At 52.6% G+C, this 882,167-nt stretch overlaps 331 protein-coding genes and 4 non-coding genes across 335 annotated transcripts; 154 read left to right on the top strand and 181 right to left on the bottom strand.

Moving 5' to 3' along the window:
* Positions 1-7,357: 7,357 nt before the first annotated feature.
* Positions 7,358-15,756, bottom strand: PFLUO_LOCUS4993 (uncharacterized protein; the record flags this gene model as incomplete). Its single annotated transcript, XM_073782398.1, has 9 exons — positions 7,358-7,418; positions 7,491-7,851; positions 7,914-8,339; positions 8,392-9,472; positions 9,529-10,230; positions 10,586-10,854; positions 10,913-11,068; positions 11,133-15,479; positions 15,573-15,756. 9 exons carry the CDS (start codon positions 15,754-15,756, stop codon positions 7,358-7,360), a joined length of 7,587 nt encoding a protein of 2,528 aa, XP_073639058.1.
* Positions 15,757-16,006: 250 nt separating this feature from the next.
* PFLUO_LOCUS4992 (Serine/threonine-protein kinase tel1) lies at positions 16,007-25,175 on the top strand (the record flags this gene model as incomplete). Its single annotated transcript, XM_073782397.1, has 9 exons — positions 16,007-16,085; positions 16,137-16,179; positions 16,255-17,610; positions 17,669-18,009; positions 18,067-22,519; positions 22,576-22,966; positions 23,024-24,085; positions 24,139-25,096; positions 25,156-25,175. 9 exons carry the CDS (start codon positions 16,007-16,009, stop codon positions 25,173-25,175), a joined length of 8,703 nt encoding a protein of 2,900 aa, XP_073639057.1.
* Positions 25,176-25,318: 143 nt separating this feature from the next.
* PFLUO_LOCUS4991 (uncharacterized protein) lies at positions 25,319-26,428 on the bottom strand (the record flags this gene model as incomplete). The annotated part of the gene is made up of 1 exon (XM_073782396.1): positions 25,319-26,428. The coding sequence occupies one exon, from the start codon at positions 26,426-26,428 to the stop codon at positions 25,319-25,321; it is 1,110 nt and encodes a 369-aa protein (XP_073639056.1).
* Positions 26,429-27,180: 752 nt separating this feature from the next.
* On the top strand, positions 27,181-28,412 carry PFLUO_LOCUS4990 (uncharacterized protein; the record flags this gene model as incomplete). Its single annotated transcript, XM_073782395.1, has 4 exons — positions 27,181-27,228; positions 27,276-27,487; positions 27,540-27,622; positions 27,694-28,412. The coding sequence occupies 4 exons, from the start codon at positions 27,181-27,183 to the stop codon at positions 28,410-28,412; spliced, it is 1,062 nt and encodes a 353-aa protein (XP_073639055.1).
* A 473-nt stretch (positions 28,413-28,885) lies between these two features.
* Positions 28,886-30,486, top strand: PFLUO_LOCUS4989 (uncharacterized protein; the record flags this gene model as incomplete). Its single annotated transcript, XM_073782394.1, has 2 exons — positions 28,886-29,081; positions 29,141-30,486. The coding sequence occupies 2 exons, from the start codon at positions 28,886-28,888 to the stop codon at positions 30,484-30,486; spliced, it is 1,542 nt and encodes a 513-aa protein (XP_073639054.1).
* A 232-nt stretch (positions 30,487-30,718) lies between these two features.
* PFLUO_LOCUS4988 (uncharacterized protein) lies at positions 30,719-31,439 on the bottom strand (the record flags this gene model as incomplete). Its single annotated transcript, XM_073782393.1, has 2 exons — positions 30,719-30,933; positions 30,995-31,439. 2 exons carry the CDS (start codon positions 31,437-31,439, stop codon positions 30,719-30,721), a joined length of 660 nt encoding a protein of 219 aa, XP_073639053.1.
* A 333-nt stretch (positions 31,440-31,772) lies between these two features.
* Positions 31,773-35,183, top strand: PFLUO_LOCUS4987 (DNA-directed DNA polymerase gamma mip1; the record flags this gene model as incomplete). Its single annotated transcript, XM_073782392.1, has 1 exon — positions 31,773-35,183. The coding sequence occupies one exon, from the start codon at positions 31,773-31,775 to the stop codon at positions 35,181-35,183; it is 3,411 nt and encodes a 1,136-aa protein (XP_073639052.1).
* A 584-nt stretch (positions 35,184-35,767) lies between these two features.
* Positions 35,768-37,876, top strand: PFLUO_LOCUS4986 (uncharacterized protein; the record flags this gene model as incomplete). Its single annotated transcript, XM_073782391.1, has 4 exons — positions 35,768-37,513; positions 37,573-37,625; positions 37,676-37,729; positions 37,783-37,876. 4 exons carry the CDS (start codon positions 35,768-35,770, stop codon positions 37,874-37,876), a joined length of 1,947 nt encoding a protein of 648 aa, XP_073639051.1.
* Positions 37,877-37,984: 108 nt separating this feature from the next.
* Positions 37,985-39,226, bottom strand: PFLUO_LOCUS4985 (uncharacterized protein; the record flags this gene model as incomplete). The annotated part of the gene is made up of 2 exons (XM_073782390.1): positions 37,985-38,981; positions 39,042-39,226. 2 exons carry the CDS (start codon positions 39,224-39,226, stop codon positions 37,985-37,987), a joined length of 1,182 nt encoding a protein of 393 aa, XP_073639050.1.
* A 353-nt stretch (positions 39,227-39,579) lies between these two features.
* On the top strand, positions 39,580-43,272 carry PFLUO_LOCUS4984 (DNA helicase rad5; the record flags this gene model as incomplete). The annotated part of the gene is made up of 1 exon (XM_073782389.1): positions 39,580-43,272. One exon carries the CDS (start codon positions 39,580-39,582, stop codon positions 43,270-43,272), a length of 3,693 nt encoding a protein of 1,230 aa, XP_073639049.1.
* A 455-nt stretch (positions 43,273-43,727) lies between these two features.
* PFLUO_LOCUS4983 (uncharacterized protein) lies at positions 43,728-44,741 on the bottom strand (the record flags this gene model as incomplete). Its single annotated transcript, XM_073782387.1, has 3 exons — positions 43,728-43,837; positions 43,898-44,311; positions 44,576-44,741. 3 exons carry the CDS (start codon positions 44,739-44,741, stop codon positions 43,728-43,730), a joined length of 690 nt encoding a protein of 229 aa, XP_073639048.1.
* A 752-nt stretch (positions 44,742-45,493) lies between these two features.
* On the bottom strand, positions 45,494-48,453 carry PFLUO_LOCUS4982 (uncharacterized protein; the record flags this gene model as incomplete). Its single annotated transcript, XM_073782386.1, has 5 exons — positions 45,494-45,810; positions 45,863-47,371; positions 48,071-48,107; positions 48,171-48,263; positions 48,328-48,453. 5 exons carry the CDS (start codon positions 48,451-48,453, stop codon positions 45,494-45,496), a joined length of 2,082 nt encoding a protein of 693 aa, XP_073639047.1.
* Positions 48,454-48,838: 385 nt separating this feature from the next.
* On the top strand, positions 48,839-51,064 carry PFLUO_LOCUS4981 (uncharacterized protein; the record flags this gene model as incomplete). Its single annotated transcript, XM_073782385.1, has 1 exon — positions 48,839-51,064. One exon carries the CDS (start codon positions 48,839-48,841, stop codon positions 51,062-51,064), a length of 2,226 nt encoding a protein of 741 aa, XP_073639046.1.
* Positions 51,065-51,230: 166 nt separating this feature from the next.
* On the bottom strand, positions 51,231-52,286 carry PFLUO_LOCUS4980 (N-acetylglucosaminyl-phosphatidylinositol de-N-acetylase; the record flags this gene model as incomplete). Its single annotated transcript, XM_073782384.1, has 1 exon — positions 51,231-52,286. One exon carries the CDS (start codon positions 52,284-52,286, stop codon positions 51,231-51,233), a length of 1,056 nt encoding a protein of 351 aa, XP_073639045.1.
* Positions 52,287-54,874: 2,588 nt separating this feature from the next.
* PFLUO_LOCUS4979 (Endocytosis regulator) lies at positions 54,875-56,501 on the top strand (the record flags this gene model as incomplete). The annotated part of the gene is made up of 2 exons (XM_073782383.1): positions 54,875-55,852; positions 55,911-56,501. 2 exons carry the CDS (start codon positions 54,875-54,877, stop codon positions 56,499-56,501), a joined length of 1,569 nt encoding a protein of 522 aa, XP_073639044.1.
* Positions 56,502-57,055: 554 nt separating this feature from the next.
* On the bottom strand, positions 57,056-58,255 carry PFLUO_LOCUS4978 (uncharacterized protein; the record flags this gene model as incomplete). Its single annotated transcript, XM_073782382.1, has 1 exon — positions 57,056-58,255. One exon carries the CDS (start codon positions 58,253-58,255, stop codon positions 57,056-57,058), a length of 1,200 nt encoding a protein of 399 aa, XP_073639043.1.
* Positions 58,256-59,057: 802 nt separating this feature from the next.
* PFLUO_LOCUS4977 (uncharacterized protein) lies at positions 59,058-60,560 on the bottom strand (the record flags this gene model as incomplete). The annotated part of the gene is made up of 1 exon (XM_073782381.1): positions 59,058-60,560. One exon carries the CDS (start codon positions 60,558-60,560, stop codon positions 59,058-59,060), a length of 1,503 nt encoding a protein of 500 aa, XP_073639042.1.
* Positions 60,561-62,433: 1,873 nt separating this feature from the next.
* Positions 62,434-64,333, top strand: PFLUO_LOCUS4976 (uncharacterized protein; the record flags this gene model as incomplete). The annotated part of the gene is made up of 3 exons (XM_073782380.1): positions 62,434-62,688; positions 62,744-63,867; positions 63,928-64,333. The coding sequence occupies 3 exons, from the start codon at positions 62,434-62,436 to the stop codon at positions 64,331-64,333; spliced, it is 1,785 nt and encodes a 594-aa protein (XP_073639041.1).
* A 602-nt stretch (positions 64,334-64,935) lies between these two features.
* PFLUO_LOCUS4975 (uncharacterized protein) lies at positions 64,936-65,509 on the bottom strand (the record flags this gene model as incomplete). Its single annotated transcript, XM_073782379.1, has 2 exons — positions 64,936-65,346; positions 65,411-65,509. 2 exons carry the CDS (start codon positions 65,507-65,509, stop codon positions 64,936-64,938), a joined length of 510 nt encoding a protein of 169 aa, XP_073639040.1.
* A 1,210-nt stretch (positions 65,510-66,719) lies between these two features.
* On the bottom strand, positions 66,720-68,054 carry PFLUO_LOCUS4974 (uncharacterized protein; the record flags this gene model as incomplete). The annotated part of the gene is made up of 1 exon (XM_073782378.1): positions 66,720-68,054. The coding sequence occupies one exon, from the start codon at positions 68,052-68,054 to the stop codon at positions 66,720-66,722; it is 1,335 nt and encodes a 444-aa protein (XP_073639039.1).
* A 3,432-nt stretch (positions 68,055-71,486) lies between these two features.
* On the top strand, positions 71,487-72,479 carry PFLUO_LOCUS4973 (uncharacterized protein; the record flags this gene model as incomplete). Its single annotated transcript, XM_073782376.1, has 1 exon — positions 71,487-72,479. The coding sequence occupies one exon, from the start codon at positions 71,487-71,489 to the stop codon at positions 72,477-72,479; it is 993 nt and encodes a 330-aa protein (XP_073639038.1).
* A 329-nt stretch (positions 72,480-72,808) lies between these two features.
* Positions 72,809-73,786, top strand: PFLUO_LOCUS4972 (uncharacterized protein; the record flags this gene model as incomplete). The annotated part of the gene is made up of 1 exon (XM_073782375.1): positions 72,809-73,786. One exon carries the CDS (start codon positions 72,809-72,811, stop codon positions 73,784-73,786), a length of 978 nt encoding a protein of 325 aa, XP_073639037.1.
* Positions 73,787-74,261: 475 nt separating this feature from the next.
* Positions 74,262-75,179, top strand: PFLUO_LOCUS4971 (uncharacterized protein; the record flags this gene model as incomplete). The annotated part of the gene is made up of 1 exon (XM_073782374.1): positions 74,262-75,179. The coding sequence occupies one exon, from the start codon at positions 74,262-74,264 to the stop codon at positions 75,177-75,179; it is 918 nt and encodes a 305-aa protein (XP_073639036.1).
* A 212-nt stretch (positions 75,180-75,391) lies between these two features.
* Positions 75,392-76,222, bottom strand: PFLUO_LOCUS4970 (uncharacterized protein; the record flags this gene model as incomplete). The annotated part of the gene is made up of 1 exon (XM_073782373.1): positions 75,392-76,222. One exon carries the CDS (start codon positions 76,220-76,222, stop codon positions 75,392-75,394), a length of 831 nt encoding a protein of 276 aa, XP_073639035.1.
* Positions 76,223-76,426: 204 nt separating this feature from the next.
* PFLUO_LOCUS4969 (uncharacterized protein) lies at positions 76,427-77,880 on the bottom strand (the record flags this gene model as incomplete). The annotated part of the gene is made up of 3 exons (XM_073782372.1): positions 76,427-77,008; positions 77,059-77,466; positions 77,518-77,880. 3 exons carry the CDS (start codon positions 77,878-77,880, stop codon positions 76,427-76,429), a joined length of 1,353 nt encoding a protein of 450 aa, XP_073639034.1.
* Positions 77,881-78,926: 1,046 nt separating this feature from the next.
* On the top strand, positions 78,927-79,896 carry PFLUO_LOCUS4968 (uncharacterized protein; the record flags this gene model as incomplete). The annotated part of the gene is made up of 2 exons (XM_073782371.1): positions 78,927-78,999; positions 79,052-79,896. 2 exons carry the CDS (start codon positions 78,927-78,929, stop codon positions 79,894-79,896), a joined length of 918 nt encoding a protein of 305 aa, XP_073639033.1.
* Positions 79,897-79,994: 98 nt separating this feature from the next.
* PFLUO_LOCUS4967 (uncharacterized protein) lies at positions 79,995-81,058 on the bottom strand (the record flags this gene model as incomplete). The annotated part of the gene is made up of 2 exons (XM_073782370.1): positions 79,995-80,942; positions 80,999-81,058. 2 exons carry the CDS (start codon positions 81,056-81,058, stop codon positions 79,995-79,997), a joined length of 1,008 nt encoding a protein of 335 aa, XP_073639032.1.
* A 772-nt stretch (positions 81,059-81,830) lies between these two features.
* Positions 81,831-83,259, bottom strand: PFLUO_LOCUS4966 (uncharacterized protein; the record flags this gene model as incomplete). Its single annotated transcript, XM_073782369.1, has 2 exons — positions 81,831-82,810; positions 82,860-83,259. The coding sequence occupies 2 exons, from the start codon at positions 83,257-83,259 to the stop codon at positions 81,831-81,833; spliced, it is 1,380 nt and encodes a 459-aa protein (XP_073639031.1).
* Positions 83,260-83,696: 437 nt separating this feature from the next.
* Positions 83,697-84,974, top strand: PFLUO_LOCUS4965 (uncharacterized protein; the record flags this gene model as incomplete). The annotated part of the gene is made up of 1 exon (XM_073782368.1): positions 83,697-84,974. The coding sequence occupies one exon, from the start codon at positions 83,697-83,699 to the stop codon at positions 84,972-84,974; it is 1,278 nt and encodes a 425-aa protein (XP_073639030.1).
* A 174-nt stretch (positions 84,975-85,148) lies between these two features.
* PFLUO_LOCUS4964 (ccr4 associated factor) lies at positions 85,149-86,444 on the bottom strand (the record flags this gene model as incomplete). Its single annotated transcript, XM_073782367.1, has 1 exon — positions 85,149-86,444. One exon carries the CDS (start codon positions 86,442-86,444, stop codon positions 85,149-85,151), a length of 1,296 nt encoding a protein of 431 aa, XP_073639029.1.
* A 261-nt stretch (positions 86,445-86,705) lies between these two features.
* On the bottom strand, positions 86,706-89,300 carry PFLUO_LOCUS4963 (mRNA-decapping enzyme subunit 2; the record flags this gene model as incomplete). Its single annotated transcript, XM_073782365.1, has 2 exons — positions 86,706-89,224; positions 89,285-89,300. The coding sequence occupies 2 exons, from the start codon at positions 89,298-89,300 to the stop codon at positions 86,706-86,708; spliced, it is 2,535 nt and encodes an 844-aa protein (XP_073639028.1).
* Positions 89,301-89,885: 585 nt separating this feature from the next.
* PFLUO_LOCUS4962 (uncharacterized protein) lies at positions 89,886-90,802 on the top strand (the record flags this gene model as incomplete). Its single annotated transcript, XM_073782364.1, has 3 exons — positions 89,886-89,960; positions 90,015-90,229; positions 90,286-90,802. The coding sequence occupies 3 exons, from the start codon at positions 89,886-89,888 to the stop codon at positions 90,800-90,802; spliced, it is 807 nt and encodes a 268-aa protein (XP_073639027.1).
* Positions 90,803-90,895: 93 nt separating this feature from the next.
* On the bottom strand, positions 90,896-92,051 carry PFLUO_LOCUS4961 (Cytoplasmic tRNA 2-thiolation protein 2; the record flags this gene model as incomplete). The annotated part of the gene is made up of 2 exons (XM_073782363.1): positions 90,896-91,910; positions 91,966-92,051. The coding sequence occupies 2 exons, from the start codon at positions 92,049-92,051 to the stop codon at positions 90,896-90,898; spliced, it is 1,101 nt and encodes a 366-aa protein (XP_073639026.1).
* A 249-nt stretch (positions 92,052-92,300) lies between these two features.
* PFLUO_LOCUS4960 (Membrane protein ptm1) lies at positions 92,301-94,176 on the top strand (the record flags this gene model as incomplete). Its single annotated transcript, XM_073782362.1, has 6 exons — positions 92,301-92,375; positions 92,433-92,621; positions 92,679-93,004; positions 93,057-93,097; positions 93,150-93,835; positions 93,889-94,176. The coding sequence occupies 6 exons, from the start codon at positions 92,301-92,303 to the stop codon at positions 94,174-94,176; spliced, it is 1,605 nt and encodes a 534-aa protein (XP_073639025.1).
* A 489-nt stretch (positions 94,177-94,665) lies between these two features.
* PFLUO_LOCUS4959 (uncharacterized protein) lies at positions 94,666-96,303 on the top strand (the record flags this gene model as incomplete). The annotated part of the gene is made up of 1 exon (XM_073782361.1): positions 94,666-96,303. The coding sequence occupies one exon, from the start codon at positions 94,666-94,668 to the stop codon at positions 96,301-96,303; it is 1,638 nt and encodes a 545-aa protein (XP_073639024.1).
* An 88-nt stretch (positions 96,304-96,391) lies between these two features.
* On the bottom strand, positions 96,392-97,609 carry PFLUO_LOCUS4958 (uncharacterized protein; the record flags this gene model as incomplete). Its single annotated transcript, XM_073782360.1, has 3 exons — positions 96,392-97,170; positions 97,223-97,448; positions 97,508-97,609. The coding sequence occupies 3 exons, from the start codon at positions 97,607-97,609 to the stop codon at positions 96,392-96,394; spliced, it is 1,107 nt and encodes a 368-aa protein (XP_073639023.1).
* A 316-nt stretch (positions 97,610-97,925) lies between these two features.
* On the top strand, positions 97,926-99,026 carry PFLUO_LOCUS4957 (Mitochondrial oxaloacetate carrier protein; the record flags this gene model as incomplete). The annotated part of the gene is made up of 4 exons (XM_073782359.1): positions 97,926-97,942; positions 98,000-98,074; positions 98,130-98,259; positions 98,316-99,026. The coding sequence occupies 4 exons, from the start codon at positions 97,926-97,928 to the stop codon at positions 99,024-99,026; spliced, it is 933 nt and encodes a 310-aa protein (XP_073639022.1).
* Positions 99,027-100,121: 1,095 nt separating this feature from the next.
* PFLUO_LOCUS4956 (small subunit) lies at positions 100,122-101,567 on the top strand (the record flags this gene model as incomplete). Its single annotated transcript, XM_073782358.1, has 4 exons — positions 100,122-100,151; positions 100,231-100,467; positions 100,569-100,902; positions 100,951-101,567. 4 exons carry the CDS (start codon positions 100,122-100,124, stop codon positions 101,565-101,567), a joined length of 1,218 nt encoding a protein of 405 aa, XP_073639021.1.
* Positions 101,568-101,956: 389 nt separating this feature from the next.
* Positions 101,957-102,628, bottom strand: PFLUO_LOCUS4955 (uncharacterized protein; the record flags this gene model as incomplete). Its single annotated transcript, XM_073782357.1, has 2 exons — positions 101,957-102,418; positions 102,557-102,628. The coding sequence occupies 2 exons, from the start codon at positions 102,626-102,628 to the stop codon at positions 101,957-101,959; spliced, it is 534 nt and encodes a 177-aa protein (XP_073639020.1).
* Positions 102,629-103,798: 1,170 nt separating this feature from the next.
* PFLUO_LOCUS4954 (uncharacterized protein) lies at positions 103,799-104,539 on the top strand (the record flags this gene model as incomplete). The annotated part of the gene is made up of 1 exon (XM_073782356.1): positions 103,799-104,539. The coding sequence occupies one exon, from the start codon at positions 103,799-103,801 to the stop codon at positions 104,537-104,539; it is 741 nt and encodes a 246-aa protein (XP_073639019.1).
* A 673-nt stretch (positions 104,540-105,212) lies between these two features.
* PFLUO_LOCUS4953 (uncharacterized protein) lies at positions 105,213-108,097 on the bottom strand (the record flags this gene model as incomplete). Its single annotated transcript, XM_073782354.1, has 4 exons — positions 105,213-107,535; positions 107,601-107,758; positions 107,820-107,986; positions 108,037-108,097. 4 exons carry the CDS (start codon positions 108,095-108,097, stop codon positions 105,213-105,215), a joined length of 2,709 nt encoding a protein of 902 aa, XP_073639018.1.
* Positions 108,098-108,280: 183 nt separating this feature from the next.
* PFLUO_LOCUS4952 (uncharacterized protein) lies at positions 108,281-108,881 on the bottom strand (the record flags this gene model as incomplete). The annotated part of the gene is made up of 2 exons (XM_073782353.1): positions 108,281-108,434; positions 108,484-108,881. 2 exons carry the CDS (start codon positions 108,879-108,881, stop codon positions 108,281-108,283), a joined length of 552 nt encoding a protein of 183 aa, XP_073639017.1.
* Positions 108,882-109,406: 525 nt separating this feature from the next.
* PFLUO_LOCUS4951 (uncharacterized protein) lies at positions 109,407-110,028 on the bottom strand (the record flags this gene model as incomplete). The annotated part of the gene is made up of 2 exons (XM_073782352.1): positions 109,407-109,662; positions 109,715-110,028. The coding sequence occupies 2 exons, from the start codon at positions 110,026-110,028 to the stop codon at positions 109,407-109,409; spliced, it is 570 nt and encodes a 189-aa protein (XP_073639016.1).
* Positions 110,029-112,664: 2,636 nt separating this feature from the next.
* Positions 112,665-114,422, top strand: PFLUO_LOCUS4950 (uncharacterized protein; the record flags this gene model as incomplete). Its single annotated transcript, XM_073782351.1, has 3 exons — positions 112,665-112,804; positions 112,866-114,133; positions 114,205-114,422. 3 exons carry the CDS (start codon positions 112,665-112,667, stop codon positions 114,420-114,422), a joined length of 1,626 nt encoding a protein of 541 aa, XP_073639015.1.
* An 813-nt stretch (positions 114,423-115,235) lies between these two features.
* PFLUO_LOCUS4949 (uncharacterized protein) lies at positions 115,236-118,999 on the top strand (the record flags this gene model as incomplete). The annotated part of the gene is made up of 4 exons (XM_073782350.1): positions 115,236-115,309; positions 115,371-115,558; positions 115,608-118,901; positions 118,965-118,999. 4 exons carry the CDS (start codon positions 115,236-115,238, stop codon positions 118,997-118,999), a joined length of 3,591 nt encoding a protein of 1,196 aa, XP_073639014.1.
* Positions 119,000-120,116: 1,117 nt separating this feature from the next.
* Positions 120,117-122,092, bottom strand: PFLUO_LOCUS4948 (uncharacterized protein; the record flags this gene model as incomplete). The annotated part of the gene is made up of 4 exons (XM_073782349.1): positions 120,117-121,301; positions 121,363-121,521; positions 121,559-121,830; positions 121,888-122,092. The coding sequence occupies 4 exons, from the start codon at positions 122,090-122,092 to the stop codon at positions 120,117-120,119; spliced, it is 1,821 nt and encodes a 606-aa protein (XP_073639013.1).
* A 216-nt stretch (positions 122,093-122,308) lies between these two features.
* Positions 122,309-123,499, top strand: PFLUO_LOCUS4947 (pseudouridine synthase pus4; the record flags this gene model as incomplete). Its single annotated transcript, XM_073782348.1, has 2 exons — positions 122,309-122,342; positions 122,397-123,499. 2 exons carry the CDS (start codon positions 122,309-122,311, stop codon positions 123,497-123,499), a joined length of 1,137 nt encoding a protein of 378 aa, XP_073639012.1.
* Positions 123,500-123,791: 292 nt separating this feature from the next.
* On the bottom strand, positions 123,792-124,898 carry PFLUO_LOCUS4946 (rRNA-processing protein EBP2; the record flags this gene model as incomplete). Its single annotated transcript, XM_073782347.1, has 2 exons — positions 123,792-124,093; positions 124,151-124,898. The coding sequence occupies 2 exons, from the start codon at positions 124,896-124,898 to the stop codon at positions 123,792-123,794; spliced, it is 1,050 nt and encodes a 349-aa protein (XP_073639011.1).
* A 238-nt stretch (positions 124,899-125,136) lies between these two features.
* PFLUO_LOCUS4945 (uncharacterized protein) lies at positions 125,137-125,534 on the top strand (the record flags this gene model as incomplete). Its single annotated transcript, XM_073782346.1, has 3 exons — positions 125,137-125,220; positions 125,280-125,379; positions 125,446-125,534. 3 exons carry the CDS (start codon positions 125,137-125,139, stop codon positions 125,532-125,534), a joined length of 273 nt encoding a protein of 90 aa, XP_073639010.1.
* A 362-nt stretch (positions 125,535-125,896) lies between these two features.
* Positions 125,897-127,096, bottom strand: PFLUO_LOCUS4944 (uncharacterized protein; the record flags this gene model as incomplete). Its single annotated transcript, XM_073782345.1, has 2 exons — positions 125,897-126,486; positions 126,574-127,096. 2 exons carry the CDS (start codon positions 127,094-127,096, stop codon positions 125,897-125,899), a joined length of 1,113 nt encoding a protein of 370 aa, XP_073639009.1.
* A 358-nt stretch (positions 127,097-127,454) lies between these two features.
* PFLUO_LOCUS4943 (uncharacterized protein) lies at positions 127,455-130,040 on the bottom strand (the record flags this gene model as incomplete). The annotated part of the gene is made up of 6 exons (XM_073782343.1): positions 127,455-127,544; positions 127,598-127,790; positions 127,844-128,075; positions 128,125-129,301; positions 129,356-129,975; positions 130,034-130,040. 6 exons carry the CDS (start codon positions 130,038-130,040, stop codon positions 127,455-127,457), a joined length of 2,319 nt encoding a protein of 772 aa, XP_073639008.1.
* Positions 130,041-130,681: 641 nt separating this feature from the next.
* Positions 130,682-132,052, top strand: PFLUO_LOCUS4942 (uncharacterized protein; the record flags this gene model as incomplete). Its single annotated transcript, XM_073782342.1, has 6 exons — positions 130,682-130,852; positions 130,919-130,978; positions 131,031-131,084; positions 131,146-131,162; positions 131,216-131,366; positions 131,426-132,052. 6 exons carry the CDS (start codon positions 130,682-130,684, stop codon positions 132,050-132,052), a joined length of 1,080 nt encoding a protein of 359 aa, XP_073639007.1.
* Positions 132,053-132,754: 702 nt separating this feature from the next.
* PFLUO_LOCUS4941 (uncharacterized protein) lies at positions 132,755-134,602 on the bottom strand (the record flags this gene model as incomplete). The annotated part of the gene is made up of 1 exon (XM_073782341.1): positions 132,755-134,602. The coding sequence occupies one exon, from the start codon at positions 134,600-134,602 to the stop codon at positions 132,755-132,757; it is 1,848 nt and encodes a 615-aa protein (XP_073639006.1).
* A 3,950-nt stretch (positions 134,603-138,552) lies between these two features.
* Positions 138,553-139,878, top strand: PFLUO_LOCUS4940 (G protein subunit beta; the record flags this gene model as incomplete). The annotated part of the gene is made up of 5 exons (XM_073782340.1): positions 138,553-138,670; positions 138,748-139,460; positions 139,521-139,610; positions 139,669-139,788; positions 139,858-139,878. 5 exons carry the CDS (start codon positions 138,553-138,555, stop codon positions 139,876-139,878), a joined length of 1,062 nt encoding a protein of 353 aa, XP_073639005.1.
* A 1,463-nt stretch (positions 139,879-141,341) lies between these two features.
* PFLUO_LOCUS4939 (uncharacterized protein) lies at positions 141,342-142,347 on the top strand (the record flags this gene model as incomplete). The annotated part of the gene is made up of 3 exons (XM_073782339.1): positions 141,342-141,983; positions 142,044-142,273; positions 142,332-142,347. The coding sequence occupies 3 exons, from the start codon at positions 141,342-141,344 to the stop codon at positions 142,345-142,347; spliced, it is 888 nt and encodes a 295-aa protein (XP_073639004.1).
* A 1,339-nt stretch (positions 142,348-143,686) lies between these two features.
* Positions 143,687-144,692, bottom strand: PFLUO_LOCUS4938 (transcription factor TFIIF complex subunit Tfg3; the record flags this gene model as incomplete). The annotated part of the gene is made up of 6 exons (XM_073782338.1): positions 143,687-143,775; positions 143,837-143,957; positions 144,019-144,156; positions 144,218-144,360; positions 144,420-144,564; positions 144,687-144,692. 6 exons carry the CDS (start codon positions 144,690-144,692, stop codon positions 143,687-143,689), a joined length of 642 nt encoding a protein of 213 aa, XP_073639003.1.
* A 1,137-nt stretch (positions 144,693-145,829) lies between these two features.
* Positions 145,830-146,845, bottom strand: PFLUO_LOCUS4937 (Ran GTPase binding protein Sbp1; the record flags this gene model as incomplete). The annotated part of the gene is made up of 4 exons (XM_073782337.1): positions 145,830-145,903; positions 145,950-146,078; positions 146,130-146,391; positions 146,552-146,845. The coding sequence occupies 4 exons, from the start codon at positions 146,843-146,845 to the stop codon at positions 145,830-145,832; spliced, it is 759 nt and encodes a 252-aa protein (XP_073639002.1).
* A 404-nt stretch (positions 146,846-147,249) lies between these two features.
* On the bottom strand, positions 147,250-149,757 carry PFLUO_LOCUS4936 (uncharacterized protein; the record flags this gene model as incomplete). Its single annotated transcript, XM_073782336.1, has 1 exon — positions 147,250-149,757. The coding sequence occupies one exon, from the start codon at positions 149,755-149,757 to the stop codon at positions 147,250-147,252; it is 2,508 nt and encodes an 835-aa protein (XP_073639001.1).
* A 1,872-nt stretch (positions 149,758-151,629) lies between these two features.
* On the top strand, positions 151,630-152,995 carry PFLUO_LOCUS4935 (uncharacterized protein; the record flags this gene model as incomplete). Its single annotated transcript, XM_073782335.1, has 3 exons — positions 151,630-151,697; positions 151,749-152,506; positions 152,568-152,995. The coding sequence occupies 3 exons, from the start codon at positions 151,630-151,632 to the stop codon at positions 152,993-152,995; spliced, it is 1,254 nt and encodes a 417-aa protein (XP_073639000.1).
* A 135-nt stretch (positions 152,996-153,130) lies between these two features.
* PFLUO_LOCUS4934 (uncharacterized protein) lies at positions 153,131-154,183 on the bottom strand (the record flags this gene model as incomplete). Its single annotated transcript, XM_073782334.1, has 1 exon — positions 153,131-154,183. One exon carries the CDS (start codon positions 154,181-154,183, stop codon positions 153,131-153,133), a length of 1,053 nt encoding a protein of 350 aa, XP_073638999.1.
* A 690-nt stretch (positions 154,184-154,873) lies between these two features.
* PFLUO_LOCUS4933 (adenyl-nucleotide exchange factor sse1) lies at positions 154,874-157,376 on the bottom strand (the record flags this gene model as incomplete). Its single annotated transcript, XM_073782331.1, has 5 exons — positions 154,874-155,194; positions 155,257-155,568; positions 155,629-157,075; positions 157,152-157,183; positions 157,302-157,376. The coding sequence occupies 5 exons, from the start codon at positions 157,374-157,376 to the stop codon at positions 154,874-154,876; spliced, it is 2,187 nt and encodes a 728-aa protein (XP_073638998.1).
* A 674-nt stretch (positions 157,377-158,050) lies between these two features.
* Positions 158,051-160,171, bottom strand: PFLUO_LOCUS4932 (uncharacterized protein; the record flags this gene model as incomplete). Its single annotated transcript, XM_073782330.1, has 1 exon — positions 158,051-160,171. One exon carries the CDS (start codon positions 160,169-160,171, stop codon positions 158,051-158,053), a length of 2,121 nt encoding a protein of 706 aa, XP_073638997.1.
* Positions 160,172-161,268: 1,097 nt separating this feature from the next.
* PFLUO_LOCUS4931 (uncharacterized protein) lies at positions 161,269-162,531 on the top strand (the record flags this gene model as incomplete). Its single annotated transcript, XM_073782329.1, has 3 exons — positions 161,269-161,571; positions 161,631-162,361; positions 162,426-162,531. The coding sequence occupies 3 exons, from the start codon at positions 161,269-161,271 to the stop codon at positions 162,529-162,531; spliced, it is 1,140 nt and encodes a 379-aa protein (XP_073638996.1).
* An 83-nt stretch (positions 162,532-162,614) lies between these two features.
* On the bottom strand, positions 162,615-164,935 carry PFLUO_LOCUS4930 (uncharacterized protein; the record flags this gene model as incomplete). The annotated part of the gene is made up of 4 exons (XM_073782328.1): positions 162,615-162,683; positions 162,954-163,978; positions 164,027-164,837; positions 164,915-164,935. The coding sequence occupies 4 exons, from the start codon at positions 164,933-164,935 to the stop codon at positions 162,615-162,617; spliced, it is 1,926 nt and encodes a 641-aa protein (XP_073638995.1).
* Positions 164,936-165,266: 331 nt separating this feature from the next.
* On the bottom strand, positions 165,267-165,700 carry PFLUO_LOCUS4929 (uncharacterized protein; the record flags this gene model as incomplete). Its single annotated transcript, XM_073782327.1, has 2 exons — positions 165,267-165,572; positions 165,623-165,700. 2 exons carry the CDS (start codon positions 165,698-165,700, stop codon positions 165,267-165,269), a joined length of 384 nt encoding a protein of 127 aa, XP_073638994.1.
* Positions 165,701-167,309: 1,609 nt separating this feature from the next.
* PFLUO_LOCUS4928 (uncharacterized protein) lies at positions 167,310-168,634 on the top strand (the record flags this gene model as incomplete). The annotated part of the gene is made up of 3 exons (XM_073782326.1): positions 167,310-167,372; positions 167,436-168,210; positions 168,267-168,634. The coding sequence occupies 3 exons, from the start codon at positions 167,310-167,312 to the stop codon at positions 168,632-168,634; spliced, it is 1,206 nt and encodes a 401-aa protein (XP_073638993.1).
* Positions 168,635-168,835: 201 nt separating this feature from the next.
* Positions 168,836-169,309, top strand: PFLUO_LOCUS4927 (uncharacterized protein; the record flags this gene model as incomplete). The annotated part of the gene is made up of 4 exons (XM_073782325.1): positions 168,836-168,854; positions 168,905-168,991; positions 169,061-169,196; positions 169,249-169,309. 4 exons carry the CDS (start codon positions 168,836-168,838, stop codon positions 169,307-169,309), a joined length of 303 nt encoding a protein of 100 aa, XP_073638992.1.
* Positions 169,310-169,535: 226 nt separating this feature from the next.
* Positions 169,536-171,038, bottom strand: PFLUO_LOCUS4926 (uncharacterized protein; the record flags this gene model as incomplete). The annotated part of the gene is made up of 1 exon (XM_073782324.1): positions 169,536-171,038. One exon carries the CDS (start codon positions 171,036-171,038, stop codon positions 169,536-169,538), a length of 1,503 nt encoding a protein of 500 aa, XP_073638991.1.
* Positions 171,039-172,354: 1,316 nt separating this feature from the next.
* On the top strand, positions 172,355-176,629 carry PFLUO_LOCUS4925 (SPT3 Dosage dependent suppressor of Ty-induced promoter mutations-like protein; the record flags this gene model as incomplete). Its single annotated transcript, XM_073782323.1, has 3 exons — positions 172,355-173,029; positions 173,087-176,437; positions 176,498-176,629. The coding sequence occupies 3 exons, from the start codon at positions 172,355-172,357 to the stop codon at positions 176,627-176,629; spliced, it is 4,158 nt and encodes a 1,385-aa protein (XP_073638990.1).
* A 258-nt stretch (positions 176,630-176,887) lies between these two features.
* Positions 176,888-181,539, top strand: PFLUO_LOCUS4924 (uncharacterized protein; the record flags this gene model as incomplete). Its single annotated transcript, XM_073782322.1, has 5 exons — positions 176,888-176,892; positions 176,944-177,083; positions 177,169-179,738; positions 179,788-180,867; positions 180,922-181,539. The coding sequence occupies 5 exons, from the start codon at positions 176,888-176,890 to the stop codon at positions 181,537-181,539; spliced, it is 4,413 nt and encodes a 1,470-aa protein (XP_073638989.1).
* Positions 181,540-187,169: 5,630 nt separating this feature from the next.
* Positions 187,170-188,579, top strand: PFLUO_LOCUS4923 (Oleate hydroxylase fah12; the record flags this gene model as incomplete). The annotated part of the gene is made up of 1 exon (XM_073782320.1): positions 187,170-188,579. One exon carries the CDS (start codon positions 187,170-187,172, stop codon positions 188,577-188,579), a length of 1,410 nt encoding a protein of 469 aa, XP_073638988.1.
* A 1,082-nt stretch (positions 188,580-189,661) lies between these two features.
* PFLUO_LOCUS4922 (DNA repair protein rhp57) lies at positions 189,662-191,269 on the bottom strand (the record flags this gene model as incomplete). Its single annotated transcript, XM_073782319.1, has 1 exon — positions 189,662-191,269. One exon carries the CDS (start codon positions 191,267-191,269, stop codon positions 189,662-189,664), a length of 1,608 nt encoding a protein of 535 aa, XP_073638987.1.
* A 3,014-nt stretch (positions 191,270-194,283) lies between these two features.
* PFLUO_LOCUS4921 (uncharacterized protein) lies at positions 194,284-196,056 on the top strand (the record flags this gene model as incomplete). The annotated part of the gene is made up of 2 exons (XM_073782318.1): positions 194,284-194,431; positions 194,492-196,056. 2 exons carry the CDS (start codon positions 194,284-194,286, stop codon positions 196,054-196,056), a joined length of 1,713 nt encoding a protein of 570 aa, XP_073638986.1.
* A 1,375-nt stretch (positions 196,057-197,431) lies between these two features.
* PFLUO_LOCUS4920 (uncharacterized protein) lies at positions 197,432-199,810 on the top strand (the record flags this gene model as incomplete). Its single annotated transcript, XM_073782317.1, has 1 exon — positions 197,432-199,810. One exon carries the CDS (start codon positions 197,432-197,434, stop codon positions 199,808-199,810), a length of 2,379 nt encoding a protein of 792 aa, XP_073638985.1.
* Positions 199,811-200,355: 545 nt separating this feature from the next.
* On the bottom strand, positions 200,356-201,853 carry PFLUO_LOCUS4919 (uncharacterized protein; the record flags this gene model as incomplete). Its single annotated transcript, XM_073782316.1, has 5 exons — positions 200,356-200,368; positions 200,531-201,099; positions 201,285-201,429; positions 201,500-201,582; positions 201,650-201,853. The coding sequence occupies 5 exons, from the start codon at positions 201,851-201,853 to the stop codon at positions 200,356-200,358; spliced, it is 1,014 nt and encodes a 337-aa protein (XP_073638984.1).
* Positions 201,854-202,524: 671 nt separating this feature from the next.
* Positions 202,525-204,440, bottom strand: PFLUO_LOCUS4918 (uncharacterized protein; the record flags this gene model as incomplete). Its single annotated transcript, XM_073782315.1, has 4 exons — positions 202,525-203,775; positions 204,020-204,266; positions 204,317-204,352; positions 204,418-204,440. The coding sequence occupies 4 exons, from the start codon at positions 204,438-204,440 to the stop codon at positions 202,525-202,527; spliced, it is 1,557 nt and encodes a 518-aa protein (XP_073638983.1).
* Positions 204,441-204,712: 272 nt separating this feature from the next.
* PFLUO_LOCUS4917 (uncharacterized protein) lies at positions 204,713-205,965 on the top strand (the record flags this gene model as incomplete). The annotated part of the gene is made up of 4 exons (XM_073782314.1): positions 204,713-204,753; positions 204,802-204,967; positions 205,021-205,668; positions 205,717-205,965. The coding sequence occupies 4 exons, from the start codon at positions 204,713-204,715 to the stop codon at positions 205,963-205,965; spliced, it is 1,104 nt and encodes a 367-aa protein (XP_073638982.1).
* A 295-nt stretch (positions 205,966-206,260) lies between these two features.
* Positions 206,261-208,789, top strand: PFLUO_LOCUS4916 (uncharacterized protein; the record flags this gene model as incomplete). Its single annotated transcript, XM_073782313.1, has 4 exons — positions 206,261-206,359; positions 206,417-206,534; positions 206,590-208,095; positions 208,152-208,789. The coding sequence occupies 4 exons, from the start codon at positions 206,261-206,263 to the stop codon at positions 208,787-208,789; spliced, it is 2,361 nt and encodes a 786-aa protein (XP_073638981.1).
* Positions 208,790-210,339: 1,550 nt separating this feature from the next.
* Positions 210,340-211,399, top strand: PFLUO_LOCUS4915 (uncharacterized protein; the record flags this gene model as incomplete). Its single annotated transcript, XM_073782312.1, has 2 exons — positions 210,340-210,986; positions 211,042-211,399. 2 exons carry the CDS (start codon positions 210,340-210,342, stop codon positions 211,397-211,399), a joined length of 1,005 nt encoding a protein of 334 aa, XP_073638980.1.
* Positions 211,400-212,815: 1,416 nt separating this feature from the next.
* PFLUO_LOCUS4914 (carnitine O-acetyltransferase yat1) lies at positions 212,816-215,490 on the top strand (the record flags this gene model as incomplete). Its single annotated transcript, XM_073782311.1, has 4 exons — positions 212,816-213,218; positions 213,271-213,300; positions 213,361-215,298; positions 215,363-215,490. 4 exons carry the CDS (start codon positions 212,816-212,818, stop codon positions 215,488-215,490), a joined length of 2,499 nt encoding a protein of 832 aa, XP_073638979.1.
* Positions 215,491-215,766: 276 nt separating this feature from the next.
* On the bottom strand, positions 215,767-217,687 carry PFLUO_LOCUS4913 (uncharacterized protein; the record flags this gene model as incomplete). Its single annotated transcript, XM_073782309.1, has 6 exons — positions 215,767-215,911; positions 215,986-216,286; positions 216,343-216,664; positions 216,721-216,864; positions 216,924-217,224; positions 217,284-217,687. 6 exons carry the CDS (start codon positions 217,685-217,687, stop codon positions 215,767-215,769), a joined length of 1,617 nt encoding a protein of 538 aa, XP_073638978.1.
* Positions 217,688-218,835: 1,148 nt separating this feature from the next.
* Positions 218,836-222,140, top strand: PFLUO_LOCUS4912 (uncharacterized protein; the record flags this gene model as incomplete). Its single annotated transcript, XM_073782308.1, has 11 exons — positions 218,836-219,080; positions 219,136-219,359; positions 219,416-220,106; positions 220,159-220,183; positions 220,234-220,333; positions 220,385-220,458; positions 220,517-220,707; positions 220,761-220,861; positions 220,913-221,213; positions 221,264-221,392; positions 221,441-222,140. The coding sequence occupies 11 exons, from the start codon at positions 218,836-218,838 to the stop codon at positions 222,138-222,140; spliced, it is 2,781 nt and encodes a 926-aa protein (XP_073638977.1).
* Positions 222,141-222,841: 701 nt separating this feature from the next.
* Positions 222,842-224,005, top strand: PFLUO_LOCUS4911 (uncharacterized protein; the record flags this gene model as incomplete). The annotated part of the gene is made up of 1 exon (XM_073782307.1): positions 222,842-224,005. One exon carries the CDS (start codon positions 222,842-222,844, stop codon positions 224,003-224,005), a length of 1,164 nt encoding a protein of 387 aa, XP_073638976.1.
* Positions 224,006-225,656: 1,651 nt separating this feature from the next.
* PFLUO_LOCUS4910 (uncharacterized protein) lies at positions 225,657-226,279 on the bottom strand (the record flags this gene model as incomplete). Its single annotated transcript, XM_073782306.1, has 3 exons — positions 225,657-225,883; positions 225,975-226,057; positions 226,173-226,279. The coding sequence occupies 3 exons, from the start codon at positions 226,277-226,279 to the stop codon at positions 225,657-225,659; spliced, it is 417 nt and encodes a 138-aa protein (XP_073638975.1).
* A 577-nt stretch (positions 226,280-226,856) lies between these two features.
* Positions 226,857-227,582, bottom strand: PFLUO_LOCUS4909 (uncharacterized protein; the record flags this gene model as incomplete). Its single annotated transcript, XM_073782305.1, has 1 exon — positions 226,857-227,582. One exon carries the CDS (start codon positions 227,580-227,582, stop codon positions 226,857-226,859), a length of 726 nt encoding a protein of 241 aa, XP_073638974.1.
* Positions 227,583-228,072: 490 nt separating this feature from the next.
* PFLUO_LOCUS4908 (uncharacterized protein) lies at positions 228,073-230,505 on the top strand (the record flags this gene model as incomplete). Its single annotated transcript, XM_073782304.1, has 8 exons — positions 228,073-228,354; positions 228,420-228,563; positions 228,614-228,996; positions 229,051-229,258; positions 229,311-229,915; positions 229,964-229,995; positions 230,055-230,347; positions 230,419-230,505. The coding sequence occupies 8 exons, from the start codon at positions 228,073-228,075 to the stop codon at positions 230,503-230,505; spliced, it is 2,034 nt and encodes a 677-aa protein (XP_073638973.1).
* A 259-nt stretch (positions 230,506-230,764) lies between these two features.
* Positions 230,765-231,367, top strand: PFLUO_LOCUS4907 (uncharacterized protein; the record flags this gene model as incomplete). Its single annotated transcript, XM_073782303.1, has 1 exon — positions 230,765-231,367. One exon carries the CDS (start codon positions 230,765-230,767, stop codon positions 231,365-231,367), a length of 603 nt encoding a protein of 200 aa, XP_073638972.1.
* Positions 231,368-231,949: 582 nt separating this feature from the next.
* On the bottom strand, positions 231,950-232,304 carry PFLUO_LOCUS4906 (SUMO protein smt3; the record flags this gene model as incomplete). The annotated part of the gene is made up of 2 exons (XM_073782302.1): positions 231,950-232,006; positions 232,086-232,304. 2 exons carry the CDS (start codon positions 232,302-232,304, stop codon positions 231,950-231,952), a joined length of 276 nt encoding a protein of 91 aa, XP_073638971.1.
* A 411-nt stretch (positions 232,305-232,715) lies between these two features.
* On the top strand, positions 232,716-233,138 carry PFLUO_LOCUS4905 (mitochondrial; the record flags this gene model as incomplete). The annotated part of the gene is made up of 4 exons (XM_073782301.1): positions 232,716-232,718; positions 232,775-232,825; positions 232,889-232,901; positions 232,951-233,138. 4 exons carry the CDS (start codon positions 232,716-232,718, stop codon positions 233,136-233,138), a joined length of 255 nt encoding a protein of 84 aa, XP_073638970.1.
* Positions 233,139-233,477: 339 nt separating this feature from the next.
* Positions 233,478-236,849, top strand: PFLUO_LOCUS4904 (Nucleoporin nup84; the record flags this gene model as incomplete). Its single annotated transcript, XM_073782300.1, has 6 exons — positions 233,478-233,525; positions 233,578-233,812; positions 233,865-235,889; positions 235,950-236,268; positions 236,326-236,453; positions 236,509-236,849. 6 exons carry the CDS (start codon positions 233,478-233,480, stop codon positions 236,847-236,849), a joined length of 3,096 nt encoding a protein of 1,031 aa, XP_073638969.1.
* A 222-nt stretch (positions 236,850-237,071) lies between these two features.
* PFLUO_LOCUS4903 (uncharacterized protein) lies at positions 237,072-238,011 on the bottom strand (the record flags this gene model as incomplete). Its single annotated transcript, XM_073782298.1, has 2 exons — positions 237,072-237,280; positions 237,441-238,011. The coding sequence occupies 2 exons, from the start codon at positions 238,009-238,011 to the stop codon at positions 237,072-237,074; spliced, it is 780 nt and encodes a 259-aa protein (XP_073638968.1).
* Positions 238,012-238,726: 715 nt separating this feature from the next.
* PFLUO_LOCUS4902 (plasma membrane calcium) lies at positions 238,727-243,013 on the top strand (the record flags this gene model as incomplete). Its single annotated transcript, XM_073782297.1, has 1 exon — positions 238,727-243,013. One exon carries the CDS (start codon positions 238,727-238,729, stop codon positions 243,011-243,013), a length of 4,287 nt encoding a protein of 1,428 aa, XP_073638967.1.
* Positions 243,014-243,783: 770 nt separating this feature from the next.
* PFLUO_LOCUS4901 (uncharacterized protein) lies at positions 243,784-244,857 on the bottom strand (the record flags this gene model as incomplete). Its single annotated transcript, XM_073782296.1, has 2 exons — positions 243,784-243,791; positions 243,858-244,857. 2 exons carry the CDS (start codon positions 244,855-244,857, stop codon positions 243,784-243,786), a joined length of 1,008 nt encoding a protein of 335 aa, XP_073638966.1.
* A 428-nt stretch (positions 244,858-245,285) lies between these two features.
* PFLUO_LOCUS4900 (uncharacterized protein) lies at positions 245,286-245,702 on the bottom strand (the record flags this gene model as incomplete). The annotated part of the gene is made up of 1 exon (XM_073782295.1): positions 245,286-245,702. One exon carries the CDS (start codon positions 245,700-245,702, stop codon positions 245,286-245,288), a length of 417 nt encoding a protein of 138 aa, XP_073638965.1.
* A 2,721-nt stretch (positions 245,703-248,423) lies between these two features.
* Positions 248,424-250,133, top strand: PFLUO_LOCUS4899 (Vitamin B6 transporter; the record flags this gene model as incomplete). The annotated part of the gene is made up of 4 exons (XM_073782294.1): positions 248,424-248,843; positions 248,901-249,124; positions 249,176-249,938; positions 249,999-250,133. The coding sequence occupies 4 exons, from the start codon at positions 248,424-248,426 to the stop codon at positions 250,131-250,133; spliced, it is 1,542 nt and encodes a 513-aa protein (XP_073638964.1).
* Positions 250,134-250,329: 196 nt separating this feature from the next.
* On the top strand, positions 250,330-251,742 carry PFLUO_LOCUS4898 (uncharacterized protein; the record flags this gene model as incomplete). The annotated part of the gene is made up of 3 exons (XM_073782293.1): positions 250,330-250,563; positions 250,643-251,229; positions 251,343-251,742. The coding sequence occupies 3 exons, from the start codon at positions 250,330-250,332 to the stop codon at positions 251,740-251,742; spliced, it is 1,221 nt and encodes a 406-aa protein (XP_073638963.1).
* A 460-nt stretch (positions 251,743-252,202) lies between these two features.
* PFLUO_LOCUS4897 (Tubulin beta chain (Beta tubulin)) lies at positions 252,203-253,961 on the bottom strand (the record flags this gene model as incomplete). Its single annotated transcript, XM_073782292.1, has 7 exons — positions 252,203-252,898; positions 252,951-253,406; positions 253,463-253,517; positions 253,569-253,610; positions 253,681-253,706; positions 253,786-253,809; positions 253,950-253,961. 7 exons carry the CDS (start codon positions 253,959-253,961, stop codon positions 252,203-252,205), a joined length of 1,311 nt encoding a protein of 436 aa, XP_073638962.1.
* A 255-nt stretch (positions 253,962-254,216) lies between these two features.
* PFLUO_LOCUS4896 (uncharacterized protein) lies at positions 254,217-255,731 on the bottom strand (the record flags this gene model as incomplete). Its single annotated transcript, XM_073782291.1, has 6 exons — positions 254,217-254,429; positions 254,484-254,639; positions 254,695-254,803; positions 254,860-255,251; positions 255,321-255,440; positions 255,549-255,731. The coding sequence occupies 6 exons, from the start codon at positions 255,729-255,731 to the stop codon at positions 254,217-254,219; spliced, it is 1,173 nt and encodes a 390-aa protein (XP_073638961.1).
* A 297-nt stretch (positions 255,732-256,028) lies between these two features.
* On the bottom strand, positions 256,029-257,731 carry PFLUO_LOCUS4895 (ammonium transporter Amt1; the record flags this gene model as incomplete). The annotated part of the gene is made up of 6 exons (XM_073782290.1): positions 256,029-256,145; positions 256,196-256,427; positions 256,481-257,155; positions 257,216-257,470; positions 257,528-257,592; positions 257,645-257,731. 6 exons carry the CDS (start codon positions 257,729-257,731, stop codon positions 256,029-256,031), a joined length of 1,431 nt encoding a protein of 476 aa, XP_073638960.1.
* Positions 257,732-259,250: 1,519 nt separating this feature from the next.
* PFLUO_LOCUS4894 (Suppressor of Sensor Kinase (SLN1)) lies at positions 259,251-263,379 on the top strand (the record flags this gene model as incomplete). The annotated part of the gene is made up of 2 exons (XM_073782289.1): positions 259,251-261,031; positions 261,081-263,379. 2 exons carry the CDS (start codon positions 259,251-259,253, stop codon positions 263,377-263,379), a joined length of 4,080 nt encoding a protein of 1,359 aa, XP_073638959.1.
* A 1,209-nt stretch (positions 263,380-264,588) lies between these two features.
* Positions 264,589-265,834, bottom strand: PFLUO_LOCUS4893 (uncharacterized protein; the record flags this gene model as incomplete). Its single annotated transcript, XM_073782287.1, has 4 exons — positions 264,589-264,655; positions 264,720-265,077; positions 265,131-265,281; positions 265,340-265,834. The coding sequence occupies 4 exons, from the start codon at positions 265,832-265,834 to the stop codon at positions 264,589-264,591; spliced, it is 1,071 nt and encodes a 356-aa protein (XP_073638958.1).
* Positions 265,835-266,032: 198 nt separating this feature from the next.
* On the bottom strand, positions 266,033-266,828 carry PFLUO_LOCUS4892 (Protein mago nashi; the record flags this gene model as incomplete). Its single annotated transcript, XM_073782286.1, has 7 exons — positions 266,033-266,047; positions 266,100-266,225; positions 266,287-266,374; positions 266,437-266,500; positions 266,553-266,648; positions 266,707-266,744; positions 266,794-266,828. 7 exons carry the CDS (start codon positions 266,826-266,828, stop codon positions 266,033-266,035), a joined length of 462 nt encoding a protein of 153 aa, XP_073638957.1.
* A 332-nt stretch (positions 266,829-267,160) lies between these two features.
* On the top strand, positions 267,161-270,247 carry PFLUO_LOCUS4891 (coatomer subunit beta; the record flags this gene model as incomplete). The annotated part of the gene is made up of 5 exons (XM_073782285.1): positions 267,161-267,465; positions 267,523-267,943; positions 267,996-268,385; positions 268,437-270,051; positions 270,105-270,247. The coding sequence occupies 5 exons, from the start codon at positions 267,161-267,163 to the stop codon at positions 270,245-270,247; spliced, it is 2,874 nt and encodes a 957-aa protein (XP_073638956.1).
* A 360-nt stretch (positions 270,248-270,607) lies between these two features.
* PFLUO_LOCUS4890 (sphinganine kinase lcb4) lies at positions 270,608-272,236 on the top strand (the record flags this gene model as incomplete). The annotated part of the gene is made up of 3 exons (XM_073782284.1): positions 270,608-270,716; positions 270,769-270,822; positions 270,906-272,236. The coding sequence occupies 3 exons, from the start codon at positions 270,608-270,610 to the stop codon at positions 272,234-272,236; spliced, it is 1,494 nt and encodes a 497-aa protein (XP_073638955.1).
* Positions 272,237-273,683: 1,447 nt separating this feature from the next.
* On the bottom strand, positions 273,684-274,749 carry PFLUO_LOCUS4889 (uncharacterized protein; the record flags this gene model as incomplete). The annotated part of the gene is made up of 3 exons (XM_073782283.1): positions 273,684-274,486; positions 274,539-274,646; positions 274,701-274,749. The coding sequence occupies 3 exons, from the start codon at positions 274,747-274,749 to the stop codon at positions 273,684-273,686; spliced, it is 960 nt and encodes a 319-aa protein (XP_073638954.1).
* A 524-nt stretch (positions 274,750-275,273) lies between these two features.
* On the top strand, positions 275,274-280,391 carry PFLUO_LOCUS4888 (uncharacterized protein; the record flags this gene model as incomplete). The annotated part of the gene is made up of 12 exons (XM_073782282.1): positions 275,274-276,150; positions 276,205-276,256; positions 276,307-276,323; positions 276,378-276,948; positions 277,000-277,083; positions 277,132-277,191; positions 277,241-277,430; positions 277,484-278,785; positions 278,853-278,984; positions 279,034-279,434; positions 279,484-280,109; positions 280,168-280,391. 12 exons carry the CDS (start codon positions 275,274-275,276, stop codon positions 280,389-280,391), a joined length of 4,536 nt encoding a protein of 1,511 aa, XP_073638953.1.
* Positions 280,392-280,814: 423 nt separating this feature from the next.
* Positions 280,815-282,440, bottom strand: PFLUO_LOCUS4887 (uncharacterized protein; the record flags this gene model as incomplete). Its single annotated transcript, XM_073782281.1, has 11 exons — positions 280,815-280,896; positions 280,951-281,379; positions 281,450-281,636; positions 281,691-281,716; positions 281,767-281,807; positions 281,863-281,938; positions 282,014-282,055; positions 282,105-282,134; positions 282,187-282,243; positions 282,302-282,360; positions 282,411-282,440. 11 exons carry the CDS (start codon positions 282,438-282,440, stop codon positions 280,815-280,817), a joined length of 1,059 nt encoding a protein of 352 aa, XP_073638952.1.
* A 754-nt stretch (positions 282,441-283,194) lies between these two features.
* On the top strand, positions 283,195-284,901 carry PFLUO_LOCUS4886 (uncharacterized protein; the record flags this gene model as incomplete). The annotated part of the gene is made up of 3 exons (XM_073782280.1): positions 283,195-283,399; positions 283,488-283,684; positions 283,771-284,901. The coding sequence occupies 3 exons, from the start codon at positions 283,195-283,197 to the stop codon at positions 284,899-284,901; spliced, it is 1,533 nt and encodes a 510-aa protein (XP_073638951.1).
* A 493-nt stretch (positions 284,902-285,394) lies between these two features.
* On the top strand, positions 285,395-285,465 carry PFLUO_LOCUS4885. The gene has a single exon. It is a non-coding gene; the product is annotated as a tRNA-Gly (tRNA).
* A 555-nt stretch (positions 285,466-286,020) lies between these two features.
* PFLUO_LOCUS4884 (uncharacterized protein) lies at positions 286,021-287,095 on the bottom strand (the record flags this gene model as incomplete). Its single annotated transcript, XM_073782279.1, has 3 exons — positions 286,021-286,155; positions 286,216-286,980; positions 287,093-287,095. The coding sequence occupies 3 exons, from the start codon at positions 287,093-287,095 to the stop codon at positions 286,021-286,023; spliced, it is 903 nt and encodes a 300-aa protein (XP_073638950.1).
* Positions 287,096-287,332: 237 nt separating this feature from the next.
* On the bottom strand, positions 287,333-289,580 carry PFLUO_LOCUS4883 (uncharacterized protein; the record flags this gene model as incomplete). Its single annotated transcript, XM_073782278.1, has 2 exons — positions 287,333-289,298; positions 289,375-289,580. 2 exons carry the CDS (start codon positions 289,578-289,580, stop codon positions 287,333-287,335), a joined length of 2,172 nt encoding a protein of 723 aa, XP_073638949.1.
* A 185-nt stretch (positions 289,581-289,765) lies between these two features.
* PFLUO_LOCUS4882 (uncharacterized protein) lies at positions 289,766-290,873 on the bottom strand (the record flags this gene model as incomplete). The annotated part of the gene is made up of 6 exons (XM_073782276.1): positions 289,766-290,065; positions 290,114-290,353; positions 290,400-290,459; positions 290,513-290,606; positions 290,659-290,746; positions 290,867-290,873. The coding sequence occupies 6 exons, from the start codon at positions 290,871-290,873 to the stop codon at positions 289,766-289,768; spliced, it is 789 nt and encodes a 262-aa protein (XP_073638948.1).
* Positions 290,874-292,453: 1,580 nt separating this feature from the next.
* Positions 292,454-297,054, bottom strand: PFLUO_LOCUS4881 (uncharacterized protein; the record flags this gene model as incomplete). The annotated part of the gene is made up of 9 exons (XM_073782275.1): positions 292,454-292,611; positions 292,687-292,763; positions 292,841-293,451; positions 293,519-293,901; positions 295,049-295,875; positions 295,906-296,137; positions 296,212-296,471; positions 296,530-296,692; positions 296,757-297,054. 9 exons carry the CDS (start codon positions 297,052-297,054, stop codon positions 292,454-292,456), a joined length of 3,009 nt encoding a protein of 1,002 aa, XP_073638947.1.
* A 374-nt stretch (positions 297,055-297,428) lies between these two features.
* PFLUO_LOCUS4880 (uncharacterized protein) lies at positions 297,429-297,974 on the bottom strand (the record flags this gene model as incomplete). The annotated part of the gene is made up of 1 exon (XM_073782274.1): positions 297,429-297,974. One exon carries the CDS (start codon positions 297,972-297,974, stop codon positions 297,429-297,431), a length of 546 nt encoding a protein of 181 aa, XP_073638946.1.
* Positions 297,975-298,692: 718 nt separating this feature from the next.
* Positions 298,693-300,067, top strand: PFLUO_LOCUS4879 (uncharacterized protein; the record flags this gene model as incomplete). Its single annotated transcript, XM_073782273.1, has 3 exons — positions 298,693-298,770; positions 298,850-299,374; positions 299,453-300,067. The coding sequence occupies 3 exons, from the start codon at positions 298,693-298,695 to the stop codon at positions 300,065-300,067; spliced, it is 1,218 nt and encodes a 405-aa protein (XP_073638945.1).
* A 1,197-nt stretch (positions 300,068-301,264) lies between these two features.
* PFLUO_LOCUS4878 (uncharacterized protein) lies at positions 301,265-301,750 on the bottom strand (the record flags this gene model as incomplete). Its single annotated transcript, XM_073782272.1, has 1 exon — positions 301,265-301,750. The coding sequence occupies one exon, from the start codon at positions 301,748-301,750 to the stop codon at positions 301,265-301,267; it is 486 nt and encodes a 161-aa protein (XP_073638944.1).
* Positions 301,751-306,919: 5,169 nt separating this feature from the next.
* PFLUO_LOCUS4877 (uncharacterized protein) lies at positions 306,920-307,788 on the top strand (the record flags this gene model as incomplete). Its single annotated transcript, XM_073782271.1, has 2 exons — positions 306,920-307,031; positions 307,085-307,788. 2 exons carry the CDS (start codon positions 306,920-306,922, stop codon positions 307,786-307,788), a joined length of 816 nt encoding a protein of 271 aa, XP_073638943.1.
* A 338-nt stretch (positions 307,789-308,126) lies between these two features.
* Positions 308,127-308,633, bottom strand: PFLUO_LOCUS4876 (uncharacterized protein; the record flags this gene model as incomplete). Its single annotated transcript, XM_073782270.1, has 1 exon — positions 308,127-308,633. The coding sequence occupies one exon, from the start codon at positions 308,631-308,633 to the stop codon at positions 308,127-308,129; it is 507 nt and encodes a 168-aa protein (XP_073638942.1).
* An 842-nt stretch (positions 308,634-309,475) lies between these two features.
* PFLUO_LOCUS4875 (uncharacterized protein) lies at positions 309,476-310,981 on the bottom strand (the record flags this gene model as incomplete). The annotated part of the gene is made up of 1 exon (XM_073782269.1): positions 309,476-310,981. One exon carries the CDS (start codon positions 310,979-310,981, stop codon positions 309,476-309,478), a length of 1,506 nt encoding a protein of 501 aa, XP_073638941.1.
* Positions 310,982-312,780: 1,799 nt separating this feature from the next.
* On the top strand, positions 312,781-316,051 carry PFLUO_LOCUS4874 (Serine/threonine-protein kinase; the record flags this gene model as incomplete). The annotated part of the gene is made up of 3 exons (XM_073782268.1): positions 312,781-313,389; positions 313,450-314,077; positions 314,139-316,051. The coding sequence occupies 3 exons, from the start codon at positions 312,781-312,783 to the stop codon at positions 316,049-316,051; spliced, it is 3,150 nt and encodes a 1,049-aa protein (XP_073638940.1).
* A 1,514-nt stretch (positions 316,052-317,565) lies between these two features.
* On the top strand, positions 317,566-319,276 carry PFLUO_LOCUS4873 (uncharacterized protein; the record flags this gene model as incomplete). Its single annotated transcript, XM_073782267.1, has 3 exons — positions 317,566-317,655; positions 317,863-318,754; positions 318,804-319,276. 3 exons carry the CDS (start codon positions 317,566-317,568, stop codon positions 319,274-319,276), a joined length of 1,455 nt encoding a protein of 484 aa, XP_073638939.1.
* A 566-nt stretch (positions 319,277-319,842) lies between these two features.
* Positions 319,843-320,157, bottom strand: PFLUO_LOCUS4872 (uncharacterized protein; the record flags this gene model as incomplete). The annotated part of the gene is made up of 1 exon (XM_073782265.1): positions 319,843-320,157. The coding sequence occupies one exon, from the start codon at positions 320,155-320,157 to the stop codon at positions 319,843-319,845; it is 315 nt and encodes a 104-aa protein (XP_073638938.1).
* Positions 320,158-326,650: 6,493 nt separating this feature from the next.
* Positions 326,651-328,208, bottom strand: PFLUO_LOCUS4871 (uncharacterized protein; the record flags this gene model as incomplete). The annotated part of the gene is made up of 5 exons (XM_073782264.1): positions 326,651-326,708; positions 326,848-327,039; positions 327,088-327,324; positions 327,381-328,002; positions 328,064-328,208. The coding sequence occupies 5 exons, from the start codon at positions 328,206-328,208 to the stop codon at positions 326,651-326,653; spliced, it is 1,254 nt and encodes a 417-aa protein (XP_073638937.1).
* Positions 328,209-328,938: 730 nt separating this feature from the next.
* PFLUO_LOCUS4870 (calcium channel protein) lies at positions 328,939-335,357 on the bottom strand (the record flags this gene model as incomplete). Its single annotated transcript, XM_073782263.1, has 2 exons — positions 328,939-329,895; positions 329,955-335,357. 2 exons carry the CDS (start codon positions 335,355-335,357, stop codon positions 328,939-328,941), a joined length of 6,360 nt encoding a protein of 2,119 aa, XP_073638936.1.
* A 561-nt stretch (positions 335,358-335,918) lies between these two features.
* Positions 335,919-337,223, bottom strand: PFLUO_LOCUS4869 (uncharacterized protein; the record flags this gene model as incomplete). The annotated part of the gene is made up of 3 exons (XM_073782262.1): positions 335,919-336,465; positions 336,543-337,108; positions 337,173-337,223. The coding sequence occupies 3 exons, from the start codon at positions 337,221-337,223 to the stop codon at positions 335,919-335,921; spliced, it is 1,164 nt and encodes a 387-aa protein (XP_073638935.1).
* Positions 337,224-337,581: 358 nt separating this feature from the next.
* PFLUO_LOCUS4868 (60S ribosomal protein L6) lies at positions 337,582-338,506 on the top strand (the record flags this gene model as incomplete). Its single annotated transcript, XM_073782261.1, has 3 exons — positions 337,582-337,698; positions 337,957-338,292; positions 338,354-338,506. 3 exons carry the CDS (start codon positions 337,582-337,584, stop codon positions 338,504-338,506), a joined length of 606 nt encoding a protein of 201 aa, XP_073638934.1.
* Positions 338,507-339,216: 710 nt separating this feature from the next.
* On the bottom strand, positions 339,217-340,304 carry PFLUO_LOCUS4867 (uncharacterized protein; the record flags this gene model as incomplete). The annotated part of the gene is made up of 2 exons (XM_073782260.1): positions 339,217-339,768; positions 339,822-340,304. 2 exons carry the CDS (start codon positions 340,302-340,304, stop codon positions 339,217-339,219), a joined length of 1,035 nt encoding a protein of 344 aa, XP_073638933.1.
* Positions 340,305-344,931: 4,627 nt separating this feature from the next.
* On the bottom strand, positions 344,932-346,039 carry PFLUO_LOCUS4866 (3-dehydrosphinganine reductase; the record flags this gene model as incomplete). Its single annotated transcript, XM_073782259.1, has 3 exons — positions 344,932-345,753; positions 345,807-345,938; positions 345,995-346,039. 3 exons carry the CDS (start codon positions 346,037-346,039, stop codon positions 344,932-344,934), a joined length of 999 nt encoding a protein of 332 aa, XP_073638932.1.
* Positions 346,040-346,419: 380 nt separating this feature from the next.
* On the top strand, positions 346,420-348,391 carry PFLUO_LOCUS4865 (something about silencing protein 10; the record flags this gene model as incomplete). Its single annotated transcript, XM_073782258.1, has 2 exons — positions 346,420-346,603; positions 346,656-348,391. 2 exons carry the CDS (start codon positions 346,420-346,422, stop codon positions 348,389-348,391), a joined length of 1,920 nt encoding a protein of 639 aa, XP_073638931.1.
* A 685-nt stretch (positions 348,392-349,076) lies between these two features.
* Positions 349,077-350,733, bottom strand: PFLUO_LOCUS4864 (uncharacterized protein; the record flags this gene model as incomplete). Its single annotated transcript, XM_073782257.1, has 4 exons — positions 349,077-349,108; positions 349,186-350,089; positions 350,148-350,357; positions 350,416-350,733. 4 exons carry the CDS (start codon positions 350,731-350,733, stop codon positions 349,077-349,079), a joined length of 1,464 nt encoding a protein of 487 aa, XP_073638930.1.
* A 425-nt stretch (positions 350,734-351,158) lies between these two features.
* PFLUO_LOCUS4863 (uncharacterized protein) lies at positions 351,159-354,633 on the bottom strand (the record flags this gene model as incomplete). The annotated part of the gene is made up of 17 exons (XM_073782256.1): positions 351,159-351,269; positions 351,328-351,466; positions 351,541-351,579; positions 351,629-351,830; positions 351,879-351,990; positions 352,042-352,123; positions 352,180-352,214; positions 352,265-352,436; positions 352,486-352,575; positions 352,633-352,729; positions 352,780-353,134; positions 353,179-353,238; positions 353,290-353,367; positions 353,423-353,822; positions 353,878-354,253; positions 354,305-354,400; positions 354,456-354,633. 17 exons carry the CDS (start codon positions 354,631-354,633, stop codon positions 351,159-351,161), a joined length of 2,622 nt encoding a protein of 873 aa, XP_073638929.1.
* A 467-nt stretch (positions 354,634-355,100) lies between these two features.
* On the top strand, positions 355,101-355,504 carry PFLUO_LOCUS4862 (uncharacterized protein; the record flags this gene model as incomplete). Its single annotated transcript, XM_073782254.1, has 2 exons — positions 355,101-355,191; positions 355,260-355,504. The coding sequence occupies 2 exons, from the start codon at positions 355,101-355,103 to the stop codon at positions 355,502-355,504; spliced, it is 336 nt and encodes a 111-aa protein (XP_073638928.1).
* Positions 355,505-355,788: 284 nt separating this feature from the next.
* PFLUO_LOCUS4861 (chaperone ATPase hsp78) lies at positions 355,789-358,161 on the bottom strand (the record flags this gene model as incomplete). Its single annotated transcript, XM_073782253.1, has 1 exon — positions 355,789-358,161. The coding sequence occupies one exon, from the start codon at positions 358,159-358,161 to the stop codon at positions 355,789-355,791; it is 2,373 nt and encodes a 790-aa protein (XP_073638927.1).
* Positions 358,162-358,432: 271 nt separating this feature from the next.
* Positions 358,433-359,428, top strand: PFLUO_LOCUS4860 (uncharacterized protein; the record flags this gene model as incomplete). The annotated part of the gene is made up of 4 exons (XM_073782252.1): positions 358,433-358,472; positions 358,528-358,567; positions 358,767-359,146; positions 359,199-359,428. The coding sequence occupies 4 exons, from the start codon at positions 358,433-358,435 to the stop codon at positions 359,426-359,428; spliced, it is 690 nt and encodes a 229-aa protein (XP_073638926.1).
* A 458-nt stretch (positions 359,429-359,886) lies between these two features.
* On the top strand, positions 359,887-360,409 carry PFLUO_LOCUS4859 (uncharacterized protein; the record flags this gene model as incomplete). Its single annotated transcript, XM_073782251.1, has 3 exons — positions 359,887-359,942; positions 360,032-360,284; positions 360,350-360,409. The coding sequence occupies 3 exons, from the start codon at positions 359,887-359,889 to the stop codon at positions 360,407-360,409; spliced, it is 369 nt and encodes a 122-aa protein (XP_073638925.1).
* Positions 360,410-363,801: 3,392 nt separating this feature from the next.
* Positions 363,802-364,423, top strand: PFLUO_LOCUS4858 (uncharacterized protein; the record flags this gene model as incomplete). Its single annotated transcript, XM_073782250.1, has 2 exons — positions 363,802-363,882; positions 363,941-364,423. The coding sequence occupies 2 exons, from the start codon at positions 363,802-363,804 to the stop codon at positions 364,421-364,423; spliced, it is 564 nt and encodes a 187-aa protein (XP_073638924.1).
* Positions 364,424-364,723: 300 nt separating this feature from the next.
* On the top strand, positions 364,724-366,127 carry PFLUO_LOCUS4857 (uncharacterized protein; the record flags this gene model as incomplete). Its single annotated transcript, XM_073782249.1, has 3 exons — positions 364,724-364,726; positions 364,782-365,111; positions 365,174-366,127. 3 exons carry the CDS (start codon positions 364,724-364,726, stop codon positions 366,125-366,127), a joined length of 1,287 nt encoding a protein of 428 aa, XP_073638923.1.
* A 2,144-nt stretch (positions 366,128-368,271) lies between these two features.
* Positions 368,272-369,092, top strand: PFLUO_LOCUS4856 (uncharacterized protein; the record flags this gene model as incomplete). The annotated part of the gene is made up of 2 exons (XM_073782248.1): positions 368,272-368,806; positions 368,878-369,092. 2 exons carry the CDS (start codon positions 368,272-368,274, stop codon positions 369,090-369,092), a joined length of 750 nt encoding a protein of 249 aa, XP_073638922.1.
* Positions 369,093-369,608: 516 nt separating this feature from the next.
* PFLUO_LOCUS4855 (tRNA-splicing endonuclease subunit) lies at positions 369,609-370,523 on the bottom strand (the record flags this gene model as incomplete). Its single annotated transcript, XM_073782247.1, has 1 exon — positions 369,609-370,523. The coding sequence occupies one exon, from the start codon at positions 370,521-370,523 to the stop codon at positions 369,609-369,611; it is 915 nt and encodes a 304-aa protein (XP_073638921.1).
* A 717-nt stretch (positions 370,524-371,240) lies between these two features.
* PFLUO_LOCUS4854 (Elongator subunit elp4) lies at positions 371,241-372,448 on the bottom strand (the record flags this gene model as incomplete). Its single annotated transcript, XM_073782246.1, has 2 exons — positions 371,241-371,938; positions 371,989-372,448. 2 exons carry the CDS (start codon positions 372,446-372,448, stop codon positions 371,241-371,243), a joined length of 1,158 nt encoding a protein of 385 aa, XP_073638920.1.
* A 239-nt stretch (positions 372,449-372,687) lies between these two features.
* On the top strand, positions 372,688-373,194 carry PFLUO_LOCUS4853 (II; the record flags this gene model as incomplete). Its single annotated transcript, XM_073782245.1, has 2 exons — positions 372,688-373,013; positions 373,089-373,194. The coding sequence occupies 2 exons, from the start codon at positions 372,688-372,690 to the stop codon at positions 373,192-373,194; spliced, it is 432 nt and encodes a 143-aa protein (XP_073638919.1).
* A 246-nt stretch (positions 373,195-373,440) lies between these two features.
* On the bottom strand, positions 373,441-374,453 carry PFLUO_LOCUS4852 (uncharacterized protein; the record flags this gene model as incomplete). The annotated part of the gene is made up of 2 exons (XM_073782243.1): positions 373,441-374,365; positions 374,413-374,453. The coding sequence occupies 2 exons, from the start codon at positions 374,451-374,453 to the stop codon at positions 373,441-373,443; spliced, it is 966 nt and encodes a 321-aa protein (XP_073638918.1).
* Positions 374,454-374,611: 158 nt separating this feature from the next.
* PFLUO_LOCUS4851 (uncharacterized protein) lies at positions 374,612-375,352 on the top strand (the record flags this gene model as incomplete). The annotated part of the gene is made up of 1 exon (XM_073782242.1): positions 374,612-375,352. One exon carries the CDS (start codon positions 374,612-374,614, stop codon positions 375,350-375,352), a length of 741 nt encoding a protein of 246 aa, XP_073638917.1.
* Positions 375,353-375,803: 451 nt separating this feature from the next.
* Positions 375,804-378,114, bottom strand: PFLUO_LOCUS4850 (uncharacterized protein; the record flags this gene model as incomplete). Its single annotated transcript, XM_073782241.1, has 3 exons — positions 375,804-377,285; positions 377,339-377,440; positions 377,578-378,114. 3 exons carry the CDS (start codon positions 378,112-378,114, stop codon positions 375,804-375,806), a joined length of 2,121 nt encoding a protein of 706 aa, XP_073638916.1.
* A 1,992-nt stretch (positions 378,115-380,106) lies between these two features.
* Positions 380,107-380,506, bottom strand: PFLUO_LOCUS4849 (thioredoxin trx1; the record flags this gene model as incomplete). Its single annotated transcript, XM_073782240.1, has 2 exons — positions 380,107-380,407; positions 380,478-380,506. 2 exons carry the CDS (start codon positions 380,504-380,506, stop codon positions 380,107-380,109), a joined length of 330 nt encoding a protein of 109 aa, XP_073638915.1.
* A 963-nt stretch (positions 380,507-381,469) lies between these two features.
* PFLUO_LOCUS4848 (uncharacterized protein) lies at positions 381,470-383,758 on the bottom strand (the record flags this gene model as incomplete). The annotated part of the gene is made up of 1 exon (XM_073782239.1): positions 381,470-383,758. The coding sequence occupies one exon, from the start codon at positions 383,756-383,758 to the stop codon at positions 381,470-381,472; it is 2,289 nt and encodes a 762-aa protein (XP_073638914.1).
* Positions 383,759-385,152: 1,394 nt separating this feature from the next.
* On the bottom strand, positions 385,153-385,362 carry PFLUO_LOCUS4847 (uncharacterized protein; the record flags this gene model as incomplete). Its single annotated transcript, XM_073782238.1, has 1 exon — positions 385,153-385,362. One exon carries the CDS (start codon positions 385,360-385,362, stop codon positions 385,153-385,155), a length of 210 nt encoding a protein of 69 aa, XP_073638913.1.
* A 1,569-nt stretch (positions 385,363-386,931) lies between these two features.
* PFLUO_LOCUS4846 (uncharacterized protein) lies at positions 386,932-387,973 on the bottom strand (the record flags this gene model as incomplete). Its single annotated transcript, XM_073782237.1, has 2 exons — positions 386,932-387,434; positions 387,505-387,973. 2 exons carry the CDS (start codon positions 387,971-387,973, stop codon positions 386,932-386,934), a joined length of 972 nt encoding a protein of 323 aa, XP_073638912.1.
* Positions 387,974-389,044: 1,071 nt separating this feature from the next.
* Positions 389,045-390,151, bottom strand: PFLUO_LOCUS4845 (translation initiation factor eIF-2B subunit alpha; the record flags this gene model as incomplete). Its single annotated transcript, XM_073782236.1, has 2 exons — positions 389,045-390,059; positions 390,111-390,151. The coding sequence occupies 2 exons, from the start codon at positions 390,149-390,151 to the stop codon at positions 389,045-389,047; spliced, it is 1,056 nt and encodes a 351-aa protein (XP_073638911.1).
* Positions 390,152-390,339: 188 nt separating this feature from the next.
* PFLUO_LOCUS4844 (kinetochore-associated Ndc80 complex subunit nuf2) lies at positions 390,340-391,860 on the top strand (the record flags this gene model as incomplete). Its single annotated transcript, XM_073782235.1, has 4 exons — positions 390,340-390,423; positions 390,473-390,733; positions 390,782-391,696; positions 391,747-391,860. The coding sequence occupies 4 exons, from the start codon at positions 390,340-390,342 to the stop codon at positions 391,858-391,860; spliced, it is 1,374 nt and encodes a 457-aa protein (XP_073638910.1).
* Positions 391,861-391,994: 134 nt separating this feature from the next.
* PFLUO_LOCUS4843 (uncharacterized protein) lies at positions 391,995-392,591 on the bottom strand (the record flags this gene model as incomplete). Its single annotated transcript, XM_073782234.1, has 1 exon — positions 391,995-392,591. The coding sequence occupies one exon, from the start codon at positions 392,589-392,591 to the stop codon at positions 391,995-391,997; it is 597 nt and encodes a 198-aa protein (XP_073638909.1).
* Positions 392,592-392,758: 167 nt separating this feature from the next.
* Positions 392,759-395,449, top strand: PFLUO_LOCUS4842 (AP-3 complex subunit beta; the record flags this gene model as incomplete). Its single annotated transcript, XM_073782232.1, has 3 exons — positions 392,759-392,798; positions 392,868-393,025; positions 393,089-395,449. 3 exons carry the CDS (start codon positions 392,759-392,761, stop codon positions 395,447-395,449), a joined length of 2,559 nt encoding a protein of 852 aa, XP_073638908.1.
* Positions 395,450-395,998: 549 nt separating this feature from the next.
* On the top strand, positions 395,999-397,070 carry PFLUO_LOCUS4841 (Putative serine/threonine protein phosphatase; the record flags this gene model as incomplete). The annotated part of the gene is made up of 3 exons (XM_073782231.1): positions 395,999-396,014; positions 396,065-396,298; positions 396,355-397,070. 3 exons carry the CDS (start codon positions 395,999-396,001, stop codon positions 397,068-397,070), a joined length of 966 nt encoding a protein of 321 aa, XP_073638907.1.
* Positions 397,071-397,421: 351 nt separating this feature from the next.
* Positions 397,422-398,154, bottom strand: PFLUO_LOCUS4840 (rho GDP dissociation inhibitor; the record flags this gene model as incomplete). Its single annotated transcript, XM_073782230.1, has 3 exons — positions 397,422-397,552; positions 397,604-397,975; positions 398,064-398,154. 3 exons carry the CDS (start codon positions 398,152-398,154, stop codon positions 397,422-397,424), a joined length of 594 nt encoding a protein of 197 aa, XP_073638906.1.
* Positions 398,155-399,152: 998 nt separating this feature from the next.
* Positions 399,153-400,727, top strand: PFLUO_LOCUS4839 (uncharacterized protein; the record flags this gene model as incomplete). Its single annotated transcript, XM_073782229.1, has 5 exons — positions 399,153-399,213; positions 399,346-399,554; positions 399,612-399,774; positions 399,830-400,643; positions 400,703-400,727. The coding sequence occupies 5 exons, from the start codon at positions 399,153-399,155 to the stop codon at positions 400,725-400,727; spliced, it is 1,272 nt and encodes a 423-aa protein (XP_073638905.1).
* Positions 400,728-401,508: 781 nt separating this feature from the next.
* Positions 401,509-403,319, top strand: PFLUO_LOCUS4838 (Cleavage polyadenylation factor subunit clp1; the record flags this gene model as incomplete). The annotated part of the gene is made up of 2 exons (XM_073782228.1): positions 401,509-401,646; positions 401,772-403,319. The coding sequence occupies 2 exons, from the start codon at positions 401,509-401,511 to the stop codon at positions 403,317-403,319; spliced, it is 1,686 nt and encodes a 561-aa protein (XP_073638904.1).
* A 474-nt stretch (positions 403,320-403,793) lies between these two features.
* Positions 403,794-404,929, top strand: PFLUO_LOCUS4837 (uncharacterized protein; the record flags this gene model as incomplete). Its single annotated transcript, XM_073782227.1, has 2 exons — positions 403,794-404,165; positions 404,222-404,929. 2 exons carry the CDS (start codon positions 403,794-403,796, stop codon positions 404,927-404,929), a joined length of 1,080 nt encoding a protein of 359 aa, XP_073638903.1.
* Positions 404,930-408,658: 3,729 nt separating this feature from the next.
* On the bottom strand, positions 408,659-409,727 carry PFLUO_LOCUS4836 (uncharacterized protein; the record flags this gene model as incomplete). The annotated part of the gene is made up of 2 exons (XM_073782226.1): positions 408,659-409,517; positions 409,582-409,727. The coding sequence occupies 2 exons, from the start codon at positions 409,725-409,727 to the stop codon at positions 408,659-408,661; spliced, it is 1,005 nt and encodes a 334-aa protein (XP_073638902.1).
* Positions 409,728-412,979: 3,252 nt separating this feature from the next.
* On the bottom strand, positions 412,980-413,594 carry PFLUO_LOCUS4835 (uncharacterized protein; the record flags this gene model as incomplete). The annotated part of the gene is made up of 4 exons (XM_073782225.1): positions 412,980-413,171; positions 413,253-413,383; positions 413,436-413,535; positions 413,592-413,594. The coding sequence occupies 4 exons, from the start codon at positions 413,592-413,594 to the stop codon at positions 412,980-412,982; spliced, it is 426 nt and encodes a 141-aa protein (XP_073638901.1).
* A 289-nt stretch (positions 413,595-413,883) lies between these two features.
* On the top strand, positions 413,884-414,899 carry PFLUO_LOCUS4834 (uncharacterized protein; the record flags this gene model as incomplete). The annotated part of the gene is made up of 3 exons (XM_073782224.1): positions 413,884-413,952; positions 414,017-414,183; positions 414,266-414,899. The coding sequence occupies 3 exons, from the start codon at positions 413,884-413,886 to the stop codon at positions 414,897-414,899; spliced, it is 870 nt and encodes a 289-aa protein (XP_073638900.1).
* Positions 414,900-415,599: 700 nt separating this feature from the next.
* Positions 415,600-416,511, bottom strand: PFLUO_LOCUS4833 (RAS1 protein; the record flags this gene model as incomplete). Its single annotated transcript, XM_073782223.1, has 4 exons — positions 415,600-415,838; positions 415,902-416,177; positions 416,239-416,353; positions 416,500-416,511. The coding sequence occupies 4 exons, from the start codon at positions 416,509-416,511 to the stop codon at positions 415,600-415,602; spliced, it is 642 nt and encodes a 213-aa protein (XP_073638899.1).
* Positions 416,512-417,810: 1,299 nt separating this feature from the next.
* On the bottom strand, positions 417,811-418,845 carry PFLUO_LOCUS4832 (uncharacterized protein; the record flags this gene model as incomplete). Its single annotated transcript, XM_073782220.1, has 5 exons — positions 417,811-417,843; positions 417,906-418,014; positions 418,070-418,125; positions 418,179-418,488; positions 418,541-418,845. 5 exons carry the CDS (start codon positions 418,843-418,845, stop codon positions 417,811-417,813), a joined length of 813 nt encoding a protein of 270 aa, XP_073638898.1.
* An 866-nt stretch (positions 418,846-419,711) lies between these two features.
* On the top strand, positions 419,712-421,083 carry PFLUO_LOCUS4831 (uncharacterized protein; the record flags this gene model as incomplete). The annotated part of the gene is made up of 2 exons (XM_073782219.1): positions 419,712-419,723; positions 419,788-421,083. 2 exons carry the CDS (start codon positions 419,712-419,714, stop codon positions 421,081-421,083), a joined length of 1,308 nt encoding a protein of 435 aa, XP_073638897.1.
* A 1,479-nt stretch (positions 421,084-422,562) lies between these two features.
* Positions 422,563-423,984, top strand: PFLUO_LOCUS4830 (uncharacterized protein; the record flags this gene model as incomplete). The annotated part of the gene is made up of 4 exons (XM_073782218.1): positions 422,563-422,730; positions 422,998-423,371; positions 423,428-423,495; positions 423,575-423,984. 4 exons carry the CDS (start codon positions 422,563-422,565, stop codon positions 423,982-423,984), a joined length of 1,020 nt encoding a protein of 339 aa, XP_073638896.1.
* Positions 423,985-424,249: 265 nt separating this feature from the next.
* PFLUO_LOCUS4829 (uncharacterized protein) lies at positions 424,250-425,569 on the bottom strand (the record flags this gene model as incomplete). The annotated part of the gene is made up of 1 exon (XM_073782217.1): positions 424,250-425,569. The coding sequence occupies one exon, from the start codon at positions 425,567-425,569 to the stop codon at positions 424,250-424,252; it is 1,320 nt and encodes a 439-aa protein (XP_073638895.1).
* A 311-nt stretch (positions 425,570-425,880) lies between these two features.
* Positions 425,881-427,450, bottom strand: PFLUO_LOCUS4828 (GATA type transcriptional activator of nitrogen-regulated proteins; the record flags this gene model as incomplete). Its single annotated transcript, XM_073782216.1, has 2 exons — positions 425,881-427,150; positions 427,212-427,450. 2 exons carry the CDS (start codon positions 427,448-427,450, stop codon positions 425,881-425,883), a joined length of 1,509 nt encoding a protein of 502 aa, XP_073638894.1.
* Positions 427,451-428,828: 1,378 nt separating this feature from the next.
* On the bottom strand, positions 428,829-429,394 carry PFLUO_LOCUS4827 (uncharacterized protein; the record flags this gene model as incomplete). Its single annotated transcript, XM_073782215.1, has 4 exons — positions 428,829-429,001; positions 429,058-429,147; positions 429,210-429,325; positions 429,375-429,394. 4 exons carry the CDS (start codon positions 429,392-429,394, stop codon positions 428,829-428,831), a joined length of 399 nt encoding a protein of 132 aa, XP_073638893.1.
* Positions 429,395-429,948: 554 nt separating this feature from the next.
* Positions 429,949-431,348, bottom strand: PFLUO_LOCUS4826 (D-amino acid oxidase; the record flags this gene model as incomplete). Its single annotated transcript, XM_073782214.1, has 6 exons — positions 429,949-430,292; positions 430,345-430,720; positions 430,793-430,896; positions 430,954-431,057; positions 431,120-431,257; positions 431,320-431,348. The coding sequence occupies 6 exons, from the start codon at positions 431,346-431,348 to the stop codon at positions 429,949-429,951; spliced, it is 1,095 nt and encodes a 364-aa protein (XP_073638892.1).
* An 858-nt stretch (positions 431,349-432,206) lies between these two features.
* On the top strand, positions 432,207-433,637 carry PFLUO_LOCUS4825 (uncharacterized protein; the record flags this gene model as incomplete). The annotated part of the gene is made up of 3 exons (XM_073782213.1): positions 432,207-432,414; positions 432,498-432,910; positions 432,960-433,637. 3 exons carry the CDS (start codon positions 432,207-432,209, stop codon positions 433,635-433,637), a joined length of 1,299 nt encoding a protein of 432 aa, XP_073638891.1.
* An 858-nt stretch (positions 433,638-434,495) lies between these two features.
* Positions 434,496-435,403, bottom strand: PFLUO_LOCUS4824 (uncharacterized protein; the record flags this gene model as incomplete). The annotated part of the gene is made up of 3 exons (XM_073782212.1): positions 434,496-434,786; positions 434,860-435,086; positions 435,163-435,403. The coding sequence occupies 3 exons, from the start codon at positions 435,401-435,403 to the stop codon at positions 434,496-434,498; spliced, it is 759 nt and encodes a 252-aa protein (XP_073638890.1).
* A 339-nt stretch (positions 435,404-435,742) lies between these two features.
* Positions 435,743-437,588, top strand: PFLUO_LOCUS4823 (uncharacterized protein; the record flags this gene model as incomplete). Its single annotated transcript, XM_073782211.1, has 3 exons — positions 435,743-436,065; positions 436,108-437,417; positions 437,470-437,588. The coding sequence occupies 3 exons, from the start codon at positions 435,743-435,745 to the stop codon at positions 437,586-437,588; spliced, it is 1,752 nt and encodes a 583-aa protein (XP_073638889.1).
* A 181-nt stretch (positions 437,589-437,769) lies between these two features.
* Positions 437,770-438,333, bottom strand: PFLUO_LOCUS4822 (uncharacterized protein; the record flags this gene model as incomplete). The annotated part of the gene is made up of 1 exon (XM_073782209.1): positions 437,770-438,333. The coding sequence occupies one exon, from the start codon at positions 438,331-438,333 to the stop codon at positions 437,770-437,772; it is 564 nt and encodes a 187-aa protein (XP_073638888.1).
* A 1,084-nt stretch (positions 438,334-439,417) lies between these two features.
* Positions 439,418-439,954, bottom strand: PFLUO_LOCUS4821 (uncharacterized protein; the record flags this gene model as incomplete). The annotated part of the gene is made up of 4 exons (XM_073782208.1): positions 439,418-439,425; positions 439,460-439,743; positions 439,799-439,873; positions 439,938-439,954. The coding sequence occupies 4 exons, from the start codon at positions 439,952-439,954 to the stop codon at positions 439,418-439,420; spliced, it is 384 nt and encodes a 127-aa protein (XP_073638887.1).
* A 710-nt stretch (positions 439,955-440,664) lies between these two features.
* PFLUO_LOCUS4820 (uncharacterized protein) lies at positions 440,665-442,293 on the bottom strand (the record flags this gene model as incomplete). Its single annotated transcript, XM_073782207.1, has 1 exon — positions 440,665-442,293. One exon carries the CDS (start codon positions 442,291-442,293, stop codon positions 440,665-440,667), a length of 1,629 nt encoding a protein of 542 aa, XP_073638886.1.
* Positions 442,294-445,062: 2,769 nt separating this feature from the next.
* Positions 445,063-446,295, bottom strand: PFLUO_LOCUS4819 (uncharacterized protein; the record flags this gene model as incomplete). The annotated part of the gene is made up of 2 exons (XM_073782206.1): positions 445,063-446,219; positions 446,265-446,295. The coding sequence occupies 2 exons, from the start codon at positions 446,293-446,295 to the stop codon at positions 445,063-445,065; spliced, it is 1,188 nt and encodes a 395-aa protein (XP_073638885.1).
* A 1,038-nt stretch (positions 446,296-447,333) lies between these two features.
* On the top strand, positions 447,334-449,490 carry PFLUO_LOCUS4818 (uncharacterized protein; the record flags this gene model as incomplete). Its single annotated transcript, XM_073782205.1, has 4 exons — positions 447,334-448,089; positions 448,143-448,831; positions 448,889-449,053; positions 449,103-449,490. The coding sequence occupies 4 exons, from the start codon at positions 447,334-447,336 to the stop codon at positions 449,488-449,490; spliced, it is 1,998 nt and encodes a 665-aa protein (XP_073638884.1).
* Positions 449,491-459,481: 9,991 nt separating this feature from the next.
* Positions 459,482-460,868, top strand: PFLUO_LOCUS4817 (Astra associated protein 1 Asa1; the record flags this gene model as incomplete). The annotated part of the gene is made up of 2 exons (XM_073782204.1): positions 459,482-459,735; positions 459,797-460,868. The coding sequence occupies 2 exons, from the start codon at positions 459,482-459,484 to the stop codon at positions 460,866-460,868; spliced, it is 1,326 nt and encodes a 441-aa protein (XP_073638883.1).
* An 87-nt stretch (positions 460,869-460,955) lies between these two features.
* On the bottom strand, positions 460,956-463,223 carry PFLUO_LOCUS4816 (ATP-dependent RNA helicase dbp7; the record flags this gene model as incomplete). Its single annotated transcript, XM_073782203.1, has 1 exon — positions 460,956-463,223. The coding sequence occupies one exon, from the start codon at positions 463,221-463,223 to the stop codon at positions 460,956-460,958; it is 2,268 nt and encodes a 755-aa protein (XP_073638882.1).
* Positions 463,224-463,406: 183 nt separating this feature from the next.
* PFLUO_LOCUS4815 (pantoate-beta-alanine ligase) lies at positions 463,407-464,557 on the bottom strand (the record flags this gene model as incomplete). Its single annotated transcript, XM_073782202.1, has 2 exons — positions 463,407-464,473; positions 464,530-464,557. The coding sequence occupies 2 exons, from the start codon at positions 464,555-464,557 to the stop codon at positions 463,407-463,409; spliced, it is 1,095 nt and encodes a 364-aa protein (XP_073638881.1).
* Positions 464,558-464,829: 272 nt separating this feature from the next.
* On the top strand, positions 464,830-467,428 carry PFLUO_LOCUS4814 (uncharacterized protein; the record flags this gene model as incomplete). The annotated part of the gene is made up of 4 exons (XM_073782201.1): positions 464,830-465,863; positions 465,918-466,593; positions 466,645-466,956; positions 467,012-467,428. The coding sequence occupies 4 exons, from the start codon at positions 464,830-464,832 to the stop codon at positions 467,426-467,428; spliced, it is 2,439 nt and encodes an 812-aa protein (XP_073638880.1).
* A 275-nt stretch (positions 467,429-467,703) lies between these two features.
* PFLUO_LOCUS4813 (uncharacterized protein) lies at positions 467,704-469,298 on the bottom strand (the record flags this gene model as incomplete). The annotated part of the gene is made up of 2 exons (XM_073782200.1): positions 467,704-468,384; positions 468,453-469,298. The coding sequence occupies 2 exons, from the start codon at positions 469,296-469,298 to the stop codon at positions 467,704-467,706; spliced, it is 1,527 nt and encodes a 508-aa protein (XP_073638879.1).
* A 1,649-nt stretch (positions 469,299-470,947) lies between these two features.
* On the bottom strand, positions 470,948-472,045 carry PFLUO_LOCUS4812 (uncharacterized protein; the record flags this gene model as incomplete). Its single annotated transcript, XM_073782198.1, has 1 exon — positions 470,948-472,045. One exon carries the CDS (start codon positions 472,043-472,045, stop codon positions 470,948-470,950), a length of 1,098 nt encoding a protein of 365 aa, XP_073638878.1.
* A 1,804-nt stretch (positions 472,046-473,849) lies between these two features.
* Positions 473,850-476,184, top strand: PFLUO_LOCUS4811 (Golgi apyrase; the record flags this gene model as incomplete). Its single annotated transcript, XM_073782197.1, has 4 exons — positions 473,850-473,859; positions 473,926-473,960; positions 474,032-474,158; positions 474,221-476,184. 4 exons carry the CDS (start codon positions 473,850-473,852, stop codon positions 476,182-476,184), a joined length of 2,136 nt encoding a protein of 711 aa, XP_073638877.1.
* An 864-nt stretch (positions 476,185-477,048) lies between these two features.
* PFLUO_LOCUS4810 (U2 snRNP complex subunit) lies at positions 477,049-478,049 on the top strand (the record flags this gene model as incomplete). Its single annotated transcript, XM_073782196.1, has 4 exons — positions 477,049-477,127; positions 477,227-477,267; positions 477,344-477,604; positions 477,666-478,049. The coding sequence occupies 4 exons, from the start codon at positions 477,049-477,051 to the stop codon at positions 478,047-478,049; spliced, it is 765 nt and encodes a 254-aa protein (XP_073638876.1).
* A 286-nt stretch (positions 478,050-478,335) lies between these two features.
* Positions 478,336-478,839, bottom strand: PFLUO_LOCUS4809 (uncharacterized protein; the record flags this gene model as incomplete). Its single annotated transcript, XM_073782195.1, has 1 exon — positions 478,336-478,839. The coding sequence occupies one exon, from the start codon at positions 478,837-478,839 to the stop codon at positions 478,336-478,338; it is 504 nt and encodes a 167-aa protein (XP_073638875.1).
* Positions 478,840-481,153: 2,314 nt separating this feature from the next.
* PFLUO_LOCUS4808 (uncharacterized protein) lies at positions 481,154-482,494 on the bottom strand (the record flags this gene model as incomplete). Its single annotated transcript, XM_073782194.1, has 1 exon — positions 481,154-482,494. The coding sequence occupies one exon, from the start codon at positions 482,492-482,494 to the stop codon at positions 481,154-481,156; it is 1,341 nt and encodes a 446-aa protein (XP_073638874.1).
* Positions 482,495-485,994: 3,500 nt separating this feature from the next.
* On the bottom strand, positions 485,995-489,032 carry PFLUO_LOCUS4807 (MCM DNA helicase complex subunit mcm6; the record flags this gene model as incomplete). The annotated part of the gene is made up of 4 exons (XM_073782193.1): positions 485,995-486,111; positions 486,167-487,159; positions 487,218-487,353; positions 487,408-489,032. 4 exons carry the CDS (start codon positions 489,030-489,032, stop codon positions 485,995-485,997), a joined length of 2,871 nt encoding a protein of 956 aa, XP_073638873.1.
* A 1,963-nt stretch (positions 489,033-490,995) lies between these two features.
* Positions 490,996-492,671, top strand: PFLUO_LOCUS4806 (uncharacterized protein; the record flags this gene model as incomplete). The annotated part of the gene is made up of 3 exons (XM_073782192.1): positions 490,996-491,068; positions 491,143-491,444; positions 491,508-492,671. The coding sequence occupies 3 exons, from the start codon at positions 490,996-490,998 to the stop codon at positions 492,669-492,671; spliced, it is 1,539 nt and encodes a 512-aa protein (XP_073638872.1).
* A 1,483-nt stretch (positions 492,672-494,154) lies between these two features.
* On the top strand, positions 494,155-497,021 carry PFLUO_LOCUS4805 (phosphate metabolism protein 7; the record flags this gene model as incomplete). The annotated part of the gene is made up of 4 exons (XM_073782191.1): positions 494,155-494,196; positions 494,251-494,713; positions 494,768-495,703; positions 495,760-497,021. The coding sequence occupies 4 exons, from the start codon at positions 494,155-494,157 to the stop codon at positions 497,019-497,021; spliced, it is 2,703 nt and encodes a 900-aa protein (XP_073638871.1).
* Positions 497,022-499,616: 2,595 nt separating this feature from the next.
* PFLUO_LOCUS4804 (uncharacterized protein) lies at positions 499,617-500,675 on the bottom strand (the record flags this gene model as incomplete). The annotated part of the gene is made up of 1 exon (XM_073782190.1): positions 499,617-500,675. The coding sequence occupies one exon, from the start codon at positions 500,673-500,675 to the stop codon at positions 499,617-499,619; it is 1,059 nt and encodes a 352-aa protein (XP_073638870.1).
* Positions 500,676-502,399: 1,724 nt separating this feature from the next.
* On the bottom strand, positions 502,400-503,125 carry PFLUO_LOCUS4803 (uncharacterized protein; the record flags this gene model as incomplete). The annotated part of the gene is made up of 1 exon (XM_073782189.1): positions 502,400-503,125. The coding sequence occupies one exon, from the start codon at positions 503,123-503,125 to the stop codon at positions 502,400-502,402; it is 726 nt and encodes a 241-aa protein (XP_073638869.1).
* Positions 503,126-503,819: 694 nt separating this feature from the next.
* Positions 503,820-504,743, bottom strand: PFLUO_LOCUS4802 (uncharacterized protein; the record flags this gene model as incomplete). The annotated part of the gene is made up of 2 exons (XM_073782187.1): positions 503,820-504,079; positions 504,185-504,743. 2 exons carry the CDS (start codon positions 504,741-504,743, stop codon positions 503,820-503,822), a joined length of 819 nt encoding a protein of 272 aa, XP_073638868.1.
* Positions 504,744-505,334: 591 nt separating this feature from the next.
* Positions 505,335-507,173, bottom strand: PFLUO_LOCUS4801 (ferroxidase fet3; the record flags this gene model as incomplete). The annotated part of the gene is made up of 1 exon (XM_073782186.1): positions 505,335-507,173. The coding sequence occupies one exon, from the start codon at positions 507,171-507,173 to the stop codon at positions 505,335-505,337; it is 1,839 nt and encodes a 612-aa protein (XP_073638867.1).
* An 807-nt stretch (positions 507,174-507,980) lies between these two features.
* Positions 507,981-509,309, bottom strand: PFLUO_LOCUS4800 (high-affinity iron permease; the record flags this gene model as incomplete). Its single annotated transcript, XM_073782185.1, has 4 exons — positions 507,981-508,530; positions 508,587-509,032; positions 509,086-509,213; positions 509,279-509,309. The coding sequence occupies 4 exons, from the start codon at positions 509,307-509,309 to the stop codon at positions 507,981-507,983; spliced, it is 1,155 nt and encodes a 384-aa protein (XP_073638866.1).
* Positions 509,310-510,037: 728 nt separating this feature from the next.
* PFLUO_LOCUS4799 (multidrug-resistance type transporter aminotriazole resistance) lies at positions 510,038-511,555 on the bottom strand (the record flags this gene model as incomplete). Its single annotated transcript, XM_073782184.1, has 1 exon — positions 510,038-511,555. The coding sequence occupies one exon, from the start codon at positions 511,553-511,555 to the stop codon at positions 510,038-510,040; it is 1,518 nt and encodes a 505-aa protein (XP_073638865.1).
* A 543-nt stretch (positions 511,556-512,098) lies between these two features.
* PFLUO_LOCUS4798 (uncharacterized protein) lies at positions 512,099-513,937 on the bottom strand (the record flags this gene model as incomplete). Its single annotated transcript, XM_073782183.1, has 4 exons — positions 512,099-512,850; positions 512,901-513,678; positions 513,732-513,877; positions 513,925-513,937. 4 exons carry the CDS (start codon positions 513,935-513,937, stop codon positions 512,099-512,101), a joined length of 1,689 nt encoding a protein of 562 aa, XP_073638864.1.
* Positions 513,938-519,728: 5,791 nt separating this feature from the next.
* Positions 519,729-520,334, top strand: PFLUO_LOCUS4797 (Phosphatidylinositol N-acetylglucosaminyltransferase GPI3 subunit; the record flags this gene model as incomplete). The annotated part of the gene is made up of 1 exon (XM_073782182.1): positions 519,729-520,334. One exon carries the CDS (start codon positions 519,729-519,731, stop codon positions 520,332-520,334), a length of 606 nt encoding a protein of 201 aa, XP_073638863.1.
* Positions 520,335-520,862: 528 nt separating this feature from the next.
* PFLUO_LOCUS4796 (uncharacterized protein) lies at positions 520,863-521,666 on the bottom strand (the record flags this gene model as incomplete). The annotated part of the gene is made up of 2 exons (XM_073782181.1): positions 520,863-521,569; positions 521,648-521,666. The coding sequence occupies 2 exons, from the start codon at positions 521,664-521,666 to the stop codon at positions 520,863-520,865; spliced, it is 726 nt and encodes a 241-aa protein (XP_073638862.1).
* A 1,252-nt stretch (positions 521,667-522,918) lies between these two features.
* On the bottom strand, positions 522,919-525,443 carry PFLUO_LOCUS4795 (uncharacterized protein; the record flags this gene model as incomplete). The annotated part of the gene is made up of 3 exons (XM_073782180.1): positions 522,919-525,080; positions 525,154-525,281; positions 525,349-525,443. 3 exons carry the CDS (start codon positions 525,441-525,443, stop codon positions 522,919-522,921), a joined length of 2,385 nt encoding a protein of 794 aa, XP_073638861.1.
* Positions 525,444-525,987: 544 nt separating this feature from the next.
* On the bottom strand, positions 525,988-529,490 carry PFLUO_LOCUS4794 (uncharacterized protein; the record flags this gene model as incomplete). Its single annotated transcript, XM_073782179.1, has 3 exons — positions 525,988-526,638; positions 526,697-529,281; positions 529,343-529,490. The coding sequence occupies 3 exons, from the start codon at positions 529,488-529,490 to the stop codon at positions 525,988-525,990; spliced, it is 3,384 nt and encodes a 1,127-aa protein (XP_073638860.1).
* A 314-nt stretch (positions 529,491-529,804) lies between these two features.
* On the bottom strand, positions 529,805-533,443 carry PFLUO_LOCUS4793 (DEAH-box ATP-dependent RNA helicase prp22; the record flags this gene model as incomplete). The annotated part of the gene is made up of 1 exon (XM_073782178.1): positions 529,805-533,443. The coding sequence occupies one exon, from the start codon at positions 533,441-533,443 to the stop codon at positions 529,805-529,807; it is 3,639 nt and encodes a 1,212-aa protein (XP_073638859.1).
* Positions 533,444-533,669: 226 nt separating this feature from the next.
* PFLUO_LOCUS4792 (RNA helicase) lies at positions 533,670-536,011 on the bottom strand (the record flags this gene model as incomplete). Its single annotated transcript, XM_073782176.1, has 2 exons — positions 533,670-535,790; positions 535,847-536,011. 2 exons carry the CDS (start codon positions 536,009-536,011, stop codon positions 533,670-533,672), a joined length of 2,286 nt encoding a protein of 761 aa, XP_073638858.1.
* Positions 536,012-536,261: 250 nt separating this feature from the next.
* Positions 536,262-538,705, top strand: PFLUO_LOCUS4791 (syntaxin binding protein 1; the record flags this gene model as incomplete). The annotated part of the gene is made up of 6 exons (XM_073782175.1): positions 536,262-536,295; positions 536,360-536,397; positions 536,455-536,542; positions 536,605-536,711; positions 537,063-537,529; positions 537,586-538,705. The coding sequence occupies 6 exons, from the start codon at positions 536,262-536,264 to the stop codon at positions 538,703-538,705; spliced, it is 1,854 nt and encodes a 617-aa protein (XP_073638857.1).
* A 455-nt stretch (positions 538,706-539,160) lies between these two features.
* PFLUO_LOCUS4790 (uncharacterized protein) lies at positions 539,161-540,036 on the bottom strand (the record flags this gene model as incomplete). The annotated part of the gene is made up of 1 exon (XM_073782174.1): positions 539,161-540,036. The coding sequence occupies one exon, from the start codon at positions 540,034-540,036 to the stop codon at positions 539,161-539,163; it is 876 nt and encodes a 291-aa protein (XP_073638856.1).
* Positions 540,037-540,189: 153 nt separating this feature from the next.
* PFLUO_LOCUS4789 (uncharacterized protein) lies at positions 540,190-541,526 on the top strand (the record flags this gene model as incomplete). Its single annotated transcript, XM_073782173.1, has 2 exons — positions 540,190-540,366; positions 540,429-541,526. The coding sequence occupies 2 exons, from the start codon at positions 540,190-540,192 to the stop codon at positions 541,524-541,526; spliced, it is 1,275 nt and encodes a 424-aa protein (XP_073638855.1).
* A 209-nt stretch (positions 541,527-541,735) lies between these two features.
* PFLUO_LOCUS4788 (UDP-glucose-4-epimerase) lies at positions 541,736-542,978 on the bottom strand (the record flags this gene model as incomplete). The annotated part of the gene is made up of 3 exons (XM_073782172.1): positions 541,736-542,130; positions 542,206-542,897; positions 542,950-542,978. 3 exons carry the CDS (start codon positions 542,976-542,978, stop codon positions 541,736-541,738), a joined length of 1,116 nt encoding a protein of 371 aa, XP_073638854.1.
* Positions 542,979-543,850: 872 nt separating this feature from the next.
* Positions 543,851-546,428, bottom strand: PFLUO_LOCUS4787 (DNA topoisomerase 2-associated protein pat1; the record flags this gene model as incomplete). The annotated part of the gene is made up of 3 exons (XM_073782171.1): positions 543,851-543,974; positions 544,029-546,230; positions 546,289-546,428. 3 exons carry the CDS (start codon positions 546,426-546,428, stop codon positions 543,851-543,853), a joined length of 2,466 nt encoding a protein of 821 aa, XP_073638853.1.
* Positions 546,429-547,269: 841 nt separating this feature from the next.
* PFLUO_LOCUS4786 (2-mannosyltransferase 2.4.1) lies at positions 547,270-548,634 on the top strand (the record flags this gene model as incomplete). Its single annotated transcript, XM_073782170.1, has 4 exons — positions 547,270-547,317; positions 547,388-548,173; positions 548,226-548,514; positions 548,570-548,634. 4 exons carry the CDS (start codon positions 547,270-547,272, stop codon positions 548,632-548,634), a joined length of 1,188 nt encoding a protein of 395 aa, XP_073638852.1.
* A 771-nt stretch (positions 548,635-549,405) lies between these two features.
* Positions 549,406-550,198, bottom strand: PFLUO_LOCUS4785 (uncharacterized protein; the record flags this gene model as incomplete). Its single annotated transcript, XM_073782169.1, has 3 exons — positions 549,406-549,471; positions 549,539-549,639; positions 549,745-550,198. The coding sequence occupies 3 exons, from the start codon at positions 550,196-550,198 to the stop codon at positions 549,406-549,408; spliced, it is 621 nt and encodes a 206-aa protein (XP_073638851.1).
* A 313-nt stretch (positions 550,199-550,511) lies between these two features.
* PFLUO_LOCUS4784 (uncharacterized protein) lies at positions 550,512-551,183 on the top strand (the record flags this gene model as incomplete). The annotated part of the gene is made up of 2 exons (XM_073782168.1): positions 550,512-550,514; positions 550,668-551,183. The coding sequence occupies 2 exons, from the start codon at positions 550,512-550,514 to the stop codon at positions 551,181-551,183; spliced, it is 519 nt and encodes a 172-aa protein (XP_073638850.1).
* A 1,149-nt stretch (positions 551,184-552,332) lies between these two features.
* On the bottom strand, positions 552,333-553,282 carry PFLUO_LOCUS4783 (uncharacterized protein; the record flags this gene model as incomplete). Its single annotated transcript, XM_073782167.1, has 3 exons — positions 552,333-552,490; positions 552,541-552,624; positions 552,685-553,282. 3 exons carry the CDS (start codon positions 553,280-553,282, stop codon positions 552,333-552,335), a joined length of 840 nt encoding a protein of 279 aa, XP_073638849.1.
* Positions 553,283-554,173: 891 nt separating this feature from the next.
* Positions 554,174-555,660, bottom strand: PFLUO_LOCUS4782 (phosphomevalonate kinase; the record flags this gene model as incomplete). Its single annotated transcript, XM_073782165.1, has 2 exons — positions 554,174-555,278; positions 555,341-555,660. The coding sequence occupies 2 exons, from the start codon at positions 555,658-555,660 to the stop codon at positions 554,174-554,176; spliced, it is 1,425 nt and encodes a 474-aa protein (XP_073638848.1).
* An 881-nt stretch (positions 555,661-556,541) lies between these two features.
* Positions 556,542-557,780, bottom strand: PFLUO_LOCUS4781 (uncharacterized protein; the record flags this gene model as incomplete). Its single annotated transcript, XM_073782164.1, has 2 exons — positions 556,542-557,333; positions 557,385-557,780. 2 exons carry the CDS (start codon positions 557,778-557,780, stop codon positions 556,542-556,544), a joined length of 1,188 nt encoding a protein of 395 aa, XP_073638847.1.
* A 2,516-nt stretch (positions 557,781-560,296) lies between these two features.
* PFLUO_LOCUS4780 (uncharacterized protein) lies at positions 560,297-560,755 on the bottom strand (the record flags this gene model as incomplete). Its single annotated transcript, XM_073782163.1, has 3 exons — positions 560,297-560,401; positions 560,461-560,576; positions 560,638-560,755. The coding sequence occupies 3 exons, from the start codon at positions 560,753-560,755 to the stop codon at positions 560,297-560,299; spliced, it is 339 nt and encodes a 112-aa protein (XP_073638846.1).
* Positions 560,756-562,080: 1,325 nt separating this feature from the next.
* Positions 562,081-565,875, top strand: PFLUO_LOCUS4779 (uncharacterized protein; the record flags this gene model as incomplete). The annotated part of the gene is made up of 1 exon (XM_073782162.1): positions 562,081-565,875. One exon carries the CDS (start codon positions 562,081-562,083, stop codon positions 565,873-565,875), a length of 3,795 nt encoding a protein of 1,264 aa, XP_073638845.1.
* Positions 565,876-566,493: 618 nt separating this feature from the next.
* On the top strand, positions 566,494-567,864 carry PFLUO_LOCUS4778 (pyridoxamine-phosphate oxidase; the record flags this gene model as incomplete). Its single annotated transcript, XM_073782161.1, has 2 exons — positions 566,494-566,689; positions 566,771-567,864. 2 exons carry the CDS (start codon positions 566,494-566,496, stop codon positions 567,862-567,864), a joined length of 1,290 nt encoding a protein of 429 aa, XP_073638844.1.
* A 2,238-nt stretch (positions 567,865-570,102) lies between these two features.
* On the bottom strand, positions 570,103-573,015 carry PFLUO_LOCUS4777 (ferric requiring protein; the record flags this gene model as incomplete). The annotated part of the gene is made up of 7 exons (XM_073782160.1): positions 570,103-571,026; positions 571,080-571,434; positions 571,491-571,816; positions 571,867-571,944; positions 571,997-572,356; positions 572,411-572,478; positions 572,532-573,015. 7 exons carry the CDS (start codon positions 573,013-573,015, stop codon positions 570,103-570,105), a joined length of 2,595 nt encoding a protein of 864 aa, XP_073638843.1.
* Positions 573,016-573,392: 377 nt separating this feature from the next.
* PFLUO_LOCUS4776 (uncharacterized protein) lies at positions 573,393-574,181 on the top strand (the record flags this gene model as incomplete). The annotated part of the gene is made up of 4 exons (XM_073782159.1): positions 573,393-573,450; positions 573,509-573,594; positions 573,644-573,734; positions 573,787-574,181. 4 exons carry the CDS (start codon positions 573,393-573,395, stop codon positions 574,179-574,181), a joined length of 630 nt encoding a protein of 209 aa, XP_073638842.1.
* A 376-nt stretch (positions 574,182-574,557) lies between these two features.
* On the top strand, positions 574,558-575,529 carry PFLUO_LOCUS4775 (ubiquinol--cytochrome-c reductase catalytic subunit rip1; the record flags this gene model as incomplete). The annotated part of the gene is made up of 4 exons (XM_073782158.1): positions 574,558-574,843; positions 574,978-575,066; positions 575,131-575,281; positions 575,348-575,529. The coding sequence occupies 4 exons, from the start codon at positions 574,558-574,560 to the stop codon at positions 575,527-575,529; spliced, it is 708 nt and encodes a 235-aa protein (XP_073638841.1).
* A 704-nt stretch (positions 575,530-576,233) lies between these two features.
* Positions 576,234-577,674, bottom strand: PFLUO_LOCUS4774 (sensitivity to high expression protein she9; the record flags this gene model as incomplete). Its single annotated transcript, XM_073782157.1, has 2 exons — positions 576,234-577,039; positions 577,092-577,674. The coding sequence occupies 2 exons, from the start codon at positions 577,672-577,674 to the stop codon at positions 576,234-576,236; spliced, it is 1,389 nt and encodes a 462-aa protein (XP_073638840.1).
* A 522-nt stretch (positions 577,675-578,196) lies between these two features.
* PFLUO_LOCUS4773 (uncharacterized protein) lies at positions 578,197-578,708 on the bottom strand (the record flags this gene model as incomplete). Its single annotated transcript, XM_073782156.1, has 2 exons — positions 578,197-578,588; positions 578,651-578,708. The coding sequence occupies 2 exons, from the start codon at positions 578,706-578,708 to the stop codon at positions 578,197-578,199; spliced, it is 450 nt and encodes a 149-aa protein (XP_073638839.1).
* Positions 578,709-579,760: 1,052 nt separating this feature from the next.
* On the top strand, positions 579,761-581,482 carry PFLUO_LOCUS4772 (uncharacterized protein; the record flags this gene model as incomplete). Its single annotated transcript, XM_073782154.1, has 3 exons — positions 579,761-579,852; positions 579,903-579,986; positions 580,045-581,482. 3 exons carry the CDS (start codon positions 579,761-579,763, stop codon positions 581,480-581,482), a joined length of 1,614 nt encoding a protein of 537 aa, XP_073638838.1.
* Positions 581,483-582,223: 741 nt separating this feature from the next.
* PFLUO_LOCUS4771 (uncharacterized protein) lies at positions 582,224-583,142 on the top strand (the record flags this gene model as incomplete). Its single annotated transcript, XM_073782153.1, has 3 exons — positions 582,224-582,376; positions 582,452-582,799; positions 582,921-583,142. The coding sequence occupies 3 exons, from the start codon at positions 582,224-582,226 to the stop codon at positions 583,140-583,142; spliced, it is 723 nt and encodes a 240-aa protein (XP_073638837.1).
* Positions 583,143-583,730: 588 nt separating this feature from the next.
* On the top strand, positions 583,731-584,511 carry PFLUO_LOCUS4770 (uncharacterized protein; the record flags this gene model as incomplete). The annotated part of the gene is made up of 5 exons (XM_073782152.1): positions 583,731-583,736; positions 583,800-583,810; positions 583,945-584,193; positions 584,264-584,312; positions 584,371-584,511. 5 exons carry the CDS (start codon positions 583,731-583,733, stop codon positions 584,509-584,511), a joined length of 456 nt encoding a protein of 151 aa, XP_073638836.1.
* A 564-nt stretch (positions 584,512-585,075) lies between these two features.
* Positions 585,076-585,840, top strand: PFLUO_LOCUS4769 (mitochondrial; the record flags this gene model as incomplete). Its single annotated transcript, XM_073782151.1, has 3 exons — positions 585,076-585,346; positions 585,486-585,679; positions 585,751-585,840. 3 exons carry the CDS (start codon positions 585,076-585,078, stop codon positions 585,838-585,840), a joined length of 555 nt encoding a protein of 184 aa, XP_073638835.1.
* Positions 585,841-586,826: 986 nt separating this feature from the next.
* On the top strand, positions 586,827-588,717 carry PFLUO_LOCUS4768 (beta subunit of the F1 sector of mitochondrial F1F0 ATP synthase; the record flags this gene model as incomplete). Its single annotated transcript, XM_073782150.1, has 5 exons — positions 586,827-586,837; positions 586,906-587,075; positions 587,203-587,288; positions 587,360-587,719; positions 587,782-588,717. The coding sequence occupies 5 exons, from the start codon at positions 586,827-586,829 to the stop codon at positions 588,715-588,717; spliced, it is 1,563 nt and encodes a 520-aa protein (XP_073638834.1).
* A 1,015-nt stretch (positions 588,718-589,732) lies between these two features.
* On the bottom strand, positions 589,733-592,131 carry PFLUO_LOCUS4767 (4-glucan branching enzyme; the record flags this gene model as incomplete). Its single annotated transcript, XM_073782149.1, has 7 exons — positions 589,733-589,759; positions 589,835-590,801; positions 590,852-591,543; positions 591,591-591,703; positions 591,763-591,862; positions 591,918-592,042; positions 592,095-592,131. 7 exons carry the CDS (start codon positions 592,129-592,131, stop codon positions 589,733-589,735), a joined length of 2,061 nt encoding a protein of 686 aa, XP_073638833.1.
* Positions 592,132-592,337: 206 nt separating this feature from the next.
* Positions 592,338-594,702, bottom strand: PFLUO_LOCUS4766 (uncharacterized protein; the record flags this gene model as incomplete). Its single annotated transcript, XM_073782148.1, has 4 exons — positions 592,338-592,797; positions 592,852-593,618; positions 593,675-594,108; positions 594,162-594,702. 4 exons carry the CDS (start codon positions 594,700-594,702, stop codon positions 592,338-592,340), a joined length of 2,202 nt encoding a protein of 733 aa, XP_073638832.1.
* Positions 594,703-597,957: 3,255 nt separating this feature from the next.
* Positions 597,958-599,698, top strand: PFLUO_LOCUS4765 (uncharacterized protein; the record flags this gene model as incomplete). The annotated part of the gene is made up of 5 exons (XM_073782147.1): positions 597,958-598,030; positions 598,089-598,918; positions 598,979-599,287; positions 599,339-599,455; positions 599,507-599,698. The coding sequence occupies 5 exons, from the start codon at positions 597,958-597,960 to the stop codon at positions 599,696-599,698; spliced, it is 1,521 nt and encodes a 506-aa protein (XP_073638831.1).
* Positions 599,699-599,972: 274 nt separating this feature from the next.
* Positions 599,973-601,551, top strand: PFLUO_LOCUS4764 (Urmylation protein; the record flags this gene model as incomplete). The annotated part of the gene is made up of 3 exons (XM_073782146.1): positions 599,973-600,219; positions 600,280-600,493; positions 600,549-601,551. The coding sequence occupies 3 exons, from the start codon at positions 599,973-599,975 to the stop codon at positions 601,549-601,551; spliced, it is 1,464 nt and encodes a 487-aa protein (XP_073638830.1).
* A 29-nt stretch (positions 601,552-601,580) lies between these two features.
* On the bottom strand, positions 601,581-602,367 carry PFLUO_LOCUS4763 (uncharacterized protein; the record flags this gene model as incomplete). Its single annotated transcript, XM_073782145.1, has 2 exons — positions 601,581-601,956; positions 602,015-602,367. 2 exons carry the CDS (start codon positions 602,365-602,367, stop codon positions 601,581-601,583), a joined length of 729 nt encoding a protein of 242 aa, XP_073638829.1.
* Positions 602,368-604,367: 2,000 nt separating this feature from the next.
* PFLUO_LOCUS4762 lies at positions 604,368-604,450 on the bottom strand. Its single transcript has one exon. It is a non-coding gene; the product is annotated as a tRNA-Gln (tRNA).
* Positions 604,451-608,080: 3,630 nt separating this feature from the next.
* PFLUO_LOCUS4761 lies at positions 608,081-608,151 on the bottom strand. The gene has a single exon. It is a non-coding gene; the product is annotated as a tRNA-Glu (tRNA).
* Positions 608,152-609,919: 1,768 nt separating this feature from the next.
* Positions 609,920-613,438, top strand: PFLUO_LOCUS4760 (uncharacterized protein; the record flags this gene model as incomplete). The annotated part of the gene is made up of 6 exons (XM_073782143.1): positions 609,920-610,086; positions 610,149-610,181; positions 610,240-611,620; positions 611,682-612,808; positions 612,866-613,222; positions 613,282-613,438. The coding sequence occupies 6 exons, from the start codon at positions 609,920-609,922 to the stop codon at positions 613,436-613,438; spliced, it is 3,222 nt and encodes a 1,073-aa protein (XP_073638828.1).
* A 614-nt stretch (positions 613,439-614,052) lies between these two features.
* Positions 614,053-615,798, bottom strand: PFLUO_LOCUS4759 (uncharacterized protein; the record flags this gene model as incomplete). The annotated part of the gene is made up of 1 exon (XM_073782142.1): positions 614,053-615,798. The coding sequence occupies one exon, from the start codon at positions 615,796-615,798 to the stop codon at positions 614,053-614,055; it is 1,746 nt and encodes a 581-aa protein (XP_073638827.1).
* A 2,526-nt stretch (positions 615,799-618,324) lies between these two features.
* PFLUO_LOCUS4758 (catalase A) lies at positions 618,325-618,795 on the top strand (the record flags this gene model as incomplete). The annotated part of the gene is made up of 2 exons (XM_073782141.1): positions 618,325-618,351; positions 618,472-618,795. The coding sequence occupies 2 exons, from the start codon at positions 618,325-618,327 to the stop codon at positions 618,793-618,795; spliced, it is 351 nt and encodes a 116-aa protein (XP_073638826.1).
* Positions 618,796-619,417: 622 nt separating this feature from the next.
* On the top strand, positions 619,418-620,378 carry PFLUO_LOCUS4757 (uncharacterized protein; the record flags this gene model as incomplete). The annotated part of the gene is made up of 3 exons (XM_073782140.1): positions 619,418-619,832; positions 619,891-620,195; positions 620,253-620,378. The coding sequence occupies 3 exons, from the start codon at positions 619,418-619,420 to the stop codon at positions 620,376-620,378; spliced, it is 846 nt and encodes a 281-aa protein (XP_073638825.1).
* Positions 620,379-621,282: 904 nt separating this feature from the next.
* PFLUO_LOCUS4756 (uncharacterized protein) lies at positions 621,283-621,572 on the bottom strand (the record flags this gene model as incomplete). The annotated part of the gene is made up of 2 exons (XM_073782139.1): positions 621,283-621,500; positions 621,563-621,572. 2 exons carry the CDS (start codon positions 621,570-621,572, stop codon positions 621,283-621,285), a joined length of 228 nt encoding a protein of 75 aa, XP_073638824.1.
* Positions 621,573-621,894: 322 nt separating this feature from the next.
* PFLUO_LOCUS4755 (uncharacterized protein) lies at positions 621,895-623,055 on the top strand (the record flags this gene model as incomplete). The annotated part of the gene is made up of 1 exon (XM_073782138.1): positions 621,895-623,055. The coding sequence occupies one exon, from the start codon at positions 621,895-621,897 to the stop codon at positions 623,053-623,055; it is 1,161 nt and encodes a 386-aa protein (XP_073638823.1).
* Positions 623,056-623,918: 863 nt separating this feature from the next.
* On the top strand, positions 623,919-625,718 carry PFLUO_LOCUS4754 (uncharacterized protein; the record flags this gene model as incomplete). Its single annotated transcript, XM_073782137.1, has 3 exons — positions 623,919-624,185; positions 624,256-624,937; positions 625,045-625,718. The coding sequence occupies 3 exons, from the start codon at positions 623,919-623,921 to the stop codon at positions 625,716-625,718; spliced, it is 1,623 nt and encodes a 540-aa protein (XP_073638822.1).
* Positions 625,719-626,660: 942 nt separating this feature from the next.
* Positions 626,661-627,840, top strand: PFLUO_LOCUS4753 (inducible alternative oxidase 2; the record flags this gene model as incomplete). The annotated part of the gene is made up of 3 exons (XM_073782136.1): positions 626,661-626,920; positions 626,974-627,264; positions 627,330-627,840. 3 exons carry the CDS (start codon positions 626,661-626,663, stop codon positions 627,838-627,840), a joined length of 1,062 nt encoding a protein of 353 aa, XP_073638821.1.
* Positions 627,841-628,404: 564 nt separating this feature from the next.
* PFLUO_LOCUS4752 (uncharacterized protein) lies at positions 628,405-629,943 on the top strand (the record flags this gene model as incomplete). The annotated part of the gene is made up of 1 exon (XM_073782135.1): positions 628,405-629,943. The coding sequence occupies one exon, from the start codon at positions 628,405-628,407 to the stop codon at positions 629,941-629,943; it is 1,539 nt and encodes a 512-aa protein (XP_073638820.1).
* A 617-nt stretch (positions 629,944-630,560) lies between these two features.
* PFLUO_LOCUS4751 (uncharacterized protein) lies at positions 630,561-633,632 on the top strand (the record flags this gene model as incomplete). Its single annotated transcript, XM_073782134.1, has 1 exon — positions 630,561-633,632. One exon carries the CDS (start codon positions 630,561-630,563, stop codon positions 633,630-633,632), a length of 3,072 nt encoding a protein of 1,023 aa, XP_073638819.1.
* Positions 633,633-634,051: 419 nt separating this feature from the next.
* On the bottom strand, positions 634,052-634,884 carry PFLUO_LOCUS4750 (uncharacterized protein; the record flags this gene model as incomplete). The annotated part of the gene is made up of 3 exons (XM_073782132.1): positions 634,052-634,222; positions 634,328-634,437; positions 634,497-634,884. The coding sequence occupies 3 exons, from the start codon at positions 634,882-634,884 to the stop codon at positions 634,052-634,054; spliced, it is 669 nt and encodes a 222-aa protein (XP_073638818.1).
* Positions 634,885-635,618: 734 nt separating this feature from the next.
* Positions 635,619-636,132, bottom strand: PFLUO_LOCUS4749 (uncharacterized protein; the record flags this gene model as incomplete). Its single annotated transcript, XM_073782131.1, has 3 exons — positions 635,619-635,686; positions 635,749-635,848; positions 635,941-636,132. 3 exons carry the CDS (start codon positions 636,130-636,132, stop codon positions 635,619-635,621), a joined length of 360 nt encoding a protein of 119 aa, XP_073638817.1.
* Positions 636,133-636,460: 328 nt separating this feature from the next.
* Positions 636,461-637,297, top strand: PFLUO_LOCUS4748 (S-adenosylmethionine-dependent methyltransferase; the record flags this gene model as incomplete). Its single annotated transcript, XM_073782130.1, has 1 exon — positions 636,461-637,297. One exon carries the CDS (start codon positions 636,461-636,463, stop codon positions 637,295-637,297), a length of 837 nt encoding a protein of 278 aa, XP_073638816.1.
* A 511-nt stretch (positions 637,298-637,808) lies between these two features.
* Positions 637,809-638,345, bottom strand: PFLUO_LOCUS4747 (Sm snRNP core protein Smd1; the record flags this gene model as incomplete). Its single annotated transcript, XM_073782129.1, has 3 exons — positions 637,809-638,113; positions 638,182-638,231; positions 638,332-638,345. The coding sequence occupies 3 exons, from the start codon at positions 638,343-638,345 to the stop codon at positions 637,809-637,811; spliced, it is 369 nt and encodes a 122-aa protein (XP_073638815.1).
* Positions 638,346-643,582: 5,237 nt separating this feature from the next.
* On the top strand, positions 643,583-644,127 carry PFLUO_LOCUS4746 (uncharacterized protein; the record flags this gene model as incomplete). Its single annotated transcript, XM_073782128.1, has 3 exons — positions 643,583-643,593; positions 643,655-643,714; positions 643,785-644,127. 3 exons carry the CDS (start codon positions 643,583-643,585, stop codon positions 644,125-644,127), a joined length of 414 nt encoding a protein of 137 aa, XP_073638814.1.
* Positions 644,128-644,591: 464 nt separating this feature from the next.
* PFLUO_LOCUS4745 (uncharacterized protein) lies at positions 644,592-647,531 on the top strand (the record flags this gene model as incomplete). The annotated part of the gene is made up of 1 exon (XM_073782127.1): positions 644,592-647,531. One exon carries the CDS (start codon positions 644,592-644,594, stop codon positions 647,529-647,531), a length of 2,940 nt encoding a protein of 979 aa, XP_073638813.1.
* Positions 647,532-648,288: 757 nt separating this feature from the next.
* On the bottom strand, positions 648,289-649,230 carry PFLUO_LOCUS4744 (uncharacterized protein; the record flags this gene model as incomplete). Its single annotated transcript, XM_073782126.1, has 3 exons — positions 648,289-648,432; positions 648,505-649,015; positions 649,100-649,230. The coding sequence occupies 3 exons, from the start codon at positions 649,228-649,230 to the stop codon at positions 648,289-648,291; spliced, it is 786 nt and encodes a 261-aa protein (XP_073638812.1).
* A 539-nt stretch (positions 649,231-649,769) lies between these two features.
* On the bottom strand, positions 649,770-651,773 carry PFLUO_LOCUS4743 (phosphogluconate dehydrogenase (decarboxylating) gnd1; the record flags this gene model as incomplete). The annotated part of the gene is made up of 5 exons (XM_073782125.1): positions 649,770-650,210; positions 650,270-650,698; positions 650,751-651,202; positions 651,265-651,452; positions 651,757-651,773. The coding sequence occupies 5 exons, from the start codon at positions 651,771-651,773 to the stop codon at positions 649,770-649,772; spliced, it is 1,527 nt and encodes a 508-aa protein (XP_073638811.1).
* Positions 651,774-652,623: 850 nt separating this feature from the next.
* On the top strand, positions 652,624-653,643 carry PFLUO_LOCUS4742 (uncharacterized protein; the record flags this gene model as incomplete). Its single annotated transcript, XM_073782124.1, has 1 exon — positions 652,624-653,643. The coding sequence occupies one exon, from the start codon at positions 652,624-652,626 to the stop codon at positions 653,641-653,643; it is 1,020 nt and encodes a 339-aa protein (XP_073638810.1).
* Positions 653,644-655,289: 1,646 nt separating this feature from the next.
* PFLUO_LOCUS4741 (uncharacterized protein) lies at positions 655,290-659,880 on the bottom strand (the record flags this gene model as incomplete). The annotated part of the gene is made up of 5 exons (XM_073782123.1): positions 655,290-655,918; positions 655,971-656,621; positions 656,675-659,446; positions 659,498-659,783; positions 659,839-659,880. The coding sequence occupies 5 exons, from the start codon at positions 659,878-659,880 to the stop codon at positions 655,290-655,292; spliced, it is 4,380 nt and encodes a 1,459-aa protein (XP_073638809.1).
* Positions 659,881-660,363: 483 nt separating this feature from the next.
* On the top strand, positions 660,364-662,582 carry PFLUO_LOCUS4740 (Small ribosomal subunit bioproteinsis; the record flags this gene model as incomplete). Its single annotated transcript, XM_073782121.1, has 2 exons — positions 660,364-660,580; positions 660,646-662,582. 2 exons carry the CDS (start codon positions 660,364-660,366, stop codon positions 662,580-662,582), a joined length of 2,154 nt encoding a protein of 717 aa, XP_073638808.1.
* A 1,175-nt stretch (positions 662,583-663,757) lies between these two features.
* PFLUO_LOCUS4739 (uncharacterized protein) lies at positions 663,758-666,454 on the top strand (the record flags this gene model as incomplete). Its single annotated transcript, XM_073782120.1, has 5 exons — positions 663,758-664,058; positions 664,128-664,642; positions 664,699-664,810; positions 664,872-666,294; positions 666,379-666,454. The coding sequence occupies 5 exons, from the start codon at positions 663,758-663,760 to the stop codon at positions 666,452-666,454; spliced, it is 2,427 nt and encodes an 808-aa protein (XP_073638807.1).
* Positions 666,455-667,427: 973 nt separating this feature from the next.
* PFLUO_LOCUS4738 (autophagy protein 13) lies at positions 667,428-670,348 on the bottom strand (the record flags this gene model as incomplete). Its single annotated transcript, XM_073782119.1, has 2 exons — positions 667,428-670,128; positions 670,341-670,348. The coding sequence occupies 2 exons, from the start codon at positions 670,346-670,348 to the stop codon at positions 667,428-667,430; spliced, it is 2,709 nt and encodes a 902-aa protein (XP_073638806.1).
* Positions 670,349-672,118: 1,770 nt separating this feature from the next.
* PFLUO_LOCUS4737 (uncharacterized protein) lies at positions 672,119-677,135 on the top strand (the record flags this gene model as incomplete). The annotated part of the gene is made up of 3 exons (XM_073782118.1): positions 672,119-675,197; positions 675,246-675,363; positions 675,422-677,135. The coding sequence occupies 3 exons, from the start codon at positions 672,119-672,121 to the stop codon at positions 677,133-677,135; spliced, it is 4,911 nt and encodes a 1,636-aa protein (XP_073638805.1).
* Positions 677,136-678,983: 1,848 nt separating this feature from the next.
* On the bottom strand, positions 678,984-680,894 carry PFLUO_LOCUS4736 (uncharacterized protein; the record flags this gene model as incomplete). The annotated part of the gene is made up of 1 exon (XM_073782117.1): positions 678,984-680,894. The coding sequence occupies one exon, from the start codon at positions 680,892-680,894 to the stop codon at positions 678,984-678,986; it is 1,911 nt and encodes a 636-aa protein (XP_073638804.1).
* A 53-nt stretch (positions 680,895-680,947) lies between these two features.
* Positions 680,948-681,388, bottom strand: PFLUO_LOCUS4735 (uncharacterized protein; the record flags this gene model as incomplete). Its single annotated transcript, XM_073782116.1, has 2 exons — positions 680,948-681,105; positions 681,313-681,388. 2 exons carry the CDS (start codon positions 681,386-681,388, stop codon positions 680,948-680,950), a joined length of 234 nt encoding a protein of 77 aa, XP_073638803.1.
* A 52-nt stretch (positions 681,389-681,440) lies between these two features.
* PFLUO_LOCUS4734 (Vacuolar protein-sorting-associated protein 27) lies at positions 681,441-683,825 on the bottom strand (the record flags this gene model as incomplete). The annotated part of the gene is made up of 5 exons (XM_073782115.1): positions 681,441-682,309; positions 682,371-683,136; positions 683,190-683,471; positions 683,543-683,675; positions 683,758-683,825. 5 exons carry the CDS (start codon positions 683,823-683,825, stop codon positions 681,441-681,443), a joined length of 2,118 nt encoding a protein of 705 aa, XP_073638802.1.
* Positions 683,826-684,380: 555 nt separating this feature from the next.
* PFLUO_LOCUS4733 (ubiquitin-specific protease doa4) lies at positions 684,381-687,746 on the top strand (the record flags this gene model as incomplete). The annotated part of the gene is made up of 3 exons (XM_073782114.1): positions 684,381-684,611; positions 684,671-684,871; positions 684,933-687,746. The coding sequence occupies 3 exons, from the start codon at positions 684,381-684,383 to the stop codon at positions 687,744-687,746; spliced, it is 3,246 nt and encodes a 1,081-aa protein (XP_073638801.1).
* A 984-nt stretch (positions 687,747-688,730) lies between these two features.
* On the top strand, positions 688,731-689,437 carry PFLUO_LOCUS4732 (uncharacterized protein; the record flags this gene model as incomplete). The annotated part of the gene is made up of 3 exons (XM_073782113.1): positions 688,731-688,849; positions 689,066-689,192; positions 689,276-689,437. 3 exons carry the CDS (start codon positions 688,731-688,733, stop codon positions 689,435-689,437), a joined length of 408 nt encoding a protein of 135 aa, XP_073638800.1.
* An 833-nt stretch (positions 689,438-690,270) lies between these two features.
* Positions 690,271-694,341, bottom strand: PFLUO_LOCUS4731 (uncharacterized protein; the record flags this gene model as incomplete). Its single annotated transcript, XM_073782112.1, has 4 exons — positions 690,271-691,253; positions 691,310-693,584; positions 693,640-693,887; positions 693,939-694,341. The coding sequence occupies 4 exons, from the start codon at positions 694,339-694,341 to the stop codon at positions 690,271-690,273; spliced, it is 3,909 nt and encodes a 1,302-aa protein (XP_073638799.1).
* Positions 694,342-695,439: 1,098 nt separating this feature from the next.
* Positions 695,440-695,913, bottom strand: PFLUO_LOCUS4730 (uncharacterized protein; the record flags this gene model as incomplete). The annotated part of the gene is made up of 2 exons (XM_073782109.1): positions 695,440-695,694; positions 695,761-695,913. 2 exons carry the CDS (start codon positions 695,911-695,913, stop codon positions 695,440-695,442), a joined length of 408 nt encoding a protein of 135 aa, XP_073638798.1.
* A 559-nt stretch (positions 695,914-696,472) lies between these two features.
* PFLUO_LOCUS4729 (uncharacterized protein) lies at positions 696,473-698,098 on the top strand (the record flags this gene model as incomplete). The annotated part of the gene is made up of 3 exons (XM_073782108.1): positions 696,473-696,793; positions 696,861-697,545; positions 697,605-698,098. 3 exons carry the CDS (start codon positions 696,473-696,475, stop codon positions 698,096-698,098), a joined length of 1,500 nt encoding a protein of 499 aa, XP_073638797.1.
* A 422-nt stretch (positions 698,099-698,520) lies between these two features.
* PFLUO_LOCUS4728 (uncharacterized protein) lies at positions 698,521-699,656 on the bottom strand (the record flags this gene model as incomplete). The annotated part of the gene is made up of 4 exons (XM_073782107.1): positions 698,521-698,668; positions 698,724-698,809; positions 698,864-699,334; positions 699,396-699,656. The coding sequence occupies 4 exons, from the start codon at positions 699,654-699,656 to the stop codon at positions 698,521-698,523; spliced, it is 966 nt and encodes a 321-aa protein (XP_073638796.1).
* A 4,490-nt stretch (positions 699,657-704,146) lies between these two features.
* PFLUO_LOCUS4727 (uncharacterized protein) lies at positions 704,147-705,394 on the bottom strand (the record flags this gene model as incomplete). The annotated part of the gene is made up of 2 exons (XM_073782106.1): positions 704,147-705,274; positions 705,386-705,394. The coding sequence occupies 2 exons, from the start codon at positions 705,392-705,394 to the stop codon at positions 704,147-704,149; spliced, it is 1,137 nt and encodes a 378-aa protein (XP_073638795.1).
* Positions 705,395-706,512: 1,118 nt separating this feature from the next.
* Positions 706,513-709,215, top strand: PFLUO_LOCUS4726 (signal transducing kinase of the PAK; the record flags this gene model as incomplete). Its single annotated transcript, XM_073782105.1, has 4 exons — positions 706,513-708,513; positions 708,573-708,672; positions 708,724-709,058; positions 709,111-709,215. 4 exons carry the CDS (start codon positions 706,513-706,515, stop codon positions 709,213-709,215), a joined length of 2,541 nt encoding a protein of 846 aa, XP_073638794.1.
* A 1,019-nt stretch (positions 709,216-710,234) lies between these two features.
* PFLUO_LOCUS4725 (ESCRT-0 subunit protein hse1) lies at positions 710,235-712,743 on the top strand (the record flags this gene model as incomplete). Its single annotated transcript, XM_073782104.1, has 9 exons — positions 710,235-710,274; positions 710,425-710,474; positions 710,547-710,581; positions 710,653-710,728; positions 710,805-710,903; positions 710,950-711,070; positions 711,121-711,747; positions 711,797-712,015; positions 712,067-712,743. The coding sequence occupies 9 exons, from the start codon at positions 710,235-710,237 to the stop codon at positions 712,741-712,743; spliced, it is 1,944 nt and encodes a 647-aa protein (XP_073638793.1).
* Positions 712,744-713,318: 575 nt separating this feature from the next.
* Positions 713,319-716,995, top strand: PFLUO_LOCUS4724 (poly(A)-specific ribonuclease; the record flags this gene model as incomplete). Its single annotated transcript, XM_073782103.1, has 3 exons — positions 713,319-713,447; positions 713,524-714,821; positions 714,883-716,995. 3 exons carry the CDS (start codon positions 713,319-713,321, stop codon positions 716,993-716,995), a joined length of 3,540 nt encoding a protein of 1,179 aa, XP_073638792.1.
* Positions 716,996-717,482: 487 nt separating this feature from the next.
* PFLUO_LOCUS4723 (uncharacterized protein) lies at positions 717,483-720,339 on the top strand (the record flags this gene model as incomplete). Its single annotated transcript, XM_073782102.1, has 5 exons — positions 717,483-717,717; positions 717,836-717,883; positions 718,117-718,851; positions 718,900-719,082; positions 719,132-720,339. The coding sequence occupies 5 exons, from the start codon at positions 717,483-717,485 to the stop codon at positions 720,337-720,339; spliced, it is 2,409 nt and encodes an 802-aa protein (XP_073638791.1).
* Positions 720,340-720,971: 632 nt separating this feature from the next.
* On the top strand, positions 720,972-723,112 carry PFLUO_LOCUS4722 (ATPase with role in protein import into the ER; the record flags this gene model as incomplete). The annotated part of the gene is made up of 3 exons (XM_073782101.1): positions 720,972-721,150; positions 721,205-721,369; positions 721,429-723,112. The coding sequence occupies 3 exons, from the start codon at positions 720,972-720,974 to the stop codon at positions 723,110-723,112; spliced, it is 2,028 nt and encodes a 675-aa protein (XP_073638790.1).
* Positions 723,113-723,326: 214 nt separating this feature from the next.
* Positions 723,327-723,973, bottom strand: PFLUO_LOCUS4721 (uncharacterized protein; the record flags this gene model as incomplete). Its single annotated transcript, XM_073782100.1, has 2 exons — positions 723,327-723,881; positions 723,938-723,973. The coding sequence occupies 2 exons, from the start codon at positions 723,971-723,973 to the stop codon at positions 723,327-723,329; spliced, it is 591 nt and encodes a 196-aa protein (XP_073638789.1).
* A 1,653-nt stretch (positions 723,974-725,626) lies between these two features.
* On the top strand, positions 725,627-726,652 carry PFLUO_LOCUS4720 (uncharacterized protein; the record flags this gene model as incomplete). The annotated part of the gene is made up of 1 exon (XM_073782098.1): positions 725,627-726,652. The coding sequence occupies one exon, from the start codon at positions 725,627-725,629 to the stop codon at positions 726,650-726,652; it is 1,026 nt and encodes a 341-aa protein (XP_073638788.1).
* Positions 726,653-729,221: 2,569 nt separating this feature from the next.
* On the bottom strand, positions 729,222-730,538 carry PFLUO_LOCUS4719 (uncharacterized protein; the record flags this gene model as incomplete). Its single annotated transcript, XM_073782097.1, has 4 exons — positions 729,222-729,706; positions 729,771-729,849; positions 729,903-730,276; positions 730,388-730,538. 4 exons carry the CDS (start codon positions 730,536-730,538, stop codon positions 729,222-729,224), a joined length of 1,089 nt encoding a protein of 362 aa, XP_073638787.1.
* Positions 730,539-735,875: 5,337 nt separating this feature from the next.
* PFLUO_LOCUS4718 (uncharacterized protein) lies at positions 735,876-736,679 on the top strand (the record flags this gene model as incomplete). The annotated part of the gene is made up of 1 exon (XM_073782096.1): positions 735,876-736,679. The coding sequence occupies one exon, from the start codon at positions 735,876-735,878 to the stop codon at positions 736,677-736,679; it is 804 nt and encodes a 267-aa protein (XP_073638786.1).
* A 2,903-nt stretch (positions 736,680-739,582) lies between these two features.
* Positions 739,583-740,338, top strand: PFLUO_LOCUS4717 (uncharacterized protein; the record flags this gene model as incomplete). The annotated part of the gene is made up of 1 exon (XM_073782095.1): positions 739,583-740,338. One exon carries the CDS (start codon positions 739,583-739,585, stop codon positions 740,336-740,338), a length of 756 nt encoding a protein of 251 aa, XP_073638785.1.
* A 122-nt stretch (positions 740,339-740,460) lies between these two features.
* On the bottom strand, positions 740,461-740,865 carry PFLUO_LOCUS4716 (uncharacterized protein; the record flags this gene model as incomplete). Its single annotated transcript, XM_073782094.1, has 1 exon — positions 740,461-740,865. The coding sequence occupies one exon, from the start codon at positions 740,863-740,865 to the stop codon at positions 740,461-740,463; it is 405 nt and encodes a 134-aa protein (XP_073638784.1).
* A 1,057-nt stretch (positions 740,866-741,922) lies between these two features.
* PFLUO_LOCUS4715 (uncharacterized protein) lies at positions 741,923-743,017 on the bottom strand (the record flags this gene model as incomplete). The annotated part of the gene is made up of 2 exons (XM_073782093.1): positions 741,923-742,872; positions 743,011-743,017. The coding sequence occupies 2 exons, from the start codon at positions 743,015-743,017 to the stop codon at positions 741,923-741,925; spliced, it is 957 nt and encodes a 318-aa protein (XP_073638783.1).
* A 521-nt stretch (positions 743,018-743,538) lies between these two features.
* Positions 743,539-745,411, bottom strand: PFLUO_LOCUS4714 (uncharacterized protein; the record flags this gene model as incomplete). The annotated part of the gene is made up of 4 exons (XM_073782092.1): positions 743,539-744,319; positions 744,389-744,650; positions 744,701-744,814; positions 744,868-745,411. The coding sequence occupies 4 exons, from the start codon at positions 745,409-745,411 to the stop codon at positions 743,539-743,541; spliced, it is 1,701 nt and encodes a 566-aa protein (XP_073638782.1).
* A 1,428-nt stretch (positions 745,412-746,839) lies between these two features.
* Positions 746,840-748,132, bottom strand: PFLUO_LOCUS4713 (uncharacterized protein; the record flags this gene model as incomplete). The annotated part of the gene is made up of 3 exons (XM_073782091.1): positions 746,840-747,220; positions 747,334-747,547; positions 747,621-748,132. 3 exons carry the CDS (start codon positions 748,130-748,132, stop codon positions 746,840-746,842), a joined length of 1,107 nt encoding a protein of 368 aa, XP_073638781.1.
* A 543-nt stretch (positions 748,133-748,675) lies between these two features.
* PFLUO_LOCUS4712 (uncharacterized protein) lies at positions 748,676-750,310 on the bottom strand (the record flags this gene model as incomplete). The annotated part of the gene is made up of 3 exons (XM_073782090.1): positions 748,676-748,822; positions 748,879-750,164; positions 750,217-750,310. The coding sequence occupies 3 exons, from the start codon at positions 750,308-750,310 to the stop codon at positions 748,676-748,678; spliced, it is 1,527 nt and encodes a 508-aa protein (XP_073638780.1).
* A 2,298-nt stretch (positions 750,311-752,608) lies between these two features.
* On the top strand, positions 752,609-754,099 carry PFLUO_LOCUS4711 (uncharacterized protein; the record flags this gene model as incomplete). Its single annotated transcript, XM_073782089.1, has 1 exon — positions 752,609-754,099. One exon carries the CDS (start codon positions 752,609-752,611, stop codon positions 754,097-754,099), a length of 1,491 nt encoding a protein of 496 aa, XP_073638779.1.
* A 949-nt stretch (positions 754,100-755,048) lies between these two features.
* Positions 755,049-755,615, top strand: PFLUO_LOCUS4710 (uncharacterized protein; the record flags this gene model as incomplete). Its single annotated transcript, XM_073782087.1, has 1 exon — positions 755,049-755,615. The coding sequence occupies one exon, from the start codon at positions 755,049-755,051 to the stop codon at positions 755,613-755,615; it is 567 nt and encodes a 188-aa protein (XP_073638778.1).
* A 359-nt stretch (positions 755,616-755,974) lies between these two features.
* On the top strand, positions 755,975-757,564 carry PFLUO_LOCUS4709 (uncharacterized protein; the record flags this gene model as incomplete). Its single annotated transcript, XM_073782086.1, has 3 exons — positions 755,975-756,396; positions 756,451-756,509; positions 756,558-757,564. The coding sequence occupies 3 exons, from the start codon at positions 755,975-755,977 to the stop codon at positions 757,562-757,564; spliced, it is 1,488 nt and encodes a 495-aa protein (XP_073638777.1).
* Positions 757,565-757,879: 315 nt separating this feature from the next.
* On the bottom strand, positions 757,880-759,617 carry PFLUO_LOCUS4708 (uncharacterized protein; the record flags this gene model as incomplete). The annotated part of the gene is made up of 2 exons (XM_073782085.1): positions 757,880-759,514; positions 759,561-759,617. The coding sequence occupies 2 exons, from the start codon at positions 759,615-759,617 to the stop codon at positions 757,880-757,882; spliced, it is 1,692 nt and encodes a 563-aa protein (XP_073638776.1).
* A 678-nt stretch (positions 759,618-760,295) lies between these two features.
* Positions 760,296-762,215, top strand: PFLUO_LOCUS4707 (uncharacterized protein; the record flags this gene model as incomplete). Its single annotated transcript, XM_073782084.1, has 3 exons — positions 760,296-760,551; positions 760,610-760,825; positions 760,894-762,215. 3 exons carry the CDS (start codon positions 760,296-760,298, stop codon positions 762,213-762,215), a joined length of 1,794 nt encoding a protein of 597 aa, XP_073638775.1.
* A 340-nt stretch (positions 762,216-762,555) lies between these two features.
* Positions 762,556-764,026, bottom strand: PFLUO_LOCUS4706 (uncharacterized protein; the record flags this gene model as incomplete). Its single annotated transcript, XM_073782083.1, has 6 exons — positions 762,556-762,799; positions 762,903-763,330; positions 763,405-763,528; positions 763,575-763,743; positions 763,807-763,908; positions 763,972-764,026. The coding sequence occupies 6 exons, from the start codon at positions 764,024-764,026 to the stop codon at positions 762,556-762,558; spliced, it is 1,122 nt and encodes a 373-aa protein (XP_073638774.1).
* A 1,019-nt stretch (positions 764,027-765,045) lies between these two features.
* Positions 765,046-766,124, bottom strand: PFLUO_LOCUS4705 (uncharacterized protein; the record flags this gene model as incomplete). Its single annotated transcript, XM_073782082.1, has 2 exons — positions 765,046-765,769; positions 765,841-766,124. 2 exons carry the CDS (start codon positions 766,122-766,124, stop codon positions 765,046-765,048), a joined length of 1,008 nt encoding a protein of 335 aa, XP_073638773.1.
* An 879-nt stretch (positions 766,125-767,003) lies between these two features.
* Positions 767,004-775,533, bottom strand: PFLUO_LOCUS4704 (uncharacterized protein; the record flags this gene model as incomplete). The annotated part of the gene is made up of 8 exons (XM_073782081.1): positions 767,004-768,472; positions 769,875-770,135; positions 770,204-770,363; positions 770,434-770,778; positions 771,106-771,124; positions 771,418-771,536; positions 771,592-775,264; positions 775,328-775,533. 8 exons carry the CDS (start codon positions 775,531-775,533, stop codon positions 767,004-767,006), a joined length of 6,252 nt encoding a protein of 2,083 aa, XP_073638772.1.
* A 498-nt stretch (positions 775,534-776,031) lies between these two features.
* On the top strand, positions 776,032-777,387 carry PFLUO_LOCUS4703 (pre-60S factor rei1; the record flags this gene model as incomplete). Its single annotated transcript, XM_073782080.1, has 1 exon — positions 776,032-777,387. The coding sequence occupies one exon, from the start codon at positions 776,032-776,034 to the stop codon at positions 777,385-777,387; it is 1,356 nt and encodes a 451-aa protein (XP_073638771.1).
* A 1,265-nt stretch (positions 777,388-778,652) lies between these two features.
* Positions 778,653-780,752, bottom strand: PFLUO_LOCUS4702 (cell agglutination protein Mam3; the record flags this gene model as incomplete). The annotated part of the gene is made up of 1 exon (XM_073782079.1): positions 778,653-780,752. The coding sequence occupies one exon, from the start codon at positions 780,750-780,752 to the stop codon at positions 778,653-778,655; it is 2,100 nt and encodes a 699-aa protein (XP_073638770.1).
* Positions 780,753-781,404: 652 nt separating this feature from the next.
* PFLUO_LOCUS4701 (uncharacterized protein) lies at positions 781,405-782,017 on the bottom strand (the record flags this gene model as incomplete). The annotated part of the gene is made up of 3 exons (XM_073782078.1): positions 781,405-781,642; positions 781,734-781,888; positions 781,946-782,017. The coding sequence occupies 3 exons, from the start codon at positions 782,015-782,017 to the stop codon at positions 781,405-781,407; spliced, it is 465 nt and encodes a 154-aa protein (XP_073638769.1).
* A 1,490-nt stretch (positions 782,018-783,507) lies between these two features.
* On the bottom strand, positions 783,508-784,782 carry PFLUO_LOCUS4700 (uncharacterized protein; the record flags this gene model as incomplete). Its single annotated transcript, XM_073782076.1, has 3 exons — positions 783,508-783,545; positions 783,601-784,166; positions 784,223-784,782. 3 exons carry the CDS (start codon positions 784,780-784,782, stop codon positions 783,508-783,510), a joined length of 1,164 nt encoding a protein of 387 aa, XP_073638768.1.
* A 343-nt stretch (positions 784,783-785,125) lies between these two features.
* On the bottom strand, positions 785,126-786,078 carry PFLUO_LOCUS4699 (uncharacterized protein; the record flags this gene model as incomplete). Its single annotated transcript, XM_073782075.1, has 2 exons — positions 785,126-785,152; positions 785,182-786,078. 2 exons carry the CDS (start codon positions 786,076-786,078, stop codon positions 785,126-785,128), a joined length of 924 nt encoding a protein of 307 aa, XP_073638767.1.
* Positions 786,079-786,284: 206 nt separating this feature from the next.
* Positions 786,285-787,923, top strand: PFLUO_LOCUS4698 (argininosuccinate synthetase; the record flags this gene model as incomplete). Its single annotated transcript, XM_073782074.1, has 7 exons — positions 786,285-786,299; positions 786,424-786,466; positions 786,520-786,561; positions 786,612-786,632; positions 786,695-787,460; positions 787,509-787,584; positions 787,636-787,923. 7 exons carry the CDS (start codon positions 786,285-786,287, stop codon positions 787,921-787,923), a joined length of 1,251 nt encoding a protein of 416 aa, XP_073638766.1.
* Positions 787,924-788,187: 264 nt separating this feature from the next.
* On the bottom strand, positions 788,188-789,716 carry PFLUO_LOCUS4697 (uncharacterized protein; the record flags this gene model as incomplete). The annotated part of the gene is made up of 6 exons (XM_073782073.1): positions 788,188-788,225; positions 788,282-788,610; positions 788,666-789,404; positions 789,461-789,518; positions 789,568-789,644; positions 789,701-789,716. The coding sequence occupies 6 exons, from the start codon at positions 789,714-789,716 to the stop codon at positions 788,188-788,190; spliced, it is 1,257 nt and encodes a 418-aa protein (XP_073638765.1).
* A 1,271-nt stretch (positions 789,717-790,987) lies between these two features.
* PFLUO_LOCUS4696 (uncharacterized protein) lies at positions 790,988-792,475 on the bottom strand (the record flags this gene model as incomplete). The annotated part of the gene is made up of 4 exons (XM_073782072.1): positions 790,988-791,159; positions 791,223-791,530; positions 791,592-792,049; positions 792,112-792,475. The coding sequence occupies 4 exons, from the start codon at positions 792,473-792,475 to the stop codon at positions 790,988-790,990; spliced, it is 1,302 nt and encodes a 433-aa protein (XP_073638764.1).
* A 1,746-nt stretch (positions 792,476-794,221) lies between these two features.
* On the top strand, positions 794,222-795,528 carry PFLUO_LOCUS4695 (uncharacterized protein; the record flags this gene model as incomplete). Its single annotated transcript, XM_073782071.1, has 3 exons — positions 794,222-794,657; positions 794,720-795,225; positions 795,289-795,528. 3 exons carry the CDS (start codon positions 794,222-794,224, stop codon positions 795,526-795,528), a joined length of 1,182 nt encoding a protein of 393 aa, XP_073638763.1.
* A 502-nt stretch (positions 795,529-796,030) lies between these two features.
* On the top strand, positions 796,031-796,999 carry PFLUO_LOCUS4694 (uncharacterized protein; the record flags this gene model as incomplete). Its single annotated transcript, XM_073782070.1, has 1 exon — positions 796,031-796,999. One exon carries the CDS (start codon positions 796,031-796,033, stop codon positions 796,997-796,999), a length of 969 nt encoding a protein of 322 aa, XP_073638762.1.
* Positions 797,000-798,096: 1,097 nt separating this feature from the next.
* On the bottom strand, positions 798,097-798,714 carry PFLUO_LOCUS4693 (uncharacterized protein; the record flags this gene model as incomplete). The annotated part of the gene is made up of 1 exon (XM_073782069.1): positions 798,097-798,714. The coding sequence occupies one exon, from the start codon at positions 798,712-798,714 to the stop codon at positions 798,097-798,099; it is 618 nt and encodes a 205-aa protein (XP_073638761.1).
* A 3,893-nt stretch (positions 798,715-802,607) lies between these two features.
* PFLUO_LOCUS4692 (uncharacterized protein) lies at positions 802,608-804,345 on the top strand (the record flags this gene model as incomplete). Its single annotated transcript, XM_073782068.1, has 2 exons — positions 802,608-802,801; positions 802,863-804,345. The coding sequence occupies 2 exons, from the start codon at positions 802,608-802,610 to the stop codon at positions 804,343-804,345; spliced, it is 1,677 nt and encodes a 558-aa protein (XP_073638760.1).
* An 857-nt stretch (positions 804,346-805,202) lies between these two features.
* On the bottom strand, positions 805,203-806,640 carry PFLUO_LOCUS4691 (uncharacterized protein; the record flags this gene model as incomplete). Its single annotated transcript, XM_073782067.1, has 2 exons — positions 805,203-806,528; positions 806,581-806,640. The coding sequence occupies 2 exons, from the start codon at positions 806,638-806,640 to the stop codon at positions 805,203-805,205; spliced, it is 1,386 nt and encodes a 461-aa protein (XP_073638759.1).
* Positions 806,641-807,989: 1,349 nt separating this feature from the next.
* Positions 807,990-811,213, top strand: PFLUO_LOCUS4690 (uncharacterized protein; the record flags this gene model as incomplete). The annotated part of the gene is made up of 6 exons (XM_073782065.1): positions 807,990-808,214; positions 808,302-808,427; positions 808,475-808,606; positions 808,656-809,204; positions 809,251-809,437; positions 809,487-811,213. The coding sequence occupies 6 exons, from the start codon at positions 807,990-807,992 to the stop codon at positions 811,211-811,213; spliced, it is 2,946 nt and encodes a 981-aa protein (XP_073638758.1).
* A 120-nt stretch (positions 811,214-811,333) lies between these two features.
* Positions 811,334-812,424, bottom strand: PFLUO_LOCUS4689 (uncharacterized protein; the record flags this gene model as incomplete). The annotated part of the gene is made up of 3 exons (XM_073782064.1): positions 811,334-811,752; positions 811,815-812,373; positions 812,416-812,424. 3 exons carry the CDS (start codon positions 812,422-812,424, stop codon positions 811,334-811,336), a joined length of 987 nt encoding a protein of 328 aa, XP_073638757.1.
* A 257-nt stretch (positions 812,425-812,681) lies between these two features.
* Positions 812,682-813,188, bottom strand: PFLUO_LOCUS4688 (uncharacterized protein; the record flags this gene model as incomplete). Its single annotated transcript, XM_073782063.1, has 2 exons — positions 812,682-813,032; positions 813,093-813,188. 2 exons carry the CDS (start codon positions 813,186-813,188, stop codon positions 812,682-812,684), a joined length of 447 nt encoding a protein of 148 aa, XP_073638756.1.
* A 2,934-nt stretch (positions 813,189-816,122) lies between these two features.
* PFLUO_LOCUS4687 (peroxiredoxin 1) lies at positions 816,123-817,020 on the top strand (the record flags this gene model as incomplete). The annotated part of the gene is made up of 3 exons (XM_073782062.1): positions 816,123-816,291; positions 816,342-816,523; positions 816,583-817,020. 3 exons carry the CDS (start codon positions 816,123-816,125, stop codon positions 817,018-817,020), a joined length of 789 nt encoding a protein of 262 aa, XP_073638755.1.
* Positions 817,021-817,432: 412 nt separating this feature from the next.
* Positions 817,433-820,142, top strand: PFLUO_LOCUS4686 (uncharacterized protein; the record flags this gene model as incomplete). Its single annotated transcript, XM_073782061.1, has 3 exons — positions 817,433-818,209; positions 818,262-818,513; positions 818,562-820,142. The coding sequence occupies 3 exons, from the start codon at positions 817,433-817,435 to the stop codon at positions 820,140-820,142; spliced, it is 2,610 nt and encodes an 869-aa protein (XP_073638754.1).
* A 214-nt stretch (positions 820,143-820,356) lies between these two features.
* Positions 820,357-821,405, bottom strand: PFLUO_LOCUS4685 (uncharacterized protein; the record flags this gene model as incomplete). The annotated part of the gene is made up of 4 exons (XM_073782060.1): positions 820,357-820,621; positions 820,680-820,981; positions 821,073-821,268; positions 821,329-821,405. The coding sequence occupies 4 exons, from the start codon at positions 821,403-821,405 to the stop codon at positions 820,357-820,359; spliced, it is 840 nt and encodes a 279-aa protein (XP_073638753.1).
* Positions 821,406-822,725: 1,320 nt separating this feature from the next.
* On the bottom strand, positions 822,726-823,811 carry PFLUO_LOCUS4684 (uncharacterized protein; the record flags this gene model as incomplete). The annotated part of the gene is made up of 1 exon (XM_073782059.1): positions 822,726-823,811. The coding sequence occupies one exon, from the start codon at positions 823,809-823,811 to the stop codon at positions 822,726-822,728; it is 1,086 nt and encodes a 361-aa protein (XP_073638752.1).
* Positions 823,812-824,570: 759 nt separating this feature from the next.
* On the top strand, positions 824,571-825,368 carry PFLUO_LOCUS4683 (uncharacterized protein; the record flags this gene model as incomplete). The annotated part of the gene is made up of 1 exon (XM_073782058.1): positions 824,571-825,368. One exon carries the CDS (start codon positions 824,571-824,573, stop codon positions 825,366-825,368), a length of 798 nt encoding a protein of 265 aa, XP_073638751.1.
* A 182-nt stretch (positions 825,369-825,550) lies between these two features.
* On the top strand, positions 825,551-826,786 carry PFLUO_LOCUS4682 (Protein saf4; the record flags this gene model as incomplete). Its single annotated transcript, XM_073782057.1, has 3 exons — positions 825,551-825,563; positions 825,617-825,626; positions 825,679-826,786. The coding sequence occupies 3 exons, from the start codon at positions 825,551-825,553 to the stop codon at positions 826,784-826,786; spliced, it is 1,131 nt and encodes a 376-aa protein (XP_073638750.1).
* A 411-nt stretch (positions 826,787-827,197) lies between these two features.
* Positions 827,198-828,723, bottom strand: PFLUO_LOCUS4681 (Serine/threonine-protein phosphatase 2A activator 1; the record flags this gene model as incomplete). Its single annotated transcript, XM_073782056.1, has 4 exons — positions 827,198-827,477; positions 827,573-827,640; positions 827,690-828,041; positions 828,092-828,723. 4 exons carry the CDS (start codon positions 828,721-828,723, stop codon positions 827,198-827,200), a joined length of 1,332 nt encoding a protein of 443 aa, XP_073638749.1.
* Positions 828,724-828,871: 148 nt separating this feature from the next.
* Positions 828,872-830,659, top strand: PFLUO_LOCUS4680 (uncharacterized protein; the record flags this gene model as incomplete). The annotated part of the gene is made up of 2 exons (XM_073782054.1): positions 828,872-830,450; positions 830,514-830,659. 2 exons carry the CDS (start codon positions 828,872-828,874, stop codon positions 830,657-830,659), a joined length of 1,725 nt encoding a protein of 574 aa, XP_073638748.1.
* A 1,177-nt stretch (positions 830,660-831,836) lies between these two features.
* On the top strand, positions 831,837-835,682 carry PFLUO_LOCUS4679 (uncharacterized protein; the record flags this gene model as incomplete). Its single annotated transcript, XM_073782053.1, has 3 exons — positions 831,837-835,295; positions 835,411-835,481; positions 835,541-835,682. 3 exons carry the CDS (start codon positions 831,837-831,839, stop codon positions 835,680-835,682), a joined length of 3,672 nt encoding a protein of 1,223 aa, XP_073638747.1.
* A 633-nt stretch (positions 835,683-836,315) lies between these two features.
* PFLUO_LOCUS4678 (Mitochondrial intermediate peptidase) lies at positions 836,316-838,700 on the bottom strand (the record flags this gene model as incomplete). Its single annotated transcript, XM_073782052.1, has 1 exon — positions 836,316-838,700. One exon carries the CDS (start codon positions 838,698-838,700, stop codon positions 836,316-836,318), a length of 2,385 nt encoding a protein of 794 aa, XP_073638746.1.
* A 213-nt stretch (positions 838,701-838,913) lies between these two features.
* Positions 838,914-839,785, top strand: PFLUO_LOCUS4677 (uncharacterized protein; the record flags this gene model as incomplete). The annotated part of the gene is made up of 3 exons (XM_073782051.1): positions 838,914-838,940; positions 839,007-839,099; positions 839,153-839,785. 3 exons carry the CDS (start codon positions 838,914-838,916, stop codon positions 839,783-839,785), a joined length of 753 nt encoding a protein of 250 aa, XP_073638745.1.
* A 204-nt stretch (positions 839,786-839,989) lies between these two features.
* PFLUO_LOCUS4676 (uncharacterized protein) lies at positions 839,990-841,547 on the bottom strand (the record flags this gene model as incomplete). The annotated part of the gene is made up of 4 exons (XM_073782050.1): positions 839,990-840,452; positions 840,508-840,554; positions 840,609-840,689; positions 840,741-841,547. 4 exons carry the CDS (start codon positions 841,545-841,547, stop codon positions 839,990-839,992), a joined length of 1,398 nt encoding a protein of 465 aa, XP_073638744.1.
* A 651-nt stretch (positions 841,548-842,198) lies between these two features.
* On the bottom strand, positions 842,199-843,416 carry PFLUO_LOCUS4675 (uncharacterized protein; the record flags this gene model as incomplete). The annotated part of the gene is made up of 3 exons (XM_073782049.1): positions 842,199-843,041; positions 843,098-843,181; positions 843,243-843,416. 3 exons carry the CDS (start codon positions 843,414-843,416, stop codon positions 842,199-842,201), a joined length of 1,101 nt encoding a protein of 366 aa, XP_073638743.1.
* A 178-nt stretch (positions 843,417-843,594) lies between these two features.
* PFLUO_LOCUS4674 (Probable diacyglycerol O-acyltransferase tgs1) lies at positions 843,595-844,459 on the top strand (the record flags this gene model as incomplete). The annotated part of the gene is made up of 4 exons (XM_073782048.1): positions 843,595-843,671; positions 843,719-843,817; positions 843,870-844,162; positions 844,215-844,459. 4 exons carry the CDS (start codon positions 843,595-843,597, stop codon positions 844,457-844,459), a joined length of 714 nt encoding a protein of 237 aa, XP_073638742.1.
* A 466-nt stretch (positions 844,460-844,925) lies between these two features.
* Positions 844,926-848,285, top strand: PFLUO_LOCUS4673 (uncharacterized protein; the record flags this gene model as incomplete). Its single annotated transcript, XM_073782047.1, has 1 exon — positions 844,926-848,285. One exon carries the CDS (start codon positions 844,926-844,928, stop codon positions 848,283-848,285), a length of 3,360 nt encoding a protein of 1,119 aa, XP_073638741.1.
* A 1,191-nt stretch (positions 848,286-849,476) lies between these two features.
* PFLUO_LOCUS4672 (uncharacterized protein) lies at positions 849,477-851,044 on the top strand (the record flags this gene model as incomplete). Its single annotated transcript, XM_073782046.1, has 2 exons — positions 849,477-849,529; positions 849,586-851,044. The coding sequence occupies 2 exons, from the start codon at positions 849,477-849,479 to the stop codon at positions 851,042-851,044; spliced, it is 1,512 nt and encodes a 503-aa protein (XP_073638740.1).
* Positions 851,045-851,395: 351 nt separating this feature from the next.
* PFLUO_LOCUS4671 (uncharacterized protein) lies at positions 851,396-854,455 on the bottom strand (the record flags this gene model as incomplete). Its single annotated transcript, XM_073782045.1, has 4 exons — positions 851,396-852,148; positions 852,201-852,263; positions 852,317-854,166; positions 854,215-854,455. The coding sequence occupies 4 exons, from the start codon at positions 854,453-854,455 to the stop codon at positions 851,396-851,398; spliced, it is 2,907 nt and encodes a 968-aa protein (XP_073638739.1).
* Positions 854,456-854,947: 492 nt separating this feature from the next.
* On the bottom strand, positions 854,948-856,522 carry PFLUO_LOCUS4670 (peptidylprolyl isomerase fpr3; the record flags this gene model as incomplete). The annotated part of the gene is made up of 3 exons (XM_073782043.1): positions 854,948-855,853; positions 855,913-856,380; positions 856,436-856,522. 3 exons carry the CDS (start codon positions 856,520-856,522, stop codon positions 854,948-854,950), a joined length of 1,461 nt encoding a protein of 486 aa, XP_073638738.1.
* A 301-nt stretch (positions 856,523-856,823) lies between these two features.
* On the top strand, positions 856,824-860,331 carry PFLUO_LOCUS4669 (deoxycytidyl transferase; the record flags this gene model as incomplete). The annotated part of the gene is made up of 2 exons (XM_073782042.1): positions 856,824-856,878; positions 856,931-860,331. The coding sequence occupies 2 exons, from the start codon at positions 856,824-856,826 to the stop codon at positions 860,329-860,331; spliced, it is 3,456 nt and encodes a 1,151-aa protein (XP_073638737.1).
* A 320-nt stretch (positions 860,332-860,651) lies between these two features.
* Positions 860,652-860,723, top strand: PFLUO_LOCUS4668. Its single transcript has one exon. It is a non-coding gene; the product is annotated as a tRNA-Ala (tRNA).
* A 575-nt stretch (positions 860,724-861,298) lies between these two features.
* Positions 861,299-862,887, bottom strand: PFLUO_LOCUS4667 (uncharacterized protein; the record flags this gene model as incomplete). The annotated part of the gene is made up of 2 exons (XM_073782041.1): positions 861,299-862,718; positions 862,757-862,887. 2 exons carry the CDS (start codon positions 862,885-862,887, stop codon positions 861,299-861,301), a joined length of 1,551 nt encoding a protein of 516 aa, XP_073638736.1.
* A 987-nt stretch (positions 862,888-863,874) lies between these two features.
* Positions 863,875-864,369, bottom strand: PFLUO_LOCUS4666 (uncharacterized protein; the record flags this gene model as incomplete). Its single annotated transcript, XM_073782040.1, has 2 exons — positions 863,875-864,022; positions 864,095-864,369. The coding sequence occupies 2 exons, from the start codon at positions 864,367-864,369 to the stop codon at positions 863,875-863,877; spliced, it is 423 nt and encodes a 140-aa protein (XP_073638735.1).
* A 1,326-nt stretch (positions 864,370-865,695) lies between these two features.
* On the bottom strand, positions 865,696-866,604 carry PFLUO_LOCUS4665 (uncharacterized protein; the record flags this gene model as incomplete). The annotated part of the gene is made up of 1 exon (XM_073782039.1): positions 865,696-866,604. The coding sequence occupies one exon, from the start codon at positions 866,602-866,604 to the stop codon at positions 865,696-865,698; it is 909 nt and encodes a 302-aa protein (XP_073638734.1).
* A 783-nt stretch (positions 866,605-867,387) lies between these two features.
* Positions 867,388-869,085, top strand: PFLUO_LOCUS4664 (uncharacterized protein; the record flags this gene model as incomplete). Its single annotated transcript, XM_073782038.1, has 4 exons — positions 867,388-867,760; positions 867,819-867,965; positions 868,033-868,769; positions 868,852-869,085. 4 exons carry the CDS (start codon positions 867,388-867,390, stop codon positions 869,083-869,085), a joined length of 1,491 nt encoding a protein of 496 aa, XP_073638733.1.
* Positions 869,086-869,854: 769 nt separating this feature from the next.
* PFLUO_LOCUS4663 (uncharacterized protein) lies at positions 869,855-871,079 on the bottom strand (the record flags this gene model as incomplete). The annotated part of the gene is made up of 4 exons (XM_073782037.1): positions 869,855-870,487; positions 870,557-870,643; positions 870,711-870,766; positions 870,842-871,079. 4 exons carry the CDS (start codon positions 871,077-871,079, stop codon positions 869,855-869,857), a joined length of 1,014 nt encoding a protein of 337 aa, XP_073638732.1.
* An 883-nt stretch (positions 871,080-871,962) lies between these two features.
* Positions 871,963-872,889, top strand: PFLUO_LOCUS4662 (uncharacterized protein; the record flags this gene model as incomplete). Its single annotated transcript, XM_073782036.1, has 1 exon — positions 871,963-872,889. One exon carries the CDS (start codon positions 871,963-871,965, stop codon positions 872,887-872,889), a length of 927 nt encoding a protein of 308 aa, XP_073638731.1.
* Positions 872,890-873,145: 256 nt separating this feature from the next.
* PFLUO_LOCUS4661 (uncharacterized protein) lies at positions 873,146-875,501 on the bottom strand (the record flags this gene model as incomplete). Its single annotated transcript, XM_073782035.1, has 2 exons — positions 873,146-873,348; positions 873,437-875,501. The coding sequence occupies 2 exons, from the start codon at positions 875,499-875,501 to the stop codon at positions 873,146-873,148; spliced, it is 2,268 nt and encodes a 755-aa protein (XP_073638730.1).
* Positions 875,502-877,684: 2,183 nt separating this feature from the next.
* Positions 877,685-879,186, bottom strand: PFLUO_LOCUS4660 (phosphatidate cytidylyltransferase; the record flags this gene model as incomplete). Its single annotated transcript, XM_073782034.1, has 4 exons — positions 877,685-877,720; positions 877,783-878,561; positions 878,610-878,973; positions 879,034-879,186. 4 exons carry the CDS (start codon positions 879,184-879,186, stop codon positions 877,685-877,687), a joined length of 1,332 nt encoding a protein of 443 aa, XP_073638729.1.
* Positions 879,187-879,451: 265 nt separating this feature from the next.
* PFLUO_LOCUS4659 (uncharacterized protein) lies at positions 879,452-881,670 on the top strand (the record flags this gene model as incomplete). The annotated part of the gene is made up of 2 exons (XM_073782032.1): positions 879,452-879,829; positions 879,883-881,670. 2 exons carry the CDS (start codon positions 879,452-879,454, stop codon positions 881,668-881,670), a joined length of 2,166 nt encoding a protein of 721 aa, XP_073638728.1.
* Between the last annotated feature and the right edge of the window lie 497 nt (positions 881,671-882,167).

Genomic DNA, 882,167 nt, shown 5'->3' with positions numbered 1-882,167 from the left:
CCCAAATGAATATATACCTCCACCCCAGTAGTCCACCGACTCCACTCATCTGCATGAAGCCGTAGGCGAGAACACCAGAAAGTGAAGAACCTGTAATGCTGATAGAGTAGAATGCAGCATATCGCTTGTGCACGTCATCTAAATTCCGTTAGCAACTAAAATCCGACAAGAGAGTGTATGGCGTACAGCGACAATACCAGACTTGCAGCAGGAAAAGGCACCCGGGAAGCAATCCAGCCTCTAAAACCCCAACAATAACACGAAGACCAACGAGCTGGACCCAAGATTTCACGAAACCGAAGCATATCATAACAATTCCCCAAGCAACAGCGCTCACAGGCAGAAAAACCCGAGCGCCCATCTTCCGCACAAGGACCGCACTCGGCCACTGGCAGAACGCATATGGGACAAAAAACATAATGATACTCAATGACTTTGTTTTGTCAGTTTACTATCAGCGTATCAATTGGTATGTGTCCACATACGTAGCGAGATCCTTTTTCTAATTCCAACTCCTTGGACATCCCGGCAATGTTAGCAGAGCCAAGATTGGTGCGATCGATTAAAGACACTGCAAACATGAGCCCAAGGGCAGTGATTAAACGCCTGTCAATCTTGTGAATGATTCTTTTTCTCTCAGACGGCAACAGGTCGTCGTCGGTTGGCTCATGCTGAGGTTGATTTGCTGCCTCCAGGTGTTCCATCGTAATCTTCTCGCAGCTTTCAAGGTTTGACATCATTTCTGACATCTTAAAGTAGTTTCAGATCTCTCGATGTTTTATTTGTTTTAACTGATAATGAGAAGGGGATCATGGCGTTTTCAAAGATTGGTTGGAATCTCGGCAAATTCGGTGATCAGTTTCTCATCTGCGTTCTGTGTGCAGAGTCAGCGAGACGTACGGCGCGACTACCGAGAGTATAATTTGCGTTTCGGTATCCCAAAATCAGCAATGAGCATAAATACTGGCGGTGCCACACCCCGCGTCGGTACCTACAACTAAAGATGATCTGACGAACCGCGTACATCTAGCAGCATCCAACAACGAAGACACCCGACACCATGGCTAACAACCACCGCCTTAGCAACGTATCACCCTCTTTTGCTGATACCGCAGACTTTGAAAATGCAGACCGCGGCTTTTTAACATCACTGAAGCCATGCCAGATTAAAAACGCTACTGGAAAGATAGTCTGGGACAACGACGAGTACAATTTCGTCAACGAACAGCCGTGCCCAGCAACTGTCAACCCCAAGCTCTGGCGCCAGGCTCAACTGCTATCAAAGCAAGGGCTATATCGAATTAGCCCATCCATCTACCAAGTTCGGGGCTTTGACATTTCCCACATCACCTTTGTCGAGGGTAAAACAGGCATTATTGTCATCGACCCTCTAGTCTCGTGTGAATGTGCCAAGGCAGCATTGGAGCTTTATCAGTCCGAGCGAGGTGTTCGCCCAGTCAAAGCAATTATATTTTCACACTCGCATATTGATCACTATGGCGGAGCGGCAGGAGTATTGCCCGATTCAAAAATGGGTTCGGCGATGGACGATATTCACATCATTGCTCCTGAGGGATTCATGAAGGAAGCAACCTCAGAAAATGTTATTGCGGGACCTATCATGCGCCACCGCGCAGTATACATGTATGGCTCCACACTCCCCAGATCTCCTATCGGGCAGATTGGTGTTGGACTAGGGATGGGAACTTCACAAGGCAAAACCAGTCTTATCCCGCCTACCATCGATATTGGACACACTGGACAGACTTTAACTATCGACAACGTTCGGATTGTTTTTCAAATGGTGCCAGATACCGAGGCACCAGCTGAAGTGAACATGTACTTCCCCGATGAGCGGGCCCTTCTGATCCCAGAGTGTGCAGTCCACTGTATGCACAACATTACTACTCTTCGTGGTGCTTTGGTCAGAGATGCGAGAGCATGGAGTAGGTATCTGGACGAAACTTTGATGCTGTATTGTGGGAACAACGGAACGGATGTTTTGTTCGGGAGTCACAGTTGGCCAACATGGGGAAAAGAGGAGGTACAGGGACTGTTAGAAGAGCAAAGGGACCTGTATGCCTATCTGCATGATCAAACAGTGAGGCGAATGAATGACGGCTGGAATGGCACCGAGATTGCAGAGGCAATGATTTTACCTGCCGGGCTGAGGCGGGCATGGCATGCACAAGGATTCTACGGGAGTGTGAGCCACAACGTGAAAGGAATATATCAACGTTATATGACATGGTTTGATGGATATGCCGAGAACCTCTGGAAGTGGCCAGCACATGAAGAGGGTTGCAGGTACATCAAATGCATGGGCGGCGTGAATGAGGTTTTGGCCAAGGCCAAGCTCTTCATCGAGGAAAAGGATTTGCGATTCGCCGCTACTTTACTAGGTCACCTTGTCGCAGCAGGAGACCAAGCTGGGGCTACTCCGGCCTCACGAGCTGAAGGAATGTCCTTGCTAGCAGACGTTTTTGAGCGCCTTGGATTCGGGAGTGAAAATGCAACATGGAGAAACTTTTACTTGGGCCAAGCATTGGATCTGAGGAGAGGGGACCGACCTCGAAACAGATATCCGTCCGGGCTGGCGAGGTTTCCAGTGACTTTGTCAGTGGAACAGTGGCTGGGTGGGCTGGCCTTAAGAATTGATGGAGAAGAAGCCGGAAAAGACGAAAAGCGCATATGCATTGATCTTCGCGTTATGGACATACAAGAAACGTGGAGATTAATCCTTAGCAACGGCGCCTTGACTTACAGACAACAAGATGACAGTACAACGGGCGTGGAATCCCAGCTGGATCTATCTCTGTCTATAAACAAGCCTGAGCTGCAGCAGATCCTGGCTGGCAGGGATGCACAAGAAGCCCGAGTGCTCGGCGGCGATGTTCAGGCCCTCAATAAATTGCTTTCATTTGCGGGGATTGCTGGGGTGAGGATGAAGTCAAATAGCCATCTCTGAATCCCACAAAATGTTACTACTAGATAGTCATTTCTAAACGCCGCAAAATTTTATCACTTGCTATAAATGATCATAATGGTAATATAGTACTACTCGGTAGCCCATGCTATGTGTGGATCAAGCTACGTAGTTCTTTGTGAACAAATTCGCATAGAGTGGACTAACTGACTCTCCTCTCTCCGCCCTCGCCTCTGAGACGAATTCAATGTTTCGAGGCGCTTAGACCGAGCAATCTTAGCCCTCGGTAAGTGTTGCTCGGTTATATCCTGTAGGCCCGAGATACTTCGGCAGCGGGGTAGACAGCTCGGCAGTTTTCACAATGAAAATACTGAAGGTACTTTGTGTATATTCCCGTCAACAATATAAATGTATGATTTTCTAGCTATCGCACTGATACCAATTATTTTACTGATAAGGCAAAGAAAGATGGCTTCTGTACCATCTGACAGTCCGAACAGGAGGCAGCATGCGCTTAATTTTGCATACATGGTGAAACGAAGATCGATGATTCCTGTGATCAAGACTGACATGTTGCTATATAGTACGGCTATCCTCTCCTGGAGTACGGCAAATATGTGGCACAATTTCCCAATGCCTGCACCAACACTCTCTACCATGACCGACGACTTTCGACTTCAGATGACCTGAAAATAATTCGGCCCAACTCGGACACGTTGTATTCCACTATCTTTGTGGATCTGTCCTCAAATGACCTGCAAATTACTATTCCAGAACTTCCAGACCGTTACTGGGTTTATCCCTTCTATGATTTGTACGCGGCTTTTCACTTCCCGTTAGGATCTAATCAGCTTACTCCTGGATTTTCACTAGTTATGGAAACAACATAGGCAACATCGGCAGTCTTCAAGGTCACCAGGCCGGAAAGTATCTCATCCGATATACCAGTGAAAATTTCGGTTTCTTTCTCTGTCCCACGCCAGAATACAAAGGCGATCGCGATGTTTTGGGTTACATCAATTTGCCAACGCCCTACGGTTTATGCCTAGCGCGATTTGCCACGACACAAGCTATCCAGGATCAAGACGCTGTTTGTAAATATCAGGATCAGATTAAACTGTCTTCTATTCCACGGCTTGCTGGGCGTTCAGCTCCTCAGTTGCAGCTCTTCACTTTTACAGCCCCTGAGCATCAAGCATCAAAGAACGTTTCTGCTGAACAAGCCGTCTTGAACTTGACTGCATCACTGGCTCATTTCAACCCTTCCCCTGTCTTGGAGGACAGAAAGTGGATTTCTGTCATTCTTGCGCAAAGCGGAATGAAAGATGGTGTTTTTACTTGCCATGAGGGAGTTGATATTTCACAAGTCTCCAAGTTTGCAGACACTCAAGCTCGAGCTGGCCGGCAGGCTCGTGGTGGCACTATGGACTTTGGTAATAGATGGATCTCTGCATACCCCGAATGTATGGGAAATTTTGGATCCAATTATGCTGCAAGATATTACATAGCCAAGTTCGGTTACCTGGGCGTCACGAGCGATCAGGCAATCTACCCATCTCGACTAAAGGCTCTCAGGTTTAAACATAACGAAGCTGTTCTACTACGCTTCTCTCGGCGACCTGTTCTCCTCAAGACCGGGTTCTGGAGTCTGACCGCATATGATGCAGACCAGTATCTCGTCAAGAATGACATGAATAGGTACGTTCTCGGAGATCGAGACAACGTGATCTTCCCCGATGGCACTCCACTCAACGACAACACCAAGGATGGAGAGTTTTTCATTCTATTGCAGCCTGCAGACATTCCACCACCAGCCAAATGGAGAAATAACTGGCTGCCGTCTCCAGCAGGGGGTGGGAAAATGTCAATCACATTGAGATTTTATGGTGCCACGGAGGAGATGATGCCCAAATCTTACGAGTATCCGAGGCTCGAGTATATCAAAGCAATTACGGAATCGCAAAAGTCATTGCTATGAGGAGATTATTACCTGTGCTTTCCCTTGAATTGAATGCCATTTTATATTTCAACCCAAATGCACGGCTTGAAATTTGGGTGTAAGCGAGCTTAGCGCTGTACTCTTCGAGGAAGTAGAGGTTGAGCAGAGATTTAGAGGCGTGAGGCAAATCCATATTAATTAATATATGATACATTGACTTTGTCTCAATTCATTAATGCATTCATGCGTGTTATGCCCTATCAGACAAATGAGTTCAAGCTATCTAGATTCAAAAGATTCTCTATTGACCAGTCCGTGAAACTTCCAAAAAGCCCGTTTGCGAAGTCTTCCGTTTCCATCGTGGACAGCAGCTCCATCCTCGGACTCAATTCCTTATTGAAGGGAAACAAATCGTATACTCTCGACACAGTAGCACATGTTCTCCAAGTTGGGTCCCACGAAGCTCTGCTTGTGTCTTCAAGCCCCGGCAATGAATTTAATGAGCCGCCATGTGATAATGCCTCGGTTTTGCAGCGCAAAATTCTTTCGACTATAGCCTTTGCACCAGGGAACTTCAATATTCTTTGAGCGATGATATCCAGAAGGATATCTAGTTCCTCCAATGATAGTGGGTCGGGACACCCATCTTTCTCTCCGGGAGTAATGCCGAGACCGTCGTTGCGGAGGCTGCTGAGCTGTGGAAGTGAAGCTACCATCATGGACCAATTATTAATTGACATGAGGTAGTTAATATCGTCTCGGTAGTCCATCTCTTGATAGAGGCGGATGACGCACGAAGACGCCACCAAGGTTATTGTGGACGTGGCTGAAGGATGGAAAAGTCGGCCGTGAACATGGAAAAATGTGATAATGCAAGTAAAGTACCAAGCAAGGATCTCGTAGAAACCACGTTCGTAGACCCTGTTGCCTTGGTCATCAAACAGTCGAATATCCGGTGGGATACTTGCAACCCAATTCTTTAAGTCTGAGAGAACAGATAGAGCCTCATCTGAACCGGTCGAGACGCCCCGATGCTGAAGGGGCAACATTTTCTCCAAAATGGTAGTCAACTTTGCATAGAGAACGAACAAACGAGCTTGGCCATTCTCAGGGTCTTCGAAATCTGTGACACGCGGTGGGTGTAGGTCAAAGTCTTGCGACCTGATCATTAGGGGTCGACCAAAGCACGCCGAATGCAATTTGTCTTGCGCATAGAGAAACCACGCTATTCTGCGAGCACAGCCAGGGGCCGACCTTTGCGAGTACGTTGATTCCCGATGAAGTCCAATTTGAACGGCGAAACGGATGGCAAGACCCAGCCAATTCCAGCCGTTGTCAATCGTTACCACGGCAGGAGGAGTGACATTCCACAACGTAAGTAGACATAACGACTTGAGTATGGCGATCGGGTCGTGTTCATGGTTTGTGTAGAAAAGTGCTTTTGCTCTCGAGTAGAATTGTTCGCTCTCCACAAGGCTCTTTGTTGACTTTGGATGACGGAGAATGGATCCCGCCAGGCACAGAGATTGCAGAAGAAGGGTGGACGGACATGTAGGGACGACGTCCTGATGATTCACAACTGGAATCCTGTGGTAAAGATATTTGAAATAGGTCCCAGTGAGGGCGACGATCTTTGATTGAGCTGGTAACTGGTCTGCTCTTGTGGCAACCAGCGTCTGTTCCTCGATTGACCTGGCAAAAGACCCGACAACGATCGAGGCCTCGGAAGGCAGCGGTCCATGATTTGACAAAACCGAGAATTCTCCAACATATCCCAGGTTGTCTGATGCAGCAGATGTTAGATCTGCCGACAGATCGGTGTGCAGACTGCGCCTAGCGGCCCCAGGCCTGGCTGTCTCACCAATGAACGAAAGGCCTGGCGATGTCGTACCGAGACTACACTGTGGCGATAGATCGGATTGTATAGGGGATCGGGATGGAGGGATGTATTCGCTCTGTGTCTTTTTATGTTCCCTCCGTTGACAGGACTCGGCGCGTTTTTCACAATTCGTGCAAGTGCCCCCCGTCTGGAGTCGCAAGATCAAGTCGCACTTGACTTTGCGAGCGTGACAACGATGACATACGAGCCTTGAGCGGTTGCGCGGCACTCGCCCATTTCGGGGTGCTCGATCCGCGACCATTATGCAGCTGGAGACGGTAAATTCGGTGAATGGGCCGGGAATACCGAACAATTGTTGCTTGGAGCCGAGGTTGTAGCCCACCCCTGCTAGTTCGTAACTACCCCACACGGGACCCCGGCAATATTTCTGGGAAAGTTGGGATGCCAAGCCATGGATTTCCCATAGTTCTGACAAGGCGACGTTTGGATTAGTTACTTGCGGAGATCTTTTAGACGATAACTATAGGGGTATCGTGACCAACAGCACAACTCGAATTGCTAGAAAAAGCTTCTCTACTTCACAATGTTCAAGAGAATGCGGAGGCGAACCCCAACATTGTATCCACCCCGTTCATGCATCTCGCGCGCCATTCTAAGCCAAATAATTGTACTGGTTGTTTTCCGTGCGCTCCATGTAGTCCTTCTCAATCAACCTGTCAGGAGGTTAGCGGGACGCCCCATGCAGTAGAGCTTAGAGAGAAAGAAGAGAAAGAAGAGTCACATACCTCTCAATGTTGGCCTTAATCTCGGCGGGCTGCAAAGTCCCGCGACTGCGGGTCGCCTCAATCACCTCCGCAATCAGCTCGGAGTGCTTGATGGTCTTGCGGCTCTTCATGATGCGCACGACTGCCGCCTGAGTCTCATAGTGTCGATCGGCTGCCACACGCTCGTGTGTTGTCTTGTTCTCTTCTTTGGTCTCTTTAAGCTGGATCTGATTGATCTTGATGCGATACTTTACATCGGTGAAGCCGGCGTTGTAGGAAAATCCGTCTGTTGACGCGACCTCTCTACCTTTAGGATGTTTGGTGAGAACCCGGTACTTGGCGCACGCGAGAGACTGCAGAGTTCGCGTCAATTCCGCATCGGCTGCAAATTAGGTCAGTTTTCGGGTCCAGGTCACACACCCCATTCGTTCAGAAGGGACTTACAAAGTCCAGTCGCTTGCTGGATCTGTGGGTATCGCAGGGTCTCGCCATCGGGGATATCATTGAATAAAAGCAACACGATGGCCTGGAACGAGCTGACAACCAGCTCCCTGGGGCCCTTGGGGAATCGTGCGATGATTTGACAGTGCGCCAGCTGGTGTTTCCAGTGCAATTTTCGGCCGGTGTGTTTACTCTGATAGAAATTCTCAAAGCTGCCAATGGCATCAGAGATGATCGGCGGTATGTGCACTGGAACATCAGGATAGCTCGGCCACGACGAAGCTGAGATCACGTTGACATGCAGATCTATCGGGGGACGGGCGCCTCGTTTCTCTCGGTACATCGAATTGTAGGCTTTCATTTCGTCGTGTGCCACCCCCATATCCTTGAACATCGACTCGAGGTTTTGAGTGAAGTTCGATCCACATTCTAGTAAAGAGATTAGAAAGCACCGAACAACAAGGAAAGGAGATAGACGAACCTGTTCTCAGTCGAGTCAACATGCTTCTCTCCGCATCATCGCTGGCACTGCGGCCCATCAGTAAGCGCCGAGCGAGGTCATTTTTGTAGAATGCTTCAAAGACAGCCTTTCCCTGCACGAAACGGAAAAGATCGAGCACCTGATCGAGCTGTCGATTGATTTCAGCATCCTCGTCGGCCAGCGCCACGTCGTCCGGTTTTCGTCCCGGCGGCACTTTCCAACCTCCCTTTAACAATCTGTCCACGTATTTGGCGATCATCTCGCCTGTCTTGGCGTTATCGGTGCCGGCAGTGGATGCTGTCTTCTTGCTCAAATTCATGAAGTTGCCAAATGCTTCACGTAAAACGTGACCTAGATTCTCGTTCCTGTTGAATGCATCCTTCCAAATATTGTCAAGCTGCTCTTTGAATTGAAGTAGACGGACCACCATATCAGCTTCTTTCTCTTCGTCAAACACAATGTTAGAGCCTTCGTCGACAATGTAGCGGCTGAAAGCAGGCTTCAATTTGGTACCCTGACCCCGCCGGTCGAGAAGCCCGTAGAGCTGTTTCAACGCGGTCTTGTTTCCTGCTCGCATTAACCCGACGATATCATCCTGGCGAAGGAGAACCGCCTCTTGCTCGGTGATCAGCGTCTCGTCTAATATATTGAACAGCTCCTGCTTCGTGCTTCGATTGAGAGAGAATAACCCGCATCGTTCCACCTCCTGTGCAATCAGGCGGTGGCTGTTCTCGACATAAGAGGGCAGAGACTCTGATGCTTCCCTCTGGGCCCATGTGGAAACAAAGGCCCGTGATTGGGCGATAAAGAGCGGCTCAAAGCCACTTGTGTAAACATCCAGATCGTGGAACAATTCAATTGCATTTCGAAGCAAAGTCGAATCAGCCACAGTGCTTGTCTCCACACCCCGATCGGCAGCGATCAGGTCGCACGCGCCTTGTAGGATCTTGGGTTTGAGACTGCGATCGGCGAAGATGTAGGAACGGAACTGAACCAAGCCCATGTCACGTATCACCGGATGCTCCTTGGAATGTAGAAGGAAGGATTGATCGAGGTAGTAGAAGATCCAGCGAACAGTAATCTGTGTTGGGAAGGGTCAGCTAAGAGACAATTCTCGTAAAAGTGCCCGGCACATACCAGCCTCGATTGCCATGCTGACCACGCCTCGAAGACTGCCCGCAACGTATCGACATCATTGCCACCCCCGGCTCGTGTGACAAGATTCTCGCGCAGCTTTCCCGTCACATGCTCTTTGCATCTGTTCTGAAGCTTCTTGGCGAGAACAGGTGCCCGGCCTTGACGGCACATGTTCTCAGCCCCTTTATATAGCTCCTCCAACGAGATCTCCGGCTTCTTGCCCTCAAAGATAGCCGACAAGGCCGCATCAAGCTGCGACCAGACCTTGTCAAAGTAAGACGCCTGGTTCAGCCGGGATCCGGTCCGCATGTTCTTGACCACGAGTTTCTTCGTGCTGGTCTGGGGAGTGACGTTGTTCTGGCTTGTGGCAGCGCTGAATGCCTGGGATTTGGTGGACGAATCCGATGCAGGCACACCCCGAGCAAACGCGGTGCCGTTATTGGGCGGAGACCCGGAAAAGTTATACATCTTGGAGGGTGGGACAAGGGAGTCCGCGTGTGATGACGAGGAGGAGGAGGGGCGCGACAGGCGGGACCGCTTGGAGGTGGGAGTGGACTGCTGCTGGGGAGAGGGCGAGGAGTGCTGAGACAGAAGCTGGGAGATGGTCCTCTGCTCCCCTTGATCGGAGAGCTTCCTCTTGCCGATCGAGTTGCGCTTACTGCTCCGCTGCTCTTCGCCTCTCTTGATCGAGTTGTGCTGCATCTACCCGGTGCACGACCCTATCTTGAACAAATCCAGCATCTGAGGGCGCGATGAACCGGATTCGGACGGAAGGAGGAGGAAGTGAGAAAGTGAGGGGAATTGGGCCGAGCGAGAGAGACTACGGTTGTGCTGGCGGTGCCGATAAGATAAGAGCTCCCTACAAAACATCTATAGTGTATTCATTCCGACAAGTAGAAAAAAGCACATCCGCCAACACTCCAGCTACTATGGTACACGTCAAATCACCGGAATCTCATGAGAACAACATCGGCCGGGCAAACTGTGGGACCTCTTGATCCTCAAACTGCAATTCGTCAGTCAAGGAGAAAGGTCGAAATCGGGGAGACAAACTCACATCCAGGAAATCAGTGGCGGTAACAAGAACCATAAAAGCCTTGACCAATTCACAGAGAGTTTCTTGGTGATCGGCTTTGGTGTCTCCGATTCGAGCGAAGCGCTTGAAGATGCCCACCATGCACGGTCGATTCGCAGCCATGAATGTACGGGTCTGCTCCTTGATCTGCTCGTTGTGGATCCCCCGGGAAAACACGGCAGAGACGATCACGCGAATGACGGAGAGCAGGAGATCATAATACTTTCGAAGGGCATCCGGGTTGTCGATGTCTGGAGGTTTCAGTAAAGGGCACGGCCTCGGAAAGAGAAGATAACAGGGAATACTAACCGATACCAATGTCCGGGTCGGCCGCAAATAATTGGGAATCCCGCACCGCTTCAAAAAGACCAGATTTCAGGACATGGATGGCACCACTCTTGGTGCGTGAGAGCTGCTGAAGTAGAGACAACAATGACTCGTAGTAAGCCAACAGAACAGATGTGTCTAAAAAAAACGTAGCCATTAGTACCTTGAATCTGCGAAAATACCAAGAGCGCAAAACACTTACCGCTTCCCTGCGCATCACGCAGCTCCAGTGGAAGAGACCGGATCGCATCAAGAAAGAGGCTAAGATAGTTGGACTGTGCGACCAATTCCGCCAAGGCACAATCAGTCCGGCTGTCTAGGACCGCCAGACAATTCAGCAGCAGCAGAGCGGATGCGCGGCATGCCTCCTGCCCAGTATATGCGTCATCGCATATAGTCTCGATAAGCCCAGGCCCGGCTGTCTTGATGACCTGCTGACTGTGCCGCCGTAGGTTCTCGTGGGCCGAGTCTGAAGAGACGATGCGTGTGACGTACTGCGCGCAGATAGTGTAGAGGACTTCTCTCAGGGACACATTTCCGGTTGCCAGTAGGATACCCCGGGCACAGATTTGGAAGAGTTGATGGAGCTTCTCATCGATAACATCTCCGCTCCGAGAGCCGTGCGGTGCGGAAACGTCGGATGCAAGATGGCTGATCAGTGTTTCCGCCAACCGTGCCAATTCGATAGCTTCTGGCAGATCTGCCTCCACAGCAGTCTCAAGCTTGGGCAGGATCAACTGGATGGAATGTAGGATGAAGGTAGGCCGGCCTCCGTCATCGATCGCGGAACAGCTGATGATGGTAGTGATGAGCTCTGTCCAAGACCGGAGAGCCAGAAACCGGTTGTGTTGGATTCGACGGCTTTGGTTTGTAGCAAGAACGAACATCTTCAAGCTGTCTGACTCGGCCAAAAATTGCTCCTCATCCTGGGGTCGCGCTGGCCCATTAGCAAACAAGTCTGCTTTCCGGATTTGAATCAACTCCTCCATCTCAGCGACGTTGTAGAGCACCAGAGACTCTTCCTCTTGCTTTGCACAGACATCAAAAGCGATTTGGTCAAGGAAGGAGAGTGGAGGCAAGTTGAACTCGCGTCCGACGTCCAGGTCGGCGAAGTCAAAGAGATCGAAAACAGAGGGATTAGAAATGGAGTCGCCGTTGTCCAGCACCGAGGTTCCAAGCAGAGTGGACAAAATGTTTCCTTGAAGAGTTGGCGATCCAAGTTTCGCCGCTGAACGGATTTCGGTTGCGGCATATGCAAATAAATGGCTGCGATAAAGTAGGAATTCGGCCAAGGCGGAAGTGGCATCGGTGAGCCAAAATTCCTCGCTCAAAACGGGAAACCCGTTCCATGGAGTGTTTGATCCGATGATGGGCTGACCAGAAAACATGTTCAACAGGAAACCCTGGGCACGCATTTCACTGAGTGTGAAATAGGATGCAAGCTTCGACGACCACAGGTGCTTAAGAACCTCGAAGGCCATGCGCTTGAGGTGCACCATCCACGATGTAATGCTCCCGTCTACATCGGTGGGATAAGTCTGCAAGAACCCAATGATTGCATGCAGTAGCGACATTTGGTGCGCGAATAAACCATCCGCCGACACATCAAGAATGTTCCCGACGCAGTCGAACCCGAGAAGAAGGTGAGCCACCGTCGGCCGATCAGTTATCATCCCGAGGCAGCTGTTCAAGAGAGCAAGTAGGCTTTCTCGAATGACATAACCCGCCGATTGAGAGCCAAAGTCTAACTCTCTCGAGTCGGGGTCCATCTGCGATACAAGTGGACGTGACACGCTATCGACATCAACTTCAGTAGCCAGGACTTCAACGATCTTATTTGACGACTGCCATTTGGTGATTTCGGGTGATGACATCTTGTTGAGTTTTCGGGAGCTCGTCAACTTCTCCAGCAGTGCCATAGAAGTGACAGTGAGCTGTTCGTGTCCGGTTCCACAGTAGAGACACAGCGCTGGTATCAAAGCCAGGTTGTTGAGCACGCTGTCTTCGAATGAAGCGAGAGAAGAGTTTGCCACGGTTGTTCTTGAACCTCCGGCTTGGGTCTTGATCAACGACCTCACAATGTTGAAGTATGTTGACTGAAGATCCATGATCAAGTTCATTACCTCAATACTGCGGAGCAGGGTAAGAACCAAAACCGAGTCGGAGGATGCGTGTGCGACTTCGGTAATATCCTGCTTTGCAGTCGCAAATAAGGCCTTGAGGGCATCTTCATTAAAAAGCCATTCTATTACCCGAGCAAATGGGTGTAGCCGGACGTAAGTAACGAGTGACGATGTTTTTGTGGTGGAATCAGAAGAAACAGACGGTTGACTCAAGACAGTGACAAGGTCTTCGTTGAAAGTCCTCAGGCTCGACACCACGAAATCCAGACAATGATAAGTCAACATGCGTGATTGATAATCGTTGAGATCCTGAATTTTCCGAGAAAATGCGTGCCCCAATATGAAATCAACGTAGGGTTCAATGCCAGGCATACGATAAGTCCCACCGAGGGACTCCGGGAAGGGCAGAAACAAAGGGTTGCCCGTCACATCAGAAGTGGGTGCTACCAGGGAATTAATAAGAACAACAAACGCATTCGTTTGATCAAAGCTCTCGCCAATTTTCTGGAGCGACTGCTGCTCATGCCATACAGGCGGATTGGAGACCAATGGCACCTTGCCCATACCCGAAGCGCCCATAGTCCCGCCGGACAACCACTGATCGATCTGGAGCCACATTTCGTTGCCATTCCCAGATGTTCTCTCAGTCATGAGGGCCGAAAGAGTGGCGAAGGTGGTTGCCCGCAGATGGGTCGGGATTGGCCCGCTGCACAATGTCAGCAACGTGTTAACCACGTTGAATGTTTGATTCAACAGCATCCAGTCTCGGATAGTGGCGCTTTGCCTGCACAAGTGTCCCATTAGGCGGAGGTAGCATGTCAGCATGACTGGGCTCTCCGGTTCACTCATCTCCACAGGCTCCGGCTTCCTGGAGCGTAATACTCCTTGCGAGGTGGTCGTACTCGATGGCTTCTCCGTGACCCGAGTTGCATAAAGACGGAGTTCTGCAAACATTTGCGTCCAATTCATTGACGTGGATCGCTTGAATTTCGAGGACATAAATTTGTCTTCTTCTGATAAGAATCGATGCACCGCAGTGGCATTTTCTTCGCCACCGGAGATGGCGCACAGCATTTCGCAAAATGCACTTACTCGAGGAACTGTTTGTCGTTTCGAAGCCCACTGGAGGAAGCCGTAGAGGTTGCCATCAGGATCCGCCCAAAACTCCTGGGCAGCATCCTCCCGACCCTCAAAGGCGAAAGACATGATCATCAAGAGGGACTCAAGATGGGTACGTGCCTCTACCAATCCGCGATGAAGACTGGATGTCAGGCCATCTCGAAGAGCAGTAATCTGGTCCAATCGCTGAGTGTCCTCCTCTGACTTTAGCAACCTAACGGCATCAGGCATGTTCGCAATGCACGACTCCACGAAGACCTCAAAGTTCTCCATCAGAAGCAGTTTCATATACTGAGAGCAAGCTTCGGACTCGGGGAACGGCACGACGCTCTCTCGCAACAGGAGAGTCACCAGTTCGCTCCGTGCTGGATCAGCCCACTCTTCGTTGTTGACTCCGGAACAAATCGCGAGCATAAAGTCCAGGGCGCCATCGTCGAGAGAAGACATGAACATTCTCGTTCGCTCTTCAGCTTCCTTCTCGGGGTCGACGCCTTGATGGGGGGAAGTTGGCCCCATGTCAAAATACCACCCGCTGTAAACAGACAGCCACAGTGCGATAATTGCAGCATGAAAATGTGGGATTTTCCATCCTTGTCCATCCGTGGAAGAGGTGACGACTTGGTGAAGACTCCGGGCATCATTTGCGCCAGATCCCTCTGGAGAACCATGTTGGACAAAAGATGCGATCGTGACAGGAAGGTAGTGGATCAGTAAACTGTCAAAGCGTTCCAGCTTCTTCAACTGAGAGATCAAGAGGCGGAAATCTTCTGGACTTGTATATGTACCCTTGAAAAGATAGTAAAGAATGGCTCCAAGCGACTCGTGCTGTTGCTGCAGGCTGTGACGCTGATATTCGATAGCTTCCATGATATCGCGATCCTCCTCCTGGCCGACAACAGAGGCTTTTTGGACCTGATCGCCCAGAAGGGACAGCCATTTCTCAATGTCCCCCATGGAGTCCATGCCCTTCCGTGTAAACAGCGACGCATTTCGCAACGGACTGTTTTTGATCTCCAAGATATGCGCCAGTGTCTCCTGCATAATAACTTGTGTCATTTCTCGCTCCATCTCAAACGACTCTCTGAAGATTAGGCGTAGACATTCCAGCAGAAAGTGTCGGCGTTCGTGGAATCGCATGATGGCGGTAATGAGAGGGGGCCTGTCCAGCACTTGCGAATCTTCCTGGGCGGCCAAAAACATTATGGCTGCTTCCAATTCATCGATATTCAAGGCATCGGCCAGCTGCAACGATCCCTGCTGGAAGTCCTGGTTGATCGAGTACTCCACGTCCGCAATAGTGACCTTCCCTAGATTTGTCGCATTCGATGTCAGCCACTCATTTCACGTCAAAAGCGGACAAGCAAGAGCCGGGACTGGTCTCAAAATACGACCATACCCACCGGAGAGGACGGTTTGCCGGCTGGCATTGTTTTTCCCGGGCTTTTCAAGGAGCTTCCTGAAATCCTCGATATGCGTTTCCAGTTCGACGCAGAGGCGTTCGATGTTGAGAAAAGAGGAGCTCGAGAGAGCAGAGAGATCCTGGTAGAGGCCACGAAGGCCCGCCAGGTTATCTTGAAGCTCCATGGCAGAGCTCTCTGCAGTCGAGGGGGTGTTGGAGGAAGGGAAGGGAAGAAGCCGGTGTGTTTGGATCTTTCGCGTTTCTGCCAGAGATACGATGAGGCGGGTGGCTGCCTGAGGCATACACACCCACCGCCCCGATCGATCGGCTTTCCCTTTTTGGAGCTCACTTTGTCAAATAAACAACAACTCCCAAAAGGATAATGCCCAAGCGAGTGCGCCATGGGTGAGGTGAAGCCCAACGCGATAGCACACCATGGGCGAGGTCTTTTTGGACAAAGCCATTGCAGCAATCACTTCGGAAAAGCAGAAGGAGCGCGCTGATGGATTGGCAGGTCTGTCCGAGCTCGAATCCATGATATGATTACTGCTGACACCCATGCTAGACTTGAAGCATATTCTGCAGCAAAACAAACAAAGTTCCAAGTTGTAGGCATCATCGATTCCAACGCGCCCCAAGATTGTTGTGCCCAAGTACTGACCAGCGATGCTATCATTTTATAGACAAACATTGAACGACAAGGCCTGCCACAAGATCTTCGAGTCCCTTTTCCGGTTTATCGCGCTCGAGAGATCAGCCTATAAGCGTGCCCAACGGTCGGCCACTTCAAAGAGCTCGTCTGCAACTCGGCTGTCAACATGTGCGTCGGTAGTTCGGACAGCGGTCGATGTGTTTCTGCCGAACCTGCGGACCAAATCCGTCCGAGCGATCATTGATCACATCACGGAGACCATTCCACTCCCAGGGGAAAGTCTGTGGGAGCCTCTCAGCGTGGACTATACCAAATGCTTATCCGCACTCCTGGGCTACCGCCCGCACACGGAGCATCTTGGCGATGCAGAATGGGAAAAACTCATAGGATTCTGTCTGGCGGGCATTAGCACTCCAGAAACGGAGGAGAGCCAACTCAGTATTCGAAGTGGACATCGACCTGCCGCCGAGGACCCTCTGGATGCCAGCGACAGCCTTTCAACCGCATCAAGGGCGACACCCGCTCCGACCCCCAGAGAAAAGTATGTGGGCGATAGAAATGCCATCGGAGAAGTTGTAGTCTGTATTCAACTTCTGACCGCGAGCTCCAATGCTCCGATCCATGCATCAGCCGAGAACATCCTTCGCGGGCTGGTGGACTTCGTCAAGTCTGCCTCGGTCATGGCGGGAAACGCGCAGCAACTTGCCTTCAATAGCATTAATACAGTCATTTCCAAGGTGCTGTTCGATCAGTGCGAACTTGCCCGGTCATCTCTGTTCGGCCTGGTCCCAGTAATCCGACAGTTGTGGGCCACCACTAAGCACCGTGGCCTGAAGGACGAGCTACTTGTCAACTTGATGCTTTGCATAGTAGCTCTGGGGGACATGGCCCAGAAGGAACCATCTGACCAGTTAGCACGCTCAATCGAAGGGTTGGCCGAGACGCTGTACTCTGAATATGTCAGGCGATCTGAAAAAGATGTCCTTCAGCTGGATGAGTCAATATTCTATCCCAGAGAAACGGTGCAAGTACAACAGATCTACGGGCCGTGCATTGGAAATAGCAGATCCGAACATAATTGGACGGTCATCTGGGCTATCGCCAAATTGCTGAAGCTGTCAAAAGCTGTCACCACTCACCTTCGTGTCGGAGACTCGGCCAGCGAGGCCCCCATCAAGAGACAGCGTATGAATTCTGGGATAGAAGATGTGTTCAGAGACTCGGTTTCTGCAACCGGCTCAAGAAGAATCTGTGCTCTACAGCTAATTCCTTTCCTCGAGGCCGAGATCGATCTCGAGACAAAAGAGACTTTCCTTCAACGGCTTGTTCTCAACATCCTAGATGGCAACGGTGCGATCTCGTCATGGACAATGGTAGCGCTGGAAAGGTATGTATGCCCGTTTCTAATGATATATATTCTCAACTAATTCGATGTCCGCCACCAGCATTGCGAGCAGTCAAGATGCGAAATTGCCCGCTTTCAAAGTCTACTGGCCAAGGGTTTTGAGTCTCACGGTCCGCGCATTCTCTTCTTTCATTACTTCCAGGGCTGCGTGCCACCTCATGAGCTCAATTCTTCAATGTGACCTATTGGAGCATTCTGTTGTGACAGAAACAGTGCGCTCAATGCTATCTTCTGCCAATTTGAATGGTCCCTCTGCAATATCCGATGCCTCCTTGAGTCTGTGGACATTAGTAGCCCGGATGAGAAACCAACTAAATCCAGGAGCGACGCAGGATGCATCGAAGCAGATCTGTAGTTGGTTGAGGGAAGTTTGGACAATCGGTATAGTACTCATATCCATCCATTGCCTCATTGCTGGTGCTGACAACACTATTTCAGGTACGATGACAGATCGAGTCCAAACAGCTCAAATTGCCTCGTTCGCTCGGCCTTTGGAACTGCTGAGTCTGTTGTTGGCTTGTACAAATCGGCCCTTTACAGTCCCACATTCTCAAGTTAAAGGATTGACTGGTCTCGTGGCTAAAAAATGGTATTTCTTCCATGAGAACCGACAATTACTGGGCTATCTGTTCGATATCAGAGGCATTATGGATCATGTTGATCCGTGGGAGCTGAAGGCAATAACATCCTGGCAGCCATCTGCTCGACAAGATCCCGATGACACAGTGGTTTTAGATCTCTTGAGAGTCAAATCCGAGACGTTCACGCAAGCGTGGCAGGCCATGACTGAAGACAGATCACATCATATTACTGCAGACGTTTTGCAGGTACTGTGTTCTTTTTGCATAGTGACTGCGATGTATGTATCCTGTCTTCCAGATCAAATTGACTCGAGAGCACAAGATTTGCAACAGAATTCGCAACGGCTCTGGAGCTCTATATGCACGGTTTTGGCAGCGCGCGACGAAAATTTCATCCAGTCATGCCTAGAGCTTCTACCACCGATTCTTGGCCCTGTCGGCCTCTCCAGTTCCCATCCTGTCCTCCGAGCGAATCTTTTCGCACTTTTCACTCCGCTTAGTGGGATACTAGAAGACATTCGGCAGAGCCAGAAAGATGATCCTTTATCAAAGGACTTGATGGATTTGGATGATCGATTAATAGTCACAAGGGGCCAAGTATCCCCAGATGAGTCCGTCATGACCTTGAACCGAGAATCACTGCCATTGCTCTTTGATGCCGCTTCGTTTCAACGTCGTGTGACCGTTCACTTGTCTATACTCCTGAGATCCTCTGTCGAAAATAATCCCTCTGAGCCTCTGGCCATTTCATCTCTCCTTGATTATCTGGTCAGCCTTGATGAATCCGATCTCCTATCTACCCACGAGATATTGCCCGAAGTCTATCGAGCTTGTTCAAACATGAACCGATATGACCTACTCAATATCCTCGAAGACCTGGGTGAGAAGTGTTTACAATCCTACAATATGGAGCGATGTGAAACTTCTCTGTGTCTTTGCATCCAGATGATGGCTAGTTTTGTTGATTCCTGGACAAGCGAGCAAAACGACAACTTGAACGAATCAGCCATGGATTTGTACTATTGGTTTATGGACGTGCTCGTGAGCCGCAGGAAATTATCGCCTAAAATTTCCATTGCGTTGACTGGCCTCATCCGAATGATCCTTGTTTCACGTCCATCTTATGGCAGTGACCAAGGTCTCCCTTCGCCGCGCACCTCCCTTTTTACCATTCTCCAAGAAGGGGATATCCAAGTCAAGTTCAACACCGCAAACTTTATTCCCAGCCTATTCCAGCGCTACATTCTTAAAGATCATGACGCCATTTTCAATGATGTGCTGGAGAGCCTGCCTAGAGACCCGGACTGGATTGAAGGGATTGCACTTCGCCTATTTGTGCTCTCTCGTCTTGCTTCTGAATGGCATACATTACTCCGCAGAAGCATCTACCATATGTTCGAGACTCCCGCTCAAGTGCCATCATCTCTGCGGTATGCTGGAAAATGCATGGAGTTTGTCTCACAAAATCTTGGCTTGCAAGACGCAAGAGAACTTTTCCGGCTTTTCTCTTCTCAAATCCTCTACACTTGGACTGAAACACAGGCGGTTATGTCTATGCCTTTCAGTATCTTTGGGTACCCCAGCCTGAAAGATATGCTAAATGATGCAACGGATGAGATTGTAGGCCAGATGATTATGCGTGGCAAAGATCAAGAAACATCTGAGCTTGGCGAATACCTTGGAAAACCCCATCTTGACCTTTTGAGAGCATCATTCTACCGAGCTGAAGCATACAGCATCGCACGAGATATCAGCACTCCTCCAGGCCAGGGCAGCCAGCCCAAAGGCGTGGAGATTCGACTGAGAAAATTGTTTGGCGCCGACGGTTTTATGGCAGAGATCGAGAACCATTTCCCTCGGATCATTGCAATTCTCTTCAAATCACTCGACCACTACGATCAAATCGAGAGAGCATTTTCAAAGCGAGAAAGTTTCCGATATGCGTTTGACATTCAAACTCTCATAGCCAGCAAAAGTTCGTCGCACAGTGTCCTCCCAGCAAATCAGCAGCCGTCATTCAGAGCACGATATCTACTGGATGAACTCGAATTTCTATGTAAGCGCACCGGATTTGAGCTTGAGCAAATTTGGACTCCCACGCTGGCTTTGTTTGTCTGTCGTTCGCTTTTGGAATCAATTCACCCTGCTCTTGGCTCTCTTCACGCATGCTCAGTCATTCGGAAAATCAGAATTCTAGTCTGTGTGGCTGGTCCCGTCATGCTCCAGGACTACCCGTTTGAGATGGCCCTTCATGCTCTTCGGCCCTTCCTCGCCGATGTTCATTGCTCGGAGGATGCCCTTGGAATCATTTGGTATCTCCTTGAGTCTGGGAAAGCTTACATGATGACAAGGCCTGGGTTTACAGTTGGGATCGCTGTCTCCATTTTAGTCACTCTGCGCAAACTGTTCTTGTCATCACCCGAAAGTACCACCCAGGACAGCCAGTTCAGAACAGTGCTATCAAACTCCCGAGGGTTTCACCAATGGCTGTCTGAGTTTCTAGGGAACTGTTGTTCATCATCTTGGAATTCCGAGATTCAAGAATCATTTACTCGGCTGGTGAGCCTAGCTCAACAATACGCAACGGCAGAGGAAACATCGAACTCCCAGAGCGAGAAGGGGCTAGTTCTCGAGGTGCTCAACGACCAAGACTCTAAACGTGCCTTGCTAAGCAAACCAATAGCAGATGTAGTTCTATCATTGCTTTGCCCAGAGTTCAACTGCGTGCCAGATAGCAGCATTGAGGTTTCAAATGAGCTGGTAGATCCTTCCTCTCACATTGTTTCTGTCTGGCATACCCTTCACAATTTCAACGGGGGTGTTGGGTACCGATTGTGGGCAGCCCGAGCCTTTGGGAGATCTTTCGCCACCACAGGCAAAGTAAACCAGTTGTTACTTCGTGAGCAGGACCTTTCATTGTTCGAAGTGCCTGAAAGCTGTTTATTGCCCGATGTTTTCCTCCAGTCCAACGGAAGCATCCTTCAAGTGCTGTGCGATATGCTGCAGGGACAAACCCACCCGGAAGCTGGCTTGATTGAGCATACGTTGCAGCTTATCATCAATGGCGTTACGGAGCAAAATGAGTTTCAACAATATGAAGATGTCATCGGAGAGACATTGATGAGGACTCTTATTTGGAGCCCTTACCACTGTCCTGCCATATCGCTCTCGCTTTCAGAGCTGGAAAGATGTACCAATACACCCCCTGACGCATCAGAGCTCTCTGTGACTGATTGGGCGCGCAATATTGCCTTGTTTCTGTGCAACGCCGCGTTAACCCACCCGGTTATTGGATCCCTGCGCAAGATTCTCAACGTGATCCCCAGCTTAGCCGTGCGTTTAATGCCACACATTGTCCACGGTGTGCTTCTGGCAGAGGATGACGAGAGAGGGATCATCCGACAGACTATTTCGGAATCATTCAAACGAGTCTTGTGCCAGGTGGATGAAAACACAGTACCCCATGCGCAGCTTGTGACCAGTTGTATCCTATATCTGCGCAATCAGCCCAAACCCGATGAATCTACCATAGTCGAACGAGACAAATGGCTGGACATCAACTTCGGAGAATCGTCCTCGGCCGCATATCGATGCGGTCTGCACAAGACATCTCTGCTGTTTCTTGAGATTCAAGCATCCCGAGTTATCTCGGGTTCCCGACGTTCATCTGTTGCAAAGTATGAGCCTCCATACGAGCTTCTGCATGATGTTTTCAAAAACATAGATGATCCGGACTTATTCTATGGCATTCAACAAAGCTCCTCCCTATCTACCGTGATGGAAAGATTGGAGTACGAAAGCTCTGGTCTGAAAAACCTTCTGTTTCAGAGCGCACAGTACGACAGTGAGATTCAAATGTCGGACACAGCAGACTCATTTGGGTTACTGAAAGCTTTGAATGCAACCAATCTTCAAGGAATTGCGAACACCATGCTCTCTGCTTCCGGTGGTGCGAAACATACATCTGTTTCCTCGGACAGCATGCTACAGGCAGCTACAAGCCTTCAGAAATGGGACATTCCTGTCTCGCCTCTGGACTCTTCGTCTTCGGCAACCGTCTTCCGGGCTTTCCAAAGCTTGAACATGTCGGGATCTTTAGCAGAGGTCGTTGGCACCATTGACGAGTGTCTGTTGACAACCCTTGATTCTCTTGTCAATAAAAGCCGGTCCGCAATTCAAATGCGATCTGCAATGAGAGCGCTGGGTATAATGACCGAGATGAGTGATGTTCTACAATCGTCATCATCCGAGGCAGTGGAAGAAGAATGGAAGAGGATTATGGCCAGAAATACTTGGTTAAAAACTGAAAGGTTGGTTTTGGCCCTGTTAACTTGATAAAACTTTGGTTGTGTTCTAATAAAATCAGCTACCATGAGGTGGGAGAGATTCTGAGTTGGCATGAGGCGCTGTTCTCATCAATAAGGAAGCATGACTATCTGCAGTCATCCTTGAGATTAGCTTCTCGAGACTCCCAACTCCTGGAAGTGAAAGTTATTCGACAGTCACTGGAGATTACCCGGAGCCATGGCGTTTCTCAAGCATCATTGAAGTCTGCAATCAGTCTGTCAAAACTCGCTGATCGTTGTGTGGAACTGGGCATGAACATTGAAGGTGTTGCGAAATTCGACCTAGCCAACGTTCTTTGGGATCAGGGTGAGATGACTGCGTCCATCCGGATGCTTCAACATCTGAATGGCAACGGAGACCATCACAAGCAAGAAATTGCTCTCAGTCGTTCCGAATTGCTTGTAACACTGGTGAGAATTTTGTGCTGTCGTGGTCCGCTTTACTCCTGTGTCTAACATTCTTACCAGGGCCACCATGTCGCAGAAGCACGGTTGGAGAAACCAGATTCGATCCTCCAAGCGTACCTATACCCTGCAGTCAAAGAGCTCAAGGGGAGATCAGAGGGTGAAGAGGCTGGTCGGGTCTATCATGGTTTTGCCACCTTCTGTGATCAACAGCTTCTCAACCCAGACGGATTGGAGGACTTCAAGCGTGTCGAGGAACTACGTAACCGCAAAGAAAAGGAAGTTCTTGGCCTTGAAGAAATGCTGAAGTCTGCTGAGGGTAAAGAGAAAGATTCGTTGAAGATATACCGGGCCAAAGCGAAGCAATGGTTTGATCTTGACGACCGTGAGTATCAAAGATTACACCGGAGCCGTGAGGCATTCCTCCAGCAGTGCCTTGAAAACTACCTTCTTTGTTTGAGGGAAAGCGACACCTACAACAATGACGTTCTCCGATTCTGCGCCCTTTGGCTCGACAAGTCCGACAGTGAAACCGCCAACGCCGCTGTCGCCAGGCATCTCCAAAATGTGCCTAGTCGGAAGTTTGCACCTTTGATGAATCAGTTGTCATCTCGCCTACTTGATGTCTCTGACGATTTCCAGTCGTTACTCACTGATCTGGTGTTCAGAATCTGTGCGGAGCATCCTTTCCATGGCATGTATCAGATATTTGCCAGCAGCAAGTCCAAGGGAGGCAAAGACCAGTCGTCTCATTCTCGTTACCGTGCTGCCAATCAGTTGGTGGAACGTTTAAAGAACGATAAAGACATAGGACCAATATGGGTCGCTGTTCATAATGTGAACATCAGCTATGTCCGTTTTGCCGTCGACAAACCAAACTCCAAGTTCAAAAGCGGTGCCAAAGTCTCACTCCAGTCCCTTTCCACCGGCCAACGTCTTGGACAAGATGTTGTTACCTACAAGTTGCCACCGCCGACTATGAAAATCGACCTTCGCGCCGACTGTGACTACAGTCATGTTCCCATTATTGTCAAGTTTCATTCTCATTTCACCATTGCGTCGGGAGTCAGCGCACCGAAGATTGTGACTGCCGTTACCAGTGACGGCGTACAGTACAAGCAACTGGTAAGACTGAACCTAACAATTATGCTTCGAAAGTCACGCTAAGAATTATGTAGTACAAAGGAGGGAATGACGACCTGCGCCAAGACGCCATCATGGAACAGGTGTTTGAGCAAGTTAGCAGCCTCTTGAAGGACCACCAGCCTACTCGACAGCGGAACTTGGGCATAAGAACTTACAAGGTCCTTCCGCTAACGTCCAATTCTGGGATCATCGAGTTCGTTCCAAACACCATGCCCTTGCACGACTTCCTGATGCCCGCGCACCAGCGATATTTCCCAAAAGACATGAAACCCAGTAGCTGTCGCAAAAAGATCTCCGACGTCCAGACCGGGTCCTTTGAGCAACGCATCAGGACCTACCGGTCGGTCACGGATCATTTCAACCCAGTGATGAAATACTTTTTCATGGAGAAGTTTAACAATCCAGATGACTGGTTCAGCAAGCGGCTGGCGTACACACGAAGCACAGCTGCTATCTCCATATTGGGCCATGTACTCGGACTGGGTGACCGACACGGGCATAACATCCTCTTGGATGAGAAAACCGGAGAGGTGGTGCACATCGACCTGGGAGTAGCGTTTGAACAAGGACGTATTCTGCCCGTCCCCGAAGTGGTGCCGTTCCGATTGACCCGGGACCTGGTCGATGGTTTCGGCATCACCAAGACTGAAGGTGTCTTCCGGCGCTGTTGTGAATTCACACTGGAGGCACTGCGGCAAGAGTCGTACAGCATCATGACCATTCTCGACGTGCTTCGCTATGATCCGCTGTACAGCTGGACTGTATCTCCTTTGCGGATGAGGAAGATCCAGGACAACCAGGAGGCTGGTGACGGGCCCCCTGTTCTACCCGGCACAGAGGACAAATCCTCAGCGAATGAACCAGGCGAGGCTGATCGTGCCTTGACGGTAGTTGCGAAGAAATTGAGTAAAACGTTGAGCGTCACAGCCACTGTCAATGAATTGATTCAACAGGCAACAGACGAGAAGAATCTTGCCCTGCTCTATTGTGGTATGTATCTCGATCCCGTTGCAACAGTTTAACATCACTAATCAGAGTTATCTCTATAGGTTGGGCTTCGTACGCATGATGCCTATACGGGCTGTCGATACATCGAAAATGTCTTTTGGACGTGTGTAAAGGGTCAAATGTACTAGTATTTTGTTAAAAATGGCAAATCTTCTTGTACTGGTTCAATTTGTAGCACATGTAGGCTTAATTTGATCAATTGACTTATGCTAAAAGCGCAGACAGTTCTCTCCGAATGGACGCTCCCTCTTCCAAGAGCTTGGCTACCATATCTGCAGTTTTTCGGGCACTTGTCTCGCCAACAAAGAAGAAATGATTGCCATCAATATACACCGTCAATCGCGCAGGTGCCGAGTGTACAAGATCCAACACCTGGGGCCACTTAGGCGTTCCTTTTATCTTCGCGAGTCCTTGTTTCCCGATCATGCTTTCCAGCTTGTATGTCAGGAGAAAGCCCCAAGTTGCCTTATCTCCAAGAGCATGGCTAGCGTCCTCGATATCAAGGTGGGAAATGGCCGAGGTGAACGGAGCATTAGCCATGTCAAACACGTGAGAGTCCTCTTCATGGGTCTTTTCGTCTTGGACAAAGGCTCCACTCCCGTCATGCTTAAGTCGCAGGCCAATCAAGTTTATCGGCGTGCCTCCAAGGTACTCTCGGAAATATATGTCACGAGGTATCGTTTCTTGATTGTTGTTCAAGGGCTTCATAGCGTTTAATTGATCGTAGAAGTTTTCAAGGCGTGGTGGAACGTTAAAGTAGCCCGCGGGGGTGCAAATGATGCCAGGTGAAACAGGTCGAATACTCGAAATTCCCGGCGACGCCGCAAGAGCGATCATCTGCTTCACGTCCAGACCTAACTCCTTGGCTGCGATGTTGAAAGGAACAACCATCCTGCCGGCCATACTCCACGAGAGCAGAACCACGGACCGAGTGGCCAAAGACTTTTGCTCAATGACTTTTTTGGTGGTCGCCGCAGCCTGCCGGCCCCAATCCTGGAGCCTGAACGCCGCGGCCGTCAGCGGCATTGTCGAGGAAGTCGTCTCGACGGGGTACGACAAGGACAGTACCCCAAACCCAAGTTTGCTGAGCCAGTGGGCCAAAAAGTCATTTGCGCGGTGTCCCTGATGTCCGCCATAGAAAATGCGAGCTAAGTGCAATGCTCCTGGAATGCAGACGACAAGTGGTTTTGATGCTTCCGCCGCCTCCGGGTTGTCGGCTGGTTGATAATGATAAATCGTCGGAAAGCCGGCAATGGTGTCTAAAACCTCCCCTGGGTATAGGGAGAGGGTCTCAGGTTGCCTGGCAACTGCCATGTTGCACAAGATACGCTGGCAATTGTTCTTTGGTGTATTATTGGCCGCGACACAGTGTAGACAATTTCTGTGGGAGGTGATGTGGAGCGATTAAATCCCGGGGAAAGGGTCTGCTCAATAAACGGTAAAAGCCGAAATTGATCGAATTGTCCGCCAAGTCCTATCCGATGTGTACATCTTTCACGCGCCAGTTCTATCATTTATTTTATTTTTGCCCAAGATCGTAGCCACATCTTAGTATCTCTATCCATCTACTTACTGAATGAGCCTCATTTTAGCGTATTATTGAAAGTGAACAATGATAGGTCTTCTGGCGGAATGCGCGACGGGGTTTGATCTCAAATTCAAAAAAAAAAAAAAAATTGATAATAATAATTAATTAAGTCTACTTCAGTTAAGACACAACTCTCTTATGCTTGAGTGAAGATACTCTCTCGTCTCGTCCAATCTAGTGGTCTATGGTCGGGTATTCAGCCGAATCGGAGTACGTTGTTCTCGGAGAAAACCCGAAGTCGGTGGACTGGCCGACGGCAGCTCCATTTGGGGGCGGGGTAGTTGGCTTCTCCTTACTAGGTGAATCTGAACATTGTAAAGTCTTGATGGCAGTGGATTGGCCTGCTTGACCTTAGGAACCAGGTGCAGTGCGACATCATCCACAGTCAAGTTGTGAGGTAAAGCTTTCAGGGCTTCATCCTCTTTTTAGAATCGTGATCACAACCCACGTCATATCTCTGACGTGACAACCGATTAAAATGGCTGAAACAACGTATACAATCATCCAGGCGGATGGGCTCTACCCTGTAGGTCACTCGCACCAGTCCACTGTATGTCACTGACATCTTCCTAGGATGATACTGTCGAGCAAGAGATCTTGCGCCCAAATCTCCCGGTGCCTTGCACGATCAATTACCTCCAATTGGACCTTTTTCCCACAGGCGCCCCTATACCTAAGCCATGGTCTGCAGTCCCCGAAGACCTAAGGCACAAGGTCGATGGAATTCTGACGCTCAAGATGCGTTTCACGGCGGAAGACCTTGCTCTATTTCCGCGGCTCAAGGTGTAAGAGTGATCATTGGCAAAGGTCCCATTGAAAAATACTAATCCCTCGCAGCATTGTCAGGATGGGAGTTGGGTATGACCGTTTGGATCGAGTTGCTCTGGCCAAGCGAGGAGTAACGGTGTGCAACGTTCCTGGTTCGGCTTCCTCCTATAGTCCCTTTTCCAGCCGCAGGGTTGAATATTGATTTGTGCCGACATCATTCTAGATTATGGTACATCCGAGATTGCAGACCATGCACTGGGCTTGGCCCTATCACTTCGCCGTGGTATTTTGCTCCACCATGACCTCCAGCGTGAGCCCCATGTCAAGCCCTGGATGGTAGTCGACACCCCACTAGTGACCCGGTTACAAGGTGCCACTTTCGGTGTCCTCGGACTGGGTCGTATAGGTACAGCTGCAGCTCTTCGTGCAAAGGCATTTGGTTGGCGAGTCATTTTCTACGATCCCTATATCCCCAATGGATTCGACAAAACCTTCAATATCGAGCGTGTCAAGGACATCAAAGAGCTCTTTCGCCGCAGCACCACCCTGAGTATTCACTGCTCTTGCACACATGAGACCCGCGATATGATCGGGTGGGACCTGTTGAGTCTGATGCCGAAGGGCTCAATCTTGGTCAACACAAGCCGCGGAGAGGTTTTGAAGCTTGATGCCGTTGAAAGATCCCTGAGGGAGGGGATCCTATCAGGCGCTGGCTTGGATGTCTTGCCCGAGGAGCCCATCCCTGAAGATAGGGTGCACCCGCTTATCCGCGCTTACAGGAAGAATGAGGATTGGTTGACTGGACGGTTGGCGTTGACCTGTCATACTGCCTTTTACTGCCCCGAAGGTTTTGACGAAATCAGAGTCAAGAGTATGGAGACCATGAGGGACGTTTTGATCGATGGAGGCAAAAGCAATGTAATCACATCGGACATGGCCTAAGAGTTCGCTGGTTTGGTTAGCAGTTGTGTTTTAAGAAGTGAGGGTAGAGTAGTTTCGAAATGGAAAGATCACGCGATAGAAGCTGAGATATATATATCGGCCGGTCATTACGATATGGAGCTCCGGTATAAGGGGGAAAAAAAAAAAAAAAAAAAGAAGGGCGAGATCTTTCAAGACGGTCCAAACAACCCAAGTTTCTTGATTTCAGCAGCTTCTGTGTATCAATATTCCCATCACCCAAGGTTGTGGGTGAGACTCGACCGCCGTTGTGGCATTCGTGGCGTTTCCAGGAAATGTGTCATTGTTGCGCGCCCATGTCTCAGACCGAGCATACCAACACTCTTCAAACGGCAATACTCTTTTTCCCCTGGGGTATCTCTGAGTCGGCATCTCAGTTTTAAATTAATGCTTTTGATTGATCAATAACATCAGTATTCTCGAGAAAACAGTCTAGATCGGGCCCACCTTCCGCGATGGCGGCCACGCCTAACAGAGGGATCGTCGTCTTCTCGGGAGGAAGCGCGGCGAATAATTTGGTGGATGTCTTCAACGCCGTCCGAGAGAGCAAACACTGTCCACTTAGCTACATCATCCCCATCAGCGACAATGGCGGCTCGTCATCGGAGTTGATCCGCATATTTGGCGGCCCTGGAATCGGCGATGTTCGAAGTGCGTCCACCATCGTCCCCCTCTCCGGATCAGATCAGATTGGCTGACATTCTCCACAGGTAGACTGGTGCGCTTGATTCCAGATTCGCCTGCTAACCCGGAAAGGTCGGCTATCAAGGCGCTGTTCAACCACCGGCTGCCTGCTGAAGGTGCCGCCGCGTCGCTTGAATGGCAGACCATTGTCGACGGCACATCTGACCTGTGGAAGACCATTGCACCGGCAAAGAAAGAGCTGATCCGGTCATTTTTCAACTTGTTGAATTTGGAGATCTTGAAGCGAGCAAGGCCGCCGTCTTCTACATTCGACTTCACCTCCGCCAGCGTAGGGAATCTTTTCCTGACAGGCGCGCGACTCTTCAGCGGCAGCTTCGAGAGCGCCATCTATCTCCTGGGAAGCATCTGTGGCGTGCCGTCAGATGTCGTGCGCGTCATCCCGGCAATCAATTCCAATTTTTCTCATCATATCTCGGCATCACTGGCCAACGGGACTACCATCGTCGGCCAGAACAGCATCTCCCACCCAAGTGAGGCAACAGCTCTCCAGAACTCCGCAAGAGCTAGACGCCCCAGTCTTCTTCTTGCCGATGGAGATGACGACGAGGATACAGACCGGTCAGACAAAGAAGAAGCCATCTCATACGAGGACGACCATCTACCAGGATCACTCGCCACTCTCCGGAACAAGAACATCTCATTCAACAAGTCCGAAAACGAAGACCTGCCTTGCCGGATCACTCGGATCTGGTACATCAATCCCTACGGCCAGGAGATACGCCCGCCCGCCAACCCGCGAGTCCTAGAAGCATTACATGATGCGCAGGCTATCATCTACAGCATTGGATCGTTGTACACATCCATCATACCCGCGATCATCCTCCGCGGGGTGGGAAAAAGCATCGTGTCCAGCCCTGCTCGTCACAAGATCCTGATATTAAACGGGTCGTTGGACCGCGAGACCGGTCCTCCACTTGAGCCATTCGCAGCGTCGGATTTTGTCGAGGCAATCGTGCGAGCAGGAGAAGGGAGCCGCGGACGCGGGCCGTATGAGTTCCCCGAGCATCGGGGCTCATCAGAGGGTGTCGCTAGAACAGAATCTCCTGATCCTCTTCCTTATAATTCCTATGTCACTCATATCTTACACCTCGACGGGCCCGGGACGCCCCAGGTGGACCGGGAGCGACTCGCGCAAATGGGGATTGAGACTCTTCGTCTGTATGGACGGAAAATCACACACATGGATGGCGATACCGAAACAGTGGTCGGGATGCAGTATGACGCGAATGCGCTCATACAGGCTCTCGAGGTTGTGCTGGGGAAGAAAGGTGATGCGATGGTTCGTGGAGGTGTGGGCTGGGGATTAGGGAGACGGAATACCCTTGACCCTGCTCCAAGAGAAAAAAGATGATGATCGAATATCTGTATAAGTATCTGATGAGAAGATTAGGAATGCATAAACTTCATTAACAACTCCGTGGGCTATGTCTAGAAACCATGAACCGTGGGACTTATGGCTGTCATAGTGCGCTAAAAGAGTTCTTCTTGTCCGAAAGCCCAGGAGAAAAAAAAAAAAAAAACGCCAGCCTGACAATGCTCCAACCCGCAATGCGAAATAAAAGAAAAGAGGCAAGATGGCAACCCTATGCCTCTGCAGGGGTGGCGGCGCTTCTTTTCTTCGTCATCAACTTGAGCTGCAGGGGAATAAGGCTCCTCCTTGGTCCGGCCGCTTCGTTTCTGGTGAGAGGTTTCCGGCACACGGGACAAGTGCCTCGCTGCGCTTTGCCTGATGAGTCTGCGCGTTGCTCTTCGCTGTTCTTCAAACAGTCGATGATACACTTGTGGCAGAAGAGATGACCTATGGATTGAGAATCAGTGCCATGTCCCGCGTCGAAGAAGGTTCGGACCGGATGACTTACCACAGGCTGTGCTTGTCGCATCCTCGGGTGTGTCCATGCACACGGGGCAGTTGTACGAGGCTAGCACCGAACGCCCCTTCTCGTGTTCGAACGATTGCTGAGCTTTAACTGCATCCTCTCGCTGCTTTGCCAGTGCTTTTGCCAACGAAACAGACCCATCCACTCCTGTCAAGTCGATTGCTTCCACAAAGTCTTCATCATCTTCCGGCTGAGCTAGCGCCGAGGGTGCCGATGCCCGGGAGCCACTGTCACTACTCAGACGACGGCGCTTTACACCACGAAGAAGTTCTCGGCCCCTATGAGGGGTCGAGGAAGAGGATGGAGAGGAGGCATAGTGTCCAGTGGCTTGTTGCGGTGATGACGAGAGGCGGATGGGGAAGGGCCGGGTTGGTCTAGTGGACCGAGCGGAGGAGGTGAGATCGACGATAGGGGAGTGGCTATTCATGGCGAGGTGTCGGATTCTGCCTCAGTTCGCATGGTCCAGGGAAGAGGCCGAGGAGGATTGAGCTTTCCCTGATCGATGGGAAAGAACGAGAGCAGACAAACGAGCTCGGATAAGATGTGGCGGCCATAATAGATAAGCCCGGCCATCCGGCGAAATACTTGTTCCGGATAGCAATCCCATCCATGATGATCACCAACGGACCTGCATCACCAGTGACTGCGTTCGCCCATACCCAATTTCACCATCTGTCGTGGTCTACTACACTCGGTTTGCAGCCTGTCTGGCTGCACTCTCTCACCTCTGTTTACCATGACATAAACGCGTCTTCTTATCATGCTCTCTTTCTGCGCTCCCCACTCCAGGGGCGCGGCGCGATGGCGCCTCCGGCCACCAAGACATCTGCCAGCGGCTCGCGCTTTCCTACTCCGCTGCGATATCCCGTCCACGCGGACTCGGCATCAGCGATACTCACTGTCCGTTCGCGCGTCCCCCCGGTTCAATGATATCGGCGTGCAGCAGCTCAGCGATCATGTCCACCCTCAAATCTTTCCGACCAAGGCCCGGACTCCCGACCCAGAGCTTGTGGCTCTGTCAAAAGACCACCTCGCAAGGCATGACCTCCTTGGAAAATCTCAGACCGGCGCGGAGCCCGTTGCATTCAATTTCCCCGCTCTGCAGGGGCAAAGTTTGGACGAACATTTCTTTAAACTCGGCATGGATGCATCGGAGCCCTACCTGACCTACGCCAAATCGTATGCGACTGTGAATTGCTCGAACAAACCGCGCAAGTGGGTCAAGCGCAGCGGATGGACAAAATATCATGCGGATGGCTCCTCCGAGCCTGTCGATGCGCCGAACGAGTCTATGCTCACTTTCGATACGGAGGTCATGTATAAGGAACACTCTTACGCAGTCATGGCTTGCGCAGTCAGTCCAACTGCGTGGTACGCATGGATCTCACCCTGGCTGTTGGGAGAGTCGACGGAGCAAGTTCAGCTGATACCCCTGGGAGACCCCACGCAATCCCGGATCGTCATTGGTCACAATATTGGATACGACCGAGCACGGGTGCTGGAGGAGTACGACATGCAGCAGACTCGGAATTTCTTCCTCGATACAATGTCCCTTCATGTGGCTGTCAATGGCATGTGCTCACAGCAACGACCGACCTGGATGCGCCATAAAAAGAATAAGGATTTGAGAGACAAGATTGCAAGCGAGCACGACTCAGTGGAGTTGGCCGCGTTGCTGGAGAACAACATGTTGAGGGAAGAAGAGGAGGAATTGTGGGTGGGTCGGAGCTCAGTAAACTCCTTGCGAGACGTCGCCAAGTTTCATTGCGATGTCACCATCGACAAGTCTCAAAGAGACTACTTTGGTGAGCTTGATCGGCCAGCCATTCTGGAACGATTGGAAGAACTTCTCGACTATTGCGCTGCCGATGTTGCCATCACCCACCGTGTGTACCGCAAGGTCTTTCCAAATTTTCTCGAAACGTGCCCACATCCCGTCAGCTTCGGCGCTCTACGACACCTCTCTTCAGTTATCCTTCCTGTCGATCAATCCTGGCAGGAGTACTTGACCAACGCAGAAGAAACCTACCATAAGCGGCTCGATGTCGTTCAACGGAAATTAGTCGAGCTATGTGAGGAGGCTTTGAAGGTCAAAGATCAACCGGATGTTTATACCAATGACCCCTGGCTGCGGCAGCTGGACTGGACTGGCCAGGAGGTCAAAATGGCCAAGGGAAAGAAAAAGGGAGATCCACCTCGTCCGGCCGCACGGCAGAAGAAACCTGGAATGCCCAAATGGTACAAGGATTTGTTCGCGACAAACGCCGCAGATATCAACCTCACGGTACGAACTCGCATTGCGCCCATTTTGCTCAAACTGTCATGGGACGGGTTCCCTCTTGTCTGGTCCGACAAGTACGGCTGGACCTTCCGAGTTCCTCGTGATCAGACGAAGATTTTCGAAAACCAGCCCGTCATTACATGCGACATGGCCGAAGAAAAGAACCAGCAGCTTCGAGAAGACAGGAAAAGCATCTACTTCAAAATCCCGCACAAGGATGGTCCTCAAGCCCGATGCACGAATCCCCTGGGTAAAGGCTACATGCAATATTTCGAGCGAGGGACTTTGTCTTCCGAGTTTGAACTTGCCAAGGAGGCTCTAGATATGAATGCCTCTTGCTCTTATTGGATCAGTGCACGAGACCGGATCAGGAATCAAATGGTGGTCTATGAGGACCAGGTGCAGAACAAGGGACTGCAAAAGAGCGCCGGCGACAACCGACTGGGATTCATCCTGCCGCAGGTTATCCCTATGGGTACCATCACCCGACGGGCTGTGGAAAACACCTGGCTTACCGCAAGTAATGCTAAGGAAAATCGGGTTGGATCCGAGCTCAAGGCCATGATCAAGGCACCTCCAGGCTACGCGTTTGTCGGTGCCGATGTTGACTCCCAAGAGCTGTGGATTGCAAGTTTGGTTGGTGATGCCTCTTTTCAAATCCATGGAGGCAATGCAATTGGCTTCATGACTCTGGAAGGCTCCAAGGCCGAAGGCACGGATCTGCACTCGCGAAGTGCTCAGATTCTGGGGATTTCGCGCAACGACGCAAAGGTGTTCAACTATGGCCGGATTTACGGAGCTGGCCTCAAGTTTGCTGCTACCCTTCTCCGCCAGTTCAATCCGTCGCTGTCAGAGAAGCAGACGCAGGAAACCGCGGCGAAGCTTTATAAAGAGACCAAGGGAACGCGTACTTCACGTCGCCTTTTGAATGACAGCCCCTTTTGGAGGGGTGGCACCGAGTCCTTTGTATTCAATAAGCTTGAGGAGTTTGCGGACCAAGAACGACCGAGAACGCCTGCGTTGGGCGCCGGCATCACCGAAGCACTCATGCGACGCTTCATCAACAAAGGCAGTTTCATGACGTCTCGCATCAACTGGGCCATTCAATCGTCGGGTGTCGATTATCTCCATCTGCTCATCGTCGCAATGGATTATCTCATCCGGCTGTTCAACATCCAAGCCCGCCTCGCCATCACCGTTCATGATGAGATCCGGTATCTTGCGAAGGATGAGGACAAATACCGCGCGGCTTTGGCGCTGCAGATTGCCAATGTCTGGACCCGCGCCATCTTCTCGGAACAAGTGGGCATCGACGATCTTCCCCAGTCGTGCGCCTACTTTTCGGCGGTTGATATTGATCATGTGTTGCGAAAGGAAGTCAACATGGACTGCGTGACTCCCTCGCATCCCCACAAGATCCCGCATGGCGAAACCTTGGATATCTCCCAGCTTCTGGATAAGGGCTCCGAGGCTTTCTTGGATCCTTCCGTCCAGCCCAAATCTCCCCCATGCCCCGAACAGTACGCCTACACACCGCGAGAGTCGGTCATGTCCGCTCTGCAGGCATCTCAGGACATCGCTTTCATCAAAGCTCAAATCACCAAGGACGACAAGGAACTTCGTGAGATCATCAAGGAGAAGTCTCGCACGGGCGCCACTTCCAACACTTCAAAAACTCGCTCCTCTACTGCGACCAAGACTCGAGGCAAGTCGGCCGCGCGGGCCTATGCGAAACCCCAGCGTGCAGTGCTCATGGACATGGAGTCCGGTCTGTACTCGGACTTCCGCAATAATGTGCCTCGACACACTGCTTCCTCCAGCAGCAAACAGGGTCAAATGGGACTTCATCGTTCTTCCCCTTGGAAGCCGTGGCCATCGGCTCGGGCATAGTGTGAATGCTGGTGCCGTCTCTCCCTTGCCAGTATATTTCCTTTGTTTTGTGATATCATGTATTTCTCTTCATTGTACCATTTTTTGCTCTATTGGATCTAAAGGCCCTGGCTGGATGCGGTTGTTCTTTGGAGTGTTTTGGGAGGCCAGCATTGGGACGGCGTTGTGAAAGGAGGACTATGAGAGGCCTGGAGTGTTTATAGCCCGGGTGTGTATGATATGATCATAAATAATAATGACTTTCATCAAAACAACCGCTTTTCGTGGTATTGTCCAGAAATCCAACAATGAAGAAAGCGGTCAACCCCGAAGATGGAAAGACCCGTGCGCTGGAATGCTTCCCCGCCGATCATCACCTCCTCCTTTTCTTGCCCATCGGCATCCTTTACTCCTTCATTGCGTGTTCGATGGTCTTGTTCTGATCCCTGTTTTGAACGCGTGTGGCGCATCGAGCAAGTCTCCCTGGCCGATCTTCCGCTCCTAGTCAACGTCATTTCCCGGCGATGCTGCGACAACCACGCCCGGCTTCTCCTTGAGAAGCGCTTTGGTCTACCTGCCTAACATTCGTCTCATTACCGGTCACGATGAGCGTCCACGCAGTTGATTATGCGCACAGTGGCGCGATGCGCTCGGGCGACGTACAGCACATCGACATCGAGCTGGGTCGCCGGTCGTCCCACTCGCAGAGATCGCCGACGAGGAAGGACGAGGCTGACACTTTTACCACCTCTGCCGCCCGAGTCAATTCCACTGATACAACTAAACAACGGCGGGTGCGCCGCTCCAACACCGCGCGCTCCTATCGTCCAGAAAACATACTTCATGACTCCAATTGGCAACCCGGCACAGAGCCCGGCATTGACCCGACCCAGCCATTTCCTCCTCACGGTTCAGACTGGGCTTCGAATGTGCCAACGGACCTACACCGGCAATGCGAAATCACAGTGGTAGACTTTTCACAACATGAGATGCGGCAATACGAGTTGGACAATAGTACACTCGAGCAATTTTTAGAGCGCGAGCGAGAACCATGGGTTCAATGCCGCTGGATCAATGTCAATGGCTTAAGCTGGGACGTGATCAAGACTCTGGGAAACCACAAGGGAATCCACCGGCTGGCGATTGAGGACCTGGTCCACACCACCAATCGCACCAAGGCCGACTGGTATTCGGATCATGCATACGTTGTACTGACGCTGCAGAAGCTGGTGAAGCTCCAGCAGGAGCTCAGTGACTCCGATGACTCCGAAGACGACAAGCCGAATGGGGACCGCAAGTTCAAGGAACGGCAGAGTTCGGTTTCAAGCGACAAATCCTCGATCTCTATGAAGCGGCAGGGTAAAAAAAACATTGTTCTCGCAGCGCTGAAGGATATCTTCCAGCCCAAGCAACCGAGAAAGCATAACATCCAAAGGGCGACGACGGTCGGATCCAGTGTTCGTCCTGGAATAGGACGGCCATCCTCGCGACAAGCCTCTCGACAAGTCTCTCAGTTTGGAAACGTGGCTGCCTCTACGGGAACCACGGGGCGAACTCTACAGCGCTATCGTGGCGGCCCTAACGAGGACCGGATTGGGTTCATGGAGCGCCATGCCGTGCTAGCAGCGAAGGGACTATGTGTCACGCTGGAGCAAGTTTCCATCTTTCTTCACGCGGATAATACCGTTACATCCTTTTTCGAGACAAGTGCCGATGACATCGAGGCACCCATCGTCAGGCGTCTCAGTTCCCCAGAAACAATCCTCCGACAGTCGTGTGATGCCAGTATGCTTATGCAGGCCATCCTCGATGCAATTATCGATCTTGCCATCCCCGTCACAATGGCCTACCAAGACTCAATCGGTGACCTGGAACTGGAGGTCCTGACCGATCCGGATATCGACCAGTCCAAGTTTCTCTACATTTTGACATCTGAGATTGCCATTCTGCGCAATTCCATGCAGCCCATTGTGGCTGTCATCAACGCTCTTCGTGACCACCGGTCTGAGCCTATCAGCACCCCCGGCTTGGGCATCCTACGAGGGAACACTCCATTAAGCTCGTCTGATACCCCGGGAGACATGTCCGACCATCGTTCACACATCGGCGTCACGACACCGAACCTGAAGAGCATGAGCGGCACGAGCGTCAGTATTAGCTCCATGTGCCATACCTACCTCGGTGATGCTTTGGATCATTGCATTACTATTGTGGAAGGATACGATCAGATGCGGCGTGCTGCGGACAACATGATTGACCTTATTTTCAATACCATTGGCGCCTACCAAAACGAGAGCATGAAGCAGCTGACGATCGTCACCTGTCTTTATCTGCCGCTGACTTTCTTGACTGTGAGTTTCTCTTCGTCTGAATAGTTTTTCAGAGGCTGACCTTGGCATCATTGTGTTAGGGTTACTTTGGAATGAACTTCAAAGATTTTGCTGGAATCCACAACAGCGACTCGTGAGTTTTCAGAGAGCGGTTCTGGTACGATGAGTCTCTAACGGGCGCAGGTATTTTTGGAAGATTGCAGTGCCGTTTGTGGTCGTCACGACTCTGTTGCTGATGTAGGTGCCTTCATCACTTTTTCCCAGATATTTGAATGCTGACTTTCCCACAGGCGCGACAAAATCCAACGATATGCCGTGATGCTCGCTCAGAGACGCTTGATCGTCAGTTCCAGAAAACAGCGGAGAGAGCAGAAGGAAAGATAGATGGGAAGATAGGCGGAATTGGCCATGTTTATATCTTGCTTTCCTCAGTCTATGAGGTCTTGTATTCTTATCATCTATTGTACATGTTCTATACAGCATTGCTTCTGATCAAATACTCTTCCGCTGGAATGCCATATACGCCTTCCACGGAAGTCTCCAATCTGACCGAAGCAGCTCCGGTTTGAAGACGTCAAAATCATGCTGCTGCAGGCGATCCAGCCACAGCCGCGTGCTGACCGCAGGCATAAAGACACCGAATGCGCGATTGATCTCATCGAGAGGCGACTCCCCGCGAGTGGCCGAAGACGTATCATATTCATGACCCTCCTCGCCCTCGTGCTCAAAGTCATGACCGACATCTTCGCCCGCGCGCAGATTGCTCAGCATCTGCTGCGCCGTGATCAGATGGTCACTCGCACGCGTCGCAACAGTAAAGACTGCATCACGGAGTCCCTCCGCATTCGCTCCCTGCCGCAACACATCCTCCTCCTTAACCCCCGCCTGCGCCATCACATCCAACGGCAACATGACAGCGCCCTGTTTCGAGCCTCCCCCGGCAATATTCGCTGCATTCCCACTCGGGGACATTGCAGCCGGCGGCGGAAACGCAACGAGCGGCAACCCACGCAGCACGGCCGAAATGCCCGCCGCCTTCCCAATATGAGACGCGACATGATCCGCCGTCACAGATGCCATCGGCAGTGCGGAGAGCGTCAGATACATCAGCGTCGAATAGGTATTCTCGGCGTAGGACTCCAGCGCCGCGATATCGGGGTACGGATCATTGGTGAGGGACTGTTCGCGCGCACTGATCATGCGGGTCAGCCAGCCTTTGCTAATCCGCGCGCGACCCTGAGTACGCTCGTGGATGTCTGAGATGGCAGAAGCGAGCAGAATGGCGACGGGTTCTTTGGGCGGCTGGCCCGCGAGGATCTTGGTTACTGCGTCGCGCCAGAACTGGAGGCGCATCAAGCCGATTGTGTAGGAGGAGGTAGAGTCTGGGATCAGGGAGAGGGAGACGTTGAGCGCGCGCAGGGCGACGTAGAAGGGTTGCGCGTGTCGGGGGATGAAAGTGCTCAGGGTGTAGGAGGGTCGGTCATATTTTCTTATAGATGAGAGGTGTTGTTAGTAGAGTGCTGGATAGTCAAATCTGGATGGTGCGTACGAGAGCAGGGACACGCAGTATTGGTGTGCGCCGTGGACTTCCTCCTCGGCGCTGGTCTGCGATGCGGCGATGCGAGTGCGACTGAAATGTCTTGCCTGTGATTGGCGAAGACCGCCAGCAGCAGAGAACCGGCATGTCCGGCTTCCTGCTCGACAGGAACGAGCAGGATCTCGGAAGAGGGACATCGATAGCGGCAATCGACGGTCCTTAGGGGCTGTTGCTCGGGTGGACGGTGGTCAAGATCTTTGGTTGCCAGACAAGGGGTTTCCCCTGCTCATGGAACTAACGGATTGTCTAGGTCAGTTTGTCAGCTGAATATAAAGATAACGTGAGGGATGTCTGCGAAAGAGAAGCAATCACACAGTCTTCATACCTGTACAATAATCTGGTGGCAGATGAGAAAGTGGTCAAGTGGAACTTTTTTCTTTTCGCGAGCCAGTGACGTCGGCCCGGTCTCGCGTCGGCGCGTCTTCCTTTTCTCTTCTCTCTCTCTTTCTCTTTTCCCTCTTCTTCCTTTCAACCACGTCGGCCCGGGACCATGAATGGAGATCTGGATTTGCGCCCAGCAAAACGCCCGCGCTACTTCGATGACCCTGGCACCCGAGACTCAGATCCAGACAGCCTCGACGCGTCCCTCCCTCGTCATTGTCCTGGTCTGAAGATAGGCGATCCGGAGACTGCTCAGACTGGCGATGATGGCCAACCCCCGGAACCAGCGCAGCCCGCTGCTGCTTCCAGCCAAACAGCAGATACAGCGACCCCGAAAGCCAGCACAACCGATTTCCCTACGCCAGAATCCTCTTCCCTTCAGCATGGACCAACTCAGCCCGAGCCGGGGAGCAACACGCCTGCCGAACCCGCGTGTGCCACACAAGGTGCAGATGGATTCGACGTCCAGCTCTTCACTAGCATCATTGGACAAGAACTGCCTCCCCCTGCGGTCAAGAAGATTCAGTCTGTCGCATCCAACGACATGGAGCGAGCAGTCAACATGTACTTCGATGGGACATGGGTGACGGCAAAAGTACCAAATGGCACCAAATCTGCCCGCCAATCCACCCTGCCGAAGCAACCCGATCCTAATAAAGGAATCTCGACGTCTTCTGAACCACAAATTCACGACAGTACTCCAGTTGAAGGCCCCTCCCTTTGGCGGAAACAACCGGCATCAAGATATATCGGAGCATTAGGCGTCGGCGGCTGGGCGACTCGAAGTGGGAAGGCTCTCATAAAGCACGGAGACATAGTCAACATTGAACGAGCCAGGTCGCAACCACTAACGAAACGTGGACGCGGCGGCAAGCTCCTCGCCAACCACAAGCCCGACGTCTTGACGCGATTTACAACCACATCCGGTCAGGAACTGGGACGGTTGCCCCACGAAACAGCCGAGTGGGTTTCCACCCTGATTGATCAGAAGATCTGTCGCTTTGAGGCTGTGTGCGTGTATGTGCCTGATTGGGTCCGGGTCAACGATACGATATACTTGCAACTACGGTGCTTCTTGCGCAAAGAAGTGTTTCAGCGCGGAGTGTTCACGGGAATGCCCGAAGATGACAACAGATCAACGGCTCTGTTCGAAGAGAAAGAGAGTACGGAGGAGAAGAAACTGCGGATCCGACAAGTGGCTCTAGTAAGGCTCTTCCATGAAGTCGGTCTCCAACCCACGTCAATCAACCCGACTACGGAGAAGCACAAGAGAGAGGGCTTGCTTCGGGCGGCTGAGATGGCTGAGCAATATGACAAGAAGGACAAATCGAAGGGCGCCAAAGATGCCAATGACTCCTCCGAGGAGGACGAAACACAGGAGCTTGAAGAGGATCAGCTCGACACTCTATATAAGAAGGCACAATCGTTTGACTTTAATATGCCCGAAGCGGAGCCTGCATCGACCTTTACTATGAATCTTCGCAAGTATCAGAAACAGGCTCTCCATTGGATGTTGGCCAAAGAAAAAGACACGCAGAAAGTTCGAGAACGATCTTTGCATCCCCTGTGGGAAGAGTATACCTGGCCAACTAAAGATGTTGATGAAAAAGATCTCCCAACCGTTGAGGGTATCGATCAGTTCTATGTCAATCCTTACTCGGGAGACCTCAGCATAGATTTCCCAGCTCAGGAGCAACACTGTCGAGGTGGAGTTCTGGCAGATGAGATGGGACTGGGCAAAACCATCGAGATGATGAGCCTCATCCATTCCCACAAAGCCGAGCCGAAACCACGGGAATTGGCCGATGCGAAGCCTCTCACCAGCCTCAACTCGAACTTCAACAACGCTTCTTCGGAGATAGTCCCTGCTCCCTACACGACCCTGGTTGTTGCTCCCACGTCACTTCTCTCTCAGTGGGAAAGCGAGGCGCTGAAAGCATCAGAAGCGGGCTCGATGCGAGTGATGGTATACCATGGGCCCGACAGAGGCATGTCCATCAGAGATATCTGCTCCGAATCAAAGCCCAACACTGCACCTCACTTGATAATCACCAGCTATGGCATCGTGTTGTCCCAATTGCGTGATCTTCCGCAGCAGCACATGCCCGGTTCGCCTGGAGGATTGTTCTCGGTTGAGTTTTTCCGCGTCATTCTTGACGAAGCCCACTCCATCAAGAACCGGCGCTCAAAGTCTGCCAGGGCCTGTTATGAACTCAAGGCTGTTCATCGATGGGCCCTTACCGGCACGCCTATCGTCAATCGACTAGAAGACCTCTTTAGTCTGGTGCGCTTCCTGAAGGTGGAGCCATGGAGCAATTTCTCTTTCTGGAAGACTTTCATCACCGTGCCATTCGAATCCAAGGAGTTTGTACGGGCCCTCAATGTCGTACAGAGCGTGCTGGAGCCGCTTGTACTTCGACGAACCAAGACGATGAAAACTCCCGAAGGCGAGCCATTGGTTCCTCTGCCAAAACGGACAATCACGATCGAGGAAGTGGAGTTGTCGCAGCAAGAGCGAGAAATCTACGACTGTATCTACATGCGAGCCAAACGGACCTTCAACGAAGGTGTCGAGACCGGCACTCTATTGCAGTCTTATTCAACGATCTTTGCTCAAATTCTGCGTCTTCGCCAGACTTGCTGTCATCCCATTCTCACCCGCAAAAAAGAAATCGTGGCCGATGAAGAAACTGCAGCGGCAGCGGCCGATGAGCTCAATGGACTGAAAGATGACATGGATCTTCAGGAACTGATCAACCAGTTCACCACCAGCACCGAGAGTGCTAGCAACGAGGACCGTCCGGGCGCCACGGCAACGTTCACAGCGCATGCTCTTCGCCAGATCCAGACCGAGTCGAGCGGCGAATGTCCTATCTGCTGCGAGGAGCCCATGATCGACCCGGCTGTCACAGCATGTTGGCATAGTGCCTGCAAGAAGTGTCTTGCGGATTTCCTGCGGCACCAAATGAACAAGGGCGAACAGGCACGTTGCTTCAACTGCCGGGCACCTGTCAACGCAAAGGACATCTTTGAGGTCGTGCGGCACCCTTCATCGCACTCCACCACACCTCTCGATGACGGCCTCCCTAGCGGCACCCCGCCAGCAGACTCTCAACCAGCTCCACGAATCTCTCTCCGACGTATATATCCTCTGTCGCCGTCCGCTCACACGTCGGCCAAGATCCATGCTCTCCTCACCCACCTGTCGCGTGTGGCACCCAACACCAAATCGGTGGTCTTCTCGCAGTTCACCTCGTTCTTGGATCTGATCGGCCCGCAGCTGACACGCATGGGAATCTCTCACGTCCGTCTCGATGGAAGCATGCCACATAAAGCGCGTGCCGCCGTCCTTGCTCAATTCAGCAAAGCCGAGACTTACGACGACGAAATCATCGACGCCGAGGATGAACCTCCCTCCATCTCACGCGCCTTCCCTGGTGCAACAACAACAGCATCCTCATCTTCCAGTTCATCCTCCCCGCCCACAGTCCTCCTCATCTCCTTGCGCGCCGGCGGCGTCGGTCTCAACCTCACAACGGCCAGCAATGTCTTCATCATGGATCCGTGGTGGAGCTTCGCCATTGAAGCACAAGCGATCGACCGCGTCCACCGCATGGGTCAGACGCGCGATGTTTTTGTTACAAGGTTCGTGGTCAAGGACTCGATTGAGGGCCGCATGCTGCGCGTGCAAGATCGTAAGATGAACATCGCTGGTTCGCTTGGCTTGAGGGTTGGTGGTGATGAGCCTGAGGAGGATAAGCGGAAGGAACGGATTGCTGAGCTGAAATTGCTATTTGAATAGAAGCCAGGTTCTTGCTATCTGTGTGTTTTTTTTTTTTTTTGTTTTTTTTTTGTTTTTTTTTTCCTTTTCTGCTGAAAATAGTCTATGATACCCGGTGGGGACTTTTGCAGGGATCTTTTAGGGTTTGTCATAGCATGGCTGCCTTTCGGGGGAGTTTTATTTATTGACTAGATTCTCTTCAATTTGATGGATATGTCTATCATGTATAGCGTATTACCGTAGATGTCTCCACCTGCATAGAGGTAAAGAGTCCAGTGCACCATGATCATGAAACACGGAATGTAATTGGATACTAATACACCAAAAAAGCAGTATCACAAGGCGAAGCGGAATAAATATCAACCAAGGAATCGATCAACGTGTTCAAGTCGACCAGAAATCTCCAAGTAGGCTCGACGCCGTAGGGGAGCCCGAAAATCATCTCCATTTAGCATCAATCCTTAGTGATTATTTATTCACTTGCTGGAGTGATGCAGATGGGTGACCTTATTCAGACGCTCCTTCATCCGGGACATGGTACCGTGCTTCTGAGGACTATCCCTGCCTTCAGACGAGCCGCCCGCTTCTGTCAGGGATCATCAATCAGCATTGTTTACATATTCAATCGTGAACCGTGAATACTCACTCGGCGCATCACCCGACGCATCCGCCTTCCCAGAAGGAGCTTTATTTACGTCCTTCTCAAACTCCGATGCCGAATGCGGCGCCGGACCCTGCGGGCCTTTCAAGGCCTCCTCGCTGACCTTTAGATTGGGATCAGCCATTGCCGATGGCGGGTGGCTGCTCTCGGCATCAGCTTTCTGGGCATCGGGTTTCTCGGCGCTGCGTTGCTCGGCGCCGCCGGTGGGTGGTTTCTCGGTGGCGCTGCTGCTTCCGCCGCCGTTGCCGCCGCTTGCTTCTGTTGAGCTAGACATGGGTTGTCCGGTCGTGGTGGAGACGAGATTGTCCGCTGGGCTGGGCTCGGTGGTGGTCTTCTTGGCGGCTGAGCTGTCTACCGTGGGGGTGGGTTCGTCGATTGAGTTTGCGTTGTCGGATTGATCTGCCGAGGTGGTTGAAAGATGAGTTAGTTGATCGGGTCAGGTCCGGTCATAGATGATATAGTGAAAGGGGTATGACAGCGTTTGTGAGGGGATTGCGGGAATTAGATCAGCCGTTATACACTCGGTCTCTCTCCCTCCAGTCATGGAAGAGAGAGAACACCATGTGGCCTGACCCTGCAACGCAAGCGTTTCGTCATAAACGGGCAGAAACCTCCGGCGGACCTTGATGTCAAGATGGCGCGAACGTGGCTCACTCAACTCACCTTCGCGGTTTCCGGCGTCGAACGGATCGTTGACGGCGCCTTTGCCCTGGACGCCCGACATGGGTTCGTCCCCGTGTGTCTCCACGGACTGTAGCTGATGAGAGGTGTCATCCTCGCCCCAGATGGCGGTCGTGGCCTTTTGCACCACGTTGTTGATGGTCTCCATTGTTTTGCGTTTCTGCTTCTCTCTGCTGGGGTTGGGTTTCGCGGGTATCTAATCAGGGTGGTCACAGTGTATCGGCTCTGGAATGAGGTGAAGTTTGAGGTGGATGTCGATGAATCCGTGGGTAGTCGTGAGTCAAGACGTCAGTCCAGGTACTAGGGGGCAGCCGCGCCTCTTAATGCCCGCTCAGCCCCTAAAATAGCAAAGCCAGACAATCCTACGTCAGTGGGGGTTGAAGCCAGAGCTTCGTGGTGGTGGTGACGTCATCACGTGGTAGATGAATCGGGCCCCGCTGGGATCCTGGCGTTCAATAGGAGAACGGATTCATCTGGAGACCACAATTCGGCCTGGATGGATAGATAACAACATCCTAGTGCTCTTTTAGACATGCCTAGATGGCCCATGTCGAAAAGAATATCAGACTTGCTGCCTAGAGATGAATGTACAGTTGTAGCCCTCGATTGCTTCGATTTAGCCTATTACGGCCTTCTCAGGCTCCTTATCCTTTGTATTCTCTGTTGTACCCGATTGCTGCCGACACAGACTCCACTTGGTAGATCCGCCAATGAGAATACCACAGGAACTGTAATTGTGCACATCAAATACCTCTGCTGCTTCTCTTTCTTAACATTCGGGGACATAACATGATGTAAAAACAGAACCAGCCGAGCCACTCTTCTAGACATGCATATAATCCAAGTCCCAAGTCCGAAAGAATAGCAAACTCCCGCTCTTGAATAAAATGAAACTCTCCATCACATTAGGCCCACGACGGCCTCTTCGGTCTCCCCGTTCTTCGTAGTCTTCGTGGGGTTCAACGGGTGTTTAGGGTCATAGCCGATGCTCTTGACAATACCGAGGCCCTTGGTCTTGCCTTCCCGGAACAGCACTCGGTCGCCCGGCGCCAGGAACTCCGGGCGTTGGATGAAGCGGAATGCGACGGTGGCACGGTCACCGGTGCGGATGAATGGGCGGTCAATGTCAATGACCGAGCAGGTCTGACTGACGGCGCCGACGTGCAGCATGGCCTGGTACTTGGGTTTGATGGTGGTGGCGTGAGAGAGAATCAAGACTGCGGCGATGGTTAGTAGTGATCCAATTCTGCGGCAGACGCAAAGGCATACCTTCTGCAACAAATTCGCGGTGCACCTTCGGGGGCTGGTCCATCTTCTTCAACACCACCATGCCCTTGCGCACTTCCTTGCGACGGACACGCTTCAAGGCAAACGAGCAGGACTGGCCCGCAAAGCACGCGCTGACCGCTATTCGCTTGCGCTCAATCGACTTGATCGTCGTGGTTGTGAACTGGCCTAGAGAGTCGGGTCCGACCTGGACGGTGTCGCCGGCGTGAATCACCCCGGACTTGGCCACGCCCGAGACCACCGTGCCGACGTGCGGGACGGAGAAAGTGTCGTTAATGATGAACTCGAACGGGCCCTCTGTGTCGTAGTGGCCGCGGTGAGGGAGGATGTTCAGGAACGTTCGCACCAGGTCCAGATTCTCACCGGTGACGTTGGATACTTGGAAGATGGGGCATATCCGCTGGCTCACAAACTGTGTGGCGGTGTTGATGGTCTCCTCCATATCCTTGACGAAGATGGGGATCTTGCGCGCACCGGGAGACTTGAGGATCTTCGCTAACTGGGTCAGGGTCTCCTGCAGAATCTGGGGCGGACAGATGTCAATCTTGGTCACAATGACCATGACGGGCACGTTCAAGGCCAAGGCAATGCCCAAGTGTTCTCGGCTCATGCCGATCAAACCATTGTTGGCGGCCACCATCAGCAGGCAGTAGTTTGGGCTGCTACTCAGCATCCCGAAGACAGTGGTGCGAAGGTAGCGCTCATGGCCCGCCAGATCAGAGAAGGAGATGACCTTGGCGGACCGCTTCCCGATATCTTCCCAGGACAGCTTGCGTCCCTGGGCGCTGCTCACGATCTCGCCGCGACTGTCGAATCCCATGATCTCCAGGCCGACGGAACTGGTCCGCCCGCTTTCCATCTCATGTTTGTGACGAAAGAGATTGACGCGCGCCTTGCCACGGCCATCGTCGAGGTTTCCTTTCACCAGAACCCCGAGCATGGTACTCTTGCCGGCATCCACGTTGCCTACCACCGCAATCCGGATCTCGCCCATCTCCTCGACATTTTCCGCATGCTGCCGGATCAGCACCTTGCCCCAGGCGCCCTTGATGCGCTCATGGGGCACCCGCGACTCCTCCGAGCCGCCCACATTGTAAGTGAGAAGGACCCGGCAGTAGGCAGGGATGGTCTCGGCGGCCTCGCGCAGACGACGCAGCGCCGTCTCCCATTGAGCCAGGTGCAAGCTCATCGAGTCCCCGCCATCCTCTAGTCCGAGGTCGAAGATGGTCTCTCCTTGTCCCTCGTCGATGCGATTGTGTAGGATGCCCGCTAATACCTGCAGGCTTTCTTCCGCGTTCTCATTTGTACCGAGCAACTGCTCCTTTAGCTTGACGGTTCGAGGCGCGTCTGACAGTTCAAGCTGGTCCAGGATATCCAGCTCGGCATGGTCCTCCGCCGTGGCAGTCGAGTAACCACTATCGCGGGGTACCTGCCCCACGCGCTGGGCCTGCTGCTTCTCGGCGTACTCGGCGAACTCGCTGAGAGCCTGCGCTGGTGTGAGCTGGAGCAGTATGCCCGGACATGATTAAGGAATCGCATACTAGTTCTCCTTTCCGTCGCTCTTCCGGGCTTTGTTTCAAACCTGCAGTGGGCATACTCTCAAGTGTGGGTGTCGGTCTGCTGAGACGCGTCGAATGGTAGTGGGATACGGTCGGGTAATGTTGCTGCGTCTTACTTTTGGGCGCATTCAGTCCGATAATATTCGAGGGATCATACTTTGGTTGGTGGAGGGGAATAGGTGAGAGTGTGAAAGACAAAGAGAGATGGGAGGGGAGCGCAGCTTTATCGATAAGTTTATTTGAGTCATCCGCCGCATCACTCTCCAACTGACACGACTCATATGATCTACGGGAACAGAAATAGTGGCCAAGAACACAGCCTCATGGTTATAGTGAGTCATTCATCGCGATGTGGATTGGTCTCTCCGTGGTGTTGGACTAGTCATGGACTAGTCCCGGTGGACTAGTTATGGAGACTAGTTATGGTAGACTCGTTATGGTGGACTCGTTCTGGATCCATGAATTCCTTCAGCGCAGTGATGCGCACTCGCCGAACAAACGCCATTCCCTCTATGTCCATCACCTCGTCATGCCTGGGGGGAGATTAAAACAACCGAATCACCTAGAGTGGGTTAGTTGATGAAGACGAGGTAGGTCCAGATGCCACCACAAGCACTCATGGCAGACTCACCTCGCACAAATAGCATCTCCTCCTGCTTCTTGATCGTCTGTATCCACAACATCCACGCTTAGCACGATATTAGAGACAGTGTCTGCACAGGGTGACCTACCCGGGTGGTCTCTTCCTCGTTCTCGTCCTCCTCCACCACGTAGATGGTCTCCTCGACGTCGCCTAGGACTAGATTGCAGTGGGAATCGTATGCCTGGCCATAGTCATCACTGTCAGCCGTCTGTCTAGCTCGCAATGGCACGTCCGACCGAACTCACATGAAGACGACCCTTGAGCTCGCGGTCACCGCGCAGCTTCACAAAAACGGTCTCATCAAGGGACAGGCGCACGAGGTCCAGAGGCTCCGAGACAGATGCGGTACCTGCATCCTCGGTGTCGGCCATGGTGAGAGTGTAGGATGGTGGAACAATTCGGGTCAAATGAAGATTCGGTGGGAGCTTTGGGTGGTGGCCCAATGGGGATTAGCGTGTTGCGGCGTGACCCAGGCTGAGTCATCAATTTGTTCCCCGGGTTTTTTTGGGTTGTTGACTGGGTTGACCGGGGTTGCTCCACTAAGTGCGCTGGATGAGTGGATAACAGGATCTAGAAGTGAGGGGTCTGTGAGATTGTAGGAGACTAACTAATATTAATGCAGTTAGTGACTTAGGCAGTGAGCGTGGCCTGTCACAATAATCCTCCCCTCATCCTCTTCATTCTTTCTCCTTCCCTCTTCTCAACCCCCCCTTTCATTTATTCTCCCTCTTCTTCGATTCCTCCCGTTTTCCTCTCATGCGAAGGATTCCCATCGCAGAGGGTCTCGCCTCTTCCTGGCGATGTCCCCCAGCGCGCGTTTCAGCCAGAGATCTCCGTTGCAAACACCGGGTCGCGCATCATCCCAGCGGGCGCACAAGAGACATCTCCTCTTCCACATTCCCAATTAGCAATGGCCCACATCTCAAAACCAAGCGCCGGGCGCCGTATGGACAGGTATCCTGGCAGACGCTGCATACGAGCCAGGACCTCAACGACGACATCGTCGCGCAATCAATGAGCCCACCCGAGTCAAAATGGGCGGCCTCGGAGGCCGAATACGCCGCCAACTTTCACCGTATCCTCACAATTGGCCAACCCGATCAGGTCATGCAGGCCATGACGGCTCAGCGGTCGGCACGCCTGGTCGCAGCGCTGCCCCAGCCCGTCTATGTCGCAGTCCTCCACCTCTTATCTCCCTCCTACTTCATCCTGCCTTTCCGATATCTGCATCATGGAACGCATGAGTGGGCGGCCGAGCTCAAATCAGTCCCACAAATGCAAAGCATCTGCGACAATTTCATTAAAAGGATAACCACGATCATGCAGTACAGAACCCTCGCAGGGGGTAGGAAAAATCTGGCCGAATACACGCACCTGCTCGACTGTGCAAGGGCAACGGGCGACGGGGACTTTGCTCAAAGGCTGTGGGCGGCGATGAAAGCGAAGGGAATCGTCCCGGATGGTGTGGCCTACAGTTTCTACATGGAAGCAAACGTCTGGAATCATTGCTACACCGGTGCAGAACGGGTCCGTCTGCATCCAACTGAAAGGACCTTTCGGATGCGACAGTATAATCAACCGTCGGCGCGGGGCTACCAAGGCTATCGAACCGCAGGGTACTCCATTCAAAGACATATGCTGCATGTGTTCGAGGAGATGAAAAAAGCTGGACACCCAGTCGATGAACGCACGGCGATCAATCTCCTCATTGCCTCAGCACGGGTCGGTCGCTTGGACACTGTGAGGAACGTCCTGAACACTTTCTGGAACATCGACCTAAACGCGTTGAACGCCCCTTTTGTCAATGAAAATGCCGAGGATAACCCGCCCATTCCTCCCGTCCTGAACTACAGCTCATCATCCGCTCTGCATCCCTCGGAGAACCTCTTGTTTGCCGTTGCTCATGCCCTGGGCACGCTGCGGAGGATTGACTTGATGATGATGGTGATCGAGTTCATATCTTCTTCCTACAACATTGCGATTTCCCAGCGAGTCTGGCGCGAGGTGTTCGAGCGGGCATATGTCATGGCCAGCGACGCCGCCAAATGGGGGCGGATCGAGAGAGACTCGATGCGGAGTGCGTTCCAGACCATGACCTCGGACCCTTACAATGTCCAGCCGACGCTCTCTATGTACCGGTGCATGGTCAATCTCAACATAAGAGATGCGAAGGTCGAACCGTGCTTTCCCCTGCTCCAGGGAGCGTATGCCAAATACAAGGACAGCGTGCGGAAGCGTGCGCAGGCGTTGGACACTCTGCTGCGTCATTTGAATCAGGCCCTGGATCTCATGGCCGCAGGTCAGCCTGGTCCATCACCCTTGGAGTCTCCTCAACTCTCCGAGGCCCTACACATGTACGATATCGCACGACTGGAAGAGTGGGCAGATGAAGGTCTCCTGCAGCGCTGTGTTTTCAAGGTGACGGGCTGTGGCGCACCTGAAATGGATATCCCCATGGATGTCTGGATCCGACAAACGGTGCCAAAGTTGATGGAGGAATGGCGCGATTTTCTGCCGTCGCAGTTCTATATTACTGGAGAAGACTGGCGGATCGACTTCTGCGGCAACAGCACCAACCAGTCCGCCTTCAAAACGGCGCACCACTTCGTCCCGCAACGACGGCACACCGACCGGAAAAGGATCTTTGCGCGTGAGACGCCACCGAAGTTGGATGACCGGTACGTCTGGAGACGGTTCTTCAACAAACACCAGCACCTGGACACCTCGATTCCACTTTTTCAACGCATCCTCTCATTCGAGCGGATCCATGAATCCAACGAGCAACGCGAGGACCGCCGTGCGAAACAGAAGGCGGCGGAGCAGCGTCCAGAGGTCTACTACCCACGCGGTCATCCTCTGCATAAGAGGAATGCCTGGAAACGGGGGTCGTATGGTCGACTCGTTGGCCTGGGACGCATCCCAATGCCTACTGACGAGATTGCAACCTGGGATCGGGTTCCAGTGACCCCTGGTGAAGGCTAGGCCGAGAGAGTGCGTTTCATGGATGAAATATATGTAACACTACTTAGAGCTTGATTGTGTGAATATGCGTCCTATCAATACATACATCCATCCACCAGGGAATGGGCTGGGTTCCAATTATATATGTCCATTATGTCCGAACCACCTCCCCAAGAAAGACAGAAAACTAGACCTTCTCGCGCTTCAAATCATTGACAGTCATATATCGCCCGAGAGTAATCCACCCCCATCGGAACCAGACCATCTGGCTAGCATGGCCTTTGACCATAGCCGACTGGGCGGTCATCCACTCCCCGATCGAGCTGACAAACAGCAGCCGGACGGGCCCCGCATCCGAGGCGGCCTTGGACTTGGACTTGGTGGATGTGAACCGCGAAGCGAGATTGCTCCATGCGCCTAGAGCCATGGTCACGGGGGCGTCGAGTACGCCGGCGTATTTGCGGAAGATTGAGGTCGAGGTGAGCGTGTACAGCGTCACGGGACAGGTGTAGCCGGCTTTGTCTTTCATGAGCTCGCGCAGGAAGTGGACTGCACCGTGGTAGAGGGATCGATGGTTGGGGTGGTTGCTTATGCCGTGTTGATCGAAGGTGAGGAGTACGTCGATGGTAGCTGCTGCGGGACCGTCATGGGGCTGGGAGTGTTGCGGTTGTTTCGGTTGCGGAACCGCCTGTTGGTGTTTCTGCTTCCTCTGTTTGGAGGAGGAAGATGTGGTGGTGGTGGTGGTGGTGGTGGTGGCGGCAGTAGCAGTCGTAACAGACGAGCCATTAGACTTCTGCCCACCCGACAAGTCTGGCGCAAACGCCGACGCCAACAAGGACGCAATCTCAGCCTCCGACCAATGCGCCTGCATGCTATCCGGAAAGCGGTCGGGGTCATCAACAATGAAAACATCCGACTCCTCACGCAGACCAAGCTTCATCGCGCTCTTCTGGAGCTCCTTTTTGCGCGTCTCGCCGAGCCCGGCTGCGTTGCCAGTGCTGAAGCACAGGATCTTGAGGTGATTGCCCAGCTCCGGCTTGGTGAGAGCTAGCACGGTGGGCGCGAAGAACATGGCCTCGTCGTCGGGGTGCGCGATCAGGAGGCAGATGCGCTTGTTGCGCAGGCGGGGCAGGGCGCGGGTGAAGGGGGAGAAGGAGGTGGTTGCGGATATAGTCCAGAAGAGAAGGACGGCGAGCATTGCCACCCCGAGGGCGGTCCAATTGCCCGAGGTGGAGGACCACATCGTGTGTATGGAGTCGTGGATGGAGATGGGGGTTGTCGACACGTGGTAGTGGCCGGGTGGTTGTGCCCTCTTTCTTTCTTTCTTTCTTTCTTCTTTCTCCGACAAGCAGCACTATCGCGAGGAGCGAAGGAATCGAAAGAATGTCGTCAACGTGGAAAGCGAAATGTCGGGTGGATCAATCAGGGCAAGCTCCAGCTCAAGACCTGTCGTGGTGGGGAATGCGCATCGGACATCCCTCCCGGCGGCGTGGTGGACGGGGGAGGCAAAGGAGTGGTGGTGGTGGCGGCTGGGTAGTTGGTCACCAGAATTAGTGAACCAATTCCAGGCGGATGGATTTGGGGGGGGAAAAGAACACGGTGGCAGGAAGCTCAAGAAAAAGGGGGACGACTGGTTTCTTTTCCTCTTCCGGCGCTGGCGATCCCCCGGAGTGCGTCACGTGCATGGATTCCTTTGGATGGGTTCAAATCCGGTAAACCAGTACGTGTGGAAGAGGAAGAGTCCATTGGTTCATGGATGGATCAAAATTCGATAGATATTCGCGAGGGTCATGGCTGGTATACTTCTGACCCTGTCGGATCATCTACTCGTGATCCCCAGATCTGGCCAGATTGACGCGTGGTGCATGCAGGGCACACTAACGCTGAGCTTATCCCTGCGATCGCCATCTCATTGGCCTGGCTGGATTGAACAGGATTCCACGATTGAAGGATGCATACTTGGGCGTCAACCGATATTAATAGGTACGTCAAGGGGCCAATTGAATTGATTTGCATTGTATGATCGTCTAGCTGGTCGATGTGAATCCCCTAAGATGACTACAGTCCATGACAAAGTTTGAAGATTCCATCACAACAATCAATCATGAGTACCGGCGTCCACCGAAAGCCAATGGCCGGACCGACTCCGTTCACACACACACACACACACACACACACACACACACACACACATCCCCCTCGTGAACGAACCAGGGACTGCCGTCTGGGCCTGGACCCGCCGACGGGAAAGGACCGTGTGCGGGAAAGAACCGTCCACGGACCGAGTCCTCCTAGGTACCGCCGGAGTGGGCTGAACTAAACAGAAAATTCCCTGAGGACCCGTCGCGCACGATCAATTAAGGCCAGGACCCTGCGATCGCCGTGCCCCGGGGGTCCTCCCACCGCGATTGGCTCGCATGCCCGATCAGTAGAAGGTTCCTGCGGTGTGCTCGCCATTATTTGCTGACCACCCAGAGCAAAGTCGCAACCCGTGGCGTGCTCGGGTAACACGGCCGGGAAATGGGAGTTGGCACATGGAAAACGTGTCTTCGGAGCTCCAGCTCCGTTCCTGAATGATAGCTGCAGCACATGTGGGCGTGTCAATGGTGGACGATGAAAGTGTTAGGTAATGGGTGGAGAGGATCAAAACTGGTGATTCGCCCGATGCAGACCATAGCCCGGGTAGGGACACCGATCACGGCTGACAGCTACAGTAGTAGGCACAGTGGTAGCAACCAAAATCTGCAATGTACAGTACTTCGGCAAAATACCAACAAGAAAAAAAAAGGGTTGTTCGTGTCTAGCCCCGCAAACACATGTCGTGAGCTGTTCATTGCGGGGTATTGTTAGTCTCTATCGGCACCAGATGCCGCAATAATATAATCATCTACCCTTCTAGCCAGCGCAGAAAATTCTGCTGGGTCAGGTGGATCGAGAGTTTCGCGTTTGGTTGACCCGAAGCGGAAATGCGGCGAGAGCGGGATCTTCCTTTAGCGCCTGTTTCGTGTTGTATGCTGTATGGTCACGATCGGTAACGGCGCTGTGACGGCGCCAAATGATGGCAGCATGACGAGGCAGGATCGAGATTATCCCGTCGAATACTTGTTCAAGGAGATTATAGTTCTAGATAATTGATCTCGTGCACCTAGCCGCGATTAGTGATGTCCTCGCGAGCGGAGGTCTCCGTTATCGGCCGTATAGCTTCTGTCCTCGGGATCTTGTTCGGTCGCCGAGTTTACGATTGCCGACCGGAGACTTCGTGAGTCACTGGCGCACGGTCAGCAGGCCCTGGCGTATGTGGGGTAGGGCGAGGGTCAGGCGATGATCTGGTATTAGTTCACTAGTGGTGGTAGTTAGTTAGTGAGTGAGTTCGCTACTGGAGTGAGAATCCACCACCACTATGTTAGTGGCAAGAATTGATCGGTCAGTATGGGAGCTATAGCTACCTATAGGGGAAAAAAGAGCAAACCGATGGTAGCTCCTGGCCCTGCTTGTAGTCCTGCTGTAATCCCTGTTGTCCCGTATGGTCACGGCCAATACTTCTCCACCATGACGCTGGAGGCTGCCCCACCATAATGCGACCGTTCTATTTTTTTCCACTGGCCAGACCGTGTGGCGGTTCCTGGAAACTTCCTTCGATGGCTAAGAGTTTTCTTGCCATTTCCACGGATTCGGCCATTTAGGCTCATCGCACATGACTCCCACCCACCCATTAAAAGCAGTGCGAGGCCCGCTTGTCTCGTCTGCCAAATATGTTTGGTTCCTCTCCTGTCACCCACCTATCCCACATCTGCCACCACCGAACGGCTTCCTAACATTCCCATACTTGACATGCCCGGCCGTCTCATCCCCAACTTCGTTCGGGGTTCGGTCTCCCTCCACTCGACGCCCATCCACTCCAATTCCTCCTCGACGGCCTCGGTCAACGAGATCCCCGGCCACCATGCCGGTCCCAAAAAGTCCTCTGAGCGCGCCAGGTCCCCGGAGCGTCGCCTGTCCTTCAACATGGACTCGCTGATCCACCCGCACCGCAACCTCAGCAAGGACAAGGAGAAGCGCCGCAGCATGGGCCGCGCGGCACGCTCCAAGGAACGTTCCAGCAAGGAAAACCTGGTCCTCCCATCCGCCAAGCTGGAAGCCCTCGTGGAATCACCGCCTCTCACCTGCTACGGATCGCCAGCCAATTCCACCGGCGCGTTGTTCTCCGGCCGTCTGCGGGTGAATGTCACCGAGGTGGCCAAGGAGATCAAGCTCGCCCAGTTTGATATGCGCCTCGTCTGCAAGACCAGCACCAAGAAACCCGTCTCCAACAACTGCCCCAACTGCCTCACCCGCGTCGACGAGCTGTCCCGCTGGAACTTCCTGACCGAGGCTCTGCTGCTCAAGACCGGCACCCACGACTTCCCCTTCAGCTACCTGTTCCCGGGCCACCTCCCGGCCTCCTGCAGTGGATCGCTGGGCCAGATCGAGTACTTCCTCGAGGCGTCGGCCAAGAGCATCGCCGGCGAGGAATTCTCACTCCGACTCCCGGTGAACGTCCGCCGGGCGCTCATCCCCGGCAACGACAAGTCGTCGATCCGCATCTTCCCACCCACCAACCTCACCGGCCGCGTTGTGCTCCCCTCCGTCGTCCACCCCATCGGCAAATTCCCCGTTGAGATGACCCTGAGCGGCGTGGTGGACAAGAACGATGAAACCCAAACCCGCTGGCGCCTGCGCAAGATGATGTGGCGCATCGAAGAGCACCAGAAGATCGTGTCGACCGCCTGCCAGAAGCACGCCCACAAGATCGGCGGCGAGGGCAAGGGGGTGCTGCACCAGGAGACTCGCATCATCGGCCACAACGAAGAGAAGACCGGGGTGGAAGACCGACTTTGACACCGCCGGCGGCGAGATCGGCCTGCAGTTCGACGCCAGCATCAACCCGACTACCAACCCCGTGTGTGACATGGACGCCCCCGGCGGACTCGAGGTGAAGCACAACCTCGTCATCGAGCTCATTGTCGCCGAGGAGTTCTGCCCGAACCGCAACACCCGTCTCATCACCCCCACCGGCGCGGCTCGTGTGCTGCGCATGCAGTTCAGCTTGCACGTCACCGAGCGCAGCGGCCTCGGCATCAGCTGGGACGAGGAGATGCCCCCGGTCTATGAGGATGTTCCCGCCAGCCCGCCGGGCTACTTTAAGCTTGGCGGCGACGGCGCCAGCACTATGGAGGACTACCACGGCTCCCCACTGCCTCTCCCCGACTACGTCGAGCTGGAGCGTATGGAGTCGATGCGTCTCGACAGCGACTCCACCCATTCCTCCAACTCATCCGGTACTGGCAGCGGGCCTGTCCGCCGTTTCCCTGGTTTCACTGCCGAAGATTTCATCACTGGCAACTCTCCCGACCCATCTCCTATACCCTCTGCCGTACCCTCTCGCGCACCATCCATCAACGCGGGTACCACGGCATAATCTCTTTTCCTTTCCATGACGTTACGACTCCATGATCTCTTTCGAAAACATATTTTTTTCTCTTCTACTTTTCCCCATTCAACATTACGACAGTTTCTCTTTTGTTCCCCTTTTGTGTCTCATGATACCTACGACAGAAAGAACGTCGGTTCTCATCTGACAGATGACTTGGCTTGGATCTCATTTAGTTCCGCTTTCTCGCAACCTTCGCATTATACCCATGCCTTTTCTGTTCTTTTTGTCTGGGGATATTTTGTTTCTGTTTGGAATCGTTTTCTTTTCTTCGGGCTGGGGGTTTCCTTTCTTGCTACTTGATATTATTGATACTTAATTAATCGATCACTCCCCCACCATTTCTATCAATCTACGTAGATGTATATCTGACCTGTAGAGATAAGGTCATACTCATCCCATTGGTACTTTGCCATTGTATATCAATGCTTGTGCCAATGATTCACTTCTATACAGAGTAAAATGGTATGTTCAAGAGACGAGATCTATATATTGTACACGCTTTGAGACGAGAAAACAACGCCATAACCCACCCCCATCCATCACAGCACCTCCTCATCAATATCATAAGCCATATGCTTCTGCCCCATCCCCCTCCGATCCAGCCCAACAGCCCAAGACACCAACATAAACATCCAAAGCGCCATCTCCTTACACCACAGCCCCCAAGGACTCGCCTTCTTCCTCTCCTCCGCATTGCGCGCCGCCAACGCATAGATCTTATCCACGCGCGGGCGCCGAATCTGCTCAAAGCGCGCATACGCCTCGTCCACGGGTCTCCCCGAATCCTCCAGCAGTCTCGCCAGCAGAAACACATCCTCCAGCGCCATCGACGTCCCCTGCCCGGCATGCGGCTGCATCGCATGCGCCGAGTCGCCAATCAACTGCACCCGTCCCCTGGCCCACGACTTGCCCAGCGGAAGCCGGTAGATGGGCAGGAACTTCACCACGGACGTCGAGCGCACGATCTCCCGGATTCGATCGCCCCAGTCGCCCCGCGCGTCTTTCAACACCTGCAGCATCGACTCCTTGAATCCTTCCACCTCGACCTTGCCGTGCACTTCCCACCCATTCCGCTCGTCGCCAACAGCAGTGGACTTGGGCAGCGCAACCTCCTTGACAAAGACCCAGAACAGCTCGTTCCGATCCGGCCGGCACGGCATCGCGGCGAACATCCCCTCCTGCGTGAGCGTGGCGTTCATCCCGGCGACATCGCTCTTGTTCGGCACGACGGAGAACAGGCCCGCAAAGCCCGAGTACTCGGGCACCTGCTCGGGATCGACGTACAGACTCCGCACCGCGGAATGGATGCCATCACACCCGAACAAGAAATCCGCGGTGTCCACCGTCCCGTCGTCAAAGGTCGCCGTCACACTCTCATCCTTCTCCGTGATCGAGGCAAGGCTCTTCCCCCAGTGAATCGGAATCCCGGCCTTGCGCACCGCGGCGACAAGCACCTCCACCAGATCGGTGCGCTTGATCCGCATAAAGCCAAACCCGGTCTGTTCGCGCGCCCACCCGAATGGATTGGGCGTGCCGAGGATAGAGCCCTGCATGGAGCGAATGATGATTTCGTCACTGTCATACCCGCGCGCGGCGAGGTCGTCGTACACGCCAAGCCGGTGTAGTAGGCGCAGGCCGTTGGATTGGATGCCGATTGCGCCGCCGAGGGTGGTGGGTTCTGAGCGCAGCTCATAGATCACGCTGGTTATGTTGTTCTTTTGGCGTAGGCGTAGTGCCATTGCGAGGCCCGCTGGGCCTCCGCCGATTATGATGGCCTGGTCCGGGCGGGTTAGCGGTGGTTGTTTTTGTCATGGGTGGGAAGGGAGAGGCTTGCCTTGGGCTTTTCGGACATTGCTTTCGTGTTTTTGAGTAATGTGGAATTGAATTGAATTGAATTGAATTGAATTGGAATTGGGATGAGGTCGAGGAGTCAGGGTCTTTAGCGGTCTTATAGTCCTGGTGGCGCGCAGGATTGATATTTCTGCAGAGAGAGTCCGCGGATCTTGTTGCTCGTTCGGGTTAGTACTCCGCGGAGCGGGAATGCTGCCTGAATGCCTGACTCCCAGAAGGCAGCCAACTGTCAGACCCACCCGTTTGACAATCCCCGAAGCTCTCGCCCCAAAAGCGGACTGGCGCCGTGGTCAGATCATGTCATCCAAGCCCTAACACGCCGAGTCGACGGGGAGATCCCCACAATTTGGAATTATAGATCGTCCATTTCTCGTTTGCAGGGCTCGCCGACTTGACACTGAGTTTGCACCGACATGACTCGGAATGCACACCGCGGGCAAGGCCACTTATTCGGTGGAGTTGATTTCCCCTGCAGCAGTCATGATTCCAAATCACCCGGGGTCTTATGTAGCGGACCACATCCCCCGCCCCCTACTTTGCACTAAACTACTTTGCTCTCTTTCAAACCATCTCATCGAATTGGTGCTATAATAAGAGATTTGAGTTTCCTTTGACTTCCTTCGTCTCGCCCCCCCTAAAAAAAAACACACCTGTCAGACAAGACAGGGTCCGAACGCCGCGCAGACAAAATCAAGAATCGAAAATCGGACCAAAGGCGGGAGTTCCTCTCGCCTCCAGGCCGTAGACCAGCCGGCGCGTCAGCACGGGGTTACTGATCACGCACACCGCTTCGGCGTCAAACTCGCGGACCAGCCGCTGCACCATGGGGAGCATATCGACTCGCCCGGTCTTGTCGGTGTCCACTATAATGGGGTCCGAATCCATCCGGCGCACGAGATCCAACACCCTCGGGCCATAGGTGTTGAGCGGTGCCCGGGTTTGCCACACCACGCGCAGCGCGGGCCGGTGCTCGTCGCCGAGGAACGATAGGCATGGTCCAATGCCGGATCCCGTAGTGACGACGACGACGCGCCGGAAGACACGCATGGCGTACGCAACACCATAGATCAGCACGCCGCGCTTCCACAGGTGCTGCGGCGGCTGTTGGATGCAGTCGTGAGTCCAGTCGCCGGCCTTGGAGACCAGCGCGGAAAAGCTGGGTTGCTCACTGTCTGCGTCCGGAAAGGTCGCGAACCCGTGCCAGTCGCGCAGCGGGTGCTTGGCGAGCTGGATGCCCTTCCCGAAGGACGTGGTGGTGTGGTCCAAGTGCAAGCGCACGGCATGCGTGGAGAGAACCTCTGCGCGAACGGGGACCTTGCGGAGCAGCAGCCATGGGTGGATGATGGCGGCCACGACGATGACCAGGAACCAAAAGGCCGGAAGCTCGATCAAGAACCGGCCCAGTGGCTGGCCCTGGGCTCGGCTGGTCTCGCGTGCAAAGACCAGCAGCAGCGCAACGAACATGGCGACCACAAGCCACCCGCAGAAACGGTGGGTGAGTTCGAAATAGTCGTGCCGTTTCATTCGAAACGTGGGATGCGCCACCACGATGATCACCAACAGCAGGGCCAGGATCATGTACGCGAGCACCACCGGTGCGGCTGACATACCGCTGCTGCTGCTGACCGTCTCGGCCTGCCAGTACTCGTGCGACATCACGCCGATGAAGCCCATGTACCAGACGAGGGCGGCGATGCCGCAGCCGCTGTGCACGCCGCCATAGTGGTAGACCTTGGCTGCCATGCGGCGGAGGAACATCGGCGATGATCTCGGCATGGAGCAGACGACCCAGAAGATGGTGTTGACTACCAGCGGCTGCCGAGCGAGGCCACAGGCAAGCAGGTTACCGGCGGTGGCATTGACCAAGGCCAGAAGCTTGCGGTCTGCCGTCATGACGGCCACGAAGACGGCAATATTGGCAAGGACGACCAGCGTGAAAAGCCGTCGATAGAGGTTGAGGGCCGTGTATCTGAATGCCGCCAACCGTTTTGGTTTGACGGTCTGAGCTTCGAGGTCCAGCCGTTTCTCGTCCGAGGGAGACTCGAGATCAACCGATCCCAGCTCTTCGGAGCGATACTTCTCGAGCTTGGTGATATCGCTGCCATCGGTGAGCGTCACCTCACTCGGGCTGGGCGAGTTGAACTTCGCCTCTGGAGGCATGGCGATGTCAATCGTCTTGACCGAGACCGACATGATGGAGGAAGCAGACTATTTGGAAGGCGACTGCGAGAGAGAAAAAAAAAGAGAGGGAAGCACTGGTCGGAGAAGAGGCAGGGACATGGATGGATGGATGGGCGTTGATATCTCGACCAGGAAACAGGTCTTGGGGGGCCCTCCTTCTCCCATCCTCCTCCTTCCTCCTCTTTCTCGCCTCAGCATCAGCATCGTCACCATCACATCTGAACTCACCACTCGAACTCACTCCTCCCCGATATTGCAACCTCTCCACGCAACCCGATCTTCCAAATTATTGTCACCATTATCACCACTATCACGTCCTTTTTTTTTTTTTTTTTTTTTTTTTTCCCTCCCTTCATATGGGACCTATGACACTATCACATCGAGTCCAGGCCCACGACGACAACGACTGAGGTTACGACAAAGCCAATAATCCCACAGTGCCTGGACCAGCGCCCGCTCTCCAACGGACGGGATCACCAGCCGATGGAGCCCGCTACAAAGTCAGATCACAGTGGACACAATTCAACCGCAGACGGGATCGGCCGGAAAGGAGCTGTGGAGTGGTTCGTGGGTATAGAGACGGGCTGGCATGTAACCTCGCGATCAACAAACTCAACCTTCACGATCCCGACCCGGGCTACGATCCACCACGGGCGCAGTCTCGAGACAGGCTTGGGCGGTCCCCGGTGACGAGCACGAGCCCGTCGAGGTTCCCACCGAGGAATGATGATGAATCTCATCACACCAGCGGGGGAAGAAAACGAGAGCGGGGGATCGATCGATAGCGTTGTCGATGAAGAACGATTGAGGCTCCAATAATGCGGCGATCGCAACGTTTCTTCACCGCCGCACCCAATCGGCCGCGAGATGTGGCTGGACGACGCCACGAGATCGAAGCAATAAACCCTGATTTATTGACTCGAATGACTTGCAGTGTCATCACCGTGGAGCCCGAAGACAGGAGTTCACATTCACCGATGTACATTTTTGTGATCTAGAATTCTGGCAGGATCCACGGCAATCCGAGCTCCCCGAGATCTGGTTCCATCGCACGAAAGGGGCGGATCGGGAGGAACGCGGGCCCACTCCCCACTTGTCAGGCTCGATCGGATCTGCTTGCGCACCAGCCGGACCATGGATGCTGGGACGGTTGGCCCGTCTGGTTGTATTTCGGTCGGATCTGAGGAGCGGGTAGAATTGGCCCTAGCGCCCAGCGCTAGGGCCAATTCTTTGGTGGATGATTCACCTGCGGATCGGCGAACATGTTCGTGAGACACACGATGAACACGTTCATGAGACACACGAGCTGGACGATCTCCAATCTCATCATGGACGTGGACCATTATCACCGTGATGGGCTACGCACTATTGAGTCTACCATCTGATCGTCTGGGCCCGTCGCGGCCGGTGAGGGCCCACGGACCAAGGGATTGTATGTTGGAGCCAGGTTGCATGTACCTTAGCCCGGAGGACTGTGGTTCCGGTGATGGTTCATAGTGATATCACCAATCTCGCTCCGTAGGACGCAGCTATACTCGAAGCTATACTCTGCCGACTCGGGTATAGTTGGTCATCCCTGCCGCCTGCACGTCGTCGATCCTGTTATTTGTAAATGCAAGTGGGTCCGGGTCCGGCCTGTCGGGACCACTCACTTACCTAAGCTGTGTGGGATTCCAAATCAGCGCAACAGCACCAGGTTGGCTGAAACGTCGTTATAGTTATCTCAAATCATTTGGTCCTCTCAATATATAAGTATCCGGCAGGGGTCGTGTCCGTCCATCCGATCCCTGCCGTGAGACACTCGACTCTCTGCCCTACCCAACCCTACCCTACCTTCCCTACCCACAATACTCGACCTACTCCCTTCTCTCTCGACTCCTTCACCATGGTCCACTGGGACTCAATGGGTGGCAGTTCGGACCCTCTGCTCCGTCCGGATGTCTACACGGACCTTTTAACCTTTGCCTTCTCTGGCCCCAAGCCCTACAACCAGAGTCAGCCATTGTTCATTGATGCCGAGGATCCCTCTCGGTCTTTTACAGCCCTCCAGTTCCGCCAACTGGTCCGGACGCTGATTGCGGGCTTCAAGGCCCACAATGTGCAGCCGGGGGATTGTGTGCTGCTGCATCTGGGGAACAGCGTCAGTATTGCAGACCAATCAAAAACCCGCTCGGAATATTAACCGAGATCTATAGATCTTGTACCCCGCGCTATTCTTCGGCATTATCGGCGCCGGTGGTATCTATATGGGCTCCAACCCACGTAGCCAGCCTCAGGAACTGGACCACATCGTCGGCCTCGCCGACCCCAAGCTGATCCTCACCACGCGCGATGCGCTGCCCATGGTGAACGAGGTGGCTACCGCTCGCGGCATCCATCCCGGCCAGGTGTGCCTGGTGGACGAACGCGCGGTCGACTATTGCGCGCAGCTCTTCCTGTCGTACGAGCTGGGATACCCAGCCGGGAACCACATCGGCATGACCGGCGAGGACGCACGGCACTTCAACTTCGCCCACCTGATCTGCTACGGGGAGGGCGACTGGCCCGTCTTCAATGATCCCGGCACGGTCCAGTCCACGCCGGCAGCCATGTTTTCGACCAGCGGCACGGGTGGTCTCCCCAAGGCCGCCGTCCTCTCGCACCATGCGATCGTGTCCCACCACCGCTCCATCCAGTACGACGTGCCCTACCCGGTCAGTCGTCTCATGTCCCTGCCCATGTTCCATCTCTTCGGCGCCCTGTGGACCCACCTGTTCCCCGTGCGATACGGCCACCCGCTCTTCGTCCTGCCGCGTTTCGAGATGAACCAGTTCCTCGCGACTGTGCGCCAGTACCGTATCTCCGAGACCTACCTGGTGCCCGCCATCATCCACTCTGTCAACCAGTCCTCCATGCCCGTGGCCGACTATCTCGGCTCGTTGCGCTATGTGGGCATCGCTGGCGCCCCCATCGACGCCCAGTCCGTCCAGCACTTCCGCAGCCACCTGCATGCCCACGCGTCGGCCTGTCAGCTCTGGGGCATGACGGAGGTGGGCGTCACCTTCCAGCATCGCTATGGTCAGCGCAGCAATGCGGGCAGCATCGGCACTCGGCTGCCTGGATATCAGGTCCGTCTGGTCGATCACGAGGGTAATGTCGTGCGTGAGGATGAACGCGCCGGCGAGTTGTGGGTCCGCGGTGCGGGCCTGCTCCTGGGCTACAAGGGCCGTCGAGACGCAAAGGACCAGAAAGGGTGGTTTCGCACGGGCGACGTGGCATACGTCAAGAACGGCCAGTATTTCATTGTGGGACGGACCAAGGAACTCATCAAAGTGCGCGGGTAAGTCCAACAATCCCCCTCCCCAATCCTCTACCTTCAATTACTGACCGTGGCGCACAGATGGCAAGTTGCCCCAGCCGAGGTGGAAGCCGTGCTACTGCAGCACCCGGGCATCAGCGACGCCGCCGTAACAGGTGTCAACCTCAAAGACGGCAGCGGCGAAGTGCCGCGCGCGTTTGTTGTGCGCTCGCGCGATCCCAAGGTAGCGCGCCTGACAGCCGATGAAGTGTACACGTTTGCGCGCAAGCGACTGGCGAGCTACAAGGCCCTGGACGGCGGGGTGCTCTTCGTGGAGGAAATCCCGCGCACGGCCAGCGGCAAGACCCAGCGTTTCAAGCTGTCGCAGATGAACTCGTACCGGGAGATGATGGCCTCGATGCTCTCCCGTTTCGACGGCCACGGCTCCTCTCGCCCGGATATGTCCAGTGTGGGCGTGCACGCGCAGGAAGGCCGCGTCGCAGTCTGATGAGGACCGCGTCAGTCTTTATAATGACGGTCATCGGGTCTGGAGTACTCTGTATCTCGGAAAGGATTGATTGATTGCATGAACGGGATATGGCTATGGCGTTGACTGGAAATATGGGATGGGTGGATGGATCATGGCGTTTGTCTTTTTTTTTTTTTTTTTTCCTCTGGGTGTCTGGTATATGGGACGGACTTCATGACCTGGGATGATGCTTTTATTTTTAATGCGTTTCATGCTTTGTTGACTGCTACTGCACTGCTGCACTACTGCTCGGAGGGTTTCCGTCTATATGGTTATGGTTATGGTTATGATTTTATGTCTCCTCTCTTCAATGATGATGATACTTTGATTAAACTCTTCGTAATATCGGTGACAGTAAACCTGCTGCCGGCCTACAATGTACATGTCGCTTGTCTATCTACCCATTGCTTCGTTCCGCGATACGTGCAATTGTAATCCATAAACTCAGCAGGGCTCCTGATAAATAGACCAATTGGCAAAAGCATGATAGAATCAGGACTCGCAAACACATGCATAGTAACTGCTTTTCCCCGTCTTAATTGGCCATCGAACTGTCTGTATCTGTAATCTTGCCTCCGGTCTCACTGCTCAGCAACAAGATCCTCAAGCTCTCCAACCCCATACAAAAGCGAAGGCTTCAACCCCGCAATTTTCCAATATCCATCGATCTTAGTATATCTCTGTTCCATATAAGACTTTCCATCACAGGTCCTATCCACTTGCTTTTTCGAAGGGGGAGAGCCGTCGATCCATCTCCCATGACCGGCAATCTGCTGCCACTCGACCACAATCTCGCTTGCCGAGACAGACTTGAAATAACCTTGACCCAGCAGGTGCTGCGTGAGCAGTTTTTCATTGCCCAGTCGCTCGGGTGACAGAAATCCGGCGATGAATTCCTCCCGGGTATAAGTCTTGTTCGGGATCGCGTCTGAGACAACTCGGTAGTCGACGTCGATTTGGGGGCCCAGTACGGCGCGTAGACGCACTGCATCCTACGATTTGTTAGAACTTGCAGCCCTACCATGCGTCGGAACGCCTCGGTTGACACCGTCATACCTTCCTATCGTAGCCATCGGCGAAAGTGCGCGCTGTCTGGACAATGGCGATATAGTCGCGGAACTCAAGGTTCTCGGGAATGTAAAGCTGAAAGGTCATTGCGGCTGAGAATATTGGTCAAGTGGATGGTTTTCTTCCGCCTCTCAACATTTGGAAGTAGGAGTAAAAGTATGCCTCTTAAGAGGCCCAGTCATAAGCCTTCTAGAACGTGGAGCCGATCTCCGTTCGGGTTTGGCAAAGTGGGCAGGCCAACAAGTGGAACGGCAGATGAGCGTCAAGGCGCTAGGCCTCTGTACGGGGCTTAAAAGACCAATACCGCGCCAGACCGCTGGGCTGTCCTACCTTTTTGGGGACCGCACCACTGCGGTTGGGTGCGGCTCCGCGGCCCTGCAATAAAGCAAAAAATCTAAAACCCAGAGGCATGCATAATTATGTAGGTGCTACGAGTGGAAAGGCGGCCGTTTCTGGTCTTAGAACCGGCCAATTTCGGCATCAGGTTCACAGGTCCCCATATTCTAGTTGTTAGCCTAGATTCGACAAAATGACTCGTCTCGCAAAGATCACTCAGTTTACGAACAGCGTTAGTACGCTGCGAGATTGGGTATCTCGAGCTATCTGGCTTGTAGACGTTTCATTCCTCATAATAAACATCGAAGGACGCGGAAATCGTGACGGTCTCGGAATCAAAGACCCTAGGCAACAAGGAGCCCTAAGTGGTTGGGAGGGGCGGCATGTGTCCGTTCCGACGGGGGTTGGCGCCAGGGGCGGGGCGGCCCGGCGGGGCCGCGGCCAATCCGGGCGTGAGAAAAAAGCGTGGACGCGTATAGTAAATACATCGGATGTGGGATATGTGCCAATACTAATGACGGGAAAGTTGTGTGCTGTGATCTGAACAAGAGTAGGGGCGCGTATCCTTGGTCGATCACATCCATTTGTTTACTTCTTGACACCAACCCTCTCACGCTCTGTGTAGCTTTTTGTTGAAATGCGGAATTTGTGTCTAACTGGTTATTCTAACAGGTAATCAGCTCTGACAACGATGAAAACGATGGTATTCTGGCTAACTTTCATGTCTGGATTTATAGGGGCAGAATAGCGGAAAAATACGCTTAATGTGATCTATCCAACTCCGGGCGTAGTGGCCATATTGGAAAGATTTAGGTGAGTAAGCGTCAGGATGCGGCAGCTATTTAGATGATTAATAAATTACCTAGTGAATAAGTTGATTATTTTAACACTTTCTTTGACTTTTGAGGTCTTAAAGCATTCAACGACGCTGAATCATAATACGATGTAACGTCCAACAATCTCAGACTATGCCTACAGCCACGAAGTCTCTCCTCTCGACTTCACTATCCATGATGCCATGGACATATGCCGCCCCAACAAGGGACCAATCGCTTGATGAATAATCATTATGGTCAGAGTTCTCTGCACCACCTCTCGCAACTCGTCTCAAGATAAGAGAAAGGGTGCTTCCCTTCACGATACAGACCTGGTCCCCAGGCTCCATTTCGCAGGGAGCTATCCCAATGTAACCGCGCGATGTTGTCAGAAGACGACGGAAGTAGCAGACTTCCACAAACGAGGTTTCCGCCTCGATTTGCTCAGTAACTGTAAATGGCGGAGAGGGTAGGTATTTTCTTGCCCAAGACATCCACTCATCAACGGTCTTGCTGGCTACTTTGAAGTTTTTGACGTTCTCGTAGTAGTTCTTGAAGCGATGACCGCTTCTAGCTTGCGAAATCTCGTTGCTTTCTGTGATAGCTGCAAGAATGCTGCCCGTTATCAGTGCAACCTCCCGTACTCCAAACCCTTTGTTTGCCACTAAGGTGCGCCAGAGGGCATCGAAAGTAGCACTTTCATCTCCGTATGCAGCGTGAGACGACCCAGACTGTGCCATCGGACGCACTGCTTCAACCCCTTCCCAACCTACTTCTCCTGCAGCGCCCACGCTGTCGACAGGGTCAAAAAAACAACAGCTAACAATCAATCGGCTCGAATTGTTGCTCTGAATATCGAAGTTGGCAACACTGTCTTGGGGCGTATCCTCGAGCAGCTTTCGGCGCAGTTGCGATACTCCGGCCGATATTGAAACTGTAGTAGTCTCTTGGATCAGATGATTTGCGCCATACGATGCATTCCAGTCTGGAACCCAGCTTGGCAGCATTGGCGTCTGCCTAGGACGCGCATCAAAGTAAATTATGTCCAGAGAATGAGTTGCCTCGATATGTCCCATAACGAAGTCTCTGTAGGTTTCTTGGACCTCTTTTGTATAGTCTGGTTGCACGAAATGGCCGTCTGATGCCAAGCCAAGCTTTGCGTAAACATAATCTCGAGGATCCGTTGCTAGAGCACTGATGGAACGGATATGACATGTTTGCATGCTGTACACGGTCCCTTTCAATCGAGCCTCTCTCATGCGTCTCATGCTATCAATCACGTTACCGCTGTGGACATCCAGATCGATATTGTGGTTGTCCGAAAGGATGCTGTATAGTTTGTCCCGGAAAGTTTCGGTAGCGCCGAAGCCGCCCAAGATATCCTCGCCCTGGGCACACTTCTTACCACAGGCAAATTCCAACCGCCGGCCCAAGACACTTTCTTGGAGAACCCAAGCACGTGTCCACCACCGCCGATCCATAAACAATGACAAAGCTTCCCATTTGATTTGGTTTTGAAGATCGGAGGCCCTCGCTAGGATAGCGTTTCGCGGGTCCGGAGATTGTAGTTAAGAAATGTGATAATTTAAGCCCTGCACCAAATGAAGACGTTTTTCACCCGCTAGTTGTGTACCAACAGTTGATCATGCCATTTAATTGCCTAAAGCAGAGTGCTTTTCAACAATAGTGGCGACACCTTGCTGACTTTCACAGAAAAGGTATACAGCCACGCAATCTATTCTTCCCGGATGCGTTTCCCGATAATCACGGTTTGTAAAATGGCTGCAATTTGCATGCTAAGTCATCTTTCGTCCGGAATACTGAGCAATCAATGGCCAAAGCGTGAAAGTAACTGTAACCGAAAGAAAAAGAAACAAGTAAATTTTCGAGATAGTTCTTCGCTACCAAATTCCTCACTTCTCCGTGCTTTCTCTTGACGCCTTTCAGATCTGGTTTCTGTAGACAGAGAATCATGTTTGTCACCTTGGCGTTTTGATGTTGTTGTTCTTGATATTGTCGTCGTCCCATACTTCGATCTCTGGTGGCAAGGTAAAAGTTTCCGACAGTGGGAAAAACTTCTCACTTATTTTCTTGCGAATTATCTTCCCGATTTCAGTTCTATGAATAGTTTCTCCCTTTTGAAGAGTCCTCATGAGGGTTGGAAGCTTGTAAGAGGCTAATTTATCTGAAAGATGGGCCCTTATGTAGCCGAGATTGAACTCATTCTTGGCGCTGTGGGTATTTGGATCAAATCGAACCAGTACAGCGACTCGTGCACAGGTGTATGGGTCCGGAACAGACAGTACGTAGGCTTCTGCCACAGAGGGTATATCTGCAAGGTAGGATTCAAGTTCGAGAACTGGAATCCTGTGGCCATAATAACGAATAACTGAAAGCACGGTTTAGCAAAATGTTTAAAGAGCGAACCAATTCACAAGGCTTGCTCAGAGAGTGACGTACAATCTGTGGAGGCTCGACCTAGTATAACATAGTCAGCTCCGACTCGGCGGACTAGGTCACCGGTTTTATAAAATCCGTCTTCGGTGAATGCAGCCTCAGTGGCAGCGTCATCTCCCAGGAAACTGACTTTTTGTTAAACACCGCTGAAGAAACAGTGCGTTGGGGATGATGGAATCTGACTTACTGAGTGAACATAGCGGGAGCTTTGATCAGCAACTCTCCCTCGTCACCCTCAGTAAGCCTCACCATAACGCCTGATATTGGTCTTCCAATGCAATCCTGATATAGATAGGGACGGTAATTAGCTCAAGTGTCAAATGCAAAAGATTGTCAATGCTCCAAGGAGGAAATAGGGGGCTCGCTCGCTCATATACCTTTAGGTGAGGATTAGTCTCATTGGTGGACATCAACACCAACCCCCCTGCCTCGGTACTTCCATAAATTGATGTCAGCGTTTGACCAAGATCACGCCAGAATTTCAGTAATGAAGGCGAGGCTACGGCGCCATATATCCCGGCCGAGCGAAGGTTTCGTAACCCACGAATGTATTGATCTCGCTCGCCAGTGGGCAGGTATGCAATACGTTCCTGGAAAACATCCATCATTTGCTGCCAGAGCGGCGGCGTGGACTTCAGGGCTGTGGAGTCCCATTTGCAAAGTCGCTCCCAAAGGACTGCGGCATCGCGGGGAACGATATCCAGAGTTCCACCCGTGAAGATCGTACTGAGCATAGTCCCACAAGCACCAAGATGATTAGGTGGGCGGCAGCATAGGGTCACAAAGTCTTTGCTAGGCTTGGTATTCTTGTCCAGCAGGCTTCGAGGAATCACCACGCCTTTGGGGGGTCCGGTAGTCCCGGAGGTGAAAACCACTAGACACGGACGATCGGCTCCAATGACTGCATCGTCATCTACAACAAGGGTAGGAGAGATCACAGACGAAATCCCGGTTTGAATGGGCAAAACTGCCAATTTTCGACCTAGTGACAGTTGATGCCGCTGGATATCCACCGCGCGCTTCAGTAACGCTGAGCTAGCAAGAAGACAGGTCGAATTAGATAACTGCAGCGGATGCGTCGCTTCTTCGGGGGAGATGGATGGGACTTGGTGAAGTCAATAGATCTGGTCCAACTGATTTTCTAGCTGGAATCGTGCGTTGAAGCTACGACTCACCGAAAGGTACCAATGCCCCCCCTGTTGCTAACACCGACAATGCTGCCACGATGAATTCATAGTTGCCCGGTGCCAAAATACAGACAAACAGTGTCTGTTTCTCAGAGATAATGAACCGGTTGCTACCAAAAATAGACCGCGGCAGACTGTTCACCAAGGACCGCCGCGTGGCTTGTATGTCTTGAAACATCTGCTCATAGCTCGCCTCGATCTTCAAGCCTTCGTCGTACACTGCCACTTGCTTTGGTGATTCAATGCAATGCCGAACCAGCCTCTTGAACTGCGGCTCATTGGGAAGAGTCACGGGTTGATAGTCTATCGTCATGGTGAGCTTTCTCAATTCGGCGACCGATGAAAAGGCCCTCTGCAAGATATGCGGAGATATTCATCTATGGAAAGGGGTTCCTTGGTTAATTTGAACATTAGTTAAGAATACTTGCAAGAACAACCACATACCAGCCCTGCTACCACCCCCTTGACTCCTTGCGTCTTCACTGGTGGTACATAGTAGGACGAATCGCAACAAAGCTGAAATCAGACTCGAAGATAGAATAAATCCGTATTCTGCGCTTTAGTTTCCATCATTCTACGAAGTTGTTTCTGTCCAACTGCTAGAGCTCCGTTATTCCGGCTCAAAATTTTCCTTCGGCCTGATTATTTTATCAATGGGAACACACGTCGAAGAAGCCACCAAATCACCACCCGCGCAGAAGAGCCATGCCGTCAGTCCGCCTCAAGAACAGCCCAGCTACTGCATCCTACCCGAAAAAGAAAAGATTTTCTCCATTGTGATTTCTTCACTGTTTAATTTCCTCGGTCCTGTCACCGCAAACATATACTATCCCGCCCTGGGCGCTTTGTCCAGGGACTTGAATACTTCCCCGACGAAGATCAACCTCACAATCACCGCATACATGGTAATCCAATGCTTTCCTTTCTGCTCCCCTTCACTCTCCATGGACCAGCCTCAAAAGCCAACACCGATGCTCACGCGAGAATCTAGATCATGCAGGGACTCGTCCCGCTTTTGACCGCCAGTCTTTCGGACCATAAAGGACGGCGACCGGTCCTTGTTGTTGGGCTACTCCTGTACATTGCTGTCAACACGGGACTGGCCTTGCAGACCAGCTACCGAGCTTTGTTTATCCTGCGATGCTTTCAGAGTTTTGGAAGCAGCGGCTGTGCCGTAATTGCCATGGGGATAATGGCTGATCTAGTTCCTCGACACGAACGAGGTGCATATATGTAAGAGTTGCATTTCTCAAAAAAGCAAAAACCATTATGAAGGACCCTAAACCCCGAGTCATCTATCTCCTCACGTATCCGCGTACGGCATCGAACCTGCTCACCCACACTCTATCACTCGATCGGCAACCCAATACTATATCTCCCTGGAGCGGAGGTTACTTTTTTCGCCCAGTGGTCGTCAATAACACGCTCCCCTACCCGGGCAAACATGTTCAAAGCTGGACGAAGGCGGAGCGGGCCCACGCCGCCAAGGTCTACCAGTCCTGTTACGATGACCTATGCGCGTGGATCGACAAGGCACGAGCCGAGAACAAAACTCTCTTCCTCAAAGAGCATGTCCGGTTCATGGTGGACCCGACAGCGTTGAGCGCATTCGTGCATGGAGACGATACTGTGTGTGAGGCGCCATGGACGGTGCAGAGTCCCAAAGATGGGTTTCAAGAGACGCATTCCCGAATGAATAAAACAATACTTCCCGATCGAGTTCTGGCAGAAGGGCGTCATATCTTTCTCATTCGGCATCCGGCCCTCACGGTTCCGTCGTATTACCGGGCCTTTGTTGACCTCCACGGCCCGGAAGCTGTTATAAAAGAGGAAGTTAGGTTGACGGCCAACATCACTCTACACTGGACACGGTGTGTCTATGACTGGCTAAAGTCCATAAAAACAGGCTCCGATGCGGTCCAGCCCATGATTCTAGACGGGGATGATATCATCACAAATCCGCAGTTGTTGACGGAGTTGTGTGAATCCACAAAGCTGCAGTTTGAGTGGGCCCCGGCGACCAAATCGGAACTTGATCAGCTTCCAGATTCAACGATGAGGAGAATGCGAGGAACGCTCTTCGCTTCTTCCGGCGTTATGAAAGAGAAGGCTTGGAACGGCAACCGCTGTATTGAGGAAGAAGCGCACAAGTGGAGGGACGAATTTGGAGACTACGGAGCAGAGTGGATCGAAAAATGGGTTCGAAAGTCAATGCCAGATTATGAGTTTCTGAAAGCAAGGAGGTTTTTGGGCAAAGATTAGAAAATCTCAGGTAGTACACATATAGCGGTGAGCGTCGATTCGACCCCCACGGGAATAGATCTGAGACAGGCAAAGTGAGTAGCTCACATCTTTCGTGCACATTAGATCGGTATGCAAGTATACGTGGCAAGAGAATGAATCCAACGCGCTGATCAACCCTTCCCCTTTCGGAGCTTCATATTGCCAGACTGCCGCAGTATGTTCCTGCTGGATCAATGTTGTGACCGTCAAAGTTCCGCCACATTGAGAACCACATACTAGAGATATTCCGCTGTCCGCTGTTATAATTGTTCCCTGCTATAAAAACCTCGTTATTAGTTCCCACTAAAATGGGAACCGCCGTCCTATCCAGCCTCTTCACTGTCGATGAAAAAAGCCTCTGCCGTGAAGACGGCGAGCAGACGCAATCCAAGCTCCAGGTCTTTGAGTACAACGACGAGCGGCACGCCGAATGTTTGGAGGACTTGAAGATTGGCGAGCACGGGTACAAATACCGGTTGCTGGAGGGTCGAGTCATGCCTCCGTACGTCACACCTAATCGATACTTGCTTTCGCGACGGATCGAGACCAAGACCTCGGATATCTGCTTCATCTCCTTCCCCAAATCCGGCTCAACTTGGCTTTCATACATCCTGGTCCTCATGACCGAGAATCAAAGCACCTCTCTGCGCGACTCGCTCCATTGGGTGGAAAGCAGCTGGACGTATCCGCGAAGCGAAGAAGATCTCCGAAAAGCGAGCGACCCTCGCATTTTCAAGTCCCATATGCCCTACGACATGGCATTGGGCGGAGTGCCGGCAAACAATCCTTGTCGATATATTTATATCGCGCGGAACCCTAAGGACGTGATCACTTCGTACTTCCACTTCGAGAAGGGGAAAAGTTGGGCGGGATACTACGAGGGTGATTGGGACCACTGGTTTGAGCAGTTTGTCAAGGGGCGGGTCCAGCGAGGGGATTGGTTCCATCATGTGTTGAGCTGGTGGGAGCACCGGGACAGTGACAACATTCTGTTTCTGAAGTATGAGGATCTCAAGAAGGACACAGCCGCGGCTCTGAAACGCATTGCTGCTTTTTTGAACATCGAGCTAAGTGCGGCCAAAATCAATGACATTCTAGAGAGGGTCCAGTTCCAGACTATGAAGTCGGATGATGTATTGGGAGATGTTAAAGAATTTGACAAGTTCTTTCGCAAGGGCACGGTTGGGTCATGGAAAGAGCAGTTCACCGTTTCTCAGAATGAGTTTTTCGATGAGCTTTGCCGGGAGAAATTTGCCGGCACTGGGTTGACATTTGATGGAATGTAATTAGTGAATTTGCCATTGTCGCCATGAACATTCCTCGACTGATGAGCATAATATCCTATGCTTGTCTGATTCGGGTCCTCGTAAATGCAAGGAACTTAAACTGAGATGATAGAAGATGTAAGTACGGGGTACATAGTTGTGCATGAACATGAATCGGGTGTTAGATGGCTTTATATATTTTCTGTATATCATTTGGATTGAGCGCATTGAGAAACAGGGCCAGGAAAAAGAACAGTATTCTTTTCAAGTCTTAACCCAAATCTGAGTTCAGGCAAAAATGTCCCTCGGGGCTGTTGACTAATCTCTACTAAGTTATCCCCGACCAAGAACGACAACAAGTGTGTCAACCGCGGTTGAGCTGTGTGATGACATGACGGAAAAGAGACATACATAAGGAGTCTGATCAGAGACTAATATTATTGCATTTCCTGCCATCTTCCACAGACATACTCAAGTAACCAACACCACCACGACCATGCCAGATCCAACACCCGTGCTCGTCACCGGCGCCGCCGGTGCAGTCGGGGGAGTAGGCCGGCACGTAGTCACCCTCCTCCGAGCCTCCAACGTCCCCGTCCGAGCAGTGGTTCGCCGAGATGACGACCGCGCCGCCCAGCTCCGCGACCTAGGTGCAGAGGTCGTGATCGCCGACCTCACCAAATCCGAACAAGTCTTCCCTCTCCTTGCGGGATGCAAGCGCATTTTCTTCAGCACAAGCGTCTCATCCCAGTACCTCGAGTCGACGATGGTCATGGCGGCGTCGGCGCGGGCTCAGGGCGATATCGAGCTGCTTGTCAATATGTCCCAGATGTCAGTCTCCGAGATAGATCTGACGCATGTCACCGAGTCGCCGCAGCATAGACTGCAATTTCTAAGCGAGCAGGCTCTGAACTGGTCCGGCGTGCCGGTGACGCATTTACGGGCGACAGCGTTTCAGGAGAATCCACTGTTTTGGGGTTATGCGGCCAAGAGCATTGAGACAACGGGGACGGTGAGCATGCCGTTTGGGAAGAGCCGAGTGAATCCCATTGCTGCGAAGGACGTGAGTGAAGTCGCTGCGACGGTCCTGATGAACCCCTCGAAATATGCGGGCCAAGTTTTGGAGTTGACCGGTCCGAAATCGGTCAATATGTACGACCAGGTCGCGGAGTACTCCACCGCACTGGGCCGGGACATCTCCTACGTGCCAGTGTCGTTGGACGAGTGGAAGGAGATGGTCCAGAAAAGCACCGGCTCGGACCACACGGATCATCATATCACGACCATGGCCAAGTTACATGCTGAGGGGCGGTATGACAGGTATACGGTTTCCGTCAAGGAGATCCTGGGCCGGCCGGCGATGAGTCTTTCCGAGACCATCAAGAACGACCGAAGTCACTTTCCAGTCAGCTGAAATGATGTTTGGAACCTGGAATCGGGACCTGGACAAGGTTCCTGTCGTCATTGTCGCCGTCGACCTTTAATCCTCAACGGAAGCAAAGTCAAGTCGTTCGTGGATTTTGCGGCGATTGTTGCAATAATCAAGTATATCAAAAACCATTGGACTGTGTCAAGAGCTATATTCTCTTGCCAGCTCATATCTCACTCAATGCCATCCAATGTTGATCACACAATCCCATACCCCATCCACCAAACCCCCCAAACCAAAGGCCCCAAAGCACCCAACACCGCCCCACCCACGGACATCTCGAGAATGCACCAGATCCACAGAGTTCCAACCGCAGGTGCCTTCTTCATAACAGCGTAGTACGGATCCCCATTCGTAATGGCTATAAGGTGTGCACCTAGCACCGTTGCGACAGGTAGGAAGGCAATTGTGCGCAGGGAGGGTGGGAAAATGAATCGTCGTACTAGCCCGACAGAGACATTGGGTGTTGCGTCCCGGCGTCGGAGACCTAGTGGAATCGGGATGGTGAAAATGTGCCCGTGGACGAGATGAATTAGGAAGGTGAGGAGTGGGAAGGTGACGGTCAGCGATTCTTGCAAGAGGGCGCGGAAGTCGGTTTTTTCGGCATATTGGTGTGCTGCTAGGAAGGCGAGGGTGAAGTGGAGGGTTGTTAATGGGAGAGTGAGGAGGATAGTGTCGAGTAGAGGCGGGAGTGATTTGTTGTTGCTATTGTTGATTTCGGGTTCGAACTCATCGTCGTCTTCTGAGGACGAGCTGTCTGCGTCTGTGTCGACAACCTCCCCTGCTGCATTGGTCGTTACTACTCGCATTCCCGGCGGTAGATTCATAGGTGGAGAGAGGTTTTTCTTCGGGTCATCCTGGTCGAGGAGCTGGTTCTGGCGCTCCGCGATGATGTCGTAGAGTGTTTTGGTGCGCGTGTTCTGCAATGGACTGTCGCGTGGAGGATGGGAAAGAGGGATTGAGGGCTCGGAGTTGGCGGAGGTGGATGCAGCAGCAGCACGGCGCTGCTTGCGGTTCTGGGGTGCCATGGGAAGAAAGAGGGCGTGTGAAGGGAAGAAGGCAAGAAGGGAAGAGAAGGGTGTTCCAGGTGAAGTGGATCTGGCGATAAGGCAGATAGATCATCGTCAATTTAGCTAGTGAACTATCCATCCATCTACCATCCTCCTCCTCGCTGCCACGCGCTCTCACTAACTAAATTACACAGCATTGATTCTTCCACTTTACGAACAGAATTAGCCAGCTTGGTACAGTGCCGGCCCTGCAACGACGTGCGGGTTAATCAGACTGAAATTAAACGGCGTCAGGAACGGGTCATCGTCCGTGATGGCGATGAACATGGTCCCGTTGATGGCCGGATCACCCTGGTACGTTTGAAGGTCCGGCTGGGATGTGTATCCGAGCGTGCTATTACTGGACAGGACCCGCAGCGGCGTGTAGGTGATGTTGAGCTGCGACACCCACACAACGTACTTGGGGCTGCTGGCCTGAGTCGAAGTGACATAGCTGTTGTTCGGACCGACGGCCTTGCCCGGAGTCTCCCATTTCAAGGCCACCTGGCGGCCTGGGAACGACAGAGACGCCAATTGGCTGCTACTGGCGAGGACACCGCAGCTGGAGTTGGAAATTCCCTGTGCCTTTTTGGGGATCCGCAGGGAGTTGACGCCCGGCCCGGTGGTCTGATTACGGCCCGAAGTGCCATTCATACTAATGTTGCCGCTGGTCCCGTTACTGCCAGTGAACGGATTGGGCTGGTTGAGGATCGACAACGCTGGAAAGTTCTGCCAATCAGCCGCGTCTGGTTTGCAGGACATGAGCTGATGAAGGGGGCCAGCAACGTCCACGCCCAGGACTGGGGCACGCCGACCTCGAACCACACCGGCATGGGGAAGAGACCCTCGAACTGGCGAAAGATCATCTGCTGGCGCGCCTCGGTGGTGATGGACTGCGTCAGCAGTGTGGCGGCCTCGCGCGAGTCGAGGTGCGCTATAAAGCCATACACGCCAGACTCGCCGAACCGGGTGAGTTTCTGACAGAAATCGACAAACTCCCGTACGTTGTTGTACGGGTATATGTACGAGCACTGCTGCGGTGCTTCGGCACCCAAGATGTTGCTGAGCATTGTTGCATGTCCGGCTTCCTGCTGGGCCATGAATGCAATCAAGTCCCGATCGTCCGAGGTGAGACCCGCAGCTGCAAAGTCCGAGTCGGAGAAACGGTTGAGCCCGTCTTGGAATAGATCGAGCTCGATCCACTCCTGATAAAGTGCGAGAGCCTGGATGCTTGTTAGTCTCTGATCTTTGTTTCTGTCTTTTTCGTTGCATACTAGTGATTCATAGTCAAAGTCACTCTTCGCATTGTACACCGGCTCCGACCCGTTCGTGCCCACTCCTCCCGCAGGCACATACGCAGCAGGCTGGGCGTTATGAAGCTGACCATCACTGGGGTAATTGGTGGCTCCTGCAGCCGGTCCGCTGCTAGAAATCCCCGAGCCAATGGAGGACGCAGTCAGGACACCGGTGGTCGATGGGGTCCCAGTGAACGGCGTGTGCGCCTGAGAAGTCGGGTGGCTTCGAGTTGGCTCGACCATAGTGTCATTCGGCTGGCGAGGAACGAGGTCGGCGGCAACGGCAGAGCTGAAGGGCAGCGAGCCCAACACGCTCACCACGAGGAGACAGTTCCAGATCATATCTACAGACAGACAATGCTCAATTCTTTTCTCTTTTCGTGCTCGGTGATGATGAAAGTATAGCACGAGGCTTGCAAGAAGAAGCAAATTTGAATAGCCGTCGGGGTGCGTACATATAGGATCCACGCAAGGCCATACTGACGTAAGTTCTCTTTAATCAAGCCAGTCTGACCACATCCACTGGGGCAACACCGAGTACAAAAGGCAGGCCGCAGGGCATGACGCGCAAATGTCATCAACGCAAACATGGCCAAGATGAATACAGAGCACCATCGATGGAGTACTGTGGTCCAAAGTGGATGCGTCGTACGCGTCCAAAAGGAGAAGCCGGAGATTGATGATTCTTGAGGTCAGTATCCGGTCATGAATCGAGAGACGAGAGACGCCGCGGGATGTATTCCGGGCCGGTCAACAATTGCGTCGGCTGCCCGTTAGGGCCCGTATGTTGACCGTTGGGGACAGTAAATCTGAGATCACTGGCCATTGGCCTACATATCCTCTGCTGTCATACATCTTTCAGTTTGAAACTCCCGAGATGGAAAAGAATGCCGCTTGAAGATGCTGCCGTCGTGAATATCCCATCTTCCACGATGATTAGGGCACGGTTCAGATGAACCGCTCACTCAAGATTTGGCCTCAATTATACTCGAGTTTCTCTGTAATAAAGATTCCCGAGTCATAGAATTGGTTCTCTTGCAAATACCTTGATATGCAAGTAAATGTGGGAAACTGTTGCGAAATGTTGCACAACATGGTCGGTGATAGAGAAACCCTACCATGGTCCTCCGCAAGCCAAATGCCATGGGAATTCAAATCCGAGCTTCAAGCCATCCGGAGCTTCCGGAATGTTTATTTACATGGCTGTAAAGATGTTACACATCACAGACCAAGTCGTGCATAATGTTTGACCAGGATCTCGATCGGTGCAACGAAACCCTTATCTTTGATCTTTGCCGGATGTGGGGAAGGGATCAACACGAATGACGAAGTTAGGCGGGGAAGAAGTTGGTCTCTTCACTGTATCTCTCTCAACCCCCTACCAAGCCATGGCTCACCTGCAAGCATCGCAACTCTTCTCCGTCCAGGACCGTGTGGTGGTCATCACCGGCGGTGGCAGTGGTAAGTGACGTCCTGCCATTCCGACCCTTGGATAGAATTGACTCCGACCCAGGACTGGGCCGCACCATGGCCCGCACGCTCTCAACGAACGGCGCATCCAAGATCTTCGTGCTGGGTCGACGAGAGGACGCCCTCCATGAAACAGTCTCCCAATCCGAGAGTAGCGGCGTCGTCATTCCCGTGCCCTGCGATGTCACCTCCAAAGAGTCCCTGGAGGCCGCTTATCAGACCATCGCAGCGCAGACGAGCCATGTCGACCTCCTCGTCGCGAATAGCGGGACAATGGGCACGCAGATGCGTCCCCCCGGTCCCAAGGCAGACGGATCGAATCCCACACTCTCCGAAGTGCGCGACACACTGTTCTCCATCCCAATGGAGGACTTCTCCTCTGTGCTGAACGTCAACGTCGTGGGCGCCTACTACACCGTCCTCGCTTTCCTGCCGTTGCTCGAAGCAGCCAACAAGCGCCGCCCCGCGCCAGAGAGGGACGTCCTGACACCCCCGAGTGCGCAGGTGGTCATCACCAGCTCGATCGCGGGGTTCATTCGTCTGGTCCCATTTAGCTATGCGTATAATTTGTCCAAGGCGGCCACGACGCATCTCGTCAAGATGCTATCGACGACGCTAGCGCCGTACCAGATTCGGGTGAATGGGATCACGCCGGGAATGTATCACTCCGAGATGGCGGATCCGCTGTATGCGAACGGGGGCGTTCAGGGACTGGGCATTTCGGAGGGATCGTTTGCCAAGGAGTCTATCCCTGCGACGAGGGGCGGTGGAGAGCAGGATATTGCGGGATTGATTGTTTGGATGGCGAGTGCGTCGGGGGGATATCTGAATGGGAGTATCATGGTTACGGATGGGGGCAGGCTGGGAGTTGTGCCGTCTGTCTATTAGAATTTCCCAAATAGATGTATTTAGATAGACTCTAGAAATAGATGAATGGGGTATCAAAGCAGAAGAACAGGACTGAAGAACGCCGTGCCAATAGTGAGTTAGATGGTCGCAGCTAATTTCTGAACTAGATACTCTCCAGCTGTGACGTCCTCGTACTTCTTGTCCCTGTGAACATGCTCATCAAACGTGCCCGGCAGGGCTTCAATTCGTGCATTTCGGTTGGGGTTGCAAAAATAGGCAATACTGTGTCTCGAGGGATATGTATCGGAAGCATCGGTGGAGGGATCTTCCCCCACAGGCTTTGGGGGCTCAATAACTCGGTGGTGAGTGCTACGGATGGTGTCGTTGGACCAGCGAGCCAGCAGGTCTCCCGCATTCACAACAATAGAATCCGCAATCGGGATCACATCGACAAATGTGCCCGTCGGGCTGCGCACCTGCAGTCCACCGTGGCGATCCTGGAAGAGCAGCGTGATCGATCCGTAGTCGCTATGTTCATCGGTGGGCACGCTCTGGTGAAAGAGATCCTTGCGAACAGGCGGGTAGTGGAGTAGGCGCAAGTTGTTGTCACCATGATCAATGAACTGGTCAAAGAAACTGGTAGGCAAATTCATCCCTAGAGCAATGGCGCTCAAGATCTGCACGTGAAGGTTCTTGCACCTGTCGAAGAAAGAGAGCATGAGCTCTTTGAAGACTTTCCCTTCGTCGTCAAAATGGTCAGGCCAGTGGTTGGGATGTTCTACGACACCCTCCCGACCGATCTCCATAGTTTCCTTTAGATCCATCTGGCTCGCGAGGTGCTCACGGCCCACTGCGACGTAACCTCGGTTCGACTGTGGAGTAGTCCAGCCCAGCTCGAGCTTCTGGGTCTGGGGTCGAGCAAAGAAGTGGGCTGACGCATCGAACACTCGTGAGACCTCACTAGGTGGAATGCCATGGGATTTGAGGTAGAAGAAGCCCGAAGCCTTGAGGGCGTCAATCATGGATAGGGCCAGAGAATGTTTATCGGACGGAGTGCCCGACCAGAACGGACTGAAGTCGATCAGCTAGAAAAGACCAGGGTGAGCATGGATTGGGACAATAGACAATGGTGGCCATTTACCGGAATGTAGAGATCATTCTTCTCAACGGCCTGCTGGGGGGGCGAGTAGGGAGGCACCATGTCGGAGGAAGACCGGGGAGGAAGTGGTGAGCAGTGGGAGGAGAGAAAGTGGCAAGAGGAGAAAGATAAGAGCAAAGTATATAGTTTCTTCTTATCATGCCAGTGTGTTATGACCTTCCCGCCACGGCGGCAAAACATCTGCTGCACAGCCGATCACATGGGAGGGCCTTTGAATCGTTGGTGTTCTCGTCCACTTCCATCCCGACCGTTACCGCTAGACGATCCTCAAGCGCAAGGCAGTACCCTGAATCTATGAGCCCTCTAGTGACCCTCAGAATGCACTGATGATTGTCGTCAAATCGGACGACGATCCTCCCATTTCGATCGAGCAGCGGGGATGACCGTACAATGCCTCCTCCTTCAGTTGGTGGGAGAAGCATGTCTTTAGGGCTTTCTTTTCTATGCTATAATCTATGGCACTGTCGGTCTCAAAGCTGGGGGATGTAATCAATCGTATTTTGCTTGGTAGGATGGACTATGGAAGAGATGTTGACTATTGCTAATAATGCTCACAGAGACTGTCCACCCATTTTCTCTACTTTTGAAGAGTGGTTTTCAATATTAATGGCTGACGACCATGGAAAATAATCAAACCATAAAGGACTCTTTGGTTGATAAGGTGCCACCATGGGACGAAACACTGCCCGCATTTTCAGGCTGGAAGAGTATTGAAGAAGATGATCATCCAGTTCTCAACGGGAATGGAGTTGTTGTGTAGGTGCTGGTAATTAAAGCGGAGTCGTGATTAAGATCGAAATGGCATCTAGATCGTCTAGTCTGGTGCCAGGATAACTGCCAGCATATCAGCACCGGCCAAGCGCCACAATTCTTGCTGAAACCAGTCCGAGAATGTTTGCTCGTTGAATGATTTGCAATCAACCTTCTGGGGTGGAGGAGTTGCCGGACGTATCAAGGTGCTCTGGGCTTGAGAACTCTCGCGGCCCCGGTCAGGCTGTCGTAGAATTCTCTGAAGACGATCCTTGACCTTTGTGATAAGGTCTGCTGTGGCAGAGCATGGCGATTGAGATTTGGCCAAGAGGGCAAGCATCTTTTCTAACAGCCAGACCAGGTACAACCCTTCAGCCTGCACATTTTGAGCAGATACATTCTCATGTCCCGCCCGGCCACACGCTGCAGGTAGCGGTGCTCCCTGACTGGTACCGACAGACAGAGCCAGTATATCACCCATACGTTCGAGAAGAACATAAAAGAGCCCCTCCATAACCTCCCGGTCTGGAGAGCAAGCTAAATCGAGTGACTGGGCCATGGCGTAGAGTAATCCCGTCAGATGCCGAGGTGTTTCATCTGTAGGAGTTGGAGCAACCGGGGTCTGTTTACTGGCTTGAGCTTTCATCCTGGTGCTGGTCCGGAGCCTCTGTTTTCGGCTGCTGAGTTGAATGGGATTGCAGTGTTGGGCGAGGGCCGTCATGGTCGACTCGAATAGACACACCAGGTAATAGGTGACTTGACCACGGCACTTCTTACCATCCTCTGTGCTGGGCAATCTAGCCAGGGCACGCTTCACAGGTTGAAATGACAGCTTGACTGCGTTGATCGTAGCGGGGAGCTCTGACTGCTTTGTTTCTTGAGGCTTGGAGTTTCTGGATTGACTGCCCTCGCCTTGCTCTGCTGTGAGTAGTTCCCGTTCAGCTACCTTGCAAAGCATGACTGCTGCTGTGGCCAGGTGATTGGGATCTGTCTTCTTCTGAATCGTTTTTTGAAGATTGTAGAGCTGTCTCAGGATAGACAGAGCTGAGGTAAGGTCAGCGACTACCGCATCCAAAGCAAATGAAAAACTGACTTCCTGTTTCAAGCTTCGGGAGTTCATCATCTTCAAGAGCAGGAGGCAACTCTCTTCGAGTGCTTTTCCGCATTCGAGCTCGTTTCCTAGGCGGCTCTCCAATTGTCGTATTTCTACCGGCCACAATTGGAAGTCCATTGTCCGTGCTATCAGTGACTGTGCCCATACGCAGTTTGGCCGCAAGGCCCTCAATCCGTTGTTCTAGTTCGAAGATTCGATCGCGGAGCTTGCTCTGCTCTGCTTCAGACTCTTCAAACGCTTGCTGCCAGAAACCAACACTATCGAAGAATTTGGTGGGAGCCGTTAATTGCAAATCTTTGTCTTTTTTGATGGATTGTCGAATCTGGACGAAGTAGCCTGTGATCGTTATTAGTGCTGGTGTAGAACTCCAGATGCTCATGCTTGCCTTTGATGTCCTGGCCTGGGGGCTTGTATTTGACTATCGCCAGAGCCAGAGCCAGATGAAGCTGGATGGGATAAGAAGGATCCGGCATGACTGCTGAAGAGGGAAGAAGAGTATGGTGAGTTGTATACTGCAGCTCTATCGGTTGTTATCTGTTATCGATAGGGATGACCAGATCCCGCCACCGCCCACGCCTTCTTTTTCCTCGTCGACCTGCAACTCTCCCCTAAACCAACTCGCTTCACTCTTTGAACATACATGACTTGAGCTGGAGAGAGAACTCCTGCCAGCTTTTATTCTCAGCTCTAGTCCCCGGTGGCCCTGCAACTCCATTCCGCAGACGCTGCGAAGAGGGACTGCAACCAACCTTCTGCATATCCCCGACACTTGAACAATCAACCCGGTGCAGCCGCCTCTGTCCTTAAGCTGCCAAAATGTCAGACGACCTTAAGGCGCACGCCGCCTCCAATGAAGACTTCTACACCCTCCTCGACCTCTCCCCTGCTGCGAACGACACCGAGATTCGACGCGCCTACCGGCGCACGGCACTAAAGTACCACCCCGATAAGATCGCGAACCCAACACCAGCAGACATCGACAAGTTCCACCTCCTTCAAATCGCCAATGATGTCCTGTCTGACCCATCCGTCCGGCAACTCTACGATAATGCGCGGGAGGCGCGACAGCGCAAGCAGCGCGAGCGCGACCTGATGGATTCGGCGAAGCGGCAAATGCGCGAGGATCTCGAGGCAAGGGAACGAGCTGGCGCGGCTGCGGCGATGGGTGCTGGTGCTGGGCGGGGTGTGAAGAGGACCTGGATGGGCGCTGGTGATGACGATGCAGAGGAAAAGTTGCAGCGCGAGATTGAACGGATTGCTGAGAATAATCGACGGATGCGTCGCGAGGCGCAGGAGAAATTGGAGAAGGAAGCCAGTGAGGAGCAGAAGAAGACACGGGAGGAAGAGGAGGAGGCTCGCCGGGCTGCGGATAGGAGTAGCCAGCGGGTTGACCGTTCGCAGGATGGTGGGATGAATGTCCCGGAGATGGAGCGTTCGGTCAAGGTGCGCTGGATCAGAGAAGGGCCTGGGGTGGATTTGGATAAGGATCGATTGGCGGCGCTCTTTGCGTCGTTCGGCAAAGTCGAACATACCATCCTGCTCAAGGATAAACGACAACGCGTGGGGGAGAAGCGCGAGAAGAAGACTGTTGCTACGGGCATGCTGGTGTTTGCATCCATTGTCAGCGCGCACTCGGCGGTGCTGGACAGCAAGAAGAAGATTGGTCCGCATGCTGCTACTGGGGAATGGGCTGTCATCGACTCCGTTTTCTGGGCATCCGGCACGCAGCCCGATCTGGGGACCGGCACAGAGCACAGGTCTTCTCCCTCGCCATCCAAGCAGGACACCACAGCCGCACCGCCCCCCTCGACGACTACGTCGTCATTCAACTTTCCAGGAACGAAGGTACCGACAAATGGTAGCAAAGCGCCATCTTTTGCTTCGTTCAATTCCGTGCCGGCGAATCCTCCCAAGGCGTCCTCATTCAATCCTGCGACGAAAACACCAGGTGCGCCTAGCTTTCAAGAACAGATAATGATGCGCATGAAGGCCGCACAGCGCGAGAAAGAGGAGCGCGAGGCTCTTCTCGAGAAAATGGCCAAAGAGGACGCAGCAGCGGATGCTGCGGAGTCTGCTGCTGCGAAAGCCACTTAATGTTTGACGTTGACCTCTATTCCGGATATGCATTATCCCGGGCTCATTGTTTTTTTTTAAGAGAGAGATTCGAGATACCCCCTAGCTTATATGAGTGGCGATTATAGAATGCACGTGTTATATACAAGAATATCGTTTTGGAATATACCGTGTTGTACATAGATGCAATGAGATTTACTCTGTCCGTCGCTGCGCCTCCTCTTCTTCCAACTGTTCCACCATACCCTTCGCCCGTTCACCATCAACTTCGGTATTCCGTGATGGGGGCTTGTGTGTGCCGGAGAAAATGAAGTCTCTCGTCCAGGATGGAACGAAAGCCTGCAGCTTGACCTCAACCGGCTGCTCGGAATCGGTGGTCCAGGAGACCTTGAACTCCTGCCCGGGAGTATACTGGGTGCCTTCACCAGTCAAAGCAATGTCGGTCATCATCTCCAGTCGGCACAGGGCCAGACCAATGTTTCCCACGCCATTGAGAAATTTCCCCGCGCTCCGACCTCGACGACCACCACTCTTGGAGATATTCGACCCTCCCGGCGGCAACGCCAGTTGCACCGACGGATCATATGAAATCTCTGCGCTCTCCGACTGTCCCTGACCATAAAGCTGAACAGGCAGAATGCGCTTCCGCACCACACCGGTATGGTGCGTACGGATCGTCAATTCCTGGCCGACGTAGCAACCCTTCCGGAAATCGATCCCGCGCGCCATATCCATATTGCATTCCATCGGCAGCGCCGACTCACGAATAATCTCCGTCTGCCCCTCCGCAACACCATTCAACATCCGGCGCACAGTGTACGATGCCAGCTCGACCTCAGACCCGGCAATCTGTGTCTCATCGGGGAGATATGCGCGCAGGTCCTCCGAGCCGGGCGTCACCAATCTCGATCCAAACCCGGGAGCGCGCGAATCAATGCATCCCAGCACATTTGACGTGGAGAAAGGCGACGGCGACGCCTCGGTCTCGAGGTTATAGGCTGCCCAGCGGGGCTCCGGGTGATCCTTCCACGAGGACCAGACGGAGCGCTCGCCGTCCTCGAGGGCGCGGAGTTTCAGCTTCGCGCGCAGCTTGTGTTTCTTGAGATGCTTCAGCAGAGTCGAGACTTCGTTCTTGTCCACCTCAACCAGCCACCCGGACTCTTCTTCTGTCCCGGAAAACGGGTAGATGAATGCGTCGTTCAGGACGCGGCCTTGCGAATTGAGAAATGCCGTGTATGAGCCTGTGCGCCGGATTCTGAGGCTTGGGTCGTTGGTTACCAGCATATTCTGGGTGATCAGGCCTTGGAGGAAGGTCGAGCTGTCGACACCTGTGATTGAGATGAGTCCGCGGTTTGTGAGTCGGGCGTATCCGGTTGCCGGGGGAGAAGGTGGCGGGGCATTTTGGGCGTGTTGCTCGACTGGTGCGGTTGTTGTGAAGTGTCTGCTACGGGCTAGACAGCGGCGGCATGCGGAGAAGCGAGGGCGCATCATTGTTGAAGTTGACGAGCAGCTTGTCCAGCTTGGAAATGACAAATGCAGATGACGTGGGGCGGCGGGCGGTGGCAGAATAGCGAACTATGTATAGGTACTCACAGTAGTAAGTGAGAGAGAGGCGAGATTCTACGAGCTTGAATACAATAAAGAATGACCTGTACTGATGAATATATCTGAATGCAACTAATCTGTTCATGCACTACCCAAATTGCACCTGATACAATGATAAAAAAGACGTAGGAACAAGGGTTTCCAAACTCATTTATTGCCCTTCGCAACACCTTCCAGGAACCCAAGCAGGAACGCCTTGTCAGTAGGCGAGGCAATGCGATTGGCAGTGGGCGTGTTGCTCATCCCTCCCTCTGAAGGAGGACCGTATTGAGAAATAGAATCCACACTGCTAGGCTGAGCGACGAACGAAATAGGGCTGACAACCCCAGGGGTTGCTGCCGGCTGTCGGTTCGCGGTGGACTGTGCTGCCGATGTGGAAGGCGGAGATGTGGGCGGCTTGCTGAACAGGGACAGCAAGGTGTCCTTCTGCGCGGAAGTCTGGCTAGGCCGACGGTTGGAATCGTTCATTGGCGGTGCCAGTGGTTGCTGCGCGGTGGGCAAACTCGGCTTCTGGTCGGGGCCTCCAAGCTTTGACATTAGCGTCTGCTCATAAGCCGGCTTCTCGGCTGTCTTCTCAGACCGACGCAAGATCTGAGGCTGGAAGGGCTTCTGTTGTTCGACAGCTTCGGGTTTGCTGGCAGGGGATTGAGACGGTGCCTGTGCGGCATGCCTGGGTGACTCCGAGGGCTCTCGCTTTGCTGAACGAGGCCGAGGCAAGATAGTGATGGGAGATGATAGTTGTTGATACGCCGGCCCTTGCACCTGTCGACTCGTGTTATTCTTCCGGCTTGATCCATTGACTGGTTTCTTGACTGTCGATTTCGGGATGGCCTCAAATTGCGGCATATTCATGGGCCCAGAAACAGTAGCCGCTGGTTGGCTGATGCCTGTATTGACATTCACAGGTTTCCTGGTGTGGTCTTGAGGGCGCTGAAGGATCTGCTTGTCTGAGTGCCCAGCGGGTGGGACGAATTGATGAGCTGACAATTCGATAGGCTCAGGAGCGGGCACTGTGCGAGGTCCCTTGAAGAGATTCAACAGGTCGCTGTGGTGCTGAGACTTGGCCGGGGCAGGTATCGGTGCTGCTTGTGCAGGAGGTGCCACTTGTGTAGGAGGTGCCGCCATAGCTGCAGCTGGGCTCTTTGGGGTTTTGGATGATTGGAAGACGTTCAGAAGCGCGAGGGAGTGACTTGTGAGCTTGGGTGGAGGCAGCTTGCTCGCTGGAGGAACTCTGGCGCCCTGATCCTGAGACGGTTGAGCCATTTGTGAAAATTGAGGATCGCCTGTCTGCTGGAACGGCGCTGGTACAGGCTTCGGGGGTGCAACATTGTAAGATGGAGACTGCTGAAACTGAAACTGATTGTGGTAGTTCGGTGCAGGTGGTTGAGGAAACGCTGGCATCGCAGATTGTCTAGCAGGAGGTCCCTGTTGTGCCATGGGCGGGAATGCCTGGCGTGGAGGTTGGTAAGGAGGGCCTGACATTGTCTGGTACGGAGGAGCAGACGTCTGGTGCACAATGGCAGATGGCCCCATGTGCTGGTGCTGCTGAGGAAAGCCCGGGAAGAAATTTGGCGCCAAGTGAGCCGGTTGCTCGGGTCTGGGAAGAGCAGCACTTGGTGGTGGCACATTATTCTGAGGGATCCGGGGGACAGCTTCTTGCGAACCACTCCTCAACAAAGCCAGCAGTGCATTCGACTTGGATGGGTCAACAGCAGATGTTTGAACGGGTGCTGGAGCTCGCGCTTGCATTTGCGCTTGCATTTGCGCTTGCAGAGGCGCAACTCCGCTGATATTCAAAAGACGCTTGAGAGAGGATACATCTTGCGGAGAGGTAACTTCGGGAAGATCGCTGGGAATGGCCAATCCTGCGGACGGTGGGATACCAGTCTCGTCCATGGAAGTGTAGTCCTCGGCGAGGAACTGTTTCGGTCCGGCCTTCGCATCTACCTTCTTCTGCTGGGCGATCCACTTCTTGAGCGGATTCAAGAATGGCGCAACCATGTAGAATTTGTTCGCATTGGCGACAGCAAACCCTTCATCGTTCTGCTTGCTCTTCCTCAGCGTTGGCAGCTCCGACAGCTTGTACCATTCGATCCTGCTGATTTCCTTTCGCGTGCGTGGTTCGAAATGCGTCTCGCGGGGCACATCACGGAACACATAGAGCCGCATGTGCTGTTCGCGCATGGTGATCTCGATGAACTTGACATTGTCCTCATCCTTGACCAAGTTGGCCTCCCGCACGTCAAACCCGGTCTCTTCGTAGACCTCACGAATAGCACAGTCCAGGTCCTTTTCACCTTTGTTGATCTTGCCTCTGGGAAAGCTCCAGTTGGCGCCTTTCTTCCACCCCTTGACCAGGACGACTTCGTCCATGTCATGGTTTAACAATATCGCACCGCGCACGGGCACTCGCGTCTTGTAGGCGAGGAACTCGGAGAAGGCCGTAATGTGGTGGTAATGAGACCATTGTGACATGAGCGGGCAGTGCTGGAAAATGCGCAGCGCAAATGCCTTCAGAGTCAGCGAGGGGAGCGCGGGATCGAGCGGTCGAATGAAATCCTCGTAGAACCATTGTGCCTCCTCAACTTGGAAACAGATCCGCTCCACCGACTCAAGTTCTTCACGCGGGAGGTTTATAATGAAACGGACACACAAGTCATCCAGCCCTGTTGATTCGTTGGCCTTCCGTTAGCGTCACCCCGTCATTCACCAGACTGAAGCCTTACAGTCTTCTAAATGCATCTTTGACTCGATCATGGCAGCTGGAAATCTCTAGCATTTCAGCCTGTTGGGAACCAAACAAAGTGATCTCGAGACGCAAGCTCTCCAGCAAGCAGCGGGAACGAAGCAGCTCTTCGGAAGGGTAGTTAGGCCGACCCGTGGGTGGGTGTATGGGCGAGGCGATTTGATGGACGAGGAAAAGATTGGTGGGGGGGGTTGTCGCATGAAGCATCCAAAAAGCACACGGAGACGACGATCAGCCAGTTGTCGCAAGTCAGAGCGAAGAAGCAACTGCGCTGCTGGCCGAAAGGAGCATGATGATCCGGTGAGTCAGCAAGTGTGGCGGTGCTATGTGGCACGTGAAGTGGCTGAAGATCTGCAGGATCGCGCGTCCCGCCAAGCAAGATTTATTATATGACGTCTCTCCTTTCATCTCCTTATCATATTTCTACCCAACTCTCCCTGCCGTCTTGGTCTCCCTTGTCCCTTACAGGTAGCAGTACTCTCCCTGCTTTGTCTGGGAAGTTTTGAAGGAAGCCGCCGTCTACACCCGTCTATTTATCCGCCCTGTCGCACCTCTGAACACCGCTCCTGACGAAAACGAAGATGTCGGGCGCAATGATGTCGTTGGTTGGGAAGAGGGTGTTGGCTGAGTCTGCTCGGAACCACTTCGGAACAGAGGTGAGTACACTTTTCATTTAAATTACACAGCAGTGAGATAACCGAACCCGGTAGGATCCCTACTTCGAAGAAGTCCCCGCCTCCCGTCTCGGTCGAGCATTCGGCAAGAAGACGCGCAAGCGGCGCAAGGCCCATCCGCCGGGCTTGTCGGAGAAGGATGCGAAAATCCTGACCCAAGTCAAACGCAGAGCATACCGGCTGGACTATTCCTTGTTCAATCTGTGCGGAGTTCAGTTCGGCTGGGGCAGCGTGATTGGCATCGTTCCATTGTAAGTTTGTGCACTACGCTCGCCAATGCCCAAAGCTAACCACACCACCGCTGTAGTATCGGCGATGCAGGTGACGCAGCCCTCGCCATGATGGTTGTGCGGAACTGTCAAGAGATCGACGGCGGACTTCCCTCGCACCTGCGGATGATGATGTTGATGAACGTGGTCATCGACTTCTTCATTGGGCTGATCCCTTTCGTGGGTGACATTGCAGATGCCGTGTACAAGTGCAACACAAGGAACGCCGTCATCCTCGAGAAACACCTGCGCGAAAAAGGTGCGAAGCTGCTGAAAAAACAGGCGAAGGAAACTCGACCGCAGGAGCAGCCACAGGCAATCGATTACAGTCTCCCAGACGAATGGGACAAACAAGAAAGCGGTGTTGTGGGAGACCGTCCACCAGCATATGAAGAGCCAGGGCCTTCAGGCGATCCACGGACGGACAACATTGCCAGCGCCCAGCCTCTTCAGGGGCCGCAGCCGGCACAGAAGCCTCGAACGCACCGAGGAATCGGCAAGTGGTTTGGCGGGGCCAGTCGACCCGAGGAGGATTTGGAGAGGGGTGGAGCGTGATTGAAGGCCCTTTGGATATGGACATCATTTTGAACGATCACGGCGATTTTTGTCATGTTTCGTCCCAGTTTACCGCAAGCCATAGCTGTTTAATTAGGAAATAGAATCCGGACGGGACCGCATGCACCCGTAGCAGAACTGAGTATCCTGTCTTTCGCCCGATTGGCTCGAGGCCGTCAGGCCGCTGTTGCCCTTGACATTTCCGATGATGTTCCCACAGAGACCGCACGAGGGAGTATCATCAGATGAAGATGCTTGCAATTTATTGGCGGTTCTGGACACATTGGCCATGACACCAGGGTACTTTTCGCCCTGCGTCAGGACATACCGCATCATCAGCTCGTCAATGGACAGGTTCTTCGTCAATACATTGTCCGATGGCGGGTTGTCAGGAACGACAATGTCTGCGAGCTCCGGGCAAGCTTGTTTGTATTGCTGCAGCTCGACCTTGGACCAGTCGCGTAGCGGGTACTCGAATCGCAACCCCCAAGGCGACATCCCATCCGAGGCGCGCCAGGTCAACGCGGCTCCACGTCCTTTCGCAACCTCGGCAAGCGTCTTTGCAGCAAGACGACTGTCCGAGTCGCCCCAAAGGACAGCCTCGCAGCCGGCTTTCTGCGCAAAGCCAACGACAAGCCTAGTCAACAGCACGGAGTCGACGTCGGCCTGAGACGTGGCCGTGGTGATAGCCGCACGAAAAGCAGCCAGACGATCTTGGTCTGGCCGTGACGGATCGTCTGCGAATTGTGGTCCCGCGTATTCCCACATCAAGTCTTGCATTTCTGGGACATAATCGAAAACGCTGTGAAAAGGCACCCGGCTGTAAGTGTGCATTGGGAAGGCCTTCTGAACCGCCTCATAGCTCTGATCGTAGGCAGCGGACAATGGGTCGACAACCAGGATGTGCAGATCGTAGGATTTTCGCGGTCTCGGCTTGTTCAATTGACGTTGGATATCTGCGTCCAGCTGTCGCAACAGTGAGGAAGAAGAGACACCAAAGGACAGCGGGAGGAGCAGCTGGGGGCAGGGATCCTCTAGGTTCTGAGGCCTGGGGTACTTCGACATGTGCCGATTGACTTTACTTCCGACGAAGTGAATAAAGCAGTCTCTGCCACGAGCCTGTTAGTCACTGCCAGTGGGGTGTGGAATGGGGACATATATACCTGCAAAGTTGCCGCTTGCGCACCGTGAACAGGGACTCGGCATCCTTGCAGTCCACACAGGGATGCATGAGGTCTTTGCCCGGCATGATTCTGAGAAATCCTTTTCAGCCAGGGTGTGTGCTGTGACGGTGGTGAGGAAGTTCAACCAGTTCAACTCGAGTAGAAAAAAAAAGGCTTAGCTAAGCAAGATGGGGCTAAGTCGCTCATGCTGGATCCGGACACCTTCGCTGTTGCTCACTTCTCTCTGTTCTTCATTCGTATTCTTTCGTCTTGAGAGGTCCTTGTTTCTTCCCGAACCTTGAAGCCGAATTCTTGGCTTCTGCTTCACGGTCGCGATGAAAGGCTGGCTCCGCACGTTGGGTCTGACGGCCTTGCTGGCTAGCTCGGTGCTTGCCAATGAACTCGAGCTAGTACGTTCTCACGCCCTGGTCCTTCCCCCCCGGTCTTGAATACTCACGGTCTTGCAGAAATCAGATGAATCGCACCGCCAACGATGCTCGGGAATGTACAGCCGCAAGGCTTGGGGAGGAAACGTCGACCCCTTTATACTGGTGAAGTTCTCCAGCTCAGACAGGGAGAATGCCAAGGCTAGCTTGGTCATGTTCGAATGGAACGATGAACAACTGATTGGAGCGTACCGCACCGACGAGCCTGATGTATGTCCTGCTCCCATGGTTCCCGGCCCGGATGGCGACTGACTGATGGACATCAAGGTGCGCGAGACCCTTTGCGATGCGTCGAACGTCGATGCAGGACTGTGCACCACAGAGGAAATCGGCTCTTTTCTTCTCTCCAACAACGCGACCGAAGTCTCGCAAAATTCAATCATCTCCCAGGCCATCAACCTGAATAATCCCGACGCCGTCAAATACCCCGTGCGGCAGACCGGATTTTACTGCGTGAGCACTTTCGCATTCTCCGGGGATGAGTATACCGCGGTGGTCACCTTCCGAAACTCATATGGAGAGCTCCCGGCGGCACAAATCGCTAAGCTCCCATTCTATGGAGCCTTGACAATTGTCTATACCGTTATTGGGCTGTCAGTGTTTCCCTCGAGCTTGTTATGGACTCATACTCACACCGGAATTTAGGTTCTGGGCATTCCTTTACGTTCAAAACCGCCATGACATCTGTAAGCTTGGTTCTTCCCGTTGTTGATTTGCAAACATACTGATGGTGGACAGTGCCGGTGCAAAACTACATCACTGCCATCCTGGTGTTCTTGATTGTCGAGCAACTCATGACATGGGGATTTTACAATTACCAGAACATTCATGGGATAAATGTCGTCGCAAAGGTACTCATGATTATTGTCGCGGTGCTTAATGCAGGTCGTAATGCTTTCTCGTTCTTCCTCCTTCTCATCGTCTGCATGGGCTATGGCGTGGTCAAGCCTTCCCTGGGTCGAACGATGGTCTACGTCCGGATTTTAGCCATCGCTCACTTCGTCTTCGCCGTCGTCTACTCCATCACCAGTCTTTCTATCACCCCGGATAGCGCTGGCCCTCTTGTGCTCCTAATTGTTCTTCCGCTTGCCGGAACCTTGACAGCTTTCTACGTGTGGACATTGAACTCCCTGAACGCCACCATGAAGGACCTCATCGACCGAAGACAAAAGACCAAGGCATTGATGTACAAGAAGCTGTGGTGGTGCATTCTCGGCAGCATAATTGTCATCTTCGGCTTCTTTTTCTTGAACTCGTTCGCCTTCGCCGGCCGCAACGATGAGAACTTTGTGCCGGATCACTGGAAGTCGCGATGGTTCGTGCTCGACGGGTGGCTCAACATCGTTTACTTGTTCGACATCACCTTTGTCGCTTATCTGTGGCGGCCCACGGCCAACAACCGTCGCTTTGCCATGAGTGAAGAGGTTTGTCCCATTTCCCCTTCTGTGAATCCAACCATACTGACCAAGATCCGCAGCTCGCCCAAGATGACGACGGGTTCGAGATTCGCTCGTTCGGCAGCGGCTTGGATGAGGAAGATCCTCTTGAAGGTGAGGCGCCTCCGGAGTATCCGGGTAGTTCGGAAGCTGCTGGCCGCCGGCGCGGACTATCGCCCGTGCCCCCTAAGCCTGTCTCCTCGGCCACGCGGCCGCTCGATGAGGAAACGATCTTTGCCGTGGGTGACGAAGATGCAGACCGATGGTCCGAGGACGACGAATCCCCTCGCAGCTCTGGCGAGCGAGAACGACTCACGGGCAAGGACTAGATATAATCGGTTGTCTCAAACAGCACTGGTCTTTATTCCCAGTATCTATCAAATTCGAGGATTATCAGCATGTCATGGCGTTTGTTTGTTTTGTTTTTTTTTTTGCTCTCGTGTTGAATGGACACTACTGTTTTGTGTCTGTTCCTTGCTTGGACAATCTTCCTCTGCGAATAACCACGGGTTTCTTGCGCGGCAATGGCATGTTTTTCGTATGACAAAAAGTAAATCCAACTTTGATATCCACCCAGAAGAAGGAACTAGAACCGATCGAGGCTGGACTTTGGCCCTGAGTTATAGTCCTTCCGCCTCCCCGCAGAGCCTCCACAAAACAACCTACCACCACTTTTTCCTTTTCCTTCCCAGCGATCTCCTCCTTCTCTGCCCTGGACTCTCCCACATGAATTATATATACGCATTGCATCAATCCAGTCCTGATCCTCGGACATTCCCACTCTCCTTCAATCCCACCCCCGCACTCCCGACGCAAGCATGACAAGCGCGCACTCGCGCTCAAGCTCAAGCACTCAGACAACACCAGATGACCACGCGACCCAACCAGAAACTAGCCCCGTCCTAGCAGCAAACCTTGTCCAGCAATGCCGCACCATAATCGCGGAGATCGACACGCTCCAGACGCTGCTCGCACGAACGCTCCGCAATCCCCAGCTCGTGGAGGTGCGGCAGCTGCGCTCGAATGTCATCTCCGAGCTGAAAATGCTCACGAAGCTCGAGGCGCAGGTTTTAGATTCTCAACGGTCTGGCGGCGACCAGACGCAAGATGGGGCGGGTGACGGACAGCTTGATCCCGAGGTGGAGATGAGACTGTTCCACGCTCTGCGCTCGTCGAATCTACCTTTTCACCAGGCTGTGTGGAGTATAGCCAAAAGCTCGTGTACGGGTCTGCTTGCGCTCGGGAAACGGTTTTACTGGGAGGTGCAGAAGCCTGGGGATCTCAAAGGCGAGAAGCAGCCGAACAAGGATAAGCGCAAGAGTGTCTTTGTGGATATTGTTGCAGATGATGGCGAGGAGTGGGTGAAGGTGTCGACTATTTCGGAGAGCCGGTTGCTGTTTGAGATGGCCAAAAAGGGGTGGGAGAGGGATTCAGATGACGAGGATGTCTGGTCGGGGTCGGAGGATGATGGGTCTAGGTCTAGGCCGCCGCGGAGGACGGTGTTACAGAATTTTGACGGTGACAAACAGCCGGATGGCAGTGATGACGACGAAGACGACCTGGAGCTGATCAAGCTGGCGAGGGATCTACGCAAGGCAGCTGATGCTACGCGGGTGAGGTATAGACATCCTCGGATACGGCTGGTACTACCGAAAGTTGAAGAAGGAAATGTTCCTGAAATTGACGATCTGCTCGACGAGATCCGCAAATATGATATCCGGGTTGAGTGCCAGGGGAGGATATCCGATGCCGCCGCTGCGCAGCAGGATCTGGCGTATCTCCTCCCGCAACCATTCAAGAAGTTCACGGACACGTTGAATGTCGACTGCACGCTGCTTCTTGCCATGGTGTCGGACCTCTCCCACGTCAAGAATATGGAACCACAGCCTGGAATGCACAAAGCCATCGTCCGACAACTCGAGGTCGAGAAGGAGCAGCCTCTGCTTCCCGCTGAACTCTGGCCGGCAATGGGTGCACTGAAATTGATGTGCACCGAGGAAGCTGCAGCACGGATGCGGGAGATCGTAGACACCATTGGCACGGACACGGAGAAGATACGCGCTCAGATCGTGCTGGGCGATCCTCCCTATGACCATTCAGTCCGCGAAACCCTTATCCACCAGTTCCAGGAGTTGTCCGACTACCGCGTCCCTGTCTTGTGGAAACTCCCTATCAAGGTTGCCGAAGCGCAATCGGTAATCGCCTCCGGGAAAGGGCAATTGCCTCCAGTGGCAGATGAGGTTGCCAAGGGCTTGTCCGATATCAATTATAGCGTGTTTATGTATGGATGGGTCACCGGCTTGACGACAATTTCCAGCAATCGTACGATCGACAAACAGATCGAGGCCACGATTGAGAAGAACCGAGGGGGTAACGACGGTCTTGAAGGCCCATCCGTCTGGATATGCGAGACGGCAAGGAGCTTGGTTGGTAAAGATAAACATCGGCAACCATAAAACATCCTGCTCGGGAAAGTAAATAAACTCGATCTTATGAAGACCGAGACCAGTACCTCCGCGGGTGGTCACATAAGATATAAAGAAATTACTTATCCGATGATTTCGGTGTTTCGTCCGGAAGCCAGAACACAATGTCTTTGTCGGCACTGGCGATCATGTTATAGCGAGGGTTGTATTCAACCATGGCCGTCCGACTTCGGTGTGATAGCCGGGCCATGGGCTGCAAGGTGAGGTTCGCCTCCTTGTCCTGCTGCAAATCCCACACCAGCATGTCGGGCTGGTCGCCAGCACCACCGAAGACATACCGTCCGTCCGGGCTGAAACACACGTCGCCTTGTCCAAGAGGTTTCCCGGTGGTAGAGACTGGGGCCGCTCGTCCAGATGATCCATTCTTTCCTACTAGGAACGCCTTGATGGTACCTTCGAATGCGTCCAATACAAAATGTCCGTGGTAGTCGGTGCCGATCATCAGATGCTTCCCATCATTGGAAAACTCCAGGCGCGTCCAAGCGCGTCCACGGGTTGACGGTGTGTATGTCTCCTCGTAAGGCGCAAGATCAAAAGTGGAGAAGGGAGGTTTGTCGTAATTGCGAAAGTCATAAAGGAGAACGGATGAGGTCGACTGCGATGCGATGGCGATAACAGTGGCCGAGGGGTCGAATGCAACCAAGTAGGGCGTGGCAAGCTTCAGCCGGCCCTGGGGGTTCCTAGAGCCTAGGTCCCACAGCGCGACGGTATCATCCTTGGAGCAGGAAATGAACGAGTCGCTGCCCGGAGACAGCGCAAGACAGGTTACCTTGTCCGTGTGGCCCGAGAAGTAACGCACGTAGCCTTCGTTGTGCAGGTCGAGCAACCGGAGGGAATCTGTGAAGGGAGTCAGCTTGGGGACTCTTGCGCTCGGGCTTCATAGACCTACGGTCCACTTTGGTGCTCGCGTGAAGGACTTGGCGAGAGTGGTGTGTGAATCTCGCCAGATGAACCCCGTACTTTTTGCTGGGAACCGACTTGGTGGATTTGCCCTCCTTGACATCGAAGATCTGGATGGTTTCGTCGTCGCCGGCCGCAACCACGTAGTCGCCTTGGTCGTCGAAATCCAAAGAGGTCACGAAGTGGGAGGAGTCTTGCTTGGCGGTTTTGTAGGACTGGCACGCCGGGAGAGTCAGAAACGGAGCCATTGAAGCAGCAGCAACAGCAAACTTACCTTGGCCGGACGAAATCCGCGGATGATGTCGCACACTTTCTGAGGCTGTTGAGGAGTCGAGGCCGGCTGTGGCTGCTGGGGGGGTTGCTGGCCTTCTGCCATGACGGGGAGGTGCAAGAGAGAGAAAAAGAACAACAAACAATGGCAGCTTCCCAAATAATGCAGCTCAGCCGATCCAGTCGCGCCTTCCTTTTCTGCTTGCCTCGGCATTATGTAAATCCGGGCAACCGCCCAGTCACAGTCAGCCCTCGGTGCAGCTCCGGTCTGGTTCCGACTTTTTGCGCCACGGCAATTGTTCCTCCCCCATCAATTCCACCCGTTTGTACATTATATTAGACAGACACGTTCCTGTCTCTTTTCCCCCTCCTTCTCCCTCCCTCTATCCCGCTCATCCCACCGACCGGCCGTCTGGCGCACGATGGCGACCACGTTAGGGTATGGTGCAATCCCAGAATTGAAGCGGCGGAGTCTGTGCTGACCGTTGTCTGACAGAGCATTCATTGCTGGTGGCATCGCAGCTTGCGGCGCAGTCACCGTCACCCACAGTTTCGAGACCGTCAAGATTCGGTATGTTCTCCCGAGCCTCGGTTCATTGGTTCTGGCACTCACAATGGGGGGGAAGGTTACAATTGCAGGGCGAATTACAAGCCAAGAAGGATGCGCCAAAGCAGTACCGGGGCGTCTTGCATGCCGTCAAGGTGATTCTGCAGAATGAAGGACCGCGCGGTCTCTTTCGGGGAATTGGATCGGCCGTATGTATCTTTGCGCTTAGGAAGCTGACGTTGGTGCTGACACTTCGGGGGACTAGTATGTCTATCAGGTCCTGCTGAACGGCTGCCGTCTCGGTTTTTACGAGCCCATTCGCGCGAACGTCACAAACACCATCTATAATGACCCCAAAGTGCAATCCCTCGGTGCCAATGTCTTTGCCGGGGCTGCGTCGGGTGTCATCGGTGCCGCTGCCGGATCGCCGTTCTTCCTAGTCAAGACCCGCCTCCAATCCTACTCGCCTTTCCTGCCGGTGGGCACCCAGCACAACTACAAGAACTCGTACGATGGGCTCAGCAAGATCTACCGGTCCGAAGGCGTCAAGGGCGTGTACCGTGGCGTCGGCGCTGCCATGATCCGCACGAGTTTCGGCAGTGCCGTCCAGCTTCCCACATACTTCTTCGCTAAGCGCCGCTTGACGCGGCACCTGGGCATGGAAGAGGGTCCCGCGCTGCACCTGGCCAGTAGCACGGCATCGGGCTTTGTCGTGTGCTGCTTCATGCATCCTCCCGACACCATCATGGCGCGCATGTATAACCAGACTGGAAACCTGTACCAGGGCGTGTTCGACTGCCTGTTCAAGACCATCCGGACCGAGGGAGTGCTGGCCATCTACAAGGGCTTCTTCGCCCACTTGGCGCGTATCCTGCCCCACACGATCTTGACCCTCAGCTTGGCGGAGCAAACGAACAAGCTGATGCGCCGCGTCGAGGATCGCGTGCTGCCGGACTCCTTCCGTGAGAAGATTTGATTTGATTTCCTGCATGGACTAGATATGGGGGATCCCTGGGTGTCGGTCCCTTCATCTTTGTGGGGGGTGGGGTATAGAATCCGGCGTTTTGTGATAATTAGAGTCTTGTAAATACCAAACTCATACATATTTGCGGTTTCTTTGATCCTTCAATTCCATCCCTCCATCGCCTGGGAGGAGATCGGAAACACGCCAGGAACGCGAAAGCACGTGGCTCGGACGCAAGGACACAACAAATTATGTGGGGGCGATCGAGCTGCGGGTGGATTCTGGACGCGCTATGGAATGGAAAGCAGTTAGGGCCAGGCTCCGGTCCAGCTGAACCGATCCACCGACGCGTGTGCCCTGCCTACCGGGTACCTAGGGACATTCCTACCGGAGCTTAAATACGGGGTGGTACAAATTATGTTACAGGCAATGGGGTTGCGGGAACAGACAGGACAGTAGAAGGGCCTGGGATCAAAATACCAGGGCAGTCCCAATGGACGGGAAGCTGGGACTATTTAATTCGGGCACGCCAGGAGCTGTATCCATAGTCTGGCGGAGCACGGACAGACGCGGTCTCAACGCCAATCACATCCGTATATCCGGCTTGTTTTGGTCGTCGCGTCGCAGAACAGGCTTATCTGATCGTATTCGTCCCGACTGGTGGATCATCTTACGTCGACAGCTGAATCCGCAGTTCGCGTGTTTGGCAAAGGTGTCGTTCTGAACGATGTCTGGTGGCATGGACGATTGATGTAGAGACAGCCCGCCAGCAGATACTCCCCCCAGGTACATGTACCGTACGATCAGATAAGATGCATTCTCTGGCAGATTCCAGGAGTTCCGCAACGACTGGCGCCAGACATGGATCAACACGGATCGGATGTTGCTGGCGGGCAGTGGCATGAATGGATGACTCAGCGGCGCGCGGTCACGTGGAGCGCGACTCGGCTCCGGCGCGACTGGCCCTATTAAAATCGATTCTTCCTCCTCCCAGGTCTCCCTTTCCTCTTCCCATCCCATCCCCATACCCTTGATACCTGGTCTTGTGCTCGTGTCTGTGTTCTCACTCTTCATTCCGTGCATATCCAATTCCACAACACACTCCCAATGGCCACCCAAGTCACTCCCTCGAAGCAGGTTCGTTGATGTCATGGCATTGCCTCTCACGCCAGACGCGTCGCCATCCGTACTGATGCTAACTCGCTTCGCTGGACAGGCTGCTTCCTCCCTCGAGAACCTCAAGATGAGTGACTCACCCGTCAAGAAGCTCGACTTCACGGGCAAGGAGAACGCGCCCGCGTCTCTCAATGTCGACGCGTCGCTCGTCAAGCCCGTCGAGAAGGCCGTCGAGGCCCCCAAGGTGGCTCCGGGTATCAAGAACACCGAGGCCGACGAGCCTCTGCTCCAGGAGAACGCCCACCGCTTCGTCCTCTTCCCCATCAAGTACCACGAGGTATGTGTCGTCGTCGACGCGTCCACGGCGCGTAAAGTGCAGTGGACGTGATGCGACCCCATCCATATGCAAACAAATTGACTAACCGTCACACTACACAGATCTGGCAGATGTACAAGAAGGCCGAGGCTTCCTTCTGGACCGCCGAGGAGATCGATCTGTCCAAGGATCTGCATGATTGGCACAACCGCCTGAACGATGACGAGCGGTACTTCATCTCGCACGTTCTCGCGTTCTTCGCCGCCTCCGACGGTATTGTCAACGAGAACCTGGTCGAGCGCTTCAGCGGAGAGGTTCAGGTCCCGGAGGCTCGCTGCTTCTACGGTTTCCAGATCATGATGGAGAACATCCACTCCGAGACCTATTCGCTCCTGATTGACACCTACATCAAGGAGCCCAAGCAGCGCACCTACCTGTTTGACGCCATTGATACCAGTGCGTTCATTCTCTTCTAATTCCAAGATAGCAGCTAACGTGTCCCAGTTCCCTGCATTGCCAAGAAGGCCCAGTGGGCCATGCACTGGATCCAGGACCGAGAGTCGACCTTCGCTCAGCGCCTGGTCGCCTTCGCTGCCGTCGAGGGTATCTTCTTCTCCGGTTCCTTTGCCTCTATCTTCTGGCTGAAGAAGCGTGGCCTGATGCCCGGTCTGACCTTCTCCAACGAGCTGATCTCTCGTGACGAGGGTCTGCACACTGACTTTGCCTGCCTGCTGTTCTCTCACTTGAACAACCGCCCCAGCAAGAAGATGGTCGAGGACATCATCGTGGAGGCCGTGGGCATTGAGCAGGAGTTCCTGACGGATGCCCTGCCCTGCGGCCTGCTCGGCATGAACTCCGCGCTGATGTGCCAGTACATCGAGTTCGTCGCGGATCGCCTCCTGGTGGCCCTCGGCAACAAGAAGTACTACAACTCGGCCAACCCCTTTGACTTCATGGAGTCCATCTCCCTGGCTGGCAAGACCAACTTCTTCGAGAAGCGCGTCGGTGACTACCAGAAGGCCGGTGTCATGGCCAGCACCCAGAAGAAGGAGGCTGCCAACGCCGACGGCGAGCAGTCCGACAGTGGCAACGACGGCCTTAACTTCAACGAGGACTTTTAAGTGCAGTCTCACCACCACTCCACTCCCCCTCCCTGTTTTATACCCTTTCGGTGGTCTCTTGTCTCGCCGCATCTTTCATATGATATCATGCTTTTGTGTCTTTCTTTTGTCTGCGTTATTGATTGATTGACGGGAAATCTGGTTCGAAGGCTTACTTTACGCATGGGCATGGCGTTTTTTTCTTTCTTTTCCTTCTCTCGAGGGTGTATCGTCCTTGGCGGTCTGTCGGAGACAATCATCCTCGATGTTTGATATGGGATGCACGGATCTGTATACCTAACTTACAATGTTGAAAATCACTTGGTTCTTGTATACTGGTTGCCTTCGAAGCGTGTTCATTCATGGTGCAAGTCGTACACTGTACTGGTTGTGTAGATGCTCTAGATCGATTACCGCTTCCCTTTCCCACCCTTCTTCTTCCCCTTCCCTCCCCCAGCCGCCTTTCCAGTAGTCTGAGTTTGCGACCCCGCCGCTTGCAGCGCAGGAGAAGAAGCAACTACACCCTCATCAACCGCCGGAGCCTCGCCCATCTCGATATCCCCCGCCCCACCAGTAGGTCCAGCACCTGATACCCCTAGACTAGCAACATCCGCGCCGGCAGCCAGCTTCCCCAACCCCGTCATCAACCGACTCACCTCCGCGCCTTTGTTCGTGCGGTACTTGAGCGTGATCCCCGTGCCTGGGTTGAAGGTTTTGAGGGTAAGGCATGCCAGTGGTATTTTCTCTGCGGGTGTTTGTGTGGTTGAAGAGGGTGTGCTGGTGGTGTCTTTGGGTTTTCTTTCCGATTTGCGCCGCTTGTGCAGTTGGCCTGGTGTTTCGGTGGGGAAGCTGTATTTTGTGGTGATGCGGGTCTAGATCAAGGCAGGAAGTGTTAGATTATTTGGGTTGGTTTCAATGGTGTGTTTCTGATTTAGTTGTTCAGGGTGGACAGTAATATTGTTGTTGTGGAAGTGGGAGTGTGGTGATGGTGGGTTTGGAGTTGAGCGTACCGTCTCGGGATACGCTTCCAGCAACAGCGCAGATTGCTCCAGGAAAGCCTGGGAGGTGAGGAGATATGGCATTGTGTCGTTTTCCTCTAGTGTTTTGGAGGGTGTATGTCGGTCCTGCGCTCGCGTCTTGATTTTCTGGTCGGTTCGGCGAACTCGGCGGGTGGATTGTGCGCCGCAAGTGGGGGCGGACAATTGGCAGGTGACGATCTGGAAGGGTGCGATGGAGTCAAGGAGGGGTATCGGCTTCTTGTTCTTTATTTTCCAGCCTGCGTTTCGAGAAGAAGAATCGGGAAGGACAGAGTGGGTGGAGTGGGAAGGCGAGAGAGGTTGAAGTCTGGGGTGGAGCGGTGCTTTTTGGTCTTGGCATTCGCGACGATCCAACTATCAGGTGTATCTATCTTTCTTCCGACACGCATGAACACCATCGATGAACATATGCGGTATATGATGTACTTGTAGGCACAGTTGGTTTACTGTTCATTTTTCACCTGCATGTGAATACCAATATGGCTGGACTCCTGCAATGCCCTGCTGTAATTGAGCTTCCTCTGGTCTTCCAGTCATAAATGGAGCATGGCCCCGCGTAGAGCAGCACGCGGTTGTTGACTAGTTTCTCCATTCTTCAAATCTCACGATATCTTGGTTCACACATTTCTTCTTACATCGTCTGCTCTTTAATTTGCTTCTTTCGACTACTACCTCTGCCGTGGATGTTCTCGAGCCCCGACGACGACTACCTTCGAGTCTAAAAGGAAACCTGTATGACTGGGTCCTAAATAAGATTGGCATTGAACGAGATGGTTACGACTATGTGTATGTTCCTAGGCGATGATCCATTATAGGTCCCTTGTAGACCGTGTCTACAAATCGAGGTCAAAGTCGGCGGTTATGGGTCAGACTGGGGGACAAGCATTGACTCGAAGACAAAACGTGAGCGTTAGTGGCCTGAGGCTCTCTACAGAAAGCTTCATCCCAATGATCACCGTTGTAGGAAAACCACGAAGTAGACAACTAAAAATAGAACTCTAACCCAATGAAAGGGGGGGTGTGCTTATCGTGCGCCAAAATTGTTCGGGGGCTGAAATCATTATTAAACCGACCACTCCGGAATTTACTTTAAGTAGAGGTTCCCCCCAGGATTTACCGGGATCTACAGCGGCTCAGACGTTCTAGCACATATCTTTACCGGCAATTTGCTTCCCCGCTTAGGACGGATATCTGTTTCGGTAGTTCTGCAGCGTCATGGCCGAAACCGACCAGAGAGAAGGCACCGTGCCGTTCAAAATCCCGCACATCGACACTACATGCCACACTTACTACAAGATCATTGGTGATTTATCGAGCAAGTCGCCTCGGCTAGTTGTCCTTCACGGAGGTCCAGGCACTGGCCATGAGTATCTTCTTCCCTTTAGCCGCCTGTGGCAACAGTTCGGTATCCCCGTGGTGTTCTATGACCAAATCGGCTGTGCCGCATCTACCCGTCTACCCCAGACTGCTGGAGATGAGACCTTCTGGCAGGAAAGCCTTTTTCTAGCCGAGTTGGACAACCTGCTCGATTCCCTTCGGCTTCGAGATGGGCCCGGCTACCACATTCTGGGCCATAGCTGGGGGGGTAGAATGGCAGCTGCTTTCGCAACCACTCAGCCCCCGGGGTTGCAGCGACTGGTCCTCGCTAGCGGCATAGCCAGCTCTCAAACCTTTGTAGAGGGTATGCACATCATTCGCAGGCAGTTGCCGTCTGATGTGCAATTAGCGATTGATGAAGAGGAGCAGAAGGGTACTTTTGATAGTGTCCGCTTCAGAGGCGCAATGGACGTGTTTTTCCGAAAGTACTTCTGTCGGGCAGAGCCTTTTCCACCCAAGGAGCTTCTGCCAGCCTTCAAGCATATGAGTGAGGACAAAACTGTTCGGGAGACAATGTCAGTACATTCCTTTATCATTCCTGAATCTTCTACGCTATCTCAAATATCTCTCCTTTCATAATGCAGCTCTTTAAAATTTTGATATTACTCATGATTTTTCGCTGACTCTTCGTCAGAGCAGGACCATCACCTTTCAACTGCACGGGGTCCTTTCGGGACTGGACCTGCATTCCGCGCCTATATCAAATTGCCGCGCCGACGCTTGTGTATAACGGCGAGTTTGATACCTCGCAGGATATAACTACAGTGCCATTTTTTAACCACATACCCCGCGTACGATGGATCACATTTCCAGATGCTGGACATATGTGCCATCTGGAACGACCGGCGCTTGCAGATAAAATCTTTAGAACCGTTGGAGAATTCCTGACGCAGGAAAAATAAGTAGTCACCAAGAGCAGAAGTCGGGATCGGTCTGTGTCGCGAGTCAAGAGATTCATTGATGTTTTCCATCTCTCCATAGCATAGCATCCAAGCACTCAATATCCAGCACCTCCGAAACGGAGCCCCCGAGTATACATCCAGTCGCAAAAATTACCCAATAGATTCCCTCGCTTGCCAATGTGCAGATGCCTAGGCTCTATATTCCACTATATCTTTGGCCTTCCTGTAAACAAAAAATCAGAATCCAATTGACTCCCTCCCACATCCCAATATACACGATGTCCTGATACGCCTAGGTAATCGCCCCATCATACACCCAAAAAAAGGAGGTATCAAAAACATGTACAAAGTCAAGTAACCGGCCGATGGCACAGTGCACAAATTAACCTCTGCTTCCCATGTCTCCCCTTCACAGACCGGAAATTCGTGCCACGACAGTTTTCGCATTTGAGCACGTCTCGCCCATCATCTTCTCCCTCGGCATTCGCCGAAGAGCCATAGTCACTACTCAACACGCTCCCAGCGGAGCTAGTTTTGCGCTCCCGCGACGGAACACGGTTCGGACTGAGAAAGTCGGTGGACTGCCGTGAGCGCGCGGCGAGAGCGTCGTGTGTGATTTTGTTCCAGTATGCATAGCTTTGATCGCCCTGTAGCCAGAGCGGGTTATCTTTTTCTTTGCCACTAGCCACCAAATCAGCCGACGAGGCAGGGAGCTCGCGTGGATCGGTTGGAGTGGGCGGCTTGATATTGGATTTGCTGTTCGATGCTTCCGCGTCCTCGCTTGATCGGACACTGTCGATGAGTTGACGGCGTGGAGATGGCGGTGGGGTGTTTGTGAAGCCGGCGAGAGATTCGTTCGGACCTAGACTCGACGGTCGTGAGGTGGAGAACCGCAGCGTGGGGAGCCGTTGTCGCTGCTGTTGCTGCGGAGATGTGCTGCGCGTGCGGACTCCAGAGCGAGAACCCTCGGTGCTGGTGCGGCCATGGCGGTGGACGGAATTGCGCCAGGATATGATCCTTTCGGAGGGTGTCTTGTGTGTCGAGTCTTTGCCGGTGGACGATGCTACGCTGCGTCGCGCAGAATTCGAGCGTCCTATCAGCCGTCTTGAGGTCGAATTGCTGTCCCAGTTTTCATACCGGCGCTTCTGAAATGCGCAGTCCTGCCGCAGGACCTTGATCTTTCCAGAGTAGTCCGCAATAACGATGATGTTGCCATCGGGGTGTTTTGACCGCATCCGATACGACGGCGACTCGTGCGCCATCTTACTGATGATGGATAAGCGTGGCGCTGACGCTGTGCGACTATGACCGTTCCCATTGTCCTTCGCCGGACTTTCCTGTTTCGAATATTCCGCCGGGTTCATCAGTGCTACTGGGGGCGGATTGCAGATATCATAGATCGGGTCTTCGGACAGCCCTAGCACCTGTTTCGTCCTGTCTGGTGCAGTGATGGCGGCCGTTACAATGGCCGACTGCGTCTCAAACACCTCTACGGCGCGCTTGTCTGCATCCCGTTCCACCGGCCCAATTGGCCAGACATAGGCTCGCCGATCTTCGCTGCCACAGATGATGTGTTTGCCGTCGTTCATGAATGTTGCGCGAATCTGACTGCAGGCGTTTTCGTTGCCGCGGAACTTGGCCTCAAGAGACCGCTCTCGGAAATCATACATACGGATCCGAGAGTCGTTGCTGGTGACCAACAATTTGATATCCCCGCTGGGATCCTCGGCTGGGAGCTGCATCGCGTCGATTCCGGTGATCTTGCTTCCTTTTGCGTTTCGTCCCCGTGCGGATCGAACGTGGATCTGTGCAATAAACTTCAGGCCCTCAGTCTCGTAGATGTTGAGCAGGCCATTCAAACACCCCGCAATAGCGTGTTTCCCATCTGGAGTAAATGCCACCGCGGTGATCATGTCGGGTACAGAAGTCACAAATGCCACGCTCTTGTCTGGGATACTCCACAGGCGCAGTTTGGTGTCGAGGGATCCCGCAAGGAAGAAACGGTCGTCCTTGGGGTGGAATTGGATCGAGGTGACGAAGTCACTGTGCTGAAAGCAACAAAGACACTCCGGTCGACTTGTATGCCACAGCCGAACTGTTTTGTCCATGGATGAGGAAAGAACGAAACTGTTCTTGCTCCAGCTCACGTCCAGGATACTCCCCGTGTGGCCCTCATACACCTGAGCCGGCTTGGGCTGAAACACCCGTGCTTTCAGTCGAGGCGGGTCTTGTTCGTCAGTGCTCATTTTGGTCCCTTCTCGATCTGCGTCCTCGCGCTCCTCTGGAGTGGCAATGACAGCCCACACCCGTACCTTTCGGTCCTGGCCCGCCGCCGCAAGGTACCTGCCATCCGGGGAAAACTCCAGCGCCCAGACGGCTCTCTCGGTCTGTTCACCATCACGAGCTGAGGAAGTTTGCCCTTCGGTGACCAGTGTATCTGTGCCCTCCAGCTCTTGTGCCAGGAAAACCCGGTTAAAGAACTTGTCTTTCTTGTAGTACGCGCGGACTTTCAGATAGCGAGAGGGTGCCGGATGTCGCGGGATGAAACCAATGGGCTGCGAAGTGTCGACGGATATCCGGCTGGCCTCGAATTCTGAGCTCTCATCTTCCACTTCGGACAAGGTATCCTTCTTCTTCGACCCGATGATGCGGCTCAGGAACGAGACGCCTTTTCTGGCGGGCGTGGGGTTAGTTAACTGCTGGATGGGAAGACAATATCGGTCAATACAGATCCTTACTTCTTTTCTCTGGGTGTTTTAGATGCCGGCGCATCCCCCCGCGCTGGTCCCTGCTCGAACAGGCTCTGCTCCGAGCCTCCCGCTTCCGCCTCATAGGACGCCTTTCCCAGCAACTTCAAAGGGATTGACTTTTGTGTGTTGGTGCGCCGGATGATGTGCTACGGCGCTTTGTGTTAGTTATGCCAATAAACCCGTTCGTTAATTAGGGTGCGGACACACCTGCGACAGCGGATCGATGGCGCTCGACTCCGTTCGGTTCTCCTGTAGCGTCTGCGCGGTCGAGTTGCGGACCAGCGGCCCTCCAATGGCCGGCAGGCGACGAGAATTCCTCTGGCTATCATGCTGGCTGTTGCTTGAGCCCGATGCCCCGTCGGAAGCGATTGCGCCTGCGATGTTCAGTGAGGGATTGGGAAACCCGACTACCCGACAAACATACCGGGGAATGTGGCGGCCCTGGCGGGCTTGGCCTCGGCATTGTCCACGCGGGGGCTCTCCATGGCCTGCCTCTCATGGAGGATGCGGATATGTTTTATTTACTAGAGGAAGAACGAGAATGGGAAAATGAATGAGTTTCTGGGTGGCGCCGACCCTTCTAATCTTACACGGCACTGGCCGGAATCAATCATGACATCAAAGCGATGGATAAGCCCGGATCCTTCCCATGGCTCTTTTTACCGACCCTACATCCTCGCCTGCAGCTTTCCCGCGCGGTCTTTGGCGATATTGCACATTGCCTGGATGGTTTCGGCGATTTCGCGCTCGCCGTCGCCCCGGTCGATGCGCTGGCGCATCTCGGCCATGATCACCTCGCGGCTGCGGCCGTTGACAAAGGACCTGCCGTCATCAGTATCGGCCCGGGAATAACACAAACGCGTCGACCTACACAAATCGCAGCCCCGGGAATTTCTCCTCGTATTCCGCATTTAATGCGCGTAGCTTTTCTGCCTGTTCCTCGGCCCCGGTGTTCAATTGCGCCTGTTCCTTCTTGCTCAACTCGCTCAGGTGTTCCGGGTTGGCCGGCGCCCGGCCGAGTCGCGGATGTGAGCCCAGAATGCCGACGAGCACGTTGCGATCGGTGGGTGAGTTATCAGCGGACAGCGCAGACATGCGCCCGCCCACGGCGTCGATAAGCGCGGCGTAGGAGGTGAAGGACTGGCCAGCCAGCACGGGCTGCATCAGCTGGTGCAGCTCGGGAGACGGCTCGAAGAGGGTGTCCAGCACCCGCAGCTGCGCATCGTGGGGGAGGGTCGACAGGCTGGAGGGGGGAGGGAGGTCGGCCATGGTTGGGGGGAGAAGAACATGGTGGGTGAGGGTCTTGTTCTTATACCGCGCGCGCCGTCGGGGAATTCCGAGCGGAGGAGAGCGTGGGAACCGGAGTAACCTAGTGGAGAAGCGGACAACCACAATCAGATCGAGACTAAGTTTTTGATTCGTATCTTCACCATACCTAAATATCTTTTACATACAGAGATGGTGCCATGATACTCTAAATGAGATTAAGCCGGTCATTGCCGGTGTCTCGGCTTATAGTTATAGTTTCGCGACCCCAATTGACCAATCATTGATTTATAGTTACCATCATTGATTCAAATACCCTTCAGTCACTTGCCGCTATGTGCAAGGGTATACTTTGGAGAACCATTATTCTAGGAATCCTATCGTGGATATAGTCTATAAAGACTCGGCCTACTATTCGAACAACTTCTAACTCCAAATGAAGAATCTCTTCAACAGTAGTCAACTTAACCGTAGTCATCATATAAGACGGATTCTGCTCTGCGACAAACAACTATATCAATGATAGTTCTAGTCAATGAATAGTCCGCCCGAGGCGACAAGATGCTCGCCATTGATCCAGCGCGCCCTTTCCTCGCATAGAAATGCAACCGCGAACGCGATCTCCTCAGGTTCAGCCATTCTTGCTCCCACAGGGGTTTGATCAATAATAGGTTGGAGAATTTTCATCTGTTCGTCACCAGCTGTTGCAAAGCCCTCGGTCTTGGTCGGTCCAGGGCTGACCGCATTAACGGTACATCCATATCTCGGAGGCAACTCTTTCGCCCTGGCTTTCATGTCAGGATTTTCATTGTCCAAATTCCGATCGGGTAGCTCACCAGCACTTTGTAAATGAGTCTACCATGCCTTTGGTTCCCGCGTAGATGGTCTGGTTCGGCGGAGGACCGCGGCTGGAGATGCTGGCAATATTCACAATCCGGCCGCTACCTTTGGTCAGATGCGGCAGACTCTTCTGGGTCAGCAGGAACGTGCCCCGGCCGTTGATATTCACGAGTTGATCCCAGTCTTCAAGCGTTTGTTCTTCTAATGGTTTGTTAACTGCCACTCCCACACAATTGACGACGATGTCTATTCGGTTCCATTGTGCTACTGCGGCGTCCACGAGTTTTTGTTGAGCAGTAGTGGTCGACATGTCGGCTTCCACAGCGATGGATGGGCATGGGAGAGATTTGACCAGTACATTGGCTTCGAGTTGAAATTTTGAGAATGGATAATTAACAACCGTGTTGGCTCCCCGTGAAGATAGCTCTCTAATGATGGCCGCCCCTATGCCCGACGAGGAGCCGCTGACAATGGCTACTTTACCAAGGAGAGATTGAGATTCCATCTGAAATAGTTTAATGGCGGTGGTTTTTTGACGGGCTGTTGTTAGGAGGGCAAGTTTGCTCTGGATATCAGCAAAGCCTTGTACCAATTCCCCAGAAGTGAAGAGTTACCCCTCATGCTATTCCAGTAGTTTCGGACCACAGCCATGACATGGCGCATGAATGCCAACTAACGACCTCTCCCCACATCCCGAGAACGGGAGCGGAATGGTTTTCCACGTGCATATTTGAACAAGCCTAAGTAGTGACTAGTGAGAGAAACCGCATGCATATATTATTCAGTAACATATGGACATATTCTTCGTTTCTATGCTTTATTCGCTGGACTCAACCTGTAGGAGACTTGGTCATAGTAAAGCTCTGTCCAAAATATATATACTGAAAGTAATAAGGTTCTGATAAACATCTACGAAACAACTATTGAAGGTTAGACAGTAGAACAAGTCTAATCCTATTTGGATGTAAAACAGAAGTCAATTCATACAAATAAACAGAGGGAATCTGTACGAGTTCAGCCAAAGTTGCATCATATTTCCCACTGTTCAGCGTTATCAAGTCCCTCGGTGCCGGATAGATCTCCCTTGTCCAAATACCCGCAGATCCTTCCCTCCGGATCCCACCTTTTCCGAATTTCCATCAGGCGGCGAGCATTTTCGTCAGACCAGTATTTGCTTTTCCGGACCTGAAAATCCGAGTCGCCCAAATATGCTCCCACTGAATGTCGTTCGACATTTTTCATGACACCTCGAACCCACTCAAGACACCGAGTATCGTCAATCTCGTCTTCCCAAACTGTGTACAGGGCAAAGTAATGGTCGGATTGCATACTGAGGGCCATATCCGGCAATTCCCGCCGACTGCAGGGATTCATCGCGTACCACAACGAGAACGCTTTCTTGTGAGGAAGAGTTGTAAAAGCCTCCTCTAAAACAGCTGGGACATCAGTGTCGTTGAACAGATATGCATTGTCTGCGCAGTATCGATGCTTCTCGGGGTTAGCATTTGCCTGCTGGTGGTATTGATTCTGTAGACTATCTTCCTCGCAAAACCATTCTGTGAGAGTTCCAGCGGGACGTGTCTGATGAGCCGGGCGAAGTGCTCTCTCCGCTTCATCAGGGTCGTGCTTCATTGTTACGAAAAGAATGAAGAGACAAATTTCCTCACTGTTCTCGGGATAGTGGGCTACAGCTGCTATTTCGGTATCCTGGTCGAACGTAGGCGTGATGGACAGAACCCACTGGAACGCTTCTCGATAAAGGCGAATAGGATAAATATAGCCAGATGAGCGAAACCCCTTCTCAGGGTATGGAAGGAGATTGAGATGAAATTTTGTGACCACTGCGGGAAATCCTGATTCCCATATTGTAAGCTGAGAGTAGACAGTAAATCGTCATAGGGCTCACCTGGTCCAGCACCTCGCGCAGCCCAATAAAGCTCTTGGTTCTGTTGCGAATTACAATGGAGCAATTCGCCCTTCGCTGTTACTACATCAACAGCTTCTACGCGCTCACAGGCCCACCCCCAGGTCTGCAAAATGGTCAGAAAGCAAAAATTGGAGCGAGTGTCTCAGCACATACACGGCAGTTCCACCCCATGCCTCCTTGAAGTAAAAACCCGCCTAGACCCACGTCGGGGCAATGGCCTCCAGGAAACATCAATCCATATAGTTGAGTCAAAACAGAGTTGAGCTCTCTCCCAGTTGTGCTTGGTGAAGCGATTGCCCGCTGATTATGCTCGTCCACCTCCAGGACCTTGTAGTTTCCCAGGTCAATCAAGATTGAATTATCTCGGACACTCCAGGCTGCCCATGAGTGTCCACCAGATCGAACAGCGACCCGACAATCTTTCTCGGCTGCCAGTTTGACCGCAGCAACAATGTCATCTTGACATGTGGCTTTAACAACGGCTAATGGAAACCGCTGTGGCCGGCGATAGTTAAAGATGCGCCCAACACGAGCGTCTTCATAGGCACCATCGTCGGTAGAGTCTCGCCAAATGATTTGCATGCTGGGTGGGTTTAAAGTCGGTCTTCGGATTAAGCCAAAACCGATTCAGTGACAGAGGGCAACAGATGTTGACAACAAGGTCATTATTATCACCAACACCAGATTTTCGCACCTTCGCCGACCTAAAAGTGCCTGGATACGTCGAAACTTGGCTCGGAACAGCCCGAGTCGGACCGAGCTGTAGTTGGAGAAAATAATAATGGAAGTGGGCCTTTTTTCCCCGTGGGGTAACTATATTTCAATCAAATCGTGGCCCACATCCCGAACTGATCCGTGCTGAACAACCGTTGACAGGGGGGCCAGGATAGCCATTCAGAGAGGTGCTAGTCTGGGCCGAATGAGTCCATCGAGCTCCTTCTCCTTAAGAGTGGAGGATTGCCGCTTGGTGGGTCTTTTCTTGGTCCACCTTTGAATCCTCTCTGGAAGCTGACGCTCCAATGCCATCCAAGACCACCACTCTTCGGCCAGATGGCATCCAGACCAACACCCTGGGTAGCGTACGGCTACGACACCAGGAAACAAATGAAATCGTCCTGGTGCCGACCCCATCGAAGGACCCCAATGATCCCTTGAACTGGTGAGTTTCAGTTATCTACTAGCCTCATAGGAGGTGATCTGTAACAGTATGGCCGACTTAGGTCGCGGGCCTTCCGATATTATATTGCGGTTGTTGTATGTCTGGCTGTTTTTTTCTGCAACTTCCTTGCGGCAGGGCCCACGGTGGCGATCGTCGAGACGACCATTGACTTCACGGGTCCAGCGGGACCGGATTTCAATGCCCACATCTCAAAGGTGGCATTCTTCTATAGTACCACCGCTCTTTGTCAGGGAGTCGGAATGCTATTTTGGATGCCATTGATAGTCAAGTACGGCCGTCGACCAATCTATGTCATCTCCTTCATCATCTACTTCGCCACGGGTCTGTGGTCTGGGTTTGCCAAGACATATGGAGTTGAACTTGCCGGACGTATTATTATGGGATTTGCAGCGGGTGCTGGAGAGTGCCTTGGACCCTTGACTATTGCTGATATATTCTTCCTCCACGAACGGGGTGCTGTCATGGCAACGTACACCGCGGCGCTGTCAATGGGAGTCGCTGGGGGAATCATCATCGATGGCCTCATTACAATCACTCACAGTTGGCGGTACATCTACTGGGTTGCCTCTGCACTCATTGGCGCCCTGACCGTCTTGGTGACTCTCACATTCCCTGAGACAACATTTGATCGCCCGATTGAGCAGCAGGAGGAGACGGCACTCAACAAAGAAGTACAAGTCAAAGAGGGCTCCCGAAAATCACCTGCTTTGGAACACCATGAGTCCGCTGCGCTCGACGAAATTCCTACGAAGGAAAGCTATATTAGTTCCTTACGCTTGTTCACTGGAATGTACACTTCCGAGTCGCTGTTTCGAATTTTTCTGCGCCCGATTGTTCTTATCATCTTGCCCCCTGTCCTGTGGACATCACTGGTCTTTTCAGTGACCATCGGATTCCTTGTGGCGATTACATCCAACTTTGCGACAGCCTTTTCAGAGGTGTATAATTTCACGTCATGGCAATCTGGCCTGTGCTTTGTGTCCAGCTTGGTGGGCTCACTCATCGGGATCGTATTTGGTGGGCATATCTCCGACTGGACCGCTGACTGGTTTACACAAAGAAATGGGGGCATTCGAGAACCAGAAATGCGTCTACCGTCTCTGGCCATCGGAGGAATATGTGCGCCGTTGTCTTTGATCCTGTATGGGGTTGGCGTGAATAACCACCTTCACTGGATGGTTCCAACCCTAGGCCTTGGATTGCTGAATTTTGCCATTGTCCAGGCTACTAATGTGGCGATGGTTTATGTGATTGACTGCTACAGACCCGCTGTCGGTGAGGTCACAGTATCTATCTTAGCCTTCAAAGGTATGACTCTAAAGTCTTGCGGGGTTAAGCTTGTCTGCCGTTCGCAAACTGACGATATCTACTCGTATCAGCTGCCTTTGGGTTTCTGTTGTCTTTCTACACCAACCCATGGATTGACCTCGAAGGATACACTAAAGCATTTGGGGAAATGGCCTGCATCTCGGGGGTATTCATGGTTCTGGTGGTGATTTTTTATGCCTGGGGCAAGCCCATTCGTCACCGCACGTGGAAGTGGCGAGTTATGGAGAAGTATGGACATTGGGACGCTGATCGTGAGGTCGGTGAATAGTGCCAGCAGAACTCTGTCAATTTGGGTAGTGTGCGAGAGATACCAAATAATTGGGGTGATACCTTCTTCTCTAGCTTCCCTATATCGATTATGAGCCATCTGCGTCCACGTCCTTATCACAGGTGTATGCGCCCATGTGTATATTCGATGGGTTAGCCCACCTAGGTTCGAATCCTCGTGCTGACGATCCTTTGTTTTGCAGTTTCTTTTCTATTATGATACCCTAATAATATCGAAGTTATATTATATTATGTGTAGATCCATCACGCTCGATAAAATGACCCCTGCACATCAGAACGCCTATAATTCTGATCAGGAAGTTATTCGGCGTTTGTATGTGTGGATTCAAATCAAGCCTGGTAAACTGAGTTAACTCTACCAAGAAGTGCCAGGCTCAAAGGAAACCGTGCGGGACCGGTTAATACAAGACTAGTTCTCCCCGAGTCCGTTCGGCTAGGACCCGCTTAGTAGGCGGTTCCCCCCGAAGTGGGAATGTCACTAGATCTATGGCCTAGGGATGATTTCGATCAGAGCTATTGATTTAGTTCGATTCATGAATAATAACAAATCCATCAATTAATGTATAGTTCACGGCATCTCGAGATAATAGACTATACTTTACCGCGGCTCGCTAGCGTTTCAGAATCTCACTAACACGAACTCAACAAGCCCGGTGGAGTCCATCAAATCCCCTGAACCAACCTTTCTTTCACCAGATCCGATCGATCGGCTGGCTTTCTTTCGCAAGCTTCGTCCTTTTGTTCCCTTTTCCACCCTCTTTTTGCCTCTCTCCTATACCATGCGCGTCGCGCCATGTCTCTCAATGGGCTAGACAATCCCGCCGTCTTGGATGCCTACCAAGGGGCCCTCGCAGACGCCGGCGGATGGTGCGTCTCCCGCACTTCCCCTTTTTGCATTCTTCCCCCCGATAATCTAACTCGCCTCCAGGTTCTTGTTGCACTATGTCTCCCGTGACGAAGTAACCCTGCTCGATCGAGGCACCGGCGGTGTCTCCGAGATCCGCAATGCCATCGCCAATTACTCCCAAGTCTCACCGCTGTATGGCTTCCTGCAATACCGCCGCAGGAAGGTCGTGATCCGATACATGCCCGAGGGCTTGTCGCGCCTCATCCAAGGTATGCTCGTCCGGCTTGTCTGTTCTTCTAATACTAATCCCCGTGGCAGCTCGGAGCAATGTGCAATTCGGATCCTTCCTCGACAAGTTCACCCCCAATGACACCGTCCTGCCCCTCGCCCGGGCTGCCGAGCTCACCGAGAGCGCGCTGTCCTCCGCCTGTCTGCTCCATACCGCGTCCACCTCCATTACATCCTCGTCGAGCTCTCTCCGTCGTCGTCGGTTGATGGAGATCACGGAAGATGCTGAGGAAAACGGCGCTAAAGATGAAGCGCAACCTCCCAAACCTGAACTCCAACCTCGGCAAAGATCAGGAAGCCAGAAATCAGAAGCTACCGTCGTGCCGCCATCCACTGCTCCGTCGCCGTCGACAGAGACAACATCGCCGGACCTCAGGCCACCGCCGTCGCGCGACAGTGCGAGAACGGCGCCACCTCTCCAGACGAACCCCCATGAACTGCAATCGAGCGCCTTGTCCCCTATGTCGCCGTCCATGTCCCCGAGCACCTTCTCAGACCTCCAAAAACCAAGGAGTATCTTGGATGAGTTCCCGCGCCCATCTGAGGAGATCCGAATGTCTACTCAGTCTTCACGACCATCACTACGAGATCTAGAACGAACGGGATCATACACCCAGAAAGTAAAACTAGGGCCTCGACCTTCCGTGGACAGCAGCGGCCGCCCACGCACTTCAGGGTCCTCCCGAAATACAGAACAGCGGCCCGTCGCCTCACTCCCCGCGGGTATCCGCTCCTCGTCATTACGGAAACCACCAGCCATGGACATGGAGACGCCGCGACCTCGGTCCCAAGGCAGCCAGTTCGCGTCTAGACCCAGCAAGTTCAAGATGCCGCCTGTTCCTCCACTTCTGGTGCCTCCACCGTCAATACCTATATCACGGCCGCAGCTGTCTCCCGGTGCGAAATCGCTCGGCGCGCTTTCGACTTCTTCGGGAATGACGCCGGAGAAAGAGCGGTTGATGAAGGCGTTGCAGCAGAGGAAGAAGGCGCAGGCAAAGCGTGCGGAACAGGCGAACCGAAAGCAGAGTATTGCGGAGGAGGGGGAACCGACCGCGCGCACAGGTTCTTCCGAGAATAAGGAGAATAAGGCTCCCCTGTCGGAGAAAGCTGTGCCGAAGAAGTCTGAGCCAAGTAAGGTTGAAAACGCCAAGGTCGAGCCCGAGAACGTTGAATCACAGCCTGTGCCGGAGAAGGTCGAGCTAGTAATGCTTCAACCGGTGAAGTTCAGGCCGGTGAAGTACGAGCCTGAGCAGTTCGAGCCTAAGCAGCTCGAGCCAGAGCAGCCTAAGCCCGAGAAGGCTGAACCGCAGCCTGAACCAGAGAACGTTCAACCAGAGAAGGAGCCGAAGCAGCTTGAGGCAGAGAAGGTGGAGCCGGTGATGCTCCAGCCGGTGAATATCGAGCCTCAGAGGGTGGAACCAGAGCAGCCCGAGTCGGAGAGCTCTGAGCCGCAGCCGTCACGGCGCGAAGGGTTCGAAGAACCTCCACAACCGTTGCCTCCAGCGCCCGAACCAGTTTCTGACCCCCATCTTGCCATTGAACCCATAAAAGAGGACGCTCCTGCAGCTATCGAGATTACGAAACTCACGCCGACGGCGGATTCAACGGTGTCTGACTCAGAGGGCGGACCACCAAGTGCTGACACTGCCACTTCTATGGAACCTGTTGATACGGCGTCTGAAAATGTTCAACCCGAGACGCCGCGGACGCTCCCCGACAATGAAACGAGTGCCGAGCACGGGCACTCCGCAATCCTTGGTCTGAGCGAGACTAAGGATGACGCCGTCCCGCCTAGCGCCAACGCCCAGGGCCCACTCAAAAAAGGGTCACCCGCAGCCTCAGAGTCTGAAGATATCTCTTCACATCAGCCGCGGATATCAGTTGCCACTGATGAGCCTATAGAAACCAGCCCAGCTGAGGCCTCTAAATCTGCTGCTTTCCCCGCATCGCCGTCGACAATCTCTCCAGTCCCTGTTGTGGTTCCAGTTGGTCTCGGTTTGTTGGACGAGCCTGCGCCTGCATCCGTTGATAAACACCTGTCAAACCCCAACCGTGCCTCTTTGGACCAGAGGCGCAAGGTCAATCTAGAGCCAATCTACGTTCCCACTGCGGAGTATTCAGATGATGACAACCTCCTTTCAGACGACTCGTTTATGGAGGAATTGAAGTCGGCGACCGTCCAAGAGGCTAGACCCGTGGCGGTGTCATCGCCCAACGTTAGCTCGCGCTCCGTGTCGAGCCCCGACACCCCGGGATCACCATCAAACATGCAGACGCTGGCAGTGGGCAGGTCGGCTTCCAACAATTACCCTGATAACGGGCCACCTACTCCGGTCCTTATGGCCAAGAAGATCAACGTGTCTTCCGGCATTTCGAGTCGCATCAAGGCCCTGGAAAAGTTGTCCAGTCGGGAAGGAACGCCTTCCAACTCAAGCCAGACCGTCGCTGGACCCTCGGCCTCGTCCTCCTTTGAGAACCTGCGCAAGCGGGCGTCGGTCTCGCTGCCTAGCGGGATTCAGCTCCCCGATTTCTCTCGAGCCCCAAGCTTGAACCATCATACTCACCCCGCTGCTGGCCATGACACACGCCGCACAAACTCGATCTCCGTTACGGCTCGCATTGTCCGAGATTCGGACATGCCGCCCGAGCCCTTGGAGTCTGATACGCTCAATCTACATGCGAGTCCGTTGACAGTCGAGCATGAGACAGCCGAGTCTTCTCTTTCTGAATCCACAACCAATCAGTCCGAGGACCGAAGGCCATCCGTCTCATCTGCCGGCTCTAGGGCAACATCCCGACCCGGCAGCCGCCTTTCCTTTGCCTCGCGCACCAAAAGCGACGAGACGATCCAATCGACCTCTCCCACATCCGAAGAAAAGAAGGGGTCGCGCGCCTCGCGTCTTATGCGCCGCATGTCATCCATTACTTCCACTTCTCGCCGCAGCATCATCGGTGCCTTGGCCTCGCCCGTAAAGGAAGAAGATACTACTTTTGCAACTATGGATAATCATTCCACCGCCCACAAGCCAGCCTTCAGCCCTATCGAAATCGGCGAAGTCAACGTCCAGTTCCCCGACACGCTTCTCTGGAAGCGCCGCTCCATGCGCGTCGACGAGAATGGATTCCTGGTTCTTGCGCCAGGAACCACAGACTCCACTGCTCGTAACATGGTTAAGCGGTACCACTTGTCTGAATTCCGCACTCCCTGTCTTCCCGATGAGGATTGTCAGGAACTGCCGAATAGTATCCTCCTGGATTTCTTGGATGGGAACACCCTCCAATGTGCTTGTGAATCGCGTCAGAGCCAGGCGTCTACTCTGCAGAGTAAGCTTTCCCTCTCTCCTTACTTTCATTAACCTCGCTCGATAACTAACTGGTATCTTTTAGCCCTCGTCGATGCCTACCACGCCCACCAGCAATAGACCCTCCTTTCTCTCGGCCTGGCCTGGGGCTAGATCTTTCTTTTCTCGATCCTTGGACATACCTTCATTCTTCTACCTTGTCATTGCACACTTGCATGCTCTTTCTTTGCCTTTACATACCCTGCGCACCTTCTAGTTACAAACAGTGATCTTTCACCTACTCTCCCTGTCTCTTCATTGCCATGTCTCCTATCATCCTCAAGAAAATCTTTCTACCTCCTTGCTCCTTTTTTCCCCACTTGAATCTTCGCGAGTCCAGCGCAACTAGACGAACGTTTTCCTTTTTCGATCACGTTGGCTCTCATCCTCTTCCTTCATCTCCGTTTCAACTTCCGAGCAAAAACGGTGTACAGTCTACTGCGGCCAGGTGCATGGATGGAAAGCAAGTAAAAAGCACGGCGAGCGTTGGAAATGGGGGTTTCGACTGTTGCTGGAGTTCAGTCACAAATATCAAGATACCTTGTACCTATTCCCACATACATACAGCGTCTTACAAAATCCACTTGTCTTGGGTTACTATTCCGGTTGTATTTGCGCTTGAATATGTGCGATATTTTCTACTCTAGACAGATTGGGTGGGATCTCAGCCAAAGAAGAGAGCAAAAAGAAGCAATCACATAGAAGGTAGATAGATCCAGGAAAAAATCTCTCGGCCTCTGTGTCCAGTCGCACATCTACAAATGCAAAGTAATTCCGCGGGTAAGCTCGAAAATGACGCCAACGTCAGGGCAACACTGCTGCCCTCTTCACGTTTGATAGGCAGCGAAGGTGTCGAGAAGGCCGAGACAAACTGACCCCGAAAGGAAGAGGATTATGGTGAGCAGAAGCAGACGTGGACGTTGTTTTGTTTAGTTGTTTTTTTTTCCGTTACAACTCCAAGGGAGGAATATTCATCGGGATGAGTGTGGATGACAGTTAGAGTAAGAGTTTATCATGTGGGTGCGAGGATGAGGTGTATCTGTCTACAGAATCCAGTTAGACTATGGATTAAAATCAGGAAGACGGACATCGGAACTTACCTGAGGGGAAAAGCCAAGCAAATGTGGTCTCCATTTTCTTCACTTGTTGCAAAAGTCCATAGATCATGATCATCAATGTGTGTGCCTGAAGTGACGACTCAGGTATCGCCATTTACATCAGCGGGCGTCAGTTTCTGTTTCTTTGCCGAGGAGCGCTGGCTTTTAGGTGTTGTCACCGAATCGCCATTATTGGTAGGGCTCTGTGGATGCTCGGTGGTTATATTTCCGTTCCTTTGGTCATCCCCCTCATACAGCTCAGGAAACGCAGTGCGCATCTGCTGGTAGTGCTGGTTGACAAGGTACTGCATGAGATTGGTAACGGGGAAAGCCGAGTGCAAGCGTCTCTCAGACTCCACAAGCTCGACCCTCATCTGAGTCTTCCAGTCGTGTTCGGTGGCATGTGCTTCGATCAGCTTCTTACGTTCGTCCCCGGATTTCATGGCAATGATCATGGTGCATTCGGGCATATGGCATGTCCAGATGTCGTCAGACTCGAGCTCGGTGTCGCCAGTGGTAGGTAGAGGGCTGAAATCCGATGTGCCGTTATTTGTATCTGAGAGGATCGGGGTTGCGGGTGTCTGGACGGTGTCCTGGAGCAGTTGCTTCATCAGAGAAGCGGCAGGTCCCGAGTCGGACAGGATGGAGCGGGTCCGCGTCTTTGCAGAAGAGAATGGGTCGCGGATGAGCTCATGGCCTCGGGTCTTGCTGGGAGTGTCCATCTCGTCCGGTACGTCGTCATCGTCGTCATCGGCGTCGGATTCTTTCGTTTCCTGATTGGCAACGGCATCTTTGTTTCGCTTGCCCTTCAATGTCTTCGAGCTGGCCTTGGGCCGGAGCACGGATTTGCGGACTCGTCCGCTATCCTCGTCACTGGAGGGTTCCAAGGCGAGCAAGGGAGTGAGAAGGGCTGGTGGCAGGGAGGTTTCTTTCGAGGCAGCTTGCTTGAGCTCCCGGTGGATCACGTAGCGATTCCATCGAAAACCTTCCTCAGCATCCATCAACTCCAGTACGGCGGTTGCTCGGGCAGCGATGATCTTCTGCGCGCCATCCTGGCCGGCCAAAGAATATCGACTGGCTAGACGCTCCTGCAAGAGATCAATGTGAAGTCGGCGTTTGGCCAGCTGGCCCTCGTCTCGTAATTCTTGGAGGAGCTGGTAGATGGCATCAGTCTGTGATTTCGCAATCGCAGCGGGATCACGTCGAGGAGTCGCAGCTTCGGGCTCATCTTGAGCCTCGTCGGCGGAGCTGGATGAGACTTCCTCCATGATCTGGTCGTAGGCCTCCTGAATAGCCAATCATGTAAGCATGGGTACGGTTTGGTTGAGGAAGAAAAACAAAACGTACGCGACACTGGCGACGCAGGTGGTTGAAGATATTGGTTTTCTTCCACTCCACTTCTTCTTCATCCCGGATCATGCAGCGAAGTAAGAAAGCACCGTGTTCTTTGAAGACTTCGGCAGACTGTGCTCTGTCCTCGCACACGCCGTGGGTGTGGTAAATATACTGGGAGGGTGTCAGTGGAGGGTGCCAGGAAACAAACAAACACGCGACTAGCCTGTTCACACAACTCCCGGACAGTGGGTTTCAGCTGCCTGCGACCCTGCTGGTGTCGGTCCACCAGGAAATATAGCAGGTCAATCGACTGAACCATGCGGTTGAAGGTAGGCAAGTATCCCTTGGCCGGCGAGATGTCGTACCAACCAGCCTTGCCAGCAACCCAGATCTCGATCGTCTTATCCTCTGTTTGTCCATACGCGTAATGTGTTACGTCGTCGATAATCATGCGTTTGGAAAGGTAGTCGGGGTTGAGCACTGGAGATATAGGTTTAGTCCATCAATACATCAAATGGAAAGAGCCAACCGACATACCCAAATGCTCCTCGTCCTCCCGGACCTGCTCCAAGCAGCCGATAACTTGTAGGGGATTGTCGTCGGAGGCATCGAGTAGGTTCGCGTACAGCATCTTGCCGGGCCGCAGCACCTTGACCTCGGTCAAGCTGAACTCCCACCAATCGTTCTCATCGGTGACGGAGGGATCGGTGGGAGCCAGGACGGTATCTTCGCGGGCAGTCATGGTGTGCGCTACATGGCTGCTGAGCGAGGAGGGTCATTCGAAGTGAGGGAGGAAGGGAGGGAGTGGTAATGGTGTTGACGGCGGGAAGTGGTGGACGCGGTCAAGTCATGGATGAGCTGGGCAAATCGGACGAATCCCGTGGTCCTGCCGGAATTTGTTCCTTCCTCTTTTTCGCATCAGTCAGGCATGCCACTCTATCGACTCTTTCGCACCACCATGTCTGGCGAAAAGATCTTCGAGGGCATCTTTGGTGAGTGATTCTTCTGTATTTCTTTACGATTTTCATTGACATTCGCCCATCCAGCCACCCACAAGCCGCAAGGCGTCACCTCCGCCGACGTCGTCCGCAAGGTGCAGCACCACTTCCAGCCCTCGAAGACTTTCAAGCCATGGCTCGACTCCGAGAAAGCCCGACGAGACCGCGAGTCCAATTTCCAGCAAAAACGGCGCCGCAACAAGCGCCTCGACATCAAGGTCGGGCATGGCGGCACACTCGACCCGCTCGCGACAGGTGTGCTCGTCATTGGCGTGGGCAAGGGGACCAAGTCGCTGGGCGATTTCCTCGGCTGCACCAAGGCCTATGAGGCGACGATTCTCTTCGGCGCGGAGACAGATACCTACGACCGGTTGGGCAAGATCACCCGCCGTGCGCCGTATGAGCACGTCACCCGCGAAGCGGTGGAGAAGGCCCTCGATCAATTCCGCGGGAAGATTATGCAGAAGCCGCCGATTTTCTCTGCTCTGAGGATAGATGGCAAGAAGCTCTACGAGTATGCGCGCGAGGGCAAGGTGCCGGATGTGGAGATCAAAGCACGCCCGGTGGAGACGCTGGATATTAAGATCATGGAGTGGTATGAGCCTGGGACGCATGAATACAAGTGGCCTGAGCAGGAGATGGTTGGGGAGGAGAGGGCAGCGGCAGAGCAGCTCATTGACAGGGTCGATGCGTTGCCCGCGACTGCAGACGGCGAGACGACTGCCGACGCATCGGCCCCGAAGCGAAAGTCGTCGCCTCCCAATGAGGAGTCTACCGACGCCAAAAAGGTGAAAGTGTCAGAGACCGAAGCAGCAGACGCGCCCAAGGCCCCCGAGCCTACACCTGGTGAGACCACTTCCGTGCAGACCGATCAGTCCCGGCCGCAACCTGCAGCGGTGAAGATCTCCATGACCGTCACCTCGGGCTTCTATGTCCGCTCCCTAGCTCACGACCTGGGCAAAGCGTTGGGAAGCTGTGCCCTGATGAGTGAGCTTGTGCGGACGCGCCAAGGCGACTACGAGCTGACACCCGAGAAGACGCTGGAATACAAGGATCTGGAGGCCGGCGAGGAGGTCTGGGGCCCAAAGGTGCAGGAGTTCCTGGAGAATTGGAACCGGAATCGGTTGGACAAGTTAGAGGCCGAGAAATAAGCCGACTTATCTACGGATGTGTACGATATCGATTACAATATACATATGACCTCTCAGAATATTTATTTTCTTTCCACGAGTCTAGCTGATAAGCCAAGTTACGCAGCGCACGGAGGAGCCTTGAATAAGCAGAGAAAGGTATAACAAGCTTTCTATAGAGTATAGTTCGCGTGCCCTAGAAAACAAGAACGAGAACAAGAAACCATTTTGAGTAACCCAGACAGACCCCAGACAATAATTACAGATGCACAGTGAAAATGCAGGTTCCAGCAAAAGACATCAAACAAAGCGATCAAGAACGGCCCTTGGCCGCCGCTCTCCGGGCCTTACCCGGCCGCTTCGACGCACCGGCCTTCATCTTCTTCTGAGAGTACCCGCGCAGATCACCACTGGACTGCGCATCACCGCTCTTAGCATGGCGCTTCTTGCCTCCGAACCCGAACTTCGAGTCTTTCTTGTGGCGCTTGAAATTGGGTCCGCTGTCGCCGCCAGCGCGGCCGCGCTTGCGGCTCTCGGTCTCCTTGGCTTCGTCGATGGCGACGTCGAAGAGATCACCGGTGTCGTCGGTGGGCGCAGAGGAGTCGGCCTTGCGTTCTGTAGGAGGATTGGTTAGCAATATTCACCAGAAAGATGGGTCAAAGACAGGCGTACTCTTCTTCAAGGAATTGATCTTCTCCAAGGTATCCCGCTTCTCCTTCGCGCGCTGCTGCAACTTGGAAACCTGGACCTGCTTTCCAAACTTCTTCAGGTCGCGCTGGCGCCGGGCCTCGGCGGCAGCCTTCTTCCCAGCCGCCTCATCGTAGAGCTTCTTCTTAATCTTGCCCATGTGCTCGTCGTCCTTGACCATCTCGGCGAAGTAGTCGCCCGGCCGGGTGAAGGCGACGCCTTCCTTCTTGAGCAGGCCGCGGGCACTGACCACGGCGGCCTGGCAGACCTTGTAGAATGCCAGTTCACGGTTGAGGTCGTCATTGGGGTCGGGGACTTCAATGGGCTCTTGCGAGACGAGAGAGTTGTGCTCGGAGAACGGGGTCTGGGACGAGATGAAGGAGATGCGCTTGAGGGAGGAGGTGATGGCGGCGGAGTTGTTGATGGTCAGGCGTTGGTGGGGGACGACATCCTCGCGCTCGTCTTCTTCCAGGTCGGACAGTGGGATATCTTCTTCCTCTTCCTCTTCCTCCTCGTCCTCTTCGTCCTCATTGTCGTCTGCGATCTCTTCCTCCTCTTCCTCGTCCACCATATCCACCTCCTCAACCTCGTCGTCGTCCTCTTCACCAGCTGCAGCCTTCTTCGCCGACTTCTTCTTCTCGGCAGCCTTCACCATCTTCTTCTGCTTCTCGGCGTCATAGTCACGACCCTTGTGGGCGTCAAGTGCCTGGATCAGCTTGCTTCGCTTGACCATTGTGACAGTCTGGAGCCGAAGAGAAATAGGAATCGGGGAGAAGTGCAAGCAAGCAGAACCAGCATTCAGACAGCACGGGATTTTTTTGCCTGGCGCCAGTCCTAATACGGTCTAGCGTGATCGATAAGAACCCACTAACCGGTTGAGGACTAGTGGGTGCTTAGTCACGGTCTCTTATCAAGGCCTGTCTCTCTTGTCCCCGTTGACCACTTTACTTTACCCTGGTTGAACCAACACAATGGCGGAGGAAGCCAAGGAAGCCAAGTCTCCCTCCGAGAAATACGACACCCCCACAGAGGGCGAGTCTCTCCTGTCGAATCCAGTACGTGCTCCCTCGCCAACCCTGTGAACCACACGTCTGATCTGACTGTCCATCCCAAGAACTCCGATGCACAGGGCCAACTGGCCGCCGCAGTCGACGATCTCCTTAACCAGCTCCAATCCAAGTTCGACAATGTCTCCAAGGAAATGTTTGGGAAGCGTGTGTCTCTCTCTCCCTGCCTCACCGCAAGACAAAAACACATCCCGCTGACTGTCCTCAATCCAGTGGACGATATGACCCGTCGCCTCGACGAACTAGAGGCCTCCTTGACCGCGAATTCCAATGACTCGGCCTCAGCGACCCCGACGAAATGAGTCCCTCTTCTGCATGTCTGTCGTGCTGGTTTACATACTTTCGTCCGGTGTCTGTGTCGGACTCAGCGCTTGTTTATCGAATACTGCCATAATAAAGATACCCCAACAATCCAAATAATTCATACAGTCAGATCTTTACCCAAAAGTAACGGTGCCCAATTACAATTACTGGTTCACGCTCTTCATGCGGATGAACTTTGTACAGAATACCCTGCGATTTTTCATTGTTCATTTCGTACAGGTTCAAGATCGAGTATTTCCAATCCGCCCAAGACATCACACAAGGAGAACTGCATCTCCTCATACATAGGTTTACAGAACTGGAAAAACATAAGATAACCCAGAAGTAAAGAGCAACCCGCTTACAGCTCATCACCGTGGGGGCTAGCCTCCTGGTCCTGACCGGCAAAGCGGCGCAGGATGTTGCTGCGGGAGACCAGGTCGTCGAGCTTCTCAGGCGCGGAACCACCCTTGGACAGGATCTTCTGCAGACGCTCCAGCTCCTTGGACGCGTAGTCCTCATTCTTGGCCAGCTTATCCGCAACCTTGACATAGTACGCCGCGTACTGGTCCTTCAGGTCCTTGGCACCGCTCTTCAGCTCGGCCGCAAGCTTCTCGAACTTGTGCGTAGGCACGTACTCGTCAATCAGCTTGTCCAGGTTGACGACGGTGCCAGCCTTGTTGTCCAGGCCGCCGCCGACGGCGCGGTGCGTGCCGGCCTTGTTGTTCAGGAACTCGACAAACGCCTCCTCCTTGCGCGCGCCCGAGTACGCCTCCGGCACGGTCGAGCCCGCGGGGAAGAACTTGATGGTCGGGTAGCCCGTCACGCCCTGCTCCTTGGTCACGGCCTTGGAGTTCTCGGCTTCGGCGTTGACCTTGGCGATCACGACGGAGGATTCGGAGGCGAAGTCGGTGGCGAGGGTTTCCCAGATGGGGGCGAGGGTCTTGCAGTCTATTCATTTGGGGCAATTTAGTCAGTAAAAAGCAACAGCAACAACAACAACAAGAAGTATCAGTAGGGGATGGAAATGGTACTCACGTCCACACCACGGGGCAGTAAAGGCCACCAGGACATTCTTATCGGAGCCAACGGTGGTCTTGAAAGAAGCATCATCCAGCATCTCCACGCTGCTGGGCTCCTTCTTCGCACTGCGCGGCTTGAGGCCAGTCTTATCCGTAATCCACGCGGAAAGAGACTCCAGATCACGGGAGCCACTGTAGTCCACGGGGGTGTCACTCTTGCCATCAAACCACTTCAGGGTGGGGAATCCCTGGACGCCAAAGCGCTTGCCCAGATCGCGGTGATCATCGGCGTCGACCTTGGCGATGGTGACCTTGTCATCGGCGAAGGCGAAGGCGGCGCCCAGCTCCTCGTACACGGGGGCCAGGGTCTTGCAGTGGCCACACCAGGGAGCGAAAAATTCGACCAGGGCGGGCTTGCCGGATTGCAGGACGATCTTGTCGAAGTTGTCGGGGAGCAGGTCCTTGACGGCGGAGCCGGCGCTGGCGAAGCCGCCCAGGAGGGTGAGAGTGCTCACGAGCAGGGTGCTCAGACGAGCCATGGTGGATGTATTATGTGGGGGGGATGATTCTTAAATTCCAATAATAATAATCGATGAAGATTGGAATAATGTCAAGGTCAATCGGGAAGAAAGACAGGGAGTTGGAGCTGATGATGACAAAATAAGGGAAGAGGCCACTTGGTGCCTCGGGTGGATCATCCTCCATGGCTAAAATCTTACTACTAAAGGTACTACAGGTACTACAGGTACTATTTATTCCACCAGGATCATCTTGGATTTCTTACTAAATAGTAATACATTGTGTGGGAAAACAACCCTCCCGCATCCAATTCGCTTGCAGTCCCGGCACATTTGGTGAATAGCCCGAAATCCCCTCGATGATGTGGCGATAGGTCTCTCACCGGCGCTCCGACAGCCACTTGTTCGCGCTACTCCAGAGCTTGGCATCCTTAAACTCCTCGCCGGCATTCTGGGTGCCTTGGTAGACCTAGAGTAGATATTAGCCGGTGGGCCCTGGATGTTTCTTCGGAGCAGACTTACCGCATCCCAAAGCTGAAACGCCCGGTCCAAGTTGCCGGTGAAGCTTTCGCTATGCTGGAACCATTCCTTGCCCTTTGCCTTGACCTCCGCCCGAGCATCGGGCGAGGTAGGGTCCGCTTGTAGAGGGAGGTCATCCAGATAGGTGCGAACAGCAATTCCAAGACCGCAGTCATTATCATCGATGAAAGGAAGTCTGGAAGATGAGGGTCAGAGCAAGTCTCTAGGACAGAGTAGATGTGCACATACTTCATGCTCATCTCGGTCCAGTCATTCCGATCCCGGTCGGCCTCTCCGCTCAAGAACAGGCCAGCCATCACCACCTCAATCAGGTTCCTCAACGTCGAGCGCACCTCGGCGATCAGCGAGCGGTAGCAGAGGAGCTGTCGGCTCAGAGGGCCGGAGTATCCAATGCTCTTGTGCTGGAGCTTCGCGATACATGCCACTCGCGATACAAGCATGTTGAAATTCTTATCCTCCTCTGTAACAGCGTCAGTTGATGTACACACAACGTGCCAGAAAGTACCTACCTGATCCTCGCATCGGGCCACCAGACACATGTGAGAACCAGTGCTCGGTGTTCAAGAGTTCCAACCGAAGCATCTCAATGGCCAGGAACACTGCTTCCTCGAGATTGTCTGCAGAGTCCATCGCCGATAGCGCTTGCCCCAGACACTTGCCCCACACAGTAAGCTCGTGTTTCTCATTAACATATCCGCGCAGTTGTAGGAATCGCCACATCACATTTGACAAGATATCCTCTTGTGACGACAGAATGGGGGTGTCCTTCGCAGCGAAGGATTTGGACACAAAGTCCGACTCCTTCAAGCTCTGAATGGCAAACTTGAAGGACCCGCGAGCTGCTTGCAGCTTCTTAACGCTGTCTGGGAACTGGTCTCCATGGGCTTTCCAGGGCTGGATGGTCTCCTTGACCGACGGGATTCCCTTGAGGTTGATAGAACTCTCTGAGTTTTCATCAAACCACGGGCGCACATGAATCACTTTAGTCTGGTAGAAACGGTGAAGCGAGTTTGCCAACAAGCAAATAGACTGCGTGCGGATCGGGGTGAGCTTGTCTCCCACAAGTTGACGGTAAACCTCGGTATCCTCCGCACCAAGTGGTAGCTTGATGCGCACTTCGCCCGATGTCAAAAAGTTCGGAATGTCGGCACCCATAACACCCTTGGAGAGGTAGAAATATAGCTCCTCGGGGAGACGCTGGCCGATGAGCTCATGCGTGTCGGACGAGGTGTTCTCCGCATTCATGGGACCGACTCGGCCATCCACATCCATGTACACATGGTGCTTCACGACCATGTACGCCCGCTTGTAGCGGTCCGTGTACTGGAGTTCCTGCATGCGACGGTCTTCTTCGAACTGGCCGCAGAGTGTCAGGGCGCTTCGCCCAGCTGCGTTGAACATGGGTAGAGCATCCCGAACATTAGGGCCTTTTCCAGTGAAGGCGGGGTTCTCGAACACTGGGAAAGAGCGCAAGAAAGGAGAGCCAAGAAGCAGCAAGAAATCGAGGAATTGTTCATTCGACAGTCGTCCGAGTTCTTCCTGGCAAGTCTGCTTCGTAACCCAGAAGAACTGTGCGGGCTCGGTCTCAATTTTGGTGACCAGCTTGTCAATGTCGAACAGAAGGATGTCGGACGGTCCGTAGACTGCATCCACCACAGGATTGGGGCCGCGAGTGAGGTAGGAGAGCTGCGCAGAAGGTTTATGTTAGGTATTGCCTTTTGTTTTTCTGAGCATACTCACCTGAGCGGCCGCACTGTAGGGGGCCACGAGGAAGGGCACGCCGTTCTGGTGGAGGATCCGTTGCAGGAATTTGTAAAGTGTTTCCGGGGGCGGGGTGCCTGCGGGTTCATTCCGGTCAGCCAGGATTGGGGATCTTTGGGAGCTTTGGGAGCTTTGGGGGACCCAGGAGTACGGAACAAAAACCGGGGGGTCTATGGCCATGATGGGTGTGGAGGGGCTGATGGTGGTAGACGGGCTATAGGTGATCATACCAGCGTTGCTGAAGGCATCCACCACTTGGTCTGCCTGCTGTTGGTCGTAGAGTTCCCAGGCCTGTTCGAATGGGCGCGTCGAAGTGGGTTGGGCGGCAGGGCGCTGATCCTTTTTGCCGAATTCGAGGCCATTGAAGACAAAGACGCTGCCGATACCGAGGTTTTTGAAGGTCTGGAGCTCTTTCTCGATGTTGCTCCTCAGGGCGAAGGGGAATCCACCGAGCGCGCTCAGCAGCGCTTCCCGGGTGGACTGGTTGATGAGGTGCTGGGAGAGGTAGTGCGACGCATCGATTCCGACAACGGCGCCTTTGAGGGCGGAAAGAGGGAGGGATTGGGTGCGACCCACGGCCCATTCATCAAAGGGACGGACTATGGGAAGAAGGATACGGTTAGAGGGGTCAAGCGTCTGGGGCAGGGTCTCTCGTACTCGGCATGGTGAAGGGTCACGGGCTGGATAGCACGGCCAGTGCCGGGCATGAAAGCCCAAAAAGGAGGGAGCTGATGGTAGGGAATTGATGGTCGGGGAGCCGGACGTTGATAGTGGTTGTGGTTGTGGTCGTTGTTGGGGGAAGGAAGAGAGGAAGGATGGGTGTGAAGGAGCTGGAGTTGGAGTTGTGAGGGTTGTCGCGGTTGAGCTGAGGAAGGAGGGCGGGAGCCTTGGTGCTTTTGCTTTTGAGCACGACTCCCCGGGCAACATGATTAGTTGTTAATGAACTATCCCTGTTCTACACAATAATTAATCTACTTCCGCGACTCGATTTGTTCTAGTGCGCTGAAAGTACGGGCGCAACCATGACATGATTCTGACTGACTCGGTGGGAAGCCCACCGTGCAGAAATATATTGCATTTACATATACGGCTTAGTGTCTTGGTGTCATATTGGATTGGACATATTGCTATCCCAATATCCCAGGTTTACAATATCAATTATTGTGAGGTTGTGTTCTTGGGTATCGCCTACTCTCGGAACCGCAAATGGATGCTGCCCACAGGACGGAGAGTCGGACTATATATTGTAGTCTCCCTCCGACACATCCCACTCTGCCTATCCACAACCTCCAACCCCCCTCAAAAATGGCAGACACCGCATCCCCAATCGAACTGCCCGTCATCGACATCTCCAACCCTCACGATCCGTCCGTGGGGAAGCAGATGTTGGATGCCGCCGCCAAGTACGGCTTCCTGTATGTGAATAGCAAGGGCACCGACTTCACGACGGAGGACGTGGACCATGCATTTGGACTGGTAGGACATCTCCTGGATGAAATTGCATAGTGTTTTTTTTTTTCACTGACAGAATGGGGTGGATAGTCCAAGAAATTCTTTGCATCGCCTGCGGAGGAGAAAGAGACCTGTCGGATTACGCCGAATGTTCGTGATGGCTCGATGAACAGAAGATTCAATTGACTAACTTGCCCGCCAGAATCGCGGATGGTCGGGTATGCATACGGAGACGCTGGATCCGGAGCATCAGCGGGTATGTAGCCACTTGACCATCTCGATCTGGATGTATGGCTGACAAGCAGTAATGCTACCAGACCGGCGACTTCAAAGAGTGAGTAGTGTGCCTGCTGATATCATCGAACCGCACTCACCACCGCCGGACAGAGCTATGAACTTCGGCGACTTCAAAGATGGCAAAGCCCAACAACCTCTACCCCCGAGTCTGGTGCCGCACGAAGCCGAAATCAACGGCTTCGCCGCGCTGTGCAACAAGACCTGTAACCGAATCCTGAACCTGCTGGCTCTGGGCCTGGAGGTTCGTTAAAACCACGGCATATCAGATCGCACATTCCACTGACAAACCCGACAATTCAGATGCAAGAAGACTTCTTCACGTCGCGCCACGACCCCAGCGATGGCCCAACAGGCAGCATCCTGCGCTATCTGTACTACCCGTCAATCTTCTCCGCGGCAACAGCAGCGTACAAGCACGACAAAGACGTGCGAGCCGGCGCACACTCCGACTACGGCAGCATCACTCTGCTCTTTCAGCGACCCGGCCAGCCGGGGCTGGAGATCCTGACGCCCGAAAGCACCTGGGCGCCTGTTCCTATCGTGCCGGGCGAACAGGCCGATGCGTACCCGTTTCCCCCGGTTCTGGTGAATATCGGGGACCTGCTCAGCTATTGGACGGACGGGTTGCTCAAGTCCACCGTTCACCGGGTGGTGTTTCCGCTGGCTGAGCAGCAGAGTCCGAACCCGCAGGATCGATATACGCTTGTGTATTTCTGCCATCCGGTTGATACGACAGAGCTCGTTCCTGTTCCCAGTGAGGTGGTCAAGGCTCATCGGGAGCAGACCGGGGGAATTGAGGCGCGGGATGATGGGAAGGTTGGGTTTGGTGGTGGTGCGGGTAACTTGGAGCCTGGGAAGAGGCCGCTGACGGCGCAGGAGCATCTCGAGTCGCGGTTGGCCGCTACATATGGTTTCAAGAAGGACTAGTGCCTAGTATGAATGTTAATAGGGGACAATTCCCAAAGGAAAATATCTACAGTTCTATTCGTGCTACTGGGAGACTGAAGGAAAGAGTACTTCGATGAAAAATATAGATTCGTATGAACCCTATGAAAGAGATATGAGGAACGCCGGTGTCATTTGACCCAGTGCGGGTACGTAGGAGAGAGCCTCCAGAGATCAACCACCAGGCATAGATGGATGGCAAAACGAAAGTGCAAAGCGACTGCGAAGCAGTCGATGTGGGTCATGCTCTCCATCTACTGACATAGGAAACTCGTGATAGCACAATTAAAAGAGGAAAAAATGGAAGGGAAAGATGATTCAGAAGACAACAAAGGAATAACGAAATGAGACAAGATAACAAGATGTACAATCATGACGACTGGTAATTCAAAATATAAGCAGTGAAGAATGGGAGGGGCGCAAGAGAAGGGCCCGGAACTGTAGTGGGAACCCTGTTCGAGGTATTGAAAAAAAGGGATAAAAACCAGACGACATGTAAAGAGGTATCTTCGGGAGTCGAATTGAAACGCCGCCAGATTTTCAGAATGCCATGCGTGAGTAGAAGTGAGTCCTTGCAATAGAAGATGGGTAAGACGCGTGACGGGATATGACGCTATGCGAGCCGGTATGCATGGTAGAAATCAGAAATGAAAGTCCTGTCGAGGGGATAGTCGTCGGGTCGTATCAAGGGGTCGTGTGGCACCAGTGGCGGTGGTAAACCCACGCAGCCTTCTGGCATTCTTTGCTGCAGTATTTGGTGCGCCGGCAGCGACGACACTTGGCAAATTGGCGCTGAAACTCTTCCCACTTGCCGCATTTCCAGAAAGCGCATTGGCGGATCCCGCCGCGCGACTCGTCCTTGCGGCAGAGGTTTCGCATGACCACACACGCCCAGTACTGCATGTCTTTGGAGTGGTGCCGGACAGTGAACTTCTCAACCAGTGGGAAGATGTTGACATCGTCCGGTAGCAGGTACTCATTCTCCTCCTCCTCAGGAATCTCGATAGGTGTAGAAGGATCCGCATTTTCATCCAAAAGGTGAAGTTCACGATCAATCTGGAGCTTGGGGACGAGATGAGAGTACTGGAAGTAGGACCGAAGGTTGCAGTATTTGGAAACGTAGGCCAAGAGTTGCAGAGACATCAAGACGTCCTCATCGCGAGGCATGGTAGTCAAGACATTCTGAGCCGCCGGGGCGTTGCGATCACGGAGATACAAAGCATAGGGACTGGGAGCGAGAGTGGGAGAGTTAGGGTTGTTGGGGACTTGCGTAGGAGAGAGGCCCAGTCCACCATTGGGTTGGGCGGTGCCGTTGTTATTAATGATGCTGCCATCGACGGTAGAGCGATGGGTGATGTTGAAAGTTTCCGCCTCCTGACCCTCTTCAGACGGATCGGTCACCGTCAGGTCGTGATTGGTGGAGACCTCATCCAGCATTGCTGTCTGGTGTTCATGAACCTCCTCAATGTCCATGCGATCCGGCAGGTTGACAAGGGGTTCGGTCGTCTGCCCCAGCACACTGTCCTCTCCCATAGCCGAATCCTCGCCATTGGCATCGTCCGACTCGCCCGACGCCGACTGCTGCTGCTGTAGTGCAGGGCGTTGCCTGGAGGCGGTACCTTGTGGGATGCTCCTTGACTGGGGCTGAAGAGGGCCACTTGGGGTAGTTGGAGAATCGGGCTGAGAGATGATCCCGGTCTGCAAGCCAGGAAGCATACTGGGGAGTCGTTCGGTGTCACGCACAGGCCGCAGCCCAAATCCATCGGCAGTATCCATAGAAGGCACTGCAGTAGCCAGAGGCTGCATTGCCCGAAGGCGATGGCCGGGACGCGGATAGCGTCCTTCGTGAGATCGATGGTTGATGGCTTCGTCACCAAAGGTACTTCGTTCGGGCGGAGATGTCATCGGCATCCGGGGAGGAGAGGTGACGTCCATCGCATCGGAGTCGGTGGGTTGAGTATCCTGATAGAGAGGCTGCGGAATTTCGATACTCGGAGGGGCCTGTCGACGAGAGTGGCGGGATTCGTGGGAACTCGACTCTGAGTTTGCGGGTGGGCCCGAAGCATCTCGGGTGACCGTACTGTGCTTGGCATGTCGGGAGGAACAGGACGGATGTTTCGAGGATTCGGCATCGGATTGTGACCGGACCTTCTCCACCACTTTAAGGTAATTGCGGAGGATGGTGGCGATGACGGGGACCATGTCGGCTTCCACGACTCTGGTCCTTACGCCTTCGGAGCCACGCACGCCGATATTGACCACACATTGGAATGCAAGGCTCCATTTCCACATTTCCATCAAGTCCTTACTCCGGCCCTCCTTGAGGATGCACACGAGTCGTTCGATGCCGCCATCGACGGTGAGGATTTCCCGAATCCGAGCCGATGAGGTGGTGAGGTATGCAAGATGGTTCAGGGAGTTGATGAGCGGTAGAGTCGATGTACAATCCAGGGCACGACGGTCGTATAGCGTGGTGGTGATGTGGACCGAGGCCTTGTTCACATTAGGGATACTGAAGTTGACTTCCCTCATGATGAACAACAAAGGTGGAGGGAAATTGGGGAGAAGAGTAAAACAAATCAAGTCATCAAATGCAACAGCACATCCAGAAGCGAAATGTTCAAAAAAGCAAGATCGGGGCCGTGGATGGCGCCCAAGACGGTGGGGATGGACTTCTTCAGTCGCCCCTAACCAGATGGGATCAGTCCCACTAGGATGAGACCAGAGAGAAAACCCTCGCGACCGCAGAGAAATTATTCCCAATACATGAGGACACCCAGATGCGGTTGTAGAAAAGACCCTCGGAATTCCTGACGATGGTCTCCGATGGGGGAGGGGGATTCCAAGTGGAAGGGCTTGGTTTCGTCAGAGCCTGGGTGGCGGATGGGGGTCACGAAAGAAGGATCGGTCGGGAAAGGGGAATGAGAGAAAAGGGAAAAAAAAAGATCGACGACGAAGGCAAGTCTTCTCGAAGGAAAATATTCAAGACGAAGATGGGCGATCGGAAGAGTGAAGTGGGTGGAAGACAGGGAGGGATGGAAGGGAAGAAGGAAGAGGTTTCATGGCGAAAGCGGAGAGGAGGCGGCAAGAGTCAGGTGCCTCCTTAATATTACTGTAACCCCCGAGGGAGTGACCGCTTTGTCACTCTTGACCTCGTAGCCAGCAGAGGACGACCAACACTATCTTTGCTAACGAACCAACTGCTGAAGAGTCTTCTACAAGATGGATATCAATCCAATACCGAATATCCGTCCGGCAGTCTTGCTTGTCGATGCCGACCCATGATTACGCCCGGATACGGCCTTGCCACCCTCGAGCCACCGGTCAAACCACATCCCTCCAACATGCCAGATGGCGTCGGATGCCATCTTGCCTCCCAGCCCAACCATTCTTTCGTAAAATGTGGTGATGTGATGAATTATTATTATCCTGACAAGCCCCCATGTATGATTTGGGCACGAGGAGAGGAGCGGAGATGTAGATCCGAAGCTGTGACCATAACACCGAACCCACCAATGACCCAAAGGCTTGGACCGATTATTGAAAAACTTCGATTTTTGGTTTGAGCACCGGGGGAGTCTGTGAACGAGGCAGGCTAGGGGGCGCCTAGGGATCGACGGCCACAAGCCTGGCCTAGACAACTCCCTCGGTGGGACAATAATAATCACAATACATACCCGAAAGGCCCCTGAACCGAGTCGAATGACTCTCCGAGTGGATCCCCATCAACCATCATTATTCTCTCGTGAGAATCCATCTAGAGCAGTCCTAATTGCTGTTTATTTTCGTCTTACACATTTATTGGCGGAGGATGCAAGAATAGAAAAGCCCCGATCCATCACATACAGGGTTCATACAGATCACAGGCGCTTGACGCACAGACGCAAGACTATGATTAGAACAGAAACTCCGTGCGAACTGTTGAGAGGCTCCCTATCCCTGGAGTTTCATCGCTATTAATATTTCAGCCAAAAGACAGGAAGAGAGTCTTTCTCCGATTGGACTGCTGCTACTGTACTGCGCTGCCTTCATCCTTTGCTGTTGGATACCGGATTTATCTGTACCCTGAAGCCCAACGGTCAACAAAGGCCCACTCTGGGTCCTGCTAGACCGTTATTTTCTGCTAGGGACCCCGTAGACCACCGTACGCACTGTTCAGTAAAGCACGGCTATGTACATACTAACTTCAAGGTCCGCACAAACCGTATGCATATCATCAAGCCGCAACTCTGTTCTTCCTTCAAATAGTGCTGACTGCTTGATCTACAACCTTAACCATGATGGCTGTAGGGTCCGGGCCCTCGAAGGCTACGCTTTCAGGGAGCCCGACTCGATCTCATATTTAACTATCGAGGGTAGTAGCTGCGGTAAGGCACGATGCAGGTGAGATCTACAGAAAAGACGTAGATGAAACCAACATGACCGCCTCAGCCTCTTCTTTCCTTCTTCCCGTCCATCTCTTTCTTGCCTTTCCCTGCTGCGTCATGCTGCCAGAGAAATCAGTAATGATGACCCAGCTGAATTACGGTTAGGCGGCCATTTGTAGGGATCTTGAGCCAAGCTAAAGGGTACTTTCTGATGATAGCTGAGCGTAAGTCGTTCAGATGAAGACCATAACACCCATGCCGGGCTGACTCCTCGCGTTTCAACGCCACTGGTCATCCAAGTCAGCTAGCAATAGTAGATCAGGTTCTCCATCCGACACCAGCCTCTGATGTAGATCAGGCAAGGCCTTCAGCTCCGCAGGGTGGCAATCTTGTCGTGCAGAGCAAATGGCGTAAAAACCGTTGAAAAACAAACAATAATGATCGGCCGGCGTACTGTAATTAAGTCCAGCAAATCCGTGGGACTGGAAAGGGGCGGGACGGCTTAGCAATAATCTGTCGTAGTTGGTGGAGCCTGAGTGTTCTCAGTTACCGAGTGTACTATCGTCATTTAATAATTCTCGGCCAATTTATCCCACGCAGCGCCGAGTCGCAGTTCTGACCGCGGCCGTCGTTATTCCAAACAAGACAAGCGCACGCAGTGAGGTGACCGGCCCGTCTTCGCCCAAACTATCTCCCCGTAGAATGGTTACAACGGGCTGGACCAATGATTACTCCGTTAGTCGGATAGACTGCGCCGCCGACTCCCCTTATCCAAAAGAGCAAGTGGTCAACGGTACAGTCGAGGCGGGCTTGGACCTACGAGTCGGGTCGTACAGCAGGTCTGTACTGTCGTCCAGGCCGAGATACCAAGGGTGATGATGAATGAAATAATCACGGGAAGCTCTCTGCAAAAATCCACAATTGAATTGGCAGGATCGTGGCCGAGCTCTGGACTGGCACGGACTCTTGGAAATGGAGACACTAGCTAACGAAGAACTGGGACGTGCGACGCGCCCCAGTCCAATCCAATCTCCCGGAGTTTGCGGGAAAAATACAGATGATAATAATGATGATGATGTAAAAGCGCAGGCTGTCATCGGGGCCAACTGCCAGGCTTGACGTAGCAAGCCCGATTCCTCCGTAAGCTAGCCACCATGCAGAGTGCTTGACCTGTCGGCGTGGGCGTAAGTCCTCCGTCTTGATCGGGGGCGTCCGAGCCGTCAGTGGCGGATGAGTGAGTGGAGAGAAGTAGTATAGACCCAGTGTGCATCAATAATCATATCGATACCCGGCGCCCTGGGCGAGGGAGGAAGTCAAAGATCTCAAACTTCTGTATCGGCGATTAAAGGCCCAGGTATGGCCTGTCAATCTTGCTCAGGTACCCGGGGATGAAAATCCATGAAAAGGCCCCTGTCCCAGTGGGTGTCATTGTATTTCTGCCCCCTCTTCACGACGCCCCGGTGCCCGGGCTCCACTGGCGAGCGTGAATCGGCCCATTGATCCCGGCAGAATTGACGAGGGGCCCTTTTCCAGCCTGCATTCTTCATTCTCTGAAGAGTTACAGTCGTAGTGGCCACGGGAGTTGTGAGTTCGTAGCCGCTGGAGTCCAAGATGGAGATGTGTCTATTAAGCCAGTTAGGGTCCGGCTTCTCCCCGTGATTACCACTAAGCTGTAATACGCTGACCAACTGGACCGGCCACCCCCTGTTCTCTCCCCTCCTCCCTTTCTCTCTCGCTGCTCTCTTCCCTTTTCCCTTTTGCCCCCCCCTTGCTAGCCCCCAATTCTTCCTCCGTATCGTACTGCCGTGACCGGAGCGGCTTGATACACTGAACTTACCTTCCTGCACTACGACTCGGTCGCTTCCGTGCTCCCTGGCTCTTCGCTCCACATCCCATATTCAGCCCCCCTCTCTCTTCATCCTCTCTCGACCTTTCCATCCTCTCCTAACTTGTCAACACCACAACCCGCTCAGCCACCCTCCACCCCCCTCCAATTCCTCCCTCTCTCCCTCCACATCAACGTCCCCCTCCCCTCCCGGAGTTCGTTGATTTCGTGCTATCGCCTCTACTACCCCCTTCTCGACAGTTGACAACTTCCCCTGGGGCTTTGGCACGATGGCAGCCGACATGAGCGGAGAGCAGATGCAGGCGAAAATCACCGCCGCCAGGCGCGAAGCGGAAGGCTTGAAGGACAAGATCAAGCGTCGGAAGGATGAACTGGCCGACACTTCACGTACGGCTTCTCCTTTCTCTCTGCGCCCTCTCGATCTGCGTCAGGAGCTGTCTGCTAACAATGGAATTCCAATGCAGTCCGTCAGGTTGCGCAGAACCAAACCGATGCGCTACCACGAATTGGCATGAAGCCCCGACGAACACTCAAGGGTCATCTCGCGAAGATCTATGCCATGCACTGGTCGACCGACCGGCGCCATCTTGTGTCGGCCTCGCAGGACGGAAAGCTCATCATTTGGGATGCCTACACCACCAACAAAGTTCACGCGATTCCCCTGCGCTCGTCCTGGGTGATGACCTGCGCCTACGCCCCGAGCGGGAATTACGTTGCGTGCGGTGGTCTGGACAACATCTGCTCGATCTACAACCTGTCGTCACGTGAAGGGCCGACCCGGGTCGCGCGCGAGCTTTCCGGACACTCGGGCTACCTGTCATGCTGTCGCTTCATCAACGACCGCCGGATCATCACCTCGTCAGGTGACATGACCTGTATGCTGTGGGATATCGAGTCTGGATCGAAGGTGACCGAGTTCGCCGACCACCTGGGTGATGTCATGTCCATTAGCATCAATCCGACCAACCAAAACATCTTCGTTTCGGGTGCTTGCGACGCTTTTGCCAAGCTTTGGGATATCCGTACCGGCAAGGCCGTGCAGACATTTGCCGGCCACGAATCCGACATCAACGCCATCCAGTTCTTCCCCGATGGCAATGCTTTCGGTACTGGATCGGACGACACCTCGTGCCGTCTGTTCGATATCCGTGCCGATCGCGAGCTCAACATCTACCAGGTAATTTTTTGATTATGATCGCAATTAAGGAGAACGAAGAGCTAATTGTGTGTCTTGCAGAGCGATCAAGTTTTGTGCGGTATCACTTCGGTTGCGTTCTCCGTGTCGGGCCGGCTGCTCTTTGCGGGCTACGACGATTTCGAGTGCAAGGTTCGTCAGGTCTCGCTTCTTACCGTGTGGATTTGCGCTAATGCAGATAATCAAATAGGTGTGGGATGTCCTGCGCGGCGACAAAGTGGGCTCGCTGAGCGGCCACGAGAACCGTGTCAGCTGTCTGGGTGTCAGCAACGATGGCATCAGCTTGTGTACTGGGTCTTGGGACTCCCTTGTAAGTGATCTGATCGTCTCACTCTTGGCCTCTGTCATCCGCTGACTGTTTCTCTTTTCTGTCATCTAGCTCAAGGTCTGGGCCTGGTAAAAACCAAAAACCAAAAAACGCGAGATACCCCGTGTCGATCATTTGCAATACTCTTCTTCGACCTTTTTTTCTTCTTTTTCTTCTCTTTCTATTCCGATGGTTCGAATACCCGCCACTGTACCATATTAATCAGTTACCGGGGGGACCCGTTGTTCCCGCGATAATTAGCTACTCTCGGCGCAGACCTCGATCCATGCGATACGGCAGGTGTTGGTAGCGGTTGACGGAGCGAGTCGTCCTGAGAGAGGGCGAACGAACGCGACGATACATCATATTTGAATGGGGCATGACGGAGCGCGCTGCCGGTTCTTGGGGCGATGGTTGTACAGTGGACGTGAATTGGCAGCAGTCCATCTAATGCTTCTACAGCGACGGCTCTTGAGCTCACTTTTTCCGTCCTGGATGATTTCTTCTTTTTTTTTTGTCTCTCCCCTTCCTTTTTCATCCTTTCTTCCTATCCCCCCTTCAGTTTCCTACCCTCTGTTTATTGGTCTCGGCATGTATTTCTCTGGTGGAAAGGGAGGACAGGATTCCCGTTGTGCCTGGGCCCGCCGCTTCATTTCTCTTTACCTCGAAAGAAAGAGTGTATCTATGTGTGTGTGTGTCTTGCGTTTTGAAATTTCTTTTCCTTTTCTTTTACTCTACCCGGTGTCGGACTTGGATTTACTTTTCCACAATTTCCATTTGTGCTTGATCTACCAACCTAACAACATCCATCTCCATAATGCTGAGCGGGTTCCCCACGGAGTGCTCTGGGTGGAGTAGAGGCACCTCGGCTAGTAGTAGTGTAGCCTGTTCCCTAAATAGCAACGGGGCTGTTGGACAGACCGGCCAAGGCAACGAACTGCCCCGGAACAACATCCTCTCATGCTTTAACGACCGTGGACTCGAGACCCCCTGATCTGCGTGATTCTCAGCTGACCTGAAACTCGTCGCCCATGCCGATGAAACCAGGCCGGTGCCCTGGCCAGATCGATTTCTTGCCCCTTTGATAGCTCTTTGACTACCGGTGTTAGTTCACCCGTGCATCAAAGGGAAAAAAAGAAAAGAAAAGGACAAAAAAAAAAGAAAAAGGAAACCAACAACAACAACAACAGCAGTAATCATAATGGCCCCCTTTAGGGAGCAAGCGAAACAAATCGATGAGGGTAGAAGCTTCTTCGCGGCTTCTTCGGTGGAGCCCTACACCAAGGCGTGGTGATCGGCAGGCCTGAAACACGAACGGAAAAGGGGGACACTGGGCGTTGAAGACGATCTTCCTCCCAACACAGCCTGTCAGCAGGCCCCCACGAATCGAACGAACCAAATAACCCCTGCTCCCTCCTTCGGCCACGCGAGCTCAGCCCCTGCCGAGTGCGCTAACCAACACGAATCCCAGCCTTTCAATCTCTTTTTCCCCCCAGATCTTCCGCCTATATTACTTCGCTCCGGCCCGCCCGCTCTCGCGTGCTTCTCCTTCCACCATGTCTGCTGCCCAAGACGAGTTCAACCAGCTAGTCGCTAATAACCGAGCCGCATCCAAATCCCACCCCGAGGACGCCCTCGCTTCTTCTTCTGAGCCCGATCACTCGGACGACGAGCCCACCACCTCGCGACGCCGGCTGCAGCGCAGCAGAGCCGCCGACTCAGACTCAGACGCCGACGAACGCCCTGCCGACAACATGGTCTCTTCACGCACAGCCAACTACCACGTCCCCACCACCGTCTTCGACGCCAACACGGGGCCCAAGGGCGTCATCGCCGACGCCCAGGCCTTCGAGAAGGCCCGCAAGAAGTCCTTCCGCCGTACTCTGCTCTCCGTCGCCGGCCTCGACTCCCACGGGCCCATCCTCGGTGGCAGCTCCCACAAATCTACCCGTGACGAGTCCTCCGGCCGCCGCACCCCGGCTGATGGCTCGTCCGGCAGCGACGACGACGAGGAGCGCTTCATGCGGAAGTGGCGCGCTTCCCGCATGCAGGAGCTGCAGAACCGCTCCATCCGCCGCTCGAGCCCACGCGGCCGCGTCTTTGGCAACGTGGAGACCGTCGATGCTGTCGGGTATCTCGACGCCATTGAGAAGGTCACTAGCGATACGGTTGTCGTGGTCATGATATTCGATCCAAGGGTATGTACCTCTCTTTTTTTTCCCTTCGATACAATAACGCTAATGAACTCACCCGTATAGAACGATGAAAGCAACATCATTGAAGAATGTCTCTCCAACATCGCCCGCCGCCAGCCTCTCGTGCGCTTCGTCAAGCTGCACCACGAGATCGCTGAGATGGACCACATCCAGGCGCCCGCCATCCTGGCCTACCGCGGCGGCGACGTCTTCACTACTATTGTGGATATAATGCGCAACATCCCCCGGGGCCGCAGCCCGAGTGCTGATAGTCTGGAGGATCTGCTGAAGCTGTACGTTCCTTGCCCGTCCCTCTTTGATAAATATTTATACTGACTTGACTGTTCCTAGCAACCGTGTGCTATGAACCTCATCCTGATATCCCACCCTTCCTTCGAAGGGTGTCCCACCTTGCATGTTGATCAGTTCATTCACACTACAACATCGGCGTCCTGGCTTTCTTTCCTATCATCGGTCTTCTCCCTACTCTCTCCCTACTATCTCCCTACTCTCTCTCCCTCTTTCCCTCTCTCCATCTTATCAGGGCATCTTTTTTCCTTGAGTGTCGAACATGGAATGAACCAGCAGGACAACAAAAGTCCTTTCCCCCTCCTGCTGGAAAACGGCGTTGCAATCTACCTAATCGATAGAATCGCGTGAACTTTCTTCAGAGGCTCAGCCGGTCTGATCTGCCTTCTGTTACCTGGTTTTACATTGTGTCTATCCTGGTTCATAATCCTTTCTTGCTTGTCTGTTTTACTCTACCTTGCTCCTCCAAGTTCTTATGGTCTTTCCATTGTCTTGTCTGTTTTTATGCGCTCTCCTCTCCTCTCCCTGGCTGGGCTGGACTCTAGTACCGGGGAGTTGTTGCATGTCTCGGTCTTTGTCTTTTCGTTTGGCTCTAGCCTTCATGTTGATGCTCGTGTTGATATTGTTTGTGACATCCCAGGTTGTACTTTACTTAATAAACGTATTGTCGAGCGACTTTTGTCTTTTCTTCTCCATCTTGTAGATGACTGCGTAGAAAAGTTACGGCCGGGCAATACTGTTGTATAGTAGCTAGGTCGGTAGCTGCTTGGCTGGCTCTCGCCTGACTACATCTTTACGCGTCTATGCAGATACTCGGTCTCGATCTATCCAGTTCCGTTTCATTCCATTCATGCAGTCCACATCCCAGTGAAAGTTAAAAAAAAAGAAAAGAGGGGGTTGATTTGTAGCAGGAAACGAGATAAATGCAGATTTTTGGACTTGGTATCAGGTTCGTAGATGGGGTTGGTTATAGTGCGGTAGCCACGTTGAAAAAGAGAGGAGATAAAGAGAAGCAGGACAAGCCATACAAAGGCAAGAGGAAAAGGGAGATGTAATCGCCCTATGCCTTCTCACGTATCTCTCCCTCCTCTCCTCCTCATCTGTAGCACTAAGCTTTTCCTCTGGAGGCAAATACCCAGCAGAGACACAAGAAGATTCGAAAAAAAGAGAATGAACAAGAAAAAGAGCAAGCCATCCGATTCAATCCACTTCTTTCCTATCTTTTCATTTCATTTCCTTCCTATCCACAAACTCCCCAGAAGATCAAAATAAAAGAGAAATTTGGCATGCAGTCCCGAGAAAAGGCCAGACGAGCGAACAGAGACAGAAGGGGAGACAAAGAAAGTACCACGGGATAGAAGAAGCCGAGGGAAAACAAAGAAAGGGTCTCTGAAGATCTAGATTGCACCTCGCTCTGCCGTGAAGTCCCACAACATTTTGATCAGGCTGTCCGGGAGGGTATACAGATCGACGTGGAACTCGCCAACTATGTTCCCATAAGCATTAGTGGTGGGTATGATAGGTACCAGACAGAGAGTTGAACTTACGCTCGACATCGTTCTTGGTATATGAGTCCGCAGCCTTGTTGTCATGCACCATCTGCACGACCTGGAGCAGGTCATCCTCGTTGAGTTTTTGGAGACCATCAGCCAGTTTGTCCATGTCAACCTGGCAGAAACAAATCAGCATATAAGCACTGGCGGAACAGAAAAGAAAGAGCCCTGCATACGTTCTTCTCGGTCCGCTTCTTCTTCTTTGTACTCTCATCACCACCAGCAGGCCGCTTCTTCAACCCGTTTTCATCGCCGGGGACGGGGCCAGTTTCGCGGAGAAGGGCCAAGAGGGCCGGCTTGGGGTTCTTGAACACCTACAGTCCCGCACATGTCAGCGACAGCCTGAATATTGGGAAGAATGTTGCCTCCACTTACGATAACGTGTTTGCTCTCGTACCGCTCGGTGGAAAAGTTCAGATCATGCTGGATAGGGTGCGTCTTGTCCGCGGTTAGGTCGATGGTCATGTCGAACTCACCCCATCCCTCTTCCTGGATGCGGAACGGGGGGCTCTTGACCACTGGATTCAATGCTGTCAGTCCCGGGCTTTTACACATGGTAACCGAAAACACGACGTACCCTGCGTAGCGCGATCCCCGAAACTCGGGTGCAAGCGGTATGTCACCCTTTCGAAGACGGTGGCGGGCACTTGTTCTCCTCGCTCATTGACGAGCCAGACTTCGATAGACCACGATCGCTGGGGGAAGCCTTCCACCTCCGACGGCTTGTCTCTGTATCAGAAAAAACAGAATCAGTCTCAAACTCTCATGTTTTTTGGTCCTGTGTGCTGTTGGTTGTTCTCCAATTGTAGAGAATGGGAGGCTATGTGTGCGCGCGCGGTCACACCGTCATTGCGCGCCTCCTGATATTCCCCGTAATCTGTCTGACTCAAAAGACAAGACAGAGGGCACCATCTCCGTGTTGGCATGAACGCATGTCGGATCACCGGCGCCGGAAGAATTGAAGGGAGGGAGCGAGCGAGGGAAGGGGAAAAGGTGTCGAGCACATACATGATATGCTGCTCCGTAACCAAGCGGACTGTTCTCTTGACCTGCATCAGAAAAAAGACATCGTTAGCCTCAGATTCATCTCATCGCATGGCGTTGGGGCAGCGACAGGCAAAACGACGGTCCGGTCAAAGCTCGTGGCCCTGTGCGGGCGTGACACGCGCAGTTGCGTGAAGACTGCTGCCTCTATCGCTTTGCCGCGAGAGTAGGAAATCAAGATGAGAAACAGAGGCACTCACGTCAGGCATCTTGAAGGATTGGTAGGGCTTTGGAGCCGAGGGTCCGGCTCAGCTGGGCAAGCTTGCTTCAGCCTCAGATGGAGTGGCGCGTCTGGCAGTGAGGCAGTCCGAGATAGTGGGACAGAGTGCGCGGAATGAGCGAAGTGCAGAGGAAAAGGAAAGGGAATGTTGGTGGCTGGGGGGTATATAGAGGGGAAGGGAGAGAAGGAAGAGTTAGTTGGGTATAAGAGAAGGGCGAAGAGGCAAGGCGGGAGTGGGGAGGAATTCCCGCAAACGAAGTTGACTTGACCACCGCAGAGAGAGTATTGACTGATTTCGACGTCGGACAGAGTAATTGAAATCCAGGATAATTTTGGGCGTTGCTTTTTTTACTACTACTAACAAGGGAAAGATCGGAATGCGTGCAGGGTGTATATTCGATGGGAAAATGTCTATCTACTGCCGACCTGCAAGTCCACCGACATTCGGGGAACTGCCCTCCATTTCGTAAATCGCGTGGCTCACGATGGCTGTGCGAGCAGCATCTTCGTCATTGCTGCCTCGCGTGTCGCGTCGTCGGGGGTTGGGAATTGGATGGGGGATAGCGAAGGGGGTGTGGGGGTAAAGGGGGAGGCGATTGGAAATCGACATGAGGTGGAAAGGGGGTGGGAGCAAGATCCTGGACGGTCCACGCAGCAAAGGGCCGGCGATATGGTCGTGATGATCGTGACTCCATTTTCTCGGGGAAGGATGGGACGAGACGTTTACTCCTCGGCGCTGAACAGCTTCTCATTTTCCTGCTGAGCCTTCTCGAAGGCGTCCTTGAAAAGGTTGGCGTCTACAATGCATTAGCAACGCCCACGAAACCAGTCAAAACAACTTACTCTCGCTGTTGGCAAAGCGGATGGCCAGAGTCTGCGCCTCGGGCTCGCCCTCGCTGACATCGGCGGTCGCGTTCCAGACCCAGCTGCGGTCACTGCCGACGTTGGGGCTCAACTTCATGTCGGGGACGACTGGACAGCGTTAGAAATTGAATCTTACGGCATTCTTCAAGGCAAACTCACTGTAGTGGTTGGCGCAGACCTTGAGGGTCTTGTCCCGGCGCATCACCAGGCGGGTCTTCTGGTTCTCCTTGTGCTTGAGCAACCGGACGTCACCGGTGCCGCGCTCCTTCCACTCCTTGCTCTCACGGTCGAACTTGAACAGCTTCGCGCGCATCTTGAAGGCCTGCTCCTCGAGCTCCTCGTTGGTCTTGGTCTCCACCGTCTCGGTCAGGCGGATCACGGGCTCGAAGTGGACTTCGGGAGATTCGGGAGCATCGTCCTCCTGTACACGTGTGGATTAGAACATGTTTCTGTGAACCGCACAATTCGACGTAGAAAAAAGATGCCCCGCCGTATAAGACGCGGGTGGACTGCAGTGGCCCACACCTCGCAGGTACACGGCACACGACACTCCGTTCCATCACGAATTGTCTAAAACTCACCTCCTCAGTGGCCTTCTGGGCCTTGGAAGAGCCAGAGGGCTCATCGGCACCCTCCTCCGGCTCCTCCTTCTTCTCCTTCTTCGGGCCACCGCCGAACATGGAGAAGACGCTGTCAGAGGTCTTCGCAGCAGCGTCCTTGGCAGTATCAGCAGCCTGCTTGGCAGTGTCGACAACAGTCTCAGTCGCAGTCTTCTCACCCTCACCCGTGGCGGCGGTGGTCTCCTCGGGCTTTTGGGCCGCCGCCTCAGGAGCAGCGGTGGTGGGGTCGGGCTTGGTCTCCGCAACGTCAGACATGGTGAGAGAGGATGAGGGGGGTTGGAGAGAAAAAGGGTGATGTAGAGCAGACAAGAGTGATTGAATAGAACAGCAGGTGAGCTCAACGGAAAGATTTGTTTGTTAAAGGGAGGTCGATGAGGGGGGCAAAATTCACTGGTTGGGTTTGGGTGTGGCCGCGGGCAAAATCCGCCACCGCCTGGCTCGACTAAGGTACGGGAAGTACGGAATCTACAGCACAACAACAATAACCAAAACAAACAAAAGAGTGAGGAGGGATGGATTGGTTGATTCAATTGCGTATTATTCATGTCGCCCATTTGCAGTGAAGCAGGAAAAAGAAAGAAAGAAAGAGGCCTCCATCAGCCACAAACTAATATCAATAAGCAAGGAAGAAAATAGAGCGAGAAAAATGAGAGACCCATTCACCCTCTCCCTCCCCGTCCCACAAAGTAACGAGCCCTCGCCTGGGCTCGACCCAGCGCAGCACATTTCCTGACATTGCGGAAACGATCCATCATGCCATGGAGGTCAACTTTGGCCGCTGATTCCCCCAGACGATTCCACACGTCGCTGGCCAGCATCTTGGCCTCGCGGTTCACTCGAACAGACCGGCGTTGCAATTCGGAAGAGACGCTGCGGAACTGCTGGACGGCAGTCTGGGAGAAGACCTCGGAGAGCTGCTTGGATCGTGACAGGACAGTGTCTCGGACCTGCATGCCTTCGCGACGGAGCCGTTCTGCATCCTGGCGGAGGAAATGCGACCTCTTGACCACGTCCCCAACGAGCACCTGTAGATCAGTAGAAAGCCGGCCATATACCTCCGCTAGGCCGGTCTGTGCCGTGTGCCAGTCCTGTACGAGGTGCGAAGAGGCGTCCTGCGCCGCCCGCCTCCAGCTTTCAATCTTCAGCCAGGGAGTCCCAAAGTCGACCGCCGTGGTTTGGTTCAACGGCGCCTTGGACTTGGCCAAAATGGTCACGTTGACCACGCCATAGGCATCCTCGCGAGCCAGCTTCAGCGAGTACACACCGTCAAAGATCTGCGATAGTTCATATGGGAGCACCTGGTTGTGCCGGTGGACGCTCACGTTGAAGCGTGAGTGCTTCTTGGAGGATGTAAAGCTGTGTGGAGATTTGATGACTACATGACAGTCTCCGACAACCTGAATCTCAAAGGCATTGGTTGTCGCCGGCGAATTTGAGACCGGGATCGTGAGTCCCGTAGCTTCATTTGATGAATGGATGCGCAAACTCGGGACATCGCCCGGTGGCCGTACCGCGAGCGAGGTCTGCTTCATCCGGTCCATAGTCACGACAGCCGTGGGAGTGTTGTAGTTTATCGCGAGGGAGAATGAATTGGTTGCAGTCGATCCAGCCAACCACTGGGCGAGGAAGAGTACTATCATCTTTACAGCTGCATATCCGATTGAGAGCGCAATGGCCGAGATCAGGGTGAGAGTGACAAGACGCAACATCGGGGCCATTTCGCGAGCCCGAGTGGTGTAGGAATGGGGGATCCAATTACCTGGGTACTTTTCGAGATCAAAGATTGAGTAATGATCAAGAGCCTTCCGGGTGTCGGAGGTGGCTTTGTGTATCTTCTTTGGGTACAGGCTCACAAGCGAAGCGAGATTTCGGTTGAGTTGACCAGGTGTAATGCTCTCAAATGTCTTCAAGTCAATGGGGTATCGTCTAAGAACTGCTGTCTCTCCCGTGAGAGGATGCCGGGACTCCAGGCACATGTGAAGGCTGTTGTGATTCAGAGGGATGATTTCACTGGGAATTTTCCAGAGTGGCTCCTCTGAGATCACCATCGCGGGGATTCCATGACGCTCGAGGAAGCTGTAGGCCAGACGCCGGGTTTTCACGGTAGTCGCATCATCACAAGAAGACACAAACAAGATGGCCACATCGGGCAGAGTCCATTCCGTCGAGGATGAGACAGAGTATTCCGAGCCGGTCCAGGAGGAGGTGCAAGGCGGACGATTCTTAAACCTCAGGTTCACTGTATGGGATTGATCTTTCTGAAGGCCGACAGTAGCTTCCAGACACTCATCGACCACAAGTTGGACATGGATGGGGAGGAGCTCTGCAAAGTTGGGCACGGCTCCGGGCCCGAACGACGTTGGCACAACATGGTACCGGGAGGACTCTGCTGAGCTTGTCTCTGAAGCGGGGCATGAACTGGATACCAGGACATCACCGATTTTGTCAAGAATGATGTTTCGGAATCCCGAGTGCCCAATGTACAGCACTCGGAATGGTTTATCCAGGTCGAGACTTTGCTTGATCATAGTCTGCTGGACGGTGGCCATCAGGATTGAATCGGTCGAGCCGTACGGAAGTCGGCTCTTCAATTCTGAGGCTGCTGCTCCCTCAAAGACGCGAATAGTATGCTTGAGCTCCACTCGTTCTTGTATCTCGGGCCATGTCTCGGGCTCCACGAACTCAATAGAGTCCACGGAGTGGGGAAGCGCAGGCTTCGTAGTCAAGTTGCTATCGTCGATAGGACTTTCTCCTCGGGCGTAGAGTGTAGGAAGCTCTTGAGAGCCAGAGATAGAGCTCTGGATATCGTCGCCTGCGTCGGTCAAGTCGGCCCCACCATAGTCCTGAGGATCGGCATCGCTGCTACTGTACCGGCCGTCGAGGCTTGTAACGTCGTCGGGGCTGGCCTGATCGACCAGAGACCCTAAGTCAGTCTGCTCCGAACGACTGCCATCCTCTGAGTGTAGATCGGACACGCTCAGAGTAGCCCAGCTCTCGCTCAGAGTCTTGAGCGGATGGTCGGGCAGTCGATCTGACGTCATGCTGGTTGGTCGTGAACGAGATAACCACTCCTCGACGGGAGCTGAGAGCGGCGGAAGGGTCGGATACTGGAGGTGGGATGTGGCGCTGGTCGGGCGCCTGCGGGATGACTCTGAAGTGTCAGTCATGGTTGTCTGTCAGAAGCAGTCATAGAGGTAGGTGGAGAAGCGGATAGAGAAAACAAAAGGCAGCGAAAGAGCGAGACGAGACGGTCGGAAGTGATGGTTAGATGAGGCGTAGATGGAAGTAGGGAGGGGGAGGAAGACGCAGGAAGTCAAAAAGCTAAGGAAGGAGGAAGATACAATCAGAGTCTCATGTGCCCAAATAGAGTGAGTGACCTGGTTAAGGCAGGTGGGCTGGTGGGTCTGCGGGGGGTCCCCGTTGGTCAAGTAGAAAACAGTAAACAGTGATACTATGTAGTGGGATTCTTTGTTGTATTTGATGGATGGCGGAATGTGAACCGGAAGAAAGATAAAAAGAGCGAGCGACCGTAAGAGGGGGAGAACAGATGATGATGATAAGAGTGGATGACCCGGTGCCCAGTCATGGCGGGGGAAGTCCTGAGTACTGGATGCGATTATGGGAAGGCTATAGTGACACAAGTACCGAGTACCTGCAGAAAGTATATCTATGTTGTAGATAGTCGCCCCTCTTGTCGATCTACCGGGTTTGAGCAGTAGGCCTTACTAGAACGAAGCTATAGACCGATAATATTCTTCTCTAATGGTAAACCGGTGAGTTGGATATACGAAGTCACGGTTGCCTAGTTCCAGTGTGCCCGAGAGAACTATGACTGAAACCTGGGCCCGGGTGTTTCGGATCGCCAAGCACAACTAAATAATGGCTACGTAGAAGTGCCAGATCACTATATTGAAAGATTTTACTCCATACCTGAGGGAAAGCTAATTTGATCATTAGTTTGCCGCGGTGTCTCATGAGAGTACTGGTGCTTTCTGACGTGCATCTGTGAATAACTATAATGAATGTATATACCCCATTAGTCTTGAATGATATATACCATGACCACGATATCATCCAACCCCTGTTCGGTGAGGAGGAAAGCCATAAATCCCTGGACCCTTCAAAGGACCACTCTTCAGCTCAGCTACGCATGGCACATTTCTATACTTCCACTCAACTCGCCTCAGATCAAGATGATGACGGACCCTCAACCGCCATCCTTGTCTGTAACAGGAAACTGACGGTGACATGGACTCAAGACGTGGTCGCATTTAGGTACCCCAAAACTGACAGCGGGGAAGAACAAATGCAGATCACCGGCGCCAACTCTTATACCAAGGGAGTCGCCAAGGAGGTTGGAGCCACCGAGCCTTTTCTGATATGGTGATTTCAGTGTACTACAATAAACACAACCTGTCGGGGTTTTTCTCAGTTCAACAGGTCCCGCACGCAGGGACCGCGGGAGTCAGGTTTCACCAGTACATGCTTAAAGAGCGTGATTTGTAGCTAAATAGTCATATGGTATCCTTTTTGTAATTGAAATTAGAATGAAAGCATTTCCACTTTGAGACTAAACTGTGCTGCATGCTATTATTGTGTTGTATTCTTTTTGCGACAGTCGACGTTCCAGCCGACAGCCCATAGTATCGCCGAACCCGATAAGATGAGATAAAGTACTTGATACTTGTAAATGGGTGTAGGGGCCCAGCATAGCGCAGGTACCCGGTACTTCCCCGGATAACGAGCCAGCCCTTGAGCCTCGGCAGTTTCGGGGGCAAAGCGGAGACGCCAACTACTTCTCTAAGACTTCGTCTTCTTCCTCCTCCACCTTCGTCTCTTCCCTCTTGTTCCTCCCATCCCTCCATACAGTCGGTAAGTGATACTAGCAGTGTTCCATTATTATTCGTTCCCTCGCAAGCCCGCGCCGCAACAGTCTAACTTCCCCCGCCGTCACTCCCAACCCAGCCGTGTGACGTTTGGCCGAGAGCCAAAATGCATACTGACACTTCCCCAACCAGTCTCTCCGTTCCCAATACACCATGGCCGCAGATCGTCTGAACTCTCTCCTGAGCCACCTCAAGCCCGGCTCCAGCGGCGTCAACACCATGTAGGTACCTCGGACCCAACGACATGGTCAAGTCTAATAAAAGTCATGCAGCACCCAAAAGAACCCGGATGACGTGGTGATCACCCTCGCCCTGCGGACGCCTCTGACCAAGGCCCGCAAGGGTGGCTTCAAGGACACAGAGCTGGACTACATCGTGTACGCCCTGCTGAAGGAAACGCTATCCAAGTCGAAGATCGACCCCGCGTTGATCGAGGACGTTTGCCTGGGCAATGTCAACGATGGCAAGGCCGCTTACATGGTCCGTGCTGCCGCTCTGGCAGCCGGCATCCCGCACACCTCGGGTGCCTCGTCCGTCAACCGCTTCTGCTCGTCCGGCCTGAAGGCCGTCCAGGACATTGCGAACCAGATCTCGCTGGGCGCCATCGACGTCGGTGTTGCCCTCGGCGCAGAGCTGATGTCCGCCGCAGGTGATCGCCTGGAGCGCCCGTTCAATGAGGAAGTGTTGCGCAACCCGGAGTCGGCCGACTGCATGCAGCCCATGGGCCAGACCTCGGAGAATGTCGGTGCCGACTTTGGCATCTCGCGCGACATGCAGGACCGCTACGCGGCGGAATCGTTCCGTCGTGCGGAGGCTGCGCAGAAGTCGGGCTGGTTCGATGATGAGATCGTCCCGATCACCACCAAGGTCAAGGACCCCAAGACCGGCGAGTTGACCCAGGTTACTATCGCTCGCGATGACGGCGTTCGCTACGGCACGACCGCCGAGTCTTTGGGCAAGATCCGGCCTGCGTTCCCGCAGTTCGGTGACCGGACGACTGGTGGCAATGCCAGCCAGGTGACTGACGGCGGTTAGTTTTCTCTCTTCTTTTTTTTTAAACCACATTAATTTTATACTAACATCCATAATAGCCGCCTCTGTCCTCCTCATGCGCCGCTCCAAGGCCATCGAGCTCAACCAGCCCATCCTGGCCAAGTTCTGCGGCGCCACCGTGGCCGGCGTCCCCCCGCGCGTGATGGGCATCGGCCCAACGGCCGCCATCCCCAAGCTGCTGAACAAGTTCAACCTGACCAAGGAGGACATTGAAATCTACGAGATCAACGAGGCCTTTGCCTCCATGGCCGTCTACTGCATTAGCAACCTCGGCCTCGACCACGCCAAGGTCAACCCGCGCGGTGGCGCCATTGCTCTCGGCCACCCGCTGGGAGCTACCGGTGCGCGCCAGATTGCTACGATTCTCAGCGAGGCACGCCGCACGAAGAAGAAGGTTCTTGTTACGAGTATGTGTATTGGAACCGGCCAGGGTATGGCTGGTCTGTTCGTTAACGAGCAGGTGTAAATACTGCATTACTGAGAATTTCATGAGAATGTCATTATTGTTCATGGGAATCACTATCATCAGCCGTAAAAAGAGTAGTCGTAGTCGTAAATCTGTACAAGCAGTGGATATCGTACATGCGCCATATACTCTATATCATGGAACTTCATGCTCCTGATCCCCCTGCTCGGTCTGTTTCCTCCTCTCCTTCCGCATTCTCTCCTCGGCTGCACGCGCGAGAATCTCCCTGCGACTCTCACTGCTGCTCTCCGCCAACCCAACCCTTCTCCCAGCATCATCCTCCCTCAACCCACCCAGCACAAACTCACCCCCCGTCCACCCTTCCTCGTCCACATGCTCCAGCCCACCCTGCGCACTGTCCCAATCCGCCGGATTATAGAATTCATTCTCCGTAAGCCGATGCCCCTCCACCGCGCGCTCCACCTCGCGTTCAATCTGCGTCGTCAGATCCCAGAAATTACGATCATGTTCCCCAAACACACAGTGCGCCAGCTCATGACACAGTGTTTTGCGGATCGTGCGGTAATCCCGGTATCCGTCGTAGGCATCTGTGCGCAGGCGCAGCTCGATCACCTCGCCTTTGTTCCTGTTGAGCCCGAGGGTGCGCGACTCCATGGTTGTGTGTTCGATGGGGTTCATTTCGGTGAGTAGCGGCACGCTGAATTTGTGTTTTGCCATTGCGGCGCGGATGCCGCGGTCATCGCGCAGGCGGGTGAGGAAGGCGAGGGAGCGTTCGGGTTGCGGGAGGTACGAGAGTGGGAGGAGGCGGTGGAAGGTGTAGTTATTGTTTGCGCTTGAGCTGGCGAGCGTGTGCACACCAGCCCGGGATGATGGGGTGGGTTTGGCTGGGTTCCGTCGGGCTGCGGCTAGTGCGGAGGCGCGAGCTTCGTCGCGACGCCGTATGCTGGCGGATTCCTCGTGCAGGTCGGCGATGGCCTTGGCGGGGGTGCCGAGGAGGGTGATTTTGAGCTTGGGCGAGCTGAGGGGGATGAGCGCGTCGAGGAGGGTGGGTGGGAATGGGGCCTTTTGCATCCCCGGCTTGGGCGCGATCAGTAGTTTCTGGTTTGCGACTGGGATGTTGAGGGTTGTCTCGATTAGAGAGGTGAGGTCATGGAGAGTTGCTGAGGCGGCAAGCTGAAGGGTGTGGGGGGTGCCATGGTGGTGGACGGTCAGCTCGAGGGAGTCCATGATTATTAGGTGGTTAGAGGTAACTAGAGAGAATGAAGAGAGAAAGCTAGAGACGCTGATATAGTTGCACTGCGGAGGCGAAATTCGATGCGCTTCCACTCGGTTTGTAAGCACCGAAACGGGCAATTTGTATACTTCGGAGTTTACACCGTCACTTCCATCTACGAGCCGTTCTTCAACAAGACTCGGGAGAGGCTTAGCTGGATATATGCGTGAACCATGCCTTGGAAGATTCCGTCCGGGATCGAGGTGAAGATGGACTGGTTCTGAAAGACCAGATGGAGAAAGGGACTTCTCAAGGCGTTCCCGTGGCGAACTCATCCGGACCACCATATCGGAGCAAAGAGGACTACTTATATTGGCCATCACTATGTACGTCCAGTCAACGACTGCTATTCTCGATATTTCCTATCAAAAGATTACAGATTATCAATCTCTTAGAACATGGCTCACAATTGCATTCATCTATTCATTGGGGAAGGGCATAACAAAAGAAAACCAACGATCTACATAATAACGGGTGTACCATTAGAAGAAGAAAAAGATGATGAAATCAACGATCAAACAACAAACGCTGATCGGTCTAAATTCGTTCGTGCAAAAACATCCCTCCTATTGCATCTCGAAGGGGGGAAGAGGAGACGGAAGGTCATCATATTCTCCAAGTCATTTCATTCCCTTTTTTTTGATTCACTGCTTCTCCCCAGTCTCGCCCTGTGCGGCGTCAGCATCCGCGGGGGCATCCTTCATCTCAGCGTCCGCCTCAGCGGCAGCAGGCTTGTTCTTCTCCTCCTCGGCCTTCTTGGCGTCTTCCGCGGCCTTCTTCTGGGCGGCGATGTCGGCGCGCTTCTTGGCGGCGGCTTCCTCCTCGGCCTTGCGGACGGCCTCGCGCTCGGCCTCGACCTTCTCGCGATAGCGTTGGATGATGGGGCCGGAGATGAAGCGGATCTCGTCCATCTTGGAGACGTACACGGACTTGGTGGTGTCCTCGCCCTCCTCGTAGAGCCAGTCCTGTGGGAGCAGGTGGTCAGCTTGATTATAATTACTGTAACAGACAATAGATTAGAACTTACCTCAACATCAGTCAGCTTGGCCCGCAGCTTGTCCTTCTCGTCATCGCTGGCAAATTCGGAGTAGACGCCATCGATCTTATCCCGCAGCTCGTAGATGGAGGACTCGAGCTCGTTCTTCTTCTCGTCGGTCTCGGCGACGAGCTTGTCTTCCATGTACATGGCGTTCTCGCGTTCGGTCAGAGCCTCCTTGGCAGCCTGGTCGATGCCAGCAGTGCCCGAGACAATGGGCAGGTCACCCTTGCGGACCTGCTTCTTGACCTTGCGAGTCTTCTTGGGCTGCTCCTCGCCGTTGGCGGCGTCGGTGTCCATGGCCTATTGCAGATAACCGTCAGTTAAAAATGTTCCAGAGATATCATCGGAAAAACAACTTACATCGCCTTCCTTCTTCTCGCCCTCCTCGGGCACAGGCTCCTCAACCTCCATGTCCTCAACGTAGTATCCGGACTCAACGTTGAGAATACCGTGCAGGTTCAGACGAGCCTTGAGCTTGCAGATCATGAAGTCGTTGTTGGCATCAGCCTTGACACCCTTGACCGAGAAGCGGCCAATCCACGGGTTGAGCTTGCCCGGCAGCTGCTCGGGCTTAGCATAGCGAGCCTCGAGATCGAAGGCCTGCTTGCGGTAGAAAGTGAGGATCTTGGTCGAGGGCATGACGTTGCCGCGGCTGAACACAGTGAGGCTGGTGTCCTCATCCGGGATATCGGGCGACTGCTCCCAGGTGAAGTCGATGGGGTAGTTGACAATGTCGTGGACGGAGAAGTCACGCACGCGGAAGACGGGCGAGAGGGTGGCACAGCTGAAGGCGCAGCCACGAGCAATGGCCTCGTCCTGGTTCAGGGTGAACGAGAGGTTCTTGCCGAAGAACTTGGAGATGGCTTCCTTGACAGCGGGCACACGCGTGCAGCCGCCAACCATCTCAATGTGGTCAATGTCCTCCGCCTTCAGCTTGGCCTCAGCGAGGGCCTGCTCCACGGGGACGGTGATCCGGTCCAGAAGCGGGCGAACCATATCCTCGAGCTCGTCACGCTTCACCATGGCGCGAACATCGACATCCTCCATCAGGGACTCAATGCTCAAGGGTGCCTGCGGGTTGGCCGACAGCACCTTCTTGAGCTTCTCAGCAGCAGCCAGGGTACGAGCCCAGGCCTTGGGGTGGGTACGGATGTCGACCTTGAACTTCTCCTTGAACTCATCGGCGAAGTGCTCGGTGAGAGCCTTGTCGAAGTTGCGGCCACCGAAGTGGCGGTCGTAGGCAGTGGACTTGACGTTCAGCTCACCCTTGCGGAACTCGACAATGGACGCGGTGTAGTCGCTGTAGCCGATGTCGACAAACATCACGCGGCGGGGCTTCTCCTCGGGGCCGGGGAGGTCCAGCTTGGTGATACCGTAGCCGAGGGCAGTGGCGGTGGTGTCGTTGATGAGGCGGAGCACATTGAGACCAGCGATATCACCGGCATCGATCATCGCCCGGCGCTGCACATCGGTGAACCAAGCGGGAACGCTCAGGGTGACATCGGAAACGGGCAGCCTCAGCTCTTTGGAGGTGATATCCTTGATCTTCTGAAGGTACATGGCCACCAGCTGGATAGCGGTGAACTTCTCCTTCTTGCCCAAGTAGTTGACCTCGACGCCGGCCTGGCCATTGACGTCACAGATGGGTGCGGTGCTGTACTCCTGCTCGACCTGGAGGTCCGGGTCGCCGAAGCTGCGGCCGATGAGGCGTTTGAGGCCGCCCACGGTGTTCTTCAGGTTGGAGGTCTCTTGTGTCTTGGCAGATTCACCAATGGCTCTGCTGCGGGCGTTGAATCCGACCAGAGACCTATAGGGCACCAAAAAAAAATCGAGTCAGCCTTTCAAAATCCGAATTTGAGGTTAATTCTCCCAATGTCACTTACGGAGTCTGACGGTTGGAAACTTCATTGGTAATCTGTAGTAATTATAAAAAATCCATGGTCAGTATCAATTCCTGGCAAGCCTTGTGACGTTGGGATGAGGTGAAGATCCCAAAAAAAAATCCGCAAGACTGGGGCGGGGCAGGCACGCACAATGTCTATACCCTTGTTGCGAGCAACACCGATCTTGGTGCTCTGCGCACCAAAATCTATACCGACAACGCTCATTGTAGGGAGGAAATGGGGGGTGAATGCGGGATTGGGGGGAGTAGTTGGGAGGTGGGAAGGGAGGATGGCAGAAGGCGGGAGGAGTGGGAGAATTTGCAGCGCCACTCGTTTATTGGATGGGCAGATAACAGGGCCGATCAGCGGTCAGATATAGTCGGGTATGTGGTGGTCAAACAAATGGAGGGAAGGGAGAGGAAGATAGAAGAGAATGCGAGAGGCAACTTTTTGCAGCGGTAATCGTCTCTACCTGGCCAGACTGTGGTGGTGCCATCGAACCTTCTGGCGGCTGCTGGATACATCTACGGCATTCACCGCCTGGGATTCTGGGACGCAGAAAAAACACTTGACCGCCCGGAGGAGGGGCATTACATAATCCCCCCCGGTGATTGTGGCTGGGTCTACATCTATCGATAAGGCAAGTTAGTGCACGGAGAGAGGACTACAGAAACACACAGTATAGTTGGAGCTATAAGATGCAGCAAGAAACACATCCCCCATCTTTAGTCAACCCGAAGCAGAGCAAGACAGCAAGGGACCACAGATCATAAGAATACAGGTGGCAATCCACCGGGTGGAAACGCGGCGCCGAGCGAGAAAGAAAAAAAGAAAAAAGAAAAGAAAAAGAAAAGTGGGACAGATTGACGTCAAAGAACATGCTCGGCCAACCTTCTCTGTTAGACCATGTCGCTTGCGTCGGATTTTTGAAACCCTCTGCGCAACTTCTTTAACAGCGACGCTCGCCGCCCTTCTGGGTCTGGAGGACGACTGTCTCGACTCTCAAGAGGACTCGCAAGAGTGGAATCGCTGGCCACAGGCCGGGCTTCTTCCGTTTGCTGCTCGCCATCAGGGTCGCCCATATTACTCCTTGGGTGGATCGTCATGACTTCTGCAATATCAATAGAGGAGCGGCGGGGTGGCGGTTCCAGCGCAGCAGCTAATACAGCCGGGTCGGGCCCCGGAGGAATACTACCAGTAGTACTCTCATCCACACTGGTGGTGTTGGCCGACGATCGGGCAGGGCGAGCATAGAGCAACTTCTTCTGGTCCTCTTCGCTCATGAGAGTTTCCGCATTCCAGGGCAATGAGACCGAGTTGTCCGAGATGGTGGGCACGGAATCGGTCGATTCATGCGTGGGAAGGTGAATCCGAGGCACATTGGGCAGAGGAGCCAAACGGTTTGCCATAATGGATGGCCCGCTGTCGTTCTTGTTGACAAAGTAGCCATCGGACAGTTGCGCTGCAGGCGCAAATCGGCCTTCGATCTTGTCTGGGGGTCGTACAGGAACGGACCGCCGGCGCACCAGACTGGTGCGGAAGGTATCCACGTTGACGTTGAGCTCATCACCCTGCGCCCTGGCCTGCTTGATTGCTTCCTCGGGTGTTGTATAAGCATCAGCCGCGGCGGCATCAGCCCGGGGTCCTCCCCAGGTGCGCTGGCCTGCCGTGCAAATTCCATACACCATGTAGATCCAGTTGAAGAAGGGATTGAAGATGAACATCAACGGATACAACCAGGCTTTGAACCGTTTGAGCCGGGCTCCAAAGTAAAACATCAGCAGATAGTTCAGCCCCAGCGCTACCGCAATGAAGCCGATAGGAACCTCCTTGACCGATTTGGCGGTGGTCATCAGAGCAATGACCATGATGAAGAAAAGGAGTGCGGTAGTTCGAATGGTGTTTTGTAGGAAACGGACCAAGCAGAGCATGGGATAACGTCTCCACAACCGGGCATCCGTGAGCATGCAGACTTCGTTCGTGACGAACCCCAGGAACCATCGGCGCCGTTGTTTCAACAGACTGCCGAATGTCCGGACGGCTTCGGTCTTGCAGAAAGCGGACGTGCACATCTGAATCTGATACCGCTCCTTGGCTCCGATCATAAAGAGATGAGTGAGCCACCGATCCTCGCCCAGATGACACTTCCCGTAATCGAAAAGGTCATCACACTGCTCGGCTTTGTCGGCAAAGTAATATTTGGCCATCTTCCGGAACGCAGAGAACCGTAGGATTGTTAAAGCGCCAGGGAGACAAGTCACGGCTCCGCATCCAGACTCGACCGAGCGCTCAAAAAGCTGCCCATGGACATACTCCATGTCCTGAAGGATTGTGAGCACGTTCCACTTTTCTGTGGTTGAGGTGATGATGCCAGTCATGGCCAACATGGAGCGCTTGCTTCCCGGCTTGAGCTCCATGTCGTACATGAAATTTTGTAGACAGAGTTTGTCGATGAGGCAGTCCGAATCTATGAACAGCAGGAAGAGATCATCATGGCGTTTCAGGTATTCGGCGTAGACCTTGTCGATCAGCTTGAAAGTCTGCTTTTGACAATGTCGTTTCCCGCCGTGTATGAACCGAGAAATTGTGATCCGAGCTCCCTTATACACGACGTCGATGCTCTGGGGGTAGCTATGAAACAGGAGCGGAACTCCCAGATGGGTGATCACCTGCAAGTAGGACTCATCCACCGCGTTCCCATCGTATGAGAGAAACACATGGATGCAATTGGTCGGATACTCGGATTCGACCACCGAGTCAACCGCCTTGATCAGCACCTCTGGCTTCTCTTTGTACACCGGCATCACAACGACTGTCTTCGGGGCCGTCCGGTCATCCAGTACTTCCTTGATTCGTTTCGTGCGACCCAGCGAGCTGGTGGAGAGTCGGTAAACACAAAAGAGCCACGGGCCAACCAGGAGAACCGAGAACGACCAGAAGGCAAACCACTGGAGTCCCATCACCATCCCGTGAGGGAGGTGCTCGGTGAGAGGGGCGGGCAGCGGGAGTGTGACAAGCATGGCGGGAAGAAAAGCCAGTCTACCATTCCGCCTCTCTTGTTAGCCGACTCTTGAAGATATCTAATCAAAAGGCAACGTACCGTAGGACTATGAATAGGACGGTCATCAGCGCCGCAAGACACTGTACACTCCAGTGGTCGGCCTTTTGGAAGACCTTGACGAAACAATAGAGAAACGCGGCCAGCCATAGGAGCCACTCAATGATTGCCGCCAGCATAAACGGTCCAATGACTGACAAATAAATGATCTCGTCGAGGTTAGCATGTCAACCCGGGGCCCAGCATGGGTTCACTTACATCCTTGACCGGCCAGTGATATTCTGTTGGAGTTCCTCCGCTGTCGCCCTCCATCTTGCACGATATCGCCCACCGGCGATCCTGGATATCTCGATTATTGTGTGTTTTGTGATTTCGACCGATGTCCTGGATTCTTTGAACAGAGCCAATGCAGTTCACATATAATAGAGGTCGCGAAGTGATGAAGTCTTGCCGCATGCAACTTGAGAAAGCAGCGAGATAACGGGGGCCACAGTCGAACGGCAAGATCGAGTCCGAAGAGGGAATGGATTGCAGTACTAGTGTCAGGATGAGGCAAAGAAGGAGGACAGGGCAGATTAAACCCGTTTTGGTCTGCGGTCCTCAGGCAGGTGCAACCGGTTCAAATGAACTGTCCGATGCTACGGCCGCAGACAGTCAATGTGGATTCAAGGTTATACAGATCTAGAATATTTTCGGCCTCTATATTCTCCATTGCAACTACCCTGTTCTCTGCACCATCTCTAGGTACTGTGCCTGGTCTCCATGTATCGCCATGTCTACTATAGATCCAGACTCGGTGCCTATCTAGGCCTAGTGTGGTAGCCTCAGGCACCCAAAATAGAGCTGTACCGCAAAAAATTATTTCGGTGATCCATGATTCAGCCATTATTCACATTCATGCGACTATTCCGCAGCTTCGTGCAGAATTTCTCCCGCGCACCCCGTGACTCAACTCACCCTTTGTCGAGTCACTCTTCCAGTGTCTCTGAGTCACATTCTTCCCTTGACCCTTCAGCACGACCGCTTCAGCGATCCCCGCCCGATCACACATCCGCAACCATGGCTGAGGTAGAGAAGACCGCGAACGCGGAGGCCGAGAAGGACGTCCAGAACGTGCTCGCAGAGCTGCAGGAGGAGGCGGGCGACAAGGCGCCCAAGGAGGACGCCGACGAGGCCCGCATCGTCGCCGAAGCGGCCAAGCTGGGCGAAAAATCAGAGCAGACCGAGGAGAAGTCCGAATCCGCGAGACCACAGCGCCAGTATACCGGTGCGCGCGGTGGCCGCGGCGGCAAGCGCAACAATGCCAAGTTTGACCCCTCGTCGCTGAAGGAGACGGATGATCCGGTGGAGATCCGCAAGCAGGTATGCGCAGAATGGGTTTTGTCTTTCTTGTCTCTCTTTTCTAACCCTTCCCGTGTTAGGTCGAGTTCTATTTCTCCGACTCCAACCTCCCCATGGATAAGTTCCTCCTGTCCAAGGTGGGCGGAACCGCCAACAACGCCGTGCCCTTGGACCTGCTTCACTCGTTCAAGCGCATGCACCGCTTCCAGCCGTTCAGCGCCATCGTCGAGGCCCTCAAGTCGTCCGAGACTCTGGAGCTCGTCGAAGACAACACCGCCGTGAAGCGCAAGCAGCCCCTGCCCGAGTCCGTGACCAACATGCCCGACCCCAGCGTCGTCAAGGTCTTCGAGGACGAGGCCATGGCCCGCAGCGTCTACGCCAAGGGCTTCGGATCGGAGGATGCCGACACCCAGCTCGAGATCGAGGCGTTCTTCGCCAAGTATGGACCCGTCAACGCTATCCGTCTGCGCCGGACCGCGGACAAGTCGTTCAAGGGCAGCGTCTTCGTTGAATTTGCCTCGGAGGACAAGCAGAAGGAGTTCCTGGCCCTTGAACCCAAGCCCCAGTGGAAGGGTCAGGACCTGCTCATCAAGAGCAAGAAGAATTACTGTGACGAGAAGGTGGAAGAGATCAAGGCCGGCAAGCTCAGGTCCAACTATAACCGCGGCGGCCGCGGCCGGGGTGGACAACGTGGTGGTCGCGGTGGTCGTGGTGGCGACCGTGACCGCAACAAGGAGCGTGACTGGCGGGAGCGCCGCGATGAGGACAAGAAGAATGGCTTCCAGGACCGCAAGGCTGAGAAGGATTCTCGGTGAGTTTGTTCAACAATCCCCGAATCACTTATTGAGATGCATTGTACTGACAGATGTTCGCAGTGGTGTCCCCGTGGTGCAGGCCACTGAGTCGGCAGGCCAGAAGCGAGGCCGCGAGGAGGATGCAAATGGCGACCACCCGGCCAAGAAGGTGGATGCCAAGGAGTAAACGAGGATGTCTTCGGTTATTAGGTCTTTCATGGCAGGGTATTGAAGTGTTACGAACCCATTTCTGGCGTTTATGTCGCTTGTTTAATCATGGATGAGCTGGGCCATGCCTATCGCAATGGCCTTGGCGGAAATGCTTAGGATATTGTTGATCTGTCTCGGAATTGTATAAACCAAAAGTTTCATTGATCACCTGCAGAGTACTAACTGTCCACGGGGGGAGACCATTGATACAAATGTAAGCCTGCAGTGTCCAATATGGGCAACATACGTAGGTCCGGAAGAAAGATTGTATTCAATGCCAGTACCTCGTGGATATTCCAAGAGGCTATCTACATATCACCAACGTTTCCACGATGTCCTATTTCTTTTTTTCGTCTTATCAACCACGTCAACCCACTGCGATCGCAATCCCCTTCTCACCAGCGCCGTATCAACAGCTTTCCGCTGGTCTCCCTGTACCAGGACCTCCATGACCCCCTTCACGCCACCCGTCGCCTGGGTGACACTCGTGCTACTGGCGCACTTTTTCTGCAGCTCCTCCGCAAGCAGACTAGGCGTGATACCAAAGATCTCCAGGTTCGTGACCTTGGTCACGGTCTTGGTGCCTGTGCGCTTCTCGATCGTGACGAGCGCTTTGGGTGTTGCGCCGGCTTTGGCCTTCACGTCCGCAAGTGTCTGGCCTGGTTTCAGGATGGCGTAGTGCGGTTGCAGGAAGGAGGAGTCTTCGACGATGCGTTTCAGGAGACCGTCACGGGTGGTCTTCCCCCGCGCGAGTGTGCCCTTGTCTTCGGTGGATGACGAGGTAAATATAGTGGTGGCGAGAAATGGGTTGAGGGTGATGATGCGCCGGTTTTCTTGCGAGATAAGAGGCGGATCTTGTGACTGGATGTACTGATCCAGGTGGTTTGAGACATCGGAATACTTGTAGTAGTTTCTTGGGTTCCCCGCCCCGAGAGATGGGAAAATGGCCGGGGTCAGCTTGCTTGTTGGTCTGTATAGACTCAGAACGGTAAGCGATTGTCCTACCGACAAATCGTTACCATTTGCGTCAGCTGGTTTCTTGTCCTCGGAGGGCTTGGCCTTCCCGGCATTATCAACTGCATTCCGCGACGGTAGCTTGTATGGCACAAACCGCTCCACCCGGTGGTCGTCGAAGTCAACATCCAGAATGACGGTTTCCTGTCCGCTGCGGTCTTTCGCCTTCACCAACTGCATCTTGTCCAGGTGTTTGATGAACTTCTTGACGTTTTTCCAGCTGGTCTTCTTAATGTTATAAAACTGAGCTTGCTGTGCCGAGTAAATGGGGAGGAAAGGGGTGATGAAGTTTGATATCAACGCCGAGGGTGTTATCGGGAGTGACAAGCCATGGTTTGGTGCCGATGGATTGTCGCCCTTGAGCTTGAAGAGGGCATAGATGAAAGACTTTATAAATGCGTCATCAATTTCTGGAGGCTATTAGCGGCGTGTATGACTCCATGCGATCTTCAATATACCTTTCGTTGACGGCTCCTTTTCCTCGACCACGGGCTCTTCCGCAGGGGCCGGCTGTTCATTTGCAGCGGGAACCTCCTCTTGGTCCTCGAGCGTAAGTCCTTCAACACCCTCTTCCACTCCACCGGCTTCTTCGTCCCAGCCCTGTAGGTACTCCGGAGCGGGACGACCGGGGCGAGGCGAAGAGCTCCAGGCCCACAGCTCGTCCCCTTCCCAATGTAGCCCACGAACCGCATGGCCCTTGGTGCCCTGCACCTCTCCCAATGCCGAGACATCGATCTCACAAATTCCCACGAATGACGGCACAGTGTGTCGATCTACGCTTGCCACAGCGACCACCGCGCCCTTGACTGCGCGTGGCGGGAACGGCGGCTCATTGGCTAGACCGGGCGTCATCAAGTCCGCACCGCCATGCAGCTTTCGCATCACGATCTCCGGAGTATAGAGCAGCGGGATAATGTTGGGGTTATTCCATAATGTGTAGACTGTGGGATACAGGCGTCTGTCCGCCCCCGGGCCGTGTTCTAGCTTGAACCAGAGTACCCGGTCTTCGCCGTCCGGGTGGGCGCCAACATAGACAATACCCTGGACCTCTTTGAGGTCGGGCCCCGCAGTTGTTGTGAATCGTGCAGTCTGCGAGTTATCGGGGAGGAGGGCATTGCGGATTGTGGAGAGGTTCGATGAGGGGCCCGAGGCAGCTGGATCACTTGCGTCGCCGGCCGGGGTTGTGGGCACGGAGATGTTGTAGTCGCTGATGATCTGTTCGGCAATCTTCCTCCTGTCTGACGATCGCAAGGGTGCTAAGTTTTTGATCTGGTTGTTGTTGGTGTTGTCAGTCTTCCTCGAATCATGGAGGGGCAGGTGCGGGGATGGCAAAGAGCTCTGCGCACCGTCGGCTTCTTCTTGAACATGGTCGCGGACGAGGTAGATCAGTCCTGGATTCGTCCTGTTCCGAGAAGAAGGAAGAGGAAGCTGGGAGAGAAAGGTGGGAGGAATAATAATCGTGGTGGGATGTTGCAGGTGGAAATATAGAAAAGAGCGGTGGTTGCGTCTCCACATGGAACAAATCCGTACATACAAAGTGGGAAGAATGTTGATGGCAGCCATGAATCCAGCAGTCACAGAGAACTAGTCAAATCGATCGTCATAGTAGTCGATTCCATAGCCATCGTAGTGATAGTCATCGTGCCCAGACGCGTCTTAATCAGGCTCAGCGTCGTCGTAGTAAAGTCGTTGTCGGAGCTACAGCCGTTCGGATCGTAGTATGTATGACTCCTCGCAGCCTTCGCTGTCATATTGTTCCTCGGTGTCATCGCCACGGCCATGCTGGTGCTCATCTTGCTGTGAATCATGGGCTTGTTGATCTCCCACTGTCTCTCGCGCCGCAGACGATCGAGATAGTTCTTGTTCAGCATAATCCTGCACATAATTTTCTCGAAGAGCATCCCGGATGGCCTTGGGTTCTTCGTAGTTGTCGTGATTCTCGTGCTTCAGCCCGTAAGCGAGCATGAAGTCCTTCTTGTTGGCACCCGACCGGTCGTCTGGGTGCTTGGGGGATCATCGTCTGAAGAAGCTGAATGTGGAAAAGGCATGCGGACAGAGGTGGTCGATTTCCAAGTGGCGGTCTTCGTGGATGTTGGGATGCAGAATGGGTTACCAGCGGGCGGAAGAGCCATTCTAAACACACAAAACTTTACTATATGACGGTTCAACCATTTCCGCATGTAAATTTGGTGGTCGATGAAAGAGGAGAGAAAAGAAAGAGAGAAGCTCGTTATATACATCAAAGCAGCGGCTGAGGCAGTGCGAACCAGGGCGCCACGCAGCCTCAGGTAGTAGTATATCAAAAATTCGATAGAAGAGAGACAAAAGAAGCGAGAGAAGTAAACGAGGCTTTTAGAAATTGGGGAAGGTCTGAGGGCAAATTAGATGTGAGTTCTTCTTAGACTATGATCAGGTATATGAGAATGGACTTACACCCCGGCTCCCGTAGTGACCCTGAATGAGACCACTTCATTCTTATTCAAGTATCTCACTACGGTTTCAACGTTTTTACACTCCTGTCTGTGCTTCCGTATTATGAGAATTGTGAGCTTATCCAGTGCTCCATGAAAGAAAGCATGTCAAGGTCCCTCTTGCATACACGTCGTTTCCCTATGATACTCGACCTAGAAATCAACGCTTTGCTCATGAAACTGGAAATCCTACAACGATATTTTGTTATCGCTCAAAAACAGACGGATGAACCTTGTTTTGTACAGCGAGAGTGTTCCTAGACCTTTTTGATCCATGTGAATGAGCAGAGTAGTACTTGCTGTCTGTTTTACAAGGTAACAAGCCATTTTCGATGCCCAATTTACCTTGCGCCTGAGAACAGATGCTACAAATGGTAGTGAAATGTCTGAAGTGCCCACCAGCCACGTGATGTTGACAATAGGAGCTATGAAGGACACTCGTACGGAGTAATGGGCACTCCTTTCCGGTCTCCATCTTCCCCTATTTTATTATTATTATTGTCTGTTATTTTTTGGACTGTTAAGTTTGGCCCACAATAATGGTCCTTCCGGCTAGCTTCCCCATATCGCCATTCACTTGCCTTTTCCGATGGGTTGCCTTCTCAAACTTTTCCTAAGCCACCTCCTGAAATACTAGAGCCCAACTTCGATTACTGGTCTTCCATATCTCTAGTCCACTCGAGAAGTAGTCCCTTGTCTATGCATGGCTATTTATCGGGTAATTTAGTTCGCCTGGTCTCTATGTGGAAAACAAAGGTAATACTAATGTGGAAAAGACGAGTGTTTTTTTTAATCACGTGAAAATAAATGCGCGCTACTGTCAGGGGGATCCGAGCTAGCGATCAATTAGGCTTAAACTTGCTATCCGAGCCTATAATATTGGGTGGCTAGGGGGATTTAAAATTAACTAAACGCTAAGATTCGAAAATAAAAAAAAACCTCCACGTGGATCCCGCGCATGTCAACGTCTGGCCAACGGTTCTGTTGGTCAGCTAAGCGAGTCCAGGGACTCGGGCACTGTAGGAACTACCCGAGCCTGCTACAATTGGTCCGCCGCCGAGCTCGTCCACGGATAGGGGCGGCCAACGTCTAGAAGCAGTCTAGAAAGGCTCCGCCTAGGGCTCCATGATTAGGGTACCCCCGGAACCAATCAATCGATCATGCGATTCATGTAAATAAAAATTTCTACCAGGGGGCGGGAGAGCTCTCTTATCATTGCTCTTCACTCGGATTTGCTTTTTGTTTCCTGGAAGCAACACTGCATACAGATATGTCTACTTCAACAATCCAGACGGTAGAGCCGGTGGTCTGCCACTTGAAGGCCGAAGCCGAGGTATTTCTTTCTCATGTCCCTTCGAGGCGGCGATTTTTTCAATCATGCTGACACCCCGCGAAGCCGAAAGATATCACGTATGGCTTTTTGAGATCGAAAATCCCGGCGCATTGCTTTGAGCGTTCCGCGCTCAAGGCATTTGCATACCTGTTCCGCGACATTGTCTATGCATCTGCGCTTGTGTGGCTCGCCCTGAAGATCGATCTTCTGCCGTCGCCAACGCTCCGTGCCGGAGCTTGGATCCTTTATACCTTCGTCCAGGGCTGCGTTGGAACCGGAATGTGGATTATCGGTCACGAATGTGGACACGGCGCCTTCTCCCAATTCCCTTTGCTCAATGATGTTGTTGGATGGGCTATTCATTCGGCTCTCATGGTGCCCTACTTTTCGTGGAAGATCACCCATGCTCGTCACCATCGGTACCATGCCCACATTGACAAAGATGTGGTCTTTGTTCCTCCGACTGAAGCCGAGATCGAGAACCAGCAGCCCACCCTCTACACCAAATTTATTGAGCTGGTTGAAGAAACGCCTCTCTATCATGCCGTCACGTTACTCGGCCATCAGCTGTTTGGGTGGCAACTATATATGCTGTTTAACGTCAGCGCCGGTAATAAGAGCCTGCCGCCCAAAAGCACCGGCGTCAGGATGTTTCGGAACAGTCATGTTGATCCCTTTGGCTCCTTGTTCAAGGATTCGCAAGCCCATCTAGTGGCGATTACTGACCTGGGTCTTCTGCTCGTGGGAGGTGCGCTTTACTATCTGGCTACACAGATTGGTGCATGGAAGGTTGCGCTGCTCTACGTTGTGCCCTATCTCTGGGTCCACCAATGGCTAGGTAAAATTATCTCGTTCAAACTTTACAGTCTTAAAATTCTAACCTTTCTCAAACAGTCGCCATCACCTACCTGCATCACACTCACCCCACCGTCCCACACTATGATGAGAAGGCCTGGACCTTTGTCAAAGGCGCACTTTGCACGGTCGATCGACGATTCGGCTTTATCGGACGCCACTTCTTCCACGAAATCATTGACTATCACGTTGTCCACCACCTGTTCCCCCGGATTCCTTTCTACCATGCGGAGGAGGCAACGGATGTAATTGTGCCTTTCCTTGGAGACCAGTATCACCTCGATCAGGGATTCTATCTGAAGTCTCTGGTCGACACGTTCGGTACCTGTAAGGTCAAGCATAATGCTGACTCGGAGGGGGCCTTGCATTGGAAACTGGAGCAAGGTGCAAGCAAAAAGCAAAGCTAGGCTACTGTTGCATTTGCCTGGTTCTCTTTTCTTTTTCGTGGTTTTCTCTTTGTGGGTACATAATTAGAGATATAAAGACTACATAGACAGATAGACGAGAATTAATACCCGATCTCGGAAATACTTCCGAACCCCCACGGTGATCCCCCGCCTCACCTCTTCATCTCCACTTCACCCTCTCTCATAACCACGACACTCAGAATGCCTGTCTACCACATTGGTAAAAACAACTCCGTTGTCCTATAAATTGCGGTAGATTGACTAGACTAGTCCTCTTCCGCCTCAAACCGGGCGTGACCCCGGCCCAGCTATCGGCCTGGTCGCAGACTACCCAAGCGATGGTGGGGAAGATTCCTGGTGAGTGTAACTATGGTTATACCCCAGTAGTCAAAAATCAGCCAGTCACTAATAGAGAATGTATAACAGGGCTCACTTCCATCAAGGCCGGACAGCCGTTGCCCATCTCCGTTCCCCGCGCCAAGGGATTTGATATGGGCCTCGTGGCTGTATTGGAGACGCCGGAACATGTTGCTACCTATGCCACGCACCCGGCTCATCTCGAGTCAGTTTTCATCCGCCTGTAGACGTGTACCATTACTGATGATTTTCTGTAGAGTTCATAAGATGCGGGAGGAGCTGTGCGACGATACATTGGCGTATGATCTGGAGTTCTAGTGTATACATACTCCTAAGCAATTGTCTTCTAGACACAGAAAGAAACTTTAACAGTCCAACGATTCCATTCATGAAAAAAAAAATGAAGAGTAGACCGTGCGTAGGGCCGCTATATATCCCCCATCTAGGGGCAGGAGAAAGGTAAAAAGGGGGCAGGATACCTGATCCAACCAAAGAAGAAAAATCAAATCAGTCAGTCATTGCTTCCAAGGCTTTAGTTCCGCGCTCAAAATTTCCCCAGATTATAAGCAGACAGATCGCGTGAGTGCTTCTTATCAGTGATGAGCCATTTCGCTGTCTCGCGCATCATAGTTAAGAACTGTTCGGCGCTCAGCGAGTTGAGGAACGACATCCATTCGTGGTCGATTTTGGCGTTGTCAGTTCCATTGCCACTGCCAGCGCTGGACTCAGAGCTGGACCCAGAGTCCGAGCTTGAGTCCGAGCCGGAGCCATTGGATTCAGAGTCGGAACTCGAGTCGGAACTCGAACTCGAGCTCGAGTCAGAGGAGCTTGAGCTCGAGCTGGAACTGGAACTGGAGCTAGAGCTCGAACCTGAACTAGAGCCAGTTCCTGATTCAGAGCCGGCGCTGGATTCGGACCCAGAGCCAGACTCAGATCCAGATCCTCCAGAAGTAGGGCCAGCACCTGTGGGACCATCGCCACCAGCAGGAGGAGTGGGCTGGTGAGTGGGAGCTCCGCTCGTGGAGTGCTCAGGACCGCCAGGGTTAGGGCTAGCTAGTGATGTGGATGCAACAGGGGTCCCTGGGGTACGGCTGAAGGAGGGACGTGAAGACGAAATCAGCGGCGTGCTTCGGATAGGAGTAGGACGAATCAAAGGAGTGCTGGTTGACGGTGAAGGAGTGATCGATCCCACGGCCGGGGAGGAAGTTCCTGGTGTCGGGACGGTGCCAGAGGCAGCAGGAGTTGAAGCTGCCGTTGCCGTTGCAGGGACGGAGGCTGCCGTGGTAACAGTCGCACTTCCAGCAGATGTAGTATACAGCGCCGGGCCGGGGATAACGTATGTGCTCAAAGCCTGCCAGATGTCGACTAGGATGCCCGGATCGGTGTCCTTGTAGAGGGCAGTGCCCAATGTACCGCTGGGCGAGTCACTGCCGCCGCCGGTGACCTTGAGGTTGAGACACTGAGGATAGTTCTGGGCGCCGTTCTTGCTCTCTGCCGAGTGCAAAGCAATAATCTCATGGCGCAGAACGTAGTTGCCGGACTTGATACTGCTGGGGATCGTGACGGTGCGGCTGTTGTTATTGGCAATAAGGTTGTCCGTGGCCCATGTTCCCGGCACGGGGTCGTCGGTGATCAATCCGCCCTGGTCGATCTTGAAGAACTCGAGCTTCGTCTTATCCACTGAAGCGCAGTCGCCGTTGCAATTGGCCATGTAGGTAATGACCGGGCCGTGGTGGGAGGATGGCCAGTCGGTCCACTGCAGCTCAACCGTACCTCCGGCGGTAACCGGGGCTTCCAAAGCACCAGGCTTTGCATTCTTGTGGCAGATGATGTTGGGGTTAGAATACTCGGTGCCGTCGATGTAGCCGTCATCCAGCTCATCCTCGGACCACGCAATGACCTTGGGTGGATCGTTCTCGTAAGGGTACAGGTCGATGAGATATCCGCCATAGTACGTGCCGTCTACCACAGCCCCAGTCACGTAGCCATGGCCGGCTACAAGGGCGGCTGAGCCAAGGAGGATCCCAGCAAGTTTGGAAACAGACATTTTCAACGCACAGCGTTATTTCGAAAAAGAATGACAAGAGGGAATCTTCAGTCAATGAAGTTCACCCTAAGAAGAGAAGGGAAGAAGGTACTGGACCTTGAAGAGAAAAGGAATGGAATGCAAGAGACTGCTGATGATGAGATGCTGTGGCCATTCGACTCGACCTTTATATACATCTTCTCATCGGCTATCCTCCCTCGGCGCGTGGGGCGACAATCCATGGGGACTCCGATGTATCACCTCGATGGGTGTTTGATATCTGCCGCGATAGGTGGGGGAAGTATACGGAGGTGTGAGATAGATGAAACCAGCCGTATCCCAAACCGCCCGGTACTTGACTAGAGTTAATTAGGCTCACTCGAATAGAGGGCCTGTCAATCTTGGGCGGTTGGCTGTGACATTCAGGGTTTCAGCTCCTTGGGTGCCTCCATGCCAAGCTGCTGTAGCTCCTGTTCCTCCGGATAAATTCGTCGCCCTGTAATTATTAGTGTAGGAGGGGATCCAAACAGATCATGTTCTGGCAAATAGTCGAGAACATGATGTCGGACTATCAGCAGTCCTCAGTGCCGCCACTAATCATCAATCGGATTCTTTGTCCAACGGTCTTCCCATTCGGACTGCACTGTCCCGAGAAGTACGTCGTACCATCGGACCGCTGCCCATGATCTAGTCCTCCCTAATCGATCCGAAGTAGGCCATGATAGGACCACTGCTGCGCTGTGACCACATCGAAGATAGACCAGACCGTCTTTTCCCGTGTGCTGCCTCAGGTGTCGACTAAGGATTTCTTCACCGGGAATCAACTCACCGTTGATTGGGTTATGAACGACTGGATTGGCTTCGATGATTTGTTTCTCTCACTAACTAACTCACGTAGCGGACGATCTGGCCGGGCCTAACGAACGACCATTCACTACCGGAATCGTCGCCCACACAGCGTTAACGCCCCAGGTCCACTTCTGCCAGGCAGGGCCTTTCCGTTCCGTTTCTGCCGCTCACCTCAACACTTCCTTCCTCTACTGTCAGCATCTCTCTCAATCCCCTTCTGCCTGCCATCACGATCGCATTGCCTTCCCCCAATCACCGGTCATGGTCGCTGGAGGCCGGCTTTACTCCTGACTGCGTGAGACTCGACCATTCTCCTGTGCCCTGCCGACCTCCTGAGCCTGTCCCCCGTCTTCAGCCACACGCGACCGGTCCACTGTCTGTCGTCTTTCGTCCCTCTTCCCTCTCCCCCAAACAACAGAATACTGTGAGGGTGGTGAGTCGCGTCCCACGCCACCTCGTGGTTCTTACAACACAAGGCGACACGAAGAATGGGATTGACGGAGGCTCCCTCTTCGCCCGCTTTCCCCTCCCTCGACCCGATTATCGTCGACGACGAGATGGAGTCCACCTTCCGCGACACCGACATGGACTTCCTCGACCCGGCCACGTTGGAGATGTCCGCTGGGAACGCTGGGGGAGACTTTGACGACCTCTTCGCCGGAACCCCTAATTCTCGCACAAATGGCACCGCGGAGTCATCCAAGGCCTACCAAGATCAAAACCCCCTGAGGAAGCCACCGCTTCTCTCTGCCGATTCACCCGCCGAATCCCCAGAGAATTCCAGCCGGAGCTCGTCGTCAGAATCGCCACGGAACCATCTTCGACATGCCTCGATCGCTTCGACCAACTCCGTCGCTCATAGTGACAACCCGCTCACCTCGAATGGGTTTCCACCGGAGGACTGGATGCACCCGGAACTATCGTCCGTCAAGGAGGAGCCGTTATTCGGCGTGGACTCGTCTTTTCCCGGTGGTTTCTCGTCCGATCTGGAATTCAGCAACAAGGCGATGGACGCGGCCTTTGATTTTGAGAGCGCGGCGAGCAGCCCTAGTCCGTTGAAGACAGAGAATGCGCCACAGCCAAAGGGTCAGAAAAGGCCCAAATCACAGATCTGGAGTCCGAATTCTTCAGCAGCACAGCCATCCGCGGAAGCAGCATCCTCGGTAAGTTACCTCGTTTCTTTGAATTTCAGCTGGGCTAATTACAATCCTTTCCCTCAGATCCCCACGGCGATGTCTCCTTATTACCCCTTTGGATACAAGGAACTGTCTCCCTTTTCAAACGGAATCCCCAACGATGCCCCACAATGGGATGGGCAGTCCCCTTCTTCGCTTCTGGAGGAAAGTTTTGGGGGGATCACCATGAACGGCCAAACCTCTCTCAATCCCTCCGTATCTCCCAACATGAATTTTGGGTCGCCCCCGTCCTTTTCGTTGCCGGCTACCTTCGCCCCCTCGCCGGCCCAGGTCCCGATGAACGCCTCCAACTCGGTGCAACCCGTCCTCACAGTGCATCCGACATCCCTCAAGTCGCGTGTCGAGACCCAGATTCCGATTCGCCTCACTCTTTCCCCGTTGCCAGCGGGTGTGAAGAAACTACGCCTTCCCTCGCACACCATATCCAAACTCAAATTCCTTGCTCCTCCCACCGAAAGTAGCTCCGACACTCTTCACTTAACTACCAGCCTTGTGTGTACCAGCGCCATGCAAGACCACGACAAGTTGAAACGGGCATTTGCACGGACAAGAGGCGAACACCGGCAACCTTCGGGAGAGGAAGATCGAACGGTGGACGGTGGTGACGTGAAGATCTGTCCCGGATGCATACAGCGGGAGCGGAAACGCGCCTCTCGGAAGAAGCAACGGAAACCCGAGGAAGACGAGCTGTTCCAAAAAGACGAAGATAAGAGAGTCATTGTGTTCAACACCAACGAGATCAAGGAGTGGATTGAGCCTTCCAAGAATGCGACTGCTGGGTATGGAGAGATGGCGCCGCCAGGCTCGATGCAGGTGGAGCTACCAATGCGAATTGCGTGCTATTGCCGGCATCAAAATGAGAAGCTTGGATTCCAAGTTATTTTCACCCTGGCAGATCACATGGGAAACGTGGTCGCTCAGGCAATTACCAACTCCATCATGATCACGGACGACCACAAGACACAGGCTCCCGCTGCTCCCCAACCAACGGGCCCTTCACCTTCTTTGCCGGATGGAACACAGTTACCCGGTGTCGGGGTCTTCCCATCGGGGCCTCAGTCACCGACTGATCTGCAGGGGCTTCAGCAACGATTCAATTCGCAGTACCAGCTCACGCCCAGCTCGTTTTCTCCAGGCCCGATCTCAGCAAATGGCGGATCCTCGAACTCACAGACTCCACGAAACCTTTCTCGACAGGCATCCCCAATCGAATCCACCGGTCCCCAAAGCAAACGACGCAAGCATAGTAGCTCTGGGAGACTACCATCGGAATTGACTATGACACGGCTTGAGACAACTCAGTCGTCGTCATCGGCGATAAACAACGCTGCACAGCTTGCTGCTAGTCGTGGATATGCTTCGCCTACCGAGCGACCCTTCGTGACACCTTCCTCCATGTCCGGTCAATACGGGAACGGCCCCCCGACTCCGAACCAAAGTAATGACAACAACCCATTTTTTAACCCCACGCCTGCCCAGCGACAGAGCCTGGATAGCCTGGCTCAGCAACCAATGGTGTCAGCGCCAAGCTCGGCTCACCCCAGCCGTCCTGGAACGCCTGGCGGTTCAGCTCGGAACAGTTTCCAAGAACAGAATCTTGCTCTTGCGCTTGGTGCCAATTCCTCGAACCAGGCCTGGCCGCCTCTCAACAATGCTGCCAATCGGTTGCCTTCGGTGATCCACAAACTGGTGCCTGCCGAAGGCTCAATTACCGGTGGCACGGAGGTCACGTTGCTGGGGAGTGGGTTCTATCCGGGCATGGAGGTTGTCTTCGGTGACACTCTCGCCACAACCACAACGTTCTGGGGTGACAAGTGCCTGAACTGCTTGACCCCTCCCGCGCTTCAGCCAGGGTGTGTGTCTGTTGTTTTCAAGCACGAGCATCCGACTTTTGGACAGGTCCAGCAATCTCAACCTCTCATGCCAAAGCAGCAGTTATTCTTCCGATATGTGGACGATCGTGAGCTTCAAATGTATCGTCTCGCACTCAATATCCTCGGTCAGAAGTTGGGCAGCCAAGCAGATGCGTTCCAAACGGCTCAACAGATCATGGGAAGCGATCCCAACGCCTTCTTCAATATGCAGAAAGATATGCAAAACGGCGGCTCTGGTGGAAGCAACCAGCGGCAGGTCCCGGGATTGGAGTCTCAGGGCAAGCTGAGCGACCTGGACTCCAAGATGCTCACCTATCTCGAGTTTATCGATCTGGATGACAGCCCACGTCCGCCGCGGTACAATTCTCGCAGCGCAACTGGTCAGGGTCTCCTTCACTTCGCAGCTTCGCTAGGACTCACCCGGTTCGTTGCCGGGCTCTTGGCCCGAGGTGCCAACCCCGATGTGCAAGACAATACGGGCAACTCGCCAATGCACCTGGCAGCTCTTAACGGCCATGCCCACATTGTTCACCGCTTGCGTCTCGCGGGTGCCAATGCCAATTCCCGCAGTATTCGGGGCTTCACCCCTGCGGACCTGGCGACTTCTCTGCCAACTCACCAGGCGGCCTTGCTTCCATCTCGCCACTACCGATCCCGCAGTGTTGGATCTCTCACCTCGCGCCGACGACACAGCAGCTCGGCATCCCTGAACTCTCTCTGGGAATCCACCTCGGCGTCCGGCTCTCTTGGCCATGCCGCGGATGATTCGGAGGAGCTGGATGACGATACCGACGAGGTCAGCGACGACTCCGAGCCCAACGGTCTTTATTTCAGCGCATCACGGCGCTCGAGCATGCATCCTCAGGAGGCTAGGCCACCTATTGTGGGTGCCAATGAACAGCCTGCAGTTCCGGGAGACGCTCGTGGTTTCTCTCCACCAGCAGCTCTTATCGCGTGGCGTAACCAGCTAGCTGCGCAGATCAATCACTTCCAGCAAAGCGTGTCCAACGCTTTCCCTAACCTGCCTGCACTGCCACCCATGCCAGCCATGCCGGCCATACCCGCCATACCGGATTATCAGGCAAACCAGATGATGCGCCGTATCACCAATCTTGTTCCTCACCGGCCTGCCGCCCGGGATGGCTGGTGGGATTATCTGAAGGGCAACACCTCGGCGAGCGGTACCCTGCCGCCATCTTACGATGAGCTGTATCCTCACCAGGAGGACAAGGAGGATGAGGGAGTCGAGATGAAGAAGTCTGCTCTTCTACGCGCAGCCACTGAGGCAGCATATGATCAGCACTTTGAAGCTGAAAGCAGTGCCGCGGGAGCTTCTGCATCGGCATCCATCGCCACACAGGTCCGAGCTGAGATGGATGATCTCAAGGACATCACCATCGGACGGAAGGTCATCTCTCGCGAGCAGCAGAAGCATCTCCGCGCACAACAGGCTCGCCGAATGAAGGGCCTGGCCAGCGACCGGAATCTGTACTTCATTTGGGTATGTGACCATTCTCTTTAACCAGAATGTCTTCTCCATTAACTGACCAATTCACATTAGATTCCACTACTGCTTCTGGTTGTTTGTGCTTGGGGTCGGAACTATCTACCTGGGATCTGGCAAGGCGTCTCGGACGGTTTCGAGTTCGTGATGACTCGATACACACAGCGGGCTGTGGGCGTCGGCATTTAGGTTATCTTTCTATTGTTTCCTTGTTTCGCTTCTTCCTGGTCATCTGGCCACGGCGTTCTGGCTGAGCGACTTGCGTTCCACTGACCAAACTTGATTGTTTGTTGTTTCTTTTCCTGTTATGTGGCACGACTGTACATGGAGGACTATTTTATTGCGATTATCTTGTACGGATTTAGGACGAATGAAGACATCCCAGTAGTAATCCTCCTCGTAGGGATTTGACTATAGACGCTGTGTATAGCCCGAGTCTGTGCCAAGATGCGGTCTGTGCGGCCATCAACACTCTCCGACTCCAACACCGCAGCCCCCCACAGACCTGAACACACCAAACACTCTTTTCCCTCCCGCCAGTCCGTGGAGCGGCATGCCCTGAAGACATTTGATTGTCCCTCTCCCGAATTGCTCCCGGGAGAAATCATGGACCCTTCCAAGGCCGCGTCCAGCAATGTAACCGGTACGCCCCCCCATGCCGCAAACCCCAGTCCGTGTAGCACATCGGACTAGAAAAGCTGACTGCTATGACATTCACAATCCTACAGTCGAGTACACGGACCCAAACGGACTATTCCCACTCGTCCAGTCTGTCATCGAAGCAAAGCTCCCCCTGAAGAACCTCCACTGGAAATCACCCACCCGCCCGGTCCGTTCGATCGAGTCCCTACGGATTGGATTCGTGCCCGCGCAGTCCGAAGCCAGCGAGCGCAAATCCTCCAGCGATGCCGCCCACGCGCGTGCCAGTACCAGTGCCCCTCCCCATCGGCGGCATCAAATCCCCGGCCTAAGGCAGACACCCTACCTGAAAGTTTACTTGCTGCGATGCGACGACAACGAATCATACAAGACAACTGCGCGGCGGGTGCTTCGTGAATGGATCAAGACACACGCTTCTTCGTCGAGCAGCTCGCAGTCAACTACGACCAGCCAGGAAAAACATGATGCTTGCGAATGGTTAATCTTGCACGTCGTGCCGGACAGTGAGCCCGTGGACAAGACGCCCGCCCAGACAAGCAAATGGGGACGTGGCACCACCACCGTTCTAGAGAAGATCAAGGCCGACTTCAATGGCTCGTCCAAGTCGGCTGTCGACCGGGTCGCGCAGCTAAAGCTTCCCAAGGAGGGAACCGCCAAGCCGCATGAATTGGCGGACCAGCTGGAGGACTTGATTGACAAGATGAAGAATGGCATTCTTGCTTCCTTTGACCTGCGAGTTGCGCAGTACGAGGAGGATATCAAGGAGAAGGACTCCCAGCGCAGTCTGCCCGGTTGGAATTTCTGTATGTTCTTCATACTCAAGGAAGGCCTTGCCAGGGGGTTTGAGAACGTGGGTCTCTTTGAAGATGCGTTAGTTGGATACGACGAGCTGGCTGTCGGTCTCGATTCGGCCGTCCGAGACCAGCTGCAGGGAAGTGGCGATCAGCATGGAGGTGCACTATTAACGTCGAGCAAGAGCTGGGCTGAGAATGCCAAAAAAGCATTGGATGCAGATGTGCCCCCGGAAAACGGTGACACAGACGAGAAATCTTCGTTCCCTGAGCTCCAGCCTGAAGACTTCCCGCTCGATGCGAGCAAAATGCAATACCGGGAAATGATCCTGGCGAGCGACATCTCCATATTCGACTTCCGCACGTATATTTTTTCTCGGCAGCTCACTCTCCTACTCCGAGCGGCACGAGCTCCTTCTCTGGGAAGTGGTGCTGGAGACAAAAATCTAACCAAACCCGACAAACCCGAAGACCTCAGAGTGCTCGCCGAGATCTGTGGGAGGTCTACAGAGTTTATCAGTCTCGCTGCGCGAACGCTCCGGAGTGACCTCGAGTGCGGGCTTGCAGACATTACGAACGATGCGAAAACGGACATCATCAACAATATGGTGTCTGGCTGGGCGTATTCGGCAGCCTTCCAGATCCTGAACCAAACCTTCTCCTCGACATTGACGCTTCCCGACTCCTCGACTGCTCTTGCACAGACTAGTGATGGGCCAATCTCTCCCGCTGCCATGGCAGATAGCCGTCCTGGTGTCCCGCGTCGAACTAGTTCATTAATCTCTTCGACCGGTTCGCACCCCAGCCGTCCGGTGACCCAGGATATGTCTTCTGAAAGTATTGGCCTGCTGCAACGGCGCCAGACCATGGATCATTTGAAGACAGCGTCTACCCAGAAAACCGGGTCTGAAGATCTAGCCTCTGGAAGAGGAGACTTGCTCTTGCTGGCGCGCCGATCTCTAGAGGAAATGGCTCGACGAAGAGGCTGGGGTGAGAAATGGGACGATCTCGGCCTTCTCTTCGATGATCGTCATCGTACGGGAGCAGATGACCTCGCTGATGTCTCGCTGGATGACAATAACGCCCCACAGCAGCAAGAAAAGCCCGAGGTAAGGCAGGCCTCGCTCATTGGGGTTGAACTACCTGCTCTGCAGCTCGGTCTGAAGTCGAAGACGGCATACCTGGCACTCTACGAAGATTTGACTGATCGCATGATGCGCCATCATCTGGCAGCGAATCGCGCCTATTCTGCTGAGATGACACTTTCCGAAATTGCGCTTCTGCGGTTCCGACAGCAAGACTATGAAACTGCCGCTTCGTATTTCCAGCAGATGGCGCCGTTTTACGGTAGCAAACACTGGGTTGTTATCGAGGGCAGCATGCTGGAGCTGCACACACGCTGTCTCAAGGAGCTCAAGCGGAGTGAGGAGTATGTGCGGACGATGCTGCGGCTGCTAGCCAATTTTGCCGCCTACCTACAGGCACAATTAACAGTGAAGCAAAAGACTTTGGCTGCGTCGACATCGTTTATGGAGCAAGAATTACTGGCTGGGTATGTTTCCGGTCTGTTTGATGCATCGCAATCTCTTCAGAAGGAAGTCTCGGCGTCCTTAACGGACTTCTTTGCCGACCTTCATGTCAACCCAGCGATCCAGCTCTTCGATGATAAGGATGGGTTCCAGCTTCAGCTCTCATTACGGTTTCTGCTGGGCCAACAAGTCGATATCGACTCCATCAAGGTTCGCCTAGTCAGTGCCGGCACCGCCCAACATGCGGAACATTGGATTGAGAGTTCGAGAAAGTCTGTCGTCAAGTCGACGACGACGAAGATTTTGATTGACTCTCTAGTAAGCGGTCCTTTCTCCCTTGCAGATCAGTCTTTTAATGTGTTCCCAGACATCCCTTCATGGAAAATACTTTGTTGATCGAATGGAGATGAGGGCTGGTAACATCGTCTTCACCTTCAACTGCGGACAAAATTCCACACTTCCTATTGGCTTCAGAGAAGTAAGTGAAGTGGAAGAGGAAGACCATCGACCGTACATCTATTGTTACTCGCCCTCGGATGGCCTGCAGGCCAAGGTTGTGTCTCCACACTTGATTAATCTGGAAACGATGCGGACGCTGGAGCTGGAACTCAATAGTGGCCGGAACGATATCAAGGCAGGTACTATCCGTGTACGGCCAGCAACCGCCGGCCTACGACTGCGGATTGCAGAGGCTGAGGTCGTCGATGGCAATCTCGACGTGGTGGCCAACCACGAGTCTGGAGTGATCGAGTTTGCGCGGTTAGCGCAGCGCTCGTTTGTGCGTGTTCGCATCCCCTACACCGTGGAAGAAGCCTTCTCCACCCTATCTGCACGAGCAGAGATCGGGTACGAAACGGATAAGGGCCGCTTTGCATTCTCGTCCTTGCACAGTGTGGTGGCCACCTTGCCCATATCGGTCAACGTGCAGGATATCTTCAAGGATGAACTGCTGTTCTCACGATTCACCGTCAGCCCCGCGATGCTGATCCCGCTTCGCATCACGAACTGCAGTCTACCCGGCTCGCACGCCTATGACGTGCAGTCTGGCGTCGCCGGTCCCGTCGCCCTGGATGTCTTCCCCAAGCAGCCCGCCTCGTTGCTCTACAAGATCCAGCCCAAGCAGTCTTCAAACACGTCGGCTGCTGTCCCGCGCTCGTTGAAACTGAGCGTGGACTTTACCTGCATCGATGACGAATGCCTCGATGCAGTCGAGAAGCAGTTCGCAGCCGCCCTTGGCGATAGCCCCTTCCGCCAATACACGACCCTGTTCACGTCACACATTGTCAGTAGTTTCCGCGCGCAGCTCTCCACCGCAGACATGGAGGCCATTGCCCTTGTGCGGGAGGTAGAGATGATCCCGTATCAGCGCGTACGGTGGGATGAGCTATTGAGTGCGCTCAAGGAGCGTGCCGACGACATTCGACAGTGGCTCCAGGCGTGGCACCAGGTATGTTTTTTTTTTTTGTGACCCTTCGCCTCCAGCAGCTAATCGGTGAGTCAGAATCCGGACAACTCGATCATTCACCTACCCCCCAACCCCAACATCCCCACCCGCCGCATCATTATCCCAGTCGAAGTACCCGAGATCCAGGTCGTGCACACAGCCGAGCTCCGCCTACCTGAAGCCGACGTCTCGGGCCCAGGCGCCCACGCCGCCGTCGGCCAGATGATCTCCGCTGAACTATGTCTACGATACACAAGGCGGTGGTGCTCCCCCGCCACACAAGAACACGCCGGCCAGCCGCTGGAGTGTTCGTACGAGCTACACGCCAACCCAGATCTCTGGCTCCTCGGTGGTCGCCGGCGTGCCAACTTCCTCGCTCGCGACGGCGAGACCACCCGGTTCCCTGTTCTGCTACTGCCCCAGAAGCCGGGCCATTTGCTGCTGCCTGGTCTGGAGATCCGCACTTTTGTCCCGTCATCGACGCAGCCCCCCGCGACCTCCGATCCGGGTGCGCCACAGCAGCGCCATCCGATTCCCAGTGAGGTCGACTACCGCAACCACGGCGAGACCGTGCTCGTGCTCCCTGATCTGCGGAAGACGACTGTCAGTCTGAGTGCGCATGGTGGCGGGGCGTCGTGGTTAGTTGATTCAGAGCGGCGGGCTGAGGTGCATTGATAGCTACAGTGCTGCCACAATAATTTTAATGAAGGATAATATATAGATTATCAACATTCACAGTAGATTCTTCTCCACGGACATATCTCTAAGTATTAACATAGAGCTAGGTATCCTTTCGTGTATTATCGCCGTTTTGTTAGTATCGGAAATAGAAAGAATGATGAAGTATAACTTATATCATTAATATTTTAGCGGCTTTTTACCAGGCTCTTAGTTGTTCACAAATCATGTTATATGATTGAACTATGTGCTTATAAGCCATCCTACTTCAATGATACATTGGTTCCCCTGGTACTGGGTACATCTCGCTTCTCGTCTTTGGGTAAGAGAGCTGCTACTTTGACCCCTAGTTGGTCATAACCCCGCCATTGACTGCTTCTGTTGCTGGAACCTCAATAGCCCTTTCAAATGTCTCATCCAAAACCAGTACAGGCTCATAGCCATCAATAGCCTTAACATGTCTCCCATACACTTCCATCCCCCTTTCTCTCGGTCCGGAATAGGAATACCATTGCTCTGTTTCTCCACTTGACCCTCTCGCTGGATCAATCCCACCCGCATACTCATAATAAGTATTATTCCAAAAATATGTACTGCTCCCGTTCTGTCTAGTGGCCAGAACCTCGGGTACAGAGAAACTAGATGGCAATGTCAAGTAAGGTAGGATTGGAGTGGATGACGAAAGTAGCGATCGATCGAGAAAGGCGATGAGCGTCGAATTTGTAGTTAAGAAATCTGTTGGAATAACATTTGCTTGATAGAAACTGATTGGGTACGAGAACGAGGCTGTGACTGGCGCATGATATGGCGACGAAGGGGAGAAGACAGAGGTTCCTTCGGTGCATTGGTATAGCGTTTCATTGTAGCCGGATGCGGTGAAATTCTGGATATTGGTGTAGTAAAGGGATTGTGTCCAACTAAGCGTGCGATCTCCAGATGATGTAGTGATTATTGCGCTGTGAGATAGGGTGCGGCGCGCTCGCAGATCAATCCAGAGAGAAGTGTTGGAGCTTGCATTAGCTGTGATCAACGGGGTAAATTCGAAGGTTGGATCAGAAGGAATAGAGCGAACCAGCTGAATGTGTTAGTCAACAGGGGCCCAAATGATCTAAAAAAAAAAAGCTCACTCACCGTTCCGGTAGTCTGGTTTCCCTTCTCATCAACCCACAAAAATACAGCGCCACTAACTAACCAGTCACTACCCACTGTCCCTAACATGGTCTCCGAATCATATCCCACAACCTTCAACTGGAACTCATGTTGATTTCCATCACACAGTACACCCAACCACGGACTAACATCAATCTCAAAACTAGGCAAGTCGTACGTGTCAATGCCCACAATCGGTACCCATAGTCCAGGACTAATCCCCCCGGTAAACACAACCGGAAATGGCCAGCTCACACCTGCAAGCTCGCCATCGATTAGAAGTTGGACTTCTCGGAATGGCGAGTACCCGTATATGGCGGTATTATTGAAAGTATCTGCATATTCAGTCGGCACATTCGTGTACCAAAACTCCTCGTCACCGTTCCCGGATGCGAGGATACTAACCACCGCTCTCTCAGCATTGCGAGGGAAGGAAAGAAAGACCGTCCCATTCCCGTCAGGAAGCGATATAACTGAAGAAGTATTCTGACTAGACGATCGAGTGGAGATAGGCAGGATTACGTCGGCAGGTGTCAGAGTTTTGTGATCGTTGTAGTAGAGGGCTGTGATTGTCACATTGTAAGGCGCCGTGAAAACAGAGTCGACGATGTTGTCCATCGACATGATGACCTTTTGCTCCGATCGGAGGAGAGTGTCGAAAATCGTCATATCCTTCTGGAAATTCCAGAATATTCCCGTTCGGGTAGGCATTGCTGTTGTCATACGCCATATCTCGATGTCTCCGAAGAAAAGTACGCCAAGTCGATCGTAATTGATGCCTTGAGAAACAACGGAAACATTGAAAATCGTTGTTGTGAACGTGCAGTCTTCAGGAGGGGTGTAATAACCTAATCGAAGTCAATTCTGAGGGGTGTAACTTGAGATTGAAGTTCAATACCAACAAAAGGGCTTCCGTAACTTGCAAATTCGTGCTGAAGAATGACTTGCTGGCAGGAGGCCCCATTATAGCTCTTCCTCGGTGGTGCTTGAACTTGGAAAACTTCTTGCAGCCCGTTCAACGCATCTTTGGGCGTTCGCTCACTGTCAATTCCGCCTACTTCAGATAAGGCGGAGATTCCATTGGAGAAGCTCAAATAAATGAGAAGAATTGAAAGGAACATGGTGATCAATTCGACGAAGAAGGCTGAACTTATCTTGATGTTCTGGAGACACTACTTATAGTTGACAGCCCGGACTATAACCCGCTAGTGAGCTTGTCAAAAGGCAGCGTCGTACTTTTATCAGATGGCCATGATTGCGACGTTGTAGTTTCCTTATCAAGTGCCCGCACCTGCCTCGTTAAGATGGCATACTCAAGTGGAGAATAGTGGAGACAGCGAGGATGTCATATAGGAAGTTAAGAAAGCAATAATGTGGGCGATATTATTCTAGGTACCCTAAAGAGGTGGCTTGAACCAATGAGCGTGACAATGTCGTGCTTGTCCAAGTCTTAACTTCATTTGTAAAAGTGCCTATCTCGCAATTCCAACCCTGCTAAGTATCTGGTTTTCAACTCCGAAGGCCCTCATCAGAAGTTAGCGCTAGAAGTCATGTCGGAAATTAGACTTTCTTTCCCTCCAATACGGATCAAGCTTTTCTGGAGCTAGTTTAACGGGGAAAGGAGCACGGACCTCGATTCAAAAGCCGAATGTCATTCCCTAACACTAGTCTTGAGAGCGAGTCGAATTAGCTTGAGCCCAAGATAGTCTGGGTGTCTGTTGATTTCACAGGATGAGGCGACGATAAGCGATGTGGAACCCCTGAGTGTCAACACTCAGGAAAAGAAACAAGCATCAGCAGGTTGTCAGAATAGTCTCACGATACCCTAGCAAAAAGGTTACGCTAGTTGGTTTATAGATCTAGGCAAAAGAGACTCCTGCAATAACCTTTGGGTGCGATTCAGTATGTCTTAAAACTAATAGCTAGCCCCTAAAACTCAGGTGTCAGCGAAGTATTTATGTAGGCACTCTACCCCGCTCATCCACGTGTTCGTATGTGCGATTAGTGCGTAGTTGTTAGACTTCCGCATGGCCTTGTCTAGCCCAGACCCAATCTGTGCTGGGTTGGGTTTTGGGTCAGAGTTCTCACAAGAACAATAATTCTTAGTACATACTTAATAGAGGAATTTCAAACAATTGATCATTTTAGGTCTTCTTTTGCCTATCACTTTCTCTCACAATCCAAAAATCTCAACCTGAGGCCTTAGAGTTAGATTCAAGAAACCAAATTTGTCACTAGGAGGTTCGACAGGGAGTTACTAACAACATAGGAAAACGTCACCTTGGCCTAGATTCCTAGGAACATCAATAGGCAGTAGAGCGTTTAGCATCGGAGCAGGCGAAGTACTAGAGGCACTATGGGAACTAAAAGGGGTGGGCGACGGGGTGAGTACTCTAGTTCCTCCGTGAGCAGCTCAGAGATCGCTTGGGGCCAGCTCTAAGTGATCAGAGAGCGCCTCACCCCGTGATCTCGGAGCCAATCACTACTCGAGGCGGCGGGTTTACTGTCACCATTATAACGCGTAAAGGCTACGCCTAATAGACATACGACAAAGCTAGTACTACAACCTCTAATTTTCGTACAAGCTACTACATTTTTTGATGTCAGAGTTATCTAATAGCCATAGGAAGCAATTGACTACAGAAACTAAGAAGAAAAGAAGAACGGAGATCAAAAAACCAGGATCAGACGGGATAGAACACAAGAATAACAGTCACTCAGAAAAACTCTAGGGTAGTAATTCGAAATGGCCGTTGTAGGCGAGTTATTCTGCGCAAAATGTACAGAGAGCGAGAGACGCTTTTTAAGTACTAGAGAAATGGCTTTGGAAGGGCCTACACTCCAAAAGAAAAAGACGTTTCTATTTCCGCCTTGAGCGGCTACAAGCAGATCAGAGGTAGAATAAAGACACGTCACCTCTGATCATCTGCTGAGAGCACCCTGAGTGAAGGCTGAGCGTGTAGTGAGAGCGTGTAGTGAGCACATGGTTCAATCGAGTCACATGACGTGCGGATGACTAAGATTCCGGTGAAAAGGGCGCCGAAAATAGGCCGAGTGACCGGCACCTAGCGTTGTGGTTTAATTGTACATCGTGTGTCTAGAGCTACGAATAATAATGATCGGGGGGCATGGGATAGGCCTCGCTCAGTCGAAGATTGTCAAAAGATATATATTTTTCGATCATCCAGTGCCTACTCTCTGATTAGAGAATATCGCTTGCTCACACCAAATCGTGGTAGACCCCTACGACCTAAGCCCCGATCGATGAATCCCGCTACTGCTGTGCTGCCAAGAAAAATACCAATTTGCAAATTCTCGGGTGGGGCGTGATTGGCGAGGGGCGTCTCAACAAAATCAGCTCGGCCCAACAGTTAAATTCCGTTTAGTTACAGCCAGTGTGACCGAAAACAGCGAGGAATTTTGCTGTGGCAATTGGATTCCTCTTACTTCCATAGTAGTCAATCAATACAATCGCCACCTGTTATTATTCTCGATCGACAGTGATAGCAGCAGTGAGCTCTCTCCGCCACCGATCGTCTGGGTTCCTCACGAACTAACTCCTGTACTATGCCCGGGCTCCATTTTTCCACCACGACCCAATCCCCGCGAGCAGAACCGACAGCAGACACGAAAATGGACCGCCGAAGATAAGGCGATCAGGCCAGACGGGCACTGACCCACTCCGGCAGCATGTGAAAGGGAGCTAGCTTCCCCATATTGCATCTGGGCTCCATATGAAACCTCGGACAAGTGTTGAGCGCGATAGTAGGCGGTCAGCAGGATGCCAGGTGCACTCCCTGGGTGTGCGGTTGATTCGGACCTATGGAATGGGTTCGGTCGTAATGTGTTCAGCTATCCTATCCCCATTGGCACCTCGGTTGGTCAGATCATGGCGCAGGTGTAGCAGTAGTGGCGGCGCTGAGAGAGAGGCGACCAGTTCATGCAGCGATACGTTGTTGTAATTTGCAGCGCGGTATCCCCGAGTGGCGCCATACTTAGCGAGGGTCTGTGTATGCAAAATACGTACCCGGTAATCATTTTTTGGCTCTCGCCGTCCCTGACTATTTTTTTTGGGTTTGGGTTCCCTTTTCGCCGTCAATCTCTTTTCTTTTTCTTCTTCCTTTCCTCCTGTGATCGTCCTTGCTATTCGATTCTGTTCGCAATTCTTCCGTCGCCTGGGTCTCGGGGTCGTCAACGGACTGGACTGGGTTTATCAACACCTTTATTATCTCCCCACCCACCCACACTCTGCCTCTCACCCACCGCTTCTTGACTCGTTCGAGGGATCCCTGGCTTTGTGTAACCTCCCGAGGAAACTCAAAGACTGCTCAGCTTTCACTGGTGAGTCGAGTCTGCATGGCAGCGTGGCGCTGCTGTGAATGAACACTGGACTGACGATCCGTAGAACCCTACCTTCATTAAAAGCAGAGAACGGAAAGCTCCTGGATCCGCCATCCATACCTCTCCCCCTATATAACATGTCGTCCACCGCTGTTCCCAAGCGCATGGCGCTCCGTCGCAGTCAGCCCACGGACACCTCCGTGCCCAGCTCGGTGTCGCCATCGCCCTTTGACAGCCCCCGCCAGTCGCCCTCGTCCACCTCGCTGTCCTCGATGGCCTCGATGGCCTCGGACAAGCAGGCCAGCAAGATGCTCGACACGTACGGCAACGAGTTCAAGCTGCCCGACTTCACCATCAAGCAGATCCGCGACGCCATTCCCGCACACTGCTTCCACCGCTCCGCGGTCACCAGTCTCTACTATGTCTTCCGCGACATGACCATCCTGGCCTCGGTGTTTTACCTCTTCCACAACTATGTCACCCCGGAGACGGTTCCCTTCATGCCCGCTCGCGTGGCCCTGTGGACTCTGTACACCATTGTGCAGGGTCTGGTCGGCACCGGTGTATGGGTGCTGGCCCACGAGTGCGGCCACCAGGCCTTCTCGCCGTCCAAGGTGCTCAACGACACCGTCGGGTGGATCTGCCACTCGCTCCTGCTGGTGCCGTACTTCTCGTGGAAGATCTCTCACGGCAAGCACCACAAGGCCACCGGTAATCTGGCCCGCGACATGGTGTTCGTGCCCAGGACTCGTTCCGAGTATGCTTCTCGCGTCGGCCGCACCCTCCACGAGGTCGGCGAGCTGATGGAGGACACCCCGATCCTGACCGCGACGAACCTGCTGCTCCAGCAGCTGTTCGGTTGGCCCCTGTACCTGATCACCAACGTCACCGGACACAACAACCACGAGCGCCAGCTCGAGGGCCGTGGCAAGGGCAAGACCAACGGATGGGGCCATGGTGTCAACCACTTCAGCCCGTCCAGCCCGCTGTACGAGGCCAAGGACGCCAAGCTCATCGCCCTGAGCGACTTGGGTCTCCTGATCACGGGCTCGGCCCTGTACTATATCGGCTCGACCTATGGCTGGCTCAACCTGGCCGTGTGGTACGGCATCCCGTACCTGTGGGTGAATCACTGGCTGGTGGCCATCACCTACCTGCAGCACACCGATCCCACGCTGCCGCACTACCAGCCCGAGGTGTGGAACTTTGCCCGCGGCGCCGCTGCCACGATCGACCGCGACTTTGGCTTCGTCGGCCGCCACATCTTCCACGGTATCATCGAGACCCACGTGCTGCACCACTATGTCAGCAACATCCCCTTCTACAACGCCGATGAGGCCAGCGACGCCATCAAGGGCGTGATGGGCAGCCACTACCGCACTGAGGCCCAGAGCGGCTGGACAGGTTTCTTCAAGGCCCTCTGGACATCTGCCCGCACTTGCCAGTTCGTCGAGCCCACTGCGGGCGCCACCGGCGAGAGCGAGGGCGTGCTCTTCTTCCGCAACCAGAACGGCATCGGTATTCCGCCCAACAAGATGACTCAATAGACGAAGAGATGTGCATTTGTTTTTGATGATGTTTGTTGTTGTTGTGTCTCATGATATGCGAGCTCTGAGAATCTTTGGCACGACATAGAAAGAAAAGACGGCTGGTGCTTCTTCCCTCTCATGGTGTGCTCTCGCTGGTTCGATATGACCACCCCCCCTTTCACTCCACGTCACGCGTTAGACCGTGTTTATTTCGTTTTTCATCTTGCGTTATCTCATGTGGAGATGATGAGTCGGTGTCGATGTTGGTGTTGATGTCGATCTCGAGTGAGGTGTTTAGGGTCCAGGAGGAAACGAGGAAGACCCTGTCAGTACTGGGGTTAGTTTTGTCGATATATAGAGGTCGTCACTGTCTCTGGTTACATTATTGTGTTTAATATGATCACTGTCGATTTTTTCTGTGTCAACCTTTTCCAGGTTTCTCGTCTTAAGTAACAGCGGTGACGTGCCTCTCGCTCTGCGTCGAGTAGTAGTGTATCCAGACTGGTAATGCTTTCGCCGTCGAAACCGTGAGCTGAGAGTTAACGCATGCTTGTTTTCTTCACTTTCGTCCTCTGCTGTGGTAGTCGGAGAAGGAGTAGGTAGAGGCAGCAGTATTCTTCTCGATAGGCAAGGCTCTCTGTCATGTCACGGTTAGTGCTGTCTGTTAGTCGATATCATATCTGCCTCCAGAGCCGACCCGACTAAGAAGACCAAGCAGGACGAGGAGGCATTTTCTAAAAAGTACACCGATCAATAATGAATTATGAGGATAATGATGATGACACGAGTGACGAAGACAACGGATGTTCGGGGCGAGAAACAGACCCAAGAAAAAGGCCGTTGGACTGATCCCTGTCGTTGCGGGGTTGGTTGGAAAGGAAACAAGGTAACAGTTCCGCCACTAGCCGGTGGCCTGCCCGTTATTATCATCGGGGTTGTGATTTGTTATTTATTTACAAGGACAAGGAATAGTTATGTGGAGCGGGTTGTGTCTTGTTTTGTGTTATGTTAGGGCAGGATCTGTTGTTTATTGGTTCGTTCGTCTAGAACCTCGCGTTCATCCATATAGAGGATTCTCTCCAGCTGGTGAGGGAGCTGTACTAGATACTTCGTAGCCCACCCTTCCAGATCTCAAAATCGACTTCGCCGCTCCTCCTCCCGTTCATGCCCGTACTCCCCGCCGTCCACGGCGCGAAGACGAGTTTCATGCTTCGTCTAGTGATCCGCGGTGGCGTATCCGGGCGCTGGAACTCCGGCGCCGGTCTTGAGGTCAAGTCTTGGACTGGCTTCGTACCCTCTGGACCCGTCCCTTGTTCTTGCTCTCCCACTACGGACTTTTGGTCTGGAGGCTTCAGCTTCGTCTTCTGTTCCTGACTCTGGACTGCTGGAACACTCGTGACCACCGCCCTAGCCTCTTCTTCTTTCTTTAGCGCAATGCGACACGCAATCTGCGTGGACCAGGAGAACCCCAATGCTGGAGTCTTAAGGGACCCCGTCTCTGGAGGTACACCGTCTCCCCAGCCCGTGAAGAAGCGTTCCTGGTGCAGCAGACTCAGGAGCGCGTTGCGGGCCGGGTTGCCGATTAGATAGGAGCCGTCGAAGTGGTCGTCTTCTTGGGCGGGGAATGGTGATGATGGGATCGCGGCGGGTGATGATGAGGGAAGGAACGCCTGCTGGTCTGTCTCGGTCCGAGACCGAGGGTGAGGAGAATTGGCGCCTGACTCGCGTCCCCCTCCTCCTGCTGCTGCTCCTGCGACTGCGGTATTCTGGCTAAGGGCAAACGGAATCCCAGCCTGGGCCATCCCATTATGTCCGTCCACGGGATCAAAGCGATCCGAGACCTGATTCGCCAATACAACCGCGATATCATGCTTAACCGCCAGATTGCGCAGCAGCTGGCCCAGCTTCGCGAGCTCGCTTGATCTTGCCGAGAGAGCCAGCATGCTATTGGAGGAGTGCTCGGCGCGGTAGTTGGAAGTAATCGAGTCAATCACAACGAGACCGACATTATACCGCGCAATGGCGACGGGGAGTTGGAAGTTGAGGATATGGTCCTGCGTCTCGAGGTCCATAGCATTGATAGCCAGGACATTTTGCAGTGATGGTTTCTCGTCATCGGGCAGGGATGAGAGGCAGGGATGGCACTCTAGGAGCTGGGAGAGCCGCGGCGTGGAGAGCGGGTGTTCGGTTGAGATGTACACGGCTCGCCGGTCGAGGCCACCCTTCGATTTGGGCAGCTGCACAGAGAGCAGGATGCTGAGCAGGAATTGGGTCTTGCCGCTCCCACTCTCGCCGGTTATCTCGGTCACGTATCCGGCTGGAATGCCTCCTCCGAGCAGCGCGTCCAGCGCCGGGTCGAGTGTGCTGATGGTGGTCCATCGCGTCACGTCAAGGGTTGTTGTCCCCGTGCCGATAGTGCGGTTCGGGGTGGGGGGAGTTGTGGTGGTGGGGTTGGTGTTGTTGCTGGAGATGGCTTCGGTGTCTGCTACTGTATTATTGTTCTCAAAGCCTAGGTCCCCGTGGAGGGCGTCGACGATGCGCGCGGCCAGCCGCCGCACGTCGGCCGGGGGCACATGGGCGCGCTTGGCGATCTCGAGGGTGTCGAGAGTGATGAGGTCGACGGTGGTGATCTTGCCGCGCTCGAGAGGGGGGAGGATGTGCGCGTAGGGTTTGGTCGCGAAGTCTGGTAGGACAGACAGAAGATCCATAAGAAGGGACGGTCAGTAGGCGGGTCGCGACGAATATCGAGGTTAATGGGCTGAACGGCCAATCAGAGGGTCGGGAATAGGATAATCATGTTGTCATACTCTGTGGGTATGAGTGTGTAATTGTACTTTTGGAGTTAGTGGGGTAGGGTTTCTTCTTTTCATTTCTGCTATTCCAAGTGAAATGGATAGATGCTGGTGGTGTGAATAATGTTGTTGACGCGATCTATATATTTTGACCGAGGAGATTGACTCGACATGGCCAACAACGGCGACAAAAATTAATATTTGTTTCGGGGGATGCATTCATCGAGGAAAATTTGGCTCCCGGAAAACGGACAAAACACTCGAATTAATCACTAGGCATAGCAAATAGAAAATAACCATAATAATCATCGTCCCTATCAAGCTCCGATGGATTCTTGGAGAGGTGGGTGCCTAAGACGTTCAGTCCTTCCCTTTGGGGATACCACTTCGTGCATCCAACACACTTTGCGTGTTTCCTCTCCTGCGTCTCGGTCTCTTCTAGTCTACCGCGCTCTCCAATGCCCCTCGAGGCCCTCGCACCGATGCAATTACTCTAGACAACGTTCTAGGAGCCCCCGGGGAAGATCATCGTTGACCGATCACTCGTTGGTTGAGACTTTCACACATGCATACCCTCGTCCCGCCTCACGGTGCAGCTGAAAATTCCCGAACCTCGCCTAGCTCGGAGAATCAAGGAACACGACCAACCATGCAACCAACAATAGGACATGTACCTCGGACACACCACCATGATACCAACGAAGGATCATCAAGAGGGACGGTCCCTGATTTTCTCTCCCCGCACAGGCCGTGCGAAATGATGTACAGCAGATCTCGTTCAACATGGCGAAGCCAATTCGCTTGGTCATCACAGGGCCTGGACCAGCATGAGTTGTCCGGACCGGGGACTCCGTGAGACACGGATCGGACTATTCCCCTCCTACGCCCCGTACACACAAATAGATCCGGGCAAGCCTGTTCCTTCATTTAACATTTCATGAGTTTGATCGACTGGAAGTCTTCACCATTGATCCCCGGATGGATACGTAGTAGGATTTCCCGTTGCTTACTGGCAAGAGCGTTACCGGATTCTGCAAGAGGGGCGATGATGAATCGGGCTACGTTTCTTACCAACAGGAGTCTGTACATCTTACACTCGTCGCTAGTACTACTGCGGGTGGGGACGATCGGAGCCATAACGGTTTTCCAAATCCGGTAATTCAGTAGTTACCCTCATCGTGTGGCGCCCGCGATCTGAGCGCCAACCATGGCCCCGGATGCCTGGTCGCCGCGCCGGTCCTCTTCATTTCTTCCTGGTGGATGCATGCATAACATCACGATAAGCATACCGTTAGTTGGTTCGGCGATGTCACCATCGTGTCGACCGTGGGTTTCAGCTTCCTGGCGAGTCGTTATCAACTCCCACGTGGTGGGTGCAAAAAGCCCGAGGAGTCCCCGGCTCGCTTGCATCATGACAATTCATGATGGGGGCGGTATGCAGAACCGGACTAGTTTTTCCTCTGGTGGTACATTTCGCGTTTGAGCGCAGGGGAATCGATTCACCTGACTGATGAACGGGGAGTTAAGCTGGGGGGAGGAAGCTCGCTATCTCCGGCGCTCGGACTGGTCCGGACAGGGGGGAGAGCCATGGGTGCGTGGACGGGGCTGGCGGGCCACCCACTCGGTGCGGACCGCCAGCCGTGGGGGAGCAAGAGGAAGAATGGTTCCATGTACGGAGTAAAAGGAGTAGACCTGCGTGAATCATGGTCGATCAGTATTTCAGTCTGGATCCGCTGCTGCGCCCTTGACCGATCGTGATGTCGGGCTCGACCGACTGGGTTTTTCAATAGTCAAGGCAACTAGTAGCCGCGGCTCGATATGACGGCATGGCGGGTAGGTTATAGTTTGAGCACGGTGTGTGTGTGAATAAGGCTATCGTACTTGTCTGTTGGGACGAAAAGGGAGATCGAGAACGGATTGAATGCAAGAGAGGGCCGGTAAATCTGCCACACCGATACACAACCCGACAGGTCGATTCCACGGCCTACTGAACGACTGACTGGCCACGACTGAAAAAACCCGGCCCTTGTCTACGCCGCACGAAAAGGACCAAATCGTGGAGCCTGGTGGATCATCAAGATCGACGAGTCCAATGTCCCAAGACCAGAGGACAGGAACTGGGTGAAGAGATGAGGCCCCCGTTTGGAGCGAGAGGCTAGTCGAAGGAGCCCTAGCGGACGGGGTTAAACCGAACGCAGCGGGACCGGGGAGCTTGACGATCGCTGCTGTTCAGTCGGATTGGCGGTACGGGTGGGTATGGGTATGGGTTTGGTAGGCCTGGGGAGAGAGTATTCGGAGAATCGATGGGAGTACTTTGGAACTGGAGGAGTTGGATATGAAGCTTGTCGACGATGGTCGACACTGTAGAAATAGGGAGGAAGAGAACAAAAATACCGCTGTACCTCCCGGATACCTCGCTCCCGCCGCATCGGCCCATAACAGACCCCCGTACTCACTCGGTCACGGCTGAGTCCTGCCTTAAGGCCGTTAGTGTCACCCCCCCTCCCATCGGCGTGTTCTCTCTCACACATCCTTCCCTCTTCTTTCTCTTCCTTTTTCATCCTTCTCCCCTTCATCCACCATCTCGGGTCCTTGTATTTCTCCATTCCCATCTTCGGTCGTCGTCGGAATTGGCGCCATTGTTCGACCGGTTCACCGCTCCTTTCTCTCGGGTCCCGCCTTTCCATGTTCCCGTCTCCCGGGCTTTCCTTCGATTGAGACCCCGTCTGCGATCGTGCTCACGGTCCAGCTGCAGAGGACGACGGTGCACGATACATTGGGTACACAAAAGGGAGGATACGAAATATCGTCGATTCCACAAAAATCACTCGGTCGGACGTGATTGGGGACGTACGTGGTCGCCAAACAACCAACATCCAACGACCGACCAATCCCATACTAACCCCGAATAAAGCGTCCAGTCGCCCAAGATGTCGACCAGACCTTCCATGCTGCCGCCCCATAATGAGACAGAACACTCTGTCAGCCGCATTACGCGGGAGGGCAAACAGATCACTTATAAGTTGAGTGTGATGCAACAGCCTGAACGGGCGCGAGCATGTGGTGCCGGTGCCAAATGTAAGCGTTTTCCATCATCCATCGTTCCTCGGCCTGAGTCACTGACAATAAAAAATATAGCATCTGCTGATCGCCGACCGGTCGACCCGCCACCGGTGGTTGAATTGCGGATTTTTGAGTCGGAACCAGGCAATGACGCGCAAAAGACCGACATTACGTTCGCCTATAATGCCAACTTCTTTCTGTATGCAACGTTGGACTCTGCACGCCCTATCGCTCACGGTCGGCTGGCTGGACCGCCCTCGTGCCCGGTATTGACAGGTGTGCCGGTCGCCGGGGTTGCGTATTTGGACCGTCCGACGCAGGCGGGCTACTTTATCTTCCCGGATCTGTCGGTGCGACACGAGGGTCGCTACCGCCTGAACTTCCATCTCTACGAGGAGATCAAAGATGCCAAGGATGCCGACAAGGACTCGACCATGCCCATCCCCAACCAGGTTCCCCGTGCGACTACGAACAGACCGGGATCGCCGCAAGCGTTCCTGCATTTCCGCCTGGAGGTCAAGTCGGTGCCATTCACCGTCTACAGCGCCAAGAAGTTCCCTGGCCTGGCGACCAGCACTTCGCTCAGTCGTATCATCGCCGAGCAGGGCTGCCGTGTCCGTATTCGTCGCGACGTTCGCATGAGGCGCCGCGGCGACAAGCGCGAGGAAGAATACGACTTCGACGGAGATCGCTCCTCGGCGTATCGCCAATCCGACCGGTACACCACCCCAGACCGCTATATCGCTGCTTCAATAGAGCGCCCGCGGTCAAACAGCAACCACAGCGCGATGCATTCCCCCTACGGATTCCAGCCAGACCCCAACCGACGAACATCGGTATCGGACTATGGATTCCCGGTTCCTCAGCCGTACGAACGGCCGATGCCCCCTGCCCCTGTGCCTATGGCGCCTTCGCAAACACCGAGCTACCAGTCCCACCTATCGTTTGGCTCAACGCCCATGTCCTACCCGGCTCCTCAAATGCCTCCCACGCCGCCACCATTAGCTGCATCATCAGCCAGCATGTACTCACCGCAATCCAGCTTCTCACACCTGCGACAACCATCCACCACTTCAGACTATGAATCAACGCCGGCTGGATATCCACTTGCGAATCCCATGGCGCAACAACAAATGTCATACCCCAAGAACATGCAGATGGGCATGCAGGCAGCCATGCAACCCTACCAAATGGAAGCACCCAAACCCCAACCACCATACATGGATATGCGTTCTATGGACCCGATGCAATATCAGCCCATGGCCCAAAATATGATTCCCCAGGCCCACACCCCGCACCTGGCTCACTCTCTGCCACCACTGAAAGCACTGTCTAGCGAATACGTGAACCAGCCAATGTCAGCGGTGGAGTCACCGAGCTCAGGATACGATGCCATGTCTGGCAGTCGCATGTACTACCAGTCGGGACCGACCTCGATTAAGCGGACCCACGAGGATTCGTTTGGTCTGGATGAGCGCCCGATGACCAACGGCATGCGTCCAGACACGGACACCTACTCCACCACCTACCGCAGGATCGAAGCCCAACGAGCGGCTCTGATCGCGGAACTTGGAGACGAGATGGCCTACAAGCGTGCCAATGGAAGGACGGTGATGAAAGTCCCGCCTTCCGTCGTATAAAAAAACACGAGATGCCTATAAACAGTTGCTTGGAGGTTGGGTCTCACGAGATCACGATTCTTTTCTTTCCGAGAATTGATCTAACGCGTTGGACTCGGAGAGGGCAGATCCCACCAACCCCGTTGGACAAAGCGTCTGGATGACTCTTGTTTGCTGTACATGACCTTTTTCTTTTCTTTTTGCACTACGCCGTCTTCGGTCTCTCTTTTATCGCCCACCGCGCTTAGACCTCTCGATTCATTGTGCAGTCACGTCCATCCAGGAGCCCTTTTCTTGCCTCTCTCTTTCTCCTTTCTCTTTTTCTCTGTGTTTGATTACTCGTTCTATCTGGGTTCCATCTTGAAGTTCTTTGCGTGTTTGTCTCTCTCTCTCTCTCTCCCCGTCTCTCCATCTATATTCCCCCGGGCCTGATGATCCTGTCGTTTACGCATTTGTTCCGGGGCCCCTGCACCATACTTTTCTCTTCCTCTGCCTCCTCCGCTGCGAAGTCGGCGTGGGTTGGATTTTCCTAATGGATGCTCAAAAAAGGACACGGCAAGAAATCATTTTCTTTTTTCGGTTTTTTTCCCCAGCAAACGGTGCGCTGTCTCCCTTTGGCTTGTCCATTCCGCCGAGTGGAGAGCCAAAAGCCAGGACAGTATGCCATTGGGAGGGAGACGTTCAAATTGCGATGCTGGAGGATTTCCCTTGCTTGTTCCGTTCAATGGGTGCGCTCCCCTGGGTCTGCCCCGTTGCTTAATCTATCCTGTTTTTATCCTGGCGTTGTGGCATCTCCTTGATACCTGAGTTCTAGCGTATTATTTCTGGAATTGATCATTTGAAATCCATTTATTGCAGTAAATGTAGGGCTTTCGCCATGAATGTAGGAGCCTGTCAATGCCATAGTCATTCCGTCCAGCTGAAACAAGTGCCTACATTCTGGAAATCGGAAGGCCTGTAGGATCGCCCCGTGGTGGTGGTGCAGCCCCGAGGACTCGGACCAACCAAAACACGGGCCGAGTATGTAAACAAACCCTTTGTTGTCGCATCCGCAACTGTTGCCAACATCCACCTACGCACTCTCTTATTTTCGTGATCTATGAATTCCCTCTGATTGTTTCCATCGCTCGTGGTGTCTTCCCCACCACGTACGTACCTCCCAATCGATCATCCGAGACAAGGGCGTGTGGGGAGACCGGGATAAGACAGGCAGGGATAGCAGCCGACATGACGGCGGGTACCAAGGTAAATTCTCTCCTTGACCCCGAACCATCCAGGGGAGCTGTATGCGCCTCCCTGGCACGGGCATGAATGAAACAATAAGGATTAAAATCAGAGGAGCGCCGCTAACTCTCTTTCGCAATGTGCTTCACAGAGATCCCACGACCCCGTCGCAATGGAGGTCGACCAACACCCGGCAACCAAGCAGCTCCAGCAGCAGCAACAGCGCACATCGCGCAAGCACCAGCGCTCCAGCGATGACGAAGATGTCCACCCAGACTGGAGCTCGGATGTCTCGGGCCAGTTTGACGACGCCGAAGAAGCAGGTCCAGATGACTACAGGTCTCCCTCTGCCAAGTCGGTCAAACGCCGCCGCTCGAATGACTGGCCGCTGCCCGAGGAAAGCGCGGACTACGGATCCTTGGAGCGTCGCGGTGCCCGGGCAGGCTATGCGAGTCTTGTTGGCAATACTGTCGGCATGATGAAAGCCTCGCCGCGGGCTTCGCCTCGCGCGTCACCCCGCGGGTCGTTGGCGTCTCTCCGCAATAGACACCAGAATGGGGGTAATGGAGGAGAAGGAGGGACATCGTCCAGCCCGCGGCGCTGGAATGGCCGGCGCTCGCGGTTCATCGAAGCTAGCATGGGTGACAGCATCAGTGAGAAACCACCTAGCGTCTTTACGCGCGAGGAGAAGTCATCTGGCTCGCAGCGGCAGTCTGGAATCTTTAAGTTTGGCAAGGCCATTGCAGCGGCCTTCAACCCCTTCGGCGGCTGGGGCAAAGCGACTTCCCCGGAATCGAACAAGGCGCAGCCGCAGACAGATGTGCTGAACCAGGCCGAGCAGGCATATGCGGAGCTCAAGAAGTCTGGCTACAAGGGTACCAACAAGGGCGCTTACACCCAAAGCCAGCAAGTTGATTCAAACATGGCAGACCAGACCTGGGAGTCTATCAAAGAAAAGACCGACTATGGGGGTGATGCGGCTGTTGTTGAGGGCTCGGGTCGCCAATCGACAGACCTTGGAGGAGACCGCAGCAATGCAATAATGCCGCGGCGTGACTCCGGGGCCTCTTCAAAACGGTCTTCTTTCCAGGAGCTACGCAAGGCCAAGAATCCATTCACAAAGGCTCCCGAGGCACCATCGACTGCCGTGGTATCGGAGTTCAATCCGGATCGAATGTCTGAGGATTCGGAGGGCCCCGGGATTCGGAGACAGAGATCGAAAAAGGAGCTTTCACGGCAGGCGAAGCTGCTCAAGAAAGTTAGCAACCTCGAAGACAAGTTGGATCGCGCGAAACGCGAGCTTCGCGAGCTGACTGGTAATGAGGATCGGACGCCTGCTCCTGCGTTACCGTCCCAGACACAGGCTCAGACACAGATACAGTCGCTGCCACAGCCGCAGCCGCAGCAAAAGACACTGTGCATGGAAATGGATCCCGAAAGCTATCCGCGCAAATTCGTCCCCGGCGCTCTCCCAACCCTACCGTCCGAAAGACTCCTGGATCAACAAGCCGCCGAATCCGAATCTTCTCCCGCCAAACCTTCTCTTGGTGAAAATGCGTCCCAGGAAGAAGAATCACGACTGGCACAACAAAGTGCCGCTCCAGCGGCGGCGCTTAAGTCCCCGAAACGGCGGTCCAAGGAGCCCTCCCGGCCGTCGTCTATCGGTAAGGACAGCTCTTCCTCTTTCTCCCGCAAAAGGAAATCACCAATTCCTGAATCTATCGGTAGTGGGAAGTCTGCTCAGCCCTGTGCGACGGAGAGCATCGACGACGATGACGACGCGCTCGAAGAACAAAAACAACTCTTAGCCGACTACGGGTTCATGCTGAGTCCGCCACCTCGTCAAGCGAAGTGGCAAAAACTCGAGGCTGGCGATAGTCCCGGATCGGTGGAGCGCAAACACACCGCGAACGAAGATGATTCTGATGCTGCTGCAGCTGCGGCGCGCAAACTGTCGCCATATCAAACCCGAAGAAGATCAGCTACCCCCCACTCCGCCGCCCTCACGAACCGATCACCAAACTCCAAATCCAAGTCCTCCAGAAGATCTCCCCCACCAAGCAGATATCCAACCCGAGCCACTCTCCGTGCGGTACCTTCCTCCCCCAGCAAGAACACCACCAACGCCAATAACAACGGCCCAATAATCCCCGACTCGGACGCCCCTTCAGATCCCTGGCTCTCCCCATCCCCAGCATCACCGTCCCAACAGCGCGCATTCTACCTCCAGCCACACAACCAACTAAATCCGGACCGCAGTCCGCGGCGCTCATCCCCCTCACCATCCTCCTCGCCTTCAAAGCGGAGCCCGAATCGAAGCAGTCGCACATACATGCATGAAGACATCCCGCCCGTCCCGCCTCTTCCGAAGGAACTTCTTCCCAATGCTGCGAAAGTGAATAGCTCGCCAAGCAAGTCTCCGAAACGAGGGTCGAGATCAGGGTTGACGATGGCGGCGGCTCTCGAGCAGCAGACTGAATCTGCAAGGAATAGGAACGCCCCTGCGCCTTGGCTGACGGACGATTATCCATGGCCGGAGGATATCTTTTGATTTTACTGATGTTGTTGGAAGAAGGTTTGCCATGTTTGAGATAGATGGATGCGGAGACAGGATGGAGATGCAGGTGGAATTGAATTGAATCGGAGGGAAGGGAATGACTGGCCTACTTTGGGGGTTGCGATTACGATGTGATGAATTTTTCATTATACCCTGTCCTGTGTATTGTTAATGATGCCTATTATCTGGGTAGCCCTGACTTGATTACGATGTTGCATTTTTAATGGGAGTTGACAGTTGGTCCTGGGTTTGGTTTGAACAGTCCGTAGGAGATGGAAGTTAGGGCTGCCACGCATATCATGGTTTAGACGTCCTATTTTTCTTTCTTGCAGTTGTCTTATCACAGTCATAAAATGACAATAACCCCAAGCTTCTTACTGTTGAAAGTGTTGGTCGGATGTGATATAACACTGTTTCAAACTGAATCAGGCTGGTAATAGAGAGGCGGTCGTGAATCATAGCCCTAACTGCAACCCAAATTGCCTACATCCTCCCCAACAAACACTCACTCAACCAACTGCCAACCCCACACCACACATCTACAGCACACCGCTATAGGATAGCAGTAGCATTAGCATGCGACCCCACACCACCTAATAGCGAAAGCCGGTAATTAGCACACCAATCAATCCCCAGAGCCAAGACACCCGCACGGAGAGAGAGGGAGACATACCAGGCATATTAGCAGGCGCACTCGTCAAAAAGAAAGTCCACTTGCCCCTCTTCCTACACATCTCAGCAAGCCTCTCAAGATCCCACATCTCCCCCAGCGGACACCCCCACAGCGCCAGCAGATTCTGATGCAAATAATCATCCCCCGGAGTCACAGGCCACACCTCGAACGTGGGCGAGTCCCCAGCAACAGCAGCGAAGTACGAATCATGCAAGAAATCCTTCGTGTCCTCTCCGCGCGCCACGCCCGCAAAGCACATATCGCCGTGCGTGCGCGTCGCAGCCGCGTACCGCTCGACCGGGCTGAGCTGGCCATACCGCGCCACGAACCCAGACCGCACGAGCAAGATGTCGCCTACGCGGATGGACCCGCCTTCGCTGGCGGGCCGGAGGTCGAGGCCTTGCCAGCTTGCGCAGGCGCGTAGCTCGGACACGGTTATTGCGTGCGAGCTGTACGGGTCGTAGACCTTGTTGTGTGCGTTTGCGTAGCCCCAGTAGTCGAGGAGGATGCCGCGGCCGGCGATCCCGTGGAGAGCCCAGTGGTGGATGCCGCAGCGGTCGTTTTTCGTGGGACCGACTATGTCGCTGCCTTTTGCCTGTTTATTTGGCCCCTTTATTCAGTCTTGTTTTTTTTTTTTGGTTTGGGATGGGTTGATTGGAACTACTAACCCCGTTGTAGAATGTCTTTGTAGCGATGTGTGCGAACTGATAGTCACCGTTGATATCCGGGTTAGTATGGCCCTCCGCAAATGATAGATACCTTATATGATATCTTAGGTACCTAGGTCAGACTTACATGCCTGAAACCATCCCACTGCGTGCCGCTCTGCGTGTTCATAGTGTAGGTATCGTCGTATATAACGTCCGGCACATTCGACTTGATAATATGGTGGAAGGTCTCGCGGTTGAACGCGGGCTTCTCAGGGACTGTGAGCGGGAGACTGTGTCGTGTGTTAGTACCTATCTCGCTCATTTTCTTCCCTGTAGAAAGAGTAAGAGGGCAGCACGGACTCAAGTCTCACCATCTCCCCCGTCAAGATCTCCGCCACAGACGCCTTGACACGCTGCGGCGTGAGGAGATTCAGCCGCCCAATCTACAGAAACATGGCATTAATATCTCATCTCATTTCATATCTATTCGCCAGGGAAATCTATGAATACCTGATCATTTTCCCCCCACACCCACGCCGCACCCTCCGGCGCACCGGGGAGGCGAGGAAGGTCCTTCCTCAATGGGAAGTGCGCGCAGTTGGGGTCCCAGGGGAGCTGGGTCGGGTTCTGGGTATTGGCGGAGGATAATTCCGGTGAATTTTGGACTTGCTTTGTGAGCGCGGAGAGCCTGGTCGATGCTGATGTAGCAGACATTGCGGATATCCTGTGTTATTATATGGACTTTGCTTTGAACAGAATGGATCAATTGGAGCAGGGAGTGTTGTAAATCTACTGGCGGGACCGTGCTACGCGGAGTGTACGGTTCTTATAAATGATGTGGAGAGAGACGACGGATTGCCGAGGGGTTATATTCGTAGTAAAGCCCGAGGTCCGTGGATGTGGGGAGTTGCTTCTCCGCACTGTTGTGTCCACTTGGCGCAGTTACGGAAGATAAAGGTGGTGTAGAGAGACCGATTGTGGCCTGTTTTTTTGTTGGTTTATTAAGGGCAAGTCCCTCCTATGCTACATACAAAACACCAGCCGTGATGGCTCGCCCTTGTCAATCAATCAAGCCTGCTGTGTCTGTCCTTCACTGACTCGATTGTCCTCAAGAGTAGGTAAAGACATGACCGACAGGCGGGTATGGCAGAAAACATGGGGAAAAAAAGAGATCGCATAAATCAAATCACCGTAATTGCCTGCCGCAATGTCACCGTATTGCCCTCCCAGAATGCCCGGTTCCCCCGGTTCCGATTGCGCCAAAAAAGACACGAGAAAAGAAAGATGTCAACCATGAGTTATTCGTTTCGGTCATGGGTCTGGCCACCCAGAAAGCAGAGTAACAATCGCTAAACGCGCAACGCGGGAACAAATAAAGAAACAGTTCAGTTCTGCGACGGAACACCCGTCGACTGCGCCGACGGAGCACGGCCTCCGCGCATTCCACCCCGGCCTCGTCCATAGCCTTGACTGTATCCACGACCGTAGCCGCCGCGGCCGCGGCCATAACCTCGTCCACGTCCACGACCACGACCACGATTACCGTCGACACTGCCTTGGCCGAAGGTATCCATGTTTCGTTTCTCCTCTTCAGCGCGCCACTCGCGGCCGCCAAACCGGTTGGTCACATTCGCTTCGCGGTCCCGAGCCTCACTCGAGATGTTATCGAAGAAAGAGGTGGTCCGGTTGTAGGCACCGTGGGTGCCGTTGGTATCATCAACTTGGTCCTCGCTAGTGGGAGGGGCATGAGATTCCGCCTCGGCCGCCGGAGATCCAGTGGCAATAGCTTCCTTGACCAAATCCTGCTTGTTGAATTTGGCATTTGCCGTCTCAAAGTCGTAATCCGACTGAGGGAGTTCGATCTTCTTGTGCTGCTGCTGCTGCTGTTGCTGCGGGCGAGCAGCCCCACGCCCGCCGCGTCCGCCTCGAGGCGCACGGTTGTTGTCGTATGGCCGCATCTCGTTCATCTTCCGTGTAACGGTATCAACGTCGGCCTTCTGTGCACCGGGCTGCGGCAACTTGGCCATCGCTGCGGCAACGGCGGCCGTAGCAGCAGCTGTAGCGTCCGCAGCAGGAGGGCCAGCAACGGGAACGACAGGCTTAGCAGGAGCAGCAATCGGGATAGCCGGCACAGCGCGACCACCTCTCTGAGCGGCAGCCGCAACAGAAGGAGGCACTGAACCTTGCATAGCCTCCGCTACCGTCGGCTTGGATTCAACAGGAGGAGTGGGAGCATTTGGTGCGGCCGGTGTAGCATTTCGGCTTGAGGGCTTATCCCCAACGGGGAGTTCAGAGGTAGGGTTGGGCGGAGGCGCACCTCCAGGAGGCCCGATTGGCATTTGAGGAGGGAACTGGCCCGGGCCCTGAGGGAATGGGTGGCCTGGAGGAGGATACCAGCCTGGCGGAGCGCCATAGGGCATGTTGGGGAAGCCAGGTCCAGGAGGAAAGGGTGGAGGTGGCCCAAACCGTTGGCCGTATGGTGGATAGTAGCCTGGAGGGAATTGCGGCTGTTGAGGGAAGCCCTGAGGAGGCTGGCGAGCACCCTGGGCCTGTTGCGGAGGAGGTTGATTCTGAGGAATAGCCTGGGGAGCAGATCCCGGCTCAGGGCCTGGTCCCGGTCCGGGTCGCGGCATGCTCTGTTCGACTCCAGTCAGTAAGGAAGCCGACAAGATGAAAACGAAATGGAAGCAAAGTGGAAGGCGATTGATCAGATCAGAAGGAAGGCAACGGAAAATATCAACACGGATTTTGCGCATTCAGAACAGGTCTGTGAGTTTACATCCGAAAATATTTCATCATTTGATCAATTGGCCGACCGCGACGAAATGTCCACGGCGGAGACGGGGAAGACTTGAAGCAAAACATGCAAGGTTCACTTACTCCTAGGATGGCGGGGTCATTTGGGACCTGAGGTTGCTCTGGCTTCGCGGCCTCTGGCTTTTCCTCCCCCGCGACGCTGATGTCCTTCACGTCGCTACCCCGAAAGACGATGTACTCGTAGACACTGCTGGACGGGGCAACCTCATCGGTGGGATTCCCCCGCCGGCCTTCGGTGCCAAAGGACATGACATTCTCAAGGGCTATCGTGGAGGCTTCCGGGTTGATTTCATGGAGGGTGCCGACATATCTGACCGGCAATGAGCGAGGGAACTGACCATAACAGTCTGCAGAACTTACCGAATGTCGCTCTTGGAGATCAGGTTGAAACGCTGACTGCCAGGTGTTAACTCCTGCCGAGCCGCACAAACCCTACCGACCAGCAGGTGCAGATGACTGACCCTATTAAATGGTTCATATCCATCCTGACGGGGTTGCGCGAGACGCGCGAGACGTGAGGGAGAGAAACTAGAGGAGAGATGGAGAGAAGAGAAGAAATTAAATGGGAGAAGAAGGAGAAGTCAGGATGGAGGAGGAGGTTGGGGTAAGAAGTAGAAGAAGAGAAGGGGGAAGAAAGAAAGAAGTGAAAATCTGCGTGGCTTTTGGTGGATTCGGACTACGGCGGACTGCAGGAGCTTCGAGAGCAGTTCCCTTTTTGTTGCGACTGGCGGTGCGTGTGCGATGGTGACTAACGACATGACGACCTCAACCCACCGCGATCACTTCTTCCAGACTTCGTGAGAGTGCTATTTCTAGCTTCTAGGGACCCAGACTGACTATGACAGTGCTTCCTTGGATGAGCAGGAGCGAAAACAGGCCAAGTCCCAGAACAGCAATGGAAACCCCATCAAACTCAAGAGCAAGATCCTGGCCGTATGTGCCGATCCGGTGAACCAGAGCTCCGTATATGTGGCGCTGAGCAGCGGCGCGGTAAGAAGAGTCAATATCGAGGTGAGCGCAATTTCGTGAGCGAGAAATAGCCCACTATCTCATCGTCTCTACAGACAGGAGAGCCGACTGCTCTATTTGCAGGCCCCGTGGCCCCCCTCACCAGTGTCTGTCTGAGCCCGGACCACAAGCAATTATTTGCCGGGTGCTGGGACAAGTCCGTTTGGAGCTGGGACATCGCCTCTGGGAAACCTGGGCGCAAATACGAAGGGCATACGGATTTCGTCAAATCTGTTACCGCCGCCCGACTGCGCGGAGAAGACCTTCTCATCACGGGGGCAGCAGATGCGCAAGTCCTCGTGTTTAACATTGCAAATGGCGAACGGCTGGAAACCTTCAAGGGTCACGCCCGTGGCATTCAGGACTTGATCCTCGACCCGGAAGCCGAGGACTCAAAAGCGACGGTGTTCAGCGCTGGCAGTGATCGAGAGATCCGGCAATTCAGCATCTTTGGCGGCGACCATTCTACGGAACCATTGCTGCCCCACGATACCAGCATCTACAAGCTCTTCTTTGATAACGACGGAGACCTCTGGACAGCGTCGGCGGATAAAACCGCCAAATGCCTGGTCCGGGAGAACGGGTGGAAAGCCAACATGACCCTGGAACACCCAGACTTTGTGCGCGACGTTGTTGTCTACGAACAAGGCGGCTGGGTGGTGACCGCATGCCGGGACGAAGAGGTTCGCGTGTGGAACCGATCTGTATGTTCTACTTTTTCCCTCTTCAAGGGTGTATGCTGACCATTCTAGACGGGAGAGCTTCACCATACGTTCTCCGGGCACTTTGAGGAAGTCACCGGGCTGGTTCTGGTGGGGTCGACGGTCGTCAGTGTCGGAATCGATGCGACCATCCGTCGGTGGTCACTTCGGGCGGATGAGCTGCAACGGGCCGTGGAGCTGGTCAAGAACGGCCCGAGCGAAACAACAGAGGAGACCAATGACGGGACGATGCTGACCGAAGAGGAGGAGCGAGAGCTAGCCGAGCTGATGGACGAGTAAATAGATATTGTACAGGTATAGTCTACAATTAGTCATGGTAGCATCCCCAGATCGATCCCGATTCCCCCACCAACACGTGATCCTGGCGTGTCAATGACGCACAGGGCCGATCGGCCTGAACTTGCCTCTTGAATGATCCATCGCGCCCTGTCCGGCTTCTCAGTGGTTCCTTTAATTAATTAGTTCCGCGTGGGCTAGCCAATTCTTATCATACCATTTATCCCGGCATTTCCCGTGTCTCTTCAGCGTCGCCAGTCCTCGTCTACATACTAGCAACATCCCCCCGCCTGTCAAGATGGCAGCGTCGGCGGACGTGCATGTGCAGTCGCACGACAGTCTGGCTCACCGGGGCCCGAAACTCATTAACCGTCTTCAGCAGTCTAGATCGCCCTATGTGAGATGGCCCTCCCCTACCATAGATACTTATCGAGCGACATTAACCCGACGTCAGGTCCGGGCGCACATGAATAATCCGGTAGCGTGGCAGCTCTGGGATGCAGAATCCATCTCCCTGGCAAAGAAGAACAACCAGTTGGTATTTCTGAGCATCGGCTATTCAGCATGTCATTGTGCGTCCCCCCACGGCCCTCTCCGACCTCTATCTTAGTGTCTAATGCGATATAGGGTGCCATGTCATGGAGAAGGAGTCTTTCATGTCGCCTGAGGTGGCTGCAATTCTCAATGAGTCGTTCGTCCCGATCAAGGTCGATCGGGAAGAGCGACCAGATATCGACGATGTCTACATGAACTATGTCCAGGCCACCACCGGATCCGGCGGCTGGCCTCTGAACGTCTTCCTCACTCCAGATCTGGAGCCGGTCTTTGGCGGCACCTACTGGCCCGGTCCTAATTCGTCGACCCACACGGGACCGGATACCATTGGGTTCGTCGAGATCTTGGAGAAGCTGCGCGATGTTTGGCAAACACAACAGGAGCGCTGTCTGGAGAGTGCCAAAGACATCACGAAGCAGTTGCGGGAGTTTGCCGAGGAAGGAACACACTCGCAACATGCTGACCGGGATGGCGATGAGGACCTGGACATTGAGCTGTTGGAAGAGGGTTATCAACATTTCGTGTCTCGATACGACTCCATCAACGGTGGATTTGGCAGGGCACCAAAGTTCCCTACACCGGCCAACCTGAGCTTTCTTCTGCGGCTCGGTGCCTACCCCAGCCAGGTGACCGATATTGTGGGACAGGACGAGTGCGAAAAGGCCACTGCAATGGCGGTCACAACCTTAATCAACATGGCTCGAGGCGGAATTCGGGATCATATCGGCCATGGGTTTGCTCGCTATAGTGTGACCCCCGACTGGAGCGTACCTCATTTTGAGAAGATGTTGTATGACCAAGCACAGTTGCTGGATGTCTACGTTGATGCCTTCCGGTTAACCCATGACCCGGAACTATTGGGTGCCGTCTATGACTTGGCTACCTACTTGACGACTGCTCCCATGCAGTCGCCCACGGGAGGATTCCACTCGTCGGAAGATGCAGACAGTTTCCCTAGCCCCAACGATACGGAAAAGCGAGAGGGTGCGTTCTACGTCTGGACCCGGAAGGAGCTCATCCAAGTCCTGGGCCAGCGAGACGCCGGGGTTTGCGCTCGGCACTGGGGTGTCTTGGCAGATGGGAATGTGGCACCAGAGTACGACCCCCATGACGAATTCATGAACCAGAATGTGTTGTCCATTCGTGCTACACCTAGCAGGCTTGCCAAAGAATTTGGACTCAGTGAAGATGAGGTGGTGAAGGTCATCAAGACCGGAAAGCAGAAACTGCGCGACTATCGCGAAAAGACGCGAATGCGGCCAGACCTGGACGACAAGATCATCGTGGCCTGGAATGGCCTGACAATCGGTGCGCTGGCTAAGTGCAGTGTACTGTTCGAAGAGATCGAGAGCTCCAAGGCGGTGCAGTGCAGAGAAGCCGCCGCGAAAGCGATCAGCTTCATTAAAGACAACCTGTTCGAGAAGACCACTGGACAACTGTGGCGTATCTATCGGGATGGTAGCCGTGGCGACACCCCTGCTTTCGCGGATGATTATGCGTACCTCGCTAGCGGACTGCTGGACATGTACGAAGCCACCTTTGATGACAGCTACCTCCAGTTCGCTGAACGACTGCAAAGTAAGGACTTGACTATTCGCAGCTATGAGCATTTGCTGACAATCCTGGTCTTGCAGAGTATCTGAACGAGCACTTCCTTGCCCAGACGGGGTCTAAGACTGCTGGGTACTACACCACCTCGTCGACGTTGACCCCCGGCATGCCTGGTCCGCTACTCCGTCTGAAGACCGGCACCGAGTCAGCCACGCCGTCCGTCAATGGGGTTATCGCGCGCAATTTGCTGCGTCTGGCAGCGCTCGTCGAGGATGACGGCTACCGTACCCTAGCACGAGAGACTTGCAATTCATTCTCCGTGGAGATCATGCAGCACCCGTTCTTGTTTGTGGGCATGCTGGATGTCATCGTGGGACTCCAGATCGGCACTCGCACCGTAACAGGTGTGTACTGCACCGCAGATGTCTCCTCGTTGCCCGGGCGCGGGGAAGGTCTGCTCAGTCGCGCCGACAAGCCCACGTCGGCACGCGATCTGATCATTCAGCGTGTGCGTGCCGAAGCCGGGCACTCGTTGTCGCCATCCCGGACGACGACTTCGCTCGTGGATGTGCGGCCGTCGCACCTGAAGGACTTTGTGGGGAACCAGAGCTTCTGGTTGAAATCGCGCAACCCGCTGTTCAAGGAGCTCAAGGCGGCCGAGCCGCCTAAGAACTACATGCTGGTGTGTGAGGGTGGGAAGTGCAAAAGTGTTGATCTTTAGATGACGATTTCTGCTGTGTTCTGATTGTCTATTACTGTGTAGTTAACTCCAACTTGGTTGCGATATAATAATGAGGAACACAAAAATGACTATACTGCAAGAGGAAGGGGGGATCCGTGGTTTACCCGAACTAGATCACCGTGTACCTCGATGTGCTGATTGGTGTATTGTACGCTGCCCCAGCACATCTGTAAATTACGCGCGTTGAACTGGCCAGAATCATGATCGGCGGCCATGGATAGTCCCTGGGCCGGTCGAACTCTATTCCCGAGTCTGGATTTTCTTCCCGGAGCCCTCAAGTGCACACTCACAGTGGAAGAGAGAGCCAAGTGAGCTCAATGTGGCAGGTCATACTTGTTTCATTAGCACGCCCTTAATTAGCAGAAATTAATGCCCAGTGCCCGAAGGCTGAAACAGCCATGATCGGATTAACCATCCCAGATCATCCGGGCAAGCCACGGTGCCAAATAATGGGCCTAGCACGAAGCCAAGTTTCTTAGCGCCCACGCCGTTGCAGTGGGAAATTTCCTTGATTCCTCAGGGGGGGCCAATTGATTGGAACGCTAGGACCACTCCTGAAACCAGGGGAACGACATGAGGCGTGGGAAGGGATTTTCTCCTCGGATAGAATGCCTTCGGGTATCGTGTTTATTTGTTTATCATCGAACCCACTCCGAGATCTCGATCTGCTCCTGACCATTCAACTCCGAAACAATACAAACTCTCTCTCTGTCTCTCTCATATCCCAGAACGCGCGGCAGAGCAAGGCGCCCCCGGAGCGGGCCAGCACACTAGTGGATTAAAGCTCCACCCAGGGGGCGGCCCAGGCGCATCGTCATCGTGTTCCTTTGGCAGGTGCAGACTCGGACCGGGGCCAGTCCATATTTGAGCATAGTCCACAGCCAAAGAGTCTTCAATATGTACCAGCCTCTTCCGGGGGGTCCAGTGGGTGGTAGTCGTGCCAGACGCGTTGGAATGTAGAATGTATCGTACCACTCCAGGCCGTGGCGGGCAGCGGCATGTTGTGTTGGCGAGGTTGGAGGAACACAGTATAGATAATAAGGCATATTCTTTTCTCTAGTACCTTCAATAGCATCCCAAATCAATAGCTAATCATCTTGAAACCACTCGTGTCAGTCCGCTCCACTCGCAATCAATCACTCCCCGTCAACCCTGCCCAAAACAGCCTGGCCGTCGCACGGCCCCACTGGGCCTTTTCCCCTTTCTACCTCCAACAACTCATCTTCCTCTTCTTCTCTCTCTCTCCCCCATACGCTTGACCTTCATTTCCCGCCCACGGCGCTTTCCTTTCTTCCCTCGTTTGAAAGAAAGAAGGTGTTTTCGGGCCTGTCATTCCTTTGTCCATACAAAAGCGTCCCACCCCCTTCAAAAGTACATACACAACAAACACTCGTTCCAACAGCAGTCGATCTGCTTTGTTGATCACCACAACCACTCCGTCGAATCCACACTTTGCTTCGACTTGCACTTCCTGGGGAAGTTAGCACCGCTGCCACAATCCCGATTCCAGTTGATCTGCGATTCCAACCATGCGCTCCGCTATTCTCCTGACTGCCGCCCTGGCTGCGGGCGCTTGTGCGGCCGAGCTCGACAAGCGGGTTTACGTGACCGATTGGACGACCGTGATCGTCACCGAGACTGTCACCGCGGCTCTGCCTCCGGCTCAGACTGAGCCTCCGGTCCCGGCCGACCAGGAGTCGACCCTGACCAAGAAGACCACCGCTGTTCCCGAGGTGACGACCGACACCCCCAAGGCGAACAACGCCGAGCCCGACTCCGGCTCCGGTGGCCTGCTGGGTAATCTGCTCGGTGGAGGTGACTCGGAGACCACCAAGGATGAGAAGCCGCACCACAAGCACCACCACAAGCACAAGCCTGCCCCGGCGCCGACCACCACCGAGCAGGCGCCTGCCCCCGCGCCCACTACTACCACCGTGGAGGCGCCTCCCCCAGAGCCTACTACTATCACCGAAACCGCCGTTCCGACGACCATGTCGACCACCACCACTACGACGACGGATACTCCTGCTCCGACAACTAACTCGTACCAATCTGATGTGCTGTACAACCACAACATCCACCGCAGCAACCACTCTGCTCCCTCCGTTTCTTGGGACGATAGACTCGAGCAAACCGCTCACACTCTGGCCGCTCGCTGCGTGTACCAGCACGACACGTAAGGATCTTTTTATCTAAAAAAAAAGAGACACTACTAACTTTCTTGTCTTTAGTTCCATTGGCGGTTTTGCTTATGGTCAGAACATTGGATACGGTGTCACGGCGGATCAGGTCGGCCAGATGATCACCAACCTGATGTACAACGACGAGATGGAATACTTTTCCGAGCTCTACGGCGAAGCCAACCCCTCCATGGCCAACTTCGACAGCTGGGGCCACTTCAGCCAGATCGTGTGGAAGGGCACCAAGCAGGTCGGATGCTCTACCGTTATGTGCCAAAACCTGGGCAACGTCGACTCCGGCGATGCCCTTCCCTTCACCGTCTGCAACTACTCCCCGCCTGGCAACTACGCGGGTGAATACAACACGAACGTCCTCAGGCCCGTCGGCGACAAGACCTACGTCGCCTAAGTAGACGAGGGTTTCTTCCCCCCCGGCCGTTCGTCTTGGAAGAAGACGAGGCGATGTGTCCGTGGCCATGACCCCTCTGGGCTTGGGGGGCAAATGCTCACTTCGGTCTCGGAGACCTCTCAGCTTGTTTCAAGTGACGAGCCACCATTCGTTTTCTCTTCTTTTTTGACCTTGTTTTACTTCTGTCTTTCATGTCTTCTTCTCAAATCCCCGGCCTGTACTCCCTCGCGGTTGTTTCGGCAGGGAGTCGGATGGGCATTGGATTTCTTTGCATCTCACGCGCGCCCGGCCTCGCAGCCCTCCGTGTATGTATGCTACCCGTGGTTCTCCAACCGCGTCGGGGCATGCGGATGCGATTTGTTTCAATTGTGAATACTTTTGCCTTCTTGTCTCACCGGCAGCCGATGTTGACGATCTTTCTGTGGATACAATCTGCGGCGTCTTTTATATTTCCGAGCGATATGTACTACGTATGACATGAAGTTGTTCTCTACACCACTTCGATAACTTAATATACATACAGCGGCTGTAGCTCTCCCCACATCACGTGCCCCTCCCTTCGCCCGAAAACGTCATTGCGAACAACAGAACAGTCAAAAGACGAACTTTCTCTTTTTCGACCACGTCTACTGGAATTACTATCCGATTTCTTCCTTCTCACTAATTTTGTTGGTTACGCTCGCTTGGAAATTTCTGCTGCTGCTGCGACCAACCTGAGCAACTTCTTGCGCGAACCCTCCCGGCCCAGCTAACCCTGCCCCTCCATCCCACCCTACCCACGCCGGACACGGGTTCGTGCAGGGTTTAACCACTTAGGCTCGCGTAAGTCCTTTCTGTCTCTGCGTCATTTTAGATAGTCGCTCGCCATCTGCAGAAGGAGATCTCATCGGCTGCAGTAGCCGAAGATGCCCTGCTGAGTTCCCGAAATCGCACCCGCTGACAAGCAACCTTCCAGCCGCGCCAAGCTCATCCGTTTCTCCGGCGCTACCAATCGCTTCGGACACCAGATCGCCGCACAACAGTTCTACTACTAGGCCATTCTTATCTCGGCTGGTCCCGCTGTAAGTCCTTTGCTCCGGAGTCTCTTTTTCCCTTCGTCCTGAAGTCTCATTTCGCGGTTCCATTCCCACGTTGCCTCGCTGGGAGGTTTCATTGCACCTTCTTCTGGTCATTTTGCTTATATACATGCAACTTCTCCCTATCCCATCTCTCTTACCATGTCAACATGATTCTTTCCCCTTGTCTTTGAACATCAAATCATCCCACCTGTGAGGTAGCCTCAATGCCACCATACTGCTTACAAGACTGCCACTACTTCTACCGCACTGCCCTGCGTCTCCTGTCTCTCCCAACCTTCCTCGCCAGTCGTTACACTTGAACCAGGAAAAAGAACAGAAAAGAAAGAAAACTAACAGCATGTCCTATTCCTCCATGGCAGTGCGTTTCTTCACGACCCCAAGCCCCCTCGGGAAGGCCATGGATGCCCAAACCTCACAACCGGGGCCGGGAGCGCACAGCCACACGGTTGTGAGACCCAATCTGTCTACTGACATTCCCTCGTCCGAAGTGGCGGAGGAGTACACGCCCAAGAAGCAGGGCATGACTTTTGCTAATCAGGACTCACTGCCAAAACTGCCTATCCCGGACCTGGAGGATACCTGCCGCAAGCATCTGCAGGCTCTGGAGGCTCTGCAGACGCCTCGTGAACATGAGGAGAGTAAGGCTGCTATCCGGGAATTTCTGAAGACGGATGGACCCGGTTTGCAAGAGAAGCTGAAGACCTATGCCTCCTCGAAGACGAGTTACATTGAGCAGTTTTGTGAGTTGGGATGAGCGCCAATCTGGAAAAAAAATTGCTAATATCGGGCTAGGGTATGATTCTTTTTTGAATTTTGATAACCGTAAGTCCCTGTTTTGTTTTATAGCTGAAAGAAAAGAGAGAGAGGCTGACAGTGGAACAGCCGTGGTCTTGAATCTCAACCCTTTCTTCCTGTTGGAAGACGACCCTACTCCCGCCCGGAGCCATCAAGTGAACAGAGCTGCTTCCTTGGTGATTTCGGCCCTGTCATTTGTCCGGGCCGTTCGACGAGAAGAATTGCCCCCGGACACCGTCCGTGGAACGCCTCTATGCATGTACCAATATTCGCGGCTCTTTGGCACAGCACGGGTCCCCACTGATAATGGCTGCGTTATCAGCCAGGACCCTTTCGCCAAGCATGTTGTGGTTCTCTGCCGGGGCCAATTCTACTGGTTCGACGTCTTAGATGACAATAGCGATCACATTATGAGCGAAAAGGACATCGCGCTCAATCTGCAAGTAATTATCGATGATGCCAATCAGACTTCACTTCAGGATGCAGCCAAGGGTGCTCTGGGTGTGCTCAGTACGGAAAATCGAAAAGTGTGGTCTGGACTGCGGGATATCATGACCAAGGACCCGGAATCGAACAACGCCGAGTGCTTGAACATTGTCGACACGGCCCTCTTTGCTTTGTGTCTGGACGACACGGAACCAACCACCACATCCCAGCTTTGCGCTAATATGCTCTGCGGCAGTAGCGAAGTGATCAAGGGAGTGCAGGTCGGCACTTGCACCAACCGCTGGTACGATAAGCTACAGATCATCGTGTGCAAGAACGGCAGCGCTGGAATCAACTTTGAGCATACGGGCGTGGACGGACATACCGTACTGCGCTTTGCTAGCGATGTTTACACTGATACCATTCTCCGGTTCGCCAAAACTATCAACGGCCAGGCCCCAAGTCTCTGGGCGACGACCAGCCCTGACCCGAGCAAGCGTGATCCACGGAGTTTTGGAAATGTCAGCACCACGCCGCGCAAACTCGAGTGGGACATGACGCCCGAGCTGAAGATTGCCCTGCGTTTCGCCGAGTCACACCTGTCTGATCTGCTGTACCAGCATGAATTCCAGGTGTTGGATTTTGAAGGCTACGGGAAGAACTTCATCACCTCCATGGGCTTCTCGCCGGACGCATTTGTGCAGATGGCCTTCCAGGCCGCCTACTACGGTCTGTACGGCCGGGTAGAGAACACATACGAGCCGGCCATGACCAAGGTCTTCTTACATGGCCGCACGGAGGCCATCCGCACGGTGACACCTGAGTGTGCGGATTTCGTCAAGACGTTCTGGGGCGAGAATCCAGCCGAGCAAAAGGTGGAAGCACTCCGCACCGCCACGAAAAGACACACTGCCATGACTAAGGAATGCTCCAAGGCCCAAGGCCAGGATCGCCACTTGTACGCACTGTACTGCCTGTGGCAGCGGTCCTTTGAGGAAGGTTTGTACCAAGAGACCAACTCGATGGGCGGGTACTCCAGCCCCGACGAAGGGGCCGAGTCACCCAAGCTCTCCGAGGGATCAGGCGATGATCTATCCCGTTCTCCAGGGAGCGGCAGTGGCAGCGCCAGCGGCAGCGTCCGGGGTCTCCGGGCCGGCACAGTACCAACACCAGCCCTTTTCGCAGATGCGGGATGGGACAAGATCAACAACACGATACTCTCGACCTCCAACTGCGGGAATCCCTGCCTGCGCCATTTCGGATTCGGTCCCACGTCCGGCGACGGGTTCGGGATCGGCTATATTATCAAAGACGAGTCGATCTCGTTCTGCGCTTCGTCAAAGCACCGCCAAACTGCGCGTCTCATGCAGGCTCTCGAGTCGTACCTCTTTGAGATCAGGAAGTTGTTGCGCGCCACGAACCGCACGGCCGCGAGCGCGCGCACCAACCGTGTGAGGGAGACCGAGGCCCAGGCTGAGCGTTTGCAGCACGATATGCGTCGCCGCGGCCGGGTTGTACTCGGTGATAGGCGTGTGTCTGAGACTCCGACTGCTACTACTGATAGTGGGGAGATGGAGGATGATGATGGCATGGGAGGATGTAAGTGTTTGCTTTGCTCTCCTGGACAACGGGACATAGATTCGGAGCTGACTTTATTGATTAGATGGCTTCTTTGATGCCGGCATGCTCCTTCATGCTCTCAAGGGCCTCGATGCCGAGCGCGAACAGCGCGGTCAGAAACCGTCCAAGAGGCGGTTTGTGGGGAAGAAGCTGTATCTGAATGACTACTGATTTGGGTGGCAGGGGAAAGGAGAGCGAGACGTTGCCTTTTGACATATACTTCCTACTTTCGTTTTGCTTTTTAAGCTGTCATTTCAGATCTGCATATATAAATTTATGACTACGATGAGAAAGTTGTAGCAACGCAATACTTGCACATGTGAAACAGTGTCTAGCGAAATGCTGAACGAGAGTACACCATAGCTAGGACAAGCTAGAGCTATACACAACATCTCCACACAGCACAGCCTCTGTGCACCCCTCTGTACATGTCACCCTGCTGGGCACTTAGTGACCAGCGTGCTTTTGGGCACACTTGCTCTGGATCCTCATGGGGTGGCATTCAGTGTTGAACACCCACTCGTCCAGGCTGACGACATCCGGCTCGGCGAAGGTCAGGTAGAGGTACTTGAGGACCTCGGCGAAGTAGAAGCTAGAAGAGAAAAAAAAAAAGGTCAGCCCTTATCCCCTAATTAAGCTAGTCATTCATGACGCTTGATTTCTTACCTCGAAACGTAGTTGGACAGCGGCAGACCATACGGCGCGGTCACGTTGGTGATCTCTGCGTACGGCACGGCCGCAGAGCGAGTCGTGTTCAGCGCCAAGAAAGTCTCCCAGTTGTAGTCCTGGAAGCGAGTCTCGCCCGTCGTGCGGTAGGCGTAGAAGACGCTCTCGAGCGGCTCCGGGTACGAGCCGTACCCGACGTTCGTGAACCAGAAGCCGTCCTTGGAGGCGGCGGCACGATCTTGCGCGTTGTTATCGGCGGAGGAGTCGTAGGCCTGGTTGCTAGAGTTGTACCAGGAGATAGCTACAAAACTCGTAATTAGCCCGAGGAGCATCGAATCGACAAAGGCATAAACTTACCGCCTCCTCCCAGGCCGGTGACGGTCGAGTTGTACCACACGTGGCAGCTGTCGGTGACCCTCACGCCCAGGTCCGAGATATCAGGCCGGTCCAGGTACTTGCCTCCGAGGAGGAGGTTGCCGCCCGCGAAGCAGGCGTAGTCATCCATCGACCACATGAGGTTACCATTCGAGTCCGATTGGGACAGGAAGGTGAGCTCCGGGTGATCGTACGGGTGCAGCGCGATGTTATCGACGGTGGACTCGACGGCCGTCAGCCAGAAATCTTTCATCTGCGGGGTGAGCTTGTCCTCCGGTTGGTATTGGTAGGTTTTGATCAGGTACTGTAGAGTCCTCGGTCAGGTCTGACATATTACGCGTTGGCACTTTAGGCACTTACCTCGATGAAACTGTCAACACCGGCCTGCCAGCCCGCGTCGAAGGTGATGAAGTTGCCCGAGTCCGTGTCGAGCTCTGTGCCGATGAGACCGGGATACGTTGGTGCCGGCTGAGGGTTGATCAGGAACTCCTCAGCTCTTCGGGCCTGAATTGAGGATTAACATTTTTCTCAGAAAAGAATGCCCGCTAGAGAGAGGGACATACATGCTTGCGGAACGACTCGTCGCCCGTCAGATCCGAAAGACGGTAGTACTCCAGGATCATGGTACCCGCCTGCGCGGTATTGGTGCTGTTGTACGTCTTTCCATTGACGGTCGTCGTGCTCTGGATGACCTCGCCGGACGTCAAATTGCGTTCAGATGCTGGCAGACCAGTGACGGTGTCGAACACCGGGCTGATGGCCGTCGCCAGAGACTTGGCTTGGGACAGCAGGCCGTCGACCAGCTTGGGGTCGTACTTGTTGTGGAACATGCCGCTCTTGAGCAGGTCGTAAGCGCTCAGCAGTCTACAGTCAGAGAGATTTAGTATATGCAGCCCGTAAAGATCCCAGAAGATGAAACTTACCCGCCCAGGTAGCGGATGTTCACATCGAAGAAGTCGACGATATAAGCCGACTTGGTGAAGTCAACTGAAGCAATGTGCTTCAGCTGCTTCTCGACGATATCCGTCAGGCCCATGACAATGGCCGTGTCAATGCCGTCGACCACGGACGCGCCCCAGCCGAACAGGTCGTTGGTGCCATTGTGGGTGATGGGCAGAAGGTCGTCCTCGGGGAAGGCGTATTTGTAGTATTGACGCCACTCGCGCGCATACGCCTCCTTGACAGCGTTGGCGCGGGGATTGTTCCTGTTCGTGCCCGCAGGGAAGTCATACTGGACTTTGTTGCATGTGGAACGCGGCGAAGCAGCAGCAGCACTGACCTGGCGTAGAGCAGCCAGGGCCAGCAGAGCGTGGGAAACACCAACCATTGTCGATCGTCAGTCTTAGCCTAACTACTGCGAAGTCAATTGAGGACCGAATGACCAAAAAAACCAAGATCTATCGGCGACGGAGGTAGGGGGCAATCCTTTTGTTATTTATGGATATTTCCCCTGTAGATCGACAGAAAGCCCATCGTTACATTGTCGAGGGGTTACATCTCTCCCCTGGATCGATTACAGCCCTGGAGCACAAGCTTTTTCGGTTACACAGCTTTATTTAGATCCATTAATTTAGCCCCGGGCTTTTCGGGCTGTTGTCATTGCGAGTTTGTTCCCCATTTCCCACTTGCTATGGCTCGCGCCTTCACCGCGGTTGTTAGAGAATCTATGCCGGGGAATTAGAGCATTGTGATTGTTACCTGTAATTTCGTGGCTGAAGCGGGGGAATGGAGCTAAAGGCGCCCTATCTTTTTTTTGGCTGCTGGTGCGCCTTGCGCCCGTGCACTGGCTCGTTGCTTAGCCGGGTACCCGCTCCTTGGCCACTCAACTCGTTACGGGTCCTTTCCGGTACCGTAGACTCGGACAACAATAAGCCGATCTACGCGGGGAGCCTTCCCAGATTGAATGGGACCGCCCCGACTTCCCAGGTAGGAAGTCTACTTTATGGAGGCGGATTAAGGCCACCTTGTGGACCCAGCCACGGTAATTGGATGACGTAGGGTCATTATTTATAGGGTCTTAGAAGCCCAATGCACCAATTAATTACAATACGTGTAGACCGAAATCAATTAACTAGCGAGATAGTGGGACTGGTGCAGGCAAGCACAGAATCATACCTGATTTTGTAGAAAGACCCCTGTATGTAGATGCAGATATACACAAAGCAAGACTATCGTAAGAGGATGAGCTGCCCGCTAAGCTATGTGCTAGCTGCTTGGCTTCCCCGCTCTGTTCCAGCGATCGGACTTGGCATCTAAAACTCCGGACCGGGGTAGGTTAGGCGGGACGGAATGTTCCAAGTTTGGGAGGAGGTCATATAACGGTCAAGGCCAACTGCAACCCCTTGACGGCCAGAGCCGCCGAGCAACACGAGATAGAAACGAGGAATGTACCAGTAAATAAGTCTGTTATTTCCCCGACGTTGTTAGAAAGCTCAACCACTTCTTGGTAAACCAGACTTGAGAAACGGCCAAAGGATGCAGCGTCTCATTTCTGTATTGTTTGCTGGTGTGGCGCTATGCCAGCACACCATCGACCTTAGCTCCCAACAATGGACCCTGAAAGGTCCAAACGTTACAGTGCCTGGTTCAGTACCCTCGCAAGCCCATCTAGACCTCTATGCAGCCGGTGCCATCGGTGATCCTTTATACGGAGAAAATGATACTGCGCTACTCTGGGTGCAGCGCTCCAACTGGACATACTCGTCCACTATCCCAAACTTGTAAGAAATATATGGAGAGTACTAAGATAGAACGTTGATCCTAATCGGGTGACAGACGCCGAGAAAATGGACATTCCACATGGCTTGTGTTTGATGGCATTGACACCTTTGCCTCAATCGAGCTATGTGGGCAATTCGTTGCAAACGTTGACAACCAGTTTCGCCAATGGTATTTTGACGTGACAGACGTTGTCAAATCTTGCAAACATGACCCCGAACTAAGTCTCAACTTCGGTTCTGCGTCTAAGATCGTAAAGGAGATAGCCCGCCATGGAGATCGTACGTCTTGTCATCTATTCAAACTATTATCGGAGTTACTAAATCGTGCGTTGTAGCTTTAGTGAATAGCGTCGATGGTGGAGACACGGAAGAGTTCTGCTGCAAGGAATTCATGAGAAAAGAACAATCTGACTTTGGCTGGGACTGGGCTCCCAAGCTTGCTCCAGCGGGTATTTGGCAACCAGGGCGCGTCGTGCAGCTAAATACTGAATCGCCGGCCTATGTGCGCAATGCATTGATTGATATCTATCGCAAGGATCAAATGAACAACATTCCTCCAGACCAGTCTCAGCCATGGGTGTTCAATGCAAGTCTCGATTATCTAGGCTCATTGCCTCGGGGCGTCTCTTTGGAACTGACCTTAAACGACGCAAACGGCCACGAGATTTTGAAGAAAAACTTGGATGATGTTCACCATTCCGAAGATACTATCACCGGCAGCGTGATTATCGACCCGAGACTGGTGGAGCTTTGGTGGCCCATCAATCTGGGCTCCCAACCACTTTATGATGCGTCTATCAAGATTGTTCATGGCCGCAGCATGATTGCAGAAGTTGAAAGAAGAGTCGGCTTCCGGACTATTGTGATGAATCTTCTTCCAATCACCAAGGAGCAGCTCGCTGCCGGGATCGCCCCGGGCTCCAACTTTCATTTCGAAGTCAACGGACACGAGTTCTATGCCAAGGGCTCCAACCTGGTTCCTCCGGATGTATTTTGGCCCAGAGTCAATGAAACAAAAATGAGGAAGTATGTACGAAGGGCAACTGTTTGAGAAATAGTGCGTTAACAGTTTATTTAGCTTGTTCGAAGCTGTCGCTGTTGGGGTAAGCTCTCATATTCGGGGAAGTTGTCTTCAATTGGCTCACATTCACAGAACCAAAACATGCTGCGGGTCTGGTCATCGGGAGCGTACCTTCCGGACTGGATTTATGAGATCGCTGATGAGATGGGAATATTCCTGTGGTCTGAATTCGGTAAGAATTACTGTACAGAGGATGATTGGCCCGGTACTGACTCGGTGACAGAGTTCTCTGATGCAGAATATCCTGCTAATGCAAGTTATCTGAGCCAATACAAAGCAGAAGCTTCTTATCAAGTGGTAGGATATCAACACATCCCCGTGGTTGGGAGCTGATACTAACAAGTCAATTCTGCAGCGTCGCGTCAACCATCACCCAAGTCTTGCAGTTTGGGTAGGAGGAAATGAGCTAGAGCAGATTATGCTTGCCTACTTTTTTAGTGCCACCGACCCTGGCACTTTATTGCTCGAGTATCAGCACATCTTCATGGAGCTCCTCATTGGTGAAGTTTACGCAAATTCTAGGTCGATCAGCTATATGCCATCCTCGTGAGTGCTTAGCCTTTTTATCACACATGATTAATTTATTTAACCATCGATAGGACATACCACGGGTTTTTGAAACTGAACTTCAGTTCCGTCATGCCTCAGGTTCCACGATATCTGAACACATCGGGCCCCAATTATATCTATGCCGACACTGGTGAGTTTCATAGAATTATAGACAACAGACATCTGCTGATTAAATGCGAAGATGACTATAACTACGACGCAAGCCAAGCGTTCGAGCTCAGCTCATACCCCATAGGCCGTTTTGCCACTGAGTTCGGCTTCCATTCGATGCCATCAGTATACTCGTGGGAGCAAGCAGTGCCAGCAGATCAGCTCTCCTTTTTCTCTGATATGGTCATTCATCGTAATCGGCATTATCCGTTTGGCGGACCAGCAAATGCTACAAATCGTGAACTTTCCATTTTGGGACTTGAGGAGATGACCACCGCTGTGCAGGAGTGGTATCCGATTCCGAATATGAAAGACAGTGTGGCAAACTTCACGTTCGTTTATAAATATATCATCGTGAAGATGTACGCTAATAAGACTGCAGTGCATGGTGTTGGACAACCCAAGTCTTCCAGGCAGACTATTATACTTCCGAACTGGCCTTCTACCGCCGAGGATCTGGGATGCCGCAACGCAACTTGGGGTCATTGTACTGGCAACTGGAAGATCTATGGTAAATACCCCCCTATTAATCTATACTACAAACTCTAACAACACCTAGGACTTCTCCCACTTGGGCCAGCATCGAGGCCGATGGCAGATGGAAAGTCCTGTTTTATCGTGCAAAGGACATCTTCGAGCCGGTGATCGGATACCCATACTACAACACCTCAACAGGTGACTTGGAGGTTTGGGCAACATCTGACCTCTGGTCCCCTGTGCACGGAACGGTCAAGCTGTCATGGATGGATTGGACTGGAAAACCACTTTCGGGGTCTAACAGTCCCGTTAGCAAGACCGTTCCTTTCACAGTTGGTGGCGTCAATTCAACTCGTGTCATGCAGACCAACATGTTCCAGGACTACAAAGGCCTCGACCTCAACAACACCATTCTTCGAGTTGAAGTCAATGGCAAGGGTGTGGCGCCTAATGACCGTCACGAAAAAGAACAGACTTACAAGCACACATCATTCTTTCACCCACAGTCGCTCCAGAATGCAAAGCTTCAAGACCCTGGACTGAAGGTATCGCACGTTCACGGTACCAATGAATTCGACGTTACTGCCACGAAGGGGGTCGCGGCATGGGTTTGGCTCGATTACCCGCTGGGCGTCCAGGGATACTTTTCCGACAATGGATTTTGGTTGACTCCGGGCGAGACCAGGAATATCCATTTTACGGTGAAGCAGGACTGGACAGATGGCAAGTGGGTTTCGGCCGTCACTTACCGAAGTATCTGGAACAACACTTTGACAGAGTGAGAGTATTTGCCTTTTTCCATGTGGTCTAATTAGGCTCTATAATCTAGCTTGGACATAAACAAGTTATAGTTTAGCATAGCTTTTGCTCTTTGACTACCATTGCATTTCCGCGTCTCGAGATAATTGTGCAGTTAGTTGTGCAGTTCCAACCCGCCGTTCAATTGAGCGACATCTGAAGTGATAGCCCTCACTGCTCGACAAGTTAAAATACCAACTGCTTGCATGAACATTGTTTACAACCCACTATATTTTTTTAGCAAACATATGGCAGCGGTAATTAGACTTGCTCCGTTTATACCCCACGCGCAGGGTTACATCATGTTTGAACTGCCTTATCCAAGTCCGTGCACATTCCGGAGTATTGCAGAACGGGACTAAGGTGGACTTTATTCCCAGTCGGCTCTTTCCGATGAGGTAATCCTGTTTGGGCATCTCTCCGCAATTACTCCGCGTAAGTTTTACTCGCTTAGTGATGGTCTATGCGTTAACTAACTTAATAGCTCAAATAAATTGGTCATTAGCTCCTTGAGATAACCTACGGAAGCTCGTATTGCTGTGGTTACAATTAATATAAGTCCCTTGTAATAGTGACTGCCTACAACTAGAACTATTTCCTGGAAGCAACGAAACTGAACTGTGGAACAGTTGCTATTTTATACTCGTTGCTAAAATTCAAGTGCGCGATAATATCAAAAGCAAGAATGAAGCTAGTACATCTAGCAGCAGGCCTATTGATCCCTGTGCTTGCTCATGCTGCGCCAACCTCTTCAAAACCAGTCCATCCCAAGGTCAAGGGCACACCAAAAGTACTCGGACTTGTGACAGATCCGTCGCTGGATCGAGACTCATGCGGCTCTGCCAAATTCAATGACCGTGTCCTCTGGGTGTGTCGAGATACACAGAATTGGGGACCAGACGGTCTGCCGACATTCCCACTCATCACCAGCTCCGCCTCATGGACGGAGTACAACTCGCACGGCGGACCGCGTCTCGTCACGCCCGCTGGCGCAGACACCGCTGAGTACCTGATGTATGGCGACAATCACAACCAGTCATTCTACCCCCTTCTTTACGACGAGTGCAACGAGACGCAATCGGGTCAATGCGGCGATCTTTCACGCTACGCTCTTTGGCCAGACAGTCCTCCCATGGTTACTATGACCAATCCGGATGCATCGGTGCTAGCATACACGTGGGTGAAAAAGAGCCACATCATGCCTGATCTATCTACCCTAATCTCTGACCCGGCTACGTCCCTCTATCGTGTCAATTATGTCCCCTACCGCGATGGTCCCACCGGTCTTCCGCAGGTGGAAATCGTGAACGAGACCTTTTGGGGAGAAAATGAGATCCCCTACGGAGACTATGGTAATGTCGTCCAAGACGGAACAGCCTATCTATATGGCCAAAACTCCAACGGGACCATTGCGCTTGCCAAGGTGGACCCGCTGAACGTTGAGAAGAAATGGATGTATGAGTATTGGGCTAGTGGCTCCTGGACGTCGCAGCAACCTGCGAGCGATGATCCAAGCATCAATATCCCCAGCGTCACGGCCGGTGGTCAGGGCACCTTCTACTGGTCCGATACATGGCAGTCATTTGTGTGGATCGGCCAGCATAGTCAGTCTGTCTCGGCAGATTTTTACATCACCACTGCCCCTCAACCGCAGGGGCCGTGGACGGAGCCTGTCAATTTTTATTCGGGTGTCAATGGGAACTATACCCTGGGTGGTTACACACTGCAGGCACATCCTTCTCTTACAACGCCGTGGGGCAATGATATTTACATGACATATACCAAGACGGATGTTGTGGATGGACAGGCTATTTATTCTCATCCGTTAATTCATGTGCAATGGGAATGATAGGAGCACGGAAATATCATTGTTGCTAAATGACTGGTTCTATATATTGGAACACTAGAAAACTTGTGAAAAATAAACAGAGTGCTATACAAAAATCCCTTTCTACCCCCATACGTTGAATAGGTTTTTGCTTTCGTCGAAAAAAAAAAGATCAAAAAAAGGAACAGAAGGACACTAGCACGCCCATTTAGAGTCGTCGCCTCTGAACGTCTTCTTAGCGATGCCGCCGCTAAGGCTAGCGAACGCTTTCGGGTCTCTTATCGGTCTCTATAGCGTCAGTTGGAGAACGAATCCAGGCGGGGGGCACTAACAACCCTTCATCCTAGAGGGAACGGCACTAGCTAAATGTCATTGCTAGAAAAGAGATAGCTAGGTTCCTTAGCCTTGTTAGGATCTTCAGCCTCAAGGAGAACTAGAAGGTAGCTAGCTACAATATTATCTAATGTTGTTAGTATGACTACTAGGACATTAGGAAAGGGTGAAGCTCTTAAGGGTTATTATTCTACCTTTGCCTTCCTCCTTCCTCCTTAGCTAGTCGTAGGTAAGCGTAAACTAGGGAGATACGGTAATAGTAGTAGCGTAGTACTAGCTATATCATAAGATTTTTAGCTAAGATCTAAGAGAAGGGTGGCTAAGGACACAATGATGTTCGAAACTATTCCAAAGAACATCCAAAGCTATAGCGGTATATAATAGAACTTACAGATGGAGGCAGAGCTTTAAGAGGAGTTAGGCTAGGGTGGCAAAGATAATGCTAGAAATCACTAACATAAAGATCTAGAAACCAAGCGGCATATCGGCGGCGGCCATGGCGGCGGCGGCGGTAGTGATGATATTGATGATGGTGATGATAGTGAGTAGGTGACTTTCCCTTTTCCTATCATTGGCAACGTGATAGATAAACCACACTATCCGTGAGACCTAGCCTGAGGTAATTAGTCTACGTTGAATAGGGAGATATATGTCCCATAGGAATTTAGGACGGTCCAAGTCACCAATAATACATATTCATTAAGGCATGGACACCTCCTCAGAGGAACGGTCACCCCGCCTCCCTCAAACAACTAAAAAAAAAAACAATAACAAAACAATAACAAAACACGAGCCCCTTCCTATAATGATTGCCAAGTTTTTACTTTCGTCTCGCCTCACTGAGGTCCTCGGAGAGAAAGAAAAACGTCGAAAAAGAAACAGAGGAGCGCCGGTTTTTGCTTTTGTCTCGCCTCACTGAGGTTCTCGGAGAGAAAAGAAAAACGTCGAAAAAGAAACAGAGGAGCGCCGGTTTTTGCTTTTGTCTCGCCTCACTGAGGTTCTCGGAGAGAAAAGAAAAACGTCGAAAAAGAAACAGAGGAGCGCCGGTTTTTGCTTTTGTCTCGCCTCACTGAGGTTCTCGGAGAGAAAAGAAAAACGTCGAAAAAGAAACAGAGGAGCGCCGGTTTTTACTTTCGTCTCGCCTCACTGAGGTACTCGGAGAGAAAGAAAAACGTCGAAAAAGAAACAGAGGAACGCCCATATAAAAAAAACCCCCCCACCCTTCTACCCCACCCCTAATGTTGAATACGTTTTTGCTTTCCTCTCACCTCACTGAGGTTCTCGGAGAGAAAGAAAAACGGGCAAAAAAGAAACAGAGGAGCGCCGGCACACCCCCTCACTAGGAGTCGTCGCCCACAGCCTTCTTCGCGATGGCGCCACCAAGGCCAGCCAATGCTTTGACGGCCTCCCGTCGACCCTCTGCAGCGGCGGCCGGAGGACGAATCCAGGCTGGGGGAGGCTTAGGGACCCTCCATCCCGGAGGGAGCGGCACTAGCTGAATGTCGTCATGGGGAGCGAGATTGTCGGGTTCCTTGGCCTTATCGGGGTCCTCAGCCTCAACGAGGACTAGGAGGGGGACTTTGGCTTCATCATATAATGTTATTAGCGGGGACAGTCGTATATTAGCAAAAGGTGATGCTTTCAAGGGTTATCTTACCATTGCCGTTCTCCCTCTTCTTCAACCAGTCGTGCGTAAGCGCCGTCTGGGGAGTGGCGGCAGCGACGGCGGCGTAGTACAGGCTATATCATGGGATTTTCAGCCAAGATCCAAAATTAGGGTGGCTGAGGAGCACAATGATATTCAAAACCATTTAAAAAGGCATCCAAAGCCACAGCGGTATACAACAGAACTTACGGACGGAGACAGACTTTCAGGAGGAGACAGGCCAGGGCGAGAAAGAGGATGCCGGCAATCACCGACATCAAGACCCAGAAGCCGACGGGCATATCGCTGGCGGCCATAGCGACAGCGGCGGCGGTGGTAGTGATGGTGGTGATGGTGACGATGATGATGATGATGATGCTGGTGGTGATGATGGTGGTGATGATGGTGGTGATGATGGTGGTGATGATGGTGGTGATGCTGGTGATGATGGTGGTGATGGTAGGTATTAGTAAATACAGAGAGGCCCATTCCTAATAAATCACTAGAACACGTCCGTCGTTTCCCATTTTACGACAAGTAACGCCTATTCCGTTGCACTTACCCATCCTATGGGCTCCTCGCGTTGTTCCTTCCTTCCTCTCCGATGGCCATTCACAGCTTCGAAGAACGAATTGATCATGCCCTCAGACTCAAGTAAAGGAATAGTCTCGGGATATTCAGAGATGAACTCGATACTACAGCGATATACGAACTCACTATCTCTTGTTCTAATTTTCGAACCCCCAGTAGCCAGCAGTCCGGTTACCATGTTAGCAAAAATGAAAAAGCTAGTCTATTGTAAACAGCAGAGCGAGCGGCCAGGGTACTCAAGGTCGCTTAAGGAGAAATTAGGGGCGACAATATTGTGCACTTGTTGCACCAGCGAACGCAAATCTACCGGATCCAGGATATATTCCAACGACCAGGCTTCGTGAAAAACCCATCTGTCATCTTCAAAAGATAAGCCGGGTTCCAGGATCGAAGGTTTTCGCCGAGCTCCTTCTCGGCCTTCTCCTTCTCCTCTGCCGAAAGGTCAAATCCCCGGTACTGAAGGCAGCACCAACAATCCCAGGTACAGTGTCCAATCCCATTCATCTTTTCGGAAGTCAAATAACGTTGAGCACAGCACCCACAGCCTCTGCTACAGCAACCACCACGGTCTTTGCAGTCCTGGATCAGCTCGTGTCGCATATACCAATCAGGATTCCGCCTCAAGGAATCATAGTTCTGTTTCAATGGACGCTCGGGGATCATTGACTCGGAAATATAAAGCTGGTGCTTCTGAAGACTGTGTTTCTTTTGAACCTCCTCTAGCCCCGTATTTAACTGAGCGAACTGAATCTGGTCGACTTCAATGTTGGTCAACTTTTCCAATGCTTTGATCTCTTTCTGTAGCATTTCTATTCGTTGGGCGGACACTCGGAGAGCATACTCATTGCAAATGATAGAAATGAACAGCTCACGGTCGTACTTGAGCGAGCCATATTGAAGGCGTGTATCGAGGGCATGTCGCCTATGTTTGAAGTTGTCTTCTGGAGACCAGTACCAATCTACTGCCTCAAATCTCCGGCCTCTGAATAAATTAAAACTAGAGCGTTTGAACATGTCCTGAGACGCCATACTTGAGTGACTCTTGTCGTGCAGCAATGTAATTTCCGATACGAGAGCAGGGTGATTTTTAAAAGGCCAGAAAGTTTTATGACGAGCGAGTGATTCTTCCATGAGTTCCATTATGTAGCACCCGCCGCCTAATTATGATACCAAAGCCGTGGTACCATCTCCGTTACGAAGCTAATTTAGGCAAGGTAGAAACTCTGTGGTTAGGCCTCGTCCCATCAGTCAAGACACATTTGTAAATAATATGGACATTATGAAAAACTACATCACAGTTTGTACTTGGGCTCAGCTACGATTAGAATCATGCACACGGCTATTAAAGGACGCTTAGCCTTTAGGATAACCGGCTTGGCGCCCGAACTGTGGAGAGCCGACTTCGGACAGTAGCCGACTCGACTCGGGAACTTGCTGTTTGACCGACTGATGTATTTATTCCTTTGTTCAACGACAACCAGCGGACAATTGACTGACTACGTGTTAAGTCAAGCTTAACATGGTCCTGCTCCACAATCTACCAAGACGGGCGCCCGCATGGCCGCTGCCCAGGTTGGCGAGACGCTTCTCAACTTCTCCTTGTCACGCTAACTATGCGGACACCCTGCCCAATCTCAAGATTGGCGCCCACACGAGGGTGCTTTTCCAGGGATTTACAGGGCGACAGGCTACGGCTAATGTGAAGGAGTCGCTGGAATGGGGCACGAAGATCGTCGGCGGTGTCAAGCCGGGCGTGGAGGGCGAGCATTTGGGCCTGCCGGTGTTTCCGTCTGTCAGCGCTGTATGTGTTTGGTATCGGGGCTAAAGGATGCAATCATGACAGATTGGACTGATTATTATTTTTAGGCCCAGCAGAGAGCGAAGCCCGATGCCTCGGCCATCTATGTGCCCGGCAACCAAACAGCAAAGGCCATTGAGGAAGCCATCGAAGCGGAAATCCCGCTGGTTGTGGCTGTGGCCGAGCACGTTCCAATCCATGATATTCTCCGAGTATGATTTACAGAGTTCTCAATCATACTCTCCTAGCTAACGCATGTCAGATCCATTCCATGTTGCAAACGCAATCTAAGACGCGTCTGGTCGGAGCCAACTGCCCGGGCATCATCTCTGCCATTGGCAAGTGCCGAATTGGGTTCCAGCCGCTGCCATGCTTTGCGCCCGGGAACATTGGCATTATCGCCAAATCAGGTACTCTCAGCTACGAGACCGTGGCATCGACGACGCGGGCCGGGCTTGGACAGAGTCTCTGTATTAGTATGGGCGGCGATGTGTTGGCCGGTACCAATTTTGTCGATGCTCTTCGCATTTTCGAACATGATCCTGATACCCAGGGCATTATTCTCGTTGGGGAGATCGGTGGTGTTGCAGAGATGGATGCTGCGGAGTGGATTCGGGATTATCGGAGGAGGACTCCCAACCCAAAGTAAGTATTCTCTTCATTCTGGGCGTCAAAAATGTTTATACTGATCCTGTTTAGGCCTATCATGGCTCTCATTGGCGGATTGGAAGCTCCTCCTGGGCGCATCATGGGCCATGCTGGTGCTTGGGCTGCGCCTGGAGAACCGGACGCACAGACGAAATACCAGGCCCTGGAACGTGCCGGAGCGGTCATGGTCAATCACCCGGAGAAGTTTGGCGAGGGCATGAAGACCCTGCTGAGTAACGGTGCTCGGCCGGGCACAAGTGTACGTTTTGGTCTCCTTGCTGTCACCATCAATATGCTGACATGACTGGCAGTCTATCTCGGGAACAGGCTCGCAAAGACGAGGCCTGCACACCCTGAGGCGAGCTATCTCGTCCCCCAAATCAACCACCCAGCAGAAACGCAGCCTGTACATCAAACAATTCCAGGCTCTGGAAATCCTCAAACAGAAAGCCGTTCCTGTGAAAGATGCACCGGCAGCACCTTCTGATAAATCCATTTCGATTACGGTCGACCGAACTGCCTTGTCTCCATGCGTCATTGCATCTCCAACTGCAGATTTCGACCCAGCTCAGTCCCGCAAATTCCCATTCAGTTACACCCAAACCAGCTTTGGCGATAGTCCCGTCATTGACGCAGTGGCCTCGCACTTGGTTCTCCCCGACTCGGCACACGGCAAGCTGGCAGAATTAGTTCAAACACTGTGGGCGATCTTCACGGAGAAAGAGGCTTTCGTGCTGGAGACTCGGGTGGGCATATCGGCAGCCGGTGATTTGGAAGTTCACGGCGCACGGTTTGGCTTTGATGATGCTGCATTCCGCAGCTCCGGTCGCCAGGAAGAGATCCATCGTCTGCGGAACACGGCCGAGGAAGTTCCAGAGGAGGTTGAGGCTGAGAAGGACGGGATCGTATACGTTAAGTACGGATGCTCTACTAGTCAATATTCCCCCGGTACTAACTATAGCAGGTTGGAAGGCGAAGGCAGCGTCGGCACACTGGGTAAGTATTTCTTCGCCTGATGCTCCAGTAACTATAGCGACTAATAGAGAGGGATCTAGTCAACGGAGCCGGCCTAGCCATGAACACAGTCGACGCCCTAACAATCCACGGCGGGCACTGCGCCAACTTCCTCGACACGGGCGGCAAGGCCACCTCAGAGACAGTCAAGTCGTCGTTCCGGATCATCTGCTCGGACCCGCGCGTGAAGGCGGTTTTCGTCAACATTTTCGGCGGGTTGACGCGCTGCGACATGATCGCCGAGGGCATCATCCTGGCATTCCGGGATCTGGATATGAAAGTGCCGGTAGTGGTGCGGTTGCGTGGCACGAATGAAGAGAGTGGTCAGAAGATGGTAAGTTTGTCTTCTTTCTTTTTCTTGTGCATGCCTTTCCTTGCTCGACTCGTCTGATCCTGTTTGTATAGATTGCCGAGAGTGGACTGCCGCTGCATGCATTTGATGGGTTTGGAGCCGCGGCGAAGAAGGTGATTGCATTGGCCAAGAGTACATAGTTAGTTCGTTAGACATAGAAAGGGTCCCATGTTACATATAGATTGCAATCAAAGCCCTCATCAGGTCCCCCCCGAGAGTGTTGCCTCAGGTGTCTACCCCCGGGCCCCGCCTTCTCCACGATCGCCAGAGTCTGACGCCATTACTCTCCAGTCTTCCCTTCTAGACCCTGATCTCTACCCCGGTCCTGCATTCCCTTCACACCACTCTTTTAAACCCATCCCCCTTCTTGACCTATGCTCATCCCCGCCCTCCCGCGCCATGTCTGACCCCCGAGCCGAGCTGCAGTCCACTCTCCACAGCCTGTCCATCGGCTCCAAGGGACCCGTGCGGGATATTCCACGACCGACCCCCCCGCGATCCTCCGTCACCGGATCTGCAACATCAACCCCAAAGCCCAAAAAGTCTCGCAGCGCAATTGCCGACTCCTGGGAAGACGAGGCGGAGAGCTCTGCCGACGACAATGACCTCCAATCACCAGCCGACGGGGACTCGTCTCTGCTCTCGCCGACGATCAGCGGCGAGGGCCCGCTCGATCCCCCACCGACTCCGATCTCGCCCCAGACATCTTATCCCGGAGTCGCAGGAGGTTATACCTCGTCGCCGCCGACCTCGGATGGGGGGTATGGTGCTGCGCCACAGTCGGGTGGCGCCTCGAAGCGGCCGGAGAAACAGACTGCCGTTGCGGGACGATTGATTGCCGGTGCGTTGGGGATCAGGGCACCGAAGCGCACGGAGGAGCAGCGGTCGTATGACCGTGCCGTGAAGGAGCAGGAGATACGGAGGCGGAATCGCGAGCGCGAGGAGCTGGCCAAGGCGAAGGAGGAGGACGAGAAGCTCAAGGCGTCGGTGTGGACTGATTGATTTTGATTCTGATTTTGATTCTAATTTTGCTTTTGACTTGCCATTGGGGAGGCTTGTTTCTCTCACACATACCTCTTGTTGTTCTTGTATAGGCGCTGCTACTGCATGGGGTGATTGGCTTTCGGAAGGGGTCGCTATTGGGAACGATCCGGTGCGCTGGTGGTTGGTCTACTGCTTTTTCTGGCGCCTTCGGGCCCTTGTCAGATGTATTTATAGACCCGGGGGCATTTGAGCCCGGTGCTTTCTGTATTGCCGAGTGAATGAAGTGTCTCGTTTCGGTTACTAGAACAGGAGAGTTGACAGTATGTACGAGGTAATCATTCGACCAGAATGAAAAGCAAGACAGTCTACAAATTCTACGCCGGATATCCAGTGTATGTGGCTGACTGTCCGAGAGACCAGAGAGACCTTCTTTAAATTCGTTGACTCGTTAAAAACGCAGCATCAACCCCCCGCGAGAGACAGCGCCGACAAAAGAGCCCAGCGACTCCGTTCGCACTTGATGCATGTCGGGTCGTCCGGTGCGCGCACGACGGTCCGCCTCGCAAATGCTACACTCCCCATGTGGTGAGGCGCAGCGCTTTAACCTCCGATCTGCTCCTGGTGGACTTCCAACGTGTCGCCATCAGCCATGTCGAGCTATACAAATGGCAAAATTAGTTTCTTCTCGAGACATTGAAATAGACCGGAGAGGAGAGAAAGAGAGAAAAGGACATACCGTGTCAGGCGTATCCTCTGGTCGAACGCGGGTGCCGTCAAAGAGGAAGCGAACGGTGGCAATCTGCTTGCCCTGGCGCTCGCAGAAGGCATCCATCAGCTTCTTCAGCTGCGTGGACCGCTTGATCTTGAAGAAGACTTCGTTGTGGTTGTCGGTCACCTTGATGTTGAGGTGCTGAGTCTCCCCGGGCGCTCCTCCCTTGTCTCCTTCTTCGGTCATTTTGGCTGAGTCTGTGGCGGATCAGAGATGGTTCAGGATCACGGAGCGCGTGCGACGGGATGCTTACGTGGAAAAAAAGACGGTGATCAGAGATGCGCGGGGCAGAGTCAAGTGGCGTTTGCGACGCTTAATAGAAGAGTCAGTTTGAAGGTCTTTGGGGGGATTATTTTGGGTGTTGTAGTACGCACTTGGGGCGATTGGAAGAGCAGTGATGGGGGGAAAGACAGAAGTCCAAGAGGCGAGTAGGATTGATGGAGAGAGAAGGACGGAAGGAAAGAGACGAGGTTGCGCGCGAAAGAGGGAAGATATCAGGCCCGGAGAATCTACTTTTTCCGTGCCTGTTTAGCCGGATGATGCAACTAACTCCCTTTCTCCGTGCTCTCTTTGTTGCCTTTGGTACATTTCTTCGTGATGGTAGGATCGATCATTCTGATTGTCTGACCCATTCGCTCACTGACCGGTCGCTACAGGGGAATCTCAAGCAGGATTTGGCCCATGATCCTCCCTGCCACCCGCGCGCCGTAAGTGGTCTTCTCTCTGCTCTTCTCTATCGGTCTGTGGCTGACTGACGGACTCTCTGCCAGTGCGCCATCCAAGGTAATTACACTTCTCGATCGGCCTACAGGACCATCTCTGACGGAGACAGACTGCCTGACCAAGAACGGCTACAAGGAGGAAAAGTGCCAGGCCCAGGTCGACGCCCTGTACGAATGCTGCAACGCCTTCTACCAGGCCCGAGGGGACACTGCGTCGACTGTGAGCTGTCCCAAGGCCAGCCTGCTGCGGCTAAAGATGAAGCAACGCGCGAACGATAACAATAGTAGTAGTAGTTGAATGAATGTACCAGAGCCTTCAAGCTGAGCCCCCATGAAATGAGAGAACTAGGCTAGTTGAAAGAACTGACGAAGCTGTTCTAAGACAATCTTGAGCACGCTGAGAGGCCCCTATGGACCTGAGCAAACATGGAGTAAATTTTCGCTCCGAGACTCTAATGAAAGCCTAATGACATTTGTGGAAGAAAGAAAGAGAGCGAGAAGCGGAAACCGAGAAAAATATGTGCCCGAGTCCGCACTAGACCCGATCGCGTTAGTTCGTTCGCCGGCCAACCAACGCGCCCAACAACGCAAAAGAGACAAACACCACGACGGACTTTCTCCATCAACAACCACCACCATGGCGCCGCTGACTCGCTCTGCGGCTTCGGGTCCTAGTTTACGCCAGGTGAGTATGCTGCGGTCGCTGACCCTGCTTCCTGCTAATGGCCTCCTCACAGGCTGCCCGTGCTCCGCCCAAGGCACACGATGTTATCGACATCGACGACGAGGAGGAGTCTGTCGAGGAAGACGAGGACGAGATCCTCGACGACGAAGAGGAGCAATACGGGGACGAGGATGAGGAAATGGACGAGACGATGGACGACGTGACCGGCGACGAGGACACGGAATCCGGCGTCCCTCTCCTTGAGCCCCGTCTCAAGTCGGTTTCCGGGCTGCTGAGCAAGACTCAAAGTAGGTTTGCAGGAAAATTCGTGGTCGCACTGTCAATACTGACCACCACCAGATTCCCCCGAGCTGTTTACGGCCACGAGCGCCCAGGAAGCATTGCAACCCCTTCGCCGGACCGCCGACCGCGTCACTCGCCAGATCGAAGCCTTCGCGGACAAACTCGATCAATTCAAGCGGAAGAACACGACAGATGAGTTCCAAAATGTCCAGGCCGCGTACAAGCTCGTGGAGGGCTATCGCGACCTGGCGCAGAACGCCATGCAGGACATCCAAAAACAACAAACCCTGAAACGAGCCAAGATGGGGTATCGGTCGAGCGGGTCGCATGACACCAAGACCGAAGAGGAGCTGCAACGGCTGCAGTTGGAGGTCGACACCTGGCGCCTCTTGCTCAACCTCATCAGTATTGACGACCCCGCCAGCCGGGCTGCTTTCAAGGAAGGCCGGCAGGCGGCCTTCCAGAATCTCCACCGGTACTCGTCCGACCGCGAGGTCTGGGAGGAGTTCTTGGCCGCGGACCAGTACGGTCTCGAGTGCGTGGTCGCCATGCGATGGCTGGAGGAGACGTCGAAGACCGGAAACCAAGATCTTGATCTGCTGATCACCGACATGGAAGCTCAAGCGGAAAGAGGCCAGGGTTTATGGGCGCATGGATGGCTCTTCACCAAGGAAGCGATCAAGGGACACAAACGCCTGCGCGCGTGGCCGCAACCTCTGGATCCGAACGAGCCGGGGGTCTCGCGTGCTCTGCTGAGCAACGACAAGCAGAAGCCCTTGATCACCCAGCTGGACCCCGACGCGCTCACTCGGCAAAAGCAGGGTCTTCAGAAGCAGGATGAGTTCTATGAGCGCGCCACCTGGATGACGTGCTGGAAGATGTTGAGACAGGGCGAGAACTGGACCAAAATCCGCGACTGGGCTCGGGGCCGCATGGAGAATTGGAGAGCAGTCAGCCTGTGTGGTTCCAGCGTGGACGACTCTCATGGTGTCAACACTCGAACGCCTGCCGATGATGGCATGACTCGCATGATGAACAGCCGCTCGAACGAGTCGTGGCGTGCCGCCTGCTCGGCTCTGACGCGCAGTCCCAACACGGATGACTTCCAGCGTGCCGTGTATGCGCTGCTCTGCGGTGAGACCGAGGCTGCCGCCAAGGTCTGTCGGAGCTGGGATGACTACCTCTACGTTTACTTCAATCGCGTCGTGCTGTCACGCTACCAGGGATTCTGCCAGCAATTCCAACGGAAGCTGAGCCATTCTCCCAACACACCTGTCGCCTATAAGCCGGAGCCAGCTGGACACACAGACCTGCAAAAGTTCCTCCAGTACCTGAGGGGCAATGATCAGGTCGGCGGCGAAGCGCTCAACCCCTTCCGCAACCTCCAGGCCGCCATCTTAAGCAAAGGATACGATTCATATTTCTCGACTCTCGCTCAGGCGGTTTCCCAAGTCAGTACCAACAAGTTCGGAGCAGCCTCCATCGTTCCGGAGCTGGCCCGTTCGCCAGTGGACGAGGCCTTCCTCATTGCTTCCGAGGACGAAGAGGCGTTGAAGATCGCTACTCACATCTACGTGGTGGTCAACTCCATTGGATACGCTTCCGCAGACTCTCAATTCTTGGAGATGGCGTCGGTGATCGTGGCCGGATACATTGCGAATCTGGAAGAGATGGGTCTCTATGACCGCATCCCGCTGTACGCCTCTCTCCTGCCGACGGAGATGGCTCATAGCGTCTTCTCGAAGATTTTGATCGATATCGTTGATCCCGCTCAGCGGAAGCAGCAGCTCCGGCTCATGCAGAAGCATGGCATCGATGTCGAGGCTGTCCTCGACGTTCAATGGGCATGGCTAAGTGCAAAGGTGCCTACCATCGAGCGCGCCAGTGCCGTGACTGGGTATTCGCGGGTGAGACGGCAGAAAGATGGTCTCGTGCTGAACCCTGTCAAGAAGGATCTGATTGGGACGGACATCACCGACGAGGACGAAAAGATGATCCGCAGTCTCGAGTGGGTTCGCTCGTCGAACAATCAATTCCTCAAGATCGCCGAGCGCTGTGCTTGGCTGTACCGGAAGTTCTTTGGTATGTTCCCAGACACAACGCGTTTGGTTGTCCGATGATGCTAACCTGTTTCTTACGCAGTTGCTGGCAAACTTGCCGCTGCTCGTGAATTGGCTCGGCGTATGCCCATAGGCGATATCTCACAGGAGACCTTCGGGTCCGATATCTTCCAGTTCCCGCCCCAGGAAGACGACTCCGGGGAAGGATCCGGTCCGAGTAAGTCGCGGAAGAACAGTATTCACCGACGGAGCTTATCGGGCTCCAACGGCGTTGCACAACCGAAGCCGACTGGCCTGTATACGACATATCTGCGATCTGCCAAGACTTCCGATCTGGAGACTTTGATCGCTGGATTCGACACGCTGGAACAGTTTGCCGTTTTGCATGAGCAGATCTCCAAGTGAGTGTCCTCTTCCTAATATGGCCGACGCCAACCAAAGCTCATCAGTGAATGCAGGACCAAACGCCGTCGAGACTCCGGCACTCTTCAGGCCCTTTTTGGCGACATGTCTGATGTGATGCGAGATATCGAAGTCAACATCGGATGTGTGGTTGATGACGAGTGGCTGGTTGAGAGCCCCGACAGTAAGTGCATTTCTTTCCGCGTCACGATCCCCTCTAACCCTGACCGTGTGCATAGTGGACGAAGAGAAAGACTTCGCGTACATCCGCCGGACCTACCTCCCCGAATTGCTGCTCGACTACCACAACGCGTTGTACTACGCCAGCAGCACCCTAGGAGAAGGGAATCTCCTCACGCAGTGCATGACCGTTTCGATCTGGATCGCCGGCAAACCTCACCTCACCCGCAGCTTCACCGAATCGAAGCGCATGGCCGAGCTGGTCGAGGTGCTTGCTTGTTCCAGCAAGGCGATGGTGCTCGACAAGACGATGAAGGACCGCTATTTGGAGTCCGGGCAGTACCCGTTCATCTGGAAGGTCAAGGCGGAGGACGAGGGTGGCAGTGTGGAGCCAGAGTAGCCATCTATCTCTCGTGTATGTTATGTTCGGTTGTACATTAGGATGGGTTGATCAGGGCTAGGAGGAACGTCGGATTCGATACTAGTACGAGCGGGCGAGAACATCCAGGATTGGAGAGCAAGGCAAAGGGCATAATTCTCAATCGACTACAAATGCATCATCTCTCTCATCGCTCGCTTTGCATCGTCGCGTGTCTGCTAGTTCGTTCACTCGCCATGCCCACTACTCATACGGCTCCATCAGCGTATTCCCCAACACCTTGGCCGGAAAAGCCTCCTCGCCCAACGCCGTGGTATGCGCCCACGGCTTCAGGCCATTCTCCCGCCGAATGGTCGCCGCGAAGCAGCCGCTCCAGTGGTGACGCGGAAACTGGGCGCAGACGTCCTTGATGGTGTCCTCGTGGACCAGATCAGCATAGGTGCCCGTGTTGTCTACCACGTTAGTGGTTAATGATCAGCATCAGCCCCAGTATTGGTTTTAGAGTTTTAGCTTTCCGCCTTTCGGCATTTGCTCGTCTCCCGCTACGAACATACATCCTACTCCAGGGCTACACTGCTGATGATCGGAGATGAGGGAAGACAAAGTCCTTACCAAAGATGGTCGCCAACTGTAGTAGCTGGCCCAGTGCGGTGATCTTCCCGACCTCGCATAAATCCTGGTGTCGGATAATCGCCTCGACCACGCTCTCAGCCTGGTCGCGCGACGCCACACCAGCCGGAGCTCCGCCCGGGCCATCTCCGCCGGGATTGTGGATAGAAGTATTCCGAAGAACATCCATAGCCAGCATCCCGCCGAAGAACTCGAAGCTCAAATGCGTGGCGGTGATGTTCTCCTCCGTGGTCCCGATATCATGCAGCACGCATGCAAGGAAGTACGTCTCATCGGAAAATTGCCAGTCTGCGTGTGCGGCGAACCGGTACTGCTTGATCGCGAGCCCGTAGTGGTACACGCGCAGTGAGTAGTGGTATGTCGGCTCGGGGAGACGCGTTTTGGCGTAGCTGTTGATGCGCTGTGCCAGTGGTGTGTTGGGGATTGGCGTCGAGGTGACCGGGATTGGGCTTGGTGGGCTGGTTGGTGCTGGGTAGGCGGGTGTTGACGTGAGGAGTGTTGTCGCGGAAGCGGGAACGGCAGTGAAGCCGTGGGTGGATATGGGATTGGGCATGGTGAGGGTGGTCGTTGGGCAGAAGAGGGTAGGTGTAGAAGGGTATACGCAGCGACTATACAGACATATATACGAGACGGTGGCACGAGGATGATGATTGTGTGAGTCAGGAGTATAGCTTAATAATAGACGAGCCCAGACTCTCTGTTCTTCTATCCCACCGGTAACTACCATAGCTACCGTATAACTACCGTAGAAGAGTGAATCATGAATGACTCTCTCAGAGTCCCTTTCGATTCGCTGGTGGAGCCAAGCCGGATGGGTCGGGCAGGTCTTGGCAGTGAGGCAGTGCAAAACGCTATGAGCTTGTCTGGTATGCCGTATTCGGGGTGAAGAGACGGAAGCCATGGACTATTCCTCAAGCCGAAGAGAGGAAAAGAGGAAAAGAGAAAGATAATACAGTAGTCCTGTCCTGAGGGTCGTGGACCATCCCTGGGGCTTTCGGTGCTCCTGCATACTGCCGTGGCTGAAAGCAAAACATCGCCCGATCTGCACAAAGGGGTTGACCTCATCGTTTCCGGCGTGCAATCCTTCTCTTCCGCCCTGTTCACCCTTCGTTCCTCCTCGCTCTCCCTCTCATCCCTCCCATGGGCACTCTCTCTACCTCTCTCCCTCCGTTTCCTTTTGAGCCATCTCACGACCGGGCCACTGCCATCTCCATGAGCACGGGGTCCGCGGTAGATGAGTCGGCGTGATCCGCGATCCTTCTTTCACCATGTCCGACTCGCGAGCAGAGGACGACGAGTCAACCCCGTCTCCCTCCACGCCGCTCCGCCGGGAACGAGCTCCGACCATCACCATTGACACGTCCGCCGTGAGCACCCCGGATAACGCCCACCCCCCGATCCAGATCCTCCCGGGTCCGCCACAGGCCTCGCTCCAGCTCTCCACCGAAACGGTCGATGCCACCGACACGAGCGCCCTGCTCCACAACGGCAATGTCTCTCCCACCGACCTGCGGTCCTCAGGATCCATCCACTCCAGTGCCTCGTTCGAGAACCCACGGCGCGAGTCGAAGGATCGAGATAGTCGACCAACCTCGCCACATAATGTCTCCTCGCCCAAGTCCAAGACCCCCGAGACCCATTCCAATTTCCTCGCCGTGCCCGGGACGCGCTCGCGCGGCAATTCGTTAGAGTCCGAGGACACCAGCCAAACTTCCAGCACGTACGGCGGAGACACCTACGTGCAGACCACCTCCCGATCTGATATCACCAATTATACCAATGTCGATGACGAGGACGCGCTCAAGCCCGATCCGGACCGCGAGTCCGAGTTCGTCGTGGAGGATAACAAGTTCGCTTTCTCGCCGGGCCAACTGAACAAACTGCTGAATCCCAAGAGTCTGGGCGCATTATACGCTCTCGGGGGACTGCGCGGGTTGGAAAAGGGGTTACGGACGAATGTGCAAAGTGGACTGAGTGCGGATGAAACGGTATTGGATGGCACAATCGACTTCAATGATGCGGTTTCGACCGATTCCAGGCCCAAGTCGGCGTCGCCATCACCAACCTCGCCAACTGGGGAGAACCGGCCCGGGACGTCAGGAACAAATAAGGAGAAGGCGCCAGAACGGTTTTCCGATCGGAGGCGCATATATGGCGATAACCGATTGCCAGAGAGAAAACTGAAATCAATTTGGGAGCTGGCCTGGATTGCGTATAACGACAAGGTGCTGATCCTGCTGACCATCGCTGCGGTCGTTTCCCTTGCTGTGGGAATCCCGCAGTCAATCCATCCGCAGAACGGCGAGCCCGGTGTGGAGTGGGTGGAAGGCCTGGCGATTATCATTGCCATTGTGGTTGTGGTTGTGGTCGGTGCTGCCAACGACTGGCAAAAGGAACGACAGTTTGCCAAGCTCAACAAGAAGAAAGAGAACCGACTGGTCAAGGTCATGCGGTCCGGGAAGACGGAGGAAATTTCCGTCTATGACATTCTGGTCGGCGATGTGGTATACCTGGAACCGGGCGACATGGTGCCCGTGGACGGAATCTTGATCAACGGTCACGATGTCAAGTTTGATGAGTCTTCGGCAACGGGCGAGTCAGATCTGCTCCGGAAAACTGGTGGTGATGATGTCTATAAGGCGATCGAACACCACGAAGACCTGAGAAAGATGGATCCCTTTATTGTGTCGGGCGGCAAAGTGTCCGAAGGCATGGGAATGTTTCTGGTCACTGCTACCGGTGTTCACTCGACCCACGGCCGGACGATGATGTCTCTCCAGGAAGAAGGCGAGACCACCCCTTTGCAGACAAAGCTGAATGTGCTGGCCGAATACATTGCGAAGCTTGGTCTCGCCGCGGGCCTGCTGTTGTTCGTGGTGCTTTTCATCAAATTCCTCGTCCGACTCAAGGACATGGACGGCGGCGCCGACGTCAAAGGCCAGGCCTTCCTTCAGATCTTCATTGTGGCCGTCACCATTGTCGTCGTGGCCGTACCGGAAGGCCTCCCACTCGCGGTCACGCTTGCTCTCGCCTTTGCCACGACGAGAATGATCAAAGATAACAACCTGGTGCGCTTCCTCAAGGCGTGCGAGACCATGGGCAATGCCACAACCATCTGCTCCGACAAGACCGGAACACTCACAGAAAACAAAATGAGCGTTGTCTCTGCGACTCTCGGCACTGCCTCGAGGTTTGGGGACAAGCGTGATGGTTCATCCGATCAGTCGGACGGGGTTTCTGCTTCTGAGTTCGTGTCCACGCTTTCGTCGCCTGTGAAGGATCTCCTACTCAAGTCAATCGCGCTCAACTCGACTGCCTTCGAAGGCGAGCAAGAAGGGGTGAAGACGTTTATCGGATCTAAAACTGAGACTGCGCTTCTTTCCTTTGCCCGAGAATTCCTAGGTATGGGTCCACCGAGCGAGGAGCGCGCAAACGCCAAGTTTGTGCAGATGTTCCCGTTCGACTCTGGCCGCAAATGCATGGCCGTGGTCATCCGGATGGAAAATGGAAAACATCGCATGCTGGTGAAGGGTGCCGCAGAAATCTTGACTTCCAATTCCACTCGCATCTTGCGTGATCCTACCAAGGACCTGTCCGAGGTGTCGGTGGATGACGAAACCCGGACCACGCTGGAGAACATTACGGAAAATTATGCGTCGCGATCTCTGAGATGCATTGGCCTGGTGTACCGTGACTACGAGCAATGGCCTCCTCGTGGGTTCCCGACTCAGGAAAACGACCGTAATTTGGCGGTTTTCGAACCTCTCTTCAAGGACATGACGTTGCTCGGCATCTTTGGCATTCAGGACCCCGTCCGACAAGGAGTTGCCGAAGCCGTCAATGTGTGTCAGCGGGCTGGAGTGTTTGTGCGGATGGTGACAGGTGACAATCTCACGACGGCCAAAGCCATTGCCCAAGAGTGTGGCATCTACACCCCCGGTGGTGTTGCCATTGAAGGCCCCCGGTTTCGTCGGTTGAGTCCACGTCAAATGAACCAACTCATTCCACGGCTGCAGGTCATTGCGCGGTCAAGTCCAGAAGACAAGAAGATTCTGGTCACTCAACTCAAGAAGTTGGGAGAGACGGTCGCTGTGACGGGAGATGGAACCAACGACGCGCAGGCCCTCAAAACCGCCGATGTTGGCTTTGCCATGGGTATTACCGGGACTGAGGTCGCCAAGGAAGCGTCCGATATCATTCTGATGGATGACAACTTTGCCTCGATCGTCAAGGCCATGTCATGGGGTCGCACTGTGAGCGACGCTGTCAAGAAGTTTCTCCAATTCCAAATCACTGTCAACATCACGGCTGTCGTCCTGACTTTCGTGTCGGCCGTGGCCAGCAGCAGCGAGGATTCGGTTCTCAGTGCGGTTCAGCTGTTGTGGGTCAACCTCATCATGGACACTTTCGCGGCTTTGGCTTTGGCGACGGATCCTCCGTTGCCATATGTTCTCAACCGCAGACCCGAGTCCAAGTCGATGCCCCTGATCACTCTGACAATGTGGAAGATGATCATCGGACAGGCCATCTATCAGTTGGTTGTGACGTTCGTGCTCAACTTTGCTGGCATGTCTATCTTCCCTTGGGATGAAGGTCATATGCAGACGGTTGTGTTCAACACCTTTGTCTTCATGCAGATCTTCAACCAGTACAACAGCCGCCGCATTGACAACAACCTCAACATCTTGGAGGGTGTTCTCAAGAACAAGTGGTTCATCGGTATCCAATTCATCATCATTGGCGGTCAAGTGCTGATCGCGTTTGTTGGTGGCGCGGCGTTTTCCGTATCGCGCCTCGACAAGGGCTCCTACTGGGCTGTCAGCTTGGTTCTGGGTGCCATTTCGGTGCCAATTGGGATAATTATCCGCCTTATCCCCGACGAATTCATCCGAAAACTCATCCCACACCTCTGGCACCGCAAACAGCGCCCCGAAGTTGTTGTTTCGGACGAAGACCGTCGCTATGAATGGAACCCAGCCCTCGAAGAGATCCGCGACCAACTGACCTTCATCAAGAGGGTTCGCGGAGGACGACTGCGACATATCAAGCACAAGCTCCAGAATCCGCAAGAATTGCTGCCTCGCTCACGCAGCAACTCCCGCTCTCGTGATTCTCCCCCACCCACCCCGGGCAACGAAGACAACGGCAGCCCGACTCCTCAGCCAGCCACACCGGAGTCTCGATCCCGCCGCAACACACGCTCCCGATCCAACTCGACATTCGGCCCTGCTGCCGCCATGGCCGGTGTCATCGCCGGCAGTATCGCCGGCTGGTCACCCATCGAGCGCCCCCAAGACACGGCCTTCCCAGCCAGCAGTCCTCACGCAGGCTTGGCCCGGCAAGAAGGCATCGAAATCCACCCCGAAACTGCTGCGGACGACCGCATCGTCAACGAGTACCCTACTCAGTCGAATATGCCGCCCAGCCAGAACCCGGATCTCGTGCCTTTCTTCGAACATGCGCCCCCGGCCTCGTCGGATCGGGCGCCCTCCAGCCGTGGCCGGCGGTCTCTATCTCAGCGCTCGAGGTCGAGCCAGAGCCAGTCGCACGTCTAAACTCTCGTTTTTCTCTATATTTTGTTCTCTGTTTGAATAGCGATTGCATTCATGGGGGTTGAATAGGTATCCAAAAGCATTGTGTCTTTGTGGACGGTGTTCGGCGTGCTTTTCCTTCTTTTCCACTCTTTTTCCTACCTACTCTTCCTCTCTCTGTGTGTGTTCCCACGAACATCCCTGAGGCACCCTCCTCCACCACTACATCTCCCCTTCCATCCTGATTGGTGTACGGAATGGGGAAATGGCAGTGACCCACAACCCAAGCATAGACTTTTGCTTTTTTTTTATTTTTATCTTTCGCTTCGCTTTCGCCTTCGCATTGTTGGAGATGGTTCGGTTCTCTGATTTATATCCGTCTGTTTTTGGGCTTCTTTGGCGCACACAACAAGGCTGGGGCGGCAGTCAACCTTCGCTTTTCTGTTTCTTTTCTGTTTCCTCGTCAACAATTGTCCGGCTGTATTGTTGATCTCTTTCCTACTATATATTCCAATCAGGACACTTCTTCTTTGAATTATCGTTTCGCTTGAAATAAGTAGGGGTTTGGTTGTTGTTAGGGCTAGCATATTGCCACTGCCACGTTCATGCATAAATCTGTCTCAAGACATTGAGGCAGCTTGTTTAGAATATCAAAAAGGATAAAATTGCCAGGTCCTTGTCATAAGAAAAGAAGAAAAAGTCGAATCCCCTCGGAGAAAAAAAAGCCTGCCCTAACGCATTCCGATACCCGCCGCGCGCTTCGTCTCCATGCATCAATTAATCGGTCGAATTAACTAGTTCGCTGGAAAAAGAACAATATCAGCGCTGACTATAATAAAGCAAACAACGAAAACAGAGAAAAACATACCAGCCTGGGCAGCGGCAGCGGCGGCAGCAGCCCGAACCGCTTTCTCAGTCGCTTTCCGCTCCGCTCTGGCCCTAGCCTGTGCCATCCTCCTCACAATCCCCGGAATCTTCTCCGTAATGCAGAAAGTCTTCTCCACGCGCGCGCGGACCATATTCACCCGCTCCGACAGCACAGCGGCGCCCTGCATGCGCGCCAGCGCCATCATCCAGGATTGGTATCCATCGACGACCATCCACATCTGAGGCGTGTTGGGCGGACTAGGGCTAGCATTGAGCGGGTCGGCAACCGCCATGGGCAGGTAGACGCGGATTTCCTCGAGGTCCGGGTCGAAGCCGAACTTGGCCCGCAGGCACTGTCTGAAGGCGTCCCAGCTCATCTGGCCGTGGTCCAGGGTGCCGTCGGCGTAGACGTCGCGCTTGTCACGGAGGAACTCGGATAGCTGGACGGTGCTCAGGCTGCGGGCCTCGCGGGCGATGGTGACTCTGTCGTTGTGCAGAGCGTGCGGCGCGAGGACCGCGGCCTGGACGTGCGGGTGCAGCTTCTGCTCCAGCTGCTCGACCGTGTACACGTGGTGCCTGATCTGGTCGTGCAGCTTGCTGTTCACGTCCTGCTGGATCGCGATCTTGTTGCGCAGCTTGTCGATCTCGGCCTGCAGCTGGCTCTGGCGCGCCTGGCCGGTGCGGACCAGGCCCACGAGATTGGCCGTGTCCGGCATGGTGGTGTGGCGGTTGGAGGCGTGCATCTGCTCGATGGCGATCTCGACGAGACGGTTCAGGGCGGACTCGGGGTCGTCGTGGTAGGCGCGGCGGACGGCTTGGCCGAAGCGGTGCATTGCGGCCCTGATGGGCTCCCGCAGCCCGACGCGGGCCTCGGGGGTGGTGATGGGGGTTTCGAGGGCTCCGAACTCGCGGACGATATCGCGCAGACGGGCAGTGACGATGTTCTGCAGGGGGATGTCTGCGCCGATGCCCAGCGAGTTCCAGTAGCGGCGCTTGGTCATTTTGGGAGGTTTCTGAAAGGGGACGAACATGGATGGGGAGACAGAGGGGGAGTGTGGGTAGGAGAAGGGAAACAAGTCAGTGTGAGGTCTGGGTGGGTTCATGGTTGGGAAGGTTATGCGGTGTTATGCGCATAGACCTGCGCGCGTAGAGCTAGATGAAGTATAAGATGGGAAGATAAGTCATGATATTTGTCTGTCTTGCTAGGAACAATCTTCATGCCTTGTTGCTCGCACGCTGCAACCCCTGCTTTACCAGAGAAACCAATGTAGAGTCCTTCATCAGAGAAAACCGCATGTTCAGCTATCCTGAAGCCTTCGAGGCCCCAGCAGAGGTGGTGTTGGTGTTGGCTGCGCAGTTGGAGACCTGCCCAGTATTGCTGGCTTATAATATATGAACCGTTAGCCTTGATAGAAATAGAAAGAACAAACTAGTTACCCATCTGATTCTTGTGCACGATCATGAAAGTGCAGACCGAAGGCGCGTCATTCTCACTGGGCACATGCGGGTGAGAGTTCTGCATGGTGATCATAGCAGTAACCCAGGCATTATGGGTCCTGACCACAAAGGAAGCGGGCTTGGCAGCCGACAGAGTAGTGGGCAGAGTAGTAGAGAGGCTCTTGGCCTCGGTCTCCCAGCGGATGTCATGGAGAGTGGGATCGTAACCCAGGTTGGCAGTGAGCTCGTCGGTGAAAGTGTCGAACCTGAGCTCCTGGTCGTCGATCGAGGCGTCCTCCCAAAATCCGGTCTCCTGATCGTCGAGGAAGAGACGGACCATCCAGGCACCGCGTCGGTTCTCTTCTGCGCGAGTCACGATAATCAGACCATCTTGAAGAATGAAATCCATAACGGGAGAAAGCTAAGAAGTGAGATGCTGATCAGCGATAGGAACTGACTTGGTGGCAGGTAGAGATTGGTGAAGGTGGAGAAGAAGAGAAGAAAAGAAGCAAGCACAATATAAACCAGAGGTCTTACTTTTGTTGGCAGAGGCAGCCGCACCGTCTCGTTCTTCCAATATGGATACGATATGAGCACATCTCTGATGAAGGGTGTGCAGCAAACATATTTTCATCTTTCTCTTACATTTTGGATGGACAGAGACATACTCTTATAAGTCTCTATAGATACTATATCAGTGGTATGGCTATATAGTTTTCCTGACGAACGTGATCAGAGCAAGAGTATGAAGTCGAAGAGATTCTGTTCACTTGCTGTTCCTTGAAGATCCAATCAAGACAAAATTAGGGCTTGATAGGGGTACTCTGCTTTGCGTTTTTTCTTCTAGTTATAAATTTTTATAACTCTATTCATTTACATATTTCTCTTTCAAGCTTTTTTGTTTTATCAATGATCAATGTAGTTGTTCTGGAATTTATGACATATATTTGTGGTAGGTATCAAACATCCAGAAGAATCTGATTTCAAAACCCTATATTAGAAACCTTCTTTCTTTCAGTCCCTTTTAATTGTTCAAAGAGTATAGTACCATGCATTTATGAGACAGAAGACTATAATAGCAATCCAGTCAAACATGTACATTATACTATTGTACAGACCCGAAAGCATCATAATTTCCCAATAAGGAAGGCCATCGAACAGACGAACCAAGAACTAGATACCGTTGTATTATTCTCTACAAGCACAAATTAAACCACAACGAACTATGTATGCAGCTAGCCCCACCTGTTCATCGGAATCTCTAGAATTGTACATCTGTACCTCACAGCACGAGCGCAAGGGCGGGCTGGACCCTGCATACAAACCAAGCAGCTGACATCATACAAGTCTGCCGCACCGGGACAGAAAAGAACACCTAGATCTTTGGCAGCAGAGGACAGATCAGAGCGAAGATCCCGAAAGGACATGCATAACAGATAAGCATACTCGAACTCAGCTCAGATGCCGTAATCCCGCACCGAGTATAAAAATCAAGGCGGGGCTAATAAGGATGAACAGCCGATCCAGCACCCCCCATCGTACCCACACGGTGACGGCATTGCCTGTCTCTCCTTTCGGATCTAGCATCCAAAGTGTAATATGCAGATTCAGGGGTAAGACAGCACGGCTCAGTTCATTCTGCGGTGGAGAATAACAGAAGGATATGCATAACAGATAAGCATACTCGGGGGATAAGCTAGCAAAAAAAGCTTGCTGCCGATCACCGATCACCGATAATCCTTTCTTTCTCCGGGAGATCAATCGAATCTCGGCAGGCTGGTGAGTGGACCGAGGGGTTTCCGATGGCGGCTGCGCAGCTCGGGACTCGGGTTCGTCGATGCTTCACCGGGGATGCACATAACATTGGCACCCGCCGGCTTGTGGGTCGTTAGCGCTGAAGCGGAGAAAGCTTGGCCCTCAACCGTTCTGCGAGGGAGGGCTTGGCTGGGGCCTCAGGTACGTAAGTGCATAATTCGGGATCGTGCCCGACTAACTCACTCTTCACCGAGTGAGTACCATAGAATCTTACCCGTATAGGTACGATACGCTACTTTTGAGAGATACCTAGAAATGATCCAAAGAAGGGGGTAATGGTCAAAAGCACCGGTCTGCAATGTTGACAACAACCGCACTGAGGAAGCTCGAAAGTTAGGTGAAGCCAAAGTATGACGGCTTCTGGATAAATGTCAAGTCAAACGACCACCGACACCCCCTTTCTTCGCATCAGCTGCTGCCACATGCTGGGGACGAATCACCGGCTGCCGAAAAAATCACGAACCTGGGGAGCGGCTGAAAGAAATCGCGCGAAGATGAGCAAGCATAGTTTAGCGGATCTCCGTTGGCTCGTGTTGAGCTTGAAACGGAGCCGAAACTGTCTGTTATTCCTGCCCTTTCGTCCTTCTCAAATCTGACTGTCGTATAGGAAGCACCGTGGGGGAGTCCGGCGCTCCTTGCAGGGCTTACATTCCGGCCGATGCATTTTCGGAGGTTTAGGGTATGCTGGACCCGGCTCTATTCGGCAGGACACTGCCGATCAAGAATACGGACAGGAGGCTGCGCTGGGCTATCGGTGCTGTCATGGGTGACATCCCTCGTTCAGATGGCATCATGGGTGCAGAGTCCGGTCAATAATGCAGATGAAGACTCAGTTTCTCCACCGGGTTCTTGGATTCGAGGTTGATACCTGGCGGCCATCTCCACATGATGGGCCCACGGTTTCAGTTCCCGGCTGCTGAGGCGCGTCCCAATCATTGGCTCACGGCTCGCGACAGCTGGTCGTGTCCTTGATTGCTAAGGAATGCCTGGTATCGTGTGCTGCAGGTGTTACACACTAGGGACGGGGTCCGCAGGGCATGGTGATGTCAGCTTAGTTCCACTGCGTAACGAAGGCACAAGTGAATAGTCCCCAGCTATAACTATCATGCCGGAGCTCCCCCTGCCCCTCTCTACATCTTGCACGGCAATTTTTTTTTTCTTGAACCTCAAGTGGCCGCTTCGACGGGAGGAATACACCGGCGGCCGTTCGACTATCCAACTTGTCTGTGGGCTTTGGCCTGTCGTGCCTGTCAACCGTTGACAGAACAAACACTCGTTGTTGTCGACACCAGCTATACACTGGAATTGGCCAATAATGAAATCCGACGACATCGAAAAGAATAGCGGCTCCCTGTCCCTGCACAGCGTGAGCCAGCCCGAGATCGACGATGACTCCACGAAGGAGATCAACGTGAACGCGGAGGATTCCAAAAAACCGCAAAGCAGATATAAGAAATGGGCCACGAGTATCAAGAACATGGAGGACTGCGGCATTGGGCCGGTACCTTTGGAGGAGCGTCAGCCATTAACGCCGTCCACATCGCTGCACATGCTGCTGATGTGGTTCAGCATGACGCTGGCAACGAACAATATCATCGTGGGGTCGATGGGCACGCTCGTTTTGGGTCTTCGATTCAAGGACGCTGCTCTCTGCGCGGTTTTTGGCAATCTGGTGGGAGCTGCCACCGTGGGGTACATGAGTACTTGGGGTCCTATTAGTGGGAACCGCACACTGGTGAGTTGATACCCTCCGACAGAGCATGAATATATGAGTGTTGATGAGGTGTGATAGATCGTCGCCCGCTACTTCATGGGCTACTATCCCAGCATGGTCTGCACCACCCTGAACCTTTTGACCAACGTGGGATACAGCATGGTCAACAGCGTTGTCGGAGGCCAGATCCTCTCCAAGGTCTGCGGCGGCCAGATCTCCGTCTTGGTGGGTATTGTCATCGTCGCTGGGGCTAGCTTGGTCATGGCCCTGTTCGGCATGCGCATCTTCCAAGTCTATGAACGGTAAATTCTCCCACAGGCTTCTTCACAATCATATATCTGATGTATGAGCAGGTTCGCATGGCTGCCACAGTTGATGGTCCTCTGCGTCATGCTGGGATCTGCCGGTCCGCACTTCGACTTCAACATCCAAGCCGAGGCCACGCCGTCGCGACTAATGGCCAAGCGCATCACCTTCTTCTCCCTGTGTCTGTCAATTGCCCTCGCCTGGGCCCCGCTGGCAGCCGACTACTACGTGTACTACCCGCCACACGTCAAGCGCTGGCGGACATTCACCGTCACCATGCTGGGAGCGTGGCAGGCGATGATCGTCACGCTCCTCCTCGGAATCGGACTCGGCACCGTGGTGGCCAGCTCGCCGCAGTATGCCAGCAAGTACGGCACCACGCCGGGCGGGCTGCTCATGACGGCGTACGACTCGCTCGGCGGATTTGGCAAATTTTGCGCGGTAATCAACGTCCTCGCTGTGGTGGCCAACAACGCGCCCGGGGCGTACTCGATGGGCATGAACTTCCAGATGCTCGGTCCGTGTTGGCAGAAGATCCCGCGCCCGGTCTACACCACGCTCAGCACGGTGATCTATACCGGCTGCGCGATGGGCGGTCGCAATGCGCTGTACGAGGTCTTCAAGAGTTTCCTGCCCCTGATCGGGTACTGGGTGATTATCTGGTTCACCATCGTCGTCGAGGAAGACCTGCTCTTCCGCCGCAAGAGGGGATATGACTGGTCGGCCTGGGACCAACGCCAGAAGCTGCCCCTGGGCATTGCAGCGGGGATTTCATTCCTTATTGGCTGGGTGGGAGCGATTGTCGGCATGGTAAGTTCTTTCTTTGTTGTAATTGTGTCGAATAGAACCGTTGCTGAGGTCGACAAACAGAGTCAATCGTACTGTACCGGGCCCATCGCGCAGCTCTCGAGCGGCGCCGATCTGGGCCTGTGGCTGGGAGCTGGTTTCACAGCCGTGACATTCCCCGCACTGCGGGCACTGGAGATGTGGTGGATTGGCCGTTGACCGTGGACTGTTCTTATTGGTTATCGTGAAAGAACCCGATCGGAACGCGGTAACTGTTGCTTAGAGTTTGGTTGGTTGTAGGTAGTTCGGAGTACATAAGTCGGTCAACTAGTTACATAGGCTGGACTACATCCACTCACCCCGTCTTCATCCCTTCCATACTCTCATCTACCAACACTGTTTCGTAAACACCACCATGGATTACGCCACTCCGCTGGGTTGCACCGTGGGCTTGCTGCTCGCCTACCCGATCGTGACGACCTCTCTTCGCTTCCGGCGGCTGCGCAAGCTGCACAAGCGGTATCCTTACCGGACGCGCGAGTCACTGGCCCAAATGACCGATGAAGAGGCCTTCCAGATCCAAAAGGCCGTAGCGCAACTGGAGTTCCCGTTTATGTTCATCAAGGCGCTCCAATTTGCCTTGTTCAGGGTAATCCCCGCTCTCCCTCGCTCCTTTTCAAGAACCATCTTTTGGAACATAGAAGATCAAAAACTAACCTCAATGATAGACCTACGGCATCCCAACAATCTCCCACCTGCTCACCAAAACCAGCCAGTTCTCCCACCCAGAGACCTCACTGAAGCGCTACACCGACACGAGCGCCCTAGTGCAAGAGATGGTCGGCAACCCGCCGACCTCGCAGCGCGCCTACATCTCCCTCGCACGCACGCGGTTCCTGCACAGCGGGTACCGCGCCTCGGGCAAGATCCTCGACTCGGACATGCTGTACACGCTGGCCCTGTTCGCGCTGCAGCCCATCCGGTTCATAGCCATGTTCGAGTGGCGTGAGCTGAGCGACCTCGAGCGCTGCGCGATTGGCACGTTTTGGAAATCCGTCGGCGATGGCTTGGGGATCAGCTATGATGCCTTGCCGTCGGGCAAGACGGGGTTCCGGGATGGGATCCAGTGGCTGGAGGAGCTGGGGGTGTGGAGTGACGCTTATGAAGTGAAAGCTATGGTTCCTGATCCGAAGAATCGGGAGACGGCTGATCAGACCACCGCGGTGCTGCTGTATATGCTGCCCAAGCCGTTGCATCCTGTTGGACTGCAGTTTGTCTCGTTTATGATGGATGATCGGCTGCGCAAGGCTATGCTGTAAGTCTTCGATCCACGGGAACAGAAGAGATTCAATCGATTCCCGAAAGAAAGAAAGAAAGAAAGAAAGAAAGAAAGAAAGAAAGAAAGAGAGTACTAACTAATGATATCAGATACGACCCCCCCTCCCCCATCTCCACCCTCGTCTTCTCCAGTCTCCTCACCATCCGCAAAGTGTTCCTCCGCTATCTCTCTCCCCCACGACCAGATTTCCTGCGCTACTCCTCCTTCACCGAGAAAGCCGACGAGAACGACCGCTTCTTCCTCACGCAATGGGAGGCCGCGCCGTACTACGTCAAGCCGACGTTCTGGAACCGCTGGGGTCCTGTCGCGTGGCTGACGTGGATGCTGGGCCGTCCGCTTCCTGGGGACGAAGGGGACAAGTATTATCCGCAGGGTTATCATATCCGGGATATTGGGCCGAAGTATTTTGAGGGGAAGGGGGGGAAGGCGTTGGAGGAGATGATGGAGGAGTTTAAGGGGTATCGGACGGGCAAGTGTCCGTTTCATTGAGTAGTTTGGGGGTTTGACGCAGTATACTTTACTTTTTTGATGGTGCACTTGATCGGTAGATACACATTAAAGAATGAATACTCGTTCTAACCTTTTTCTTTTTTGCTGCTACACACACGAAGGAATACGAAGTCATTTTCGTGAATTGCTTTTCCACTAGGTGCTATTCTGGGCGCGGCAGTCGAGGACCACCGAGGACCAACAGGCAGGAAAATAGATACAGAAAAAAAAAGGGGGTAAATTAGGAGCGCTCAAACAAAATATTGGGGTTTCGGAGCACAGGCCCGCAAAGCCGCCCCGAGCGGAAGAGAATGTAGTAGCAAGGGTATTACGGTGAGCAGAGATCGGTGCCAGAGGGCAGCCCGTTTACATGGGCACCTCCTCATCCTCGAGAACACCCTCTTCACCGAGGCTAGAGAATGGTTAGTATAGGTCATCAATGGGAAAAGGGGGATGCTTACTATTCCTCCTCACCCTCGGAGATGGAGGCCTCCTGGTACTGCTGGTACTCAGAGACCAGATCGTTCATGTTGCTCTCAGCCTCAGTGAACTCCATCTCGTCCATACCCTCGCCAGTGTACCAATGCAAGAAAGCCTTGCGACGGAACATGGCCGTGAACTGGTCACCGACACGCTTGAACAGCTCCTGGATGGAGGTCGAGTTACCGACGAAGGTGGACGACATGCGCAGGCCACGCGGGGGAACGGAGCAGAGAGCGGTCTGGACGTTGTTGGGAATCCACTCAACGAAGTAGCTCTGGTTCTTGCTCTGGATGTTGCGCATCTGGTCTTCAACCTCCTTCATGGAGACCTTACCGCGGAAGAGAGCCGAGCAAGTGAGGTAGCGGCCGTTGCGGAAGTCAGTGGCAGCCATCATGTTCTTGGGGTCGAACATCTGCTGGGTCAGCTCGGCAACGCTGATCTGGCGGTACTGGTGGGAGCCACGGCTGGTCAGGGGAGCGAAGCCGACCATGAAGAAGTGCAGACGCGGGAACGGAACCATGTTGACAGCCAGCTTGCGCAGATCCGAGTTGAGCTGACCGGGGAAACGGAGCGAAGTGGTGACACCGGACATGACAGCCGAGACCAGGTGGTTCAGGTCACCGTACGAGGGCTGGGGGAGCTTGAGAGTACGCATGCAGATGTCGTACAGAGCCTGGATTCGTTAGTAAAGACCGCCTTCCCCGCAAAAAAATTGCAAGACACACCTCGTTATCGATACAGAAGGTCTCGTCAGAGTGCTCAACCAGCTGGTGAACGGAGAGAGTAGCGTTGTAAGGCTCAACAACGGTGTCCGACACCTTGGGCGAGGGGACGACCGAGAAGGTGGCCATCATGCGGTCGGGGAATTCCTCACGGATCTTGGAGATCAGGAGGGTACCCATACCGGCACCGGTACCACCACCCAGGGAGTGGGTGATCTGGAAACCCTGCAGGCAGTCGCAAGCCTCGGCCTCACGGCGGACGACGTCGATGACCTGGTCAACCAGCTCGGCACCCTCGGTGTAGTGACCCTTGGCCCAGTTGTTACCAGCACCGGACTGGCCGAAGATGAAGTTATCGGGGCGGAAAAGCTTGCCGAAGGGGCCAGCACGGACGGCATCCATGGTACCCGGCTCCAGATCGACCAGGACGGCACGGGGAACATAGCGGTCACTGGAGGCCTGGGATGATATTAGATTGTATCAAGTGAAACCGGGGGAGGGAAAAGGCCACTCACCTCGTTGAAGTAGACGTTCATGCGCTCCCGCTGCAGATCGGAGGCGCCCTGGTAGCTGTCAAAATATCAGATGTGTCCCGCACCCAATCCATCATGTTGTACTCACTGGCCATCACCATCGAGGCCGTGCTCGCCAGAAATGTTCTGCCTGTAGTCCTGTCAGTCCGTTGTCGATCGAACAAGAATGCAATGGCCACGAGGCCGGATCCTGCACGTACCAGAAAGCGGCACCAATTTGGTTACCCTACCACCACATTCAATTTAGTCACCCAGACACATTGTTTATTTCACCAGACAAGTCTTCTCGTCGGAATTGTACTTACACATTGGCCGGTTTGAAGGTGCACCTAAAAAAAAGTTGTCAGTTTGAAATGTTGAGGTTGAACAGGTGGGGTCTGCATTCAGGGGCCGGGGGGGGGTGGGAGGAAAAACAAGGGACGCGTTTCTCGCCAGGGAGGCAGTCGGGGCAATTGGAGGGGAGACATACGATCTCACGCATTGTGAAGGTAGTGTTTCCTGTAGCGGTAGACGGGTTCGAAAGGAAAGAGGATGATGGGAGGAGGAAAGATGGGAAAGGAAAGAAGTTGAGCGGTGTGTGGTGTGTGTGCGTGGGGATCAACAACACGCTCAGGGGGGAAGTGCCCAATCCGGTAAGACCGGGTCACGGGACCGGGAGCGAACCGCCGGTTGGGATTCAGTGGACCGCGTTGTAGTGTACGGAGTGAACTATTGATAGGCATCATACAATTATCGATCAGGTCGCCCTATTTTCAACCACCCGCGAGCTCTCCAGCCATGTCCCAAACTCATCCAGCCGCTGGTTCTCATCCTCATCATCCGCGTTAATGCCCCGCTCCGCCATATCCTCCAGAGCCTCCCGCCGTTCATTGGTCTTCTTAAATTTCTCACGCCCCTCGGAGATATAGGCCACGACCTGGGTTCCTCCAAAGAAGCGGCCACCCATGACCTGGGGCAGGATATCAGTAGGGTCTCCGGGCATTCTGTAGAAGAGACGACTCACCTGCACGCACTGTCGGGCAGCGTCGGGGTCCGTGAAGCGCACGCTCACCACTCCCTCGGGTTCCTTGTCGTAGAGAACCACGTTGGTCACCTCGCCAATCTTCGAGCACTCGTCGCGGATATCCTGTTTGATGTCGAGGATGGCGCTGACATCCTCCTGCGTCCGGGTATCAGCCATTGACACGAAGGAAAAAGTAACCCACCAAGCATACCTCTAGTTCTTTCAAAGTAAACATATGTTTCAGGATCACCACTTTTTCCATTCGTGACGTCGTATCGGGGAGCGCAGACGGCTCATCATCATCCCAATCAGCGAGTTTACTGCAGGCACCAATTAGTATCAACAGCCCAACAACCCCCAGACGCAATTGACATACTTGTTCAACTTCTGTGTCCGTGCAATAATCTTCCGCTTATCTTTCATGTTGGACTTGGGCGGCGCCTCCTTCTGGCTCTTAAACGAAAAATCGGCCGCCTGAACCCTCATCGGGCCAAGGGGTCCAGTCACTCCAAGCCGGAAATCCGAATCGTCCAGCATCTGAATCGCCAAATTGACTGACTCCGGTCGAAAGTAGACGACCAGCGCCTCACCCTTGAATTTCCCGTCATCATCCGTGTACATTTTGATGCGTGGTCGCCCGCTGTCGATCTCCTCGGCGATGACGCCGCATTTAGAAAACGTGTGCTCGAGCTCCTCGAGCGTGGCATCCAATGGAATCGAGGTGACGAAGACAGCTGTGTTCACGCGCTGCTTCTTGGCTTTTTGTGCCTGCCCCCGAGTCACACAGATTAGCAGGGGTTTATTTCCAGGGGAAGAGCGACAAATGCGTTCACTTACATCCTCACCATCCTCGGGCTGTTTCCGCTTCTTCCTGTCCCGCGCAGTAGTCTCTTCATCCTCATCCACGCCTGCAACCCGGTACGCCTCCTGCTGCTGGCGGAGTAGATCTTCATCGACCTGCACTTCGTATTAGCGTTCGCGCTCCCATTCATAAAATGCGCGCGCATGCTTCCCGACGCCCACGCATTCAAGACATGCAGACGTCGCAGTGAGAAGGGTCCATACCGTCTGAACCCAGCGCTTGATCACCGAGTCGTATACAAATTCCTGCCCATCGTCTGTCTCCAGAATGAACTTATCGTCCAATTTCGAGAATGAAATGCGTGGGTCGCTGTCGAACTCCGAGGGCTCCAGGGGGAAGGTGCGCGACGGCGCATCTGCGCCGTTTTCGGGGTTTGGTGAGACCATCGAGGGACCTGGAGGCGTGCTGGTGGGAAGGTTGGACGATGACTGACAGCAATGCTCGGAGGAAGCTCGAGCTCTCGATGGCGGGCCGGAAGACCCACTGCAAACAGTGCAAACACACCGTACACTACACTAGTGTACAGACAGGCAAATTCTTACTATCTACGCTCGATAAAAAGAGCCAACGGATTTTAATTAAAGTTTTGACATTGAAGATAGGGTATCTGAAAAAAAGAAAGCTGATTAAACATGGTGAGGTTGCCAATGACTACGTATTAAGTATGATGATGTCGCGATCAATTAGACCTTTTCAATGGACATGGGGACCTCGCCGGTAGGCGTCATAGTACGCTTAGAACTGTCATCGCTGGCCTCAATGCCGTTGACGATATCGCGGGTGATCTCGACATAGTCATACTGCGAAGAGTTAGATGTGTTGTGTGCAGATGAAGGAAGCAAAAACTTACAGCGAACTCGCCAATCTCGGCGTCATCAATACCCATAATCTCATCCTCCTCCGGAGCACGCAGACTCAGACCAGGGATGAGGTTGATGATGAACAGGATGATACATGTTCCGAAGAAAGAGTAAGCAAAACCGGAAACCGAGTCGGCAAGCTGGTAGCCCAGCTGAATGTAGTTGTGGTTGATCCAGCCGCCGGGGATGGTGGATGAGCCGTCCAAATGCGCAATGTAGTCACTGGGAGTGGAGGGTTAGATTAATTGTAGAATAACAGACAAGAGAATACTCACGCAGCAAAGAGACCAGTCAGGAGATTGCCAACGAGACCGCCGATGGTGTGGACCGCAAAGATATCGAGGGCATCATCAATACGCAGCAGGAACTTGAGCTTGGTGGCGTAGTTGCATGCAATAGCGCCAACAACGCCATAGACAAAGGCTGCCCACGGAGTCACATAGCCCGATCCAGGGGTAATAGCAACCAGGCCGGCAATGACACCGGAACAGAAGCCGACAGTCGACCACTTCCTCTCCAGCCGGTAGTCAAGGAGACACCAGGTGACGCCGCCGACGGAGGCAGCCAGGTTGGTCACGACAGCAGCCATAACGGCACGGAGGTTGGCAGCGAGGGCCGAGCCGGCGTTGAATCCAAACCAGCCGACCCACAGGAAGACGGTGCCGATCACAACGTGAGTGACGTTGTGAGGACGGTAGTTGAGCTCGTGGGTACCATGGCCGCGACGCTTGCCCAGCATCAATGAGTAGGCCAGCGCAGCAGATCCAGAGGCAATGTGCACCGGGGTGCCGCCGGCAAAGTCGAGTCCTCCCATTTTATACACCCATCCGGAGGGATTCCATGTCCAGCAGGCAATGGGGTCGTAGATGATAGTCGACCAGATGAACATGAAGATAATGCAGGGGAGCATACGGCCTCGCTCGGCGACTGCGCCAACTGCCAAGGCAACACTAAAAACACACATCCGTCAGCGACTGGCTTTCCTGGGTCGAGTCAAGAGGGATCCTCACGTAATTGCAGCAAACATGCCCTGGAAAATGGCGAACAGAAGATCCGGGACATGGGTCCCGCCGACGGAAGGGGCAGCCAGGACATTTCTAAAGCCAAAGTTCTCGAGATCGCCGATGAACTTGCCAGCCGTGTGGGAGAAGGCCAGTGAGTAGCCCCAGAAAAACCACTGGAACGAAACGACGCCGACCGACATGATGGAGAGCCAGATCAGGGAGAGGGCCGACTTGCGACGGGCCAGACCAGAGTAGAAGAAACTAGCCGAATGCGTGTCAGTATTTTCTGTCAGTCCGTCATCAAAGGAGTATCCATACCCAACTCCGGGGATCATGAGCAAGACCAGGGCGGACGAGGTCACCACCCACGCGATATCACCCGCCTAGACTCGGTGTTAGCCAACATGATCGACCCTCATCGCGGTCCATGCCTACATTGTAGTAGATGTTCAGGTCCTCGGTGAGCGAGTCACCACCCGTCCCGCTTGCAGACCCGTTATAGGTCACCGGGTAGGCCGACATGGTGAAACCCGAATGAACGGTTCGTGAGAGGTGTCACAGATCTTGAGGAGAGGGTAGATGCAGAAGTGGAGAGATGGAGGAAGGATGAAAGATCAGCGCAAGATCTGGGAGAAGAATGATTCACCCGGGAACCGGGCGAGGCTGGTCAATAAATACAGACGGCCGTGCTCCACCGAAAGGATGCCCCCGGACCAGGGATCGAGAGATAGTCCCGGGGATGGTCATTACCATTGATGATATGAATCAGCTCGTCGGGCATTATCAGCGAGCCAAGACCGCCAAGTTTGCAGACGGAGGATTACGGGGGTCCCACCAGGCAAGCCCGATATAGAACACGGTCGATCTATGAGAATGGTCCCTGGATGTCCGTCGCTGCGTCCCTGCGGTGTCCTGATTCCGGCCTCCTGCCTCGTCCCTGCATGGAATCTTCGAAGCACTAACTCAGGAACCTGCTCTCTTCCCTGATCCTCCCCGTGCAGACCTGAGCCTCGTCTGAGTCGATTCGGGCAGAGATAAGGAGGAGGCTCGAGTATCACTGGCTATAGATATGCTCTCACACGGGCCAATCAGCATCCACTCCGCTTATCATCCCTCCCCCGGCGTCGATGTTCGACACGATGGGCATCCACCCTCGGGATGGAGAGTGCATTCGGACCGGAATAGAATCAGAGGACCGACGATGTAGTCCAGATGCAATTGTCATGTCCTCCCTCATTGATCGCAGTCAAATACACAGCATATGCAAATGTCAGGGTGTGGTGTCCCTTATCTCGGGTCATCTCGCACCCCATTCGCCAATCAGCCACGCGGCACCCCGGGCCTTATCTCGCGCAGGGGGCCTGGCTGGCTCCCATTGCTTTTTGGGCGTTGGAAGTCTTCTGGTCATCGCCTTTATTCGATTGCCGCCGCTGACGGCATGACTAATGATCACGAGTTCCCGACAGATCCCTGCCGATTCCGAGACACTGGTGAACCATGCGCCGGAAGCTGATCCACGGTTTCGATGAGCTATTATTCTCTGACATTTGCATCGTGCCCGTCGATCGATCCCTCTCCATCCGCCGGCTAGACTAACGCGGAGCATCAGTGACCACCCCGTCCACCTGCCATTTCCCACCGGGCCCACTGATCGACGGGCCCTGATCTCTGAAGGCCCCCGATTCCACGAATGAGAGATGGCGGAAGTGGCTGCTCATGGGGGATGACTGTGACGGACTCGGGGACTGTGAACATTCCCTGCGGGTGCCCAATCCCTGCGCGACTCGACCAACTCGGGAGTGATTCTAATCCTGTCGGCTGATCCTAACCAGAACGCAACTAGAGCCCACACACGAGCCGCCACGTAGGTCGGTTGCGAATCGTAATTAATCTATGGCAATATCCGCGGCCGCCCATGCGAGCTCCTCATAGGCCCCCCGACCCGCCCCAAAAACAAGATCGGGGTGCGCCACACTCACCGCCACACCGGAACGCACGCCCCTATCGAAACTCGCCAGTCACACTTCATCCTCCTCCCCAGATGATCCAACGATCATCCCCATCCCCCATTAACATGGAGCATCCCGACATGAACCAGGACTCCGACGGCTCCGGATCCTCGGACGAGTTCCCTCCGCAGTATCCCTTAAGGGCCAATTCCAACTACGAGCCCTTCGAAGTCTCCGTCCAAACCCCGTCCACTCTCACCTCCTCCCCTCCGTCTCATTCCCCCAGCCTGGCCTCATGGTCCGCCACTCCTCCGACGCGTCCCCGCGGTGCTAGTCTCGGCGCTGCCTCCGCTCTCGAGAAACCCGATGGCCATGCGATGGGAGGCGACTCACGACCTCAACGCCCGTCTGGCCCGGCACGGACACCCTCCAACACCTACGCTCCGCAACGGCGGCCACCACCATACATCAGCCTCCAGAGCGACCGTCAGCGATCGTCGTCCACCAAACGGAGCTCCCGGCGCGACCCGAACGCGCAGTATCGCGCCCAGGAGAAGGCCTACGTCCAACGCATTCGCGCCAATCCGGGAGCTTGGTACCACCACGTCAACGAAGCGCAGTCCCCCAACATGACGGTGGCAGATGCAGACCTGGAGGATCCCTCCCCGTCCTCGGAGGCGCCGTTCGATGAAGAAGTCTACGACCCGGATACCCAGCTGTTCCTCCCGGACGACAACCAGCCGACGACGGAAGAACTCAAGAACCCAAAGAACCAAGAACGATTGGAGTGGCACTCGATGTTGGCCTCGGTGCTCAAAGGCGACGTCGTGAAACAAGAAAAGCAACGGATGATTGGAGCTACGGAATCCAGTCGGTCGGCGGCACAGAGCCAAGCGCTTTGGATCGGTGTCAAAGCGAGGACATGTGGTCGGAGTATTGCATTGCAATGGAAAGTCATCGAAGACGCCCGGACTCAGATTGCTCCTCTAATTGAGGATATCATCAACTTCCAGATCAAGGGTGAGACAGAGATTGGCAAACCGCCGCGACAGCAAGTCGAAGATATCGTGGAGAAGATTGAGCGATGCGAGATTCTCTATTCGTCACACAAGGAGATGGCCACCGCTTACCCGCGTGTTGCCTCGGAAGAATTCTGTTCGAGCTGGGATTCGATCTTCGCATGGCACAATATCACGGCGTTGATCAATACCGAGCTTGCCGTGCTGCAAAGCTGGGTGGGCAATGACTCCCTGGATTTCACCAAGCCAAGGGAGCAATCCGCCCAGAATGACCTTGCCGATGGGTCGTTCTTGGATCGCATCATGAAAGAGGACGGTCTGAAGACGCTACAGGGCGAGAAAAGCATGCTGAATGCCGTCAGCGACGTTATCCAAAAAGCCAAGAGCACTCTGATTGAAAATGCCGAGGCGTTTTCGAAACGGCATTTGCCCCCGTATATCGAGGAACTGCTCATTTTGATCAACTTCCCGTCGCGGTTGATCCAGGAGATCATTCGGATGCGTCTCTCTTACGCGAAGAACATGAAGGACCCGGCCCAGCAGTCCCCTATCCTGGTGGATCAAATGATCTCCCAGTTCCAGATCTTGATGAAGGTGGCGGTCGAGATCAAGCAAAATTATCTCACCATCTCAAGTCCAGAGCCGGGCTGGGATCTGCCCCCGTGTGTCGACGAGAACTTTGACTCGGTGGTCCTGGACGCCATGAAACTTTATTTCAAGTTGCTGAACTGGAAACTGAATGCCAACAAGAACACTTTCAAAGAGGCAGAGATCCTGGAACAGATGTGGGGATTCTCCTACGGCATCGGTAGACAGTTCGAAAGCGGAGATATTGAAGTGGCCGAGCAATTCAGGTGCGGTTCCCCTTCTTCTTTTTTACGTCTCATACTAATCAGATCACAGTGCCTTGACGGCTAAATCACTCCAACGTCTTATGATCCACTTCGAGCGCGAGTTGGTCCCTCGGCCGAAAGAAACGGTCTTAGACATGGATAAGCGGTACAAGAGCATTTTGGATTCCACGCGGATTCGCCAACGGAAGCTGTACCGGTTCTCGAGGTTCCTTTGTCAACTTTTTGAAAACGCCACGGAGTATAACCTCAGTACCGATATTGCGTATGAGTTTTTCGAGGAACTGCTAGTGTCCGATCATTTCCTTGTCACCTCGCCAGACTCGGTTGGTCAGAAGGGCGTTTACTTGATTGCGCATCCTGCGCTGTGGGATCGCCCGGGTGACATTCAGGCCATTCTCGCCACTTCATTCCGAGAAGATGAAACAGCCGAAGAGGCACTCCATATTCCCTACGTCCTCGTCATCCGCCCAGAGAAACCAGTAGGCTGGGCGGGCAAGGAGATGCAGGTAGGATTCTTGGAGCAGCCGACAGACGTGCGTCTGGGCAAGCTTCGCCTGGTAGTGGAAGGCATGCAAGAACGATTGCAAAAAGCTCGGATCGAGCTGAACCAGCTTACCGGCATCCAGCTCGACATGGCCGTCGAGCAACGAGCGAACCTTGGCCGCGTGAACGTCGAACTCAACAAGATGAAGAAAATCGCCTTCAAGCTATCCATGGCCATCATGGACAGCGTTGCTGTCATCAAGGACCAGCTGCGGGAGAAGGTTTGGGAGAACAATGATTTGATTCAGGCTTGCTATGCATTTGCAACCGAATTCGGCAAGCGTTCGTCCAGCTATGTAGACCCCAATCGACGAGCCATGAACAGTGCTCGACTGGTTGAGTTGTCTCTCGACTGGGTCTCGTTCGTCTGTGATGAGTGCGACGCGGCCGACAGGAAGACCTTCAAATGGGCCGTGGCTGCTCTCGAGTTCGCCATGGCGATCACCTCCGGTCGGCATCTCCTGTCGATGGATGACGGGCAATTTGGCCGTCTCCGGTCCAAAGTGGCGGGTTGCATGTCACTTCTCATCTCCCATTTCGATATCATGGGTGCTCGGTCATCTCTAGCCGCCCAGGCAGAGAAGCAGCGGATGGAGGAACGCGCCGGGGCCCGAAAAGTAGGTTCCGGCCGGATTCTCAGCGACGAAGAAGCCTCCAAACGGGTTCGCGAGCAGTGGCTGGCGTGTGTGATGGAGATTGAGGACCGCAGGGTGGAGGAAGATGCAAAGCGCCAGGCGCTCGGACGCGTGTTGGAGGGCTCTAATGAGGCCGATCGGTCGCTCACCGTCCTCTCATCCTCGGCCACCAACGTTTCTCTGCGGTGGCAGCAAGGCCAGTTCATTGGAGGCGGCACTTTCGGCTCTGTCTATGCGGCCATCAATCTGGACAGCAATTACTTGATGGCGGTGAAGGAGATTCGCCTGCAGGACCCCCAGCTTATCCCGAAGATTGCTCAGCAGATTCGCGACGAGATGGGTGTGCTCGAAGTCCTGGATCATCCGAACATCGTCTCGTACCATGGCATTGAGGTGCATCGTGACAAGGTATACATCTTCATGGAGTACTGCTCAGGTGGTTCACTGGCTAGTTTGCTGGAGCATGGCCGCATCGAAGATGAGACAGTCATCATGGTCTACGCGCTCCAGCTCTTGGAGGGCCTGGCCTACCTCCACCAAGCAGGTATCGTGCACCGCGACATCAAGCCCGAGAACATCCTACTCGACCACAACGGAGTCATCAAGTACGTGGACTTTGGCGCCGCCAAGATCATCGCGCGCCAAGGTCGCACCGTGGCCCCGATGGACGGCCCGACCGGCGGTGGCCTCAAGGAGCAGCCCATGCTCCAAAAGGACGGCCAGCATGCGAACCAGCGCAAGAACCAAAAGACCGCCACGGGTACTCCCATGTACATGTCCCCCGAGGTAATCCGCGGCGACTCCTCCGCGCTGGTCCACCACCAAGGCGCCATCGACATCTGGTCGCTGGGCTGCGTCGTCTTGGAAATGTCCACCGGCCGACGGCCCTGGTCCTCGCTCGACAACGAGTGGGCCATCATGTACAACATCGCCCAGGGCAACCAGCCCGCGCTGCCCTCGCGTGACCAACTCAGCGACCTGGGCGTCGACTTCGTGCGCCGCTGCTTCGATTGTGATCCCCTGAAGCGCCCGACTGCTGCCGAGCTTCTCCAGCACGAGTGGATCGTCTCCATCCGTCAACAGGTCGTCGTGGAGCCGCAAACCCCGAACAGCGAAACGGGCTATAGCAGCTCCGGCTCGAGTACCCGCCAGAACTCGGCGTATATGTGATTCTTTTCTTTCTTTCTCTCAATGCATCTGCATTCTGCTGTCAAAGCAACCCTTTACTGATCTTACTCAACCACGCTCGTTCGATCTCGGCTTGAACTATCCATTTTCAAAACGACTTCGCATGTGATACCCCGCCTACTTTTTTTGTGCCTTTTCTCCGGCTTGCTCTTGCACGGGCTCTTTCAGTGTTTCAACAATGTTCCACCTTTTTTCTTTACTGCCTTGGTGTCCCTTCGCATATATGGCCTTGGCTGAGTTCTGTGTTTTTTTGCATTTTTTTTCTCTTGTGGATTGTTGGGGTTAATGAATGCTTGTATACGAAAGTGGCTTGTACGGTTACTCTGTTGGATTTGCATAGCAGTGTTTTTGTACGTCAATAATGGTACCTGATTTGATTTTACCGTCTCTCCTACTTTTCATATCTCCTAGCATGGTATAGGTTCTCGTTTACTGAATAGCCTGTGAACAATATTTGAGAGTAATTGCTTGTGTATACATCTCTCTATGGATATACTGGGTAGGTGGACGGGAAGAGATGAGGAGAGAGAGAGAGAGAGAGAGAGAGAGAGCAGTAAGCAGTGCTGCCGAAGACTAACATTTTCCCACAAGAAGCCCTAGCGGCCCCAGAATATAACGTTCATCTTGAAACCCGAGGCAAATTGACAAGAGGCAATCACACAAGAACAAAAGGTCGTTCAATAAAAAAAGAGTAGTTGGTAAGAGGTAAGAAGATCCAAGCTCGAAACACAGGTGGGTGGTAGACCAGTTCGCCAGAAAGGGAAGGGGTAAAGAGAACAGTTAAACGCCAGTTTCCCGTAGATCATCAGGCATGAGATAAAATTCCGAATAGCAAATCCGAACAAAAGAGAATAGTATATGAACAGCTGCATGGCATGTGGGCAGCTTGGTTGGGAGGGAGGGAGGAGATATGTTACTGGTTCAGACTCGAGGAATGGGGAGAACAAGATCAAGACCAGCAAGATAGCACGGAGGTGAATGGAAACCACGGAGAGAGGTACAGCCAGGTATCAGTCCGAGAATCAAAAAGCAAGAATCTTGTCCGGTAAGAGTAGACCAGGAAGCACAGCTTAGCCGTGGCAGTCCAAAGACGCAGAGAGAGAAGAGAAGAACAGTAGAGGGTATCGAGAGGAAGAGACAGAAACAAAGGACCGGCTTGCATATTAGCGCCAGCAGTCAAGTTCGGGAACCTTAGCGGAACTCGACTGCTGGCGCGCATCCACGATCCTCGACATGCTTGAGCTCAAGCTGTTGGAATCTGTCAAGGAAACGAATCGCAGTCAGTATAACGTGGTCACTAACTGTTGAGATATTATACGTACCGCTCGCTCTTTGCATGGAAGTAGACACCGCTCACGGTTCCCGCCACCTGGTTGAAACAGATGTAGTAGAACCCTTCAAAGCTGGCGCCAGAGATGGTGCGCACGCGATGGTCGGGCACAAGGAAGTACTCTTTCCATCTCATAAAGACGTGCTCACGTTGGGCGAAGTTGCGGTATGTAAAGTCTGTCCGTTTCGCCTGCTTGGCCAGGGGTCGCCACGCCGCGAACCGGGACCAGTGGTGCATATCGGTTTTCTCTGTGGCGCCCCATGCCTCGTTACGAGTTTGGAAAGTATGCTTGGTGCCGATGATCTCCCCTTCAAAAAATGTAGTCAAGGTAGGGTGATCCTCCGTAAGACCTGAAGAATATACGATCAGAGCGAATCCGAGACGGAATGTGAACGGTACAAACCTTGGATGCGAAGGTAGCCGCACAGGTAGGACTCGGCCATGTCCACATGTTTGATTTCCACATCAACATTATAGACCTGGCGATCCGACTGCTGCGTGCCGACAAACTTGCTTCCCGAGCGCAGAAAGGAAGAGGTATGATTTGGCAGAAGCTGGGGGATGGTCAATTGAGAGTAGTGGCGGGGGTGGTCGCGTGGGTTGGGCACATACCCTCACATTGGAGAATTCATAACGAAGCAGCGACGAGTTTGCCGGCGTAACCGACGACTGACCGCGCGCACACGATGAATCGGTGGGAGAACTGGATCTGCCGGGCTCAGTCTCCTCATCGGCAGACATCTTCCTCTCCACCTTCAGCGGATCGGTCGCCAGCAGCGAACTGCCATCGTCGGATCGGCTCAGGACGGATGGGGCGGTGATGCTTTCGGGGGTGAGAACATTGTCGATCGTGTCGCTGGAAATCGTGGAGTCCGGCGAGTCTCTGCGGGCCGAAATTCTGTCGAGTTCGGGAGGACAGGTTCGGGCGGAGATCACCTGGGCGATGGACGGAGGAGCAGGCGGTTGGTTGTTGCTCGGAGTGGGCATTGAGGGCGAGTCAAGGCAAGAAGCGAAGGGCACATCGGACCGAGACGAGCGAAAGAGAACAAGTGAGAAGTGTTCGTAGATGGAAAGAGCACCGGGACGGGCTGGGCTGGACTTGGTCATGCGAGCGCGGGGGTGGGAAATGGGTGCCTGAGGCTGCAGTCCTACTTTCTACTACGTCCAAGCCTACAGAAGGATGACTGTCAGATCCATTTTTGCTGCTCGCCACTACATAGTCCTGATCCTGATGAAACGCCCGGTGTATAGTTATCGTAAGCAATGAGAAAAGAAACCCCCCCCGTTTTGTCGCCAGGCCAGCGCTTAAATAGGCTTGATCTATAGGCTTCGTCAGGATAGGTCAGTCACATCAAAAGACGTGGAAGCATACCTTGAAGTGCAGGGAAATCAGAGAGAAAACTAGCGCCTTGAGATCCTGCACGAGGTAGTAAAACACCCGTAGGCCCTCCGGGTCCGCCGATTCGGTCACATCGACTAGAGAGCCGATTTTCGCCGTCTACACAACCCAAAGTCAGATATATATCTCTCGCCCACTCCTGCGTGACACACAAACATACCTCGAAGGAAATGTGCTCATTCCCAATGCGAATTTCCAGCTCCTGACGTCCGTCCTTGTTCTTCTGCGGCCACTTGGAGTCGTCCTCTCTGGATGCCTCGGTCAGCGCAAAGGTTCCTCGGACCTTGCAGGGGACAATTGGACCACGTACTTCATGATCTCGCTATCCTTGATAATGCGCTTCACCTCCTGGATCATCGCAGCGCTCACGCACACTAATTCCCTCGTCAACTCGGGTCTGCACCTGGGTGTGGTTCCATCACTCACTCTCTTTGCGGATCAGGGAGTCATTGCGGTAGTTGGAGTTGTTCGCATATCGAACAGCGGCGCTGCTGCCATCGGCGATGGTCCGGAGGTCGAATTCTGTTCCACAAGTCAGCGACAAAGCATCCAGCGAGGCGATTGCGGGGGGAGAACACACCGAGGAACTCATGGCCGAACCGCCCAGAGTGACCGGAGCTGCGGGACTGTCAGCAACTGCGTATACCTGGGCATCACCATCACCTACTAGTATCGAATGTAGAAAGGGTCGTTCTGCGACATTTTGGCGGTTGACAAAGGGCAGCAGTGGTGTCCACGAGAAGAAGGAAAAGAGGTGGGCTTAGTCATCCACACAGACGGGCCACGCATGGACAAGTCGACTTGTTTCCCCCCCACAAGTCAAGTCAACCAAAGCCAACTCACTCTCCGCCGATGATTCCACGGGCGAGCGCTGTTGGTCTGCTCTAATTGCTCGTTCGTGACATTGGTTTTGCCTCCTGTCCCTGGAGGACTCACTCTGGTGTGTTCGGCCCACCTCACCTTCGAAAACAAACACGTTGAACTAACCACTTGCAGCTCCCTTTCCCTCCCATCGCTTCCTCCCCCCATCCACCATGGCGTCGTTTCTCGAAAACACGTATAGTCTGGTCCATATGGACAACACGGCGGACCAGCCGACTATACAGGAACTGAAGCTGCAGCTGGAGAAGGGCACCGACGAGACCAAGATGGAGACAATGAGGACAATTGTTACGATCATGCTCAATGGGGATCCCATGGCGCAACTGTTGATGCACATCATTCGCTTTGTCATGCCCTCCAAGAGAAAGTCGCTGAAGAAATTGCTCTACTTCTACTACGAGATCTGCCCCAAACACGATTCGACTGGCAAGCTGAAGCAGGAGATGATCCTGGTGTGGTAAGGATGCATTGCGCTCCCCCTTCGCTGTGAATGGCGGACTCACAAGTCTTCTAGTAACGGAATTCGAAACGATCTGCAACATGCCAATGAATACATCCGAGGCAACACCCTTCGTTTCCTGGCCAAACTCCGCGAACCCGAACTGATCGAGCCCCTCCTTTCGTCGGCCCGCTCGTGTCTCGACCACCGTCACGCCTACGTCCGCAAGAACGCCGTTTGGGCCGTGGCGTCCATCTTCCAACACTCCGAGTCTCTCATTCCCGACGCCCCGGAACTCATCCAGACCTTCCTCGAGTCGGAGAATGACCCCACGTGCAAGCGCAATGCCTTTGCGGCTCTCATGTCCATCAGCCACCAAAAGGCGCTGGAGTACCTGGCAACCACGTTCGACAGCGTTCCTAACACGGACGAGTTGCTTCAATTGGCCGAATTGGAGTTCATTCGCAAGGACGCAGTGCAGAATACCCAGAACAAGGTTAGTTTGACCATTTCAATGACAATCGCATAGCGTCACTAAAAAGCAACAGGCGCGGTATCTGAAATTGATCTTCGATCTCCTCGATGCCCCTACCAGCACCGTGATCTACGAGGCCGCGACCTCCCTCACTGCTCTCACCAGCAACCCCGTCGCCGTCAAAGCCGCCGCGGGCAAATTGATCGAACTCGCCATTCGAGAGGCCGATAACAATGTCAAGCTTATCGTGTTGGACCGTGTGGACCAGCTGCGGATCCGCAATGAAGGTGTTCTGGATGATTTGACCATGGAGATTCTGCGTGTTCTCACCAGCCCGGACATCGACGTCCGGAGAAAGGCTCTCGGCATTGCTCTGGAAATGGTCTCGAGCAAGAACGTTGAAGAAATTGTGATGCTACTCAAGAAAGAGCTTTCCAAGACCGTAGATGAGCAATATGAACAGGTAGGTCACCAGCTCTTGTGGATATGCCGGTGGTGCTAACAGCTTCTACAGAACAGCGAATACCGTCAGCTCTTGATTCAGTCAATACATAACTGCGCCATCAAGTTCTCGGAAATTGCCGCCAGCGTCGTCGATCTCCTTATGGACTTCATTGCCGACTTCAACAACAACTCCGCCGTTGACGTGATCTCATTCGTCAAGGAGGTTGTTGAGAAATTCCCCAAGCTGCGTGCGGCGATTGTCGAGCGCCTTGTCTCGACTCTGAGTGAGGTGCGGGCTGGAAAGGTCTACCGCGGTGTCCTTTGGGTTGTCGGAGAATACTCCTTGGAGGAGAATGACATTCGGGAGGCTTGGAAGAAGATCCGGGCCAGTCTTGGAGAAATTCCCATCTTGGCTTCGGAACAACGGCTGCTCGATGAGGTCCCCGAAGATAATGCTCTTCTAACGCAGGAACAAGCGAACGGCCATGCTAAGGCTGCGGCCCCGTCTGGATCGCGGAAGGTGTTGGCGGATGGAACATACGCGACAGAGAGCGCTCTCACCAGCCAGTCTGCTGCAGCCGCCCGGCTGGAAGCCGTCAAGGCAGCCCAAAAGCCGCCCCTGCGTCAGCTCATTCTGGATGGTGACTACTATCTCGCCACTGTTCTCTCTTCAACCTTGACCAAATTGGTGATGCGGCATTCGGAAGTTTCGCAGGATGCCGCCCGCACCAATGCCCTTCGCGCCGAGGCGATGCTTATCATGATCTCGATCATGCGTGTTGGCCAGTCACACTTCGTCAAGGCTCCCATCGACGAGGACTCGGTGGACCGCATCATGTGCTGTGTACGCTCTCTGGCCGAGTTCTCTGAGAAGAAGGATCTCGAGACCACCTTCCTTGAGGACACCCGCAAGGCCTTCCGTGCCATGGTTCAAGTTGAGGACAAGAAGAGAGCCGCCAAGGAGGCGTCGGAGAAGGCCAAGAGTGCCGTACAGGTTGACGATGCCATTCCCATTCGACAGTTCACCAAGAAGAATGCCACGGAGGGAGCTGAAGAAATTGAGCTGGATCTCGCCAAGGCCACGGGCGGCGAAACCATCGTGGAGAACGTCTCCTCGAAGCTGAGCCGGGTGGTGCAACTAACCGGTTTCTCTGACTCGGTCTACGCGGAAGCCTATGTTACGGTTCACCAATTCGATATTGTCCTGGATGTGCTACTGGTCAACCAAACCGCAGAGACCCTGCAGAACCTGTCCGTGGAGTTTGCGACTCTCGGAGACCTCAAGGTGGTTGAGCGGCCGTCGACACACAACCTGGGCCCGCGCGACTTCCTGAACGTGCAGGCAACGGTCAAGGTGTCGTCGACCGACACCGGTGTTATCTTCGGCAACATCGTGTACGATGGCGCCAGCTCCACCGAGACCCACGTGGTCATTCTTAACGACATCCATGCGGACATCATGGACTACATCCAGCCGGCGCAGTGCACGGAGACCCAGTTCCGGACCATGTGGACCGAGTTCGAGTGGGAGAACAAGGTCAACATCAACTCCAAGGCCAAGACCCTGCGCGACTTCCTCAAGCACCTGATGGAGAGCACGAACATGGCGTGCTTGACGCCCGAAGCGTCCCTCAAGGGCGACTGTCGGTTCCTGAGCGCCAACCTGTATGCGCGGAGTGTATTCGGTATGTCTCTTGTCTCAACTTTCAAACCGGTTACTAACTAACTATGTGTGTAGGCGAGGATGCCCTGGCCAACCTGAGCATCGAGAAGGAGGGTGATGACGGGCCGATCACCGGATTCGTGCGGATAAGAAGTCGGTCGCAGGGCCTGGCACTGAGCCTGGGCTCGCTGAAGGGGTTGAAGGCAGCAGCCGCGTAGTAGAATTGCAACCCTAACTATATCTTTACTTAGTCCCCTGTTCCCTTCCTCGAGACGAATTTGTTTATTTCCCTTTTTTCTGTTCTTTCTTTGCTTCTCTGGAGTCCGTCCGTAACTAGGTCGTGGATAGAAAAACAATTTGATCTAGGTCCTTCCTTATCCCGCTTCTTCTCCAGCCACTATTTACGCTTGGGGTCTCAGTCATCACCAGCCGCGGGTTCCCGGTGGAGACACAGGCAAGCGAGGCAACTCCTGTCTTTCTCCTTCTTCCTCTTCTTCCTCTTGATCATTATTATTCTTAGCTGTATACACTTATCTCTTCTGATTGTTGCCATGCTTTGACCGGAGATCTCCTCCAGAATGTCCGCTACCTCCCCCGCGCCCGACCAGCCCCTGCTGCGCGACGCGGCCGTGATCGTCGACACCTCGGTCTCCCTCACGCTCGGCACCGACTCGCTCTTGGTCGTCGGTAAGGACTGCGCCTGGCCCGGTCCCTTCCGCATCACTGACCACGCGCACAGATGAGCGCTTCGCTCGCAAACCGGACCGTGGCTGCTGTGGATTATGCAAGTCCAGTACGTCAGATCGTTCTTATGGTGGCCGATCGCTCCGCCCCGACGAGCTTATGATTACCGTGCCCGCTGACAATTCCACTCAGAAGAACCAGAGACCAAACATGCCATTGCCCTGCTCAATGTCCTCGACGCCGAACTGAGATCCTCCACCCTCGTCATCACCTATGCGCGCCCCGCGGGCAAGAACGAGGTCTCCGTCGCTACTTTGGCGTACCCCGTTAGTCAGAAGGAGAGCTCGACGATTGAGCCGTGGGTCCGCAAGCTGGTCGAACGGGCGTATGGAAGTGCGCAACGCAGGAAGAGGCTGAAGGTCTTGGTGAATCCATTTGGTGGGACAGGAACTGCTTCCTATCTGTACGAGACTTATGCGGCGCCGATCTTCGCTGCGGCCAAGTGCGAGATGGACGTGCAGGCCACCACCCATCGTGGACATGCGATTGAGATTGCTGAACAGCTGGATTTAGATGCGTATGATGCTGTCATCTGTTGCTCGGGCGACGGGCTGCCGTACGAGGTTTTCAATGGATTGGGGAAACGGGCGAATGGTCGAGAGGCTCTGGCCAGAATGGCTGTTGCTATGCTGCCCTGCGGCTCTGGGAATGGGATGACTTGGAACTGTTTTGGAACAGATAGCGTGTCTATCACGGCGGTGGAAATTGTCAAGGGACTCCGGACGCCGCTGGATTTGGTCTCCATCACGCAGAAAGACTCGCGCACGCTGTCTTTCCTCTCGCAATCGTTCGGCATCGTGGCGGACTCGGATCTGGGTACGGATAATATCCGATGGATGGGCGCGCAGCGCTTCACGTTCGGATTCCTCATTCGTCTCTTGCAGCGCACTATATACCCGTGTGACCTGGCGATCAAGGTCGATATGAAAGACAAAATGGCCATCAAGGAACACTACATCTCATTCAAAAATCGATCAGATGATCCAGCCTCTGCCGACAGTGACCGCACAGAGGCTGCAAAGCAATCACCAGGTCTCCCAGAGCTCAAGTACGGCACGGTGATGGACAAACTCCCCGAGGACTGGGAAATCATCCCCGGCGAAACCATGGGCAACTTCTACGCGGGTAACATGGCAATCATGAGCAAGGACACGAACTTCTTCCCGGCCGCGCTGCCGAACGACGGGTACCTGGACGTGGTCACCATCGACGGCATGGTCAGCCGCGCCTCGTCGCTAAAGATGATGAACGAGCTCGCCACCGGCGGGTTCTTCTGCATGCCCGATGTCAACGTGCGCAAGGCCACCGCGTTCCGCTTGGTCCCGCACGAAAAGGAAGGCTACATCAGCATCGATGGCGAACAGGTGCCCTTTGAAGCGTTCCAGGCCGAGGTCCACCATGGCCTGGGCACGATGCTGTCCAAGTCGGGCCGGGTCTACGAGGCGGAGGGTCCGAGAGTATAAATTCTTTTTTTTTTTGTGTTGTTTCTTTCCGGGTCTTTGCCATTGCTCCATGATACCCTCGCGCAATAGACTCGGTGTCTTGTTTTGTTCATTTTGTTTTTGGTTGGCTTGCCGCTTCATAGCCAGAGGTGTCCAGAAGAGGTTGTTCAAGTGTACAGTAGCCAGAAACCACCTTGTATAGTTTAAACCATGTTTCATTTGGTTGCGGAATAAGGGCCTATAGATCCCTGTTCCCTGGTAGCTTTGATCTTTAAAAAATTAGCACAGTCTAAAATCTGTGAAACATATTGGCTCCCAACAACAAGAGTTATTGCTGAAGAGCTGTTGGACCTCATGGTGCAACAGGTTTGAATCCGGGTGCGAATCACGAGTCATGCGTGTATCAAGACGGTGCAAGGCAACCTGATAATGCCTTTTGCCAAGTATGCGCCCGACAAGTCGTATTTGTCAGATCCAACCTGATTCTTCCCAGGCCAGCAAACTTATGTTCTGTGTTGGGCCGTCTTTGATAGGATTAGGAAGTACGCTGTCGCCACGCTCCACTTCACCATCTTGGGCCAAGATGGGGCCACACCGAATCGTTCCTGGAGCTAGGTCATTGAGTGCCTTGATGACTGTAACTGGACCCTGACACTCCGTCGAATGGATGTCTTGGCTACAGCTAAATGGGGCTGCATTGGCGGAGGTTCTTGGCAGATAGGAAACGAGCGGTCTTTATATTTCGGGCAAAAGAGGCTGCCTTGGCAAAACGGGCGGTCTTTTCGAGAGGATCTGTACTGCATATCAGGGGCCACAGTTTACCTGATTTCACATTGAGGGAAGGAATTGACCCTGTTCGTGGCTTTTTATAGATCGCCATAGATCCCACATGAAACAATTGAAAAGTAAACGCAGGTCTACAGTTGATTCTGCGTCCCGATCTTTTCTTTTCTTACGGAGCTTCCTGGATCTTAGGAGCGACGGAGGCTGCGATCGTTGCCTTGTCATGGTGGAACCCTGGACTGGCAGCGGAAGCTTAACTCCAAGAATCGAAGTTCATCGCCATGTGTGAGATCGGTGAGCAGCTAATAGACCACATAAAAAGTGGATCTTTGGACCCGGGGGGGGTATCTACCTCTACTAGAGAATTTGGCAAACTGGGCCTAGACCGGAGATTTATTGATTCGTGGAGTTTGAAGAATGTATAGAGTATCGTGTGGATTTGGCAACTCGTAATGGGTATAGGAATTGTTCAAACACACCTCTGACAGATACCCAACCTTTTCCTTTGTTTATGTTCTTTCGACGGCCCATAGCTTGCTCTCTCTGGCTTCCTACGCCGTTCTATTAAATTTTAATGCACCTATACTTCCTGTCAACTCCATATCTAGGTGTAGATCTCGTAACAATGCTATTGCTATCAAATGATGCAGGTCTAATAAGAACATATTCTACACTCCCAAATTAATCAATCGTCACCAAACCCACCCCATTCTTGCTCGCTATCTTCTTCCTCTTCCTCCTCAACCTTCCTCTCCCGCACCCCCCACTCAACCAAGCGATCATCACCCAATGCCTCGGCCGCCCTCGTTCGCACAGGCTTGTAGGGACTCTCCGTGCGCAGCTTCTCCAGTGGCCGCAGAAGCAACTCCATGGGGACATCGCCCTTGATCTTGCGGTTACCCTCGGATTCCTCCTCCTCAAACTCGAGCACTTTCTCCAACTCGTCAACCCAGATATCAACAACATGGTAGCGGAGTCCATCCGGGCCATGCGGCATAGGCACGAAATTGGGATCCCCTCCCTCCTCTGACACAGGTTTGGAAGGCTGGTCAGGGTCGAAGTTGCGCGGACACAGCGGGCCCTCCTCGATGATGGAGATGTAAGCCTCGAGATCTGCCCATTTGCCCTCCGATGTCTCCTCATCTTCTACAATAGAGGCGGCTTTGGTCTCCTCCTGTTTCTTCTGCCTTTTCCCACCCTGTTTCGATTGCTTGGTATCCTCTCGCTTGCGCTTCTTTCCATCTTCTTGGTTTTGCTCAGTCTTCCGCTTCACAAAGGCCTCAAATGCAACACCGACATAGCATCGAATTAGGAACAGGTACTTGTCCAACCGTAACCGGTCGAGCGAGTGGAAGTCGCGGCCAATGGTGATCCAGAAAGCGCGCAGGAAACGGTGCACGGTTTGGTGGGGGAGGGAGGGGACGAGGGAGTAGGAGAGAGCGCGCGCGAGGGCTTGCTGGGTGAGAGGTCTGTCGGAGTGGTAGAAGCCTGTTCATGTTGTTAATTTTGGTTCGGAGGGCTCTTAAGCGGGTTGACTTACAGAAGAACAGGCCCTTCCACAGCTTGAGGAGGTCCACGAGGGTGAGGTCGGTGCGTGAGCGGAGGAAGAGCGTTAGGGACTCGAGGGCCTTGTCGCGGGTCTTGCGGTCTGTGGTGTTCAATTAGCATGTATCATTCGGAGCAAGAGAGCATTGGCGCATACCGCTCGAAGCAAGCTCCCTGACAAAAGGAGTCTTTTCCATCTCGGCCATTGTGTCTGTTGGTCAAGGAACTTTTGGTTATCGTTGCGATAAATTATTTTTTCAATAGATAGCGGGTTTGCACTGTTTGCCTGATGTTATCGCCTCAGGCATCAACAGTAGATGGTGATCAGCTTAGGGTTAGATGGAACTTCAATTATTCCGTCATTGCTGTGCGACATGGATCTCCTATGTCTCAATTCTACTACAGCTTATTGCATGGCTTGATTGACTCAGGTACATTATGGCCTCTTGTGTTGCTGTTGCCAGCTGAGCGCTGCATCCGGCGATGCCAATGCGATCCCGCTGGGTAGTTGACATCACGACTTCCATGTCCGCCGAATGGGAGCTCGCGAGCCCTGAGACCCCAGTAATGTAGGCTTTGGATCAGGGCTGCATGTTGCATGTTTACCCACCCGTGCTAGTCATCAGACCGAGCCCGTTCTTGTAGATGTCATTGTCTCACCAGGGACATTTCCTATCTGCCTCTTTCTGTTTGTTACCTCCTTCTTACCCATAGCATTCTCATCCTCAACATGGCTCAACAGGATGAAGACAACGATGGGATCTTCCAGACAAGCTCCTCCCATGACCATCGGGGATCGCAGTCGAGCTCTGTTGCCACTTCCGAGAACGATGATGATGAGCAAGTGTTTGAGCACTTCGGCCCTGAGGACCGCGCCGAGCTCACTCGCCTAGCGTCTAATTTCCCCAAGCACACTGCCACCGACTCTGGCGTTGCTGGCATAGACATCGAGCGCAAGGATACGCTGGAGGGTCTCGAGCTGGGCGATCCAGTGCTCGATCCCACGAGCGACCAGTTCGACCATTACAAGTGGGCCCGCATGATGCTCAAGCTTATGGATAGGGAGGGCGTTCCTATGCGCAAGTCCACCGGTGTCGTATTCCAGAACCTCAACATCTCCGGCACCGGCTCGGCACTTCAATACCAGAACAATGTGGCTTCGCTGTTTATGGCACCCTTCCGGCCTCAGGAGTATCTAGCCTGCGGAAGTCGAGTGCCTCAGAAGCAGATTCTGCGGGAATTTGACGGCGTCCTCAAAAGCGGCGAGTTGCTTATTGTGCTCGGGCGCCCTGGTAGCGGTTGCTCAACTCTGTTGAAGTCTATATGCGGCGAGCTCCATGGCCTGAAAGTGGGCAAGGGCTCAGATATCCAGTACAACGGCATTTCCATGGAGAAGATGCACAAGGAGTTCAAGGGTGAGGTTGTCTACAACCAGGAAGTCGACAAGCATTTCCCTCACCTCACTGTGGGCCAGACGCTAGAGTTTGCAGCTGCAGCCAGGACTCCAGAGAACCGGCTGCACGGGATCAATCGGTTGTCTTTCGCGAAGCATATAACTCAGGTGGCCATGACTGTTTTCGGTTTGAGCCATACATACAACACCAAAGGTGCACCTGTTCTATTTTGAACCAAGAAAAAGAAGAAACTAATATATCATTTAGTGGGGGATGACTACATCAGAGGCGTTTCAGGTGGTGAGCGCAAGCGAGTTAGGTGCGTAAACATCCATTACATTTCTACTTCGTTCCTGACATTTGACTTAGCATTGCCGAGATGGCCCGTGAGTTACATGGCCCCATATGAAGTATTTGAAGTTAAAGTAACCCTGAATCAGTCTCGGGAGCCCCCGTTGGTGGATGGGACAACAGCACTCGAGGTCTGGATTCTGCCAGCGCACTGGAATTTGTCAAAGCACTGCGAGTTTCGTCGAATCTGACGGGGAGCTGCCATGCGGTTGCAATCTATCAAGCCTCTCAAGCAATTTACGATGTGTTCAACAAGGTCATCGTGTTGTACGAAGGACACGAGATCTTCTTCGGTCCCTGCAGTCAAGCTAAAGAGTACTTTGTCAACATGGGCTGGAACTGTCCGGCACGCCAGACCACCGGTGACTTCCTGACTTCTGTCACAAACCCCCAGGAACGAACGGCTCGCGAGGGTATGGAGAACAGAGTCCCGCGCACGCCCGGCGAATTTGAGAAGCACTGGAAGAAGAGCCGTGAGTATGCTGCTCTGCAGAAAGAGATCACCCAGTACCGCGAAGAATATCCTCTGGGTGGGACTGCCGAGAAGGAGTTTGACGAGACGAAAAGGCTGCGACAGGCAAAGCATGTCCGGCCTAAGAGTCCTTACGTCATTTCTATCCCTATGCAAGTCCGACTGTGTACCAAAAGAGCTTATCAAAGGTTGGTTTTCCGGTCATTCTAACTCTGGTACATCACGCTGATGTTCTTCAGAATCTGGAACGACAAACCCTCCACTTTGACAACGGTTATTGGGCGGATTGTTATGTCTCTGGTTATTGGATCGATCTACTTTGGGTAAGCTCATGCTTCGCACTGTCAATGAACAGCTACTCATCTGCTTAGGACGCCAAATGCAACCGTGGGTTTTCAAAGCAAAGGTGCTGCGCTTTTCTTCTCCGTCTTGTAAGTCTCTATAAAACTACAACCGGATCTCGGCTCTGATACCCTCTAGATTGAATGCTCTTATCAGCATCACCGAGATCAATTCTCTCTACGACCAACGGCCTATCATCGAGAAGCAAGCTTCCTATGCTTTTGTACATCCATTCACCGAGTCACTGGGCGGCATTGTCTCTGATATACCGGTCAAATTCGTGGCTGCTGTGGTGTTCAACCTCATTTTCTACTTCCTGGCGAGCCTTGTACGTTAAATCCCGCAATCGTGATACCGAACAAACTAACAAAGTAAATGAAGCGATATGAGCCTTCGCAATTTTTCATATTTTTCCTTTTCAGCTTCATCAGCACTCTGACAATGTCATGCGTCTTTCGAACACTGGCTGCTTGCACCAAAACTCTCGCGCAAGCTATGTCCATGGCCGGAGTGATGGTGTTGGCGATTGTTATCTACACTGGATTCGTGATCCCGGTCCCAGAAATGAGCTCCATCCCCTGGTTCAGCTGGATCCGGTGGATAAACCCTATCTTCTACACGTATGAAGCGCTGATTGCCAACGAGTTCCACGGCCGTCGCTTTGAGTGCTCTCAGTTCATCCCAGCCTACCCAAGTCTGAGCGGGGACTCCTTTATCTGCTCTGTGCGCGGTGCTGTGGCAGGCGAACGAACCGTTTCGGGCGACGCCTACATCCAAACCCAGTACACGTACACGTACGCGCACGAATGGAGAAACTTGGGCATCATGATCGGTTTTTGGATTTTCTTTATGGTGCTCTATCTGCTTGCCTCAGAACTCAACTCAGCCACTTCTTCGAAAGCCGAGTTCCTGGTGTTTCGGCGAGGCCATGTGCCAGCCCATCTTGGTCAGCTTGACAAGGGCCATAAAGGTACCACCGACGTGGCAGAAGTGAATAAGGAACAGGAGAATGAAAACACAGGAAGTGATGCATCGGCCATTCCAGCGCAGCACGATATCTTCACATGGCGTAATGTCTGCTACGATATTCCTATCAAAGGTGGCGAGCGACGTCTGCTAGACAATGTCTCCGGCTGGGTCAAACCCGGTACACTAACCGCTTTGATGGGAGTGTCTGGTGCTGGCAAGACGACCTTGCTCGATGTTCTGGCCAAGCGTGTGTCTATTGGCATTGTTACAGGTGACATGTTTGTCAATGGCAAACCGCTGGATACCAGTTTCCAGAGAAAGACCGGTTATGTTCAGCAACAGGATCTTCATCTCCCCACCACGACGGTGAGAGAGGCTCTCCGGTTCAGTGCGATGCTGCGCCAACCCAAGACTGTCTCCAAGAAAGAAAAGTACAAGTACGTTGAGGAGGTGGTCGAGATGCTTGGCATGAAAGAATTTGCCGATGCAATTGTTGGAACCCCGGGAGAGGGCCTGAATGTTGAACAGAGAAAGCTGTTGACTATTGGCGTTGAGCTGGCTGCGAAGCCTGCGCTTCTGATCTTCCTCGATGAGCCTACTAGTGGACTGGATTCGCAAAGCTCATGGGCTATCTGTTCTTTCCTGCGCAAACTGGCCGAGCATGGCCAAGCTGTTCTCTCAACTATTCATCAGCCAAGTGCTCTCTTATTCCAGGTAGGAATTCTCATCACAAATGTGTATGCCCTTGCATGTCTTAGAATTCCAGCTAACTGAGAAACAGCAATTTGACCGTCTTTTGTTTCTTGCGAAGGGAGGAAAGACTGTATACTTTGGGGAAATTGGAGAGCAATCCCGCGCTCTTCTGGATTATTTTGAGAGCAACGGGGCCCGGGTCTGTGGCTCTTCGGAAAATGTAAGAGTTCAAAACATAGGATGGATGGTTTCATTGCTAATAGACATAGCCTGCCGAATACATGTTGGAGATCATTGGCGCCGGTGCTTCTGGCAAAGCCGACAAAGACTGGTCTTTGGTGTGGAACAACAGCTCGCAAGCAAAAGACGTGCAGACGGAAATTGGTCGCATTCACGAGGAACGGTCGTCGATAGCCAATACTGAAGAACCGGCTCAGCAGGACGAATATGCAATGCCCTTCCGGTCTCAGCTTTGGCATGTCACCCATCGTGTGTTCCAGCAGTACTGGCGAGAGCCGTCTTATGTTTGGGCCAAGATTCTCTTGGGAGCGCTGTCCTCGCTATTTATTGGATTTACGTTTTTCAGGCCCAATAGCTCGCTACAGGGAATCCAGGATATTCTGTTCAGTGCCTTTATGCTGATGTCTATCTTTTCGACACTGGTGCAGCAGTAAGTATACCGCCACAAAGACCTCTTGCCGAAACTAACATACCATCAGGATCATGCCCAAATTTGTTGTCCAACGCTCCCTATATGAAGTCCGCGAACGGCCCTCCAAGGCGTACTCATGGGCCGCGTTTCTGATTGCAAACGTCATCGTCGAGGTCCCATGGCAGATTCTAGTCGCAGTTATTTCCTGGGCCGGTTACTATTTCCCGGTGTACGGTGCCGCTCAAGCGCCTCACCGGCAGGGCTTGATGCTGCTTTTGGTCGTCCAGTTCTACCTCTTCACGTCCACCTTCGCATCGCTGGTGATCGCGGCGCTGCCAGACGCCGAGACCGGTGGCACCATCGCGACATTGCTCTTCATCATGTGTCTTACTTTCAACGGAGTCATGCAGCCGCCAAATGCTCTGCCAGGATTCTGGATCTTTATGTACCGTGTCTCTCCTCTGACATACCTGATTGCCGGTCTCACAGCTACTGGTTTGCATGGCCACCGGATCCACTGTGCAGATGCCGAGCTGAGCGTGTTCAATCCGCCTTCCGGATTAACCTGTGGGGCATATCTTGAACCTTACGTCAAGGCTTCTGGCGGACAGCTGTATAATGCGGACGCCACGAGCGGATGTCAATTTTGCCAGTTGACCATCGCCGACCAGTACCTGGCACCCAGCAATATCTGTATGTTGCTTCATACCCCTTTTGCTCTCGTACAAAACTAATTCACATCATCGTTTAGTCTACAGCCAGCGTTGGCGCAACTTCGGACTGGGCTGGGCTTACATTGGCTTCAATGTCTGTGGCACTGTCCTGCTGTACTACATGTTCCGCGTCAAGCACTATAACCCCACGTCTCTGGTACGTGGCATCGGCCGCGGTGCATCATTCCTGTGCCGCGTGTTCAAGCGGCGGTCTGGACAGACGCCGAAGGGGAAAGAGGCGAAAAATGGACGGCTGGTTTAGTAGTTGTGATGTAATCATTCTGAGTCTATTATTTCCTTGTTCCTTAAAAGTCTCATTCAATATACAGCTGTAGTATCCCTTAAAGCTGAGGCTTGCTAGTCACATACCTTGGGATCTGCAGCATACTCTCCAGCTCCTCCATTGGGGCCCTGCCTATGTCACACTCAACTGCAACCCCAAAATCTTTCACAACAGTCTGAGCCACTTGAATTCTCTGCCGATTCCCTTATCGTCGTTGGCATGCACTAACCCAAGATAGAGATTAGGGCTCTCGCCTACATAGTTTGCGTACTCTTGTTTATGATCTTGTGCGATGTGCTGTCTGCTCGTGTCCGCTAAAGTCTGATTAGTGCTAGGAGGACCTGAACAAAAAAAGACATTACAAACTTAGGGCTTCAACTGCCAAGAAGATACAAAGCAGCTTTACGGCGATGTATCGATTTCGAAACTTGCCTCCTTCGCTTTCAATTCCTCCTTGGTAGGCTTTCTGGCCCACACGCGCTTCCTAAACGTTATTAGAATCAAAAAGCTCAGCAGTGCGATTCGAAATAAAACCTACGCAGGGTTATAGCCGTGAATGTGCGGATCCTTCAGCTCTGCGCGCACTTTCGCCAGGTACACCTGCACCTCCTCCTTCTTCCACGGCACGGGCTCCCCAAAGTGGGTGAGAAGCCACATCGCCCAACCTTCTAGAGCGGCGTTCCAGTGGGCACACTCGAGGTGTCCGACCTCCTTCAGTAACTTGTCCCTAGGCCAAGGTCCTAAGGGTATCTTGTACTTTTGCTCGTGCACGTCCACGAACCCGGCTTTCTCAATTGCGCTGCGCATTGTTTCCTGGATTGCGAGTGACCGTCCGGCTCGCTCGGCGCATCTGATAAACATGTCGCCCCATCCCCATAACTGGTGTTCTTCCTTCAGGGTACCGTCATCGCTGGAGACTCGCACGTCAAATTCCATCTGCTCGATCCAGCCACCAGGTTCGAGGGCGCTATAGCGAAAGTAAAAAGATATGAGGCTTTGATCACCCACAAGATCGAGTAATAAGGATTGAAACTCACTCGTAAGCCTGTTTGTATACTTGGTCCCATCCCTCAGCAGGGAAGGCACCATACATTAGGCGTATATGGATAAAGTCAAATGGCTCTCTCCATGTCCACTCGCGAAGCACATCATCCACTTCGAAAACGCAGTTCGGGGGCATCCATGACACGGGTGGGGGGAAGATATCCACGCCGCGGACGGTAGCTAGCCGGTGTCAGTCTAAGAATAGAAGGAATCGGATCAAAAACAATACAATACCTGACGGATAAGCATCGGCAACATCACTATGGACTTGTCAAAAGGTTCACTTGAGACGAGTTACTCATTGACTTACATTGCCCAACTCCCTTGACCAGTTCCGATATCCAGAATATGCTAATCATGATGTTAGCGGGACGTTGGAGCGAGAAGCGCCGTGGTATAAATTCACCTTAGGCGAATCACCGATAGGAGCGCGGAAAAGAGGGTTCGGCTGGTTGTAGTCTAGCACGAGAAACACCATGTGGCTATATTTGTTAACATCACAGACCATCTAGCTACATAGTGAGACGCAAAAGATAGAGGGGTGGGGTGCGGTTTACCCAATCTCAAACGCCTCGAATTGCTGCTCGTCAGAAGGGCCCCTGGACATGGTTACTCTATGTAAAGCCAGCTCGATGCATCGCAACGAACCAGTAGTCATCTTCTTTAGTGGCCTGGTATCTACATCTCGGGTTAGTCTCAAGAAGCGATCTTGGACTGGAATTGGACTGACCTTCGGCCGTTTTCTAACCGTCCCCTAGCGATCGTGGACGCAATAGATGTGGTCTCTCTGAAGACGTACTGGAGTGAGAATGCAACGATAGGTATGAGTCGCAGTGGGCACTCACGACTGAAAGTCCTGCAGATTTGCGTCGTGGCCAGGGGACATGGAGTAGAAATCAGGGTCCTAAGCGAGAGGTGAGAATGACCACATCAGAACACGAAAGCACCACTTACCACCGCGATTGGCTCCGTATTTTCAGCCATGGTTGTGACACTTTTCCAAAGACTGGGCAAAAGCTATCGCCGGAGGGGGAATTCCAGGAAACGGCTAGGAAAAAAGGGAGGTCGGGAGGGTGGGGGTGTTTACGGGACTTCCCTAGTGTCCGATCGAACCGTTTCAGTAGCAACTTCAGTCCAGCCGGAGTATGGTTGGGTACATATTAAAAAAGAACCAAAGTACGAGGGGGCGGCCGCGGGCTACTAGTGATTGGTCCAGCATTGACTAAGTCCACAGCAGGCGTCTACCATGGTATGATAGATGTCATTGCTACAGACATGCTGTGGGGCATCCCGGGATCGCAGGGAAGGAGCTAGCAAGAGCATATTTTAGCATTTAGCCAGTGAAAGATACCCGCAGCCATTCAGGGATCAGAACTCCGCACAGATAACGCATCCATCCTTTGCATTACCATTGGTTCTCGCTCAAACGGCCCGAATGTAGGGTTGGTAATAGGTGATCCCTTTGCACGCTAGTCGGCGCTAGAAAGTGGATCTACTTGCGCGCGGGAGAAGCTATTCCAGCCGGTTTGGGGCGACGGGTGGACATAGCCCATACAGCACGCCGCTATCAACCACCACTAACCCCGCTAACTCCCGTTCCCGCGCTTTTCCACGTCCAATGGTGCAATAGTATATAGCAGGCCCCACGACCCCTATCCACTAAGCAAGCGTGAAGGCCTGGATGGGATTTTCAACCTTCATCCACTTTGGCCAACTCTCTCCTGTTGTTTCTTCCGCCATGGGGGTTCCCACCTTATCTGGGCAGGCTGTGACGCTCCTCTGCGGTCTCTTGACCCTCTATGTCTTCTGGACAATCACGACGTATGCTAAGTTGAGGCAGTTCCGGGGACCTTTGTGGACCGGCATCTCGAACTGGCCTCATAGCTTGGCGATGCTTCGGAGCAATTGCCACGAGTGGTACGCAGAAGTCAGCAAGAAACATGGTGCGAATCATCTTCCAGGCATCTTTTGTGCTTTGCATCTCTTCCTACAGCTTCTCTTCCTGCAACTAACACTCTCGACTCGAGTCAGGGCCGATTGCCCGTGTCGCGCCTCGAGTGCTGATCACTTCTTCCCCCGAAGTTTGGATGCACGTGAACAACAAGCCGGGCTACAAGCGCTCCGATTGGTACTACAGAGCTGTGCGGATCGAGTACCGGAAGGACAATGTCTTCAGTCAGACGGATAACGCGGAACACGAGCGACGGAGGAAGCAGATGGCTCCAGGGGTATGATGGCTGGCTCTTTTTCTTCTCCGACTCTCTCCTCACCCGTTCATAGCGGCGTAGACTGCTGACCGGTAATTGTTATAAAGTATTCGGGAAGGGAGAATACCCACCTCGAGGGCTCTGTGGATGAGCGACTTCAAGATTTCCTGAACCTCATTCGATCCAAATATGTCTCGTCCGACCGCCAAGTTGTGCCCATGGACCTAGCGAAGAAGGTTCAGTATTTTACACTCGATGTCATTAGTAGTGTCGGCCTCGGCACGGCGTTTGGTATGCTGCAGAGCGACCAGGACGTGGACAACTACCTCCAATCGAGCGAGGAGGGACTTGCTATCGGCAATACCGCCCTCGCCATGGGCTTTACCTGGATCACCCAGGCGCCTTTCATCGGCAGGTTCGTTGCACCCTCACCCAAGGACAACAACGGCTTCGGTAAGATGATGGCAGCATGCTTCCGCCTCGTCGACGAGCGCGCTGCGAGCTCCACCGACGAACGATCTGATATGCTGGCCTCCTTCATGCGCCACGGTTTAAAAGGCGACGAACTGCGCACCGAGGCGTTAGAGCAGATCATTGCGGGCTCCGACACCACTGCTGGCGCCATCCGCGGCACCCTTTTGCACATCATGACGAATCCCCGTGTCTACTTCAAGCTGCAGCGCGAGGTCGACGATGCCGTCCGCGACGGCCGTGCTCCAAGCACAGGCGAAGGCCTCATTACGGCCGCCCAGGCTAAACAGCTTCCGTACCTCCAGGCCGTGATTCGCGAGGCTCTGCGACTCTGGCCGCCTGTTGCGAACATCTTCTCGCGCGATGTCCCGGCAGAGGGCGACACTCTTGTCCTCGACGGCGAGAGCATATTCCTGCCGGGCGGCACTTGCATCGGGTACTCGGCGTACGCTATGCACCGGAGCGAGGAGATCTATGGCAAGGACGCAAAGGCTTTCCGGCCCGAGCGGTGGCTCGAGTCGGACCCTGCCACATTGGCTGTTATGGTTCGGACCAACGACCTCATATTCGGTCACGGCAAGTTCCAGTGTTTGGGGAAGGCAGTAGCCCAAATCGAGATCGGAAAGACGGTATTCGAGCTCTTACGCAACTTCGACCTGGCGCTTATCAGTCCTACGCGTCCCTGGGAAGCGCGGAATTACCTTGGGCTTTTCGCGATTTCAAACATGTGGGTGCAGGTGATGGAGCGAACGCCTGGTTCTCCGTGATCGAGTAGAAAAAAGTTCCAGTGTAATATTCGGATGTACCCTGTCATGGTACTGTTTTCCAGACGTCCTCAGTGGTAAAATGAGGCTGATTCTTCAACATGTTATACCATCCACTCAATCGAGTTTTACATATGATTCGTTGCATCCTCATAAATACTTCTTAAGATTATAATGAGTTGAGCGGGTATCTCAATGGCGGTTTTTCTTATATGTGGCTAAGAGATAGTAAATTCTAGAATCAGTATGTTGCACAGATATATATATTTTCAGTCAGGTTTACCACAACCCTTGCAGTATGAGTTCTGAGATTTTTCAGGGATTTAAGTAAAAAGTAGCTAAATAAGAGAGATCTGACTATGGATTTGTTCATATTACCACAAGGAAAGATAGAAAAAGAGAAGAGAAGGATATTCTCCGGGACCTACATACTCAAAGTCTTTAGTACAAGATTTATACTCATAGTACAAACCACGTAGATCAACTGCCAAGAAAAGCATTATTGGTCTAGTGGTAGAATTCGTCGTTGCCATCGACGAGGCCCGTGTTCGATTCACGGATGATGCACTTTCTTTTTGCATTTTGTCATATCGCCGACTAGATTTTATTTTTTCCCCAAAATTAGTCACCTTCTGCTGGTGTCAATAGATGGAGATTGGGTCACAATTCATCTAGCTCGACAATAGAGTACAATTAAGCGTCAACCGCGCCACGGCAATCGTCAGGGCAGACACGCATCAAGTTATGGAGAGAATGGCTGATCAAACCTACAGACGCTAGAATGAGCTTGTTAAAATCTCGAATCTCATATGGCGTGAGTGGCCATAATGACCGGCGATCAACCTTGAATATGCCCTTAGAGAGAACAGTCTGAAGAATAAGACTACAAAATAGATTTGTCGAGATGAGAGAGCCAATCACCAGAGAGAAAAAAGAGACAAGAAAAGCTCGCAGGGGTATTATGCAGAAACATCAGATCGAAGAGACAAGTAACGCCGGAACGCTGAAGTTGAGAAAGAGAGAGGAGAGACGCCGAGATGAGAGTGTGAGAGAATGTGTGTAAGAAGAAAGAAGGGAAGGAACCAGTGTTTGAACCAGAATGCTAGAATCCATGTGCTCGGGCTAGGAGACCGGAAAGCGAGACGCAATCAGAGCATTGATAACATGATCGCTCTGCCACCCTTGGTCGGGCAGTGACTCGTTCTCTTTCAGAAGATGGCCAAGGTAGGCGATGCGCACGCGCTGATGACCAGCAAGCTGTGAAGATGCCAGTCAGAAACCCAGCAGCAGATCTAAACCGGGGTTCAGAAGACTTACCCCTGCCTCATGATGAATCTTGCGAGTTAGAAACCCCACGCTCTGATCCTTATTCACCAGCAACATCAAATCTGGACCGCCACGATCACTTAGCCGCGTCTGCACGCGGATCAGGTCCTGCTCCCGAGTCTTGCCCTTTTCATCACGGCGCCGCTCCAGATCCTCGGCGATCGACTCGTCGCCCGAGGCATAGTCGTCCGTCGCTAGCTTACCATCCGACAGGGCCTCGGTGTTCTCGTCCTGTGCGTCATCGTCGGATCCAGGGAGTGAGGATGTATTCTGGACCATATTGTCGGGATCGCTGACAATGCACTGCGGCAGACGGTAGAGTATGCCTTGTTCGTCGTAGACACCTTCGCACAAATCACCGGTTGGGATGGTTATACCGGCTGCATCGACGATGCTCTGCGCCGTGGCCAGGTCGCCGGCGCGTATCAGCGAGATAGTAGACGAGAGCGCCGCCCACACCTCAGCGCGGCCGGCCACGCGAGTCTCAAAGAACTCGCGGCGCTCACGGTCGAGCTGGACGCGCGTCCAGGTGCGGCGTTTGCTGCTCCAGACGTGGAGGCGCACGGGCTCATTGTAGTGTTCGCCAAGTGGGATGTTGGGAGCGGGCCGTCGCGTGCGTCGGCGGCCGGAAGTTGTGGAGACGGAGGGATCAGCGGCGCTGTTATTGCGAGAAGATGTCTGTTGGGAGTGTTGGTCCTCGTCGGTTTCGGAGGGGGGATGGTCATCGTCACGCGATGGCCGTGATGCGCAGCAACCCTAGACGAAAACAGTTGTCAGCCCTCTTTGTTTATTGAAAATCGGGCTGGCGGTTAGAGCCAGCGACAGATAGGCTGGGCCTATCGTGCTGGCTGGAAGTGCGAAAGCATACCATGGCGAGCACGACGCTCCATACGGCAGAAGAGGGGGAGGTCGAGAAAAGAGAGACGAGGGAGGGGGGAGGGGCGGTTGAAGTAGTAATGAAAGAAGCTCCAAACTCATAATCAAGCCTCGACTGATTCTCCACATAAGTTTGGTCCGAGCACCACCACGATTTCTGTCAGGTTGCACCGCAGCGTTTCTAGATGCCGATCGATGCTAATGTACATGAATATATTTATATATGCTAGTTCTACTCCTCATCCTCCGAGTCTCCAAAAATCGCCTTGAAAACGGCATCGCCCGGTCGCTCCGCCTCCAGGGCTTCGTTGCGTTCCGGCACCACCGCAGGGCGTCGGATCTCTGGTGCAGATCCGCGTTCGTTAGCTCCAGGTGGAGGCGGGGGCGGATGTCCCGCCGACAGAAGAAGTTCGTTCATGGCTTCCTGTGACACCAATGTCTTGGGCCCAGTGCCTGTCTGGTACCCTCCTGACTGGAATCTCTTGCCCGGGCCTCCGCCCTCGTCGCCTCCAGGCTGTTCTCCCGGATCCAGCTGCACATGGGATGGTGGTTTGACATTAAACCGCTTGCAAAGCAGACGAGCCGGATAGAAGGAGACAGTGCTCCGGGTCATCTGGCCAAACATGCCGATCTTGGCTGCTGCAACGGCCGGGTCGTCCGGCTTATCGGTGGGCCGGCTGAGACCCGAGTCGGTGTCGGGTGCATCGGAGCCAACTTTCGGGGTTGAGGACGCCGATGTGAAACGTGAAGCCATCAGTCCCGACATGGGTTTGAATACCTCGGCGGCCCGGGCAAATTCTTGCATTTCCGTAACCCAGTCATCTGTGCTAGAACCCGGCAATCGATCCGGCAGAGAATCTCGAAGACCTGCGCGGATCTCAAGAAAGGTTCGATAGCGTGTGCGCTTGTCCTCGTCTTCCGAATAAGGCATCCAGCCGCTGACTGCTCGTGTCAAAGCTTGCACTGCGAGTTGCTTATCCAGCTTTGGTACAAGATCCCAGAGATCCTTGCGCTGTTCTGACTCGGACAGCTCATAGCCCTTCGGTGCCTTCTCGCCTAGCGCGGGGGGAAGATCGGTTTTCCCAGTAACCTTGGCAATTCTGGCTCGAGCCTCTGGAGTCATCCAGTCGAAGATGGACTTTCCAGGTAGTTGGGCCTCACCCAAAACTGCAGCTCTGGAGGTCGGGTCGAGAGATGAAGCTTTGGCGGCATCGGCAGTAGATACATAATCTGACGGGTTCTGCTCCGTGGACAATGACACTTTGGATGATTTCCAACCATCTGGAATTTGAGGAGGCTCATATTTCTTGTCTGAAGAAAGAGACAGACCGGAGAATCCTTCTGCGAGAACAAATCCATCAAGTGGCAATCGGCCATCACGGCATTTCCTGAACCCCCCGGCACTCCGTGCAGCTGCGACCTTCTTCGATATGAAGACGGGCTTCGAATTCAACAGAGGATTGGATGAGGCAATAGCCGGCTTTCCCTCTTTCTTCTTTTTCTTCTTGTCTCCGCCGATGGTCTTGCTGTATGAGATCTGTGGGCCCAGAGAGTAAGGATCCTCGTCATCTGAGCCGGTGTCATTGAGGATGCCAACACCAAACCCTCCGCGACGTGTTTCCTTTGCTTTGGATGTCTTTGATTTCCCCTGGAGAGCTAGACGCCCTTCAAAAAACGAATCCAACCCCTCTTCATCGGGTTTACCGCGAGGTGTCTCCAGACGTTCCTCAAGGCGCGCTTCTCCTTCAAACCCCAGACCTTTCAGGTCGGTCTTACGGATAAAGGCAACCATGGGAGGGTTTTCTGGCGCAAAGAGATATGTTTGCTCGGCTCCTTCTCCGCCCGTGGCAGCCCTATCGCCGAGATTGGCTTTGCGCCGTACCTTCGGACCAATTCCCTGACCCTCGCGCCACCCCATTTTCTTCAATAGCTTCACTCCCATGGTCTCCCCACCAGTCTTCAATAAGTCAACGAGACCTGCCCGTCGCGTGGCATCCGTTTCTGTAGAACCAAAGCCTGCGTATCCCTCCGCAGTCTGTAGCATCTTCGACTCCTCTGCTTCGCGCAAATCCTCCTCGTCCATGAAATCCTCCGCTCGTTGCTGCACCGGCTGTTTCGCATCCCGGGCGCGATTCTGACGGGATGAGATAAAGGTAGCAGGAGACCATCCTTCTTTCGAACCGACGCTGTTGAAATACCTAGAGGTGCGAGGCCATTGTTAGCGCTTCCTGAATTCCGCGGGTGAGATCGCGTGTGCAGCTTGAAATGACTTACCCAGCACTAAATCCACCGGTGAATGCACCATGAAGTCGTTTCCTACCCCGTTCATCGGTCACCTCCTGCTTCCAAACGGGCATGTACGACCCATCGTCCCGGACGCCGGCATCGAGGGGCGGGAGCGGGGTTCCGTAGACTGCGTAGGGAGACTGTTGGGATTGAAGGTCGGCCTCAAAAGCTGTGCGAGTGCGTTTTGAAGTCATCGTGATCAATCAGGGGAGAGCATGACGACGGCGGTTGCGAGTTGAAGAGTGAAGAAGAGGAAGAAGAAGAAGTTGGAGCTTCAGGTGTTATCGCCGGCAGCCTAATCAGGTTTAGCGCCACCAAGGCTCCGATCTATACGATCATGACATTTTTTACAACTTTATACAACTGTACACCTAAGTGCCTAATATTCTTGCTGATCATTCCAGTACAGCGTGCCATGCTGCACCTCTCCTGTTGGCTCGAGGTTCCACCGTAAGATGAGCTTCGTCCACTGAAGCAAATGGCTCGCCAACTTGACATGGCCCACATCCGTCGGATGGTCCTTGGGGTTGAGATCGTTGTGCTGCAGGATGCCCTCTGTGGGAAAGTAATAGACAAATCCCTTATCCTTGAAATGGTCATGCACGCGTTTGGTTTCCTGCTCGTAGACGGTGCGTGGCACATACTGAGTGCCTTCTTTCTTCCATGGACCCCATTGCGACTATTTCCATCAGCCCAATACGCCGTTACTCCAAAAGGGAGAACATACCATGATAAGAATAATTGCATGAGGCCAAGTTCTGTGTATATCTTCGATCAGCTCCACGTACGCGTGGTAAAAGTCGGGACCGGGAATCTCGTTCGGGTGTCGGTGGTCATTTCCTCCCAATTGCATGATGACAAGGTCCGCTGGCTGTTCGGCTTCAACGTCCCACTTCTCGAAATCCTCGCGGTTGTACATAGAGTGGGAACGGGAACCTGGATCGGGCGCTCGATGCCAGTACCATGTCTGATTCTGTGAGATTAAGTCCTTGAATGTGTGAGAGCTGACATACCATGCCACGAGAATAACCTCCGTAACATTGTTGATCGACCAGGCATATTCCAGGATAGGCCTAAATGAAAAATGTATTAGCATATGCGACTGAGCTTCCTGAGTAAGACTAACGGTAATCCCGAATTCAACATTTCCTAGGCCGGCTCCAAACAGGAAGGCCCATGAGGAGATGGTCTCGTAGGTACCATATTGGCCCGACGCCAAACTATAGAGTGTGAGAATATTCAAAAATTTCAAGAAAGTAGGCCGATACTTACGATCCTCCTATAATTTCCACTTTTTTCTCAAAGGTGGGAGGTTTTGTGAGTTGGGTGTTTTCGTCAACCGAAATCCCAGCAATTTGAACTGTGTGGAACGTGAGCAAAGAACGTAGAGGATGAGTGGGTAAACTTATCCAATGCCCCAATTGGTAACTATATAATAACAATCAGTGGTTGCACATGATTTCCGGACTACGAGTTTTACCTCTCATTTCAAACACCTTCTTCGCTTCCACCACATCCTCATCCAGTCCTGACCAAGGCCCGACAAATTGGTAGGTTGAATCTTTGGTCACATTGGAGAATTGCCAATCCAAAGATCCAATTCTATGTGGTTTTAGATTAGTGGAATCAATATCAACCATGGGGTGAGCCACCTATAAGCTACTAGGACACCGTCATTTGTTTCTGGGCCGAAGCTTATTGCAAGCTAGGATTGTCATTTGGGTGTTAACATAGCAGCAGAAGGGCAATAACATACTTTGTTCCCTGAGAACTGGATCTTGAGGCCCGGTGCTCTGGATGCGTTAGACTCCACAGAATTGAGTTAGGAAGAATTGGAGAAACCAACGACCACCCTATGATATTCGCAATTAGAATCGAAAAAGACGGGCGGAGGATGATAGCGTCATACATGAGATATATCTGCTGTCCCAGCGGCCTTTCCACGATATTTCGGAGCTGTTAGGTCCGTAGCTTCGCCAGGAATCATCTAGGGTAACCTGGTCGACTTGTCCGGGATAGGCATCTTCCCTTACTTGACCATTTTGCAATATCGTGGCTGACGCAGACCAGAACCACAACAATAAGACGGTTAGATTTCGGTATGCGATCTGCATTATGAGCATTCGTGCAAAAGGGATGATCGTTGAACCACGCGGAAACCCTTATTTTCCCCCAGAGGAAAGAAAGTCGCGTCGGTTACCTTGTTAATAATCGTCCACTTGTAATCTCCACGCGTGGAATTTGATGAGCCCCTTTTCACACCCCTCCCGATGGCGTGATCTTGGCACATGTGTTCTCAAAATGCCCCTGGCGGAGAGTCGCATGCACATGATGCCACTCAGGTTGACCAATTCGACCAGGCTCAATCCAAGGAAGAAGTGGGAGGTACCCGAATAGTTGTCATTTCGTCCTGGTTGTGTTGATGTGACAGAGTTCTGTACTATTTAGGTATTTCTCGACCGCGGAACAGGTTTAACAAGCAGGATACAAAGAAGGAAGAACGCCAAGATTGTGTGCCTAGTGGAATGGGGAATGGGAAGAGCTTGACGCAAACTACTGTCATGGTCGCGCAATTGTTCGAGCTGAAGTGATGATCATTGCCTGTTTCGCACCGGACCCTGAAGGAAGTGGAGGAGACTGTGTAGATAATTGCAATCGTAGTAATGTGACGGTAAAGCTGCCGCCTCGGGAAGTGACCGGCTCCCGGAGCACAGGGTGAGTTACTCACCCCGCCGCCCTGAGCTAACTAACTTAACGTAACCCGTAAGCGGGTGGTGTCCCTATCAATTTCCGTCCGTAGTCCGGGCACTATCATTGCTGACTGCAGAAGGGCGGACATGTGCAATCCAAGTTTACTGTGATCGAACCAAAGCCCCCTAGCTGTAACTAGATTCGTGTACCCGTCATGAAGAGGTTTAATTTTCAACACCTCGCTTATACAGCCGGTATGAACTACACTAGTTACATTTATGACCTCATTTGTGTGGTTCTCTTCCATGATACATGGAAGTGGATTATTACATTGTGTACTCTTGGGTTAATATTGGCATGTGTTAGGCCACCTGTCTTAAGTGGCGGCGATCAGGCATCTGTGACCTTGAGGAGCCATCAGAAAGAACGTAGCCGGCGTCATCTCATCGTCCGACATGCCCTCCTTGGTTGAGACTCTGACGTCCGAAAACCTGCGAAAAAAGTGCGCCGTAGCGAGCCGCAACTCCTTCTTTGCTAGATGGATACCAAGGCAAGCTAAATAACTACCGTGAGTACTTGTCCAATTTATCATTCAGGGCTTACACATACTGCGCGATCCGCCACCAAAGGGCATAAATGTGTCTTTCATCGCCTTGGTGGGCTCCACCCAGCGATCCGGATCAAATCTGTTTTGTTGAGATAGTCAGTATCAAAGCTGACTGCAGAAAACAATTCTTTCTCAATGAGCACTGGGAAGTCTGACTTTTCTGGATTAGGAAAGACGTTTGCCATGCGATGAAGGCTGTATGCCTGAGTCGACACAACCGTTCCTCCAGGAACAAAGGCACCCGCCAGTGAAGCACCACTCGGCGGTGCTATTCTTGGCAGTGCCGATGGTGCTGCAGAGTAGAGACGCAGCGCCTCGTTGATGACATTGTTGAGGTAAGGAAGAGCTCGAAGATCGTGGTCGGAAAAGGCTTCGGATAGGTTGCCGACCTCTTCGACGAGCTGCTGTCGTATCTTATCGTGCTTGCAAAGCGCGTAGACGAGATAAGTCAGGGACACAGCCGTCGTGTCACTGCCTGCGACGATGTATCCCTGCGCTTCGTAAGTGATCTCAGCCGGGGTCAGTGTCTGGTCAGCAAACAGCTTTGAAAACAGTGTCTGCCTGGGCTTGTCGGGGTCCTCCGACACGAGCTTCTGGTAACGACCAATGGACTCTTGCGCGTACATTCCCATCCGTCGTCCAGAAGCCGCAATAGTCTTGAACACGGGAAGTGGGACGTATTTTGATAGTTTCACAAGAAGTGGAAAGGTGGTTCGGAAAGGCTGAAAGCCAGAGATCTGCTCTAGGTCGCGAGCGTATTGGTTTTTCTGCGACATGCATCCGAGTTAGCGCCATTGTCCAATGCTCCCTGGGCGTTCAACAAGGCCAACACACCTCTCCACTCTCCAGCATGCGAAATGAATCCCCGAACGTTAGTTCACCAATTACGTCCGTGGCCATGAAGAGCCACCACTTGAAGATATCCGTGCAGCCTCGAGTTTCCATCTCGTCGGACATTCCGCTGACTGCCATTCGAACTTTTCGGACAATGGCCGAGTCAAAATGCATTAGAGACGAATCTGATATAGGAGAGGCTAGCAACCGGCGCCTTTCAGCGTGGGCCTTTTGGTCGGTACTTGCGAAAACATTCACCCCGAGAGGTACCAAATCACGATAGAAGGGTGCTTTAGGATAGGAAGATCCAACTTTGTGAATGGTTTTAGCTGCTTCAGTCTCGCAGATGCTTACTTCCGAGGGCGAAACCCGCACAACAGGGCCTAAACGCCAAAGTCAGCTTAGTAGTCAAGGGACCGCGGTGACTATGAGAACTGTACTCACCATGTATACGGTGAAGAGAATGAACATAGTCAACTCTTCTGCCAGCCAACCAGTGATACGCTAGAATCCACCCCGTCCATTTCGACACTTCTGGCCCTGGGAGGTGAGAAAGAGGGCCATTTCGGGCTGAGTAGAGGAGGCGCTGCGCGTACGGTCAACAAGTCTGAATCCAGCCAGAGCCGTTGTATATGAGACAGTGATGTGTACTTACTAAGGATATTAAGATCAAAGCAGCAGAAATTAATTTTGCAACGTAAAGTTCCTTGGTGTCCCCCAAGGCCTCTAGAAGTTGCAAAGTAGCAGTCATAGTGACGAGAAGTAACTATGACGAGAAGTAAATGTTTGTTCAAACCCCGAGGTTGTTTCTGGAGACGGTTTCTTTTTCGTTTTGTTCAATACTGCGGCAAGGTTTCCTGGACAGTACTCGTTTATAAACATGATCAATCCGTTCTAAGGATAATGTGGTATTGCAGCTGGAAGTCCTCGGCTACGGCCAGCCTCCCCAGCCGAAAGGTGTGTTGCAAGAGGCAGATGATTTCCCGCGAATACCGGGCCGAAATATACCCGGCCCTTATTAGAGAACGTAGGGAAATGCTGTTGCGGGACATCATTAGATTAGGTTTCGGGATTTCGGGATCTTTAGCGTCCGACAGTGAGTCCTGTCCTCTGCCGCAAAATCAGGCCCAGGACAAGCAAGTGCGCTCTGCTCTTCCTTGCAAAAGCGGTTTGTTGGGTGCTAACCTTGCGGAGACAATGCCTCACCGGGAACAAGATATTATTGATAACGAGGGGGGCGGGGTAAACAAGTTATGAATCGTTTAGTACAACTGGCATTAACTACTGCGATCAATTTTTCTTGGAAGTATCGAGGTTTTGGCCGGCAGAATAAAAAGTCGATCTTAGGGGGTGGCGAAGTAGCAGGGTGTAAATATTTGTAGAACATGAGCATACATAGATCAATCTGTAATCATCCTGTCCCTGCGGTAACTTCCCACACTACTTCTTCGACCAGAAGCAATCCGTGTAGTGTGTGACGTAGTTAAGCGTCAAGAAAAGGTACCACAATATAACTTCCTTGAGACCCACCGAAATGAATCTTGTGTAAACCCTTATTCCGTGCTTTAAACTCCCCACGCAACGTCGGAAACTCGGCAAGGTACATGGGATGGCCACTGATTTTCAACACGAGGTACTCATCCTTCTCAAAGACGATACCTCCCGGCCACACACTTGTTTCGACTTGAACCACCTCTCCAGGCTCTATACGTTCCTCAGAAATGTGCTCATGAAGTAGGTAATGGGATTTGGACAGTTTCCGATCAACAGAGCGATGGCTGGCTCGAATTTGCCCATGAGGCCCAAGATACACGAACGGATTCGTCATGGGGGTTTGATCCTTGGAAACTCCTTCTCGGTCCATTTCTTGGACGGGTACATTGTAGCTCACAAGAAGATCGCCCTGGGTGTTTGCTTTTCGGACCTGCAGAAAAATGTCCATGTCGTCCAGCTCGTCGCATGACACCCTCAGCGACGCTTTGAGGCTGCCGACGAGACAAACTCTTTCGGGGATCCGGAACTTGAAGCACAGCTCCCCAGGATCATTGTCCAGCTGCTGAGAATCCACATCAGATTGATAAGTGGCGATTCCGGCCTCGGGAGACGGTGTGTTCATGAGTTGATTATCAGATGCTAGGTGAAGCATCTGGTATCTTGTCTCACGAATCGGCCAAGAGGTAAAAGGGCGGTTCTTGATATTGGGTTGGTTAAATCCGAGGATGGATACACGCACTCGAGGAGTTGTCTCCCACTTGTTGTTCGCGTCCTTCAAGTATCGATCAAAGAATAGCTGCAGCTCATCATTTGTACTCTTCTGGTACAGATCATGCCACTCCTGGCTCTCATGGACCCGGAGCCTAGGTGCGAGTTAGCTCGTCATATCTCACGTTTTGGCGTTGTGAGTGTCCTGGTCAGGACCAGAGACTGACCACTTGTCATCGTGCGGGATCTCCTCAAAGCCCCTCAAGCTTCCTGGCAAATGCAGAAATGTGGAATAACTGGCGAGAATATAAGCTGGGATTTGAATACGTGATATGTCAGCACGCTTATCCCTCCAGTACTGGTTAATCAGAGGATATTTTTTCAGCATGGCGACAGGGTCCTCCGACATGCCTCGTCCTAGAGGTACCATTAGCTCTCTCATAGTAACCAGGAGAAACACCGTACCAGGGTATCTAGAAGGTAATACTAACCCCGGAGATTTCCCATCATCCACTCAAGAAATGGGGTACAGGCAATGCCGCCACGGACGTGGATTTCTCTATACAGATCTCCTGAGCCTTCGAGGGGAGCGATGCATTTCAGCGAAGGAGGGCGTTGCGCGGCAATATACCACTGCGAACGTCCGAGCCAGGAGTTTCCAGCCGTTGCTACCTTTCCGTTGCACCAAGGCAGCTTTGCCACATACTCTATGGCGTCGTACCCATCACGGCCCTCTTGGGTTCCTGCCCAGCTGTTCATGTAGGATTAGTTTGCATCAGCGTCAGCCAGAAACCGCTCTTGAGACGCACCACAAGTAACCTTCCGAATCCCATGACCCTCTGGAGTCAATGTTGACAATTGCATATCCGCGAGCCGTCCACTCGGCAGGATCTGGCGCTTCAAACTTCTCGTAACCTGAGAGGGAATTGCGGGGAATACCCATCCGTCCAGGCATGTTGGTCAACTGAACACCTGCAACGCCACTGCTTAGCTTGATAATCAAGACAACGTCTCGGGATGCGTAAGGCTTGCTGACCTCTCCCAGTCTTTCCGTAAGGGCTCCATGGGATAATTGCGGGCACGCGATCAGACTGATCTGGTCGGAAGACATCCCCTTTGAGGATGGTACCATCCCGAAGTGGGATCTCGATGTCTTTCTCCCATACAGTATCAACCTCAAACTGCTTCGAGGAAGCTGTTCTGCGATGTCCCGCTGGCAAGTTCTTCACAAATGATTCTGATCCATCGTAACCGTCTTTTCCTACTTCGGGCTTTTTCAGTTGGCGCATAAGCACTTCGATATTGCCAATTTTCACAGCAGGAGTAAGCGCCATGGTGAATACGGAAAAACGTCACGTGTGGAATTTCAACAAAGTGCGAAGATGAATCGGAGGTTTCGTTCAAGGGAAGCGTGATGATCAACTTGTCGAAAACTGGTTCCGCTGCTCCGGTTTGGGAGGCCAACCAGACTATTTATGCGTTAGAGCTATGAAAGCATGCGGTTTGATCTAGCCGAGCCATACCCGGCTGAGTTATGCAGGGGAAATTACAATTTCGGATCTTCTTGTTGGGTACGGTATCAATTGCAACGACTTCATTCTGAGTACCACCGTAGAAACATAGCCCGATGGACGCACAGATGCGTTAGCGATGGTGTTTATTGATGTCTTCTATTCCAAACACAAGACTTGCGTATCACTGTATCAATCTAATTGCTCAAAGGATTCTCTTTGGAGTCCATCAGAATAAAAATCATCCGCGCCCACTCCGTACTACTCGCATTTTTCCAGCTATGATTCGTCCCTCGCTGAATGACAACGTCTCCTCGGTGTAAAAGCCTCTCCTCTCCAGAGTCAAGCTTAGCAAGAACTGCTCCCTCGATCAAAATGCCATAGTCGAGACTTTTGGTCCTATGGGTAGGCGACAGAGAGCTCGGCGGAATATCAAGATATCGAAGAATTGTTCCGTTGGGATTATAGACGCCTGGCCGATTGATCAAGGAATCTTCGTAGACACCAATATCGGCACCCTTCTCTAGCGTGGTTGGGAACTCGTTTGTTGCGTAGCCAAGGGACGACTTAGCGTACGCGCCGTTGGCCCCTTCAAATGGAAGATCTTGCAGGTCTTTGAACATAAGATCATCCGCGATACGCTTAGTGAAGATGGCTTTACCATGCCCATCGTGATCCGTGACGTAACGTTTGATGACCGGAAGGCCATGGGGCAAAGTACTTGGTTGTTTTGTCGCCGACATTGGGAGATGATTGGGAAAGATAGTTCTGACTTAGTTAAGAGATAAATGACAATACCGTTGCAAGCCAGTAGTAGATGAATTGCTAGTCTGATACCGGGTCTTGTACTTAAGCAATCTGAGCTATTGCCGTAGATTCTGACCTATTCAACTTATAGTGTCGGAGTGCCTCAAATTTTTGGGAACTTAGAAGCCCCAAGTGCTAGGACGGTCCCGCTGTGGTCCCGCCGCAGTCCTACTGTGGTCCTACCGTGGTCCCGCCGCGGGACGTCTGCATTTTGTTTCCTAGCGCCTCATCGCATTAACCTAGTCAAGCGAGTTTATGACGTAAGTCTTTCCCACCATCATAGGGCCGAGCTAAAGTTAATCCTGCTACTTTAGCTTTTCTATTAACGCTCCGGGTATATCGGATCCCGCAAGTCCGAAATACGCGCCTCCCCCGGGGCCCGGCCTACGGCTCACTCGGTCCCGTCTGACGACAAAGAAATGTCCCGCCTGTTGCCCCCAGTCCCCATGGGGTTGGAAATCAAAGATTGCGGGGGATCCGATGACCCCAGAATGGCTAAGACCGGGTTCCCTTGCTCTGGACGTACAATCAGTTGTACGCCCGATCTTACAAAAGGCCGGATTACCTCGCTTAACGCTGAGCGTCTGTCCGGACTGGGATACTGCCTCCTCCTGCCAACAAACCAGAGCACCCCGTAAACACACGGCCGTCACTATGTCATTCGTTGTTTTGATCACCTCCGCCACCGCTACTCGACTCCTTGCCACGGCTGTCATCATCGGTCTTATTTACGTGAGTAAAGCTCAAGATGTGCATGTTGCGCCTGCCCGGGGTCTAGATAAGGATTATATGATGCTGATATGACGTGAAGGTTCTGTACATCGCCATTCTTGGTCCACTGCATGATATTCCTGGGCCATGGCACACAAAATTCACCATATTTGGGCTCAAATACAAGACTCTCACTGGGAAACGCTGTTTCTGGGTCCATGAGCTTCACCTGAAGTACGGCCCTGTTGTTCGAATCTCGCCAAACGAGGTTGACGTGTCCGACTATGACGCATTCCGGGAAATCCACCGCATCGGCAATGGCTTTCTCAAGTCAAACTGGTACACGCTGTTTACTCCCGGAATCGAGGACAATATATTCGCCATGACAGACACTCACAAGCATGCCGCCCCCAGACGGCTGCTTGCGAGGCCATTTAGCAAGTCTTCGCTTCTCGAGCACTTCCAGCCCCTGGTTAAAGATCGAGCACAGTTGGCTGTATCCAAAATCAAAGAAGACGCCTTGACAGGGAACTGCGATATGTTCAAGTGGTGGACGCTCATGACCACGGATGTCATAGCAGAAGTCGCTTTTGGAGAGAGAACTAGCCTTCTGGAGGCTGGCACGGTAAGATAGAAGCCTCGCCTGGGACAATTTCGGTTTCACTGTTGAGTTTTTCGCTCCATGGGCTGACCACTGCTACAGAAAACCCAGTACATCGATGATCTTGATAAAATGATACAGGCTTCAGGCATTCGGGCCGAAGGCCCTGTGATATATTATCTCCTGCGTCTGGCTGGGTCGAGACTGATGGCGGAGTCCGACGCCATCATATCACGCGTTCGGACCTATGGTCTCACAGCAGCAAGGAGGGCTAAAAAAGCAGGGTTGCATCCGCACAATGCCATCAATGGCATGATCCAAGCCAGTGACGCCAAAGACAGCCACCTCACCGACTCAACTCTCGGGTCTCAAGCCTCAGCTCTCATCATAGCCGGCTCGGGCACGACCGCGGTAACTCTTACGTATGCGGTGTGGGCTATCCTCTCCAGACCCTCAATGCGAAGCAGGCTGGAGGCAGAATTGGGCCATCTTGATGACGATTACGATGATCTGGCGCTCGAGAAATTGCCATACCTCAACGCTGTCGTCGACGAAACGCTGAGATTGTACGGAGCAGCTCCCGGAGCACTCCCACGGATAGTTCCTTCGAAAGGACTTAGGGTTCAAGACTTTTTTATTCAGCCTCAGACTACAGTCACAACCCAGGCCTACAGCATGCACAGAGACCCCCAGTATTTTCGGGACCCAGAGACGTAATAATGCCCCATTCACTACGCCATGTTTTTCACGTCTCCCATAATCTCCCATAAACATCCAAGGCTAACCCGGACTGATCCATAGGTACAATCCAGATCGCTTCTTACCTGATGGGCTTTCTACGATGCAAAAACATGTTTTCACGCCATTTGGTAGCGGCTCACGCACATGTCTTGGTATGCATCTTGCATATATAGAGCTTCGACATGGCATCGCCGAATTCTTTCGTCGTTGCCAGGACCTGGTGCTTTCTGGGTTGACCACACCGGAGTCTATGGAGATGGAAAACTTTTTCCTGATTGGGCCCAAGAGCAAATGCTGTATTCTCACCAGCAGAGCTCCGTCGAACCCAAAAGAGCAAGCTCTATAAACGGAAAACCCCACAACAAACATGGATGCAAGATTAAGAAATGCCTTAAACGCCAAGCCTGCTGGGCTTGAGGGTTGTACAAGAAAATGTTTTCGCCTTGGAGGAGTACGTGTGCTCTAATTGCCCAGACTAACTTGGATCATGGCTTTCCTTTCATGAGGCCATTGCGCTTCTAGGCAACCTGTACATCTCATATCTCTGGTACGAGATTCCCAGGTCCAAGCAAAGCATGTGCAAAAGTGATTATTGGAAATGCCAATGCTTTTGGACACTCTTGAAATTTCACAGCTTAGAGAGCTACTCTCATTTAAGATTGTTTGACTTGACTCGACTCTAGTAAAAGTCCTTTCATCAAGTTGTTGTACGACACCAAAGATCAGACCCGGAACCCTAATCTCAAGTAAATCAAGAGCAGCTTCCGCATCATTGACGCATCTGATCGCCTCGAACAGCGACGTATAGTGGTTTTTGATGTCAGCAGCACTATCGCCTGAGGATGTCGCCATGTTTTAATCTGGGCCAGGGAAATAAAGAAAAACCTGTTGTGTCCTAAACAATTCCCTAGAATACCACTGTCTCTATCCGCCCCGCACCCTATTCTGCGAACGGCTCAAGGTAATGGGCGGAGTGAGCTGGAGTGTGATAGTGGCCGGCGTCCCCGGTGACGCACCCATGTTAAAGCAATTACAGTTTGGATTCGACCTCAGGTTAGAGGCGTATATAAACCTTTAAGAGAGTACAGAAGTTCAATGTTATGATGGAGAACGGTTCTTTTCTGTTCAGCCTTAATCTTATTTTCCCGAGTCAGGAGCTTTTGTAACAGACAATCAAATACCTAACATGGCGGTCAAGCCATCATCCAGTTCCCCAAGATCCGCCAAAAATTCAAGATCAGAGTTTGTCCAATGCTGCTGATTCGAAGCATACTGGCCCTCAGGGAGTAGATTTGACTGTGGAGCCGTATCTGTATCGGCGTTTCCCATGTCGTCTCCGCCGAACCACTGTCGCCTACGGGGCTGCTGAATCGAGCCATCAGCTGAGCGAATATAGTTGATGTTACTAGCATTCTCGCCGACTACTTGGGATAGGGCCACAGAACCTGCAGAGGCTGTAAAAGTTAGGGGGATCTGTGACTGGATGGTGTCGCGCAGCGACAAAAACGGACTGTACTGACTTAGGGTAGTGCAGACTTTTTGGAGTCTTTCCAGGGTCTTGTGAAGCCTGCTTGCAGTTTTCATCCCTTGACCAAGACACTGGATAGCGTCGGCGGCTGTGTGCAACTTTGCCATCATCTCGCTCACGGAGCATGGCATCGCGAAATGAGCAAAGAATGGCCGGCCGCTTATCTTGATCATAAAGCAACCAAACACGACGAGTGCGGCATTGAAGGCTTTACGTTATCGTACAATCAACTCGGTGCTTCCGTGAACAGGAGATCTGTAGGAGCTTACTATAGTAGGCAGAGAACCACCATGCACCTAATAGAGATGGGACAGTTTTTGCGATCGCAACGGAATTAATGACTCGGATCGCGGACCGGAGGCAGATTCGAAGACTCCCCGCGCTGAAATCGCAAAGAAGCTCGTTCTTTTCGTCATCGTCGAGCTCATTGCAAGGCCCGCCGGAGCTATTGGGTGTAAGAAGAAGTCCGAGAAGCCGATTTAGCACCGGTCGATGGATTAGGACTCGCGTATAGTGATGACGCACAGTTGTCACTAAGCTGAGACGATCGAATGTTTGATCCGTGGTTTCAGAGTTGGAACTAGATATGTCGTCAATAGCCACAGGCGTCCGCTTCAAGCAGTCAGGGAGCTGCTCTGCCCAAGTATCCAGCTGTCGTTCCAAAGTTACAATATTTTGCAACGTGGCATGCAGCGGCATTGTATACTCGGCTGCCAGATTCTGGCCATATAAGCATGACACGATATCGCCATGTATACGTGCCATTCCACTGGTTCAATGTCCGGGATCAGCCGAGACGAATAATAAACGAAAGGGGAATATTCGTCTTACATGGCTGCAACAAAGAACGACGCAGTAGAGGGAACCTTTTCCTCATCCCCTCCACGCCCAGTTTGGTCAGAACGCAAACTATCCAGGTCCCTCTCAACTGGGGATGGCAATTTGATGAACTCGTTTGGAATGGCCGGCGGTCGTCCAAACGTTATGCTCAAGTGCCTTTGTTATTGTCAGGACGATAAGATCGGCCACGTTCGGGCTCAAACGAACCTGTCTAGAATAACACAGCCAAACCATATCCGCTTTCGAACCTCCTCCTCTAATGGGGGCAAACTGCCAGTCCTTGGGCTGCAGTGAAGTCCCAGGTGGATAGCATGCGCCACGGCAGATCCGTGTAAATGCCATGTTAGATCAGAACGCTGGGTGCCCTGGCAATATTGGCTCATCAAAAGAAGAGTTTGAACTAACACGCGTCATTAGCCACAGATTAAATTGGTTGGCGTAGAGTATTGTCAAGCTGCTGGGTTTTTGGATCGCACGCACCAGTCTGGATATTAGTACACTTCAAATTGGGATCACCACAAAGAGCCTGAGCTCTCTCGAAAAATATTTGTGACTTAGTGGCATTTGTCTCTGGAGACAGGTCTGGTCTAGCATTCAGGTAGACGGCGAAGGCAAAGATCATGTTGATAAGTGACAACCAGTCCCGATTGACACCCGTAAATCCCCTCCTCTTCACCGCATAATAGGTCCGCAGGATCTCCTGTTCATCAATCCACGGACACATCATACCTGTATCAAGGAAGAATAGCCGAATGAGATCAACAACGCATTCCTCGGGTGGCAGAGCGTAGATGTGAGCAGGCGGCAGATTTGAAGGAGACTTTGCGAAGCCCTTCATCAGCGGCGATGTGGCGCGCGATACTAGGGGCTGGCTATGAGCATGACTCGTGTTGAATAGCTGCAGGTTGTCCCTAATAACGGACGTGGTAGCTCGCGATATGTGGCGAAGGAAAGAGACGTTGGAAGAAGGACCTGGAACATGTTCTGCGAGTCAACCAAAGGCAACAAATAGAATCGAAACGAAGGAAATGTAGGAAATTTTACCGAAGAAGCGCAATTTCTGCTCCTCTGGGCTGGTGATGGCTGCCATGCCATCAACAAAGTCCTCGGCAGTATCCTGGACTACTTCTTCGTCTTCGGCGATCACGGCCACTTCTTGGTCAGTAGCAGACAAAAGAGAGGGGCCGCCGATGGTAGCAGCTGAGCCATTTTTTGGTTGGGAAAGTGAGCCGATCAGTCTTTCGAGTGATTCGAGGCGATCCCCATAGTTTGCCTGGAGTCTAGTGGTAGGTTCCGACGCATCAGCCTTCCGTTACGTCCACGAAGCAAGCCCGTACGAGCGGCCAGCTAACGGTGCAAGGACTTACGGCCTTCGCCGATGTCCTCCGGCTGGGTGCTGGTAGACACAATCAAAGCCTAGGTCGTGGCACACACCACACGAGGGCTTCTGCCCATCACACTGAACGGGTTTCGTGCTGTCAGTGGCTTTTAACTACATGGAAGAATGGCGACCGTATCAATTACCCTAGACTTGCGACTCCTGCATGAGGTGCAGGCGAGAGCCACCCGCTTACGCTTGTGCGCAGAAGCCGAGGGCGAAGCAGAATTGTCGTTCAGTGAGCTAGTTTCGGCCGCACGCTCCTGGTCTGGTCCCGCCGGCCTGCGCTTTGTGCCGGCCGCGGAAGTGGTAGCCGTTGTAGCCGTAGTGTTGTATGATCTCGTCACGGGCTCGGCTGAACCTGCGTACTCACCTAAATAAATGCTAGCGAGTGTAGTGCGCTGCATATTGGAACATAGGTATTGCTTGGTGTCGGGAGATCGGAAGGCAGAGACCGGAGACGGGTATAGGGGACGGGGATACGGCACTGGAGCCGGAAGGATAGGTGGATAGATGCGTCGGGTGTTACGCCCTATATCTATCCATACTATGATTTCTACGGGCTCTGTATTACTGTACTAGTGGGCGTCCTTTCGGACTTGCGGGACCCGATATACCCGGAGCGTTAATAGAAAAGCTAACTTAGCAGGATTAGTTTTGGCTCGGCCCTATGGTGGCGGGAATGACCGTATCATAGACTCGCGTGACTAGGTTAATGCAATGAGGCGCTAGGAAGCTAAAGGCTAATATCCCACAGTATCCCACAGTAGGACTATGGCGGGAAAGGGCTTCTAAGCCCAAAAATTTTGAGGCAGTCCGATACCATAAGGTGAATAGGTTAGAATGAATACCGTAGTGAATCTACGATAATAGCTCAGATTGCTTAACTACAAGACCTAGTATTAGACTGGCAATTTATCTATACGCTTGCAATAGTCTTATTGTTTCGCCTTACTAGACCTATGTGTCGAGTATTGTCATAGAACCTTCGTGCGAAGTCCTGATATTGTTATTCAGCTGAAGCTTTGACTACTGACCGCCTTTCGTTCTGCCATGTTTTCCTACCTATGTTTTCCCCACTGAGCACTTAGTGAGTCTACTGTAAAAGTGGGTGGAAACAAGTCACGTGATGTTTAATGACTAATATTCTGGTAAATAACTTAGGACGCTTAAAACAGCGTCAAAAGCAGCCCTTTTTCGGCGCCCAATTTACCGTCACGTAGCGTTGGGGTGTAAACTTGGTAATCTCCAAACCCAGAAAATCAACCGAATATACCTTGCATTGTTGTATGACTCAGTAGATATAAATTGAATTGCGCGTCTGATTGAAATTATTTGAGTATTTCAGGGGGGTATGTGATATCACCATTTTTGCAGAGGCTCGCGCCATCGGCCGTCGACCGCGGCAGTGTTGCTCTCCTCGCTTCAACATCTGCACTTAGGGTTTCCGCTCACATAACTCCTGTAGTTATCTGCTGGTCTCAATTTTGAAGAGTAGTGGTTTTCTGATATTCCCAAGCCAATATGAGGTCCAGGATCCCGAACTTCTCCGCGATCCTTGAATGTTGGAAAATGACACCACGAACAGAACCCTTCCATCCCTTGCCAAGAGTTGACGCGATTGAGGCGGAATTTTAGCCATGGCCAATTTTCAATGCAGCCGAGCTATTGGCCCGGCGGTAAACCGGACGACGCTGTGGGCGGGCCCTTAGACACTGTCTTGCTCACCAGATTAGGTCATGTCTCATATGATCACTCTTGAATGATTCGTCTCTCGTGGCGCAATTGTCCATATCGGCCAAAAATGGAAAGCTTCTGATGATGAAATCGCCTGGGAATGTTGCAAACCCACACAGAGAAAGGACTCTCCGGTGTGTTGAGAGAGAGCAGTAAGTTCAAAATCTTGCTAAAGTGAATATAAAAAAGTTTGAGAACCAGTAGATTCTAGTGTAATGTGATGTATACAAGACCTAAACGTGTGAATGTTTGGATGCTCACTTAGATGGGTTGGATCTAGCGGAGTCTTCGGAGATGAGGCTCCACGAACACGTCGCCCTCCGCTCAGCAGGGCCGACTGGAGATAAATTCAGCGCGGCAAGGGAGTTCCCCCGTACTGTCCATTCCTCTTGGCCTTGGGGTCTTTTTATGCACTCTGGCTCGTGTGCGTTCGCCGATCCACTGGCGGCCTACTTATTTCTACTATTTGACGGACCCAATGATTCTCCCTTCTTGACTCTCTCATGTTTCTCCTTCCTTTTATTTATTTTTTCTTTCCTGTTTGGTGTCCGCAAGCTGCCTGATGATATTGATGAGCCTTGAGGCTCTGTATAATTCTGCCACAGATTGTGGACCCAAAGTCACTCACTTAACCTTTCCTATTTCTTATTCACTTCATCATGGACTATATGAAGCCTAAACACCTTTATGAACGTCTTTTGGACAATATTCCTTGGAAATCAGGAAATCCGTCAGTAAAAGGGGATCCCAGAAAGAGCGTTAAATGGATTGACGTATGTGAGGACTCTTGCCTCCGCAGCAAATTTGAGTACTGACGAAATCATCCCAGGGTTTGCGAGGAATTGCATCTTTTCTAGTCATTCTCACCCATCTTGCCCGAGCTTGGGACTACGATCTTTTTTCTCCCCGCGATAACGAACGTGCTACGCCTCGTATCCTCCAATTACCTGTTTTGCGAATTCCCTGGCAAGGCCGTATTGGTGTCACTATATTCGCATTTTTGACTGGCTATGTGTGCGCGCTTAAGCCCATTAAGCAGTCTCGAAATGGAGATCAGTTGGGCTCCTTTATTTCCATCGCAAAGAGTGCATTCCGCCGACCACCACGTCTTATCCTTCCCGCCACAATTGCATTGATCATTTCCTGGGTAATGGCGCAGTTCGGTGCATTCGTTGTTGCCAACCGATCAGATTGCTGGTGGTGTCGCTATGCAGCCCCAGATCTGGCTCCTAGATTTTGGGAAGAGATTCTCCGGCTATTCAAGAATTTCCTCAGTACCTGGACGACGGGGTATATGGCCTATGACGACCATCAATGGGCGTTACTGCCACTGCTCCTTACATCAATGTTGGTTTATATACTACTGTGCGCGACCATGTTCGTCAAGTTCCGCTGGCGTCTGTTGATCTACGTGGCAATGTTTCTATATTTCCACCAAGATGCATCCAAGGATATTGGTTTGTTCTCTATCACTGAATTTTTGTGAGCCTTTAGACTAACTCCATAACAGAGACGTTCCAGATGCAGGGCGTCTATGGCATGTTTCTCAGCGACCTGTCATACGAGAAAACCTTCCAACAGTTTGTTGCAGATCACAAATGGTGCCGTCTAATTGTAGCCGCAATCCTAGCCTTCTCTGGTCTGTTCATCTGCAGCTATCCAGGCGAACACCCGGAGTGGATGGGCTGGTCAGATATCATGTTCAGAGCGGCACAGTATATATTCCCACCAGAGGTCAACATCGGCAAGCGGTATACAGCGGCGGGCATTGACCTGATCATTTTTGCCATCTATATTTCCCCCTCGACAAAGGAATTCCTTTCGAGCAGTCTCCTCCTCTGGTTTGGAAAACAGAGTTTCGCCGTTTACCTGGTCCACGGAACCCTTCTGCGCACGGTACTGTGCTGGATGTTGTATGGAATCACTGGCCAGCCCTGGGACGGAAATATTGTTGACGAGCATGGGAAGCCAATCTACGGCGAGGATGGCGAGCCTTTACACCCGCACTGGATTCCACTTCGGAAGCCGTGGGTTGTAGCACTCTGTATGCCACTATGGATTGGGCTGGTGTATATATGTGCGTCTCTGTGGACAACATATGTGGACCCGTTCTGTGCAAGGTTGACACAGAAGTTGGAGAAGTTAATGTTTGAGGAGATTGACGAGCCACCTCCATCATTGCCTTTGACCAACATCCCGATGACCACTACCTAGGCTCCATTGTTGATAACTGTGATGATACTACTATAATATTGTGTAACATGGTCTGATTCATACCGTCATTTGGGTTGTATGTTTTTGCATTTACTGTTACCCTCCTTTTTTGCATATTGAGTGATTTGTTTAGCCTCGCATTGCCCAATGATACCTTTTTTTCCCTCCGAAATTTTCATTATAAGATCCAATTATTGCGATAAGATTGGATTTCGCTTTTTCAAGGACTGATAGAGGTAAAAATTCTAGAATGAGTACTCTTTTGTTTTTTCTATTGTTTTAAAAGATGTTAGAGGATTCGTCCTCATGGGGAAAATATGTGAATCATCAAATGCTTCTCAAAGTACTTCATCTCCAATGTTCCACAGGATTTCCTTGTATAGTCCAATCAACCAGTCCCGGTTAATGGCGATGTCTGAGCCTGGTGAAAGAGATGTCTCCACAGGGGTTGTTGTCTTTCGGTCTGAGCGAAGAGAAATTTCGCTTTCACAATTTCTGAGTCGTGGTTTTTCAGTAATCATTGAGTACAGCTGTCGAACCATGCCATCTTTCCCGAATAAGGTGCTGATAGATCGTGGACGCACCACCGCTTGAGGTTCCGAAGTGGTATCGTACAGGGTGCGGATTAGCTCCGAGAAAGCAACACCGAGATACACGGAGCAAGCAACAACAAGACCAAGCCAGAACGCATTGTGGGACCGCAGGACATGTCTGGACAATTCCACATACATTTTCCTGACGCCAGACCAGGTTGAATCAATCCTGGCCCAGCGGTGCATGGGTGCAGACGAGAGCGATTTCCACCGCTTGGAAGTTTGAGGTTGATCTTTGAATCGTTTGTTCATCTCGTGTGATAGTAATCTCAAAGCAGGACTGTAAGTTGTAGAGTTGATCCGTGACGCCGTGCTGGTAAATTCGTGGATCGCCGCCACGATTGCAGTATCACAGCAGCAAAGCTCGAGGACACACCATGGCCGCTGGAGAATCATGAGGAGAGTTTGCATAGCATTGTCGTGTCCGATAACACAGTGTTTGGTAGATCTTGCGGCATTGATCAGGAACCATGGTAGACCGTCCCGCGGATGTGGGCGACCTTGGCGTTGTGGACATGATAACGACCTCAGGCCCACGGAAGAATTCTGATCTAGTGTAATCCTCACAGGAAGCACATTAGACACGGCAAGCGCGGATGCTTTAAGATCTGCATAGAGCTTGGCATCCTCTTCGATGCTTCTCCAGTCCGGAGGCCATGCGACAACGGAATATATTGCGAACGAGTCCCCAAAAGCGACACCGCCTCCTACATCGTACGAAGCGCATATCTGAGCAGCATTTTTGCTGATTTCAAGGTGGGTTCCGCTCATGGGTTCTCTTGGTCATGGAAATCAACATGGCTGTTGGTCATCGCCCGCTTACCGGCGTTGGGGGGAACGAGATCCCGCGCAGTCACGTGGACCAAGAGAGACAATCCGACAAAAAGCACTTTTGCCTCTCTTTCTTTCTTTAAAGAAACATAATAGAATAGACATCGGGTTTGTTGTTAGTTATACTAAGCTTTGGCGTATTTTCTTATCGGGAATTGACGTACGGAACGGATACTGACGCTGAAGTGTTGACAATCTGGAGCAATAATTTGATAATTTAACTTATTTTGTATATGAAAAGTGCACTTAATTGAGTATTCATGCTAATCATCCAAATCCGAAGGCAATAGTGGCATGTCCAAGGCCTCCTTCATCTCCCTGACTATACGTCTTGCCAAGCGTCGTGGGAAACCAACCGCGTTGTTTTCGAACTCGGCGAACATTTTTTCGAAGGCCGAGTTCCTCCAGCTGCTTGATGGAAATTCTTGTTCGTCGTCCATGGGCACATTGCCCAAAACCCTCTCCAAGATCTGGATTTGTGCATCTTTCGACTCCGTCTTCTTCTCAGCTTCAGCCTGCTCAGCTTTCTGTATCTCACTGATTTGAAATAGAAGGGTCTGCATTCGCTGAAATACTGGCATGTCGGGGAGTAGACCGAGTTGGATCCAATTTAGTCCCGTCAGCCGACAGCTGGGGTCGATTTTGAGGGTCAATCTGATGATTGCTTGACTCCGAGACTCGTTCCCCACGACTTTGACTACGTTTATTGGGCCGTGGGCAATCTTTTGGAGACTCCTCGCAATTCTGGTGGCCACCACTTCAGCAACTGACGAGTAGGCCAAAACTCCCAAGAATGCCAGCTGCATGAAGCTGCGCATGTTCACCATACACGCCACAGATGCGATGCCAGACAATGTCCCCGACAAAACGAAAAGCAAATGGAGGCAGTCTTTAGACCACTTTTGGTCATACTCCCAGGTTGACCGTGCCCATTCCTCCAGTTTGTCCTGTGGTCCCTTGAAGACGACGGTCCCACCCTCTTCCCGTTCGTAGACGGCATATCGGATGGTAGAGTCCTCTCTGATCTTTGGCTTGTGGATCTTGACCATGCTGGTGAGAGAGATAAACACCGATGACATCCAGTGGAATCCATACAAGAAGAACAGCGTGAAGGCCCAAATGTCCGCGAGCAGGAGGCCGCACACCATGCCGGCCATGAGCATGGCACCGTTCACCAGACCGATCAGATCCAGCAGCAGATTATAGGCCCACCACCACATGGTGCCGAGGGATTTTCGAATTTGGTCTTTCCTCTTTCTAATATCTTCGTGCATGGCATCCACGTAGACCACGGCGAAATCATTACCGGGAAAACTCGAAGTAGGAAACGAGATCGCGTCACCGAGCCAGACATTACTCAGATTCACAGGCAGTTGGCGAAACACATTGCCCGAGATATCTGACCGGACGGAAATCATAGTCGTGTCTTTGGCACACATTTTTATCGCAGGATGGATCCCGCTCAGCGTCGCGGTGAGGCTCTCCATTAGCATCTGCATCGGAGGCAACGTGCCCCCGATCATTGTCATATGGGGCCAGGTAAACAGGCCCCGGTCATACTGAGTGTATAACCGAGCAGCACTCTTATCGGCTCGGGGGTTGTAGAGCACTGCCGCAACACCAAGAGGATCAAAGGCGACCTGGTCATCTTTCTTGTTCAGGGTCGCACTCGGGGCGGAGGACGACCAGGGAAGGGCCGCCTGGGTCCGAGTGACCCCAGCGAGGAGAAAGAAGCATATTCTCTGAAAGGACAAGCTGAATGATTGCATGGAGGAAGGTTAGAGAACCATCAACTATGAGAACGGGGAGTAGGGAAATCACAGCACCATTTTGTGGTTGTGCTGACGGGCCGAGGCGCTAGTTTTAGCGTGGATCCACGGTTTGCTCATTCCCGTCATTGATTTGTTTGACCCAGTATTTGCTTTTTTTTGCAAGATGTACATATTTCGGAATTCTTATAAAAAAAGTACAATTATAGTAGAGTAGTAGCTCATTATTCACCGACATTTTTGCCGATGGGATCGGGCCCCCATCCCTTTCGTTCCCCGCACCACATACAGCTGCAGGTGTACTCAACCCTATATTTGGGCTCGATATATTTCCTCGCTTACTCCCAATTCTACTCGTCAATATGGGCATAGCTAAAGCGGGTCCAACTATGATTATTGGACAGTGATCCTTGAACTTCCATCTCTACTTCACTTGGTTCAAAATGACAACACGAGGATTTCTGTCTTTGAAAAAAGACGACCGCATTCTATCGCATCAGTCGGCTGCTAAAAATCCGAACAATATTGTGCAAGCGGAATACGAAGATCTATTCTCTATATGGTTTTACTTGGTATATTTGAAAGAGTACATCACTAGAAGTTTGGTAGGTATTCTGTTGATACCATGCAGCGACTCAAGGCTTCTGATCACAGTCGCCGGGCAAATAAGCCACATGTGTGTTTCCCTCAAAAAAAAAAAAAAAAAAAAAAAAGAATGGCATTTGTAAGCCTTGCTGGTATTGAATAGCCAATTGCTTGGATAGACTAGGTACTCGAACCGATTCGACGGGTACGTACACTCCGCCATTGCTCTAGTGGTAATATATCGGACAGCTCAAGTGGCAGTTGTATAATTCTCTCTAGATCAACAAGGCGTTGTTGAGAATGGGAAGTGCAAGAAATCAGATGAGAAAAGGAGTATGTAATTGTAGCTGGAGGCTTAGCGCGATCGAAAGAAATGGCTGAAATAATAGCCCAGTCACATTCCAAGCTGTAATAGTCAGAACTAATCAGTAGTGGTGTGGCTGGCTGCAATTGGCCACTAGAAATAATCTAGCCATGTTGATTCCCGCCTGGAATGATCGATCAACATTGTATAGTTCGGCTGGATATTTTTAGCACCTTCCACGTGATTGTGACCTTTCCTTTCTGGGCCAATACGGGGTGATGACACTTCTGACAGATAAAGAGCCGTGTAGTTAGTTCATGGGGGCGGGATGGGAGAGCAGCCTAGTGTCATCCGTATTATCTTTCACTAGCTAGTGCCTAGTATATGTTCACTCCAGAATGCCTGTTCGTGGATGACGTCGGTGGTCTTGACTCGACACCTTGGCGCCGCGTGTAGTAGGCAGAACATTTGAAGTAGATGGTCTGAATCAGGAAATCATGATGGTTGGTACAGTTCACTTTTTCATTGACTATGAACTAACTAACATTAATATAATCCAGCAGGTGGCCATCTAATGCAGCCAGTCCAGAACCCAATCGACTTGGGTACCAAGTTCCGCCCCCGTTCTGTGGTACCTCTGGCACTCCACATCTTAACTTACTCCCCTACCTTCCTCTTTCTCTCCCTCCCTCTCTTCACCTTCACCCCAAACACTCTCACACCCGCTTGCTTCCTTCCTCTCGCCCTCTTCACATTCCTTTCATCGGACTACACATTCCGATTCTCTCCTTGAGTGAGCCCCGGCGACTGGCCCGTGCATGGGGCGGATCCCTGTTTCCTTGTCAGCGCCTGCCTGCCTCCCCGCTCCCTTTACCTTTGACCGACTCTTGTCCTCCTCCCACCGATCGTGATGTCGGCCCCGGCGCCTGCTTCGTCGTCGCCAGTCGTTCGCAGCCAATCTACTTCGACTCGTCCCTCTCATCGTCCACCTACCTCAGACGCGCCTCAACGCACTCGCAGCGTGGCAGTCCGACCGACCTCATCCTCCCAGCCCCCTCCACAGCAACCCCATTACTCCCACACCAAAGCTCCCTCTTATGACCGTCGCCCTCCTTCAAATTACGCTGCCGTCGATAGTATAGCTCGACGGGACTTCGAGGTGTCCAATGTCGGCCGGATGCCCTCTCGTCGTGAAGCGTCGGCGGAGCGGTCTCAAGAGCGCCCATCCACTGCTTCTCGGAGTGACTCCACTAGAAGACATCACCAAAGGAACGCTTCTGCCCAGGGTCATCAACGAGAGAGTGTCGACATGGCACCTGCCACGGCCACCACTGCGCCCGACCGTGCGGCGGACCCCTCACAGTCTGCGACCGGGGCACTCCCGCCCACCGCCTCCACGCAGCCTAGGCGTCGTACCACCATCACCACGCCTACGGGCCAGTGGGCCTTGGGGAAAACGATAGGTGCAGGAAGTATGGGCAAGGTCAAGTTGGCTAAAAATATGGAGACTGGGGAACAGGTAATCAGATAATGGTCCGATTCCGCTGATTAAGAAATAAGTAACTGATTTCAATTGCAGGTTGCGATCAAGATCGTCCCCCGACTCTCGACCGAAGAGCACCGCAGTAGCCGTGACACAGAGCGAGCAGATCGCTCAAAGGAGATCCGAACAGCTCGAGAAGCTGCCATTGTTAGCCTTGTGAATCACCCATACATCTGTGGGATGCGCGACGTGGTGCGGACCACTTACCACTGGTACATGCTGTTTGAATATGTCAACGGCGGGCAGATGCTGGACTACATCATCTCCCATGGTAAACTGAAGGAAAAGCAGGCACGCAAGTTCGCGCGCCAGATTGCCAGTGCATTGGATTATTCCCACCGCAACAGCATTGTTCACCGGGATTTGAAGATTGAGAACATCCTGATCAGCAAGACGGGGGATATCAAAATCATTGATTTCGGACTGAGCAACCTCTTCTCCCCCAAAGGCCTCCTGAAGACATTTTGTGGCAGTCTTTATTTTGCTGCTCCAGAGCTCCTCCAGGCAAAACAATACACGGGTCCTGAAGTAGATGTTTGGAGCTTTGGGATTGTTCTCTACGTTCTAGTCTGCGGGAAGGTGCCCTTTGATGATCAAAGCATGCCCCAGCTTCATGCCAAGATCAAGAAAGGCGTTGTGGAATACCCTCCAGGGCTCACAACAGGTATGTCCTTTACCGTATATCCTTTTTGGTTGTTGACACAGTTGCTAATTCTTCTCTGCAGAGTGTCGCCACATAATTTCTCGCATGCTAGTCACTGATCCCAAGCAGCGTGCTAGCTTGTCAGAGATCCTGAATCATCCGTGGATGAACAAGGGTTTCAACACTCTCCCAGAGAATTATCTCCCCCATCGCGAACCGTTGCAGCTTCCCTTGGACCCAGAGATCATCGAGAGAATGACAGGCTTTGATTTTGGCCCTCCAGAGTACATCACAAGCCAACTGACCAAGGTCCTGGAGTCGGAGGACTATCAACATGCTGTGAGGGTGAGCGCGCGCGAAGCACCAGCGTCCAACACCACCGAGAAAAAACGTGGAGTGTTCGATTTCTACAAGCGACGGAATTCTGCTGCCAGCCGTGACACACTTTCTGCACCTTCTGCCGAGGCTGTCCAGTTGGGCAATGACCCACTGAACGCCTACAGCCCTTTGGTTTCTATCTATCACCTTGTGAAAGAGAAGCTTGATCGTGAACGATCCGAGGCCCGCCCTGGTGCCTTCGCCCTTGACCAGCCCCCGAGCGATCTTCCACTGCCAGACGTCCCAGCGGCCGCCCACACCAACCAGTACCAACTGCCAGGAGAGAAGGACACTAGCCAACGATCTCGCCCTCGAGCCAGAACCCACGGCGAGGAGGATGTCACGGAGGGCATAAAAAATCTGCACACTTCTTCGCCATCTGGCCAGGCAGTACAACAAGACACTCCGGCCAAAAGAGCGGGTACTGCTGCTGGAATTTTGAGACGATTCAGCACACGCAGGACCAAAGATCGCAGTCGCGACGCCGAGCGGGAACGCATCAGCACTCCAAACACTCCCACCCTCAATGTTCAGCCACCCGCCGACTCTGCATCCCCGATGCATCGTGGGTTCAGTATGCGGAAATCCCGGCGTCCTGACACCAGCTCTATTCCCTCTGGGGGAAGCCAGCCCCAACATCAAGATCTTCTCACAGCCCCAGGATCAGCCGAGCGGTCCTCGCGGTCAGCCAAGTTCCTTGAACGATCTACCAGCGTCAATTCGGCGGACTATCGATCCCGGAGAGCCGCGCGTCGGAGTGACGCTGACGCCTTGGACGTGGCGGCAGATCACCAACCACCTTCAACTAGTGGCTCTGACCAAAACAACCAGAAAGACCAGTCTGGCGCAAGACCTGGTGGACGTACTCACACGACACGGACAATGTCACTGGGCCATGCTCGCCGAGAGAGCATTCAGGCCCGGCGAGCACGGCGGGAAGCCGCCCGAGAGGCCAATGTCCCGGAGGAGACCGATGCTGATATTTCTGGCGCGGGCACAGCCCTCCAAAGCGCCAATGACGGGGAAGATCTGTCGAAGCCGGTGTACCTCAAGGGTCTCTTTAGTGTTTCAACCACCAGCAGCAAGCCCTTACCCGTCATTCGAGCCGACATCATTCGTGTTCTGAACCAGCTATCCGTGGATTATCATGAGGTCAAGGGAGGGTTCAGCTGTCGCCACGCCCCCAGTATCGATCTTGAAAAGGTGGTGGATAACAGTCCACCCAGTCCCGACCGACAGGGTCAGGTCCCGCATCGCCGTCGGATTAGTTTCGGTGGTTTGCTTGGCCACGATGAGCGAGAGGAACCTCGCAGTGGATATTCGAAGCCACAGCGCCGAAGCCAGGGTCCGCCGGACCAAAGTTTTACGACGAATTCTGATCAATCCGATGAATTCTTGGCCCGGAACCAATCGCAGTCAACTGGCGAGCGAGTGGTTGGCGAGACCACCACTCGAGTGCAGAGCGACACCGGCGAAAACATGATTCTGCGTTTCGACATCCTTATTGTGAAGGTCCCTCTCTTTTCGCTGCACGGCATTCAGTTCAAGAAGGTCGCAGGTGGCATGTGGCAGTACCGAGAGATGGCCAAGAAGATTCTGGATGCCCTACGATTGTAGTCCGGCTTCCTTGGATTGATTTGAGAAGAGCATAGATTTCTCTATTGAATGATTATGTGGTTACCTTTTTTTTCTTTCTGTTTTTCGCTTTTGCCCTGTTTTTTCCACCCATCAACGACGCATCCGCATGAGCATCTTCCATCATTGTCTTGTTATTATTACATGCGCATCGTGGTGGCCCTCAAAGATCAAAGAGCCATCAATTCCCCTCCATCCCATTCCCATTGTCTTTCTGTTTTTGAAACCGCATCCTCCCCTTCCTTCCCCTTCCACGGTCTGGCTCATCCATCCCCAACACCCATCGTTCGTTTAGACAAGTGCTTCAATCTTCCATGGTGTATGATAGAACTCAGCGAAGACGCACTCGTGGATGCGCCCAGATTTTGATTGTTTTCGGTATCTATCTGCCTTCCCCTGCGAGTGATTGTTATGCGGGCAGAGAAAGGCGTTGTATATGTTTCTGTGGGACAAATCGATATGATTCTTATGGAATTAAAAACACATCCGTAGATCAAGTCATGTTTGCGTATAGAATAATCTAGGAAGCGGACCTTAACGCAAGTGTGCTTATGATCTCAAACTGCGCGATGTCGTTAGCATGGCTGAACATACGCTTTTTGCAATCATGTTAGGCGGTGCGGTTGGCCAGTTCGTTGGCGAACTTTGTGCAACCCGCCCACAACCCGCCCAACACATTGATAAATCGCCACGACCTATAGCCATTTTTCTATTCCCACTGAACTAGAAGTCAACTGGTCAAGCAAACATATAGACATATAGCCCCTGATTGGTCCCAAAGCGATTCCGAATGTCATAATAAATGCACCTAATCTGTTATAGAGCCTTTAGTACCCCTAATAATGCTGATCGGCCCTTTAGACATTTGGGTAATGTGGGAACCCGATGGGCGCAGGAATCCGCGTTTTAGGGGCGTTAGTTGCAAACACTATTAACCGCCAACCAGCCCCTTAAAACCAGAATTGACCGCAACACGCCACAGGTCGCCCAATAGTCGTCGCACTACCTTCGATGCTTCACTTCTTTTATTGTTAGGTCAGACATAGACTAAATAACTCTAAAGCTTCTAAAACAATACAAAACACCAAAAGTAAGACCTACGTGTCTCTAGAGACACTTATAATCCTGATAGGTGTGGCTATGATAAGTCAGCTAGAATGCCGTTAAAGCGGCAGATTCTTCCCTGCCCACCAATTCTTTGACCGACCTGCTCTTTGACCAACCTACTGTAGGCGTGCGTTCCTCTCCTTCCTCCGCCACCCTCCACCGCCCACTCCCCTATCTGTCTTCCTTCTCCCAACTAAGACAACGCGAGGCTATTCAACTTTGTCTCCTTTCCAACCTCACCGTCGCCTCCTATTTCAGCCCTGCTTCTCTCCCTTTATTCTCATCTCTTGGTCAGTCTTTGATTAGGTCACTAGCCACTCGGTCCTTTGTTCCTATCGCCCGCTCTTTTCTTATCGCACCCGTCGTGGCTCTACTATCTTCCCGTCGCTATGGCGCCGCCAGGCAGGGGCCGGCGCCCAAGCCGCCAATATGAGGCTATCATCGACTTGACGGCAGAGGACGATCAGGAGAACAGGATGGTAAGTAAACCAACTAGACCCGCTTCTTACTTTTCCCCCGGCAGCCCTCTTCCGTCCGCAAACTTGCATAGACGTATGATCGTCTTCGGCTCCTTCAGGTACAACCTTTTAAAGTTGTCGCTGTGTGGCCTGATCTGCGTTTAACTTTGAATATCTGTCCCACACACTGCCTTCTTTGTCGTCAACACTACTAACTGACTACACTAGTTTCCAGCCAAGATTGCTCATTTCATCACTACGATTCCGCAGAAACGGAAGACAACAGAAACCTACAGATCGCGTAATCCACGCGCGCGATCGTCTTCTCAGGATCCTCTCAACGCAGGCAGCGGCAAGCAGAGCACTGACCAAAGCGCCAACCAATTCTCTCGACAGCCCTCTCGGCAGCCTGACCCGTCTACGAATTCTTTCAGCGTGGTGATTCCACGACCTTCTCCTAATCTTCAAAGACAGATCGAGGCAAGCGAACAGGCTTTCTCTTTGCCCCTTGGGGTTACCACAAACTTCGTCGAGGTCTTCACTCCTAATCACTTTGAGACAATGGCTAGCCATCGCAAGTACTCGCTCCCTCGGCGTTCAATATCTCGCTTTGAGACCCCTCTAGCGATCGGTAATTCCCTTATGGCAAGTGGCATACAAACTCTGCTGGATACTACTGTCAATTCCGCAAATGAAACTCGCAAGACGTTGCAGTTCAAACTAAACTGCATTAAGGGACCGCCTGTCTCCTACGACGTCGATGACCCTAAGATCATTCGAAGCCTTGCATCCGACTTTGAGTTCATTAACGAGTACAAGCTGCACAAAGAAGTTGAACCTACCCCGCAAGAGTTTCTCTGTGGCTGCAGCTGTGATCCAATTTGCTCTAACAAGTGCGCCTGTCTGTATAAGGACGAAGTTACTAGCGAGACGATCATTCCCTATACCGATGAGGGCCTTCTGACTTCCGATTTCCTCGAACGCAAGGTCATGATCTCCGAATGTAGCTCGCAGTGTGAATGCAGTTCTTCTCCTTCGGAAGAAAAGTGTTGGAACCATGTCGTTCAGGAGGGCCGTACCATCAGCCTAGTGATTTTCCATACTGGCATCCGTGGTTTCGGTAAGTCTACCTACTCAACGCCCATCTACCTACGTACTGAATCCTATAGGCCTTCGCTCTCCTAACCCTATTCGCAAGGGACAGTTCATCGATCGATACCTAGGCGAAGTCATTACCAAAGAGAAGGCAGGCATTCGCGAGGATGGGTCGGAGAAGGACCAGTCCTACTTGTTCAGCCTTGATTGGTCCGGCGAGTGCAAGTACGTGGTGGATGCCCAGAAGTTCGGCACTATCACCCGCTTCATGAACCATTCTTGCAACCCTAATTGCAAACTGATTCCTGTGTCGACGGTGCAAGGCGACAATCACTTCCTGTACGACCTGGCGTTCTTCGCGCTTCGCGATATCCCGGCCGACACCGAGCTTACCTTTGACTACAACCCGGAGGCTGAAATGCTCGAAATGATCGATCCTGATGCTGTCAAGTGTCTCTGTGGGGAGGAGAACTGCCGCAAACAGCTTTGGCCCAACAAGCGGAAGGGCACACAAGTAATCGATCGGCATCGTCGACATCATTATTGAAGATCCCTCGGCTTCATTCATCGATCATCTCCTACATCCTATTCGACAAATACCTTGCATTGCGTCCCACATTTCCATCCCATCCACTTTTGTGTGTTTAATTAGCGAGCGACACTTGGAGAGTTTCCCCTCCCTGTTGTGATTCCCCATTAATGTTTTTCCATAATTTTATCCCACAACTTCCCCATCATGTACGAATAACAAGGCGGCATTTACTGGTGTTTTCAGAAGGAAGGACTTTCAGGGTTTCCCTCCCTTGAGCTGGTGTTGGTGATGTCTGATTATTCCAATTGCACCTAGCCAGCAATAAATGTGTTCATAGTTCAGCAGATTTATGTAAATTAGTAGTAGATCCAAGGGACAGAGGCCTAATTTGATGAGTTTTGACTCTACTACACTAACAGCCCGACTTAAGGCTTCTGAAGATTAAGATATTATTTATGCCCTAGACTAAAAGGATATACAGCCATCCCGAGTTCCTAAAATACACTACCCAAACTCCACAACTCCATACAAATGCAACACAACACAACAACATAACACCTCCAATCTTACCCCAACCCAAATCAAGCCCTTCCCTCCATAACCTCAAAAATCCCCCCCATCACAAACCGCGGCTGCTGCACAACCAGGCCCCTGGACAACGAAGCGCGCTCGTCGGCCGACGATGCCGACCCAGCGCTCGACCAGCTGCGGCCAGACCCAGCAAATCCCAGCTCAAAAGGCGCGCTACCCGCCGAAGCAGGCCGCATATCCATATCCACAGGCCTTGGCTCCATCATATGCAGACCCTGCCGCTCAATAGCATCGTCATCGCAGCGGCATCGCTCCTCGCTGAGCGCCATGTCCACGGCCGACGGCCGGCGGCGGAGGATCATCATTGAGGTGCGTCCGCGGAGGACTGCGCAGGGGAGGATGCTTTTCGGTTTGTGGGTATCATTGCTCTTATTCTTATTCTTCTCGGGGGCTGTGGTGCATGTTGTCGTCGGAGACAGAGAGACGCCGTGCTCGGGGCGGTGTGGATATGGTTTATTGTTTTGGCCGGCTCGACGGACACCTGAGGTGGGGGAGACGGGCGGGCTGGTGGTTAAGCTGGTGGTTGAGGAGGATGGGGAGAAGGAGTTGTCGCGTGTTGAGCGGGTGGTGAGCGAAAGGAAGGCCGGGCGGTGCATCATCGCTGTGGAATGTGTGTGTGTATGTGGATATGGTCTATGCACAGGCAGTCCAGGCCGAATGGTCCATATCACAGCGGACCGAAAATTATTTTTGAGGGTTCTCTGCTGAGAGGAAGTCGGAGAGGGGGAAATAGAAGGGGAAAAAAAGGAGTCGGCAATTAGGGGAAGAGAGTTGGCTGCAAGGACCTGCAGGCACTTATGAGACATGGCATATTGGCATTGTCCGGATGCGGTGGTGGACGGAAGCGGAAGAATCAATCGCATTGTCGTTCTGCATTCGGAGAGAGCGAAGAACATAGACATAAAGACAGCAATCCTATTATCAACATGGAATTTTAAGAATGGAAAAAGAAAAAAAAAGAAAGCAACGGCCGTAGTTGTAGGTAGTTGTCTCATGCCAATTCCCGATCTCCAGATCTACTATTGCTCTAGTCCCGCCGCGATCCACCAAGTGGAGCGCGATCGGCGGATTAAGTATACCTGCCTACAAATGTCAGGTACTCACCGCTCTCGTTGGTGAAGGCCTTCTACAGTCTATAGTCCACGTGATGAAGTAGTAAACGAAAGGGAGTTTTCCAAAGTTATCGAGGTTGTCGCACTTGCATCTTTAGCCTCTACCCCGGTAAGCCTGTCCAGAAAATTCAACACTCGTCCTACACAATATTCTCCTTTAGGTTTTTCCTTTTCTCGCTCGTCCGTCTTCTTTCGAGTATGCCGAAGACTGAGGTTGTATACTTGCCATGGTTTCTCCATTTCTCTGATATGGCTCGCTGTCGGCGAATGCCCAACTCGTGCTCGTAGGATAATCTTTGATGAAATCTAACCCTCCCACGAGTTTCTTTGTCTCAGACAGCAGTTGAGACGCATCATCTGCTAGGAGCGCCATGGTTATTTCCATCGCAGCAAAGGCAGAGTAGGTAGGTTCGCAGACACGCTGCACATTAAAAAGTCTCCCGTCGAGATCGGGGATAAGCTCGGTAAGGGGACATGCTTTTGTTGCTTTGATATAAAAAGGAATCGGTTTTTCGTCTAGTATAGCACCCGAGATAGTGTTGAGGAGTGATGCTACTCCGCGTGATCGTGAATCCAAGATAGTGATTAATTGCTTGAAACATCCTAACCAAGTTTCCGAGAACTCGGGATCGCCAATAGTGAGATTTTTTTGTAACGAATTAGCGATCGACACCACTATTTCCGAACAGCAAAGCATACTATCCCTGGTTAGTCATTTCAAGGCCAAGGCACGGAGAATCGAGATGTGCTTACTTTAGTGAATGCTGAACCAACTTGACATACGCATCTTTCGGGAACTTCCCTCCAAGTGTAGGTTCCCAGGCAAGGAATGTAATATGGTCCTTCATTCCTTGGAGGAGGACAATTTCCTTCGCAAGTATCATAGCGTGATCTTTCTCAAGGGCCTTCTCTGGAATCTCTTTGTCCTGACGATGCCCCGACATATTCCTGATTCGCAAACATGCTCTTGTGTGCGCAGAGCTATAGCACCATGACAGAAGGTACAGAAATGAACCGAGGTCTCTTCGAAGGCGCCTTTTAACACTGACCCTCCGAGGAAAATTCGTAAACAGAAAAGCAACTCCGACGCCAGCAACGACGGTAGCTAGTCGGTAAGGTGAAAGGACGAACAGCGGATGATATTGCTGGAAGTTGGTTTCAGAGATTGCAATACCGACTTTCTTGGTCTGGAGCGCATAGCCCACAATCAATGACACGGTGGACATTGTTATAGTTGGCACCACTGGATCTGATGGCAACTTCAAATACAGGGAGTTGGCTAAGACCATAGTGATGCCAAAAAAGACAATGACGCCAGCTGGATGTCCGTCAACTATATACCAGTCAATGTATGCCAATACCATTCCAGCTGCTGTCCCGAGCAGTCTCTGAAACTGCCCGTAAATACCAGATCCAGATGTTTCTGTCATGCTAATGGCAACCATGATCGATCCCCAGATGAGACGTTGTTCGATGTAGAATATCTGTGAGTTTCTGAGGAAGGCAACAATGGAGATAGTCATGGTGGCTACGGCCACTCTGAATCCGAAGAAGGATTCAGGAGAGCCAAATAAACGAAGAACCATCTGACATTTATCAGTGACCTTCTCCCATACGGTTTCCGGGGGAAGGTGTTCCGCATCCGCCCCAGTCTGCAGAACATCGTCAAGGTATACCCTGACAGTTCCGCATCGTTTAGCGTATTTCTGGTAATCCAACTCTCGATCTTCCCTAGCTAGCGAAGCCCAGAACCATTTTCTCATTTGCTTCCAGGTTGGTATGATGAGTCTTTTCTTCTTCATGGTACCATCGAGGATCCTTGAATCAGCATATCTGACCAGATCCAGAATGCTTCTCGCGGTTTCAACAAATGAATATTGCAACTCCAAGAGAGTTAGTGAGCGGCATCTCTGGGCTAAGAATACTCACATCGAGGAGAAAGTATAACTGAAGTTGATGTCGCTCTCGTATTTGAGAGTCTGCTGGCTTCCGACCCCTCTTCAGTGCTTCCACTTGTGAAGGGTCATCCATGTCTTTCCAAAGAAGCCAGGTTTTCAGTGAGCCTTCTTGCTGTTTAAGGTAATCTCCAATCAATTGCTCCAACTGCTTGGCTGCGACATTTCCATTTGCTTCATGGTCTGATCTAGACGCGGCAGGCGGCTTTCGAAAGCGGAGAGAGCACGCGATATGGTCGATTCCATCATCCATAGCTTGCGAAAGTTGCTCCGTAGGACCGAGAATCTGTTCGAATATCCAATTCCACTGCTGCTTCTCCACCTCACCAGCCGCTGGATGAGAAACTCCAGACTCTCTGAAACAATCCCAACCTCCTCGCTTCTCAATGCGGGTTGCGGCCTCAATGAGAGATTTCATCCATAGTATCGACGCTAGTATGCTTTTCAGTGAGCGTGTAAGCTCTACCAGTTCCCTCGGCCCCAAATAGTCCCAACCAGCTTCACGTTTTGCATAACGCAGCTCTGCTTTGATCTCTGCGTAACCCTGGGCAGCTTCCATGATTGCATCTTTCAGCGACTCTGCTTCCGGCCATAATATTGCATCTTGCTGAGACTTGCATTGGACCTCGCCTAGCCTCTGCACAGAAAACCACTCGCGGGAGGACAGAGACTGCATGAAATGACGTTGGGCTTTGAGTGCTTTCTGTATCGTGTAGAAATTATTCCCTATGCGCGCAGTGGTCAACTTTCGCGATGTGAATGGAAGGATTAACACATTGACCGCAGCGGATAGTCCAAAGCCTGCAAAAAACGTCTGAGCCAAGCGTTTGACTAGAGATACCCGCAATTAGCCAACAAATATCAGAATACCAGATGTATGATTTACTTAAAGACGAGACTTCATCCATAGTAGCAAGCCGGGTCCCATAGGTAGCCGTCACTTGGATGAATATGGAAAATACTATGGACGAGACGAAGTACTGAGGTCGAAATGCGCGGAACCTGGCCCATCTATCAATTAGAGAGCAATGCAGTTGGGGCATCTGCTAACTAACATGTTGGCCAACCACACCTCAAAGAAAAACCAGATAGCCATATTAGCACTAGCAGCCGCATTAAACGGACTGATGGAAGCGCCAGTGACCGGACCGCCGCCTTTCGCCTCCTGAATATGGGTCGTATTGGCTCGAGCCCGGACAGAACACCACATTGATAAGTAGGAGATTCCAATAGCGAAACCAGTTGAGATCTTCTCAAAAGCCCAGATTAGCCCTTATTTGGTCGTTCCTCTGCCTGGGAGCAAATCAATACCACAGTCACTAAAAGGTTTTGGAAGAATCGAGCTCGTGGAGCGATCGGAACAGTGAGAATCGACATTATAGGGATCAGATAGCCGATGGTAGAAAAGTGCTTCGCAACATTCTCACTCTGATATCTGCAGGTTTTGAGAATAATTTCGGGCTCTTACTGGGGCAGTGAACCTACATCGCGAGTCCAACAGTTGGCGCAATGCCGCCCCTTCAGTTCAAAGGTCAGTTCTGTGATTTGATTATAGGCCATTGAAAGAGCTAGAAAAGCCTCCGCGCCTGTTTATCAGAAGCAAACGATACTACAGTAAATTTTACTGCATTCTTTTGCCACGGAAGACCGCTTCTCGTGAAAAGATTTCTTGAAAACCTACTTGAGTGCCAACAACAAGGTGGGAATATCCATTTTCAGTTTAGCTTGGACTGTCTTCCATTTTGACGAGGTTCTAAAGAACCCCATGGCGAGGGAAGAATGTGGGTCTTTTCTTTCAATATTAGCGCCTGTGTTTGTATAAATTCCTCCGAAGCTGCAGAGTGGAAGGATAGCTAATTATTAACAATTCACATACATTTCTGAGTGCAATAAGGGGATTTGTGAGCTTTTGATGGCTATTAGCAGCTTAGTCAAAAGTGGTTGTCTAGGCATCATTGTGGCGCGCGGCAAAAGAGTCTAGAGTGAATAGATGGGCACCACATGACCTCACGAGTAAACTTCATCTCAACAGACCCATAGAGTGGAGAAGAAACCTGGGGAACTCGAAAATCTGGAGTGTATCTTAATAGGTGGAGCTCCCATGTACATTAGGTCTAGTGTGTGGGTGGGCCAATGTTTGTATACAGCTAGTTCTTATTTTCCAAGCTATACACGGGACCCTTTGAGATTGCGCCTGCTGTGGGTACTGTTCTGTAGCTCATCCCATGCATGGATTACCATATTCTGTTCTTCGGCCGATGCAGCAACCATTTCCTCGACTCCTTGTGTGATGCGCGATTGGATGATATCTTTTGACTTTGCCAACCCAACCGATCTGCGAACGTGCTTATGCAGCCCATCTAAGGGATATCCTGCCAATCCCCATAAACCTAAAGCCAAGTGACGACTCAGTATGTGCTTCAAGTGCTGCAACAATCACCTTACCCGCAATAGGTTTTAAGACAGCTCCGAGTAACCCTTTTCCGACCCCTGTTGCCAATCCTTTACTTTTTGACTGCTGATAACCCTGAGCAGGCTGCAGGGCTAATCCAGTCACGCCATGATAGACCCCCTGGCATAATTCCTATGGCACATTAGAAAGGTTCGCTGTTCAGTGCGTTCTGCACACCCACCGTGCCGGCAGCCCGAACTCCAGTCCTGATCCCTGTGACAGTGGGAATCGGTTCAACAGTAGCGTCATCATACAGTTTGGGCACGTTGTGAAAACCTTTTGATAAGCTGAGAGTCATATCTGTCGGGAGTATAAGGGCGAAGATGATTGCGTGTTTCGCAAACTTAGTAGTTTCAAACCAAGTATCAGAGAGAACCTGCTTTGCAGTACCGTGCTTTTCATCAGCGTTTTCTGTCTGATCCTCTGATATATGAGACCGTTCGTCAATATCCGCTGCGTTTCTAGCAGGCCGGGTCGCAGAACTTTCTGTCATATGTTCACTTGCTAAATCATCATTGCTCACAGGAGCTGCTCCATGTGAGCTCTCATGAAGATCCTCGTCATTATTGTTTTCAGAATTATTATGAGAAAGGTCAGTATCAGCAGAAGCTTGACTCTCTCTTCTCCTTTCCATGTCATCGACGAGCGTTGAAAAGTGTTGCATTGCCCATTCTCTTCCCCTGTAATCGCGGTGCAATCTTTGGGGTGGAGATTCCGTAAAAATATCAGATACTTTTCCCGGAACACTTGCAATGCCTACTATAAGATCAGTCATTAAACCGTAGAGGACTTCTGCACTAGCAGACAAAGGACCTCGGGGGTCGCGAGTTGTGTCATACTCGTGGCCTCGATACCTAAGATCATCAGAATGGCCGCCGAAAAAAACGCAGAGGTACATACAGTGTCAACTCCTTTGGATTAATGTGCCCTGTATTTAACAAGACTGAAACTGCAAAGGTACTCAGTTTGACACGTGAGTATCGAAGCCACCATACCGCCGGCCGATTAGGGCAAATTGTGCATCGTAACGAGTCAACATTCAGATGCCGATGGAAACTATGGGCAGCAGCAATTGTGCCCTTTTCCTTGCGCATCTTTTCGCCGATTTCATTTGCACGATCTTTTGTATGCACTTCGAGAGCTTCTTTGATCGCAGCAGCTAATTTCTCAGCTGTTAGCTCTTTGTAGGGAATGGGCTGTGGGCCCGCGCCTGCCCGAGCAACGATCGAGCCCCAGAAAGGTTGGTCGCCGAAAAAAGGAACAATCACTGTTGGAAGGCCTAGAAGTAGTCCTGCAGCTGTGGTTCCGGCACCACCATGGTGAACGACGCATGAAACCTGTGGGAAAAGCCAGTCGTGAGGGCACTTTCCCAAAAGAAAGACATTGTCAGGAATCTCAGGCTCCCCAAAGCCGAGGTTGCTCCATCCTTTGGAGATGATTGTTCGCTTCCCAGTCTGGCGAGCAACCTCCAATAACAATTTTGTCAAATTTTCGGGGTTCTCGACAACGATAGAGCCGAAGCCAATGTAGATCGGTGGCTCGCCTGCCTTCAGGAAGGCATCAAGATCTTCGGGTGGGTGATAGTCTGACGTTGCAGGAAGAAACTGGAACCCGCATATATCGATATTATCGGACCAGTCATGAGGCTTCGGAAGAAGAGAGGGCGACCTATTAGTGTAAGACGAGTTGACAGTAGCTTATAACAGGCTTGCGTACCAAAGGTAGGTAAAGGGGAGTCGCAAACGATGGACCATAGTTGGTGCCTGAGTGGCATCCAATGGATCTAGGCCCAAATCCTTTTTGCGACAGCGATTGATGAGGTCTCCGAGCCCTTCCCACATCATGACTTCGACAATTCCATAGGAAGCGAAATTGGCGGCAGATGGCTTAGTACTCTTTGATCGAATGTTTGCCAAGGGGTGTGGAAAGGATTGTGTCGGAGACCATGGCATCCTACAGTGGTTTAGATTGAATCGCAGCATTTGGGGACTGAATCAATTGCCACTCACGTAAACATCATATTCAGAGAAATCGCCAGCTTTTCAGCACAGCTCACGTGCACAAAGCCCGGAGGGTTCGCGATGATAGCATCGGCGACAAAAGGCCGCGTGCAATAATCCACCGCATGGCTGTGTGGATCGTGAGTGATATGATGCAGGCCTGTTCCGTCCCCGGTTTCGACACAGGAGCGCCAACAGCCCGAGAAAATGTCTCTCATTTGCCGCCGGCGTTTCTGGATTGCACCGCTACGGATTGCTCGCATACCTGGCAACAACCCAGGATTCTGAACCATGAAAGACATCAACTCTTCCGGATTACCTCCAATGTTGAAAAACTCAAGCCCTTCATCATTGATATCGTTGCGGAAAGCCAGATGTGTGGCTAGTCGGACTCGATGTCCATGTTGCTGAAGTTCCTTGCCAAGTGCGACGAATGGCTGGATATCGCCGCGCGATCCAATGACCTGAATCACAATATTCAAGTGCAGTGGAAATTTCTTCTCTCCTTCTGAAACAGCAGTCAACGGTCCGCGTTCCTCGGTTGCAGGCTCTGGAAATCGTTCGGCGTGTTTCATCAATGTTGTGAGCCAGGGTCGGTGTTTTTGAAAATTAACATCCAGCCGTCCATCCTCTGTTCATTATTAACTGGTAAGTCATACACGACAATATTTCCTTGTGAAATGAATACGTACTCCTTATACGAACTGCGGTGCTGTGTCCTTCGTCCCGAACGTTTGAATAATCATTATTAGAGGAAAGGCTGCGGCTAGGTTGCACTCCTTGCCAGTCGTCTGCTGCGATTTGAGTTCGCTTTCGCGATTCTGGTGCTTCGGTCATTATGCTGACCCATAGGTGTTGAAAGGTGGACCTGTGTTTTAGGGAAATTGCCTTACAAAAAGGGGGGGGGATTTGACTACGGAACGGCGTCTTTTTAAATCGTCACTAAGAGCATGGTACTAAATTGGCGAGAGCAAAAACCTAGGAAAACCATTATTCTCGGTACACCCGTTGGAAGGTTGTTAGCAAAGCTCCAGTGAGTTGCTTAGTCGTATGAGCCACGGGTGTCCTTGGAACCATCAAATCCACACCGTGCAACCTATCTTCGGAACCGCCGGAATATTCAATCTAGGCGCGCCTTAGCTGAAATCTAGACAGCTTAAGCAGTAGCTCATAGAGTATTGATGATGTCAATAATGCTCTGTGACTACTTCCTTCACCTTCCGAGCAGTTCAGTAGGTCACGATGTTTTGATGCCAAAGGAGGGAAGCAAAATGTTCATTAGACTGAAAGATCATTAAACTAGGAGGCGGGTACTAATGGGAGGTGAATAATAAGGTCTATGGAGAGATGACAGAAAGAGAATCCCCACGCCGCTGCTATGCAAATAGTAATGCGCCACGCTGCCCAGGGCAGATGTCCGGGGTATGTAGTTGTACAGGCCCAACAAAACAGAACGAAACCCAAAAAAGAATGTCCAAGAAAACCCTTCTTCCAACATATTACCTTCGTTCGTGTACTTCCACACCATCAAAACATCAAAAAATTTCCAGTCAGCCATCAATCATGGCTAAGGTTCGGCGGATCGATCGCCCGACCGCCGCTGCGTGAAGCTGCGTCGGATACTTGCACCCCAGGCGGAGTTCTCGAGCGAGTTCATGACTTCCTGAACGCTCATAGCGCTGTTCTGGCGCGCGTGGTCGCCGCCCGTTCCGGTTCTCGACTCAGATGCTCGGGTATCGTCGGGTTCGAACGACGAGCGCTCGCCGTACATGTGGCGCGGAGTGCGCGTCGGACTGTACCCGGTCCAGTCCCCGGTGGGAGAGCTGGCGCCAGAAGACAGCCCAGACGACAGGTTGGAGGTGTCAAGGCGAGGCAGGTTGTGGTGGCGGGAAGACGGACTGGACTCTGCGCGTGGACGCGACGAGGGCGAAAGCATTGGCACACCATCGTCGGATGTGGACAACACGCGGGGTGTCATTGGGCCTGGAGCAGGTTCATCCTCGTCGGCATCACCGGGATCTTCGACAAAGATCTCTGGCACGGTGAAGGTAGGGATCATGCTTAGACGACCAGATTTCTTGTGGTTGATCTTGCGTCGGAACTCCCGCGCCCAGTAGAGGGTATCAAAGAAACCAATCACCGTGTTGCGACGAACGGCTTCATCCACACGCTGCAGGCGTGCTCGGCGCCGCAGGAATTCTTCTAGACGCAAGCTTTTGCTGTCGGTGATGACGTTGTGGTGGGCCAGGATCATCAAGACAGAGTGAAAGGAGATGCCGCGCTCTGGATCCGCAGAGACAAGCACTTCCTCGTAAAACTTGTTGAGTCGCTGCCGTCGAAACCGGATCGTATCAACAGGAATGGAATTAATGATCTCAGTGAGCTCGTCCAGGTTCACTCCTTCAGTAGCTCGGGGACGAATGGGCCTCATCGACTCTCGGGGGTCGATCCTACACCGTTCGAGAATGCTTCCAACCGTAAAATCACCGTCGTAGACTCGCATCTCAAAGATGCCGGAGAGTTCCTATACACTTGAATGAGCGAAATGTTCGCGTGACGGCAGAAATAAGAAAAAACACTTACCCCAAGTAATCGAGGGAACTGCTCCTTGGTGATAAATCCCGTTCCATCCGGGTCGAAGGTAGCCCACGCCTGCTTGAAGCGGCGGATTTCCTCACGACTGATTGCGTACAGCCCACTGCTTCGCTGATAGACGTACGAGAAGCTCTCGAAGATGAGCGAGACGAACAGAGAAACGAAAAGATACATGCTGATGATGTTCCAGGAAATGAAAAGAGAGCGAGCCCACGACGCGCTGCCGCAATCATCGTCAAGGAAATTGGCGTCGTATGTGCATCTTTCACCCGTCATGGTGGCAAAGTCCTCCATGATTTGATTCCATCCTTCTCCACAACTCATCCGAAAGAGGAGAATCAGAGACTTGGGCAAGTCCCGGAAATTGAGGTTGTGGGTCTCGTTCTCGCCGAACTTGGTCAGGCCGAATGCCTGGTTCATGGCGATACCGTAAACCAAGAACAGAACGAACCATGTCGCAAGAAGATTGCTAATTGCCGTGAGAGAGGCTGCGGCCGTCTTGAACAGCTGGTCGAGCTGATTGTTCCGCGGGATAAGCAGCAAGGCGATGGCCACAAGAAACAGCTTGTTCAACTCCATCACAACCTCCATACCCGACGAAAAATCTATGATGGTGGTGATGAGAGCTCCGGGTACGGCCACCATGGAGAAGAGATCCCACGAACTGCGACTGAATCGATGCCATCCCAGGCCAACCAACCGAATGAGGACGTTGGCTGCGTAGACGAACATGAACACGAAGAACAGCAACGAGCGAATAAGCTCCCATATGTAAGGCTCGGGATAGAATTCCAAGACCAGCAGGAGCAGGTGGATCACCAGGACGCAAGTCACAAACCGTGCCCACCGACCGTGTTTCTTGACCGCGATTCGATAGCACCACAACCGCCACTTCTGGCTCTTATCGTCGAAGGAGCGCTTGGAGGGAGAAATCTGGCGGAGAAGTTTGCGCAGTTCGAGCCACGATCGTTGCTCGGCTGTCAGGAAGGCGACGCCAGTCTGTTCCGTGTAGTTACGCATAAACACAGACACGAACAGCGTCAAGACGAACACGGCTCCGAGCAAGTTGAACACGACGAAGAAAAGGCCATTCGCGGGTGAAGCGTTGTTTTGGGGCTGTACACCCTGTCCAGTAATACTCATGGCACTCCCCTGGACATCGATCCAGCCCTCTTGGGACACAATCTGGAAAAGGATGAAGAGTGCGTTACCGAAATTGTCAAAGTCATAATAGGGGTTGGTGGCTACTCTGGGAGCCCACACGTCCCAGTTGTAAGGAGAGCTAGCCCACTCATTGACGCAAGCAGTCAAGTTGCCCGCAAAGTTGCTGTCGTTGCATTGGACCATTTGGCCATTGTACAGATTCACGGCGTAGATGGCGAATGGGATGAGGAAGCTCATTGAGACGGCGATGGCAGCGATGACTTTCCATCCTCCAAGAATGATGACCGAGTGGAAGGTATCTTTGGCGCTGTCGCTGACATTCAGCAGCCGCAATGCTCTCAGGGCTTTGAAGGCACCAATAGCCCGGGAAACATTCCAATCCTTTTTCAACGAACTGCCAACATTGATCCAGAGTGTCACCAAGACTATGCCGTCAATAAATCCCCAGGAGCTTCGGAAGTATGCATTCGGAGTCCAAAAGAAACCGTCGGCAACGACCTTGATGATAGCTTCAATGGTGAACACGACAGCGAAGCCAAAATCAGTGTACACGAACCAGTTGCGATTGGTCCGGAAATATTGCCGTTGATACAGTGGTGTCGTAATGCACGCGAGGATAACCATTGCCACGATGGCCGCATAAATCAAGGCAGAGAAGGTGTACCATAATGGTTTGTATGGGTCCACGCCTTGAGCGCGCTGATGACCACGCCCAGGGCCGACGATCCGCTGGCAGAATCGGCGGATCGAGGAGTCATGTGGAAATATGAAGAGGGACTTGTTGTAGTTCGGATGCTTGATGAGATACTCTCGCTGAGCTCGCTTCCTTTGTTCTGCCGCGGACACCACTTCCTTGGCCATCGTTGTGGGATCCAACTCTTCATAAGCACGAGAGAACTTCAGCTTCGAGTAGAACGGATTGGTTTCTCTGCGCATGATAAAACTGGTGGTCTTATTCCAAAGGTGCGAGAAATAATTAGGTTGGCCAGTTCCCTCGCTGAACCCAAAGGGCTGCGTGCTCACTCGCCGCCGGTTTGGGTTGGGTTCTTGGTCTGCTTCTTCTTCATCAAGAAACTCTCGTACGACGGCATCTTTCAGGAGCATTTCCAACGCTGCAGGACCATGGTCCAGCGGATCTTTGTATCGGTCTTCGCGCCCCAGCCGGAGGATTTTCGACAACGACAGATTTCCTTGGGCCTGCATGTTGTGGACTTGCTTCTGCTCTAGAAACGCCCTGACTTGGTGCACTCGCTTCTCATCCTCTGAAACATCAAAACTCTCTTGGATGACAGCAATGAACATGTTCAGGATAATAAAGTTGGCCAAGATAAACCAAAGAATGAGAAACGCGGCTGAAATCCACGCGGTATTGAAACTATCCGTGTATGCCGTTGCATTGTACAGAATAGCCGTCCAGTTCTCACTTGAGAAGATTTGGTACATTCCGAGGAACGAGTTGTAAATGTCTGCAAAAGTGATGAAGATCGAGTTGCCGGACGGGTCATTTTCAGGGATCTGGCTTCGAAAAAGCTGGGTTGCAAAGATAGCGACGAGGAAGGTCATCAAGAACACGAAGATGATAAGATTGATCAGACCGACCGCATTTCGGAAAACCACCTGGATGAGGTTTCTGGTCACTGAAAAGGCCAGCACAACTCGGTACACCCGGAGAATCTGGAAGACAGTGAGGACGGTGTACGGCCGGCCGCAGTTTCTGATAGGTGGTATCTGGATGACACAAGTGACGACCACGAGAAACAAATCAAACCAATTACGGCGCTTCTTGTGGAATGAACGCCAATCCGACGCGAATCGTAGAATGATCTCGACCAGTAAAACAAGAGTAATGACGGTTTCCGTGTCACTGATGAAGCGAATCCGATCCGGTCCCATCGTAGAGCTTCTTAGCGCCTGTATAACAAGATCGAAGAAGATGACGCAAACCCAAAGCCATTCGGTCTTATCATAGAGCTGTTTGAATGAGGTTGTCTTCCGCGAAGAAGTCTTTTCCTCCTCCGTAGCATCGATCGTATTAACGGCGAACGCACTGCGCTTGCTCTCCTCTCGGATAACTTGGAAAGAATGTGTGATGACGGCAACCAGCAAGTTGACAAGCCACAAACTCAAAATCACGAGCCCACAAGCAAAGAACAGTGCAGCTGCGAGATAGTCGCTGTCGGTAGTGTAGTACAACAAATCGGTAAAGGTGTTGGAGCTCATGATCACAAAGACCAATTCCAGTGATTGCACAATATTATCGAAGCTGACAGTCCCGTTGTAGGGATTCTGACCTTCGATGCACACAGAGCCACGCGGGCAAATGTATCCTTTTGGTTTATAGTTTTGTAATAAGCCTTGAGCGTCCATCCAAGGCTTTGCTTCGCCAGTGGTGTTGTCGAGGAATCCACCACAGAATTGCAATACGTTATATGGGTCGTTCAAGGTAAAATTGCTCTGGCCCTCGGGGCCGATCCATTTGCAAGTCCTTCGTAAGCTAGACTTGAAGCTTTGGATGCCAACAACGGCAAAAAGGAGCCAGAAGAAGCCGATGAGAAATGCAACGTGGACAAGTAGGGGAGCAGCTCTCTTGAGACTGCGAAGAATCACCGAGGTACCGTTGGTAAGAAGCAGAAGACGAAGGATCCGGAGACAACTCAGCATGCGAAAGATGTACAGCTGGTGAGTCTTCTCGACACCATCCACGGTGAGCAAGAAAGATACCCAGTAAGCGACGACTGCCACAAAGTCCAGGCGATTGAAGGAGTGACGAAGAAACGCACGATGGGCGAGTCGAACACGGCGTTTCTGAAGAGGATCATACACCTCCGCCTCGGGGTCATTTATCCCGGTGAAGGTGCGTAGAATCGAGGCCTGCGGTTCCGCTTGAAGTACCGACGCTTTCTTGCCCGGTGTGGACTGGGGCTGTCGGTGTGGCGTGATCAGATTCCGGCCCTTCTCCGCCATTGCGTTGCGGAAGCCGAGAGATCGATTGAGGGTACTATACTCGACCGGGTTCCAGACGAGTCCCGACACCAGGATCTTGACGATCATCTCCAGTGTATAGATGACGAAGATGCCGAAGAAAACGTAGTCCAGAAGATTGCCTCCCCAGTTGTTCTCCTTCTTCTGATTCCATACTGACTGCGAGGATTCAATGGCCAACAGCACGGTTTGGATGAGAATGAGACCCAGAATAATGGGTTCCGTAAACGAGTGAACCAGGATATCACATAGCCACAAGCGAAGAGGATTCTGCGGTCCCAGAATGCCGAGGGACCTGCCCCTGAACGGATTGTTTCGGTCCCTCCACAGCTTCGCCGAGATCCGCCTCCTCTTACGCGACCGGGGTCCTGTATAGGGTTCGTCTTCGAAGTCCACCATCTCAGGCAATTCCGGAGGGCCTTCCAGCCGTGAATGTTTGTATGACTCTTCTCTCTCAATCGAATGCTCAATCACTTCCGGCTCATTACTCAGGTTGACAACTCGTGATGATATGGATTTCACCATACTACTCGCTCGATGCAAAGCGCCACTAGGAGCCGAGGGGGACAAGGAACGAGATCGATCCCCGCTTCGATGGTGTCGTCCCCTCCCGGCCTCCAGGTGCGGGAGGTCATCGCCCAGGCGCGTCTCATCGGCAAAATGAACGGATTGCCCGCGAATGGCATTCCTTTGGTTTTGGGGTTCAGGGGCGCCGGAGATAGGCTGCACGAACTGCGGATCCGTCAGTCGCGCCGTCGGTTGTTGAGTCTCGGTGGGCGTGGTGTAAGGTTCGTGAAAATCGTGAGAGTGTAAAGGAACGATATCGAGATCGGATTCGGAGTCGTCTAGAGGGCGTGATGCCGCTGGAGGGGCTGATGGGGACGGAAATCTTGGCTGGGGGCCATCGAAGCTGAGCCCCACGGACGACATGGCCATCGCAAAGCCTCCGACATCCTCGAGGGGGGACGAAACCTCCCCCTCATGCGGATATGGATGCGCACCCCCGTAGTGTCTGCTGGCGGCCGCCGAGTCAACCGGCGACCCCTCGGCGACGCTCTCATAATTCCTGTGCGATCCGCGGCGGAGCAGCGAGCGGCGGGAGAAGAGCCTGCTCCCCACGCTCCCTGCACGACCCCTGCCCCGGTCATCGGCAGCGACGACCCCTGCCGGTCTGGAAAGATCTTGGAGGGGGATCTGGCCGGCGGGAGGGCGGTTCTCATGGCCGTTGTGGCGGTTGGACGCCATCGTCAGGCAAGTTTCAGGGATTTATCGTAACGTCGACATGGCCTTTGCAAAAGGGGGTAGAGAAAGATCAGAAAGGCGTCACGTCGTCAGGGACATAGTCAGGCAGTAACGAGCGAACGAACGAACGAACAGGGGGGGGGGGAGGATGTTCAGCTGCAGGATGGTGAACAATCAACATGAACTAATCTCCCCGATGTCCACTAACCAAAGCCGCGTGCCAGTGGGCCTTGGCGCTTCGTATTATTATGCCGGCTGGCATGTCAGCGGCATGTACTGGGTACGGTACTGTGGTATTTGGACTATGACTAGCATTACCACCATCCTACCAACTCATCGAGTCACTACACTGGATGTTCCTGGTGACAACCTTCCACACTGGAAGAAGAGCGTCGCGTCACCTCAGTTAACCGCCCGAGTTGGTCGCGGCTGACGAAGCAAGGAGTCGACGATCCACTTTCCAAAAATAGACAACGCCCGTACATACAGCGCATGCAGCGCATACAGAAGTTATGTAAATAGTGAATCGGGGCTTAGTGAATTAGCTACTGCTCTAGGCTACCATCAATCGGTCTCCATCTGACCGGGCTCGGAGTCCTTTTGCTTGACATGCTGTCGAACGCCATCCAGAAACGCCTCCACAGCCTCCCCGCCGCCCACGGGCACTCCGCCTCGGCGCATGAACCCGCCATTGGCCACAGGAATCTCAAGAGCCTCACTGATACTAGGCAGCCCTCCGTCACGCAGCGCTACCGTCAGGCTCGCCAGACTCTGGATGAACTGCGGCGAACGAAGCACGCGGCGCAGGATGTCTTTCTTTTGGGGGAGGTCGAGGGACAGGAGAGCCGCTTGGGCCAATTCGGGGTCGGTGTCAGCGTCCAAGGCCTCGGCATTGCCCTGGGCTAATAGTAGCAGCGCCGGCGGTAAGAAATTCAAGAGATGATCAGCAGTGGCGGCGTCGGCCGATTCGAGGAATGGCAGTGTGGTCGACGGAGGAAGCAGGTCCTGGAGGGTTGTAGAAGGTTGTTCGGGGTCCTGGGCCGGCGCACGGCCACCCAAGGACTTCAAAAAGTCATTGACTACCGACGACGGATCGGAGCCCGTAGTCGCGCTGCAGTTGAACACACACACGCATCAGCTTCTCCGTGATTCTTACTTAGCTAAGGCTGTTCCGAGAGATGTACCTACGCTCGACCACCGTCGGCACCGCCCTCTCTTGATCCTTGGCCTTCTTCCCGAACGTCACCCCCCGTCGCGTCCGGGCCAGCGCCGCCGCCGCCGCTGCTCTCGCCGTGGTTGTGGGCTGGGTCATGGTCCACGCCCTCCACGTCCTCCATGGTCTCGTCGTCATCGCCGCCCGATGGCCGACGGGGCAGATTTGCAATCTCGTGCTCCACGTCCACCTCGTCACCCTGCAGAAGCACATCGACAATCTCGCCGAGCTTCAGATCCCGCGGGCTAAACCAGCTTGGGTCGCCTGATTCATGCTGCGACCGCGATTGCATCCAGAACAAGTATCGCTGAGAGCTGGACGAAAACTTGAGAACAAAAATCCGGCCGTTTGTAGCATCCTTGCCGCCGGGTTTGTAGGGCGTGAAGCTTCCATCCGAGGGCACCATCACCAGGTCGAGCTCGGGCTCGTCCAGGGGGGCGCTACGAGGGCGCCAGCAGAAATGTACCAGCTCATCTTCCGAGTAGAGGTAAATATATCCCGGGGTCGGCTTCGGGACCACCGCGGCTGGGGTGGCAGAGGCCTAATGGATGGATGTCAGTAGTGGAACCCACAGCTTCGCCGTCAATGAGCACAATCAAACGTACATCCAGATCGCAGATACCTGCTTTGAAGGTGATGATGGGGTCTATCGACATGATGAAAGGGGGAGAGGAGGAAGGAGGAAGAATTGGGGGTTTGTGAAGACGTTGAGCAAGGTAAGGTACACGGTACGTCAGGTGTGTTTGGGTTGGGTGATCAGGTGACTAACTGCACTAGTGGCACGATTTGGTCACCGTGCTGGTGTCCGGCCTGAGGCCACATATCAGTCACCCAAACAGGCTAGCGTGGTTCGGCTACTCTTAGGGCTCACTCCCACAAACCCTGATTCCGCTGATTCTGGGCAGATTCAACTTGCTGCCGCCAGACTTGCTCCCCCCGAGTCCACACACTTCCACCCAACAACCACCCACCCAACCCACCGACACTCCTCCCCCCTTCGTCCCAGCAGCCATCATGTCGGACGCCGTTGGCCAGACGAAGCAGTTTGGAAAGGGCAAGCGGACTGTGCCGCACCCGGCTCAGAAGGCTCAGAAGTGGTACCCCGTGGACGATGAGTCGCAGCCCAAGAAAGTCAGTACAGCCCTGCAGAAAATGGCATGGGCGTGGTTTGATCGTCTGGATGAATGCGACCCATGGCGTTGCTGGCGCTGAGTTGGAGTGTCCCTCCATCTTTTGTGTGTGTGTGGCGAACGTTGAAATTCAAAATTGAATCCAATGAGCCGTGTGCCTCGATGAGTCGCATCATCTGCAGCGAGAAAGACCATGCCAGACCATTCTGCAATGTGATTTCCAATTGCCTTGAGTTTCTAACATGTGTGTGCGTTACAGGTTCGCAAGACGCTGCGTCCCACCAAGGTTCGCGAGAGCCTCCAGCCCGGCACCATCCTGATCCTCCTGGCCGGCCGTTTCCGTGGCCGCCGGGTCATCCTCCTCAAGCACCTCGACCAGGGTGTCCTCCTGGTCACCGGCCCCTTCAAGATCAACGGCGTCCCTCTCCGACGGGTGAACTCCCGCTACGTGATCGCCACCTCCAAGCGCGTGGACGTCAGCGGCGTTGACTCCAAGGCCATCGAGAAGATCTCCGCCCCCGAGTACTTCACCAAGGAGAAGAGCAAGGAGAAGAAGACCGAGGAGGCTTTCTTCAAGCAGGGAGAGAAGCCCGAGGTATGTCGATTCATATTCAGTCGCCAACCAACCCCAATGCTAATCTGTGTCCGTCCTGCAGAAGAAGAAGGTCGCCAGCGCCCGTGCTTCGGACCAGAAGGCCGTCGATCAGGGCATCCTCGCCACCATCAAGAAGGAGGAGTTCCTCAGCAGCTACCTCGCCACCTCGTTCAGCCTCCGGAACGGCGACAAGCCCCACGAGATGAAGTGGTAAGCGGTGTTGCGATGAGGCGGCCGCGGGCTCGGTAGATTCTTTCCAAACGATGGGCGGCTCGATTTGACAACAAAAATCGGAGGAATGGGCATTACTCGCCGCACCACCAAAAAAGAGAAGGAGCGGTTTCATTGAACTATGTGTGTAACTCTATACGGGATCCATTATTATTCTTGTGCTTGTTCTCTCGGACTTGCGGTTTGATTCGGATAACCGCGCTTTGTTCCCTGGTTTTCATGATTCCTCTCTTTCCTTTATGTGTGTGTGTGTGGCTGGTTTGCACATCCCCAGCCGTGATGTGAAGAAAGACTTGAAGCACAAAAACAAAAAAGATTCAAAAATACCTCTTTCCAGCAGGCGGGCTGGAGTTTCTATGTTATGTTCAGTACGACCTCTCCGATTTTCCAGGTTCAGGTGGCAATCCAAAATATTGGGATCTATAGATCTGTATTCTCTCTATCTGTAAACGCAGTAAACCTCATGTGTTGAAATAGATACAATTGCGGGGTCTAGAATGTGGAATGTGGATTTCCTTACTTATTGTGCGATACGCCATCCTCGGCTCAGATATATATTCCGGGGTAAATGTTGAACTATATACATCTGAGAGCATCACCACATATTCTCAAAATACCACCCAAAAAGTATGCCTAGTACATTTAAAGCAACAAATCTCAGAATAAATTCCCAACTCCATTCAAACTTCTTTATTAATCCCGTCTCCGCCGTCGTGAAGACTGCCCATTCACCTTTGACGAAACACTGCCCGCCGCACCTTCCTTCACCTTGCGCTTCGAAGACGCGAGCATTTTCCTAATCCGATCCTCAATCTCATGCTCCTCCATCTCATCCATGAAATCATCTTCAACGGTAGAGTCCCCAACCGTAGTCCCGCACAACCAATCCACCACGCCCCACGGACCGAAGTTACCCTGTGCGTCTTCGAGAAGATGCATATCCGTGCGGCGCGCAACGCCGCCGAGCAAGAAACTCGTCGGCATCACCGTGTATCCGGAGAAAGCAAATGTCTCCTCGAGGGAGATTACCGAGATGTACATCAAGTAGGTGAGCATGTGGAACCGGAATAGCATGGCGGGAGCGTAGGTGGGGATGAATCTGCCTACCAAATAGGCGAGTGGGTGGTCGTAGTGTGCTGTTAGAGGAAATGGAGCTGGAAGCGCGTGGTACCAGGTCTGGTGGTACCGGGCGAGGAAGTTGTTGCGCGAGTGAAGGATGAAGCGGTGGAGGACATAGCTCAGGATCTGGGAGAAGTGCCATTAGTAAAGAAGAAGAATGCCCGGCGAAGATCTCTCACCTCGCGACCCAAAAATCCCATAGACAAGTCCTTAATCACCTGCCAGGGCATAGGTAGCCTCACCGACGCCTTCAGCGCACTGCGCAGGCCCAATCCCTTTACAAGAAGCGTCTCGATTGCCGCCTGGGCCGCAACACTCAAGGTAACATTCAGCAGCGCCCACCCGGCGACCTTGAGCTCCTTCGTTCGGATTGTGCCTCGTTTCTTTCCGCCGGGGAGTCCGGTCTCGCCTTGCGCCTTAATAGCCACCGCCGCGGAAGGGGTCAGAATGTCAAATAGGAAGAAGACGAGTGACGGCAGCACGTAGAATAAGAGGCGCACTGCAGCGGTGCCGAACAATTCCACGCGGAGCGGGGGATGCGACAGTACCAGCGTCGACCATGTCATGTAAAAGAAGACGATGTTGAGGCTGGTAGTGTACGAGGATAGCGCGGGGACGAGGAAGAGCGAGAGCACCGGGATGGAGACTAGCGCGTCCAGCATGATGATGGTGTCTTCTGAGGGTGGTGTTGGTACTTGGGTAGTTGTTGCGACTGCGAGTCTGCAGATTTGAGCAGATAGTGAAGCCCTCAATGTCGAGGGAAGAAGGGTCGGAATCTGCGCATGGTGCTGGTGGCTGGGCTCGGAAGCTGATTTTCTGGATGGTTTCGGTCAGCACTACGTCACCAAGTTACCGCCTGCCACATCCAGGACTATATATGAAACAGCGAATATCTTGGGGTCAAAGATAGGCGTTTCCACATGTAAATCTACCAGGTAGTTAGATTTAGGACAATGATGAATCGATGGTGTTTGGACTATCTACTTCTCTATATTAGGAAACTCTGCATTGTGGGAATTGCATCGGGCCATAGCTCTATAATGGGACATTAGGTGATCGGGATGTGGCAGATGCACCAGTACGTTGCGAATTTTCTCTAGCAGGCGACTAATAGTAAGAACTATTCACGGTTGCGCTAAGTGGTTCTTTAGTGAATTTGAAGAGGCCACTAAAATTTGGATCAGTCTAGATGACCGAAAGGAAATAAAAAAATGTAAGTTGGCTCATCATTTCTCTATGAAGGTTTCAAATCGCTTCTGAGCGTGATGTAGTAGTTAAAAAAATATAGAAATCACCACAAACCCCCCACCTGCGGGTTTCAGATCATCAATCAATCAATTGTTTTCTAGAAAAGAATGGCGGGGTTTATAAGCATATGAAGAATGGTCAAGCACAGGGTGAGAGCATTATAGGGATGATATTTTACCTTTTAAAGATCGAAGTCTTACACCCTTGCTGTGAGGATGCACCTCGCCGACAGCGCAATCTCGCACAATAGTAACATCCTGCTGCTTTATACCCTCTTCAAGAACAAAATCTCTTTGAATGATACAGGCCATAGCAATGTATAGCTCCGCCCAAGCCAGACTGTCAAAACAGTATTCAATGATTAGCCTCTGCACTTGAAACCATTCGCATATGTACACAGGGGAGTGACAAATGCGGCAATATTTTCATAGGACATAGACTCACTGCAATCCAAGGCACATTCGGCTTCCTCGTCCAAATGGTACGAAATGCCGATTCATCTGCTGAAGTTTCGTCTCGTCGGTCGTAAGCCAACGATCCGGTCGGAACTCCTCGGGGCTCTCATAAACTCGTGGGTCATAGAGAAGATCACGGAAAGACATGCTAACGGGTGTCTACGGTATCAAAAGATTCTCCATTAGTATGGTTCGGAAAAGCTTATCTTGTGGGGTTGGATCGAATGATGGGAGTAGGCACGCACTCCTGGAGGAATAGTCCAATCTTTGTAGACTAAGGGATCCTTGGGTGAGATCAATGGTGACCGAGAAGTGAGAACACCAACAAACCGTAGCGACTCTTTGAGAGTTGCGGTCTAGGTTAACCTGCATGTCAGTGGAAAATCTCGACAAGAGTAATTGATGGCGGCGTCCATGTTCTTACCAACAGAGGCAAGCCTTCGAGCTTCTTGAACGACGGTCTGGCATGTCGATTGGGAATAATAGTTCTTATCTCATCTTGAAGGCTCTGTAGTAGCGTTTCGCGATTTGAGAAGACAAAAAAGGTCGCCGTTGTCAGAATCCGCGATGTAGTTTCCCCACCGGCCCCAATTACTACAGCTCCCTCCTGAGAGATTCGGTTGTAGACTTTCTCCTCGGGAATCATTTCGGGGCTTTTCAGAATAGTACTGAATAGAAGGTGTTCATCATCTTCCAGAGGACCATTTGTTTTCTCGTTTCGCTGTACATGGTTTTGAATTGCCGCTTTTGCTTGTCTCTCCATTTCCTTTTAGAGCTCAGTCAGTGAATTCTAGATACCACCAAAAAGACAGCATATAGAGTACTCACTAGGTGCATAGCTACAATTCTTGCAACTTCGGGACTGCATATTCTAATCAGCGAATAAGGCAGACTCATAGCAAAAGGTGTTATCCAGCTCCACTGCCTTGCGATAGGTGCCATATTGGTTAGAGAGCTAATCGTATCGTGCCAGTCTAAAGCTTTCTCTTCGTTATCTTCATCGAGTAGTCTCATTGATGATTTGAGACAGTAGTCGTCGACTATAGCAGTTGTGAGAGCGAGGAGATTCGGGCGCATATTCGCAGACCCATCTCTCTGAATCTGTTTATCGACACGCGCGAGAAACTTTTCAACATTTTCATATATCATGTCCTCTGCTTTCTCGATCGAGGCTCTGGAGAAAAGCTTGTTTATAGCTGCGCGACGCATATGGTGAAGATCATGTGGAATAGTGCCAAACGCTATAGAAGGTAGTTTTAGTTCCGTGAAAATTGTCGCAAACTATAATTACAAGGCTCTGCTTACTTCCTTTTGGCATTCCAAGTAAATGTGCGGCTGGAGGATATTTATCACGAACCTATTGGATTCTCACTTTAGTAACCACATCTCATTTGAGTACGGGAATAATGTCACAAACTTGAACGGAGCCGGTATAGAGTGTCCCTAGCCATTCTGGATCCTCAATGTGCAGTTCGTGGGGGTTAATGCGTACGATGGGGCCTACGTTTTCTTGTTAGCAACTGGTAGAACTAGAAGTCCAAGAGATGTACCATATATCTGATGTAGTCGCTTCAACTCCCACATGAATTGACCACCAGGTTTTACAAAAAGGTCAAAATAAGCCTCATACCATCCCGTTGCTGCGGCAAGCTTCGGCCCTGGAAATTTCGACAGCGGATGAAAAAAGACGCGGTAAATGATCTGGGTTAAACTGCGAAGGAAGAAGAGCGAAAGAAGGATCGCCACAGTATTTAAAACCATGATGAAGTGAGGCTCTATTGACTTGAAAATTCTTTATTTTGGGGTAAGGGGATGGGATTGCAAGATCCGGACTTCAAAGGGTGATAAATAGGCTATAAGCACTCTATCAACCGATCCCCAAAGACAGGGTAGAAGCTCTGCTCTTTCCTTGAGAAGGAAACCCGGGCGTGATATTTAAATATAGGCGGCCCATAAAACCCAGAAAATGCTATTAGCGCAGCGCTAGCTATTGGGGAATATGCATGATTTTTGATCGGCACGAGCGCTATTCTAATAATATGATGGGTAATTTTGAGAAAAGGATCGGCCTTGAAAAATTTATTGAGAAACAATGTTCGGGGCTCACCCTACGAGGCGTTTTAGATTTATTCGCTTTCTCTAACGAATAACCTAAAAAGAGTGAGTATCTCTAGCAGACCTTTCGTGGCCCTCTCTAAACTTCCGAATATATTTTTCTAGCCGCTAGTAGGATAGGACTGTGTTTGCGCGGGCCCCTCTGACGTGTTTCCTCTTAGCAATAGTTGGCCTTCCCCCGCTATAGGCGAGCTAGCCCTTAGGTTCGTCGCCCATAGAGATCGCTGTGCCCACAGCCTCAAGACCGACGCCTCAACACCAATAGCATGGATTTGACTAGATCTTTCCACGCTAGCCTTGGTTTTCTTGATCTGCCGATGAGCTCATTTAGACACTTTAAAGTTTGAAACCATCCAATCCCACTACATTTCCTGTGCTATTCATTGACCCAGAATAATGAACTGGTAGATTATCATGTGCTTTGACCTACAAGAGCTACTAAATCTTTTTAGCCTGCGCTCGGGTTGCCTGAGAAGCTTGGCCAAGTCATCGGTTCGCGTATAGAGTTAGGCGCATGCATGACTACGTGGACAAGAGGGGTAAAGAGTCCGTACATGGATACCTCGCCGGCACCTGGGTTTTAGGGGCCAGCGATCAGTTTTGGAATTATACTGTGTCGCACCCGAAGCCTTCCCTGCGAGTCTCTGTTGCCCGAATCCGTAAAACCTCCCAATCAGGCGTACCGTGAGACTACCCTGACAGGAGCATAACATGGCCCTAGAAGATCGGTCATCGCAAATTAGTGGAGGGAGCATTGGCTGTTGCTGGACCAGAATGTATACAATGAATTGAACCGGAATACTTCAACATTAAAGACAATCGATGTCTGTCAATTGTAGGCAGTCGTGTAAAAAGCCTAAGGTTGTTTATTCACGTCGCTAGCGGACGGATAATGATCATAGATTCGAAAAACTAGTGTAAACAGCTGTAGTATAGCAGGATGTTGAGGGATTAACAGGCCCGTTGAATACGACCCAACGTGCATTTCGCCACTGAGGTAAGAGGTGGGCCACAGGTCCAACAAGAGTCACATTGTTGAGGCCATTTTTTCGTTCATGGAAAAATACGAGCGATGCAAAGGGGAAAATGTTGGACAGGGAAGAAATTAGCGGGGTGCACTTTATTGGGGGGTATGCTTACTTAGGGTGATCAAGACTGTGCTCAGTTAGCGCCGTGTTCAGTTCTACGCAGGGAGCAAGCAGTGAGCACTAAAACGGAAAGAGCAAGTCACGGAGCGGTAGACATTATCCCGGATGGTCTATATGCACCAGCTAGTAATAGTACTGGTGGAGAATTTATCTTGACAGAATGCAATTATTATTCATTGTTTTTCGTTCGTAATGATATTGGAGTAGGAGTACACGAAGGACAAGACAGAGGATGAAAGACGACTCCTAGGTCGGGGTATAATAGGGACACTCGCCGAACAGAACCAGACAAACAACACGCCCTCATCGCTCAACCAATCCGTCTAGTTGCCATTAGGGAGTCCGTTGGTTTTCCCCCATTTGAATGCCTTGCCTCGAAGGTCTGGAATAACCTGCAGGAACACCAGACTGCTCAGCCAGCTCAACAGTGTGTCGCCGATCAGGCTGTTTCGGGGGCTGGGACCAAGGGCAGTGCCCTTCATGACATGACCAACGAACATGGTGGTGATAAGATACTCGCCGCGTTCTAGAGCATCGATGGCAACCGTAGCGACCTCGCGGGGAGTCTGCGGCTTGTCCGCCTCCTCGAGCTTTTTCGTCAAGGCCGGCTTCAGTTTCTGTTCGTTGTCGAATCCAGGGCTAAGGATGCCCATGGGGAAAACGGTGTGAATCTTGACATCTGCCGCAGGGGCTGCATTCTGATGCCTCTGGGCGCGAGCTCCATTGTACATCTCGATCTCCTGACTCAGGGTATCGGAAAGAGAGCGAATTGCGGCCTTGGCCGGAGAGTAAGGTCCGTAGCCGGCGATGGAAACGAATGCCAGGGTGGAGCAGGTAAAAATGAGATGCCGTTTGGGAAGACTCATCTGCGCACTTGGGTGGATGGGGGCAAGCCACTTCTTGAGCGTTGCATGGGCTGTATTAGCCGCAGTCCAGTATACGGTGTCCATCTGCTGACGTTGAGTTTGGATGGGCACGTCGACAAAGAAGCCCGGGTTGCAGAATCCGGCGCAGCACCAGACAACGTCGGGGGGCATGCCCTCGTTCCACGCTGTGACCTCTTCAAGGACTCGCTCGCATTCTGCGGCGTCAGTGAGGTCGGCGCTGATGAAGTGGAAGCGTTGCTTCGGGTTCGTTGCCGCAGCCTGAAAACATGTGTGAGCAACGGGAACTATGCCAGTTCGAAGCAACCGCTTACAGTGATGCCTTCGAGTGCAGCCTGAAGCTTCGAGACGGTACGAGCCACAATGACGACGTTGGCGCCTTTCTCGGCCAGCTGCATCGCGACAGCTCGACCCATGCCATCCGAGCCGCCCGTGATGACCACAGTCTGCAAGAAGGTGTCAGCCCCGTGGATCTTACAAACTGAAAAGGAAGGGCACCAACCCGATTCTCGACAACGAACTCGTTCTTCGCTCCGTAGCCGAACATCCTGGCAAGTGTATAGACAGTCATGATACAAACGAGTGCTGAAACTCCGAGTTGTGAAGCGGATAGCGAAGAGAGTGACGTGACGAAGGGGAGTTGAGACATGAAGAAGGAGAGACAGTAGGAAAAGGAAACCCAAAACACTCTCGATCGCGACTGCCGTGTCAGACGTTCCTGAGCTTTATTTGGCAGGAACAGCTCAAACCGTTTAGGACACGATACCGATGATCTTATGACCAGAAGGCGGTATATTACGGTAATATTAATTCAAGCAATGCAAACTTGACAAACGCCCCACTAGCGCTGTGAAGGCGGTGAAGCCAAAAATTTATTCTATCGGGCTCAGTTATCACCAAAGTCGAGTAGTACAACCACTATCAACAATGGCCAGGAAGAGAAAAGCCGGCGGTCGCCCTGCGGCACCGAAGGCTCCAGCCTCAGAACAGTCCAAGTTCCACATCGAAGAGCGATTCGACGACTCCGAAGATGACTTTCAAGCCGGCCGGGATCACATCCTGCTGGAGGAAGGCCCCGAGGCGAAAAGACGGCGGAGAATCGCAGAGGAAGGTATGTGATTTGATAAAGGAAACCGATTATGGACTCTAACCAATCATAACAGAGGAGTTGCTCCAGCCCTCAGACGAGGAAATCTTAGGCTACGACGAGGACGAGGACGAGGACGATCTCGAGAACGGCGAGGAATATGAGGATGCCTTCGATGAGGAAGATGAGATGGGCAAGCCCCGACGGGATGCTGAATCAGACGAGGACGAGGACGGGATTGCGGCTTGGGGCTCCTCGAAAAAGGACCTCTACAACGCAGACCAGATCGAGACTGAGATCGATGCGCTGGAGGAAGAGCAGGAGGCCAAGCGGTTACAGCAAAAACACTTGGAGGCCATGACCGAGGCCGACTTTGGCTTGGACGAATCCGAATGGATGGACACTGGCAAAGTAGACGAGGAGGCCGAGGAAGCCGAAGCAGTCACCGAGGTGCTGCCCCAGCTGCAAATCACCGATGACATGGGAAAGAAAGAGAAGTTGAAAATTCTGAATGCGCGGTACCCCGAATTGGAGCCATTGGCGAAGGATTTTACCCAACTTCAATCTGTCTACCGGTCTCTGCAAAAGGCTGCTTCCAAGGTCGCAGCAGCGGAAGCCGAGTCTGCTGAGGAGCCCCAGCCAACCCCGGTGGCCGTGGTGAAACTACGTGCTTTGTCTGCATATCTGGGCACAATTAGCATGTACTTCATGCTCCTTGCCTCTGCATCCCCGGACACGACCAGCGAACATATTCCGATGTCGCCCGCTGAGCTACGGGAGCATCCCGTGATGGGCTCTCTTGTTCAATTCCGGAAGCTCTGGGAGTCTGTCAAGGACTTCGAAATCCCCGAGGGTTCCATGATGCAAACCACGAAGGTCTCGAAGGAGGTCCAGCCAGCCGTCAAACCTGAACAGAAGAAGATCAAGGAAACGAAGGAACCCAAACAGCAGAAGAAGCTGAGCAAGGCGCAGCGGGCTGCCGAGGTTGCACAGGCGGAGGCCGAAGCGCGTCGCGCCGAGCGCCTGCGTGAAACCGAAGCCGGCTTGGCCGATCTCTCGAACCTGGTCACCGAGCCTACACGGAAACGCAAGACCCAGAAGACGAAGACAACAGCCAAGGACGAGGATGATTCCGACTTTGGCGACGAAGATGCCCTGACGACTCGCGAGGCAGAGGAGAAGGCGAAACAAAAGCGCTCGCTCCGCTTCTACACCTCCCAGCTAGCCCAGAAGGCCAACAAGCGGCATGCCGCCGGCCTGGTTGCAGGCGGTGATGCAGATATCCCGCACCGCGAGCGCCTGAAGGATCGACAGGCACGACTGATCGCCGACGCCGTGAAGCGCGGCCGCCAACAGCCTGACGTCGGCGAAGAGCTGGGCGGCGACAGCGACGAGGAAGACCACCGCATGGCCAAGGAACTCCGCCACGGCGACAACCAATCCGGCGCCCACGATGACGAATACTACGATATGGTTTCCTCGAGGACCAATCAGCGCAAGGACGACAAGAAAGCCCGCGCAGACGCCTATGCTGCTGCTGCTCGTGAGGGCGGACGTGTCGAGGTGCAAGAGTCGGTTGGGCCGGATGGCAAGCGCGCCATCACGTACCAGATCGAGAAGAACAAGGGTCTCGCGCCGAGGCGAAAGAAGGACGTGCGTAACCCGCGTGTCAAGAAGCGCAAGAAGTACGATGAGAAGAAGAAGAAGTTGGGCAGCATTCGCCAGATCTACAAGGGTGGCGAGGGCCGTGGTGGCTATGGTGGTGAACTGACGGGTATCAAGAAGAACCTGGTCAAGAGTGTCAAGCTGTGAGAGTCACTGGGCATGTGTTTCTTCAGGCGTATATTTGGTTCCCCCCGTGCCGATTCAGGCGTTTCTGTCTGTACATAAAATCAATTCTACATTTTAGAGCATAACCAGATGGGGCTTCTATTGTATTCTCCATCTCAACTCCGCGAACCATTTAAGACACGGTATGAATAATTCATTATAGGAACATGTATACATGGTATCACAAAACGCAAACCCAATGAACAACAACCGGAAAATGCAGCATTTCAGTTTATTCTGGGTATCTCTTAGCACGCGACCAACTCGCAAGGGCCTATAAACAAACCTTTCTGGACTTTCTCTCGAACAGGGCACATGGGCAATCCCTCCGCAAACTGCGAGCCATGCATCTTCACCGCCTGGGTCTTAGTCTTGAGCTTCGAACCCATGCTGCAATTGTCCTCCGTCAGAACACAATGGAATACATGGTCCATCTATATGATGAGCAACTCACCTCGACAAAGACGAAGGAATCGAAATCTCCGAAAAATTCCTCCCATGTTTATTCCAACGCGGAACAAAGTGTATATTCTGCGATACTCTCCGGAATTTATCCCATCGATCCCCGCCTCCGCTGTTCCTGCTGCTTGTTATACTAGGCGGACTGCCTGGTTTTGTGGTGGTGGTGACATTGAATTCCAAGTCCGATATGGGGATGGGCGCTGCATCAGACCTGCGCCGTGTAAAAGAGGGCAATGTCTCTGAGACACTAGCAATGTCCGACGAGGATAATTGCGAAGATAACCTTGTGCCGAATGAAGGACGAGATGGCATACTTTCTCCCGGCGAGATGTCGGATGCAGACAGTTGGCGGAAGTACCGGGGCAATGTCGTTAGACGCTCGCTGTCTTCGGACCGAGCGACTGACCGGCGGAAGTACCGAGTTAACGTAACCGGACGCTCGCTGTCTTCGGAGGGAGCTATTGACTCGGTGTCTGTGGTGAAGGAAGGGTGGCGCTCGACGAAGGATCTGTTGGCTGCTGATAGCGGCGGACTTGCGAGGTTCAGGTCGTTGATTCCGGAATTAGATGTGTGGTCGACGACGAACAGTTCTTGTGCCTTTTCCGTTGACAGGTTCGACAATCTTAGAGTTGGTACTTCGTCATCCGGGATCGGTTTCTGGGCAGCTTCGTTGGTAGAAGTGATGGCTTCCCGCCGACTCAGCGCGCGGGGCAAGAGCTTGGGCGATTTTGTAAAACTCCACTCGGTGCCTGTTGGGGATGGTGGAGGTGGATCTTGCTGTGCAGCTTCTACCCAGACATGGTTTAAAGCGTCCGCGGCGGTTGAGCGATCAGTGGGGTTTGCGGCCATTACAGACTCCAAGAATGATGTGGCATCTGGGCTGGAACCGACTAGAGTCAATGAAATCAAAGGAAGGATCGCTTCGCCATTGTAGTAGTCGAGAAGTTGATTGCTCAGAGAGAATGGCAGCTTCGCAGTCAGCATATAATAGACAATCACACCCAGAGCCCAGATATCGGCTTCTGCGGTGGAATCCAAGACCGGCGCATCGTTTTCTTGCTGCTGCTTCCACACCTGCTCATAGACCTCCGGAGCAGTGAAGGCTGGGGTGCCGTTGAAAGTTTGCTGGCCGGTAAATCCCTCCATCACGCGCTTGCTGAGACCGAAGTCACCGATTTTGACCCACCAATCCGGACCCTGAGACAGGACGAAGATATTCTGATTGCAGATGTCAGTCAGAATCATACCGGCCTGCCAGAAGGCAGATATAACTCACTTCAGGCTTGAGATCATGGTGGGTAAACCCACTGCTGTGCATAAAGTCCAGACCCTCCAGAAGCTGGAAAGTAATCTGCTGTGCTTCGTTCTCCGAGAAGGGCCGGGTCATGTACTTCTGCAAATCACCGTTCGGAAGATACTCCATGGTAACACACACAGCATCTGGGCTTTCAAACCATCCGGAGGATTTCACGAAGCATCCATCAAACTAGTCCGAATGTCAGCAACAACTCCAAACCCCAGTAGATCACCTGGAATATTCATACTTTCTGCGCCGAGAACTTGGCAATAGCCTCCAGCTCGCGATTATAATCCATAGCATTTGCGCCGGGCTCCATCTTCCGCACCTCCTTCACAGCGCGGACTTTATTCTCCTGATTTTCGGACACGCATTCCTCCAGCCATACCGTGCCGAAGATGCCGATCCCTAGATGTCTCTTCTTCTTCCATACTTCCTCGCGCACCCTGCGCCTTGTTCTCCGACCAGCCACCGAAGCCGATTCTAGAAATGTGTGTGTTGTGTGCTCAGCATCGATTTTGGTGGACAGCTTCGAGTCCCTGACAAGCTCTGGGATCCGAGACATGTGGGGCTCTGTGAAGCCCCGGGTTGCGACGAGCTCTCAGGGGATTTTGGGTTTGTGGGACCGGGAGTACGCGTGGGCAACGATGTAAACAACCATTGACTGTTATGTATGGACGGGGAGAGACAAGTGAAGAAAGACACTTATCCACGCAGACACATGGAAGAGTTCTCAGGCTGGGAGCCGCATGGGCATGGCATGGCGCGGGCGCGTGGGTTGCACGTCCGTTTTGGCCCCAATGTGCAATTTCCAGAACAGACTTAGTACAGCAATGGCGACTCAGCGCTAAGATTAGCGTCCTAAGGCTATCTACCGCTATCCAAGGAGAGCAAGATAAGTGATGATCATAAGAATATTCGGAAAACACTCAGCCCGTGCATGGATAGCACAACAGAAATAGTAACCACCGCCTTAAGCATACGACTCCCTTATTGCCCGAACTTCGAGAATAATTCCTGCAAGGCCTCCCTCTTGCCGCCGCCTAAGCCATCATCGTGGCCTGAGAGATCCATCCCAAGGAATCGTCTGGCTAGTGCATCCTGCCAAGAAGACTAAAGTCAGCCTTAGCTGGCCTTAAACGCATCCAGTAAAACCTACGGCTTCCTTAAGAGCCTGCGTCTCTTCGGGAGATAGAACTGCACACGCGGCAACAAGGTTCTCGCCACGAGCTGACAGGGATGCGATCTCGGTGGCGCGGGAGATGATCGCAGGATCGATACCGTTGATGGCGGCGCACCTGGAGAACAACGCATCTAATTTTAGCCACAAACGGCCTCAGCCTTGAGGTCAAGGGAGGAAAGTAGGTCATACATGGTTCCGAAACTCTTGTTGCTGCGACCAGGTCGGAAGCTGGGCAATTCGTTAGTAATCTCTTTGCTCGGGTTGGATTCAGACGTACTTGTAAAGATAGGTGATCTGGTCTTCCACTACCTTCGAGTCTTCGCAGACCTGAACCTCCATGTGCCCGAGCTGCAGTCGGGGGTGCGATACCAGGAAGTTGTTCTCAAAGATCTCATGAAAATGGGTCGCGGCGATCACCTTTGGAGGATCGTTCCGGCTCAAGAGGTGTTCGAGGATCCCGCACGCCAGACCGATGCCATCTATTGTCACGATCAACTCGATTCAACATGGTCAAGAATACCACGAACCACACTCATTTGTGCCCTTGCCAAATTCATCGATGATCACCAAACTTTGGCTAGTAACCTGCTTCAGAGTGAGTGAGATCTGCTGCAAGTCGTTCATGAACGTGCTCTGGATCTGAGAGGGGATCAGCTTAGGCAGCCCATCGGAGAGATGAATTTGTCGTACCTTGGAGACGCTGTCTTGGGTGTTGATTTTGGTCAAGATTTTATCGGTGATACCCAGCTCTGCGCTGTCCGCAGGAACGAAGCTGCTGCCCATTAGTTCTCTTTTCACGGGCCGCAGATTGAGACGGAATCGACGGACCTGCCAATCTGCGCGAGGTAAACAATCAAAGCAACCTAACTGAGTTCAGCCTATAATTGTGCATCGTAGACGAGGCAATCTTGACCTGTTTCATGTAAACGCTCTTCCCGGAGTAGTTTGGCCCAGTCAACAGCAGCATGCTCTGAGTCTGATCGGCAAACAAAGAGGCGTCAGGCTCTGCACTCCCTATACTTCCACCCATCAGATACGTATTGTTTGGAACGTAAGAAGAAACGGTCAGTTCTTGGAGAATATGACTGGAGAACATTAGATGTTGCAAAAAAGCCATCGAAGAGACAAGCTTACCGGCCACCCTTGATTTTGATGATGTTGTGTTGGACCATCCGGGGCCGCACCAGCTTGTAAAAGCTGGCCGCATGTGTGAGAGCCAGAAGGCTGCAAGGGAAATGTGAGCACAAGGGATTTTCTGAAGGTCAATCTAGAAAATATTACCAGTCAATCTCTCCACAGATATCTGACGCATCCACGAGTACATTTTCATACTGCAGAACGCCCTGAGCCAGGTCGTACACGATCTCAATCTCCTTTTCTAGAACAGGAATTAGATGCTGTCTGCAAAAATGTTTTGCCCATTCTTACCACAGATGAGACCGTAAATATCACCCAGCTTCTCATCCATCTCTCTCATACGGAAATCCTTGAAATATGCCCTATTCTCCGTGATGAACATGAGCTCCCAGTCCTCGTCGGAGCCAGTGTATGTCGCTTCTCCGCGTTCATTCAGTGGGATTGCGATATTGAACCCCAGCTGGGGAAAGTAGATCACATTGATATCGATATCAAGATTTTCGGGGATCGTGTCGGCGACGTCCATAGCAACGTGCTTCAACAGACTGCTCAGACCGTCGTATCTGTCCTTCATCAGATCGAGATTTCTGTCAAGGCCCTGCTTGACCACTGTTCTGCTCTGCTCTTCTGAACTGTCAATGTCCACCTACACCTATCAGCAGTCGTCTTCTGATATGATACTCTACTCACAATCTCCTGGATCATGCGTCCAACTCTATATAGCTGAGCTGCTTCAAAGACCCGAAGAGCCTGGAGGATATGAGAACATGAATCATATCGGGCTAACCGCAAAGCGCTCACCTTCATCCGCAGAGGCAACATCTCAGCCCTGGAGGTCTCCCGCAGAGCATCATGGATGTCAATCGAAAAGAAAGCGAACTGAATCTCCACATTATCATATATCCCACCTCGTCTCCACCAGAACTTTACGTACCGCTAGTAGACTCGCCCAGACCGTAGTTTTGAACCCGGTAATCTTTGCACTTCCTGTACTAACCCCTTTGCGAAGGTTGATCAGCACGGGCCTGAGATTCTTGATATGCTTCAAAGCCTTGGTCATCTTCTCCAGCGGTGCCAGGTTATCCGGCCGTGAAAGAACTGCAATGAAATCATGCCGTTCGCAAATTGTATTCAGATCCACGCTTGGGCGAAAGAACATCCGTCTCAGCCTGCCTCTACCCTGAGGCGTGCCTGCAAAGCGGTGAAAAAGCCCATAGACAGAGAGACCTTCTTTTCCCGAGGATGACTTCTTTCCCGGGCCTTGGTTGAACATGTTTGGATGGGACTCGGATTGCACGATTTGGAGTGACAGGAATGAGTTTCCATTGATACACCTATTGATTGTTTTCTGATTAGCTCGAGCTGTTGACATGGGGTTTTACTGCTCACATAGTGTCGTGGAGGCTGAACATCTCCAAGGATCGCACTTGGAAGCCAATACCACCTTTGTCCGCTAGACTTGGCTGTGAAGCCCTCCGTCGTAGCAAGTACGTCAGAATTGCACCGGCACAACCAATGGTCACCGGATTCTCCATGTCAACTGAGCTGGAGATATGCAGAAGCCTTCCCTCTTGAAGGGTAAACCCCATGTCTTCCGCATTCACTTCGTCGGGTGCTGCAATACCGTCATGAGGCACAAAGAAGCGAAGGCGCTCCTCGTGGGTCGATGACAGCTCAAGTGATACTAGTTTGCTCTGCGCACTGGCATGGTTGAACTCTGAGGTTGGGCGAACATCTACCTGGTATGGAAGATATGCAGACGACTCTAAGACGCAAAAGAGTCAGTTTCGAACTTCCAACCTTGAGGTAGAGATACCATTCTCCTGCGCAAGATTTTGTCTCTGGTCCTGTGCATCCAGAAGATCGACTCGAGGCGGCGTCAAGATGACCGTTGGTCGAATTTGGAGTAGCACTGATCGATGATATCAGCTATTGCGGTCAATTCAAGGATGAAAAAAAGAACAGACAAGCCTCAATGGTTTCCATCCCACCCAGACGAGTGTCACCCAGCAGGTATATCTTCTCTTCGTCGGTGGAGTAGTACGAGCACCCCACAGTGCCGTAGTCCTTCATGTCAATTGCAGCGATGACATGACCCAATCCATCCTCAGAGGGTCTCTCCGTTGCATCAAGATCGGATACCATTTCAGTGGGAAACGGGGTACGCAATCGAGCCGCAGTAGGGTTGGAATTGTATGTGTTGTCGAGTCCACGGCTGGATGAAAGGCTTCCAAGGGCTTGCTGTGAACTGAAAGTACAAGGTGTGATGGGAGGATGAGCAGCTGCAGGCCTTTTCGTTTTGGAAGATGAAGCCATGGTGTCTGCAATTGGGGAATGTGGGTGTCTGTGTGGATGGATGAGGGAGAAAGTGATAGAGTGGCGGACGGCCGGCTGATGCGTGCTTGCTTGCCTGCCCGATATGGTGCGCAGGCATCGAGTCCACCTTGTTTACTCTTGTTCCCCTTTCCTTCTTCCTCTTTCTTCTCTCTTTCCTCTTCTCTTTTTCCACAAACAAGCATCCACGCTCTCTCTTTGATTCACACATCCACATCCCACCCTCGAGGCTACTCTATCTTACTCTTCTCGTGTCTACACCTGCCAACTCCAACACCATGACTGACACAGTCGAAAAAGCCAAGAAACCTCTTGTCTCCAACGGCGCTCAGCCGCTGAAGAAGACCACCAAGTCCTCCAAGGACAAGCGTAAGCACACCTTCCATACATTCTCCCAGCCCTACATGTTATCTAAACATGTCTCAAATCTACTATAGAGGTGGATGACCTCAAGCGCAAGGCCGCCAAGAAGGAACGGCACCAGACCAAGAAAGCGAAGAAGGAGGTCCGCGCCAGAATCACCGCTGACCTGAAGAGCTGCATCAAGGAACTGAAGGCAGCCTGCGACGAGCTGAACTTCCGCAAGGATCTGCTGATCGAGTCTGTTTCCAAGACCCTCGATATGGCCGTGGCGACCATGCGCGAGATCGAGGTGTTTGAGGAGAAGTATGGCGAGAAGTAAACAGATTTCTTGTTATCTCGTGTCGTGAATTCGGATGGCTACTTGTTTTTCATTGTTTTCATGGAGTTATTTCGGACATGCAGTTGAGTGCATGGAAGGGGTTTTGTTTTAGGGCCATACCAAGAATACCAGGATATTAAACGTGATCTCATTATTTTACCAACATGGGGAGGCAGTACTATACAAGTTCGTAGGAGATGAGAGTGAAGATCCAAATATCGTACAGAAAAGGAAACACCGTCGTACATGCCACAAAAAACGCCATTCTTGTAAAAATTCTCATATTACTCCTCGCGGGAGACGTCCAGGCCAGACTTGTCGGCATTCAGAGAGACCCGGACAGTTTGACCAGACGTGACTTCGCCACGGATGATCTTGTCTGCCAGGCTATTGCCAATCCCCTTGGCAATCAGACGGTTCAGCGGACGAGCGCCGAACTTGGGGTCATAGCCTCTCTCGCTCAGCCAGTCCTTGGTCTCGTCGTCCACTTGCAAGATCATCCGGCGATCATCCAGCCTCGACTGCAGCTCCTTGATTCTGATATCGACAATATCTCGGAGAGCCTCACGCGACAGTCGCTTGAAAATGATAAACTCGTCGATACGGTTCAGGAATTCAGGCGGATATGAGGTTTCCACAACATCCATGACGGCCTTCTTGATGTCTGGCGAGAGTTCCGAGTCGCCGTAATCCTTAAACGAGTGCAGGGGATCAGCTCCAACCAGAATATCGGCACCAAGGTTGGAGGTCAGCACGATAAGTGTGTTTCTGAAATCAACTTTGTGGCCCTGGGAATCTGTGAGGAAACCCTCGTCGAGGACCTGGAGCAGCAAGGCCGAGATGTCACGGTGGGCTTTCTCGAACTCGTCAAAGAGCAGAACCGCGTATGGCTTCCGCCGGACAGCCTCGGTCAGTTGGCCGGCGTCGTCATACCCGACATACCCGGCTGGAGAGCCGATCAGACGGCTGATGGTGTGTTTCTCTTGGAACTCGCTCATGTCGAACCGCACCACAGCGGATTCGGTGGAGAAGAGGAACTCGGCCATCTTCTTGCAAAGTTCCGTCTTGCCGACACCGGTTGGGCCAAGGAACATGAATGAGGCGAGTGGACGGTTTTCACCACTGAGGCCTGCGCGCTGCATCCGTACTGCATTGGCGACGGCGGAGAGAGCTTCGTCCTGTCCGCGAACCGATTTACGGAGTGTATCTTCCATCCGGATCAATTTCTCTACCTCTCCAGACATGAGCTTGGTGACCGGAATGCCGGTTGTTCGCGACACGACTCGGCCAATGTCCTCGGCAGTGACGCTGTCGTGAATCAAAGTTTGTTTTTCTGCTTCATTCTCGGCAGTGTCTTTCGGTAATTTACCCTCGAGCTCAGGGATTTTCGAGTATCTCAGTTCTCCAGCTTTGGCAAAGTTTCCTTCGCGCTGGGCTTGGTCAAGCTCAAATCGGGCACGTTCCAGCTCCTCTTTGGTTTGTTTGATGGTGTCGATCTCCGCCTTTTCCTTTTCCCAAATTTCACTCAGCTTTCCCGCCTCGTCCTGTTTGGCTTTCAAGTCTTCTTGGAGTTTCTCGCGGCGTTCGCGACTGCTGACATCCGTTTCCTTGCGAAGCGATTCTAGCTCGATTTGGATGGTGGTGATGTCGCGCTCGAGTTCTCGGATGGCATCCGGTTTCGATTCTTGCTGCAAGCGGAGTGCCGATGCGGCCTCGTCGACGAGATCGATGGCTTTGTCGGGAAGAAATCGGTCGGTGATGTAGCGGTTGCTGTAGGTGGCTGCAGCCACCAGCGCACCATCCGTAATCCGGACACCATGGTGCACTTCGTACTTATTCTTGATACCACGCAATATGGAGATTGTCGAGGCGACTGACGGCTCGGCCACCTGGATAGGCTGGAACCGTCGGGCTAGGGCGGCGTCTTTTTCGATCAAGCGGTATTCGGTAAGCGTGGTGGCACCGCAGCACTGAAGTTCTCCTCGAGACAGCGCAGGCTTGAGCAAGTTGCTCGCATCGATGCTGCCCTCGGCCTTCCCCAATCCAAGCAAGGTGTGCAGCTCATCCACGAAGAGGATCACGCCACCCTGGGCGTCCTCCACTTCCTTGAGCACCTTTTTTAAACGCTCTTCAAAATCACCCCGAAACTTGGCTCCTGCAATCAGAGATCCCAAGTCCAGAGAGATCACGCGCTTATTCTTGATGCTCTCCGGTACGTCCCCTTGGACAATCCGTTGGGCCAACCCATCCATCACAGCCGTCTTACCCGTACCGGCGGCACCGATCAGGACCGGGTTGTTCTTTGTTCGTCGCGATAGCACTTGGATCGTGCGGTGGATTTCAGCGTCTCGCCCGATCACCGGGTCCAACTTGCCCGCTTTCGCCTTCTCCGTCAGGTCCTTGCCATACTGTTCTAGCGCGGGCTTCTCGGGCTCTCCGCTCATGTCCATCCGATGGGTCCCACCGGGAGGATGTGGGCGCCCATTCGCATAATGGCGCACCGACGGAACGGAAGTGAGCCTGGTTGCGGATAGGTAAAGTGACGGAGAGCGAGTGACGAGAGAAGAGCGCGCAGCTGGGGCAAGCTGGCGGGACGGAGCTAGGTTGGGGGGTCGCAAGAGCCGGCTACGAGTGGGGAGAGACAGTCTGGCCGCCATGATGTGATGCTGGTCAATGCGACACTGCCATCCCGGATATATATATTCGGGCACACGCAGGAAGTAGTAGAATCGTGACGCTTCTCGAAAGCTCCACCCATAGCTCCACGCCGCCCAAGCTCTCTCCCGGCAGCCGCATCAACCATTGTTCCGGGCCCCCATCGTGGGGCACTGGCCACACGGGAAAAATCTCTTTTCTCTGTTTTCCTTTTCCCTTCCCCTCCAACCCCTTCAATTCCACCTACTCGTCCACCACACCCCTCCCGTCACAATGGGTTTCACTGACTTCGTTTCCGATACCGGCCTGGCTCGTATGTTCCACCTCGTGCTTGGTTTTGAGAACAGCTGACTGACTGTGTCCCTTAGTGGCCAACAACTACCTGTCCACTCGGAGCTACGTCGTTGGGTAAGAAGATCCCCTGCGCCCAACCCCTCCCTTTCCCCTTTGATGATGAGAACAAATTGGTCCGTGTTTAAGAGGCGGATTAAGACCCCGCTGCATGACTACATCCAATTGCGAGCAATCGCGTCTCTGATTGATGCTTTTCTGTCGATTTATTTCAAATGACAGCAAACGTGAAAGACCATGACTGACTGGTCTCTAGTCACGCTCCGTCGCAGGCCGATGTTGTGACCTTCAAGGCCTTCAGCGCCACCCCCGACGCGGCCAAGTACCCCCACCTTGCCCGCTGGCACAAGCACATCGCCTCGTACGAGAGCGAATTCGCCACCCTCCCCGGTGACCCATCCCAGGCCTTCACTGCCTACGGCCCCGAGTCGACCGAGCTGCCCGTCAACCCCAAGGACAAGCCCTCGGCCGATGACGAGGACGAGGACGAGGACCTCTTCGGCAGCGACTCCGAGGAGGAGGACGAGGCTCACAAGGCCGAGCGTGAGAAGAACCTGGCTGAGTACCGCAAGAAGAAGGAGGGCAAGACCAAGCCCGCCGCCAAGTCGATCGTCACTCTCGAGGTGAAGCCCTGGGGTATGTTTTCTTCTTGAAAGATCATATGAAACGTAATACTAACCGATTGCAGATGACGAGACCAACATGCAGGAGCTGGAGGCCAACGTCCGTGCCGTCGAGATCGACGGTCTCGTTTGGGGTGCCTCCAAGTTGGTTGCCGTCGGCTTCGGTATCAAGAAGCTGCAGATCAACCTGGTGATCGAGGACGATAAGGTGTCTCTGGACGACCTGCAGCAGCAGATTGAGGAGGATGAGGATCACGTCCAGTCCACCGATGTTGCTGCCATGCAGAAGCTGTGATTGGAGATGTGGAATGAAGGAGATGGATTTTATGTTGATGTGTTAAAGGAAACCCACAGTTACGAACCTGCTAGAAACGGACCGATCCCGGCCGCTTTGATGAAAAATCAATCACGAACAAACCCAAAATTACATTCCGTTGTAGTAGTAGTAACCATATCTAGAGATGGACTTGGTAAACAATGATCTGTCTAACTGTATAAACATGTGTACTTTGTTGGAGCAGAGAGTCACGGGATCTACGATGCTTAGGTCAGCGCCAACTTTCCTCATTTTGTAACTGACGATCAACCCCGGCCAGCTTTCTGGAGTCCAGCGGTACCTTATCTTCTTTTCCCCTTCTTTCCCGAAGCTCGCCAAATCATCAATTGCGTCCTTCTCAGACCAAGCAACCCATCCCACTCACCAGGGACCGCACTTCCGTGTCCACCACCCCCCCCCCTCCAAACACCACGAACATGAGCTTCCTCTCCCGACTAGTCTCATTCTTCGGCCTAGTGCTGCTCGCTCACGCGTATGTATCCCGTTATCCGCCGAGAATGGCCGCAGTTGCTCTACAAATCCCCCAAAAAGATTCACTACTGACAGCTTCTCCCAACGCAGCGGCTACTCCGCCCACGAACACACCGTCCTCTCCAGCAACGCCCGCGCCTCCACTTCCGCTTCCACCCTGCCACAGGATATCATCGTCGAAACGATACTCGCGGTGATTGTTGTCTCCGCGGGGCTTGTTCTGGGCGCTGAGAAGTTGAAGCCGATTAGTTGGCGCGACTGGGCGGGGGAGATTGAGCGGGAGGGTGGTACGCGGAATCCGTATATGGGGCTGGAGGAGCGGTATGGGTTTTGGGATATTCGCGTGAGTCTTTTCCTCTCCTTTTACTACAAAATGCTACGGTTGTGCTGATGAAATCGGGGTGGCAGGCTAAGCGCAAGGAGTTTGCGGATTGGATGCGGGGACAGGACGTCTTGACCAAGCAGTGATTTCTTTCTATTGTGTAGTATTGTGTACTTCCGTTCATTATGTTTGGAAGAGCTGATCCACGTTTTAACTACCTACGTCTTCAACAAAATGGCCAGATTTAAGACAATATCAAATCACACAATCCCTTTCAAACTCGAAGCCTTCGTTGATTATAAACAGAGTCTGTAGAAATACTAAATTGAGAAGGCACAAGACTGTCGACTCGGTGTGCTTGGAAAACTTGACGGTGGTACCTGTGTTTCCTCATCGACATCTCGATCGACATTAAGGCTAGCGCAGAATCCACCTGGCTCTTGTTTCTCTCTGTTTCTCTGCTTCCACCTTTCACAGTATTGACAGAAGAGTCTGTTGATCGATGGAATGCAAGTGCAGATAAGCCCCAATCCACCTTCCCCGTTGCTGCATCAATGTATTAGAAATGACTACCTCCTTTCGAGACTGAAAAGAAACTTACTCGGATAGTAAAACTCTCAAGAACATATCAACATCATCTGAATCATTCCTTCCGCAGATGGCCAGCACCAATCGGTAGATACTGAAAGCGATGGCAATGCTTCCCGCTCCCAGGATGGCGATAACATGTAGCTTCTTGGAAATAGACATGTGTAAAGTCGTGGCCAAGGCGACGGGGAAAATTAGAATGGCCAAGTCGGTGATGACGCTAATGGACGAGTCGGTGATTATGATGGCGGATCGATCCAAGCATGACCCGCCGGGAAGATTAATGTCCCAGAATAAACGAATTGGGTTGCAAGTGAAGATCTTGACGAATAAGATAACCGTGTAGTACGTCAAAATGAAAGAGAAGAAAATGTACAAGGATATCACCTTCCCACGGTATGGTCGCCACACCCGAATCATGATGTAGATGAGGGAGGTTTTGACGAAAAGCACCATAGGGACGTAGAACATCGTAGCTATAAAAAATATCTTATTGGTCAGTACGAACTGCATAGGAAACTTGTGCCAGTGAGTTTACTTTATATTTGACTTCACGATCCCATGTTTTGGAGGAGTTGGGAGAAACAGTTCCTCCAGTGTAAGTGACTGAATTGAAAGTTATGTTAGCAATATGAGTGAACAAGCTAAATTGAGATAGGTATCTCACAAAATAGTGTGCAAATCGAATGACCCACAAACAGGATCTAATGTGTGTTAGGTTTATGCGAGAATAGGTGTATGTCAAGCTAGTGGATTCATACCAACGCCGCATAGCATGATGCTGCTTCAATTAGTTGAGACAGGAACAGCTTTGATTGGGCACATACCATCCTCCAGTCCGAAAGGGAGCCGTAATTTGAACTTGGCAAAGAACCTTAAAGCCACCAAAGGTATTATGATACTAAAGCAGAGAATCTGGGTGGCTAGACTGATCGAATCCAAGTTCTCGCGTTTCTGAAGCGAGTGATTCATAGTCGGGACGCTCAACACGCGCGATGAGCATCTTCTCAAAGGAATGCGATAGGATGCAGGGCAGCTATTAGTTGTAATGTTACTACTTCATCTCACATTGAAATCGCAGAGTTCCCGAGTGATGATGTCAGCTTATTCCACAGCATTGGAAACGGATGCGGACCATGGTTGAGGGTCAAGAAATTATTCCGATCACATGACAGGCTTCTTCCCCTAAGTCAAGGGGGCACGCTCGTCTCAATGTAGGTGGTGCAGCGAAAATGCATTCACGAAGCACTTGCCTTTGGATCTAGGTTCCTCAGATATCGTCATGAAAAGGGAGCTAAGTCGCTCAGAAACTTCTACGATATTTGAAATACAGCTGAGCTGTTTGGGAAGACGTATAGTATTAGCTTGTAAGTATCACTTTGTTCGCCTTCAGACAATAACCATAGATTCGAAAAATAAAGTGAATAGAGGCACGGCTGTAGGAGTAGTAGCTGTATAGTAAGGCGTTTAATGGACCTGTCAATCCCACAACCTACTAAGGTACGACGCAAGACCACTAAAACTAACATCGGTCATAGATGACGCTAGTCCTTTATTGATGAGAAAATGGAACCGATGTAGAAAAGAGAGAGATATTAAGCGTGATGAAGCTAGCGTGAGGTCGCTCACTTACCCCTATAGTCAGGTCGAGTCCAGTGAGGGCACTCAGGTGGGCAAATCGCCGTGACGGGGTGGTAAATGCTCAGCGATCACCCCGGGTCACGCTTAATTTTACCAGGGAGCAAAAGCGGGCCAGGGGTGAGCTCTAAAACAGCTAGGGTGCCAGCCATTACCCGGTTCACCTTACCGAAGCTGCTCGGCTCTTTGAATCCAGATAAAGGCGCTGGATGACGCTAGCAATAACCGAGATCGGGGTCTCAACCTATATTGTCCTACACTTTTAGTTGATAACACCACCCAGCCACTCTGCCTGTCCCCGCATCATTGAGTGGTACGTGGCAGGCGTTGCACAATCCGGATGGCAAGTCACTCACGATGACCCTGAAGGGGCTGCGGCCGGCCAGCTGATTGTTCCGCATGCATCGAGTCTCACATGAAGGTGGCAGTGGCACCAGGCACCGAAGGCAAGATCCGCACAGCTGATTTTACAGTGGTCTGGGGAGGCAACGGGGGTCCACTACTCGATATTGGACGCGGACGCCCTAGCGAAACGCAGAAATAACAAAAGGAAAAAAAAGCCATTAAGGACGGAGATTGATGTGCTGGGTATACTTCCTTGTAATAATTAATGTAGGTACCCTCATAATTAGCAGACTCGTATCATGTAGGGACTCGCACCCTTGCATCGATCAATGAGGAAAAGTGATGTCTCACTCGGTGGGCGGGAGGCGCTGGCTCGACTCTTGGCGGTCTCATCCTCCGACCAGCCAAAAAGTTTTGCGTTATTAGTAAATGCATCATGATCAACGGCGGCAGACACCGTGAGTGGTTGAGTAGTGAGAGAGGATTCGTAGACATACACGCGGTCTGCCAAGAGTCAGTCAGACAGGCAAGCTTTGGGGTGGCGATCACTGCAGGGTTTGATGATTGTTAAAATAGTAACAGAATCGGAGTAGCTCACGTAGTATGATTATGGTCATGATTATTTCTACCAGACATTCTCCTGGACATTCTTCCAGAGGAAGACCGGACCGTACAAAATAATCTAAATCACTGGGGACACTAGTAGTAAGTGAGACAGAACCAAGGAAGTATACATCCAAAGCGGCTTACGCACCAGTGCGACCAAGCAAAAATAGAACCAGCCTTGCAGCGGTAGGCCCGCTAGTGCCTTTTCCCACATCCTGCCTGGGGTATAAGACACGGCATCTCTGTCCTCTTTTCTTTCCCTCTTATTCTTCCACTCTCCCACTACATACATCTCCCCACACTTTTTCTCTCTTGATCGTCAGATCTACATTCCGTCAATCCCACCCACCACAACTCCACCATGCGTACCTCCATCTTCTTCGCTACTCTCTCGGCCTTCGCGCTGGCCCAGGGCGCCGTCGCTGCCGACAGTGCCGACAATGTAAGTCTTTTTGAGCCTCTGTACGACCCGGACAGCAATCTAACCACCCACCTGGTAGAGCAACCCAGCCACCCAGTACCTCACCGAGACCAACTCCAACGGTGTTGTCACCGGCCAGCCTGAGGTCGTCACTTCGCAACCCACTGTCGTGACCAGCGAGCCCGCCGTTGTGACTTCGCAGCAGCCCGCTGCCTCCATCCCCGCTGGCATGTCCACTCCTGCTGCCGGCCAGCCTGGCCACACGACCATGACCTCGGTCACGTCCAACACGCAGACGACTTCCATGGTCACGGTCACCAGTACTACCCAAACTGGCACTCACACCGGCTCAGGCTCAGGCTCTGGCTCGGGCTCAGGTTCCGGCTCCGGCTCCGGCTCTGGCTCAGGTTCTGGCTCCGGCTCCAACTCCAACTCCAACTCCAACTCCAACTCCCAGTCGGCTTCTGCCTCGGCGAGTGCAACCCACACCAACGCCGCGCCCCTCGCCACCGCTGGCTCTCTGGGCCTGGTTGGTATGGCCGCCCTGGCTGCTTTCCTGTAAAATGTGAAATGGCAAAATCTGGAACGAGGGCTATGAATTGTTTTTTTCTTTCTTTCTTGCACTTAATCACAAGCAATAGTTAATGGAACATGGACATGGATGTAATCAACCGATCAATGAACTGCATTCCCAATCGGGATAAATTGAAACGCGAAAAACCACGCGAACCCCCCATCACCTGACCAGACGCGTGACCAAACCGGACTAGCGTAAACCCGACCAAAACAAAGCCAAGTAACCAACGCAACGCCGGATCTTCACAACAACAAAAACGTTCCCAACTCTTATCTCATCCTTAGAATGGTGAGTTCTACCCAGCAACTCTCGGATAATGTATGCTAATCCTCTCCCTCATCAGCCGTCTAACCTTCGCCGGCTGGCCGCGGACCATGCCGCCCTGCACAGCGCCGGTCTTCCACCCTACTATCTCCTCCCGCCCAGCAACGAATCCACCGACGACCTCTCCCAGCTGACGGTCTTGCTCACTGGACCGCCAGGTACCCCTTACTCACAGGGTCTGTGGCGCCTCCACCTGCGCATGCCAGAAGACTACCCACATAGCCCGCCCAAGGCCGCCTTCAAGACGCGCATATGGCACCCCAACATGGAGGAGCTCACGGGCGCAGTGTGTGTAGACACGCTGAAGAGGGACTGGCAACCCAACTTGACATTGAAGGATGTGTTAGTGGTCAGTATTTGCGCCAAACGATCCAAAAGTCGAAGCTAACAATGACCGTGTTCCTGATGCAGACCATTTCATGTCTTCTGATCCATCCCAACCCCGACTCGGCTCTCAATTCCACAGCGGGTGCGATGCTGCAAGAAGATTACCATGCCTTTGCTCACCAGGCTCGATTGATGACATCTATCCATGCACCTATTTCTGCCGACCTCAAGGATGCTGTCACAGAGGCCAAGCTTCGAGGGGAGGATGCCGGCGCAGTGTTTGAGGAGAAGGACAATACAAGTTTCCAACGTCCGCGGCACGAGCAGCGCATACAGACGGTGACCATGAAGAAGACCGTTCGCACGACTGGTCCGACCCAAGAACCTGCTACGGATAGCTCCGCTATGCTAGAAGACGACGACAGCGAGAACGAAGACCCGGCCAGCGCGAGCAAAGAAAATGACCCATCTCTCTCTCCGACTCCGGTGAGACTCGCACCGCCAAGTCCTCGGAAGAATGCTCTGGGGAAGCGGCCACTTTCCTCGCTCCCGCTACCGTATGCCGAATATCCGGATAGCGATATGATGCTCGTGGACGAAGACGAGGACATGGATTTGCCCTGCATGTCTTCGTCGGAACAAAACATCCAAGCCAACACCAGTCGGTCGGGCTCGCCGCAACGAAAACAGATCAAATTGTCCCTTCTCAACCGAGGTCTTAACGCATCCAGTCGTGTTCGGGATGACCTCCAGATCTACGAGGATGTTCCTGAATTCTCAACCCAAGACGTGTCTCGCCGGTTAAGCGGTGACGGCAAGGAGAACCCGCTGGCTGTCCTCGGGTTGAAAGAGAAGTGCGAGATGCAGACAGCGAAGACAGCTACACCGCTGTCAGCAGGAAGTGCTCAAACACGACTCGCCTCATCTCTTGCATCCTCAGCTGCTCCTTCAAAGGTATCGAAAGTGGCTGCTGGAGTGCGCAAGGTCTCTTCCGGCGCAGGCAAGCCCAAGCCCCGAATTGGAGTCCGCCGGCTGTGATTCGCACTCTGTCTTTTTGGTACTTTCCATGGTCCTTCTTTTGGCATACTTTTCTTTGGCGACTCTTTGGCTTTTATTTTTAGCGCTGATACCCTTTTTCCTGGATTGGACTGGGTTGGGTTGGGTTGGGTTGGGTTGGGTTGGGTCGGATTGGGTGATCTTGGAGCATCGAAGAGGATGGCTATGGGGGTTGCATCATTAGAATGGGGGTTGTTTAGGCGCTGCATTGGTCAATGACATACATCTTGGGGCGTTCTGATGCCAGATAAAAACACAATTCCTAAGAAATATGCGATTCATTGGGGTAATGTGTCCATTAGGACTATGACTCGATGCCGGAGACTATCCTTATACATTCGTTATGCCCTGTCAGGCCCATGGATCACACTGGGACTGATTCTTCACGAAAGTACCTGTGGGCTAGTCATGTGCAATTTGAAGAAACCAAAGCAGTGCCATCATAATGCTGCTAATGCAAATATGGCAATGTACTCCTGGCCAGACCAGAGAAGTCTGCGGTCGTGTTTGCTTCACTCGTTGCCTCTCTCATTGCTAGATTGTTCGCGATACGGGAGCCTCCACCCGTTTTGCGCCAGCCACCGATGCATCCCTTTGCTTATGATGGACTCCAGAAAGCACATCTGAAAATCGATATCTTTCGAAGATAGGACGAGAGTCATCCATGACGCCGATTGTGATGTTTGGGACCGAAGTGATGCGATGTATGTTTCGCGATCTTTCTGAAGAACGGAACTGGGCGGTAGATGCTGGAGGTGTAGGAACCGTGGGAAACTGGCCGCTAATTGGAAAGGCATCTTTTGACAGAACCCCCAGTCGATGATGCTTGACTTGTTAGAATTTTTGGCCGCACGTTATCGAATGTTCTACTCACCCGGTCACATTGTGTTCTTCATCTATAATAATATTTTGTGCTGCCAGATCCCCATGGTCCATGGTGAAAGGAGCATCATCAAGCTCGGGGAGAAGAACACTGGAAAGGATGTGCCTTTGATCGAGACAGTCCTTTTCTGTGGTTTCTGGGAGGAAACCGTTCCGAACTCGATCGATCTTCTGATTTATTATTCTCGTGAAATGTTCCGTAGCGGTGGTCCCTTTGATAATGAGCAGGCGTATCGTGGATGAATAGGGCGTTCGACATACTGGTTTCTTTGGTACACTCGAGAAGTGAAGCGTGTATCAATGCGACTTGATGCAGCACTTTGTCCCGAAGAGGTCGCGCTGGGAAGCTATGAGACCATGCAAGTTGGCTGCCTGGAATCCACGTTAATGCGATAAAGGGGCATGCAACCGCATTATCAAATGAAAGACTGTAGCCTCGGAGCCTCGCAGCCCAGCGAAACCCTCTCCTTTCAAGCTCTTGAATAATATGAATCTCGCATTGAACATGGTCAATTACAGATTCAGGTGAAGCATTTCGAGAGAAGATCGGCACTCGCACTGCCCAACTCTCCTCGTGCGCGAAATCCAGTTTGAACACTCGGCATTGGCCACCGTCAAAGTGCTGGCCAAGTTGAGGAACTTGACGATCGGTTCGGAGCTGAGAGATGGCGGTAGGAATATTCTCTTCTTGAATGGCTTGCTGCTGCATGCTTTCGATCTTTCGATCCCACCTATCCCAGTGATACTCTTGGCATGAGGATACGGGGGGATGTGGAATGGAAACGATCAAAGTGATGGAAGAATCAGTGTATGGTGGAGGTCTGAAGAGAAAACCAAGAGGTGGCCAGAGCCAACATTCTAGAAAAACAAGGGGTTCACAGAGCTGAATAGACGTCGGGTGAAAGACCTCATCTCTAGCTGTACTAGCAGACGGATTGGAAATCAGGCGGAAAATAATCAGGACGACGGCCAAAGGGCAATATCCCTGGTCTCAACAGATACTGGCGTGGAGTCGTTGATTAGTTTGATGGAGTGAAGATGAAACAGCTAAAGCAGCAGAAAGCAGCAGTAAGCAGAGGTAAACAGAGCTTGGCAGCTCTCTTCTACTCTACTATGTAGAGAGTGGTCGGGTACCCGACTCGGTGGGTCGCAAAGAGCCGCTTCCGCAAAAGTTCTAGGTAACCTCAACCTCAACCTCAACCTCAACATCCACCACCACCACCACGACAACCACCGCAAATAAAATGGCCTCCCCGTCCCCATCCCCAAAGCCGCCAACGCACATCGCCCAAACCCTCCTCTCCCGCGCACACTCCCCCGACACAACAAACCAACAATTCACCGAGCGCATAAAACAAAAACCGCTCTTCCTGCGCGCAACCTCCCCCTCGGCCGCGGACAACCGCTCCCGGCGGCGACAGCACCGCCTCCGCAAGAAAGAACACTTCCTACGACACCAGCGACCACGCCCGCTCTCAGCGCGGGAGAAGCGCTCCTCGGGGATTTACGACCTCCCGCGCGAGGAGTGCAAATACGCCATTTTTCGCGAGCTGCATGCGCTGTGGACGGGGTATATGCAGGATCTTCTTGATCTCAGATCTTCAGCAACTGCTGTGAATGCCATGGCGCATGGTAGTAAGCTTGTCAGTGCGGATTTCCATGGCGCCGAGGTGGAGGTTGTGAGGAGTGCGGCTGGTGGGAGGGTTGGGATTAAGGGCATTGTGGTGAGGGATACGAAGTTTACTTTTGTGGTTGTTACTGAGAAGGATGAAGTGAAGAGTGAGTTCATTTTATTTCTACTTTCGTCGGAGGGAGACAGACAGACAGAGAGGCTAATGGGGTTTTTGCAGCTGTGCCCAAAGAACAATCGATCTTCCGCTTCACTGTGCCTTTGCCCACACCGTCCGTCGAGTCGGGGCAGGGTGAGGCGCGTGCAGAGATTGCTCTGAATGACCAAAATACTCCGAAGCCGCTGGTCTTTGAGCTCCATGGCAGTCAGTTCCAGAATCGGCCCGTTGATCGGGCGAATAAGAAGTTTAAGTGGAAGAATGTCGAGTACCTTTGATGCGACCATCGTTTATGGGTGGTATGTCCGGGCTATGACGCTGCTACGGAAATGAATGTCATGAGTTATGTATGATTGTTGGTTGACTGTCCTTACCAGTGGACAGGCACAGTGTATGATTATGACCGTTATGGAGCGATAGGTTGATCTTATTGGTTGGAGATCGTGAATTCGCTCTCGTAGGCTGGGTAGAAATGTCCCTTGCGTGAGCAATGCTTCGCTCGAAGCTGTGTTCTCGTGTTTCTCACGAGTCATCTTGAATGGCGCTTTGCCGAGCGTGCTCATTTCGGAGCTGTAGGATTGCAACCCGGAGAAGAGAACGAAGTCATCTCCCAGTTTGCTCCGCTTCCTTGGAATCGGGACAAAAATCGCCGGTGATGCATACGCACCGAAGCCTGGCGGTCGTACCCACGGATGTAACGCGAGTCTGGTTGACACTCGATTAAGCTTCGAATGCTCGCAGCAAGAAGTGGGTAGGAGTGGGAGTTTTGTTGGCAATGCCGGCAAGCCAGCAGTTCACATCCCGGCCCATTCAATGCTAAAAGCTCTCACACTGTCCACACGATCCGCCTCGTTCTCAACCTCCTGTTTGGACTTCTCAGCTCCACCAAGAAGGAACCCTTTCTTGACACCGGTTCCCAATCTGCCGCCGGCAACAACATCCATGAGGTCAATCTCCTCATCCCAGTCGTAGGACACGACGAGGAAATGTGCATGGAAGCGCAGCGAGTCACCCGGATAAGCCATGTAATTACATCCGAAGCGTAGGCCTGGCGAAAGGAAGTAGCCACGTGCATGCAAGTGCGCGAAGAGAGGGTATGAGGCTGGGACGGAGGGTGGTGGGAGGTGAAGAGTTGAAGAGGGAGGAGGGAGCGGCGGGTAGGATGTTGCGGGTGTGATGCCCATTCTGGAGGAAGCGGTTGAAGTTGAAGTATCTCGGGAGGTATTGCCGTTGCTCCGTTCCGAGTTGAAGATATCCACAATGGCCGCCGATGACTCGGTCTGTGCCGATGCCGAGGGAGAATTGCGCGCCCTGGCCGCTTTCTTCTCGTCTAACTTCTTCAACGCCTCCTCGCGCTTCTGCTCCTTCCGGTCGGACTGCAGGCGCATCGCATGCTGGCCCTGTGATTCTAGGTCGCGCAGATAGCGCGCGCGGTCCCCCTCTAAGAGAGACCGCATACCGGCGTGGGCCTTGGCTTCGTCTACGATGCACGCTACACCTTTGTCCACCAGCAACCGCGCTTCTTCGGGCATCAGCTCGAGCGGCAGACCCAGAAACACATTCTGTTGGGGGATCTGCGGGAGCGTCCCGATCAGCACGCCGCAGATGTGATGCTCGCGTCTGAGATAGGTCACGGCGTCAATGGAGAAGAGAAGGTATCTATTAGATATGTAGGAGATCGGGATGGGGAGAGGTGGATCGGAGTCCATATTTCTCTGTTTTTCTGTTCATAAAGTCTTTGTATCCGAGTTAGCCAGATTCCTCGAGAGACAAGTGTGTGCACAGAAATAAGTGGTGGTTTGCAGTCATTCTCGATACGTTTCTCAGTCACCGGCGCTCAATTTTTAATGATAATTTGACGAGCTTTCAGGGGATTGACAGATTGTAGATATATAATCATGCAAAGCAGGGGGTGGAATGGAAATGTAGAAACTTACCATGAGGGAAAAAGGTGCGTGAGTAAAAGAAAAGAAGAAGAAAGGAAGGAAGAGAAAAGAGAAAAAGTGGAAAAATAAGAAGTGGGACGGCAGACCCGATGAGTCAGCACCGAGCTGTCCTGGAGCTGCGGGCTTGTTGCTTGTCGCTGACAACCACCATCGCCATGGGTTTCCTGCTGCTGCTGTTCCTGGTCTTTTTTGCACCGCTACTACTCTTCATAGGTTCGAATGCCTCATTCCATGCGTGAAGATGAGGTCGCTGACACTCAACAGCATGGCTAGCCGTCTCCTCGTGTCTAGGGAACCGTTTCCGCTCTCGCCTGGGAAGCTTCCCCGTACGCCCCGATCTTGATGCGTACGGGCCGAGCTACCTACGGACAATGGCCAGCTCGGGTCCTGCAATGTCGGAGCAGATCGAGCTGGAGGACATGTTTTCGAGCTCCGAGCCTGGCGTGAGACGTCACGTTGAGGAAGAGGAAGATTGATTTCTCAGAACTCGAGATCGGACTTTTTTGGCATTCCACTAGGTGCAGATGCATCCTGCGCCTCCGTGTCCCCCTCCGCCGGTGGGAGACTGAAAGGCTTGATTTCGAATCGCCGTCGACTGAGAATAAACGCCCAGTCCTGCCCGAGATTCTGATCACTTCCGCCACCGCGCTCATGCAATACCGGCAATCGATGTACTTTCAACATCCCCTGCGGAGGCTCTTCCTGCGATGTTGCCGCACCGGATGTCGTGAGTGCGTCTGCAGAGTGTGGAAAGGGACAGAGCTCGATGACGCCGTCGCTGAGGAGCTCCATCCACCGAACCAGACCCGATGAACGAGGGAAGAGGGCTAGCGGAAGTGTGATCATTGTGGTGACGCGGGTGGTGTATGCGTTCATCAGCGCTTTCAAGGAATGGAGGAATTGGAGAAGATGCTCGGGTTGGCAAGTGTCCGGCGGGTACATGGTGGGATTGAGGAGGGAGGGGATCACGATGCGGTGGATGGTATGCGAAGCGCTGGATGCGATTTCAGTCTGTAGCCGATTGAGGACAGAAATGAACGGTGATTCTTTGGAGGGCGCGAGTGGGACGAAAGACATGTTGGTGATGGACGGATGGGCCAGGCGCTTGGTGAGATCGAAGGCATGGCAGAAGGCGGGTGCCTGCGGTGCAGCTGGATCTTGGTTTCCAGCAGCCGGAACTATACACTATCAGTATCCAGAACATTTTCGAGAAGTTATCCATGCTCACCATTCCGGGAACCGGCAACACCAGCCCCAAACTCGCCCAGGCGCTCATACCGCCAGGCAATCTTCATGCGCTCGTCTTTGCGCTTGTCAGATCGTTTCCCTTCCACCGATTCTGCCGTCCCAATTAGGCCTGGGAGACTGCGACCCCATTGCTCCGGCACTCCAACCACATGGACCTTGTGCTCTTGCACCACGCCCTCTGCCGCGTAGTAACGTAGCAATGCCCCTGCAAAATCCGTAGTTCCGTTCTCCTCCACCAGTAAAGTTTTACCCATTGGTAGACCCGCATGACCTGCGAGGAGACCGTCTAGCGATGGGGTGCCCGTCGAAGTCGTCGGCCGTCCATCATCGGGGGAGGGTCGAATGCCAGGAGACTCGGGCGCAGGTTTTTCGGAGGCAGTAGGAATAGCAGCACGATCGACGCCGAGCGATAGACCGATATTGCGCTTGCGGAATGACATGGTGAGCACTGCAGTAATGCAGCAGTAGTGTTCCAGGTCGTGGTTATCGGCGGGACCAAAAAACGCGGCAGAAAAAAGGCTTCAGCGTCAAACTCCGCCTTCCACTTTCTTTCCCTCTTCCTCAACCCAACCACCCCAGCAATTGCGTCCGAGTTACCACAGAGTGCCCACCAAATTTGCGCATCGCTTCAATCGCACACTCCCTATCAATCCAACTCAACCCACCAACTCCCACCACCATGTCGGACCCGCTCCTGTTCGAAGACACATTCACGATCACCACGATCAACGCCCAAAAGTACGACCGCGTGTCCCGACTGACATGCAGCTCGACCGATGCCACTCTCTCCTTCACTCTGGATGTGAACTCGGAGCTCTATCCCTGCGCCGTGGGCGAGTCGCTCTCCCTGGCGCTGGCATCGACGCTCTCCCTCGACGGCAAGGAGGACACCCGTGCGAGCTGGAGGGAAGTCAGTATGGGCGAGCAGACGCTGGCGAATGACTATGACTATGTCTGCCATGGCAAGGTTTATCGCTTTGAGGAGGGTGCGACCAAGGATACGATGTGAGTATCCGAGAGTTTCTCCATGCTGCTTCTGAGAAGTCTAGTCCATCCTGCTAACGTTGCTACGTTCTTCAGGGCCGTCTTTGTCTCCTTTGGAGGATTGCTGCTCTATCTCGAGGGACCCTACAAGAAGCTAGCCCCGCTGAGGATTGACCATTTATACCTGCTTCTCAAGAAATAGGCCATTAAGGCTGGGTTTGGAATTAACAGAAAACAAAAAGTTGCGGGGATCTTGGGGGTTTGGGACAGTGTTAATAGCTTTGTGGGTGCAGCGCGGCGTTTTATTTTTGCATTATTTGGGTATACCAATAGATTCTCGTCAGTCAGATAAGAATTGTCATGAACTACTACTATCTGCCGATCTCAGCACGCATTCTCTTATATGATTACCCAATTGTCTATGTATATCAAGTTTCACCAACCCCTGCTATTTGCAATGCGATGCAGTTGGGTGATCCATGCGGCGGTGCAAGCGCGCAACAATCTCGAGATAGTCCGGCTCGTTCTCGGGGGTGAGAATACCATGGCGAACAAAGAAATCAATCATGATATTGGCGCAATTGGGCTTGAACTCGCCCCGGCTGAGCGCCTCCTTGACCTCGGATACAGACAACAGTTTGAACTCTTCGACCTCATCGTCACAGGGCTGAGGGACAACGCTCGGGTCGAGCTTCAAGTCATAGACATACTCAACCTCGGGCTGTATCAGGCCGGTTTCGCCGCCAGCGCGCGCATCCCGGACATGTGTATAAGTCACACAGCCACGAGGGACGACATTGGCGCGCACGACCGACTCTGGCAGCGAGGCCTCCTCCATGGCCTCGCGCACGATGCACTCAGAGGGGATCTCGCCCGTGCACATTCCGCCCGCGACGGTATTATCCAGCATACCGGGGTATGTCTGCTTGTTTTTTGCACGACGCGGCACCCAGATCTTCGGGCCGGACGGGTCATCCACGTATCCAGTCATATGGGCGCCGTAGGTGACGATGCCGAACAGCGGCGATGCACTGCGCTCCATCTCCAACAAGAATTCGCCGCCCGGTCCGTAAACGGGATACATCTCATTGCGCCATCCTTTCAGCAGCTCGAAATTGCCCTGTTTGACTGCATCGGCAATGCTCTGCGCCACCAGCTTGCTGCGCTGGGCAGCATTGGCACCCGGCAATGACACCAATGTGACTGTGCGGGCGGCGGGGTCAATGCTCCAGCAGTTCTTCGGCCAGGGGAACGTGTCCACCACTGTATTTAAAATGTAGCCGAGTGTCGCATCGTACCCCGTTACCCGGAAGGAGTAGTAGTTCTGCAGGTTCTCTGTGTATGCAGCCCGGTTGTCCTCGTAGTAGGGGAAACTAACACGGGGTAAGACAATGGACTCGACAATGGCACGGAGACATACTTATCGCATTCGCGGACAAGTTCCAGATTGGACTTGGCCATGGCGAGAGTTGACTGGAGGAGGAGGGGAAAAGATGCAGCCGGCGGGACCAAGCAGCCCTTATCGATAAGGGCAAAGGTTATGTCACTGCCAGCAACAGCTCTCTCGGTTCTCTCTCTTTCTCGCCCTCTTTAATCCCACCCCAACCTCGATCTCAGCGATGTTCTCCGTCATAATCCCAGGCCGCCCATGTCTGACAGACATCCGCGCCGTCGACGCCTCGCCAACCGGTCAAGCGACCAAATTCGCCTTCACCTTCCCCGTCAACCCAACCTTCACAGACATCGTGGTTTTCTTCCTACCGGGCACGGTGCTCCCGGAAAACACAGGCGCCGCAATTTATGTCCAGCTCCCAGATGCAACGACCGGCGCTCCCCAGGAATTCAAGTTCGTCGGGGCGCTAGCCAACGCAAAACCATCAGGCATCTTTAGCGTGCGACCACCTGAAGGCGACAATGGCCCACGGCACACGGAAGCGGAAGATGAAGACGAGATGCTGGATGAGGGCAGCAGCAATATCTCCGGCGGGGCAGCAGCGGGAGCAACCAATGGCGCCGTCGTGACGCTGGGCATCTCGATTGAGTCCGCTGATAACATTGCACCGCAGTTGGCCGCATTGGAGATGGAACGTCCGCGCACAGAACCCTCGCAACCTTCTACTACATTAGTACTGCAGTCTCCCGAGCAGCGCCAGCAGAAGCAGATCTCGACCAAGGTGCTGGCCCAGCGTATCATTGGTAGCGCTTTCAATTTCCTCGCAAGCTTTGCTGAGTCCGACCCTTCTAATAAAGGCCACGAGGTCGTCTCTCTCAAGAGCTTTCGGGACTGGTGGACCAAGTTTGAGCGTCGTGTCGAGGTGGATCCGGCGTTTTTGGAGCGTGAGGATCCCAATGCGACGTGATGGTTCCTCCGGGGTGCTGTTTATTCCTGGGCCTGTTATTCTAAGCTGAACGAGATGGAGCTTGCTTTATCTCTAGAATGATGCTGTTGTGTGTGCTACTATTATGGATTGGTGTACGAGGTTACGCTTGGTTGTCTTGCATTGGATATTTAGCGTTCATCTCTTTTTTATGCTCTCGTTATGTGTGACGATAATCTGTTTTTCTTGCAAACCATACTTGTCTCAAGTATACTTCTGTATGCACTGATCACAATCAAATGTAAAAGTATATTTCGACACACCAGGTCAACGTGTACAAGTGTATCCAGGATGATAACGAGATTTCTATATTCACAGCACGAATAGATAGTGAAAACGCAAGGCATGTTTTAAGGACATCATCATGGATGCAAGGTCGTCAATTCTTTTACTCACCTCCCAACGCCAGCCAAAAACCCAAAAGAACCATGATTCATACCCCCGCCTTCCGCGAGACCTGACGCTGAAACGTCAAATCCGGACGCAGCCGGATGCCCCGCGAATAACAAAGCCCATATAGCTCATCCACATATGAAGACACCGACGCAGCAGAAGCAATAATAGTGCGGGAATCTTGGGTACTGATTGTGGTTGGGGTGGAAGGTTCATGGAGCTGTGTGATATCCACACGAACTTCTTTCTGGACTGTGATATCGCGCAGAGGCGATGTCATAGGTTCAACGAGGGACTCCTGTGAGGAAGGGGTTCCAGACATGGAGACTGCCTGTTTACTGCGCGACGGCCAAAAGCGGCGGATTCCTGGGCGGGTCGAGGGTGGAATGATGTCGGACTCGCTGGCTGTGGAGTTGGAACGGATGGTAGTGAAGAAGAGATCTTGGCTCAGCTCGCGGATGAATGCTTCGCGGTCTGTAGCGTCGTCGTTGGCTTGTTGCTGGACTCTGAAGAGGCGCAGTGGAGTGAATGTGAAGTCTGGGTTGGAGATTTGGGTAGAGAGGGATCCGACGACGCAGAAGGTGAGGAGCGTGCATTGATGCTGAACTTGGTCGTCGGTTGGGAATGTCAGCTTATTGCAGGGCGCGGTGAGAGGTCGAGAGGAGAATCGCGCTGCAGAGGCTATGTCCTCTGGTAGACATTTTGATAGCGAAGTGATTGCGCGGACTAGGTGATCACGGAAGTTGGCCATGGAGATATCCAAATTTTCGGTCTCTAGGTATTTGAGACAGTGATTCATGGACCATCCTTCCATGTGCGAGAGGAGTTCCAGGTGCTGTGCTTGCAGCTGTTTTACCGACAGAGTTGCAGACGGCAGAGGATTGCCCGTGCCCTTGGCAGTGAGAACCTCAAAATGGTCATGGACAGTTGGGCGCATGATGAATGAGGTGAGATGAACGCCCTCGCCGAATCCACGCTTCGACGACGCATAGTCTCGCATATCGCGCAGGTGATGAAGAAGACTCGCTTCTGGGACATGAATACGGCGCGAGAGCGTCGAAGTAACATGCTCGATAGTAGCGAATCGAAACCCCATTGACGCCAGACGTGCCGCTTCGTGTTTCTGCAATTGCCGAACACTGAACATCAACTGGCCTTTTCCAGTGCGCAGCGAAGAACGGCCCATTGCCCGGGAGACACGCGAGACGGGAATGGCGGTGGCTAGAACATCGTCGTACAGCATCCCCAGCTCCTGCAGGGGAAGACGAAGTTCAGTCGAGAGGTCCTGTGCTGTGACGCAGAATAGCTGCTTGAAGAGAGTATCGAAATCCGTCTGCAATTCTGTTTCCTTGTCCATCACCACCCCTCGCGAGAGTACATGTTTCTGGATCGCGCTTCCCTCGGATCCCAGGCGGGCTTGCATCAATGGGATCAGCTCTTTGATTGCTGTCCAATTGCGACTTGCTCGGAAAGCCCAGAGGAAGGCCGGGTGCGTGCGGGTCAGGTCGTCGTCTTTGAAGGTCTGGAGAGGTATTAGGGTCAATCACACTGAAGAAGATTCCGGGGAAAACATACTCGGCCAATGTAGTGCTCTACGATCTTTCGGCTTGGGAGAAGCGCCTGCGGCGTAACCATGACTCGACCGGCAGGGTCGAAATAGGCGCATGCGAGCACAAGCTGATGTGCACGAGTAGTCGATCTTCTTCGATTGCCGCCGGCGACTATGGCGCACGCGGATAATATCACACAGGAAACACAAGCCTAGGAAATCAGTCAGTCACATACATACTTCCAGCGAGGATAATCCATCTTACCAAGACGGCGCAGATGATAACAACCTGACCCCTTGACAGCTGCGTCCCATGCTTCAGCGACTCATCCCGCTCACGATAAGACGTCCCCACAGCCGCAGTCCAATGCATACCGGACACCGAGCCTGCGAGTAGAAAAGCACACATCCCACGTCTCCACCAGCTATCCGTCCAAGAAGCCCTCCACCGAAAGAAGATGCCGAGGGCGGCAGTACTGGAGAAAATAGCAATAACCGCCGAGCCAACTACATTAGCAACGCGGTAGGAACACTTGTAGTTGGCAATGCCGAGCTGGCCCACGTAGTGCATACCGCAGACCGAACTACCCGTGAGTAAACCTCCTGCCAGGATACGAAGGTAGCCCGCTCTTTCCTCAACGCCGATTGCGTAAAAGGCAATAGGCAGCACGACCACGGGGAGCACGAATGAGGTGCCGGTGAAGGCGACGTTGTATAGGATTTGGAACTCCGGGCTTCCGTCTCCCAGGACAATGGCGCGGTTTCCGATAAAGTGCATGCACCAGATGCCGATCCCGCCCATGGTGATGGAGGAGGTGAGGAGGAGGTACCTAGTATTGAACAGTGTTATAGGATGATCAAGTTGAGCGAGAGTCAGAGCGTACCAGTTGTAAAAGCCTGCTCTTGAGGTCCGCCGATGAAGAAGCTCTAATGTCGTCGCACATCCCATCGAGCTGATCACATAGGATAAAATGATGTAGCCCGCTAGATAGGAAACGGAAATACGAGACTCATCGTGAGCAGTACTGCCTGCTCCTGCCGATGACATTTTGCAGGGGAATGAGAGAAGATAATGGTCGAGCGTTGATGTGCGGCAGGGTTTGTCTGACCAACAGAGAACAGAGCCGAAGACGAGTGGTGTTTATACCAAAGCCATACGGAGAGAGTGATGAAGTGAAAAGCGTGTAAAGAAAAGAATGACAATAAAGTATCCGTCCGGCATTAATATCTTATACTCTCAGATGCACCGACCACGCGCGGGACATGTACACCATTATTTGCCATGCTCTCGCCGTCCTGCCAATGCGGTCTCGCCCCAAGTGGACGGGTCAGCAGCCTCAAAAAAGCCCCCCAAAAGCACGTACAGTAGTCCGACTGAGAGCTCCACCAGCGAGCCACATGTTATCTACTCTACTACTAGTCGGTAAACTCGCGTGGCATCTCTCTTTCCAGCAGCAGGACGAGTTTCGGATTAATCAATTCGAATCCCTCCAGGCAACCCAACATGGGTCCCTGGCTAGAGCAGGCTTTCGGAGCGAGGATTGTCTTAAGCCAGCGCTTCTTATTCGCCAGATGAGATCTAGATCGGATCGCAGCAGATCGGGAACGATGGGGCCGTGGAGTCCGACAGAATGCTCGGCCTAGTAGCCCCGATTTTTAAGTTGTACCGTATTGCGCCGGCCGCCACAGTAAGATTCGTGGATAGCAAATGATAATGCAATTGTTAATTAATCGCTCGGTCCCACCGGCTCATTGATTGCAAAAGTGGGTTCTGGAAACTTGGCAAGTGCACTAAGAGATGAATTCAGCTGCGCCGTGTCAAAATCCTTAAGGAATGCGAGAAGGCAGCCACATGGAATATGCAGGTGTTGGTGTTTCAAGAAGATCGATCAGTCATATCAACTTCTTAAGGATTCTTTATCCTTCGTATGTAGAGACTAATGGCATCGGATTGAGTTAATTGCCGAGTGCACTCACCTAAGCAGAAGACAGGAAAAATGAAAAGATCTGGGTTTCATCATAACGACCGATAGTGCTGACGGTGGCTGGACCGCTCCATGAACAGTGGGTCAAGTCGAGCACCACTGAACGGTTGAGCACGTACATGAAAGTAAGGTGATTAGTGCAACTGTGCGATGGTTCGTAGCGGGGTTGTCTCTAAGCAGCCATGGCTTGTAGAAACGAAGACCGAAAGACTCGGTATCCTTTCCTTGTGTTTGATAGCTAATTTAGTAAACCGCCATCGCGATCATGGGAAATTCTAACCGTATTGAGAAGTATGTGGCTACTACCTGTCTCCTATATCAGTATGGCTGTATGCATATTGTGGGATTAGGAACTGTTGTTACACGTAGTTTTGTCGAGGTGGAGGGTAATTGATAGGTCGGATGGTGGCTATTTAGGTTGAACACCTGTCAACCACATGGCCATGACGTGGGTTACCAGTGTCTCGCTGGATGAAAGTCTAGAACTGTCTGTGGTCGGAAATGATAATGCATAGCTCCGAGAAAGAGTACTTTGTCATTTTGTCTCCAGTTGTGTCGAGATCGAAGAGCCTCGTGGTGGGGTGGTCCCGCATGAGGTGCATTGCATACGCAGTCAACCCTGCAACATTATTGTGGATAAACTACGTATATCTACACCACACTACTACAGTTCATCACTATAACAAATAGTCACGACAAAAAAGTATGATCTAGTGCCCAAGACACGTAGTCCTATAGCATTGCATTGCATTTATCTCAGATACACTCAAAATAAACCCCCGGCCTCAAACATTCCGCTCCCAGCTAGCCTATGCGGCAAGCAGCTTCTGCAGACCAGCCTGGATAGCAGGCGGGTTAGCGCCGCGAACAGTCTCAATCTTCTCGCCACCCTTGAGGAAGAGGAAGGTAGGCATAGCAGAGATGCCGTTCTCGGCCGCGACTTCGCTGACCTCGTCAACGTCGACCTTAAAGAACTTGACGTTGGTGTGCTCGGTGCTCAGTTTCTCAATGGCGGGCGCGATGGCCTTGCAAGGGCCGCACCATTGGGCATGGAAGTCGACGATGACGAGGTCCTCCGTGTTGGCGACCTTCTCCTGCCAGTCCTGCGCGCTGTACGAAACAAGAAAAATTAGTATACGGTTGAATGGAGTAGGAGAGTTGAGTTTTTTATTTCACGTACGACTTGATATCGACAATGTTGCCTCCCATGGTAATTGGAGTTGAGTGGAAAGTTCGTTTAGGAGAAGAAGTGGGGTGGGTGTGGAAAGGTGGGCGGCTGGTGGGTGTGGTGGTGCGCAGAAGCGAAGATGCGACAAGTGATGCTCTCTGTGCTGTGGTGAAAGTGATCTTTCGAGCTGAAGAAGCCAGACGGATGGAGGGGGTGATCTGGGGAAGAGGAAGTGAGCTTTTTTCCGACGGAGGGGCAGAACGCCGGGGCTTATATAGCAGGGCCGATGACGTGCCGGGGCCGGGTCAAAGGTGCTTAGGTAAGGAGGCGCTGAATAATCCGGGCATAAAATGGAAGCATCTAGGGAGAGCGCGATGGCAAAGTGGCACTTACAGGGAACATGAGGTATGCAGGGGGTGTTGGACAACAGGAATTGGGCACCGGATTGGTATTCTTCGGGGTGAGATCGGTCTGTGTAGTCCAATGGAGAGGGAGGAAAGGACGCGGTCCGAGGAAGATGTTTGACTGACGGGCCAGAGGCCCGGAAAAGGGCAGGCGGTGTGCCGGGGAAGATGGCGTGCTCGCTGGCTGACAAAGGAGAGCAGTCTGGATTTCTGAAGAGAGGTATGGATCAGGTGAATATTTACTAGTTCATTTGATGTACATTTATATGAGTGGAAGAAACCACAGAGACGATGGTAGAGAAAAAGGTGTATTAATATCACGGGGAGAAGAAGGTAGAGGCCAAGGACCAGAGGATTGGTCCGGAAGATGGTGTATCAAAAAGGGGTCTTTAGCTGGTAGGACAGTGGATTGCAAACATCTAGCAGGGCTTAAACAGAGGGCAAAATGGGGGTATCAACAAGCTAAGAGAAAAAGGAAATGGTGAGGGAGGATGTGGATGTGGAGGTGCCACATAGTACACGAGGTGAAGAAGTCTCAGATACAAAGGGAAATGCAACAAAGGAAAGATGAAGGAGTGGTGGGCTATAGAAACGGGGTGACTAGTCATCCACATAGCCGGTTTCGGGCTCGACACTCGCCACCCGGTGAAGGTCGGTGCCAGGGGCGTCGTTGGAGATGTAAGCCTCCTCGGCAGAGACGGGGTCCAGCGACGGAATGCTCTTGAGCATGCCCTGGGTGGACCGAGGGCGGGAGATGGGGTTGACAACCACGGGGCGCTTGGCAACCTCGTTATGGTAGAGAGTCTCGGTAGGCTTGTTGGATTCGACTCCCCCGGTCATTTCAGTGTCAAGTTCGGGTTCGCCCAAAACATTGCTATCGGACACCCCATCGCCCGAGGGGGGATCGAACGATCCCGGCATCGGCCGTACAGGGCTGCCCGGCTTGTTCATTCGACGGAAGAATTGACCCGACATCCACGAGCCTTCCGAGTCAATGGAGGCTAAGGATTGTGAGAGTGGCACGTTGTCCGGATCCGCGTCGAAGCTGTTCTTAGAATTGTTGATGTCCACACCAGGAGTAGTACTTGGTGCTGCATCATGCAGGAAATATGTGTCTTCATGCTCCATAGAGGATTCCCGTACTTCTTCGGGAATGCCTGGGGACTGGAGACGCGATTCCGAGGGGGAGAGAGGCTCGTCATCAAAGTGTTCGGTGAATTTAGATTGGGAGCGTTGGATGTTCCCAGTGGGGATAAACGATCTCAGAGGCACCACAACGGGTGCAGGAGGGGGAGATGCTTGGGTTTGGACCCTGTAGAAGGACTCGTGCGAGGCGTTGTGCGATGCGTGATGAGAGGCGGCGTTGGAAACGTCCGGGCTGGATTCATGAAACCGGTCCCGGTAACGCTTGAGACGGTTGGAGCCGCGACGGAAGAGCGAGGTAATCGTGCCGACACGGCGACCGCTAGTATCGGATGTCCGTCGGTCTGAGTCCATCGTTCGGGAAAGATCAGAGTTGGAACCGGACCCAAAAGCCTGTGAGCCGCTGGGGCTGCTAATACCTTGGCGGAGCGAGGAGTGAGATGGGGACAGAGTAGTTCGAGACATGGCCATGTCCTGCGATGGCGCAAAGCTGCGGCGCGGGACGATTTTCTGGCCGCGCACAGAGCTGTCGTCAATATTCCCAATGACACGCGCGCTATCCACGGATTCGCGGCCAGTCGCCTTGCTGTCCTTGGAAGCGTCCCGCAACCACGACCCAGCTTTGACTGGAGCTGCAAGAGGAGTCGCTTCATCGGGAGGATAGGCGTCGTCGTCCTCTGCGTGGGCAGGTTCATCTTGGGTTTCGACCACTGTGAGCTGCTCCACCGCTTGTTGTTCCTCGGCTTTTTGTTCCTCGACTTTTTGCTCCTCGACCTTTTGTTCCTCGACTTTTCGTTCCTCGACTTTTTGTTCCTCAAATTTCCGTTCCGCCACTTGCTGTGCATCCGCTTTCTCTTGCAGCTTGCGCCGGAGCTTCTCCTGACTTTCAATCTGCTTCTTCTCTCGGCGGCGACGGTCCCTATCCAACAACTCTCGCAGTGACCCTGCGTCCAGTGTATCGGCAATATCTTTTACACGTCGCTTCGAATAATAGAGTTCCTCCTGGGACATTGTCAAGGCCTGGAGTCGGTCTTTGTCCAGTCGGTGAGAGGCCGCTGAGTCGCGGCCTCTTGCAGCAGGGAGCGCACGGGGCGATTCCACATAGCGGACGGCAGGGCGTGGAGTCAAAGCAGCAAAGGCGTTGACCTTGTAAGTGTACGGGTCGGAGGTGTCCGACAAGGAAGATCCGGTAGAATCACGTATAGAAAGGCTGATATCGGACATATACCGTTCGGAACGTCGACCGTTTGCTTTGCGCCGCCGCTGTTCCAAATCGTAGTCGCCACTCATGGGGGCATAGCGGCGAGGAATATCGATCGGGGTGGATGAGAGCATCCGAATCTCTCGCTCTCGCATAATCTCACTGGCCTTGCGTTTGCTCAGGCGGCGTCTCAGCTTGTTCGGTCCTTTCCCCTTCAGCAGCGATTCTGTACGAGAGAGTGGTCGCTGAAGCCCGGTATCACGATCATTGCGACGGGGCTGTGGATTGTCGGCTTCGTGGTCAGCTTCGGAGGGGGCCGCCAGCGAAGAGATGGGGCGGTGCGAAGGCGCCGGGACGGAATCACGACGGGCGTCATCGGTGCGATGGGACAAGCGACTGCTGTGGCGTCTAGACGCCCTGCTCGACAGCTGCGGGTTCGCGTCGACGGACGGGTCCTCCAAGGACGAGTGCAGGGCGAGGGCCTCGGCTGGGCTCACTTGGATCGTGTGCCGCTTGTTTTTGCGACCGAAGGGCCATATCGCCATGGCGCCCGGTGGTGCGGCTCGCGCCAGAGGACGAGTCAGTGGCGATGGGTAAACAAGTCGCGCAATGGGCTGACTGAACGCATCGAGGATATAGGGGAGTGGATGACGGAAAGAAAATTCGAGACGGCTGTCAGAAGGTTGAGAGGGGCGGGATTAGCAGGCCACCGTCGTCATCCGTGTGGATCGGCAAACAGTGACGGGGGGGATGTGATAGGTGGTCAGTACTCGCTCTCTCCACGAGTGGTGAGAGCCTTGAAGGAAGAGAAAACAAAAACCCCAGTTTGGAGAAATGGTAACGAGGGTACAGGGTGGGAAGAAGAATGGGTGCAAGAAGGGAGGAAGGAAGGAAGGAGAAACAACAGAGGCCGATCGGGCTCAGGCCAGACCCTGGGCCTTTTTTTTCCCTCACCATCACCACCCACATTATTATTTTACGCGGTCCATCTGGGGTACATACCGCAGTTACTCAGGTACGGTCGCACGAATGATAGCTCGTCAGGTCCCGGGCTCCTTGAATTCTTTTATTCATTCATTCATTCCTTCCTTCCTCCGTTTCGGACTGCCTCTCTACTCCCTCTACTCCTATACTAGACACGCTGCTCGACTCGGCTGTCAATAATCGACTTTGACGCCGGGTGGGCCCGACACAACCTTGGTTGAAGTGAACCAAAAATGGGTCGGCCTGACGCAACCCTCCAGCCTGGACCATGGTGCTGACGGTTCCTTAATTTTATTTCCTGTGTACGTGTGTGAGAGGATTATTGAAGGAAAAGACGGAAAAGGCGGAAAAGAGGGAAAACGCTGCTAGCCGTGTAGCCGTCGGGCAACGAAATTAATAGATTGATCGATGATGATTATTGCTTAACTAACCCGTTTGGCCGCGGTTCGTCGTCAATAGCGCGGGTGAGATCGTCCTAACTCGCTGCTGAATGGGGGGGCTGTGTCTGGGCCAACTAGTACGAGTCGTGGTGCTGCTCGCGTGCGCCTGGCGTGGCGCCCCTCGCTTCAACTGATGGGTGCGGGCCACGAACCCAGTAACGACAGGAAATGTTTGTATGTTTTGTTCGAGAGTGAGACGATGAGCAGAACAAGAAAAGTAAACTGGGAATAAGCACAACCGACTACATGTAAACAACAAGTCACGAGACCCTCCAAACCCTCATCCGAAATCTCTAATGGAATATGAAAAACGCCGGACTGTATGCACGCGGTCATCGCAAGGGAGAGTGAGACTTAATAAATAGACATCGAGTTCCTGTCTGCATCCCCCATGCGCAGAGGCTCCACCACCCCAGATGGATATATCGCCATTGGTGCATGCTTAGATAGTACGGATTGGTCAACTCGATAGTCAATCCGCAAGGTATGTATGTTGGATACTGTGGGTTGAAAATTCACTGGCTGGCTCGTTTCCTCAGCCGGTTGGGCTCTCGCTCAAGCACGCGATACCGGCGACTGCCACGGGCGCTGAGGAGTCGCTTGATTGACCACGAACCCGCCGCATGGCTGCGGTCATCCGACTCGCAGAAAAACCGGGTTTCGGAGCCGGTATGAAGCTTTTGCGGTGAGGATTGGATGGGCGTGGTTAACGGTTGGGCATCCATTTTGACTTCAGGTGGCACTGCACGGAGAATGGACCGAGAGCGAGATGGGATAAACTAGATTTTCACGAGAACGTTGATTTGATTATTTTTTTTTCTTTCCTCTTCTTCTCGAACAGAGATGGAGTAGGAGAGATGTTAGATGGTCAGGGACGACCTCGTGGGTGCCGCGAACGAGGCGGGGTCAGTGGGGTTCGGGGCTTCGGATCTATTTTAGGGCTGATGTGTACAAAGAACGAGATGTATACTTCTTTCTCGCCGGAGCCAGAGTGAAGAAAAAGAAAAAGAATCTTCATGTTGATCTATAGTGGACGATCTGATCTCCCTCTGGTCAGGCGTGCCGAGCTCCAGGGCGGACCCTCAATGCAACCTAGAATCCTTCACCTTGTTTCATGTCCATCATCCGTAGACCATGATTGACGGAATTCCCCTCATTCATTCACTGTAACCTTTGACCAAGACAGAAGACAGTGACTACAAACCCCGGGACTCCGACGTTTCGGTTAACGGTGGAGTCACCGGATCGAAACAGCAGGCCCCAAACCCCCGCATCGACCGCACTTGCAGCCAGAATGCACTCCTAGTGGCCGGAGGCGAGAGTCCTGCCCTGCTCGTATTGGGCGGGATCTCTCGGAGCGCGGAGTCTGCCACCTTATCCTTGAAGAGTCGGTCTAGCTGGGTTTTAAAACCTCCGAGTTGGCGTGTGATGAAACTTAACATGTGCTGCCCCTCCTGCTGCCCTCGATGACTTGAAAAGGGTCTTTCTCTTCTTGATTCCTGCACCTCTCTCTCGACTGTGTGTGTCTAGCGCTGACTTGCTCATCACACACAAACAAACGCACAGCCCTAACCAACCCAAACCCACACGCCCACTCTCACCGACTTTGCCTCCCAATTCTACCTCCCCTCTGTACAAACAATGGCCGCCTTGTGGGTATTCATAGCCCTCGGCTATCTGATTCTGTATGCATTTGCCACGCTGCAAACACCAGAATGGCAGGCCCTCGCCTTCGCCTTGCGCTGTATCTCATCTTGAGCAATCTCCGGCGGAAGAGTTCAGACATTGAATGTTGAACTCTCCAGAGATGCCAGACTAGGCATCTTCAAAACCAAAAAGCAACTATAGCAAGCATTCTTTATCGATTATCGCTCGAGTCTGCCAACACCTGGATAGACTCCGCTGTCGCGTGCGAAGCGAGAGTAACCTAACATCTCACGAAGGTGATACCGGGATAAAACCAAACCCCGGGCAAGCATTCATTGAGGATTATTCGGCTTTTACTGGGGAATATGGTGTTGACAGGCATTCGGAACGGGATCTCGGTCGTGTTGTCTGGCATAACTCGGATGGCTAGGAACTACCCACTCTCTACCCACGGCATGGAAAAGGATCTGAATTTATGACCTACTATGATTTGATGATAACGACTTGATGATTATGACGGATGGCACTTTAGTTTCGATTTATTTTAAGGAACAGTTCCTCCGGTTTGGCTGTTGAAACAGATCGAGATATACCACAATCACGCAAATAGTTTCAATGACACTCTTCTTTCGCTTCATCTATAGTGCCTATGACATTGCTTGAACGTCTCCTGAATCAACAAAAGACCCATGCTCATTGCGGCTAGACGCCGCGGATTCCTCCACATAAAACCGCTCCAAAACCCCTCTTGCACCTGTACGGTCAAGGCGTGCCGCATCCCAGAAAACGTAGCCCCAGCGACAGAAGTCATCGCTTTCCTCCGGGGCTTCCATGTTTCCTAGATGTAATATTTCCCAAGCTGGTGGCGGATGCCATTCCTGGTCTTGGTCTCCGGTATTCTCGACAGAGAGCAGCCACTCATGCTTTTTCCTCCGCAAGTCTCGGTTTTCGGAATGATCCACCTCTCCATGGGGCCACGAGCCAATGACGGAAGTATTTCGGTGATCTTCGAAAGGAGTCCCATCCGCAAGATAGTTGGTGTGCAGGTCTTCAATGAGTTGCTTGCGGCTTCCTTCTTTAAAGCACGCAGAGTGTAGCAGCTCCAGGCCGTGGCTGATTGCTCTACTGACGAGAGTTTCTCTTCCAAACTCTTTAAATTAGTTAGTTGCATTCGAATGAGCATTGTACTTTCGAAATGTCAGCTAAGGATAATAACTTACCTTCATTGATGTCCGCCTCGTTGAATATCTGATCGAATTTGTCCTTTGCAAAGGCGTTGACACAGGCAATCTCCTCGATCTCCCAAGGCATATATATGCGGATGAATCTTTCTAGGAGGAAATGAATTGGATTTCCCAATGTCCTCAACCAGCTTATCCCGAGGTTGTTGAGACCCATCGGGCCGCCTATTTTGAACTGATTGACACCGAAAATGATGCAGTATAGTTGGAAGCCGCGCATAAGCCTCATTGTCTCGGTTTCTGTGAGGGGCCCGTTGTTCTGCGGCCTTCCAGGAGCCAGCCCAGCTAGATTGGCGAATGCCCATTTGGTATATTCCTGTGCGAGCGGCTGGACGATAGAGGTGTGGAAGCAAACTATTTCCGCAACTTGGTCTACGGTGAATTTCCCGGCGAGGAACGAAAAGTCCCTCGAAAATCGTCCGCTTTCGGAATGTTCGAGAGACCGCATGATTCTGTCCTGGCGACTAATGTTATTATTTGAATACCTGTATTTATATTCATATCCGGCCTGCGCATGGCGTGTAACACCGGTCAGTGTTCTTTCGAGGCATGTACAAAGTAAAGGCCGACGATAGAGCAGATACTGATTGTGAAAGACGGATGATGCCCAAACCAAGGCTTTCAGCTCATCAATACCAAGCAGAAAAAGAATCTGAATGCGAATTTCGGGAGGAAGCATTTCCAGCTGCGCGCTAGGGTTGGGACACCAGATGATAGTTGATGCCTCGGATTTGTCTTCTGGGGAAATGGAAGAGGGAGAAGGTGCGACCTGTGGAGAGGAGAAGATGAGTTCCATCTTGATAGTGGTAATTTGCTGCTTGAGGTGTATATGTTGTTGGACAAGAGGACAATATATAGTCGAGACGGAGGTTACTCGGCAGTCTTGAGGGTTGGATATTCTCATGCATTTGGGCGAGCAGGAGTGTCGCAGATATCTGCCTGAGATCCGCTGCTCGTAAGCACCAGTTATAGTTATAACCAACTCACTAAGCGACGAGATTTCCGATTTAGCGCTGGGCTAGCCTAAGTGATTCGTGACAACAAGCGCCCGAGGCGTATGAGCCACCGCGCTAGAAGAAAAAGCGCCGGGAGGCTACTATTAGAGGGGTTGAAATGATTTAGCAAAGTGGAGCTAGGCTCCGAGTTTGTAACGATCTAGGAGTATCTTAGGTGTATATTCTATCAGTGGACTTGGGCAAACTACCCGTTTCTGACAGTCGATGAGAGGAAGACATGGATGGCACTCATCACATTCTCCGTAATTGTTTGCGTTTCAGCCTCGTCAGCGGTGGTGATTATCCATCTGGGAGTGTTGGTTTACACGCAATGCAGCCCTCGTCGCTGTGCCAATCACCTCTGAGCGTCTATGACGATGGTGTGGCTAGGGAAGAAACAAAGGATCGCGTCAAGTCATTCGCCATTAAATCATCTGCGCCGCCTGCGCCGCCTGAACTTTTACTGACGCCGGGTGCCCAACGGCGCATGCTATCTGCCTTCGTAGGAGACACATGATCAACCCTTAAAACCAAATCTTGATCAACTCTTCGCTGACGGCGCTAGGCGTCAAGACACCACTATCCGTGATTAACGCAGAGATCAAGTGTGGTGGTGTGAAATCGACCGAGTCACACAGAGGCAGCTCAATCGGTCCATCTGCGCTCGTGTTGGCCGCCGATGCTTGTTGTTGGCTCTCCTCGGCCATGTCCTCTTCGGACTTGAACTCGATAACGTGCTGCTCAATGGGCAAGTCGTACTGTCCCAGCGGGTACAACCGGACGAACTTGTGGCTCTCTGCGACCACGTAGAATGGCTTCCCGATCGCCTTTGCAAGGAGACCAATCTGGTAGGTGCCCATGCGAGACACGATGCCTCCGTTCTCCACCACTCCCTCCGCACCCACAATGACCATATCAGCTTTCCCCAGAGCATATGCCACCGCTGATTCTGGGATCGTAGCAACCGGAACGCCCTTTGCTCTCAAGGCCCGAACGGTTTCCATCCCCTCGGGCTCCTCCCCGGACGGGCCGTCCACGCCCTTGCTAGTCGACGACATGACATAAATCACACGGAAGCGCACAACGGACGGGCCACCCTCTTCATCCGCAGCCTTTCGCAACAGCGACGCGACAGCCCTAGAGCCACCGTTGGTGATCACCGTGCTGCCATCCCGAATGAACCCTCTTCCAAACGCCGCAATCTTTTCTCGGCTTTCCTTGGCGCGTCGAATGAATAGTCGGCCATTGGACAAGAGATGGGTCCGAATAGCCTTAAAGTCCCCCGCGGGCCCCAGCTGTCCCGGCCGTTGTAACGTGGTGATCAGGTAGCGCTGAAAGAGATCGGTTCCGGCGGAGAGGCCGATTGGGTTGGGGATCGACTTCTTCAAGTGGGCGGTGGACTTTGCCAGTAGGTCCAAGGTTTCTGAGATGGTGGATGCCGCTGAGTGTGTGAGGAGAAGCACCAGGGCTTCAATGGCCGCGATGGGCATGGTGAGATCGGGGTCGGAGCGGAGAAGATCATTGTAGGTTTCGACAATACTGTTCCACGGGTGAGCCCGATGCGCAAAGAATTGGTAGACAGATACTTACTCGAACCCTTTGGCCGCAGCCGTACTTGTGGGAGGCGCCATGTGGTGTGTAATCGGTCTGGTCGCAGGAAAGAAAGACAAAGCTCAGCCGGCGAGTCATTGAGTGAATTTGTGTTTGACGTGTTTGCACTGCCCCTCCAAGGTCCAAGGTCTAAACCCGATCGGGCGCGAATAAACAAGAACGAAGAACATGACAACTCCCACGCGCGATGGCCTACAATAATCACCGCATGAGCCAGCAGTTCCATGGCTCACAGCAACCTCATGGCCGCACTCGCAAGAAAGAAGATGAGAACGATGCCTTGATGCGCCTGGTGAGTTGCCTCCGGTGTCCTGGTCGCGTTCACGCTGACCACCTCGCAGCCCGACAAGGAAATCGCAGGATGTATCAACGACATTGGGATCCCCTTTACCACGGCCGACCTGGCCAAACCCCAGCCGCAGCAGATCCAGATGGTATTCGAATGGTTCGCGGAGCTACTCATGAATACGACTCGCGAGACTGTGGAGCCGGCCATGCACGCCGCCGCGGAGGATATCTGCGGCGACTACCCTGATATCGTTCCAAACGAGACGCGCAACCTCATGGGATTCTTTGTTAGCCTACGGCGGCTGCTGATGGAGGTGTGTTGTGCTGCCCCGCGGGTCCCTTCATGACTGACCGGAGACCAGTGCGGCGTCAACGATTTTACATTTACGGATCTAACTAAACCAACACATGACCGGCTGGTCAAGATTTTCTCGTACCTAATCAACTTCGTTCGGTTCCGCGAATCGCAAACGCCAGTGATCGATGACCACTTCAACAAGACGGAGAAGACCAAATCGCGCATTGACGAGCTGCTGTCCGACAACCAGGAAATTGAACTTCGTCTGAATGATATGCGACGGGATGTCAAGTCGAACGAGGGTCAGGTGCAGGACAAGATTAGGCAAAATAACGAATTGAAGGCACGGCTGAAGGAGCTGCATACGGAACAAGCACGCGTCTCCGAGACACTGGAACGGGTCAAGGGAGATAAGGCCCGGCAGCAGATGTCATTGGAAGAAAAGACGGAAAAGCTGGTCCGCACGCGGCAAGAAGCAGAGAAGCTGCGGCCTTATGTGCTCCAGTCCTCGGCCACTCTCCAGGCAAATCTGACCGAGTTGTCAGAGAACCTGATGCGCGAGAAAGCGCAAATTGATACAATGGAGAAGCGGGCGCGCGCCCTTCAGACCTCGTCAGACACCTTCACCGTCGTCTCTAATGATGTGCAGGCGTGTGTCAAGTTGCTCGAAGATATCTCTGCGGAATTGCAGAAGGAAGACGAGGAGGAGTCTCGCGCGGTGAGGAACAAGGAGGCCATCTCAGAGAGAGGCAACAGCGTCCGGGAGGTCGAGCAGACCGAGAAGCTCCTGCAGCGACAGCTGGCTCGGTGGAACGAGCGGATTGATTCTCTACGGAAAAATGCGCAGGAGAAGGCTGAGGTCGCCCAGGCGCGCATGGAAGAGCTGCGGAATGTCCAGAAGCAATTGCGCGAGGAGCGCGCCGAGAAGCAGCGCGATATGGAGCGGCGGCGCATTCGCATCGAACAGACTGAGAAGAAGGTACGTCTCCAATTACTTTCAAACCTGGAACTATTTACTGATGACTGCAGATGGCCGACCTCAAGGAAAACATCGAGAGCGAGATCCAAGGCGCTCACGACCAGTACCTGAAGCTCGAATCGCACATCAAGCTCTACATCACGGAGATGGAAAAGTCGCTGTGATCTTATGTATTGATGGTTCAGGAGTTCAGCGGTCGGCTCTAGGATACCCGGGCGGTGCAGAGTCATTCTCACGGAGTTCTGTTGTGTTTGCATGTCTCTCAATTGTATCCATTTTCTTTTATGTTATTCAATCTTCAATCAAACTCGAACCAACGTTGAGCCACTCGTCTCACGGTCACACCTCGGCCACCCCAGGCCCTCTCTTCGCCTCGGATCCGGACAGAGCCATTCAACAGAGGCACATGCACGTCCCAGAGCCGTCCTCCGCAGTCGGTATTCGTAGGATCAACAGCATCACAGCATTCACAGAGTCTTAGCTCGCTGTTCGTTCGAGAAGCAGCCTCGACAGCCGTAGCAAAGGTTCTCGACAGTCCTTGTGCCGAGAACTCTGTCGTCGAGACATGTAACGCCACCGCGTCTAGGATGGCCAACAGTCGCCGGCCATCTTTCTGCGGAGGTACCAAGACCGCGAGATGCGCCCGCAGGCTTTCGAGAGACGGACAGAACGCTAGTTGGATCTTGCTGGACTTGGCTAGAATGGCGATGGTTTTTGTACGTAGCTCATGATTCGGCGGTTGTTGAGACTGAATCACGGCCGACAGCTGGGTAAAGAAACCGTCTCTCGAGCCACAGACGATCAGGCGTGTGTCCGTGTGAGTTGTGTCGAGCAGTCGCTGTACAAAGTCGATTACTAGCTCGCAGCCAATGACCCTCGGAGGAGCAGACGCCATGGTTGCATGATGTCGTTCATGTTACCATCATCGGCAGTGGAAGAGAGAAAGTTGTTTGTCCCGCGGATATCAGGATTCCTGTTTCGTTCCTCCGCCTTCGTCCCCCCACCATCACTCCTTCACCCACCCTCTCCCTCGTCCTTCCCTCGTGCAGGGATCCTGGCAAGATGGAAACAATCTCCAGGATCTCCTCGATGCTGGAAACAGGTAAGTCATTTTTGATCTATTTCTATGCCGGACTGTAGCTGACCGTGGCCTCCGCTTGTGTGCGAACAGCTCGAGAGCTCACCCTCGAGGCCGCCCAGTCCGCCGCCAGCAATCGCAGCTCGAAACCCGATTACTCGTCGCGCACTTACAGTGTCGCCCACATCAAGAAGCTACTGGACAGCCGCCATGAACGCGAGGTCTTGGATGGGATGCGGAGGGTCACCTCGGTATGCCGACAGCCCGGGAATGACGCCCGCAGAGGACACGGATACTGACCCAATTCTTTCCAGTTGATGTACCGCTCCGAGCCCTCCCTCCCGTTCTTCTCGGCCGTGGTCAAAAACGCCGCCAGTGCCAACCTGGAAGTCAAGAAGCTCGTTTACATCTACCTGGTTCACCACGCAGAGGCCGAGCCGGACCTGGCCCTGCTGTCGGTGAATGCGATCCAGAAATCGCTTACAGACCAGAACCCGCAGGTGCGGACCATTGCATTGCGGACCATGTCTGGCATTCGTGTACCGGTGATCAGCCAGATCGTGTCACTGGCCATCAAGCGTGGATGCGGGGACATGAGTCCACATGTACGGAAGGCAGCGGCCCTGGCCATTCCCAAGTGCTATCGGTTGGACCCGAGCACAATGCCTCAGTTGCTGGGATATCTGTCGAATCTATTGGGCGATTCGCAATACTTTGTGGTTGGCTCTGCGGTCGCGGCCTTTTTGGATATCTGCCCGGAACGGATTGACTTGATCCACAAGCACTACCGCAGTTTGGTGAAGAAGCTGGTGGATATGGATGAATGGGGTCAGCTGGCGACCTTGCGCTTGTTGACGTTCTACGCACGCAAATGCTTTCCTCACCGGACCCAGAAGGTAAAGCAGGCGGTTACTAAGGCATTCTACGACGAGGACCAGCCAGATCAGGGCGCCGAGGGCTCAGGTGAAGAGTACGAGGTGCCCGTGATAGACCCTGACCTGGAGCCTTTTCTTCGCGCATGCAAGTTACTGTTGCAGAGCCGCAACTCGGCCGTGATTGTCAGCGTTGTCCGCTGTTTTCTTTATCTGGCTCCTCCAGAGTATCTGCTGTCTGCTGTTGGTCCCCTGGTGGCCCTTTTGCGGAGCCCGCAAGATATGCAGCTCATTGCTCTCTACAATATTGTAGCAGTGGCCTTGCGAGACCCCAAGCCATTCGCCAAGTATACTGCGCATTTCCTCGTCCGTGCCAATGATACGCCGCATATCTTGCATCTCAAACTTGAAGTGCTTACAATTCTCTTCCCGCACTGCGGGAAACATTGGAAGAGTGTGGTAATCAGTGAACTGGAACATTTCTCCAAGGGCACGGATCCAGATCTGGTGCGAGAGAGTGTGCGAGCCATCGGACGGTGCGCACAGGGAGATGCCAATACCGCAGATTTATGTCTACGCATCCTTCTCAGTCAGATCTCCAGCCTGGATGGGAACCTGGTGTCTGAGTCTCTGACTGTTATCCGCCATTTGATCCAACAAGACCCGACCTCACACAAGCAGACTGTCATTCAGCTTGTCAAGCATCTTGGGACAACAGCCCACCCTGACGCCCGAGCCACCATTATTTGGCTTGTTGGCGAGTTCGCGGGTATTGACGCAGATAACAATATCGCACCCGACGTTCTCCGTGTGTTGGTGCGAAGCTTCGCGGACGAGCCTGAGGTTGTCAAGCAACAAATTGTTCTCCTCGGTGCTAAAGTATACCTTCAGCATCTTCTCAAGAACCCTCCGAAAGAAGTCATTGAATCCACTGAAACCACATCGCCGGAAAAGCCTGCCATCAACACGCAGAAATTCCAGAATGAGTGGACAGATGATCAGCCTGAAGAGCAGATTCAACCGCCAGAGAATGAGGACGAGGAGAATGGCGAGGAGAAGGGCAAAGAAAAGCAAGAAGACGCCGAGACAAAAGAAGGGGAGGAAGAAGACCGCATAACTCTGCTCTGGCGCTACATCCTGTTACTCGCTCGCTACGACACTTCCTACGACCTCCGCGACAGAGCTCGCCTCTATAAAGCTCTCCTCGCCAGCCCATCCTCCACCCCGCTTGCCAACCTGCTTCTTCTTGCCCCTAAACCAGTACCACACGTCCCAAGTCCCTCAGAAACACGCAAGGATCTTCTAGTCGGATCTGCGACCCTTGTCGTTGGTCCAGATGCCGGTCCCCACGGCTTGCGTGGTTACGAGAACCTTCCGGACTGGGTTGAGCTAGGCCACGAGCCAGATTCGAGTCTGCGCGTCGAAGATGTGAAACCGGATCCAACTCAAACCCAGCTCTCGATGACCGCAGGCGAACGACTAGATCGAGCGCTCCGTGCACATCAGATCTCCGGCGGGACAGGCAGGAGACATAACGGTGCCGCGGTGTCGACGGACCCAGCCGGGAAGAAGACCCTGAATCAGTGGTTAGACGAGGAAGAAGAGGAGACCGAGACTGAGAGCGAAACGGATTCCGAGGAAGAAGAGACCGACTCGGAAGAGGAAGAGGAATCCGAGGAGGAGGACTCTGAAGAAGATGATGATGACGACGAGGAAGAGGAGACGGACTCCGAAAGCGAGGCTAATCACAAAGAAGCACTGCAGTTGCTGCCCCAGCCTGATTCGAGAGCTCCGAATGTATAATGGCTTAGGGCTGGGCTGGGTTGGACAATGACATAGACGATACTTGTAGATGTGAATGGCTTGTGCTACATACATATATCAGTGGCTCAACCCTTCATTTATCATGATTCTTTTCTGTCTCCTGTCCTTCTTATAGTTCCATCCCATTGCCCGATCCAGGCACAAATCACGTGGCACGCCGGTGAGCAGCGGCAGTTTGGCCCCAGCCGAGAACTGTTTTGCTCGGACCGGGAGCAACTCTGCCAGCCTTCTAGCCCTACGTGCGGGCTTCTGTATACGATCGATCACTGCCCAGCTTGGACGGGGAACTGCTCTGTGGTCATGATGGTCGTTGCTTCGGGATCGCTTCTCTCAACTGATCTCCCCTTCCTATCCTTCTCCATTGAACCCACGCCCGCCACTCCGACCCTATCTTGTTGATTTAATCACCGTCGACTGCTTGATTCGCCTGCCTCCGCCCCAGCATTGACAGCAACCGACCGAACCCTGCTCTTGGTGTCACTCTGTTAAGTTGGGAATTTCCATTCGGGCCACTGAAATCCAGCCGCTATGCCTGGCTTACCAGGTGAGTGTCCACCCACAATATCCCCTGGATGTGTATTGACGTTCTGCCAGCCAGCATCGATCTAGATGAGTGCATCGAGCGGCTCTATCGAAAAGAATTACTTGCAGACTCGGTCATCGAAGCGATATGTGCCAAGGCGAAGGAGCTGTTGATGAAGGAGAGCAATGTCGTCCACATCGCTGCGCCGGTCACTGTTGTGGGGGATATACATGGCCAGTTCTTTGACATGATCGAGATCTTTAAGATTGGCGGCTTCTGTCCCAACACGAACTACTTGTTCCTAGGTTCGTTCGCTGCGTGGCACGCTGGCTGTTTTTCGGGTTGGCTAATGTGATTCCAGGTGATTATGTGGATCGCGGACTGTTCAGTGTCGAGACTATCTCGCTGCTTATATGTCTGAAGCTGCGGTATCCACAACGAGTTCATCTCATTCGCGGCAATCACGAATCTCGTGGTGTCACCCAGTCATACGGCTTCTACACCGAGTGCGCACGGAAATACGGCAATGCCAACGTGTGGCACTACTTCACCGACATGTTCGACTTTCTCACACTGAGTGTGGTGATCAACGACGAGATCTTCTGCGTGCATGGCGGCCTCTCGCCCTCCATCCACTCCATCGACCAGATCAAAATCATCGACCGCTTTCGCGAGATCCCTCACGAGGGACCGATGGCTGACCTTGTATGGTCCGACCCGGACACAGACCGGGACGAGTTCTCCCTCTCTCCCCGTGGGGCGGGGTACACCTTTGGCGCGCAGGTCGTCAGGAAATTCCTCGAGGTCAACAGCATGTCCCACATTCTAAGAGCTCACCAGTTATGCCAAGAAGGGTATCAGGTGCTCTACGACGACCGGCTCAGCACGGTCTGGAGCGCTCCAAACTACTGTTATCGGTGCGGAAACCTAGCGAGTGTGCTCGAGGTCAGCGATACGGGCGAGCGGTTTTTTAACATCTTCGACGCCGCGCCCGAGAACGACGTGCATCGCAACGAACAGCAGGCGCAGCAGCAGAATAAGGATGGCCCGAGTCCAGTGATTGACTACTTCCTGTGATGATACCCTTTGGATTTTATTTTCGTTTCAATGCACTTTTATCCGGAGTTTTGGGACGGACGGAAGATTCATCCTGCGCATTCACAGAACGAGACTGGCTATTTGGCATCTGACACACAGCATGTCCTGCAACGAAGATATCGCCATAAAGATGAAGAAGAGTAGAACATATACACAAAAACGAAGGACTGCAAATATCACAACCAGATTTCCCGGACGCGGGCTTTTTCCCTTGTATCTTGTTTTGCTTGCTCGACTCAAACAAGGAAGAAGATTGGTCACGCTCTGAAATAAACCAACACACATCGGCCGCTCATGAATTCAACGAAAGACTGTCTGTCTTGACTGTCTCTACCAGTTCTTGGCAATGTCGAACGACCATTCAAACTGCAAATGGGTGTGCTCGTCGTCGTCAAGGAACTTGGACACGGCATTGTAGTGGCCACGAGCCATCATACCAGAGGGAGCCTCCTCCTCATTGACTGTCATGATAATTAGATCTCTCCCGACCGTAAATCAGAAGATTGACTTACACTTCTTCTCATACGTCTGCTTATCAGTCGTGTTCGGCGCATAACTCCCCAACATCTCCTGATCCTTAGAAACACGGATCCCCTTCCGCTTGACAACCTGCAGATATTTAAGTCCACTCAGCACCTCGTGGTGCACCTGGAAGACGACCTTGATGCGGAACTGCGCGCCCTCTTTAATGGTAAACGGCTGGTTCTTGAGATCTGCCAGGGCCGCCTCGCTGGACAGGTCGATCACCACGTCGGCGCGGTCTGGCACTTCCAGCGCCAGCGACTTGATGATGCATTTGCGGGGGTCATTGGGGTCGCCGATTGGAGTGCCGGTGTTGAGGCCCAGGGAGGCTTTCCAGCGGTTGAGGGACTCGTCGTTTTTGTCTGGTGGGGGTGGGATGGTGTTAGTTCGGGGATTGAGCACACTGGGCTTGATAGGTTGCAGAAAGGGTGTTCCGGGACGAATCCTCACCCAGCTCCTGGTACTCCTCCAGAGTCTTCTTCTCGCCGACCTTGAAACCCTCGGTCTTGGTGGCAGCGAGATCGTCCTCGTGGTCCGGCATGGTGGATGTTTGTTTGTGGCGGGGCGGAACCAAGAAGTGTGGTTTGGGAGGGGATGGGATGGGAAGTAGACAAACAGCGAAACTCGCTAGATACCGTCGGGAGGGAAAGAAGAGGGAAAGACGACGCTGAGAGAAACACAACACAAGTAGTCACTAAGTTGTCCCTCCCCTGAGGCTTGGTGGGGGTGGAAAGGCGGTGGGGGTGGGCGAGGCTATTACCTGAGTCGGAAGTATACGTACTTGTGTTGGCAGCCGGTCTAGACTGCGACACAATCTATTCTTGACTCGATAGATGAGAGGCAATAAGAATATGGACGATGTGGTGATCAGGCACGTACATCTCGAGATTCGGATCATGCGGTGTACGCTGTATGTATGTTAGTTAGGAGTGCAGCGAAGCGTGCATGAATAATTCCACGTCCATCTAGGGACAAATACGCTATCTTCCATTGTGATTCCTCCACTGTGATTCGACACGAACCCGAATAGTATGAAGGTCCCTCGCCGGATGTCACTATACACGGCCTGGACGAACTACTCCTATCAGGGGCGGGAGGGGAATGCCAAGTCGCGAACCAACGCCGTATGGACAATACGGGTAATTCGCACATTGGCCAATCACCCCCATTCCAAACGGAAATACCCCAACGGACCCGGCCATGCCGGACAGAGCCAAGCCCCAGCCCCATCCTTTCGTTAGTTCATCCGTCCCCCCATTCATTATTTCCTCTTCCATCGCGCTCTCCTGATTAATTGTCCCTTACCGCTCGCGACTTTGGCTTTCTTGTCTGCCGTCACCTTCCATCAATCACATTGTCGCGCACCTTCTGATTGAGTTGCGCTCCCTGCAAACCCTTCGGTGCTCAGATCCGATTCGTGCCCAGGCCAGTTTACGGAGAGCGACAAGCGACGCGCCTGCAACGTGGCTGTCGCATCTTTTCCCCTTGACCATTTTCTCACTCCCCCACCTCTGATCACCTCGCTACTCGCCATCCACCATGTCGCGCTCTCTGCCGAAGCGAAACAACCCTCTCATCCTCGCCGAACTGGCTCCTTCTTGTAAGTGCTTGCTCCCCCTTCCCGGTGCGCGTGGTCGCGCGACCGCGCGTACCCACCCTCCGAGTCGAGTATACCCTTGTACGACTCGATATGTCTCAACAGGATGTCGCGGCTAATCACACTCGCCTGCAGTCGAAGAGCTTCTCGCGCGCCGTCGTCTGGGGAAGACTAACCTCGCTGTCAAGGCCTCGTGGATCGGTACCTCCAATGCGACCAAGCCTGAGAACCTGGGTCTCTTCGAGTATGCCCACCTCCGGGCTCCGCTCCCTAAAGACCTCAAGGGCTCTGAGATCTTCCCATCTCACACCCCGCAGCAACATCCCGAGACATACTTCCTGATGGTGAGTCGCCGCCCTGCATTTGGCCCCGTGGAGGCAACCTCTCTAACATGACGACAGCGGAGGAGCAAGGACGGATATGTCAGCGCCACTGGCATGTTCAAGATCGCATTCCCGTGGGCCAAGCTGGACGAGGAGCGCTCCGAGAGAGATTACCTCAAGACCCGGGAGAATACGAGTGAAGATGAGATCGCCGGCAATGTGTGGATCTCCCCCCTGTTCGGTAAGCACATATCATCTCTCCCGGCCATCTACAGGAGCTAACTGACGGCTCCCAGCTCTCGAGCTCGCCAAAGAGTACAAGATGTACGACTGGGTTCGCGCGCTCCTCGACCCCACCGACATTGTCCAGAGCCCTTCTAGCGCAAAGAAGCAAATCACACCACCGCCCAAGTTCGAGCTCCCAGAATCGGACGCTGCGCCGTCCTCAATCTCTGCATCGCCGTCGCGCCGGAGTCGCCGGTCAGTTTCGCCCAGCAAGAAGTCTCCGTCCAAGGCCCGCGGTTCTCGGACCAAGAAGGATGTCCCACCTACGCCCTCAACAACTGCCGCGAATGCCACTCTTCAGTCGGCTCTGAACATGGACGCAGAGTCTGTCAACGAGACTATTGAGAGCGTGGAAGCGGATATCGAGGCTAAGACCATTGGATCCCCGAAGAAGTCCAAGGGCCGGAAGTCTAAGAAGGATTCCACTGTGGAGCCTGAGGACAAGAAGGCAGAGAAGGCCGATAAGAAGAAGAAGAAGGCCGACAAGCTTGATGATGCCAAGGCGAAGACCAAGACCGAGAAGACGAGCGTCTCAATTGATGCGCCGTTTACCTTGCCTGAGGTCCCGTCTGCTGAAGAGACCCAGGAGATGATCGCCAAGGCGAAGGGAATGGTACAAGAAGCTATCAAGGCCGACGGTGGCGCCGTGAAGTCAGCCTCCGTCAAGGTCACCAAGAAGCGCAAGGGCGAAGACCTCAGCGAGGACGAAGATGAGGAGACTGGAGCCGAGCGTGCGAAGAAGGCTAGGCTGCTGGAAGATAAGCTCAAGCGCGAGCGTGTTCGCAACCGCGCGCTGGTTGGTGTTTCTGCCGCCTTTGCTCTTGCGTGAGTTACCTACCCTCGACTTGACTGATTCTTTACAAATTTACTAACAACAATTCTAGGGCTTCGATCCCCTATTTCTTCTAAAAAAACAGATACCTCCAATCTTTCATCACCCAGGGATCGACCGAGCGACCCATTTCTGGACGTCATTCTTTCCTGAGAGAAACATTTCCTTTTCCATCGTTTTCTAATACTGCAGTTGGTCAACCCCTATCGCCTGCCTGCTTCAATAAAGGCACAGTCTATCTGATTCTTTCTCTATCCTTTCTTTTTTCGATTGACCACCCGGGATTCAATTCCCAGTGCCCTGTCCTGCCTCTGATCCCACCCCCACATTCCCCCTGTCGCGTCATGATATATATTCCTCCCCACAAGACTGAGTCTGTCTGTACTGTACTTTGACATCCAACACCACTTTCTAATATCTTGCCTGCCTCCTGCCTCCTGCTCCGTGAGCCCCAATCATCTATCTATCTATCCCTCCCTCACATCTCCCCCTTTACCCGCTGTCCCGTCCCCAACCCCCGCAGCCATACTGGTCGATTGTTGCCCGCTTTCTGGTTGTAGTCAACGGTCTGGTCTATGGTACACACCACCCACTCACCGACCTTCATTGTGTATCTAACTGTTTGGATACATAGATGTCCCTGAACAAGTGAATGAGTATTCGAATAATTATTTCACTGTTCCAATAGAAAAGTAGTTAGATAGATGATTATATCTCCAGAACAAGACATAAATTCATTGACATCGAAACGGGCCCCAAGGGGGTTAGCGCAGATCTCCAGATGCTTAGTCATGGCCATCTTCAAACAGTTCAAACAGACTTCATTGGAAGCACATCTCTGACCGACCTCAACGAGCAATGTCTCTCCCGGGCTTAGACCTCACTGTGGTCTCGGAGGAGAGGTCCTCGGCCGTTGCGCCGCCGTCACAGATCACCCTGTCGCCCGGCACGGAGTGGAGATTCGAGGTCGCGTTTGGCAATATCGTGAGAGTCAAGGTGCGTACAACCCAATTGGCGACTCAGAGGGTGGAGAGCTTTCTGGGCGGAAGGCTCTTTTTGGCTGTTTTGTTTGAACAAGGCTCTCGAGCTTTTCCAAAGAACCGCTAACCAAATTTCAATAGATTCTCACGGGAACTGCCGAGCTCTTCGGTACAGAGCTCGCCGAGTCGCAGACATACACGTTCACCGGGACCAAGGCGGCGATCTATACATGGCACGGGTGCATGCTGGAGATTAGCGCGGGCGAGATGGCCATGACGACAGCGGACGGAGTGGCGCCGACAACCGGCCATGGTGCCGGGGGATGTCAGAGCGAGTACACAGCGGAAGAAACACCAATGGTGGAATACGCCAACGTCCACTTTGCGCTGGAGACGATGCGCCAGGATGCACAAGCCACAGGCAAAGATGGACCTCGCGTGTTGCTTCTGGGCCCTGAAAACGCGGGCAAGACCAGTGTGGCGAAGATACTGACCGCATACGCGACCAAGGTCGGCCGGCAGCCGCTGGTGGTGAACCTGGACCCGACGGAAGGCATGCTCAGCGTTCCTGGAACGCTAGCTGCCACGGCTTTTCGCACTATGCTGGACGTTGAGGAGGGATGGGGCAGCAGCCCGATGTCTGGACCGAGTCCCGTGCCGGTCAAGCTACCTCTCATTTACAATTACCCACTACCCAGTCCTCTGGATGCCGAAGGATCGGTCTACCGACCTGTGGTATCACGGCTTGCACTGTCCGTGACGGGTCGAATGGCCGAGGATGACGACGCGCGCGAGGCGGGCATTATTGTCGACACTCCGGGATTGTTGAGTTCCGGCAAACCGGGCAGTCTCGAGCTGATCAATCATATTGTCACCGAATTTGCCATTACAACAATCTTGGTCTTGGGGTCTGAGCGGTTGTACAGCACGGCAGTCAAGCAGTATGACAATAAACCTAGCTCGAGCTCAACGGCCATTGCCTTCGATGAACGCATTTCCGTTGTCAAGCTCTCCAAATCTGGAGGCTGTGTCGACCGCGATGCCGCTTTTCTTAAAATAATGCGCGAGTCGCAGATTCGATCCTATTTCTTTGGAAATTTGGTCCCCTCATTCACCGCGTCCTCGGCCTTGGCACTCTCTGCATCTTCGACCTCCATGGTGACATTATCACCGCACGCGCAGCAACTTGACTTTTCCGCTCTCAGCGTCTATAATTACACCATTTCCTCCATCGACGACGACGACGAGGACGAATACGACCCCTCCCAGCTCACCACCGGCGACACATTCCTCCCCGGCGGCATAGGTGACGACGAATCCCAGCAGCAGCAGCAGCAGCAGGAACAACAAGACTCCGATCGTGCTGCGCCGCTGCCGGGTATCGTTGGCTACGCACCTGCGCATCCAGCCCAAGCATCCACATCCGCCAGTAACGTCCCGCTGAAAAAGGTTCTGCCTCCCGCCCCCGCTGCCCTGGCAAACACCCTCCTCGCGATCACCCACGCCCCAAACACAGCGTCGCCTGCTCAGGTTCGCGATGCCAGCATCATGGGCTTCTTGTATGTTGCCGACGTCGACCCGGACAAGGGCAAGATTCGCGTCCTGGCTCCTGTTGGTGGCAGGATGCCTCCGCGTGCTATGATTTGGATGAAACGCTGGCCGGGCGAGGTGGTTGGCTTGGTCGGTTAAACCAACTTTTTTATGATTGTTACCAGGCATCGATATACCGGGGACTGGAGTTCAGGCCAGGGGCTGTTTTTGTACATAATTTTAACCTTTTAGCATCCGGATCCTATTTACGGAATCTCAAACAGACGACGTTCTCTGTGCTTTGTTCTCCTTGTCTAGTATGAACAGAAAGTCCTCTAGTTGAGGGTATCTCATATCAATTTCAGCTTCTTGGACCCGTGCCACAGCGACTTGCTGCTATTGATTCTATTAGCTGGCTTGTTCATCCAAACCAGGTATGCACAACTTTGCATTCAGTTATTAATCAAATGCTCTGTAAATGTCTAGAACAAACGTCAGTCTTATATAATTCGGGTATAATGATGAATCGGCTGTTTGTCTCCCTCGGCTGCCAACTTCCCCGCATCACCACCGTCATTCCATGCTTCACTTCTACGATATCATCTATACATCTAAAAATTGTCTCACATAACCATGAATCAAGTGCAGCAGAGCGAGGAATTTCCCGGCCTGCCTCCCTTCCCGGACGACGTGGCTACGGCGCCGCTTCTCCGACTCTCACTGGAGAAGTTGCTCGCCGGCGACGCCGCCGAAGTCGACAGACTATTCCAGGCGTCTGTGGACATAGGATTTTGCTATCTCGACCTCCACGACTCGGCTTCAGGAAACTGTCTCCTTGATGATGCAGACAAATTATTTCAAGTTGGGGAGAAGCTATTCGAGTTGAGTCTGGAAGAGAAAAAGAAATACGACTTCAGCGCGCAGAACTCGTACTTCGGGTACAAAGCGCAGGGCGCGTCGGTCACGGACAAGCAGGGAACTCTGGATCGACATGAGTTCTACAATGTGCGTAGCCTTTTTTTACCCTTCCGGTATAGATAGCCTTACTAACACTTCAGTAGGTCTCAAAGAATGATATCCTCGGCATTAGTGACTCGCTCCCGGCGCCGGACGTCCTGCATCAGAGCCGTGAGCGCCTGGCCTCATTCATGCAGGGCTCTCATGCAATCGTGACGCTCATTCTGAAGCTGCTGAATGACAAGCTGGCTCTCCCGCCAGACACTCTTCCCAATCTCCACCGCCGCCAAGCCATCAGCGGCGATCAAGTTCGCTTCGTGAAAGCCCCTCCCCAGCCACAAGACGACCGGCTCACTGCAATGGGCCAGCACACGGACTTTGGCAGTGTCACGGTACTCTTCAACCGACTGGGCGGACTGCAGGTACTGCCTCCGGGCGCCGACGCAGAATGGGTATATGTGCGACCTTTGCCAGGCCATGCGATTGTCAATCTCGGCGATGCAATGGTCAAGTTCACCAATGGGCTGTTCCGGTCGAATATCCACAGGGTCGTGTCACCGCCAGGTGCTCAGGGAGACACGACGCGGTACAGTCTGGTGTACTTTTCGCGGCCGGAGGACAGCGTTATACTTCGCCGTTTGGAAGGGTCGGATCTCATCCCGCAAATCGAGGACGGGCAGGTCGAGGAGGAGGTCAATAGTAAGGACTGGATCATCCGGCGGGCGTTGGGCCGGAGGGTGGATCTAGTGGACAGCATTGATTATGACAAGGCGTCAGGTACGGAGCAGATGAGTCGTAGAATTAAAGTATGAGCAGGCTGTGTCAGGGGAGGTATAAAACCAATGGGAGAAAGCATATCCGGTATTATTCATTATTATTGTGTTCATACTGTTTATTTTGGTAGATATCTCATGAAACAATAAAATAAAAGGATCATCCCGCGGACATCCTCCCCTAAGCCCCGAAGGGCAAGAGGGTCATTATATTCAGCTATCGTTTTTGATTGGTCAGTATATCTACTAGAGAGCCCTGGGATATTGTAGACTAGTAAGGTAAATTTCAGGACTCGTCGGTGGTCTTGTCATTCACAGCACACCATCTGCTACTTCTTAGCGGTACCAGGTATCGGAAGTTCGGAGCCGTGTGATTTCATAGCTGAGGCTACTGCTATTGGATTCGAACTAATAAGCAGTTGGCTATCCCCTGCTGACCTCGCCTTGTATGCTTTGCTATCATGTTGAATGAAAACAGAAAAGCACCAAATACTACTTAGGACGTTTGCGACAGTTTCGAGTCCAGCCCTTGCTCGGCCATTCACGCGTACCCAGATTGCGGTTCAAGGTAATCTCCAGTGGTCCTACTTCATTCACATCCCAACTAAACCATTGACAGGGCGCCCAATCCATTCTTCCACAGAAAGAATTCAATCCTTCAAAGAAAAAATCTTTCATCCACTTTCCTGTGTTTTCACGCACACATATACCACGCCGCGTGTTCCAGAACTTTTCCAGCTGCGAAGGGGTCCCCTTTGTGAAATCAAACAGCAAATGAGTACGCACGCGTAGGCTCTGGTCTTGGCAGCCGAATGAGACCGAGACGTTGATATGAACCTGTGCGAAGGGATGTCCGTTGAAGGTACATGCGTGTAGTAACATCTCAATGCATCTGCAGCTGCGATTGGTCAATTGTTGAAAACGACCCTTAGAATCGAGGGGCTCCTGTTGGCATAAAGAGATCAGTTGTAGCTTGTGGTGTATATTGAGACGGCTGCAAGGACACAAATCAAATTCACCAGCGTATGGTAAATAGCACTTCCGACTACCAAGTGTGTGGCAGCCATGAGAGCACAACTTATGGTCCAATCTGCAGAAAGGTTGTATATTCCAGAGAGAGCGCGGATGAAGGCTCCAGCATTGAGCGCAAAATTTCCAACGGGAATTTTGGAGTCGACGAAGTAGGTGGATTCTGATCCATGGGAATTCTTTCACGCCTAAGAACAGCGCCTGGGGTGTCACAGGCATAGTCCTTCCAAGTACCCTAAGAATTTCGAGATAATAGGCAAGCGCGAATTTGCAACTCAGCGCAAAGCAAATCGCATCTGAGGTCGAAATGATAGTAAACATTTTGAGTACTATTAAGGGAGGCATCTGCCATGCGCGTTTCGGTGGGAAGTTGCTTAGAATAAATTTTCGGTCCATTTTGAATATCTTCAGAGATGCAAAGAGGGGGAAAAATATATCTCGGTCCTTGCTAAGTATTCCACTCAATCCTGACGTTGATCTTCATCATCGACTATATTTGAGCTTAGGTAGAGAAGCATTCTAGAGGTAGACATGTCATCGATCAGTCTTCGGTATCTTCCTGCCATGGTCCATCCAGTGCGCCAACTACTACACTTAGTTGTGCATTCCTTTGAGGCTTGAGCAGCGCAAGCCTAGGTGGTCCAGCGAAGGCCTAGTGAATCAGCTAGTGATTGAGGAACGCCCTAGGTTCTGAGATTTTGGCCTATGGTAAAATGGTCACGACTTTGTAGAGCATCATGTGCTTAGACTCTTTGATAATCTTGCTTTTCATGCTGTAGACGGACCATGAGAGATGCTCAATGACCTTGGTCAGACGTCACTGAGCGAGTTCAATGCTTATATAACACCCAGGAGCGAGCTCAGCTTCGCTCAGTGAGCAAAAAGCGGCAAGGGGTGCGCACTAAAGCGGAAAAGGAAAACCATGGAGCGCGGCCTCAAATCCGATGTATACCGTATGCGAGCCGACTGTTATTGTTGGCCCATGCACATATGATAGCTTCGATTATGGCATCCCGGCATGGTGGCTGGCATTTCCCGAGTTGCAGGGATCCACTCTAGGAGGAAGAAAATGGAAGAACACCGACAGTGTGGCATGACGTGCTGTGTTCGAATAATAGAGTAGAAGTCAATTGCTGTCTAAGGGCTCTACTCGATGGCTGGTCGATCAATCAACCTGCAGGATTAGACTGTTTTTGCTTCCGGCCGGATTGTACGATTTCTGGACTATGTATGGAGTGCAGTAGCACCATACGGATAGTGCTACACAGATTGCTTGGAGTAAGTAGTGCAAGTGGCCCGGCCAAATGATAGTCGGATCCATCCTCCTGTCATCTCTCCGAAAATCTATAACAGATCCAACGCTGGGCCCGGCGGCCTGGAACCTCCCCAGCCTGCCATTTTTTTAAAGCCCCCCTTGCTATCTGCCTTGCTGCCGTGTATCCCTGTTGGATTCCGACAAACAAAAGACGACGGTAAACGGCTGGCCCCCGACAGACCGATAGGGTTATTGACAGGTTTCATCAGGCCGAGTGAGGATCATGACAGCGGGGATTATTCGGAGTTGCCGACCTTGCATTGTACTACACAGCACCTGAGTCTCAGACACGGTGTCGTTTTATCAAAATCTGTGTAACCAGATACACAAATCCGCAGTCCACTCATACTATTAACTCTCTCTGCAGTTGAACCCCAATTAGAGCACAGATGGTGTACGGCAAGTACTGCAGTGGTCTTTTTTAAGACCGCTCCACAAGTGGACTGGTAACTAATTACCGTTAGATTACACATGTAATCCTTCGAACGAGACCCACCGATCTATTCCACGATAGGCAACAGTCTCAACGAGGCCCAAGCGTCAACCCTCTTCCTTCTCGGAAATGCCTTTACCAGCGGAATGGGTAAGGCATCCCAGCCAATGGAACAACATCCCTGCCATCATTTGGTTCAGAGTGCTTACCCACTGTACACGCCGGAAAGCCCGGTATTACAGAATAGGGTATGGTGAAGGGTATGTGCTTCTAAGCGGGTTGCGTCGAGGCCTCAACAGTGTGTTGCTGACTCCCTTGCATATATTGTTCAGCATTTATACTCTGTTCTCGCGAAAGGGAATAGGAACAACTTTCGTACGTAGGAAACAGCCCATCCAACCTAGAGACCAATGGAAGACGTAACATGTAATCCACCTCGGCTCGGTCCGCGACTCCCGCGTGGTTCGACCAACTACCCTCCGCGCTCTATCGATGTGGATCGAGATTCCTCCTGCCCTGGTTCTGTTGGGTAGTTTTCGGTAGGATTGCAACTAGGAGCACATTATATCATGCCACATGTCTGGAACACAATTTTGGGATCTGACGAGGGGGCGGGGGCGCCGTTGTCTGACAGCTCGGCCAATACTCCGTAGATTAAAGACGGCAGACTGCAGATGCCTTCCGGACCCAGGTCCTGCCAAATCAGGCGATTTGACGTACTTTGTACAAGATGCATAAATATGACTTTACGGGGAGCTATCGAACATGTCTTGTAACAGTAATTAGCGCTCCTTCTTCGCAGACTAGCGGGTCAACGAGAGACGTGTGCATTTCCATAGTGTCTTTGGGCAATGATTTGGAGACGGGTCTGTTCGCGCAAACGGTCGGGGGAAATCTGTTTAAATCACATTGCTGTAGTCGAGCGTGACAGCCAGCTAGCCGGCGGGGCAATCTGCAGTGTACATGAATAAAAAAAAACACTTCGTCAATTCTAGACTGCTAATGAGACCAATCTCTCCTCCACATGCCGGATAAGCGCTGGATCAAATTCTTTCTTGATCTTCTTCGGTGGATCTCGTATAGTCTCTTCGCATTTGCTTTGGCCGCATTTGATGCATGAAGGTGCTCCGTCGTGATATGTCGTTGAACAGACGTGACAAATGTACCGGTATCGGCGCCGTGGTTTCTTCCACTCGCGATTCGGGAAATGTTTGGGCGGGTCCACATCGCCAGGATATCCATGGGGGTATTTTTCCGGTTTAGCTGGATCGCGAGGGCAGGTCTTGCATCGGACATGCTTGCACTTCTCGCACTCCTTGGATCCAGCTGCAAACAGAGTCTCGCACTGATGGCAGTGGCGGCGGACACGCTGGCGGATAGATTTGCGGACAACGTCCTGGCCACCCTTGGGCGATGGGCGAGTAAGGAACGCAGTGGCGCCGCTATGAGTCCGCATTTGCGAGGCCAAGTTCATAGGGAAGTCGCCGCGCTGGCGAAGAATCTCGGGGAGCTTGGCCTTGGGAATCGGCGGCTCAGCGGACGCGGACTCGTCCTTGGTACGGGCGGGAGGAGAGCGCGGGCATTTCTGGCAGCGTGGGTGCTGGCAGTTGACGCAGACCTTTTCTGGGCCAAAGGTGGTCTGGCAGCGGTGGCAGCTGCGGCGGACACGCATGCGAACGGGCTTGGTGACTCGCTGTGATGGCAGGTCGGTGGGCGATTTCCGCTCGCCGGACTCAAGATTTAGGCCGTACTTGGCGAACACCGCGTGCGCCTTGTCCTTCTGCATGGTGCTATAGTCTGAGAGAATCGGCGCGGCCGCCATGGAGTGTCTCTGCGGTGCGGATGAAGCACTATCGGAAGAGAAGGAGACATAATTAGCATGAGTGTCAGATTAAGATAGATGTTTGAGCGTACCTTGGCTTGCCTGTTAGACCAGACAGGCTCGACACCGATAGCCGTTTGGAGCCGGAACGGGGGCGCAGGACGGTCTTCATGCGCTTCAGATACTTGGAGAAGCCCTCAGGCTTGTCCCCGCCGGAAGGACCGGGGTTGGTAGACATCGTGTCGTTGTCGTTTAGAATCAAGATCGATTGTAGATCATCATCCCAGTTGTGAGCTTGTCAGTCGTCGAGACAAGTGTGAATATTTGATGGCGGAGTAGGTTAGCGGAATGTAGAGGAGCGAGACGGCGAGAATAAGAAGAGTAGAGCATGATTAGTTACGGTAACTGATAATACCGCGAGCGGAGGCGCCAAAGCTCAGGCTCCCGGGCACATGGGGCTACTGGCGTCCCGACGCAGTGGTCCCAGGTAATATTACTGATTCCTGCAGGGGTTGGCGTGGGTTATGGTAAACCCCCAGAATGGACTGCTCCGGGCGATCTTACATGAGACGGGGTGGGCCGGGCACGACAGTCGAGGCGAGTTGACGGGAACTGCTCGCTAACTCGAAGAGATCGATCTAGACCCTCCAGGGCCTATTCTTATGTTTTTGTTACCAGTCCCATTGTCGAACAATCAGATTGTCCCCAAAGACAAAGAAAGAGGCTAAATCCGGGGTCCGTGACTGGCTCGGACCTTGACGGTCTCCGTCCGAAGTGTCGTGATGGAGTTTCTCCTGATCATAAATCGACAAGAATAAACTTCACAGCTCCTGCCGTTTCGATCGAAGCCTCCGCCACCGTCCATGCATGATGCAAGACACCGGGATTCCATAAAAACAGAATACTGGAATGATCATCGCCCCCTCTCTCTCCCGCTGTTACCGTACATGTATAGACTAACTATCCCTCGTTGCCCCAACGGTCCCACACTTTAGTCCGTGTGGCGCTCTGACCGGGGGGTGTCTATGTTCGCCCGCGTCGCGTTCACCCAACGGCATAGCGAGGGCGCGTTAAAGGTCTGACAAGGCTAATTGGTGATCTATGGCGGTTGACGACAGCTCACGATACAGGTTTGAGATGTTTCCCAGCTGAGCCCGTACATACTCCGTACATCCGTCCCACTAGACGCTTTCACCGCCACCGTCAGCTGAACCAGCCCGCTGGAACATGGAGATTCTTGGGTCCTGTTGGACAGGAGGGTTCGTTCCAGCACCCGGAAACAGCCCGCCTTGACAGGTTGGTTCAGTGCAATTTCCAGCCCGCTGGGCCGTTCAGTCCCCTATTTCGCACCGGATTACCCTCCAGCGGACGACCCATCGCTGAGATCCAGCTCCACCAAGTGGGCCTCGTGCCGCCGCGCTCATTGCCCCAGGCAGCATTGGGGGCCGATCCAGGAGAGAGGCGATTGGCACATCTAGCGAAAGGATCCGCTGCTTTCTATCGACCGAAGTGTGTGCATTACGTACACAGTACATTACTATGCAGCCGGTCCGTGCATCAACTGTGAGCGGTGATTTGCAAACGATTTACTACTCGATGGGATCGAAGATCTCTCATCGCTGGATCGCACCTTGGGTCTTGCAGCAGACCCAGTCCGCTGGGTCCATATCTGCGACAATAAGAATTCAATAGTTTCGCCTGGCATGCTCTTTCGTGCCGAATTACTTTTGAGCTCGCCATCCTCTCATGAACGATGATCATCTATCTTGTAGCCGATGATACACCCTACAATAGGTACGCTGGCCCCCATGCTCAGACTCAACTTTTGTCAATATTACTATCTTCCCAACAGTATTGCTCTTCATGCGTATATGGGTCTGTCGTAGTTAATGAATTGGCCTCGTGCACGCTTATTATTCGCTTCGTTCGTAGGAGGAGCGGCAAGCACCTGCCCCCAACTTGCATGTATGTTGAATCGAGCCCCGAACAACCCCGATAATCCTTGAAGATGTACTGTGTAATAGTATATCTGCACTGTATTCTGTACTGGTGCTGCGTCAAATGATACATGTGTTCCAGGCATAGGTACAATCGTAAGGGAGCGTTGATAGGATTCGAAAAAAAAGTAGATCGAACTATGGACCGCATAACGTGCTTGGCTTGTATACGAGGCACAAAGTTCAAACGGCGCTCGGCCCCAGCAAAGTACGCCTATCGGGCAGTGCTCTGGCAGGATTGATTATTCGCCTCTGGGCTACTGTTTCATCCTTCTCTCGTCAGATTGATTTAGGGCCATCAACACAGTCTCTCTTCCAGGTTTCCGGAATGATCTGCGTTAGGATCTTCGTCTCTAGATCACGGATCCTTAACCATAGCAATAATGACAGCTGCTGGAACACAGGAGACAACCGAAACGTCTTGCTTGTCTCTCTTTCGCAGTCGCGATGTTCAGAAGTGATGGGTGCTTGTAGGGTGAGTGCCTGAGGGTTGCAAGGAATCTATCTTGAATACTGTCGTGAATGGCTCTGGGACCGCTTCGATGGCCTCGACTATGAGATTGCGGTCAAGTATGGTGTGGATTTGAAACGCAGTGAACCGCCGTGAACAGAAGAGAGTTGGTTGGAAGACTGAGATTTGTAAGGAAGCGTTGAAGAGTGACTGAGCACGAATAGAGCACGTCTTGTTCAGGTTCCTGATGGATGAGGATATCACCCATATCCTACTAGAGAAAGCAAACAGCCTGACCGTTGGGACAATGACAATATCAATTTGCTCTTTCCCCAGTCCCTATTTTATCTTGAGACACGCCTATGGTTCCTTAGTTTGCACGAAGCAAACCAGACAACACATCTTCTGCTTTGTTTATCTCTCTCTTCTTTAACTCATCCCTTAACCCCTTCTTCCTAGTCTACTTCCTCCATCTTCGTCTTCAGCTTCTTCTGCGACATCCTTCAAAATGGCTTTGCAGGAGCCCAGACCTCCGTTTCAGCGCTCCCAACGAACTCGTCATGGAAATCCTGAACTGGGCCACCTTTGATAAACACGGATATTCCTCCCATGTCTTTCGCGTCATTCTGTCGCTGTCACTAGTCTGCCGTCGCTTCCACCGCATTCTCACTCCGTTCCTATTCGAGAAGATCGGCTTCGAGATCTATCATACCTCGCGGGTGAGATTGAGATGTATGGAGTGACATTGAGACACGATGAGCTGGCATTGAACCAATTAGGAATGGTAGAAGGTCGCAACCACGGCTAGCTAGGATGATATATATTTGCAAATCAACATCAGCCAACCAAACGCCCGCTCTATACAGAACCGCTGGATAGACGACGCAGCGTGAAGCAGCAACCAAATAGCGGGGTGCACCATCATATTGACGGGCTCTTTAAGATGAATTTCCCCCTGTTGTGCGCTCGCCGTATCGAGCTGCTACAACCAGAGTGCGAATTGAAGTTATGTGTTCCCTGTCACCGAAATAACGTAAAACACTTACTCCGAGCCGGCCAGCCGGGACTCGATGGACGTGACATCCTCATCGCTCTGCACCTCGACTATCCGATTAACCTCCGCCGTACTGCGCATCAGTTCCACTGCGCCGGCGTACATCATCCGCTGCGACGGGTTGCAGTTTTCGGGCAGGTAATATAGGAGGACGTAGGGAACGGCGGGGCGGCCAGAGCTCTGTAGTATAGTCACAGTGGATGAGTATATAAATTGCGACAATGCGACAGAAAGGGAGGGTTGGTTGCATGCACTACTCACGAGTGTCAATGGGTGGCTAAGGAGAATGAAGCGCGGGGATGACTCTGGGAGCTCGTCGGCTACATCCTCCATTTTGGTGTAGACTTCGCCATCCTCAGGCCGGATCTCCTGGGTTTTGGTGTCGATTATATCTGCACGCTGGTTAGGAAATTATCTGTGGGTTGTAGAGGAGGTGAATCGAACAGATGATGGCCTGGAGATCCTTTGCTCGTGAGGTGCTAAGGCGGAACTTGCGCAGCTTCTCCCTTGTCTCGGGGGAGAAGGTATATAGCCGCGATTCAGACTAGTGACAGGTGTTAGCATTGTCTGTCTGCACCCAGCAGAGAGTGGTCTGCCTACCATTGTTTGTGATTAGTGTGTTGGTGGTCAAACAGGAGAGAGAGATGGCAGAGGAAGAATGAAAATAGTCATGCGGGCCCCCATCCCCTCCCCCACTCCTTCACTTCCTGTCTTTGGTTCTTCTTCTTCTTCCTTTCTCTCCTTACCTACTTAACCATCCACTCTCACCTCCCTACATACCCTCATGCTCAACCGTTTAACCCATCTCGCCCGCCATCTCCCCCGTCCATCATCACTGTCTCCCCCTCGCCCGCTCTCCGCAACCCTGGTCCCGCGCCCAGGTCCGCCCGCGATGACATCAGCGAAACCAATCCACACGGCCGCGTGCCTGATCATCGGCGACGAGGTGCTGGGCGGAAAGGTATGTAAACTACAATCTAACTATCTTATATTAATTGCTGTGCTTATCATTACTATGAATGCAGACCATCGACACCAATTCGCCCTACCTAGCCAAGTTCTGCTTCGGGCTCGGCATCCAGCTCAAGCGCGTGGAGGTCATCCCGGATGATGAGGAGGATATCATGGAAGCCGTGCGCCGGATGAGTGCTCGCTATGACTTTGTTGTTACCAGTGGAGGCATTGGGCCTACGTTCGTACACCCCTGACAGCCAGCAAACACCATCTGGGATGGAGGGAGAAGTGCCCCGAGTCTAACGTGGAAAACGAAACAGACACGACGACATCACCTACTCCTCCATCGCCAAAGCCTTCAACCTCCCGCTCCAAATGCACGCGCCAGCTTTCGAGCGGATGAAGCAACTCTCGCGCCCACACCCCATGCAACCAAACTTCGACTGGGACACGCCCTCCCCAGGCCTGACCGCCAAGCTGCGCATGGTCGAATTGCCCCACGACTCCGCGCTCCCAGACGAGGCGCAAGCGATCTTCGTCTCGGACGACATGTGGGTTCCCATCTCAGTCGTGAACGGCAACGTGCACATTCTCCCCGGGGTGCCGCGCCTATTCGAGCGACTGCTCGAGCACCTCAAGCCCGTGCTGATCCCCCGGCTGGCTGATCCGGAAGGCAAAGGGACGTTCCGCATTATGATTAGTACCCCGTTGCCGGAGAGCGCCGTGGCGCCGTATCTGACCGAGCTTGCGGGCAAGGTCGAGCCACTTGGGGTTAAGGTGGGTAGTTATCCGCGCTGGGGGAAGAAGCGGAATACTGTTACTCTTGTTGGTGCGGATCAGGTGTATATGGAGTCGTTGGTTAAGGAGGTTGAGGAGGGTGTGCAGGGGAAGAGGGTGTCGAAGGAGGATGAGATGGATCCGCCCTCTCATAGGGATGAGGTGTTCAGTCAGTAGGAAAGATATGTCGGATATGGTGAGAGGGGAAGGATTGTACATCATCTTTGATCTCGATTGCGCAACGGCGCTGTACCTACTGCGTTTCTGGTATTTCCCGGTATGGCACCATAGAAGGGTGAGCAGACGAAACCTACAAGGGCGGCGCAAGTACATAGCATGGCCTTACGAATGCTACGGCAGAGACGGAACAAGCAGACAGAAACCCACAAGCACATTCCACATTGAACAGAAATCACGCGCCATGAGATATAGAGAGAGATAGCGAGGGAAATGGACCCCTGCACAAAACATATACGGACGATCAGATCTCAGGACCAGACCAGTAGATCAACAAGACAGACAGGAAGACAGATGGGGGTAAGATTCTTTCGCGACAGACAGAAAAAAAGAGAAAAAGGAAAAAAAAAAAAACGACGCACGCGGGTGCAACAAAAGGGGAATCAAAATGGTTCATGAGACGAGGGCTGGCGTCAAAAGACGGCATTTAGTTTTGGTCTGCGATGAACCCACGTCAAAAGGAAATGTGCAACACAAATCAACAACAAGCCACTGGGTTTTGGGTTTTTGTAGGCTCTCCGGAACGACCCCCAGATGGTCGTAAACTCCGCCCCTACTACCAATCTCTGTTCCTTTTTTGTGTGTGCCTCGAGCTTGTGCGCACCGTATCATCTGGGTTGCGAGACCGGGAAAAGTCCCTTTACATAATGACGCACTTGGAGCAGCAGCCGGCGCTCTCGCCGGGCTCGCTGACGTCCATCTTGCCATCTGGCTGGCGGGCACCGTAGGCGCCCGAGCCGGCCGGATACGAGGACATTTCCTTGTTGTAGCGGCGAATCTCGCGGACGAGGTCGTAGAAGGCGTTCTCGACGTTGATGCGCGACTTGGCGGAGGTCTCGATGAACTTGCAGCCGAACTGCCGGGCCAGGGCTTCACCCTCTGCAGACACACACGCGCGCATTAGCCTCTTCTTTCGTTTCCTCGGATCACTTGATTACCCACCTTGCTCCGAGACCACACGCTCCTTCTCCAAATCGCACTTGTTGGCCACGACAATGATGGGGAAGTAGTCCTTGTCCTTGACGCGCAGGATCTGCTGTTGGAAGGTCATGATCTCTTCGAAGGATTGGCGCGACGTTATCGAGTAGATCAGCAGGAAGCCCTCGCCAGTCCGCATGTATTGCTCCCGCATTGCCGAGTACTCCTCCTGACCGGCTGTGTCCAGGACGTCCAACAAGGCGACCTCATCGTCGATCACGCACTGCTTGCGGTAGGAGTCTAGGCGAGGGATCAGTGGGTGAGTGGGTGGAATGAATGAGTGGGATCGGGCAGGGCTCACCCTCAATTGTCGGGTCGTATTCATCGACGAAGTGGCTCTGGATCAGCTGGATCGTCAAGCATGACTTTCCGACACCACCGCCGCCAACCACGACCAGTTTGTATTCTCGTAGGAACTATTGCAAGCCAGAGAATCATGGGTCAGCCATTGAAGTGGTGTTTGGGAGGGTGGGATTGCAGGCGATGGGGCCAGCAAGGAGGTCTCGCAGGGTCTGGGCGTAGGGCTGGATGGCGGTCTGGGGGATGTTTTGAGCTTGCTCACCTTGGAGGCCATGACGGGTGAAATAATCTATGGGAGGTGAGTGTGAGAGTGTGTGTGGTTGTTTGTTGATGTTGATGGGTGCGAACAGAAGACGAGGGGGGGGGGGGGGGGGGTTGGGCGAACGAGCGAGGGAGGGAATGGAGACGAGGAGCGAGTAAGAAGGGAAGGAAGATGGTTGGTGCGAGTGATTAGGGGGGGTGGGCAGGGTGGGTTCGGCAGGGGGAGAACCGCTAGGGTTTTTGTCCAAGCTTCTGAGTGGGGAGAAGCAATATACAAAGAGGATGTGAATGGGTACGGGAGTGTGGGTGAGAGAAAAGAGAAGTGGTGAGAAAATAGTTACTAGGAATAAGTTAGTGGGGAGAGTGAGAAAGGGGGAGAGGGTGATGCGCCCGTGACTGACTACCTACATAATCCTATAGCATTGAGGATTGTCGTTCCTCCTACGATCAGCATGGGTTTTTCTCCGGTCGCATTATTCACGTCTCCCGCTATTCTTATGACCCTACATAACGAAAGCATGTGGATCTCTCTGGTGGGGGATGGGTCTCTCCAGCATCGATCACAGATGATGTAAGGGCGTTTGGACGTGTCTCGCCGGACGCCGACATCTACAAACACAGAGAGTCTGTTCGACTGACTGCAGCAGGCAGAAAAGGGTGGATGACTACTGCGCTGCTCATCACATCACTCCGTTTCGTAATCCCATCCATGGGTTGACGGGTTGATCGCAAACTCAATTAAATGCCCCCTCACACAACAACTGCTTCTAGAAAAAGCCACGGAACAAAGCCCCATTGTCCCCAGACCCAGAACCAGCGGCCTAGGTACTCGCTGCCAGTCTAGCCTAGATTGGAATCAGATCTGGAGATTCAAAGGCACTACAGCATGCAGGTGGTGGGCGGAGGCAGGGATGGATTCGAGGGGGAGCGGTCCATCAGCTATAATTATCGCCAGAGATAGTGGCTTGGCGAGGGACATTCCTAGTAGGGAGGAGTCTCGATCGAACAGGAACAACAGCCACATATAATCTTCAACAACAGCTGCTCCCTCGAGAAAACTTACATAGCCTGAAAAACGCCGACCTCTGACAGTTTAGGGCGGGGCACCGCCAAAAACCCGATCCGACCCCCTTGGGCCCAAAGAGATACAATTAGGACAATACAAGTCTTCGAGAAAGGCTACAAACTCACATGACCTTCCCCGGCTGCGGGCGAGGGTGGCACAAATGGGTAATGTTTCGCATGGTGCAACCGTGTACAAAAGAGATACTATCTATAGGCTGTTTACATTCCGGCCCGTCGCACCAAACCTTTAGGACTTGCGGTGCATAACACCAGCAGCCGCCTGTTCAGTCGTTAGTGAGCAACGATCTCTCTTCAACACCCAGCAGAGGCTTGCTTGCTTACCTGGTGGCTGGGGAAGACCAGGGTGTCGGCAATCACGACATTCTCCCGTCGTCCAGCGGCGAAGACAACGACCTCGGCAATGTCCTCGCCAGTCAAAGGCTCACAGCCCCTACAACAATCATCAGTTAGCTGGAGCTACACTTCAATCAAGGAATCAAACGTACTTGTAGACGGCATCGGCCTTGTCCTTGTCGCCATAGAACCGGACAACGGAGAACTCCTGCGGGGATACATTAGCAAAACGAACATTTCTGAGACAAAGCTCGTGCGCACCGTCTCGACCTGACCGGGGTCGATCTCAATAATGCGAATCCGCGACGCGATGAGCTCCTTCCGCAGCGAGTCCGTGAATGAGCGCACCGCTGCCTTGGTGGCACAGTAGATGCTACCGCCGGCGTAGGGCTCGCGACCCGCAATGCTGCCGATGTTGATGATATCACCACGGCCGCCCTCGGGCCTCTTCTGGAAGATGGGGAGGATCGCCTGAGTCATGTTGATCAAGCCGGTGACGTTGGTGTTGAACATGATGTTCAGATCCTCAGTGGCGATTTCAGGTGCCTTTGCAACGCCCTTGACCAGGCCCCTAAGAAGGCATTAGAAAGAACTATATCCCACCTGACACGTCATCAACTCACGCGTTGTTGACCAGGACATCAATTTCCTTGAACCCATCCGGCAACGAAGAGACAAAGCTCTCGATTTCCTTCGGATTACTGACATCTAGCTTAACCGGAAGCACTTTGACGCCATTGCCGACCTCCGCGTTGATCTCCGCCGCGACCTGCTTCAGGGTGTCGATGCGGCGTGCGGTCAGAATCAGCTTGAGGTCCTTGGGCGACGTGCGCGCAAACTCAATTGCCGTGGCCTTGCCAATACCCGATGATGCGCCGGTCACGACGACTGTCTTGCCTTCGAGGCGTTTGGCCATTGCGGACGCCATGGTGCGTCGGAGAGTGAGTGGATGGGCTGGTAGAGTGAAGGGGTTTGGTTGTGAGAGCGGAGACGACGAGAGATGGCGCAAGTATCCAATTGATCTGGCACAGGTTCGTAGATGGTTCATGGAGATAATTCAAAGTCGAAGTGAGAGGAAAGAACAACATTCGGGCGAGAGACTGCGGGGAATCGGTCTGGCGTCATACCGGGCCGGGGTTATGTAATCGGAGTTCTTCCCGATCTATGAAATGGGTTGATATTGTTTCGGACGGACTGGATATTATTAGAAGGGGCTGATAGTATTGAGAGACGGTTGCTACGAGTGTATTGCTAGTTTGTATGGGGTTGGAGGACTGTAAAACATGATTGTAGTGTATACCAAACAAAGAGCTCTCTTTGTCTCGATATAGTCGGCAGACTCTATGAACAAAGCAATACGCCATCAAAGAAATTGCCAGAGGACTTACCAAAGAAATAAGTAGTATGCTCAAACAAGCTTAACAAAGAGTGCCATTTGTTGTGTGTTGCTATTCTGATAACAATGCGAATCGAAGTTGAACATGCAGGTTTATATAAAGCAGAATCGACTGTATTAAAATACTGGAGATTTCCAGTAAATAGATTTGCTGGAATTGTCCATCCTATATATGTTTGTTATGGAAGACTGCGTGTACACGCAAAGAGAAGGTGCTGGGCTACCTTCCTAATTCGGTATATATACTCGTCGTATTTACCTACGGCAATCACGCTCTCCCACGCGACAACAACAACATCTTTGCACTACCACGACCATACAAGCACTATCAATCACGCTTATCCTGTTATCATTTCACTACAAGCTGCTTTTTGCTCACTGAACGTACCATTTTCACCATGGCGCACCAGGTAAATATCCTCATCGTGAGCTGGTTACTACGGACAGCTTTGCTAACCATGGTGGGCAATATAGGCCAACCAACACCTGGATCTTCTTGCCAGAGACCATTTTGATTGGGCGCAGGATGTGGAAGAAAACATTCAGAGCCAGTCTATGCAGCACGCCGATCCTTTTTTCAACATGACCGATCCCACCAGCGAGTCCTTGCCAGAGGATCATGAACACGACAGCCTCGACATTCTTTCTCCTGATTCTTTTGACTGGGCCGAAGATATGGAAGATAAAATCCAGAGCAAATTTCCCCAGAGCAGTGATCCCACCATCCGCCTGTCGGATTCCATCAGCGGCTTCTTGCCCGAGGAACACGAATACACCGAAGACTCTGACGATCTCTCTGATCCGGAAAGCACACATAGCGAAGCATCTTCAAACACAAGCGAAGGCTCTCTACTCATAATTGACGGTTCATCACACCAGTACCCTTGCACCGCATTTCCTTCACTTCAACCCAATGTCCAAAACGAGCTGGCTTATCGAAACTGTTACGTCAAAGCCGAAGAAGGCGAGGAACACAAAGTGCACCACTTCAACTGGATGGGAAATCCGGTCTACCAGCACAGCTCAACACCTCCCACCGAATCTCTCGCACTCATTCTCTCCGAACCCAAGATCTCACAACACAGCGACGAGCACCGCATGCAAGCCATACTCGGCTGTGCATTTACTTTCCTCGATCCTGTGGTGGTCAACCTCTATGATGGACACGAAGATTCTCTTCTACAAATGCGTGGCTCGAAGCTTGTCCAAGCTGCTAACGGTCGAGTCTTCAAGTACTATACTCTCCATGGCCAATGGACCGGAGACAATCGCGACCAAGCCGGCGAGACTGCGCTTGATGACGCAAACCCGAGCACTTACTACTGCAACCCGGACGTGGCTATAGGGAACGGATTCGTCGAAACCAGTGTGCTTCCATCTCGGATGCAATACCGGGAGCGCCAGGATGAACTGGCTGTGCAATACTACCCAAACAGAAAGCAAAACTGGTGGCAGCCTACTCCGTCTCGACTCCGAGAATCCATGACTATAGAGCAGACGCCGGTCTCTCCTTCTCCCGTCGCCATTGAAACCCCCACCACTATTTGCAAGCCCGTCGCTGCCCAGAAGCCCGCACCGAGCCTAAAGACCGTCGACCCCTCCAGAGACCCCAATATTTACTACTCCTTTCCCGACCCTGGCTTCGAAGAGCCCACGCGCAGCCTGCTACTGCGCCTACGCACAAAGAAGATTTCGGTGCGGAAGGTACTCAAGCAGGCACTGACCGCACTGGGTTCTGCATGGCAGGATCAGCCTCCGGTCCTGTGGTAATTGCAGGCAGAATGGGAAGGGGAGGCTTTCTGTTCGTTTGATCAATTTAGTTTTTATCTTGTGAAAAAGTTCATATGATAGAGTGTATAGTGCTTTTCCTGGCCAAATAGAATGCGAGATCTATGTACAAAACCGAAATTCATTTTTCAAGATCGACACGCAGCGTCGGCTAACCCTGACAAGGGTATGGAAGCTAAATTGCCGACAATTCTTTTTCGTCTTCGACACGAGGTCATATGCAAGTTATATGTCGATCAGATTCTCTCGGCAACAGATCTCCGAGATCAAGAACCCTATGTCTGAATGAGAAGGAAAAAAAAAAAACAATGACCATTGTCTGTGCGTCGGATAAGTCTGATCCCATATGCGTGCATCGCGAACGGACTGAGAGCTGAGTTCCCGCAGTGGAGATTCAAAAAGGCATTATTGAAGGTTATAGCGATTTATGTAGCATGCGAAGGTGGTGACACGTGGAGTGCTTAAGGTGTTGCCAGGGACCTGGAAACTTCGTCCAGATCACCCGCGCTTGCCTTCTGTCGGACTAGGAGTCGATAACCACTTAGCTAGTAACTAGTGAATGACTCTGTGCTCATTGACTAGCATTCGGCTCAGTCCTTTCACGAGATCGGGGTGATCCGAGAGGAAGTGGGTTCAGGGGGTGAAAGGTAAAAGTTGTGGAATGCTCTATTGTTCCTGATGTGCTATGGGCTTAGCCCGAAGAGGAAACGATGAACATGACCCTGGGCCCTGAGCGCAGACTGTTTTCCGTCAGTCGATGTTAAGTTTTTCTTCTTTTTTTCTCTTTCTGTACATTAGGGTATCACATTCATTTAAAATAAACCGGATCTCGGATATATGCAGGCTGGATATGGTGAACGCCGCTTGTTACTCCCAATTTTCCCATTGTCCGAATTCAGGTCGTCGTCATTGGGCGGCGTAAGCGGAATACATAACTACGGTATGACGGGCTGAGTGCTATGACACATGGGGCTTGATGGATCCTCACGAACATGCGCTAACTAGTTCTTCGATCGATGGGTTCCATGCATCTGAGGGATTCTCCGCCTCCCGAGCTGCATGGCGTGCGTTGGACCCGGTGAAGCGTCTGGGCGTCAAGGAGATCGTAGGCGTCGTGCGCTATTGAGCAGACTATCAGTACGCCCGGAGATCCGAGACAGACGAACACCCCCATCTGCAATCTCACCCCCGCTGACTCCGCGTCGTACAGTGTACACTTTGCACTAGTGTCGCAATATTCAAAAACCTTCTGTGCCCTTCTCGCTTGTTGCCTGCTTTTCAGAGACTGGTCCACCAGATCTTGAGGTCTCGAATCAATGAAACAGATCCGCTTCATGCGACGGTGTGCTTTTGTTGTTCGGATATGATCAATTGATCTAAATACGCTCCTTTGATATCTTTACTTTCTTACGTCCCTTTACTCACCTTTTTCTTTTTGCAATGGATTCGCCTCTACACACGATGGTTCCTCGACAGGAGGAAGATGGACATGCCCGCGGCCAGCGAGCGTTGGTCGTGACGGCAACACTGACTGCCATTGCCGCGACAATAGTCGGCATGCGGCTCTTTGCCCGGGCTGGCCTGATGAAAATAATGGGCCGCGAAGACTGGGCCATTCTGGTTTCTCTGGTATGTCTCTATGCAGAGATCCAAGAGATCTGGTAACTAACCTGTGTCGACCGTAGACCTTTTCGATCATTTATCTCGCGCTTGTTGCCGCTCGTGAGTTCTATACCTCCCTGTGGTGAGAATATCAATTGATATTGAAAAAGAATTACATTTCGGCATGGGCACACATTCAGCAAATCTGCCCGCAGCTACGCTACAAGCACAACTCAAAGTAAGTCCTCGCCACACCCATATCACCAAACATCGAAGATTGACACTACTGTACAGTGCCTCTGGGCCGCAATCCCAATGTACAACGCCAGCCTAGCGTGCACGAAATTCTCCATCCTCTTCCAATACCTCCGCATCTTCCCCCTACATCCCTTCCGACTAATCTGCTACATCATGATGGGGATAGTCGCCACGTACTCCTCCTGGGCCATTGTGACCGGGTACGTGAACTGCGTGCCAGTGGCCAAATTCTGGAACCATGATCTGCCGGGCCACTGTCTCAACTTCGAGGCGATTTGGTTCTTCAATGCCGCGATGAACATCGCCACCGATTTGACGCTGCTTAGTATGCCCATGCCGATGCTCTCGCAGCTGCGTTTGCCGCGCATGCAGAAGATTGCGTTGATTGGTGTCTTTGCTATTGGCATTTTGTACGTGTGTGCATCTTACTGGAAAGAGAGAGAAAAAGAAGCTGATTGGCTTTTAGGGTTGTTATCACGAGTATCCTGCGTCTATCGAGTCTACGCATTGTTGCCCAAAGCACAGATACTTCCTGTACGTCCATCTCTCCCTGTTGCTCTATTTTCACCGTCTCCATCTACATCTACAAACACCAATACTAACAAATTACCAGACAGCAACGTCGACGCAGCCTACTGGACTGCCGCGGAATGCAACGTCGCTATAATCTGCGCCTCGCTCCCCTTCCTCCGCCCACTGATCAGCCGTCTCTTCCCGGGAATGCTCTCCAGCCACAACCGCACAGGCTACGGCCGCACACCTGCGACCAAAAACATCAGCCTGATGACGCCCTCTCCAACCTTTCCTACCTTCGCCGCTGCCGCGCAGCGCCCGAGATCTGAGCTGCTTGATAATAGGGAGGAGTATGATATGTATTCGATCAGTGTGAAGCATGGGGAGGGGGATACTCCTGGCTCATCGCTTAATGGGATTGAGATCACGACTGAGATGACTCTTATTCGGGGTGCTAGTGGGAGGATTGAGCAGGTGGCAACAAGTAAGAGCCATCTTGTTGATGCTTGATTTTGGTATTTAATGTTGGTGTTTTTGTTTCTTTCTTTTGATCACTCTTTGGCCTATGGTTGGCTATTTCTATGATTGCATGGCGACGGTATTACTTTTCTGGCACTCTTAGATGAATTGATATTCAAGTCTTTCCCTCTTCATCCATTCTATACATTCTACCCCATGACGGACAGCTTTCTCTCACATATCATCAACTACGTCCATATTCTTGACTAGTTACTTGCATGGTATATACAATCCCCCAACACAAAACCAACCCAACCTAACCCTCCAAATCAAGAACGAGCTGTCCCTCCTCTCCCAGCTCTTCACTAACAACCGTCCCAAACTCCTTACTCAACCCTGCAATCTTCTGCCTCACCCAAACATGATCGTCATCATTGGGATCAAGCAACATAGCCCGAAACCTCTCAATGCGTGTCGGAAAAATCTCCAACCTCTCCAGCTTCAGCCCTAAACCCAGCCCTTTTTCTGTTTCTTTCTCGGTCTCTCTCACACGAACCCTCCACACAGCACTTAGATCATTCCTAAACTCCTCATGCACGGTATAATCATCTACAAAATCGCCACACCCATATATAATAATCTTACCGTGGTACGACTCCACCCCCTGGACATGGTGCGCCGAGTGGCCGTGCACGATATCGACGTCGCACTCGTCGATAAGGAAATGGGCTAGCGAGCGGATTCGCTCAGCGGGATGCCATGAGTAATTCGGGCCCCAGTGCACAGAGAAGATCTTCAGAGCTGGTGGTGGCGGCTGTGTTTCTTGTTTCAGGTTGTGTTTCCGATGACTATGTTGCCTTTCCTGATGCTCTGGATCTGAAGCCGTTGAGCCGACGTCGTCGTCGGCGACGTGCTTGCCCGGTCCGCCGGAGAGTAATAGCGTGCGGAGACGCACGCGCGTCGACGGGGTGTAGTCGACGAGATGGAATGTTGGTATTGCGTCCCAGTCGCGTGGGTGGTCGGATGCGGAGTAGACGTGGACTTTATATTCCGACGCAGCAGTGTTGTTGTCTTCTGCTTCCTTCTTCTTCTTCTGCGACTGGCCATCTGTGTGATGGTGCGCATGGTACCCATCCCCATCTCCCAGAGGGGGCAGGTGCAGCACAGCAGGCCTGCGCGCCTCATCGGTCGTCTCGCCGGCTCCCGCAAAAGCAACCCCAGCGCGCTTCAGCGACCAGACTGTATCAACTAGCCCCTCGGTCCCAAAGTCAAGCGTGTGGTTATTCGCCAAACCAGCATAATCCACATGCGCGGCATGCAAGATAGGCGCGACGTTAGCCGGGTGCATACGGTAATTGAAAGCCTTCTGCGGCCAGGGTTCATTAGTTGTGGTCGCTGAGGTCTCGAGGTTGATGAGCAATAGATCTGTCTCTCGGAGTCGGTCGAGCGTCGTGCCCCATGGCGACGAGTGCGTGTAGTTTCCCTTGCCTAGGCGGGATGGGTAGCGTTCAATGAAGTGCGAGATGATGCGCGCGTCTTCTTTGTTTTCGACATGTTGGGGGAGGAGCTGGTCGACTAGTCGGCCGAGCATTACGTCTCCCACGAAGCTGAGTGTGAATACTCTGGATGGAGTCATGGCTTTGGCCGTGGGGAGGGTTAGTGACTAGGGTGTGGTTTCACCTACTCAAGTATGGGCTCTGGTTGTCGGCCCGAACGAACGATGTCATGATGACTTGATATCTAAAGTACAAAAAGGAAAATGATATGCGAGAAAAATAAGATTGGTTTTCATTAGAGTACAGTTCTCAAACACTTTGCCCCATTAACACACAAGAGCCACAACATTTTCCTAACACATTAATGGTATCGTGCGCAAGGCGCCCACTGCGCCGTTTAGGAATCCCAGGAAAAATCAAAGAACCACGTTATTCGTCACAAACTTTTCATCTATCGTTGTGCCATCTCCGCTAACTCTCTTTCTTTCGCTCTCAATGCCTCGCGCATCGCTTCCGCTTCGCGCTGGAGCCGTGCCCGCCGATCCGCCTGATCCCCCAATGAGGCCAAGCTGGGCAAAGGCTGCTGCGACGGGTGCGGCGCAGGAGAGCTGGAGTGGCGAAGCAGGCGCGGATCATCACGGGTCTCTGCGCGGTTCAGAATCGACGAAATGGAACTGAGGCGGCCAGGGGGTGATGGATTGGCCGACGGATTGATTGGGGGTAGTTGGTTTGACCCCGACTCGAAAGGAGGAAGAGCCTCTTGTGCCGTCTCGGCGAGGGTGCGTTTTTTAGGCATGCCGAGTGAATTTGGTGACGCGGATCGCCGGCCATATTGAGGAGTGCCGGGCTCCAGAAGCTTAGGTCGTGCATGCACATGGGACCCTGCGCTGGAATTGTAGCTGGTGAAGTCAACCGGCGGCGGGGCAAACGGCAATGGCCGTGGTGCATCTTCGACCTTGCCGGGCAGCATGTGGTAGTGGTCCATTGGCTCACTGCTCATGTACCGATAGTGATCTTCGTGTCCGTGAGACAAGGCAGCGGGAGAGGCCTCGGGCGATGCGGAGGAGCCGTTCGACGAATGAGTCGCAGCAGTGGGAGACCCATCGCGTAGGGCGGGCACAACACGTTTCCGCCGTTTGATAATAGACTTTTTCATGGTAGTCGGACGATAGCACCCGTGAAGCTTGTAGTACAAGCCACACGCATTGCAGATGGGATGGCCCTGTTCGTCCCGCCGCCAGAGTGGTGTCACAGTAGTGCCGCAATTTTGACAGGCGACCAAATTATTACCGCCATCAGCAGATGGAGTGCTCTTGGGTGTTTCTGTTTCTTGCACCGGTTTTTCGGGTTCATGAGGCGACGCGCGACCCCAGGAGGATTGAATAGCTGTGGACCCTCGCGGCGCAGACTTGTAGACCCGGTTGTTATATGCCGGACAGCCTTCACACCCTTCTGCACCACCCGTGCCATTACAGCTTCCGCCACCGGGACAAGAACCCTTGGGGCCATGGCAACCTTCTTCCGGCGCTGGTGGATCTGGTACTGGCGAGCTTGCGGACGGAGAGTTGGACTGGACAGTGCCGTCGGCACTTTGTTGCATACGATTTCGCTTGGTAGGGCGAGCGACATTCCGGGCTTTGAGATAGAGACCACAGGCGTTGCAAATCATCGCTCCTGTCGGGGACCGGCGCCAGAGAGGAGTGCTTTTCGTGCCGCAATTGCTAAGAGAGAAAACAGCGTCAGCATGGAAAGTATGGCCTGAGTGTGGGGACAACAACATACCTGCACGAATGTCCGAGAAAGGAAGTGTCCCTTTGGATTCTGGGAGATGTCTTCTCACCCGGCGTTCCATTCGGGGGCACATGGGCCCATCCAGCATCATGGAGTTGCGCATGGCCGTCCGAGTGGTCACGACCTGCCTGGGCAGACGAGATCAGCTGCTGTGCAGCATCGAGGTCCTCCGCCGACGGCTGTCGCATGGGAACGTTGGGGTTTCTCGGGAAGGAGTGCACGGTTTCCATCTGTGAGATGGACGCCAACATCACCACCTCCGTGTCCTTCGGGCCGGGATGGGATTGTTGATTCGGCCGTGGAATCGGGAGAAGATGCCGAGACGAGATAAAAATAGAGACGAGCTAATAAAGCGGGCGAGTGGGAGACAAGGTGGCCGACAGTCTCGAGGAACGGTGACGCGAAAGGAAAACCCCCCGAAAATAAAACGAGAGAATGGAATAGGGGCGAAAGAGACCGAGTGAGGCAGTCGAGACCAGAATGCACCGTATGTATCACACCGAAGTCAAAATGTCGGTCAGCCTGGAATGGCGAGTACCTGCAGCCACGCCACTGTGACAGGTTTCTACCGGCCCGCCACGGACGAGATCGAAGACAGCGGCGAACGGTCAGGTGATGGGAGTGTCAATGGATCTGTCCGGTCAGGGTTGTCGACCAACAGTTGGAATTAGGCGAGAGGCTAGGGGCCTGCAGGGATGGTGATCACACCCTGTTGGGAAGGGAGGAAGAGGTATGGGGGGAGGCGATGGGATGGCAGACACGAATGGCGACGGCGACAACGCTGGGGACGATGGCCAAGTCGGACGGGAGAGATGGATGTCGAGGGAGGGAAGAGGGAGAGTAGGAAAGGAAAGAGAGTGGGAGGCGAAAGTGGTGGAAGAAGCAGATAGTTGCTTATCAAGGCTTTATCGATCTAAGGGAAGGGGCTGATCTACGGTACATATCAATCAATCAATCAGTTGGAACGGGCCATCCGGGCGCGCGGGCCCTGCTGCATCGGTCGAGTCCATTTGCCTTTGTAGCCTTGTCGGTCTGATTTCCCTCGGACTCTCCTCCTCTCCCAACCGGACGGCCTATTCTGCCTGATTCTGCGCTCCCCAGATCGCAGGGTTAGGAACTCCACCGCTGCCTATTGTGGTTTAGGCCCACGGAGCCGATGGGCATTTGACCTTCCTATCCGGGACGAAAACGGGACCGTGCTTAACAAGCCTCTTTTTGGGCGCTGTGATTGGCTGGATGCATTGTCAGCAGGAATTGACGGGCCTGTGGTTGGTCGAGGCGAGATTCCATCCGACCACGCTGTACAATCATGTAATCAAGACTGGTTGCCATTTCCATCCAGCTATATAGTACAGAACTGCATTCGTTCTCTGTGGGGTCCGCCAACTTGAACCCCCTCCCTCCCCCTATGACATCAAGAGAAAATCATAATGAAAATAATAAAAAAAAAAGCAAGACCATCATCAACGGTTTCTCGCGTACACCGACTCCTCTCTCCGACGCGACACTCATCGAGGTAGATCATCATCCAGGGAGATCAATCAGATCGAACCGCAGATGACGCTTATCCATATGCGCCACCGGTGGATTGCCCGATGGTCTCAAGGTTTAAACCTGCTCGGCCCCCCAACCCTGGTCCGACTCGCGCATGTTCGACGGAGGCTCAATGGACGGGATGAACTCAAGGACCAGGTATGCGACACCGATGACACCAACGATGCCACCGGCAATCTCGCGCAGAACGTGGTCGTGCAGGAGGATCGAACCAACGAAGACGTAGACTGGACGGAGGGGTTAGCACACATGAGACTCAAGGGCGAGTAGGCGAAAAACGTACAGATACCACGGCCCATGAAGGAGAACAGGAATGAGGCGTAGCGGTAGGCGTAGTCCGGCACGTTAGGCAGAAACTCCAGCCCGGCGACGACTGCGGCAGCCAGTCAGCATGTATGCACTCACTGCATTTACGGGAAACAGTGGTCGACCTACCCAGACCAAAGACTATCACATAGATGCCCACGACGATCGAGCTCATGGATGGCGGGAAGAACTGGCTGATACCGCCCAGCAGCATAAGCACACCCACTGCGATGTTGACCAGACGGCTGTCGCGAGTCAGTAATTAAAGAGCACATCCGAGGACGGGTGCCATACAAAATGTTGGAGAAGTCCATTGTGTCGGTGTCAAGAGTTTGGTTCTTCGGTGATCTTTCGTGTCTGGAGAGGATGGGTCCGAGTCGCTAAACGAAGAGCTGGGAGGGATGAGGTGGGAGCGAGGTCAAAGGGGGAGCTTCGACTAAATCTCGAGGTTCTTGAAGACGTGGTTAGCCGTTGTAATAGCGAGTAGGTACTCTGGGATTTGCCAAGTCGCCGTTGACAGCGCGGGCGGGCGAGGGCCTGGCTGAGATTCGGGGGGGTGGCTTGGCCGCAGCATTGTTTGGGGTGGCTGGGGCTGGGCAGAAGGTGGAACGGGAAGGAACGTCGAAGGGAGCGATCGCGGGGGAGGACAACACTCACCAAGAGACAGGCAAAATAGCGACAGGGACGGTTGACGATGGAGAATAGAATAGCGAACAGAACAGGGGCAAAAGGCGGTTGGGACAGCAGTCGCAATACAGCGGGTCCGCCAAGCCGAGATGCGGCTGAATCAGCAGGATCTAGACTTGATTAGGGTTGCCGCGCAATGGGATACGAGTACGATTTGGAGTATAGTCTGGAGTATAGACAGCTACAGCTTCGCTCTCGTCTTCTGCCTCAGAACCTCCTTCACCAGTGACACCGCAGCCTCCGCACAGCCAAACGACGCCTGATAGCCAAACCCGCCATGGCCATAGTTGTGCACGATATTGACTCCGTCCACGGTATCCTTCTCGACACGAGGTCCTCCCTCTCGCAGCGGCCGTAGCCCAACACCATGTCGGATAATATCCAGCCCCTCGATCCCCTGTCCCTTCTGGACCAGCTGCGGCGCACTCGCAATCGCACGCTTCATGATCCGATTGGCGAGGTTCGGGTCCGGTAGTGCATCCCAATTGTGCTTTTGATAAGATCCTCCGAGAACGGTGCCGCCGCCTAGAAGTGATTAGCGAATATCATACATGCAGTTGCTGTAGGGTGAACGTACCCAGAGCGCGAGTCATAATGTACAATGCTTCGTCATCGCCATCGTCCGTTCCAGAAACAGATGACATGGGACCGGGGTCGTTGCGCACGACCACCACCTGGCCTCGGGCAGGATACAACTTGTCATCGAGCACACCGCCGAGGAATTTGGACGAGAGACCCGTGCAATTGATGATCACATCGGCCTTTTGGCCCGAGTGGTGTGCACTGGCAGCGTCCGCAATATGCTTGAGCGTGGCTCGCTTAAAGACCGTGCCGGCCTTGGCGCACTGCCCAACAAGCCATGACAGGTAGACGGGCGAGTTAATGCAGACCGACGTAACTGTTTGGGCATTGTCGATTCCCGGGCCAAGCTGGTCTTTCGGAACGGCTTTAAACTGTAGTAGTTTGTCCTTTCGTTAGTTCTTTCTTCGTGGGGCTGGGCATTCATTCATTCCCCATCCACATACATCAGGCACGATATCCTTGTACCACGGATTCGGCTGCACCAGTTCCGAGAATACCTGCCCAATGGCGGAGTGCTGGTCCTTGGTGCGGTTGTAAATAATCGTCCCTGCAACCCATTAGCCCACGGCCTTTCTCCATCCAGAGAAAGAAGTCATAGGCATACCTAGAAAGTGAATCCCTGCCTCCGGGTGTTTCTCTGCCAGATCCTTCAGGGGGGCCCATGTGGCTTTTTCCCATTGCTGATGCGCACTGCCTTCCTTGCCCGTTCTGTGTACAGGTCAACACTTGTGCCAATTCCGGCAATTCCGGTTCAAGACAGAATCACGTACGGCATGTAGTTGGCGCCAGCCCAGGGAGAAGCATATTCGATGTCGTAGTCACCTGGCATGTGCTTGGCCAGCACGGTGATCTTGTTGGCCGGGTCCTTGGATAGGAGGTAAGCCGTTGTCAGGCCCGAGACTCCAGCTCTATCATCGTCAGTCAGCCAGTCCGCGTATGTAGTCTGCAGGTGGTTCTACGGGGACCTTACCCGAGAACCACGATGTTATTTGCGGCCATATTGTGTTTGCCCGGTCTTTTGCAAGAGCTGAACGGAACCACAATTGTCAATGGCGGCAATCAACCCCGGACCGTGACTCAAGCGGGGGATTTGATTGCCGTTTGATAAGAGAAAGTGTCATTTATCCGGTATCCATACCGTCACTGTTTCTATTTCAGTGGCAGATCGGAGGGCGGTGTGGCACTCCGGCCACTCAGGTCTCGTCAACACGTCAGGACTTTTAAAGCAATACGGCACACGACAGGCAGCCTCTTGGAGGAATGCTTCGAGATGAACCGACAACAGGTACACATACTGGGTCAAATCAGGAATTTGACAAAGACACAGAATAGCCAGGGTGATTCCTGTCTACAACCCACCCAGAGCAAAGCAGTCCGTAAACGCCCGGCTTCTCCATCGTCTCCACTGCTGGCGCCCACTCCAGGCAGATCAGTCACATCCGCTGTGGAAAAATCTGCCACAAAACGATCTGTAGGATGGATTTCGAACCAAGTCAGTCACAGAAATCATAAGAAGAAGCCATTTCCACGACTGTGGGTTATAAACTATTTCCCAGCCGGGCCCTCCAACAGGCGTACATACTCCTTTATGTCATAGTCGCCCAACCCCCCCAATCATCGCCCCTAAGCCACACCGCCCCCGGCGCCACCTACATCCCTGACTGGGTCCGAATTCCTTTTTGCACAGCAGCACTCCCCGATTCACTCGGTGGGTGGACAACTCTTATTGTGATTGTTGTTATTGTCGATTGCTCTATTCTTTATTACCTAAATCCTCTTATATTACTCACCACCACCCTTGGCCACCTTCTCCATAAATGCAGGCCTCGAGAGAGCAGGCTTTCCTCTCCCTTCACAATGGCCCATCTTACACACGGTGGCAGAATCGTACCCATACTAACGGGTCACGACCACGACGAACCCACACCCATCTCTCCTCCACTGCTGCAGGACCAATATGACGAAGAAGCCATAGCCCGACGGTCCAAAGCTCTCGACCGCGAGAGCTTAGAAATGCCGTGTCTTAAAAAACGCGGTCTATTTGCCCTGCCGACAGAGGGCGACGGTAAGCCAACACCCTTGTAACTTGTTGTGGTATTATGTATAAGCGTGTGAATATTTCTCGTTCTGACGCGTTTTGGTGGCCAGGCAATTGCCTGTATTATTCTCTTTCCGACCAATTGTATGCCGACTTCGCCCATGCCGACGCGTTCCGCCAGCTTCTAGCCGACCACATCGCCAGCAACAAACACTATTTCATGCAGTTCGTCGTGGCTGAGGGTGGTGAGCGGCGCCGCCCAAAACGGGCCGCCGCGTCCGTGTATGCGACGCGCTCGGCAGCCGTGGCGCCTCCATCCCTGGAGGACAAGGAACGGCGGTTCGAGGAGATGGTGGCGGCTACCCGCAAGAATGGCGAGTGGGGTAGTTCCGAGCATCTGCAGGCTTTCTGCCAACTTTTCAAAGTCGATGTCAACGTCTACACCATGGATGGTGTACAGGTGTTTCGTGACGTCAACGCTCCTTCGGATCAGCCGAGAGATGTGGTGCATGTTGCTTTTCATGTGAGTATTTCCTGCGGGGTGTCTGCCGGACCCGAGCTGATGGAAGTAGGACTTTAAACACTACTCTTCCGTGCGGACTATGGATGGCAACCACCAGGGACTTTTCGCCACGTCCAAGTACCCGTCGCGCTATATCCTGCCACCGAAGAGGGTAATCATTCCCGAGAGCTTCACTTCGGACAGCACGACTTCAGACGACCTAGCCGTCGACGTCTACCCTCCATGGGACATAAAGTCGATCCAAGAGGGTCTTGGTGGGCGATACGACCGAGAAACAATAGTAGACATGCTGCAGAAATGCCGCGGAGACATCGATCGAGCATTCGCAGCCCTGCTCGACGAGAAGAGCGACGCACCAACCGAAAAGAAAGGACCGGCCCTGAAATCCAGCCTGCAGGACTCGCGATCGTCATCCCCATTTAGCACGGGTAGCAAACGCTCGGCGGAAGATAGCGACGACTCCGAAGACCCACGGCCCATGACGCGACGATCGCGACCGAAAAGGCGGATTGTCTCCAACCTCACGCTCGGGGTTGGTATTTCTTTCAGAGATGACCAGAACGAGCTCGTCTCTCTGAATTTGCGAATGCCGGAGGAAGGCCAAGGTGCTGACTCCGCTCTGAACAACAACGACGACCTCAATAACACCGACCCCGAACAATCAGACGCGGACAAGACAATGACCCCTCGACGCAGTGGACGTCTGTCCCGCCCTCGAGCCGTTTGATTTCTTTCCTGTCCGTCTTGGATTTTTTTTTCTGGCTTATCAGCGGTGCCACCCATCATGTTTATCTTCATCTGCAGCGATCGACTTGCATCTGCGTGGCGTTGGTTGTGAAGCGTTTCCATTATAGCTTGATTTAGCTTCTTCCCAGTTCTTTTTTTGTGGGCATGGGGTTTGTGTGTGCATCATCGAATAGCGACTCGGATGGTCGCTTTCGCTTCGCGGGGAGGGCGTTTTTGTCTTTTCAAACAAGATTTGCATGAGAGGACGATCGATGCCCGGTGCATGGTCAATTCCCTCGATGGGTTCATGACATGCATAGCATGGCGAATATCTTCTGCCGTCGGCGTTTCTATTTTTGTTACCGGGGCATTTGCTGCGTTGCTTTCACAAGACCCCTATCTTTTTTTTGAGGGTAGGGCAGCGATGAGGATCGTCCATGTTGTGACGGATAGGATCTTTGCATAGATTTGGTTAATGAGACATCCCGCAAGGTTGCATTGATCAACTGTGATTCTCTCCTCGCTCCGTAGAATCCAAGATGTGTAGAGTAGAAAGGAGTAGGGAGGTTCGGGGGTAAGGGATGGATGATGGTGTCGTACAGAGCTTGTCTCATTTACACAGTACATGCCGCTCAGCTGCGGCTGACCCGTCTCGCTGGTCTGGATAATATGGATTCAACTTCTATCAAAGCACGACAAAAGACGAACATCTACAAGAAATGCCAGATCTATCTATAGACATGTAAAACCCTCAACCAAGAACGATGCGATCTATGCACGACCGTTCCTTGCCATTCCCATGCAACTTGCCAAGAGCCTCTCTCCCGTCCAGATCAGATTATAATTAATAAGGACCGTCTCAATCCTCCAGGAGGAACTTTAGAAACGCCGCCCCAATAGCAACACCATCATGCTCATCGCCCACTCTCCCCAGTGCGTCCTGCGCCTGGTGCTCGTTGAAAACACCCAGCCTTGCCCGGTTCTGGACAATCTCCGTGACAATCTCCCTGGTGAATTCAGGGTGTCCTTGAACCGTCACGAACCGGCCCGGCGCGTACATGCCCTGCACGGCGCAGATGGGCGATGAGCCCAGCGAGATGGTATTGGGGGGGTATTCGAAGACGATGTCTTGGTGCATTTGCTGAATGCGCTGTTTGTTTCACGAAGTTAGCCCCCCTCCTGCAACACGGAATGATAAACCAAATTCCAAAAACAAGACGTACGATCTTCTCTCGCCCAAACAGCTCTTTTCCTTTCTCCGTCAAGTCCATCCCGCACACGGCTATCTCCCATCCCTGCTCGCTGCGTCCGACTTTCGCGCCCAGCGCGCGGCCGACGATCTGGTGTCCGAAGCAGATACCGAGGATGCGCACCCGGTCTTGCGCGAGGATCTGCTGCGTGAACTCGACAAGCCGGTTGATCCAGGGGATATCGTCGAACGAGTTATGTCCTAGGAGATTTCGCGCTATTAGCATGCTTGCTTTTTTGGGGCTGCAGTATGCATTGTTCTCCTCAATGATACGCACTTGAGCCAGTCAGGAGCACCGCGTCCAGATCCTCGAGTTTGGGGTACGCATCCCCGTTCACGACGTCCCAGCAGGAGATGTCGAGTCCGGACTCCGGGTCTAGTATCTCTGGCTGGTTCAGGGCTTTGGCGCTGGCGGACAACAGCGCACGGAAGACACCGCCATAACCGTTGTAGCGGCGGTGGGTGCCTTCAAGAGGCGTGTCGCATTCGAGCACGGCGATGCGAAGAGGTGGGCGCATCTCGAAAGAGGGTGTATGTAAGAGAGATGCAAGAGGCAAGAAGCGGCATGAACCCCCCACCCCCCACTCGTCCATATCTTATCGCAGTTGCCGAACCCGAATGTGAGGGACGGAATGTAACCGACATATTATAGGCACCACAGACATAATACAGCCCTGTGCACGATCTACTGCTGCGCATGGCGAGCCTTACTGTCCGCTAGCCAACATAAGGCTCCTTACTCGGCACGGTTATTCGGCACGGTTCTTTCCTTGTTCAGCCGTCAGATTATTCACTGTCGGATTATTCTCCCCCACCAGACTTTTTCTCTTGACTGGATCTCGACCAAATAATCCATTATGCTTGACGAGGGGCAGCAAAGCTCAGAGACTTCTCCTCTGCTTCGAAATGGCTCTTATGAATACAACTCCGTCGGCCACCAAGATGACGTGGAAGCCGGCTCGACCGCCGGCACAGAGGTAGACGAGGCCTCCATCCTGGACCTAACCCGAGTCAGCTCAATTCCGCAAGGGCTGCAAGTTGAGCCGAATCTGAACCGGCGAATCTTCTCTGCGAATGGGACAGCCAATGATGCTGCTCCGGATGATAAACGTTACTCCTCGCGGTTCATCGGCGTATCACCAACACGCTTCTGGTTGATCTACTCCGGCGTCATGCTCGGGTACGTGATCGGCTTTTTTGACTCAACTCTGATGGCGTCAAGTCACCCGGTCATCACTTCGTACTTCAACGCATCCAACACCGCCTCGTGGCTGTCCACGGCTTTCCTATTGACCTCTACCGCATTTCTTCCTCTATTCGGACGCATCTCCGATGCCTTTGGCCGCAAACCCGTCTACCTCTTCGCAATCTCCGTGTTCTTCCTCACGACGGCATGGTGTGGACTGGCGCAGAGCATCGGCAGCTTCATCGCCGCTCGCGCATTATGTGGCCTCGGTGCCGGCGGCGTCTTCTCCATGGGCCAGGTTATCTCCAGTGACCTGGTTCGCATCGAGTATCGTGGTATCTACCAGTCATATATTAACCTGTGTCTCGGAATTGGTAGCTGTCTTGGATTGGCGCTGGGCGGGTTACTCTGCGACCAGGTGGGTTGGCGAGGTGCCTTCCTCGTGCAACTGCCTTTCATCTTCGTCTATTTCGTTCTGGCTGCCTGGACCGTCCCGTCTGGTCTGGGAGTGAAGCGCGTCGGACTGGAGCGAGTAACGGTCCCGCAATTGATCCGGAGTATCGACCTGACCGGGTCCTTCATCCTCATTGTCGCAGTCACGGCCTTGATCATGGGCCTGAACCTGGGCGGCAACGTCTTCCCCTGGTCTCACCCGCTGGTCATTGTCTCCCTAGTGGCATCCGTGATCCTCTCGGTGATCTTTGTCCGGTATGAGCGGAATGTGCCACGCGCTGTCATGCCCGTAGAACTACTGTCCAAGAATCCTCGCGCCAGCATCATCTTTGGTAATTTCTTTGGGTCGATGTCGACCAACACCATGATGTTCAATGCACCGCTGTACTTCCAGGCCGTCAAGCTCGCCTCCCCGACTGACTCTGGCCTGCGGCTTGTCGCTGCCACAGCCGCGGTGACGATATCGAGCGTGGGAACTGGCTTCCTGATTACCTGGACCAAACGTCTCAAGCCACCTATTATCGCCGGTGGTCTCTGTATGCTTGTTGGTGGCTGCGCTGCCGCATCAATGGGAATGAACACACCGGATGGTGTTGCCATGATCTGCGTCTCGCTCACGCTTCTGGGCCAGGGATTCACCTTTCCATCCTTGATGGTCTCGGTCTTGGCCACAAGCGAACAGAGCGAGGCAGCTGTAGCCACCACCACGCTGGGACTGTGGCGCAACCTGGGCTCTGTGATGGGCGTGGCTGCCAGCAGCTGGGTCTTTCAGAACACTCTCGTGTTTCAGCTGGAGCACATGGTTACAGGGCCAGACAAGCGCGACATTATTTCTCTGGTGCGCAAGTCCGTACGGGTCATCGCTGACCTGGATTCGAAGCACCGGCATCAAGGTGAGTTCTTCTTCCCTCGGATTATGGCTACTTTAACTGACATCTTTCATAGTTATGGGGGCATATGCTGCTGCGCTGCGCCTGACGTTTCTCTCTGCGGCTGTCTGGGCCGCGACCATGTTGCTGCTTCACCTGCGTCTGCGATTGCCGCGACTGGGCAGTAAGCACTAGCCATCTGTAAATATATAACTATCTCAGTTCGACCATAGACACACATACATGATAGTTAGACATTATACCAGCCGCTCCGAACATTGTGTATTACAGTAGAAATAAGGATCTTTAATTTCAAGGTTGCTGAGGAAAGATATCTTGATCTGAAAAATCGTTCAGGAATATCTATGTTTCCGTATTAAACATGTTCAATGTGCGAGAGCACGCTTTTCACGTCATCCGGCACCACCGTGTTGAGGTCCAAGACAGGAAGGTCAGGGTAGAGATCCGGAGATTTCTCCCCTCGTCGCCACAGCACATTGCGTCTGAACCACCAGGGCAGCACCTTTCCAACCTGGAACTTCATATGCGTCCGCGTCGACGTCGAAAAGATATAATCCAGCTGCTCCAGACTCCGCTGCTTGGTCTCAGGCAACCACAAGAAAATCATCACAAGGCAAAGCAGATTCATCCCCGCATAGAATCCAAAGCAGCCAGAAGGCGTCATTTCCTTGAGCATGATGGGGAATGCAAAAGTGATGACTCCCGCCCAGAAATTGTTCGTTGCGACAGCGAAGGCCATTCCCACTTCTCGGTGCGAGAGGGGGAAGACCTCTGCGGAGTATGTGAATGGGATGGGACCAGCTCCGGGAGAGTAAAACGCGCAGAAGATGTAAATGAAAAGCGCGATGGCACCAATTCTTGCGGAGCCGTTTCCGGGGATGAAAAAACACATTCCGGTCGCGAGCAGAGACCAGAACATGTTGGGGAACGTGAAGATGGCGAGGCTTCGCCGTCCGAAGGTGTCAATAGTCCATATAGCAGGGAAAGCGAAGGCGAAATTCACTATTGCGAAGCCAAAAGATGCAAGAAGGGCTCCTATGTTGCTGGCGCCTGCCTGTGAGAAGATAGTGGAAGAGTAAAATGCAATGACCTGGACTAATATAGAGTTAGAGGCATATATCCTGAAAAAGAAAGGGAAACTCACTTCCGCACATTGGCTGCATCATCATAGCGATACCCGCAGCCTGTGTAGCGCGTCGGACCCGCGGAATAGTGACGAGCTCGCAAAATCGAGTGACAATATTATCGGTTTTTGTGAACTCCCCCTCATTGATGATATGTTGCTCCACCTTGATTTGAGCTTGTATAAAATACAAATCCCGAGCAGCGAGGAGAGGAGTATTTCGGAGTCGACAAAGCGATTCGAAGGCCTTTTTGTACCTACCCTTCGAAATCAGCCATCGCGGTGACTCTGGGCAAAAGTAAATACCAAACAGTAGTGGAACTGCAGGTATAAACGCGGCGCCTAATTGCAGTCTCCAAGAAAGAGCTCCTGTATTTGCGACAGCGAGATTGCCAACTGTTCCTAGCAGAATGCCAAATGCCGTCCACATTTGCCATGACATGACTAGACCCCCCCGGACGAGGGTTGGAGCTATTTCTGCCGAGAAGATGGGCACAGTCACATCTTTCAGACCCATGCCAATACCAAGAAGCATACGGCATGCAACTAGCTGACCCCAAGTCTGAGAAACTGCACATCCGATGGGTGCTAGAAGGCTGAATATCGCTGCGATAAATATAGTTGCCCGTCGGCCGACTAGATGGTTGAGAGGATCGGCGAGCCACCCGGCACTGACAGTATGTATAAGTAGATGAAGACTTTTGAAGCTCCGATTGGCTTACAGGAAGGCAATAGTTATGTAGGGCGCTGCGTTGACGAGGCCGACCAGCCAAGAATTTCGTGTACATGTGCCCGCAGCTTCGCAAATAGGTCCGGTGTCTGGGATATTGAGAGCTGAGGGAAACGACAAATTTGCACCATTGGACCCTAAAGATATAATTCAGTCCACTGCTTGCAAATTTTTTCATGAGTTGTGACATACCAGTCTGGTCCCAGCCCCGAATAGCAGCTGCTATTGAGTTCATGATAATAGTAAAGTAGAGAATCTTCGGATGTCTCCACCGATGAGCTTGCTCATCGTGTAGAGCTTGGACATCTTCGGTATCTAACTCAGAAATGGTCTCCAGTTCACTCGGCGACTGGGCAACCAAAGCACCTTTTATTAGCAGCGCCTCAGTATTCCCGGTCAGTCCGTGCTCATGAGAAAACTGAGCGACGTCTTGAAGCAGGCGGTCCTTTGGGATTCCAAGCAGAGGGCTGTAGAGTCTGTTATAATAATTTTAGCGTGTCCTAATTGTCGTGAATTGCCAATGACCCTTACCTTTCAGTGGCACTGACGGCAATGGTCTGCCCATGCCCTTCGACCTCCGTACCGGATTTTACGTCTTGTGAGTAGCTAAATAAAACGTAATGTTAGTCACTATGATCCAGAACGCGGATAGATAGAGATGTTGACTCACTCCTTGGGTTGATCCATGACAGGCAACCGAGCTGGGATAGAGTCAACGAGAATGTAGTGTATTCTGACGTAAGTGAATTGACCTATGATGGGAATAGAAAAAATGGATCATGAGAAATAGTACTCGATTATATACTTGTTAAGCAAGGCGGCTAACTCCTCATTGCTATCCCCGCGTCCATAATCCGGGGACCTCCCAAGGGACTCGATTTTGACCGGCGTAATAACTAACCCCACAAAATTTTCTCTGTGCTTGACAAAAGCCCTAATTGTCCGGAAAAAAGTTTGCGTCTATACCCCTTTTGAAAGCATTTCTGGCGGAGCTAGCGCATCCATCTCGGCTACGGCTACAGCTCGGGTACGAAGCGAGCTACCGAATCGAAGATTCACCGGCCATGGATTGCCCCTCTATTGCTTGGCTGGGCATGAGCAAGATCCGGCTCGCCATTTGAAACATTTTTAGGTGACCATGGGGCCACTTTAGATACTATCATACAATTGACACCGAACTCAATTCCTCCTCATACTTTTGTAGCCAAGCTACAGAGAAGTAGAGTAATGCCCATCTATACCAGTTTGACACAGACAGAAGGAGCAAATGCCAGGAACATTTATAAGCTTAGGGAAACTGAGAGTCTTGAAGACACATATTTTCAAATAAAACACAATGTTTATTACTTTCTCTCAAGTCAATACAGAATAAGATATAATGTGCTTCAAATATCATACTACCCACGTCGCCTTACTTTCACAGGCATGGCTCCAGGATTCGCGTTGATTCTTTCCAAGACTAGCAGTTCGAAATCATTTTCCGCAAACTCAAAATCGTACCGGCTGACAAGGGTCGATAGCACAACATACTGCTCAAGATAGGCAATATTCCTCCCAATGCAAGAATGTCTACCCACCGTAAATGGAATGAAGTATGCTTTGAGATTCTCGCGATCTTGCTCGGTGCCTTCAAGCCATCGCTCCGGCTTGAAGCAGAATGGCTCAGGGAAGAGATCCGGGTCATGATGCAATGTATATGTAGGCACTGAGACCGTAATGCCACCGGTAATCCAGTGTCCTGCAATCTCAGCACCTTTTGGTGGAGTCATTCTCTGGAGGCCAACGCTCGTCGGTGTGAGGTGGCGCAGACCTTCATCGACACAAGCACGCAGGTATTTCACCTGGCTGGCACGTGCGTAGGGAATGACAGCAGCCTGCTTAACTTGCGACTTTTCTCCCGTAGATTCATCGAGTTCAGTGCGCAATTTATCGAGGATCTGAGAATGCTTCATCAGTAGATAAAGATTGTTTGTCATCGAAGAAGCCGTTGTATCGCTGCCAGCGCTAAGGAACACAGCAACTTCCTGCACGAGCTCTCTGAAAGGAAGACCGCGACCTTCACCCTTGCTATCGATCAAAAGATGCTGGAAAAAGTCCCCGTAAGGAAGCTCCGTAGATGATACATCCTTTGGTTTTTGCAGTCTTTGCCGGATTTGTTGGACGCACATGGCCTCAAAATTGTCGCCGCTCTTGCTATTCGGCCACCATTTTGTGAGTTTCTTCGTGATATTGAGAAGCTCTGGCCAGTGGCCAAGGAAAGCGACGTGAACAGTGCTGGATTGGAATGACCGAATCGGATCCACAGTAGAGGACTTGCCATCCAAAGTCTCGACTACCATCCTGTCTTCGCCTTTGTGAAGCAAGTCCGGATCATTTCCTAACGCCATAGCTGAAATCACGTCGAAGGTGAAGAAGTTGAGCCATTGCCGGATATCGACTGTTTCGTTGAACTCTGCAGCTCGATCAAGACGATCCAGAAGGTAGTGAACCTTTTGAGCGACGAGCGGTTCCATGGAGATAACATTACGCTGAGAGAAAGCATTGGATATATAACGGCGCTTTCTCGCGTGGTCGTCCCTGTCGAGAGTACTGACAATGCTCTCGGAGTCTCCTCCTGAAATAGTCTTGTAGAAGGTGCTTTTGATAACCGAAGTCCCGTGGCCATAAATATCTTGAACCGCTCTGGGATCAGCAAAGGAGATATGCTTCGGTTGAATGCGAATAATTGGCCCCAGGTTTTGATGAGCTCGGAGCACTGCCCGGGATCGTTGAAGCCTGCGCGAGTGGTATGCAGACCATAGATTGGTGAGTCCAGCGCATGACGGCGCCGGGAACCTTCTCAGGTGATGTGGATCGCGAAAGAAATAGGCAAGATCATAAAGGATAACGAATAGTATTGAAAGGCCGAAGAGACCGACAATCACATTCCCAATGGATGCAGGATGATTCGCATACCAGGAGAGTGACGCCGAAATATCAAGGTTTCGGCTTTCGATATGCGGCAGGATTCGTCCTCCAAGTACCATCTTCTCCGGATTTGATCAGGTTTGAAAGACTGATGTCGGTAATAGACCGAATATTCATGAGCAGGTAAATTGTCAAGAAATAAATATCCCAAAGCTGCTCATGAGATATTTATGTATCTTTTTCATCGCACCTAGTACGAGAGGGGCAATCACCACTTTCAATTTGACACGAATTTTCATACCACATGATACTTGTAGGTACATTATTAGAGCTAACTCTGTAGTCATCTTTCGAGGCTTGTCGCCCCCGATCTCGCGTAGCATATGTATACGCGAGGGTTAGCCGAGTTGTCTGCCAATCAGAAACCACCCCACCCGATACTGGAGTCCCCATGCGGGGAAATGCATCCGCCCCTCCTCGTCGGTTCAATGCTCGCCTAGACACCCGAAGATCTTCTCTCAGGTTAACAACCCTCGGAGTAATTCCATCAGACCAGGGCTGGCGGCTATTTTTGACGATGTCGGCTGCTATCACGCCTAAAGTGCACAGACGAACAAGAACTGGTGAGCGAGCTAATACTCCAGATTCGCCAATCGATTGGAACTGACCTCCGCCAGGCTGGTAGGAATTCCTAACAGTTCCCAATGCAGCTATTAGTGGAAAGATATTTGCTGACGCTCTTCGATATATTTGCAGCATCACATGTAGAACGAGACATGTCAAATGTGACGTAAGTTTCAACAATGATGCAGCTCTCTCATTATTCATACTCTGCCTGGTGTATTTTCGCACATAGTGACATGAAAATTAGGAATCCAAGCCAGTGTGTCGTCGCTGTCAAGCCGTCTCTCGCCCATGCATCTACCTCGATACCAAGATCCATCAAAATCCGAAACGAGTCGCTTTAGATAACTCTGGTAATTTAATAACGAACAAATGTTCTGCTTTCTAACCCTAGAGCTTACCAATATTAGGATCAATATACCATGGAGGAATGCCATTTAGCAACAGGGCAGACGAGGATGATCACAGAGTGAGCATTTCTAGCCATTGTTTGGTGCTCTCGCGATGTCACGGTTCTAACTATCATCAGGACGAAGAAATTGATATTGAGACCCGGTCGTCTAGAAGCAGCCATCAGACCCCAGTGGGTGATGACGCTCTAGATGATTCTCACTTTGCAGATAGGTTTCTGCGTGTTACACGGCCGACAAGTGATACGCAGACATTTCGGCTTCTGCAGTACTACGTTCAAAAAGTTGGACCTTGGGTAATGATGCTATAATACAGTTATACTGCTGTAGCCTGCTGATATTCTGATAGCTCGATCTTTCTGATGGAGAAAGACATTTTACAACAATGGTCCCACACGAGATCTTTCAATTCCCCATTCTTTTCCATGCCGTTTGTGCATTTTGCGCCACACAATTGAGTCGGCATGATGGCAGGTACACGAAACTGGCCGATATGCATTACAGCAGATGCGTTGCCGATCTTATTCCCATCTTGGAATCCGAGGATCTCGCGGCCGACGGCCGGGTACTTGCCGCAACAGTCATTCTCAGGATGTATGAAATACTACATTGTGGTATGTATACTTCCCTGCCTTGATACTCCAGAAGAAAGGAATCTAATTTACTGTTGATTCAGCTCCAGAGCATGATCCACAGCAACATCTGCTTGGATCATGCTCCCTCACCCAAGTCTCGGGTAATAGCAGCTTTGATAGTCTTCGAATTGCAGCTTTCTGGGTCTATCTTCGACAAGATGTGCAGATGGCTGAGCGCTATCGAAGACAAACCCTAATCAATCTGAACGATTGTCAATTCCATAGATCATATGACATATCTCCGGCTAGCGATACGACCTGGGCAAATCGAATGGTTTGGATATATGCAAATATTGTGAACCTCTGCTTTGGAGTGGTTTCAGAACGAACACAATTGGACTGGGAAATGTTGGACGAGCAGCTCGATATGTGGAAAGACAACTTGCCATCCTCATTTGCTCCACTATATTACAAACCAGCTACAGCACAGTCTAAATTGACATTTCCAACGGAATGGTTTGCGTCTGACTGGCACGGTATGATAACAATCCCTTGGTATCTCTCATTCTACTAACGGATAGATCAATAGTGCTGGGTTTCCAGACATATCATATGGCAAAATTACTTCTCAATTTATACACCCCTCAACAGAAATCTGGTGGCCTCAGCGGGCTGCAAGAGCAAAGATCACGGGATGTAAGTATTACTTTCGGCATCCTAGTTTTCGTTTCAACAGTGCAGCTAAACAGGATCATTTCCTGTAGGCAATTCTCCAGCACCATGCTCGAGCTATTTGTGGCATTAGTGTAGCCAATACCTGTGAAGCAGCTCGTATCCATGCTTGCGAACACCTCCAAATCTGTATGTGACAACGCGTGGAATGCTATTCAATCTATTGATTGAGCTGCTCAGTTCTAACTAAGCAAACTAGGCCGGGAGGTACTCATTCTACCAGAAGAGCATAATTGTATATCAACAGTGCTTCAACAAGTCCAATCAGATACTGAATGGCCGACCTTTACCGGCATGGAAGTTGAAGAGTGATGTCGCGATTTTGACCGAATGAAGAGGGCATATTCCACCTAAGTAATTGACAAATAAATATAAATGTTGGAGGAATGGCCTAGACTTCAGCCTAACAAAAGTCACTCTATGTTATAGTAGGCGCAGGAGAGATATGACGCTTTATGGGAAAAGCTATAGGAGAAACGTGACATTCAGACGCCAATGTTATCAAGGTAAGCTCGAAGGTAAGGCCCAAGTAATCACAAAGACAACTTTACAGGTCAACTGGATAACGGGTAGTTTCAATCTTCTCAGGCAGTGTGAAACCATTCTGCCTGCGGACCTCATCCATCACCTCCATAATCACAATGGATTCCTCCAAGTCCTCAAATCTACTTTCCTTCCGCCCTTCAATGAGTGCGATTGCGGCTTCATCTGCTTCCCAGAACATCCCATGTCCCTCTCCTTCCGCATTTAAGCTGTCCCCAAACCCATTCTTCCACCCACTACCCGCTCCTGGTCCAGGAAATGGCCAGGTCTTGTCTTCCACTCCGTCTTTCAGAATAAGTCTGGTCTGTGTTGGACGAGAGACCGGACCCAACACTTGGAGTTCTCCTTTTTTCCCCTGAATTCGTATGGCAGGGCCAGCGCTACCTTTACCATCCACATCAGCAGACAGGGCCACCGAGGTCATTGCAATTCCATGAGCATCTCCACCGGTGGTTCGTGGGAAAGTGAGAAGCATCGTAGTCGTTTCATCCACGCCAGTCGGCTCGTACTTCCTAATGGATGATAGCACCTTTGGGGGTTTCCTATCACCAGCAGGTTGAGTATGATATAGAGTCTGGAAAACCCAGGTCAACGAATAGATACCAAGATCTAGAAGCGCGCCGCCTGCAAGATCGGGATTGACCAGGCGATGTTTGCCATCAGCAAATTTTTCGTAAGGGTTAAAATCCACACTGTTATCTACCGACACCTTGGTCACATTTCCCAGCTTGCCAGAGGTGATCAGCTCCCTAACATAGATTGATAGGGGAAAGTATCTCGTCCAGACTGCTTCCATTAGGAAAAGGTTCTTCTCTTTAGCTTTTTCCGCGAGCTTTCGTGCCTGTGGCGCATTGACCGTGAATGCCTTCTCAACAAGGACATTCTTTCCGGCCTCCAGACACAACATGGCATTTTGGTAGTGATGAGAATGGGGGGTGGATACGTAGATAATATCCACATTTGGGTCTTTGGCGAGCTCCTCGTATGATCCATATCCCTTTGCATCGGAGGGTGCCCCGACCTCTTCTAGGAATGACTTCGCACGAGAAGCACCACTGGAGCTCGCTGCTGCAGTCACAGTATGGACAACTTTGTCGACGCCCCGAGTCTTCGGGTCGACAAGCAGGTCCTTGGTAAAAGTCACCGCGATACCGCCAGTGGCTGTTCTCTGTTAGAACATATCAATCAAAGACAAGGGCTACGTACCTAGGATCCCCCAGCGGATGGTCTCTGGCATTATGAATAACACTTCAGATAATTGGGATCAAACAAAAGTACAGACAGGAGGCAAAGTGCTTTTTAAGTCAACGGGGAGCGGGGTGACGACGGCTAAATACCCCCCACACTACTAACCACTGACTAATTTCCGCCACCGACAGGAAATGAGCAGCTATGCATAGCGTTGCAGGGATATCCACGTGGAGATATCGGACATTTGCCTATTATCCGGATTAGCCACAACATTGAGCCTAGAAAGTGAAAGCAATAGTGTACTAAATGCTTCTATCGGGTAGGTCGGAAACCATGAACTATCCCCAATCTACATATATACCAACCGACCGTCCGAAGATTCATCCCCACGAGAAGGGATTATAGTCCTTTTCCAGGATGGAACCATTCTGTGGGTTATATCTTGTTCTCCGAAGCCCTTAATCGTTGAACTAGTTACTGGTGCCGCCAAGTGATACCTGGTACTCTATGTTGTTAATGTTTTGAAAGGGGTTGATAAGCAAATACAATGTTGGAAAACGATCTTGGAATCTAGTGATCTGGCCTAGGATTCGAGAAGTCTAATTAATACCCTCATATCTCCCACTATACTGAGAATAGTTTGGTTGAAGTAGAGAGCATCGTCATCTAGGCTTCTGACCAACCGCATTCCTCGACCCACTTTTCCCGCTTTCTTTTCCCGAGTCGATCACAACTTCACTTTTCGAATCTGTCGGACGATACGTTGGGTTCGGTCGCTGAGAGTACAGTGCCAGACTACACTAACGGTGCCCTCGACTCACTCTTCCACCTGCTGCCCGCTCTACGCCCATCCAGCCCGAGCTTAACCGTGCCCCAACCGGATGACTTCCCAGACCACCGAATGACCGAGTCGCACCCTCCTCGTTCACACATCGAACATGGCCATACGCTTGCAGTTGCAGAAAGAAAATATTACAATCGGGAAGCCTGTGCCGGTCTGGAAGTCGGCCGCACCGATCGGCGCTGGCGACTAGACAGACAGACAAAAGAAATTGTGGCACACCCACAACTCCAGTAGAGCGCAATGACTCTCGAGACTCGCACGAAGTCCCAACCGGTTATCCGCGATGGCAAATCTCGAATTTCGACACCGAAGAGCCCAAGCAGCGACTCCCAATTCGTCGCTGCCCGCACGCGCCACAAGAAATCCGCTGAGATTGCTGAGACCAAGGCCCGCCGAGTCCGCACGGGGTGTCTCACCTGTCGCGAGCGGCATCTGAAATGCGACGAGGCGCTGGGGCGGTGTCTGAATTGTCGAAAGTCGGATAGGGTATGTCGACGTGGAGTGCGTCTCAACTTTATCGATATCCAGACTGTGGCCCCACCACACCTCATTGCCCGCCCTCATGGCACCAACGTGACATTCCGTGACGACTCGCGGTTTATTGCATCGGAGTATGTTGGTGGATTTGAAAGGTATCCACCCCCTCAGTCGGAGAACCCTGTCGTCGACAGTATACAGGCGCCCCATGAGGCTTTTGAGATGGATCCGGATACCCTGAATCATCTCTTTCAGTCTGTTGCTCACTCATTCGATCCAACGGGATTTGAAGTCTCGCATGTTGGGGCAGATCTTATTGGTGGCGCAGAGCACTGGCCTTCGACCCACTTGACGTCCGGCGATGAGTTGCTGCCTCACGCTTTATCCAAATTCGCACAGAAGCTGTCTATGAGACAAGTAGATCATGCTCCTTTGGCGGATGCTGAACAAGTATTTTTGCTGCAGGTGTTTGTTGAGAAAGTTGGTATTTGGATGGATTGCATGGATGAGATGAAACATGTATGTTGCCTTCTCCTATTGAATTGTCTCCTGCCATTTCTAATCGAGAAAAGTTCACACACATCCTGCCATATCATGCCGTCGACGAGCCCATGCTCCAGAACGCCCTTTTCGCATGTGGGGCCAAGCATCTTGCCCTAGTCAATGCTTCGTACGGAGAGGAGAAAGGGCGGCATTTTTACGACTCGGCAACTCAAGATATTTTGAACGCCGTTCATGATCCAACCCGTGATTCTGTTCTCTGTGCAACCACGGCTCTGGTTCTCGGCATCTATGAAACTATGTCTCCACGATCAACATGCCCGATGAATCATATCGCGGGATCGCGGGCTCTCATCCGGGAATGCGGCTGGACAGCAAAGACACATGGCCTTGGTGGAGCGTGTTTCTGGACAAGTGTGTGCATGGAGCTCCTCATCTGCTTGCGTCATAACTGGGCCGTATCATGGAACCCTGATACTTGGGATGTCAACATGGACATGGACCACATGCACAATGCAGAGCAGGTTTGGCTCCACCGAATGCTGTATATCTGTTCCAAAATTGCAAACTTCCGATTATCCGTTCGCCAATTGTCAGGAGCAGATGGCCATGCCATCCATACTTCTGGCTTGTTCCAGGAGTGGAATCTCTACAACAGCTGGTGCGATCAGTGGGCCAAGTTTGTGCCGCGGTCTATGATACCCCTAGGTTACTTGCAACCCTGGCAGAATAATTCTAAATCTGCCTTTCCCACCGTCTGGTATGTGATCATTTTCTTGCTTGGCCCGCGAAAAGCTTATAAGTGTTATTCAAACAGGCTCATCAGCGGGCATGCCGTTATTGCACGGTTATTTTACCACACTGCCCGCATATTACTGGCCAAATCACACCCACTGGGATCCGAATTACACGCAGAGATGCGAAACATGCAACAAACCCACGCCTATGATCTCTGTGGGATCGTTTCCCAAGTCAAAGATCGGTACGTTTAACACCCCTATCATTCTAACAGAAACTTATACTTTAATTAGGGGAGCGGTCTATATCTCGGTCCACTGTCTTGCCATCGCAGCAGAATGTCTGGACGCCCGTGAAGCCCAGGATGAAGCCCTCGGCATATTTGACACCGTTACCGACAACGAAATGACCTGGTGCATCGATCCTATCAAGGAAAAGCTCAAACAAACATGGGGTTGGCCAGCTCCGCAGCCCCACACCGTTTCTCCTGAGCAAATACACAATAACTATTCCGACTTGGATCCTCTTTTGTCTACCAAGTCCCATGACCTGGCGGGAGGTGTCGTCAATCCTCTGCTGGTGGCGGCAGATTTTGCATTGGATAATCATCCCTACCAGGGATCATACGTTGCGCCGCATCATGCAATTGATCATTATCATTATGGTGGTTACTTGATGTGATGGTCGGGGGTTTTTCAACGGCGGCTGGCTTTTTTTGGTTTTGAGATACCCTCGACAGTTACATATATATAAGGAGTTACATATAAGGCGTTTGTTAGAAGTCAAGTAAGATTTCCATTTAAGAATCATATCTCTACCTAATAGCTGCAGCCCTAGCGTCCACTTTCAATGTACCTGGTAGCAGCGACCAACACGTACCGACTGATCGGTCCATTTCCGATGTATCTGATAGGCTCTTCCATTTCTGCGTTGACCATGTTGAGACTTAGAGCAGATATTCTCGCTCTTGTTAATCGTTAGTGTTCCCATAATAAATAACAGCCCGCCGATTAGGTCAAATTCTACAACTTCCGCACTGACAGCATCGTAGGCCCAAAAAGCGAATCCGGAAAGACCCTTTCAAAAACTACAGGTTCAAAAAGCCGCGGTTCTATTCTTAATATGCGGGGTAAAGTTATGATCTCTTGTGCATTCTCAAACGGGCTCGGCCTCAGATGCGGAGATGGATCCCAAAGCCACCCACTTCCAAAGCTTATCAGGGCAGCCCCGTCAGCCAACCATTTTCCTGGGATTACTAGGTCAAAAACTGACCCCCGCAACTGGAAATGTCGGCAAGATGAGCTAGCTAAAACGGGGTGGACGTCAGTCCTTCCTGTTAGATCGAGGACCTAGCCTGTTCAGGGGGTAATATCCTTCTCTTGGGCCAATGTGAATGGCAAAGGCATTTAAACTGGCCCCGTGTCCGGGGTGAGATTTACTGTCTTGCGGCTTTATTCCGTTTTGTTAAAGGGGCCTGTTGTCTTTCCCATATACTTTTCTCGCCGAAATCCGCTGTTCATCCAAAAAATTCTCACTATGGAAATCGATACCGTCGTGCCTGTTGAGGTAGAGAAGGGCGAAAAGATGCTGGATGTGGACGATGCCCGATTACTTGCTATGGGGAAGAAGCCCGAATTGCAGCGCGTATACAACACCTGGACGTGTGAGTGTTGTCCGCATCTTATTTTCTCGTGAAGGAAGACAAACTGAGTTGTCCACCCAGTGTGTGCGTATCAGGTCATGATACAGGCTAGCTGGTCGTGTCTCATTGTCCTCTATTCAACCATCTTTGATGTCGGTGGCCCAACCAGTTTGATATGGGGCAGGTAAGTCAGAATCTCTCTTCAAGAAAAGCATTGGCGGGGCTAACCTCTAGCTCCAGCCTGGTCGTCTCTGTAGGTCAAACGCTTCTAATGACGTCTTTGGCCGAGTACTGTAGTATCTGGCCGACTGCTGGTGGACAGCAGTATTACACCCAGGCTCTCTCGACGGGCAGCACGCGGCCGTTTCTTTCATACCTTGTTGGATGGGCTATCATGGTCGGAGAAATATCGACGGGATCAAGCTGCGCGCTGAATAGTGCTCAGATTATCGCGTCCTTTGTTCAAATCGCTCATCCTGACACAGAGTGGAAGGTCAGTCGCCGTCTTGTCCAGGCTATGCTGCGATATATTACTCTCGACGCTGACAGGTGCTGTAGTCTTGGATGACTTGGTTAGTTTATAGTGCAATGCTTGTTCTTCCAGTCCTTACAAATCTTAACCAAAGGTAAGTATACATATACGATCCGACTTTGTGTTGGGTCATTCAAATGCTTACATTTGATTTACCTGAAAACAGATGGCTGCCAGGAGTGAACCTTCTTGGAGCACTCTGGGTTGTCGGCGGCGGAGTCACCTGGGCGATAGTCTTCATCGTGATGGCGCCCAAGCATGACGCCAATTTCATCTTTACCCAATTTATCAACAATACTGGCTACGCAAGCAATGGATGGGTATTCATCATGGCATTTTATAATTCCATGTACGGCATGGTTGGTACAGATGGAATGATGCATCTGGTGAGTGTTACCGATATGGTAGATCAGAGACATTTTCCTAACTGCTCACAAATAGGTTGAAGAGATGAAGAGTCCATCTAAGAATGCTCCAGTATGTCTATCTCACACTTTGATGTTGCACTCCATTCTAGGCTTTGGTTTATGTGGCTCACTGTTTGTAGCGCGCCATGATCTATTCCATGGTATTCTGCGGCATTATGAGCTGGCTAGCAGCCGTCTTAATGATTTGGACCGCCGGCAACGTAAATACTTACATGGACTGTAAGGGGCAGATTCTCCGATATCTCCAGTGAGTACTGACAGATTCTAGCACCACAGCCATACATGAGCTGGTGGATGGGTGTTACGGGATCCCTCTATGGCGGCGGTCTCTTCTGTGCCCTGGTGATGATCGGCATCAATTTCTTTGTTATCGTAGGCACCAATAGTGCCGGGTCTCGAATTGTGTGGAGCATGGCTCGCGATAAAGCTTTTCCTTATTCTGAGTATTTGTCTCAGGTCAACCCTCGACTTGGAATACCTTTGCGAGCAATTGGGGTTGTTGTGGTTGTCGACTTAGTTCTTGGTACGTCTCCCCGTGTACAGAAAGCTCGGAGATGAGTGCGACGATATTGTTTTCAGTTACTCACGAGGAAATTCTACTTAGGCTTGATTGTACTAGGAAGTGACCTTGCCTTCCAATCAATCATTTCTGGTGGCGGTCTGATGTTGCAGGTCAGCTACTTGGTACCTGTGATTGTGGTATGGTCCTCCAATCAGCTCTATATGTTGATTTCTACTAAAATATTTCCCTTAGGTCCTTATCCGAGGCCGAAAGATTCTACCTCCACGCCCCAATTTTGATCTCGGTCCTTGGGGCTACCTAATTAATGTTCTCAGCGTCTGCTGGTCTATATTGATTTGTGCGGTATATCTGTGTCCGCTTTACGTCCCAGTCACTGTCCCCACTATTGAGAATATGAACTGGAGCTGTCTGATTGTGGGCGCTACTATTCTCTTCCCCGGAATTTATTGGATCTTTGGGGCACGTTTCAAGTATATTAAAGAGCATAACTCGGTCATGGAGGACAATGTCGTTGTCGTTGACGGTGTTATCGTTGGAGGAACGGAAGCTATGACAAGGGAAACCGGGCTTCAAGTTCCTCGGGCGAAGGAATGAATCCATCTGTTACTAGTCTTCATATTTGCCTTGGAACAATTTTCTAACCCCAAATTTCACATGGAACATTTGCCTCTGCCCCTCTAATTTACACCAATATTGCAGATAGGAAAGGCCGGTTCCTCGAGCTGCGATTGGGTCCCGCCGTACAGGATGAGCGGCTGGGCCGATACAGGGCGCCTTTCCCTTTTAGGAAAGATTTTAGAGAACTAAACTCTGCTTGGAAAGATCATCGCTAAATTCCAACTAGGAAGCTCCATCCTTATTTGAGATGCTGAGCTTCGGGAGTTCGAAGTTCCGTCTGACATTCAAATGAGCATATCAGTTCTAGAGATGGGGTGCGGAGTAAGTAGTATATCCAGCTTTGCCGTTTTGGGGAAGGATTTGGAGATTTAAGCTGCATTGGTGTTCTGCCGTCACTGGATCGTGGCTCCATGACGCTATTTGCTCGTTATGACCATGACCTTTGAGCTTCGAATAGCAATAATGAATTTTCGATTCCCCTCATCGCCTTGAATTGCCTATTGCGGTACTGTCTTCCGATATTCTTCATGTTTGATTAGTAGGAGAGAGTTGAGGAATGCGAAAAGCAATATATTTATAGCAAGTCTTTGTCGCTCGAGGTAACTGAGTATCCGATGAAAGTTAAAGGCGAATTATATCTTTACTAAAAGACCGCGCTGAATACTACACTCCGATTTTGATCTCTTCTCTCTACGGCTGCGAAAATGACCGTTCCAACGGGAATGCCCAAAATCGTCAGGCTCGACGCCAAAGACCCCAAGACAACCACCGAGCGTGTCGTCGAGGTCATCGAACGAGACGGCGGAGTCATCATCAATTGTCTATGCCCCAAAGAGCACACTGATAGAATTCGGGCGGAGTTGAAACCGGTATTTGATGCCGACATACCAGATCCATCTGGATTCTTTCCAAAAACAACCCGACGCGCTACAGGGTTGATTGGAGTTTCAGACGCATGTGTTGAATATGCCACTAATAAGTTGTGGATCGACGTCTGTAACGCAATTCTCACAAGTACATTTCAAGGTTGGCATGGCGAGTCACTTGAGAGATGGACAACCAAGCCGATTATTTCATCAACCGTTGGCTTCCAAATTCACCCAGGATCGCGAGCTCAAGACCTCCACAGGGATGACAGGTAATGATCTCAAGAATTAGGATCGTGTTCTCACGTGTCATGCTAACCGATTCACATTGTAGCGATTACCATGCCATGGGAGACGAGCATATCATGATGGGCTGTCTTTTAGCGACTACAAAGTCCACATATGAAAACGGCGCCACGCTGCTTATACCTGGCTCTCATAAGTGGGGCCCAGAACGCGTACCCAAGAAGGAAGAAGCAGTACCAGCTGAGCTAGATGTTGGCGATGTGCTGATATTTACTGGTAACATTTATCATGGTGGAGGCGCCAACAAGTCTATGTATGTTTTATTGGCTCTTCCCCCAGAAAAAACATTCCGATAACGAATTTTGGACAGTGATCAAATTCGAGAGGTCATCGGGATGTTCATGGTGAAGGGAATGTACAGACCGGCAGAGAACCAGATGCTTGCCGTGCCACCCGAAAAGGCCAAGAAGTATACACCCCAGGTTCAGAGGTTGCTCGGTTATGGAATCAGTGCTCCTAGTGTTGGGTTTCACAAATATCAGGATCCCATGCGCGTTCTGTTTGGTGTTGAGGATGAAGAGACAGTAGACATGTGATTAGCGATTATGTTGACCATGGACATACCTAGCAAGGCATTGTCTTGTTTGAAGCCATGTATATATGTGTTGTTACTATCAAAACATTGAGATTAGCTTCTTACAAATCGTTTCCAAGTTAAGATGTTACTATTCTCTAGTTACAAGATACAAATAGTCGGAAATACCCATTTTTCAACAACATTCCAATAATCTCCCCCTAAAGTCGGATCCCCAACGCTGCGCGGTTGTGGTCCTCCTCAGTCTAATGAAAATTCAGTCTAATGATAATTTTTCTTCCACCCACCAACTTTTAAAGCTATTTACAATACCCCCCCGCCCCCCTTTCTATCTACATAATAAAGTAGCTGGCCGTCATCTCTATTGACCTAATTAAGCTCTCCCGCTCTTCGCTGATTTTCTTCATCCGTAATTGCTGCTTAGTAGTTGATTTTAGCCCGCTTCTATTTAGCCTCCCTTTCCTACTTCCTTCTTTGTTTCTCTACCTTAATAATATCCCTTAACTATATAAGGGTATTTGAATCCCTAACCTATAGAATACCTCCTTTGCCTACCTAACGCCTAGATTTAGGGACATTAGTAGCTTCCTAGTTAGTAAGGACGCGTAATAGGTCTATACATATCATGTGTGTATTGGTCAAGCCGATTTCGAGAATCACTGTACGCATCCCTAGCTCTCATGATCATACACTTGCGTCAAAAGGACCAGTGTGTCATCTGTCGGTCTGATATGCCCAACACAAATATATATATATGTATATAATAACGCACATAACCAGTCATTTTATCCGTGATATCGCTAATATCACAGTTGGTGGTTAGCTCTCCGATTATGGCCACCGTCGCTTTCGATCGCCAGCGCGATTGATTCCATCCTCTTTTCCGGAAGAGAGAAAGGCAGTCCCTAATTAAACTAGTGGTCTCGTGACTACATAGCTGCAAGTGTGGCTTCGATTGGGTAGCAATATGCGTGAATTGGGCACCAGGAAATCTTTCTCGCGTTTAAGGGGACCCAGATAAATTATGTGGGTCCGCCACACCATAGGTCCTCCGCTCACCGCGTATGCTTCGTGTATATGCGTGAGGGTCCCTTGGGAACATGTTATGCGGCTATGGGAGCAAGCGATGGTTCCTGGGAACACACGACTGTGTCCTGGTAGTACAGTGGCCTTCTCCCTTGAAATTGTAAGTTATTTCTGATTGACAACGCAGAATACTCTAACCTCAATTGGTATATGTTGGTCCCATAGTTCCTCAGGGACAGGGATCAGATAATCGCGTACTTCAACGCTGATACAAGAAGCTGGACCAACCGCTGGACCTAGCCGTCCGCCACAATACTGAAGGGCTCGATGATAATACATCCAGTTCACTATGGAGTCTCAAATATTGGATGGATTTATTGGATTTCTTACATTGTAAGCCGACAAGGAAGGGCTCCAGATAATCATTAAGAGCAGCCCGGTGCAAGAAATTGGGGGCCACGAGATCGACTGACAGCTAAAAAGAAAGGGAGGCAGGGGAGTTTGGCCCGCATAGACTTTACTCAATTATTTTAACAATTTTTTATCCATCCCTCCGGATATTATGCAGAATAAAGCTCAAACCATTAGACAGAAATAGTCCGACACAATGTATGGAGCTCTCTGAAGCCTAACAAATTAGGCACTAGTAAACATGAGCCAATCAGAATGCATTAGACGACTGAGCTCCCTTCGTCCCCCTTGCCCCTTCCCTTCACCCTCCCGCTCATCTCTCCCCTAAATGCACAGAGCGCTTTCTTCCTCTGCCCCTGCTCTTCATGATATCGCTTCTCACATCGTATCCTTGTCATGGATATCCAACGCCGATTCCCTACTGTACACTGGATCTGGGGCGGAGGGATCTCCTTCGTCTATGAGGTCCACCCTGGCATCGTGGTCAAGGTCCCAAAGTCAGGAGATTTTGAAGGAGAACAATTCCGTAAAGAACTTAAGATCTATGAGATCTTCTCACGACATCCGCCATGCCCCTCTGTGGTACAGTGCTTCTTCTACGCAGACAACGGCATCTTCCTAGAGTACATGCGAGGTTAGGCCCCTCTGGGTAGTTAACAGGTATGTCTACTGACTGCGTCACTAGATATGTCCCTCTCTTCTAGGATACAAAACAATCATATTCGGGACGAGCAAACTATGATGGTCACTAAAGTAGAAAGGTTGGAACCTCTATGGCTTCGGAAGGAATGGATGAACGATCTTGCTCAAGCCGTCGCTTTCCTCGAATCGCTCAACCTCGCTCATGGTGATCTACGGCCTGAGAATATCTTGCTTGATCGCAATCGACTGAAACTATCTTATTTTGATTATACGGCGGAAATTGGGACAGATTTCGAAGCTTGCATGGCACCGTATGGAAGAATACTCAACAGCAACGAGATGGACCAAGGACGAGGTGGAACTTCCGGCTTACTAGGTTCTCGAACAGAGCAATTTGCCCTCGGTTCCCTATACTATCTCATAAACTACGGGTTTGAGGTTTATAGAGATCGATGTCTTACCGAGGATCCTAAGGAGCATGGACCTAAAGTCGTGGACTTATTGCAGAACATGGAATTTCCGAAACTAGATGGTGATCCGACGATTGACGATATAATCTACAAGTGTTGGCATAACAAATATGCCGCCGTTGCAGATTTGGTCGCGCAAACAGAGACGCTTGTTACTGAAAGTACCAACGAGGACGGAGCCAACACCAAATCAATCTCCATTACCAAATGGCGGATGATCATCAGCCGCATAATTCGTGGGTTATGGTGTAGCCTCAGGGACTGGTGGATGTCAGTGCGAGAGAGCACCAACGGCGAGACAACGAACACTGAACTAGCCAATGGCAGGAAGCCCAACGACGACATCTGTAACGACATGGATCAAGACCACCCGGAAGAGGAATTCCTTTCTAAGAAAGCATTCTGTCAGGACTTGGAGAAGCGTGGCCTTCTTCATCTGCTCTCTTCGGGAGAGCCGGAGCAACTTGGGTTTACTTTCGAGTGGTATAGACACAGTTCCTGAGGTGCGATTATACTTAAATCATCGCCAAGAAAAACGACTCTAGTCCTTGCCACATGAGTTATAATTACTTTTGGAAGTTCCAGACTGTTCTGGATCTGGTTGCCGGAACTACGTCCCATCTCACATGACTGAACGCTGTATCTTTAGTTTCCCCGCTCGGTGACCAACATCTTCCGCCAAGTTAAACTCACTTAACTCAATGCTACCATAGCTAGACAATTAGCTGCATGACACACTATGGCAGCCCCTGATAGAGGTATGCAATATCAAACGCTAAAGTCTCCAGTCAAATCCCTAAGCTATGAAGTGGCGGCACACTACTAGCTTGTCCTTGATATGGTCTCCCTTACGCGCAAAGTGTGCTGACTTTGCAGGAAAACAGACTGCCAAAAATGCAAGTTGAGACGTATAAAATGCGATAGAAGCCTGCCAACATGTCTCAAGTGTGCGAATCGATCGCTTGAGTGTCCTGGATACTCTCGGACAATCAGGTTCATTCTGGGAACGTCCCGGAAACCCCAGAAGGACCCAAATCCTATTCCTAAGAGATACATTTCTCATAGCACCCGCGGCTCTAGTGGACAGAATTTGACCTCGCTGGACTATCAAGAGAACTTCGCTCCTGACTGTCGTCCACTAATAACGAGATCTGAGCTTCTTCATCATTTCACCAATGTTATAGCTGCGGATCTTGTTTGGATAGATGATCTACAAAACCCATGGCGACAGTACATTTGCCCACTTGCATCACAGTCTCCCGGCGTTCTCAATGCTGTACTTGCTGTTGCAGCTGCCAACTTATATTTCAAACTAGACCTCAACAGCCCGCACAAAACGCTGAGCCTCAACCTCATGAATGAATACCGCCAGAAAACAGTCGAATGCTTGACACCATACTTGGCTTTTGCCAGTTGCAATGATGGCCGTGAGTATACCAGGACAAGCTCGCAGACATTTCAAGAGGCACTTGCAACCACACTACTCCTTTGGCATCTCGAGATGCATTTTCCATCAGACTCATTATGGCGACTACATCTGCGCACGGCACAAGCCCTGATATATCACCACCAGAGAAGCTCAATGCTACTTCTAGGGTCAAATAGATGCGGAGATTTTCTTATATCGGAATTTTACTGCGCTACTGTTTGGCCTCGGCTGACACTGAATGTTGAAATCGACGATATGACGCTAAATATCCCGATGGCCGATGTAACGAATGCTTTCGTTGGTTTTGTTCAGTTGATGCACCAAATCATCTTAAAATACCGAGACCGCGGTGGGAGTGATACTATACCTGTTGGAAATACAATGGATTTTACAGAGTTTGAGTCACAGGCCACAAAGGTCAGGGAAACGGTGCTTGCAGTGGAAGATATAGCCAAGATCAATTTGCATAATGGGGCTTCTAGCGATATAGCCCATGTGGTGGATGCGTGGTATTATGCCGTTCTTCTATTCGGCTATCGGGCTATCGGAAGATTGAACGGATCTAATCCAGCGCTACAAAGAGCTCGCGATTGTCTGTTTGAATCGCTATTATCCTTTTCCAGTCCTCTATCCTTCGCTCAGAATCAACCATGGCCGTTGTTTATCGCTGGAACCGAGTGTGTGGATAATAAAACCATGCAGCTATGGATTGAATCGCGTCTCCTCAGTCTCATCAACTTTGACTGTCCTTTAGACCGTCCGCGAATGCTGGATTTTCTCAAAGAGTGGTGGGCGCAACCAAGTTCAACATTTGACCAGAAATCCTGCTGGATGGCTTTTAGAAAAGCACCGGCGAATTTTGTCACAGAGTTTGTCATTTGGTGACATGTTTGATTTTTGTCAACCTTCATAGGAATTGATTTTTCGTTTCAATGTCCTACCTTATCGAAGTGGTAGACTTTTTGTTTCGATGTGAGACTTGTTTATTGCGTTAAAGCTTGGTCGAGAACCTACCTTGCATCTCTTCCTGGGAAACGTCATTAAAGAGCTCAACTATATTTAATTAACATTCTAAAACTTCCTTTTGCTGTTAAACAGACAAACTTTCTTTTTCAATCAAGAATCAACCATGTTCAACACCGACCAGATCAAAGCGATGGCGGTGTGAAGCGGCAGTTTTTCCCTGCCCATCGACTAATCAGCTTTCACCTCCAGCAAACAACACAATACATGTCTACAGAGAGATGGATGAAAGACCTACACTGGGGCTTCAGTCTCCAGCCACACCAATCTACATCCTACGCGGACACACAGCCCCAATCCACGCTCTAAACATCTTCAACCGCAATCTCCGCCTGGTCTCTGGAGACGCCGATGGCTGGATCGTGATTTGGGACCTCGTCACCAAACGACCTGTGACGGTATGGAAGGCTCATTCCGGAGCTGTGCTCGAGGTCAAGGGATTCACTTTTGGTGCAAATGTCACAGAGATCTATACGTGAGGATACATCTTTGGCTCCCAAGTTTTCTATATCACTTACTGATTGTATGCCTACCAGGCATGGCCGAGACCACAAGCTATGTGTGTGGAAGGTCCGCGCAGAGGATGAGTCGTTCCTTGACAAGACTCTCCCGGTTGACAGAGCTGGTTCCGCAGAGTCAGAGGAGACTCAGCGCCAGCCGTGGCTGCTGCATTCTCTGCCTGTGAACGCGCTGAATTTCTGTGCTTTTGACATGACATTCTTGCATACAGACAGCAGCCCAGAGGAGAAGTCTGACAGTGATAATAAATGCGCCGCTCTCTTCGCAGTCCCTAACGCTCTTGACTCCGGTGGAGTCGATATCTTTCACCTTCCTTCCGAGCGCCGTCTCAGCACCATCCGTTCAGACCCTTCAACAAAGACAGGGATGGTGATGGCTGTGAATCTTTCTATTTCTCCATCTGGAGACATTTACCTTGCATCTGCCTACGAAGACGGACATGTCATGGCATTTCTTCATCGCGGACCACTCAAGTCCACCATTAATCTAGAAGGCAACGCAAGCAGCAACGCCTGGAAATGGGAGAAGATATACGCTAGTCATCCGCACACACAACCTGTCCTCTCTATCGACAGATCTCCCGCTCAAAACTATTTCCTGTCTTCTTCAGCTGATGCATTGATCGTTAAACATCCGCTCCTCAGTTCCGAGTCGAGTGGGTATATACCCACACCCAGATATGTGGAAGATTCGCCGCTGAAAATCGTCAACACGAAGCATTCTGGGCAGCAGGGTCTGCGCATTCGGTCTGATGGGAAGATTTTCGCGACGGCTGGGTGGGATAGTAGGGTTCGAGTTTACTCTGGGAAAACGTTAAAGGAACTCGCTGTGCTGAAGTGGCATAAGGATGGATGTTATGCGGTGGCGTTTGGGAACGCTGATAAGATCACGCAGCCTTCGGCACATGGAGCGCCTGGAAAAAATACAGAAGATGCCGGCACCGGTTCAGAATATGCAGAAATGGCTGGCGAGAGTTCGGAGCGCTCACTTGCAACGGTGCAGAACCAACGGAATATGAAAGTTCAGCAGACACACTGGCTAGCGGCTGGATCTAAGGATGGAAAGATTTCATTGTGGGATATCTACTGAAGATGCGAATGCTAATGCTCTTGCGTTGCCGTGATTCATCGCCAAGGAAATGAAATGAAATGGTCAGAGATGCAGAAATGTCCAAAATCAAGCCAAGTTGAACTCGCTCGCCCCGGCCATCTGCTCCCTCATCTTGGCCCTCATCTTCCTTGCGGCATCGGTCGTCGTGGTCGTAGACGGCCCATCGTCGTCCCCATCGGCCTTCCGCTTGTTTCCTGGGACTCCTTTCCGCTCCGCCCTGAAGTCTTTCTTCGTGTCTTCCTTTCCAGGGCGTAAGCCAGGCACATTGATCTTGCCTGGCCGGTCACGCAAGCCGAAACTCTTGGCTAAGTGTCCCAGGTGAAGTTCCTTGATATTGAACATGTTGCGTTCTGCCGCGACGTGAGTTGCATATGCCCGGATATGAGACTGGAAGGCCCGCCGCCCCATCTCAAGGTACTGTGGGTTCTCCAGCGCCCACCGCTCCACGTCCAGTTGCCAATCCGTGGCTTTCGCCTCCCAATTGTCGGACTTGACGTTGCTGCCGAATCCGCGCTTCAGGATCTCTGTGGCGTCGGTGTGGGTCAGTGCTTTCCCGCCGTCGCGGTAGCTGCGTTTGAGGATTTCCACGTAGTTCTCTTCGCTGCCTGGTTGCAGGAAGATCTGGGCGCGGCCGTCTCGGCCTAAACGTGCTGTACGTCCAATTCGGTGCAGGTGGTCGTCCGAGCTGAAGGCGGGGTCGTATTCGATGACCAGGTCGACGTTGGGCAGGTCCAGGCCTCTGGCGGCGACATCAGTGCAAATGAGCACCGAGGTCTCATTGCTGTTCGCGAATGATTTGAGGGTGGCGGTTCGTACTTGTTGGGGCAGAGAACCATGTAGTCTGTGCAAAATGACGGAATTCGATGGGTTGGAGAAGGCCGTGGCATGACCAATGGTGCCATGGGGTGATAGTTCGATGTTCTTGTCTTTGTTATCCTCTTCCTCGTTGTCGCTATTCTTCTCCTCTTGGGTTGCTGCCTTCCGTGTAAATACCTCGAAATGGAAATCCACCGAGTCGGCACAAGACACAAAGACAATTGCCTTCATGACAGAACCTTTCCGGATGAACGTTCTCTTCAAGTAGGCTGTCAATGAGACCAATCGTAACTTTGCTGGCACAATTGCATAAGACTGCTTCAGCTGTGCCGGGACGCGGAAGGCATCCTCTTCGCTTTTGTTTGCCGTGGTTTCCTCATCCTCATCCTCTGGGTCGGCTTTGATGTGGACCGCATCCTTCAAACTGATCTCGCCGAGCCGCTGAACGTTCATCTTCAACGTCGCCGAACACAGAATCGTCGTCCTGCGCGTCGGCACCCCGGGAACGCGACTGGGCCGTTGCCTGGCATCGAGTTTCCTGACAATGCCCTGTAGCTCCTCCTCAAAACCCAGATCCATCAAACGATCTCCTTCATCCAGGACCAGCCACCGAACATTACTGATATCCAGAACCTGTGTATTATCCAGATGATCCGCCAAACGTCCTGGAGTAGCCACGAGGATATTCAGGCCTTTTCTCAACCGTGCCTTTTCCGACTTCTTTTTCTCGCCTCCGATCACTGTCCCCGCCACCAACCAGTTCGCACACCGGAGCAGATTTTCCAGCACCACAGAGATCTGCTTGCAGAGTTCTCGAGTCGGGGCCAGGATAATTGCAAATAAGCCGCTGTCACGGTGTACACCGTTTTGGGTATTGTGGTCATTTGTCGCTTTCGAAAGAGCCATGATTCGTTGCACCAGAGGCAACAAATAAGCCAGTGTCTTGCCGGAGCCAGTTTCCGCTTGGATGAACGCATCACTTTCCTCCTTCAACAATTGCATAATCGAGCTCTTCTGAATTGCAGTCGGTGCCTTCAGATCCAACTTTGTGAGCAGATGCGCGGCAAGATTCGGTGATAGACCCAGGTTCGTAAAAGTGTCCAGCCCATCAATGAGCGGTGCGTTGGTCGGCTTAGTCTCCTCCGTTTCCTCCTCTGGCTGTGGCTGTTCTGCATTCCGACGCTCTGGGTTGAAGGAGAAGAGGGACGACACGATCTGGCGGGGCTTGTGTTGCCGTTGCTGCTGCGGTCGGGATCGTTCAGCATCGTCCAAGTCGAGGTCAAAAGTGCCGGCTGTCTTTTGACGCTTGGCAGGTCGCGATGAAGGGACCTGGATATGGTTCGGGTTTTTCGAGGCTGCGTTGCGGGCACTTGCATCGCCGCCGCCTTCTCTGGGCAGGTGTTGCGAGCGCTTCTTTGCACTTAGACGGTCTCGCCATGTCCCCCCCTTAAACTTTGCCTCGGGCTTGATGACATTATCACCGATGGCGAAGTTCAGGAGCATTCCATCGTCTGCCATGGCTGCTGTTAGGTGGAGGTTGTTGAAGCTTTGGCGGCCGAGACTTTTTTTTCTTATCTTTTTTTCTGCCAGGCGGTAAGCGTTCGCCGTCCTACGACCGAACCCTACTTGCCTATGGTGCAGCGCGACAGATGAATAATGTAATTTACAGTCTATACATAATTATTTCGAAGTCCATGCCGATCAATCTCGGGATGGCAAGATGAGGTTGTCGATCAGACGCACCGGCACCTTGCCATCCCCCAGTCCGCAATCTTCGCCAGGCTTGGACTCTTCCAAAGGCGCCATTTTGAAAGCACCACTCAGGACCGCTCCTTTGCTGGGATCAACGACTTCCAACTCATCTAGAGTCTCTGGGTCGGCCAAGGAGATATAGTCCGCCTCAAAAAGCGCCCGCTCTGTGGGCGAAAGAGCTTGCTGTTCAGCAACAATTCGGTTGGTAATGGCCCTGGCCGGTCCCAAAATATCTGCGCGTGCAATCTTGCCTGCCTGATAGGCTTGCTCTGCCGCAACCAGTGCCCGGTGAAGGGTGAGCCCGACCGATCGCCTCCGGTCACCCAGGTAGACATTCCGCGAGCTCATCGCTAGCCCGTCTGCGGCGCGTGCAGTTGGAACTATTCGCACCTCGGTGCCAACGAGAAAATCTCGAACCATGCGCTTGATAATGACGGTCTGCTGCACATCCTTCTGTCCGAAATAGACACGATCTGGAGTCACGGCGTTGAAAAGCTTCATGCAGACGGTTGCGACGCCGCGGAAGAAGACGGGACGAGAGGAGCCTTCTAGTTTCTTCGAAAGAGGCGTAATAGTCACAAAGGAGCCTTCGCCGTCGATTTCAGACGAGGGCGGTAGTGTAGGGTACATGATCTTGGAGGTTGGCGCGAAGATGGCTGTAATCCGCCCCGGGGCTTCTTGCTTCAAGTCCGCCAATTCCTTATTAAGTACTTCCAATTTCTGCATGTCACTATCCCACGTGCGAGGATAGCTCGACAGATCCTCGTTGACCCCGAATTGGGTGGGGTTGACATAGATGCTCACAAAGACATCTGTATTTTCGCGCGCTGCTTGCCGGATCAAGGAGATGTGTCCTTCATGCAGGGCGCCCATCGTGGGCACGAAGCCCACTGTGCGGTCCTTCTGCAGGAGTTGGCGGCGCAATTTGCGGATTGGGGAAACATCGCGGAAGACCGGGAAGGACGATGGTTGCCGAAGGGAATGAGAGGCGTCTGCCAACAGGGACGAGGCCGCAGCTGTTGAACGGAACCAGTCAGTCGGACATCCACAAGTGCATTGGTGGAGGCTATACTTGAGAAGGACCGGATCCAGCGAGACATTTGATGGCTCCGGGTGGATGTGGGGAAAGAAGAGAGAAAGAGAGTTTGGACCGCGCAAATGATCGTCGTTGGGAGGGAGGGCCACGTGATCGTTGCTTCCCTCGGCAACTCTGAGCAGAGGAGGTCATTCGGTGTTTTTGTTGGGGAAACAGCTACCGTTATTATTGACGGGTGGATCTTGTCTCTTCTCCCCATCCCATAAGAATGGCCCACTGCTTTGACTCCAGACCCTGAAGCTCTCCCCATCTTTACACCCCCCACCACCACTCACCATGTCGGATCCCAAGTCGGTTTTCGCCGACGACCATTCGGCTCCTGACCTGGAGATTGTCGGCGACAAGGTGACGATTCACCCCTCCGGCTTTACAGGTGGTCCCGGCGTGCAAGATGACCAGATTACCGAACGCAACCTGGTACGCCATATGGCGCGCTTTCGTGCAAACCCCCTTGATTTCCTGCGCGAAGTGAGCCTGTATATGTCCGGCACCGGCTGGCGTGCGTACGACGATGTCATCGGACAGCCCGTGTTCTATTCGGGGTTCTCCGACAGAATGAAGTCTTTGATTCTCGACAGCCCGCTGCTGAAGAACAAGGTCACCGAGTTGGCAAGCTCTCGCCTCGCGGTGGAGGAAAAGGAAGGGTTATTGGCAATCCACGAGGGCAACTCGCTCGAGGAGAAGCACGCTCGCCGCAAGAATGAACTGGAAGACAATCTCAAGCAGGTGGTGGACCGAATGATGGACAACATGATCTGCAAGATGGAAAGCAAGAGGTTCATTCGGGGCGCGTACTACATGTGCACTCAGCTCTTGACCCGCGCCTACCACCAAGGAATCCATGTCTCCAGCGAGGAAGTTCTCCGTCTGAGATCGGTCGCCGAAGCGGCTGCACAGAAGAAACAATCGATTGTCTTCTTGCCCTGTCACAAGTCTCATGTCGACTATGTGTCTCTCCAGCTCGTCTGCTATCGGCTAGGCATTGGTTTGCCCGTGGTCGTGGCTGGGGACAATCTGAATATCCCACTGTTAGGTCCATTCCTGCAGCATGCAGGTGCCATGTGGATCCGCCGAAGCTTTGGGAACGATCCTCTTTACAACACGGTTGTGCAAGCCTATATCGACACGCTTCTGCAGCAAGGGTTCAACTTTGAATGCTTCATCGAAGGTACCCGCTCCAGAACTGGCAAACTTCTTTCTCCGAAATTCGGAATCCTCAGTTTCATTCTGGACAGTTTGTTATCGGGGCGGGTTGAGGATACGATTATCTGTCCTGTGAGCACACAATATGACAAAGTCATTGAGACTGAGTAAGCCACCCTAGTGGAGGAGCTTGCTAGACTGGATGCTAACGAACATTTCAGATCGTACATCAGTGAACTCCTTGGACAGCCGAAGCAAAAGGAAAATTTGTCCGATCTCCTCTCGTCATCCTCGGTCCTGTCATTGAAGTTGGGCCGCGTTGATGTCCGTTTCCACGAACCATGGAGTCTGAGGGAGTTCCTCACACAACAACTTTCCCGGCTGGATATCCCGAGCACGAAAGTCGCCCAGAAACTTTCTTATAATGATCGAGGTCGAATCCTGAGAACCCTAGGATATCGAGTGCTGTCCGAGATCAACGATGTGTCCGTGATGATGCCAACGGCCCTTGTGGGGACGGTTCTTCTGACGTTGCGGGGGCGTGGAGTTGGTAAGGGCGAGCTGGTTCGGCGGTTGGACTGGCTCTGCGATCGTGTGCGCGCCAAAGGTGGCAGAGTTGCCCACTTCTACCGCTCGCCAACAGAGATGGTGGTTGACCGCGCATTGGACGTGATGGGGCCGAAGCTTGTGGGCGAGGTTGCTGGCCTGGTTGAGCCCACATACTATGCGGTCGACCGTTTCCAGCTTTCCTTTTATCGCAATATGCTGATCCACCTCTTTATCACCGAGGCGTTGGTCTCTGTTGCTATGTACACAAAGATCAAGCAAGGTGGCGGGCCAACTAACCAACGGATCACGTACGAAGCCCTGAGAAACCAGGTTTCTTTCCTTTCCCAGGTATGTACCTGCGCTCAGGGAAACTTTCACTGTAAACTAATAACCTTGCAGCTTTTCCGTGGCGAGTTCATCTTCCCGCCGGAGGGTTTGGCCACCAATTTCGAGAATACCCTCCACGATCTTGAGAAGGATGATGTTATCAAGATTACCCGGGATAACTCTGGAACGCCAACCTATGTCGAGTTAAGCGATAAGGAGCGATCCTGTGGACGCGAGAACTATGATTTCTACTGTTTCTTGATCTGGCCATTTATAGAGGCTTCCTGGCTCGGCGCAGTCTCTCTCCTCGGACTCACGCCGCCGCTTGACGGACCGAATGACGTGTGGATCGACATGAGGAAGGCCCAAGACAGCGCGCAGCATGTAAGTGCTCTTCTTCTTAAAGCCCGCTGTGACTTTGTTGACCTTTTCTCTGCAGCTGGGTAAAACCCTCTACCACCAAGGAGACCTGTCATACTTCGAAGCTGTCAATAAGGAGACGCTCAAGAACTCCTACCAGCGCTTTGAAGAGGAAGGCATTATCCTTGTCTCCAGAAACAAAGAATCACGTGCGGGGCCTTCTTTGAGTCTTGCTCCTGAATGGACACCGGAGCGAGATCCTAGCACTGGCAAAGTGCTCGATCGCGGGCGTCTGTGGGACTTTACGGAACTGATCGCCCAGTCCCGTCGTGAGGGCAAAAACCGTCGAGACGGAGCAACGGTCTCCTCCCGTGTCCTGACCATGTCCGACCTCGTCGGGCGACAGCTCTTCACCGGTACCGCTGCTCCTGCCCCTGGTGATGTATCCTCACGACAGATGCGCCGCCAGGCGATTGCGACCAGTTCCAAGCTCTAACTGTGTTCGTTGGGTCATATGAAAAAACCTACACACGATTTCCTCTGGGCGGTGGCCGTTTTTGAGTCTTTTTGTTTACGCGTTGCAGGGGGCAGTGATCGCCTGAAGGTCATTTCGCCTCACCCCTAATACCCTTCTAGTGTTTTTAAATGGCGCCAACTGTACATACATCTCCACTGCTACTTCAACAGGCTAAAGAGCATTACAAACGAATAACTACATACACACTTCGTGGATTATATACCTACCTCTGAACTATTATGAACAATGCATGCTCAACATCCCTGACCCACAATGACAGACTCGGACCGTGTTCCATCACCTACACCACCCACAGCCTCAACAACTACAGACTGACCACTAGACAACCCATCAACCCAGATAGAGGTCTCGAATCCATTCCTGAGCGCAGAATGCACGACCTTGGACCCAGAATTAATTTTCCACGACTGCACATCCGTCGCTCCATTCCAGCTCACATACACCGCAGTCTTTCCGCTCTGCTCCAACGGACACGCCACAGCATGCGGCTTGGTCGTCGGACGTCCAATCCAGGGGTAGCGGTAGGTGCGGTAAGTTTGCATGGTGTTATCATAGCCAAAGCGCGCGCGCATGACAATCGCGCCCTCAGCATCATACTCTTCGACCTTGGGCGTGGCGCCGTGGTTCTGCAGAATGTGACCGTTGCCTAGACGCTGGTAGCTTCCCTGCGACTCAGCGTACACGGGCTGTGCTGCGTCCCACATCCGGCTCTTCAGCGATGCCACCTTTGAACCCGTCAGTTCAACATCCAGCACCATACCCGTCGTCAAGGACGTATGACCTGTGAACTCGGTGTTGTCATTGTTGTGCATGCTGATGGTGACTCGCTCGGGGCTCTGCGACTCGAAGCGCGGGTCGTGCTGGTAGCAGAAGCTTGTGCCCAGGCCCAGCGTGAAGTCGCCGCCGGTTTCTCCCTGATGGTGTTTGCCCGTGTTAGAAAAGGAAACTGCGCATCAAATGAAGGTCAGGATAATTGACTTACATGGAGATGCCAGATGAAAGTGCCGTTGGGAGCAATGAGCATGATGCTGCACATGTACCGCGAGGAGACCAGGTAATCGTCACCGTACTTGTGGATGGAGTTCAGATGCGGATATCCGAACGGATCAGTCATATTATGTCCCTGTCCTGCCAGCGGAGCGCGCACATCGCTGAGAGGCAGCTCATCAACGTGCTCGTGGGCACTCCACCGGAAGCGAATCTCATTAGTCTTGATATCAATCTCGTACACCAGACCATCTTGTATCCAGCCATCCTTGGGACCACCAATGGCGCCCAAATCCGCGCGGGTGACGTTGACGGCTGTTACGAGAATGGTGCCGTCGTCGGTGAACTGACTCTCGTGGAGATCGATGCATGACTCGAACTGCATCGGCTCGAAGACGGTCACGAAGTTCTGGGACTTGCAGTCAAGGGTGACCCGGTGGATCTCGCGGTAGGAGGTGTCCAGGATGCTGATGGCGCCGAATCCGAAGCCATCGCCAGCGAACCCGGACCAGTATGCCATCACGGGCTCACCGTCCAGCATCTGCGGCTGCAGAGCGGAGTAGTTTCCCTCCGCGCCTCGCCACACGAGCTCGCCATCGTCCGAGTACATGGCCGGATATCCATTGTTACGGGAGATGTCCTCGGGTGTCAGAAACAAGTACCCGGGCTCGGTCTGGCCCATCTTGGTAACATTCATGAACGGCGCCTGGATCGACGAGCTTTTGAACGTCTGCAGTGGCCACAGCGAACTAGCCTCAGCCGGTGCTGCACCAAACTGCGCTGTGCCAACGCTGAAGCAGCTCGCGAATAGCGCAATGGCTAACATAGATCGGTCCATCATGGTGAGAAATTACAGAGAAAGTCGGCGTGGTCTTTTATTTACCTGGGGTTCTGCCTTCCCCAAGCCTGGATTAGGCTCAATCTATGTATTTATTTTCCTCTTGTCGCCGTACCCCATTTTCGTGGGCGGAAGTGGACCTCGATCATCTTCCACGTTCTGGATCCCCGGATTGAGAATGTAGGAAGTGTATCAATCCCTCGGCAATCATGATGCTCTTCGTGTTCCGAGATGAGGAGCTTCTACGACTAGCTCTTAACGGCGGAACGGGTCCGATTATAGTCTCCACAGCCGGGTGTGGAGTTTCGCGTCATCACTGGGCAGTATAATGTAGGGTTTGAATCTGTCAGCGGTTGGTGTTCACTAGACGAATACTCTTGTTTTCTCAAGGCATGTTTTTATCTAATTTTTTGTTCCTGATTCTCTAGGTAGCAGGTTGCTCGTATACATGCATGGTCTTCTTAGTTGAAACGGTGTGGCTCTGCATACCATCTCTTGCGAGCGGACCGGGTCAATATTTTGCAGAGTAATTAGCTCTTGCAGCTCAATGCCAGAGTGGAGTGGGTGATCTTCATTCAATGACCTACGAAAAGTGCTGAATCGGGTCCATCGGCAATTCAACCGCCCGTTAAGCGACGAGCAATAAGTGAACATGATGTCATGCGCGAAACACCTAGTCGAAGGAGTATACAGGCCAATTGAGTTGAGAACAAGGACGGAACTTGAACCAATACTGCGGAATTAAAGGCATTGCCTCGTTACTTTTCACATGAAAGCTTATTTTTCAAAAAGTATACCTTGCGGACAGAAATGATTGTCAATGGGGAGGGAATACCTTCCCCTCAGAGTTTAGTGTGGAGAAGAGTCCCCCACCCGACTCTCCACTCCCGATAAGTCTCGGGACTCCTTATAGGGTTTTCGATACGTAGCTATCTCTGAATAAGAACTAGTTTATCATCTAGACAATTCGGCTGTGGTATCGGCAGTTCGCAGTTCGGAGTGCCCAGGCAATGGCAATAATGATCACAGTCCAGCTTCGATAAAACGCTTGGGTGCTAACGTGTCGAAGGATATAGGGACTAGCCTGCCATTCCACAAGGGGCAAATGTCAAGAGATACCCTGTATGTATGGCGATAGACTTTGAGCTCTCAAAGTATACGACCTAAACAATTATGATGTAGGGTTTCTCTTTCTCTCCGTTTGGTTATTCCGCGCCGTTGCAATTCTGGGAATGCGGAAAATGACCGCTTGGGGTAAATCAACGATCGAGATGTAGCTTCAGCAGACGAGATAAACTTTGGGCACTGCTCGGTTCGAAGGAGGAGGACAGTTGTTACCTAACAAATACTTCGAATCAGGGTCCGAAGCTTATTGTTTCAACTAAGGGGTTTCATTGCTTCATCGCAGACAAGAGTCATGGATGTTCTAGAATGCGGCATCAATTAGGAATTCGTGGTCCATTCTCTCAGCACAACTACAATTGAAGAAAAGAATGTAAATCAACTATCATCGATTTATCAATCTAACCAGAGTGAGCGAATCAGGATAGAGTCGGGTTAAGTTACTGTCAAAAAGAGCAAGGTGGACTAGAAACGCACGTCCACATCTCCATGCTTTATTCTTGATCGCTGTTCTCTTCATAGGCATCATCCTAATCACTTCCATCCCAATCCTCATCACTGTCCTCTTCACTCTGCTCATCACTCTCCTCGTCAATCTCCTCTTCAGTAGTATCTTGATCACTGTCCACGATTCGAGCCTCCCACAGTGCAATTGCTTCCTCGGCAGGGGTATCAAGAGATATATTGAATCTTTCCAATTCATGAGCTGGGAGATTCTCCTCACTCAAGATGTGCAGAGGAAGAGTCTGCCAAGTAACCTGCAGTTTCGGATTGGGCGGTGGAATAGTGTCTAGGGCTTCTCGACTCGGTCGCCAGCTCACTGTCGCAACATAGTAATCGAGTTGACCAGGCCGGATCTCGTCCCGAATCCAACGTTGTCTTCCCAACACGGAAGATCCTGTCCATCGAGAGACAGAGATGGTGGATTTATCCGCCACCATCCGACAGTTATCTGCTCGCTTTAAACACCATTTCTCTGCTGCTTGATTCGCAATGTAGTCCACCTCTGCTTTACGGTGCTCAATGCTTTCGATCTCCATATTGAAGTTTGTCACGCTATCCGGTAAGATCAAGTTTTGGTTCCATGCTCCAGCTATACGCAACGGCTCATTGTTTTCCCAGAACCAGGTATCAGTGTATCGGATGGTGAGAGTGACGGTCTTAGGGTTGAAGTTATCCATATCGAAGATTCCCTGGAAGCGAGATTGTTCAAGACACCATAGTTGAGCGAAGATGCGAATACGGCCGCCCTGCACTTCACCATGCCGTTGATGAATCAGATCAAGCCACTGTTGCATTTCCGAGACTGTCATAATTCGGCTCTGGGAACGGTCGCGACTCGCCATGAAGAACGCATGTTCCGAGCAGAGGAAGGGCATGAACCATGCCTCCATGTAAATTCGTTTGCAACTCCGAAGCAGTTCAGTCCATGTTCGATGCCGAGTCTCGTACCCCGGCCGTGTGCAATAGCCCTCATCGTCGATGGGTTGAGTGCTATCGGGGGCAGCTGTCAGAGCGTAGGCGAAAATATCATAGCGGATCTCTGCAGGGAGGGTTGAAAATAGAGGACACTGTTTTTGCTCGTCATACGTGACGAAGGTCGCCGGGGAGGGATTTGGCTCAGCCATTTTAGCGTCGTAGCAGAGACCTCGTTTTATTCTCTCTCTGACAGATCCATGGTCTGTATTTATATACACGTTGCTTGAGTCATGTCTGCCTCGGTTGAGGAAATGCTGCCTGGTCGGGAGCCTGTTTGGGCCAAGAGGGGCGGGAATCTGGACCACTGGTTAATTCAATGAGGCTGAAAGTCCCCTATTGCCTGAGGTGTCAGCGCTCTCCGCTCACCATAATAATAATCAGTCATCATGAATGGATAGGCGAATAGATGAATACTACAGAAGGGACGCGAGAAAATGGAATACCGGTAGAACCGAGACCATGCTATCATTTTCTATTTTGATTTCTAGCTTTTCACCGGGTCTCCAGACGGTTGTCAAATCCGGGGTTGGCAGACGGACGGATATAGTTGGACAAGTCATCTCGTTATCATGAGCCTATATCTCGCTTATCAGAGCTTCCAAAAACAGGGGTCAACGAAAGACGTTGCCGCTCTTGACGGAGCAACAACGGCCTCTAGTGGCATCGACGGCATAGAATCTATGTACGCCAAAAGTTGGTGGAGATGTGCTCCGTCTCGGCGTACGCTTCGCATTCTGCGAGTGCACGAGGCGGCGGCAATAATTGGCCTCGATCGGGCGCAGGTCGTGGATGAACAGATCGAACATCATAGCCTCCTTAACGATCTCTGCGGCAAGGACAATCATTAATGATATTGAACGAACTATCTGCCAAGAATTACGACGTTGGACCCCTCGGCCGACATTTCCAACAATCATGCGGAGGGGGGCCAAAGGGGCTGATTTTGTCTATCGGATAAAGACTCTTTTTTGAGTTGGGGCTGTCTCAGGTTCGGTTGACTAGAGTTGTTCTACAAGTGTGGCCGTTCGTAATTCTTGTTGCCACCCGTTCGTAGATGGCTTGCCGTGTCTCTGATTGACATTGGTTGTATCGCCAGGTTGCCTCGAGAATATACTTGCGGCGCCAAGACCGGAGCTGACGTACTCCCGGGCGATGGACTAGCCCGGTTGGTTCTCATGCAGGGATGACGCTTTTCCCCCGGGAATCTGCGCGCCAACCGTGTCGGAGAATGTATGGAGATGACGAATGCGCGGGGGACAACCCCATTGTGAGAGCCCCGGAGGGCATTCCACAAGGATTATGTATAATGGAATACAAAATAGAAAGAAAAATAAAGCAACAACAGACGAGCCTCGACGATCATAGTGTGTGGGTGGTGGGGGAAAGACGCCACCAATAATAATCCTGGCCCGCAATTCCAGACCAAGGCACTATACATACATACGTCAAGATCGCAACGGCCATGTGGTGGAGGTTTCGCAATCAGCCTGGCGTATGCGGCAGATATCAACGGTGTTTGTACTGACATGGTGGATGCCTGCCTTCCACGAATAGCGAATGAAGGAAGGAAGGAAGACAGATAGAAATGCTCTCTAGGCGAAACAACAAGAGGCCGTAAAAATACCCCCCTTTGGTCACGTATGGTTACACAGGACGCGCCTTTCCCGATGCAGCCCCTGACACAATAATAACGGGCAGTCGCCTCCCCGTCCCATACGGTAACCCCAAGATGAGCACTCCTTATCTGCCGCATTCTTCTCTTCTTCCTTCCCTTCCTTTCCAACTGTCGTTCGTTTATCCTCCTCACTCCTCGCCCTTTCTGACTTTGTCTTCCCTTTCGACTCTCCCCGACAAACCACCAGGGACCGATTCGCGTTCCCTCTCTGCCGTTCGCTGCCCGCAATCAAGTTCCGCCTGGTCATGCTCATCAGGTAGTGCGCGAATCTAGTCCAAATGGGCAAATGTACGTATGGGGGAGTCTCTTGGCCGCCAAATCCGACAGAATTGCTGACTTTTTCTCGCGTGATAGGGCGCTATGGCGTGGTCCTAGACGCAGGCTCGTCTGTATGTCGCCTCCCACATCAGTTTCTCGCCTCTTTGTCGCGTTGGCCACCATCTAACCTTGAGTCGTGCAGGGGACTCGTGTACACGTATATCGCTGGTTGCGGAACTCGGTTGCGCGTCTGGGCGCGGATCCCGACGAGTTGAAGTCGCTTCCCGAGATCAAGACGAAGGAGCATTGGACAAAGAAGACTCATCCTGGTGAGTACCGGCCGACGCGCATCGCCAATGCCGCTGTTGGATAAGCTCTGACCTCAATCCAGGTGTTTCCTCGTTTGCCGATAGACCGGAATTGGTTGGGACGGAACATTTGGCCGATCTGCTGGAACATGCCAAGAGTATCATCCCCGAGAAGGACGCGAAAGAGACCCCGATTTTTCTTCTTGCCACTGCGGGCATGCGGATGCTAGGAGATTTGGAGAGACGGATTCTTTTGGACCAGATTTGCTCGTATGCTCGTGCGAACACGGACTTCTTGCTCCCGGACTGTGACATCCATATCCAGGTGATTCCAGGTGTGACAGAGGGACTATACGGGTGGATTGCAACGAATTATTTGTTGGGAAGCTTTGATTCAACTCAAAAACATGATCATGGAAATGGCCACCATACCTACGGTTTTCTAGATATGGGTGGCGCGTCCGCTCAGATCGCCTTTGCCCCGAACGCCACAGAGGCGGAGAAGCACGCGGAGGATCTCAAGTTATTGCGTCTACGGAATATCGATGGGTCCCTTCAGGAACATCGCGTTTTTATCACCTCGTGGCTGGAATTTGGCGTCCACGAAGCCCGACGGCGATACATTGAAGCTTTGCAGGCTAGCAGCGGTGGCCTGGGTATCACCGAACTTCCTGATCCTTGTCTGCCCCGAGGGTTGAGGACTACTCCCGATGGACAGGATGTATTGGTATCTGCGGGCGACACATTGGTGGGCACAGGTCGATTCGACGAGTGCCTGCGCCAGACATTCCCCTTGCTAGACAAGGATGCTCCGTGTCCAGACCAACCTTGTCTTCTTCACGGTGTTCACACACCGGCCATCGATTTTGACGTCAATCACTTCGTTGGAATTAGCGAGTTCTGGCACACCACCCATGAGATCTTCGAGATGGGTTACAAAGACAAAGCATATGACTTCAACACCTACCAAGAGCGTGTTCAAATGTTTTGTTCGCAAGACTGGTCTTCCATTGAAAACGGACTCCTGGAACAGAAATGGGGCAAGTCAGTTGACCGTCAAAAAGCTTATGAGGTCTGCTTCAAGGCTTCATGGATCATCAACATGCTGCATGATGGCATTGGAGTGCCTCGAGTTGGACTGGAGGATACTTCTGGCACCCTTCACAATGGTACCAAGGAAGTGCTTGCGCACGGAAAGGAGAAGGGCTACCTGGATGCTTTCCAGGCGGTCAACAAGATCGACTCGACAGAAGTGAGCTGGACCTTGGGCAAAATCGTCTTGTATGCATCATCTCAGGTGACTGCAGAAGTCGAGGATGCGCTCCCTGTCGGCTTCGGCAGCAATGTCCCCGGCGTTCCTGCGGACTTTCAGTACCCCAGTGTTCAACTTCTTCCGGATTCCGAGGGCTTCCATAGCGAACATTGGCCCGATGTTTTGTTCGATGGCGATTCACCGCGCAGGGTCCCGGGATTCTTGCTGTTCTTGTTCATCATTCTGTTAGTCGGCTTCTTCCTGTGCGGAAGAGGCCGTCGTCTGCGGATCTATCACCGCATCAACACTTTCTTCCGTTGTGGACGACCCTCTCATCCTAATTACCCCAAGAAGCGAAAGCCACATGGGCTAAGGCTGCCTTTCCTCAGCCGTGGCCCCTCGTACGAGCGTGTTCTCGAAGAGGGTGCTCAGCAGTTCGACCTGAGCGTGACCGACTCCGATGGAAGCGATTTGGATGGCCGCCCCTCTGACGCTGAGTCGACCACCTTCCGCGCACCCAGACACACAACAAGCTGGGGCAGTAATACCACTACACCAGGCTTGAAATACACTTTGGATAACAGCTCATCGGGCACGATTGGGCTAGGGATTAGCGGCGGGGCTCCCGGTATCGCCATAGACCGGGCAGGATTGGTGGTCCGGACTGAGAGTCGCGACAACTTGGCTCCCATCGCACTTGGGCCCACTACGAACGGGCGCCGGTCGAGAGCAGGCAGTCCGACAAGATCTCACCACCACAAATCACCTTCCATGTCGCCCCTGGCCGATGACTGATGCACTGATGCACCACCGAATTAATGTTTATTTGCGACAGCGTGCGCATTGTATTTGCATATTCTAGGAGTTATGGGTTTGTTCTGTTTTCTGTTTTGAGCCGATCCGAATTCGGCTGGTTGGTCTTTTCTTTTAATGCTGGGATTGAAATGACCCGGGGCGTTCTGTGCCGTGGGCGGCTTTTGCTTCCCTTGATTTTACTTCTTGGTACAATATTTCAACGTCTTGTGCTCTGGAGTACTTTTTGTTTTCGTTAGCTTCCTGGTTTCTTCCCGATGCTCTCTGATCCCGGTGATTTACGTGTTGTAATGGCAATGTACCGTTAGACCTGAATGTGTCCAATGAATAGAATATGATTGTTCTGAGTGTCTCTACTTGTATACTTGGTGGACAGATCGTAAATAAAGATTCCTCGAGATCGAGTTGAGTATCGGCAGTTGCAGGTTGCTAAACGTATCGTCCTAGGTACTTTCTTTACATGTAGGCTGGCCGAATTTGTTCCATAACAGACATGAGCAGACTTTATAGTTGAAGGAATATATCACCATTGGCGAAACGGTACCCAAGTGTGAAAACACTACAATTTTCCCATCAAAAGCCACGCTCTACCTATCCTTTCGGTCTCCGACTTATACTTCAGGTGGTCACGTGCCATGTCCCACCACACCGCCCGGCAGAAACGGCGGAGTTTTGAGCCCTGCGATGCTGTAACGCCAGACACATCCAGTTTCTCTCCCCGCCAGCTTCTCAGTTTGCCATGATCTAGAGCCCCGTTCTCGCACTTGCATATCTATGCTTTCGTTATAAGATCGGCCGCCGGCTCCAATTTCCCCCTAAGCACTCGACTGCAACCCCACCGCCGCGATGCGCCTGACCGTCGAACTCATCCAAAATTCTCTCTCATATATCAACCCGCTGAAAGACCGCGAGCTGGATCTTCGAGGTGCGTATCAGCAATGCAACCACAAGGCCTGAAAACAACAGGTGCTACACTTTGAGAAAGAGCTTGATTGACAGCGGTTTTTTGCGTTTCGCGATGTAGGACACAAGATCCCCGCCATTGAGAATTTGGGTATTGCCAAGGTGAGTTCGTTCTCGCAGATATACAGTATATGCGCTCAAATCTAGGGATATATGGCTGACCATTCACTCCGCGCAGGAACAAGATGCGATTGATTTAACAGACAACGACCTCTCCTCTCTCGGGAATTTCCCGTTCTTCCCTCGCCTTCACACCCTCCTTCTTGCTCGAAACCGGATCAACCATATCCAGCCCTCTCTAGCATCCTCGGTGCCCAACCTGACGACTTTGATCCTGACCTCGAACAACATGTCCGAGTTGGCGGATCTTGATCCCCTACAAAATCTGCAACGGCTGACGCATTTGGTTCTGATGGAAAACCCCGTCACACGGAAGGAGGTTAGTTTTGGCGCTTTTATTACTATTCATCCTAAAGTCGGAGCTAACTCGACATGCCCAGAACTACCGCTACTGGGTGATATGGCGGGCGTCCAACGTCCGTTTCCTGGACTATCAGAAAGTCAAAGACGCAGAACGGGCCAAGGCTAAGGAGCTTTTTGGCACCGCTGAGGAACCATCGGCTCTGGCAGCTAAGATCATGGGTGTCAAGTCTCGCACTTTTGATGTCACAAATGTTGCGCCTGCCGACCGCGCCGCGGGTGATAAGGCCATCCGCGTGAAATTGACGGACAAGGAGCGAAAGCATGTCGAGAAAATGATCCGTGAGGCCAAGAGCTTGCAAGAGATCACACGGCTGGAAAAGGAGCTTAACGAGGGGCGGATACCTGGCGGCGCACTCGGCACAAATGAAGATATAGATGGGGATGAGCGGATGCAGATGTGAGTTGTTGTTGTATCATCATGCTGTGGTCCTCTGGACATATCCTATTGTCTAATTTTCCGTTTCCGGTATGGGCTTGGTTTTCGTCATGGGGTTAAACGTGCGTATCATTTGAGGGCTTTCTTTTCACCTTTTCATCTCTTACTCTGTGGGGTTTCTTCTTTCGATTGGGTTAAGCTTAAATGTCGGCATTGTGAACTAGAACACCATACTACTATTAAAAGCTGTCTCTTTCATTCATTTCTCATCTTTCTAAAGTGGGTGCCGTCGTTGTACATTCTGTGATCATTCATTCCAGTGGACTCGTGAATTCCAACAAATCAAGACCGTCAAGTCCTGTCAACCCCATCAAAAATGCTTGATCATCGCCATGTGCTGAAATAAAGCCATTGTCTGCAGAACGGGCTTCATGAGAAAACGTCGTTTGCTGTGTGAAATCGTCCGAAAATGAGACGGTCGACGGCATATCTACGCCATGAATTCCCCAGCTGGAGGAAGTGACTGAAGGCTGTTGTTGCAATGTCCATGTTCCTATTTGGGCCGTTATTTCCATGTTTGTTGTATGGCCTTCCCCCGATGCAGGTGTTGACTCCCCCTGCGGGGCGTTCTCTTGCTGCGTGAGCCAGTCGGCCCATTGGCTATATTCGGATGCCGTCTCTGGTCCTCCAGTCACTTGGGTGCTTCCCTGAAACGAAGACGTGTGATGTAGCTTGCTAGCAGCCTCGTTCGCAATGGACTGCACAGCTTCAACAAATTTGACCCCCATCTTGACGGTCATGTTCCCCGTTGCCATTTTTCGAAGGCAGTCCAGACCGAACGCTACCCTCGCGTGGTATGTCGAATCACGGTCCAATATTCCGGACACCAAGGTCACGATTGTCGCAATACTGCATCCTTGAAAATCTGTAAAGGAGAAACGAGTAATATTGCGAGTGCGTGTCAAGTTTTCAAACAACAGGAGAAGCTTTCTTGCTGCTTTTGTGCAGGACAGGGATAACTTATCGACTGTTTCGTTGATGTGTGGGGGCTGTGGTTTGGGATAGAAATATTGGTTGAGGTTGGTTCGAACGACAGTGACAAGAAACACCTTGCCCATCGAGATCCACGCATAGTAGTAGTTCAGGTAAAGATGGAACACTGCACGATATTTTGAGTCCTTGGGGTCTATTTTCTCAAGTTTGAATTCTTGTGGTAATGATTTTTTCCACTGTTGAAGCTCCGATTCACAACTTTCATAGCGTGCAAGTCTTTCCGTGCCCTTCAAGGAATCACTGCTTGACCTCGTTAGCCTGTACAGTCTCACATGGGAAAGGTCGAAGTACATTGGCTCTGCGATTTGATCAATAATCTTTATCAGATGAATGTATGCCAGTTGAAGCTGGAGATTATCGAACTTCTGTAGGTGATCTAGAGACGTATTTGGCGATGGAAGGCTCGCCGTAATCATATCAGCGTTTATAGAACGGGGGCGGTTCAATTTAATAGTGGTGCATCTATTTGGAGGTCAGAATTAAATTTTGAACTTGAAAATCTTAAAAACAAACCTTTCGAGCGAGTAAATTGACCACCATAGGCGACGACGAATTTCTTTTTCACGTTCATCAGTGGCTGGGTCATCTATGTCTTGATGAAGGTCGAAGGCTAGCGCTTTGCGCAAAGCCAACCCCATGTAAACATAGGACGATCCAATAGCACTTGCCGGCAACAGATACACGCTCAGAACCATGGGGGCCTGGATAGACCACAAGCATGGTTTGTCAATTATATCAGGAATCAACGTTCTAGCATGGCAATAAAACACCCGGCCAAGGTCCACGTTTTCCCGGTGAATATCAGTGATCAATCCCTCCGGCCTTTCAAGGGGTGTCCACTGGCTTCCTAATGCGAAGGCTGCCATTGCGAGACACACGAAGCTCGGGTCGCATCTTAAGGGTGAGTTTGAGTCAGTGTACAGTTGATCGATTTCTGTCAGAAACTGGGACTGATCAAAATAGAAAAGCGCGTCTGTGGCATGCTTGATGAAGACGGACAGTAAGAAGTTGGCCACAGGCCGTGGAGGGAAAGCCTCTACGACAAGACGAAGACGTGCCAATTCTGACGGATGAAGTGCTTTTGGACAAGTCATATGCTTTGATAAATGAGTCGATCGAGTCTTCTATTCGGAATAAGAGGATAACTTACTGCCTGCAGAGCCACCATGTTCTGTTCTTCTGGTGTAGTATGCGAGTCGAGTGAGAATGCTTCTCGAAGGCGACAAAAAATGTTAGGCCATGGCACCCTTGTTGTTTGGTCTACAATGACGTGTTTGGCAAGCTTTTGTGATAATGCCGACGCTGGGGAGAATACTTCTGGACTTTCGATGGATATGTTTTCCTCGGGTGCCTCTCTCACATGGTTGTGGGAGGCGGATATGCCATTCTCAGTTTGTGCAGACGATAGCGACTCTTCATGGAATGACGGTGATCTTTCTCTGCTCTTGTGTCAGAAGTTGGGCCTTGTTCATCTCACCGGACAAATATACTTCTCAAATCTGCAGCTTAGGTTGCTTGCGGAGCATCGCTGGCATTTGCCGGGGGTCGACTCCACACACTTGCTCTTGCGTGCCTTGCAGCGACCGCACCTGAATTATGCCGTTAGTCAATCCTTCTCTCTTTAATTTAGCGGCATGCATACGCGCGAGGCGCCCTCTTACGATTCTCTTCAGTGACGCGCCGTCGGCGTCTCCTCCGAATTGCAGCAGGCGAGTCCATCGCTGCGGCACTGTGAAAAAGGGATACCCCAGCCGGCATGCGGGGAGGAAGTTAGCCGTGATATTCTGTCGGGAATCTGTCCGAATAAGCTTCAGAGATAAGCCCTGGAGGAGAAGTGGGGAATGGACTGACCCCTTTACCGAGGAGAGTCGGCTATCTGCCTCCGCCAGAGGTATAATTTTGATATTGTTGAGTAATGCCCTTTTTATGAAACATTAATTACGAAAAAGAAAATTCGAGTTAGCAGTGGTTGAAGGGTCGCAAAATATATAATTGTCAAGTAACTATTATATCTGGCTCTTACAATGGTGAGGCTTTTCACGCTCTATCAATAAGTCATCCATTGTGCTCAGACACCTATACCCTCACCGGAATATCTGCATCCTCAGGAAGCGCATTCCACCGACTTCTATAAACGCGGCCATCTTTCATCACCCCAAGAACATGTTCTTCAGGCCGATCAAAAACAGTCACATCCTCCAGAGGGTTTCCATTTAGTATCACTACATCAGCGATAAACCCTTCTTTGAGCTGGCCAATGGAGCCCTCCCAGCCCATCATCTTGGCTGGGTTCACAGTGGCACTGCGTAGGACCTCTAGCGGAGAGAGAATGTGAGAACGTAGTGCAAACTCATGCGTCTGAGCAGAGCCCAATGGGCCTAGCAGGTCGGAGCCATAGCACATAGTGACTCCAGCCTCAGAAGCGATTTTCAATGCCTCCAGTCCAGATTTAAGCACCTGTGAGTTCTTGCTTTGCGACTCTGGGGGCAAATAGCCCTTCCAGCGATCTGAGGCCATCTGAGCATATGCGATAAGCGTTGGGGTCAGGTAGACACCCTTCTCCGCCATGAGACGCGCAGTGGGTGGGTCGACAAAGTTGCCATGTTCGATTCCCCGGACACCATTGTCAATGCAGTGTCGGATAGCCTTAACGGTGTATGCATGGGCAGTCACAAACGTCCCAGCATTGCTTGCACACTCGACCATGGCCTGGATCTCGGCAGCGGTGAATTGGAGGTGCTCCAGCTTGTCGGTTGGAGACGCTACACCCCCGGATCCCATGATCTTGATAAAATTTGCACCACAGCGGATTTCTTCGCGTACAGCAGCCATGCACTCAGGCACACCGTTACACAAACGACCCAAGTGATTGTTACTATGCAGGCCGCCACAACACTCGGTTGGTTCGTGCGAACCGCGGAGATCTCCGTGCCCACCAAATTGAGAAAGAGCATGTCCGGAAATAAAAACACGAGGACCTGGAAAGACACCATCTTCAATGGCTTCTTTCAAGGCGAGTTGAGCACCGCCGCAGTCACGGATACTGGTAAAACCGCGGTGAAGCATCTGGGCAGCAGAATAAGGCTGTCGCAAGAGATGTACATCATTAGGATTGCCAAAGGCCTTGGAAAGATCGCCAAATCCTGGAACAGCACATAGGTGAACATGGGCATCAAAAAGACCGGGGCAGAGATACCGGCCCTGACAGTCCACAATTGTGAGATCTGTCGGCAGGGGCTCAGGGACTGTCTGGGAGATGGAATGGATTTTTCCCTGGCGTGTTGTGAGGGATGCGCTTTTCGAAATCGTGCCCGCCTGCACGTCGACAATGTTGGCGTTGGTGAACAGATAACCCTGCGGAGCCGGGCGAAGCCAGGGCTTAACGTCGGAGCCAGGAACCTGGCTGCGTTGGGTCATTTTCAGAATTACTATGGCACCAAAAATTTTAACGATATTGCAAAAGAGATAATTTGAGTTCCTATGCGATTTAAAACAGGCTAATCGCCAGCTCCTGTCGCCCGCCCCCCCCCCCCCCATAAGGGCGGCAATCTGCCCAGCCACATTACCGATACGGTCGCCCTATCCGATGGCCTCACGTCGGGTGAATGTACACATTCCCCACCTGCCTGATCAACGAAGCCTATCTTTGCCCAATAAAGATATCTCCATGACCTGTGCGCGGGGAGATTTGGGAGTGCCGATTATAACAATAGAGTCTCCACCCCTGTGATGCCGCTGTGCTCTTTCCTTCTCCTAGCTCTCTCCCTAGACACCCAATTTAGCCTCTGGTTAGAAAACCCTTCCCCGATCATTGGCGTCCATATCTCAATCCGATGGAGGAAACAAAGAGCCCCGTGTCAAATGACGATGGCCAAAATGCGGCCGGTGAGATCCTCGACTTCAGTGAGGGATACACCCCAGCGGAAGAGAAAACAGTCTTGCGGAAAATTGATATGGTTATTTTGCCATTTGTGAGAGCCCAAAACAAAGCTTTTTGCAAAATTTGATGCTTTTGCTGATCGCATACACCACAAGATGTGTTTCGTCTTCTTTCTGCAGTATCTTGACAAGCAAAGTCTCAGTTACGCCGCAGTATTTGGTCTGATGGAGGACCTTGACATGACGAGCTCGCAATATTCCTGGTGCACCTCAATCTTCTATGTCGGCCAACTAATTTCCGAATATCCCTTTATTTACCTCATGAGCCGGCTTCCCCTGACAAAATTTGTCGGGTCTACGGTGTATGATTGTCTCTTCTTCGTAAAATCATTTCTCGCTAACAAGGGTTGAATAGCATTATTTGGGGAATCATCTGCATGTGCCTTGCTGCACCGAAGAGTTATGCCGGCTTTGCTGCTGTGCGATTTTTACTCGGCTTTAGTGAGGGTGCTGTATCTCCTTCCTTCGTGACTATCACGTCTATCTGGTACCGTAAGAAAGAACATACTGTTCGCACCGCTCTTTGGATTAGTATGAATGGTCTTGCCCAGGTAATTGGCTGCTTGGTCATGTACGGGATTGGCAAAAATACATCGCTATCAATTCAGCCATGGCGAGTGTTGTTCATCATCTGTGGTGCGCTGACTGTCGTCGCTGGAATTGGGTTTTTTATTCTGGTTCCCAGTGGGCCCAAGGATGCCTGGTTCCTGAACGCACGCGAGAAAGAAGTGTTATCTCTCCGCATGGCCGAAGATCGTGACGGTGGCGACAAAACTTCCTTTTCGGTATCTCAACTGAAGGAGACACTGTTGGATCCAAAAGCGTGGTCCGTCTTCTGGTTCGGTGTGTTGGTGACCATGCAGTCCCCAGTGCTGACCTTTGCAACGCTTGTCATCGAGTCAATTGGCTATGGTAAGCTTGACACGATGTTGTACACTGCCCCGTCAGGTGCTGTTCAGATTGCACTTTTATGGATCGGTACCGCGCTGGTCTTTTTCTTTCCCCGACAGCGGACCCTTGTCGTTCTAGCACTCATAGTGCCCCCCTTTATTGGCTGTATATTCCTCCTGAAGCTCACTGTGACCGCTGAATGGGGTCTGATCGTCGCCGCCTGGCTGGTAAGTTGTTATTGCTGGCTCGAAAAAATGCATATATTGACTTTCACCGTACAGTCCTCTTGCATTACAGCTTCTATGTCGATTCTTCTCTCACTCGCTGCGTCAAATGTCAAGGGTAATACCAAACGTGCTACTGTCAATACCATGTTCTTCATCGGCTACTGCGCTGGCTGTATAGGGTCCCCCCAGCTATGGACCCACAACCCTCGGTATACCGAAGGTGTGATCACTGGCATTGTAACTTGGTGTCTACTTTTTGTGACGGTGATTATTTATCGCTTTCTATGCATGCATGATAATAAAAAGCGAGATGTTGATGCCAATGCAATTGTCGAGGGCACCACGAGGCGGGAAGTTGCACTTGACGAGAACGGATTGCCGAAGGCTGATCTAACAGACAAGGAGGATCGACATTTCCGATACTCATGGTAGGCGCGAGGATACTCTCGATTTTTACAAGTAACGCAGTCATTGCAGTATCTGCTGAAGGTTGGTATATACTGTTGAATGTTCTACAGAATACTTATGTGTGCATTTCCAAAGACACTTAGTGCATCAAAAGTGCTAGATAAGCCAGTCCAATGTGTAGTGTGGATCTAACTTGAAATTTCACTCGCTCTATCTGTTTGAAGTAGTCGGTTATGACTATTTAAAGTCACCAGATAGAATCTAGTTTCAGTTATCAGCTGAGACGACAATTTGTCCAAAGCCGACTACAAATCCGGAAATAACAAAGCAGGCCAATGTCTTGCTATCGATTCCAAAGTCTGACATCATCAAGTTGACGGCAGGCGTGATGGCGCGTGGTGTCAAAGGTCGTTGGATAATGCAATATAGGAGCAATTCTTTTTCTCTTCTTTTTTCCGTGGATTCGTAAATGTATCGCGATGCACCGCATGCAGATCATAGGGAATGGGAAACGAAAAGAATTAGGGTTAAGCATGCATCAATTGCACAAAACAAGGCTTCCAACATGTTAGTTCTATATTAGACTCTAGAGATAAAACAGAAATGTAGTAAAATCGATCACGGCAGACAGCCACAAACTACTGATTTGTTTCGAAGAGACCCCCATGTTAGTCGGCTTGGGTGATGAGCTCGCCAAAATGGATGTTTGGTCCCATTTCGGACCAATTGAGTCTTAGCCTTAGCAAAGCCCATGCATTTATCTTGATAGTGTGGTCCATGTAGAGGTTATGGAAAAATTGCTACTATATATTAGCTGCGAGATGATCAAAGTGAAATCTAAAGGTGGCAGACATAAACTGACCGACCACCCACGAGGTGAGATATAAAGGAACAGTAGTATCGGAGAGAATGGCCGTGCAGTTATTGTTTCTGTTTTTGACAGCAATACACTGCACCAGTGCAATGTCAAACAATGCACTCTTCTGGTTGACACTTGCCAAGGTGGCTTCTGGAGCCGCAGATATATATTCCTGGGACGGAATGCTGGAATCATTATCGTCGCACATCCTCGTCAGCCGAAAGGGTGCATTTCGTAATGTTCTCTCCGAATTATCATCAGCCGGCCACGAAACCTGCACCTGGAAAGCCAGCAGTCGCTAGCTGATCGGAAAGTATTTAGTGACAATGACACCATCCGTAGTATGATGTATCGCTGGATAAATGGATTTAGCACTAAGTTTTGCCAGAACATCATCCACAAGACTACATAGGGACCTTTTTGTATCTTAAAATAAGTGTTAAATGGCAAATTATACATTCCGTATCCTATCAGAAAAGAAAAAATATCATTACTCAGAACCCCATGCTCCCTTCCTTGAAAAATAAATGCAACCTTTAAACCAACCCGGAAGACAAGATAGGAACCCAGGAAACAGAATACATGGTGTCACCTCACATCTCTTCGTAGACACAGTCTGGGTGCATGACGTAAAGGATCTTGTGCTGGTCCGCACTTGACTCTTCGGAATCCATGAGACCCGAGCCAGTGATACGCAACAGCAATTTGTCCTGCAGGAGTCGTCAGTTAGCATATCAGAAATGAAAAAGGGTCAAAGCAGCTCACCTTCACCATGCGCTTCAGGACCTTCGCGGTCAGACTACGCTCGGAGTCGTAATCTTCTTTCGTGTTCAGCCGATTTTCAATCTGCTCCAGGTACCAGAGCATAAGATCTTCTTGCTCGACACCCTCGCCCGAGTTCTGCTCATCTTCGTGAACACGCCGCAGGATCAGGTTCATGATCGCATTGAACTTGTCCCAAGTGATCTTCGTCTTCTGGCGTCTTTGCTGAGTCTGCTGCTGCTCTGCATCATCGCGCATGGGGCTGTCGCCGTCACGGTCACGATCTTGGTCGGCCATCTCCTGGTCTTCATCACCATTGGCTGCACGGGCAGGTGCTTCATCCTCGTCCACTTCGACGTCATCCTTCTCAACCGTCACAATACTCTGGCGAAGGAGATCGTAGGCCTCAACCACAAACTTGGGAATGACTTCCTCGACACAGTTGGCCTTGGCAACAGCCTCAGACAAGCGAATCAGGGACTCGAGCTGACGAACGGTGATGCGGTATGATGAGCGACCCATGCCTCCCTGCGCGTCATTGGCACGGAGCTCCTTGTACTTTTCGACTAAAAGGGCCTTGGCCTCGTCCGTGAAAACAGGGCGGAACGTCCGCGCAAACCGGATATAACGCTGCAGCTGCTCGGTGCTGAGCTCAGGCTCGACGGCGTCATCGCGATTCATGTGCACGTTAACAATGTGGTTGGCCAGGTTGCGGTCCACCGCCTCTTTGGGTTCATCGCGAATGACGAAGAACACATCGAAACGACTCATGATCGGAGCGCTGAAGTTCAAATTTTGACGCAGGGTTTGTTTTGGGTTGTATCGGCCGCCGACGGGGTTAGCGGCGGCAAGAATGGATGCGCGGGCATTGAGAGTGGTGTGAATGCCAGCTTTGGCAATAGAGATGGTCTGTTGCTCCATTGCTTCGTGAATGGCGACCTGATCGGCGATGTCCATCTTGTCAAATTCATCAATTGCACAAATGCCACCACCGTTCTATAAGAACATATCAGAAATTGAGATTTTGCAGAGGTGGTGAGAAAAGTCAACTTACTGCAAGCATCAGTGCACCTGCCTCGATGGTGAACTCTCCAGTCTCGGCATCCTTGACGACCGACGCAGTCAAACCAGCAGCCGACGAAGCCTTACCACTGGTGTATACCGCGCGAGGATGCAAAGAGCAAATGTATCTGAAAATAGTGCATTAGAATCCAACCATTCGAGAACGGTTCGGTATGACTTACTTCAAAAACTGACTCTTGCTGGTGGACGGGTCACCAACAATACAGACGTTGATATCACCACGCAGTTGCATGCTCTCCCGCTCCGTCCTTTTGCTGACACCACCAAGCAGCTGAAGGAGCAAGCCCTTCTTGATTTGCTTATGACCAAAGATCATGGGTGCGATCGAATCCACCAATCTGCTATAAATGCGGTCGGTATGGACCAGCTGTTTCAAGTCTTGGACTTCAGCGGGGGAGAGGTTTTGAAGGAACGCTTCCTGCGCATCCTCGCTCGGGATGTCAGATTCCTGAGTTTGGTTCAGAGAAGCCAGGATGTTGTCTGACTGGCCACTCAGCTGCTGCTCTGGCTTCTGCCCGGGAGTTGTGGTGTCCGGGGTCACCATGCAGGCAAGGAAAGCCAGTCGGTAGGTGAGGTCTCGAACACCCAGGGCTTTCAGACCGGACACTCCACCACCGCCGACCTCGGTGCTGCGGAAAGCGCCATTGTCGCGAACCGCTTCTGGGCGCACACCGGGCAGGCCTAGTTGACTCACGTCGGGGACCACGATCAGGGTACCCGTGAAAATGCACCGTTCACCGGCCTTGGCGCGGTCGACCATCTCACCACGGAGGATGATGTCCATGGTGCGCGGCATGCTACCGGTAGGGATTTCGTGGGACGATTCCTGAAGCTTCACTTTCTGCCAATCCACAAATGTACTTTTCCCGATATCCAGACGCCATCCAATGCGGTTACCGCAGGTTTTGTTCGGGCACTCGCTTGGCTCTGTGTATTTGAAGGTCTGCTCGACGTTCTGGACTATGGACCTGCAGCCCTCACAGATGAAAGTTCCCAGATACAATTCCGGTCGGATTTCAGAAGTTCGGGTGACCGTTCCCGAGACTGATAACAGCTTTCCGATCTGCGCCGTTCGAAGCTGCCGCAGACGGGAGACCAGGGGCAGGTTGTAGAAAGCCAGGGAAAACAGCCGGTCGGTCTGCTGGTGACGCGTCTTCTGGCGGATGCGCTGATCCAAATCCGATTTATCAGACACGTTCGCAAACGCGTTGGTATCGGAAGTGCTCGCCGCCGAAGAGGCGCTTCCGTTGAGGCGGTGGGAGAGGAAGTATTCCGGCTCGTATTTGGCAATCAGGTTGTGCAGAGCCTTGGTCAAGAAGGGCAGGAAGCGGTAGTACTGGCTGGCAATGGCGTCGGCCAAAATTGGGTTTGGGAGGGATGTCAGGTGAGTGAAGTCCACGTAAAGGGTTGACAGTTCGAATTTCTTCATCCCCTTGATCTGCGACACGTAATACTGCGGGCTCAGTCGCTGGGAGGATGTTGGGGGCGCGGAGGAGGATGGTTCTTCGATGAAGGTTTCGAGCAACTCCTCGAAGGCCTGCTGCACTTTCTCACCGGCCTCATCGATCACGGGTGGGGGACCGGCAGCATAGGGGTTTCGAAGACGATTGACCGTCGAGCTGCTGGCACCGACCACTTGGTCATCGGGGAAGGCATTCATATCACTCATGGGGCCATTGCTCTCGGAGCGGCGCGAACTGGGCAGATGGTCGGACTGAATATTATTCTGGCGGCCCGTGGCCGAGCCTAGCTCCGATTGGAGCACTGCATCGAAAAGGGAAGACATGGCGAGCAACCAGGAATCGGTCGCTGGTCCAGGAGGAAGTAAACAGGGATGGAGGGGGTTGATGGAAGGGAAGAGTGGATGATGGGCAGAGAAAAAAGGAAACACGCGTCGCGTGTTTGGCCCGCGTTCAGGACGTGTTAAGTGGTGGGGAACGAGCTAACCACTTTGGGGATTCCATACTGGATTGGATTGGATTGGATTCGGTCTCTCCCCACATTTTGAAAATACATCGAAGATTGAAGGCCCTAGGAGAGGACGGGGTATGGCTCGGGGTGCTCTGAGGATAGATATGCCGTTATTGGCAGGAGACAGGCAAGCAACCTGCGTCCTCGACCCGCTCCATTCCTCCCCGGATGATGTGGATAGACTTCAGGCTTCAACTTAGTCCAAAACAAGCAAATAAAAAAAAACGATACCTAGTACTCGTCCGGAAGTTAGTTCCCCTTCATTCTTATTGACTGGGAGATCGTTACTGTCCCCGAAGCATTCCGGAAGGGTCCTCGGGCCAAAGTCAAAGTCTTGCATTTCGTGGGGCCCCATCAGCGGGATAGCGTACAACTCCTTCTCCGTCATCCCTGAGGCGCCCGTGCCGTAGACGAACTGGCCTCGGAATGAGGGCGTCATATTTCCAAGCACAGAAGAAGCCATTTGCGATCTATGCCAATGATCATGGCCTGTTTGTTGACCTGCGCCAAGTCTTCTTGGCTCCCCATCCGTTTCTTATGGTCAAACTTATCAAGGCGCGCGTCGACATAAGTATGGATTGACCCACTGGCGCACTGCCCCCCTTTCGGTCGTCGGTATCGTACATAGGTCGACTTTTGTATCTGCGAGATGGGACTTTGTAGATCCACCTTCGATCCTTTCTCCAACTCTCCGGCAAGGGTCTTCTGTAGATCCTCGAATCTAAACCATAGGGCGGGTCACAGCTTCGATAGGCCCCACCAGCAAGTTGTAGTGACTCTACGAGAACCGTGGTGAGTGGGAGGGGGGCTAGCTCCATATCTAGATAAAGCGGTCGAGGCGTCGGTGGGGAGTAGAAAAAGGGAAGAGGAAGAAGTGGAGGGAGAGGGATTTCCTACTAGAAGGCAGCAGCTAGCAGGCATTCACCCGAAAGAACCTAATATCGATATATCGTGAATACTGCCGAATACTCGTCCAGCCACCTTTGGATGCGCCGGATGTCATCATCGCCGTTGTTTAATTTTTGGCGTTACGTAAGGCCGGCCGTGCCGCATCCCCAAATTGGAGAATGGCAAAACGGCAGATTCCTCGGATCAGCACGATTGATGCTTTCGTTCCAGCATGCTGCCCACTTGCATATCCCGGTTTGAGTACAGTAGGTAGTTAGGAAGTTAATTAGTCGATTCAAGGTGAGTATTCACGAGTCCCTGCATACGGCCGAATTTGGTCGCCTGAATGCTGCCGCTCCAAGTTCTTGTGGACGGGTCTCTGGCGCCGGCCCACTGAGATCCCCGAATGGGTCCTTCACTCACTCAGGTCACATACCCCGACTTAAGCTTGAACTCTCCTAGACGGCGCACTAAACCTCCTATCTACTACACACCTGGCAGGCAGACTCTAAATTCTACACATCTCCAGAGCCCCTAGGCAAGTTGGACTCCGCGACTGCCAGCTTATTCCCCTTTCGGGGATCTCTCGGGGATCATCTTGATCATCTTTCCTTCTTGCAATTAGATTGTGAGTGTATACCCTTTTTTTCCCCTTCTTCTTCTTCTTCTCCCCTTATCTCCCTCATCCCCAAAACTGCCTCCCCACTGTGCGTACGAACTACCCGTCTAATTCCACTCTGGGCTGGCACAGATTCCGAGCCTGAGATGATTCTATTCAAATTCCGAGTCCCTGGCTGGAGGAATTCTGGTGACCGTCCGTGCGGCATGCATCTGTAGCAATCATCCATTGTGTCTACCAAGAAAGTGTCTTCTCTACTGTGCGGCACGAGATGTCCGAGAACGAGCGCAAGTTGGTCAAGGCGCCAGCATCTACACCCCGGCCGCAGGAGCCGGAATCTTCGGGTGAGTGATAGCCCCGCTATTGTAAAACTTGTATCAAACAGGCCAACTCATCGTGCGATCCGATCCAACTCTAGGTTCTTCTCATGATACTCCCGCAGCCTCCGGGAGATCCAGAAGGCGGCGGCGGGGGGCAGCGGAGACGAAACCGCCTCAAAATCGAGCCTTTTATTTCGTCGACTCGAATTCCTCATCCAAGGAAAAACGAGCTCATGTGATGCACCACCATGTCCAGGAGAAACGCAAACAACGCAAAATGTCTCATGAGACACTGGCAGTCGAAGAAGATGTGTCAGAACAGACCGAAGTTGAAAGTCCAAATATAGTGGAGGCGGCCTCGATGAATGCACCCGACACTCCATCACAGGAGGAATATTCGGTATGGGAGTACAGGCACCGTGTGCAAAACCATAGTGGATGCTAACGTGGTACTTCGCAACAGCTCCAAATACGTTTCGCATCGGTGAAGCCACATCCTCACCCAACGGGGCCATCGAATTTAGGCTCACCCGTCACCATCCTCGATGCCTCTCGAAAAGATCCATTTTCAAGTCTGCCGATGGCCTATGACCGGGAGGATCTAGACTTGGCAGACTATTGGACGAGCAAGTTGTGCTACTGGTCCGGCCAAAACCCATATCTCAAGAACCAAATTTTCCGGACCGCTATGGGCCATCCCCTCTCGTTTCAGGCGGTGATCCTAGCATACTGTGCGCGATGGAAAGCGCAGCTATACGGTCTGTCCGATAGCAAGGAAATCCAGCGCCATGTCGGGCAGGCCAAAAAATTAATCGAAGATGCCGCCGCCACGGGCTCCACGCAGGTGAAGGAAGATGACCTGGTCATGGCCATGGCCGGGATGGCTCTGCAGGAAGAGCGATTCGGGAGCAAGGAGGACGCTCAGAAATACGCCGACTGGGCCGTCCAAATCATGCGGCCGCGGACCGGAACCAACATGCCGGTGGAAGCTTTTTTACAATACGTGCGGTATATCATGACACCATCGCAAAGCACGACGATCGTCCCCGCCTCGTGGAGGTGGCTAGTGACCTTTCTCCGTGGCGCGGAAGAGCTGATGCGCAAGCACAGCGCGGCGGAGTACCTCACCCGCGTGCCTCCTCGACGCGAGGCCTTCCAAATGGAGAGTCCCCTATTCCCCCTACTCTCCAGCGGCCCGCGCCCCTCACAAGTCCCGCACGCGTCGCGCATGTACGTAGTCCGCGACGACCGGACGCAAGAAGTCAGCCGCACAGCGGCGCTCATCTACATCACCGCGGCGCTGTGGGATTTACAGGAATCGCCGGAAAACACCGGTCGGTTCCTGCGCTACCTGTGTACATTGGTGCGCGAACATCATCTCGACCAGTACCCGGCCTGCGAAACCCTGGTGTGGCTCCTGCTGGAGGAAGGGTGCGATTCCGATCTACGAGACCCGGAGCGTGGGTGGTCAACGGGGGAGCTGCTGAAGGCGCACAAGCAGCTTCGGCCGGACCTCCAGTTTCAGTTCAATGAGATTCTCATGAGCTTTTTGGCGCTGCGCTCGCCGATTCGTGGAATTGATGTTTTTGTAGAGGGATTGGAGGTGGGCACTGTTGGTCCGGTGTAGTTAAAAAATATATATCTCTGAATAGCTCTTAACATATCTTATAATTTCCATTCAGTATTCCATCCCGATTGTCAAATTGGAACCAACCCCTTACAAAGGACGCAGTCTACACCGTCTGGTTGCCCCTCTTCCCCTGGTCAATGCTCCAATGCAATATGAGATGAAAACGTCATCGACGACGGGGGGCGGCTTGGCAGGGTCCGGGGACCAGGACCAGCGGTAGGTGTGAGCGTCATGGATCGGCGATCCCATCGACGAGCGGAATACGAGGATCCAGGTACTCCGAAAGTATCGTGTCTCCAAGCCGCGTGCGGAGAGGTACCGGCTAGGTACTCAGGGCCATGGCCGATCGGCATCATCGATTTGGCTCCTGGTGCATATCGCAATTCGCTAGTGGTGTTGTTATTCTAGCATTCCCGAAACGCCATGGAGAACAAGAGACAAAACTTGCTTGCCCCGGTGGCGCAAAAATGCAATCTCCTGTTCGGTATGCGCGAAACCTCCCCACCATTATTCAGATGTTGTAGTTCCTCTCTCTGCCGAGGCAAAAAGATGGACCCAAAAAAAAAATAAAATTTGAGTGCCCATCACCACACAGGCCCATGGGCAGATCAGATCCTTAGTCAATAGCGCATCCACCTCGGCCCAACTAGGCGCGTGCTAGCGCTCCGATCTATTGGATCCAGCTCATCGGCATCGTGGGCGATCGTTCTTTCTGCTGCCTCTGCGTGATACCACATACCCTTTCCAAGGTTCGATAATCGGCCCCCGTCGATCCAGTAGTTCGTCCGGGTTTTTCTTCAGCTGCTAGTCGTAGCTACTACGATTCGCCAATGACTATCTCAAATCTCAAATCCCGAGGGCTCGTGCACCCCTGAATTCTTGGGCTAGTGTATCCCTTGCCGCCTTGCAACCCCTGTTTGCGCGGGTCCGCGTCATAGGGATCGGCGAGCTGGAGCTTTGGGCTGTGGCTGGGTGTGGCGGTGGTTTTTGTTCGGGATTGTCCGACTGGACTGGCGAGAGGGAGTGCCAGTAAGGAGGTCGACGCGTCGGACAGATTGTTGTGCTGTGGCACCTATCGCCAAAGACGGGGATCGCAGAGTCGCAATCAACACGCGAAGGAAGTGATGGAGTCATCGACCCCGAGATTGGTTACTCAAATCTTGGTTGATCCAGACTTGATCGATCACCACGCTAACCCCTAAGTGACCGTAGGTACGCACTAACTACCCCTGTTGGTTAGGGATTAAAAGATCGCCGATCGTATGGTAGCCAGATCTGCTGCCCCTCTGTTTAAGCTCGCTTTTTCTTCCCTTCTTTTCCTTCCTTGTTTTCCTCCCTTTTCTGTCCTTTCTTCTTTTCCTCTTTCTTCCCTCCCCCAACAATTCCCCATCCGACAACTCGTGCCTTTGACACACGTGCTTCTCGACTGCACATAACCCAGTGAAGCTCAAGGAATCTCAACACTTCCTTCTCCTTCACCATGGCGGACCACGCGAGTGGCTTCCACCAGCTGTTCGCTCGGGTATGTCGCGTCTCCTCTCTTCGATGATGGACGACAACTAACCAGCTCCTCCAGGAGAGCTCGCCGTCCTCCACGGGCGGCTCCGCCTCCGCGCTGCTGAGCACCTTGGTTCTCAATTTCGTCATCTTCGCGGTCATGGTGCTCCTGTTCGTGATCCTGCGTCGCAGCCAGCGCCGCACGTACGTGCCCCGTACCTACATCGGGTACCTGAAGCCCTGGCAGCGCACCCCTGAGTCGCCCACGGGTCTCTGGAACTGGATCACCAGCATGTACAAGCTGCCCGACACCTACGTCCTGCAGCACCACTCCATGGACGCGTACCTTCTGCTGCGCTTCCTCAAGCTCTCCTCCATGATCATGTTCGTCGGCTGCTGCATCACCTGGCCCATCCTGTTCCCCGTCAATGCGACCGCCCACGGCGAGGGAACCCAGCTGGATATTCTGAGTATCTCCCACATCGCGCAGACGGAGTATGCGCGGTACTACGCACACTGCTTCCTGGCCTGGATCTTTGTCGGTGAGTTGATCTGATCTGCATGCACGACTGGCCCCAATTGACGATCTATTCCAGGATTCATCTTCTTCACCATCACCCGGGAACACATTTTCTACATCAATCTGCGCCAGGCGTACTTTTTCTCGCCCGCCTATGCTAGCCGCATCTCCTCGCGCACGGTTCTCTTCACCACCGTGACTAAAGATTATCTGAACAAGGATAAGCTGCGTGCTATGTTCGGCCGCGACAAGGTCAAGAATGTCTGGCTGGCCACCGACACCAAGGAGCTGGAGGATAAGGTCAAGAAGCGCGACGACGCGGCCATGAAGCTCGAAGGCGCCGAGATCAAGCTGATCGTTCAGGCCAACAAGGCGCGCACCAAGGCTCTCCAGAAGCAGGCCTCGCCCGAGGAGGGTGCAAATGGTGTTCCTCAGCAGTTCGATGACGAGTCTGGCTCTCTTGCCGCTCGCTGGGTCGAGCCCAAGAAGCGTCCCACGCATCGCCTGAAGATGTTGATTGGAAAGAAGGTCGACACGATCAACTGGGCTCGGTCGGAGATTGAGCGCCTCACCCCGGAGATTGAGGAGCTGCAGGCCAAGCACCGCGCTGGAGATGTCAAGCTGGTTTCCTCGTGCTTTGTCGAGTTCTTCCGCCAGTCTGACGCCCAAGCTGCATACCAGTCCGTCGCCCACAACCTTCCCCTGCACATGTCCCCACGCTACATTGGCTTGGATCCTACCCAGGTCATCTGGGCGAATCTGCGCATCAGGTGGTATGAGCGCATCACTCGCCGCACTGCCACGATTGCCTTTATCACCGCCATGATTATCTTCTGGGCTATTCCCACTGCCTTCGTGGGCGCCATCTCGAACATCAACTCCCTGATCCAGAAGCTTCCCTGGTTGAGCTTCATTTTGAACTGCCCCAAGGTTATTCTCGGTCTGATTACTGGCATGCTGCCAGCGGTCCTGATGTCCGTTCTCATGGCCCTCGTGCCCATCATTCTTCGCTGTATGTTTGAAAACTGTTTTTTGGGGTTCATTGCAATTGCTAACTAACGCTCGCAGTGATGGCCAAGTGGGGCGGTGCTCCTACCCTGGCAGCGGTTGAGATGTCGGTTCAGAACTCGTTCTTCGCTTTCCAGGTCGTTCAGGTGTTCCTGGTCGTCACTTTCGCCTCCGCTGCGGCCAGTGTCGTTGAGAAGATCATCCAGCAGCCCACCGAGGCTGCCTCTCTGCTGGCGAGCAACCTTCCCAAGGCGTCCAACTTCTATATTTCGTACATCATTCTGCAGGGATTGTCCTTCAGCTCGGGCGCTCTGCTTCAGATTGTTGGTCTGATCCTTAGCAAGGTCCTTGGCAAGTTCCTTGACAAGACTCCTCGCAAGATGTACTCTCGCTGGTCTAACCTGGCTGGACTGGGATGGGGTACCATCTACCCTATCTTTACCCTGTTGACTGTTGTTGCCATCACCTACTCCTGCATTGCGCCGCTGGTCATGGGCTTCGGCTGCATCGGCCTCTATCTGTTCTACTTCGCCTACCGCTACAATCTGCTGTACGTGTCCAACGCTACCATCGATACCCAGGGACGCAGCTACACGCGCGGTCTGCAGCACATCACCGTGGGCGCCTACTTGCTTATGGGCTGTCTGATTGGCCTGTTTGCCATCGGCACCGGTGCGAACACCATGGCCGTTGGTCCCTTGATTCTGATGATCATCTTCTTCATCTTCATTATCTTGTACCATATCTCCCTCAACAGCGCCATGGAGCCGCTCCTCAACTACCTTCCCAAGAACATGGAACACGAGGAAGAAGCCCTCCTTTCCTTGGAGCGCACCAAACTGAGCCACTCGGTCGACGAGCAGTCGCAGTCCGATGACCTGGCTGCGCCCAGCGCCTCCGCCGAGGCCAACCGCGACAGCGGCGTCGGCAAAATGGACAATCTCGATTCAGCAGAAAAGGGCCTGACCCACACGTCGCTGCCTCCGGCGCACTCCAAGCCCAACTTCTTCACCAAGTGGCTCCGTCCGGACAAGTACACCGACTACGCGACCCTGCGCCGTCTGGTACCCGCCCCGCTCGACGTTGTGCCCTACACGGAGGAGGAGGAGCGCGACGCCTACTGCCACCCGTCCGTCACCTCGCAGGCCCCTCTGCTCTGGATCCCGAGCGACCCCGCGGGCATCAGCAAGCAGGAGGTCGCACATACCATGCGCGTCATCCCCATCACGGACGAGGATGCCTGGCTCGACGAGAAGAACAAGATTGCCTGGAACGAGGCCAAGGGCGAGCCGCCCATCTACGAGGAGAAGGTCACCTACTAGACTGGTCTTCTCTCCTTGGTCTTTGTTTCCCGTCTTGTGTCTGTCTATCTGTCTGCCTATCTGTCTCTATTGCAATCTATCCCTCGCTTAGGAGGGGATTGTGTTTGGTTTCTGGTCTACTTTGATACCCGGCCGGCCAGTCTCGTCTCGTCTGGGGACTGGCCGGCTCTAACTAACTAATCCCAGCCGATATGCGTGGTGGCCTGGGATCACCTGGTTGGAGATGTATTTCTCTGATGCTTTTTATTTATCCGTAATATGTGGTTGATTGATGTCCATGCTTCACGTCTGATAATGCTGTGGTGCGAAAATGTTGCCACTGCACTGGAGATTTTCCGCGCTTCATGACTTTCAAAATTGAATGGCAATTGTATTATATAAACTCCTTAAGTCCTTGTTCCTCTTCGTATTGTAGATGACAATGTAGCTACATTATCACAGATCAACAAAATGAGCAATTCCATAGAAGTAGCAACTGCTCCTGACAAGATCCAATTTCCTTGGTATTCACTCCATAGGAAAATAAGATGAGCTACATATGGCACTCAACTAAGAACCACCATCACTCAGTAGCTCTCTGCCTCTACACACGCCCGATTGGTCTGAAGAAGAAACCCCAGTGGCAGCACTACGCAGCAACCAATTACATGCAGCCCAACTCTTTTGGCACTCATATAAGATTCACCGCCAATCCCGCCCCCCCATTCCACCAGGACTCTCTGGCCTCATTACATAAAGTCGTAAACGAGGAGCGGCAGTCTGGGACGAAACAAGCTGCATCCAACAACGCAAAGACCAGGGAAGGGGGCTTCACAACAAGCTGTTTTGTGAATGTCAAGGAGGGGTGTAGAAAGACTAGTTAGTCGACGCGTAAACAGTGTCATCATCAGATTGCTGTATTCAATGGCCATTGGTGGAAAGCTCAGGGGTCGAGAGGAGGCAATTTGTTGTGTCGCGTTAGTGGCTCGGAGCCGTATTTTTTTTTTTTTTTTTTTCAGTAATATAGAATGTGTCTGGCCATAACTTAGATGAATCATACAGAACATCAAAATAATGAGTCAAGGTTGATTTACATGGACTGGTTGCATTGACCAGACTCCCCTATTCGTCCCCCAGTGGCTCATCTTACAACCATCATAACTGCTCCTTTTATGGCCATGGTCTCTTTACAGTTTGGCAGCACCTGCCGTAATTGAATTGGCCCTTGTAAAAAAAATATGGAGGATTCTCCAGTCTGTCCAAATTAGGAATCAAAGAGCGACCTGCCCTTCTGCAGCCACACAGAATGACGATCAGGGCCCGAAAAGTAGGTGTGCAGGGCTAGTCAATACCATTGTTTACATCTTGTAAGGAGTCTGGAGGGGTTTTACATACATTAGTATTCTTTGCTCTGCTGGTATTTGAATCCACTCACGGGCGTTTAATTTAGGATGTCGAAATGAGGAAGCATGGATCCGAAGAAACAGGGGTCATGTAGACCTGATGGGTAGACAGACACGCTGTGCCGTCCATAATACATGACAGTCCCTGCTAGTGAGGCGAGGAATCCATACATGCGTCATCGAGTCTTGAAAGTACCTCGTCTCTGGCTCCCTATAGGCCAGTGTGGGAGATGACTGCAGCTAGCCTTGCTGGTTGTCAGAATCCTGTAATAGGATGTTAGTCCACGCGATAGACGGGCCGCTGCCCCGCTGAAATGGGGGTGCCCAAGAGGCTTTCGCCCACACCGCTTGAACTTCCAGACGAATCTTCTTAGCGGCCATTATACTCCCGAAGTCGAGGGAATTGAGCGAGATAAACATCGATGCTTGTAGAACAGGCCGGCAGCCAACCCCGAATCTCTGGTAGTTCTAGTAACAGACGCTGTTTTGCAAAGGCCTGATATAGATCCCTAGGTGTCCGATTCTCCTCAAGATTCTAAACAAATGGCATGTGGGGAACTTACAGCAACGAAGGTTCTGTAAGATGTGATCTTGGGGTGATGGGGTTGGTCAAGATGACGAGAGGTAGTGGAAAGTGTGTATATACCTAAGCAGTTGGGAAAAGGAAGACGATTCAATTAAACTGGATGGTTGCACGGTTTCCTTCTACGAGCTTCTATAAGCGAAATGGCAAAATACACAAGCACAGAGAAAGAATGATGGACACAAGCATTTTTGAATTCATGGGGATATATCAGCTGGAAATACCTAGTACCTGGTTAAGGAACGAACCAAGTTGGAGAAAAACCTAGAGATAGAAGAAAAGAAAAAGATTTCAACGCCAACGCCATGCTCTCCGGGGTTCATAAGCAGATGCAAAGGACAGAAAGAAATGGATAGGGTAGTCCGGTGAAACACAGAAGAGATCAAACCCAGAGTGAAGTTAACATCACAAACGAGAAGAGGAACACGAGATATTGTAAAATGAATGGGAACTCTGCGCGTTGAAGTGTAAAAGACAGAACGAAAAGAGATCGAATCGAAGCTGTGGATGGAACCGGTTGTGATGCTTTTGCTAAAAAGGCTTCAACACACGCTAAATCGTAGGCGAGATGTGCCTCAAAAAATGATGAGCAAAAAGATGATGTTGGTGACGATGGGAAGAAAAGGGGATTCAAGCCCGAATGCGAGATGATCGGAATGCAGCCATGTCAATCGACTCGGCTGATATGGAAGAGTTATCATCGACTTCAATGTCGCCGCCGCCGGTCCCTTGTGTCGAGGACTTGCTGGCGGCAGTAATTGCTGCGATGCGAGCCATTCGTGCTGAACTCGGGGTGGGCGGTGGTTTGGCCGCCTCCTTCTCCCTCTCCTCCCTCTCTTCGGGCGACAGCTGTTTCTTCTCATCCGTAAGACGCCCCACCTCATTCCTGGCCGCGTCCAGCACCATATTAAACTTCTCTTCCACACCATCGAGTTCCATAGCACAGTCACCCGACCGGAGGATTTGATAGGCCGCCGTCTCGCAGAGCCCGTGTGCCAGCTCGAGTTGTTTATCGGCAAAGTCAAAGGGGGAGTCCTGACGGACCGAACTGGCACCACGAACGCCGACAACACCAGATTGTGTCCGCATGCTGCGAACGCGCGCGAGACCCGTGGGTTCCGTCTTCCCGCTCAAGACGGCCGACGAGTTAATCACGCTGGCATTGCTTAGCAAGTTGGAGCGGATTCCCGTGCGCGGCATGGTCGAAATCTTTGCACGCCGGAGATGGTTCCTCGCCTTGCCGATGTCCTGCACAATCTCCTCCAGAGACTTCTGCGTGTGGCCGTCGTACTCGATGATGAGGTTGTGCCGCGTACTCACGAACGCGTACCGCTCCGCCGAGTCGAGAGACGGCGCCTCGTCTGTGCGGCGCTTGAGACCGGTCCGCGGGCGTTGCTCTTCCGACTCGGACGGCTCGGTTGTCGGGTTGGTGGACGTCTCGGTGGCTTCCAAGCGAGGGCTTGCTCGCTCGGCGATTGGGACCATGTTGTCATCGGTGCGGATGGAGCAGATCGAGCTGTTCTTCCGCCGGCGGGTTTTGCCTGATGTGTGCCGCCGGTAGGTCTCAGCGAATTCGGCGTGTTTGGCGGAGGTGTGGCTGGCGAGCTCTGCTACACGGGTGACCCAAGCCGGAAGGTTGTCTGTTAGGTAGGTGAAGGCCCCCAGAGCATCCGTCGGGGGTGCAGCCATGGTCGGAGCGTAGGGACACCCACGGGTCGCAGATGGATTAAGAAGGGTTGGGGTATGGTTAGATCTCTCCGAGAGATGTATATTCGAGGGTTCGTTTCGTCGTCAAATCGTGAGGTCGACCAAAATAAAGGCGGCAGGTCGGGGGATAACCGGGGCGCCACCGGGTGGATTATTTCGATGTGATGGAAGCGGCCGAGGGCGTCACTTTCAGCACGGTCGGCAAGCTTTAAATTCCCACCACGCTCTTTTCTGAGTTGACGGAGGAAGAGAGCGTGAATGTCGGGAAGAAAAGAAGTCGGATGGTGAGTTAGGAGGGGTTGGGGAGGGCAAGGCAAGTGCCAACAACAAGAAGAATAATTATGGGGGAGACGGGCCGGGAAGGGGAGTTTGAAAGGATCGGGAGAAGCGAGGGAGGGCGAGTTGGTATTGGTATTACCGTGGGAGACCGGGCGCGGGTGTGGTCCCCGGCCCGCTAGACTAATATGACAGCTGCATGCCCGACAGCGGTACGGCTCCTCGTTCAATCGTACCTCATTTGTTCGCGAGTTGGCTACAGTACGTACCTCCATGGAGGAGCGGTGAAAATAGTCTCCAGACAACGGGCTAACAGGACACCTATCTCCTAATAGAGCAGTTGTAGGTATGGTGTGGGGGCGGGTGTGGATGTTGGAGTTTGATCGCCATGGACTAGTTCCCTCAAATGCAGCGGGCGGAGCCCAACCCGTTGCTGCGAGACGTTTGCTTCCCATCTGTCATGGGAATGAAATCCATCTCGAGTCCGGTCAGCAAGTCATGGCAATTGACGGTGCAGAGAAGCTGCACTGCAACTTCACTAATAATAACCTGGGGCCAATTCGTTCTAGCCAACGAGGCCCCTAGAAGTCAGGGGGTGGCCGGGACAGAGCCATCACAGAGCCACCACCGAGCCACCACAGCCGCCATCCGAGTCAAAGTCGGTCCAAGACAGCTGTCAGAATGGCATCCTGACCAGGGATTAAGTATTCACGCCATTCCCAAGACAGACATGACACGTAACGGTCGGGGACTCGGGGAGTCGCACGGGGTTTACAGGGGTGCGGCGTGTCTGTACCAGGCGTGACCGGACTTAACTTACATACAAGGCGATCCTGCGCGGGACGGGCCAGCCAGATCAACCCGTCTCCATGATTATTATTGGCTCATCGAGCGGAGTTGCTTCTCTCGGTCGTGACACGAGTGCCAGTCATTCCTAGAGGATCGGCCGTACTTTTGTGCTCAATTCCAAATAATGGGGGCCGAAGACAAGGACTGGATAGGCTGTTGTCTCCTGGACGGGATTACTTATTGTGGTGACACTCCAGCGGTGACACCGGTCTAAGCGATAAACACCTTCCTAACGCACTCATATACGATCATCTCCGGCGCTTCTTTACTGCGAAGGACTCGACGTAGCGGTCGATCGACATCACGTGTGCGGTTGGAACCCTACAGATACTGCAGGGTCATGATGGTCGATGTTATTAACATGACTGCCGGCTCATCTAGAATCAGAGGGCACGGAAAGAAACAAAACAGATCCCCGTCTTGATCGGCTCGTCTGCATGAGATGGCACAGAAAGAAAAGAAAAACTCCCCAGGATGACCATCCTTCAGATGTCAAGAGAAAAAACAAAGATCGTCGATCATACACATAACATCATAACCAGGCGACAGAAGTGTCTGGTCGCCGGAGCACTGCGGGAGGCTCACTTGGCCAGACCATTGACCCAGGTCTCCAGCCAGTTGTCGACAGTGCGGCGGACCGCGGTGGCGGCGTTCAGGGTGGCCTTGTGAGCCTGCATGCTGGCCTGGATCTTCATGTCGAACTCGCCCAGCTTCTCCTGCAACTCCTTGGCAAAGACCTTGTGAACGGCTATGGCGCCGGCAGCCTCGAGAGCGACCTCGGGGAGATCGGGAAGAGTACGAGGCTTGGGAGCGACGACGGGCTTGCAGGGACGACCACGCTTGCGCTTCAGGGCGAGGGTAAGGCCCGCGGCGATATCCTCAGGCTCCTCAGACAGAGTGGGACGGCCACGCTTGCGGCTCCGGGTGGAATTCCAGGGTATATCCTCGGGCTCCTCGGACAGAGTGGAAGCCTCAGAAAAGTTGTCCTCCCGGCGGTCATACTCACCGGCCTCGATGGCCCTCAGGACAGCATCAATATCAGCATCCGGGATGATGTGACGTTCATTGTTGGTCGCAGCCGTGGCCACGTTGTTAGCAGCACTAGAAGTAGCAACAGTGCCAGAAGCAGCGGCGCGGCGCCCGGCGTTGAGAGCGGGCGCGGACTTGAAAGCAACAGGAGCAGTGGGGGCAGCGTCCTCAGCGCCCAGGTGGTGCGTGCACCGTTTTTTCTTGGCCTTGCACTCATCACAGGCCTTCTGGCGAGTGGCCTTCTTCTCATCGTTGGAACCGGACTTGTCACCAGCCATGTCGTTTGCTGCGACGCGTCCCGTCAGCACCAGACTTTCGTTCTCGACGCGCCAAAAGTCTAGAAGATCCTATACTCACTTTGAGATGAAAGATTTGGTATGGGATTTGAAGAGAAATGTGAATGTGGGCGCGTGGCGGATAGAGAGAGACAGTTGTGTGGGAGGATGTACGGACGCAGGAACCGACAGCGAGGAACGAACAAGATATCAGGGCAGCTCCCAACAAGAACCTCAAGCAGGCGCTCCTCTCGCACAGGCAGCCGCCTACTAATCCCATTCACAGACTTTAACAATGAATATGAAGCAATCGAATGAGATGGAAATCTAGATTCACTAATACTATCAGAACAGAAGCTTTTGTCGATCTTGGTTATATGCTGTGAGCGCAAGACGATATTCAGACGGTCAACTCCGGCAAACTTTGCACGGCGCAGAATGAAAGAAAAAAGCAGACCTTTTATCGCTTCTCAAAGACATGAGCAATTCGTTTGAGAAGGCCTGCATGGAGGCATCTATCCAAGGCATCCATTTTGATATTGAGAAATAGCAGCCTCATTTGAGCACTTGCATATCCCTACAACTGCAACACTTTTGTTGATAGAAAGACACAAGAAGCTGGCACAGGCTCTATTGTGACCCGATAACCTGTAGTCTACGGTTTTATATGGTAGATATTCCTATCCGCAAACATGTACTATGGCCACAGTTCAGTCTCGACCCAATTATCCCCCGATGAATGGTCACCATTGCCCTCCAAAGTCCATTTCCACCGGCGAACGTCTTCTGGGTTCGTCAGATCCAAGCGCTCCACTTCTTCAGGCTGAATGACCACAACTCGGAAATTCGCACGGGCGACGGGGTCATGCAAATCAGTGACTTTCTGCGCCATCTTCAAGCGTGGATCGCTGGGTTCTTGTGATCTGGGCTGACCAGGTGGTGGATTTCTGAAAGAGCCTGGTTTCTAGGTCAGCACGGACAAGCAGACACCAAGACAAAGAAGCGATTGTGTTGTGTCTCCGTATGCGACAAACAGGAAAGCAGCACCAAAAAAAGACGTACCTCTCATGAACGGAGAGTGATTGGCAAAGTACTTGGTAACAGCCTTCTCCCAAGACCATTTCTCCTTACCCGATGTATCAGCATTGCCATCATCCTTGACCCTCAGTCCCTTTTGAACCGCCGACCGGGCCCACTTCTCCTGTGTATCTGTCTCGCCGAGGGGATTCCCAATTGCAAACGCTTTCCCCTTAATCCGCCACTGGGCGTTGAGATCCTTCAACCAGAAGACAGCCTCGATCTCCTGGCTCGACAACTCCAACTGCGCGAGCTTTTCCATCCGCACATCGGTGGTGAGCGTGAACAGGTCACTCTCGTAAAGTGAGGGATTGCCGCCGTCTTCTACCTGCTGCTCCATATCCTTTGCGCCGCTGGGGTGCAGTGTGAGCTCGGGGAAGAAGCCGCGGAAGCCACAGGTGCGCACTCGCGGAACGGGGCGGTTCTGGTCATCGCGCCCGATGGTGCCGATTGTGAATTCATGGTCGGATGTTTGGCTGAGGTGGGAGTCTAGGACCTCGCGCCAGGGTGCGCGGGATGGGCCACTTGATGATGGGGTGGTCATTGTGGATGTTGAGTATAAGTACGCCGATGCAGTCGGAGCGCTGATGCGGGGACCCAAGCGACGAGGGTGGTTGATTGAAGTAGTATAGAAGTGTCTGAGGCAGACTCGAGAAAGGCTGGTGCTGCTACAAGGTCCCAAGAAAACAAGAAACATGAGTCTTCTGCAGAATCGACCCTTGATCTTGCCGAGAGACCGGATGCTGGTTGGGTGACGTTGATGGACGCAAGATATGGCCCGTGCGCCTGTCCATTATCTGATCGGCGATTGTGATTGTTCTTGACCAATTTGCAGAACAATAGGGTAGAGACAACTTGCAAGGTGCATTACCTTGCTCTCTTGATTGATGGTGAGCTCTAGTGTCGACATGCCGTATCAAGACTATATCTGATGTATTCCTCAGACATCTCGCTCCGTTAACGCAAGGGACTGGAATATCTTATGAGTGGTGTTGAAAGTTGGAGCCAATGGACACCACGCTCTAAGCGCGACACAAATGAGACTCGACAGCGTACAGCGACTATACCAATGTGACAGACAAATCATTAATATTCTTGATACAAAAAATCTCCCAAAAATGGACATGCAACGCGCCTAGTTACTATTGGAGTCCTCGCCCGCTTCCCGCTTCTTCGACTTCTTCGTCTCAAGACCCGTCATGCCGTAAACGGTAATGAAAGCCATTCCGCAAAACGCAGCAACACAAGAAAACACCAAAGCAATGATACCTCTGTCCGTAAAGCCAGCGGGCAGCCACTTAACCTGCTTATTCTGGCCCTGCAGATCAAGAAAGTCCTCAGTGTTGCCTGCGGCATTGCCTTCATGTTGCATACCACCGGCTCGACAAGCTGCATACTGGTCTTCGGCAATGGACACGCGTTCCTGGATTTGCTGGGGAGCTTCGATCAGCGTCATCGCCAGGCCCTGCGACAGATGCCAGTCGATGTGGCAGTGGAAGAACCATACGCCGGGGTTATCGGCGACGAAGCGGATGACGAAGTGGCCCTGCGGCGGAAGAACGAGGGTGTCTCGTCGGGCTGGGTACTTGGGGAACGCCGTGTGGTTCGAAGGGTTATATGGGACTGGGTCGCCATTCAGGTAGCTGTAGAAGTTGGGCCCGTACGGCGGAGCACGCTCGATGACCTGGAAGTTGTGGCCGTGCAGATGGAATGGATGGGTACCAGTGTCGCCGTTGTTCAGAATGATCTCCACCACTTGGTTGTGGCCGAGAACATAGGGATGGGTGAATTCGCCGTAGATCTCGGAGTTGGTGGAGAGGTCACCGGACGAAAGCACGGAGTAAAGGGTTGGAACTTTGGGCTTGGTGTAGGAAATATTGTTGAGGAAGGCGTACGAAGCACCGTTGCCCAGGTCTTGCATGATGACGGTCACATCAATGGTGAGGTCAGGATCAGGCAGTAGGGGCTCATGGTCCCAGGGCACGAGGTTGACATCGTCAAATGGATTGAGCTCAGTGGCAACGGCTACCTTCATCACGGCCTGAGGATGGGCGGCCGAGGCGTCGTATTCCAACCAGTTGGTGTTGTTGAGTTGTAGATTGGATGGAATGGTATCTAACAAAGCAGAGTCGGCGACAGTCACGATGGGGAAATTTTTGTTCGCCGTGCTTTTGGTGGTGACGAGAATCGAGTATCGTTGAGCGACGGCGATGTAGAGAATATCGGCCTCCTGGGGTTCCACATATACCCCGTCGATCTCAACAATGCGGAAGCTGTGGTCTTCGATATAGAAATACTGACCCACAAACGCTCCAATATTTATCAACCGGAACATGTAGGTCTTGTCAGGTTGAACGGAAATGCTCGTGTTCAACGTGTCATTGAAGAGGAATGCGTTGGGAAGAGGCTCTGCGCCTGTCGGGTTGGCTAGATTGATAAACGAGGGGCCGATATCCTCGATCAATTCATGATACCAGTCACTCATCGTGACGGTAAACTCCTCATCGTACATGTCGTTGAAGTATGCCTCGGTGTCGTGCACGATCAACGCCTGTCGATAGCCGTCCGGGTAACAATAATTCGTATGGCAATGGTACCAGTATGTTCCATTCTGATTGACGGTGAAGTCGTAGGTGAACGACGAGCCTGGCACAATCGGGCATTGAGTGACCATCGATGGCCCGTCCATGTTGTTCGTGCCATTCTGGAACATGCCATGCCAATGAATGGAGGCGCTCTTGTCTCCTAGGCCGTTGTACATGTTGACAACCAGCCGGTCTCCTTTATTCACCTCCACCACGGGCAACGGCCATTGCCCGTTGATGCCGACCACCTTGCGGTCGTAGAGGCCGTCCGGGTTGGCAGTGACCCAGGTCACATTCCAATCAAACTGGACCGTTTTCGCCTGGCAGCATTGCAGGCAGAAGAAAACTGCGGAGAGGCAGAGAAGCAGGCCTCGCACCGAACTGGCCATCTTGCAAGGGATTCGTCTATTGCCTGAAGGGAGAGAGGGGAGACGGACAAGACTCATGCAGATGGAGAACCGACCATAAAAGCCAATAGCTACCGCATGACTAAACACTGAAAAACGAGTCCGGGTATCGGGTTCACGGTGGGCGGGTGATAAGATTCTATTATCGATCAGGCGGTAAAAAATACACGATGAGTGGGGCAGCGCTAGAAGAATTGCAAAAACGAGTGGAGTGGGAGGACAGCCCGTGCTCCTGCTGAGAGAAATAATGCCGACTTTCGGTCGAAGAGTGGTCCAATACTTTCCTCGATCGTCTCAGGAAAAGGTCCCATTTCTTACCAAGGGTCAAGGGTCGAAAACTTCCGTGATGGGCTGACACGGAATAATAATGAAAATTGGGATCAACATGGATCCCCCCTAGGTTACAAGGAATGTTTAGCCGAGTCCATATCTGATCCCGGTAATCAGATGCCGGTCAGGCCGCTCATTGGCGAGGACGGGGTTACTTCGGCCTATGCCCTAAGCCTGCGTCAACCCGTGCGCAAAGTATTATGGCACGTTTCGTACAGTTTGCAAAAATGGTGTCCCGCACATTCCTATAAACACAGAAATTCGGCTATTGCCGCTGGTGCCGGCGATTTCAAGTGTTTGGCATCGGAGATCGAATTTCAGAATATTGTACCGTGAATTTTGTCAGATATTATGAAGATAGGATTTCTTAATCTAGTATGGAAGACGGAGGCCATAGCTTTTCGACCCCCCCGACAGTGGGAATATTTAGACAGAACACGCACATAAAACACCCAGCTCTCAGGGCTCAGCCTGTCTGACAGTAGAAACACCAACCTCAGATGTCTTCTCCATCATACCAGTATGGCCCACCGCACCACTTGCTTCGGCCGGAGTCGGCTCTTCCAGGGACTCGCGGAAGATGAAAGCCTTGACCCTTGCCTTGAACGCCCCGATTCGGTTGAATACGGGGTCAACCAGAGGCAGAGAGCCTCGTCGTTCGCGATACAGCATTGCTCCATAGCCCACCATGACCGCAATCCAGTAGAAGTTGTAAGCGAGCACCGAGCCATAGGTGGCCGAGTTGGTCCATCCCAGCAGCGCGTTGAAGATACCCCATCCGCCGCCGCCACCCAATTCAGGGTTACAGCAGTTAACGTGCCAGACGCTTTGATTGATGTTATAAGACCCTGGGCCAGATCCAGTTTCGGAAGCATCGCCGCCGATGACCTTGCTCCAAGCGTGGTTTTGGAAGTACCAAACGCCACGCGAAAACAGACCTCCGGCAACGAGATAGAGGAAACAGGTAGAGATGATTAGGAAGATTTGGAGCGATGTCTCTTTTCCTCCCCTGTGTAGATGATAGGTCAGCTCTGCCTCCCGAATGTTTCGGCTTTTGCATCTTACTTGTAGATGATGTAGCCGACCAATATTCCTGCCAAGAGACCACACACCACGGCCAGAGGGAACGAGGTGGCCGGCAACCCTAGTCCGACACCGCCGACGTAGACAACGCATTCGAGGCCCTCGCGAAGCACCGTCACAAACGGCAAGATGAACATAGCATATTTCTCCAGCCATCTCTTGAAGCGGCCCTTACTCGGCTTTTCCGCATTCTTCTGTTGCTCCAGAGCCTTGGCGAGCTTGATGCGCCACTTATCCTGGAGCTTTGAGACGCGCAGCAGAGCGGCGCCCATCAGCGAGATGATCAGCGACGATATGATGGCCAGAACACCTTCCCAGATGTCTTCCGTGCTGGAGAAGGTGTCGGTGCCCAGGCCATAGAAAGCGCCGATCATGCCGGCGCCAACACAGAGACAGATGAAGAGACCCAGGCCACATCCTAGCCAAACCTATGCAGGATAGGTCAGTTTTTGCAAGTTTTGGCCGTAAAATATCAGCTCACCTGCTTGACAAGTCGTTTATGTGTCGCAGGATCTCCATCAGGGCCTCCTATGGCCTGTTTCAGGAATGCCAGTAGGACTGACACGACCACCGTGGTCTCGATGCATTCTCGGAAGCAGATGAAAAACACTGAATAGGCGCGGAATCGTCAGTTAAATAATTCGCGGGATCCCTAACGGAAGGGGGATGCTCACCCGTCACGGCGAAGACAGTGTTGTTGCCCATTTTGTCTGTCAGTGGCGTGGTCCCAGAGACAGCACTTGACTACTTCACCGATCACAAAAGGAATGAAGAAGTTCGAGTGGGCTGGCTGATTGATAAGGCGGGCGGCCGACCGCGACTCCGGAGCATTTTGAAAATTACAACGGTATGCGGGCCTGCGTCCGTGTTGCCCGTAGCTCCACACCCTTTCTCGAACAAAGTTTTGTGCGGGACCCAAGTTGAGTCCGACACCGGTGCATTTATGGGCGGCAAGTGGAGATGTCGGGCAAATAAGGAGAATAGGGGTCTTAGCGGTCAACTAACTACCGCTATTGGTGTTGGACTACGTACAACAAGGCAAGATGGCTGGCATGGGCTGATCTTTTATTGCTGATCAGGAAAATTCTGCCCACGCGCCTAACCCGGCCGCAAAGTAAACGACGAGTTCTGGGGGGAGGCACCTGGGCCGTGTATGGACTCAATGTGGGCCCTAATTTACCACGGATGGGACGCCCTAGTACGTTTTCCTGCCCGATTGCGGCTATACATGGGAGTGGAAAACGTCAACATTGATCATTATCTGATTGATAATCGTGCGAGGAAAGATCAGTGACGAGACTAAGAAACCTAAAATGGTATCTGATCCGATCGTCGTCGTGGTGAGTGAGTATTATAGGATATCGACTGGAACATAGTCCAACGTTACAATAATGAAAAGAGTTAAAGTATACGGTATATGCAAAAGGCGTGGTTTATTCATCAGCTTCCTCTTCGACAGCAGTTTTTACCCTCTTCTCCATCTGGTAGACCTTAGCCACGTAGACAGCACTGACAGCCATACCCAATCCACCAAGCCCAATGCCTAGGTACATTGCACCTCGGTATCCCTTGAGAACATCGCTGGGGGTATTCCCTCCATTATTGACATGTACCTCGACAGTGCCCGCGAAGCCCAAACTCAGCGAGATACTGTAGTTGACAACGGTGGTCACCAGCGAGGCAGCAATGCCCTGATGCTTCTTCTCCACCGCGTTCGATAACATCAAGGTAGCAGAAGGGAAGGACATATCCATACCCCAGGGAATAACCAGGAGACACACAAAAGTCAGCGCCCAATAAGTTTGCTGAACCGGCGTAATAGCTGCAAGAACACTTCCCAGCGTGAATGCCGTCATGGACAGAGCCATAATCCACCCCGGTCGCATGCGACCCATCAAGTAGCCGGTGACGCAGCATGCAATAATCCCCATTGGACCGGCGGGGATGAACTCGGCTGAAGCCAGCAAAGGCGTCGCCTGGCGAAATTGCTCGTTGAACCTCCAGAGGTAATAAATCCAGATTCCAAATGAGCCCCAACCACAGGCAATGCAGCCGAGCACGAAAGAAACATCCGAGCTGAGTGCGTGAAAAGGTATAAGAGGATACTCTGCGAAGCGGAATTCGACCAGGAAGAAGGCGGCTATCAGGAGGACCCCAATGATGAGCAGTGCATAGACGTAGGCAGAATTCCATCCCACAACCGGGGCCTGGTTCCAAGCAATGTTTACAAGGATGAGGCCGCCAATTCCACAGACTGCACCGAGGGCATCCAGCTCCTTGATTAGACCAAGGAATGTTGTTTCATGAGAATGTTCGTCATGAACGGACGGAATCACAAAAAAGCCCAAGATAGCACACACCGCAGAGACAATGGCCTCTGTCCAGTAGGTCCACGGCCACCATGCCAGCTGAGAGAAAATCCCTGCAAATACCGCACCCAGAACGACGCAATTCGGTGCTACCGCACCGAATATGGCAAATATCATGTTCTTCTTTTTGCTGGGTGGGTAGGTCGCCCCAAGCAAGGCAATTCCGTTGGGTAACAACATAGCACCGCCGATGCCTTGGAGAACACGAGCAAAGATAAACAGGATATAGTTCGAGTAGTAGCTAAAGCCAGCTACCAGAGACCAGAGACCAAGCCATAGGAATCCGATGAGGAACATTCGACGGTAGCCAAACAGGTCACCACAGCGGCCTGACACCAAAATGAAAGTGCCAACAGTCAAGGAATACCCAGCCAGACACCAACTCAGAATGCCGGGATCTTTGATATCAAAGCTATCACCGACAACGTCCAGAGGAGAGAGACATATACCGATATTTGTCTGCGTCATGAACTGGCCCATGCAAACAATAACAATGAAAATGACCTCGTGAAGAGGTGAGAAGCTTTCTGCTATCCATTGTGTCGAGGAAACTGGCTTGAGCTCAACGCCGTTGGGCTCCATGGTGAGTAATAGCTCACTACTCAAGGTGAATGGTGTCTATTGTGAAAATAATCAATGAGCGAGTTGAATGATGCAGATCCGACTTATCCTCGAGCCACCGGCTTCCCATCAATTAAGCTCTCCTGTTTTGCAGCAGGACAGGTTACCTAATTTGTGGACCATTTATGGAACACGATCGACGCCCTTATTGCACTGATATTCTCTGTGGGCCTTTGAGATAGTCGGCTGTCCTCCATTGTGTGGCCCGAGTTGGTTGAGGTCGATCCACATTTTCATCGTGTCAAGTCCGACCCAGAAAAAAAAGGAGACCGGCACATGTAATCGGCTTTCCGCACTTCAGAGAACCTTGTTGTTCGAGATTAGATGGCGTAATTTTAAAAAATCTTATCAGATGCCGTAGACATCTGCCTTGAATCAATCAACGGTCATCGAGTGTGACCAGCTCTCTTGCATAAGAAGTGCCGAGCACAAGATTCGCATGTAATAGTATAAACAATAATTGAGGAAAATAAAAAAGTTTAAAGCCAATTTTCAGTACATAGATCAGGGCTCTCTACCCAGAATGGTCATCATGACCTCGCGCAACTTGAGTGCACATTGAGACTCATCGCCCAGCACCTCGGTACACCTCCAAGCCACAACCCGGTCCGGTCGAACAAGAACACAACCAGTCTCAGCAACACTGCGAACCCGCGCCCAGTCAAAATAAACGTCCTCATAGCCCTGACGGAAACCAATAGAGTACGAATTCATCTTCACTCCCAAATTTTCTCCCACTTGCGCAGCTGCCGTCTTCCACGCCTCGCCTCCAATACCAGTCAACACGGCGAAGGCGCCATGTCCAGCCAAGTCGATAGTGGAGATGCGGTTCACTGGAATGGCGTTGTTCAGCCATGCATGAGGCAAACGACATCCAGGATACGTATCACGGTTCAGAGTCAGGTCTTGATCTTGCGCGACAACTTGAGGGCTGTAGTACGGCGACTTTTCGTCAGCTGCGTATATACCGGAGCTTTGGTAGAATTGGCCCATCTCTTGTCCAAGAGCATGGTACTCGTGCTCGGTCTCCTCGATAGCAGCTTGGAGTGCGCTGCGCTGCGAACGGCCTTTGCTGGTAGGCAATGCCAATTCGTGCAACGCTTGCACTCTCTGCTCGGGAGTCGGCAAAGCAACCCCGAGGGCTTGCCAGACAGGACCGTGGTGACGGAAAGACTGGTTTGCGCGCGCGACGACACCATGGCCAACGGGTTGGCGCTCCGTAGAGTATGTCTCTAAGAGGGAGGGAGATGCTTGCCCTGGAATTAAGGTTAGATATGCCAACAACAATAACGGAAGCAACGCATACCTTTCAATACATGGGCAACCTTCCAGGCCAGGTTGTAAGCGTCTTGTATACAAGTGTTGGAACCGAGGCCGTTTGAAGGTGGGTGACGGTGAACTGCATCTCCGAGGCAGAACCTTCCAAAGTTAATGTTAGTGCCATTTCCCACTTTGCAAGAACTGAGATCATACACTCTGCCTTTGGAGAAGGACTTTGCGACAACTTCGTTAAGACGCCACTTGGAAACACCCAAAAGTTCCGTGTCGATCGTGTCATCGCCAATGAATTCCTTCATCCGGGCAGTCCATTCCTCTGGGGACGGATTGCAATCCATTTCCTTCCCGCGCTCGGGTAGAACAATAAACAGCCACTCGTCCCATGGCTTGACCATTCTCGCAATGCACGCCCATCCAAACACCGGATGCTCTTTATCTGGTTGCAAGAGCCAATGGAGATTGCCTGTGCGGTACTTCATGTAGCGCGATAGATCGGCCTTCATGTGCACATTAAATGCCGTACCCTGGTCTGGCTGGGTATCCAGCTCGAGGTCTAGTTGCCGGAAGACCTCGCTGCGGGCTCCGTCTGCCCCAAATAGGTATTTTGAGCGGATTTTGTATTGAAACCCTGAAATAGTGTCCCGAAGTGTAGAGGTAGTGCCTGTTGCATCCTGTTCGAACTCGACGAAGGTAGTATCGAACCGGCAAGTGAAACCGTTGAGTGTGGCGTATCTGACCAAAATAGGCTCGAGGAGGGTCTGGGGGAGGTCAACTGGATCGCAGGGACTTGCAATCTCGTATTCGCCCTAATGAAGTCAGTGATTTTCTGCAAAGCATTTGCCTCCCTTCCATTACTGACCTTCCGCTTCGGGTCGTGTCCCCAGGAGTGAATGCGCGCATACTCTTCGCCTGCCATGCTGTATGCCCATCGCGTGTGCATCATGTTCGATCCATCCGTAGCGAGGCGTTTGCATTCCGGTTCTAAGCCAATGTCTCGGAGACATTCTGATATTGATTAGTAAATCTCCTTGCAAGTTTGCCAGGCGACTCACCCATTGCGGCCATGTTCGTAATGTGTGCCCTTGGAGTATCAGCGCTTCCAGGAGCCGCGCTGACCATAATTCCTTGGATGCCTAGATGCATAGTTAGTAATAGGGAGCTAATAGAGGTAAAGTGTTGCCTTGCCATAGTAAGACAGAAAGCTTGCAAGGCCTGCCCCAGCTGGTCCGGTGCCGATTATGAGAACATCGGTGTACGTGATTGGCATCTGCCCGCCATTGCTGTTGTTCAGATGGACTATGGTCATCTTCTGAAGACGTCACTTGCCAGGGGTCTCTCAGGAAAAGAAGTAGCTATTCTCTAGAAGCAAAAGGGGCAGGGAGATGGAACGACTTCAAGTATTTACGGCGAGAAGGAAGTAGAAAATGACATAAATTTAACCATTTCGACCAGAAATATTGGGTACAGCTGATCTAAATCCACTCTTGCCAAGATTTTCGTCACGCATTGTAAGAATTACCGACGTTTTCGCAGTATAAGCCTACGGGAATCAAGACATGAGCTAATAGGTAGCCAGGGTCCACAGTGTCTGATTAAGATCTTCACTCTATCTTATCTGATCGTGTCGGGTGCCACAGTCGGGCAAGCTAAATCACGCAAGTTTTGAGTAATTAGCAGATTGTCCAAGCTCTGTGTGATGTCCCCAATGACGATGCTGGATGATCGGTACTTAAAGGGTTGTCCGATATCGGGTTTTGGTTTAAACCAAAAATTACCCACATCTTCCAGATGTTCATTAGTCATTGAAGTTTGAAGCTGGTTAAACCCGACACGAGCTCGATGCAATCATATCGATGGTATAATGTTCGTGTTATCCTGTTGATGCTGTGCTGTTGGTGCTGTGCTGTTGGTGCTGTGCTGTTGGTGCTCCATGTGTTCCTGCTTGCTGCTCAAACTTGTAAATAGTACTTGCCGTCCTGTTGATGTTATACTTCTATGTTGTCCTACCAAGATTGGCGTTTTCCTATCTATATTTCCTATTGATGTGCGCTGTTGATGCCATCCTTTCGATGTTGCTATATTAACAGGGAACATCAATAGGAAATATCGACACGACAGCATTCAAAGGAAGTATTAACAAAACAGCAGTAGCAGCATAACATTGACAGGGTACCATCGAGAAGATAGCATTGACAGGCAACATCAGCATGCAGTACAGAGACTGTTGCAGTTGGCATACAGTATGAATATGGCCTATCCACATCATTTTGTCGTTCTCGGCTATTCCGATAGAGAAAGACACTCCAGCAAAGTGGACATTTCCCAGCAAGTGGCAAAATGGCCTCCCGCATAGTTAGTCTGCAGAATAGGCGGTAGGCGGCATATTTAGACACGACTACGACGCTCTCTAGTCAAATTCACGGCTTTTTGGAAGACCTACATGTGAGCTATCTGCTTAGGGACTCGATTTCTTTTTCCTATCTACCAGCTCGCTCTCATTCGCCGACATCTCGTCAAGGTATAGGAATAAGTATGAGTTACAAGTTTTATTGCCCAGGTTATCCGGTGCGCTCTCCAACTGCATGTGAGTAAACAAGACGCCGGCGAAGCCCCACAATAAGCCACTCAACGACAATCTCATGGTGAACGAGGGCGGAAATAACCGTTTCTAGATGGCCTTCCGGATCAAACTTGACCTCGCTATAATGGTAACGAGCAAACATATTTAGAGCAGAGAGGAAGCTTGACACGAGGGCATTAGTAGCCATTATGGAACTATAAGGCCACGAGTAGCACTCCGTATTTATGGCCTCCGGCGATCTATCATATTTCGTACATCCTAGGAACTAGTCAGCGTTTAATTGCCCTTTTGTAGTTGCGGAGGCAGGTCTATGTAACGAGCTAAGACTTCTCTAGACTGATTAAAAATTTCATCGAGGACCTTAGATTACTAAAGTGCCTAGAGTCCAAGTAAATGCGTTCTATGAGAGCCCACGATTCAGACATGTTACAGTAGTAGATAGAGCTCACACTTTGAAGCTAGGGAGTTGAAAATAGGAGAGTTTTGTATGGTGGTGACAGACTCCGACCAAACATAGCGAGGGTCCGTAATTAACAGGAAACAAATTTAGTTGTAGTTATGAAGGGAGTTTTGTTATGAGGATGAGAGTTCCTAAATAAAGCGGATGCATATCGGAAAATCAGTTAGCCCGATCAGACACCTCCCTTCCAAAATTCTTTGCTGTCGATGTATACTAGGAAACTTCGTTCTTTCGCGACCCGCCTCCTTCAACTCTTCACAGACCTTTTGCCCCTATGGAATCTGCTCATTCTCATCTTTCATATTGTCTCCACACCGTCTGCTTGGCCTTCTGTGCTAGAAATGCTTGCGCTGATGATCAGACGGTGTATTTCTATTCCCATTGCGCAGCGCAGAGCATTCTCTACTCAGTATCACTCCATGGGTCCGTCAACGGTCTCCTGGGCGTTATTCGATATTAAAATAGATTTTCCTTCAGGTACTTCAGCAAAGCATGACCTTTTCTCCTATACTTCTGGGCGGTTTCTTTTCAATGAAGATCTTCGCTTCCGTGAGCGCTACGTGGAGTTTAACACCACAGCCCTTCTCCAAGAGGCCGAAAAAGTTTTCGGTCCGGACCATGGGCAGGTAGTATCCATGGCCAAGCTCGCGGAAGGGGGCTTCAATCGAGTTTTCCTTCTGACAATGGATGATGGATTTGAAGCAATTCTCAAAATCCCGTATCATATTGCGGGCCCTAAGCACTACGCCACTGCCAGTGAAGCTGCCACTCTGCAATATCTCCATTCCAAAGGTATCCCTGTGCCCAAAGTGTATGGGTATTCAACCAGTAAAAGCAACCCGACCGGTGTGGAATATATCATTATGGAGAAAGCTCAAGGTATAGGCTTGCAGAAAAGATGGTTCGAAATGACGAAGCGCGAACGACACGAGCTCGCAACAAGCTTTGTTGAGATCGAAAAAAGATTTTTCGACATACCTTTTGGGTCTATCGGAAGTATCTACTTCAAGAAAGATGTCCCGGCCGAGCTGCGAGGGGCTTTGTACACAAACAACGCCGAAAATACCCAAGATTCAGAGACATATTGCATTGGCCCAACTGCCGATTACATGTTCTGGCACGGAAAAAGAGCTGACCTTAGTCTCAACCGTGGACCGTGTAAGTTTCCCTCCTTGTGCTATGGCTCCCGTCGTTGACACCGAGATCCAGGGCTTAACCCGACCAGCTATCTTCAGTCGATTGCACAAAAGGAAATAGAGTGGACACGGCGGTACGGAAAGCCACTTGAGCTCGATTTTCCCCATAATGGCGTTTTCCTTGGAGAACAACATCCCGAAGAATATCTCCATCTCCTACACCACTATCTAGCATTAACGCCATACCTGCTTCCAAGGGATCCCGACAATCTGCTTAACCGGCCTACACTTCGTCATCCGGACTTAAACCCAAATAATATCCTGATTTCGCCTGACTCAGGAGCTATTTCTTGTATTATCGACTGGCAACACGCAACAATTGAGCCGCGTCAGCTGGTTGCAGGATATCCACGAACTTTTGAAAACCCGGATCTGAAAGAGACTCCCAACTTGAAAGAGCCATTACTTCCAGCGGATTACGACACACTTCCAGAGGAGGCAAAGGCTGAAGCAGATGAGCTGTATCGGCGACGATTGCTCTTCCACTACTATCGTATATTTAACGGTGGCTTGAATAAGTCACATCTAAATGCTCTATGTGATCCACTCCTACTTCCTCGACAGCACCTTGTCGATAGGGCCGGGAGACAATGGAGTGGAAACTTAATGACTTTGAAGGGGGCCTTAATCCGCATGGTTGAGTACTGGCCTCTTTTGCCTGGCACAGATGGGGTCCCTTGCCCTGTGCAATTCACCAGTGCTGAATTGGAGGAATTTGCCGAGAAGGAGGAGCTATGGTTTCAGCTGAATGCCGCAGTCAATCTGTGGAGGGATCAAATAGGTGGTGTCAGTGAAGATGGCTGGATTAGCAATGAACAGTATGAAAACGCTGCCCGGAAGGTTGCCGAGCTCAAAAAATCTCTCATCTCCATCGGCGATGGGGACCAAGAAGAGATTTATCTGTTAGAGAAGGGGTGGCCGTTTCGAGATCATGAAGAGATTAATTGAGTGTTTGAGCCAATTCGACTACATACCATATGTGGAAATGAAGAATAAGCGTAATCACTAGTAATTCTACTAAGTAGTCTGATTCAGATAATGATGAAAACGATGGTATTTAGTCTATCTATTATCCTAGAATTTATAAGGGGTAGAAAGCGGGAAAAACTACACCCCAACACTAGGTGGCGGTAAATGGGGCGCCAAAAATGACTACCCTGGACGCCATTTTCGGCGCCTTTTTTACCATGATCTTAGTCATCCACTAGTCAAGTGATTAGATTGAACCATGTGCTCTCTGGGCACACTCTGAGCGCTCAGAGCAGAAGATCAGAGGTGACGTGTGTTCGTTCTATCTCTGATCCGCTTATAGCCGCTTGGTACAAAAATAGAACCGTTATTTTTTGAGCGCAGGTCTTTTCGCGGGATACTGTTAATATTTTGATAGATGTTCGATTCATCTTAAGGGCTTTTAAGTATAATTTTATATAGTACTTAATGTTGAAATGCAGAATTTGCGTATTCACTAGTAACTCTACTAGGTAGTCTGATTTGACAATGATGAGAATGATGGTCTTTAGTCTATCTATCCTGTCTGATATTTATAGGGGCAGAAAGCGGAAAAAACTGCCGGAATGTGGAAATTGCCCTGGACGCCTAGTTTCCATGATATATCAGGTGATCAGGATGCGGCAGATGGACCACCTAGTATATTACTAGTAGGAGATTTACCCTAACACATTCTTTTTAGTGGATTCGTCTGTTCCTGTTTGGTAACGGGACTTTGCTAGTTCAGACCGAATTCCTTAGTTCTTCCGATCGATCTGCCGGTCAAAAACCTGGCACGCCTAAGTGCATAAACCCGCTCTAGTAGCTGGGGTGATGCTTTTCCTGACTGGTCAGGTATAAGATTCAGCCTGAATCTCCAGCCTTTCTAGGGACCGTGCCCTTCAGCTACGTTATATTTGGCGTATGTTCTACCTATTGTTGCTGGTCGCCTTACTCAATATGTTGTACTACGGTTGTATGGAAAACTTTTGCTATACTAGATATAAAAGGGCTCTTACCACCCGATGTAGTGATTAGAAAGGCTTAATCTTCAAGCCCTCTACGATTCTTGCCACTATTTCAGAAATTTGTTCACTCTCTACTATGAAGCGATCTACCATCCTCATGATGCTCTTTTCGGTAGCTCTAGGCATTCCGGACAAGTACACGGGCCATCTAGGAATCGACAAACGGCAAACTTGTTTGGATTATAATTATACGATTGAACCAGGTGCTGTAAGTGAGATGCTTCTAAATCTACTTATCTATCTAACATGATGATAGTGCATAATCGCTTGCAACGGCACTGGCGTCGAGCTATGTTGCTGGCGTCGTCATAACTGCCACAAGGTGGAAGCATGTTGTTAATAGTGATTGTAAGGGTAGAGGTGATGAGGTGGGTGCCTGAGGTGTCAGCGCCCACCGCTGCCTGTAGACAGACCTTCCCTTCTGGGAGACCACTTAGGAATAGCATCATCATCTCCACTTCTTCCTCCATTTCCCGTCTAGTGATCTCTCGCTCAGGTTCTTGCCATAGAGCTCCCCGATTTCCCCTGAATCTTGTTGCCATCAAGAGGCTTAGGAGATAAGACAAAAGTTCATTACTGACTCTATAGAGCGCGTCTAGGGAATATGTCGAACGCAGAATTACTATCGCACAGCGGTTTATTCAACTACCTAGAAGCCTTTGGCACAGTCATTGTCGAAGCCGCTAGTTGTGGGTTATATGTGGTCTGCACCCGAGTTGGAGGTATCCCTGAGGTCCTTCCCCAACATATGACTACGTTTGCGAAACCAGAAGAGGATGACTTGGTCGTTGCTACAAGTAAAGCAATCTCGGCCCTACGCTCGAAAAAAGTACGGACCGACCGTTTCCACGACCAGGTGAAAATGATGTATTCATGGCGGGATGTGGCTAAGCGGACCGAGCGGGTCTACCAAGGCATTACGGGCGATATACCCCCAGAGGAATTCTATGGCTATTACCTAGGCCAAAGCTCTGAAGCTAGTGGTGACAGAGTTCGCAGCTTTGCCCTCATTGACCGGCTCAAACGATACTATGGCTGTGGTGTTTGGGCAGGCAAGTTGTTCTGTCTGTGTGTTGTGATTGATTTCCTTTTCTATGTTTTTCTCGAGATGTGGTTCCCCCGGGCTACTATCGACATTGCAAGAAGCTGGCCTAAGAAACAGGCACAGGAAAAGTCTCGCCCATCTGCCATTTCCCAAGGACAAAAGTAAAGGCATGAACCAACCTTTCTCTCTTCCACTAGTCTTATCCTATTGCTATAATCATGACTTGTACATACGTAACTATTTAGTCGCAGACACAGCTCACGCTACTAGCAAACCCGCAAGAGCTATCAGAGGTTATGTTCTATTGCCCTTCTAAGAAGGTCCTTCATTGAAGGTAGAAAAAAAAAACCCTTTGAAATTGCAAAACTTTTCCCCATCCAGAAAAAGAACGTGGTATCAAATCATCAATCATTCATTCGTAAGGCAAAAGGGTCAGGTCATAATCAAACAATCCATCCACCTATTTCAGAAAACAAAAGATCCCCTTGACAAAGAAACAATTAGGCAAAAAGGAAGGCTAGCCATGCACCAGATATTTGAAGACCCTTAAAACACCAGACTGATTCAGCCATGTCATGCCAACTTACTCGCCGCCCGAATCATGAGAGCCCAAGCGAAGACGCGAACGAGCAAGCCGCTCGCGATTAGCAGCTAGGGGATGCGCTGGAACCTAGCCCCAACTTTCCAACGAGACTACGTCATGTCCAGAGCTCCAAGGGGCGTACGCTCAAGAACAGGTCGCCTCTGCCTGTCGGCCGTGGTCAGCGGAAGAAGTTGCAGCATATCAGGTGGCATCACCGACTGTTGGGCATTATCAGAGTCGGAATCATCTTCAGCGGTGCGGAGACGGCGACGGCGATGGAAACCGGGGCGAGAGGTGTTGCGGGGGATGTTTGGGTCGTTGTTGACGAAAAGAGCCATGTCGTGGTTCACAGGGAGACCGAAAGCATCGCGAGGACCAACGCCCGCCTGGGTCCAGTCAATGACGGGCTGGCGCTCGGCATCGTGCTCGGCATGCTCCAGCTCCGCCTCGTCTTCCAGCTCAGAAGTCGCGGGTGGCATGTTCTCCTTGTCCTCATCTGGGACGTCGATGTAGTTGTCGTCAGCAGCAGCTTCGGCAGCTTCCTGGTCCTCGAGAGTATCTTCCCAGATGACGAAGTCTTGGCTGGAGGGACGGTGGGTTTCCCAGACCCCGGTGCCGCGGCTGGCAACTGGGCTGGAAGGAAGGTCGATACGAGACTCGTCCTCAGTGGAATGCGTGATGTTAGTCTTCGGAGTAGGAGGAGAGGCGCTGGTCTCTTCCGATTCGTCCAGCTCCTCCATTTCCATCTCCAGCTCTTTCATCAAGCGGTCGCTCTCATCGTCGCTGAGGTCGCCGTCGCCGTTGGGCATAGCAGGGTCTGTATTCTCAGGAGCTGTCAGTGGTCTATCTTATATACACCAGTGTCCAAGAGTCGAAGAAGAGATAAAGTACGTACCGTGCAGATCCTCAGCCATGATGGGAGGTTGAGATAGAGGAGAAGAATTGAAAGGCAGGAAAGCAAGCTCGGCTCGAGTCTGAGAGCGCAAGGTCATACGATGGCGTGTAGGCCTGGGAGTGATTCGAACTCTCGCAACCTGGAGAGAAGGAGAAGGAGGAGGGTGGGGTGAGTATGAAGAAAGGCAAACAATGAAAAGAAAGTTCTTTCTTACCTGGTCACGCACCTCCAGCTGTATGTCAAAGTCCTCGCTTTCCATGTTGAGGATCGTTGGACGAGAAGTGCGGGTGGGAGACTAGGTGCACCGGATTGGGGAGTGTGGAAGAAGAGTAGAGAAGGGACCGGTCTTACACTTGGGAAATCCGGGGAGGGCGTGGCTGCGAGCAGGTTTCGTAGTGCCATGGCTAACAGCTTCTCACAGGCAGCAGTCATATAGAACTCGACGTGGAAGGCATTCTTTGTAACATGTGTGCCTCGTGAGAATTTATTGCCATTCACTGCTGGTCTAGCCTATGCCTTTGACTACGTGCAATAGCCTGGATGTAAAAACTACTTAGAGTTCAGAAGTACAAGCAGGCAGTGTCTGAGATATAGATAGAAGAAAAAAAAAGGTGTTGTGGATATCAATATCAACATCAACATCAACGTCCAGCTACATACTTGATTGAGATACAAAAACCATTTCTTAAATGGTTGAGATACATCTACAGACAGCTACAGCAAGTTCTGTTTTCAGCAATAGATAGATTGTATTTGTCCAGCCATCAGTAATGGAGCATAAATATCCACTGATAGATAAACAGCCAACAGCACCACTATCAATCTATCTACCACCAGATTGGAGTATCGTATGACGCACAAGCCAGCGGCCAGATTCAGTGACCAAGTCACACAGCAAGCGAGGTTTCCCTTGAGAGATTCAAGCGCCAGAAAAGTAAAGTAGAAAGGCCCTGGCGAACGCATATAGCAAAATAAGAGCCAACGCAGCGCAGAGGGCTCAAACGGGACGCACGGCAGTATGGAACAACGGCATCGTCAAGCCGCGAAATAAAAAAGGAATCATCAGCAAATACAGAAAGAAAAGGAAAATAAACAATTCCGGGTATGTTGATATCTCAAAAGGGAAGAAAGAAAACCTCGGGTACCATGTGCGGAAACATAGAATAAATCCTGAAATCTTTTGCTCATATTGCCAGACGGACAAGAGAAAGCAGTATATCACGGGAAAATCTGTAAGACAAAAGCAAGATCCGTTCTCATGCTGTCCCCGGCTACCTGTACTGGCCGGGTCCCACCATGCCGCCTCGGGCATCGCCGCCATTAGACTGGCCAAACATCTCCAGCAGATGTCGGGATGAAGGAGGTCCCTGAGGGCCGGAGCTACCCGGTCCAAAGGGTCCTTGGTTGCCAGGTCCCATTCCCATCATCTCTGGGTTAGGAGGCATAGGAGGGAAGCCGGAAGGCAGAGGCCCGTTCATGAAACCCGGAGGCGGCATCATGCCGGGGGGAGGACCACGGGGAAAGGCTTGGCGGTCGTTGATCGGGGGTGCGTTGCCGGGCATTGGCATCATGCCAGGTGGGAAGTTGGGGAGCATGCCGCGGTTTGGAGCTGGGATGCCAGGCGGAGGGCCCATCGGGCTCGGACCGTTACCTTGCTGTGGGGGCAACTGACCAGCCCAGCCTGGGGGAGGCATCCCTTCAAGGCCAGGGGGTCGCTGAAGACCCATTGGCGGTGCGTTGGGGGGACGGGAGCCGCCAGGCGTGATAGGTCCCTGGTTCCCAGGAGGAAAAGGCACATCGTCAAAGTAGCCGGGGGGAGGGCCATTGGCAGCTCGTCGACGAAACTGCTCACTATCCGGGCGCTGCATGTTGGCAATCGCCGGGTCATCCAAGAAAACTGGCGTCTTCTGAACATGCAGGCCAGGGGGGCGAGGCAAGCCTTCTGGCACCAAGCCCGGAGGAGGGGCGGGGTATGCATTCGGAGATTGTGGATTACCTGAAGGCGCGGGGCCAACTCGGACTTGCTGCATCAGTCGGAGCAGATGCTCTCTCTCTCTCGCCTGAGGATCCTTCCCGCCGCCTTGAGCCATGAGCTGTTCTGGACTGGGGCCCATGTACTCTGACCGGGGGTGGGATTCACGAGGCGGAGATGACAGCGTTGCGCCGGTACGGGGCTGATCTGCGTGCACCAAGGATGAGGGACGGGAGTGCTGTGAGTGCTCATTCTGCTGAGGGGTGCCGTTGTTCGATCGACCGCCACCGAGCATCTGAAGGATGCGCTGAAAGCCTTCCTGGTCGGCATCATGGGAACCGGGAGGCATCATTCCGGCCAACCCGGCCAACCCACCCAATCCTCCCAATCCAGCCATTCCAGCCATTCCTCCCATTCCTCCCATTGCTCCAGCCGGAGATTGAGTTCCAGCATGAGGATCGGGTTCTTTGGTAGGCATCTCAGGCGGCGGGCTAAACAGCCCCGCAAATCGAGACGACTTGCCTGCCTTGCCCGCTAGAGCTTCTTTCCTGATAGCCGATTCAATAGAATTCGGAGTGCTCACTTCTTGCGGCGGTGGCGCAGGTGGTGCTGGCGGCGCCGACTTCGCATCTCCCAGCAAGCCGAAGAATCGCTCCATAGACGAATCCGACATAAAAGGAGCGCCAGAATGGCTGAAGATCTCGCCATCGGTGCGTCGAGCATCCGGCTGCTGTTCAGATGGCTCGCTTCGTTCTTCCGCTTGAGTCGGAGCCGGCTGGGAAGAGCCAGCCTTCATGCGCTCCTTCCACCGCTCGAAATCTTCCTGGGTATGAGCTCGGCGGGGCTCGTCATGGTCGGTGGAATCCATCCACTCAGGATCCTGTTCGAATCTGGCACCGCGGTTCCACTCGCGGTCAGCACCGTGGCGGTCACGGCGCCATTCACGGCTTCGCAGATGCGATTTCTCGTCGTCGCCTTCAAGGGCTTCATTGGCATTGGCAGTTTCATCGCGGAACCAGCGGCCTTCATGTCGAGCGCGTCCCGGCGGGCCATCTCTCCGCGGAACGAAGCGTCCCTCCTTATCACGGGTTCCTCGTTCAGTGTTGGGGTTGGGATCGCGGGGGGTTTCTCTGCCCTCCCAGCGATCGAATTCCCCATTGCGACGAGGTTTGCGGTCTGGCTCATCGACGCCGAAGGTACGACGAGGAGGACGTCCTGCGTTCCAGTCTTCCCTTTCACCACGTCTGCCATTCAAGGCCCCTTGTCTTCCATCTCGGCGCTCGAAGTCACGGTCTTGCGGTTCGCGGTCCTTGGGGAACCGGTCTTTGAAATTGAAGCGGTCATTTCTTGTTTCGTCCGACTCGGCTGGCCGCGGTGTGCGATCTGTGAGGTCGAACGAGCCTTTCCCGCCAATGCGAGATGAGGCAAAGGCCGTCTTGGGCGGTCCAAGGACAATATCCTCTGCAATTCCACCCAGTCAGCGAATTCCTCAGTGGTAAAAGGATACCCTCGGCGGAAGAAGAGATGATTATACCAGAGTTGGAGCCTCGGGAGGTGTGGCGGGCCTCGAAGAGGCTAGGTCTTCTGTTTGAAGTAGTCTCCGGACTGTTAGGATCACGGGAAGTTTGTGTTTTGCGCTGCGTTGTTGGTTCGGGTAGGGGCCTGCGAAGCGGAGAGAGTGCGATCAGCTTTTGAAGATATGAGTTGGCCAGCGAGGGGCAGTACGTACATCCATTCTTCGATGGGGGGCAGGCCGGGGGGCTTTGCGACGAGAGGCGATGAGCGCAGCCATAACAGCTCGTCGATCTCGTACCGCCGCGCCATGGAGACGGCTGTGTCCGTGGGGGGTTGGTGGGATCTTTCTTCAGAGAGAATTTACGATTCTCGCATTGGTCGACGGGAATAGACGAAACAAGAACTGCAGCTGTCGAGGGAGATGACGAGAGAGCAGAATCGAAGAAGAAATAGATATGTGCGGAAAAAAGTTGGGGGTGGGGGGTTGAGAAAGGGGAGGGTTGAGGTTATTCGAAAAAGTCGCTGGTGGTGGTGAGGACTTTTGGCTGTGGCAATGCTGTGTCAGACAAAGCGGAGACGGGGTCGGTGAGAGACAGTCGGGTCCGGGGGAAGGCAGAAGTCGGAGTTATGGAACAAGGGAAATAGGTCAAAACTGTAGAGAGGATCAATCAGGCAGTAATGGTGGTCGAGAGAAGATGGTCGAGGTGGAAGTGGAGGTGGTGAAGTGTCAAGTGATTGTTAGTTAGGGCCAAGGGGTGTGAAGGGTTTCCACTACTACCGAAGCGGGAAAGACATCCTCACAGGAACTATTATTTTTGCCATAGAATTTGTACATTGAATCTATTTTATTCCCTCAGATCATCTGTCTGATCTTTGCAACGCTCCGCTCTACAGTCCCACAGCCCCAACCATCCACTCGCTCGCGGTCGGAGGTCTCATACAAAGCCTGAGCAAGCGCCGAAAGCATACCCAGATCCTTTGCCTCCGACGCCGTGACCTGAACCTGAATCCAACTGATGATAGCCGCACGAGTGATAAGCGTCGTACTCCCACCAACCTGTGCAGCCCGATAGACGATGTGCAGGATCTTGCGTCGGGGAGAGACTCCTAGCGTCGGGGACTGATAGAGGGAGAGGAGGCGCTCGAAGACGTTTGCCCGCCGGTAGATTTCCATGTCTGCGGGGGTGCGCAGGCCCTTGACGAATAGGCCGAGCAGCCAGTCAATCTCATCGAAATACCCATCATCCAATTCAGGCTCGTGGAGGAGGATCTTGTCGATCCAATACGACGGGATCTTCTCGGTTTCCCAGGAGGGCGCCTTTTGCAGGAACTTGTTGACTTTCCCATAAACTTTGTGCAGCGGATTGATCAGAACGGACAGGCAACTGGAAGCGCATTCGCCAACAATCCAAGGAATTGGCTGGTCCAGCCCCATCTTGTTGACGCTCTCTAACAGTTCACCAGTGAGAATGTATACCGAGCGCCACTCCGCATAGTTCGACTCCTGTTTTAATCGGTGTCAGTGAATAAAGTCGATCACCTAAAAAAGTGGCTGGGATTACCTTAAGCTTGGCCATGAAGCGTATGATATTGGCAAACGCCTGGCGTCGAACTTCCTCGTGTTGGGAACACAGGCAGAGAATCAGTTCGGCGGTACGTCCTTGCTCCACTGCCGCTTCCACATCCTCCCGTTCCCAGCGGTGCAGCGCGTTGTGGGTTGTTCCCTCGGTAGGCAAGGAGCCAAAGATCTCGTCCAGATCGACCTCCTCAGGCTTGTTAGATGGAGCAGGCACAGTGGGGCCGGAGTCTATGTCCATCTGTTCTCCCTCGTCGGCCTCCACGGCTTCTTTCAGGGCTTTTTTGAAAAGTAAGCGAGTTTGCTTGCCCTCGGTGGCTTCAACCAAAGCATCCCGAGCAGCTTTCAAAGCTGTTTGGTGCTCTTTTGCTTGCTTCAAATTTCCAAGGAATTTGGCAATCCAGGAGCCAACAGCGGCCTCAGCCGTGGCATCGCCGCTTTTGATGACAAATGGCCACTGTTCGGTGAGAGCGGCAACAAGGGGGCTGACTCTTCCAGCCGCGTCGGCGGATAGGGAATCGATGAGGTCTAAGTAGTGAACCGGCTTCTTGGCAACCCGACACACGCAGTTATCAAAAAACATCAACTGCCTGTGCAGAGAGTCAGACTCGGAATCCTCCAAACTTGTCAATAACGCGGCAAATGATTGAGGCGAGTTGAGCAGAATAGAATTTTCTTCGGTCAAAACCGTCCTCAAAAGAGTAGAGAGGCGCCGCGCAGAATTTTTGTCCGAGGTCTGCACAAGAACCTTGAGGATTGAGGTAAAGGGAGAGTATGACATGGACGCTGGTTGTTGCCACCAACGCAAGGACGCAGACTGCTGTGCAATCCGCAAAATGCTCTGCAGCTGACTCAAGAGCAATTCAGAGTCATCTGCACTAAGATCAGAAGCATCAAGTCGTTTCAACGCGTCTACCAAGACCATTGAAACATCAAAGTTCTCTTCCAGTGCAATATCCGGCATGACCTCGTAGAAGCAAGTGAGCAGCTCTGACACAGCTTCCTGCTGCTGCAAGTCTTCCTTGGCGGTTCGTCGAAAAAGAGTAATGACATCTTTCACCTCAGGGCATCGGCGAGAAAACTCGGCAAGTAGCTTAGTAGCAGCTTGGCTCCAAAACAGTTGAGCCTGGGCATGTTCAGCACGAAACATTGCGAGAACGGTCTTCAGTTTACTGAATGCGACGGTCAGGATCCGCACGGCGAACAGGGTGATGATCTCCGCATTCTGATTCAGACACCGGGTCAAAATCTTCTGGTTCAGAGGCCGAGGAAGAATGTTCTCGATAACGATCGAGATAGGCGGTGGCAGAGCAGGCTGCTTTTCTTTCCAGCCGAAGTTCGTAGGAACGGGCAACTGCAGCGTCGAGAAGAGCAAAGCTGACTCGGCCATCCACGAGGGAGTAGCTTTGGGGTCGGATGTAAACATGGTTTTTCTGGTAAAGAAATCAGCCACAAGCTCCGGTGCCACCTTGAAGATGGTCACCAGCAGCTCGATCTGAAGACTATCCACATCGGGACGAAGACATTGGATGAGGTGCGACAGTGAGCCATTCCGAACTGGAACCGACTCGCGATACTTGTCGACGTAAATGGGCGAATCAAGACCGAGTTCAACGGTTTCATCGTCTTCGAGTGGCAAAGTTTCAGGGTCGGTTCCGATGGGATACCAGCCAGTCTCTGGCAAAAGAACACCAAGTCCGGCGGTTTTGCACACATTCATCATGACCCGGTGTATCTCATTCGCGACGGACACGCCGTCTGGGTTGGGTTCTTCCGACTCCCGATCGTATCCGTAGAGCGTCACGAGCCTCTCCAGGTTGGCGCGGTTGAAGAACTTGCTCTTGGATTTACGAGCAAGCACAGCATCTTGAACAATGTCTCTCTCAATCGCCTTTATGATATCTAGCACGATATCTCTCGAATCCTTTCGGACATACTCGAGGAAGCCTTTGGTGATTTTGTGCTGCTCGATAATGTCGCTCTTGTCGGCGACATGCTGGACCCGCAGGTTGGCGAGCAAGTACCGCTGGGCATTTCGCCGGAGAGTCGACTTGTGAGACTCATCCTCTGAATTCTCCAGCTGTGCTTTGTTGGGAGTCAAAAAGACCTCGAGGCGCTTGAACGTGATGTACCGCCGGGAGTACAGCTGGCGGGCCACGGCGCCACCATCGAAAGATACAATCTCCGTGAGCAGACGCAGACAGGGAGAGATGAGATGCTCTTTAGTCTTTGTCGCCGTCAGGCCTCGGTTGAAAAGCCGCAGCTGATCCTTCTGCAGCAGATGCTTGCACAGCGCAAGCCCAAACTCGCGGAACTCGAGCTCCCGCGAGATGGTCTTCAGGAAGATGGCCAGAACAGAGGGAACACTGGTCAGCAGAGGCTCATTGTTGTTACTGTCTCCGAACGCCCAGGTCTGGATGAGGTCCGGGAAGCAGACGGGGTCCTCTTCCGGCCCATGATGAGAAATCTGTTTATCACAATAGGCCTTGAGAACGCGGAGACTCTCAGCTTTGTCACTCTCGTTCTCTGCTTGGCCTATTGAGTTCAAGAATTCTTTGAATTTGATGATGCCTTTGGCTTGAATTAGCTTTGAAAAGTTGCTGGCGGGCAGCTCGGCCGGGAATTCTCTCACCTTGCTTGGCAGCGGGAGCATTCTGCTGAAAAACAAGCAGGTCGCGCAACTGGGCCGGAGAAGTAATGGATGCATCCTCTCTTGCAGGTGCGTCATCGTCCAGCTTTCTCCGCTTGGTGCGGAATGGGTGTTCTGTGACGTGCTCCATTCCTGGGGTGGCAGTCGCGGTCGATATTTTTTCTCTTGAAGTTGAAATGGTTGTTCCGCTGAGATTTTGCGGGCCAATCAGCACCCGAGAAAAATTAGTGTGGTTGAGCTAGCTTCCTATGAACTACCGGCACCACCAGCTAAGTTAAGTACAAGCCACAAGCAATTAATAAGTCCAGATGCTAAATCTTTCGTCGTTTAAAAAAAAAGTCACTGTGAGAAATAGATGCCACGAAGCATCTCTGGTATTCTAGATACAATAAAAGAAGAATAAAAACACAAAAGGAGTCTTTTCCGAGCTGGAGAGCTCCACTACTAACCCCAAGTCCCACCACCACCTCCTCTGCCCTGGCGTCGCTGTGCTGACAAGCGCCAATCATCTTCGCCTGCAAACCGATTGTGCAGAGGCTGGATTCGCTCGGCCTTCTTGCGCTTGGAGAGACGGTCGGTGGGTGCGACTTTGAAGAAGGTCGGAGCTGCTTCAACAAGCCATTTCGGCTCAATCGATGTGGTGCAGTGCATGTATTCCTTTGTCGTGAGAACCAGGGTAGCGTAGATGACGTGCTCAGCTTGCTTCCCAAACAGCGCGGAACTAGGGTGCATGTACACGGGCGTGCCTTCAACCAACGTTTTGTAACCCTCTTGAGGATCTTTGCGAGCCGAGTTGCGGAAGAAGCCGGTGCAGAGAGCTTGTCGCACCTTGGTAGTGTTCCGACCGCAGGAAATAATCTTGTGGTGGTAGCGAGTCATAATCCCGAGGAGTTGTTGGCGAATATCCTGTGCGCGTTTTATCTGTCGAGCTTGAATGAAGTTTTCAAAGCACCACGCACTGTTGAACTTCGCATTCTTCCAACCGTTGTAGACGTTGAGCAGGGTTAGATGGTCGCCATGCGGATCGTGGAATTTAGACTTCTTCTGGTCGGCCTGTTGCTGTTTCTCCTTAGGGCGGTAGAAGATCGAATGGATAGAAAGCATGGCGACAATCGTGAGAATTTCTTCGGAGCAACCCATGTCTACCGATGCAATAAGAACCTTGGCGAGCGCGGGTTCCATAGGGAAATCGGCCATCTTTCGTCCTAACCGGGTTAAGAGACCTTCGTCGTCTAGGGCGGACAGTGCATATAGTTCCTCGAGCGCGGTCAACATGGTGTTGGTCGGGGGCGGATCCATGAAATCGAAATGGAGGAGGTCATTGATGCCCATGGCCTTGAGCATAAGAATGGTGGTTGAGAGGTTTTGGCGCTGGATATCCGGAATGGTCGTCGGAAGCATCTCAGATTGATAGGCCGCTTCGGTATATAGACGGAAACACTTTCCTGGGCCTGTTCGTCCAGCACGCCCTGCACGCTGTTTGGCCTGCGCTTGAGAAATCGGAGTGACTACTAGGGAATCCATGCCGAGCTTCGGGTCGTAGGCGTTTTGTTTCACAAATCCGGGATCGATGACATAGTAGACATTGTCAATGGTGATCGAGGTCTCAGCGATGTTGGTCGCGATAACAACTTTCCGGCCACCCGGCGGCGGAGGGTCAAAGATCCGGCTTTGCATCTCACTAGGAAGCGCGGAATAGACGGGAAGAATGACCAATTCGGGCACGGTGGGGCCTAAAGCCTTCATCCGTTCAAATAGAATCTCGCATGCTGTGTCGATTTCTTCCTGTCCAGTCAAGAAAAGAAGAATATCACCCATAGGCTCGGTCAAATGAATTTGCATGACGGTGAGGAGGGAAGCGTCAAGGTAGTCTTCTTCGGGCTCTTTTGAATACATTATTTCGACGGGGAATGTTCGGCCAGGGATCGAGAAGATAGGACACCCATTAAAAAATTCCGAGAATTTCTCGGCGTCTAGTGTGGCGGATGTGATAATGAGGCGTAGATCGGGTCTTCGCTTGATCGTTTTCTTCAATAGACCGAAGAGAACATCGGTCGCGATCGTGCGCTCGTGCGCTTCGTCCAGCATGATCACAGAGTATCTCTTGATGTCGGGGTCCAAGAGAATCTCTCTTTGAAGCATGCCATCTGTCATGTACTTGATTTTGGTCTCGGGACTAGTGCAGTCTTCGAAACGAATGGTGTATCCAACTTCGGCACCAAGATTGCAGCCCACTTCCTCAGAAACACGTTTGGCCACGGACATAGCAGCAACACGACGTGGCTGAGTACAGCCGATCATACCGTCGTTTCCATACCCGGCCTCGGCAAGGTACTGTGTCAACTGCGTAGTCTTCCCCGAGCCAGTGTCACCGACGACGATCATCAATTGATTTTCCTTCACAGCATCTAGCAGTTGCTTGCGGAATTTGTATACCGGCAGACTCTCGCGTTGTTGTTTGATAGTCATATTGGTCCGCTTGCCAAACGATGCATTCTTGCCCATAGTCACCCGTTTCCATTCCGGTACAGACTCATCTTTGGGTTGTTGCGCAGATCGCAGGTCTGTAGCGAACTGTCGGTCTTCGGGTGCAACCATAGGATCCTGCCATTGAGCATTCAGGTCGACATCAGCTGCCCGCTCAGCTGCCTTGCCCTGTGCCTCTTGCTGTTTCAGCTCGCGTCGCTCTTTGGCAAGACCGGTACCTGACATTGCCGCGCGATTCATAGAACCATCGGGTGCTTTGACAACGCGAATAGGCGAGAGTTCAAGCGATTGTTTAGTCTGTCCGGCTAAGAACGGGGGCTCTTCATCCTTGACTTCAATGTCGACATCTTCCTCTTCTTCGAAGGTGGCTTCTCCCGTCAACGTCGCATGGTATTCCTCGTCGAGGTCGGGATAATCGGCTGCACTCACGGCACCAGACGCGATCAACTGTTTGATTTCCCATCTCTCGGGAGAGGTAAGCCGTTTGCGATTCCTCATAGGTCGTCCATCTGATTCGATGACAGGGACATCCGAGCTAAGGCTGCCATATTTGTCATCTGCTGCGGATGTTCCGTCGAGACGCTCCATATTTGCACCAGATGCTAAGCGGCGTTGAGGCACAAGATCCCTGCCTGTCTCTTGATCCACCTCCTTCATCGACAAGCCAATGCGAGTGCCCTGGATGCTAGCCACTTTAACTTTGACGGGCTGCCCGCGAGATACTAGATCAGATGGGTGATTCACTCGCATCCCTTCCCGCATAGCCGAAATATGAACGAGGCCATCGACCTTCCCTTGGACGCCCTGTAGGTTTACAAAGGCACCGAAATCCTTCACGCCGGTCACTTGCCCATCGTAGATCTTGTAGAGTATTGGGTGTTCATCGAGCTCGACTGGCGGACGGCGGATGTCATCGTCTCGGTTCTTCCGGCGATCTCTGTGGCCGTTGCGATGGCCACCGATGGATCGACCGGACTCGTCCACAAGGTCGTTTTTGCCGTGGCGGGGAGACCTTGATCGAGACCGATATTTGTCACGGCGCCGGCGCCCCCGATTGTAATCATCGTGATCTGGACTGCGGCTCCGTTTCCTGGTGCTGCTGCGATCATCCCTGGCCGTGCGCGGCTGTCCCGCCAGACCCTCTAGCATCGCAAATGTATCGTCCATGGCACCCGTTTGCGCATCGGTCTCGTCCACGGCCTCCCGGCGATCCATGTAGTCGTCTTCAACCCATCGTTTCTCCGTGTCCGGAACAGCCAGACCCTTGAACACACGCGACTTCTTCTCCAACGCATCAAGCACATCCATGTCGTCGCCATCATGCGCAGCCGCCGCGTCGCCATTCTGGGCCATCTTGGCCTTGTACTTCGGGTGCATGGTCAGGACGAGACGATCGAGACTCTCCATCAGACTCTGGGGGAACTCGGCGCCCATGTCGTCGAGGCTCTTCTTGAATTCGGGGAAGCCGCTGCATTTGAGGTGCTGGTCGATGACGAACTCGGCCAGGGTCTTGTCGTTGATGCCCAGGTAGTTCTGGAGCTCGTTCGTCACTCGCGAGACGAGCGAGAGAAGCTCCAGAGACTCTAGGTCATCCATGGCTGCTGCGGTGGTGGTTGATGTGAGAGCCGCAGGACGGGAGAATGCAGAGTTGGTGGTTTCTGCCAAAGCGGAAGGGAGGGAAAATCACTAGGGCCGAAGTCGCCACCGATAAGATAAGCACTATAAGATGCAAATTGGAGAGAGAAGTTGATTAGTTTCGTAGGTCTATAGGTACAGGGTCGCTATTATACAGATCTAGTTTCACGATGGTCGCAACACAGCTCTAGGAGGTCTGTGACTGCGTCCCCTTCGAGGGTTCAGCCTCTTCCGGCGGCGCAGTCTCTAGAAAGCCTTCTTCGACCGATTCCTCAGAAGCGCCAGGCGCCTCAGGGGACCCCTCGAGCGTTGATGTCTCATGTTCATCCTCGCCCTGCTGAAGAAGGTCTGAGCCCAAAGTGCTCTCCTGTTCCGTTTGCTGCTTTTGCAACGCAATCTGCCGCTTCAGTGAAGAGTCCTTCCGCAATTTCTTGTTGACAGAGAATTCCGTCAATGCCCGCATCATACGCTCTTCCACGAGCCCTTTGACATGCGTCGCGAGCGTCCGGTCAGTAAATATTCCTCCAAATCGATAGCCCAGCCATAAATAAAGGATCAGGGCTTTGTGTAGACGCTCTAGCTCGCGCAGATACTCTTTGGCGCCGGACACGCCCTGCTCCAGAATCTCCAGGTTCAGAGTCGAGAGGTCCAGCAAGCGCCCGTGGGAGCTTTGGGCCACGCATTCGGCCATAGACACGAGGAATTCGCGAGATGCTGCCTCACGATAGTCCGTTGGTGCGGCCAGGAAGGTTAGCTGGTCCTGAACCTGCAGTCCGGGCACAGTATCAATGATTTGGGAGACGGCGATTTGGCTGCGAATATCGCACATGAAGAAGAGCGGATTTGATTCCGCGACTTCCAAAAGGCGCTTGATGGAATACTCGAGGGGAGTATCCCGGGGGAAGTAGGCGTTAAACTTGTGATTGACGCCATCCGGTGGAAGAATCCCAGCAGACTTGACAGGCGATGATTCCACTTTGAACGCTTGCTGAATCCAAGGCAGATCGACGTCTTCCAGAGAGGTGACGAGGCCGACACTGGTCTCTTCTTCGTCGCCATCTTTATTGGCATTCGCGACTCGATAGCGTCCAGCGCGTCCGCCAATCTGCTTGATCTCCGGCACGGAGAGTCGCGTGAAGCGGCCGGGGATCCGCTTGACCAAGGTCTCGAAAACAATGCGCTTGATACTCAAGTTCAGCCCCATGCCAATAGCATCGCTGGCAACTAGGAAATCATAGTCATTATCAGGACTATTGAACAGACTGGCCTGCTGAGTCCGAATCTCAGCCGGTAGACCACCATACACAATCGCCGCTCGCCTTCCAGTGATTCGTTCGATATCATTCTTTAGCGCATGTATTCCAATTCGGGAAAAGGACACCACACAATCGCCCTTCTTGAGGTTGTGGAGGTCGCCTTGTAAGCTGCGATCCATCACCTTTAAGGGATTCAGCCGTTCGTAGCGATGGATTTCCAAAGTATCGCCTGTCAGAGCGCATAGCTCTCGGATGAGCGGCACGGTCCGTGTTTCGCCGCAGAGATGCAACTCGGAGACCTGCGCTCCCAGAAACGCCCGTGTCCACGCCCAGCCTCGCGAAGAATCGGCAATCATCTGGATCTCGTCGATCACACCAACATCATAGGTCTGTCCTAGACTAACCATCTCCACTGTGTTGCTCACAATGCGTGGATGTTCATTCTCAGGGAGTTTAACTTCATCCCCCGTGACCAGACCAGCTGAAATCCCTTCGGCTTTGAATCGATAATATACTTCCTGTGCTAGCAGACGTAGCGGGCCCGCGTAGAATCCTTCCTTGCACTGTGCCAGCCGTTGCAGGGCGTGGTATGTCTTGCCAGAATTTGTAGGACCGACGTGTAGGTGGATCGTCCTTTGCATTGAGCGTGCAGCGGGATACCATTCGGCGGGATATCGTAGATCTGCCACCTGTTGCTGCCCTTCTAGATTGGGAAGGGAGTATTTCGCAGTGATAGCGTTCGCAAATGCCATGTATTCCAACTCATCGCGCAGGCCATAGACGCCATCGGTGAGATAGGCGTTTTGCAGCACCGCCTTGGTGCGCCTCAGGGAACCCCAGTTGTTGCCGAGCTTCTGCTCGTTCAGTTTGGCGGCATTGAGGACATTCCGTGCGAGCTTGTTCCATCCTTCCGGCAACTCTTTGATCTCCCTGAGTTTGAATTCTGTATCGCGCACCGCCTTCTCCACCACCAGCTCGAAATCTTGCGCACTCGCTATGGCTTGTCGATCTGCTTTGGGTTTGGTTTCTTTGCCCTGGGAAACGGGTGAGGGCTGTACTCATGGCAGTCAGTCAGCAGGGATTCTCCATTCAGGTAACACGCACCCACCGTCTTGATCGTCGAATCCGGGGTAATTCTCTTCGGCGTCGGCTTGCGTTTCGACCGATGCAGGGCGGCAGTTGTAGCAAACGACCGCTCAGCCGGGCAAACCAACGGTCGCACGGCACACCAGAGGGTGCGACTGGACCTGCCCGACCATGGCAGCATGCTCATTAACTGAAATGGATGAGGTTGGGGGGGGGGGGATGTCAGGAGGGAAAAAAAAGCGGAAGCACAGCTCAACTTGCTTATCGAATGCGCCACCTGCAATAGTTAACTCATGGTGGGGAACTCTGTACACAACACACTCCTTCGCCCTCTTCTTCTTCCTCTTCTTCCTCTTCTTCTTCCTCCCAGACTCGCTCTTCTTTTCTCGTCCCCTGATCTGTTCAACAGCTCCCTCTTCGAGGGCCCGTCCGCCAGCATGGGCTCCTCCATCATCACCATCCAGCGCGACAGTAGGTGCCCAATGCCCGCCCCGCGGTCCCTCCCCCGTCCACTGACGTCTCGCTCGCCGTGCAGTTATTCTCAACAATATCCGCCATGCCGGCGGCCCGGATGTGAGTGTGTCTCTTCCTATGAAGGCGAACAGCGCTGACAGCCCCTCCCCTATGCAGTGGAAAGTCCTGGTGGTGGACGAGACCAGTCGGAAACTGATCAATGGTGCCGTCAATGAGGAGGAAATCCTCAACTTCAACATCTCCAGTGAGCCCGACTTCCTCCCTGCGATGCAAATGCACACCTCGCTCAACTGCCCTCCCCCCTAGATATCGAACAGATCGAGCACCGCCGCCCTTCCAACCTCGACATGGACGCGCTATATATACTGTCACCGGAGAGCCACATCGTGGATTGCCTGATGGCCGACATCGAGGTGGGACGATACAGGAAGGCATTTTTGGTTTGGACTTCATGTCAGTGTGCTGCCGGCCAACCCGTCGACTTCCGCGGCTTGACTGACGGCACCCATAGTTCTCGATCCACAACAGCGCACTCGGCTGGACCGGTCCCAGATAGCTCGTGATCGCATTGCAGACACCCGCATCATGAACATCCATTTCTACCCCAGAGAATCGCGCGTCGTGACTTTTCGGGATCCATGGAGCTTCCCGATTCTGTTCCATCCGAGCTGCAATTCTTTGGTCCCAAGCCATCTCCGAGATCTAGCACAAAAGGCAAGGGTTGGAATCAATATCTTGAGGGCGCCTGCTAACCGGAGTTGCAGGTCGTATCGCTTTGCGCAAGTCTGGGCGAATATCCTGTGATTCGGTATTATCGGCCGCGGACCCCGACCCACGAAGCTGCTGTGCTATGCTCTCATCTGGCCAAATTCATTCAGAGTGAGCTCGATCAATTTGCACAGCATCAACGCGATTTTCCGCCTCCGTCATCGCGCCCTCGAGGAGTTCTCATGGTCGTGGATCGCTCGATGGATGTTTATGCACCTCTTCTCCACGAATTCACATATCAGGCCATGGTACACGATCTTTTGCCCATCAAGGACGGGGATAAGGTCACCTACAAGACCGTCATCAACGAAGGCGGCGCGAATGAAGAAACGAAGGATATGGAGATCGGCGAGAATGACAAGGTCTGGGTGGACTACCGTCATGTGCACATGAAGGATGTGGTTGAGAGACTGGGCGATGATTTCCATAGATTTCGACGGGCCCATCCACAATTTGCCGAAGAGTCAGTGTGTCTTTTTTCTTTTCGTGGGAATTCATTTGCTAACGTGACGCTTGCAGTCAAAACTCAGCCAATGTGGACACGATTAAGGACATGTTGGCAGGACTGACCGAATTTCAAGAGGGCAAGAATGCATACACGCTGCATCTAAACATGGCGGACGAATGCATGAAGCTGTTCCAAGATCGCAAGCTTCTGGAGGTGAGCTCCATCGAGCAGTCATTCGCTACGGGTCTCGATGAGAACTACAAGAAGGCAAAGAATCTGGCGGCGCAACTTGTCCAGCTGCTAGATGATGATGCGGTCCTGCACCTAGACCGACTCCGGCTTCTACTTCTGTACATCATGTATCGCGGCGGGCTGTTAGGAGGAGATATTCGCAAACTGATGGCACATGCACAGCTCCCCGGGCAAGACGGGGATGTCATCGCCAATCTGGACCTACTCGGTGTACGAGTGGAGAAACCTCTCCGAGATGAAAAACCTCCAGTACAACCGCTTTTCAACCGCCGTGCACCGGCACCCGATTCGGAGGAACTCAGTTTATCGCGGTACGAATTAGGTCTCAAGCAGCTACTCGAAGAGCAGGTCCAGGGCACACTGGACACTACCGTCTTCCCCTTCACCCGGCCGCACACCGATGCCGACGGCGGGTTCGCCGCGCAAGAGATGCTCTCTCAGCAGGCGTCCCTGCGCAGTGCCAAACCTACTTGGGCGCGCACTCGGACCACTGAGCAGCCCCGCCAACGCATCATTGTCTTCATGGCCGGCGGAGCCACCTATGCTGAGTCTCGCGCCTGCTATGAAGTCTCTCAGAACTACGGCCGCGATGTCTTCCTGGCCACAACACACATGCTGACCCCGGGCCTGTTCATGAGGCAGGTTGGCGACCTCAGCGTCGACAGGCAACGGCTTGATATCCCCGCGGATCGGCCCAGGCCCGCGGCCCCGGCGCATCTCTTCGAGCGCGAAAAGCCTGCGGCTCCGACTCCCCCGCCGCAGAAGAAGAAGCCGGTGCCTACAAGTCACCTCAACCCTCCTGCACCGCCGGAGGCACTGATGGCCAACATGTCCATCAATGCAAATGGGTCGGGCAGCACACCACCGCCGGGCGGCAAGCCAAACAAGAAAGAGAAGGAGAAGAAGGACAAAGAGAAAAAGTACCGATTTTTCAAGTAATGGCTCACCTACCTCATCTCTGCTTGTCCGTCTTCCCTTCGGTCCTTTCATTCTCTCCCTTCGTCATATGATAGCCTTCCTTCCTTCCTTCCCTTCATCGCTCGCTGTGTCCATGCGGTTCTCCTTCAGCGCTGTTGTGATACCATTTTCCCGCCTATCTTTGGATTTTTTATCGGGCCGGTCTTGCGAGAGTTGAGGTGCCTTCATTTTCCTCGAATTGTATCATTGAACAATTCTGGTCTGGTTTCTTGCTTTCTTTGTTTCTGTTTCCATATTGGGCTGCATGTATGTATTGAGGCAGAGTGGAGAAGCAGAGATCTGAGCGAGGAATCATAGTGAGAATACTTAAATTGGTGTACTCCAGAACGAAATAATCGTCTTCTATAAGGGGTATCAAGTATATAAAATGCGAACAAGTAATCCAAACTCCACCCCATACCCAACCCCAGCCCTACCTAAGGACCCTCACCAAGAAGCTTCAAAACATCATCACTCTGAAAAAACAGATTCCTCAACTTATCCCCCCTCTTCCGTGCCTCAGCAGCCTGCCTCCGTACCTGTTTAGAATTCAAGCTCTGCACCTTCTTCTTCGGCGGCGACACCGGACGACGATGCACAGGGATCCGATCCCCATCTGCGTCCCGGCCCACTCCCACTCCAAGTCCGACAGTGTCGTTCTTCACCCGCCCCTTCAGCGGCTCCCGGATGCCTTCGCGGCCCGGCGCGCCGAGCCCGATTCGGCTGTCCAGATCCCAGCCATAGGTGGAGAGATACCGTAAGCCGGCGCGCGTGCGGTCTAGGTGGGATGGTGGGTGGGAGTGCGCTAGACAGACTTGATGCGCTAGGGAGGCTTCGTGGGGACGGTGGATTGATGATGAAGAAATTGGGTCTGGTGTTGTTTCTGTGGATGCCGCAGGAATAGATAGTGGGAGACTGCACACTTCACATCGTTGCCCGGTGTCTGCTTCTGTTTCTGTTTCCGTTCCCGTGTCTACTGGAGGAAGTAGACGTGGTGGCGACGGAGCAACAGCTTCCGCAGTTGGAGGCGCAGAGCGCGTTGAACGAGGAGGCGGCAGCGGAGCAGAAACCTCTTCGGTGGGTGTACTCGGCGACGTAGCAGTCTTCGGTTTCAGCACGATCGACAGGTACTTGTCTGCGATGCTTGTAGTGGACGGAGTGGAGGCTGATGATGATGACGGAACGGTGGTGTTGAGCTCATGCTCGGACGAGCGCACGAACTGCACGCGTTTGCGACTGATGCCAGCGCCGAAGACGCGCTGGTCTTCCAGCGGGAGGAAGTAGTCCTCGTCCTGCTCTTCTTCGTGGGACATGTGGTGGGTTGTGTGAGTAGGAGAGAAAGAGGAAAAGCGGCGGCGATAAGAAAGTGACCGATAGGCGATAAGCCAGCTAACTCACTAAATTCACTGGACAACACCAACACAACACCTATCTCCCTTTTCACCTCGTTAATCCCATCCTCCGCCATGCCCATCCCGCTCATCGTCCAGGGCATCACGGAGGGCTTCTCGTCCATCCCTCACGTATGGACAATCCTCCGTGTCGTGCCGTGGGTGCTGCTGGTGGCTGCGCTGAAGTACTTCTTCGGCGGAGCGCGCAACACCTCCGAGCGGCTGCTGCACTCCAAGGTGGTCATGATAACAGTACGACGATAGCCTCTCCCCATCTCTAGCAGCAGCAATATCTAACCAAAAAATTCATACAGGGCGGAACATCCGGGATTGGCGCGTCCGTGGCCCACGGACTAGCCTCCCGCGGCGCCCAAGTGATCCTCCTCACGCAACAACCTCCCTCAGACGTCTTCCTCGTCGAATACATCGAAGACCTGCGCCGCACGACAGGCAACCAGCTCATCTACGCCGAACAAGTCGACCTCGCAGACCTGCATTCCATCCGCACCTTCGCCACCAAATGGATCGATAATGCTCCTCCTCGCCGGGTAGATCTGGTGATTCTCTGCGGCGGCACGGCAGTGCCGTCTCACGCTGCTCGCCAGCAGGCTACGCCCAATGGCCTCGACCAGGAATGGCAGATCAATTATCTAGCCAACTTCCATCTCCTCAGCATTCTCTCCCCGGCACTGCGCGTCCAGCCCGCCCACCGCGACGTGCGAGTCATCTTCACGACATGCTCAAGCTACATCGGCGCCAAGCTCGACCTGGACGTCGTAAAACGAGGCAATTCCTTGCCCTCTTCTGAAAACCTCACCAAGAACAAAAGACAACACCAAAAGTCCACCCCGGTCCAGAAGAAGAAGGGCATCTACGGCCTCAGCAAACTCTCCCTCATGATCTTTGCCCAGTCCTTCCAGCGCCATCTGAACGCCTATAAGCGTCCAGACAGTCTCCCGCCCTGCACGCGTGTCCTGGTCGTTGACCCGGGCCTGTCCCGCACGCCGGGTATGCGACGCTGGCTGACGGGCGGGTCGCTGTGGGGTCTGCTAGTCTATCTTCTGACTTGGCCGGTGTGGTGGCTGGTCCTCAAATCACCACAGCAGGGTGCACAGAGCGTCCTGTACGCTGCGATGGAGGAGAAATACTCTCGCGGCGAGGGCGGGTGGATGGTGAAAGAGTGTCGCGAGGTAGATCTTGCGCGGAAAGATGTGAAGGACGACGAGCTGGGCAAACGGCTGTGGGAGTTTAGCGAAAAGCAGGTTGAGGAGGCGGAGAAGGAGGCTGCTGTTAAGAGGGCGCTGGAGAAGAAGGAGAAGGAGACTGAGGCGGAGAAACAATCTCGCAAGGAGACTGCGTCTGAGAAGAAGCAGAGTGCTGGGTCCAGGCGGAGTCGGCGGAATCAGTCTTGATGATAGGTACATTGGGTTAAGCAATAAACAAATAGACAACAATGGGAGTATACGGTAAAAAGAGATTCGTTTAATGCTAGCTATCAATCAATCTACTTACTATCCAAGCTTTTCTACACCCACAAGCTTTCGCGCGCACGCTCTCTCTCTCTCTCTCTCTCTGAGTATCCAATCTAATCCATTTTTTATATCTCCCTTTCAGCGAAAATCTACTTCTTCAGCTGCGCCACCAGCTCAGCAGGCGGCTGCTGGCGATAACCCTGGGGGTTGTTCTCAGTCCAGCGCCAGAGATCCTCACAGGCTTGCTCGAGGGTACGCTCAGCCTTCCAGCCGAGCTCGGAGTTTGCGCGGGTCGGGTTCGCAGTGAGGTTGAGGACGTCACCGGCGCGGCGGGGGGCCACCTCGTAGGGGAGGTCGCGGCCGACAGCGGCCGAGAAGGCGCGGATCATCTCGTAGACAGTGCTACCCTTGCCCGTGCCCAGGTTCCAGGCGCGCACGCCGGGGTTGTTGGCGCGCAGGTAGTTCAGGGCCTTCAGGTGGCCATTCGACAGGTCGAGGATGTGGATGTAGTCGCGGATGGCGGTGCCGTCGTGAGAGGCATAGTCTGGGGGAATTGTTAGAAACTGAGGGAGAAGAGGGAGGTTATGGGGTCTAGGGTTGGGGGTTGGGGGAAATGTACCATCGCCAAACACCATCAGCTTCTCGCGCTTGCCGGTAGCAACCTGCGCCAGCAGCGGGAGCAGGTTGTACGGGACGCCCTGGGGGTCCTCGCCCATGATACCGGAGGGGTGAGCGCCGGCGGGGTTGAAGTAGCGCAGCAGAGCGCCGTTCCACTTCTTAGCCTCGGCGGCGTTGCCGGCCTTGGTGGCATTGTTGCGCTGGGCGTTGATCACGTCAGTGATGGCGGTCTCGACGGCGAACTTGGTGTTGCCGTAGGGGTTTGTTGGGCCGAGCGGGCAATCTTCGGGGATAGGGATCATGTTGGGGAAGCGGGTAGCATCACCGTAGACGGTGGCGGAGCTGGAGAAGACGATGTTGTAGACATTGTGCTTGACCATGGCGCGGAGGAGGTTGATGGTGCCGTAGACATTGACCTGGTAGTAGTCGAGGGGCTTCTCGCCGGACTCGCCGACGGCCTTGAGCGCGGCGAAGTGGATGACACTGTCGATGTCGGGGTGGGCCTCGAAGACCTTGTCGAAGCCCTGCTCGTCGGTGACGTCGAGCTGAGCGAACTCGGCCTTTTTGCCACAGATCTGCTCAATGCGGTTCAGGGCCTCGGCGGACGAGTTGTACAGGTTATCGGCGACGACAACCTTGTAGCCGGCCTCGAGCAGAGCGAGGGTGGTGAACGAGCCAATGTAGCCCGTTCCACTGCGGCGGGAGTCAGTTGCGATCGCAATGCCAGGTGAGGGAGGGCGCGTACCCGGTGACTAGAACTGAACCAGTAGGCATGATGTATAGAGGATTGTTCAATTGATTTATGGGAGGGTGTAGCAGAGGGATGGAAGAGAGAAAGAAGAAGAGGATGAAAGAAAGACAGAGAGAGGCCAGCGTGGAGGGGCAATGTCGGTGGGGGGGAAGGTAGGACCGCCGATCAACAAGTTAATTCTCTTCACTACTGCTAGCAGTAGTGGTTCCCTATGGCGAATCCCTCACTAGTCTAAATCTAGCAAACTCAGACTCGTCAGCATCTCCATAAGATCATCCTAGCGGTGAGCTGCAAACAGGCACATGGTGTTATTCTTAGATCCGTTACATTCCAGGATCTCCGTTTCAGGTCGGCCCCACCATGTCAGGGCCCATATCAAGCCATTGTTACCGGAGAATAGAATTTGGCAATTGATTTCAGGAACAATAAAATGAAAGAGACTATTCATACAAATAGGGTAAAAGCAAGGTCATGCACCACCATGTCTCGCAGCGAAAACACAATTGGTATTGGCAGAAAATAAACAAAAATATGCTCTGAGTTTAGGGCCAATAAAATAACAGGCCGTGTCGGAATTTTAGTGTACTGGCACTCTCAGCCAGTACTTGTAATCTGGGCTGCTTCATCCGATTGATTGCCTCAGCATGGCATGGCGTAGACGTGAGATCGCCGGTATAAGCAGACGAGGCCATATTAGCAAAGGCCACCGCTACATAGACATATACTCTTGTTCTGCAGCACAGACAAGGGGCTTGGTCGCGCACGGAGTGCACTCGGACAGCCTCGGGGAACATTGGCGAAGCAGCGGTCGGCATACCGATCGGCGAGCACAACCCGCAGATCCCCGGCCGAACTCAAAAAACCCTGAAGACAAGATTCGAATCATATAGGTGGTCTAACCAAGAAGTTCGACATCCAAGCCGATGGCGCGCATGAAGAGGTTGACGTTGCCCAACCGCTGGCTGGACATGTCGGCCGGCAGAGTCTTGCTGTAAGCCACCGTTTCCATCACGCGGTCCCTGGGAATCAATGGTTAGAAACAAGTACATAGTAAAGATGGAAGAATCACTCACTTGACAGCAATCACCAAGCGTTGCTGTTGCTCAGGACTGGCACCGATGCCGACGGCGGCCAGGAACTGCCACACATACATGTCGTCGCCCGAGTTGATCGATCCGGGGAAAATCTCAATCAAGACAGGCTCCAACGTATCAAACAAGACATTGAACTTCTCCACCCACTGCTGCCAGTCGCGCTCCGCGGCCTGACCAGCCTCCTTGACGATCTCAGCACGACTGAGCAGCATGGTCAGAATCCCAAGGCCGACCTTGGTCCGGGCCACCGACTGCACATGGGTCTGGGCAATCACCAGTCCCAGCAGGCCAATGATGATGTTGAATGGCGCCTCGTTCACGTAGCCCAGCAGGCTCGGCATGACGGCCAGCGAGAACAGCTCGATCGCTTCGCGCACAGCCAGGGATGGCTGTGCCTCACCTGGTGTCGACTGTGCAAGACGCACGACATCCAAACTATCCAAATGCACCACAATCATCGTCAGGATAGTAACCCGCTGTTCCTGGTCGATATGGCGGAAGATACGAGGGATGGCCTTCTTTCCTTTAGGGCAGGACAGGAGAGCAATAAAAGGGTGGGGCGTTGTCGAGTTGGGAACAATGGGCTCCATCACCTTGAGAGATCGCCAGAGTTTTTGATTCAGCGTGTGGACCTTTTGCCGCCATTCCATGTGCTCCTGGATTGCCTCCGGGTCATTCTCTTCTGGGGGTGGGGGCATGGTGCGTTCCATATCTTCCATTGACATGAGGGCGCTGTAGACAGCTTCAAGGTTTGTTAGAATCGATTTACGATCACTGAGACTCAGATCCGACTGTATCTTCCTCGCTGGCTTGGCACCCTCTGAGCTGTCGGGTCGTTTGATGTTGAGTATTGCCTTCGGCGCCTTCGCATTGCTGAACGAGATCTTGCCCAAGCTGCCTTCAATAATAAGCTGCTTGTTCTTGGGCTTCGCCTTGGCCGCCTCAACGGCACGCTGCACCTGCTGCTGCATCCGCTGCATGTGGTTGTCCGCACTTTGGAGTGCCCGTCGACCATGCCCAAACCGGGCACCGGTCTGGAGAAGGTACGTCTGTGCGAAATGACCAAGAGGCTGGTGGGGATGTTGACGCGGTGCACCACGGATTTGGCTGTAGACCTGGTAGTAGAAGTCTTCTGTGAGGACGGATTCTAGGTCCGAATCCGTCACATTACCGGCCGCGGCCACCAGTTGCTGCAACTGGATGCGGGTGATGAAGTTCTTGTCCTGCGGTGTCATCAGGCCGTTGCCTTTGGACAGCAGAAAGATCTTGTGGTTGCGTTTCGCCCGCTTGGCGTCCTCCACCAGATAGGCATTGCGTTGGTCTTCCGTCATGTGCATGAGCTGCTGAGGGTTGGTGACCACCGGCATCCCATTGTTGCCCGGTCCTCGCGCCATCGGCGGCATTTGCTGCTGTCTCTGGCCTTGGGGCGGGCCTTGGGGCGGGCCTGATTGCCGTTGCGGGCCTGAGGGTGGCATGTTCGGCGGCGGAAGGTTGGCATTCTGCAGGAGATGCAACGGCACTCCGGGCGGAGGATGTCCAGGTCCACACAGTTCTGAGACACCCGGAGGTGGAGGTTGCATGTGCGGCGGGAGCACGCCTTTCTCGAGCTGAGCCATGAGCTCTGGAGGCATCGGAGGAAAGCCATCGGGCAGTTGCTGCGGCGGTGGATGCGCGTACGGCGGCTCGGAGACGGGCTGAGGCAGCGAGTGCAGTGCTGGCATCGGTCCCGCTTGCGGGGCCAGCCTACGCATCTGAGCCTCCACTTCCTCCAGACTCATCATCTTTCGGTTCGAGGCCTGGGCGGGAACTGGCTCCGGTTTCCTCTGCGACGTGCCCCAGACGCTCGACTTGGCTTGCAGATCCGGAATGAAGCCCGGGTCGGAGTACTTTTCATAGCCTGAGCGCTTATTGGAGGGGGGTGCCGCCTGAGCCGTCGCTGTCTGGGGGGGGATTCCAGGAGCCTGGGCTGGAGGTGCCGCCTGAGCCAGCTGGGGGTGTTGCAAGCTGTACCGAACCTGCTCCTCCCCAATGGCATCAGACACCTGAGCAGTCCTGCCAAAGAAGTCGAAATCCCTGCCGACAGCCTTGGTCTCCCCACCGCCGAAGGTGTCGTCGTTGAAGGCATCTTGATCGTTATCGAGCTGATCCCCGAGGCCATCGTAGGTATCCTCGAAATCGATCCTGGGCCAATGTCAGTCCAAATTTTCAAGCACGATGTGGAAGCAGCGGGATCTCTCACGCATCGTCGTCCTCGTCCGCGTTGGCCGTCGCACGAGCGATGTCCGCGAAGGGATCGGAGTTCTCGAAAACCCCCCGCGAGGGCCCGGGATCGCGGTCGCGGTCCCTGGGCAGGGTGGTGTCGAAGCCAAAAAAGGACATGGCCTCGGCTGGGAGGTGGGAGGGATGAAGGAGTGGGATACGGTGGTGGTGAATGATGGTGGTGGGGAAGAGAAGAGAAGGAGGGTTGGTTGGCTCAGGCTCGGCAGTTTTGTAGCCTCAGGCAGGAACGGTCTACGCCAAGCGACAATGGCAGAAGCAATACCAAGTGGCTTCAACTATACTACGTAGAACATTAACTATCGTGGAATCGGAATAGATTGACGATTGATTTGATGACATGTCCCTCGGTAATCTATATATGGTTTTTTCGTGTCTAGTCCTTCATTCCCGTTTCCACCGTGCAGTGTGCCAGTGAATAATGTTGACTATACTTCCACCCCGACCGACCAGTGTCGGTACAGAATAAAAATAGCCTCGAGCCAAAAAAGGTTCTTCCTACATCTGCCTCATCCAACCTCAGCGCTCCCCTGTGGTATCATTCGATGGCCGATGGGGCCATTTTGGTACTGCCTATTATCAATGGCCCGTCTGGCATGTCTCGCAAGTGAAACAGGAGACTGAAAAGCGGTCGTCGTGTGGTATTGCGCGGCCTTTGCGTGCGCCTCTGTTCCACTACATCCCACATACTCCCTCCTCTTCTTCCTTCCTCAACTATTTTGGCTCTTGTCCTCTTCCCATGTCTCGCTCCTAATAATTGCTCTCTCGACTGAACTGGCCCGAACCCCGACCCTGTCTGCCTCGTGCCAACAACGGGACTGGCTCTTTGCCACCCTTCCTCCACCGCGTGTGTGCACTGCGCGCCCGTGTCGATTGCATCATTCCATCGGAGACTCGACCTCTAGGTGTTTACTTCTTCCATCTCTCCTATCCTCCATCCATCATGTCCGGTTCCGCTCGATATGCGCGGTACCTGCTGTTCGCTGCCGTGGTAAGTGTGCCTGGGGATGGATGCCTGGTTGCGATCGACACACCGAACTAACCATGCGACACCATCTTAGGGAGTGGCCGTCTTCTTCTTGGTCTCGAGATCCTCCATCCCCATCCCCAAAACCTACGCGATTCCCAAGCTGAGCCGCCCCGCCCAACCTAACACAGCTCCGGCGCACTCGCAACAACCCGCCAAGCCGGACTACAACCCGATCAGCACTGGCTCATCGTCGGCCGCCCGCGTGAATGCGACTTTCGTGACCCTGGCGCGCAACGGCGATCTGTGGGATCTCGTCCAGTCCATTCGCTCGGTGGAAGACCGTTTCAACCGCAACTACAACTACGACTGGGTGTTCTTGAACGACGTGGACTTTGATGACGAGTTCAAGACGCTCACCACCGCGCTGGTATCCGGCAAGACCCACTATGGCAAGATCCCCAAGGAACACTGGTCGTACCCAGATTTCATCGACCAGAAGAAGGCCCAGGAGGCACGCGAGGAGATGGGCCGCAAGAAGATCATCTACGGCGACTCGGAGAGCTACCGCCACATGTGCCGCTATGAATCAGGGTTCTTCTTCCGCCACGAGTTGATGCAGCAGTATGAGTTCTACTGGCGTGTCGAGCCCAGCATCGAGCTCTTCTGTGATCTCCCCTTTGATCCCTTCCGCTTTATGAAGGAGAACGACAAGAAGTACAGCTTCGTCATCAGTCTGCAGGAGTACATAGAGACCATCCCCACCCTGTGGGATAGCGTCCGGAAGTTCATGACGGAGCACCCGGAGCACCTTGCGGAAGGGAATGCGCTGAAATTTGTGAGCGACGACGGCGGCGTCACCTTCAACAAGTGCCACTTCGTAAGTGACATTCGATATTGTGTCAATGACCGAGTTGCTGACTTTACCCCAGTGGTCCAACTTTGAAATCGGCAATTTGGAGTGGCTGCGAGGCAAGGAGTACATGGCCTTTTTCGAGTCGCTGGATCAGGACGGCGGATTTTTCTACGAGCGTTGGGGCGATGCACCCGTTCACTCCATTGCCGCCAGCCTGCTGCTCAAGAAGGAGCAAATCCACTTCTTCGACGAGATCGCCTACTTCCACGTCCCTTTCACACATTGCCCAACCACCGAGTCAATGAGACTGGATTTGAGATGCACATGTAAACCACAAGACAACTTTGACTGGAGAGGGTATTCCTGTGAGTGATATCTGTGTTGTTGGTTATCGTTGCACGCAGCTGACATGTTATATAGGCACCTCCCGCTGGTTCGAGATCAACAACATGCCGAAACCACCTGGCGCGGAAGATCAGGGTTGACTCCTTGCCGTAGGCCGTGTGGTGTTGGCCCTCCTGCTGATCGGCGCCGTTATCCTCGTCATCAGCCGCAACGCGCGAACTCGTTCGTTGCAATGGGTTCAACCCTGCATGGCCTACGCGGCTGGTCTAGTCCACCGCTTTCGCAACCGTCGGGCAACCCGCTGGACGAGAGTCAATTCCCGTTCACAACCAAAATAGAAAACAAGGGACGCAGGTCTCGGCCGTGCCGAGACCTTGATTATTGGCCCTTTCGACTCCTTTCCAGCACATTGTGCTGCACCTTTTTTTTTTCCTTTTCTACTTTGTCAGACACGCTTCTTCGATGTCTGCCATGTCTTACTATCTACATTCGCCGCGTTTTTTATGGAGTTTGATACACTTTTGTTTGTTTGGTTGCATGGGGTAACATACATCCGGAGTCGGCGGGATCTTCTAGAGTTCTATTTTCAAAAATGTTACATCTTTGGTGATGAATCCAATACATTGGCCAAGTCTCGTAAAACTTCATATGCAGAGAAGGTGTGTATAATGATACATTTGTCTACAAAAACAAGAGAATGCTCAGGCACAAAAGAAAAGAGATGGCTCGATGTAGCCATAATACATATAGCACGAGGAGGATCGTACTAATCCAAATCCTCTGCTAACCGTGCACCGTCCAAGACCATACCACCCGTCGTCGGGGCTGAGAGCCAGAATTCTAACGACCACCACCTCCACCATGCCACCCAATCAATGCGGAAAAGCAAGAATCATCTTCAACCAATCCCCTTAGTTGGTCTTGGGCTTCTTGGTCCCGTACTTTGACCGACTCGTCATCCGACTGCCAACACCACCCTAAACAAAACCAAGTTAGCTTGGACCGTATAGAACCCCTGGAAACCAAACAAAAGGATGAACATACCAGGTCCATGCCGCCGCGAACCAAAGTATACTTCACACCAGGACAATCCTGGGCTCTCCCGCCGCGGACCAGAACAACGCTGTGCTGCTGGATGTTGTGACCTTTCCGCGAAATCTCAAATTAGCCAAACCCTTCACTCATTCCTAACTGTGTTCTGGGGGAGGAGAGAGGAGAGGGCGGGAGGACGGGATGGATATGATTCATACCTTCACCAGGAATATAAGCCGTAACGACCTTCCCCGAACTCAAACGCACACGTGCCGTCTTGCGTTCCCCGGAATTGGGCTTCTTGGGCTTCGTGATACCGGTCTTCAGACACACCCCCTTCAGTTCCGGGTGGCCCTTCAGCGCGGGAGAGCAGCCCCGGCGCGCTTGCTGGCCCGTCCGGCAGCCGCGGCGCACCTGGTTGTAGGTTGCGCGGGCGATGGGGGACGAGGTAAATGTGCGGCGGGTTGAGATGATCCGGAGGAGCGAGGCTTGGGTGCGCAGCGTTGGTTGGAAGGTGAAGCGCGCTGGGATCTGGGGGGTGGTGGTTGTTGGTCGGCGAAAGGCGGAGGTGGTGGTTGTGCTGAGGGCGCGGAGGGGGGTGGGTGATGTAGTTGGTCGCTGGATCATCGTCCGCAGGGCCCGGAGGGCCAAGGGCGAGATTAATTGGGGCATTGTGGTGGTGCTGCTGCTGCTGCGACTGGGGAAAGATTCGAGATTCATTGGGCGGAATAATTGGCAATTGTGTCACGTGGGCGAGTTTCGTCTTTAGAGTGCGTGGGCCGCCGGAGAAGCTGGACGCGCTGCTCCGTCTGCCTGAGCCATCATCAGCACCAGCTACTAATTGCCGTCCTCCACCCCCCGTCACTTTCCTCCGTCGTCCTTCCATCTTCTGTAGGGCCTACACCGAGCTTCAATACCGGAACATCATCCATCGGTTCATCGAATTAAGCCCTCAGATCAACCCAGCTCCTCCCCTACCGCCATCATGGTAAGTGACCAAGCTCCAACCAACCCCGACATCAACCCAATCAACCCAGATCATCTGAATCTATACACTCCAACCAGACACTCCCATCTCCCCTGCCTCCTCGCCCACTACTCTCCCCATACCATGAACCACCAACTAACAACCCCCTCCCAGTCCCTCCTCATCGCCCCCGAACCCGCCCACCGCAACGCAACCAGCAACACGACAACCCGGCTCGCAGGTCCGGACGTCGCACCACGCCCCTCAAAGGGCGCCCCATCAGCCCCCGGCCTGCCAGACACACTACGCAACAAGATCACCCTCCCAGCAACCGAGCACGCCTCCTCGACCTCGTCAGCCTACACCACCGCCTCCTCGACGCACCCGCTCGAAGCCCGCCTGCTCGCCTGGCGCGCCACGCAGGACGCCCTGAAGATGGAGGGTCTGCGACGGGCGTACGGCATTGCCGAGCCTGTGCGCCGCGGCATGGAGCTGAAGATCGTGCGGGATAGCACGTTCCGCCCTGCTGTGCTGGGCGGGTGTCGGGGTGGTAATGTCCACGAGGATATTCTGGTTCTGGGCGGAAGAGATGCGGATGTTGCCTGGGAGGATGTCTTTCCTGGTGATGAGATGCGTGAGCCGCCTGCTTTCCATGATGAGATGGAGAAGCGGTTGAGGATGGATCATTGATTGTGGTGGAGATGTGTTTCTTAGACCATGACCCTGTCCTTGGGTTTGATCAGTTGAATGTGTTCAATTAGTTTCCTTCCTTCCTTATTCTTCTTCCGTCTTTCTTCTATTCAATTCGTAAGAAAGGTAGACGGTGTGGATGAGAGGGACATCTCTCTGGCGACTTGACTTTGGTGTTGTAATTCCTATCGGGGTCATGATCAATTCTAGAACCCTCGAATTGTGGGGTTACAGAAGGCATGGCCGAAGGCTTGTCTCAATTGAACATTAAGTAGTACGATCTTTCCGACCAAGTATCACTCGCCAGCTCCAATATCAGAAGCAGCAGAGACCACAGCCTACCACACCACCGAAGGGAGATGTTATACATCCCGAACAATGAACGGTGTCTTTCCACTCCTCGTATAAATCGCAGGGTTCTCTTCCGTTTCACCGGTAAGATCAAATCCCATACGTAGTCCAGGGAACACTTATCTACAAAAAATATCTACCCCAAGAGCAACTGAAAAGAACACTGTCAAAGGAGGGCAAGGTTTTTAGATACACTGATTCAACACAGGCCATACAATTGATAAGGAGAATGATGCTGGAAAGGATTGGATGGGCGGCGGGGGGGTATATAATATAGAAGGGATGGATGGATGGGAGAAGAAAAGCGGGAAAGGCAAAAAAAAGGAAGGTCGGGGAGACAGTAAGAATGACGGGAGGGAGGGGATGCAACCCAAAAAAGGTAAGAAGATAAGACAACAGGTTGAAGGCATTCGGGGGGAGTAGCAGTGATGATGATCGTGTCTCATGTATAGACAAGTGTGGATGGAAGGTGATGTGCGCAGACGAGACAAGGGTAAAACCGAACAGACAAGAGACAAGACAGTCATCATATCAATAGATGCAGGATGAGGCCAAAGAAAGGACAATAACAAGGAAAGACAGACAGACAGGCAAAAATAATACAAACGCCGCTTCCGGAGCGCTCATGCTCAGCCGTAGCTAAGCTCGACTAATTTGATATCGGATCCTGCGGCCGGGCAGGATGGGATAGTAGCCGCAAAGCCATAAAAAGGATAATCGGAGGACAAGGTGACAAAGTTGAAAGAAGATGGAGGAGCCAAGGTGTTGAGGTTCTGGAGGCGAGTCCGCGGAAATTGCTCATAGAATGACACAGCGGCATCCCGGGCTGCGTTCGTTGGCATCGCGCTCCCGGCTGTACTGTGCCTTGGCTCCTTTGGCGTCCTCTTCTTCGACCATCTCCTGCGGTTTCACAGTCATATGGACGACATTGGGAGCATCCCGGCTAAACTTCAAGTCTGCGCGATTTGTTAGCCCAACCCCATTGCTTAAACCAAAACGGACATACCGGCCAAAGGTGACTTGTCATCCAGCAGCTTTCCAAACGAGATCAATCGAATGAAACTCGGTGACGAGGGTCGGGTTTCCCAATCTAATAGCAGTCGTCAGCATACCCTTTATTATCCGCAACCTGCTAGATGTTCGATCTTACCAGATCGCCACTCCCGCCAGATCAATTCCTTCAATGTGTAGACGCTCATAGTGAACGGATCGTTGTTCTCGACATTGACCGAGCGCTTCCGCAAATACTTCCCATCGATTGTGAACGGGTGGCGCGAGCCCGTGGTCAACAGCAGGGTTATCACCAGCGACGGGCCGGCATCCTCCTCGGCCTCCTTCGGTTCCTCGACGTCATCCGAGGGGTCGGACGACAGGTCTACAACAGGCTTGGGTTCTTGAACATCCATTGAGGGTGCATCGGAGGGTTGGGGAGCGTCAGCGTTGACGGGGGGAGCCGAGGTGGTCTGGGTTGTGGTCGTTGCTGTCACGGGGGCGACTCTTTCGCCACCGATGGTTGCGGGGTGTTGGTTCGCGGTGGCCGCGTCGCCTAGCTGGGCATTGTCGTCGGCCTGGACGGTCGAGGCGGGAGTATCAGCGACAGGGTCCGATGCGGCCGGGTCAGATGCAGATGTGCCTTGCGTCGGTGGAGCTTGCGGCTGCAATGCCTGCGGAGAAGTGGTCGGCCCCAGCTCATGTTCGTCGCTGGGTTTGGCGGACACCCCGGGCTCTGGGTGGTCGCTAGAAGACATGGCGGAATGCCACTGGATCACTAGTTGACAATTTTCCCGGAGGAGGAAAATTGGAATGGAGAAATGTCAACGGGGGATGTGTGGTAGGGGGTGAGTGAGCGAATAATGAGTGGTGTGGAGAGGAAGATGTGGTCGGTCGGTCGGTCGGTCGGATCCAGACTGTGAACAGCGGGAAGAATGAATGGGTGGACAGACTTGGGCCCGGTGGAGCACACGGTGGAGGATCTGTACAGAAATAGAAGTGTGATGATGGAGGCCAAGAACAATCACCAAACGAAGGACTTGGAGAGGGAAAAAAGAAGAGGAAGAGGAAGAGGGAGGGAGGGAGAGGGAAAGTCGTCCGGGGAGGAGACACGGGCGGCAGACAAAGCCAGGTGAACCACATCAACAGAAGTAATAGTGAACTACCTGGGACGAACTAATAAGTACTAAGGAAGGCTAGGGAGTCTCAAACATTATTATTATTTACCTCATACTACCTCTTTTGCGCCCTTCTTAAATCTGGGGAAACACTAGTTGAGGGGGCCAAGACACCGGCCGCATATACCAAGCCTACTGCATAAGTACTGACATTCGTTTCAATGCTGCTCGCTCACGCTAATCTCATTCGTCCCGAAGTCCTCCAGACACAACGGCCTGTGCCCCGGCGCTTCGAGTCCCACTGCTCCGGCCCAGTCCGGCATGCGCGACAAACAATCACCGTCGCACTTGGAGTCTGGGGGAGGGCTTGGATGCAGGGGGCCATGGGAAAACAAGAAAAAGATATGTAGGCAATGGGGTATTGTAAAGGGATAGAGAGAAATCCACACGCTCACACCCGAGACACGGCGTTTGCTCGCAGGTTGCCTGCTGCGGGTTGCCAGACGAAACACGTTGGCGGCGTTGGAGGGTTTAGAGCCAGCCGGCGTATTGATCCAGTATTTCGTTCTTCACCCCTTCAGACCCATGCCGCACGCCCAGCAGGCGCACATGGCCTATCTTCCCACCAAAATCATCTTCCACCGAGCTCTTCCAGTTCGTCAAGCTCTCATTGAGCCGGGAGATCACCGCGGGATCATCACGGATCAGCAGCGCAATGGCATCGTAGCCCCCAGCACCGGGTACCACGCCGCCGACAACACCGTCAATCTCCGAGATGGCGTCAAGTAGTTCCGTCTGCACACGCGGCTCGATGGGGACGCCCGTCAGGCGAGTCATCGTGCGGATGTGGTGTCGCGTGCGGTGGACGTAGGAACGGACCTCGGAGAAATCGCCATCGGGATTGGCGTCGGGATGCTGGGCCAGATGCTTCAGTTCCTGCCGCAGACATTCGTTGTTCTTCTGGAGGCTGGCCCAAAGCACGTCGGCTTCGCTGCGATTGTTCTTCCGCCACTCCAGGACCTTCTTAACCATCGTGGGTGTTTGCGAGCCACATTCAACGTCGCATAGAACCATCTGCAGCCCGCGCGGGAGCTGCATGCCAAAATCCACGCACTCGGTGTCCCAGGGATGTTGTGGGTCGGCATCCTCGACTACTGCAAAGAGCCGCTCTTCGAACCCTGCCGAGCCCACATCGCCAACCGCCTCCAGAATCGCGGGCGAAAACCGTCGGTAGAGACACGACCCGTACACGGCAGCGGCCACATCGAATCCCGATCCCACCTTGCCCTGGGCCGCGCAGTGTGCCGCCTGTGCCAGGTTATGGATCTTGTCGCGACCCGCGCCGAGATCGTCTGCGTGCATTGTGCGATGGATGACCAGGGCCGAGACGAACGCAGTCACCAGCGCAGCCGACGATCCCAGCCCAGTCTTATGAGCATCTTGTAGAGGAACGCCGAAGTTGGCAAATCGTCCCCTGCGCGCGGATGCGGGGCCCTTGGAAGCAGCCGTCTCGGAGTAGTAGTCGTTGTCGGCGATGATGGTGATTACGAGCGATCCAAAGTCCTTGGAGTTGGCGACGTAGCTGATGTAGGTTAACGCGTAACTTAACGAGGTCTCGACGAAGGGATTCCGGGGTCTGCAATGCCATCTCCGATTAGTCCATGCACACAAAAACAAAAATCTCCCGAGGTCGCATACCCGTCGCCTTTCTGGACCGCCTTAACTCCCCCACCATTCTCACAGCGCCGTATACTATATTCCCACACTGCGTCCACGAATTGTGGAGAGCGCACAATGACAGTGTCCTCGGCCTCCTGAGTCCCGGCCTCTGGTCGGGTGTCACTTGGCGAGGCGGGGTCTCGGCGGTGACCTTTGCTCAACTGCTGGACGATGACATGGATGCGTGCGTCAAGTGCAAAAACGGTGCCGGTGTAGCTGCGATCGAGGACGAGGTAGCCACCGGTGAGAAGGACCTTCCCAGGGGCGGACAATGCCGTCACCGATCGAAAGGGGGTCATTGAAATTGGGAGAGCCGAGCTGATGCCCCGCACTCACTCACGATAGGCAGCGGGGGATGCGGGAGTTGGGTCACTTGCGCTTTTTAAGAGTTCAAGTCACTTTGAATGGACAATTTACCCCCTCCTAAAGGAACAGGAGTTGGAGGAGGAAAGGGAAGAACGTGAGGGTGGTGGGGTGGGTGTGGAGTGCACGTTGGTTGATGTACACAAACGACAAAATATATCGCTAGCCAGCCAGAGACCGACTTACCTTGTCATAACCCTACCTAAGATTTTCTAGAGATGAAATTGAATAAATCGAATAAATTAATTTAGAAGGTATTTACTTAACCTAAATGTGATCTTTGGCTGTCCGATCAATCAGTAGTGTCTGGCAGTCGTAGTGGCTTTTTCGCTCTTGCAGACAAAACCATAGCCGCCGCCCGATCCAACGGCGGCGGCAGGTTGTCCAACCCCGACAGAACAAAAAGTGGAAGGAATTGAAAAAGTAAAAATCAAATGGTATGCTGCATTGATTGGTATTGACAATGAAAACGCCATGAGAAAGCACAAGGAAACAACCTCAAAACATCTGAAACTGTCCAAGAAAAGAAAAAGAAAAAAAACCAAGGCAAAGAAAAAGCAGCCTTGAACTCCCAAACCCGTCTAATGCGTGATTACTGTACAGGGTATTTGGATTGATCGGTCGACAGGTCCTGCGAGACGAAGACGGAAAGCGGCGGCAAAGTTCGGTCCAGCTGATGCTCAGCTTAATCCGGGGAATGGCCAGAACAACTCTATGATTCAGTCATCGGAGTTAATCTGCCACTCATCGCCGGATCGATCGATCGCGCAACCACGTCTTTCGAGCGGGACCTGTCAGGAAAAATAATACTCCGGTTCTATACTTGCCGGGGCTTTTGCGCAATGATGCTGTAGCTGGTGGTAGCCAGACGCATGTTATCCATCTTGACGAACGCCTGTCCGTCCAGACAGAGCCGGTTGATCAGCGTCTTGAAGTGGCGGGGCAGGACGTGGAGTTTGACGAGACCGAGGATGACCTGGCGCAGGGTGCGGAAGTAGAGATCGACGGTGTCAATCAGCGGGGCCTGCAGGCCGTCGATGCTGGCGTTTTCCGAACGCACGATCTCAAATCCAGAGTCGGTGAGCGCCTTCTCCAGGCTTTCTTGGGTGGGGGTGCCGACGGCGCCGATCAGAGGCTTGACGCGGCGCATGAGCTCGGCGTGTTCTGGGTTTTCTGGCTCGTAGGCCGGCAGGCTGATCCAGTCGAGCAGAGAGATGCGTGCGCCGGGCTTGACTACCCGGAAGACCTCGCCGAAGAGTGCGGGAATGTCCTTGCATAGACTGAGGGCTTGGATCTGGTAGAAGGCATCGAAGCTCTCGTCGGCAAAGGGCAGCGGCAGACTGTTGAAATCCTGGGTGATAAAATTGTTCTGCAGGCCGCGCTCTTCGTTAAAGGTCTTGGCCTGGGCGACTTGGTTGGGGTCGATGTTGAGGCCGGTGACATGAGCTCCGGTACACTGCGCCATGTGGGCGGCCACCCGGCCACGACCACAGCCCAGATCGAGCACCTTATCTCCGGCGGTTAAGGCGACGTCATGCGCAATTGATCGCTCGTACAGAATCTGGTTCTCCAGAACGTTGGCTTTGCGGCTCATCCATGGCGGGATGTACTATACCAGATTAGTGGAACTCGTTTAAAGATTTGGTACCGATTCGCTCACCATTTTCTCAACATCACCCAGCGCACAGAGGTGATTCAACACCCCATAGTAAGATTTCAGACAGTCTCCCACACGTTTTTGGTAGTCAGAGCCCAGCTGCTCCTGCATCTGCTGCTCATTGGACCAGTCGAGATTGTAGATGACGTATGATGCCATGAAGTCATCTACTTCCTTGGGCGTCAGGTTGGCCAGGTAGCGGAATGACGTCCAGAAAGACTTCCACCGCTTCGGCGACGCGGACTTGTCGAGGACCTTTGCGTGCTTTCCCAGAGCGAAGCCGGTCACCATCAGCTTGTGCTTCTCTTGCGCGATCTCGTCCAACGAGCTATCGCTCTCGGAGCCACGCTCGCTCCGCCCAGGATGGCGCGGTGTCTCCAGCAGCGTTTGCGACACCATGATGAAGCTTTATACAGGATATACCGTATATTTATGGTCAAACAAAAAGAAGAATGTTTGTATGTATGGAGGGGCAGGAGCGTTGTAAGAGGAAAATGTCGGTGTACTTTATTTGGCTCGAGCTCACTCAAGCTAGTTACAGACCGGGGCCGGAGCCATTTATAAGCAATAGCGAATATCTCCGCGACTCAAGCCAAAAAAAAAAAAATCCATTCGCCAAGACCATGTAGCCGTGAGTGTGGATTGTCACCAGACTTGGAAGCTTGTTCCCGTCCCGGATGGCCCGGCAGTGGCTCACGCCCGAACCAAGCATTAACCTTCCGAGATAGTAACATAATTTCTAATCAGCAGTCATATTTGCCTCCTTCGGTTTCTTCAAATTGCCGTTACACTCCGCGTGAAATTGGGCCTTTGGGTGGTTTAATAATGAAGGTATGTACTGACAACCAGGCACGGATGACGCGGGACTGGCCCCGTAAGGAAATGAGTATCGTCATGGGTACGACGATCTAGACCCACAAGGAGCACGTTCGTCGACGATGAATACTCCGTTTAGTATCCATACTCCTCCAACGGTGTCAATCGGACATCATCGCACATGCGTGCTAAGTATAAAAGGCGCCCGCGGGCCCTTGCGACGGCGGCTAGCACTTGGTAGGATTCCTATTAGTTCTCGCGCGCTCCCCGCGCTGCAACATGGTATGCAGAGACTTTCCAGGCCGTTTTTGCCTTGTTTGACCTGTTCCATGTGGGTTCTGCAGATTAATCCATCGTTGGCCACTCAGAACGGGTGTGGTGGCCATACGACATAGGAAGATCAACCACATGGCACACAGAGCCGGGGCCCTACTTTTGCCATTCTCTACACTTTTTTACAACGGCAAAAAAAAAGAAAAAAAATTTTTTTTTTTCCCAAGTGGGCCAAGGGTCGGATTTGGATCGAACTGTCATATCTATCTAGGTGAAGGATTGATCGAATAGCAATAAGACGGGAAAGACCCATTAAATGAGACCCACAACTTGATCGCCAAGTTCCGGGCTGCGAGACCCGGACCCCTGACCACTGTTCCGTATTTCCGTTAGATTTGATACTCGTTAGGGCAAATCGGGCCCGGCGGATCACGTGGCGAGATCCCAATCGGGCAAGATGCCCCATTTGCGACACTTTGCCATTCCTGCGGTGTGTACTAACCAGTGAAAAGGGACGAGAGGAAAAGATTATGTACAGGGTCCATGGCATTGCTTCTTTCCTGTCCGGAGAACAGCCGGAGGCGGACGCTGTACAACCCCACTAATGCAGCCCTTCTGTGGCATTAGATCCTCTGTGTACAGTTCCACGGAACGAGACTCACGCCTAGTACAGGGGCGCTTTCCCTTTTCTTTAGTAGTGAGACAAACCCTGGCTTGACGCTATGTACTATGGACCCTCATGCTGTAAGCCACAGCTTGGCATGCGGTGGAGTTAACCCATACTATTGTACCGATTTACATACACTACTCTTATCGTTTTTGCTCTACAAATCGACCCTGTTTGAACCAGAAATCAAGTCCAGCATTATTCTATGTGTTCAAGAGAGTACTGTATGGTAGTGGTGAGTACAGCGACTAATCAGTGGGTCAGATCGCCAACGCGAGATATGGATTGTCGGCGATGATGAAATAACGCGGGATGTCCTCCCTCCCCGCTCAGGCATCGCGCAACCAGGTGCTAGACCGCATGTTCTGGGTGACTCATAGCAGCCCCTCTTGACGTGAGGCCTTTTTGCGGAGGGCAATTATTAATGTCATTCCCATCTAGTATCAGCCTTGCAGATCAAATCCGGCGCCGGAACGGGGCCGGAAGTCGTTTCTGCTTTTAGTCAGGGAAGTACACAGTATTAGGCCAAATCCAGGCACCCGGTGGGAGGTATATGTATGTAAAATCGGCGGCATGCCCGACGCTGGATCGTTCGCGTGACCGTGGGCACCGACCGGGCTGCAATAGGTACCACTGTGTTGGGCTTTTGCAAGGATGGAAATCTCGCGCTGGGGGGTGCCAGGTCTCGGATGAGCCAAGGACAGGGGACTGGCTTCCTTTCGACATGGGGGAGGGGTAGTAGATCAGGTACTATTCACGGTCGAGCCAGTTACTATTTAGTTGGGTCAGCTGGACGAATGAGATGGATACCATCGGGATGCCCTGTCCCCGTGGTCAGCGCACAGGTCCAGATCGGCTCCCAAGCGACGTGGATTTGATCGACGATGAACCCTATCGTCGGTGTGATGTCCGAGAAAGGATTCAGGTTTGACGTCAGGCTGCTCGGCAGGGTCTAGGGGATCCAAGGAAGAATAGCCAGAGTCGCTGTCGGTTACCATTACCGTCTCTGTCAAGAAAAAGGATGGTATTGATTTGAGGGATATTCTACTTCCATAAAATGTGGAAGCAACTATACTGGACACCAAAGTCAAAAAAAAATACAACTATCTAATTATCCAATTTCGTTATACTCGCCGCCCCTCGACAAAACTAACCAGAATCACATCTCGTCCAACTCGGGCTCTTTCTCCATCTCTGCCGCATCTTTTCCGCGCTTCACACGCCGCGCGGCAGGCGACTGCGCCTGTCCCTGCATCGCCTGAGTCTAATTATGCATACTTGTCAGCATCACGTCTACTAGTACAACATGACAGGAAACCCCACCGAAGCTTCATGCACAGCCGCCTCCTTACTTCCCTTCACATTCGTCTTGGGGCCCTGGAGATCGGGCTTCAAGGGCGACGATTCAAAATCATCGGGGAAAGAGGCGTGGACAAAGTCTGGAGCCGAAGAGCTCGATCAGTCACACTTGGCGACGAATACCTAGATTTGGCATCTCACCTTCATCTGCACCCGAAGTAGGCGTATGCTGAATTTTGTCAGCGTAGCTTGCGCGAGCGAGCTTGGTGATATGCAGCCCTGAGGGCTTGATAGTTTGTCTGATCACTGCAGAGTACATGGCAGGGTGTTCAGATATGCTTGCCTTGCATCTTTGAGGTCGTTGGATTGATTGCTTTTACGTGTAAGATGCGGAAAGTCATCATGATGTCAGTCAAATGACTTCTTGGATTGTATAGTTTCTCGAATTTGGCCTCCAATCAAGTCTGCTGGGTATAGACGGAGAGTCCCAATAGGGCAGACCCAGCCATGGACGGCGCGATATCAGCACTTTGCTATTGTCGCGGTGGCAAGAGAATGGAGTCTATGACAACCGATACCTTGTCGCAGATGGCTAGACGCGGTCTCCAGGCTTGAGCCCGGTGTACATACGGTTCGAAGCCTACCCCAGCTTGAACCGATCCATCACCATTGGATGAGTCGAATTACCTCATGATGCCGCCGTGGATGGAGAACAACACGTGACCCTCCATCAGTCGTGGGCAAATGACTTGACCATCACGAAAACCATTATCATGAAGATTGTTGCTGCTGAGGATGACAGCGTGTTCACAATGGTTGTCTGACATCATGAGGCTGCTTAGTGCTGACTGGAGCTTCGTCCGTAACGCTCCGTGGGCTGTAAATAGCGCAGTCACTCTCGGACTGTCCACGGATGAAGCAAAACACCGTTAACCCCGACCAGTACTTCGGGCAGTCGGGCTCCCGAGCGACCGCCGGGGAAGGGGCGACGCAGCTCCGAAGAAAATGAACCGGAGCCAGCGTGACTCACTCAGGCATTAGGCCCCGGTGATTGGCGGGTGCTTCCCGGGTTGCGGGTAAGCCACCTGACCTGCGGATGGAATGCCTGTAGGTACTGAGTACCTGCGTGGAAGGTGTGACCACACACAATCACACCGGTACCAGTGACCAGGAGAGGGATGATGGCCGATCAGATAATCGGAGAAGATGTACAGATACTACTGGTCCCCGAGAAGTCTGTAGGGATGTGGAAGTATCGATACCTGCCTGCCCTTCTCCGGATCGGCCCTGTACTCGTTCCCTGTCAGGGGCCCACACACTAGTTTTCTCCATCTCATTCCTGTTTAACTTTTTACCTGTTGGCTGCCTGGTTTCATTCCTTCTTCTTACTCTCCTTTATCCCTCAAATCTTTGGACCTGGTGTTTAGACACAGGTCTTTTTTACTCACTACTACACCCTCTTTCCTCTTCCCTTCCGCCATCAGCGCGTTCATTGGCGACTCACGCGTCGTCCAATGAACCTGCACTTTAGATACAATTCTGAGTGCGACGTACGGACGTCTCTTCCCTCGCTCCGAGATCGTGAAGACTAACAGCCACATTTAGCATTGCCTCTTCACTCTGAAGAGGTCCCCCGCTAGATAAATGGTGTTCAAGCCATTCACCCATCTCGCGCGTCAGAGTTTCGCCAAAGCCTTCACCCATGGCTATGCTCAGTCGGTAGTCGCCGCGTCACAGTCCTCCTACGCGTCGACCACCACTTTCAACAACCTCGCCTGCACCCCGGCCAAGTTCTCCCGCACCACCCAGCTGCAAAATGCTTTCTCGAACGCGTCCAGCTCGTCCGGCGCCGGCGCCAAGGCCAGTCAGGGCGGCTCCGGGTCTGGAGATTTCGGTCTAGCCGCGTACTACGCTGCCTGGCAGCATGCGCAGCAGACCGGCGATGACAGTGACTGGACACAGTTTCAGTTCAAGCGCCGCATCGGATGGAAGCCCGAATCCGCGGAAGAGGGTGACCATGCCGTGCGAGAGTCTCGATCCGAGTCCGCGCCGCCCCATCTGACCAAGGCGGCTGTGAATGAGGATGTCAGTGCACAGGTGGAGGAAGCCGTGGCACGAGAGATCCAGATCCAGGAGGAGCAGGCACTAGCCGAGGAGGAGGCTATGGAGGCGACAGAGGCCACTGCGGGATCCGCTGCCGAAGAGACCATTGCCTCGGACCTCGTGTCAGATGCGACCAAGACCGCCTCGGATCGAATTGTCCAACTGGCCACAGAGAAGAATTATGCAGAGATTCCGGCTGCCTTCCAGACCTTGCTCAAGGACGGACTGACTCCGACAGTGGAGGCGTACAATTCCCTCCTGGTCGCTGCCATCCGACTTCACCCAGACGCCGTGCTGGCCATCCCCAAGGCGCTCGATGTCTACTCCGATATGCTTCGTCGAAGGGTAATTCCCGACGAAGATACCTACCAGACCCTGGTCCAGCTCTTGGTGACTCGCGCTCACGATATCATCAAGGCCAAGGAAGTGCTGGAGCAGGAGCGGGTCCGTTTCGGTGGAATGGAGGAGCCCGGCAAGTTTATGCTTCAGTCGAGTGAATTGGAGCGCGACATTCTGGCGGAAGATCACTCGTTGTCTATCGCTGTGAAACTCTTTGACACCGCCACGACCCGTCATGCCGAACTCGTATTCCCGCGGGAGATGTACCAACATCTCATCATCGCCTGTGCTGAAGAAGGCAAGGTGGAGGACATGATCCGCATCTTTGCCCACATGGAGACGCAGGAGGTGATTCCCCATGCTACCATCTTCCCGTCTATGATCGATGCGTTTGCCGCCAGCGGCGATCTCAAGAGCGCCGTGGAATGCTACAACGAGTACCGAAGTCTTGCCGTTTCTGACGACGATGGAGTATTCAGCATCGTTCAGCGCTTGGACGGTCAGGTTTATGCTGCGTTGATCCGCGCCTATCTCGCTTGCGGGAAGAACGAGGGCGCGATCCACTTCCTCGATCGCGTGCGCTCTTCGTTTGACGACATTACGGAGAACCGCGAGGCTCGCTGGGACGCCGTCGAGTCGGTGATCATCCAAGATGCTCTCGTGCAGCACTCGCTAGACGCTGGAGAGCACGGCAAAGCCCTGGAGCAGGCCAAGACGGAGTTGCACGATGAGGCTCGGACTCAAGCCATCTCTCGGATTTGCATGTCCGCGGCCGATGCAGGCGATCTGGCCACTGCTTCCGAGGCGTACGATCGTCTACCGACCGCGCCTGACGCTCGGCAGAACCCTGCGATCTCTTTGATGGCTCTTCATGTCCGCCGAGGCAATGTGTCGGCGGCCCGTTCCTTGTGGATCATGTTGAACACCGTGGGTCAGGCGACCCCGGATATGGTTCAGCCGACCGCCATGTACTCGATTGCATTGCTCAAGAGTGGTCAGATCGAAGAAGGCCTACAGGAGGCCCGAAACTCGTTTGCCCGTATCCGAAACGCTTCTGCTCATGATGCTGCCGTCGCCTCTCTCACCTACGAGCAGATCACCGAGACCCTTCACCTCTTTGGCCGATTGCTTATCCAAACTGCCGCCGTGCTCTCGCCTCAAGCGGCTATGACCCTTCTCTGGTCCATGGTTGAGAATGGTGGCTTTGTCTCTCCTCTTGCCGAGCATGCTGTCGCCAGTCTGGGTCCCATGGGCATCTCCCAGCTCAGCCCCGCTGACCTTACCCTTGCCCTTCAGGTCCAGGCCTCCATGCTGGCTAACAACAGCGCCATGCTATTCGACATTGCTCACCCGGTCCGCTTCGCGCACATGCTTGATGTGGCTCTGTCGACCACTATTCCCCTGGACGCCTACACGACTGGTCTGATCGACCAGGCTATCGGCAAGGTTCTCACCAGCCGGCCGGATGTTGTCAAGAAGTGGCAGGATCATCTGGAGGGGTCGACCCAAGCATCCTTGCAGTCCGACCGCCAGAGTCCCGTCTCCATGGCAGAGACTTCGGTCACGACCCCGACGTCGTCCAGCCCGGATTCGGTCGACCCTTATGCATATGCCACCGACTTTCGGGGATCTGCCATCATCGCAGAGGAGCTTGAGAAGACAACCGGTCGCGCCGAGACCCATCTCAACGAGGCGATGATCCGAGTCAAGAACATGCGTCGTATCGGCCGTCACCCTCGCTACATCACCTACGCCAAGCTGATTACCGCTGCCGCCAAAGTTGGCCGCATGGACTCGGTGCACGAGATTCTGGGTATGGCCCGGGCTGATGTCCCCCTTAACCCGGCGTACCACCTTGTCAAGTACGGTTGGGTGTCGATCCTCGACGCCATGGTTGCTGCCTGTCTTACTCTCGGGGACCGACAGCTGGCCGGCCAATATCATCAGGAGCTCCTGGGTCTTGGATCTGCGCCCTCGGCCAATACCTTCGGGCTGTACATCACCACCCTCAAGGAGTCGACCAAGACATTTGACGAAGCCACCGAGGCCCTCAAGATCTTCCACCGCGCAGTGGCGGAGGGCGTGGAGCCCACTTCGTTCCTGTACAATGCCCTGATTGGCAAGCTAGGCAAGGCCCGTCGCATTGATGACTGTCTCGCATACTTTGCTGAGATGCGCACCAACAACGTACGGCCGACCAGTGTCACCTACGGAACAATCGTCAATGCTCTGTGCCGTGTGAGCGACGAGCGGTTCGCCGAGGAGATGTTCGAGGAGATGGAGTCGATGCCCAACTACAAGCCGCGGCCCGCGCCGTACAACTCCATGATCCAGTATTTCCTCACCACGAAGCGCGACCGCAGCAAGGTTCTCGCGTACTATGAGCGCATGCGGGCTCGCAAGATCCAGCCGACGATGCACACTTACAAGCTGCTCATCGACGCCCATGCTTCGCTTGAGCCGGTCGACATGGACGCGGCTGAGAAGATTCTGCAGTCGATGCGGGCTGCTGGGCAACGCCCTGACGCCGTTCACTACGCTTCTCTCATCCACGCCAAGGGCTGCGCGCAACACGACTTGGAAGGCGCACGAAGGGTGTTTGACTCGGTTGTGGCCGATCCCACCGTGCGTCCGCAGCCGTGTCTGTACCAGGCTCTCTTCGAGGCAATGGTCGCCAACCACCGGGTGGCAGATACCGAGGAGATTGTCCAGGGTATGCTCAAGCGCAGGGTTGAGATGACCGCATATATTGCCAACACTCTTATCCACGGATGGGCCACCGAGGGCAGCGTCTCCAAGGCCAAGGCCATCTACAACAGCATCGGTCTCGCTAAACGTGAGCCCAGCACCTACGAAGCGATGACCCGTGCATTCTTGGGCGCCGACGACCGCGCGAGCGCCACCACCATCGTCCAGGAGATGATGTCGCGCGGATACCCGTCCGCAGTGGCCGGCAAGATCATGGATCTGGTCGGCGGCACCGCTCCCTCCATCTAAAACATCCTTCCACCTTTTCTCTCTCCTGTCGATACTCTCTCGACCAGAACTACTGTTCGATTCAATCATTGTGATGTGTGACAAAAGACACACGCGCACACATTATTACCCCTACATCTCACTGTCGGGGCTGGATCCCTTGGTGTGGTTTGGTTTCCGGCGCATGTAGGGCGGTCATGGTTGGGTATGGGTATACCAGGTGGGAATATCTCTGTCTGATTTGATTTTGGTTTTTGGGGGATTTGTGGCATCCAGCGAGAATTTTTTGGCGTTGACCCCGGAGTTCAAAAGGGATGGTGTTCCCCTGCATCTGTATACCATTTGTTTCCTGTTGTTTATAGAACCTCTCCCACTCTTCACCGGCGAATACCGCCGCGGAAATGAATGAAAAAAAGTGAACTGTATAAAACGTGCCACTGCCTGAGCTCTGCTAGATCTGATGATGATGCTGATGTGGAGTGATACTACTCTAGTCATCCTCCGCAGCTTCCCGCTTCTTTCCCTTCCCCCACTACATTTTCTTGTTTTCCTGTACTACGACGACATCCTTCGACTCAGTCATACACTACTGAGTACTCCCCCGTCCCTCGTTGGAATGATAATTGCTATCCACATTTAATGCTCTCCTCCCGTGGGCCCTCCACTATTCTCCTCGACACTCTTCGCCGCATCCGGATCGTTTCCCACCCACCCCGCCTTCGACGCTGGCCTTTCTCCATCGCGGACGTAAACCAGCCCTTTAGAGAAGCTAAGATGGCGCACAACGACGCAACACCTATGGACAACCAGGCTCGGCGGCCCAAGAAGCTGATCTGTATGTACCTGCACTCTACAAGCCCTCTTTCTCTTTCTCTAGTACTCCTCAAACTAACCATTTATTCCCCGCCTCTACCAGTTGCACCAGGCGACATCGACCCAACGGCCGACTTCAAAACCAGCGCAACAGAAACACCCGATTCCGCGGCCCCAGAATCACAAGCCTATCAGACGCAGCACCAGCATGCGATCCCATCCCACCTCACGCCCGCCGCCGCGGAGTCCCTGCGCTCCGAGACCTCAACGCCCAACTCGACCACCGAGCAACGGCTACTCTCGAACCCCGCACGAGCACACCAATTCGTAACCAACCCGCCTTTAACCGTCTCCCAAATGCACGGCACGAATCCCTTGCACCAATTCCACTCCTGGTTCCGCGATCCGCGGCTGCATTCCACCTCTGCGCCGGAAACGTGCACGCTCGCGACGGCGGCGATGCCCTCTGGCCGGGTCAGTGCGCGGGTGGTCTATCTCAAGGAATTGGATGAGCGCGGCTGGGTAGTGTACAGTAATTGGGGGAGTCGTGAGGGGAAGGGCGGGCAGGTGTTTGGGAAGCTTGCCGACGGCGGGAAAGGAGATGCGTTGGGCTCTATGCCGGAACCTGGGCAGGATGATGGTTCATCCACGGCACCGGCTGCGGAGATGGGCAACAAATGGGCCGCGCTGACATTCAGCTGGGGCACTACGGAGCGCCAAGTCCGCGTGGAGGGACTCCTCGAGCCGCTCAGCCGCTCTGAGAGCGAAGTGTACTGGCGCACGCGCGAACGAGGCAGCCAGATCGGCGCATGGGCTAGCTGGCAGAGCCGCGAGCTGTGGTCTGCAGAACCAGCAAAGCTGGCCGAGCGTCAGCGGCGCAAGAGCGTAGCGCGCTTGCAGGCTTCCGCGGAGGCGGGGACGCCGTGCAATGATATCCCGGCTGATATTGACGAGACGGATATTGAGGATGGGAGGACGTTGCTAGAGCAGAGGGTGAAGGAGATGGAGGAGCGGTTTGCTGGTGTGCTGGAGGTGCCGCTGCCGCCGTTTTGGGGTGGGGTGCGGCTTGTCCCTGAGTCTGTGGAGTTCTGGCAGGGTCGTCGTAGTCGATTGCATGATCGGTTTCGGTATGTAAAGCTTGACGGGGAGGGGGAGGGAGAGGATGCGCGTTGGCGGTTGCAAAGGTTGTCGCCTTGAATTGGGGAAATGGTTGCAATGTACTACTGGGTGAAATTGGCCATCGGCCGGGGATTGTAGGTCAAAAGCCTAGAATAAGAAGTCAATATCACAATGGCGAATACGATACATCATCTGCTGATCGGATTGGGAAGCTAAACAGTAAAATACTAAAGTAACCCTAACTTAACTTCGAATCCTAGATCCGGTCAAGTATATATCACATATCTCATCTCTCTGGTGTAGATCTGGGTTATCCGTATCCCTGACAGATCCACGAGCCAGACTGCCAAGCACGCTGCCCAATTTTGAGAATTGGGGGCTGTTGGTTGTTGGCTGTTGGTTCTCCGAAACCGGAACACAAAGAAGGATATTACAGGGCCCTTCCTAACATATAAATAGGGTAGCCGATATCCTAAAGATGAGATTGATAAGATCTAATAGATCCGCCTCAGTTTCCACGCCATCCTTCTTCCTCACTCATATACAACCACAACCACGAACCATCCATTCCATTCACCATGAAATTCTCCCACCTAGCTCTCCTGAGTGTCCTCGCCGCTCTGGCTAGCGCTGAGGGCCTAGAGAAGAGATGTGGAGGCGGTACGTGTATCCTCCTCGAATATAAGTAGGGGAACAAGGGCTGATGATTCAATGTAGTGGGTGCAGCATGCAGTGAGGGATGCTGCGAGGGCTTGAATTGTGCTGCTATGCAGGGGGTTCAGCCTGTTACTTATGTCTGCCAGGCATAGTTAAGGTTCTGGTATACGTACCCGTGACGTTGTAACTGGGGGAGGTGGATGTCTATTTCTATCTGGGGTTATAGTTTTTGTCATGTTGATTAGCTGGAGGTTATTGATCTTCAATTGGGATTTTCGGATTGGACAAAGTAATGTGTTTAAGCTTTTCTTACAATCATATGTATCTCCTGACTGGATTCTGCTATCAATATTTTTGTTCCTCCCAAGACCTGCATTTAGAGAGAGAGAGAGAGAGAGAGAGAGAGAGAGAGAGAGAGGGGGAGACCGGGGGGTACGTTGACCCACAATTTCAGAGAGAAGGTGACTGCTAGGGTACGCTGACCTATAGTTATAGGGGTACGCTGAGGTTTTTGGACGGGTACGCTGACCTACGTCTTAGAGAAAAAATGACCGCTGGGGTATGCTGACCTATAGTCATAGGGGTACGCTGAGGTTTCTGCCAGGGTACGCTGACCTATAGTTATAGGGGTACGCTGAGGTTTCTGCCGGGGTACGCTGACCTGTAGTACTGGCCACTATAGATTTGTCCTTATCTTATCTATCAATCTTGGCATCAACTCTCTCCAACCTCTCTCTCTTTCGAGCTACACCTCATCTCTTCGCGCCTTCCAACCACATTCCCCGGGTCTCATATCCCCCAAAGCCTGCCATTTCTCCCATTTAGACATCCAACAACCACAAAATGTCTTCCCCACCCGCCCATCCGACCACCGCCGCCGCCCGCTCCCCCTGGATCCTCCTAGCAATCGCCAGCGGCGCCTTCGCCGCGCTGAACGGGCTCTTCGCCAAATTGTACGCAATCCAGTCTACGACCAATTGATGCAGTCCACAACAACTAATCATAATTCCACTGCCAGAACCACAGATACCCACACCACAGCCTTCGCGCAAGCAGTCGCGCATCTCTTCGGCGCGGAGAAGTCCCCGTTTCTGGAGCTGGTTGTGAGAGGGGTATGTACTTTACTTTCTTTGCCATTCGCCTCTCCTACAATAAATCCCAAGCCTTACATCACATCTTCGCTTTGGAGAATCAGGCTAATCAATTGGGAATTGGGGAAATAGATCTGTCTCGCCCTCAACGTCGTCTGCAACATCATCATGTGGGCTCTCTTCACCCGCGCTCTAACCGCTGGGCCTTCTACAACGAAAGTGTCTATCACGAATACCTCGTCGAATTTCCTTGCTACCGCCATGCTGGGCATGTTGGTGTTTCGGGAGGCTGTGGGCGGGTTGTGGTGGCTGGGAGCTGCGATGATGGGTGCTGGGTGTATTCTTGTTGGGATGCGGGAGGAAAGCAGTTGATATCTTCTTGTGTCATTTGGAGTTTAGATTTGGTTACGGCATATACCTATATAATATCAATCACTTGGCTTGTTTTTTGGGTTTGATCAACGATGATTTACAGGATCCAGCTACCTCTACACAACACCGTCGTAGATGGATAGTAACGCCATTTATTCAGACCCTCTATTGAGCAGATGTACATATAGCCACACGTCTACTGTCGCTGTCCCCGATCCCCAGACTCCCTGTCCTCCAGCTCCACAACCCCATCATCCTCCGTTCCATCCAAAATCCCCGACTCCGGAACCGAAGGATTAGGCCCGCCGCGTAGCCGGACAGGCCGCCGGCCCACTTTACCAGATACAAAGCCAGCAACAGTCTGGATGAGTCGCCACAGACGCTCTTCCATAGACTCCGGGGCATTATCCAGGTGGCCGCCTAGCGAAGACGAAAAGGCAGCAGAGGAGCTAGCAGCCACCAGGGCCTGTTCCTCCGCCTCGACCTTGAACTGGTACTTCAGGCAGTCCTTCACCGTGACCAGACCCGTTAGGCGGCCGCGATGCTCGACGAGAATAATTCGCGGTCCCATCTTCTTGAAGATCTCCATGACCGTTTCGAGGGCCAGACGCGGGTGGACTGTTAGCGGCGTGTGGTCCACGTACCGCGAGAAGTCGACAAAGCCCGAGTCCCCGCCTTCCTGGATCGCGTCGAGGGTTGCGGTGCTGCGTGCTGCCTGCGAGGGAACTGATGCCCGTCGTGCGACGGTCGCTTCGGCTGCCTCTTTGGTGAACACGCATCGCGCTGTCGGGGAGATGAGACCCTCGCTGCGCGCGCGGTCAATGGCATAGCGGAGCTCTGTGCGCCCAATATATCCGACCAGGATCTTGTTGCTGCGGTCTTCCACAATCGGGATGCCCTGGAATTTGTTGTCGCTGAGCAGATGCTCCGCCTCACGCACGGGGAAGTCCGATGCCGGCAGCGTAAGCGGTTCCGTTGTCATTGCGTGTGAGACGGGCACGTTGAAGACATGGTCCTCCTTGTTGTCTAGGAATGGGAATCCGTTGAACCAGATCATCCGGTCTGCAATACCTCCATTTCCAAACCGGTCTCCGACGGCTTTGGTGACACCGACGACGATCTAGCAGGGTGTCAGCAAGATGTTTGTTATGATCCACGAAGATTCAGACATACCATGGTCGGGAGGATGTAGGTTAGCGCTCCGGTCAACTCAAACATAATGACCGTAACAGAAATGGTCAGGTGCATGATCCCACTAAGCGCGGCTCCAGCGCCCAAGAATGCGTAGGTCCCTGGTGTAATGCATGGGACATCTGGCTCACAAGATGCAAAGAAGGCGGATTTCGGGAAAGAATTATGCAGTGCCTCGACCATGATACCCAACATGCGACCAAATGATGCGCCGATGGCCATTGAAGGAACGAAGATACCTGCGGGGACCTTGCAGCCATACGATATGATGACCAGACCAATGCGAAGAATGGTGGCGACAGCCAGTGACATGACCATTGACCACCGATGTGAAGGCCTGTCACAAGTATGTCAGAACAGTTGTCTCGTCAGTGGAGATGGGAAACGTCATACTGGCACAATCCGTTATAGTCGTGGCCACCCTCACATTCACGGAAGAGAATCTCCATCATCTCCGTCATGTTGATCCTCAGGAACATGTTCGGATAGCAAATAAGCGCAGTGAAGCCGGCAAGAACCACGGCCTCCATGACTGGGTGCGGTGACAGATACTTCTTGCGGAACGCAGCAACTCGGAGGTTCCATTTGATCACGAAAGCACCATACAAACCTCCAAAGACGCCAAGGAATGCAAAGAAGATTAGCTCGAAAAAGTGCCAGCTGCGGTCATACTCCACTTGGAACATGACCAGTTGCCCAGTGCGGAAAGGATTCAGGGCCTGGGTCAAAGTCAGTGGGAATGTAGATCATGCTCAAACTGCTAACGTACCGCCAGTACACTGGTCGCTACCAAGGCGCAGAAGTAGCTTCGCCAGAGCGTTTTCAGTGGGAAGTAGTTGGCCATTTCCTGCCGACCTTTAGCATCCACTCCACCTATCAATTCAACATTAAGGACTTACCTCTAATGAGAAGAGCACACCTCCAATAGGACTGCCGAAAGCAACAGCCACGCCGGCTGCCGCCGAGGCAGTCAGGATCTCTCTCGTCTTCGAAGCATTTTGCTTATATTTGCCGAACATCCTCGATATCACATTGCCCGTACACACTGCAAAGTGTACACTAGGTCCCTCTTTACCAACAGAGAGACCTGATGCGATGGCCAATGGCAGCGCAATCGATTTAATCAGAAGAGTCCATGCGCCGAGGAAACCCTTCATGACAAACCCAGCGATGATGCATTTGATCTCCGAAATGCCGGAACCTGCGGCATATGGCGCAAACGACTTCACCAAAATGGCGGCAATAAAAGCGAGCAGGATCTAAACCACGGTCAATCCACACTGCCATAGTCTCAGGGGAGAAGAAAGTCGTACCGCAAAAAAGAAATAGATAACGTAGTTGAACGGCGCAATGCCAGTCCAATGCTTCCACTCGGGGCATCCTACCCACTATCAGTCGAACATCCATCATGTGCACGTTATAGGCGTATCATACCATCCTCAGCGCCCCAGCAGCAAAACTGCTCGTTCAAATAAAATGCGGTTGTACAATGTCCCAGCTTAATGTCAGACAGCCATTCAGTGATGATATTGAGAAAAGCCGAGTTGGCTCCAATGGCCATGCCAACCAAAGTGACCACAAGCCAGGCCTGGCCTGCATCGTAGGACTCGTATAGTTTCCGCCTCCAACCAAAGGTGCCCTCCTGGTCCCAGAACCCTTGGCCGCTCCGGCGCTTAGCTCGTCGTCGCGCCTGTTCGTGTACTGCGTCCTGCACCCAGTCTATCGTTGTGAAGTCCTCGTAACGCTTGATCTCGCTGATCTCCTCTGCGGCAGCCGGGGGTTCGGCGTCGGGGGCCGGATCTGGGTCGAGGGAGGTAACGGAGCGGCCAGAGAGCCTACGGACATCGCGGCGCTCCGTTAGAAGGGACGGCGACCGGTGAGCCCGGGAGAAGTTCGAGGATGGGCGTGAAGAGGTCATAACATCGGTCGAGTGGACCGTCCTAGCATAATCGGCGAGGTGATGGGGATGGGCGATTGGTGTTGCGACGGGGACAGCTGTCTCCCCGAGACGCCGTACGAGATGAATCGCGCTGGAGACCGTTAGACGAGAGGGTGATTGATTTCAACCGCAATCTAGAGGAGACAAGTTCCTCGGGGGAAGGGGATGGTTGACAGTCGAGGCGAGACAAGGATGAAAGAAGTCGATAAGGGTGAAGTTCGATAACGCGTAGATTCCGACCGGATTTCCGCTTTCCCTTTCGCTTTCACCCTCGACCCCAGACACTCAACCCAACCTCTCGATCCATACTTTCCTCGATCTTCTGCGAGAATCTTCACTACCAGATTACGTCCACCATGCCACCCAAGAACGCGGGCGATCCCGAGGAAATCACCGGGCAGAGCGCTCTTCCCAGTACGTTCCCGCCCACCCAGGGCTCGCGACACTCATACAGCTAACACGAACTCCCTAGTCTCGCGAATCAAGAAGATCGTCCATTTGGACGAGGACATCGTGCAATGTTCCAACAACGCGACCTTTGTGATCGCCATGGCCACAGTACGCGCCTGTCTACTCGCGGCCGTGTCCCAACTGACTTGGATCCCAGGAAATGTTCATTCATTACCTTGCCGAGCAGGGGCATAATGTTGTCAAGTCAGAACGGAAACCACGGAAGACCGTTCAGTACAGAGATCTCGGTACGTTGGTTGCTTGCTTTAACTACCGAACAATGATGCTGACGTGCCGCAGCGACCGCAGTATCACACATCGATAACCTCGAATTCCTTGCCGATGTAATTCCCAAGACAACCACCTACAAGCAATTCAAGGAGAAGAAAGCCAAGGAGGCGGCTGGGAATGGTGATGGTGGTGGTGTCATGGAGAAGGGCCAGCGCACGTTGAACGGGACCGGTGCTCCCGCCAAGCAGGTGAACGGTAACTCGGCTGAAGATCCAATGGCAGTAGTGATGGCAGCAGCAGACGAAGAGCCTCGACCGGCTCCCGCGACTCCTCGGGCACCGGTAGTCACGCACACGTCGGGGTCGGTGAGTGCGCTGGTGGTGGATCGGACGGTCGAACCGATCCCTGCTCCGGGGAGTTATGGGACGATGGGCCATGATCCCGACGTGGAAATGAAAGAATGAATTGAGGGAAGCATTGGAGTTTTGTGTCTTTGCGCTGGCGTTCGGATGGACCTGGGCTGGAATACCTCGACACCGGTACCGGGGACCATGGCAAATAGAAAATAAAGCCGAGAGTATCTTCGTGATTCTTTTTTTTCTTCTTTTCTTCTAAGTAGTGATTCATTGTCATCGGGAGTCCATCTCATAGTTGCCCAGAGTATACAGCGTGGCCCCACAGCCAATCAGGTGATGGCCATTGAAAGCTCTGCTGACTACTGCGACTTTTCCCGACTGCATCCATCATCAATCCTCGTTTCTCCCCTACTCTACACCCACCTCCCCCCCTCCCACGCAATTGCTCGTTGCCTCTGGTCAATTGCCTCTCCCACTCCCCGCCATGTCGCTCTCCGCTACCTCCACCACTCTGCTGCGCACCTGCGCTCGTCAGCAGCTGCCCACCGCTCGGGCCGCGGTCGCCTCCTGCCAGCGGAGGGACGTCTCGAACAAGTCGTCCTTCGACAGCCCCTTCGGCAGCTCGCAGGAGTACACCTCGACCCTGAAGATCCCCAATTTCAGCAAATACTCCTCCAACAAGTCGCCCCGCTCCAACCAGGTCTTCTCCTACTTCATGGCCGGATCCCTCGGTCTGGCCTCTGCCGTCGGTGCCAAGGCTACCGTGCAGGGTAGGTTTCGTTCTTTCCAGTCCCCTGCGAGCAGAAGAGATGGAACACACAGTCACATGGGATGAGAAGGGCATTGCGGAAGGACTCGCACCACCCGATCGTCACATTTCGCTAACTCGCACACTCTCTCCCAGACTTCCTGGTCAACATGTCCGCTTCCGCCGACGTCCTGGCTCAGGCCAAGGTCGAGGTCGCTCTCGGCGCCATCCCGGAGGGCAAGAACGTACGTGCCCGGCCCCTTTTTCATGACCGATGCCCCCGTCCTAACCTGAGTGTCCCAAAAACAGGTCATCATCAAGTGGCGCGGCAAGCCCGTCTTCATCCGTCACCGCACCCAGGATGAGATCACCGAGGCCCGTGAGGAGAAATGGGAGGAACTGCGCGACCCCCAGTCCGACGAGGACCGCGTGCAGCGGCCCGAGTGGCTAATCATGCTTGGTAGGTGGACTGGATATCTACATAGTAACTGCCCTGATCAATACTAACTGGTTTTTGTTCCATCAGGTGTCTGCACCCACCTGGGTTGTGTCCCCATCGGCGAGGCCGGCGACTACGGCGGCTGGTTCTGCCCCTGCCACGGCTCCCACTACGATATCTCCGGCCGTGTCCGGAGGGGCCCTGCGCCTCTGAACCTGGAGGTTCCTCAGTACAGCTTCCCCGAGGACGAGACCCTCGTTATCGGTTAAGCAATTCGATACATCTGGTGCCATTGCCACAACATTGCGATCGTGGATGATAGAAAGGTGAAGGTGAAGGTGGAGAGGGGGGAGGAAGAATACTGTCTGTATGTGTCTGTGCCATATTTTCCCTTTGTTTTAGACGGAGCGGCTGTCAAGAGTAAGAGATTCTGTTTTAATGGACAAAAATATTAAACTCTCTCGGTTCGCGACGCTGTATATCTGATCTCTTTCATTGGAAGTTGGCCGCGGGCACAGAGGACGATTGATCGGGCACTTTCTTTCTTTCCTCCCCCCTGGAGTATATATATACTTGTGTTCTATAGTTTCCTCGTGTATTGCCTAGTCGTCATGAGATTTCCTTTGTTCGATTTTTTCCCATGAGTTCCAGACCAAACCACTAGATCTATGCTACAATTTCCCGCCGTAATAGACACTCCTCTGATTCTTCGTTCAATTTGTAGAGGTGGAGGCTGTCTCCTATCCCACAGATACGTACGACTATACGTTAATGCCCTCCGGCAAACTGTCACGACTTCATGTAGTTACATACAGATTCTATTCTTAGATTAGATCTGAGTCTGTCCATGGCTATATCCAGGGTTTCTATGTCCGGTCTGTGCAGAAATATATGTCTCAAAAGATGAAGCCACATCCACAAAGGAAAATCATGGGGATTGATGCAGCCATCTTGATGATGGGCTCGCATCCAATCAATGTCGGATCAGCGCAAGCACCAGGCCCATCACTGCGGCCCCGGCTGCGGCGCTCTGGACGGCTAGGGTCGTCAGGTCACGCTGGGAGATGGCGACGTTGCGGTCACTGAAGAGCTCGTGGAGTGCTTGTTGCCAGTATGCAAGGGAGGTGGGTGAAGAGGAGATATTTGAGAGTTGGGACTGAAGAGATTGGAGAGCGGTTGAGTTAGTGGTAGTGGTGGTGGATGGTTCAGGTTGCACCTCTGCATTGGCGATTGTTTCCTCATGGGCTTGAAAGGGGAGTAAAGCGACAGCGGAGTCCGCAGAAAGTGAGGCACTGTCGACAGGAGCGCCCTGGCTCAACGCTTTCTCCTTCTCTATCGCCTCAATCACCTTGTCCTCAAACCCCTTGACAAGTCGCTTGCGGCGCCAGGGTTCCACGGCAATTTGAAAGACCAAGAACAGCAGAATGTTCATCCCCATAAGCCCCCATGTTCCCCAGGTACTCATGCGACGGATCTTATCGGACCAGACCTGTTCCTCGTGGTAGCGCGAAAGAATACCTTTGCTCAGCTGCGCCGCAGACTCTTCAGCCTCGCGCTCAGCCTTCGACAACGCTTCTTGTGTCGAGGACTCGAGGACCTCATTTGCGTGGTCGTTGCGATACAGGAGCGTGAAGCGCTCCAGGTCTGTGGGCGACCATGAGTGTTTCCGTTGCAAGAGCTCGTTGACTTCGCGCTGGGAGGCAGAGCGGCTGTTGATCGCGGCGGCGTAGTCTTCTTTCGCCTTTTTGACCTGTGCTCGGGCATTGCGGAGCCGACTCTCTGTGTTGATTTTTAGTTATACAAGTGTCTGGTGTGAGCGGGTGTGGCGTACCTTGGAATTGGATTTCCTTCTTGAGAGCCTCGATACCCGAATAACCGGTTAGGTCGTTCAGCCGCTGACCAGCCACGAAGATGTTGGATTGTAGGTTATCCATCAAGGTAGTGAATTGCTTGGACACCTGGGACCGGCGGCTCTCGAGGTTGGACGGGAGACCCCCGCTCGGCGTTCCTTCAACATGAACGCTGCTCCCCTTGGTCGGTTCCTCATAGAGCGGCTTCTCAGTTTCTGGTTGTTCAGCCGGAATTTCGGTCTGTGGCAATGTTGCAGTAGGTCCGCCCACGTCTCCCGAGATGGAAGCCTTCTTGCGAGCATCGGCGGCCTCCTTCAGCTCTTCCGCGGCATTCTGTGCATCCACACTATCTTTCTTCTCGTCGGAAGGGGAATATCGTCCCGGCTGGCGACGGAATTGGCATTGTAGGCAGACAGAGAAGTTGCGCGTTGGGGCTCGGGTGACGGGAAAGGCGCTCGGGATGGTCGGGCGGAGCTGTGCTGCGCGCACTGGCCCTGAGGGTGTTCGTGTGAGATGTAGACTGGACCGAAGTGATTGCCGCAGCAACAATGGCATGCCCTGCATGGCTGCAAGGTCAGATCCAAGCGACGGTAGTAGGAGGGAGGTGGAAGTGGTGGTCCCGTGTAGGAATGGGGAGTCGCGGGAAGAAGTTCGGGACGGGTAGGCGCTTATCAGATCAGTTGGCCGTCGATGGAGCTGTTCTACCGCACGCTGAACATGTTGAATCTAACTTGAATGGGACTATGAATTTATTGATGGCTTTCAGATTTGTCAGTTATAATTTGTTAATTTATTGATTTCTTGACTAGCCGTTTTGCTTGCCGGTGGGAGTACTGTCCGCCAAAATATACATCTCCCGTCATACCTGACCAACATTCCAGTAGATGGTTAATTGATTGATTCGAATATACAAAGCACCTGAAAACCCATAAAAGCATACAATCTCATTGCCCAATAGACCTTAAACCTCGTTCCAGAAAAACGTTCCCTCGTAGAGTCATAAGAAGACCAGGTACAGTAAAATAGCGCACACCTGCAGGAAGTAAAGAAAGCAGCCACCAATTCCATATTCATCGCGGTCTTTCTTTATTCCTGGGTCTGCACCTTGTTGTCACCCTTCACAGCCTCGGCGTAGGTCGGTGGTGCCTGAGCACTGCTGCTCCCAGCACCACCCTCCGGCTGATCAGACGGCTTCGGCGCCGCCTGCTGGCCTTGCGGAACGGTACCATACGATCTCTGCTGAGAGGGATGCTGGAGCGGCTGGCGAGGGACATAGTAGTACGTCACGCCGCCGTTCTCCAGGTCCCGTCGCTGGCTTGCGCCGCCGGGGATGGGTTCGTAGGCCGCATCGTCATAGTCTCCCTCGGGGTACTTGAAGATGATGTAGAATGCGTGGATCAGGCCAGGGATGTAGCCGAGCAGACAGAGTGCAATGTTGATGATGGAGTCGGCGGTGCAGATGCCTCGTTTGACCCAGACTGTTTGCGCATGGTTAGTTAGCCTTGGTTGCGACGAGGCAGATGGAGCGAGAGGGACTGACCGGCAATAGGGGGGAAGAAGATGGCGAGGATCGCCAGGAAGCAGTCGGAGCTGCACATGGCCCACAGATGAAGATTTGATAAAGCTAGTTATAGGGTGGGATCTGATCGATCGTTGAATTGTCGGATGGAAGAGTGAGTGTGGGAGCCTAGCAGGATTGGGTCAGATGACGCAGGGTCAGGTGACCTGTGTTTTCATTTCCATCGGCGGAGGAGTCCTACCGACGGAGTACGAGTAGATTTGATGTGTAGATTTGATTGCAGGAGCCAGGATGAAAAATCAGATGAGGGGAAATGGCCCATGCACCTGGACTCTTCCAAGTCAGGCTGAACTACGAATAACATAGGTGACCTGGGTGTATACGATCAGGGAGTCCCGTGTATACTTCGCCGGTCGTATACATCGCCTGCATAGCTAGTTCATGCTTCTTGCTGCACGCCCCTCACAGCTCTCCTGCTACCCCTCGACTGCATAAACCAACGGAGATTTCATCGTTTTTGTTTAGTTTATCGGTGTAATAAAGATCGGCCCTCTCGGCCGCTAAACGGGCCCAAGCGAGACGCCAGGAACCACTTGCCCCGAACGGGCCAATCCCACCACCGGCGCTAAGCTGCTTGGGTACAAGCACCCTACTCTGTACCCCCTATTATGATTACTCTTTCGCGTGTTTCACCAGGCCAGCAACAGCAGTTAGTTCTTGCCCGTTGGGCCCAGCCAGCGCGAACTCAAGCCCGGGCCACCTTTCTCACCTCACCTCACCCATCCCGTCCCGTCTTCTTCTCCTCTCTTCTCTCCCTCTCTCTCGCTGCCCTTCCCGCTGGTCATCCTCTCCATTCGTTCGCTTCTTTTTCGTCTAAGAGCACCTTCGGGGCTCGTTGATTGCTGTGCGCTCTCTAGTCACTCGTTTGCTGCTTTTGTTCTCCTTCGCTTCGCCCCAAGCTCGACTCGCTTGCCTTTTTTTCTTGATGACCTGTGGTCTCCCCAAGCGTGAAGAAATGCCCTCGGCCCTTTGATTCGCATATCCGACCTACGATTGAATACTGGACTGGCGATCGGTTGCCATTGACACATTCCTCGGCAACGTTCCTCGACCTTTGAGATCAGGCCCGACATGTCGGGCTGCATCTCCCTATCCGGGTCGACAACCTGTCCAGCCTGGGATAGTGCCTCAATATCGACCGATTCCACTCTCTACGGGGACTTGTGAGTGAATAAAAGACAACGGTGATAGGCGAATGCTGACTTGATCATAGCCCATTCCTGGAAAATGTATCGACTGTCTCACAATTTGACCAAGCATTGAGCAGCTACCTCGATGGCAGCTATGTTACTTTGAAGTAAGTGCGACCCATCTCTCCCCTGGAAGGGCTAGTAAAGCTGACAACAAACTACCAGGTATGTCGATCTGTTGGGATGTGAAGGCCTTAATTCCAGCGCCCTGAATGACTACTATGCCCGATACACCACCAGCGTGATATGCAGTGGGCTCGTCCAAAGCTCCAAGGCTGCCTGCAGCCTGACTTCCGATCAATCACCGCCCCTTTGCGCAGACACCTGCGCGCTCCAAGCCATGGGCGAACAGGAGATTATCGTCAATTCGAAACTCTGCACCGGCACCGACAAGGACTATATGTCCGAGATCAAATCTGACCTGGCAGTGTGCACGGGACCTCTGAAATCGCTGACCGGCTCTTGCATCGAGGGATACACCAATCAGCAAAAGAATTGTGGCTATGCCTCCAACACACTCGGCCTCTGCACCTATTGTAAATCGACCAACTCGAGCGACTCTTGCTGCGCAGACGCCAAAGCCGGAACGCGCTGCCAAGGCGTCACCATTCCAACTTCAACAGCAACTCTCCAACCGCTCAACCCCTCATCAACCGCCAGCCCGACTGCTACAGCAGCAGCAGCAGCGACAGGTGGTGGTAGCGGTCTCTCCGGTGGAGCTATCGCGGGCATTGTCATCGGATCTGTTGCCGCCGTGGCACTCCTGGGCGTTCTCATCTTCTTTCTCTGGCTCTGCTACCGTCGCCGCCGCCGCTCGCAAAACGACAGTGGACTGAACCAACCTAATCCTCAACGAAGAGGATCACCGCCTATGCACATGCAGCAACCGGAAAGTCCCAAAGGATACAATATGGTCCCAGGCGGACGAGTGACACGGATGTCTGCCCTGCGCGAGATCCCAAGCTCTTCACCTGCCTACTCGCGCACGTCGGGCGCCATGTTTGGCGCTGCCAAGTATAGTGACTCGTCAGACTCGGAAGCCTTTGGCGCCAGCCCGGGAGCCATGTCCAAGAGGATCCCCCCCGTCACCGGAAAGCGCCACGGCTCGCTGTCGAGCAATTCCGTGCTAGCTGGTTTGGAAAGTGACAGCTCGCCTCGGTCTGGAACCGCCACCGCTACCACTGGAAACCAATACTCGTCCCCCGAAGCCGTGACCAGCGGCCAATCTGAGCAACTATCATATTTCCGGGACTATTACTCACAAGACGATATTCACCCTGGCGATCAAGTTGCTGTTCTCTGGGCGTATGCCCCACGAGCCGGCGACGAGTTCGAACTCGACCGCGGAGAAATGCTCAAGGTGATTGGCATCTGGGACGATGGCTGGGCCACAGGTGTTCGTCTTACTGAGCGAGCTGAGGATTATGATGTTCATCACCGCGAACAACGCGATAGTGGAGTGAGCAACGGTTCGCAACAGCGAACGGGTCCATCGCCCGCCCCATCGGGCGATATCAAGGCCTTCCCCATGGTCTGCATCTGCCTGCCCCAACATTGGCACAAGATCATCGATGGAACCCCGCAGGAGGAGGACGAGGCGTGACCGACCCAAAAAAGAACCTTTGTTCCGTGCAGACTTTAACGTCCTGATGACAGCGTGTTGACTCGTCTGTTTTCGCAAGGAGCCGATCAGCTGGAGACTGGCCCATCCTTATCGGCTTGACTGCCGCTTGCCCTGCGTTAGCGTGGGTGCTTGTTTTCCTTTGACGCGTATTCGATATACCCCACCCCATTTTCGGCGATTGACCGTCCATATATATTTTTTCTTTACCTCTATGCCTCTGCTTTTTTTTGTTGTTTTTTGACCGATGGAATCGGCACTGTTGCGATGGTGAACACGGGGCCAGACGAATCTTTTCGTCTTTAAATCATGTTGAGGTTTATGTACAACGGTGATTCGCGACGAGTGCTGCTGCCCTGCTTGGAGGTTTTCGTTCTGAGAATATCAGATATATACTGCACGCATAATGTATGTACATAATTTAAATTCGAATCAACAACAGTTTCCAACATCTTCGAAGATCAAATCCAAATCCCGAGCCGCGCTTCCGCCGCGCATCCGCCGCACATCCGCCGCCCAACCACCAGCTTCATGATGACTTACCCGGCCTTGCGGGGAACAATTCAAGGGCCTCGATTTCGCCATTTTCCACGCTTTACTAATCCAGCGGCTACCCCCCCTCATTGATGACAATTACGAAAAGGCAATTCTCCCCTCGCGGGGGGTATAAAGTTCTGCTCCATTCTCTTCCCAGACCCTAACTACATCCTGACAACTACAACCATGGCTGCACGCAAGATCATCCTATACACTAACCTCAGCTGCCCCTGGGCACACCGTGCTCACATCGCCCTGCGCGAAACAGGCCTGGACTTCGAACAAGTCCTCATCGATCTTGACACGCCCCGCGAGCCGTGGTATCTGGAAATCAACCCGGTAATAATGCCCCTACCTGACTCTCACCCATTCTCTCTCATCCAACTATTTCCAACTAACTCCCAATCAAACCAGGCCGGCCTTGTCCCCAGCCTCTCCTACAACGGCAACATAATCACCGAATCCGCCATAGTCGCGCAATTTATCGCAGACGCTCACCCGTCCCATCTTCTGCCCCCGTCCGGCCCCGCTGATAACGCTCTCTACCGGGCCCGCATCCGCTTCTTCATCGATGCCTTCTTCCCGAAGGTTCAGGTTGCTTATATGAAGTGTATCAGGTCTTCGTCGGAGGCTGAGCGCGAGGAGATGACGCAGGAAATGGTTGCTGCTATCAAGAAGGGGATTGAGCCGCTTCTTGAACCGAAGGCGGGCCAGGGTAAGGGCCCGTTCTTTGGGGGAAGTGAGAAATTGACTCTCGCTGAGGTGTGTATTTCCTTTCCCCCCCCCCTTTTTACGGGTATATACCTACACAGTATCGTGTATATACTGCTATACTGTACTGCCCAATTGGTATGAAGAAGTGTACTAAATGACTCCGAAACAGGTCCAGTGCGGCTCATTCCTCATTCGCATGCTCGCTTTAGCCAAGCCGGAGCATGGCCTCGTCAGCACGAAGCTGCCTACTCTGCTCGAGCAGCAAGCTCCGCGATTCAAGCGCTGGGCCGAGGCGACGTCTGCCCACGAGAGCGTGAATTACATCTTCAATGAGCAGGAATGTGCGGATCGGATGCGGAGGAGGTTTGCCGGAACGTCGTCGAAGGTGTAGGCTGTCTCCTGTTGTAAGGTATAATCAAGTGATCATGTTTCTGTTGGTGCCTGCTCACCTCGTTGTATTCTGATGGTCGTCGTTAGCCAGCCCCTCTGGTGGTGTGATTCCAGGCAACCCTAGTTTTCTGTCCCCCTTGTTAGGCACCCCGTTTTTTGGCAACATGGGCTGCGGTAGACATTGTTACCTAAATCCATATCGTCTTCCCTTATATAATAAGAAATAGGCCGAGTACATGTGTAGTTCTGTCGTTACCCACCAAGAGTCCAGCCGGGCAACAGGAATCACGTGTGGCCAAATAATCAATCCCCCACTACCAGCACCACCACCAACCACCACAACAACCCCTCAACTCTTTCTCCCTCTCATCATCCATTTTTTGTTGTTCCGTCTTTCTCTGCCTGTAAGTCTGGCCTGTCCGTCATTGTGATCGCCCTTCCCACCTGGCGCAAAATACTACCACTCCCCGGTCGCTTGTTCCCCTTCTATCCCACCGACTCGACTCAGCCACTGACATCGCGTGGTCCACCTAGCTAACCCAGTCTCCTTTCCCTCGCAGTCTTACTTCCCTCCATCCACGCAGACATCATGTCGGTGAGTATACACTCCAATCCACTGCCATACCGCTCTCATACTGATTGTACTTTCTCTCTATAGCTCGCATCCGGGTAAGACCCCTCAGCCTGTCTCGCGACCGTCCCCCTCCCCGCCACCCCTCCACCATTACCCCCCTAAACATTCCCACCACCACCATCCTCCCAGTCTGTCAATTGTTGGCAACCGATTCTCATACCATACACAGTGTTTCTATCCAAGATGAATGCATCACGGCATTCAATGACTTTCGCATGAGCCACGGCAAGACCAAGTTCATCATCTTCAAGATCGCCGACAACAAGAAGGAGGTCGTCCTCGACGAGGTCTCCAGCGATCAGGACTACGAAGTCTTCCGCGGCAAGCTCGAGTCTGCCCAGGACAGCAAGGGCAACCCCGCCCCGCGCTACGCAGTCTACGATGTCGAGTACGAGCTCGGTGGCAGCGAGGGCAAGCGGTGCGATTCTTCCCCCCCACCCTCTTCCTTATTTTCTCTTATCGAGCGGAATGCTTACTGTTCGCCATAGAAGCAAGATCATCTTCATCTCCTGGGTCCCCGACAACACCCCTACTCTGGTACGTTTTTGCTTCTGCTGCTTCGGGTATCTCGACCCTATTCTAACAACCCCTCCAGTGGTCCATGATCTACGCCAGCACCCGTGAGAACCTGAAGAACGCTCTCAACATCCACACCTCCATTCACGCCGATGACAAGTCCGATATCGAGTGGAAGACCGTCCTGGCCGAGGCCAGCGGTGGCAAGGCTGGTAAATAGATGAACAGCGCCGGCTGGGACCGGGCTGCGCGACCGATTGGAGGATGATGTGCTTTTTCTTATCCTCTTCGTAAGGGCGGAACGATTCAATCCATTTATTCTCTCTCCCTCTCTCTCTCTGCGTGTGTCGCTTTGTTTTTGCCCTTCTTCTCAGTTGTAATGCAAGACCGTTACGGCTCGGAGGATGGGTTTTGCGTGAAGATATAGAAGGACCAATCTCTGGACATGGAACCGCGCTGCTGTCTACTGCATTGAAGTAGTGTAAATGTAATTGATGCGTGAGAACATCCCGACAGCCATACTTGTCGAGAGCACCACGTGACACTGAATCACATGACCCGGCCAATCAGCGCCCGCGAGTTCCCGACCTTCCCACGCCAACGACTGAAACAGCGAACTTCATCCTCTTCCCTCTCAACTCACCACCTGCCCCCTCTGTCTCTGGTTTCCCAGCCAAACCATTCAGAGGATCCGCTGCCCGTGCTGCACGGCCCGCCCATCCCTCCCAATTGACTCCCCTTCGACCCGGTCACAGACCACCCCCCAACTCCCGCCGACCGCACAATGTTTCTTCGCACCGTCTCCCAAGCTGCACCGCGCAGCGCGGCCGCCCTCCGCTCGGGCCCAATGGCCTGCCTGCACGCCTCCAAGACCGTCGTCGCCGCCCAGCAGGCTCGCGCCGCTTCCGACCACGCCATCGCCAACCCTACCCTCGCCGGCATCGAGAAGCGTTGGGAGGGCATGCCTCCTCAGGAGCAGGCCGAGCTGTGGATGCAGCTTCGTGACCGCATGAAGGTCGACTGGAACCAGATGACCGTTCAGGAGAAGAAGGCCGGTACGTTTACCTTGCTGTCGTTCTTCCTCTTCCTCCAAGGGGCCCGCCGGCTTCGCCCCTTAAGTTTCCCTCAGTTATCCGGGGTTGCCTTGAGAGAAAGATTCTGTCCAAAACACCTGCTGATACGCCCATTCCATAGCTTACTGGATCGCATTCGGTCCTCACGGTCCCCGCGCCGAGACCCCCAAGGGCGAGGGCTGGAAGATCCTTTCCAAGGTGACCCAGCTCACCGTCGCGTCCGTGGTCATCTTCTACGGCATCCACTTGATGGGCAAGCCGCTACCCAAGACCATGAGCAAGGAGTGGCAGGAGGCCTCCAACGAGTACGCCTTGGTATGCATTATCCTCCATTCGAAGGGTTGCCCCGTTGTTTGTCCCCGATCTAACATCACACCTTTCTGCAGAACGAGAAAATCAACCCCATCCACGGCGTCAGCGCCGAGGGCTACGAGGGCAAGGGCTTCGTCCAGAGCCCATCCGCCGAGAAATCATAGATTGGCTGGTAGGAAGACACAGGCGTGCCCCCGTGTGCGTGCTGCTGGGGGGTTGCTGACCTGTCTTTTTTTGTTGGCCTCGCATTCCAAAACGCGTGTATCCCGTACTGTGCTATAATCCAATGTATCTCCTTTGTAGCCATAGACATTCGTTTTCTTTTTTATCTCCTGGTGTATGTGTAGTTGCGTGGTTCATACTTAGCTGTCAGTGTTCTACGGAGCGAGCCGGAACTGGGTGCGGAGAAGCCAGCCGCCGTGCAGCAGCACGAGTGACAGGTTGATCGAGCGTCCATCATGGGCAATTGGTATTTCTGTGCATCAGTATTATCGTGCTCGACTCGAGAATAATCTGATCGATGACCGCTCTGGTTCTGGTGTTCCTCGTGGTCCGCCAATGGTTCCCCAAATGGAGTCCAGTCTTCCACACACGTCAGAGATTTCCCGGCCACGCTGCCAGCTGCGACAGCTCCCTGTCCACTACCGGGAGAGCCAATGGATGTGAGAATCAAAGCATTGGCACTGCTCGCACCGGGCTTGTATTGTTCTCGTATTATGAGGGTATTAATATTATCCTACTTCCTCTCTTCGTCTCTGTCTTCCAGCTCCCATCCATCACTGTTGTGGTGATGCATCCGGGTGCCAAGCCCCCGTTTGTGCGCGAATTCCCGGGCAACCAGCGTGGCCCGACACCACCCTCACGGCCATGTCTAACGATGCCCTCCATCCAGGAACAATAATGATCATGATAGCTAAATCAGCGTAGAACCCAATAAATAAAAACACCCTCCTACGGTCACCCTCACCACCCTCGGCTCATGTCGGGACCCTCGGAAAAACCACCCCGGAAAGGCTAGGGCAGACTCCGGCGCCCCGTCCACCCTCGCAACCTCTGCCCTTGTCCTCTTTCTTCCCTTTTTCCCTTCCCCCAATCCCCATCCTCCCTCCCCTTGATCCTCCTCCCCCCATCTCATCACTTCACCGCCATCATGTTCAAGAGGTATGGCACCCCCTCAAGCATCCATTGCCCTCATTCTCCTTTTCTTCCGTGCTAATCCTCCCTCGCAGCGGTCTCGCCCGGTCCTTCGGGAGGGCTGCTTTTGCCCGCCCGGCCCCCGTCGCTCGCGCCTTCCAGCCTCTCCGCTCCAATGCCCTGCCGGCTCTGTCTGCCCGCCTCGCCAGCACGAGTGCCGCCCAGGTTGGCAAGATTCACCAGGTCATTGGTGCCGTCGTCGACGGTATGTTGGCTCCCGCCCGAAACCCCCCCCTTAGGAGGACCACGCGAAAATCTTTTTCCTGGACCTTCATCCATCCCCCCAGCCATCGCGATCGATTTCATCTGACAATATCATCGCCCTGCTACAGTCAAGTTCGAGGGTGACAAGCTGCCTGCCATTCTGAATGCCATTGTGACCGAGAACAACGGTCAGAAGCTGGTGCTGGAGGTCGCGGTACGTGATTCTGATTGGTTGATCTCTTCGGTGAAGGACCCCCGCAAGCTAACATGACCTCCTGCCAACAGCAACACTTGGGTGAGAATGTCGTCCGTGCCATTGCCATGGACGGTACGGAGGGTCTGACCCGTGGTGCTGCCGCTCACGACACCGGCTCCCCCATCAAGATCCCCGTCGGCCCGGAAACCCTCGGCCGTATCATCAACGTCACTGGTGACCCCATTGACGAGCGTGGCCCCGTCAAGGCTGCCAAGTTCGCTCCCATTCACGCTGACCCCCCGGAGTTCGTCGAGCAGTCGACCTCGGCCGAGATTCTGGTCACCGGTATCAAGGTCGTCGACCTGCTGGCCCCCTACGCCCGTGGTGGTAAGATTGGTCTGTTCGGTGGTGCCGGTGTCGGCAAGACTGTGTTCATCCAGGAGTTGATCGTAAGTTTTTTGCCTCTGGTCGTAATTGTCCCCTTCCTTTACTTACCATTCCTTTTTTTTAGAACAACATTGCCAAGGCTCACGGTGGTTACTCCGTCTTCTGTGGTGTCGGTGAGCGTACCCGTGAGGGTAACGATCTGTACCACGAGATGCAGGAGACTGGTGTCATCCAGCTCGATGGTGAATCCAAGGTCGCTCTGGTGTTCGGTCAGATGAACGAGCCCCCAGGTGCCCGTGCCCGTGTCGCCCTGACCGGTCTGACCATCGCCGAGTACTTCCGTGACGAGGAGGGTCAGGATGTGCTGCTCTTCATTGACAACATTTTCCGTTTCACCCAGGCCGGTTCCGAGGTGTCTGCCCTGCTGGGTCGTATCCCCTCGGCCGTCGGTTACCAGCCCACTCTGGCCGTCGACATGGGTGTCATGCAGGAGCGTATTACCACCACCCAGAAGGGCTCTATCACCTCCGTCCAGGCCGTCTACGTGCCCGCTGACGATCTGACTGACCCTGCCCCCGCCACCACCTTCGCCCATCTGGACGCCACCACTGTGCTGTCCCGTGGTATCTCCGAGTTGGGTATCTACCCGGCTGTCGACCCGCTGGACTCCAAGTCCCGTATGCTGGACCCCCGTATCATCGGTGACGACCACTACGACACCGCCACCCGCGTCCAGCAGATGCTCCAGGAGTACAAGTCGCTGCAGGACATCATCGCCATTCTGGGTATGGACGAGTTGTCCGAGGCCGACAAGCTTACCGTCGAGCGCGCCCGTAAGCTGCAACGTTTCCTGTCCCAGCCCTTCGCCGTCGCTCAGGTTTTCACTGGTATCGAGGGTACCCTGGTCGACCTGAAGGACACCATCCGCAGCTTCAAGGCCATCATCGCCGGTGAGGGAGACGATCTCCCTGAGAACGCCTTCTACATGGTCGGCGACTTCGAGTCTGCTCGCGCCAAGGGTGAGAAGATCCTGGCTGAGCTCGAGGGCGGTTCGTCTTAGATGTAATTTTGTCTTTGTGTGCTAGCTAGAGCTGCTCCCCCTTACCCTCTCGTGTGTGTCTCCTTGCCTAACTACTCAGCGCCCTGGTCGTGTGTTGATTATTTTTCCTTTGTTTTCATCCTGTTACTCTTCCACACTCGACTTCCTCTTTTCCCTTTTCGATGCGTGTATAATACTCGATCTAAAAGAGAAAAAACAAAAGGGATTTGACTGTCGAGTCTGATGTTTTCTGTTTCTGTTTCTGTCGTGTGTGAAGTGAAGACGTTTCTTTAGAACGATGCGGAGAAGAAAGACACCAGGGTGCATGAACGAGTTGACTGGGCGAGTGACTGACTAACTGAGAGTGGGCGAGGGCATGGTGGCCATCTTGGCCTCTTTTCTAGTTGGCCATTCGGACGGGATTGCCTCTTTTCCTTTATTAAGCACGGCAATGGGTACCTCTGCCGGCGCTTGTGTTTCATTATTTGTGTATCTAGAGCTGGAAAATCCTCCGCCTGTCTGGCGATCTTGATCTTGGTCCATACAAATCGTTTTCTTTTGTCGATGCAATAATCTTCCAGTGAGGTCGTAGTGGTAGAAGTCGTATTCTGTAGTCACTGCTGAAGGTATGTATGTATCTTCAAGGTTAAGACTAAGAGTTTTATTCTACTGCGTCTACTTTAAAGACAGATATCGTAGGGTCAATGTCCCACGCTCCATCTAGGTTGTCTGTTCACCTCGATTGGACAGCTGGACAGCTGTGTGTACACGCATTGCTATTAAGAAGCAACACGACCCTAGATACATTTCGAGGGTTGATTGATTGTATTGATAAATGAATGTATGCATGGACAAAACCACAAGAAAACAAGAAGAGAAAAGAACATGCTAGCTAATTCTAACCGTAAATTCCGTCATGAGAGAAATGCCATATTGACTGCCCGAAGCGTCGTCATTCCCGTAGTCCAAAAGCTCTGTTCGTGTTTCGTAGCTGGGGGATGGGCGGGAAAGATCACAAAATTAACATCGGAGTATATCACAGGGTGTCTTCCAGTGCGAGGACCTGCGAGGAAGGCATGTCAGTACTGAGTGATCCCAGGCAGTGAGACACCACAGAAAAGAGAAAAGGGAAACTTACCAAAGCAGTGCGCGTAGGAAGGTAAACCTGCACGAAATTGCCCCGCCCATTCCACGGCATGTCCGTCGTGAAGAAGCGCGTCTCCTTCAGATTACGACCCAGCCCGCCGAACGCCTGATCATCCGTATCAAGCACAATGCGGTACGTGCCAGGGACATCGACACCAATCCGATAGTCCGTGAAGCTCTCCTGGGGATGGAAATTAAAGATCCAAAGCAGACCGGCGCGCTCAAAGGCAAGCACCTTGTCGCCCTCGTGCTTGAGACTGATGTACGCCTGCGCGGCGTGCAGCCAGCCGTACTTCTCTTCGGTCAGCTGCATGGCGCGGTCGAAGTCGTTCAGGAAATGGTATCGCAGCAGGGGGTCCTCGGTGAGATTCAGCTGGCGGCGCGCGTACCAGAAGGAGTTATCGTTGCCGGCGCGCGGGAAGTCGAGCCATTCCGGGTGTCCGAATTCGTTGCCTTCGAAATTGAGGTACCCCTCGCCGCCGAGGCTGTGGGTGATGAGCCGGATCATTTTGTGGAGGGCCATGCCGCGCTCGATGACCGGGGTGAATTCCGTCAGCGTGGACATGTGTGTGTACATCTCTTTGTCGCAGAGCCACATCATCAGCGACTTGTCGCCGACTAGTGCTTGGTCGTGGCTTTCGGCGTAGGCGATCGTCTTCTCGCCGTGGCGGCGGTTGGTGAGCGTGTGTGATAGATTGCCGATGTCCCACTCGATGTCAGACTTCTCTTTCAGGAGCTTGATGTACAGGTCTGGTACGGCCATGGCGAGACGGTAGTCGAATCCGACACCCCCCCAAGAATGCGGGAGGCACAGTGCCGGCATGCCTGAGACGTCCTCGGCCACGGTGATGCACTCCGGGTAGAGGTTGTGGAGCATGTCGTTGGCCAGAGTGAGGTACGTGACGCCCTCCTCGTCGACGTTCGGGCCAAAATACTCGTGGTATCCGCCGGAAAAGCCCCTGCAGAAAAATTAGTGGATGGAAACACTTTACGAGAGTTTTGTACGTACGTTCCGATGCCATGATGCAGGTAGAGCATGCTGGTGACACCGTCGAAACGGAATCCATCAAACTGGTATTCCTCCATCCAGAAACGCAGGTTACTCAGAAGGAACCGCAGCACTTCGTGGCTGCCATAGTTGAACAGCCGGCTGTCCCACTGATCATGACGGCCCTTTCCACCCGCGTGGAAATAGAGATGGTCCGTTCCATCGAACTCGTTCAGTCCATCCAGCACATTCTTCGACGCGTGGCTGTGGACTACATCCAAGAGAACCACCAGGCCCATACTGTGCGCTGTGTCGATCAACTCCTTCAAGTCTTCCGGCGAGCCGTACCGACTGCTCGCCGCAAAGAAGTTGTTAATTTGGTAGCCGAAGCTGGCGTAGTAGGCATGCTCCATGATGGCCATGAGCTGGATTGCGTTGTACCCCAGGTACTTGATGCGGGGCAGCATGTTCTGCGTGAAATTCTTGTATGTGGCGACTTTGGACTCCGGCGACGAGATGCCAACGTGAGCCTCGTAGATGCGCAAGCTCGCGGGCTTCTTGGGCCGCGCGTGCTGGAAGTGATACACTTCGTTTGCTGGTGGGTTCCAGAACACCGCATCGTAGGCGGGCGAGACGTTTAAATCCTGGACGACCCGCTTGATCCAGGTGGGAAGCCGGTAGATGCGCTCTCCGCTGGGAAGAACCATTGTGATCTGATCCGAGCATTAGCTTGCTATGTTAAGGTATGTGGGTGGCGTACCTTGATTTTGCTCTCGTGGGGAATCGCGGGCCCGCCATCTTTCGGGGCTACCGTAACGTCCCAGACGCCAAAGGCGGATTTGGTCATGGGGTTGGCAGAGGCATCCCAGTTGTCTGCCATGTCTCAGTAAATTTGCCCTCAAGTATAACCCCTCCAGGATTGTCACACGTACTGAAGTCGCCAACCAGCGACGCCTCAACCGCATTGGGTGCCCATTCTCTGTACACGATCTCTCCGTTGGGGCGCGCATGGAGACCGAAGGTTTCGTAGCCCTGAGACCACCACGTCAGTGCTGACCTTCACATTATGTAGACGCGATCAATTCACTCTGCTAAATTTCTCCAGCCCTCCCTCGGATTCATTGATGGTCTTGGCCCATTTTTCCACCAGAGCGTATCTCTGTTTCAAGGCATCGGTATGGGGCTCCAGGTACGGGTCGAGCTTGAGCACGCCTAGCGGGATGATCAGTAACGGGCCTCGAGCTGCAGGGAGGTACCAACACACCTGTGCCATCTGCAGGGACTTGAGTCGAATCAGCCATTGCGGGTTATAAAAAGAGGAAAAAAGAATCAATGACGACGGGGCCAAGAGAGGGAGAGGGGGGGGTCCTAGCTCAACATGTGACGTTCTTATCGGGGCGTTATCGGATTAGGGCTATGGAGATACGCCGTTCGTCGCAGCGTTGGTTATAGTTACACCCATTTATTGACTGAGTAGGATTCAACAAATATATTATGTACAGCTGATTTAAACAGACGCCGGACTCGGAGGCAGCGCACCCGTGCTCCAGTTGACAGCGTTCGCGCCCAGCTCGAACTCGAGCGTACCCCCGCGCGCAAAGACATCATCCCAGGTCAGCCAGTTCTGCGTCCACTTCTTGCCGTTCACTTTCAGGGACTGCACGTAATAGTTGGAATCTCCGTTTCCATCCCCGCCGGTCGATGTAACATTCAGCGTCTTGTCATCGCCCAGGTCGATTGTCAACGACTCGAACCACGGCGAATGGATCAGGAAGGTACTTTGGCCCGTAACGGGATACAGGCCAATCATGTTCCAGAGCAGCCAGGTCTGCATAGCGCCAGCATCGCTGTTGCCAGGAAGACCCGCTGACCCGGTACTATAGTTGTCTTTGGCAACTGCCCGTGACTGCTTGACGGACAAGTCCTGTCGGCCTACGTAGTTATACAGATATGGCACATTGAACATTCTGTCATGCCGGTCAGTATTTCAAAAGCACGATTTCCTGGGAAGAATCACTCACGGCTCGTTGGTGGGATCAAAGATCGTCCCGCTCGATCCACTGGCGCCGTCGATGAACATCGTGTTCAGCCGATCGACCGTCCTCTCAGCACCTCCGATCAGATTAATCATATGTTTCATATCATGCACGGCGTTCCAGGAGTATGCCCATGAGCTGGCCTCGTAGAAGGGATCTCCCCAGTAGCCGTCGTTTGCCAACGGGTCGCTGGGAATAAACCCGGAGGAATTACGAGGCACAAGAAACCCGGAGAATCCCAGCGAGGTCTGGTCCGGATCCCAATGGTGGCGCCAGTTGCGGGAGCGGTTGAGGTATTTCTTCGCGTCCTGGTTCTTCTTCAGCCCCTTTGCTACTTGATGCAGACCAAAGTCGTTGCAGGAATACTCCACGGCCCGAGTGCCGGCGCGAGTAAATCGGGGACTGATATATCCCAGACTGATCCAATCAGGAAGCGCGCCCCGACCCTCGTGGGTGGAGGAGTCTGGCGCCATGGGATCAACCGGATAATTCGGGGGCGTGTGCTCTGCATCGGCGAGCAGGGCCTTGTACCCGTCTTCCCAGTTGACGGCGCCGCGCACGCCCTTGACGTATGCATCGGCCAGGACGTTGTCTGCATTGGATCCACCTTGGGAGCGACCGTTGTAGTTTGAAGACCGCGCATCGGGCATCCACCCGACATTTCGCCAGATATCGATCAAGGAGCGAATCTGTTCCTCATACGCCTGCGGCTGCAGGACTTGCATTAACGCTGTGCCACATCGAAACAGATCCTGCGAGTTTCATGTCAGTTGACTTTGGTTCCTTGCAGACAGTGACACAGACGTACCCAGAAAGTGAAGATATCGGAATAATATGGCTCGGATGATTTCCAGCCGGGATTCTCGCCGGTTTGGTTCGTGGGGATCAGGTGCATGAAATAGAGAGATGAGTACAGCAAGTTGAGCGTTGTCTGGTTAGTGTTGGTTGTTTTGACCTTGGACAAGACCTTCATGTTCCACTCCGCGACGGCATCCGAGACAACAATGTCGAACTTCGAGCCTTTGGGAATCTCATTAGCCACGTTGTCACACGCCTGCTCAGTGGAGATCCAGGAAATCCCAACACGGGAAAGCACATGTTTGTCTTTGAACGTGAAAAGCCCGCCAACTCGAGTGGAGTTCGATGTTGATGAGACAGAGCTGCCAGACTGTTGCACGCCCGGTCCAGAGCCAGTAGCGGCATAGAGCTTCTTGCTGGTCGGGGTGGAGCTGAAATGGCCACCTGCAAACGACTATCAGCGGCTGTGAGAAATTTTCTTTTGACCCGTCACTCACAGAAATAGATTGTCCAATCTGGGGCTTCATTCCACCCGTTGTTGTACACGCCATGGCCCTCATAATGACCGTCGTCGAAGACCTCGAGTTCTCCCCCTTCATAATGTTGACTGAGGCCCATCCCCCGATACGAGGGAAGTACATGCGAGACATCAACCAGCACATTATTCTGCGACCCCGAAGGGAAGCTATAGCGATACATCCCAGCGTGAGCCGTGGAGGTCAATTCGACACTGACACCCTGTCCCGTCGTGGCCTTGTAGTAGCCCACGGAGCCCGAGTCTGTTCCGGAGCGCGAGACGGTGATATTGGCAAGGGGATCACTGATATTGCCAACCAGCGGGAGCTGCGAGACGGTTCCATATTTCGGCGCACCGCCAGTGCCTTGCTCGTGCATCATGCTGAACCCAGAGAAATTACCAGTGGACAGATACCCCGCATACGAATCTGTGCCCTCGTCGTACAGGTCCGGACCGAGCTTGACCATCCCGAATGGTCGCGCCGCACCGGGGAAGTTGTTGCCCACGGTGTTGGTCCCCATACTGGCTCGCGTGTCAGCCATATCTCCCCCGGCGAGCGCAAAAAAAAAAAACCAAAAACAAAATCAAACACAAGCAACTCACAATATATCGACATATTGACTGTAGTCCTGCCCAACGGACAGAACCATCGCCCCAAGGGTGAGGTCCTGGAGAGTATTTCCCCTCTTCATGCTTGCTTCCGCGATACTCTAGTGACGTATGCTGAAAAAAGGGGGGAGCGGCTTGATAGCTCTAGTCTTGGCAACAGCGATTGCTTTTGCTCATTCCGCGTGGCTGCAGGAACAAAAAGAAAGACAACAGCCTTGTGGGACAGATCTGTACTTAAAATCCAATGGCCATGCCGATGGGAATATCAATAGTGGTTTTGCCACGGTCAGGCTTACGAACTTCGCATAAAAAATCAAGGCCGCCCTAATCTCCGATGTTACTGTCGGCCCCAACCGCGTCGCTAGTGAACAGGAATAATGCTAGCCTCGGGCTTATTATGGACCCCGCCCCTCACGGGCGCCGGTTCTCACTGGCCAAATCGCCCAAATGTATCATTATTTTTAGAAATCCAGGAACGCGTAATTTCTTAGATCGCCATAGTACTGGTCAGATAGGGTGTGCCTTGTCAATACTACATACTATGTCCGTACACAATAATAATGGATGGAATTCCAACAATAGTGACCTGCTCCATGGTAACACCCTGTTTACCCCTGACCCATGCCAGATACTGACGTACTTGATCGTGTTCGGCGAGCCCGGCCCCAATGCCCTAATCAAGTAATAACTCACTCTCGGTTTTTGCGCTATTCTTCGAGCGCATTTACGTTAGTGGTAATGCTTCCTGGAACAAGAATAATCAATATATGTGTGTGTTAACTTAGTTGGTTTATACGTATGTGGCTGACACACGTGCCTCGAATGAGTTACTTAGTTAGTCGGCGGGCCGGCATTGCTTGTTGTCCAGGCCGTTATTACCCACAGGAAGCTAAGCGTCGTTAGATCAAGCTTGTACTAGTGCTTTACCTCTAACATGGTTTATAGAACTGTTCTCAATCTAGTGGCTGATGTCCGTTACCGGAGAAAGATTTCGACAACGCCACCAGCAACGAAAACACTACGAAAAGTGTCGGCAACGCTGGGACGGCTCGCGTAATTCCAGTATGCCGATTCTGAGACAGACTGGGTTAGTAGAAGAACCTTTGAAACGGCAAGCCTATAAAAGTACCGACGATATAGATGGCCGGCAAGAAAGCCGGATGAAACTAGCCGTACGAGAAAGTATGGACCTCGCGGGCTTCTGAGATCTAGATGTTGATGGAGTCTTCTCGGCAATTTCTTGCATTCCAGATTCTTCTTATCGAACGTGAATTGGAAACCACGGTGCCACTCCACAAATCAGAAACTAATCAAAGTTGGCGTGCAGTTTTGACGAGAAAGACGCTTTCAAAAATGAATCGACCGAAGGACAACAGAAAACGGACATGCACGTGGCCGAGAACCCCCAAAATGAATGGCCGCCCGGCTAAACGGAAAAGAGATTCTGGTGGTGTACTTTCTTGCTGGGCAGATGAACAAGAAGAGGATCACCAGGGCCTGGACAGCTTCGACAAGGACATGAAGAGCCGGGGCTGGCTCAACAAGGTCTTCTCAAACTACACCGTGCAGTATGTGACCGCAGATTGTCCATGTTGAGGGTACTGTAAGATCGCGGTCCAGTGTCTTCTGTGCTTTACAGCATGATTGTCGATAAACTGGCCAAGAAGTCTTGGAATGGAGATATGGAAGGACGTGGAAGGAGGACAGAGAAATCGATCAAGAAATGGGATGTATTGATAGCTATAGAGAAGATAAAACTGAAAGCTGGCAGACTGGCTATATAGAGAGAAACCGAGAGCTGATAGAGATGACAAAGGAGAAGACTGTGCAGTTGGCGGAGTGATAGTCGTTGAGTTAAACCGCTTATATTCGAGCTCAGTTGGGAAGATGCATATGGGAGCTTGTATGGAGGACCAGCTGGATTGGAAACTGACCGGGATGATGGTTGGGCCAATGGCGTCCCTTTTCTCAACAAGAAGCTGACCGAACGGACCGGGTTTATAAACTCATAAAATGGAGCGATCAATGTCCAATAAACAGCGATCAACCGAACAAGGGTTGTCTCTAGACTTGTCCTTGAGTATCGAGATTCGCGGAGAGCCCGGCGGCATTAATGATGACCGATGCACAAAAGTTGGAGATGTCTAAGGTCAGCGCCACTATCCTCGCTCGGTCCTGGACGATTTGAGCACGTTCTCGGTTTCCTGCTAGGCCAGCGATCGTGAAGATCGTTATTGATGTTTCAGCCTCCAGGTTGCACGTACTGTGTCTCGCAGCCAAGGCCTTCCTGGAAGCCACCCGGTGTCGCTGAGTAGTTAACAAGCTTGATTGGCGATTAATTTTTTACGCTCATATTATAAGGTTTACTTGTAATTGTTTCTCCAGTCGGCCTTGACGCTGGTTGTGCCTGATATTAAAATCGAGTACAACCAGCAGTATCTGACCACTCCTCTCACCCTGACAGATTTTTGATCTTGAGGGTAGAGACATGTGGAGATGATGGAGTAACCAGCTGAGGGGATTGAGACCCTTTAGAGTGTCGGAGTGTCGGCTATTGATATTTTCTATCGCCGACGGCAATTGAAGATGAGGGCCGAGCGCGATGTAACAGAGACAGCCATCGTCGGCCAACTTCCATTGTCTATCAGAAATGGCAGAATCATATCCTTGAAAATGCTCGACAGTGCAATCATGGCGACAGAGCCTTCATCTTATATCAAAGTGCATCCTGCACCGTCGAATGTGGATATCCGGACGAAAAGGCTTTGATTCTTCCATGAATCACAGTGCCCCGCGGGGCCCCAGGCCGGACCCTGACTCCACCGCGCCACGGCAACCACGTTCACGCCAGGGCACCTGAGTGATGGAAAAACTGCCATAGGGATCGGCGATCGTCCAATCCCCTGCGTAAATTCAACGAGTTACCCCGCTGGATTTCCCCCATTCGTCCCAATCAAGCCACCCCGGCTGCAGTGTGTCCGCCAACCGTCTGGGGTGTGAAAGCCACCCGAAGCTCAGGGAATTATGTCTAGCGAGCAGCTGGTTCCCCAGTCCGGGGCTCTTGGCATGTCGGTCTCTGGCGGCGATTGAATATAAAAGAGGGTGGCTCCCGGGTTGGGTTTGCTCCAGCCTTTTCCCCAGTCTGCCATACGAGACAAGTCACCGCCATGGCGCCGTTCTTCAAGAATTATCGGGTGTACATCCTCACCTCGGTGGCCTATATAGGCTCCCTGCTTTTTGGTGAGTATCGCTCAGACCATCCATCTACCCCCCATTGACTGATGTACCTCGTTTTCAGGATATGACACCGGTGTGATGGGTAGTGTCCTGGCTCTTGACAGCTTCAAGAAGGACTTTGGCCTACCTGTAGGATCATCCGGGTTTGCCAACGCCAAAAACACGCAGGTGTCGTCCAATGTGGTGTCCCTGCTGACAGCGGGCTGTTTCTTCGGCTCAATCTTCGCCGCTTTTCTCAACGATCGCATCGGCCGCCGATACTCGCTGATGATCTTTTGCATGATCTTCCTGGTTGGCGCTGCCATTCAGGTTGGCGCCCACCACGAGATTGGGATGATTTACGGGGGACGTGTGATTGCCGGTCTGGGAATCGGCGGCATGTCCAGCATTACACCAGTGTTCGTCAGCGAGAACTGTCCCCCGCAGACTCGTGGCCGCGTGGCAGGTCTCTTCCAGGAGTTTTTGGTTATTGGCAGCACCTTCGCCTACTGGCTGGACTATGGCGTCTCGCTGCGCGTCCCCGAGGGAACGAGCCAATGGCGCATTCCCGTCGCCATCCAGCTGATTCCCGGTGGCCTGATGTTTATCGGTCTTTTCTTCCTGAAGGAGTCTCCGCGTTGGCTGATGAAGCAGGGCCGTCATGAGGAGGCTCTGGTATCGCTTGCCTACATCCGCAACGAGTCTCAGGACAGTGAGCCAGTCCGCAAGGAGATTGCGGAGATCAACGCTGCTATTCAGGAGGAGCTGGCCGCCACGGAGGGTGTCACCTGGAAAGAATGCCTACAGAAGAGCAACCGATACCGCTTCTTCTTGGCCTTCGTGCTTATGTTCTGGCAACAGTTCTCGGGCACCAACTCTATTGGATACTATGCGCCGGAGATTTTCCAGACGGTGGGTCGACCCATTCCATTCTCATCTCTTTTATGAAAACATATCTGACACAAGCAACAGGTCGGTTTGTCCGAGACGACTTCTTCGCTGTTTGCGACTGGCATCTACGGAACCGTCAAGGTGATCGCGACTGGACTTTTCCTGTTGGTTGGCATTGACCGCTGGGGACGGAAGAAGAGTTTGATCGGTGGTGCGGCCTGGATGTCTATTATGATGTTCATCATCGGCGCCGTTCTGGCTACTCATCCTCCTAACGTAAAAGCCAAGACTGTTTCGCCGGCGTCGATCGGTATGGTGGTAATGATTTACCTGTATGTGATTGGATACTCGGCCTCTTGGGGCCCGACTCCGTGGGTGTATCTGGGCGAGGTATGCATTCCTTTCCTTATTGTATGAACCCTCTGCTGACATTCTCTCTAGATCTTCCCAACCCGTCTCCGCTCTTATGGTGTCGGTCTCGGTGCCGCCACACAATGGCTGTTCAACTTTGTTATCACCGAGGTCACTCCCCATGCTATCAACAGTATTGGCTGGAAGGTATGTTCTTTGAAATCAAGGCAATTTTGACCGCAGCTAATTTGTGGAAAGACTTTCATTATGTTCGGTGTGTTCTGTTTCGCGATGGGCATTTTCATCATTGTCTTCTTCAAGGAGACCAAGGGTCGCACGCTGGAAGAGATGGACCTTGTCTTCGGTGCCATTGACGAGGAGCAGAGACGCGCTGATGTGGAGAGTACCCTGCGGAAGAGTGACTTTGCGCATGCTGAGCATACAGAGTAGAAGTGACTTGGGTTGCGAGTTTGATTTGATGACGATGCCTTTATGTACAACCTGTTACTTCACCCGTAATCCTAAGGGTGAATAGGTCACCTCCTCTATGAAGTTACATCCATGGATGTTAATCAGAGTCTGCCTCCCTGCGACGAAATAATTAGTTCAAACCCGTGGCTATTATACCTGCTTAATCGAGTAGTTTGATGCCTGACGGATAAGGGCCCACTTCCGCGGGCAACCAGACCTCGACATTTTGGCATCTGGCCCGAGCTCGTTCGTCATGCATGCAATGGCAATGACATCCCTAGACGACACCTGCGCTTCTCTGCGCTCCCAGATTGCAGCCACAGAAGCGTCCCTAGCTGCACTGAAATGCGATCTCGCCCATGCCGAACAGGCCGCCACTGCGACGCTGGCCGCCGACACCGCGGGAAACAAAGGCAAAGGCCCGACACGCTGGCCGCTCATGCCAGACGAGTATCGACGATATGGACGGCAGATGATCGTATCGCAGGTTGGTTTGCAAGGTTAGTGCCGCTTCATTTCGAGGGTGTGCAGGCGAAGAAGCTAACATTCCGAGTCGCAAGGCCAGCTCAAACTCCGATCCGCCAAGGTGTTGCTCGTCGGCGCAGGCGGGCTGGGATGTCCTGCAGCACAGTACCTGGCTGGCGCAGGGGTGGGAACGATCGGCCTGATTGATGGTGACACGGTCGAGGCCTCGAATTTGCATCGCCAGGTGCTGCATCGAACTAAGAACGTGGGGAAGTACAAGGTGGATAGCGCGATTGAGTCTTTACGAGAGTGAGTACTCTCTCGTCCTTCTATATTCCAACTATTGACGATTCTCATCTTGCAGCTTGAATCCGCTTCCTACGTACATAGCACATCGCAATCATCTCACGCCTGCGGAAGCCCCGACTATCTTTCGAGAGTATGATCTCATCCTCGACTGCACGGACAACCCAGCGACCCGCTACTTAATCTCCGATACTGCAGTACTCCTTGGCAAACCGCTTGTCTCGGCGTCTGCTCTGCGTACAGAAGGCCAGCTGATGGTGCTGAACAATCCTCCGCGACCTCCCGGAGACAAGACTGGAGGGCCGTGCTATCGATGCGTGTTTCCGCGACCACCGCCAGCTGACAGCGTGGTCAGTTGTGCAGATGGAGGCATTCTGGGACCAGTCGTGGGAACTATGGGTGTCTTGCAGGCCCTGGAGGCGATCAAGGTTATCACTGCACCATCCGTCGATGCGACAAGCTCAAAAGACCCTCCGTCGCTGCATATCTTCTCGGCCTATTCGTCTTCTCCATTCCGCACCATTCGTCTGCGCTCTCGTAGGCTCACCTGTGCAGTGTGCTCCGCCGAGGCTAGTGTCACGTTGGAGACGATCACGTCGGGATCCACCGACTATGTATTCTTCTGTGGCTCCACGAACCCGGCCTCGCTGCTTGGTCCGACCGAGCGCATTTCTGCGCTGGATTATCACGAACGGTACCCAGACAATGTTCCGGCACCCACCATCATTGACGTGCGGGACAATGTCCAGTTTGAGATCTGCAATCTGGAAAACAGCATCAACATCCCGATATCGACCATTCTCTCTTCTTCGAGGCCGTCCAAGGCACAAAATGGCGACGTCGATAATCAGAGTCAATTGCCCCCATGGATTCCTTCAGAAGTCGCCAATTCTGACCACCCAGTATATGTGGTCTGCCGTCTCGGAAACGACTCGCAGATTGCGGTCCAAAAGATGAAAGACTTGGGAATGCATCAAGACGGACAGCGATTCATCGGTGATATCCGGGGAGGCTTTCGCGCGTGGCGAGACCAAGTAGACCCGGATTGGCCGGAATATTGATTCTCTTTGGTGGTCATCGCGTTCGTGATTCAAGAAACAGTCACCGGCGGCTTCTGAAGCCACGACCATTCCACGGAGACTCGACCTTGGTCAATCTCGGCCAGTTCCTTAAACACGGCAGTCGTCACGTCGATGTCTGTCACAGCACACCCGACGCATCGATCCACGATCGTCACATCCACGCTCTTGTCGTCCCGGCGCAGTCGCAGTTTCATTCCGCAGAGCGGGTTGTCGTTGGGGTCTGAGCCTGTTGATGCTGCGTCGAAGAGAATGTGCGATACGGCGCAGATCATCTCTGTGTCTGTGCTTGTGATACCGCAAGCTCCCAGTCCTGGGTTGTAGTAGGTCAGGTCTCCATCGTAGGGCCCGCCATTAGCGGTGGGGAGTGGAAGATTGTTGTTGTGGCTGTATCATCGGTCATTAGGATCTGATTAGAAGAATTACGCACTGGAGGCATATTTACTTTTTTCCCACCGTCAATCCGACTGCAAGCCCGATGATCAATGCGAGGAGTACCACGGCAATAGCGATAGTGATAATAACGAGTTTGCGACGGCGTCTCCAGAGTAAAGATAGATCAAGCGACGGCCAACTCCGTTTCTGGCCGGGGCTCGGTCTTGCGCCTTTCACCTCGCCATAAGCCGCGCCTGTAGTCGTCTCCGGGACTGGAGCTGGACCGGGAACTGGTTTGCGCTTGGGCACTGGCGACGACCAGGCCGTGGCCGGCGCGGACTCGTCGCGACACAGCGTCTTCGGATTGGGAGCGACTGACTCCACATCGCCCGAATTTTTTATTTCCTGGGAGGAAGTATCCATTGCGCCATGGAATTTGGGTCAAGGATTCGAAGGTAGGTCAGTTACGGCGGATGAAGAAGAGAGGAAGCGAGAGAGAGAGGAGACAATTAGGAGTTAATTAAAATCTCACTTTGGAGAGAGGGAGAGAGGCTAACGGCCTTTGTACAAGTTTAAGCGCCGGGGCCTCGTTCAGGGGGCCTTGACACGGAAAGTCAATAGGACGTGAAACAAGCACTGTGCCTGCAGGCATTCACAGTTTAGCTCGCTCGAGATGCAGCTTAAGATGATTAAAATGGAGTTTTTTGTTGCCCAATATTATGGCTTCAATCAAAGCACAACGAAGCGGGGATAGCTACATGATCGTAACCCGCTCCCCGATTCGCATGTAGCCTGACTCGGAGCGCTTTGAGGCTCTCATTCCTCCGTTGATAACTACATTAATTTGTTTGAACGATTTTGGCTGGTACAATTGAAGAATATTCTTATCTTAGAGACTATTCACGAATATTCAATGGAGTTTGGAACACACTCTGTTTTCAGCCAAGACAACACGGGCTTCATGATAGGAGCACCCTTCCTTAAACCATACGAGATTGCACCAAATCTCTCAGGTAGATGTCTAGTGGCAAGAACAGCCCATATAATTGCCAGTGCAGCGGCCGTCCACTCCGTTGCACCCATTTTGATTGCAGGGACCGCTACCCCCGCAATTGTAGCCACATGGGCAGCCTATAAAAGGCCCCTAGCTCATTATTAGCACATTTGCTCGCCTCAATCATGATATTGGATAGTCCAAATCCTTACAGCAGTACAAGTGAGAGTGGACGGGCTGCCACTGCAATCATTGTCATTGCAGTTGCCATTGACAGGGCCGCAGCTGGCTTCTAGCTTGACAACTGGGCTAGCAGCCACAAGTGAAATGATTCCGAAGATCAAGGTGGTAGAGATTTTCATCTTGTTTGTTGGTATCAGAAGTCGTGCACCGAAGTGGTTTGCGGATGAAAGATAATTCAAAACTATGCACTTGCAAACTTGAAGCTGTCGTGGGATGCACCTATTTTCTGGGGCCATAATCTCTAATTTATAACTTTTGGTTTTGTAGTCATTGAATACCTGTATGTTGAAGTAAAATTACATGAAGTTTGCTTTTGATTAACTCAGCGCTGTGTCAAGAACAGCCGTCGGCAACATGCCGCGCTCCTTGCGATTGTACAACCTTTGCCTTTCTTCACGTTAGGCTAGTAAGCAAAATGATTAATTCATCTACGGAACGAAGCGCAGATCTTGTGACGTTGCTATAACTACTTTAACGCCGCCTCTTGTTGCTGTAGCGGCATTTGAGTGAAGTATTACAAAGTTTTATTAAGTAGATTGATCTCAGATGAGAAGGCAATCACTTTGTTTGTTAGTTATGCATGACATCGTGTGACCGTCACCTATGGATAATGGTTCTAAATTAGATACCATGATAAAGAAATCCTGTCCTACCTCAACATGCTTCGTTAATTGGATGATATTTTCGAAACAACACTAATGAGAACGTTGTAGTTAGTTATGAATGACAATATATAACCGTCTCCTAGGTCTCTAAGGCCAGTCATCATACTAGGTAGATTTCTGTCTGACCAAAAATGCTGAATGAATGACGTGCTGAGAAGAAGGATACTTGCAGATGATCCCTTGTCAGTCACATAGCATCGTATAAGGGAAATTTGATATGAGATTAGACTGCAGACCGATTTAGAAGGAAACTCGTCCTGTGATTGACCTTGTTTACTGTAATGGAAAATGCTTTTTGTTTTTGAAGGGGGGAGGGAGAGTTCTATTGGTTATTAAAAATGAAGAAGAATAGTTACTCGCTTTTCTCTCGTGTGACATTTTGGTTAATTAATCATAGAGTACTCCGTGCTTGGCCGCAAGCCTTCTAAGTTAGAGTCTTAGTTAACTTAATTAATGTGGCATATCCTGACTAATCTGAGAGAAGGAGAGAGGTGACAGATAAACAAAAAAGAAAAAGAAAAAGGTCGTGCCCGGGATCGAACCGGGACTACCAGAAGACATGGTATTTCAGAATCTGGGGTCCTAACCATTAGACTACACAACCTGAAGTGTAATGACTGAGCCAGTTATTGCATTCATGAGGAAAAGAGGTAAGAGGTTTGAATAGATAGAATGATAGTTGTTGTGAAACAGGCTACATCACGAAGCAATTGCCGTTTACTAAGCATTATTGTTGCGAGAGAATATTTCCAGTATTGATTATATATGTCAGATACCTAAAGGAGTTGTTCAAGCAAGATTATAAGCACCATTAATAGGATAATTTGCTGACCCCCAAGTCCTATCGGCATTCGCTTATCTCCATGGCTGGGTTGCGATTATTAGATAGAGAAATTTAACTAGGCTCCACGAATAGAAACTACAAATTAAGTGAGAAGATCACTCGAGTCTACCTGCAGTATGCGATGGATTCATCCGGTTTTCGTTTGCGTTCCTCGAAGCCGCACGTAAGTTCGTCGCTGTCGCTTCTAGTCCCGTAGCCGTTAGTGACAAGATTCTAGACATGATTGACATGGTTCTAGATATGAGTTAGCCGAAGGTCTCACTATCTTATGGGGTAGAAAAGGTAGGATACCTTGGAAGATCTCCGACAATAAGTGGGACGAAGTACGTAAGGAGCAGCGTAGAGATAGTTTCGATCACTTGCCCTCCACACTCTCTGCCGTCATCTTCCCTGGAGATGCATTGGATAACGACGTCTACTACATCGTCGACAAGCCCGATATATAGGACGTAGGACAAGACCGCGAATACAGTCACACTCCAGCTGAGCTTCACACCTTGGTCTCTGGCGAAAGGTGCAACGAGAAATGTAAACAAATATCCAGCGGAGCATGTCAGATATAGTGCCAGGACGATATTGATTATGTGCGTTCCGCACTTTCCGTCCTCGCCTTCCTGTGAGATGCATTGGTTGATGATGTTTTTCTCATCGGCGCCCCCGAAATATTTTCCGTATAATAGAACGGCGAATGCTGTCGCTCTCCAATTAAACCTCACATCGTAGGGAATACGTCCGGCGATATGTCCGACGAGGTACCCTGCAGAGCATACAAGATATAGTGCGCAGATAGTACCGAATACGCGGAATCCGCAGACTCTGCCGTTGCCTTCCTGTGAGATGCATTGGTCAATGACGCCTTTCGCGTCGGCGACCCCAATATATCTCCCGACCGACAGCAATGCAAATATAGCCGCTCTCCAACTAAACTTCACGCCGTAGGGAGATGGGGTAGGGAGATGGGGCAAATTCGTTAGATTCCGTTTGAGGCATCTATATCTAGCCATCAGATGTGAGATATTATCAATAGCCACTTACGAAAGAGTAGTATACTTGCCTTGGAAGTCTCTTCAACGATCTGTACAGTCTCGTGTCGGCCAGGAGTCGACAAAAAATGCTGAGGGGAGGTGACAACGGTTAGTTGGCGGGTACTCGACCAATGCTACCTAAGCATCAGGGCGCAGCTCATTCAGAGTCCGCCAGGGTCAATGGTATCTAGCCCGATTAGGGTTAGACAAAATATCAAGTGACTCTTAACAAGTGGTGACCCACGAAACCCAACTCTTCTCCCTCCACGCATTTCTTCACCCCTAATTTTATCAATTAAGGTAGGTAATTGATAGATGTTCTGGTATAGTAATATGCGCTAGTACTTTTGCTCTGTCAGAATGTTGGAAGACCTCGCGCCAGGATTAAGTGGAGGCCACGAAATTAGACTCTGGCGGACCCACCGTCAACCCTATTCGCCAGCTGTACTCCTCCCACACGGTTCCAACCTAGTCAACAAGCTAGATCCCCGCGTGGACTCTGGCCTCGGTAGGATAGTGTACTTTCATCTTTCTTTCTTCCCCCTCTTTTTCTTACTCTCTTCGGTACCAAATTCTTTCTTTTGTCGTTAGATGCGCTAGCAATTGATCGCGGCTTTGGCCCCATCAATTCCCCGCGCAAACACCGCGATTTTAGGCTTGCCACCCGTCGTACGCGCGTACGGCATTAGAGAATCGATTCTCAATTTCGGTATATTTTCAGATTATGTTTAAACTTGGGGCCTTAATAGTAATGCTTTTGTTGGCTGATTCGTCGCCTGGGAGGGCTGTTTAGCTCCACCCAACCTGCCTTGGGCGTCGAATCTATGAACACACATATACATGGATGACAATTGATACATCACCAAAAAACGCCTATTCGCTCTGGAGATAGGATTGCGAGTAGACCCCGCCATGACAGCTATTCGTCGATGCGCAGCAGAGGCTGCGATTGGAACTGCCAGTGGCGATTTTGATGTCAGGCCCCCTGGCGTTCCAGGACTTGCCACCACATCAACAAGTTTGGACGAGCGTGACACCCAAGCGTCCTATAGCTTGCAGTAAATTGACGAAAAACATCACATAGCTAACTATAGTAACCCTGCACATGTAGTATTATTGGCTAATGAAAGATTGCCTTAGGCGAGACAAGAAGTTTCTCAGTTTGTGTACCGATCTGCCTCGTAGCAGCCGTGTATAAAAAGCAACAACATTCACCCTACATGTAGACTCAAGTTTCTCAACTATTCCATCAAGTCCTTCAGCACCAAGTTTGCCCCTTACTCTGCATAAATCATTCACTATGAGTGTCCTCAGTCGAAAAGTCTTCCCCATTGCAGCCATTATCACCACGAGCCTCTTCCCTTCTGTCTGGGCGTGCCTTGAGCTCAATGGTTCGACAAGTGATGGCTTTTCTATAAATGGCGATATGACAGCAACGGACAACGGCATTCAGACATGCAATGGCGATATTGTATCTGGTGACGCCAATCTTGGTATGTCTTTCAGTCCGATACGACTACTCCTAAACCAGTGCTCTTCCACTACCTAGCCTGGCTCTTATCATAAGCGTATCTTCTAACTGTTTGAAAAGCCTGCATCAGTGGCTACTCGCTCAACTATGACTACGGAGACAACCCCCAAGAAGGCCCTTTGCCTATTACTTATTGCAACCCTGAGAACTGGTACATACCTAGCATTGCTTGTGACACAAAACACTCCCAGCTAACATCGTACAGTTACGACATTTCAATCCCCCTCGACTGCACTGAGAGGAACTGCTGTGAGGGAACCATCCCCTGTATATGCTACGACTGCCTTTTCAGGTTCTCTACATTTTGTTGATTCTTCATCCATTCTCGATCCAGCAGAGGGAGAGATTGGCGCCATCACGACACTTGCTCGTTCCTAATTTGTTACGAGCACCGAGGGAACATTGTGGTAAGTTGGGATTCTCGAGAGCAAGAGGAAGGCGGAGGAGTGGTGATATTAAGAGTGTACATCCTGAAAGACGAGCTTGTTTGGGAGCAAGGATATGATGCAAATTGGAATTTCTGCCAGATCAGGGCCACTCTGTATACGCGTTTCAAAAGTATATTAGCGGCTACCTGTTCTCTGGTATGCTCATTATCTTTACGCAAATCCGCCATAGTCGCTCGCTTACATTCTAGATGTATTTCTTAAGCCGCTAGTCATCGGTCGGATTCGTGGCTTAACTCTTTCCTCGATGAAAACTGTTGCTAGTTGCGCTACATATAGGTCTAACGCAATGAAGTCATAGGTGCACAAAAAAAACCCTGATTATCTAAAATTTTGATCTAATAATATTATTATTTATGACCCCTGGATAAAAAGAAAAAAAAAGTGTTTCCGATGCGGGGAATTGAACCCCGGGCTACCGTGTGAGAGACGGTGATGTTACCACTACACCACATCGGATGATTATTATAAATTATGCAGCCAGCTTTTACAAGATTCAGTACTCCATCACCCCCAACAAGGGGTACATACAGACTGTACAATCCACCTCCCTTGATGCTAACCCAAACATCTAACAAGAAGATTCTAACCTTATTTTTGCCCTATGTTCACTGACGCTATTTGAAGATCATTGATCTGTATAGTAGTGAATGATCGTGCTCCTTGCTTGGTCCTCGCGCCAACATGTCCTTCCTTGCGGACCTACGCTTTGCTGGCGGTAGCACCGTGTTGCAGACTTTGATTCCAACAATACTTCTCGCCACGACACAGAAGAAATCCGTTCTTCGGTATCTCGCATTCCTATGCATGGTCTGGATCGCGAGCCAAAATGCGCGCCAATTGGATCGGTCCTATGGATTATTCATTTTTATCACAGGACAAACGTTCATAAATATCCCTCAAGCCGCGAATCTGCTGCTGATCAACCCTCTTGATGCGGATGATCTCGCCCATGAGGAGCCCGGCCGTACAAAAACTCTCACTGGGAGTATGTACTACTCCTTCGAGCTGCTATGTCAAAATCGTGGTGTGGGAACTCCCCGACAAGTGAAGGGCATTCCCTCGTACCCAGCATATTATCGCGATACAAAGAAAGGTGGCGCCACTCTCGTTCCCCGATGTGCCTTTTTGCTACGACAGTTTGTTATTTTGGCCTGGCAGTACGCTCTATGCGATATTATCCAGTTCGCCGGTCACCAACAGGCAGCGAGACCAACGGCTGTGGTGTTCCCGGAACCCGAGTGGAATGTACCCCTTGATGAATGGATTAAACGTTGTATAACACATTCTATTTCTTGGTTTCTGATTACCCGCATATTCATCGATTCCCGTTACCGCTTAGTCTCGATCGTCACCGTCGGACTAGGGATGAATTCTCCTTCAGATTGGCCGCCATTGTTTGGGAGAATAGCCGATGCTTATACGTTACGACAGTTCTGGGGGTAGGATACCTTTCCTTTAATTTCCAAATCTAGAGATTGAGTGACCGTTTTCTGACGGCTTTGGCAGAATCTTTTGGCATCAGCTTCTACGGCAGCCGTTTACAGCAATCAGCAACTGGATCGCCCGCGACATAATGCACCTTCCTAGGCCATCAGTACTGGAACGATACACGAATATCTTCCTGGTGTTCCTCCAATCGGGACTATTTCATATTTTGCTCGATACTGTCGCGGGTATCCCTACACGGTACTCCGGCGCATTGCCCTTTTTTACAAGTTTCACATTGGGAATCATGATCGAAGATGGTATTCAAGAACTTTACAAGCGAATGACAGGATCTGAGGGGCATATTGTTTCAAGATGGAAGCGAGCTGTTGGTTATATTTGGGTTATAATATGGCTGGGTGTTGCATCAACGTGGCAACTGCATCCAAGTAGCCAGAATACTCCTCCACACGAGTTGAGTATAGTTCCATTTAGCATATCGGACCGCATTGGACTTACACCGGTTGCTGGGTTTATCGCAATAAGCGGTCTTGCTTTGATTTTCAGATTTGGTATTGAAATCTGACGATTGGAAGAATTGAAACAAACTACCGAATTAGTTGCATGTAGTTATACATCCTGTCTTACTTATCATCACTGCTTGTGGGGATTTACGGTCACGTGGCCCGGTAGTTTTGGTTGCCGCGCCTCGGGCAACGCAACCTCGTGTTGGACGACAAACTGAGACTATTACTGGGCGCATCGAATACGGTGCGCCCCTGGCTAGAAAAAAGCAAAAATGGCTTCCCGTGTCAGCTCGCACCGGTCGGCCTCCCTGCGCCAGTCGCAGTCGCAGCACGTTGAGGACGAGGACTCGAGCAAGGAAAAACGGACCCTTGCGAGTAGGGTGAAGGACATCTGGAAGAAGTCCGGCCTGGACCAGCCAACCATTCTGCTAATGATGAAGTGAGTTGGGGAATTATTGGAGTAAACTTTATGCACGATAAACGAACTAACGGGTGCTGCAGGGGTGGCATTCCACCGACGATCGCGGTGTCCATGTAAGTCGGCCCAATGTGTGTGGAATAATACCCTGAGTCTCAACTGAACATGACGCAGATATCAAGCCACTGATGTGGCGGACCAGTATACGACTCTGGGCTATCTGACGGGCGTGATTTCGATCCTGGGCTTCGCCATCCAGCCTCGTGCCAAGTTCCTCCAGATGATCATCTTCGATGTTTTGGCCGTCTGTCTGGCGGCGTCATTTGCCCTCTTAACAATGTACTCCAGCGTGCATGCACGCTACAACACAACCCCTAGTATATTCACCACCCGCTCGGCGACCAATCCATCCAGTCAGACGTATAATTCGTCCTCCTCCGCCGTCAGCGGAGTCTTTCTGTTCTTTCAGATCTGGCTGGTTCATACTTTCCGCGCCAAGTACCCGCAGTTCCAATTTCCTGTGGTTATCTATTCCATCTTCGCCAATGTCTCGTCGATATATGCACCACAGATGGAAAATATGACCTCCGCAATCAGCCTGGTGAAGCGACTTCTGGAGGCATTTCTCAGCGGTCTTGGCATCTCAACTGTCGTGTCGCTCTTTATTCTTCCAATGACATCGCGAAAGGCTGTCTTCAAGGAAATGAGCGGCTATATTGACGGGCTGCGGTCTGCACTGGGGGCTCATGTCGTCTACTTCGAGACGCTGGAAAGAAACGACATGTTTGGTCGCACCGATACATTCGATGACTCCCGTGAGAAATTCGGTGAGAAGGGAAAGATCTACAGTCCCGAAGCAGAGGCCATCCGCTCTTCGGTCCGTCAAATTACCGATCTCCATGCCAAACTCCATGGCGATTTGACATTTGCAAAGCGAGAATTCGCGTTGGGGAAATTGGGCCCTACGGATCTCAAAACGATCTTTCGTCACCTCCGACAAATAATGATCCCTGTGGTCGGCTTGAGCTTTGTGGTCGATATTTTCCAGCGACTGTCAGAGTACAACAGATGGAACGAACCTCTCGATCCCAACGCTGAAACTCTCCCGGATGGAGTGCGCGAGCGCGTCGTGCGAGAATGGAACGATATTATGAGGGCGGTGCACGATCCATTCGCAGATATGATCCAGACAATTGACGAGGGCTTGCTTCATACTTCGTATGTTTTAAAGCTGAAGAAGCCGCCCAAGAAGTCTGCTGCTGTTTTTGCTACAAGCAACGGCAACTCCACTGAAGAGAACAAGGACGTGGAAGCCCCGGTAGAGAACACTGCTCCTGGAGAAAAAGATTTTACGCCTCATTTTGAGAAGAAACTGGGCGAGTTCCGCAGTGCAAAGCGGATTGCATTGCAAGCATGGGCTGAAGAAAAGGGGATTACATTGCCGCCGGATTTCTTTGATCACCCACAGTCGATGGAAATCTTGGAGGGTGACTTTCTCACCGAGTCTTCATCACAGCGGGATCGAAGTCGGCGACAGCTTTATTTAATCTTATACGTGTGTACCAAGCTCAAACGCTCAACATTTCAAGGGAAATGAAGCTAACATCAATCCACAGATGGATCAATTGCTTTATTCGACAGGACAGACCGTCCTAGATTTCGTCCGATATGTGGATCATGTCGCCGCCAAGGGAAAGCTGTCCAAGACCCGGCTCATCATCCCTGGGGCGCCGCGGCTGTGGAAGTGGGTTAAAAGTATGATGACGGCGGAGGACACACACCACGAAGACGACACCATGGGCGATATCCAAGCGCAAAACAAAATACTCGAGCTAGGCGAAGCTTATAAACATCGCAAAGACCCTGAACACCTCCCACCCGACACCTTGTTCCAAAAAATTGGAGAGAGGGTTCGTAAAATTCCATGGTTTCTACGGTCAAATGAGTCTTCATACGGCTTCCGAGTCGCCTGTGCCACGATGACCATCGCGATTATTGCCTTACTGCACGACACGCAGACCTTTTTCATCAAGCAGCGACTGGTGTGGGCCATGATCATGGTCAACCTCAGCATGTCCCCGACATCCGGCCAGAGCGTCTTCAGCTTCGTGCTAAGAATTGCCGGCACAACGATCGCGATGGTGGCAAGTCTCTTGGTCTGGTATATACCTGACCAAAAGACGCCAGGTGTAATTGTCTTTCTATTCATTTTTGTTTCGTGCGGGTTTTATGTGCCCATTAAGATGTTCCGCTTTCGAGTGATTGGAATCATCAGCATCGTGACCACCACGATGATCATTGGCTACGAGCTGCAAGTTCGCAAGGTCGGGGAGAAGATTGCCACATCCAATGGACAGCCATATTATCCTATCTATCTCCTCGCACCTTACCGATTAGCAGCCACCGCTGGAGGTATTGCTGTTGCGTTCATTTGGACGTTCTTCCCATATCCAATTTCAGAACACTCGGTGCTTCGCCAGAATCTTGGAGCCTCCCTGTATCTGCTGGCGAACCACTACTCGATCATTCACGAAACGGTGTCTGCACGCATGCGCGGCGATGAGTGGGGCAACAACAGCAAAACGTCTCGCAAGCTCGAGAAGGCCCGCCACAAAGTATTCTCCAAACAAATGTTGATGCTGAATGGATTGCGAACATACTCCGAGTTCCTGCGGTGGGAGGTTCCGATCGGTGGCAAGTTTCCCAAGGAGCAGTACGATGCAATTATTGTCTGCGTGGAAAAGTTCGTCTTTCCCCCTTATAGCCTGATAATGTTGTGTACTAATTACATCTGCTGCAGCATCGTGAGCTACCTGAGCTTACTCGGCTATGCATCCGACACACTGATGAACCTGGGCGACGACGAAGCCACAGACACGGCATGGATGTACAATTTCCGGCGGCTGGTTGGCAGCGCCAAAGTCACCACCCACGAGGTCACTTCCCTGTTGTGTCTTCTCTCTGCCAGCATCACGAATAGACAGCCTCTACCGCCGTATCTGAAAACCCCGCGGCCGTACAGCTTTTCCAAGCGCCTAGAAGCTCTCGACAAGGACATCTTGAGCATCAAGTACATCGCCGAGCCAGGATTCGCGGCGTTTGCGGTTCTGCAGATTTCCACGAGATGTATTGTAGGCGACGTGGAACGTTTGATGAAGTATGTCTTTCCCTCTATCTTGTGTGGAGCTCGCTTTGGCTGACACATTCGTCATACAGATATGTCAAGGGCTTGGTCGGAGAGCTGGACTTCTCCTTCCATGCTCTTAGCACAGCGGATTCAAGAATGACGTCTCGGGCACCGTCGAGGGTAGCCTCGCGGGTCGATATCAATGAGATCCCGACGTTGTCTGCTGATCGAGATAAGATGGACTAGATAGGTATTTTGGGTTTGCACATATTCTTTTTGGGAGGATTGCGTTGGAAATATGCTAGACTAGTGTAAATATTGGACAGACAGCTTGCGTAGCACATTTCTCTGTGCAGGGTGAGCAGGACGTACAAATTGAGGGAATGATATTTAGTCTTATTGCCATAGGGATTATATGGTAGCTCGGACCATGTCATACAGACTCCCGACACAACACACACTTCAACCCATCTCGATTATCAATTGACCATCTTCAATACTAGTCCGTAAGCGTATCCTTCTTGCTGATATATTGCTATAACACATGCACTACATAAGTAGTACAAGAAACAACTCTATCGTGTAATGGGTTGGAAGAGGACGTAGGCAGCAGCAGTCTACCTATGACGATTTACAGGTTATCAGGCCATTAAAAAATCACCACTCGTTGAGTAGATCTCCTGAGCACCCCGAATGTAAGAGCTTGGCCGACTTTTACCCTACGGGCATTTGGTTCGAGTTCCAACACGGGCACAATAATAACTATTTATTCAATTGATTTGTTACAGAAAATTTCATGAATGAAAACCACATCATATAGCACTTCATACTAAAAGCTCAGGTAACCCCGGCTAACTAACTCATTTGTAGAAGTCGGCGTGGTCACGCTTGATGGCATCGGCACCCTTCTCACCAATCATATACACGGAATTCTGGATCCGGCAGTCGGGAATGACAGGGATGACGGACGCGTCAATTACACGGAGGTTCTTAACGCCGTGGACTTTGAGGTTGGAGTCAACCACACCCTGCTGGATGCTCTTAGACAGGCGAGCAGTACCGCAAGGGTGGAAGGAAGTCTGGGAGCGATCGAGCACGGCCATCTTCATGAGCTTGTCATCGTGCAGCGGCATCTCCCAGGGGTACTCGCCCTCAATAATATCCTTGAAGCCCTCGCCGTTCTTCAGGACATCGTAGGAAAATCTGATACCCTCACGGATGGCGATGATGTCGAGGTCGTTGTTAAAAAAGTTCAGGTTAATGTTGGGTTGCTGCAACGGGTCTCCGCTGTTGAGGGTGACCTCGCCGGGGTCGGAGACAGGGCGGACAAGATCAACCATAACAGTTACGTAGCTGCCCTTGCTTGGTGTGGGGTAGTGCCACTGGAACGCGCTGCCGAAAAGACAGATGAAGTCGAGCTCGAAGTGGGGCTGGCCGTACGGGCAGAATGGGTCCTTATTGCCGTTCGAGGCCTTGGCCTGGCGATACTGGGGGTCTTTTTCCAAGTACTTGTCAATTCGGGGGTATCCGACTAACTCGAGGAATCCGGAGGCCAACGGACCGCGGTGGTTGCTCTGGTAAGTTTGGATGGCGTGGTTGTTCTGAGAGGTTCCCTTGCGTAGGACGTAGTCATCCATACCCAAGCCGTCTTTAACGCGGAGGACAAAAGGGACACCAGGGTGATCTAGGAGATGCTGACCGACGTGGAGGTTGTCGACAATCACTGGGATGCCATGCTTCTTAAGTTCTGCGGCAGGCCCGATACCACTAAGCATCAATAGCTTGGGGGACTCGAAGACACCTTGGGAGACGATGACTTCACGGGTAGCATAGAGGTTTAGTTCCTGGCCCGAGCCCGTGATGACAGTCACACCCTTGCAGGTCTTATCCGCATTGTCGATGATAAGTTTTTTCGACTGCACCTGGGGTAGAATGGTGATATTTGATTTGTCAGAGACACAAAGAAAACTTCCGGAGCGGCGACCCTCGTAAATCGAGTTGACACTGTGGGTTAGGCCAACCATTTGACCGTCGAAGATGTTCTCGTTGATTGGCTGACCAGTGGACTTCCACGCCTTGGTGAGGAGGTCACGGAAAGACTGCATCTCGGGAATAAGTTCCGAGTGAGAAATTGGAATCGGACCGTTCTGGCCGATCTTCTTCAGTTCTGACGGGTATGCCTTCTCGTCGTCATGGTAGGTCGCACTCTTCCGCAGGTAGGGAACGAGCGAGTCCCAAGTCCACTCCTTTCCACCATACTCCTCCCACATATCAAAGGTACCCTTGGATCCGGGAACCCAAGTGAAGTAGTTCAGGGACGAACTGCCACCAAGGGCCTTGCCGCGGGTGTTAGGCTTCTCAATACGCTCATAGTCATCTCGCTTGACCATGGTTGACTTGTAGGACCAGTCATACTGGCTGTCACGGAGCTCCATAGCTTCCGAAGGAGTTCTGATCTCCTCGAGCTCTTTGGAGTTGGCAACACCGGCTTCAACAACTAAGATCTTAGCGTTGGGGTTCTCAGCCAGGCGGCCAGCAACAACGTTGCCGGCAGTACCACCACCAACGACAATAAAGTCGAATCTAGCATTGTCCTGGACAGACATGATGAAAGGAGGACGATTGAAAGATAGTCAAAGTGGTTGATGGAGTTTGAAGGAGATTGAAGGAGACAGAGGATGGCTTGCTCAATTCACAAAAAAAAAAAAACATCTACAAGCCTTTATTTAATAAGTGAGTTGCGTGGTGTGGAAGATTAATGATGTATTGGTAACGCAAAGTGGGGAACACTACGGCCATCGTATGACTAGTAACGACGTAGTGTGACAGCTTTCTGGGAGAGGCTTCACGCAATATAGAAACACAAATCCCACATTCTGGCCTTTCCGTGGACGTCATCGACTTGAGGCAAGCAGCAAAACAGCAGCTCCACGAAGCTAGGAATCCAGATTTGTCTGACAATCCCTCATTGTTCTCGCAGTCTTTCCATATTGGGGCGCGTGCGTACGAGTTGCACGGGTCGTGAGTTCCACACTGGCACTATTCTGCATCCTCACTCGTGCCACCCACCTCAAGACGTCAAAGCTTCTGGATTACTTGAACTGGTAGAATTTTGCTGGCCGGCTGGGACCGAACGAATATACCAAATTCATATTATGGTTCTCCATCCCGAGGGAATTCCAGCTGAGACGGCGGGTCAGGCCACCAAGTGGATAATGAGGGGCATCGCACATGCATTTTCCAAGTTTGCCATCAGCGTCCGAGACTGTCGCAACTCAGATAGATCTACAAAGGTCTGGGCAGATTTGAAAAGCTCCGCGCCACATGGTTGGCTGTTAGAAAATACGCAATAGATATCCTGTCTCCTCAGTTTCCACTTAACTGAGCGGAGCGGAGAGCAAGGTCCCATCAATGGATTTGCTGGCCACTGTGGGGCCATACCAGAGAAATTGGAAGCTGAAAAGCGCTGCAGGTTTTGCAGGGCATTCATCTCAATTGCAGGATCCACTTGCATGAGGGCCATGATAGCCAGATCAGAAATACTGCCTCGCAAGTTCCTCGGACTATTTGCCCCCGCAGTATGTTCTCCTTCACCTCAGTGTCGGGCCCGGGGGGGTGTGAAGCGTGGATTGTGCTACCAAACACACTATAACGCCAAGCTTCAACAGACTTAAGGTTTCCAGGGTGGTGGGCCCAGATCTGCACTAATCAGATTTGGCAGTGATAATCAGCCAATCAGGCGTCTGCCCTCCGGGTGAAGAGCTTCTTGTCGCTCAGAATTGGGGCAAAGCAACCGCTAGATCAAAAAATGCACTATGGACAACATTCTTAGTCTTGGCTGAAACCTTGCCGCCTGAGGAGAAAAGGCAATGGGGGCCGTCGGACTTCGGATAAGCAATTTTCCTGTTGGAAATTCTGCCAAGATATTAGGGATCATGGCGTCGGTGCCTTAGTAAACAACTCTTCTCAAGTACAACCCTACCGAAGACAATAGCCTTTGTTTTTATATCCATTCATAGTCGACTGCCAACCCCAGATGGAATCGATTCTATCCTTTTTGCGACCGGATTTTACCTGGTCTCGACGAATGAAGCCATCAATTTGCAAGACATACCCCCCAGTGCCACCTTTTCCTGGAAAGCTTCGACGAAGAGCATGGGGCCTAGTGCATGAAGCTTTATATAACATATCGAGATGGTACTCGAGATGGTATGGCATAGGGTTTGACTCCCGGATCATGGAGTTACCCTTCGGACTTGTCTTGAAATGGTCAGACCGAACAAGTATAGAGGAGGCTGTCACAATGCAAATGGCACGAGCTGCTGGGATGCCTGTTCCTAAGGTGATATCTCTTGGAGAGCACCCGAATGGGCCTTATAATCGGTTTTTCTCAATATTGATGACAAGGCTCCCTGGTATTCCGCTCGAGAACTCAGCCGATTCTCTACTCGTCGATTCAGAAGAGCCATGGATTTTTGAGCTCAAGGAATGTGTTTCGTCCATGCGTGAATGGAGCTCGCCTCATTCTGGGAGGATCTGTTCTACCATCGGCACGTCATTACGGAGCGCCCGCGTACCAAACCATATCATGGGCCCTTTTGCCAACGAAATTGAATTCCACGATTTTCTCCTAGGTCCGGCTTCGGGACATGGTTTTGATACGACTTCAGAATACATCAAGGCTTTGGCGCAGGCAAACGAAATCCGCAAACATCCCCACCGAATCACTTTCACTCACGGCGACCTCAAGGCTCACAATATCCTCGTTGGAGATGATGGTCATCTATCTGGCTTCCTTGACTGGGAATCGGCCGGTTGGTTGCCCGAGTACTGGGAATTCACTACTGCAATGAGATACGGAACGAAAAGTTGGTGGTCCCAAGTGGCCTCGTGGATCGGAGGAGATCAGTACAGGCGGGAATTAGCGTGTGATATTGCGTTGAATTCAGTGACCGTTGACTCTTATATAGCCTTTTAATAACTAGTACATTCAAGACATGATTCCTAAGACTAATTAGATCAACTATAACCTCATAGCACAGGTTTGGAGCTCAACGTACGGGTCGTTGAGTGTACAAGAACAAACGATAGGAAAAAGAAAGCGAGTACCAACCCCTTCCCTTCTCAGTTGAATGATAATATGTCACACCAAAAGTAAGGTCCGTTTCAAAGGCAAAACCTGGAGAATTTGTACAATGGACATACGTATAAATTCACTCAGACGGTAAGCGATGATGGTTACCAGGTGCCAAAGATTTCTCTCGCTAAGGTTATGTCAGGATGGCTCGTTTAAATATGCGAAAATCCACGTCAAGCCGCAGCAAGGGATACAAAATTACAGCCGCGAAGAAGCTACCGAGATCGCCCGAAAGAACCCTGACTATATGATCCAGAACATGTTTGAGGCTATCGAGAGAGGCGACTATCCTGTTTGGAATGTTTACGTCCAGCTGATGAGCCCCGAAGAGGCCGAGAAATACGAATGGAACATCTTCGATATGAACAAGATTTGGTCGCATAAGGATTTCCCTCTGCCGCAAATTGGTCGTCTTACTATGAACGGCAATGTAATTCTTCGAAACCGTTGTCCAGTCTTCAGATAGCCAGATTATACTCAGAATGCCAGAAATCTTCTATCTTGTGATTTTGACCACAATTCGCTATTGCCATTCCAGGTAATGAGCGGCCGACCAATTCTCCACAGGGATTCATCTATTTCTGCTGCTCGACTAAACTTGGTGGTGTCCTCGGAAGGCCATGCCACTGCGATAGGATGATTTGATTTGGTTTGTGTTTTATAGATGCTCAATGACCAATCTGATGACTACTCAAAAATGGGACTTTATTTTTGACAACTCACCCGACCATTGTTGGGCATTGACTAGAAGGGGTGATAGGCCATGGGCCGAGGCGTGTAGAGAGACGGGCCCGGGTCCATGGATGGGGCGGTAAGATCCACATAATCTGTGGCGAATGATCGACCCTAGTTGGGTGAAAGCCAAGCTTCGATTAGACAGATCTTTTGTGGTATTCCCCCACTTGCAGCCAAGTCCTATGGTGCAAGTCTCCAGCTGAGCCCAGTGGAATACCGAATCTCCCTTCCTCTGCACCAATGTTTTGGGTGGAGCGAGCCCATCATGTGATCTCCATCTCCCAACCCGCAGTTTAATTCATCGACGTCGTGGTCCCAATAACACCACACCTCCACATGGCTTGAAAAGAACAATGTCTCCGCGGGACTCCATCTCCTCGAAGGGAAAGTCCGAGTTCACATTCGTGACGGAGAACACCCAATCGGAAGCTCGGAGCTTTGCTATGAGGGAGCACTGGAAGCGGCGACATCTGCGCAACCAGGAGGCGAAGGCATATCGCCCGAAGAGATCGTCGCGAACTTTGCTTCCGCACTCGAAGAGCGGCCCGAATGAAGATATTTCATCATCAGCAGATGGGAGTAGCTCTTCAGGGCTACAACAGGATGGGGACGTGGACATGGACGTGGCCGAGAGTCGAGAGAAACCTCCCAGCATTTGCTCTCAGCTGCTGTGTGGTGTGAGTTATGCGCTGTCGAGCTCGAGGCCTGACCCGTTCCAGACGTGTCCTATTCACTTGACGAGCCAGCATCAGAAACTTCTGCATCACTGTGCGTATGAGGGTTCGAGACATTGCTGCTGGTGCAGATTTTGCTGACCGGATCGCAGGGATCAGCACTCATGCGGCTATGATGTTCGAAGATCTGGATGTCACCGAGTTTAATCCGATGAGGGATGTTTGGTTCCCGCTGGACCTTTCAAATGCTTCTTCTTTCAACTGCATCATGGCGCATTCAGCTGCGCATTTGTCTCACCTATACGCGGGCACTCCCCCGCGACGAGGAACGAATTCTTCTGATACCTTGAAGTATAAGATCGAGGCTGTCAGGATCCTACGCCTTTGGCTTTGTGATCCTGAGAAAGAGCTCAGCGATGACTCTTTTGCTGCCGTTGTTCGTCTGCTCACGTTTGAGGTATGTTATTAAGTGCGAATATCTCTGTGGGAAACTGGCTGATCTCCTTTTACTCAGCGATACTGGGGTACAGTGGCAGATTGGAAAATCCACCGTGATGGCTTACAAAGAATGATCGATGCCAAAGGTGGAGTGGAAGCGCTCCACGAGAACTGGCGCTTGGAACTTGTGGTTTACCTGTAGGTGCAGCTTGCAACAAGTATACATAGGTTGCGATACTGACAACTTCCAGTGTCTCGTTAATGTCGCGGCCGTCATGGCTCGAGTCCACGAACAACCTCGAACAAATCTCTCGTTCTCTTTTCTCACCCCCGATTATGCACCACACCCCCTCTCTCGATGTTCAGAAGGTCCGCTGTCTGTGGTTGATATCATTCATTCAAGACATGAGAACGTTCATGGGGTCTTTCTACAATCGAGGGCTTTCTTCGTTCCCCTTTACTCATTCCGCCGTCGGACTTTTGCGCCATAACTTTCAGCTCTCCATTGAGTCTTCTTCCCACGATGCGCTCACCACGGAGTGGGAAGACGAAATGCTGGGGTGTTTGTTTTCCATCAGTGTCCTCGTACAGGAGTCAATCTCCGTCCTGCCCGATGGAGATTCGATGACACCCCCTGGACCGAACCCCCTGGATGAATTGGAGATTTTCTTAAAGAATTCTCAACATATGTGGGGGCATTCAGTTCACAACTTGCGCTCTATCTTATATGAGAGCCTGACAAGGCTCTTTGAGGAAGGAGAATTCAAGGTGAGTTATGTTATGGACCTGGTGCAGGTTCTTGGCACCTTGAGCTCGGAAGCGCGCCAGGGAGTCGAAAAGTGTCTTCTTAATTTGCTCTACTGCCTCGGGGACAGCAACAGCACGCTATCCATAGATGACGGATGGACGCCGGATTCGCTTTTGTCGTCCATGCACGGACATTAGCGCATGCAGGCATGAAGCTTTGCATTTACTTTTATTATGTTATTACGTCAAGAAATAATGAACGGACCCCAGTGGTAGCAGAATCCCCTAGTAAGCTCTCCTGGTCGTTCGTGGGGACATCATCATAAGAAAAGAAACAGCGCTGAGTGAAGGCAAGAGAACTACATCAAGCCTCCATAGGTCTGACCCTCTTCTTCGAGCTGCTCATCCTCCTTGAGATATTGCTTCAAGCCTGCCTTGTCCTTTTCCAGATCGGAACGCAGTCTGCCCTCGCCGCCCTGAGGCTCGTCCTTGGCAGCGTGACCCTCGTTTCCATGCTTGTGGTGGTCGAAGATCTTCTCGACGAAAGACTCCTTGTGCTCGGTAGGCTGCTGAGTGTCTGCCATCGAGCCTCTGGTTAACATTTGGAGATAAAAGATGGAATGGACAAGAGTCACGAACCTTGAGGCATGTTGACTAAGTTCGATGGAAATTCGGTATCTGGTCTTGGGCTCTGGATATCAGATGTTACTTGGCTCGCTGATGCTGAGCACTCGTCATCTACTTTATACCTCGCCATATACTTCCTCGTGCAAATGGAACTGCGGGGATCGAAACTCGAGCCGTCTGAATCTGGTAGTACTAATCGGCCAATCAGAAGACGTATCGGGAATGGTCGACAGCATGCCGATCCCGGAGACCCGCCCGCTCGGGATCCACTTCAGCTCGGAGCTGACGATGTCAACCTTCGAGACAGAAGTTGCCCCTCTCGACCGTGCGGGGTCTAGACAACCATGAACAGACCCCGAAATCTCGTCTACAGCTTCATTCCCAATTCGTATTCTCGTTCTCCATTCCTCAAACGTAGAGCAGCACCGCCAAAGCGATTCGCCTCCGCATATCTGGATACACGGCTCCGCGACGTATCGAAACTCACAGCCACAATCCGTCCTCATCTCAAGAGATCCATCCAAGAACTGCCCCTCAAACTGTCCAAACGAGCAATGAGCAGCTTAACCACCGCCAGCGCCCAACCCGTCACGGCCCCCCTGACCCGATCAGCAACCTTCCTGGTCCTATCCGTCACAAACCCCTCAGCCATCCCAACCATCCGCTCAACCCTCGCCAGCGTCTCCAGCCTAGCCAAAAATGTCGCCTTCCGAGATGCCGCCGCCAACTTCAACTGCACCGTAGGCATCGGCAGCTCCATCTGGGACGAACTCACCAACAACCTTCCGCGGCCCAAAGAACTCCACCCCTTCCGCGAAGTCAAGGGCGCCAAACACACCGCTGTCGCCACCCCCGGCGACCTCCTCTTCCACATCCGTTCCGAGCGCCGCGATCTCTGCTTCGAGTTCGAGCGCCAGCTCATGGACCGCCTCGGTGACTCCGTGCAGCTCGTCGACGGAACCGTTGGCTTCCGCTACTTCGACGCCCGCGACCTCCTAGGCTTTGTCGACGGCACCGCGAACCCCGTCGGCCCGGACGTGCCGCTCTCTGTCCTTGTCGCGAGCGAAGACGACCCAAATGCCCAGAGGGGCAGCTACGTCGTGGTACAGAAATACGTCCACGACCTGGCTGGTTGGAAATCCCTCCCGGCAGAACAACAAGAGCAGATCATCGGACGGACCAAGCCCGATAACATTGAACTCGACGATGCCAAGGACGGGCATCAGGCCTCGCATAAGACGCTGAGTACGATTGAGGATGAAAACGGCGACGAGCATGATATTGTCCGCGACAACATGCCCTTTGGATCGCCGGCGAGTGGGGAGTTCGGGACTTACTTCATTGGGTATACCAACCGGCTGTGGGTGATTGAGAAGATGCTCGAGCGGATGTTTGTAGGGCATCCGCCCGGCTTGCATGATCGGTTGTTAGACTTTTCGAAGCCGTTGACTGGGACTGTTTTCTTCGCGCCGTCGGCTACGGTGTTGGATGGGTTGGATGGTTGATATATATATAGAACGCTGTTTTTGGTCGTTCTCGGATAGTTAAACAATTACTCAGGAAATGGGACTGATGAGTAGTTTGACAGGAGCGAAATTATACCGACGTATTCTTGACCAGGGCCAGTCGACGAATCAAAATAGACTTGAAACCTATGTGCTATGACAGAGGAACTAATGGATGAAAGACGGCCTACTTTCCTGGTTGCGACTGTTCCACAAGGGCTTGGGTTATTCGGGTCATGGGATGGCCTACAACTCAACACCTCTAGCACCTCAACCCATTATTCTCTCCCTGATGTGTATGACGAAATGCTTTTAACCTTAATCCCTGGCTACTGTTTCATTGAGTCAACCCATCATTGGGAAGATACGAACAGTAAATTCTTTGCATGATGTGCGGAATGCCACCACGGATCCAGGAAGGGAGACTGGAATGTGAGCCAGACATGTTCTCTCCAACAAAAACGCAACGCTCAATGATCTGTTCACTATAATCCCCAGAATGGAATTGACGTGCTTCTCTCATCTGTTGAAGGAGGGCGGTTAGCTGTGGAGATATGTGATCGGGATCTGGATACCCCTTGACCTGTGGAATCCAACGGTTTCATGATCATCCGACCAGTCCTTCCATCCCTCCCTTTCTTGAATGTGTGGGCTGTCAAAAGTACTACATTTTTCAGCAAAAAATTGTGTTATCTGGTTATGTCGTTGCTGCTTCGCGGATTAATATCCAATTCAACTCTGCTTTGCCCGGCACAACCAGCCCCAGACCTATATACGAAGCTTCAGGTCAACACCACGCAGCGTGAACCCCTATATCTAGACACCAATTGGAAAAAGGGGGCAGATAGCACCCGCCTCGTCAAATGGGGCATCGCATCATCTCCAGAGACTTCATCGACCACGACACCAAAGTCAACTTCGATGCGCGCGCGAGCGTGCACAGCGTCGACGATGAGGAAACCAAACCACATCCTGCGCTAGGGAGCACCATCCAGCTTTTCGAGAGCGAACAAGCGCCCGATGATCGAAGATGGCAGCCCGGGATCCGGGACCGGCTGGTGTTCATTTGCATTATTATTCTGGCAATGATGGATGCGTTTGACGCGACGGTTATGATTCCTGTCTTGCCGGTACGTGATATGATAAGTATTTTCAACTGCTTAGGAAGAAATAGCTGACTAGGTTGATTGCAAACAATAGCATCTGGCAAATACGTTTCAAGTTCCCCTAGTCACAACGCTCTGGGTCAATACAGCCTATCTCGCCCTCAACGCCGCCAGCCAGCTTTTCTTCCCGATGCTGTGCGAGGTATTCAGCCATGGACCCCTCTGGATCGTCGCCCTCGTGTTCGCAACCATTGGCACAGGCATCTGCAGCGGGTCGATGACTCTGCCAGAGCTGATCATCGGCCGGCTCGTGCAAGGATTCGGTACAGGCGGGTCGACGAGCTTGTGTTTCGTGATGATGGCCGAGTCATCGCCCGAGCCCATTCAGGCCCGCTACTCGAGCTACATCCTGTTAACTCGCATGCTGGGCTCCATTCTGGGCCCGATTATCGGCGGCTTGTTTGTCGACAACGCGCATTGGACCTGGGCGTTTTATTTCAATTTTATTTTCTGTGCGCTGGGCATGCTCGCTATCCCCTTCGCCGTGGATCTACGGTTCTCGAAGAATATCCCGCTTCGGAAACTGCGTATCCTCGATTGGTCCGGCGCCACTATGGTTCTTATGGGGCCCGGTGGAATTCTCCTCGGGCTTAGCTGGGGAGGTGTCTACTTCCGCTGGCTTCGGTGGGAGATTCTCGCACCGATTGCTGTGGGCGTTGCTTCGTTCGTGGCGCTGGCGTTTTATGAGTCCTTCTGGGCGTTGCACCCACTGTTCTGTAGGCGAGTGTTCCGGTCTTGTGCGGTGGTCATGACATATGTAGGATGCTTCCTGCATGGCTTTTTGGTATGTCTGCCTCGAAATTTTGATTTGCGTCTGTGCCAGTCAATCTGATGCCCGCCCAGGTCTTCTGCCAGCTGCAATTCTTCGCGTTGTATTTCATGTCAACGAAGTATCTCACTCCCACCGTCTCTGGCATCACTCTGTTAGCCATCACCGGCCTGGCAATGGCACCCGCCGCGGTAGTGGGCATAGTCCTCGCTCACGAGATGCGGTATTTGCACTGGATCATCTCCAGTGGCTGGATGCTCACCCTACTTGCAGCGGGCTGCGCGATCCTGCTCAACAGCACCACACCGACGGTAGGCTGGGTGTTTTTATTCTTCTCCGCGGGGCTAGGCCACGGACTCCTTCTCGCGAGCTATAACATTCGCATCTGGAATGCACCCAAGGACGAAGCTGCTTCTTGGCCGACGAAGCCGGCGACAATCTCGCTGCTTACCAGGGGTTGGGGCATGGCTGCCGCTGTGCCAGTCGGGGGCGTTGTGTTTTTGAATTTCCTGGGCGCGGAGCTGGATAGGATTGGCTTGCAACGGAATCTCATTAACACGGCGCATGGATATCTCATCTTGATGAATGATGTGCAGATGGATGATGGTCAGAGAGAGACTATCAAGGCGGCCACGGCGGTGGCATTCCGCATGGTTTGGGAAGTCCTGGCTGGTGTTGCTGCACTGGGGGGTATCTCATCTGCTTTTCTGTGGAAGAAGAGTCGATAAAATGATTCATTGTGTAATCTGGCCATCAATGAGAGATGTGGACGTCTTGTCCATTGCTAAATTTTCTGATGAACGCATCTCGCCTTAGGTGGCTCGACTAGGGTAAGCCAAGAACCCTCGGCCTCAGCCCGTTGTCTTTTTAGTAGGAGAGCCCATTCCTCTTTGATTCTGCTGCTCTGTTTCCTCCTAGCTGAATGCGTTGATTGTCCACACTATGAGATTCCCTTCCAACATTATACATGCACGAAAATGCAAGTTCAATATGACAGTGCTCGGGATGCATTCGCAGGAGGCTCGGCGGCGATATATCAAATTGCTTGCCAGGATCCATGGAATCAGCACGCCTGTCAACTATAAAGATCGATCTCAGTCGGTGAGAACCGGGACCACCGTATCATCCCGATCTCTTCCTTCGGCGAGCAAGAGCCCGAGACAGAAGGACGTCAGGCATCCCGATCAATCGGCGACCACATTTAGTCGGGCTCGTAAAATCCTCGTAAACGGGGCCACCAGGGCTGGGGAGGATGAGTCAGCCCGATTCCTCCCGATGGTCACCTGCTCAGAGTAGGTGTATTCTGGTGACAGACTCAACCTGAATGAAGACGAACACGCGTGATGCAGAGATAATGGGAAGGGGTAAGAATTTGATTCTTCTTCGATGGCATTGAATGAGTCGGTGTCTGGCCTGGCCAAGTGCCAGATGCGCCGTTGATGGGTGGGTCGGTCGGCGATCGTCAGTGCGCTGCGGGTAAGGGCTAGTACGTATGTTCCTGAGCGAAGTATGTACGGACTTGAGCCAACCACGGGCATGCCACGGATCAACAGGCTCAGGCACAGGAGGATTTTTCGTCATGCCGGACATATAAAACCCAGTGACGCGGATTGAGCATAATCCTCTGTCTGTCAAACTACTACCACTACCACTACCATTTTTACACCACCATGAATACACTGTCGGCCACTGCGCCCTTGCGGGCTGCAGCACCACGCGCCTACCTCCATCTCGCCGTGCGCACCTACTCCGGTGTCGCCGTGATGGCCTTCAACAGCCCATGCCACCACACAAGCAGACGCTCTGCGCCATTGGCCGCCCCCTCCAAACGCCACATCTCTTCCACGCCGCAACACCACATCAAGGACTACTTCCCACCCCCAGAATCGCCCACGGTCAAGGGAGTAACCAGTTTGTGGACTCATCCAGTGTACGTGTGATTGCATTGTTTCTATCGGCTCAAAGATACTAAATCCGTCTTAGATACACTGAGGCTCAGATGCGGAATATCCAGGTTGCTCATCGAGAAGCATCCAATTGGTCTGACTGGACTGCTCTGGGTGCGGTGCGCTTCTTCCGCTGGGGCATGGATCTGATGACGGGATACAAACACCCAGAGCCCGGCCAAGAGACCCCGGCCCGTTTTAAGATGACGGAGAAGAAGTGGCTGGCGCGGTTTATCTTCTTGGAGAGCGTTGCTGGTGTTCCGGGTATGGTGGGCGGCATGCTGCGACACCTGCGGAGTCTGCGGCGGATGAAGAGAGACAACGGATGGTACGTGCCACACGGGCCTACAAAGCCAACGCCACCAGATTGATTGACTGACGGTGTTGCTACAGGATCGAAACCTTACTCGAAGAAGCATTTAACGAGCGCATGCACCTCCTCACTTTCCTCAAGATCGCCGAGCCCGGCTGGTTCATGCGCCTCATGGTGCTCGGCGCACAGGGCGTCTTCTTCAACGGCTTCTTCGTCTCCTACCTCATCTCGCCGCGGATCTGCCACCGATTCGTGGGGTATTTGGAAGAGGAAGCTGTGCTCACCTACACGCGCGCGATCCAGGAACTCGAGGCGGGCAAGCTGCCGGAATGGAGCGAGCTGGAGGCCCCTGCGATCGCGGTCAAGTACTGGGAGATGCCGGAGCACCAGCGCAAGATGCGCGACCTGCTCATGTACATCCGGGCGGACGAGGCGAAGCACCGCGAGGTCAACCATACGCTTGGAAACCTGGACCAGGCGGTCGACCCGAACCCTTACCAGGCGGAGTATCACGATCCGACTAAACAGCATCCGACTAAGGGAATTGAGAATTTGAAGTCAACGGGGTGGGAGCGGAAAGAAGTGCTATGATGATGAAAAGTCCTGTCATGATTGAGTCTCCTCTCCTTTGTTGTTGTTGTTATTGTTGTTGTCGTTGTTGTCGTTGTTGTCGTTGTTGTACAGTATAGTCCATCCATCAGTTAGGGCTCAAAAGCAAGGGACGCGGGCACGCTAAGCCCGGACAGGCAATTCAGCAACAGACAACTCCAGTCTCTCTAGATGTACATCTACCGTCTGTACTGCCCCAGTCCTGATCCTCACCCTGACCAAAGCCTCTGTGGCCACCATCTGGGGTCTGAAAACACCAAATACTACTCCTAAGAACACCTCCATCACCCTGACGCGCATCGACCGCGACCCGCCCCTTTAGCCCCGTTCGGCAACCCCCTATTTAGCCCAAAGCAGCGTCTCGCCCGGCGATCGTGCATCGAATCGTTTCTTTCATCCTACTTAATTCCGTTGGCCGTGCGACCGAGGGCCGGACTCGCCTGTGACCACTTGTTCCATCTGATCCATTCTTTCCCCAGACATCCCCCACGTCCACCCCGACACACATTCAAACATTCCAGTGTCCGAACCAACAATCGCTGCAGCATGGCCGAGCCCACCGTGCTGGCCGACGCACTCCCACCTCCCGTCCGGGCCTCGTCGCCCTCGCCTGACATCCCGGCTACGCCCGCCATCTCCTCCGCTTCCTCGCCAGATCGCACCTTCTCCTCTGTCTCCTCGCGCTCGACCTCCTCCGCCACCTCCGCCGATGCCAGATCGTCCGTGTCCACCTCCTCACGCCGCCATGGGTACATCCGCGCCGTGGGCGCCGACTTTGCGGACTCGGCTCGCAATCGAGACAGTGTCATGAGTCTGGGGAGTATCGCCCATCTGCAGTATTATTTTTCTCGCACGGGTCTGCTGGATGGCAAGACTGGGCGCGGCAAGGAATTCGAAAAGAAGAATAAGAACCGGGAAAACCTGCCTCGATTGCTCGTCACCCCGAATGAACGGCATATCGACAACGATCTAACCGCCAGTCCCTCGGAGATGGCAGACCCTGCAGAGCAGGACGCCGCTTTCGACAACGAGGACGAGGACGCCGAGGTCATGCTCCCGCCTACCGTGAGCACGTACAGCATCAAAACCCACCATATCCCGCCCCCACCAGATCAGCTGTCCCTCCGCAGGGATCTCTCTGCCGCGCTGGCCAAGGCAGAGCGCAGCATCAAGGCGATTCAAGACGGTCTCGAGCTCCCGTGGGAACCCACTCGCGCCAGCTTGTCACCCGGTGATATCCCCGAGGTGCTGCAGGACGACGAGCAGACCGAGGCCCCGACTCCGTCGACCAAGGAAGAGGCGCTGGGGATGTTCATCCTCGACGACGTGACGATGGCCATCCGGGCCGCCAAGATCTACTACACAGCCCACGAACGGCCGGACCGTCTGGCGTCGATCAAGAGCGAGCGTGAGATCCGCAAGGACCTCTTCCATGTGCTGGACGTGCTCAAGAAATGGGCCTCGCGCTCCTTTGTCAATGGCCTCCGCGACGAGGAGCGCACTACCATTACCCAGTGGATCTCCGGTGTCCGGGCGATGCTAGCCCGCGAGAAGGCGCTCGAAGACCTCGAGACCCAGGAGCGTCAAAACTGGGACTGGGCCAGCGGCGACTGGACCGGACGCGAGCGTGCACGCGAGGAGTCCTTCCTGCGCAGCATCATGCCTGGCGGCGAGTCCCTGCCGAAATGGACCCCCGTCGACGACGACCAGCCTGACGATGACTCGAAGCCTCTTCCTCCGCCATTCCTAGCCCATATCCGGGACGGCCGGGCTCTCGTGCAGACGCACAATCTCGCTGTACAAAAGTCCAAACGCCCATTCGGCGAGATCAAGGCCTTCCACCACGATATCGCCAAGCCGTATCGGCAGGCAGAGAATCTGCGGTTCTGGGTGAAAGCCGCAGAGCTGCGGTGGGAGCTGCGGCTGGAGATGGACGTGATGGGGGTGGTGCAGGGCAGCAGCGTGCAGTCGTGGAAACAGTTTGATGCGGCGCTGCTGTCGTGGTGTCGGACGGTGCGCGAGGAACTGGTGCGCGACTGGCAAGCAGCTAACCCCGGTCGGCCGCCCAGCGCGGGCCTGATTTAATTCATAACGTGGTGGTTGTTTTGCATTGGTCTTTGTATACCCCCTGTTTGTACATACATTGTGTTCTCCGTTGTTTCTTGTTTTGGTTGTGTTGGGAATCTGCTGCATACATGTATAGCTATTGTTTACCGGATTATTCCCATGGAAACACTACCCATAATTACCATGGAACTAGCTATCCTCATCATCATCCTCATCATCTGTATACTTCACTGACTCCGATGATCAATAGTAGACCGATACCATGTATCTCTAAATGCCCCTCCGAAATGATCATAGATCGGCGGCCGATCTTCCCTGCCGAGCCTGACACGTTGGGCCGTACGGTAACTAAATTAGGACCTCCCTGAACTATGCAGTCACTAACGGACTCCTTGCGCTGCTGGCTCTCATCCACAGGATTGCTACTATTGTCTTTCCTTCTGTCTTGAACGGATTCTTCTTTAATATTTCCCTCTTCTTCCTTCTCTCTCTCTCGCTCTCTTTGTTTCTCTCAACCTTCCATGTAACCCAGTCCGACCGTCAGAAGGGGCCACCTTACCGACCCGAAACATTCCTTGTCCATCCCTTCCTGATCCTTTCGTCCCTTTTCCCTTTCACCTTCCCCTCCGACATCCATGCACGCCGACGACGGGCCCTCCTCTGCGACCGACACGCATCCTTCCCACGCGTTTCCCGCCTCGCCCTCCCCCGTCGCCCCAAATGAGCAAGGCCCTCTCCGTCGCCTAAAATCCAAATCATCCCTGTGGAGTCTGGGCAGCAGCACCACCACCACCTCCCGCGAAGACGACGTCGCGTCCGAAGAAGACAAGTCCCTGCTTCGTCCATCGATCCTCCGTCGCCTGTCCCCCGCGCTCGCCGCCCGGGTGAAGCTGCTGGACGGCGGCAACAAGGCATCTGCTTCCCGCCACGCCAGCGCGGTCGGCCGCATCCCCCAGGCTCATCTGAAGGAGTTGGACAGTCTCCACCAGGACCTGTCGATCAGGGTCGAGAGGAGAGGCCAGGCCTGGGCTGGCTTGACGCTCACGTCGACGTCGCCCGAACAGATCCAAAACGCGTCGACGACTTCTCAACAACACGACCTCTCCCGCTACGATCTCGCGCCGGGGCTCAAGCACACCGACGCGGCTGTGGACGGCTCTGCATTGTCAGACCCGACGACCGCTCACACGGAGTGTCCCGACCGATCCCCTTCTTCCTCCTTCATGTCTGTTGCAGAGCCAGCTCCGGCGCAGCTGTGCGCTGACCCAGACACAGCAGAACCCCGGTCCAGTGGAACCGGCCAAGATAAGACAGACTTTGAGAAATATGTCGAAGACACGGCGCGCAAAGAAGAGGACGCCGCCCCTATACCCCCGCCGAAAGACTCTCCCCGAACCTATTCCCTCTCTTCCTCTTCTCAATTCAACCCGCGAGGCCTACAGCGCACCGAATCCATATACTCTTTTTCCCGCGCCTCGTTCAGCAACCAGCTCTCCCAACTGACGTCCATCCCGCTCCCGCAACCATCTTCGCTCGAGGCGAACATTGCCAGTATATCCACGGCTTTGGCTGCCGTGCGGGGCCTAAATGGAGCGGCGGAGCAGATCACGATCTGGATTAAGAAGGCATCCGATGTGCTCAGTGGCTTGGACGCCGAGGACGATGTGGAGTGGGCGGCTGCCGGTGGCCGCGAGGGACTGGAAACCGTCGACAAAGCCGTCACTCGATTCGAATCCCTGGTCAACGTCTACGTGGCGGCGATTGAGAATGTGCAGCTCCGAGAAGACATTGCCACCGTCGATTCAGAAAACTTGCAGGCGATTGTTGGGCAGATGGAAAGTATCCTACAGAACTGGTCACAAATCAAAGACAAGCTCCAGGGCGTCAAGGATCAGGTGGAATTGGCAATGGAGTGGGAAGAACTCTGGTCGAACGTGTTGGGCGATGTGGGCATGGAAATCGAGAACCTCAGCGGGCTGATCTTCGAGATGGAGGAGAAGCGACACGAGACGTTGAACGATCCGGCGGAATCGAACGGAGGTCTGGACATCAACGAGCTCGAAACCATTGTCGAAGAGTCCCCGGTAAAGGGGCGCTCACCTTTGAGCAACCGGCTGAGTATCGGTCCCATCCTGGCCGCAGCATCCGGCACACCCATCATCAAAACCCCGCAGGATGACTCCAGCCACTCCAACCTCATGGCCATCTTTGCACGCATGCAGCCTCTTCGGGCGTCGTTGGACTTTTTGCCTATGCGACTGTCCATGTTCCAGTCCCGTGCCGATTCGACCTTCCCAAGCGCGTGTGAAGAGCTGGAGGACCGACGAAGCCACTTGGAGAAGAGCTATAAAGTGCTTGAGACGGATGCAGAGTCTCTGCGGAAAGAGCTGGGCGAGGACAAGTGGATCTTGGTATTTCGCAATGCCGGCAGCCAGGCACAGAAGATGTTTGATTCTGTCGAGCGCAGCATTGGCAAATTGCAAGAAGGCATAGAGACCGGTCTCCAACTGCACAGTCCATCAACGTTGACCAAGCGCATGGAGAACTACGAGGCGAAGAAACAGCACTACGTACCGGCCATCGAGCGGGTGATTGGGATCATACAAAAGGGTGTGAAAGACCGCCTGACCGTCAATGGTGAGATCTTGCGTCTACTCTCAGATATGACATCGCGGACAGATGCGCTGAAGGCAAGCGTCCGGGTGATGGATACGTCATTAGAGGACGTGCAGATCGTCAAGGGCCAGCAGCTGCGTGACTCCATCTCCAGCATTATCACAATGGATAGCCCGGTCATGGGCAGCACCATCGAGACCCCGGGAAGCTCGCCTGCATCGTCAGTGATACTCGCCGGCAATGGACACAAGGGCGTCTCCACCCCACATGGTAGCTCAAGCCGCCGCGAGAGCTCAGTGGGTAGCTCGACAGGGCGCTTGTCAATCTCATCAAAAGTCCGACGCTACTCGGGACTGCCCCAGGGGACATCATCCACATTGACTGGCCGCAAGTCATCCATCCCTCAACGGAGCGGAGCTGGATCCCCAACTCCATCGAATGCAAGAGGGTCATACACCCCGACACCCGCCGCTCGCAAGTCCTCTCGTCCGTCGGCACCGTCGCCGCTGAACAACCGGCCACGCTGGAACAACAGCACGAATACGAATGACCTGAACACGGGATACAGTTACAAGCCGGCAACCACTCCATCCGCTTACCGCAAATCCTCTGCCCCAGCGCACATCTCTCGCCCATCATCCACCATCCCACTCCCCAACCCCTTCCGCCGCGACATCTCCGCCTCGCCTGCACCCGGGCACAGCCGTTCAATCAGCCGCGTCTCGACCCGCCAGGGCTCCCGCAGCCCTGCTCCTATGCTGGACGTCTCTCCCCATGCTCCTCCCGGTCATTCCTCTATCCTTGACCCTCCACCATACAGCCGACTCCGTCGGCCGTCGGGCCTATTCAACACCCCTCGCAGCCGCCAAAGCTTCGGCGGGTTGGGTTCATCCTTCAGCCGCAGTGTCTCGCAAAACCAAGACCCAAGCGAGACACCCAGCAAATCTAACCGGCCTGGGACGTCCCTCGGGCACTCGGCCAACCGACGAACTAGTCTCCTGCCTCTGCCGAAATCCCGACAACAAGAGAAGGAGAAGGGGCGCACTGCCGCGCAGTCGAGGCTGGACTCACGACCACCGTTCAGGGCATAACATCATTTTACTCACTTTCTTATCTTTTCAATCTTGTCTTATCTCATTCTTTTGATTGACTCTCATTGTCATTTTCGCGTCCGATTTCGTTAATAAACGACATGAAAGGATGGATCTTGATCAAGGATGCATGGATGGGTTGACGGCTGGTTGGGCTTTGCAAGATTCCCCCATTTGTACATATGATACGGTCTCTCTGGTCTTTTAGCGTCACTATCAGTTTTATCCTCCTGTTCATTTCTTCTATTGATGTAAATATTTTATTTCCATGTTAGACTTACAAACAGCACTGACGATAGATACTAACTAGATTTTGGATATTATATTCTTCTATTACAGGTCTTCCATCAGCTCATTCATCCCTATGTACATACAAACCTGTGCATATCCTCCCTAGTCCATTCAATTCCAATCATGAACTACACCCCTAAATCCCTTCCAAAAATCAGCGCATCCACTAGCTCCTCACTATTCGCCAATCGCGCCGCCCTGGGCACACGCCCGATCACGCCGAAGCCCAGCTTCTCCCAGATCCGAATCGAGGCCGGGTTGTTCGCGAATACGAGGTTGAAGACAGAGTATTTGTATCCCTGGGTTGTTCTGTTAGATATATTCGAGTTGGTAGATTGGCAGATGGGTAGATTCATAGATTTGAAGTGTGGAGGGGGCTGAAGAAGAGACAGGACAGGACGAACCAGCTTCGGCGCATACTCCAGATACGCCTCCCCCATTGCCTGCCCGACGCCTTTGCCGCGTGCGGCGGTTGTGGTTATGAAGCCTGCGTTGCAGATATGGGAGCAGCGGCCTAGAGATACATAGTTAGTATATCTATATCATATATGCAAAAGGGAGAAAATAACTCACCTGGATAATTCGGCTTCACATAGAAAGTCCCCAAGCAAACACTCTCCCACTCCCTTCCCTCTCTCAACCCATGACTCTCATTTTCATCGTCCAACACCGCAACAACCGCAAACGTCCCAAACCAATACTCCGCAAACTGCTCCAGCTCCATAGCCTGCTCCATCGGATACGTGTTGCCGCGCACGATCTCGGCGTTGAACTCCGCGTGCAGGAAGCGGATGAGATCGCGCGGGACGCTGGAGGGGCCATTGGCGAGTGGGTAGAGGGTTACTTTTGTGGAGGGGTGTTTGGGGAGCGTTAGGTGTCGTGGGAGGAGTGTGTTTGCGGCGTTGGTGTGCGCTGGTGGTGGGGCGTTGCGCGTGGAGGGGTCTTCGAGGAGCGCGGGCATTTTGCGGGGATGATGGGGGTTTTTATATTTGGGGGTGGGATATACGGTGGCAGTGGCGGAGGAGCTGGGTGGGTGTTGCTGGGATTGAGTGAGGGATTGAGGAGGGAGAAAAGGTGGGAAGAGTCAATTGATAGCTATGCGCGGGATGATATAGTTAGTTAATAGTGAACTTAACCGGCAGTTGAGGCGGATGAGTAAGCCTGTCATCGGCAGGGCGTGATAACCATATATAGATCTGTTTCAATGCCTGGGATTAAATAGAACCAATGCTCTGTTGTGTGCAAGAGAACTCTACAATCTCGCTGACTTGGGTTGCAGGAGTACAGCACCCCAAGCTGGACTCAACCTCCACTACTCCAGCGATCATAACCCTAAATATCTCAAAATGAAGGCCAGGCTAGGTTTGTGCAAATTTTATAGACATGCCACTGGTTCTCAAACAAACCCACATGGCCTACATCTGAGTAAATAAAGATGTCTTGAAAGCCACCAGAGATGTTTCATGACGTATATATACAGTAATGATACAGACATAAGAGATGCCGGCATCTCTCATAGAAAGAAAATACCTGGTCCCAGGTCCCAGGTCCTCCTAGAAGACCAGTTCAAGGAAACGAGTCACGGCTTGTTGTCGGCCCGACAGTTCAAAGGTCTATATCCGTGAAAATGAGGAACTTGCACAGACCTCGACTGACTTAAAGGGAACAGAAGCCCTTCATCTGCCAACACACAGCTCATTTATTCTCTCCGTCTTTATTCCGAATCGCTTCCAAGAGTTCGTATAGCTGTCCCAGCTGCTGGTCTGCACGTCGCCCACTCCGTCAGCTACCCCGTTCATAGGAGTCCAAGAAACAGGAATCATACCACTCATTTTATCCAGCTTAGACTTATCCAGCTTCTCCCCTGCCCAATTATCTCCCTCCAATTTCTGCGCGTAGAGCTGCCACTCGGTCAAGAAGCCGATCTGTCGCCATCCATCAGTCAGTCACAGGCTTTTCCTTCCACTGTCTTCCATCCCCAATTCTCTAGACCACACAAAGAACAAGAGGCACATACAATATGCAACGGGTTCTCCACACTCCGGTGCGCGCGGAACTCGGCCTTCACGTAGGAGTCGCCCAGCACGCGCATTTCCGGGTCGAGTTTGCGGTGCACGCGCAGGACGCGCCGGTATAGCTGGAGCGGCGGGAGGAGGGCGAGGGCATCGCTGAGACTGGCCTTGGAGCCGATTGAGGCCGGCGCGGCCATTAGTAGGCGGTGGGCGAGGCGCATTATTGTGGAGGAGAAGGTGTTTGGGGGGGTGTGAAGTTGCTCATGACATAATTGGATTTACCTCGGGAAGAAGGCGGAGAGAAGCGCATTTTTCTTCTCATTTTTCTTTTTATTTAAAGGAAAAACTCTTGGCTTTGAGACGATACTGAAGAACGAAATATTACCGCTGGAAATGATTATATATGGGCTATTGCTATAGAAAATTGCATTGGATTGCGCCAAGTTGCGAAACACTTCCGACATATATTTTGACTCCGGGTGCGCATCCGCCAACATCAACTTACATTGACAACCACAATCAAAGATGCTGCCCACCCCCGACACATCACATGTCTCATTCGACACCATTTACGAGCCATCGGAAGACTCCTATCTCTTCCTAGACACACTCTCTTCCGCCTCGGAATCAAAATGGCTCCATGAACGATTCCAACATGACCCATCACCCGTTACCACCAAACCCACGCCTTTAGTCGTCGAGGTGGGCACAGGCTCCGGCGTCGTACTCGGCTTCGTCGCCGCACACGCGCACGAGATTTTCGGCCGGCGCGACGTGCTCACTCTGGGGACAGACGTCAACCGCAATGCATGCCTCGCCACGCGCGAGACGGTAGTGACCGCCGTGCAAGAGGCGCAGCGCCAGCAATCATCCACGGGGCAATCCGAATCCGATTCCGATTCCGGCGCTTCCAAATCACGGACTCCGCACATCTCATCGCTGACGGCTGACTTGTGCAGCCCGCTCCGGCCGGGCTGCGTCGATGTCCTGCTCTTCAACCCGCCCTATGTGCCAACAGACGATCTTCCGCGCTTACCATCTGCAGAGGAGAACCAGTCTGCGGCGACGGAGTCAACGTCCCGCTCTGCGAAGTTCGAGAGTGACTCGTTCTTCCTCTCCCTGACTTATGCGGGTGGTGTTGATGGCATGGAAACTACGAATCGCTTGCTGGATGCTATTCCTGAGGTGCTGGAGCCAAGCCGCGGCGTTGCGTATGTATTGCTCTGCAAGCAGAACCGGCCTGAGGAGGTCATGGATCGCATACACGGCTGGAGAGGTGGGTGGCGGGCGGAAATCGCGGGTTCGAGTGGGATGCAGGCTGGTTGGGAGAAGCTGGTCATTGTTCGGATCTGGAGGGGGTAATCTACTGTTCATCGTGCTAGTTGGGAATTGTATATATGAGCATTGACATGATGTTATGACACTATGGCTGAGATATGTAGCTTCATTTGCACCTTTCTCTGTTTAATATCTCCTTGAAGAGTGCTGACCAGGTTGCTAGTTGGGCTCTGCTTTTACCCTTCGCGATGCACTGAAGGCTGATCACTCGTGGACAAGCAAGCCTCTCAAGAACACGGGAAGATGCCATCTCGACTGAAGTTGAGAAGATATCGCAAACGATATCTTTTGGTCTGAGGATTCAGCCATTGAAATCTCCTAGCCTCCACTGTCTTTTACCAATTCTAATCCTTTCGCCCAACTCAAATCAGCAAGGAAATAATTTGCTCTTTTGCTCTTCCCCACTATCAAAGCCGGAAGAAAACCCAACAGAAGAATAACATCCCATGATCATGCAAGATGGTTTGGAAAACAAGTAACCCCAGAAAAGGATTCGACGATAGAGAAACAAAAACGCCGCATTGCAACCCTGACTTTAGAAACCGCGGCCCCGACCACGGCCACGACCGCGTCCTCGGGGACCGCCGCGCCCACCACCGCGACCACCGCGGCCACGGTCTACCTCCTTGCGCGCCTTGTTCTTCGGCTTGGGCGCATCATCCACGAGCAAGGTGTCCAGCGGCAAGCTGTCGGGCAGGATGTAGTAGCGGATTGTTGAGCCGCGGATGTTGATGGTGTCGAGCGAGACGGGATCACGGCCCTTCGGGGTCATTTTGACGGTGCGCAGGGAAGTGTTCATTTGCGGAGAGACAGAGGTGATGGTGCCGTGGAGGATGGTGCCTATTTTCAGAAATCCGGAGTCAGACAGACAGATCATTGCTTGATTCCGGGCAGCACGGAGGGAATACCATTTTTCAGCTCAATCGTCACCGTCTCATTGGCGCACTTCATCAAAAACCTGGTGGTAACATTAGTCTCTGGCAGGAGCAGAATGAGTAGTGAGATGCGCGCATCGAAGCTAATGCCCGTCGCGCAAGCTCGACAGGGAAGCCACGTACCGGACGAGCTTCATCTTGGATGGCTTCTTTTAAATGTCGCAGCCCGAAAATACTTTCTGACGATGAAAAAGTGAATTAAGCTGTCAGCAAGAAGCTAACAGGCTGGCCGAGGTGAAGAAGTTCGAGTGCAATGAAATTGTGTGGTTCTGGTGATGCTGGACCGCAGAGAATCCACCAGATCACATGACCAAGAACCAATCACGTGACCTAGTTCATCTGGTGGAGAGCCACAAGAAGTACGCAGAATACCGAAAATATGAATGCCATTGAGGTAGCTAATTTTATAGCTGCCAACAGATAACTCCATGCAGGCCTTTGTGCTGATACCGCCCCATATGTTTGTTTGTCAATCCGGGCATTCAAGACCGATAGTACTGTTCTCAATTCCCGAGAGAATTGCTTCAATATATTTGAACAAAATTATGCAAAGACAACTAATGACTTTCGCTTCGCTCAGTGACTTGAAGCCGGCACTTTCGATAAAGATTAATTGAGCAATTATTGGCCGTGGAGGTAGGCTAGGAGGGTAGATTGGAGATAGAAGTAGGAGAGTAGATAGTACACGGGCCGTCACTCCCCGCCGCAGATCGGGGGGTCGTTAGTAGGCCGACCGACGGAGGCAACCCGCCAATAATGGTTGACAGTCGTATAACCCCGCAGGAGGCCTCGAACCGAGGAGAATTATGATTGTTAACTAATCCCTGCCGAAGACGATTGTACAAGCACGTCAGGTGATTCCCATAAGTAAAAGCAGCAGCACCATTCAGTAGTAGGGCCAACAGACTGCTGCTGTAAAACATGACTAGCGCTTGTCGCGGTCCCGAATTTAAGAGATTATGATGCGGAGATCGGCTAACTACCGTTAATGAACATGAGACAAGGCTTTGAATAATAACCAGCCTCTTCAACCTTGGACGCCTTTTTTTTTCAATCCGCTTTGTTTTGCTTCTCAGTAGGCAATTGGGAGTGGAAAAGGGAACAAACTACGGAGTAGAATTGGCCAGACTTGACTGCTCGAGATGGCAGATGGAACATTCCACATAGTACACTAGTTACTAGTATGACAACGATAAGGTATGATAATGAAACTAGAACACTATTTGGCCCCTGTCGGACCCGAGAATGTTTAGGATAATGCCACTAATTATTAACGCCTGCAATGCACTAGTGAAAGCCTAGATGTAACAACGTGAGTCCGCTAAGGATGGCACAGCAAGGTTGCTCTAGATCAGTAACGCCATTAACGATGGCGTTCAGCCACCAACACCTGGTTTATGTACTTTGCAAACAACAGTTGCCCTGAAAATGTCGCCCCAAAGTTCACCGGTGACGATGGGCACTTTCAGCCAGTGCGCCAATTAGCTTCGCTCTGACTCAATGCCGCGTGGCTGAATCCTTTCGGAGGGCAACAACAACCTCGCCAAAAGGGGGCTCTGACGGATCCTGAAAGGATTCCGAGATCTTCACATGGGACAGAGGTGACTGGACTGATGCATAAACAGGATGGTGCTCATAATCCTTCCCGAAGGTTGCTCAACAAACCCTACATGGTACTTTAGAGTTGATGTCATCAGGAGTAATAAAGTCCCCGATCGAGTCTCAGGCTCAACAACCTCATCGGGCGCTTCCAGGGCGCTTCCAGGGCACCAAAGTGGGAAAGTGGTCCAACAGCCCCCTCCGTTGTACCTATGTCAGATTTGCAGAATCTTGACTCGGGCAGACCGGGTTCGCAACCTCCAAGGGTCGTCTGTTACATCGGGCCTAGTACAATAGATACCGATCGGCATGTTTTTCAGTGGGATGGCACTCCTATCAATCACACGGTCGGTGGCATCGTAGACGGAGTAGCAATGATCTGCTATCCAGTATTGGCGGGCCCCAATGACATCCGTTCTTCATGGCATATCACTCCGGCGGTGTGGTATGTGCTCGGAGTTTGTTACTGTTGATAATATCTTCATCTGGACGCCTTGCCATGCGAGATTGCGAGCGAGGCTGGGAGGGGCAAAGTGGCAAGGTTGAAAATGCCACCCACCCTTCGACCCCAAATAAAGTACCCGCATCCCCTATTCGGGTTACTTGAAACAGTATCTCCTCTACGTACTCTGGTGGGCGACCCAGGGTACATATTATTTCGGTGAAGCCGGCCCGCGGCTAACAGGCTCCTCTTCTGGTTTATCCACTCTTCGAGTCAGGACACCGTTGTGAAAACACCTTCGGCGACTCGAGCAGATCATATTAGTAACACGTGAGCGCCACCCAGCAGGTGCAGCAAGGCTGTCGGAGGGGGTTTTTTTTTCTTGCGACTGAAATGTCTTAAGAATAAAAATCAATCACTTGGCCCCGATTCCGAAATTGATCTCCGACATGGAATTGAGACCAGGGGGGCATTCCCGGACAAGTCCGCGATTGGCCCCAGAACCAGAGTGATGAAGTGACAGTAGTGACAGTAGTCCGAAACGGACCTGGGTGCAATGGGGAATGGATCTCCAATGCATTTCTTGCTCATCGCACAACGCACGTGTGAACCCGGCTGTTGAGAGAGGAGCCGGTCGATCCAGGGAGTGCCGTTCCTGAAAAAAAAAAAAAGAAAAAAAAAAGATCACAATCCTTCGGAGCGTGGCACAACAGGGATAATGCAAGAGAAACAGCGGTAGTTGGGTGCCGATAGACTGGCACCGAATTACAAATTGCCCTGGCGCCAAAACAGCGTAATCATCCTTTGGTCTTCAACCTCAAACTTAGTAGGGATTGGCAGAATACCCATAGCTCGCTTCCTTCCTTCTCCTACTTTGCCTCTTTACTAGTGACTAGCTCATTTACCTGAGGAGCACTTCACTACAGTAATTGCGATTGTATGCACGCGCTTGCTCAGATGATACTCGGTACCAGATTGCGGGGACCTTGTACATTGCCGGCCCTTAACTCTCCGTGAGCTTGAATTCTTGGTCCAAGAAGAGGCCATGACGCGACCACCTGGGCGCCGCTCGTCCCAGCACTCTGGGAGCAGTGGCTAGCTAGACTCCTCGGCGCCATTGTTCTTCGGCTGACCGTCCGCCCGTCTCTGGGGGGCCATTGTTGCTGGCAGTATCGCCTGGATTTGATTTGACAAGAGGGGAGAGCCATCCGAAGTAGATACTAACTTACATGCCCAGTAGTTCTATGCCACAGAGTTTTTAACTCAAGCTGCGCATTAACTAAAAGATGAACCCTACAGATAGATCGGCACCAAGACTTGTGTGGGTACAATTTAGTTATCTCCGCGTGGACAATTTAGGGCATGTTATGGCCCAAATTCATTCCGGCGCGGCCAACAACGGCCAATGTTCGTGGGGGCCGAACGGCCAAGACAGGGAAAAAAGGGCCGGAGACTATGACCAGACCGCACCATTCCCAGCAAATAATCGCCAGCAAATTTTGGGCCCTTGGGCCAGCCACTTTACTCATACTTTACTCATACCAGGCCGCCAGCGTCATAGGGCCCCCCTCCCCCCCGAGTAAAGCGTTGCCACATTCTACCAAAATGGGGCTAAAATGCCCACCCAGAAAGCTCCCCTGGCCGCTCAGGATCATTATGCGCCCTGGCCCCAGAGTCTCCCGCAATCCCTCTAGCTTAGTTCCCAATCCGGCCTGGACCGACCCTCTCCGGGCAATTGTCACTTGTGGGGGCAAGAAAACAAATAAATAAAATCAAAATAAATAAAATCAATCCCGGCCGCTGGCGAGCATGGCAGGATGGCCCACATGGTGAAGATCATGAGAGCGTTGTGTACATGTCGGTCAAGTAGAATAGCATGAACATTGCCAAATGGGTCGAAAGATGAGCAGCGCCATAGACCGGGAAAGGGCCACTCAGCAACCATTACTCGTCATAGGTTGGCCCCGATTTGACCAAAAGGACCAGTTAACGGCGCTCTAGAATCTGTTGGTCTGCCCTTTTCTTACTGGCAGTGGACCGACCAGGCGTGGCCGTCGCCCAACTGGGGTCAGATCATTGCGGGGACTGGTTCTTCTCTCCTTCGTTTCCTTTAATTCGGGGCGTTTTCCTAGTTATCTCCCCAGGGAAGAAAAATTTTCTTGTACGCTTATTGTATGCGCCCGTTTTGCCCAAGAAAAGAGTGCCCGACGGCTATCTGACACAAACAAAAAGCCTCGTGTCGTCCATCGCGCCGCGTTCTCGGCGTAAACCGAACTGTATGCCCACTCTGTCTCCTTTGTGTCTTCGATCCCACCCCTACTCATATCGGCTCCTCCGTCTGTTCGGAATCCTGGGTCTCCTTCAAGGGTCCAGACATCCCAATGTTTCCCGGAGAGTCAAGCTCACAGTATCCATCATCACAGAACAGGAACACTACAGAGGATCTGTCAAAGGACCACCCACTCTCTCCACCAGGCGTCGCGTATCCGACGACGCTGATTGACTCCTCATCACCTGTCTTTCAACAGGGGATCCAGATTCCGGGCTCCTCGTGGCCGATCAATCGGCCTGTCTCTGCTGTGCAAGGTGGTGGCTCCGAATCAAGGCGAGCGTTTCCGGCTTCAATTCACCCGCAGAGCTCAACGACCTCGTTGAACTCGAGTACGAGTTTACCCAGCTCTTTGCTTGGCCCAGGGCCGTCTTTATCTTCCCAGCCATCGCTTGACAGTATACATCCTGCCAGAGAGCAGCAGCTATCATCAGTTGAAAACTCTCGGTAAGCAAGCCCTGCCAGCTCATCTCGTCCGTAAAGGGCTCGTACCAACCATCAGCGCAGAAACGGTCTTGAAATCAATTACCCGATGGCCGTCGCATCAGATCCATACTTCTCCGGCCCAATGCAGCCGAATCCCCAGAGTGAGACCACTCTTTGTTCGATCGGGTTGTAAGAGGCATTTACTGACAGTCCCCAGACTATATGTGGGCGCAACGTCCTTTTCAGCCCTTGCAACCTTCCTCAGGGCATATGGGTCACCAATTCCCTCATCCTCAATCATACCCTTCCAATGGCTTCTCCGTTGGCGGCTATAATGGCCACCCAAGCGGGGGGATGCACAGCTACCCGCCGCCTCAAGAAAACCAGGGCGCTTCGTACCTGGCCGCATCGCCAGGCTATGCGGCCCGACAGAATCAGTCACGAAGGTATGCTGGCCCTGTGCGGTCCAAAAAAGGAGGAAGACTAAATCGTTTCGCAGCAGTCCAGCGCTGGCACGGCCATTCCACACTCACTCTTCCCACTCTGCTCCGGGCTCTCCCCCTCTAAGCGATCAACCGATGATGACCTCGTAAGTTGAGCTGCCTCTGCATCATTGGCCATTGAAGGCAGGCTGTTAACCTATCTCCCAGCTCCTCTCCTTATATGATGAACCAACCGGCCTATTACCTCCCTGAAGCAGCCGCAATCCCGTGAGTTGATTTCATCCTCACCACGAGATAGAAAAAAAAAAGTGGTCCACTGACAGAAATGACAAACTAGATCCTCACACCCATCTATGCCAGTTACCTCTCAACCGCCCTCGCTGGTGTCCAACGAGTCCATTTATTCGTCGCCAGACTCAGTACCTCCCACAACCGAGCCCGAGCATCAGGTTCGAGTGATTAGTTCGCGCCCTCGCCCGCAATGCTGGGACCATGGCTGTAACGGTCGCGAGTTCTCGACCTTCAGCAACCTGCTACGACACCAGCGCGAGAGGTCCGGCGTGGTGGCCAAGGCCGAATGTCCAATCTGTGGTGCTGTGTTCACCCGCACGACAGCACGCAACATCCACGTTGCGCAGGGCAAATGCAAGAGTGGAGGCCGGGAGTCCTCCACCGGGTAGTCTGGAGCAGCTTGTATTTTGGCTGGTTTTGTCTGAGGCGTTCCATTTCCTTTTTCCATCTACATTTCCATTCTTCTCTGGATAGAGGTTTCTCTGGGAGAAACAGCCAGGTACATAATTATTGCCGGAGTTTCCAACTGTACATACCCAACTGCTACTATCAGATCGTGCACGTGGCTGCGGTGGCGGCCTCAGACACCCACTTTTCACCTGACGCCGTGACTCAACTCCACCAACTAAGTTAGTCAACTACAGCATCAGTCATAGTTCTCCATCTCCGATTCCTCCATTCCCTTCATGCCTACAAGAATGCCTCTACTTCATACTCCTCCTATAACAATATCGAACCGGGGCCCACATGCTTGTTTATTATCCCAAGCTCGTCTGTTATTACCCTGAATTATTCCCCCGTACTGTGTGGCCATTCTTTATACCCGCAATACGGCTCAATTGGAGTTCCAAAGATGGCCTCGATCTTTACTTATGATCCCGATCCTCCGCGGGTCTCATCTCCGTGGTCCACCTCGGGGACGTCGTCTCCCCAGGCCAACCCGGCCGGCACTCGAGGTCTTGCGATTCGCACGCGCTCCACCACAATCCTGGACAGCGCGGATCCGGACTCATTGTCCGACTATGGAATTACGAAGCTGGAGCCGGAGCCCCAGGAAGGGCCTACAGAGTACAAACTCCACCTTCTGCTCCGTCCGCGCCGGCCGTATCTGTCCATGTCTACGGGACATTTAGTCGCGGGGTCGTATCATTCCCGCACCAGTCTACCCGCGGCATCCACCTCGGCGTCCCCAAGCTATGACGCAACCCCTAGACCTATGCAAGCCAAGTCATCTCAGAGTCGACAGCAACGACTACAAGGACTAACGACACAGCTGCTGTGGCGGCTCCAACAGTCGTCGCCCTTCCACTCGTCCACCACCTTCAATCTGGTCGTTCCCGTTCTGCCGGAAGCAACGCCTAGGTTGGGCGTGCCTTCCAAACCTGCTCGTCTCCTCCCCGGGCTTGAAGAGAGCCAGGGTGCGCTGTACGAGATTGGAGTTGCCGACGATGGGACCTTCGTCGGCCTCACCCAGGATGAACTGGATGAGAGTGTGACGAACCTGCAAGCCATGGCCGCGAGTCTCGGCTGCGGGGTCGAGATTCTCCGCCGAGTCATTGTAGGGAAATGTGAATGGGCAGATGATTCGCCAACAGAGCCGGAGGACCCGGCTAAGAACCACAGCGACAGTCTTTGGGTCGCGGAGGCCCTGGTGACCCCAGATCTGGACTTCTACAACATATCTCCTATCCAGACCAACCAGAATTCCGAGAGTACTGGGGCAGATTCAGGGCCGCAGCCCATCTTTGAAGAAGACTATTCTGCCACCGAGCAAATACGAATATCCATTGCCGGGCCCAGCACTGCGGGAAAGTCCTCACTACTGGGCACCCTGACCTCGTCGCTGCTGGACAATGGAAGGGGCAAGAGCCGATTGAGCCTTCTCAAACATCGCCATGAGATATCTTCGGGGATCACCAGCTCCGTCGCACAGGAGTTGGTGGGATACTCGGATGAGGAGCCGCCCACCGTGGTCAATTATGCGTCGGGCAATGTCACCGCGTGGAATGATATCCACGCATCTTCACGCGGAGGCCGCCTGGCCTTTGTGTCTGATCTTCCAGGCTCTGTTCGATATCTGAAGTCCACGCTACGAGGCTTGGTCAGTTGGGCCCCTCACTACGTGATGCTCTGCATCCCGGCCAATTGCGGCGATGAGGCTGAAGGTGAAATAGAACAAGTCGCGGAGATTGATCTCTGTCTGGCGTACCTGGAGCTCTGCCTGAAATTAGAGGTGCCTATCTTGATCGTGATCACCAAGCTGGATGTTGCTTCTCGGAGCGGGCTGAGAGACAACCTCACCAAGGTTCTGTCTGCACTCAAAACCGCAGGCCGCAAGCCTGCAATGCTCCCCGCATCGCCTGCAGGAGATAAACCGCTTGATTTGCAGCACGTCAGCGCCATGGACAGCAACGAAGCACGGAAATCAATCGCTGCCGCCACTGGGAACTGGTCTCATGTCGTCCCGATCATCATGACCAGTGCTGTCGATGGTACCGGGATAGGAAAGCTCCATGCTTTCCTTCGATACCTGCCCATCCCCTCGCGGCCATCACAGAGAGCACTTCGTATCACGAAACCAGCAGCAACACCCAACATCTTTGATATTGATGAAGTCTTCGCCATCCCTCCATCCAAAGTCTATTCCAGAACTACAGACAACGCCAGTCGAGAAAACCGCGGCATGGTCCTATGCGGCCTAGTCCGCCACGGCAGCATCTCAATCGGAGACGAACTAGTGATCGGACCCGTCCCCGTCGACACGTCGTCCTCCGAGTCCGGGCGAGAAGCACTACAACCCTCGCTCTCGCGCAGCAGCGGCCCCGCACCGTCCGGCGATTTCTCAGCCTCCTTCGCACAGAAGATTCTCTCGGGCAGGGACGCTGCCCAAGCGAAGTGGCAGCGCGTCCGCGTCGTCAGCGTTCGCAACCTCCGCCTCTCCGTCCACCGACTAAAAGAAGACCAAGTCGGGACAATCGGCATCGAAACCATCAACCCCGCCACTGAAAATAATGGCCGCGCTGCTCCTCGTATTGGCCGCATCCGCAAGGGCATGGTTCTGTCTGATTTCCACACCACTTCCGCCTCTCTCCCTCCGACCCCGCTGCCTCCGACACTATCACTAACCTTCCACACGGGCTTTATTGCCACGTTCCCCGCAGCGGAATTCTCCTCCCCGACTTCGCCGCCTCTGCTTCTGGGCGGCAATGCTATAGTCTATATCTCCAATATCCGGACCACGGTCCGCGTCGTCTGCATGGCCCTCGCGGGCACGGGTGACGGCGACAGAGACGACGACGATGAAGAAGGCGAAGACCAGTCTTCGCCCTCTGAGCCTGAATTCTTTAGATTTGACGGCGACTCTGCTCCGGGCCAGGATAGGACTCCCGGCAGTGGAAATGGAAACATAACAAAACGTGGTTTTGGCAGCGACGATCATGCCAATTCGATGCGCCGCAGCTCCGCAACAGATATCAGCAAAGTCGTCTCCAGCTCCACTGACCCTGCAGCCACGGCTACGGGCCCGTCGGCCACATCATTGAAAGAAGACGTCCGCATCACGTTCGCACTGGTGACCTCCGTCGAATGGGTCGAGACCGGGTCGCCCGTGCTAGTGATGCCGGGTATCTCGATGGCATCTGCGTCTTCGTCTTCCGCGGCTGTGGCGCCGGCGTCTGCGTCTGCGTCTGCTTCGGGGACTGTCGTCATCTCTGGATTAGAGGGGTTCGTGGGTACGGTGTGTGATGTTATTTCTGGGGGAGAGGGGGTAGGTGGGAAAGTGAGGAATGACTGATGAGATGAATTCCTCGAGACGAAATGCATCATCGCACATTTGAATTGGATATAGGGACTGTACTAGTTGCTGCAAGTGTATCTATGCACATACAAAGGGGCAATAAATCTAGCCATATCAAGGAATGATGACGGGCCCACGAACCTACATTCTATCCAAGCATAATACGTGCCTAGGTAGCTCTGCCCGCAGAAAATGGGTTCGGCAGAGCCCAAAGCAGCACAAAGATGGACATCTACGAATAAATCGTATCTACACAGTACATAGAAAAAGAGGCAAGGTCAAGATCCTCAGAGCAAATGACGTGATTTCCTAATGCACGACCCTATCCCCCGTCTTCGAGCAAGCGCAGAGATCAGACAGACAGACACCTCTTCGAAAATAATGCAGAACCGAGAGAGTTGCACGCCAGCAGTCCAGTAGGTCATCATCCATTAGAAAAAGAGACAGAGACAGACAGTCAGAAAGACACAACGCCATGCATGATACGTGCCCTGTCTTTCTTTCTCGAACATACCCCGTTGAAGCCTCAAGATTCCTTTCTCAAGCCACAAACAAGGGTATATCTTATTGTATTTCTCCCATTCCGTTCCGTTTTATGATATTGTGCAGATCGACCGCGGATGAATACGGCACCCTCACTTATGCCGTGATGCTCGATATCCAAAGGGGACAGCTACCCCATTCGCATCCATTTCAAGCGTCCCATTCCCCTCGTGTTGGGGAATATTTCGCAGACAGCCAAGCTTGCGCGAGTCTATCCGCCCTTGCGCTGGTCGCCCGAAACAACACCGGTAGCAGCGGCGGTCTGGGCCGGGCCAGCGTTGCGGGCGAAGGCACCGGCGGAGCCAATGGCAGCGCTCGCATTGCGGAGTTCAATCTTTTTGCGCTCCATTTCAAGCTGGAAATCATGTCATGCCAATTAGATACGTGGGTTGCGATTAAACAAAAAGAAAGAAGATAGGAGACTCACCACCTTGCGCACGCGGGCCAGCGCCGCAGTATCACCCTCCACCAAGGGCCGACAATCATCGACGCGGTAGGGCGAGGAGATAGTGACAGCATCAGCGACGATAATATTCGACCCGTTCCAGCGCGCAGGCATGGTGCGGCTGAAAGCATCGAAAATATCCTGCGCTTCGCGGGTGACGCCCTTGCCGCGACGGGCCTCGCGGTCGTGCGCCTCGCCAATGGCCTTTGCCTCGCGGGCCTTCAGGGCACGGGGATCGAGGGCCTGGATGGTGGGCTGGGCGTCGGTGAAGGAAGATGGTTCGGAGGAGGTGGATGAGGGGAGAGACAAGATCTGGAAGGATTGGATGCGCGACACGGGGACGACGTGGTAGTCGCCGCTCTGGGCTTGCTTGGCGTCTGCGGCGGGGGAGGGTGGGGAGACGTTGATCGCGACGAGGTTGGTGATCGGACATGCTGTGAAGAGTGTCCCTTCGAGGGTGGACACGGTGGGCGATGCGGTGGTGAGCCGGACGCTGGGACAGACAGACACAACCACTTGGTTAGCCGGTGATCAAATTGGTGAAAGGGAGAAGAAGAACAAGAAGCAAAATACTCACCGGGCACCGATCGCGCCGCTCAGTGCAGCCTCCAAGGGCACCATGTCCGCGGCCATGTCGTTCGCCGATGGGCTGGCGGATCCCTGTGTGGGCGGCTTCACTCCGACGCTCTGGCGTTTATTCTCTGCCATTGACGACCTCTCTGCGGGGACTGTGGTGCACGACCAGTCCAATGCCGCAGCACAGGCACGTTCTGCGGTCTGCGGTGCGGTGATCGAGTCCCGGGCAGCAAAGTCTCAGGACATTGGAAGTACCCACCAGGTTCTCCCGTCTATACGAGGGACGGACTCCAATGTCAGGGACGCTTGACCTGGATCGACACCTCTGAAGGGGGCGAAGAGAAGGAGGAGGGGATAGGGGGCAGGAGAGACGAAAGAAACGAGCCCGGAGATAGTAGACAGTCAAGCGCCCAGGACGGGTCGAAGGACATTGGAGGTGATCGAGAGGGAAGTTGCACGGCGCCTAATCGGGTTTAGCGGCACGCCCTGCACTGCCTCAGGCATTCATTGTCTACCAAAGTACTGTACTCAGTCGGATATATTCTCTACAGAGACCACCACTGCGTCGTCCCCGGACTGCCCCGGGGTGGAATCAATTCAATCATGCATCTAAGTACATCCCCATATTTCGTATTTTTTTTACCCTTCTCTTGTTGCAACGATTTCCGCGCTTATGCCACATAGGTCGAGGCTGACACATCACCGCCACGGCCGGTCCAGTTAACGTGAATGTCCTTGCCCTCGGGGAAGTTGTCGTTGGCGCACTCGGGCTTGATGCGGAAGGTGTGGGCACCGAAGTAGTCACGCTGGGCCTGCAGCAGGTTGGCGGGCAGGTCCTTGGTGCGATAGCCATCGTAGAAGCTCAGAGCGGTGGTGAAGGCCGGCAGAGGGATACCCCAAAGGGCGGACTTGCTGACCACGTTACGCCAGCCGTCCTGGGCCTTGTGGATGGCCTTTGTGAAGAAGTCGTCGAACAGCAGGTTCTCGAGCTCCGGGTTGGTGCGGTAGGCGTTGGTGATGTCCTTCAGGAAGACGGAGCGGATAATGCAGCCACCGCGCCACATCAGGGCAATCGAGGGCTTGTTCAGCTTCCAGTTGTACTGCTTGGCGGCCTATACAGAAAATGGTCAGTCAAGAGAGGGAACAAGAAAGTGGACGGTGAGAAACGTACGTCCTGGATGAGCATGAAGCCCTGGGCGTAGGAGATGATCTTCGAGGCGTACAGGGCCTGCTCCAGGTCGTCGATGAAAGTCTGCTTGTCGCCGGTGAACTTGGGGGTAGGGCCACCGAGGATCTTGCTGGCGCGGCCACGCTCATCCTTGAGGGACGAAAGGCAACGGGCGAAGACGGCCTCGCCGATCAGAGTGACGGGCATGCCCAGGTCCAGAGCGTTGATGGCAGTCCATTTGCCGGTACCCTTCTGGCCAGCCTTGTCGAGAATCTTCTCCACGAGCGGGGTGCCATCATTGTCGTTGTAGTAGAGGACATCACGGGTGATCTCAATCAGGAAGGAGTCCAGAACACCGGTGTTCCACTTGGCGAAAACATCGCCGATCTCCTTGCAGGACAAACCCAGGCCGCGCTTCAAGATATCGTAGGCCTGTATTGAAGGTTTAGTAGTGATTCCGCCTCACCAATTGAAGCATACTCACCTCGCAAATCAGCTGCATATCACCGTACTCAATACCGTTGTGGACCATCTTAACGTAGTGACCGGCACCCTCGTCACCGACCCAGTCGCAGCAGGGCTCGCCGTCGCTCTTGGCCGCAATGCTCTGGAAGATTTCCTTGATGTGGGGCCAGGCGGCCTCGTTACCACCGGGCATGAGGGAGGGACCATAGCGGGCACCTTCCTCACCACCCGAGACACCACTGCCGACGAAGTTGATGCCCTTCCCGGACAGGTACTTGGTGCGGCGGTTGGTGTCGGGGTAGTGGGAGTTACCACCGTCGATGATGATGTCGCCATCCTCTAGGAAGGGCAGGAGAGCCTCGATGAAGTCATCGACGGGCTGGCCAGCCATCACCAGCAGCATGACGCGGCGGGGGCGCTTGAGCTTGGAGCACAGCTCCTTGACGGAGTGGGCACCGACAATGGACTTGCCTGAAGAGAATCATCAACCACTTGGTTATTGAACGCACCCGGGGCTGGCATTATCGACTTACCCTTGGCCTCGTTGGCCAAAAAGCGGTCGACCTTGGAGGTTGTGCGGTTGAAGGCGCAAACGGTGAAGCCGTTGTCGGCAGCATTGAGGATCAGGTTCTGGCCCATGACGGCCAGACCGATGAGGCCGAAATCCGCACTGGGGATAGGATGCGCCGGAGCGCCGACATCGATGCCGGCGAGACGGGCGCTAGCGTCAGCGATAAATTCTCTTGTCAATAGCCGGGTAAATTGAATGCAGGGAATAGGGTAGAGGGAATCCCGTGCCGTTCCGAAGCCGGAGCTCGAGGGGTTTCTCCCGTTGACAGCCCCCTCGTGTAGCGGCACCGATTGATCCAATACCGCTACATGATGGGATTACCAACGAGAAAAGTCCCCACGCCGGCTAAGATGTCCGGAACGAGACGCGACGATCCATTGGAGGGTTAGGGGTATCATTGGAGGGGCATGTAGGCAAGAGTGGTGGAAGGAGGGGCAAGAGAGGGACAACTTACACAGCTTGCTCAGCCATGATGGTTGGAGATTGGGCAAGAGTGGAGTGAAAGAGGGAGCAAAAGTGAGGATGGAGAATGGAGAGAAAGAGGAAGCGAAGAAAGAAGATGGAGGGGGAAGAAAAAGAACGTCACCGGCTGACGGAGCAACTCTTCCGTCATGTAGTGGGGGAAGGTACCGGGTACTGCACTGGGTTGGCCGGTTGTCCGGTGTAGGCCAAGTACCCGGTACAGGAGCACAGCAGTCCGGGTCATCCCACTCGGTACTCCGGGGCATTTTCTCATTTCTGCCGGTAAATACTACATACTTCCTCCTGCTAGTAACGTCCTTTCCATGCATTCGGTACGATGGCGGGGCATGGAGGGGTATTATGAGATTTCTTGTCTCGATAATCTCGCCGTGGTCGCTGGAGAGGACGAGGAACTACTACAGGGACTCCTAGTCACTATCGACCTGAGATCCCATACTCCCGGTGCAATTCCATCCCATCCGTCGGTGAACTCTTCTGGTAACCAAAAAACTGCTCTACCTGACCCTGCCGGAGCTAACCGTTTGCGGACTAGAGTGGGGGGCACACACTTGCAGGCGGCTTATGTCAGCTTGCTTATGTCATTGTAGCTGACTCATCAACAAATCTTTGGACTTGGGCATCACTCATTCTTTCACTCAATCACCATCACATCACCTCCGTCAGGGACTCGCTTGCTTCACCCATCAACCACTCACTCCGTGCTCCAGGGTTCGGGACCTTCTCACGTGTGACGTCTGGCGGATGACTGCAGCGCCAGTCAAGTCCTGAAGGTACGTTGCGACGGCTATTTGCCAACAGCGCACTACATTTCCCACCCGTCTCGTTGCATCCATTCATCATGTCCTTTCCACCACCTCCAGGTCTCACACAGACGCCCTCGTCACTCCCTGCGCGCCCGCCCCCATCCTCCAACTCGTCTTCAGGTCATGGCGGGTCCTCGCGCCCCTCGGGCTATAGCGCCTTCACAGCATTCGCGCCACGCTCCGTAGCCTCCTCCAGCCAGCCGCAGCGCACCAGCAGCCCTGCGATCTCAGCTCCGCCAGTTTCCTCAGCAGGGTATGTGGCGCCGGCACCGAGCTACGGGAATTACTATCAACAAGCGCAACCGCCGCAAAGCTACCAAAGCGGTCCTTCCTACTATGGAGGACAACCCCAGTACAATGACAACACATACGGCCCGACCGTCCCACATATTCAGAACCCCTTCGGCCCCACGCCAACTGGAAAGAATGGCTACGACCCCGAGACCGAAGCCCAGATCGCCCAATGGCAGAGTGCCTATGCCAATCCCAATGACGACTCCGCGAGCCGAGGCGCCGCTCGAGTCCAACCCGCTACCAGCACGGGCGCCACACCCTCTAGTGGGACTGGCGCAGGTACGCCTCTCCCGCAGCCAGAGTCGCAGAAGACCGTCTCTCGGACTGGCGGTGGTCAATCATGGAACGACTCGACGCTGCTAGAATGGGACCCAGCGCATTTCCGTCTGTTTGTGGGGAATCTCGCAGGTGAAGTCACCGATGAGTCGTTAATGAAGGCATTCGTGCGGTACACCTCCGTCCAGAAAGCGCGCGTCATCCGTGAGAAGCGCACGCAGAAGAGCAAAGGGTATGGATTTGTGAGCTTCAGTGATGGCGACGACTACTTCAAGGCTGGGCGTGAGATGCAGGGCAAATACATCGGGTCTCACCCGGTTCTCCTGCGACGCGCGACCACAGAAGTCAAGCCGGCGTCGAGCACTAAGAGTGGCAAGAAGGGAGGTGGCGGTGGTGGTGGACGTGGTGGACCGTCGGGCAAGACCAAGAACGACGGAATTAAGAAGTCCGGCAAGACGAAGGGCGGCTTGAAGATTCTGGGTTAATCTGAGCCTTCCTTGTCATTATATTTTTCGATAATGCGACCGCAGCGAGTGTGTCTGCACCATGTGTTACTAGATTATTAGGGGCCTATGTACTGCGCGATAGGTATCCGTAATGAATTAATCCTACCCTACGGCATGACATGATTATCCAACTGAAACCAAGCCAGGAATTAAATCCTGCCTGACACGGTCAACCACATGCCCCATTAATATTGCGTTCGTTGGGCAGAGAGCAGGTACCAGGTACCGCGCGGCCCTATACCGTTAGCGCTCGTCCGCAAGTACCCGCAACCCGCGCCCCACCGAAGCTCAGATCCCCAGCCCCCGTACTAACTGTCAAAAAGCACATGGCTGGGAGAATGTTTCTTAAAAACCCCCGATTGCGCATTCCAGCGGACGCCAATTCTGCACCTTTATTTTATTTTCCGTCTGTTCATACTTTACTTACTACATTCCGGGTTTCTCTTTTTTTACGCTCTCCTCTGTTCTTCTGTTGGAAACAAAACAGGGCTCAGTGAGAGTCGCGCACCACCCGAAGTATATACCTCTACAAACTCGGGGTTGTACAAATCACCCCACCCCACCGCTGGTTTCAAGCCTGCTTTTCTGTCCATTCATCTCGTCCTACATATACTTTTTTCCCCCTCTCTCCTCTTCCATCGACCCTCTCATCATCGTCCATCATCAAACAAAAAACCAAAAGAACCACCATCTAAAGCGAAGACCCCGAGTCTTCCTTCCCACCAGCAACAATGGTCCAGCGCAACATCACCATCGCGATCATCATCATCGTGCTCTTCGTCGTGCTCGCCATCGCTGCGTTCGCCATCTACTTCATGCAAAACCACGTGGCTTTCTTCTCGCGCAGGAAGGTCGTTGATGAGGAGAGCATTGAGGAGGGATAACCTGTGCCAGCCTCAACTATCACTTTGCTCTTTTCTGTTATTTCTTTTGGGGTGCGCTTCATTACATACTATACGACGATTGAACCTACAGCGACATGCGAAACTCCATTTATGACATGGATTCCCCTCACACTTCCTCCGACACGATGACGAGTTCCTCCGATACCACACGATCGATTCGATTTGATTGCTTGCTTGCTTTTTGACAACATACTTGCGCATTTCTGTATAATCCGCCGAGCGAGAAATGGAAAAAATGAAAGAAGGGCTGGAACTGGGTATATATTGATTGATTGCCATCTGTTTTCTGGCACGTTATTGTTGTTGTTTTTGGCGCTTGATCTTGTGATTTTTTCGTCTTCTTCGCTGTATTTTTTTTCTCTCTCGGTGGCGGTGAGATACCTCACTTTTGATGGACATGACTTCTTTCTATACTATGTATCTACCTATGCGGCGTACTGGCCGGCGGGCTCTGGCCTCGATGACAATAAGCAATTGGAAATGGATTATTTATACGTTGAAGCTGCCAAAGTAGTTGGTGTTAAGTTTTGAAGATTGAATGCTTGATTCGTACGCTGGTGAGGACTATTCCCTGTTCAAATCGAGTCTGAACTGAAGAGGGAGGAAGTTGGAGGAAGGGAGAGAGAAATACAGTCACCCCTGGTATATTTGATGTGAAGGAGCGCTCAAAACTTTGCCCATACCTAGACGCCTTGCAACAAGAAAAAAAAGGACCATTCCTTAGAAAACGTAACTCAATAGCTCTTGCGCACGAAGAGCGGTAGCGATATGCCAGGGCATAATATTACCCTGTACACTGCGTATGCCTTTGGCACGGGCCAGAGACGCCAAGTCACGGTACATGCCCATAGTCTCTTTCAGAAGACCCTCGTGGGAGGAAGATGATGGTTGTTGGATATATATGAGGTTAACGGTCATTGAAAACACGCCATCGCCGTCGGTAGCGCCCTTCCGACGCAGTAGATAGCCGCTTGCCAGCGCGGGGCGGAATTCGGTGAGGTGTGGAGAGCTATTGAGGCGGTGCGATAGGACGACCATCCAGGATTCATCGCAGATGTCTGCGAGGACGGCCTCGGAGTCGGTTTCGGGGGAGGTGTCGGTTGGGGTGGGGGCGTTGTATGCCGCGCTGGGGGTTGCTGCTGTGCCGGATTGTTCAGGGGATGCGATACTGGCACTTGGAAGAGGGGTTGTGACGGGGGTAGAGGAGGATTGGGGCTGGAAGACGTTCATTGACATGGATGAAGGAGGAGGCTCGAGGACCAGATCGGGAGTGGTGGTGACAGTTAGGATTGTTAAGTCTAGTGAACCTGGGTGTGTTTTGTTATGCTGCTCAGCCAGGTTTGTCCAAGCTAGAATGAAGTTAGACATGTCTCCAAAAGCCACATGGAAAAGAAACCGTACCTTCAACCTCATCGGCATCCACAGGTTCGGTGTTCACCAGAATCACCTTCCATCGAGCCTGAGCCTTATCCATGATGTGAGTTGTCATGGCCCATATTTCGTTGCGCACTTCCGAGACCGTCCTGGCAACGCCGGTATTCTTATAGCGCAGGCAGTAGGACATGGATTTTTGCGAAGACCCAGAGCTATCTGACCAGGCCACCGAAACCCAGCGCTGGTCCAAGCTTTTGGAGTAAGCGATATGAAGGATCCTACCATCCTGGAGCGGCGATCCTCGCTCGGAGGCAAGCTGGAAATGAATGGATTTGGGGATAGAATCAGCAAGAAGGATTGGCGGAGAACAAAGCAAAGGACCTGAGCTGGTGTCTTTGGGCGAGCACCGACTGTAAATCTCCAAAGCTAAATTCATATACTCCGTCTGAGACGGTACAACCATCGAGTCACCCGACATGACAAAATCCATGGGTATCACTTGAAGGACAGGTTCGTTGATCTGTCGAGATCTGGGGCTGTCCGCATCAGTGACCGAAGTCTGGAGAAGTTTCCAAAAAGCTGCACAAATATCGGCCAGCGCTGTGGCGTGGTTGAATGGGTTGATGATATACACGACACAGTTCCTTTCTTCGTCTGCAATCTGCGAAAGTGCGGTTCCTGTTCAAGAGTTAGAAATGCCATCCCCTTTGTTAAAAGGTCCAAGAACATACCAAGTTCGTCACACATGGTGCCAAGGGTCCGCATCATGGACGTATAGCTGGAAGCGCTAGATGATTCAAGGCCCCATGTCCCCATTCCGTCCTCGAACGCGCTGGAAATATCCCCTCGAGCATGGGTCCCAAGACTGCAGCTTTGATAAAGAACACCCAAGCGCCTCAAGAACGAATCTGCTGCTTTGGATGCAATATGAGGGTGAATGCAGTACGCGGAGATATCCTTCGGCCCATGCGCGGGCTCCAGACCGAATGTCTCCCAAAAGGATACCACAGGAGGGAGAGCTTCCAGGTATTCCTTGCCGCGACGAACACGCACATGTGGCGTCAAGACCTTCGCAATAGAGCCCTTTCCTGTTTCTTTATGGTGCGAGTGTGGATGGGGCGTAAGAAGATCATCTTGCAAGGATGCGTATTCTTTCAGTTCAATTCTTGCAATCTCTCCCAGGGACGCTGTTTCTTCGAAATAGGGTTCTATAGGCAGACCCTCACTTTCAAAATCGAAAAGGCCTGTCCGTCCGTCCAAAGGATAGTTCAAAGATGACTGGGTGATTTGATCAACCAAAAGCTGAGCAATCTGGATTTGTTCTTCGCGATGCAGGAGGACTGGAGCTTGTTTGGTTCGCAAAGCAGAAAAGTATCCCGTGAGAGACCAATCAGAGAAGTTAGAGAAGAAGTTTCCCAGGAATGCAGAGTTCTCTGCTTTATACGGCATGCCTCCTTCCGGCAGAGACTTCTCCGGGGATGCAGCAGACAAAATTTCCAAATCCGAAGGAGCACGTTTTCTTTTCAGAGAGGATGGCAACGCCATTGGAGTCGGAGCGTATTCAGAGACCATCTCATAACTGTCATCACTGCTGTCACTGCTTGATACTGAATCCGATCGCACACGGCCACCCATCAACTCCGGCGGGGAGGCTTTGTCGCTACTAATGGAGCCCATTGTTTTCTTGCCGCGATGAGGAATGCCGATGGTTGGAATCGAATTGGCGGCATTACTTGATTCGACTGATGCTCCGCCAGAGGAGAACCAGAACTTGCCAGACGTCCCGTACTTTTGCTCCCAATCCCCGATTTTCTTCTCAAAAGCCACGGGTTGGTAATGCCCTTGCCCGCGACTATCCCTGGGGAGATCTTCAGTTTCGGATCCCGGGAACAAAATTTTCTTGATCTCCACAGGACTCAAAGGAGGGCTGATAGTTTGACCTGTCTTATCTCCAGGCGATTCGGCCCGCTCCTCGAGATTCACTGGCTCATCCGCGGATTGCAGAGTCATTGGTTCAGCACGGCAAGCGTGCTGGTCAGTTTCAGCGTCTGCTTGAGTTTCTGATACATCCATGGGCGCTGTTTCATCCACTATTCCATCCGGTTTAGGATTGCTCGTCTCCGGAAGATCTTCCGAAGGTTTCTGAGCATCTTCCATCGGCACAGCATCATCCATATCGTCGAGGCCTGGGTCATCAAAGAAGCTAAAATCCGCATCAGTGATCCCCTTCGATCCGAAATCTTTTCCACCCATCTCTCCAAATAAGTCCTCGTCATCGTCTGCATCATACAAGCCAGAGCCGACAATGAGATCTGTATCTTGGCCGGCTTCGGGCGATAGTACATTCGCCGACATTTTCTTCGTGGAATTTGATGCATCTCCGAGCTCGACATCCTCAGTATAAGCTTCGGATGGATTGGCGTGCTGCAGTCCGATAGTGGTGGCCCCATCTGGTGGTGTGGGATACACGAGATTTGCGTTTTGCAGATCAGGATATTGCGCAATTCGAGACAGGCTTTCCACATTTTCTGGAATGTCAGCCCTTGGAGATGACATTTCGTGGTCCTTGGACTGCATATCATCTGGGCCAGAGATGTTTTGGGTGCTGTGAGCGGGCTTTAGAGAGATTTCTTTCGTGAGCCATCGCTCTGCAAACTCCAAGGGATCATCAAGAGTGGGGAGGCGCCGAGTGCCTGATGTCGACGTTGACGAATTCGTCCTTTTGAAACAGAATCTGGCGGGCCACAACATACGCTTCAATGGCAGTGCAGATTGAGATTCTTCGTTTTGTTTCCAGACTTCTCCAGCCAGTCTGGCAAAAAATGGCTCCCAAACCTCGATCTCTACCCAAGCTTCCTCATCGATAGAGTCAACTGACAAGCCAAAATTTGCAAGCCACAGAACAACATCAAGCTTCCACTGTCGTCGTTTTGCCGCAGTGTTTCCATTCCCCGTAGTCGAAAGGCCTGGAGAAGATACCATGGGTGTCTCGACATTGGCCGTGACCAGTCTGGCAATGGTTCCGGAAGGACATAACCAAAGATCCGTCCCTGGTAGAATGTTGAGAATGTCTGCTATGTCGTCACGGGGGCTGCACAGACGGGTGACGCCAATCTGAGAGATCGTTTGTGTGGAAACAGTCAATTTCCCAGACGCGGTCAATTGGATATTGAGAGTTGTCAAGCAAGAGGCCGACAAAATACTATCGTTGTCAATCCGGGGGTTTTCGTAACCGAGCTTCTCCACGGCGGTAAAGAAGGTGCGAGCCCCAAGGGGCAAAGCACCGTGGTGGCGAATTAGCTGAAAGCTGAGTGCGCCAGTGATAGCGGAGATAAAAGAGGCATAAATTGCGGCAGAACTATTGTAGCCGTCTGTTCGCCGAGAGGAGCCCTGGCCTTGCTGAGACCTTTGAGCACCTGCAAGCGGGGTAGCATGATGGCTCTGCGTGTCTGAGGAGAGACCTTTGATCAAATCCAGCGACGTTATACTCCCAGAGGCAGAGACTGCTATCGTGTCAGCTTGATTGAATATCGGTGAGGGACTAAGACACTGACCTCGTAAAGTGGAAGCATCAACAGAGATTTTGGTGGATTCTTCACCCCCTTCTTTGATGTACAGGGGGCCCAGACTCTCAAAATTGTGAGTCGGAGAGAAAACCCAAAGCCCAAGCCGCCTTGGACATGACGCTAGACAATTGAAACTCCGCAGTCGAGTTTCGAGATCTTTTAGGCGACCTAGATGCTTCAGAATAGTGTAACCATTGGCCGGGGTCTCGGAAGGCTGGTTGGCGATGCCTGGCTCTTCCGTGTATATTCTCCAGTAGATGTGGGAGAACCCATCCTTCAAATTCCAGTTAGCTTTCTAGCATCGAGGTCATCTTTGCCAAGATACTCACAATGAGATGAACATTGGTGTTTGCGCTCCCGGGAAATTCCATGATTCGAGGTTCGCCGCAAACCGGTTTCTATGCTTTTCGAAGGGGAAAATGAGATCGTAATGTCCAGCTTGGGCGTCATTTCCATTAAATTGCACGGTCCTCCAGGAGTAGAAAAAGCGCACAGCAGAGATGGGCGGCGCGTCATTCAGCTGATGGAAGCCATCTCTCCGCACGGGGGGTGGGGAGTGCGGACTGGAAGCCCATATGATAAATTGACTTTGACTAGGAGAGGAAGACAATGGGGACAAAAAAGGACCGAATAGAATAAGAAGGCAGAGCCCGATGAGCAAGAAACTGAAGCGCAACTGTCGACGAGCATCAACAGAGACAGACCAGACCGATTCGCCCCGGACGCTGATCGGCACGGGACCTGGTCACGTGCCACCCAATCTGCTATCGCCGCCTTTTTTTTTTTCTTTATCTTTTCAAGGTCCCAAAAGTTACAGCGCGCATCACTCGATCGGTTGAACTGCTTCGCCCACCATGAAGCTGACCAACCAGTCTGAGGTCCCGGTGTATACCATCTCGGGCTCCAACACTGCGCGCCCGTTGCCCGAATGGCTTGCTCGGCGGCGAAAGCGCAGTTTGAAGGATGATCCCGAATATGCGAATCGCGTTGAGCTGCTCCAGGATTTTGAATTCGAAGAAGCCAGCCAATGTATTCGGGCTAGCGAAGACGGAGAATGGGTGATGAGCACAGGTTTGTCCACAATTATACGCATTTCTTTTACTTAGTTGGCGCAATCTCTAACATTTTTCAAAAAGGAACATACAAGCCGCAAATTCATACCCACTACCTGCCCCAGCTGTCGCTGTCCTGGGCACGACATACAGTTGCCCTTAATACAACCTTCCGATTGCTCTCGTCCGATTACTCCAAGTCTCTTCACCTCCAGTCTGACCGGTCTCTCGAATTCCACACCCCATCAGGATGCCACTACACCACAAGGCTCCCAAGGTACGGGCGGGATCTGTTATATGATCGCCAGTCCACCGAGGCATTGGTGCCCGCGGTAGGAGTCAACGCTGATGGTATGGGAGAGGTTTTCCGATTGAACCTGGAGCTCGGGCGATACATGCGCAGTTTCGAGGTAGATGTGGGCGGTGACGACTTTACATCCTCCGGCGGAGGTGCCTTGCAGGGCGGTATCAACACTGGTGCGGTCAATACAGGCGCTATTGCGGAAGATAGCCACGGATTGTTGGCCTTTGGTACAACAGTCGGGACTGTGGAGCTTTGGGATTCCAGAGCCAAGGGCCGCGCGGGTGTGCTGCTGCCGCCGACTCAGGTTGGACCAGAGGATGCCCGCTCAGAGATCACTGCCTTGGAGTTTCAGCGCTCTGGGCTTACCCTGGGCACTGGCTCGTCGAACGGCCTGATTCACCTCTACGATCTTCGGTCGCCTATCCCTCTCCTAAAGAAGGACCAAGGATATGGCTTCCCAATTCACACCCTGACGTTCCTTCAGTCATCTTCTGCGACGCGGGATGCCACGATGGAGCCCAAGATACTTTCTGCCGATAAGCGCATTATCAAAATCTGGGATCCGCGCGACGGCACTCCGTGGACCTCCGTCGAGCCAGCCGTGGATATCAACTCTGTGGCCTGGTGCAAAGACAGCGGCATGATCCTGACGGCAAACGAAGGACGGCAGCAACATTCGTTCTTCATTCCGCAATTGGGGCCTGCACCGAAATGGTGCTCCTTCTTGGACAACCTCGTCGAAGAGATGGCCGAGGATCCGAACGACCCCAATGCCTTCACCAGTACCCAGGCTGGCGCTGTTTATGACAATTTCAAGTTCTTGACTGTGCCCCAGCTTCGGACCCTGAACCTGGAACATCTCATTGGCCGGACGAACCTCCTGCGGCCTTATATGCATGGTTACTTTGTGGCCCAGCGACTGTACGAGGAGGCCAGATTGATTACCAACCCTTACATCTGGGAGGAAGAACGCGCCAAGAGGGTGAAGGAGAAGATCGACAAGGAACGCGAGAGTCGCATCCGTGGCAAGAAGAAGGCTGCTGTCAAGGTGAACAAGAAGCTCGCCGAGAAGCTGCTGAACGCAGAGGAGAAGAATGAGCGTCGGCGGGCCAAGCGCGTGCTCGAGCGTGGTGGTGACGAGGAGATGGTCGAGGCCCCGACTGCTACTCCTTCCGAGGCAAGTGGCGTGCTGGGCGACACCCGTTTCACCAAGCTGTTCGAAGATGAAGACTTTGCTGTTGACGAGAACTCGTTTGAGTTCCGGCTCATAAACCCCAGCACTGGCCCCGAAACCGCCGAGCGAAAGGAGCGTGGTCTAACCGCTGTCGAGCAAGAGGCTGTGGACGACGTGCCCAATTCAAGCTCTGACGGCTCCGACTCGGAGAGCGAGCAGGAGAAACCCGTCAAAGCTAAATCTTCCGGCAAGATCTCCTCGGCCGACTACAAGCGGACGAAGCGGCCTCCGCCTCGCATGCAGGTCTCTTCTTCTACCAACGCCAGTTCAGCACGGGACAGGTCATTTGGTTCGCGCGCCCAGAACATGAAATCGAAACAGAAACCTTCGCGACGCGGTGGCGTTGTTGGCGAGCAGGAAATGGTCTTTGCTCCTCAGTCCAAGAAGCGCAATACGGAGCCTGCCGTCCAGTATGACAAAAATACAAGCTTCCGTGCCAAGGAGCGGCGCAGTGCTTCAGGGAATACTTTCCGGAAGATGTAATGAGATTCGATGTTCCTCGAAATTACACTTTGTTTCCAGGCGCACAACTGCCGTTCCGGCTTCTACTCTGCTTGCAGATTGGTCCGATAACATTCACACGGCACTGGTTGGGCTGTGCCCCAACTACAGGGTTTGCCATGAATGTTTATCCGCAGCGTGGTCCAGGGCGGGCCTTTGCCCTAAGCTTCTGTGGCGTCGCAGCTAGTGAGATGAAAGGCGGCTCACCCCTAACCATGCTACAACCGCATCTTACATAGCATATCCCACAGACTGATCGTCTCCCTTGGATCTACCTGATCGGCAACTACACAGTAGTCCAAGTGGCCGCTACTGAATATACCCATGTCTGGTGTTGTACTATAGTTAGTTCGGTAATCTAAAAATGGTTATCTTCTGATTGGCATAGACTATTTCGTAAATTCTCGCTAAACTAACACTACTAGGCCTTATCGCCTCTTTTACTCCGACGCTAGGAATATCTCATATGGTTACAGAACAAAAAGGGGCAAACTCCAACTGACCCACATGACTTTCTCGAGGTTTTCTAGGCGAGCGAACCAAGCTTTGCCAAGGCCTTGGACAGAGACAGTCCAACTCTGGCCCCTAACAGATCCCGTCCTGTCGGTGTCCGACGGCGATTGTGAACACACACACCATCAGGTTTCTCCCGACGGACATACCCTTGCCCCCGCACAGACAATCTGTTGACAATCTGTTGAACGTATTGGACAAAAATAATCGAATTAACCCGATCTCAGAGATAACTAAACTTAGCCAGCCAGTGCGCGTGATGTCCGTGCGCGTTAAGAATACTATCCGCTCAGCTCCCGGGTACGGGTCGGGGGAGGGATGGATGTGTTGGATCCATGCGATGCGGGGGCTTAGCCAGTCGCCATCGAGAGATCACTTATCGACCTTCCCGGACTGTCTAACGCGATTCCTATTGTGGTTAACACGCACGGGGTAGCATCCGCAGCGTTGTATACTGGGGCGCACTGGTTGCCCCCCCCATTAATTATGAGATAAATACTTTGGTCAATGCCCAAGGGGACAAAAAAATGGGTTGCGAGGATTCTTGAGAATATTCTTCCTTCGGCGGAACACTTTCTTTTTCTTTTTTTCTTTAACAAACTAATTCCCAGCCCTACAGAATCTAGGCGGGTTAATTTGTGAAGATGTCTTCCGATCCGGACTTTGGAGCCGAACCTCATGTGGCCGAGTCCACACCTCAAGAGGTCACTGGGGATGAGAAGCGGCAGCATAGCTTTTTGGATGCGCCATCGGACGAGGTTAATGTGCATGAAAAGTCGGCGATGGAGTCGACTGACCCCGTGCCTCCGTCGTACGATGATATCGAAGACAATCAAGACAAGGACCGCGTCCACGCCGACACCGCGGAGCAGTTGGTTACGAACGTGCTCCACGTCGACGATGATCCATCTCTCAGTCCGTGGACTATCCGCACGGTCTTTCTAGGTATGTCTCCTTTTTCGGGTACATAATATTTATGGCAAGAGTAACCACTAAACTTCTTCATTTTCACAGGCATTGGACTCTCGGTCTTTGCCTCAGTTCTCCAGGAGATTTTCTACTTCAAACCGCAGACCATCCTCGTCTCGCAGGTGTTCCTGACGGTTATTGCCTATGTTCTCGGCGAGGGCATGGCCTATGGAATTCCGCGCATTGGATGGCTCGGTAACGTTATGAACCCCGGGCCCTTCAACAGCAAAGAGCATGCCGCCATTGCTCTCATGGCCTCCGCCGCTGGACAATCCGCTCTCGCGACACAGGCTTTGGCTGCACAGCAGCTCTTCTACGGTGGATACCCGAGCCACGCTGCGGGTATCTTCATCACGCTGTCGTCCCAGCTGATTGGTTATGGAATTGCTGGTCTGCTGAGGGAGGTCCTGGTGCGTCCGACGAAGATGCTGTGGCCTATGACCCTGCCGATCAGTACGCTGCTGGAATCGCTTCATCGGGACAAGGTCGAGTCGAAATCTCGTCTGAAGGTTTTCTATGTCGTGTTCACCGTGTTTTTCTTCTGGGAAATCATCCCCGAGGTAAGATCACCACTTCCACCGGTTGACGGCAAGATCAATTCTCATAATGTTTTTAGTGGATATTCCCTGTTCTCGAAGGTGTCTCGATCTTCTGCCTTGCTGACCAGAACAATCTGATCTTCACAAATCTCTTTGGCGGTGCTTCCGGTAATGAGGGTCTCGGTTTCTGTAAGTGGAGAGTCCTGCTGACTACCCAAGCCAAACCCTAACTAACAAACCAACCTCAAAGTGTCTGTATGCTTCGATTGGCAGTACATTGCTTCGACTGGATCTCCCCTGTGGTTGCCTTTGTATGCCCTGACCAACTCATTCATCGGCTATCTGGGCTGCATCATTCTCTTCATGGGAGTCTACTACGGCAACATCTTCAGTTCTCAGAACTTCCCCTTCCTCTCTCAATTGCTGTTCTACGGCAACTCCACCTCCTCAAATTTCTACACCTACGACCAGAACCTCATCATGAATGCCGATCACACCATCAACGAAGCCAAACTCCGTGAACAGGGCATCCCCTGGCTGACGGGCACTTACCTGATCTACCTCATCACCTCGAACATGGGTCTCACTGCCACCTTCACGCACATGCTGCTGTGGAACTGGGACGACATGAAAGCAGGATGGTCGTGGGCCAGCCCGAGCCAGCTGAAGAGATTCCTCAAGCCGGAGACCTACAAGTTCTGGGCTAACCAGGAGGCTCCCGAGGACCGTCTGCAGCGCAAGATCAACGACCCCAGCTACGATCCCCACTACAAGCTCATGCTCCGCAATCTGTACTACGAAACGCCTCACTGGTGGTGGGGCGCCGTGCTGCTCGCCAGCTTCGTCGTCGGCCTCATCTGTCTCTACGTAATGAAATCGACCCTGCCCTGGTGGGGCTTCATCCTCGCCAACCTCCTGACCTTCATCTTCATGCTCTTCTTCGGCGCCCAGATGGGCATCACGGGATTCCAGTTCAACGTCCAGCCCATCTGCCAGATGCTCGCAGGATACATGTTCCCCGGCCGTCCACTAGCCAACCTCTACTTCACCTGCTACACCTTCAACTCGCTACAGATGGGGCAAGTACTCGCCAAGGATCTCCGACTAGCCCAGAACGTGCACCTGTCCCCGCGCTGCACATTCTTCGTCCAAGTCGGCGGCTGCGTCGTCGGTGCCCTGTTCAACTACATCATGATGTTAACGATCGTGCAAAACCAAGCGCCCATCCTGCTTTCCATCCAGGGCACCAACATCTGGAGCGGACAGAATATTCAGCAGTTCAACACGCTAGCCATTGCTTGGAGTATCGCCAAGGACATGTTCTCCGTCGGCGGCCGGTACCAATGGGTAACGATCTCGTTCCTGCTGGGCTTCGTGGTCCCCTTCCCCTTCTGGATCGCGCACAAGATCTGGAAGAAGAAGATCTTCGCCTACGTCAACCTGTCCATCATCCTCTGGTACATGGGCTACTTGTTTGTGGGCATCAACGCCTCCATCCTCAGCTACTTCGTTGTTGGCTTCTTTGCCCAGTGGTGGCTGCGCAAGTACCGCCCTGAGTACTTCACCAAGTACAACTATATCGTGTCCGCGGCGCTGGACGGCGGAACCCAAGTCTGCGTTTTTATCCTGACCTTTGCTATTTTCGGTGGCTCGGGCAAATCATACTCCTTCCCGTATGTCTTCCTCCCTCCCCTCTTCTCCCCTACCTACATACGTGCTATTGGGATACAACGAATGCTAATGACTTTATCTAATAGGACCTGGGCTGGTAATCCTGATCCGAGTGTGCATAATCTGGACTATTGCGCCGTGAATACTGCGAATAATGGATAAAGCTCTGCATGGATGTGGTGTGATGTGGTGTGGCATGGCCACTAATGTACTTGTTTAGTTCCATGTCTATAGGCCAAGCTAATCTGTCAACCTTGACGAAGAAATGGTATATTGAAAGTCATGATTATGGATTATGATTCATTTGTAAATACTTGTAGCCGTGGACATGTTACCCAAGTACACAAGTCGACAGGAAGATGGTGTGTGTAGTATGTAGTACCTAGTAGGACCGAGTAGCTTTCGTGATTTCATAATGCACCACAGCAGCAGTAGGCAGTCACTACAGCACCATGCACAAAGAAGAGCACCAATATCAAGATGAAGAAAAAAGTTCCAATATAAATGTAATAATGTGGCTCTAGGATACAAGCCCGAGCAGACACAGACCGGTCTGGAAACCAAAAAAAGTGGTCCATGCCGCAATGCCACCTCCGTGACAGAAACAGGGATAAGAGACTCAAAAGATTTTCAGAGTAATAGCAAGTTGACAAAATAAAATAAAAAGGAAATAAAGTAGACGCAGTCGTGGGAATGTCATCAAGGAAACAGAAAACTGAAAAACTGAAAAATACTTAGCCCAAGGTTGGATGGTAAGCAAAGCAAGGCGCCCAAGAGACATCATATCATATCACTCATGCAGGGATGGGAATTGTAGCAAACAAGTTGGGTGAGATCATTTCAGAAGAAAAGAAAAAGAAACAAGAAAACCAAAAACACCAAAAAAAGTAAAGAGAGAGAAGTGAGAGAAAAGAAAGAATGAACGAAGCTCTATGCACAAGTCCCCATTATCACTCTGTGATTGTGTGGTCAGTCTATCAAAGCAGTCAAAAACGCATCAATGAAACAAATCAACAAAACGTATGGAACCAAGGACACCAGTCCATGAATTTGGGCCTGTCCCGAAGGAGGAGGGAGGAGGGTTTGGAGAGATGATGAGTAGGTCTGGAGAGAGATATGGTGTGCCGACACTCGATTATGACCAGACATGAAAGCCCGGTAACCCAGCGCCGCGCCTGCCACTGCCACGCCTCGATCCGCCGCTGGAGTCGGCGCCGCCATGGTTTCCATGCCGGCCCTCCTCTAAGCTGCGCCGAGATGCACCGAAATCGCTCATAGCAAATAAAAGCGGTTCGTCTTCCTCGAAAGGCGCTTGTGCTGGGTTTGTACGGCCGCCGCTGGATCGTTGGCCTGAGCCTCGGCGGGCTTCGACCGTGGAGTTTCCACTCGTGCTGCCGCTGGCATTGCCGTCGCGATCGGTATCACGTTCCACCAGATGGGAAGGGATGGTGGCTCCACGCAGACTGCTGGATGCAGAGCTCAGCGAGTGAGGACCACCCGAGAACCCTCGGCCACGGGAACTGGAGAACCGAGGCTGATAGAGGTTCGGATTGGACGAAGACGAAGCTGCCATTTGTCCGGATGATCTTTGACCGCGGAGCGATTCAGATTCACGGTATGGACCCGTCGCGGATTCAGATGGAGCGTGGGGGTCTTCCGCTGAACATCGCCGTTCCTGCTCTGTCTGATACACGTTGGGATCAGGGCTCAAGTATTGTTGCTGGGTTTGCTGCTGGAGCGCGCCGAGACTCATGTGCGACCTCTCCTCGGCCCCCAGACTGACGCTGCGCATCCCAAATGGGAATATTTCATCGTCATCACTCACGACGGGTGGTCGTCGACGCTGGGCCGCCGAACTGGATCGTCGATAGGCAGGAGCAAAAATACGCGGAGAGGTTGGAATATCGATAGCGCCCGCTGTGGATGAATCACGATGTATTGTTTCATCTGGATTCTCCTCAAGGGGTGAGTCATGCTCAATGCGCGGTATTCTCTGACGGTCGTGCTCCGGTTCAATGTCATCAGCGACGCTGTTGGAGCTCAGACGAGACCGGATGGCTGGAGTGTGTGGAGTATGCGGGGAGATTGGCTTCCCGGGCGACGAGGCGGTAGAGACAGAAGTGCCAGCGACCATCGGTGGCACGCCGGATAACTGCTTGCTAGAGGCGTTTGAGGAGCGGCGCAGATGCATCGACGATGACATGGACTCGGAAAGAGCAGCATTTGAATCGCGCATGCGCTGGAAGCGAGTTAGAGCAGCCGCGGCGGCGGTCGGCTTGCGGGGTCCAGATTCGAGTGACGTGGAGCTGGACGGATTCATGAGATCCTTTCTCAAATCAAGCATCTTCAAGAACTCCGAAATGTTCTCGTCGTCTGCGTGAATAGATTCAGCACTCGTACCAGTGCCCTCCGCAAGGAGCCCCGAGCCAGGCTGGGCACTCGACGAGGTCGCGCTGGCTTTGCCGCTGGAATTGTCGTCTTCGATCTTGTTGGTCCCGCCAGATGAGGGCCGGCCCCGTCGATGGGTGAACGAGCTGCTATACCTAGAGATTGGAGCAGGTTTCGGAGATGTCGAGTTTGAAGATGATACGGCGTGCTCCGACGCCACAGCAATGGACCGACGAGCAGAGGCGGCCACCGAGGGTGGCGGCATAGTTTTGAAGTCTGCAGAAGTTCCTGTCGGTACACGAGCTGGCCCGGGACGAGGCGACGGCGCCGAGGATGGTTCGATCAGGGCTGGAGATGCAGAGAGGGCAGGAGCCTTGAATGGTTGGAAGGACACCGACGGGCGCCGTGGAAAACTTTGGCCGCCTTCTCCCGGCTGTTGACCGGGCCGTGCTGTTGAACTGACCTTGGCCGCGGGCAAAGATTTCTTTGGCGATGAATCCGACTGGGAGGAAGAGCCAGCGCCGCCATCTCTGAGCGCTCGGAGCGCCGAGATAGGGCTTGCACCAGTCGTTGGGCCCACTTGATGGAAGGTCGACAGGCTGCCATATGCTCGCGCACGATCAGGATTTCCCACCGTCCTTCTCTCCACTGGCACGGACCCAGCTTCCGGATTGGGTCGAGAGGTTTCTTCCGAGGGCAAAGAGGGACGGAAGATCTCGTCATCGGCGCCCATAAATCGCGAGCTTAGCAGAGCCTCCGAATCGTCAACACGGAAATCACAATTAGTACGGTAGGTGACCTGGACTGAGAAAGGGCCTGCGGGAGACTCGGTGACCCCAAAACTATAGGTATCGACAACCTTTCCACTTCCTTCATACAGCGGCGCTGTGAGATGGTCTCGGAATGAATCACCGTGAGGGGTACGCCCGTCTAGCACTCGATATTTGATCCGGAGAGCGGGACTTCTTTGGAACTTGGTGTTGCGCTTGGAGAACTTCCAAGCGGGCAAGAACTTAGAGTAGGTGAATAAAGAACGGAAAAGGACAATGCTTTTCTTATACACAGTCGGCAAGATGGAGCCCAAATCGGCCGGGGGTCTGCTAGAGGACTCTCCCAACCCGATCCTCCACCGCTCCAAAATGATATCATCGGAGTCCGACTGGTATGGCTTGGGGGCAGGAGCGCCTCGAGAAGCGCCGAGCGACTCTTGCACGTCCCACCGTTTCCCATTTTCGTCCAGAATTACCAGACTCTGGTTGTTCGTGAGACCCTTTGTATCCAAGAAGGTTTCGATGATGAGAGGCGGTGGGCGGTTGTCGGAGGCATCGCACGTTCTCCACGTCCGGAGCGGCTCTCGAAGGACGTCGGTATCGTCTACTTCGACGTTGAACTGGACGGAAGAATCCGAGTCAGCTTCCAGTCCCATGGGGTGGAAAAGAGAAGGTCGACTAAACGAATGTGATAGGGGACATACCCAGCGATTTACTCTCGGTGTGTCGGACCCCTTGGTGAAAGAGGGAGGAAGTTCAACGCGGGAGTGTAAAATGATCAAGGCGGCTTTTGTATGATAATTCTGGAGCAAGGAACATGCGCATTAGTAGGGGTGCGGCAGGCGAATGGGCGGGTTGATCGCGACTATACCGAAATGATCTGGTTCAACTTGGCCATGGCCTCCTTTCCTGGTGCGGCATTCCTCGGGACCTGGTCCGCAGATTCAGTGCTCGCCTCGATCCCTAAGCCCTTCGTGAGGTTGGTGCGCAAGTCCGCCGTTGGGGAGCTGGGCGTGGTGGGTTCCTGGTCTCTGAGGTCATCTGGACGAGCCGATGTCGGCTGGGAAGATACGTTTGGCGTCGGTGACGGCACCGCCGGCGACCGGGGATGCTGATGCATTGTGTCGGTCTTGACGGAGACAGGGAGTTAGCAATCGGTTGGATCCTGACCACAAGGTCACCGAAAGCTCGTACCCCGACGGGCGGTGATGGAGGGCGATGACGACGATCACCGTCGGATTGTGTTATCAGGAGCGCAACGGGACGACGGAGGGACCGACGGGGCAGGCCATGCTAACAAAAATCAAGACGAAAATGGGAGATGCCTTGGATGCCGACGAGACGCTAGCGCGAGAAGACCACAAAAGCAGCCGGGACCATCGTATGGGATGGGGCTCTGCCAGCTGGGACCTTTGGAGCCTGCGGTCTAGAGCTTCTCCGCATGGACTGGATCTCGATCCGGGCTGAAGACAAGGCAACCGTGGGAGATGTCTAGGCAATTTCAAAGGGAGTAGCCCATGGCCGTCCAGGAGGGTTTGTTGGAGGTGGGCGTGGTAGGGATGGGAGATAAGGAGGAGTTGACGAGAAGAGAAGGGGGAGTGAGGGTGAGTTGTTTGGGGTGAGGGAGGAGATACTGGTCTGTGACGCACCCGGTGACTCGATAGGTCTCGAGTGGTCGGTCAGCCACAACACTGGTTCCTACTTCTCTACTTCCCTCCCTTTGCTCGTAGATTATTCTTTGCTTTTTCGCTGTCCATCCCCGTTGCGCTGCAGGTTGTCACCACCCGTACTCCGGCATAACGACCGCTTGCCAGGGTACCTGAGAGTACAAAGGTCTCACCTCCGACCGGGAGGATGGGCACGGGCCACCCGATAAGAACAGCTGATCGCCGTCATTCGTTTGTTCCCCTTGACCCCGACTTCAGTACGAGCGCCTAGGAGGATACGAAGCCCCGATGCCGGAACGAGCATGCGTCGGGTGGTGAGGATCAAGGAACAAATGACTCTTCACCGAGGAGTTCGCTCTGACTCGGTTGACTCATGACGGTTGCTGATCCCGGAAGTATAGGACCCAGCACCATCGTAGACCAAAATAGACCCCGTTCCTGCGATCGATGTCTACCTCAATCGACAGACACTCCCGCTGATGCAAAACATCTCGCCTTCCATAGTTAGTTGCGTAGTAAGTAGTGTCAGCCTATGATCCCCCCCACGAGCTCCCGCGGTGGATGATCCGCGCCCGGGGAACAAGGAACGTGCGTCGGTAATTCCATGGATAAGACGGACACACTCTCTCTCTTTCTTCCCTTCTCTTCTCCCTCCCATCTCGCCCTCGACTCTCGATCCTCGACAACCTGCGTCTTCCCAACCCCCCTCCTCACTGCCATCGTCCCACCCCAATTTCGTCCGTGAAACCTCCAAGCCCGCGCGCGGCGATAAGCAACCTGCTGTCATCGCCCGCCCGCACAATCGAGTTTTGCTCCCCGCGCCATCCCCTCCAAATCGCCATTCACTTGCAAACGACGCGTCTTCTTGCCCCAAATCCCTTTCTTTTCAGATCCAGAATCCTCTTGTCGCCCGCAGAGCTCGCGTGCCGGTGCCTCGTGGTCCCGGCGACGTTCTGGCTCGGGTCCGATAGGAGATTCTGCGCGTCGACCACTCCGGGCACATGAGCAGCAAGCTGTGGGAATATTTCCTCCAGGATGATGTTGAGAGCTTCCAGCGGTTCCTGGCCAGCGCGATCGTCGCCAGCCAGCGAACGGTGGGTGCTGGTCCTCCGCCAGTAGTCTCAAGTGTCAAAGCCGGAAGCCCTGGATCGGTGATCACGTCGCCACCTAATCCTCCAAAAAGCAAAAAGGTTCATGAATCCCCGGGGACATCTGCACCGGACCGCCTAGGCTTGCAGCGCGGAAACACGACTCTCTCACGGACTGAGATCAACGCCCGAGATCACTACGGCAGAACGCTTCTACACCATATTGCCTCGTCTTCAAAGTCGACCGCTGCCCACTTCGCGGGGGCCTTGTTGGACATACCGTTTGTGGACATCTATGCGCAGGATTGGGAGAGCGGATGGACGGCTCTGCACCGAGCTCTCTACGCGGGAAATGTCTCGATTGCGCGAGCATTGATGGCGCGCGACATCCGCGACGCAACAGACTTCAGCAAACCAGGGAACCAGTCGAGTGGTGGCCTGATCAAGATCAAGGATCGAGAGGGGTACAGTCCCTTTGATGTCTATGGGGCAACCATCGCATCGCGTGACATCAAGGTCAGCTCTACCGCGAAGCTCTCAAGCAACATACTTGGAGATGCCATGAGTGATGTTGCTTCCAACCATGTACCCTCGGCCTATGGCGACGAATCTGAAAATGAAGACTTCATGATTCGGGGCGTCGTAAGAGCATGCCCGGACTTGGCGGCAGATGAAGTCTTCACATTTGGAAGCAATAAGAACCTGAATCTCGGATTAGGTGACCAGGACGACCGGCAGTTTCCCGAGCGCATCTCTCTGAAGCGGCCTGAACATCTTCTGCAACGTTTCTACCGCGAGTACCAAGAATTCGTGGAGCGCTTTGGGCTCGAGGAGACCGTTCAGCATGGCTCTTCCAAGGATTTGCCTGCGCTGATCAAGAACAAGCCTATGAAGTTCCAGAACATTGTCATGTCCAAACTACATACTGCCATCATCACTAATGACCCGGAGTCGAATCTGTTCGTCTGCGGATTTGGTCCCGGTGGACGACTGGGCACGGGCGACGAATCTACCCAATTCGGCTTTGTGTGCATCGAGACCGGTGGACTCGCTGATAAGCGGGTCGTGTCGGTGGCTTTCGGTCAGGATCACAGCTTGGCTATCACCGAGCATGGCGAGATCTTCAGTTGGGGAAGCAACAAGTTTGGGCAACTCGGCTACAGCCTGCCTCGGACCAACAACAGGAATGATGTCCCGATGCAGTTAACCCCCCGCCAGATCTTCAATCCCTTCAAGAAGGAAACCATTTTGGGTGCGGCGGCGTCTTCAATTCATTCGGTGGTCTACACCCACACCGGACTCTACACGTTTGGTAAAAACGTAGGCCAACTCGGCCTGGTTGATTCCGATGCTCGGTCCCTCGAAGTCCAGACCACCCCTCGGCGTGTGGGAGCCTCTCTTTTCAACTGCCCCATCCAGATGGTGTCGGCCATCGACCGTGCTACGGCAGTACTCCTTCAGAACCATGAGGTTTGGGTTTTTTCGCAATACGGCTACTCCAAGCTATCGTTTCCTCTGGAGGTCACTTCCAGGTTTATTCGAGACAGCTTCATGGCCACAAGATATGACACTTCAGTCAACCGAATCGTCAAGCTTGCAGGTGGTGGCAGCACCATCTGTGCGCTGTCCAGCTCCGGTGACGTATTTACCGTCGAAGTCAACAAATCGGAGAACCCTTCAACTTCGACGTCAACTACCAATCCAGTCAAGATCCGGAATTCCCTCGCCACCCCTGTCCGGGCGTGGTCTGTCAAGAAGTCTCATATGGCTGCCCAGGACGTCGACGTGGGACAAGACGGCTCTATCATCATCTGTACCACATCAGGATCGGCCTGGAGGAAAGAGAAACGAACCAAGACCAAGGGCAGTACTTCGAAGGACTACAAGTTCGCCCGGATCCCTGGATTGTCCAGGGCCGTGGCCGTGCGCAGTAACGCTTTTGGTGCCTATGCCGTCGCTCAGCGTGAATGTGACGTGACCAAAGAACAGATCCTGGTCGATCCGAGCACACTTTGGGACGATATTTTGCCTCTCTCACCATTCACTACGCCCATCCCAAAGGGTGTGCAGTCGATTTTCCCGGACGACCTTCTCGGTGGACCTGCTGAGCCACTGCCCGCTGCAGTCGCCATGAAACAAGCCATGCTGTCAGCATCGGACATGGAGAGTCAATTTCTTTCGGTACCATCTAAGGGAACTGTTTGGGTTACTAGCTCCCTCTCCGATGCCCGAATTCCAATTCATGAGTTCCTATTGAACGGGCGCAGTCTTGTTCTCAGAAAAGCGCTCCAGGAATTTCGGCAGTCGTACTACGCCTCCGTGCCGGATGTCTTTGAAATTGAGTATGGAAAGGACGGCCAAACCCAGATCCGATTCCAGGGTCTTGACTTCCTGACAATTTTGAACCTCGTGTTTTTCCTTTACACTGACCGGATTGTTGACTTTTGGCATCAAACAAGAGAGTCGCCTCAGAATGCGTCTCGCTACCGCCAGGTTCGCATAGAGGTTATGCGGGTTGCTACCTATCTGGGCCTACCAACACTAGAGCGAGCCGCCAGGCTCATGGTCGACCCCGAAAGCAGTCTCAAGATCGATATGGCGAATGCCATAGGGGATCCTTCGTTCTTCGACAGTGGAGATGTGGTTGTCCTGTTGAACGGCGGAAGTGTCCTAGTACACAGCCAGGTAGTGTGCCAGAGATGCCCGTTTTTCGACGCCATCTTTCACGGCCGCTCGGGTGGAAGATGGTTAGAGCTGCGCCAAGCAGACCCAGCTGGTCGCGTGCATGTCGACCTCAAACATGTCGACCAGCCGATATTCGACTTTGTCTTGCGTTTCCTATACGCTGACATGGAAGAGCGCCTATTTGATGAAGTTCGAACCAAGAATCTTGATGATTTTGTCGATCTAGTATTGGATGTGATGTTTGTGGCCAACGAGTTGATGATCGACCGCCTGTCCCAGGTTTGTCAAAAGATGTTGGGTCGGTTTGGTGAGTTCCCTTTGATAATTCACCCGGGTTGAATCTCATTAGTCGCAGTCACTACGCGGAATGTGTGCTATCTTCTGAGCTGTGTCGCTCCTTGCTATGTTACGGAGTTCAAAGATGCCGCTCTGGAGTACATTTGTCTCAACCTCGAGGACATGCTTGCGAACAGGTATGTCACTGATTTCACACGTCCTGCCTCTCTATCAACTGACTTATATTGCCTAAAGGTATCTGGAAGGCTTGGAAGACGATCTCCTCAGCGAGCTGAATATGATCTGCCATGAGAACCAACTATCATGCTTCCCAATTTCTCGTGGGCGAAACTCTGAAGAGTACATCTTTGAAAGGTATCCAGAGATTGTCGGATCGATTGAGGCAGACAAACAACGACGCATTGATGCGATGACCCTGCAATCTCGTCTGAGTCGTGTCGAATCTTACGATGTGCGGCCACGGATGGTCTCAAACGAAAAGGCCAATCTGGCATCCTCCGCGCGCAAAGCGAAGGCCAGCGCGCCTAGAGACGGGTCGGGCTTCAACCGCAGTCCAATGCTGAAGCCGAGACAGTCTACCGGCGACTTGATGTTCCAGATGGATGACGAGGCCGCGTTATCGCCCGGCAATTCGAGCAAAGCAAAGGCCCCTATGCGCGGGCCAAGACCGGGAGAGAGCATGCTTGAGCCCCGGTCCTATCCCGATTCTCCGGCACTGGTAGGAAGCATTCCCGAGGCCGGATCTCTGGGGGATGGGAGCCTGTTGGACGAGCAAATGTCCCCCTTGCAAGACACGTCGCTCATGCAGTCTCCATCTCGGGAAATTGCTATGCACCAGAAGCAACCTCTGGCCTCACCACCCGATTCCTCTCCGGCACCATGGAGATCCTCGGCCATTTCGAGCTCCAAGAAAGACCTCAAAAATATCATGAGCGAGACATCCTCTCGGGTGTCGAACCTTACTCTGGAGATGGCAGACCGCCGAGAGAGTAGCGGCAAATTTGCATCGAAGATGTCCCAAAAGGAGCGCAAGAAAATGCAGCAGCAACAGATTCAGGAGAAAGCAGCCGCACAGCAACAAGCGAAAGAGGCGTCTCAGAACCCATGGCAACTGCCCGCAACTGCTGCACCGGCCAGTCTAGGCAAACTCGACCCCCTTCCGGGCCAGCATACACCCAGCTCATTGGACACTGATCCTCCAAAGACACCCCAGCGGCCGGCCATGACGCTCCGGCAGACCGTGGCCGGGACGCCTCCACCCCGCTCCAAGTCCGATTCCATGCCCGTCCAAACTCCAACCCGGAATGGTTCAGGAACCTTTTCCCCTTCCTCCTTATCCAAGCAGTCTGCCCCAGGGCCGGACCCATCGACCCCCTCATATGGCAGTCCTGCCGCGCCATCGCCGCAACCTGCCATCCAGTCCATCCGCCACATCCCACGCCCAGATCCGCACTCAACAGGGTCGGGGTCTCGCTCACCGTCCTACAGCTCTCACTCCCTCGCAGCCATCTTGATGCAGCAGCAAAGCGAGAAAGACGAGATCCGCGAGGCTGCCACTGCAAAACACAATCTGCAGGATATTCAGGCCGAGCAAGAATTCCAGCAGTGGTGGGATCAGGAGAGCAAGCGGATCCAAGGATTTGTTGACGAGCCTGATGCGGACCAAGAGCGCTCAGGGAAGGGCAGTGCCGGTCGTAGCGGCCGTGGCGGAGGTGGTGGGGGTGGTCAGCGCAAGAGACGAGGTAATCGCAATGCTGGTTCTAGTTCTGCGCCTGATGGGCCAGGGGATCAAGGCAATCACACTACCCCGAAGAAAGAGACGAAGGGTCCGGTGCCGGTGCCGCAGCAGAGAGGTCCGAGTGGGAATCACACCGGCGGCCTGGGTGAGAACAGCAGCCCTCGCCGCGGCGGTGGAAACCAGCGTGGCAAAGCAAAGGGTCGAAGTTAGGAGAGTTTTTTAAGTCGTTGTTGATTCCATCATCAACTTCTTGTCTCCTTTCTCTTCTATCTTCTCTTTCAGTTTTCATTTTCCCTCTGTCAGACTCGGACGTTCTTTCGAACTCGTTTTCGGCTCAACATCTGCACCCCTTTCCGCACCAAGTGGGATTGGATTTATACACCTATTTTCGTTTCATTTCATGTTAAAGTTTTATATCCTTATCAGCACTGGTCAACCAGTGCCTCTGAATTCTCTTCTCTTTGTTGTTTGATACAATGTTCATGTTAGATGAAAGACACGGCGTTTCGGTGCACGAATCAAGGAACTCCTGGGGTAATTGACATTTTTCGGGGTTGCGCAAATGATAGAGTTTTGTTTAGATTCCTTGGAAATGAATTGGGCACACACATATATAAGATTTGTTCCTTGGTTTTGCTTTCAAAGTACATACTTGATTGAATACCATTTTGTTTCTTCTTCAGGTGATTGAATCACGCACTATCTCCTTTAGATTTTGCGAACGTGACCTACTACAACTTACTTTAAGGGCAGATAGAGGCATAGATGAGTGCAATGGTGTGATAATATGATATGTGGTCTATCATTTTAGTTACGTTTTTCTAATTCATTAGTATCCTTCAATTGATCCAACCCGCAAACCCTCTGGTCCACAAGTGCATTCACTCGCCCGCGGTCCTGCGTTCCCTTTCTCTTCTGGCAACATCTCGGCACTGCTAGCACCCTCTTCCCAACGAATTCAGCCGGACCTACTGCAAACAAAAGCCACGTATTTGCATAAACACCATTATCCTCCTAAATCTCAATAATGTTCATCTGCAACACCTCAGGGTTGGTATCATCGGCTGGGACGAGATGATCAAACGTTACGCCATAATAGTCAATCAACCTAGTCAGATAGACGAGTGAGAGGTTATTAGCCATTGGGATATTAGGACTAGATGCTTTAGCTCGTAGAAAGATGATGTAGGCTTACTCGTCCGGACGCTTTTCTGGCATCCAGCCTAAGTACTCATCTCGCACTATCAAATCATCTGGCACTTCCGGACAAACATCCCTTCTATATATGGTTTGACATGTCAACCGTGCAAGCTCCAGGGCGACCGGTTGTGGGAATGTTCGGTCTGGAAGATCTAGATGCCACGGGATATGTGGTAGTAGCCTTCGTATGGCGGTTAGGGGACCTTCAATTTGGATTCTGAGTGGCTGGTTAGGCGATGGGAGGTGATCCCGGCCGGCAGGAGTGTGAACGCAAGGCGGGATATAAAGTGGGAGCCGCCATTAGGGATGAAGTCAATGGTCGATTGAGAGGCCGCGCGACCACGCACGGGAAGCTTATGTAGCAAGGGGACGCTTGACCCAAACAGGAACGCTGAATTGTTTCAAGTAATTCACCGTCACCCGAGTATACGAGACTACGCAGTATGGCGATATCCTCACTTTTATCCTTCTGGGTAGGGAGGTCACTGTACTTCAGCCATGGGGTCTCCGTCTGAATAAGAGCTTCATCTCTACTGTACAGAAAATGCGAAGCCAGCTGGCTGACTACTCTTACACCTCTTGTCATGTAGGAAATTAAATTAATAACATTGCCAAGTGCAATACTCTAATATCTGTTATGTCGACCGGGACGCAAGGAATGTGCAGCGTAAATCAACCCGAGGGAGAAAAAAAAAAGGCAAACCGCCACAAAAGACAAGACAAAACGTAAATGCTGAAGTTTAAACCCAGGGCTACATATGTTCAATCGGACACTGTAGTCATGCCACCCGAAACGCCAAAAAAAAGACTGTCCAGTCCCGGAGGACGTTGCTATTCACAAAGGAGAATGAAGAAAAATCAGCCAGAGGTAGCCACCTCGCGACTTTCCCACATGCGGCGAACCATCATGTCGGACTCGCTCACTTGGAATTCGTCTTCGGGGTCATTTTCCCCAGCAGAGAGACCGTGTGCGGCTTCATCGGATGTCGACAGGAGGCGGTGGGACGGGTGCGAGGAGTTCGCTACTTGAGTGGTGTCGGTGGATTCACTATTAGTTGCTTGTTCCTCCGAAGAGGTCGGATTGGGGCTGGTGAGTTTCGAGTCTGGGCTCGAGCTGAGGCGGCCGGGGCGTTTCCCATGCTGAAGAAGGGTTAATGACGGGGCCGATTTGACGGGCTTGCCGAGCCCTGAGACTCTCCCAGCGCCGATGACGGTGGGGCTCTTAGATGTTCGGGCGATTGAGCGCAGCCGACCAAAGCTGTCTCCCGTCGGAGACTGGAAGCGCCGCACCACCATCAACTCTAGAGATGTCTTCTCATACGCTTTGCGGACGTGTCTGGCTTCGCTGTCGTGCGCCGCGCCTCCAACTCGCCCTCCACCGTTCATCCCGCTTCGGCTGGTGTCGAACGTGACGACCGAGCCAGGTCGTGAGTGGCCGGGTGTCATGAAGGCTGGGTCCATAGTCGACTGAGACCCGGGGGTGGGCACGCCATGGGAATCCGGAGGAGAATTGTTCAGAGTAGCGGTACGTTGAAGCCAAAGTTTCTGCTGGGTCCGTGAAGGTGGATCGGCATCTCGCAGCCGTGCAGGAGACACGGCGGATTTGCTCAAACTGCGATTGGAAGGAGACGGTGGTGTTTGCGGGTGGTAATGGGGAAGAAAGGAGGAGGGCGTGTTCGGATCTGAGTCGGTTCGAGAAGTTGAGTGGATTCCGGACTTGTTATTTACAATGAATTTCGAGACACCACCCTCGATGGACGAGGCAGTGGCCGGAGGATGACTTCCAGGCATACTGGCTATCCCCATGTTGGACATAGAGAACGTACGTCGGGCGCCGCCATCCTGACCAGCCAGGTTCAAGGACTCTCTGCTCGAGGCAGGGTCTGTGGCCGACGGTTTGGCCGTGGCCGATATTGATGACATGGCAGGAGGAGCCTTGGCAGAGTGCGACGGGCTGAGGAGGCGGCTTGCGATATCGCCGTGTTCTGCGTGAGGGTCTGACTCGTCGTGCGCCTCGTCATCAGCCGAATCGTTGCCTGAATAATCGTCTTCGTCCGCATCGTGGCTTTCTCGGGCTAATTTGCTGGTGATGGATTCAGGGAGGCTGGTCGCCCGTGGCATCTGAGGGTATGGGCGCTTCACAAAGGTAAGAGGGTCGACCAGGACCGCGGCGTTATCGACGCTGAGGATGGAAGGCGCGACGGAGCCGCGCCGCGTGCTCTGGGGCGACTGAGTGGTATCCTCCCATTCGGCGTCATCGTTATCCACATCGCCCAGTTCAAAGCCGACCGTTTTTTTCTTTCCCGTACTGGAGTGAGGCCGCGAAGAAGTTGTCAAGGCCTTCTTTGCCAGACCAGACGAGTTCCGCCGGAGCGCAGGGGTGGAGTAATTTCTCTTCATCGATTGCGCCGGCTGGGGGTCATCCAGAGCCCCGTCCCACTGTATGTGTCCCTTGGGGCTGGCTACTGGGGTCGCGGGGGCGGATTTCTTGCGTTGATGGTGTCGCCCGGTGGTCTCGAGACTGACCTGTGACGCAAGACGCTGGAGTTTGTTCAGCTTGCCGAAGGAGGGGTTGCGATTGTGGTTGCGATGACCGCCACCAACGACGTGGGTGCGGTGTTGTTTATGATGGACGGGCTGCTTCAGGGTAGTGTGAGACCCCGACAGGTCGTTGGGGTTGGCCGTGCGCGTGACGACCGCATAGGAGGACACTGCGCGGCGGCCTAGACCCGGGCGCTTGACGGGGGACGAAGTACCAGATGTCGGCATGGTGGCAAGTTGTTAAACCCTCGGGGGAGCCACAGGCGGGTAATCAGTAAACTTCACAGCGCATCGAACTTGGGGAGGAGATTGGTCGAGGGGTACTGGTTCAATAGGTCCCACGGCAGGTCGAAGACGGTGTCCGCCAAAAGCAGTGATGCTCGTTCTGGGCGAAGACGGTAATCGGCAGCCTGCAGCAGAGTTACACCGATCAGCTCCCCTGTTCGCGAGGACAACAAGTGTGCCCGGCAGACAGAAAAGCGACACACGGGAGGATGGTGGACACAAGGGAGAGAAAGAGAGAAGAAAGAAAAGAGGTGTGGCATCGTGGATCTGGACGCCGACTCCGGACGGGGTGGGTAAAAAATACGGTAACAATACCAGAGTGGGTTGGAGTGGGCTGGAAGCGGATACAACCACTACATACGGGAGATACTATGAGATCCAAGTGCATTCTTCAAAGCGAACGAGGGTTCAACAATCTGCGGCTTCTGAGGTATCATGGTGCGGAACAGTAAGAAGCACATCAACGCCACTCAAAATCAAAATATCACGCTACAGGTCAATGAGGCTCTCCTCCACCGCGGGCCGTGCTGCCGGCTGGGGTTGTTGATAAGCCGCGCTCGGTACTTGTGATCCCCCAGTCTCGGGAGTGTGGTATGCCCCGGGGTGGCCAGCGGCCATGGGTGGATAGGCACTGGCGGGGCCACCGGGCGGCTGTTGATAGTAGTAGGACTGAGGTGACGAAGGCCCCGTCGGCTGGTGATGTGGTGCGGGTGGCCCCGTTGGGACTGCCGAATATCCAGGTGACTGCACGAAATCTGCGGGCGTATGCTCGGGTGCACTGGGGACTGGTGCGGTCGGTGGGGCGCTGGGTTGATATTGCGAGTCCCGCCGCATGACGGGCGAGGGTTGGTATGGAGTCTCCGAGTACTGCGATTGAGCCGGATCTTGGCCGGGCTGGGTGTAGTACTGCGCTGGCCCTCCTGGGCCGGGGGCAACCGAGTTGGTGGCGAAGGGCTGAGGCGAGCCAAGCGTAGGATATGGATTGTTCCCCCAGCTGGCATCGTACGCTTCATTCCCAGGTCCAGGCTGGGGTTGAGTGGAATGGCCACTGGCGCTTGTAACTCCGTTAGGTGGCCCTCCTTCATAGCCTCGGCTACTCACTCGCTGCGGTGCATAGGCGGGAATCGAAGGATGAGAGCTATCGGCGGGGTTGCCGTAGTAGAAGTTCTCGGCACCGGATTTAGTATCGGGCACATGAGAAGGTGCGCCGGTTTGCATATTCGGATATTGAGGAGCACCAGGGGCAAGACCATAGCCCAACGAATGCTGAGAATAGGCACTGGAGAGGCGCTCCTCCAGCATTCGATCATAGTAGCGGACAACAGTGGAGAGTTTGGAATGAAGGTCCAGCAAAGTATCTGCAGCGAATTAGCTGTCAATGTCGGTACCTTTTACAACTATAAAGAGGGAAAGGCTTACCGTGCTTGCTCATCGTCTCTCCATAGCTACGTGCCAGTTTGGGCCGAAGGGCGCCGATACTCTCATAAAGCTCCTGGATTTGCGGCTCTCGGAGGATCGTACCGGGTGGCTGATGCTGCAAGCGGTCAACCAAGGCGGAAAAGAGGTGAATATTCTCAGTCTCGACAGGGCTAAGCTCGTATGGATTCTTTGGCAATGGGGTTGGTGTGCTTGACGAGGAATCGAGCGGCGCGGCGCTGGTGCTAGCTGTGTTTTTCAATGTAGCCGCATGTTGCTGTTTGTGTTGTTCCATATCCCGCAGGGATGCTTCGATCGCAGCCTTGAGGTCTGCATCCTCGTCCTCCACATTTGATGGTCCCGTCGGGGTTTTGGCTGGGTCCGCGGCATTGCTTGAAGGTGGTACATAACCGGAATTTCTTCCTTCCGCTTCCTCCAGGCTCATCTGGAGTGCTCGGCGCAAATCTTCATCAAAGCCAGTGTCTACTTTAGCGCCACGGGGTTCCATTGCATGGGATTTGGTGATCGAGTTATTCTTAAAGGCGCTTCGGTCTGACGATGGGCTGAATGGCTTCGAGGTTAACTTGGCGTAGCATCCGTCATCCACCCGGACCGGCTGCAATATTCCGAGGTGAGGGAGAGGGGCCGATTTGCTGGAGCATTGCTGATCAAAGACATTGCCGCAATTCCGGCAGTGGTGCTTGCGATTCATAAAACTAAATGGAGTTCGGCATCGCATGCAGACATCCGAGTCGATCCATTCGGGAGGCTGTTGGGAGGATTAGGCTTTTTCATCGCAACAGGCTTCGGATCAAGACTTACTGCGTTGCTTTCTAGCATGCTGCCGCTCATCTCGGTCTTTGGTGGGAAGTGAAACCCTTCATGCTGCAGTTTGCGATACGTCTCACCCAGGTATATCAAATCCACACGACCCTGTGCTGCCATCGCCCAATCCTGAATGAGCTCGAGTATCTTTTGCTGAGCGTCGTGGTTCAGAGGGGCCCCTTCAGCTTTGAGTAGCGACACCAGGTTATCCATGAATTCTCGCGAGGCGATCTCAGCTAAGAAGTGTGTCCCTCCATTCTTCACGCATGTATCGGTCAACTAGTAAACGGGGAGAAAGCTCATTAGCGCCTGTTCCGGGTAGGTCCTCCAGGTGGGGGGGAAGGGCTCACCTTGAGCGTTGCGATCTGAACATTGGGATTCCGGTTCTCTAATCTGCGTTTCAAAGACCTCATTGCATCTTTCGGTTGGACGCTCTTCGACCGAACGAGATCGGATATCTCTAGGTTGAGGGCGATGTCTTCGCTGTTGTGTTGGTCAGCACAGAAATCACAGGAGAGCCGAGATCAAAGTCCGCAATCAGACCAAAAGAACTGCCTGGACATACAGAGAGGAAGACGTCGCACGCTCGATCTGCTCATCGAGCGGCGACACCGAAGTGAACCAGCCCGCCATGACAAGGGTTAGGCAGCGACAACTACTCAACCGGCGTAGGCAGAGAGAAAAGGCAATAGAATCACCGATGCGATCCGGTAGAGGAAGATTAACAACAATCACAGACCTCAGCAAAAAGCCGGATCAGAGAAGCGGAAGAGAGCACGATGAAACAACAATGGGGTTGACTGAATGACCGTTTATTGGAGCTGTGCTTGAGCAACGGGACTCAGCGCGCTCCGTCATAAGGCGTGGGCGGTGAGGCGTACTGTCAGCCTGTTTCATTGTCCGTTCACTAGTGAGTTACCCCAGCCCAATCATCCCGCCGTACCTGGTTGTTCCTCCAACTTCACCACTCTCTTTCTCCTTCGCCCGTTGTTGTTCCATTAGGCAGGCGCCTGCAAGTCTTGGGTATCTTCCTGTGGTCCTCTCTCTCCAGCATACTCTCATCCCTTCCCTCCCACTTCTCAACAGGCACCAGTGTTCTGCGCGCTTTACCTATCCACCCCCACATCGCCTTCGCTCCTCCCCCGTTGAACCATGCGTTGAGTCCCACCGTCTCTGTCTGGATCTACCATGTCCTCTGATGCGGCGGCTTTGCCATCACCGCCTGACATGCCACCGTGGAAGGACGGAAAGCGTCCTTACTCGGTGGGGCACAACATGCATACCAGCGCACAGGTCAGCGGACCGGGTTCCTATTCAAATGGCAACGTCCGCCCGCCACTATCTCGCCGCCCTCGATTCCCCAACATCAAAGACTTGCAGGACCAGGCTGCTATGTTGAATGTGAATGATACCACTCCGGTATGTTCCCTGCGCGAAACAAATATGGTGTGTCTGACGGCTAACCCGCTGGTCCATAGCTCCCTATCCTGTTGAGCACCGCCTCCGACGCGATCGAGCAAGCCAGGAATCTTGCAAACGCCGACCAATCTGACAAGGCCTATGTACAATACCTTCGAGCCTCCGAAATCACAGTCAACATCATTCCACATCACCCTGATTACCGACAAACGGTCACCGAACGCCCTGGATGGTACAAGCAATTTGCGGATTTGATGATGGTATGGGTTCCATTTCGATAGCAGTATCCCGACAATGTGGCTGACTGACACTGGTATATAGGCGGTGCGAACAAAACAAGGGACAATGGATGGGATCAAAAAGGAGATTATCGAGGACAACCTGGCCAGCAACATACAACCCACAGGCGCCGTCGCTTCAAGGTTTCCAGAAGAACCCTCTACCATGCCGAGCGGGCGTGAAAACCATGGGCCTGCAAATGATTCTGCTAGAATGCCGAGCCCGACGCAGTTTCAACGGACACCGGATGTCCAAGCACAAATCAAACGGTTTTCCAGTCCGGCGGAAGACATGCTCGCTCAGCGTTTTGCAAAGCTCAGGGCGTCTCAGCCTTCTCACCAGAACGTGTCTGGTGTAGGTGCACGACCCTCATCTAATACGCCCCAGGAGCCGCATGATTCTACACTAGGCTCGCCTTCAAGACGCCCGATGGGACCTCGCAGTATGAACTCCTCCACCAACATGCCGACTCTGCCTCCGAAAACTCCTCTTACCACCATGCTTCCCCGAGCCCCGGATCCAGCTTATAGTCCCATAACTACCTTGTCATCGCAGCTCCCATCAAATCCGCCAAGAACTTCGACTGAGAGCGGGCGTTCGGTTAACCCAAGATATTCTCAATTCACGAGCTCTCCTCGTGGCAGCCCGAGCCGAGATAACCCGTACAGGTCGCTCACCCCCAATGGTGTTCACTCGGTGCAGGGGACTCGAAGCAATTCGCCTGACCTACCCTACAACACTGCCGTCACCGCCTACGATCTTCTCGACTATCTTCGGAAATTCAATGTACTGCTGATCGATGTTCGTGCGCGCGACCAGTACGACAACGGCCATGTTTATGCCAAGTCGATCATCTGCGTTGAGCCGGTGGTCTTGAAGGAGAATGTGTCCGCGGAGGAGCTTGAGGAGCGACTGGTCGTGTCTCCAGAGCACGAGCAGGCGTTGTTTGAGAAGCGCAACGAATTCGACCTCGTTGTCTACTATGACCAGAGCACCGACTCGGTCAGCTACCTTGCCGGGTCGCCTGTTGGAACATCCGCGCCACACTTGCGAGCCCTCCATGACACACTCTACGAATTCAACGCGTACAAGCCACTCAAGGCTGGCCGTCCGCCAGCACTCCTCCTTGGGGGGTTGGATGCATGGATCGATCTCCTTGGGCAACAGTCTCTGGCAACATCCTCCACTGCAGCTATCATGGGATCTATTCAATCCAAGAAACCGGTCCTCAAGTCAGGTCGCCCGCTTGGAAGAGTCCCCACCATGGCCAGTGCCAATTCGAGCTTGGAAGTGCGCAAGAGAAGACTTCGCGAGTTCACCCCACTCAATTCAGAAGAGTTGTCGGCCTGGATGGAGAGGTCGAAGAATGAAGAGATCGACACCAGTGCCTACATCGAAGAGGAGCAGCTGACTGAAGAGCCTGAAGAGGAAGCAGCCGAGCAGGAGCCGGCAACGCCGTTTGTTCAAAACTATGAAGCCTTTTTGCGTCGCTTCCCTGAACCGCATCATATCCAGCAGTCGATGATGCTCCCAGAGTCTCAGCCTGCTCCTGCCGCAGTTCCCGACTATGCCGCCCCAGTCATCCCGTCAGCTCCATCTCGGCCGCCTCCTGCGGTGCCCCGTCCCAGTTATAGCGGAGTGTCAGACGGTCGGCAGATCCAGCCACCTCTTGAACGGCAAAACTCGGCTACCCGGACGGCTCTATATACCCCGTCTCTCCTCAGTCGCCTCAAGCTGCCTCGCACTGGGCTGGCCAACTTCGGCGTTACGTGCTACATGAACTCCACTATACAGTGCCTCAGTGCCACAGTCATGCTGAGCAGGTTTTTCATTGATAACCGGTTCCGGTACTATGTGCAGAAGAATTGGAAGGGCTCACAGGGCGTCATGCCGGGCCTTTATGCGAATTTGATTCGGTCCCTGTGGAAAAATGATGTGGAAGTCATCATGCCTACCTCATTTCGGAACTTCTGTGGTCGCTTGAACCGCGAATGGGCTATTGATCGACAACAGGATGCCAAGGAATTCTTTGATTTCGCGGTGGATTGTCTGCATGAGGACCTGAACATCAACTGGCAGCGAACACCGCTCCGGCCCTTGACCTTCTCTGAGGAGATGCAGCGCGAGCGGATGCCCGTTTCGCGAGTGTCCAAGATCGAATGGGACCGGTACTGTCACCGGGAAGAATCCTACATCTCGTCCCTGTTCGCTGGCCAGCATGCCAGCCGGCTCCGTTGCACCACCTGCCGTCAAACCTCGACCACCTACGAGGCCTTCTACAGCATCAGCGTGGAAATCCCGACTACGGGTACCGGGGATATCTATCAATGTCTCCGCAGTTACTGCCAGGAAGAGATGCTGAGCGGTGACGAGGAGTGGAAGTGTCCTCACTGCAACTGCAAGCGACTAGCCACGAAACAGATCATCATCACACGAGCTCCCCAGATCCTCGTCGTCCACTTCAAGCGCTTCTCCGCGTCCAAGACCCAGAGCGCGCGCAAGATCCACACGCCGATCGACTTCCCATTGCACGGCATGCGCATGGACGACTTTGTCATCTCTTACCCAGGCAACACCACCACCGAGTCGGACGCCGCCACCAGCCCAGCCTCCACAACGATGGGAGCCACCGCTCCACCGTTCACGTATGATGCCTTTGCCGTGCTTCGACACATTGGATCGTCGATGGGCAGCGGGCACTACATCTCGCTCGTGCGTGACGCGGCGCGCCAGAACTGGCGGAAATTCGACGATGAGCGGGTGAACGACTTCAACCCGCGCGACCTGCGAGACCGGGACCGGCTGCAGAACGAGCAAGCGTATATTGTCTTTTACGAGCGCGTGCCAGCGAAATGAGCGTTTCTTTCTATCTTTCCTTCTTTTTTTTTTTAATGCATTGCCACGAATGTCACGATTGGATAGAGACGGGCGTTGTTATTGTTCTTACTGTGTATAGTCTTCCAACAATGAACCCCACTGTATAGAGAGGCCTTTTTTAACGTCAATTCATTCCGCCGTGCGGGAACGGATCCCGTCCCCCCTACCCGAGGGCCCGCTCTTCCGAGGATATTCTGTCTGGGGTTTATGGGGGCAGAGACAAGGGTACATGCATCGGATAGTCATCCTCGTTAACTCGTTGCAGGCCTTGTCCCTGTACAGTGCGTCTCGAAACTGGTGCCACCACCTCCGCTCTTTCTGTTTCCCGGGGCTCATGGCTAGAGTTGTGCACGGGTATAACTCACACGTGTCACCGAGGATAAATAAGCACCCAATAAGCAGCCGCTGATTCGCTGAGAGACCATGTTCCCCCATTGCGACGAGTGTTGCGCGCGGGGACAGTATTGAATGTTACAGGGTGGTTAGATAGTAGATGTGTATGCATGAATTCAATATTCCGCCACCTCGTCTCGCCGGGTGGCGTTTGCGGTAGTTGGTGAGTTGGGTGGCCTTGCAAAGTCCAAAGTCCCTAGTACCTGGCCCACGCCGCGGAGCCACCGCGTGCCGCCCGTACCTGGGACTTGGGTTGATTCTCTTCCCTTTTCTTCCTCTTCCTCCGACACTTCTTTTTTCTTCCTCCAACTCGCCCATTCCCCTCTCGCGTCGTGCACATATTTCCCTTTGTCCCTTTCTCCCGGATTCTATTCCTCGCAGTGAGTTACTTCCCTATCCTCCCCTGCCAACTCGCTCGCCACCGCGAAACTGCCCGAGTTCCTCTCTCCTATCGATCGCTTTCTCCACCCGCGATATTCATTCAATTTGTCCGACGTGTCCAATAGACAAGACCAGAAGTGCCACTGACTGATTTCCGGCCTGTACAGATTTTTCGTCCCACCGCACGCCATGTCTGACACCAAGGAATTTACCCTCGAGGAGGTGACCCAGCATAACACCAAGAAGGACCTGTTCCTGGTCATCCACGACAAGGTCTACGACTGTGGCAGCTTCGTTGACGAGCACCCGTATGTCCTGGTCCCGCACCATTCCCCTCACACACATTCATTTCGTCCCGCTGGCCTTGAGTCGCTTGGCGCATGTATCCCAACTCAACCCGATTTCTCCCACACTCCCCCACTCACTCACTTCCTGAACCTTCTCCTCTCCACCCCCGAAACACCTACACCTACACACAGCCCACAATCCCCGCACGCCTTGCACACCCCACTAACATGAACTAGCGGTGGTGAGGAGGTCCTCCTCGACGTTGCGGGCCAAGACGGCACCGAGGCCTTCGAGGACGTCGGCCATTCCGACGAGGCGCGGGAGATCCTCGACGGCCTGCTCGTCGGCACCGTCAAGCGCATGGTAAGACCCAGTTCCACAGTTTATTCCCATTCCTATCTGCCCAGCCTGTCCATTGCTTCCTAACTAACAACTGCCCGTTACAGCCCGGTGACCCCGCGCCCCGCGCCCCCGCGAAGAGTGCCCCGGCCGCCGCCTCTTCGTCTTCCGGTGGCTTCGGTGTCGGCCTCTACGCTGTTATCCTGGTCGGTGGTGCCGTCGCTTACGCGGCGTACAACTACATGCAGGCTCAGCAGAGTCAGCAGTAGATGAGGAAGATCAATATCGGAGACAGAGAGTGGAGAGAGAAAATCAGGGGGTGATGGGCAGGGAATGTGTGGTGTTCGATTGTCGGTGTGGAAGAAATGTCCTGAGAAGAAGAAGAAAAACCACTGAAAGATGTGTGAAGAATAGGCGATATGTGTGTTCTGGGTATATTTCCCCCCTTGTTCGTTTCTTTGTTAATTGTCACTTTTTATCCTTTTTCCTTTTCTGCGATTTATCTACTCGCTACAATCTGTCTGGTTTGATTGCGACTTCCGTCTTGCCCTCGGGATCCATTGGCTACGTCGGGATGGGGACTTCCGGGATTTTGTTGCCCGTTTTGGGTCATTTTCGGCGAGCACCTCCATAGAACCGGCCCCTCTTCCCCCTTCTGGGTCTACTATTGATACACATCGTTGAATAGAACTATTTCTTTTTGAAATTCCTGAATTTGTTGACATTTCAGATGGCCATCGCTAAGCGTTTTATTTGGATGCAGCCTGGGAGTGAAGAGAAAGTAACTACACGAAGAAAGAGAACAAGAGAAAACAGAAGAGGTGCGAGAACTAACTAGTTAGGTAGAGGGGAGAAATGGGATCCAGAAGATAAAATTCCAAGACCATTCATTCTTTTGTGAAATGAGAAGAGTTAGCTGTTTTTTTTCGAAAAAAAAACCACAATTAAATGCTGAACAAGAAGAGAGAGAGAGAAAGAGAGAGAGAGAGAAAACACAATAAAGATATCTCGCTTCTTTGCGTATGTATAACATAAAAAGGTTCAGTATGGAAGAGGGAAGAAGCTTCCTATGTTCATCTTGAAAAGATTGTCGAATATATCATCACCGCGAAGAAGCACCGTTGAGACCATTCTGGACCGCTTCCAGGATCATGTCCTTGGCCTGGTTCAGGCCATCGGGGCTACCGCGGATCTCAATAGCTTCGCCACGAGCCTGGTCCTTGGGCACATTGATGCGGCAACCGGTCTTCTTGCGAATAGTGCTGATCTGGCTACCACCCTGGCCGACGACGAAGCGGTAGGTCTTCGGGTCCGGCAGGATCAGGTAGCCCGTCGCGGACTGCTGCGAGGCCGAGGCGATGGCCTTCTCGAGAGCCGTCTTGGCCTTGGCCACGTTCTCCGGGGAGCCCGTCAGGACCCAGGGGAAGGGGGCCGCGTCGGCAGCGTCGGCGGACGAGGCGTTCTCGACGACCTTCCACGAGTGGGCGTCTGTCGTCTCGCTGGGGTCATCGGTGATCAGGGGCATGGAGCTGCCGTTGGCGGCACTGCGGGTTTCGTCCGCAGCGCGGTTGGGCGGTACGGACTGGCCCGCGTGATCGACGGTGACCTGGTGGCTGCTGCGGAGCTGGCGGAAGAAAGCACCGTTATCGGCGACGACGTGGTGCAGGTGGCGCGGCACGTCGACGGACTCGACATGCTGCTGCTTCAGCATGCCCTGGACGTGTTCCTTGGCGCCCGCGACGGCGCTGCTGGCACCCTTGAGCTTGACGTCGGTGCGGCCCGAACCCTGTTTGGGGATGTCCAAAGTGACACTGAACTGGGACTCGATGTCGCGCCGAGTCTCGCCGCCGCGACCGATGAGCATACGGTGCTGGGCCGTGGGGACGTCGAGGGTTTCAGTGACCTGATCCGCGCGTTCCTTGACAAACTCCTCGATCGCCTGGATGATGTTCGCGACCACCTTGCCGTCGCCCTCTAAGCGGATAGTAGACTCGCTGCTCTCGGCGCGCGGGAATCGAACAATACGGGCAGCGCTGCCGTCGTTGGGGCCGCCGGCTTCAACCACAATCTTGCGGATGTTGGCACCTGAGAGGGTGTTTGTCAGTAATTGAGAACGTAAGAGAAGAGAAAATGAAACCTACCACCTCCGCCGATCAGAGCCTTGTGATACTTCTTGTCCACGTCGATCGACTTGGTGACCGTCGCATCAAACTCGCTGGACCGCTGCTGCAAGACTGTCTTGGCCTCGTTTACTTGCTGCTTCGTGCCCTTTACACGAATCTGCACCCGTCCCGAGGCGTCTGGCGTGTCATTGGCACTCGGCACATCGATCTGGGCCCCAGTATCTGCACGAAGCTTGTCCATCTCGCGACCGCGCTGCCCGATCAGAGATGCAACCTGGTTCTGGGCCACAGAGATAGTGGCAGTGTGCGAGTGGTCTGCAACCCATTGCAGCAGGCTGAGGATCTCATCGCGGGCGGAATCGGCGCCCTTGCTCGGACCCTTAACCAATACCTCATCGGGGGCTTGCTGGGCCCGGCCAGGCCGAGCGCTACCAGCGTCACTGCCCGCGTCCGTCACAGAGTCGTCGGGGACAGTCGCGCGAGGGAACTGGACGCGAACCGAGTAGCGATCCTGCAGACGGTTGACCTGGCTACCTCGCTGGCCGATCAGCTCACGGTGGTACTGCGCCGGAATCTTGAGGATGTGGGTAGTCTCATCCTCCAACTTCTTGCCCAGGTTGATGATGCGCATGCGAGTAGCGTCCGCCTTGGCCTTGGGTCCCTTGACCTCGACCTTGCCATTCTCCACTTTGATGTCAACGTCAAACTCCTCACGAAGCTTGTTGATGTTCTCGCCACGCTTGCCGATCAGGAAATTGGCATATTTCTGAGGGAAGTCAAAGGAGGTCGTGTAGCCACGCTCCAGGTCGTCCTTCTCCTGCTCAACAACAAACGCATCCACTGACGTAGCGAGTTCACCCACCAGTGCCGACGGACCACGCAACGCCACATCGCACTGGCCACCGCGCGCATCGCCGACGATGGCACGTACAGGGATGCTGTTCTCGCCCTTGGCATTCTGCTCGCGGATGATAAATTTCCGCACCTTCTCCTGGTACTTGGCAGGAACCGAGACTGACTTCACGGTGATATCACCCTGGTCACCCAAGGCGCTAAGCAGATATTGCTGTGCCTCTTGCAGAGTTTCCTCGAAAGCTGCAATATCTGCTGGAGAGGGACGTTGGCGGGGAACCTCGTACTGCGAAGTAGTCGCAGAAGGACCCTCGTACACAAGCACGACTTCAGGGCTGTCGACGTTGTCCGGGAGCAGAAGATGAACACCGTATTCCGACTGAAGCTTGCTTGCGCTACTGGAGCGAAGGTAGGGGTGGTAGTAGGGGTCGACAGGCACATGGCGAAGTCTGGCAGGAGGGTGGGCCTGAACGAGGTTCATGATGTCGGAGCGAGCACGGATGGTGTTCTTACCATCCCGCGAGTACACCTCCCAAGTAACAGGCCCCTCAACGCTTGGCGGCAGCGCGATCCGCGCATCGTACGTCGATTCGAGTTCCTTGATGATTTGGCGCCGTCGGAGGTACTGAGTGAGGGCGCGCGCATGCGCATGTGGACCGGCGGGAGCATTGGGATGCTGGCGGGACAGGTCAACGCTGGACATCTGCATGCTGGTAGCGAGATCCATCGCGTGGTTGATGCCGGCCTCGATCTGGTTAAGCGGGCCGGTGATGGTGAGAAACTCGCTCTCATCGGACTGAGGGGGCAGAACAATGGCACATCCAGTCTGCGCAAGGAATTGGTGCAGGGCGTCGGCCTCGTTGCCCAGAATGAACTGGTGCTGGCCACGATTGATTGCCAGCTGGCGGAGGGTCAATTGGCGTTGCAGGTCGGCCACCCTCCGCTCAATCTCGGCGCGAGCCTCCTGTGCGGCGACTCGCTCTCCAGAGATGAGGATGTGCTTGTCAGGGACGGCCACGAACTGCACCTGGCCCGGGTTGGCCTCTTGAGGTGGGGGCTGAGTCGACCAGGTATCATAACGGGGCACATGGACCTGAGCCTTGGTGCGCTCTTCAATCTCCCGCAGGTTGGCATCGTGTGCGCCAGCAATAAAGGGAAAGAACTCCGGAGGGATGGTCTTCAGGCGCAGACTCATGTTCGAGCCTCGCTCCTTGACAATGGCTTCAATTTCTCGGCGCGCCATCTCCGCGGCCACAGCATCGCCTTCGATCAAGATGTCAATGGTGTCGCTGTCGTCATCTTCGGCGGCCACGGCCGAACCATCAGCCCGGGGAACTTGCACACGAGCACCGGTGCGGGTCTGAATGTCCTGAACCACCGCACCTTGGCGGCCGATAATGTGAGCACGGGCGGAGGTAGGGATGGGAACGCGGACAGATTGCTAATCGAGAGTCAGATTGAAGGACATTGAGGAAGAGGGAGGATTGTCTACATACCTTGGATCCAACCTGCTGGGCCACCTCCTTGAGGGCCTGCCGGACCGATTCTACAGAACCCTTTCCTTCAAAGATGATAGAGCCGCCGGGGCCACCCCGCATGTCGACGTTGGCCTTGGATCGACGAGAGATATCGCGGAGGGTATCTCGTAGGGGCTTCTTCAGCTGTCCGCGTGGGAGCATCTGGGACGGGGCTAACCGGAGCTGTTCCATGTGCTTTCCGGGAAGGGCCATGATCCGGGGAACATCTACCACCAGTTTGTCAGAGACTTTTCATACAATCCACGTGAAATACGTACCCATTGGTTGAGCCGGTAGGCCATTGGCCACGGCCGCTGCGGCCGAAGGCTTCTTTGCACCCCACGTGGCCGCCGCAGGAGTCGTCGGTTTTGGTCCGCTCCCTAGGGCAGGGAATAGCTCGTCTGACTGCACATCGAATGCCGGGGCCTTCTTCGGGGCAGGCTTGGGGACTGATGAAGAGCTTGCCACCTCAGCGAGGGTGGCCGATTCAGCAGCGGGGGCAGCGGCAGGGGTGGGTTGCTCGGTCGTCAGCAGAGAGGAGGGAGGGGGATGCTTGACATCTTCCTCGTCCACCACATCCTCAACTGTTGCATTGTGCGCCTCATCATGCTGTTGCTCCAACATGGCGGCCAGGGACTTGGAGGCTCCGCCATTGGCAGACGTTGACGCTTCGGCTGCCATCACGGATGTTTGAAACTGGACAAGAATTGGCAAATTGGGAGGTCGGGAGGGAGGTTCGTTGTCAACCAGGTCTGGATAAGCCTGCAATCAACCAGGTAGACTGGTCTGTATCAGTACGGGATGGGAACCGATCACCGCCTGGTGAAGAGAGGAGTGGTCGGAGGAGGTGCTCACCTAATCCTATGAATTTTCTAATGGAATTGTTGACACCGGACGGTTTATGGAAAAGAATTGACCGCTTGAAAGCGATGCCAATTCTAAAACGGATGCCGTGGGGGACGGGCGATCTGGGGCACAGCACGGGGACCGGAACACCAGAAGGAGGAAACACGCGCCCGAGGAAACCAGGGACCGTGAGGAGAGGAATCGGGGAGGGAGAAAGGGTGGGAGGTAGGAACCGGTGCGAAGGCGGGAATAGAGAGTGAGGTGAACGAAGGTGAGAGTGCAGCGCAGGCGCGCGAAAAGGCCACTCTCGGCTCCCCAGACACTCCGGGGGGGGACTTTCTCCGAGCGCTAGCCCACTATAGTCCAACCACCATTGATACGGACTACCGACAGCAGATTGAAGAATTCCGCGATAATTGATGATTTCCTTTTTTAAATCATTACTATATACCTCCTCCTAGCGGGCAATAGTCTTTGAGGATTTGTTCCACCTCATCCAACCCAATTCCACCTACTGACTGGTGTAAATAATTATGGGCTGCGTTAAATGCCACGGTAACTTGGTCTACGAATCTACCCTAGGAGCTCGACGGGGCAAGTTCTGAGATCAAAAGTGCATTTCGCTAAGAATCTCGAGGTTGGACAGAAGAGAAACAATAGGTCCAATTATAAATAACTACCTCGCCTTCAGCTACCGTAAGACCTAGCACGTCAAAGATGTCACGGCAAAAGGATTAGTCACTTACATCGATAAAAAAATACAGTTTAAAGCCCCTCCATCGCTACCAACCGATCAGAACGGAAGATGCTTTTATCACAGATATTCACATATTTAATTGAGCAGTGTGACTATGGATCACAAAATGAATAAATAGTACACACACGTGAAATCCCTTGTTTGCGCACTCCCTTCTACCTCGAACCCTACCTTCCCTAGTTCACAGCTTTCCCATCCTTGACGTATGTGGTAGAATATCCTAGCGAAACCAAGGCCTTTGGGACGTCAACCCAGTCATCCTGGTCTTTGAGCGCTACCGCCCAGTCTGGATCTGACATGATATTCTTGATGACTTCCGCATTAGGGAGCGTATACTCGATGAAACAGTCAAAGTCAGCAAAATCCCAGGTTGGTCGAACCTGTCCAACCTCCTGCTTCAGTGCGTCATTTAGCGGAGGTGGTGTCACGAACTATATGTCAGATGTTAGTCCAGCTCAAGGTCTTAGGAGAGAATATCTATGTTTAGGGATACTCACAAGCGAATATTCGATGACTCCGTGTTTCTTGAAGACGGGTATGGCAAGGGGTAGGTGCTCCTCGACCATCCACTTGATGAAGGCCTCATGGGTGTGCTCTTGCTTGCGATAGTGGGTGATTGTGAATTTCACCGGTTGGTCTCCTTCGGCCATTTTGATGGATTCGTAAATAATGTAATGTACCTGCGTAGTATAATGGGTAAGAGAAATTTGTTCGGCTTACAGGTGGGGGAGGTGAGATTCCATTCCTCTTATATGACCGTCAGCTGAGGGGAGCCCTTATATAATACTACATGATTGCGTCTCGCCCCCCTCTGGCCACAGGATTCCAAACAGCCTTGCACTAAATTACATAGTACAGCTTACCACCAATGATAATCGGACGCTGGCGACTCCACCCGGTGAGAAGGAAGAATTTTCTCCGCTGTGGAGGTGGTGATCTGGACATGAATTGACCACTTATTTTACTCTTATTCTATGTGGGTGTGTGCGACGTAGATAGTCATCCTAGATCAGTCACCAATACACATTATTATCGAGAGCGGCGTATAGAGTAACTGACTAGTACTATGTGCAGATGTTAATATCCACCAACAATCTGGAGATCCCAAGTGCCGCTGGTAGGCGCGACCCATAGGTCCGTGGAATGGAACCAAAAAAACCCCAGATCGCGCGAAGAGAAATTTCCTTTCGCACCCACCATCCGGCCATCATGGACGAAGAGAAATCCGCCGAGCTCAATGTCACTGCGATCGAGGAGAAGCCCGTCAAGCCGCGGGGCTTCTTCGCGCGCATCCGCTACTATGAAGAGCTGATGGATCGCAAGATGGGCATCGAGTCCCACAGTCTCGACCGCGTCTTGCCCGAGGCGCGAAATCCGCCAAACCCACTAGTCATGGCCTTCATGTGGGCGTCGGCCACGATGAACATCAGTTGTTTCAGCACGGGCTTTCTGGGCTACGAGTTCGGTCTGTCGCTGGGGGACAGCATCCCCATCATTATCTTTGCGACGCTTCTAGGCGCATGTGTGACGGTCCGCATGCCCTCCCTTTCTCAGCATCTCTGGAACACTGAACCTTTTTATTTTTTTGCGTTATTAGGGTTGGTGCGCGACCATGGGTCCCGGCACGGGACTGCGCCAGGTCGCCATTTCCAGGTACTCTTTCGGCTTCTACCCTTCGTCAGTCATCGCGGCGCTGAACGTGGTTGAGCAGCTGGGCTGGTCATCCGTCAGTTGCATTACGGGCGGACTTGCGCTCAGCGCCGTGTCTGACGGGCACGTCTCTATTGTCGTCGGCGTCGTTATCATCGCCTGCATCAGTCTGATGTTTAGCTTCATCGGGCTGCGCGGGGTCCTGCTGTACGAAAAATATGCATGGATCCTGTTCTTCGTTATCTTTATGATCATCTACGGCATGGCCGCGCCTCACGCCAGCCTGGCCCCGCCTGTGACCGCAGTGTCAGGCGCGACCAAGTCCGGCAATGCGCTGAGTCTGGTTGGCGTCGTCTATGGCTCTAGTGCATCTTGGAGCTCGATCGTCTCGGACTTTTACGTGCACTATCCAGTAGACACGCCTAAGATCAAGGTGTTCCTGTACACAACTCTGGGCATCACGATACCGACGTGTATTGGCATGATTCTGGGTGCGTGTGTTGGCTCGGCACTCGACACAAACCCCAAGTGGGAAGCAGCTTATGGAGTTGGTATGGGCGAGATTTTGAAGACGATTATGTTCCCGGAGGGGTTTGCCAAATTCATCCTCGTTCTACTCGTCTTATCAGGAAGTAAGTGTCTATGCGCTATGTCCGTTCCCAATATCATACTAACTCTTCTTGTTTTCCAGTTGGGATCAACTGCATTGCCATTTATGCCGGCGCACTCTCCGCACAGCTCTTTGCTCCCCCATTCGCCAAAGTGCCGCGGATGTTCTGGTCATTCCTCGTCTTTGTCGGAATTCTATTGATAGGCATCGTGGGCCGCAACCATCTGCTGGCAGTCCTGCAGAACTTCCTGTCATTGCTCGGCTACTGGAACACTTCCTTTTTTGTCATTGTCTTCACTGAGCATTACTACTTCCGCAAAGGTAATCTCGCCAACTACGACCTCGATGCCTGGAACGACTCATCACGCATGCCGCTGGGTTTGGCCGGACTCACCGCATTCCTCTGCGGCGCCGCTGGATGGATTGTGGGCATGGTGGAGACGTACTATGTTGGTGCTCTTGCCGATATGATCGGGAAGAGCGGCGGCGATATTGCCAATGAGCTGGCCTTGGTGTTTACGAGTATCTCGTTCCTGCCTCTGCGGATGCTGGAGCTCAAATATGTAGGTCGGTAGTGGCACATCTGAGGCTATGCCCGCTACTTGGTAGTATGGACTGTAAATGGTGAGCAGGAGGGGGGCATCTTGGCATATTCTGTACATTAGTCACAATAGACGATTCTAGACGTTTGTTTCTCTGCAACTAGTAATTAAACTCCCGGTTTTTGCGGGCGTCTATTGATGAAGAGAAATTATATTATAGTATCTTGAAACGATCAAACCATGACATGACAAAGCGCCAACCGGCATGGGTATCACAAACGACTGCAGTGCTATAAACACGATGACCCTACCTTGGACATGGATGGAGAAAAACGAGGCCCTGGCCTCGAGCCTTCCTGCAGCGAAATGTATCTAGTATGTATTATGTAGCAGGAGGTTGGGGAGATGTGAGATGCGTATGTATGCGAGGGGGAATGATGCTTTTGTTGCCGAGCTCATTTAATGTACGGCCATCCGTTCCGGAAGCCCAGTTCATTCCAGCCGAATCGGTATCCCGAGTTGCCGGCGGCAGCCTTCTTCGCCTCGGGCGTGTAGTAGTGGTAGTACAGCACGGGTCCGAGGTGCTGGTCCTCGAGAACGCCCCTTGATCTGGTTAGCTGGATATAATCAAGCTTTGAAAACATGAAGGGTCACATACTGTCCACCGGGGGCATAAACCTCTCCATGGCTGGAGAGCAGCATCGAACCGCCGCTCTCTAGGCACTTCCGACCTTGCATGTCCACCTGAAAACAGACTGTTAGTGCTGAGTGCGAAAAAAGAGTGCAAAAAAGTCTTACAAAGCCACTGATTCCAGACTCAGAGCGGCACATGCGAATGCTGTACTCCTCTCCGGGGGCAGGATAGGTAGCGGTGTAGGCGTTGGCAATACCAGCGGAGAACAAGAGATAGAACCAGTTGCCATTCTGGAACATGAACGACCCTTCCTCGCGGTGGTTGAGACTGCCATTGAACGCCAAGTTCCGAGGCGCTTGAGCGGCGGCCTGTAGCGGGCCTTGCATTTCAATCTGGAAAATGTCGTTCCAGTAAGAGCCAAAGTTGAGATAGGGCTTGCCGCCGATAGTGATCCAGTTGGGGTCGATGCGGTTGTATTCGCCATTGGCCGGGATACCAACAACGCCGTGGTCATTCCAGGAGCCTGCCTCCATGGTCTGCGAGGTAGCCACGCCAATCTCAGAGTCCTGTGTTCCCAGCTTGGAGATCACGTAGTACATGTAGTAGACGCCGTTCTCGTAATGCACGTCGGGGGCCTGTAAAGAATCAAACATTAGCCATATGTATATATTCGTTAGCAGAAAGTTGCTGCCATACCCAGATATCGGTCTTGTTCACACCATTGAGGTTGATGTCAGAGCCCTGGGCCAAGGCAGAGCCAGCCGCAGTCCACGGTCCCCTGAGGGAATCGGCAGTCGCGATCGTGACACCGTCACCAGTAGCAAAGCGAAAATACTTGCCATCGGATTGTCTTTGGGCCAAGGCGGGATCGTGTGTCCAGCAATCTCCCGTACAGGGCTCCCGGTTGGGATAGGCACTAACCAAAGCCACAAGCAAACAGAAGAGAAAAAACATCATGGCGGGCTGCAGGTGGTTCGGTTAGTGGACAACAACAAAGGGGTAAAAAGAGAGAAAAAGGAAAATAGTCTGGATGCCAGCGTAAATTTCCCGGAGGTTGGGGTGCGAACCGCCTGAATTTATATTGAATCATGCAATACTTGGCTCTCATAGCGACCCACGCCTATGTCTTGGGTACTGTGGTCGAGGCCGCCCTGTTCGGTAACGCCTTGTTCTCCCATGTAGTCTCACTAGAGCTTTTATCTCATGCATGGCGCTTCTGGGGATGCTCAGCACCTTGCATGGACGGCTTAGGAAGCGGCCGCCATGCGCCGAAAAGCAATAGCTTCATGCACAGTTCTCGCAGGACAGCTATGGGTAGGGGCCAATCATTCACGTTATAGGTAATGGAAAAACAGAGCTACATTTCAACGCTTACCTCCGAGTCCAGGGGCAGGAAAGCGAGCGGGTGCTCCACTCCCATTACGCAAGGTACGGTGAATGTGGGTTCATCTTCCTCGGGGCCGAACTGGGGAACGAGATCGAAGCAGACGCTTGCCGTGAAAGCGAGGGGATCGACACGCATAATACTCGATCTGCAAGTCTCGGGTCCCACAGTCTTGCTAAATGGCCTGCCGGGGCAGGCAAGGGGAACATCTGGGCTTGCCCGGGTGGGGTTCGGCGTCCGAGTCTGCTTTCAAGCTGCGGCAGTTCGCGGCCATGAGGGAAGACGGAATAAAAAGGATCTGAGATGGTTACGTTGCCCGCAGTAGATTTAGATCATAGTGTTCCTCCTGAGCTTATTGTGTTTTGATTTTGACGCGTCTCCATGATCGACCGGAGATGTGGGGCGATTAGTTAGCTTGTCCTTAAACCAAAAAGGCTCGGCCCTTGCTCGTCGGGTATGTTCCGGTGCTCAGGTGTTCACGGAGAGGTAGTATGGACTTAGTCTAGATGTGCGGATGAATAAACTCTACATAACTTGAATTCACGAGGAGAGATGAGATCGAATCCAGATGGGCCATTTAGGACAAATGCGCGCCGCGCGCGACATACCGATTAGGGTCTGCTGTATACACTTTCCTCTCAAACGTAGAGAAAACAATGTCCGGGCCAGAATACTAGACTCGGTAAAGACCAGTTGCCTATCCCTGCACTTCCTTGGCAAGTATACTCGGGGGCTGGTGACTTGATTCACACCAGCCCTTTCTTAGGTAGGGCACAGAAACACCGCAAGGTGTTGGCATAGTCACGGTGTCAGTAAATTCAGATGGTTGTATGGTACAAAGCAAATTTTAAAAAAAAAAGAATTTCCCTTATCTTTCTGAAAATCAATCGTTATTGGAGAGAAGCGGGAAAATGTTGGAAGGTGGTGTTCGTGATATGTTGTCTCACCGACGTCAAATATATATCTGCGCCTATTATCACAATGTCACACCGCTATACAGGATTTCCTTCCCGAGATTCACCCTCACCACCCCTACGAAGCCAAAAAAAGCCGATACAATTCATTTCAAAATAGGGCTAGGTGAGGAATGAGATTGAGGGGATATATAAGTTGCCCCTTTATGGACTCCAAGGGCTGATTCCGCAAATCGACATCCCTTCTACGGTGAGCCGTCGAGAATATATCCCTGTGATAAAATTATCACAAGGCCATTTTACATGGGTAGTTGAACATGTTTGAGCGAAAAAGCCAAGGACGGCGCAATGGTATCCTAAACTATCAATTGCTCTATTTTGATACAAACATACATAGCATGTATGTAGATCTTGAATTATTTTATTGCTAAATAACGCCGTCTGTACAAGTAATATGGGCCCTAGAAGTTTCGATTGCTGTTTTATGATGAAAACGGTCGGAAAGATACGACATTGTTTACACAATGATCTTGTCCAGTCACTCTTTAGATCCTGCATCCCTTTTTAAGAGGATAAGGTCACCTGACTCTGTGGTTCAGAAATGCCGAGAAGATCAATTGACCATTTAGGTTATCGATAAACAAGAGCGAATCCGAAGTATGCCACTACTACAAGGGGATGCACAGTTGTTGCCTCCCAGTCAAAACACACCTGATAGACAGTACAAGAAAGGTTGATCGAAGCACGACAGCTTAGCAAATTGCCAAGCATTGGCCGATGCTACTTTAGGCTGTTGTATAAAATACGCACGAACTAGATGAAGAAGGAGAAGCAAAGTCGTGCTCTAGAATACTACTTTAGGACTTTTCCATCATTGTTCCACAATTAGAATATTGCAGATCTCTGATTCAAGAAGGGTTAACAAAGAATATTAGTTATAAATCCAGCTCTTTTCACTTGCTTTTCGACATCAGTTCAGTCTTTAATCAAGTCCAGCTTGAATCCAGTCACTTCTTTTAATACACTCCTTTATAAAAATTGAGTTCTCCCACTCTTCAACTTGCCAACATGCATTTTAATCCTATCCTCCTTGTCTCTTTCGTCTGACGCTTCTGGCTAGGGGGTTCCCCTCTATTTAAGAACGCATGTTGCTGCCTTGAACCGAGACTGTTAATATGAGTGGCTGTTTGACCCATAATAATTGTCCCATGCTAAAGAGATACAAAATTAGATATTTTAAGAACCATTTACAAATTGTTTCCAGAATCCGAAGAGGCTATATCAACATCAAGGATATAGTTCCATAGTAGTAAACTAGCAATGGCTTCGAGTTATTGAGATCTGCCCCAAGAACAGAAAAAGCAAGGGCTGTCGATTAAAACGGCAGGGCCAAAAGTTGATCTGATCTGTCTAATATGGATGGATCCACTGTGTAAACTAAAGCAGACCAGACAGAAGTTTAGATGCAAAGAACTAATATTCCCGGCCAAAAGAGTACATTCAAAAATAAACAACAGGGGAAATCAAATGTTAAGTCAGCTGTTAAGTGAGCAAATTATGATCACTGGTAGTGACCCCTTTATTGGCTTGGCAAGGGGGCACAGTTATAGATTCTTGATGTGATGTGTAACTTGTTGAATATCCACACTTCTATTGGCCACTTGGCCACTTTAAGCCAATTAAGAACAACCTGTGGGCAACATAGATTGCATTAGTTTGACAATCCAAGTAATTTTCGAAAAGGGCCAGCCGAATTGATAGCAACTGCCATTTTGGACTTGAGTGCATGTGTGCTTCACCCGTGCTCCCTACATTCCTTCCAAAAACTTTTCCCAATCTTGGATAATGGTCATTTCACCCTCAAGATGTTAGGGATGAAGCCACCTGCAAGACCAAAAAAACACAAATTTCCGACGGCTTCTCCTCTCGGAATCATGACACTGTTTTAAGGCCCGCTCGTTTGACTGAAAGCGAGTTACCTCAAATCACCAGTTTCCTCAATTCTTGGAGTTATTTTTCCTGCCACACACGAAGAATGCCAGTGCCTTTTACCAACCTAAGTTAATGATAATAGTAGGACAATGAGCTGAGTGACCATATGAACCGTAGACTTCATAAATTAAAGCAAACCATAATAGACAGACAGATGTTTGACCAAATCAAATAAAAAATTACACAAACCAAACTCCTAATGAAGTCATTATTAATGGGAGGCACCATTGCTAAGCATAAAAGGGAGGGAGATTCCGGCAGACTGATATCATCAACAAACATCCCGCCCACTTCCGTACCCTGTATTGATAAGTGCAACTATGAAGACCGTCAGTATCCTCGGTCTTCTCCTAGCTGCCAGCAATACCTTTGCAGCACCGAGTCGCCAGAAGACAAATCACCAGCCCTTGCAATTGACCCAAATCCACGCCAACCAAAGTGTTTATACCGGGCATCTGGGATTCACGCTCCATGATCCAAATACCAAGGAAAAGCCCACTGTTTGCAAACTTTCATGGTGAGTTGGCCTTTTTATCGTTTCTTTCCTTTTGGGGAACCATGTGTTTGCTCTGCGGATACCAACATCTCATGTCATGTGCAGGAACAAGCTGGCACCCATTGAGATCCAGCCCAAGTGTGATGATGGTCAATGGGGATTCAGATCTCCCTCCGGGATAGGAAATATCACAGAGTTTACCCTACAGCTGGAGAGAATATCCCATGGGCCGTCTGAGAAAGGGCAGGTGGAGCTGAAAGCTGGGCAGAATGGTTGGCAGTGTGAGAAAAATCCACCGTCAGGCGTGGTCGAGGAGTGTGTCTCAGTGGATGTTTTGCGTGTTCATGTTTGAGAAATAGCGACCTGTGGGCTTTTCACATGGGGAATATGGGGAATGAGATAGCATGTGTCTTTTATGGATGAATTTCTTCAGCGACTGCTGAACCAGGTCAAAGCGATTTGTTTTGAAATCAAGCAACTGAAATTTACTCAAAGAACCGGCTCCCTATATTTGTCTGCTCGAGTCATATATTAGGCATACAGACGAGAAGTGAGCTGGATGTATAATTATCAACATATATATTCATCTAATCTAAGAAAACCGTCGCCTCTGAATCGAAACTCCGCACCCAAGTTTATCTCATGGTCCTGTGGCATCATATCATCCAAGATTCCGTTCAGGCGACGCTCGCACAAGTAGTTCGGTTTCGGAACCAAACACAGCACTCTTCAAGAGACGTAGAGTATTCGGATCGGAAAGCTCAGAGCTGGCCCACGGTCTCCGCGCGATCAAGTTGCTCGGGACCGCAAGTTCAGCGGACTCAGAGGTCCCTAGATGGAGATACTCCGTTTGACAATGCCAGTCACTCTCAACACCGTCAGGCCTCCTAAAGAAGCTAACAGCGAAGAGAGGCCGTTCGCCGGGGCTGGTCGGGTTGGGAACCACTTGAAAATCATGTATCCGGACGTGCTCAGGAGGGAGCATATTCTCATCTGGGATGGTGCCCGGCGCCAAGTGAAGATGAGACTCTTCAATCTCCATGATCCGGGAGAAGATAGCGTGATAGCGCTCCGAAACGAGGGACCATTCTCGCTTGGGAATCTTATGGAATAGATCCAGTCCCTTGCGACGGAGATGGGGCCAGCGACATTTCCAGGCCACTGCGTGGAGAGGGAAGATCATTCCAAAATCCAAGCTCAGAGCTTTGGCCAATGGATCAGAGTAATGGTCTTGATCTGAAACGAGGGATTCCGCGAGTTCGATAAATCCTTCGTAGTCGGAGCGATAAGCATCCCAGTCACTCTCACAAGTGACTTGGTAGGCAATCATGCCGATGTCGCCGCTGAACCCCATGACGTGAATTACATTCGCGGCAGCCTGCTCCTTTTGATTCCATGAAAGCTCCTGGCGGCGAGCAAGATCCTCGAATTTGGCCTTCCATTGGCTGAGACCTGTGCGCATCCCGTCGAAAAAGATCAAGATATCTGCCATGGGCAGCTCTCCGTGGCCGACGATTTGGTCAAAGTATTCAAAAGAGGTAATGGAGACAGAGATGAGGTCGAGGAGAGCGACGCGCGCTTCACGGAGAGTCTCGAACCGATCGGCCATCACGAGCTGTCCAATGTCATCCACTGAATTGAGCAAAAGCCTGGCGCGGTCGCAACGGCCAAATTTGAGCACGTTGATGTTGAACAGGCTCAGTAGCGGAGCGATCTCGGTCTCCATGAAGTGTGATTCGAATGATTGATACTTTTGCCCCCATGGACCTGGCGGCTCTCCTCCTGATTGCTCACGGTATGATTGCAAGAGATTGATGCCGCTCCGGACGTGGTGAGCAGCGGTAGCAGCATTGCCTTGGAGAAATTCAAAACAGGTATACAAGATGCTAGCCACAGCCACCACCGGCATGGCATTATGACCGGCGGCCCTTTCTATAATTGAACGGATCGATTGACTGTAGAGCCTGACGGGGAGATCGGCCGATAAGCCCGCGTCTGCCAGACGATGTGGACCCGGTGCTTCTTGCGCATGTAGTGATGCTATTGCGGCAATTGCCTGGCGGATCGCGGGTTCTGCCAGACTCAGCTGGAGGACACTGCCTTGGAAGAAGGAGGCCTCGAAGAAGCCGGCCAAGTGTGGCGCAGTCTTGTGAAAATAGAACTCTAGTGCGCGAGGCTCGATGCGCGAAGTCACTTCTGGCCCCCGTGCCACTTGGATGGGCAGAAGTGCAACGGACGAAGCTGGGGCGGCATAACCCTCACACTTCCTGCCCGTGCTGGTGCACCTGGCACAGAGGGGTTTGCCTTCATCGCATTTGACCCGACGAGCCCTATCGCATCATTGATAGTCAGTCTGTTATAACTACCCCACACGACTCGGTCGCTGCTAACTTGCAAGTAAGACATCCCGTGCGCACTTTGGGCTTGCTGGCGCGCGTCTGCTTCATTGGCGATTACCGGCGGCTGGCCGTCTCCGGAGACATGAGGGTGGATAACACTAGAGCCCCGGAGGTCAAGGCGACGGTTGTGTGGACTCTGTCTTAAAAGAGACACCCAAACGGGCTGCCCCCAACGCTAGTTCGACTCAGCCCAAATGAAAGTGGACCCCAGGCCACCATTCGCCGTGTCTAGAATTGAGCGAGAAAGAAAAGAGAAGGAGAGGAGGAGGGAGGGAATTGACCATAGATCGAGGATCAGCATCACTGCTTGCCGTCCCAGCCTCTTTTGGTACCAGTTTCCACGTGCTTGGCACCCGCTCATTTATTCTTCCTTCACACTCGCTCACTCACGCACCCCCATCATCTCCCCCGTGGCATTCCTTCCCCCCTTCCATCCAGGTTTCTGTCAGATTCCCCGAACACTGCAAGAACCCATCTGGAATTGCTTTCCAGCCCTGTTCGGGCCCTCCTCATCCAAGACCCTTCGGTCGCAGATGGGCCTGGTTAGACTGAACCTGAGTCTGACCCCCCTCGGCCCAAGCCCCAATTCCAATCCCGTGTCTCGTGTAGACACAGATCGTTGCCCGCCATGAATTCAGACAGTTTCTTGAAATTCCGCCGACCGTCCAGCAAGCTGCACAAGGACCCCCCTAGCTTCGGATCGCGCATTCTTCGGAGTCACCAGAGCACCAACTCACTCAAGCGCCACCCCTCTGCCCCTGTCTACCCGCGCTCCTCGCCCAACGGCAGTCGGGATCATTTTCGCTCTCGCTCCAACGCGAACGAAGTTTTCGGCTCCTCATCCTCGTCGCTCGACCGCAGCGGGGGTCCGTCGCCCTCCGAGTCGAGTTATCCCTCTGGCTATCCGGCTGCCCGGTCGCGCAGCTCCAACCGTTTCTCCTACGATCAACACAGCTCAGATGAAATAACGACTCCCTACGAGACGCGGGGCATGCTCAGTGCGTTGGATGAGAACAGCGCCGACACCGACCACCGTCCTCAGCAGCCTCCAACCCTACGCGCTCATCACACCAGCCCCGACCCCCGGAGGTTCCCATCTCTGCGCCAGTCCGCCAGCTTCACCACCCTGCCCAATATGGATTTCTCGCATCGGGAGACCGAACGGGCGCCAGCCGTTAAACGATATTCCGATGAGGGCGATGGCCCCGCCAACACGCCACCACCACCCCGTCATGGGCGAAGCAAGAAGGCCAGTTTTTCGAGCTTTGTCAACAGTGTGCTGGGCTCCCCGCGACCGAATATCAAAATCTCTGCTCCCGAAAATCCGGTCCACGTCACCCACGTTGGGTATGACAACCAGACCGGTCAGTTCACAGGCCTGCCCAAGGAGTGGCAGCGCTTGCTGCAGGAGAATGGCATCTCGAAGCAGGAGCAAGAAGAGCACCCGCAGACTATGATGGACATCATGCGGTTCTATGAGAAAAACACTCGTGGTGATAGTGATGATGAGGTATGGCACAAGTTTGACCATGCACAGAGCCCGACCGGCGGGCAGGCACCATCGCCTCCCGGGAGCCCACGATTCCCGCAGAACCATCAAGGAAGTTTTGAAAACCCTCGATCCCCGCCTCCTGTCCCTCGTGGGGTGCACGTAGGCTCCCAGCCGGTGTCGCCTCCGCTGGGCAGTCTGATCCCGAACCGGGCACCACCGAAACCACCTACTGTCGGCATGACACCATCTCGTCCTCCCCCGCAGCCTCCGGTTTCGCAACAGTACATGGGCGCGCCTCAACGAGCAGTCCAAGAAGCATATAGTCCACCCTTCGGCACCCCGTCTATCCCGGAAAGTGAGGCGGTGCCTTCTCCTCAGCGCAGCCCGTCCAATTCCCGAAATGGCACTCCGGCGCCGCGGGCACCGCCCGGTATCGTCTCCAATCCGACTCAATACCAGCAGCAACAGGAGCAGATGATGGCAGTGGCCCAACAAGCAATCACATCAAAACAGCTGGATCGCAGTCGGAGCCAACGTATCCAGGCACAGCAGGCACAACAAGCACAACAGGCCCAACAAGCCCAGCAAGCCCAGCAGGCACAACAAGCCCAGCCTATTCCGCAGGTCCAGCCAACTCAGCTGCCACCAATCTCCACCGCCCAACCGGCCTCTCCAGCAATTGGTCCCTCATCTGCCCTACCCTCTTCGGGTACCGCGCGAGCTCCGCCTGCAGCCAGACCCCGGCAGCGACAGCGCCCACAAAGCAATGCTGCGGACATTCGGACGCGTCTCCTGTCGATCTGTCACCCGGGCGATCCGACTCAGATCTACTACAATCTCAACAAGATTGGCCAAGGTGCTTCTGGTGGTGTTTACACAGCTTACGAAGCTGGCACTAACAACTGTGTTGCGATCAAACAAATGAACTTGGACTTGCAGCCCAAGAAGGATCTCATTATCAATGAGATTCTGGTCATGAAGGACAGCAAGCACAAGAACATTGTCAACTTCTTGGAGAGCTTCCTGCATGGTCTAGATTTATGGGTAGTGATGGAATACATGGAAGGTGGTAGTCTCACTGACGTGGTCACTTTCAACATGATGAGTGAGGGACAGATCGCGGCCGTTTGTCGAGAGGTAGGTGTCTCTTCTCATGTGATGTTTTGGCTCGTGTCGAGTGCTTACACTTTTCCTAGACGCTGAATGGCCTGCAACACCTCCATTCCAAGGGTGTCATTCATCGTGACATCAAATCCGACAACATTCTCTTGGCAATGGATGGCAACATCAAGCTGAGTAAGTTCTTCCAGACTGGGAGTTTCAAAACCGCGCTGACTTCATTCATAGCCGACTTTGGCTTCTGTGCGCAGATCAACGACTCGCAGAACAAGCGGAACACGATGGTCGGCACCCCGTACTGGATGGCCCCCGAGGTGGTCACCCGCAAAGAGTACGGTCGCAAGGTCGATATCTGGAGTCTGGGCATCATGGCGATCGAGATGATCGAGGGCGAGCCGCCGTATCTGACGGAATCGCCGCTCCGAGCATTGTATCTGATCGCCACCAATGGGACGCCCACCATCAAAGACGAGCATAAACTGTCGAACATTTTCCGCGACTTCCTGCATCTGGCCCTGAAGGTTGACCCGGAGAAGCGCGCATCGGCACACGACTTGTTGAAGGTACGTCCAACGCACACCTTTTTCCGAGACCTGTCACTGACTCGATGTGCAGCATCCATTTATGACCCTTTGCTCACCACTCTCGCATCTCGCTCCCCTGGTCAAGGCTGCTCGTGTCAACCGGGCCCAGGAGAAAACGCAGAAAGGGGGTGCTTAGATGACGATTTCTTCTGTTTCGGTTTTTGTTTGGCCCATGCTTGATATCACTTGACGTCTCGTTCAGATACCCCAATTCTTCTCTCGGCCCTGACATGGCCTTGTCTCCATGCCCGGTCACTTCATTGTACCCATTTAACTTTTTTTTTCCCTTCTTCTTTAGCAAGCATCCGATCGTCACGGATGAAAATGACTCGGCTGTTACTTCTTCTGCCGCTGACTCTGTGTTGTTGGGCGTTGCTGTAATGTTGTAGTCCTCTCTGTGTCGTTTGTCATCTGTCCATTTTCTTGCTTGGCTTGATTGTGTGGGTTTAGAATACTCTTCAGACTTGGCCGTGTGTTCAGATTAGGCGTTCGTATCGACTGCAGCTCTTTCTAGTACACCCATCTTATCAGACATGACTTTGCGCCATGTATACCGTATGGAGTATGCATCGCGAAGCTTTTCAGGTATAAATATCCCCAGCTATCTCTGTAGAGCAATAGGCAGGCAAAAAAAAACAAAGGAGAAAAAGTAGGAGCCTGGCCGACCTCAAGCCAAGGCAGACTATATACTTGAACGAAATCTCGGTCAATCGTCATCGTGCTGACTCAGTGTGTTTCCGCCTCGTCAACACCTGCAACTGCCCCCGATCGCTCTGTATACTCTTTTGGAACATCCTACAGGCACATAATCACGCAGCTGCCAACTTCATCCATTTCTCCCGAGGCATCTCCCTCCTCTCGCTATTGCCTTCGCCTGCCTACCACGCAGCTGACCTCCTTGAGACCTGGTCACTCCTCCCCCCGCATTCGGTGCTCGACACAAGCATCGCTTCCACAGACGCCTTCGCCCACTTGACAAGTCGCATTATTGACCTTGCCCGATCATCGGATTCGCAGCAGATACCCTCGAGCTTCACATAAACAGACATCTAAGCGAGCGATCGACCTGCCCTAGGCCGAACGAACAGCTACCAAACTCCCCCTGACCGTTTACACTGTGACAGCCCGGGATCTTCGAAGAATAACAGATTGGCGATGTTTCGTACACCGCAGAGCGCCTTCGACGATGCCGTCGGTGAGTTGTCGCTATCACCTCATCTTCCTAGACATATGATGCGGCTGGGAGCCTAGTCTATTTCTGGATCGCGATTTTGTGCACTGTGCACAACCTTGAGCGTTGTGATAGCAATGGATGGCTGACTTGTGCGACTTTGTTTGATTACAGCCAAGGCGACGGACGAGAATTTGACCTCGGAGAACTGGGAATACATTCTGGTGGGTTGGCTCGCGACACGCGATGGCTGTGTTAATATGGACCGAGGAGCTGATAATTGTTCCGTGATATAGGATGTTTGTGACAAGGTTTCTGTCGAAGAGTCGGGGTATGTCGATTTCCTGCACTTTAGGTCCTACCGGGAGGAATTCTTGCTGACCGCGACTTGGGGTGAGATAGTCCGAAAGAAGCGGTCGCTGCCATGATCAAAAGACTGGCTCACAGGAATGCCAATGTGCAACTCTATACGTTGGAGGTTAGAATTGCCCTCTCACACTGCTTGGAACCCACAGTAGTTGTCTTGGGTGTGTCATGCTGACTTGGCTTGCTAGCTGGGCAATTCCCTGTCGCAGAACTGTGGACCCAAAATTCACCGCGAGCTGGCATCGAGGAGTTTTACTGATGCGCTTCTTCGTCTGGCTGCTGACCGGGTAAGTTCCAAGACAACGAATTTCCAGCCAATGCTAAGAGTTGCAGAACACACACCAGCAGGTCAAGTCCAAGATTCTGGAACGAATGGAGGAATGGACAGAGATGTTCGCGTCAAACCCGGACTTCGGCATCATGGAGCAAGCGTATATGCAACTGAAGACACAGAGTGAGTACCACACGACCTCCACTAAGACAGTAGCTGATAGAGCCACCTAGACCCGAATCTGCAGCCGCCGTCCAAACCCGGAAAGCGCGAGATCACCCAGTCCGATCGACAGAAAGAGGAAGAGGAGCTGCAGATGGCATTGGCCCTATCGATCAAGGATAAAAATACAGCTGAACCCAAACAGGGTGAACCCACTGCGTCCGCAGTCGCATCATCTTCCGCTGCAGCGACCCAAGCTCAATCTCAACCTGCTGTGGCACAGCCCGTGCCTTCAGGCACATCGGCAGCCACTGTATCTCGGGTGAGAGCGTTGTTTGATTTCATGCCTTCTGAACCGGGAGAGTTGCAGTTTCGGAAGGGCGATGTCATTGCAGTCCTAGAATCCGTTTACAAAGATTGGTGGAAGGGATCGTTGAGAGGGCAGACCGGCATTTTCCCTCTCAACTATGTCGAGAAGCTCCCTGATCCCACCACAGAAGAGCTACAGCGAGAGGCGCAGATGGAGGCGGATGTCTTCAGCCAGATCAAGAACGTCGAGAAGCTGCTGACGCTACTGAGTACGCGGAGTTCCGACCTCAACGTCCAAGACAATGAGGAAATCACCACCCTCTACCATCACACGCTTGCGATTCGGCCCAAACTCATCGAGCTGATTGGCAAATATTCCCAGAAGAAAGGTAATGAAGTCCTTCCCGGAGTTTTAGCATTGTTCTTACAGTCTTCCAGACGAGTTCACGCAGCTTAACGAGAAGTTCATCAAGGCCCGGCGTGATTATGAGTCCCTCTTGGAGGCCTCTATGTCTCACCCGGCTCAGCCCCAGTATGGCCGTCCTCCCCAGCCGCAGTACGGTTATCCAGGTGTTGCGCCTGTTGGATATCCTCCTGGTCCTCCCCAGGCTGGGCCTCCCCAGGCGGATCAACGATACTTCAGTCCTCGTCCTCAAGGTTTGTCTAGGGATTGCTTTTCTCGCAACACGGCCACTAATCTCGGTATAGAAACGCAACCTCCGCAATCAAATGCTTCTCCATACTATGGCGCGGAGCAGACGATGCCGTACCGGCCTGCATCTCATTCCCCCGATCCTCGCATTCAAGCCTCCATGGGTGCCGGAGCGGTGCAACAACAGCCACCCCAGCAGCTACAGCAGCAGCCGCCACCCTCGGATGCGTACCAGCCGCCTATGCATCACCGACCGCAGTCCACCTATGATCATCCGCAGGAACTGGGGACATCCGTGTACGACACCCCTGTTGATCATTCCAACTTGGGTCATCGTCCTCCCTACCAACCGGGAACCCAGGCACCACCTGCACAGCACCAACAGTTCCAGCAGCAGCAGCCGCCGCCGCCACAAGAAGGTTATTCGCCTTCCGTTTATTCTCCCGAGGATTCATCTCAGGTCACGCCTTCGTCCGCTATTCCCCAGCAGCCTCCGCAGCATTTTATCCCGCAGCAGCAACAGCAACAACCACAACAGCAAAACCCCCCGTATCCCCAAACGCCGGTTGTTCATTCCGCCGCTCCTTCACATCAGCCTCCCCCAGTTCCTGGGAACGCACCACCGGCCGTGTCGTATGCTGCCTACAGCCCACCGCCTGCTCCAGTGCCTAGTGGAGAGTACCATGCCTATCAGCAGCCCTCGGGATCAAACCCTGCTTCTTTCTATAGGTAGGGGACGTTGGCTGGAGTCTGATATTTTGTTGAGCCGTTGACGGTCAACGAATTTCGTAGTTAATCCCGACTGGTTTCTTTGGGACGGTTCATTTGTTTCTGTGTTGATGTTTTGGCCCTCGCTTTTTGCTGTACAATGCCACGTATTTAGCCAACAATGATAGGCCATTCAAGTTGTATATACCGTCTCATGTCCATTTCGAGGAAAGTAGATTGGTTGTTGCCCCCAACTGAGTATATCGTATATCACGTGATGGGGCACTCAGCTCCGCCGCCGTCCAGAGTCGACGGCAATCACTCCGGAACCCTTGACTCGCCCATCGCCGTGATACAGTACCCGGGCATCACGCCCTCCTCTCAGGCGCTCCTACCTGAGATTTATCGCGCTGAGCCGCGCTTGCGCCCTGCCCGACTTAATCCCTTCCTCGAGCTTCCCCGCAATCGCGTTCTCATTGCCCGAACGATGCCAGCTTTCGCCATCATTCCGCCAGGGGGAAGGCAGTAGATTTTAACAATTGCACACAAATCGAACTGATTAGAAATTTGGGCGAACAGCGCGGAAAAGCCGCTGCCGCCATGGAGGCCGACTGGGATGAGCTGGCGCGCATCGCGGTGCCACCGCCCAGTTCGCATGCCATGCCAACGATAGCGACCACGGTGGCATTCGATGATGTTATGGAACTACTGTGGACGGGGAATGAATATGTATGCACCGATTGCATTTGCTATCCTAGCGGAGACGGCCTACTAACGAACGCGCGCTTTGTTTTTGTCTCTCTAGGGCCGAATCACCTCTTTCAACGGGCCTGATCTGCAACGATACACTTCAGTTCGAGCACACCCCGTCTCAGATGGTGCGGTGCGGCAGATTTTGTTCCATGAGAGAGGCGTGATATCCCTTTCGTCCAAGAGCGTGCATATGATCACTCGACGCGGCCTGACGCAATGGCATCTCACGAACGACGAAATGCTCGATCTTCGCTGTATGAGTTTCACGGCGCAGACGAATCGGATTCTCATCGCGGGCTGCCAGCGCGTGATGTTTACGGTGGACATTGACAAGGGTATCATCGTCGACAGGCTGCCCACCGACTGCAACTACACGATTATGAAAAAGAGCCGATATCTCTGCGCTGCAACGGATACCGGAGCGGTCAATGCTTTGAGCCTATCGGATTTTAGTATCGTCAAGACTTGGAAGGCTCATGGTACTGCGGTAAATGATATGGATGCTCGGAATGACTTGCTGGTCACCTGTGGCTTTTCCGTCCGCCATCTCGGTTCCCCGATTGTTGATCCTTTGGCGAACGTGTACGACCTGAAGACATTGGCACCGCTACCTCCGATCCCTTTCCATGCTGGAGCGGCCTACGTGCGAATGCATCCCAAGCTCAGCACCACCAGTTTCGTGGCCTCGCAAACCGGCCAGCTGCAGGTGGTGGACCTCATGAATCCAAACTCCGTCAATCTCCGCCAGGCCAATGTTTCTCTCATGCTCGGTATCGAGCTTTCGCCGTCAGGCGAAGCCCTGGCGATCAATGACGCAGAATGCTCGATACACCTGTGGGGATCGCCGACTAAGATCCATTTCAATGAGATGAGTAAAGAGGCAGAGTTTGCCGATGTGCCTACACGACCTCCACCAATTGATTGGACCCCCGATACTCCGTTGAGCATGATTGGAATACCTTACTACCATGATCGTCTGTACTCTGCCTGGCCGAGTCACCTTGTTTTCGAAGTGGGCAGTCCCCCTGCTCCTCTGGACCAGGCGATGATCCCTTACCTGCGACAGGCAGAGGTGGGCCACCACGCCCCAAATCTCAGAAAGACCCGTCGGTATCAAGTTGAGAACACTCGCGCGCTAGTCACGGCCGAACCGGCACTTATTGCCCCGAAGTTCCTAAGTGAAAAGGCTCGGGATCAAAGCAAAGGGGCATCAGAGGGCTCTATCACTGATACAGCTCAAGCTCTGGCTGGGGCAAAAATCAACGGCGAAAGCGAGGATGATCCCCTCCTCAAATACAGTAATGTGGAGATCAAGTATAGTCGGTTCGGGGTGGACGATTTTGATTTCCGGTATGAAAGAAAGCCCCTTTGGTTCCGGAGAGTTCGAGCCTGATACTAACCTCTTACACAGCTTCTATAACCAAACCACATTCTCCGGCCTCGAAACTCACATTGCCAACTCCTTCACCAACTCCCTCCTCCAACTTTTGAAATTCATCCCCCTCGTCCGAAATCTCGCTCTACAACACGCGGCTGGTTCTTGTATCTTTGAGCATTGTCTCTTGTGTGAATTGGGATATCTATTCGACATGTTGGAAAAGGCCAATGGGCAGAACTGCCAGGCAACGAACTTGTTGAAAACATTCAGCAGCTTCCGAGAGGCATCCACCCTGGGCTTGCTCGAGGAAAATCTCACCAACAAATCCATCTCACAAGCAATTCAATCCGTCAACCGGTTTTTCTTGACGCAGATCGCCCATGACTTCCGGATGACCCAACCCAACTCAGAAGAGCTGGACCAGCGCCTCGCGACAATAGCCTCCGAGTCTATCCGGTGCATGTTCTGCCAGAATGAGATTGTGCGACCTGGGAACTCTCTGGCGAACGAGCTCATCTACCCCAACATGGACATCAAACACGCGCGCCGCAACTCTGCGTTCCGCTTCTCCAACATCCTGCGCGCGAGTATCGAGCGCGAAACACAGAACCGCGGCTGGTGCAACTATTGTCGACGGTACCAGCAGGTGATGATCAGGAAGACGGTACATCGCATGCCGTTAGTTCTCATACTCAACGCTGCCTTGACGAATCCCATCTGTCGTCGTCTGTGGGCAATCCCGGGATGGTTGCCCGAGGTAGTGGGCATTTTGATCGATGGTGCGCAAGTCATGTGCTTTGAGGGCGAAGATCTTCGTCTACGGATGCAGAACAACACACCCGGGCTTCTGGTGTACGACCTGGTTGGCCTGGTCGCGGAAGTTGATATCCCGGAGCACCAGAAGTCTCATCTGGTGTCTTTTATTAATGTCTCCATCTCTGCTCGTGAAGCCCAGGAACAGAACAGATGGCACTTGTTCAATGACTTTTTGGTCGCGGAGGTTGATCGGGAGGAAGCGCTTGGTTTCACTCAGCCTTGGAAACAACCGTGTGTTCTGTCTTACCAGGCCAGAGATGCACGCCATGCGGTTGATGACTCGTGGAAAAAGTCGCTCGACACTACTTTGCTCTTCCGCGAGTGGTCTTTGAATGGTGGCCGTCCTGTTGATACGTGCAATACCCTGACCGAAGAGGAGAAGCCCACACCGGGCACACCCGTCGCCTTGGACACTGAATTTGTTGATCTCGAAAAGGCAGAGATCAATGTCAAGGCAGATGGATCCCAGGAAATCGTGCGGCCCAACAAAAGCGGACTGGCTCGGGTTTCGGTGTTGCGAGGGTCCGGCATCGATGAGGGAGTTCCCTTTATTGACGACTACATTACGATCAGGGAGCCGATTGTCGACTATGTCACGCAGTACTCTGGCATCAAGCCTGGCGATCTGGACCCGCGGACCAGCGAGCATAACCTGGTTCCGCTCAAGGCAGCATACAAGAAGCTATGGCTGCTCCTAAATCTGGGGTGTATCTTCGTCGGTCACGGCCTAGCGTCCGATTTCCGCAAGATCAACATGCAAGTACCCAAATCCCAAACCGTGGACACGCAGTACCTCTTCTTCCACCCGAGCAAGAACCGCCGTTTGAGCCTGCGATACCTAGCCTGGGCCGTGTTCAAGGAATACATCCAAGAAGAACCAACATCTGATACCGTGCACGGCCACGACTCCATTGAAGACGCCCGCATGGCCCTGCGTCTGTGGAAGAAGTTCCAAGAGTACGAAGATGCGGGCATCGTCGCCCAGATGCTGGAGGAGATCTTCCGCGAAGGCTCCAAGCTCGGGTTCCGCCCGCCTCCTAGAAACGCCACCGCCGCTGTGCTCTCCCGCCCGGGCACCGCGGTGACCATGCAGAATGATAGCGGCCGAAATACACCCAGCACTCCCGAAGTTGGAGCTGCTGCGGCGGCAGCGGCAGCATCTGCAGCATCTGCAGCCGCTGCAGCCGCCGCCGCTGCGAATGCCGCCACGACCAGTGCCCCTACCACCCCCCGCCAGGCATTCCGACGCTCCATCGCCCTCACACCGAGTAATGGAAGCTTCAGCGGTCCCGGAACAGGCGATTTCTTTGGCGAAAGTCCATTGCGATAGATGATTGGTGTTTTATGTTTGGCTTGCAAAGCGCACGTTTTTTGTTGGTTTTTTTAATTCTTGATTGTTATGTGCGCGCTGCTTTTTCTTCCTCGGTCTTGATGATGACTGGTCATGATAGGCTCTGACATGGTCTTTGGCGGATAGACGTAGGTAGGCTTGTTATTTCGGCCTGGAATGTACACAGTGCTAGATTCATTAACTATTGTTCGGTCGTAATACTTGAGAGATCGTTTAAGTGGAGCATGACGTGGTCAGCATAGCTTCCCGACCACCCCACGACATCTATCTCCCGCTTTGTCTCGACCACACACACACACTCTCTCTCTCTTTCTCTCTCCCTTCACCTCTACCGCCGAGTTAATTCTTCACTTTGTTCTCTCCACTCCGTCCTCCTTCCCTCCCTCTCCCCCCATTAACCTACACTCCCTCCCTCACAACTGAATACCCCTCCATCCCTCCCCTCCCCTCCATCTCCACCGCGCAAATGTCGAGACACCGCATCAAAGATGTCAGCTTCGATGATGACGATCTGTACGACGAAGACGACGGCTATGACTCGCCCGATCCCGCAGAGCAGGAGTTTGTTCAGCAGTGTACGACTGATGTACTTCAGCAGCTCCGCGCAGGGAATCCGCCGGTGACTGCGACTAAGGAGGAGGTTCAGGAATCGCTGTGGCATTATTATAATGATGTGCCGAAGACTGTGAATTACTTGCGGGGTATGCTTTTTCTTTCTTTTTTCTCTTTTTTTCTCTTCACGGGCTTGGATGTTATGAGGCTGTTTGTTCTTGTTTCTCGATTCATTGAGTAACCACGGGCTAATGTTTGTGGTATTAGGCAAGAAGGAGAAGGAGATTAAGAAGCAGCAGCCGACTGCTAAAGCCGGTAAGCGCTTTGGTTCCCTGAGATGTGGTTTGATCGATGTGTCGCGGCTGGGTTCTGCGGTGGTTGGAGGAAGACGACACTGCGTGTATGCAAGTGATGACGGATATACCATTGAAAAAAAAGGTGTGTTGTGAAACTACCCAGTGCTACACGGTTCATTTCTTTCCTCGCTCAAGACTCGAAACTGACGCCGCTCCCGAAGTTTGCGCAATGTTTCTAACAGGTCTTCCCAGTGCCGGCATACCCTGCTCCATATCCGCCCTCGACGGCTCATTTCTCTGCGGCCGATTTTTTCCGCGACTGTCCCTGGCTCAATGTTCCTCCCCACCGAAAAGCCGATATCCTGGTTGAACCGCTGTGCCCGCGCCTCGGGCTGCTAGGTGGCGCGCCTGAAAGTGGTGGGAAGGTTTCCAAACTTGCTGCGCTAGCTGCAGCTCGCAAGAAGAAAGAAGGCGAGAAGAGCGGTTCGACGCCAGTGGCAATGGCCCCGTCAACCCCTCAGCTCGAGAAGACGGAGGTGCCATCGCCTGAGTTGCGAGGCCCGTCTTTGTCCATTCGCGACAGGCTAGCTGCCAACAATGCAAAATCACCAAGACCCGCGGAAGGGAATGATTCTCTTCAACGCTTGTCTAAACCGGGTTTATCAACATCGTCTTCGGCGCGGAAGCCGTCCCCAGAGAAGAGCCAGTCTGCTGCACCATCCATGTCACCACCGGTACAGGGGACAGAAGTGCCGTCCGAAGAGGAACCAGAAGAACAAAAGCCAAAGATCGATATTCGCGCCTCGCCATCCACATTTGCCAGCACGATTGTCGGCGCGACTACAATTCCAGCGCATGAGCCCAGCCACTTGCACTCGAACAGCGTAGATTTACTGAGGATCTACGGACAAAACCATGCTGAACCCTTTGACTTTGCAGGCCCGAGCCCGGACGACGTCGTTCTGAATGCACAGAACACCGCGAAAGGTTTGGCATTTCGCAGCAAGGTTGGAACAACCGCCTAATATCACGCAGGATTCAAATCAAAACCGTCGGCATCCAAAAACGGCGACAAGAAAAAGGCCCAGGGCGAACTAGCAGGTGGCTTGAGCAATTTGTCGGTCGAGGAGAAAGTGACCGTCAAGAGCAAGAATCTGGATGTCTTGGAGGAGTACAAGAAGTCTACTCGGAAGAAATCCGCCAATTTTGTGGTGATCGGTAAGCCCTGAGCGCTGCAAGAGGGTTCGAAATTGCTCACGGGTTGCAGGTCATGTCGACGCTGGAAAGAGTACTCTAATGGGACGGTTATTGGCGGATCAAAAGGCGATCGACCAACGAACGTTGGACAAGTATCGGCGTGAGGCCGAGAAAATCGGAAAGGGCTCTTTTGCTCTCGCCTGGGTATTGGATCAAGGCTCGGAAGAGCGAGCACGAGGCGTCACGATTGATATTGCCACCAACAAGTTCGAGACGGACAGCACTGCCTTTACGATTGTTGATGCCCCAGGCCATCGCGACTTTGTGCCGAACATGATTGCAGGCGCCAGTCAAGCAGACTTTGCAGTGCTGGTGATCGACTCGAGCGTGGGCAAATTCGAGTCGGGCTTGAAAGGCCAGACTAAGGAGCATGCCTTACTCGTGCGCAGCATGGGCGTTCAAAAGATCGTTGTTGCCGTGAACAAGATGGACACCATCCAGTGGGACAAGGGCCGCTTCGAGGAGATCGAGCAGCAGATCTCCTCGTTCTTGACGACTGCCGGGTTTCAAGCTCAGAACATCTCGTTCGTGCCCTGTTCTGGTTTCCAGGGCGATAACATCAGCCAGCGGAGTAAGGACCCGCACGCCTCCTGGTATACGGGCCCGACATTGATCGAGGAGCTGGAGACCTCCGAGCCCTACACGCACGGACTCGACAAGCCGCTACGCATGACCATTGGTGATGTCTTCCGAGGCGGCGTGCAGAACCCTCTCTCTATCTCTGGGCGCCTAGACGCGGGTAGTTTACAGATGGGCGACCAAATCCTCACGATGCCCAGCGGCGAGACGGCCACGATCCGCAGCGTCGAGGTAGACAGCGAGCCGAGCGACTGGGCCGTTGCCGGCCAGAATGTCGTCCTGAACTTGGCGAACATCGACCCGATCCATTTGCGCTCCGGTGACGTTGTATGTCGGGCATCCGCCCCCATCCCCACCATTACTAGCTTCACCGCCAAGGTTCTCGCGTTCGAACACCTCATGCCTATGATGGTGGATGTGCATCGCGGCCGGCTTCATGTTCCCGGCCGTATCAGCAAGCTGGTGGCCGCTCTCGATAAGTCCTCCGGTGCTGCTCTGAAGAAGCGGCCGAAGATCGTTGGCCCTGGCACTGTGGCTCGCGTGGTGGTCGAGATGGACCAGGCCGTGCCGTTGGAAGCACCGACGCGGATCGTGCTCCGGGCCGGTGGTTCGACGGTGGCGGCTGGGTTGTTAGAATAATGCCTACATAGAGTGTGGCTCTGTTGATTCTACTCAGCCGCAACCCGGAATAGAACAGGACACGTCAGTCTAGACTATTACTGTAGTTGGTCCCGTCAATAGTGTAACTATTCCGAGTATACTCCGAGTATACTACGTGGCAGCCAGATCGCCCCTGTTGTTTCTAGCAAATTCGATCGGCCGGCCCCCCGGCTGTGATTGGTGCTCCTTGCAGCTGGTCCCTGGGTTTAACCCTGCCCTAGCCCCCTTTTGGCTAACCGTGACTAAGCCCGCTGAGTCACCCGCGCCGAACGCTGTCCCACCAATCAGAACCCGAGGAGTGACCTTTCCCGCTGAAGAGGACATCGTGTGCTTTTCGCCAGTACAAGAGTATTGGTTTGCCTCCCCGAACTTCTTCTCCTCCGCAACTCATCCCTTTCGTCTTCACCCAATTCCCTTCCTTCCCCTTCCCTCTGCCACCGGGTGCCGTCCCTCGTCCTTCCTCTTTCTATAGAGCCAGGCTCAGAGTTTCTTCCTGTCTTTGTTTGCGCCTCTTCACGGTTGGGCTGCGCGCGAGACTTGGAGCTTGAGACAGCTTCGTCTGTGATTCTTTCTCTCTTGGGAGTATCGGACTCAAAAAACATCCATTCATAATGCCGCGCCTATCGCCCCGCGACGGTGCGTCCTCGTCCTTCACCTGGACCACCATCTTCTACCTTCTTCTGGTGCTCATTGCGCCGCTGGCCTTGTTCGGCACCCCGGCCAGCGCCGAGGTCTCCGAGCAGGAGGAGTATGGATCTGTTATCGGTATCGATCTGGGAACTACCTATTCGTATGTGTCTCTTTTTTCGGGCTGGTCTGAATATCCTTGCTAACTTATCTGCAGTTGCGTCGGTGTGATGCAAAATGGCAAGGTCGAGATTCTGGTCAACGACCAAGGAAACCGTATTACCCCGTCTTACGTCGCTTTCACGGATGAGGAACGCCTCGTCGGTGACGCCGCGAAGAACCAATATGCTTCGAACCCGCACCGGACAATCTTTGACATCAAGTGAGTGTGGTCTGGGCTGATCAATTTGCGTCTCAAATTTTCTAACAAAACTTTTCTAGGCGTATGATTGGTCGCAAGTTCGATGACAAGGATGTCCAGAAGGACGCTAAGACGTTCCCCTTCAAGGTTGTCAACAAGGATGGCAAGCCTAATGTCAAGGTCGACGTCAACAACTCTCCCAAGACCCTGACCCCCGAGGAAGTCTCCGCCATGGTCCTGGGCAAGATGAAGGAAATTGCCGAGGGCTACCTAGGCAAGACGGTTACCCACGCCGTTGTCACCGTCCCCGCCTACTTCAACGACGCCCAGCGACAGGCTACTAAGGATGCCGGTACCATTGCCGGCCTCAACGTTCTGCGTGTGGTCAACGAACCTACCGCTGCCGCTATCGCCTATGGTCTGGATAAGATGGGCGAGGGCGAGCAGGAGCGCCAGGTTATCGTCTACGATCTCGGTGGTGGTACCTTCGATGTTTCTCTCTTGTCCATTGAGGAGGGCGTCTTCGAGGTTCTGGCTACCGCTGGTGACACCCACCTTGGTGGTGAGGATTTCGACCACCGTGTGATGGACTACTTCGTCAAGCAGTACAACAAGAAGAACAACGTCGATGTTTCCAAGGACGCCAAGTCCATGGGTAAGCTGAAGCGGGAGGTCGAAAAGGCCAAGCGCACGCTATCCTCGCAGATGTCCACTCGCATTGAGATCGAGGCCTTCCACAACGGCAACGATTTCTCCGAGACCCTGACTCGCGCCAAGTTCGAGGAACTGAACATGGATCTGTTCAAGAAGACCATGAAGCCTGTGGAGCAGGTTCTCAAGGACGCCAAGGTCAAGAAGAGCGAGGTTGACGACATCGTTCTTGTTGGTGGTTCTACCCGTATCCCTAAGGTCCAGTCTCTTCTGGAGGAGTTCTTCGGTGGCAAGAAGGCTAGCAAGGGTATTAACCCCGATGAGGCTGTTGCTTTCGGTGCCGCCGTTCAGGGTGGTGTCCTCGCTGGCGATGAGAGCACAACGCAGCTCGTCCTGATGGATGTCAATCCCCTGACTCTGGGTATTGAGACCACTGGTGGTGTGATGACCAAGCTCATCCCCCGCAACACTGTCATCCCTACCCGCAAGTCGCAGATCTTCTCGACTGCGGCCGACAACCAGCCTACGGTATTGATCCAAGTTTTCGAGGGTGAGCGGTCGATGACCAAGGACAACAACCTGCTCGGCAAGTTCGAGCTGAACGACATCCCCGCGGCCCCGCGTGGTGTTCCCCAGATCGAGGTGTCGTTTGACCTCGACGCCAACGGTATCCTCAAGGTCAGCGCCAGCGACAAGGGCACTGGCAAGGAGGAGTCCGTGACGATCACCAACGACAAGGGCCGTCTTACCACGGAGGAGATTGAGCGCATGGTCCAGGAAGCCGAGGAGTTCGCCGAGGAAGACAAGGCCATGAAGGATAAGATCGAGGCCCGTAACGGCCTGGAGAACTACGCCTTCAGCCTGAAGAACCAGGCCAACGACGAGAGCGGCCTCGGCGGCCAGATCGATGAGGATGACAAGCAGGCTATCCTCGATGCCGTCAAGGAGGTCACCGACTGGCTCGAGGACAACGCCATCACCGCCACCACCGAGGACTTCGAGGAGCAGAAGGAGCAGCTCTCCAGCGTCGCCTACCCGATCACCAGCAAGCTGTATGGCTCTGGTGCTCCCCCGGAGGACGACGACGAGCCGCTGGACCATGACGAACTGTAAAATTATCTTTCGTGGCATTACCCCTGGAGTTTTTCCCTCTTCATATTCAGTTTCCCTTTTTGTGTGTGTGTTAGTCCGCGCGGGCTATTCTAAGCCCGTCGCACGAGGGGGCCTTCACCGGCTCGAGGAATACCATGATACCTCTGCATTCCACTATATTCTTCTCTAGAGCTACCTCCCGTATTCCCTTACACTAGTAGATTAGACAGGCTCCCTAAGACCCCTGCGCAACAACCTCCCTAATCGTCTCCGCCACGACCTGATGGTCATCCTCTTGCTTCAACCCGGAAACAACAACGACCGCAACAACACCCTCAACCCCACGCACTCTAACCGGATACCCACCGCCATGAATAGCATACTCATCCGCGACAGCCCCGCCATTAGCACTCGCCAGCGCATACTTATTCACAAACGCCCCCTCGACCCCCGCTGCACTCGCACCCGCGCCCAAACCGCCAACCATCTTCATCCGCATCGCCCAGCTCGACACGCCCCAACGCAGCACGGTGTTCCGCTTCCGCCGCACCCAGTTCTCGTTGTCTGGGATCGTACCGCTCTCTGTTGCGCATTGGAATATCACGTGCAGCGGTCCGGAGCTTGGTGTTGCTGTTGCCAATGCAATGGAGATCAGGGCTGGTTTGCGTTGGGTTTGTGGGAGGGACAGGATTCTGTTGCGGAGGGCTGTGCCGAGTGTCCAGGCCGTGGACGTTGTGAAGGTGGTGAAGGTCTGCTCGGGGCTGGTTTCTTGGGAGATTAGGACTTCAGCCTTTTTTGGTTGTTAGTATATTGTAGGTTTCGAGCGAGGTTGGTAAGATTTCTTACGTCCGTGCTGGGCGCGGAGAGAGGTTTTTCGGCCATTGTCTCTGTGTGTGTGTGTGTGTGTTATAGGAGGACAGTGGAAGAAAAGAAACCCTGGAGATGAAGGAAGATTTAAGTATGAAGATGGCAACAAGGTGGAGAGTGAAGAAAGTGGAGGGCGGGACAGAAATGCTCACCGGTGACGTCGTTGAGCATCGATCAACGGCGTGGACCTTCCCGTCAATTGACTGCAAGCCCACTCGGCCCGAACAATGAGTGAAAATGAAAACTTTTGTGGAGCTTCATATTTACATGATATGAATTTATTTCTCCATATCTTGTCCAAACAAGGTTATTGCTACTATCTGTTTGCCCAAAATACGAGTGGCGTGAGTATAATCAGAGTTACCAAGAAGTAATAAACCTCCATTTTATAGATCGGCGGCAAAAGCTGTCACCTCCTAGATTATGTTATTGTAGAGCTACAGTCGAGTTTAATGGGCTTATTGGTACTATATAGATATCATAACCAGTATTTAAAGGAGGGTGTCATTGCAGCAGTCCCCTGAACGTATAAACGCAAGTTAATATCTGTTTGGATAATGAAGAGAATAGGTCTGCCCACAACTCCAGGAGGAGAGGAATAAGAACAATCTTGACCGAAATCTCGGCCACGTCGCCTGCATCGGCGACACTGATCAGGAACGACGGGGGTATGAGACTGAGAGGGTGCACATGCTGCCACGACAGAGCCGTTTCCAATATCATTGTGGCCGTATATGATCCTCGATATCTCGCAGACCGATGTTCTTTTGAAAAAGCACCCTCGCCATCATGTAGGACGCCAATAGATGCAGACGCCTCCTTCACATCTGGCATATCAATCTCCAGGCGGAACAAGGCATCTTTGTGGCTGCCAAAATGGTGTTATACATTATGCAGAGCCAATTTTCGGTTCAACTCGTGGCCCTGTACGGGCTAGTGCTCCACAAAGAACTATGCGTTTACTGAGTGCTCAGGACTGCCAAGAGCAGGTGATTAGAGGTGACGTGAGATGTCATCCTAATTAGGCTCGGATCTTGACGTTTGTTCTATTCCTGGAAATTAGCTAGTGAGGGATACCAGAAGAATTAGGTAGTTTGACAGAGGTCGCAGACGAAAAAGTCAGGAGTCGAATAGTTTTACGAGATAAATTGCTGGTTAAGAGTCGAAACAGTGCTTAGTCCGAGACAAATTACAGACAAGTCACATTAACAGCTCTTGATTCCCGAAAATGTGGTCCGACTAGCCGGCCTTTCCGGAGTCCCCTATGTGGACCGTTGAAGTCACACATCAAAGATCTCGAAGACTGCTCGCAGCGCCGGTTATCGACTGTTGCGCCGAAACCCTGACATTCCGATTCACTTCGGTGTATATCAACGAGGTAAATTTGAGCAAAGATACTGGGCATCGCTCAGTAATCAAAGCGGCCGCTTCGGAGACATTTAGACCCGTGTCTCAATAGTCGGTCCGTGATGTGGATATCACGTCTGCGGCGATTTTCCCAGGCCCCACTTTTCTGTATGCTTAATTCCCATCGTCATGAAAACTCTCCGATCAGCAGGGCCTTTATAATCGAGAGACGTCAGGAGCATGAAACTTATGCTTCAAAACAATCTACCTTGTCTCAGGAAAATAAATTTGTCCTACCGATAATCCGTCTCTTGTTTTCTGATGGCCAGCCACACAATCGGCGTCTTTCCCGCCTCGGGTGGCATTGGCGGTAGCACTGTCAAGCACCTTCTTCCTCGTTTTCCTGCTAAAGACCTCGTGTTTGTCGCTCGCAACCTTGCCAATCTAGCCTTGGCCTCTGCTGCCGGAGCCACTGTCCGCCAGGCTAACTATGACGATGACAAGTCGCTTGAGCATGCTTTTGATGGCGTCGAAACCCTTTTCTTGATATCATATCCCTCAGTCGAATATGAGCACCGAGCCGAGGTGAGTCTTCGGTCTTTCAGAAGGGTTCCCTCTATCGGAGAGATGGCAACTAACCTCGAGAATTTAAAGCGTCACAGGGCGGCAATCAACTTTGCTCTTCGCAGTGGAGTGAAGTACATTTTCTACGGTTCCCTGGGCTTCGCCGGGTTTACTGGCAGCGAAGCCAACAATGAAACTGTGGCGCATGTAATGCGTGCCCATTTAGACACCGAAAAGTATCTTGAAGAGTGCAGGCACCAGCACCCCGGGTTCGCCTACACAGTTGTGCGCGAAGGTCTCTACTCTGAGTCGTACCCCCTCTACACCGCATTTTTTGATCCCAATAACCCCGTCGACGAGATCAAGATTGCACACGATGGTTCTGGACCTGGAATCTCTTGGGTTAAGCGTGAAGAATTGGGCGAGGGAACTGCGGAGCTTCTGAGAATCTTTGCCAAAGAGCCAAAGGAATTCCAATACCGTAATTCCACGGTTCTCCTTTCAGGTTCCCGGACCTGGACTCTTGAAGAAACTGTGGACATTCTGGCCAAAATTGCTAAGAAGCCAGTGAAAATCCGTCAGGTCTCGGATGAAGAGTTTGCACAGCAGTCTCAGGTACCGCCAAATTTCACTTATCGTGGAGTAGATCTCTCCAAACCCTGGGCAACTGCGTTCGAAGCATTCCGTCAAGGCGAGGCCAGTGTCGCGTCCCCACTCCTGCGCGAACTGCTAGGCCGAGAGCCGGAAGATTTTGAGACCACAATCTCCAGCTATAAGGTATAGACGGTCTCACTCTTTCTGGGAGCAGATGGAAAACGGCAGTATTACCTCCATTGGTGAAATCCTATAGCTAAGAATGCATGATATATGTTTCGCCCCAGTTATATTCCTAGCCATTTGTGCCAGCCGTCAGTTCGCTCTCTATGGCTTTCTCGACGGCTTGTGCCTTTGCGTGTTCCACATCAAATTCTTCCGTTTGAGGACGGTAGATGACGGTGCCAAACATGTGGTTTTACCAGTTTCGTGTTGTTTTCCAATTCGTTCAATCAATCGGTGTTCTTGCGCACCGTGTCAGCTGACTCTGGGTTCTGAATCAGGTCACGTATTCGGTATTTGTGATCTGATCCCTGCCACTTGCGCACCCTAGATGGTCGGGGCGTTCAACAGCGCTGTTCGTATGTGAGTATTGGCGGTAGTGGTGGTGATAGCGGCCGAGGCGCATACTGACGTTTCCGTCGTTGTCTTGAGGGTCAGCCCAGAAGTGTTAGATACGGATGCGGATGCACTTCTGATTTGTGCAGTTCGGAAACAATTAACCCACTGACGTCTAGAGGGGATAGTAGTCGAGCGATAATCCAAGACCGGGAGATGTCCCAAAAAGCGAGGTCTTTTTTCTCTTTATCGCCTTAGGTGGCGAGCGTAACTTCTGCATTCATTACTAGACTCAGCATCCAAATCTCTTCTGAAAGGTGGAAATTGAAGGGACTAAAAACTAAGGAGTCAAGATTTAAAGTTAGGATAGCTTCATTGGGTACACCTGAACTTTGGCCCTAACATGCTGACCCACTCCGGATAATACTCCATCTTATAGATCGGCAGGTTTGCCGACTTCCCCTCCGCATCCCACCGTCCCACCACATATGCCCCCCAAACGAGCCTGCGACATCTGCATCGCCCGCAAACTAAAATGCAGTGGCTCCTGGCCCTGTGACACCTGCCGCGGCGCCATCAAACGTGTGCCGTGTACATATCTGAGACCGGCGCGCAAACGGGGGCCTAAGGGGCGCCGCCCAGCTGGCAATCATCAGCAAGAGATCCAGCCAGCTGCTGCAGACCTCCAATGTGATATTGGGGATTCTCAGGAGAATTCCTGCAATATAGGGCCACAGGATGTTCCTCCGCACATTCCCAAGGATGCCCTCGCCTCGGTCGTGCGTCTCTACCAGCAGCACTCGTACAGTGTATGGCCCGTCGTCAATGCTGATGCCCTGCTGCAAAGGCTTGTTGACATAGAACCTGGTAACAGGACTAGAAGTCCATCGTATCTTGCAGCGGCACTCTGCGCAGCCACAATGGCCCAGCTGCAGCTTCCCCCAGTTGAAGGTGGGGACCGAGCTTTGGACGGCGCAGTAATGGCGCAGGCTTGCCTCTGGATGCGTGGACACGAAAACCCACAAAATGAACAATACCTTGAGATCAGCAACATTTTGGTCTCGTTCTTCTTGCATGTCTATTATGCAAAGGTCAATCAGCCAACCAAGGCGATGATGTTCATTCAAGAGGCGATCGCTCAAGCTCAGATTCTTGGCTTGGATGAGAGGCAGAGTAATAAACCGGGGCTGGATGGGCCACTGATTGTGAATTGCGAGCTGGTCTTCCCGCTGCTCTGGGTATCCGAGAGGTAAGCCTTTTTGAAATCCATCTATGCTGTCACTAACAACTTATTGGAAGGGGATATGCACTTCATATCGGCCTTGCTCCGTCATACAAAGATCCACTGCCATTGATACACCTTGCACATGGTACATCATCTGATGTTCATGTTCAGGGCTTGTTAGAGTTAGCCAGGCTTTTTCTCGCATTCGACTGCATCTCAGTCCGGCGTAAATCCTGCGTTGGAATAACGGCGCCCTCAGACTTGACAGACACTGAGACAAAATTGTCCTCACTGTGTATAAGTGTACCAGACCGCATCTCAACACGAACAGCAGACTATCACATCACCCGTGAATGGATGCGGACAATCCTCTGGCAAGAGGCCCTGCGTCTGGGCCTGCTCTCTTCGTCTGCTGATAGAGCTGTCATGACGTTCGGCTTTCCTTCCCAGGTCGGTCATGATCTGCTTCAGTCATTGCGCTGGTTCTCTGAGGCAGATTTGCTTCCTCTAGGAAGAGACCAGGTGGGGGTTTTGCCTATTTTACCCTTGTGCTCTCGGCTAACATTCCCCATGTAGTTACTTAAATGCTTCGAAGTTGCAAATTCCCTTGCAGATACTGTTTTGTTCACTTCCACCAATGGGCCTTATAATGGATTCGAGTTGGGACCACAGGATTTCTTGCATGCATTGTACCAGAAAATTCTACCTTTTCTGGAGCAGGACTCTGTGCTGAACTCTATTCTCCGGAAAAAGACCGCCGAAGCTCTTGTCATGGCTCCAGCTCGCTTACTGTCTGTTGGGCTCTGCGAACCAGGCGCAGATCTCAGGTGGCGTATACCTCAAGCAGCCGAGACTCGCAGCGTACAAAATTACAGAGAAGCCGAGAGTTAACCAGGCGGTGATCTTGATGAATGATGTGCATTGGTTGAAGATGATTCGAGCTGGCTGATACAACCTATCCTGTGATATTTCACATCACTCTGCAACCTGGAGCACAATTCTACCAGCGATATCACCCTTCTCCATCTCCTCATAAACCTGTGGTAAATCCTTGAATGGTCGGACTTTGATTACCGGTTTGACCACACCCCGACGCACTAAATCCACTGCCTCCATGCATTCCTTCAAAGAACCAACAAGGTTCCCCGTGATTCTCAGCCCCTTGATGACGATCGTGCAGATAGGCGTCTCGAGGCATGGGTTTCCGGGGGGAATACCCACGCAGCTTAATGTACCTCCGACCCGCAGCATCTCACAAGCGTGTGCAAAAGCCTTTGCATTGCCAGCCGTTACAACCGCGGCGTGTGCGCCTAATCCTGTGATGGCGTGTACTTTTTGAATCGGGTCCTCGGTTGCGAAGTCGATGAATTCCTGGGCGCCTATGCCAAGGACGAAGTCTCGTTTTCCGGGGCCAGTGTCCACGCCGATGACCAATGCACCTTGTGCCTTTGCGTATTGAACTGTTCATTTGTTAGTCACATGGACCACTCAGTTTGCATCTTCCGAGAAATGAGAAACACGTACCTGCCAAATGACCAAGACCACCTCCCGCACCCACAACAACCAACCAGTTCCCTGGACGAATATTGGTATTCAAAACCGCCTATACTCTCTCATAAGCATCCATTCACTTTCTCAAGTTCCAAAAAAATATACCTTATAAGCCGTCAATCCCGCACAAAGAACCGGCCCCATAACCTTCGGATCCACATCATTCGGAAGAACCGTCAAATAATCCGCATCGAGCGCAATATACTGCTGAAAGCTCCCATCCTCATGGTGGAGATGATTGGTACTTTTAATGCAGTACTGCTCCGTACCGGCAAGACAAAACTCGCACCGCCGACAGATGCGGCTCGAAAACCGGATCCCCACTAGTCCGCCAACTTTCAGTCCGTGGCTGTGTGTGATGTCTGGGCCTAGCGCAACGATTTCTCCAATTCCTTCGTGGCCGCCGACGTGCGGGAGCTTGATTTTTGTAATTGGCGTGCCATCGGGTCCGGCGGCTGTGCCAGCTTTGGTGTGGAGGTCTTTTTTTAATCAAAATGTTAGAGTATATTGTGAATGTACGTGTGAGACTATGATTCAGTAGTTGCTCTAGATGGAAAGGGAGGGAACGAGGCAGAGAGGGGAGAACGAACCGCTCTGGCAAACTCCGGTATATAGCACTTTGGCTAGGACTTCATTTGTCCCCGGCATGGGAACGGGGTAGTCAGTCTTGAACTCGACTGTTCCACCTAAGTCACGGACAAGAGCGACGGTTTGCGTTTTGGGAATGCCAGTGCTAGCCATTTTTGTTGTTGTGGTTGTGATATTGGAGCTTGAATTGTTTTGTGTTTGAGATGATGTCTAGCAGGGTAGAGGTGGTTAAAAAGGGGTTATTTATATTTCAAGCTTTACTGGCCAGTCAGTCTAGAACGAAATCAGATCATGAGGGGCGCCTGGGATGTGTATCTGGTGATCAATGTCTCTACGAACCACGATTGGACTGTTGCTAGATTCTCCGAGCTATTTCTCCGTGTGGGGTCAGTGGGGACATATCATGCATCCCATTAGAGCTCCATTACGTAGTACGTTATGTATGAAAATTTAGTAAGGTTATAATTCAATTTTACTGAAAAGTACTATAAGATCGGTGCTAATGCCCAGCGAACTGCTGCTCAATGCGTATAGTTTCGTCGATGTGTACAGTGATACCCCGAGTTCAGGGAGTCCGTGCTAGCACTTTGATCAGCCGCATGTTAACCGGTCTCTCATGGGACGAGACCATCAACGCCCATGCTTCATGCATCTTGCATAGCGCCATGGTGATGGTCTTTGCGTGAATTAGAGGACCGTGCTAGCGCTGTTGCGACTGTCCTGTGACAAGTCCCAAGGACGTGCGAAACGGAGGCCTCTTTCATAGGATAATAATCCCTGCTTTTACGATGCTCCAGATAAGCCCACGTTCACCCGTAATGCCCGAGAGAAAATATACGGCGCTTCGAATGGTCCCAACTTCTATGCCTTGATGTCTACAAATCTCTTCATGATCTCTAAGTAACTTTTTCCATCGCTTGGGTGTAACAGTTGCTCATCTGCGGCTGACGGATGGGGAAAATGCAAGGGTACAACATACAGTACGATATTTCTTCGTATTATCTAAACTCTACAACACATTGGCCGCTGTTTGCTTACCATCGTCCGGTCTTCAATGGCACGTTGGCTGTGGCGCGAATGCATTTGGTGACCCGTTTTTTAAGAATCACGAAAAAGATACTGCGCTTTAAAAGGCAAAAGGGAGCCGTGCACCCTTCCTAGATATATATAAGACGATGAAGAGCCATTTTACTTTTCTTGTTAGTTAATATTACCTGCGAATATAAAACGCCCCTAAACCAATCCAACAGACCTACCCGACCTCAAGAGCATTATGCAAGCAACAATGGAAGAACTAGTGAACACTTGCCTATTCAAAACCGAAAAGCCTAGCGGAAGAAGGGTGAAAGTTAGCGACTGTCACGAAACTTAGTGCAAAAATTCTATAGATTACAAGCCTAACTGAATGGCAAGTACTATTATGATAATATATCACGACTATGCTAAGATTTTCGTGTTCTAGGAGATTCTCATGCCGAATCATGAGCCTACGATGAGTGGTGTCAAAAAATTGAATGGTTCTATAGTGGAAATGCATCTATTGAGATGTTGTATCCTCAATTTTCTCTAATAGATTCGGCACTTTGCTATACGGGAATATTTCAATGTATATCAGAAAGCTACTCATCAAATTGAAACTCTCGTGAATCATCTCCTAGCCATATACGAATCTCTTCCAAAGCATTAAGATCATTTTCAAAGACAGACTACTATACTTTCTCATCGTACCACTCATAGGTGCGACCAACGCCTTCTAGACTTTGTCCCACCTTTCTGCAAGAGCCAAAATCAATGATGACTGGCCTATCACCGTCTAGCATGATGTTGCTTAGATTGATATCATTATGAACCAGTCCCAGAGAATGGATTTGATTGATGCCGTCTTCAATTCCAGACAGGACACGACTGCAGTCCTTCGTGGCTTAACGCGAGCTTCTAAGTTTTCGCTTCATTAAGCTACCAGGGTTGACTTCTTGCATCAGGGTGCACGGATACTTAGCGAAGCAAAGGCCGGTAATTCTGCTATCAGAAACCTAGCAGCTAAGATACGTAGCAATGTTGGGATGGTCGTGCCCCATTAAAAGCTCACAGATTTCTGCCTCCATAAGGACAGATTCTACGATTAAGTTTGGTTGAGGCCCTTGACGGATTCGATCGTAACAGATCAGCTAAGGCTTCTTTATATAAGAATTGGCCGGCAGCGGATTAGGTGCACGTGTGAACTTAGGTAAAACTAGAGGTTAGAAGGCTGATTTAGGAACCAGGATATCATTCTCGAGAAGCTCTAGGCGGACATCCGAAACAGAAGAATAACGAATTTTCAAGACTCCGTAGTGCACCTCATTGTTCAATTGGTACACTATGAGGGTGCCCGCAAAATTGAAACATCCGTCAGTCTCTTCAAAGACTTCGTTCGCCTCCAGCACATTTATTTGCTGGTTAAGCATCTAAGCTAGAAGCATATGGTTCACGTAGATCTGAGACCAGTCAATTTCTTCAGAAAAATATCAAGCAAATACACTGCTCACATTTAAATCGTTCTCTAATGGCTTAGGATGCGGTATCAAGGGTCGAGTGGGAGTACGCTTGACTAAAAGACCGGAAAATAGTTTGTGGTGGTCTAGGGCAGCGTATCGCAGAGGGGCCTTTTATCTACCTCTAGAAATTGGCACGGGCCCCGATACTACGGACTAAAGATTTCCCAGTACTGCACACTTGACTCTCACCGACATATGAAATTGTTGTTTGTAACAGAGGAGCGATAATACCCGAATCAACCAGAAAAGCGGATCCTGCTAATATTGAGATGTGTTAATTTGGATCTATAGAGCGCATATAATGAACGGTGTTGTACGCTGATCCAACGATGCCAACCCATTGGATCCGGCCGGAATTTACCCTGCTTACTAAATATAAATTATTGCGCTTCTAAGAATCTACCTTCCTAGGATCTGGCACAAATTCCTCGCTAGATAATAAGGGGATAGGCTAGCTAATAGTCTAGAGCGAGCATAGCCCGTAGGAAATAACCAAACAAAGTGTGAATACGCTTAGATAGTGACGGCTAGACTAGTTGATGGTCTTCGTCATCGATGGAGTCTACCTTAGGCACCTAGAGCTATGCTATTTAGTAGTCGAGATATTCAAAACGTAAGAGAGTCATAATTTCATAAAGTCCTATAGCCTAGGGTTACTAACCTATATATTGGGGCTAGCATTGATTAATAGGCTATACACAGTTTAGTAACTACATAGGTGAACCCACGAGGTTAAATCGTAGCACGAGAGCAAATCCTTAGATCCCTTCTACTAGCCCACTTTATGATCAAATTCGTAACTTTGTAGCAAGCCCGTATATTTACCTAGTGAAAATTTGATTCTAGTCAAAGCCGAGTTAAATGGTTTATAAGTCAAGCAGCTTTCTTTCTATTCTCCTTCGCACGACCTTAGCCGCCCCACCATATCTCTAAGTAGCGATGAATACTATGCACTATGCCTTAAGATTCCATAGTACCACCTCCATAATATACACGCCGCATAATAGATGCTTTAACGCTCTAACCTCTCGACAAGAAGCTCGCTCAGTAGGCGGAGATGATGTGACTTAGCTAAAAACCCGTTTTCGCCCTACTCGATTTGTACTATAACCTTTAGTAAAACTCAGGTCCTATCCACGGAAGATCAGATCTAAACACTTAGGAATTTTAGAATCCTTCAATTTAAACAAGAATACCATTGTTCACAATCTTAGATTAATTGCCATGCTAGTAGAAAAAGAATAAGCCAGTATTAACGATACCATCACATTCCTTTATTATGCAAATAGCCATAATACTCCTCCCTTTTTTGGGCATCACACTTTGGGGACCGTGCCTTCGTACCAAATCCACGCAGCATTTGCGCATATGTGGCGTTAGAAAGGTAATTATCGCACTAATTAATGAGACAAAGGCGTTGTACCCATCAATTTGCTACCCTCAACTTTTCCCTACTCTAAAATAGGGAAAGGACTATTGCATAAACCCATTTTCAATCAAAATCGAAGCTCAATAGAATAAAAGTAAAGCATATAGGAAAAATAACGACATTTTGAACCCCCCTATAAGTGAAGCTCGAGGCGGCCATAGATGGCCTTAATATGTTTATTCTGCGTTCTCGTTCGGGCGAACGTTCTAGCACAAATGTGGCACTTAATATTAGGAGGAAAATCTGAATTCTCATGCTAGTACCTCCGCTAATTACTAAGTGTAGAGAACTCGCGACCATTGCATCTGTGATTCTAGCATTATATGGATAGGCTAGAACTAGAAATACTTATAGGCATGGAGCCGGACTGCCGGCCTATTTTAGGAGTGCTTTGGGTTTTTGTAGGCATAGAGCTAGACTGCTAGCACTCCTAAGCTCATTTTAGGAGTGCTTTGGAATTTATTAGCATCTAGATCTCTATACCATATACTTTATACCTATAGGGGGTCTTACATAGATAGAGGCTTCTTTGCACTAGTAGTATTATAAATTCCCTGACCTATTACAACTAGAAGTTTGTCTTAGGAAAAGGACATAGGATATTGTAAATATGGTAAAGAGAACTCACGTAGTGAATGTTTGGAATTAGTCAAACTAGTGATATAGTAATTAGCGCTAAATGAATCATAGGTTAGTTAGAGAAAATAATAAGAATAGAATAAAAAGGTAGATAGGGTAAACTAAATGCGCTACCTACCCCTTTATATAAAGACCTCTAGGATTCAGCTTTGTAAATAAGAGCCTAAACCTAATTTTGGCGATTTTAGGTACCTGATTATTAGGGAACAAGCCAAATTATATTAATTAATAGAGTATCCTATGTATAAGAAGGATTCGTTAAAGAGAAAAGGAATAAATAAGGGGGAAAACATAATAAGGGGAAAACATAGTAGAATAGAAAGGCGGTTAATACATAAGGCTTCATAAAACTTTAGCTAAGTATAACTATAATAGGACTTCGTATGAAGGTCCTATAACATATACGTATCTCAACGGCCCTAACATGTGTATATATAAAAACCAACTCATCAGCTTAGGGGTGCCTCTAATCCGATTCTTACACTACGTGACTGCGGCTGTGCCAGGATCCAGTTAGCATTTAGTACGCGCTAAATATGGCAATTTTGAATTATGGCCCCACACTAAACCAAATCCTTCCATGGCTTGTTGATCACAGCCGTTTCAGCCAGTTTAGATCCAGAAGCTTGCTCAGCCCGATCTGCACGAAAAGCGAAGTGCATTCCAAAAGGGGAGGGTGGATTAAGTATCATAACCTCTCAAAAGATATCGGAGATGGTGAGAGAAGATTTAAAAAGGTCTCGTTTCCATGAAATGGAAACACATCACCTCGTTTTTCCTTTGCTCAGTTAGCATTTTTGCCCAACACTGGTAGCATACAGCCCAGCCAGTTGCAAGTCAAAAAGGCATCCACTCATACCCTGCGTTCATACTCACGTGTTCACAATGGTTTCGCGGAGCATCGACATATACGACAAGATCTCCATTGGCGATTTGGTCGTCTATTCCTTCTATCTCGTCGGTGGTATCTACCTCTGCTGGAAGCATGGCCTGGCCCGCAGCGCCGGCTTCCGCTTCCTCGTCATCCTCTCTTTGGCTCGTCTCATTGGTGAATCAATGCGTCTCGCCTCAATCCATGATGCCTACAATAAGAATCTTTACATAGGCTGGATGGTCACAAACAGCATGGGCCTTGGCCCCCTAGTTTTGATGCTCGTCGGCCTGCTCAGCCGTGCGTTCGACTCCATCCACCGCAACGGTCCAATCATCTTGAAGCCCTTATACCGGCGCATCGTCGAAGCTCTTATGGCAGTGGCCCTGATTCTGCTCCTCGTTGGGGGTACGCAGTCGAAATACAACGCCTCCGGTAGCACCATCACTATCCACTACAACAGCCTCAGCCGTGTCGGTATTATTCTCATGATCGTCGTCACGGTCCTCCTCCTTATAGAGCTTTTCCTGGCATGGTGCAACAGACAGTATATTGTCCCGAGCGAGAAGCTGATCCTTCCGGCTGTGGCTGTGAGCATGCCTTTAATCATTGTTCGCCTCACCTACTCTTGTCTCCGTATCCTTGACGACTCTACCTATAGTGCATGGGTCATGCTCGGAATGGACGTTATTATGGAGTTCATTGTGTGCCTCATTGTCGAGATCGCCGGCTTTGCGTTGGATAAGGCTCCTGAGCAACCAAAGCAGGACGACGAGGAGGGTTACATAAGAATGGGGCTGGAGGTTGGACGCCGCTAAAAAGTCTCTCGAACCGTCCTTTCTTTTATCATGTGTGCCAATAATATAATCTCTTGAAGGTAGTACTTGGGAGACTTGTTTTTGGGAACGATATTTGACCATTTGTTCAGCGCTGAAACTTTCACTGATTTCGAGGTAGCTTGAAATGGCGTTGCATCTCCCTGTCTGTTACAAGACAGGTATTAAAGCATATAAGATATGCCATACAGTCTTTTATGAGTATAAAATTTTAAAATGAAAGCTACTGATAGAATCTCCTGATAGCAATGATGTAAATTCTGTGCACAGAAGAGATATTGGTGCAAGGGAAATGCGTCAGATTGTATAACAAAAATGTATTGTTGGAGATTAGGGAGCTAAAGTAGACCCCTGAACGTAAAAGCAAACACAACTAGTGAACTAAATCATCGAAATGACTAAGTGTAATACAAAATTAGGGGCCAAAAACAGCAGAGTAAAGCTGATGGTTCCTTAGCAAATTCGACGACACCTTGATACATCATTTGCTAACATTGGGGTTTGAACTCATGCGGCGCAATTAATGCCCACAGGACCCGGCTTCAAAGTACTCCGCTGATCAGTGTAGGTGTATTCGCCAGATTCATTCTCCGTGATAGCTCTCTGGACCAATGCCGAATCCAGGTACGAGCGCACTTCGACAATATATCCATCGGTGTTCCAGCGCGTGACCCATGCGAATCTGTTGTCGTATTTGAGCCCTGTACTCAAGACGTCAGTATCAGCCATCTCATCCAAGTATCATGAATAATTGCTAGTTAGTCGTAATACTCACCGTTCTTACACACCCCCAATCCATGCAATTCCTGCACGCTCCATTCACTATCCCCTCCACCAATCACGTCAAGCAGCCTCAGAGAAGTAGACTGGGAAAACATCGTACTTCCCAGTCGTTCTAGGGTATCGGTGATAAAAATGGTGCGATTGTGATACTCGCCAGCAAGCGCATGAGTACCCATCAAGGTCCAGTTGACATCTGGCGCGACTCGGGAGAAGAAGGCCGGGATTTTGCCCTGGTTGAGGAGGCCGAAAACTTTAGTAATTTCGCATTTGTTTGGATATCTGCTCCTGGTCTTTCCCTCGCATCCAGCCGTTGTTGAAAGTCCAAGGGCCGATGCAGATGCGATGAGAGTGACAAGAATGTAGGAGAAAAGACGCATTGTGATAGCTCAGTAGTGAAGGTATGTTGTGTAGTAGATAGGCTGCGTACTAGAGGTACTCGGCAGGATAAAAAATTGAGTAAATGTAAGAAGCTTAGTATTCTTCCGTTGAATAGATATGAACCAAAATTTATAACTTCTCTCCCACCACCCCCTGTTTCGTTTATGATTTTTTGACCACTAAAACTCGCTCCCTATTTGGAATACACTTCGCAATTGATCAGCTAGCCGATGGCTGAGCGGACTTCTAGCCCCCAGCATCGAAAATAATGATCATCAAATCTTGCCACTCATCGGTCTTTCCACAGTATTAGAACATCGGTTTTTTTAATTCAGCCTTGGATCATAGATAAGGTTCGCTTATACGAAAACTACAGGAAAGAGTCAAGGCGGACTGCAGGCTGAAAGACCTAATTATCTTCAGTGTCTAATTGGCTAGGAAGTTAGCATGAAACGTTAACTTGGAAGTTACTGTATTTATTTTTAGGGCCTGTACTAAAATGCCAACCACATGCTAGCACCGCCTCAATAGAGCTGGTTTACTAGTTTATTACCACAGTAAATAAGCAAATGCCAAGCTCCCAATGTGAGGACGGAACCAACCTAATTAACCCAAAGCAGTATAGAACTCGCTATGGCCCACTTGCCGGAGAATCCAGTCCAATTATTTCACTGCACTCCGCGTACGGCTGTGGGCGAGTCAGATTTAGGCTTTCAGCCGTCTATTGAGCTTCCCGCCCCATTTATTAGTTTTAAGTCAAGCAGACCCCCTCTTCACCTTGCCTCATAAAACTCGTCTAACCTTCTCAACCGAAGTGATTACTGTTTTCGGAACCTGGACACAATGGTGTACAGGGGCAGACTCAGCCCAAGCTGTGCTTTGTGTCGAGCTCGGCGTCTCAAGGTATGCGTGAAATTGACGCCTCTCGATCTAGCCCATTAACTCGAGCAGTGCGATCAGCGAAGGCCATGGTGTTCGCAGTGTATCCGAGTAAATAGGGTATGCTCAGGATATCGAGATCCCACGGCCGTGCGATTCTGCAATCAGAGCGAGCAGGTGATTGGGAAAGCCCAGTTCCAGCATGACATCTCCCTTGAATCCTCAGAATACGAGCCGGTCTCATTGATCCCAGCACCTGTTTCAGTTTCGATGGATGACCGTGCAACACTATGCACCTTGAAATCTTACGTAGGCAGCAACCGAACCTTAGGTATGCTGCCATATGTCCCAGAGCTGTTAGGCAGGGATCCAATCCCGGCACTAGAAGCCTCGATCAAGGCTATAGGGTTGGCAACTATGTCCAATGCCCACAGGTTGCCGGAACTAATGCTTGCAGCGCGTCAAGAATATAGCACTGCCTTACTGGCTACTAATAGCGCGCTGCAAGACCCTATCAAGTGCAAATCAGACTCTACTCTAGCGGCTGTGACACTGCTCAGCGTGTATGAGGTGAGGCAGTACAATTCCTCTCTAGCCTATAATTCGGTCTAATGGGTCATAGACGATAACATGCTGTCAATCGGATTTGATGGGCCGCTGGAAGAGCCATGTGCAAGGGGCTACGCTGCTCATCAAGATGCGGGGCTTTGAGCTACTGCACACTCTCGCCGGACTAGAGCTATTTTCTCAGATCCGCATGCAGATAGTAGGTCGTGTCTATCCCGTATTATATAACTCTAACCAGCGGGCCACAGGCACTCGGTAACATATTCTACAAGCAGCATATGTCGCCTACTATAATCAACCTATCAGCAGAGGCATATTCGCGCAAAAACGACAGGGCGACAGTTTTCAACCATTTCTTCGACATCCTGGTACAGGTGGGCAATCTCTCCGCTCATATCCGCGACATTTCCGACACAAAAGCACCTTTGGATAGTCTATTAGCCGTCATGCAAGAGGCGCTTCAGCTAGACATGTCACTGGTGTCGTGGGCCAATTCCTTAAGCCCCGCCTTCTCGTACACCGTGATCAAAAACCCTTGCGTGTATTCCGAGGAGAACGACCGCTACCCATACCGCTCCGTTTACGGCGAAAGCTACCATGTATACCCGAATATCAGGTCTGCAGCGATATGGAACTACTACCGCCTCTTACGCATTGTCCTTCACGAAATGTTCAGGAACATTCGCCTCAGGCTGCCGAAAGGGGTTAGTAGATCCAAGAACAAAATGGTGGCATTTCAGATTGTCGAAATCACCAAGGAGATGGCGGAGGGCATCTGCGCTAGTGTGCCATATCATTTCTCTTTGGGTGAGGCGGTGGTGGGGGCTGTATATCGACTGCTCTGGCCGTTTTACGTCGTTTCGGATTGTGCAGGATCGACGTCGAGGATGAGGAAGTGGATCTTGCAGACTTTGGATAAGATCGGACATACGACAGGCCTTCGGCAGGCACTGGCGATGTCGCAGCGTTTGAAGGAACATAATGGTTTAGATTGGCTCACAGTGGAATTAGACAAGATGACGGACAGGCTGTAGCAAGTGGGGAAATTTACGTGAGCAACTATACAAGCGCTCCGGCGCCATATAGTGTCGCTCTTGATAAATTGTAAGCAGATCTCAGTCCATAGGTAAATTTAAGCAGGCAGTGTCCTGCAGATTTAGGTCCTATTTATCTCCTCATTCGTTCCTGAATACTCAGCAGACTGTTCCCAAATCGACTCGAACCGACCCTTATCATCGAGTTCTGCCATATACATCAACTCCATACACTTTTCCGGCTGATCCCCAATGGCAATATTGCAAAGCAGCCGCGCAGCAATCTTGTTCTCATCTTGCGAGAAGAAACACACTTTAGTCTCCCACTTTTTGCCGTTCTCCCGACAGTATGCGATTTTCGCCACAGCGCGCTCGAAGTCCGTTCTGTCGCCACCAGCTTGGAAACTGAGGTAGTTGGGGCTCATTGTTTGCTCGCAGTGGGAGCGTGCGTCGGCGGGGCTGCCAATGAAGGCGGCATCGACCCATTGTTTGAATTCTTCAGCGGATATCTTCTTAGTGGCCGGCATGGTGCAACGGTTTGTTTAGGGCTTCGAGTTGGAGTCTGACGTGGATTGAGGTCAAGTAGTTGAGGAGGGTGATGGACGATTGGAGCGTAAAGTGTCAGAGTGGAATTGCCACTAGCAATTTATTAGGATTCATCTGCCGCATCCTGATTACCTGGTCTCTTCCACGGAATCTAGGCGTCCAGTGCAATTTTCCACGTTCAGGCAGATCTTCCCGCTTTCTGCCCCCTATAAATCCAGGCATGATAGCTAAACGGACTACCATCGTTTTCATCATTGTCAGTTCTGACTACCTGGTAGATTAAGTAGTGAATACGCTTATTCTGTATTTCCACTTAAAGACGGTCTCTTGAATGAACCGCGGTCGTCAAATGGCCTTGAGAGGAAGAATGGTTTGGCTAAAGGATTCCGTGGCCATGAACTAAAATCTGAGAGGGGGCACAAGGCTCTGTCCATTCTAGGCCAGGATCGTAGTCGTGTCCAAGTAACTCATCCTCGCTTTGTTTTCTTGGCAATCAAAACAGAAATATTACGACAAATTTCAATCCCATGGATGGTCACAGTATATTCGCCTCTCAATCGGGCTGGTCGGCGATATCTGAGGGTCCCTCAATACCTAGAGCACATGCCATAGTAATAAGAATGGGACACAAGTATAGTTGTAGAAACTGGTAAACTGGGGCCAACCCACTTGAAGCGGGTGAAGATCAAGTTCTCATTGGGTTTGGGATGCATCTTAGGTACTGTAGTGTAGTAGGGAATTGTGAGGGCAGCTGTAGGGATCCCAGCTGAGAGTAGCCTTCTTTAGCATGAATGAAGACGTGGACGGGCGGGGTAAAAAAGCCTATACATAAATACCTCGCTGGAATCTAAGTTTGAGGGGCCAGCCATCAGTCTTGGAATCATACTGAGTCGCACCACCAGTTTCCCTGCGAGTCTCTGTTGCCCTTATCCGTAAACTCCCCCAATCAGGCGTATCGGAAGACTAACTTGACAGGAAGACAGGTCGGTGATAGCACATGTTGATATTGAACATGTTTTGCCACCGTTCTCTGCTAGGCTATAGCACACTCTTCCACTTCTTTCGGTATTCCTCAGTTCTTCCCCCTTGGTCCCTGGCTGATATTGCCGCTTTAAACCCTTCGCGCTGGGCAAGCTGCTGAAAATTGACACCCTCTGGCGAGTTTCTCGTGATGCCGTCAAAGATAGTCGCTAGCCTTTGCCTCGAGCCAACAGCATCTTCAATAGTGCTGTTGATAACTTGCTTTTGCATCCACAGCTGATTGATGGGAACGCTCTTGATCCTCTCTGTGAGAAGGTTGACCGTTTCCTCCAGCTGTGCGTGTGGCACGGCTTTGAGAACAAGACCCATGGCCGCAGCCTCGGAGCCACTAATGAGATCACCCGTGAAGAGCATCCTTTTGGCCTTTTCCGCTCCGATGCGATAAGCCCACATTGCAGTCGTTGGACATCCCCACACTCTGCTTGGAGGATAGCCGATCCTCGCGTCTTCCGCCATGACAACGAGATCGCAGCACAAGGCAATGTCACTTCCTCCCGCGACGGCTGCTCCGTGGACTTGCGCGATTGTCGGTTTGTAGCTGTGAAACAGTTCAGAATAGCAGTCTGTGCATTCCTTCATAGACATATAATCTTGGAACGGTTCATAGCCCTTGCTGAGGTCCTGGCTGCCCGCTGTCTGTCCGCGCTGGGCGCTTGTGGCGTAAATATCGAGGTCATAGCCGCCGCAGAAGCCACGACCGTTGCCCTTGAGTACAATGCAGTGAACATTGGGATTTGCGTTGGCCGTCCGGACTGCCGCGCGTATCTCAAGGGGCATATGCTGATCAATGGCGTTGTGTTGCTTTGGTCGATTTAGCGTGATATAGGCAATTTTCCCGTCTGGTGATGTATCGTAGAGCAATGATTTTAGTGCTGTTGGTTCCATTCCTGCGAATATTTCTGTGATTGAGATAGTGTCTTGCAGAATCTTGTAGTTCTTGCTGTACGCTGTGGTTGATCCAATGACAACTAAGGAAGTAAACTTGAGAGAGATAGTCAGAGGCCAAATAAATTCAGCCTTAGTGATCGTCGCCACCAGCTATTGAGTATTCGTCTATCGAGCCTTAACAAGGAAAGGCCGAGGACTAGTCATGTGGTTGTGGAGTGTTCACCTCGGTTTCCCCGTTTCCCCCGCCACTTTTGCCCCACCAACTCACCTAAGGGCGCCATAGTACGTCGTAGATTTAGACAATTGGGAATGTGATTCCTTTGATGCATTATTCGGGATAGCTGAAGGTTTAAAGAACGTAGGCTGTCTCTTAAAAGAAAGGGGCACAAATGGAGGTCCGCAGGAGCCACCGAACCAATTATTGTCACAATTCAGATTTACTCGTTCACCTTAGTAGGAAGCTATTTGCAAACAGTTTTCTGAACGATTTGTGAAAGGTTGTACTAGTTGAACTCTCTGGTTGGTTTCGCTACGTGGCTCCTATAGTCCCAGATCCAACAATCAAAAGCTACGGATTGTATTTGCTCCTAGGCGGGGCTGTTTTTTGCTAATGGCAATTCCCTGATAATGATAAAAGTGCTAAATGTAGATAAGAAAGAAGAAATTGCATCGTGTAATTCATGATAAAAGGTACCATCTGCGGAGACAAACTACCTACTAGCCAATCAACTAGTCTTGGGATAAGAAGTCCGCAACACCCTCGGCGAAATGCTAACCGCATTGCCAATGTTATCCACCTTGAAGAGGAATTCATCGGTGCCCATATTACCGTACACCGAGCCGTCAACGGTAACCCAGCTAATGCAAGGAGAGGTAAATGGCCCAATGCCAGTCCCTAGCGGCGGCGGGATAACAGCCCGGAAAGAAAGCTGTCCGGGACTCTCGAGGCCAGTTGGATACAGACGGATGCTGAGCTGCGAGGGATCAGTGATCCCGCTCAGGGCCATGTAGCTATTGAACATGTTCGTTCCATTGTTAACCCAGCTCGAGACGACGAGACCCGGTCCGGCATCTGTGATGATCGTGATAGAGGAGTTGAGGCTAGACAGGGCGTATGTTCCAGCAAAGTGACAGTTGGTCTGGTTCTTGGCGGCTGCTTCCAGGGCTGGGAGCAGGCTAGCAGAGATGAGATCGGCGGCTAGCGCGAGAGACTCGTGCGTTTTGGCGCCTGCGCCGAGAACTGTGAAGCCGACACCGTGGTCTGGGTCTAGCGCTAGCACGGAGGAGTAGGTGCCGATATCGCCAGATTTGGTGTACAGGTCGATTGGACGCTCGTTGCCAAATGATATGATCTCCCAGGGCGCGCCGACGGCGTATCCAAGGGATGAGGTGTGAGTGAGCGGTCTCATCCATCGTCTGGTGGTTGCTGCTGGCAAAAGACTGCTGTTGAGAAGGGCGCGGCCTACGATGGCCATGTCATTTGCGGACGAGTAAATGCCGCCGGCACTGGAAACATGTGTTAATCGTCAATTCCAGGATCGAGTCATTTGATAAGGTGAAGGGAGAGGCACTCACGGTGTTTCATCGCCCATGGCGAAATTCCAAAAATGCTCGCCCTGCGCACTGGGAATAACACCGAGCTTGATGTTGGGCGTGGTGTAGAAGGTGTGAGTCAACTTCAGTGGGTTGATAATACGTTTCTCCAAAACTGTCTGGAAGTTTTCACCGGCAAGCGCCTCCACGACATATCCCATGACCTGGAAGGCAGCATTGGAGTAAATTGGTGTCGTGGAAGTGGGGAAAATGGGATGGCCCTGGAGCAACCCATTGAAGAACTCTGTTGTCACTGTTAGTGAGGCCCGAGCGGAAATAATTTATTTAACATACGCTTTCTGCTGCAGACATTCGGCACGCCGCAGGGCGGAACCTGTGCTGAGACAAGTTTGGGAAACCCCAGGCCCTCGAGCATAGGAACCTCTTCGGTGAGATCAAGCATGCCATCTGAGAATTGTTAGGCACCCCTTAATGATAAGGGGGAAAAAAGCAAAGCTTACAGTCTCTTGGGATACCTGCCAAATGGCTCGCCAACTCTCCCACTGTCACCTCATTCCACTTGACAAAGTCGATCCCGTTATTACTTTTCGTGGAATTCCGCTGCATGTCAACAACAACGGCCTCGATTTCTGGAATGTACTTGGAAACGGGATCATTCAGAGAACCGAACCCGTCTTCAATCAGCAGCATGAGCATGGTGAACAGCTTGGAGGTGCTGCCAATGCGGAAGACGGTGTTCTCGTCCACCTTGTTCACGCCAATGGTGGTGTTGATATCGGTTGCCGTGTAGGAGAGCGAGAGCAACGGGTCAGAACAACCGGTGTCAAAGATCTGCAGGGACAGAGAATCTCCAGAAAAGTTCCCAGCCGTGATGGCAGTTTGGAGAGTAGTCCGGATGCTCTGCAGCGCAGCCTTGACGGTCGGGTCATTTGCGAGACCTGTGGCAGCAGGCCAGCTGGGCCCCATGAGGGGACAGAAGTTGAGGGCATGTGTAAGAGCCGCGCAGAGCACCAGCAGCAGCTGGTACAGGGAGAGGGAAGTCATGCTGCAGCAGGTCATCCGTTGTATGGTGGGTTAGAGCAAGGTGAGGACGATTACTCTCTGCGCCGACTGGCGGTATTTAAGGGCAATGTCTCGAAATGAGCCGTGGGACACAATTCCATACCTCCCGCGATTGACAGTGCACGGATCGCACCGAGGGAGCTTCGAGCATGCCAGTCCCAATCAAGGGCTTGCAAATAAAGCTAACTCAACCCAGAAATAAAGAACGGTTAATGATCATCCATGGCATGCTCTGGCTATGAACGTGTTCTGGAAACTTCCTTCCTGCGCCGTGGTAGAAGTGGCGCCCGCTGGAAATTCTATCATATAGATAACTTTCTTTGTTTTCTCCCCCTTTGACCAAGCGACGCGTCATTCTTGATTGGCTTAGGGTTTCACCCTCTTACTACATACCTGGCTCCTTGAAATAGTCAGCGAGCCGACGCGACGCTGAGCGGTGCATATCTATTGAGTACAGTGTTGATTATTGGGGTGCTCCGTAACACAGACGCTGATCACCGTGACCATGGGATACATCCCGAGGATGTATGTAGCAGGAAGATCATGGAAGCTCCCGATCATTAGTCCTGTTTGAATTAGAGTATTAGGTTCCCTCGAAACCCGAAGGAACGTACCATGATGGATCGAGTTGCAACAAAGAAAACAGACATCCACCACTTAGTACAACTCCAGGCGGGAGGTGCATGCCCTAGAACCTAGTCGGTCGTCCTAACAGCCTTGATTATTCGGTGATTGAAAGCACTATAAAGCTTCAGGGTCTAATCTCGCTTCGCTTTTCCTCCTTCCCGGTGATCTGCAAACCCTGTCCACTATTTACTAGATCGAGTGCTAGGTCGGTGGGCCCTGAACCCGCGATCTCGGGATTTGGTTGGTAGCTCGCACGTGAATTGAGATCTGGGCCAACCACAAGCAACCTTGTTTACTTTCCAACGACATCATGGCAATTTTTAAATTCATACGAGTCGATCGGATATAGGGGTTTTTAAAGGAGAGTAGCACAAAAGCCAGGCTACTTAAAGACCTGACGATTCTCAGGGTGAGCTGCTCAGACTCAGTCAGTAAATGGACCAGGCGACTCAGGTGGTGGTAGCTATTGAGCAACCTGGTGATAATAATTATAAAGTGAGAAGGCTAAAAAATCTCAGCCTCGCCCAGAGAGGAGAAAAAGACGCGACGGGTGAGCGCTAGACGGTACTGGACGGGAAAAGGGAAGAACCAACGTTCTTAATCATTAAGTTAAGATTTACTCCTCTTTTTTTTTAGAAACATCACTTTTTAGAAACACCAGATGCAACCCATTCTACCATGCCCCCGTGTCCGAAAAATCTGAAGATACTTGATCAAACGTCGTGGACAATCATATGTACCACAAAGAAAACCCCCTCCCAGCCCGAAGAAGAATAGACAGAATCAGACCTCCTCCGTCATGGTGACCCGTAGCGGTGAGCGAAGCTTCTCCGCTCGGGGGGCCGGAGAGAATATGTCGGCTTCCATCAGTTGGGAGTGCTGGGAGAGCACGCCAATTTCGATCGGCCGAGAGCGTGGGGAGAGTATGTCCACTTCGATGTCGTCGTGATGCTCCCGGGTAGCGGGTGCACGCCTTCCACGAGGAGGAGTGTGCAACTGTGGGGGGATAGGCATGCCATCAGTGAACGGGCTGATTGGACTGGTGAGGAAGACTTCGGACGTAGACTGCTGCTTGCGGAGCCAGTACTTGCGAATATGATCTAGCGCTGTCTTGAAGTCGTCCAGGATGACGGTATCGCAAAGGCACTTGAAGAGGAAAGCCAGCTGGATAGAGAGGATTTAGCATGAATGAAGAACAAACGTAGATAATGCAGACCAACAAAGGAAAAAAGAACGACAATGTGAAAAAGGGGGAGACGAAAAAAGACAAGACAGACCTTCCAGAAAGGCTCAATGCCGGTCGGAAGTGCATCGCTGAACACATTCACCACACTACAGGTGTCGACGATGATAAAGGCAATAGACAGGCACATTGACAGAAGCATAACCCCAAAGCGAGGCGAGACCTTGACGAGCTCCCAGATCCCAAAGTTGTATTCGCGCTTGATAGTCCAGAAGAGCGAGACGGTAGTGGCAATCCACCACGGGTCACTATAGGGGATCGTCAGTGAAAGCATGAATACAATCAGGATGGGAGATAAAACTAAGAAAGGAAAATCCATACCGAAACAGAGGCTCCCACGGTCGGGTGATCAGGAAGACGGTGTTGATGTTGTTGTAGTAAGTGAAATTGGCATAGATCTCCACCACCCAGTAAGGCCAGGAAAGAACGACAGTAATGATGTAGACGAGCGAGACGCGACGGGACAGGAACGGGCGGTTCTTCATCCATGCGATCACATTGTGCAGGGCCCAGGAGATGTTGAGGCCGATGGCTGTGACTGAAAGGTGACAGCCATAAGCGGGTTCGTGCGCGAAGATGAAAGTATTGTGGGGCATTGCCAGGATGAGCTTGGAGTTTGTAGTATAAAAGTCAGCGGAAGCAGCCACATACAAAGAAGACAAGGGAAGATGCACTTCAGCCAGAATCAGCTTGTGCAGCAAGATGTGCTTTTTCATGTTGCACACCGTGACCGCGGCCATGACGAGCAGGCTGCCGACCATCAAGCCTTGGCCCCAGGCTTCGAGGACGAGGCCGTCGGGATTGGTGGGACGGGTAACCTTGGAAGTAGACATGGTAAAGAGATGGATTCGAGTACGGGTTGAAGGATCCGTGGGTGAACGGGTGGGTGCGTGAGTGTGGATGGTAAGTAAAAAGTAGGAAGTGAAAAGGAAATGTGCCGGTCTGTCGGATTGAGAGCTCCCAGGTACGCAGGGTACAGAGTCGCACACCCGCAAAGGTTAAACTGCAAGAGGACGGAATTTCCCGATAATACTTTACTGAGGGCCACAAGAGCTACAGTCCTACAACTAGGGCATATAAAAGAAGATCCCTGTTTACCTATTTATAGTTCTCATATTTCAGCTTATTCGGACTTCACTTTGCATGGCGTCCGGAGTGTGTCTGGCTCATGGGTTAGTCCTACCACAGAAAATAATGGGGCGATAATGGACTTCATGCAAGGCTGAAAAGGGCTTCCACTAATACTTAGAGGAGACAGCGGTATAGAGAAATAGTGAGTATTGATCAATGATATTGAGTTTAGTTTATATCTGCATTATCCATAATCTGCCAACCAATCCTAACGGAATCCTTGTTGTCATGAAGCATCATAAGAGTTAAGTTGTCTCAACCTTCGGCTCAGTATATTCATTGTGCTGTTCCTGGGTATCCTTGGACCCCCTGTGGTCCTGCTCCACAATTTTCTCAGTTCTGTTCGTGCCGCCGAAAACATCCTGCATCTCCTCGAGCGAGTGCTGTGACGTCTGTAGAGATGTGGGTTAATACAGCGCACGACAAAACTGCCAAGGTCGAAACATACCTCTTTCAGGACAAACCATGAGTATACAATAATGGCATAATTAAAGATGGCGAACATCAGGAACATGCGCCAGTGGATGCTATTAATAGCATGCGGTGTGACCTGGGACATCATAAAGTTGAACAGCCACTGGGACGCCGCACCAACAGCCAGCCCGGCTTCACGGGTGCGGCTGGAGAAGATCTCGCCGTTGTACAGCCATGGCAGTGGGCCCCACGACATGTTGTAGCTGAAAGCCTCGGCGTAGACCATGAGAATACAGGCAATTCCCGAGCTTGTCGGGCCAGACGGTGTGGCGTTGGAGTTGGTCGGGTGCGTCGCCAAGATACAGGCGACAATGAGCATGAACGAGCCCATGGCAAAGGCGCCGACCATGAAAGGCACGCGACGACCGACCCGATCCAGGACAAATAGCTGGAAAATGCTGACACCGACGACCTTGACCAGGCCGAAGAAACCCGTCACAAACTTGCTAGCGGTGCCTGCTCCGACGGCGCCAAATATCTGGGTGGCATAGTAAGCGAGAGACGTATTACCCGTCAGCTGCGCGCAGAGCTGGATCGTGATGGCAATAAAGAACCGGTAGCGATTGGCAGGAAGGAAAATCTCTCGGAGCGTAAAGCTCTCCTTGATGCGCGCTTCCTCCTCAATGCCGGCCAGAATCTCGTCAAACTCCTCCTGCAGCTCTGGTGTTTCCTCGCCGCCGCGCACCCACTTGAGCGATTCGCGCGCCTTGTCAATCTTGCCCTTGCTGGCTAGCCATCGCGCACTCTCCTTGACTGTCAACATGCCGAAAAGTAGCAGACTCGACGGAAGGAGCTGCAGCCCCAGAGCGGTCTGCCACTGAGATTTGCCTACTGCCTGGTCCTTGCTAACTGCATAAGTAACCCAGTAGGCGACCATGACGCCCAGTGCAAAGAAGAGCTGGAAACAAGCACCCAGTCGGCCTCGGATTTCCTTCGGTGACATCTCTGCCGCATACATGGGGATCAAGACCGTCGCGGCTCCGATGCCCAGTCCGGCCACTACGCGTCCCGCATAGAAGGTTCCGAGGGTGTGCGAGTTAATGACCTGGAGAATCGTGCCGACAGAGAAAATCAGAGAGGCGATAATCAGTCCAGTGCGCCGTCCAAGCTTCGCCGCGATGGGAGAGATGAGAAAACAACCGAAAAAGGCACCGCCTTGAAGGATGGAGACGGCATTGGAATTGATGGTGGTCTTCTGCGCGTCCGTATCATGGGCGTATCCGAAATCATCCTCAAAGGATTCCAGGGCGAGAACACCGCCTGTGGAGGGTAAAGTCAGCGATAAGAACTCAAGTTGTTTGGATGGACACACTGATCACGCCGGTATCAAAGGCAAATGCAAACGAGCCCATGCAACTGGCGCATACTAGGTACACGGCCCGCAAGAGCCCGAGTCTCTTGCCCATATTGTCGTACAGAATACTCGAGTCACACTGTCTCAACCCCAGAGCCTAGATCTGGGATGGACTGGTATGTACTTGTGAAACAATCAAAAGGGCAAGACAGCGGGACGAGCCAGAACATTTAAAAGGCAAGATCGATCAATTGGCCCCTGGTCGCGTAGCATGCAACACCGGTGTCACCTCAGATCCCTAGCCAAAACGGGATGCACCAAGCCACGCGAGAGCCGACTCCCGAGAAGACCCTGGCCATTGCTGTTATTATTGGAGCTCCGAAGCTAGCGTGGAGACACGGCAAGCCTCTCCCGCAACTAAGAGCGATGTAGCGGTGCAAGGGGGAAGGGGGCTTAGGGGGCCAAATTCCTCTAACCCCCCCGCATCGCAGCGGAGGAGACATAGACAACGAATCAAGGCTCGCGAAGACCATCATCCCTGTCGGGTCCTCCACATCGGAATCAACGACGCTAGGATCGGGCTGGGGCGGACGCCAAAAGCGGCCACTGTGAGTCTTGGGAGACGGCTATCCCCGCAAAACCTTGGGTTGGCCGCATCCGGAGATTCATGAACAGTGGTGATTCGGATATATTATCTCTCAAGCTTTAAGAGTGTTCGAATGCTGAGCTCTGTAGGCTCTTTGCTGAGACGAGGGATGCTGGAGCAGTCAGAAATGCGGTCTGCATTCTGCACTCGGTGCGGCGAACAGGTCGATTCTAACATTTTCTCGATAGTTGTAGTCAAGTACATGCCAAACTCCAATTAACGTCAAAGCCCATCACTGGAAAATGGCTAGCTTATTTATTGACATCACACCCAAGGCCGGGCGCATTTTCTGATAGCAAAAATGGACGTTGCTGCCAAACCTTTCCAAGGTGTCACCCGCCTTATTCGGCACGACTGTTTATAGCCCACTCTGCCTGCGCCTCAAACACTTCGGTGACTCCAACACTATCTCGATTTGCTTTTGAATTGGGGCTCTGTGGTGGACCCGAATCTGCTGATAGCATCCGCTCAGAAATTCTGGCATTTGTAAAGCTTGTCGGGACAATTCTCTCTCTAGTTCTGTCGTGGAAACTGTTACTCATTGTGGCTTTCCACCTGTTCGCCCCGGATATATGTTGTGACATTGGAATTTGCGTTCTCGACGTATTTTAACAGCTTTAATAGCTTTAATAACTATAACCTAATGACTGTCTCTTTACAGTGCTCTATCATATTGCGTGCAACGTGTGCTTACTACCTCCGAGAAATGGCCCAGCCCGAGAAGTCTCAGTTGCCGTCGTATGAACCTCCTAATGAAAGATATGATATCTTCGATACAGAGACAAGCCAGAGCAATGTACAATATTTGTGCAAACCAAGTACTCGCCTTCCACAGGCCTGCACTGCGTACATCGGTACCTCCCGGCGGTCCCCAGTAGGGAACCACAACTATGACTTTATCCCAGCGAGGCGCCCCAATTGACACGGATTAAAACTTGTGTCGTCCTGACTTCAAATGGCCGGAAATAGAAAGATGACGCGTTGCCATGTTCGGTACCATACTCTGAATGGTTTTGCCTCATTCGTCGCCACTCTTTTCAACAACTGGTTCAACCACTCGCAATGCCTTTTGGTCTCCACCAAGGTCAAACGGCCGAGTCACAGTCCTTCGGAATAAAAACTCCAACCACGTTGTACCGCAATTGGCCCAAGTATGGTTTCGCGCACGCGGACAAAATTTGCCAAGAGGGATCAGCTAGCGGATCGGCCTTTGAAAGCCGGGGATAAGAGCCTCAATTTAATGGCGGACCCATTCTATACGTCAGTGGCTAAACGCTTATTCATTTCGAAGGCACTCTGAAACATATGAATGGAAGAAATAGAGAGAGAAAAGACAATTATAGTGAAGTCTCGGCCGTTATCATGTTCCTGAGCCACCGATGGATGGGTGTTTGCCGGTTGAAAACCCTAAAACCTCAGGGACCAGGTACCTGGTGGCAAAGCGCAATATCCGGCGGTTCGGAACCTGAGATACTGCCATTGCGTATATCGCCAAACTCCGACAGACTCTTCCGACATCCTGGTTGGATCGTGAAGCCTTTTCCTACCCACTCCGTCTTGCCTCCCACCTCAACGGTAATGATCTTCAAGGCTTCGTTCGGGGTTGCCCCTCCGGCCGAAGGCTTGTCGTGGACCCTTAAGTTGAAAGCAGTCCCCCCGGTCGTGCTGGATGCTGGATAGGTTTCTGAAAATTCTGACTATCGCCATTCTTTTCCTTGGAATTCACACTCTTTTGTTCCGGTCTTTTCTTATACATCTTATCAAATGGCTCGATGGTGGTATACTGCTGGCAGCGCCATGCTGCTGGCCCTCGGTGCGGCGGCCGATTGGCCCTACCTCTCGTACAACTCTATCGACTTCCAGCCGCCACAGTTGCAGATCAACCAGACTGGACCTGTCGACCCGGGCTATATCTTCCTTGGGCCTCGTGGAGCTATTCAGCCTGCTGGCCAGGCTGCCCTCATTTACGACAATTCCGGGAATCTGGTCTATGAAGGTCCCGACGAGGTCACTGCCAACTTCATGGTGCAGAAGCTGTTTGGCAAGGATGTCATCACTTTCTGGGCCGGTGACATGTTGGACGTTGGCTACGGCTACGGTACTGTCCACATTCTCGATAACACCTACAATGAGATCTACACCGTCACCTTGACTGGATCGTTCGTCACGCCGGACAACTCCACCAAGGACTCCTACATCGACCTGCACGAGAGCCATATCACTCCCAACAACACCCTGCTGGTCACCGCATACAACCTTACCCAGCATGATCTAACCTCTGTCAACGGCACGACCTCGGACTGGATGCTGGACAGCCACTTCTACGAGATTGATATTCCCACCAACAAGATCATCAACTCGTGGAGTGCTCTCGATCACCAGGATGCCATCCCTCTGAACAGCAGCCACCAGGAACTTGCCTCCAATGCCGGCACTCAGGCTAACCCATGGGATGCCTACCACATCAACGCCATCACTACTACCCGCCACGGCTACCTCGTGTCCCTGCGTCACATGTGGTCCGGCTTTTACCTGCACCACAACGGCACGGTGATGTGGCAGATCGATGGCGAGAACGGCGGCGACTTCAAGCAGATCGGCAACACCACCTTTTCATGGCAGCACGATATCCGCGTGCACAACGAGACCGACAAGGGCATGGTTCTCAGCCTGTTCAACAACCATAATACCGAGACCAACTCCGAGGGTCAGACTTCCGGTCTCTTCCTGGGCATCAACTTGCAAAATCACACCGTGACGGGTCTGCGCTCACTGATCGACCCTAATGACACCATCTACGCCGGCAGCCAGGGCAGCACTCAGCTTTTGAGCTACAAGAATCAGCATGTGTTCATGGACTACGGCGCCATCTCCAAGGTCAAAGAGTTCAGCGCCAATGGCAGCGTGGTCTTCAGCGCTGCCTTCGGTGAGGAGAACGCCGTTGCCTCGTACCGTGGCTACCGTTGCCAGTGGAAGGCCACTCCCTTCTGGAAGCCCTCGCTGGCCATCACCCGCACCTCGGATAACAGTGCTGATGTCTACATGAGCTGGAACGGCGCTACCGAGTATGATAACTGGGCTATCTTAGCTGCTACCTCCAACACCTCTGTCAACAATACCGAGCTCTCGGCCAATAATGTCCGCACTGGCTTTGAAACTGCTGTCTCCATAGGTAATCTGCCTACTGGCTACCTCCAGATCGTGGCCCGCAAGGGCAACGCCACTCTGGGTACCTCGGACATTGTCTCGTTCTAAGCGAGCCGAGGATTGCCAGCACTTCCTTTTTGTCATTCCTGAATTTATTGGAGATTTCTGGATTGTTTGGTACAGTGGGTTCTGTATATTGATCTTCTTGGATAAACTTCTTTTGTGTATATATTGCAATATAGAACGTGATGAGAACATGTTGTCCTATGTACCACCGATGAATGCCTAGTCACGTAGTCATCCAAAGAATATGTAGCCGTTGAATCTCAAACAGGGCATTCTTCGACATTGGATTGTGTCAGAATCGCATGTAGCAAATCAAATCCGCTTGCCGGGATGTTCCCGACCGGCTGTTTGTGCTACTGGGACATAGCTTTGTCTTCACATGAATGCGCCACAAGCATTGTCAAGTCACACTAGCCTCTAAATACATCTGATAACTGCAGAAGATCTGGGCATAAACCTGTTTGCTCTCCACATTCCTCGGGTTTCCCAGCTATGAATAGTCGCTGTGCCGATTTTCCAGAGTCTCCGATTGCACATTCCAGGTGGACAGATCTAGCCATGCCCAGGGGATGTTCTGGGCCTCTTTGGGCAGACGGGCCTGATCGCCAGGGGCATGCTAGCCCTGGGTCCATCAGTTCACATACTGCAAACAAAGTATACTATCATTATCTTATTGCAGTCGATTCTAGGGTTTGAATCACCTTCTGTGCCCGTGTTAGCACGAACATACATATCCTCCTGATACATAGTTCCTGAATATCTAATTTAAGGACCCTACTGCCCACATTCTTGTCGTAGGACAGACCCGATTCCTGCAGAGTTTTACATTCCTCAGGTGTTTCCCGTGGAAGTTGTGCTCTGTGCTCTCTACAATATTCCGACTTATATCTTGCAAGTGGCTGGATGGCGGACGAGTAGAGAATATAAACCATCCCAACTCCCACTAGACTCATTAACTACCAGTCAAGTCTCTTCCCCTCAGAAATTCACAATGCATTTCTCCAATCTACTTCCACTGCTCAGCCTCGCCTCGTTGGGAACTTCCCTCCCAAGCAATAATGGACAACTTGAATCAGGAAGCATCACGCCCTTCATGTTCTCCTCTTCTGCTAGCTCGGTTTACTCAAACCCAACACCAACACCCTCAGCGAAACCCCTCAACGGACTTGGGCGTGCCGTGGTGATAAACCAGTGCAGAGATCCAGTGTACATCTGGTCGGTCGGCTCCACCGTCCGGCCCGAAGTGACCGTCCTTCCCGACGGAGAATACACCGAGACCTTTCGGACGGACCCCGTCGCCGGCGGGATCGCCATCAAGATCAGCACCGAGCAAGATGGGCTGTATGTTAGTGCGCCTACGACGGTATTTGCGTATAACTTGTCCGGCCACCAGGTGTGGTACGACCTCTCCGATGTGTTTGGCGATCCCTTTGCGGGATACCCTGTGCGCATGCAGCCTGCAGACCCGGAGATCTATTGGGAGCAGGGCATTTCACCCGCTGGTAGCCAGGTGCGGCAGATGGATGCCTCGACGGATTTGGTGTTGACGCTCTGTTGAGGTTGATGGGGGGCGTAGCTGATGTCATGGATGGAGAGGGTGAATTGCCGAGGTTGTTGAACACTAATTGAACACGGCGAGAACAAATCGATCGCAGAGTAGGGATTTAGCTAGTACGTGAATGTATGATGAGAATCTACGAGTTCTCCATGTCAATTATCATAGAATAATCACAATGACCATACTTACAGTATAACCATCTTTCGGCCACAACACCGAACTCTCCCCGCAATTTCTCCAACTTGGGGGTTGTCTTTTCTCGGTCACCTCTTCGCTTAACCTCTTCACCTCACCTCTTCCTCACTCTCCTTCCTTTTCCCCTTTCCTTTTCACGCCCTCTTACCTCTTTCACTATAATTATGGTCTCGCCTGCAATCCGGGTGGCCCCCTCAGCCGCCAACCGTGCTCTAAACCTGCTGCGCACTGTGCAGTACACCCACCCGCCCACCTGTCCGTGCCACTCCAATCCAAACCACCACCATCACCACCAGACTCCGTCCCTGCTGAGCCATGTGCGCCGCCATATGGCCACGCCGATCGACCCGGCCCGGGAGAAGGAGTATGCCTTTGAGATGGCCGCCTCTAGCATCCGGTTCGGGCCGGGCTCGACCAAGGAGGTCGGCATGGATTTCAAGAACATGGGCGCGAAGCGCGTGTGCATCGTCACCGACTCCACCGTCACCAAGCTGGATGCTATGAAGCAGGCCGTTGAGGGTCTCACCCGTGAGGGCATTGAGTTTACCGTGTTCGACAAGGTCCGCGTCGAACCCAAGGACAGCTCGTACGTTGAACCTTGGATTTTGTCTACCGTAATCTAACCATCACCGCAACGCAGGGTGAAAGAGGCTATTTCGTTTGCTAAGCCGTACAACCCGGATGCTTTCCTCGCTGTCGGTAGGTACTTGAATCACCTCATGGCTGCAAGAAACTGACAGATTCCAGGCGGTGGATCCGTCATCGACACGGCCAAGCTGATGAACCTCTACACTGTGTTCCCCGAGGCCGACTTCCTAGACTTTGTCAACGCCCCCTTGGGCAAAGGCCTCCCCGTGACCAAGCCTCTGCGCCCGCTCGTAGCCGTGCCCACGACCGCCGGCACCGGGTCCGAGACAACAGGCACAGCGATCTTCGATCTAGTCTCTCAGAAAGCGAAGACGGGCATCGCGCACCGCAACCTCAAGCCCACGCTCGGAATCTGCGACCCGCTCAACACGCGCACCATGCCCTCAGCAGTGCACGCCTCATCCGGCCTCGACGTACTCTGCCACTCGCTCGAATCCTGGACCGCAATCCCCTACAACGAGCGCACCCCGCGCCCTACAAACCCCATCAACCGCCCCGCCTACCAAGGCGCCAACCCCATCTCCGACATCTTCTCCCTACAAGCCCTCCGCAGCACGGTCCAGTACCTCCCCCGCGCAGTTCGGGACCCGGACGACCACGAGGCGCAATCGAACATGCTCCTCGCCGCCACGCTCGCAGGCGTCGGATTCGGCAATGCAGGCGTGCACCTGTGCCACGGCATGAGCTACCCGATCTCCAGCCAGAACCCCGGCTACAAACACCAGGGCTACAATGTCGACTACCCGATCATCCCGCACGGCGTCTCCGTCGCCGTCACCGCGCCAGCCGTCTTCCGTTTCACGGCGGCCTCGAACCCAGATCGCCACCTGGCCGCCGCTGAGGCGTTTGGCGTTGATATCTCGAACGTGAAGCGCGAAAGTGCTGGCGAGGTCCTCGGCGCCGCACTGGCGGAGTTCCTGCTAAAACTGGGCGATCAGCCGCGCGGACTAAAAGATCTGGGGTTCAAGAACTCCGATGTTGAGGGTCTGGTTGAGGGGACGATTCCGCAGCAGCGCGTGCTTATGCTTGCACCGACGCTGAGTAAGGAGCTGGACGCTGAGAAGGGGGAGCTGAGGAAGTTGCTTGAGGAGTCGATGGATTACTAGGTGCGAGTCATAATCGTGCTCAGGCTGTTGGTGCGAAAGGGTTTTGCGCAGAACGTTCATTTGTATATATTATGCGTTCTGTTCCTACATGACGAGTCGTCATAAAAATGGATATCAATTCATGCACTTGGCTCAGATTGTACATGGTATAAACAAGAAGAGACCTAGAGCCAGCTCGGGTCGCATAGAGTATTCTTTTGCACGAGAAAAAGAAAAGACGAAAAAACAAGCGCTCGCTAATGAACAGCCAAGCTTCTGTTGACCGAAATGTGTGAAAAATATACTATTAGGTCAAAAAGTGCCAATGACAGGATTTTAACTCTGTAAGCTAGTTTTCCCGGTTGACACCTTCTGATCACCTGTATGACCTGCAACAGGTTCTTCCTCCCCTTCCCCAGCAGTAACGATTTTCGTCCCCAGCATCCCCATCGACGAAGCCACCCGGTCCAACCATATCACAGCGCGCGGATCATTCTGATCAGAGGTCCTCGATGGACCCCGCCCAAGCTCGGAGTATATGCGGAATGGCAATGTAGTCGTGGAAGGCTTAGAAGGAACAGACGGGGTCGAGCAGTGCAGTGACGGAGACGTGTTGCTGCTGTCGCCGGATGAAGTAGCAACGGAGGAATATGCAGACTCTGGGGAAAGTTCCTCAGCGGGTTGAATGCGCAGCATGTCGTCGAGGCGGGTCCACAGTTGGCCCAGGGTCGATATTACATTCTCCGCGCCGCGAAGGAGTAGGGAGGGACCTGTTTCTGGGAAGATTTCTGGGACGGGTCCGATAAACGAGCCCGGGCGTTTGATAATGCCCTGCTGGCGTTGCCCATGGCCGCTGATACAGGAGCGTAGTTGGTCGCTGAGCGCTTGCAGACGGTGCGAGGTGCGTTGGATGCGACTGATGAGGGAGGAGATGACGGTGGAATCTGGCTCCGTGATTCCGGAGGTAAGATCGCGCGCTTCAGAAAGGTAGCGGGGGCATTTGGCAATCTCCATAAAGGCGAGATCGGACAGGTCCGCGTAGGCGGACCACTCACCCGGTTTCTGGGCGTCCTCAGCCTTGACGACGGCTGCGAAGCGCTGCCATTCCTCTTCGTCCAGGAAGCAGGGTTTCCCCTCGTAGACCGCGGTAGCGATATGGAACCCGCGAAACGCGATCCAGCAAGACCGTCCGAAGCCAACTTCGTGCGCTGCCGCGCCCCGAGACTGCATCAGCCGCTTGACTGCGTCGGCATGCATGACCCATGCACCTGGAGAGGTCTGCGCGTACATCTCGTAGACGCTGAGCATCATCGCCGTGCAGAGCATATTGTCAGACATGGCGTGCGCTGGATTGGACAATGCGCGGACGACTTCGCCCAGCGCCACGGCGTACACGTGCCGACTGACCCGGAGCAGGGCCCGATCCTGTGTGAGATGGGCTAGGTACACCGAGCTCAGGCAGCAGATGGCCGAGTCGAGGTACGAGTCCTGCCCAAAGGCGAGCATGATGTATGTCGGGAAGCTGGGGTCGCTGCCCGCACGGAATTTGTTATGGAAGTAGAGCGTGGGGAAGGCAGCGCTGATAAAGTCAAGGAAGAGCTGGGGCTGCGCCGCCTTGAATGTCTGGCGTACCAGCGACGGCGACACGCTCTCGTCGATGGCTATGCTGGCCGAGTGCCGGCGCATCAGATTGATGGCATTGTCACGGACCGCCACCGCTGCTACCCCCGCTCCCCCCTCCGGCGCTGGGACGTGCGCGACAGACTGGACAGAAGAAGATTCGGATTGAGTCGTCGAGGTGGCCTTTGCAACAGCTCTGGCCGCCGCGCGTTTGTCTCTCCGCCGGGGATGGGGACGGTATATCTTGTCCAGGGACGGGCCCTCATCTTGAAACCGGAACGTGCGACGGTATCCGGGACAGGGGCGGCCGTAACGCAGGCACTGGGTGCATTCGGGCAGCGCCTCGTCGCACTGTCGCCGTTAATACTAGGAGGTCATTGAATCAAGTCTCTCTCACCTTGATGTGTCGTTCGCGACAGAGCGCGCAGCCCTTGCTGTGTGGGACCCCCACCATGGCAGAGGCTTGGGTTCAGAGGAAGATCATGGTTGGAGAGAAGCATCCATCCACAATAGCACAGCCTTTAAGTAATCAACATTTGGCGTCGCCGGGGCTGAACAGAGCCAAGAACGAGTGCGGACAGAGATACAGAAATGAACGTGTTGCAGAAGAGAGGGCGAGACCCTGATTTTCGGCCCCAGAGGCGAGTCGCTTCAAATACGGGAATCCGCGATCGGGGATCGTATTGTTCCACTTTTTTTTTTTACTTTTCCCCCCCTCTGTTTCGGGAGTGATGAACTGAAACGAGGATCTTGTCGTTGATGATGTGAGTTAGGGCTGGAGGGCTGGTTGCTCAGGGTGATCAGCAAAACCGACTGCGAGCAGAACGGGGACGACCCGGTACGTTTGTAGGGCTTTGCATCATCCCGGCTCTTAGCCAAGCAGGAGAAATCCAATCAAGGGCCCGACCCCGCGCGATGCCCCCCTCGGTGAGATATTGGTGATGCCGTGATTGGTATATACACGTAGTCCCTAAGGAGGTCCCGGTAGGTATGCTACCGAGATCGGTAGACCTGGATCAATGCGCGCCTGCCGCGCATTTAGAGTTGTCCTTTGTCTGTAGTACATGACCGTCTCTCTTTCCCTTTTCCCTTTCTGCTTCTCCCCATTACCTATAATTCATTCTATTCAACCATGCCTCTACTCCGCGACACTGCCCGTCCCAAGGTCCTCGTGCCAGAGAAGCTGTCCCCGGATGGCCTAGCTCTGCTACGCACTTCGCTTGAAGTCGACGAGCGTCGCGGTCTCAGTGCCGACGATCTGCTCCAGATCATCCCCGACTACGAGGCCCTCCTCGTCCGATCCGAGACCAAGGTGACAGCCACTGTCTTGCAAGCCGCCCGTCGTCTCAAAGTCGTCGCCCGCGCCGGAGTCGGGGTGGACAATGTCGGTAAGGACTGTCCCCGGCGTGATCGCAAGGGCTTCGCTACTCATTGACTTTACTCTAGATGTCGAAGCAGCGACAAAGCTGGGAATCGTGGTGGTCAATTCCCCCTCGGGCAATATTGGTGCTGCAGCGGAACACACAATTGCGCTGATGATGGCAATGGCCCGCAAGATCCCCGAGGGCTGTGCCACTCTCAAGGATGGCAAATGGGAGCGGAGTAAGTTCGTCGGAGTCGAAGTCAAGGGCAAAACGTTGTCGATTATTGGGCTGGGGAAAGGTGGGTTTCACATTTTAGTCTCCCCCGCTTGTCTTCCTCTTTGTGGGGAATCTGACATGCGCTGCCAGTTGGATTGACGGTGGCCCGTCTGGCCAAGGGCTTAGGGATGGCGGTTAATGCGATGGACCCATATGCATCCCCGGCAGTTGCTGCCTCGGCATCGGTCACACTCGTTTCGTCACTGCCAGAATTGCTTGCTTCGGCGGATTTTCTGACTATCCACACGCCGCTAATAGCTTCGACCCGTGGCATGATTGCAGAGGCCGAGTTGGCCCAGATGAAACCCGGTGCGCGGATTCTCAATGTTGCACGAGGAGGAACGATCGACGAAGCTGCATTGCTAGCGTCTCTGGAGTCTGGCCATCTAGCCGGCGCAGCTGTCGACGTCTTTACTACAGAGCCACCGGCTGCAGATTCAACTGCGGCGAAACTCATTGCTCACCCGCGTGCAGTGGTCACTCCACATCTGGGTGCGTCAACGGTAGAAGCCCAGGAGAATGTGTCGGTCGATGTATGTGAGCAAGTCCTCGAGATCCTGAAGGGATCACTGCCTCGCAGCGCCGTCAATGCACCTCTCATTCTACCTGAGGAGTACCAGAAGCTTCAGCCATTCGTGCGCCTAGTTGAAAAACTTGGCAGTCTGTACACCCATTATTATGCCTCCGCGCCAGGCGGCTCCATGACCCGCAATACCTTTGATTTGATCTACCAGGGCGAAGTAGCCAGTATCAGTAACACGAAGCCTCTCTTCGCAGCGCTAATCAAGGGCCTCCTGGCACCCATCAGCAGTTCCGAAGGAATCAACATTAACATCGTTAATGCAGAATTGGTAGCCAAAGAGCGCGGCGTCTTTGTCTCCGAGCAGCACTCTCGAGACCCATCAGACCAATCGTCGTCGTACTCGTCCTTAGTGACTCTCGTTGCACGCCCCCCGTCCCGCGCATCATCGCGCGCACGCGGCGAGAAGGCAGAAGCGGCCCCGCCGCAGCCTCAACGGGTCATCTCAGGAACATGCTCCGGTGGAGAGCCCTTGATCACTCGCCTTGGTCGATTCGAGGCATCGTTCGCACCAGAGGGAACGCTCCTCATCTGCGAAAACTATGACTCGCCCGGTAAGATCGGCGTCGTGGGCAGTATTCTAGGCCGAGAGGGTGTCAACATTAACTTCATGACCGTCGCCGCTGTGTCGCCCAAGCTAGCGAGCGGCGAGGCGGATGAGCCCAATCCCAGCAAGGATGGTGGCACAGCTGAAGCTGCGGCAGTGAAAGATGGTCCCGTGTCGACGGAAGCATTGATGATTCTGGGCATTGACCGTGTGGTTGGCCAGCAAATTGCCACGGACTTGGTGAAAGAGGGTGGAGTGCTGAGTGCCCGTGCCGTCAGTCTGTGATGTGGGTCACTGAGTCTTCATGCCCTCACAGCGCGTCTTCAACGTCTTCTTCATATCATTAACTCTGTCTTTCAACCTGACAGTGTTTACCTCTCTCTCTTATTTTAAAAAATGATAAATTATGAGCACATGAAATCGTCATGGTAGTTATGAACTGTAAGCTTTGGGGCTAGCTACCAAAGCATGTGCCAGCCAATATATAACCATGAACGGACTATCCGAATCAATCGTATCAAAAAGCAGAACTCAAGAATTGTTATATGCAAGGGCTACACTGAATCCCGCTCTGTAAGGACTGAGTAGCGAACATGCCAATACCTCTTCCTCACTGAAAACAGCCCTAGTTATAGATCTTGGCATGCAACCCCGGAAGGATCTCCAAATCCTTCGGTGCATACGAGTACTTCCCCTCCTTGGAGACAGTACTCGTAACCTTGCGTCGCTGCTGCTGCGTCTGGCGCACCTTCACCCACTCCTCTGTAGTAAGGTGCTGGCCCAGCTCGGTGAATGTGTTCTGCGTTAAACCCAGGCGCTGCAGAAGGGGGCTATTGGGGATTGGGTCGAGGACGACGTGGTTATTGGGTCTATATTGACATCGATGTATTAGTTAGAGGTTGAAATTGTGTGTTTGGAAGGGTGACCTTGGAAAGAATCCTGGAAAGAGAGGTGGGGATGATAGTTACTCACCGCGCAAAATACAACACGCCCAGTCTATCCAAATGCGCTTGATCCTTCGGCGGCGCATGGACGCGATGAATACTCGACTTAATTAACCCCCCCGTAAGAGCCGTGAGCGCATCGCACGTGTTGATGGTGATAGTGCCGTTCTGCGGACGCACCCACTTCCACTCGCCGGCCGAGTTGAGAATCTGCAGGGCCGCGACGGGCTGGCGGAAGAGCAGGGTGACTGTCCCCAGATCCGTGTGGCCTGGGTTATACAGGCCTCCCACTTTGGAGTTGTCGTCTGCACTGCGGGCTTTGTAGTGCATGTATCGCAGGTGGTCCTCGCCGGGGACATCGTACTGGTGGTCGCGGACGAGCTGGTCTTCATCCGGCAGCTCGAGGAGGATGGCGAAGAGGCGGAGGAGTTTTTCGACGACTTCCGTGTGGCATTTCTATTCCGTGTCAGTCAAAAAAAGAAATCCATATAATACGAGTACGTAGAGATGTGAAGGAGAGAGGGATTTACTCTGCTGAAAGCTTCAACCTCCTCGATGCGATCCTGTACCACGGCAGGCTGCTGGCGAACGTGCTGCCCGTCGAATTTGGGGATATTGAACACCTGCACATTATCCTTGACCCCATTCCCCAGCCTTTCCGCAAGTCAGCGAATGTACATCTCTGGAAGCGTCAACCCACATGCGGTGTCCCGCAGGCCGGTATCCGTTATACTGGCCCCTTTCCAAATCACTCGAGCTGTGGTACTTGAGTTTCTCCTCCAGAGGCAGGGCGTAGAACTCGCGGCCCATTGCGAACTGGTGATCGATTTCTTCTTGGCTAATGTTGAAGTTCTTGACGTAGAAGAAGCCTTGTGTATAGAAGATCAGCGACGCGTACAGTATTTAAAGAATGATAGGGAGGCTGTACTCACCCACGTAGCGTACTGCGTGCTCTAGCTGCTTCACCAGCTCTTGCTTGCCACCGGGTTGCTCATACAAGCCGAGATCAAGGGTGATCAGCTCAGCCCAGTCCACTGACAGGCACCAATTAGCAAGATGAAACAAACAGTGTCGGTATACTTCAGAAAGATACTCACGATCCTCCTTTGTCTCGGGGACATGGTCATATTGGTCAATAATCTTAGCAGGCATATTCGTTGAAGAGTGCAAGTCCAATAGTCATTCACAGACAAATGAATAGATAAGAGGGGTGGACAAGCGGACCGATTACGAAGTATATATACCCCCGGACCAACCCCGCGACAGTGCACAAAAACAAGCATATCCCGAAAACCATATCCCGATGGCAAGAACCCCGCTTTGTAAGTATATACTTACTGCAAATGGATTATCAATCGCATAGCACGCAATAAGTTTATGGGATTACAGGGTTGCGATGACGCCCTCGTGGTGGCTGGTGGTTACCGGGATGCGGGCACGTCATCTGCCGTCGACATGTCGCGGTTGCGGAGGGGTTGCTTGGACAGATGTATGGGATGATTACTTGCGACGACATGCATATAAGTGGTGGGATCCGTCAGTATTTATTGGCTTCTGTCTTTTGGACTGGGACTTTATATTTGCGAGTTTCTGCTTATGGGCGATGGGCATAGTGGAAGGGTATATACTTCACTTAGGATACCCTCCGGTAAAGCTTGGTCCCAAGTGTCTAGAAGGTTGAAAGAAGTGTATGCCGCACTGGATCTTCACGTGTCCTGCAGCTTCGATGAGCATTTTTTAAGACGTCCCAGATCTATGGGTGGGTCGTTGTTGGCATTGCGGTATTCTCTCAACGCATCTACCTTAGATCTTCCGATCAACAAACACCGGAACAAGGGCTAAGACAGATTATCTATTCTATTACTCAAAGCAAGCCTCTGGAGTACTCTCGAATAAACATACAACACCCACATCCCCTAACGACTCATGGACAGGACAGGTATCTTTGAAGGACGCCAATGCAAAACAAGACAAGGAAAAAAGAAACACGCCAGAAGGTGCGTAAGGCGTGATGAGGGGGAATAAAAATCGATATCCACTTAAAAGCATCCAGGGACGGGGAGAGCGAGAAGGAGGTAGAGGGTGAGAGAGAGGTAGAGAGAGAGGAAGGTAGGGAGGGAGAGAAATTAGGCAAGGCCAGGTCAACCTTGAACCTTTGAGGGACAGACATCTCATTTTTCATAATACACCGCCCCATCCAACTCAGCCGGCAGCCTCTGTTGCGGCTTAAACGCCCCGTGATACTCGGACCCGAGAGAAGGTTCACTAGCCGCCAACTCCGCCTGCTGAGGCCGAGGCGGCTTAAACGCACCGTGATACTCGGTCCCGACAGAAGGCTCGCTATCCGCCAGTTCCGCCTGCCGGTGCTGAGGCGGCTCCGACTCCGCCGGCGGCTGCCACTTATCTTCAGCAACAGCTCCGCGGCGCTTGCGCATCATGAAGAACCACACCAGACCCGCGATCACGGCGACGGCGGCAACGGCAACGCCGACACCAATGCCGGCCTTTGCGCCGGTGGAAAGACCGCTTGAGGAGGAATTGGGGTGGTTGTTCGCGGCATTGACCCCTGTTGCAAGTGCGCCTTGGAAGTTGCTGGAGGATTTGGCCCCGGCCTTGGGTTTGGCTTGGGTTTCCTCGGTTAGGGCTGAGGTGGATGATGTGCTGGTCGCGGACGTTGTGGATGGTGAATTCCGGAACCGAATCGATACGCCGTATGCATTCACCATCCCGCTGGTGTCCATTGTGGTCGTGCCGCTGTACCATGACCCCCCTTTGTCGAAATATGTGTATTCATATATGGTTGCGCCGGCCGTGGGCTGCCAGTAGCATTGCTCGGAGGTAAGCCATGCCGTCCCGGATTCGGAACGGGGGATTTGGGTACGAGCTGTATAGTACCTGTCGGACAGTGAGCAAACAATGTCCTTTTCCTAACTATTAAGCAGGATATGCGAGAGAAGGGTACGTACGAAGGACAGCATGTCGCGAACGTCTCCGGGTCATCCCCACTACCCACGCTGCTGTAGGCAATGGAATATCCCAACGGACAGACACCAGGCGAGTAATAACTATACGGCGAGTAGCCGGAGGGAAGACATGCCCCCGTGTATTGCGGTCCGGGCCCCAGGTTCATCCATAACCCAGCACATTCGCCGGCAGTGCACCCGCTGCTGGCGAGGTAAGTGTCGGAGATACATGTGCTGGGCGGGACAAAGGTGGTGGTTAGGGGCAATGCCGCCGTGATGGTCGACATGATGACGGTAAGGATTGAAGTCGCGGTGTCCAACGACGCGACTCGCACTCAATTCACGACCTCTATACCGTAAGACGTGATAGGAAGTTGGGATGTTTGACTGGAGAGGATTCTGCGCGGCTGAAAGGGTCTACGTGCTAGAGTTACTATTACAATTCCTGCGGCTCGGCTGTCTCCCGCATCGCCCTAGGCAGAGCCGTCCCGGCGATCGTTATATCTTTGGCGGCTAGTACTGGCTGCTGTGGAGAGATGTTGTGGCCCACAGCCCCTGGACGTTACTGAAGTTGGTTAGTCGGTGGTAAGGCTCCGCTCGGATGGTTTGTTTTGGGCCATGCGCCCCCTTCTGACTGGGTAGTACCGAGATCTATTTTAGTATTGTTTCTCACTAGGGTCTTCCCACAGACGACAATAACATCCCTGGCACTGTGCTAAAAAAAAGATTAGCCACCACGGCCGGTTTCATAACGAGAGGGCCAGGGGCGAGGCATCGCTAACCGCCGCAATGGGATGGGGGCTGAAAAGCAAGGCGCTATTAGGTGTTGGTGCAGCCCACATATCCTGCGCGTCGGGAGGTACATACGGAGTGGATTTTACCGAGAGCCCCGATTTTACCTGGAGTTGGTAGAAAAGAATGACAGTGACCGAGAGCTTGGAAGTGTAGGGCTCGGCACGTGCCATGTGGCGTATTAGGCCCCGTGTTCCTGCAGATTGGGTTTCCCTCTGGACTGTTGGTCTGCCTATTTATATCCAGGTCATGACCGAGGGGACAGCAATGAACAACCCTAGGGAAATGCATTGGATATGCTAAATACAGACAGCTATGTACTACCTAGGGGTGTGATAGGGTATCGCAGATCATCGCATCAATGAACACCGACTTCAAAACATCGAACTCCGCTTCCTCTGGAGCGTCGCGCGCTCGGGCTCATCGCGATTCTTAAGGAATCCAAAAAAGCCGCTCTTCTTCGGCTGCACTTGCGCATTCGGCCTAGTTCCAGGCGGGAGCGCACCGCTACTGGTAGCTTGTGGGGAGAAGCCGACCGACGACTGTGGCCGCGGCTGCGGGAGGTGTGTCGTCGAGTACGCCCCCGGCGGTTGTTGCTGAGGGACGTGAGCGTAGGGGTAGGGGTTGTTGGCGAAGGAGGTGGGCATGGGGGCACCTTGCTGCCATTGTGGACGGGGTGGATATGTGGGACGTGATGAGGAGAGGTAGGAGGGATTGGAAGAAGGGATGTTCGTTGAGGACTGGGAATAGGACATGGAGTATGGTCGGGAGGGACCGCCGCCAGGTCGCGGGGGTAGGTTCGGTCTGGTGGACTGGGCTCGCGCTTCCTGCTCTTCCCTGCCGTATAGCTGCTGGAGACGTAAAGTCTCTTGCTCAATCGCCGCTTCTTTGCGGCGCCGCTCCTTCTCTTCTTCCGCGAGAAGTCCCTGGGTCCGTCTCTCCTCTTCTCTGGCGATCTCATCCTGACGCCGTCGCTGTTGAGAGGACGGCGCTGGCGCTTTCGCTGGGATATTGAGACGAGGCGGCGACGGTTTGGTGCCATTTGCGGCCGGCTGTGTCGCACCCTGAGGTCTTGTGCTGGACTGCCCCATCCCGGGAGCGGCGATATGGAAAGCCTCCTTCGCGGGCCCGAAGAAAATATCCCGGATGGCAATCGCAACCAAGAGCAACACAACTTCTAGCCCCTTGAAGTCCTCCATCTCGACGCGGTAGAGATTCGGTTCGTAGAGTGTGAGTTCGCGCAGGCTCTGGAAGAGCGCGACGGTGATATCAGGCTCGCGGCTCTTCGTTCGCGCGTCCGGAACAGTTGCAGACTTGCCGTGCAGCAGACACGTCAAGTCCTTGGACAGCTTGCCATCCTTGCGCCAGCTGAAGCGCAGCTTCGGGGTGTTCTCCTCGGCAGCGGGATCGCTCTGCGTCTGGTCGAGCGTCGACGCCGACGGGACACGGAACGTCCGCTGCGGCATCTCAAACTCCCATCGCGCTGGCGTGTTCCAGCTCTTGGCCTTGTGCCGCACCAGGATCTGTTGGTCCGGGTTGTACAGCTGGATCGTGAACTGGGTAGGGAGGATTGGTTCCGGGGGTGGTGCGGTGCCGCCGTTCGCGCGGATCGTCTCTGCTGAGAGGCTGGGCTGATTCCATTCGGGGGCCACGGCGACTTCACCGAAGACGATGTCTTTCACGTATGGATCGTACAGGCCGACGCCGTAGCGATTGTGGGAGGTTGGGGCGGCGGGGTCGAGGTAGCGCAGAGCGTAAGCGGGTTCGGGGTCATTGCCATGTTGCTGGTAGTAGACGGTGCAGTTTTGCGATTTCTGGGGGGCATTGTTCTTGATGAAGAAGGCTTACGGTCGGGTTGAGTCAGTTCAGCGCAGGAACGAACTGGAAAGCGAGGGGCAGCAAATGACGTCGTTTGGTCGGGCAGGACAGGGACAGGAACAGGAACGAAAAAAAGGTACTTACTGGGGAGATTCTCGTCAATCATCTTGCGCGCTGGAACAAAGCCAAAGGTGCGCGTCTACAAAGTGAAATGGAGGCTAGGAGAGAAAGAAAGAAAGTCAAGGTTCGATGATAAAGCGACGAGCGATGGGCCTGATCGGCGCCTAAAAATAGGTGAGGGAGGACGTAGTCGGCGGAGGCATCAACTTTCCGGGGGAACTGCGCCTTCTCGGAGAATAACAGTCAGCAGCAGAACACACTAAAAAGGGGAAGACGGTCAAGACTGGCCTGCTTTGGGGAAATACCCTGCCACCATCCTCCACTTAGTCCAGGCAGTCATAATTATGGTGTCACTATGGCACGTCAGCTCCCAATGAGAAGTGTGAAGGACATACCTCGCTCAACTGTGGATCAAGGAGTAAAAAATCTGGAAAGAAGGAGGCCAATGGATGCGATAGAAGATCGTATATATTTCTGATTGACTAGGTCGACTAGATGGGCGTGGCCTCACTATCTGGACAATGTCAGCAGGACTCGCTCGGGAAGAGAACTTACCATGCATGGGTGTATGTGGTTTTATCAGACAAGCCCTAAAGACATCGTTAGCACACTCTGCATCACCGATCCAAAGAAAGGGAATAGGCAGTGCAATTCTGCACAAACGGGTTATAAAAGCCAATAATCGAGTTGTTGCTGAACCGTCACCCTCTCCTAGTCCTCGTCCCGGACTGGACTGGACTTGGGAGACTGGAATCTCTGACTGACTTGGTCCACGAGGACCGAGGAAGGGAGTTTATATATTTCCAAGGGTAAGACACTGCGCCCTCGTGTTTGCCGGCAACCGCCGCCATCGTCAATGATATCCCTGTTCGAAGCTGTGACAGTCTGTCTCGGCACCGCGCATGTATGAATACTCATTGTGAACAGAGGATCCATCAAAGAAGGTTGGAGGTTAGCGGACAAAGAAACCCGGACTTGAAGAACCCCATGAATGAATGAATCCTTGCCTCGTGTGGAGGCAGTCAAGTCTTTGTTCTTATTGTCGGATTTGAAACGTGGTTCGTCGCAGGATATACATAGCACCGAGAACCTTGGAAAGCAAAAGAAGAAGAAACATGTAATAGGTCCGGTGAGTTCTTTATTTCATTTAGTTATAGATCTTTTTCAAGCACTAGCAAGTCTATCTCTTTCGACTCTATTCTATAGCGTGCAGCATATCAAAAAATAGCACAAAAAGGAGCAGACAATGCCAATATACCCTCTGCTTTGAGCGCAAGCTCATACACGAACCCCCTCAACCATCTTACCCGCCGGCACCTTGGCCGTTTCGCGGTCCGCCGTGCTGAGCTGTAGGCCCTGGTCATCCCAGCCCTGCGTACCGATCTTGTACAGGGTACGCTGCTGCTCGCGGCTGGGGGTCGATCCGTTCTTACCACGGCGGTGCCGCGAGTCGATGGTTTCTACGAGCGTGGCATTGTCGCCGTCCAGCTCGTAGCCCTCCAGATCGTCCTTGTGGTGTTCTTCGGAGAAGGTGAAGCTGCGGAATTCAGTGTTGGTCCAGCCGGTTCCTGCATTGCACATGGATTAGTTCTCATCATCTCTCTCGTTTCTGTGATGTAAAGAAGAAAGAACATACCCTGGTAGTGGCTGCTATCCTCCCAGTCCTCCGTGAAATAGTGCAGGAATCCACCATGCGTCACAACAATGATCTCCTTCTCAGGCCTCGCCTTCAGCCAGCGACGCGCAGCACGCGCGCGCTCTTTGATAGCCTTGTTCGTCGGCGCATAGCGGCCAGCCTGATTCATAAATCAGCATCATGCTCAGATCGTGCCCCGTACCCGCCCCCAAAAGAAACGTCCGACCTACCTTATTGTTCCAGCCATTCTGCACCAAATCCAAGTCCACCGGAACCCCCGCGGAAGCAAATTCCTGGCGCAGAGCCTCGGGCTCACTGCCCGTATCGCACGGCACATCGGACGTCTCCTGGACGTCCGGCAGCGCGATCAGTTTCGTGTTCGGGTGCGCATGGAACACGGGCTGGAAGCTTTCGAGAGCGGTGTAGATTGTGCGGCGGAGGGGCGACGCGGTCACCAGCTCGACTGTGGCGTGGTGCGGGAAGTTGTCGCGCAGCTTCTGGCATTGTTCGTGGCCGAGGTCTGTGAGGAGGGGGTCTGGAATGACGTGGTTGGCTGTTGAGAGGTTGTGGACGCCCTTTTTAAGGATTGTTAGTATGGTTTCGAGATATGTAGTGGGTGGTATTGGGAGGCGGGTTGATGTCCGAAGGATCTAATCTGTTCGGCTGGGTCTGGCTTGGGGACAAGCGGAATTGTACGCGCTGGGTGACGTACCTGGGCGTGACGAACGCAATGGATGATAGGAGGCATATTTGAAAATGAGCGATCTGGGCTAGACCAGAATAGTAGTCGTTACTGCGAACTGGGAGGTCAGTTGAGAAAAAAAGAGGGAAAGAAAGACAGAGGATGACTCTTATCGGTGGGGGCGCGGGAGGGAACGTGGGATGAAGAAGACCAAACTTACCAGACTGAGGAGTTCAGCGCTGTGAATAAGAGTATGGGAAAGAAAGAAAGGTAGAAAGACAGAGAGATGCAGGGAAGGTGTATGTGGTCTCGCCACAGCCAGTGAATAAGCCCGTGGGAGGCCAAAGCCGCCTCAGATTTTGCCAGACAAAAGTAACGTTTTCCCCACGCGGCAATGGATCCGAGTTGGGACCGCATGGGGAAGGTGGGCCGATTCAAGGACAGGGTAAACGTATATTTTTGGGGTTATCATGATTATGGCACAAGAAAAATAAGAATATGTATAGATCCTCGAGGTCCAGCCCTCTCTCACGCAACGCCGAACCCCCGTGCATTCTCCAATGCCTTGTCCAGCTTCTCCGCCAGTGCCTCGCGCGACGAATACTCCGGCAGCAACAACCGGCCGAAACAGGTCAGACTGGTTGGAAGACGCTAGAAACTTCGGTCAGTCATCGGAATCAATTTCCACAGGGAGAGAGACACTTACCAGATCACCCACGCCGTTCTTCTGGATCACGAACATGATGCTCGAGATCCCGTTCACGGGGACGCGATCGCTGGCAGTCACGAATTCCAGGAGTTGCGCCTTCTTGTCAGCCGGATAGTGCGACACCACGCTCCAGAAATCACGGATGACGCGGTGCTTCGGCCCAAACCCGCCCTCGTACCGGGAATGGTTCTCCAATGCCTGGATGTCAATTTCTTGAATACCTTCCACAACGGTCTTCAGCGCCTCCGGGGTGAAGATGGAAAGAGCGGATCGGTCCAGGCAAGTGTTGAATCCACGAGCAAAAGCCTCGAACTGCGGCCGGATGGATTTATCCGTGAGCCAGAAGACGTAGTCCTTGACGAATTGGTGCCGATTACGGTTCGTCACCAGGGCTGCCTCGTCGGTGGGAGGGATGGGCGATTGAGCGGGCAGAGACTCGACAACGGATTTCGCCGTGTCGCCCGACACAGATTGACTGGGAGTGAGATCGGCTGCCTCGGCTGCCATGGAAGAAGGCGGGCTCGCTGAGGCCTGGTCAAAGTAATGCGGCACGTCTGACCAGGCAGTGGAGTCACTCATGGGGTTCTGTTCGGGGATTTTGCTCGGTAGCGGCCACATGGCATCGCGGTCCACCTTCTGCATGTCGACAGTCTCCACGCGGCCGAAAGACTCAAAGCTGAACTCATACGTCCTCATGAAGATGTCACCAACATCGCCATCCTGCCAGGACATCATGGTCTCCAGTCCCTGGACAAGCTCTGGCCATCCATCTCGGATATGACTGAGGTGCTTTACCTTGAGTCCCAGCAGTTTGCGATAGAAGGCAATCGGAAAGTTGACCGGCAGAGTAAGCCCGTTGTACACTGCAATTGACATCAGAAGGCCAAGCAGTTCAAATTTATACAGCGGTTCCAAGGAGCAAGGCCGGAACCAAGAGATGCGGTGCCGTGTGTCCAGTGTAAACATGCCGTAACCTGGGTCGAGCGCTTCCGCCATGAGCACCCGGAAGAACTCTTGCTGAACACCGCCGTGATCTAACCCCTCTTCACCCTCGTCCATTCCCATTTGCACCTTCAATGGTCGCATTAGTTCTCGCTTTTCCCGTCGCCACAACTGATTCAAGGCATCACCCAAGACGTTATCTCGTCGAACAACGAGAACCAGGTAGGTCGACATCGACGTCTTCAAGCGCGCCAAAATGCCCATGTCGTCATTGAGGTGCATGGTACTACTGAAAGCTGTCTGAGTGACGTGCCTTGTCGTAGTCATAGAAGACTCGTAGTACTTTGACATGGCGGAGTAGTTCAAGGCACGAAAATAGATGACAAGAGAGGATGGCGGAAAGAGAAAAGGGTAGGAAAGCAGATGCATCGTTCGGTTGTTTGACAGCCGGCCGGCCCATGCCACAGGCATCTCCAGAGGGTCCAGCCGCTCTGCAAGTAGAGGGGTATAGAAATCTTCCGGTTCCAAGCCCAGCCGGCTTCGTTTTTTATACATCGAGGCCAGGATTTGTATGGCACCGCCGGCAGCGCTGCTCCGAGGCATCTCGGGATTGCCATCCCACTCTCGCAAGAAAAGGGTACGAAGCCATTCGATAATGAGGGAGATGGGCCCGATCACCTGGAGTATGTCGGGGTCGGTAAGTGTGCAATGGTCGCTGAGATGCTCCACCACGCGGTCAAGTACGCTCGCTTTCCGTTGTTTTGGCACCTCGGGATTGTATATTTGTCGCGATTTAGATATTTCGTGGTATGTCAGGCGTGCTACGAGAGCACGAACCAGTCGGTTGACAAGGCGAAGACCTAGCTCGTGTTCGAGCCTGTCGGTCACCTCAATAGCGAGCTGGACATGTTCAGGTGGTAGATTGTGCATGTCGGCAGGTGAAGCCACATTCCCAGCAGCACGCATTCGAAGTATCCCACGCCAAGTATTTGCATCAAGCTCGGGCACAGAACTGACTAGAGCGAACAAGGTAACGGTGGCAATGTGGGCAGCGTCGGCATCGGACAAATGTCCTTCGTTCACTGATTCGGAAGGTCGTCGCACAACAACCGGGGCAGCGGCAGACGAAACCATGGTTGAACTGCGAGACGAACGGCGCGAAGGTCGGCTGGAAGATGTCAATTCTTCAGGAGGGACAAACAGTCCGTCCAGTGCACTCCATAGACTATGCAGAGCAATGTCCCAGGGACAAAGAGCAAATAGTCGTCGTAGTGAAACTTGCAGTAGCGGAAGATCAAGGCGAGAGGGCATCGACTTTTGCTTCGAAGCATTCGATTCAACCAACTCCCTTTCAAAGGATCTCACAATTTGTCTGGCGCTGCTGAACACATAGAAGACACTCTGTGCAACAAACGGATAGACTTGGCGTTGGCGAGATGTTGCGAATTGCCAGTCTGGGTTGTCGAAACTCCCGGTGGATTCTATGCGATCGATCTCCTCTTTCCAATTCTCGGCGTCTTCTTCAGTCTCTACCATCATCTGGCCAAGTCCACCAATGATCTCGGCGGACAAATGAGTAACTGTCTGGGCTAGTGGCCCTTCGTCGTGCGGGTGACTGTGAGAAACTCGTCTAGCTCTCCGGTCGCTTGGAGACTGAAAATCAGGGGGAAGAGGAGTAGGCAACAAGAGAGCAGGTTCCGGGCTTGCTCCCAGAGCAGCCTGATTCAACACCTTTTCGCCGTCCCATGAGACACGCCGTTTATTCTTACTGGTTTTCTTGGTGGATGGTGTATCGGCATCTCCATTTCGCCCACGGTGCTTTTGTGACCGATGTTTTAATGCAGGCGGAGACGGCATGCTAACCAAATCATTGGAAGCGTTCACAGACACCTTTTTATTCTTGTAATCTGGCCGCTTTCTCTCGCCCAGGCCTGGACGCGGACTCTGACGCCAGGGTTCAATTTCCGAGACCGATAGTCTTTTGACCTGTTGGTTGGGAAATCGGACCTCGACCGCAGAAGCCTGACTCCCCGTGGTCCGTGACGACGGTGTACGGGGATTCGCGCTTGAATGTCCATTGTAAAAGGTAGATCGATCGGGAGACTTTGCAGTTTCCGTAGCTTCCTGGTTCGGTACTCGCGCGCGATTCGTAATTTCAGGAGGCGTGGGAGGCGGTTTTGTTTTTGGTTGATAGGTATCGGATACTTGACGAAGAGGAAGCCATTCCACCATGCGCAATGAGAGGGTGTCAAAGAGGTTTTGTGTGAAAGATTTTGGATCCTTCAGTGGTTGTTCGGTGGTATGGTCGAATTCTTGTGATTGCAAGGTCTCGGCGGTTGGTGGCACATCGCCATTCGCTGCTTCGAGAGTATCGGTCCTGCCACCGGACATCAAGTGCTCCGTGGGGGCTTCATCCAACGCACCTCCTTCCCCTGGGGACGGATGTATGGCGGTGGCGGCCTCGGCGGCCTCGGCGTGAAAAGCACGACTTCGTTGCAACGAAATGCGATGATAGTTCAGCAGTTCAATCTCCGTTGGCGACCGAGGGGCATTGCAGCAAAGTCCACTCTCTGCATCGTCCTGACTTGCGAGGTAGCAGGCCAAGGTCCGCGCGCTGAGTTCGGTATACCGGCGATACGGGCCTTCGCTGACTCGGCGGCGATAACTGGCGCATGTAGGAGTCCGACATCCTGGGTCCCGACAACCGTGAAGGAGCTGCTGTTTGTATCTTTCCAGCCAGAGAGGTTAGTTTATGATAATATACGGGGCCAAGGACTGGACAGTCACTCACTTGCGAACCAGCACATTGAACCGCCTCCGTCGCTCATCGCGATACCACGGCAACACGCATGAGGAATCCGATAATTCGATGGTATTCTGTACGACCACCTCGGGCGCATTTGGTGGGAGTTTGCACCGATGGAACTGAGGGCGCTCGCTGCCAGCAGACCGCGCCACGTCCGGGGAATCGATCGACGCCCCGCGGAGCCTAGTCATGTTCAGCGACTAGGTGGCATATCTCGGTATAATACTGAGAGGCCGGGTATGCGTGATCCCGGAAGAGAGAGAGATATGAGGATGTTGGAGTTGGGATTTGGGGGGAGAGAGACTTCGAGATGCGAACAGCTGAACACCTGACTGATATCATCGGGCGAACTGTTGCGGCCTCAGGCAGCAAATGAGGCAACCACGGGATTAGTCATGGCCGAAACAGGCAAAAGTTGTGCGACTGCTTCTTGTCCCTCCACTCGATCCATCTTCGTTGTTCGCAGTCAAGATAAAAGCCCCTTGCTCGGCTGCTTAGCTCTTGATTCTGCGCATCAGATATCTCTCAGTTCCACCGATTTGAGTCGCTTGACGCACCACAGATCGACTGGATTTTCGCCTCGACAGAGCCTGCGTGCCCCGCCGGTTACAAATACTCATCCCACTTCTTTTTTTTTTCTCCGCAACCTACTCTTCCCTCTCCCGTTTACCAGAAGAACGACCACTATCATGTCGGCCTCTTCTCAACTTCCCTACACCTGCAACACCTGCCTCGTTGCGTTTCACCGCAGCGATGGACAGAGAGAGCACATGCGCAACGACTGGCAGTATGTGGTTTTGAACCCTTTTTATCTGAGAACTATGACTGACACATTCTTCCAGCTTGTACAACATGAAGCGCCGTGTCGCTTCCCTCCCCCCGTGTCCTTGGAAACCTTTAACGAGAAAGTCCTTGCTGCCAAGGCCACCTCCAGCGAGGCCGCCGCCAAGGCCTCGTTCGAGAAGACCTGCCAGGCTTGCCAGAAGACTTTCTTCAGCGAAAACTCCTACCAGAACCACATCAAGAGTGCCAAACATAAGCAACGTGAAGCCCGCCTGAACAAGGAAGGTGATGATGCTTCCGTCATGAGTTCCACCTTCTCGTTTGGAGAACCCGTCAACAAGGAGAACGATGTGTCCAAGGTCACCGACGGTCTGAAGACTGCTACCATCGAGGAACAGGATGAGGAAGCAAGTGACGAAAAAGACGAATTCTCCACAGCCCGCTGTCTATTCTGTCGGGAGTATTCATCCGACATCGAAGCCAACGTTGAGCACATGTACAAGACCCACGGCATGTTCATTCCTGAGAGAGAATATCTGGCGGACCTGGAAGGCCTCATTCACTACCTCTACCGCAAGATCACGGAAAACTTCGAATGTCTCTACTGCCATGCAATCCGAAACAACGCCGCCGGGATCCGGACACACATGCGTGATAAGGGCCACTGCATGATTGCCTTTGAATCCGAGGAGGAACAGATAGAGATTGGCCAGCATTACGACTTCCGGAGTTCGTACTCCGACGACGAAGAGGAGAAATCTACACCGGAAAGTGGCGGTGTTAAGATTAAACCCTCCAACGGCGATGATGATGAAGGCTGGGAAACCGATGCATCATCTGTGGACGAAGACGACGACGAGTTCGACTCGCATCGTAAAGCTCCGGTCATCTACCAGACCGAGTATGAACTCCACCTGCCGTCTGGCCGCACCGCCGGCCACCGTTCTCTTGCCAAGTACTTCCGTCAGAACTTGCACAATTACCCCACTGCCGAGGAGCGAGCTACCCGCCAGCTTGCCATCGAAAATGGAGAAATTGAAGAGGAGGAGAAGCCGCGCGGCCGCAACGCCAACCGCACTCTCATTTCCCGTGCCAACGGTGGTATGGGTATGATTGGCGCCACTGATACTCAGAAGGAGGCTGTTACCATCGAGGAACGCCGCGAGAGGACCCGCGCCATTCGACAGGAGCTTCGCTATACGGCCCGCGTCCAGAAAGCTGCCAACAGTCAGAAACACTTCCGCGACCCTCTCTTGCAATAATCGCATCAAGTGCTTCCACCTCCTACGCCTCGTTGCATGTCCAACCGGTATTCCGATCAATATGTCCACGTTTTAACTGTGCGCCAATGTGCAGCAGCATCCTCCCCTCCACAGCTCCGACACATGGGTATCATTCAGTCGCCCAAATGTGAGGGCGCGCTAGCTACATCCCAGCAGAGCTTACAATTTCCATGAACTCTGCTAGTCGATAGCCAGCGATGCCCTTCTTGCAGTTGCACCATAGTGGCTTTCAGCTTCTCATATCATGGTAACTCGGATTTGCAATCAGTACCATTAAAACAAGGTGCTCTTTCCTGCCGGGCCATTCTCCCTAGTGGATTTTCGACCTGGTCGGTTTTAACGAGACTTCATTCTCTGTCTCCCCTTACACGACTCCCACGCGGTATAAAGGATGTTTATGACTAGTTATGATGGCCTCCCAATGTTGCGTTGTGCATATTTTGGTCACCCTTAATGTATTCAATTTATGTACCTGACCTCAGCCTCATAACCTTGGAAATCACAGCCGATCCTTTCACAATGACTTCATTATTTTCGTAGATGGTGCTGTGTAAAGAAGTCTGCCTGATAATTATGCTAATCACTAAATAAGTGGTTATAGGCAAGAATATCACTCGTGAGACACCGCAGACCAATCTACAAATCTACAACATCCTAAGATGCAGGGAGGGTATGGAGGAGAAAACAGATTTGCATTTCATGTCCTGCCAGAGGATTCTTTTCGCATCGACGCCACAAGAACAAGGCGGAAAAGAAAAGAAAATTCATACCTCGACGTCCAAGTCACAGACAAGGCCCAGTGCGAGATAGAGGGGAAGAAAGCGGGCTCCTGACAAAGAAAAATGGTATGTAACAGGATGAATATGAAACAAGCGAAAAATCACGAAAATCAGGAGAAACAAGAGACAATAAACAATAAACGAAGTATGAATTGTCTCCCCTGGCAGATTCAGAGATAAATGATAGACCATTGAAGCCCGTAGGTCTTCTGGTTCCATCGCAAAACGATGCAGGGATATGGAATGATGTGCATAGTCGTGGTAATCGTACACAAATCAACCAAATCGAAATAAACTCATGTGGACGAAAGTTTATGAAACCCTTCTTTCCCCGGTTGACAGCCCAGTCAAGATCTTGTTGGTACAGAGACAAAAGGAGGCAAGGAACCCGTGTGAGCTGGAGGATGGATGATGGATCATATTGTATCAAGAGCCTGCCTTTCCCATTGACTGAGAAGTTCAAGATCAAGAGTCTTGTCGTAAGAGAGGCTGATCTTCTCCTGGACCGCTATCCAGCTGCTGTTTGGCATGGTGGTCGTCGCGCTTCTTCTTGCGGCGCTTCTTCTTCTGTGAGCCTTTGGCCGTGTTTCCAGACTTTGATCCGTCCGATTCAATAACCGGCGCATCCTTGTAACGGGATTGAGAAGGAGAATGGCTGCCTTCATGGGTTTGTAGCTCTCCTTCCGATGATGAGCTCGGGGCAGCGTGAAGGACGACTTTGCGGATTCCGTTGACATCGACGATCTGTTCGGTGATGCTGCCGCTTCGGGTCTGTCCACGGTGAGAGTACGGGGAATGGCGCTTCGATTTCTCGATGGTGGAATCGGATGATTGGGCGCTGTTCGATGTATTCGCCCGTCCATTTCCTTGTCGGGTAGACTCGGTGTGCGTCTGATCCTCGTGCTCTTCGTGAACGGATTCAGGGATCGAGACTTGAGGAAGATCTTTGTACTGCTGGGCATTGGTGGATTTGCTGATATGGTCCTGTGGGAACATCGTGCCGTACCCAACTTTCAATGCATGTGCTCCATCTTTGGCATCAGGTCCTGCAGAGGCGAGAAGACCAACTCCAATGCCGCCTGTGTAGCCAGAAGACATCGCTTGATGCGATTGTGAATCAGTTGTGCTTTGTCCAGATTCCAAATCAGTCTGTGCCGATTGGCTGGGGGAGGTGGTCCTGCGCTTGATCTTGACTGCAGAGTAACGGGTTTGTCGGGGTCGACTGGCAAGATTTGAAGGACCGAGATGCTTCAAATGCTCTCGAATCTCGTCAGTCGTTCCGCGTTGAGTGACCCAACCATCAGCTGCAGTGGTGTTGCCGTCAGGTATGCGCAATTGGAATCGTGGGGGGGGTGGTTCGACAGAGCTGCGACGTCGAACAGGTTCGATCGATCTCTTGCGAGAGAAAGGGTCGATGCCATCCAAGTCAACCAGTTCGTTATCGGTGACTGAACGAGCAGTGATGGGAGGCTCTTCAACGATCGTGCCCTTGGCAACGCGAGCCCTAGGAGCAGGTGCCATCCGCCGAATAGCTTTGTGAACATCAATGAAAACGTCAGATTCGTCAATGATCTCTTCGCCGATTAGTTCTTCAATGACATCCTCAAGGGTGACAACGCCAAGCACGCCATGATCCTCGCTAGGGTATTGAGAGACAAGGACCATGTGAGATTTTCCTTCTTGGAAGAAATTCACGATATCCAGGCAGCTGGTTTCCGGACGGGTTTCGGGAAGCGTGGCCAAGGCAAACTCGCGGACAAGCCGGCAATCTTCCGGGTCGTAAGTGATTAGCATCTTCACAAGAAGCATGCCAACGAAGTCCATTGGGTTGTCGGGTGCATGGATGGGGATTCGAGAGTATCCTTGGGAGAGGATGAGGTCCATGGTCGGTTCATCGAGAACGGTGTCGGCAGACATAGTGAAGACATCCTCCATGGGCGTCATGATCGTTCCCACGGATTTCTCTTTGAGGTCCAGAACCGCACTGATGATCGTGACTTCGTCCGAGTTCAGTTGTTCGCCGGCTTCTCCGAGGGTTTTGTGGAGAGTGACTAGTGTTTTCAATCCGGCCTTTTTGTAGACCGTGCCATGATCTTCCCCGAGAAGCCTGTCGAGCAGCTTGGCAACAGGCCATGCAACGGGTGACATGATGTACATCAGAACCAACACACAGGGTGCCATCCACGCACCGATCGGGAGTCCATAACGGACACAAATCGACTGAGGCACGACTTCACCGAAGATAACGATCAATACAGTGCTCCCCAGCACTGCGGGCCAACCACCACCCAGTGATCGGTCGAGGACAATAGGTAAGGTCTCGTTTGTGATGACATTGCTCAGCAGCAAAGTGACGAGAACCCAGTGCTTTCCATGTTTCAACAGGTTCAAAACACTCTCCGCGTTCTTTTTCTCCGATCCTTCCCCAGAGGTTTTGATGACTTGCAGGTAGATTTCATCCTGGCCCATGAGGGCAATTGTCAGACCCGCAAAAGCTCCACCGCACAAGACAAGGGCAGCTGAAACACCTAGGTACAGCCACAGATTCGGGTCGTCTGGATCCATTGGAGGTTCCGCATCGCGGGCGAGGAGGGAAAAAGGAGGGGTGACGGGAGCTGAAGAGATCAGAGGAAACTGGGCGAGAAAAAGAAAAGAAGCTTGGCCAAGCTCAGCACGACAGGCCGAGCGGCCAGGGAGCGGGTTGACAGAGGATTCATCAGCGACAATGGGGATGAGAGTGAATTGTTACTGAAAAACAATTGCCATGACGTGGGCGACGATGATGACGTTGGATTCAAAGGAAAGGACCGCAGATGCGGGGAAAGGGGAAAGGGCAGCAGACAACGAACAATGAAAGCAGGAGGTTAAGCGACACACATCCAGAGCTGAGACTCCAGGGAGACAGGAGGAGGAGGAAGGAAGTGCCGATTGAAAAAAAAAAGTAGGTTACCGAAGATGAGGGAATTGGAAGGTGGAGCACGCAGGCAGTCACGGGATTGTTAGCTACCGACCGACCGTGCTGACATGCCAAGAAGTTCCACAAACCGAGGGGCAGCAACGACACAACCGTGGTTATTCATATTAGAACCCTTCCACCGATAGTCTCAGTCGGCTGGTGTGCTCGGTGCGATCATCCTCGCGGTCGTCTTTACGGCAGCGTTCAGCCATTCGAGTGACCAACCGGCCATTGGTCTTCCGGACCTCGCGGATGTGGCTGTCAAGCTTTCTCCTTGGGCCCACCGGGGATTTGGCGTTGCGAGAAAAACCCGTCCTCACGCACGAGATCATGGATCCGCTGCTTTAGTCCGGTGGCCTTCTTCACGGCTTCCACCAGAGAGAGATTTTGTCTTTCGGCAACGGCAGCCATATCTTCTCCGTGCGAGTGCATGGATACGGCCAAACGCTGCTGAGTAGCGGAAGAGATGGTGGACTCCATGTTGACCTCGAAGTTTTGGCTGGTCGAGGTCAGAGTTGGGTGGAGGTAGGCGGCGAATTGTTCCGTCAGCCGGGCTCCGCCAAGTGGTTGCCATCTGTTCCTGGAGGGACTTGGTCGTCGAGGCCGGGATCTCCGCGTGTTTTCGGTCCGCGAAAAATTTGAGCGCTGCTATGCGCTTATCCCAGTCCACGTTGGCGGTCGTCAACTCGCTCTGTAGGCAGTTGGCATGCTGCACGGCATCGGTGTTTGGCTGTGAGCCCCTGGACTAGGCGGCGTTGGCGAATTAGACACGCCCCTGTTGACGGGTAGGAGTAGCGCGAACGGTTTGCAGCTCCAGAGAGGAAGCGGGGGCAAGGGAAGCCTCGACGCGGCTCTGTTTGGCGGCCTCGGTCATGAACGAGTTTGGCTTTTTCGACTAACAGATTTTCCTTGATCGAAGTCGTCCCAAGGGTATTGGCGGGCAGGAACATGACGAACGTAGGCTAGTCCCTACCGTCGTCATGGGTACCGGCCGTGGAACTGACTGAACCCGGCCTCAAAGAAATGGATTACTGCTGCGGCCCAGGCGACCAGGAAGAGCAACAACAAGAGACAAAAGAAGGCATCCTCCATCACGTCGGTGTCCAGGTAACTCGTCCGGGTGAAATTGGTGATGATGTACAGTTGTACATAGCAAATGTGGAAAGAGGAAAGACGGCTGCGGACGGTGTGTGTTGAAGTGGGTGGTTTTGCGGAGGCCAAGGAGAGAAGGAAGAATAGAAGGAAAGCCTGGGAAGGCGGGCACCAACGGTGAATGATTTTCCAGTTTAGCAGGCATCCTCACTTTTACCATCAAATGCTGGCTGCGAGTCTACTAGAAATCTGGCCACTCGTTCAACCCCCCCTGCTGCGTTCGAGTTGAAAAGCCAGAACTACACTGACCAGCAAATTCTAGGGGGACATTTTTCCTTTTACTAACAACATTCGAAAACTACTGAACAGGTTGTAGAAAGAATAACAAAAGACTTTATTCCTGCTTCCTTGAATTGTAACATTCATAAATTATCACAGAGAGCCTTTGCCATTCTCCGAGCATATCCTGTCAGCAAGGCCGAAGCGTCCGTCCATGCCGTGTTATCAAGAAGAACAAGGAACAAACCAGCCACCACCCTGGCCCGGATCTGCGTAGAATTAAAAAGCCAAATAATATTCCTCTCATATAAATTGTCTTGTAATTCCAAAGTAGGAAAATATGGCGCTTTGTGGCTAATTCTGTCCCTCGACATCATCCATCGTTGAGAATAAGATGTGGTTCGTGCACCCGCCAAGCTTTGCGGCCCGCGTGGATCGGTCCTGGTTCGACGAATTGCTCTGGCTGATCAGGCACACAGTAAAAGAGAAAAATCCCGAAGTACTCAAGCTGAAACAGAAGATTATTGTTATCCCGTGAATCGATGACTTTGCTCATCTTCGAAGGTGGTCCATTTAACCCGCTGCCTCGCACGGCGTGGTGTGGCTCGGATCTTTTGTCCGCCGCACGGCGTACGTGCATACAATGCAACCAATCCGTTCCCAGCTCGCGTTTTTGTCCTCGATCACACCGCCTTACAATACATCAGAGACGCCTAGCTTCCACGCACAGCTCTTGGCACTAAGTCCTTCACATTCCCTTATCACTCTGCTTCGTGTGATCCAGAAGGAGTTAAGTTCCTGGGGTATTCAACATGACTGACAGTTGGTTTTCACAGAGTTCCAACAACCTCAATAATACCAGCCTCTATTATTTCGGCCGCTAAGCTTATGGCCTATGAGGAAGATCGGTATAGATTCTCTTGATTGATGGAAATGCTAAGCAAGTCTGCCGACCATGGTATTGTCTATTTTATAAACACTTCCTGATTGCGCTTAATATTCGAGGGTCTGCTTAATGGCATCATAGATTCCTGAAGAAAAGCCAAGTTAAAGGTGTGCGCAAAGGAAAACCAAGGATCGACTTACTGGCAACGTCAGGCAGGATAAACTGCTCGTAGCTCAATCCAGTGTGAACACTCCAGCCAGCAACCCGCTTGACAGGAGCTTCTAGCCGTAGAAAAGCACCCTCCTGGATGGTGGAGGAGACCTCAGCACCCACGCCATAGTTGATCATACTCTCGTGCACAACAACCGCTCTCCCCGTTTTCCGCACACTGTCCAGAACCGTCTGGCGATCCCATGGATAGATGGTTCGCAGATCAATCAATTCGATATTGACGCCTTTCATGGTCTTTTCAATGGCCGAAATGGCAGCAGAGCACAAGTATAGAGGCTGGCCGTAGGAAACAATCGTCAGATCCTTGCCGGGTTTGATCACCTCGGCCTTGCTAAGGGGGATGGTATAGTATTCGTTAGGAACGTGCTCCACCGCGGCACGATATAAGATCTTGGGCTCCATGAAGACAACGGGGTCGTTGCACTCGAATATGGATGAGAGGAGTAAGCCCTTGGCCTGTGCAGGTGAACGTGGTACGACAACGCGGAGGCCAGGAATATGTGCAAACAGCGCCTCCGGTGATTGCGAGTGGTATCTGTTTGGAAATTTAGCTCCCTTGCAAGTCTCAACAAGATCGGTGGTGAAACGTACAGTGCTCCGTGGCCCACTGCGCCACAAGGCATGCGTAGGACCAATCCACCCACGTTGATCCCACTGGCACCTTCCCGATACCGAAACTTGGCAGCTTCGTTCACAATCTGGTCGAAAGCGGGAAAAACGTAGTCCGCAAACTGGATCTCAGCCACTGGCTTCATCCCCTCTGCCGCAGCGCCAATGGCGAAGCCGGCAATCCCTTGCTCCGACAGGGGTGTATTAAACACTCGGTCTGACCCAAACTCGGTCTGTAAATCCATCGAGCACCGAAACACGCCACCAAAGGCAACATCTTCACCGAAGAGCAGGACCTTGTCGGAGGTAGAAAGGGCGGTTCGCAGGGCGGAGTTGATGGCTTGAAACAGGTTCAACCGTTTGCTGGTCGCCGCTGCAGGGAATTCGGGGATGCCCGATAAGGAGGAGGGCGTGTGATGTAGGAGAGGAGTGGTCTTGTAGTCGATCGGCAAGTTCAGACGTGCTGAAGGTGATGGGGCCCCCGAGTAGCAGCGTCGGGTTTGGCGGAGGAGACCCCGTACTGGAGCCCGTGGGACATTCATCGCTGGTGAGTGTGATGGGAGAGCAACAAGGAGAAAGGGCGCATGATTGTGCTTATATTATTTCTTTCCTCCTGGATTGATTGTTGCGGCGGGGGAAAGACACGACCGCCGCGGATAACCGAGGGCGGTGCAAACAGGCCAAACAGCAGGAGCTATGGCGGAAGTCCAGGGGAATAACTACTGACTCCAGGAAGGGGACATTGGAATCACTCCTGACTATGAGTGTAGGCTCAAGAATAAAGGAATCAATTCTTTTCTGTGTTCCCGCCACCAGTTTCCTCTAAGATGTTAACTAGGTAAATATATTGTAGTAAACTGATATTCAACCCAACATTAACCAATCCTAGACCTCCATAGTCTCCTCCCCCAACTAAATAGGAGAAACCCCCTTCCTAATACATGCCCGAGGGCCAGCGGAAGCCCAAATCTAAACCATGTAAAAGGCTGCCAGAGCGTGGCCTTGGGCACGGCTATCACATCACCACGTCCGCTCAGTGTCGATTCATCGCCCCCCGACTTGCCGATGAACGCCTCGACAGCCTCCCACACAATCCTCGCTGTCGCTTCCGGTTGACTCAGAAACGGCGAATGGCTCGTTCGCAGTTCCCTGTGCTCCACACTTGCGCCCATCTCCCTTGCCATACCCACTGACATCCGCTGCGCAACCACCGGCAAACCTCGGTCCTCGACGGTACCAATATACCAGGTGGGCACATCCTTCCACCCTGCGTATGTGTATTCACCACCCTCGAACAACGCTTTCAGGCTCTGCGGACGAAGCTGGGAGACCCAGAATTCCGCTTCTTCTGCTGGCAAATCGTGGTAAAAGAGCTCGCGTGGGGGTGTGACAAGCTCGGCATAGCCGGTTGCGCTATTGACACGCCAGGAAGGAGGCGGATGACCGAGGAACGGGTCCATAAAGGTGAAGCCTGTTAGGGTATAGCCGGTAGCTATGAGGATGAGGCCGATAACGTATCCCGTTGGAGAGGTCTCGGTGGTGTCTCGTGGCCGCGTGAATCCCCCGACCGCACTATTGCCCACCATGCCACCATAGGAGTGTGCAATGACTACCACATTGCGCCCGTGGGTTGTCTCCTCGGAAATAGCTTCGCGGGCAGCATCGAAATCGTCTTTGAAGGTCGCAGCTGGGTTCCCCGCCGTCGAAGGGAGGGTCACGGAGACGCAATTCAACTCATGCTGCCCATGGAGGAGTGTGGTGAGCTTGTCGTAGCATTTCGGTTGATGCCAGGAGCCAGGGATGAAGACTAGCGTCGGTAGAGCATTATCAGTAGGCATCGCAGAGGATGGGATGGCGCTTGATTCCGCTAGTTAGCTCTAACCCATTCGGGCGGTGAGGGCTTATCTTATCTGCCGGCACACCCACACTTGTGCAACCCGCACATTTTTGCGGTGACTCAACTCCTCCGTCTCTTCTCTTCTCTACTTCCCCATTCACTATTCCCACCACTTCTGCTACCATAACAACTCCCACTCCATTCACCATGGCCAAAGGAAAGGTATGTACTTCCAATTGCTCGTCCACCTTCCCCTGACACTTCCAATTCCTCCCATGCTTCCAATACTGCCAGACCGCCACTTCCCCGACTTGTTTTTCCGCGGGCTAACATTTCCATCGCACAGGTTTGTCTGGCTTACTCGGGTGGCCTCGATACGAGCTGCATCTGTATGCGCCCCTGTTGCTCGTTCCAATTGCACCTGCTGATATCCAATTTGCAGTGAAATACCTGATCGAGGAAGGGTATGAGGTCGTGTGTTTCAGTAAGTCGTTGTGTAACATGCTTGTCTGTCCTCTGCTAATGGGTGAACAGTGGCCGATGTTGGCCAGGAAGGTACAATTCCCGGAAATCCAATACCTCCCCGGACCGATCTCTGACCCGAATCCATTTAACAGAGGACTTCGAGGCTGCTCGCGAGAAGGCCGTGAAGATCGGTGCTCTCAAGTGCGAGATTGTCGATCTCCGCCGGGAGTTCATCGAGGAGCTCTGCTTCCCCGCCATTGCTTGCAATGCTGTCTACGAGAATGTTTACCTGCTCGGGACCTCCCTGGCTCGTCCGGTCATTGCCCGTGCCCAGATTGCCGTGGCCCAGCGCGAGGGCTGCTTCGCGGTCTCCCACGGCTGCACTGGCAAGGGTAACGACCAGGTCCGCTTCGAGCTTGCCTTCTACGCCCTGCAACCCAAGATCAAGGTCATTGCCCCATGGCGCGACCCCGTCTTCTACCAGCGTTTCGCTGGCCGCAACGACCTCCTCGCCTATGCCGAGGAGAAGGGCATCCCCGTCACGTCCACCAAGTCCAAGCCCTGGAGCATGGACGAGAACCTCGCCCACTGCTCGTACGAGGCTGGTATCCTGGAGGACCCTGATACCACTCCTCCGGCCGACATGTGGAAGTTGACCCAGGACCCTCTGACGGCTCCCGATCAGCCCGAGGACTTCACTCTCACCTTCGAGAAGGGTGTTCCCGTGAAGCTTGAGTTCACTGAGGGTGGCAAGAAGAAGACTGTCACTGACTCCGTCGACGTCTTCCTGACTGCCAACACCATCGCCCGCCGTAACGGTGTTGGCCGCATTGACATTGTTGAGAACCGTTTCATCGGTATCAAGTCGCGTGGCTGCTACGAGACACCTGGTCTGACCATGCTGCGCAGCGCTCACATGTGAGTCCTTTCCCAGAAAGTTGAACTCCGTCGTCTAATCTTGCACAGCGACCTGGAAGGTCTTGTCATGGACCGTGAGGTCCGCGCTCTCCGTGACCAGTTCGTCACTGTCAACTACTCCAAGGTTTGTAAATCCATATCACCTACTGGGCCATATCTCTAATCGGTATTAAAGCTCCTCTACAACGGTCTCTACTTCTCCCCAGAGCGCGAGTTCCTGGAGTCCTCCATTACCGCTTCCCAGAAGTCCGTCAACGGCCAGGTCCGCTGCCGCGCCTACAAGGGCACCGTCTCCGTCCTGGGCCGCTCATCCGACACCGAGAAGCTGTACGACATGTCCGAGTCCAGCATGGACGAGATTGGCGACTTCTCGCCCGCCGAGACCACCGGTTTCATCACTGTCTCTGCTATCCGTCTGAAGAAGTACGGCCAGATGAAGGCCGAGGCTGGTGAGAAGATGTAAAACAAAAGCGAACAGATGCTTTTGTTCGGCTTCAGTTGATTGGAATTGCTATATGTTGACCGTCACTGGCATCCACCCCCGCCGAAAACAACACAGCGGACCTGATGTAATTAAATGTGATGATGTATAATGGGATAGAAAAATTGCAATGCTGCGGGAATTTATATTGCGGGTTTCGTAGGGCCAAACGCATGTTTGCTCTAGATAAATAGATCCATCACTATATGCCGGGATGTCTCTTCATCCAGGTGATTGGTCGGCCCATCACAGATTGGCGTTGACGTTGACGTCGTCTTGCAGTTCTAGCCAGTCCAAATTAGCACTTAACCGACAGCAACCCAAACAGAAAAAGACTCACCTTCCCATGCATCCAAAGCTGCTTTCTCAGCATCCCAGCCCCACAAGAATTCCTGGGTCTCCCGATCTGTCCACTTATCCGGGTTTGTCCCGCTGGCAGACGCGCGGAATTGCTCATCGCGCGCCTGCTGCTCTGGGCCATCGGGCAAATGTAATGTGACCCGATTCTCAGAGCCCGATTGTTGCACGGTCTCTGCGCGCTGTTTTCGTGACTTCTCATACACTTGCAAAGCCAGTGGAATGTCTTCGTGAGATTTGATAGACGACAATACAACGCCGAGCGCGGCGGCATCTTCGACTGCCTGCGCGGCGCCCTGTGCGACATACGGTCTGGGTGAACGAATTAGTGGACATACAACTAGTCCCCAGAACAAAGAACACATACAGCATTGGATGACACGCATCACCAAGCAAAGCCACAGGCCCTCGGATCCATGTCCTCAGAGGGCGATGCAGACACAATTTCCACTCGAGCACTTCATCATCATGGACCAAATCAATGAGCTTCCGTACGTTTGAATCCCACCCTTCGTAATTATCAACCATGGCTTGCTTCGACCCCTTAGTCGTCCAAGACTCCTCGGCTTCCTGTCTATCCGGATGAAGCAGCACAACGTTGTACAGCTCATGCTTGCGCACTGGGTACGCGACAATATGCCGTCCAGGGCCCACCCACCTCGTCGCCTGCGGCTCGTCAATGAGCGTCTTCAACTCCGGATCCTTCTCCATAATGCTCCGCGGCAAGATAATCCGGTACGCTGCGTCACCGGTGGCAATTGCTTTAATCGATGGGTCCTGGAGCAGGTGCTCGCGGACGGTGGACTTGATCCCGTCTGCGCCAATGATCACATCGCCGCGGATAACTGTCCCGCTGGCTAGTGTCACGGAGGCAGGACTGAATCGTACATCTGTGACAAAGGAGTCCTCGCGCAGCGTCACGTTGTCGAGTTCCAATGCTTTGGCGATTAGGGCGTTGTGCAGGTCTGCGCGGTGCACGACCACTTGTTGCCCGAACGTCTTGTTCATTGGCACTGTACATAGGAGGCTACCGTCTTGCCATCGACGTACGCGAATGTGCTCCAGTGCCACATCGTGGGCGTGGATCAGCTCCGAGACGCCCCATCCTGGAAATTTTGGTGAGCAAGAATCCGGCAGGATCATGGGCTGCATGCATTCTTACGGTCAAAAAGGCGCAGCATATTTGGCGAGACTTGTATCCCAGCTCCCACTTCCATGAGCTGTTCGATCTGTTAGCATGGTTCACCACGACTAATTCAGTACTCATACCTTTGGCGCTGCTTCCAAGACTATCACACGATGCCCTCGCAACCCCAACGTCAGGGCCGCAGCCATGCCGCCGATGCCTGTGCGTGTTAGTCAAAATCATGTTCCCGTAATGCTTCCAAAAGAAAAAGCATACCAGCACTATCCAACATCAGCACAAATTCAAATAAATGACAGGGAAGACATACCCGACTACAATGACATCGAGTGGCAATTTTGCTCGTGGCGCCGCCATGCTTGTCCTCAATTCAATCGCTGAGGCGGGGATTCTATATGCAGCGGAGAAGAGGTGAACAAATCTGAAATTCTGGCGGTAGATCGATCAAGACCGGTGCTAGCTCTGGAAAGGGGCTCTATTTCAAGAAAATTCGCCTCAGAATGGGCCCGTCCGAAGGGATTGCCGGCCCACCCGTGGACCACCAACAAGAAACGGGGAATGCAAGACTAATGAATGGCTTTTTGTGCTTAAGACACATCAAGGACAGTAATTAGCTTCTTTCTCAGCCCCTGCTCCACAGGATCAGATATCGATTCTGTGCATCTCCAATCATGTGTTTCAACTGATCGGTTTTGGTGGCTGCGGGGAATCGGTACTACGTAGAATCGCACGTAAACCATGTAAACCTTGCAACATCCCAGCATCAGTGACGCTGATCACTGATGCACAATTGCCACGATCTCTACTACCAAATCTGCGACCAAAACTCCGACAGACAAATGACTTTCTCGATGCTCAACCTCAATGTGGCGTGAGCCCGGAGCCCGACGGCGATCGGGGCGAGTGGTTCCATCGGCTTTTCACGCGGACAACATCTGCCGAGCGATCACCAGAAGCAGTAATCATCAACCTTTCTCCCCGACGACTATCATCCTGTCGAAGGTCATGAGCTAGCCCGCCTATCCTAGAGTTAACGGCAAATCGTGAGTCAAATCTCTACCGATGAGCTGTGAGGTGTCGTACAAAGCTATCGCCCAGACCGGAGCTCGCCGGACGTGGCAGAATTGGTAAACGGCCAAGCTTTGTCGAGCTGTCACCTGAACACTTTCCTAGCTGTGGGACAGACCTCCGCCGTTGTTTACCTGGGGACGCTCACACGTCTTATTATGTACCATCTTTCAATTATGAAAAATTCGGATTGCGGACGCAGCCTCAGCCGCAGTACAGTTGTAGATTTCTTAGCCTCCGGATTATTGCAAGGATGTTTTGCTTCTCTGCGCTTCTCACCTTCAAAAGCATGCCCAGGCCCAGTCAACAATTCTCTGGTCTCCACAAGGCGGCTTCATCTATCCGCTTCGATTGTCGGCTCATTTGGAGCATTCTTTGCCGGAACTAACCCACATGTGCAGTGAACGGACCTCATCTACATTCCCTCGAGACGATGACCCCCGTGCAATGCCCTTTAGCGAAATTTATCCAAATCGACTAAAGTTTCTTGGTGGCGTAATAGGTACTCATGCGGTATCGAGTCTTGCCTTCGTATGGAGATAAATTCTCGAGTGCCTTCTGGCCCTCTCTTTCGATTGTGGCACAGATTTCGGGGCTGCGGGGTGTGATCCGGCATTGGAACGGATTGGGTCGCATGTTGAGACCATTCCTGCACAGTAGAACTCTTCTGTTAAGTTACCGAACATCCAAGGCTCACTGGCCAGAAACTCACGTATAGTCAAATATATCCACTGGGATCTCTCTGCCTCGCTCATCTAGAGCTTTCTCGATCCGGAATCCCCAAAGTAAGCGCGCCACAGTGATGAAGGTGCCCTGCTCCGCCAGTCCTTGACCGCTGCACACTCTCCGCCCCCAGCCAAAGGTCATGTATCCTTTCTCTCCGGGGAAGGGACGGCTATCTGAACTTCCCTTGATGTACCGATCTGGATTGAACCGATCCGGATCAGGGAACTCCCGTTCGTGATGGTGGATCGCCCACACGTTACCCTGGACCCAAGTGTTTTTGGGAATCAGCCATCCCTAGAATCGTCTCGTCAGCATGGCTATGGCGTTCAGAAAGAGGATCTTGATAGATTCATACCTTGTAGTGATCATCCCTGATAGGCGCATGCGGCTGCCCTCCAATAATCGCAACAGATCTCCACCGCAGCACTTCTTTCACGAAAGCTTTAACGTGCGGCAGATTCGGTTCGTCATCGAATGTCGGGCTGCGATGTGGTCCAACCACGCGGTCCAGCTCTTCCCATGCTTTGGGGAGTGCTTCTGGAAATGCACAGCAGGCTAGCACGAACGTAACAAGCGTTGAGCTGGAGGTGTCACTACCTGCTCCGAATAGATTCCCTGTCAGGGAGGAGATCTCCAATTTTGAGAGGTTGTGTTTGGGTGATTCGTCAAATATACGCTTCGCGTAGCATTGCCGTGCGTCGGGGTTTTTGGCTGCCTCTTCAGCCAGAGCGTAGAAAAATGGCGTGCCGCGGCCTTGACCGCGTCCCAGACCGTGCTTCCAGGGTGCCATCCAAGTTGGGAACTTTGCCAGGACTGGAGAATGTGAACACGCTGCATCCGAGAAGTTTGTAGCCAGGATAGTAGGCAGTACTCACAAGGAAACGACTCCATCAGCATAGGAAACGTCTTCCCAGGCACATTCAACTCAGCAGCACGCTGCATCCAAGCGATAACCTCTGTGATAATCGGATCCGTAAAGGTAGCAACCCGTCTCCCAAATCCAATAATCGAAACTACGCTGGTAGCATAGCGCTCAAAGTGCTTCACGTACTCCTTCGGCTCGCGCAAAAGATCAAATGCAACGACCTTGCTCTCGTCATTTTGGAACCCGCGATAATTCCGGACCTGCTGCAGCCCAACTCCCATATGCGTCACTTTCCGATGCAGCCGCCACCGGTCACCGTAGTACATGTTGACTAGATTCGACTGGCCTGCGCCAAGCTCGCTGAAGACCACCATTCGGGGACGGGAGGCGTAGATTGCAGCGCGCTTGTCTAGGAGTTCGGATGCGGCCCAGGCGTCGCAGATCCAGATTGTTGGGCGGCGGCCGGTCCAGAATGTCAATATTGGGGTGTTGTAGGAGCGCGCTAGATGTTCAAAATATATCCATGGTTTTGCGTCGGGGAGGAGATGGGTGTTCCCAATTATGGGGAGAGGAAATGGGCCTGGAGGCTATTGTTTCTGTCGGTCTAGAGCACTCTCTTGTATATTGGAGGTCTGGGTGAGACTTACCATCCTGAAATGTAGATAAATCATGTATCCATAGTCGGCGACAAGCATGATACTTGCAACAGCCCCAAGCGTCAAAGCTACCATGCTGAGATCGAGACTCTGCAGTGCTGGGTGGTTTAACAGCCGCTGTGCCTGCATCAGAGCCAGTAGCTCCTCGAGCTTTCCTACTATCATCTTCAAACCCGAATGTGGCTTTTGGTAAATTTAGTGAAAGCGATCCGTCCTTCCATAAATGTCTTGATTTCGGTGGCAACTTAGTTCTATTTATGTTCCCTTGATAGAAACCCAATAGCGTAAAAATATACTCCTCCCATATTTATCAAGTGCAGACCTCCACCCCCACTTCGTTTCACAAGTTCCGAACCCCAGCTGGAATGTGCGGGGCTTTTTATCGCTCAATAACTATTGCAACATGGGGCATACCTCCCACAAGTGATTGTCCATGCGGAAGTGGACAAAGCCTGGTCCCAACGAATCGTTGTACGTGATCGTCGGCATTGAGTGTGGAACCCGTTTTTTCAAGCTGTCTCCGTGATCTGCCAAACTGGTGGTATACGATACACAGAGTCATGCCATATCAATCAAAGACTGCGCTATCGATATGTACATAGGGTCCGGAGTGACATACATCGTGATTTGTAGAGCACACAGGAGATCTCGCTATGACATGTATGATCAAACAATACATTCAATCTTGTGGGGCAGGCCCCAGCTTCATTCTGCCATGGCTTCTGGGGTTGTGGGGATTGCGGGGTTTGCAGGGATGCAGAACGGAGCGAGCCATTTCATGGCTGATCCTCGGGATTTGGCATGTAGCTGAAGCCGAACTAGAATCAGGAATCGCGCATATATGTAGCGAACAGTTCAAGGCAACAAAGTTGCAGTAAAAACATTCGTTGCTCATACAAATCGATGCTTTGCTGTTTTTTTTGTTTTTTATTTTTATTTTAGATTGTTGATCCCGCTATGGCAGACAGTATTACGAACACGACACTATGGCAGAATCGAAAATGTCTCTTCTTCTGCTGCCTTGTCTCCATGGCCAATATGCAGTACGGCTTTGATCTCGCTGCAGTCGGCTCATTGCAGGCAATGCCGGGATTTCTGAAAGTATTCGGATATCCCGATCCGAGCAGCGATATTGGTTATGGAATTGACGTATGCGCAAGATCGAGAGAAACGGGATAATATACTGACACGAAATGTATTCAGAGCACCGTGCAGCAACTTATCACTTCACTTCTGACGCTTGGATCATTTGTCTCCTCGCTCGTCGCCGGCTTTTTTTCTATATATCTTGGTCGACGTGCTGCTCTGTGGCTCGCTTGCGTTGTGAATGCCATCGCATGCGCAATCCAAATTGGAGCACCTTCTCCGGGCGTTCTATATCTAGGCCGTCTACTATTAGGGTTTGCAAACGGGTTTCTCGTCACTTTTTCCAACATCTATACAGCAGAAGTAGCACCGCCTCATATGCGCGGTGTGATGGTTGCGCTTTTCGCATATTGGGTCAATATCGGAAGTATTCTGGGTGCTGTCGTCGACAATTATACCCAATCCCGTATGGGTCCCTTATCATATCGCATTCCCCTGTCCTGTTTGTATGTTGTCCCGACACTACTGTTCATTGCCTTGTTTTTTGTTCCCGAAAGTCCACGGTGGCTTCTGCACCGTGGAAAGGAGGAACCCGCGAGAAGAGCACTAGAGAAACTAAGAGGGAGTGCTTTCGCAAATGTACCCTCTGCGTTTTCAAGTGACGCTCAGCGAAGTAGCACGGAAGAAACTGCGAGTGTCGGAAGTGCGTCGGTTGTGCCTTCATTATTGGAGCTAGAGTGGGCCGAGATGGTCAAAGGTGTCGAAGAGGAAAAGCGAACACAGAGCAATGTTGCTGCAGTGCATATGTTCAAAGGTAAATTCATCGTATCAGATAGCATTCTGAAGACTGATTGGAAACTCCCTCTGGTTGATCAGGTGTCGACCTTCGCCGAACACTGCTGTGCTATGGCATTATTGCCTGCCAAACCGCATCTGGCGTTTGGTTCCTAATCGGTTATCAGACGTATTTCTATACTGTATGTGGCATCTCGCGAGCGTTCGAGTTCTCGATTATGAACACTTGCTTCGGCTTCCTGGGCGTCAACGTCGGCATGTTTGCCATTCGCCACCTGCTCGGTCGGCGCGCCATCCTGATGCTGGGAGCAATGGCATGCGGATTATGCCAATTAGCAAGTGCCATCGCGGCGACTGTTAGCCCGAACACTTTACCCACAGGTCAGACGCTGGTGGCATTCACGGCGCTATTCATGTTCTTCTATAATGGCTGTGTCGGCGCAGCTAGCTACCCAGTCGCAACGGAGCTGGTCAGCTCACGATTGCGTGCGTGGACGGTGGGTACAGCCACGTCATTGGGATACCTGCTAGCATGGCTAACCAACTTTTGTACACCGTATTTCATCAACCCCGAGCATCTTGATTGGGTATGTTTTCATGCTACGCCTCGTGGAGACAGACAAAGATAACTAATCGTGTTGACTGTACAGGGCGCTCAGTACGGATATATCTGGGCTGCATCTAATTTCCTTTGCGTCCTATTTTTCTATTTCCTCATGCCAGAGATGAAGGGTCGGTCTCTAGAAGAGCTAGACGAAATTTTTGCAGCTGAGGTGCCAGCCCGCAAGTTCCAGTCTTACCAATGCCTTATCAGAGAGGCCGCGAGACTTGACGCTGTTGATGCAATCCATGCAAAGGCCCCTGTCGATCAAAGGGGTGAGAACGACTGATTGAATCTCTTTCAATGCCTTTGAATATATATATCAAGGCCATATGGCGATGCGCATAGGAATGGTGGCTAATCTATACTGTCCTGCTGTACCAATTGACAGCTATCCTGGCAGTTCAGAAAATATGAAGCGGATGTTAGTTCCTCTTAGATGTGTTGACGCTTTTGTGGCTGTCTGGGGCCAACCGTTATCTCAAGTATCCGAAAGCACCCTAATCCCTTTTAGGTTGACCAAAAGAATGATCTTCCTATAGGTATGTTGTCAAGTTAGTTATTGTCCATGCCGTCACACAACCAAGTAGACTTAGTCTGGTGCGTCATTTGGCCCCAAGGATTCCAATCTCCGGTTCTTATCCCCGCCGTTGCTTCCCGGTTCTTATTTCCGCCGTCGATCCCCCACTTGCTTGGTTTGTTATAAGAGTCCCATAGAACCAGTACTGTGTAGATTTAAATAGCCCGAGAACCTACCACCTCAAATAACCACCAATATTATTCCCAATACAATGAGCGAAATCCTCGTCCTAACCTGCCCCAGCGGCAAGCAATGCGCGCATCTAATCCCCCTCCTCTACAACAAAGGCAAATTCAAACTCCGCCTAGCCACGCACTCCGAAGCATCCAAATCCAACCTCAAATCCCTCTACCCAGATGCCGAAGTTATCCAAGCAGACATAACCTCCCAATCTGCTTGCCGTGCCCTCTTATCCGGCGCAACGGCTGTCTACCATGTCGGGCCCTCCCTCCACTCCCGCGAAATGGACATGGGCATCAACATGATCGACGCCGCCGTCTCCGAGAGTCAGAAACCGGGGAGCTTGTTTAAGCATTTCGTTTTCTCTAGCGTGCTCTGTACGCAACACCGAAATCTCATGCAACACGATCTAAAATGTCGCGTTGAGGAGCGCCTGTTTCTCAGTCCGTTGAATTTCACGATTCTTCAGCCGACTAACTTCATGGATGCATACCCTGTCACTCAGCTAGCGGGTCAAGATAGTCCATCGATCCAGAAACTTTGGAATCCGCACATCCCGAATAGCGTCATCGCACTCCGGGATCTAGCTGAGGCGGCTTCAGTGGTGTTGAATGAGAGGGAGAACCATTACTTCGCGCAGTACCCCCTTGTCTCGACGCTCCCGGTTGCAGATGCGGATATTGTTAAGGTTATAGAGAGACACATTGGGAAGTCTATTGAAGTGAAAACACCTAATTTTGAGGATGGAGTTGAAACCGTTATTCGCTATCTTTTTGCTGGAAAGCGGGATGCTGTTTATGCGGGTGAGGGCGTGGATGAAGATTTGAGGAGACCGGCTGCGGATGGGGATCTTCGACCTGATATTACCAGGGATGAGGCAGAGCGACTTGTGTTGTTCTATAATCGCCGTGGACTCAAGGGAAATCCGAGCGTATTGCGGTGGTTGCTAGGGAGGGAGCCGACTAGTGTTGAGGAGTGGGTTAAGCTGCAATTGAGTTAGTTCATGTAGCTATAGCCCGTAGTAGAGCGGAAGTGCTAATTTTAGAGCCGTCTGCTTATATGTCCATATCGTGTTCAATTCGTAGATAGACAGCTAGGAAGATAGATCCTATAGGTGCTCAGAGTGATATATGCAATACCGATGCCTCTAACACTGATGATCCTAGGAGTACAGGCCAGGATTAGGTTTTCCCATCTACCTCGGAATTAAACAACCCCTTCATCTTTTTAACCTCTACCAACGGTACCGAAATGGGCATCGATGACCAACTCGTTTTCATCTCTCGCTACGTAAGACCGATTACGGGAATTTATTTTCCGCCCAGATCTATATGGCATGAGACCGGCGCAACACACCTTCATCATCAGAGCAAATACTTATTCGCAGACTCTGGAATTTGCGAGTATTTGTATTTGCAACAGCCCTACCCGGTTGTTATCACACTCTGGGTAGCGACAGAAGGCCTCTCCCAGCTCAACGATAACGGCTCCATTTGCGCCCTATTTACATATATTAGTAACGACTTATAAAGTGCGTGGAAAGCGTGGAAGGAGAAGAGAGGGGTTTCGTGGGTTACCAAAAGTCAAGAGTCCCATGATCCGGTTGCTAAACCTAATCGGGTTAGACACCGTTAACCCGCTGACTGAGCTGCAGCCTGTCTTTCCCATCATGGAAAGAACTAGGCGTCCAGGGCAATTTCTACATTGCAGAGTTTTCCGCTTCTCTGCCCCTATAAATAATAGACATGAGAGATAGCCTGAATCCCATCGTTTTCATCATTGTCAGAACTGACTACCTGGTAGTTTTGCTAGTGAATACGCCTATTCCGCATTTCCACATTATCAGCTATTAGTGTGTCATGCTGCATGCGATCGTATGCTGAGGATTTACTGAATCTATTTCCGGTCATACTTTGAAGTTTTCTAATAAGACCAGAAGCCTTGAATTCCATAGAATGCTGACGTACTGAAAAGGATTCCATACAGAAGAACTAAAGATAACAACACAGGCCTAAGCCTTAGGCCTGTATCACTGGAGAATCCCTTCCTTTCTCTCTAGTCAAAGACTGACACTTTCCATACCAAAATCCTGCCGTTTTACCTCTGCGCTTGTGCATTATCACAAGCACCAGACGGCAGGCTGCCTGTAGTCCCATCTTCTGCACGAATATACCATTCCGAGGCGGTCATGACATCGTTATTGGTAGGGTCTGTCAAAGCAGCGCACACTGTCTCTGCCTGTTGGTTGACCATGATATCCGCGACATCACCACCGATTGTGTTAGCTAAGGTATTTGGGTCACCCATGTTCGCGGTTCCCGTGCCTCCAATATCTTCGTCATTCCAGAATGCATCAATCCACCCTGTTTCTCCTGGCTCGTCATCCCCAGAGCGACTAAGCAGATTGGGGCTCCAGCGAGTATCTTGGTCACTCTGAGATGATACCGATCCGAGATTCTGCCCAATTTTGGCCGACAAACGGACGTGACCAGTTTTCAGGCGCGTGGCAAAGGTCTCGAAATTGTCATGAACCAAGACTCTATGGGGAACGCCCACATGAAGCTCGGCAGTGTGAAGACCAGCCAGCACAGTGCCATTAGGGAGATGATGCTTGACAGCGCTGAATGTGGATGACTGTCTCTGCAGGTCGCCGCCAGGGCCGGGCAGAACGTTCCCACCTCCACTGCTCGACTCTGCGGACCACGAACTGAGCATTGCAAGAGCAAGAGCACCAATAGCCTCTCCAAAGCAAGTAACCACCTGTAAGCTGACGCAGGCTTTACCGGCAGCTCCAAGTACCGTGCCCGAAGCGGCAGAGGCGAGCCAGGAGACAACACCCCAGAATCCCACTCTTTTCTCGATAATTTGGGGATCAGCTATGACATGTGCGCGGATGACTGGCGCAGCGAGTAGGCACGCCGCAGCAACAGTGAAGAAAAACAACGTTGATCTTTGAATAGTCATTCTTTCGATTCAAAGTGTCGGTGTTGAAGATATTCAAATGGATAAAATGTATATATAATATTGCCTTTGTTTCAATATTGCAAGTATCGAACTATTGCTTGATGGAAAAAAAGAAAGAAAGAGAGAAAGAACAGCGGCTGCTTGTGTCAAGTTATTTATGGTCTAATCACTGCGCGAATCAATGTACTTAACTTTCTGACCTACTGAAGCAGCTGAAATACTAGGGAGAATAGCTGAAAGATCTACCGGAGCAGCTGAACTTCTGGGAAGGATAACTGAAAGATCTACGGAAGCAGCTGAAGTTCTGGGAAGGATAGCTGAAGTTCTGGGAAGGGTAGCTGAAATATCTACTGAAGCAGCTGTAATACTAGGGAGAATAGCTGAAAGATCTACTGAAGCAGCTGAAATATTAGGGAGAATAGCTGAAAGATCTACCGGAGCAGTCGAAGTTCTGGGGAGGATAACTGAAAGATCTACGGAAGCAGCTGAATATAAATAAGAGAAACCTGTCCTTCCTTCTTCTTTCCAGATCATGCAAACCGCGCTCTCTGAACAATCATATTACGGCTAGATTGCAAGGACCAACCAAAATGACCTTATCATCCACAATCACAAGACTATTCCTCTTGCATACTTCCCTGCTTCTCAATCAAGCTGTCGCTTGGGAAGCAACCTTCTTCGAAAACGGAGATTGTACTGGCTCCGACACAACTACGTTTGGATCTACCGACGAATGTTATCCCATTGATACAGGGAATGTGAGTTCTTTTTTCTTTTTCTTAATGGCTCAGGGAAAGGGAGGGTTGGACATATGCACTGTACTGACAGAAGGCCTTTATACAGAGTGGCGCCTGGAAATATTTCGATGTTTCAGGAGATTGTGCTATTGTCACGTTCAGCTCCTCAGATTGCCAAGCAGGAACTCAGCAGTACTCCTTTGGTTCCTCGGCCAATAATATTTGTATTCCTATTGATTACACCTTTCAATCTTTCCAAACAATCAACTGCTGAGCTCGCATGAAAAAGAGAGTTATCCATCATAGCTTGGGGCATTAGTTGGAGGAAAGTCTAGGGTGGCATTGGATAAGATCATAAGGACCTGGTCAGCTGGAGAGAGTCTGAATTTTTTGGCTTTATTTTCGTTTAAACCGGGTTAAATGCATTCGTACTTTCTTTTGTGTCCCACCGAGTTGATGAACCCTCTGCTATTTTATTTCCGTTCAGGCTTATTAGAAAAGGAAGGTACATTGAGTATTCTTATTTTTCATTGTATAGCAGCGCGTATATTTATATAACATGATGTAACTATTGTGTGTACATAGGTAAATACGGAACTTTGCACTTGAGCAAAAGGTTGGATCTACTAGGCTCTAGCAGTATATCAGAAAGTTGAAAGTACGAAACACGCATTCTGCTGAAGTTCGTAATTGACGCCTTCCGTAGGATTCACTGACCAGCTTGCGAAGTGCCATGGTTTTACGTTGTCTCATATACCCCCTTAGGGCTTACAGGTGGTTACTTGCTTTGGAGAGGCTATCGGTGCTCTTGCTCTTGCAATGCTCCAGACAGCCAATCAATCCCAGGTTCTAGGAGCTGCGCATTAGCTCCAAATAATGTGGGTTTAGTATACCTCGGCATTCCCAGGTCTACGATGAAGAAATATTTCAACTTTGCTCAGGCTCAGGGAACAGAAGGGCGAGCAGATCCACTTCCAGGCATTTTTGGTACATATTGTTTCGCTAGTCCTATATCATTCATTGCGCATTATGTTCCACTTTGATTGGTCCACGACGGATTTGCTCTAGCCTCTACCGCAGGCCCTCTGGCTGCAAAGTTAAGCAGTACCCGCCTCCAAATGTCAGGCCCTCACCAGCGAGTGGTAATAATTTGGGAGAGTTATTGGTCGCTGGTGCATTGTAAAAATCAATTAAGAGTGTTAAGCTCATGATAACAAGTATTTCAACCTGAGTGATCATACAAGTCATATATTTTCTTCAGCAGCTTCGAATTGATCCATAGCAAACCGCTTGTAAGGATGCTATCCCTTTTCCAGAGGCTTTGGTAATAAGGCTAGCCCGGTCGATTTCGACATCTAAGAAAACGACGCCACTGGTCCTCTATCGGTCCTATATCTAGTTAGAGACTAGAAAAGTAACTTTAGAAGGAACATTAGCAGGTCAGGAGGACTCTCAAGTTTACTATACTAGATTCAGCTGATCTTGTCGCCGCAGTTCCCTGTTCCGACGTAAGCACCTAGATTTTCCCTCGGGCGCTAGCCTAAAAAAGGAAAAATGACAACTTGCTAAATCCTCAAGGCTAGCGCTAGATCTTGTTTGAACGGTTTGCATCATGGCAAAGCATTGTACAGCCGAAAAAACACTAATATTGCTATTCAGGGGCTATTCTTTGATATGGACTACTTGTCTTGGCATTAGGGGTTAAAAAAAAAATCGAAGAGTGTAGGTGGTGATAGCAGAAACGTACAGTAAAAGCCCTTGTTTGCAATCAATGAAATGCCATCAGAGGCTGAATTCCCAGACCAGGGGGGAATTGAATTTAGTGGATTATCGCCCCAGCCAAAAAAAAAGGTGGAAATTGTGGCGAAACTGTTACGAATTCCATGGTCGTACAATGCCGCTTAGGACCATTTCCATTATCGGCCTTCACCGACATCATTCTACTGTATTAGCACCCTTTCATTAGCTTAAAATTGCCAATGGCCATATATTCTATATTTGCTATCCCTGTGAGCCGATAGATAATGTTGAGCAGTATGAATTTAGCAGCTGAGAATTAATAGCGTTAGGTAACTAAGTAGAAATAGGGGAAGAGGCTGCTAGATGTACGTGGCGACTGACGCCCCAAGAAGCGGGCTGCGGGGCTCGTGCGGCGACAACCTAAAGGGTCTAAGAGCAGATCTCTTCCTCGCCTTTTATTCTTGTCGGCAATAATGTCGCTCCCACAATCGATCCGCGGGAATTATTTTGTTTCCAGGCTAATATTTTCTTTTTCTGATTGGTTCCTTCGCCGTATCAGCGGCTATTTCCTACTCAAAAACAAACTGAGACCTTCTAGAGCCCACAAAGGGTCCACTATACAGGCGATGTGGCATGACAGTCTCTACACCCTGTCTACACCCCACTATTTTGAAGTGGATAAGTTAGGAAGCTACCATGTTAACTAGTGCTGGTGCGCCGAATCCTACACCCGCTTGGATCCTCCACAACCCATAGTTTCGGACAAATGACCTTGTTGAAACTGCCTCTTAAGGCTTTCCCTGTGGATTCCCAGATATACTTTACGGAGCACCACGTTGTCACATACGTAAAGGGGCAAGGGGTATTTCCAACGATCAGATGTTTCAAGTCCGAACACGGAAATCAGTAAAGTTAATGCTTCTTTATTGCACTGCCCCTTTACGTACCCCTGGGCCGAAAGGAAAGGGACGTTTTGCGCCATGGAGCTAAGTTTAGGTAGAAGGATTGTAGATGGATTTCTTCCGTTGGTAGACGCTTTGCCCCAGTTTAACGAACATCCTTTATATATTTCTCCAAGCCGTATCCCCTGCTCACAAGCCATGCCCCGAAAATTTCAGACGATATCACAATTTTGTCATTTCTTGACAATTTTCGCAAACGAGCAAGATGCCCAACCCAGCCAGGGCCAGGGATAATGTCTTGTCGAGACGCGAAATCGAAGGCATGATTGCCGAGGACAAATTGATTGTCGTTGTCGACGACAAAGTTCTGAGACTGGATGCTTGGGTCAAATTTCACCCTGGAGGTGACATGGCCATCAAGCACATGGTAGGCAAAGATGCCACGGACGAAGTGAACGCGTAAGAATCCCATGCCTCTCCATTCCAGCTCAATATCATGTACTGACAGACAGTCCAAAAGACTCCATTCGCAGGAGGCACGTCAACGGATGAGCAAATTTCAGATCGGCCGCATCGAGGGTAGATGGACCAGCTTTCTTCCTCCCATTCAAGGTGGCATTTTCCGCAAATACTGCGAAAATGAAGCAAATGAGGAGGATCTGTCGAATTCGGAGCTATCAAGCGATGAAGCCTCAGTTGCTTCGCTCTTCGAAGGTAAAGAAGATTCATTCGGCTTGAGACGCAGGCTATCAGTCTCGACCATGTCCTCAGCGGTCAGCGCCAGTCCCCTACCAGCAGAAGAAACCGAGCCGGGACCCTGCGTGATTGACGCTCTGACTAAGGAGGGAATTCTATTGGATTCGTCCAAGTACCCTTCTCTCGATGCCGGACACCAAGAGAACATCGCCCAAAAATATCGTCAGCTTGACAAGCGCATTCACGCGGCCGGACTGTATAACTGCAACTACTATGCCTATGGCATTGAATTATGTCGATACGCTCTTCTCTTCGGACTTTTTGTTTTCTTCTTGAAACGATCCTGGTTCTGCCTGTCCGGCTTATTCCTCGGTTGTTTCTGGCATCAACTGGTCTTTACTGCTCATGATGCTGGTCACATGGGTATCACCCACAATTACCAGATTGATAGTGTGATTGGCATGATCATTGGAGACTACCTAGGCGGACTAAGTGTAGGCTGGTGGAAGCGAAGCCATAATGTCCACCATATTGTGACCAATACCCCGGAGCACGATCCCGACATTGAACTGATGCCCTTTTTCGCTTTGTCGCACCGGTTCTTTGCCAGCCTGCGCAGCACATACTATGATCGGGTGATGGAATACGATGCGGTGGCGAAATGTGCGGTCAAGTACCAGCACTACTTGTACTATCCCATCCTTCTCTTCGGCCGCTTCAACCTCTACTACTTGAGCTGGGAACACATCTATGTCGGTCGTGGCCCCAGAAATGGTGCTGGTTGGTGGCACCGTTGGTTCGAGTTGGCTGGCCAAATATTCTTCTGGGCCTGGTTCGGCTACGGTGTTGTCTATCTAAGTATCCCAAACTGGTGGAGTCGGATCGCCTTCGTCATGATTTCCCACATGGTAACTGCACCGCTGCATGTGCAGATTACTCTCTCGCACTATGCCATGTCCACCGCGGATCTCGGCCCTCTTGAATCTTTCCCCCAGAAGATGCTTCGGACAACCATGGACGTGGATTGCCCAACATGGCTGGATTTTTTCCATGGCGGACTCCAATTCCAGGCGGTTCACCACTTGTATCCTCGCATCCCTCGCCACAATCTACGCAAGACACAGGAGTTCGTCAAGGAGTTTTGTGAGGAGGTGAAGATTCCGTACGCGGTCTTTACCTTTTACGACGGCAACAAGGAAGTTATCGGGCGACTTGGAGAGATCGCTAAGCAGGCGAGGATCATGGAGCAGGGTCGGAAGGCGTGTGCTGACCACGGGGTCTTCTCGGATCACCACCATTCGCATTGAGGACGCGTCATGTCCTGTAAGATGACTTTTGACTAGATACCATATAGACATTGAATGCTTCTTGCCTCTTGTACTTATCTCTTTTTAAGGAATGGGGGATCAATAGCGAGCCCGTCCGCGGCGAGGTCGACCATGGGTATCTTTCGCTCCCATCGCGTCGATATTCAACATCAGATACCGTGGAACTGGACCTACCTATGACAGCTGTACGCATAACATCGCACCCGTTAGTCCATCAAAATCGCAACTGTGTGGCTCTGCAACGAGGTCCGTTTATCTACGCCCTTGAGTCGATCGATCAAGAAAGTCGAGCGGCAGACTTACGGTTGGTCCAGATTGACAAGACGGCCCTGTTGGAGACATGCGAAATGAACATCCGAGGTCGTAGGGTCATTGCCATCACGACTCGAGGTAGAATTGTGGACGTGACAGGGGCAGAGCTGTATATGGACAGCCAAATCCTGGCACATCCCGAGGGATACCCTGTCACCCTCACATTCATCCCGTACTTTGCTTGGGGAAACCGGGGCCTCAGTGACATGCGCGTGTGGATTCCGCAGTGTCCGTAGTGTGTCCTTAGTGTGTCCTAGGGGAGGGCTACTCTTAAATAGTGCGGATTTAGCTGGGCAAAGTGCTCTAGTACCCAACAGCCTGTACGTGAGGAATCTAACACAAATCTCACCTAGTGAAAACAGAATATCTGAGCGGTAACACCTTCTTCCTAATCTGTATCGAAAACCATCGAAGAAACTCTAGGATTGCTCATTGAATATATACAAAAGAATTCCAGCTAAATTCTAACATTACCAATTACCGCCACGATCAAAAGAGAAAAACACGCGGGGCCGCTGAATTCATCAAGGCGTAAACATAAGTCGTAACCGACTAGGCCCTTTCTTCTTCTTTTCCTTGGGTCGTTTGTCTTGTTCTGAAGACTTGCTTCCACTTTCAGTTCCGGCCTTTGCTGCGCCCGCATTCCTTGACGTTCTCGTGCTGGAAGCTCTGCTAGAAGTGGAGGCGAGAGCCTTGGTCGATTCCCTGTGGAAGAGCCGCGAGGATCCTCGGGGGGGAACCTCCACGCGTTTTTCTTTGCTCGTATGCGTATGCGTATGCGTATGTGTATTACGAGAGGAGCGTCTCGAACGCCGAGATGACGAGACGGATGCATCGTCCTGACACATGGATCGCCGGTCTCGAGGGATATTCACTGCCCTGACATCCATCCCCGACATGGCCGCCGCTGTGGGGGTAATGAACTCGCCATCGACAGATGTCCCGGAACTAACGGCTTCTATGTCAGCAACGCCGCGCCGCCAATTCTCCAAGCGACCGAGAGACTCCATATTCTGCACTTCCATCATCTCATCCACCGCGGCAGACTTGTTCGCTGCCTCGTCTTTCCCGGATGAGATTTTTTTGATAATTCTGTATCCCCCAAACATGACCACTGTCACGCCGAGACCGACACCCGCCGCAATGAGGAACTGCGGACTGGAAAGAAGTGCAAAGACGCTCGGCGCGGCATTTCGGAGAGCGGATAGGGCGGCTGGCGCCATCTTTGATGCGAGATTGCTGATCTCCGCCAAGGTCAGTGCCACCGCCGCCATGGCGTCTGGATGCTTTTGCAGATGGGTTATCGTAGCGGAGGCACTGTGTTGTACGCAGTGTGCCTCTTCAAGAAGCCACTGTGCTCGATGGACGAGCCCATCTAGCTGCTTTTTGTCTTTAATCTTCCGCTCCTCCGGGCTGTATCGAGATAGTGCGTCCGGGTGGGCTTCGCCGTATGCAAGATTCATATCGATATGGGCGTCTGACTTCGACCTCGCCGTCGGGGGAGAGGTCTGTATCTGTTTTTCAGATGGGCGGATCGTGATATCATGATGCGTATGACGTCGAGCAATCTCCTGCGGAGGAGCGTAGTATGTGTCTCCGCGAGACCTGTCCGACCGATCATAGTGTACAGAGGTGCTGCGGCGGTGGGGAGGACGGCTTGAATGGTGCCTGGATATGCCGCCGCGAGTTCGCCGGTTGCCGGCTGCTGGCGCGCCATCGATTTGGAAGGTAGCTAGGCCTTGGAGGGCTTGCTGCTCGGCAGCTTTTGCACTGCGCTCGGAGTCATATTGTGATTTGCGCTCGCGGTAGGCCGACTTGGCTTGGTTAAAGACACCGAAGAGTTGTTTACTCTAGCTCGTTATCAATATACCGTTCGGGCTTCTTAGTGACCGGGATGCTTACCGTGCTGACAACCTTGCCGGACTTGTCAATCACAGCGATAGTCTGACCGAGCGGCGGCATGGTCGATGAAGAGTCACCGTCCAATAACCGGCTCCTGCGTCATCTGCCGAGGGTAATCAACGATGTATAGAGCGCCTGTTGCAGACGTCACATTGATATGAGCTGTGCCCACCAAGTAGAGCACAGGGGAGGAATTAAACAACTCGGGAGCAGAATATGTGAAGAAGGAAAAAGAATGAAAAAGCCTCAATTATTAACGATAAGGATGGGATGTCTTCTTTTAGAGATCAGCGGAAAAAGCCCGACAGCTGGCAACGATAATAGGTTCTAGGCAGGAACCTTGGGCAGAGCAGCGAACAGGAAGCAAAACCGTGCCACGGCAGGGCTAAGTGGTTGGTTTGGGGACCAGTGGCAGGCAGACACGCATGTTGGTTAGTTGTTCGAGTGAGGGAGATGGATCACATCAACAAGGCGGTGTCGACTCCGGTCTGATTGGCCCGTCTGTGCCACCGTGGCTGAGGTGGTGTGGCGGTGCAGATGTAGGAATTGTTGAGATGGATCGAAAGACACTCGACAGCTCTTGATGGGCACAGTGCAGCTCGGACGGCCCAGGAGGACCAGCCAGTGGCTCGTTGCCCGGCCCGATGGCGCCATCTTCACCGTGCGACCGCGAAAGGCCGCCTCCGGTCCCAACGCCCGTAGCCGCCTGCAGATTTGGGAATATCGAGCCCAGAACCCAATTGCGATAGCGTAGATCAGGCTGCCCAATGTAAGGCACGGGTCATAGTTAGTGTGGTTTTATCTTCCAGTGTGCTACCGTTGATCTTCATCGGTCTAGCTGCCAACCTCTGCTGCCACATCAACGCTCTGCAATAAACCTTCCTGCCCCAGCCTATTATCGTATCTAGCAAAACATGGCGGTCATTGTGAGCAGTCCCTCTAGACCTCCTCTAGCTCGCCTGCTGTGGGAGCCCAGGTGTGTATACCGCTTGTTGTTGGCCATTCTTGGGCGTACCCAGACTGACCGACCGAGAATGAAACAAAAATAATGATAACAGTCGGACTGACTGAGAATTCCAGGACTGCGTGCTGCTGGAACAACAAAAGGGATGCTAGAGATGGTGAGTCTTAAGCTGTGTTGATGGTGCCATCGCGCGAGAGAGAGAGAGAAAGAGAGACAGACCGCCCTCTCCCTTTCTTTCTCCGGATGATTCATGATTTCTCGGTCCCCATCCAACCAGCCTCCAGTTTCCAGCACGACTGTCAGGGTCGGGCGGATCTGATACTCCCGGAGGAACGCCGGATGATCGGTAGCTGCTCAATTCGAGTCTAGTCTCTCTTAGCTGGTGGAGCTTCGTGTTTCTTCACCAAAAAGGAAGAAAAAAACATTGGCTGATCGGGTGCCCACCATGGACTTCACAGTGGAATCGGAAAGCGCCTCCGAAGTCGAAGAGCAGTCCAGGACATGGCAGTCAGATCATCTGGTCGCCACTAGGCTCGCCGATGATGCCAGTAGCGCCCGTCCGCACAGTGACTGCGGCATCGGACATCGCGTGGTGGCCAGTCGATCGGTCTTGGCTCTGGTCTTGGACGAAGAGTGTGTATTCGCCGGTCTTCAAGGCGGCGACATTGTGGTAAGTCAATTGTTAGCTATGTATTCGTTTCTGGATTAGTGATTGCCATTTATTTTCTTCATGAATCTCTTCTGACCACTTCTCCAGGCGTGGTCCCTTGAGACATATGAACTGGTGCTCTCGGTGCATGCCCACAAAGAGAGCGTGCTCGGTCTCTACCTCTCCGAGGACGGCAGTCTACTCTTCTCCAGTGGAGGGGACTCCGTTGTGAATGTAAGTCTCCCAAACCAAAAACAGAGCACACCTAATTCGCTTGGCAGGTGTGGTCAACCAAAACATTTGAACGGCTCTACTCGATCCATTCACATCACGATGTCGGTGATATCTCCACCGTCGTCTACTCGATGACCAATCAAACCATGTACTGTGGTGCACAAAACACGAGCATCCAGGTAATCCGATCCGAATGATTCTAATGTCGCAATCCGCTGACTTTCACAGTGGTGCGATCTCTCTGAAGCAAGCTCGACCGTCAACCAAGCGCCATCTGCACATCCGGCAAAACGTACCCACCGCTTTTTCGACTCCCGAGGACCCGATGGCACTCGCCCTCCTCGTTCATCGGATGGCACGCATTCCGTCTCTCACGGTGGGCGCGTGTTAACATTCAAGCGCGACCATCATCAGCTATTCTCGCATCATGGCTATGTCTACGCCATGCTCCTAGTCAAGGGTCTCATCGAATCTGCTCCATCCGAAGAAGCACTGTTGACCGGTGCTGGTGATGGTGTGGTGAAGCTATGGCGGTTGGGTCGTGAACCTGGCGCGGCGCCTACTCAAATAGCGAAACTCCAGAATGGAGACTCGGTACTATCCATTGCCGTAGAAGGATCACTGCTTTACTGCGGTCTTGTGGGGGGTGCTCTCAATATTTGGAACCTCGATTCCAATCAGTTGGTGAAACGGATTACCAGGCATACCGGCGATTTGTGGGCAGTCGATATCATCCAGGGGGTGGCTATTTGTGGTGACTCCAGTGGAACTGTCAAGGTATGGTTTGTCAATACTCAATTTACTTCCTCTCTAATCGATTTAGAAATTCAATTCGCGGTTTGAGGAGATTGGAGGCTGGGTCGCTCACGAGGGTACAATGCTCGCCTCTGCTGCCGGCCGGGTCAAGGACCGACGGATATATGCCACCGGTGGAAACGACAACACAGTAGGGATCTGGGACTTGACTGAGTTCTTCTTAACTCAGGAAGAACTTCCCCCGATCAGCAATGGTATGTTTGTTACAAGGTTTATGAGGGTTTTCTGACACACACTCTCTAGATGAAATGGTCAACAGCCTCGCCAAGTTTGTTTCGTTCAAGACGGTGTCTGCCAGCCCGAAGTTTACCGGGGAATGCAACCAAGGCGCCGCTTTCCTCCGTCGACACTGCAATTACCTCGGCGCTCACACCAAGCTTCTCACCACGGGTCCGAATACCAACCCTATTGTTTACGCCCGATTCAATGCAACCTCAACCAAGAAAGTGGATAAAACAATCCTCTTTTATGGGCACTACGACGTCGTGGGTGCTGACGCGAATCGCCCAAAATGGAAGACAGATCCATATCAGCTTGCTTCAATCAATGGCTTCCTCTACGGGCGAGGAGTGTCCGACAACAAAGGTCCCATTTTGGCAGCCTTGTATGCCGCAGCAGATCTAGCTCGAACTAAATCTCTCCGCTGCAACGTTGTATTCTTGATTGAAGGAGAAGAAGAATCTGGGTCTCAGGGCTTCCACCAGACTGTCCGAGAACACAAATCTCAGATCGGGCCCGTGGATTGGATCCTTTTGGCGAACAGTTACTGGCTGGATGACTACAACCCGTGTTTAACATACGGGTTACGCGGCGTGGTACATGCCAATCTGGTGGTTACTAGTGATCACCCCGACCTCCACAGTGGTATCGACGGCAGTGCTTTGCTGGATGAACCGATGAAGGACATCTCCATGCTCCTGTCCACGCTCGTTGGACGCAAGGGCCAAGTCCACCTGCCTGGGTTCAGTGACTCTGTCCGCCCTCTTTCGAGCGCTGAGCAGAAACGCTTCAAGGCCATTGCGGATGTTCTGCTGCCACGGCACCCGGAAATTCCAGATAGCCAGGCATTGATCAAATCGCTCATGTACCGTTGGCGTGAGCCGTCGCTGACTGTGCACTCGGTCGAGGTTCCGGGGAGCACAAACGCAACCACGACCATTGCACGTCGGGCCAAAGCGAGCCTTTCTGTTCGAATCGTCCCTGACCAGCAGGCCGACGAAGTCGCCGCAAACCTGACAGCCTACGCACAGGAACAGTTTGCGCTGCTGGAGTCTCAGAATGACCTGACCGTGGAGATCACTGGCAAATCCGATGCATGGCTTGGAGATCCGGACAACCAAATTTTCGCCACACTATCCGACGCCATCACAGAGGCATGGACACAAGATCAGCAAAGCTTCAAACACCAGTATCCTCCGGTGACCTCGTCCACCACCAACGGACACCCCGCATCTAAACCCAAGTCCGCTGCACAACTCCTCCGCAGCGACTCGTCCGACAGTCTAGCCTCGCACATTGACCGCGTCATCACCTCCACGACCACCTCCTCCTCCAACAAAGACTCTGCCCGCAAAGGCTCCGTCCAACCAACAGCCACAGTCCCAACATCATCAACACTCACCCAGTCCGCATCAAACGGAGGCGGAGGGTCCGACGAATCCACCACTCCCTTGCCTGTGCGAGCGAAATCCGACCCCCAACCTTCCATAGCAACCGATCCCGCCCCCTCTTCGTCTTCTGCTCAGTCGACTACACGACAAGTCGTGAAACCAATGTTCATCCGTGAGGGCGGTTCAATCCCGACTATTCGGTTCCTTGAAAAAGAATTTTCGGCTCCCGCTGCCAATCTGCCCTGCGGTCAGGCTAGTGATAATGCCCATTTGGATAATGAGCGCATGCGCGTTGAGAACTTGTATAAAAGTCGGGAGATCTTTCGGTATGTGTTTGCGAACTTGGTGGATAAAGCATGAGGGGTGGAGAACTGTCTTCCCTTTTTTTCGGTTGTACACTATACTATAAGCCGTCATAGCATAAAATATCACATTAGTTACAAGTTTTGTCTGTCTCGTTCTATTTCCATTAGAATGAAATTATATTGAATGCTCGCATTTCTCCATCGCCAAAACGGCATCCTCGCAAGCCTTCCGGACCTCGTCGTCAGCCTCAGGGTGAGCTCCCAAGGCACCAAATTGAATTTTCCAACGATTCCAATGCGCAACAGAGAACCCTTCCGTTTCTGCCACGCTAGCATGCCGAATCTTGGAGGGACAGATGATAAAGTAAGCTGCTGCAGCAGGCACCAGCGCGAGGATATTCGTAGCCTTGTTCGTTTTCTTTTGCTTCTTGGTCACCGGATGATCCTCCGTCTCCAATGCTTGCCTGTTGGCAGTAAAAGCATATGCAATCCCATCATAGAGCAACTCCTCTTGGATCAAATAGGCATTTAGACCGTTTAGATTCCGCCAGCGCCGAGAGCCTTCGTCACCTTGGACATATTTCAGGCTGCACTCTGTTCCGAACATCAGCTCCTTGGATTCATCAAGAGTCAGAGTTAGAGTCGGGCAAACTTACGCTGATATGTCTCCGACAAAAAAAGACTCATCTGCGGTAGCTGTTTCCACGCCCCATTCTCTTCGTCAACATTAATCTCGCGCAGCGCTTTAATGAGCGCGATAAACCGCTTCATCGGCTCCGTGTGGCAGTCAACCTGGATCCCAACGCGAAACATGATCTCCCAGAATTCGCTGAGGAAGCTCAGCGGCTTTTCTTTCGGATCATCGTCTTGTCGGATGGTCGGGTAAAAACTGTTTAGCTTCTCGGCGGCGGCGGAGGCTGTCCATGTTGATGTCGCGGGCAGATAGGCCGTGAGCACGTTGAAGATCTCGTGCTCAACATACCAGTGGCCGGGATTGGCTTCTAGCTGTAGGTTCAGGGGGTTTCCTTCTGTTGCTGGTGTTGCCATTATCTTGATTCCGGAATTGAAACGATACTTCGGAAAACTTGGCACAGGGCTGTGTTTGTACGTGGGTTGCAGATGAGGTAAATTGGTGAGGAAGAGGCGCGTGGGGGCGAGATCATCGCGATCGGCTGGCGGGTTGCTCAAGTGGGCGGTGGCGAACATCGGTGGTGGCTATGGTTCCTGGATTATATCAGCCAGTGCGAACTTGGAAACATGGTGCATTTCAGCTATTGCCGAAGGGGCTATTCGTATACGAAGCGGATGACATGTTCTGGATTCCCCGTGCCCCTCTACGGTACTACTCGGGGGCCCTTTTTTGTTTTTGTTTTTTTATTTATAGTAGCAAGCATCTCGATTAGGAAAACATCGTTGAGTTTGGTAAGTGTGTAGATTAGGATTTTAGAAGATTCAGATAATAGTGGTAGGGGGTTTCGACACTTGAGTATGATAAATAGTTACAAAAGACACCATTCAAACAATTATGACAAGGGACACTTGTTGAATCCCTTCCCCCCAGTTCTGTGACACATAACACCACAGTAATGCCCATCAGTCATCGAATAAACCACCCGACAATCCCCAGGGTCTGCCTTTGGCTTCACATTCCACGGATACATCGACCCATCCGGCGCAATGGGAAACTCAAGCGTTCGGACGCTATCAGAATTGCAAGCTTGGTTATCCCAGGTGATTTCGCCGCCGAAATTCTGGAATTCGTGGGGATAGTTGGTGGCTGTCTTCAGACCTTCTCCCGAGGGCGCGACCTTGGCTAGTTGTGCGGCGGCGGCATTCGAGAAAAACACCAATTTGCCGTCAACGGTGCAGGTTAACTGGGTTTTGTTGCGTTAGTGGGAATCGTAATTAACTTGCGTTGCGAACTATGAACATACTCGGTCTCCATCTGCTGGTCGCGTAGGGCATGATTTGGCTGCGAAGGAGAGCGGTGCTAGGAGGCTGGCAACAATTGCCAAATTGATTAGGACCATTGCGATGGTTTGGGTAGTCCAACTCTTTGAGAGAAAGACTGATATAAAGAGGGAACGAAGGTGGAAGTACTTTATGCCCCCTATTTCGAGAATCCTTGACTGCAGCGAGAGCCGTAGGATTATTATACTACGTGCATTTCAACCCCATCCACAAAGTGGTCATTTCCCTACGGTTCTCAGTCTAGACCCCCTGAAACTTAATCGGTGCCGATCAATTCAGCTCGGCGAAGTATAACCAATAAAGATGGCAAAGTGGAAACAGTACGATGGTCCAGCAGGGCTTCGCCACCTGTTCCTTGGAACTAACGAACGACAAAGTAGGAAATGCACCGTCAGGAAATTGATCTAACTGCAACCAGAAAATGACTGCGAGCGCCAATGTGATCTTTTATCGTGGGGGCCGAATATTGCATGAAGACCCGCAGCGGAATTTGCTTTCTCCCGGATCTGTTCGCAAAATCTGTCCGATTCGGAAAGATCAGCAAGTCTGGCGAGTCTAACTCGTGGGATGACTAGAAGAGGCTGTGTTTTAGCTTCCCTGATCTGGAAACTCCTCTGATGGCCCGAAACACTAACTTTGAGACAATCCAGATCCGACACTACTATACCCGTTCTTATTTAGTCTTTCGTACCTGAAGGTTCGACACTTGAGCTGAAATCGCCTCCTTTTTGTGTTATTTATCTTGGCCTCGCACCGTGCAGGGTGCTTTTCACTTTCATTAGGCCCATCTACACGCTTTTGTCAGATCAATATGCATACCACTGGGCTGCTATTCAGCGTGCTGCTGGCGCAGCTTGCATCTGGGTCTGTGATCAGGCAAAAGGTTTCAGTGTCTTCATCTTCTACCATCTCTACGACCACCACGACCACCACGACCACTACGACATCGGACTCTTCGCGTCCGCATGTACCACCTCCCTCATCCCACCCGGTCCCTCCAGCTCCATCCGGATCTACATCTGGAGGGCTGCCTCCCGGTTCTACTCCAAATGGAGGAGGACCAGGTGCACCCGGGCATACGAGTAGCGGAAGTAGTCCTCCAGGGCCAGGCTCTACTCCAGGGGCTACAATTACATCGGCATCGGGAAGCGTTCCCGGCGCTCTTCCGACCTTTTCCTCGGCGTCGGTTACTTCGGTGTCGACACTGAGCAATGACCCTGAAAACTCACACACCACTATCACTGGATCGAACGGAAAGCCAACTGTCCTTCCTATCGTTGGCGGTCCGGACTGCTTCGTAAGTTTTTTTTTTCCGGTTTAACGATGTAACGCACCCGGCACTAATACCATATATAGTTTTGTCCCAATCCAGACGATGGGTTCATTCTCTTTGGTCTGGCTGCAGCGGGCGTGTACCCAGCCATGCCTGCTCCGGTTGGGTTTCCTTCTCCGTTGCCCCCGATTACAATTGGCAGTGATGGAGACCCGACCTACTCGTCCGAATCGCAGAGCCAGACAGCTAGCGAGTCGTCTGGTTCCAGTTCAACAACGACTACTTCAACCCCCACTTCAGCCACGGCCACTTCAGCAAGCAAAACCACACCTTCGTCTTCAATGGGAGTGACATGCTGGGGCTGGGACATAGGACCAACAAGCGGATCGGCATCGAAGTCGACTGCTCCTCCCTCAGTGGGGTCCACAACGACCACGACAACGACTGCTCCCACAACGACCACGACAACAACTACTACCACTACCACCACATCCACAAGCAGTACTCCGCCCACCCCATCCGAGACATCTGGCAACAATAAGGGCTCCAGTCTCTGTTCTTCTTTGGCAGGCGCATGTATGGCAGCCTATCAAGCGTATGATGACGACTACACTTACACCCAGTATACCTCGTACACCATCAGTGCCGGTGATTATGATCCAGTCAACTGGTTTTTCTCCCCATTCGCGGATGACGGATGTGCCGCCATGTTCGAGTGCGATGACTATGGTCTGGGTATGACTGGCCGACAGATCAAAGACGCGTAAGTGGCATCTATCGAGTTTGGTAAACTATGACTGACATTGCCTGCTAGGGTCGAGAATATGATCCAGAACGATGATGTGAAGGAATGCGGAAGCACATATCTGTCCAACTCCTGTCACATTACTCTCAACGGATGCGACGACTGCGAGCCCTCTGTTCCTTGTTCGCTGGTTCCGTCTGATTCTGGCGTGCCTTGCTATTAGACTTGCAGATGCTTGAAAACGGTTTAATTGCACGGTATTATAACTGGCTTTGAAATCTTTGTATACTTTTGATCTATGTTTCTCTGAAATTAGTATTTATTCAACTAATCCGTTCTGTAATTTCATATGATACTGATAGAGATATCTAGTCTAGACCATGTTATTGGTATAGATTCATGCCGTGCTTCTAATAGTGACTGGCGGTCAAGCTCTCGGGATAACATACGTAAGGAATTCAGGCCTTCCTACGTTCGCGTAACTAGACTTGACGTTTCCAGATGGTTGTACACTTCTTTTTCTCTTTTTCCATGGTTAGAGTCATGTTCGTACAATTTTGATTTAACATGCATGTTGCCAACTACCTTTCAGTCCTCACTCCCAATGTCACTGGCACTAAAACTTACTTTAGGTCTTTCCAGAGCCATGCTGTGGAATGGTCTCATAGCCAAGTTTTCCAATCGCCTGGTACCTTGAGAGAAATATATCTTCGATCTTCACGCGGTAGGAATGGTCTTGCGAGTACCCTCGTAGCTTTTCCTCCTCCAGTCTGTCATTTCTGTGTCAGTCGACGTGTGAGGCGTTAAATCATCATTGGACTACTTTTGCACAAGATTTGGGGTAGTAAACAATAGTGACTTTTAAATGCCGTCTATAGGGCTCATCACGTGAGGGTGTTTACTAATGTTCCTAAATCCGGCGGTCCTCTCTAGGTATCTTACGACCTACGATTGACCACTTGACAATAATAACCAATGGCTCCCATTATTGCACCCCAGATGGCCTTCCGTGCATTCAGAGCTGCTCCCCAGCCAGCTCCTTGGGCGAGACTCACGTCCCAACTGCCCCGTGCCCAGCCTGCCTTCCGCCGCTTCTTCGCGACACCTGCCCAGGAACAGCCGCGTCTGCGCCTGGGATCGACTGGTACGGTGTCAATTGCTTGAGTGGGACAATATCGCTAACCATTCAAACAGCTCCCAATTTCAAGGCTTTGACCACCACGGGCCAGATCGATTTCCACGAGTTCATCGGCAACAGCTGGACCATCCTCTTCTCCCACCCCGCCGACTTCACACCCGTCTGCACCACGGAACTTGGTGCGTTTGCCAAGTTGAAGAATGAGTTCGAGAAGCGTGGAGTCAAAATGATTGGCCTGGTATGTTATTGATTCTACATCCTCCTTAGGAACATTGGCTCACACACACTTCTCCCTAGAGCGCCAATGACCTCGGCTCCCACGAGGAGTGGATCAAGGACATCAACGAAGTGTCGTCCACGAGCGTCGAATTCCCCATCATCGCCGACGCCGACCGCAAGGTCGCCTTCCTCTATGACATGATCGACCAGCAGGACCTAGACAATATTGACCAGAAGGGTATTGCGTTCACCATCCGGTCCGTGTTCATCATCGACCCGAACAAGAAGATCCGTCTTACTATGATGTACCCGGCCTCGACGGGCCGCAACTCCGCCGAGGTGCTGCGGGTGATTGATTCGCTGCAGACGGGCGACAAGAAGGGCGTCACCACCCCGATTGACTGGCAGGTAGGCCAGGACGTGATCGTGCCGCCTTCGGTGTCTACCTCGGATGCGAAGAAGAAGTTCGGGGAAGTGCGCGAGGTCAAGCCCTATCTGAGATACACCAAGATCTAGGCGGCGAACTAGACCTGTCGCATGTAAAAGAAGAATTAAAATGTGCCGCAACAACAAACCACTGTTAGGTGTCCCTAGGTAGTCAACGGGCAAACCTCGGGGGTCGGTCATGATGGAATCTCATTGTCCGCATCACCACCCCTGACATTGCTCGATTGGGTATAGGTAGGCCGGGCTTAGTTCCTCGGCTCTGCAGGCGACCGGCGATCCGAGTTCATTTCAGCAAGGATCAGCTGCGGTAAGCTGCGCGATCCTTCCAGGCACGTGGAATAGGAGGGGGAAGGAAGGGCAGCTATATTTCATCCGGTTTCTCTTGTTTACTGAAGTCGGCAACATTGTCATCCCCCCGATTCCCGTTGGGCTGCTGCGCTGGTCTGAAACTGTCTTGGTCCTTGTCTTCAAGACAGGCACCATGGCGCCCTTGACTAGCTTGGTGCTAGTCTCTCTTTTAGCCCAGCCATTTCTCGCATCTCCAGTTCCAGATGCTGAATCTGATCTGTCGGCACGGTCTGCGCTCCCTGCGGACTATCAATCTCCGCCCTATTATCCTACACCCCCCGGTGGGTGGATGCCGGACTGGGCTGATGCCTATGCAAAGGCCCATGCAGTGGTCAGCAACATGACCCTGGCCGAGAAGGTCAACTTGACCACCGGCACGGGCCTTTACATGGGGCCTTGCGTGGGCCAGACAGGCAGCGCACTCCGTTTCGGCATTCCCAATCTCTGTTTGCAGGACTCCCCGTTGGGTGTCCGGGACACGGATCATAATACTGCTTTTCCAGCGGGAATCACCGTTGGAGCTACGTTCAACAAAGAGCTTATGTATGCTCGAGGCGTGGGTCTTGGCGAGGAAGCTCGAGGGAAAGGCGTCAATGTTCTCTTGGGTCCGGTCGTTGGCCCTTTGGGACGCAAGCCTCGTGGCGGTCGTATATGGGAGGGCTTTGGAGCTGACCCTGTGTTGCAGGCTGTTGGCGGTGCTCAGACTATTAAGGGCATGCAAAGTACTGGGGCCATCGCTTCTTTGAAGCACTACATTGGCTACGAGCAGGAAATGTCCCGCATGAGTAGCGTTGTCTCCGTCGGCTATTCGTCGAATATCGATGACCGCACATTGCATGAGATGTATCTGTGGCCGTTTGCTGAGGGCGTTCGGGCAGGCGTGGGATCGTTGATGACTTCGTATAACGATGTGAGAACTTTTGATTTGAAGGGTGATCGGCTTTAACTGATATTTTGCCTAGGTGAATGGCTCTGCTTGCAGCCAAAACAGCAAACTCCTCAATGATATCCTTAAAGATGAGCTTGGCTTCCAAGGTTTTGTCATGACAGACTGGCTGGGTCAATATGCTGGCGTGGCGTCCGCGTTAGCTGGCCTTGACGTGGCCATGCCTGGCGACGGTGCTATCCCTCTTCTCGGGGACAGCTATTGGGGATCAGAACTGTCGCGGTCTATCCTGAACGGAACCGTTCCACTCAATCGGCTCAATGACATGGTATGCACAGTTTGGTATCATCTATGTCCACGCTGACATGAAAAATAGGTCACTCGTATTGTAGCTACATGGTACAAGTTTGGACAGGACAAGGATTATCCTTTGCCCAACTTCTCCGCCAACACAGCCGACCAAACTGGAGAGATATACCCCGGGGCCCTCCTCTCTCCTATCGGCGTGGTCAACCAATACGTCAATGTAGAGGGCGACCACAACATCACTGCACGAGCTGTTGCTCGTGAAGCAATCACCTTGCTCAAGAATGACCAGAATATCCTCCCATTCAGACACAATGATAGTTTGAAGGTCTTTGGTACGGATGCCGGACCAAATCCCAACGGTCCGAACTCCTGCAGTGATAAAGGCTGTGACAGTGGCGTTCTAACCATGGGATGGGGCAGTGGATCTGCAAACCTTCCTTACCTGGTTACACCACAAGAGGCTATCGGTAATCTTTCCAACAATGCCAAATTCTATATCACAGACACATTCCCTTCCGATGTGGTCGCATCCCCTACGGATATTGCAATTGTCTTCATCAATGCCGACTCTGGTGAAAACTACATCACAGTGGATGGGAACCCTGGAGACCGTCTCGAGGCTGGGTTGAACGCCTGGCACAACGGCGATGATCTTGTCAAAGCCGCTGCACAGAAGTTTTCCAACGTTGTGGTGGTAGTCCATACCGTTGGCCCGATCCTTATGGAGGAATGGATTGACCTGGCCCCCGTCAAGGCCGTCCTTGTGGCTCATCTTCCTGGCCAGGAAGCAGGCTGGTCACTGACCGATATTCTATTCGGTGACTACAGCCCCAGCGGCCATATGCCATATTCCATTCCCCGCAGCGAATCCGACTACCCCGAGAGCGTCGGTCTCATCGATCAACCCATTGGTCAGATCCAGGACACGTTTACCGAGCGCCTCTATATTGACTATCGCCACTTCATGAACGCCAACATCACCCCTCGATACCCCTTCGGCCACGGTCTTTCTTACACCACCTTCACTTTCTCCAGTCCTTCTTTGTCCGTGGTCACACCGTTAGACAGCGAATACCCTCCCGCCCGACCTAGTAAGGGATCCACGCCTGTATACAGCCAAAAGATTCCTGCCGCGTCCGAAGTGGCCTGGTCATCAACCCACTTCACCCGGATATGGCGCTACTTATATCCATATCTAGATTTCCCACAACTGATTACCGCCGCGGACACCTACCAATACCCAGACGGGTACACCACACAGCCCAAGCCCGCGCCACGGGCCGGCGGTGCGCAGGGCGGCAACCCCGCGCTTTTTGACACTGCTTTCTCAGTTCAAGTCCAGGTTGAAAACACCGGATCCCGACACGGAAAAGCTGTAGCGCAGCTTTACGTTGCTCTGCCTTCGAGTCTGGGTCTGGATACCCCGCCTCTGCAGCTGCGCCAGTTCGAGAAGACGAAGGACCTGGCGCCGGGACAGAGTGAGATCCTCACCCTGGACATCACCCGCAAGGACCTTAGTGTCTGGGATGTCGTTGTGCAGGACTGGAAGGCACCCGTTAATGGAGAAGGTGTCAATATTTGGGTTGGGCAGAGTGTCGAGGATCTCGCTGTCATCTGTGAGGTGGGCGGGAAATGCTCGATGGCTTAATTTGGCATGAACCTGCATTTTCCATTTTCTTTATTTTTCTCATTCCGGTGAGCTCGAGTATTGAGTTTTGTTTTCGGATTGGCTTACATTTGGCAAGACGTCGGTTTTGCAATTTTTTTTTTCATGTATATACCTCTTTCAGAAACGATAATACATCTCTTTCTCCATATAACCCATTTGTGCCAATATAGGTTTGTTTGAAATAACAGACAGCCTAAAGATATTTCACCAACATCCAGCCAAGGATGGCAACGGTTGGCACAGCCACGACACCAAGTTTCACCGCCGCGCCCGTGATAAGCGGCGTTATGAACGCTTCGACCATGGCTTGGAATTTCTCAGGTTCGTTCCGGCCGGGGTAATCGGCGCTTGGAATTGGCACTTCAAGGAACGGGCAAATATCCTCCCAGCCGAGACCATTCTCAAGTTGAATGACGCGCAGGCGATCGGCAGGTATTGTTGCCTTGGCCATTTTGATACTTCATGAGCTATTATCAGTCTCATAATCCTAGCGCTGTGATTTCAGTGACCACTTACTATTCAGCGTAATATCTGGCCAAAATCTGCTCATTTCCAGGGGCGCCGGGCTTCGTACCGCAAGCGACCCCCTGGTAAACGACTTCGTTGAAATCCAGAAACTCAAAAAGAGTGGAGTTGAAGTATTTGAGGATAGAGAATGGGAATTGACTAGACATTGTCGCTACTTGGGCTGTCGTATTGTTGACGGACTTTGCCCATGTCTCTGGAGGCCGTTCAGTGAGGATGAATTTCACATCGGGGTCCTTCGCGTACGCCTCAATCATATCCGAGCCCATGTAGCTTGGGACCTCCACTACACACTATTTGAGGTAAGTTAGTCCGGAATACATGTTGTCTAATTTCTCCTACTGGAAAGGATATGTTGGGATCGAAAACAAATACACCACTCACGTCGTAGTCAGCCAACCACTTATCGAAATCTGTCCTGTTATACCGCTGAATTCCAGCCATTCGATTAAACTGAGCAATGACAGCTTCCTTGAAAATCTGCATATGGGTTACGCCTCTCACGGCGACGCATTCGTAAATGTGGTACGGGTTGTAGCCCAAGATCTTCATGGCTTGATAGAGACCAAGAGTTCCCGACCTGAAATGGAATGAGACAATGAGCAAGACTATTCAACTCACAGCAGCACGCGCATCTTACCGACTGGGGCTGGCGACGATGACTTTCATCTGTCGAACTTCCGACGGTGTCGGCAATCGATCAATTCGGCGAGACATGGTGAATGCTCTGTCAACACGACGATCAAAGAAAGTAACTAGCACACAAAAAACCAGAGATTTGACGCAACTGCAAGGGTGGCAGGTGGCATTTTATCTCTACGGGTAAGCCGAATAGAACGTTCAGCCCCAGATAGATTAGGCCTCCAACTAGAGCTGAACTATAAATAAGCTCGGTAATACGTGCACCCATACGTAATCCCACGCTTTGGCGCTTCGGCTACCTAGTCAAAGCTAAAAGTCGATCCTGTCCAATGGCCGCCGCCGAATTTTAATCAAAGTAACTTAACTATGGGATGTTTAACGAATACGAGATCCAGCCCCTATGCCAAAAAAGTGATAAATCTGCGATAAATCAGCACTAGCATGTGTATGAGCAGATTGTTAAGCGACCTTCTAGGCCAACGAGGATTGCAATCACAAATTACTGAGAGAGGGTACAAGTCTAGTAGCCCTCGTATCTCCATCTCATATCCACCTGCTCCTGTGTTACACCTCCCTTCATGGCACTTCTGACTTGAAACTCATCACCAGAAAGCTTCTTGTTATTGTTTGCAATGTACCACTTGTACAAGGTGGTGGTAGGCATGAATACGACTACAACCCCGACACCTATATCATATGCATTGTCAATGTTTGAACAGTTTCATTGGACATTCTTGTACGTACACATTCCAAACCCGGGATAGAACCTTGGCCCTTGTGTCCAGAGATAGCTGCTTCACACATTCGATGTACCTCCAACGGCATTCAGAAGAGCGACACCAGCTGCTCGCTTAGGGTATGGCCTAGCGATGTGGAGGTTCAGAGTCTTGTAAATTGGGATCTGTGGTCCGACTAGAAGCAATTTTGTTAGTTGACAAGTCCAGCAGATAGTTATGTAGGAGAACGGCACTGCCGTACTGGTTGCACTGGGGAACAGCATTATGGCGAAATATCGTGCACCGAGGTTAGTCGTTGCTAAAGGAATGACGAACCCAACAACACCCATGACCAAGGATAGGACTATAGGCCAGTATAGAGCCGCGCTGCGCTGTACCACTGGGTTAGAGGTGGAGCCCTCGAACCTTAGCTGGACAACTTACATCGCTCCACCAGCTAATGAAGTAGAAGTAAAAGCAGGCAAATACTGCCGCTCGTCAGCAGGTAGCATCAATAAAGAGAAAAAAAAGGATGACGAATAAACACACGGTAGGGCGGGACAGTCAAAACAAGAGTCAAGGTTTCGTTGTATCCCAGCGTGGCGACAATCGTTGGAAGGAAATTCAGGGCCGAGTTCAAGGCTTGCGACAAGATAACACAAAACACCAACGCCCAGACCTATACTGATAACTTCTCAATTAGCAATCCATCCCGCAAACTATTTTGCGTCCGGTCAAACTCCACCATGGGCTCATTTCTCAGTGGAATCGGATTGGCGGTATGAGGCATAGGAGGGATAGTAGCCAGCGCCTGCAGCGCTGCAGCGAGCGCAATGCCAGACCCCCACACATGGGGAACGACCAGAACTCCATGGGCATTGGCAAGGGCCAGAACCTGAGAGAAGGCAGTGAACTCCCCACACACTGTCAGATCCGGCTGAACAATGTCCACGCATCCTTCGCCGAGGAAATCTCGAAATCCGTAGCGTGTGAACTCGGCCTCGCCGCCGGCGACGGGGATGGGGTTTTCTGCGCGAACGCGACGGTATCCCGCTCGATCTTCGGGGATGACCAGTTCTTCGAAGAAGCGGATGTCGTACGTTTCCATTAGTTTCCCCATTTGAATTGCTGTTGCGGCGGAGTATGCGTGGTTGGCATCCACCATGATGGCGACATTGGGGCCGACGGTCTCTCGGATAACGCGCAGGCGTTCAGCGTCGGCGTGAATATCGAGTAGTCCAATTTTCACTTTGAGAGCGTCGAACCCTAAGTCGCGGTAGCGGGTTGCTTCGAGCTTCAGATTTTCGAGTATCTTCGGTAGATCGTCGTATTTCTCAGGGTAGTAGCACCCCGTCGCGTAGGCTTTGACTTGCTTGCGAAATGCGCCGCCGAGCATTTTGGACACGGGCAATCCCACCGCTTTGCCGCTTATATCCCACAGGGCGATGTCGATGGCACTTATAGCTTCGACATAAGTGCCTTTTTGGCCGAAGTCCCGGGAGAAAGCATAGAGTTGCTCCCAAATGACGACGGGCTCGGTTGGATCTCGGCCGATGAGTTTTGGTCCGAATACATGGTCGGTTACAGCGGCCACCGGTTCGGGAGGACCATATTGGCCTTTTTCTCCCCATCCGACGAGGCCGGTGTCGGTTTCTATCCTCACTAGGTATGAATTGCGTTCTGGGAATCGGGCTTGGGAGGAGTAGAAGACTCGGTCACCAAGTGGAATGCGAAGAATATGCGAGGTAACGGAAGTGATTCTCATCTTGCAGTGGAGGAGGTAATTCGGCTGTTGCTTGAAAATTGTTATATGCTACTTTTACTTTTTTGTTCGAAGGGAATGGCATGTTTTACAGTGGATCCAGACGTGGGAGATCAATACTTGGGCCCCCCTCCTTGGATAATTCCTGCTCGGCCTCCGCTTCTTCTTTAGGAACATCACTGATCTAGCGGATTTATGTAACTAGTGGGCAAAGAGCAAATTTCTCGATTTATATATCGACTCATCGGGACTGGCCTCCATTTATAATACTCTTTTGAATACATTTTGAGAAAGCTATGTAACTAGGTGGTCCACACTCCTAGAGCCACTGTCAAATTACACCTCATAGCATACTCCAATGTGGTTGGGGTATTTTCGATATGGATTGAACAATTGATTGCCCATGTTCGCAGTACCCAATCGTTGTCATGTCACCCCGGCCCTACAAACATGTTGGTATATTTTCTACGCCACACTACTTACACCCATTAAACTCCGTGACCAGTTGCTGCGCTGGACGGAATTTTTACCATTGTATCGAAATTGGCGGAGATAATTGGCTTACGGTCCAATGTTCTTTGGCTTATGGTGGACTTTGCCGGAGACTTTGGGCCGGAGATAAAATCGGAATCTCCGGAGGCGGGATGAAGTGCCTCCGAATTGGACAAGTTATAAATGTGTGAAACCATTCAATTTTGCAAGAAACAAGAAACATTAAACATTTTAAGAGGTTCCACCATACTCTATCACAGCATAGCTCCAATGACAAACAAATACACCTCCAAGCTCGCCAACCAGCGCGTGCTCATCTTCGGCGGAACATCCGGCATCGGATTCTGCGTCGCCGAAGCAGCCTTCGAGCACGGCGCGCACCTGATCATCTCAAGCTCGAACCCCGCCAAGCTCGAGAAGACAGTGACGCGGCTGCGCCAGACATACCCGGCTCAAGCAGCAGCGCAAACTATCATTACCCACACCTGTGATCTATCCGACACGGCCAATCTCGATTCCAATCTTGCGAATCTCTTTCAAACTGTTACCAACAACGGGGCTACCAAGATCAACCACATCGTCAGCACAGCCGGCGATGCGCTCGGCCTGCCACCTCTTGCCGGGTTGACCCCGGAGATCATCCAAAAGACCGGCGTTGTACGCTTCGTGGCACCGCTAATGATCGCCAAGTACATCCCCCAATACCTGGATCTAGTACCAGCGAACTCCTTCATCGTGACCGGCGGAGTGCGCGCTCATAAGCCTGCTCCCGGGTGGACCGTGACCACTGCATTTGCGGCTGGTTCAGAGGGCATTGTGCGAGGACTCGCCCTGGACCTCAAGCCGCTGCGGGTCAATATGGTCTCGCCAGGAGCAGTGCATACGGAGCTTTTCTCGGGGATCCCCAGTGAGCGGTTGGAGGGCGTCCTGGAAATGTTCAAGAGCCAGTCCACGACGGGGACGGTGGGACGGCCAGAGGACCTGGCGGAGAGTTATCTGTATCTCATGAAAGATCAGTTTGCGACAGGTAGTATTGTCGACTCGAATGGGGGGGCACTTTTGACCTAGTTAGTTGGATGTGAAATAGTTGAAACAAAACTATATAGTTAACTAGTGGACTAGAAGAACAAAAGCTCATGATGAAGATGCTGACTCATCTTACCGATAACGATGGCGAGTGAGTGAGAGAAGTTGATCTTCTTCCCACCTCTCACTCAGTATTGGCGACAACCACTGTCCTGCCCGCCAGGATGCAGGGCTTTAGTAAGTACCCATCGCATGGTTCTCCATCCAAAGCTAACATGTTCTTCTGCCAGATATGGGACGGTCCGTTCTCCCCACCTTCAACACACCTATAGGTCACTAACACTCACCACAGCTATGTCCCCCCCGACCAAGAAGGTCTCACCACCGGCAACAAGTTAGCTGGAAAGCATCCCCTCGGCGCAAGAGCCCGACATCTGCACACGACCGGCGCGCTAGTCGTGCGGTTCGAGATGCCCTTCGCCGTCTGGTGCACGACATGCAAACCACACGAAACAATAATCGGGCAGGGGGTGCGGTTCAACGCGGAGAAGAAGAAAGTGGGCAATTACTACTCGACACCTATATACAGTTTCCGAATGAAACACACGGTCTGCGGGGGCTGGATCGAGATCCGGACGGACCCGAAGAACACGGCTTATATCGTTGTGGAAGGCGGGCGGAAGCGCGACACCGGCGAGGACAAGGAGCTGCAGCCCGGGGAGATTGCCATCCGGCCACAGTACAGCACAACTACAGACTCAGCGGAGAAAGACCCGTTTGCGAAGATTGAGGGCAAGGTAGAGGATAAGCGACGTGCGCAGACAGAGAGCAGCCGCATTCTCGAACTGCAGCAGCGCCAGGCAAGGGACTGGGATGATCCGTACGAGAAGTCGAAGCGGCTGCGACGCACGTTTCGCGCGGAGAGAAAAGGGCTGGAGAAATCGGAGGCAAATCGCGAGGCGTTGAAGGATAAGATGAGTCTGGGCATTGAATTGGTCGATGAGACGGAGGCGGATCGCCAACGCGCGAGCATGGTGGAGTTTGGTGATGACCAGTCTGCCATTAGCATCGGTGCGGCCAGGGCCACGCGTGCGAGGCCGTTGTTCGAGCAGCGGGTCCCGAAGAGTTCTTCGACACAACAGAAGACAAACAAAGGAACTCGACAAACTCGGTCGGCTTTTTTGGTGGCACAGCGCAAAGATGCCCTGCGCAATGAGATAACGGGGAATACGCGAGCTGTGGTGGACCCATTCTTGAAAGACGATGCTGGCGGCGAAAACGCATGGCAACCGGGCATCAAGAAAAGAAAAATTTCAGCGCCTGTAATATCGAGCAAGAACGGGCCTCGCGCACTTGCCAACACTAGCCTGGAAAACAGAGTCGACGCACATGTTTCCCATGGTGCCCCAAACACACCACCAACGCCGGCGCTGGTGAGCTATGCTTCCGACTCGGAATGACAGACACCTTTCATATATGGTTTTTTCGACAAGGTGTTCATGTCGGTTTTTGCGTTTATAGAAGAGATACCCCGCTAAAAGCACTTTTTTTTTAAATCATGATGTCGTTGGCATATTAGTTGAGCCATTCAATGTACAAGTATACAGCCAGGTTTCGGATCGGGCGAACAGGAGTCACTCGAGTCCCAACTATTAATAAAATTGATGATGTACTCATTAGGTCTCAATACATGATTTGAACTTCATTGTCAGATTACTCTGAGATAAGTCCGCCCACTGTATCTACACAAGGGCACCTGCTGGTGGCCTCTACTTTTGTGAAACCCCTAATACTTGGGATTCCATATGATCACTGTTCATTGTATGTCGATTTACCCTGGCTTCGCCCAGGGAGCCTTGGTGTGAACCTCGTCACTGGATCCCGTGGGGGTTTGGGAAGATGCCCAGGGAGCTCTGGTAGGGGCCATGGGACCGGGAGGCATCCTTGAAGTATCTGGAATAGACGGCGGAATCCTTGATGTGCTGCCCGTTGCAGTGCCAGTCGGAACATCTCTTCTTGCGCCTGCCCATGGGGCTGCAGTTGCACCCATCGGCGGCGCCGATCCAATTCCAGGTCCTGCTGTAGCCCACGGGGCCTTGGTCCCAGATCCAGGCATAGGTCTGGCAGAAGTAGTCGAAGATGGACCGGCATCTGGTGCTACGGGTCGTGCCTGGGGACCGGATGTTGTATGGACAGTTGTTGGCGGAGCGACGGCGTTTGGATCTCGGTCAAAGCTGAAAAGGGACCCGAATGGGAAGTGTTGCACCACAGGGAATTTGGAAAGGACTTCTGCATTGTACATTTTGATCATGCCCTGGCCGGATATTAGAATCAATTCGATCACGAATGGGGGAAGATCAAACTTTGTTTATTTTGGCCCAGCCAGTTTGGATCCCAGAAATATCATAGAGCATGGGACTGTGTTCCCAGAAGGGGCCCTTCTTCACATCGTAGATGAACCCGATTGCCGAGAAGTACATGTTCGTCTTGCGTTCCCTCTCGACAGTACTGGCCTTCACGACATCGGATGCCTTGGGGGCATTTGGCAAAGACCCTTCTTCGGGAGTCAAGTCCGTGTCCGTTATAGCGGGTGCTAGTTGAGCAGCTCCAAAAATGTATGGGACGAAGGAATGGTCGTCCAACCCCCAGACACCGTGAGAACCAGCGGGCTCCAGGGTGTATGTTTTGATAAGTAACCGGACTAGCTCGAGGTACCTACGGCGATTGTCAGCAAAGCAATGAGAATCTGGTCAAGTGGAACGCACGGCTGGATCACTCCTATCACAATGGCTCTCTCTTCAACCCCGGACTCAGCTTTGGGGAACCCATTCAGCTTCCAGATTGCACCCAGGAAAGCCAAAAAGCTTAATTCATGACCAGTTCCATAGTCCAACCGTTGCCCGCTGCCCCAGCTGCCCAGAAAATATGCCTTCAACTCCGTCTCGGCCGTGGGGCCATCTGGATCGGACGATCGCATCTGCAATATTTCTGCGGGCAAGCACTCCTCCAGCAGATCTGATGCACGACTCTCCACAACCTCATACCACCGCCGGAAACTGATATTGCCAAACCGACGCGGGCCGGTATCAGGTGGAACCTCGTCGATAATATCTTCCAGCTTCGAGAGCAGCCGTTGGAGCTGTCGCACCCGCGCCGAGAATTGTACAGCTTCGCTATTCAAGGGCCATGTTTGCGTCGTGCTGTCGGGGAGCTTCGCCGGGAACATAGATCGGTTTAGTTGTAGAATAAAGGTCATGATGTCTGTGTATGCTTTCGAGGTCAGAAAGGCCGATGCATCCTGCGACTCGTGGATCTTCTTGCTAGGCTCGACAAAGGCAAGCCGCGATGAAGAGTCTACGGTCGCTAGGACGCGGACAGTAGGGCCTTCTGTATTCATGGTGGGGATTATTGTGAGGTGTGGAAGAGACAAAGTGTTGTTGGAGGAAAAGTAGCTCTTAGATAAGGCGGGTCGATGATGATGTTATGCCCCACGACTTACTTTCTTTCTTTGCCTCCGCAACGCGTCCGGAAACCACAACACAACCATGGCGCCAGCCAGGACGAGGAGGATGCGTCACTCCACCAACAATTCCCTCGATGTTCTCAACAACAAGATTAATACGCGCTCCATGGACACCAGGCGGAGTACAGATAACTACGCTATCCCCTTAAGCTCAGAGCGACGGCAACTAAGATCTCGGAAGAGCGAACCTGCCCCGGCAACAACCACCAACGCCATCGAAGAGACAGACCAACAGCCGACGGAGACCGAGCTACGTCTTAGCCAGCAGCATACTGAGAAAGACGAGGAATACTTCGAGGCGCAAGAGCATGGGCTTATCGACGAGGAAGAAAACAATGAAATAGGTGTGGAGCCGATAGATGCGTCGGAGCTGCGCGCTGGAGCTGAGGAAACTCCAGACGAGCAAGTGAACGAGGTATCCGATGGGGAGAACGGGGAAGATGACGAAATGGACTCAAGCTCGGAATCAAGCTCAGAAGCCGAGAAACCCCCGGTTGGAGCATCTGGGCAGTCGGCTCCACCATCTGCTCAACTGGAAACTCCACGACAAAGTGTCGAGGTTGTTGTCCCTCGGTCGACCCGTAGCACCCGCCAGGAAGACAGGGGAAACGCCAAACCCGATTGGCGTGACGAACTGGGCCTCCGTGATCCCTCCAGCAGCGAGAGCGCAGAAGACGAACCCAGCCAAGCTTCTGCAGCTGACCCTCCTCGCAACCAACCAGATGAGGGTGCAGAATCTTACGTGGTTCGTGCTGAACGGCGGTTGAGCCGTAGAACTCGCTCTGGGCGGCGTGTTCATGTCCCCGAAACGTTACAGATAACTCAAGCGACCAATGACGGAGAAGAGAGCAGTGACGACCTTGACAACGACTATGATAATGATGCAGACCTGGACGAATGGCTGAGTGAGGTCACTGAAGGGACCCCATTGGAACCATCATGGAATATCGTGCTCGCGACTAGAGAAGACCTGCGTTTACATCGCCCCAGGAACAAGCTTCAAGCGCTAAAAGACTCTCTGAAACTGGTCTCCGAGTTACGCAAGGACTACGACAAGCCGAGCCAGAATGCCGAGGGCCTCAATTTGCAGTCTTGTCACAACCTGAGGGAAGCCCTCAAAACGATCAGGGTTCGGCTCTTCGACAAAGCATCCTTCGGACCCCAAAGCAATCGTGGCAGTCGTGTCATAAACCAGTTCGAAGCCGTTGTGGTCCCCAGCATGATCAATCTGGTGCTGAGCTGCTTCAAAGCTTACCGGACTGTCGGCCAGCCTGTCTACCACGAGCTCTGCAGTGTGCTAGAACTTCTTCAAGAAACTTGTGACCAGATTTCCAAACGGCGCAGTCTAGGGCACCCTCCTGGCCTTCGCGCTCGATCCAGCAAGCTTCTCCGTCCCTTGAAGCGCATCATGGATGCGCTTCTAGATCAGGATAGCAGCAAGCCCAGCACACCTGTGGAGAGGCAGGGGATCATAGACGTGGACGATGCCGACGGCCTCGATGGCTGGGATGCGGCTCTCCAATTACAGGAACCTTGGGACCCTCGGGAACTCAATCACCTTTTTGACGGGTTCCGACATTTCTCTGCGCAAGGCTTCTCTGGTAGGTATCCTTTTCCTTGCTTAGAATCTCCTTTTCTATCAACTGACACTAATCAATCTCCAGGTCTTGGACTGTGCATCCAGGTCTTACGCCATCGGGGACATCTTTTCCCTCGGCGGACTCTGACCGACCTTGTAGCCAAGGCTCAGGAAGTCCGGCGCAAATGCGAGAGACACCGGCGCGCTGAGGGATGGATCGCCAGCCTGTAACTGTCTCTCTTGTTGTCTCCACCTGGGCACTTTTTTTTTTTTTTCTTCTCCGGCGTCTCTTCCGGTTGATTCTTTTTCTGGATTCCCTTGGCGCAGTAGTGATGCGTAATACCCCTTCAGCGATTGATTTTTCTTTTCTTTGACTGCGCGGCAGTATTGAGTTCGGGTGCGGCTCGCGAACCATGGATGGGGTTGGTTTTGTCAACAACGCGGTCAAATGCATCCATCTCTACAATAGGTTTAGCATCCTTTCATGTCGAAGTTTTACTCACTCCGAGTATGAAGCATTAGGCCAAAAGAATCCTGGCTCCATTGATGTAGATCCAGTTCTCCGTACAGATAGTTCCTAGATCTTTTTTGGTTACTGAACCACATTGAATATCTCCAACAACAACAACAACACAACAACGACAGCAACAGCAACATCTAACCGCTATCCAACAGCAGCAATTATAGATGTAATAACCCGACTTGGGCTGGCCCATTGGAGTATACACCAGGAAGGCACTAACGAACTCACTAATGGACGATCCCTCCCTGTCCCTCCTCCACCGCTTTCTGCCATTCCCGCGTTCTTTCTCCTTTTCCCTCTTTTTCCCTTTGCACTGACCACCTCCAAGTGGCTTCTGCTAATTATCGTTCCCGCCCTCATTGTCCGGGTTGATTGCCAAAGCTCCCATCGCCGAGGATCAATCTTCGACGACCGCGCCCCTCGTCAAGCAGGTTGCCCCTGAACCTGCCCGTGTTTGCGCTGCGCTGCCCGTGAGTCCGCCCTCATTTATTTCCACACTTCAAATTGGGCATTTTGGGCATTTTTCCTGTCCTTGGTGGCAGTACTATGCTGCTGCTTTTGTTTTGTTGCAGCTTCTGCAGCCACGTTTTCCCGCGTGGGCGGGTGCAGCTTGATGTTGGAATGTCGCACAGACAGCTCCGTGGACTAGCGGAACATGTTTGCGCATATGGCCTTGATACTTCATCGGGGCCGAAGTCGCATCGCTACTTGAAGAATCTATATCCAGAAGTGTTTAATTTCGTTGTATCGCTTCGAGGCTAACAAGCTTTCCCACTAGACCCCTTTTCCGCACCGCTGCCCGCGCACGTCGCTCGTCCCGCAAGCTCCCTCTCAACAGCCTACCTTTCTTTCGTGAATATATAATTCTTAATTCAATTGTCCACCATGGCATCCACCGACGAACCGGTTCCTGTTCCCTCCGACGTTGACGCCAAAGATGCGCCGCCCGCTACTCCGGTCGACTCGACTGTCCTCTCCGGGAGCGAGGATGTGAGCCAGTCCAGTCCGGAGGCCTCCAAGGAGAATACCCAGGCCCTCCCTGCAAAGACAGACCCGAGTGCAAATGCTGCCTCCAAGCGCCCGACCTCCAGCACTACGACTACTACAAAGCGGCCCACCTCGTCGACTACCGCGTCCAAGACCACGGCCTCCACCGCGCGCGGCGCGACTAGCTCGAGCACTCTGAATAAGCCTCCCACGCGTCCTACGACCACCTCGGCTACTCGTAAACCGTTGAGCACCCCAACCACTTCGTCACACCGCTCTCGTGCGTCGATCAGCAGCTCCGCCGATGAGAAACGGTCGATGCCCAGCTCAGGAGATGAGAAGAAGGGAATCTCAAGCACGGCGAAGCGCATGTCGATGGCCGGCACCGCCTCTACTCGGACTCCGCTGAAGTCTACGACTTCGTCTACAGCCGACCGCAGAGCGAGTGTTGCTCCTAAGCCTGCAACTACCACTTCGCGCGCCGCTACCTCTACCAGCAAGCCCGTCGGTAAATTGACATCTGCGACGATACCCAGCAGCCGAACGGCCCCGTCGACCACCACCGCCGCCAGTCGCACTGCTACTCGCCCGACTTCAACCACCACCACCACGGCGAGGTCTGCTGTGTCCTCAGCAACGGACCCCAAGAAGCGTGTGAGCTCTGCCGTTGGCTCTACGCGCAGCCCTGCAGACTCAGAGAAGTTGCAATCGCTCCAGACCAAGCTCACAGAGAGCGAAGAGACTGTGGCCAGCCTCAAAGCCGAATTGGAGACGGTCAACGAAAAGCTCAGCCAGCTGTCTGTCTCGGCGGAGGACACCAAGGATGCTGGTGACCTGGAAGCTATTAAAGCCGAGCACGCTGCTGAGCTTAAGAAATTGACGTCTAGCCATGCTGAGGAACTGCAGTCCCTGCAGGTGCGACTGGAGGAGGCTGAGGTTCAGCGAAAGGATCTGGAAGAAAAGTCCCAGAAGGAGCTGGAGGACGCCAAGCAATCTGCCTCTGAGCACGGTGACAGCAAAACGGCTGCCCTGCTGGATGAACTCAAGGAGACGCACAAGACTCAACTGGAGAACCTTGAGAAGGAGCTTACTGAGTACAAGGCCTCCGCTTCGACGTCCGAGGAACAGTTCAACACTTTGAAGGCGGAGCTCGAATCTCAGAAGACCAGCATGGAGGAAGACAAGGCTATGGCTCTTGACAATCTGGAGCGAGAGCTCAAGGGTCGCGACCAGGTTATCGACAACCTCAACGCGGAGATGAATAAGTTGAGCGCTGTCAAGGAGCAAGAACTCCGTGTGGCCGAAGATGCCTTGAAACAGACCATTTCTGGTCTCGAAGAAAAAGTAGCGTCGATCGAGGCGAAACTTGCCGAGGCTGAATCTGGTGCAGGTGAGAAGCTGCAGGGAGAGCTTCAAGAGGCCCGCGACGCGGCCACCCAAGAATTGGCCAACAAGGTAAAGGAGCTGGAGTCGAGTCATCAAGTTTCTATTGCCAATCTCCAGGCCGAGCACGACACCGCTCTGAGCAGCCTCTCCACTTCTCACGCGGAAGAGCTGGCACTCGCCAAGGCTGCCGCGGAAACAACTGGAACTGAGCACTCGCAGCAGCTCAAGGAGCTTCAGGAGGCACTGGATTCATCCAACGCGGCTGCGCAGAAGGGCCATGAAGACGCCGCCGCTGACCTGAAGGCCGCGCACGATGCGGAGTTGAGTGCTCTTCAAGAAAAACTCAATGCCTCTGAGAAGTCTCTGGACGAAACCCGACAAGCCCTGGAGGATGGCAATGCCTCCGCCCAAGAGGTTGCCGTTCAAGAAATCGAAGCTCTTCGCCAGAAGGTCGAGGCCCTAGAGTCGCAGGTGTCTTCCGGAGCTGGAGAAATCCAAGCTCTTCAGGAAGGAGTTCACAGCAAGCACAAGGAAGCCCAGGAGTTACACCGCAGTCTGAAAGACCTCGAGGGCATAACCCAGACCAAGGATGCGCAGCAGGGGAGCAAGCTGAAGGCCTTTGAGGAAAAGGCGGCCGAGGCGACTCGACTTCTGGAAGAACACAGGGCTCGGGCCTCTACTGCCTCTGAGAGCCACGCCAAGGATTTGGAGGATCTGAAGACCTCTCACGCCGCCGAGCTGGAGAATGTCAAGACCCAGGCTTCAGGCTCCCACGAGAGTGCCCTGGGTGAGCTTCAGTCGAAGCACGACGAATTGCTCGCCAAGTACGGGGAACTCGAGTCCAGCCAAGCCGATCGCGTCGCTGCTCTCGAAGCGGAACTTGCCTCTCACAGCGAATCTCGGGACAGGGAAACCGCCGCCCTTCAGAAGCAGCTCGAGGAGACCCAGGCCAAATTCCAGGCTGAACTTGAAGCCTTGCAATCCTCCAGGACCGCCGATGCCGAAGTGCGTGAGAAGGAGGCCGCAGCTCTCCAGAAGGAGGTCGAAGAAACCAAGGCTAAACTGCAAGCTGAATTGGAAGCCTCGCAGGCCTCTAAATCGGCGGATGCTGATGCTGAAGCCGAGCACGCGAGGGCCATTGAAGAGCTCCTCACAGTCCAGGAAGCGAAACTGTCGGCTCTGAGGGAGGATATTGAGGCATCGCACAAATCCACGCTTGAGGATCTTCAGAAGTCTCACCAGGGCGCGCTAGCCGATGTGCACGAGCAGCTCGCCCAGGCCAAGACCAGCGCTGCCGATACTTCAAAGGTTGATGCATTGAATGCTACAATTGCAGATCTTGAGCAAAAGCTGGCAGATTCAGAGCACTCCCATGTCGCGGTGCAAGAGTCGGCTACGTCTGCTTCTCGGGATCTCGAGGGCAAGCACGCTGAGGAGATGATGAAGATCCAGACCGAGCTCTCGAAACTCACAGCTGAGCGTGCGGAGCTGGTGGAGAAACACCAGGCGGCTGAGGCTCAGATCGAAGAACTTCACAAGTCCATTGCCACGTCGACCGGCGATAAGTCGGATCTGGAGTCCGTCCAGAGGCAACTGTCTGCAGCCCAGGAGGAGCATGCTGCGCTCAGAGAGAAACACTCTGCCGCCAGTGAAGAACTCGAAGACTTCCGCTCCCGGACCAAGACGATGGAAGAGAAACTGGATGCCGGCGAACGGGACTTGAACGACCAGATCGACAAGAACATGCAGCTCCTCAACCAACTGGGCGACGTCGACTCCGCCATTTCAGCCAGCCGCCGTCGCGTGCGCGAGCTGGAGGCTGAACTGGCAGCGCTGAAGCCGGACGAGCAGAAGGGCGCCTCGGGAGGACTGGGTGCCAGCCGATGGGCAGCAGATGAGGGCAACGAGCAAGCTGAAGGGGGTCCAGCCGCAGCGGAAGGTGAGGACCTCGGTCCATCCATTGAGGGAACGGTGGGAAATCCCCGTTTGACTTCTTCATCCTGCTAGATATTATTGGTGTCTCTCTATGTGATGAATGAGTCTGCCTTTTGTCCAGTGCGCTAACTCGTGTATTTTCTTTCTGCAGATGGCCAGCATTCAGGAACAGCTTAAACATATTCGCGCTGCAAACGATGATTGGTACGACGAGCATCGCAAGTAAGTTCTCTCGAGATTGTCTCGCCTACTACAGGATATATGCTAATTCCTTGCTCCAGACTTATCGGTGAACTCGCCCAAATCTCAAGGCGAAACACCCCCGATCCCCGGAGTAGCCTCTCATCAACGCCCCATCTTGAAACTGCTCTCTCGGTGCAAGGCTCAGAAAGCAGTCACAGCCGCCCTGACGAGGCCCGATAGCTCTGAGCCACTCTTGTCATGATGGCGTTGTTGTGTCTGTTCAGTGAAACTGTGCCCCCACCGTTGTATCATATCGGGGGCTCAGCATGAATCTCCTTTGTTGTTACTTTTTGCTTTTTTTCGTTTTTTGCTTTCGTTGTTTTGATTGATACTCCAACTCGGCTGTATGTGTAATAAGATGCAGGATACCCTGTTTTACTTTCTGTCGGGTTTTTCTCTTTTTTTTTCCCTTTTTTCTCTGATTATATTCATTTCTCAAGCCCGTTGATGAGTGAGTGAGGAAGATTGGACTCGTCCCATGTCCGTGGTGTATGTAATTAGCTGTTGTATGAACCAACATCATGGGAAGCTTTTCTGAAGTTTTTGGAATCAAAGGCATGACGCACACCCCCTTTTCTCTTACCCCAACTAAAACAAAACAGCCCATTGCGATTCGACCTCACATATCTCATGAACCCTCTCGCTTAACTATCAATCCACGCCCAGAATTTCGGCCGTCTGGCTCACTTGCGCTATACCTCCATGCAGACGGATGGCAGGACCAGATCGTATCTTTCATTTCTAGTCTATTCAATAATTTACAGGGTTGTAGATCAAGTAGTATGTCGTGGATATCACAAAACAAAATCCAGATCACCCACTCATTCCATCACGACCAAGTCCCCATCGACCAACCTCACGCATTGCCTCATCTCCTCCCTCCGCCAGCCGCCCGTCCTTATTAGAGGGGTTCTCACTCCCTAACACCCCCGCAACGCAGCGCCAGCCATTGCGTCCGCCGCCCCAGCGCAGGACTTCGTTTTTATATCTTTCGCCCGCGGCGCGATCAACGGATGCCCGACCAGATAGGAAGACGTCCTGCCAGAGCTTGTTTGCAATGGCGCGGTCGAAGATGTAGCTGTAATATGTGGCTCCATACCCATACAGATGGCCGAAGAAGCCTTGCCAGGAGGTTCGGGGCCGGATGTTGTCCGGATCGGGCAGGCTGGAGTATTGAGAGAAGACTTGGTGGTAGATGTCTGTTGTGTCAATGCCGTTGGCGGTGGCCTCCACGGGCATGGAGTGGTAGGCCTGGTCGACAAGAGCCATGAGGATTTGGGATTCGTTCTCAACAGCACCGTAGATGGAACCATGGGCTGTACGGTCCAGCGCCATGCTGCGCATCATGCTCTCGGAAAGAGGCTCGTCTGTCTGCCAGTGTCGTGCATACAGGGACAGCACCTCGGGTGCCGTTGCAAAGCTCTCCATTAGCACGGATGGCAGCTCGGCAAAGTCGGTGGAGCACCGCGTCCCGGAGATAGATTGCAAAGGCGTCTGTCCCAGGACCGAATGGACAGCGTGACCCATTTCGTGGAAGAGGGTGCGCACGCTCTGTTCGCTTAAGAGAGTTGGACGACCGGAGCCATTCGTCAGAGGTTCTTGGAAGTCGCAGACCAAAGCTATTGTGGGCAGCTGACGCAGAGTCTGGGTCTGTGGATCCATCGCAGTCGCCATGCCGTCATTCGGATGTGCGGACTGGCCTATCGATGCGGACTCCGCGATCTCTTCGGCGGAGATGTCGCGCGAGCAGCGCAGAGTAAAATGAGCCGGGTTCGGGTGTTTACTTGGGCGAGAAAATAGATCACAGTAGATAACCGCGATGTGCTGCTCTGCCTCATCGACGACATCCAACCGGCGAACATCGGGATGCCAGGTCTCACCGGGAGCCGTCTCCTGAGGAACAAGACGAACGCCGTACAGACGATCGAACAGCCGCGAAAGCCCCTGCATGACAGTGCCCAATGAAAAGAATTCGGGAACAATGCTCAACTGGCGAGACCGGCGGGACTGCGAATATTCCATCACACGCTTGTGCACGTAGTACGCGTGGTCCCACGGCTGGAGGGGACCACCTTTCAGATCTTGCAGCTGAGATAGTTCCTCACGGACGGGCCCGCGGTTGCTTCCTACAAGCGATGTCAAGAAGTTCGACACCGCTTCGGGCGTCTTGGCCATCTTGTCGCTGAGGGTCATGTGCGCGAAGCTGTTGTAGCCCGACAACTGTGCCAGCTCCGCTCGCTTCATCATAAGTTGCTCCAGTCGCTGAACCTGGCGCGTGCTCGATGTTCTAGTCGCCAGATAGACGTCCTTCCGGACTTCCTCGTCACGAACAGACCGGAGCACAAGCCGAGGGACAATCCCCATTGTCGGCACAGGGGCCTTGTTGTTCCATTTCTTGATTTTTTGAACCAGCATGGGATCCAGACCTTGCAGGCTGTTGGCGCTGAAAGTGACCTGGGATTTCGCAGGTTCTGCGCCGTTGAAAAACTCGGATCCAATCTGGCTTATATCATTTGATAGGTTCACAAATCGCTGTCTCTCGGCTGGCGGCATGTGAATCGCAGAGTTTGAGAAGTCTTTAATCAAGATCTGCGCCACAATCTTCTCGGCTTCGGTCCAGTGTGAAACCACCTCGGGATTGGCCGCGGCCTTGCTGAGCTGGTCATGGAGACCGGTAGTGGTGTTGAGGACATTCATATATTCGAACATGAGCGCGTACGCCTGCGTCGCGGCCTCTTGGATCTGCGGGTCGGGATGAATCGTGCGAATAAAGTCCGACAGATCAATGACACGACACAGTAGATCGCTGAGTCGGTCCAAATCCCTTGCCATGGCCCGGTATTCCTCCAAAGTCGACGCTTCGAGCACCTTGGCTACAATGGCCTGACATTTTTGCAGCGAGATATTCGCGAACACTCTGAATCCCTCGGGGCTTGTCAAGTACTGGTTCTGAACCAACCCTGCCCGTCGGGGGGCTATCGCGCTCCGTTGTTGAGAGAACTCTTTCCAGAAAGGCTGCGAATCGAACACGCGTCGTATCGTAGCATCATCCACGTTCTTTTTCGGAGAACTGGTATCTACCGGGGGGTATTGGAAGGGCGTCCGGGGAGTCGGCGACGCGGCGGTCTCAAAAGCACGGGATTGCAGTTGCTGCAGACATTTGCGACAGGTCCAAGGCCTGCGCCGTAGAGGTAACATGGTAAATAATAAACAGAAGAGGCGTCTAAATGCAAATCAAAAGAGAGAGAGAAAGGGGAACAGAAACACAAGACAAGACCAGGGCGGGCGATGACGGAGTTTTCGAGCCGAAGAATTCCCGTGCTTGGCAGACTTCCCTCTCGCTCTCTCTTCTTCACCTCAACTACTCAACCTCACCTCTCTCACCCTCTCCCCCTCCATTCTGCTCCCAGGATGTCGTTTCGCCCGATGTTTCAGCAGGTATGTCTGTTCTACTTGCCATTCGTGTTGATGTCCTTGCAATTGATCCCATACTGACGCGCACAGCGGGCTGTGGCTCCAATCGCAGCCACCCTCCTCGCTGGAGGCATCGCCCTGTATCCCAGGCAGACGGCCTACGCAGAGCAGCCTCGCGACTTGGTACGTCAATCACACGGATCTCTCCGCCCACAGCCCCCTAACACACAATACAGAGGAAACCCATCTACGACGACATCCCAGCCGACATTCCTGAACCCTCCAAACCCGCTCCTCCAGCTTCCAAGCCGCTCATCTCCTGGCCCACAACGGAGCCTTCTTCCTCATCTTCGCCAACCCCCACAGACATCCTGGCCGCCCAAATCCGGCAAGCCCGGCTCTTCCTGTACGACCACTCCCTCGCCGCGGAGAACAGCTTCAACGACTTCCTGTCTCGCGCCTTGAACATTGAGAATGCCTTCACCAACACGGTCGCTTCGCTCGCACCCTCTCCTGAGTCTGGTGAGCGCTTGCTCCCGGGCGGCGTCTACGTCGTCGTGGCTGCCATGGCTGGCTCGATCGTCTCCCGCAACCGGGGTATCCTCCTCCGCACCGCGTCCCCTCTCGCCTTTGGCACCGTTGCCGCCTGGTCTCTGCTTCCGGTGACTATGCGGAATATCTCTGATCTAGCATGGGAGTACGAGAAGAAGGTCCCGGCCGTTGCCGAGCAGCACATTGCCCTGCGGGAGCGGGCGGAGCACATCTGGTACACGGGCATTGCGCACAGTAGCATAGCCCGCCAGAGGATGGAGGAGAAGATCGGTGAGGCTCGGAAGAAGCTGGAGGAGGCTGTGAGCAAGGGCCACTAGCTTTGTGTCGGTTGGCTATAAGAGGCACCTGTGTTTGCATATGTACGTTTAGACCTCGTAGATCCGAAGACATAATCCGGACTATTTCCTTTGTTAGAAAAAAAAATCCTTTATCATTGGCTGTCAGGAATCTATGGTGGATTGAGTCCGTTTTCTCCAGCTATCTTCAGACTTCTGTAATGAAACTCTACAAGATTATTCCGTTCACTCCAGCCAAAACGTCTTCACTGCCCTCGGCTCAACAGTAACCTTGAAAGTTGAACCATGAAGCGCAAACTGATCTACCAAGGTGACGTTGTGCGCATTGTCCGTCAGATACGCGCTGGCCTTCTTCACATGCACTCCCTCAAGATTGAGAGTCACATCATAGGGGTAATGGGCGGCGTTGATCACCGGGATGGCCACGGTGCCGTTCTTGTTGACATACGCACTGACGTATACATTCTCCACGGTGCTGGTGGCATCAACCCGAACCGAGCCAGGTCGAGCAAAGCGGAAGAAGGATGCAAATGCCCAGAGTCGTGAGGAGACGACGTATGTATCGCCCTGGAGGGCAACAAGGGCGTTGTCACCACCGTCTTGTTGGGCGCATTCCCAGTGCGTATAGCCCGAGGTGTCGCTGTTGACGAAAGCGTTGTGCATGTATAGCGCCCATTGAAGGCCCTCACTGGTAGAAGGTTAGCCAGAAGCATAGTATCGAGACAGATTGATCCATGACTTACGCAAGTTGGCCTGAGTAATCCCAAGTCGTGTTCCACGGTCCAGAGCCCTAAAGATAGAGGTGTCAACCAACAAGCCCGAGGGCAGAAGGAGCAGCACATACATCAGCCCACTCGGTCATAATGTTTCGTTTTCCTCCGGCATTGAACGGTCTTTCCGGGTTACTCTGATAGTTGTGCCACGTCTGTCTGCGTCAGTGCCTCGCCATACCCTGTCCAGATAAATCATGACTTACGGCGATATCAAAGAAGTCACTACCACCCGCTTTCTCCAGCTCGTACAAAATATTTCTCTCCTGTCGCGCACCAGTGGCGTCGCAGCAACTGATATCCACGTTCGGGAATTCCCTTTTAACAGTCGGATAGAGCACCTCCAAGAAATCCTTCGCCATGAATCCATCCGATAGCATACTTTCGTATGTAAACGGATTAAAGTCCGGCTCATTCCATGCTCCCAGCATAGAGATATCGATTCCCTCCTTCTTGTAGTACTTGACATATTGCACCAGATAATCGGCATACGCCTGGCGCCAGTCATGAGTGCAGTTTGTTCCGCGGACACCGCAGATAAATCCGCCGTCATTCTCGGTTCCAACTGTCTTCATACACCCGGGTGCTGACCATGCATCGGCATAAACAAACAGCTCCGGGTTATACTTCAGGGCCGTCCTGGTGAGATTCAGCTGGCAGTCATCGCTGCCGTCCCAAACGTAATCGAACGGACCGGCAGGTGTTGCTGGACACTTGGGCAGGATGGTGGTTCCGGGCGAAGAGCCAATATCATTTCGCACCAGACTCAAAGCACCCATGTTCTCATCGAAGAGAAGCTGGGTTACTTTTTGCTGGTTCTCGGGAGACAGGCCATTAGCCCCAAACAGCTGGCAGGCACCCCCAAATGCGCCTGAGCATCCGCCCCCGATCATTTCCTGGTATTTGTGCAGGGCATTGATGTGGACGCTGGCGGTATTGTCGAAGTCTTGGGTATAGCTCCACGCGGAAGCACGGGCCAGTATGGCCAAAAGAGGAGGAATTGATTGCTTCATTGGAAGTAAGAGGGAATGGTCCTTGGAACTATACTGTGGGGTTTAAAGCGGGAAATCAGTGCTTATATATCTGGATCGCTTAGGGTAAATTGCAGGAAGATCCGGGGTCTTTACTGTTGTAGTTGAATATTCCCTGGGTATAGATCTACCCAGCCCTAGTGCATTATCCTTGAGAGGGGAAACATTCTTATAAATCAGGCTAAATCGGAATCTCTGTTCTAGTATCCATAAATCTAGCTTCAGGGTTAGGGTTCCCATGGCCTGGAGAAGACATTACTTGGACTTTTACGGAATGGTCATGTCTCACAACGAATCATGTCGACCCAGAGCGAATCAAGCACTTTCGAAATAGCCTAAGCGGCTATGCGGAAAGCATCAATTCTCCCGGAGGATTCCCATCCGACTGTGACGGCGATCTATGCTCGATCAGGGCTTTGCTAGGGACCAGCTCAACCGACCCACTCGACACAATCTCCGGCTCGTTGTGAGTGGTGGTGATCTGCGCAAATATATTGATCGAGTTCAACATCAAAAAGCAACAGACAACGACCAATACTATGGGTAAATTTAAATGCATCCTCAGAAATCTTAGGTAAATGTGGTATTATGGAGATTCATTATAATCTACATCATGTCAACAGGGTGTGCTCGTCACTCCTGTGCTTCTCCTGCCGGCTCCTCTACAGCACCCTCTGTAGCAGCCTCTCCCGATGCAGGAGCCGGACTTTCAGAGTGAGATGGCGAGGGCCCTAATTTTGGTGGCGGAGGTAAAGGAGTCCCCTTCCGCGAGGGTGCGAAGTCTTGTTCACGGCTCTTTTGTTCACCTTCGGCGAAATATTCGTCGAATGCACTATGGGGAGACGCCCCGGCATGTCGTGATTTTCGACGGCTCGCAGGGGATTTTGATGTCCCTTCAGGCGAAGCCTCGCCACCAGCGCGCGGAGGAGGAGCAATTGGCGGGGGCACGGACAGGTTGGCAGGAACCAAATAGTTCGCTGATGGCTCGCCCATGCCCGGAACGGAGCCGGACGGATTGAAGACCGGTGCAGAGGTACCGTCCTCTCGCGTCTCGAAGACGACCTCGCCCGGCCCTTCAACCTCCTCGCCCAGCCCCACCGGTAGTCGATGCAGGGCGCCATATCCCAGCTCTGCACCGACAGCACCCTCGCCACCCCATCCACGCGTGGGAACGAGCTCTACCTCGCGAACCACGTCGAATTCACTGTTGTATACCCACAGCACCAGCGTGCGGTCTAGGTGGTCCTCCACCAACTCCCCCAGGGCTGACTCGCCCCGTAGCGTGCCGCTCGGGGTGCCAATTATGTAGTCTGAGTGCGGAAGCAGGCCCGCGCGGTAGGCGGGGCTGAGTGGTGATGGAATGCCCAGCACATGCCAGATGTGCTGTGTGGATGAGAGGGGGGCGAGTTGGAGCGCGAGGCCGAGGGATGGGTTGCCGGCGGGCACGGGGATGGTGACTGAATGTGTTCGTTGGCCCTGCCATTCACAGTTAATGACATTTCTTGACATGGAGAATAAGAGCGTTGTACTACCTTTGCGCTCCACACTTCCAGTCGCAGACTGGTTCCCGCGCAATTGCGCACTTCTGTTGTAAACAGGTTCGGGTCCGGGTCCTCCTGTAGAGAGCGCTGTGTGAGCGGTCTCGTTTGAATCCGTTCAAAAAGATAGATAACTAACAATTATATGGCCGTTGATTCCCACAATAAAATCAAACCAAGGTTCTAGGGGCAGCTCGGGGTCCTTGTTGCGCAGCACTTGGAAGCCGAAGGCGTTGTCGTTCGGCCCATTTCGAGACTGTTGGGGCGGCTCGCCATCTAGGCGGCCAATGAAGCGATTTAGCGCACCGAACATGATGCTGGCCTGCCCGTAGTGGAAGAGTGTTGAGAGTGTGCTGGGGGTGTGTCGGTGGGTTGTGTTTATTGTATGGGGAGAGCTGGCCACATGGGGGTGCAAACACGGCAAACACTTATCGTTGCTGATCACCCGCGCCGATACTATCTTTCTTTCTTTCTCTCTTTTCCCAAGAATCATGGCCGACGATGAGGAAGCACCCCCCGAGGTGCATCACTATAACGACATCCATGAAGTACCATGGGACATCCAGAAGTAAGGCATCTGTTTTACTAGTCCTGGTCGGCACTGACCTGTCTTAGTTACTGGGCACAACGTTACCGCATCTTCTCCAAGTATGACGACGGAGTCTGGCTCACGGATGATGCTTGGTTTGGGGTCACCCCCGAGCCGGTCGCCAAGTACGTGTCTCTTTGCTTGTTGAGAGATCAAGACTCACCCCCTTCTTCGCAGTCAAATTGCCGCGCATCTCGTCGAAGGCGCTCCAACTGGACGCAGCATTCTAATTGACGTCTTTGCTGGCGCGGGCGGAAACACGATTGCGTTTGCGAAATCAGGGAAATGGAAGCGAGTCTATGCGATTGAGAAGAACCCCGCTGTTCTGCAATGCGCCAAACACAACGCGCGGATCTACGGCGTGGAGAACAAGATCACTTGGTTTGAAGGAGACTGCTTTGAAATCTTGAAGAACCAACTCAAGGATCTGGCACCATACAGCGTGATCTTTGCCAGTCCCCCCTGGGGCGGTATGGTTGATCTCCCCACGATCAAAGAGCATTAACTAACGCAGACCATTAGGACCCGGGTACCGCTCAGACACGGTGTTCAACCTGCGCACGATGGAGCCCTATTCCCTGCAGAAACTATACGATGAATACTCGGCTTTTACCAAGCATGTGGTACTGTACCTGCCCCGGACGTCCGACGTGAAGCAGCTGGCGAAGACCGCCCCGGACAACAGGAAGACGACCGTAATGCACTATTGTATGGAAGGAGCCAGTAAGGCACTGTGTATTTTCTACGGGGATTTTAATGTCGGATAATGAATACTGTATAATTACTAGTCTTATTGAGCGCCAACTGAGTCTACAATCATTAGTATCTCTACAATAGTGAATGAGCTGATTGCCTGATCGGGTTAGTGCCGTTTCCGCTTCCGCCTTGATTCTCGGCCACTTTGCGATCTGCCCTTCGCCATCTTCGCTGTCGTCTTATCTTCTCCCTCACCCTCATCCTCACCCACACTCCCTCTCTCTCTCTCTCTCTCTCTCTCCCTCCCTTCCTCCCTCGCTCCCTCACGCTGGCCGGTGCTGAGTGATCTACCTCTCACTCTCTTACGATAGACACGTCAGCCAACCCGATGCGCGCGTCTTGAGATCGTTCGTGTTTTCGCTGGCCAGTGCCCCCCGCCTTGCTTCACATCTGTTCACGTCGGCTCTGGCTCAAGGGCATCAAACGTGACGCCTGCCCCCTTGAGTCCCCGCGCTTGCCAGCGTCTCCGTTACCAATATGCCCCACGCGACTCAAAATGGGGCGCCCGAGCCCGAGGACGATGCGGACTTCGACAATGTGATGCGGCAGCTGAACAACTACGAGTCGGGCCCATCCCTCGATTTTCTGGCACGAGACCTGGACGTTGGTGAGAAGGCTGACGATGCGATCGACTACGAAGACTTTGAAGATGACGACCTTCCAGAGGAAGAGGTCGCATCCGCCCCGGCCCTCCTCCCGCCTGAAGACACAGCCGGCGGTGCATTTGCGAACCTCGACGCTGGAGAGCCTGATCTTTTTGGAGCCGATGACGATATCTTTGGAGATCAAGACAATGAACTTCCGGCACAGGAGGATAATCTCGATGACCTCTTCGGCGAAGGGCCTTCCTCTCCGCCTCCTGCGGGCCAGGTTGACCATATCAAGGGTCTCTTTGAAGATGACGAACCGTCGATAACGACCGATCCTGTTGAATTACCACCGATTCCCCCGATATCCCAACCACTGCCTTCGTTAGCGCATGATAAAGAGTTGCTACTGGAGGAAGAGAGCGTAGTCTCGGCGGAAGAGATGGATCCCGTGACACTCCGTGCCTGGAAACTCCAACAGGCTCTGTTTGCGATGTCGTCAACAGGTGGTCCAGATAACCCACCTGCACCACCCGAAAACCACGAGGAGTTGCTGCACTCTTTGTTCCCCACGTTCGACCGCTATACCCTTCCGCGTTGGTTGGAGCTTATCCCACACAAGCGGGCTTTCTTCCTGGGAAAACAGCCTCCGAAGCCGCCCAGGCCAGTCCTTCCCACCAAGGTCAACATCGAACTCGCTCCCGACCAGGAGCGCGTGTTCCGCACGGGCCAACCGGCCAAGCGTGGCCATGATGAATCCATGGGCATAGTGATGATCACCGACACGCCACAGGAGGAGAAAGAAGAGGAAGAGGAAGAAGAAACAAAGGACGACATTGAAATGGGCGACATTGACATGGACGAGCCCCTACCAGGAGGCTTTACCATGCAGGATCTTCGGACCATCTGCGCAGACTGGGATATCAAAGACGAGGAACTATCATTGTCAGAGATTGAAGAACAACCACTTGTACGAAATGACGATGATGATCTGTTTGAAGAAGAGGAACCGGACTGGCTGAGAGACGCCAACCGTCCTGCGAAGAAGCGCAAAACAGGGCCAACTCCAATGGACGTTATTGCACTGTCGCACCTTGATATTCCCCTCCTGGATGATCCCGAACGTGCAACGCAACAAATTGCAAAGAAGGTGACAATTGACATGAACGACCCAAATATCCTCGTCGACGAACTGCGGATAGATGCTCTTTCTCGCAAACCAAAGCATGCCGCTCTCAACAGAGAAGATGTGGATTCCAACCTTACGCGCCGTCTCACTCAGCGATACAACATTTCGAATGACCAGGCTTACGACATGCTGAAGCAGAATCACCAGAACAAGATTCGCAGTACGCTTGGCAATATGACTCTCGAGCACAGTCTGCCAGCCTTGCGCTTGCAGTGGCCTTACTACAAGACCGAACTGGCCAAGGCAGAAGCCCGATCTTTCCACCGTCCCGCTCTTGCTTTCCGGCCCGGCCAAACCTCCTGGTTCAAGAATCCTGTACATGTCAAACGGAAACACCAACGAGGCAAAGAGGCCAAGGCTCTCTACGATTCTACCAAGTCATTGTCGTTGGGAGACACCTCCAACGTCTTGTTGGTGGAGTATTCTGAGGAGGTGCCCATGACGCTCTCCAACTTCGGGATGTCGAATCGCTTTATCAACTACTACCGAAGAAAGAACATGGAAGATCCTACTCGCCCCAAGGCAGAGATCGGAGAAACGGTCGTTCTTCTGCCCCAGGATAAAAGCCCATATTCCATTTTTGGGCATGTCGACCCAGGCGAAATCAGTCCTGCAATCTCCAACTCGATGTACCGGGCGCCGCTGTACCCCCACCAGGCCAAACCGACGGATTTCCTTGTCATTCGCAATACCACTGGAATTGGAGGCAGCAACTATTTCTTGCGCAACATTGAGAACTTCTTCGTTGCTGGTCAACAATTCCCCTCGGTGGACATCCCTGGTCCCCATTCACGAAAGGTCACCACTGTGGCTAAGAACAGGATGAAGATGCTGGTGTATCGTCTGCTAAAAAAGAGTTCTGATGAGCGTCTCGCGATCAGTGACGTTACGGCCCACATTCCCGGAACGACTGATATGCAGAATCGGCAGAAGGTCAAGGATTTCCTGCAGCATGACAAGGACACCAAATACTGGAAACCTCTAGATCCCAATCTTCCCGACCAGGACACGATCCGATCCTGGGTGCAACCTGAGGATGTCTGTCTCTTGGAGTCTATGCAGGTTGGTCAACAACATCTTCACGATACGGGTTTTGGCAACGATGCCGAGACTGGTGGTGATAACGAGGAGGACGAGGAAAGTGAGAGCTTTGAGCAACAGATGGCTCCTTGGAAGGCCACGCGGAACTTCCTACTTGCTTCTCAAGGCAAGGCCATGCTCAAACTCCATGGCGAAGGTGATCCAACCGGCCGTGGTGAGGGCTACAACTTCATAAAGACATCCATGAAAGGCGGTTTCAAGGCTATCGGTGAATCCGTGGAGGACAAGTTGGATGCACAACGGCTTAAGGAACTCGGTGGCCACAGCTACAACGTCGCTCGCCAGCAGAAATCCTATGAGACCTCCATCCGCAAAATCTGGGATGCACAGAAGGAGAGTCTCTCTTCAACCGTCGAGCACTCCGACCAAGAAAGCGACGTCGACCAACAAGCAGAAGAAGAGGACTTCAGCAAACCGACTCCGCGCTCCGAAGCGCCCACTCCCGCGCCATACCGGCGTGACGACGAAACAACCAGCCAATTCAGCAAGATGAGCTTCTCAAGCCAGCGTGGCAAAGTCCTGCGAATCACCCGCCAGATCAAGGGTGCCAGCGGCGAAATTTTAGAAAAGGAACAGCTGGTCTGGGACCCGCGCGTGATCAGACACTACATCCAACACCGGCACCGTGTTGAGGCCGTGCACACGAAACTGGAGTCCCTCCAGCCAACCGGCGACGCGGAGGTCGATGCCCGGAACCGCAAGCTGATCGAGGCCGAACTCAGCCGTCTGAACCGCAACAAGGAGCGCCGCTTCGCCCGCGAAAAGCAGAAAGGCATCCCCCGTTCTGGCGAGTCTCCGGGTGATGGTAGGCCTGCTGGTACACAGCGCAAATGTGCTAATTGTGGCCAAGTCGGTCACATCAAGACCAATAAGAAGCTGTGTCCTTTGCTCAATGGCACCATGAAACCCGAGGATCGAATGACCGACTCGGCGTTTTCGATGAGTGCTCCCATTGTCTGATCCTCTCATCTCATTCTCCCGTCTTTTTCTGCTTGATACCCTACCCTCTTTTTTTCTCAGTTGTATGCTACCTGTCAAGAAATTTGATATGTTGGCGTTTGTTGTCCTTAACCCCTGAGCTTAACCCCTGAGCCTATTTTGAACTGTGACTTTCTCAAATTGATAAGATTGTCAAAAAGTCAAGTGCGGTGGCCACCTTTCCGTTTTAATTATTTCATGTAAAGTCGCAACCGCTATTGCCTTCCACGTCAGAAATATAGAGGCGCTCATTAAACCCTAATTACATAGTAAGATGATTTATCACTAAAAGCGTGAAATCGTAAATAAGTATCGAAGCCATATGTTAGTGTTTTGTATTAGCTCCTAAAAATAACTAGACCATGGCTGTCACTATATGATGTCTGTTCTTCGAATTCAAAGGGCACTCGATGTCCTAACGTTCATTCGACCGGCCGAGCACGGCCACCGGCGGAGAGTTATTTCCGACAAATGATCAACACTGGTTCTATTTTTGCAATACAGGAGTACGACATCGGGCTCCAGAGGGGATTCCTTCACTCAATCGTACCAACAACCCTCAAGAAGGTGGATATTGCTGCGCCACCGAATACCATTTCAGTAAAGAACAGATCAACACCATTATTCGAAGCACTGTCTACCGTCACAAAGACCACTGCCTCTCCGTGATCGTTTCGGAACACCACTGTACGTACTTCCCTCGCGCACAAGTCGATATGAGTCTGTGCGTTGTCCACAATTCAGGACTCTCTGTTGGTGGCCAGCTCGGCTGGACCATTTCCCAAAGTTTGTTGGCAACTAACTAGTGGTAAGCCAATAAATCCCCCGAGTCTCGAAGCCACAGCCACTGTCTTGTCCGCTTCAGGCCTCCCAAACCCAGCCCCGTGAGGACTTACTTTCATTTCGTTTCAGCCCGGCCCTTCCTTCGGCTCTGGAGCCACAGCCACAGTCTTGTGCGGTACCTACTTGTATTCCCCAGCGCACCGTGTGGGCGGGCATTTATCAAGCTTCAGCCCTTCAGCTCTTGAGCCACAGCGTCAGCCCCATCTGCACAATGCGCTAATCGTATGTTGAGGGACGCCTTGTCATTTGCTGCGATGTATTTAATATCCTCTCGTCCACCCAGCTGTGTCGAACATCCAGACTAAACACATACAACAATTCTAGCACACAATGGCTCCAAAAGTCGCGCGTGTCAGGAGGCGCCATGGTTGTATGACCTGCAAGTAAGAATTTCTCTCCGTCCATGATACGTAGAACCGCTATTAATATCTTAATTCAGAGCTCGCCATGTCCGCTGCGACGAACAGAAACCCGCTTGTGGACAGTGCACTGGAACAGGCCGCAAGTGCGATGGATATGCCGTCAATCTCTCGCAAAGACAACTGCGCCAGAACGTCTTAGACGCTTACCAGCGCCAGCGTAGCACTTGCAACCCGGACACTCGAATGATTCTCCCCCTAGGCAATGCCAAGGAGCGCGAGTATATTTCGCTATTCTCCACCCGGACATCGCTCGCCATGATGGGGTTCTTCTCCTCCAACTTCTGGGGTCATTTGCTTCCCCAACTTAGCCACTATGAGCCCGTTATCCGTCACGCTGTCGCAGCCGTCGGCGCTGCCCACCAGCAATATCGGGGCCTGGTACCCCCTGGCTACACGGACGTCTTTATATTGCAGCAATACAACAAGTCTATTCGGCTTCTCGTAGAGAACCTGTCAGCAGCTACGAGTACCAATCTAGACCTCACCTTAATTACTTGCGCTCTATTCGTGTGTCTAGAACTCCTCAGAGGTGACTACAATAGGGCACTCGACCATATCGAGGCAGGACTTAAAATTCTCGCACGGCCGAGCCCAGCACTAACGTCACATTCAAGCGACTCGCAGATTGTATACGACGAGCTGCTAGAGATGTTTTCCCGGTTGGACATTGAGTTGTCTTCGTTTGCCCGGACACACAAAGTGCTCCCATCGTTCACCGACCCGAGGACCATCATGATACCATCCAGATTCATGGATATCGGGGAGGCTCGCCGGAGCCTAACCGCCCTGATGAATTACAGTTTGACCCTGTTTCTCCATTCGGGTCCTTTAAAGTCCTTTGCCCATGGCGGTTCCCCTCAGGACCCCCCGTGGCAGAAGATTGTTTCGCAGCTACCGATGATTGAGCAGGCGTACAACGCGTGGCTTGTTTCTTTACAGGGGCTATTGGAGAGCCCAGACGGCGCATCAGTGGGCGAACGCGCCGTGCTCTCTCTGCGAATCGACCACCTTCTCGCTGTCCAATGGGTTTTTAGTACTGTACGGTGGGAAGATGTTGAGCTTGATAGATGGAATGGTCACCTGGAAGAAATAGTGACCTTGGCAGAGAGACTACTGCTTCTAGATGCTAGCACGGAGCCATATTTCAGCTTGGACAATTGTGCGATCCGCGCACTGCAATGGACTGCCACCACATGCAGCCTCCCGCTGGTGCGCCGGAAGGCTATTCAGCTTTTATCGGCTCATCCGCGCCAGGAAAGTCTCTGGATTGCGCGCCGATCAGCCAAGATCGCCGAGGCGATGATGAACCTAGAAGAAACCGATCAATCATCCTTGCCAGTGGAGCAGAGGATACCCGCATTCGAGAATCGGGTTACTCCGTTTAACTTTAAGGATTTTGCAGCGACTCGAAAGACTCATTTGTATCTGATTAATGGTAAGGGGGAGCACTCGATTTTATATGTCGATTGGTCTTAGTGGATAGACAAACTACAAATAAAATATTCTTAGATTTCTACACCTACACGTGGTGAGTTTGGTCGTCGTCTCCATCGAGTCTAGTCTACCGGGTGCAGTAAAAATATGTCAAAAATCATGGCTATTGCAGCCAGAGTCATATTTCTCGTTTCTAAGGATACACAAGAGTGTTAGGATAGAAGAGTAGAGTAGAGCAGAGCAAGGGACAGTAACGGGGTGGAGAGTAGGACAGCTCCGAGTGAAGAAACAAAAAAGTCAATATAAATAAGTTCATCCACGCCCCAATAAGTCCGAATAGGATAGGGAAAGTGTGTTTGTGTGCGTGTATGACTCTCCAACCAAGCATCATGTTCAAGACGCATACAGATCGGCCAGTTGCCCTCTATTCAGCAGCTGACGTCCGCGCTCAGTGTTGACCGCAACAGCCGGGGCTCTGGGACGGCGATAGGTATATCCCAGAAACGCACTCTTCTTGCGCATCTCCAAGACGGTCTTACCGATCTCTGTATCGCGAAGCATCACGTCGCGGGCTCGTTTATACCCCTTCTGCCTTTTCTCGTCGTCTTTCATCTTGCGCACTGCAGATTGTTGTTGCTCTGCAGTATCTTCTTCCGCAGCCTCCTCCGCCGCGTGAGCATCGAGCGATGTTGTTGCGGAGCTGAGTTCTTGAGACACCGGGGTAGCAGGGGTTGCAGCTTTCTTTACATTGCTCGTGTCCGAAAGGTCGTCAAGACCACCGACGATGGATTTCCAGTCGTCAAAGTACCGGGTATCTTCCCAGTTTCTCACTTTGGGGACCATCGGCGGCCGCAGATGATGGATCTCTTCCCACGGGATGCCTCTGAAAAACGGATGGGTCTTTATGGGGCCTGCATCGTTGGGGTAAACATAGCTCCGCTTTTTGCTTCGGTATCGAGGGTCTGTAGAGTAGATATAGTGCGTTGGGACTGCTTGAGAGTCGAGAAAGTCGTTGGTATGGTATCTTCGAGAGCACAAGCGGAACTCGCGCTCTTGCAGAATCTGGCAGATGACATCAATGGCTTCCTGAGATACCAGTCTTTCGTGTGGTCTCTCTCTTGGGAAGTGCAAGGTTCGGACATGGTGCTTGAATGTACAGGTTAGAACCAAGTACATGAAAACAGTGCTTGAAACTTACGAGGATCTTGATCTTGGTATCATGACGGCTCTCGCAGGAAAAAGGAGTAAAGCCGTAGAGGCACTGAGAATGGTTCGTAAGCTTTTTTCTCCGTCCATAATTAGTCCAGTACTCACCTCATACAATATGATCCCCACACTCCACCAGTCACATCGCCCGTCGTATACCTCGCCCCGGATGACTTCAGGCGCCATGTACTGGCTGGTCCCTACCACACTCTTCGCAAGTCGTCTTTTATCCTTGATATCTTGCAAGTCCGGCAGACCGGCCGTCAGCGCTCGGCCGTCTTTGAGATCGGGTTTATCGGTGTTGGAAGAGATCGGCTTTTTCGCTTTAGCAGACTCCTTTTGATCTTCGTCATCGCCCTCAACCCGAATGCCGAGCTTGTCCAGGAGTGAATACCGCTGGACGGCGTAGTAAACTTGATCGTGAGACCAATGTCCATTGAAGGCTAGTCCGAAGTCGGAAATCTTCAAGTGTCCCGAAGGTGAGATGAGAAAATTATCCGGCTTAATGTCGCGGTGAATCCAACCAAGTTTATGCGCCTCCTCGATACACATGATCATTTCGGCGACATACCACCGCGTGCAGTCCTCATTGAGGATATCATGTCGAATCAACAGCCCTAAAAAGTCACCGCCCACCATGAAATCCATGACGAGATACAGATTGTTGGCGTCCTGGAAACTGGCGATCAAGGGAACGATCCAGCGAGACTTCGCAGAAGTCACCATAAAGTCCCTCTCTGCACGAATGTGTCCCTCTTGGCAATTGCGGATCATCTCCGATTTTCGAATGACCTTCATCGCATAAACCACCTTTCGTTCCCCGGTCATATACCGGCGCCGGCTGCGCTTAGACCCATCCAGCACAGGTCGCAATAAGTCCATATGCCTACCCCCCACGCCGGCACTGTTATCGTTCGTGAGCAGTAACTCTCCATCCTCAGATGGCGTGTTCGGGCTGTCTTTCTCGCGAACCAAACGCACCACGCCAAAGCTTCCTTTGCCGAGGACCTTGATCGCCTCGTAACCAGCCTTTGAGACAGCCTCTGTGCTTTGCGGACAGCAAAAAGTGCTTTTGAGAGCACGGCACCGACGAAGATGTTCATTTTCCTGCATGACCCAATTATGCTTTGCCATTATCTGCTCCTCGAACGTGAGCTGATTCATATAGATATGATCTTCCAACTCTTGCTGGCGCTGAGAGCGAGCGTTCGCGTTTGCAAGAAGCGAATCGAAATGGACCTCGAAGAATATCTTTGCTGCAGAAGCCGCTTCCACAGTCCAGACAGACGAGGAGGTGCTTGGCGGCGTGATAGTAGCAGGGGCCGATTTCACATCCACGTTGCGACTTGACAAAATGCCCCAGTCCGTCGGTATAGGGACTTGTTCACTGAACGGTTTGGATCTTTCCGGCGAAGGAGACGGCTCTCCAGAAGTTGGAGGTGTGGACTGGCCGCTGAGAGGAGAACCATTGCTGCTCGGGGTTGTGGACAGGTCCGAAATATCGTTCGTGGCGTCACCCTGCTTGCTCAAATTGGGAGGAGCAGCAAAGTCGAGGACCAGGACACTAGGTCTATTTCGCAGATGACCGCGGCGGATCACCGTTGGGCGATTAATCGATGAGGAGATTTTCTGCGAGATCCGATCGAGTTTCGAGCTGGTCGTGTTTGGAGGCTCACTCAGAATGATGCGTTTGCCATCGTCGGTAGTAGTATCATCCTGTACGTTAGTCTTCTCAGAAATTCCCGTTGTGCTGCCGACGGCATGCCAGGATACCGGCACAGGATCATCCACATCGGGCTCGACAGTGGGAGAAGACGAGGAAGCCAGCGACTGGGACTGCACAGAAGAATTATCAATCAGGCCACCCCCTTCCGTGTCGTTTGGCGGTAGCACCGAGACTTCAGTCGTGCTTTGGGGCGTCGTCGGTGATCCAGGTTCTGTGCTCGAAGTCTTGGTGCCTGTGACTGGTTATCAGACGAAAAAGGAAAGATGAGAGGCACACATACTGGTGAAAGACTCTCGCAATCCGAATAAGAATAAGAGTTTGGAGCCTGTCCGGGTCAGTCGGACTCTCAGTCCACGCTTGGTGGCTTCATGAACCGAGACGGAGGAGTCCATCGCTGGGCTCTCTGAAGCTGCCGATTCCGTTGGCGAAGAGCCAGCTTTTGTGATGGTGAATCGATTCGATCTCAGAATAGCAAACAAGCTTCGAGTGCTTTTCTGTTTCTGCTCATCTGAGGCTGCCATGGTGTGGGCGTCTTTCGGGCAGACGCAGGGAGGAAGAAGTTCTTTGGACAAAGAGAGGAGAACACGGTCTTTTTTTTAACGATAGAATGGAAGACAGTGCAATGTGACGATCATGGATGATGAGAAGAGAACGGGGCAAGATGAAGAAGATATACTCGGCAGCGACGCCGACAGACAGTGGACAAAACAGGGAAAGTACCATCGACAGTTCAATTATAAGCCAGAATGGAAGGAATCATTTACAGGTCGGACACACGCCATAGTTAGATTCCAAGTACATACACAAATACACACAACTTTTTTTCGTCTTCCCCGGCAGGGACACACACATTCAGGCTCCTCGCGATAACCTCATCCCTGCTGAATGCAAGTAGAAAAAAGGAAACAACAAGTCGGATATCACGGGAATCATGCAAGCAAATCGGTAGACCCTCAAAAAAACACCCTTGCAACCCATAGATGATAGGAAATAGAAAAGAGCAAGCAAGCACTCTATTTGATCTCGAGCAGCTTCACGTCGAAGATGAGCTTGGAGTTGGCCGGGATGCCCGGCAGCGCCTTCTTGCCGTAAGCCATGTTGGCAGGGACTGTGAGGCGACGCTCGCCACCGACAGCCATGCCAGCAACGCCAATGTCCCAGCCCTTGATCACCTCGCCCTTGCCGAGCTTGAAGGTGAACGGCTTGCCCTTCTTGTTGGCGTCAAAGACCTTGCCATCCTCCAGCTTGCCGATGTACCGCATAGCAACCGTGTTGCCATTCTTGGCGGCAGCACCCTTACCGAGCTTCTTATCGTCCATCTTGACGCCCTTGATCTCCTTCACGCCGAGAGTGCCCGTGGGCTTGTCACCCGACGGGGTGGGACCCTGCTCCAGGTTCTTCGCGAACTGAACCTTCTTGTCGGTCTTGGTCTCCTTCTTGGTCTCCTTCTTGTTGTCCTTCTTGTTCTCCACAGCAGCGGCATCGCCGTTGTTCTTCTTCAGCTTCTTCTGCTGAGCCTTGGTCAGAGCCGGCTCGGCCTCCTTGCCCTTGGCGATCATGTCGTCCAGGCTGGGCTCCTCGTCCGACTCGGCGGCACGCTTGTTCTTACCCTTCAGCAGGGCCTCAACAAGCTGGGGGGTCTCCTCGTCGCTGTCGACCTCCGCAATTCGGGGGTCATCCAGTCCATCGAGGTCATCGCTGTCGCCCTCCATACCGTAGAGGTCCTCAATGTCGAGCTCATCCTCATCGGGAGACAGGTCATAGTCGTCCTCATCATCCTCGTCCTCGTCGAAAGCCGGGTGGCCCTCATCGAGGCCAATGACATAGTTGCCAGTCAAGAAAATGGTGTGGTTGCCAGTGACCTTGAAGAAAACGCGCTCGCCCTCGCAGACAGTGATGTCGAGCGGTTGCTGGCAGTTCTGTACGATATTCAGTTAGCTATCTCTGTTGATTGCCTGGAAGGAGCGGGAGGAAATACCTGCTCGGGGTTCAGGGTGCAGATGACGTTCTCGTCCAGTTCCAGGCCCTCGTCCGACTCGTCGTCGTCCTCCTCCTCCTCATCGTCCTCATCAGTAGCAGGACCTTTGCCCTTGATGAGCTTGGAGATCGCAGCCTTGAGGTCGAAGCCGGAGTCATCCTCGTCTTCGTCGTCATCATCATCCTCCTCCATCGTGTCTTCTAGGTCCTTCAGAGCGGCCGCCTCCTTGAGTTTCCGAGCCTTCTGCTTGTCGCTAGGGCCACCGTTGACTTCCTCGTCGTCGTCGGAGTCATCATCCTCCTCCTCATCGACATCACTGTAGTCCTCATCATCCTCATCCTCATCATCCAGGTCCATACCAGGAGGAGGGCGAATGATCTTCAGAGTCGCGCGGGCGGGCTTGCTCGAGTCTCCGTCCTCGTACTCGGGCTCCTCATCCGGATCAATGGCAGCCATGCTCACACGGAACTAAAACTGGAGTTAGTTTTCTTCACTTCATCCTATCATGGACCATAATACTGACCGAAGCCGCAGCATTGGGGACAGCGGGAATCATGACCCCGGGAGGAACCCGGAGGGCGTAGACAGCAACAGGCTGAACGGCAGACATGATGAGCGATATAATGAAAAGAATGCCCCAACAAAGAAAGGATTGAGGTAAAAAGAAGGAGTGGATGGGAAGAAAGAAAGAGAAAAACGGGTCCGAGGCAACAGACGATCGGCGCAAAGCTCTGCTGCTTTTTTTTTCCCCTTGCATTTTTTACACCGCCCTGGTCCTGCCACTCTTGACCGTATTCGACACCGCCCAGCTTCAACGCGCGGTTTTGCCATCCTCAGACCCACCCGTCGCGTTTCTGAACTTATCTTCGTCACGTCACAGTTGGCGGTCATGGTGCCTGTCTCAGCCCAGTATGGGCTCTCGTCTTGATACCAAATCCGGAGAGGTGCGCAAGCGCATCGAGAACCGTACGTACTCATCGAACCCCTCGGGTCTGCTTTCTAACGCGACTGCGAGTAGATGAATTTCACGATGAAGCCGGCGAGGAATACGAAGCCTCCAGCTTCGGCGGCTTTGGGGACTACATGCGCCGCAAGAAAATCAAGCTTCAAAATCTCGATGCCGAAATCCGGGCAACATCTAACGATTGTCCCCCGATATTCCGTGGCGTGGTCGCCCACGTCAACGGCTACACTCAACCTTCCCTTCAGGATCTACACCGTCTGATTGTGAGCCATGGCGGTGGTTTTCTTCAGTACCTGGACGGCAAAACGGCCGCAACGCATATTATTGCCAGCTCTTTAACGCCCAAGAAACGCGAGGAGTTCCGGCGGTACCGCATTGTGAAGCCCGCGTGGGTGACGGAAAGCATCAAGGCCGGTCGTCTGTTGCCATGGGATGAGTTCAGGGTGGTGAATGAGGGACAGTCTCAGAAAGTGCTCAAGCTCGGTGACGGCCGATTTACCAGTCAAACCAATACTCCTCGCAGTGGGTACAAAGACCAGTCTAATGTTAGCTGGTATAACTCCCAGTTGAGAACAATGGGGACGTCCGACGAAAGTCCAGACGCGTCACGCATATCTGCAACTACTCCAGTAACACCGAGTTTGGCTTGTGATCCAGCTTCTCAGTCAGATTACGGTGACTTTCCTAGTTTCAGCATCGACGAGGGTCCCCAGCAGCCTTCTCCTCAGCAACGCCAGATGCCAGAGACCGCCAAAAGCTCCGAATCGACACATATGCACCCTGAGCATGGTGGAAGTACACCTCCAGCACCAGAAACAAATAACGTTGAGACGCCTCTGCTCCTACCCAGCCCCTCAAGGCCCGAGTTGACTGCTGAAGAATATAATGCACAGCTTTTATCCGATCCTCGAATGCAGAAATCTAGTGTTGCCAACCCGGATTTTATCCAGCAATACTATAGGGAGTCTCGTCTCCATCACCTTTCTACATGGAAAGCTGAATTGAAGGCTCAACTTCAAGCGGCAACTATGGAAAAATCGCAACATCGAAAGTCTCCCGCAAGGTCTGCTCCTGGATCCAGGCGGTACATCTTACATGTGGACTTTGATTCTTTCTTCGCCGCTGTTTCTTTACTGAAGCACCCCGAGCTCCGAGAGAAACCCGTTGCCATCGCTCATGGGACAGGATCCGGCTCCGAGATTGCTAGCTGCAGCTACGCGGCACGCGCACATGGCGTCAAAAATGGCATGTGGATGAAAGGGGCGTTACAGATCTGCCCCGAGCTTAAAATTTTGCCCTACGATTTCCCTGCCTACGAAGATGCAAGCCGTAAATTCTACAGTTCTGTTCTCTCTATCGATGGCACGGTGCAGAGTGTGAGCATCGACGAGGCTCTGATTGATGTCACTAATCAGTGTCTGGAGGCCGGTGGCTCTGATGGAAGAGGCATATCGGAAGGATCCATTTATCGCGAACAAGCCAAGGCTGACGAAATCGCTGAAAATTTGCGCGCCTCCATAAAGGAGAAAACGGGATGTGCCGTCTCGGTGGGGATAGGTGGCAATATCCTGCTTGCCAAAGTTGCCTTGCGAAAAGCGAAACCTGCCGGCCAGTACCACCTGAAGCCTGACGATATCTTGGAGTTTATTGGAAATCTCACAGTGCAAGATCTTCCCGGTGTGGGTCACAGTCTGGGCTCTAAACTGGAAGAGCTCGATATCAAACTCGTCAAAGACATCCGAAATACTTCCAAGGACAAGCTAGTCTCGAGTTTGGGACCGAAAACGGGCGCCAAAATGCACGAGTATGCTCGAGGGATCGATCGATCAGAAGTTGGAAACGAAGTCATGAGAAAATCAGTCTCGGCCGAAGTCAACTGGGGTATCCGGTTCGTCAACCATGTCCAAGCAGAGGACTTTGTGCGGTCCTTGTGCGAGGAGCTGCATCGCAGACTGGTGGAGAATCTGGTCAAGGGTAAACAGCTTACCCTCAAGGTCATGCGAAGATCAATAGATGCCCCCCTTGAACCGGTCAAGCATCTCGGTCATGGGAAATGTGATGTCTTCAACAAGAGCATGGTCATTGGTGTTGCCACCAATGCAACAGACGTCCTCGGGAAAGAAGCCGTCTCGATGTTGAGAAGCTTCAACTTTTCTCCAGGTGACTTGAGAGGACTGGGCGTGCAAATGACCAAATTGGAATCACTCAAGGCTGGCGGCTTTTCAGAGGCCCTTGAAAGCAGTCAACGGCAGCTTAACTTTCAAAAATCACCGCCCCGCAAGAAAATCACCGCCACTCTGGATCCTGATGAATTAGAAAGTCCTCGCAAGGGTGATTTGACTCCGATCCGAGTCGACCCACTGCTCCGCAACAGCACTCACAAGCCTCTAAACATGTCCGGATCGCAATTCATTATGCCTACTCAGGCAGATCCTAAAGTCTTGTCTGAGTTACCGAGTGACATTCGGTCTAGACTTGTATCCCAGGCAAAGCCGCGGCAGGAGGAGCGCTCCGGATCTCCATGTCCGCCTCCGCGTCGAGAACGACCATCAGCAGCCGCAGACCTTCCTCCAGAATCCCAATTGGATCCTGAAACGCTGGCCGCCCTGCCAGAAGATGTGCGGAACGAAGTATTGGGCTATTACAAGCAGGTACCACCATCCGCACAGCCTGCACCGCCGCCGGCTGCGGCAGCAACAGCTCCAGCATCACACTCCACAACCTCTGGCTCTCTCAGAATGAGAAGGCCGGCCTCTCCGTCTAAGAAGAAGCGCGGTCGTCCTCCCAAGATAGCCTTCAGCGGTGGCAACAAAACCCTAACGCAGTCGAATTTCGTCCTTCCACGACCAAGCACTCCTTCTGTCAATACGGACGAGGAGACCACCTCCCGACAGCAGTCTCCTACCGCAGAGGACCAACCAGAAGTATCCGCCGAGTTTCTCGCTGCGCTACCCGAGGATATTCGCCAAGAAGTCCTCGAGGAACAAAAGCGTGCTCGCATGCTCCAACGCCCAGTCCACAGACCACCACCACCCCAAGTCCAAGCACCCGCCACTGCATCCACCACGACTGAGAAGCGCGTTGCCCTCGAACCTCTACAACCACGACCCGTCTTCACCTCGCAGAGACTATCGGACCTCCCAGATCTCCGAAATGCCGTCGGCTCCTGGTTCGCCGCCTTTGCGGATGATGGGCCTTTCAGCGACGATGTCTCGTCGCTTTGTACATACCTCCACAGCGTGACGAGGGAAGAGAAAGATATCGACAAGGCTGTTTCGGTGGTGAGATGGCTGGTCTGGCTTGTCGATGACCATAATCGTCCACAGGGATCTCGAGGTGTCGGTGCTGATCCTTCCGTAGGAATGATGACTTGGCCTGAGGCCGTTGCGAGGATGCAGCAGAGTATTCAGACCGCTGTGGAGGAGAGGAACATGCCACCTGTGGATTTTGAGTAGGTTTGATATGTACTGTAGTCTTATTTGGATGACAATTTCTAACGATACAATGAATGATGATATGCCGACTGATTCTACTACTCTTGTTCTTCTTCGTCCTCTGGTATAAACCTAGCAAGCAGTAGACATGTCTGATTTTTTTTTTTTTTTTTTTTTTTTTTTTTTCCCCATATAGAAGAAAATTATGCCACAATCCAGCCAGACCACACATCTGCGCCCCACTAGCTTTGCACGGCGGTGATTAGCCCTAGTGTGGGAACCTAAGCCCACTTTAAATTTCTGATTTCTATATCAACCTAGGCCCGAAGGTCTCATCAAATGGGCTTGTGGTCTAGTGGTATGATTTTCCCTTAGCATGGGAGAGGTCCGGGGTTCAATTCCCCGCGAGTCCATTTTTTGATCTTGTATGAGATGTGGAGGTATATTTTGATGTTTTGACGATTAAAGAAGGCTCTTGTTTTATGTAGCGAGGTGTGCTAAGAAGTGGCATGCGCTACGTGCCTCTTTAGCAAGGGGTAGTCTGGCTTGGATTCCCCGTAAGTCCATTTTTTGTTTCTAAAATTTCCGGCCTTGACGTTCTTTGCTCTTCCTGCATAAACTTCGAATTGTGTACGTATGTCTAACTTACGCATTAGAGTGGTCCAGGGCATGTAGTAGTGGGTTTTCTGCTTCTAAAAGTTGAAATCCTTTTGTAGAGTGTTTGTGATATCACAAAATATATAGTTTCACACCTAGGGGCTATCGCTAAAAAAAAAAAAGCTGGCAAGACATATACATATACCCTTTGATATTGTAATCAAGAGTGCTCGCACGCGCGAAAAGGCCCCATCTGAAGCAAACGTTCACATTTCCAATCCAGAATCTCTTATGCATCTGTTCTTGCTTCCCAATTTGGGTCTGCAAAAATGAAGTTACAATCAAAACAGATTTGCTACTTTTTTAATCGATAAATAACAGTCGCTCTGCATTAGAGTCTCGCTGAGAAGTCCTGCGGGTTCTTACCATTGCGAGCCTGTGCTGCTGCGGCGCGGCCCGCTCGACGACCAAATATGGCGCCAGATGTAAGGCCACTGCCTCCAGGATAGTTGTCGTAAAAGAGACCACCAAGCATTTCTCCCGCGCAGTACAAGTTAGGTACGGCAGAGTTGGTGGCCGATGAGATGACGCCGGCAGTCTCATGGTCAACAGCTAGCCCGCCAAATGTGAAGGTCACGCCGCAGGTAGCCTTGATAGCCACGTAGGGCCCCTTTATAAGCGGCGTAGCCCAGTTTGACTTGGATAGTGTAAGTTTTTTGCGGCTCGATTGCGTAGAGAGACCGTCCTTGACAGCCGGATCCCACTTGTGGCCGGGGTTCTCTTCTTGAAAGACAGCCACAGCCTCGTTGTACTCCCTAATTGTCTCCACAAACTTGCTCGGATTCTTCAGGCCACATTTGGCACACTTTTCGGCCATCTCCTCTAAACTAGAGGCAGTGATCTTTTCCACAATACCCTCGCGATACTCCTCGCTCCTCAGCCAGGGAGTCATCTGGGCATCCCAAACCTGAAAGGCAGCGTGGCCAGGTTGTGCCAAGATTGCCTTGCCGAAAATCGCATATGTGTAGTTGCGTATGTCAACACCTTCATCCACAAAGCGCTCCCCCTCAAGGTTAAGCATCAAGCCGAGGGGGTAACCCGACTTGGTAAATTCGTTGGAGATGACACGATCGCCTGAATCAGGAGGAGCATTGGCGTCCCACGCAACAGAGTGGCAGCCAGACCAGTTGCCGGCCTGCTTGGCCGAAACATCCCGTATAGCCATTTCTAGACAAGAGCCAATATTGTAGGGGGTGCCGCGTACTTTAGCAAAATCCCAGTCTGGTCCGAGGAACTGCGACCTCATTCTGGGGTTGGCCTCAAAGCCTCCGGCTGCCAGAATCACAGCTCCGGCTAGAATCTCTCGTTCACCAGCGTCATCTTCCACGATGACAGAGCTGACAGCCTTGGTAGTAGGGTCAACCACAAGGCGCTTGGCTGCTGTTGAGAACAAGACCTTGACTCCGAGCTTCTTAGCTGCTCGCCGGTGATCCTCGATCAATCCCTTTCCGCCATCCTGCGTCTTCAGACACATACCGCCCCAGAACTTGAACCGCCCATTGATTTCGTATGCTTGACGGTTGAATGACAGCTGGAATCTTACTCCATGCTTCGCTAACCATTTTACTGCCGCATTAGAGTCGTTCACAAGAGTACGAGAGAGGTCCGGATCAGATCGTCCCAAGCAGATACGGGAGATATCGTCGGCGAAGTTGGTCGCCGTGTAAGGCTCCATGTCAATTTTGGACCTTGTAGCCTTGTCCACGTTGTTCACAATTGGCAAGATGTCTGCCAATCCATGATGCACCGTCCTGAAAGCGCCAGCGGTAAAGTAGGAGTTGCCGCCTACCCATTCTTCGGGGCAAGAGTCAACCACGAGGACGCGACGAGCGCCCGACTCTGCAGCTGAAATGCAGAGCTAAATCCTGCATTATCACCTCCAATAACAAGAACGTCAACTTCGTCCAGAACAGGCGCCATGGCGGATAGGGGAGCTGAAATGCCCATTATGGGGGTTTAGGCCTGAATGAACTGCAGGTAAGTAACTTGGAGATATGTTGGTGCCGGCGATATATGACGATGAGCCGGTGTGCTCCTGGAAGAGACGAGGAGATAATGAAGGAGGAAATGACAGAATGGTCTTGCCAAGTGGGTATATGGTTGGGTAGTTTTCCTCAAAAGACAAGAGGTGTGACTGGGTAAAAGTTTTATATACGTAAGAAGTATTCCATGAAGTTCCGAACTATCGTCTCCTGGGGAAGCATATCGCGAGGACGAAGGCCCACGACAGTCTGGTACCTCGTGGCTACCGGAGATTGGGCGAAGGTGAGCATGCATTCTCCGTGATGCGACAATCGAAAGATATCAAAGCACATCAAAGCCGTCTGTCTCCACTGCTCGGTCAGGAACGTTCCGCAGTAAATGCCGTATTCCGCAAGTGGACCTTAAACCCACCGGTCAAAGTTCTCTCCAAGGCTCGCACTAGTTACTGGACTGGCGGATGGCGGACAATCGTGCTCCCCTGCCACTACCTCATCTCATGCCTCTACGTTCAACCGGGTTCAAGCGGGAAACTCAATCCGCCCATTACATCTTGACTGGGCTGGAGATTGGTGTGGAACTAGGGCATATTTTTTCTTTCCGCTAGACGGCCTCAAAAGCTCCTGCACGACCTCGGCTGTACGGATGGGGAGCTACAATGTGCTGAAAGAGCTCAGTCAGAGGTACGAAATTAAGCAAATTTTCATAGCCGCGTTCCTCACGGGCGCCATCACTGGGACAATCACGGTCTACACTAGAATGGCCACAAGCATCGTTCTGTGATAAACAGGTTGTCATTAAATGGGTCGTCGTCTGGTGTATATTTTCGAGGAAGTCTGATAGATAGGAACAGATGACATCTTACGCCTTGTGAACAGGTCATGCATTCGGAAAATTCTTTCTCTTCAAAGAATACCATCAATTTAATTACTCATGCTTTGAAGACTCCATTCCAGACCTCATTACTGCTACCACGTCATCTATTGTTGTGCCTCTTGACCTCTTTCCCGGCTGCTCCAGACCAAGCGCAGTGTCCTCAGCAACAACTCGGTAGACTTCCGCAACCCCATTAAATCTAGTAAAAAACTGTCAGTACGGCTCTTAAGTCAACCCGTAACAGGAAAGGAAGGAGTAGGAAACGCCATACAGTCCTTGATCAAACCCGCCATCCTCTTCCATCATGACACCAATCTGTTGCATCTCATTCACCCAACGGTATGCTTTCGGCGGCATGCTGATGACACCCTTGTCGGCAATTGCAAGGGTTTCTGCGTTGTACCTCTTCATGTAGTTACGTAGCTGCGGTAATACACCAAGTGCCTCAGCAGTGACATAGGACTGGATGGCGAGTGCAAAAAATCCCTTTGTCGTACTGCCGAAGCACATTTTGAGGCCTGATGCCGCGCCCAGGCGCTCATTCATGTGGTCTATATTGAGCGTCTTGACGAGATCCGCAAAAGGAAGCTTCGTCGGGCCAGAAACAATAAGGGACGGGCAGTTCCATCCCGTAAGCGAGTCGGATTTCTGGTAGGGAACTCCGCCGATTATGCCGCCGTCTATAAAAACAATGTTTGGATTTTTTTGGAAGAGAGCCTGTGTTTGAGTGGCGAGCCCCGGCGATATGGCATTGAGATCCAAATAATAGAGAGGGCGCTCTCGTGCATTGGTGCCGCTGGGTGTTTCATTCAAAACACGTTGCGCGGTGGTCAGCGCATCCCGAGGGGGAACAATGGAAAGTAGACAAGCAGACAGCCTGACCAATTCACTGATAGACGGCAGAAGTTCTATGGCGTTGGATCGAGCCCTTTCTCGGGTTTGATCACTAAAAGCTCAATAAAAATTAGCTCCCACTAGGATGATAGCATGGTTGGTCTTTCGCATCGACATCGACATCATCGTCCAGTCCAACATTGATGAAAATAAGTGAATTTGAGGTAGCGGCGCTGAGTGTATGCAAGTACTTGCCTTCTATCTTCCGCAAAGGTTGCAACTCTATATCCCTGGCTGATGAGTAGCTTTCCGATACCAAGACCCATGTCACCAATGGACAAGATACCAATTACGAGCGCAGCTTGTTCGACCATAGTTCCAACCTCACAGATTGACGGAAAAGTAGAGAAGATGACTGGATTCCTGAAAATGACGGATTCCTTTTTGTTTTTTTGTTTTTTAAAATTAATGTTGTATCCCTGCAAGACTTACTATGTAGATCCAAAACAAGGAAGGTCTCGATGGTCCTTTTAAAAGTATCGCGGGGAATTTTCCAGCTCTAGGCTTCAACGGGCATACATATGATGTGCTAGCATGGTTAGGTTGTTTTTGGAATCCCTCTAGACAGGATTGAAACACGCCGGCGGAATCCGGCGTCTCTTTGATTGACGTTGTGCGGAGTTACGCGGACGGAGCAGCTTGTGATGACGACTGGAAGAAGGCGGGATATCGTACTCCGTGGTGTCCAGCTTCCGTGCTAGTCTTGGAATAAAGTTTAGCCAGCTCCTACCAGTTACGACAAGAACCCTGGAGATGGAGACATGGATATTTTCGCTGATTATGTTGCGGAAGATAATTAACCATGCCAGCAAGGAAAGGCTTGGACAGGATGTTGGACATACAGTCTATTTCAAACTGGGCAGAATACAAATGGAATCCTCTCCGGAGACAAATATATTTTCGATCATCTTTTATTTTTGCCATATTCTAGTCCTATTTCGTAGTGCTGCTGTTGAGTATAACGACAGTATCTGGTCTTTATTCAAAGATCCGCTGTGGGTTCGTGACAAACAGCTTTTGCCATATCTCGTCGTCCGGAATCCATTGACGAATCTTCTTAATGTGCGCTAGGTCGTCAACCTCGCGGAAACCCTCAATCTCATTGAGACGCTGCTCGTCCGTTTTGCCCTTGCGGGTAACGCCGAGCTGGGTGTGCGGCCAGTCGGTTCCGAAGAAAATCTGATCAGGGCCCGCCTCGATAATGGCCTTGGCCGTCGTCTCGAGACTGTTGATTCCGGCAGGATTGCCGTGGTATAGACGTTCGAAGCCGGAAATCTTGACGAAGAGTCGCTTCTCTCTGATGAGCGAGAGTAGTGTCTGGAAGTCTTCCGTCTTCTCATCACCGGGGAATGTACTGCCGAAATGGTCTGCTACGATTTTGACTCGGGGATCTAACTCGCGGATCATGTCGGCCATGGCAGCCCACGCAGGCAGTGGGCAGAAAATTCCAATGACCCAGCCGAGACGGGCCAGACGGCTAGCCAAGGCCTTGACCTTCTTGATGATTTGCTCGCCGCCCTTCTGCTCGCCGTGACCCCATGCCATCTCATGCATGCGAGCGCCACGAACGCCGGCGGTATGCAGGGCATCCAGCTCCGCATCGGTGATGCTATCAACATCAATGGTCGCCAGACCACGCAGTTTGAAGCCAGGCATGCTAGACTGCCGGTTCAGAGTGTCCACCAGGGCGGCCGGCGATGACCCTTGCATGGAAGCATGGACAACAACGACGCCGGTGCAACCCGTCACCGCCACCGGGTAGTCCACAACTGGGGCTTCCTTAGGCGTATACGACCGTGGTGTCACATAGGGGAACTTCTCAGGGTCGAAGACATGGATGTGGGTGTCCCATGCACCCTTTGGCACAAGAGAGTTGATAGTAGACATGATTCCTACTTGGACGATAATTTGTGCTTAGAAGGCCGGTCTGAGGAGTCTGAGGAGTTAAACCCGCTAGGCAGGTTTTAGAAAGTCAAAGACGAAATGAGGAAGTGCTTCACTGGCACTGAAATATGAGTATTGGCACCCAGATGTTACTTAATTAGTGAGACGCGGCGTGTTGGCAAATTCGATGGGAAGATGCAAGCAAAGCCAACTTTTATAAAATATTTCAAGCATAAATAGGCTGTTCATGTAAGCTCTGGACGTTGTGAGTGCCTGGCGGACTTCGTGCTCCGTCTCTGGCGCAATGGCTTCGAGACAAGACGGAGCTTGATCCCCCATGACGGGCGTCCCCGAGCAGTTCATGCATGGTTCCCCGCTTCTCTCCACAAGATATCATTCCCCGGATTCTTGGACTTACTTCTTTTTAAGTTCCAGTCACATGTATACCATTTCATTGTGTTGCGGGGCCTCATATTCCGTCTAATTGAGCAGATCGCTCTACACTGGCCTGAAGCCCCTTGTGTTAAATTGCTAGTGCTTTGGTAACAGCGAATATTAAGAGAGCAATCGCACGTTGGTTCAGCATGGCGAGCGCTGATACAATCTCACTTAGCCATTGGTTTCCGGATTATATGTAGTAACCGTCCTGGTTTTTTCCTCCACAGCGGCCATCAACCCTCTTTTCTATTACTCTTGAGTTGTTTTATCTTGGGTTAGTCTTCTTCGATCTAACTCACTATCGGTCTTTCTTGGTACTCTAGTCACCTCCATATCACGCCGTCCATCATGGGCTTTGCACAGGAGGTTGCCAACTTTCCGCGGGAGATTGGCAAGGCCTTTAAACTGAACAGAAAACAGGCCCTGGTGTTCCTCACTTGCTGGTGGTGCTGGACCCTGGGCTCCATGAATTTCTACCTCCTTCCCTACACGCAGCCAGAAGTGGCTAAAGCGCTTGGGGTGGAAACGGCCAAGATTGCCGAGGCCAACACAACCACCATGCTGTCTCGATCCATCGGTGCAGCAATTTTTGGGATATTGTCTGATCAACACGGACGTAAAATCCCTTTGGTAGTGGACCTTGTCCTGATGGGAGTCTTCACACTCTGCTCTGGGTTTGTTCATACTTATGGACAGTTTGTGGCAGTACGCTTCCTCTTCGGCAAGTAAAACTTGGCTACATTATATCACACTATACGCTGTGCTAACCGTGCTTCAAGGTATTACCTATGGCGCTTTGTACGGTGTTACTATGGCCGCCGTCCTCGAAGCTGTTCCTCGAGAGGCTCGGGGAGTTGTTGCCGGCTTTACGCAACAGGGTTTTGGAGCGGGAAATATGATTGCATCCGGTCTCCATCTGGCGATGGGTAAGCCTGTCTTTTCATTCGCTGCTTATGGCAAAACCAAACAAGTAACCCGTCTCCGAACGATTAGAGAACTACGAATGGCAATCCCTCTATTACGTCGGTGCCGGTCTTACCCTTACCGCAATTGGCCTGCGAATTATATGCCCCGACTACTCTGTAGTCACAGAGGCCATTCGAGAGAACGAGGACATCGTTCAGGTGCCTGGTAATGGCCCTGAAACAATGTGCGTCACGGGTACCACATTGCCATTCTGGATCAAGTTCCGCTACGCCATCAAGCATCACTGGCCAATTTTTGTCTACTGCACTGTGCTCACAGCGTGTTTCAACACGCTGGGTCACGGCCATATGGACGTTTATCCTTCCTTCCTTGAGACCCAACGTGGACTCAGTATCCGCCATGAAACCTATGTCACCGTGGTACTGCAATGCGGTGGTATTCTAGGTGGTGTTGTGGGTGGGTATCTGGCTCGATACGGCCCCAAATGGGTTCCTTTCGGCTTTGCCATTGCCTTGGCTCCCTTGCTCCCAGCCCTTATCTTGCCCACAAAGTGGCAATATCTTGCAGCAGGATCCTTCTTTTTCGAATTCAGCTACGGCGCTGCCATCGGCACGGTTGGCAACATCTTGCAGATGGTCTGCCCTCACCCAGGCATCCGTGCTGCCTTTGGTGGTGTCACCTACAATCTTGGTAATGCTATCTCCTCTGTATCTCCAACTATAGAGACAAAACTTGGCGACGATCTGCCCCTGAAGTCTGGAGTCCCGGATTATGGACGTATCATTCTCATTCTCGTTGGAATCGTAAGTGCCTCTCTCCCTCTGAACCATAAGGGACGTAAATGCCCTCTGTTATTTACTGACCAGCTAACAACCACTGCAACAGACAATCGGTCTCCTGTCACTCACTCTAGCCTGCATGCCTACCAAGAACGTCAACTTGGAATGGGATCAGGAGGATCCTAATCAGACAATTCCGGCTCATGAGGCACCTGCCAAGATAATTGAGCACGACCAAGATCATATTGAGCGGGTCCACGATATTGAGACAGGAGCGATATCGAAAAGAGGTGACCAAGGGGATGTGGAGCATGTTGAGATGAGCCCTTCCCAGAAGTGATGAGTGATGATCATGGGTCTCTTGTGCCTGCTGAATGAGTAAATGGGCCCAACGCTGCATTTCAGAATGTATGGGCTTGCTGGACTTCTGGCGAATCAGGAGCGCACCAACAGAAACTATGAAGGCGTGGCTTGGGTGTGAGGATGTTTGAGCTTTAATAAGGAATATCGGATAGGTCAAGTCGATGAATACCAGAGGTAGCCTATTCTGCTTGGCTTCTTCTTTCTTTTAAAAGCGCGAACGAAGATCTCAATACAGCAAATACAATAGCGATCGCCTTCACAATTTGTGGTCGCTAATATATACATCTATCTTCTTTTACCCCCCCATCACCAATCTTTGCCCAATAAACACGACTGCTGATCATAAATTTGCGACAATTTACATAAACGAACCTCTTGGGATGCTTTTCGTAAGCGAAAGGCGTCTCGTAAGGGGACGGAGACAAGGGGTAAGCGCTTGATCATTACTGTGAAGTTTCTCTACTTGATGATAATGCCTACTAGAAAGACTATCAGAGCAAAAATAAGAGAGTATACAAAATACGACTCCGAATATCAGTTCTTGGCGTTTAATATTACGTGTGCTTGGTCTAGGATTAATGCCTGGCTTGTGACGGAGACTAGGAACTGAGTATAGTAGGAGATCGCCAACAGTTTGATTTGTTTGGCAGTGAAAATTGAAGTATATGTTTTCTGAAGCAGTAGTGAAACTTACTTACATATATCCACCCGCCTGGGTATATCTGTTATAGATCGACTGCCCATCTCTAGACCTGGACGTTGCAAATTAGCTTGCCAGCGTGGGTATTTGACTCCATCTTCTTGTGGGCATTCCCAATGTCTTTCCAAGGGAAGACTTCGTCCACGGTGACCTTCACCTCGCCCTTGGCGAAATGTGGTAGTATCTTCTCGATTACAACGTCCCGCAGCTGCTTCTGGTAGTCGGACGCGCGTGTGCGGAGTGTCGTAGTCATGACCCATAGCCGCTTGTTCATCAAGTCCCGCAAGCTAAACTTCTCAATAATGGCGCCGCTCATCGTGGCAACTATAACAATGCGTCCCTCCATCGCAGCAGCCGCCGTTGTGCGGTGCCAATACGACTGGCCCACCAAATCTATGATGAGGTTGACGCCTTTGCCCCCGGTCTCGCGGCGAATGACCTCGGCGAAATCATTGTCGCCGCAAGTTCGGTAGTTGATGGCGAAGTCAGCGCCAAGGGATTTGCACAAGTCGCACTTGGCATCGCTGCCAGCTGTCACAAAGATCTTACTGGCGCCGCCGCAGCGGGCTACCTGGATGGCGGCTTGACCGACTCCCGAAGAGCCGGCGTGGATGAGAACTGACTGACCAGGTTGCAGGCCACCAATAAGGTGAGTTGCTTGGACGGCAGTGAAGTATGTCTGCGCAGTGATTAGTCTGCTTCTAACATTACAGGAACTACTCCTGAGGGTTAAGGAAAATGAACTAACTTCAGGGAATCCAGCGGCCGTTTCGAAGCTCATGCCCTCGGGCATATGCATGAGCATGTTTTCTGAGATGGAGATCTTCTCTGCGTACTATATATGGGAAAGAAAGTTAGCGCTGCTGCGGCAATGACATGACTGTCTTTAGTTTGCCACTTACGGCACCTCCATAAGCAAGGCCAAAGCATTTTTGTCCAATTTGAAAATCTGACTGACCTGCTAAATGTTAGTGCACCGAGGAAGCAAACTATGCCTCAGAGTGGTTAAGGCGACAAAGAGAGAGAGGCATACATTCCGCGCCCTTCGCCTCAACGATACCGCTGAATTCGACGCCCAGGATCTTGCCGGACTCAGGCAGCAGGGGATAGGGATAGAGATCCTCTCGCTGCATAATATCCATACGGTTTAGACCGAAAGAATGTATTCGCACCAAAATATAATTACCGTTGGCTGCCGGATCAGGTACATCGTCCTCGATGAAGAAGTCGTCGGCACTTCCTTTGCCGCCCTTTATTCCGACGGCCTTCATGGTTCCTGGTCAAAGCCTGGCGTTTCCTTGAAAAAAGTTCGAGATACAATTGCAGTTTTGTAAAACTTTGATCACTGCCTAGCAGATAAACAACCTTGTGAAGCTGTCTTTATGAAGCTAGCTTGAAATCTGATCCGAGTGAGAAAGCTACGGTACAAATTTAAACTGTCGATGGTCCGGCGGTGGCTTACCGACCGTTGCTTACCTGCCGAAGGACTCGTCTGAAGGGACGGTTTGAACGGACAGCCGCGGACCGGCTCTCTGCGCGCGGAGACATCCAACTCTTTGATACACTAGCGCGCCGAGTGTTGGCTCCTTGATTCATTGTGGACTTCGGGCCTATGACTAAATCCCACTGAGGCTAGTTACATGTACGGCAATTGCTGGTGCGGCACGTCTCCTCATTACCCCCTCATTTTTTGTTTGGAATGGAGGCGGACAATCCACTCCGCAAAGAGCCAGCCACAGAAAGCGGAGCGCCACATTCCGTCTCTTGGGATTCAGCCGGCGAATGATGTATGATTGGGTATACAGAACAACGAACCCATCACGGATCTCGCGGCTGGAGTCTCATTGGAATACTAGCCCCCGCTAAGCACAGAATGCTCAGCGGAGAAGCACTCCGTACCTCGGGAATTCATTTACCGTCTCTCCATCACGGGGCTGCTCTGTGATCGATCTAATGTCCGGGGAATAGGTCTGTTTGAGAACCGATTACTTCTGGGATAAAATCAAGCCCTTTTTCAGACATACCGTAACCATTTTGAGGTTGCGCAAACTCCAACTTGCAGTTTATCGATAATCGCTTCTATCAAGAAAAGATATCTAGAGCCTTCGTCTGACTTTGCACTTCTTCATTGCCTGCTGCAAAAGAACGCCCATCATGTCGTCCGCCACCAGTACGGAGACGTCCATGCACCAGCCCTCACAAGCCAAGCTGGCCATCAAGGAGGAAGGAGTGGCTGCTCATGCCTCTTTGGCTACGTCCTCGTCGTGGACGCAAGATGTGCACTTTTTAGGCGACAAGGACGGCAAGGTCAAGCTGCGTTGCCCACCAATTTTTGACAACGTCAACGACACTCGCACATACATGAAGCAACACCTAGCAGCCGCGTTCCGAACCTTTGCTAAGCAGGGCTTCGATGAGGGTGTTGCAGGCCACATCTCTCTGCGTGATCCTGGCAACCCAGAACACTTCTGGATCAACCCTCTCTCTACGCATTTCTCACAGATCCGCGTCAGCGACCTGGTTCTCGTTGGGGAGAACGGCGAGGTCCTTCCAGAGGGAGCGCAGAGCGCCATCAACGGCCCAGCCTTCGCCATCCACAGTGCCATCCACCGTGCGCGGCCAGACCTCAATGCAGCGTGCCATGCCCACAGCGTCTACGGCAAGGCCTTTAGCTGCTTCGGCCGCCCGATTGAGATGCTGTATCAGGATGCGCTGCGCTTTTACAACGACCTGGCTGTGTATCCTCGCTATGGGGGCACGGTCCTCACGACCGAGGAGGGCGACCGTATCGCCAAAGCGCTGGGACCGACCTGCCGCAGCATTATCTTACAGAATCACGGTATGATTACCTGTGGCCAGACGGTCGACGAGGCGGCCTTCTTGTTCATTGCGCTGGATCGATGTTGCCACTCCCAGCTGCTTGCTAACGCTGCCGTATGCCCTGGGTTTGAGAAAAACTACATCGCCAAAGAGCAGGCAGAATTTGCGCACAAAAAGAGCGGCAACTCAAATAAGATGTGGCTAGCCTTCCAGCCATACTATGACCAGGTGGTCAAGGAGGACCCCGAGTTGCTGCAGTAGTCAAATGGACGGGGTTTGAGGGGGAAATGTTTATGGACAAGTGAATGGCCAAACATGAGTATGACATCGAGAATAGGAAATATCATGTCTTACGGTTTTTGTATAAACGGGAATTGGCTGGCTAATTGCACAATTCCATCACTGATCATATACAGGTGGACCAATTGCTACATCCAGCCTCTGAACTTAATTAATTATTACATTGCATCGTGAACGACATATTGCACACGCATCTTGCATCCGTAGCCACCACTCTTCAGAAACTGGTATCGTCCACACCGAATGTCGCAAATGACATGTTCTCGTTCATAAACCCGAACAGCAGGTCTTGACCTGGGATACACATGTCCTGAAAAGGTGCCATCTGCGCAATATTATCATATGTTGGTGAGTCGTTGGAAAACTGCCAAACATTGTCGAACGTTTGATGAGGTGCCGAGGCCTGAAACTCTATGGGTGCTAGGACATACCGTTAGTTAGGTGCTTGATCTACAGCAAGAAAAGAGGCAAAAATTCAGAGTAGAAGCAATCATAGAAGGGAGCTCACTTGGTGATTCTTGAACGCCCTTGGCGGTCATGAGCTTGCGAATAATACGCGCCGTGTCAGCAACTCCCGAATTTGGTACAGCTAGCTCGTCCAGACATCTCAAGCTTGCACCAAGTAACAAGGACGACTCAGCATATGCGTTATTATCGCTTCCAATGGAGAGTGAGGCAACATTGAGCACGTGAATCGTGCAAGCGACGTAAACAGCATAACTGAGCAAGTAGCTAGACTTGCGCAACGGGTAGATGGATCGATAGCTTAGGGCGAGACTGGAGATATGTCGTGCTGCCGTTGTACACCGTTTCCATGAGAAAGCCGACGTCTTGATGGTGTGATCAGCGTCGCTCCCGGTGCTGGTGCCACTGCTGGGCGTTGAGATAAAAGGTCGATGCAACAAAACAACAAACGCGTGATGTGTCGTCAGAAGAATGATGCGATTTGGCGCGACTACGACAGGCGGATCCATGGCATCCTTCGCCCACGGCTCGTAAGCTAGATGCGCTGGCAGGTCACGGTACCAGGCTGTGAGGGCATCATCGAGAGGGGGAATCTCATTCAGTGTCTTCTGAGCGGTGGCCCCGACAAAATAGATCTTTTCCACGATTCGGGTCATTATTTCAGATAGCAGACAGAGCTGCTGGAAGACAGTCACTGAATACGCCGATGGCGCTGTCGGGGAGGCCACCTTGCGGCTCACAGCTGGTGTCGTAGGGTCAAAATAGGGCTCCCACGGCTCTAGCTCTTCAAAAGTATCCATGAAGTCTTGTGAAACATGGGCATCCCGAAGACTGATTGTGGGAGGTCGCCCAAGGTATAGGCTTTGCAGCTTCTCGCAAACGAAAGCGCCCCAAAATACACGCCGCCTGATCTCGATCTCCTCAGCATTCTGGCTGTTAACCTGCTGTAAGTCCACGTGCAGCCCCAGGTCGTACACCATTCGCAGGGCATAGCCGGTATACAACCAGCCTTTGGAAGTCATGCCTCTCGCGATGAACGTCGACCCGAGCATGATCAAAGCGATGACAGTAGGTATTTGAGACTGAATGAGCAAGCCTTCGCGCAGTAAGAGCTCGTCACAGCGAGTGAAAAAGTGCTGCCCCGCTGTCTCCGGGTCCGTCGGGTCATTACGCACCTCGAGCCGCTCCGAGAATTTGGATGAACAGGCGAAGACAGCATACAGCAAGAGGTCAGAGCAGTACGACCCACCGTCTACCAGCTCTCGCATAAATGTCGGTCGGTACGTCAGCAGGAAAGTATGATGCTGCCGGCTCCAGTGGAGATCGAGGAGATGAAGCGCCAGCTCCGCTGGTATTCCCCGTATGGATGTCAAACAACGCAGCCGGTGCTCCCGCTGCCTCTCCGTTGCGGCATTTGCAATTAACTGATACCGCAGCAGCTCTGTCGATGCTACTGGTTGTTCGTGAGTAGAGGTATCGAGACCAACCGATCGGATCGGGCTGCTGCCGCGGATAACGGAGGTCGAGCTGAAAATGCTATCGCTGGCTGGGTGGCTTCTATTTGTCATTTTGGACCTGCCCATAGCACCGGCGCCTTCTTCCTCGCTAGAAGACATGGCAATATCGTAACTATGTCCCATGCTCTGGCCGTCATCGTCGTGATTGTTATCGTTGATTTCGCCGTTTGTGTCCTCGGCGACAGCCACCCTTGTTCTTAGAGCAGGACGCACGCATCCAGGATCGCTCAGCAGTTGCTGTTGCATCTGCTGTTGCCGTTGATGGACAGATACAGGACAAGGCCCCCAAGATGACAGTGTTGTCGATATGGTTCCTGGCTCTGACAGTGATACTCGGCCGTTCTGCACGGTCACAGACTGAAGCAAAGCATGCCTCTGGGCATCGTCTGCGCTTTTTAAACGGCTCAATGCGTCTTCTAGTGCCGCTCTTTCACCCTTGAGGGAGTCAATGAGGGCTGCGGAAGGACGTTGCTTCTGCGGGCCGTTGCGATAGACGCACGACCTATTGCTCTTCAGGCATGTGGTGCAGGTAGGCTTAATGGTGTCACATTTGATCTTGCGCCGGCGGCAGAACTCGCATGCCCGGGCCATGTTGGGTAAGGCAGTTCGCAGCCTATCGGTCAACCACGGCTGGTAACGGTAAGTCTGAGACTTCCTGAACGAATTGGGGAGGTTCTAACGCTTGCATGAGGACTACTAAGCTCATAGATCTTAGGCTGCGGCTATCAGTGGCTCGAAATCCATGTGTTATCTCTGGTCTGAGTTTGAAAATGCTAGTTCATCGAACAGTAGACTTCGCTGAGCGGACCTTTTGCTCGTACATGCGATTTAGGGTCTATATGGTGAGGCTAAACGCGTTGGAGGTAGGTTCGGAATAGGTCGATTAACAATGTGTTTTGTTGCGACAGTTTATACGTGAAAGGGGCAAGCAATGGACTTGTTGGTTGCAGAGGCATCAACTCGGAGCCCCTCCGCTTCCCCGCACTGTAGATCCGCATCAGCTCCAAGCCCTCGCCACTTATATTATAACAGGGAAGGTATCTGTTCTTTTCTTCTTTTCAACAAAGTTTTGCAAACCTTGGTTATTGCTGAAGAATACACCGCAGGCTGGGCGTCGGTGAGCTGGCAATCTCCGAGGACCGCACTTCAGGGTTGGTGAATGGCGGACGACTGTCTGACTACTATGCCTGTTCAAGTGGGGAACTCAATCCACCCATTACATGTTGACTGGACTGAGACGGATTTTGTCGCTCCGTCAAACGGCCTCAAGAACTCCGCCCGCAGCACTTAACGGCAATCCACCTCTTATCATATCGTTCGCCAAATAGGAACACCTCTAGCTTGTAGTCACCACTTTCCCCGTGTTGAATTCCAGGCCTATGAAGGAAAGATATTGAACATTGATGCTACCTTCCGAGACCGAAAAGAGTTTGTGCAAACTGACGTCCAGGGGAGAGGGGAGGGAGATGGAGGAAGCTGTCAAATGCAGCTTTGAGGGTATTATCGGATACTCTTGCTGCGAGCCACTCACTATCCTTTGACAGCTATGCCTCTGAACCCTAGAATCTGCAATAGACCCATATCTATCGGGCCGGCCGAGCCTGCCACCGCCGTTGGAGCTGTTATGTCTAATCCAGCGAGGTGAGATGGGAGACAGTGCCGTATCTGCTGCGCCACGAGAGTGACATGAAATGTGTGAATCGGTATTTAGATACCTGGCCGGCCGCCATTCGTGTGCTAGAGGCCGGTGTCCTGGACAAGGATAAGATCTTTGCCATCATTGCGCGCCGAGTCAAGATTGACAGAGTAATCAATGCGCCACATACGCCCGGCGGAAAGATTCTGGTCAAATTTGAGTGAGTAGTAGGTAGTTGGTGTCCTCAGGCACCACGGCCTTCATCTGCCTTTCTTCTATATACTTTTGTAGTGAGCAGCTTAAATCACTCAAGTATAACAAGATTCTAGATCAGCTTCAACACCTGAATTTGAAAGCTATGTACAATTTCGAATTCGTCCTACATCCCTGCCTATCTGCCTTGAGAAGGAGAAGCAAAGAAGAAAAAAAAAACCAATAGGCGAGAGGCAGGAGGGTAGAAATCTGACAGTAAAGCCAAGGAACCGCCTCCGTTTTCGTAGGCTCTCCCCACTTGGGAGCCAGGTATATGGGAATCTCGTTCTTCGCCAACCAATCAACTAGCCCATACTGCGTCATGAGATTATAGGATTCGTGTTTTGTGTAATCGGCAGCGCCAAGCATTGCCGGGCATCAGCGTGGACATCGGGGTGTTTAATGCCACTGGTGCTTGGCTCAGAACTGCCACCCGATACACCAAAACATCAATTCCCAAAAAAAAAAACAGTGGAAAGAAAACAGCCATGAAGTGAAACAGAATATCAATTCGCCCATGCCCCTTGGTCGCAGTCCTTGCAAGTTTTGGTGGTATCTCTCGACGAATAGGACTGATTCTGTGTTGAAAGGCGGGTAGATGAATATAGTTCGGTGCGTGTGCATGAAGGGTGACGCCAATTTAATATCCATGGACGGCCCAGAGGAGCGAAGACGGTAGACGGAGACGGAAAATTGACACGGCGAAGAAATGCCCACCAGGACCAGGAGAATATTGCGAGGTGCGAAGCTAGGAGCGAAACACGGGGTTGAAAATTCGACCTCATGACGAATCAAGGATCATGAAGTGAACAAAAACGTAATTAGAAGAAAGGAAAGTCATGACTTTGTTCTTTTGGTTGGGAGAGGTACGCGAAGAAGCGTATCATCAGCGTTTGAGTTCGGCCGCGAGGCATTCCAATGCCTGTAACGGTCAGTAAATGTGAGATGAAGTAGAAGTCAGAAAATACATGCCGTTTCCGATACCGCACCCTGGTTGTACAGGTACTTGCCTAGGCCGCGCACGACCTCGAGCTGCTGGTCAACAGTCAGGCCGTTGATAGCGGTCTCAATAATATCTCCAACGGTAGCATTGTAGACGGCAATGAAGCTGTGGTAGTACATAAACGAGAAGAAACCCATGATGAATTGGCAGTCCATGCGGTCGGTGATACCGCCGTGGCCGGGAATCGATTCGCCAAAGTCCTTGATCTTAAACGAACGCTTCAGGCCAGACGCAAAGAATCCTCCAAACGGAGCGATGAGAGAAGCAAACGTGGCAAAGCTCAGGATGTGAAACTGCATCGGCTCGATGTAAATGGTCTTGTCTAGGCCAATGCATGCCAGCGAGTAGGGATGCGGAGTGAAGACCGGGTTCGGGACGCACTCCAGGCCGGTCAAAACGTTCGAACCCAGATCATTGACTGGGCAGATGAAATACTTGTAACGCATCAGCATGTTGGTCATGAAATAACCGAAGATAATGGTGCAGATCCACGCGCCGATGAACCCTTCGACTGTCTTCTTAGGGGAGAGTTGGATGAGCTGCGTGCGTCCGAACGTGATACCACAGACGTAGGCGAAAATGTCGTTGGTAATAACCAGAGACGCCGGAAGGAAGAACCAGATCATGCCCTCGAAGATGTTGTTCATGACAAAATGCGCTTGAACAACGATCAGGTACAGCGCCATATGCGTCCAGGCAAACTGAGTGAACTGGAATCGGTAGTGTCCCTTCTGCAGCGATCCGACGAAAAACACGAAGCCTAACAAAGGTCAGCACGAAAACAATGCCATGCGCCCACCGGACTCACCCATGACGTAGAGAATAAAGCTGATGAAGCGATGATGTGTCGCCAGTGGCAGCAACACTTTATCCACCAACAAAATATGCTTGAAGTAATAGATGACGCTCTCTCCGTACAGGAAATACATGGTCGTGGCGAGGAAGTACCAGTTCAAGGACTTGGTGAAGCGGAGGTTCTTTTCTTTGCTGGGGATGTTGGCAATGGCAATAACTTCCTTGAAGGAGACGATTTGCACTGCGGTAATTATGCCGATGATGTAGATGTGACCGGCAAACAGGGCGATGAAGAATACCGCAATCATCACGAAGCTCCATATTGTCCGGGTGATGAAAGCCTGCTTCTTCTTCTCGTATTCGGACAGCGCGGGTTTCTAATTTCGACAGCCAGGTTAGCTCAAATTCAGCATGCATGCGCATGAGTTCCCACTGACCTCTTCTTCGGGAATCGTGGATTGCTTAGAGACGCTACCATTTCTGCCGCCAGGGCTGGAGGGCTCCGAGGGTACATCGCTGACGTCGGACGACACGCTTAGGCGCCGCTCACCGTTTCGGTGATGGAACCGGACATTGCGGCGCATGGACATGATGGCAAACTCGAAAAGGAAAGGAGCCTATAAATGAGGGATGGAGGAGGAGGAGAAATCCAACTTGGTTGGGGGGAAGAGAGTGGAGAGAAAAGACAGAGTGAGTGAGAATGCAGAGATGAGCTCATGTGAACTGGTGGACGGACTGACTACGGGCCCGAAAGCGGTCAGCCCGCCAAACAATCCAGTCCATATCCATACCTCTTCCACGCTTCCTCTACTAAATCAACCTCAATTGATTCTTATTCTCTCATGGCTCAAGGGCATGGACGACGACGATGACTACTTTTCCGACGACTTCGACTCTCTGCCGCCGGGCACCCTCTACCAGCTGGAGCAGAGTGCCTACCAAGCCACCCAGGCTCAGCGTCAACACCAGTCGACGACCTTGAAGCCTCCTCCACCCCTACACTCGGGGTTAACGAACGAATATGGAACGCTGGAAGTGGGAGAGCTGGAGGCAGAGGTATATGATAATGTCGGTGCTGCGCCAGCTCGTCCCCTGGGTGGTGCCGTCACAGCAGACGCCGGTGGGTGGGCGACCAGTGGTATCATGGAGCGTACCATGGAGGACCCAATGGAGCTGGATGATAAATCAGGCGAAGTGCTTGCCTACGGGGAGCTCAATGCGCGTCTAAAACAGGTGGGAATCCCGAGTGAGCGACGTTTGGACACGAGTGCTAAACTCCTCTGCAGCTGGCCCAGGAACGAGACCAGATGAAGCGCGATTTAGAAGACGCCAAAAGACAAACAGAAACTAAAGCGGGAGAGATATCGATTATCCGGTCCAAGCAGGCGAAAATGGTCCAGGAATACGACCGACAGCTGGCGTTGCTCAGAAATTCCATGACAGAGGAGGCAGCCAAGCACAAGCGAGAGGTAGATGCAGCCATGACAGAAGGGAAAATGCTGGCCACAGAGAACATGTTCCTTCAACATGACCTTGTCGACGAGACCTATCAACTCAGGAATCACAAGGCGAAGCACAAGGCCGAGGAGAAGGGGCCGCCTGTAACCCCCAAGAAGTCGCGGGTGCTTCCGTTCCGCGATGGATTCGATGATGAGGAGATAGCAATGGTATCACCGAGCAAGTCTGCACGGTCTAAACGAGCCACGCCATCGGTTCCTGGGAAGCGCAAACGACAGGCCAGTCAGGACAGTCCGGCGCCCCTCCAATTGATTTCCGTGGACGAGCCCATGATCATCGATGTCCCCGCCGATGCCCCTGAAAAGGTGCCCGAGGAACGCAAGTCTGCCGAAACAGGACGTTACAACCAGCGGCTCGCTAAACGGCTCTTGAATCACCGCATGCTCCCTGGCGAGGAGACCGACATTGAGGCAATGGCTAAAATGGCCTTCCCTGCGGAGCCGAAACGACCGATGTCCAGCATTTTTTTGGACGAGATGGCCCGTTTAGATACAGGCAACTACGTGGTAGAATACGCGCAATCGATTACCAAGCTATGGCAGCATGCGATCAAGGAGCGGTTCTACAAGCCTGTGCCCCGATTTGTGGCCATCGCCCGATTTATTCTCGTGATAGATGAGACGCCTCTTCAAGAGTTGATCACTGCTCTCGTGGGAGTCTTACAAGACTCTGTCGAGGTCAACGCCGTGCCTCGATTTCGATACTCCCCAGCTGCAGCGCGAGAAAGGGCGCGCACGCTGCGCCAGACTCCTCAATCAGATCTGCAACCACTAGTTGACTCGACGGAGGCTCTGCGCCTTCTGTTTCATATTGCCTGTGAGGTTTTGCACGTCAAAGCTGCCCTCGAAGGCTTCTGGCGAGAGATTCGCCACACATTTATTCTCGTGATGCTACACGGGTCGCAGCCTCTCAGGGATATTGTTCTCATCCTGAACCTGCTGTCGACCAGCATCCGCCCTGAATCCTTTGGCCCGATCATGTCGGATGAAGAAGGCCAGGCCGATGTGCAGAAGTGGATCGTCGACCGTCTGACATTCATGCTCAGCGAATCGACGCAGCCAGATGAAGGAGTCGACCCTTACACTCCGTTTGATATCTGCGCCATGCGACTCGAAGTACTACATCTTCTCGAGACGCTGGCCTTCAACCCAGCATTCCCCGCCCAGGAGCACGGCAGCGCGATTATTGCCGCGCACCCAAATGCGCTGGCACGCTTGTTCCGATCGATGCACGACGAGCTAGACGCTCTCTACTCGTCCCCACCGGAACAAGACTTACGTGTCGCGCTGGTCAACGGGCTAATGCGGCTGATCTTTGGGGTGATGCGGCGCCACGGGCCCTTTATCAACATGCAGGAGAAGCTGGCGTGCGTGTCTGGCAGCAAGCAGAAACATCTTGTTGTGTTGACCCGGCTGGCGTTCTGTGACGGGTCCGTCCTCGAAGCTGGCATTGACGATGAGACAGTTGACATGGCGCATGAGCTGCTGGAGGAGTGGGCGAACCCTCAGGAGGCCGAGTCACTGGCAGAGGCGTTTCCCAGCTCTCGGCGGGAGTGAGAACCAGAGGATGGCGTTTGTGGATATGCATTTAGGACCAGCGTTGCATTTCTCTTTGCGTGATTTATGTTTCCTCCGTTTCAAGATACCATTACTTTGATCAATATAGAGCGTTTGGTGGTATAGCGTCCCGAGTCGCATCAAGACGCGGTGGGAGTGAAAAAAAGATTCCCTCATTGGCAAGTGGTGATCCGACAAAATCAATGTCTAGTCCCCTTTCTCTAAAGCCCCGCCTTCGTCTATGCCCACCTTACAGCATTCATAACAATGGATGGCAGTCGCTTTGCAAGCAAAAAGAAAAACTAATCCTAGTAGAGTAGCTGGCTATTTTACTTCGGTAGCCCTAATCTTTTGATTCACTTCTGTTGGCTACTATAGGTACAGTAGAATTCGAAAACAGATTACCCATTAAGACACTCACGCTTTCTTTACCAGCGCCCCCACTCCGATCGCGCTAATCGGAATTCGATCAGGGAAAGTCCCCACCAGTTTTTTTC

The sequence above is a fragment of the Penicillium psychrofluorescens genome, assembly GCF_964197705.1.
Source record: "Penicillium psychrofluorescens genome assembly, chromosome: 3".
Taxonomy (NCBI): Eukaryota; Fungi; Ascomycota; class Eurotiomycetes; order Eurotiales; family Aspergillaceae; genus Penicillium; species Penicillium psychrofluorescens.
The sequence above is the reverse complement of the archived record's forward strand: the minus strand, read 5'-3'. Positions and strand labels throughout refer to the sequence as shown.